The sequence below is a fragment of the Nyctereutes procyonoides genome, unplaced genomic scaffold (genome assembly GCF_905146905.1).
Source record: "Nyctereutes procyonoides isolate TBG_1078 unplaced genomic scaffold, NYPRO_anot_genome, whole genome shotgun sequence".
Taxonomy (NCBI): Eukaryota; Metazoa; Chordata; class Mammalia; order Carnivora; family Canidae; genus Nyctereutes; species Nyctereutes procyonoides.
In genome coordinates this window covers 106,428,546-107,471,999 of record NW_026575125.1, presented here as the reverse complement: position 1 = coordinate 107,471,999, position 1,043,454 = coordinate 106,428,546, and the positions used below count along the sequence as shown (strand labels likewise).

General features: G+C 41.1%; 5 protein-coding genes and 1 pseudogene across 8 annotated transcripts; 3 read left to right on the top strand and 3 right to left on the bottom strand.

Moving 5' to 3' along the window:
* Window positions 1-62,356: 62,356 nt before the first annotated feature.
* Window positions 62,357-123,363, top strand: MCF2 (MCF.2 cell line derived transforming sequence). The gene is given in 23 exon segments (XM_055338456.1): window positions 62,357-62,478; window positions 75,827-75,946; window positions 76,739-76,855; window positions 78,389-78,538; window positions 80,481-80,614; window positions 80,955-81,069; window positions 82,264-82,383; window positions 85,034-85,225; window positions 86,218-86,409; window positions 87,728-87,899; window positions 93,180-93,217; window positions 96,026-96,114; window positions 97,933-97,999; window positions 98,721-98,836; window positions 98,947-99,016; window positions 100,840-100,932; window positions 105,895-105,987; window positions 106,765-106,890; window positions 107,551-107,772; window positions 113,751-113,843; window positions 115,231-115,309; window positions 115,876-115,942; window positions 123,303-123,363. Coding segments are annotated over 23 exon segments (2,577 nt in total). The 5' UTR covers window positions 62,357-62,427.
* A 19,791-nt stretch (window positions 123,364-143,154) lies between these two features.
* F9 (coagulation factor IX) lies at window positions 143,155-174,913 on the bottom strand. The gene is made up of 8 exons (XM_055337468.1): window positions 174,661-174,913; window positions 168,871-169,034; window positions 168,641-168,665; window positions 164,436-164,549; window positions 157,536-157,664; window positions 155,090-155,286; window positions 145,653-145,767; window positions 143,155-145,025 (listed from the first exon to the last, which is right to left on the bottom strand). Exons 1-8 carry the CDS (start codon window positions 174,725-174,727, stop codon window positions 144,478-144,480), a joined length of 1,359 nt encoding a protein of 452 aa, XP_055193443.1. The 5' UTR covers window positions 174,728-174,913; the 3' UTR covers window positions 143,155-144,477.
* Window positions 174,914-179,065: 4,152 nt separating this feature from the next.
* On the bottom strand, window positions 179,066-185,321 carry LOC129518501 (ferritin heavy chain-like; annotated as a pseudogene).
* Window positions 185,322-388,002: 202,681 nt separating this feature from the next.
* LOC129518109 (broad substrate specificity ATP-binding cassette transporter ABCG2-like) lies at window positions 388,003-391,047 on the top strand. Its single transcript, XM_055338127.1, is given in 4 exon segments — window positions 388,003-388,287; window positions 388,289-389,165; window positions 390,195-390,617; window positions 390,620-391,047. Coding segments are annotated over 4 exon segments (2,013 nt in total).
* Window positions 391,048-486,802: 95,755 nt separating this feature from the next.
* On the top strand, window positions 486,803-972,066 carry FGF13 (fibroblast growth factor 13). Of its 4 annotated transcripts, none has more exons than XM_055337308.1 (7): window positions 486,803-486,908; window positions 488,051-488,263; window positions 775,203-775,370; window positions 902,807-902,917; window positions 908,369-908,472; window positions 969,140-969,338; window positions 970,632-972,066. In XM_055337308.1, exons 2-7 carry the CDS (start codon window positions 488,215-488,217, stop codon window positions 970,766-970,768), a joined length of 768 nt encoding a protein of 255 aa, XP_055193283.1. In that variant the 5' UTR covers window positions 486,803-486,908; window positions 488,051-488,214; the 3' UTR covers window positions 970,769-972,066. The 4 variants fall into 4 exon arrangements, with proteins under 4 accessions (XP_055193283.1, XP_055193284.1, XP_055193286.1 ...); XM_055337309.1 differs by lacking the exon at window positions 486,803-486,908 and adding an exon at window positions 487,301-487,378; XM_055337311.1 differs by lacking the exons at window positions 486,803-486,908; window positions 488,051-488,263; window positions 775,203-775,370 and adding an exon at window positions 786,035-786,098.
* A 43,977-nt stretch (window positions 972,067-1,016,043) lies between these two features.
* LOC129518107 (uncharacterized) lies at window positions 1,016,044-1,016,361 on the bottom strand. Its single transcript, XM_055338126.1, has one exon. It carries the CDS (start codon window positions 1,016,359-1,016,361, stop codon window positions 1,016,044-1,016,046), a length of 318 nt encoding a protein of 105 aa, XP_055194101.1.
* Between the last annotated feature and the right edge of the window lie 27,093 nt (window positions 1,016,362-1,043,454).

Genomic DNA, 1,043,454 nt, shown 5'->3' with positions numbered 1-1,043,454 from the left:
CCCAGCAGGCCCCTCACGACCCTGTTTGTGGACCCTTGTCATCCTGAGGGGACACAGCATAAGACTCAACACATGGACTGTGCCACCTACTAGCAAGGGACCTTGCGCGAGGTATCACTTGATACCTGTGGGCCGCAAACTCCTCTTCTCTACATCAGAGATGACCACGGTGCCTCGTCACGTGCTGGTTGTGTGGCTGGACTACAGGTAAAGAGCTTAGGACAAAAAGTACCTGGCACCAAGCAGGCCCTACCTAAATTCGATCAAATAACATCACACTTTTTTGGTTTACATAGCTGCCCCACCCTACTTGTAAGCTCCCTGCTTCTGGAAGGTCCAAAATGTCTGTGTTTGGGCAACCCGGGTAGCTCAGCAGTTTAGCGCCGCCTTCCACCCAGGGCATGATCCTGGAGACCTGGGATCGAGTCCCACATCACACCCCCTGAATGCAGCCTGCTTCTCCCTCTGCCTCTCTCTTTCTCTCTCTCTGTGTCTCTCATGAATAAATAAATAAAATCTTAAAAAAAAGGTCTGTGTTTGCTCCCCATATGTCCTTCAGTGGCTACCTAAGTCTCTGGAAAATCATATGGGCTCCGTATTTGTTGACTAAATGAACACATGAACCAGTGAACCTACTCCACTCAAAGTCGTCGTGTACATCCTGTTGGTGACTTTCTGGGAGGCTCCTCAGTCCCTGTCTCTAGACCGAGACTTACTGCACAGTCGTCTTACGGGTCTAGATATGCTCCCATATGGATGAATCCTGAGGAAAGCACACCTTTACGTATGTGCTGCAGTCCTCACTATACTGGTTTTTAATCTAAACGGACTGATGTTTCTAGCAGCAATGTCCACAGTAGCCCAACTGTGGAAGGAGCCTCGGTGTCCATCGAAAGATGAATGGATAAAGAAGATGTGGTCTATGTATACAATGGAATATTCCTCAGCCATTAGAAACGACAAATACCCACCATTTGCTTCGACGTGGATGGAACTGGAGGGTATTTTGCTGAGTGAAGTAAGTCAGTCGGAGAAGGACAAACATTATATGGTCTCATTCATTTGGGGAATATAAAAAATAGTGAAAGGGAATAAAGGGGAAAGGAGAAAAAATGAGAGTGAAGTATCAGAAAGGGAGACAGAACATGAGAGACTCCTAACTCTGGAAAATGAACTAGGGGTGGTGGAAGGGGAGGTGGGCGGGGGGTGGGGGTGACTGGGTGACGGGCACTGAGGGGGGCACTTGATGGGATGAGCACTGGGTGTTATTCTGTATGTTGACAAATTGAACACCAATAAAAAATAAATTTATTAAAAAAAATAAACTGGCTGAGATCGCTCAAAGCTTAATTCTAGAATCTCTAGTAGTAACATTACCCCCAAGCTCTGTGATGTCTGTACATTTGATAGGCACGCATTTTCAGATGTGACTCTAGTTACTGATTCAAAATAACTAACTTTGCGGGGCCCTGGGCTGGCTCAGTCAGTAGAACCCGCAGCGCTTGATCTCGGGGCGTTGTGACTTTGAGGCGCACATTGTGTGTACAGATGACTTAAAAAACAGTAAGTAAATTGGCTTAGCTGTAATCCATTACGCAACTCTACATTTTGAGAATTGTGTACAGATATATATTCATTACAGTAACAGGTCAACAATCATGAATGGGAAAATTCTAGAGGTATTAACTGCTTTATGAATATATGATAGAATGTATGAGTATATAAGGTGACAGGCACTAATAATTTATACTACTAACAAATGGTGAACTCAAGAGTGTAATTTCCAGGGGCGCTTGGGTGGCTCAGGGGGTTAAGTGTCTGCCTTCAGCCCAGGTCATGATCCCAGGGTCCCAGGATCGAGCCCCACCTCCAGCTCCCTGCTCAGTGGAGAGTCTGCTTCTCCCTCTGCCCCTCCCCCTGCTTGTGCTCTCTCTCTTTCTCTCTCTCTTATAAACAAACAAATAAATAAATACATAAATAAATAAATAAATAAAATCTTTTTAAAAAGAGTGTAATTTCTTTGTAAGAAGTATCAGAGTCAAAGCTCGTGTTTTCAGTACAGTTCAGCAGGGTACATATTTGTGGGAGAAATTTCACTTCGAATTCTCCAATAATTAAACTCATGTGAGCCATCACAGGACAGATGGCTGTGCTATTTAAAACAAATTATAACCTTTAAGGATGAACATGTACTATTGAAATCTAAATATAAATTTGCTTTGAATTTTAATTGAATAGTACTATTGTTTAACAGGTAAAACTGATGTAAAGAGTTCAGGGTTTTTTTTTAATAAAGTAAGAATATGTCTTAAATGGCAAAAATATTAGTGAAGCAAAGGTTATTTATACAATTTGTCAATATCTCTGGAAGCTTTTGAAAAACCTTTTTCTGACATTTAAATTATCTGTTCCATTGAATGATTTTGCAACTAGAAAGGGATGACAGATTTTTATCTTGTTTTCTTTTCATGCCTTAAAACTGGCTTATATATAAAATTTAAATAGTAATTTTAACTTTCTTGTCAATCACTGAAATGTCATCAAAAGGTGTAACATTTTGTTCACTGATAGCATATTTTATACTCCCCTCCCAAAGACCTTCCTTTTGATTATATGAAATCTCCTATTTGATTGAAAGTACTGCCTGGGGCACCTGGGTGGCTCAGTCCGCTAAGTGTCCAACTCGGGATTTCATCTCAGGGTCATGAGATCGAGCCCTGTGTTGGGCTTCGTGCTGGGCGTGGAGCCTGCTTAAGATTCTCTCTCTCCCTCTGCCCCTTCCCCCTCTAAAAATAAAAGAAGGTCTGCATAATCCAATGTTGGGATTTCAATCTCATTTTTTTTTACCTTGATTATCCCCGTGGGATGCAAAATATAATTTTGTCCATGTGAAATTTTTAATGACAGAGATAGAAAGAACAGATTGTACACATGTAATCTGTTAACCTAATTTCATCACTAGTTTGATATTGAAAGCCCAGACATGTTTTTCTTCACACTTATTAAGATGCTATTGCCACTGGGAAATGAGACTGCTTTAATGCTTGGTAAAAAAAAATATTCAAAATTATAAACAGTATGATTTCAAAATGACTGGGAAAAAAACACTATAATATTAACCATGGTGGTCACTGAACAACATGATTGAAGCCGGGTTTTGCTTTCCTTTTTTTTTTTATGCTCTTCCGTAGTTTGCAAATCTTTTACAATGAGCACATATTAGTCTCATAATCAAAAAAATGCAAATACAAGGGCACCTGGGTGGTTCAGTGGTGGAGCGTCTGGCTTTGGCTCAGGGCGTGATCCCAGGGTCCTGGGATCGAGTCCCCCATCGGGCTCCCCGCAGGGAGCCTACTTCTCCCTCTGCCTCTGTCTCTGCCTCTCTCTCTGTGTCTCTCATGAATAAATAAAATCTTCCAAAAAAAAATCTCGCAATACCTAATAATATAAGAGACTCACTTAATGTCCCACCTCCCCAGCTAACTATATTCTTCACAAATATCTCTCATGCATATGTACACATAACTTAGATAGATACACACATCTACATACATATGTATAATTTTATATAAATTGAATCATGTTTTATATGCAATTTTATGTGTGTATATATATATATTTTTTTCTAACCAAGAAAAGCCATGAAGACTTTCCTATGTCAATTAATTCAGATATATATCATCCTTTGAAATCGTTGTGTGGTATTTTATTGATTTCACATACAGTTGAATCAAACAATGCAAAGGCTAGAGGCACCCACTGCCCTGCACGGTTGAAAATACACGTGTAACTTTTGACTTCTCCTCAAAAATTTAATTGCAAATTGCCTGCTGTTGACTGGAAGCCTTACTGATACCATAAGCAGTCAATTAGCATATATTTTATGTGTTATATGTATTTTATACTGTATTCTTACAATAAAATGAGGCAAAAGAAAATGTTAAGACAGTCCTAAGGGTGCCTGGGTGGCTCAGCGGTTGAGGATCTGCCTTCCGCTCAGGTCATGACCCCAGGGTCTGAGATCGAGTCCTGCCTCGGGCTCCCTGCATGGAGCCTGCTTCTCCCTCTGCCTCTGCCTCTGTCTCTGCCTCTCTCTCTCTCTCTCTCATGAATAAATAAAATCTTTTTTTTAAAAAAAAGCCTTGAGGGGTGTATATATACGGGTATATATCCGTGTGTATGTGTCCATATATGTACAGTAAGTTTAGGAGCTAAAGTAAAAATCTCCTGTTCCAGCCCCTTGTTCATTTTGAGCAAAAATATTTAACTTTGAACCTGGCAGGCTAAGTCTTTTGAATGGAAGCTCCATTTCCCCAATGTTGTCCTTGTAAATAAAACAATCGTAGGCCCCTTCCTTTACTGCGATGCAGTGTATAGTTCATAAAATTATTTTGGATTCTGCTTCAAGTCAAGGTTTCTCCAAGTTTTTAGTTGCGGACAGCAGGTTGGTTTTGGAAACATTTCCCCAAATCTATCTTCGTGTTTCATCTGAAGGTAAGAGCAAGCATGGGTCTGCTCTCAGAGGAGGCGGGGAGGCAGGTTGCCATGGACCTTGGTGCCTCTCGGCTGAGGAGACAGAAAATGAGCAGTGGCTGTCTTAAGGACAAACATTTGTGGGAAGGGTTTCTTTGCCTTCGACTCGGATAAGAAATGGATTTAGGCAAGAGTGGGTCAGTCCCGGAATAGTCTACCCACCGTGGATAGAATTCTGGTCCCTGGGGATCCCCAGGTGGCTCAGAGGTTTAGCACCTGCCTTCGGCCCAGGGCCTGATCCTGGGGTCCCGGGATCGAGTCCCCCGTCGGGCTCCCTGCGTGGAGCCTGCCTCTCCCTCTGCCTGTGTCTCTGCCTCTCTCTCTCTGGGTGTCTCATGAATAAATAAATAAAATCTTTAAAAAAATAATTCTAGTCCCTTCCATGTCTTACAGTCATCTCCTGTTCCCCAGAATCCCACAGTTCTAGGGCCACTGGTTTGTTGGACTCAGTACACCTGTTGTGAAGTGTCCCCACACATCCAGACCATGGGACCCGCTTCAACTTTCTTTGCTGATTTTTTGTCTGCCTTTCAGGTGTCTTCTACAATAGTTAGGGACCTCAAGGAAAGGAAGGAAGGGATTTCCCAATTCTGGATTTGGGCTTCACCAGTAGTAACACTGGGGTTACTGGTGCAACAGATCAGGTCAGCTGGCTCTTTGCTGTTGGGCTTTGTGGGATGGCTGCACATGGTGGGGTCCCTGTGGGGTCCAAGGGTCTTGGATCTGAACCTATAGTGAGTAGAATGTGAGAAACGGCTTCATGCTGCTTGAACCTACACAAGATTGGCTTGTAAATTAGGACACCGAATTATTTGTTTTCAGTGGGGAAAAGACCTTTTCACTGTGTCCAGTTCATTCTCAACACATTTGTTCAGAACCAACATGCCTGGACACCACTTTGGTCCCTAAAAGGTGGCTGGGAAGCACAGCCCCGGAGAGCAAAGAAAAATAGGTTTGAGGACAGTCTTCCAAGAGGATATGATGGGCATTTGTCACATTTTTATGACACCATTGTTTTCATTTATTGGAATATTAAAGCCAGAACCACACCATTCATTACTAGCAGTATTTTCTATACTATTCTATAAACCTAAGAAATTAAAGTTCATGAAAAATATAACAGGGTAGCTATCCAAATAGAGATATTCTTTTCTTTTTTCTTTCAAAGATTTTATTTATTTATTTATTCATGAGAGATACAGAGAGAGAGGCAGAGACACAGGCAGAGGGAGAAGCAGGCCCCATGTGGGGAGCCCGACATGGGACTCGATCCCTGGTCTCCAGGATCACGCCCCGGGCTGAAGGCAGACGCTCAACCACCGAGCCACCCATGCATCCACCCCTGATGAGCCCTTTTAATACAAATATTCATGTTCTTCAGTTCTAGAAAATTTTTATTCCTTCTGTTTTTTGGAGACGTTCCTCCTCATTTTCTCTGTCTTTTCTTTCTTGGGCTCCTGTGTGATATCAGGACTCTGGAATTGATTCTCTGAGTCCCTTTTCTCTCAAGACACACAATCCCACTACTCTCTTAGAAACCCTGTCTTCCACCTTCAAATCAGCATTTCATACCTTTCCCTTCTCGCCTCAGAATTCCTACACCTGCTCCTCATTCTCCTCTGTCATTTGATGACTACAATTCACAGCATCAGACGTTAAATTGATACAGGAGGTATGCTAAAAGGAGGAAGATGGGGGTGCCTGGGTGGCTCAGCAGTTGAGCACCTGCCTTTGGCTCAGGTCATGATCCTGGGGTCCTGGGATCGAGTCCCACGTCAGGCTCCCTGCATGGAGCCTGCTTCTCCCTCTGCCTGTGTCTCTGCCTCTCTCTCTCTCTCTCTCTCTCTCTCTCTGTGTGTGTGTCTCTCTCATGAATAAATACATAAAATCTTAAAAAAAGAAGATGATTGACCAGAGGGGGAAGTCAAAGTGTAAAGTCTCCTCATCCAACCCTACCAGAAGTCTAGATCATTTGTCAGTGTGGTCCCTAGACCTTAGTACCCTGTGTTGTTTGGACATTGAATATGGGTTGCCCTGGGCAGGACCTTGGTGGCTCTTGGTGGCTCTTTTCAGCTGAGGCAACCCCTACAGGGGCTGACAGCTGAGCACTTTTATCTTGCTGCACTTTCAACAGATGGGAGAAGAAATGCTTCATTCCTGAAGGGAGATCTGATTGGCACATAGCAGCTTCCAGAACGTCAGTCTACCTGCGCCTGTCCGTGGTGTCCTGGAAGCAGCCTAGACCACCTGGGAGAGCCCATCCTGGGCCTGTCCTCCCAACTAGCGAGCAGTAACATCAAGTTGGCAGCTTAAAATTGGCCCTTTCATGGAATTTTTAAAGTTTTGCCAGTGATTTTCAGCTCCAAGAGTTCTCTTTTTTTTTAAGATTTTATTCTTTTTTAAAAAATATTTCATTTATTTATTCATGAGAGAGAGAGAGAGAGAGAAGCAGAGACACAGGCAGAGGGAGAAGCAGGCTCCATGAAGGGAGCCTGACGTGGGACTCGAACCCAGGACCCCAGGATCACACCCTGGGCTGCAGGCGGCGCTAAACCGCTGGGCCACCCCGGCTGCCCAGATGTTAGCCCCTTCTGCGAAACACCCCGCGGCAACGCGCAGATTCGTGTTTGATCGAGAACAATCTCCTGAGCCACAGTGACATAGAAAAGCCCCCGTCACGGTAATTCGCCTCGACAGTTAGTGGTTCCTGCCAGCCTGCCCAAAACTGAGGCGCAGGTTTAGGGGCGTTCCTAGGAGGGGCTGCGAACTGATCGTGGGCCTTACTGGAGGGGCCAGAAGACGGGAAGCGTCTGCTTTAGGAGGAGAAAGGAGTGGAGTCATATGGGGGCGCCCGGGGGGCTCATTCGGTTGAGTGTCCGACTTTGGCTCAGGTCCTGATCCCGGGGTCCTGGGATCGAGTCCCGCGTTGGGCTCTCTGCTCAGCGGTTGGGGGGGGTCTCCTTCTTCCCCTGCATGTCCCCCTGCATGTCCCCCTGCTGGTCCCCCTGCTGGTCCCCCTGCATCAGCTCCTTGCCCAGCAGGGCTCTCCTTCTCCCTGTGCCTCTACCCCTCCCCACCGCTTGTGTTTGCCGTGCTCTCTCTCAAATAAATAAATAAATGAATACATACATACATACATACATAAATAATGAATAAAATCTTTAAAAATAAAAAAGAATCAGGGGCAGCCCGGGTGGCTCAGTGGTTTAGCACCGCCTTCAGCCCAGGGCTTGACCCTGGAGACTCGGGATCGAGTCCCCTGTCGGGCTCCCTGCATGGAGTCTGCTTCTCCCTCTGCCTGAGTCTCTGCCTCTCTCTGTGTGTGTCTCTCATGAATAAATAAATAAAACCTTTAAATAAAAAAGTGGCTTTCTTAAAATCAGGCTGTTCAACTTGATCATCTTTTCAGATGCCAGTTTTGAGTTCCAATTCACCTCAATAAATAAAAATATTAATAAATGTGCAGTATAGAAATTCAGCAGAAAACATCTATTTCTATTTCAATTTCAGGCTGAAACTCATCATGGCTGGCGTATAAGGAGGCAGTCCTAGTTAGAAACTAAAGAATTGGGAAGTAGTGATTTCAAATTTTTACTTCTGGCTCAAATTTTGTCTCAAGTAGTTAACATCTACATTTCCAATTTATCCTCATAGTCTGAGTTTCTCAAAGCCTGTGTGTAATTTGCCATAGTAAAAGAATATTTCCTCGGTGTCCATCGAAAGATGAATGGATAAAGAAGAGGTGGTCCATGCATACAGTGGAATATTCCTCAGCCATCAGAAACGACAAATACCCACCATTTGCTTCGACATGGATGGAACTGGAGGGTATTATGCTGAGGGGAATAAGTCAATCAGAGAAGGACAAACAGTATATGGTCTCATTCATTTGGGGAATATAAATAATCGTGAAAGGGAATAGAAGGGAAGGGAGAAGAAATGGGTAGGAAATATCAGAAAGGGAGACAGAACATGAGAGACTCCTAACTCTGGGAAACGAACTAGGGGTGGTGGAGGGGGAGGTGGGCGGGGGGTGGGGGTGACTGGGTGACGGGCACTGAGGGGGGCACTAGACGGGATGAGCACTGGGTGTTATTCGGTATGTTGGCAAATTGAACACCAATAAAAAATAAATTTATTATTAAAAAAAAGAATATTTCCTGTTACTCAAATTCCCTCTGTTCTACATAGGAGGGATGAGATTTCTGAATTCAGATAAATGGGATGACATTTTTTCAAATCGCTGTTACTAGAGAAAGGAATCTAAGTCTAGTTCACGCTTAGCTTTTATCCAAGGACATTAATGAAATCCCAAAGGACCATATTTCCAAAGACGTTAGTTCTACTGTAAGGCCTGTAGCAAGGGCCGCAACACTGCTCTGTGGAACAACTTGGTGTGGAGAAGCGATATACTCTACAGACTGGGCAATACTGAGTCAGTCATCGCTGCATTTTCTTCTAGGCCCTGAGAGGCCCTGAGGTTAGTGGTCTTTTGAATAAGGGTCCACAGTAAAATTAAAAGACTGTTCATCATTTTTTGCCTTAGCTACCCACTTGATTAACCCACATTTGAGTGCCTACTCTGTGGCAGGCCCAGGAAGACGGGGCTTAATAAAACATTTCTCCTGTCCTCAGAACCCCAGAACCTATCCAGATGACTGACCTGCAAGCACTTACAACACATGATGAGAATCAGTGTGAAGGAGACAGGACAAAGAGACATGAGAGAAGGCATCCGGCTCAGAGAATGTGACAAAGCTTCACAGAGGGGATAATAATTTTTTTAATAATAAATTTATTTTTTATTGGTGTTCAATTTGCCAACATACCGAATAACACCCAGTGCTCATCCCGTCAAGTGCCCCCCTCAGTGCCCGTCACCCAGTCACCCCCACCCCCCGCCCACCTCCCCTTCCACCATCCCTAGTTCGTTTCCCAGAGTTAGGAGTCTCTCATGTTGTCTCCCTTTCTGATATTTCCCACTCATTTTCTCTCCTTTCCCCTTATTCTCTTTCACTATTATTTATATTCCCCAAATGAATGAAACCATATAATGTTTGTCCTTCTCCGATTGACTTGGGATAATTTTTAATGATGACATAATTAACCATCCATGACACAGAAGGAGCTAGCCCAATCTTCTCACTCTTATCAATTTACCTATGTATTTTTCTATATACCACCTGTCTGTCTATCTATCCACTCAATGTTTCTTCCAACATTTTTTTCAGTGCTTAGAGTGCCATGTAGTTGAGATTATACTTCCTATTCATGCTGCATACAGAGAATCCAATCAATATCTCATGAACACTTTCTCATGTTCTTAAAAATTCTTCAAGAATGTCATTTAAGGAGTGCCTGGGTAGCTCAGTTGGTTGAGGGTCTGCCTTTGGCTCAGGTCATGATCTCAGGGTCCTGGGTCAGGATCTCAGCATTGGGCTCCCTGCTCTCCCTCTCCCTTTGCTGCTCCCCCATTCATGCTCTCTCTCTCTCTTTCAGTCTCTCTTAGATAAATAAACAAACAAACAAATAAATAAATAAAATATTTTTTTAAAATGTCATTTAAAAATAGATTATTGGACAGCCCGGGTGGCTCAGCGGTTTAGTGCTGCCTTCAGCCCAGGGCCTGATCCTGGAGACCCAGGGATCGAGTCCCCGTCCAGCTCCCTGCATGGAGCCTGCTTCTCCCTCTGCCTGTGTCTCTACCTCTCTCTCTCTCATGAATAAATGAAATCTTAAAAAATATATTATCTATTGAGAGAGAGAGGGAGCAGATGAGTGAGTGAGTGAGTGGGGGAGGAGAGGGGCAGAGGGAGAGGGAGAGAATTCCAAGTAGACTGTGCTGAGCACAGAGCCTGCCACAGGGCTGGATCTCATGATCCTGAGATCATGCCATGAGCTGAAACCAAGAGTCGAATGCTCACCTGACTAAGCCAGCCAGGTTCCCCTAGATTTTTTATTTTAAGATAATTGCAGGCACTTGGGTGGTTCAGATGGTTAAACGTCTGCCTTAGGCTCAGGTCATGATCTCTGGGTCCTGGGATTAAGCCTTGCATTGGGCTTCCGGCTCAGCAGGAAGTCTGCTTCTTTCTCTCCCTGTGCTCCTCCCCCCGCTCATTCTCTTTCTCTCTCTCAAATAAATAAAATCTTAAAAAAATGATAATAGCATATTTAGAAGCAGTTGTAGGGAAGAATACAGAGAGATATCATATACTCTTTACCCCGTTTCCCCCAATGACACCACCTTGCAAACCTATATATTACAACCAGTATATTGATATTGAGACAGTCAGGATATAGAACAATTCCATCACCACAGGGGCATGTCATTTTTATTAACTGCTTAATAATTCAATTTATAAATGTATCATTTATTAATCCTGCTATTCTTTGACATGTAGGTTGCTTCCAATTTGGGACTATAATAAATAATGTTGTAGAAAACATCCCTGTATATAAATCTTTTCCAAAATAGCTGAATCTTCCTTTCTTTCTTAAAAAAAGATTTTGTTTATTTATTCATGAGAGACACAGAGAGAGAGAGAGGCAGAGACACAGGCAGAGGGAGAAGCAGGCTCTATGCAGGGGATGTCCTGTTGTGGGACTCGATCCCAGGACCCTGGGATCATCACCGGAGCCAAAGGCAGATGCTCAACCACTGAGCCACCCAGGTGCCCGCAAGAGCTGATTATTTCTGTAGGGGAAGTTCCTCAAAGGAGATTTGCTGAGTCAAAGGATATGTACATTTTAAGGTTCTCAATACTGATTGCCAAATTGCTTTCCAGAAAGGTCGTACCAACTCCTGTGATGCATCAAAGTTCTTGGCCACATTAACCAGTGTTGAATATTAAAAGCCTTTGCCAATTTGATGAGTGAAAAATGGTATCTTGGGATTTTTTTTTGATATCTTGGGATTTCTAATTTTTATTATCATTGAAGGCAAACTTTTACATATATACATATATATGTACATATTTGATCTTTAACGTTTTTCTCCTGAGAGTTATCTGCTCCTATTTTTCTTTTACCATTTCCATTGCATTTTCTTATTAATTTATAAATACTCTTTACATGTTAAGGATATTATTTGACATTTTTAAGATAAAATTTTTTAAGATAAAAAATACCATACATTTTATCCATTTAAACTACAATTTATGACTTTTAATATATTTACAGAGTTGAGCATTCATCAGCACAATCAATTTTAAAACGTTTCATTACCCTAAAAATGAACTCTTTTTTTTAAAGATTTTGTTTATTTATTCATGAGAGACACAGATTGAGAGAGAGAGAGGCAGAGACACAGGCAGAGGGAGAAGCAGGTTCCCTGAAGGGAGCCCGACGTGGGACTTGATCCCGGGTCCCCAGGATCACACCCTGGGCTGAAGGCGGCGCTAACCGCTGAGCCCCCCGGGGCTGCCCAAAAGGAACTCTTAATACCCTTAGCTGTTACTCTCAATCCCTCCATCCTCTCCATTCGCTGGCAACCACTATTCTACTTTTTGTCTCTATATATTTGCTTATCCTGGACACTTCATATAAAGGGAATCATAAAATATGTGGTCTTTTGTGACTGACTTCTTTCACTTTAGCATATTGTTTTCAACGCTCATCCATATTGTAGCATGCATCAGAATTTCATCCTTTTTTTAAAGCCAAAGAATATTCCATTGTATGGATATGCTACATTTTGTTCAACCATTCATCTATTGATGGGCATTCAGGTTGTTTCAGCCTTTTGGTTTTTATGAATAATGCTGCTATGAACATTTGTGTACAAGTCTCTGTGTAGACAGGTTTTCATTCCTCTTGGGGACCTACCTGAGAGTGGAATTGCCAGGGTTATGTGGTAACTCTATATTTAACTTTTTGAGGAACTGCCAGACTGTTTCCCACAGTGACTGAAATATCTTATTCTCATCAATGAACGAGGGTTCCATTTTCTCTATATTCTTACCAATGCTTGTTACTGTCTTTTTTTTTAAAGATTTATTTATTTATTCATGAGAGACACACAGAGAGAGGCAGAGACATAGGAAGAGGGAGAAGCAGGCTCCTCAGGGAGAGCCTGATGCAGGACTTGATACTGGGATCCAGGATCATGCCCTGACATGAAGGCAGACACTCAACTGCTGAGCCACCCAGGGGTCCCACTGTCTGTCTTTTTTATTATAACCATTCTAGTGGGTGTGAGGTGGTATTGCATTGTAGTTTTTTTAAGATTTTATTTTTAAGTAATCTCTACACTCAATGTAGGGCTTGAACACACAATCCCGAGATTGATTGCCGCATGCTCAGGGTGCCTGGCATGCAACTCTTGATCTTGGGGTTGTAGGTTTGTGCTTCATGGTGGATATGGAGATTGCCTAAAAAAAAAATCTTACAAAAAAAAAAACAAAAACAAAAACAAAAGAGCTGCATGCTGTACCGACTGAACCAGTCAGGCACCCCTGGTATTGCATTGTAGTTTTGACTTGCATTTACCTGTTTGGCTAAGGATATTGAGCATCTTCCATATACTTTTTTTTTTTTCAAGTAGGCTCCACAGGGCATGGAGTCCAACATGAGGCTCAAACTCCGGACCCTGAGATCAAGACCTGAGCTGACATCAAGAGTCTGAAACTTAACCAACTGAACCACCCAGGTGCCCTCTTTCCATATATTTCTTGAACATTTATACATCTTTGAAGAAATCCTTTGCGCATTTTTAAATTGGTTTGTCTTTTTATCTTAGAGTTATGAGTTCTTTATATATTCTGGACACTAGACTCTTGTCAGATATATGATCTCTAAAGATTTTCTCCCATGGGGATCCCTGGGTGGCTCAGCGGTTCGGCACCTGCCTTAGCCCGGGGCGTGATCCCGTGGTCCCGGGATCAAGTCCCACGTCAGGCTCCCTCCATAGAGCCTGCTTCTCCCTCTGCCTGTGTCTCTGCCTCTCTCTCTCTCTCTCTCTCTCTCTCGTGAATAAATAAATTAAATCTCTAAAAAAAATAAAGATTCTCTCCCATTCTGTGAGCTGTGTTTTCATTTTCTTAATAATGTCCTTTAAAGCACAATTTAAACTTTTTTATAATATCCAGTTTATCTAGTTTTTCTTTTGTTGCCTGTGCTTTTGGTGTGATCGCTAAGATACCATTTGCCTAATTCGAGGTTATGAAGATTTATACCTTATTCAAGGTCATGAATAGTTTTGTCATTTTATTTTTTTACATTTAGGTCATTGATCTACTTTGAATACTTTTTTAAAAAATATTTTATTTATTTATTCATGAGAGACATACAGGGGGAGGCAGAAACACAGAGGGAGAGGCAGGCTCCCTGCGGCCAGGAACCCGTTGTTGGACTCGATCCTGGGACTCCGGGATCACGCCCCAAGCTGAAGGCAGCTGCTCAACCGCTGAGCCACCCCAGGCACCCCTACTTTGAATACTTTTTGTATATGATGTAAGCTGTGGGTCCAACTTCATTCTCTTGAATATTGGATATCCAGTTGTCGCAGTACTGTTTGTTGGAAAGAAAATTCTTTCTCCATTGAATTGTCTTGGCACTCTGGTGAAAAAAAAATTAACTCTAGATGAAAAAGTTTGTTTCTGGACTCTCAATTATATTAATCTATAAGGTATATTCTTATTTTGGTCTCACACTGTTTTGATTATTGCAACTTTGTAGCAAGTTTTGAAATCAGGAAATGTGAGTCCTCCAACTTTGTTTTTTTTTTTCAAGATTGCTTTGGCTATTCTGGATCCCTTGGAGGATATTCTTCTTTCTAAGATATTATTTTATTTTTCATGACAGACACACAGAGAGGCAGACATAGGCAGGGGGACAAGCAGGTTGTGGGACTTGATTCTAGGACCCTGGGATCACGGCCTGAGCTGAAGGCAGGTGCTCAACCACGGAGCCACCCAGGGGCCCCTCTTCTTTATTTTTTTAAAGTAATCTCTATCCCTAGTGTGGGGCTGGAACTCACCACCCCCAGATCAAGAGTTGCATGTTCTGGGATCCCTGGGTGGTGCAGCGGTTTGGCGCCTGCCTTTGGCCCAGGGCGCGATCCTGGAGACCTGGGATCGAATCCCACGTCAGGCTCCCGATGCATGGAGCCTGCTTCTCCCTCTGCCTGTGTCTCTGCCTCTCTGTCTCTGTGACTATCATAAATTAAAATAAAAAAAAAAGAGTTGCATGTTCTACTGACTAAGCCAGCCAGGCACCCCAAGGATATTATTCTTTTGATTGCTATATTTCTTTGCAAATAACTTTCCATTTGTGGTTTGACTTTATGAGCTTTATTACAGAAGTTGGAAATTTTTGTCAATTCATTGACTTTTTCCTTTATTGATTTTTCTATCGCTTTTATATTTAGAAGATTCACTTTCATTGTTATATTTAGAAGATTCACTTTCATTATTAATTTTAATATGTTTCTGAACCTAAACTTAGTTTTTCTATTTATTTCCTTCTTTATTTAAAAATGAATTTCAGGGACATCTGGGTGGCTCAGCAGTTGAGCATCTGCCTTCAGCTCAGGGTATGATCCTGGGGTCTGGACCTGAGTCCTGCATCGTGCTCCTTGTGGGGAGCCTACTTCACCCTCTGCCTATGTCTCTGCCTCTCTCTGTGTCTCTCATGAATAAATAAAATCTTAAAAAAAATCTTTTAAAATGAGTCACAAAAATAAAAATAAAAAATAATTGGCCCTCGTAAAAAATTTAACATACTTACTTATAAAGCAAAAAGCAAGAGCTTCCCTGCAACCAAGTGATTCCCAATTTCATCCTCCAGAGCTCACCACTGTTAGCTGTTTATATCCTTCCTAACCATCTTCTATGCTTATACAATGTAGTTTTTATTTTATTATTTTTTAAAGATTTTATCTATTTATTAATGAGAGACACACGGGGGGTGGGGGCAGAGACACAGGCAGAGGGAGAAGCAGGCTCCATCTGGGGAGCCCAATGCGGGACTCGATCCTGGGACCCGGGGATGACACCCTGAGCCAAAGGCAGATGCTCAACTGCTGAGCTGCCCAGGTGTCACATGTGTCACATGTGTAGTGTTTAAAAACGTGAGATCACACTATAAATATTGTTCTGCATCTTTTTTCACTTGACAATATAGCAGGCATCTTTCCATATGTGGCTTACATGATTTCTTTTTCTTTCTTTCTTTTCTTTTTTTTTTTTTTTTTGCTATGCTAAGTAAAGCCTTCTCCACTCCATGGTTCTAAAAATATCCTCCTTTATAGTCAGGCAGTACTTTTATAGACTGCTGTTCTTATTTCTTTTTAACTTAAAATAAAGTTGCAAAAGATCAACAAGTGTAGCACGGTTGGAATTTTTTAAATTTTATTTATTTATTCATGAGAGACACAGAGAGAGGCAGAGACACAGGCAGAGGGAGAAGCAGGTTCCATGCAGGGAGCTCAGTGGGGGACTCGATCCCGGACCCCGGTGTCACGACCTGACCCCAAGGCGGACGCTCAGTTCCTGAACCCCCCAGGAGCCCCCCCGACAGAAAATTTTGAAGAGGATCAGGATTAAAGAAAGAAGTGGCGCTCGCAATTCCCAGCGAGACTTCTGGCACTGAGGCAAAAAGGGGGCGAATCCCCGTGGCAGTGACTGGATGTCAGCCTGGGACAGTGTTTGTGCCCCCTCTGTGCCCCCCTTGTGTCCCCCCTCCCTGGCCCCTCCTTGGCCGCTGCAGGCTCCTGGGGAGGGCGCCCGAGGCCCTGCTCCCTGTGGAACCCCATCTCTCCTCTGCCCCCCATTTTGGGGGCGCTTTGGGGAAACGCAAGAGCTCTGGCTTTTGCAGATTTCCCAACTGGCTTCTTTAAGGAGCCGCCTCCTGTCGCCTGTTGTGCTCTTCCTTTTTTCCTTTTTTTTTTTTAAAGATTTTATGTATTTATGAGAGAGAGAGAGAGAGAGAGAGAGAGAGAGAGAGGCACAGACGCAGAGGGAGAAGCAGGCTCCACGCAGGGAGCCCGATGCGGGACTCGATCCCGGGTGCGGGACTCGATCCCGGGACCCCAGGATCACGCCCTGGGCTGAAGGCAGGCGCGCAAGCGCTGAGCCACTCGGGGGCCCCGTCTTGTGCTCTCGCTAAGGCGCGTCAGGATTCCCAGGTGCCCAAGGGATGGAGGGCCGGGTGTCTACACCGGGTGCTTCCTAGGATCCCAGCGTTTTGAGAATCCGGGATCCGGAAGGCAAGGGACTCAGCCTCCCCGAGACATCGGGGTGTGCGTGTGCGCGCGCGTTGGGGGTGTGGGGCGCGTTCCAGCCGCAGCACGGACCCCTCGGACCCCGGGGCGCCCCGGCGCCGCCCCCGCGGCCAACCCCGGGGAGGGGCGTACCCTGGGAGTGCAGGCCGCCCCCCGCCCGCCACGTGGCCCCCAGCCCCGCCTCGGGCGTCGCTGCGGGGCTTCTCCCTTAGGGCCACCGCGTCCTTGCTCCGCCGCCCCCGCGTCCCCTCCGCGCTGCCGAGCCGAGGCGGGGGCGGGCGCGCACCCCGAGGGGCTGTCCCGGCGGCGCCCCAAACTCCGAGCACGTTCCCGGCCTCCGGCGCCGGGGGCTCCGCGAGCGGGCTGGGGCTGAGCGAGCGCGGCGGGCGGCAGGCTCCCCCCCCCAACGGGGGCCGCGGGGATGCGGCGGGGCGGGCGCGGGCCGGGGTCCGGGGGTCCCGTCCGGGACGGCTGCAGGGGGGCGCGGGCCGCCAGCTCCCCGCCGGTGGCCGTGCGGCGCGGGAGGCGCCCCGAGGAGGACGGCGAGGGCCGCCCGGGCTGCCAGCAAGCGGGGTCCGTCGCAGGTGAGCCCCCGCCCCGGGGTTCGCGCCCGCCCCCCCACACCCTTCCCCTGCGCGGGGGCGCCCCCGGCCGGCGGCGGCGCTGCGGGGGGCCTGCGCGGAGGTCTCCGCCGCTGCCCGGCCGGGGTCCCCCCCCCCCAGCTGCCGTGCGGCACCTGCCAGGTGGGGCCGGCGGCTGCTTCCCGGGGCACCTCCGCGGCCCAGAGCCAGCCTGTCCCGGCTGCGCTCTCTCCTAGGCGTCCCTGCGGGCCGGGAAAGCGGGGCGGCGGTGAGTCACGCGGGGGGACCGAGCCCAAGGACGCGCCGTGGGCCCAGACCCCGCGTTGGCGGGGGGGGGGGACATCAACGGCGCGGCCGCCGGGCCCCGAGCCGCGTCCTTGCAGCTGCGTCCGGGAGCTTCCTGCCGCCCGGTCCTCGCTACGAAGGCAGAAGTTTTTAGTTGGTCTCACGGGACGGACGAAAAGAGGCAACGGAGTCCCCCAAACTTCCAGTGCCGCCGCGGCGGTTGGGGAAAGGGGGGCGCGCGGCCGGACGTGGACTTGGCCGTTCGCCTGGTCCGAGGGGCCGCGCCCCCGGGAGATTCGTGGCCGTCGGACCGTGTGAGCGCGGGCGCGGGGCGCCCCGGGACACGGCGCAGCTGCGGGGCCCGAGGCTCGGCCGGACTGCGGGTGCTCCACGGCCCTGCCTCCGCTCCCGTCCGTCCCGGTTTTGGTTGAGCAGGTGCTAAGCCTTGTAGCGGGAGTTGCGCACCCAAAGCACAGACCTGGCAATTTTCTGCAAATCGGGAAGCCACAGCGCACGTTCCAAATATTCCTCCTTATTCGGAATCATCCACGAATCCAAGGAGGCCACGCACACCCTTTCTTTAAAAAAAAATATTTATTTATGAGACAGAGAGAGAGAGAGGCAGAGACACAGGCAGAGGGAGAAGCAGGCTCCATGCAGGAGCCTGACATGGGACTCGATCCTGGGACCCCAGGATCACGCCCTGGGCCCAAGGCAGGCACCAAACCGCTGAGCCACCCAGGCTGCCCCACGCACACCCTTTTAACTTGACCAGACCAAGCCCGTCAAGGCTGCCATCTACGCATCTTCGTCCTCATCTTGATAACACAGAACTTGGGGGGCTTGCCTGTTTGGCCTTTGAGGTGGTCAGTAGTCTTTTGCACACGTGATAAATCGTTACGTGGGAGTGTGGTGATGGGACCCTAACTCTTTCAGGTCTGAAGCAACTGAAATGGGTTTTGGATGCCACAAAAAGATCTCACCTGAACCCTGTGCAGCTCGGTGAAAGTGCAAGGTACTTTGTCTTGTTCCCATTTACCCTCTGCAGCTTCCTGAGGGTTCAGAAAAGAAATCTCCGTAGGAGAAATGTATCGTGTATCACAGACATTAAGTTAGCTGTGCTCTGAAATACAAGCTGTCATTTTTTAAAAAATTATATTTATTCATGAGAGACACACAGAGAGAGACAGAAACACAGGCAGAGGGAGAAGCAGGCTCCCCTTGAGGAGCCTGGTGTGGGACTCGATCCTGGGACCAGGCCCTGAGGGAAGGCAGATGCTCAACCACTGAGCCACCCAGGCATCCCTCAAGTTGACACTTCTACAGCCAGTGATTTCTCTTTTTTTCTGTAGTTACGTGGAGTTTCATCTTTCCGTATTCTTGAAGGCTCTTGCGTGTTGGCAGGTGCCTGTGGCCTGCCCATCATGAGGAATCCAAGGCACCTAAATACTACCGGTTGCTGTGCTGTTTTTACATGGGCTTGCAGTAGTTTTCTGCCTTTCAGCATTTTTATTTTTTTATTTTTTTTCAAAGATTTTATTCATTTATTCATGAGAGGCAGAGAGAGAGAGAGAGAGAGAGAGAGAGAGAGACAGGCAGAGGGAGAAGCAGGCTCCATGCAGGGAGCCTGACGTGGGACTCGATTCTGGGTGTCCGGGATCACACCCCGGGCTGAAGGCGGCGCCAAACCACTGAGCCACCCGGGCTGCCCACAATAATGCTCATTTATAAATTGCTCACTGCTGGGAACATGGTACCGTGTAATAAGCCGAATTACACGTGCTTGTGCAGTATCTGCTGGGGGGCAGCCAGAGAGGGAATGGTTGCCTCTGTTTGAGTCTTCAGGGTGGACACATTTCCAGGTGGAATGGGGGTAGGGGATGGAGTGTGGTGGGAATAGGTGAGGGGAGGGGTTTTCTAGGACAAAGGAACAAAGATTTGCAAAAATAAGCAGAGAGGGGGCAGCATAGGAGGTTTTGGGGGGAATTGTTTTGTTTTTTAATAATTGGAGTGTAAGGTGTAGAAAGTAAAGGAAAGAGAGAAATTTGCAGAGGTAAGCAGGGGCTGGATCAGGCAGTCTTGTAATGCGTACTAAAGGGCTTTATTTTTAAGTAGGGAGCCAAGTGGAGGGTTGTAAGCAGAGCAATACAGCAGTTCCTGCGTATGGTTGTACAGGTTGTACACTGCACAACCCTTAGGGGCTCCACTCACAGTCCACACCATGAACAATGCCCTTGCTAGGGTTGTGCCGTGCACAGTGGCAGCGCCTGGTGAGGCTTCCTGATTTTTACGAATCCCACTTTGGCGTGCGTGTGTGTGTGTGTGTGTGTGTGTGTGTGTGTTTAGGATGCGGTGTGTGGATATGCAGGAGACAGGAAGCCGGGGAGTAGGGCAGCCAGGTGGAAGGCGTTTGCAGAAAGCTGAGTTAAGTCTGCAGGAAGGCAAGGACCGAGTCAGTTCTGGGACCTGGGAGAAGAGGAGAGCTTGAGGAATTGGGAGGGTAGAAGTGATTTGACTTGGTGACTGGTCCTGAGGTTTGAGGGACAGGGAAGGAGACTGGGTTAATTCTGAATTTCTGGTTAGAGTGACCGGGTGGAGGGGGGCGAGCACGTTTTGGGTTCAATTTTGGGTATGTGTTTCTGCGGAACGTTCAGAGAGAGAGCTGCCCAGTAGGTCTGGAGCTGGGAACAAGCGAGTCTTCTTTCTTTTTTCCTTAAAATATTTCATTTATTTATTCATGAGAGACAGAGAGAGAGAGAGAGAGAGAGAGAGAGAGAGAGAGAGAGAGAGAGGCAGAGACACAGGCAGAGGGAGAAGCGGGCCCCATGCAGTAGCCTGATTTGGGACTTGATCCCATGCCTCCAGGATCATGCTCTGGGCGGAAGGCAGATGCTCAACCACTGAGCCACCCAGGCGTCCCTTTTTCTTGCTCTCATCTGTGGCATCCACCCTGGCACCGAAGCTCGTCGAAGTTCTTTCCTTGAAGGCACCTATCATATGGGTCATCTTGATAACTGAGAAAGTCTAGCGTAGCAGTAGCCCCCATTTATTATAAAATTACCTTTTGAACTTGCCTTCAAATAAAGGTCCCCCCTACACACACACACACACACACACACACACACACACACACACACACTTTCCTTACCTGATGATGAAAAAAAAAAAAGAGGAAAAAAATGTTTTACATTCCGGATGGGACAAAAGAATGCAAGCTCTGCTGATCTAAGGTAACCTCAGATAACGCAGATAAGTAGTTATGAAAACGTGTTTGCTGCAAGGTTTATCTTGTAAGAGTTTAGCTCTAGAAGATGTGTAAAGCACGACACGGGGACCCCTGGGTGGCTCAGCAGTTTGGCACCTGCCTTCGGCCCAGGGTGTGATCCTGGGGTCCCGGGATCGAGTCTCGCATCGGGCTCCCTGCATGGAGCCTGCTTCTCCCTCTGCCTGTGTCTCTGCCTTTCTCTCTCTCTCTCTCATGAATAAATGAATAAAATCTTAAAAAAAAAAAGCACGACACGAGTTCCTCGGTGGACACTGCGGTGTGGTGTGCGCATGTATGCCACCGACAGCGCGTCCTATACCAAGCAGGCAACCAGGTGCTCTGAGTCGGTGGGCCTATCTGGTTTTTCAGGGCAACTGAGGTTTAGCACTTCTGGAGCTTGATAACCGTTACCCACCGCCCCCCGCCCAGTCCCCAAACCTGTAACCATTTTGGGTGGAAAGCTTTTCAGAGAGATTATTTACTCTCCTGACTCCCAAACCTGGTAATAATCGCACCTTTGCTTGATGAGTCGAGATTGTGCCCGTAATAGCATTAGTTATTTCAGGATGCTGTCTATAGTGCTGCCTCCAGGGCTCCTAATGTCCGGAGGGCTGTTTGTCCCTACGGTAAGCTGGGCACAGACTGTCCTGCCTCTTAATTTGTGATGCCTGTTTTCCTAATCTTTTCATGTATCCCCTCTCTGTGGACTGTCATTTCTTTTTTTTTTAAATTTTTTTTATTGGAGTTCAATTTGCCAACATATAGCATAACACCCAGTTGAGCTGTCATTTCTTGCTGCTGCTGTTTTAACCTGTTTCTGCCCACCAGCGGCTGGTGCCTCAGCCTCTGGGCCCTCTGCCCTTGCCCCCTCCAAGGTGTTGCTCTGAGCGAGGCATCGAGATATTGAGGTAACCCAGCCTGTTAGAACGGTCTGCAAAATGTGAGTAAGTAGAGCCTGAGTAGGGCCGTGAGGGGTCTACGCCTACTAATGTGTGAGCTTTGGTCCGTGGACTCTGTGCCATCTATTCTGATGGCATGACAACCTTTTAATTTGTCTTTCTAGTTTTTCATTTTGTTTTGGACTGTTGAGGACGTTGAAGAAGTTATCAGTAAAACCTATGTTCTCCTGTAAATCGAGATATTTACAGTATGTGAAGTTGTAATACTTTAGTTTCTTGTAAAATAAACGCAGAAGTTTGTTCAATATCTATCGGCAGGGGCACCTGGGGGGCTCAGTCGGTTAAGGGACCGACTGTTGGTTTCTGCTCAGGTCATGAGCTCATGGGGCGTGAGATCGAGCCCCCCAGTCTGGCTCTGTGCTCAGTGGGGAGTCTGATGCGATTCTCTCCCTTTCCCACTGCTCCTCCCTTGCGCTCTCTCTCTCTCTCTCTCTCTCTCTCTCTCTCTCTCTCTCTCTCTCAAATAAACAAATCTTTTAACGAAAATCTATCAGGAAACCAAGATGCATCTTATCCATTGCATTTCTTGGGTGTACCTGCAAGTGCTTGGCATGAGGAGGCATTTCAGTCTTAGAGGTTGCCCCCAAGGAGAGCAAATGTCCCTATTTTTTAAAAACATTTTATTTATTTATTCATGAGCGACACACAGAGAGAGGCAGACACAGGCAGAGAGAGAAGCAGGCTCCGTGCAAGGAAGCCTGATGTGGGACTCGATCCTGGGACCCCAGGATCATGCCCTGGGCCAAAGGGAGGCACTCAACCACTGAGCCACCCAGGTGTCCCAAATGTCCCTATTATAGCAAAGACTGCGCCTCACCTGCCTCACCTGCCTCACCTACCCTGGGGCAGAAGCACAGGTCAGCCCCTGAAGGGGAGATGCTTCCTGTCTGATGGTTGCCATGGTGAGTTTCTCCTCTCTACTGCCACGGAGGGGAGGAGGCCAGCGTCCCAGCACTTCCTCCTATTTGTTTTTCACCCAAATCATCCCCTCACTGTATGTATATGACAAATTTAAGGATCTGACCGGCTGACTACTTCGAGCACTAGGAAGGTGACCTAACAGAGGTGAGCAAGTGAGACATCAGAGTTGTTCCGGGCAGAGGGGACTTTGGGTGTGAGGACCCCAAGATGAGAGAATACTGACAAGGCCAAGTGACAGGAGAGGTACCAGCGAGGCTGAAGCAGTGGGTTTGCATTCCTGTGTGTGTGGGTGTGTGTGGGTGTGGTGTGAGAGAGACAGACAGAGATGAATCTAGAAAGGTAACAAGTCTGGATCATATAGGACTTGACAAGGACTTTGCCTTTTACCCTGAGTCTGATGAGGAGCTAAAGAAAGGTTCAGAGCAAAGGAGTGACTCCCATCCCTCTGGATGCTGTGTGGGGAATAGGCCAAAAGTCAGATGAAGGCCGAAGCAGGGAGGCCAGTTAGGACTGATGATGTAGGCCTGAGCCAGGGAGGTAGTAGTGGAGGTGGTGAGCTCAGATTCTGGATGTATTTTGAAGGTAGAGCCAAAAGGATTTGCTCATGGTTTGGTTATAGGGTATGAGAGAAAGCTGAACAGTCAGGGATGACTCTAAGCATTTTGGCTTGAGCAACAGGATGGCAGGAATTGTCACCAATGGAGACAGAGACGTGGCAGGAGGAGTAGCTTTGTGGGAAAAATCACGAGGAGCAGGAGTTGGGTTTGGGACCTGGTAACTTTGAGGTGCCCTTCAGGTCTCCCTGTGGCGATGTCAAGTAGGCAATTGGCTACAGGAATCTGGCGTTTAAGGAAGGGATCTGAGATGCAGACATAGATTTGGGAGCCATCAGGCTTCTAGGTGGTATTTGAAGCCTGGATGAGTGAGTACAGGCAGAGGAAAGATCAGTCAAAAGAGATGGTTGTTTGTGTCCCACCGTGAAGGCTTATGGGTGACCTCTCTCCAAAGCAACATCTGTGTGGGGAGGAGGAAAAGCACAGAGTAGAAGCAGTGCTTCAACACACAAAACCGTCCTGTGGTTTGTTGGTCAAATGTTTGTGCTGTCAGATTGGCTCACAGGTCACTTTGACTCATCATGTTCCTTTGCTCACAGCCTGGAAGCAGTGAGCCCCCCATGCCTGGGGGTGAAGATGAGATCTGTGTTCAAAGCCCTCCAATGAGAGAAACCACAGCTTTAGTGGTAACTGATCCTTCTTTTTGGGTTCACGAAATCCAGAGTTTAGGGTTTTGCAGTTTACATTTGTGCTGTAGATGAATCCCTTCCCATCTTATTCGTCCTTCAATGGAAATATGAAGTGGCCACTGTTGCTTTCCAGTTGAGAAGACCTTTATTCATTTATCTCCTGTCATTTCCAATATATGGTATAATTTTCCTTAGAAAGTTATAATTAATGGAAAAGACCAAGGGCGGCTGGCATATTGGAAGGAAGGACGATTTTACAGTCACAGTGAAGTTTGGGGCTTATCTAATAGTTGAGTCATGGTTTTTCCAAGATACCCCAGATAGCAAGCATAGTGACCTTTTAATATACTGAAATTTGTTTTTTTTTTAAGATTTTTATTTTATTTATTCACAAGAGACCCAGAGAGAGAGAGAGAGAGAGAGAGAGGCAGAGACACAGGCAGAGGGAGAAGCAGGCTCCATGCAGGAAGCCCAAAGTGGGACTTGATCCTGGGTCTCCAGGATCAGGCCCTGGGCTGAAGGCGGCCCCAAACTGCTGAGCCACCCGGGCTGCCCCTGAAATTTATTCTTAAATATCGAATATCTTCTCTCCGACTTTCCTTCAAATATTTAGTAATGATATTGTCATCTTGGCCATGAAGAAAGAAGTTGGCTTGGTTGTTAACATTGCCGGTGCTGGGAAAGCAGACTTTTTAGCAGCCCTTAAATTTACGTATGTGTGTTCTGTCTCTGGAAAATTATGTGCCAGAAACTTTATGGAGGTGTGTCTACTCTGTTTTCAGATAAATTTTTGCATGATTTTGGTTTTTTGGGCATTATTTTGCAAAGGGAACAAGGTCGATTCCTAGCAAGGAAGAGCAGGAAAGAGTTTTGTTAATGAGAGAACCAGTGAGAGAACCAGGATCCTATTCAAGTTTTTTGTTTTGTTTTGTTTATTTAAGGAATCTCTATATCCGACATGGGGCTGGAACTCATGACCCTGACATCAAGAGTCCGTGTGCTCTTCCAACTGAGCCAGCCAGATGCTCCCAGTTCAAGTATTTTTTTTAAGATTTTATTTATTTATTCATATATGAGAGAGAGAGAGAGAGAGAAAGAAAGAAAGAAAGAAAGAAAGAAAGAAAGAAAGAAAGAAAAAGAAAGAAAGGCAGAGACACAGGCAGAGGGAGAAGCAGGCTCCATGCAGGGAGCCCAAAGCGGGACTCGATCCCAGGACTCCAGGATCAGGCCCTGGGCCAAAGGCAGGCACCAAACCGCTGAGCCACCCAGGGATCCCCCAATTCAAGTATTTTTTCAATTCAAGTATTATTTCAAGTATTTTTTTTAAAAAAAAACAGCTTTATTGAGATGTGATTCACATACCATGCAATTAACCCATTTGATGTATACATTTCAGTGGTTTTTTTTAGTATAACTGAGGAGTTGTGCAATCCTTGCCAGAAGTTTAGAACATTCCTAGCACCCTGAGAAGAAACCTGGCACTCCCCATTTGCGCCCCACAGCTCACACCAGTAGCCCCTGGCAGCCAATATCATACAGACTTCCTACCTCTCCAGATGTGTCCATCCTGGATGTTTCAGAGAACTAGAAACGTGTAACAGGTGGTCTCTTGTTGCTGGCCTTTTTCTCTCTTAGCATAACCTTTAAAGGGTCATCCATGGATGACACGTGGCATTTCACTCTTTTATGTGCCTGAATATTCCTGCGTTGTATGGACATGTACCATGGTCTAAGGATCTGTTCTTCTACTGATGGACATTTGAGTTTCCATCTTTTTGGCTGTCGTGAATAATATTGCTGTGAACATTCTTTTTTTTTTTTTTAAAGATTTCACTTATTTATTCATGAGAGACACACAGAGAGAGGCAGAGACGCAGGCAGAGGGAGAAGCAGGCTCCCCACTGAGCAGGGAGCCCGAAGCGGGACTCGATCCCAGGACCCCGGGATCGCAACCTGAGCCAAAGGCAGCCTCTCTACCAGCGAGCCACCAGGCGCCCCTGCTGTGAACCTTCTCATACAAGTGTTAGTGTGGACATCTGTTCTCATTTCTCTACAGCATATATCTAGGAGTGGAGTTGCTAGGTCGTACAGTGGGTGTGTGTTTGAGTAACATTTGACAGTCCCGCCTTCACTGTGCGGGCTCCAATTTCTTCTTCCCAGGGCTTGTGACTGTCTGATTCTAGCCATCCCTGTGGGTGTGAAGTGGTTTCTCATTGTGGTTTTGATTTGCATTTCCCTGATGACTAGTGATGTTGAGCACCTTTTCATGTGCTTATTAGCCATTTGTATATCTTCTTTGGAGAAATATCTAGGCAGATTCTTTGCCCATTTTCAAATTGGGCTGTTCCTTTTTTTTTTTTTACTGTTTAGTTGTAAGAGTTCTTTATATAGTCCTTATTCACAATCCTTACCAAATATTTGACTTGTAAATATTTTCTCCTATTTTGTGGGCTATCTTCGTTTTCTTGATGGTTTCCTTTGAGGCACAAAACATTTTTAACTTTGAGGTCAAATTTACCTAGTTTTTCCCTCTTTTTCTTTGTTTGGTCTCTGTTTTCAGTTCTTCTTTAACTGAGGTATAAATGACATATGACATTACTCGTTTCAGGTCTGTAGCATTCGATGTTTGTATATATTGCACAGTGATCACGGTCACTCTTGTCAACATCAGTCACCACGCATAGTTCACAAAATCTTATTCTAATGACGACATCTTTTGAAATCTACTCTCTTAGCAATTTTCAAATATGTTATACAGTACATATAATTAATTATAGTCACCATGGCATACATTAGATCTCCAGGACTTATTTATTTTGTAATTGGAAGCCACTTTGACCCCTGTTACACTGTACCCACACCCTCTGGCAACCATCAATTGTTCTTTGTATCTATGAGCTGGCTTTTTTTTTTTTTTTAAGATGCTGCATATAAGTGAGATCATCCATAATGCCCTCAAGGTCCATCCATGTTGTTACAAATGGCAATATTTCCTTTTTATGGCTGAATTTATTCTATTGTGTGGGTGTATCTGTATCTATATCTATATCTGTATCTGTATCTCTATCATTATCCATTCATTTGTGGATGGACACTCCAGTTGCTTCCATATCTTGGGTATTGTAATCAACACGGGGATGCCAGATATCTTTTTGAGTTAGTATTTTGTTTTCTTCGGGTAGATACCCAGAAGTGGAATTGCTGCATCTTATGGTAGTTTATTTTTAGTTTGTTGAAGGGGAGCAGCGCACAAGGGCTCCCCTTTCTCTGCATCTTCCCCAACACTTGTTATTTCTTGGTAATAGCCATCCTGCCTGGTGTGAGGTGATAGAGAGCTCACTGTGGTTTTGGTTTGCAATTTCCAGATGATTAGTTACTGTTGAGCACTTTTTTATGTACTTGTTGGCTTATTTTTAAATCTTGTCTCCTGAGCTATTGGTGTCCTGTGTAAGAAAAACTGGCCTAATCCAAGGTCACAAAATCACACCTATGTTTTCATTGGCGTTTTATAGTTTTAGTTCTCACATTTAGGTCTGACCCATTTTGAGTTGACTGTTGTGTGTTATGTGAGTTAGGGGTTTATTCTTTTGCATGTGCATATATCCAGGTGTTCCCGGCACCGTTTGTTGAAAGAATATTCTTCCCCACCGAAATGTCATAGTACCCTGGCTTTTAAAATCAGTTGACCACCATGCAAGGGTATATTCTGGACTCTCAATATGTTTTTTAAAAGAATCTATCCATTTATTTGACAGAAAGAGAGAGAAGGGGAGAGAGAAGGAGTGAGAGGGTGCAAGTAGGGGGAGCAGGAGAGGGAGAAGCAGATTCCCCGCTGAGCAGGACCCTGGGATCCAGGACCCTGGGATCCTGAGCTGAGCTGATGGCAGATGCTAAACCAACTGAGCCGCCCAGATGTCCCTGGACTCTCAATTTAATTGCACTGATTTGTCCCTAAGTCTGTCATTATACTTGTATCACTGTCTTGGTTACTGTAGCTGTGTACTAAAATTTGAAATCGGAAAGTGTGAATTTTTCAACTTTGTTCGTCTTTTTCAAGATTGTTTTTGCTCTTCTGGACCCCTTGCATTTCCATATTAATTTTAGGATTAGCTTGTCCTTTTCTGCATGAAAAAGTAGCTGGGATTTTGCCAGGAATTACATTGAATTTGTAGATCAATTAAGGGACTGTCTGAACTTCACTTTTATAGTTGTACAAATTGAGGTTTCCCTAAATATGGGGTATTCGCATTTAAGGTATTCGGGAATTATTTACTGTGATGCATTCTGGCCTCTCAACGTTCCTTTTGGATGGTTACTCATCTGTAGTTTTTCATGCATTTAGAAAGATTACAATATATTAACTCCTTCCTATTAAGACCATTATTCTGGAGACGCTGCTAAAAGCTTAAGAGGCACAAATGTAAATATGCACAAGAGTTTTTCCAAGGAAAAACAAAAGCACAGGTGAAGACAAAAATGGGGAAATAGAATCACTAACTTCATTGCCTTAGTGTTTGTGAATCAGCACTGGGTATGCAGATCTGTGGGACCGGGATGGGGCAGCATTGGGGAGTGAGTTGCTCCCTTTTGGGTACCACATTGACTAGGAATCTACAAAGATCTTTCCAGGCTGAACGAGATCTTGTGTCAGTCCAGCGTGTGATCCACGTCCCTGTAGCAGGAGATGCCTTTTAGGAAATAGACCCTTAGGGCCTGGACAGGTAAGCTTAGGCCAGCTGTGCTGTTGCTTGAAGATGGGGAAAAAACATTGATTTATCCCTATTTTTACTTCTAGCAAGTCACCACCTATGTGTAGTTCTCTTTCTGGAATGATTCAGTGCCTCAAAATTTCCCACCTTGTGGGATGCCTGGGTGGCTTGGTGGTTGAGCATCTGCCTTTGGCTCGGGTCTCCCCGGTCTCCAGTAGGTGTTCAATGCAGAGCAAGGCCATGGAAAGCTTTTCCATCCTCCCCACATCCCCTTCCGATTAAAAACCACCCAATGGAGATGGCGAGTTTTCCTAATACAGCAGCAGGAGCTGCCACTGGCTGGGCAGCCTGCCTGACAATCACAGTCTCAGGAATTCATTACTCAGAAACCCAGTACATGGAGGGAAATTTTTTTTTTTAAAGATTTTGGGGGCAGCCCGGGTGGCTCAGTGGTTTAGTGCAGCCTTCAGCCCAGGGCCTGATCCTGGGGTCTTGGGATCGAGTCCCACATCTGGCTTCTGCGTGGAGTGTGCTTCTCCCTCTGCCTGGGTCTCTGCCTCTCTCTCTCTTTCTCTTTCTTTCTCTCATGAATAAATAAGTTAAAAAAAATTTAAAAATATTTTATTTACTTATTCATGAGAGACACAGAGAGGCTCCCTGATGCCGGACTTGATCCTGGGACTCAGGGATTACAACCTGAGCCAAAGGCAAATAGCTGAACCACTGAGCCACCCAGACGTCCCAAGCTTTTCCTTTTTTAAGTAATTTCTACACCCAGTGTGGGGTTTGAGCTCATAACCCTGAGATCAAGAGTCACGTGTTCCACTGACTGAGCCCACCAGGCGCCCGGGTTTAAATTAAATTATTTATACACGATCTTTGTAAAACGTCTAAACAACATATGCCCATAAACTAATAAATGAAAGTCACCCTCGTGCCTAGCCCAGTCCTACTCTCTGGAGGAAAGCACCACTAACAGTTCTGGGTTGTGGCCATAGGAAAATTTTTATGGACATAGGTATATCTATTCAATTCAATAAACATTTATTTATCATCGTCTATGGGCTAGACACTGTTCGGACATTTCAGTAAACAAAACAGACAAAAATCCCTGCCTTCAGGGAGCTTATTTCTAACTGGTGAGAACAATTAAAGAATCCACGTATATCTACGTATATTACCAAACCAGGATTATACCCTGTATGTTGATCGGTGGCTTACATGTGAATGTGTTTATTTTTAAATGATTTCATTATGAAAATTTTTTTTAAAGATTTTATTTATTCATGAGAGATACAGAGAGAGGCAGAGAGAGTGGCAGAGACACTCAACCACTGAGCCATCCAGGTGGCCCTCATGAAATTTTTGATGCAAAGAGTACAGGCAACAGAATACATGAAACCATTCTGTTGTGTTATTTAAACCTTTTCCTTTCATAGAGCACAAAGAGGCTGCTGCATCTTTTCGGCACAAAGAAAGCATTTGTCCAGTTTTGTCTCAGTGGGCTCATAGTTTAAGTAAACCCATGGAGAAGCTGTTGTTTTTGAGAATGATGTGCTTTTTTTATATATAAAGATTTTATTTATTCATGAGAGACACACACACAGAGACAGAGACACAGGCAGAGGGATGAACCAGGCTCCCTGCAGGGACCCCAATGCCAGACTCGATTCCAGGACCCTGGGATCATGTCCTGAGCCAAAGGCAGACGCTCAACCACTGAGCCACCCAGGTGCCTGGGAATGATGCATTCTTTCTTTTGTTTTGTTTTTAACACAACATTTTACTTATTTATGAGAGAGAGAGAGAGAGAGAGAGAGAGAAAGAGAGAGAGAGAGGCAGAGACACAGGCAGAGGGAGAAGCAGGCTCCATGCAGGGAGCCCGACGTGGGACTCGATCCCGGGTCCCCAAGATCACGCCCTGGGCCCAAGGCAGGCGCAAAACCGCTGAGCCACCCAGGGATCCCCAATGTGACATTTTCTTCACTGGAAATCAAGTTTTATTTTATTTTATTTTATTTATTTTTAAATATTTTATTTCAGAGAGGGAGAGAGAGAACGAGAGAACGAGCAAGGGGAGAGGCAGAGGGACAGGGAGAAGCAGATCCCCCACAGAGCAGGGAACTCAACGGGGTCTCTATCCCAGGCCCCAGGGATCATGACCTGAACCCAAAGCAGACACTTAACCGACTGAGCCACCCAGGTGCCACAGAAATCAAGTTTTAAAATTAATGTGCGTATATATTTTTTGGATATGTATATGTGTATATATGTTATATAAGTATTTCATATGCATTATAATATAATATACTGACTTCATTTTTAGTAAGTTGCTAATGACTCTCTTTGTAAAGCGGCTAGGCAAAATAGAATGCTTGTAGATGCTACTGGAATATTAATTTTAAATAACTTTGTGGCCAGAAAGTGTGGTCTGGTAGTGAGTGGTTAATTGCCTTTTCTTTCTTTCTTTTTTCTTTCTTTCTTTCTTTTTTCTTTCTTTCTTCTTTCTTTCTTTTTCTTTCTTTCTTCTTTCTTTCTTTTTCTTCTTTCTTTCTTTCTTTCTTTTTTTTTTTGCCTTTTCAAATATACTTTGGCTAGGTCAGCATCTGCTGCTGCTGTCAGCTGGACAGTTCGCTGCACAATCGGGGACACTGGGTCTTCTCTTCCTCAAGCCTTCATTTGCACCATTGTGCCACTGTTGAGTTGAAGCATTAGCTGTTCAGCTGTTCAATATACAGTCTGATAAGAAAAACCATAGGGAATGATTTTAAATAATAATTCCTCTATTTAAAATGAAATGGTGTGATTAGATATTCTTTGGCTCTTTGATGACACTTAAAAGTAATATGTGCATTTGAGCGACATCTTTGAGTTCACATTTGCAAGCTGGATCATGTGATTAATCACAGCAAAAAGCAGCAGCCAGCCCGGTTTTATTTGCCATTTTGCACTTGACAGTTTACAAAAGAGGGTCAGGTTTGCTTCCTTAGTTAACACAGTCCAAGGACCATTAACAGATGTTGTGTGTTCTTCTGTGTGCCTTATAAGCTAAAGTAAGTAATTTTAATTGGATTTACCATTGCGGATGCTGTGTGTTTGAAAATTAGATTTTCTGAACCCAAGAAGAGATGAATAGCCATGGAATAGGAGATCTGGCATTTAGTTGTATGTTTACATGGATATTGTGAGTTCTGACATTAGTGGGTCATCTTGTCTACTTTTATAGTTTGTGCTTTAAATAGCTGCTTTCGAAAGGCCTGAAGTTAAAAGAAAAATTTTAAAGGAGTCTAGTGTTAACGTTTACCTATCGCTAAGCTAGCGTATTCAGAATTATCTAGCAGTGGCAGTGGCTGTAGTGGTTGGGTCGTCAAATTTTGTCTTTCAGCTCACGTCCAAACATCTCCTTGATCACTTGCACTGTGGGTACTGAATCGAATTTGGATGAACAGAGTGATGATGCTCCTTTGATTTACATGCCTTTTCCCCAAATTTCTTTTGTTAAGGAATACACTGGAACATTTACAGTTGTATAATGAGGTTTTGTGTAACTGTGCTTTCAGAAGTATCCAAGGAAACTAATTCTCAAAGACATTTATTTTCAAAGATTTTATTTGTAAGTAATCTCTACACCCAACGTGGGGCTCAAACTCACAACCCGGAGGTCAAGAGCCACATGCTCTGCTGATGGAGCCAGCCAGGTGCCCCTCAAAGACATTTATTTTTTATAACAATTGTATAGTTTTGATGATGCCAATACATTTTTAAAAGTACTTACAAAAAAAAAAAAGCACTTATACCGTAGTCCTGGCATCAGCAAAGATTGATGTTAATTTCTGGGGACTGTAAATTTGTTTCTTTCATTACTTTTTTGAGTGCAGTTGACTAAGGAAGGGGCTGCAAATGTTAGGATACATGATCAAATTTTAGGATACACCAAAGAGCTTTAGTGCTGGTAGAGTAAGAAGAGGCTCCATACTGCAGTTTTTACCTTTTTCCTGTCACTGTGGGCTTCTTTATACTGCATGTTGACTTTATAAGTGATCTTAAAAATGGAAGAGGAAGCTTTCAAAACGAGCCAATTTAACTGCAATACTTAAAAATTTCACATTTGTGTACTATATGTGGGCACATAATAAACACATGAACATCGGTGTTTGCAAAAATCACAGAAATGAAGTTTCCCTTCATTTGCAGCACCCACAGGTCTGTCTGACCCGTGACAAGGTGAGGCAGCCTGCTGCCGGGTGGTTCTCCTTGGAAGCAGGCCAGAGGCCATCGATCTTGGATAACATAGAGTCAGAACCTGAAACTCATATGCTGATATTGAGTCCCAAGAGATATTTTCTTTTAAAGATTTTATGTATTTATTCACGAGAGACACACACACAGAGAGAGGCACAGACACAGGCAGAGGGAGAGGGAGAAGCAGGCTCCATGCAGGGAGCCCAATGCAGGACTCGATCCTGGGTCTCCAGGATCACGCCCTGGGCTGAAGGCAGCACTAAACCGCTGAGCCACCCGCGCTGCCCAAGTCCCAAGAGATACCATTCAGCATAGGTTAGGGCATCAAACCAATTGTTTGTGGTTTTATTTTCTTATTATCTTCTTACATGTGATCTATTTTATCAGTCTAGTGCTGGATGTCCTTTCTCAGTGTGCTCCCAGCACCCTGGGCTCAATTCTGTTTAACTCCCCACTCTGGGCTCTAACTGCTTCCTGCTCCGAGAAGAGCCCTGTGGGATCCAGGCCAGTGTCTTAACTGATTTCTGCGTCCCCGGCACTGCGTGGAGCCTGGCACAAGGTAGGAATCTAACAAAGGTTTGTTGAAAGAAGAAATACAGAGTGATGAGAGTGGCTGATAGATACACGAACGAGGCCTAACGTGTTGAAATGTGGATTCCTGTTTTGTATTTCTCTTCTTTCCTTCCTCCTCTCATTTCTTCTTTCCATTTCCCATCTTCCCCTAGAGTTCCACTTCGTGCTACTGGGGGTAAAATCGTCCCACGCTTCCTTCCTTCCAAGCACGATTAAAAGGTTGAGTATCTGAGGACAAGCGAGATCTGTGGACAGTCTTCCCCGAATTGGAACCTATTGATTATTATGTGCTGTGTAAATCCAGTGGTCAGATGACGTTGAATGCATAGTAGGTACTCAGGCCACGCTTCCAAATGTTTGATATGACATTATACGTGTCTTTATTTTTTAAAAAGATTTTATTTATTTACTCATGAGAGACACAGACCCAGGCAGAGGGAGAAGCAGGCTCCATGCAGGGAGCCCGATGTGGGACTCGATCCTGGGACCCCAGGATCAGGCCCTGGGCTGAAGGCAGGCGCTCAACCGCTGAGCCACCCAGGCAACCCTATACATGTCTTTAAAGCAACCTCAGAGTTCCTTTGGTCTCTGTTGCCCCGTCTCACTGATTTTTTTTTTCTTCCATTTTAGACTGTATCAAGTCATTGTATTTACCCTTTAGCTCTATCAGGGTAAAAACTCCGCCTGATTTGTTCTCTTACCGTTAAGCACTAAAACAATTGTTAAGGTGGTCTTTCAAAAATGCATCCTTCATGAGAAAAATCTGAGTGAGGCCAGGCCAAAACCCAAACCTATCCGTGCTCCTGTTGTTGCACAATTTAGGTGCTTGCCAATGTTGATTTTTAAAAATTGTTACTTAAGTGGTTGGGATAAAAGATTATCTTATTGTCCTTGAGATTTGCATTTCACACATTACAAATGCAATCAAGGATCTTTTTAAATGTTTCTTCTTTGTGAAATGCCTGTTTGTGTTAATTCTTTTCACTTTTCTATGGAGTGATTTGTCTTTTTTTTTTTTTTTTACTGACTTCTAATCTTTCACATATCCTTGATGCTCTTTGCTTTTCACTGTATGCTTTGCAAATATCTGCACATGATTTATGGCTTAGCTCATCATTTTCTTTACGAAGCCTTTTGATGAAAGAAAATTTTGAAAAAAAAAAGAAAGAAAATTTTGATTTTTTTTATTTTGATTTTAATGTAGCCTAAATTACTGGTCTTTTAGGCTTTGTACCACTTGTATTCTGTTTATAAGAAGTTCTATGCTATCCACAGGTGGTACAGAAATTCTGTGTTTTCTCTGATCTGATTCCCAATGCTGTAGGCTTTGAATCTTCACCAGCGCATGACCATTCAAACCAAGTTCTAAGTCACCCGGGAACTGCCAGATGCCAGATGCCAGTTGGCTCCTCTCTCGGGATATGCACCCTTGCAATGGTTTTAGCCTCTGAGGATTTCCTTGTCTTCCTGCCAGTTTATCCATGCATTTGAAATGAAATTTAATTTCATTTTTCCCACCATGCTGGTGTGTTTTGCAACAGGAAGGTTTTTCAGGATTTTTAGTTCCCTATGTTATCAATAAGGGAAGATCCTCTGTGTGTGTGTGTGCGTGTTTTTAAGATTTTCTTTATTTATTCACGAGACACACACAGAGAGAGAGAGATAGGCAGAGATGCAGGCAGAGGGAGAAGCAGGCTCCATGCAGGGAGCCCGATGCGAGACTTGATCCCGGGTATCCAGGATCACGCCCTGGGCTGAAGGTGGCACTAAACCGCTGAGCCACCAGGGCTGCCCTCCTCTGTGTTTTTTAAACTTGAAAGTTCAAGTCTTATTTTTTTTAAGATTTTGTTTATTTGTGAGAGGAGAGAGAGGGAGAGGGCGAAGATGAGAGCATGAGTGGGGGGAGGGGCAGAGGGAGAGGGAGAAAGGGTCCTAAGCAGACTCCATGCTGAGCGTGGAACCCAACACGGGACTTGACTCCATGGCTCAGGGTGCTTGACTCAGGGCTCGATCCTATGACCCTGGGATCATGACCTGAACCCCGGGCAGATGCTTAACTGACTGAGCCACCCAGGTGTCCTGAAAGAAGTTTTTATGTTCAAAGATGAGATTTTAGGGATTTCCTTGTATTCAAGACCTGAGATGAAGACAGGGAACCATGACCTATTATTCCCCTATCTGCAGATGGTCTAAAAGATAGAAGTGGTAGGGCACCTGGGTGGCTCAGTCATTGAGCATCTACCTTCAGCTCAGGTCATGATCCCAGGGTCCTGGGATTGAATCCCACATTGGGTTCCCTGCAGGGAGCCTGCTTCTTCCTCTGCCTGGGTCTCTGCCTCTCTCTCTGTGTCTCTCATGAATAAATAAAATCTTTAAAAAAATGGAAGTGGTATTCTGGCTCTAGTGCACTTGTGACTGGGGAAGGTGAGAATTTAAGTCTTTGCAGAACCATACTGCTAATTCTCATCATTGTCTGCCACTTCCTAAATGCTCACTTCTGCACTAAATCTTTAACATTACAATGTTCTTTTTTCTTAATTCTTTAACAATTTAACATTTATTGAGCACTTACCATATCCTAGGCCCTGTTCCAAGTCTTTGTATTAAAAAATTTACTCATTACAATAACCCTGTGAAACAGGTACTATCAAAAAAAAAAAAAAAAGAAAGAAACAGGTACTATCATTTCCCCCCTTTTACCAATAAAGGAAACTGAGGCACCTGTTGAAGCAGATTGTCTAAGGTCGTACAATTTGCAAGTGCTAGAGCTGATATTGGAATCCAGGCACTTTGTCCCTGGAGCACATACTCAGAAGTAATGTGCTATATTACCTCTATAAGAAATATTTTTGTGAAAAAAATTAGAATTTTATATGGATACATCACCCAAGATAAAACCCAAGTATAGCCACCGTGTCATTATGGTTTATCTTTATGCATAACCTTCATCTTTTTTTCCCTAACATGTATTTCCATTTTTTAAAAGATTTATTTATTATTCATGAGAGACACAGAGAGAGAGAGAGAGAGAGAGAGAGGCAGAGACACAGGCAGAGGGAGAAGCAGGCTCCATGCAGGGAACCCAATGTGGGATTCGATCCTGGGACTCCAGGACCATGCCCTGGGCCAAAGGCAGGCCCCAAACTGCTGAGCCACCAAGGGGTCCCCTAACATGTATTTCCAAAAGATGAGCTTTCTTCTATTTGTTTTTCATGGTTAAATAGTCCTTAGGAAGGAGAAGGAGCAAAGGTGCATCCTTTGCTCCAATGAACATTTTCTTACAAATACTAATTATTCCGTTCATTTCTTTTTTGTAAGTTTTACTGAGATACAATTCACTTACCCCACAATTTTCCCATTTGAAGTGTAAAATTCAGTGTTTTTAGCACATTCAAAGACTTGTGTAGCCATCACTGCAATCAGTTTTAGGACATTTCATCATTCCTAAAAGAAGCTCTGTACCCTTCTGCCATCATGCCTCCAAATGCCCCATTTCCCGAGCCAGAAGGGTACAGAGCTTCTTTTAGGAATTTGTGACTTCTTTCATTTAGTAAAATATTTTGAAGATCTATCCATACTGTAGCATGTGTCAGCCCTTCATTACTTTATTGCCAAATAATCTTCCATTGTATGGATATACCGCATTTTGTTTATCCATTCTTCAGTTGATGGATATTTGTGTTCTCTCATGTTTTAAAAGATTTTATTTTTACGTAATCTTTACACCCAACTTGGGGTTTGAACACACACCCCAAGATCAAGAGTTGCACATGCCATCGACTGAGCCAGCCAGGCACCCTGTTTTCATGTGGTGAGGTACACACCTAGAAGTAAAAGTGCAAGGTCACATGCCAGCTCTCCATTTAGCTTTTTGAGGAATTGCACAACTGTTTTTCACAGGGGCTAAACCATTTTATATTCCCATGAACAGTGTATGAGGCATCTAATTTGTCCACATACTTGCTAACACTTGTAATTGTCCGTCTTTGATTATGAGTGTAAAGTGGTATTTCATTGTGGTCTTGATAGGCATGTCCATAATGACTAAATGATGTCAAGCATCTTTGCATGTTTTTATATCTTCTTTGGAGATACCTATTCAAATCCTTTGCCCATCTTTAATTGTGTTATTTGTATTATTATTGTTTAGCAAGTGTTCCTTATGTATTCTAGATACATATTCCTTAACAGATAAATGATTTGCAAATATATTCTCCCATTCTGTGGATTGTCTTCGCTTTCTTGTTAGTGTCCTTTGAAGTACAAAAGTTTAAATTTTGACAACAGCAAATCACAATTGCTTGTGATTTTGATGCCATATATATACATGAAGGTTTTGCTTAATGCAAAGTCCCAAAGATTTATTTTTAATTTTTAAAATTATTTATTGTTTGTATATTTTTTAATTGGAGTTCAATTTGCCAACATATACCATAACACCCAGTGCTCATCCCGCCAAATGCCCCCCTCAGTGCCCATCACCCAGTCACCCCAACCCCCCACCCACCTCCCCTTCCACTACCCCTTGTTTGTTTCCCAGAGTTAAGAGCCTCTCATGGTCTGTCCCCCTCACTGATATTTCCCACTCATTTTCTCTCCTTTCCCCTTTATTCCCTTTCACTATTTTTTATATTCTCCAAATGAATGAGACCATATAATATTTGTCCTTCTCTGATTGACTTATTTCACTCAGCATAATACCCTCCAGTTCCATCCACGTCGAAGCAAATGGTGGGTATTTGTCGTTTCTAATGGCTGAGGAATATTCCATTGTATACATAGACCACATCTTCTTTATCCATTCATCTTTCGATGGACACCGAGGCTCCTTCCACAGTTGGGCTGTTTTGGACATTGCTGCTGTAAACATCGGGGTGCAGGTGTCCTGCCGTTTCACTGCATCTGTATCTTTGGGGTAAATCCCCAGCAGTGCAGTTGCTGGGTCATAGGGTAGCTCTATTTTAAACTCTTTGAGGAACCTCCACACAGTTTTTCAGAGTGGCTGCACCAGTTCACATTCCCACCAACAGCTCAAGAGGGTTCCCCCTTCTCCACATCCTCTCCAACATTTGTTGTTTCCTGCCTTGTTAATTTTCCCCATTCTCACTGGTGTGAGGTGGAATCTCCTTGTGGTTTTGATTTGTATTTCCCTGATGGCAAGTGATGCGGAACATTTTCTCATGTGCATGTTGGCCATGTCTATGTCTCTCTCTGTGAGATTTCTCTTCATGTCTTTTGCCCATTTCATGATTGGATTGTTTGTTTCTTTGCTGTTGAGTTTAATAAGTTCTTTATTGATCTTGGATACTAGCCCTTTATCTGATACGTCATTTGCAAATATCTTCTCCTATTCTGTAGGTTGTCTTTGAGTTTTGTTGACTGTATCTTTTGCTGTACAGAAGTTTCTTATCTTGATCAAGTCCCAATAGTTCATTTTTCCTTTTGTCTCTCTTGCCTTCATAGATGTATCTTGCAAGAAGTTGCTGTGGCCAAGTTCACAAAGGGTGTTGCCTGTGTTCTCCTCTAGGATTTTAATGGATTCTTGTCTCACATTTAGATCTTTCATCCATTTTGAGTTTATCTTCATGTCTGGTGTAAGAGAATGGCCTAGTTTCATTCTTCTGCATGTGGCTGTCCAATTTTCCCAGCACCATTTATTGAAGAGACTGTCCTTTTTCCAGTGGATAGTCTTTCCTGCTTTGTCAAATATTAGTTGACCATAGAGTTGAGGGCCCATTTCTGGGTTCTCTATTCTGTTCCATTGATCTATGTGTCTGTTTTTGTCCCAGTACCACACTGTCTTGATGATCACAGCTTTGTAGTACAACCTGAACTCTGGCATTGTGATGCCCCCGGCTCTGGGTTTCTTTTTCAGTCTTCCCCTGGCTATTCGGGGTCTTTTCTGATTCCACACAAATCTTAAGATGATTTGTTCCAACTTTTTTCTGAAGAAAGTCCATGGTATTTTGATAGAGATTGCATTAAATGTGTAAATTGCCCTGGGTAACATTGACATTTTCACAATATTAATTCTGCCAATCCATGAGCATGGAATATTTTTCCATCTCTTTGTGTCTTCCTCAATTTCTTTCAGAAGTGTTCTATAGTTTTTAGGGTATAGATCCTTTACCTCTTTGGTTAGGTTTATTCCTAGGTATCTTATGCTTTTGGGTGCAATTATAAATGGGATTGACTCCTTAATTTCTCTTTCTTCAGCCTCATTGTTAGTGTATAGAAATGCCACTGACTTCTGGGCATTGATTTTGTATCCTGCCACACTGCCGAATTGCTGCATGAGTTCTAGCAATCTTGGGGTGGAGTCTTTTGGGGTTTCTGTGTACAGGATCATGTCATCTGCGAAGAAGGAGAGTTTGACTTCTTCTTTGCCAATTTGAATGCCTTTTATTTCTTTTTGTTGCCTGATTGCTGAGGCTAGGACCTCTAGTACTATGTTGAATAGCAGTGGTGAGAGTGGACATCCCTGTCTTGGGATCTTAGAGGAAAGGCTCCCAGTGTTTCCCCATTGAGAATGATATTTGCTGTGGGCTTTTTGTAGATGGCTTTTAAGATGCTGAGGAATGTTCCCTCTATCCCTACACTCTGAAGAGTTTTGATCAGGAATGGATGCTGTATTTTGTCAAATGCTTTCTCTGGATCTATGAAGAGGATCATATGGTTCTTGTTTTTCTCTTGTTGATATGACCTATCACGCTGATTGTTTTACGAGTGTTGAACCAGCCTTGAATCCCCAGGATAAATCCCGCTTGGTCATGGTGAATAATCTTCTTTATGCACTGTTGGATCCTATTGGCTAGTATCTTGTTGAGAATTTTTGCATCTGTGTTCATCAGGGATATTGGTCTATCATTCTCCTTTTTGGTGGGGTCTTTGTCTGGTTTTGGAATTAAGGTGATGCTGGCCTCATAGAATGAGTTTGGAAGTACTCCATCCCTTCCTATCTTCAGAACAGCTTTAGTAGAATAGGTATGGTTTCTTCTTTAAACGTTTAAACGTAAAAAAAAAAATTAAAAATTAAAAAAAAATAAATGTTTAAACATTTGCTAGAATTCCCCTGGGAAGCCATCTGGCCCTGGACTTTTGTGTCTTGGGAGGTTTTTGATGACTGCTTCAATTTCCTCCCTGGTTATCGGCCTGTTCAGGTTTTCTCTTTCTTCCTGTTCCAGTTTTGGTAGTTTGTGGTTTTCCAGAAAGGCGTCCATTTCTTCTAGATTGCCTTATTTATTGGCGTAGAGCTGCTCATAATGTTTTTAAAATCGTTTGTATTTCCTTGGTGTTGGTGGTGATCTCTCCTTTCTCATTCATGATTTTATTAATTTGAGTCTTTTCTCTCTTCTTTTTAATAAGGTTGGCTAATGGTTTATCTATCTTATTAATTCTTTCAAAGAGCCAACTCTTGCTTTTGTTGATCTCTTCCACAGTTCTTCTGGTCTCGATCTCGTTGAGTTCTGCTCAAATCTTTATTAACTCTCTTCTGCTGAGTGTAGGATCTATTTGCTGTTTTTTCTCCAGCTCCTTTAGGTGCAAGGTTAGCTTTTATATTTGAGTTCTTTCCAGTTTTTGAATGGATGCTTATATTGCGATGTATTTCCCCCTCAGGACTGCTTTTGCTGTATCCCAAAGATTTTAAACGGTTGTATCTTCATTCTCATTAGTTTCCATGAATCTTTTTAATTCTTCCTTAATTTCCTGGTTGACCCTTTCATCTTTTAGCAGGATGGTCCTTAAGTTCCACGTTTGAAATCCTTTCAAATTTCTTCTTGTGTTTTAGTCCCCTCCTGGGATCCTGCCTGGTTTCCCTGCAATGGTCGGGGGAGGGGGGAGTCAAAGTTCCTGCTTCTCAGGGCGCGGATCCCCTGTCCTGAGGCTCCTTGCGGGCACCCCTCCCCCACTGGATTATTTTTTTTTTCCATCTTCTTACCTTGTTAGAAGAAGCGCAAACTCTTCTCTCTGTAGTGTTCCAGCTGTTCTCTCTTTAAATCTCAGGTCAGCTTCTAGGTGTTCAGGATGGTTTGAAAGTTATCTAGGTAAGTTGGTGGGGACAGGTGGCTTGGGGACCCTACTCCTCCGCCAGCTTGCCCGCCCCCCCCCAAAGACTTATTCCTATACTTTAAGAATTGTATTGTTTTAGATCTTATGTTTCAAAATTTGATCTGAGTTAATTTATGTATATGGTGTAACGTAGGAATCTAACTTCATTCTTTTTTCCCCCCAACGTAATTCTTTTGAATGTGGATATCCTGTTGTCCCATCATCATTTGTTGAAGAGTATTCTTTCCTCGTTGAATTTTCTTGTCTTTGTTAAAAATCAATTGATAATGATGTGTCAGTTTAGTCCTCTCATCTGTGACATGTACCACTCTGGTCCAGGATGTTGACAATGGGAAAGACTGCATACGTAGGAATAAGGGGTATATTCTATATATATTTATATATATAAATAGACTATATATATATATTCTATATTCTATTTTCCCCAGTTTTGCTGTAAACGTAAAACTGCTCTTAAAAAAATAGTCTTAAAAAAATAAAAAAATAAAAAAATAGTCTTAAAAAATAGTCTTAAAAAAAAGTGAACTTGATCATTACAAAAGAAATGTTGAAAATATGCCCCCAAAGTGAATTTTATGGTCCAGAGGAAAAACCCTATTAACATTGAAGTATATAGTTGACATCATATTGAATGGACAGTTTTGATTTCTTTTACCATGTACTATATGACATCTAAAATGACAGTTGTTGGGACACCTGGGTGGCTCAGCCAGTAGAGCATCTGACTCGATCTGTCAGGGTTGCGAGTTTAAGTCTTACGTTGTGCATGGCGCCTACTTAAAAAAAATTAAATGATAGTCATGAAATCTAAAGGTGTGTGTGTGTGTGTGTGTGTGTGTGTGTGTTTATCTCAAACACAAAGAGGTTGGGAATTTATTTTGTAATTTCTTATTTTTTCTTTTCATGATTGTAATTGATATGTTAAGATACTTAATATAGGGTTTTTAAAAATAATTCAAATTCAATTAGCCAACATTTAGTACCTCATTAGTTTCAGATGTAGAGTTTAATAATTCATCAGTTCCATATCCCATCACGTGCCCTCCTGAATGCCATCACCCAGTTATGCCACCCTCCCACCAAACTCCCCTCCAATAACCCTTAGTTTGTTTCCAAGAGTTAAGAGTCTCTCACGGTTTGTTTGGGATGGGAAAATGAAAATGTGATGGCGAAGCTAAGATATCTCTAGATTTTAAAAATGTTAACAGTGAAAAAAAATAAGCATTTTAGAATAGTACACAAGTCAAGTTTTATCTGGAGTTTATAACACACAAATAGGGACTTTCACTTACCTTTCTCTTCCCACTCATTTTGTTGTGTAGGTGCTTATAAACAACCTGCGTCATGTGGACCTTCAGTGAATTGTCTGAGGTTCTACCATAGGTTAGTAGCTAATTGATTATGGAATCTACCAGTTTCTATATCCCTGCTGTGGTATTACAAGAATTGCCTGCTTGGAAAATATCTTTGTGCTAAGTCAGTGATCCTGGATCAGAAGCATTTCAGAAGACTGCTCACCTCTTCCGGAAGCATGCAGAGTTCTCCACTTTTTGCTTCTAGTCTTGCTTTCTAGCTGTGGCTGGACTATCCCATGCCCTCAGCTCAAATCACATCAGGCTACATATAGTCCCCAATGCCTTCACCAACTCCTGCATTGGCACTTGGAATGTCCTCTGTTCTCCTGTCCATGTATTTGAATCCTAATCAGTTTTCAAGGCCCAGCTCAGATGTCACATCATCTACGAAACTTTCCTTTTTCTCACTTGCTCAATTTAGATGCAATAATCTCATCCCCCATGCCCTGTACTGTATATTTCTCTTATAGTAGATACTGTGTACTATATTTTATGGCTGGTTGTCATATCTTCTCTTAATTTTTAAGCTTTTTAAGGTGTGACACTGTTTATGTTCCAATAGGCTGTAGCACCCAGCAGGGAGGAACACATAAAAAACCAGTAGATGCTTGGTGAATTGAATTATAGTGGATTGGAAGGAGGCTCCAGCACGTTGTTAGCAGGAGGATTTAGCATGAATCTTTGTTTTCTTTTGTTAGTACAGAATTATGTGAGTCTTTCATACTGTACCTTTATTGCAGAGCAAAGTAAGATATGGTTTGTTCTGTGGTGTAATGGGAATTCATTTTGTGATTGTTTCAGAATCACCCTTTTGTTTATTCCACTTTTTAAAGCATAACACAAGTCAAGACAGCACTTCGGTTTGTTGCACGTGCTAAGTCATTACTGCTTACAGATGGATAGTGTATTTGCCTTTCACACTGAAAGGGAAAAATTACACTCGTAGAATCCCATCTGCTTGCAACAGGATTTAGGACTCAAAACCTAATTTTATCTGAGTTCTGCACATCAGCAACAGGGAACTTTCAAAGAGTTGATTGCTAAAAGTAAGCATCATTGTTAAGGATCTCAAACTGTAAAAATGATGGAGTTCCTTGCAAAAGATTGTTTATAAACATTCTTGATACAGTTTGGAATAAAACTCTTCCTGGAAGAAAATGGGAGGTTATGGAGGCATATCTAGTTAGTAATTTGCATTAGAGCTAATTGAGTATACTTCTGAGGGCAGATTTTAGATTGTCTGAAGAAGGTTAGGGGACCAAATAAATGATACCGTAAGAGCTTCTTCTAAAGCTACTAGATTCTCCCGTGGGTATGAACAGTGCTTGGTGCCTGACAGTTGCTTAGTGTGAATTTCTTGAATGAATAAATGTGAATGGATGCTTCTCCAGGCCTGTTTCCTCATCTGTAAGGTGAGGGTTTTAATATCCATCTTGGAGGATTGTTGTTGAGATCAGAGCAAATACATAGAAAGTGCTCTATGTTGAGCCTGACAAGTAGTAGGTGATCAGCAAATGATAAGTATCATGAATCATATCTGACACGTTTCCCCTCTGTTTTCATGCTGGTGGTGGCAGTAGGTTGATGGCCATAGAAGAGACTGTTATCCCTCTGGTTGACGTTTCCATTATTTTCCCTTGTATAGTATTTTATTTTTAAAATGATTTTATTTATTTGAAAGAATGAGAGAGGGAACCCACAAGCAAGGAGAGGGACAGAGGCAGAGGGAGAAGCAGACTTCCTGCTGAGCAGGGAGCCCAACATCGGGCTCGATCCCAGGACCCTGGGATCATGACCTGAGCTGAAAGCAGACGCTTAACCAATGGAGCCACCCAGGTGCCCCCACTTTCCTCTATTCTATTTTAATCTGAGCTCCATTTTTGCTTCTTATTTTTAGGAAAACTTGAGAATATAGTTATTTCCCCTTTGCAGCATTTTGTTTGCCATAGCTCTTTAAGCCATAGACAGAATGGGAAGTGCATGCAGCATGGTTCAAACTTGTTTTCTTCTATTGATATGAACAGGAACCCCAGAGAAAGGATAAATGTACATGAGAGTATCACAGTGAAATAAAGCTCAAGGATTGGAATTATTGCTGTTATACACCAGAATCTAGAGTAAAAATGCTTTCTATAAAATGAGAATACTTACAGGGACACCTGGCTGGCTTGGTCAGTGGAGCGTGCGACTCTTGACCTCAAAATTGTGGGTTCAAGCTCCATGTTGGGTGTAGAGATTTCCTTTTTCTTTTTTAAAAAGTAGTCATCATGCCCAGTGTGAAGCTTGAACTCACAACCCCGAGACCAAGAGTCATCAAATGCTTTACTGACTGAGCCAACCAGACGCCCTGGGTGTAGAGAGATTACTTTAAAAAATATAAAAATCTTTAAAAAATGAGAATGCTTATAGATACCAACTTACTTAACTTTTTTTTAATAGGCTCCAGATCCAACATGGAGTCCTTTGTGGAACCCATCCTGGGGCTTGAACTCATGACCCTGAGATCAATATCTGAGCTGAGATCATGAGTTGGACACTTAACCGACTGAGCCAACTAAGCACTCCTCAAGTTACTTTCTAAACTATCATTTTCTCTATAGGAGTTGATAAACTCAGAATTTAAATTCCTTGGAATGGTAATAATAGTCACATTGTAGAGGCATAGACTCTTGAAGTAGGACGTGATAGATTATTTATTCCAACCCAACTATTCACTTGATTGTCCTCACTAGCCTCCTTACCACAGAGCAGCTTGAGCTTTGTTCAAACACTATCTGTGATAGAGCAGGGCTCCTTTCTGTACCTACCATGGCAGTTATTTCATCTACAAAGAGTTCTGACATTTAGAACAAAATGCTTCTTCACATGGAGTCTGTATAGCTATCTCTGTTGCCTTGTCTTCTCTCTCTGAGGGGAAAAGAACCAACCAACCAATGAACCGACTGCCCAATTAACCAACCAACCAACCAACAAACCAAAAGAGTACATGATCAAATAGGTATTCATACTCCATACCTAGCCCAAGAAGTTGCATTGTGTGTGTGTGTGTGTGTGTGTGTGTGTGTGTGTGTGTGCTGGGAAATGTGGCAGTATGCTTAATATTCAGTGTTTCAATCTTTACAAACTATGAAGGGCACCTTGTATCAAGGTGACAAGTGTTCTCCATCTCTGCAAGTGACACAACCAAAATGAATCAACTAATTAAATGTCTGTGAACCATCCATTCAGAATATATTATTTATTTCTGTACCTTTTAGGACTTTTAAATTCTTCATAATTGAATTCTGAGCTTGTCTCTGCATTTACACAAAATTTCAAAAGAGTTTTATTAATTTATTTGAGAGAGAGAGAGAAGAGAGCAAGCACAAGCAGGAAGGGCAGAGGGGGAGACAATCTCAAGCAGACTCCAGGCTGAGTGTGAGCCCTACACAGGGCCTGATCTTAAAACACCGAGATCAGGACCCAAGCTGAAACCAAGAGTTGAACACCTAGCTGACTGTGCCACCCAGGTGCCCCAATCTTTTTTTTTTAAAGTGATCTCTCCACCCAAATTGGCCCTGAATGCATGACTTGAGACCAAGAGTTGCGTGCTCCACCGACTGAGCCAGCCAGGTACCCCTGTACAACTATCTTGTATAAAAGAACTAATTGATTTTAAAAAAGAAATATTAGGAGCACCTGGGTGGCTCAGTCGGTTCAGTGTGTGACTCTTTGTTTCCTCTCCAGTCATGATCTTAGGGTCATGAGATGGTGCCCTACATCGGGTTCTGTGCTCAGTGGGGAGTCTGCAGGGAGTCAGTTCTCCCTCTCCCTCTGCCCCTCCCCCCACTTGTGCTCTCTCTCACCTGTTCGCTCTCTAAAATAAATAAATAAATACTTTTTTAAAAAAAGAAATACTACTAACGAGTTTGTGATTTATGGTCGAGGCAGTAAAAGCTGGTCTCTTTTGCTTCCTAATCATATGTATGGAATGAATGAATTGGCAAGCATTTTCTGGTCTTTTGCTTACAGTTTGAAGGTGATTGCATTAGACTCTACACCTATGTGGTTCATCAGCGGAGTCAAAGAGCTGCTCCATCGAGATGTTTTTAGGGTGTCTGTCAGATTGCCTACTGAGTTAGTGCCCTTCTTTGGGCTTCCCAACCAACATTTCTTCGGTTGAGCAACTAGTCCAAAGTAAGAAGAGCACATGCCCCTGGTTTGCGAGTCATTGAGCTTTCACAAGGGTCGGCTTGACAAGCCTGCTGTCAAATATGAATCTGCTCAACGAGGAACATGCTGTGTGTGAACTTGATCCAGCTTTGGTGATCTTGGCTTTTTATTTCTCGTGCCCAGATTAAAAGAAGTTAAAGGGTCAGCAAGAGGAACATGATAAATTGGATCTGTCCTCACCTTTATATTTCAGGAGGCAAGATGTGTGGAAATTCAAGAGGGTCAGATACGAAGCAGGGTGTCACCCAGTGTCTACCTTGCCCAAAGCCACTTCTCTCACTCTCCTTATTCTCAGCAACCATCTCACCTTGTGTTGTGTGGCTATGCACAGGTAACCCCTGTGTCTTCTCTCCCTCTCTCTTAAAGTAGTGACATCTTCTCTTTCAACCATTATCTCCTCCTTTTCCTTAGTATGGTGATGTGACTTTCTGAGCACAGTTGTGGGAGACATTTTACAATAGAAACATCAGTATGTTTTCCTTGTAAATCTGGATTTTACCTGTCCTTGAAGCTCCTCGAATGTAAGGGGCCTGAGAAAGCATTCGCTGAATGGCCCTCACTTCTGCAATGGGAGACAGTGGGGCAAGTGTTGGGGCATGACTTGCTCAAGATCACAGAGCTGCTCGGTGGCCAAGCCAGCACTGGGGTCCAGGTCCTTATGTGACAGGATTGAAGAATTGTAGAGTAGATGCGCACGGTTTCCATAGTTATGCAAGTGCCTGAGTGGTAATGGGAGTAATCAAATTGTAGCTATTAGTACTTCCAGAAGTGCCATCTGACATAAAATTCACTGATTGATCTTGAGAGATCTCCCTATTTCTCAGCACAGGGGAGAAATTTTGGTCCTATTATGTAGGAATGTTTTAATGTCTAATGCCGTCTCATTTAAATCGTATGGGACACGTGAGGCATTGCCACTTTTGCAGGCCTCTAAGGGCAGAGAGACTTCTACTTCTCTGCATCACCCCCACTTTCCACCTTGTTCCATGTCTCCATCCCTAAAAATGTCAGTGTGTAACCCATGTTTGTGGCTGCCGCAATCACATTCTTTTATCTGAGGAAACATGTAGCATTAAAAAAAAATAACTATTCAGCTGTCTGGATGGGAAGGCTTGGAAATGTACATGCACATGCTTGGCGTGGGGCACTTCAGGAGTTGACTCTTTTTCTTAATTCCAAGACATTTTTAGGAATTGAGTTTTACATCCCAATAAATTGCAGATTTTTAATGGCCTGTGTCTTTTTTAAAAAAATATTTATTTATTCATGGGAGACACAGAGAGAGGCAGAGACACAGGCAGAGGGAGAAGGAGGCTCCCTGTGGGGAGCCCAATGCGGGACTTGATCCCAGGACCCCAGGATCATGACCCGAGCCAAAGACAGATGCCCAACCACTGAGCCACCCAGGCAACCCAGTGGCTTGTGTCTTATGAAAATTGTCACTCAATTTTTTTTTTAATCTTTGAAATAGGGAGTATTTAGGTGAGGGGTGGGTCACTGTGTAGCAGATATCCATTACTCTGTCTACTGTGGACCCTCTGAGAACTTGTTTTTCTAATGCCCTTGAGCAGGATTACTTCTGGTAAACAGCATCCATATGGTATGATTTGAGGAGCATTAAGGAGGGTAATGTGTCATCAGCCTGACACCACCAGCTATTAGGCCTTTGAAGGCCCTTTGTATCAGAGAGCAGTGGGAAATATGGCTTCTATAAGAGACGTGGAACCACAGGCATTAAAACCAGCAATCCAAAATAGCCTTGTCTGATGCCCTGTTTTCTTTAAAAAGTTACCCTTGCTCATGGACCAGAGGCAGGTAGTAGGCTTTGATTTTTGGCTCCTGTAGCGTTCACTGGAATGGAACATTACAAATTAACACTTGCGAGCTGGGCATCTAAAACACGTGGAGCAATGCACGGATGTTGTTCTACCCATTGTGATCAAAGACAAGCTCGTATGTTGCTTATTAAACACCAACTATCACGCCAGTTGGTTTGCAGTTTGTTGGCGCAGCGCCCAATGACGTAGATATTATTGTGCCTGGTTGATTGGGGAAGGACATGTTTGTATGGCCAGGAAATGCAACAGGCAGAGATTTCAGTCCCTCTGTCTGGCTCCCAAGCAACGTGCTTCACCACTCCACTCTACTCTCTCTGACTTTTCCTGACTTAGGAGATGAGATAAGACATACCTTCTTCAGGGTTATTTTAAGAATCCAATAAGATAAACGATCTGAGAAGTGCTTTGCAACCACTAGTAAACTTTGCAGAATGGAAGGCATTGTCAGAAGTAGAAGGCAGGCTGCTCTGGTGCCTCCATGTGACCATCTACCCTTTACATAGATCTAGATGTCCTGGGGTTAGGACCTTTGCCCCTGGCTTTCCGGTGAGTAAGAGCAGTTTAAGTCCTAGGGATAGATTCCGAGAGCTAGGACACTGGTCTTACCCAGTGATATTTTCAAGAGTGCGATTTCCTTGCCGCGTAGCTGAGAGGAGCAGAGAGGAGGTGAGCAGTGCGTCTGCAGGGCCCCCAGGGTTCTTTGCAGCATAATGAGGAATGAGGTGGATGCTCCCAGCTGTGTTCTAACTGCATGTCATCTCTCTCCCTTTCTCATCTGTCATAGAGACTGAGCTGCTTCTCCGTGCAAAGGACATCAGTCATTTCTTAATGCAAGATATCGCCTTCTTGTCTGGTAAGCAGACTTTTCATATATTTAGACCAGATAAATGTATGAGTCTCTTAGCAAAATGAGTGCGGTCCTTATTATAGAAGTAGTCACACACACACACAGTTTGAGAAGCACTATTTTCTTTCTTTTTTTTTCAGTTTTTATTTATTTAAGTAATCTCTACACACAACATGGGGCTCGAACCAAAGACCCCGAGATCAAGAGTCACATGCTGAGAAGCACTATTTTAATAAACATTTATGCATTGTGCACATAGTGGCCAAATAGACATTTAGAGAATAGAGCTTTTGAATGTGTTTAGATACATGATGAAAACAATCTTACCACCTTTGTACATTTGACTTTCAGGCGTGCCTTTGGGAATCCATGATAGGTGCAAGTAGAATTCATCTAGGTGGGTGCAGGCTGAGAGAGAGGGTGACAACTGAGGGGACTTCTTGGCGATTTTCTCCACCACCATAGCTCTGATTATTTAAATGTTTCTTTTTTTTTAAGATTTTATTTATTTATTCATGAGAGACACACAGAGAGAGGGGCAGAGTCACGGGCAGAGGGAGAAGCAGGCTCCAAGCAGGGAGCCCGATGTGGGATTTAATCCCGGGACTCCAGGATCATGCCCTGGGCTGAAGGCAACACTAAACTGCTGGGCCACCCAGGGATCCCTATTTAAATGTATCTTATAAATGCCGTCAAGTCATTCTAATTAAGAGCACATACTGAGTTATTTCTTTTTAGAGTTTCATTTACACTTGATAAAGTAAGTTTACTAATATCTGTATATATGCATTGGTATGTGTATGTGCATTTGTATAACATTTTATTTTATTTTTATTTTTTTAAAAAAGATTGTATTTATTTATTCATGAGAGACACAGAGAAAGAGAGAGAGAGAGGCAGAGACACAGGCAGAGGGAGAAGCAGGCTCCATGCAGGGAGCCTGATATGGGACTCGATCCCAGGACTCTGGGATCACGCCCTGGGCTGATGGCAGCCGCTCAACCGCTGAGCCACCCAGGCGTCCCAAAAGTGACCATCTTAACCGGTTTTTAAAAGTATAATCTCTGTTTTATTTTTTTTCAGAGAACAGTTTTTCTTCAGTCTTTAAGGACTTAGCTCCTTACAGGGCCTTTGGTGGAGGTGGTGGGATAGCACCTGCAAGTCTAAATTGGGGTGAGGGTGGTAGTGTTGGGTCCTTCCGTGCTTCAGGAGAGTGATTCTGGATTACGTTGGCGTGAATGGTTCAGTCTGCATGGTCTTGTAGCCCACAGACAGCTTGGAATGCACATAGGCCTAGAAGATCTTCACTTTGGAAATGCCCCAGTCAGCAACAGTTTTTCCTATGGTCCCAGTAATGAACTTTTTTTTTAAGAGATTATTTATTTATTTATTTACCCATGAGAGACACACACACAGAGAGAGAGAGAGAGAGAGAGAGAGGCAGAGACACAGGCAGAGGGAGAAGCAGGTTCCATGCAGGGAGCCCGATGTGGGACTCGATCCCGGGTCTCCAGGATCATGCCCTGGGCCAAAGGCGGCCACTCAACTGCTGAGCCACCCAGGTGTCCCTAAGATTTTATTTATTTGAGAGAGAATGAGAGAGGCTGTGTACGAGTGTGTGTATGAGGTGGAGGGGCCAAGGGAGAGAATCCTCAAGCAGACTGCCCTCGGATCTGGGAGCCTAATGTGGGGCTCGATCCCAGGACCCTGAGATCATGATTTGAACTGAAACTGAGAGATTGAGCCACCCAAGTGTCCCTGAATAAAAAATTTCTTAGTGGCCTTATCCTTGGGCGTGTAATGGGCACAGTTGGTGCTACAAGTAGGCTGCATGTGACTGTGGCCCTTTGTGATGTGACTGTTGTTCCTTCTTTTTTTTGGTCATCTTGGTCATCTCCAGAAGTCTTGATCTTGCAAAACTGAAACTGTCTACCCACTAAAAAATAATTCCCCATTCCCTTCTTGCCTTAGCTCCTGGCAACCAACCATTCTACTTTCTGTCTCTGGGTGTTTCACTACTGTAGGTACCTCTTAAGAGTGGAATCATACAGGATTTGTCTTTTTTGTGATTGGCTTATTAATTCACTTAGCATAATACCTTAAGGTCCATCCAAATTGTATATATCAATATATGTCAGAAGTTCCTCCCTTTTTAAGACTGAACAATATTCCATTACATATATATATACTACATTTTGTTTGTCCATTCATCCATTGATGGATACTTGGATTGCCTCCACCTTTTGGCTATTGTGAGTAATGCAGCTCAATAGCATTACTTCTTTTTAGAGATGTAATTGGTGAACCATCCCTCTCTTTTTATTTTATTTTATTTATTTATTCATGAGAGACAGAGGCAGAGACACAGGCAGAGGGAGAAGCAGGCTCCATGCAGGGAGCCCGACGTGGGACTCGATCCCTGGACTCCAGGATCACACCCTGGGCCAAAGGCGGTGCTAAACCGCTGAGCCACCCAGGGATCCCCCATCATCCCTCTCTTTTTGACTCATTCAGAAATCTAGGGAAAGTTCTGCTTAAAGACCAGCAAATGACTTTCAAGTATTAATTGGAACTATACTGGTAAACATTATTAGAGTAAACAGATAGGGGCAATTTATGAGTTTGTGTCATTTGCTTGAAAATGAGTGCTTCTTAGATGTTGAGAGTACAAGAAATGATCTCACTCCTTTTAAGTAGTTTAATTATTGCTCCTGAAGTGCAATCAGCATGCTCAGTTTACTAAACAAGCATTTACTTTATAGATGATCCTAATTGGTCACTTTCGTCTGACCTCTGCTTTAATGATTATAATTAACAGTAATTGTGAATTAGTGGTGACTTAATTAATGTGGCTTTATGTTTTACTTTATAAGTGCTATAAATGTGTGACATATCGTCACTCTTGAGATTTGGGGGATTTTACTGAAGCTCAAGAGTGTTTTTCAAACTGTGTTCGATATATATAGAATGACCCTCAAGGCTAGTTCCCCCACCCAGACCTCTGCTACAATTTCCTTATCTGCTCTTTGTGGTGGCTTCTTTTGTTTTTTTTTTTAATATTTTATTTATTTATTCATGAGAAACAGAGTGAGAGAGGCAGAGACATAAGCAGAGGGAGAAGCAGGCTTCCTGTGGGGAACCTGATGTGGGACTCGATCCCAGGCCCTGGAATCAGGCCCTGAGCCAAAGCATCCGCTCAACCACTGAGCCACCCAGGCGTCCCTGTAGTTGTTTCTTTTGAAGGAAGCGTTTCCAATGGGAAAATAATTAAACCCTCCAAATTTAGAATATAAACACCTCTCGTTCTTTTCTCACAAATTTACTATCTAGTACAGCACTTGTAGGTATTCAGTGGTAGTAACAGTTTAGAGATTAAGCAATGATCATTTACCCTTATAAGAACCTGCATTCTTTCCTTTGATAGGTATAGCTTTCCTAAGTGCTGGCTGGTTCTGTCTTTAACTAGAGTGCTTACCAGCTTGCTTGGCAAGTCTGTTATATTAAATATTATATATATGTTGAATTGTGTGTTATATATAATTTGTTTTATGTATATGTATTTATTAAATTTTTAAGAGTTTATTTATTTATTCATGAGACACACAGAGAGAGGCATAGACATATAGGCAGAGGGAGAAGCAGGCTCCCTGTGGGGAGCCTGATGCGGAACTTGATCTCAGGACCCCGGGATCATGACTTGAACCAAAGGCAGATGCTCAACCGTTGAGCCACCTAAGTGCCCTTTATATATTTATTTTAAGTAAACTCTATGCCCAACAAGCTCACAACCCTGAGGTTAAGAGTCATATGCTCTACCAACTGAGTTAGCTAGGCACCCCCATTATATATTACTAGTTCTTTAATATACTCTACCTGTAGAAGCCCTTTGTTTAATGATTTGCTATATCTCTTGGTTTAGAGTTATACAGTTTCTCCCTTGAGTTCCTTTGAAACTCTTGGGTGGATGCTGCCATTGTCCATGATAATCTTCATCCTACTCTCATAGCCTAAAAGATTTATCATTTGATGTAATACTTTGAACTAGTTTGATACAAAAAAAATTAACTTGGGAATGGGAACTCTCCCTCATGTTTCCCTTGGTAAAGACTAAGGCAATGAATGAATTTGATTTTGTTCAAAGTGCATTAGGAAAGGATGTATATTTGGCTTTTATTGAATGGAATGTTCTAGAAATGTCAGTTAGGTCATATTGGTTAAGATTGTTGCTCAGGTGTACTGTCTACTTGCAAATTGTCTACTTATTCTATCAGTCATTGAGAGGTGGTGAAATTTGTTTTTTATTTTCATCAAAAACATTTTTGAGATTTATTTATTTATTTTAGAGGGAGAGAGAGAGTGAGCACACATCTGAGTAGGGGAGGGGCAGAGAGAGAGAGAATCTTTTTTAAATTTTTTATAAATTTATTTTTTATTGGTGTTCAATTTGCCAACATATAGAATAACACCCAGTGCTCATCCCGTCAAGTGCCCCCCTCAGTGCCTGTCACCCAGTCACCCCCACCACCCGCCCACCTCCCTTTCTACCACCCCTAGTTTGTTTCCCAGAGTTAGGAGTCGAGAGAGAGAATCTTAAGCAGACTTTCCACTGAATGCAGAGCCCAACACAGGGCTCCCTCCCCGGACCCTGAGATCATGACCTGAGCTGAAACCAAGAGTTGGATGCTTAACTGACTGAGCCACCCAGGTACCCCGGTAGTGAAATGTTTTGACTAAAGTTGTGGATTTGTCTGTTTCTCCTTGCACTTCTATTAGTTTTTGTTTCATGTATTTTGAAGCTCCGTTATTAGGTACATAAGCATTTAGGATTGTTATATACTCTTGATGAATTTGCCCTGGTTTGATTATCAAATGATTTTCTTAATATCTAGTTATATTCCTGACTCTGAAATCAATTTTGTCTAAAATTAGACAACTTCCTTTTGACTAATGGTATATCTTTTCCCATCCTTTTGCTTTTAATGCATTTGTGTTTTATATTTATTTATTTTTTTAGATTTTATATATTTATTCATGAGAGAGAGAGAGAGACAGAGAGAGAGAGACATAAGCAGGGGGAGAAGCAGGCTCCATCCAGGGAGCCTGGTGTGGGACTCGATCCTGGGACTCCAGGATCAAGCCCTCAGCCGAAGGCAGATGCTCAACCGCTGAGCCACCCAGGGATCCCTGTGCTTTATATTTAAAATGTGTTTCTAGGGTGTCTGGCTGGCGCAGTTGGTAGAGCATGCAACTCTTGATTTTGGGTTTCTGAGTTCAAGTCCCACATAGAGTGTAGAGCTTACTTAAAAAAATAAAAATAGGGCATCTGGGTGGCTCAGTGGTTGAGCATCTGCTTTTAGCTTGGGTCATGATCCTGGGGTCTTGGGATCAAGTTCCACATCAGGTTCTCCACAGGCAGCCTGCTTCTCCCTCTGCCTATGTCTCTGCCTCTCTGTGTCTCTCATGAATAAATAAATAAAATCTTAAAAAAATAAAAATAAATAAAAATTAAAATAAAATTATATTTAAAAAATAAAGTGTGTTTCCTATAGATAGTATATAGTTGGGCCTTGGGCATTTTTATCCAATTTGATCATCTCTAACTTTTAACTGGGATGTCAAGATTACTTATATTTAATGTGATTATTCATATGGTTGGGTTTAAATCTGTCATCTTACTATTTGTTCTCTATGTGTCCCATTAGTTCTTTGTTTTTTTCCCCCTCCAGTTTTGCTTTCTTTTGGGTTATTTTTATCGTTCACTTTATCTCCTTTGCCATTGTCTTATTTTTAAAATTTATTTATTTATTTACTTATTTGTTTATTTATTTATTTATTTTATTTAATTTAATTTTTATTTATTTATTTATTTTAGTAATCTACACCCAACATGGGGTTTGAATTTACAACCCCAAGGTCAAGAGTCACATGCTCTTCCAACTGAGCCAGCCAGGTGCCCTGCCATTGTCATATTTTTATTGAACATTGAATTTTTTTCATATCCTTACATCTTTTTTCACTTAAATTCAGCCAAATGAGAATTACAACTAAACTTATCAAAAAATTTCTATTAGCAAGCTTAATTCAAAGACCTCCCTAATAACTTTCCTAAAATAATCCTTAAACTTCCATTTAGCACTAAATATTTACTGAGCACATCCTCTGTGCTCAGTTGTTGGGTCATCTGTACAGTGGGACCGTAAACATTTATATAGCTCATCCCTTTACTTAGGTGGCTTTCATTCTCAATTTTCCTTATCCTCTGGGCTGTGTTGAGGGCTGTAGCATATGGTGCATGCTGAATTTTAACCCAAAGAGAATTTATGGTCTTTGTTTCTTTGCATTAGTAAAAGTCCTATACGATTGTTGCTATTACTGCTTATATTGTTTTTTTTTCACAAATCCATTAGAACATCACTTATTTCCTGTAGCTTATATCCTGTATTCTTTCAGACTCACCATAGCTGTAAATCACCTGGTTTGAATTTAGGCCCATAGTATTGGTATAGAAACAGTTATTTCCCAGTATCCTCAGTTGTCCAATATGAGGGGTCAGCTGTGTTTTTAATTATATTTATTATATTCATTTCATGAAAATTTCTGACTATAATCACTTATTTTGCTTTCTCTCTCTCTCTCTCTCTTTTTTTTTTTTATATTCTGTTTTCATTTAGAAACTACTCGGCTACTTTTTTCTTTCTTTTTTTTTAAAGTAGACTCCACACCCAGTGTGAGGTTTGAATTCAAGACTCTGAGATCAAGGGCAGCCTGAGTGGCTCAGCGGTTTAGCACCGCCTTCGGCCCAGGGTGTGATCCTGGAGTCCTGGGATCGAGTCCCACATCGGGCTCCCTGCATGGAGCCTGCTTCTCCCTCTGCCTGTGTCTCTGCCTCTTGCTCTCTCTCTGTGTCTCTCATGAATAAATAAATAATAAAATCTTTAACAAAAAAAGACTCTGAGATCAAGAGTCAAATACTCTACCAACTGAACCACCCAGGTGTCCCTTAGCTACTCTTTTGACTTAGTCAGGAGCATGGTGCCATTTTGATTTTTGTGGAGACCATCATCCTTATAAAAGTTACATTGGCCCCAAGCTGCCCCTCTCAAATCCTCAGTTCTTGCATTGTAGTCATGTGAATTGTTAAATTGGTTGACTTATTTTTATGTTGTTTTAGGTGGCCGGGGAAAGGATAATGCTTGGATCATTACTTTTCCAGAAAATTGTAATTTCAGATGTGTACCAGAAGAAGTGATAGCAAAGGTGCTGACTTATTTGACATCTATTGCAAGGTATAGCATTTCATTACATGTTTTTCAATTTGTTATGTGTTGGATACCCAATTTAATGTAATAACAGAAAAATGGCTTTTTTTTTAGTGTGACTGTTATTATTATAAGTGATTATAAGACTCCTCTTCAGAGTAGATAAGAAATAAAACTTACAAGGGAAAGCTGACAGCTACCTAAATTGCTATAAAAATTATACTGAGGATCTATGGAAACACAATCGGGAGTCTAGAAATATTTGCCTTCATGAAGAAAAATGTAGGTTGAAAATGATCATACTTTAAGCCTTTGATTTGCCTAAAAGGAAATCCTCTAGCCCAGAGTGAAGGTAGCTATTCTTCCAAGGGTAAAATATGAAGACCAAATGTTAAATAGACTCAAAAGTGATATTGGAATTGGTTAGGAGGAACTTCTTGATATTAGAAATAATTTGAGGCTAGAATGCTTTAAAAGGTAAGTTTCAAAAGCTTCTTTGAAGATTATATTTAGGTTGAAAACAAAATTTTTAAAGGAGACATTTTCCATTTATTAACCCTGAAGACTAAGAGGCCACAAATCTACAATGATATAAATATGAAGAGTTTCATGAACAACAACAACAAAAAATCAAGTCACAGAAAACTGAATTTGTAGTGTATCCCTTAAAGCTTGAAAGTCTTTTAGGTCTTTTTAGGGCAAATAAAAGTTTTATTATTCATTAAACTGCTTCTCAAGGAGCAGACGACATAGAAACCTATATTTAATAGTGTTTTTCTGAGTGAATAAATGAATGGATGGATCATTGGCTCTTGATCCATTACCATGAAAGGTTAAATCTGATACCATGTAGGGTAGCTGTCTATAAGTTTTTCTCATACCTGAAATTGCAGTATGCCAAATTCATTTTAGTGAACTATCTGCATTATGCTATCATTCGACTATTTAAAAGAATGATGTTAGTGCCAAAAAAGAAATTTTAAATATTGAGTAGTGGAACATGGAATTAAATTGGTTTTCCAGTGTAGCACTTTGTGATAGCTTTCCCAATCCAAATTTATCTTCAGTTAAGACATCAAGTGTAAACAAAAAAGAGTCAGAATTAAGGACACAACCTAGCAAATTTGGGTAGTTACTAAGAAAAACATGATATCCTCTTATCTTGCAGGCAAAATGGATCTGATTCCCGGTTTACCATTATTCTTGATCGAAGATTGGATACGTGGTCTTCTCTCAAAATTTCTCTCCAGAAAATCTCAGTAAGCACCAATGCATTCTACTGTAACTTTTTATTTTTATTTTACATGATACTTTCTGTTTGTGGGAGTGCAGAATATTTTGATACTAGACAATGAAGACAATAAAAGTGATGGAAACAACGATGGAAACAATAAAAAAAGATGAGATGGTGAGATGAGAAAGTGGGAAGAAGCGTTGATAGAGGAGATTGAGCTAAACAACTCATCCAAAATAAAACATAATGGGAAAGAATGAGTACTTAGTGGTTCAAGGGATGAGTGAGAAGAGACTCATGGTTCCCTATGCCTTTCAGAGCAAGGCAAATTTTATGGAAATAGCTCTATTGTATACTTACTCTATATGGAAAAGTATAAAAAAGAAAGTTTAAAGCAATAATTGGTAATTCAACCATCCATAAATAAAACACTTTTAAACATTTTGATATATGTCTTTCTAGACATTTCTTCCCCTAAGATAGAGTAGGGAAGTGACTCAACTGCAATATGACTTATCTCCCCTTTCAGAATCTAGCCCCCAGCTTCCCAAGACCTAGATAAAGAAAACCGTTTCCCTAAGAGAAAAATATGAGAGCTGCCACCCTGCACATAGCCAAGGTGATCTTTCAGATTATTAGGCTCATCTGGATTACAGTGGCATTATCTGACACTTCTTCATAGAAGAGGAGGGAGGTGAGGAACCCATATATTACTGAGCTGGCAAGATTGGGGCTGTCTGTAGAGGTACCATGGGGCTAACTTCCTCTGTCAGAGCAGAGTAGCCCGGAATCAATGTATTTTTTTCTTTGCAAGTCCAACATCATCAATCATCAGAAATTCTTTGTCTCCTGACTGACACGGGAGGCCGCTCTCACCAGAGGAAGTTGATTTAGTTGCGAAGGCAAGACAGAAATCTAGGTTGTTGGACTTCTGAGCCAGTGGTCTTTTTGCTATACTAACCTAGCTAACGGGCATAAGAAATAGACTGGCACTCACGTGGTAAAATGTATGAGATCATTATTTTCATACCCAGCTTGGATTGTTCTTCATCTTGAGCAAATCAGCAAAGTGGTTTTTTTGTTTATGTCTTTAACAGAAGTGTGTAATGATAAGCAATGGAGAGAAGAGCGAACACCAAATTTACACAAGTTTCTAAAATAAAATAGCAAAACCTTGACTTCATCTAATATGCTTTTGCTTTTTCAAAAGTGTTCACTTTTATTAATGTTGATTCTATTTCCTGATTAAGTCCTGCAGGTGGGTATTATTATAATTGTCTTATAAATGAGGGAATTACATTAATATACACACTTGGGGGAAGGTTTTGTGATGGATCCAAGGTCAAATAGCTCAGTAACAAAAAGAGGCGGGGCAAGAATTGAATTTTCATGAACTTCAGTTGGTGCACTTCCCACCTGCTGCTTTCTTTTTTCTTTCTTTTTTTTTTTTTTTACCTGCTGCTTTCTATCCTTTTCCAAATGACTTGTGGATAGACAAATACATACAGTGTTTTTCAGAAAAAAAGTAAAATCCCTTTGGAGAGAGCAAATCTGTCCAGGATGTACCGTTGAGCCCTGTCAATGGGGCAAAGTTAAGTAAAAGCTATTTACCTTGCTCTGGACTTTTAAGATCCATCCTTGGGCTTATTGAGATTTCAGTTTATGATTCTTCTATACTAAATATATAACACTTGTGAGAATAAAACCTTCCTTATTACACAGCCCAGCTTTTTTCTTTTGGCCAAAACTATCTGCTTGATTAAATTAATTTTCATTGAGTGACTGTTTGGCACATGGCATTAGTATTTGTTAAGGTCTTATTTTTATTAATCAAATAGGCCGCTTGGAGCAGGTCTTCTTTTTTCTTATTTTTAAAAATATTTTATTTATTTATTCATGAGAAACACAGAGAGGGGGAGAGAGAGAGAGGCAGAGACACAGGCAGAAGGAGAAGCAGGCTCCATGGCAGGGAGCCCGACGTGGGACTCAATCTCGGGTCTCCAGGATCACACCCTGGGCCAAAGGCAGCACTAAACCGCTGAGCCACCCGGGCTGCCCAGGTCTTATTTTTTCTAAAAGCAAAATAGAAGATTTGGTCTTGATCCTACTGATTGGGGGTCAACAGAGCAATGATGATTTGTTTCTTGGGAGGCAAAGCTCAACTTTCTGTTTCCCTAGGGATGGTCTTTTTTTTTTTTTTTAAAGATTTTATTTATTCGTGAGAGACAGACAGAGAGAGGCAGAGACACAGGCAGAGAGAGAAGCAGGGTCCATGAAGGAGCCCGATGCATGACTCAGTCCTGGACCCCAGGATCATGCCCTGAGCTGAAGACAGATGCTCCACTGCTGATCCACCCAGGCATCTCTCCCCAGGGATGGTCTTTCAGTGGGAAAGTATGAACCATGTTCATCATAGAGCTTGACACTCAGGGTCCTTTCATTGTCTTAACTGCCAAATCGATGGTGCTAAGCAAGATTGGGGTCACCATTGATGATGACATGTAACGAGTGTTTCTTTTTAGCATGTAAAATGTTTCTACTTGTGGTATAGTTTCAATACTCGTACTCCAGCACATCGATTACACTTCAACCAATGCTAGCCATTAGGCAGTGTTTGCGTTAAAGATAAATTCTTAAAAATTTTTTAAAAGATTTTATTTATTTATGAGAGACACCGAGAGAGAGAGGCGGAGACATAGGTAGAGGGAGAAGCAGGCTGCCTGTGGGACTCGATCCCAGGACCCTGGGATCACGACCTGAGCCAAAGGCAGGCACTTAACCACTGAGCCACTCAGGTGTCCCAGTATTAAAGATAAATATTGAATGCAAGCAAATTTCAAGGGCAAAAGTCGTATTCAGAAAGGATTTCTGGTATAAAGTGCTGTTGTGTAGATAGATGTAACTGTCTTTGGTATATTACTTTAAACAATTATCTTTAAAATAATCATACAACTCAATTTAAAGACCTTAATTCGTAAATTCCAAAACAAACTATGCAGTTGGGTTACACTTTGTAATAAATGATGGGAAACAAGATTTTGTTTTACAAAGTTTCAATTTCTTTTCTTTTCTTTTTTTCTTTTTATAAATTTATTTTTTATTGGTGTTCAATTTGCCAACATATAGAATAACACCCAGTGCTCATCCCATCAAGTTTCAATTTATTTCAGAGCCAGAAAAAACGCAAGCAGGGGCAGGGGTAGAGGGGGAGGGAGAAGAAGAGCAAAAGAATCCCAAGCAAACTGGGCTGAGCCCAAGCCCCAGGTAGGGCTCAGTCCCAGGACCCTGAGATCATGACTTGAGCTGCTGAAGCCAAGAGACTGCCGTTCAACGAACTGAGCCACCCAGGAGCCCCAGGAGACAAGATTTTTTTTTTTTTTCAGTTCTACAATTTGGGGAAATGTCCATTTGGGAGAGAATCCTATCCATATTAGAAAGTTTGTGTGTTCTTTCTCGATCATTATCAAAATCTCACAATATCAACCTTCCACAAGGCTTAAACTCTGAATTAACAATTAACAACCACCAAAAAAAAAAAAAAAAAAAAAACCCAAACCAAATCCTGAAGTGAATTTTAAGTTCCCAATCAGGGTAGGACCAGAATAAAGATATGGGTTAATACTACCTTCACAAAGATTCTCAGCATTCCACCTTAAAAATCAAACTGCACAGAGGAGAAAGCCAGTCCCATCAAGCTCCTAGGAGGAGAGTCCTATGTGTGTGTGTGTGTATTTTTTTTTTTCCTTTTCCTTCCTTCACTCGTAGGACGGGCCCGATCTTCTGGATCTTCTCTCCAGCAGCCCTGCACGAGCTAGTCTCCGAGGTGCAATCTGGCTAAGCAGTCGGGGGACCGTGTCAAGTCTGAATGACAATGAGCAGCCGGGAAGGCTCGGTCAGCTGACTAATCAGGGAGAGTGGGGTTTTTGCAGCGCTGCCACGGTGGTAATGGAAGCAGCTCCGGGAGCTTTGTTTGATAGAGATTTTTGGCTGCCGCTTTTAGATACGACCCAAGAAGCAGCTCGTATTTCATCAATGTCGCGTTGACAATTGGAAAAGAAGAGTGTTCTTGTGTATAGGCGAGATGGCAGAGGCAACTCCCCCGAGAGGCAAGATGAGGTTCAGGAGGAATGCGGTAAGGGCTCTGCCTGCAGTCCTGGAAAGCCGACATCCCCAAGTTCAAGTGCAGGGATGCTGCAGCATATGGTGCTATAGCGCACACCGATGCTGCACGGGGCTTTTAAGGACAGATGGAGGGAATGGAGACTGGTATTTGCATGAATTGCATTGATGCGATGACTGTGGTATTGACCGGGAAACGTAAAGGAGTCAAGGAGGTTGAATGTGATCTCGGAATCTAAATGTGGTCGGGTGGATGAGGAAGCCTCTTTAGCCCTGTTATTTGTTTAAGACCATATGAACAGTCTTGAATCGTTTGGCAGAGCAGCTTTAAGCCACCAGCGAAAATAATCTCTAACAAAGAGACGCCTGCTTTCTTTCACCATGGTCAAGTAGGGTATGAGATCATGGACAGTTCTGGAGGCGACTTCATCAGCATCTGAAAAGGCAGCCCTTCCTGAGTGTTCCTGGGTGTTCAAGTGAAACATTTTAAGTGGGATGATTTGAAATCTTCCGGATTTCATTTGTTCTCCAGATTCAAACTTTAAAGATGCAGAATTCTAGCCTGTTGACAACTTTTTTTTAAGGGGGGGGGGAAGTGGCCCGCTTTTTCATTATAGACTAGAATTTAGAGATCTCTTCTTTCAGATAGATTTCAGACACTTTTAAAAAATTTTTATTTATTTATTCATGAAAAAAACACACACACACACAGAGACAGAGGGAGAAGCAGGATCCATGCAGGGAGCCCGACGTGGGACTCGATCCCGGGACTCCCTGACTCCAGGATCACGCCCTGGCCAAAGGCAGGCGCCAAACCGCTGAGCCACCCAGGGATCCCCTCAGACACTTTTTTTTTAAAGAAAGATTTTTGTTTTCATTAGACAGAGACAGGGAGAGAGCATGAGGGGCAGAGGGAGAGGGAGAAGCAGACTCCCCGCTGAGCAGGGAGCCCCGATGCGGGGCTTGATTCCAGGACCCTGGGATCATGACCTGAGCCAAAGGGAAGACACTTTTTTAAAAAAAATTTATTTATTAATGAGAGAGAGAGAGGCAGAGACAGGCAGAGGAAGAAGCAGGCTCCATGCAGGGATCAGGCCCTGGGCTGAAGGCGGTGCTAAACCACTGAGCCTCCCGGGCTGCCAGAAGGGAAGACACTTAACTATCTGAGCCACCCAGGTGCCCCTCAAACACTTTTCTAGCTAATTTTCCCTTCATTGGCTCACATGTATACTCAATTCCCAGCAAATTTCTAAAGTGATATTTAGATATATTTGGGGGACATGTGAAAGAACACTAGCTAATTTAACGACTGGTCATCAACAAAGATTTAAATTTAAACTCTTTTTCTTTGAGAACTTAAGTTACTGTTATTGATGTTATGATTTAAAACATAATACTTGCTCATTAAAAAAAAATCGAGACAACAGACACAAACATGAGAAAGTAAAAATCAGCCTTAGGAAAAAAATGACATTTGGAATGAAAAATGATAAGGGAGCTAAACCAGTTAAGAGTTTTTTGTTGTTGAATGAGGGTTGGCATCAATGGGTGAGTAAACAATTTATTTTCTAATAAAGCTTTTAGGACAGAATCATATTTTTGAGATTATAGTTTAGGGTATGGATCTTTTTATTTTGACAGAATTGTACCTGCAGCTCTACGCATGATTTTGTACTATAGGAACAAATAGTTTCAGACTTTTAGCAGACAATTTATAGTGCACAAGAAATGCCTGTGTCTGTGCTTTGCGGTATTAGGTGCAGCTGGCATTGGTACTTTTGTTGTCAAAAGTAACTGATACATGCTTTCTGAAAGTTCCTAATTCTTTTATACACATAGATCTCTCAGGGCCAAACTCAGTCTCATCTATATGCACATATGTTAATATACACACAAATAAATACAGCACACAAGTACTCACTGAATATACCCATCTAGTCTACTACTGTGTGTGCTGCACACAGTATGGATTACAAAGGTCACCATGGCATGGCTACTGAGCTGAAAGGGCTCTCAATCTAGTTTGAGAAGGTAGGACATGTTCATAAATAACTATTATGAAAGAAGTTCTAGGTGGTGAGGAAGTCTTCACGAAGATCACATTGGTTTGGACCCGAAGCAAGATCATATGTTTGTGTTACGTTTCTTTGTTTCTGTCCTCCATTTTTCTCTTAAGTGAATTACTTTAAGTGGCCCCTAAGAATACATACCTTAAGATGGAATTTATTGGATTAAGTCCACAGCCCAGAACTATAGTGGAAGATACATTTATTCTGTTTACGTGGGTAGGCTTGACCAGAGTGAAAAATGTGAAACTCACTGGTGATGCAGTGGTTTGACCTTGCGGGGTCTCTGGAGTTGGACTGATTTGGGGACTATGATAGGTAGCACCTGAGAGGATGAGACAGTGGATTTAAAGTCCCAAGAGAGGAATAAACCCGTTACTTGGTGGAAATTGCAATGACTGTGGCCATTGGGAGGGAGGGGATGAGAACAGATATGTGACAAGAAGGGCAAACCTCAAGGAAGGAGTATTGCCCAGGCCTATTCTGCCCCTGAGGTCATGGGGCAAGTTGTTGGGTGGTCTGTGGGGTAACTCATACCTCCTGTACTCTTTAAGGGTGGGGTATGGGAGGAGTGTGGAAGTAGTTCATGACATTGGTTTGAGGTCATGGGATTTTCCCCAGTGTATTCTGAGGAGCTCGGACCTTATCAAGATCAATCCCATGTCCACAACTCAACATTCTTTCTCTTGCCATATTGGATTATGATACTCTCTGTTCAGTGGGCTCCACGATGCTAAATTGTTTCCAGCCATTGGTTTTGACCATTAACATTTGTCCCATTTTGTAGATGTTAAGGTCCGGTCATTCCTAAATGTGAGGCAGCAAGTCTGAGTGTGCATTCAATCTACGTTAAGTACCTGTCCCGGAAAGTGTGACATGTCTTGGAAAGGGCTTCCCCTTAGGATTCACGTAGGCCCGAGGGCCACAACTCACTAGCTCAAATGTTGGTTCCTGCCCCACTCCATGCTTCAGTTTGCTCATGTGTAAAAAGACCACAAGGGAACCCTGGGTGGCGCAGCGGTTTAGCGCCTGCCTTTGGCCCAGGGCGCGATCCTGGAGACCTGGGATCGAGTCCCACGTCAGGCTCCCGGTGCGTGGAGCCTGCTTCTCCCTCTGCCTGTGTCTCTGCCTCTCTCTCTCTCTCTCTGTGTGTGTGTGTGTGTGTGTGACTATCATAAATAATTTTTAAAAGATTAAAAAAAATAAAAAGACCACAAATACCTACCTCACTGCAATGTTACCAAGGCTACGTAGGACAATATACATCTCAAGCCTGGCACGTATGCCCTAGGCTTTCAGTCAATGGTTCCCTCTGACTGTTACTGCATTTTCTTGCCCTAAAGATGAAAGAAAGAAAGAAAAGAAAGAAAGAAAGAAAGAAAGAAAGAAAGAAAGAAAGAAAGAAAAGAGAAAGTCTGTGGTCATATAAGTTGTTTTATAGTAAAGGAACTGAACTTTTATTATGATGTATAAAACATTTTGAAAGAAATAACTAGAATAACGGACAAGTGTGTAGGGCATATGAGTTGCTTCCCTTAGATATGACACAAAGGAGTTAAATGAGGTTAATTTCCAGACTTTTGTAGTGAAATAATGCATTGGGTTTATGCCTTTTGTTGTGATTGCTGTCCTTCTGCTATAAGGGCCATGTAACTGGAGAATGTGAGGGTAGGCTTGAGAAGGGAATAAATCTTCTCCAGGCGGAAAACGGGACAGATAGCTAATTCTGTGTCCATTCACTTGAAGACCTGATAAGAGCCGCTGCGGAGTGCTGGGGAGGGCTGGGATGGGGCCATGCACCGTGACTGCAGAAATAGCTCTGAGCCCCGTGAAGATGGGAAGCATACTCATTTTACTGAGATGCCTTTAAGCAGTCACATGTTGAAACTCCCCCAAAAAAATGCCTGCAAGAAGCTAAAAGCAATGCTGTTTCCTCTCTCATGCTTTTTTTAAATATAAAAATAAAAATAAAATAAGGCTGACCTTTGCCCACATCCTTTTGCTCTTTTGACAGGTTCTCAAAAGCAATTTATGGTCTTAAAAATGCAGGGTTTGATTTTGGAGAAAATAGAAATTGTGCCTTTTCATGTTTATATAACCATACAGATTAGAGATTCTTAAAGCAGCATACCAAAGAATTTAGAAACACAGTATCCCCAAACTGAAATGGAAAAGCTCAGTGGTCTTGAGTTATCTTTGCTATGAGATATGTGCATCTGATACTCCTTATGATAGGCGATAGGCTGTTTGTTCATTTAAACACCAGTTTTAAAATGGGTTGTCTTGAAACTTGTAGACAAATATCTGCATATAGAAAAAAGGCCCTCTGTATACCTACGTGTATGTGTACTCAAGTACATGCAATCTGTTCTTTTTTTAAATATTTTATTTATTCATGAGAGAGAGAGAGAGAGAGGGAGAGAGAGAGAGAGAGGCAGAGACACAGGCAGAGGGAGAAGCAGGCTCCATGCAGGGAGCCCGATATGGGACTTGATCCTGGGACTCCAGGATCAGGCCCTGGGCCGAAGGCAGACACTCAACCACTGAGCCACTCAGGCATCCCCTAGACAAATGTGTTTAAACACAAACGTGTTTTTAATGAACTTTGAGCTTGTTTACCTTCTTTAAAAATCCTGAGGTTTCACATAAGTTTGGATTTCTGGCTTCTTTTGAGAAATCAGTGATTTGACAAAGCCCACCTTTCCATCTCACATTTAGCCAAAACTGGCTAGTGAGGGCCCTCCCTCTCCCAACCCCCGATGCTTTCCAGTTCACCAGCATCCCCCCCATTTCCTATTATTCCTCATCACCTGGGAAGAGTGTGAGTTGTCATTTTCTACCTCATTCAGGCTGTCTTGTGATTACACCCTGCCTACTGTACGTGTTTATGCCATTCCCCTAACACACAGTAGGCATTCATGTTTGTTACCTTTGCTGTAGGTTTCAGGTTTCGACTCTTGACCTTGAACCTGATCCTTGTACCATCTTTGCTCATGCTTCTCCAAATTCTTCCTGTTGCACCTTTTTCTATCTATTAGGAGTTTCTCCAGGGAAGGGAAGCTGAAATGAAAAAATTCATATTTTTATTTTTCAATCCTAGCCCATGAAAGAGTCTGGCTCTCACAAGCTAGAAGTTCTCAGTGTATTGGTTTCCTATTGCTGCTATAACAACTTAACTACAAGCTTACTTAGCAGCTCAAAACAGCACAGATGTATCCTATTAACAGTTCTGGGATCAGAAGTCCAAAATTAGTCTCACTGGGCTAAAAGCAATGTGTTAGCAGGGCAGTCAGTGTTCCTTTTGGAAGCTCTAAAGGAGAATCCATTTTTTTTTTTTTTTTTACTTTTCCAGCTTTTAGTGGCTGCCCAGATTCCTTGGCTCATGGCCCTGCATCACTGACCTCTGCTTCTGTTGTCACATCTTCTCGGACTCTCCTGCCTCCCTCTTTGCTTAATAAGGATCTTTGTGATTACATTATTCCCACCCCAATAAGCCGAGACTATCTCCCCATCTCAAGATCCTTAATCATATTTACAAAGTCCCCTTTGCCTTATAAAGTAACATATTTATAAGCTCCAGGGATTCAGACGTGGACATCATTATTTTGCCTACCACACTCAATTTCCCCAGTTGTGAAATGAGGATAAAAATAGAGCCTGATGTATGTAAAGTACTTAGCACAATGTCATAATAATGCTCATGATCATAATTCTCATAATAGGGCTTTCAATAAAAAGCAATATTCTCACCCTTGGCTGTCTAGCCAGTCTCCTGTCCCCTACCATAAGTCTTGGAGAGATCCTGAGTATATATAAATGTGTGTGTGTGTATTTTAAAATTCTGTATTTGGGGTACCTGGCTGGCTCAGTTGGAAGAGCATAGGACTCTTTTTTATTTTTTTTGAGCATATGACTCTTGATCTCGGGTTGTGAGTTCGGGCCCCACGGTGGAATAGAGATTACTGATAAAGAAAATCTTTAAAAAACCACTTTAAAAAATATTGTTTTTTTAAAAAAATATTTATTTATTCGAGAGAGAGAGAGAGAGAGAGAGAGAGAGAGAGAGAGAGAGGCAGAGACACAGGCAGAGGGAGAAGCAAGCTCCATGCAGGGGACTCCAGGTTCATGCCCTGGGACAAAGGCAGACACTAAACCGCTGAGCCACCCAGGGATCCCTCCTCAAGTCTCTCTTATCCAAAGTAAGCATTTCTTCTTTCTCAGGAAATTTCTATATATCATGATGTCTAGATCTTTGTTGTCCATTACATTAGCCACTTGCCATATGTAGCCATTTAAATTAAAATTTAAAATATTTACTTTTCAGTCGTATTAGCCACATTTCAAGAGCTCAATAGCCACACGTGGCTAGTAGCTACTGTACTAGAAAGCACTGATTAAGAGAACGTTTCCATCATCGTTATCTTTGCCAAAAATACTATTGTTCAGCACCGGTCTAGACCTTTCATTATCTTAGTATCTTCCTTCTGGAAATACTTAGACTTTTTGGCTTTTCCCCAGAGATCATTGTATTATTCACTGTTCAACCAGAGAAACAGAAACATTAAGATCCAAGTCTTCATATGGAAATACTATTCTTTTCTGTGAAATATGATCTATAGATATGATTTCTATTTCCAAGCCTGTGGATATTTGCTTTGCAGTGTTGCAGCTTTCAAAACCAGAAATTCTACTCTCTTTTCACTCTCTTTTCTTTTTTTTTTAAGATTTTATTTATTTATTCATGAGAGACACAGAGAGGGAGAGAGGCAGAGACACAGGCAGAGGGAGAAGCAGGCTCCATGCAGGGAGCCCAATGCGGGACTCTATCCTGGGACTCCAGGATCACGCCCTGGGCCGAAGGCAGGCGCTCAACTGCTGAGCCACCCAGGTGTCCCAAAAATGTTGTTTTTGAGTATAGTTGACACACATTGTTACATTCATTTCGGGTGTACAACATAGTGATTTGACACTTTTTTGGGTTATGCTGTGCTTACCACAAGTGTAGCTATTGTCTGTCACCATATAACTCTATATAATATCATTTTCTGTATTCCCTGTGCTGCATCTGTGTACTTTTTTTTTTTTTTGCTAGAGAAAGCTATGAAAAATAGTCATTCATGCGAGGTTGTAGATTTGCTGGAACTATACAATATGGCAAGCACTTGTTTAGGTTTGGGATAAGTAAATGGGACTGAGGGTGAAAAATCCACTATATTTGCACATGGCATTTAATGGTTGTGAGGGATAGAAACCATGTACCTGCTCTGAACTGTATGACTTCATTTTCTAAAAAAAATAACTGACCAATCAGGTGAAATTGTTTGAGTGCTACCCAGCTGTTTGGTGGTTGCATAGCTATTGCCTACAAGGTATTTATCGCTCCAAATGGCTATTAAGTTTGAGAGTAGCTATTAGTTTAACAGAGATCATGTGTTCTAGGAAGATCTGCATGGTAGCAAAATAAAGATTCTAAAATTATCGTGTAATGAAAAACATTGTGAATGTAATTATACAGGCAATAACTGAAGTTTTCATCCTTGATAATTCATTTTCTTTAAAAATGCTAATTTTCCTGGGCTTTTTGTGACAAGCAAATCACTAAACATTTTGAAGGAATTAAGGAAGGAGAATGTATGATAAAATAATCAGGAAATTTTCCTTAAGAATGATCTGATTAGAATTTAGAATTTCTTTAGAAGAATTTTTTACAGGTGTTAATGTTTGGGATAACCACTTTATCAAATATAGGCAATAACTGATTTTTAAAAAAGATTTTATTTATTTATTTGAGAGAGAGAGAGCAGGAAGGGTGAGGGATAGGGACAGGCCGACTTCCCACTGAGTGTGGAGCCTGATGCTGGGCTCGATCCCAAGACTCTGGGATCGTGACCTGAACAGAAGGCAGGCGCTTAACTGACTCAGCCACCCAGGCGCCACATAGGCAATAGTTGACTTAATAAACAGCTAACAGAAAAAAAAATCAAATAAATAAATAAATAAACAGCTAACAGGGGTGCCCGGCTGGCTCAGTCAGAAGAGTGTGTGGCTCTTGATATCATGGTCGTGAGTTCGAGCACCACGTTGTATGGAAGAGATTACTTCAAAATAAATGAATAAATAAAACCTTTAAAAAGTAAATAAAATGATTAAAATGTTAAAAAAATAGTTAACATAAAAATCTCTGACTTATAAGCAGCTGAATACCCCCAAACCCTGCCTGTACTTGCTTTCCTGTGGATTCTGTGGACAGTGGTTCTACTTTTCTCTCCTCTCTACTTTGTTCCCTGCTATGTAACCAGTTGTCCTTGGATCTCGCTGCTGGGACAACCTAGCTCTTCTAGGAATGGCAGGCTAGAGACCAGAACCCTACCTCAGGCAGAGAGTTGCCACATGGCCTTCTCTGTTTTAATAGTATCCTCCCCCTGCTTTTTGCTCTGTACCCCCTGACAATTTGGGAGGTGGGTGAATATTCCAGGCTTTAAGTTGATCAGCCCTAGGCCTTGGATCTAGAGATTTCCTATACGATACCAGAGAATAGGACGTTAAGGAAAATCACAGAGAAAGAGATGATGAGACCAGGTCAACCTAGAGTCTATGAAAGAATAAAACAAATTTTCCTTGAAGTGTCGGCGAAGGTAGGGTACTTTCAATTTCATTGAAGAGGGAAAAAAAGTGAAAAGGCAAGCTGGGTCAAGGCAGGTAAGTATAATAATGATTCTGGGAATTTACCTGTTGGAAGAAGAAGGAAAGGTTAACTCCTCAAGTGAATGGGGTAGAAATAGAATCTATGCTCTCAATCTAAAAATACGTCCAGGGTTCTTACAAGTCTCGGTCAGAGTCTCCCCCAAGCAAGCCTTTATCGACATCCCAAAGGTTTTCTACCTAAACCCACTTGCCTTTAGATCCAAGAATCCAAGGTAAAATTTAAAAACTGTCTTATTTTTTTTTAGAATTTACAGAATGTCTTTATATTCATTATTTTCATTCATACAGTAACTATAGTATGTATATCTCATGTTCAACATAAAATAAGATCCACATTAGTTATATAGAAGAGGGACTCTCTGTCTCTACTTCCAGGACTCTATCCATGTTGGGTTTGTTCTTTGAGATGAGCTTCCTCCAGCAGCAGGGGTCACGGCTGCCAGTAGCTCTGGAAGTGCACCCTCAAAGTTTCCATCCATCAGCACTAGTCTGAAAAATCCCAGGGCAGGACTTTGGTCCTACTCGCATCAGATTTTCATCCCACTACTCATCACTGTGTGTTGGGAGGGCGAGGTCATGTAGAAAGATAACAGTTCTCATTTGGAACCAATCTTTTTTTTTTAAGATTTTATTCATTTATTCATGACACACACACACACACACACACAGAGAAGCAGAGACACAGGCAGAGGGAGAAGCAGGCCCCATGCAGGGAGCCCGACGTGGGACTCGATCCCGGGTCTCCAGGATCACGCATTTGGAACCAATCTTAACACTAACAAGAGTCTATCTCTGTTTGTGCCGCGATAACAGTACCACAGCCTAGCTTCTAAACAACAGATACTTATTTCTCACAGTTCTAGAAGCCGGGAGTCCAAGATCAGGGTGCTGGCAGATTTGGTGTCTGGTGAGAGCCTGCTTCCTGGTTCATATACAGCTGTCTTTTCTCTGTGTCTTCACATGGCAGAGGGGGTGAGGGATCTCTCTGGGGTCTCTTTTATGAGGGCATCCCATCCTCATTTGTGTCTATTTACAATCATTGATTAATTTAGTGATTTAAATTTAACCTCTTTTCTTTCACCTATTTGTGAGTCTCCCACTCAGTCCTTTTTCCTGCTCTGGTTCTCATTGCCACTTAGCTGTTGATGTTTTATTACCATCTCAAACTGATTTTAAAGAGCCTGAGCCAGCCAGGCACCCATCGAATTGAATCTTTTTTTAATTGAAAAATATTAGAAAGGTTTTATTTGTTAATTTGAGAGAGAGAGTGTGAGAACATGAACGAGGGGAGGGACAGAGGGCACGGGAGAAGCAGACTCCCTGCTGAGCAGGGAGCCCAATGTAGGGCTCGATCCCAGGACCGTGGGATCATGACCTGAGCTGAAGACAGATACTTAACCAACCGAGCCACCCCAGATTGATTTTTTAAATTATTTATTTTAGAGAGAGAGAACAAATAGGAGGGGCAGAGGGAGAAGGAGAGAGAATCCCAAGCAGACTATGTGTGTGTGGAGCCCGGTGAAGGGCTTGATTCCATGACCCTGAGATCATGACCTGAGCTGAAATTGAGAATTGGTCCCTTAACTAACTGTGCCACCCAGGTGCCCCCTTCAAACTGAATTTTAAAAATCTCCAGTTTTGGGGGATCCCTGGGTGGCTCAGCGGTTGAGCGGCTGCCTTTGGCCCAGGGCGTGATCCTGGAGTCCCAGGATCTAGTCCCACATCGGGCTCTCTGCATGGAGCCTGCTTCTCCCTCTGCCTGTGTCTCTGCCTCTCTCTCTCTCTGTCTCTCATGAATAAATAAATAAAATCTTAAAAAATATCTGGTTTTGTTTTAATTGATTTATTTACTTCTGAGAGAAAGCGTGAGCAAGTGGAGAGTGGGGGCAGAGGGGGGAGAGAGGATCTTAAGTAGGCTTCACGCCCAGTGCAGAGCCCTACTCGAGGCTTGATCTCACGACCCTCAGATCATGACCATGATCATGATTTGAAATTAAGAGTCAGAGGCTTGATTCAACTGAGTCACCCAGGCACTCCCCCTCCTGACGTTTTTTTAGAGAGAAAAAAAAATCCCCATTTTAGAAAAAGATTTATTTTAGAGAGAGAGCAGGAAGAGGAGCAGAGAGAAAGGAAGAAGGAGAGAAGCGACTCCTCACTGAGTACAGAGCCCAACACGGGGCTCCATCCCAAGACCCTGAGATCATGACCTGAGCTGAAATCAAGAGTTGGAGGCTTAACTGACTGAGCCACCCAGGCGACCCCCACCCCCAGCTTTAAATGTGTTTTTCCTGAGAATCTAGGTTTTATACCTAAATGAGAGTTACTTTTTGTCAATGAACTTTTTTTAAAAGAGATTTTATTTATTCGAGAGAAACAGAGAGAGCACAAGCAGGGGGAGGGGCAGAGGCACAGGGAGAGGCAGACTCCCTGCTGAGCAGGGGGCCCGATGTGGGGCTCAATGTGGGGCCCGACCCCAGGACCCTAGTATCATGACCCGACCCGAAGGCAGACGCTTAACTGACTGAGCCACCCAGGCGCCCCAATAGATTTTTTTTTAGAGTGGATTTTCTTTGCTAAATTGAGCACAGAAAGTGCAGAGTTCCCTTATATCCCATCTCCACTGTATCTTATTAATTTTTCTTTTATAGTTTTGTTCCATTATTGGTAGTCTAGCATGCCTGAACAGTGGCTTTATTTTAAGCATTCTTGTCATGTTTGTCTTTGTTATGTTTTAGTCGGCTGTTGGGGGGCTGATGACTTCCAACCCAACATTTCCAGGCCAGACTTGTTTCCCTCTGGACTCGTACACACATCTGTCTGATGGACATCATCTGGATCTCCTGCTGACCCTTCCAGCCCAATGGGTCCAGGAATGGGGAATCTTACCACCCTCCATAATACCTGCTTCTCTTGGGGCGCCTGGCTGGCTCAGTTTGAAGAGCATGCGACTCTATCTCAGGGTCATGAGTTTGAGCCCCATGTTGGGTTGTAGAGATTACTAAAAAAAATTTAATAAATTAAAAAAAAACCTGCCTCTCCCATGTTCCCCTTGTCAGCAAGGGTCGTGCCATGCACCCAGCTACTCGAGCGACTGGTCCAGCCTCTCCTTTCTTACCAGACATATTATATCATCATATCTTGCACATTGCACCTCCTAAATCCTACCCTCATAGCTGCAGCTTTTCCTGCAGTTCAGAAACTCTTCTTCCCTGGTCTGGATTACTGTACCAGCTTCCTAACTCATCTGTCTCCACTCTTGTCCAAATCCAGTCCTTTCCTAGAACCAAAGTGATCCTTCTAAAACGCAGATCTGATTATATTGCTCTGCTGCCTAAAGCCTCTTAGAGTCTTCTCCTTGCCTCCATGGAAAAACCCAAGGACTTTCCTGATCTGGTTCCTGCCCATCTTTCTAGCACCACGTCTCATTTCTACACTCCCCAGCTTCATTTTCCTCTACCTTTCCTGACTGTGATGCCTGGAAGAGATGGGGGTAGTGTACATTGAGTAAGAACACAGACCCCAGGTGCAGATTAAGACTTCACCAGCTGGGGCAAATCATACTTAAACTCTCTGAGCCTTACTTTTTTTTTTTTTTTTGTAAAAGAGGGTAGCCTAATTGCTTCATAGGATTATTATGAAGAGGAACTATGATTATGTTGGCAAAATACTGGACACAGTACACATTTGATATGTGGTGGTTTATTATTAATATTGGGCCATACTTCTTATGTCTCACTAATTTTGCATAGCGCTCTCCTCGTCGTTTAGCAATTATTTCTTGACCACCTACTGCATGTCAGTATTCTAGAAACTGGGGAAACATTGGTGCACCAGAATGAAATCCTAATGCTATTAATTCCTTTTTATGCTTCGAAGAGACCATTTCAACCTTCCTAGGTGTAGGATGCTCTGTACTCCCACTTCCTGTTGCATACTATTCTAATTCCTTTGCTTCACTGATCAACTTGGGCTATAGAGTTAATGATACGAATGGATTGCCCTATTACGCTGTTACTTTCTTGCAAGCTGGGTAGGGACTACATCTTATTAATCTGGGTACACCGAATGCTAACAGTGCATGATAATCATGCACTTAAACACATGGAGTGAACAAGTAGACGGTAACTCCGTGAACGTTGCTTGGATGAAAATAAAAATATGATTCCACAGCACAGGTTTCTTCCTTTGTTTAGTACAAGCATGCAATGTTGAAGCTTCATTTGGCTTTTAGAGTTATCCTAGGAGCCTGCCTCCTAATTCTGTTTCCTAGGGAATAAGTGCAATTCCAGTGCAAATGACTAACTTTAAAATGAAGCTTAAGAATTAGAATTCTTTGTAACTCAGGAATTACTTTCGTGTGAGAAAATGCCATGCCATGGACGTCGCAAGGGTCTGATCTGATGACCTTACATTAGTTTTATTTCTGTTTCCATGTTTTTAGATTGTATCAATACCCATTTTTAAAGTTTTGTCCCTTTGGTGGCCTTTATTACTTTCAGAGTTTCCTTTACATATTTTTTGCCTACATGCTCAGTTGAGTGCACGTTTTGACAATTTTTCCTTTCTTTCCTGTGTTGCTTTTTTCTGTAGGTTTCCTTTCCTGGGAACTTGCACCTAGTTTTGGTTCTGCGTCCTACCAGTTTTCTTCAACGAACTTTCACAGATATTGGATTTCGATTTAGCCAGGAAGACTTCATGCTCAAATTACCAGTAAGAATATATTATTTAAACGTTTTATCTCTTTAATTTTCATGAAGGCTTTGTACCACGCTGTTGATGTTTTACCTGTGCTCACAAAGCATTTAAAAGAAAAAGAATTTGTCTTCCCAGACTAAAAGCTTGAAATGCCTGAAAGTCTTCTGCTTCTGTTGTTAAAAGAAAGGAATAGTCTCATCAGTTTGTAATAAGCAATTCATTTTGAAAAAGAGACATATGGCATATGTTATATGTGTGTGTGTGTACAAAATCTGGACATTTTATTTTTAGAAAAAAAATGGAGTGTGTGTTTTATGTGTTTGACTCCCATGAACTTACATCCTGAACTAGTTCATAGTACCGTGACCTTCTTTTAAAAAGCTATTTTTATGCATTTTTAGGGTTAAGAAGAGAGTCCTCAGAAATTCTGATGCTTTTGCAAAGATCATTCCCTCCCCCAAAGTTATAGCTTACTACATAAAGCGCTCTTGTTTGGTGTAGGCATAACATTCTTCTTTCAGAAGGTTGACCATTAATAGTGCAAAATGTTAGATCAAGGAGCTTTAGGTATTTGGGTTTCTATGTAGATTAATTTTGCTTTGGAGAGAAATGTTTTGTAAATGAAAACTGTTATTACTTAAAGGAGGTAGTGCATACGTGTGTGTGTGGGGGGATGTACAGGAGAGAATTGTTAGAACCATTTATAAGAGCTACTTTGTGCTAATGAATGCTAAAGTTCACTGTACAGTTGAATGGAGGGGTGCCATGAAGGGCAGTTAACAGTATCTTTCTTGCTTATTTATATAGGTGGTTATGCTGAGCTCAGTTAGTGATTTGCTGACATACATTGATGACAAGCAATTAACCCCTGAGTTAGGCGGCACCTTGCAGTACTGCCACAGTGAATGGATCATCTTCAGAAATGTATGTTGCTTTTGCCCTTACTGTAGAGCCTATATAGTTCATATTAGCCTTTAAATCTAGTTCTAGAATTTTTTTCCTCTTTGGGAAAAACAGATTTCTGGGGCTCCTAGGTTTCAAGCACATATAATTCAACATCTTGACTTTCTTTCATAGGAAATATCTAGAACTGATGATGAATCACAGAGAATGACAATTGAAGGAGAGGCCTAGGAAGTAAGGAGACCATGCTCTGCCCACCCCCTCCCGTGGCCATCTAGTAACTCCAAGAAACAAAGAGTTTGGGTTTAGATCTTAGCACTGCTGATTTTTGGCTGTCTAACCTTATACAAGTTACCTAACCTTCCTGACTCAGTTTTCCCAACTGTAAAGTGGAAACAATAGTACTTGAGCTCACAGGGATATTTAGAAGATTAAATGAGATCAGAAGCCCTCAAAAAATGCAAGTGCTATTATGAATCTCATTCTAGTGATGCTTCTGAGGCAGTTAGATTTGTAGCAGAGATTTCTTCTGTTCTAGAAATTTACAAACAGGCAAGGGTCCCGTGCCTCAAGGTGTGAATTTATGGTATAAGAATCTTTATTCCAAATCCCGGAGATTAGGGAACGCTTCTGAATGAAATGATATTTAATTAAATCAGGATTCTATTTTCCTCATTTTTATTTGTCATTCAGCAGTTCTGTTCACTCACATGAAAGTGTATTGTCAAAATTAGTGGTGTCTAGCCTTCAGTAACTTATGAAACTGTAAATAAAAGAGCAGATAACCTTGAGCTACATGGTACACATAGGAGTTATATGGTCTCTACATGTTGCCCCCCCCATTTTTTTTGAGTAATTGATTTTGGAAACAATCAACAGCACAACCTTACTTGCCATTTGAGGGCAACAGAGTCTCAATCTTCTGCCTGAATGAATTGTTGTGACTAGTTATGTTGCTCCATCACCTTTGTCCATTGCTGTGTTTGGAGTGCTAATGCTTGCTCATAAGCTATAATAAAGGAATGTTGAGTGGGTTCCATGTTGTCACCTCTTCAGAAGTAAAGTTAGTATAAAGTTAGTATAAAGTTTTATAGTTGCAGAGTTTAATGGGATAGGTGTAAACAGAGGCAGAAAACAAATTTCTCAGTACATGACATCTTTAAGAAATTGTTTTCAGGGGCCTGGCTGGCTTAGTTGAAGGAGCCTGCAACTCTTGATCTCAGGGTCATGAGTTCAAGCCCCACCTTGGCTGTAGAGATTACTAGAAAAAATAAATAAACTTAAAAAAATCATTTTCAAGGATGTTCAAGAAATAAGTACAGAAGTTTGGATAAAAGACATTCAAGAAGACTCTTCACCTCACATTCGTTTCATAGAGGCTTAGGTGCAAAATTAGAGTTGATGGCCAAGAGCAATGCCAACTTTCCTTAGCAGAAGAGAGGTCATAGTATATGTGTGTTGTCAAAGCTAAATAAAAGTAAATCCAATTACTGATCCAGGTATTGGTGTACTGGCAGTTTCCATGGAACTAAAAGGATCACTGGCTCTTTGCAGGCTATAGAAAATTTTGCTCTCACAGTGAAAGAAATGGCTCAGATGTTACAGTCCTTTGGAACTGAACTGGCTGAGACAGAACTACCAGATGATATTCCTTCAATAGAAGAAATTCTTGCCGTTCGTGCTGAAAGGTATCACATGTTAAAGGTACGTCTGATAGAGTCAACACAGAAAAGTCATCCATGGCCTTTGTTTTTCTAGAGAGGTTAGTTCAGTGCTTGTTCATTTCACACTGCTTGGTGGGTAGGGAGACAAAAGGGGAGGATGTCCTGGACATGTTGGAAGTAAATGCCCTCTTTGCAAATGGTACGTTATCTTGAAAAGTTCTTTCCTTGCTGATAGAATAGTTTGTGAGTGCCTAAGAAGAAATCCATAGTCCTCGTTGTCATCGCATATTCTTCATCTTCTCAGAAGGCCTTCTCATTTGGAAAGCTAGAGAGAACTCAATGACTCCAAGACCAAGAGTTGCACAATTTGCCAACTGAGCCAGCCAGGCACCAGCCAGAGTACTAGTTTTTGATGTTTTGTACAGTAGACCTTAGTTGGCAAGTTGGTTTTGCCCTCCTGCCCCTAGGTCTGGAGTGTTGGCTTGTGAAGGATTCTGAGTCACACTTCAGACAATCACCAAGTACTTTGGGATTCACCTTCCCCAGAAAGCTTAAGAATGACCTGAAGAAGAAGAAGAAGAAAGAAGAAGAAGAAGAAGAAGAAGAAGAAGAAGAAGAAGAAGAAGAAAGAAGAAGGAAGGAGGAAGGAGGAAGGAAGAAGGAAGAAAGAAGAAAGAAGGATCTAAAGAAGCACCAGGCAACCCTGTATAATAATTCATGTCCTTCAGGGGCACCTGGGTGGCTTAGTCTCTTAAGCCTCTGCCTTCAGTTTAGGTCATGATCCTGGGGCCCTGGGTTCAAGCCCCACATTGGGCTCCCTGCTCAGCGGGGAGTCTGCTTCTCCCTCTCTCTCTGCCACCCCCCCCTGCTCGTGCTCGCTCTCTCTCATGCTCTCTCTCTCAAATAAATAAATAAAATCTTAAAAAATAATAATCCATGTCCTTCACATGATGATAGGCTTGTGGGGGGCACTCACAGACACAAGCTCTATGTAGAGGTGACATTTTTTAGTTTTTTTTTTTGAGGTGACATTTTCAATGAAAGAAGAGGACAGAAACTGATATTTGGAATCATAATCCAAAAGTGAAACTGTTCCAGGAAAGAAAGCTCTGTCCCTCCTGAGCTATATGATTGGAGAACTAGCTTACTCTCTCTCTGAGTTGGAGTTACCTTACATGCACAGTGAGGTTGATGATGATACATTCATACCTTGTAGGGTCACTGTGAGGATGAAATGGAGTATGTGATGTCTCTACAACAGTGTTTGGCATGTAGTTGGTACTTCATAAACATTCGCTCTTAACGCCTGTGTTCTCATTCATATCGGTGGTGGTGTCTTGGAACCCATTCCCAGACAAATACATGTACACCTGAATTTTTTGCTTAACATTTCAGAGGACCCTTGGATCTCCTGAAGGAAGTCATAGATCACTCTTAGATGCCTGAAGAATCTACCCACCAAGGTTAAGACCTTCTGAATAGAAAGAAACATATGCTTCATGACGAATTCATTAATCCAAACATGAAATAACATAATCCTCATGGCAGGCAGTGATTGGTAACAATTAATTAAGAATTAGTAGGAAAGACATCTGAGTATATCTGAAAAGGCACTAAATATTATTTTAACTGTATGGTTTTTTATTATGCTACTACTGCTTGATTGGAGCACATTAAAAAATATTAGAATAGAATAAATTAGAACTTTCTATCAGTAAGAGAAGGAGACTACAGATAGAGCATGAGGTACTTCTGCCTATAAAGACCTTATAAAAATAGTGGTTGCAACATCTACCTCAACAGGCAGAGGCTTCTTGGAGATCCTCATGGGTTTTGGGTTCTGTGGTACTGATGTACTTAGTCAAGGACGTTCTAGAACTGCTGTTTCTCTTCTGCATGTTGTGGGTGTATGCTTCCTTCTCTTTAGGTCACTCAGATTAGGGTAGTAGCAGGCTAATTCATCCCATTGTGCCTTTTTATAGAATGACATTACAGCTGTAACCAAAGAAGGAAAAATCCTCCTCACAAGTCTGGAAGTGCCTGGCATTGAAGACGCTGCCAGTTCAAGGCTTGAACACCACCACCAAATAAATGGTGACTGGCAAACTGTTAATAAGTGAGTATTCTCCTTTTTCTTTAGAGTTATTTATTTTATACTTTTGAAAGGGAATTATGCATTTTGCTGCAGTCAGTTAAGCGTGGAAAATATTCCGGGACTTCTGGGAATCTGAGACCACATTCCCTACTTGTGTCACAGATTAGCTTGTTTGTAAAAGAACTTCCGTGGATATCTACGGTCTCTTCATGGACCACGTGTCATGGCCTCTGACTTTGCCTATAAGTCTTTTTTTTTTTTTTTTTGGCCTATAAGTCTTAATGTCCAGACCAGGTTTATGTACAAACTTACAAAACAAATCGTTGTTGTGAAGGAATTCTAACGATTTTTCTTTGTTAAGATTGCTGACTCAAGTACATGATATGGAGATAGCTTTTGATGGATTTTGGGAAAAACACCAACTAAAAATGGAGCAGTATTTGCAACTATGGAAGTTTGAGCAGGATTTTCAAGAGGTCAGTTAAAACATTCCTTTCTATATTTTTTTTCTTTATGCCAGAGGTTCTTACTCCTTGATCACCAGAAATAGAGTCTCACGAGGTGCCCATTTATAAATGAAAAGGGGGCCAATGTGAGTGAACCCTGCCAAGATGACTTTTTAAAATTTTTTTATTTAGATCCAATTTCATTAACATACTGTATATGGTTAGTTTCAAGGGTAGAATTTAGTGATTCATCAATTGCATATAGCACCCAGTACTCATTCCATCACGTGCCCTCCTTAATGCCCATCACCCAGTTACCCCATCCCCCCACTCACCTTCCCAAGATGTCTTTCTTGCTTACTAATTTCCTATGAGAAAGCACTTAAGTGCTAACATATAAGTTAGGACTAAGTTGCCATTCACCCTGATGTTTATTATTGTAATTTATTTTACATATAAAATGCTTTCAGACTATGGGTTAGCTTTCCAAGGAAATAATACCCTCTTCCTTCTTGATTTTTTTTCAAATACCATATACCTATACTGACCATAGTTAATACGATCTAACAAAAACATTTCTTTTCTGATCTAGTAATTTATTTCTATGAAAAGCCTGATACATGAAGTGAAATCATGTTTAATTATACATCATTTTCAAGATTTAAAAAAGTACCTTCTAGTTGGATGCTTCTGGGAAATAACTCACACATGGTCAAGCTCCCTGCAGTCTCTTTCATAGTCCTTTACCAGGTCCAAGGGAAACTCACTACTTTTTTCTCTTGCATGTGGCCAGCTTGTTTTCCACCCATGACTTCCTTACTTGCTTGGTGTTTCATTTGCTCTGGACACGGGGCTCAGGGACTGCCAACTCTTTCTGTCCTGTGATTCAAACAGATTTTGAAATGTGATGCTCTCTGTGAGATCTTCCTTAAAGAAAGAATAGGCCGAGTTGCTCTTGGCCCTTCCAGATATTTGTCTTTCCCTCCTCCCCAATGCATACATGCAAAAATAACACTCTTCCTGAACATTGTGCCTGTACTTATATGTTAATTTGTACCCATACTGAATTCTTGTCCTGTAGTTATATTGTTTCTTCAAATCATTGTTGCCTCTAATCAGTATTGTTGTTTGTCTTGGACTGGAATTTCACTGATGTGATCTGTATCTCATGGTGACATATATATGCTTTTAAGACTTGTGTTTTTTTTTTTTTCCTATTCATAGCTTGTGAGTGAAGTCCAATTTATGTTAAACCAACAAGCGGAATTGGCGGATATAACAGGGAACATAGGACAAGTAAAACAAAAAATAAAAAAGTTGGAAAACTTAGATGAAAATTCTCAGGTAAGATTACATCTCAGATGTTCTTTATTCTCATAGTTACATCTTAATGGTTTTCAGTAGTATCAACCCTTATGATCCACCTTTCATAGCAATAGTCTGTATAATTCGTCTATTAATACTGGCCTGTATTCTTTTCTGATCAATGTGGGCCAGAAGTGACACTGCAGATGTGGCATGTGGTTATAATAGGTAGCCTCAGAGATCATGATGTGGTTTCAGGCCCACCATTAGGAACAATGGCATAAATCCTTTTGAAGAAGCTAGAAAAATGTCTATCAAAAATGCCATTTGGGGGTCACTCGATGACTCAGTTGGTTAAGCATTTGACTTTGGCTCAAGTCATGATTTTAGAGTCCTGAGATTGAGCCCTACATCAGGCTCCTTGCTCAGCAAGGAATCTGCTTGTCTCCCTCTCCCTTTGTCCCCCCTGCTCGTGCTCTCTCTCTCTCTCTCAAATAAATAAATACAATCTTTAAAAAATGCTATTTGGTACTTGGAAATTACGGAAATATACAAGAGCATAATTCCTTAAATATCTATCATGTGGCTGTACAGTTGAACCAAACATAGATTCAGATAGATAAATCTGCTTAGTCTTACTTAGCTGTGTGATCTTGGGGTATATTGAATAAATTTTCTAAGCCTCAATGTCTTTATCTCTAAATTGGGGATGGAGTGACTTACTTTGCAGAATGATTATGAGGATTCTTTTAGATGTTGTAGGTTAAACACTTAGCACAGTACCTGGGATATCTGATTATATAAGTAATCAAAACAGCCAACAATTTTCATTTTGCTGGTCTTAAAGGCTTGGACTCATGGCTTTAATAGTTAACAAACCACCTTTTCTCTTCTGTCTTGTATGTGAGAACAAGGCCATTGTTTTTTTAAGGTGCATTCCCAGCAAACAGATTTATGAGAATACTGTAACCATCTAAAAACAAAATTTGAGGGAAAGGAGCCTAGCCTGGGTGACTTAGTTGGTTAAGCTTCTGCCTTTGGCTCTGGTCAGGATCTCAGGTTCCTGGGATCGAGCCTCATGTCTGGCTCCCTGCTCAGCGGAGAGTCTGCTTCTTCCTCTCCCTCTGCCTCTCCACTCTGCTCATGCTCTCTCTCTCAAATAAATAAAAATAAAACCTTTTTAAAAAATAAAAACAATATGTGAGAGGCAGCAGTTGTGGTGATGATTTGGGGGCAGTTTATAAACCTCTGTGGCATAGTAGAAAGAGAAGGCAAACTGGCTTGGAAACAAGGAAGCTTGGAGGTTTTTGTTTGCTATTTTTGTTTTGTTTAATTGTGGCAAAAAAACCCCCACATAACATGAAATTTATCATCTTAACCATTCAAAAGAAATCTTTTTTTTGAGGAGAATGAAAGTGAAAGGGAGCTGGAGCAAGGGGCAGAGGGAGAGAGAGAGAATATCTCAAGCAGGCTCCAACACTCAGCACAGAGCCCCATGCGGGGCTGGATCTCACAACCCTGAGATCATGACCTGAGTCAAAACCAAGAGTTGGACGTGTAATGGACTGATCCACCCAGGCATCCCCCATCTTAACCATTTTTAAGTGTACATTTCAGTAGTGTCAACTATAGTCATATTGTTGTGCAATAGATTGCCAGAACTTTTTCATTTTGCAAATCTGAAACTATACCTATTTTAAAAATGTAACTCCCTGGGACTCCTGGGTGGCTCAGTGGTTGAGTGTCTGCCTTTGGCTCAGGTCGTGATCCAGGGGTCCCGAGATCAAGTCCCACATTGGGCTCCTTGCAGGGAGCCTGTTTCTCCCTTGGCCTGTGTCTCTACCTCTCTCTCTGTGTGTCTCATGAATAAATAAATAAAATCTTTTTTTTTTTAAAGAAGGAAGCTAAAGAGAAAGAGACTTGGGTTCAACTGAAGTGCCAGCCTGCCCACCCAGAAAAGCACACTTTGTGAGAACCAAAGGAAAGGAGCCTGAGCTCCTGGAACCCAGTCTTTATGAATTCATGGCAGGATAAATGTAAAAAAACAAAAACCAAACAATGAAAATTCCCCACTTTAACTCTGGGTTTCCCTCCAGCCAGGCAGGCTGGCCACTTCATCATTATGGGCTTTAGATTTTCTTATTTTACTTCCACAGATATTTTCTGACCACCTACTGCTTCAGGCACTGCGTCGGGAAGCAAGTGGGGGACCAGGGTGGAGGGGGGGATGCCAGTAGTTGATAGAATGGAGGCAAGGCCGCTGAGATCACCTTTGACTCGGAGACCCCTTCATGTATGTAGAGCAGCCAGGTAGATGATGACTCATGACATTTCCAAAGCTGAGATGGTAGGAAACCCATGAGTTTTCATTTGTCTCCCGTGTTCCTCTTTGGATATATGCAGTTCTGTTCTCAATCTGGACCTACCAGGAGAAGCCAACCTCATCCACACTCTGAGCAGGCCGGTTAATTTTCTTTTTCTGTTACCAGGAATACGTGGCGTCACTGCTCTAGCTAATGACTGTAACTGTAAACTTTCTTACGGCCTGCACAAGTATGACATCAAATCATATTTTTGGCATTCTCTCTGCCTCGCTAAACCAATTTGCTTCTCAATCGCTTTCTTGTTTCCCCTCCTCTCTCTGAACAGATATCATACGGTTCTTGTTTTACTTCTTTCTCACAATTAGGATCTGTTAGCAAAGGCCCGGTTTGTGATATTACATGGACACAGACTTGCTGCAAATCACCATTACGCACTTGATTTGATCTGCCAGAGGTGCAATGAGCTACGTTACCTTTCTGATATTTTGGTTAATGAGATCAAAGCCAAAAGGATACAGCTCAGCAGGATCTTCAAAATGCATAAACTCCTGCAGCAGGTAGTGTCATGAGACCTGGTACATTTCTGAATAGGAAGATAATTTTTTTTTTTACAGGTTATAGGATAAAGATCTGCCTGGGATAGCTTTGGAATTAAATTTGTAAGACGTTGAAGCATTGACTTTGATGATGTTTATTTAGTCCGGGTACCTTTGCAGTATCCATGGCAAGTCTAGTATTGTAAGCATTCTGGCTTCTTTTCTGAATATTGAGATCACAGTTGTGATGGCTTCCTTTCTATTTTGGGCACATCCCTGAATCCTCTCCTCTGGTGATAGTTTGCAGTCAGAGCACCTTTCAAAGCCCTAGAGGCATTTTGCTAAAGCCAGAACTCCTTCCACATTTCATAGTTACCGCAATAAGAAATTAAACAGTGACTGGAAGATACTCCTCCGTGGCTTGTAGATCTGGCCCCTTTCAGAATTAGGCAGCGAAGGGGAGATCTGGCCTTGGAAGTGGAATGTAAAATGAGGATATCATTTATAGACATTGTATCTGAACATGAACATTTTAATCAGTTCATCTCCTTCTTTGGCAAGGAAACTTTTATCCTTGTCCTTGGCAATCACTATGCATTTATATTACACTTTGTGTTTTGTGAGGCGTTTTCATATTTCACTTATTGATTTTTTGGAAAATAGCATGCAGCTGAAGTGTTAGTGTTGCGAGTACGGTCAGACTCTTTACTGCAGAATGAATTCCTTGTTATGAAATAAATACAGTGCTTCCCAACCTTGGCTGTGCATCAGAAATACCTGTGGAGCTCTGCAGAAATCTAAATGCCTGGCTTAAGGCCCAGAGCTACTGAATCAGAATTTCTGGGGGCAGAACCCAGATATCTTTATTTTTAACAACTCTGAAAACAACTCTGATTCACAGAAGCCAGGGCTGGTAAACACTCCTAAAAGGACAAACATATTTCTATTTATTCATTCATGGTTTTGTGTATGTGTGTGTGTGTGTGTGTGTGTGTGTGTGATTTGCTCATCAGGCTCGTCAGTGCTGTGATGAAGGAGAATGCCTTCTAGCTAATCAGGAAATAGATAAGTTTAAGTCTAAAGAAGATGCTCAGAAAGCCCTCCGAGACATTGAAAATTTTCTTGAAATGGCTTTGCCATTTATAAATTATGATCCTGATACCCTACAGTATGAATTTGATGTAATTTTATCTCCTGAACTCAAGGTAAGAGGCTGTTTTTTTTCAAATGAATATATTTTTAAAACCGTAATTCCAGTAGTGTTGGCAAGAGTATTACTACTTCACAGCTAACTTTATGTCAAATTGCAGTTACATGCTTCTCTTAAGGATGAGGGGTGATATTAGTACCCCTGTGAAGCATCCAAGAATCCAAAGGCTTGGAGCGCCTGGCTGCTTCGGTTGGTAGAGCATGTGCCTCTTGATGTCAAGGTTACTGGTTTAAGCCCCACATTGGGTGTAGATTACTTAAAAATGACTAAATAGATAGACTTTTAAAAAAAGCACCCCAAGGCTTTTTCCCCCCCAAGGCTTTATGCTTGCTACATAATGAAGAATAAGTTCTTTTTGAGCTGAGACTCCATTATTTTTCAACTCTTTTCAACATACTAGGAGATCTCACATACATTGTTTTGCGCATCCTTAGAGAAAGGGCTAAAGCTATTCTAGGAGAATACTGGGCCTGTGTCAAGAGCGTTCTACTCCAAATGTCTTGTCTTCCTGCTGCAGTTACAACCAACAGATGCTGTGTGGACACAGATCTGGCTTTCCTACTCAGTTTGAGAATGAAGGGATAAAGAAATGATTTCAGGCTTCTTGGGGGAGGGGTGCAAGCAGACATTGGTATTAACAAGGTAGAGAGATCTGCGGGTCAGTTCAGTTCCACCGTGTTGGAGATGTCATGAAGCACTCTCCCCACATTGTAGTTAAGAGCTTTTGTGATGCTATTTGTTGCCAAAATGTGTAGTTGACTCTTAAGTTTGGAACAGCATCTAAAACCATGCTTAGCTGCAGATCTTAGGGGATGCCCCAGAAAATCAGAAACGTGGCCAGAGCAGTAACTAAGTGATTTCTCTGGAAGCAACCAAGCTAACCTCTAACTGCCTCAAATCATCTAGGAGGGTCTAGGAGGAGCTTTTTACGACACAGAAAGATAGAGTGTCCTGCAGGCTAACACGTAACAAACATCTGTAATGGGGCTTAACTGGTGACTTTCTTGTGCTAAACATGCCTTCTTTTCCAGCCGTTATGCCTTCCAGCCATGCAAGGTAAATAAAGCACTTTATACAGTGACCTATTTCATGACCACTTGAGGAATTTCTTCAAGCTGTTTGGGTTGAGATCTGGGTTTATGACTGTGGGAAGATAGCGCATTAATCTGTTTTCTGTTGCTTTCCTAATGTTTTCTAGTTATACGTTAAGCTCTAAATTACTTTTTTTGACCGTCCGAGTCTGAGAAATGTAATAAGATTTGCCATGACCCCAATTCAGAAAATATTTCTCAGGAGTCTCATGCAATCCGCAGGTTCAAATGCAGACCGTACAACTCAAGCTGGAGCACATCCGAAGTGTATTTGAGAACCAACAAGCTGGTTTCAGGAACCTGACGGATAAGCACGTGAAGCCAGTCCAGTTTGTGGTGCCTGCTTCCGACAATTTGATCAGATCTAGAACATCACTGTTTTCACCTAAACATGGTAAAGTATCTTACATCCACTTTTTAAAAGTCTTCTTTTCCTGCTGTTGATCATTCCTCTTGATGTAAATACCTAATGCATTCTTCAGTCTTTAGCATCTTTAAGCATCTTTGGTCCCGTTTAAACTGTTAAACGAGGCATGAGTCACGGTCCAGATTATCATACAATAGTAAAACATAGTAGTAATATAGTGTAGTAGAGAATGAAGAAAATCTGGACTGAAGACTGTGAACCATGCAATGAGTGTGAACATTTTACAAGCATCAAACCCACCCCTTTCTTCTGCAGGTGGAGAAAAGTGTATGAATTTGGTACACATGGGCACATGCGTGCATATGCACACACATATTTATAACTTACGTGGATAAATTATTATTTGGTTCTTATTCGCTTCTAGTAAGTGAGTGGCTTAGATAATAGAATGGATTGCCTTTTCTAAGTAAGTGTGGGTCAACAGAATAATTTTGCTAGTAATTAACTGTTAGAATCCACTTATTTTGTTTTAATCTCTGTAGACCTGCCTTAACCATGTGATATCCATTTCCATTCTACATTCTGTAGGATAAAATAACTCTCCTGCATGTGGTGGTGAACTAATCTGGAAGTAAGATGATTCTATTGCCCAAAGTTGCCCTTGAGCTGTGTCTGGGGCCTGGGCCTCTTAGGGGAGATTAATTTGGCCTCTGGGGCACTAAGTTAGTTGAGCGAGTGGACCTGGGACGCATTTGGTCTATCTGATCTGAGAGGATCAGAGACTTCATTAATGTGTGGGAAGTGCTTTGAAATTCAGAGAAAGCTTGAACCAAGCATAAGGAGCATAAAAACCTCAGTCAGGCCCAGCCTGGGTTACGAAAACGAGGTGACGAAAGCATGTCACTAAGCTGGGACACTAAACATTAGGTAGCTAACATTTATTTAAATAAAAATAGACTCACAAGTAAAACTATGAACAGTGCCCTAAGTGGAGAATATTGACCAAGAAGATACCGGGCAAAAGAATAAAACAAACCCCCCAAACCAATAAGGGAATACAAACCAACAGCTCTGAGAATAAAAACAGGATAGGTTTCTATTCCTTAGCAGCAGACAGACCTCAGTTAGATGTTTGGCTCTGTTTATTGGCTGTGTGAGCTGGGGCGGTTCACTTAACCTCTTTTAGCCTAGTTTCCTTGTTTGTCAAATAAGAATAACTATGCCTACTGACTTGAAAGTGTTGCTGTGAAGACCAAAAGAAAAAAAAAACTTATTAAGTATAAGAAGTATTGCATAAACTAGACCACCCATCTGACTAAGGTTTCTTGGTCTGTAGTCCTCTAAAAGCTCAGCTCCTCTGAAGGCATTAATCACGAGAAGTACATTTTGTTTTATTTTTTCCTTTCTGATATTCTTCTTTAATGGCATTACACTTTTTTTTCTGCAGTGGGAGTTGGAAACTCTTTCTTTCAAGCATGTAAACTTTTTTCCAGAGGTACCCATCTTTATTACTTTTCCTCGGTACATTTTCTGAGTTTGTGTACATGTGAAAAACCAGTTTGACATCCAAAAAGCAGCAGCAATTCATTCTTGAATTTTGCCTATAATTAACTTTCTCCCTTTTTTTCATAACAATCATCATATTCTCTCATCGTTAAACTTACCTTGGAAAATGACAAGCTAGTGAAAAGTAGCTTATGCTTCTAAACTCAATCTCCTCAAATGACCACTCATAAAAAGAAACCAAGAAAAACAATTCGCAATGTTAAAAATGAAGCTTTCTTTCATTTTAGAGACTCTTGTGTCATCCACACACAACTACTTGTTGGGAGTAGCTTGAATTTTCTTCAATTTAAGATGGCCTAATGTATTTATGTGGAAGAAGGCAGCTGACTGAATAAATGATGTGGATGGATAAATGATTTTACCCATCATTTATATAAGTTAAATTAAAAGCATCATTTCTAAATTAAATCAAAGCATCATTTATGCTGCATTGTTTATTTTACCCCATTGTTCTGTGAGTAATGGGGATTATAACAATCAGCTCTAAATAGTTCTTTAAGACTTTTAATTGCTAGGCCAAATATATAAGATTTGGTCAAATCAGATTGTGTTAATCTTCATTACAATAAGTCAAACTGGTTTCGTTTGTTTTTGTTTGTTTATTTTTATTAATTTACATCAAACAGAATCCTGTACCTAGCACAGTGTCTGGCAACTAGCAGGAAACAGTAAATATTTGTTGAATTAATATATTTAAAAAAGATTTTATTTTGTTTTTGAGAGGTGGGGTGCGACCAGAGGGGGGAGCAGAGGGAGGGGCCGAGGGAAAGAATCTCAAACAGACTCCACGCTGAGCACAGAACCCTAACCCCCCTCGGGGCTCCATCTCACTATCCTGAGATCAGGACCTGAGCCAACATCAAGAGTTGGCCACTTAACACCCGAAGTAATATTTACTACAGAGGGAAGTTAGCGAAGAACATTGTGGGGGGTAAAGTGTAGTTTGAGCTCTCAAAACTAGCTCTAGTCTGCATCTTTCTCATAAGCTTCAGACCTGCGTTTACCATCTGCGGCCTTGAATTTCCTACTGCAGTGCAGACTGCACACGTACCCCCACCTGATAGCCTCTCCTGCAAACTCCTCCTGGGTTCCTTATCCCAGTGAATAGTACTGTCATGCCCCCCGCTCATCCCCGCCTGGGACACTGGCTTCCCCTTTGCACAAATGCCCCCCCCCCTCCTTAATCAGTCATAGAATCCACCTCTTTCCATCCTCACCGCTGCTGCTCGCTGCCACTACCTTCATCCAGGCTAATGTCACCTGTTGCCTTGACAACTGCAGCTGTCTCCCCGGTTCCCTACTTTTCTGTTTCAAATGCCTCATCTTACCTGTTGGACTTTACCATACCGATCTCTCTCTGGGACACTATTCCCTTCCCTCTCCCTCTCCCCTCTGCTGGCTTCTTTTCCTCCATCACATTTCCTGTCCCTAGTCTACCTGCTTCAGGTAAGCTCGCCCACCTTGCCCCCTCCTGGGCGCCCCTTTTGGTTGAGTGATCATGCTGTGTGGTAACAAGCCATCTCTTTTGGTAGACTGTAAACTCCACTAGGACAGGGACTGTGTGCAGTTCATGTTTTTGTCCCAGCACCAAACACAGAGCTTCGCATATAGTACAGGTGCTCCGTAATTGTAGATATCTCTTTATGTCATTCAAAGAATGAATTTCTCTACCTTGCTTTTCAGAAAAAGCTGCGTTCCTCATGAGTTGTGTATATGTTCCTTTTTCAGCTCTTAATAGAGTTGCAAATAATTAATGAGTAAAGCTAATTAGTAAGGCTCCCTCAGTTACCTTTATAAATAAGTTTGGAGCTCTGTGTATCAGGTGTCTTTAAAGTGGTGAACATCAGTTTTTAGTGAGAAATTGATTTTATGTGGTAAATGCCACTAAGTCTAACTTATATATTTACACATATGATTTATAACATAAAATTTGGATATAAAATATTTTTAAAAATTTTAAAATTTGAGTGTAGTTGACACACAAGGTTACTTTAGTTTCAGATGTACAACGTAGTGATTCAATATCTCTATACATTATGCTATATTCGGTACTTAAAATACATACATATATGTGTATGTATGTATTTTAAGTAGGCTCCACACCCAGCATGGGGCTTGAACTCATGACTCTTAGATCAAGAGTTGCATATGCTACTAACTGGGCCAGCGTGAGCCCCTGTGAAATATATTTTTATTTTCAGTCTTTTAAAAAAGTTTTTTAAAGTTTATTTATTTAAGTAATCTCTACACCCAACGTGGGGCCTGACAAGATCAAGAGTTGCATGCTCTTCTGATGAGCGAGCCAAGGGCCCCTAAAATATACATATTAAAAGATTTTATTGATTGATTTGACAGAGAGAGAGAGAGAGAGAGAGAGAGAGAGAGCGCACAAGCAGGGGAGAGGGCAGAGGGAGAGGGAGAAACAGCCTTCCCACTGAGCAGGGAGCCTGACACCAGGCTTGATCCCAGAACCCCAGGATTATGATCTGAGCTGAAGGCAGATGCTTAACTGACCGAACCATCTGGGCAACCCTAAAATATATTTTTAAATAATTAAAGTGAAGTATAAAATTTAGAGCACATAACAGCATAGCCTTTCCTTGACTGTGCCTTGCAGCAGTTCCTGCCAAGGAGGAAAGGGCAAAAAGTGTATTTCTTGCATAGAGAGATGAGACCCGTGCAGCCTGTGTGAGTGGCAGCCTTTTTAGCAACTCTGAAAATAAGGAATGTGAATGACCTAGTCTTACACTGGACCATGCCCTGGGGTTTGTAGGGACATTCGACTCCTTCCTTAATAATATAGGGGCTCACCCATTGTAAACAGAACAGAAAAGATATTGTTTAATCTTAAGAATTTCCTTAAGAAAAGGAGGGGTGCCTGGCTGGGTCAGTCAGAAGAGCCTACAATTCTTGATATCGGGTTGTAAGCTTGAGCCCCCCATTGGATGTAGAGATTACTAAAAACAAACAAATAAACTTAAAAAAAAAAGACAGGTAACTTCACTTTCAACATGTTAAAAAAAAAGAAAAGGAGAGATTAAACAGGAAGAACAGAAAAATTGAAGCTTGGAATTCTGATGAAGTTGTTTTGTTTTTAGCATTTTAATATGCCTCAGAATTGTTTTATATAGTTGTTATAAGCACATATTCTGACAGTAGACTACGCAGATTTGAACACTGCCTCTGCTTCTTGGACAAGATACTAACCTTACTTACTTATCTATAAAATGGGAATGGAAATAGTACTTATGTGTTAATGTTGATTTGAGGATGAAAAACCAAAATGGATGTGTAGGGCTTAGAGCTGTCTGGCATGTAGTAGGTGCCAAATAAATGTTAGATGCTCTAATTATTAGTTAAATTCAGATTTTTTAGAACTCTTTTTGATATAGTTAGTCTGTGAGCTACAATCTGATTAAATGCTTATGTGTCAAAATGAATACTAAATCTACAAATAATTATGAATACTAACACTTAACCTTCATGCTTGCTTGGCAATCAAGTGGATGTTTGATGAGTCAGAGAATGGGTGAATACATGGCAAAATGATGCTCAATAAGAAGTTGAAATCATATAGATGAAACTAACCACTCAACTGTTTTGTATGGTGTGATTTAAAAATACTAATATAAATATGTTAGAATATTCATAGCAATCTATTTAATAAACATGCATGCGTTTTAATTAAAAGTGTTGATTTTAATTCTGGTTTGAAATTCCTCTTTCATATTTTTCTACTAGGAAAGAAGACTTGGAGACAAAATCAGAGCAACTTAAAAGTAAATACCATTAATTAATTCAAGATTGAGTTTATTGCTGTAGTTGCAATTGGTATGGAGGCCTCAACCATATTTTTAATCCACTAAACCAACATTGTGTGTTCGAAAGTCTATTTAATCTAAAAGAAAAAGCTTCTGCTGCACAGGGTCTAATTGCAGTGATGGCATATCCCCAGGTGCATGAGCAGTTTCTTAAGTCTTGGCTCAAGTTCAGAATTAATTTCTCTAAAACATCTATACGTCCCAGCTTCTCTTCCCCCCACCCCACCTCAATAAACTTAAATAAGTATTGCACCTTTCTACAAAAGATTTCTTTCATAATTGATTACATTCCTGCAAGTATGAAACATGGACGAAGGACAGGTTCTAATGGTCCATACTCTGGGCTCAAAAAAGACATCTATTAGTTTCTTGAGAGATACCAGTCTCCTTCTCAGTTTTCCATGATATTCTGATATCTGCAGAGTAGCCTCATCACAGCTGTAGGGCCCTACATTTTCCTTGTGTCTTCTTGATGGTAACTAAGGACAAAAAGGTAGATATCCAAGAGGTAGTATAGCAGTGATAGAGATTGTTGAGCAACTGTAGAGACTACCTGGCTTTTAATCCCAACTCCGTCAGTTACTGGGCATATAACCTTGGGTAAGTTCTCTCGAACTCCATTTCCTTATCTACAAAATGAGGATAATAACAGAACACCCTCATCATAGAGTTAGGATAATAATAAAATTATATTTGGGAAACATTTTCAAATAAAGCGGGGCATATGGTGGCATTCTAAGTGTTGTATATCATGATTGGCAGGCTAGTGAGTGGCCTATACTGATATATATCATGCCTGGTTATCATGTTGTCCAGCTACAACTTCTGTTTTCAAGAAGGAAATAGGCTGAGTACCAAATTCCATAGTCTTTTTTTTTAGAGTTTATTTATTTATTCATGAGAGACACAGAGAGAGAGGCAGAGATACAGGCAGAGGGAGAAGCAGGCTCCTCATAGGGAACCGGATGCAGGACTCGATCCAGGACCCACAGGACCATGCCCTGAGCCAAAGGCAAGCACCCAACCACTGAGCCACCCAAGTGTCCTATCCATAGTCTTAACAGGTCTTTCGGTTCCAGTTTCCACTCATGACACCTTAACATTCCTCTACGTGGATTTATTCCATTTGCATATCCCAGGAGAAAAATAGGCTGTGGCTCTGTACATTTTCTTGGGGAGATTTCTAGCTGGTGAACCCAGTTCCAAAATGCACACATTCTTCCAATTCAAGTCAATTTGCACAATCCTTAGGCATTTAAACATAAATATTTATGTTTCGAAACTTTCCAAACTTGTATTCCAGAAACTTGCTAGGAGTAAATGATGCATACTTATCTGATGAGTGGAAAACTATGCAGCATTATCAACCTGCGTTATAGTATTAAAATGATAACAGTTGGTACATTCAGATAGAGCAAATCAAAACATATTCTTAAGGAGGGAGCATAATGGTGGCCACCATGAGCTTGACTGTGTTTCATCACTTATTAGGTATGTGACCTTGGCCCAGTTGCTAAACTTCTCTGAGCCTCTGATTTCCCATATATAAAGTGAGGATAAGTATGCCATAGCTTGCTAAATTGCTGGGAAGGTTGGATACTATGATCCGTGTTAAGTACCTATAACTGTGCCTGCATAATATATAGGAAGTAGTCAATTAATGTTTGTGCCTTTCCACATGATGTGTTTGTGATGTTTTGTGGAAATGCTTTTTAGCTGACAGATCCTGTACTTCATTTTGGGCTCTACATAGTAATGCTACATTTACTTGGAGTTCAGGCATTTTGCAGTCTCCAAAGTCCAATACAGCCAGGATCCCTGGAAGATACTTCTAAGGCTTCTGAAGAACAAATAACCATCACGGATCTCATGTAGCTGACTCAATAGGCCAGTCCAACTCCTGTAGAGTCTTCAAAATAAAAAAAATAATAATAAAAAAATAAGATGGTGGGTTAGGATCTAGGAAGTCACTTCTAGCAAAAGCCAACATGTGGCAGAGAGCAGAGACAGACATCAATAGGTTACAGCCATTTTAAGAAAGAATAGACTATTACCTACAAGTTATTAGATTTTATCACATCATTCATGTTCCTGATGATACCACTGAATCATTAGAAAGAGGGTCAATGATGTTGTGTAGCCTTGGTTAGAGAACTCAAGGAATCATGTAATATTTCCTAGAAAATTTCCATTAAAAATCATTAAGGTTAAAAAGCTGGGTTTTTTTTCTTAAATGAATAAGCTTTAGTTATCTAGAAATTAAACTTTTTATAAATTAACCTCACTCCCCCCAAATTCCAAATAAATGAGAAATTACTTAATATGTAAAATAAATTCTTTTTTTTTCTTAGAGTGTGCTCTAAAGCAGGGGTGGTGGGGTGGTGGTGGGGTGTGGTGGGAGAGGCAGAAGGAGAGGGAGAGAGAGAATCTTAAGCAGACTCCAGCCTAGTGTGGAGCACAACTTGGGGCTCCATCTCATGACCCTGAGATCATGATCTGAACCAAGATCAAGAGTCAGATGCTTAACTGACTGAGTCACCCAAGCGTAAAATAAATTTGAATTAGTACCTTAAATCTGTCCTCTTTGGCAACTCAAATAATTTTTTATGAGTACATATCAAAGGTATTTCTAAAAAAAATAATTCTAGTGTTATTTTTCAAGTTATCTACACAGGACCTAGAGAAAACTTAATTTGAAATAGATTTCCTTCAAGAAGAACTATACCTACATAGATGCTAATTCAACTTTTATTTTCATCATTTCAGATTGAAGTGGTGCATGATTGTCGGGAGAAGAGAAGTTCTGGTCAATCCTCCAGTTTGGACAATGACAATAGCTTGGATGTTTTACAGAAGTATTTTTCTTTATTGACATACACTCATATACACGTCTACCAGTAGGAATCTCTGATTCAGTGTTAAAGGCGAATGTGCTTGTATTTTGAAATCACAAAATGGGGTTCTGTTAGGTGGGATGAAAAGAGCACTAGATGAGGTGTTAGAAGTCCTGGAATTAGGCCTGGCTAACCTATGCTTTGTTTGTGTGACTTGAAAATTAACTAGAGTTTTCCAGAATCTTCATTTCCTCTTTTGTAAAAGTGAATGAGACAGTGTTTCAAAAACTACAAGGGTTGACATCCAATGTTATTTTATAGATGTTAACAGTAATCATTGTTTTGTTTGCTTTTATAAAATTATGTTTCTATTCTAGACATAAGAATCTTCATCTTTTTTTTTAAAGATTTTATTTGGGGCGCCTGGGTGGCTCAGTTAAGTGACTCACGATTTTGGCTCAGGTCATGATCTCAAGGTTGTGAGATCTACCCTCGCATCCGGCTCTGTGCTCAGCATGGAGTCTGTTTGAGATTCTACTTGAGATTCCCTCTGCCCCTTCCCCCGCTTGCTTGCTTGCTTTCTCCCTCTCTCTCTGTCAAATAAAGAAGTAAATAAGTAAGTAAATAAATAAATAAATTTTTAAAAAGAACTCTTACAACTCAATGGTAAGAACAACAACAAAAAAAACCCCACAAACTAAAAAAAAATTATTTGAGAGATAGAGAATGAACGAGGGGAGGGGTAGAGGAAGTGGGAGAAGCAAACTCCCTGTTGAGCACGAAACCTGAGGCAGGGCTTGATCCCAGGACCCTGAGATCATGACCTGAGCTGAAACCAAGAATTGGATACTTCACCAACTGAGCCCCTTAGACGTCCCAAGAATATTCACCTTTAAAATTTTATATCCTAGAGTTGTATGGAGATAGATATTCAAATAAATAATGTTAATGCCTAAAAATGTAAAAATAAAAGAAGGGTAAAGGTAGACATTAAATTAAATGGGTTACCCATATTGGAGAGTGAGGAGATGAATTTTAAATATGATGTCAATTGGAAATCACATTGGAAGGTAATGTATTTTATTTTAAAGAGACCATAAAGTAATTACTACAGGAGTATAGGTATGAGCTATATTTAGGGAAACCAGTATAATAAATCCATTTCATGTCTTGGAAAATTTCAGAACATTACTGGAAAAAGGGAAAATTGGGCCTAAGATGTTAATATCATTATTTTTTTTGAGAGAGAGAGAGCTAGAGAAACTGTGCTCTCCCCCACTGACCTACAAAAAAATTTTACCAAACTTTTAAGAATACACTTTTGAGTTTTTAGTAAATTGATTCTTTTTTTAAAAATATTTTCAAAAAATTTCTTTGAGAGTGCAAGCACGAGCTGGGGGCTGGAGCAGGGGGCAGAGGAGGAGGGAGAAGCAGACTCCCCACTGAACAGGACAGCCCGATGTGGGGCTCGATCCCAGGACCCCAGGATCATGACCTGAGCCAAAGGCAGATGCTTAACACACTGAGCCACCCAGGCACCCAGTAAATTGATTCTTAAGCTTAGTCAGATAGAAATAAAGTGGGTTGCTTTTTTATTTAAAAATAAGTCCTGAGCCCTTTTCTTTTCTTCTAAATGTATTTTAAAGAGTCTTGTGGGTGGTACTTATTCTAGAAACCATATAATTAATTTTGTATTTTGATGATAAAACCAAAACCATTGGTAGTTCCTACGCATTAACAATTTTTGCCTTAGACTATTTATAATGAGAATGATTGAAAGGTCACAATACAATTTTAAAGCAAAAAATAACTGATTTAAATATTGCCTTTTCACTTTAGCCATGTCCTGAATGAGCTGATACAGACAGAGAGGGTGTATGTTCGTGAGCTGTTTACTGTTTTGTTGGTAAGTGACTCAAAATATATTTTCCCATCTTGGCCCAAATGTTTTCTCCTGTTACATTTATTAGGAGATCTTGAGTCTTCTCTTTCTACCTTTTTCCTTGATTGTCACAAGCCAGCAGCGATATTTCTCCCATTGTTTGAGGCTGCATGCGTGTGAAATGTGCAAATTCAGGTTCTCCTGGAGTAGTGAGAATTGTGGAACTCAGATTTTGTTATAGAAGAGATAAGCTGTTTTCTTAGAGATCCAGATCCAGCAGATTGTTATAATTATTCCCAGGGTGCTATTTAGAGATTGTGATGTAAAGAGCTAAAAGTAGGAGAAAAACATTCATTTGATACAAAGGTCAAAATATTAATTTGGTCTGAAAAACCTAAACACTTATTGCCAGTTTAAGGAGAGGTTAATGACCTGTAATATAATTTTTCATGCTTGGTTTCTATTTTGTTTCCCTACATTATAAGCTATCCCTAAGGCCAGAGAATCACTTTTATTCTATCTGTTGAGTGGGAAACCATGATTCCCTTGTCTTGCTTTCTAAAAATAAAAAAATAAAATATAAAAAAATGGATAACTTTGGGTACTGGAAGATTTGATTGTTAAAGTTACCAACAGCTTTACCCACTCATCCCCTATACATTCTGCTGTATCTGTACTTTGGTGGCCCAAACAAATGTTAATGTGAATATTTTTTTTAATGAATAAATGTATTTCTTTTGGGTAGGGCTATAGAGCCGAGATGGATAATCCTGAGATGTTTGATCTTATGCCACCTCTTCTGAGAAATAAAAAAGATATTCTCTTTGGAAATATGGCAGAAATATATGAATTCCATAACAAGTATGTAATTACTGAATTGAATTTTCTTTTTCATCATATTATTTAAATGGCTATTGACCAATGGCTTATATTTCACATAAAATTATTTTTTTTCTTTGAAATTTTCACAGCATTTTCTTGAACAGTCTGGAAGATTGCGTTGATGCTCCAGAAAGAGTGGGACCTTGTTTCCTGGAAAGGGTTTGTTAATTATTATTTTAAAATATATAAATATGGGCCACTAAAATAGCAGCTTATTTTATAGGACCAGATTTCAAGACAAAGTAGGTATTTTTTTTTTAGGTATTGTTTTTTATGTCTTTATGTTTTTGGAGGAGATACATCACTCCAGCAAGTCTTTAATGTTAAACCAAGTTTTGTTATAGAAGTTGTTGCAGTGGAGTATCTAGAGCATGCAAATGGCCATTGTCTTCTGTGGTATCAAATGCTTCAATGGCTCAGCTTGTGACCACTGACCTTTGGGTGATCCCAGGAGTCCAGGGACCATCCTGGCTCGGAAGATGTGAGACTCGGAATCATCTTCACACAACCATTCTTGGTTTGGTTAATTTTTAGCCTCCAAGATGCCGTGGCATTCCCCTCTAATACATGTAAAGTCAGAATCAAATGTGGTCTGACTTTCAGACACCAGAGTATCTGTCACAGGAACTTTGTGAAACAGAGGGCTGTCTGTTCTTTTTATTCTACGAGATCATTCAGGGAGATCATTTCTCCATGTCTCAAGAGAAGGCTTAGAACAATTGACTTCCCAGGCTTTATAATCATACTCTCCTCCATTAGAATTTTTTCTTAGAATATTCTTTGCTTATCTACTTCCTCTTCCTGAAAAATCAGTTCCATGTTGATTTGAGAATCAATTTGATAATGGTGATCATTGAAAGCTTCCGAATAGATGTCTTATCCCACAGAGCGTTAATGGACTCAGAATACAAGGTTAAGAAAAAACTGTTTGTCATTACCTTTCTCGGTATATTCTAACTTTAAACACATTTGAATGATAGCCAGATTCTTCTCTGACTTCCCTAAGCAACATCAGTCTCTTTCCTTTGGACTCTTGTAGTACTTCATGTCTTTGCTACTCATTGGGGATTTTACATTTGCTATACATTTACACATATTTATGAATTCTGTCTCCAACTAGATGTAAAACTCTTTGAGGCAAGGTCCATTTTCTATGTATCTTTATATCTCTTATAAGGTGAGCAGAGTTTATTGGCAACCAGTATTGGTTTAATAAATGCCTGTCAATATGTTCATTCATTCAGTACCCATCTACTGAACCCTTACTATACATCAAGCACTGTGCTAGGCAATGTGGATAGCAAGACCAAGACTATTACCATAGAAAAAGAGGGAAAAATCATTGTATAGAGTGTGAGTTGTACTATATCAAGGAGATACAAAGAATCCTGTAGGAGCCAAGAAGAGGAGCATCTTATGTAGATAGGAGGTATAAATGATGGCTTTCTAGAAGAGATGACTCATGAGAAGCATGTTAAAAAGTCAAAGAGAGATGATTCCAAGCAGAGAGAATAACATGGGCAGATCCCTAGCAGGGTTATGATATGATGATGATATCCCAGTGATGAACCAAGGACCTTGGAAGTTAGCTCCAAGTTCGTTCACTAGGGAAATGAGAGAATAATAGCATGGAAAGAGCATGTTTCTTTGTACCCTATTAGCTCATACTTATGAGAAAATTCATCTGTTTTTATGATTCAGTCAGAGAAGGCTTTTCTCTCTAAGACTGAGTAAGTAAAAGTTATGAAATTACTGGGATAATTTGTGCCCCTCTACTCAGTCTGGTGGGCATGCTTTTCTTGGAATACAAAGGGGGATCCTGTCCAGCTGCCAGTGCCTTTAGGCCACATTCCCTATAATGCTTGGCTGCACTCATTCTTGCTCAGCCTTTCTTTCTTTCTTTTTTTTTGCTCAGCCTTTCTTGGTAAGAAAAGTATATGTTCACAAATTGGTAATACATTTGAATTTGCTTTTTATCACAGAAAGACAATTTTCAGATGTATGCAAAATACTGTCAGAATAAACCCAGATCAGAGGCAATTTGGAAGAAGTATTCAGAATGCGCCTTTTTCCAGGTATAGTATATTCAGGTATTGTATATAGTCCTTCTAGAATATACTGGGATATTTCTTAAAAATTCATTTTCTATTCTAAGTTCTATATAATACAGATCAGAGAACAATTTGACCCTGCCACAAAACACACATGTGCGCACACATATGCACATGTACAAAAATATATATGCTGCTTCACAGAGGCTAGCGGCTTCCTTTGCTGTTTACCTCCGTGTTTCCAAATAACATATTTATATTGCTGTTTTAGCCCTCTTCACTGCCCCTGTCTCACCACTGGATACATACATATACTCCTTTTCCTCCAAAACATCCAGTATGTTTATAAGTTTAGTTGTATAGATATACAGGTTAAATTATTAAGACTATGTAATTCCTATGCTCAGATGAATCCTGTGATATAAGATGGTTGCATTTCCATCCTTTTTGTTTTTCTTGTAATTATCATTTTTACTCACTTAATTTTTAATTTTTAAAAATTTTATTTATTGGGGATCCTGGGTGGCTCAGCGGTTTGGCGCCTGCCTTTGGCCCAGGGCGCGATCCTGGAGTCCCGGGATCGAGTCCCACGCCGGGCTCCCGGCATGGAGCCTGCTTCTCCCTCCTCCTGTGTCTCTGCCTCTCTCTCTCTCTCTATGTCTATCATAAATAAATAAATCTTTAAGAAAATTTATTTATTTTTAATGACTTTTGAGAGAGAGCATGTGCATGAGTGGGGGGAGGGGCAGAGGGAGAGAAGCAGACTCTGCACTGAGCATGGACCTCTGGATCTCACAACCTTATGATCATGACCTGAGCTAAAATCCAGAGTTGAGTACTTAACCACCTAAGCCATCCAGGCGCCCTTCACTTAATTTTTTAGGTACTTTCCCCTAATGTACTCTAAACTATCCTAGTAATGAGAGTTACATAAATCTCTTCTTAGTGTATTAAACATACTCCCTTTTCTCTGAATTTTAATTTGAATTAATCTCTCTTGGATTTTTCTGATCTGTTCATTGAGACTCACTAGACCTGTTGTATAGCTGTCAACCTGTGCATATAACTTTTGGGATAGGCTCTCCTGTTTCCTCGGTGTCATATTTTTTTCCTTATTTCACTTACTTATTTTATAGAACATATTCTCCAGTAGGTCTGCTGAGAAAGTGTGCCTGATAGGTAAAAGTTTTGAGAACTTCCATGTGTACAAAAGTCTACCCTATCACTTGATTGCTAGCTTGGCTGGGTATAGAATTCTATATAAGAAACTATTTTCCTCAGAATTTGTCTTCTGGCTTCCAGTGTTGCTGTTAAGAAATATGATGCCATTTTGATTTTTAATCCTTTGTGTAATCCATTCTTGTCCTCTCTCTGAAAGCTTATGGGAACATTTTTATCCTTAGGGTTCTGAAATTTCAGTGCTGTGCCATGACGTTGGCACTATTTTCATCTATTATGTTAGTCTTATGGTGATCCCTTTGAATTTGGAAACTCTTGTCCAAATTTAGTTGGATTTTTTTCTTTGATTTTCTCCAGTATTTTTTCTATTCCCTCTTTCTGGAATTCTTATTGTAGAGATGTTCGATGTCCTTGACCAGTCCTCTAATTCTCTTATCTTTCCTATTTTCTAGCTTTTGTCCTGTTCGTTTTCTGGAATTCATCTTTCAGTCCTTTTAATGAGGGTTTTGTTTCCACCATTAAGTTTTTCAATTTGAAGAGCCTGTACCCTTTTTTGTTCTCTCCGTGTTCCTTTCAGTAGATCCCTGTTTTTGTTTCATGAATTCAGTATCTTCACTTATTTATATGAGAGTAATAATAATAGATTTTTCTTTTAAGTATAGTTTTTTTCCTTGCATGATTTCTGTTGTCTTTAGATTGGTTTTGTGTTTTCTTTTTCTTTGTTTTGTTCCTGTCACTCATGTTAGATACTTTCCTCAAATTTCTAGTGATACTTGTTTGTCCACTTATCTTAAGAGAAAGCACTAGCATAAAAAGTTCATTGGAAGTATCTTGTGCACTTGTGGATTAATTGACCATGGTTCTCACTGTTGAGTGATTGTGTCAAGGTGTTTCCATGGTGGAATCCCCACATCTATATCTTTAGATATTCTTTCTCAGGCTGGTCAGATTCCCCAGTCTGCTACCTGGTGAATAAGGATCTGGTTGTCAATGTTCTGGTAGCCAAGTTGGGGGAAAAGGGTGAGAGTCTTTAATTTGATACATAAATATTCAAGTAATCTCTTTGCTTTCAGTACGGTACTCTGTCTTCAACTGGATCTGGTATTCCCTAGTTGAAAGGCCTTCTGTTTTACTCTTTTTAGATACACATCTGTTCTGCTATCCAGAGGGAGAGGCAGCCACTTAGTTGTGCATAGTAGTGTGGATTTTTGAGAGCTTTCTCTCCTTTTTTTTTAATATGCCATTGTAAACATTTTATAAAGATTTATTTATTTATCTATTTATTTAGCATGTGAGTGGGGCGGGGGAGGCACAGAGAGGGAGGGAATCTCTAGCATACTCCATACTGAGCATGGAGCTCATTATGGGGCTTGATCCCACAATCCTGAGATCATTACCCGAGTCAAAATCAAGAGTTGCATGCTTCACCAACTGAGCCACCAGGCGCCTTCTTTCTCTCCCTTCTTTTTTCTCTCTCTTTTAAAAAAAAACTCTTACGCCCATTTAATTTTTTTGTAACAGCTTTATTGAGATGTAGTTAAAATACCATATAATTCGCCCTTTTCAAATGTGCAGTTAAGTGGTTTTACTGTGTCCACAATGTTGTGCAACCATTACTGCAGCCAATTTAAGAATGATTTCATACTCCAAAAAAACCCCATGCATACCTTTTAGTAATCATCTACCATATGCCCCCAACCCCTTCAGCCTTCTGCAATTATAAGCTTTCTATCTTTCTGGATTTGCCTGTTCTGAACTTTCATATAAATAGACGCATAAAATATGTGATCTTTTGTGTTTTGTGGATTTCACTTAGCATCATGTTTTCACAGTTCATCCATGTTGTAGCGTGGATCAATTTTTCATTCCATTGTATGGGTGTTTGATGTTCTATTTGCCCATTCATAATGGATGGTAATTTGATTCTTTTCCACCTCTTGTCTACAAGTTTTTCTGGGACATATGTTTTCATTTCTCTTGGCCACATACCTGGGTGTGAGATTGCTGGGTCATTTGGTAACTCTCTGTAACTTTCTGAAGAACTGTAAGATTGTTTTCCAAAGTTGCTGCACCATTTTACATTCCTGCTGGTAGTGAATGAGGGTGTCTTGATTGCTCTACACTCTCACCAACACTTGTTAGTATCTACTTACTTCTTCCCCGCACTGCCCCTGTTATCTACTTCTTTTTTTTAAGATTTATTTATTTATCTGAGAGAGAGAGGGAGGGAGCATGAGTGGGAGATAGGGGCAGAGTGGGAGGGAGAAGCAGGCTCCTCATGGAGCAGGGAGCCCCAAATGGGGCTCTATCCCAGGACCCCCGAATCATGACCTGAGCTGAAGGCAGATGCTTAACTGACCGAGCTACCCGGGCGCCCCCCCACCCCCACCCCAGTATCTACCTCTTGGACCGACTTTAAACAACCATATTTTTTCAAACCCACCTTCATCTCCCACTTTCAGAGGTACTTGACGTCTGTCATTCTGGAGTCTTTGTGGAGAGGAGGGGGACACGATTCTATAATATAAACTGAATTGTTCCTTGGCTTTTCCCTCTGCCATCTTGAGACTTACTTTTCTCTGGTGTGCTCAGTTGTTTATCCCTTGTCAGTTTGGTTTTCACTTTTCATATTTGGTTGATGGTTTTTCCTCTCCCATCTTGGTAACTTTCAGTTTTGTCTTACAAAAATAACTTTTAAATCTCATTTATAGTTAGGTTTCATGAATACGGAGAGCTAAATGCATGTATCACTCCAAAATCGTTAACCACACATTGCTTTTTGAATTTTCTTTAAAGATTTGATTTTTTTAAATTTTTATTTATGATAGTCACAGAGAGAGAGAGAGAGAGAGGCAGAGACACAGGCAGAGGGAGAAGCAGGCTCCATGCAGGGAGCCCGATGTGGGATTCGATCCCGTGTCTCCAGGATCGCGCCCTGGGCCAAAGGCAAGCGCCAAACCGCTGTGCCACCCAGGGATTCCCCAAAGATTTGATTTTTAAAAGGAATATTTACCCCCAGTGTGGGGCTCAAACTCACAACCCTGAGATCAAGAGTCATATTCTCCACTGACTGGGCCATCCTGGTGCCCCCTCTGTTTGAATCAGATTGGATAGTGGTTTTTACTCCCCTAGGCAGAGGCAGGTCCTGGATCTTACACATGTACATCCTCTCCTATTCTCTTTGTGTTCTGTATTTCTTACACGCACATTTCATCCTAATCGTCCCCATCTTGCTGTTGTTATGAACCCTAGAACGTTCCCAGGACCCAAAGTCATGACCCTTATATTTATCGTGGCAGTGAGCCCATAATCAGATGAAATATAGCATTGGTTGGTGAGGTCTATATTTTTCTTGTGATATTAAAAAAAAAAACTCCTTCTCATGCCCAGTTTTGATTTATATTAGGTACAACCTGTTTCTTTTCTGGGCCTCGGCCTGCAGAGCTGAACCTTTTGTTCATTTTCTTAGATTTGCAGTCATGTTTCGTTACTCATGTTCATCTCTGGCCATTCATTGTTTTCTTGTCTTTTAACCCTTCCTCATCAGTGTGCATTTTTATGTAAAAACTTAACATATTTGAAATTTTTGCCCTTTCTACCTCTCCAATCCCTTGAAATAATGTTTACAGTAATTTTTTTTAATATTCACGGCCGCTTACAATTTCCACGCCATATGGAAGAGCGGTTTTCCTGGTTGATTTTCCTTGATTTGTAAGAAACCTGCATGTATTGGGTCTAATCAGTGAACACTTGCCATTTTCACAGGTACATGTCTTAAATTTATTGATAATTGTATTTCAATGACAGGAATGTCAAAGAAAATTAAAGCACAGACTTGGTCTGGATTCGTATTTACTCAAACCCGTGCAGCGAATCACTAAATATCAATTACTGTTAAAGGTAATTACATGAAGCATTTGTTTCTCTCTTTACTTACTTCTGTGGGTCAGAGGTAGCAGAGCCATTAAAAAGGGAGCGGCTGGCGAGGAGGTAGGAGGTGAGCAGGAAGGCTGGACCTGGCAGTATTATGCTCCTTCGCCTTGCTGTGCTGATTCAGGTTACATTGATGCATGTGTAATGAGTGCGGAACTCTTACTATCGTTAAGAAGAACCAAACAAATATTTCTTGGAGTTTGTGACTATATTTCCAAAAGTGCCCTTTCAATGAAAGCCGAAGGTGGCACACCTCTCATGTCCAGTGAAAGGGTTACTACAATGTCACGTTAAGTATCAGCACAATGTCCTGTGGCCTCTGCAAAATGAGAAAACCAAATTGTTGCATGTGTGACTACCTTAAAAATCAACCTCTCATGTGTCCTAATAGCTGTTTTTCTGCAGTTCCGAGAACACTGAGTGCCCTTTACCTGATAGTGTTAGTCCTTATTCCATTTCTTCCCAATTAAAAAAAATTTTTTTAATCTTTCCAAATTTTTTGACACAGTTTTTATTTTTTTTTATTTTTTTATTTTTTATTTTTCATTTTTTTTAAGGCTTATTGACACAGTTTTTAAAATAGAGTCTTCTTACTGTGACAAATAGCAAATGAAAGATACTACTCGAGAAGTGGCATTATCTTTGGATTCCTCCTTGAGAGCATGTTAGCCAAAAATGTATTCATTTTCTCCAGCTGTTAATATCTGCCTGATATTAATTTTAATTCTTGACTTGTAATTACAGGAGCTACTGAAATATAGCAAAGGCTGCCCTGGGTTTGAACAATTAAAGGAAGCGCTTGACACAATGCTGGATTTACTGAAGTCGGTTAATGACTCTATGCATCAGATTGCAATAAATGGCTATATTGTGAGTAAATTTTAATGATCATTGCAGTTTTTGTGGGCAAGCATGTCAAGATCTTCTTTCTTTGTCTCCTGGAATCAATTGAGAAATAAAAAGAGGAAAATGGAGATCCAAATGTCAGCATTATTACTGACAGTGCTAAATGGAGAATTGGCTTGAGGTCAGCAGCCGAATGAGTTTGTGATATTCCCCTTGTCCTTATGAGCCTACACCCAACTCCAACCTTGGGATTTCCTGCTTGAAGGAAATGTTTGGATCTTCTAAGGAGATGTGTTGTCCTAGAATTGCTGCTTGCCTTAGTCTGAGACAAATTCAGAAGAAAAAAAATCAAGTCTTTAGAGTAAAGTAATGCTTGCACTGGGAGACACCAGTCGCCAGGCAGGATTGAGAAGATAGGGGGAGCTACCCTAGTTGAAAGACCTCCGCAGGAAGACAGGAGCCATGGAAAAGGAGGTCTCTCCTGTCTCTTGCTCATGCCGTAATTTTGTGCCTGTGTGACACATGGCCTGTTCTAATGTAAAAAGTTCTGATGAATAAAATTCTAGAAACTGTACAAATTGCATTTCAGGGCTTTAGCAGCTCAAGCCACCCAGTCTAATGTTGATGTCAGGGGTCTGAATGTAGCTGTGCCTTATACTGATGACTGTCGATTTTCCTTTGTAGGGAAACTTAAATGAACTGGGCAAGATGGTAATGCAGGGTGCTTTCAGTGTTTGGATTGGACACAAGAAAGGTGCTACAAAAATGAAGGATTTTGCTAGATTCAAACCAATGCAGCGGCATCTCTTCCTGTACGAAAAAGCCATTGTTTTCTGTAAGAGGCGTGTTGAAAGTGGAGAAGGCTCTGATAGATATCCGTCATACAGTTTTAAGCACTGTTTGAAAGTAAGATCATTTAAATTGTGTAATGTACTGTTATTTTACACACACACACACACACATATATATAATGTAAAAGTTGGTACACCCTTTCAAGTGAGATGAGTGGGTTTTATACTTTGATTGCACATCCCTTTTTTTATTTTTATTTTTATTTATTTTTATTTTTTTTCACATCCCTTTTTTTAAATGAAATCTTTTTGTTGAGGTGTCATTGACATACAACATCGTATTCATTTTAGGTGTCCAGCATTATGCTGTGATATTTGTATATATTGCAAAATATATATCACTGCAGTAAATCTAGTTAACATCCATCACCACACCCAGTTACAGTTTTTTTTCCTTGTGATAAGAGCTTTTAAGATCTATTCTCTTAGCAGCTTTCACATATGCAATAGAGTACTGTTAGTGACAGTCACCATGCTGCACATTACATCTCCAGGACTTATTTTATAACTGGAAATTTGTACCCTGGAATCCCCTTCACCTGCTTTATCCACCTCCAGCCCACAAAATCTTTTTTTTTTAATTTAAAGAATTTATTTATCTATTCACAGAGACCCAGAGAGAGACAAAGAGGCAGAGGGAGAAGCAGGCTCCATGCAGGGAGCCCAATGCCGGACTCTACCCTGAGTCTTCAGGATCAGGCTCTGGGCCGCAGGCAGCGCTAAACTGCTGCGCCACCAGGGCTGCCCGAAATCTTAAGTAGAGGTGTTATATTGAAATCAGGCAACACATAACCTTTGAAATAAGAGTGAGGGAAGGCAGAGCTTTACCTCCTTCCTTTCCTCTCTCATTCCAATACCAAGCAGTCCCCAAGGCAGCTTCCTAGTGTCCTGCAGAGCACAGTCTGAAGTTATGGGAAGTTACCCATAACCCCATGAGTACTCTTTTACCAGTGGTACTGGGTAGAGTTGATGGTCTTGGTAGCAGGGAGCCTTTACTATACAGGAGAGATGAGGAAAGAGTTTGGTCTTTTTCCCCAATGCAATTTAAAGTGGGTAACTTTTTTTTTAAGTGGGTAACTTTTGTGCTTAGCATATTCCCACCTTTCTTTTTCTATCCCTCCTTTATTCCTTACCCCTTGCCCTCCTGAGTGTCCAAAGCCACCTACAGCAGAATCTTGCCCACATCCATCCTGTCCTTTGAAATCATTTTCTTCTATAACCAAACCGTCCTCTTGTCCTAAATACAGCTTGGTATTACAATGAGGTCAGTATTGTTTGCGGGAGTCACTGGCAGTCCAGTGATATTCCCAGCTGGTTTTGACATTTGACAAGAGGAACTTCCAGTTCATACAAGTCTGTAGTTGGTGAGTTTGGTAGTTTTAGTTTTTACACCTAGGTAATTTTACCTTTCAAGTTTCAAGTTGTAAAAGCAGGGGGCACCTGGTTGACTCGGTCGGTAGAGCACGAGACTCTCAATCTTGGGGTTGTGAGTTTGAGCCCCACATTGGGTGTAAAGATTACTTAAAAACAAAATCTTTAATAAAAAATAAAGTGTAAAAGCAGTATAATACTGGTTATAGCAAAATCGGAGAATAGAGAAAACTAGCATGTTAATTCCCCAACTACTATCATTTGAGTCATTTTTTATGAGCATTTCATAAAAAAAGGTTAGCAAACCATTTGAGGATTGCTAATGTTTTCAGCAGCAGTGATAAAGAGGACAAGCAATGTGTTCTGAGGTGTTTGAGTCAGGAGTCTGCCAAATAAGCAGGCCCTGCTTTTAATTCTCCCCAGAAGGTCAGCAGTCCCATGCTGTTTGTAATAAAGTTCCTGCCCAGAGTTATGTCTCGGACTTCTTCCTCTACTACCAACTTTCCCTGCTGTCACAACGTTTCCTTAAAACTTGCTGTTTTTTTTTTTTTTTAAAACTTGCTGTTTTTACAACAAATGCCCAGTTGCTCCTTTGCTCTTAGCAACCCACCTCCACATCCCCAAAATCTCCATTGGTCTTTTATATCTCTAGTAAGCATTGACTGAGAACCACGATTGTATAGCTGACCTCAGCTGGGGTTTAGATCGCTTGCTGTCCATATATCTATTTCTGGGGAAGAGACTTGGTCTCCACAGGCATGTTGGACCCAAATGCATTTGGTTAACTTTTTATTTGTGGAGTGACCTAGTCAATACCTGATGTAGTATCTCTGGTGTGTATTGATTTTTTTTTTTACCTTTAATTTGTCACAATAATGGGCAACAGAATGCTTCTAAAGTACATTAGAGTAAAGAGGGACTGGTATGATGGGACCAAGTCATGAGAATTCAAACTATAATGGTTACTGTGGCAACGGTAGGATAGATGCAAGAAACATTTCTGTGGAAGGTAGGCAGACAGGCTTGGTGACTTATTAGACACAGGAAAGAAACAATACCTGACATTTGAAGGAACAAAGATCAGTCTTATTTTTTTCCTTTGGTTTCCCAATAATGCCTAGCATTAAAAAAATATTTATTTGAGAGAGAGAGCATGAGTGAGGGGCAGAGCAGAGGGAGGGGGGCAAAGCAGACCCCCCCCTACTGAGCAGGGAGCCTGACGCAGGACTCGATCCCAGGACCCTGAGATTATGACCTGAGCCAAAGGCAGATGCTTAACCGACTGAGCTACCCAGGTGCCCCATGCCTAGCATTTTAAATAAAAAGATTATTCAGTGATGCCTGCAAAGATTTAGACCAAGGGTACCAGGAAAATGGTGATCCTGCTAACAGAGAAAGATGGAAATTTGGCTATTTCTTGAGCCTCACTCTGCTGACCCTCTTGCTTTCCTACTGTGAGATTCCAGGATTAAATCATGGCTAGCAATACTAGCCAGTGTATGACATGAGCATTGGGGTTACTGGTTTCAGAGTCTTCTCCTTGGTTGAGAGGATGGATGCAGAATGCTTTCCACCGCTGAGCCATTTCCCTGTCACTTTTACTGGACTGTTGTCTTGACTTCATCCTATGAGGTTAGAATCCCATGGCCTGATGATTGTGTGCTATATTTTAAGTTAGCCACTTTTATGCAAAGGAAAGGCCCGAAGGTCACAGTCAGATGCAGAGATTTGAGTTCTTCACATTCCTCAGTTCATGCATTATCATCATCTTTTTTTTTTACTTAATAAACATACATATAGTGCTTACTGTTTGCTAGAAACTGTCCTAGGTTTATAAATAGCAATGTCAACTCATTTAACCCGCATAGCAACCTTATATGAAGTAGGAACTATTATTAACCCCATTTTGAAGATGGGAAAGCCAAGTTCCAGAGAAGTGCGTAATTTGTCTAAGAGCATGTAGCTAGTATGCTCTGCAGCACAGATCCAAACCAAGGCAGATGGTTCCAGAGTCCATGCCCTTAATGACTGTGCCATGCTGGAAGGCCTTGTGTTTCATTTGTTCCTTCTTTTATTCCTTCCTTCCTTCATTATTCTCCACACTTAATTTCCTCTTTACCCCTGTAACAACCATTCTAATTTACTTGATGTATATCCTTCAGTTTGTATGTTTTTGTTAAATGTATATTCATGTTCTGTGTGCCCATCTAGTTCAATTTTCATAAATCATATGCTGATATAATCCTCTTTTTTCTTTCTATTCTTGTCTCTGAAACTGTTTTTAAGATATAGCCACATTACTGGTTTATACCCAGTATCTTGCTTCTAACTGCTTCATAGCACTTTAGTTTCTTTAGCTATATTTTTTGTTAGTGTGATTCAAGATCAATTTTTAAAATGATACTGACCCAAGAAGGAAGTAGACTCTATTCCAGAGATATAAATAAAAGTCTTCAGATTGGTAGTTGTTGGTCACAATCCCAGAGTTGTTGAGTCACCAGGTGACTTTTAACAAGGCATTTGACATCTTTACACTACCTTGATGACAAAAAATTAGACTGAAAGTTGGAGTCCTCAACCCTTGACACGTTGAGACTCATAGCTACTACAAATATGAATGAAAATGTGAAATGTGGCAGAGGCCACCATTAGGATATGACTATAGAATCAGCCTTGTTATTTTCTTATATATAATATGTATTATATACTATATTACATAACTATATTCATATAGTTAGACCTTCAACTGCCTCTAGAGTCTAAAACTGAATTTCAGGGGGATCCCTGGGTGGCTCAGCAGTTTAGCACCTGCCTTCGGCCCCAGGGCGTGATCCTGGGGTCCTGGGATCGAGTCCCACATCGGGCTCGCTGCATGGAGCCTGCTTTTCCCTCTGCCTGTGTCTCTGCCTCTCTCTCTCTTTGTGTCTCTCATGAATAAATAAATAAAATATATATATTTTTAAAACTGAATTTCATGATATAGTAAACATTTCATTGAATAGTAACATTTAATAATGTTTAAAAGCCTTTCGGTAAAACCCTTATCGTTTGTTATTTGAGAAAATATATGCATCCACAAAATACAAATGGATTGTATTCCAGTAGAACTAAGTGTGAGTTGCTTGGAACTCAGGACAATATTGTCTGATAGACATCATGGTTAGGTTTCCAGGGTAACTCATAAAAGCTCATTTAATCTATAATGATGTGCTATATGTATGCAATGAAAAAAATCACAAAACTGTTTTGTGGTTCAAATAAGGGAAAGTTTAGAAAACAAACTCATATACTTAGAAAAAACTCATTATATGATCTAGGCATTTAATGCAAGCTATTTAGTCCTTTAATCAACTCTGTGAAGTAGATATTCTTCCCATTTTATAGTTGAAAAAAATGCAGTTCAGAAAGGTTAAACACTTTGCACCAGAACACAGAGCTCCTAATAGGCAGAGATGGAGTTCCCAGGCCTCTCAGACTCGAGCTCCACACGCCATCCAGCTTACTGTATTGAAGGAAAAGTGTGTGTTGAAATGCAGTTGAAATAGAGATTGAACATGAGATTATTATTTATCTTAAATCCTGATGCTTGAGCAAAAGTAGGTTTAGCTAGAGCGGGTGAGTAGGAATATGAAGATATTTTTGGAGATTCTGGAAGTCACTGCTGACTACATGCAGGGTAGGTGTCAGAGATTCTTGTGAGTATAGATCTCATTTCATTTCTGAGCATAATCCCTTTTCTTTCCCTTGATATGTGATCTCACTAGCAGTACTTGTAGTGCTTATCGGCTCTAGTTAGGGCCGTTTGGGGGACTTGTAAATGGAACAGAGAGTGAGATATTCCTTTAGATAATTAGACTGGAATTGAACAAAAAGACAAGGCAGGAGAGGACTGAAAGAGAATGTGTGTTTGAGGGAGGGAAATTGCTCAAAATGGAATTAACCAAGCTATGAGCAGCACAGCACAAATGGAAGAGTTTGTGTTCTGCATAATCATATGGAAAAGAAAAATCGTAAAAAAAAAAAAAAAGAAAAAAGAAAAATCGTGGTAAGGAAGGGATATTGCATATAAAAATTTCACTGGCTTCAAGAATCTCACTCTCTTATGTCAGATCATTTGTTTTCTAGGGAAGCTGAGAGGTTGGTGGAAATAGAGGGGAGCCTTGTGTACCCCACTGGTTTCCCCTCCACCCCATAAATTGGATGTTTCTCACTTATAAAACTTCTATAGAGATAAGTAATGATCTCTAAGATAAACTTATCTGACAAATGAATTTTAAAAGCAGTGATTTAACTCAATTTTGTATGCGCTTTTTTATTGGTGTCTAATTACTTTTAGTCCTGTGTCTGACATGATAATTTGTTTTAATAGCGTGCAGTTAATTTATAACAGGATTCAATCTTAGGGGGAGTAGCTGGATGTTCAGATTTGTAACATATGTTTCAATCACTGGAATGGAGCATGTAACTTATACTGTAAGTGCATGGTTCAGTGAAAACAGTTAAATAGGTCTGTGATTATATTTATAATTTCATATTCTTTGAATCTAAAATGTGCATTTTGCCAAGTGAGAAATTCTGGCTCACTTAGAATATGACAGGGGTGGATTTAATGTAATTGCATATTCCAAATAAAATGCTCATGAAAATGTTGACCTATTACAGATGGATGAAGTTGGCATCACCGAATATGTAAAAGGAGATAATCGCAAATTTGAAATCTGGTATGCTGGCAAGGAAGAAGTTTATATTGTCCAGGTTAGTCATTGAAATATTTTTTTAAAAGATTTTATTTATTTATCCATGAGAAACACACAGAGAGAGGCAGAGACATAGGCAGAGGGAGAAGCAGGCTCCATGCAGGGAGCCCGATGCAGGACTCGATCCCAGGTCTCCAGGATCACGCCCTGAGCCAAAGGCAGACGCTCAACCACTGAGCCACCTAGGTGTCCCTGCCATTGAAATATTATTTTAGAAACCGTAATGTGCATTAAGACACGAAAGTCTAAGTTTTGCAAACATGCATAATTTTGGTTACATTATTATAAAAGTTCTCACTCCTTTCCTGCAGGACACTTAAATATTATTTGATATTTTTGTGACACAGGTATTCAGTTTTCAGTTGTATGTGGTTTCTCTAACTTGAGATGTGCCGTTGGGGCTTTCTAGGGCTTTGAATTTTTACAACCACACCAGGATACTTACCAACTCTAGCTAGTAGCCAAGAACATGCCAGGTGCATCTCTGTCCCCATCAAGTTTCTGGAGTTACAGGTTTATAATGGTTCTGAGTGCCTCTTGCACTTGGCATTCTGATTGTGAGACACAGGGATGTGACAGTTCACATTTGATCATTGTCTCTGAAAAATAGGCTTAACAGCACACTTAATCTTATGAAAAAGATCAAAATTAGAATATGCTTAAAGCTCTGGCTTGATGTGCTATAAGGGCCCAACCTGTTTCAGAGAAGAGGAGAGGAATGAGAAAATTTGTATTTGTATCATGACTTGTGACAATGTGAACGTCCAGAGTACTCTGTGTTTTTTCTTTGTTGTAATTCTGCATTAGGTGATTAGAATCCATAAAAATATATTTTCTTGGCTTGATTTAGATGTAGGACTTCTTGCTATCCTTCTACAAACTTGTAAGTTATCAAGATTATAGCAGATTGTCTTTTCCGAAACAGAACTTGTTTTATTTTACCGAAATTAAACATAAAAGCATTTATAGTTTTATAAAACATAAAAGCATTTATAGTTTTATAAAAAGCATTTATAGTTTTATAAAAAGGACCCACCAAATTAAATAAATACATAAATAAATAAAAGGACCCTCCTACAAAGGAAAACGAAGTTAGGTTATGTTTCAGTTTTTCTCTGAGCATTGTTTTTTAAGGGTTCAAAATGGTTTTGACTTTTTGTTTTGTTTTGTTTTGTTTTTTTTTTTTGGTTTTGACTCTTACGTCATCTCACTGATAGCTACTTAACTTGCTTCTTAGAAGTTTTCAGAAGCAAAATGGTACAGTTTGAATATAGTGGTTTAGGATGTGGATCATGCTTGATATATATAGTTACATTTGTTTCATTAGAAAGGGTTCTTTTTCAAAGGAAACATGTCTCCCCCTCCCCCCTTTCAAACATCCTTAGGCTCCGAACGTAGATGTGAAGATGACATGGTTAAAAGAAATAAGAAGTATTTTGTTGAAGCAACAGGAACTTATGACAGGTAATTTTAGAATAAGTACAGTGACAGATCATTGACTTAGGTTTTGTGATAGTTGGTACAGGGAATGGGGCTGATATTTACTTTAGACTATAACGAAAGGGTTTGTTAAACTAATTAGTAGAAAGTCAATATTCAGGGGGTTGTTTAAACTCTTTTGGAGAATGAACTTTACACTAGAAAGTGAACTCTGGTACTTGAGAAGCAGTTGCAAAGTACTATAGCAAACGAACTGCATTAAATTAATTCTGAACCCTTCTCAGGAGTCAACTCTACCAAAGACCTCAAGGCGTCACTGCTTGGTGGTGTTGGAATGATGATGTTTATAGTTATAAACTTGAATTTCTGGATAAAATATTACATACTTCAGTCCTTTTCCATATTTTAAATCCAGACCAGCCTTTCCTCTGGTTACCTCACACGTTTGAAGGTTAACTCTCATGGGAATGGTGTGTATGTGTGTGTGTGTGTGTGTGGGGGGGGCACTTGCATGTGTGAAGGACATTGGTTTCCAAGGGAGAAGTGTGGCTTCTCAATGATGCTTCCATAAGCTTTGTTTTAATCCACAGTTAAAAAACGAAAGCAGCATAATCCCTTAACGGAACAGGATCAGCTTTCTTCTCAGCGGAATGATGAGTAAGTGATTATTCTCGAAGAAATATCACTCCTGCAATCTTCTGGGTTTTGTATGTACAGGAGACAGTGTCATGATCAAGTATTTCAGAGACAGAAACTACCCTCCCTTTTAGCAATTACTCATCAAATTCCTTAAACACATCATCTTCTCAGCTCTATCCTTACACTTGGAGCCTGACAAGTGTTGGAGTCCTCAACAGTTATCCCATTGTTCTCCTTGATGTTAAAAATAATATGAGAGTTTGGGCTAATTTTTAAGCATGATTACAAATGCTTTGTTCTCGGTATATTCTGAGGGGGAGTGGTGTGTAGGTGAAAAGTGGCTGCACTCCTGGTTTTCTCTTCAAAATATTTTTGGTCACCTTCAATCTGATTGGAGAAAGAGAGTTGTAAGAATGATGAAGGACTGGCAGGCACTGCTGGCCCACAGCTCCATAGTCCCTAGATGGAGACAGCTGGCTGGCAACTTGGCTTCTCTTTCTATGTATGGATCAGAGAGGAGGTATGGGTCTGGGGAGGGAACTGTGCCTACATACAACCATGAAGTCTTTGAGGAAGGTAGCAGTCCCAAATGGAGGCACTGCTGCTGGTTTGGAGATGTCTTCATATTTGCCTCTAGGAATCCTAAAAGGCAGAGCTGCCCATAGAACACGTGCATATATGCAGAAAGAATCCCCACACTGATTCCAAAGCCTTTGCACAGAAATTCACCATATAGTGTCATCTGCACGATACAAGGATCATTGAATGGTTTATTAAAAATAATTAAATATGTTTTTTTCTGAGAAGGAGGGAGGGAGAGAGGGAAAGGGGAGGGATAGGGTAAAAGAGGGAGAAAGTCTTAAGCTAACTCTGTAGTGAGCGGCACGGGGCTCAATCTCATGACACTGAGGTCGTGACCTGAGCCAGAATCAAGAGTTGGATACTTAACCAACTGAGTCACCCAGGTGCCCCCCAAAATATTCTTTAAAAAAAAATTTTTAAATAAAGGGATGTCTGGCTGGTTCAGTCAGTTAAGTGTCTGCCTTTGGCTCAGGTCATGATCCCAGGGTCCTGGGATCGAGCCCTGAGTCGAGCCCCCTGCTTAGTGGAGAGTCTGCTTCTCCCTCTTCCTCTGCTCGTCCCTTCAGCTCATGCTTGCTTTCTCTCTGAAATAGATAAATATAATCTTTTATAAAATTTAAAATATAATAAAAATACTCTTTTTCTCTTTGTTGCATATTATCTTTTAGAGGTAGCTAAAAATCAAGATCAAAGTGCTGGTTCATCTGGGGCTTTAGGAAAATCATTTAAAAGTCCCAGTGGAAGTCTTTATCTTCCAGAGTCACAATACTCAATCTTTTGTGATAGATTATGGAAAGAAAGTCTTTAGATTTCCTATAGTAATTGACTTTATAGTAGATGATACAACCCAATAGTATTAATCAAATTAAAATTTCAGTATCATTTATATACACCTTACCTAATTCACTGAGGTTAAAAGATCATATGGCAAGCAGCAGGGATTTTTAAAATAGTTTTCTGACTTTCCCTTCAAGAACCTCCTCTGTTCTATTCAGCCCATATGGCTCAGATGACAATCAGAGAGGAGGTATGGATATTCTCCTAGTTCAGGGACGGACATGGGAGACCAACAGAGGCCGTGATGGCCATCGCCAGAACTTTTATGGGAGCTATTGGGAAGGAATAGCTCCCATAAAAGTTTTTTTTTTCCAATATTTTTTTTCCTTTGAAATTAAAAGTTCTATTAAGCCTATGAGCTTAGGTTTACTAGGGCCACTTCTCCTTACACACGTGACTGGGGGAAACAGGGCAGCAGGGAACGGGAATGAACACAGTGGAAAAGCAATGCTGAAATAGATTCCTGATGACGTCACTTAAGCACCTGGATCTGTACGTATTCAGAATTAGTCCTTAGACTCTGTTGCATGAACCAATAAATTCCTCTTTTTATGGGATTTTTTTGTTTACATTTTTCCAACTGTATGGAATTACAGTTGATGCTTAAAATTCATGGATATTTATTTATTTTTAAAGATTTTATTTATTTATTCATGAGAGATACACACAGAGAGAGAGGCAGAGACACAGGCAGAGGAAGAAGCAGGCTTTCTGCAAGCAGCCTGATATGGGACTCGATCCTGGATCCCGGGATCACGTCCTGAGCTGAAGGCAGACGCTCAACCACTGAGCTACCCAGGCGTCCCCAAATTTGTAGATATTTAAAGAGTAAAACTTGATTTGATCTGTGTATGCATTGTGAGTTATTAATCCCAACCATCCTTTTGTGTGTGTTGTGTGTGGTGAGAACACTTAAGATCTACCTCTTAGCAAATTTCAAGTATATAATACAGCACACAATAGGAATTTTAAACAATATACCTGCTGTGGGTCCAGAAGGCAGTAATTTTCTCCTTGCATATTAAAAAGAGACCTTGCTGGCTTGGATCCTAGAATTTAAGCTTTTGTTATATCATGAACTATCATTCTACAGACTTAAGGGGGAAATCAGCTCTGTTTGAATGATTCTCAGAGCATGTTCTTAACCACGGTAATCAGTGGAAAAATGCCATTTTTAATTTTTTGTTATTCTTAAACTGGATAAAAACTCACTTATTTTTACACATTTACTGTTTCAGGAGGCAGCACGGATCTTTTATGGGTGCCGAGGAAACTGAATCGGAACACAGTGGCACTATGGTGGAGGTCCGGGAGGCAATTGCATCGGTTCAGGCTGAAGCCAATACAGGTATGCATAACGGTCCTAGGGACGTGAGACTCGTGGCTGTGCACATTGTTTTCTCCCACTGTTAACTTGGAAAATCTACCTGTCTATTACCTTCGTATAAAGAAAACAGAGTTAACCCATTTTTATAAGGCACTTTTGTTTTCCATATGCAAGATATTCTTTTTTTAAATTTTATTTTTTATTTTTTATTTTTATTTTTTTTAATAAATTTATTTTTTATTGGTGTTCAATTTGCCAACATACAGAATAACACCCAGTGCTCATCCCGTCAAGTGCCCCCCTCAGTGCCCGTCACCCAGTCACCCCCACCCCCCGCCCTCCTCCCCTTCCACCACCCCTAGTTCGTTTCCCAGAGTTAGGAGTCTCTCATGTTCTGTCTCCCTTTCTGATATTTCCCACTCATTTTTTTCTCCTTTCCCCTTTATTCCCTTTCACTATTTTTTATATTCCCCAAATGAATGAGACCATATAATGTTTGTCCTTCTCCGATTGACTTACTTCACTCAGCAGAATACCCTCCAGTTCCATCCACGTCGAAGCAAATGGTGGGTATTTGTCGTTTCTAATGGCTGAGGAATATTCCATTGTATACATAGACCACAGCTTCTTTATCCATTCATCTTTCGATGGACACTGAGGCTCCTTCCACAGTTTGGCTATTGTGGACATTGCTGCTATAAACATCGGGGTGCAGGTGTCCCGGCGTTTCACTGCATCTGTATCTTTGGGGTAAATCCCCAGCAGTGCAATTGCTGGGTTGTAGGGCAGGTCTATTTTTAACTCTGAGGAATCTCCACACAGTTTTCCAGAGTGGCTGCACCAGTTCACATTCCCACCAACAGTGCAAGAGGGTTCCCCTTTTTCCACATCCTCTCCAACATTTGTTGTTTCCTGTCTTGTTAATTTTCCCCATTCTCACTGGTGTGAGGTGGTATCTCCTTGTGGTTTTGATTTGTATTTCCCTGATGCATATGCAAGATATTCTGGTGGGTACTGCAGGTGGCTGGTTGTCAAAGCAGTACCTGGGCGAGTAGCATCAGCATCACATGGGAACTTTTAAGGAAGGCAGATTCTCTGTGTCTGCCCCAGACCTTCTGAGTCAGAAACTCGGGGAGGAGGACACCTGGGTGGCTCAGTCAGTTGAGCATCTGCCTTTGGCTCAGGTCATGATGCCAGGATTCTGGGATCGAGCCCTGCAGTGGGCTCACCACTTAGTGGGGAGTCTGCTTCTCCCTCTGCCCCTACCCCCTGCTCATGTGCTCTTTCTCTCAAACGAACAAATGAAAAATCTTAAAACAAAAACAAAAACCTCTGGGAGTGAGACCCAGCCATTTTTTATTTCACATGTTTTCCAAGTGATTCTTTCTGATGCATGCTCAAGTGTGGGAACTCCTTCTACATAGTACAGAGATGAATAAAACACATATGCCATAGCTGTAATGCATAGAGAAGAGTCATTTACAGCTGGAATATTTATTTTTCTTTTGCAAATTATCTCATTTAAACTGATTTCAAACAAGTTGTTTAAGTCAGCAAATATATCATGGCCTGTGTGCCCAGAATTGTGCAAAGCTTTGGGCATACAGTGTAATTAAGATACACTCAGCTGCCATCCATATGAAGCCAGGAGGGTAGAAGGATAATTCAACAAGCGATTAAAATTAAATATGGTAAGTGTTATAACAGAGAAGTGCAAGGTGCTGTAGAAGCACCTAAACAGCTCTGGGTAAACAGCACAGACTTTCCTAGAGAAATGCATACCAGAAATGCTCAACAGATGCCTGATACTCGATACTTAGATAAGACGGTCCATACTTCTCTACTAGTGGAAGAGAAACAAGTAATGACAATCTTGTTCAGCTGAAATCCACTTCCCTCGGGTCACCTATGCTGTGGCCTCCTGAGCGGTCAGGAGAGAGCCCAGTACCAATGTCTTCATTTGACAGATGAGGAAACCAAGTCAGGGAAAGTTGACATGACTTTTGAAGATAACCCGAATAACTTAGTGTGGCCAAGATGAGAGTCTGTTAATTCTCTGCTTATGTTAGACTGCTTAATCTCTATCAATTCAATATATTTTATGAATTAAGCACCTGTTATGCATTAGGCTCTTAGAGGACATACAAAGCATAACACATGGTCTCTGCCTAATAAGAGAGTTAAGACAAGTCAAAAATAATATTATCTGCTATTTGAGTAATAAAAATGCCCTTGAAAAATTTTTGGGGAAGGAATTATTTTCTTTAAGAAAGGGTAAATAGGGGCACCTGGGTAGCTCAGTGGTTTAGCGCTGCCTTCAGCTTGGGGCATGATCCCGGGGTCCCAGGATCGAGTCCCGCATGGGGCTCCCTGAGAGGAGCCTGCTTCTCCCTCTGCCTGTGGCTCTGCCTCTCTCTCAATCTGTCTCTCATGAATAAATAAATAAATAAATAAATAAAATCATTTAAAAAAAAGAAAGGGTAAATATTCCCTGGAACATTATTTAACTTACTATTTTTAATAACTGTCCCATCAACTCCAACCTGAAACCATTCTAAAAAGTAAAAAGGGTATATGACATTCTGGGCCCTTTCTGAAATATCAGAAATTCTAAACTAGTACAGGCTAGTCAGAGGTTTTATTGTATAAAGATACTGTTCTTGGACCATTGATGGTTCCAGCCTTGATTATTAACAGTTAGTTTTACTTCTCTCCCTGGGCTGGACCAGCACCATTAAGTAACTGCCCTGCTCCATGTTTTTCTTATAGTCTGGGCACAGATGTCATCACCTGCAGAGATCTCTGAAGACCCCGAGGAATGGCCCAGCAGCTATTTCTATGCTTCTTATGATGACAATGAAGAAGAAGAGAGGCCCCTAATGGTTAGTAATGGCGAGTTCAAATAAGTAAATAAGAACTCTTAGGGTCATATTATGGACACAGTAGGGAGGCACGCGGGGGCAATCTTCTGTCCATACCCTTGAGATCATTAGGTAGATTTCATAGTCAAAAGATTTGAAACCAGTCTTACCACTTCTCTCTGTAGGTAGAACTGGTTTGAGCTGTCTATACATGGTGCTCCTCCCGAAGTGGAGACAAATGGTCCATCATGCCAAGTCTCTCCACACATCGACCAGTTTGATCTTTAGTTCAACTTCACCACTGTGTTTCCAATCTAAGCATAGGAGTTAAAGTCAGAGAACAAAGGAGAGTCAGATATACTTTAAGAATCAGTTTAGATTCCAGATGGGAAAAGCTAGGGAATAAACTTTACAGGTATGAAACTATTGGATCACGTCTGGGAAATGTATTTTCGTGGGCTTCCAGAACATGTGTTAATGACACCAAATCGGCAGAACAGAGCAAGGGAGCACCCCATACGACTAAAGGGGTTTGCTTTAGAGTAAAAGTAACTTACAGAAGAAATCGTGTGCAGTGTGGTTAGGAGCCCAGTAGATTCTTAGGGAATATCTACAATTTTTTGAAGTCGGCAGCTTGGAGGGTGGGAATGCTGCTTTGCAAGGGAATGCTCTTTGGTGCCCTTCAGCGGAACAAATTCAGTTTGGCAGCTCTGATGTTGGCGTTAGGGAGTGATGGCATGTAGCATCCATTCTGGAATGCTTCTTTTTAAAAAGTAACAGAATATTCTTTCTCTTAATAATACAGTGACCGTGATACGTATTTGGCAGTGTCTTTAATGAATATTATCTGAGGATGGGAGAGGTAGTTGTTCGGATGTGAGCCAAAAAAAAAAAAAAAATCAGAGGAAGCCAGTTTGGGTTTAAATGTTTTCTGCAAGGTCTTAAGTAAGCATTTTCCCAGCTATGGTGTCAGAAAATAATGCAAATATGCAGAACTGATGGCTTTAATCATAGGGGATGGGAATGTGGAAAACCCCATAAACTCTCTCCTCTCACAATCATTCCCTGACTTGTGCTGCTAAAGAAAACATACAGAGGAGCAACACCCGGGTGAGCATCTGCCTTTGGTCCAGGGTGTGATCCTGGAGACCTGGGATCGAGGCCCACGTCAGGCTCCCTGCATGGAGCCTGCTTCTCCCCCTGCCTGTGTCTCTGCCTCTCTCTCTCTCTCTCTCTCTCTCTCTCTCTCTCTGTCTCTCTCTCTGTCTCTCATGAATAAAGTCTTTTTTTTATAAATTAATTTTTTATTGGTGTTCAATTTACCAACATACAGAATTAACACCCAGTGCTCATCCCGTCAAGTGTCCCCCTCAGTGCCCGTCACCCACTCACCCCCACCCCCCACCCTCCTCCCCTTCCACCACCCCTAGTTCATTTCCCAGAGTTAGGAGTCTTTATGTTCTGTCTCGCTTTCTGATATTTCCCACACATTTCTTCTCCCTTCCCTTATATTCCCTTTCACTATTATTTATATTCCCCAAATGAATGAGAACATACACTGTTTGTCCTTCTCCGATTGACTTACTTCATTCAGCAATAAATAAAGTCTTAAAAAAAAAGCAACACAGTGCGTTCTATATACTACCACCCCTACCACCCCCCAGGGTACCCCCAAAACAAAAAAGCAAAACAGGTTGGAATGAGCTGCTCTTTTAGCCTCACTTTTATCAAGTCAAAAACTAAGAAAGAGTGGGTGCTGCCTTCCTTGGAGAGTCCTGTGTCAGAGATGGCTCTCCTAATTTGATGAAGCTGCGAAGTTAAATGGCAAGTAGCTCTTCCCAGCCTGCTCCTCAGCCCATTTCATACAAGTACTGTTCAAAAGACCTTTAAGCCCAAGTGATGTGCATATTGTTTTCAGATTAATTCCTTTGCATGTGCACGGAATCGACGTTACGTAATTCTTTTAAAATATTTTTAGTTATGGTACTCTTTATTTTATATTACATTTTTAAATTTAAATTCAATTTGCCAACATACAATATAACACCCAGTGCTCACCCCATCAGGTGCTCTCCTCAGTGCCCAGCTATGGTACTCTTTTTAAACTCATGTATTTAATGCGTAAGATACTGTGCTAAAAAAAAACAAAAACAAAAACAAAAAAACAAAAAAACCCCCCTCATCTCAGAATACTTTTGGACTTGGGGCACCTGGCTGGCACGGCTGGTGGAACATGCGGCTCTTGATCTCAGGGGTGTAAGTTCTAGCCCCATGTTGGGTGTAGAGATCACTTAAAAATAAAATGTTAAGAATCCCGCCCAAGAGGAAGGATACAGAAGCGCTGCAGTGCCTCTGCTGGCCTGGGCTGGCCTCACGTGACTGGTCTTGCAGTCTAGCTGGTGGTCTGGCTGCAGGTGCGACCTGCCTGGCATGAAGTGCCCCACTTCGCATGAGGACCGGTCCAGTCCCCTGTGGAGAGCCCCTCATCCTGGTAAAGGGGGGAGTGGCAAGGGGGCAGCCCCCTCGCAGGTCGGGCAACACATGTTGGTGGGGAACTTGGTGCTAACCATGGGTAGAGGACCTGCTTCTGGGTCAGGGGTTTCATACCTAGCAGAGCATCTCCCTCGCTGCAGTCTATTCAAAGTCAGCCCTCGACACAAGGATTTGAAAAACATTTTTTTAATTTAACTTTAATTTTAAAAAGATCAAAAAAACATAAAATCTTTGAAAATATGTTTTTGGATTTGAACATTATTATTTCTTCTCTGATTGCACTTCATTGCAAAGCTTTTGTGTTTATTATTTTTACCTGTGCAAAATGATACAAATCCCAGAAATCCTTTTGAGGGCATTACTCGGTCTTTGTTTTAGGGCCCTGCCTTTGATATGTGCCTAGATAAATTTTCCATGAGAGCAGTTTACAAATAAGAGTATTTAAAAATTATTTTCATACTGGATTTTTTCTGGGTTTATGCGTATAATTCATATAAGTTAGATTAGTCGTGCTCTGTCATTTTTTGTGTAATTCTCTTTTTACAAATAAAAATGAATTCTTCAGGTTAGATAAACACCTGTTCTGGTTTTTTCCCCTGTCACAAACTGCTCCGTGTTTGCTTGTTCTCCCCTAAGCTGCTATAGCCACCACTATTACCGTTGAAGTCAAGAGTAAATTCTTCATGTCACAGAGCATGCAGTTATGCAAGTTGTTTTACGATCAAATTTGTAATGTCATTTTTCAAAACAACCTTACAGTCTCCAGGCAAATACAAAGCCCTAGCAGATTGTAGGAAGAGAGGCCCAGAAGACCTCCTGATTAGAAATGGAGATGTCATTCAGTTTCTCCATGAAGATGCTGAAGGTCAATGGTAGGTGTGTTCTCAGTGCTTATGCTGACCTCCGCCGGGGGCACGTGGATATCTAATCAAATGTTCTGCTTTACTTGTATCTTTGTTATACAGTCTCAAGAAGCAGAAATATCACATTTCTTATCAATGTTTCATTTTCATTGCTTCAGCTATGCCTATATAGCTCACTGAAAGGATGTTAACCTTTGGTGAGTGAAAAATGCTTTGAAAGAATGAAATGCTATGGGTCTGCATGCTCTTGTGGTTTACCTTTGGCTCAGACATTTCGGCGAATAGATCTGGCTTTGTAATGGCTACAGATCATACTACATTTGATCATTTAAGTCATTCATTAATTCATCACATTTTTAACGAATGCCTACTATGTGCCAGGAACCATGCTTTGCTACTTTATAACATAGCCACCCTTCTCTTTATCAATTCAAATATTGACATTTTAGTCTTACCATTCTATTCTTGTGCATTTGACTTCATGCAGCACCAATTGCAAAGATGGTTCTGCCAAATATACTACGTAATTATAGAGGACCCAAAGCAGGAAGGAAATATTGTTGGGAAGAGGACTGAATAAAGCTTCCATAAATCTTTTGGAATTTTTATATGAAATAATTCTGTCTTCATTGTGTCAATAACTTTAAGTGAAGTGCTACAGTGACTGTGTACTTTGACCCAAAGGGTGAAAGAGTACACATAGGGTGAAAAGTAATGACGGATCATTAAAGTAATAACCATTTTTGCTAGTAACCTAAGTCCTTTGTAGGTTACTCAAAGGACTCAAGCACAATGTCATGAAGGTCGTTGAATACATGGGATAGCTTTGTGAAATTTTGAACTGCAATGCAGTGTATTTGTTTTTATAATCTTATATTACCATTGTTGGCTACTAATTCATTTATTATTTAGGTTGGTGAAAAATCTAAACAGAAGAAAAGAAGGTCTGATTCCAGGGAACACTTCGCAGATTTTAATTGGTGACTATAGGTTTCGGAATGCTAAAGTTACAGGTATAATATGAACAGACTGTATACTCTTTGTTTAAAGGCTAAAATTTTTAAAGCTCCACCAAGGATGCAATTGGCATGGGGTAAGAACCTCTCGGCGCTTAGAAATAGAACTGCAAGCCTATTATGTTTGCTAGGATTGAATTTTTTTCCTTTAATAGTTTTAAATTAATGAAGAAAGATTTTTAAAACATGTTAAACTTTTCCCTACAAGGCTGATAGTTATGGAAGAGAGTGTCAGATATGGTGGTGTCTTATAAGAGATCCTTCAGAACTGAATACTGATGATAGGCTTTTAAGGTACCAGCCTTAATGTCTCAGAATGCTTTACCAGTGTGTTTTCAGCCAGTTCTAAGAGCACGTTATTTCCTTAGGGTAGCTTTCGGCTACGCATGCGTGTGCACACACCACACACACACACACACACACACACACACCCTTGTCTATGTCCAAGGCTTAATGTATGAAGGTAGTATGAAGCAATGAGTGCTAACCTAATATTCTTTTCTATTAACCCAGCTCTTAATACATAAAATTTCTGTATTTTGAAATAAAGCAGTATTCTTGGACATTTTCCCCATAAGTAATATTGAGCTATCTATAAAAAGGTATCACAAAGACAACCCAAAACCAAAATAGACTTGTGAGCAAGATTATTATCATATGCACATATTTCCTTTGAATTCCTAGTTTTGGACTTGTATTACTTGTATTAAAAGTTTGGGTAATGGTACACTGTGTTGAAATGAATCTAATACACCAAGAGTAACTTTTTTGGTTTTGAATTTCATTTATGACATGAAACGAAATCCACAGGTGACAGGGCTCAATATAAATATCCGGACACATCGGAACCCCACAAATAGGGTCAACTCTAAATCTGGACTACCTTTCAAAGTTTTTCTACACTAGTTGTTGAATTATTATTATTATTTATTTTTAAAAAGATTTTATTTATTCATCCATGAGAGACACACAGAGAGAGAGAGGCAGAGACACAGGCAGAGGGAGAAGCAGGCTCCGTGCAAGGGGCCCGATGGAGGACTCGAACCCCGGAATCCGGGATCACGCCCCGAGCCAAAGGCAGACGCCCAACCGCTGAGCCACCCAGGTGTCCCGAATTATTTTTTTTAAAGTAAGCATCTGCTCAGTGTGCAGCCTAATGTGGGGCTTGAACTCATAACCCTGAGATCAAGACTTGAGCTGCGATCAGAAGTCAGATGCTTTACTGACTGAGCCACCCAGGAGCCCCAGTTTTGAATTACTTAGATAATTATTGAACTGCTGAATTATTTAGATAATTAGTAATCAGAAGCGTCTGACATGTCTGAACTACTTGACATTTACTTAAAACCTACACCCGACAACTGCAGAATAAACTATTAAGTATGCACAGAACATTCACCAAGGTAGATCATATGCTGTGTTGTTAAAATAAGTCTCAATACATTTCAGAAGACTGCAATTGTATAAAGTCTTAAAAATAAGTATTATAGTAGAAATTGATATTTGGGGGTATCTGATTCACTCAATAGAGCATGTGACTCTTGATCTCAGGGTCATGAGTTCAAGCCTCACATTGGGTGCAGAATCTACTTAAAAAAAAAAGAAATTGTTATCTGTAGATATCTGGCTCTTAAATGACATACCTCCAAAGAACATGTGGGACAAAAAAGCACAAGAGAAATTTGAATTATTTCACTTTGTATGTTTAAATACTTGTATTACACGCTTAAAAATCAGTGTGGTTCACCATATTAACATAGCAGAGGGGGAAATGATGTCATCATTTCAATAGATGCATGAAAATGCTTGATGAAACTCCATACCCCTCCATGATAAAAATTCTCACCAAATGAGGAATGAAGGGAATTTCCTCAATCTGATGATGTACACTCGCCCGATGCCAACACACACAAGCCCCCCAGCTTCCGCAGAGACGTTTATTGACGCCCAGTTGCCATGCCGCGGCCACTGACACAATCAGAAAAGGCGTAAACATGCACGGATGTCCCCTGGAAGGTGGGTCCCCACTGGGGAGGGGGGCCCTCCCATCTGGGCCCCATCCAGGGGACAGTTAGTTAAATGAGTGGCCAGGAGCATCTGCCGCCTCTCAGAGAGGCGGAGACCCCACAGTGGTCCCCCCAATCAAAAGGGCAGCTGTACAGGGCTAGGTTGGTTGTTTTTTAAACGAAGATTCTGTATTAAAGGAGTGGCTCTTTAAAAAAAAAAAAACCAACAACTGAAAACCAACAACTAATATCATACTTAATTGTGAAATATTGGAGCTCTTGCCCTGAAATTGGGAACAAGCTGGGGATACTCACTGTCACCATTTCTATTATAGCCAGTGCCATAGCTCAAGATAAAGAGAGAAAACAAGATGAAACGAAGAGGCAACACTGTCGTGCTTAGCAAATCACATATATGTACAAAACCATAAGAAATCTGTACACAAAAAAACCCTACTAGAAGTAATAAGTAAACTGTATAAGGTCATAATGTATAAAATAATTATACAAAATAAATTGTAATTCTATATCCTGGCCACAAAGAACTGAAAAAAAACCCTGTAATTTCAAAAATTAATACCATTTACATTAGTAATATAAACTGTAAAATAAATAGGAATAAATCTAACAGTAGATGTCTAAGGCTTCTGTACTAACAATCACAAATCACTGCTGAGATACATTTAACAGGACCTAAAAAAGGGAGAGGGAGACTATGTTTAAGTATTGGAAATCTCAGTGTTGTTAAGAAATCCATTGTCCCCAAATCGACTTCTACAGTCCATGCAGTCTGAGCAGCCCCTTCTGGAAAAAGGAATATAGGTTTATTCTAAAATGTATATGGAGAGGCAAAAAATCCAGAACAGAGGAATCTCAAAACTCTGGAGTACTTACATACCGGATTTCAAGACTTACTATAAGGCTACAGCAATGAATGCAGTGTGCTATGGGAGTAAATATGGAAAACTCTAGGGATTTCTAAAATAGATCCACATATACATAATCGATGAATGTTCAATCAAGGTACCAAGTCAATTGGATGGGGAAAGGAAGGTGGTTTTAACAAATGGTGCTCCAGCAATTGGGTATCCAGATGGAAAAAGAAATGAACCTTCATCCCTACATCTCATTCCATATACAAAAAGTAATTTGAGTTGGATCATAGACCCAAACATAAAACCTAGAGTCAAAGCTTCTAAAAGCGCAGGACAATCCCTTCATTACTTTGAGCAGCTAACAATTTCTTTCTTGTATTATATAAGGTTGAAAAAGCACTAACTATAAATGGAGAGTATCAGGCAAATAGAAATTTTGCACATGCTGAATTGAGCAATTTACAGCTTTAAAAGTTTATAACTTTTTTGGGGCGCCTAGGTGGTGTAGTGGGTTAAGCGTCCGACTCTTGATTTTGGCTCAGGTCATGATCTCAGGGTGGTGAGATCGAGCCTCATGTCAGGCTCCACACTGGGCGTGGAGCCTGCTTGAGATTCTCTCTCTCTCTCTCTCCCTCTTCCTCTCCCTGCTTCCCTCTCTAAAAAAAATTATATCTGCTAGAATAAGATAAAATCTAAGCTAGTAACACTATGAATGCTTTCAGAAGCCAAATAGTTGTAACAAATCACATTTTCCCTCAAATTTCACAGATTTCATTTTCTACATTGAAAAGTGAAGTTTGAAAGTAAACATGGCCAGCTTTCTGCTAACTGCTTTATGCTTAGTTAAATGATTAATGACAGAAGAAATGTGTGAGTCACTTAAAGTATGTGTTCAAGAAGCTGTTTAAATTAACTTATATAAATGGTTTTTTATGAAGCAATTAAAAAAACCAACAAAGCCATGTGTGTACTAGAAAATAACGGCCTTTCTTGTGCCCAGGTCTCCAAGATTCAAAACTGAAAACACCAAGTGTATTCATCTAACTTCTAGATAATATAGGAAGACTCGGTAGGTTTTCCATAACTTGTACTGTCATATAAACGTAGAGCCAGATGTCTTCCTGCTTAATTCAGGACAAAGTTAATTACATTATATTTTAGCTAACTGTAATGTGGGGCATGTAGAATTACATATTTGATTAGTTTTAATTGGAAGCGATTCCATTATTGCAACCAGTCACAGTAGATTGTGTAGCACTACCCCTTGAAAAGCGCATGTCAGAACAACAACTTAACTCTGCTTTGGGCCTATGCTTATGTTTCAGGCGGAGAAGAACTTACTATATATTTGTTAACATATCCACTTTTGTTGGGAAAAAAACCCACATTATTCTTCTGTAGTCATTTTTATTTTCTCCCATCAGTACTGTGTTTCAAGATCCTCTTTTTTTCAGTGCTATTGGGAGGGTAGAAATATAATGTATTAATAGATCATCAGCATCAAAAGCATTTATTACTCTCAGCGTGGCAATGCTACTAGATCAAGGGCTAGGTCCCCTTGGTTCCTGTTCTCTAGAACGTTCTGACTTAAGATCTTTTAAAAGTATACAATCCCTTTATTGCATTTATGACTCAAGTCATTTGACAAATTAATCTTATTGTTAGATTTTTGTTGGATGCTATAATATCAAGTGGTCTTGATTGAGATCTACTCTCATACACTGCATAGAGCAAAATAGGATATTGTGGTTCCCACAAAAATAGAATGGTGCCAATTAGTGGATTAGGAAATTACAGTTGACCCCATATGCAACTGTCAGTAGCATTTAGGTTTAAAAATAGATATCAGACTATCTTATTTGAAAACTGGCAAATGCGGTGTAAAAGTCTCTCCAATACTTACGTGCTTACCAAGTTTCCTGTTCTCTATACACACACAACATAAGTCATATAACATTTATGAAATCCAATTGTAGATGTGAATTGTTTATTTTGCTTCCATGAAATAGATGTCTTTAAGAAATAATTTTGTAACAGAATGATGACTTTCATAGTCAAATAACCAAAAGACGTCACCTTTGAATTTAGGATGAACCTTTTGAATCCCCCTGTTAGTGTTAGTGTTAGAAATCCTAGCACCAACAGTTTGGGCCTTAAAAGTCACCTGAGTATTAACATCATTCTTCATTATTTTGTAGATGCTGCTCTGAGTAACACAAGGAAACTAAGTTCCCCTTGAATTAAAGGAGAATGAATAGACTTTTAAAAATAAAATTTCTTTTGGAGGTGTGAACTAGATTATATTTCTTAAAAGTGTTACAGATAAACAGCACAAGAGTCAGGATGATCTATGCTGCCCATGACACTCACAGAATTTCCTCAGGACTGAGGAGGACTTCGTCATTCACAGTTTGTCTCATTCTTTCAAGAACCACCTTCACACCTTCTGTTCCCCTCAGGTGAAAAGTGCAGTGTTAACTTCGTTTCCCGTTTCCCAGTAGGGTTTTTCATGGCATGCATTCAGATTCCAACTCAAAACCAGAAATCAATTATTTTGAACATTTACAGGTAAAAAGCTTTACCTGTGATTTTTTTGCCTAACTTTTCACTAACAAAACAAAAGAAAAATCCAAAGAGAGAAGAGAGATAATCAGAGATTTTTAAACCCTTTGTTGGTTGATAGTTTCTTCTATTATATACTTCTGTTATCTACAGGACTATAATGTACCAAAGGGATATATGTTCTGAAGGACCTCTTTTGCACTTTGACTGGTATTTAGGGTTTTCAGAGCTGTCTATGGTTCTGGAAAGATCCAAAGCCAAAAATCCTGTAGTTGGGATGTGTTGAAGTTTACATTTTATGCATCGAAATTTAGATACACTTATCACCGCTTTAAGTTAAATATTCATATTTACACAAGAGGTGTTCCTGTAACAAAGCTCTACTTTCCGGTGTCTTGAGTTGCTTTTGCCTTTTCTAGAAAAACCTATTCTGGCAGAGGTGTTCTTAAGTTATATTGTGTCTCTTCCTAGGGTTTTTCTTTGATAATACGTGTATAGATGTCTTTCCTTTAAGTATGTAAAAAGTGTGATCACTTGTTTTAAAGCACAGGACAAGTTGTTGCATGCAGCGTTGAATTTACGCTTGGAGTATTTTATATTATGGACCACTGAAGACAATGGTTTGAAATTGCTGCCTTTTGAATCATGGATTGTGAGTTTTACTGTCAAGTTGGCATATTAGGCGCATGTCTTTTGATTATTGGTTTTAAAATAAACAACACTATATTATACATAAATTTATCTTTTAAATGGGTTTGTGTGTCATGTCAAGATCATAGTTTATGCCAGTGGTATCATTAGATGTAACAGTTTGTATGACAAACTAATTGTATTTTATCCAAAGGTACCTGCAAAATTATAACTCTTCTTATGTCCAATTTGCTGAATTTATGATGGTTGATTTATAACTCACTCATGAAAATGTCCATGTATTTGATAGTTCACTTAATGCTTCTATGACAACAAGAACAACAAAATGGCATTAAAGAACATTTTCTTTTGCGTGCTGATCCTGTGGTTAGAAGACAGAATTAGGAGATAAAATGTTTGATTGATGATGCCCCTCTGCACAAAATGTTTCAATTTTATGGTATCAAACTAGAGATTTTAATCCTTTAAGCCAATACTGAGTTCTATGGATTCAAACATACAGTTATAGTCTTTTAATGTCTTAATCGCTGTACAACGAATGCTACATTTGTATATGTATTTGTATATGGAACTGCACTGTATTAATTTTATTGGGCTATAAATGTGTGTTACTATAAAACATAGCAGCAATTTCCCTTTATGTCTTCAAAATTTAATTACGTTGTAAATGTACTTACAATGTAAATGTACTTGTGTTAATTCCACATTAAAAATATTCAACCTTAAATTTATTCGTGTGTTTTTTTTCAGCTTAGTATCAATTATACATTGAAATCTCCTTTTCTCTCATTCATTAGTGACACCCTAAAGGCACATAAGTATTTTGAGTTAAATGTTTACCTTCAGGTTCGTCATAATGCCATCATAAATAAAACAATGAGAATGAGCTCAATGATAGCCAAATACAGTGGAACAGAGAGGAGAAACCAGAAACAGAATCTTACATATATGGAATCTGCTGCGATATTGAATGTAGCATTACATGTTGGGGAACTGGGGACTGTTTAATAAATGATGCTAGGAAAATTGGAAAAAATTAGATATTTACCTTCAGCCATCCTTTAGGATTCTCTTGAGAGACAGACGGAGATCTAACTAGAACTAAGGTAAAATGTTTTGCTCAAAAAGTTTCTTCACCCAAATTTGTAGGATAACAGCAAATGAGGTTTCAGGGGTTAGATGGATAGCTATATTTATGAGTGGATATTTCTACACATTGAAAACCAGTCTGCTTCCATATGATGGAGCCCAAGGAAACCTGGAAAGCACCTCTGTATCTGTGGTTGTATTCTGAACCATTGCTTACTTTTGCAAAGGGCTCGTTGTTTGGTTGCCAGACTTCATCTCTTAAACAGCCTGTTAGGGAGCTAGAATTTGGGGCTTAATATAGAAAAGGAACAAAAATCTATCAAGTCGGTTTGACTCAATCTTCCATTTTTTTAAAAACTGAGAATGTTTCAGATGCGTCAATGAGCATCCCATAGCAGAATTAAATATTTCTTTTGTCTTACATTTATTCTGAGTTCTTTTGAGGAAGTGTCATCAGTGAACTAGTTAATAAGTTAATCTATCTCCAAAGAGCTTCTTGAAAATTAAAATATGTATTCCAGTGAAATGTTAATGTTGACATTTCCAAAACTGTGTCCAAATCATGCTAGAGAATTGTTAGGAAAGCTACCCTGACATCTGGGCTACAGTGTTCTCTTAAGCAGAAAGAACTTCTCTGAGTATATTTTTTTGTTAGTGTAAGGGAGTATAAGAAATGCTCCACTTGAAGAAAAATTAGTGATTTTGTTTGGGGCTTAGTCAGAAATCAATCCAGTTTCACTCAATAGACATTCTCTGAATAAAAATGCTTATTATTAATAGGTATTAGAACACAGGAACCTGCTTCCCATGGGGGCTGTGGACTCGAGAGTACTTAATGAATCAAGTCGCAAGCAAGTAATTGTGAAAGCAAGTTATTTTCATTACATTTTAGTACACTTCTGTACATTGATTTGGAATGGTCAGTTTGCAGTTGGTTTCATGTGGCCTGCCCAAGGACAGCAAAATACTCAGGAACAAACCAGCGTTAAAGAGAAAACCTAAATCCTTTATATTGTTCAAAAGAAAACCATGCTTTTCTTTTTAGTTCAAAATGTATCTTACATATTAAAGCTCATGACGTATTCAAGTCTTAAGTTCTCCTTGACATTTAATGAGGGCCTACCTGATATTTGTTGATCACCTCATTTCATATGTACGAATTAGCACATTACATTCTGAGGAGATAGTTTCAGCATATGTCCACCAAATAAGACTATTACATAAATTTTTTTAAAAGATTTTTTATTTTTATTTTTACTTTTAAAAATTTTTAAAAAAGATTTTTAATTTATTTATTCATGAAAGACACACAGAGAGGGGCAGAGACACAAGCAGGCTCCATGCAGGGAGCCTGACATGGGATTCGATCCCAGGACTCCAGGATCACACCCTGGGCTGAAGGCAGATGCCAAACCACTGAGCCATCCGGGTGTCCCAACTATTATGTATATTGAGAGCAGCCAAGGAAGTTGAACTTCAGGAAGATAAACTCCTTAAGCTAAATGAAATGTTCCTCAAACCCAACAAAATCAAATATACACCGTCTCAAAGATATATTTCATCTACATATTTGTGAGATAGACTCACTAACGTGATTACTACCAAAATAAGCAAACAAGAACAACAGGCTGGAGAATAAATTAAAATACCACAATGGAGGGAGGGGGGCAGCTGTGTGGCCCAGTTGGTGAAACGTCTGCTTTGGCTCAGGTCATGATCCTGGGGTTCCAGGATCGAGCCCCATGTCAGGCTCCCTGCTCAGCGAGGATCCTGCTTCTCCCTCCCCCCTCATCCCACTCGTGCTCTCTCTCTCTAGCTCTCTCTTTCTATTTCTCTTTCTCAAAAAAAATAAATGAAATCTTAAAGTACCACAGTGGAGCTGAAGAGAAAGTCAAATATTTGAAGCTTTGAATGTAATAATGCAATAAAATATGTCTGTTTCTTCTAAAAAAAAACGGGGGGGGGGCAGCCAGAGTAGCTCAGCGGTTTGGTGCAGGCTTCAGCCCAGGGCCTGATCCTGGAGACCCGGGGTCGAGTCCCACATTGGGCTCCCTGCATGGAGCCTGCTTCTCCCTCTGCCCGTCCCTCTGCTTCTCTCTCTGTGTCTCTCATGAATAAATAAATAAAATCTTTTTTTAAAAAAAGATTTGAAGCTTGAAAAAAAAAAACCTTGATGTACCCAGTATTACTCCAGTTAAGTTTTAATCTCACTTTGATACTCTCTCTCTCTAGCTCTCTCTTTCTATTTCTTTCTCAAAAAAATAAATGAAATCTTAAAGTACCACAGTGGAGCTGAAGAGAAAGTCAAATATTTGAAGCTTTGAATGTAATAATGCAATAAAATATGTCTATTTGTTTCTTCTAAAAAAAAGCGGGGGAGGCAGCCAGGGTGGCTCAGCGGTTTGGCGCCGCCTTCAGCCCAGGGCCTGATCCTGGAGACCCGGGATTGAGTCCCACGTCAGGCTCCCTGCATGGAGCCTGCTTCTCCCTCTGCCTGTGTCTCTGCCTCTCTCTCTCTCTCTCTCTCTCTCTCTCTCTCTCTCTCTCTCTCTGTGTGTGTGTGTGTGTCTCTCATGAATAAATAAATAAAATCTTTAAAAAAAAAGATTTGAAGCTTGAAAAAAACCTTGATGTGCCCAGGATTACTCCAGTTAAGTTTTAATCTCACTTTGATAGTGAATACACTCTTTTACATGACTATGAGAAATCAAATGAGAACCACGAAAATCTTTTTAATTAAGTAAACTGCAACTCTTTGACCAGAGTGGACATTTTGGAATCTGTCATTAAAGCTAAAATGAGGGTGCCTGGGTGGCTCAGCAGTTGAACATCTGCCTTGGGCCCAAGGCGTGATCCTGGAGTCCCGGGATCAAGTCCCATATCGGGCTCCCTGCATGGAGCCTGCTTGTGTCTCTGCCTCTCTCTGTGTCTCTCATGAATATATAAATACAATCTTTAAAAAAGGAAAGAAGCTAAAATGATCTCTTTACTGACCACAGGGGAGGATACAGGACTATACCTATCTATATATTTACAACTAGTTTCAGAATACCCGAATTCAGTGCAAAACAGCCATTTTACATACAAATATTAGTAACTTAAAAATCTGCCCATATTTCTGAAAATACCAAGTGTTGGGGAGGAGATGAAGCAAGAAGAATTCTTGTTCCTGGGAGCATACATTGGTGCAGTGCTTTGGTGAACAATTTTTTTTTTAAATCCAATACATTTTATTGGGTTTCTTTTTTTTATGAATTTATTTTTTATTGGTGTTCAATTTGCCAACATATAGAATAACACCCAGGGCTCATCCCATCAAGTGCCCCCCTCAGTGCCCATCACCCAGTCACCCCCACCCCCCGCCCACCTCCCCTTCCACCACCCCTAGTTCGTTTCTCAGAGTTAGGAGTCTTCCATGTTCTGTCTCCCTTTCTGATATTTCCCACTCATTTTTTCCCCTTTCCCCTTTATTCCCTTTCACTATTTTTTATATTCCCCAAATGAATGAGACCATATAATGTTTGTCCTTCTCCAATTGACTTACTTCACTCAGCATAATACCCTCCAGTTCCATCCACGTCGAAGCAAATGGTGGGTATTTGTCATGTCTAATGGCTGAGGAATATTCCATTGTATACATAGACCACAGCTTCCTTATCCATTCATCTTTTGATGGACACTGAGGCTCCTTCCACAGTTTGGCTTTTGTGGACATTGCTGCTATAAACATTGGGGTGCAGGTGTCCTGCCATTTCACTGCATTTGTATCTTGGGGGTAAATCCCCAGCAGTGCAATTGCTGGGTCATAGGGCAGATCTATTTTTAGCTCTTTGAGGAACCTTCACACAGTTTTCCAGAGTGGCTGCACCAGTGGCGAACAATTTTCTAATACTAAGTGAAGTTGAAATGAATACTGCATAGCTTAGCAGTCTCATTGCTAAACATCTACCCTGAAGAAACCTACACATACATGCTCAAGGACACGTGTGCTGAGATGTTCATAGCAGCATTGTAAAAAATTTGGAGACGACAGGAATGACCATGAACAGAAGAATGGAATATTATGGAATATTCTACAACAAAATACTGTAGAAGTTAAGATGAAAGACCTGGGGAGGGGGTGAAGATCTAGACTCTCACAGGAAACTGACTGTGGGATAGATACAGCATTCATATAAAGTTTTAAAATATGCAAAATGCATACTTTTAATGGATAATTTAAAAGTACATGCTAGATAATGAACATCGAATTAAGGATGGTAGTATCTCTGAAAGTAGGGGGAGAGAGAGAGAAGTGGATGGGTGTTCATACTTGGGAGTTCATGATATTAATCTCTATACATTTTTATGTGTCCTAAACATTTTATACTGTAGAAAACTATGCTGACTTTAATTCAGTACTGGAAAAGTACAATATAATGTCTTATCCCCTGGTGATTGAAATGTAGTGAAGCCCTGCACCAAAGTTATATAAATCCATACATCTCTGGGAATATTTTTTCATATTACATACTGGCTGAAAATAACAGTCAAGAACCCTTTTCCACAGTCTTTGTAAATAGCTTAACAAATTACTGTGAACTAACATGCCAGCCGGAAGCTACCATAGAATAAAACTTGGTCGACCTAATGTGTGAATGTGTTCTATAGGAGAAATATTTGCATTTAAGAAGTGTTTTATTTTGGGGGCACATGGAAGGCTCAGATGGTTAGGCTCAGGTCATGGTCTCTGGATCCGGGGATCAAGCCTGACATCGGGCTCCCGGCTCGGTGGGGACACTGCTTCTCCTCCCTCTTTCTCTCCCTCTGCTCATGCTCTCTCTCCCTCTGAATCCCTCTATGTCAAATGAATAAATACAATCTTAAAAACAGAAATGTTTTATTCTACAACATAAAATAACTTCCTGTTACTATCTGAGAACAACTTTAATCACCTGATTTTTTAAAAATATTTCTGACTTGTGAACGCTATCCTTCCTTAAATAACTTTTATATTTTAATTCACAGTGTTATTCAGTGCTCACTCATGGCAATAAATGAGTAGCAGGACTGTAAAACTGAAGACTTTTTAGTCAAATAATTAGAATGTGCCCCTTGGTATGTTAGTAAATGTTAAACAACTGAGTCTCTTTAGAAAACAAAACGGGGTACCTGGCTGGCTCAGTTGGAAGAGCATGTGACTCTTTTTTTTTTAAGGTTTTATTTATTTATTCATGAGAGACATACACACACACACAGAAAGAGAGAGAGAGAGAGAGAGATGCAGAGACACAGGCAGAGGGAGAAGCAGGCTCCACACAGGGAGCCTGACGTGGGACTCAATCCCGGGTCTACAGGATCACATCCTGGGCTGAAGGCGGCACTAAACCCCTGAGCCCCCCGGGCTGCCCGAGCATGTGACTCTTGATCTCAGCTCAGGTCATGATCTCAGGGTCATGAGATCGAGCCCCACGTCAGGCTCTGTGCTGGGCATGGAGCCTGCTTGGGATTCTCTCTCCCTCTCCTGTCCTTCCCTACTGACATGTGTGCTCTCTTTCTCTCATGGAAAAAAAAAAACAAAAACAAATGTATTTGTATCATTTGTTAATATCTCTGGTGTAAATATCCCTACCGTGGCAGATATCAAGCCCCTGACATGAGGTCACTGTACTGGGAGTTGGAAAGAGATATGCAAAATTGGCATTTGTGAGTTGGTATAAGCGAGTTCCAGCATACCACTGATATTTTTATGAAACACAGTGTTAGGCTCACAGCAAGTGCTCAGTAAAATTTCTTACGAGAACATGCTAAGATTTCATAAGATTTCCTTATGTAATGTGTAGCTGTTCTTTTAGGATATCTACAACGCAAATTTACATTTTCTAAACTAAGGAAACAGATTCTGATCTGAAGCAAGATCATCTAGGACTAGAAACAGTATATGGAAGCGTGTTTGGACAATGAGCAATATAGGACGCGTATTTTAATTGGGAGAAATGAAATCCTTATGGCCAAGAGCAAAAGTTTGATTCAGATATGATACTTTAAAATCCAAATTAAAGCCCAGAGCTGGCTCTATAGAAACAAGATACAACGACAAAATACCTACCTAAATGAGGATACAAAGCACAGATGAAGGGTAAGGCCAGTTTCTGGAGAACAGCAAGAAATGTTAACAGGAGAACAGGCCAGGGCTATAAGCATAGTCTTCTAGGTTAATCTTTTTTACATTTTCTAGAAGTTAGTGCTAACTCTATATCCTTGGAAGGAAATAGTTGTAGAAGGTCTGTGTGGGTCTGGCTTCCTTGCTACAGCATAATCCCTTATGCGGTCAGGATGATGATCTCATTCTTTCCTTGGATGCCTGAGTTTTGCATTGATGTGGTCAGTAGTAGCTTTTTTTCCTCCCATTTCATTCATATATTGGTTCATTCATTTAACAAGCATGTGCTGAGTTTCTCAGAGACTTGTTGCAATCTTAATTGGCTTCTTTTAGAGCTGATTTTAATATCATGAAAACACACGCTTATTTTTGTCATATATTCTAAGAGGAAAACAGATTTTTATATATAAATGTTCACCAAAGAATGTAACGTGTAAATCATGGGACCCCTTTATCTTTATGAGGTCGGTGCTTAAGCCACTTTACAGCATTTCTAAAAGTTCACGAATGGCAGCATTCAGGAGATTTACTGTATCAGCAAATTTTTATAGATTAAGATCTCATATTTAATGCTGTGATGAAGCAACTTTTTTTTTAAAGATTTTACTTAAGAGAGAGAGTTCAAGAGAGAGCATGAGTTGGGGTGAGGAGCAGAGGGAGAAGCAGGCTCCCCGCTGAGCAGGGAGCTCGATGCAGGGATTGATCCCAGGACTCCATCCCAGGAGTCGATCCCAGGATTCCAGGATCATGATCTGAGCCTCAGGCAGATGCTTAACCCACGACTGAACCACCCAGGCGCCCCTGAAGCAGCCTTTGGAAAAGACGTCTTTGGATTCAGGAATATCCCTGCTCCCATTTCCATCCTTCCCTTGATCAAGAGGGAAAGTCCTACCAGAGCAAAGTGATCTGGCCGGGAGTTCGAAATACTAGTGTCATTCTTTTTTTTTTTTTTTTGAATAGATTTTTTAGTTTTATTGAAATCTTACATGAACAAGAAATTGGAAATACAATCACATCAAAGAACAAACTGTCACTGCTTTGACGTTTAAGCCAAACAAATTTTGTAGGGCAGAGTTTTTAAATTGTTATAACTTACTAGTGTCATTCTGTGAGGGTGTGGAGAAAATGCTCTGGCCCAGTTCCAGGAGCCATTGCTTCTTCAACCATATATAAGAAAATCTGCTGTTCTTCCTTTCTGCTAGAGGTTGGGGTAACTCTGGGAATCTCCAGGCAAGCCTTAACTTCCAGCATAGGGTAAAAAGAGGTCTGCCTTGAAAGTACTGTTGGAGAAAATGAGTAGAGTGGTCTGTGTCCCTGGACAGGTTGAAAGGGCAGGGATTCCACAGTCTTTTGCCTCCCACGACTCCGCCCACAGCCTCCAGAGTTTGCAGAACGTATTGATTTTTGTGGCTTTTAACCGTGAGATCTCGGGATGGCGTTAGCTTCCGATTCAGGAAGAGCTGTGGTTCCTGAGTGCTTTGCCCAGACAGGCCTGCCAGCAGCTGAGCTCGGCTTCCTGGCCCCGCCACGGCTGCGCCGCACGCTTAGCTTCTGGAGTGGCCTGCTGTCCCCGGGTGCCACATGTCTTAGCCCGCCCAGCTGCAGTGAACCGCCTTGAAATGTTGCCGGCACGCCTGGGCGCCACATGACACTGACAGACTTGCCCTGGAAGTCAAGTGTCACATCTGGCAGGCCCAGCGCTCACAGCTGGGCTCAAAGCCAGACCCCAGCTCTGCACGTTTGTTCCACATGTGCTACCGAGCGCCTGCTAGGAGCCGGTGGCTGCCGCTCCACCGTCGTATTTGCCTGCCACTGTGCCTCCCAGACTACCTGTTGGTCTTGAGTTGGTCCACCTGCTGGTCAGTTAGAGCATCACTAGTAGGAATTCTAGGCGATTTGCAGCCTCGGGTTTGCTGAAAGGATGGCCACCCGTGCGGAAGGCCCCAGTTGCCCTGAAAATGGGCAGTGCTCCAGCTGGAAGCGCTGTATTCCCTCATGTTCAGGGTGGGAGACTCGAGTTCTAGTCCTGATTCTGCCGTTATGTCACTCCGGGCCAGGCCTTCTCTTGGCCTCCATCTCCCCATCTGTTAAATGGGCAGAGTGATTTTGACGGTGACTGAGGGCCCTTGCAGCTCTGACGTCCTTCAGTTGGACTGCAAGCCTTCAGAAGTTTAGAAATGATAATAAAATGACTTTGTGAGCTGGTCTGTCAGGGTTTAGAAGAGTAGGGGAGAAAACCCTTTCTTTTTCTCTTGACAGAGCAAATTGGATGGGACTCTGTTCCTACCATCACAAAACAACTGATCTTCAGAAGAACCAAAACCAGTGCTACTTAAGCAGCAAGTTACAGTGACTGCACTGCATTAACACACTTTTCTTCCCTCAGCAAGAGCTCTATTTTCAGCTGTCACTTCCAATATTGCAGCAGCGTGTTTCTGCCCATTTAGGTTAAGTAGCTACAGTGATTTTGAAAGCACTAATGATTCTTCCATGGCGCCTGCAAATGCCCTAGGTAGAGTCTTGCAAGGCCCTGGCTCTGAAGTCCCTGGCTCTCAGGTGGGCTGGAGGGTCTCACACGTGTAGTGGTGGCTCGTGTTGAATTGTCATTTCTGAGCTCATGGGAGAAAGGAGAAGTGTGGCTCGGAACTCTATGGGGCCAGGATCTTCTTTCTCTGCCACAGGGAAGACCAATCACAGGAGGTGTACAGCCACCCCCCATTGTTGCCTTTGTAAGGGGTGATCTCCATGGCAACCAGGCCACAATGGCTCACTTTTACCAACTATGGGAGTGCTGGGGCTGGAGACCTTTAGTCATTCAAATTTGAAGTAACGGGTTTTCATGCATGAATCAGTATCCTCCTCAAACCTAAGGCTGACAATTGTCCTGTCTCCTCTTTCTCTCCTTTAGCTCACAATAGCAGAACTGATTTCTTTTGTTTGTTCGGGAAACCTCAATCCCACTCATTATTGTTATTTATTATGGCCTCCCTTCATGATAATACAAGACTAATTCCTACTCCGGAATAAACACAGGTTCAGATTCAGCTAACGTCTGTTGAGCCGCTCCTGGGTAGTAATGTAGCATGCACAGACAATGCAATTTATATACATTATCTTAGTTAACTCACAAAATACATAAGTGTGGATTCAAATTTCACGAGCACATTGGCTGTTGGCACACAGTTATCAGTCCTTGAATATTTGCTGGGTGAAGGAATGAAAGATCATGAAATCACAGACTATTCAGGTCAACCTGGCCCTTTGGAGAGCATCCTGTCAAACTCCTTCATTGTACAAACAGAGAAATTAGAGCCCCAAATGTGGAGTGACTTATCCGAGGCCGTATCCATGGCTATTTAAACTCAGTTCTGTCGCAGTGGATCCAGACCACTGTCTTCTGCCGGGCACAGGACACACTGCCTCATAGGAAGGCCAGGTGACAGCAGAGCATCAGAACTCTGATGTGTCGTGTTGCACTTGGACGCGTTATGCTCAGTGTCCTGCTGAACGTAGTGTTTGCGATACTTCTCTGTGAGTGATTCAAGGAGAAACAGTGAGAAATTTGAAAAGACATTTATTGGTACTTAATATTTGAAGGGCTAAAGTAAATGCCTGGCTGGGGGTGAGGTGAGGGCAGCAGCTTGGTGAGGTCAAAGTGGTCCCAAACATGATTTTGTCAGTAGTCTCATATATGACAACATGCGGGATGACTGATTCACATCAGCCACATTCACAAAAAGCTACAGTATCAACCAGAACAACAGTTTATTAATTCATAAAGGGAGCCAGCCTAACACACTAAAGTACATGCAGAGGTTGGTCAGCAACTCTTTAGAAAATTCAATATGGAAGGCCTAATTATAATCAAAAAGTTGCCTAGAGAACCTGAAACCAGAAAAGGGGGAGTGAGATGGCTCACTGGAATGACTCATACCCTTTTTTTTTTTTAAGATTTTATTTATTTTTTTCATGAGACACACACACACACACACACACACACACACACACACACAGAAGCAGAGACATAAGCAGAGGGAGAAGCAGGCCCCCTGCAGGAAGCCTGAAGCGGGACTCAATCCCAGGACACTGGGATCATGCCCTGAGCCAAAGGCTTAACCACTGAGCCACCCAGACATCCCTGACTCATGCCTTTAAGCCACCAGTACATCCTTTTCCACTGTGGGGACATGCTAGTTTAGGAGACAGGGTGCTCATGTTCTTTGGTCGAGGGCAACTTCTTCCTTAGCTCCAGCCAGTACTGGAGACCCACCAATGAATTCTTCCTTGAAGACTACTAGTTCTACATTGCACACTGGCTGTTCTCTTTTAGTTCACAGTTTTTTTCACATGGGGGATGAGACGCAGGAGTTGATGTCACCCTTCTTAGTTACCTCTATCACAACACAATTACAAATGCTTATTGGAACTATTCTGATGGGTTGGTCATTCCTTCCACGATGCATGTATTACAGTAACATGACTCTTTCAGACAAATTTTCCTGCAAGTGCTTCAGGCACTTGGCTTCATCCCTATGCTCCGAAAAGCAAGTCAAAGACCAAACTGAAAGCAAGTCTGGGTTTGATAGACATGTATAACTGTGGACAGTAGTAAAACAGCATGATGTGTCCCTTCCCTCCTTTAATCCTCTGTAGGAAAAAGAGAGAGAGAAAGAGAAAGAGAGACACTGATTTCAGGATTAGGAAACAGAAGAGATAAAGGAAGCAGGAATAAGCATACAGAAAAGGAAATAGTGTTTTCTGGTGAGTTGCAACCTGTCAGTTGCTCCTGTGTTCTTCCTTAACGAGTGAGGTGTTAGACTTGTTATGAACTAGACCAAATATCCTGGATGTAGATCTAACACATTTTGATGATTTCCATGGGAAAGGTAAGAAAGGTCTGGAACATGGAATGCTGCCAAGGAGGGAGAATCAGGGAGTTGCCCCAGTGGAGAAACTTAACACCTGATGGGCAGGAGGAAGAACCTAACCTCACAATGGTGCCAAGGGCTAGACCTGTGGGAGTGGTCACAAGTTCCCATCACAGTACATTCCCGTAGTGATTACATTTTCTAATCTACTTAGTCTAGTAAAATAGGAATTCTAGATAGATTTCTCCCCAGAAAGAGAAAAAGCAGTATTCAGAGAATGTATATAGTCAAATCTAAAGAGATAAAAGAAAGTGATTAGTTAGTAAAGGACCTTGTCCATTTTCTACCCTAAATGTGTCAACCTTGGAAATACATTTTTCTTTAGGTGAGCTTCGTCTTTTCTTTAATCCAGTTGACATACCGGGACACCTTGGTATATATTCCATACTTCCCTTTCATCGCACACTCTTCACCCCAGCTAATAATCCCAGTTAAGAAACTTATGCCTTCTACTTCGGTGACATGGGGTCCCCCACTATCGCCCTGGCATGAATCTTTACCTCCCTCATGGAAGCCAGCACAGAACATGTTGTTATAAATGGTGAACTTTGTGGACCGAAGGCATGTGGCTCGGTCAACAAGTGGAACTTTAAGGTATTGAAGAATTGGAGCCGATCGCCCTCTGTTGAAGACCCTCCCCCAGCCACTCACATAGCCAGACCCAAATTTGAGGAAGATGTTCGAGTATTCCCTGTCAGCAATGCAAATAGGTGTTACATAGCTGTTTAGCATTAAGGGCTCATCCAGTTCCAGAAGGGCGATGTCATGGTTGTACTTATTAATAGTTGCATTATAGCTGTGGTGAAGAATAGTGCGAATCACGTTTCGCTTCTGCTCCGTATGTTCCCTCTTCTCGGTGTTATGCTCACCTATGGAAAATAAATTTCTCTTCAGTCACAGTTAGACTTACACATAAACGTAGTTGCCAAGGTTTTCGATATCACTGAATTAACTGGCAGCCAAGTGTCCACAAGCGCAATCTTGGTAAAATGTAAGGAGGGCCAATGCATACATTTCAGACCAAAAACCCGTTTGGGACCATCATGGAGCTGGTTTGGTCTCCCATGCTGTTGCTAATCTTACATTGTTCAAGTGGTAATGAATCTACCTGTCATGAATTACCCTAGACATTCCTTATATCAAGTATTTTGACCGCTTTTTTGAGCACAGATAATATATTCATTTGGCCATTCATTCAAAGGTTGTGCCAGGCACTAGAGATACAAAGGTGAATGATAGGTCATGGCTTTGGGGAAGGCTCAGTCTGGTGGGGAAATGCACACACCATACATAATTGTACCCCCATGAGATGAGTGTTGATATAGGCACACCAACAGAACTACAGGGGGCTTGGAGGATGGAAGAAGTTAGGTTCTGGAAATATGGCTCCTCTAGCATTAGCCCAACTTAGTAGACCTCAGGAAACTATGATGTGCCAATCATACAGAAGACCTAGTAAATACTGCAGATTCCTATCTTTTTTTTGGTTTATTTACCTGCAACTACGGTAATTTTAACATCAGGCTCAATACAGTGGGCTGCAGTTACCACCCATTTTTCATTGATGATGGAACCTCCGCAGAATGCATCAACTTTCCCATTCAAAAGGACCTGTGGAAACAAGATTATGAAACTTCTTACATAATGTGTTTGATCCTGAACAAAATAAATACAGGTGCTGTTGATAGGCAGGGGTGTGTGTGGGGAGGTGGGGTGGGGATTGGACTCTAGGTGCTGGCAGACCGGAGTGTTTCTGGAAAGTGTCAGCTTTGCACATGAGTTAGTATTTCTGGAGCGTGATCAAAAAAGCCATTTCTGTAACTATTTTGAGGAGGATGGGCAATGATAGCCAGGGGGAGCTCTAGAGGAGGCAGATAGGAGGGAATGGCTTCTTTTGGTGATTTGGGGCCCTTGGATTCCTTTTCCAGGTGAGTCAGATTGTCTGAGGGCACACATTGTTTCATGGGAATATGGCAGGTAAATTCCGAAACGCACTGACTTGACTCCTCTAGATACAGAGTTATTATTGAGTCTTCTGTCCCTGCGTGGGGAAATCTTGCCACAGGGTGAGTTGGAAGAGAAAAAGTATTGCTTGTCCACTGAGGTCTTCTTAAAGCCCTTTTCAAACTATGAATTGAGACCACTGCCCCCCATAAGAGCCGTGCTGACGGGCCTCCGGGCAGTGAGGACCACTTAGCTGGCTTGGGCAAAGTGGACAGAGGCGTCTGAGCCTGGGCATTCTTAAAGAAGAGGCCAATCCATTCTTTCATCTGTACATCTATTGTTTTTTTTTATGTAAATTTGTTTTTTAATTGGTGTTCAATTTGCCAACATATAGAATAACACCCAGTGCTCATCCCATCAAGTGCCCCCCTCAGTGCCCGTAACCCAGTCACCCCCATGTACATCTATTGTATGAGCAGAGTGGACAATGAATATTTTTTACCACCTATCTAGATCAGCTTGGAGATTTTCACTTCTAGTGTACCTGAGGGCTCTGGGCTGCCTCTTCAGGAAGAAAGTTGAGAAGTATGGACACCAGAGGGCGCACTGAACATTTGGTAAACCCTACGCAGGAGCCGACTGGCTCTTAGGAACTCCTGCCCTTTGACTAAAGCACACCTCGTCTCAGACATAAATCCATTTCTAAACTAAGGAAAGAGAATGGTCAATGCCCTGAAGTGTGAATTTGAGAAGGTCCTAGGTGCATGTTCTAGTGAAGATTCTTTTTGTCCTGAATTCAATTTTTTAGAAAGATTTTATTTGAGAACAAGAGACAGCGAGAGTGAGAGAGAGAGAGAGAGAGAGAGAGAGAGAGCACAAGCAGGGGGTAGAGGGAGAAGCAGGTTTCCCATTGAGCAGGGAGCAAGATGTTGGGCTTGATCCCAGGACCCTGAGATCATGATCCGAGCTGAAGGCAGACATTTAACCAACTGAGCCACCCAGGCACCCTTGTCCTGAATTCAATTTACTGAATGTCTGCTAAGTCCTAGACACTGAAGCATTGGCCTCCTACCAGGAGACCTCTGGGGCCGACTCACTGCAAGCCTCTGACCCCTTTTTCTTTTTTTTTCCCCTTTTTCTACACTTCAGCTTTCTCTCTCATTCTAGTTGCTGCCTATTTCGAAAAGTCGTAAAAATGTAGGAAATCTCACATAATAATATAATAAACACCCATGTAGCCACCCTCCAGACTCAACAGTCTTCTTAATGGTTTTGGAAATTTATTGATTGCTTACTATGCACTAATCATTATGCTAAGTGTTTTATGTACATTTAATAATGTGGGGTGATATTAATATATCCATTTACAGATGAGCAAACCGAAGTTTAGATAGGTACACGAACTCCCCTAAGGTCAGTGGTGAAGCTAGGATGCAAACCTTAGTCTGCCTGGCTTGAGAACCTATGCTCATAAGTGTGGTTGGTGGACCAATTAATTGCAATAGAATCATCTGGGATGCTTGTAAAATCATTTGAGGGCACTCCTGCCCGAACTTAAATAGAATATTTGGTGGGTGTGACTAAAGGAAATGAACAGCTCCAGAAAATCCTTATGCATAATTAAGTCTGAGAAATTCTGGTTCAGAATTTCCAAGGCTTGGTGACTTTACATTTTAAAAGTGCTCAGTCCACACAAAGCTGGCTACATAATTTGTGGGGTTCAGTGCAAAATGAAAAGGTGAGACCCCTTGTTCAAAAGCTGGGAAGAAACATGCCATTGAAAATCCTTCAATACAATTTTTTTTCCTTTCTTCTGTGGTCTCTTGCAATCTACCATGGGTGTTCTTTTAATTTAATATTTTTTAAGTAGGCTCCATGCCCAGTGTGGAGCCCAACATGGGGCTTGAACCCATGACCCTGAGATCAAGACTTGAGCTGAGATCAAGAGTCAGATGCTTAACTGACTGAGTTTTAAATTTTACTACTTAATGTCATGCTTCCTCAGGCATGGGGGATATTTGCTGGGAGAGTGCCCAGGAGATGCACCCTGTGATTTGGCAGCCTGGCACAAAGGCCAGGTCCCCTCTCCCACCAGCCAGCCCCATGCCGCATGGGGGAAGGTAAGTCAGTCTTCCCTTCTCAGTGGCCTGCTGCAGTAATTAATTGTGGAGGCATGATTCCCAAGGGATTACAACATCCATACCAGGATGTGCTCAGTATTTAAAACGGAGGTGGGCAAGAGGCTTGCCCCCACCATTCACTCTCCAAATGAACTGTGACAAACTTCTGGTTCTGAGATGTTCTGTGGCCATGTCCCCTCCCAAAATGGCATAGACTGTGTACACCCAACCTCAGCCCTCCCTGCACCTGTGATAGCTGTTGGGGATGAGGAGGGGAGTATGTTACGTGCCCTGGGTTGAGGGTGGCAGTAGTCACTGGGCAGGTATGGGGAGGAAGAGGCAGGCCCAGCCCGGGAACCAGGGGACAAGGGAGTAGGAAGTCAAGAATCCATCCCTAGGAGGTAGGGGAGAGGTTCCAAGCTTCCAGGGTATGGCTGCTCCATTGTCTCATCAGACTTGAGTTCCAAAACACAAAGCATTAAACTCCAAATTTGGGAACCTTCCAAAAACAAGGCCTCATGCAGGTGCGCTGGTTACAAGCTCATGAAGCTGGCCCTGACCCCAAGTGATTTTTAATCACTCAGTAAGTTTGGGTAGCGCTGTCCTATATGGGTCCTGATGGTCACATCTGAAAGCATCCATTCGGGTAACTGGAGTTACAAACTCACATGCAATGAGAGAACGGTGCTTTTCTTCTGTAATAGAGGTGCCTGGACATCTCTCAGCTTAATGGGTTGGTTAGGCCAGACTGAATGATATCCATAGCCCCTGGGCACAGAGACTATGATGTAGCTAGTCTGACTCCTGCCAAAGACTTGCTGCCTGGAGCTTCTACTCCTTTCTGGTGGATGGCTGAGAAATATGATTGTGTTTTTTTAAGCCTGAGAGCATTCCCCCCCCGCCCCCCGCCAATCCCTGATTGGTATTAGAAATTTTAGCAAACATCTTTGCCAAGAAAAAGCCCTAACATATATTTGCATTTAAAGATATTACAAATGACTAGATTTTGGAATGTTTGCTTGGCTACCACAGGATCACAGCTATCTAAATATGAGCTATTTGGGGATGAGCTGTCAGCTTGGCCGAGGACAAGCTCTTGTAAGACATCACTTTGGAAAATGAAGGGAAAAATGGGAAAGCATATGTTCTGAGCAAGGCATCCAAGTTCTGATCTGTCAACCCTTTTCATGTTTGTCTATCCTAATAGGAGCCTGCTTTCTCTCTTTCAGACACATACACAGATGCACAGCAAACACACCCACATCCATCTACAAAATACACATTCACATAGCTCTTCTGATGGTGCTCATTGATAATGCCAGCCCAGAGTAGTAGCTGTTGCCCTGTTGGTTCTCTTCCTAACCTTTAACTTGAATTTGGCCTTCCCCTGTGATTTCAATAAACTCTTATTCTCTTTACGTAGTCACCTCCAATTTTACAGTAAAAAAAAAAAAATTTTTTTCCTGTTTGCATACTAGTTCTCTCTCATGTAAAAAGCAAAACTGGGCAGCCCCGGTTGGCTCAGCGGTTTAGTGCTGCCTTCAGTCCAGGGCGTGATCCTGGAGACCTGGGATTGAGTCCCACATCAGGCTCCCTGAATATGGCCTGCTTCTCCCTCTGCCTGTGTCTCTGCCCCTCTCTCTCTGTGTTTCTCAAGAATAAATAAATGAAATCTTTAAAAAAGAAAATTAAAAAAAAAAAAGCAAAACTGTTTCTGCATGATATACAGCTTGTTATGTCCACAGGTGTGATTCACCCAGCCATTGGCCCGATTTCATTTTTCTGGGCACAGAAGAGATGCTCATCTTCTTTCTTTCTTTCTTTTTTTTTCATTTTCGATTTTTAATGGTTAACTAGACTATTCATTAAAGAGATTTCATCAAACCATCCTAGAGAATAATAATCTAAATGTTCTGTCCAAAATAGCTGTGTGGGGCCAAGTGAGAGTACATATGTCATGTTTTTATTTCTCTTAATTGAAACTTTATCATTTGAGGGTTACTTTTTTCAAGTAAGGACATGTCTATAGTCTTAGGCCCTTCATATAAAATCTTTCTCCCAATCCTTCCCCCTTTACAAAAAAAAAAGAAAGAAAGAAAAAGTTCTGATTCATACATATGGTAACTGCCTGCTGTTTTCCATAGGGGTGTGTCCTAATCAATGGAAAGGATTGGGTGTGTGGGGGTAGCTGTACAGGTCAAAAGTTCAGGTATGTTTACTGATAGCTTCAGACCAAAGCTGAGAAAAGCTGAGACTGGGGAAAATGTTGAGATGTTTTAAAGATTGTTTAGGATTATATGGTCTCATTCATTTGGGGAATATAAAAAATAGTGAAAGGGAATGAAGGGGAAAGGAGAAAAAATGAGTGGGAAATATCAGAAAGGGAGACAGAACATGAGACACTCTTAACTCTGGGAAACAAACTAGGGGTGGTGGAAGGGGAGGTGGGTGGGGGTGGGGGTGACTGGGTGGCGGGCACTGAGGTGGGCACTTGAGAGGATGAGCACTGGGTGTTATTCTATATGTTGGCAAATTGAACGCCAATAAAAAATAAATTTATAAAATAAAAAAAATAAAGATTGTTTAGGCCAAGAACAGAATTAGGAATACACAGATTACTTCTTCTGACAATTTTCTGGTTAAAACAGTTGAATATTGGCAATTGTATGTGATACAACCTAATACACAGGTTAAGGAAAGCTTCACCACTTGGCTTCCATTGCATTCCATTTTTTCAATCTGTTAGAATGATCTCCAAATTATTAAATGCAGAATAACTATGGCTAATACACAGCTGAGGCCCATGGTAAAACAGAAAATAGAAAGACCAGAAAATACTTCACATTCAAGGCCAGACAGATCCAACACCAAAACAGAAGAGGTGGGAGACCTCTTGGGGCAAGTTTCTGCGTGCTCAGAATTGTGGGCTGACAGGGTCAAGGGCAAAGGCCCAAAACCAAATTAAAGCTTTAGAAAGCCCGGGATGGGGGTGTTGCTTTCTCAAATCTCTCTTTCAAACTGTTGATGAAGGTGATCTGGTAGTACAGGTGTTTTGATTTTCCTTTTATCTCTAAGGTTCAAAGGTTTTCATGGCTTCCCTACGTAGTTGTATGAAATTGGAGTCCGGCTTTAGTTTTGCACTCTAAGGATGTGGTCACTCTAGGAAATATCCTGTGTCCTTATGTAGTGCACTTCGCCCTGGGGCTTCCTTTCTGGGATTCTCAAGTGTCCCTGCAGAGTCCCTGAGCCCTCTTCCTTGCACTCTCCAGGGGCTCTGAGCCCTCCGCCCTCATCTGGAGGGAGAATGAAAGCAACTGGCCTCCTGGCCTCCACCAGGCCTCCACCACTGCAGGGAGGTTAGAGGTCAGGTGAGTCCGCCTGCCCTGCGTGCCTGCGGCCTTAGGGGTCCGGGCGTGGGGACGTGGCCAAGGGGTTATGGGATGTGTCAGGGCCTGGCCTGACCTGGGGTGGGGGGAGATGGGAGGGGGAGGGGTAGGCCCAGTGTGGCTTCACCTCCAGCCCGCAAGCTGAAAGTCCTCGAATAAGGTAAGGCTTGAACGTGGCCATGGCCACCCTTGAGCTCGGGGAAGGCGAACCTCACTCCTTAGGGTCTCAAACCTGGGTCGGGGGGCAGTGGTCCTCTGGCCTGCTCTAATCTCCCACCAGAGGAACCAAGGCCGTGGACGCTCTCCCCACGGGTTTATCAGGCCTGTGCTGTCCCCAGCTCTTCAAGTTAACAGTTCACCAAACATTTGTTCAAAGTTTCCTCCCAAAGCTGCCCAGCCCCCCACAGTCACTGTGGCTTTGTAACCCGGGGCCAGGATCTGCCTGCCTGCAACTTTGACCCATAAGCCCTCAAAGCGAAAGTCGCCTTGTCCCTTCCCCTGTGGCCCCTTGGCTCTCGCAAACAGCTGACTTAGACCTTTTCCTTAGCGCCCTAAACCTTTCCAGCTTGATGCCATTCATTACTCCTGATGAAAGTGACCTCCCTTTGTTCTTCCTGCGATTTGTTCACGCAGGTGGTTGCTTTATCTCCTGCCCCCCACCCTTATGGGAAGCATGGAAATTTGGAATCCTATCTGGATGATATTCCTAAACTGTTCCATATTTCTGAGCCATAGATCTACTGTTGTGGCCATGGAACCCCCAGCTGTTGCTTGCTTTCTCTTGATGCCTTGCCTGCAATCAAATCCAGTATAAATCAAGTCAAGTATCAAACCTTGCAGATTAGCTGGGATGTGGAGCTGGCTCATCCACAAATGACAGATTCTGGCTTGTTTCATTTCCTGTTTCATCTTTGAAAGTGACTTTTGTAGACTCAGTTTATCTCCTGGTTTTGAAAACCAGTAACCTTTTGTGAGAAAGTGGGTAGAGGTGGGTGTGGAGAGACAGCTCTTGGGCGGGAAGGAAATAGTGCAGAAGTATGACAGGGTCTTTCTCAAGTACACTAGAAAGTAGTTCAGCTCTTCACCTTTGGGAAAGACTAAAACTTAGTGCTTTGTGCCTCTACAGTCAGTAATCCTACTTCATGTGGATGAAATAGGGAGTGAACATGTGCATGAGTGGTCTTGAACATTCTAGATGATCTTAACTAGGCTTGATGGGAAAGAGTCAATAGGTATACGACTATATAAGTGTGCAATGAGGGGGACATGAAAGGATTTGGAATGATGTGTATCATTTTTATCCTCTTCCTTACTGCTAAAACTGCAACCATCATCTAATGGTCTCTTCTGCTTAAAATAAAAAAAAATAGCTTGCTAGAGTAACTGAAATTCCTATTAGGAAAGATTTGTGTTGTTAAAAAATTGGCAAGCATCTGGCTTAACGGAGGTGGGTGGAGAATGGAAAGATTATGTGACTCAATTGAGACTTTATTACCCTCGTCGCTTTTTAGCTCTTATTGAAGTATTTTTGCCAATTTCGTTTCTGGGTTGACAAGGGGACAATGCTAAGCCCGCAATGTGTGCATCCTGGGATATATTTTTTTTAATCCTGGGGCTTTTTTTTTTAAGAGGAGTCATCTTTTGGCTAATAAAACACCCCTGGGTTAGTGGATCCTCCACTCTGGGGACTACTTTATGTCCCACAGCCACAAGGAAGATAATTATTATAAAGTAGGATCTTTTCCAACCACCTATCCATGGAAGTTGGATACATAATGAATGAGAGTGCGCAAGAACACAAATAGTAAAATCTGATAGAATTAGATACATGGATGTTAAATAGAACGAAAGCATAATTAGAGTGGCTGTATCCAGCAGCAATTGTTCAAGGAAAGGTCAGTGGAGAAGGTCAGTCTTGTGAAGAGTCATGAGAGAGAATAAAGATGTCAGTGAAGGAAGCAGCGCTGGTAGGATCCCTAAATAGAAGATAGAGGAGGTATAAAGAAACAGTGTATTTTATTGGCTGTAAGATCAAGTCTGACAAATATTCCTAAAAGCAGAGCTAAGGTAAGAGAATGGAAAGGAAAGTCTTGGTTGTGATGGTCTATCCCCCTTCAGTACCATTCTCTACCATGTCTGTGCCAAGCCCTACCCCAGGTACATGTTCAGTATCTTATCCATTATATTGGAAAATGTCAGGCATTCTCAAGAATCCTGAGTAGATACATAGTGTCAGAGAATTCCAGTGGTGTTAAACCTGGGACATTTACCTGATCCTGCCTTAAATTGTTACTGGTTGGATGATTAAAAAATCTTCGAAGCTACTGGTTCCTGGTGGCAAAAGTTCAGACCTCAGTAGAGAAAATATTTTGGAGTGAAGCATCCTGAAATAGTCACAAAATATATGACTGTGGCTACTAGGGAGTTTTTAGTTAGACTAAACTATTATAAGCACTGTCCAGTAGAACTTTCTGCAATGACGGAAATGTTCCGTATCTGTACTGTCTAGTACCATAGCCACCAGCCATATGTGGCTTTTGTGCACTTGAAATGTGGCAGGTGTGACTGAGATACATTTTTAATTTTACTTAAGGGTAGTTATTTAGATTTAAATAGCTACATGTGGTTGGTAGTTACGTTATTGGATGGCACCACTTTATATAAGGACCAGCCTGGCTCCTTGCCTCTGGGCCCCACTTCTTCTCTCAGATGGAATCACTTAAACGTTAGCTGTAGGTCAATTACAAATTTTGCTACAGATCTAGCTCTTGGTTGTTGCCTCAGACATGTGCACAGTTGATTCTCATGTGGGTTGTTTGCAGATCACACCTGGAGAAATGTGGGACTAGGTACCATGAGTTTATGGTTTGGTTCCTTTGGTTTCAAATTGTAGTGTGCATCACCGGAAGGGCTTGTTAACTAGCACACAAGTTGCCATCCCCCCAGAGATTGGGCTTCTGTAGATCTGGGGTATGGCAGGAAAATTTGCATTGCTAACAAGTTTTCAGGTGATTCTGATGCTAGCACACTTTGAGCCTTGGGTCAAGCCCCTATTTCAGATCCTAGTTCCAGTAACCCAGTTCTTGTTTTACTCCTATGTGAGTCCTTTTAAAAATCCCTTCAAAATAATCCAGTTTCTCTGGACCTGGAGATTTTCTCTCACCAGTTTTCCCACAAGCTGAAGTAGTACCCTGAACCCCAGTATCTGTGACCTCACTTCTAGACTTCCCAATTGCATGTCTGGAATCCTGCTATGCTTTCCTTGGTGTCAGACTCTCCTTGACCTTGTATGGTAGCTGTCCCCAGACTTCTGGTTCACTCGCTCTCCACCACTGAGGGCTTCTTCATATTGCCTAGTGCTCAAACTTGCCTAAACACTTCCCTCACCCCAATAGGTTTGTCTGGTGCCCTAGCCTCAGCCCCCACCTGGCCTGTCCCTTGCCCTCTGGGCTCCAGTTTTGACACACCATTAATATAGAGTACCTGCCAAGGGAATTGACCTGGTTTGGCATCTTTTCCACCAACAACTCGAGTGAAGTCGTTAAGCGGTTGGGTGATGTTATCCAAAACTTTTTCCACTTCAGTTGAATTTTCATAGTCCATATTGGAAAAAAGAGTTTCAGCACGGGTGCGTGTCATAGAAATGTGAGGGACAGAAACTCTTCCACATGGAAACGGCACTAGAAAGATGGGGAAAAAAATTAGTATTCTGATATTTTTCATTGGCAAGCAGAACGTGTATTACAGAAAGCGAGAATGAGGCCTATCCTTGTCACTTCTGAGAAGCAGGCCCATCAATATTTTTAAAATCTAATCAATGAATATGGTCTCAAACTAAAAGGTTAATTGCATTATTTTCGTGGAAAGTTTTCAAACCCTTCATGAAAAGAACATTTGGCTCAGGAATCCATCATCTTCACGGAAATAGAATAGGTGTTCCAGAATCAAATTTTGTAAGAGTTTTATAAAGTCTAATGACTTTGTTTTGTTTCTTTACTAAAAAGTCTAACTCCCAAGTACTGTCCTTAAATGGTATTCTGATGACTGTTGCCCTATAACTTTAACTTTAGAACTAGGTAAATGGGACTTCTGTGGTTCATTGTGAGCCAGGCTTTCTTTTGTAGATTAGAATGCTTTCAAGACTCCAAGGTGGGTTTAAGGATATGCTAGGAAGAAATCATGATTTAATTATTTCATTTGGTTAAGTATTAACTGGATAAATTGTTGGGGTGCCTGGCTGGCTCAGTTGGAAGAGCATGTGGCTCTTGATGTGGGGGTCATGAGTTTGAGCCCCATTTTGGGTGTAGGGATTACTAAACTTAAAAAAAAACCTTTAACCAAAGAAATTCCTAATATGATTATCATAGCCACATCCACATGGGAACTGGCCACCTTTTTAACCTTGGGTCAGTTTATTTCCTAAAGACAAGAAATTGTCTACTGATACATTGGGGACAACCAGAATGGAAATTTGTAGTCAAGCAAAGTCACCTCACATTTCATTTTCATTTCTCCCTTTCCTTCTAGCCACATTCCTTATAACAGACATTTCTATAGCAACCAGCTGCAGCAAAGTATCATGAAGACAGCATGTGGTTGGGAAAACAGGAAATTAGTTCAAAATACTTATGTATAAATATACATCATCAACAATGGCTGGAGAAAAGGGACCATTACTATTGAAAGGCAAGAAAGTTTATTTTAGGTTTGGCCTACTTACTCTGCTAAAGATAAAGCTATATTCAAATATAACACTTAATAGTTCGAGGTGGTTCTCAATTCTTTTTTTTTTTCCTATCTAACATAGAAGGGCTCATAAGGGTTTAGCTACTATGCCATCTGTCTACACTGGAAGTTAGATTTTGAAGGTTAAAACATATAGATCTTTTTCTCCGGAGCTGGGCAAGCTGTGAAGCAGTGTATGTGAAGAACTAGGCAGAAGGATGGGTGGCTAGGTCCCTGAAGCATTAGAGTCTCTTCATTTTAGTTGAAATAGCATGTACACTCTTGGCTTCTGTCCTTTCTTTAATTTCCTCTGCCGGGTGCTTTGGTGAGATAGGTATCGAACCCAGTTACAGAGGAATGGTGCATGATTTAATGTACCAATTTAATATCAGGCTTTGAAAATGCAAAAGAAATTATATCTAGTTTGCTTCAAAAAGGCCCCTCATTTATCAAATATAATTGATCCTGCGGAGACTACTTTAAAAAAATTTTTTTTAATCAAAGTTTCTATTGCTTCATTTCAGAGAAGAGCAATAGGAGCATGGAGTGGAGATGTTCTGAATATACTAGTCAGCTGTCAACACGGTAGCCTGGTTGACATGACTGGGAAACATTGTTTTGTCCACTGCTGTATGGACTGTGTTGGTCAGCCTGGCACAACTTGAAACAGATGATTGTCGGAACTGTTCTGATGCCAAGTGTGTAAACTCAGCCCGAGACCCAAGGATAGGAAATAACCTTGTCAGGGTAAGCCAGTCACACCCTGACACAATCATGCTTAACATTTGCCATTCCTTGTACTAGAAGCCTATCAGTCAATCATTTATGTGTCTTTTATGGTCTGGGACTACTACAGTAATTTGACTTGATGAATTACAAACATACAGAGGTCTCATAAATTGATTGCTTTATGATCTAAAAGAAAAAAAAAGTACACGGAAAAGAATTCAGACTGAGAACAATTACAGAACTTCCATTTAAAATGATGATTCAAAATAAATAAGTAAATAAGTAAATAAGTAAATAAATAAATAAAATAATGATGCAATTTGAAAAATTGTCCAATTCAAGCTACTAATCTGTTCTATGATTTTAAAAGGAAGTAGAAACAAACAGGGTTTATGAAAGTATGTGGACTAGTTAAAATACTGAAGGTTCAAATATAGATTTGGAGAGTGTTAAAAAAACTTTATTAGATTCTGACCTGCTGGTTCACAGGACCTTTGGTCTTCCGCAAGTTGGTATCCCGTAGTACAGGAACAAACCACCTTGTTATCGGGGCCCAATTTACAAAACTGCTTGCATCTGCCATTCTTAATGTTGCATGTTACATCTGAAAGAAAGCAAAATCAACAGTAACAGCATCATTTCACACGCATTTCTCAAGAGTACATGAAACCAGTGACTCATGTATAGGTCAAGTGTAAGCAGGGGGCATTCATGGAAAGAGGCTTGGGAGCCTTGAGCTGAGAGTAGAAAGAAAGATAAAATTCTTGGGGGGAATCCCTGGATGGCTCAGTGGTTTAGTGCCTGCCTTCAGCCCAGGGCGTGATCCTGGAGACCCGGGATCGAGTCCCACGTCGGGCTCCCTGCATGGAGTCTGCTCCTCCCACTGCCTGTGTCTCTGCCTCTCTCTCTCTCTCTCTTTCTCTCTCTCTCTGTCTCTCATGAATAAATAAAATCTTTTAAAAAATCTTAATAAGGTATAAAACTGGCAGTAATATATTTGGTTTGGCATAAACTGAAGGTTTGGGTCTTCTACTTTCACTAAATCTTGGACTGCAATTTTAAGACACTGTTTATGAGAGGATAGGATATATTCAGAGAAGTCCCCAAAGCTTCAGGGTGAATTTTCACAAAGTGTGTGCACCTGTTTAAACACTAAGTGGATCAATGCATAGGTCATTATCCACATCTCGGAAGCTCCCCCGATGCCCCCTCCACCACTACACACTAGCCCTCCGTTCCAAACTTGCCATCCATTACCAAATCCTGAGAGTGAATTTTGCCTGTCGTTGAACTTTATATAAATAGCAGCTCACACTCCTCTGTGTCTTTCATTTAACCCTTTGTGAGATTCATCCGTGTTATTTGTAAACAACAGTGGTTCATTTGCATGCTGTGTCGTGTTCCATTGTGCGACTATTACTGTCTGTATGCATTTTACTGCTGATGAATAGTTGAGTTTCCAGTTTTTGGCTCTTAGATATAATGCTCTAATGAACATTCTTAATACGTATCTTTTGGTAGCATATGCATGAATACTGGGTATGTGCTTATGAGTGCAATTATGGATCATATGTTCAGGTTTAGTAGATATTGCCAAGCAGTTTTCTGAAATAATTGTACATATTTAAATTCCCACCATTGATGTGTGAGAGTTCCAGTTCTTGGACATATGTATTGCAGGTTTCTTCTCCCACTCTGACTTGCCTTTTTGTCCTAAAATAGTATATTTTGCTGAATAGAAGTCCATAGCTTTTTTTTTTTTTAAAGATTCATTTTAGAGAGAGTGAGCAAGTGGCGGGAGGGTGTGCAGAGGGACAGGGAGAGAAAGAATCTCAAGCAGACTCCCCGCTGAGTGTGGAGCCTGATGCAGGTTTTGATCTCATGACCCCGAGATCATGACCTGAACTGAAATCAAGAGTCAGACGCTTAATGGATTGAGCCACTCAGGTGCCCCACCAAAATTCATAATTTTAATATAATCCAGTTTATCTAAACACACTTGAAGCTGGCTGATATGGGTATATATCAACACAAGAGAATGAAATCAGGTCCTTTAAGGTTGCTAAATGCCAAAGACATTATGTGTGGGCAATGATGAGCATTAGTGGCTCACATTTTCTGTACTTTCCTATATAATCTCCCTTATTAATATGAAGTGTTGTTCTTTGTCTCTTTGTAATGCTTTTTGTCTTGGATTCTACTTTGTCTGATATTAAGATTGCTTCACCAGTTTCTTTTTGTTACCTTTTACCTGAAAATCTTTTTATATACCTTTATTTTAGCCTCCTGGTGTAATTTTATTTTAGGTATCTCTTTTGTGAACAGCATACAATTTGATTTTTTGAAAAAGATTTTATTTATTTATTCATGAGAGACACAGAGAGAGGCAGAGGCAGAGGGAGAAGCAGGCTCCATGCAGGGAGCCCGATGCAGGACTCGATCCTGGAACTCCAGGATCACACCCTGAGCCAAAGGCAGACACTTAACCACTGAGCCACCCAGGTATCCCTACAATTCAATTTTTAACTCCAGACTGAAAATTGCCATTAATCTCAATTTACACTAATTCTGATTTCTGATATATTTGGCTTATTCCTGCCATCTTATTTTGTATTTTTTTGATTACTGTGCTTTCCCTTTGTTTCTCCTATGCAGTCTCAATAACAGGAAGTAGCATGGTTCAGGGCTGGCCAGCTGAGACCTGTTGAGTTAAGACAAATAGGCTCTGCCCTTGGACCTATTTCTGTCTCTAGAGCAGCACAGGAACACTATGAATAGGAGATACCTTACCTCTTACCTACCTGTTCAACAACAGAAATGCTCACTTGTTGGTATAATGAGAACATGGAAAGTTTGAAAATGAGTGACTCTATTAGACACCTCCTACGTGCCACCTTAGTTTCTCTCAGCCTCATGGAGTGTCTGTGCCAGCACTGTGGCCATCAGCTCTGCATCGACTTCTCCTGACCTCATACAGGTGCAACCTTAGATTGCCTTGGCTCCTATCTGCACTATGAGCCCACCCACTATGTGGCACTTCCCTGTTGATGCTGCTGAGGCATGGGATGCGGTATCACCCCTCTGGGTGCCCCAGTGAGTACAACCTGGAGATGTGGGGGGAGTTAACAGCCCCTTGGCTAAACTTTCAACCACTGGGAGACAGATACTGATGGGCAAATTCTTTCACCCTTCTCCCCTTGCAGATGGACAGTCCGAGGCCAATTCCTATGGCTCCTTGGAAAACAGTCCCAGGAGACCTAGCAATCAGTTGCAGATGAGGAGAGAGGACTCTTTCTATGAGTTCTCCTTTCCCCTCTGTCTCACTCTCTTGTCCCTTACTCTTGCTCCCTAGGTTTACACACCCTACTAAATGAGCTCGAGTCACAGACTCGTGTGTGTGTGTGTGTGTGTGTGTGTGTGTGTGTGTAGGGGGGAGGGGATCCAGGCTAACAGAGTGACTATATGGTTTTGGAGTATATTATAGATTCTTGAGTGTCAGATCTAAATTTTCTAATTCTATTTTATATAGGCTAGTGTAGGTTAATGTAATAATTTGCTCATGTTCCTTACTGACACTTTAGGAATTGAGGGGAGGCAAATCAACTGTTGCCAGGTAGGCAAAGGAACCAGCCTGAGCTTTAACCTTTGCTTCCAGTAATCCTCTAAGTGCATGAGCCAAAAAGATGGCACTTGGTCCTTTGTATTTATTTTTTAAAAGACCTTTCTCCTTACTCATGGTGATAACATCCCTGGCTCTTTTCATGTTATTGGTTATCATTTTGTTGTTACAAAGCAATACTGAAGTGTTCAGCCAAATCAAATACCACCTGTAGAGAGTGTTCAGTCAATATGAGATTGTGGTAAGTTAACAGAGGTAGGTGGTAGGTACAGCTTGGTTTGGTTCAGGGCATGCACAATGGGAATGAATAAACTCAGTGTGGCTTTCCCAATTCTGATTCTGTGTCTTTGGCTAAAGGAAATAGACCTGTCCACCATTTTCCTCATTTGTCACTTTTCTTTATGGCTTGGGTTGTGTGTGCAGTGGGAAATATTGCTGTCCAAATTGGCAGTCTTTTGCTCTCAGATAAAGGACTCAGGATTCTGGAAATAAAATAATAGCACAGGGAATTCCAGTGGAGAGGTCCTTAGTCTAGGATCTAAGGAACAGTCACTATGGGACTCATGCTTTATTGAGCAGTTAGATGTCAGGCACTGTGTTGGGTATGGGTTCTCCTTGGTCCTGGGGCCAGTCTCTGTGCCTAGAATATCTGTTAAGCCTCTCAAAGCATCTGTTCTTTTCCCTTTATGTTAGCCCAGACACTTCTTTGTAATTCCACTCATGCCTACTACCAAAGTTATCCTGTTCTGTTTATTTTACTCTGCCTTCTTCATCTTCCCTCCTGTATTCAGTGATGTGAAAACCAAAGCTTGGACAAGAGATGTTCTATTTAACAAGCTTACCATAGAATATGCTGGTATTCAACTAAACTCAAGATATTTTCTTTTCTCCAGTCCACAGAAATATTCAGTCAATAGGAGTGTGGTGTTTACGGAGTGTTACCAAAGCGGAAAAAGTGCTTATGTACTTGTGATTTTTTTTCCCTCTCCATCCTATTTTACTGTGGGTAGATGCCTCTTGTACTCTTTAGAGGTGACAGAATGACCCAAGTCCTTACAGATCTTGATATGTCTGGAAAGGCCTCAGATGTGATGTGTAAATGGGGACATACAGTGGTCGTTATTCTAACCAAAGGGACACAATAGCCAATTAGTTGTTATTCTTTTAACTAGAAAGCATGCCCTGGAGAAGAGCCTGATGAGCAAGGGAAAAGGCAAATAACAAGATCTTAACACTGGAAATCTCCCTGCTTTTCCCCCAAGACAAAGGTGAGGCAAGAAGCTTGGGGCTTCAGTGTTCTATAAACTGCTATCTAGTAGCCTTTGAGGTCAATCTGTAGATCAATTTGAAGCAACAGCTTAAGTGGGAGTTTGTATATGCTTTTGCTTTCCTCTAGTGTCTGAGATAAAAAGAATTTTGAGAGAATTCCCGCTTTGTCTCTGACCTGCACCAAGAGGATGTTTCTAGACTTTGATCAGGGAGGCTGGGGGAGATGAATGTTTCCTAGAGGCCAGATGTGGTGGTAGATGCAGTTCAACTGCAGAGCTCCTTACCAAACCAAAATGTGGGAATCTGAGGCCTGAGGTGGTGGCAGCTGTAGACTTACCACTTCTGCTGTGTGGCCCATAGCTTCAAGCGAGTAGCAAAACCTCTTACAGAGGTTTTGTGTTTGTATTTACCTTCCTCAGGGTAATTCTCCTTCATTAAAGTGTCTTTATTTTAAACTAAAGACATTTAGGAATATTTAATGCTAAACACTATTTTTTTTTAATTGCTCCTAATTTTACTTTATTTTTTTAAAGTAAGCTCTATGCCCAAAAGGGGGCTTGAACTCACAACCCTGAGATCCAGAGTTGTATACTCTGCTGACTGAGCCGGGCAGGCTCACTAAATGCTATTTTCAATTCTACAATGTGGCCTACGTTTTTAACTGAGATTAATTGAGTTATTCATTCCCTCAGCTCCAATGGTTATATTAGTTAAGCTGATAATAACTACTCCAAAGATTTCTGTAGGTTTCCATAATAGCAGGATCAGATTTATCTACGTAAGTCTAAATTTGAAATTAGAACCTTTCAGATGAAAGTAGCACTGCAGAGATCTTCAGCGAATTACCACACCCACAGGAAAGGTAACCCAGGCATTGGTTTGCCCCCATGCTGGGAAATCTAAGGGAATGGGAATTCAAGCCAGGGGTACCAGTTCATCCACCTGCATCCACTCTTTTCTTTCTTTTTAAATGTTTTTGCCCTGCTGCTTTTCCTTTTCTTATATTCTATTCTTTTTTATCTTTTGGATCTCAAAGGAAGATGATCAGTGGAGCTCTCTTTAGTACCAAAAAGATTTCTGAACATTACGGGTGACTTTTCTTCCTTTCTCTATAGGACAAGTACAGCCGCTGAGTTTCATTTTGTTTTATGCCTTTTTCATCTGTATGTCAGATGAATTGCTAGTATTAATAGAGTCCTGCTAATTTTCTACTCTTTGCCCTTAGTCAGGTAGCCTGTGCTGTTGAATTCTTTCCCTAGGATTGCATCTCCATTCTTTTGGAATTTCAGAGAGGAGAGAGAATCTGTCATTAGCATGGTGTGCCTTTCACAAACATAATACCAGTAATCTTGCATCCAGAGATAATAAGCAAGTAGGAGAAGGACTTAGGATTTACTGCTCCAATTGCCAAAAATCCCAGGGGGGAAAATATTCTAGGCTATGAGAGAAAAGATGTACAGTGCTCCTAGATTTACTGTGTAACTCTTTCAATGTAATCCATATAAGTCAAATTCAGGAGTGAGCTCTGCATTTTGTCAACAAATTTAACATGAGAAGTGGTTAGTATGTGCAGAGAAGTGCCTGTTTTATGGAGAACTGGCCTCCTCATATCTCAGTTCTGTATTTCATTGACTTCCACTGCCTATGTTGATAACGATTTAGTCATGAGTTCAGACAATTGTATGGGTTCGATTTTCTTTGCATTTTGTGAATGGAGAAGTGTGGGCTTTGGTCAAGCTGAAGTTCAAGTTCTGACTCCATCATTTATTGCCTCTGTGCTTCTGGCCTGTCTGAGCTACAGTTTCCTCATCTGAATAGGATGAGGATAATAATGGTACTGACCACATATGGTTGTATTGAGGATCAATAAGTGAGGGGAGCATCATTACCAACTGATATTAGCAACCAAATATTATTGCTCCTACTGTAGTTTTTTGAACTCATCCCAGAAACTATGACCACAGACCAGATTAATGTTTATAAGCTTTGAAAGTATGTGCTTTATACGATGGGATATTATTCAGCCTTTTAAAAAAGGAAATCCTGTCATATGCAACAACACAGATGAACCTGGAGGACATGATGCTAAGTGATGAGTCAGTCATAGAAGGACAAATCCTGCATGATTCTACTTATTTGAGGCAGTGTCTGCAATAGGCAGACACATAGAAACAGAGAATATAATTGTGCTTGCCAGGGGCTGAGGGAAGGGGAAAGGGGGAGCTGCCGTTTAGTGGGTATATCGGTTCAGTTATGCAAGATGAAGGAGTTCTAGAGATGTGCTGTATAACACAGTGCCTAGAGTGACCAATACTATATTGTACACTTCCAAATTTGTTAAGAGCATAGATCTTCCATTAAGTGTTCCTTACCACAATAAGAATGTTTTTAAGAGAAAATTATGATATATAAATACTGCATTTTCCAGTGTAATCCAGTTTCACAGGGAAACATGGAACCATGAGTAATCAAAAAATGGCCACTTACCTAATTCACAGTTCTTTCCTTCAAATCCAGCTCGACACCAACATTCATAGGAATTAATGTCATCCTTGCATACACCGTCATTTAAACATGGATTGGATTCACATTGATCTCCATCTTTGAAATAGGTTAAGAAGTTGAATTAGCAAATAAACTGCTTAGAATGCCTCTGTGTGCAGATTCCTGGGGAGGGGAGCCTGATTTTAGGGTCAGAACTGCTGACGCTGTTGATTATGGGATGCCCCTGTCTTCCAGAGTTTCTTCTTTTTTTAAGATTTTATTTATTTATTCATGAGAGATGCAGAGGGGGGGCGCGCAGAGACATAGGCAGAGGGAGAAGTAGGCTCCACACAGGGAGCCCCATGTGGGACTCGATCCCAGGCCTCCAGGACCATGCCCTGGGCCGAAGGCAGGCACTAAACCTCTGAGCCACCCAGGGATCCCTCTTCCAGAGTTTCTAAGAGCAACCCAAACAGAGGTTCTTAGGCTGCCATCCTAGGAAATTGCTCTGAGGAAGGCATGCATGTAGTTCATGCAACCCAAGGGAAGAGGAAGACCGAGAAGAATGTCAGAGGTTAGAAATGTACTATATGAGCACAGGGGGAGAAGGGTTTTCATTCCTTTCTTCTAGAACGACGACAGGTTAGTTCTGAATCAAATCACATGACTCCAACGATGATTATCACTATGTCCTACCAGAGCCTGTTATGGCAGGTCTTGCAGAGCATGCGGAGCTGGATAGCATATGGTACTTCCACTCAAGGAACTGGCAGTTTAAACTTGTAGCAAATGCATCTACTTCTTTCTGGTATCATTTAACTCTATGAAGTATAGTATGTAGCAATGGTTCAGAACAATAGAAGAGATGCCAAAGTTTCTCTCACTGCTTGAAGATAGTCTGCTGTCTATGAGTTAGGTCCCAAATGGTGTAGGTAAAGTGAGAAACAACTTTTATTTAAGAGATTTTTTTAAGTTTTATTTAAAAACATTTTTTTTAGTTCTTTAAAATTAATTCCAGTTAGTTGACATACAGTGTTATGTTAGTTTCGGGTGAGAAACAGCCTTTACCACAAAGAAGAAAAAATGAGAAGGTTCTGAAGATACGCTTTATTTATATATAGATTGGCTGTGTTTCCTTTCTACCTTTCCTGAAGTTTGTACATTTACAGCGCTCTTGAGAGCCTTTGAAGACACTGATAAGAAAACAGGACAAAGGAATAGGCAAGCGGGGAAGGGTCAGGATGAGAAGGGAAACTTTAAGTCTGGTTTCTGAAAGCTCTGGCTCAATCCATACTTCTAAGGAAGCTTCAGGAGAAAGGGATGAATAGAACCAGAAGGGAGACTGGTACACACTTTGAGCTAAGAGTAACAGCCCTGAAGAAAAAATAAGAGCTAGGTCAGCAAGTGGAAGAGGTAAGGATGACATAAGAATGAACGAAAAAGGAAGAAGGGGATGAGGAAATAGGAATTTCTAATTATTAGTCCTACTTCAGAGCAAAACTCCGTGCCATCTAGTGTGTCGATGTGGCTGCCCTACAGAGAGGATTAGCTCGTCTGTCATACTCTTGGTCAGCAGTACGCGTCCCGGTCCCATTGACTAAGGGCTCACATCCCTTTCTCAGAAATAGTCCCTCTCTGGAAAATCTGCTTGCTGGAAAGATTAGACCTTGTCCCCTCTGCCCCTTGATCCAGTGTGCTTTTGCACAGATAGTTCAATTTGTTCCAATTCTGTGAAAACAAAATACGTTATCTCTGGTTTATTATTATTGATGTTCAAACTGGTCTAAAAAACGAGCCACATTTGCACTTTATATTATAGACCAACATTTCTGAATTATTTAGGATGTTTCACTGAAAGGGTCTGGGCTTGCAGCCAGCTACATAGCAACTCATTTGCTGAGACATATCTTTAAAATGAGTATCCTTTTAGCTGCATATAGCCCTCCTTTGGGTGCTTGTCTGTGTGTACTTTGGGCTCAGGCAAAGCTACAGACAGTAGGGGGTCAAAGACAACAAGGGACAAGCCCTTGCCAAGCGAGAGATTCCTGTTTAAGGCTGCTGGGTGGTTGTTTAATGAATCACTGCATCTGGCTCTGAAGGCCGGGAGGAGTGATAGTGAGAAGCAAGGGCTTGCCCGTTGGAGAAGTTGGGTTCTCTCCTGGGCCCCGTGACTCCCCAGCTGGGTGACCTTTGGCAAGTCTTGTAGCCTCCCTGAGCCTCAGCATCCTCTGTAAAATGAGGTACATAATGCTTTGCTCACAGGGTTGGTGTGAGGATTAAACACGATAGGCACTCTGTAAACTGTAAAGTGCTGGACAGATGCTGGCTAATGTACTTGGATGATCTTTCTTCTTCAACTAGACTCTGTCCTTATTGATAGTAGAGAATAAGGCAGGCATGAGGGGCCTGCACCGTGCAGAGTGTGAAAGCCCATACAGTAAGAAATAGCATCGGCTATTTGGGGGGGGGTGGTTAGGAATCTTGGCTGCAAGTGAAAAGAGGCCTGGAGTTATTTTTATTTTGCTTTTTTGTTCTCAATTTTTGGTGGATGGATGAAGCAGTAGTGAAAGAATCCTGCCCCTGATGTCCCCGAGATAGCTTTGCCCCACGTACAGTAAACAATGTGGCCTGTGACCTAGAAGGCAGGTGGCTTACCTTCAAAATATGGTTCTTACAGGGTCCTGACCAACCCCTGCTGGGGAGGGGGGACAATCAGGAAGTCATGGGAACTTAAATACAGCCAGGATCTTTTTGGGGGTGTGGGAGTAGAAATTGAATGGCTTTTAAAAATATATCACAAGGGGCACCTGGCTGGCCCCAGTCAGTGGAGTGTGTGACTCTTGATCTTGGGGTTGTGGGTTCGAACCCCATGTTGGGGGTAGATATCACTTAAAAAATAAAATCTTAAAAAATATATATCACAAGATGTAAAGTTTTAAATATAATAGAAATAGAGAATAAAAAGATTCATTTGGACTAACTGAGGGGGAATACCAGAGTAGAGAACTGACATGGTGGGATTCATTACTACCAATAAGGAAAGTCAGAGAAAGTAAATGTAATGGAGAGGCCCTCATCCTCCCTCAGGATTTAAAAAGAAAAGTGGAGAAGTTATGAATTTCTCGAGTGTGGACAAGTCTAATAGTGTTTCCAGAATAGCAACTGGAAAATAGAACTAGATCTCAAATTGCTGGAACTCAGTGGATTTGCTGTCCAGGATCTGTCCCTGTGGATGGTCTTGGAGAAGTCAACCTGTGGAACTTCTGCTGCCTCAAAATCCTGCTGCTGGGTCTTACATTCGTTTTAAAGCTTAGTTCTCATGAAAGTTTTGACTTTTCCTCCTTTTGGTCAATTCATTCAACAAATATTTACTCAGTGCTTCTGTATTCAACATACCGGGAATACATCAATAAACAAAACACTTGAGCGCCACTGCCAGTATGAAACTTGCATTCTGATGAGGCAGGGAAAACAGATAATAAATAGTATAAGCAAGAGCATTCATTAAATGTTACCTCAGATGGTGAAAAGTGCTGTGAAAAATAGTAGAGGAGGTTGCAGTGCCTAGGTGATGGGGTTATAGGGCAGCAGGTGGAAGTACTAAGAGATGATCAGGGTAGGTTTCATGGAGATGGTGACATTTGGGTAAAGCGGTGGGGGAGCAAGTCTAGGGGGGAACCTGGCAAAAGAGTTCCCATGTTCAATGAACAGTCAGGTTTGAGACCAAAGCAGAAGCATTCCTGGAGTGTGCAGGGAGCAGCTGGGAGGCCAGGATGGCTGGCCCCCTCCTCCCCATCCATGTGTGCGGAGGAGAGGGTCTGAGGGCCAGGATGATCATGGGGTGCTGTGTAGGCCATCATAAAGGAGGAAAACTTCTAAGCAATAAACATTTAAGTCGGTCAGCATTTTCACATTCTCAACCGAGGACACAAACTCTCACTCAGTCCCCAGATACAGTCATCTAGTTTCTTTCTTCCAGCTGCTTGGGCTCCAGCAATGTCTCTTTGAAGCCCTAGGGACGAGTCGGCTGATGTGCCAGCAGGTATCCCCCATGCTGGCATAAACCTGTCATATATCACCATCGAGTCTTGGGTAAAAGAGTCCAACTCTTTTAACAGAGTTTAATATATTGTCTGTTTACACAGAGAAAAGATACCTAATTCTCAAATATTTCCTATACGAGCTAGAGGAAAAAATTAATTGCTTACCAACATATTGCTTCCAAAATTCAGTCTATAAAAAAAAAAAGGACAAGTTAGTGGTAGTATCTAAAATATTTTGGATTTGAAAAAAAATAAAATATTTTGGATTTGATTCCTTGCCTTTGATAACATTTATAATACATATATATGGATAGATATCTTAAAATTCCAAAGAGAAGTTTCTTTTTCAGTTTTCTGTACTTTGGATCTGAAGAACATTACGCACAAATACTCACGGTTTTTTCAGTGTTTTCAAAAACTTCCCGTGCTTCTTCAAAACTGCACTTTTCTTCTATACATTCTCTCTCAAGGTTCCCTTGAACAAACTCTTCCAGTTTACCTGAATTATACCTCTTTGGCCGACTCAGAATTTTGGTGGCATTTTCACGATCAAGAAAAACTGAAATTCAAAAGAACTATTCTTTAGCTTTAGGAAAAAGAAAACATCATGAAAATTAAATACATCTCTTAAGAAAGGCTTTGTTTTTAATCCAAGTAATCCCAAAGCCAATTTATCTTTGGGGCACAGAGCCAAAATCTGTGATGTCCTCATGGTACTGTATACACATGGAGATTTAGGAATTAAAATTCAATTTGGCTTTTAGTGAAGAGAGCTCCAGTAATGAAAGGTCAGATTTTCAATCGCATTTGAATTTACTTTGGATGAAAAAGAAAGTTCTCAAATAAGCAGTTAACTTCACACTTTGTCATCATTTGAAAATAGCTAATTGCAGATCCTTGCAGGGTGATCCATCACCCTGGCTGGGCTGTGTTCACACGATGTGGTTGTCCAAATGACTTTGCAACAAATTTCTCTTGGAAGAACGGAAGCCTAATTGTAGTCCAGCTGCAAATGCAACCCCAGTGTCTCTCACTGGATGTTAAAGAAAAACCACTGCATTAATTTATTTTCAGACTCACACCACCTTTGGTTGGCATGTGTTAGGGGAATTCCAATGATGTAAGTCTTTCTCTGGGATTCAGGAATGTGACTGACTTAGACTGTGACTGCCTAGCCTTTGGGGACACTCCCAACTCTGGAGGATTGAGGTCTCTGACCTCATTCTCTCCTTCCCTCCCTCTCTCCCCACATTCAAAGCTCACTCTCTGTCTCTGCGTATGTCTCTCTAGATAGATCTAGAAAACATATCTGTATCTATAATTAATAGCAGGAACCCAAGAAGTTGCTGGAGTTGTTCCTGCTACCATCTCAACAGGATAGAGTGCTTATAAGATGAACTTTCCACGGGCTCCTGGGTGGCTCAGTCAGTTAAGCGTCTGCCTTCGGCTCAGGTCATGATCCTGGGGTCTTGGGATCAAGCTCTATGTTGGGCTCCCTCGATGGAGAGCCTGCTTCTCCCTCTCCCTCTGCAGCTTCTTCCCCTGCTTGTGCTCTCTCTATATATATCAAATAAATAAAGTCTTAAAAAAAAGTGAACTTTCCAGGCATTTTGGGCCTGCTTTCTCATGAATTCAAAAAAAGAAGGAGGAAGAGGAGGAAGAGAAAGAGGAGGGGAAGGGGAGAAGGAGAAGAACTAAACCATATTCCCTTATTTTCATTGCAGCTGTTCACTTTGTGGAGACTTCGAGTCCCCTGACAAACCTCACTTTTCTCTTGCTCTGCGAGTCCCCTTGGACTTCACTCTTTTTTTTCCCCTGAATTTAGCTTAGACTTTTTCTTTTCAACTCTTGCCAACGTTCTCAATTCCCTACACTCCTTCCTCTGTGCTGCGATACCCTGCAACTCCAAGCGCTAGATCAGTGCAGCCATCTGCCCGTCTGCCCTCCCGAGGCAGCTGAGCGCTGTGGGAGAAAATCACCAGGCTGCAGGTGGGCCCATCACACCGTGATGCCTCCCGCCTCCCCGCCAGGCCCTCCCCTCTGCTTGGCAATTTGTTTGCTTGGCCCTCGGCTCCCTGCCTATAGCATCTACGTTTGCATCCAGTTACAGTGCGGCTGGGTGGAAAAACAGGGGTTTGCAGTCAGACACACCCGGATTTGTACAATCTATCTACCACCTGTTGGCCGGGGGACGTTAGGCAAGTGACATAATCTCAGAAGCTTAACTTGGTCAAATGCAAAATGGGTATATAACAGTGGTATGATAAGAAAATCTACCTCCTAGTGTTGATAGGAGTGGTGGGATAATATGTGTACATGGTATGTGGTGTACACTGGTCCTCTTTCCCCCCCTGCTTGTCTCATGCTGGCCTGCCTTCCCGTTTCTCAATTCCCTTTAGCGCCTTTATGCACTTTTCTGTAGTTCTTTCCCTTCTTCACTCCCGTCCATATAATGAAATGACTATTGTCAGGATCAGCAATGACTTCCTAAAGGATAGTTTTGAGTTTATGTACTACTTCTCAACCGCTCTGAAACATTTCTAATGCTTGATCTCCGCCCCCCCCCAGGGGGCTCTTCCCATGAAGTCATTCCACTGCCTCTTCCCTTTGCTCTAACTCTTGTTATTCATCCACTGCTTGAACCAATGCATTCCTAGTTGTACGCCTCCCCCCTTAAATGTTCAGAGTGCTCTCAGGGTCCCGCCTCAGCCTGTTCATGCTGTACGTCTTTACCAGGGCCAGGACCGGGGCAAGGTAAACGAGGCATCTAGGGCACAAAACGTAAAGAGACACTGTCTCTCAGCGTGCACAAGCAAGTACATTCATGCTCCATGTACTTTGCTTGCCTCCCCCTGGCCCAGCCCTGACTCTCTCAACACCATTTTCTGAGCCCTCACCACGGTCAGCCCAGCACTGGCCACCACGTTATCCATGCTCACTCCCTGCACCCTCACACACGTGGCTGGAACTGCTCTTTCTACAACAGTGGGTTCCAAATACCCATCTCTGGTCAGATACATCTTCTGAGTTCCAGATCCTCTTTCTAGCTCCCTAACTGTATATTGTCCTGCAACTAATCAGAGCTGATGTTTATCTAATGCTTCTGAAGTGCTGGACACCATGCCCAGTGCTTTGCGGCCATTATTTCATTCCATCCTCACGGCGGTCCCATGAGATAGATCCTGTCCTCTCATTGTAAGTGAGAAAAATGGAACTTCAGAGAGGTTAAGTAACTTGGCCCAGGTAACATACTCAAGTGTCAGAGCCAGGATTTAGACTTTGGGCAGTCAGATGGCATAGCCCGTGCTTGTAGGTACTATGCTGTGTCCTGTGATCATGTCAGATGCCCAAGACGTACTCTCCACGCTTCTCTGAACCTGTTACCCTTCCATGGCCAGATGGCTAAGTCATCATTTCTACTTCCTTAATGTCACTTGAATTCCTTTTCCTCTTCTCTGTTTGCACAGAGAAGCTAATGGCCAGGCTCAAGCCCTCATGCCTTCCCCAGATGATTGTAGTGGTTTCAAGACAGTCTCCCAAGTCTTGCCATCATTTCCTCAAATGGTTCATTAGAATGTTGCCAGACTGCTGATAGGTAATGGGGGGGGGTACTAAAGAGTACACTTACCAGGATGAGCACTGCATAATGTATACAACTGTTGAGTCACTCTGTTGTACACCTGAAACTAATATAATACTGTATGCAACCCATACTGGAATTGAAATAAAAAACTTAATAAGAAATAGTAAAAAAAAAAGAGAATGTTGTCAGACTGAGCATTCTAGATCAGCCGTCAGTGCTATTCCCATTTACACTTCTTTTTTAAAATATTTTATTTATTTATTCGGGAGAAAGAGAGCATGTGTGAGAGAGTACGAGCAGGAGAATGGCAGAAGGAGAGGGAGAAGCAGGCTCCCAGCCAGGCAGGGAGCCCGAACAGGGAGCCCAACTTGGGGCTTGATCTCAGGACCCTGGGATCATGACCTGAGCCGAAGGCAGAGGCTTAACCAACCGAGCCACCCAGGTGCCCCTACACTTCTGATGCCTCAATAATTGGGTTCTGTGGTCCAGATTCCTTCATTTCAGAGCTTCATTATCTGGTGACCTGACCCTGTCAGCTATCCTACCTCACTTGTCATATTTAATATTCCAAACATCCTGAGTTCCTGAAAGACCTCACATTCTTTGTGGATCACACATGTGATTCTCTTTGCATAGAATGCCCTAGATCAGACATTTAAGGAGAGTAAACCTATTCATCTTTTAAGATCCAACCAAAGATACTCTCTGTTAAGTGTTTTCCCAGTTAATGTATTGCTCTCTTTATGGTCCTTTAGTACCTGGCTCACACTTTGTCCTATTACATTGAAATCTCTCCCCTGACCTCATGGTGCTTTGGGTCAAAGAGGGAGTCTGGATTATCCCCGTGCCCCTAATATTTCACCCCAGTACCTGGCACCATAGTAGTTGCTCAGTTTTGTGAAGTTTTGTAAAGGGTATGGACTGAGGCTGTCTTTCATTCATTCATTTCATGTCTTCATTCTGAATGAAAGACCTCTTCAGCCCATACACCTTATAAAACTGAATTGATTTCACAGAAATTTTGATTTCAAAAATCTAAACCAATGCAAGTAATACCTAAGGGCAGCAGTCATGAAAATGTAACATCTCTGCAAGTCATTCACAGAAACAGCTTTTAGAAGCCAGTGACTGTTGAAGAGCAGAAGAGAGCGCTGCATTAGTACTGGCCATCCTTTGGGAAATTCCCCTGGCTTTCTCCTCAAGGGCCTGTTATCTCTGACTACAGTGACTCCAGAATCAGACTGCCTTTCGCCTCAGTATTGTCTGAGGGTCGTATATTTAGCCTCTCTTCGGGGTTTATCTCTTCTAGCCATTATTTCCCCAGTGCTGAAATCCTAGTCCCCCGACCCCCAGCGCCTGCCATATGTATACTTTGTTTTCAATATGTGAGGTCTTCAGGGGAGCAGTAGCCCTCTTGAAATGTCCATTATCTCACCACTTATCCTGAAGGAAGGGCTTGGATCTTTTGTCCTCCTAGATCTCACACTGATGAGATATGTGTAAAGACTTAGTTTCATGTCCTACTTTGTGAATTTTCCAGCTACGTTTCTTTATTTCTTCACTCTACCCACTTGGCCACTTTGATTTAACCTTTGCATTCTCATATCATCATTTCTGTATTTCAGTCTGACATCATGTCTGGAGTGGGCAATACGGAGCCAGTCTGCTTTCTGGGGACCCTTAGGGTTGGCACCCCTGATCCTGGCACAGTCAGCTACAAGATTTGATTATAGTAGGTTGACAAGTAAGGGTGATAAATGCTTCCTGTGAGAACACACTGTTTGCCTAAATGGGGTAATTTCTTCCCTGGGTGCCTTCCTTTGGGAAGTGCATAAAGTCACTGAAGTTGTGTAAAAACCAAGTGCATTATTGCATTAACTAAGTTCCTACTGCTTGTGTCAATTTTTGGACTTGTTTTGCTCAAGTGAGTATCGGGTTTCCCTGTGTATTAACTCTGAGATGTTTCGAATCAGAGAGAAAATAATTTTTTTCCCAATTCATGAAAAACTTTAGGAATAAGTAACAACTTCATAATGAAAAAACTCATTTTAAGTAAAACTTAAAATCGTAGGTATATGATTTTATGGCTATTTAAATTTAGAGGCTTGTTAAAATTAGAGGCTCAGTTCTAAAATTTGGAAACACATCAGATATCTTAAAATCAAACTGTGTAAATAAAACCGATGTTGGTGGCTGTAATGTGACACATGCCATTTTGATCTCAAAGTGGTAGGTTAACCCAAAACGACAGACTTAATGAGTTCCTCACATGCTGCTGTTTCCTGGTTAAGACATTTTCCCCACTCTTAGTGTTCTTTAACCAAGGAGATTGTTTTCCAAGCAGGATCACGTTGCCTAACAGTGTCCGTTTAAAAAAAAAAAAAAGGAAAGGTACTATAAGCATTGTAAATCTGTTTTGTTTTAGCAATAAAGAAGGCACAGCTACCAGAGAACCAGTACTTACCAACCCACATGCTGACGACTAGGATCTTAAACGTTGCTATCAAACTCTGTAACCGTTAGTTAGTGGAGAAGATAGCACCAGGCATTTCTACAGCTAGAAGACAAGCATACTCAATGTATCTTTAAAAAGGAAACCAACCTGCACATTCGGCACTGAGTAGGTATCCTAAAAGGCAGATGGTGACGAGGCCCGGTGCTTCTGCCATGATCCTATTCAGGCGCTGCCTAACCTTTGCTGATGAATTGTGCAAGGAGCAAGGTTGACCAGTTGTTCCAAAGTACAAGTTGAGCTGTATTTACTTCTGGGAAACAGTGTCCATCTCCCTCAGTGGGTCTTTGGGCTATTTCCAGTGGCCTCTTGGGTTAAGAGTGTAGGCAGTGTTCATCTTTAAAGCTCGCCTCTGATTCTGTGGGCTTCTGTCACTGTGGCTGATTGGAGGCTGAAGCCGGAAGTGACACATCATCGGAACAAGGGGGGATATAATGGCTACGGTTGCTGTGGCAGCAAAATTCACCCGTTGGATCTGTCTTTATCCTTGTCCAGGAGCACTAACGTCATGTAGTTTAAAGGGATGGGCTCCTGAGTGGTTTGGTTGCTTAAGTGCCCGACTTTTGGTTTTGGCTCAGGTCGTGATCTCAGGGTCGCGGGATGGAGCCCCATGTTGGGCCCCGAGCTAAATGCAGAGTCTGCTTGAGATTCTCTCTTTCTCCCTCTGCCCCTCCCCTCTACATGCTCTCCCTCTCTCAAATAAATAAATAAACCTTAAAAAAAAGAGAGAGAGAGAACAAAGTCATTTGGTTATCTACCTTAAAACACTCCCAGTGCTTACATACATTGAGTCACCTGGTGAATCCTTTATGTTCTTCCTCATAATGAGTTGATCAGTTTTGTTGTGCCATGTACTCATATATGAAATATGAGGACCCTGTCTCAGAACACATGTATGTGGGCAGCCCTGGTGGCTCAGCAGTTTAGCACCGCCTGCAGCCCAGGGTGTGATCCTGGAGACCTGGGATCGAGTCCCCCATCGGGCTTCCTGCATGGGGCCTGCTTCTCCCTCTGCCTGTGTCTCTGCCTCTCTCTCTCTCTCTCTCTCTCTCTCTCTGTGTGTGTGTTTTTCATGAATAAATAAATAAATCTTAAAAAAAGAACACATGTATGTATTTGTGAGCATATGTGTATGCATGTAGATTTACATACGTGTATATAAAATAAATGTATTAATATTATTATATAATAGCTTGTGTTATTATATTACACTGCTTCACATTTAATATAAAAACAACAGCATACCAACATTTACCTATCGTTCTTTGTGCTATTGTTGTGATACATTTTATTTCTACATGTTATAAACCCTGTATTATATTATTCTGCTTTAAGCAGGCAACAGTCTTTCAAAGAAATTTAAAAATGGGGAAAAATGTTTTGTATTCAGCCACATATTTACCATTATGATATTCTTCATTTTTTTTTAAATGATTTTATTTATTCATGAGAGGCACACACACAGAGAAAGGCAGAGACACAGGCAGAGGGAGAAGCAGGCTCCATGCAGGGAACCCAACGTGGGACTCGATCCCGGGTCTCCAGGATCACACCCTGGACTGAAAGCGGTGGTAACTGCTGAGCCACCGGGGCTGCCCGATATTCTTCATTTCTTTGTGTAAATCCAAATTTCAATCTGTTATAATTTTTCATCACTCTGAATAATTTTCTTTAATAATTTTGATAGCATAGGTCTTCTTATGATGAATTTTCTCAACTTGTATTTCAAAATATAACTATTTTACCTTCATTTTTAAAAAGCAATTTGGTTGGGCAGCCCTGGTGGCTCAGCGGTTTAGCGCTGCCTTCAGCCCAGGGTGTGATCCTGGAGACCCGGGATCGAGTCCCACGTCAGGCTCCCTGCATGGAGCCTGCTTCTCCCTCTGCTTGTGTCTCTGCCTCTCTCTCTCTCTCTATGTCCCTCATGAATAAATAAATAAAAATCTTTGAAAAAAGTAATTTGGCTGCATATATAATTCTAAGTTGACATTTTTTTTATTTTAGCACATTAATGTCATCCTATTGCCTTCTGGCATGCATGGATTCTGATAAGAAGTGAATATCCTTATCACTGATTTTCAGCAATTTCCCTATGGTGACTCAAGGGATTCTTGGATCTGTGGCTTGATATTTTTATTAAAATTAGGAAAATTTTTGGACATTTTCAGAATTTTGTTTTGAAATAATTGTAGGGTCAACAGGAAATTGGAAAAATGGTTCAGAGAGGTCCCATTTACCTTTTACCCAGTTACTTTACTCCTAATGTTTATATCTTAGATTAATATAGTATAACATCAAAGCCAGGTAATGGACATTGACATAATGTATGCATATAATTCTAAGTAATTTTATCACATGTGTATATTTATGTAACCATCACTATGGTTCTATAGAACAATTGTATCACCACAATGATCCCCTTGTGCTACTATTTCATAATAATAACCCACCTCCCTCCTCCCAATTATTCCTAACCCTGGCTCTACTTACTAATCAGTGTTCAGTCTCTGTAATGAGAATGTTGTGTAAACAGAATCATAGAGTATGTGATCTTTTGAGATTGGCATTTTTCATTGAGCACAGTGCCTTTGAATTCCATCTAGGCTGCTGCATGCCTCAGTAGTCAATTCTTGTTGTTGCTGAGCAATATTCTATGATGTGGATGTATCACAAATTGTGTGTTCACCTACTGTGGGACATTTTGATTGTTTCCAGTTTTTGCTCTTGTAATAATGTGTTATAAACATCAATGTACTGATTTCTGTATAGATGTGACTTATTAATTTCTCTGGGGTAAATGTCCAGGAAAGTAATTTCTGGGTCATATGGTGGTTGAATGTTTAGCCTTTTTTTTTTTGGTAAGATTTTTTTTTTTGTAGCAAGAGGGAGAGAGAGAAAGAGAGAATCTTAAGCAGGCTCCATATTCAGCACAGAGTCTGACATGAGGCTCCATCTCACGACCCTGAGATCATGACCTGAGCCAAAATCAAAGTTGATCACTAAACCGACTGAGCCACCTGGGTGCCCTGATTGTTTAACTTTTAATCAAGTGCCAAACTGTTTTCCAAAATGGATGTATCACTTTGTATTCTCACCAGAAATGAGTGAATGATCCAGTTTCTTGGCATCTTTGCTATATTTCATATTGTCACTGTTTTTTACTTTAGACACTTTGATAGGTGTGTTGTGCTAGCTCGTTGTGTTTTAATTTGTATTTCTCCAAGACTAATGATGTTAAACACTTTATAATTTACTTACTATATGTATATCCTCTTCAGTGAAATGTATGTTCATTTTTTAAAAATTTTATTTATTCACAGAGACAGAGAGAGAGGGGCAGAGACACAGGCAGAGGGAGAAGCAGGCTCCATACAGGAAGCCTGACATGGGACTCAATCCCAGGTCTCCAGGATCACACCCCAGGTTGCAGGCGGCACTGAACCGCTGCACCACTGGGGCTGCCCATATGTTCATTTTTTTGCCTATTTCCCAATGAGACTGATATTTTACGGTTCAAATTTAGAATTTAAAAAAAAATACAGATATGGGTCCTTTCTCAGATACGTGGTTTGCAAATACTGTCTCTAAGACCATAGCTTACCTTTTCATCCTCATAACTGAGTCACATAGCCAAAGTTTTAGATTTTAATGCAATTCAATTTATCTTTTTAAAACAAATTTTATTTATTTATTTAGAGAGAGCATATGTGAGTTGGGGGAGGGGCAGAGGGAGATGGAGAGAATCTCAAGCAGACTCCATGCTTAGCACTGAGCCTGATACAGGGCTTGATCTCATGACCCCAAGATCATAACCTGAGTCGAAATCAAGAGTCAGACACTTAACTGACTGAGCCACCCAGGTACCCCTCAGTATCATTTTTTAATGGATCGTCCCTTAGTGTCCACATTTAGAACTCTTCTGCTAATCTTTCCCATTTATAAACTATTTTATGATTTTAGGCTTTAGATTTATTCTGGTGCTCTATTTTGAGTTCGTTTTTATAAGATATGAAGTTTAGGTTGATTTTTTTTTTTTTGCCTGTGGATGTTTGATTCCTCCAGCACCATTTGTTAAAAAGATCATCTGTGCTCTGTTCAATTGCTTATGCAGTTTTTTTCACAAGTCAGTTGACTATATTGATTTGGGTATATTTCTAGGTTTTCTATTCTGTTCCATTGTTTTGGGTATATTTCTGGGTTTCCTATTCTATTCCATTGTTTATCCCTCTGCCAACATCACACTGTTTTGATTACTATAGCTACATAGTAAGCTTTTATATCTGGTAGAGTGATTTCTCCCACTTGAATATTGCATGGCAAGATTATTTGGGGGGAGTACAGAATTACTTTATTTTGGAGGAATGGTACAAATGAAAGAAGTTGAGTAGATGTTTTGGTATGACTTCTACAAAAGGTAAACATAACACCAACATTCATGCACTGCCTTGCTGACCAGGGAATTCACTCTCGTGGCTGTGGGAAAACAGTGTAGGGCTTAGGTCTCATTATCACTGTTTCCCAAGGTGTGCTTGTCAGAGAGATACTCTCCAGATTCAGGAGCCCCCATCTTGCACAGATTGGTTACATGGTCATCCAGTTCTTTGATGAATTTCACCTGTTCATCAGATAATGAGTCTCAATGAAGTCATACAAATGGGGTCGTTTTTATTAAGTGACCAGTTTGTACAGTTCCAGTAGTGACTGATTCACCCTCTTTTCCAAGTGTAATGCACACTGCATTGCGTTCAGCCCATTTTCCCAGTAATCACCATCTGGCCTCTTGGTATCCTGAAAGAAGATTTGGCCACCTTGTTGGTTCTGCAGCTTCATCAGTTTCTCACATGATCCCTCTCCTCATGAGACTGGCAAAGAAAATATTTGGCAAAGTTTTTGAAGCCACATCTTTGTGGTCAAAGTAGTAAGACACGGGCAGGTAGACCTAGGAGGCAAAGGGCTCCAGGTTGACCTGGTGGTTGCGGGTGGCCTCTGAGTCCTCATGGTAGTTTTGGTGCACCTGCAAGGGGGTGCAGTCATTATAGCAGCTGCTGAGGAGAGGCAGTGGCCGGCAGCTGTGGCTGCATGGTGCTGCAGTGGCAACAGGGGCTTTGGGACCAGCTGTTGGCTCTGTGAGGAGATAGCGGAGGGCTGGCTCTGAACAGCTGCCAGGGTGGGGGATGAGCCCTGATTTCTATACAAGCACCACTGAAGCAGGAAGCTGTGGTGACTCTTGTTGGAGACTCAATATTCTGTGGCAAAATTAGTTATTTACATAACTACATTAGTTATTTACATAACATATTCACATAATATTTTATATGTGAATTTAATAATAATCTTACCTGTAACTACAAAAACTTTTGCCAGGGTTTTGATAGGGATTACATTAAACCTGTATGTCAATTTGTGGGAACTGACATCTTCACTGTGTTGAGTTTTCAAGCTGATGGATGTGGTATGAACATGTATGTCCATTTATTTAGCTCTTTGATTTAGTTCATCAGCATTTTGTAATTTTTAGCATGCAGATTTTATATAGTTGATCCTTGAACAAGACAGGTTTGAACTGCACAGGTCCACTTACATGCAGATTTTTAAAATTATTTATTTAATTGAGACAGCGTGAGTGTGAGTGTGAGTGTGAGTGTGGGGAGGGGAGGGCAGAGTGGAAGGGAAAGGGAGAAGCAGACACCTCGCTGAGCGGGGAGCTGACCTGGGGCTTGATCCCAGGACCCTGAGATCATGACTTGAGCTGTAGTCAGATGCTTAACCAACTGCTTAACCACTCAGGAGCCCCTGTGAACTATTTTTTTTAATGTAGTTGGCACACAATGTTACATTAGTTGCAGGTGTACAGCATAGTAACCTGACACATTTATACATTATGCTATGTTCACTGTAAGTGAGGCTACCATCTGTCCTGGTACATCACTATTACACTATTACAGTATCACTGACTGTATTCCTTACGCTGTGCCTTTTATTCCCGTGACTTATTTATTCCATAACTGGTAGCCTGTATCTCCCACTCCCCTTTACCCATTTTTCCCAACCCCAAACCCCCTCCTCTCTGGCCACCATCAGTTTGTTCTCTGTACTTAAAGGTTTGATTTCCTGTTTATTTTATTTTATTTTTTTTTTGGATTCTACTTATGAGCGAAATCATATGGCATTTGTCTTTCTCAGTCTGACTTATTTCACTTGGTATAATACCCTCTCAGTCCATCCATGTTGTCTCAAACGGTACAGCCTCATCCTTTTTTATGGTTGCCTAATACTCCTTTGTGTGACAGCTTCCTTATCCATTTGTCTATTTTTTTGTGGTTTATTATTTTTTATTTTTTTAATAAATTAATTTTTTATTGGTGTTCAGTTTACCAACATACAGAATAACACCCAGTGCTCATCCCATCAAGTGTCCCCCTCAGTGCCCGTCACCCATTCACCCCCACCCCCCGCCGTCCTCCCCTTCCACCAACCCTAGTTCATTTCCCAGAGTTAGAAGTCTTTATGTTCTGTCTCCCTTTCTGATATTTCCCACACATTTCTTCTCCCTTCCCTTATATTCCCTTTCACTATTATTCATATTCCCCAAATGAATGAGAACATACAGTTTGTCCTTCTCCGATTGACTTACTTCACTCAGCATAATACCCTCCAGTTCCATCCACGTTGAAGCAAATGGTGGTATTTGTCGTTTCTAATGGCTGAGTAATATTCCATTGTATACATAAACCACATCTTCTTTATCCATTCATCTTTCGATGGACACCGAGGCTCCTTCCACAGTTTGGCTATTGTGGACATTGCTGCTAGAAACATCGGGGTGCAGGTGTCCCGGCACATTTGTCTATTTTTTTGTATATTTTTTTAATTGAAGAAAGTCCATGGTAGGGATTGCGCTGAACATGTAAATTGCCCTGGGTAGCATTGACATTTTCACAATATTAATTCTTCTAATCCATGAGCATGGAATATTTTTCCATCTCTTTGTGTCTTCCTCAATGTCTTTCAGAAGTGTTCTGTAGTTTCTAGGGTATAGATCCTTTACCTCTTTGGTTAGGTTTATTCCCAGGCATCTTATGCTTTTGGGTGCAATTGTAAATGGGATTGACTCCTTAATTTCTCTTTCTTCAGTCTCATTGTGAGTGTATAGAAATGCCACTGATTTCTGGGCATTGATTTTGTATCCTGCCACACTGCCGAATTGCTGTATGAGTTCTAGCGATCTTGGGGTGGAATTTTTTGGGTTTTCAATGTACAGTATCATGTCATCTGCAAAGAGGGAGAGTTTGACTCCTTTGCCAATTTGAATGTCTTTTATTTCTGTTTGTTGCCTGATTGCTAAGGCTAGGACTTCTAGGACTATGTTGAATAGCAGTGGTAAGAATGGACATCCCTGTTGTGTTCCTGATCTTAGGGGAAAGGTTCCCAGTGTTTCCCCATTGAGAATGATATTTGCCGTGGGCTTTTCATGGATGGCTTTTAAGATGCTGAGGAATGTACCCTCTATCCCTACACTCTGAAGAGTTTTGATCAGGAATGGATGCTGTATTTTGTCAAATGCTTTCTCTGCATCTATTGAGAGGATCATATGGTTCTTGTTTTTTCTCTTGTTGATATGATCCATCACATTGATTGCTTTATGAGTGTTGAACCAGCCGTGCATCCCGGGAATAAATCCCACTTGGTCATGGTGAATAATCTTCTTAATGTACTGTTGGATCCTTTTTTTTTATGATAGTCACAGAGAGAGAGAGAGAGAGAGAGAGAGAGAGAGAGAGAGGCAGAGACACAGGCAGAGGGAGAAGCAGGCTCCATGCACCGGGAGCCCGACGTGGGATTCGATCCCCGGTCTCCAGGATCGCGCCCCGGGCCAAAGGCAGGCGCCAAACTGCTGCGCCACCCAGGGATCCCTGTACTGTTGGATCCTACTGGCTAGTTTCTTGTTGAGAATTTTTGCATCCATGTTCATCAGGGATATTGGCCTATAATTCTCCTTTTTGGTGGGGTCTTTGTCTGGTTTTGGAATTAAGGTGATGCTGGCCTCAGAGAACGAGTTTGGAAGTATTCCAACCCTTTCTATCTTTCTTTAGATAATTATCTAAAGATAGAATAGGTATTGTTTCTTCTTTAAACATTTGCTAGAATTCCCCTGGGAAGCCATCTGGCCCTGGACTTTTGTGTCTTGGGAGGTTTTTTTTTTTTTTTTGTTAAGATTTTATTTATTTATTCATAGAGACAGAGAGAGAGAGAGACAGACAGACAGACAGACAGACACAGGCAGAGGGAGAAGCAGGCTCCATGCAGGAAGCCTGATGCGGGACTCGATCCCGACTCTTGGGAGGTTTTTGATGACTGCTTCAATTTCTTCCCTGGTTATTGGCCTGTTCAGGTTTTCTGTTTCTTCCTGTTCCAGTTTTGGTAGTTTGTGGTTTTCCAGAAATATGTCCATTTCTTCTAGATTGTCTAATTTATTGGCATATAGCTGCTCATGATATGTTTTTAAAATCGTTTGTATTTCCTTGGTATTGGTTGTGATCTCTTCTTTTTCATTTGTGATTTTATTAATTTGAGTCTTTCTCTTTTGTTTTAAATAAGGCTGGCTAATGGTTTATCTATCTTATTAATTCTTTCAAAGAACCTACTCCTGGTTTTGTTAATCTGTTCTACAGTTCTTCTGGTCTCTATTTTGTTGAGTTCTGCTCAAATCTTTATTAACTCTCTTCCTTTGATGGGTGTACGTTTTATTTGCTGTTCTTTCTCCAGTTCCTTTAGGTGCAAGGTAAGTTTGTGTATTTGAGTTTTTTCCAATTGTGTGAGGGATGCTTGTATTGCGATGTATTTCCCCCTCAGGACTGCTTTTGCTGTATCCCAAAGATTTTGAACGGTTGTATCTTCAATCTCATTAGTTTCCATGAATCTTTTTAATTCTTCTCTAATTTCCTGGTTGACATTTTCATCTTTTAGCAGGATGCTCTTTAACCTCCATGGGGTTGAGTTTCTTCCAAATTTCTTCTTGTGATTGAGTTCAAGTTTCAAAGCATTATGGTCTGAAAATATGCAGGGGATAATCCCAGTCTTTTGGTATCAGTTGAGACTTGATTTGTGACCCAGTATGTGGTCTATTCTGGAGAAAGTTCCATGTGCGCTTGAGAAGAATGTGTATTCAGTTGTGTTTGGATGTAAAGTTCTGTAAATATCTGTGAAATCCATCTGGTCCAGTATATCATTTAAAGCCCTTGTTTCTTTGGAGATGTTGTGCTTAGAAGTCCTGTCATTTGCAGAAAGTGCTGTGTTGAAGTCTCCCAGTATAAATATATTATTATCTAAGTATGTCTTTACTTTGGTTATTAATTGATTGATATACTCGGCAGCTCCCACATTCGGGGCATAAATATTCATGATTGTTAGCTCCTCTTGTTGGATAGATCCTTGAAGTATAATATAGTGTCTCTCTTCATCTCTTACTACAGTCTTTGGGGTAAACTTTAATTTACCTAATATGAGGATGGCTACTCCAGCTTTCTTTTGAGGACCATTCGAATGGTAAATGGTTCTCCAGCCTTTCATTTTCAGGCTGTGGGTGTCCTTAGTTCTAAAATGAGTCTCTTGTAAACAGAGAATAGATGGGTCTTTTTTTTATGCAGTCTGAAACCCTGAGTCTTTTAAAGGTTCATTAAGCCCATTCATGTTCAGAGTTACTATTGAAAGATATGAATTTAGTGTCATCATAATACCTATTCAGTCCGTTTTTGTGGATTGCTTCTTTGGGCTTTCTTTTTCTTTTACAGGTCTCCCCCTTAATATTTCTTGCAGAGCTGGTTTGGTGGTCACATGTTCTTTCAGTTTCTGCCTATCTTGGAAACTCTCTCTTTCCTTCTATTCTGAATGACAGCCTTGCTGGATAGAGTATTCCTGGCTGCAGGTTCTTCTCATTTAGGACCCTGAATATATCGTGCCAGCCCTTTCTACCCTGCCTGGTCTCTGTGAAGAGGTCTGCTCTTAATCTAATATTTATCCCCATATAAGTTAGGGATCTCTTGACTCTTGCTGCTTTAAGGATCTTCTCTTTATCTTTGGAATTTGCAAGTTTCACTATTAAATGTCGGGGTGTTGAATGTGTTTTTTATTTTATGGGGGGAATCTATCTCCTGGATCTGAATGCCTGTTTCCCTCCCCAAATTAGAGAAGTTCTCGGCTATGATTTGTTTAAATATGCTTTCTGGCCTTCTGTCCCTCTTGGCAATCTCTGGAACCCCAATTATATGTAGATTTTTCCTTCTGAGGCTGTAATTTATTTCCCTTAACCTTTCCTCATGGTCTTTTAATTTTTTTTCTCTTTTTTCCTCAGCTTCCTTCCTTTGCCATCAACTTGTCTTTTATGTCACTCACTTGTTCTTCTACCTCATTAACCCTCATCGTTAGGACCTCCAGTTTGGATTGCATCTCATTTAATTGATTTTTACTTTTGGCCTGATTCGATCTAAATTCTGCAGTCATGAAGTCTCTTGAATCCTTTATGCTTTTTTACAGAGCCACCAGTAGCTTTATAATTGTGCTTCTAAATTGGCTTTCTGGCATCAAATTGTAATCCAAATTCTGTAACTCTGTGGCAGAGAGTACTGTTTCTGATTCTTTTGTGGTGAGTTCTTTCTAGTCATTTTTCTCAGTGCAGAGTGGCTGTATGAGCAGGCTGAGTCAAGAATATCAATCACGACCTAAGTGAATTTCACTCTAGATGATTCTGCTGAGGTCAGAGCCCAGAAATTGAAAACAAAGATCAGAATGAAATAAAAGGACCACTAAAGTGAAAAACAAATTTAAGAAAAATTAGTAAAAAATAAAAGGCCAGGAATCCTAAAGAAGAGGAGAAAAAAAAAAGAAAGCAGAAGAAAAATAAGGGGGGGGGGGAACTGGGAGATGGTGGTGGTGAAGAAGTTGTAGTGGAGGGAGAATGTAGTCTACCTGAGGGGTTCTAGAGGGTGATCCTCTTGTTTCTGAGTATATTAAATTATGTATGTTAGAAGATGATTTGTCCTAAATTTATATAAACCAGAAATACTTGTAGAGGGCACCATTGACCACCAAAACATAAATGAGATAAAAGAGGGGGCAGAATGGGAATGAGGAATCCCACAAATGAACCAGCATGGTATACCACTTGGTTCGGGTGCATGCTGGTCATGTTTTAGAAGGTATTAACTTCCACCATTGTAGAACAAAATGAGGCAGAGAAAACAAAAAACACAAAACAAAACAAAAATACATATCTTGTATATCTCCCCAAATTAAGTTGAGTGTGTTGAAGGGAATCTAGAAGTGGAAAATATATCTAAGACCTGTAATTGTAGAAATATGAAAGTCAAAAAGGAAGAATCTTAAAAATGAAGAGGTGGTAAAATATTGTAGTTAAGGTGGGAAAAAAATTGGAAATTTACAGTCTGATATAAAAACGAGTTGTACTAGAAAAAGGAAGGAAAAAAAGGAGGGGTACCCTCTGGTTCTATACACTGTAAGCCCCTCGACTTCCCCTAGAGCTTTCCAGCACTGCTTGGTAAAGAACTTGCTCTTCCCCTGTCCTTCCAGCTGGTCTCTGGGGGAGGGGCCTGCTGTGCTGACTCTCAGGTATGCGCACCTGGGGGAGTTGCCCCGGCCCCTGCCAGGTGCACGGCTCAGGGGGAGCTCTTTGTCCCATGAGGCCCCTGTTCCCTGGTGGCCCCGCTCCACCCCAGGGACAGGGTGACACAAGGAGGAACAACTCCCCTGGAGGCAGCCAGCTCCCCAGCCCTGGAGCCAGCTCCAGCAGTAACTCCCACAGCTCCCCGTCCGCAGGGGCCTGAATGCTCTGGGGGTGGGGGCACTGACATGCACAGCTCAGGGCCGCCCGGTGGCAGGAGCATCCTCGCTTTCCTGGGCCCTCCCGGCCTCTGCCTGTCCCAGGGGGAACGCCAGATCTTGGGCCGTGTCCCCCGTTGCCCTGGGCTCCGGGGCCTGCACCGCTGGAATCCCGCTCCCGGGTGGCGCAGCCCCCTCCATGCAGAGCCGCCGCTGAGCTGCTCCCAGGGCCGCGTTGGGTGTGCTCCAGCGCTTTACGGTGCTCAGCCCGCAGGGTGGGTGCTCTCTCTGGGGCGCCTCTCCTGTTAGTGAGCCCGGGAACCTGGGGGCTCCAGCGCCCCTCCTGGGTTCTGCCCGGTTTCCCTGTGAGCACCTTTCCCTCTGGGAAGAATCCAGTGCAGACTTTAAAGTTCCCACTTCTCCAGGCAGGGCTCCCCTGTCCCGAGGCTCCCGCCCCCTCCCCTTTAGCCAGGCTCCTCAGGGGCCCCTCTCCCACTGGATTCTTTTTTATTTTTTTCCCCGCCTTCCTATCTTGTTAGAAGTGCAAACTCTTCTCTCTGTCGTGTTCCAGCTGTTCTCTCTTTAAATCTTAGGTCAAATTCTTAGGTTTTCAGGATGATTTGAAAGTTATCTAGGTCAGTTGGTGGGGCAGGTGACTTGGGGACCCTACTCCTCCGCCAGCTTGCCCGCCCCCTTCCATTTGTCTATTGAAAGATACTGAGGTTGCTTCCGTCTCTTGGATATTGTAAATAATGCTTCAATAAACATAGAGGTACATATATCTTTTCAAATTAGTGTTTTTGTCATCTTTGGGGAAATACCCAATAGTGGAATTACTGATTCCTATAGTATTTCTGTTTTAAGGACTCTTTTTTGAGGACTCTCCATACTGTTATCCACAGTTACTCTACCAATGTACATTCCCATAAACAATTCAGTTTTCTTCATATCCTTGCCAGCACTTGTTGTTTCTTGTCTTTTTGATTTTGGCCGTTCTACGAGGTGTGAAGTGATGTCTTCTTGTGGTTTTGGTTTGCATTTCCCTAATGGTGAGTGATGTTGAGCATCTTTTCATGTGTCTATTTGACATCTGGGTGTCTTCTTTGCAAAAATGTCTATTCAAGTCCTCTGCCCATTTTTTAATCAGATTGTTTTTTTTTGGTGTTGAGTTGTATGAGTTCTTTATACATTGTAGATATTACCCCTTGTCAGATATATCATTTGCAAATATCCTCTCCCATTCAGTAGGTTTTTTTTTTTTTGTCTTCTCAGTGGTTTCCTTTGCTATGCAGAAGCTTTTTCTTTTGAAGTAGACCCAGTAATTACTTTTTGCTTTTGTTTTTGTTGCCTTGGGAGACACAGGTAGAAAAAATGTTGCTATGGCCAGTGTCAGAGAAATTACTGACTGTTCTCTTATAGGATTCTTATGGTTTCAGGTCTCACATTTAGGGCTTTAATCTATTTTGAGTTTATTTTTGTGTATAGTGTTAATAGGGGATTCAGTTTCATTCTTTTACATGTAGCTGTCTAGTTTTCCCAGCACAGTTTATTGAAGAGACTGTCTCCTCCCCATTGTATATTCTTGCCCTCTCTGTCATAGATTAATTGACCGTATAATTGTGGGTTTATTTTTGGACTCTTTATTCTTTTCCATTGACCTCTGTGTCTGTCTTGTGCCAGTACCATACTATTTTGATTACTACAGCTTTGTAGTATGTCTTAAAATCTGGGATTGTAATATCTCTAGCCTTAATCTGGGATTGTAATATCTCTAGCCTTGTTCTTCTTTCTCAAGATTGCTTTGGCTATTTTGGGCCTTTCGTGGTTCCATACAAAATTTGGTATTTTTTTTTCTAGGTTTGTGAAAAATGCTGTTGGTGTTTTGATAATGATTGCATTGACTGTAGATTGGTTTGGGTAACATGGATATTTTAACAATTAACAGTATTAATTCTTCCAATCCATGATGGAATACCTTTCCATTTGTTTGTGTCATCTTCAGTTTCTTTTACAACTGTTTAATAGTTTTCAGAGTATAAGTCTTTCACCTTTTTGGTTAAGTTTATTCCCAGGTATTTTATTATTTTTGATGCACTTTTAAATGGTATTAGTTTCTCTTCCTGCTACTTTGTTATTATATACATGGATTCTTTACTGTAAATGTATGTTTTCTTGTGATTTTCTTAGTTTCTTTAGCTTATTTTATTGTAAGAATATAGTATATGAAACGTAACATACAGAATATGTGTCAATCAACTGTTTATGTTGTTTGTAAGGCTTCCAGTCAGAAGTAACCTATTGGCCATTTAAATTTGGGGGGACTCAAAAGGTATACAGGGATTTTCAACTACATAGGGGTTGGTACCCCTAAGCCCAGGTTGTCAAGGGTGAACTGTATATGCTTTGGTAGGCGTATATCTAGGTATTTCATCTTCTTTGGAGTAATTTTAAATACTGTGTTTTTAAAAAAGATTTTATTTATTTATTTATGAGAGACACACAGAGAGGCAGAGACAAGGCAGAGGGAGAAGCAGGCTCCATGCAGGGAGCCCGACTGGGGACTCGATCCCAGGACTCTGGGATCATGACCTGAGCCGAAGGCAGACACTCAACCACTGAGCCACCCAGGTGTCCCATAAATACTGTGTTTTTAATTTGTTTTCACACATTCTTTCTTAGTAAATAAGAATGCAGCTGATTTTTACACATTAATTTTGTATCTTCTGACCTTGATGAAATCACTTCTAGTTCTAGGAGTTTATTTTACTTTTTTGCAGACTGCTTGAGGTTTTCATGATGAAATCTGCAATTTCATATTATTTACAAATAGGTATAGTTTTATTTATTCATTTCCAATGTGTATGCCTTTATATATATATATATATATATATATATATATTATATATATACACACACACACATACACACATATGTATATATATCCTACTGTAATTGTTAGAATTCTCAGTACTATGTTGAATCATAGTGGTGAGATAAAAAAAATCCTTGTCTTAAACCAAGAAACAGATTCTTAACTATAGAAAACAAACTGATGGTTACTAGTGGGGAGGAGGATGGGGTGATGGATGGACCAGGTGATGGGGATTAAAGAGTACACTTATCATGATGAGCACTGAGTAATGTACAGAATTGTTGAATCTCTACATTGTACACCTGAAACTAATATAACACTTTATGTTAGCTATACTGGAATTAAAATGAAATAACTTAATTAAAAAAAATCCTTGTGTTGTTCCTGGTCTTAGTGGGGGAAAGTATTCAGTCTTTTACACTAAGTACAATATTAGATGTAGGCTTTTTCTAGATGTTCTTTACTGAGTTGAGGGTAATACTCCTCTTTCCTGAGCCAAGATTTTTTATTTTTTTTATTTTTTTATTTATTTTTATTTTTATTTTTTTCCGAGCCAAGATTTTTTAAAAGTCATGAATGGATACTGGATTTTGTCATGCTTTTCCTTCGTCGATTGATATGATCATAGCATTTTCCTTTTTAAACTTCTTGATATAGTAGATTATCATGATTGACTAGCAAATGCCAAACCAGGTCTGCATACCTAGGAAAATCCCACTTGGTCATGGTATATACATACTTACACATCATTAGATTTAGTTGGCTATTGTTTTGTTGAGGATTTTTTCATGTAATTTCATTAGTAATATTGGTCTTCTTTTCTCTTGTTACCTGTTTTTGGTATATGGTAATAACAGCCTCCTAAAATGAGGTGGGGAATGCTCCTTCATTTGTATGTTCTGGAACAGTTTATGTAAAGTTGAAGTGAATTCTTTGTATGTTTGGTAGAATTCTCCAGTGAAACAATGTGGTTCTGAAGACTTCTTTTGGGGGAACTTTTTAATTACAAATTCAATTTCTTTCATGGTTGTAGGGCTATTCAACTTATTCATCTTGTTTGAGCTTTGCTGGTTTGTTGTCTTCAAGGAATTTGTCTATTCTTCTAAGTTGTTGAACTTATGAGTATAAACTTGTTTGTAGTTTTGTATTCCCTTATATTGGATGGTTGTAGGATCTGTAGCAATCGTCTCTATTTTATTCCTGATATTGGTGATTTGTTTCTTCTCTTTTTTTTCTTGTCAGTATTGTTAAACATTTACCAATTTTATCGATTTTTTCCCCCAAAGATCCACCTTTTTGTTTAATTTTCTCTGCTGTTTTTCTATTAATTTCATTGATTTCTGCTCTGATATTTAGTATTTCCTTCCTTCTGCTTGCTCTGGGTTTTTTTCTTGTGCTTTCTTGAGATAGTAATGTAGATTGTTTATTTGAAATCTTTTTTCATTCTAAAGTAATCATTACTGATATAAATTTCTTTCTTAGCACTTCTTCAGCTGTATGCCTCAAAATTAATGTGGTATATTTTTATTCAGTTTGAAGTATTTTTGGATTTCCCTTGAGGCTTCCTCTTTGACACATGGCTTATTTAAAAGGTAGTTGTTTGGTTTTCATATATTTAGATATTTTCCTGTTGTCTTTCTGTTACAACTTCTAGTTTGATTCCATTATTGTCAGAGAATACACTGTATAGGTTCAGTTTTTTAATTTGTCTTATGGCCCAGAATATGATCTATATTTGTGAGTATTCCATGGCTCTTGAACAAAAGATGGCATCCTGCTGCTAGGTAGAGTGTGGATTGTGTTGTTCAAATGATCTGTGTTGGTAATTTTTTGTCTAGCAATTCTCTCAGTTGCTGAGAGTGGGGTGTTGAAGTCCTTAACTGTAATTTGGGATTTGGCTGTTAATCTTGTGAGCTTGATAAATTTTAGTTTCATGTGTTTTGAGGCTCTGCATTTTGGTATATACATTTAGGATCTTCATGATTTCCTGGTGGATTAATCCTTTTAGCATTCTATGTCCCTCTTCATCACTTTTTTTTTATTTGCTCTGGTATTTACTTTTTTTTTTCTTAAGTAAACTCTGCCCCCAGTGTGGGACTTGAACTCACAATCCTGAGATCAAGAGTCACATGCTCTACCAACTGAGCCAGCCAGGCGCCCCTGATGTTTACTTTGATATTAATGTAGCCACTTGTGCTTGTTTTTATTAATAATTGTATAAAGTATGTTTCTTCTTTCCTTTTACTTTCATCTACATAACTTGTTGAATTTGAAACATGTGTCTTATAAACAACATCTAATTGGGTTATATTTTTTTAACCACTCTGCCAATTTCTGTCTTTTGGTGTATTTAGACCATTTATACTAGAGCTTATTATTGATATGTTAGTGCTTAAGTCTGCCATTTTATGATTTGTATTCTCCACTCCAACCCTGGTTGTCATTCCTTCTCTTTTTTTGCTTTTTATGGTTACTTGAAACATTTTTAGAATTCCATATTGATTTATTTATAATTTTCAAGTATATCTTATTATGTCATTTTTGTAGCTGTTGTTCTAGGTTTTACAATAGATGTATGTGACTTATCACAGTCTACTGGCATCAGTGTTTTAATACTTCAAGTGAAGTATAGAGCCTTACCTTGATTTTGGTTCCTTAACTTTCCCCACTTTTAAATGTCACTGTATTGATAACCAGATGGCATTGTTTTTTTAATTATAAGATATGATTTATGAAACTCATGAGGAGAGGGATAGCCTCATGAATATATATGTGTGTATATATACATACTTATACATGCTTATATGCTTCTCCCTCTCCCTGTGTCTCTGCCTCTTTCTCTGTGTTTCTCATGAATAAATACATAAAATCTTAAAAAGGTAAAATGAAATGAAAACTTCCTTTAGCCCTTTTTAAGGATAGGTCTCCTAAGAGCAAAGTCTTTCCATTTTCCTTTGTCTGAAAATGCCTTTATTTCTCCTTTTTAAAAAGATTTTATTATTTATTCCTGAGAGACACAGGAAGAGAGAGAGAGAGTGAGAACAAGAGTGGCAGAGACACAGGCAGAGGGAGAAGCAGGCTCCATGCAAGGAGCCCAATGTGGGACTTAATCCCGGATCCTCGGATCACACTCTGAGCCAAAGGCAGATGCTCAACTGCTGAGCCACCCAGGTGTCCCTATTTCTCCTTTCCTAAACATTAGTTTCACTATATAGAATATAGACTGTAGATACAGATATAGAGTTTATGGTTGACAGTTTTTTTTCCAGGACTTGAAAAATGTTGTGCCATTTTTTCCTGGCCTCCATGGTTTCAGATAAGAAGTCTACTGTCATTCAAATTGCTCCTCTTCTAGGTAATGTATCAAATATATTTGGCAGCTATCAAGATTTTTTTCTTTGTCGTTAGTTCTCAGAAGTTTAGTTATGATGCATTTTGGCATGGATTCCTTTGGCTTTATAATGTTTGGGATTCATATGATGTTTTGAATCTGTAAGTTTGTTTCTTTTGCCAAAGTTGGGAAATTTTCAGCTGTTATATCTTTGGCGCAACTTTCTTTCTCCTCTGCATCTGGGAGTCTGATGACATGAATCTTCCATCTATTTTATTGTCCAGAAGGTTTCTGAGTCTCTTTTTATTAGTCTGTATTTTCTCCTTTATCAAGTAAATTCTGTTCACTGGTGAGTTCTATTGCATTCTCTTGAAGTTTGCTGATTTTATCTTCTGTCCTCTCCACTCCACTTTTGAACCCATCTAGAGAGCTGGAGTTTTTTATTGTTTTTTTTTCAGCTTTATAATTTCCATTTTCTTCTTTTTTTTAATAACCTGTGCATTTTTGCTGAGGTTTTATACTCTTTCAAAAATTTTTAACCTAATCTGTGATTGATTGTTGAAATGTTCTTATGATGACAACAATTTCAACATTTGATTCATTTCAGTGTTGGTGTCACTTGATTATCTTATTCAAGTTGTGATTTCCCTGGTTCTTTGTATAATGAATGATTTTCCATTGTTTCCTGGACTTTTTCTCTAGTGTGTTAGTAGACTCTAGGTCCTATTTAGCAGGCAGTCAGCTTTTAGGCCTAGCGTGCATGTTTTGGTTAATTTTTCTGGACTGTGATTCCAATTCCAATTTAGCTTTCAGATCCTTCGTACTAGTATTTTGGTAATTGAAGTTCCAAATCAGTTGATGTTATGACTCGAGATTATCTGGGTGGCCCTGACCCAATTAGGTATGTCCTTTAAAAGCAGAGAGTTTTCTCTAGTTGCTAGCAAAAAAAGTTAAATTCAAAGTACATGACAGATTCAGGGAAGCATTGGTAGCTTTGAAGATTTGGGGTTGGGGAGGAGAGCACGTGGAAGGACCAGGGAGTGTTCTCTAGGAGCTGAGAGCCATTTCTGGCTGAGAGCCAGCAGGAAATCAAGGATTTCAGTCCTATAGCCAAATGAAGTTTAATTCTGTCAACAAGTTTAATGAGTCTGAAAGTGGATTATTCCCTAGAACCTCCAGATAGGAGTTTGATTGGCTGACACCTTGGCTTTGGCCATGTGAGACTTGAGATTGCTTGCACTTCTGTTTACTGAACTGTGATATAATAAAGAGATATTGTTTTAAGCCACTAAGTTTATAGCAGCTTGTTTTGTGACAATAGAAAACTAACACTCCATTTGTTTCATTTGTGATAAACATTGCTTTCTCATGAAGTTCTTTTTGAACTGTTGGTACCTCTGGGAGGGTAAACGTTCCATTTTGAGAACATTAATTTGAATTTATAAAAGCTATCAAGTTTTAGCTTATTTTTTAGTCTATGATACATCTTTTTTTTCCTAAAGATTTTATTTTTAAGTAATCTGCACGCCCAATGTGGGGCTTGAATTCATAATACCAAAATTAAGAGTCGCATACTTTCCTGACTGAGTCAGCCAGGTGCTCCTATGATATATCTTGAATAAATTTTGTGTATGAAGTGAGGTTAATATTTAAGATTAATCTTTTGTTCTTTACAAATACGAATTTTGTTCCAGTACTATTGATTGATAGGACTATCTTTTCCCCCACATATTACCTGGCTATCTCTGTTAAAAATCAGTGGACTCTGTACACATGAGTTTATTATTGAACACCCTATTCTGTTTGCATATATTTGAATTTATACAAATGGGTGTGTATTACATATATCATTGTATTTCTTACATTTTTAAATTTAGTGCCTTCATATTAAGATTCATTTTTATTGCTATGCAGTTACCTAGTCTAACTGCTGCATGGTGTGCATATACCAGTTTTTTCCCCCTAACATCTCTCCCAGTTATTGACATCTGGGTTTCTTAAAACACCTTGCTTCCAGATACTGCCACAATGGACACTGTCTTATGAGTACCCTCTGGAATAATGTGATAATTTACTTGGGATGTATATTCAGGGGCAGAATGTTTGGATCTTAGGATATTCATATTCCTAATCTGTCTAAATGCTGCCAGATTTTTTTTCAGATTGGCTGCACCAATCTACAGTCCCACCGATAGTGCATGTAGATTTCTATACTGCGCATTCATGCCAATTCTTGGCATTATCATCCTTTATAATTTTTGATAGTTTAAAAGAGAAAGTGCTATCTTACTGTTTTAATTGATGTTTGCCTTATTACTATGAATTATAACATATCTTTTTATGCTTTTCAGACTTTTGGGTTTCTTCTTTGGTAAATTGCCTGCTTATAATCATTGCCAGAGATGCAGTAGCATTGAACTGCAGGGTGCTTTCTCTGTGTTGTCTCCTGTGGATCTTTCATTGGTGAGTTGGGCCTGCAGTCTGACCTGATATCTGCCCCCAGCCCACTGCTGGGGCTACAGTTGGACTGGTGTGTGTGGTTATTTTTCCCTCTCCCTGGAGCCAAAATCACTTTAGAGTGAGGCTGGTCCCTGCTGGGGCTGCTTGCACACTGCCGGACCTGGGGCACCATTTTTGGATGGGCTCTGGTGAAAAGCATATTGGAGGGGGCAGATCTATAGGAGAGTAGAGGGATAGCATGTGCTGTTGGCAGGTTAGATAGAGAGTCTTCATACTGTGCTGGTTCCTGCAGGTGTCCAGCGTCTAGGCTGGGGGGACAGGGAGGGAAATGGTACCTGCTGGCTCCTTTGTTCCTGAACAAGTCTCCTAAAGATCCTTGCCCCTCCAGCACATTCTCTGAGATGAGTAAATAAGTCTCCCTCTGACATACCCTGTGTGTTTCTCAAACTGCTGCTGCTATGCTGTATCTCAGTGGAGCTGTTTGTTGTGCTCTCTTTAAGAGTGGGGACTCACTATCCTCTTGCCTTCCTGTTTTTCAAAGTTCCAGGTGTTAAGTTCTGCTGATTGTAAGAATTTGTGAAATTATGCCCCTCTGGTTTTCAAAGCCAGATATTACGGGGCTTCGTCTTCCTTGTGTGGGTTCCCTACACCTGGGGTACCTGGTGTTAGGATCTGTTTCTCTACCCTTTCTGTACCTGCCGTGTCCCTCCCTCCCATGGACAGTCCTGTGGGTCCTTTTAGGTTCCAACTGCATCTCTGCCCTTCCTACCCTCTTCAATGTTGCCTCTTCTCTACATTTAGTTATGGAGACTCTTTTCTGCCAGTCTTTGGGTTGTTTTCTGGGTTATTTATTCTGATGTGGGTGTTATCTAGTGTATTTTTGGGACAAGGTGAGCTTAGGATCCTCCTATTCAGCCATATTCTCTGGAAGTAGAGTACCCCCAAAGTTTTCAAAGTGTGTTTTTCTTAAGCTAGGCTACAGGTTTTTATTTTCCCTTTTTTCCTTGTTTATAATTTAATTTTTTGTAATGAGCATCTTAGGAATAAAACTTCGAAAGCTTATGTACTCAGATATAGTGGTGCTTAAGAAGTAGAAAGGTCCATAAAACCTCGGCTTTTCCCCTATTGCTTCTGCTCTGGAGCAAGTGTGAGGGAAGACAAACTTTGCATCATTGATATGACAAAATGAGCCAGCTTCTTTTCTAGAGTGCATTGGAAGAATTGGGGGATAATGGGCACAGCGTAGTGTTCTTATTTGAGGGAAACCCTTAGAACAGCTTATCCACAATCAGATGTAAGCACCCGAAATACCTAAAGCTGAATGGAAACAAATTTTAAAACGCCTCTTATTTTTCTGATTAAATTCCCTACATCTTTGTTAATTTGCTTTAGTACAGTGATATATTATTTGGTATTTGTTTGTAAGTTGTTTCATTTTATATGTTTGGTGTCCCTGAGCAGCTTGTGAGTTTTTCAAGGGCATGGAACCTTGGATTTTATTCCTGTTATTGCTCTCCTAGAACCCAGTAATGGTGCTTTGCATCCAGCGGGACACAGCCAATAGAAAATGAAATGGTTATATTGGCAGAAACCAGGAGACACTTTAATCAACTAACCATGCTATCTATTTGTAGCCAGAAAGATTTTCTGTATTTTATTCTAAAACCAAAATTTTTATTTTTGGCAGGTAGTCCTCATCATCTGTCTTATAATTAACAAATGAACTGCTGTTTTGGCACACATTCTAGAATAAGTCTATCTTATGTTAGGTACTTATTTTTGTGTGACAAATTACCACAAACTTAATGGCTTGAAACAGCACACATTTATTATTTTAAAGTTTTTGTGGGTCAGTAGTCTAGGTGTACCTTAGCTGGGTCCTCTTCTTAGGGTTTTACAAGGTGATAGTCAAGGTCCCAACCAGGCTATGTAGTCATTTGGAGACTTAACTGGGGGAAGAATCTGCTTCTGTGTTCACTTAGCTGATTGACAGAATTCATTTCTTTGGGGTTTTGAAGACAAATGGCCCCCTGGCTTCATGTTGACTGGCAGCTGCCCTTGGGTCCTAGAGGCCACCCACAGTTCCTAGAGGCTGCCCACAGTTTCTTGCTATGTGGGTTTTCCCAGGATGGCCATTTACTTCATCAAGCCAGCAAGGAGTCGCTAAAGCCAGGCTGCTAACAAAATGAAGTCTGTACAATGTAACCTAATCACAGGAGTAACATCCCATCACTTTGGTCATTTGTATCATTTAGACACAAGTCAAGGTTCCACCCACACTCTGGGTGAAGGTGTTATACAAGAAGGTGGATACTAGGAGGAGGGCATCACAGGGATCCTTAGTATTTATTGATCAGCCACACTTTGTGATTCATCTTAAAGTATATACCAGGAATTTATGCTGTCCTAGGTTAGACATTTTATGATTATTTTATATATTTTTTAAATAACTGACATGAGTATTTGATTTACTATAGCTAGACTCACTGGTAGAACACGTGATTCTGTGTCTAATTGGTAGTCTAAAAGAGCTCCATTTCAGTGACTTGTCAGGGAACATTTCCTAGGACTTGCTAATGCTAAAAACCAAATCTGTTGTAGGAACCATATTTATGGAGAATTGCCTACATATTATGTCATTTTGGCCATTCCTCTAGAAATTCTACAATCTTTCTCTAAGCCAGACCTTCGTAGATCTGCTTACCTGAGTCCAATCACTCTGCCTCCCTGTAGAAGTGCTTTGGCAGGGTTGTGCTTTGGCCTGAAATCATCAGCCTATAGCGAGTGATCCTATAGGAAACAGCCCTGTGAAATGTGTTGCTGTAGAGGGTGTAATGTAATGTCTGGTCTCAACACCAGGACTACTTGTCCTTCTCTTGTTTGGCTTATTTCCCGAAGGCACTGTAAATCATGTAACTCCTTTTCCTCCTTCACGCTGACCAATTTTGTGGCTTGCTGTTAGCAAGTTTTTCAGACTTTCAGTAGACATTTTGTGTACTAACTTTACTCCTGGCCTTGTTTTTACCTTTCTACCTTTTAAAAAAAACCTTGCCCTGATTTCCTGACCTTTTATTTATAATTTTTATCATGAAATACAGTATATCATATTGTACATATAGTAAGCTACCTTAAGTCTTTAACAAGGAGGGATATAAACAACTTGTTTGAATGATATAGAAGTCTCAAAGTGAACATTGCAGCTGTGACCATAGAAGCCAAAGCATTTTTCTTAAATGGAAGGGTAGATGTTGTGCTGAACTATTTGAACCCACAAAAGCTACTGATATGTTCGGTAGTGAGTCAGAAAGATCATTCTTTTGTGGCAGTCACTTGCCTTGGCTAATGGGAGTACTAATGCAAATGGCTAGGTGCTGAAGAGTTAGGAGGCATTAGGTTGGGGTGGTAGTGGGGACTGATCTTTTTATTTTTAATTTTTTATTGGAGTTCAATTTGCCAACATTTAGCATAACACCCAATGCTCATCCCGCCAAGTGCCCCCCCTCAGTGCCCATCACCCAGTCACCCCAACCCCCTGCCCACCTCCTCTTCCACTACCGCTTGTTCATTTCCCAGAGTTAGGTGAGAAAAATGAGTGAAAATATCAATGAGGGTGATAAAACATGAGAGACACCTAACTCGGGGACTGATCTTAAACAAGAACTGGTACAATGCAAAGAGGAGGGGTAAAAATAGAGAGATGGAGGAACCCCTAAGAGGATGGTTTATTCCTTAAGAATCTTATTTGCCCTCAAACTCAGGCTTCTTTGAAGGGTTGATTCTTGGGTTGCTAGTCCCCCTCTCGTAATCATCCTTGTCAATCCAAGGCTGTTTGCAAGCTATCGTAGAACAGGTTTGAGAAGTCGTGCACAGGGCCAGTGTATGGGCAGAATTTTCTATGTAGCCAGATGAATTGAAGAAGGGTACTATCCTGCAGGTTGCTATCAGCCTATGCCGCAAAGGGAGAGGATAGAAACATTTGGCCAGGAGGGAAGCCAAGGCTTACAGTTTGGATGGATGAGATTATCTGTCCAGCTGAGGGTGATTTGAAGTTAGAAAGGTCAGGGGCGAACAGATGAAAGAAGTCAGAGAGAGGAAAAAGGTATGGAGTGAGCAAGGGTGAGCAGTTGAGGAAATGAGTTTGTGCACATTGGGAATGTGTCAGATTGTGGCAGAGGCAGCTTGTTAAACTGCTATTAAGAGCTGTACCCTATTTTCCTCCTAGGAAAAGGCCAATTAAAAATTTTCTGGGAATTGACAGTTGTGACATGTTACTATTAAGATGGAGTTTGCCATTAAATTAATGTCTAACTCTACTTGCCTGACATCTATATTGTTTCTTTTTGGACAAAATGGAGCCTCTAAAAATGGTTTGTTTAAATGTCACAATACGCTTTCTTCCAGTAACCGCGACCCCAGAGAAGAATTTTGAAGCAGCTGCTGTTGTCAAGTGAATAAAATTGAGAAATAATACCACATTCAAATAAAATCAGCACTTTTTCAGGACTAATATTGGAAAAAGCTAAGCTAGAAACCTCTGATTTCTTTCTGAGATGGCTTGATTTTTCTTTTTTTTTTCTCTACTATATTGCTTTTTACAAATCTTGATTTAATTTTTAAATTTAAGGATAAGGTAATATAAACACTTCTTTTGCCCATGCCTTATTATAAAGCAAGAAGGAAGCCTAATATTGAACACCTGTTAGGTGTCAGGATCTTTATATACGCTAACCCCTTAAATCCTAGCAACAGCCCCATGAAGTAGGAATGATATGTTTGTGACAGGTGAGAGAAATTGACAGTTTGTAATTAGGTTTTATTGCTTGTCCAGTGCACACAAATGTTAATTGGGGGAGCCACAATTCAAATCTAGAATTTTCTCATTTCAGAACCCTTGTGATAAGCTACTCTGTTGACACCTACCTCTTAGAGTTGTCAGGATTAAATAAAATAACGAGTGTAAGGTATTTAGCAGAGCAATATACATGAATTACATAAATAACTCAATAAAAGGCAACTGCTGTCGGTACCACTATTTCTGCCTCCCAGGTAGTTGAGATTGGCTAAAATACAGGCTGTGTGAATAACTCACTACAGAGTCTGAATCATTAAGATATATTTAATGTATCAGCAATGCTGGGGCTCCTGGGTGGCTCGGTGGTTGAGCGTCTGCCTTTGGCTTGGTTAGTGATCCCGGGGTTCTGGGATCGAGTCCCACATTGGGCTCCCCATGGGGAGCCTGCTTCTCCCTCTGCCTCTCTCTCTGTGTCTCTCATGAATAAATAAATAAAATCTTTAAAAAAATGTATCAGCAATGCGCTAAATACGAGCTTTATACCAGAGCCTTTTTCACATTCTTCTTTTCTTTCCATCCTGACAACATTGTAGAGTTGGTAGTTTTGCTCTACTTTACAAAAGGGAGACTGAGCCTGAGAGAGATGAGTTAATTTGCTTAAAGTTAAACCTAGGTTGCTGAAGGGGAGGTGGGTGGGAGGGTGGGGTAACTGGGTGACAGGCATTAAGGAGGGCAGTTCATGATGTGACGAACTGTAGGTGTTATACTAAGTGTTGGCAAATTGAACTTAAAATTTTAAAAAAGTTAAACCTAGGAAACAGCAGAATCAGAACTTGGGTCCAGGTTTGTCTGATTCCCAAATCTATGCTTTCTGTGCCCCACCTTCATGCCTCTCTGTGATTGTTAAGACAAAATTACTGAGGTTATTTCTGAACCTCACCCACATGTTGTACTGTAGAAATAATACCCTCCACTCACTAGGCCATAATTTATGTGGATCCATTCAAAGATCCCACTAAAGAGAGTTTGGTTGTGATCACAAATTTGCAAGGACCATAATAACTTCTATTGAAACGGATTTGTTCAGTTTTTCTATAATGTGACATAATCAGTTGGAAGAAATCTGTGCGTGTTAAAAGCTCTGATTAAAGTCTTTGTCAGCCACCAGTTCTGATCTCTGTGGCTTCAAAATGGGATCAGAGGATGGCTCAGAATTCAATGCAGACCCAGTTCTCAGAGCATGCTTATGGCTCAAAGGAATACATCAAAGGGTGGTCCTGAGAAATTCCCACAATACACTTTCCTGGGCAAGATAGCTCAGAGGCTTGAATAGTGAGGGCTGTGAAAGGGGGAGCAGTTCTAATTAATTCATAAAGAAGAGCTTTTGAATATAAACAGTTTACTTTTCTTCACCAAAGCCTATGGAATGAGAATGATGATTAAATATACAAAGAATACTAAAGTTAACAAATTACTCTGTATTTTTGAGGTTGAAAAAGCAATTACTGAAAATGGTATTGGAACAACTGAGTTATTAGGAAGAGATGTGTTAGACTTCTCCAGATTTGCTTAGCCATCCACAAAACAAGTAACCCTCATGCTGCAGTATATCTGGGAAATAATTATTGCTGTCAAATGACCTCTTGGTTAGCAAGCCAAGCCAGCATACCCAGAAGATAAAATCCCAAAGAGCCCACCTGTGCAGAGCTGGGCAAGAGAATCTCATGCCAAGAATGATAATCTTTAGGGGGCTTTGCTGGAACAATTTCATCTCATCCTTTTCACTTCTCTCTGGGTCTTGCCTAGCTCAAGGAAAGAAAGCTTCTAGCATTATGTCTCAGCAAAACACTCTCCTGCATTTCTCCAAGAGAAACAGCCCCAAGAAATGATGGAGGTATGTCCTAGAAAGCATTGCACGATTTTTAGAGATGGGTTTATGTTACAGGGCATAACAGTGGGAATGGAATTGTTCCATTTCCATATATCAAATTCTGTAGGGAAACCATATTATTTTCCTCTATTCAATGAACTACTGAGTATTCTATCAGCCCAGAGATGGCTCTGGTTCCATGCTCTGCCTTCCCCAGCCTCCAGCCTATGGACTCCGTCCCAACCAGCCCTGAGGCAGAAAGGAGGTTAAGAAGTTCCATCCCGGGGAATCCCTGGTGGCTCGGTGGCTTAGCACCTGCCTCCAGCCCAGAGTGTGATCCTGGAGTCCCTGGATCGAGTCCCGCATCAGGTTCCTTGCATGGGGCCTGCTTTTCCCTGTCTGTGTCTCTGCCTCTCTCTCTGTCTCTCATGAATTAAAAAAAAAAAAAAGTTCCATCCCTACCATCAGGTGAGGCCTGGACCTACTTTTGCTACAGCTTTACGTTCACTATGCCTGAGGTGAAACCCCTCTCCCCCAGTTAGGTGATATGAATGGGCTATTGCCTAGTTTTTCTCCACCTGACCCACCAGTTCTCCACTGTCATAAACCAGGCTGTGTTCTCCTTTACCCATTCTTTCCCTGGAGCCTGGAGTTAGCCTTTATAATCTCAGCTGCTCATCACTTCTCAGTCTTTTAGCTAAGATCAATCTCAGCTGCTCAGTTTCCAGTTCTGCAGTGCTGATGAGTGCTGCCAGCTGCCTTGGCCTGTTGAAGCTGGCCCCTCTTAAGAGTCCTAGAGCCCCATGAGCCTTTGAGTTATATGTAGTGGACTATTGGCCACTTATTCAGAGACCAGACCTTTGCCTATTCAAGCTTTCTTCTCCACTCCTCTAGCTCACTGTAGAGGTCCTGTATGGCCCCTGTCTGAACTTGCACTGCTTTTAGATCATTGTGCATAGATGGATACTTGACCATCTCTGTGATATGATGGAGGCATTTTAGTATCATGGAAAGAACAGGAAAAGAGTAATTTTTCTAATTATAGTTAGCAACTATCTTTTTCTTCAAAGACCTTTCATGTGAGTTGGAATAGCTTCTCTTACATACCATTTACTGACAGGTCTCATAATTTTGGGTGTGTTCAGGAGCTCAAGGCAGACAGTTGGGACAACAGACATGAGTTCAAGTTGCAACTCTATTAATTGTGTAGGACCTTAGGAAAGATTCATCACTCTACTGGATCCTAGTTTCCTCACCTATAAAAATGGTGGTGATTATTGCTATATATACCTCATAATAGTGATGAGATTAATGAAAGATTGGATGTGAAAATGTTTTGTGAACTGCTCTTTATCCTGTGGAAGAGAACCCTGTGAATGAATAGAACTTTATAAACTAGGACAGCTGAGTGGCTCAGCGGTTGAGTGTCTGCCTTTGGCTCAGGGTGTGATCCCAGAGTCCTGGGATCGAGTCCCACATCGGGCTTCCTACATGGAGCCTGCTTCCCTCTCTGCCTATGTCTCTGCTTCTCTCTTTCTGTGTCTCATGAATAAATGAATAAAATCTTTAAAAAATATATAATGAAGAATAGATCCTGTATTAGGATCACTAATTTTTTAAAAAGAGAACTTTATTTATTTTTTAATAAATTAATTTTTTATTGGTGTTCAATTTACCAACATACAGAATAACACCCAGTGCTCATCTCGTCAAGTGTCCCCCTCAGTGCCCGCCACCCACTCACCCCCACCCCCCCCACCCTCCTCCCCTTCCACCACCCCTAGTTCGTTTCTCAGAGTTAGGAGTCTTTAAAAAGAGAACTTTATAAACTGTTTCTTACATGTGAAGAAATGCATCAAGGTATCAGCCCATCTAGTGACCAAAAAGTCTGACCATCAACTGACTGGTACTTATAAGACAAATAGTGGAGTTTCATATCTTAGCTTGAGATGTAGGCTTGTGACTTGGTGCATAGAAAATCAAAGATTATGGATTTGATTGCAGCCAAAGTTTGAGGAGGCAGCATGTAGGTGTAAAAAGAGCATGGACTTTAGAGTTAGACAACCTGGGTTCAAATCTCAGCCTTGCTATTTAATGGCTATATGAACTTGGGCAAATTCTCTCTGAATCTCTTTGACTCTCAATCTCATCAAAATACTACTACCCCTCCACTATTGGTTTTTTTAAAAATCCAATATGATGGTCTTTGTCTATTAACTGTAACATTTAGACCACTTATATATAATGTATTTATGAATATATTTGGGATTAAAATTTTCATTTTATTGTGTAGTATTTTTGGGACCTTTTCTTCGTCTTTCAATTATTTTTGATTTTTCTGTTATTTTCCCTTTACCAGTTAGAAAGTTGCGTACTCTTTCTGTCCATTTAGCTATTAGCCTATAAATTATGACATACATGAATAACTTATCAAAGTCTAAAGTGAATCAAAACTTCTATCCTACTCCCAGATACTATAAGAAATTTGGTACTTATTTATATTTTGTTCTTCTCCCCCTGCCTTAAATTTAAATATTTTATTGCCTGGTATTTAAAATCTATCATGTTGGGATGCCTGGGTGGCTAAGCGGTTGAGCATATGCCTTCAGGCCAGGGTGTGATCCTGGAGTGCCGGGATTGAATCCCACATCGGGCTCCCTGCACAGAGCCTGCTTCTCTCTCTCCCTCTCCCTCTGTGTCATGAATAAATAAATAAAATCTTAAAAGAAGATAAAGTATATTATGTTTCACTTTTTAATTCCTTTTTTATTTTTATTTTTTTACAGTTTCTTTTTTAATTTTTTTAAATAAATTTATTTTTTATTGGTGTTCAATTTGCCAACATATAGAATAACACCCAATGCTCATCCTGTCAAGTGCCCAGCTCAGTGCCCGCCACCCAGTCACCCCCACCCCCCACCCTCCTCCCCTTCCACCACCCCTAGTTCGTTTCCCAGAGTTCGGAGTCTTCCATGTTCTGTATCCCTTTCTGATATTTCCCAATTGTTGTTATTGCTTTTATAGTCAATATTCATTTATATTGGCCCACATTTTTACTACTTTGTTTATTATTCATTCCTTTTTACACCTCAAATATTCGATCTAGTATATTTTCTTTTGGCTTTAAATCCAAAGCCACCTGTGATTCTGATAGGGATTGCATTGAATTTGTAGCTAAACGTGGAGAGTATTGCCATCTTGACAATATTAATTTATCCAGTCCATGACCTTGGGAGGTTTTTTCCATTTATTCAGGTCTTCCTTAATTTCCTTCAACAATATTCTGTAGTTTTCAGTGTACAAGTATTGCACTCCTTTTGACAGATCTATGCCTAAGCATTTTATTCTTTTTGATATTATTATAAATGAAATTGTTCTCTTAATTTCAGAATGTACATTGATAGTATATAGAAACACAACTGATTTTTGTATAGTAATCTTTAACCTGCAACTTAGCTGAACTTTTATTCTAACAGTTTTTTAAAAACACATTTATTTATTTTAGAGAGGGAGAGAATGTGCACGCTTATACACAAGTGGAAGGAGAAGCAGAGGGAGAGAGAATCCTCATGCAGACTCCCTGCTGAGTGTGGAGCCCAATGTGAGGCTCAACCCCAGGACCCTGATATCATGATCTGAACCGAAATCAAGAGTTGGCTGCTTAATTGACTGAGCCACCCAGGTGCCCTAATAGGTTTTTTGGGGGGAAGGGGCAGGATTTATTAGGATTTTGGGTTTATAAGATTACATCATCTGTGAATAGATAGTTTTATATTTTCTTTTTCAACTTGGTACCTTTTGTTTCTTTCTCTCTCTCTCTCTCTCTCTTTTTTTTTTTTTGCCTAATTGCCATGGCTAAATCTCCAGTAAAATGTTGAATAAAAGAAATGAGAGCATACGTTGTTGTCTTGCTCATGATGTTAGGGGGACAGCATTTATATTTTTTCACTGGTGAATATAATGTTACCTGTAGGTGTTCATAAATGTCCTTTTTCAGGTTAAGAAAGTTGTCTTCTGTTCCTAATGTGTTGAGTGTTTTTATCAGATTTTGTCAGATGCTTTTTTTTGCATCTATTGTGATGATCAGGTGATTTTTGCCCCTTATATTAATATATTAATATGGCTTATTACATTAACTTTCATTTTTTTAATTAAGTTTTTATTTTAATTCCAGTTAGTTAATATACAGTATTATGTTAGTTTTAGGTGTACAATATAGTGATTCAACACTTCCATGCATCACCCTGTGTAATTTTTAAAATTCAATCACCTAGAATTCCTGAGATAAATCTCTTATGGTCATGGTGTATAGTCCTTTTTAAAAAATTAATTAATTAATTAATTAATTAATTTTAAAGATTTTATTTATTTATTCATGAGAGACACAGAGAGAGAGGCAGAGACACAGGCAGAGGGAGAATCAGGCCCCATGCAGAGAGCCCGATGTGGGACTCGATCCCAGGTCTCCAGGATCAGGCCCTGGGACAAAGCTAAACCGCTGAGCCACCCGGGCTGCCCCAATAGTCCTTTTTATATGTACTGAATTTACTTTGCTAGTACTTCATTGAGAATTTGGCATCCATATTCATTAGATGTATTGGTTTGTAGCCTTATTTTCTTGTGATGTCTTTATCTGGTTTTAGTAACAGTGTGTGTAATTGTGTTTTTGTTTTTGTTTGTTTTGTCTGGTTTTATAACCTTAGTCTTTTACTTGGAACAGTTAGCCCCTTTACATTTATTGTAATTACTGATGTGACTGAGTTTATATATATCATGTTATCGTTCATTTTCTTCTTGACCCATCCATTTTATATTCTTTTTATTACCCTTTATAAAAAAGATTTTATTTATTTATTTGAGAGAGAGAGAGAGAGAGAGAGAGAGAGGAGAGAGAGAGAGAGAGCATGAGAGGGGTGAGGGGCAGAGGGAGAAGCAGACTCCCCACTGAGCGGGGAACCTGACCATGGGTCTCGATCCTGGGACTCCAAGGATCACAACCTGAGCCAAGGGCAGATGCTTAACTGACTGAGCCACCTAGGCATCTCTTTATTACCCTTTCTTACTTTCTTTTGGGTTAACATAAAAATATATTGTGCTGGTTTTTTCTTATAATTTGCAGTATATATATATTTGCAATTCTCTTAATGGTTAGTCTAAAGATTATGACATGCATTTATGAATTATTTCATTGGAATACAAATTTTTATTTTGCATAATCCACATAACCTTAGAGCCTTAGAACCTGTAAATTCTATTTACTTCTGTTATTGTTGTCATTTTGTTATTAATATTCTTGATGATATTCAATGTGAATTCTACAAGGCAGTGTTATTATTACTTTGTGAAGTCAATACTTATTTACCCACATATTAATCCATTCTTGTGTTCTTTATTCCTTCCTGTGTTTCCACATTCCTTTTGGGATCCTTTTCTTCTGTGTCAAGGACTCCCCTTATTTATTTTGTGTAGGGGCTTGAAAAGGTTATATACACTTTAGATATGCTTTTAGGGTCATCTAGTCCAATAGTAACTGAAACTCCCTCAGACATTTAAATATGATTTTTGTAATATATCTATATTTAATTAGTTGTTACAGCAAGAGTATTTATTTACTGTGATTTATTGTATTCTACCTGGATGCAGAAGTTGTGAGATTATTCTCAACATCTGTTTTTTTTTTTAAGTAGACTCCACACCCAGCATGGAGCTTGAACTCATGACCCTGAGATCATGAGTCAATGGTCTACTGACTGAGCCAGGCAGGCATCCCAAGACCACTTTTTTAAAAAAGTAAGCTCTATGCCCTATGTGGGGCCTAAACTTACAACCTCAAGATCAAGAGTCATATGCTCTACCAACTGAGCCAGCTAGGCACCCCTAAATGTCTGTTTCTTAAACTTGATTGTATCCTGCCTGGAGGTAGGAATGTTGACTGGTGTGCTTATTTTGGGTTGAAAATAAATGTCAGACATGTTATAAATGTCAGACATGACATTTATAAGTTACTTGGAAATAAATTAATGAATGAATAAGTGAGATAATGTCTGTAAACTGCTGGTCAGTTGGTAGGTACTTGATAAAATAAATGATGCTTCTCTATCCTAACTCCTTCATTCCTGTCCATTACATATCATACTAGGGTGGGGACTAAAATCTGCACCTATTATCAATTATTTTTGCCTGATGATGAATAGAGTGCAAAGAGAATGGAATGGAATACTTATTAATAGATACTACTAATAATAGAATATTCTATTTGAGTAGAGCAAGTAAAGACATCAGAGAAGGCTGCAGAGCTAGGATGTTGAGGTACAACTGACTAACCTTACTTATGGGTTTGCTGGAGCTCAGTAACTGAGAGCATGAGGATTGGCCTTTTTCATTTTATGGTTTTGAGACTTGGATTACAGTACTGGATGATTTGTGAAGTAACTACTCTCCTATTTCAGCTGCAGAAATGTGTTTAGTTGTACTTTATCTATTTATGAATTCAAACTGAAGGATGCAATGATAATCATTTACCATCTCTGTGTAAGAATCTGCAAATGAGCAAAGGAGCCTGGGGAAAATGAGGTGCATAATGTGACTATGTGGATAAAAGGAGCAGAGAAGACCCCATTCTATCTAAGTTAGATAATAAAGTTTTTGATATATAAGAAAATAGTGCTATAAAAGTAGCTGGCTTTCAATATCTATCTCAGATCCTTGTAAAAGTAGCTGCTGCCTCCCTGCATTCTAGAATCAAGAACCGCATTGGTAGGATATAGCCAATTATAAGGCAGCCAACCACTCTGGTTTATCAATTGTTATGACACGATTGAGGGTAAAGGATTTGTACTTGATCATTTTTTCAGAAAGGATGTTCTAAGAGACATTCATTGGCTTGTCTAAAATTCTTAAATTATTATCCTCAAAGTTGTGACATTTTTAGAAGAGAAGCATCATATTGCTTCCAAAGATAATACATCATAGCAGATGAAACATAAAAGGAATTTTTGAGTGATTCAACACAATTACGTTCTTTTGCTTTTTAAAGCACTTTATTTTGGGAGGGGGAGTCAAAAGTTTCTACATTTTAACAATTCCATTTGCTCCTCCATCTTGAGAATCAAGTTAAAATAAGTTTCTCCTAGTTGTCCCAGTAGTTTGGCTTATACATGGACAGCGTTGTTAAATTTACAGAGCTCACTCCCATTCTTTTTCTTTTGGATCTCATAGTAATCTTTTGAGATAGGGGAAAGAGTAACTATCTGTCTTACAGGTATGAAAACCAAGACTTGGAGTCCCGGCTAATGTTCTTGCCTTTATCCTATAGTGCCATCCAAGAAGCTGGATTTATGTGGACAAGCTTAGTTCAGCCATTTTAAGCCCCCACATTTCACTTTTTAGTATATTAGATAGGAAATGAACATGCAATCTTGCTGGATCAAAGACCTTTTTTCTCAAATATTTAATTAGACTTGTATATAGCAACTGACCTTGAACTCTGCTTTCATCTGAGAGGTCCTGACACAGTAAAATAGGTCTAGAAAGAAAAATATCAAAAAGTAAAAAAAAAATGCAGTTTGAGATGAAATGCTTGATTTAAAGAAAAATTCTTGCAACAATAGCTTTCCCACTCAAATGACAGAAATGAGTACTGAGAAAGGCAAGGCTTTATAGTAGAAATGACAAACATGATTATTAATTCATGAGTAAACCACATTTCCCTCCTGTAGCATTGATCATTTTCCTTCTATTGAATCTCATCTGTTTTTCTGTTAATGATGAACTATCAGATGAAAAAATAATCAGGCTTGGTAACTGTTTATAACTGATTATATTCATTTGATGTAGCAAAATGAAAAGTTTTCAGCCAGAGGTTGGGTGACTCTTTTTTTTTTTAAGGTGGGAAGAATGGCAGAGGAAGAGGGAGAAAGAATCCCAAGTAGACTCTGGGTTGAGCTCAGAGCCTGACATGGGGCTCAACCCTACAACCCTGAGATCATGACCTAAGCCAAAATCAAGAGTCAGACACTTAACTGACTGAGCCACCCAGAGGCCCTTGAATCTGCCTTTTTTGTATGGTTAATTGAATTGTCAATAGTGCTTCATCGTAAGTGTTGCAAGTTATTTTTATAAACCATTAGGCCTACAAAATTGCCTTTTCCCTAGTAGTGACCTCAGAACGGGAAATACCTCTGCTCAGCCACCTCATACCCCTTCTTGTCTCTGTTGCTTCATTGCTGACTGGTATAAGGTGTGTGTGTGTGTGTGTGTGTGTGTATGTGTTCCCCAAATAATTGGCTGAGTGAACCTTTTATTCAGTGTATAGCTACTTTAATAGCCTTATTTTATTCTGAATTTACTATTGCCTTGGGATTTAAATTAATTTATTCATGTAGTGTTTATTGAACACTCACTATGCAGTAGGTACTATTCTAGGACCTAGAGGTAAGGAAAAAATAAGATAGGAATAATTCTCTGATCTCATAAAATATACATTCAAGTGTCAGGGGAGACAGAATCAAACAGTAAATAAAACATACAGTATGTTGGTGAATAGTGCCATGAAGTAAAATAAAGGAACATAGAGGGACAGGGAGTATACCTGTGGTATATAGGAGAAGGTGACATTTGGAATTGGGTGACAAAGGAAGGCCTCACTGATAAGGTGCCATTTGAATAAAGATTTACAGTAGTTGAGGGAGTGATGCATGCAGACTCCTGGGAGAAAGAACATTCCAGGCAGAGGGAGAATAGCAAGTGCAAAGACTCTGAGCTAGGCCTACATATAGACAGTTATATGAAATGCCAGGTGACTGGAGCTGAGTGAGGGAGGTGGAACATTGTAGGAGACAAAATCATAGATCACATGGAGGTCCAGGATCATGGGGGGTTTTATAATCCATTGCAAGGATTTGAACCTAGATTCTGGAAGAAGTCTGGAACCAATGCCAGAGTTTGCACAGAAAAGGGGTATGATATGACATGTGTTACCTAGATCACTCGGCCTGCTGTATTGAAAAGAGATATAAGGAAGCATGGGCTAGAACAGCTCATTGAGGAGGCTCTTTTTTAAAAATTTATTTATTCATGAGAGACAGAGAGAGAGAGGCAGAGATATAGGCAGAGAGAGAAGCAGGCTTCATGCAGGGAGCCTGATGTGGGACTCGATCCTGGGACTCCGGGATTATGCCCTGAGCCAAAGGCAGACACTGAACTGCTGAGCCACCCAGGCGTCCCTGAGGAGGCTCTTATAGCAGTTGAGAGCAGAGATGATGGTGGCGAGACCAGGGTGGTAACCACGGAGGGAGTGAGAAATGATGGACTTCTACATGTATTCTGAAGGTATTGCCAGTAGGCTTTTCTTATATGTGAAGTATGGGTGTAAGAAAATGAGAGGAGTCAGGATGACTCTAAGGTTTTGGCTTAAACAACAGGAAGGATGGGATTGTTATTAATGTAGATGGGAAAATTGAAGAGGAACAAGTTTTAGGGGAAATTCTTGTTTTGGTTTTAGATATGTTAGATTTGAGATGCCTGTTCAATATTCAGGTGGAACTATTGAGGCAGCTGGATACACATATCTGGGCTTCAGAAAAAATATATATGTTTGGGAGTTGTCTAAAGATAGATGGAATAAAGACATGAGACAGATGAGATTCCCAAGAGAGTTAAGTGTAGAGAAGGGGAGATGTACAAAGACTGGGCCCTAGGGCCCTCTATCATTTAAAGGTCAGGGAGATGGGGAAGAGCTGGCAAAGGTGACTAAAATAGAGATGACAGTGAGGTGATCTTAGAAACCCCAAGTGTGTCCTGACAGAGTAAATGCAGAACAAATTTTTTTTCCAGGAGTCCATCACTCTATTCAGTCTTTGGTGGAGGGACTTCACAGTGTACTACATATAAAGGGACTCTCACTTATTTTTCAAGTTTGGAGGGAGATAATCCCCTGATAATTTGGTTACAAGATGGCAAAGATAGTGGGCAATGACAGACTGTCAAAACAACTATTGTAATGGAACCGCTTTTTGTTCTAGTAAATGCAGTGTGTTTTAATTAAGACATTGTTGCATTCCATCATCATGACGGGTCAATTTAGTACTTTGCCAATTTTTTTTTTCAGTTTGGGGATAGACTGGTTTAGGATAGGGATGTAAAGGTCAGCATGAAGCAAGAGAGACTAACCATTTGGACATTTGACATCGTTTATTCTGACATTCAACAACAGGTTACACAGAAGAGGACCCAAAAGCTGTTTTTCCTGTCTGCCACCATTAAATGTCATGTCATCAGTGACAGCATGGAGGCTGATTCCATATTCCTGTTTGTTTGAAGAGCTATCCTTGATATACAAATGTCTTCTGAAGCAGAAGGTCAAGGCCATGTGTATTATGAATTGAACACTCACCCCCACTTTTGGTTCTTTGCTCTTTGAATTTTACCTTCCCTCAACTTACCTGCCAGTATCTGTCAATTGTAAGAATCAATTTAGAAAATCAGTGAGCAGGTGCAAATTCTGAGAATACCTTTAAGTCCCAGGTGAGCTTCCCTAAAGCACAGTGGCACTGCAGCATCCTTGCTGGTACCTAGGAATAGTACTAATTAATTTTCAGTGCCTTTTCCCATCTGAGAATTTTGGTCCGAAAGACTCATTTCTAAAAGATGGCCTGGAGCAGATTTAAGCACAGAGCCCTTTAATTGGCGTGAGTGAGCAACAGTTGGACTTTCTGAATTGAGTTCTTCCATGGTTAACCAGAGCGCATAGAGACAGCACTAATTGCCTCTTAGTTCCCAAAAGGAGAAGAGGAGAGGGGAAAAAAGAAAGCAAAGCAGTGAATGGTCTGATTGAATTAGTCCACAGGCATTGTCTCTTGTATTTGTTTCTTCTTGTGAACCCTACTTTGAAAATAAAATACTTGAATTATAAACAGATAGTATAGCAGTTGGACTACATAACAATTTTTATAATTTGATATAAAGCTTCAAAAATCTGTTTCTGTGGATTATACCTGGTAGTGACAGGGCTTAATATTTGAGCGTGTCAGGTTTTCTGAAACCTTCATTTTTTTTAAGATTTTATTTATTTATTCATGAGAGACACACAGAGAGAGGCAGAGACCTAGGCAGAGGGAGAAGCAGGCTCCCTGTGGGGAGCCTGATGTGGGATTCGATCTCAGGACCCTGGGATCACGACCTTAGCCAAAGGCAGATGCTCAACTGCTGAGCTACCAAGGTGCTCCTGAAACCTTCATTTTCTTTTTGAGATAGACTTACGGAATTAGGGCTCTTTTTGATTTAAATACTGAAATATTCCCTTGGTTATTACACATGCATGCACACACACAGAAACAAAAGGTGCTGGTTGAGAGCTTTTAATTTCAAATGAGAACTGTCAAATTAGTGAAAGAATAAAGAGTATAGGGTATGTGCTCAATTATAAGATACCACATTTTATATGGAATGACTCATGCTCTTAGGCAGGTAAGCTATATATAAACTCTTTCCATAAATACATACTATGTGTATGAATCCAAGAGAAATTGTGATGGGAGAGAGAAGTACTAAGAGTGCCTCTGTGTTGTATTCTTGAGGCCACTGTTGTTCCTGGTTACAAGGCAAGCATGGCACCCAGGAGGCTTTTGGGTCACACTCTGTGCCCTTGCACTGCCTTGCTAAAAAGATCCTGGGGAAAGCACTTCAAGGTTCTCTAATAGCTTTCTCAATTTGTCGAAATGAATATGCTAAGATGTGGCAAGAGCCAGACTTTACCAAGTTCTAGGTTAGCAGCACCAGGGCTGACTCCATAAAGCACCACTAGAATCTCTGGAGCCCTGGTGGCAGGTCAGTCACCACCGAGTCCAAAATATCCATTTTCAAAAATGCCCATCGCATGCTTGCACTTCATCTAGTCACTTCCAATTTTGACAACTAGGTTGAAATACTGCAGTTTTAGGCAATAAGACATCCTTTTCATTAATTATAATTTCTCTTTATCTGATGAGGTATTGAGGTCCCACGCTTAATTAACTCCTGCTTGCCATAGCAGGAAAGGAGGATGGGGGGGGGTTGCCGCTGTTTTCTCTGAGTGTCCTCTTATTGATTGGAGTATGCACAGCTGCAAATGGAGGACTCGTCTTTGTCACATGCCTTGACTCAGGTTTTGGCTTTGTTGACACTGTTGTTCAGTGCTCTCTCCCTGTCTGTCTGTCTGTACCGGCCTTTGCCTCCTGTTTAACCTCAGCCATGCAGAATAGTGTGTGGAGTTCAGATTTAAGTAGAGACAAGGCCTGGTTATTTAGTCTCCTTCTCTTTAGATCCATCACTCAATCATTCAAACATTTTTTTAAAGAAACTAAGGGAAACATCCTGTGATACTTTGTATCAAGTGGTAAGTAGTACCTGAGAATTATCAAGGGGTAGATAAAACTTTTAAAAAGTTATAAAGCTATAATTGCAAGTTACTGAAGAAATAGGCAGGCTTCTGGAGAATCTGGGATAAGATTTGGGCATAGGTGATGAAGCCGTCTTCAGAAATGCACATAACTATCACTTGTCCAGATCTTCTCTCCCCTTCTCATTTGTTTCAGACATGGTGTCCTTTCTTTCTTTCTTTCTTTCTTTCTTTCTTTCTTTCTTTCTTTCTTTCTTTCTTGTGTTCTATATGTTGGCAAATCGAATCCTCCCTTCTTTCTGACAACTCCCACTTCCTCCCATTCCCTTCAGGACTCTCTTCTATCTTGTACCTTCTCTTCATAGTTCTTGAAGTTTTCTTTTTCTTCTGGGGCCTTTCTCTTACCTGGAAAACATTCTCTAGCTGCCACTGGACCCCAGCCAATGCCTGTGACCATAACACATCCCAGATCTTATCTGCTTTTAGTCTGCTTTCTGTACTTGCTACTGAGCTGAGAGTGCTCCTTCAGTGGGTGTTGTGGATTGAATTGTGTTCCCTCAAAATGGGCATGTTGAAGTCCTAACCCCCAGTACCTCAGATTGTGACTATTAGAAATAATCTATATAGAGGTAATCCAGTTAAAATGACACATTCTTCAAAAAAAAAGATTTTATTTATTCATGAGAGAGAGAGAGAGAGAGAGAGAGAGAGAGGGAGGCAGAGGGAGAGGTAGGCTCCCCACAGAGCAGGGAGCCTGATGTGGGTCTCAATCCCAGGACCCTGGGATCATGACCTGAGCTGAAGGCAGATGCTCAACTGAGCCATCATGACCTGAGCTGAAGGCAGATGCTCAACTGAGCCACCCAGGTGCCCTAAAATGATATCTTTAAGGTGGGCCCTAACCCAATGTGATTGCCATCCACATAAAAAGGGGAAATTTTGGACACAGGCAGACATGTACAGAGAGAAGACCATCTATAGGCCAAGAAACACTGGAGACTACTAGAAGGTTGGAGAGTAACAAGGAACAGATTCTCACTCACAGTTCTCAGAAAGAACCATCCCTGTCAATACCTTGATCTTGGAACTCTAGCTTCTGGAACTGTGAGACAATACATTTCTGTTGTTTAAGCCACCCAGTGTTGGTACTATTGTTATGAGCCCTAACACACTAGTACAATGGGCACAACTATGGCTTCCTAATAATTAAATTCAAAGGCCCTTTCTTATTCTGGTCAACCTCTCTGTACCTTTTAGCCCTATTAGCCACCTCCCTTTTAAAATTCGAGAGTCAGCATGGTGAAGTGGCATAAATCAGAGCTCTGGTGTTAGGCCAAGCTGGGTCATTTAATTCAACTTCTCTACATCCATTAAATGGAATTTGTATCTACCTCAAATAGTGGTTGTGAGGATTACATAAGCTAGTGCATGAAAAATACATGTTTTCCAATAAGCACAATATAAATAAAAACTAAATGTAGCTCTGTAGCCAAGCTGGGAAGGACCTAGACACTGAGGAGCTGAGATGACATGTAAATGATAAGACCCTGGAAGTGAGACTCTTGGTGGTGCTTTAGCCAGGGTTGGTATTTGCTCTTCTTCCATGCTCCTACCATTCTCACTGTGTCTAGCAGGCTGGATACTTTAATTTGTGTGTTTCCTTTCTTATTAGATTTTGAGGTCATTGGTAGTGGACATAGTAAATATTTGATGAATGAAGAAAGCACTGAATGGAACAAATCTAACAGAGCATTCTTGGCCAGTCCAAGGGCTACGTGCTCATACTGTTGTGTCCACACTCAGTGTTGAAAGTAGTGAGCTGTATGAGTCTGCATGATGATAGAAGCTGCTGTTAATAAATTGATTGTTTGGATTAAAATGTGTTTTCCTGAAGTTCTTAGCAAGTCTCTTAGCAAGGATTGAATTTTTAAAAATTATTTTTGGTAAATTATTATTGTAGTCAATCTGAGTGATGAAAATGCACTTTCAACATAGTTTTTGAAATTGTGTATGCTAGTGTGTCATTGTCACTTCTGTGAGTTCATCAGATTTGTCCACTTGTGCCACTCAGATGCAGAGATAACATCAAGATTTGCCTTTTACTTTTTTTTTAAAAGCAGTTTCTTACTTTAAAAGTGCAGAATGCCAAACCAGAAAGAGCATTCAATTTATGGGCTTAAATTCTATGACAGTAATCCTAGAAATCATGAATATGAGTGGATTGGAACTTAGTAGTTCCTCTGTCACCTCAAAAAGTAGGCTGACTGTGCACAAGAATGGACTTCTGCAGCCGATACTCATTTTCCTTAATGAACAGTCTGGAGGCTTTTTGTATTCCTTATTGCATGAGACTCTGAGATAGGCTTGCATTGATTTTCTTGTAATTCAAACATAAGGGTTTCCTTTCACGTCAATCTGAGGGCTCTTTTCTAGTTATCCAGACATCTAAATAGCTTTTCAAACATTTCAGTATTTGCTCATTTTACCCACAGCCCCTCTCCTACCCTCCATTTATTCTAGTCTAGGTACAAATATTTCTCCGCTCAAATATAGAAATTAAAAAATCATGGTAGATTTTTCTAGTGCTGTTAATTTCAGGCTTTATTATGGAGCTTAAGAAGCAGTATTTCTACTTCACTAAGAAGGTTTGCATGGTTGGATAAGATAGTAAGCATTATAAAAAAGTAAGCATTAATAAAATATTAATAAGATTTAAAAAGAGGCAATGGTTGTGTTACCCCCGCCCTTGAAAATAAAAACCACCCACAACTCTATGGCCTTTGACAAAGCAAGAATGAATATCCAATGGAAAAAGACAGTCTCTTCAACAAATGGTGTTGAAAAAACTGGACAACGTCATACAGAAGAATGAACCTGGATCATTTTCTTATACCATACACAAAAATAAATTCAGAATGGATGAAAGACCTAAATGTGAGTCTGGAAACCATCAAAATCCTAGAAGAGAACAGAGGCGGCAACCTCTTTGACCTTGGCCATAGCAACTTCTTACTAGATACGTCTCCTGAGGCAAGGGAAACAAAAGCAGAAATGAACTATTGGGACTTCATCAAGATAAAAAACTTCTGCACGGAGAAGGAAACAATCAACAAAACTAAAAGGCAGTCTACAAAATGGGAGAAGATATTTGCAAATGACATACATATCTGATAAAGGGTTAGTATCCAAAATCTATAAAGAACTTACCAAACTTGACACCCCCCAAAAATAATTCAGTTAAGAAATGGGCAGAAGACATGAATAGATATTTTTCCAAAGAAGACCTCCAGATGGCTTACAGATACGTGAAAATATGCTCAACATCACTCATCATCAGGGAAATGCAAACTAAAATCACAATGAGATACCACTTCACACTGATCAGAATGGTTAAAATTAACAACATAAGAGATAACATGTTGGCGAGGATAAGGAGAAAGGGGAACTCTTGCACTGTTGCTTGTGAGTTAGGGACAAATAGGGCTAGGCAGGGCTAGGTAGGAGGCCAAGGAAGCGGGCTCACAAAAGTCCCCAAAATGCTGAGGTATATAAGGAAACCAGAGATAAGGGAACAAACCAGTCCATCCTGCCCTAAGGTGTAGGTGGGGAGGGTGTCTTGTTATAATAGCTACTTGTAACCAATAAAAAAAATCATCAGACTCTAAAAGATGTCTAAAAGACATTAAAGATGTTATCCCTAGTCCTTACTCAATGGTGATATCAATACTTATGTTAAAAGGATTTAGGTTCCCTGATTAGGCTCTCAATAAAAGACTGCCACTACAAGCCCTCAGTGGCACCCCTGTTAGGACCCCTCTCACTCCTGAGAGCTTTCTCTGTATCTTTGCTTAATAAATTTCTATCCCTTTACTCACTGTCCTGTTTCCGCAGGATTCATTCTTTGACTCCGTGAGACAAGAACCAAGCTCTCCTGTATCACTTGGAATGCAAACTGGTACAACCACTCTGGAGAACAGTATGGAGGTTCCTCAGAAAGTTAAAAATAGAACTGCCCTATGATCCAGCAATTGCACTACTAGGTATTTACCCAAAGGATACAAAATTACAGATTCAAAGGGGTATGGGTATCCCGATGTTTATAGCAGCAGTATTGATAATAGCCCAACTATGGAGAGAACCCAAATGTCCACCAACTGATGAATGGATGAAGTGGTATATACATACAAAGGAATATTATTCAGCCATCAGAAAGGATGAAATCTGTGGGTGCTGGGGTGGTTCAGTTGGTTAAGCATCCAACTCTTAATTTTGGCTCAGGTCAGGTTGTGATCTCAGAGTCAGAGCTCTGCATCAGGCTCCATGCTCAGTGGAGAGTCCGCTAGAGATTTTCTCCCTCATTGTGTCCCCTTCCCTCTGCTCACACAATCTCTCTCAAATAAATAAATCTTTAAAAAAAGAATGAAATGTTGCCATTTGCAATGATGTGAGTGGGGCTAGAATGTATTATACTAAGTGAAATAAGTCAGTGAAAGACAGATTTCATATGATTTCACTCATGTGGAGTTTAAGAAACAAAACAGGGGAACACATGGGAAGGGGAAAAAGAAAAAAAGGAGAGAGGGAAACAAGCCATAAGTGACTTTTACGATAGAGAACAAACAGGGTTGCTGGGAGGGAGGTGGGTGAGGGATGGGCTAGGTGGGGCACGGGCATTAAATAGGGCACTTGTTGTGAGGAGCACTGGGTGTTGTATGTAAATGATGAATCACAGAATTCTACTCCAGAAACTAATATTGCACTTTATGTTAACTAACAAAATTTACATTAAAAAAAAATACCCGTAAGGTAGGGACTGGCAGGAAATGAAGCTGAACAATGAGGCATTTTTTCAAGAAAGAGGAGTAGATTGCTTCCCAGCTCCAGGCCAGATCCTTGGCCTAACTCTGACTTCATTGAGTGCAAGTCCAGTGTACACTTTACTCTAAAGCTCAGTGTACAGCATACATAATCAGTATCCTTTTGTATCATATAACCCAGATCTTCTTTTAAATACCTTGGCATGCATGTTCTCATATTAGTGTTACTTATAACACTGAAAAATTAGGAACAGCTCAAATGTCAGAGTACAGAACTGGTTAAACTATGATATAGCCATGTGATTTTATGTTATATAGCTGATAAAAATCTTTATAAAAAGAAATTGAATGGCATGGGATGATGTTCACCATATATCAGTAATTAGGAAAAAAGCAAATCACACAATCATAAGTATGGTAGGAGCCTAGTAAAATATGTACATACATTCACAGAAGTCTGGAATGTAATTTTTTCAAATTGTTAAAGCTGGCTACCTCTGGGTTGTAGAAATAAAGATGGGTTTTATTTTTGTGCCTTTTAAAATATTTTCTATACTTTTGGTAATGAACAGATATCAACTTCACAATCAGGAAAAGAAAAAGAGAGGATACCACTTCTTGTAAACACTATTATAGTGGGTTGAATGGTAGACCCCCCAAATATATGTCCATGCCCTAACCCCTAGAACCTGCGAACATGTCATTATTTGGAAAAATGTCTTTACATATATAATTAAATTAAGGATCTGGAGATGAGATTGTTCTGGATTATCCTGGTGGGTTATATATATACACACACACTATCTCTTCCTTATCCATTCATCAGCTGATAGACATTTGGGTTCTCTCTATAGTTTGGCTGTTGTTGATGATGCTGCTATAAACATCGGGGTACCCATACCCCTTTGAATCTGTAATTTTGTATCCTTTGGGTAAATACCTAGTAGTGCAATTGCTGGATCATAGGGCAGTTCTATTTTTAACTTTCTGAGGAACCTCCATACTGTTGTCCAGAATGGCGGCACCAGTTTGCATTCCAAGCAACAGTGCAAGAGTTGCCCTTTCTTCTTATCCTCGCCAACACGTGTTGTTTCTTGTGTTGTTAATTTTAGCCATTCTGATCAGTGTGAGGTGGTATTTTATCATGGTTTTGATTTGTAAGGGTTTTGCTTTCTTTTTGTTTTAATTTGTAAGGATTTTAATGGCTGACTAGGGCCTCTGCATTTTCAAAGGAGACCCATTGACTGTCACCATTATATGGTCTCATTCATTTGGGGAATATAAAAAAATAGTGAAAGGGAATAAAGGGGAAAGGAGAGAAAATGAGTGAAAATATCAGAGAGGGAGACAGAACATGAGAGACTCCTAACCCTGGGAAACGAACTAGGGAGGGTGGAGGGGAAGGTGGGCGGGGGGTGGGGGTGACTGGGTGATGGGCACTGAGGGGGGCACTTGATGGGATGAGCACTGGGTGTTATGCTATATGTTGGCAAATTGAACTCCAATAAAAAGAAAGAAAGAAAGAAGAAAGAAAGAAAGAAAGAAAGAAAGAAAAAATAAAATAAAATAAAATAAAATAAAATAAAATAAAATAAAATAAAATAAAATAAAATATCTGCTTAAAGTGGCTCCCAAATGATATTGGCATACTTGGGATATATTATTATTCTCTTAGTGGAGAAAGAGAAATTCTTTATAGCAGTATGAGGAAAAATATTCCCTGGTGTCACTGAAGACCTCAGATGTAGATAATTTGTAGATATGTTGTTGTTCCTATTTGCCAAGGAAGTAAAGATAGATCATTAGTGACTTGACTCAGTAGACCATGCAGCTTTATCTCCCATCCCTTGCTAATAATAATCTTTAGGTGCTGTGTGCCTTACCCCCGTATCACTCTGCTCTACCTGAAATGAGGCCCTCCTCCACCATGGTTCTCTTAGCCTAACTCACTCCTCTCCCTTTCTCCTAATTGTTCAGCTTTGGCTCAAGCATCACGTCAAGAAATCTTTTGTGACCTCAGCTTCTCAGCCTGGGCCAGATACTAGGCCTGGCCTTTTGTGCTTCTTCTCTAGCATGATCTCACCTCTAATTCTGCTCTAAGCACAGTGTGTGGAAGTGATCTCTTTGTGGAGGTGGGACATTTTCACATTCATGTTACCTGATGATACGGTTTCCGCAAGACAAAGGAAAGAGAAAATTAAGCAAACTTTCCTGTGAATGGGATATTGTGTATGACTGAATAATCTCTGCAAAGAAAAGGCTATAATAAACCACTGCCATAAAAATCTTTTATCTTCTGCCCACCAGATCTATATGCAAAATTCCCTAAACAAAACTCTCATTTTCTCTTGTAAAAAAAAAAAAAAGGTAGAAGCTGATGAGAAAAAGTTGAGCAGGGGCTTACATTACATTTCTCCCAAATGTAAGAAAATGCCTGCTTTGAATGATCATAATAAAAAAGGCTCTGTTTGGCTCTTTTCTACTGTACTGTGAGGTACTTGAGCGTGGCAACCTCTGGAATCCCTGCACTTAGTGCAGAGTTGGGAGATATCCTTATTTATGGAATAAAAGAGAAAATAGTATTCTCATGGTCCTGTGCTTTTTGTTCAGGAGAAACAGAGCAAACAATTTGGTACCAGATCTGCCATTTGTCTGGATTAGTGTTCCGAAGCCCTTTAGACAAGACCTTCCTATCACGCATCTGAGAAGCACGAAAGCATGACAGGATTTTTAGCAGGCGAGAATGGGGAAAAGCAGATTATACTTTCCCTTTTCAGCCTAGAAAAAGTACCAGCAAGGAGCTTTATGCTGGGAGGGCGGTAAGGACACCACACACAGTGGGGGAATCCATTCATAGTCCCTCTGTGGTCAATAAGCATGGGCATTTTGCTAAGAGACTAATCAACTTCAGGTCCTGACATCCCTCCACAATAGGACCCAGGATTTCAGGAATGATTGATAGAAAGTGGTGCACCCAGGCATTTTTCAAGCTATACTACTCATGCTAAAACAAGATGAGGGCTGTTTTTCAGTTATTGCTCAGACCCAAGCACACAGTTGTATGAGCTTTCTGGAATGGGATAGAAGAACTATGATTCCCAGTTAAAGGGTCCTCGGGCCAAGCCAAATGGTATCTTGGAACTGAGTCTGGAAGTTCTGATCCTGGAAGGTGAGGGTAATTTATAGCTGGCAGGGGATCCCTGGGTGGCTCAGCAGTTTGGCACCTGCCTTCGGCCCAGGGCGTGATCGTGGAGTCCCGGGATCGAGTCCCACGTCAGGTTGCCTGCATGGAGCCTGCTTCTCCTTCTGCCTGTCTCTGCCTATCTCTCTCTGTGTGTCTCATGAATAAATAAAATCTTAAAAAAAATTTATAGCTGGGAAAGAAAGCAGGGTAATCAAGAGCCACAAAATTGACCAAATAGGTCACTACGCTGGAAGGGCATTGTTAGCTAGAAGCCAGATAAGCATAAAGGAGCAGGCAGAGAGAGCAAACTGCAGGCTGCTGAGACAGGTGTCACAGGTCATTCCATGGACATAGCTGCCTTCTGCGGGGCCTGGTATGCTTCACTGGTGAGGGGTATGCTCCTAAAGCACTGGAATCACAGTCTTTCCTCTCTTCCTGGCCCAGTTAGGTTAGCCCAGGGCTGACAACCATCAGAAATTGTATGTTTTGGGGTGCTCTGGGATTAGGAGACTCCTGCCAAATGCAGTGCTTAGGTTGAAGGGTTTAATTTGAGGATTAATGATATGACATCCTTTGTAAAACATAGAACATCACATACTTGAAGTATTTACTGAGCTGTATGTATTGAGTGCAGGACACTCTAAGTAGAGTAAGGAAAGTATGGAAATGGGTATTACATTCCATGTTCTCAGTAAATAGAGTGTCGCAGATAACAAAAGCAGGGAAAGCTATTAGAAAGCATTAGTCGCGTTCCAGGTAAAGGAGGGGTGTGACAGGGAATGAAGCTGGAACAATAGGTCGGGGTAAACTCCATTTGCTGGCCAGATTAGCTATTACTCATAATGCTAGTTGGATGATAGTGTATAGAATATCTTGGAAGTGTGGAAGGCAGCTGGCTACTACAGTAGTCTAAGAGAGGAAGTGGGGCTGACTTACTCTGGTGGCAGTAGTAGTAGACTAGAGGAGGCAGGACTTATAGACATATTGGAAAGCTAAATTACCTTTGACTTGTGATTTTTGGAAATAAGGCCGAGAAGAAACAGATGACAGCACATTTGTAGGCCTGGGTGACTAGATGAGTAGGGTCACTCATAGGAATAGACAAATCAACTGCAGTCATTCATTTGAAAAAGGAGATTTGCCTGGCTTTGAACATGTAAACAGAGATCCCCAAATGGCAGTCAGAAATGTGGAGCAAGACTAGGGTAGATCCCACTGCCATAGGTTCCCATAGATATGTGTACTTTCCCTGTCTCTACACTTGCTACCTCCCTTTGTAGCTAGATGTGTAACGAGTTTGTGTTAGCTTTGAGTAGAGATGGACTTGGCTTGCTCAACGTGTACCTGAGAAATCATAGGTTCACAATATTGTTTTTTTTGTTTTAAATCAGGGAACTAGCAATTGGGAGAGAGGTCAAGGCCAAGATTGATGGGTTATATTCACAGAAGTGATCCTTCAAGCCACTGAATAGATGAAAGAAATCACTGTGGAAGTATTCTTAGTTGAACTGTCTTCCCAACATTCCTGTGTTAAAGAGATAGCATCCAGTGCCTCAGAATGTGACCTTATTTGAAGATGGGGTCTTTATAGAGGTAGTCAAGTTAAAATGAGGTCAGTAGGATGGGTCCTAACCCAATATGACTGGTGTCCTTATAAAAAGGGGAAATTTGGACATAGAGGCAGACATGTATATGTATTCATCAGGATTAGCTGGGTAATATTACACTAAATAAACCCTAAATTTCAGTGTTTTTTAGCCTATTTCTCAGAAATGCTGATTTCTCACTCATACTGTATGACCATCATAAGCCAGGGGAGAGGTCTCTGACTTGGGCTGACAGAGGCTTCCGTAATCTTACTCTGCCTTATGGAACATGATGTCTCTTTCGTTGCTGCTTCAAGGAAAAGGTGCATGAACATTTTACACTGCTCTTCTAAGCGTATGTCCCAAAATGACATGTTGCTTCCATTCACAATTCATTGGCCAGAACTAACCACAGGAGCTTACTTGGCTGCATGGGAGTCAGAAGTGAAGACTTTCTATGCCTAGAAGAAGAGGGGGGAACGGATATTGGTGAGGATGAGTCAGGTTTGCTTGGAAGATGCAGAGAAGAGTGGTTTAGTCTTGGAGGGAACTGAGCATGGGTGTAGGCCAAAGGAAAGGTGCCAGAGGAGGAGGATTTGAAAGGGGAAAGAAGGAGGGTGAGGAAAAGGGAGAATTAATAGGATAAAGTCCTAGAAGAGGGATGGGCACAAAAGCCCCACTTAGGATGGGCATAGCCTTGGAGAGGAGGGTTGTGTTTCTTCTTTAGAGTCAAATGTGAACGAAAGAGGGAGAATGAGGCCTGTGAGCTTTTGTAGGGCACACAAATTCTCATCATCACCATTAGCAATATTATTCTGAGACTTAACCTGTCCTTCCTTTCTCCTTTCTAGTTTTCTATTCACAATTCTTTCATATGAGAGTTCAGACAGTTCCAGCATTTCCAAAATTAACCCAAGACGATTAGTCAACAGGACTAAATTAGCGGGGCATTTCAAGAGTCCATTGCATCTCTCTCATCTTAAAGGTGAAGTTCAGAGTTGAATCAAAGTAGATACTTAGAGTCGCCTATTGAGTGGCAGTTTGATGTTTTCCTTTTTGGGTTACGTTTTCTTATTTGAGTTTCCAGAGTGTCAGCTCTCCTGGTCATTAGCATATTGCTACAATTTGAATACTGAATTACCCTACTGGGTTATGGAAACGGTAATGCCGTTGTTTCCACTGTACTTCCAATTCAGAGTTATGAGCAACAGGATTCTAGATCTGCAGGAGATGATGAGATAGGACCATACTAAACTGACTAAAGTAAATGAAAAACAATTTTTCTATTTTTAAAAGCCCACATCAGTGGCTGATTATCCAGTTGCTTCTTTACCACCTAGTACACTCATCTTGCATTTGAAATGTCTGTCGTCTTGTTTCATCCTCTATGGACATGGAAAACAACTGTACAAGCCTTTATATATATGAAGACCATTATTATTTTGTCTTTACAGTCTTAATTTCAAACTCAGAATATCTTTTCTCTTTACCACAAGTGTATCAAGTGGCTAATATGTGCCAGTTACTGGGGCTATAAAATTAATGAAAGGATAAATCAGTCTGTTTTCACAGAACTTGTAAGGGAGGAAAAATAATTTTCCCTGCACGCCTCTAGGTTCTTGGCTGAGACCCTGATCCCCCATCCCTGAAGAAAAAGTTTAATGACATCTACACCTCCAGTATATAGAGGCTGCTTTCAGGCAAACAAGCTTGAGCAATGGAATGTGGAAAAAGCCCATCAGATGACCCATCTCAAGATATCCATAGGTCCTAACTGACCAATGGGCTACTTACAACCAGGCACAGTTACCCAAAAAAAGGGACAATTCCATATGTTGTCATATGTCCTCATCTTCCTCCTTTAAAATACAGCCCCCACCCCCAGCCTCGTGGCAGACAGCCTCTCCTCTGCTGGCCTGTCCACAGCTTCCTTGTAGTGTATGCGATAAACTTCTATCCCCTTTGGACTGCCTCGGGTGAATCCTTTCAATCTTCTGCGCCATTAACTTCTTTTTTTTATTTTTTTAAAAAGATTTTCTTTATTTATTCATGAGAGACACACAGAGAGAGGCAGAGACACAGGCAGAGGGAGAAGCAGGCTCCATGCAGGGAGCCCGATGTGGGACTCGATCCCGGGACCCCGGGATCATGCCCTGGGCCAAAGGCAGGTGCTAAACCGCTGAGCCACCCAGGGATCCCCCACCATTAGCTTCTATATGATCATCGCCCTGCATTTGGGGGCCCCCAACCAATCGGACAGATACCCCATTTTAACACCACACTGTATACATGGGAGATTGCCAGGATAACTGAACAACTCCCCCAGAGAGCCCAAACTACCACGTCCAACTAAAGACAAAAGGCGTTGGGAGTGGAGAGGGGAGCCAGATGTGGGAAATTTTCAGGCAAAGCACAGTAAAGGAGGGCAACATAACAACATAACAGATTATGTTATGCCTGTTGTTATGCAGATTTAAGTCCTGCCTTCTCTATTTTGGTAAGAGTTTCTAGAGATTTAGTCTTCTTCCTCTTCCAGGTACTGAGAGGGGGAGACACTCTTACAAATGGAGATTTCCCTTATAAATGTAAAATCCTTTCACAAAAGGGTCACTTCTGCAGGTTATCATAGCTTCTCCAATGTCTGTTGTTTCTTAAAAATAACCAGTTCAAGATAATCCATAATGCCAAAGAAACATCTTTTGGGGTGACACATTCTGCTCCCTTCAAACTCATAGTCTAGTTGGAGAGAGTCACACGGTATATTCTGGTGGTTTCTTTTCCTGTGGCTTAACAGTGGTAGGTGCAGAACAGTGGAGCACAAAGAAGGAATAAATTTGGCCAGAGCCATCAGGAAAAGCTTCACACAGCTGGTAACAGTTGACCTCAGTCTTAAAGTCTGAGTTGGGGTTCCTCTCTCTCTGTGGTCTGTAAATCCTCATGAACTCGACTTCCCTAATCTTTAGTTACAGAGCCACATTCATAGGCCCAAATCTTCCCATCTTCAGGTTTCACCCTATCCCTGTGGTGGACTCTGATCCCGCCCAATACAAATAGGCAGCCTAGAGCACCTCCGCTGTCTCTGGGGATTCTTGGTGAGGGCCGAGGACTGTTTTACTAAGGTGTCCCTGAATCCTTGCTGACGGCCACCGAATCTTTGCTCTTTGCCCTGAGGTTTATCTCCTGCAGTAAACCTGCTTCTCTTTTCTGATATTTCTCCATGAAAATTCTGCACTGGGTTGGGGGAGGGCTTCACTACATCCCAAACCTTTGACTTAGAGCTGTGTGGAGTATGCTTCTCTGAAGGTTTGAAGACCTGGACAGGAGGCAGGATTGAGGGGCGAGTGGGGACTGAAATTCAGCCCATGAGCGACTCACCAAGCCCTGTGCCCCAGCTGGGTCCTGGGAGGAAGTGGTACCTTTTTCTAGATAACTCAAATGTTTGGTATGGATTAGTGACAGCCCAGAGAAGGATTAATACTCTTAGTACAGCTAAACAACCTCAAACTGAAATTCTTAAAATATTTATCATTTCTGCTCTGGGTCGGATTGCCACATTTAGCAAATAAAAATATAGAGCACCCAGTGAAATTTGAACTTCAGATAAACCATGACTTTTTTTAAGTATGTCCCAGACAACATTTGGGATGTATTTATACTAAAAGTCATTCCATCTTCACCTGAAATTAAAATATAAGGTCCAGTTAAATTTGATCTGCAACCCTTGCATCTGCGAGACACTCTTCAGACCTCACTTATGTTTGTTTTTTTTCAATTTTTTATTTTATTTTATTTTTTAATAAATAATTTTTTTATTGGTGTTCAGTTTACCAACATACAGAATAACACCCAGTGCTCATCCCGTCAAGTGTCCCCCTCAGTGCCCGTCACCCACTCACCCCCACCCCCCGCCCTCCTCCCCTTCCACCACCCCTAGTTTGTTTCCCAGAGTTAGAAGTCTTTATGTTCTGTCTCCCTTTCTGATATTTCCCACACATTTCTTCTCCCTTCCCTTATATTCCCTTTCACTACTATTTATTTTCCCCAAATGAATGAGACCTCACTTATGTTTGTGATTCAGTTGTCTGTTGTGCTGCTCGGCTTCTGCCCCTTCTCTCTCCCTCTCCAGGGCCTTTTTTTCTAAGTACCTCATTTTTTTGTTGTTGTTTCTTATGGAGAAGTTTAGCTGTTAAGCTGGTCTCAGCCTAGACCATTCGGGCTCTGCCTAGGAGCTCATGGTCATAACCAAACATGTTTTATGAATTAAATGAACAACGGTTCTCTCCTAGAGAGGCATCCTGCAGCCAGCTCGAAGTCCAAAGTGTCCCTGTTCTTCAATATAGTTGTGTAGCCAGACACTGAGCAGAGTTCACGAGGGAGGGTTGACTCATCATTGTTATAATAGTTGGTCCATCTTTCTTATGATGAATAAACAAATAAATGTGCTAACCTTAGTTGGGGAAGATAATGGCACTTCTGCATTTTCAATCTGACAATTGAATCATTGAGCTCAGGATGTTAGGACCGAGGGAGATTATTTTAGAGATTGCCTAGGCCATACCCCTTCCTCAATTTGCAGATAGAGGAACTGACCAATTGGGAGTGGGGAGGAGGTGGATGTGATTTGTTCAAGGTCACACAAATTCATGTTAGAACTTGGACTTCCCTGGATTTTGCAGGGCCTATTCTTGTCTTTCAGGAGATGCAAATGATTCGGCAGGATTTGCTTTTTTCAAAGAAGTACCCTCTCTCCCCTTGGTTGTGATTTTGTCTTGTGGTTCTTCTGTATGGTGCTAAGGGGAAGGGAAGCTTCACAGTGTGCTACTCAGCCTCCCCGGGAGAATCTTAAGTGGTATGTTCCTTCCTAGGCCTCCTGTGCCCATCTCTGTTGGACCTCAGTGGCAGGTGCCCTGGAGGAGTTGGCTGCCCTCCGCTTATCCTCCTGGTTCTGCCAAAGAGTTGGATTTATCCATGATGATTTTCTCATAAAAACAAAAATGAAGGGATCCCTGGGTGGCTCAGCAGTTTAGTGCCTGCCTTCAGCCCAGGGTGTGATCCTGGAGTCCCGGAATCAGGTCCCACATCGGGCTCCCTGCATGGAGCTTCTCCCTCTGTCTGTGTCTCTGCCTCTCTCTCTCTCTCTCTCTCTCTCTTTGTGTGTGTCTCTCATGAAAAAATAAATAAAACCTTTAAAAAAATGACAGATGCATTTACATCATCACTTTCATTTTTTTTTTTTTATAAATTAATTTTTATTGGTGTTCAATTTACCAACATACAGAATAACACCCAGTGCTCATCCCGTCAAGTGTCCCCCTCCGTGCCCGTCACCCATTCACTTTCATTTTCAAGGAAGAGTAAGCACTCATCTCTGAGTTGAAGTGTAGATGTCTTCTCATTGCAAATATATGCCCAGTGTGATTTCATGGCCAAAAAAAAAATATGTTTTTAAGTAAGCTCTGTACCCACTGTGTAGCTTGAACTCAACGCCTCTGAGCTCAGGAGTCACACACTCCACCGACTGAGCCAGCTAGTCCCCCCTCCAATATTTCTTGTCAATGTGCAATGGTGCAGAAATTGCCGTTTCTCCCTCAGCTCTTCACCGTGAAGCCATTTTGCAAGGGCCAGTCCAGCTGAAAGGGTTTCTTTCTTGTCACTTTTGTTTTTCCCAACTTTGTTGCTTCACTAAATGCAAAACACTACTTCCTGACCTTTCGAAATTAGACCATGCTGCTAAAGGGAGCCAATCAGTCATGCTGCAAAAAGACTCAGCCCCTCTGGGGAAGACTTGGACATTTTTAGGACTTCCTTGTCTTAACCTCCCCCTGGTGGTGAAAAATAATCCACAAACATTCTGTTCAGAAGCTGAAAATTTAAGGGGAGGTAATTTAAGTGTCATGGTAACAAAATGCCTTCACTCACACAAAGGTAATGCTTTTGCCTTTTAAATACAGAAAGATAAATGAATATTTCTTTCACCCTCCATTACCTGATCATTACCTAGCTGCTGCTACAAAGGAGCCTGGGTTTTCTTGCACAGTGTATTTATATATGACACATTTCACAAATGTCATGAAGTACCATAATCCATAGATCAACACTGTGTGTGTTCTTTGGCATTTATGACATATGTATGCTTGTGGCTGTTGGAATTCCAGGGGCCAATGAGATGGGATGGAATAGCTTACTGTGGGGTGACCTGCTTGGGTGGGGAGGCCCAGCCGTGTGGGAGGTAAAAGAATTCACCTAAGGCAGAACACAAGAGATAGAAGTTTATTGAATATACCACCCAGGAGCAGTGGGCAGGACAGCAAAGGAGTCTGTAATGAGGCAGTGGTGAGGGACCACAGTTATAGGGTGGAATGAGGGAGTATGGGAATGGATGGAATTTTCCCTGTATTGGTAATCTTAGGAACTATGGCTGGTAGTAATTTGTCAGTTAGGACCTATGGCTGTTTCAGGTTGGGTTGCTTAATGAGCCCATTTGCATTCACTCAGTGATCACTGTGATCACTTTTGCCTCGTGCAAGTTGCAATTGCTCAAGACTAGTGCCTAAAAGCAGCCCCTACACCTACTTCTGGCTGACCTTTTCCACCTTCTGTTTGCTGGTTTTCATTGACTATGGGATATGAAAATCGAATGTTTGTATCTGTTAGAACTTTGCCCAAACTCAAGAGTGAAGGGTCCCAGAGTGAGTTCCTTGCACAGAGAAGGCATGAACACTCAGTAACTATGGAATGAACAAACGTTACAGAATCAATGCAGTGTATTTCTCTAGTGTCTATACTTTATAAAATTTATGCTGGCTGTTCAAAGGAATTTTATGCTTTTTTATTTTAGGTAACTTCTTCATGGTTGAAGTTGATTGGTATGTAGGCTTTAGAAAAGTTAGAAATTAGTATCCTATTTGTAATTCTGGGGATGAAATTAAGAGAGGAAACAATGAAAACATTACAGGTTATCATAATAGAAAATGTTTTTAAAAAATATGTGATCCTTTCCATAAGCTTAGCTCTGCAGTGTGCATCTGTCATTTATGAAAGCTCCTGTGCTGAGGAATGATGAGGGGGGATACTTTTAATTGTAATGTACTTTAGAACTGTTAAATATGTAGCCCTTTTGTTCATTTGAGATCTAATGGTGTACATAATACATTTTTCTTGTTTGCTACCATTATCAAACATTCGACCCATTTTTGGATTGCCTATGCTAATGCTGCAGGACATATAGAGGTGATTAAGATATAGTACTCTCAAGTTGATGACAACCTATTAGGGAAAAGAAGCTATGGACACAGTGTTGATGACAAGCATGGATGAAGACTATTCTGGGTCTTGCTTATAAAGGCATGACACTGAACTTCATGTGTATGAGTTTACTCATCTGTAAAATAAGAGCTTTTTTTTAAATTAAAAAAGTGTTTTGAAATAAACTCTACACCATATATGGGACTTGAACTCACAACTCCAAGATCGAGGGTCACATGCTCTACCAACTAAGTCAGCTAGGCATCCCTGTAAAATAAGGGATTAGATGACATGAAATTTAAAGTCATCATTCAGTGATTTTAGGATAAATACTATAAAAATGTATGACCCATGAGATTATATTCTTTGTGTCACTCAGTGCTATTTCTTTAGTATCTGCCATAGAAGATAGCACACAGTAGCTGCTCAGTTGTTAATGATTGAATTCACAGAAAACATACTAAAGAACTCAGAGCAAGGGGAGCTAATTTTTGGATTGGATGATCGTTGAAGACTTTATGGAGGAGATGGTATTTGAAACAGACACTTAAAAAAGATGTTTGTGGGGCACCTGGGTGCCTCAATTGGTTGGGTGGCTGACTCTTGATCTCAGCTCAGGTCTTGATCTCAGGGTTGTGAGCCTCCAGCCCCGCATTGGACTCCTGCTAGGTGTGGAACTCACTTAAAAATAAGTTTAAAAAGATATTTTCAGTTTTCAGGTGAAAATTTGGAATGGGGTGCAGTTGAAGGGACTTCGTATCCAAGGAAGGCTATATGGTGTAGTGGGAAAAATACAGGACTTCGAACCAGAAGATCTGAGTTCAAATTCAAGCTCTGCACTTACTGGAATGTGTCCTTGGGCAAGTCACTAAAGTTCTCAAAGGCTCAGTTTCTCATTTATGAAATAGGGGTGATGATACCAATTCCTTGACAGATTAGTTACGAAGATTAGATGAGATGGTACAAAGTGCTCAAAAAATTGCGAATCTGAAGGAATAACATCACAGAAGTGTGGAGTTAGAAAATGAAGAGTATGTCTATGGACTGGTAGGTATTCTGTGTCGGCATAGGGTACAGTTGCAAAAGAAGTTGGATTTAGGCTTGTAGAAACATGCATGATGTGGTTAAGAGCGTGGAGGAATCTTCTTTTTCCTTCTCATTAAATTAATTCAGTCATTTTCAGCTGAAGTTTCTTTACCTTTCTGCATGTGTTGACAGGGCTTTAAGAGAAAATTCCAAAAACCACTAACCTTTCTTTCCCCCATCCACTTTTATCTGCAATTAGCCACAGGTGTTGAATGTGCTTAATCCTTTTGGAAATAGGTAGCATTCAAATATTCAATGATTCTAGTTTAAGTTACTTAAATAGATAAAAGTACCTAATAGACATATAATGGTAGGGGTGCTTCTTGGTCCAGGTCAGCTCTTACAATCTGAGACTGTCTTTGGGAACCAGGAGCACAGGGGTAGTTCTCTAAGCAGGACATCTCTCTCTTCAGAGACCACTGCTAGCTGGGATCAGATGACTTGTGTTCCAATCAGAACAGTTCTCCAGAAATGTCCATGTGCAAATCAATGATTGATTGATGGTGATTCACTTAAGCTTCTTTTAGATAGCCAAGGTGTCACCATGAAGGAAGGCTGATGGAGGCCTTTAACAGCACCAAGAATCACCAGCAAGCAAAGCCAGTGAATTATTGACCATTATTTTTGTCCTTTCATTTCTGCTTTATCCAAAAAAGGATTTTGAAGTGATGTAATAAAACAGTATAAGATAAAAAAATAAGTGAAGGCTTTCGGTGTGGGGATGGAAAAAAGGAAATGGGCACATGCTTGTCCTTGGCTGTGTTCTGGTGAAGCTGAGTATGACTCCTCAACCTGGCCCAGCCTGGCTTTGATGGATGATTTCAGTTGCATGAGCACAAGCTCTTCCTGTTCTGACAGCCTGTGACTTGGAATTTTTGGCAAGATCTCTATTCTAGTAACATTGACTTGAAGACTTGGATCTTTACCAGTTTATTTGGTACCTCCTGTGCCAGCTCTCTTGGGTCTCTCTCCAGGAAGTTGGAAGCTTTGGCTAATTAATGCATATGGGAAGTACTAGGCTATTCTTCATTCTCACTCAGAACAGGGGCCTGAGTGTCTGTTGAATTGGATACTTATCACCTCTTAGGTTATCCACCTCATAGGATCAGAATTTATAGGAGGTATTGGCAACCTGTAAGTAGCTCTGGGCCTCTCACTGAAAGGATTTTCCGTCTCCCCATTAGACCTTCAGTCTAATTTGATAATAGTAGTATCATTCATGTAGTCAATAACATTGAATGCAGTCATCATGATTATCACTAATGATAACTCAGGGCTGTACTAAAAGTCATTATGACTATTTCCTGGTGAATGTACATGTGAGGAGTATGACTTAGTGTCACTACCCAGGGAACTGTAGCATATCAGTAATAATATCATTAATAATTTGGTTTATGTTGCAATTGTCAAGAAGAGTTCAGAATTAATGTTATGGATTTATTTAGTTGACTTTCGAGGTACAGCCTAATACTACTTTTCTGGTTATCACACATCTCAATTTTTAATCATGGACTATCTTATATGATTTATAACAGAGAATGAGAGATTCATTTTGCTAATTCATATGCTAGACTTCTAAATGGAATGTGATAGAAAGGAAAGACACCTCTAGATCTTTACACCTCTAGATCTCACTGTGGCATGCACAGTGTGGAAACTGAAATGATGAAATGTTTTGTTCTGGGGGGTTTTGGTTGTATTATTGTCAGACATTCAATGGTTCATGTCCTGATGAGTTTTAGAAAGTTCTGATATATTTTTTCTATTTGCCCTTGTCTCTTATCAAAATTTTCCTTATCCCCAAATCAATTTAGTTATTTTCAGCTAAAGTTTATCGTTCTGCATGTGTACATGAGTTTATTTATTTATTTATTTATTTATTTATTTATTTATTTATTTTTAAGATTATTTATTTATTTATTCATGAGAGGCAGAGGGGGAGAGAGAGGCAGAGACACAGGCAGAGGGAGAAGCAGGCTCCATGCAGGGAGCCTGACGTGGGACTCGCTCCTGGGTCTCCAGGATCATGCCCTGGGCCAAAGGCAGCGCTAAACCGCTGAGCCACCCGGGCTGTCTGAGAATTTTAAAAAATCATATAAGTTTAAGTTGGACATTATAATTTGATACTTGAATATGCTACAAAGTGATCATCCTCTAAAGTGTCATTACCATCCATCACCCTACAAATTGACCTCCTTCATCCCTTTTGCCCACCTTCCCAGCACCTATCCCTTCTGGTAACCACTGATCTCTTCTTTGTATCTGTGAGTTTGTTTTTCTTTTCTTTTGTTGGTATGTTTGTTTTTTAGATTCCACATCTAAGTAATATCATGCAGTATTTGTCTTTCTCCTTTCGACTTAATTCATAGCATAAAGCTCTCAAGCTCTATGAGTGTTGTCACACATGGCAAGATTTTTTTTATGGCCGAGTTTTATTCCAGGGTATAGATACACCACATCTTCTTTATCCATTCTTCCATTGATGGACATTTAGGTTGCTTCCCTATCTTGGATGTTGTAAATAATGCCTCAGTGGGCACAGGCATGCATGTATCTTTTCAAATTGGCATTTTCATATTCTTCAGATAATTACCTAGTAGTGGTATAGCTGAATAATATGGGAATTCTATTTTTTAACATTTTATTTATTAATTTGAGAGAGAGAGAGAGAGACAAAGCACAAGCAGTGGGTGGGGCAGAGGGAGAGGGACAAGCAGACTGCATGCTGAGTGCAGAGCCCAACACGGAGCTTGATCCCAGGACCCTGAGATTATGACCCGAGCCAAAGTCAGGTGCTTAACCAACTGAGTTACAGGTGCCCTGAAGATTTTATTTACTTATTTAGAGAGAATGAGTGCATGCGAGCAGAGGGAGGAGCTGAAGGAGAGAAAGAATCTCAAGCAGGCTCTGCACTGTGGGGCTCAGTTTCACAATCCTGAGATCATGACCTAAGTGGAAACCAAGAGTCAGACGTTTAACTCACTGAGCCACCCAGGAGCCCTGGGAATTCTATTCTTAATTTTTTGAGGAATATCCATACCGTTTTCCATAGTGGCTGCACCAACTTACAATCCTATGAATAATATACAAGGATCTCTTTTTTCCATATCCTCTCCAACATTTTGTTATTTCTTGTCTTTTTGATAATGGTCATCTGACAGGTGAGGTGGGATCTCACTGTGGTTTTGATTTGCATTTCCCTAACAATTGATGTGGAAAATCTTTCTATGTGCCCATTGGCCATCTGTAGGTCTTCTTTAGAAAAATGTCTATTTAGAGCTTCTGCCTATTTTTTGAGTTCTTGTTGTTGTTGAGTTGTATAAGTTCTTTATATGTTTTGGATATTAACCTCTTATCAGATGCATGATTTGTAAATATTTTCCCCCATTCAGTAGGTTGCCTTTTTGTTTTGATGATGGTTTCCTTCACTGTGCAGAAGGTTTTTAGTTTGATGTAGTCTCGTTTGTCTATTTTTGCTTTTGTTTCCTTTGCCTTTGGAGTGTGAACCACAAAAACGTCGCTAAGACCAATGTCAAGGAGCTTCTTGCCCATGTTTTCTTCTAGGAATTTTATGGTTTGGGTCTTATATTCAAGTATTTAATGCATTCTGTATTAGTTTTTGTGTATGGTATGAGATGGTAGTCTAGTTTCTTTCTTTTGCATGTAGCTGACCAGTTTTCCTAACATCATTTCCTGAAGAGACTGTCCCTTTTCTGTTGTATGTTCTGGGCTCCTTTGTCATAAATTAATTGTTTTTGTATGCATAAGTTTATTTCTGGGCTCTCATTTAATGTTCCATTGATCTGTATATCTGTTCCTATGCCAGTACCATTGTGTTTTGATTACCGTAGCTTTGTAGTATAGTTTGAAATCAGAGAGTGTGCTATAGTGAGCTTTGTTCTTCTTTCTCATGATTGCTTTGGCTATTCAGGATTTTTTATGTAGGTCCCATACAAATGTTAGCATTATTCTAGTTCTGTGAAATATGTCATTAGAATTTTTTTAAAGATTCTATTTATTCATGAGAAACAGAGAGAGAGAGAGAGAGAGAGAGAGAGAGAGAGAGAGAGAGAGAGGCGGAGACATAGGCAGAGGGAGAAGCAGGCTCCTTACAGCCATGTCCAAATAGCCAAACTGTGGAAGGAGCCTCGGTGTCCATCGAAAGATGAATGGATAAAGAAGATGTGGTTTATGTATACAATGGAATATTACTTAGCCATTAGAAACGACAAATACCCACCATTTGCTTCAACGTGGATGGAACTGGAGGGTATTATGCTGAGTGAAGTAAGTCAATCGGAGAAAGACAGTGTATCTTCTCATTCATTTGGGGAATATGAATAATAGTGAAAGGGAATATAAGGGAAGGGAGAAGAAATGTGTGGGAAATATCAGAAAGGGACACAGAACATAAAGACTCCTAACTCTGGGAAACGAACTAGGGGTGGTGGAAGGGGAGGAGGGCGGGGGGTGGGGGTGAATGGGTGACGGGCACTGAGGGGGACACTTGACGGGATGAGCACTGGGTGTTATTCTGTATGTTGGTAAGTTGAACACCAATAAAAATTAATTTATTAAAAAAAGAATTTTTTTAAAGATTCTATTTATTCATGAGAAACAGAGAGAGAGAGAGAGAGAGAGAGAGAGAGGCAGAGACATAGGCAGAGGGAGAAGCAGGCTCCTTACAGGGAGCCCAATGAGGGACTTGATCCCCAGACCCAGGATTGTGCCCTGAGCCGAAGGCAGATGCTCAACCACTGAGCCACCCAGGAGTCCCATGTCATTGGAATTTTGATAGGGTTTGCATTGAATCTTTAGCTTGCTTTGGGTAGTATGAACATTTTAATAGTATTTTCCAATCCATGAACATGAAATATCTTTCTACTATTTTTCTGTTTTTACTTTATCAGTGTCTTATATTTTTCAGTGTATAGGCCTTTCACCTCCTTTGTTAAATTTAATCCCAATATTTTATTCCTTTTGATGCAAATATAAATGAGATTGTTTTCTGATTTTTCTTTCTGATACTTTCTAATTATGTGTGTAGTTTATTATATATGGCAAAACTCAGTTCTGATAAGTAGCAGAAGTCACGTGAAAGCTTTATTCAGCCAGCTTTAGGCAATACCTTTGGGTTAGGGGAATGAAGGGACTATGTTAAGGGACTTACTAGACCCTCCTCAGTGAGCAGATATTGAGGGAGAAACATTGGAAATACTAGGGGAAGTTAAGAGACAAACCAGAGTTATAGCTACGTTCCTAAGGTATGGCTATCCAGCAAAGGCAAGTGCAGTATCTCATGGGGTGGGGTGAATTCTTCTTTGCCAAAGGTTATATGGAAATCTTTAAAATTCCAGCTGAACATATGTGGGTTGGAGGGGGGCATGTGGCAGGATTGGGTGATGCTTTTAAATCAAGTAGAGAATATGTTTTGGTTCTTTTGGAGAAGGTCCTCAAGCAATAGATGGATCCACTGAGGACAGGGTTTAAAATCTTATAGGAAAGGCCTGATAAGTTATAGGTGTGGTATGGCTGGTTTACAGAGGTGATATTAACTCCTAGTAGGAAACTGGGACAGAAGCCCATGCAAAAAGACTACCAATTCAGAAAACATTCTTAGAAAATTATAACTGGGCATTTCAGAACTTAGTTCTACTCAATGTACATTTACCAAGCATTTGCAATGTGCCAGATTCTGAGCCAGGCATTGAGGGTATATAATGCCCATAGATTGTATGGAACTGAGAGGCCAGTGGATATAGTACGTACCAGGCTGACCTGGGATCATATGAGGGCAGCAAGACACAGTCTTTTTTTTTTTTTTTTTTTTGAGTTTTTCTTTTTTATTTTTATTTTTTTTTTCCTTTTTTTTTATAAATTAATTTTTATTGGTGTTCAATTTACCAACATACAGAATAACACCCAGTGCTCATCCCGTCAAGTGTACCCCTCAGTGCCCGTCACCCATTCACCCCCACCCCCCGCCCTCCTCCCCCTCCACCACCCCTAGTTCAATTCCCAGAGTTAGAAGTCTTTATGTTCTGTCTCCCTTTCTGATATTTCTCACACATTTCTTCTCCCTTCCCTTATATTCCCTTTCGCTATTATTCATATTCCCCAAATGAATGAGAACATACACTGTTTGTCCTTCTCCGGTTACTGTGGCCAAGTTCAAAAAGGGTGTTGCCTGAGTTCTCCTCTGGGATTTTGATGGAATCTTGTCTCACATTTAGATCTTTCATCTATTTTGAGTTTATCTTTGTGTATGGTGCAAGAGAGTGGTCCAGTTTCATTCTTCTGCATGTGGATGTCCAATTTTCCCAGCACCATTTATTGAAGAGACTGTCTTTCTTCCAGTGGATCGTCTTTCCTCCTTTATCGTATATTAGTTGACCATAAAGTTCAGGGTCCACTTTTGGGTTCTCTGTTCTGTTCCATTGATCTATGTGTCTGTTTTTGTGCCAGTACCACACTGTCTTGATGAACACAGCTTTGTAGTACAACCTGAAATCTGGCATTGTGATGCCCCCAGATATGGTTTTCTTTTTTAAAATTCCCCTGGCTGTTTGGCTTAATGACCCCATCAAAAGGCGCAGGGTTTCAGACTGGATAAAAAAGCAGGACCCATCTATTTGCTGTCTACAAGAGACTCATTTTAGACAGAAGGACACCTACAACCTGAAAATAAAAGGTTGGAGAACCATTTACCATTCAAATGGTTCTCAAAATATACCCTAAAAACTATAGAACACTTCTGAAAGAAATTGAGGAAGACACAAAGAGATGGAAAAATATTTCATGCTCATGGATTGGCAGAATTAATATTGTGAAAATGTCAATGTTACCCAGGGCAATTTACACGTATAATGCAATCCCTATCAAAATACCATGGACTTTCTTCAGAGACTTAGAACAAATTATTTTAAGATTTGTGTGGAATCAGAAAAGACACAGTCTTGATCCCATCTCTTGGTGTAGCTGGGGCTCCCATATGACTCTGAGGCCTAGTCAGGATTGGTTTTAACATTTAGCATATTCCCTGCTTAGCTCATTATCACACTTAGGACCTAAAGATAGATTAAAAATTTATAGATAAGTAGGTAGCTTAAAATGTGTAGGTGGATGGATGAATAGATGGAAAGAAACAGATAGATACATATATGGGCTGAAATGAAGCTCAGCAATTCCAGCAGAGGTGGGTTACAAAAGGCAAGGGCTTAACAGTTTATAGCAATTAAACACACTTTCATCCTTGAAGAGTTATGCAAGGAGCATTTAACACTCAAGATATCAGTAAACAGATTGGAGCAGCTTCTTGTCACTGCGAATGTTTTCAGAGCTATGAAAAATCTATAGCTGACTAAAAATCCCTGAATAATCTTGCTTAGGATCAAAAAGCTTTCATTAACATGTTTAATCTGTGTAATGAAATCTCAAACTATTTTTTATGCCTTTATTGCTTCAGTAACCAAAATCTCAAGAGAACCCAATGAATTAGAATGTGACCTAAAATCAAGAGCAAAGATTCATCAATCAAAAAGGAAGATTATTTGGGGAACAGAAATGGTTTGAATACCAAAGAAGCAGTGTTTGTTGACAGAAATATATGTTTGTAACTATTGTTTCATTGGTCATGAAGGCCACAGAACAAATCAAGATCCTGTGTCATATTAAAAAGAAATTTGATTTTAGACTTCCCTCTACCATCTTGATTTTCTGGAACTTCAACTTATTCTCTATGATCCTTGGTGCTTTGTTGACTCCTTGCCTTAATCCCCCATTTGTGGTCTTCCCCATCTTTTCCCTCCTAAGTTTTACTGAGAAATAATAGTCTCCATTTTTTTCATTTTAAAAAATAATTAATTAATTAATTTAATTAGCCAACATATAGTACATCCTTAGTTTCACATGTAGAGTTCAATAATTCATCAGTTGCATGTAACACCCAGTGCTTATCATATCACGTGCCCTCTTTAATGCCCATCACCCAATTACCCCATTCTTCCACCCATCTTTCCCCCAGCTACTCTCGGTTTGTTTCCTAGACTTAAGAGTCTCTCATGGTTAGTCTCCTTCTCTGATTACTTCCCATTCAATTTTTCCTTCCTTTCCCTGTGATCCTCTGCTCTGTTTCTTATATTCCACATATGAGTGAAACTATATGATAGTTGTCTTTCTCTGGTTGACTTATTTCACTTAGCATAATACCCTCCAGTTCCATCCATGTCCATGTAAATGGTAGGTATTCATCCTTTCTGATGTCTGGGTAATATTCCAGTGTGTGTGTGTGTGTGTGTGTGTGTGTGTGTGTGTGTACACATCACATTGCCTCTACTGGCAGACATCTCAGTTCTTTCCACAGTTTCGCTATTGTGGACATTGCTGCTATAAACATTGGGTTGCAGGTGCCCCTTTGGATCACTACATTTGTATCTTTGTGGTAAATCCCTAATAGTGCAATTGCTGGGGGGTAGAGTAGCTTTATTTTTAACTTCTTGAGGAATCTCCATACTGTTTTCCAGAGAGGCTGTACCAGCTTGCTTTCCCACCAACAGTGTAGGAGAGATCCCCTTTTCTCCACGTCCTTGCCAACATTTGTTGTTTCCTGACTTGTTTATTTTAGCCATTGTGACTGGTGTGAGGTGGTATCTCATTGTGGTTTTGATTTGTACTTCCCTGATGATGAGTGATGTGGAGCATTTTTTCATGTGTCTGTTGGCCATTTGTATGTCTTCTTTGGAGAAATCTCTGTTCATTTCTTCTGCCCATTTCTTGACTGGATTGTTTTTTGGGTGTTGAGTTTGATAAGTTCTTTGTAGGTAGATCTTCGATGCTAGCCCTTTATCTGATTTTTCATTTGCAGATATCTTCTCCCATTCCATAGGTTGCCTTTTAGTTTTGTTGACTATTTCTTTCTCCTTCTCTTTTTATCTTGATGAAGTCCCAATAGTTCACTTTTGCTTTTGTTTCTCTTGCCTTTGGATATGTGTCTGGAAAGAAGTTGCTGCAGCCAAATGTTATTTTTTTTCCATACTCTGTCTCTCCTAGATCAAGTCATTAACAAACAATTTTCAAATCACAGTGGCTTAACACAATAAATGTTTATTTCTTGGTCATACAAAATCTAATGTTGATGTTCCAGGCAAATCCGTTGTCATGGGCAGCCTTCTTCAGTCTCCTTCCACCTTGTGATGCTGTCATCTTCAATATGAACCTCAATGGTTACTGGATTAGGGAAAGAAAGTGCAAGGGTGGAATGCTTGACGGTCCAGACGTGGTTCATACTTTACTTCTGCTTTCATTCCATTGGTCAGAACTAGTCACATGGCCTCACATAGCTGCAAGCTGCAAGGACTAGGAAATGTAGTCCTTGGCTGGACAGTTCCTTTCCAATGACAACAGTGAACTTTGGTGTGCTGCTGGCTGTTTCTCTTTTACCATCCTTTGAAAACATTGTTCCATGAGAGTGTTTCAGCTCTTTTTTGGTTCCTAAGTGAGCTGTTCTGTTTGTAATCCAGCTGATCTATGGGTAATCACAAAATCTTCCATAAGTCAAAACCACTGGTAAGAAATGCAATCCTTTCTTTGAATTTAAATAATATATCTTGAGAAGAATGGGTTCCTCTTTATAACTGCAACATCATGTATGCATTCTGGAGCCAGAAAACTCCTTTTTAAAATTGGACCATCACTTAGAGGATAAAAATAACAAAATGCAATAATTGACAATGATTTCAGCTCAAATTTTTATATTTGTTAAATATCATGAATTTGGGGAATAAAACCTTGATTTGCTTTCTCAGACAGAAGCTGGGTGTTGATGGGCCTAGTTAAGTCCCATGAGTTGTATTCTCTGGTAGTAGTTTCTGACACATGTATAAGAGTGACTCTCACATTTTGGTAAGGAGCCTCTGTCTTAAACACTTTGCTCTGGGGTCACCTTTCAGCATAACACATCAGCAGAAAAAAGGCTGAATGTATACATATATGAATGGATCCTTCTAAAGGCTGAAAATACTGCATTTGATTGTCCTGCCTCCCTGGATTCTATTAACTTGCAGAGACCAAGGAATAACCTGGTGTTCTTAATCTTCTGCACTTAATTCAGGTCCTGTTATTTACATAACCATTTATTTCCTACAAGGCCTGCTGTTCTCCAAAGATAGGGAAATGGTTAAATAAATTATGGTTCATCTGTATGTTGGTGTATTAAGAAAGCTTTAAATTTTGTTTCTCAGAATTTTTAATGGCCATAAGAAAATGCTCATTATATAATAATTAGTTTTTAAATATATATAGAAGTGATCTCAATTTGTGTGTGTGTGTGTGTGTATGCATGTATAGCAAAAAAGATTGGAAGAAAATATATCAAAATGTCAACTGTGGTTATCCTTGGGCAGTGAGATTGTGGGTGACTCTCAGTCTTTATATTTTTCTGTGTTTTCCAAAGTTTAAAAATGAGCATGAATTACTTATGAGAAAAATGTTAGAATACCTGTCAATCAAGTCCACCATCTCCCCATTCTTGTGGAAATTACTAGAGGCTAGTAGAAAGGGGAACTTTGGCTGCCTTAAAGTGGTTGAATCCTGTATCTTTAAATGAAAAAAAAAATAGAATGACTTAGCATCCAAAAAATTGTTTTATCATTTTTTCCTTCTCTAAAATTTTACTGGTAAACTTTCTAATCCTTACAGATAAACCTTTCCATGTCGAACTACAGTTTTGCTTTTTCATAGCAGAAGCTTATTATAGAATAATAAGTTGTATAAGCACGTGTCAGAAGTGTTGTGAAATGTGAGCCTCCCGGTGGATAGCCTCAGTCTTTTCTTTTTTTCATAGGAGGAGCCAGTAACAGAGGCTTGAGAATCCTGGGCCACAAATCTTGGCTTTGTTATGCAACTAGCTATGTGAGTTGGAGCAAGTTACTTAAAGTGTCTGAAGCATTGTGTCCTTATCTATAGACTATAGATAATACCTGCCTTACAAGTTTATTTTGATGATTAGAGATAATAAATAAGCCCAGCTCTTACTTGCCTAATTGCTCAATTGCTTAAGCAGCTTAATTGCTGTTGCTGCTGTTTTTGTTACTACTACAATTATTACTACTGCCACTGCTATGGCCATGCCTTCCCTTCCACCAGTAGAGATGGTAATTCTGTACACTCTAGCTGTGCTGAAGTCGGCCAGGTCAATTTGAGTACTCTAACTTCTAGTTCCAGTCAGGGCTATATTCAGCTGTTTTCCAAGAGCAGGACAAACCTTCTCAACCATTGCCCCCTCTCTCCCATCTAGCAATTAAGGAGTTAAGTTCTAGTGAAGCAAGGAACATCGAGTACCACTTAAGTCTAGCCCTCAAGCCCACATCTTTTCTGATTGTTGAGTGTTTGTAGGATACAGATTGTTAAATATTTTTAATATTACATCTGATTCCAGTCAAATAAAAACTAAGGGGACTAAGGACGCCTAGGTGACTCAGCAGTTGAGTGTCTGTCTGCCTTTGCCTCCAGAATTCTGGTATCAGGTCCCACATTGGGCTTCCTTTGTCTATGTCTCTGCCTCTCTCTGTGTCTCTCGTGAATAAATAAATAAAATCTCTAAAAACAAACAAACAAACAACAACAAAAAAACTAAGGGGACTCATTTATTTCCTATGTTACAGTGGAAGACAAAACCAAAATGGCCAACTGTGTTTGAACGCTGAAACCTCAAAAAGATTTCCAGTAACTATAAATTGATAGATAAAATCTTTATTAATCCTCTTTTTACTCTGTGAGTTCCTCCCTCAAATAGCTCTGTTCAGGGCAGTATTGGTGAATGCAGCTGCTGTGGTCCTTGGGAAGCATCTTTTTTTACAGAGAGGGAAGACAGCATTGACACCAATTGGAATTTTTTCATTTTCTAAGAGATAAAATGTATCTCACCACAAGCAAAAAACAACAAATAACTTCCACAACCTTCTTAACTATCTATTCTCTGGTTGAGATTTTAGGAGAGAAGTCAGAGACTGTTAGGAACCATGACTCAACATGAACTTTATGTGTGGTCTCTTATGTACATTGTCTGACCCCATTATTACATTGCAAAGCAAGATCAATGAGGACAATCTCACTCAAGCATTAAATTCTTGAACTGTCATCCATATTCATATGCATTTTAATTTGAGAGCTTGGTTATAATTGCATTAAGAAGGGAGAAAGATAAATCTTCCCTGAATTAGGTGATCTGTATGAGATATAGTGTGGAATACTCTCCAAAAATAATTTTAGTCTAACCCAAGCTCTTAGAATTAAAATGTCTTGACTGTAAATTTATCTACTGTTCTCCAGGCACCTGTCTGGCTTAGTTAGAAGAGCGTACAATTCTTGATCGCACATTGGGTATAGAGGTTACTAAATAAATGAATAAACATAAAAAATTTGTCTTCTCTCTATCCTAGAAGGAGAGTAAAGGATGAGATTTCCTTGCCTCTGCATAGAGTAAATGAAGGAGTACTCTTTTATGGAATTAAAGTTTGTGTCTCCTCAAAATTCATATATTGAAGCCCCAACTCCCAGTGTGATGATATTGGGAAGTGGGCCTTTGGGATGTAATTATGATAAACTGAGGTCATGAGGGTAGAGCCCCAATGATAGGATTAGTGCTCTAAGTAAAGGAAGAAGTACCAGAGCTTTCTCTCTCCACCCTGTGTAGATACAGTGAGAAAAGAAGGTGGCTGTCTATAAGGTAGAAAGAACCAAATCTGCCAGCATCTAGATCTTGGACTTCCAAACTTCCAGAACTGTGAGAAATAATGTTTGTTTTTAAGCTGTTCGATCTATGGTATTCTGTGGACGCCTGGGTGGCTCAGCGGTTGAGAGTCTGCCTTCAGCTCAGGGTGTGATCCTGGAGTCCCAGGATCCCCATGGGGAGCCCGCTTCTCCCTCTGCCTATGTCTCTGCCTCTCTCTGTGTGTCTTTCATGAATGAATAAATAAAATCTTAAAAAAAATCTGTAGTATTCTGTTATAGACAAACTCTGTGACACCCAACCTTTCTATAACGTAGGTTCAGTTATATTGCTGGCCCAAGCACACACTCCAGATACAACAATTCTGTATCGAAACTGATATTAATGCTCTCCTTCAAGGCTAGTGTTATATTGGGGTTTTAGGTCTCCATCTTATAGGGATAGGTTTCTTGTAGGAGAATGGATTTGTATTTTACCTGGGTGAGACAATTAGTGGTGCCAGAGATTGCTGGTCCGTGCCTTGAGAAGTTCTTCACTAAGATCAAGTCATTAGGACAGTGGTTAAACTGAGCTAGTCAAGGTAAGGCCAGGTATTGGAGCCAGGAGAAGAGAGATCATCTTTCTGAATATCTGTTTTTGTGCCTGGGGAATTGACAGAACAATGTTAGACACTGTGGACATAGAGATAAGATAGTATTGCTCTCTAGAGACTCTTGTGCTACCAGCCAGGAGAGGCCTATGACAGTGGTCATTTGTTTTGACAACTACTTGAGTGCTTCTGCTATTTTTAAAGGTGAACCATTTCAAGCCTCCCCACCCTGCCCTTGGCCTACCTTGCCAGCCAATCTGCAATTAAGGATATCAGATTGTATAACTTTAGCTTCCAACCTTTCTGTGGTATTTAAAACAAATTCTGCTATTAATATTTAATCCATAGGAATGTATTTTGTTTTCTGAATGTTCCTTTTTAAAATAGCATTGTGTCTTGTACACATGTACTATAGTTAGTCTTTTATTCTCATTTTATGGTGTTTAGTATGGAACCATGTGTGGGTTCAGTTCACCACAACTGGAAGTCTCCCAACATACACCATTTGAGCCTTTCCTAGAGACTAATGAGGTCCCTTCCCTCTCTATTCAATGACTCCATAAGACTTAATGCCCATTTAAATTCCAGCCTACTGGACTGTGTTCCCTGCAGTTCCAGCTGCTACTTTTAAAGGAGAGGACCTGCTCCACACAAAGAAACCACTGAGATACAAGTTTGGTTTGTTTTCTCCCTGTACAAGTCTTGGCCTAGTGGGTTTTGGAATTGGATGGAATTGAGTTCAGATCCTAGTACTGTCATTTACTTACCACGTGGAATAGAAAAAAAAATCAATTGACTTCTTTGAGCCTGAATTTTTCTATCTGCAAAATGGACATAAAATCATTATCTAAGTTTTAAGGAAGACTATCTTGGAGAGGAAAAATTTACCTTTACCCTTCAGGATTCTTCTGGCTAGTCTAATAATGAAATTGACATGAGACAGATTACTAGGAGAAAAGTGAACAGAAGCTTAATAACATGTGTACGTCCTGTATACATGGTTGGGACCCATGAAAACTGAGTAACTCCCCGAAATGGCTGAAGCCATCACCTTAAATACCATCTCCAGGTAAAAACAAAAGAAGTTGTTGGGGTGGGGAGTCAGTTATGACAAGTGACCTGGAAAAGCACAGAAAACAAGGATAAAGTTGTTAGGCAGATTTAAGTCATTGCCTTCTCTCTTGATGACTGAAGAGAGAAATTGAATCATTCCCCTCTCCCTGATACATCCTTACAAATGGAGATTTCCCTTATACATGTAAATGTCCTCTATAAAAGAGGTAACTTCTCAGTTTGCAGAGCTTCTGCTGTGTCTGCTGTTTTTTAAAAATTAGCTGCTTAACATAATCATATGCCAAAAAGGCGTATCTTTAGGGTGGCAAAATTTGCTCCCCCACAACTATGTAAGTTGAGAGTTTAGCAACACTTTACAGGTTACCAATGCTATAATAGATACAATAAAGGAGAGTTCTTCTTTTTTTAAGATTTTATTTATTTATTATTAAGAGACACAGAGACAGGCAGAGAGAGAAGCAGGCTCCATGCAGGGAGCCCAGTTTGGGACTCCACAGAGACAGGCAGAGAGAGAAGCAGGCTCCATGCAGGGAGCCCAGTTTGGGACTCCAGGATCACACCCTGGGTGGAAGGCAGGGGCCAAACTGCTGAGCTACCCAGGGATCCCCAAGGAGAGTTCTTCTTATACTGATATAAGGCAGGGGGAAAGGCTGAATAACTGTTTATGTGCACAACTGGTTACCTCAGGGGAAAAAAGCAGGCAAATTAGCTATTTGGTATTAAAAGCAAAAGAAATATGTTATTAGATACTTCAAATTAGTCTAGAATTGACTCGTATAGCCGTTTTAATCAGGAGAGACATTTGTGTGGAAAATTTCCCTAAGTTAAGACAAATGAATAATTTATTGTTTTTTGTTTGTTTGTTTTTTTAGAGATTTTATTTATTTATTTGAAAGAGAGACGGATAGCAGCAGAGATAAGTGAGAGAGAGCACAAGTGGAGAGGAGAGGGAGCCCCAACATGGGGCTCAACCCTAGGACCCTAGGATCATGATCTGAGCCAAAGGCAGACGCTTAACTGAGCAACCCAGGTGCCCCTAATTTGTTGGGTTTATCAACACACCAGCATCTTGAGATTAGTGGCTTACTAAAGTGACAGCATTTTCTAGTTGAAATGTATCAACTATTGGGTGTTTGCAAATCTATTTCAAATGCAATGAATAAGCACAGAGAACTTGTGTGGCCCTTTTCTAGGCCATGAGATGAGAAGGTAGAGGGATGAGTGATAAATAAAACATATATTGTCCCTGCTCTGAAGGAACTTGCAAGAAGGGCTACGAGATGGATACTTATGTCACTATAACCAGCATAATACACACTGAATAAATTCTAAGAGTTCACAGGTGTCAGGGGTTTTCCCCCTTGCTATAGCTGTGGGTTGGAGGTGGGGGATGGTATTCTGAAGGGAGTGGGCTTTCATCTGGGCTTTTAAAGGACATAGGCTCCTTGTTTGTATCCTGTTATGAAATGGCCAGTCAGGTGGTCAAAAGGGGAGGTGGAGGGGATGCTCAGGAAAATATATTTTTTTTTTTGGAAATAAAATATTTTATGCTTATATGTGCTGGAGACAGGAGTCACCACTCACCACATAGGGCCACATGAGGACACCAGGTAGTCAGAAGGCAGAAGGTGGGAGTTGAGGGAAGTTTTATGTGAGGCCTTTATTGGGTTTCTGAGGGAAAGGCAAGGAAGGGTGAACAGTTTAGGACTGGCTCATTTGAATATTTTTCATGGGCTTTGAGCAGTAGGGATGATCTCTAGCTGTCTGGCCACTTACTGTGGGGTGATTAAGGCACAGGAATATTGTTTCCTGGGGTGTAGGGACCAGACAGAGGAGAAATGGCTCTACATTAGTTGGTTTGCATATCAAAGGCATGCTCCTGGCTGGCCCTTTATTATCTCTAAGAATTAGCTAGTCTAGGAGGGGCTGACCATTTTCCAGCAAGAAAGGTTTTTTAGGCTGTCAAAACACCATAATATATAGGAAATTTTAAATATTTAAAATTTACTTTGGCTTATCCACATTTTGACTTCTGAATGTATAGTAAGCCACCAGCACAGTCAGCACAAAAGCACAAGAGGCAAACTGGTAGCAGGACTTCTAACATGAGAAGCAAAGCTGTTCTTAGATGTGGTTGCAAATATTAAGGTTGATGATATACAGCCCCGTGGCCTTCTTTTGTCAGGGTCTGGAGGTCTGGGTCAGCTGATCTCTGACAGGCCCAAGGCAGCTGTTCTGTCTAATATATCTTTGCTTGAACAATTGGATTAAGGTGATGTTTTGATATATTGCTAGTCATCTTTTATAGCCCCCAAACTCTGACATTCTTGGCTTCCTAGATGATTGTATTCCTGCTGGCTGTGGCATCCCTGTGAATGCAGCCTTTAGAGAGTCAGAGGAACATAAATACACTTCCTAGCTCTTATCTGGGAGTGTTCTGAGATTCTGCTGAGTATAACCAGCTGTACAGTGGGCATTTGGCTTCTATTGGCCATCTTCCCGGTGAACTACTATAGGAAGGAATACTGATGATTCACTTTCTTTTTTTTTTAAGTTTTTTTCCTACAGATTGGAGAGGTGTATTATTTTTTATTATAACAGGTGGTAAAATATTAGCATTAAAGAAAAATTCAAATCAGACTCTGATAGCTCACTGGTTTATTACGGTAGATATTTGTTCCTTGATTATTAAAGCCTAATTGCTAATGGTAGGGATGAGGCTCTGTCTCATACTCAGGGACTCTCACAGAATCTGCCATCTTCAATACATGATGTCTTGTTCCTGACATGCAGCTGGCAGACAAGGAAAGAAACCACATGGGACATGTGTGTGGACCAAGCAGGGGGGCCACTGGCATAAATTCTACACAGGTCAATTGGCTAGAACTCAACCACATGGCTCTACAAGGATGCAAGACGAACTGGGAAATGTACTCACAGGGCAGCCTCTTCCCAGCATCAACTTACTTTGGTGTGGCTGCACATAGCTACTGTATTCAATTTGGCATCATTGCACTTATAATTATTGTGCATCTTACCTTTTCACTTAATATATTTTTAAAAAAATTTTTATTATAAATTTATTTTTTATTGGTGTTCATTTTGCCAACATATAGACTAACACCCAGTGCTCATCCCATCAAGTGCCCCCCTCAGTGCCCACTAACAATGAGACTGAAGAAAGAGAAATTAAGGAGTCAATCCCATTGACAATTGCACCCAAAAGTATAAGATACCTAGGAATGAACCTAACCAAAGAGGTAAAGGATCTATACCCTAAAAACTATAGAACACTTCTGAAAGAAATTGAGGAAGACTCAAAGAGATGGAAAAATATTCCATGCTCATGGATTGGAAGAATTAATATTGTGAAAATGTCAATGCTACCCAGGGCAATTTACACGTTTAATGCAATCCCTATCAAAATACCATGGACTTTCTTCAGAGAGTTGGAACAAATAATCTTAAGATTTGTGTGGAATCAGAAACGACCCCGAATAGCCAGGGAATTTTAAAAAAGAAAACCATAGCTGGGGGCATCACAATGCCAGATTTCAGGTTGTACTACAAAGCTGTGGTCATCAAGACAGTGTGGTACTGGGACAAAAACAGACACATGGATCAATGGAACAGAATAGAGAACCCAGAAGTGGACCCTCAACTTTATGGTCAACTAATATTCGACAAAGGAGGAAAGACTATCCACTGGAAGAAAGACAGTCTCTTCACTTAATATATTAAAACCTTTCCTATTTGCATGGTTTGCATGATTATTTTTAGTGCAATTACATTCTATTGATGAATCATAACAACTTAGGCCATTTCTTATTGGACATTTATTTTTCTGATTCTGAGAATTGTACATATTCTGTGAATATTCTTCTGCTTCGATGTTTATCCCTGTTAAATCGTTTTCTTAAAGTAATTTCTTATAAGTTGAATTAGTGAGTCAAAGAAGATGGCTCTTACATATTGCTATCCTGCTTTCAAAATAATGTTTCTGGGGAATCCCTGGGTGGCTCAGTGGTTTAGCACCTTCCTTTGGCCCAGGGCGTGGTCCTGGGGTCCCGGGATCGAGTCCCACATCGGGCTCACCTGCATGGAGCCTGCTTCTCCCTCTGCCTGTGTCTCTGCCTCTCTCTCCCTCTCTCTGTGTATCTCATGAATAAATAAATAAATCTTAAAAAAAAAACATCATGTCCCCCCTCCAAAAAAAATAATGTTTCTGTTTACAAGGCTGTCAGCAGAGTGTGGAGATTCTAGTTGCTTTTGAGCCTTATCAGGCACTGAGAATTAAAACTTTGCTTTTCTGATCTACAGTCTATTCCCTAGCTATTACTTAAAAATTAAGTATTAAATATTTGTGGAATGTTTCTTGGTCAAAAAGGGATAGTGAAAAAAAAGGGATAGTGAAAAATTCTTCTTCCCAAGTGGTTGAATGAACTGTGGCACATCCATACAATGGAATATTATGCAGCTATAAAAAATGAGGGAGATTTGTAATAAAGTGATTTGGAATCATTTCAAGGCTGTATCTTCCTCCCTTTTTTAAGAGAGACACAGGAGTCTTAAAAGGAGAGACACTTTTAAGTTCACACAGGAGCACAATGGAAGGTTGGGAGAGGGATAGTGAGAGAGGGAGAGAGAGAATCCCAAGCTCCATGCTCAGCACTGAGCCCAATGCTGAGCTTGATCCCATGACCTGAGATCATGACCTGAGCCAAAATCAAGAGTTGGACAGCCAACTGACTGAGCCACCCAGGTGCTTAAGTGAAAAAACAAAGCACAGAAATCTATCCTTCTATGCTATTCTTCATGTAAGGAAGAAAGGGTTATAAGAAAATGTACAGAGACCTACTCCTTTGTACAATGGATACAGGAAGGATAGATCAGAAACTAAAGAGATAGGGTCTGGATGAGAAAACGATGGAATGAAGATAAGAATGGAAATGAGGCAGTAGATAGGAGGCAGTGACACTTCTTAGAGTTTATCTTTTTGTATGGCTCTGCTTCTTAGAATGGTGGTAATGTTAAGCATACCCAGCCAAAAATGAGTGATAATTAAAATCAACCAAGATGGGTGGGAGGGAGAACCCAATTGGTGGAATACAAGTAGTAACAAATGAACCTAACCATATTTTAAATGAATAATATAACCACACTGAAGGGTATGGTGAGAAGAGAACTGACCTGTTACTAGTCTCCAAGATGGCCCCCAGTGACCCCTGCCTCCTGGCTTTACATCCCTTGTGCAATCCCTTCCTTTTTTTTTTTTTTTTAAGAAAACTCTATGCCCAATGTAAGGTTCAAACTCAGGACCCTGAGATCAAGAGTTGCATGCTTCACCAACTGAGCCAGCCAGGCGCCTCTGTGTAATCTCTTCTTGAGATGGACTAGATGTAGTGATTGCTTCTGGTGAAAAGAATGTGGCAGAGGTGATGGGATGTTACTTTTGAAATTAGAGTACAAAAAGACAGGAGCATCAGTCTTAGGCACCCTTTCTTTCTTGCTTACTTTTTTTTTTTTAAAGATAGAAGCAGGGGGAGGGACAGAGGGAGAAGGAAAGAGAGAAAGAATCTCAAGCAGGCTCCATGCCCAGTGCAGAGACTGATGTAGGCCTTGATCTCACAACCCTGAGATCATTACCTGAGCTGAAATCAAGAGTGGGATGCTTAACTGACTGATCCACCCAGGTGTCCCCATCTATTGTATTTTTAATTTCAGTTATCTAGTTCTTCATCCTCTGACTTGTTCTTTTTTTTTTTTTGGTTTTGCATCTGCTTGTTGAGGGTCTCACTGAAGTCCTCCACTCTTTTTTTTTTTAACTCCAGTAAGTATCTTTGTGACCATTACTTTAAATTCTCTGTCAAACATATTACTTATCTGTCTTTCATTTAGCTTCTTGCTGTGATTTTGTCCTGGTCTTTCATTTGGGACATATTCTTCTGTCTCCTCATTTTTGTCTGTGTGTCTATTTCTATGTGTTCAGAAAATTAGCTACGTCTCTTGCTCTTGAAAGTAGTGGCATTTTTTAAAAAGATTTTATTTTTTTATTCATGAGAGAGACACAGAGGGAGAGAGAGGCAGAGACACAGGCAGAGGGAGAAGCAGGCTCCACGCAGAGAGCCTGATGTGGGACTCGATCCAGGGTCTCCAGGATCACTCCCTGGGCTGCAGGCAGTGCTAAACCGCTACGCCACTGGGGCTGCCCGAAAGTAGTGGCCTTATGAAGAGGTCTTGTAGTGCGCAACATCCCCTGTTACCAGAACCTGAAGCTTCAGGGGTGTCTCCTATGTGTATGTTGCTTGTGTCTTGTTGTGGTTGAGCCATGTTTTCCTTCAGTCCAATTATCTGCAATGGTGCACTGCTTGTTGTGGGCTGAGTCTAGTCCCAAATATAAAAATATCCATTTGTCCATACTGATATAAATAAATGATTAAATGAATAAATGGTAGGTCTCTCAGTCTCTTTGAGCTGCTATAACAAAGTACCATAAAGTGTACGGCTTATAAACAGCAGAAACTGATTTCTTACCTTTCTGGAGAGTGAAAACTCAAAGCCAGGATGCCAAGATGGTCCAGTTCTGATAAGTTCTGGTAACCTCTTTTGGGTTGTAAACTCCTTTTTTTGTGGGGCAGCCTGGGGGGCGGTTTGCAAACTTCTAACTTGTCTCCTCACACGGCAGAAAGAGAGCAGCAAGCTCTCTCTTGACTCTTTAAAGAGCACTAATTCCTCATGACTCATCTAAGCCTATTTACTTCCCCATGGCTTCACCTCCTGATATCATTACATTGGAGGTTAGATTTCGATACATGAATTTTAGAGGAACACAAGCAACCAGTGCATAACAGAGAAGAATGGATAGTTCTTTATAGAAGAATTCCAGTTACTACATGTAGAGTGAATGAACAAAATACAAAATCACCATTAGGTAAACACCATAGTGATAATTATTTATTGTAAGATCCACTGATGGATTCAAAGAAATCAGTAGGTAAAAGTTTGAGGAAAGATATTGGTGTATAGTCTCAAAATATCCCAGAGGTGTTTATCAATTGCAAAGGGAAAAATATATTAACTTGACAGTAAAGAAACTAATCAAAAGTCACCTACACCAAGTACTCAGGATTAACATCAGCTAATAAGACACATGGGCATGATGTACCTGATATGAGCACTAAGAAAGGCACAACATGACTTCTGTGGCATTCATGCCACCACCACGTAACCTCAACCTGGCCATGAGGAAAATCGGACAAACCCAAATGGAGGCTCATTCTGCAAAATAATTGCTTAGTTGTCTTTGGAAGTGTCCAGGTCATGAAAGACAAATGAAGACTGAAGAATTGTTGTAGATTGGAGAGGAATGAAGAGAAATAACAACTGAATGCAAGGTGGGATCCTAGAACAGAAAAAGGACATTAGTGGACAAAGTAGTGCAACTTGAATACAGCATGTAGTTAATAGTATCTCATTAATCTTAATTTCCTAGTTTTGATGATTATACTGTGGTTATGCAAGATGTTAACATTAGAGGAACCTAGATAAAGGGTAGATTTGAACTCTCTATGGTTTCTGCAGGTTTTTTTGCTGGGAAAATTCTTTTCTTTTTTTATTCTTTTTTTTCCAATTCTCTATATTGTTTGTTTTCTATTCCATTACTTCATTCTGTTACCTTTTAATCTTTCTTCAATTTTTTACTGGCTTATTCTGTTATTTTTATAGCTTCTTTTTTACATCTTTCATGATTTTATTTTATTATTATTTTTTATAAATTTATTTTTTATTGGTGTTCAATTTGCCAACATATAGAATAACACCCAGTACTCATCCCATCAAGTGCCCCCCTCAGTGCCCATCACCCAGTCACCCCCACCCCCCGCCCACCTCCCCTTCCACCACGCCTAGTTCATTTCCCAGAGTTAGGTGTCTCTCATGTTCTGTCTCCCTCTCTGATATTTCCCACTCATTTTTTCTCCTTTCCCCTTAATCCCCTTTCACTATTTTTTATATTCCCCAAATGAATGAGACGATAAAATGTTTGTCCTTCTCTGATTGACTTATTTCACTCAGCATAATACCCTCCAGTTCCATCCATGTTGAAGCAAATGGTGGGTATTTGTCGTTTCTAATGGCTGAGGAATATTCCATTGTACACATGAACTACATCTTCTTTATCCATTCATCTTTCGATGGACACCGAGGCTCCTTCTACAGTTTGGCTATTGTGGACATTGCTGCTGTAAACATCGCGGTGCAGGTGTCCCGGCGTTTCATTGCATCTGTATCTTTGGGGTAAATCCCCAGCAGTGCAATTGCTGGGCCGTAGGGCAGATCTATTTTTAACTCTTTGAGGAACCTCCACACAGTTTTCCAGAGTGGCTGCGCCTGTTCACATTCCCACCAAAAGTGCAGGAGGGTTCCCCTTTCTCCGCATCCTCTCCAACATTTGTGGTTTCCTGCCTTGTTAATTTTCCCCATTCTCACTGGTGTGAGGTGGTATCTCATTGTGGTTTTGATTTATATTTCCCTGATGGCAAGTGATGCGGAGCATTTTCTCATGTGCTTGTTGGCCATGTCTATGTCTTCCTCTGTGAGATTTCTCTTCATGTCTTTTGCCCATTTCATGATTGGATTGTTTGTTTCTTTGCTGTTGAGTTTAATAAGTTCTTTATAGATCAGGTTGTACTACAAAGCTGTGGTCATCAAGACAGTGTGGTACTGGCACAAAAACAGACACATAGATCAATGGAACAGAATAGAGAACCCAGAAGTGGACCCTCAACTTTATGGTCAACTAATATTCGATAAAGAAGGAAAGACTATCCACTGGGAGAAAGTCTCTTCAATAAATGGTGCTGGGAAAATTGGACATCCACATGCAGAAGAATGAAACTACACCACTCTTTTACACCAGACCCAAAGATAAACTCAAAATGGATGAAAGATCTAAATGTGAGACAAGATTCCATCGAAATCCTAGAGGAGAACACAGGCAACACCCTTTTTGAACTTGGCCACAGTAACTTTTTGCAAGATACATCCATGAAGGCAAAAGAAACAAAAGCAAAAATGAACTATTGGGACTTCATCAAGATAAGAAGCTTCTGCACAGCAAAAGATACAGTCAACAAAACTAAAAGACAACCTATAGAATGGGAGAAGATATTTGCAAATGACCTATCAGGTAAAGGGCTAGTATCCAAGATCTATAAGGAAAATTCTTTTCTAAAGATCTCTGGTCCCATCCTGAGGGCACGGCTTGACTGGTTTTCAAGGGGAGGAACTTGATTCCGAGTCTGGTGAATATTTCCATAGGACACACAGACTTATTATATTTTCAATGGGTTAGTAATCTCTGGATTTGTAAGTCTGTAAGTAAAAATGACCTTGTATCACTTGACCTAGAACCTCAGAACTATGCTGTTTCTGCCTGCATCTAAATAGGTGTTGTTTCTCTCAGGCTCTACTTTGGGCTATATTTAATGACACATGGTATGCTCTTGTATGTTGAATGGTAAAAGGCCAGGACAGTTACCATAGTTTCTAGCAGACTGCAAGAGTTTTGCAGAGCTATTGCCACTAGGATCCTTTTGCTTTCTATCTATGAATAGCTCCTAAACCACTGTTGTAAACAATAAAAGCCTTGGTTGCCCCTTTAAGTTACCAGATAGTTTATGTCTTCTGTCAAGTGTTCTCTTGGCCACAGTTTGTTTTACCACAAGGAGGAGGAGAAAGAATTACATGTTGGAACAGTACAGGCAGCACATGTTCAATAACTTAAATCAATTGGAAATTGCCCTAAGTGATGACCCTGTAAAGCTGTTCTGACATGGAAGACTTGCAGTGAAAGCCTCATTTTAGGGTCAAAAATAAATATTTGGCTGTCTTTCTCCCTTTCCTCTTTATCATAGATTGACCCTCTAATTCATTTTCATAGGAATGAATATAATATAAAAATGACATAGGTTAGCTATAAAAATTCAAGCAATATAAAAAATATAAAGAATATATTTTTAAAGATCTGCAATCTCAGTGCTCAGAAATGAATGATATTATCACACTTTGTAGCCATTATTATAGATAGTTCTCTTTATAAAGATAGAAGTATGAATGGATGTGTAGGTGTGCAGATAGAAACAAATTTAAAAGAATTGGATCATATAGAAGCATGTCATTATTTTAATAATAAAAAATATTAGATTTTATTTTCCTGAATTTAACACAAGAAAAATAAAATAGAGCTGAAGAAATTGCTGAACGTGAGATAAAACTTCCTTTGCCATATGAGACCTTGGTTCCCAAAAGATCCCTTTAAGGTTAAAATAGATTTTAAAGCTCATTAGGAGACTGATGTAATTATTTGTTATAGGACTCTATATTTTAATTTTAACAGTATGAATGAGCTTACCACCTTAAAAGACTAGATATTTAGTTCTCTCTCTCTTTCTCTTTTTAAAGATTTCATTTATTTATTCATGAGAGACACAGAGAGAAGCAGAGATATAGGCAGAGGGAGAAGCAGGCTCTCTGCAAGGAGCCGGATGCAAGACTCGATCCCGGATCCTGGTATCACAACCTAAGCCAAAGGCAGATGCTCAACCGCTGAGCCACCCAGGCATCCCAATATTTAGTTCTCTTACCACTTGTCTCACTTCCTTCCCTCCACATCTGTTTTTTTTTAAGATTCTTTTTTATTCATTTATGATAGTCAGAGAGAGAGAGAGAGAGAGAGAGAGAGAGGCAGAGACATAGGCAGAGGAAGAAGCAGGCTCCATGCACCGGGAGCCCGAGGTGGGATTTGATCCCGGGTCTCCAGGATCGCGCCCTGGGCCAAAGGCAGGCGCCAAACCGCTGTGCCACCCAGGGATCCCCCTCCACATCTGTTTTGCTGCTTGTATTGGTTTTATGTCATCAAGGCTTATAAATGTTTATGTGTTCTTTTGAAGTCACAATTCCCTCAGTAGTTTAAATTTTATGTTTAATTGGATTCAATGCTTACTGTCCCATTACCTTATCTGGTTGTGTGATCTTCATTAGGTTCCCCCCTTGATGGGGTGAATTTCATTATCAAATAGTACTTCTTTTGAGAGGAGCTCATTAGGGCTACATTTCCCAAGTTTTTAATTTATTCATATTTGAGAATATCTGCCTGTTGTTTTTATAATTAAACAGTTGGTCTGGGGTAGGCGTTTTGGAGTCCTATGTACTTTTCTTTAGGATTGTCTTCTACTAGCGCTGAAAGTTTCCAGGGAAGAGTCCGAGACCAGAAAGAATCCCACTCCTCCCGCTGCCCCCTACCCCCCTTGTAGATAACTTGTTTTTATCTGCCTGGATACCTAAATAGTTTTTCTTCATAGTTCAGATTTTTTTAAAGATTTTATTTATTTATTCATGAAAGAGAGAAAGAGAGAGACAGAGACACACACACAGAGAGAAGCAGGCTCCATGGAGGGAGCCCAATGTGGGACCCAATCCCAGGACTCCAAGATCATGCCCTGGGCTGAAGGCAGATGCTTAACCACTGAGCCACTCAAGCATCCCAGATTTTTTAAAAAATATTTTATTTGTAAGTAATTTCTATACCCAACATGGGGCTCAAACTTACAACCCCAAGATCAAGAGTCACATGCTCTACCAACTGAGCCAACAAGTTACCCCTTTCATAGTTGAGTTTTATTACTCTCACCAGAATATGTTTTGATGCTGGTTGCATTGTGTCAGAGTTTCTTGGTATATAATGTGCCCTTTTGGCTGGAAGATCCAGTTTTTCTATCTGGGAAATATGTCTTATTTCAAAGACTCAATTGTTGGGTCATCTTATTTGTCCTTCATATCTATTATCTTTTCTTTAGTTGTTTAATGTCTTTTTCCCATACCTACACTGTGATATCATGATTTATAATGTTAAAAACCAAAATTCAACCAAGTAAGTTTGAAGATCTAGTTGACTTTATTAAATGATTGATAAATTAGGCAGCTTTCCACCAAGCAAGTAGAGTGATGCTCTGAGTTGTACAAAATTGAAGGTTTTGTTAGGAATAAGGGTGGGACAAGCAGTTATTAGAAAAAAAAAAGAGAAAGGATTGTATCTGGCAAGGTCACCTTACCTTCAGGGGCATCACAGTGGGTCTTACCATGTCAGTACTTCATCTTGGGGGAGTGGAGAGGGCCCATGTGACTGATGATCTTATTGATGTTGGTCAGAAAATTCCAGACTGATTAACTTAGAATTGTAATCCTGGAGAAGTTGAACTGTAATTAAGTCTTGGTTTGCTGTCCTAGGGGCAAGTGACTCCACTTGGGCCTATTGTGTTTTTTTTTAACAATAATAAGAAATATGTATATTTGGTCTTTGTCCAGTTTTGGGCACAAAGCTCCTAAAACCCTTGGAATTTCTTAAGTGAAAAGAGTTGTAAGGGTGTGTTGTGTTTAAATTAATAGTGACTTTTGGAATCCCCGTAGATTACCTAAGAATAGAGGCTGACCACTAGAGGAACCAACCTGGTAATTAGAGGGTTAGAATCTTCAGTCCCACCCCTGCTGATGTTGGGGCATGGAGAGGGGCTGGAGGTTGAATCATTTGCCAATTAATGATTTAATTGGTCATGGCTGTGTAATGAAGCTTCCATAAAGCCCCAGAATAACCAGATTCAGAAAGCTTCTGCATTGGTGAACATGAGGGAATTTGGGGAGAATTATTCTCCCAGGTGGGTTGGAAGCTCTATGTCCTTTCCCACATACTTTTCCCTATACATTTCTTCCATCTGGCCATTCCTGAGCTTTGTCCCTTTGTAATAAATCAGTAATCTAGTAAGTAAAATGTTTCTGAGTTCTGTGAGATGCTTTAGCAAACTAACCTACCCAAAAGAGGAAGTTGTGGGAACCTCTGATTTATAGCCAGTGGATCAGAAGTACAGATAACAACCTGGACTGGCAACTGGCATCTGAAGTAGTGGGAATGAGAACAATCTTGTAGGATGGAGCCTTTAACCTGTGGAATCTGATGCTCTCTTTGGAGAGATAATGTCAGAATTAAGTTGAATTGCAGGATACTCAGTGTTAGGAGAATTGTTTGGTGGTGGTTAGGAAACCCCTCCTGCCCATGTATTGGAATTGGGATCTGGACAGTTACCCACTTTCATTAATCTCAAATCTTTCCTCCAGCAATTGATTCTGTTTTCTTGTCATTTCCTATTTATTTTTTATAATCTGTATTAGGACCATTTTAGTTTTTATTTTCTTGGTTCCTCTGTTTATCTCCTCTGTTTTTGTCTTATATTTTAATTCTTGTTTTATTCCCCCCCCCTTTTTTATTAGCATGAAGTATTTCCAGAAAAAATAAAAACACTGCTTTGGTTTTTTAAGTTTTGTTTTCATCCAGATTTGCTGAGTTTTTTTTCTTCCATTCCAGTCCCCTTTCTTCCCTTTCTTTTCTCATTTTCTGCAGAGTTTTCTTGCATAGTTGCTTTGTAATTTTACATCTCACTTTTTATATTATTGGCAACTTTGTCTAAACCTTTTATTTACTCTGCAGTAGGAAGTGATGGTGGTCTTTGATGCCATTCCTGCTTTGCCTAGGTCCATCTTTTAAACCTCAGTCCCATGCTAAGGTATAGCTCTGGATATTGGTTTCTGTAGCCTCAGTGCCAGAGGAAAGTTTCTTTAGCTGAAGTGGTGTTACTGGTGGAGAGCTTGGCTGGTGCAGTATTTGCAGAAAAACCTGTGGTGAGGACTTTCTCTTTTAGGATCTTGTTAAACGTGTTAGGGCTCCTCTATCCACTCAGGGATGTATTTCACTAGTGTGGGCTTTGACCTGTTTCTTCATCTCAACACACTGCTTTGGAAAAGGTGATGAATCCTGATGGTTTTTGCTGTCATTGCTGACGTCCCATGGGGACCAGTGTGCCACTTCATTCCATTTCTCTATAAGTTGAAGGTCATTTATAAAACTCTCATGATTTATTGGACTTGTCTTCCCTTTCTTCAGTTCTGTTTCTGAGATGTGGGATTGTGATCAGGAGTCCAGTGAGGGTATGCTCTGCTAAGGTTCACTATCCCTTACCTATCTCATATATTTTCCTCCTGCCTTTCCCAGCTTAATTTACACGCTGAATCATTTTCTTGGTCCTTGTAGATACCCTGAAATCACTTGCGTCCATCTCTCACATGGCAAAACCATAATACTGGCTAAATGCAATGCTGCCCTCTCTGCGCATTCACCTGTGGCTGAACATGGCTGGATAAACACATAGCCTTGCTGACTGGTTTCATGAACCTCAAGTGGGTCCTTAGTGCCACCTAACAATCTCACTACTTTTCTCTAGTCCATTTGTGCACCCACTCTCCCAGATGACTGTTCACACATTCTCCTTTCTCCTCAAACACCCAACACCTCCTCCCTCAAGTTCCCTCTCAGATAATGTTCATGTTTCCTTCTCCACTGAGAAAATTGAAGCGATCAGAAGAAAACTCCTGCAGACTTCTACCAAAACATCTACCCACATACATTCATGTGTACTCATATTTTCTGCCTTCTAGTTACTAAAGATGAATTTCCATTGCTTTGAAAGCCAACCATTCCATCTCTGCATTAGATTCTATCACCCCTCTTACCTACTCAGGGACATCTCTAGCAATTCTTTCTCCCTCTTGTATTTTTTCTTTTCTTCTAGATCAGTTTCAGCAACATAAAGACATGGTTTAGTCCTCTGAGTTTAAAATAGACTTCTGGGGCACCCCAGGGTCATGAGTTCAAGCTGCATGTTGGGCATGGAGCTTACTTTAAAAAAATTGTCTTCCAGGGTGGCTGGCTGGCTGGCTGAGTTGGTAGAACATGCAATTCTTGATCTCGGGGTTGCAAGTTCTAGTCCTACATTTGGTATAGAGATTACTTTAAAAATCTTTTAAAAAATAGTCTTCTGTTGACCCCACTTACCATCCCATTTTCCATCTCCTGTTTACATAAGAATTCATATAGTTGTCTACATTAGCTGTCTCCCATTCATCTCTTCCCTTTCTCTCTTGAGCCCACTCCAGAAAGGCTTTCACTCCTACCATTCCATTAAATTGTCCTTCACAAGATGGTAATGACCTCTTTCTTTCAAACTCAGTGTTTTATTCTCAGTCTTCATTTCACTTGATCTATTAGCAGCATTTGACACAAATTCAGTATCTCCTCTGCTTGTAAACACTTTATTCACTCAGCTTCTTAACAATAGAGTCCACCTTTTTTGTTTTCCTCCTACTTTACTAGCCACTCTTTCTTAGTCTCCTTTAGTTGTTCCATATCATCCTCTGACTTCTTGACTTTGGCTTGACTAAAGCTTAGTCCTTGGATTCTTTTTCTTTATTTATACTTACTCCCTTGATAGTCTTATCCAGTCTCATGGATTTAAATACCTTACATGTGCTTTCATCTAACAAATGTGTATCTCTTGTCTGAATCTCTTCATTAAACTCCATGCTTGTATATCCAACTTCCTACTTGACATACTTACTTGGATATCTAATAACCATCTCAAAACTAATATGCTACAAATAGGACTCCTGATCACCACCCATTCCTCATACCTGCTCCATTAACAGTCTTCTGTATATAATTTAATACCAACTCCATCCTTCCTTTTTATTAGGTCAGGCCAAAAAACCTTGGAGTTCACCTTGATTCTTCTCTGTCTCATATCCTCTTATACACTATATCCAGTCCATCAGAGAATTTTGTTGACTTTACCCCAAATGATTGATCCCCCCCTTTCTTTTTTCCTTTTTTTCTTTCATTCTGGAATCTGACAACTTTTTCTCTCTCTCATCACTATCATCCCAGTCCAAGCCACCGTCATCTTTTATTTGCATTTATTGCATTAAGTTCCCCACTGTTCTCCCTCTTCCATGCTGCCCCCTATAGTCTTTTCTCAGAGTGATTGCTTTACTAATGCATTTCTTTACTCAAAACCCACAAGGTTATACAGGATCTGGTTCCTTGTCTCTCTTAACCTCATCATCTGCTTTTCTTTTTCCTCGATCATTCTATACCGGCTTCCTATTCTTCACTATTTCTCAAATATGACAGACACACTCTTAACTGTGGTACCTGCAGTTTACCTCTACTTGGACTTTTCTGATATATGTTAGCAGTACTGGGCACTGTAGGCACTCAAATGTGTAGAGCTGAATTCACTGAGTTCACAAATTAAGCAATAGATTTTCTGAATGTAGAAGTTATAAGAGCATCCAGCAGATCCAGATAGTCTCTTTATTCTTCATTTTATTTTGGCTTCATTCTTTCCCTTGACTCTTTTTTTCATGTGTTCAGCAAGGAGAGGAGAGGACATTAGCTCCTTTAGATTCAGATCATAGCTCCTTTCCTCATATGTGAGAACTCACCCTTTCAGCCTGTTATGCACAAACACCAAGGGTTTTATCTTGCTGACATTAGCATTCTGTGGTATCTGCAAAATATGAGTATTTTCTTGCTTTCCAGTTATCAGAGCAATAAATGAGTGCTCAGAGGGTACATTTAATCAGTTTTCTTTTTTTGTCTTTAAAGATTATTTATTTATTTTTTCATGAGAGGCACAGAAAGAGGCAGAGACACAAGCAGAGGGAGAAGCAGGCTCCCTGCAGGGAGCCCGATGTGGGACTTGATCCTGGGACTCCAGGATCATGCCCTGGGCCAAAGGCGGCACTAAACCGCTGAGCCACCCAGGCTGCCCTTTAGTTAGTTTTCTATTGGAATATTATTTCTGGAACTCATAATCCACCAGTTAGAACATCACTGCTCAACAAAAAACATTGCTTTAGTTTGGAGGAACAATGTTCAGATTGTAGTTTCCCTCATTTTGCTGGGTAAAGCCCTCGCCTTTGGTCTGACACACATGTATTTGTCTATGTTTCATTTAACAAATACTGGTAGTGAATCCTGACTTAATGCCTATGGAGACCTACTTGTGTGTTTACAGTTAGCAACATTGCTTCTAACTAATTAAACTCATTCTTGACTTTTTTTCTCTAATGACTTTTCTTCATTTAACATGTATGTGCCTGCAGAGTTACTCTGTTATAAGCCTGTGTGATTTTTTGATGTCTGATCTGACTTTCAAAGCTTACTAACAAATTTTGCTGTTGGCTACCTCTTAACATTGCAATGAAATGCAGTGCATATTTAGTTTTAAGTCTTAAATGACATTACTGTGATGGGTAAATTGTATTCATTGGTAAGGAAGATTTGGAAAAGCAGTTGGTATGGTTGCAATGTAGCTCTACTTTTTAGAATCTCTTCCAGGTATATGTTGTGGGTATAAAGACAAATGATAAAGAATGAGGAGGATAAATTTGTCAGATCTCTTATCCCTTGGGCTTATAAAATGGATTTTTAAGGACACTGCTCATATTCATCTGGTCTAAGAGAAAGTAACTTCGTGTCAAACACTTATTGGTACTACTTGGAAATCAAAGATATTGCTGTAGACATTACAGCTTCCATAAAAAAATCATTCTGCAAACACTTTCATTTCTGGAATCATCACTTTTTTTGCCTTTTGTTTTTTTTTAAATCTTATTTGACTAACCTGTAAAAAGTGTTATGCCAGGGGAAAATCATTTATTGTGAAAAAACATATATTATTAGAATTTATCTGGCAACAAGCACTGGGACTTTGAAAACTGAAGAACTCATGAAGTGTTCTTATTTTGGGGGTTGTTTTCCTGCTTACTATGTACTAGCCTCTATCTGAGAAGTGTTTTCTTAGTAAGCTGGGTAGGTCCTGGGACTGTATTTCTGTGCAGTTATGTGGCACTTGATTGCAGTTATAAAACACTTCTAACGAGTCCAAGTTGTTTGACATATGCAAAAGTATTCCTCTCAGAGGTCTGAAGAAAAATACTATGTTAAATAAGAATCAGGTTATAGAACTGTGATGTACTTTTCTCAGCAAAGAGTGGTGAGGATATATATAACTATGTATATATAACTACAGTTATGGGTTAAACTGTCCCTCAAAAAGATACACTGAAGTCCAAACCTCCAGTACCTGTGAATATAACCTTATTTGGAGAATAAGGTCTTTTCATATGTAACCAAGTCAAGATGAAGTCCTACTGGAGTACAGTGGGCTTTTATCTAATATGACTGCTTTTCTTATAAGGAGAGAAGGGACCCTGACACACATAGAAGATGGCCATGCAAAGATAGAGACAGAGATTGGAGTTATGCTTCTGCAAACCAAAGAATGCCTGGGGGTACCAAAAAGTGGAAGAGCCAAGGAAGGGGCCTCCATTAAAAGGTTTGGAGGGAAGATGACCCTGCCAACATCTTGATTTCAGACTTCAAGCTTCCATTACTGAGGAGATTAAATTTCTGTTACTTTAAGCCACCCAATTTGTGATACTCTGTTACAGTGGCCCTAGGAAACAGAAAAAGTTACTGAAAAACAGGCAGGACATAACTCTCTAAAATGCATTAAAATTGCCTACATGAGGGCGCCTGGGTGGTTCAGTCGGTTAAGTGTCTGCCTTCAGCTCAGGTCATGATCTAAGGGTTCTGGGATCCAGCCCTGTGTCAGGCTCCCTGCTCCTCTGCCCCTCCTCCCTCCTCATGCTCTCTTTTCTGTCTCTCAAATAAATAAATAAAATCTAAAAAAAAACACACAAAAAAACCACCTGCCTACATGGAGGCATAATTTGATGAACAATAAATTTCTAATTATGGCACTCTGCATATATTTCAAAAGTGAGAGGCAACTGTTTTTGTTGTGATGCTCCCCACCTGGTTTAGACAACAAGCAGAGAGTTGCTGAGCAGATGTGAAAGGAATCTCAGTGAATTTGATGGTCAATGAGAAGGCTTGGTTTCCCATAGCAATTTCATTTTCTAATATTGGGCATCTTGCTCTCTGTCCCTAAGTCCGCTAGTCAAATTAGTACCATAGCAATGATGACAGCATCTGTGTCAATGAGACAATGTAGTACAATCCACTCTGTAATCATGGAGATGGTTCAAAAGCAACATAATTAAAACTTGGATACCGAAGTTTCAGGATTTCCTATCATGAAAAATGTAACCTTTAGTCATGAGCACAGAAAATTAGACAGGTTAGTCAGCCCTAGTTATCTTATATTATAGGGTTACCAGCTGTAGGCGGTGTTATAAAAGTTGTGCCAGTCTTATACTGAATCTTTACAATATGGACTGACATCAGGGACTCCCTTCTAACTCCCTGTCTAAACAAGATGAAATAAAAATAAATTCGTGTTCCTAGGTTCTCACTCAGCCTGTATGTAGCATATTCATCCACACTCTCCTTTTATAGAACATAGCCGATCTCTTTGGCATTAATGTTCCCCTTTCTGTTTAGCACTAGGTCATCTTTGCAGGAGGAATTACATGAATGATTTTCCTACATTACATACAAGTAAAAAAACAAACCATTTTTTCAAAGTTGGCAAACACAAAGAAGAAAAGATCCTAAATATCATTGTCATCATTATCATGATCATCATCAACAGTCACTTATTTAGGATCCACTGTGTAAAGTAATTAATGTCTTGGGAATACAAAGAAGCTTAAGACATTATGTACTGGTTCTCAAGAGCTGACAATCTAGTTGGAAAGACAGAGCATATAGAAATGAAGTAACAGTGTGACCTGTTATGATTTAAATGAATGAAACTTTTTAAAAAAGATTTTTAAAATTTATTTGAGAGAGAGAAAGGTAGTGAGTGAGAGGCAAGCATGAACAGAGGTGGGGAGAGGGAGAAGCAGCCTCCCTACTGAGCAGGGAGCCTGATGTGGGGGCTTGGTCCCAGGACCCCAGGACCATGACCCAAGTGAAAGGCAGATGCTTAACTGACTGAGCCACCCAGGTGTCCTGAATGAAACTTTCAATAAGTTATACCAGCAGTTGATGGGAGATAGAAGATTGCAATGAATTGTAGAGTGAACAAAGATTTCATGGAGGTGGGACTTGAGCTTGAACCATGGGAGATAAATATAGCTGATTTAAGAGGAGGTGGTAGGAGATTTCGTCTCCTTGTAGATGGAAGGAGTGTGGTGAACAAAACCCTGGACAAGGGAATGCATGAGGTATGTTTAGGAGACCACAGCTAGATCTGTTTGATTGGATTGGAAAGTTCCTAAAGGGGAGCAAATGGAGGCTAGATTGTGAAAGATCTTGAATGTCTGACTTAGGTTTTTTAACCTGACCAGCAGGAAACTGCTGAGCATGAGGATATTTGCAAAGCAATATTTTCAGAGGTGTGACTAAAGAGGACCAAGTAAAAGCTTCGGTGATACTTTGAAGATCTGGACTAAGGCACTTGGAACCAATGGAGTTGACTGATGTAACTGCTATCATTAGAACAGATTTTGGAGAGTTGACTTATTGGATTTGGGAATGGGCAGAAGGAACACGGGAAAGAAAGTAGTCAGAGATTCCTCAGACTTTAAGTTACCTTTTACACCAGCTTAAGAATGTTTGTATTTAAAAAAAAAAAGAATGTATTTATTTTTTAGCCAACAATTATTAAACTCTGATAAGGCGTCAAGCAGCATGCTAGGTATTGAGGACATAATGATTGGTAGGGAATGGTTCTTAGCCCCGAGGAGCTCACACAGAAACTTTTCAGTAATTAAAATCTGCCATGGCCAATGCTTTATCTAGTTAGTATTCATTGACTTTATCTAGTTAGTATTCATTGATTCCTATCTTCATAGTGTGATAGATCCCTTTGAGAATCCAAGGAAAGCTACTGTTTAGAATTTCCAAACATACACACAATAAAGCACATGTGCCCATCCATAAACCCAGGTTAAGAAGTCTTATTATAGATCCAAGTGTTGGGTGTAGAGATTACTTTAAATAAATAAATAGTTAAATAGTTTTTACTTTCAGAACTTCACTGTCTTTTACCTTACATTGTTCCCGGTGATAAATGTACAGTAATCTTTATTTTTTTCCCCTTGTAAGTAATGTGTCTTTTTTTTTTTAAATCTCTGGCTACTTTTAAGACTGTTTCTTCCTTTCAGGAATTTGGAATATGCCTTGATGTTCTTTTTGTTGTGTTTCTGGAGTTTGGGATTTGTTGAGCTTCTTGAATATGTTGGTTTATAGTTTCCAACAAATTAAAAAAATGTGAGTCATTGTGTCTCCAAATATTTCTTTAGCCCCCCTCTGCCAGTCTCTTTTTTCCTTGTGTGTGGGTTTAAAATTTTAATTCCAGCATAGTAAAGATACTGTGTTATATTAGTTTCAGGTGTACAATATACTCATTAAATAGTTCTATACATTACTCAGTGCTCATCATGATAAACGTACACTTTACCTATTTCACCCATCCTCCCGTCCACTTCCTCTTTGGTAACCATCAGTTTATTCTCTGTATTTAAGAGTCTGGTTTTTGGTGTGTCCTTTTTTTCTTTGTTTTGTTTCTTAAATTCCATATACGAGTGATATCATATGATATTTGGCTTTCTCTGAGTTATTTCACTTAGCATAATACTGTCTAGCTCCATCCATGTTGTTGCAAATGGCAAGATTTCATCCTTTTTTTTTGGCTGATAATATTCCATTATATATATATATACACACACCACTTCTCCTTTATCCATTCATTTATTGAGAGACACTTGGGTTGCTTCGGTAATTTGGTTATTGTAAATAATACTAAAATAAACATAATGGTGCATATATCTTTTTGAATTAGTGTTTTTGTATTCTTTGGGTAAATACCCAGTAGTGGAATTACTGGATCATATGGTAATTCTGTTTTTAAGTTTTTAAGGAACCTCCATACTGTTTTCCACAGTGGCTGCACCAATTCTTATTTCCAACAACAGTGCATAAGATTTCCATTTTCTCCACACCCTCACCAACACTTGTTTCTTACGTTTTTGATTGTAGCCATTCTGACAGGAATGAGGTGATAATCTCATTGTGGTTCTTTTTTTTTCATTGTGGTTTTGATATGCATTTCCCTGATTATTAGTGAAGTTGAACATCTTTTTATGTGTTTGTTGACCATCTGCATGTCTTCTTTAGATAAATGTCTCTTCACATCTTCCGCTCATTTGTAATTGGATGATTTATTTTTTTGGTGTTGAGTTGTGTAAATTCTTTATATCTTTTGGACACTAACCTTTTATTGGATATGTCATTTGCAAATATCTTTTCCCATTCAGTAGATAATCTTGTAGTTTTGTTGGTTGTTTCCTCTGCTCTGCAGAAACTTTTTATTTTGAAGTACTCCTAATAGTTACTTTTTGATTTTGTTTCCCTTGCCTCCTGGGACATACCTAGAAACATGTTGCTATGGCCAATGTCACAGAAATTACTGCCTATGCAGTCTTCTAGGATTTTATGATTTCAGGTGTCACATTTAGGTCTTTAATCCATTTTGAGTTTATTTTTGAGGATGGTGTAAGAAAGTGGTCTAACTTCATTCTTTTGTATGTAGCTGTCCAGTTTTCTCAGTGCAATTTGTTGAGACTGTTTTTCCCCACTGCATAGTCTTGGGTCTTTTGTCAAAGATTAATTGACTATATAATTACTTTATCAGTTCTAGCAGTTTTTGGGGGGAGTCCTTAGGGTTTTATTTTTTTTTAAAGATTTTATTTATTTATTCAGAAGAGACACACACAGAGAGAGAGAGAGGCAGAGACACAGGCAGAGGGAGAAGCAGGCTCCATGCGGGGAGCCTGACGTGGGACTCGATCCCAGGTCTCCAGGATTGCGCCCTGGGCTGAAGGCAGGTGCCAAACTGGTGCGCCACCCAGGGATCCCCTTAAGGTTTTCTATATACAATATCATGTCATCTACAAATAATGAAAATTTTACTTCTTCCTTACTGATTTGTATGCCTTTTATTACTTTTTCTTGTATGAGTGCTGTGGTTAGGACTTTAAGTACTATGGTCAATGAAAGTGATGAGCATGGACATCTTGTCTTGTTCTTAACCTTATACAGAAAAAGTTCTCAGATTTTACCGTTGAATATGATCTTAGCTGTGGGTTTTTATGGTCTTTATTATGTTGAGGTACATTCCCTCTAAACCTACTTTGTTGAGGCTTTTTATCATGAATGGATGTTGTTGTACTTTGTCAAATGCTTTTTTCTGCATCTATTGAAATAACTTTATGGTTTTTATCCTTTCTCTTATTGATTTGATGCATCACATTGAATGATTTATAAATATTGAACCATTTTTACATCCTGGGAATAAATTCCGCTTGATCGTGGTGGATAACTTTTTTTTAAAGATTTTATTTATTTATTCATGAGAGACACAGAGATAGAGACAGAGAGAAAGAGAGAAGCAGAGACACAGGCAGAGGGAGAAGCGGGCTCTACGCAGGGAGCCTGATGTGGGACTCAATCCCGGGTCTCCAGGATCAGGCCCTGGGCTGAAGGCAGCGCTAAACCACTGAGCCAACCGGGCTGCCCAACTTTTTAAATGTATTCTTGGATTTGGTTTGCTAATATTTTGTTGAGGATTTTTCCATCAGCGTTCTTACTGGTATTGGCTTATAGTTGTCTTTACCTGGTTTTGGTATCAGGGTAATGCTGGCCTCATAGAATGAATTTGGAAGCTTTCCTTTCTCTTCTCTTTTTTGGAATAGTTTGAGAAGAATAGGTATTAACTCTTCTTTAAATGTTGGGTAAAATTCACCTGTGCTGGTCCTGGACTTTTGTTTGTTGGGAGTATTTTGATTACTGATTCCATTTCATTGTAGGTAATCAATCTGTTCAAATTTTCTAGTTCTTCCTATTCAATTTTGGGAGGTTATATGTTTCTAGGACTTTTTCCATTTTTTTCTAGCCTGTCCAATTTGTTGGAATATAATTTTTCATAATATTCTCTTAAAATTCTTTGTATTTCTGTGGTGTTGGTTGTTATTTCTCCTCTTTTCTGATTTTGTTGAGTCCTCCTCCCCACCCCACTTTGTTTTGATGAGTCTTAGTAAAGATTTATCAATTCATTAATCTTTTCAAAGAACAAGCTCCTGCTTTTATTGATCTGTTCTATTGTTTTTTAATTACTATTATTTTTTAGTTTCTATTTCATTTCTGCTCTACGTTTTATTTATTTATTTTTTCCTTCTGACTTTTTGGGTTTTGTTTGTTCTTTCTTGCACCTTTAGGTGAGAGGTTAGGTTGTTTGTTGAGAATGTTCTTTTTTTTTAAAAGATTTTATTTATTCATGACACACACACACTCACACACACACAGAGCGAGAGAGAGAGGCAGAGACATAGGCAGAGGGAGAAGCAGACTCCATGCAGGGAGCCCAATGCGGGACCCAATCGTGGGACCCCAGGATCACACCCTGAGCTGAAGGCAGATGCTCAACTGCTGAACCACCCAGGCAACCCAAGAACATTCTTGCTTCTTGAATTAGGCTTGTATATACTTCCCTCCTTGAACTGCTTTTGCTGCATCTCAAAGATTTTGGGCCATTGTGTTTTCCTTTTTATTTTTTTCCATGTATTTTTTATTTTCTCTTTGATTTCTTGGCTGATCCATTCATTTTTCAGTAGCTTTTAACCTCGATGTATTTGTGATCCTTCCAGATTTTTTTCTTGTGATTTCTAGTTTCATACTGTTTTGCTCAGAGAAGATACATGGAAGACTTAATCTTTTTGAATTTATTGAGACTTGTTTTGTGGCCTAATATGTGATCTGTTTTGGAGAATCGCATGTGCTCTTGAAAAGAATGTGTATTCTGTTTTATGATGGCATGTTCTGAATATGACCGTTAGATCCATCTGTTTCAATGTGTCATTCAAAGCGACTGTTTTCTTGTTGATTTCCCGTTTGAATGGTCTATCAATGTAAGTGGGGTGTTAAAGTCCCCTACTATTATTTTACTACTATTGGTTACTTCCTTTATGTTTGTTATTAACTGCTTTATGTATTTTGGGTGCTCCCATTTTGGATGCATAAATATTTGCAATTGTTATATCTTGTTGGATTGTCCCATTTATGATTGTATAGTGTCCTTCTTTGTCTCTTGTTAGAGTCATTGTTTTAAAGTCTGTTTTGTTCGATATAAGTGTAGCTACCTTGGCATTATTTTCACAGCCATTTGCATGGTAAATGCTTTTTCATCCCTTCAATTTCAATCTGCATGTGTCTTTAGGCTTGGAGTTAGTCTCTTGTGGGCAGCATATAGATGGGTCTTTTAAAAAAGATAAAGAAGATAGATGTTTATTGAATATCCTGCAAGGTTGAGGCAGACAGGATAGTAAGACAGGCTGGGTCCTTTTTTTTTTATCCATTTTGTCATCCTATGTCTTTTGATTGGAGTGTTCATTCTTTTTGCATTCAAAGTAATTAGTAATAGGTATTTACTTAATTGCCATTTTGTTACTTGTTTTATGGTTATTTTTTCCATTTCTTTTTTTTTCTTGCGTTCTCTCACAATTGGCTTTAGTGATATACTTGGATTAATTTCTCTTTATTTTTTGCATATTTATTACTGTTTTTTGATTTGTGTTGAATCACTATATTATACGTGTGAAACTAATATTACATGTGTATAGAGTACCTAGTTACATTGCTAACTAACTGGAATTTAAATAAAAACTTTAAAAACTTTTTACATCACAGTATTTAAGCTATACTATATCAAAGATAAGAGTGAATATTGCTCAAGGGCTTTACCTCTTTTCCTGGGAAAGGAATTGATGTGTTTTTTGTTGTATGCAAGTATCTATATCATGTTAGGTGAAGCTCTGACCTTGTTACTATCTTTATTTGGAGATTAAGTATGGTTTAAATAGAACCCTATGGGTGCCAAGTTGAGAAGGGGTGCATTTGTGATGGTTGATTTTATGTGTCAGCCTTAGTAGGCCACAGATACTGATTAAACTTTCTGAGTGTGTCTTTGAGGGTGTTTCTGGATGAGATTAACATTTGAATTGACAGACTCTCTCCCCAATGTTGGTGGGCCTTATCTAATCCTTTGAAATCCTGAAAAGAACTAAAAGGCTCAATAAGTGAGAATTCATTATCTCTGCCTGACTATCTTCCAGCTAGAACATTGATCTTCTCTTGCCTGTGGACTTGAAGTCAGACTGGAACTTAAACTTGGGTCTGGTGGTTCTCGGGCCTTCATATTAGGACTGGCTAGACACTTGGCTTTCCTGTCTCCCGTTTGTCAACTACAGATCTTGGACGTCTCAGCCTTTATAATCATGTGAGTCAACAACTCCTATAAGTTTCTTTATCTAATATATATTCTCTTTCTCTGAAGGATGTTGATACAAGTAGTAACTTGCTATAAAATCTAAAAAACCTCGGTGAATTTAGAATATATTTCTTCTTCACTTAATGATCATGTGCTTGGACAAAACTTTTACCTTTTACAATATCGCCCTTCTGTAGTTCCAGACTATGCTCAGATGTGTTTGTAGGATGTTTACAACTATAACTTGGATAAACTCAGCTAGGAAGCATGTTGGGAATTCAGTGAATGATAGGAAGCTGGGACTGAGGGAATTTGGGGCAGTGGCAGTGAGGAAGGTAATAGCCAGTGGTGCAGTGTGCATTGTTCTGAGGTCTTTTGTGAGATCAGGCTTCTGTGAATAGCAGTGACCATGACATCTGGTATTTCAAGAAGTGGGATGGTTAATAGGAGGCTGCAACCAACATTAATTACAATTTCAGGTGATCCATCTGTTTGTAACAGAATGCCAGTGAGTAACAAGCTTGGTTAACGAAGTAACAAAGCTGGAGTAACAAAGGAAAAGAGGTTGTCAAGAACTTTGGTAGATGTCAATCAAGTGAGTCAAATCTTTGGACAAGTTTCTAGTCCCAGCAGAGGAACCTGGTGGGTTAAATGGGAACCAGCAAAGGTAACTAAATATATACTGTGGGTGTGAAGAGAATATTACAGCTCAATAGAAATGGGGATGCCCAGGGCTCATTCCAGTAATCCCAGGTATAATTCTGTACCCTGCCCCGTGGTCCCGTGGTACTATTTGTTCTATTTCAGCCCCTTTAATGCAAACCAATGAAGGAGCTTCAAGAATCTAACAATCAGATTAATCATTCCAACCATCCTCTTGTAACTTACGGATTTATAGCCTTCTGAAGGGGACTACAATATGATTGGATCAGGAATTATATGAGCTTGAACCTGAATGAAAGAAAAGGAGATAATTCATCATGAAATAAACATGAGAAATTAGAATCTGAGATCATGCCTCTTTCTAATAGCAAAAAATGGAGCATCCTTATTAGGTGACTGGTCCAGGGCTAGCGTGAAGCAAGCAAGGTGCCTAGAATTTGTGTTCTAGATGCCTTGCTTGCTCACCCTAATAGTGGCCCTGTTGGTTGACAAGATTGCCCCAAAGTTATTTGGTGTAAAGCCTAGGAAATGGGGAGCGAACAGCCAAGACGAGATAAAAGTTGAAGAAGGGAGGGGCACCTGGCTGGCTCAGTCAGTAGAGCCTGTGACTTTTGATCTCAGGGTTGTGAGTTCAAGCTCCCTGTTGGGTGTAGAGATTACTTAAAAATAAAATCTTCATAAAAAATTGAAAAGGGGACACCAGAATAGTAGACATTAAGCTTTGTGTTCTGGAGTTAGAGGGCCCAGTGGCAACAGCAGAGATGAAAAGCACTAACATGGAAGGGGAACTGAACATTCTCACAGGAGAGTGAAATTGCTCAGTGCTGATGGGGGGAACCTGAGTTGTGAAGAAAGTAGGATGCCAAAAGCAAAGGCTATCTAAAACAGGACAAGTGAATTCACAGTTACTGCGCGTGCGCGCGCACGCGCGTGTGTGTTATTGACAAGGAAATAGTCAGTGTCCTTTTTAAATAGAAATTTCTGGACTTCGTTGTAACATTATACTTTATGGTCATGTATTTGCTTTTTTTTAAGATTCATTTATTTATTTGAGAGAGAGAGAGAGAACACATGAGTTGGGGGAGGAGCAGAGGGTGAGGGAGGGTCTCAAGCAGACTCCATGCCTAGCATAGAGCCCCACAGGGGGGCTCAGTTCCACCACCCATGTGATCATGGCCTGAGCTGAAATCAGGAGTGGGACACTTAACTTACTGAGCCACCCAGGTGCCCTGCCATTTGTTATTATACCTGGATTTAAATCAGGAGCTATCCCATTGTAATACTGGGCAAGTTGCTTAACATTTCCATATTTCAGTTTTCTCATCTATAAAGTTGTGCTAATATCGCACTTAATATATATAGTTACCCTGAAAACTAAAAGAATTAATGCACATAAAGTGCTTTGAATAGCACCTGCATATCATATGACATTCAATAAATATTGTTGCTGCCACTACTGTTGCTGTTGTTATTAGTAGTAGTGCATGAACTAATTATAGCAGTATCAAAACATGTATATAATAATGACTATAGCTCTTTTTTTAAGATTTATTTTAGAGACATGTGGTTTCATTCATTTGGGGAATATAAAAAATAGTGAAAGGGAATAAAGGGGAAAAGAGAGAAAATGAGTGGGAAAAATCAGAGAGGGAAACAGAACACGAGAGACTCCTAACTCAGGGAAACGAACAAGGAGTAGTGGTAGGGGAGGTGGGCAGGGGGATGGGTGATGGGCTCTGAGGGGGGCATTTGATGGAATGAGTACTGGGTGTTATACTGTATGTTGGCAAACCAAACTCCAATAAAAAATATACAAAAAAAAAGAGATTTATTTTAGAGAAAGTGTGTGTGAGTGGGGGGTAGGGAGAGAAAGAGAGAGGGGAAGCAGATTCCCTGTTGAGTAGGGAGCTGGATGCAGGGCTCCATCTCACATTTGCTTATATGGAAAGTTTACTTGTCTTAAATATGTCATTTTTAGATACTGTTGGTTGAATAAAATGTTACCATAAACTGAGATAAAATATCCTAAAGTTGTCTCTTTTGATGTTAATGACAAAAGAAGAGTCTGTCATCATACACACACATTCTCCTAGGCAACATTTCTGCTGGCATATTTGCTATGAGATGGTAGGTGCACCCAAACCTGCTACTCATAAAACTAAGCTCCTGGGGCCACCTGAGTGGCTTAATTGGTTAAGCATCTGACTTCTAGTTTTGGCTCAGGTCACGATCTCAGGGTTATGAGATTGTTGGGCTGCACACTCAACATGGAGTCTGCTTGCCTCTCTCTCTATGTTCCATCCCCTGCTCTCACACACACACTCTCTCTCTCTCTGAAATAAATAAATAAAATCTTTAAGAAACAAACCAAAACTAAACTCCTGATCTCTTCTGAGGAACTCCAGTCCCCTCTAATTAGATAAACCACCATGGCTTGGATTTGAGGGTAAAAACCATGGCCCTCTCATGTATTACTTCATAATTTCACTTTAATTGGAGGGGGATGTTGTTCCCTCATGGAAGAGGGTACCATTATCAAGTTCCTTGAAGGAAGAATTATCCTAGGGCTTGTGGGTTGCTCCGTCACCATTCAACCTCCAAGTTTATCCTGAGACCAAAGAGGTATATGTAAGGCTCAGTAGGTGGGTGGAAAGTACTTGGCCTCAAAGTTTGGAAAACCATGATATATATTTTTCCAACTCTATAACCTGCTCTATGAACTTGGACATATCATTTAATGTCTCTGGTATTATGTGGTATATGAATTCAGTTTCCTAGTTCATAAAATGAGGATAATATCACCCTTTCTGTCTATCTCACAGGATTATTATAAGGATCAAATACGGTGTTAGATAAAGATATGCTTTTGACCTGTAATAGGCATTGATAACAAGGCTTTGCTCTAACACTATCTCATCATTCATTCACTTAACAAACATTTACTGATTACTGAATATATATTGGACACTCTTCTAGGTTCTGAGATACAGCAATGAAAATAATATACTTTCTATAAGGGAGCTTTTATTTTACTAGATAGGAGAAAAACAATAAACATGTTTATGATATCAAGTAGTAATAAGAAAAATAAATCAGGTTAAGAAGATAAAGAAAAGTGGATGATAAGTAACAGGGCTATTTTATTATTTTATTTATTATTTTATTTATTGAAATTTTTTTATTGAAGTTCAATTTGCTAACATATAGCATAACACCCAGTGCTTATCCCGCCAAGTGCCCCCCTCAGTGCCCATCACCCAGTCACCCCCACCACCCGCCCACCTCCCCTTCCACTACCCCCTGCTCATTTCCCAGAGTTAGGTGTCTCTCATGTTTTGTCACCCTCACTGATATTTTCACTCATTTTCTCTCCTTTCCCTTTATTCCCTTTCACTAATTTTTATATTCCCCAAATGAATGAGACCATATAATGTTTGTCCTTCTCCAATTGACTTATTTCACTCAGCATAATACCCTCCAGTTCCATCCACGTCGAAGCCAATGGTGGGTATTTGTCATTTCTGATGGCTGAGGAATATTCCATCGTACACATAGACCACAGCTTCTTTATCTATTCATCTTTCGATGGACACTGAGGCTCCTTCCACAGTTTGGCTATTGTGGACATTGCTGCTATAAACATCGGGGTGCAGGTGTCCCGGTGTTTCACTGCATCTGAATCTTTGGGGTAAATCCCCAGCAGTGCAATTGCTGGGTCGTAGGGCAGATCTATTTTTAACTCTTTGAGGAACCTCCACACAGTTTTCCAGAGTGGCTGCACAAGTTCACATTCCCACTAAAAGTGCAGGAGGGTTCCCCTTTCTCCACATCCTCTCCAACATTTGTTGTTTCCCGTCTTGTTAATTTTCCCCATTCTCACTGGGGTGAGGTGGAGGCAGAGACACAGGCAGAGGGAGAAGCAGGCTCCATGCACCGGGAGCCCGATGTGGGATTCGATCCCGGGTCTCCAGGATCGCACCCTGGGCCAAAGGCAGGCGCCAAACCGCTGCGCCACCCAGGGATCCCTCAATCTATTAATTTACAGTGAAAATATAACTGTCAAATGATGACTCGTGTTCATATTAGAACTTTACCTTTTTGGGAGAGAAAATCATAGCAGGAGAAGGGAAAACCCTTCTCTACTGCATTGGAGGTGTGCAGTTGGTTGGTTCTTTCTTTTAAACTTTTATTTTAACAAAATAAAAAAAAATTTTAAATACAAAATCATTGTGAGGAACTGCCATGTACCATGTATCCATTGCTCAGATCCATCAACTATTTACATTTTGCCCCATTTATATTCTCTTTTTCTGTAATTTATATCTGTCTGTACACAAGACACACATATATGCATGTGTATTTTTTTCAAATTATTTCTTTGGGCATCCTCTTTCTTTTACAGGGCCCCCCTTAATATTTCTTGCAGAGCTGGTTTGGTGGTCACATGTTCTTTCAGTTCCTGCCTATCTTGGAAGCTCTTTATCTCTCCTTCCATTTTGAATGAGAGCCTTGCTGGATAAAATATTCTTGGCTGCAGGTTCTTCTCATTTAGGACCCTGAATATATCAGGCCAGCCCTTTCTGGCCTGCCAGGTCTCTGTGGAGAGGTCTGCTGTTAATCTAATACTTCTCCCCATATAAGTTAGGGATCTCTTGTCTCCCGCAGTAACTCCCACAGCTCCCCGTCTGCAGGGGCCTGGATGCTCTGGGGGTGGGGGCGCTGACATGCACAGCTCGGGGCCGCCCGGCGGCAGGAGCGTCCTCGCTGTCCTGGGCCCTCCCGGCCTTCACCTGTCCCGGGGGAACCAAGCTGCCGTGTCCCCCGTTGCCCTGGGCTCCGGGGCCTGCGGTGCTTGCTGGAATCGCGCTCCCGGGGCCACGCAGCCCCCTCAGCGCATGGAGCCGCCGCCTGAGCTGCTCCCAGGTCCCTGCTGGGTGCACTCCAACCCTTTTCCACGCTCGGGCTGCAGGGTGGGTGCTCTCCCTGGGGCGCCCCTCCTGTTAGTGACCCTGGGAACCTGGGGGCTCCACTGCCCCTCCTGGGTTCTGCCCAGTTTCCCTGAGCCCTTCTCCCTCTAGGAAGAATCCAGGGCAGAGTTAAATTTCCTGCTTCCCCAGGCGGAGCTCCCCTGTCCCAAGGCCCCCGCCCCCCTTAGCCTGGCTCCTCGTGGGCCCCTCCTCCACTGGATTCTTTTTTATTTTTTCTTTTCCGCCTTCCTACCTTGTTAGAAGTGAAAACCCTTCTCTCTGTCCCATTCCGGCTGTTCTCTCATTAAATCTCAGGTTGAATTTGGGAGCTGACTCCAGAGCTGGAGAGCTGGCCACCGCCAGTGGGGTTGTTCCTCCTGGTGTCACCCTGTCCCTCGGACAGAGTGGGGCCACCAGGGAGCAGGGGTCTCACGGGGTCAGTAGCTCCCCCTGAGCCGTGCACCTGGCAGGGGGCAGGGCAGCTTCCCCAGGTGCCGCACACCTGAGAGTCAGCACAGCAGGCCCCACCCCCAGAGACCAGCTGGAAGGACAGGGGAAGAGCGAGTTCTTGGTGGAGCAGCGCAGGAAAGCTCCAGGGGAAGTCGAGGGGCTTACAGTGTATAGAACCAGAGGGTACCCCTCCTTGTTTTTTTTCCTTTTTCCAGTACAACTCATTTTTATATCAGACTTTAAATTTCGAATTATTTTTCTCTTTTCCCACCTTAACTACAATATTTTCCCACCTCTTCATTTTTAAGTTTCTGACTTTCACATTCCTATGATTAGAGGTCTTAGATATATTTTCCACTTCTAGAGTCCCTTCAACATACTCAACTTAATTTTGGGAGATATACAAGATATGTATTTTTTTTTGATATGTATTTTTTGTTTTCTCTGCCTCATGTTGTTTTACAATGGTGGAAGTTAATACCTCCTAAAACATGACCAGCATGCACCCAGAACCAAGTGGTATACCGTGCTGGTTCATTCTGTGAGATTCCTCATTCCCATTCTGCCTCCCTCTTTTATCTCGTTTATGTTTTGGAGGTCAATGTTGGGGCCCTCTACAAGTATTTCTGGTTTATGTAAATTTGGGACTGAGCATCTTCTAACATACAGAACTTAATATACTCAGACCAAGAGGATCACCCTCTAGGACCCCTCAGGTAGACTACATTCTCCCTCCACTACAACTTCTTCACCACCAACACTTCCAGTCTCCTCCCTTTTTTTTTCTCCTTTTTTCCCCCTCTTTACTTTTGCTTTTTTCTCTTCTTTCTTTCTTTCTTCTTTGGGATTCTTGGCCTTTTATTTTTTACTCTACTTTGTTTTAAAATTTGTTTTTCACTTTAGTGGTCCTTTATTTTATTTCATTCTGATCTTTGTTTTCCATTTCTGGGCTGTAACCTCGGCAGAATCATCTAGAGTGGAATTTACTTAGGTCATGGTTGACATTCTTGACTCCACCCACTCACACAGCCACTCTGCATTGAGCAATATGACTACAAGGAAGAACTCATCACAAAAGAAAGAATCAGAAACAGTACTCAGAGTTACAGAATTTGGATTACAATTCAATATTATAAAGCCAATTCAGAAGCACAATTATAAAGCTACTGGTAGCTCTGGAAAAAAGCATAAAGGATTCAAGAGACTTGATGACTGCAGAATTTAGATTGAATCAGGCTGAAATTAAAGATCAGTTAAATGAGATGCAATCCAAACTGGTGGTCTGAACGACGAGGGTTAATGAGGTAGGAGAAAGAGTGAGTGACATAGAAGACAAGTTGGTGGCAAAGGAAGGAAGCTGAGGGAAAAAAAACAATTAAAAAACCACAAGGAAGGATTAAGGGAAATAAATGACAGCCTCAGAAGGAAAAATCTATGTATAATTGGGGTTCCAGAGATTGCCAAGAGGGGCAGAGGGCCAGAAAGGGTGTTGAACAGTTTTTATTGATTTTGGTTGGGGGACCTCTCTATCTCCTGGATCTGAATGCCTGTTCCCCTCCCCAAATTAGGGAAATTCTTGGCTATGATTTGTTCAAATATGCTTTCTGGCCCTCTGGCCCTCTCGGCGCCCTCTGGAACCCCAAAATCTATAAAGAACTTATTAAACTCAACAGCAAAGAAGCAAGCAATTCAATCATGAAGTGGGCAAAAGACATGAACAGAAATCTCACAGAGGAAGACATAGACATGGCCAACAAGCACATGAGGAAATGCTCCGCATCACTGGCCATCAGGGAAATACAAATCAAAACCACAATGAGATACCACCTCCCACCAGTGAGAATGGGGAAAATTAACAAGGCAGGAAACCACAAATGTTGGAGAGGATGTGGAGAAAGGGGAACCCTCCTGCACTGTTGGTGGGAATGTGAACTGGTGCAGCCAGTTTCCAGTTTCCACTCTGGAAAACTGTGTGGAGGTTCCTCAAAGAGTTACAAATAGAGCTACCCTACGACCCAGCAATTACACTATTGGAGATTTACTCCAAAGATACAGATGCAGTGAAACGCCGGGACACCTGCACCCCGATGTTTATAGCAGCAATGTCCACAATAGCCAAACTGTGGAAGGAGCCTCGGTGTCCATCGAAAGATGAATGGATAAAGAAGCTGTGGTCTATGTATACAATGGAATGTTCCTCAGCCATTAGAAATGACAAATACCCACCATTGGCTTCGACGTGGATGGAACTGGAGGGTATTATGCTGAGTGAAATAAGTCAATCGGAAAAGGACAGTCGTTATATGGTTTCACTCATATGGGGAATATAAAAAATAGTGAAAGGGATCATAAGGGAAGGGAGAGAAAATAAGTGGAAAAAATCAGAAAGGGTGACAAAGCATGAGAGACTCCTAACTCTGGGAAATGATCAAGGGGTAGTGGAAGGGGAGGTGGATGGGGGGATGGGGTGACTGGGTGATAGGCACTGAGAGGGGCACTAGACAGGATGAGCACTTGGTGTTATATGTTGGCAAATCTAACTCCAATAAAAAATATACAAAAAATAACAAAAAGTAAAAAAAATATATATAAATAGATAACATGTAGGAGAACCTTGCCTTTTTTTTAAACCTTGCTTTTTATATATAATTTGTCCACCTTTGGCTGTTACTCAGCAGATTCAAGTCATTTTAATTTAGGGACGCCTGGGTGGCTCAGTGGTTGCGCATCTGTCTTTGGCTCAGGGCGTGATCCTGGTGTCCTGGAGTTGAGTCCTGCATCAGGCTCCCCACTGGGAGCCTGCTTCTCCCTCTGCCTGTCTCTTTACTTCTATATCTGTGTCTCTCACAAATAAATAAATAAAATCTTTAACAATAAATCATTTCAATAAATCATTTCAATCTTTAAAAAATAAATCATTTCAATTCAGTGTTTTTTAACGTAGTTGGGTTAGTGTAATTATTAAATTATTTTGACTTAAGTCTACCATTTTGCTCTTTTGTTTTCTATTTGTCTTCTTTTTCCCCATTTATTTCTCTTTTTCTCCTTGTAGGAGGTTAATTGATTATTTTTGGTATTCCATTTTAATTGCCCTATTGACTTTAAAATTTTACCTTTTTACTATTTTTCAATGATTACAGATTGCAACATGAAACTTTAATTTTGGTGGTCTACATAGAATTAATACTGCATTATTTCACATAAACTAAAGGAAACTTATAACTAACTTCACAATTTTATTTAACCTCATCTTTTGTCCTATAGTCTTCATATATATTACATCTATGTATGTTTTAAACACAAAATACTAAAACTTTAGGAAATAAAATTATGTATTTTTATATTTACCTACATATTTACTAATTCAAGTGCTGGAGATGTGAGTTTTACCATTTGGTGTCCTTTCCCTTCAGCCTGAAGAACTTTCCTAGGTATACTGGTGACATATATTCTTAGCTTTTTTTTTCCATTTAAATATTAAAATGTCTGTTTTGTCTTCATTTTTTTTGTCTTCATTTTTGAAGGATACTTTGGTGGATGTAGAATTTTGAGTGAAAAATTTCAAGCTTTTTTCAAACATCTTTCAGCATGTTTTTTTTTTTTTGTCTTCTGACCTCTCTGTTTTATTTTTTTTTTTTTTGCACTTTTTTTTTATTGGAGTTCAATTTGCCAACATATAGTATAACACCCAGTGCTCATTCCAAGTGCCTCCCTCAGTGCCCGTCACCCAGTCACCCCATCCCCTCACCCACCTCCCTTCCACTACCTCTTGTTCATTTCCCAGAGTTAGGAGTCTCTCATGCTTTGTCACCCTTTCTGATTTCCCGCTCATTTTCTCTCCTTTCCCCTATGATCCCTTTCACTATTTTTTATATTCCCCATATGAGTGAAACCATATAACGACTGTCCTTTTCCGATTGATTTACTTCACTCAGCATAATACCCTCCAGTTCCATCCACGTCGAAGCCAATGGTGGGTATTTGTCATTTCTAATGGCTGAGGAATACTCCATTGTATACATAGACCACATCTTCTTTATCCATTCATCTTTCGATGGACACCGAGGCTCCTTCCACAGTTTGGCTATTGTGGACATTGCTGCTATAAACATCGGGGTGCAGGTGTCCCGGCGTTTCACTGCATCTGTATCTTTGGAGTAAATCTCCAATAGTGTAATTGCTGGGTCGTAGGGTAGCTCTATTTGTAACTCTTTGAGGAACCTCCACACAGTTTTCCGGAGTGGAAACTGGAAACTGGCTGCACCAGTTCACATTCCCACCAACAGTGCAGGAGGGTTCCCCTTTCTCCGCATCCTCTCCAACATTTGTGGTTTCCTGCCTTGTTAATTTTCCCCATTCTCACTGGTGTGAGGTAGTATCTCATTGTGGTTTTGATTTGTATTTCCCTAATGGCCAGTGATGCGGAGCATTTCCTCATGTGCTTGTTGGCCATGTCTATGTCTTCCTCTGTGAGATTTCTGTTCATGTCTTTTGCCCACTTCATGATTGAATTGCTTGCTTCTTTGCTGTTGAGTTTAATAAGTTCTTTATAGATCTTAGATATAGGTCATTTGCAAATATCGTCTCCCATTCTGTAGGTTGTCTTTTCGTTTTGCTGTTTCTTTTGCTGTGCAGAAGCTTTTTATCTTGGTTAAGTCCCAATAGTTCTTTTTTGCTTTTGTTTTTCTTGCCTTCATGGATGTATCTTGCAAGAAGTTGCTGTGGCCAAGTTCAAAAAGGGTGTTGCCTGTGTTCCTCTCTAGGATTTTGATGGATTCTTGTCTCATATTTAGATCTTTCATCCGTTTTGAGTTTATCTTTGTGTCTGGTGTAAGAAAATGGTCCAGTTTCATACTTCTGCATGTGGCTGTGTTTTCTTTTGGGAATCCAGGTATCATTTGCATTATTGTTCTCTTATGTATCATGTGTCATTATGTCTTCTCATTTTCAAGTTTCTTTTCATGTTTTCATCACTTTGAATATGATTGATTCAAGTGTAGTTAATTTTTCAGTGACAGTTGTAGGGATTATTGAAAATGTTTATATAAAAATATGTTTTAATTTGAAACAAAAATTTACATTATTGATCAGTCTTTAACGTCAGATTGAGTTTTTTCCTTTGCATTAACTGTACCTCCTTTAACATTTACAGTTTTTAATTCTTTAAACTAGGTAATGAATTTGATAATGATACTACAGTACAACTGAGTATAAAATCCTATAGGCTTTTACTATTCTTTTCATTAGTTCACAGATGTCTTGTCCTTAAGTGACTGGCATTTATAACATCTTTTTTAAGTATTCAATTTAACTTGTTTAGAATTAAGACTATTTTTTTTTGACAGGTATAATCTCAAATTTATTTTATTTTTTTATTATTTTTTTCCTTTTTTTAATAAATTAATTTTTATTGGTGTTCAATTTACCAACATACAGAATAACTCCCAGTGCTCATCCCGTCAAGTGTCCCCCTCCGTGCCCGTCACCCATTCACCCCCACCCCCCGCCTTCCTCCCCTTCCACCACCCCTAGTTCATTTCCCAGAGTTAGGAGTCTTTATGTTCTGTGACCCTTTCTGATATCTCCCACAAATTTCTTCTCCCTTCCCTTATATTCCCCTTCACTATTATTCATATTCCCCAAATGAATGAGAACATACACTGTTTGTCCTTCTCCGATTGACTTACTTCACTCAGCATAATACCCTCCAGTTCCATCCACGTTGAAGCAAATGGTGGGTATTTGTCGTTTCTAATGGCTGAGTAATATTCCATTGTATACATAAACCACATCCCAAAGATTCAGATGCAATGAAACGCCGGGGCACCTGCACCCCGATGTTTCTAGCAGCCATGTCCACAATAGCCAAACTGTGGAAGGAGCCTCGGTGCCCATCGAAAGATGAATGGATAGAATTAAGACTATTTTTATAGCAGTTTTAGATTTGTTAAAAAAAATTGAGGGAAGGTACAGAGATTTCCCATATACCACCTGCCTCCCCACAGGCATAGTCTTCCCCATTATCTGTATTCCCCACCACGGTGATACATGTGTCAGTGGAGGTTCATCATTTGTAACAAATCTGTCATCACCCAAAGTCCATATTTTACATTATGGTTCACCCATAGTGTTGTGCATTCTATGAGTTTAGACAAATGTATAATGATATATATCCCTGATTTTAGCAGCTTATGGAGTATTTTCACTCCCCTAAAAATCTTTTCTGTTGTGCCTGTTCATCTCTTCTTCCCTCTTCCAACTCTTGGCAACTAATATTTTTATAGTCTCCATAGCTTTGCCTTTATATTGCTGGAATCATAAAGTATATGGCCTTTTCAAACCATTTTTTAAAATTTTTATTTATTTATGATACTCACAGAGAGAGAGAGAGAGAGAGAGAGAGAGAGAGAGAGAGAGAGAGGCAGAGACATAGGCAGAGGGAGAAGCAGGCTCCATGCACCGGGAGCCTGACGTGGGATTCGATCCCGGGTCTCCAGGACCGCGCCCTGCGCCAAAGGCAGGCGCCAAACTGCTGCACCACCCAGGGATCCCGTATATGGCCTTTTCAGATTGGTTTCTTTCACTTAGTGGTATACACTTAAGGTTCCTGCATATCTTTTTTTGTCTCAATACTCATTTCATTTCAGTGGTGAATAATGTCCCATTATCTGGATGAGTGGCAATTTATCTCCTCACTCCCTGAAGGGCACTTTGGCTGCTTCCAAGTTTTGGCAGTTATGAATAAAGCTGCTGTAAATGTCCACATGCAGGTTTTTGTGTGGAGATAAGTTTTCAACTCTTTTGGGAAGTACCATGGAGTATGATTGCTGGATTGTTTGATAAGAATCAGTTTAGTTTTATAGGAAACTGCTAGACTATTTTCCAAAGTGGTGGTGCGATTTTGCATTCTTACCAACAGTGAAAGAGAATTCATGTTGCTCAACATCCTCATCAGCATTTGGTGTTGTCAGCATTAGATTTTTGCCATTCTAATAGGTGTTAGTGGTAACTCATTGTCTTAATTTGCATTTCCCCGATGACATGTGGTGGGGAGCATCTTTTCATATGTTTATTTGCCATCTGTATGTCTTCTTTGGTGAGGTATTTATCTGTCTTTGGTCCATTTTGTAATTGCGTTGTTTGTATTCTTGTTGAATTTTAAGATTTTTTTGTATATTTTGTGTACTTCACAAATTTTTTCAAGTCTATGGATTTTCTCATTTTCTTGACATTGTCTTTCACCTAGCTATTGAGTTTAACTTTTATACAAAGAACAATGCACATTTTTACTAAACTTGGTTATTTGATTTAACTAGCATTTTAATTAAATCTGATAATGATAATTTGAATAAATCGACTGGGTATAAAATGAAACATATTTAGTATGCGCACAGTGTAATAGTGGAAGCAGTGTGGGTAAATATACTAGAACATTGCTTTTTGTCCTTGGGCATTCAGCATACTATGACCATTGGACAATATATTTTACAGATGGAGCGAAGTATTTCATTAATTTTTTGAGTAATTTAAATGGAAATTGTTTAACAGAGATTCTGTTTTCCTTGGGAACTTTGGAAGAGCAGAAGGATACTTGATTAAAACAAAGTCATAGCAAATGGATTTGGATAATACTAAAGTGTATATTCAACCAGCTGTTGTGACCAGATAAATTACCCTTTTACATTGTAGGAATATTTATACCTGCCAAGTCATCTGGATACTTAAGTCACCAAGATGCAGGAGACATTCAGTCCCACTGATTAGATGGAGAATGTTATGGACGGAAATTAAAAATATGGGGAAAATGCCACGAATTAGGTACTACAGAGGAAAAAAGATAAAACCAAGTTATGCCACATGAAGCTTTTTGAGTATGAGGAAATAACTCTAGGACTCACACAGATGGTAGAGGAGTAGGAGGGGATTGGTATAGGGGAGGCTTCAGACCTACTCCAACTGCTTACCCAGAGCAACTATAATTTTTATCCATATACCTTTTGGTCTTATGCTTAAAAATTCATTGAAGAAGAATTATGACTTTAAAAGTTTTTAAAAATTTCTGTAGAGGAATGGAAATGGAATAAGTTACCCAGTAATTCACAAGGTAAATATATGAATATAATTTCCCATGGCTTCAGATATTAATTTCCACTGTATATAGAATGGGTCATGACCAAAGTGACCTTAAAGATTTCATACATAGAGTTAATATTATCTCCTAGATTTTGCTGGGATATATGAATTGAATTCATGATTAGAATACTGTAATAGGGGACGCTAGGGTGACTCAGCGGTTGAGCACCTGCCTTTGGCTCAGGGTGTGATCCTGGAGTCCCGGGATCGAGTCCCACATTGGGTTCCCTGCATGGAGCCTGCTTCTCCCTCTGCCTGTGTCTCTGCCTGTCTCTCTCTGTCTCTCATGAGTAAACAAATAAAAAACCTTTTTAAAAAACCAAATACTGTAATAGATGTATGCACTTTATCTAAAAAAACTCATAGGGGTTTAGAGTCATAAGATGTACCTCACAATCTAAATACAAAGACACAAGGAGAAACATGAAAAGCAAGTGGGTGGTGATGTTTCTGGGAGAATAGTATGGACTTTTTGAACTGATAGCTGTTTTGGATAATGGTTACATGGTAACAGTAAAAAATATAAAAACAAGATAGAGCAGTGATGGTACCTTTCAACTATACTTATAATGGCCAGAGTTCTTGCATAGGATCTGGAAGGTTCTTTACTTACCTTGCTGGCAATTTTAACTCTCAAAAAGAGGGCTTTGTGTGCTTGAGGTTGAGAAAGACATCCCATAAATAACAACTTGTTACCTCTTAAATACCTCTACAATAGTATTGGTCAAAATAGCAATACAAATTAATTTCTAGAAGTTATCTCATGATTTGCAGTGACATTATTTTTGCAGATGGAGGACCCCTCTCTTTGTGATGGTGTGTCCACTTTGGATTCTCTTTTTCCTTATGCTTTCTAATCAGTAATAGGAACTTAGGCCGCATTCTTTCTTAGAGAAGACCCCTTTATTAGAATTTCTTCCCTCTGCATCCTCAAACTCATCTCTACAAACCAGCCACATTAGAATGGTCTGGCAGGACCAGTATGGGGCTAGGGAGAAGTGCTTTAATTTTCAGAATTGGTTTTTCTGTACTACCCATGGAAGATTAAGTCAGAAGGCCAGCATTTGGTGGGTGGGAAGGTGGGTTGGACAGGAGAAAGGCATCAAGGCATAGGCTGCATGGCCTTTTCCATATCTGAGCAAAAGGAATTCTTTTTTTTAGATTCATTCATTTGAGAGACAGAGAGGGAGGGGCAGAGAGAGAGAGAGAGAGAGAGAGAATCCTCAAGGAGTTGAGTACAGAGCCAGACACTCAGCTAGATCCCAGGCCCCCAAGATCATGACCTGAGTCACACAGGTGCCTCTGAGCAGAAGGAATTATTAAAGCCTCACCCTACTAATCAGATAAAAGAGCCCACCCACAGATTTGGGACAGTGTTCCAGCTCAGTGTAACCAGTAGGTATTTGACTTTAATGTTATATTATTTAGTACAGTAGTACTAAAGTCAGTGGTACTGATTCACAGATGCTAAGATCTCAGCTTAGGTACATTGTACTAAAATTAAGAGAAGTAACTGTAACTGTGAAAGATGAGGAGTACTAGTGTTTATAAAAGCAAAGAAATGGAATTGGTCACCTAGCTGGCCCAGTTGGTGGAACTCATGACTCTTGATCTCAGGGTTGTGAGTTGAGCCCTATTTTGGGTGTAGAGATTACCTAAAATCTTTTTAAAAAAAGAAAGAAAGGGGAAGCTGTGCACAAAAGCCCATCATAGATTGTGATTTCAGAAAGTTCAATAAAAAGTATTAATTCATTTCCCAAGACTCTAGAAAGGGAGATTAAAACAGGGAGATTAAAGCTCAGATTGAGTTGAGAGTGTCAAAAGAAGATAGTGCATGACTAAAGTGCTTTTATCAATACTGAATGGGAACATGCAAGAGATGACTTAATTCTTTTAAAAATATTTTATTTATTTATTTGAGAGAGTATGAGCTGGTGGGGGGGATGGGCAGAGGGAGAGGGAAAAGCTGGCTCCCCACTGAGCAGAGAACTCAACGCAGGGATCGATCCTGGGGTCCTGGGATCATGACCTGAGCTGAAGGCAGATGCTTACCCAACAGAGCCACCCAGGCACCCCAGGTATAATTCTTAAGGCAAATGGCATATGATAAGAAATGGTGTCAAGAAGGCTGATTTGCTTAAATTTTTATTTTATTCCTCTCCCTTCTCTCAAGAGAAATGGCCTTCAACAAATTCAATCCTGATTGATAGTGGCCTCCATATTTCTTCAGGTCATTGTAAGCATAAGGACAACCACACCATGGGTTGTGATTGCTTTCTGCTTTACTGCCTCCATTCTTGACCTGCCCCTAGCATCACCATTCTACTGCCACTGGTAAATAGCAGTAAGAAGCTTAAATGTCACCATCCCCATAGCCATCCCTGGTGCCATTTGCTGCTAATCCTCTGGTTTCTGTCTAGCTGAGAATAATCCTAAATTGTTTCTGTGATGTTGAAATTTGGTAGTTAAAGGCAGCAGTTTGGGGTCAGAAAGACTTGGATTCCAAATCTTCACTACATACTACTTTATGAACTTGGATGCTTTCTAAACTCCAAGCCTCAGTTTTCTAATCTATCAACATATTCCCTACTTCCCAAAGTTTCTGTGAAAACTAGAATGTTTTAAAACCTAAAGAATAGTGTCAGATTCATGTTAGGAGCTTAGTAAATATAGATTTCTATGTCCAAAGTATCTCTGGATACTTGGCCCTTAAGAGATGATATTGTGTTCACACAGTTGCTGTTTGCCTTAATTGCAGGCCCAATGCCTAGTAGGAAATTATGTCTCATGAGTCCTAGCCTGAATATCCAAAACTTAAAAGTTGCTTCTGAAGCAGTTTTTTGATCATTCATTTTATTGCCACCTAAACTCAAAAGTGTGCCAGCTTACTTAAACAACAAAGACTGCCAAGTGTAAAAACCTTTCTTTTGGAAATATATTTTTTGAAGACTCAATTTAATTTAAAAATTATTGATGATCCTCTTTATATCTGTCTACATTCTTTGGCATATCAGAGGGTTTGGCTGGCTGTATGCTCCACAGATGGGCTCCACTTTAAGAAAACCTAGTAAAGCAAAAAATCTGAATTTATAGAACATAATCAGTGTTACCTTACCTCAGGGGTTTTCAGTGTGTGTGTGTGTGTGTGCATATGCATGTGTGTGTGTGTAGCCGCAGGTATAAGATTACCCTTTAGGGGTTTGTAAAATGATATATATTCCCATATTTTTCTTCTCCCCTTTTACTATCTCTATAAGTATTCTGGCAGTAAAGCATGTATCTCCTTAGGGAGCAGCATGAGCAGCTTAAAAATTCAAAAAATTACAGGTGACTCTGAAACAATCCTAATGTATTTGCTTTACTAAGGTTTTGGTTTAAAAAATTACTTGTCAATGATGCCACAGGGAAGGTACATATTGTAACTGCACTCATTGAGAAAATACAGCTAAATTTATAATGACTCCTTTCACACTCTGGAAACCTATCTACTGCCTAATGTAAGGAATGTGTGGAAGTGTGATTGTCACTACAAGCTCTCCAAAGCATTCTCTCTTCCAGTCAGCATTATTTCCTTACTTCTGTCAGAGAAGAGTTGGATGTTAGAGAACAAGGAAGGCATGAGGAAAGGAGTTTTCTACAAAAGGATTTGGGGTACTATATTGGTTATTTTCACCCTCTACCTATTGTCCATCTATAAAGCATAGAAGGATGTTATGCTTTCACAAGGAGGTGACATTTAGGCTGAAACCCAAAGGAACATCAGATTGGGGCAAAAGGACAAGAACTGGCAGAGAGCAAGACTGGTAACTCCATCGTGATCACATGTCAGCTGTTATCCAGAGACATAGAACCAGTAAGAGGCATATATCTCTATGTAGATATGTCCCCTCCCTCTGTGTCTGTTTGCCTGTCTGCCTCTCTCTCTCTCTCTGCTGGTAACTCATGTTTGTGGTAGGAATGCAGACAAGAGATGAATGGAGCTCTCCATAAGAAGGAAGGAAAGAGAGAGTGAAGGAAAGGATAAATGGATACTTTTGAACACTTGCCACTATAGGGTTTGAGGGTATGACACTGTAACATTGCCTGTTTCTCAAAAAGCAGTATAAATAACATAACCTGTTTAAATCTAGTTAGGTGCCCTCTGGCCCATATGAGTATAGATGTTAATCAGTATGCATGAGTTCAAAACATGTCCAGCTAAATTTGACAAAGCAACAGGGAAAGGGTTAATTTTCATAAATGCTATTGAGATAACTTGACACTAGCATAGGGAGAAAATAACTTATACATATATCCATGCAACATATCATGATCAACAACATAAAAATTAAAGTGTCAAATGTTTAGGAAAATTTAATTACAGGGAAGAAGAGAAAATAGAGCAATTATGGAGTCTATGGAGGGAGATAATGTTTGACTAAAGGAGAAAAATAAATTATAAAGTAAAAGATAAGCAGTGTGATTGAACAGAAAATTAAGAGAAGGAGTCCAAGATGGCAGAGGAGTGGGAGACCTTAGTTTCATTTGGCCCCAGGAATTCAGCTAGATAGCTATCAAATCATTTGGAACTGCTGTGAACTCAACTAGAGAGCTAAGAAAATAGCTGCAACTCCACAAATAGAAAAGCAACCACTTTCTGCAAGAATGAAAAGACAGAAAACTTATCTCCAAAAAGGGAACAAGAGGCAGTACTGACTGCTAAGGACCTAACCAGTATGGACATAAGTAAGATGTCAGAACTAGAGTTCAGAATAATGATTATAAAAATACTAGCTGGGCTTGAAATATGCATAGAAGACACTAGAGATAATCCCTTTCTGGAGAAATAAAAGAACTAAAATCTAATCAAGTTCAAATAAAAAAGGCTAATAATGAGATGTAATATAAAATGGAGGCTCTAAGGGGCACCTGGGTGGCTCAGTGGTTGAGCATCTGCCTGTGGCTCAGGTTGTGATCCCTGGGGTCCTGGGATCAAGTCCCACATTGGGATCCCTGAAGGGAGCCTGGTTCTCCCTCTGCCTATGTCTCTGTTTCTCTCTGTGTGTCTCGTGAATAAATAAAATCTTTTTTAAAAACTGGAAGCTCTGCTAAGGTAAATGAGGCAGAAGAGACAAATAATGATATAGAAGACAAATGATGGAGAATAAAGAAGCTGAGAAAAGGGGAGATAAACTACTGGATCACAAGGGGAGAATTTGAGAGATAAGTGATACCATAAAGCGAAACAATATTAGAATAATTGGGATCCCAGAAGAGGAAAGAGAGAGAGGGTTAGAAGATATACTGGGGCAAATTATAGCAGAGAACTTCCCTAATCTGGGGAAGGAGACAGGTATTTAAACCCAGGAGACATAGAGAATGCCCATCAAAATCTATGAAAGAGGTCAACAGCCCAACATATAATAGTCAAACTTGCAAATCTCAAAGACAGAAAATCCTGAAAAGCAGCTCAGGACAAGAGATCCATAACCTGCAAGGGTAGAAGCATTAGACTGGCATCAGGCTTATCCACGGAGACCTGGAAGGCCAGAAAGGACTGGCAAGATATATTCAGGGTGCTAAATGAGAAAAATATACAGCCAAGAACACTTTATCCACCTAAGATGTCACTCAAAATCAAAGGAGAGATAAAAAGCTTCCAGGACAGACAAACAGAAACTAAAAGAATTTATCAACAATAAACTGGCCCTGCAAGAAATATTAAATGGGATCCTTTAAGCAAAGAGGGCCCAAAAGTAACATAGACCAAAAAGCAACAGAGACAATCTACAGAAACAGTGACTTTACTGGTAATACCATAACACTAAATTCATATCTCTCAACAGTTACTCTGAATGTAAATGAACTAAATGCCCCAATCAAAAGACACGGAATATCAGATTGGATAAAAAAGCAAGACTCAGTGATATACTGTCTGCAAGAGACTCATTTTAGACCCAAAGACACCTCTAGATTGAAAGTGAGGTGGTTGAAAACCATTTATCATGCTAATGGACAGGAAAAGAAAGCTAGACTGGCAATCCTTATATCAGGCAAATTAGATTTTAAACCAAAGACTATAATAAGAGATGAGGAAGGACACTATATCCAATAAGATCTAACAATTGTAAATATTTATGCCTCTAATATGGGAGTGGCCAGTTATATAAACCAATTAATAACAAAATTGAAGAAACACATTGATAATAATACAATAATAGGGGACTTTAACATCCCACTCACTGAAATGGACAGATCATCTAAGTAGAAATCAACAAGGAAGTAAGGGCTTTGAATGACACACTGGACAGGAAGAACTTAACAGATATATTCAGAGCATTCCATCCTAAAGAAACAGAATACACATTCTTTTCTTTTTTTAAAAGATTTTATTCATGAGGGGATCCCTGGGTGGCTCAGCAGTTTGGTGCCTGCCTTTGGCCCAGGGCGTGATCCTGGAGACCTGGGATTGAGTCCTGCATCGGGCTCCCGGCATGGAGCCTGCTTCTCCCTCTGCCTGTGTCTCTGCCTCTTTTTCTCTCTCTGTGTCTATCATGAATAGATAAATAAAATCTTAAAAAAATTTTATTCATGAGAGATAGAAAGAGAGAGAAAGGCAGAGACATAGAGGGAAAAGTAGGCTCCCCATGGGGAGCCCAACATCAACTTGATCTTGGGACCCTGGGATCACGCCCTGAGCTGAAGATAGACACTTAACCACTGAGCCACCCAGGCATCCCAATGCACATTCTTTTCAAGTGCACATGGAACATTCTCCAGAATAGATCACATATTGAGTCACAAATCATGTCTGAACTGGTACTAAAAGAATGGGATCATTTCCTGCATAATTTCAGACCACAATGCTTTGAAACTTGAACTCAATCACAAGAGGCAATTTGGAAAGAACTCAAATACATGGAGGCTAAAGAGCATCCTACTAAAGAATGAATGGGTCAACCAGGAAATTAAAGAAGAATTTTAAAAATTCATGGGAACAAATGAAAATCAATACACAACTGTTCAAAACCTTTGGGATGCAACAAAGGTCTTCCTAAGAGGGAAGTATATAGCAATACAGGCTTTTCTCAAGAGACAAGAAAGGTCTCAAATACACACCCTTACCTTACACCTAAAGGAGCTAGAGAAAGAACGGCAAGTAAAGCCTAAACCGGCAGGAGAAGAGAAATAATAAAGATTAGTGAAAAAAAAATCAATGAAACAGAGCCCAAAAGAACAGTAGAACAGATCAATGAAAGTAGGAGCTAGTTCTTTGAAAGAATTAATAAGATCAATAAACCCCTGGCCAGACTTATCAAAAAGAAAAAAGACCCAAATAAATAAAATCATGAAAGAGAAGAGCTCACAACCAACACTGAAGAAATACAAATGATTTTAAGAACATATCATGAGGAACTATATGCCAACAAATTAGGCAATCTGGAAGAAATGGATGTATTCCTAGAGACATATAAACTACCAAAACTGAATAGACCCATAACCAGCAAAGAAATTGAAGCACTAATCAAAAATCTACCAACAAACAAGAGTCCAGGCCCGGATGGCTTCCCAGGGGAATTCTACCAAACATTTAAAGAAGAATTAATACTATTCTTCTGAAGCTCTTTCCAAAAATAGAAATGGAAGGAAATCTTCTAAACTTGTTCTATGAAGTCAGCATTACCTTGATCCTAAAACCAGATAAAGACCCCACCAAAAAGGAGAATTATAGATCAATATCCTTGATGAACATGGATGCCAAAATGCTCACCAAGATACTAGACAATGGGATCCAACAGTACATTGAAAGGATTATCCACCATGATCAAGTGGGATTTATTCCTGGATAGTAAGGGTGGTTCAGCACCTGCAAATCAATCAATGTGATACTCCACATTAATAAAAGAAGGGACAAGAACTATATGATCCTCTCGATAGATGCAGAAAAAGCATTTGACAAAATACAGCATCCTATCTTGATTAAAAAAAACTCTCCTCTGTGTGGTGTTAGAGAGAACATAACTCAGTATCATAAAAGCCATCGACAAAAAGCCCACAGTGAATATCATTCTTTATGGGGAAAAACTGAGAGCTTTACTCCTAAGGTCAGGAACATGATAGGGATGTCCATTATCACCACTGTTGTTCAACATAGTACTAGAAGTCATAGTCTCAGCAATCAGACAACAAAAAGAAATAAAATCCATCCAAATTGGCAAAGAAAGAGTCAAACTCTCTAGTCTTCACAGACAACATGATATTCTATGTGGAACACCCAAAAGACTCCACCCCAAAATTGGTAGAACTCATACAGCAATTCAACAAAGGGCAGGATGTAAAATCAATGCACAGAAATCAATTGCATTCCTATACACCAACAGTGAGACAGAAGAAAGAGAAATCAAGGAGTTGATCCCATTTACAATTTCACCAAAACCCATAAGATACCTAGGAATAAACCTAACCAAAGAGTTGAAGGATCTATACTCAGAAAACTGTAGAACACTCATGAAAGAAATTGAGAAAGACACAAAGAAATGGAAAAACATTCCATGCTTACAGATTGGAAGAACAAATATTGTTAAAATGTCTATGCTACCTAGAGCAATCTATAGATTCAATGCAATCCCTATCAAAATACCTTCAACTTTTTTCACAAAGCTGGAGTAAATAATCCTAAAATTTGTATGGAACCAGAAAAGACCCTGAATAGCCAAAGGAATGTTGAAAAATAAAACCAAAGCTGGTGCCATCATGATTCTGGACTTCAAGCTCTATTATAAAGCTGTTGTCATCAAGACAGTATAACACTGGCACCAAAACAGACACACAGATCAATGGAACAAAAGAGAGAACCCAGGAATGGAGTCTCACTCTATGGTCAACAGATTAATCTTTGACAAAGCCGGAAAGAATATCCAATGGAACAGAGACAGTCTCTTCAACATATGGTGTTGGGAAAATTGGACAGCCAAATGCAGAAGAATGAACCTGAACCACTTTCTTACCGTATACACACACAAAAATAATCTCAAAATGAATGAAAGACCTAGTGGTGAGAAAGAAATCTTTCAAAATCCTAGAGGAGAACATAGGCAGCAACCTCTATGACCCTGGCCACAGCAACTTCTTGCTAGACATATCTCTAAAGACAAGGGAAACAAAGGTGAAAATGAACTATTGGGACTTCATCAAGATAAAAAGCTTTTGCACAGCAAAGAAACAGGCAACAACAAAACCAAAAGACAACTGACTGAATGGGAGAAGATATTTGCAAATGTATTATCAGATAAAGGGCTAGTATCCAAAATCTATAAAGAACTTATCAAACTCAATACCCAAAGAACAAATAATCCAAACAAGAAATGGGCAGAGGACATGAACAGACATTTTTCCAAAGAAGACCTATAAATGGCCAACAGACAAGTGAAAAAAATGCTCACATCACTTAACATTAGGGAAATAGGAATCAAAACCACAATGTGATGCCACCTCACACCAGTCATAATGGGTAAAATTAACAATTCAGGAAATGACAGATGTTGGCAAGGATGTCAAGAAAGGGGAACCCTTTTACACTATTGGTGGGAATGGAAGCTGGTGCAGCCACTCTGGAAAACAATATGGAAGTTCCTCAAAAAGTTGAAAATAGAGCTATACAACCCAGCAATTTCACTACTAGGGATTTACCCCAAAGGTACAGACAGTGATCCAAAAGGGCACCTGCGCCCCAATGTTTATAGTAGCAGTGTCCACAATAGCCAAACTATGGAAAGATTCTGGATGTCCATCAACAGATGAATTGATAAAGAAGTGGTATCTATATACAATGGAATACTACTCAGCCATCAAAAAAGTGAATCTTGCCATTTGTAATGATGTGGATGGAACTAGAGAGAATTATGCTAAGCAAATAAGTCAATCAGAGAAAGACAATTAGCATATGATCTCACTCCTATGTGGAATTTAAGAAACAAAACAGGATCATAGGGAGAAACAAAAAAATAAAACAACGAAATCAGAGAGGGAGACAAAAGATAAAAGACTCTTAATGGTAGGAAACTAACTGAGGGTTAATGGAGGGGGGAATTGTGTAACTGATTGATGGATATTAAGGAGGACGCACAATGTAATGAGCCCTGCATGTTATATAAGACTGATGAATCACTGAACTCTACTTCTGAATCTAATAATATGTTAGTTAATTGAGTTTAAATAAAAAATAAACAGAAAATTGATATAATTAAAATACAACAAACCAAGATAAAAGGTGACAAAATAGCAAGTTATATTTAATAATCTGATGGCATTTCCAAATATATTGAGTTTTTATAAATTTGAAACAAGTTCACTGTAGATGTGGTCAAAGTATATGAAGAATCAAAAAAAAGTATATGAAGAATCATTACATAAGATGAAATACCATTAGTAAATTAACACAGGGATAAGTGTGTAGTCTTGCCAACAATTAAAGAAATGCAAATTAAAACAATGATGAAATGTCACATTATAACTCTAAAGTTGGTAACTATAAATGGATATTAATAAAACTAGTAAGACAGCTTTTGGGGAAATTGAAACATTTATACATTTTTGGTGACATAGTAAATTATTTCAGTCAATTTGATGAACAGTCTGGCAGTTTTTAGCAAGAGTCATAAAAATGTTCATACCTTTTTACTGAATAATCTCACTCTGGAGTATTTGTTTTAAGGATATAATTCAGAAGAAGGAAAGCATTATGGGTTATTTATGTATCATGGAAAACTGGATATATCCCAAACAGCCATTAATAGAGAGATGGTTATAAAATTATTGTATTAATTTTGTATTTTATTTGTATTTGTATTAATATTGTATTGTACTAATGGGCTTGTATGCAACCAATGAAAATGATAAATATGAACATTTTTGAGACAGAAAATTATATACAAAATATTAAATAGTAACAAATTATAAGAGTCTATGTTAAGAAGGTCTGAAGGGGCTAGAGGTGTGTATTCTCTATGATCTATTAAAATTGACCTACTAGGACTCCCCATCCATGATGGAGCCTCATATTAAGGAAAAATCTTAGCAGTTGAATGTAATTAGAATGTATGAGCAGTAAAAGAGAAGAGGGAAAGAGAACGTCCAGATAAGAGGTGGGGAAGGGAAACAGATCTAAGAAATCTCAGAAAATGAGAGGGCAGATTGTTTAAGAAAGACAGAAGATGAGACCCTGTAAAGTTAGAAAATCTTTCTGAATTCTTCCTCTTTCTAAAAGTTGAGTCAAACTGGGACACTGGGTAGCTCAGCAGTTGATCCTTCAGCTCAGGGCATGATCTCCAGGTCCGGGATCGAGTCCCGCATCGGGCTCCCTGTGAGGAGCCTGCTTCTCCCTCTGCCTGTGTCTGCCTCTCTCTCTGTGTGTCTCTCATGAATAAATAAATATAATATTAAAAAAAATAAAAGTTGAGTCAAACTAAATTGACATTAAAATAAGCAAAAGAAATGTCTCATGTTAAAATTTCATGTGTAGTTACTATAAGAAAGGAGAATAAAGAGCAAAATAATACCCATTCAGAACATGGAAACATATCAGAAAAGGCATGATTTAAAAACAGATCAGGGTCACCTGGGTGGCTCAGCGGTTGAGTGTCTGCCTTTGGCTCAGGGCATGATCCTGGAGTCCCGGGATCGAGTCCCATATCGGGCTCCCTGCATGGAGCCTGCTTCTCCCTCTGCCTATGTCTCTGCCTCTCTATCTCTCTGTGTCTCTCATGAATAAATAAATAAAATCTTAAAAAAATAAAAACAGACCAATATTGCCACGTACTAGTTTTTAAAACCCAAAATACATAAAAATGATAACAAAACATGAAAGAATTATATAAATCAGAATTAGACAAATGCATAAATGTTAGTACCAAACTTGAATGAGAACTGGAAATAGTTGGCAAAGTTCAAACTAGAAATGAATAATAAACTGGAAGAAATACAAGAGGGAGTAAGCACAATAAATAATGCTTTAAGAGAAACAGAAGATTAAGATCAAGAGAGCAAGATTTGTACACTCTGTCGACTGAGCCACCTAGATGCCCTGAAAATGAACTTTAGATAACCAAAAGATCTGTATATATTTCTAGAGATATGTCAACATACCGATTAGTGGTGAATATTAAATATATTCTACAAGTAAGTCTAAATGAGAGTTAAAAGGGAGATAATATATGATGAGACATTGTATATGTAGTATAATCATAAAACAAATGGGGGAAGGAAGGGGTTAGCACATGCCAAATGTTTAAACTAGTCAATAATGATCTTGGTGGGGGCAGTAATAGTGTTGTTATGCAAGTATTACTGTGTGTTATAGGAGTGTGGAATAATCTGCAATATTCTCAATACTAATATCACCCTCAATGAGGGCAGAAAATGATTCTTGGAGAGTGAAAAAAAAATTGACACAGAGTTCACCTATTGCAAAAAGACTTTTCCTTGGGGGTTTTTGTTAAATTTATTTAGGGACAATTGTTTAACTTCTCTTCTGTCTGAGCCAGTTAAATGGCACAAACAATAGCTAATGAAAAGCAAATGGGGCAAACTTTGGCCAACCCAAAAGCTTAAAGAAAAAAAAAAAGACAGCTGGGGAATGAGCAGTCAATAGGGACTTTGAAAATTTCCAACATATTCCTGGGAATTTATCTTTTTCATTTATTTATTTTTAAAAGATTTTATTTATTCATGAGAGAGAGAGAGAGAGAGAGAGAGAGAGAGAGAGAAAGAGAGGCAGAGACACAGGCAGAGGGAGAAGCAGGCTCCATGCAGGGAGCCCGACGTGGGACTCGATCCTGGGTCCCTGGGATCACGCCCTGGGCTGAAGGTGGCGCTAAACTGCTGAGCCACCCAGGCTACTCTATTCCTGGAAATTTAAAGGACACATTCATTTTTAGGGCTGGTACATGCTCAATAAAAGCACGAGAAGACCCTAAACTCACTGCAGACTCACACTTGTTCTCTGCACAAGGAGGAAGACTGAGGCATAGTTGAAAACTGCCCAGCTGACTGTTGGAAGTGGGCCGCAACATGCACACACAACCTCTGGGTGACGACTGGGAGACTTCATGGTCCCAGACATCTGTGTACTCATTAACAGAGCATTAAGCTACCCAAGCAGAGACTTCAGTGACCACACACACAACAAAGAATGCTGACTTCACATAATTAGTGTAGGAAATTCTCCAAACAAATAGCAGTGGCAACAAACTGTGGTAATGATTGTGAAAACACTAAAAACCACTGAGTTGTAACCTTTAAAATGATTAATTTTATGATATGTGAGTTACAGCTCAGAGAACATCATTCTCGTCAGAGTGAAAATAAAATCGTAGAATGTGAACATTTGGAAATTGAGCATCAGTGGCTAGCTAACCAGGCCTGGGACTGATCCAGACCTGACCCTGCCAGGATATACAGAGGAATGTGGTGAACCTCACCAGGAGTATGCAGTCAGCAACATGCGGACACTGGGGAGCTCTGGTAAACAGCAGGAGTTCTTTGCCATATAAATTGTACAGAAGAAGAAATGGATTAATAGAGGCTTAAAATCAAGTTTTTAAAAATTGGGCAGGATTATTCTGTAGTGCCTAGTGATTGACCGTTGGGTGATGAAACCATAAGGAATACAATGACATAATAACTCTAAAATTGAGGCTAGTGGTTATATTTGGAGGGAAAGAAGGGGCTGTGTTTGAGATTGGGCATTTGGCAGAGTTTCTGGGGTGGGCTTTTTTTTTTTTTGTCAGGATGGTGGTTACAAGGGTATTATTCACATAGTTCACTGAGCTCTACTTTCTTTTCATGCAGTTTTCTGTGTCTGTTTTAAAACAAGAAGAGGAGTGCCTGGATGGCTTAGTCAGTTAAGCATCTGACTCTTGACTTCGGCTCAGGTCATGATCTCAGGGTCATGGGATCCAGCCCCTTGTCAGGCTCCACACCCAGCATGGAGTCTCCTTGTCCCTCTCCCTCCCCGCTTGCCCCTTCTCTCTCTCTCCCTGAAATAAATAAATAAAATCTTTAAAAAATTTTTAAATAAAGCAAGATAAGGGACCTACATAAAGCTAAAGGTTAGAAGAGGTTAGAAGGACAAAATATGGGTTATGGGCATATGTCTTCAAGTAAAAATAATAAGACTAATTACTAGGAATTGACCTTCTATCCCATCCTAATTATTGCAGTGGAGGAATTGTAAAGGAGAATAACCTCACACTATATCTAGAATGATATTTTGGATAAAAGGAACTGTGTCCTACTATGCTAAAAAGGGAGCCTATATAATTGGGCCACTCTACACAAGAACATCCATCTTATACCCATGAATTGCCCAGGATGAATTTTTAATTTAGTCAGCCTCTACAGTCATTTTTCAAATATTACAAACAATGGGACCTTTATTTAAGAATGTCATGTTGATTCAGGATCCTTGATGTAGAATTTCAAGCTTCTCCATACCCAAGGGAGTTCCTTCAACCAGTTATTTCAGATCTCCCCTTCTCTCCTCAAGCCTCAATTCACTCCTAGTCTTAGCAGATGACCTCTTCTACTTTGTGGAGACTCAGTCCCTTGTACGTCTTCTTATCTCAGCCTCAACACATCTGTGCCTCTATACATGTTTATTGTTCTTTCCGTTCTTACAGGAAGAACAAGGGCAACATCCTCCTCTCTAAAAAGTGGTCCTTCTGTCTCCACTTTAGTTTCCAAATGTGTGTTGAACACTTCAATCTTGATACATTGCCATGTACACCTTACTTTAATCAAAGACATCTCTAAAGTATGTAGCCTCAGAGACTGGGAGATTTTCTATGCCACTGATGCCAACAACAGAGGTGTAAGGGAGATGATAGAAAAGCTGGTTTTGGGAAATGAAGAGTTCCATTTGGGATATGATCCATTTGGAAAAATGGCAAATGAGCACTAACTGAATATCCTTGGCCTGTGGTATGCCTGCTATTAACCTGTCACTGTTATGCTTTATTTAAACAACATTTATTATTCACCCAGTATGTAAAAAGTAATGCCCTAGGTGCTGTGGGGCAGGGTGGACACTGAGATGAGTGAGACATAGTCCTTGCCTTCAAGATACTAACAATATGTAGTTTATTTTAATATTTATAATATACAGGGCAGTGGATAAAGGTCAGGGTGAGATGAGTGAGAACAAAAGAATACTAAGTGTGGGGTAAACATGGAAATAAGCATTTGACAGTTTTCCAATTGAAAAGTTCTAGGCAGCATTGGTGTGTTCTGTACTCAAGAGTCTTTCAGAACAGGTGGAAGAAAACATAGCTCTTTTGGGCATTACTCTACTCCTCTTTAGTATTTCAAAATTCCTTTTCTTTTCCCACAGATGCTGTGGGAGGTAGATACAAAGACATAAAACCATGGCACCTGACTTCAAAGAGTTTACATTCTAGTTGAGATAAGGTATGTCTATGAACTTAGAGACAAACCATGAATTAAAGGGTGCCACAGAAGTAAATATTATTGAAATGCCTTTTATGAGTTAAACACTATTCCAGGAATGAGGAGAAAGATACCAAGATGATGAAAATAGATCCTTGCACCTATTGTGGTTAAGCCACGTTGATCTTGTTTTAGTTCTTGGAATATGCCAAACAGTTAGAATCTGATAAGATTTAGAGAGCAGTGATAAAAGCTATTAGTAAAAGCTGGGCTTTAGCAAGATTAACCTGAAAACATTTTGTAATAAAGGCTGAAAAGAGACAGTGAGGTCTAATAAGGCATTGGAGTTAGAGAAGTGAGAGTTAATACGGGGTCTTATCTGTCACGGTGCATGAATATGTACTTTGATGTCAGACATACGTGGGCTAGAACATCAGCTCTGCTGTTTATGAACTGCTTGAACTTGGACAGGTCACTTGTCCTGTCTGAGACTCGCTCCATGTACTAGTCAGGGTTCTGCAGAGAACAGAATATCAATATATGGTGATTTATTATAGGAATTAGCTGATGTGATATGGAGGCCGAGAAGTACCACAATCTGCTGTCTGCAAGCTGGAGAGCTGGGAAAGCCAGTGGTATTTTTCAGTGCTGGTTCTGAAGGCCTGAGGACTGGGGGAATTGATGGTGTTACTTTGGACCAAAGGGGTGACAACCAGGAACACAGATGTCTGAGGGCAGGAGAAGGTAGATGTCAGATGTCTCAGATCAAGAGACTTCTTGAATGATGAATTTGTATGTTCTCTGCCTTCTTGTCCGTTCAAGTCCTCAACAGATTGGATGGTGCCCACCTGCATTGGTGAGAGCAATCTTCTTTACTCAGTCTACTTATTCAAATGCTAATCTCACTCAGAAACACCCTTGTAGACACACCCAGAAATAACATTTACTACCTATATGGGCAACCCTTAGTCCAGTCGACAAAAAAACAAAACAAAACAAAAGCTATCACAGTACCTTCAGATGTTGGAGATGGAGAAGAGGGAACAGATGGGAGAGATACTCTGAAGGTAGAATATAGAAGACTTGACAATTAGTGGTGGGCAGTGAGGGGAGTGGAGGAGTCAAAAATGTCATGTCTTTGGCCATGGATGACAGGGATGTCATTCATAAGTCCAAGGAGCAGAAGATGAGAAAAATAGGTGACGATGGCAGGTAGAGAGCTGGAAACTTAGAACTCTGGAAGGTGTTTGGGGCTGGGAATAAGTTTTTGGAGTCATACACAGAGTGTTTACTCTTAGGATGGCAGGAAGCTGTACGTATCTTACCTTTCCTCCTCAGCTTTCTGAGAATATTGAATAACGTACACAGAGATGAGGAAATCTGTAATCAGGCATATGCATTACTTTCAGAATCAGCTCAAAGGGCAGAACAGCTATTCACAGTGATTTATTTCCCCTGGGCCCTGATTCCCCTAATTGTAATCATCACACTTAAGACAAATGGTGAACTAGATGACACATGGGAGGGCAGAGGTATAGGATGTGTCAGTCTTGTGAAGTTCCTAAGATTGGCTGTTAGTGGTTTTCAGCTCTGAGAGCCCAGACTTTCATCACTCCATGTTCATCCTCTTGCACAAGCTTGGCACATAGCAAGTGCTCAATAAATATCTGTGGGATACATGGCTATTGAGTTAATACCAACCCTTTAGTCCTGATGATTTTATCTTGGAAATATCTGTTCATTGTCTTCCTACAGCCATTGCCCAAGTTCCAGAAATAATGAAAATTATTTCTCATCTGATCTCTGTGGAGTCGAAAAGGCCTGGGGTTCTGGTCCTGATTCAATTCATTATAGCTCCTCGACTTGATAGAACTGTGTTTGGTTTATCTCCCTTCTTCTGAAACAAATATTAAACAATTCTCAACTAATGAAAATACGGCCACAGAATCACTGTGAGTTTGGTAAAATCCATGATTGATGCTGATTCCTTTGACAGAATGCTACTTGTATCTTAATGTTTCCATATTACAATTGATGGAGAAGAGAGAGCATTGTTTTTTGAAATTTCTCGACAAAGGAGAATATAAATGTCTCCTAGTCCTTTGTAAATTGTTGAGAGGAGGTGGCAAATAAAGGGAAACCTGGAAGGTGCTCAGTCACCAAAGGAGGTCCTTTGGACTCTTGATGGTAAGAGAACACTGATATTTTTGGTTCTAGAGCAAATGGACCTCATATGTGGGTTTAGAGCTCAAGCAGGTGATTTATAGATCATTAAGAAGCAGCCATGCTAGGAAGCTTGCAGGAAGACAAATCTGCCTTGTTTATTATGTATCTCTAGCCCTTAGCACCGTGCCTGGTAGTGGTTACGTGATGTTCAGTTCGGTGGTCGTTGCCTAAATGAAACAGGGGCAGGGGTGCTCCTATATTTATGACTGAACTGAGTAGGATACTTGGCTTCTTGTCCTGGTTCTGCCATTCTACCATCTCTGTGACCTTAGGAAAAATCCTTTCTGTTCTTGGGACATCAGTTAGCCTATTAAGAAAATGATTTTCTTTGTGTTCTCAGGTTCTGCAGCTTATATCGGTAAGTGTGGTTTTTCACAATGAATCTACAGAAAGTCTCCCCAATTTGAATAAATTCTTGTTACAAAGCAAGGCACAGGAGCTGACTCTTTCAGTCTGACAGTACACAGTGTGATGTTTGGCTTCATCTTTGTGCCTTAAAAAAATTGTCCTCTGTGTGACCAGAATGTTGGACTCTTGTGGGGCCATATTAAAGAACTAATCCTCTGAACAGGATAAAGACATGCCCTTCTGCAAACCCTTATTACCACCCAGAATCTTCAACTGCAAACCAGGCAGTCATTTATTCATGAGGCCATGGCATCAAGACATTCTACCAATGAAGTGTTCTGTCTCTGGTATAAAGCTTGTTCGAAGTGATAATTAGAATAGAGGCTCTTAATAGTAGAACCATTCAGTGTCAGTCTCAGGGGGCTACTAACTCATGTTGGAAATTCTCTCAGCTGCTTTTAATCAAGAACGAAGCTACAGAGACTTTTTTTAAGTTGCTACTTCAGTAGGGAAAGAACAGTACAAACGTTGCTACTTTAATATGACCTTCAGCTTCACAAAGCATCATGGGAACTTTTTCCCCCAATGGTGCAGAGCAGGGATCCCAAAACAATTTATTAGAATGGGCTTGTGTATCTTGAAGCCTTATCTAATTGGCGTTCAAACCTGTTGCTGTCTCTTCTCCTTTTTCTCCTTATCTCTAAGGGCTCTCAGCAGAGAGGAGAGAGCATCCATTAATCACCCCTTCCCTCTCCCTACACACATACTTGCATGCACATGCTTACGTGAAGATGCCCACCTCTCCCATCCCATTCCACCCCAAACCCTAAACACACTCGGGACCTTGGAATAGAATTGTGTTAGATGTGGAAAGGACCAGAAACATCGTCTGGGCCACCTCCCTCCTTTTATAGATGGGGAAGCTGAGGCTCAAGAAGAAGCTGTACACAGCAAAGCCAGCACCCAAACCCAGGTCAGGTGTTGTCAGTTAGCATCACGTTTCTATATTTCCCCACCATGAACTCAAGGTTTCAAAGAAGTATAGAAGCTTTTCAGTTCAACCCAATATATACATTATTCACTCTCTTTGTGTATGAAACATTATCCTAAATCCTTGGAGATATTCTATAGGGGGTAAGAACCATAATCCTGGTCTAGTGGAGGTAAATGGAGCTGTATGTAAATGTGTTGAGTACAAGCAGATTGCTAAGTGTTTATATAGACGCACCAAGTAATTTGGAGATTAAAGTCAGAAGAGATTTGTACAGGAGTGAATTGTTGGTTGGAGGTGCCTGCTCTCAGTTTCATGAAGAGAAGTTTCATGATGCTTTGAGAAGCTAAAGATTATATATTAAACTATTAGCATTGGCATTGCTCTTTCTCCCCTTGTTTAGGGAAACTTCAAAAGTACTACTAATTAAAATAAATACTATCCTTTAGCGTCAGCAAACATCAAGAAATGAAAGGAATAAAATAGGTAGTTTGGGGAAGTGCAAGGAAATAGAAATATGCATACATTACTGCTGGAAATTATGAGAAATTTCATAGTGTATACCAGGAGCTTTAGACATGCACATACCTTGTTACCCAGTATATTCGACTTCTAGAAATATATCTAAAGGAATGAATATGTGTTTGTGTGTTTAATTGTGTACACACACACTGTGTATGTAAAGGATGAATACAAGATATATTACAGTACTAAGTTAAATCAAGGGACAAGACCATTGTTCTGTTAAAATATCACATTATTTTTATATACTCATGTGTATCATACATAACCCGAATGTAGACTGTCCTGTTTTTACCAGGTGTCCACCTTGAGGTCAGTAACATATATCACGTTAAAATACACCCACAAATCCAAGTCTAAAATTAGACAAATGATGTGAGTTTTAAGGATTTCATGGGAAGATAGAGTTATTTCATTTGTCAAACAGCAAAACCTTTAAACCACTTTCCCTTTACCCTTTCTCCCTTGTCAATGTTTGATGTCCTTCTGTAGCTACTTTTCTCCTTTTCTTTTCTCTCAAACCCCTTCAGAGATTCTCTCCCTTTCTGTTGCCAACATCTCCTTTTTTTCTTCCTCTACTACCATTACCAGTGTAGCCTTCTTTGGTTCCCTAGTCAAGCATTATCCAATAGAATTTTCTGCAATGAATAAAATGTTTTCTAAACTTCTCTGTAAAGTATGGCAGTTGCTAGCTACATGTAGGTACAGAGCACTTGAAGTGTGATTATTGCAATTGAGAAATTGTTTTAAATTTTATTTGGTTTTATTCTTTTAATATTTATTTTATTTATTTATTTTCTTTTTTAAATTATTTTTTTAATTAGAGTTCAATTTGCCAACATATAGCGTAACACCCAGTGCTCATCCCGCCAAGTGCCCCCCTCAGTGCCCGTCACCCAGTCACCCCTATCCCCTGCCCACCTCCCCTTCCACCACCCCTTGTTTGTTTCCCAGAGTTAGGAGTCTCTCATGGTCTGTCCCCCTCGCTGATATTTCCCACTCATTTTCTTTCCTTTCCCCTTTATTCCCTTTCACTATTTTTTATATTCCCCAAATGACTGAGACCATACAATGTTTGTCCTTCTCCGATTGACTTACTTCACTCAGCATAATACCCTCCAGTTCCATCCACGTTGAAGCAAATGGTGGGTATTTGTCGATTCTTTTTTTTTAATAATAAATTTATTTTTTTATTGGTCTTCAATTTGCCAACATACAGAATAACACCCAGTGCTCATCCCGTCAAGTGCCCCGCTCAGTGCCCGTCACCCATTCACCCCCACCCCCCACTCTCCTCCCCTTCCACCACCCCTAGTTCGTTTCCCAGAGTTAGGAGTCTTCATGTTCTGTCTCCCTTTCTGATATTTCCTATCCATTTCTTCTCCCTTCCCTTCAATTCCCTTTCACGATTATTTATATTCCCCAAATGAATGAGACCATATAATGTTTGTCCTTCTCCGATTGACTTACTTCACTTAGCATAATACCCTCCAGTTCCATCCACGTTGAAGCAAATGGTGGGTATTTGTCATTTCTAATGGCTGAGTAATATTCCATTGTATACATAGACCACATCTTCTTTATCCATTCATATTTTTTTAAAGATTTTATTTATTTATTCATGAGGGACACAGAGAGGCAGAGACACAGGCAGAGGGAGAAGCAGGCTCCATGCAGGGAGCCTGACATGGGACTTGATCCTGGGTCTCCAGGATCAGGCCCTTGGCTGAGGGCAGCACTAAACTGCTGAGCCACCCGGGCTGCCCCTCCATTCATCTTTTGATGGATACTGAGGCTCCTTCCACAGTTTGGCTATTGTGGACATTGCTGCTATAAACATTGAGGTGCAGGTGTCTCTGCTTTTCACTGCATCTGTATCTTTGGGGTAAATCCCCAGCAGGGCAATTGCTGGGTCATAGGGCAGATCTATTTTTAACTCTTTGAGGAACCTCCACACAGTTTTCCAGAGCGGCTGCACCAGTTCACATTCCCACCAACAGTGCAAGAGGGCTCCTCTTTCTCTACATCCTCTCCAACATTTGTTGTTCCTGTCTTGTTAATTTCCCCCATTGTCACTGGGGTGAGGTGGTATCTCATTGTGGTTTTGATTTGTATTTCCTTGATGGCCAGTGATGCGGAGCATTTTCTCATGTGCTTGTTGGCCATGTCTGTGTCTTCCTCTGTGAGATTTCTGTTCATGTCTTTTGCCCATTTCATGATTGGATTGTTTGTTTCTTTGGTGTTGAGTTTAATAAGTTCTTTATAGATCTTGGATACTAGCCCTTTATCTGATATGTTATTTGCAAATATCTTCTCCCATTCTGTAGGTTGTCTTTTAGTTTTGTTGACTGTTTCTTTTGCTGTGCAGAAGCTTTTTATCTTGATGAAGTCCCAATAATTCATTTTTGCTTTTGTTTCTCTTGCCTTCATAGATGTATCTTACAAGAAGTTACTGTGGCCAAGTTCAAAAAGGGTGTTACCTGTGTTCTCCTCTAGGATTTTGATGGAATCTTGTCTCACATTTAGATCTTTCATCCATTTTGAGTTTATCTTTGGGTCTGGTGTAAAAGAGTGGTGTAGTTTCATTCTTCTGCATGTGGATGTCCAATTTTCCCAGCACCATTTATTGAGGATACTGTCTTTTTTTCCAGTGGATAGTCTTTCCTGCTTTGTCAAATATTAGTTGACCACAGAGTTGAGGGTCCACTTCTGGGTTCTCTATTCTGTTCCATTGATCTATGTGTCTGTTTTTGTGCCAGTACCACACTGTCTTGATGACCACAGCTTTGTAGTACAACCTGAAATCTGGCATTGTGATGCCCCCAGATATGGTTTTCTTTTTCAGTCTTCCCCTGGCTATTCGGGGTCTTTTCTGATTCCACACAAATCTTAAGATTATTTGTTCCAACTCTGAAGAATGTCCATGGTATTTTGATAGGGATTGCATTAAATGTGTAAATTGCACTGGGTAGCATTGACATTGTCACAATGTTAATTCTTCCAATCCATAAGCATGAAATATTTATTTATTTTAGAGAGGGAAAGAGCATACACGTGGTGGAGGGGCAGATGCAGAGAATCTTCAAGCAGATTCCCCACTGAGCATGGAGCCTGATGTGGGGCTCCATTTCAGGACCCTGAGATGAAACCAAGAGTCAGATGCTTAACCAACTGAGCCACCAGGCACCCCACAAATTTTATTTAATTTGAATGTAAGTTTAATTAACCACATGTGGCTATTAGGTTTTTGAAATATGGTTAGTGCAACTGAGGGAGTTTATTTTTAATTTTATTTAATTGTAGAGAATTTAAATTAAATTACCCATATGTGGCTAGTCACTATCATATTGGGCAACACAGCTCTAGTGCCTTCATAGGCAGAACAAGCTAGGTTTCCTCTGGATCTTCAACTTTGCTTCGTTGAGTTCAGAGTATTTGAGGGGTGACTCAATGACTGTTCCTCAGCATCCACCTTACTTAGAAAATAGTGGAAAGGGTAGGAGGCATTGTAAATAAGCAGTAATTTTAGTTATTTTCACAGGTATCTACAGGGAAAAAAACCAGATATAAATGAAAGTCATTGTTATGGTTAACGTGGATAATGATGACTTCTTTTTACTTTTTCTGTTTTTTAAGTAATATAGAGTGGGCATATATTACTTTTATATTTAGAAAACATGTAAAACAAATATTATTAAAATATCTCTCATACATGATTTAAAAAAAATCAAATTAAGGAAGGCAGCTCTTCAAGGGTCCTGTAACCAGTTCCCAGAGCAGTCTCTCACTTGGCAAATGGGGAAAAGCCCAATGGCAGGCCCCTCTGGAGCAGAGCCCAGGAATGGCATGTGTGTACATTCTCCCAGCTGCTTCCTCACATCAAATAGCTAACAAACCAGAGCTCCAAAGCCAACCCAGTTCCCGCTGTCATCATTGATGAAGCCTGTACACAGATGGAGAAGTAAATAAAAGGGAGAGGTGGTGAATTTTCTATATTTGACCCAGTTACTATTTTTGCCGAATAAGGAGAAAAAAGCTTGGGATTTCAAGCATGAAGAAATAGATCCTGATTTTGTGAGCAAAATCTTGCAGCTCTCTTTCTTTTAGCCCTTACTGGATGTGTGTTTCCTTCTTGGAATCAGGGCAGAATTTAGCAGAATCCATGTGGACTCAGAGTTGTGACCTTACAACCCAGCCCAGAAGAGGGGGGCTGTTGGAGTTAGGCCCAGAGGAACCACACAGAGGGTCTGAAGAAAGCCAGCTGACCTAGAGACCCATGGAGTAGACATGAAACTGAAACTTTCAGTTTAATATTTAGAATTGTCATTACCCAGCCTCCAGATTTGGATTCCAAAGCTGCTTAAGAAAAGGGGTCCCCTCTGAAAATGGCAAATACAGCAGCAGTAGGGTCAATGAGGCCTTTGTGTAGTCTTATATCTGGCTTAGCCATACCAAGGCCAGCCAAATGCCCATGTCTTTGGCAGTATCCTGTCCCTCTTCAAAGTACCTCCTCCTCAGAATACAATGCCAGAAGATAGCTGTGACCCTCATTTACTCTCCGCCTGGTACATGAGAACTGCAAGGGTTCATGCTTTGATACCTTCTAGCATTTTCATTGTTTATTTATTACAGGGCTCTAGAAGGCTGAAATGCTTTATGATATTCAGAAGTATGAAGCTAGAAAGAGGCAAAATGTTATGGTAATTGGGGGTTACTTAGGGGCAAGGGGCAGAGCCTTTCCACCATCACAAAAGCAAACATTTCACATTGTACTTGCTTGCTGTGTGGCTTTATAGGTGAGCTGCTGTACTCTGGGCCTTGTTGTATAGCAACAGAAGGTAAACCACATTTTAGCTTTTGATTTTGTGTTCATTTTCACTAGTTATTTTTAGTTTTAGGTTCAAGTCTAGGAAAACTTAAAAATCACTCCTTCCTGAAATAGCTCTAGTTCCCTGAAATTGGAAAACTAAGATGCTCTCAAGTTGCAAATCATTGCATTGATGATTATAAGACATTCTTTCTATTAAACAGCCAGAGATTAAGTGAGCAGGAAATAGACCTCTGGAGTCCTGAGGTGTTCAGTGCCTCTACTCTGCTTGATCATATTGCTCTTGAACAGTGCCCATGGAGCAGTTTCTGAAATGTTTTCTTCTGGCAGACTTCAAGTGGCTCTAGAGAGGCAAATGCACACGCTCCTTGTTTATTATACACAACATGGCTACCAATGGGTTCTTGACACCATTCATTACAAAGCGCTGTCTTATCTCTAATATAGAAGTGCCTTGAGGTTATTACTTTTAGCATGCCCACAATGGGCCATTCAGCTCTCGGTTGGCTAGAGTCCAGCACTGAAGACGCCAGGGACATAGATTTATATGGTCCAAATGGACCATATGGCTTTAGATAGAATAGAAAGTTAACAGTTTTGTGCTTCTAGATTGCAACGGTCCCATTACCTTTCAAGTTGCAGCACAGTATGCTCATTCAGTAGGACTGTGACCTGGAGTCCAGCCTGACTAAGGGGGTCTGTAAGAGGTTTTACCAGGAGGAAAACAGGGGCATGATAATTCACAACTCTAGGTCACAGTAGAAGGACCATATTAGGAAAACAGTGGAACCAGGAGATCAGAGATGAACCCCAGAGTAGTGCAGGTATTTGGCGGGGCATACCCAGGGCCTCAAGTAGGAGATGGCTCACCACACAGATTGAGTATGGGAGCTAAAGAGTGGTGGGTCAAGGAATGGTGAGTTTGTGTGAAGGAACTACCAGAGTTGTGTAAGGAAAGTCTAGGAAAACTTACTGTGCCTCTAGAATATTTCTTTTTCTCCCTCCACCCCAGATTTATTGATATATAATTTACATATGATATTGTATAATGTGATAATTTCATATACATATGTATTACAAAATGATTACCACTAGGGCCAGTTAACCCATCTATTGCTCCCATAGTTACCATTTTTTTCCAGGGTATTAGAACTTTTAGGATCCTACTCTCCTCCTATACTTTCATTTTTTTAAAAGATTTTATTTATTTATTTGAGAAAGAGCACATGCACATGAGAGAGAGCATGACTGGGGGTGTGGTGGGGAGTCAGGGGCAGAGGAAGAGGGAGAAGAAGACTCTCCGCTGTGTAGGAAACCTGATGCAGGACTCAATCCCAGGACCCCAGGATCATGACCTGAGTGGAAGGCAGACACTCAACTGACTGAGCCACCCAGGTGCACCTCCTCATATACTTTCAAATATGTTACTGTTAATCGTTGTCACCATGCTGTACATTGGATCCTGGAATATTTATTATGCTGCTTCAGGACTCTATTGGTGCTGCCTCATTTCTGAAATTTTCAGACCACCAGTCTCCTATGCAGGCAGAATTTGGTATGATTCAGCTCAACTTCCATAGGATCCTGAGATTACCTCTATTATATCACTAACCACATTGTGTTTTACTTGCATTTGTATTTCAGTTTCTCCCAGTAGACAGCAAGCTTCTTTGTCTTTGGATCCCTAGAACCCAGATATCATATAGGCTTAATGCATGTCTGTCAGCTGACTGAATTAATGGAAGAGTGGAGAAACAGGGATGAAAAAAGAAGAGATATGTGTGGATTCTTAAAGAATGAGTACATGTTTGATAGGAAGAACCTGCTGTGTTCTGGAGAGAGGGAGACCTTACACTTGCAACCAGCAGAGATCCCCAGAGGCCGCTGTTGTGGAAATGGATCTCCAAGGGTCAGGGTAGCAGAAATTCCAGGTGACTTCCTAGAACCTGATATACCACTGCAATTTAAAATTTTGGATTCACAGTGCGTTGCATATGGCAATCAACACCTTGAAAATTTTCAGAAACCCTCACTGGTCCTTCATGAAGAAATAAATGTTGTGGCTATATTTGTTTATCTCTGCTCTCCTCTCCCCATTTTGTCTGTGGTTGCATAATGTCCTGGTTAGGGGTCCATGGTTGGAGTCAGACCGAAGTAGTTTTGACTCCTGTCCCCATTGGCATCACATCCTAATCTCATGCCATTCTGTAAGCCTCAGTTTCCTCATCTGTAAAACAAGGGTGTTAGTACCTTCCTCACAGGACTGTTGATGGTGAGGGTTAAATCTGCACATATATGTAAAGTATACCACAGTGCCTGGAACATTAGTAGGTGATCAGATGACTATCTGGAGGGGGACATGTCAAATACCCTTAGTGGTCACCTCTGGGCAGTGTGACTTGGGAGGGTGGAGGAAATGGAAGACTTTCATATTTGACTGCTGTATTGTTTTAAATTTATAGATGGCACAACTTACCTTTGTAATTTTTGAATGTACCCCCAAAAAACAGACACAAAAGAAACTGACCTCCATGTCATGACCCTAGAGAGTCTCCAAGAAGGAAAAGAAGTCAGAGGTTGTCCAGTCTGTGCCCTCTGCCCGCCATAAGTGCAAGAAATTTTGTTACCATCACCCTGAGATGCATACACTTTCTACTGCACATTCTTTAGGGCAGGATTTCATGTCCAGGCCATTTCATTTTTCATACAATTGAAAATGCTAGAAAGTTATCTATTTATATTGAGCCCAAATCGGTCTGCCTGGGATGCCCTCCCATTAAACCTACTCAGTTTTTGCCTTGTGGGGGCTCCCAGAATAAGTTTAATAGATTCTGCTGTATCTGATACCTTATGACAAGCCTTGATAAATTTAAAAAGAATTTTCCTGTCATTCTGAAATTATCTCTTTTCATAAAATCCCCAGATGTTTCAGCTATTCCTCTGAGCATATAGGCCCTCCCCCCACACCGTCACAGATTTGGTTCCGTGGAAGTAGACATCAAAATGGACTTCAGGGTGCAAGCCCTTTATTATGGATCAATGCTTGTGAAAGGATCAAGGAAAAAACTGATTGCAGGAAGAAGTGGAATTACAGTTCAGGCTCATCAGAGTTTCAGCTAACCAGGCAGGGAGCTCCGGAGAGAGTATTACCTGTCAGAGTTGCCCAGTGGCAGGCTGAAATGGCTAGGCATTGTGCTCTACCTCCCTCAGTCTCCATGTATGGGACGTATCACCTCGAATGAGGCAGTTCCTCCACAGTTGAGCCTGTCTGCCAACTGCACTACTCACAACTGGGTCACAAGTCCTTCTTTGGAGAAGGATACGGGTTAGCACATTCCTGTATCTATCACAGTCGACCCATTGTGTCATGTTGATTCACTTCTCCACACAAATTCACTGACTGCCTTACCAGTTCTAGCATTTCAACTTCAACAAAAGTCTTCAACATTTCAACTGGGTGATCTTTGATCTTTTCTATGCTTGTAGGAGCCATCCTATTAAGGATTTCATGCCATTTCCTGGGGTCCTCCCCAGGGTGTTGAATCCTGTATCTCTGGAGAATACTCACAAGTCAACAGACTCTTCATATCTAATTTTATGATTCCCCTCACCTTATCAAGCAACCTCCGAATCTAGCCCCCTGTGTCATTCCTCGAGGTCCTGTGGCACATGCTGCCTCTGCTGTATGGAACACCACCGTCCCAGCTAGGTTATGCCACAACTTAGCCTTAGTTATAGGTCTAGTTGTCAGGAGAGGGAGAAGGGGATACTAAGGAAAGAGCCTGATGCCTTTTGGGTAGAGACTTTTGAATTATGTCCTGGCAATGACATGGAGAACTTACTCTTACTTAGATGGACCACTTCTGTAGGCTCACAAGGTTCAGAAGTAAGGACTATTTCCTCCTTAAAAGCTTGATACATCTTGCCCACTGGTGCCTGCCTTGCCACAACCACCCTCTCAGTTCTGGTGAATGTTTTAACACCCAGACCACTACTTTGGGGTGGGAGCCATTTGTGCCTCACCTATTACTAGTGAGGAGATCCTCCTTACTGCCCTGGCCGTGTGTGATCCAGCTTCAAAGACCTATTTTATTACCTGCTTCCTTGGACCACTCCCAGCCCCAGCTTCTTTACACTGGGTTTCTTGGAAGCAGACACTAAGATGGAATTTAGAGGACAGGATATTTTTTAGGGACTGACACTTGTGAAAGGAAGCACGCTTGAGTAGAGGAAGGAGTCCAACTACAACAGAGGCCAATATAGCAAGGAGCCCTGAGGCAAGTGTTACCCTTCACAGTTGCTCTGTGACAGGCTGAAATGCCCAGACCTTTTTATTCCCAAGCCCTCGGCCACTTGGCTGTTGTCAGATGATGATGGCAGTCTTGAGAAAGGCATCACTTCAGGTCACTTTGCTCTCTGCAGGCATTACCTCAGGCAAGGCAGCTCTCTGCTTCTGAGGCAGACCCTGAAGGAGCTGACAGCTGGAGGCCATGTGTGAGCACACTTCCCACAGGTGGGCAGCCAGTCCTTCCTTGAAGCGGGATCTGGGCAGTGTGTTTGACACTGCCTGTTGACTCATTATATAGCATGTCTATTATATAGCAAGCTTTACGCATTTTAAAAAGCACACTCTTTCTACTGCTACAAGTTGTTCTTCCACTCTTCCTTAGCTTTGTGCCGATGTTTGCTGGTAGCTTGGTGAATGGAATGCTGGGAGACTTGAGCATGGCCCTTCCAAAGGAACTGCTCCCATAGTACCAGCACATTCCATTTACTAAGCTCAGGTCCGTTAAATACCTTCTAAGAAAACACTGATTTCAGGATGCCCAAAGAGCCAGTTTGGGGCTCTTTGTTATTCTTCTCCTTTGTCCTTAGAATCCTGAATACAACAAAATGTTCTTTCTGGCCAGGTGAAACTAGGCCATAATTAGCCTTGCTCAGGGCTCTCAAATGTACAGGCAGCCCTGGATCTTCATCTTTAATCTGGAGACCAGAATCTCATGTGCTTTTCAAAGTGTGCAAAGCATGTTATATAATACTCATTTCGGTGTTGGCTCACGGCTGAGATTAAACCTTGACTGATGAATGAACCTTTCAGATCTAAAGGCAATAGCTAAGTATGAAAATCCTTGAACTGGCAGCAGCATGATAGCGTCCATGCTAGGAAAGCATAAGCAGCTTTAAAAACAAGCATTTTCTGCTAATTTTAGCTTTCCTACACTGTAAGAAGACTCACCAATTCTTTGGCTCCATATTTAAGAAATAATGAGATCCGCTATGCTCTTACCCCTTATTCTTCATTTTCTCACATGAGTGGTAACTTTTTCCAGCCAGCCACCATCAGATCTTACTTCACGATCTGCAGATTATAAGCGTTACTATCATTATTATTATAGAACACGATCCTGCCCTTGCCTGCATATTCCCCACAAGCCTGCTTTCTTCGGGACCCCTTGTCTAAGCCATTTCAGAATTCTGCACTCTGGCAGCCGCCATCAGCATTCACTTAAAATTCAGTGATATTATGTTCTTTTGGTCTAGTGTGTGCCTCTTCTGTTCTGACTCTACAAAAGAGAAAATGTGTGTGTGTGTGCGTGTGCGTGTGCGTGTGTGTTTATGGCATTTACCAGCAAATCCAGTTGCTACACTTTCAAAAAATATCCAGAATATGATTGTGTGTACTCAATATTTTATATGTAATCTCTAGCCTGGCCCACAGCCAGAGCCTCCTAACTGGTCTCTCTGGTCACTCTAAGTGATCTTACTTGCTCCAGTAGCAGGCTGAATGATTCTCGAGTAATGCGAATGACATCATGTCACTCTCCTGTGCAGAAGCTCCTGACCACTTGTGATTATATTTGGAATAATACCCAGACTTCTTGCCATGTCCCACGAGGCCCGTCTGACCTCTTAAAGTTCGTCTCATCCTCCTCTTTTTCTCACGGCCTCAGCCATGCTGGATGAAATGACTTAAGGCAGATGTTATAGCATGCACGATGGGACATTTCCCATAGTCCTGGAAATTTGGCTGAGGCTCAAAACCAGGGGCAATGGGTGTTAAGTAAATTAATAATAATGAAAGCTTGCAGCCATTCATCACTTACTATGTGCCAGGTATGTTCCTAAGTGCTCTCACATGGGTTGACTCATTTAAACACAACCCTGCAAAGCTGGTACTATTATCACTCGCAGTTTGTAGATTAGGAAACTGAAGTACAGAGCTAATAGGTCCCTTGTCTGAAGCCATACTGTGAGTACCAGGGTTGAGAGCAGAACCCACGTGGTCTGGTTCTAAGTCCATGCTCTTCATGGCCACATTTCAGCTCCTCTTCACAGTGTTAAAGGTTCAGCCAAGGAGCCACCAAACATACTTTTCCAATATTTGCTAACTGTGCCTTTTGACCCTCCCTCCTTCCCCCATCCAACCAAGATAAGCAGAAGAATTGAGCTTTTTGAAGATAGGATAGTCTTGGAAGAGAGGGAATTTGTATTAATGAGGTGCTATCAAGCCAAGTGAGGGGTTCCACTTGAGGAAGGGGGTTTCCTTCCTCATAGGAGGCCAAAGACTCCTTATGTTCAAGCCACGTGAGACTGCGCTGCTGATGTGTCCTGGAGTATTAGTTGTACTGAGCTCTTTAATGGCAGGGGCTGTCTTTTTGGGTCTCTGTATCCACAGTTCCTAGCACAGTGCAAGGTAGAGGATAGGAGTTCAGTACATGGAGTGAGGCACAGATGCACTGGGGAATTTGCATGTAGAGCACTTCCTTCAGCTGGCTGAGGAACATCCAGGAAATGAGATGGATGGTTTGGGCCTTGAGCAGCTTATGATCTAGACAGAGAGATGGAAAGTAGAGAGTATGAGAGAGAGAGAGAGAGAGAGAGAAGAAGACACACACAGAAGTCCGATCAAGTATGAAAACTAAAGGAAATCAGCAAAGAGGGCTTAAGAAAGTTGTAGTTATTGTAATCCTCATTTAGTAGTTGTCAAAATGAGATGCAGAAAGATGGTAAAGGCCAGTGGATTTATGCCCATACTGCAATCATACAAAGCAGGAAGATTCAGTCACTTTGGTTTGCTGGGTCTCATCTCCTGCTAATTCCTGTGATTCACTGGACCCCAAAGACATGGGGGTGTTATTGCAGGAAAAAGCTTGATAATGAAACTTGCTGGAGAATAATGACTACGTCTTAGAGCCACATCTGATTTCACTACATCTGTGCCCATCAACTCGGTCAGCAGTACCAGAGTCACTTGAAGAATTGTAGCCAGAGTTAGGGAGGCTGCCAGCTATGACCCCTGCAGCAGGCACTAGAGATGGGAAATTGAGTAAGGAGGTGAGGGAGAGGGATATACTTTTGACAAGAACTGCGTGCAAGGGGATCAAAGAGGTCTTTTTAGAGATAGGTGGCATGGTAGTATAGACAATCACCTATGAGTTAGGGACATTTCAACCACAGTGTCTGGCTTCCAATTCTGACTGCTTTTTTTTTTAAATTTTTATTTGCATTTATTCTATGCAGAATTTACTCCCGGGCCATAAGTTTTTGTTTCTTCAGTTTCTTCTGGGATACCTTTTTCTTCTGTGCAACCTCCTCATCTGGTTTAGGAACAATCTGCTCTTTTTCAGTAAGAATCATCTCGATGTGGCAGGGAGAGCCCATGTATGGATTAATCCAGGGATCCCTGGGTGGCGCAGCGGTTTGGCGCCTGCCTTTGGCCCAGGGCGCGATCCTGGACACCCGGGATCGAATCCCACGTCGGGCTCCCGGTGCATGGAGCCTGCTTCTCCCTCTGCCTGTGTCTCTGCGCCTCTCTCTCTCTCTCTGTGTGTGTGTGTGTGACTATCACAAATAAATTTAAAAAAATTAAAAAAAAATCCAGCCATGAGCCCTGTAGGTTCTATGTCGCATCTCGGGGGCTTTGTTCACCTGGATGTGCTCAATGACCAGAGAATCTACGTCTAAACCCTTAAGTTCAGCATTACTCTCTGCATTTTTAAGCATGTGCAGTAAAAATTCAGTACTCTTCATGGGCCACTGACCCTGTGTCCAGCCCCACTGTTTGGTCTGCGCACATCTACTAACTCCACCATTGTAGCGACGGAATTGTAGCAGTGTGTACTGCTTCTGCAAGGTGACATCTTTAAGATACTTGGTGGCTTTTTGAATATGCATACCCTTGATGGCCTGGGTAGTTTCATGCATGTTCTTAAAGTGAACACGAAGATTTGAACCTCTCGACTTGCATGATTTTGTAGGGTTTCCTGGGTCCAGCAAGTAGCGAACCATCTCTGGATGTCACCTCAGGTCACTCGGGGGAAGAGCCAATTCTGACTGCTTTGTAACTGTGATTAACTTATGAATTCTAGCACCGGCATGTGACATGTTAATTAACTCCTATGTGACTGTTTTCTCATCTGTAAAATGGAACTATTAACATTGCCTACCTCATCGAATTGTTATGAAAGTTAAATGAAATAGTGTATGTACAGTGCTTGGTATTTAGTGGTGCTTAACAAATACATCCTTTTATTATTAACTCATACCAGTATTTTTGAGACTGTGGTTTCAACCCATTAGCAGGTGAGAAAAGTCATTTAGGTAGTCATGACTTGGATATTTCGTTAATAAAATAGCATTGGGTGAAAAATATGAGTGCCTTGAATGTTGCAAATATTGTTTCATGAAACTTGTGGCAGATATTTATGTGTGTGAATGTGTAACACACATAGATACTTGTATCACAAACAGATGCATACACAGGCATATGCAAAAATATGTACATAATTATATGTGTGAGTATACACATACACTTATACAAACATAAACCTAAAAACACATATTCCTGTGTTCATACATAGTTGCACACATATTTACAGATATACAAATACAGACACATGCACATATATACAGATACAAAATATCCATATGTATATACAAGTGTGTAATGCACAGATACGTACAAGCATGCTCGTATAAACATATTCATCTAAACCCATACACACAACACGTACATGCATTAATGTACAAATATACATACATACTTCCCAAAATACAAATGAACATACACACAGTATACACACATATACAAACATAGCATACTTATCCAGATACATGTTCACACATATGCTGTTGTGGACACACATGTATACATCCACCCTCATACCACATGCACAGATACAAGGACACTCATGTATACCTACACAATACATATACATACATACACACAGAGCACTATTTTGTTGGCATGAGAACCAGGCTCTAGATTTCAGATATGCCTTTGCCTCTGATTCATTTTCAGACTAGATCCATCTTCAGCCCCTAGCGCACTTGGTGCCAGTGGAGAAAAATATCACACCAGAAGCATTTTAAAATAATTATTTGCAGATTTCATTGCTGCTTTTAAACCAGTTACATTCATATTACTTACCAAAGCAAAGATTTTAAAAGTAGCTTTGACTGAATTCATTTACAGTTTTGCCTTTGAATCTTTAAAAGGAGGAGAAACAAAAGATGTCAGTAGCTACCTCTTCAGCCAAGGAAGGACACTTGGTGGAATTACTGAGATGGGCTAACTACCACTCAGAAAAGACTGGTGACGGGTGCTTGGCTGGCTCAGAAGAGCATATGACTCTTGATCTTGGGGTCATGAGTTCAAACCCCATGTTGGGCTTAGAGATTACTTAAATAAATAAACTTAAAAAAAGACTTGGGGCACCAGTCATTCCTATTCAGATCCTTTAGCTTCTGGAGATGTTTGTACTGGTGTTGTATCACCAAAGCTTGACTCCATGAGACAGACTAATGCTTCTGGGAATTGTTTCAACTGACTAATTCCAGAATGGCTGATCCCTAACTAGAATTCAAAGAGAAAGGGAACTTAGATGAACAACACATATTACAAAAACAGAGAAATCCCAAATTAGAAGACCTTTTATATTTATGCAACATAAAGGAATTTTCAAATAAGTGACTAGAGAATATGAACTGTACTTTCAAACTGTCTTTAAAAAAATGTGTGGAAGAGAAGCTCATGGTCTTCATTAGGTTGGAGGAGAGGGAAGTACTACAGGTATGTGAAAGCCAAGAATCCTGGACCCCTCTTCTGTGGTGATGGAAAAGGCTTGGGGAACTCTAGGCTTCAGTCAATATATGAAGGATGAAGGGGACATAATTATAAATGTTGAGGATGTAGAGTACCAGGTAGAGAGACCCAGTAGAGATAGGTCACAAAAAAGAAGAATTTAAAATTATCCTGGCACATTTCCAACTTGACTTCTTTGTCCCCCACAAAGAAATCATCCCTGTGTTGAGTCTGAAGATACTGAAAGAATAGAAGACAGCCTCTGGTCTCTAAGAGCTTAGAGTCTTACCCTACCCTTACTCTGCCCGTTCCAAGCTTGCTACCCTAGAGCCTAGGTAGAGATGGCTAGCTGTCTGACTAATCCTGTTCCCCTTCCACCATATGGAGTGGTTGCTGGAAAGTGGCTGCATACCCAGGGACTTCATTTCCCAGTCTTACAGTTTGATGGGGTCATGTGACTAGTTCTCATCAATAGCATTAGAGTGAAGAGATGTGTATCACTTCTAGGCCAATTATGTGCGTTTTCTACATTCCATTTTCCCTTTTCACTGGCCTGATGCAGAGGAGCATGGCGATCTGGGAAGCCATGTATTGAAGATAAAGGGGCCACAAGGTAGAAGGAGCCTGGGTTCCTGAGTCGCTGCTAGAAGACAGCTACCTACCTAATAATACCTATTTGGGCTTTTAAATGAGAGAGAAATGAACTTCTATTATGTTTGGACTATCACATATTTGAGTCTTTTTTTCTAATAGTTACCCTACTCTAGTTAATACAAATACTTTATGTGAGATGTATCTTTCTGGATTTATAATTTATATCAGAACATTCCCTGAGTTTGGACATTGTCTTAGTCCGTCCAGGCTGCTATAACAAAATTACCATAGACTGGGTGGCTTACAAGAAAACAAATTTATTTCTCATAGTTCTGGAGGCTAAGAAGTCCAGGATCAAAGTGCTGGCCTATTCCATGTCTGGCAAGGGCCCACTTCCTGGTTCGTAGAAGACTGCCTTCTCACCATGTCCTTTTTTTTTTCCCACCATGTCCTGATATTTCCTAATACCATCACATTGGGAGTGGATGTCAACATACAAATTTTGAGGGGACTATTCTGTCTATAACAGTCATGGATTCAAAGTAACATGAGGCTATCTAAAACCCTCTCTGCTGATTTTGGCTGCTAGTTCTTGTGCTTTGCAAGTAGGTTAAAGATTTTTAATAAAGGAGACAAGCAGTTGAATTACTCTTGACGTTAAGATACTTTACTTGGTACCAAACATGTAAAAATTATTAATTTTGTTTAATAAACAATTAAAAAACACTCTGCCAGGCACTGTTATAACTGCTTTATACATATTAATTCATTCAATTTTCTAAACACTTGTGTGAGTTAGGCTCTATTAATGCCTCTGCTTTACAAATGAAGAAACTGAGGTGCACAGAGATTAAATAATTTACCCCAAATCACACAGGTAGTCAGCGGCAGAGTGGGGAGAAAAACGCAGACAACCTGGTTCCAGAGCTCATGCTTTTATCCACCACAGCAGATTGCCTCCATTAGTGGATGAGCTCCTAGTAGAGAGCAGATCCGATTCTTTTTTTTTAAATTTTTTTATTTAGTTATGATAGTCACAGAGAGAGAGAGAGGCAGAGACACAGGCAGAGGGAGAAGCAGGCTCCATGCACCGGAAGCCGGACGTGGGATTCGATCCCGGGTGTCCAGGATCGCGCCCTGGGCCAAAGGCAGGCGCCAAACCGCTGCGCCACCCAGGGATCCCAGCAGATCCGATTCTTTCCCTCAACCCTCATAGGGGTAATGATTTCTCAAGCAGTAGTCAAGATCATAGTTTTGCTTTGAGCAGAAGACAGCCTCCAATCCCCAAACTCTTCCTGAATTAAAAAGTAGATGACTGCCACCTACTGCCTCCATGATACCATTTTGAGTGTTCCTTGGAGGTTGCATGTGTGCAAAGGGAGGGAGGCAGCCAGCCCCACAGAGTTGCTTTGCTTGTGAGAATTAATAGGATCACAGCACACAGTGGTATGATTGCAAATAGAAATACTGCTCTGTTCAAACAAATCTGTTTCTTTCTTCATGCCAAGAACTACAGTGGGTAAACTTGCATTCAAATTGGCCTTGGTGCATACAGTGTTGCTTCTTCTGTAACAAACCCTTGGCCTTGGCCAGATCTCACTAGTCCACAGTCCTCATCAGTGAGTGTTCAGTAGGGCAGAAATGGACCATGGCACTGAGTTGTCAAGGGAGCTATGACTTTGGATGAGAGGGGCGCAGAGAGGCAAGTAGCCCACTACCTGCAGTCCTCGCTTGTCATCACTGAGACTGACTGAGGTTGGGTTGTTGATTTTCATATATCCCTTTCTGTACTCCTTACTTAGAAGTTCCTGTGGAAATTTTCTAACTCTTTTCTTTATCACTTTTTATTCCTGGGGTTCAACTCATCACTACCTCCACTAGCCCCATTATTGAGGTACTTCTTTATCCTTCTGTCTCTATCACTTCTTTAAAAATCTCAACATAATATTTCTACATGTTTAAATCTCTAGATATAAAATCATGAGAAATTAGAGAATCAGAGCTGAAAGGATCCTTAGAAAAGACCTACCTGACCCCTCATTTTAAAATTAAGGAGGTGAGAGGCACCTGGGTAGCTCAGTGGGTTAAGTGCCCGGCTCTTGGTTTGAGCTCAGGTCATGATCTCATGGGTTATGAGATCAAGCCCTGCGTTGGGCTCTGCACTCAGTGGGGGAGTCTGCTTGAAGATTCTCTCCCTTTGCCCCTCCCACCATGTGCACACACATTATCTCTCTCTCAAATAAATCTTAAAAAAATAAAAGTGAGATTGTGAGGTCTGTGGTTGTGTGACCTGTTGCAGAGTTGTACACCTGGAAGTAGAAGTGAGTAAAACCAGTACTGAGGGGGCAGCCTGGGTGGCTCAGCAGTTTGGCGCCACCTTCAGCCCAGGGCATGATCCTGAGGACTCATGATCAAGGCCCACATCCGGCTTCCCTCTGCCTGTCTCTGCCTCTCTTTCTCTCTCTCTGTCTCTCATGAATAAATAAAATCTTAAAAAGAAAAACCAGTACTGAGAATTGATCTACACTTGTAAGTCAGGGCTGTTACACTAATGAGCCACATTCTCCCAGACAAAATATTGATGCTCTTTGGGGTTGGCCTCCTAACTAGTGTACTTGGCAGAGTCCTGGCTACCATTCAAAAGGCCACATGATTTAATGAGTGTTCTGGGCTGGTAAGCAGAGGTTGTGAGCCAGTGCAAAAAGTTAAAATAGATACAATACAAACAGCATCCATGCTTCTCGTCCTCTCCCACTATTGCCTGCATCCTAAGCACATCTCAGGTTTCTCCCTCTGGAAAACAATGAAATCACAAATAAACTCCTTCTCTTTTGAAATGCAATAATTCCTCAGAAACCAAATCTATGAACTTTCCATTTCCTTCATGTGAAAGAGTTTATGGTGTAGATTATTTGTAGAGCAACTTCAGCAGGCCACCTGGCAGCTGGTCACCTGGGGAAATGATGAGCTACTAGGGGCCAATGGACTGTGAAAGCCAAACTTCTGCTACAAAATGGGGCCCAACTTAAGGCCTGGTCACCAGCCAAGACATGGTTCTGAGACACTACTACTGATTCTTCCAAAGCAAACAGGCATAGAGCTGTCAGACTAGTGAGAGCAAATCTTTACATACTTCTGGGAGCATCTGAGTATCTCATATTGTGGCCACACAGACCCACTTGGCACTGTGTAACATGGAGACTCTGAGGCCACACAGAGCTAGGTGTGAATCCTGGGTATGCCACTACTTGCTATATGATCCTTGGCAAGTTATTTAATAGATCTTTGTCTCAGTTTACCCATCTGTAAAATAAATAAAACCAAACTTGGAAGATTTCTGTGAGATGACAAAATGAGATACTCTAGCTGTGATAGTAGTTGCCTCAAAAAATTGAGGTTATAAGCACACAGTACAACAGCTGAGCTAGAAGCATGGAGGGAGTTCTCACTGGACTAAAGCTGAGATTCCTTTCAGTACCATCTTGATCTTACCTGCTTCTGTCTTTAACCATATAGTGAAGAATAGAAATGAGAAATCAGTTTGTGTCCTCTGAGTATGTTCTTGAATGAAGCTGTGTGTCCTGGTACTTAGAGAACTGGGCAGAAGCCAGTGATAATAGCTGGTATTTATATAGCACTTAGTATATGTCAGATGCTGTTTTTAGTGCTTTTATATGTTCATTAATTCACTTAATCCTCATAATGACCTTAGGAGATTGGCACACTTATCATCATTATCATCACCATTTTATAGGTTTAGAGACTGAGGCATAGAGAGCTAAAGTAACTTGCTCAAGATCACACACCTGGAAAGTGGAGAGGCCAGCCTTGTAAATCCAGATGCTGTCTCTAGGGTGTGTGCACATGGTCATCCCGCCATCCTGTCTCAAGGGGAGAGAAAGTCGTCAAAGTGGGATCAGCCTACCTTTTGAAAACAGGCTGTCTGTGTTATGACTCTAACTTGGTCTCAGTACTTGCCAGGCCATTGATAAAGAGTGGAGTGTGATACATTGACCTTTATGGCATATGTATGTTTGTTTGTTTGCTTGTCTGCCATCCCTGCCCTGTGTGCCTCATGTCAGGGCCAGCAAGAGCAAGAATGGTCAATATCCAGGAAATAAAAACTTTGGATTTATCCCCTTTCTTCTGAAAAACTGCAAATTGAGCCCTTTTTCCTACTCCATACATTCTATTCTTGCTAACTCTTTAATGGACCAAGTCAGCCTTTTGTTGAAATGAGTGAAGATAAAACCAACATTCACCTTGTTAAATCTTCTCTCCAGAGAAAAGTGAGCAAGCATGTTTATCAGTAATGTAGTCAGACTACAGTCGTAGTTTGGACTCCATCTGGACAATTGAGCTTGTAATTGTAGTGAATTGGATCAGTTCTAAGATAACTTTCAGCTACAAAAGTATATGATGCTGCCAGTGAAGATTGGGAATTCCAAGCATTTTTGTAATTTCTGCCAATTACAAAAAAAAATTAAAGCCCGTCTTCAAGAATTTCATAGTCTTGAACTTCACAATTTCACTGCAAAGGAGAAGCAAGTGGCAAGGAAAATTTGATATTTGTTGCCCTACATTCAGAAAAACTCAAATGGTTTTAAATATTACAAACATTTTTAGAATCCCCTAGCCTCTTACTCTAGGATTAGAAGGCTGATCAAAAATAAGTCAGTAGTGGTACCTGGTTAGTTCAGTTGGTTGAATGTTCAACTCTTGGTTTCTGCTCAGGTCACGATTTCAGGGTTGTGAGATGAAGCCCTGCATTGGCCTCCATGCTCAGCTCAGAGTCTGCTTGAGGTTCTCTTCATCTCCCTCTGTTCCTCCCCCTCATGCATGTTTTCTCTTTCTAAAATAAATAAATCTTGAAAAAATAAGCAAATCAATAAGTAATAGATGCATAAATAAGTAGCTAGTTAGCTAGCAATGATTTCTACCTAAATTAGGTCTCTCTCAGTTTCCATGACATTCAGTCTATGAGCACCAATATTCTTTTTTTAAAATTTTTATTGGAGTTTAATTTGCCAACATTTAGCATAACACCCAGTGCTCATCCCGCCAAATGCCCCCCTCAGTACCCATCACCCAGTCACCCCCACCCCCCGCCCACCTCCCCTTCCACTACCCCTTGTTCATTTCCCAGAATTAGGTGTCTCTCATGATTTGCCACCCTCACTGATATTTTCACTCATTTTCTCTCCTTTCCCTTTATTCCCTTTCACTAATTTTTATATTCCCCAAATGAATGAGACCATATAATGTTTGACCTTTTCCGATTGACTTATTTCACTCAGCAAAATACCCTCCAGTTCCATCCACGTTGAAGCAAATGGTGGGTATTTGTCGTTTCTAATGGCTGAGTAATATTCCATTGTATACATAGACCACAGCTTCTTTATCCATTCATCTTTCGATGGACACCGAGGCTCCTCCCACAGTTTGGCTATTGTGGACATTGCTGCTAGAAACATCAGGGTGCAGGTGTCCTGGCGTTTCATTGCATCTGAATCTTTGGGGTAAATCCCCAACAGTGCAATTGCTGGGTCATTGGGCAGATCTATTTTTAACTCTTTGAGGAACCTCCACACAGTTTTCCAGAGTGGCTGCACCAGTTCACATTCCCACCAACAGGACAAGAGGGTTCCCCTTTCTCCACATCCTCTCCAACATTCATTGTTTCCTATCTTGTTAATTTTCCCCATTCTCACTGGTGTGAGGTGGGATCTCATTGTGGTTTTGATTTGTATTTCCCTGATGGCAAGTGATGCAGAGCATTTTCTCATGTGCTTGTTGGCCATGTCTATGTCTTCCTCTGTGAGATTTCTGTTCATGTTTTTTGCCCATTTCAGGATTGGATTATTTGTTTCTTTGGTGTTGAGTTTAATAAGTTCTTTATAGATCTTGGATACTAGTCCTTTATCTGATATGTCATTTGCAAATATCCTCTCCCATTTTGTAGGTTGTCTTTTAGTTTAGTTGACTGTTTCTTTTGCTGTGCAGAAGCTTCTTATCTTGATGAAGTCCCAATAGTTCATTTTTGCTTTTGTTTTTCTTACCTTCATGGATGTATCTTGCAAGAAGCTGTGGCCAAGTTCAGAAAAGGTGTTACCTATGTTCTCCTCTTGGATTTTGATGGATTCTTGTCTCACATTTAGATCTTTCATCCATTTTGAGTTTATCTTTGTGTCTGGTGTAAGAGAATGGTCCAGTTTCATTCTTCTGCATGTGATGTCCAATTTTCCCAGCACCATTTATTGAAGAAACTGTTCTTTTTCCAGTCGATAGTCTTTCCTCCTTTGTTGAATATTAGTTGGCCATAAATTTGAGGGTCCACTTCTGGATTCTCTATTCTGTTCCATTGAGCTATGTGTCTGTTTTTGTGCTAGTACCACACTGTCTAGATGACCACAGCTTTGCAGTACAACCTGAAATCTGGCATTGTGATGCCCCCAGCTATGGTTTTCTTTTTTAAGATTCCCCTGGCTATTCGGGGTCTTTTTGGATTTCACACAAATCTTAAGATTATTTATTCCAACTCTCTGAAGAAAGTCCATGTTTTTTTGATAGGGATTGGATTAAACGTGTAAATTGCCCTGGGTAACATTGACATTTTCACAATATTAATTCTTCCAATCCATAAGCATGGAATATTTTTCCATCTCTTTGTGTCTTCCTCAATTTCTTTCAGAAGTGTTTTGTAGTTTTTAGGATATAGATCCTTTACCTCTTTGGTTAGGTTTATTCCTAGGTATCTTATGCTTTTGGGTGCAATTGTAAATGGGATTGACTCCTTAATTTCTCTTTCTTCAGTCTCATTGTTAGCACCAATATTCTTGCCAAGATCTGTGCTTAGGCAACATTTGCTTTAAGGTTTATAGGACGTGTAAGACAATGGATTCCATTATATTCAAGGAAAAAGAGGATTGTGGAAGCCAACAGGTGATACTGTATTTGATTCTTGGCATCAGTGTTTGGTGCTAGCCTTCATGTGACTGGGCACCTGGGATTTGATAGAATTAAACATGATATATCCATGGTAAATGGCCTCTAGCTACATTGTTCCTCAACAACCACTGCAGGTAACATTCCTAGACTGACCCTACTGAAAGGGTACCCCAAGGAAATCATTCCAATACAGAGAATATGGAAACAAGCAGGGTTTGAACAATGTGCAAATATTAATTTTGCACTTCAATAAACTTAACTGCAAGGCTCAAGAGAACTTTTTCCTGTGTCAGTGGGTCCACACCAAATTTATTTTCTCAAATAGACTAATAGGCAAACATATAAATAGTACCTTTGTAAGGCTACCTTTGGGAAGAAAATAGAATTACTTATTTTTTTAGAGAGGGAGAGGGACAGAGAGAGAGTCTTTTTTTTATAGAAGTAGATTTTTTTGAATTTTTATTTATTTATGATAGTCATAGAGAGAGAGAGAGAGAGGCAGAGACACAGGCAGAGGGAGAAGCAGGCTCCATGCACCGGGAGCCCGACGTGGGATTCGATCCCGGGTCTCCAGGATCGCGCCCTGGGCCAAAGGCAGGCGCTAAACTGCTGCGCCACCCAGGGATCCCGGGAGAGTCTTAAGCCGGCTTCATGCCCAGCCTGATATGGGGCTTGATCTTGCAACTCTGAGATCATGACTTGAGCCAAAATCAAGAGTTGGATACTTAACCGACTGAGCCACCCAGGCACCCTGGGAAGAAAGTATAATTAAACTTTTATGTGCAATTTCCAAAGAAAATAATAGGAAGGAAAGTGTGGACTTAATTGTTAAAGTACACATGGCTGTGAAATAAAATAATGTATAATAAATTTACTAAATGGAATGGTTTTTCTTTTTCTCTGGACCTATCATTTAAAAGTATATTCCATTTAGAAAATACAGTATACTCCTGATTCTCGGAGTTTATTAACAGTATTTTTTTGATCAGATGACATCTCTTAAACCTTGTCTTCAATTTATTTTTTTAAGTTTTCTATTTTTAATCGAATTGTAATTGGAATAGATCATTGAGAAGATCAATTGAGATAGGCCCTTACTGTTAGCTTCGTTGTCTTTAAAAGGAAAATGTTACATTAGAATACAGGTTCTTAGTCTGGACTCCATGGATTTGGGCTGCATGAGGGGTCTCTAAGCCCCAGGAAAGTGTATGAAAAATTGTGTTTGTGTGTGTGTATGTGTGTGTGTGTCTATGTAAATACATATGTGCAGTGTTCTGAGGAAAGAGTGTGTGGCTTTCATTAGAGTCTCAGATGTTCATGTAAACCCCAGAAAATTAAGAATTTCTGAGTTAAGTGCCTTCTCAGTTCCTGTGTAACTCTAAAGTTCAAAGAGATTTGCCAAGCAGATTAATTACAGCTCTTCTTTGGTTGATAGGAAATGCAACAGGTGGCTCAGTGAAGGCTGTATCTCATGTACCATAGACAAGCATAAATGAAAATCTGTGTAATGAGATAATCTAATGTATGACTTAAAGTAATAAGAACCAATAATTTGCAAGCCCCAATAATTTTAGTCAAGTTAGTAATATTAAAAGATTTCTTTAAACACACTTTACTTTCAGTGTTCTTTATTATCATGCTAACTGCCTACTTCTCTTTTTTTTTTTTCTGCACATCCACAGATATCCCATGGCCTTTCAGAGTAAGCTACCCAAATGCAGAATAAACATGTGAGGGAGACAAGATGAGAATGAAGCTGAGTATGATTGCAACTAGGTCAAATCTATTAATATGTGATATTTATGTCTCTGCATGGTTGAAGCTGCAAATCCTTTTGCATAACATTTCCTCTCGCTTTGATAGAAAATTTCTCACTCAAAATACTTCAAAACCATCATTTAAATTTTTGTCACCCCTGAAAATTTCATTTTTAAATGGAGCACAATGTTATCATGCTGAAATAGATGTCATAGGATTACATCACTTCTCATGGTGTGAAACTTTGTCTCTCTAGAGTGAATTTCACTGCTACATATCAGAAATGTGTCTGTGAACTTGGGAGGGGGTTAGAGGACAGAGCTAATGAGGACAAGGTCACAGGTTCAGTCTCTGTAAAAGTATTAATTCAGTAATGTTCTCTGGCCACAGACTGTACCCCAACCCCCAGCCAGAAGACACTTGGGGTTAAGGGAATCCAGGAAAGAAAGAGAGATGATTTTGTAAACCCATCCCCCATGACTAGAGAGACAACTCAAAGAGTACCCATTTTGTAATCTCCCAATGTCAGTGTTGGAGAGAACCTCAGAGCTCTTCTTTTTCTTCCCCATCTGATGTGCACTAACTTTGTCAAGCCCTTATTGAGTCTCCTCTGGAATACCTCTAGTAACAGGTCATTGCTTCTCAGTGCCACTCATTCAGTTTTGGAGCAGTTCTGATAAATTCTTTCTTATGTGAATTACATAAGACAGTTTACAGAACTGTCATTCTGTAAAGTAGTCTGAGGCCTTCACTGTGGGATCCACAGAATACTACAAGCCAATCTTTTGCAAGTTAGGAAACAGCAAAAGGGTTGAAGTAGGGGCTTCTAGCTTTACTCCACATTGCCATCCTTATTGGCTTATGTCAGCAGAGAGAGTCCTTGCTTAGACAAGCAAGCATTAGAGGCAGAGGTCTTTTTTTCCTTTATATAAAGGACTTGGCGTGAGGCACCTGGGTGGCTCAGTGGTTGAGCGTCTGCCTTTGGCTCAGGTTGTGGTCCCAGGGTCCTGGGATTGAGTCCCACATCAGGCTCCCTGTAGGGAGCCTACTTCTCCCTCTGCCTATGTCTCTGTGTCTCTCATGAATAAATAAATAAAATCTTTGAAAAAAAATAAAAGGACTTGGCGTATAGCATGTGGGAAGGGAATCTAAATTCCCTTTCAGGTCTTGAGGCCAGTTCCACACAGCTTGGTAATACAAAATGGACCATTAGGGAGATATCCTTTAACCCTCAGCCTGTAAAGAATATTGCAGTGGAGCACTGTCTCAGATTTTGCATTTGGGACATTAATGGGTGGTCCATACCAGTCTGTCCTTGCTTCTCTAAAGAGCTTAGTAGGGAGACCTTTGAATGATAAGATTGACTTTTAATCCCTCCAGATAACATATATTAATTCATTCATCTATTCAAAAAGTATTTATTGAGGGCCTTCTATGTCCTCGCTGATAGGGATATAGTGTTGAGCAAAACAGATAGGGCCAGCTGGGAGAGATAGACATTAAACAAATAATCACACAAAGTAATGTATAAGTCCTAACCATGATTGTTAGAGAAATGAAAATTACAGATGATTTTCAGAGCCTATAATAGCCCTGACTTAGTTGAGGGCTTCAAGACAGGCTTGCCTGATGTTTGAGTTAACCTGTGAAGGATGAATAGGAATTAACAGGAAAAGATGTAGAGATGGGGAAAGCAGAGAGGCAATAGCTTCCTCAAACAGAGAAACTGAATCCTCATACACTGGTGGTGGGGATGTGAAAATGGTACAATCACTTTGGAATCAGTTCATTAATTTCTTAACATAGGACTCAGCACTTCTCCTAGAAATCTACCAAAGATAAATTGAAAACATGTTGCACACAAACACGTGCATTCAAATGTCTACACCACTTTATTCATAATGTCTCAAAACTGAATGTAACCCAAACAACTATTAATACATATGTAATACAAAATGAAATGTGGCATATTTATACAGTGGAGTATTATTTTTTAATTAAAAAGAATAACTATTGGTACATGAAACAATAGAAGTAAACCTGAAGAACATTGTGATAAGTGAAAGAATTTAGGCACAAAAAATCCCTTTATTGTGTATGATTCCCTTTATTGAAATGCCATTAAAAGGCATATTTATAGAGACTTGAAACAAATCAGTGGTTGCAGGGGGAGGGGATACATGGATTAGTTGTTAAAGGGTATGAGCAAACTGAGGTGATGGAAAGTTTCTAAAACTGGATTGTAATTCTGGTTGTAAAACTCTATAGTCTTACACAAGTTATTTTTAAATGCTTACAGTAGATGAATTTGGTATTATGTAAATTATACCTTAATAGAAGTATTAAAACTAAAATAAACACTTTTATAAAGGCTGACAGAAGCCTGGTCTGGGAAGCACCTTTGTCCCAGTGAGCCAGAGAGTCTCTTCCCTGCTGAGAGACACCAGGACAGACAGAAAAAACTGGAAAAAGGAACCTAGTCAATAGCAAGTGGCCAGATCTTAGAAACCTTTTTATCCTCATAGGTAAAAAATTCTTTACCTTTCCCCACCAGAAACACCATAGCAGTTGAAGGCATCAGTTAGGGCATCCCAACATACCCTTCCCTTCTCCCACTGATAACACCTTGCAGCCTGACCTTATGGTAACCCTTCTGTGTACCCCTTCATCAGTCAGCACTAGCAGGAAACACAGGGAGCCCCAGTGGCACCAGATAAATGAGGTAGCCCAAAATAACACCGCAAAGTCTCTGAAAACAAATTGCCATTGGAAACACAGCCCACAAAATTAGGCCAAGACCTGCATGCTAAACTAAAACAGGGTGACTGCCTGCTGAAATAAAAGAAGTAAATAGTTCTCAGAGTGTCCTAACATAATGAACAAAATGTTCAAGATAAACTTGAAAATCACCCATCATAACAACCAGAAAATCACAACTTGAATGAGAAAAAAACAATCCACTCATGCCAACACTGAGATGAATCAAATGTTGGAATTATCTGACAAGGATTTCAAAGCAGCCACCATAAAAATGCTTCTGTAATCAATTACAAATTCTCTTGAAACAAATGAAAAAAAAAATAGAAAATCTCAGCAAAAAAAAAAGTAATAGAAAAGAACCAAATGGAAGTTAGAGAACTGAAAATTTCGACAACTGAAATAAATAGCATGCTGAATAGGCTTAATAGTACCCTGAAGATGACAGAGGACATAAACTTGAGAGAATAATAGAAGCCACCCATTTTGAACATCAGAGAGAAAATAGATTGAAAGGAGACAGAGCCTCAGGGACCTATGAGATAATAAAATATTCCAACATTTGTATAATCAGTGCCTCAGAAGGATAGGAGACAGACAGTGAAGCTGAAAGAGTATTTGAATTTGAAGAAATGATGCCTAAAAAGTTGTAATTTAGCAAAAGACACAAACCTACCGACCCCAGAAGCTGAATGATCCATAAATAGGAAAACTAAAGAAAAAGTCTAAGACAGATCCTAATTAAACCTTTGCAAAATAAAGACAAAAAGTCTTGAAAGCAGCCTGAGTGAAATGACATATTACCTAAAAGGGGATGCCATTTCAAAAGTATATTTCTGATCTGAAAATATAAAGGCCAGAAAAAAGTGACATAACATTTTTCAAGTGCTGAAGGGAAAGAACTGTCAATAAATTCTCTATCAGTTGAAACTGTCTTTCAGGAATGAAGAAGAAATAAAAACATTTTCAGGCAAAGGAAAAGGAGGAGAATTTTTCACTAGCAGACTTACCATTAAATATTAACTAAAAGAGATTGTTCCAACAGAAAGATCACGATAAAAGAACAAATTTTGAAGGATTAGGAAGGAAGAAGGAAAAATGAAAAGAGCAGAAATATGGGTACTTACAATAGATTATCCATTCTCTCATGAGTTTTATAAATCATATTTGATGATTAAAACAAATAGTATAACGCTAATACCCAAAACAATGATATTTAAAAGTGGGGAGGGTAAAGAGACCTAAATAGAACCGAAGTTTCCACAGCTGAAATGGTAAAAAACTGATACCAGCAAACTGTTTTTTTAAACCTTTTTAAAAAAGATTTTATTTATTTATTAATGAGAGACATACAGAGAGAGAGAGAGGCAGAGACACAGGCAGAGGGAGAAGCAGACTCCATGCAGGGAGCCCGACATGGGACTTGATCCTAGGTCTCCAGGATCAGGCCCTGGGCTGAAGGTGGCACTAAACCGCTGAGCCACTGGGGCCACCCCAGCAAACTGTTTTTTATTTTATTTTTATTTATTTTTTATTGGTGTTCAATTTGCCAACATATAGAATAACACCCAGTGCTCATCCCATCAAGTGCCCCCCTCAGTGCCCATCACCCAGTCACCCCCCCCCCCCGCCCACCTCCCTTTCTACTACCCCTTGTTCGTTTCCCAGAGTTAGGAGTCTCTCATGTTCTGTCTCCCTTTCTGATATTTCTCACTCATTTTTTCTCCTTTCCCCTTTATTCCCTTTCACTATTTTTTATCTTCCCCAAATGAATGAGACCATATAATGTTTGTCCTCCGATTGACTTATTTCACTCAGCATAATACCCTCCAGTTCCATCCACATCGAAGCAAATGGTGGGTATTTGTTGTTTCTAATGGCTGAGGAATATTGCAAACTGTTTTAAAGCATGTATTTGTGGTGGCTGCCACTGGAACTTCCACCACTATAGTCACCAGCACCGGAAATACCTGGAGTAAGGGTCAAATTCAGTTAACTCTAACACTGAAAAAATGGATTTTTTTTACTTTGAAAAAGTATTGTCATAACTTTATCAACATACTCAAGCACCTGTGATGCATTTCTCTTGTGGATGGATTAAGTCTTCTCAGCAGCCTTGCGTGACTCTGTCCAACTTCATGCTCCCTGTAGCTTATCTTGAGAAACAAGTCAAAGCACACCTACTTAAAGGTCTAAACACTCCCCACTATAAGCAAGGAGGAACTCTGAGAGGAAGGACCAGTGGGAAAGGACAGCTAAAACACAACAGCAGAGTGTGCACAGCACACACTAGAAACACTTTCTGAAGTTTTTCTTCACTTTCTGTTGTTTCTTTTTCTTTCCTGCACAAAATGACGAGACAGAGAAATACACCACAAAAGAAAGAACAGGAGGTAGTACTCACTGCCAGGGATTTAATCAAGGTAGCTATAAGTAAGATGTCTGAATTAGAATTTAAAACAATGAATATAAAGATTCTGGCTGGGCTTTTAAAAAACATAGGTGACACTAGAGAATACTTACTGTAGAAATAAAAGTACTAAAATCTAGTCAGGCCGAAATTAAAAATAGCTGAGATGCAGTCCCAAATGGAGGCTCTAAAAATTAGGATGAATGAGGGCAGAAGAGAGAGTCAGTGATATAGAAGATAAAATGATGGAAAATAAGGAAGCTGAAAAGAAGAAAGAAAATTACTAGACCACAAAGGGGGACTTAGAGAACTCAACCATTCCATAAAATGAAATAATATCCGGATACTAGGATCTTCCCAGAAGATGAAGAGTAGGAGAGAAGGGCAGAAGGTTTATTTGAACAAATTTATAGCTAAGAAGTTCCCTAATCTTGGGAAGGAAACAGGCATTCAAGTCCAGGAAGCACAGAGTCCTCAAAATCAATAAAAATAAGTCCTCAAAATCAATAAAAATAAGTCAACACAGTGACATATAATAGTGAAACTTGCAAAATTCAAAGAGAGAATCCTAAAAGTAGCTTGGAACAAGAGGTCCTTAACTTACAAGGATAGACACCTAAGACTGAACGCAGACCTCTCCACAGAGACCTAGCAGGCTGGAAAGGACTGGCGTGATATATTCAATGTGCTAAATGGAAAAGCTATGCAGCCAAGAATACTTTATCCAGCAAAAGCTGTCATTCAGAATAGAAGGAGAAATAGAGTTACCAGGACAACAAAAATTAAAGAAATTTGTGAACACTGAACCAGCCCTGCAGGAAATATTAAAGGGGATCCTTTGAGCAGACAAGGCCCCAAAGTAACAAAGACCAGAAAGGAACAGAGACAATCTATAGGAACAGTGACTTTACAGGTAATACAATGACACTAAATTCGTATCTTTCGGGCAGCCCAGGTGGCTTAGCGGTTTAGCGCCACCTTTGACCCAGGATCAAGTCCCACGTCAGGCTCCCTTCATGGAGCCTGTTTCACCCTCTGTCTGTGTCTCTACTTCTCTCTCTCTCTCTCTCATAAATAAATAAATAAATTCTTTTAAAAATAATAAAAAATAAATTTGTATCTTTCAATAATTACTCCGAATGTAAAAGGGCTAAATGCTCTAATCAAAAGACAATAGGATATCAGAATGGATAAAAAAAAAAAAAGACAAGACCCACTGATACGCTGTCTGCAAGAGACTCATTTTAGACCCAAAGACTCTCCAGATTGAAAGTGAGGGGGTTGAAAACCATTTATCATTCTAATGGACATCAAAAGAAAGCTGGGCTGGCAATCCTTATATCAGGCAAATTAGATTTTAAACCAAAGACTGTAATAAGAGATGAGGAAGGACACAATATCATAATTAAAGGGTCTATCCAATAAGAAGATCTAACAATTGTAAATATGCCTCTAATATGGGAGTGGCCAGTTATATAAACCAATTAATAACAAAATTGAAGAAATAGATTGATAATACAATAATAGTAGGGGACTTTAACACCCCACAATGGACAGATCATCTAAGCAGAAGACCAACCAGGAAGCAAGAGCTTTGAATGACACACTGAATGGAAAGGACTTAACAGATACATTCAGAGCATTTCATTCTAAAGGTAGCAACACACATTCTTCTTCTTTTTTTTTTATAAATTAATTTTTAACGGTGTTCAATTTACCAACATACAGAATAACACCCAGTGCTCATCCCGTCAAGTGTCCCCCTCCGTGCCCGTCACCCATTCACCCCCACCCCCCGCCCTCCTCCCCTTCCACCACCCCTAGTTCATTTCCCAGAGTTAGAAGTCTTTATGTTCTGTTCGTCTTGAGTGCAAATGGAAAATTCTACAGAATAGATCACATACTGGGTCACAAATCCGGTCTCATGGGTACAAAAAGACTAAGATTATACCATGTGTATTTTCAGACCACAATCATTAAAATTTAAAGTCAACCACAAGAAAAAATTTGGAAGGACCACAAATACATGGAGGCTAAAGAGCATCCTACTAAAGAATGAATGGGTCAGCCAGGAAAGTAAAAGAAGAATTAAAAAAATAAATGTAAGCAAATGAAAATGAAAACACAATCTAGAACCTTTGGGGTGTTGCAAAGGTGGTTCTAAGAGGAAAGTATATAGCAATACAAGCCTTCCTCAAGAAACAAGAAAAGTGGGGAGGAGGGGGCAAGACGGCGGAAGAGTAGGGTCCCCAAGTCACCTGTCCCCACCAAATTACCTTGATAACCTTCAAATCATCCTGAAAATCTACGAATTCGGCCTGAGATGTAAAGAGAGACCAGCTGGAATGCTGCAGTGAGAAGAGTTCGCGCTTCCATCAAGGTAGGAAGACGGGGAAAAAGAAATAAAGGAACAAAAGGCCTCCGAGGGGGAGGGGCCCCGCGAGGAGCCGGGCTGAGGCCGGGGCGAGTGTCCCCAGGACAGGAGAGCCCCATCCCGGAGGAGCAGGAGCTGCACCAACCTTCCCGGGCGGAAAGGCACCTGCAGGGAGTTAGAGCAGGACCCAGGAGGGCGGGGATGCCCTCGGGCTCCCGGGGACACTAACAGACACCTGCGCCCCGGGAGAGTGCGCCGAGCTCCCTAAGGGCTGCAGCGCGCACGGCGGGGCCGGAGCAGCTCGGAGGGGCTCGGGCGGCGGCTCCAGGGAGGGGGCTGCGCGACCAGGAGCGCGAATCCAACAGCGCAGGCCCCGGAGCACAGGGCGCCGGGACACAGCCCAGGATCTGGCCTCCCCCCGGGACAGGCAGAGGCCGGGAGGGCCCAGGACAGCGAGGACGCTCCTGCCCCAAGCTGAGCAGATCGGCGGCCCGGCTCCTGGAGCATCCAGGCCCCTGCAGACGGAGAGCCCCGTAGTTCCTGCGGGGGCTGACGCCAGGTTTCCAGAGTTGCCATAGCAACTGCGGCTGTTCCTCCTGGGGCCTCACGGGGTAAACAACCCCCACTGAGCCCTGCAGCAGGCAGGGGCAGAGCAGCTCCCCCAAGTGCTAACACCTGAAAATCAGCACAACAGGCCCCTCCCCCAGAAGACCAGCTGGACGGACCAGTTCCAGGGGAAGTCAAGGGACTTAAAGTCTACAGATTCAGAAGATACTCCCCCGTGTTTTTATTTATTTATTTATTTGTTTGTTTGTTTATTTATTTTTGCTCTTTGATTTCTGTTTGCTTCCCCCACCCCTTTTTTCCCCTTTCTTTCTTTTTCTTTCTCTTTTTCTTCTTCTTCTTTCTTTTTTTCTTCCTTTTTTTCTTTTTTATTTTTCTCTTTTCTTTCCTTCTTTCTCTCCTCTCTTTTTCTCCTTTTCCCAATACAACTTGTTTTTGGCTACTCTGCACTGAGCAAAATGACTAGAAGGAAAACCTCACCTCAAAAGAAAGAATCAGAAACAGTCCTCTCTCCCACAGAGTTACAAAATCTGGATTACAATTCAATGTCAGAAAGCCAATTCAGAAGCACTATTATACAGCTACTGGTGGCTCTAGAAAAAAGCATAAAGGACTCAAGAGACTTCATGACTGCAGAATTTAGATTCAATCAGGCAGAAATTAAAAATCAATTGAATGAGATGCAATCCAAACTAGAAGTCCTAACGACGAGGGTTAACGAGGTGGAAGAACGAGTGAGGGACATAGAAGACAAGTTGATGGCAAAGAGGGAAACTGAGGAAAAAGGAGACAAACAATTAAAAGACCATGAAGGTAGATTAAGGGAAATAAATGACAGCCTGAGGAAGAAAAACCTACGTTTAATTGGGGTTCCCGAGGGTGCCAAAAGAGACAGGGGCAAAATATATATTTGAACAAATCATAGCTGAAAACTTTCCTAATCTGGGAAGGGAAACAGGCATTCAGATCCAGGAGATAGAGAGATCCCCCCCCCCTAAAATCAATAAAAACCGTTCAACACCTCGACATTTAATAGTGAAGCTTGCAAATTCCAAAGATAAAGAGAAGATCCTTAAAGCAGCAAGAGACAAGAAATCCCTGACTTTTATGGGGAGGAGTATTAGGGTAACAGCAGACCTCTCCACAGTGACCTGGCAGGCCAGAAAGGGCTGGCAGGATATATTCAGGGTCCTAAATGAGAAGAACATGCAACCAAGAATACTTTATCCAGCAAGGCTCTCATTCAAAATGGAAGGAGAGATAAAGAGCTTCCAAGACAGGCAGGAACTGAAAGAATATGTGACCTCCAAACCAGCTCTGCAAGAAATTTTAAGGGGGACTCTTAAAATTCCCCTTTAAGAAGAGGTTCAGTGGAACAATCCACAAAAACAAGGACTGAATAGATATCATGATGACACTAAACTCATATCTTTCAATAGTAACTCTGAACGTGAACGGCCTTAATGACCCCATCAAAAGGCGCAGGGTTTCAGACTGGATAAAAAAGCAGGACCCATCTATTTGCTGTCTACAAGAGACTCATTTTAGACAGAAGGACACCTACAGCCTGAAAATAAAAGGTTGGAGAACCATTTACCATTCAAATGGTCCTCAAAAGAAAGCAGGGGTAGCCATCCTTATATCAGATAAACTAAACTTTACCCCAAAGACTGTAGTGAGAGATGAAGAGGGACACTATTTCATACTTAAAGGATCTATCCAACAAGAGGACTTAACAATCCTGAATATATATGCCCTGAATGTGGGAGCTGCCAAATATTTAAATCAATTAATAACCAAAGTGAAGAAATACTTAGATAATAATACACTTATACTTGGTAACTTCAATCTAGCTCTTTCTACCCTCGATAGGTATTCTAAGCACAACATCTCCAAAGAAACGAGAGCTTTAAATGATACACTGGGCCAGATGGATTTCACAGATATCTACAGAACTTTACATCCAAACTCAACTGAATACACATTCTTCTCAAGTGCACATGGAACTTTCTCCAGAATAGACCACATACTGGGTCACAAATCGGGTCTGAACCGATACCAAAAGATTGGGATCGCCCCCTGCATATTCTCAGACCATAATGCCTTGAAATTAGAACTAAATCACAACAAGAAGTTTGGAAGGACCTCAAACACATGGAGGTTAAGGACCATCCTGCTAAAAGATGAAAGGGTCAACCAGGAAATTAAGGAAGAATTAAAAAGATTCATGGAAACTAATGAGAATGAAGATACAACCATTCAAAATCTTTGGGCTGCAGCAAAAGCAGTCCTAAGGGGGAAATACATCGCAATACAAGCATCCATTCAAAAACTGGAAAGAACTCAAATACAAAAGCTAACCTTACACATAAAGGAGCTAGAGAAAAAACAGCAAATAGATCCTACACCCAGCAGAAGAAGAGAGTTAATAAAGATTCGAGCAGAACTCAATGAAATTGAGACCAGAAGAACTGTAGAACAGATCAACAAAACCAGGAGTTGGTTCTTTGAAAGAATTAATAAGATAGATAAACCATTAGCCAGACTTATTTAAAAGAAGAGAGAGAAGACTCAAATTAATAAAATCATGAATGAGAAAGGAGAGATCACTACCAACACCAAGGAAATACAAACGATTTTAAAAACATATTATGAACAGCTCTACGCCAATAAATTAGGCAATCTAGAAGAAATGGACTCATTCCTGGAAAGCCACAAACTACCAAAACTGGAACAGGAAGAAACAGAAAACCTGAACAGGCCAATAACCAGGGAAGAAATTGAATCAGTCATCAAAAACCTCCCAAGACACAAAAGTCCAGGGCCAGATGGCTTCCCAGGGGAATTCTATCAAACGTTTAAAGAAGAAACCATACCTATTCTACTAAAGCTGTTTGGAAAGATAGAAAGAGATGGAGTACTTCCAAATTCGTTCTATGAGGCCAGCATCACCTTAATTCCAAAACCAGACAAAGACCCCACCAAAAAGGAGAATTACAGGCCAATATCCCTGATGAACATGGATGCAAAAATTCTCAACAAGATACTAGCCAATAGGATCCAACAACACATTAAGAAAATTATTCACCATGACCAAGCAGGATTTATCCCCGGGACACAAGGCTGGTTCAACACTCGTAAAAACAATCAATGTGATTCATCATATCAGCAAGAGAAAAACCAAGAACCATAGGATCCTCTCATTAGATGCAGAGAAAGCATTTGACAAAATACAGCATTCCTGATCAAAACTCTTCAGAGTATAGGTATAGAGGGAACATTCCTCAACATCTTAAAAGCCATCTACAAAAAACCCACAGCAAATATCATTCTCAATGGGGAAGCACTGGGAGCCTTTCCCCTAAGATCAGGAACAAGACAGGGATGTCCACTCTCACCACTGCTATTCAACATAGTACTGGAAGTCCTAGCCTAAGCAATCAGACAACAAAAAGACATTAAAGGCATTCAAATTGGCAAGGAAGAAATCAAACTCTCCCTCTTCGCCGATGACATGATACTCTACATAGAAAACCCAAAAGCCTCCACCCCAAGATTGCTAGAACTCATACAGCAATTTGGTAGCATGACGGGATACAAAATCAATGCCCAGAAATCAATGGCATTTCTATACACTAACAATGAGACTGAAAAAGAAATTAAGGAGTCATTCCCATTTACAATTGCACCCAAAAGCATAAGATACCTAGGAATAAACCTAACCAAAGAGGTAAAGTATCTAGACCCTAAAAACTACAGAACACTTCTGAAAGAAATTGAGGAAGACACAAAGAGATGGAAAAATATTCCATGCTCATGGATTGGCAGAATTAATATTGTGAAAATGTCAATGTTACCCAGGGCAATTTACACGTTTAATGCAATCCCTATCAAAATACCATGGACTTTCTTCAGAGAGTTAGAACAAATTATTTTAAGATTTGTGTGGAATCAGAAAACACCCCGAATAGCCAGGGGAGTTTTAAAGAAGAAAACTGTATCTGGGGGCATCACAATCCCAGATTTCAGGTAGTACTACAAAGCTGTGGTCATCAAGACACTGTGGTACTGGCACAAAAACAGACACATAGATCAATGGAACAGAATAGAGAACCCAGAAGTGGTCCCTGAACTTTATGATCAACTAATATTCGATAAAGGAGGAGAGACTATCCATTGGAAGAAAGACAGTCTCTTCAATAAATGGTGCTTGGAAAATTGGACATCCACATGCAGAAGAATGAAACTAGACCATTCTCTTACACCAGACACAAAGATAAACTCAAAATGGATGAAAGATCTAAATGTGAGACCAGAATCCATCCAAATCCTAGAGGAGAACACAGACAACACCCTTTTTGAACTCGGCCACAGTAACTTCTTGCAAGATACATCCATGATGGCAAAAGAAACAAAAGCAAAAATGAACTATTGGGACTTCATCAAGATAAGGAGCTTTTGCACAGCAAAGGATACAGTCAACAAAACTAAAAGACAACCTACAGAATGGGAGAAGATATTTGCAAATGACCTATCAGATAAAGGGCTAGTTTCCAAGATCTTTAAAGAACTTATTAAACTCAACACCAAAGAAACAAACAATCCAATCATGAAATGGGCAAAAGACATGAAGAGAAATCTCACAGAGGAAGACATAGACACGGTCAACAAGCACATGAGAAAATGCTCTGCATCACTTGCCATCAGGGAAATACAAATCAAAACCACAATGAGATACCACCTCACACCTGTGAGAATGGGGAAAATTAACAAGGCAGGCAACCACAAATGTTGAAGAGGATGCAGAGAAAAGGGAACCCTCTTACACTGTTGGTGGGAATGTGAACTGGTGCAGCCACTCTGGAAAACTGTGTGGAGGTTCCTCAAAGAATTAAAAATAGACCTGCCCTATGACCCAGCAATTGCACTGCTGGGGATTTACCCCAAAGATTCAGATGCAATGAAACGCCGGGACACCTGCATCCCGATGTTTATAGCAGCAATGTCCACAATAGCCACGCTGTGGAAGGAGCCTTGGTGTCCATCGAAAGATGAATGGATAAAGAAGCTGTGGTCTCTGTATATAATGGAATATTACTCAGCCATTAGAAATGACAAATACCCACCATTTGCTTCAACGTGGATGGAACTGGAAGGTATTATGCTGAGTCAAGTAAGTCAATCAGAGAAGGACAAACATTATATGTTCTCATTCATTTGGGGAATATAAATAACAATGAAAGGGAATATAAGGGAAGGGAGAAGAAATGTGTGGGAAATATCAGAAAGGGAGACAGAACATAAGGACTCCTAACTTGGGAAACGAACTAGGGGTTTGGAAGGGGAGGAGGGCGGGGAGTGGGGGTGAATGGGTGATGGGCACTGGGGGGGCACTTGACGGGATGAGCACTGGGTGTTATTCTGTATGTTGGTAAATTGGACACCAATAAAAAATAAATTTATTAAAAAATAAATAAGTTGAACACCAATAAAAAATAAATTTATTATAAAAAAAAGAAACAAGAAAAGTCTCAAATACACAACCTAACCTTACACCTAAAGGATCTGGAAAAAGAGAACAGCAAATAAAGCCTAAATCCAGCAGTAAAGGGATCAAATAAAGGTTAGAACAGAAATCGATGATATAGAAATAAAAAAAAAACAGCAGAACAGATCAATGAAGCTAGGAGTTGATTCTTTGAAAGAATTAATTAATGAGATTGATAAACTCCAGGGCACCTGAGTGGTTCAGTGGTTTAGTGTCTGCCTTTGACTCGGGTCGTGATCTCAGGATTCTCTGTCTCTCCCTCTGTGTCTCTCATGAATAAAAAAAATATTTTTTTAAAAAAAGATTGATAATCCCCTAGCCAGTCTTATCAAAAAGAAAAAAAGAAAGGACCCAAATAAATAAAATCATGAATGAAAGAGGAGAGACCACAACTAACATCGAAGAAATTCAAACAATTATTAGAGAATATTATGAGCAATTATCTGCCAACAAATTAGGCAATCTGGAAGAAATGGATGAATTCCTAGAAACATATAAACTACCAAAATTGAAACAGGAAAAAAAATAGAAAACCTGGACAGACCCATAACCAGCAAAGAAATGGAATCAGTAATCAAAAATCTGCCAATAAACAAGAGTCCAGGCCCAGGTGGCCTCCCAGGGGAATTCTAGCAAACATTTAAAGAAGAATTAATACCTATTCTAATGAAACTATTTCAAAAAATGGAAATGGAAGGAAAACTTCTAAACTCGTTCTATGAGGCCAGCATAACCTTGATCCCCAAACCAGACAAAGACCCCCCCAAAAAAGGAGAATTATGGACCAATATCTCTAATGAACATGGATGCCTGAATTCTCACCAAGTTACTAGCTAATAGGATCAACAGGATCCTATTAAAAGGATTATCCACTATCACCAAGTGGGATTTATTCCTAGACAGTAAGGGTAGTTCAACATCTACAAATCAATGTGATACTCCACATTAATAAAGGAAAGGACAAGAACCACATGATCCTCTCAATAGATGCAGAAAAAGCATTTGACATAATATAGCATCCTTTCTTGATAAAAAAAAACTCCCTGCTGTGTAGGGTTAGAGAGAATATACCTCAATATCATAAAAGCCATCTACCAACGGCTCACAGCTCACATATCATTCTTTATTGGGAAAAACAGAGCTTTTCTCCTAAGGTCAGGAACATGATGGGGATGTCCACTATCACCACTGTTGTTCAACATATTACTAGAAGTCATAGCCTCAACAATCAGACAACAGAAATAAAAGACATTCAAATTGGTAAAGAAGAAGTCACACTGCCACTCTTTGCAGATGACATGATACTCTATGTAGAAAATCCAAAAGAAAAAAACAAAACAAAACAAAACAAAACAAAACCCAAAAGATTCCACCCCAAAATTGTGAGAAGTCATACAGCAGTTCAACAAAGTGTCAGGATATACAATCAATGCACAGAAGCTAGTTGCATTTCTATACACTAACAAGTAGACAGAAGAAAGAGAAATCAAGGAGTTGATCCCATTTACAATTGCATCAAAACCCCTAAGATACCTAGGAATAAACCTAACCAAAGAGTTGAAGGATCTGTACTCTGAAAACTATAGAACACTCATAAAAGACATTGAGGAAGACACAAAGAAATGGAAAAACCTTCCATGCTCATGGATTGTAAGAACAAATATTGTTAAAATGTCTATAATATCTAAACCAATCTATACATTCAATTCAGTCCCTATCAGAATATCATCAGCAGGGCATCTGGGTGGCTCAGTGGTTGAGTGTCTATCTTTGGCTCAGGTACTGATCCTGGGGTTCTCAGATATGGTCCCACATCAGGCTACCTGCATGGAACCCGCTTCTTCCTCTGCCCATGATCTGCCTCTCTCTCTGTCTCTCATGAATAAATAAATAAAATCTTTTTTAAAAAGCTGTAGTCATCAAGACAGTATGATACCAGCATAAAAACAGACACATAGATCACTATAACAGAAGAGAGAACCCAGAAATGGAGTCTCAATTCTATGGTCAACTAATCTTTGACAAAGCAGGAGAGAATATCCAATGAACAGAGACAGTCTCTTCAACATATCATGTTGGGAAAATTGGACAGCCAAATGCAGAAGAACGAACCTGAACTACTTTCTTACACCATATACAAAAATAAGGTAAAATGGATGAAAGACCCATGAGACAGAAATCCATCAAAATCCTAGAGGAGAACATAGGCAGCAACCTCTGTGATCCTGGCCACAGCAACTTCTTGCTAGACATATCTCTAAAGGCAAGGGAGACAAAGGCGAAAATTAACTCTTGGGACTTCATCAAGATAAAAAGCTTTTGCACAGCAGAGGAAACAGGCAACAACAAAACCAAAAGACAACTGACTGAATGGGAGAAGATATTTGTAAATGTCTTATCAGATAAAGGGCTAGTATCCAAAATCTGTAAAGAATTTACCAAACTCAATACCCAAAGAATAAATAATCCAACAAGAAATGGGCAGAAGACATGAACAGACATTTTTCCAAGGAAGACCTACACATGACCGACAGGCACATGAAAAAATGCTCCATATCACTTGTCATCAGGATAATACAAATCAAAACCATAATGAGATACTATTTCATGGATGAAATTAGCAATTCAAGAAACAACAAATGTTGGCAAGGATGTGGAGAAAAGGGAACCCTCTTACACTGTTGGTGGGAATGCAAAATTGTGCAGCCACTATGGAAAACAATATGGAGTTTCCTCAAGAAGTTAAAAATAGAGCTACCATTATGAAAGCAACATGAAGAGATAGATTCAAAAATAGTGTAAATGGGGAGCCTGGCTGACTTATTTGGAAGGACATGGGACTCTTGATCTTGGGGTTGTGAGTTTGAGCCCCATGTTGTATGTAGAGATTACCTCGAAAGAAAATCTTTTTAAAAAAGATTTTATTTAGGTGCTTGACAGAGAGAGAGAGAGAGAGAGAGAGAGAGAGAGAGAGAGCACACATAAGCATGGGCAGAGGCAGAGGGAGAGTGAGCAGCAGACTCCCCACCAAGCAGGGAGCCTGATGTGAGGTTCGATGCCAGGACCCCAGCATCATGACCTGACCTGAAAGTAGGCATTTAACTGACTGAGACATCCTGGCACCCCACAAAAATATTTTTTAAAAGAATTAAACAAAAAATTGTTTACTCCAGTGAGAGTAAGTGAGCAGAAGGAAGGGCAAAGGGAGGAGGAGAGAATCTGAAGCAGACTCTGCACGAAACACAGAGGCCAATGTGGGGCTTGATCCCAGGATTCAGAGATCATGACCTGAGCCCAAACCAAGAGATGCTCAATTGACTGAGCCATCTACGTGCCCCTTAAAAAGAAGATCTTAAAAAAAAACCACTGTAAATGAATCAAGATGGAACCATTAAAAAATCTCTAAGCAACCAAGAAGGCAAGAAACAAGGAATAGTAACCAGAAGAATTAAAAAGAAAACAAAAAATAAAATAGTAAATTTAAGTGTTGATATATCAGTAATTACGTAAAATATAAATGGTGTTAATACAACAATCCAAAGACAAAGATTTGACAAGTAAATAAAAAAACAAGTCCCAACTATATGCTCCTTAAAAAATTTCAATGTTTTTTCTAGTTTCTTGAGGTAGGTTCTTTAGTTATTGATTTAAGATTTGTGTTCATTTCTAATGTAAGCATTTAGGGCTTTAAATTTTCTTCTCAGCACTATTTTTTTTTTGATGACAAGTAAATTCAATGGCATAAATAAATTGAAAGTAAAAGGATGAAAAAAGATGTATATTGTATATATTAATTTAAACAGGCAGATATGACTTAATATCTGGTAAGATAGACTTCTGATAAAAATTATTACAAAGAGATATTATAGAATTATAACTTTTTATAATCATGCAGGAAGAAATTACTATCTTAAATGAGTGTATGCCCAAAATCAGAGCCTCAAAATACATGAAGCAAAAGCTGATGGAGTCAAAAATGGTGATAGGCAAAACCCTAATTATACCTGAGGACTTTAAAACCTCCCCTCTCAGCAACCAATAGAACTATTATACATAAAATCAGCAAAGATATAGAAAATTTGAGCAATGCTATCAACCAACAATATCAAATTGACATATATAGAAGATTCCACCCAAGAATGATAGAATGCACAATTTTTTCAAGCACCTATGGAACTTTACCTAGATGATACACCATATATATTCTGGTCCATAAAATAATCCTCAAGACATTTAGAAGAATTCAAACTATTTGGTGCATTCTCTGACATTAATGGAAGCAAACTAAAAATCAATAACAATTACAATACGAAATTTCTAAACACCTTGAAATGAAAGTATCGTTCTAAATTAGTCAAAGGAGAAGTCTCAGTGGAAATAAAAAAAATACATTAAACTGAATGAAAATGAAAATAAAACATATCAAGATAAGTAGGAAACAGTTAAGTAGTGCTGTGAAGGAAACTTATAGAACGAAATGCTTAAATTAGCAATTAAGACAGGTCTCAAACCAATAACCTAAGCCCCTGCCTCAGGAAACTAGAAGAGCAAAATATAACCAAAGGAAGAAGAGGAAGGAAATTATAAGATCAGAAATCCATGAAATGGAAAATACGGAAACAGAGAAAATGAGTGAAGCAAAACAATAAATAAAACCAGTAAATTGATCAATTGAAAATTGGTCTCTAGCAAGACTGATGAAATTAAAGACAAATCAGGAATAAACTAGGGGATAGCATTACAGATCCTACAACCAAGAAAAAGATAAGGGGATACAGGAACAGCTTTATGGCAATAAATTTGAATACTTGGTAATGGACTAATTCCCTGGAAATCAAAAGTCCAGAGACCTAAGGTGAAATAGATAATCTGAATGGGTCTATAGCCATTATAGAAGTTGAGTTCATAATTTAGAAACCCTTGAAGAAAGAATTTCTAGGTTTCACTGGGGAATTCTATTAAACACTTAAAGAATTACTGACAATTTTATGTAACCTCCTCCAAAATAAAAGGAGGAAGTACTATGCAGTATGTTTTTTTAAACAACAAACATTTATTTTTTATAGTTCTGAAGGCTAGAAGTCTAAGATCAAGGTGCCAGCAGAGTTGGTTCTCGGTAAGGGGTCACTTTGTGGCTTGCAGATAGCTGCCTTCTCATTATATCTATGTATGGTGGAGAGCGAGGGAGCTCTGGCCTCTTCCTCTTCTTATGAGGGCATGAATATGATCATGATGGTCCCTTACTCACAACCTCATCTAAATCTAACCAGCACCCAATGTCCCTACTTCCAAATACTATCACATTCGAGGTTAAGGCTTCAGCATATGGATTTGGGGATGGAAGAAACACAAATATTCAGTCCATAACCTCCTTTAACAAGTTTTCATGGTAACAGAGTACAAGAAATTCACCAAAAATTCACATTTATTTAAAAAAACTATTCAGTAATTTCACTCCTCCCCATATAATTTTTGGGCACCTGTTAAGGAATGCCTTAGTAACGATGGCAGAGCTTCTCAGCACATTTTATGAGGACAATATTATCCTGATTCCAAAACCAGATAAAGACAGTACAAAAAGAAAGAAAAAAAAGAAGAAAATGATAGACCAATATATCTCATGAATTTAGATGCCAAAAATACCATGAAAATATTAGCAAACTGAATTCAGCAATGTATAAAAAGAGTTTTTACACTGTGGCCAAATGAAATTTATTCCAAGTTGCAAGGCATGATCGACATTTGAGGAACAATCAATGTAATCTGCTGTATCAAGAAGCTAAAGAAAGATAATCATATGATCATATCAACTTATACATAAAAAGCATTTATCAAAATCCAACATTCATCAATGATAAAAACTCTCAGGAAGTTTGAATTGGAGAAGAATTATCTCAAGTTTATAAAGAGCATCACCAAAAAACTTACAGCTAACATACTTAATGGTGAAAGAATGGTTTACTTTTTTTTGGAGAGAGAAGGGGAGGGGTGGTTGTGTGGAGGGACTGAGAAAGAATCTTAAGCATGCTCCATGCTCAGTGTGGAGCCGACAAGGGGCTCGATCTCACAACCCTGAGCCACAATCAAGTGTTGGATGCTTAAGCAACTGAGCCACCCAGGCACCCCAAGAATGGTTTACTCTTCATATCAGGGACAAATCAGGGATATCAAGGATATCTGCTCTTGCCTCTCTTATTCACCATAGTACTATAACTTGTAACCTCTGCATCAAGGCCAGAAAAATAAAAGACATACAAATTAGAAATGAAGAATATCTTCCTGTTTTGAGGTGACATGATTATATATGTAAAAAATACAAGGAATCTATAAGAAACTTTTAGAAAAAATAAGTGAATTCATCAGAGTTGCAATTTATAAAAGCAAAACACAAAAACCAATCACATTCCTGTACTAACTGCACCTGTGGAAACAAATTAAAAACACAGTACCAGGGTGGCTCAGGTCATGCTTCCCCCTCTGTCTGTGTCTCTTATGGATAAATAAAATCTTTTAAACACACACAGACACAGACACACACACACACACACACACATGCAGTATCATTTATAATCACTCCAAATAAAGTGAAATCCTTGGAGCAAAACATGTACACAAACCATATGATTAAAATTACAAAATGCTGGTGAAAGAAATAAAAAAAGTGGAGAAACATACCAAGTTTATGGAATGGATGACTCAACATACTAAAGAAATTAACTCTCCTCAAATTGATCAATGCATTTGATGTAAACACTACCAAGTGGGTTTTTGGAGGAAGGGGGTACAGATATAGACAAAACTTATTCTAATTTATATAGAAAAGCATGGGCCCTGGGACAGATTAAAGAATGTTTTTAAAGAAGAATAAAGTGGGAGGAGTTGCTTTACCTGATAATAAGTCTTACATATACCTACAGTAATCAAGATAGTATGAAGAGGTAGACACATAGGTCAGTGGAATAACATAAAGAATCTAGAAACAGATCCTCACAAAAATATGCTCAATTGTGTTTAACAATTGTATGAAAATAATCAATGGGAGGATAGCCTTCTCAATAGAGAGTGCTGAAGCAATTTGACATCTGTAGGCAATAAAACAAAAAGCTTCCTCCTAAATCTCATACTCTAAGACAAAAATTAACTCAAGATATATTAGAGACTTAAATGTAAAACATAAAAGCTATAAAACTTTTAGAAAAATCATAGGAGACAATCTTTGGGAACTAGGGCTAGCCAGTGTTCTTAGACTTGATATCAAAGTGTGATTCCTAAAAGGAAAAATAGAAAAATTTAAGCTCATCAAAATGAAAAACTTTTGTTCTGTGAGAATCTATGTGAAGAGGATGAGAGATAAATTATGGGCTGGGAGAAGATATTTGCAAACTGTATCTGAAAAAGGACAAATACTAAGAATATATAAAGAGATCTGAAAACTCAGCAGTAACAGGGGATCCCTGGGTGGCTCAGTGGTTTAGCGCCTACCTTTGGCCCAGGGCTCGATCCTGGAGTCCTGGGATCAAGTCCCACGTCGGGCTCCTGGCATGGAGCGTGCTTCTCCCTCCTCCTGTGTCTCTGCCTCTCTCTCTCTCTCCCTCTCTCTCTCTCTCATAAATAAATAAATAAATCTTCAAAAAAACCCCAAAAACCTCAGCAATAACAAAACAGTTATATTATAAAATGATCAGGAGACCTGATGAAGAGACATTTCACCAAAGTGGATACACAGATGGCAAAGAAGTCCATGAAAAGATGTTCAACATCATTGGCCACCAAGGAACTGCAAACTGAAACCAAAATGAAATGTGACTACCCATCTACCAGAATTGCTAAAATAAAAAATAGTTCCAGCACAAGCCTCCAAGGTATTTTGGAAACAAGGTTTCCAGCACTTTGAGGGGACTAGCTATTGTTAGGAAAAGATCATTTATTACTATTTAGTAAAAACTCCTTCATGAGACCCTTCAGATGTATATCAGTGGGTCGTGTTGGGGATGATTGCCAACATATATCTTAGGAGGTAAAGATAAAAGAAGTTTCCAAAGGAATTTTTATATGTTCAGGTAGACTTATAGGATCTTGGGGGTTGGGCTAAGATTGCCTATTGCCCTTAGCAAAGTATTAACATTGAGGTAGCGGAGTTCCTAGAGGAATGTCACTCTGCCTGTTTCAAGGATTTGTCAGTGGACTATAGGCCATACGAAAATTTAATTGCTGAAAAAAATATAAAATGTTACAGCCACTCTAGAAACTAGTTTTGCAGAGTCTTACATGTAGTTTTCATATAACCCAACAAGGGCACTCTTGGGCTTTTATCCCAGAGAAATGGAAAATTTATGTTTATACAAAAACCCATACACAAATCATCATAGCTGCTTTATTCTTTTATAATCAGATGTGTTAATCTATTGTACATCTGGCTCACCACAGCTTTAGTCTTAATAGGCAAAAACTGGAAACAGCCCAGATGTTCTTCAAAAAGTAAATGATTAAACAAACTGTGGTATATCCATACAATGGAATACTGCTTCTCAGCAATTAAAAGGAACCAACTATTAATACATGCAACAACTTGAATGAATCCCCAGGAAATCATGCTGAGTGGAAAAAAGCCAATCCCCAAAATTTTTTAAAGCATGATTCCATTTATATATCATTTTTGAAATGACAAAATTTTTAGAATGGATAATTAATTAGCGGTTGCCAGTGATCAGGGTTGAAGGAGGGGGCAGCAAGAGGGAGATGAGTGTGATTACAAAGGGAAACAAGAGGGATCATTGGGTAATTGGAACTGTTCAGTATGTTGAGTTTTGTGATGGATACCTGAACCTACACAGGAGGGAAAAATGTATAGAAGTAAACACAGAACACACACACACTAGTGAGAATCAGTAAACGTAGGGTAATTTGAATAAGATTGGTGGATTATATCAATGTCAGTATCCTGGTTGTGATATACTGTAGTATGCAAAATGTTGCCATGTGGGTAAACTGGGCAAAGCGAGTAAGTGATCTCTGTTTTTTCTTTTATGGACATAGGACTTTTCGATTATCTCAATAAGAATTTCAATTAAATGTGCTACTGCAGAAATATAGAGAGGAAATGAGGAAATTGGATTTGAGTGATAATGGAGGTCTCAATCAATGAATTAGTCAATCAAAAAAAACAAGGTACAGGATAGTTTGTGCAGTATATTCATGTTTATGATTTAAAAGGATGCATATGTACACATGGGCCTCTGCGAGGTCTAGCATGGGGGCAGAGGAGATTCACTTTTTAAAATATGCCCTTCTGTGGTACTTGGTTTCTTTTTTAACCATGTGTGTATATTACTTATGTTAATTTATACTAAAAAATACATAAGAAATAGGCAAAATATAAACCTCAGTGTTTTAAAATACGAATTTTTATGGTCAGTACTATTGTAATTATTACAAGAGGTAAAAGAATCTATAGAGATCTTGTAGGGGGCAAACAAATTTTGTTGGAGGAGGAAGCTTTAATTGAAAAATGATTCCTGGGCAGCCCCGGTGGCTTAGCAGTTTAGCGCCGCCTTCAGCCCAGGGCATGATCCTGGAGACCCAGGATCGAGTCCCGCATCAGGCTCCCTGCATGGAGCCTGTTCTCCCTCTGCCTGTATCCCCGCCTCTCTCTCTGTGTCTCTCATGAATAAATAAATAAAATCTTCAAAAAGAACAAAAATAAGAAAAATTATTCCTATTGCTCTGATAACCCCAAACCCCTAGGCTCTAGGCCAGAGCCAGTCGCAGAGGAAGCTATCACAAGGGAGTGTAATAAGTTGTATTATCAGCTTCATGGTAGTTTTTTTTTTAAAGGTTTCTGAGGACCCTGTATTTTGATGTCAGACTGTATGGAAGAAATGAATTCTTTGTGCTGGTGTTTTGTCATTTATACTGTCTCACTGATAACATTTTAAATCTGTTCATGAAAAGAGTCATATATAATTTAAAAGCTTATATCCTCCTAATGCTCAGGTATAAATATCAACGATATTGACAACGGTTGGCATCCAGTATTTCCTACCACCTACCGGAAGGGAAGAGATAACTGATGTGCAGATTATATAAATCAACTGGGTCTCATTCTGGGTGCATCAGAACTCCTGAAAAGGCTGATCCATTATGATTAAATGAGGAACAGCTATGGAACAGGTCTGCAGTACAATTAATGTATAAATTCTCTGAGACCTTTTGAACTAAATGTAAGCCTCAGCCGTATGCAGAGGCAAGACTGCACAAACAAAGGAGTCTTTGTGCAGTTGTAAACAGCTAAGGTGGTGGGTCACACTTATGTTACTTTGGGCCAAAGCGATTTAGAAAATGTTTGTTTTTTGACATTGATGAAAGATCTCTGATAAATGACTACTCCACAGCAACATTTTCATCATAAAACCTATATGTTTGTCCCCTTTACTTTTATATCCTGGTTTATACCTTAGGAAGGACTTGACAAGCAGCTGATTGAAACAGCTGAAACAGCTTTAAAAACAAATACTGTGGGCTTTTGGCTCCCTCTTCCACAGATCTTAAGGTTTGGAAAGCATCACTTTGCAACATTGCTCTCCCTGCTTTGGTTTTGTTAAGTGATCACACTTATGCTTAACCCTCAGTGACTACTGTGCTCTGCCTCATATCCTTTGAGAGACCTTTGCAAATGGAGATGAAAACTAATCTTGGTTCAATTCAGCCATGCAACATTTGGCTTGAGTAGAATGTGTCTAATGAATTGGATTGTAGTTAAAGCTAGTCTCTAGGTTGGCCCCAGTGGTTAAGGTAGAATGGCCACCCCCTACCCTGTTCTGATATCTGGCTTGCAGAGGAACTCCTGACGGGTCTGGGTGACTGACTGGTGAATGACTTGGGATTGCAGATAATTTTTGACTGTGCAAGTCTTGGCAACCATTTGTTTGATACTGTTTTCACAACACATTGCTCTCCTTTCCAGTGTGTTGGCCAATCTATCAGGACAACTTGACTTGGAAGACTTGTAGGCATCTCAGACTTACATTATTCCAAAATGAACTCAGGACCTCCCTTCCAAAAGTTAAGTTTCATCCCTCACCTCTTCTAGTTGCAACTCTAACTTCTTATTCTCTAGTCCCTTGTACACTCAGTGAACAAGTCCTGTTGATAATCTCTCCAAATGCGCATCAACTCTTTTCTATTCCCACTATCAGTGCCTTAAGTCAGCCCCATAGCATTACCCAACCAGATAGCTTTAACATATTCTTTTTTTCCCATTCTTGCTCTTCCAAGAAATATTGGTATAATATTTAACGTATACAGAGTTCTTATTCTGTACTGGGTATTTTCTAAGAACTTCATATTCATTACCTTGTTTAATTCTCACAACACTATAAGGTAAGTGCTGTTATCATTGCTGTGTTACAGATAGAGGAAGCTGAGGGAGAGAGCAGTGGAAATACTTGTCGAGGTTTGCACACATCTAGTAAGCTCCCCAGTCCATCCTGTATTGCAGTTATTCTCATGCTTTAGTGAACATAAACATCACGAAGGGGGAGGATTATGCTAAATGCAGATTCCCAAACTCTACTTTTTGATAGCATTCTGCAACAGGTCTGGAGTTTGTCAATCTGCATTTATACTAATACTACCAATTCTGATGCAGGTGGTCCAAGGAGTATATTTTGAGAAACACTGGTCCACAGCTTTTAAAGTGAACTTACTAAAACACAAACCTCATAATTTCATTCTCTGCTTTTAAACTTTTCAATGGTTCCCTGTTGCTTTAAGGACAAGTTCCAATCCCTTGGTATGGCATACAAAACCCTCTAAAAGTAGCTCTTGACAGGCTCTCCAGCTTAATCTTCAGTGCCTTCTTCCTATACCAGACTTCTCATAATTGCTTAGGCATATCATTAATTCACTCATTCACCCCACCATCACTAACAAAGTTTTTACTCATGCTGTACTAGATGTGGAGATATAACTAAAAAGATAGAGTACATTCTCTCAAGAAACTTAAGCTAGTGGAGGTTCATTTTAAGGGGGCAAGTACAAAATACAACAAAAGCAGAGTAGAAGAAGCACTTAACTCAGCACGGGAGTCAAGGGAGTCATCACTGAGGAAGTAACATCTGAACTTAGACTTAAAGGATAAATAGAAGTTTACCTGATAGATGGCGGGAAGAACATTCCAGGTAGAGAAATGCAGCATGTACCAAAGTAGGGAAATACATATTCCAGAATCTATATACATATTTCTGTAATTCTAGAGTGAAATTATAAGGGGATGACAGAGAGTTGTCAAAGTTGAAACTAGACAGGTAAGTAGGGCTAGGGACTTATATACTGTAAATAGGCAGAAATTTAAGATGGTCCCCAAGATTCCTAGTGTTAACTGGTCTGGTTTTCTTGTTCAAATTCTCCTACCCATTGAATGTAGGAGGCAGGATCTATGACTATGATAGGGTATCACTCCATTGTGTAGGTTACTAATTCACCAACTTTGAGTTGATCACAAAGGGAGAGTATATTGTGTGGGTCTGACACAATCAAGTGAGCTCTTAAATAGGGATTAAAAAGTCAGAGACATGCACCTCTGCTGGCCAGGAAGAAAGAATGAAAAATTGTTGTGAACTGCCTATGGGGAGCACGTGACAAGGAATTGCAGGTGGTCTTTAGCAGCTGAGAATGATCTCTGGCAAACAGCTAGCAATAAAATGGGGCCATTATTCCTACAAATGCAAGGAAGTGAACACTGCTGACACCTGAATGAACTTGGAAGAGAACCCCAAGCCTCATATGAAAATTATAGCCCTAGACCACACCTCAGTTGCAGGATGGTGAGACACTGAGCAGGGGACCCAGTTAACCTATGCCTGGGAACTGTGAGATAATACATTTGTATTGTTTTAAAGTACTAAGTTTGTAGTAATTTGTTATTTGACAATAGAAAGCTAGCATATATTTCATGCAAAAGAATTTAGATTTTGTGCACATTTGAGAAATATGAAAGCAGTCTAAGCAGAGTAATGCCATTATATCCACGTTAGAAAGATATCTGACAGCAATATAGAGAATGAATGGTAGACAGTGAAGGGGGAAATCCAGGGCATTTTCCTCTCCTTTTTGTTCTACTTTGGACATTATGTTCAGTAGTGGCTGTGCTTTCTCTGTGTTTCCTCATAGTGCTTGCCTACGTGATCTCATCCCCTACCAAGTAGTCGCCACCATGGTTCTAGTTCCCACTGGAAGGTTACAAATTCTGGCCTACGATAACCCTAACTACACTTGTTGTTCTTTAATCCTTGGTGGGCAGGTAGTAACTAATCTCTGGGTTACCTTATGATTGCCATTTGACTTCCCAGCAATTTATTTACCTATTCAACCAGTCCTCTCCTTTAAAGTCCCCATGTTTGAAATTTCTAGAATGGTTTCTCTTTCCTGACTAGGTTCTCACTAATCCAGGTGGTAAATTGACAAGTGTGGGTGATTGATAATATGTAAGATGGAGTCGACAATGAAGGATCTCAGACTTAAGAGTCTGAGCAACCAGCTGGATGATAATGCTGGCGACTTTTCACTGGTGAGTTGAATAAAATATTTAAGTAATAAATGCCACTAGTCATACAAAAACTTGTTCAGAAAATGGAAAAGGAATTTCATTTAATACATTTTTTCTATGAAGTAGCAAAACCTTTATACTGAAATCTTGTTAAATGTTGCAGAAAAAGAACTATAAACCAATATACTTAGTGTACACAGATGTAAAAGTCCTTTATAAAATATTAAGTTAAAACCAGCAATATGTAAAAAGAATTAAAGGAAAAAAGTATGATCATTTAAACAGACATAAGAAGATTTTGACAAAATCCAACACCTGTTCATGATACAAACCAAAACCTCAGTAGACTAGAAATGGAAGGAACCTTCCTCCATATGACAACCAATAGGTCTCATGATATTTAATGATCAAATACAAATACTTTCCCCTTAACTCAGAATTAGGCAAGGATACCCAGTCTTACTGCTTCTATTGAACATTGTTCTGGAAATCCTAGGAAGTCAATAAATAAGATAAATCAAAGGCATAAATATTGGGAAGGAAAACCTAAAAGCATTCGTATTCATATATAACATGATTGTTTATGTAGTAAATTCTAGATAATCTACAAAACAATTATTGAAATCTACTAAGTGAATCAACCAAGGTGATGTGACTCAATATAAAAAAATAATAATGGTAGATTTCCAATCCAAGATAATGATGTAGGAAGCCTCTAAACTCACCGCCTTCATGGAACACACCAAATTACACCTATTAATAGAATAATTCCTCCTGAGCAAGAACAAGGATTGGCTGAACAACTACTGAACAATCAAAGATAGAATGACAAGAGAACAGTAGAGAGACAGACACACACCATGGTTTAAAAGAGTACCTACCGGGATCCCTGGGTGGTGCAGCGGTTTGGCGCCTGCCTTTGGCCCAGGGTGCGATCCTGGAGACCTGGGATCGAATCCCACATCGGGCTCCCGGTGCATGGAGCCTGCTTCTCCCTCTGCCTATGTCTCTGCCTCTCTCTCTCTCTCTCTCTCTCTCTCTCTCTGTGACTATCATAAATAAAATAAATTAAAAAATTTTTTAAAAAATTAAAAGAGTACCTACCAATAGGCATTAAAAAGCCAGCCAGCCAGCAGAAGTCACTAAGCACACATAGTCTGCATACACAAGATTACTCCTTCAACTTTAGGAGAAGTAGAAACAAACACAAGAAGTCCTAATCCATAGAAACAAACACAAAAAGTCAAGCAAAATGGGGAGACAGAAATATGTTCCAAAAGAAAAAATAAGAAACAAACTTAGAAAAACAACTAAATAAAGATAAGCAATATGCTTGGGAAAGGTCAGTATCCCTGATGAACATAGATGCAAAAATCCTCAACAACATATTAGTGAGCTGCATACAATGATACATTAAAAAAATCATTCATCATGATCAGGTGGGATTTATTCCCAGGATGCAAGGATGGTTCAATATTGGCAAATTAATAAACATCATATACCACATCAACAGAACAAAGGATAAAAATCATATGGTCATCTCAAAAGATACAAAAAAGCATTTGACAAAGTATAACATTCATTCATAATAGAAACTCAACAAAATGGGCTTAGATGGGACATACCTCAACATAATAAAAGCCATGTGAAAAACCCACAGCTAACATCATCTTCAGTAGTGAAAAACTGAGAGCTTTCTCTCTTAAATCAAGAACAAGACAAGGATGTCCACTCTTACCACTTTTATTGAATGTAGTACTGGAAGTCTTAGCCACAGAAACCAGGTTAGAACAAGAAATCAGAGGTATCCAATACTGGTAAAGAAGAAGTTAAACTGTTACTACTTTACTACTTGCATACAACATAATACTATACATAAAAAATCCTGAAGACTCCATCAAAAAACTACTAGAAGTAATAAATGAATTCAGTAAAGTGGCAATATACAAAATTAATATGCAGAAGTTGGTAGCATTTCTATACACTAACAGTGAAGTCACTGAGATATTTTAAAAAACAATACCATTTATAATTATCCAAAAAAATCACCTAGGAATAAATTTAACCAAAGAGGTGAAAGATGTGCACTCTGAAAACTACAAAATGCTGATAAAAGAAATTGCAGATGACACAAACAAATGGAGAGATACCCCATGCTCACGGTTTGGAAGAATTAATATTGTCAATATTTCTATATTACCCAAAGCATTCTATAGATTCAATGCAATCCCTATCAAAATACTAACAGTATTTTTCAGAAAACTAGGACAAACAACAGTAAAATTTGTATGAAACTACAGAAGGCACCGAATAGCCAAAGCAATCCTGAGAAACAGCAAAGCTGGAGGTATCACAAGTCCAGATTTCAAGATATACTACAAAGCTATAATAATTAAAACAGTATGGTACTGGCACACAAACAGACACATAGATCAATGGATCAGAATAGAGACCCAGAAATAAACTCATTTTTATGTGATCAATTAATCTATGACAGAGGAGGCAAGAGTATGTAATAGGGAAAAGACAGTCTTTTCAATAAATGGTGGTAGGAAAACTGGATAGCTACATGTGAAAGAATGAAACTGGATTCTTTCTAACACCATACACAAAAATAAACTCAAAATGAATTAAAGACCTACACATGTGACCTGAAACAATAAAAGTCCTAGGAGAGAGAACAGGAAGTACTTTCTTTGACATTGGCAACATTTGTCTAGATGACTCCTGAAGAAAGGGAAACAAAAGCAAAAATAAACTTTTGGGACTACATCAAAATAAAAAGCTTTTGCACAGCGAAGGAAATGATAAAGAAAACAAAAAGACAACCTACTGAATGGGAGAAGATATGGAAATAACATATCCAATAAGGGGTTAATATCTAAAATATATAAAGAATTCATACAACTCAACACCAAAAAAAAAAAAAAAAACCCAAAACCAAAACCAATCTGATTTAAAAATGAGCAGAGGGCGTGAATAGATATTTTTCCAAAGAAGACATCCAGATGGCCAACAGACACATGAAAAGATGCTCAATATCACTCAAATCAAAGTCATGATGAGATATTACCTCATGCCTATGAGAATGGCTAAAAACAAGAAGAAACAACAAACATGGCAAAGATGTGGAGAAAAAGGAACTCTTGTTCACTCTTGCTAGAACTGTAAATTGGTATAAATACCGTGGCCAGAAGCACGGAGGATTAAAAATAGAAACACAATACTATATAATCTAAAAATTTTACTATTGGGTATTTACCCAAGAAAAATGAAAATACTAACTTGAAATAACCTGTGTTTATCGCAGCATTATTTGCAACAACCCAGACATGGAAGCAAAGTAAGTGTCCATCAGTAGATGAATGGATAAGGAATATGTTGTGTATGTATGTACACAGACATATATGCGCACACTGAAATATTATATAGCCATTAAAAAGGATGCGACTTTTTGCCATTTTAGATAAGATGGATTGACCTAGAGAGTATTAAGCTAAGTGAAATAAGTTACTGAGAAAGACAAATACCATTTGATTCCACTCATAAATGGAATCTTAAAAAAGGAATAAACAAAAAAAATCCATAAATACGGAAAACTGATGGTTGCCAGAGGGGAGAAGAATGAGGGGCAATGGGCAAAATGAAAGAAGGGGAGAGAGAGATACAGGCCCCCAGTTATAGAATAAGTCACAGGAATAAAAAGCAGAGCATAAAGGAGTACAGTCAGTGATAATTTTTTTTAAAGATCCTGATTTTTAAAAAAGATTTTATTTATTTTAGAGATAGAGTACACAAGTGGGAGAATGAGCAGAAGGAATCTCAAGTGGACTCTGCACTGAGCATGCAGCCCAATGGGGGGCTTGGTTTCATGACCATGAGATTATGACCTGAGCTGAAATCATGAGTCAGACACTTAACCAATTGAGCCACTCGGGCACCCCACAGTCAATGATACTGTAATAGCAATATAATGTAACAGATGGTGGCTATACTTGTGAACATAGCCTTATATACTTGTCAAATCACCAAGTTGAAACTAATGTAACATTGTATGTTAACTATCCTCAAATTTTAAAAATTATAATAAAATACTAAAAAAATAAGAACTGAAAAAATAGTATATATTTATAGTGGCACAAAACAATTGAAAAAAATTTGAGAAAACAGTTATGTTTATAATTGCATCAAAAACGTGATTTGGGGAAAAATAAGACATACATGAGATCTCTACATTCAAAAGCACAAAATTACTGGTTAAAGACTTGATATTATTAAGATGTTCATTCTCCCCAAATTAATTACTAGATTTGTCCAATAAAATAAAAATCCTGAAAGTGTTTTCTAAAATTTATGTAGAACTTCGAAGGACCTAGAATAGCCAAATTTCTTCCCCCTATCTTTATTGAGGTATAATTGACAAATAAAAATTAGGTATGTTTTAAGTTCAAGGCTTGATGTTTTGATACATGTGTACATTGTGAAGTAATAGCCACAATCAAGATAATTAACATATCCATTACCTCGCATACTGTTTCTTTTTTCTTCTTTTCTTTTTATGGTGAGAACACTAAAGAACACCCTCTTAGCAAATTTCAAGTATACAATACAGTATTTTGGACTGTATTCACATTGCTGTACATTAGATCTCCATAATTTATTCATCTTTTATAACTGAGACTATGTATTTGTTGACTATATCTCCCCCAACAACTCCATCACCAGCCTCTGGCAACCACAATTCTACTTTGTACTTCTGTGAGTTTAACTGTTTTTGATTACACATCTAAGTGAGATCATGCAGGGGTGCCTGGGTGGCTCAGTTGATTAGGCATCTGATTCTTAGTTTTGGCTAGGGTCATGATCTTGGGGTGTTGGGATTGAGCCCCGTGTTAGGCTCTGTGCTGGGTGTGAAGCCTGCTTAAGATTCTCTGTCTCTCTCCTTCTCCGTCTTTACCTCCTTCTATCCCCCTCTCAAACAAATAATAAGAACATGCAATATTTGTTTTTATGTGGCTGGCTTATTTCACTTAGCTTAATGTCTTCCTCGTTCATTCATGTTGTTGTAAATGGCAGATTTTCCCTCCTTTTTAAAAGATGAATGATATTCTGTTGATTATGCATACTAATTTTCTTTATAAAGTCATTTGTTGATGGGCACTTAGATTGTTTACATATCTTGGCTATTTTGAAGTAATGCTGCAATGAACATGGAATGCAGATATCTCTTTGAGATAAAGATTTTAATTCCTTTGTATATATATCTAGAAGTGGGCTTGCTGGATCATATGGTACTTCTATTTTTAATTTTTTGAGGAACCTCTTTATTGCATGTTCATTTCCATACAATAAAGTGAATATTGTAGTAAAGCAAGTCAAATTATTTTTGTGGTTTCCCAGTGCTGGAGAATCTCCAGCAGATTCCCCACTGAGTGTGGGCCCCACATGGGGCTTGATCTCACAACCCTGAGATCATGACCTGAGCCAGAACCAAGAATTGGATTTGCTCAAGATTGGTTTGTAAACGTATAAAAGCTATGTTTACACCATACTGTAGTCTATTAAGTGTGTGATAGCATGTCTGAAAAAAACAATTATATACCTTAATTAAAAAATACTTTATCACTAAAAATTTCTAACCATTATCTGATCTTTCATCAAGTCATAATAACTGATCCCAGATCAGTATAACAAATATGAGAATAATAAAAAAGTTTGAAATATTGTGAAAATTACCAAAGTGTGACATAGAGATGTGAAGTGAGCAAATGCTATTAAAGATGTCACGTTGGTGGGCAGCCCGGGTGGCTCAGCGGTTTAGCGCCGCCTTCAGCCCAGGGCCTGATCCTGGAGACCCTGGATCAAGTCCTATGTCAGGCTCCCTGTATGGAGCCTGCTTCTCCCTCTGCCTGTGTCTCTGCCTCTCTCTCTGTCTCTCTGTCTCTCTCTGTCTCTCATGAATAAATAAATAAGATCTTTAAAAAAAAGATATCACGTTGGTATACTCACTTGACATGGGGTTTGCACAAACCTTCAATCTGTAAAGAACACAGTGTATATGAAGTGCAATAAAACAAGGTATGCTTGTGCTGTTTTCTAGTGGCTGTGTCCAGTTACATTGTCATCAGCAGGACACCAGGGTTCCCTTTTCTCCACATTCTCACCAATACTTGTTACTTTTTGCCTTTTTGATTATAGATATCCTAACAAGTGTGAGGTGATTTCTTATTGTGGTTTTGACTCACATTTCCTTCATGATGAGTCATGTTGAGCAAATTCTCATACCTGTTGCCTTTTGCGACGTCTTCTTTTGAAAAACATCTATTCAGGTCCCTTGTCCATTTTTAAATCAGGTTATTTGGAGGCTTTTTTGTTTGTTTTTGCTGTTGAGTTGTATGAGTTACTTACATATTTAGAATATTACCCCCCTCCCTTATTGCTTGATGTATGGTTTTCGAATATTTTCTCCCATACTGTAGGTTGTCTCTTCACTCTGCTGAATGTTTCTTTTGCAATGAAGCAAATTTTTAGTCTGGTGCAATCCCACTTGTCTATTTTTGCTTTTGTTTTCTCTATATCGAGGTCATATCTAAAATAATAATTGCCTGGATCAATGTGAAGAAGCTTTTCCTTTATGTTAGTTTTTATAGTTTCAGGTCTTATCTTTTAGCCATTAACCCCTTATAAGTTGATTTTTGTATATGATGTGAGATATGGGTCTAATTTCATTATTCTGCAAATGAATATCCAGTTTTCCCAAAATCACATTTTTTTGAAGTAGGCTCCACACCCATCATGGAGCCCAACATGGGACCTGAACCCACAACCCTGAGATCAAGCAGTCAGGCACTTAACTGACTAAGCCACCCAGGTGCCCCCCGCGCCTCCCCCCCCCGAATTGCTTATTGAAGAGAGTATCCTTTCCCAATTATGTGTTCTTGCCATTCTTTCAAAGCTCTGTTGACTACAGACATGTGAATTTATTTCTGGGCTTATTACTCTATTCCATTGGTCTTTGTGTCTATCTACATGCCACTGCCATACTCTTTTTGATTTGTGTCACTTTGTAATATGTTTTGAAGTCAGGAGTTGTAAAGTCTTCAGCTTTATTCTTCTTTTTAAATATTTATTTATTTTGGGAAAGGAGAGACAGAGATTGAGTGTTCATGAGTGGGGCGAGGGGCAGAGGGAAAGAGAGTGGGAATCTCTCTGAAGAGAATCTCCAGCAGACTCCCCACTGAGTGTGGGCCCCACATGGGGCTTGATCTCACAATCCTGAGATCACGATCTGAGCCAGAACCAAGAATTGGATGCTCAATCAACTGAGCCACCCAGGCACCCCCAGCTTTATTCTTCTTGCTCAAGATTGGTTTGGCTATTCTAGATCTTTTGTAGTTTCATATAAATTTCAGGATTTTTTTATTTCTGTGGAAAATGCCATTACAAATTTGATAGGGTTTGCATTGAATCTTAGACCATGTTGGTAAGTATGGACATTTTATTTTTTTTTAAATTTATTTATTTATGATATCAGAGAGAGAGAGAGAGAGAGGCAGAGACACAGGCAGAGGGAGAAGCAGGCTCCATGCACCGGGACCCCGACGTGGGATTCGATCCCGGGTCTCCAGGATCGCGCCCTGGGCCAAAGGCAGGCGCTAAACTGCTGCGCCACCCAGGGATCCCAGTATGGACATTTTAATAGTATTATTTCTTACAATCCATGAACATGGACTGTCTTTCCATTTATGTATGTGCTCTTTAATTTTATTCATTGATGTTTTATAATTTTTGGTATACAGGTCTTCCACCTCTTTGGTTAAGGTTATTCTTAAGTATTTTATTCCTTTTGTTACTATTATGAATAGGATTGTTAGTTTCTTTCTCAGATAGTTCATTGAATGTAGAAATGCTGTTGATTTTTTATGTCCATTTTGTATCCTACAGCTTTACTCAATTTGTCTTAGTTCTAATAGATTTTTTAAAAGAATAGTTCCCTCTATTCCCTACACTCTGAAGAGTTTTGATCAGGAATGGATGCTGTATTTTGCCAAATGCTTTCACTGCACCTGTTGAGAGGATCATATGGTTCTTGTTTTTTCTCTTGTTGATGTAATCTATCACGTTGATTGGTTTACAAGTGTTGAACCAGCCTTGCATCCCACTTGGTCATGGTGAATAATCTTCTTAATGTACTGTTGGATCCTGTTGGCTAGTATCTTGTTGAGAATTTTTGCATCTGTGTTCATCAGGGATATTGATCTATATTTCTCCTTTTTGGTGGGATCTCTGGTTTTGGAATTAATGTGATGCTGGCCTCATAAAACAAGTTTGGAAGTATTCTGTCCCTTTCTATCTTTCAGAATAGCTTTAGTAGAATAAAAAACTGTGTGGAGGTTCCTCCAAGAATTAAAAATAGAGCTACCCTAGGACCCAGCAATTGCACTGCTGGAGACTTACCCCAGAGATACAGATGCAGTGAAAAGCAGAGACACCTGCACCCCAATGTTTATAGCATCAATGTCCACAATAGCCAAACTGTGGAAGAAGCCTCGGTGTCCATCGAAAGATGAATGGATAAAGAAGATGTGGTCTATATATACAATGGAATATTTATTACTCAGCCATTAGAAACAACGAATACCTACCATTTGCTTCAACGTGGATAGAACTGGAGGATATTATGCTGAGTGAAGTAAGTCAGTCGGGGAACAACAAACATTATATGGTTTTATTCATTCAGGGAATATAAAAAATAGTGAAAAGGATTATAGGGGAAAGGAGAGAAAATGAGTGGGAAATATCAGAGAGGGTGACAGACCATGAGAGACTCCTAACTCTGGGAAAAAAACAAGGGGTAGTGTAGAGGGAGGTGGGCAGGGGAATGGGGTGACTGGGTGATGGGCACTGAGCAGGGCACTTGACAGGCACTGGGTGTTATACTATGTTGGCAAATCGAACTCCAATAAAAAATATACAAAAATATGTTTAAAAGATTATTTCTTTCTTCTAGAGAGAGAGAGAGTATGTGAGTGGGGGGAAGGGCAGAGGGAGAGTGAGGAGAGAATCTCAAACAGATTCACGTTGAGCATGGAGCCTGATGCAGAGCTCGATTCACAATCTTGAGATCACAACCTGAGCAAAATCAAGAGTCAATCAACTAAGCCACCCAGGTGCCCCTTAATAGATTTTTTTGTTGAGTATTTAGTATTTTCTTTATTTATGATCATGTCACCTGCAAACAGAGATGATTTTATTTCTTTCCTTTCTGTCTGGATGCCTTTATTTTTTCTTTCTGTCTAATTGCTCTGGCAAGGACCTACACTGGTACTAGTCTATGTTAAATAGAAGTGACAAATATAGGCACCCTTGCCTTGTACTGGAACTTGGAAAGCTTTTACATTTTTCCAACTGATCATGCTGTTAGCTGTGGCCTTTTTACATATTGCCTTTACCGTGTTGAAGTATAGAATAGCCAAATTTTGAAAACAAAGAACATAGTAAACTCATATATATTAATTCCAGTGTTACTATAAAGTTTCAGTAATTAAGACAGTATGGTACTGGCATAGGGATAGAAAAATAGATCAGTGGAACAGAATAGGGATTCTAGAATTAAATCCAAACTTCTAATGTCAATTGATTTTTGGCAGATGTGCCAAAGTAATTCAGTTGGGAAAATAAGTTTTTTTTTCAAGACATGATACTGGAATAGTTGGATAACCATATAGGAGAAAAAAATGAATCTTGACCCCCAACCTCTCACTATACACAGAATGTAACTCAAGGTAGATCACAGATATAAATATAATGCTTCAACTACAAAGCCTCTAAAAGGAAACAAGTGTTTTTCCAATTTGGGGATAGGCAGTGTTTTTTGTAGATAGAACACAGAAAGAAAGAAATCTAAAAGTAAATATTTTGATCAATTAGATTTCATGAGAATAAAGAATTTCTGTTTATCAAAACATACCATTTAAAAATGAATAGGCATGCCAAACGCTTGGAGAAAATATTCACAAAACATAGTAAGCATAATACAAAGGTGGAAAAAATTTCCCTCTATCATAATATCTAATTATTCAGTTGCTTGTTTACCTGTTTTTTCTCTCTCCCACAGAAATGAAATTCCCACGAGAGCAGGGTCTTTTATCGGTTTCTAGTTTAGTGCACACTCTAGGTACTTATGAAATATTTGCCGAATAAATAAATAGTAGTTGTTCATTCAGTTAGTAGGGGCTGTGAGTGTACATTTATTCACTGTATGAGGGTTGACATCATACAAAGAGCCAACTTGGCTGTGTGTGGGAGGCTGTAACTGTGTATGTCTCACAGCTTAGGGTGGATCTGCTTTGTATTTCCTGTTGTTGACAACTCGAGATGTCTTTATTCCATGCCTCTGCCTTAGAAAGTGAAATTTGATGTTTGTTAGTCACCAGGATACTGAACCAATCTTTGAGGCTTAAATTATTCCTTGAGTTATTCCTGTGCTTAGCTAACAACTAAATTGGAATGGTCCTAAGGTAAATCTTTTGGTTTGGAGTATGGCAAACCCCATAATTTTGTCATGGTTTCAAAGTTGTTTTCGCATATTGATGAAGATATCCAAGTTTTGCAAACTGCAGATGAAAGCACTTAAGCAAACTGCATACCATCTTCGTACAGCGGCTCATTAACAAACGGGACTTACCAACCTTATCCTATATCCCAAAATGCCAGCAAAGATAGTGAACACTGGGAAAAATTTGGCTATTGATTGTTTATATACCAGCCAGTGTGAAAATTTTGCTTTCAAATTCTCAAAATCAATTTCCATTTATTTGCACACAAGTAAAGAGGGCAGGGTTTTGAACTCAAATTGGCACCTAAATAAATGCACCCGATAAATGCTTGCATTTGGCCAGCATTTCTAGCCACCATCTGGAAGGGGCGAAGTGGGTAATTTGCAAAGCTGTGTTTACTCTGAATAAATTCGAGAGATTCTATTTCAGTCCAATATATACTTAATAATAAAACATTGGATTAGACAAACTGAAGACTACCGTTAGAGACACTTGTTACAGATTAGCTAGCCTCAGTCATAGTTTCACCAATCAAAGAAGGGATGATAGCGTGCTAGGTGGTGTGAGGAGAAAGCAACTAAGCTGCCTCTGAGAAGAGGATTCATCTGTGCTCTTGAGTGACTATTCAACATTCCAGTGACCCATCACTGAAGAACTCTCTAACTTACATTTCATTACAACTGAACATTTCTCTTTTTTTGTATATATTTTTTATTGGAGTTCGATTTGCCACATATAGCATAACACTCAGTGCTCATCCCTCAAGTGCCCCCCTCAGTGCCTGTCACCCAGTCACCCCAACCCCCCACCCACCTCCCATGCCACTGCCCCTTGTTTGTTTCCCAGAGTTAGGGGTCTCTCCTACAACTGAATATTTCTTGAATACTTTCTGTATGCCAGGCACTAGGCTGCCTACTTAATTTTTACATTTACAAAAGGCTTTTATATGCATGTCCTCATAAAGTACCGATCAAAGTCTGCATCATGAGCTCCCATTTAACAGATAAAGAAACTGAGGTCCAGAGGGGATCAAGTGATGCCACACCACCAGTGGGTGGAAGAGTGGGATTCTGATTCTTCTCTGTGTCACTCCAGAGATTTGCCTTGTTTTTTTTTTTTCTTCCCTATCACAGATATAACATCCACTAAAAGGTGTGGTAGACTTAGATGAAGACAGAGACTAAGATAGCAAGAGGGATGCCAGGGTCATTCAGGGAGGCTCTTCTGAGGTCCCAGGGCTCTAGTGCTTTTCTGGAACTATATCAAAGGTGTGGATCCTATGAGAACTGCCTCAGAGAGCCTGTAATTTCTCAGGGAGCCATGCAGAGTGATCCCTGAGGTCTCCTGAAACCCACTCCAACCTGTAGGAATGTGTCCAAATCTCTGACTCCCCACCTGGGAAGGGAAGCCTTCAGAGATGAGTCGTTCTACCTGTACCTTTCTGAGTAGACTCTGTCTTCCCTCTGCCAGACTTCAGGACATCTGGGCTGCATATGACTTGGGGTTCTCTGAATGTTAGAAGGACCAGTGAAGACAGATCTCATCCTTCAGGGCTCAGTTGAGATTTGTCCTGATGGGCAAGTGGAGAGGTTGTAGGATACGTTTTTTTTTTCTTAGTATGTGCACAGGAAATGGATGGTATGGACCAGAGGCTGGTGGGGGCTTTGGCCCCAGGTTCAGGAGATTTCTGACTAAGAGCAGAGGCTGGCTGCTTTTTGAGGGTATTCACTGATTCCATTATCACTGAAGGACTTGACAGATGGCTGGGCCTCTTTAGTTTCAAACAGGACAATGGCCTAACACCCACAAATCAGAGATACTTCCTGGAGTTTCAATATTTGGACCGGGATTCTGACTCTGCAAATCGTTCTGGAACTCAGGATTCATTGAAGCCTGACCCTAGAGTGCTGATAAAGACCCAGGGCTCCAGGTTTGGGAACCTGGAGCCTAGGGATGTTATCAGCAGGAGGCTTTGATGCAAAGGGAGGCGATACTCCTCAGCTAGAAGGGCCCAGGCTTGAGAGCCAGATAGGCATGGGTTAAAGCTCAGTTCTGCTACCATTTAGCTGTGTGACCTTGAGAAAGTTGCCTAACTTCTCTGAGCTTTAGTCTTCTCATCTGTAAAATGAGGATAATAATGATACCAATTTTAAGGGGCTGTTGTGTGGTTAAGGGCATGTAGAACTCTTAACCCACCACCTGATACATAGTAAGCATTCAGCCAATGATGGTCAGTTTTATTATTGTGAAAGATCAAACCATTCTTCTCTGAGGTCCTTCCTAGGTCTACAATTCTATCATTGTGGAATTCAGATCTTGTTGTCTAGGTCTGAATAGAGGACTACCTTCTGAGTCTACTTCTGTCAGAAATCTACTTCTGCCTATAGCCCTGTGAGGACGGGGACTTAGTCTTAATCATTATGTGTCTAGTAGCTAGCACATAGTACTTGATAAATGTTGAAATATTTAAATTAAGCTATCAATCAGTAGATTCCCATGAACTCCCTTAGTGCTGTCTGACATTCCCATTCCAATTGCCTACTTGGTGACACCCACTTCCTCCTCTCAGACAGTTTTGCCTGAAGGCCTAGTTAGGAAAGTAGGCTTCAGAAACGAGAATATGGTATTTACACCATTGACTCAATGAATATAGTCATTAAGCATTGTTGGAAAAACAGTCTTATCTGTGCATGCAGTCTTTTGACCCCTACTCAGCTGCATAAGAATGGGCCTTCGGCCTGGAATGCTTTCTTCCCAACAGATGAAATCCTCACAGCCCGTGCTGGGCTTATCTCCTTGAGTGGGGATCTTTCCCTGTTTCAGACTTAATGCGTACCCCTTTGTTCTACTTAAGCATGTACATCATATGATACCTGGCCAGTTTCACTGCTCTGTTCCCAGTGAAGAGAAGACAGGGTTCTTTGTTTGCAACAGGAGAGTGATGGGTGCAGACCTTCTCCCTGTGCACCAAGATCTGCCAGCCATAAGGGACTGATGCCCACTACTGAAGCTGATCTTACTCTGTTTTCTCTGTGTGGGTAAAGTGTTCTATCGAGTGCCTGTACAACTCATATCTTTTTTTGGTGACCTCAAACAATGGCTGATATAGTGGACTGCTGTTTCCGGTGGCAGGCATTTTTATCCTCTGTTCTATACTGCATACAATGGGACTCCTTCCCTGGAGGTGGTGACAGGTGTCACTTGCTTGACAGGTCAACAACCATCTAATATTTTCCAGGCATCATGGAAGTGAAATTCTAGGAAGGTGTAAAAGTAATTAAAACCTGGTCTCTTCACTCTCGGGGGCTCATTATTTATTAGGGAGTACAAGTACACAAAAATAATAGTATCATTTCTTCATTTGAACTAAAGCTCATTCTCATTACATTAAGCATAAAGTTACATATATCTTGGTTTCCTTGGAAAGTACTGGTTTATTCTTATTCCAGTGAAATGATCAATAGCACCCTTTTTACTCTCAAAAATGTCTTGATTTGAACCATAAGTTATACAGTCAGTTTAAGCCACATGAGTTTCTCCAATATGCTGTTTTGGAAGTATAACCAGAGTATTGTGTGAATCACAAATAAGGAGCGATTAGATTTTCCCTGGGGCTGGATGAGGGAACATGATTATGGAGGAAGTAGAGTTTGAAGAGCATTAAATAGAAGTTTTGGCAGCACAGGTGGTGATTATTGATGTTTTCCCTTTTCTTTTGTTATGAATATTTTTGTACTTGGATGTCCATAGCCAGGATCCAGGAGTCTTGATAAAAAAGCTTAGGGATCTACATTTAACTTCAGAAAGTTTATGATAAAAATTTAGAGATTCCATTTATTGATACACCAGGAACTATGCCAAAAACGTCATGCGTATCATCTCATTGGATGTTTACAAACTTATGTGATGATGTCTACAAACTGTCATCCCCTTTCTATGGGAGAGGAAATGAATACTACATGAGGTTAAATGACTTGTTCAAGGTCATACCCAATCTTGATGGAGTCAAGGCTCAGAGGTCATTCTGACTTCAGAATTCACATTATTATTTTCAAAATTGAGGTACAATTCTCATATAACACCTAAGTTTAAGGTATCAGCACATTGATTTGAGATATGTGTATGTTGCAATATGATTATCACCATAACATAGCTAACAGCTCTATCACATCATAGAATTTTCATTTCTTTTCTGTGGTGAGTACATTGAATATATAATCTCTTAGTAACTTTGAATTATGTAATGCAGTATTGTTGACTATGATCACAAGGCTGTGCGGTAGATAACCAAAACTCGTTCATTATTTTATTCCAAGTTTGTTCACTTTGGCCAACATCTCAATTTTACCCTCCCTGGCCCCTGGTAACTACTCTTCTCCTCTCTGTTTCTTTAAGTTTAGCTTTTTTTAGATTCCAAATATAAGTGAGATCATACAGCACTTCAAGGTTTATTGCAGAATTAATTACAGTAGCCAATATATGGAAACAAGCTAAGTGTCCATCAGCAATTGAATGAATAAAGAAGATATTTTCCTATACATACATATCTATGATAAAGTTTAATTTATAAATGAGGCTGGGACACCCTGGCTCAGTTGGTCAAGCATCTGCTTTCAGCTCAGGTCATGATCTCAGGGTCCTGAGATTCAGCCCCATGGCGGGCTCCACTGTTGGCAGGGAGTCTTCTTGTCCTTCTCCCTCTGCCTCTGCCCATTTCCTCACTCATGCTCATTCTCTCTCTCGCCAATAAATAAATAAACTCTTTTATTAAAAAGAAGATATTTAAAAAAGAAGATATTTTATGTATCTTCTTTTTTTTTACTTTTATATATCTTATTTTATACATTTTATTTACTTCTTCTATATGTCTTCCATATATATACAAATGGACTATCATTCAGCCATGAGAAAGAAGGAAATCCTAACATTTGTGACACCATGAATGGACCTTGAAGGAATTATACTAAATGAGGTAAATCAGAGCTCACATCCTTAAATCTTTCACTGTCCTACTTCCAGAAATTTCCATAAGCTGGAATCCATAATTGCCTGTACATCTTTCAATTTCAGTTGATCATGGTAACTGTCTTAGGGACCACCATATATTGAGTATCCACGATATGCCAGGCACTTCACAAAACTTATTTTGATCTTCATGAAAACCCTGCTAAATAGGTACTTCTCATTTTATGAATAAGGAATCTGGGGTTCAAGAGATTAGGTCCCAACTCTTAATTGTAAACTTTCCATTTTTCAAGATGGAGAAGAATGGTAAGCTTGGTAATGCCTTTGTGGAGTACAAGGGTTGTACACTAATGGATTTCATTAGGTACTTCCTGAGCTGGTAAGAAACACAAAACCTGTTCTTTTTAATCAGTGGACCTCTGAGAAATAACATGGGCAGTGGAATGTTATCTCTTTGCTTTCTCAGAGTCACCAGCCATGTCATCCTGGCCAAATTCATTCCTCTCTAGGAGTTTATTTCTTCATCTGTATGGTGGAGATAACTCCTACCTCACAAAACTTGCCAGGAAGATGAAATGAGAAAGTGCATGCAGACTATCTAGCCCAGCATCTAACTGTTCATTACCCTTCCCTTCCCTGTAATTATATATCTTGCCTTTCTGTGGATAGTTGGCAGGATTCTGTTTCACCTTTGTAGTAGTTATGAATGAAATTCAGCTCAATGCTTTTTCACATGATAAATATATAATTTTTTTACATTCGAATTTGGATAAATCAGGGAAATTAAGGTGGAGCAGTTCTGTACTTGATTTTCCCCCTCTGTAAAATCCAAGAATTCTGTGCTCTGAGTGTTAACATGAAGATACTAACCTCTCAAGTAATGTACATCTTGGAGGATTCCATAATTTGACCTTTTTTCCTTTATGTTTTTAATAATGCATACACAGAGGAGAAAGGCAAAAGCTTGCGAAGGTTACACACTGAAGGATAAATCGCTCTTCTGCAACACTCTCAATCCCCCAGTCATCCTTCCTAGAAGTAACCACTGCAATTATTTCGTGTGTCTCTGAAGAGATACTCTGCTCACATACAAGCATATTTGTATATTTGTATCTTCCTCTTTTTCACAAACATGATCTCATATTCTACACACTGTTTTGAGCCTATTTTTATTATTTAGTAATGTGTCTTGGCATTCTTTCTGTTTACATATGAATAGATTTCCCTCATTATTTTTAATGGCTACATGATATTCAAATATATGGATATCCTATAATTTATGTAAACAGTCCCAAAGTTGTTTATGGTCTTTTGCTATTATAAATAATTTTGAAGGCATTATCTTCATACACACATCGTGGCTCACGTGCACAGTCATAAGAAAATGGCTGTTACCAGAATTCCTATATCAAAGTATATGTACGTTTACAGTGTTGATAAATATTGCTGAATTGTCCTCCAAACAGGGTGGCTTGGTTTAATTACCACAAACAATGATTGAGGGTGTTTCTTTACATCCTGGAACCCAGTATTGTTTTGTATCCTTTTTAATCCTATGTTGGAAGATGATCATTTATTTTAGTTTAATTTAGTATCTCTTTTACTCTGAGTTGATCATCTTTTCATATATTTGAAAGTCATTGCTTTTTAAAAAGGTTTTATTTATTTATTCATGAGAGACACAGAGAGAGAGGCAGAGACACAGGCAGAGGGAGAAGCAGGCTCCATGAAGGGAGCCTGACGCGGGACTTGATCCCGGGTCTCCAGAATCATGCCCTGGGCGGAAGGCAGGTGCCAAACCACTGAGCAACCCAGGGATCCCCATCATTTTTTCTGTATACCTATTCTTTGCCCACTTTTCTTATGGCTTATTAAATTTACTTGTATGTAAATAATATATTAAAAGATTTAGATTTTTTACTCTGTTTATGTTGAAGGCATTATGCCACTTTTCTTTTAACTTCATGTTATTTGTGGTATTTTGATACATGAAATAATTTTAATGCCTCTGTCTCTTGTTTAATGGCTTTTGATGTATACATTATACTTAAAAACATTCCTGAGGATATAATAAATCAGTTTTCTTTGTTTTTTTACTTTACTGGTATCATTTTAAAGAAAACACTAACAGTTATTGATCTGATGTTTATTTTAGTATAAATGAGGCAGGTATCCAACCTCATTTTTTTTCAAATGCCTAGCCAGTTGGCCCAATACTATTTATTGAAGAATTAATTTCCTCTTGTTGATTTGAAATGCTTCCTTCATAATCAGACATATATATACACACACGTATATATACACACACATCAGATATATATATATTCTCTATTCTGTTCCATTGACTTTCTGTTCATTTACCAGCATCAAACTGTGTTAATTACACAAGTTTTACAATATTTTAATAGGTGTTCTTGCTAACCCCCTCTCACTCCTCTTCTTTTTCAGAATTTTCCTTGTGTTTCTGACAAGTCATATTTCCATTTGAACTTTAAGTGTGGCTGATTCAAAATAGACTTTTATTTGTATTTTACTGGGATTGTTGAGATTTACAAACATTCACAAGAGGATTATTTCAGTAAGAATCATTCTGTTGCTAATTTAAATGGCTTATTTGATTACATTTTCTAACTGATTGTTGGATATAGGAAAGTTAATGTTAACTTTGCTAAAGAATTTCCTATGAAGTTATAAAAAGTGTGATGGGGAAACATATGTGTTTCCCCATCCATAGAGTGTACATGATGAGCACTCTAGTTCCAGTTTTGAAATACAGACATATATAAAGCCTCCTAGAAAATATATTGATAGGACATGAGCCAAAATGTCAATCTTGATTATCTCTGAAAGGTGGATGATGATTTAAGATGATCTTTGTTGTGTTTTTCATGTTGTTCTATGTTTTCCCTAGTTCTTGCAGTAAGCACATTTTACTATTATGTCAGGGAGAAAAGAAATATTTTTACAGAGTGTTGACAACACAATTAAGAAATGTAACTTTGGAATATAATTGTAATGCTCTTATAGGGAGGAAGGGAACAATATGTTCAACTGCATAATCAGAGTAGACTAAGTGGTATAATAAATTAACACCAAAGATTCAGCAGCTGGAAATAATAAAAGCTTATGTCTTTCTCTCAGTCTCATGTGGGTCCACAGGGACTGTGGCATGGAGGGGGCAGCTGTTGCATATAGTAGGATTTGAGGGGCCAACCCAAAACTGATAAGGTCACTTCCATTCACTTTCTGTTGGCTAGCACTTAGTCATAAAGACATATCTAAGTGAAAGGGTCACTAGGAGGTATGATCTAAGTGTGTGCCCAGGAAGAAAATAACCTGGTGAGCACTCACAGACTCTAGTTAGTCTAGTGAGCGATTCCACTTGTACACTAGCAGTTTTGCATCATTTTCCAGGGAAGTTATTTGGGTTTGGGAATGTTCTTCCTAGGGAGCTTTCTTAAAGTTGTTGAGCATACCCAGAATAGTTGAACAAGCGGAGATGTACTCCACCCCCCAGGATTCCCATGCAAATTACTCGGTTTCTTGTTACCTCTGTCCAGCATTGAGCCATCTTCAAACTCAAGTTAAATTTTCAGACCCTGATTCCCTACTCCTCATCTGCTCTGGCTTGGCATCTTCATTTAACTCAGTATCTGACCTTTGTCTGTGCTGGGTGCTGCATTTTCTGTGTGCAATCCTTTGATGAACTGTCTACATTTCCTTTCTTGGCTGAACTCAATCCATCTCCTGCTTCCTGACCTGACACTGGGTTGTGAGGCTGACATCTCAAAAGGACGCTGTGTCATCTTACCTAGGGCTGATTACTTCCTGGAGAAGGAGGGAATATGTTTTCTTACACTGGTTTCTAGCGAGTGATCGATGTACTGCTTATAGTTCAGTTCATGCAGTCACCTGTCCCGGTGGCCTTTGGTACCCTGAGTTTGTGTAAGGAAGCTGATGGATGTGTGCAGTACAGCCCAAAATGGTTTATCTGGAAAGGATCACTGGTGGACAACTGACACCATCACCTTCTCTCAAAATATCAAAATGCATGATATATTAAAAATATTCTGTGGGTCCATAAAAGAGAAGCCCTCAACAAATATCACAGGAAGCCAGGATCCTATTTCACCAGCTCTGTGCTCACACAGAAAGAAACTATTTCTTTCCCATAGGGGTTTCAGAGTGTAACTCCTTTTTCACCCAGGACAGGTTTTCTGTGATGTGTTTTAAATGGGACCTTTATTTAAGCAGTCTGTACTCTGCTCATGTTTTGCTTTCCAACAAGCTGCTAGATAAGCAAAATTCCTTGAGCCTAAGACCAACCTTGATATTGAAGTCTAGAGCTATTTTTAAAGTACCATTTTATTTCTGATTATAAAAGCAATGTATAACCATAACTTATGCTTTTGAGTACATACGAAGAACTCAGTACTGGGTGTGGTATTTTACACACATTGACTAATTTTCACAGCAACTTTCTGAGCTAAATATAATTTCCATTTAATTTAGAAGGAAACTCTGGTCCAAAGACATCCAATGTCATGTTCAGGTTCTTACAGTTGGGAGGTGGTGTTGCTAGAATTAGGACTTGGCTTTTCTAATACTGTTGCCTACAAACCTTACTGCCACCAAACTGTGCCTCTATACGTGACTCTTACAGCGAATTTGAAAGAGGTACAATATAATGAGGAAAACAATAAGAATAAATATTACCATAATACCTTAACTTAGAGATATCTATTGTATTTGGTACATTTTTCCCAAGTCTTTACCCTGATGGATAAAGTAATAGATTTTTTTTTTTGATGAACAGGTTTTATTCATGGTTTTGTATTCTGCTTTTAACATTTAACCTCTTATTGTAAGCATATTTTCAAGTCATTAAATTTTGTTGAAAGCCTTTTCATGGTTGCAAACCGTTTGACTGTGCCATAATTCATTTAACCAGTCCCTTATTACTGGACATTTTTCTGCTTTCCTTTTTTGCTATTAGAAAACCAATTATAAATAATTCTACCATGAACCCATTTGACTATATTTTGATTGATTATTTCCTTGTTGTAATGCATATGTTTAAGGGCCTGGCACATGTTGTCAAATATAACAGATTCTCAATAGTTTCTGTATCAATCAGTCATAATTGACCTTAATATACTTCATAATTGATTCTAACCAACACTAGAGGCATCTTTTTTCATATGGCCATCAAATACCAAATAGATCTGGATTTTTAAAAAAAGGATATGGATTATTTTTAAGTGCCATATCTTTTTCCTTTTCTAAAGATCTGTGTCTTGAGGCTAAAGGCAGGATTGGGCTTCTACCCCACTGGCTCAGGAAGGGCTTGATGACCTCAGGATACCTGAGGTCGGGTGGGATGGCATCTGCAGCAGTACATGGCTACTACTTAGGAAGACCTACAGAACAGAGACTGAGGGCATTCTGCGTGGTATAAGGATTGTGCATAGATACATTTGTAGCTACATTCCATTTGTGAGATTGGCATTCTTGAATAAGGAAGAGAGGTAAAAATAACAGCCTAGAGAGTCTCTTCCAGTTTAGAGACTGAATCAAAAATACTACCCATTTGAAGCTGTCGCGCCTTTTCCTATATGATGCCCTTGTAACTGCCCCCATAAGGCACACAGATTATATACTATTATCTTTACTTTATGGAAGATAACAGCAATAACAATGGAAATTGATCCAGCACATACTATGGGACAGGCATTGTGCTAATACTTAGCATGTATTATTCTCCTTAATGTGCAAAAGTACCCTATGAAATAGGTACTGTATTTCATGGATAAGGACAATGAGGTACAGTAATTTAAAATAACTTATTTAAAGTCACTAGTTTAGCAAGTGACAGAACTGGAATTCAAACCTACTTAATTAATCTGTCTCTAGAGAAATCTCAGGGAGATTAAGGGCCACATTTAAAGTCTCCCAGAGACTAAGCAGATGAACTAGAACCCATGTAGAGATCTGTGTGTTCAGTGACTTTTCCTCTAACATCAAGGCTCCACTGAAGCCATTTGGATATGGTTGGCAATGTCAGCCCTCATTGAAAGTGTCCAACACTATTAATAATCTCTCAAGCACAGACCAGCTTTGCTCACAGAGGCACAGTGGCAAATATTAGTTTTGTTCCCTGACATCTGTGCATGCCCCTGTGTGTGTTTTTACCTGTGGGGACCTGAAAGTTCCCACAAGCACCATTTACCAATGAGTAGGTAGAGAAAATGAGAGGTGAAATAATGTGTCCAAGGTCACATAGTTGGTAATGAAAGCAGAGATCACAAAACCCATCTTTCACAGCTGTTGAGAGCGTGCTATGCAGGTTGGAAAGTGCTTGTCACAAAGCAAGCATTTAGTAAATAATAGCAAATATTAATAACAATGATAATAATAGAAGTTATCCTGTTAATATGATACGGTAATGAGTTCTTCTGCCTCATTAATCCTGTCCTCAACTAAGGACCACTGGAGTCATTCTTTGCCTTACTGGACCAAACCCTACCTGAGAGATTTGACAATATTTATCCTACCTTGTATGAAGAATGCCTCTCAGGAAGTTGCTGATAAGCTTGGAGAAGCTGGCTAACCCCAATACCCTCATATTTGTACCAAAACTACAGAGGCATCTAAGCAGAAACATTATGTCCAATGTGTCAACCTCACACATATCTTTGATAAGCAGAGGGAGGCACTTCTACTTTTTCACACTGTACTTGGACACAAGTCTGCCTAAGCATGATAGTAAGCAACAAGCTATCCAGTCTCTGCCATTTGAAGTATTGAATAGCAAAACCCTGTGGCAGTCTAGGAAACTTACCTCTACAGAATGTGCTGACGTAGTGGAATGGAATTAAATGGGACCTCATACCTAGTGTATTTCACCACCAACATGTTTTATTCATCCTTGCTTACTGTGTGAATGGGCAATTTTCCTCCCAGATGAAGAGGCACTCTAAGAACAGAGCTATAATTTTCTAAGGAGAATTACTGGGCCCCAGTCTTGAAGGAAGAGGTCATTTTGGCCAAGAGAAATGAATAGTTTTCTGGTATAGTATTCTCTTTACCACTAAAATATATGCTGTGTAGATTCTAGCTTGAGTTTTCATATGAGCGGTGAATGCAAATATTGAGAGGCTCTAGTCCCCTGGTATCAAAGCCATATATTCTAGTGAGGCTAGAGCTAGACATGGCTCCTGTTTGGAGTTCTGGCTATAATTATACTAGGGAACACTTCACTTCCATGTACATTAGATTATTCTTCTCACTGGGAAATGGGAAAGCAGAGCAAGTGATGGCTTTCAAAGAGTCTAGTGAGAAAAGTGGGTTTGTATTATTAGCCACCCAGAGTTCTATATTGACATGCCCAGGCCAGCCATTACCATGAGAGCAGGCAAGAGAGGTATGGCAAATATTATAAACCCCATTCCCACTACCAAAATAAATTGTAAAACTAATGGACGACTTGGTTCTTACTGAGCATTGACCATGTAAAGGAATATTATAGTACATGTCTTACTAACAGTATTGCCAAACCTCAAAACAATCATGTAGGATAGATACTATATTACCGTCATACCCATTTCAAAGATAAGGAAGCCAAGTCTCATCAAAATTAATTTTCCAAGGACAGCTTGTAAGAGACAAAGCTAAGGTTGAACCTAAGTAGTTTTATTCCAGAGTCTCTGTGTTCTTAACCAGTAAGCCCTGTTATGAAAAACAGGTGCATTGCAGTGGATAACAGATCAACACAGACATTTTGCAGTGTATTCATTAGAATACTTGTGACCAGTTCTGTGTGGGGCATTTCATAAAAAGTAACCTCATAGTAGCCTTAAATGTTAAGTATTATTATCATCTCCACATACAGATAAGGAAACAGGCATCCACAAGGCTGTCTACTTGTACGGAGCTGAGACTCAAAACTCTATAGTTTTTCTGGTTTGAAAATATCAGCCTACAAGGAGGCTACAAAGAAGAATCAAACAGGGCCCTTCCCTGTTACAAATGTGTTTTAACAAGTGAGGGATGACTTTTAACCTGAATCACTGTGATGCAAAGTCCAGGGCAAGTTCCATATGAGTAATGAAAATGAAAAAAGAGAAGAAGGAGAGAGGGGAAATAAGTGGAGGGAATAGGAAGGAGGTAGAGAAGGAGATGTAATCCAGTAGAAGAGGGAGGTCTCACTTCTGTTCAGGACTGGCTCCATGAAAGAAGAGGTATTACATATATCCTTGAGGGATGAGTGAGACTTGAATAGACAGAGCTTTCTTTTATTTAGAGCATGCTAGATGCTGGGCATTGTACTAGGAACTTAATCCATTAAGACTGGGTATCACAATAACAGTGTCATTATTTCTAGTTTGTAGATGAGGAAGCAGAGGCTAAGCAAGATGTTGCCAGATGTGGGTGACTGGCATGAACAAAGTCCTGACCCAGGGACCATGAATAGAAGTGTTGTTGGAACAGAGAATTCACAGGGATACTAGAAAGGTCCACTGGGCCCAGATTACATGAGTTCTGGTCCTCTATCCCATTGCCAATGGAAATAATGAGAGCTGGGTTTTAGGAAGATTCTCAGACATTGGTGTGCAAGGATGAATTGAATGATACTAACTAGAGTGGGTAAAGACACTTCTTCTATACTCTGAGCACAGGGTAATAGGCACAGTCCTCAGAGGGCTTAGTCTGAAGTGAAGCTCTGTCCTTGATTAGCTGTGTGTTCTTAGGCAAGTCGTTCTGTGTATCTGGACCCTCAGTTGTCTCAGCTGTAGATGAAGATTATAATAGAGTGTCCCTGTCTCACGGGGATGCTGTGAGGAGTAAACAAGACAAACTATGTTGAAATGCTGTGCCCAGCGCTTGACCCATCATAATCATAGGCTAAGCAGGAGTTTCTATTTATTTTCTTCATGAAAAACACTGAGACCAGCTTGAAAGCTTGGAGGCTGTTATTGTAACGCATGCATGAGGTGATGAGAGCCCAGCCTGAGGTGGTGGAAAGAGAGGATGAGAAGAAAAGAAATAATGATGTTAAGTATAAGACAGCAACTCCTCCTGACATTGTTGGGTTGTTGAGGAAAACAAAATCTTACTTTAGCTAGAATATTCTGCTGTGAAATGCAAAACAGATTTGAAAATGAAAATTATCTATCATGTGGGTTATATTCATCGGGCTCTTGTTAGACTATAAGACATTGACTCCAATTTTGTAGTATCTGTATCATTCTTTAAGCATTCAGCACATTGATTTCCTATCTCTTGAAGACTTTCCATTTTGCAACTATTGAAATGAAAGTTTTAAGATAAAGCAAGGGATTGGAGAATATATGAAAATGAGTCTAAAAATGGAAGATTGAGTTTCATGTTTACCACCTTTTATTCTGTGATTCAGAAAGACTTGCATTTGCATCATTTCCATTATGTTTTCTGAACTGGCATTAATGTTGTAGATATTAAGTCTGATACTTAATTAAAGGGAGGTTGTCTGTTCCTGCTATTGCTATCCAGAGCTATTAGTCACTTGTCTTAGGTGGCTAGAGCTGAATCTTGCTACCACAAACCCGTGTCAGTTATTTGATACATAAATCAGGTCCTGGAGACAATGAGTTTATGAATTAAAAAGTGTCAGACATACCTTTGATTTAAATATTCAGCCCACTATTAAAAAATCCTAGAATGCCAATCTCCAGTCCTTTCTTAAAAATGAGTTTATTAGCTGGTCATTAAACATAGTGTATATGCCACACAATTAATTTTATAGGAAGTTTGCTGAAGCCTAGATAAATGGACAATTAGCCCCTCTTCTGAGAACAGATCTATTATCATAATCACTAATGAAAACGATATTCGCATGCATACATAAGACAAAAATGGCCCCTCCCTCTCTCTTAGGTATTTGTTATAGAAGCCAAAAGCTCAATCTGTACCATCTAGTAGGAGTAGTTCACTTCATTTTTTTTTCTTTCCCTTAGAGTGATAATCATGTTTTCTCATGGAGCTCTCTTATCTTATCTATATTTAGTTCTCCAGCTTCTCTTATTTGAAATCTAAAGCTTGTGTTTAACACTGGAATATACATATATTTTAAAGATTTTATTTATTTATTCATGAGAGAGACAGAAAGAGAGGCAGAGACACAGGCAGAGGGAGGAGAAGCAGGCTCCAAGCAAGGAGCCCGATGTGGGACTCGATCCCGGAAATCCGGGATCGGGCCCTGAGCCAAAGGCAGACGCTCAACTGCTGAGCCACCCAGGCTTCCCTGGAATGTATTATTAACTAGATTTCAAATAGCTAGATAAAATAAAGAGAGAACATATAGATTTCAGTAGGAGGCTTTAGGAGGCTTTAAAATCATAAATAGATCAATTATTTAAAATGTGTCTATACATTTATAGCTTAAATATCTTTGAATGAAAAATAAGAAGAATGACATATGTGGAGATGGTGCATACTTCGATAATTGCTATAGACAATAGCATGGATGGATAAAATATAGAAAAGATAAAAATGCACAGCTGATCTTAGGTGGAATACAAGCTTCTGCATGGATCAGACACAGGAAAGAAAAGCCTGAGTATGAGTAGAGTTAAATGTTGCTGGGCTCCTGCTCTAGTAATAGGCAGTGATAGACAAGAATTTAGGCCCTTTTGAATAAGATAGCTAACATGCTCCAAGTATGAAGGAGTATTAAGACTAACTCAAAGCTTAAAATCAAGGACTGGAAATAAGGGGCAGAACACTTCATCTTGACTCATGAAAGGAAGCTACAAAAATGTTACCTGAAAACATATTCCCAGCAAGATACAGGCCTTAGGAAATAGGAGAATATAGAAACAGCCTCATGACACAGGAATAAATCAAGTTGTCCATTTGTTTGATAAAAGGATCTGCCAAGTCTCCAATATTACCACAGGACAGAACTTCTGAAATGACACTAATAAGGCCTCGTTCTGGAATAGGGACCTGTAGGGCTGGGTGGAGACCAGTATAAAAATCTAGATGGGGAGGAGGGAGGGGCAAGATGGCGGAAGAGCAGGGTCCCCAAATCACCTGTCCCCACCAAGTTACCTAGATAACCTTCAAACCATCCTGAAAATCTACGAATTCAGCCTGAGATGTAAAGAGAGACCAGCTGGAACGCTACAGTGAGAAGAGTCCGCGCTTCTATCAAGGTCGGAAGACGGGGAAAGAGAAATAAAGGAACAAAAGGCCTCCGAGGGGGAGGGGCCCCGCGAGGAGCCGGGCTGAGGCCGGGGCGAGTGTCCCCAGGACAGGAGAGCCCCGTCCCGGAGGAGCAGGAGCTGCACCAACCTTCCCGGGCGGGCGGAAAGGGGCTCGCAGGGAGTTGGAGCAGGACCCAGGAGGGCGGGGATGCCCTCGGGCTCCCGGGGACACTAACAGACACCTGCGAGCGCAGGAGAGTGCTCCGAGCTCCCTAAGGGCTGCAGCGCGCAGCGCACGGGGGCACCGGAGCAGCTCGGAGGGGCTCGGGAGCGGCTCCAGGGAGGGAGCTGCAGGGCGGGAGCGCGAATCCCACAGCGCAGGCCCCGGAGCACAGGGCGCCGGGACACAGCCCAGGATCCGGCCTCCCCCGGGACAGGCAGAGGCCGGGAGGGCCCAGGACAGCGAGGACGCTCCTGCCCCGAGCTGAGCAGATCAGCGGGCCCGCCGGGGAGCCTCCAGGCCCTGCGGACGGAGAGCCGAGAGCCCCGAGCCCCGTAGTTCCTGCGGAGGCTGAATCCAGGCTTCCAGAGTTGCCATAGCAACTGCGGCTGTTCCTCCTGGGGCCTGACGGGGTAAACAACCCCCGCTGAGCCCTGCAGCAGGCAGGGGCAGAGCAGCTCCCCCAAGTGCTAACACCTGAGAATCAGCACAGCAGGCCCCTCCCCCAGAAGACCAGCTGGACGGACCAGTGATACTCCCCCGTGTTCCAATACAACTTGTTTCTGGCCACTCTGCACTGAGCAAAATGACTAGAAGGAAAACCTCAACTCAAAAGAAAGAATCAGAAACAGTCCTCTCTCCCACAGAGTTACAAAATCTGGATTACACTTCAATGTCAGAAAGCCAATTCAGAAGCACCATTATACAGCTACTGGTGGCTCTAGAAAAAAGCATTAAGGCCTCACGAGACTTCATGACTGCAGAATTTAGATCCAATCAGGCAGAAATTAAAAATCAATTGAATGAGATGCAATCCAAACTAGAAGTCCTAATGACGAGGGTTAACGTGGTGGAAGAACGAGTGAGTGACATAGAAGACAAGTTGATGGCAAAGAGGGAAACTGAGGAAAAAAGAGACAGACAATTAAGGGACCATGAAGACAGATTAAGGCAAATAAATGACAGTCTGAGGAAGAAAAACCTACGTTTAATTGGGGTTCCCGAGGGCGCCGAAAGGGACAGAGGGCCAGAATATGTATTTGAACAAATCCTAGCTGAAAACTTTCCCAATCTGGGAAGGGAAACAGGCATTCAGATCCAGGAAATAGAGAGATCCCCCCCTAAAATCAATAAAAACCGTTCAACACCTCGACATCTAATAGTGAAGCTTGCAAATTCCAAAGATAAAGAGAAGATCCTTAAAGCAGCAAGAGACAAGAAGTCCCTGACTTTCATGGGGAGGAATATTAGGGTAACAGCAGACCTCTCCACAGAGACGTGGCAGGCCAGAAAGGGCTGGCAGGATATATTCAGGGTCCTAAATGAGAAGAACATGCAACCAAGAATACTTTATCCAGCAAGGCTCTCATTCAAAATGGAAGGAGAGATAAAGAGCTTCCAAGACAGGCAGGAACTGAAAGAATATGTGACCTCCAAACCAGCTCTGCAAGAAATTTTAAGGGGGACTCTTAAAACTCCCCTTTAAGAAGAAGTTCAAGTAACTCTGAACGTGAATGGGCTTAATGACCCCATCAAAAGGCACAGAGTTTCAGACTGGATAAAAAAGCAGGACCCATCTATTTGCTGTCTACAAGAGACTCATTTTAGACAGAAGGACACCTACAACCTGAAAATAAAAGGTTGGAGAACCATTTACCATTCAAATGGTTCTCAAAATATACCCTAAAAACTACAGAACACTTCTGAAAGAAATTGAGGAAGACACAAAGAGATGGAAAAATATTCCATGCTCATGGATTGGCAGAATTAATATTGTGAAAATGTCAATGTTACCCAGGGCAATTTACACGTATAATGCAATCCCTATCAAAATACCATGGACTTTCTTCAGAGACTTAGAACAAATTATTTTAAGATTTGTGTGGAATCAGAAAAGACCCCAAACAGCCAGGGGAATTTTAAAAAAAGAAAACCATATCTGGGGGCATCACAATGCCAGATTTCAGGTTGTACTACAAAGCTGTGTTCATCAAGACAGTGTGGTACTGGCACAAAAACAGACATATAGATCAATGGAACAGAACAGAGAACCCAGAAGTGGACCCTGAACTTTATGCTCAACTAATATACGATAAAGGAGGAAAGACGATCCACTAGAAGAAAGACAGTCTCTTCAATAAATGGTGCTGGGAAAATTGGACATCCACATGCAGAAGAATGAAACTGGACCACTCTCATGCACCATACACAAAGATAAACTCAAAATGGATGAAAGATCTAAATGTGAGACAAGATTCCATCAAAATCCCAGAGGAGAACTCAGGCAACACCCTTTTTGAACTTGGCCACAGTAACCGGAGAAGGACAAACAGTGTATGTTCTCATTCATTTGGGGAATATGAATAATAGCGAAAGGGAATATAAGGGAAGGGAGAAGAAATGTGTGAGAAATATCAGAAAGGGAGACAGAACATAAATACTTCTAACTCTGGGAAATGAACTAGGGGTGGTGGAGGGGGAGGGGGGCGGGGGGTGGGGGTGAATGGGTGACGGGCACTGAGGGGTACACTTGACGGGATGAGCACTGGGTGTTATTCTGTATGTTGGTAAATTGAACACCAATAAAAATTAATTTATAAAAAAAAATCTAGATGGGGGGCAGCTTGGGGGGCTCAGTGGTTTAGCACTGCCTTCAGCAGGGCCTGATCCTGTAGACCCAGGATCGAGACCCACGTTGGGCTCCCTGCATGTAGCCTGCTTCTCCCTCTGCCTGTGTCTTTGTCTCTCTGTCTCTGTCTCTCTCTTTCTCTGTGTTTCTCATGAATAAATAAATGAAATAAAAAAATCTAGATGGGAAGAGATGAAAGTAGAGACAGAACAAACAGGCATGTCCCTGTTTTCTTTTTTTTTTTAAGAATTTATTTATTTATTTATTTATTTATTTATTTATTTATTTATTATGAGTGTGAGCCAGGAGAGGAGCAGAAGGGGAGGGACAGAGTCTCCAGCAGACTCTGCATTCCACATGGAGCCTGGGGTGAGTCTCAATCCCAGGACCCTGAGATCATGACCTGAGCCAAAACCAAGAGTCCAAGAGGCACATCACTTTTAAGGCCACTTGCGTAACAGTAAGAGGAGATACCTCCTTCATTTTTGTGCCCTAGCTACCTAACTTTCCTTCACTAGGCCCAGCTAGGAATCTGTGAGCCCATGCAAATATGAATGAAGCATAAATAAATAAGTTAATAAGAGTGCTTTCTTACAAAAAATGTTAGTAAAGATAGAAGGAATAATAGAGGCCTCTGAGCACATGAACTCTGAGATCAGAGACCCCGGTGAAACTGAACCTCTGTTAAGCTGAAGAGGCAAAAACTCTCCAGATGTCTTCTAATAATGACCAAGTTTGTATCCCAATGTCACAAAGAAGCACCAATGACCTCTCCAGGATGACCTCCAACGACCTGAAGACATTTACTGAAGTAGCCATGTTAAGTTTTCATAACATTTACTATCGAGTAAAAGTGAAGAGTGCCTTTCTTCTTGGTCGAAAAACAGTTGAGAAAGAAATACTAACAAATATCAATGGTGTCATGAGACCTGGCCTCAATGCCATTCTGGAACCCACAGGTGGAGGCAAATCTTCACTGTTAGATGTCTTAGCTGCAAAGGAAAGATCCTCATGGATTATCTGGGGATGTTTTGATAAATGGAGCACCTCGACCTGCCAATTTCAAATGTAATTCAGGTTATGTGGTACAAGATGATGTCGTGATGGGAACAGTGAGAGAAAATTTACAATTCTCAGCAGCTCTTTGGCTTCCAACAACTATGACGAGTCATGAAAAAAATGAGCGAATTAAAAAGGTCATTCAGCAATTAGGTCTGGATAAAGTGGCAGATTCCAAGGTTGGAACTCAGTTTATACATGGCATGTCTAGAGGAGAAAGAAAAAGAACTAGTATCGGAATGGAGCTTATTACTGATCCAGCCATCTTGTTCCTGGATGAGCCCACAACTGGCTTAGACTCAAGCACAGCAAATGCTGTGCTTTTGCTCCTGAAGAGGATGTCTGAACCGGGACAAGCAATCATCTTCTCCATTCATCAGCCTCGTTATTCTATCTTCAAGTTGTTTGATAGCCTCGCCTTGTTGGCTGCAGGAAAACTGATGTTCCATGGGTCTGCCCAGGAGGCCTTGGGGTTCTTTGCATCAGTGGGTTACCATTGTGAGCCCTATAATAACCCTGCAGACTTCTTTCTGGATGTCATTAATGGAGACTCCTCTGCTGTGGTATTAAACAGAGAGGACCAAGAGGGTAAAGTCAAGGTGACTGAAGAGCCTTCCAAGAGAGGTACTCCACTCATAGAAAGAATAGCTGAGTTTTATGCCAATTCTGACTTCTGCAGAAAAACAAAAGAGGAGTCAGATCAACTCTCAAAGAGTCAGAAAAGGAAGCGCTCAGCCTTTAAGGAGATCATATATGCCACCTCCTTCTGTCAGCAACTCAAATGGATTTCCAAGTGTTCATTCAAAAATTTACTGGGTCAACAAAACTAAAAGACAACCTACAGAATGGGAGAATATATTTGCAAATGACGTATCAGATAAAGGGCTAGTATCCAAGATCTATAAAGAACTTATTAAACTCAACACCAAAGAAACAAACAATCCAATCATGAAATGGGCAAAAGACATGAACAGAAATCTCACAGAGGAAGACAAAGACATGGCCAACATGCACATGAGAAAATGCTCTGCATCACTTGCCATCAGGGAAATACAAATCAAAAACCGCAATGAGATACCACCTCACACCAGTGAGAATGGGGAAAATTAACAAGGCAGGAAACCACAAATGTTGGAGAGGATGCGGAGAAAAGGGAACCCTCTTACACTGTTGGTGGGACTGTGAACTGGTGCAGCCGCTCTGGGAAACTGTGTGGAGGTTCCTCAAAGAGTTAAAAATAGACCTGCCCTATGACCCAGCAATTGCACTGTTGGGGATTTACCCCAAAGATACAGATGCAATGAAACGCCGGGACACCTGCACCCCGATGTTTATAGCAGCAATGTCCACAACAGCCACACTGTGGAAGGAGCCTCGGTGTCCATCGAAAGATGAATGGATAAAGAAGATGTGGTCTATGTATACCATGGAATAGTCCTTAGCCATTAGAAATGACAAATACCCACCATTTGCTTCAACGTGGATGGAACTGGAGGGTATTATGCTGAGTGAAGTAAGTCAATCGGAGAAGGACAAACATTATACGTTCTCATTCATTTGGGGAATATAAATAATAGTGAAAGGGAATATAAGGGAAGGGAGAAGAAATGTGTGGGAAATATCAGAAAGGGAGGCCTAAAGACTCCTAACTGGGAAATGAACTAGGGGTGGTGGAAGGGGAAGAGGGCGGGGGGTGGGGGTGAATGGGTGACGGGCACGGAGGGGGACACATGACAGGATGAGCACTGGGTGTTATTCTGTATGTTGGCAAATTGAAGACCAATAAAAATAAATTTATTATAAAAAAAGCAAACAAAAACAAAAACAAAAACAAAAATTTACTAGGTAATTCCCAGGCCTCTATCGCTCAGATAACTGTAACAGTCATCCTGGGATTGGTTTTAGGTGCCATTTTCTATGATCTAAAAAATGATTCCACAGGAATCCAGAATAGATCAGGGGTGCTCTTATTCCTGATGACCAACCAGTGTTTCAGCAGTGTGTCAGCTGTGGAGCTCCTTGTGGTTGAGAAGAAGCTCTTTATACATGAATATATCAGTGGATATTACAGAGTGTCATCTTATTTCTTTGGAAAAGTGTTATCTGATTTACCACCCATGAGGATGTTACAAAGTATTATATTTACTTGTATAATATACTTCTTGTTAGGATTGAAACCAGTTGTGGAGGCCTTCTTCGTCATGATGTTTACTCTTATGATGGTGGCTTATTCAGCTAGTTCTATGGCACTGGCCATAGCAGCAGGCCAGAGGTGGTATCCATAGCAACTCTCCTCATGACCATCACCTTTGTGTTTATGATGCTATTTTCAGGGCTGTTGGTAAATCTCAGAACCATTGGGCCTTGGCTCTCATGGCTTCGGTACTTAAGCATTCCTTGATCTGGTTATGCGGCTTTGCAGTATAATGAATTTTTGGGACAAAACTTCTGCCCAGGAGTCAACGTAACAACGAACAATACCTGTAGCTATGCAATATATTCTGGCAAAGGATTTTTGCTAACCCAGGGCATCGAGCTCTCCCCTTGGGGCCTGTGGAAGAATCACGTAGCCTTGGGATGCATGATTGTTATCTTCCTTACAATTGCCTACCTAAAATTGTTATTTCTTAAAAAAATATTCTTAAATTCCTCTTTAATTTACATAATTGATTCACACATTAAAAAGGGAGCATCTTGATTTAAGTAAAAAAAAAGGAATAATAGAAAACCACCATTTGGTAATTGTCAATGGATGACAAAACTATTGGGTTACATTTTGATGAGGATATTTACATGATTTGAAAGGATCTCCTCTACAAGGTACTTTGTAATAACAAAGGGGCAAATAGTAACTTTATAGTGAAGAAACCAGAAGACATCATAACTAAGTGATCAAAATTAGCATCCCCAAGTAATGGGACACATAGGTAATTGTGTGTATCTTGGTTAGACGCGATAGGAGGGGTGTATCATTTTTGAACTAGCTCTGCCAAAATTATATAACCTGAATTGAATCACAAAGAAAAATAAAATCCTAATTGATGGACATTCTACAAAATAAATTTGTGGAATTTGGGATGTAGAACATAAGAATTGCTTTTACTGTCAGTATTAAATTATTTGAAAATGAAACAAAAATCTATATGACAATAAAAGTACTATACTACCAAAAATAGTTTTATCTTGCTAAAATGATAATTAAAGGTAATTTTACAATCTTTACTACTTTTAATAGAAAACTAAAAATAAATGAATTAAGTATTCAACTTAAAAAAGAAAAATAAACTGGAAATATGGAAATTGTAAAGAGCAGAAATTAATGAGTTTGGTAAAAGACAAATAAAATGACAGGATCAATAGAAAATTGGTTCTTTGGGGAAAAAAGAATGAGTACAACGAGAAATATCAACAACAGCAAAGAAAAGACTGTATTGGGGGAAAAAGAATACAACAATTATGTAGATAAATTAGAGATTTCAGTGATCATAAGATATAATAAACCTTGTGCCCATAAACATGAAAACATAAAAGAGTATTTTCTTAAGAGGGGCGTCTGGGTGGCTCAGTCCATTAAATATCTGCCTTCAGCTCAGGCCATGATCCCAGAGTCCTGGGATCGATTTCTGCATCAGGCTCCCTGCTTGGTGGGGAGTCTGCTTCTCCCTCTCCCTCTGTTGCTCTTCCCTGCTTGTGCTTCTCTCTTTCTCTGTCAAATAAATAAATGAAATCTATTTAAAAAATAATTTTTCTTAGAAAAGGTATCAAAAATGACTCAAGGTAAACACAAACTTCTATAAATCAATACACTGAATTGATAGTCAAAAATTTTCTACCTTAAAAGACATTAGGCTCAGGGAGTTTTACAGAAAAATGTTACCAAGTCTTTTGGGGTCAGATAACTACTCTTTTACAAACTGTTATAGAGAATAGAAAAAACAGGGGAGAAATATCTAAAAGATTTTGGAAGAACTAAGCAGAGGCTCCTGCTCTACCTGCGATTAAAACTTTCTATAAAGCTATAGTAATTAAGACACTGTGTCATGGTGCCGGGAGGGATGAAAACACTGATAAACTAGAGTAGAGAGACCAGTAATATACTCATTGTCTATGGAACCTGGATATGTGTGAGGTGGGATATATCAAGTCAGTTGGGGGAGGAAGGATCATTCACTATGTGGTTCTACTAGAATTGGGGATGACATGCGACCAAATAAAATTAAAACTCAGGGTGCCTGGGTGGCTCAGTTGGTTGAGCTTCAGATTGATTTCAGCTGGGGGTCATGATCTCAGGGTCAGGTTCCACACTCAGTGTGGAGTCTGCTTGCCTCTCTCCCTCCCCCTCTACTTACCCCCCATATACACTCAAGCACACTCCACACTCTCTCAAAATAAATAAAATCTTAAAAAAAAGAAATGAGGAGAACATTTAAAAATATTAAATATCTGTTAATCATAATATGAAACCAAACACAGACCATCTTTATCATTATAGGACAGGAAAGTTTTCTTAAATAAATCAAAAACAAATCATAAAGAGAACAACTAATAAGTTTGATTCTGTAAAAAAAATTCTGCAGAGACACCATTGAATATCTTGAAACCATAATGTTGAGTGAAAAAACCATGTTACCTCATGGTGCAATATAATTCCATTTGTTAAATGTTGAAAAATACACTCATGGTATACATTGTTCATGTATGTATATATGTATTACAAAACAATTTTTTAAATGAAGGGAACTTTAATACTGAATTCCTAACAAGAAAAGTGGGGAATTGGATTGTGAAGAATACAATGGGGTTCTCAACTTTATCTGAAATGTTTTCTTTTTTATTGAGATATGATTGACATATAACATTATTGGTTTCAGGTGTACACCATAATGATTTGGTATATATATATATATATACAGAAATGATCACAGTAAGTCTACTTTGCATCTAATACCATACATAGTGACAAATTTTTTTCTTGTGAATAAGTTTTTTTAAGATATACAGTACAGTATTATTAACTATAGTCACAACGCTGACATTATATCCTATGATTAATTTTTTTGTAACTAGAAGTTTGTACATTTTGACCCTCTTCATGCATTTTGCTCATCCCACTCCCTTTGCTCTGGCAACCACCACTCTATTTTAGGAATTGTTTTTTCTTTTTTTTTTTTATTCCACATATGAGTTCATAAATATTTGTCTTTGACTTATTTCACCTATTCCATCTGTGTTATCCAAATTGCAAAATTTCCTTAATTTTTATGGTGAATAATATTCCGTTGTGTATCTATCATCTATCTATCTATCTATCATCTATCTATCTATCATCTATCTATCGAGAGAGATACCACGTTTTCTTAATCCATTCATCTATCGATGGACATTTTGGTTGCTTCCATGATTTGGCTATTATACATAATACTGCAATGAACATTGGGGGTATATGCATCTTTTTGAGTTTAGTGTTTTCATTTCTGTAGGATAAGTGCCCAGAAGTGGAATTGTGGATCGTTTTGTAGTTCTATTTTTAAGTTTTTGAGGAATGCCCATATTGTTTTCCATAGCAGCTGCACTGATTTACATTCCCACTAACAGTGCATGATGATTCCCTTTTCTCCACAGCTTTGCAGACATTTGTTGTCTCTTGTCTTTTGGATGATCACCATTCTAACAGGTGTAGGATCATATCTCACTGTGGTTTTGACATGCATTTCCCTGATGGTTAGTGATGTAGAGTACTTTTTCCTGTACTTGTTGGCCATGTGTTTGTCTTCTTTGTAAAAATGTTTATTTAGATCCTCTGCCCATTTTTAAGTTAGTTTTTTTTTTTTTGGCTATTGAGTTGTATGAGTTCTTTATATATTTTGGATTTTAACCCCTTATCAGATATATGATTTGAAAATAATTTTCCCATTCAGTGAATTGCCTTTTCATTTTGTTGATGGTTTCTTGTGCTGTGCAGAAGCTTTTAAATTCAATTTGTTCCCATTTGTTTATCTTGTTTTTGTTGCCTTTGTTTTTCTTGTCACATACAAAACATCATTGTCAAGAGTGATGTCAAGAAGCTTACTGCCTCTTTTTCTTCTAGGAGTTCTATGATTTCAGGTATTAGATTCAACTCTTTAATCCATTTCAAGTTAATTTCTGTGTGTTGTAGAAGATAGTAATAGATTTTCATTCTTTTACATGTTGCAGTCCAGTTTTCCCGGCACCATTTATTAAAAAGAATGTCCTTTCCCATTGTATACTCTAGGCTCCTTTGTCATGGATTAGTTGACTGTATGTGTGGGTATATTTATGGACTATTTCTGTTTTATTGATATATGTGTCTGGTTTTTGTTTTTAAGTATTTATTTATTTTAGAGAGAGCAAGAGTAGGGGGGGCACAAGGGGAGGGAGAGGGAGAGAGATAATCTCAAGCAGACTCCTCACTGAGCACAGAACCTGATGCGGGGCCTGATCCCCTGACCCTGAGATCATAACCTGAGCTGAAATCAAGAGTCAGTCATATAACTGACTGAGCCACCCAGGGGCCCCTGATTTATGAGTCTGCTTTTATGCCAGTATCATACTGTTTTGATTACTGTAGCTTTGTTATATAGTTTAAAATTAGGAAGTGTGAGGCTCTGGCTTTGTTCTTCTTTCTCAAGATTGCTTTGGTTATTTGGGGTCTTTTGTGGTTCCATACAAATTTTAGGATTGTTTTTTCTACTTCTGTGAAAAAAATGCCATTGGAATTTTGAAGGTAGTTGCATTGAATTTGTACATTGCTTTGGGTAGTATGGACATTTTAATAATATCCAGTTCTTTCAATCCATGATCATAGAATATCTTTACATTTATTTTGTCTTCTTCAGTTTCTTTCATCAGTCTTATAGTTTTCAGTGTATAGGCCTTTCAATTCCTTGATTATATTTATTTGTAAGTATTTTATTCTTTTTGATGTTATTATAAATAGGATTGTTTTCATAATTTTAGAGTGGGCATCCATGTCTTGGTTCTAATGTTAGTGGAAAAGCTTTTAGTAAGATATTAGCTGTGAGGGGATCCCTGGGTGGCACAGCGGTTTAGCGCCTGCCTTTGGCCCAGGGCGTGATCCTGGAGACCCGGGATCGAATCCCACATCAGGCTCCCGGTGCATGGAGCCTGCTTCTCCCTCTGCCTATGTCTCTGCCTCTCTCTCTCTCTCTCTCTGTGACTATCATAAATAAATAAAAATTTAAAAAATTAAAAAAAAAGATATTAGCTGTGAGTTTTTCATATGTGACCTTTATTATGTTGACTCATGTTCTCCCTATACTCACCTTGTTGAGAATCTTTAACATAAATGGATGTTGAATTTTGTCAAATACTCTTTTGAGCATCTACTGAGAGATCATATGATTTTTATCCTTTGTTTTATGAATGTGGTGCATCAGAATGACTTGCAGATGTTGAACCATTCTTGCATCCCTGGAATAAATCCACTAGATTGTGGTGTACGATCCTTTTAATATATTGTTACATATATGTTCATCTGGGATGTTGACCTATAATTTTCTTTTTTTGTGGTGTCCTTGTTTGGTTTTGGTATCATGAAATAGTTTTTATTTCTTAAAAAAATAAGGTTTGAAACTAATATGGCTAAAATTAAGATTTGATAATGCAGAGCATAGGTAAATGGATGTTTGTTAATATCATCTCTTCACATCTATATGCTTGAAATACCAATACCCCATATCCAACTGGTGTACTATAGTGGAAAAGCATTAGTCTAGATCATGGTTGAAGTCCACTTGCTAGGTGTGTGACCTCTGCCAGATGACTTAATTTCTTAGTATCTTAGTTTCTTCACTCAGAAATTGTGGATAATCGTAGTACTTAAAGTGTTGTTCTGAGAATTATATGAAATGATTCCTGTGAAGTGTTTTGCACATTGTGTAGTACATAATAAGTATTGAATGCACTCAGGCCTTTGTATCATTCTCAACAAATCACCCAAATTTAGATTTTTGGGGCCATCTTTTATTGTTTTAATAATGTTTCATTTTGAAATAATTTCATACTTGCAAAGAACTCCCGTTTACCCTTCACGTAGATTTTACCACAATCATTCCTATTGTATTGTTTGGATTAAAACATCTTCTTGAATGGGAAACCAAACCATCATAGAGCCTATGCTATGGTGAAACTGGACTATGTGGAAGGTCGTATGTAACCATGGTTAAGATTGTAGGCATTGTATTTTGACAGTCATCAGTGGGATCTCAGCTTTCCTACTAACAATATGTTAGTTTCCTAACAATTCCTAACTAACAATATGTATGTCTCCTACTAACAAGATGTGACTGGGTAAGTCACCCAACTTCTGTGAGTTTAAGAGAGAAAAAGTTAGCACAATGTGGCAATAGTGGCCAGTGGTCCATCCTATGAATCAATAAGTAGCCCCTACATTTCTGAGCTGGGATTATCTTTGTAGCATTTTCTGAAATGCTTAGAGAGGCTTATTCTGGTGTGTGGAGCTATCTAGGGTATGGCATTTTTCTCTGTGAACCAGTCACATGAATGAGACTTAGATTCAGATGCCCGAGGCCAAATTTTAAATTTCCTGGATTTTTCTTTTGGAATGTGTGTGTGTGCATGAGCACACATGTCCTCTTGATTTGTTTGATTTTTTTTCCAACCCATCAAACCCAGCTTCCACCTTATTCTCCTCCTTGTTCTCTGCTGAGGCTTTTAGATATGTCTGTTATTTTTCTCTTAGAGAGGAGAAGGCCTGATGGCATCGTCTGTGATGGGTTTCTGACTGGAGTGGCAATGAGTAAACGTGGCAGAAGGGATCATCCACTTAGGGTGACTTAAGGGGAAACAGAAGAAAGTTTTGGTCCTGTAGAACATTGAATCCCCAAAGTGGGTCTGAGGGACTTTGTCAGTCTTTCTTAGACAGTGTTTCCCATGTCTGTATCTAAATGAGAAAAATAGACAAGTTAGTGCATTTTTCATGAAGCTTTTTAAAAGGAATGAACATAATGGCATGTCCTCTGTTTTGAGATTATGTTCTTCCAACTCTTTTGATAATATAATGTCTCGCCGTTTTTGAAATTATCATGGTAGATTTTTTTCTTTTTAAAGTTGGGCATGGAGCCCAACATGGGGCTTGAACTCAATAACCCTGAGATCAAGACCTAAGCTGAGATCAAGAGTCAGATGCTTAACAGACTGAGCCCCTCAGGTGCTCCTATCATGGTAGATTTCTAACTGACTTTGTAAATCTTACATATGTGTCCAGTATATCCATGGGAAATGTTACTGGTCCATAAAATCAAGAAATCTGGGGACCATTGATTCGGACTGCTAAAGATGAAAAGTTTCTTTGAAATTAAGTGCCAATCTCAGTCATACAGATAATTGAGGAACTTAAACTCACATAGCAAGTTTGTAGCAGAACCAGGACTCGAACCACTTTGCCTGATACTCAGCCTACTGAGCCTTCCTCTCCTCTGCCTTGCTGATCCAAAGAGAAAGAAGCACTGAAGAAAACATCCCTTGACCTTACCATATAACAAGTTTTTACCATGCACAGTTTATTTCCTGTTTTGTTTTAATTTCAGGAACTAAAAGAACAGCCAAAATCCCAATGGGAAATGATGATGCCTAAGTTCCCTGCCTCATAATCGTTAACCCTGTTGGAGTGGAGGCGGGCAATAAAATGGTCACTGAAGTTTTTGCTGACTTGTTTTCACTGTTGAGTCAGAAGAAGCGCCTACTCAGAGCATTAATTTCTGATTACCCCTTAATCCAGCCAGGTTAGAAAATAGGATGGAGAAGAATAAGAATTTACATATCCTTTTCAGATCATTAAACTAGCAATGACTTGTTTAAGAAGTGGGTCAGTGCTATTACAGGGAGGAAACCTGGAGGTTTCTGAGTGCTACCTAAAGTAAGGAAATCAGCTTCTGGCCTAGGGAAACTGATGGGTGTGAAAATGGTTCAAAATTGGACCATCTAAGTAGCTCACACCTAGAATTTTGACTACAGTGTCAGTATTATAGGGACCCTAGAGTCATGAAGAGGCACTGCTCTGAGAAAACATCTGTCTACATACACTCTGGTTAAATAAGACCTGGCCTTTGATTAGAAGGGCCTCCAAACATCACAGTGTTTTATACTAGTGTATTTATTTCCTATACCTGCTGTAACAAATCACCACAAATTTAGTGGTTTAAAAGAACACAAATTTATTATCTTACAGTTCTGGTTGTCAAAAGTTGAAAACAAATCTCACTGAACTAATATCCAGGCATCAGCAGGGCTGTGGTCCTTCTGGAAGCTCTAAAGGAGAATCCATTCCTTTCCTATTCTGGCTGCTAGAAGCTGCGCATATTCCTTGTCCTGTGGTGGGATCACTTAACCTTCTGCTTCTGTTGTCACATTGCCTTCTGTCTTTCTGACTCTAACCCTCCTGGCTTCCTCTTATGATTGTGATTACATTGGTCCTACCGGGATAATCTCAGATAATTTGCCCTTCTCAAGATCCTTAATTTAAAACACACCTGCCAAACCCTTTTGCCCTGTTGGGTAGCATTCACAGGTTCCAGGAATTGAAGATTTTATTTATTCATGAAACACACAGAGAAAGGAAGAGACACAGGCAGAGGGAGAAGCAGGCTCCCTGTGGGGAACCCCATATGGGATTCAATCCCAGGACCTTGGGATCACACCCTGAGCCAAAGACAGATGCTCAGCCACTGAGCCACCCAGGCATTGAGATGTGGATCTCTTGGGTGAGGTGGTGCTGGTGATGGCAGCATTATTTAGCCTACCACATCTAGTAAAACTACTTTTTCAAATGAAATCATATGAGGAACCCCAATACATAAATTGCATCAAAGCAAAGCAGCTATGTTTTTTTTTAAAGATTTTATTTATTTATTTGGGAGACAGAGAAGGAGAGAACGGGAAAGCACAAGTGTTGTAGAGGAAGAAGCAGGCTGCCCATCTAGCACGGAGCCCAATTGTGGGACTTGATCCCAGGACCCTGGGATCATGACCTGAGCCGAAGACAAGTGCTTAACCGAATGAGCCACCCAGGTGCCCCAAAGCAGCTATAGTTAAAGTCTTACCCATTTAGTCTCTACTACTAACTATCTGTGACAATCCCAGTAGGACCAGTTTGAATACAGCCAATTTATACCTGAAGAGAGGACATCATTTGGAAACACCCCAATCACCACATCCTTTGTGTTCATTTTATTCTTCAGTGAAACCAGATGCCTCTTGATGCTTATCAATTAGATCCATAGGATAAGAGACCTTGCTCATTTAGCCCCACATCACCAGACTCTGAGGTGCTCAATGTTTGTTGGATGAATGAATAATTCATTCAATAATTAATGGTGAATGGAAATCCTTAGGTAGCATCCGTTTCCTGTTTCCCTGCTGACAATTATTCATGAGTCAGACCTATAAATCAGCATTATTGGAAAAAATAAAAATGGAACTGTTCCACCTTGTGCTCCCTCACTATCTCCTGCCCCAAACCATTCATACACATGCACACACACTGAATTTAACTGCTTGTCATGAATCTTCATAGAATGTATTGTTTCAGATCTTGATCATGGACCTCTAATTTGCACATCATGGAAATACAGTGGTATTGTGGTGTCTTTCTCTTCTGTTTCCCAGAAACTCATTCCTAAGGGCAAGATTAAAATGGGAAAGAGAATATTAGAGACAAAGGTGCTTTATAGGCAAGAATGTTAGAGAAGAGGATTCTAAGGTCTAAAGAAGGTAAAGGACTTATCCAATATCATAGAGCACATTTTATAATTTTATAGGCTCTAAACTAGAGCCCAGGTCTTCTGCTCCTGAATAGTGTTTTTTCCGTTCATCCACAGTTGTGCAAAGCTGAGTAATTCTATCAAGAAGATGTTTAGCCAGAGAGATCATAAAGCCTGAAGTTTCAAGGATGGTACAGTAATCTCTTATCTCAGTAGACGAAAATTGGCAATCTGGTGGCTCTAAGGCAAATACAACCTACAGGCCTATTTAATTTGTTTCAGTTTTTTAAAATTAAATTGATATGTCTTCAAATAGAACAGGCACACTCCAGCTCACCAACAACCCACCACTCCCTTTGTCTTACATTTACCCCATTTCACTCACTTATATATTTGACCTTGTAGACATTTGAGTTTTTAGCCCCTGACATAAACAATGAAAATGTACAAGACCTGTCAGTGTCTGGGGGTTACAAACTCTATTTCCTAGTGTCTTTCACACTGTAAGTGGTATAAAAATTTATTTGACAGACCATATGTCTTGAGGATTGATGGTTCAGAAAATAATCACCACAGTTAACCCATGTTTCAGTCAGTGTGTGAGCAGGGAGGGATGATCAAGCAGACCATAGCTCCTTCTTTCCTCTAAAGCAATCATCACTAACTTCTCACCTGGATATTTCCTCACCAACCCCTTTGGAATCTTTGAGTCTGACTCTCATTGAAATAAGTCTTACATCACATATAACTGTGACTTTGGCAGTGTAACCTTACAGCATATGCAAAAGATGATTGTGAAGCTAGTTATCATGTGAATTCTTGGGCATGAGAAAAATGTTAATAGTGGGGGCAGAACAGAGCTCCAGTCTGGGGGGTGGTGGGAAATGAAATGATAATTAGGAACTATTGTTGGACACATACAATGAGATTTGGAGTGAAGGCTTTATTTCAGTTGGGATATGAGTGCCCAGAGTCTCCTCTTAGATACACCAGAGAATGGGTTCCAGGTAGTAGGATTAAGACTAACCCTACCCTTAACTGAGGTTGGGCTTCTGGTATCCTATTTTGCATATATTTCATAGCTTTTTGTACTAAAAGTTGGGCAGAGCCGGGGAAAGTAGGGGTTGACAGTTACCACACTTCTGGGTACATCATTGGCATCCAGTCAAAACATTTTAATTGGAATGGCTTGTTGGGATACCAAATCTACTCAATAGAAATATAATTGGTTCCAAGATGTGGTTCTGGGCTTGCACACTGAGAAATATCGAAACGGCCTTAGAACTTTAAGCATGGTACACCATGTAGAGTATTTTTGGAAAGTCTGGTTTTATTTGGAAAATTATATCTGATATTTGGTCAAGGTTTAAAGTTTCCTGGGCTTTGAAGTAATTCTGGCTCCTAAACAGTGAGCCTTCAAAAGCTTTGACTCTGCCACAGAGCATTGATGTGATCTATAAATGAGAAGAGAACAGTATGTGAAAGGAAAAAAGTGCCAATTTTGACATTAGATATAACAGAGAGAATTCCTTCTCTAATTCAGCAAGAGTCCTATCCCTTAGGAGCACAAGTCCAGGCAAAGTTTAGGAAAACGCATGAGCAGGAAAACAGGGTGCAGCACTTAACCGGCTCTGTCACTGATGTCATATGGCTGGGGGACTGCCCTGTTTGCCTACTTCTTGGAGATAACATGTTGCATAAGTGATAGTGAGAGAAGTTCAGTTCACTCCAGAAATGTCACTTGGAAGACTGGAATATATAAGCTCCATGAAGACAAGAACTCTGTTGATGACACTGTTATATCCCTGTGACTTGGACTATGTGCCTGGCACACAGTTGGTTCTTATGGAGGCCTCCACAGGCCTGAAAGTAGAGTTCCAGTTCATCATCCAGATTCTAAACAAGACATACACAAAACAGGAAATATCACTTCATTAATGATGGAGGCCAGGCTAGGACACCTAGTTTAATGAGCAAGCAAAATGTGTCTGTTAAATGAATTGTAAAAATTAGGCAAATTTACCCACTTAAATAGAAGCAGCATGGGACCAGGGTAGGCTGCCTACCTGGAAGAGCAGAGTAGAACACCTGCTCCCATGAGTACAATTGCTCCCAATAGAAAAGAGGACTGAACTGAATTGAGCATGTCCAGTAATCTACTGAAATTTACCAATCCAATAAGTGTTCCTTGCCTGTGGTGCTCAATAAAGATTTTATAAAGCCATACATGAATGGTACCTGTGGAGGGTGGAAAGTGAACTTGAACTGCAAAAGGTCAGAAACACCACCTGTAGTAATTAGTGTAGCCCAAATACATTCATGTTTGCTTGAATAGAACTGGGCTAGCCCAAATGGGGTTCTTATGTAAAGATCTCCTTGGAGCCCACAGTAAATTTCTATAGCAGACTTTAGATTGTCTCACACGAAAATAAGATGAGAGGAAGGACTTCTGGGGAAGGAGAACTAGGAAAACCTCTTTCACCCTCAGGTAAGGTGAATTCAACTGGGGGTCAGGGCAGAGGACTATGGATATAGTCCAAATAAGAGATACCAGCTTATGTTTTCTCTGATACCAAACTGGATGAAGAAAAAGAGATTCAGTAAGCCAAAGCAAGTTTTATGCTTTGTTGTGCTTTGTAGAATGCCTCTATTTTCTAGATAGGTTTCTCATTGAACTAATCCAAGACAACAAAAAGAAGAGCCAAGGGGCCTAATGCTATCAGAAGGAGATCCTTGCAAGGGGCCTACCTTGTTTCTGAAGACCTCTCTGATTGAGAGCCATGGGCTAGAAGGGGAAAACATTTGAATCATCATTTCCTTAATGCACCAAGTTCAGTAGTTGACAGTGATTGGAAAGGATTGTCATAAGGGGTGCCACACTTTTGAGATAATAGGACTAGTGGGTTCTGCACTAGCATTATTTTTCCTCTCAGGGAGGGTGTATGCAAAGAAATCACACCATCACCATATGCCCTGGTGTGCGAGCCAATGTGTTGCGCTCAACTGTAGCAGAACAGAGTTGACAATCTTGCCATCCACTAATGAAAAATCATCCACACTTAATCTAAGTCTGTTTTTGCTTACAAACTTTGCCTAGACCATCCCTGTTACTCTAAATGATATCTGAGAATCAAATCCTTCCTCAGTCTAGGATTTGCCTTAAATCCGAATGACCTGTCTAGTTTTCCTTATGTCACGACCGTCCATATTCTCTCAGTCCTGCTTAAGCTTTAGAAACAATTAAATTCATTTTGATATTTATAGATGGTCACTAATTCAACATTTATTGAGTGCCTCCTCTGTGCTCTTTATTTATTATTTTTTTCTCTGTGTTCCTAAAGCCCTTTGCATACACTATCTCATTTAACACAACAACCCTGCAAGATTTATGGTATTCTCCCAATTTCCCAGATGAGGAATCATCTCATTAAAGAGATGAAATCACTTGCTGAAGTTCCACAGAGAATAAATGGTGGAGCGGGGATTCATACCCAGGTCTGTAGAGCTGCCAAGCTCCAGAGGCTCTTTCTAATAATATGCTCAGCTGCTTCCAGCTGCCTTTCTAGCTCGTCTCCAGATCAGGGGAACCAGTCCTGTTCATGTGATGTTTACTTTGTTTCTTCCCCCAGTTGAAACAGAAAGAGAAGATGCCCCCATCACAGTAGGATGGGATCCTTGATAGTAAAGGTTGCTTACTCATTTCACCTTTGGGGAAGAACAGAACAGTCCTCTTTTTATGTTTTCTGCTTCTTTCTCTGGAAACTACCATATATGAAGAAACATAACATTAAAATGTGGTTCAGAGTTTCTTTCAGTAGCTGCTGGGACTAACAAATGGCCTTATTTGGCAGAGCTTCCAAGCACAAAGTGAGGCTTTGTTCCACAACAGAACCTCTGTAGATGTTTTAATCATCGACAAAGGTTTTAAATGGAGACCGAAGCAGTTGCATTCAAGCCTCTAGTCGGCAGAAGTATAGAGCCCCATCTCCACAGATGGGTGTTAAGGTCAAGCACCATGGGTCTGGCAAGTCCTGACCACCGAACTTGCCCATCCCTATTATGGAGGTCAAAAGACAGGGGAGGATGCCTGGCTGACTCAGTCGGAAAAGCATGTGACTCTTTGTGTCAGGGTTGTGAGTTTGAGCCCCATGTTGGGTGTAGAGATTTCTTAAAAATAAATAAACAAAAAAAAAAAAAAGGAGGAATGGTGGGAGAGTAGGGGTGTTATTATTTCTCAATTTCTGAATCGAAATGTCCCAAAAGATTGTTTTCTTAGAATATTCTTCCTCACTTGGGCACTCAGGAAACAAGAGTGGGGCATCTAGGAAATATGAGCTTAGAATTACACAGTGGATTTCAGGGTCCTGTTGGAGTCAGGCAGTGTGTTCCAGAGTGTGGCCTTCCATCCCAGCTGACCCGAGATAAATCATCCAATAGAGAGTGGATCTCATATTACCCATTGGAGAGTTCCTGTAGCTCTGGTACAAATTGGTGTTTTTATTTCTGTAAACAGAAATCTTGTACAAATGTTTTCTCATTAAAGAAGCCTTGTTGGTGAATCCTTTTTGTAAACTGAAGAGACCTTTTATAATGCAAATAAGCTCCCTCTAATCTATCTGTATTGTTTCTGAGTTTGTGTGTAGGATTTTCTTAAAGAGGATGTATTAATAATGTCCCAAAGCACAAATATATTGTTTATGTATAAGCGACTCATTTTAAACACAGCCCACCTAGAAATTCATATCCCATTGTTTCTCTATACTTTTAATGAGTCTTGCAAAATACTGACTTTAAGAGCCACTTCACCTTGCAACATCAAGCTTTGGAATATTTGCAGGATATTTTCAAAACAAAATAAAAATCAAGCAGATCTTGAAATAAAGCAGAAGCCAGGTATCAAATACCAGGATAATGGCACTAAGATCTTTGTTTTTGCTTTTGTGTTTGTTTTTCCTTTAAAGATGAAGTAGGTTGCCCTGTGTTCTCCAAATAGTAGCAGAAATGTTTTCCCTTTTTTGGTTCTTAAACTGGAGTTAGGGCACTGATATCTTTAAAAAGAAAGAAAGCAAGCAGTTAAAACCAGGAAGTTTTGCCTTTTTTTTTTTTTTTTTTTAGATTTCAAACCTCTGATGGGTATTGAGTCCTGTTTGCTTCTTAGTTGACTAATTTGTATGTTGTGCTCCTTTGGTTCCATCTCGATAGATGAGGCAGAAACAAGAGACTAGAGAAGGCTTTGAGATTTGGTTATAGTCCTCTAAAAAAGAAAGTACCCATTTTTAAGTGGTATTGGAAGAAAAGTAAGTTTGGGCGACAGCATTGGTCACTCTGACTAGAGATCTGTTTCACTGATCACCAGGAGTAGCAGCATAAAGAAGGACTTTATATATAAAGAAAGAGATACATTTTTTTTTCCTGAGGAGACATTACATGTGGGCTGGTGATCCCAGTGTGGGTGGCCTCTTTCTTAAAGGATAGAGCTTTCTAGAAGATAACTAGAAGCAACAAGGACACAAACCAGCAAACCTCAGGAGAACCTGGGAGACCAGACAGTGAGAAGGAAGACTTCTAGAAGCAGATCCTCATCTGAGTCAGAGGCTGAGCCCCAGAAAAGGGAATGGAAACCAAGTCTATTGTTGTGAGGCCAGTGTCAAACAGTAATTGTTTTTTTTTAATTTTTATTTATTTATTTATGAGAGAGAGAGAGAGAGAGAGAGAGAGAGAGAGAGAGAGAGAGAGGAAGAGTCATAGGCAGAGGGAGAAGCAGGTTCTCTGCAGGAGCCTGATATGGAACTTGATCCCAGACCCTGGGATCATGCCCTGAGTCAAAGGTGGACGCTCAACCACTGAGCCACCCAGGCATCCCAGTAATTGGCTTTTAAAGTTATTTGTAAATTCAGGGACACTCGGTGGCTCCATCACTTGAGCCTCTGCCTTCTGCTCCGGTCATGATCCTGGGGTCCTGGGCTCAAGCCTAGAGTAGAGGGGCCTGCTCAGCAGGGAGTCTGCTTCTCCCTCTCCCTCTATCCCTCCCCCTGCAACTCCTGCTCTCTCTCTCTCAAATAAATAAATAAAATACTTAAAAAATAAAGTTATTTGTAAAATCAGCTGAAGAGTTGTTGGTAAAAAGTGCCCAGCTAACTGAGAGGGTACATTCCCCACATTTGGGGGTGGGGCCAAATGTTTTGCCCAGAACAGTGGGCAAAATTCCTAAAAGAATCCTCCAGATTCCAGTGCTCCCAGTGAACCATACAGGAATATGTACATATCACATTTTGTCTTATTTTCCTTCCCCATAACTATATGATATTTTTGAGATGCCAAACTGGGTAGATAATACTCAATTATATTCCTAATAAATGCAGACACAACTAGAGAGCAAGAGGAACTATTTTGTCCAAATGTTAGTCACTAATGACATCTTTGAAACTAAACTTGATGAGAATCCTCAAAGGAAGGGATAATGAACTTGTACAGTATAAAGTAAATCCAACCGCAATTATGCTCTGCTTTCTTATATAAGGAAACAACTAATTTTGAAACAAATAGAATTGCGATCCTGCATTTGGTTTATTTAATCATGAATTTATGTGGTTTTTAAATAACTACCCATTTCTCAGTCACATCTGCATCATCAAATTTCCTACCGACGATGGATCTGAAAGTTCTTGTCTGCCACTATGATAATCCAGCCTTGTGCTTTAATTTTTGTGTATTCATACAGGGGTGAGGAAGGTAGTTCAAAGTTACCTGAAAAGGAAGGTATCTGGAGTATTAAAGAATCAGATGGGCTTCTTGAAGTCTAAATAGCATTTTGCTTCAGATAATTTGCTCATTCACTTATTTATATAAGTATGTAATTATAGCCTCAAAAAACACATTTTATACTATAGGATTGAAGAGTACTATCATTGCTGAGCCCTTCAAAAGTAATTGTTGGAATAAATTATAGCTAATGCATAACTATTAGCCCTCAATGAAAGGCAAATGACATGAAGCCAGCAAGAGTACCAAACTAGAGGGAAGTGGTAGTTATATAAATGATGCTCAGAACGCTGGTTGGGCTGGCGTTGCCCAGAGACCTGAAGCACCCAAGGAGCTGTACCGGGGGGGGGGGGGGGTTCTGCTCAGCCACTAGCATTGTCCTTAGCACATGGGTGGGCCTGGGAAAAGGGCAAAGGGACATGTGAAAAACTGAGCTTGCCTTCTGGCACATAATGCCAGTCACCTAAAGGGTACCATTCAGCTCAAGGGGAGAATGGGAGGAGCAGGGCTGGTACTTCAGCCTGTCCCGCTACCTCTATGTCACTAAGTCCGATGGATGTTTTTCAGTCCTCATCTTCCTTGGTATCTGCCCCAGCAGCTACTGTTGACCACACTCCCCTTGAAGCACTCATTTTCCCGGCCACCATTCTGGCTGGTTCTTCTCAGCTTCCTTAGTTTTCTCCTCTATCTGACCTGTAACTCTTTGAGCTCAGTAGGCTTGTCTTCAGTCCTCCATGCTTACTTTCCACAGCCCCCAGGTGGACACTCTCACCCCTTGGCTTCAGTTACCATTTCTGTACTAAGCCAACAGAATTCAGATTTTTCTTTTCCTCTGAGCTCCAGATTCCTAAATGCAACTGCCCACTGCCATGCTGCCGGGGCACCTCTGTTCAGCACATTTCAAAATGGACTCACTGTCCCCCCCTCCACCGCCCGTACACACCTGCTCTTTCTGCTGTGTTTCCCACGTGAGTGAGCAGCTCCTGCTGTCCCCAACCCCCCAAGTGAGCAAGCCTGCAAATGAGGCGTCCTTCCCAACCCCACCTCTCCCTCACACTCTATATCCAGTTCATCAGGTCTTTTCAGTATAACTCTGACCCCTCTCAAATCAACCCACTTTTCTCATTCCCTCTTACCACCCTCCTATCCCAAGCTGCCATCATCTCTCACTGGACATTCTAACTGGTGTGAGCCCTGCTCTTCTGCTCGGCCTTCCCATAGCCCATTCTCCTTATAGTAGCTAGATCTTTTGAAAACATCATTCAGATCATGCCACTTTCTGGTTTAAAATCCATCAACAGCCCCCCCCCACTCCCCCTGAAAGAGAGTCTAAACTCCTTATCATGAACAAAAGGCCTTGTGTGACCTGTGCCTGTGAAACTCATTACTGCATTTTGTACCATTCTTCCCTTTGCTGATTACCCCCAGAGCCAGCCCAGAGTTGGCAGTGTCTCAACTCCTTAAACTTGGCATGTGCTTTCCTTTCTTGGGGCCTTCTCTAATGTTTCCTCTGCTTCTAATGGTTTCTCCTACCCACCAACCTGTATCCTACTGTCTTTGCATAGGTAACTCTGCATCCTTCAGAGCTCAGACCAAATGTTACTTCCTCAGGGAAACTTCTGTGATCATTCAAGCTGGGTCAGGTCCCCATTATCTTCTCTATTAGCAACCTGTTCTTTTTCTTTCTATCACCTAGACATCAAGCAAGTAATTACAAGAAGTATATAATTACAATTATATAGTTCCCTCCAGTAGTTTATAAGCACCATATGGCCAGGGATGGTGTCTGCTTTTGAATCACCAACATATTTCTTACACTGAGCATAGGACTTGACACAAAATATGTTCTCAAACTATTATCCGGGAAAAAATTTGAAAAAGAAATGTGAAGAGCAGAGATAACCCTATCAGATATTTACATGTATTCTAAATCTATTCTACAGCTGAAATAATCAAAACTATGATACATTAATAGTATACAATGTAGAATGCATAGGAAGTCACCCAGTGTATATAGGAAGTTACTATATGATCAAGTTGTTATTTTAGAAAAAGGATTTTTATCCATATTTGGTATGGATCAATTGGCTGCCCATCTGTAAAAGAAAGAAGTTTAGTTTATATATTCACATATTATACCAAAATAAATCCCACATGAATCAAATATTATTTTTTTTTTAAAAAATTTTATTGGAGTTCAATTTGCCAACATTTAGCATAAAACCCAGTGCTCATCCCGCCAAGTGCCCCCCTCAGTGCCCATCACCCAGTCACCCCATCCCCCCGCCCACCTCCCTTTCCACTACTCCTTGTTCATTTCCCAGAGTTATGTGTCTCTCATGTTTTGTCACCCTCACTGATATTTTCACTCATTTTCTCTCCTTTCCCTTTATTCCCTTTCACTAATTTTTATATTCTCCAAATGAATGAGACCATATAATGTTTGTCCTTTTCTGATTGACTTACTTCACTCAGCATAATACCCTCCAGTTCCATCCACATCAAAGCAAATGGTGAGTATTTGTCGTTTCTAATGACTGAGGAATATTCCATTGTATACATATTTTTTAGATTGTATTTATTCATTGAGAGACAGAGAGAGAGAGAGAGAGGCAGAGACACAGGCAGAGGGAGAAGCAGGCTCCATGCAGGGAGCCTGATGTGGGACTTGATCCCGGGACTCCAGGATCATGCCCTAAGCTGAAGGCAGATGCTGAGCTACCCAGGCATCCCCCGAATCAAAGATTTAAATGAAATCCTTAAAGTACCAGAAAAAAATGGGATATGGGAACAATCGTCTGTTGAGCCTATGCTCTAGCTCAGTGCCTGATGATAGTGAGTGAGCAGTCCCAACTTGTGGGTTGTTGACTGGATGATGGATTGATTGTCAAGTTCTGTACTTGATGCCATGTAGGGACTGCCAATATGAGGACCTGGACCAGATTTGCTGTATGTAATTTGTTTGGTTCTACCAGTGTTAAAGCAGTTTTGGTTTGATCTAAAACTGGAAGATTTCACATAAAAACTTGGATTTCAGACTTTTACTGAAATGTCTTTTTAAAAAGTGCTGAATTCATGGTGGTTAAATGAGTAAGTGAATAGCTCTAATACCTGTTATTGTTACCTCTTGCCCAGTTGAGTGTTGTTTCTGATCACTGAGGGCAGAGACTCTGTCCTTCTTGCTTACCACCGTAGGCTTAGTGCCTGGCAAAGGGGTAAGGGAGAGGTTCAGGGAGAGGCACCAGCCTTAGCTCAGGGGTACTGGGTAAGGCAGCTATAGGAGCCTGCTACTGAATGCCAAACCTGTGGGAGGCCCATCAGTATTCTCAGCATGAGAAGCCATAGCTGGTAGGGAAGATTTGCCCAGAGGGAACTCCTAGAGGTAATCCTTCTGGGGCTCAGCTGTCCCAAAAGGGGCATTCAGAATGGGGACACTGAATTAGGCCCTCCATTTTCCAGAGTCCCATAGAAATAGATACCTCACCAGTGTGAGCATTGATAGTAAGGGCCTAAATGTCATAGGTAATGGGTGTGAGCAATAGACAGTGAGGCAAGCTTTGAAGGATGGTTTAAGGGCAGCAGTGATGAAGGACAGCAAAGATAAATGTGGCAGGGAGTAAAGTTCCAGAGAATTTGGAAAAGGTAAGTAGGAGCTTCTCCGTATTGAATGCTTTAGCATGTGTCAGGCACTGTGCTAAGGGTTTTTCAGGCATTCTCTCATTTAAACCTTGAACAACTCCATGAAGTAGGCAATTCTTTATAGATGAGGGAATTGAGGCATAAAGAGATTAGGTAGTTTTGTCAGGGCCATGCAGCTAGTAAGGTAGCAGAGTCATCTTGAACTCCAGTATAGAGGTCTCCTCTCTGGACATATAATAAAATAGACTCACAAGGCCTGGTATCCCTACGGGAGAATTGCAGAGGTTGGACAAGATTGCCATCGAGGGCCTTTCTTAGCGTTTTCAACTGGCAGTGACAGCTTGTTTTCCTGGCAGAAGTGGCTGAGGCCCCTTTCAGAGCCTAGCTATCACCTCCCTGGTCTCACTGTCCTGTGCTGTCATCCTGTACCTAGAAGCCTCTGTTCCACTTCTGTTAGCTATCTGCTGCTGCAACCCCTGGTGCCCAGGGCTCTTCTACACCCCAACACCAGCTGACTTAAGGCCCATCTTCCCCTTGCAGAGCACCTTTCCTGCCTCCATCTCTAGTCTCCCAATTGAGGTTGCAAGGGAGGTAGTTGAGTCCAGGGGCGGAGCGGGGTGAGGGGGTGGGTGAGCTTTCTGGTGATTGGATGCCCAGCTTCATGTTTCACAGTCTCATGGTATGACTTGCTTCCCTGCGTTGGCATGTCCTCTGGGCCGGGTTCTGTGCTAGATGCTCTGTACTCCGGTTATGGCACATGACACTTGCCACAACACTAAGGTAGACATAGTCATGCACATTTTATGTGTGAGCAAACCAAAGCTCAGGGAACTGACGTTGAAGAGCTCACATCTAGAAAATGCCCATTGATGGAACTCAAAGGCCAATCATTTTCCTCCTACACAGCTTTCCTGTCACTCTCTGTGTGGGTTTTGGCAAGTGACCCAGCCTTTCAAGCCTCAGTTCCCTCATCTGTGCGATAAAGATGATAATAGTGTTTAGCTCATAGCGTTGCTGTGAGGCTCACAACACATAGTGTGCATATCTAGCATATAGTGAGTGCTCCATACACTGTGGCTGTTGTGCTTTCAGTGGCTATTGTTACTATTATGGTACCATTACCACTGTGAGCTCTTCCAGCCATCCCTCTGCCCGCACAGCCGGGGATCCAGGGTATAAGAGCAAAGCCTCTTTGTGGCAGGGGAGCATGGTGACATTTTGTCTCTCAATAGTCAACTTCCCCTTTTCCATCCCCTCTTCCGTGGGAGAGTCGGCTTCCAAGTCCCGCTCTGCCCAGGTGACGATAATAATGAGGTATCTACATAATAGGCGACAGAGTTGCTCAGGCCTAAGAAAATGTGAAATTCCTGAGGCTAGGCAGCCAGTGCCTTTAAATAAAATGGAAATCAAATGAAAGAAGAGATCCTCACAATTGTTTAAATCATTGCCTCTTGCACCTGCAGAAGGGAATACGTGGAGCTCACATGTTGAAATCTAATATGCGGGCTCCTAATCTCTTAGAACTGATTAATGAATTTTAAAGATAGAGCTTTAATTAAAACAGGTCTCTGTGGACAGAAAGCATGCTATTTTGTGAGCTCTGTAAATATTGCCTTTTAAACTAATAAGTTCAGTTACCAGAAATACTACTGCATATAAACAGTTGGCTTTTTTTCTTCGTGTGCTGTGGAAACATAACTAGATATTGAAGAGAGGCTGCCTGCATTTCAAAGCCTCACATTTGGCTTTCAAAATAATAGCAACGTAGATGTGCAGGGCATCTTTTTCCTCTGGAGCACAAAGAACTTTCCAGGCATGATCTCATTCTGTCTTCAGACATCCCCCCTATGAGGCTGACCTAAGGAAGACAGCATTCATTGTGGCAGCATTGCCAGGCTTTTTTGACTCGCCTCAAGACCTCCATTGCACCCCCATCTCCTTCTTCAAGCCACTGAGAAAACTGAGACCAACCAAAGAGATGCCACAATTTCTTTCCCTTTCTCCTCACTCAGCCAGTACCACTGCCCTCTTGTTCTGGAGAATAAGTGAGTGCTGTTTACAGTAATACCAATACCTATGTGCTAGGCACTGGGCTAAGCATGGTCATATTATTTTATATAACCCTCCAAATAAACCCGTGAGCTAAGTACTAATATTAGCCCCAGAGGCTACTCCACTCCCTCAGAATAACAGTCAAAGCCTTTGCAATGGGCTGCAAATCCCTGTTAGCTCTTTGATCTCATTGCCTCCTCTCTCTCCTTTGTCTGGTTGGATATCTGAGAGACAGGTTAGTGCAGCAGGCCTCACACTTAGGCGTTAGCTTGCCACTATTTTAAAAAGGAGACCCTCTATTGGACATCTTCTCTATGCCAAGTTTCATGCCAATCTCTTTTTTTTTAAGATTATTTATTTATTTATTTGAGAGACAGAAAAAGCACAGGAAGGAGCAGAGGGAGAGGGGCAAGCAGGCTCTGTGCAGTGTGTGGAGCCTGATGCAGGGTTCAATCCCAGGACTCTGAGATCAGGACCTGAGCTGAAACCAAGAGTTGAATGCTTGACTGAGCCACCCAGGTGCCTCCCATGCCAATCATTTTTACATAAGCTATTTACCCTTCCCAGAAGCCCTGTGAGAAAGCTATCATTATTATACCCATTTTAATAATGAGAAAACCAAGGCTTAGGCCAAGTTCTTTTCCCAAGGTCATAGATTTGGTAAATGACAGGGCCAGGGTTTAAAACCAAAGTGTCAGGGTGCCTGGGTGGCTCAGTGGGTTAAGGGTCTGCCTTTGGCTTAAGCCATGATCCCAGGGACCTGGGGTTGAGCCCCACATGGGGCTCCCTGCTCAGTGGGGAGTCTGCTTCTCCCTCTCCCTTGCCTGTGCTCTCTCTTGCTCTCGCTCTATCTTTCAAATAAATAAAATCTTTTAAAAAATAAAAAAATAAAACCAAAGTGTCTACCTCCAGAATCTGCTCTATTTTTTTTAGAGATTTCATTTATTCATTCATGAAAGACACACACACAGAGAGAGAGAGAGGCAGAGAGACAGGCAGAGGGAGAAGCAGGCTCCATGCAGGGAGCCCGATGTGGGACTCGATCCCGGGACTCCAGGATCACGTCCTGGACCAAAGGCAGGTGCTAAACCACTGAGCCACCCAGGCGTCCCAAGAATTTGCTCTATTTCCATTAAACCCACTGCCTCCCGAAGTCTTAGTGATGTGCATTCCTAACTGAAAATCAAACAGTGGAGGATTTGACCTTGGAGTTATGTGGCATAAAGCCTTAGCAGTAACCAATATTTGTGTTCTCCTCTTCTTAGGCACACAGCTCACTATATCCCCAGGCTCCCCTGCAATAAGGGGGTGGCCATGTGACTAGTCTACATAAAATATAAGTGGAGAGGATATGAACTTTGTTCAGACTTAGCCCTTAACAACTCCATGTGCTCCTCACTCCCTTTCTTATATATCAGACTGATGGGGGAGAACTTGAAGAGTTGAGGAGCCTAGGTCTAGGATGACAGTGAGGGAGCTGCTCTATCAAGACTTATTGTGACATAAGCAACAAACAATCCTGTTTTTGTTAAGCCACCAAAGTTTGAGTTAAAAGACTAGCTTTGCTTACCCTCACTAATACAGAGGAAACCAATAATTTCTGGGCGTCCATAATATAGATGGGAAGGATGGAAGTATAACAAGCCAAAGAAAGTAGACTCCCTAATGAGGAGAAATCTGACATATGATAAGTGAACAACCTCCTTTCTCCATTTTCATGTATTCTTCCTTTTATTTCTCTCTTCTCTGTCCTTCAGAGGAATCAGAAGAATTTTTTTTGAGAGAGAGAGAGAGAGAGAATGCATACATGTGCACAAGCGGGGTGGGGGTGGGGAGGGCAGAGGAAGAGAGAGAATCGCAAGCAGATTCCTCACTCAGCAGAGTCCAATGCAGGGCTCCACCCCACCACCCTGAGATCATGACCTGAGTTGAAGTTAAGAGTAGAATGTTTAACTTATTGAGCCACCCAGGCGCCCCAAGAATCAGTAGAACTTTGAATGAGACCATTTCCTCCCTATGTACAGCTAATTAAAAGCAGTAGACACCAATGGGTAAATAACTTTTGTGTATAAGCAAACGCATTGATCAACTTCAATGTCTCTCAAATTGGTGGAATATGGGAGAGATATTTTTGAGGAGAAATCTAATGTGTAGAAGTCACTACTGACCAGTCAGGGGTCTTCCTTCCTCAATACCAGTCCTAATGAGACTTTCTGGAGATCAACCTGTCCTCCCAGTCCTCTAGCAGGGACTCTGACCCATGAGAGTCAACATAAGCAGCATCGTTCCATTGGAAGAAGGGAGTTCTGCATGTTTAATACCAGAAACCCTAATGGAAACGGCTTGGGCAGGAACCCAAAAGTCTTCTATATTTTTCACAGGTGACACAGAGGCTTACTGCAGCTTTCATCCACCTGTGGAGTCATTACTCTTAGATTTGGAGGAAGTTTTGATAGACTGTACAGATGCAGACACGGAGACCTCGAGTGGGTGGACATGACCTATTCAGCATCTTATAGCTGGTCAGTGCCAGAGTGAGAACTAGGTTGAAATTCACTGCTCCAGATCCTTCCAAAGCAAACTTGTGATTAATCATTTCATAAAGATGAGAAGTCATTTTAATTTAATAAATCTTTTACAATGTGCTAGGCTTGGAGGCATATCTTCTCCCAAACTCAGGGAAAGTTGTAGAAATATAGCTGAGTGAGTAATCTCTTTGTATATACATTTATTTGAAGATATCAGGATGTTGTAAATGAAGTATTTCTGAAATATTAATTTGGAGATTTGCCTGAAATCATGCAGTTTTTGCCTCAGCTGTGTTTTGTAAAAAAAATTTGTTTCTTAATGAGTGACTAATAGCTGCATATCTATTTATCATTATTCAGTCATTAAACATTTAGAGGCCACTTATTGGGGAACTGTGCTGGGTGTTGCTTGGAAGAGTATGGGGATACATGAGCCAAAGAGAGTGCCTCGCTCTGCAGTACAAGCCATTAAGCTCTTGGGACCCATCCCCTGTATTCCTCCACAGGAGCCTTCCAGAAACCCAAAGCAGCTTTGACCATACACGAAAGTCCTGCCTTCCCCTGGTCAGCACTCGTTTATCCAGGATCCATCTTTTCAGGTTCATGGATTCATTACTACTGTTTTCCCCACTACTGAGCCTCTTCTGCTTTAAATGGTCTGTCTTACTTTTTAATAAGCATTAAACTTTTTAATTTTTACATTATCTTGGTACAAGATATACAACATATAAACAAGCAAAAGGAGAAAAAAAGTGCTAACTCCACCAATCACAGGAAACCACTGTTGACATTTAGTGAACATACTTCTAGTCTTTTTTTCCTGTGCATAGAGATACATTTGTAATTTATACTCATGGAACTATATTTCAGACACTATTTTATAACCAACCTTTTGATCTATTATGAAAAGTTTTCCATGCCCAGAAATACATACTACATTTTAATTTTTATTTCTAGTGGCTATACGACATTTCACTGTGAAATGTGAAGGGTAGCTATAATCTACTTAATAATGTCATTGAACATCAGATTACTTCCAATTCTTCACTGTAATGCATAAGTATTTCTGTATTCATCCTTATATATACATTTTTATGCCTGATATTAATAATATCTAATAAATAAATAAAAATATTTAATTTATATTTTATATACAATATATTTCAAACTGTATACTAATAATCTTATAAGTTCCTAGAAACTGAATTTCTACATCAAGGGTTATATACTTTTTCAAGGTTCTTAATCTGTTTTGCCTTTGATCCAGCTTCTCCTAAAAATATTGCCTCCCAGATTGCTCCAGTTTTGGCTGCAGAAACCTCAGACCAAATGTTGCCCCACCAGTCAAGACCTCAGTTCACACAGCCAGGTAACTATTGTCAGAGCTGAGGCTAAAACCTGCATTTCCTGACCCAGTTGACTTAGAAACATTTGGGTTGCTCCTGAGGTTTAGCAAAGGCTGCTGCCAGTTCATTCCTTCCCACCAACAGTGACCTGGCTGGTCCCTGGGAGAGGAGAACCTGGTCTGTAACAGGGCTTATTTTAGCATTTTTACCTATGTCCAAATGGAGATCACATTACTAGAAATACAAACATGATTTATTGATTTTAAAAATGTGTAGCTGTCTCCATTCTGACTGCCCACTAAGGTGGGGAGAATGCCTTTAGAATGATTTCAAGAATGATATATGGATAAATGTGAAACAGAGTGAAGGGATAAAGGAGAAGCAGCCTGGTCTGGTAGAGAACAGTAGATGATGATCCTGACTCACTCTACCACTAAATCTCTGTGTGACCTTGAGAAGTCCTTCTGCAGAGCTGGGACTCAGTGTCCCATTGTGCACAAAGAGGAGGTTGGTCATTGCTCTCTAGGATTCCTGCCAGTTTTAATGACCTAGGATTAAAGATCAATAGGTTGAAATTTACCCATTTTTCTAAACTATGAAGTTTATAGAGAGGGTAGGCATTTGAGGAAGTCTAACAATAGACCCTTGGTCCAGAGCATGCAGAGAAGAAATAGGATATTTTCTGGTCACTTTTATGAAAAACCTTTAAATCAGCTCACTATGAATTTAATGTGCCTTGGGATGCTTGGGCGGCTCAGTGGTTGTGTGTCTGCCTTCGGCTCAGGTCATGATCCTCGGGTCCTGGGATCGAGTCCCACATCAGGTTCCCCACAGGGAGTTTGCTTCTCTCTCTGCCTATGTCTCTCTCTCTCTCTCTCTCTTATGAATAAATAAATAAAATCGTAAAAACGAACTTGATGTGCCTTAAAGCCTCCTGAATTGAACTAACTTAACGTACCTCAGATAAAATCTAAAATGCCATTTTTGTAAGATGTTCTCTTAGGTTACCATTAAGAATTTTTTTTAAATGCTGAAAATTAAACTATGAAACAATGCTATCTTACACATCAATTATGTATTCCAATATCGGTGATGTTAAAATTGAAAAATAAGTATACCTTAGAATCAGTGAAACAATATTAATATATTTCATGATGAAAACTTAAACTGCATTGACTATGTAAGAAAAATGATCTTGAGAATATCTAACCTTCATACCCACAGACCTTTCTGTATTGTAGAGAAGAAGAGAGCCCAGAGAAGTAATGAGACTAACCCAAATTCACAGAGACAGTATGGGACTGGAACCAAAAAGCATTAGAGGAGAGAAACACTTGCAGAATGGAGGAGTAAGGACCTTCAAAAAATACTCCTTAATGAAAGCAAGGGAAACCATGACAAATTGTCAAAATAAACTTTTCTACAACTCTGGTAATTAACCAAAGACTTGCAAAAATCCTTGGAGCATTTTATTCAAGGGAAAACTGTATCTTGATAACATCAGAGGCCTCTCTTGTCTATTAACTTTCTGTATTCACATCCTCTTCTTCACAACTAAATGGCAGCCTTGAAAAGCGGTAGCCTAGTAGCTACTGGAAGGAGAACAATAGAGCATCAAACTGTGTAAGGCAAAAATAATAGAATTGCACAGAGAAATAGCTGAATGTACTACCATAGTTGAAGACTTCAACATCCCTCTATCAGAAAAGAATTGATCCAACAGGGAGAGTATCAGTAAGGACAGAGTTGAACTTAAAATTACCATCAATCAACTGGATATAATTGACATCTATAGACTATTTCATCCAATAACAGCAGAGTACACATTCTTCTCAAGCTTACATGGAACATTCACCAAGATAGACCACATTCTGGGCCATAAAACACACCTTCACAAATATAAAAGAATACAAATCACACATTGTCTGCTCTCACACAGCAATGGAATTAAACTGGAAATCACTAAGAGAAAGATAAATAGAAAACTCCAAAATACATGAAAATTACACAACATACTTTATTTATTTATTTATTTATTTATTTATTTATTTATTTAGGATTGCAGATTTTTTTTATTGGAGTTCAATTTGCCAACATATAGGATAACACCCAGTGCTCATCCTGCCAAGTGCCCTCCTCATTGCCCATCACCCAGTCACCCCAACCCCCCGCCCACTTCCCCTTCCACTACCCCTTGTTCATTCCCCAGAGTTATGTGTCTCTCATGTTTTGTCACCTTCACTGATATTTTCACTGATTTTCTCTCCTTTCCCTTTATTCCCTTTCACTAATTTTTATATTCCCCAAATGAATGAGACCATATAATGTTTGTCCTTTTCCGATTGGCTTATTTCACTCAGCATAATCCCCTCCAGGTCCCTCCATGTCGAAGCAAATGGTGGGTATTTGTCATTTCTAATGGCTGAGGACTATTCCATGGTATACATAGACCACAGCTTCTTTATCCATTCATCTTTTGATGGACACCGAGGTTCCTTCCACAGTTTGGCTATTGTGGAATGGCTGCTAGAAACATCGGGGTGCAGGTGTCCCAGCGTTTCACTGCATCTGTATCTTTGGGATAAATGCCCAGCAGGGCAATTGCTGGGTCGTAGGGCAGATCTATTTTTAACTCTTTGAGGAACCTCCACACAGTTTTCCAGAGTAGCTGCACCAGTTCACATTCCCACCAACAGTGCAGGAGGGTTCCCCTTTCTCCACATCCTCTCCAACATTTGTGGTTTCCTGCCTTGTTAATTTTCCCCATTCTCACTGGGGTGAGGTGGTATCTCATTGTGGTTTTGATTTGTATTTCCCTGATGGCCAGTGATGTGGACCATTTTCTCATGTGCTTGTTGGCCATGTCTATGTCTTCTTTGGTGAAATTTCTGTTCATGTCTTTTGCCCATTTCATGATTGGATTGTTTGTTTCTTTGCTGTGGAGTTTAATAAGTTCTTTATAGATCTTGGAAACTAACCCATTATCTGATACGTCATTTGGAAATATCTTCTCCCATTCTGTATGTTGTCTTAGTTTTGTTGACTGCTTCTTTTGCTGTGCAGAAGGTTTTTATCTTGATGAAGTCCCAATAATTCATTTTTGCTTTTGTTTCTCTTGCCTTCATGGATGTATCTTCTAAGAAGTTGCTGTGACCAAGTTCAAAAAGGGTGTTGCCTGTGTTCTTCTCTAGGATTTTGATGGATTCTTATCTCACATTTAGATCTTTCATCCATTTTGGGGATCCCAGGGTGGCTCAGAGGTTTGGCGCCTGCCTTTGGCCCAGGGCGCGATCCTGGAGTCCCGGGATCGAGTCCCATGTCAGGCTCCCGGCATGGAGCCTGCTTCTCCCTCCTCCTGTGTCTCTGCCCCTCTCTCTCTCTCTCTCTCTCTCTCTCCCCCCGTCTATCATAAATAAATAAATAAATCTTAAAAAAATAGATCTTTCATCCATTTTGAGTTTATCTTTGTGTATGGTGCAAGAGAGTGGTCTAGTTTCATTCTTCTGTATGTGGATGTCCAATTTTCCCACCACCATTTGTTGAAGAGACTGTCTCTTTTCCAGTGGATAGTCTTTCCTGCTTTGTCGAATATTAGTTGGCCATAAATTTGAGGGTCCACTTCCGGGGTCTCTATTCTGTTCCATTGATCTATGTGTCTGTTTTTGTGCCAGTACCACACTGTCTTGATGACCACAGCTTTGTAGTACAACCTGAAATCTGGCATTGTGATGCCCCCAGATATGGTTTTCTTTTTTAATAGTCCCCTGGCTATTTGGGGTCGTTTCTGATTCCACACAAATCTTAAAATAATTTGTTCCAACTCTCTGAAGAAAGTCCATGGTATTTTGATAGGGATTGCATTAAACGTGTAAATTGCCCTGGGTAACATTGACATTTTCACAATATTAATTCTGCCAATCCATGAGCATGGAATATTTTTCCATCTCTTTGTGTCTTCTTCAATGTCTTTCAGAAGTGTTCTGTAGTTTCTAGGGTATAGATCCTTTACCTCTTTGGTTAGGTTTATTCCCTAGGTATCTTACGCTTTTGGGTGCAATTGTAAATGGGATTGACTCCTTAATTTCTCTTTCTTCAGTCTCATTGTTAGTGTATAGAAATGCCACTGATTTCTGGGCATTGATTTTGTATCCTGCCACACTGCCGAATTGCTGTATGAGTTCTAGCGATCTTGGAGTGGAGTCTTTTGGGTTTTCTATGTACAGTATCATGTCATCTGTGAAGAGGGAGTGTTTGACTTCTTCTTTGCCAATTTGAATCCCTTTTATTTCTTTTAGTGGTCTGATTGCTGAGGCTAGGACTTCTAGTACTATGCACAACATACTTTAAATAACATATAAGTCAGAGAAGAAATCTCAAGAGAAGCTTAAAAATATTCTGAACTAAATGAAAATGAAAAGACAACTAACCAAAATTTGTGAGATGCAGCAAAATCAGTGCTTACAGGAAAATTGATAGCATTCAGTTTATGTACTAGAAAATGAGAAAGATCTAAAATGATTATTTAAGTTTCCACTTTAGGAAACTTAGGGAAATAAGAGTAAATTAAATCCAAGGACTTAGAACAAATTAAGTAATGAGAATTGGAGCAGAAGTGAATTTAGAATAGGAAATTAATACAGAAAATCAATTAAACCAAAAGTTAGGTTTTTGAAAAAAGATCAATAAAATCTAGGCAGACTAAATAAGAAAAACAATAGACACGAATTAATCTCAGAAATGAAAGATAGCCATCACTATAGATCCTATAGATATTAAAATGATAAAGGAAATCACAAGGATAATTAGAAAATACTTTCAAGTGAATGAAAATGAAAAGACATTATACCAAAACTTAATAGATGCAGTGAAAGCATTGCTCAGAGGGACATGCATAGCCGTAAACTCCTACAACAAAGAAGAAAGATTTTATACTTTTTTTTTAAAAAAAGTTTTATGTATTTGAGAGAAAGACAGCCCATGAGTATATGGGAGGAGGGGCAGAGGAAGAGAACCCTCAAGCAAACTCCCTGCTGAGCACAGAGTCCCTTGAAGGGCGGGATCCCATGATCCATGAGATCACGACCCAAGCCAAAACCAAGAGCCAGACATTCAACTGACCGAACCTCCCAGGTACCCCTTTTAATACTTTTTTAAAGATTTATTAAGAAGAAAGATTGTAAATCAATAATCTGTTTATACCTTAAAGAACTAGAAAAATAAGAGTAAACCTAACCCTACAATAGCAGAAGGAAGGAAATAATAGTTTTTTAAAAATTAAAGAATGGAATTTGGGGTGCCTGGCTGGCTCAACAGTAGAGCCTGTGACTCTTGATCTTGATGCTGTGGGTTTGAGCCCACAGAAGGTACTGAAACATAAAATCTTTGAAAAGAAAGAAATTAAATAAAGAATAAAAAGAAAATAGGATCAACAGAACCAAAAGTTGGCTCTTTAAAAGATCAACAAAGGTGACAAACCTCTAGCTAGACTGACCATAGAGAAGATTCAAATTACTAAAATCAGAAATAAGATTGAGGGCTTTACTACTGGCTTATAAAAATAAAAAGTATTATAAGGCAATACTATGACCAGTTGCATGCCAACAAATTAGATATCCTACATAAAGTGGATAAATTTCTAGAAACATTCAAACTAGCAAACCTGAGTCAAGAGCAAATAGAAAAATCTAAGTAGATCCATAACTGAGGTTGAATTGGTAATTAAAAACCTCCCATCAAAGATAGCCTAGGACCAGGTGGTCTCACTGATGAATTCTATCAGACATTTACAGAAGAATTCCCACCAATCCTCAAACTTCCAAAACATAAGACGAGTGAATACTTCATAACCCATTCTTTGAATCCAGCATTACCCTATCAAAGCCAGACAAAGATGTCACAAGCAAGGAAAACTACAGATTAATATCCATCATGAGTATAGATGTAAACATTCTCAACAAAATACTAGTGAACTGAATCCAGGAGTATAGTATATTAAAAGGATTATAAGCCATGAACAATTGAGATTGGTCTAAGGAATACAACAGATTCAACATTTTAAATAAGTAGCCAATGTGGCCAAGTACAAGTCTGCTAGGGCTGCCATCACATATGGGATTTGCCAGTTGTTTACATTTTCCTCATTTGTTTCATTATTTTATCCCTCATTCTCATTCCCTCGCTCTCTCTCCATATATACACTATGTATACACTATGACCCTTGAACAATGCATGGGTTAAGGGCACCCATCCCCATGCAGTCAAAAATTGTGCCACACAACTCTTAAATATTACAACGTGTATTTCTTAATAACAATGCCATTCTCAGGGCACCTGGGTGGTTCAGTGTTTGAGCGTCTGCCTTTGGCTCAGGTCGTGATCCTGGGGTCCTGGGATCCAGTACCACATCAGGCTCCCTGCAGGGAGCCTGCTTCTCCCTCTGCTTGTGTCTGCCTTTCTCTGTGTCTCTCATGAATGAATGAGTAAATAAATGAATCTCTTTTTAAAAAAAGAGCAATGTCATTCTCTCTTTTTATTGCATACCACAGATTGGGTGGCCTAAACAACAGAAATTTATTTTCTCACAGTTATACAGGCTTCAAGTCCAAGATCAAGGTGCTGCCAGGAGAATGGGCAATGGGGAAAGGGTAGTCTTTTAACAAGTGATCCTGGGAAAACTTGATATTCACATGTAAAAGAATGAAGTTGAGGGGCAGTCGGTTAGGTATCTGACTCTTGATCTCAGCCCAGGTCTCAATTTCATGTTGTGAGTTTGAGCCCTGTGTTATGCTTAAGAAAAAATGAATTTGGACTTAAGAAAAAAAATGAATTTGGGCCCTTACCTTCTAGCGTATTGATTGACTCAAAGAGGATTAAATTGACTCAAAGGGAATTAAAGACCTACCATATAATAGCTTAAAATTATAAGACTCTCAGAACAAAATGGGAAAAGCCTCATGAAAATGTATTTGGCAATGATCTCTTGAATATGACACCAAAAGCACAAGCAACAAAAGAAAAAATAAATTAGACTTCATCAAAATTAAAAACTTCTGTGCAACAAAGAAATGCTATGAATAGAGTAAAAAAGCAACCCACAAAATGGAGAAAATATTTGCAAATCATGTATTTAAGAAGGGATTATTATCCAAATATATATTTTTAAAAACCCTACAACTCTACAACAAAACAATTAAAAATTGGCAAAGGGCTTAAATAGGGTTCTCCATAGAAAATATAAAAATGGGCAACAAGCATATAAAAGATGCTCAACATCATTATTATTAGGGTAATAAATATCAAAACCACAGTGAGATATCACTTCATACCCATTAGATTAGCTGTTGTTAAAACAGTAAGTGTTGGTGAGGTTGTAGAGAAATTGGAAACCCTTGTGCTCTGCTGGTGGGAATGTAAAATGGTGCAAAACATATGGAAAACCGTTGACGGTTTCGGAAAAAAATTACAATTACCATATGATATAGCAATTCTACTTCTGGGTATATGGTCAAATCAATTGAAAGCAGGGACGTGAACAGGTATTTGTGCACCCATGTTTATAGCGGTATCATTCACAATGGCCAAAAGATGGACTTAATCCAAGTATCCTCAATGGATGAAGGCATAAACAAATGTGGTCCACTCATACAATGGAATGTTAATCAGCCTCAAAAAGGAAGGAAATTCTGACACATGCTACAACCTTAAAGACATTATGCTAAGTGAAATAAGGCAGTTCCAAAAGGACAATACTGTATGAGTCCACGTATGTTATGCAAGGTACCTAGAGTAGGTAAATTCATAGAGACTGAAACTAGATGGTGGTTATTGGGGCTGGGGGGAGTGGGAAATGAGGAGTTATTTAATGTGTAGAGTTTCAGTTTTGGAATGATGAGGAAGTTCTGGAGGTGGATAGTGGTGATAGTTTCACAACAATGTGAACATACTTAATTCTCAGAATTAAGGAATTTACAAAGAGTAAAGATGGTAAGCTTTATGTTCTACATATTTTACCCCAATAAAAAAAAGAGAATGGCATTGTTCTTTTTTAAAAAAGATTCATTTATTTATTCATTCATTCATGAGAGACACACACACAGACAGGCAGAGACAGGCAGAGGGAGAAGCAGGCTCCCTGCGGGGAGCCTGATGTGGGACTTGATCCCAGGACCCCGGGATCACGACCTGAGCCAAAGGCAGACGCTCAAACACTGAGCCACCCAGGTGCCCTGAGAATGGCACTGTTATTAAGAAATACATGTTGTAATATTTAAGAATTGTGTGGCACAATGTTTTCATCTTACAGTGGTTCAAAATAATTATATACATGCATGTGTGCATGTGTGTGTGTGTGTGTGTGTATACACAAATCTGTAGCTGACCCTTGAACAACATGGTTTTGAATTGGTTAGGCCCACTTATACATGGAGTTTTTTCAATAAATACAGCACAGTACTGTAAAGTATTTTCTTTTCCTTATGATTTTCTTAATAACATTTTCTTTTCCCTGGCTTACTTTATTATAAGAATACAGTATCTAAAACATATAACATGCAAAATAGGTGTTGATCAACTCTTCTGTTATCGGTAAAGCTTCTGGTGAAGACTAGGCTATTTATTATTTAGGTCTGGGGGGAATCCAGAGTTATACACAGATTTTTGACTGCATGGGGATGGGTGACCTCAAGGGTCAGCTATATACGTAGTGTATATACAGAGAGAGAGTGAGGGAATGAGAACAAGTGATAAAATAATGAAACAAATGAGAAAAATGTAAACAACTGGCAAATCTAGGTAAAGGGATACAGAAATTCCTTGTCTTATTCTTACAAATTTTTGTGAGTTAGAAAGCATATAAAAAAGAAACAAATTAGATAAATAATCTGTATAAAGTGGTTAGCATGGTGCTCAGCCAAGCTCAGTCTTACCCCCACCCCCTTTATTTTCTTTAGCATTGCCTGAAAAGAAAAAGAGAAAAGAGATTTTTTTTTTCCAAATTAGTCAGTCTTTCTTCTTACTCCATTGCTGGTACACAGGCTGCCTCCAGGGCTGTTATTCTGAGGGTTTCAGGATCGTAAGGGCAGGTGGCTGGATGGGTAGGCTGATAGTATCGCTAGTAGCTGAGCCATCCCAGGATACACTTAACCCTGTTGGGGTCATTTGTCAGTTTGGAAATCAGCTTTCTGCAGTGGAATCAGGAGTACCAAGGACAGGTCGTGGCCACTCTTTCTTATGCCCTCTTAGAACTGCTACCCTGAACATGGCAGTTAGAGAATCTCTCCCTCCAGGAAAGTCTGCTGAAGCTATCATCATCGAGATGCCAAGGACGACTGCTGTACTTGCTTAACACTGAGCAGCTGAGGGAAAGGGTAGTACACAGAAGAAACGTAAAGCATGGCCCTTGCTTTCAAGGAGTTAACCATCTGGAGGAGGAGGAGGACGGGCTAACAAATGCTGTGCTAAATGCTGGTGGAAGTAGACCTAACTGTCCTTGACCTGGAAGGGCTGGCCAGACCAAAGAGGACACCGAGAACTTCTAAAAGAGATCAAGGTCACAGCGGAGTCTTTCTTGAAAGTACTAGAGGGAGTTTTGCCTGCTACCAGACTGTGAGACATTTCAGTGGGGACAAGAGTGTGGGTGGAGGTGTAAATCTGCACGTCTCACTCTATGATGTACACAGGAAACACCTGGGCATCATGTTAAAATGCAGATTCTGATGCCATAGGTCTGGGGTGGGGCTTGAGATTATGCATTTTTAATAAGCCCTCAGGTAATACTGACGTTGCTGGTCCCTGCAGAACAATCTTTGAGAAGCAAGATTATGAAGGAATGATTAACCACTTTGGTTGTCAGTTAAACCATTCAGCAGTCTTTTGAGGACACAGCTGTAGTAGAAACCCATGTAGGCATGGTTTGTTGGTAATAGGGTCTTGAATAAAATTAGGTGTGTACTTGTGTAAAATAACCAACATTGTTTACTATGTGCCAGGAACATTGCTAAAGCCTTATACTGATTATCCCTTTTTAAGTCCTTATGACAATCCTGTGAGGAAGACACTTGTCTTTTAGTCTTGGTGGCTTAAAAACAACGGAACTTTATTTGTCAGAGTTCTAGAGTCTGCGAAGTCCTAGCAGATTCACTGTCTGGTGAGGGCATACTTCCTGGTTCATAGACAGCTGGCTTCTTGCTGTGTCCTCATGTGGTGGAAGGGGCTAAAGAGCTCTCTGGGGTCTCCTTTATAAGGGCGCTGATCCCAATCAAGAAAGCTCCACTCTTATGACCTAATCACATCCCTAAGGCCCCACCTCCTAATACTGTCTCATTAAGAATTAGGTTTCAACATATGAATTTTAGGAGGACATAAACAGTCCATAGCAGCAGTATTACAGTTGAGGGATTTAGCACAGAGACGTTAGGTAATTTGTCTATGTTTATACATCTAGAAATTGGCAAAGGCAGGACCTGTACCCAGAAAGAAACCAGAGCTCTTTAACCAGTGTACTATCTCAAGCCTGCAAATGCTTGTCCACCCAGAACTCTCCAACGTCAAATTCCAGGTATCATCCATTTAATCTTCTCTACGCCCAATACCTAAAATGATGTGACAATGTCTTTTGGAAAATGACAGAATGAAAGAAACATGTTTTGAGTGAATGCTTCCTCCAGGCTAGGCTTGACCAGGACCTGTTACATAAAAGCTTCTCATTTAATTTAACCCTCACAACAGTCTTTTCAGATAGGTGTTATAACCTCCAGTTTATAGGCAGTGAAACTAAGGCTTGCATTGATTAAACAATATGTTTAAAATCATTAAGCTGGCACATGGTAGGAGAACCAGAATTTGAACTCACGTTATCTGACTCCTCAGTCTGTAATTTTTCTCACCTAACAGGCTGCTTTTGCAATGATCTTTATAAAGCCTTGGTGTCATATGATCCAATGAATACTACTTGACTTTGGCTCTCTAACATGTATGCTTGAGCTGAATATTTACTGTATATGTCACCTCCTCAGTTCATAGGCTAGATATCCTGGTTATCAAACCTTGGCTATAATTCTGTTTTCAAGGATCCCTCTGCACAGCACATTTTCAGCGTGGGTGTGGGTGTGGTGAGTGGTGATGGAGTGTTGGTGGAGGCTAGTTAAATTTATATCCATGTAAGCTGTATCTGGGGCTTTCAAGTTTGACAAACCTCCATGTTCTCTACATGCTCTTCAGTGGATTTTAAATGGTTATTTTAAAAAGTACATCTTGAACTTCACAGTGAAATCTGAGAAATCAAAGCAGCCAAATGCCACAATGGAAACAGATGTGCTACACATTGGGTGGAGCTTGTACTATGACTTGAACGAAATGTTCTCATTAGGTGTTTTTAACCATTGTCAAGTTGGAATGAGTTATGTTAAATGAATTATTTAAAATTCACAGAAAAGTAGAGAGAATACTAGAGAAAATATACCTATGTACTCACATCCAATATTAACAAATGTTAACATTTTTCCTTTAGGTTTTTCTAATTTTTTAATAAAAAAATATGTTACAGAAACTTCTGGTTTTAAGATGGTACAATAAAGCAGTGATTTTTGAGTTTGGGTGAATATACCCCTGGAAATACCTAGGTACTCTGTACCATTTTCTCTCCATATGTATTCTCTCCTGAAATTGATCTGCTTGAGAAGAGATATCAGGAGGACTTAATAGACTTGCTCACTGATAGAGCATTAAATATAATTTTTGATGAAATATGACTAAGTGATCTGGGCATATAATACAGAAAGAGTTTCGGGAATTGAGTGACTTTGCTACACCAAACTCCTTCCGGTAGTTGTTTATGGGAACAAAATTTCTTAGCCCTTACATATACAAAAATGTAAAAGAGGAATAGAAATGGTGGTGTACTCTGTCTCATTCTGTCAAAAGTTGTATTAATTCAGAGATGTGTAAATTAATCGAGAACCTATCCTCACCCAATGCACTAAGAGATGAATTTACAATAAAATTTTATTTTTAGGTTTAATAGAAAATTTTAAAAAGATTTTATTTACTTATTCATGAGAGACACACGGAGAGAGAGAGGCAGAGGCAGGCAGAGGGAGAAGCAGGCTCCATGCAGGGAGCCTGATGTGGGATTCGATCCCGGGTCTCCAGGATTATGCCCTGGGCTGAAGGCGACGCTAAACCGCTGAGCCACCTGGGCTGCCCCGGTTTAATATAAATTTTTATTAAAACACTTAAATTGGTATTGTCTTAAACAATTATATAATGGCAATAATAATAATTATGAATCAGTGCAGAAGAAGAAATAATACAGAGAACATTGTGCTCATAGGAAATTTTTAAAAATTAATTTCAATTTATGTATATCTTTTTCTGTGACTTAATTATAGAAACTCAAGTATAAAAATATAAAAATCTTGACAACAGAATGGATGTATGATGTCAAGGAAGAACAGGAAGTATATATATTTAAAGTAGATAATGGTAAATAGTAAATACTGACTTAATAGTTTTATTCATGGTATGTGGGAAATTTTATGCCTTAGACCTACTTACACATATGACCAAAAAATGTCATTTTTTTTTGCTCATTTTGAAATGAGCAAAGTGGCTCATTATTCTTAGAAATTCTTTTGGGGAATGAGAACAAAAACACTTGAAAACCACTGAAGTAAAGACTTCACTGTCTTCTCTCAGAAACAATCTCAAATTAACCACGAGGAAAAGGAATCAACATGCGATCTGTTTACTTTGAGTTTAGATATGTTTGATACTAATTCAGTTTTTTTAATGCTTTTACTCTGTATATTCTTGATCAATTTAAGGAAATACTTAAAAATATGATTAATTTGTCTGATTTTCACATTTATTGGTACCTACTGTTCATAGTATCGCTTTATTATCTTGACATTTCTACAGTATCTTATTAATGCCCTCTTTTTCACTTCCAATATTTATTTGTTTTTTCAGATAACGAGCTTATGATGTTATTGATCATTTATATTGTTTTTATTAATATTTCATTTTGAATTTTTTCTATCATTCCCCTTTTTTTGCTTGTGTTTATTGTTATTTTTTCTTGCCTCTTCATTAGAACTTTTATCTCATTAATTTCAATCTTTGCATTTCCTAAATAAGTACTTAAAACTCTAAAATTTTCCTTTAGGCTATCTCAGTCCATCCAGGAATTGCTTTTTAGAGCAGGATCTACAGCAGGAGATCACAACACTTAAAGATGAGGATCTTTACTGAAACCAAGAACAGCATATTGAATTGCCATCTCTAGCAGCACAGAACCATGCAAAGGACATAAGATGGAGAATTAGGCAGCTTTGTGACCTGGGACAACGTATTTACCATCATCTGTTCTAGTAGCAGTACTACCTGCTAAGAATTCTTGACTTTTTTTTATGTGCCATTATAACTGAACTAATGTGAGTTCATTCCTAAGTGAGTTATAGGTAGAGATGACACCAGGTGGAGTTGTCTCACAAAGGAAAACTTTATTTGCTACAAATAAGGACATCAGGGGGAATAGCTTCCAAACCCTGACTCCCTGAGCAAAGGTGAGTGGGTTCCTTTTAGTTATAAGGATTAGGACAGATATTCAGAAAGGGGAGTTTTGTCATTCTATGTAGAGGTGAGCACAAGGTCACACATGCCTCATAAGGTTGTATGTTATGTTAATGAGGTTTGTGCTTCTCCTTGAGGGGAGATTTTAACATTATAATGAGATAGACATCACTATGGGACACTCTGCTGTCCTTCTGCCCAGGTGTGAGTAAGTGGTGGAACTCAAACTGGTCTAGGCCAGCGAAGCTCTTTCTGTTGTTTGCCTCTAAAACCAGGTTAGTATTCCCATGAAGAAGGGGGTCAATGGGGGTCTTGCTGGAGGGAGACAGTTGTAACCTCATTAACCCTATGGGGCACAGTTTCAATCCTGCAAAAACAACTCAAGAATGTGTGTTGGGTCAGTCTTTACTTTTTTAACGGCCCTGGGAGTTTAACCATCGTCTCTGATACGGGTAGGCCTGGCAGAGGCAGTTAGCTTTTGTATTCCTTCTGTTCCCTTAAAATCCTTAACTACGGATGTTTTTGCGTTTGTTTCTTCTAACACTTGCTAGGAAGTTCTGCAAGAAGTGTGCTTGGGCAAATAGGGCCACTGAGGATCAGGAGAAATAGCCAGGGGCCAAAGATGACTTCTCTTGTGTCACAGAAACTGTATCTCATCTTTCTCTGAGGCCCCCTAACTCGTTCTGTTACCCCTAAGACCTTAATATGCAGTAGCTCATTAATCCTCACAGTAATTACATAATATAAGCTTTTCATATTTAAAGTGCCCCCTACTTTAGGGATGCCTGGGTGGCTCAGCAGTTGAGTGTCTGCCTTCTGCTCAGGGAGTGATCCCCGGTCTGGGGATTGAGTCCTGCATGGGGCTCCCTGAGAGGAGCCTGCTTCTGCCTCTGTCTCTGCCTCTCTCTCCTTGTCTCATGAATAAATAAATAAAATCTTTTTAAAAAAGTTCCCTACTTTAGAGATGGGGAAACTGAAGTTTTTTTTTAAATAAATTTATTTTTTATTGGTGTTCAATTTGCCAACGTACAGAATAACACCCAGTGCTCATCCCATCAAGTGCCCACCTCAGTGCCTGCCACCCAGTCACTCCACCCCCACCCTCCTCCCTTCCACCACCCCTAGTTCGTTTCCCAGAGTTCGGAGTCTTCCATGAAACTGAAGTTTTTAATGTTTAAAAGATCTGCCCCAGCTCACGTAGCTAATAAGTAGTACTGCCCTAATTAAAACCTTGGAAATCTGAATCTTGATCTGAAGTCCTACCATTAGGTTGTGATGCTTATGAAATGGATGCTTATTCCATACGATTACTGGAAGATTACCTTAATCCAGGACATGCCATGATACAGTGATTAGCACAGGTGTATGAAATTCGGTACTCAGTAGGTAAATGTTGGTATATTTTACTAGTCATGTTGATGTCATTAGATCAATTAGGATCTTTTAATCCAATGTTCATCTCATGTAGATACTGAACTCATCCTACCCCAGACCACCAGTTTATTAAATAAAAATAGACGATATTTTTATTGAGTGCCAGGCACTATTCTCAGCACTTGACACGTAGTGACTTCGTTAATCTTCATATCATCCCTCTGAGGAAGGTACTGGCATTACCCTGGTTTTACAAAGGAAGAAATAGAGGCCGAGAGAGATGATGTAACTTACCCAAGGTCCCTGGCCAGTAAGCCAGGATCAGAACCCAAGCACTTTGTTCTCCAAAGTGCCAAGCTATATGCTGCGGATGTGTCAGCTACCAGTGTTTTTACTCAATTCCATAATTATATGCTAGAGTTCATATTATGGGCCAGAGTTCTCTTTCAAATCCAGTGAGTGACCAATGTGTACTCATTTTGCTAATCCTTTAATAGAGAGGTTGGAATAGGTGACTTGCATAAAAAAATCAGGCAAAAGACTTTGTTGACAATTCAGGATCTGATTTCTGCTGAGGAACATTTTAACATAATAATAATTCAAGATGTAAATTAGTGATTTTTTTCCAATGCAGACAGTACAAGTAAAACAGAAATTATGTTCCTCAGCAGTATCTGAATTAGATATACACATGACGTGAATACTTAAATGATATTTTTAAATGCAAATAGAAATGTGATCATTTAAACTATTGTTTGATTAAAACTAATCTTGGAATTAGTCATGTGTCCTATTATCACACCAAATGCAGCAGGGGTAAAATAAAGGAAATTAAAAAATGAAAAATTGTATATGAATGTCAAAATATCAGTGTATCTGAAAGTATTTTAAGGAAATAGAAATGTAATTAAGATTCTAGAATGTTGAAAAGATGAAAGTTGAATTGAACTATCCAAATCTCAGTAGTTACATGATAAGGTTGGGGCCACATTTATCTAGAGAGCTACTCTGATGAAGATGGGAACGGTTAAGAGAAATTCAGAAAGATGATACATGCATATCACCCTGTAACATTCCTTCTTAACCATACAAGAATTCTGATAGAGACCAAATTTAATGTATAAAAACATTTATTATTTTTAATTACATTAGCTATACATGTTCATATATACAAATTAGGAAAAGCAGGTAAGTAGATGTAAGAATTTAAACACTCAATCTTCACTCAGAGATATTTGTTATTTAAATCTTGATGTTTATCATAGCTCATTCTTACACACACGTTAGTTTCAAAAAAATTACTACAAATACTGTTTTAAGCTTAAAAAATATTTAAAACACATTTTAATAAATAATGATCTACAATGTCTTTTTAAATGATTGAATAGCATTTCTTTATTTGAAAGAACCATACATTATTCATCTGATCCTCTATTATTGGCATTTTATCTAGTTTGTGGTTTATATCTATTAAAAACACTATACCTGAAACTATTTACTTTATGTTGGCTAATTGAATTTAAATAAATAAATTTTAAAAACAAAAAAACTAATACTATACTGAAGATATATTTTCAGGATACAGATCTTGTACTTTGTTAGATTATACGGAATTATTTTATGATTTTGGTGGTACTGTAAAAGGCATTACTTCATTTTAAATTTCAATTCCAATTGTTCATTGCCAATAAGTAGAAATACATATTGAATTTTTTTTACAATTGAATTTTGTATTTAGACCTTATATCCTATAAGTTTAAGAAGCTCATTTTTTTCTAGAAGCTTTATAGTAGACTATTTGACATTTTTCACAGAAACAATCATGTCTTGTAAGAATGAAGGTGGTGTTATTTCGTTCTTTCAACTCTCTTTTGATTGGAGAATAGGAAAAAGTATTTTCTTCTATTTTATTTGTAGCTAGGACCTTTAGTACAATGTTGAATAAGAGAGGTACAAGTGGACATCTCTGTGTTATTCCTGATCATAGATGGAAAACATTAACTCTTACCATTTGAGTGTGATAGAGAAATTGCTTTTAGAGAATATTTGCTGGCTGTAGTTTTTTGTAGATGCTCTTTTACCAGTGTTAGGAATTTCTCTTTTATCCTTGTTTCTTGAGAGTTTTTAACATGAGTGGGTGTTGAATCTTGTCAAATATTTTTGTGGCATGGAGTGAGATGTCTTTTAAAAATTTTAAATTCATTGTTATAATGAATTACATTATTAGTCTTTTGAACTTTGAACCAACCTTACATTCTTGGGTTAAACTCAACTTGGACATATTATATTATTCTTTTTATATATTATTAGATTAAATATACTAATATCTTACCAACGTTTTTTTTTCCAAGGTTTTTTTATATCTATATTCAAGAGGGATGTTGTTCCCTGGGTTTTTGTTTTTGTTTTGTTTTGTTTTTTACTTTTAATGTCTTTGGTTTAGTATCAGAATAAAGATGGCCTCATCAACTGAGTTGTTAACTGTTCATTCCTCCTTTGGCTCAATAATTTTCTTTGAGGAGGTTTTTAACCTGGGACTGGGGCTTTGTTTGTGGGAATATTTTGACTACAAGTTCTATATCTTTAATAGCCATAAGGATATCAGGTGATTTCTTTTTCCTGGATAATGTTAGTGGTTTTGTTTTTCAGTGAAAATTTCGGTTCCATCAGGTTGCCAAAATTATTGCTACAAAATTATTCAGAATATGGCCTTAATAATTTTTAAAGCTGTAGTTATAACACTAGTCTCTTTTAGGATGTTGATAATTTGTGTCTTCTCTTTTCTCTTTTTTTTGTATATATTTTTTATTGGAGTTCGATTTGCCAACACATAGCATAACACCCAGTGCTCATCCCGTCAAGTGCCCCCCATCAGTGCCTGTTACCCAGTCACCCCAACCCCCTACCCACCTCCCTTTCCACCACCCCTTGTTCGTTTCTCTGAGTTAGGTGTCTCTCGTGTTCTTCTCTTTTCTCTTGAGCAGATTTGCTAGAGATTTACCAGTTTTACTGATCTTTTCAAAGGAACAATTTAGTTCCATTGCTATTTTTTGTATTTCTGTGTTTTAATATTATCTTCTATTGATTATTTCCTTCTTTTTGTTTGCTTTGGGTTTAATTTCCTGTACTCTTTCTAGTTTTTGAGGTTGCAGCTTAGATTATTGATTTAAGACTTATAGTTTTTTTCTAATTTATGCATTGACTGCTGTAAAATTTCCCTGTCTACGCTGATTTAGATGAACATAACAGAGTTTGACTAACGTATGTTTTAATTTTTATTCAATCAAGTTTTTTTTCTGATTCCTCTTGTAACTTCTCTCTTGTTTCCTAAGTTACTTAGGAGGAATCTCTTAATTTCCAAATATTTGGAGATATTCCAGATAGCTTTTGGTTTTGATTTCTAGTTTAATTATTTTTTATCCAGAGAACATAATTTTTTTAGAGATTTTATTTATTTATTCATGAGAGACATGGAGAGAGAGGCAGAGACACAGGCAGAGGAAAAAACAGGCTCCCTGTGGGGAACCCAATGCGGGACTCCATCCTGGACTCCAGGGATCACGCCCTGAGCCACGGCAGATGCTCAACTGCTGAGCCACCCAGGCGTCCCCAGAGAACATACTTTATATGATTTTAAATCTTTAAGTATTTTTGAAGGACTTCCATTTCAAAGAAGCTGGAGTAGATATACTTTATCGTATCTTTTCTGCTAAGTTCAACTAAAAGCCATGGAAGTTATAGATATAACAAATATAAGAAGACTTTGAAACACAGAGAAGACTGCAAACCATCTATGGACCTCAGGATCTGAGGCACAACATGATAGTGAATTCCCTGGGTTTTCTTTTTCCTTGTATGTCTCAGACTTGGAGCTGGAGAAGTCAGCAACACAGAAGCAGCAGTGGGCACATATACCAACCCCCCCCCAAAAAAAGAAGAAGAAGCCTTAATAAAAGTACATTTTCTCTAGAAAAAGGACTAGAAAAGAGGCAGCCTAGCAGGACAGAATCTTTAAGATAGTACTGCTACACTTCCTCCAAACACCATAGAAAAAACTGTGGCCCTAGCCCCACTCATACCAGTAAAGACAGAATGGGGAGGCTAGAGTGCCACCTTCGCAGATTATAACAAGGTGACCCAGTACTGCCACCACGTCAGTGTCAGAGAAGTCCAAGTGGGGAACAACTTTCATTCCTGGAAGCTAGAAATGAGCCCACTACCTCATGGTGTCAGTGAAGATCATTTGGGTGCAGTAACAAGGATGTCGTACCCCCTTCAAGCCAGGGATATACTAATTGAGACCTAATGGGAAACCCAGAACTCCTACTCACAATTTTGCAGTAATGAGGTGCCTCCTCTTGACTGTCAATAGAGGCCAAGCAGGAAACTTGGATTTCTAACCCCACTTGTCAGCTATGGGTATATTTCACCCTTCCCCTGCCATAGTAGTGTCAGAGAACAATAACTAAGTTTTAAATAAACTAGATTCAAAGTTTCATAAACAGTATGAAGTTCCCCAAGTTTCAACAGAAAAATATGAAAAGCCAGGAGGATCTCAAACTGAATGAAAAAAGATAATCAAGAGATGCCAACACACCAAGCTGACATAGATATGAGAATTATCTGGCAAAGATTTAAAGGCAACCATCATAAAAATCATATGAAGGGGCAATTGTCCCCAAGTACACTCAGGAATAGTGAAAAAATAAAAAGGCATAGCAAAGAAATACAAAGTCTTAAAGGTATAGAGGATGCAAAGAAGAACAAAATGTAACTTTTACAACTGAAAACACAACTGGAATAGAAAGCTCTGTATGGGTTCAACAACAAAATGGTGGCAGGGGCAGGGGTGGTGATTAAGGAAAGAATCCATGAACTGGAACAACAACAAAGAAAATATACTAAAAATATTTTGAGTAAAGCTTCAGGAACCTGTGGAACTATAACAAAATATCTAATGTTAATAAGAGTCCTGATAAAAAAAAGAGATTAAAAAAAGAGAACAGAGCTGAAAAAATATCTAAAGAATAATGGCTGAAAATTCCCCAAATGTAGCAAAGACAGAAACAACTTCAAGAATCTGAACAAACTAAAAAAAAAAAAAAATAAAAAAATAAAAAAAAAGAATCTGAACTGCAAAAGGAGAATCCCAAAGAAACCCATGCCAAGACACATTACAATCAAACTTTTGCAAAATAAAGGCAATGAAAAAAATCTTTAAAGCAGTAAGAGAAAATTGACACCTTGATTATAGGGAGAAAACAATTGCAGTGGGAGATTCCTCCTCAGAGTCCATGAAGGCAAGAAGAACATGGCATCAAATTTGGGAAGTTTTTAGTCATAATTTCTTCCAATATTTTTTCAGTACTGTACCCACTCTCCTCCTCCTTCTCAGATTTCAGTGACATAACTGTTAGGCCTTTGATTTTGTTTCCACATGCCTGAGGCTGTGTTTTTGAATTTATTTTTTACTCTTTGTTTTTTTCAGATTAGATCATTTATATTGATTTATCTTCAGTTTCATGGATTTGTTCTCTCTTCTCCCCATTCTGCTACTGAGCCTATCTAGTCTGCTTTTTATTTTAGTTATTGTGTTTTTCAGTTCTAAATTTACTTTTTTGTATATATATTTTATTTTTTCCCAAGACCATCTTTTTAGTTATTCACCCTTGTTGTGGCATTTTTATAACAGCTTCTTTAAACAGATTATTTTTAAATAGCTGCTTTGTCAGATAATTTTAGCATCTGTGTCATCTTGATATTGCTGTCTATTGATTATTTTTTTCCATGCAAATTTACATTTTCCAGGTTCTTCATAGGTTTAGTAATTTGAGGTTTTTATTGGGTGTTTTAAATATTATATTATGAGATTCTGGGTATTGTTTAAATCAAATGGAGAATGTTGATATTTTACCTTTTGCAGATAATCAACACTGTCTTGTTCAGGGCACAATTTCCAACCAGGCTTCTGTGAGTTGTGATTTCAGTGTTCCATTTTCTTTTTAAAAAAAAAAATTATTTGAGAGAGAGAAAGAGAGAAGCACGAGCAGGGGGGATGGGCAGAGAGAGAAAGGGAGAAGCAGACTCCCCACTGAGCTGGGAGTCTGACTTGGGGCTCAATCCCAGGACCCTGAGATCATGACTTGAGCCGAAGGTACTTAACTGACTGAACCACCCAGGCGCTCCAGTGTTACACTTTCAAAGCCTTTGTATGATTTTTGTATCTGTATCATCTAATGGCTAGTCTGGGACCTGAGTAACAGGCTATCCTTTTTTTTTCAATTTTCAAAGTCTATATTCTATTGCTTAGGGTCAGATTCACATGTGCACATGATTCCATAAACAACTTCATGGGTTTGATATCCTGATCTCTCTCTGTGACCTCATGGGTACTTCTGGTGCCCTAGGCCTCCCTATTTTGGTCCCCTGGCTCAATAGCTGGGGCTGTATTTACCCCATGTTGCTGTGCACTTCCCAAATACACACTTGGCACAATTTGTGGGAGAACAGAGAGGGAAAAAAAGCAATGCAGATTCAGCATACCCATTTTGGATCTTAGCTCCTTTGATTCAAAAGACTGGTTTTTCTCCTTCAGAGTTTTTGGCTCTTACCAGACTCTGTTCCTGCTTTTGTTACTGCTACTTCCTCTGATACAGAATTTCTTGAAGGCTGGAGTGTGAGAGAATGGAGAAAAAATTTTAAATGTGGACTTCCTCCACTTTGTGGATTAGCAAGTTGCTTTCCTACTCAATGAGCTATAACTATAAGGTATCTCCTGAATTTCTCTTTGTCCATGTCAATTCTCACTTCCAGGTTTTAGGCTGCATTAGGTCTAGGCTTGACGATAGCAGAGGGAGTAAAAAAAGGTAAATTCACTGCACACTTGGTAATATTTTGAATTATGATCTAGTGCATCAAACCACCTGCTAATTATTTTTCAGAGTCCTCAAATAGAAACTCATACATTCTATCAAGATTTTACAACTGATCTCAGTGGGAAAGAGCATAGGGCTATGCTTTCTCCAAGTTACTCAGAATTTGAACTTATCAATTGTCTTTTAAGCAATTATAATGTAGAAAGAATATATTTTATATTTACCTTAATTTTTACCATTCCTTCCACTCTTAGTTATTTACATATACCGAAATTTCCACCTAGTATCATACTTCTTCAGACTTTAGCATATTAATAATATTTGAAGTCCCTGTTTAAAAGAAATAATAATGTCCCTGTTTAAAAATTCCAACAAGTGGGTCAGCTCTGAGTCTGGTTGTGCTGATTATGTCATCTCTTGACTGTGTGTGTGTGTGGCAGGGAAGTGTGCATTTAACTTGTTTTTCTGTGTTTCTTGTAATTTTTAAATTGATCTCTGGGCATTATGAATAGAAGAGCATCGGGAATAAGGGTGAATAGTATTTAGTTTAGCAATGAATACATCTCTTATGCTAGGCCATTAGTGTTAGGGGTTGAATCAGTCTAGTCAGTCATTTTGTGGGGTTTGGGTTTTTGTTGTTGCTCTTCCCCTTAAATATGCTACCATCTTCAAGTTCCTCCAGATATTTTGTGCTGTTACTTTGTTCTTATAATGGGACTGGGTGCTGATGGGTTTTCCTCAATGTTTCCATTATCCCCCTTGGTAAATTACTAGTTCTGATACACATGCCCTATGGAGGTTGACTCTCTCTACATTCTTGCTAAACTGCTATTGCTCGTTACTTAGTGCTACACAGATAGTAGGGGATAGAAGAGTCTTCTTTTGTTTTGGCTCAGCTTCTTTCTTAGGCAAGTGCTGATCACTTGGGTCTCAAGGGTAGGGCTTTCTCCATGTTCTTTCCCTTCTTGCCTATAGTAGCCAAACTGCCTTGTTTTTGCGGTTGATCTGGTAGGAGAGTTCCTTCCCCCTTTCCTAGATGATATGGATCATTATTTGGTATCTTACAGTATCCTGAGCCTAAGATGGAATCCTGCCCCTCCTATAGGGACAAAAGGTTCTTGATTCTATCTCTGTCCTAAAGTGATAGATTTCTGCTTGGAGCAGGAGCAAAAGGATTTACTGTCATTCCCCTAGTGACTTAAAACGTTTGTCATAAAATAGAAGGTTTAGGGAAGCAGGTGCGACTTTATACTAGTTCCTCAGCAGCAGGCTACCTACTTCCTCTATGCCTATGTTAATAAAGTGAGTTCTTTCCAGTCTCCTAACCTCCCTTTAGTATTTCTAGCGAACACCCAGTGGAGGTCTGTGGAAATGACTGTGAGCTCTCCTAATGTCTATGGTTCTTAGCTATTCCAAACGTAGCTATTCCAAATATGCTAACTCATACTTGGCCTTTAAAAATTCATTAGAATGGGGACCTCTGGCTAGCTTAGTACCTAGAGCATGCAACTATTGATTTCTCGACCATGAGTTCAAGCCCCACATTGGGTATGAAACCTACTTTTTAAAAAAATGCATTAAAATGTTAGTTGATACCACTTGTGTGGCAGCCTCATTTTCCCTCTGCTGGCCAAGGATGAAATAGATCATGTGCCCCATTTCTAAGAGGGCTTAGTGCCCCTGGAACTCATTTTACTTGCTTTTCCTGTGACTTCAGATTTCTGTTGGGCTCAAGATATATTCTGTCTTTATAAATTACCCAGCGTTTTTTCATTGTTAGAGTGGAAGTGATATTCTCTTACACCTTTCTACATTCTGAGTGGAAGTACAGTCTTGTGCATTTATCTTGAATTATTTGTTACTATAAATTCCTAGAAGTGCAATTGAAACAAAGGATATGCATAAACACATTTTTAAGACTTCTTTGTACATATGGCTAAATTGCTGTTGGGAGAATTTTGAACACATGCTTCCTTCTTCTACTGCTATAATAATCCAACATTATAATTTCCATATCAAAAAAGCTATCCATTTAACTAAGATGTGTATGTATTTAATTTAAAAGCTTTGTCTTGGGGCTCCTGGGTGGCTCAGTCAGCTAAGTGTCCAACTCTTGGTTTTGGCTCAGGTCATGATTTCATGGGTTGTGGGACAGAGCTGAATCATGCTCCATTCTCAGCAGGAGGTCTACTTGGGGATTCTTGCCCTTAGCCCCTCCCATGACTTGCTCTCATGCTCTTTCTCTCTTTCTCTCATAAATGACTAAATCTTTAAAAAAAGAAAAAAGAAAAAAAGCTTTGTCTTTTGAACTAAGTAAAGATACCTTTGAAAAACAGTTATGTATTACTAAACTAATGGGAAGGACAATAGGCTAGTATTGTCATCATTAAAACATTTGCTAATGAGATTTTTGGGGGACTTCAATAATCAAACCTTCTGAGAGAATATATAAAGATCACCTTTCACGAACTTCTGCCTTATGGGGAAAAAGTGTTTATTTGAAATGCCAATACAGCTGAGATAAGCTAATGCCTCAAAACATAACTGGAAAGATAAGGGAAAATAAGAGAAATAACTAATTGATACTGGGGGAAGAAGAAAGCTCAGCTGATCTCTGGATGTCACAGTTTGGCTAGATATCCAAATCTACTAACTTTCAAGCCATTTCCTCTTACTGCTCTATAATCTGGAAGTTGTTGAAATCATCTCCAACAACACATTAGTAGCTGGGGCTCTGACTCCAGATCCCTATGTGACCAGTCCTCCTCTGGTGAGCTGGTCTGGATGACCCAGACTGTTTTTGGCCAGACCAGAAGCAGGCTAAGCAAACTGCTCCTTTTCTTCTTTGCTCTTAGAGCCACTCTGGTTCTTTATTTGTCATCTGAGGGCAGAGGCATCCCTTATCCTCTGATCAAGACATGTTCTGGGGCCAGTAGGGATATGTACCTCCACCCTACCATACCTTGCTAATAACAAGGGCAGTATGGAATGGTTAGAAAGATGCTGCCTGACATACTCTCCTTGCTCTTGTTGCTTTGGGATGGTGCTTAACAGCTGACCAGTGGACGTGAGGGGGCTACACAGAGCAAGGTTGATACAGAGCAATCTGCAGGGTCCAGGGCAATAAAATATTAGAGGGAAACATCGGCACTTTGGCAGTCAGTGGATTCAGCAATGTCCACTCAGCCTGGGCAGACCAGGATGACTGATCACCCTACTGTATTCCCTCTTGCCCATTTATTTACAGAGCTTAATATCTCTCTTCCCACCCTTCATGTTGTCCTTATAACTCAACCTAGGGGGAAGAAGTGGGATGTCATTTGCCAAAGGACTACCAAGAACAGGCAAGCCAAATGGCATGGACAGTCCATGCCAGCTTAGAACTAAGACTGATCAAAGATAAGGAGCAGGTCACAGATCCCTGGAACCTATGAAGTCTCTCCCTGTCTACCTAGCATTAAGAAAGAAATAAAACAAGGGAGAGAAAATATCCTGGATTTTCTAAGTATTTACTTAAAAGAGAATAAAAAAGGGAAATCACCCATAAATGACTGAGTTTACTTTGAACTGGTAAGGTTAAGTTTCCTGTCTTCAGTAGATATAGGAGGTCTAGAGCTAAGTTTAATATGTACACATAGGTATTTGTTTCTCAAATTCACATCTGCAACACAAGACTGAGAATTTTCTTCTCTCTCAACACATTCTACAATCCATCTAACTTCCAACCAAAGATTTTGCTTTGGTTTCTAGGAAAGTTGTAGACCATGACATTACCTTGAGCTTTTAAAGCCTCTGGATTCTAAACATGAGTATTACATTTGAATTCAGTTTTATTTCTTCTGCCCTGCAGCCCAAGAAGAAGATTAACCCCCGCCCCACAAAAAGGGGTCCCTATTCTGCTATTTCCCTTTGTTGATGAACTAGTATGAGACAAACCCAAACCTGGGATTCCTGAAATATTCAAGTATGATCAATTATATTTAGAGGATGTGTGGGACTTGCACTCCCCTTGATGACCTCAGGTCAGCAGGTTATTGGGTGAGTGATTTTCTGTTGTCTGTCCAACCATGCTTATCCACAAAGATCAGAGCTTATTCATATGATGAACAGGCACCCTCAGGCTCACTTCATAGGCCCATCATACCAAGCAAGGTACGGAGCAGAGGGGAAAAAAAGAAAAATTTACAAAGCTAGCCAGAAGGCAACCCACAGGGAGGAAGGGAAATGCATGGTACCTTCTCTTCCCCTCTGAAAACACAACTTCCTACTCACTGTGTGTTTCCTGCCCACATCAAAGCTCCTCTAAGTCTCCCCATCCCTCTCCTCTTCCATGCTTTTCCTCCTCCTTTTGGGAGATGTAGAAAGATGGGGGAGCTGGAGGTTATACCTTGTGTCTCTAAAAGTGCCCACAGCTGCAATGATAATGGCTAACTTTCTATAAGCAATGATAATCTTCTACAACTGCACCAAGAACATGAACTTTCCTGAGAATGTTTGGGAAGGGGCAGGGTTATGTAGTGCCCAAACATGAAATATGAGGAAGGCAGAAGAAAGATGCTGGACACTTGGATGACCAGCCATCCCTGTTTGCCTGAGACTCTCTAGCATTTTGCACTGAAATTCCTGCATCCTGGGCAAGCCCTCAGCATGGGAGATCCAGGATGATTGGTCACCCTACCATGTTCTCTCTTGCCTTTCTATTTACAGAGCTTACTATCTATTCCTCACTATTCATGTCCTTGTAATTTAGGTTAAGGGGAAAAAGTGGGATGCCCTTTCCAAAGGACTGCATCCTAAGCCTCTAGCCTTGTGATCATAGCTTTTCTCTGCTCTACACATGATAGATGACCTTCAGAGGCATGGCATGCTCTATAGACAACTACACTGTGCTCGAGAGGGCAGCACAACCAGGGTGGAGTGTTCTTAGGGATTTGCTTTGCCAAGATGCCATAAGATGCCATGTTCTTTCTTTGAAGCCCCAACGTCTCTACATCCTCCTGGACCTGGATTGGAGCTGTGATGGGAGGACCCCATATGTCCCTGCTCTGGCTGAGCCACGAAGCCAGCTAGATCCCACTCTGTGTTCGGTGGGAATGCTGGGCCTGGCCCACCCAGAAAGCACACCAAGTCCACCCCACCTCCTCCAGTTCCCTTAACACGGCTTTCCAGACACCATCCAATGCCTCTAGGGCCAATAACAACCTGGGGAACAAGTGATACCTTTGGAAGAGCAGCCTGTCCCTACCTCCCCCAACATTCCTCCAAGGGCAGCCCCTCCAGTCCTCACAGGGTCACCCATGTGGAGAGATGGCATTCTCTTGTTCTTCCCTAGGGCATGGAGTGTGATGTCTTCTTGGTTTCCTATAACTCTCTGTATATTTGTATGAATAAATGAGATTTTAATGGATAAAGGAGAAAGATGATATGGCCTCTGAATCTATACTCAGTTCCTGGGAAATGTGCTATAATTGCATCTTTCTCTTATACTACACAAGTACTCAAGTTAAAGATTTTTTTAAATAGAGAAAGTAATGAATCTTCCCTAATTTGTTTTTAGAGAAAGTAATTAAGTTCTAAATTACTTGTGACAAAAAAAAAATAAATTACTTGTGACACCTCACAATTGTCCGTGGCTCATAAGTATGCCACGCCACCACAATTGAGAACTATTTTTCTAGTTCTTTTCCACTCGAGGTATGTGTAGTCCATGGTGTAACATGGGCATTGTCTGGGAGCTTAACAAGAAATACAGAATCTTGGGCTTCACCCCAGGCCTGCTGCATCAGAATCCACCTTTTAACAAAGACTGCAGATGATTCATACTCATGTTAGAGTTTAAGAAGCACACTAGAGCAGTGGTTTGCTAAGTGCAGTACCTGGACCAGCGGCATCAACATCACCTGAGAACTTGTGAGTAATGCAAATTCCTAGGCTTCACCCCAAATCTAAAGTATCAGAAACCCTTGGGGTGGGGCCCAGCAATCTGTTTTAATAAGCCCCCTGCCAGGTGATTCTGATGGGAGTTCAATGTTTGAGAACAATGCTCCAGAGGATAGTCAGAGATGTGTGCTGAATGTGTTCCCATGCCACTATACACAACACATGGCAGGCAATGCTTATCAGTCATGCCCTTGTGTCTGACTGAACCTGGTCATGGCCAGGTTTTCAAAACAGCACTCTAGGGGCACCTGGGTGGCTTAGTCAGGTAAGCATCTGACTCTTGATTTCAGCTCAGGTCATGATCTCAGGGTCGTGGGATCGAGCCCTGCATTAGGCTTCATGCTGGGAAAGCAGCCTGCTTAAGATTCTCTCTCTCCCTCTTCGTCTGTTCCTCCCCTAACCCCCTCCCCACCCCACCCCTCGCTATTGCTCAAGCATGAGCTTTCTCTCTCTCCCTATAACAAAACAAAACAAAAAATAGCTCTCTAGTCAGTCATGACCACTGTAATGGAGGTGACCGACTTGTCAGGCCAACATAAGGGGCTACAGGACTGCCTCCACAGTAACGTGTGTGCATATCTTAACAAAGGAGAGAAGCATTCTTTTGGGGGGAGGGAGGAGCTAAAACAGTCTCTGTGTAACATTTATGAAGATGCTAATAGCCAGAAGGATAAGGATTAGATCCTTTAATCTTCAGTCTCATAAAGCAATACCATGATAAATTCATGTTTTCAGTGGCAGTGTTCAAGAGACATTCCTGCCAAGCTTGTTCAGTACACTAACTCTGTTCTAGCCCTTGCCCGGCCATCTCACCCTTGTGGCTGGTTCACATGTGTTACAGGGTAGGAGAGCCATGGCTGTGAGCTTGCTAGTATAGAAACTCACTACCCATTTGTAATACTCCACGACTTTCTCGATGTTTTTAAAATTAGTATCTGTCCTATCTGTTCCATGAGCACAGAGATCATTTACCTGGCTCATTGTTCGTACTAATTTCCTAGGGCTGCCATAACAAATTATCACAGGTTGGGTGGCTTGAAATAACAGAGATGTGTTCTGCCACATGTCCAGAGGTCAGAAGTCTGAAATCAGTATCACTGGGCCAAAATCAAGGTGTCAAGTAGGGCCATTCTCCCTCTAGAGGCTGTAGGAGAGAATCTGTTTGTTACCTCTTTAAGCTTCTAGTGGCTTCCAGATTTCCTTGGCCTGTGACTGCATCACTCTAATCTCTGCTTCTATCATCACATCTCTCTTTGACTTGGATCTCTCTGCCTTCCTCCCATAAGGACCCATTGTGATGACAGTGAGCTCACCAGGATAATTCAAGCTACCTTCTGCTCAGGAGTCTTAATTAAATCACCTCTTTTGCTCTGTAAGGTGATAATCACAGGTTCTGAGATTCGAATGAGGATGTCTCTGGGGGCAGTCCTTAGCCCAGTGCACTACTGAATCCCCATCAGTGTCTGGCTTACAGTAGGCACTTAGTGAAACTATGTGAAATAAGTGAATGCAAGAATAAAGGAATGAAGAGGCAAGAGTAGATAGGATCACCCAGGAATTGTCATGACAGATCTTGGCAATTTATCTAGCTTTCCTGAGCCTCTGTTTCTTCATCTATAAAATGGGTGTGACAAGACCTACTTTGTAGAGTTATTGTAAGACTTATGTGAGCTACCATGCATAAAATTCTTAGAATAGTGCCTGTCATGTTATCTAATATAATTTACTATCTCTAGCACAAAGCAGAGGGCCAATCATGCAGAAGGTGCTGAATAATGTATGTTGAATGAAATCAGGAAAGAAGGCACAGACCTTGTTTTCCTGACACTCTTGGCTTGGTAAAGATTTTAAGAAAAATCTCAGAATTGCTATAATATCCAGAAGAATGTGAAAAGTGCCCTAAAAAGGGAGAATGAAAGCAACTCTGAGATGGGCCTTAAGGAACCAGATGGATTTCCACAGTGGGCACAGGGGCAGTTCAGATGGAGGATCTGCTTGAACGAAGGGATGCATGGTGCATGTCTCGTATAGCTGGAACCTCAATAGCAAGTAACGAGAGGAGAGAAACCCATAAAGTTGCTTAGGCTCAGACTGAACAGCCTTGAATGCCAGGCTAAGAAGTTAATTGAATAGGCAAGGGGAAGTCCTCAAAGATTTTTTAGCTGGGTAAATTATGTATCCAGTATGTTTTAGGAATACTGACTGGGAAATGATGGATTAGTGAGGGGAGAGTCAGGGGAACTTGGCAGGATGCTATAGCACTATACTAGGAAAGGGTGAAAGAGGCCTTTGTAGGAGGCAGATGGCAGAAAGGACAGAGGAAAGGATGGCTGTAACACATGTTGCAGGGATTAAGTTAATAATTTTTAGTGGCAAGGGATAGGGGAAGAGCACAGATTCCAGGCTTTCCCACTGACTGGCTGTGAGGGTTAGGAAAATTAAGTCCTTAGTGGCTCAGCTTCCTCTTCTGTAAAATGGGACTGGCTGCCTCACAGAAATGTTCTAAGGCACCCCATGACATGGACTACATAGAATAATTGTGACTCTGGTTGGCATGTGGAGCGTATAGGAACTATTTCTTTGAAAGTAAAAGAAACACAATTCAATTGAGTTTAAACCAAAAAAGAGAGGAGTGTAGGGGCACCTGGCTGGCTCAGTCAGCGGAGTGTGTGACTCTTGATCTCAGGGTTTTGAGTTCAAGCCCTACCTTGGGTATAGAGATTACTTAAAAATAAACTCCTAAAAAAGAAAGAGAGAGAGAGAGAGGAGTGTATTGGTTCCTGTGCTCAAGCCAGGGAAGCTTGCCTTGGGGACAGCTGGCAATCAGGAAGAAGAATGGTTTTAGGCATTTGTTCTTCCTCCACGCACCTCTCTTTATGTGTCAGCTTCATTCTTTCCTGCTGGAGGCTGGCACTCTCCATGTGGTGAGAAACCTGACCACAGGGCAATCTCAAGCTCATGTCTTTCCAGGCCACTGACCCAAGAACAAAGAATGTCCTTAGAATGTCTCCAGCTCCAATTTGTAAAATGCCAGAAAAGGATGTAGATTGGCCAGGCTTATATCTTACCAGTGCCATTTGACCTCTGTCTACAGCCTCAGTGGGGATGTGAAGTAGGGTACTTTCTAGAGTCACATAGTCACCGTGTGGAGAATACTTTCTCAAAAGACAGGTGGGGTGGAGCACCTGGGTGGCTCAGTCAATTGAGTGTCTGACTCTTGATTTCAGCTCAGGTCATGATCTCAGGGTTGTGCAACTGAGCCTGCATTGGGCTCCATGCTCAGCGCAGAGTCTGCTTCTCTCCTCTCTCTCCCCAGCCCCATGCCCATGGGCAGGCACACACACACACACACACTCTCTCTCTCTCTTAAACCAGTAAGTCTATCTATATCTCTCTATCTCTCTTTAAAAAGGAGAGAGAGAGAAAGGTGGGGACCCCAGTTCAAGCCCCACCCACCTTGGATGTAGAGGTGTAGGTAAAAAAGAAGATTCCCCAAGGAAAAGTCTGAGGAAACTTCTGAGACATGGGCAACTACCATAAAGCCGGGCCCATAAGAGTTGAGGGTGATGAAGGAGTGAAGGTGGGCTAACAGTTCAGGCCTGATGATATCATTCAAAATGAAACATTGGGGATTCAGGAGATGGAGCTTGTGTGTTGGGGAATGTGCCCTGTGTGGTTATATTCCTGCTGCCCTTGACCTCCAGCATATATAAGGGAACTGCATTCCTAATGACATCAACTCCAGCATCCCTTCAATCCCCAGCCCTGCCTAGCTTTGTTAATACCTGGGCCTGCCTTGAGAAGCCCTTGGCCATTGGTGATGTGTGGCTCTGTTTAGCTTCCCTATTCTACTTTCTCACTTCTTTGTGTATGTAGGGGGTGAGTGGCTCTGTCCTGATCCTCTTTTCAGCCATTGCCAGGAGGCATACACTTGATGGTTAATTAGACACTCCAAGCATGACTACAATGTGACCGAACTCTGTGCTTCATGCCAACTCATCCTTCTTCCCTCAGGTTATGTAATTTTTTCTCAAAAGTGTTATCAAATCAGGGCTGTGCAAGCCAGTAGCACCTCCTGGGCATTGGTGACCCTGGCCTTGGACTTTTCAGGTTAAGCAAGTGTGATAGTACTTTAATAGTGATGACAACAGCAGTTAGGATGAGTTTGAAGAGGAAGAGTCCTATATGGACATAGATAATTATCTTCATAAGACTTGTCTTCTTTTCAAAGTAAGTCCCAGTCACACTCATAATCTCCTTAGATCCTCACGATGACTCTGGGAGGAAGGTAGGGTTAGTGGAAAGAACACACCTGGCCACTTGAAAAGACCTGGTTTATATCAAATTTCCATCATTCATAGGCAGGCCATTTCACCCCTTTGAGCCTCAGTTTCCCTTCTGGAAACAGAATAAGATCTGTATTGCAAGTTTCCATGGAAAATTCCTTGTGAAAAAATACAAAGTGCCTAACATAGATGTTCAGTCAATCTCCGTTCCTAATCTTAGAGATAAAGGACGTACAGGGTTATGACCATTTAGCTATATTACCTTGGACCACTTACTAAACCTCTCTGTGCCTTGAGTTCCTCATCCATAGAGAGGGGAAGGGCTACTAATAATGTATTTAACTTGTAAGGTAATTATGAATGTTAGATCATGTATTGATTTGCAAAGCACATAGAAGGGTGTATTGCCTAGGGTCAGGACTCAATAAAGTAAGTTTCAGAATCAGGTAGAAACGACTCTGAATGCAACTTCACTACATACTAGCCGTTTGACCTGGGGATAATTACTGAAGTACTCAGCCTCATCTGCAAAATAAAGATGATTGTATCATCTGCCTCCTACAAAGGCTTGTGAAGATTAAGTGAGTTAATGCATATACAACCCCCAGCACTATGTCTGGCACTAATTTGTAACTGATAGATTTTCCCCCTGACTCAAAGGTAATGACATCATTTAAACAAAATAAAACAAAACAAAACACCTTATCATCAGGCTCATAAGAGCTGGACTTTATTCAAAGAAATAAGACCCGTAGTGGTGGATTGAATGGTGGACCCCCAAAATAATGTCCACGTCTTAATTCCCAGAAGATGAGAATGTGATCTTTTTTAGAAAAACGGTCTTGGCAGATGTAATTAAGTTAAGGATCTTGAAGTAAGATCATCCTGGATTGTCTGGATGGGCCCTAAATCCAACATTAAAGATCCTCCTAAAGAAAGGAGAAAGAGATTTGACACAGAGCCACACAGGGAGGTGGATGAGAAGATGACAGCAGAGATTGGGGTGCTGCTCTATGAGCCAATGAATGCCAAGGATTGCAGGCAACTTCCAGAAGCCAGAGAGAGAGAGAGGCAGTGAATGGATACTTCCTCAGAACCTCCGGAAGGAACCATTCCTTCTGGTTTATAGAACTATGAAAGAATCAGTTTTTGTATGCCACCCAGTCTGTGGTACTTTCGTACAGCAGCCATGGGAAAATTGATACAGAAGTTAAGCTACTGATACTAGAAGTTGAGCTAAGAGATCAGTTGGGGTGGTGGAGGTATTTTCTGGCCTGACACAGCATCTCCAGCCCTTGTCAAAGTCCTTTCAGGTAGAAGAGAAGATTCCCCAAGGGAAAGAATGACTTCTTGCCCTAAGCAGTAATCACATCTCTATGGTATGGTACCCTAAGGGGCTCCAAATAATCTAAGATGTTGGCTATAAAAAGACAGTTGGGAAATGAGGCCAGACAGACTAGCCTGTATGACAGAAGAGGCGCGTGCGCGCGCGCTCGAGAGAGAGAGAGAGAGAGAGAGAGAGAGACTCCATAGGAATCAAGAAAAGATCAATCTACCCTTTTGGCTACATTGTCGTCTCATTGCTTTTTTTTTTTTTTTTTTTCGTCTCATTGCTTTTGAAAATTAAATTCCACTTAGGGAAAGGAAAGGGAACTATGACTTATTGATTGCCAAGTCTCTGCAAATGCTTTACACACAATTTTTCATTTGATTGTCACAACTACCCTGAAAGGAAGACAAGTACTATTGTTCCTCTCATTTAATCAAAGAGGTAACAGGCCCAGAGTCTCATGACTAGTGAGTAAGAGAGCTGAATTTTAGGCTTACTTGTGAAAGGGGGAAATGTGTGTCCAAGTTTATACATATGCCATTATCTAGAAAGATACATTTTCATCATATTTTCCAAGGGTATTATGACTCCAGAAGCTGAAGAACTCTTTTTGCTGGGGAATCCCACTGTTATTTTTCCAGTCTCCTCTGAGGTGTGCTGAGGTGTCACTTTCTTGGGCAAGTCTTATTGATACTTCCCTCTAAAAATAATTAAGGGAACAAAATTGGTAAGGTACCCCTCCTGCATGCCTTTATACTATTGTTTCACTGTGGTTTCCATGCAGGTTCATACTTACTCTTCTTCTGGAGGAACTGTGAACAACCCAAGCATGGGTAGTATGTTCTCTTCATCTCTGTATCACTGACACTAAACATAGGCCTTAGTTAATGGGATGAGTCTGGCATTATGTTGGATGGATGGAAGGGTGGGTATATGGGTGTGTGGAAAGATGATTGGATGGATGGATGGGTGGATGAATGGATGGTTGATTGGGTGGATGGATGGATGGATGAGTGGATGGTACAGGGTCTTTTCATGGTCAATACCCAGGCCTCTTTCCTTGTTTGAAAGCTTGTGATACATTAAGAAAAGAAGTAATAGCAAAGTAGGGTTAAAACACTTATGCTATGTTTACAATATTATTACTATATTAACAATTTTGACATACACTTAAAATATCACTGTAGTGTAACTTTATTTGGATTAAATGAGTTATTACCTACAAAGGGCTCAGAACAGGTCCTGGAATATACCAAGTACTGTGTGTTCACTGTCATTGTTATTATTTAAAGATGATGTCAAAAGATGAACTTTGAGGCCTTCTGTGAATATGTGGCTTAGGCCCAGGGGCTTCCTTCCCTCACACCCCCCATACCGCATAATCTGCCCTAGTGGATGAATAGTAAACTTTCTTTGAGGAGTTCTCATTTAATCCCTTTGTCTCATCTCTGAAAACCCTTCTTGTAGATCCAAGTTGAAAAACATTAGTTTAGCTAATAAAGTATATTATACTTTATGAAAATGAAAAAGACTTATAATCAGCTGTGGGCAATAGAAAGAGCACAGGTCTTTGAGTCTCAATGTCTACTCCTGACTCTGTCTTTAAGATACCGTGCAACCTTGGCCAATTCCTTTCCCCCTCTGGCCTCAGTCTTGTTATATGTAAAATGGGGTAGAGAATTAGACCAGATGACTTCTTTTTTTAAGCTTAATTTTTTTTTTAATTTATTTGAAAGAGAGAAAGCACACAAGTGAGGAGAGGGAGAAGCAGACTCCCACTGAGCAGGGAGCCTGACTTGGGACTTGATCCCAGGACTCTGGGATCATGACCTGAGACAAAGGCAAACGCTTAACTGACTGAGCCACCCAGGAGCCCCTAGACCAGATGACTTCTAAGGCTCATCTGAGTTTTGGAAATACTATGACTCTCTCAGTCCACTGATAGAACAGGATGGGCAGAATGAGCTAATAGCATCTTCTGATTCTTGAGTAAAGCAAGATACGACTATTTCCACTTCCTCACAAAATAAGAGGAGATGGGCCATTGGGAAGTTCCCAGTGACCTCAAGGAGTGAGGAGGATCAGAGGGATAGGATAGTTTAGTTCTGTTTTCAGGATTTCGGACTATGGTTCAGTTGACTAGTTAACAGATGCTTTTAGGAAAATAAGTTGGAAAAAAAAGGAAAATAAGTTGGCTAGAATGATCTTGGAGCATGGAGGGGTAGAACAAAAGAAGAAATAGCCATTTTTGCATGTGTACCATGAACCAAATAGGATGCTAGGTATTTCCAAATACATCATTTTTTTGCATTTTTTTTAGAGAAGGAGAGGAGAGAGAGAGAGAGAGAGAGAATCTTAAGCAGGCTCCACACTCAGTGTAAAGCCCGACACAGGGCTCGATCCCACAGCCCTGAGATCGTGGCCTGAGCCAAAATCAAGTCAGACACTTAACTGACTGAGACACCCAGGTGCCCCTGCATTTTACAGGTAAGGAAGTGAAAGCTCAAAGATGGAGTGCCCCCATCAGGCTGACAGACTTTCAGTTTCTTGTTCCTACTCTCTCTCCTACTTCCCTGGTAACTGGTGGAGCCAGACTGGTGATACACGAGTCCTTTCCTGGTGTGCCTGGCTCCAGGATGGCTGTTGGATGGTATTAATTATTTTAGTCTTTGTGATAGCTGAGATCTGTGAAGGAGGTTGGACCAGAATGATTTGACAAAAGAACCGAAGAAATACCAAACAACAAAAAATAAAACACTTGCTTGGCCCAAGTACACCTGTTTTGCTGCTCCCCAACGCGTGTCCAGGTTGAGGCCCTCCTTGTTTGATTAGACCAGCAGAAGAGCATTTTCCACCAATCCTGTGAAGAATTCTGTTGCTGCCATAAGCACAAGGCAAAAATCTCTGAAGGCCATCCCAGAGTTTCACGAAGTGCCCTTCTCTCCACTGACCTCCTCCTTCCTCATCCTCATCCAGTACTGTTTCCTCATCCTGCCTGGGCTTATTCCCCTCAAAGGTTTTTTTTTTTTAAGATTTTTATCTATTTATTCATGAGAGACAGAGAGAGAAAGAGAGAGAGAGAGACAGAGACCCAGGCAGAGGGAGAAGCAGGCTCCATGCAGGGAGCCCTACGTGGGACTCGATCCCTGGTCTCCAGGATCACACCCCAGCCTGAAGGCGGCGCTAAACCGCTGAGCCACCCGGGCTGCCCCCCTCAAAGGCTTTTGAATGTACAGTTGACCCTTGAACAATGTTGGGGTGAGGTACGCTGACCACCCGCCCCCTGGCGCAGCCAAAAATCTATGTAGAACTTTTGACACCCCCCCCAAACTTAACAACGGATAACTTACTATTGACCAGAAACCTACTGATACATAAGCATTCAATTAACCCATATAGTTGACCTTTGAACAGCAATTGTTGGAACTGTGTAGGCCCACTTACGCAGGGATTTTTTTTCTAATAAATACAGCACGATACTATAAATGTATTTTCTTTATGATATTCTTAATAACATTTTCTTTCCCCTAGCTTACCTTGTAGTAATACAGTATGCCTTACCTAGAGCACACAAAATATGTGCTAATGGAAAAGAGGTCTCTTTACTAAGATTATATCTTTGAGGTAATGAGAGAGGGACTAGCCTGATAGAGGAGGGGATTAGCCCTGTTTCAGTTGGGTTTCAATCATTTGCAATGAAAAGTCCTAACGGATACATTCAGGGAAACCCCTCTCTCCCTCAGCTGTCAAACCAGAAATCCACTGGTCTCTTAGTAAGGTTGCCCTAACCTTTTGCATGCTGCAGCCGGAGGGATCTATATAGCTGAGAGCTCAGGTCTGTGCTTTCTGCCTCTATGGATCTCCGCACCAAGGAAGCAGTTTTCTTCTTTCACCATGCTCCTTTAACCCAGCCTCCCTATCTCCAGAAGTGCCTATTCTGTTGTCATCCTCATAGGACATTTCCGACCCCAGGCTCCTGGGATGAAGGCCTGCTGCTTCCCTTGCAAATTTCATTTTCCCAGATGACAGTCTCTGTGCCTATTGAAGGCAATTTCCTTGATTAAATTCTTCTTAATGATGGATCCTATGGCTTCTGGAAGGCTGGGTTCCACCAATTACTTTACTTGACATTTTGAAACATTTTAGGTATATAACAAATGACAGCAAATAAAATCAGTACCCCTCCCCTCAATACCTATTTTGTGTTTCTGGGAAGCATGTCCAGATAGCTTTAAGTAGGAGCTTCAGGGAGCAGCTAGACAGCTTTAGGAAGATACTGCTGTCTCCTGGGTTTAAGGGGAACAACAGCATTTTCTGTCTTTCACCAAGTGCTGCTCACTATGTCTCTTTTCTGTGCCAAGCCATGTGCTTGGGGCTGAGGCACTGAGAGAGAGGGAGGGAGAGAGATGGACAAAGAAGTCACAACTCCTGTCTTCAAACCACACATGTGACCTTATTCTGGAGAGTCCACATCTGTCAGCTATTTCATCTTCTGCCTTTGTCACGGTGCTGCTGTGGAGAACAAGTAGGTTTATGGCTGGGGAAGCACCCCAAGAGTCTCTCAGGTGGGAGGTGGAGGTAGTAGTATTCTTGTGGTTAGTCTTAGTTACTTCCAGGATGATCCAGGGCCTCCTTTTCTTTGACTCTGCCTATGCCATCTGACCTAGGGGCTGGACCCATCTGTGTGAGGTCCCAGAAAAAAAAGCATCTAGAAGAACAGAGATCACGAAGAGCACAGACCCAGCATAGTCACCTCAAAAATGCTCACGGGGCCAGTAATGAGGAGTGGGGTACCATGACACCTCCGGTTGCTCATTGGTTTAGCCTATGGCTTGTGCTGAGTGAAAGGATGTTATCCAGACTTAGTCCTCAGCCTGGTGAAGCCACTATACCCTTGCTGAACTGCTCAGCAAGCACTGGACATCAAATACAAATATGATCTCACAATCTTCACTGTCCCCTAAACTTGTGCACCCCATCCTCATCCCCACCCCTTCCATCGAGCTTTTCTGCACAAAATCTTAGAAGTCATCCCTGACTCCTCCCACTCCTTTCTCATTTTCAAATAGACACTGAATTCTGTTCATTCTATTTTCTGAATTCTGATCTCATCTGTCTGCTTCTTTCTCACCTCCCTATTCCAGGACAGGCCACCACTGTCTCTCACCTAGTCCTCTGTAATAGTCAACTAGTTGGTCCCATGCTTGTACTTCTACCTACATTTAAAAGGAAAATCAGAGGGATCCCTGGGTGGCACAGCGGTTTGGCGCCTGCCTTTGGCCCAGGGCGCGATCCTGGAGACCCGGGATCGAGTCCCACGTCGGGCTCCCGGTGCATGGGGCCTGCTTCTCCCTCTGCCTGTGTCTCTGCCTCTCTCTCTCTCTCTCTCTCTGACTATCATAAATAAATAAAAATTAAAATTAAATAAAATAAAAAACTACATTTGAAAAAAAAATAAAAAGGAAAATCAGAGCATGTCAACCCCTTTCTTAGAACATATATTGGCTTCCCATTGCTTTCAGGAGAAAGCCTCCATTCCTTACTATGATCTGTAAGATCTTTAATCTGTTCCCTCTCTGCCTCTCTATCTTTATCTCCTACCAAACTCTCCCTAAGTCTATGCACTGCAACCTCACTGACCTTCTTGTGAGGTTTATCGTATTTCAGAGTCTTGCTTGTACTTGAGAAGCTTCCCTCTCAGTCCTACCCTTTCACCATCAACTTTCTTTACTTTCTGGTCTCTGTTAAGACTGGATTGACCTTCCTCTCATATCTCCTTAGTACTCCATATATTGTCTTCTTCACATTTCTCAAAGTGGATTGAAATTAGTATGCAGTGAGTGGTTGTATGTGGCCCTCATCTTCCCATCTTGAGCTCCATGAGGGTGGTGGCCATGGCTCTGCTCACAACTGGGTCTACAGGCCGTGGCCAAGGCCTAGTACAAGTGTGGCACAGAGCAGGAACATGCTGACTCATCTAAGTTTGGTTAGTTTTCTAAACCAGTTGACATCCAATCTCTCTGCTTGCTATAGCCCTGAACCTGAGTGAAAACCATTAATAAATCCATTTTGAGCTACATTCTTTGCCTCAAATCCTTCTACTATCTCTCTGTCCTACTCAAAGCCACCATCATTTGTCCCATCTAGATTTCTACAGCTGCCTTTCTATCTGGATACCTTTCAGCTTTTTCTCCTCAAACTCTTTTTCACTTACCTTAGACCTACTTTTTTTTTTTATGCCACTCTCATGCCTGTGCTTATGCTGTTTTTTTTCTACTGGGAATGTTCTTTCCTGATATTTCATCTTGCTCAAATTGTACCCATTTTTTAGGACATACTTTAATTGATAACCTTTGAATTTAGTTTTCTCTTATTCTTTCCTTCTCCTAGCTGAAAGAGATTCTCCTCCTCTTCTGAACTCCAGTGGTATTTTTATCAGTACTTCCTTCATGGTTCTGATGACTTTCTGTCCTGTATTAGTGTTGTGAGTGAACAAGATAAACTCTGACTACCACTTATCTGGGCACTGGGAGCAAAAGGTCATCTTTCTATCCCCCTTGGTACCTGGCACAGTGCCTGCCACATCAGAGGGTCACAATACATGTTTGTGGAATGAATCCATGAACTCTCCTTCAGCCTCTTCCTCCCCTACTCACCTGACTACTCAGATATGCTGTATTAGTTTCCTACAGCTGCCATAACAAAGTACCAACACTGGGTGGCTAAAACAGCAGAAATTTATTGTCTCTCTTTTCAGAGTCTTGAAGTCCAAAATCAGGGTGCTGGCAGGGTCGATTCCTTCTGAGGGCTGAGGGAAAGATCTGTTCCAGAACACTCTCCTTGGCTGCTAGTTGTCTGTCTTCTCCTTATAGGCAAACTTCTTCTCCTTTACATTGTCTTCCCTCTATGCATGTCTGTCTTCATGTCCAAATTTCCCCTTTTTATAAGGGTATCAGTCACATTGATTTAAGGCCCATCACCCTAATGACCTTATCTGTTAACTAATTACATCTGCAATGACTCTATCTCCAAATTTGGTCACATTTTTAAAAAGATTTATTTATTGGGGTGCCTGGGTGGCTCAGCGGTTGAGCGTCTGCTCAGTGGTTGGGCATCTGCCTTTAGCTCAGGGCATGATCTCGGGGTCCTGGGATTGAGTCCCATGTCAGGCTCCTTGCATGGAGCCTGATACTCCCTCTGCCTGTGTTTTTGCCTCTCTCTCTGTCTGTTATGAATAAATAAATAAAATCTTTAAAAATATATTTATTTATTTATTTATTTTATAGGAGAGATAGAGAGCACGATGAGGGGAAGAGGGGTGGAGGGAGACAGAAAGAGAGTGTTAAGTAGACTCCGCACTGAGCATGAGGCTCAGTCTCACAACCCTGAGATCATGATCTGAACCGAAACCAAGAGTCCAGCACTTAACCAACTGCACCACCCAGGGGACCCCCAAATATGCTCACATTCTAAGGACTCTGGTTAGGACTTCAACATAAGAATTTTATGGGGGACATAATACAATCTACAACTTACCCCCCAATCAAGACAAAGAAAAATTGCTCTTCAAGACCTAAACCTTAATTAATTCCAACTCTAGTCAAGTGCTTACTGTATAGGGGATGCCCAAGTAAGAGCAGTAGAATGAAAGAAATACATATTTCTCTGCTTATTTGGATCTGAGGATGGGATGACAGTATAATAGTGCCTAGCATGGTTCCTGGAGCATAGCAAGTATCCTATAAATGTTTAAAGAATACGGTGCTGCTATGGGAGTCAGTGGCCCCAGATTTTAGACCGCCAATTTTGCCACTTGTTTGCCACGTAGCATTGAGAAGTCACTTCCAGCCTCTTGGACTTAGTTACCCCACTTTAGGATCTTAGGGTCTATCCAGGTCAAACACAGCCTGTCCATTCCTGATGGAATGGCATGGAGAAGAATAAAATCATGATCCACATCAGTGAGGAATGCTCTTGTCCTGCCTTGTCATTTCTACAGCCAACTTGTTTGTGGACCTGTGGCCCCATGCTGGAGCCCCACATTCCTTGTTCTTGGTTTCCACAGCACAGGAAAGGTTGTGCTTATTTCACATGGCTGTCAGGAAAACTCTCTAGGTGATTCAGACTCTTGGAATTCTTGAGAGCAGGTACCATGGCTTTTGACTTTTTTAAAAAATTATTTTTATTCCTCTGTTATAGAAAATTTCAAGCAGACATGAAACTTAAAAAGTATAGTGAGCTGCCCTTACCAGTTACCCAGCTACAACAATCATCAACTCAAGGGCATTCTTTTCTTTAAAAAAAAATATTTATTTATTTATTTATTTATTTATTTATTTATTTATTTATTTATGAGAGAATGAGTGAGAGAGGGGCAGAGGGAGAGGGAGAGAAGCAGACTCCCCGCTGAGCAAGGAGCCCACAACAGGGCTCAATCTCAAGACCCCAAGATCATGACCTGAGCAGAAACCAAGAGTCAGACACTTAATCAACTGAGCCACCCAATTCAAGGGCATTCCTGTTTCATCTATATCCCTAACTATTTTGTCCTATCAATCATATATTGTTTGAAGCCATTCTCACACATCAGGCCATTTCATCAATAAATGCTTCAAGATATGTCTCTAAATGGTAAGGTAATTTTATCATCCTATCATATCTAAAAATTAACGATTCCTTAACTATCAAATATCCTGTTCACATTAAAATTCCCTCAGTTGTGTCACAAATGTGTTCTTACCTTTGGTATATTTGACCCAGGGTCCAAACAGGGTCCATACGTTGTCTCTCAAATATCTTTCAGTCATGAAGTTCCCCCTTCTTTTTTTGTCTCCTTGAAATTTCTTCATTGAAGCAGACAGGAGACTATAAACTCCTGCCTCTCTGTTTCCCTGGTGCCTAGTGTGGCACTAATAAAAGAATCAGAACTTAATTGATGTTGAGAGAATGACTTAACAGGTACGTGAAGGCTCATAGCCTCATCAGCCTGGTGCCTTGCTTGGATGGGGCTTCCACTTCTCAGCTGCCTTTGCCTGTTGTCCATCCTTGGACTGGTGTCTCTTTGTTGAGCCTCAGTTTCCCGGTCTGCAGAGTGGAGCTGCTGATCCCTGCCTTCTGCTCCAGCTCCTGGGAGGTTGTGACAAAGGCTGGGATTTTAAAAATAAAGCCTAAAACAGCTTTGAGCAATTGGTGCTATAAATACCAGAGGAGGAATTCTATTATTAAATGTCCTTTGTTCATAGAAGCTTCAGGCAGAGTGGTAAGGTTGAGAAGTAGAACCCCTTTTCTTTTTCTTTGGTGCTTTTAGGAGTGTGGTGACTAGAACAGGCTGGGCTAGGCGCACGCCCCAGGGGTGGGGAGTCCAGTCAGCGCCGCTCTGGCTGGGGCAGGCTTGCAATATCCTATTGCATGCTGGCAAAAATAGAATAGCCAGGAGAATGTGAGGACGGGGACAACTGTTCCTGTTTTGAAAAGCGTCGGAAGGATGTAGCTACAGGTGGGGGTGAAGGTCTGCCCCTAATAGCAAAGCCCAGCCAGGAAGTTGCTGGGCCCCCATGCTGGAGAGCTGAGATTTGGGCTGGACTCCCGACAGCACCCGTGGCCCCAGTGTCTGGTCATGTCACTGATGACAATGGAGAACTTCTTCCCTGGAAATTCTGCACGTGTTTATGAGTCAATTAGTTTTCATTCCAAACAAAGAGATCAGAGAAGCTCTGATGAGTGGCCAAGAACTGCTACAGAAGAATGAATAGCCAGTTAGGTCAAGTTTCAGCCTTCCCTGGTTTGAAGAGAATTCCATGCCAGCAACCATGAGATACTGCTCTGGCTCATGCAAGCAGCCAGGCAACAAAAGAGGGCCTCCCCTTTGGGGCATATTTGACCTAACCTGTACTCCAGTGGGAGGCTTTAGGTGGTATTTCCCCCCCTACCCCCCTTACTCATCTCCTCTCTCACCCCCAGCCCCACTTTTTACTAGGTGGCACTTGTTGAGACAATACCTCTGGTCTAGAATATACTGGGTGTCCCTGTAGGGTGTGTGCTATGGGAATTACAAAAATCACAACAGAACATGGGAGTTTGCAAAATGATCACTAGGAATTTAAAAAGTAAATTTAAAAGTAATGAGGACCTAAATGTACCCATATGTGAAGTGGGAAGTTTTAAAGTTTCAGCCTTTTCTGAGCTTTCTGTGTGCCCAAAAGAGGAGCTTATTTTGGAAGTGGAAGAAGTATGATTTTTTTCCTCATCAACTCAAAAGTGGTTGAACCAATTTAGCTCGAACTATAAAAAGACAAAAACCAAATGCGCTCTGGTACAAGATTTCTGTGTGGAATTAGAGTGGAAGCAACTAGAGGGGTAAGAGCATGGAGACCTAGTGCCTTGAAATCCTGTTCTTCCAGCTGATTTTCTGAGGCCCACCAGAGGGTCTTAAGGGTGGGTTTAAGGCCTGGGGTTCTGAGTCAAATAGGCAACTAATTCAAAATAAAATCCTCTTTTTAATAGGAGGTTACTGGAAGTTTCCTGGAATCTGAAATTATTTTTCTAAGCATTCTCATTTTTGTGTAAAGCTTCCAGCACAACCAGGATTTTCGTTATGTGTTTAATGAATGAATTTAACTATATATTGACCTAAAGAAGGAAATGGTCTAGAGCCGTTAAGAATACAAACTTTGGAGACAGGTGCATCTAGGTTCATACCCAGCTCTTACCCTTATCCCCCTTTCTAGCTGCTTGAACTTGATGCTGCGCCTACCACTTCTTCTGTAGAACCCAGATGAATTTACGTCAGGCTTTGATAAATATTAATTAAGATGATAAACATGAAACACTAAGAATAGTGCCTGACACATAATGAAACCCCAAAATAGTGGTTATAGTAGTTGTAGTAGTAGTGGTATTTACAACATTGGGGATGGTCTGAGGGCTTGCCTTCATGTGCTTTTCTACCAAATCATCTAAATTAGTGTTTTTCTTTTTTTTAATTTTTTTATTGGAGTTCAATTTGCCAACATATAGCATAACACCCAGTGCTCATAGGTTAGTATTTTTCAAAAAAGTAAACATTTTCTGGTGACCAGCAATAAGAAATATATTTTATGTGGTGATCAAGTACCCATAAACACAGAAGAAATAAAAGTTTCACAGAACAATACTCACCCTTACTGTGTGCAATGCATGCTATTCTAGTCTAGTCTACTTTATTATATTCAATTCTTTTCTATTCTACTCTATTTATTTTATTTCCTTTCATCTTTAAATGTTGATACAGCCTGCTATATAGCTTTCACTACTATCTAATGGGTCATGGCCCACTGGTTGTTGAATGCTTACCTAGATGAAGCTGGGGAAGGCACTTAGCACTCTCAGGATCCCAGACAGCCGTCTTCTTCTGAATTAACACCTCTGGCTAAGGGTTTGGAGCCAAAATAGATGTTTCCTGAATTTTCCTCCCCATTAAAACTACCTGTCGGAACAATGAATGACAGCTACAAAGTGATTAGACATCAGACCTCCTCATGGTTTCACCATTGTTCTGGCTCCTGGATGAGGACGTTCTTTTCAAGACCCTTCTTGCCAGTCAGGCTGGCATCCGGATTTGGCTGCAGAACCTGGCACAGACATGCAAGTGCGTGCGTGAGTGCATGCATGCATGCATATGAGCGAGAGAGGGAGAGGGAGAAGGAAAAACAGAGAGAGAGAAAGAGAGAGAGAGAGAGAATGTGTGTTAGGAATTGGGGAAAACAGGGAAAGGACTGCCAACTTTTCAATGTTTCTCTCTAACATCTACCTATCAAGTTTCTGCCAGATTGGAGGGGAATGCCCACTCCTCTGGGTAGTAACACTTTCCAAAAGGATCCTCCTTCCCTGGAGATGCCTGACACAGTGGAAAAGAGCCAAAGCACCAATAGTCGCCAGCTCTTTGCTCCGCCTCCCTGGTTTGGTCCCTTCGCCTTGACAGAGCCTTGGTCCCAGTAAGATGATCTGACCACAGCTGGTCTCCTACACTTAGAACAAGTTGGAAGCAAGAGAACTTGGGGAAGGAATTTGGTTTCACTAAAAATAGCTGCAATATAGACCCTGTGACTTACCACTCCTCAGAGCAGTCTGATGTGAACTGCACAGGGTCCACTGACCCCTGCGATTACTTTGGACTTTTTGCTTTCCCTGCTGGGAGCCCTCGAAACCAGGAGGGGCTTAGGGAGTTGGGGGTGCTTTGGCTCAGATGCAGACTCTTGCAAATCTCAGAAACGCTCGATGATGATATGATCAAGAAGCTTCCTCCCCCCCCCCCCGGGAGCGCGTGACTCTTGGCACTAATAACAACAGGTCCCTTTAAGATTTTAGTTCATGGTGGGATCTTGTTTGCTCCTCACTGCCAGACCCATTGCGTCTCCACATCTAAGGTAGGTGAAAATAAACTAACTGGGGAAATGCTACTGGAATTGTGATCCTCTCGGGTAACCCCTGCCTGGGTTTCCTTGGCCGAGGGCTGGGGGGGCAAATGTCAGGACAGGATGTAGCTTATAAATAAAAGTCTAAGTCCATGCTCCCAACACCCTGATCAAGCCACAGTAATGTTTGGGAAGTCATTCCTGTCCTCGATCAAGCCACAGTAATGTTTGGTGATTGTTTCCTTTTCTCTCACCCTCCCACACAAAAACCAAGGTAGTAGCTAGCAGGAAATCACCTCAAATGTTAAATTTCACCCTTTATCAACTTCTCTACCTAGAGCTGCTTTATTGTAGATGCCCTGTCCTTCTTGTCCGGCTGGTAAATCTGAGGATGTGAATTTGGCTCAGAACATTGGTTGTCTGCGTTTGCCTCTTTTGCTATTCAGCCACAGAGATATTATAGAGCTGCCTAGAGTAGGGATTCCCATAATTCAGGCAGTCGCCTCAAAAGAGGGAAGCCAGTCCAGGTACACAAAAGATTTGCTTGGATTCCATTTTCTTCCTGAAATGCTGCTGTCAGAACTCATCTCTGATTTCTAGCCCGTTTATAGCAGTGAGCCTTGGAAAAGGACTTGGAATCAAAGGGGAGCTAGAAACTTTTAGGGATAAAATTAGGAGCCCTCAGAGAGAAAAAGAGACTGCCTTAGTTGTTGGGAGGTGGAACACTAACAACTTCTTGCTTAAAGTTGACTTTAGAGCACTGTGCTAAATGAACTCCTGTGCCAACATTCCAGCTTGCCAAACAAAGGTGTTTTCATGTAAGCGAAGAGACACTTCAGTAACAGATATGCTTACTTTAAATGAAAAGCATAATCTTAAAATATTACATGGCTGGAAGAAATGAATCTTCAGATGCCAACTCATCATCCCTGTGCATTTTGTAGAGGAATGGATTATTCTAACTAACACTTGGACGTTGTATCCCCTCCTCACTTTTTTTCTTTCATCTATCTTCAATGTAGATGAGTGTCCAAAGAACATAAACTTAAAATCTTAAACCTAGAAGAAACATCTTGGGAGTCATATGGTGTGTAATTCTTATTGGAGGATCAGTTGGGATGAGTGACCTCAACATGGATACGCGGTGGATATTTCCGTTTTGAAGCCAGGGCTCTATCAGCATCACATCCTACTAGCACTTTCTCCTTTCCCATATTATTATTTTAAGGTTCATTTGTGTTGCTGCAAAGCTAGATGAAACATTTTGAATTATTTTCCCCATGTTGCATTTGTGCAGCCATATGGCATCATCAATACCAGGTGCTGGTCTTACCACCCAAACATGTTGTCACATCTTATTGAAAGTTGCCAGGGGTTTTGCATTCAAATTGGGTGTGTGTTTTATTGAAGCATCTTGGAGAAAGTGAGTCTCTGAAGGTTGCCTCCAAGTAGCACACTTGCCTAGTACTTTGAACAAGGGATTCCACTAATAAAACCTCCGTGAACAAACAGCTTTTAGGAATGTATTGTCAGTAAAGCAATGATTCTTAAACTCCATTTCATGAACTAGTGCCAGGCTAGGTGCTCAGGAATCACCTGGATTATTTAAGAATATAATTTCTGGGCCACATCCCTGGAAATGCAGATTTAAAGGGTCTGGGAATGGATCCCTGGAACCCGGACTTTTAGCAAGCAATCCTGGTCCTTCTGATGCATGGCCAGATTTGGGGAGCATTGTAAAAATCAATGTCCTCCTGCTTTTGTTTTGTTTGTCTATCTCAAATCTCTCAATGATTTTCTTTTGTCCTTAGAATAAAGTTCAAACCTTTTCGCCTGGCTTTCCCCAGGCCCTCCATGATCTAGCCCTAACCCATCTTTTGAATCTTATTCCTCATTATGCCTCTTCACCAACCCCTGCCCCCTGTCAAGTCAAACGGAACACTTCCCATTTTGCTTTCATACCCAAGTACTTCACTAATGCTATTGCCTTCGACTGCCGTGTCCTTCCTCACTTTCCTGCACACCCAAATATGCCCCACTATTTTTGTGGTCTATACTTTAGTGTGCATAAGAAGGACTTGGAGGACTTCTTTAAAATACCACTCCTGGGACTCACTTCTGGGGATTCTGATTCAGCAGGTCTGGAGCACCTCAGAGGTTGTGATGCTGACCTTGCTTTCAGAAACAGTGCATCTATCTCAAATGCCCTCTCTTTCTCTAAGTAGGCTCTATGCCCAACATGAGGCTTGAACTCATGAACCCCCCACCCGATCAAGAGTCACATGCTCTACTGACTGAGCCAGCCAGGTGCCCCTCCAGTGTCATCTCTTTATAAAACTATCTCTTTTTTTTTGGTATATTTTTTATTGGAGTTCGATTTGTCAAGATATAGTATAACACCCAGTGCTCATCCCATCAAGTGGGATCCCATCAAGATTTCCTCAGTGCCCGTCACCCAGTCACCCCATCACCCTGCTCACCTCCCCTTCCACTACCCCTTGTTCATTTCCCAGAGTTAGGGGTCTTTCATGGTCTGTCACCATCTCTGATTTTTCCCACTCATTTTCTCTCCTTTCCCCTATGATCCCTTTCACTATTTTTTATATTCCCTGTATGAGTAAAACCATATAATGTAAAACCGCCTCTTGAGGCATTCATGTTTCCCCATGTCAACTTCCATAGCATTTTGTTTAGAGCTCTGAAATTTAAAATTTCATTCTCTTTTTATTTGAATTATTGCTGGACATCATCATTTGCTTCATGCGACAAACATTCATCAAGTACCTAACATAAAAGGTATATCTTTCCTTCTAAAACCCAAGCTTCTTAGGAGATAGGATCTCTGCCCATTGATCTCTGGAAACACCTTGGGCATGACTGTGGAGTGTGTCAGTGGGCATAGCAAAGTTTACATCACTCTGCGGTATATGAGGCAAGGAAATCACCTATCCCAAGATAAAGCTTTATTTTCCCTAAGAGATGTGGATGCGAGGCAGGTCCTTTTTGTCTCCATGCCCCAAATCTGAGATTTATGCACAAGAGTGGGATCTGAGAAGTCTTCTGGGGTTGGGCAATCTCAGAGCACAGTGATGACTGAATTCCAGGGAGTCTTTTGGCTTAGGTAGGATGGGAAAGTACCGGCATTTCTAAATACAGTAGTTCCATCATAAGGGAGGGATAAACAGTGCCAAGGGGTGCAGAGGAGGTGCAGGAGACATTGGGTGCAGGGTCTTCCCCCACTTGAGATGGGCTTCCTTTCATTGCTTTACCAGGTGTAGCACTGCAGCTCCTCTGGAATTGTTTGTCATTGAAATGCTGAGGCTCCTTAATTATTTTTAATTAACTTATATACATATAAAATAACTATATAAAACATATGTAATAACCCATGTTACTAACTTAATATGTACCCTTCCATGTTTTTATTCTCATGTAACTATGCGAAACATGCATATGTACACATATATACATGCATGTGTCTTTTATAGAGTATTTTACAGAAATTATGTCATGTTACACTTTTCTGCATTTTATGCTTCTTGCCGTTTACCTTACCGTTTATGAGCTGTGTGACCTTAGGGCTTCAGTTTCCTCATCTAAGAAATGAAGATGGTAATACTGCCTGTCCATAGGGTTGCTGTGAGGATTCATTGAGTTAAAATACATAGAGCCTTAAGACAGGGCTCTATGTGAGTGTTTGCTATTGTCATCATGACGGCCATTCTCATCAAACAAAACCTACAAATCGGCTGCACTTGCTTAAGTTCATTCTTTTTTTTTTTAAGTTCATTCTTTTTTATGGCAGCACAGGATTTTGTGATATAGATGGTGATCAGGTTATTCAACCATTTGACTTTTAGCAGATATTCAATTTGCTTCCATTTTTTGGTCACTAAAGAGCAACATGGCAATACACACCTCTGTATATATACCCTTACGTGCACTTGTTTTTCTTATGCTAGGAAAGATTTCTGGGAATGGAATAGCTGGGTTGAAGGGTATACATATGTTGCTTTAAATTTCACCAAATATTGCAATACTTCTTTTTAAAAAGCATGTAACAAATGCACGGTTCCACCAATAATATATGGATGTATGTATAGCTTTTCCTGCGATCCCAGGAACAGCTGATTTTACTACTCTTAAATTTTAACAGTCCTATGGGTGAAAAGTGTCATCTCATTGTTACTTAAAAGTTGAGTTTCTCGGGATCCCTGGGTGGCGCAGCGGTTTAGTGCCTGCCTTTGGCCCAGGGCGCGATCCTGGAGACCCGGGATCGAATCCCACATCGGGCTCCCGGTGCATGGAGCCTGCTTCTCCCTCTGCCTGTGTCTCTGCCTCTCTCTCTCTCTCTGTGACCATCATAAATAAATAAAAATTTAAAAAAAAAAACTTAAAAAAAAAGTTGAGTTTCTCTGGCTACTCATGAATGTCAGCATTTTTTGAAAAAAAACTGTTGACCATTTGGATTTGCTTCATATGTTGAAGTGGTTCTTCATGTGCTCTGCCTATTTTTGGAATGGGTTGTTTTTCCTTGTCAATTTGTAAGAGCTCCTTGTACATTATTGCTATAAGCCCCTCATCTGTTCTTTGCATGCAGCTATGTTTCCAATTTCTTGTTTTATTTTAACTATTGTGCCTTGTGCCAAAATTTTGAAAAATTGTATATAGCCAAATTTCTTTTCTAACTTCTGGGTTTTAAGGATTGGTTAAGAGGGTATCCTTACTCCTATGTTGTGCATGTAGTTTCTCAGATTTTCTTGCAGGGCTTTTACTGTTTCTATATGTAAATATGTCTTTTTCTAGAAACTGTATTGATTTTTGGCATAAAGTATAGGCTCAATTACATATTATTTCAAATTAATAGCCAGTTGCATCTGTATTGTTCATTAACAATCCATCTCTTTCCCACTGAAATGAAATACCGCTTTGGCCATGTATTAAATGCTTATATATGGGGTTCAATTCCACATTCTCTATTTTATTCCCTTATCTAATTGCCTATTATTCTTATGCCACTACTAAGTTTCGAATTGATTATGGTGACTTTAGGGTATATTCTGATATCTGGCTTGAGATGTGTGTCTCTCCCATTATCCTTATTTGTCATGGTTATTCTAAGGGTTTTATTCTTCTGTAAAAGTATCGAGATACTTATATTATGTCTATAAATAAATGTTCTCTTTTTCTCTTGAAAAATGTCGGGAATTTTAATTGGATTAAAAATATTGATTTGGGGAGAATTAAAATTTTATGATATGAAGTCTTATGATTTTTTCATTTATTCCTTTTTTTTCAGATTTTGTTTTATGTCCTTCAGTAAGCTATTGCTGTTTTCTTCACACTGGTCTGGTGCTTGTTAAATTTAGTCCTGTGTATTATATAGGCTTTTTTCATTATTCTGAATGTCGTTTTTCCTATATTCATTTTGTGGTGTTGATCCCTTGAATAGAGAAACACTGTCTTGTATAGCGACCTTGTATTTCTTTACTGTACCACTTGCTCTAAATAAGTCTCATAGGCTTTACTATAGTGCTTTGTCTAGATGTACAAATATAGCATTAACAGGCAAGGAAATCTTTGTATTTTCTGATATTTATAATAGTTCTTTCTTTTTGAGGGGAGGGTCAGGTCTTTTTTAATAAATTAATTTTTTATTGGTGTTCAATTTACCAACATACAGAATAACACCCAGTGCTCATCCCGTCAAGTGCCCCCCTCAGTGCCCAGCTCTCTTTATATATATATATATATATATATATATGCTAGACTTTCCAAGACAATGTTTAATAATAATAGGGATGGGGGGATTCTTGTCTACTTCAGTATTTTATTTGAACAGGTGAGTGTTTTGTCATTTGAAATAGTATCTTGCACCTGCTTTTGGTAAATAGTCTGTATTAAGAAATTTTCTTCTAATCCTGTTTATTTTCTTTTTTTAAAGATTTATTTATTTATTCATGAGACACACAGAGAGAGAGGCAGAGACATAGGCAGAGGGAGAAGCAGGCTCCTTGCAGGGAACCTTATGTGGAACTTGATCCCCAGACCGGGATCACACCCTGAGCTGAAGGCAGACGCTCAATCGCTGAGCCACCCAGGAGTCCCCATAATCCTGTCTATTTCCAAAATGTATTACGAATTACAGCTGAATGTATCAATTGACTTTGAAGCTTTTCTTGATATCATTATTCACATGATTTTTCCTCATTAATTAATTGATGTAATTAGTTATGCCAATAGATCTGCTGATATTGAGCCTCCTTTACATTTTCAAGTGTAGTCCTATATGTCAGTTAGTAATTTCTGTACAACAAGCCAGCCAAAGCCCCAGTGCCTTCAGAAACAGCAATCATTTGTTTTTGCTCATGTTTTCTTCAGGTTAGTTGGGGTCTGGGTGATAGAGTCTGAGCTTGGCTTAGTGGCTTCACTTGTCACTTTAGGTCTGTTGATCTTTTGAGGCTGCTTTGCTTCAGGTTGTTGTGGCTGGAGCAGCTCTGACTCAGGTAACTCTTATCCTCCTACTTGCCAGGGCAAGTAGACTAGCCAGGCTAGTCTTAAAGTGATTACAGAAGCTCAGGCAGGAAGGAAGATGGAAATGTATGAAGCCTCTTAATGCATAGGCTGGGTAGCGACACACTTCTACCTCATTTTATTTGCCCAAAGTCATTTGGCTTATTCTAAAGTTAAGGGGCAGAGAAATGTATTCCATATTGATGGCAAGAACTCCAAAATCACTTATATCAATAAGATGTTTTAAGTAAACCTCAGGGTAACCACAAAATAAAAACCTGTAGTAGATATGCACAAAAGAAGGAAATCAAAATTTACCACTATCAAAAAGCATCAATTCACAAAGGAAGAAAGCAAGAGAAGAAGAAAAGAACTATCAAGATCCAGAAGACAATGAACAAGAATGCAATAGTAAGTCCTTACTTGTCAGTAACTACTTGAAGTGGAAATGAATTGAATTCTCTAAACAAAAGGCATAGAGTGGATGGATGAACAAAAAATCAAGACCCACGTATATGCTGCCTACAGGAGACTCACTTCAATTTTAGGGCACTCACAAACTCAAAGTGAAGGGATAGAAAAGTACATTCCAAAAGAGAGAATGTGTAGCTATACTTACATCAGACAAAATAGACTTTAAGTTAAAAACTGTAACAGGAGACAAGGTCATGATGATATGGGGGTCAATTCATTAAGAAGATATAACAATTATAAATATATATGCACCCAATATCAGACTACCTAAATTTATTAAGCCAACTCTAACAGATGTGAGGGGTGTTATAGACAGTAGTATAGTAATAGTAGGGGACTTCAGTACCACACTTTCAGCAGAGAAAGGATCATCCAGATAGAAAATCAATAAGGAAACATTGGACTTCAACTATACTTTAGGTCAAATAGACCTAAAATACACACATAGAACATTTTACCCAATAGCAAAAGAATACACATTTTTGTCAAGTGCAAGGAACATATTTCAGGATAGATCATGTGTTATGCCACTAAACAAGTCTGGCAATTTAAAAAGATTGGAATCATACCAATTATTCTTTCCAACCATAATGGCATAAGACTATAAATTAATGACAGGAGGAAAATTGGAAAAATCACAAATATGTGGAAATTAAACAACATACTCCTGAACAACCAGTAGTGCCAAGGGTAAAATCAAAAGGCAAATAAAAAAGTATCTGGAAACAGATGTGAAAATGCAAATACAGTATACCAAAATGTATGAGATGTGGCAAAAGTTGTGCTAAGAGGGAAGTTAATAGTGATAAATGCCTACATCAAGAAAAAAGGAAGATCTCAAACAACCTAACTTTATACCTCAAGGAACTACAAAACAAGAACAAACTAAGTGCAAAATTAGCAGAAGGAAGGAGATAACAAAGATCAAAGCAAAAATAAATGAAATACAGAATAGAAAAAACAATAAAAATATAGCAATGAAACCAAGAGTTGTTTTTTAAAAAACTAACAAACAAACAAACAAACAAAAAAACCATGGACAAACTTTTAGCTGGATTTACCAAGAAAAAAAAGAGAAAGGACTTAAGTAAATAAACTTATAAATGAAAGGGGAAGTATTATAGCCAATACCACAGAAATACAAAGGATCATAAGAGAATACTATGAACAATTATATGACAACAAATTGGATAACCTAGAAGAAATGGATAAATTCCTAGAAACATACAACCTACCAAGTCTGAATCATGAAGAAATAGAAAATCTAACCAGACCAATAACAACTAAGGACATTGAATTGGTAATCAAAAAAGGCCCAACACAGAAAAGCTCTGCACAAGATAGCCTAACAGGTGAATTCTATCAAATATGTAAAGAAGAACTAATGCAAATTCATTTGAATGCTTCCAAAAAATAGAAGAGGAGAGAATACTCCCAAACTCATTTTATGAGACTAGAATTGCCCTGATACCAAAGCCAGCTAAAGGTACAATAAGAAAAGAAAACTACAGGCCAATATCCTTGATGAATGTAGATGCAAAATTTCTCAAAGAAATACTAGCAAACTGAATTCCACAGAACCTTAAAAGGATCATATTATCAATAGGTGCAGAAAAAGCATTAGAGAAAAATAGCATCCTTCCATGATAAAAATAAAACCTCTCAAAAGGTTGTGTATAGAAGGAATATACTTCAACATAATAAAGGTCACATATGACACATCTACAGCTAACATCATACTCAAAGGTGAAAGGTTGAAAACGTTTTCTCTAAGTTCAGGAATATGGCAAGTGTGCCCACTCTTACTACTTCTGTTCAACTTAGGACTGGAAGTCCTGGCCAAAGTGATTAATAACAAAAAAGAAATAAAGGGCATCCAAACTAGAAAAGAAAGAATATAATTGTTTCTGTTTGCTGATGACATGATCTTGTATTTAGAAAATCCTAATGACTCCACCAAAATCTCTTAGGACTAATATGTGAGTTCAGCAAAATTTCAGGATACAAAATCAACATTTAGGGTTGCCTGGGTGGCTCAGTTGGTGAAAAATCTGCCTTTGGCTCAGGTCATGATCCCAAGGTCCTGTGATTGAGCCCCACATTGGGCTCTCTGCTCAGCGGGGAGTATGCTTCTCCCTCTACCTCTCCCCCCTGCTTGGGCTGTCTCTCTCCCTCTCAAATAAATAAAAATCTTTAAAAAATCAACATTTAAAAATCACTTGTATTTCTATACACTAACAATGAACTATGTGAAAAAGAAATTAAAAAACACACTCTCATTTACAATACAATCAAAAAGAATAAAGTACTTAGGAATAAATTTAACCCAGGAAGTAAAAAATCTATACACTGGCAACAATAAGACATTGATGAAAGAAATTGAAAACAACACAAATAAATAAAAAGATATCCTATGTTCATGGATCAGAGGAGTTACTATTATTTATTTTTATTTTTATTTTTTTGTATATTTTTTATTGGAGTTCGATGTGCCAACATATAGCATAACACCCAGTGCTCATCCCATCAAGTGCCCCCCTTAGTGCCCATCACCGGTCACCCTGTCCCCCCACTCACCTCCCCTACCACCACCCCTTGTTTGTTTCCCAGAGTTAGGAGTCTCTCATGTTCTGTCACCCTCTCTGATATCTCCCACTAATTTTCTTTCCTTTCCCCTATAATCCCTTTCACTATTTTTTATATTCCCCAAATGAATGAGACCATATAATGTTTGTCCTTCTCCGAATGACTTATTTCACTCAGCATAATACCCTCCAGTTCCATCCACGTCGAAGCAAATGGTGGGTATTTGTCGTTTCTAATGGCTGAGGAATATTCCATTGTATACATAGACCACAGCTTCTTTATCCATTCATCTCTCGATGGACACCGAGGCTCCTTCCACAGTGTGGCTATTGTGGACATTGCTGCTATAAACATTGGGGTGCAGGTGTCCCGGCATTTCACTGCATCTGTATCTTTGGGGTAAATCCCCAGCAGGGCAATTGCTGGGTCATAGGGCAGATCTATTTTTAACTCCTTGAGGAACCTCCACACAGTTTTCTAGAGTGGCTGCACCAGTTCATAGTCCCACCAACAGTGCAGGAGGGTTCCCCTTTCTCCGCATCCTCTCCAACGTTTGTGGTTTCCTGCCTTGTTAATTTTCCTCATTCTCACTGGGGTGAGGTGGTATCTCATTGTGGTTTTGATTTGTATTTCCCTGATGGCCAGTGATGCGGAGCATTTTCTCATGTGCTTTTTGGCCATGTCTATGTCTTCTTTGGTGAAATTTCCGTTCATGTCTTTTGCCCACTTCATGATTGGATTGTTTGTTTCTTTGCTGTTGAGTTTAATAAGTTCTTTATAGATCTTGGGTACTAGCCCTTTATCTGATATGTCATTTGCAAATATCTTCTCCCATTCTGTAGGTTGTCTTTTAGTTTTGTTGATGCTATCTTTTGCTGTGCAAAAGCTTCTTATCTTGATGAAGTCCCAATAGTTCATTTTTGCTTTTGTTTCTCTTGCCTTCATGGATGTATCTTGCAAGAAGTTACTGTGACCGAGTTCAAAAAGGGTGTTGCCTGTGTTCTCCTCTAGGATTTTGATGGAATCTTGTCTCACATTTAGATCTTTCATCCATTTTGAGTTTATCTTTGTGTATGGTGTAAGAGAATGATCTAGTTTCATTCTTCTGCACGTGGCTGCCCAATTTTCCCAGCACCATTTATTGAAGAGACTGTCCTTTTTCCAGTGGATGGTCTTTCCTGCTTTGTTGAATATTAGTTGACCACAGAGTTGAGGGCCCATTTCTGGATTCTCTATTCTGTTCCATTGATCTAAGTGTCTGTTTTTGTGCCAGTACCACACTGTCTTGATGACCACAGCTTTGTAGTACAACCTGAACTCTGGCATTGTGATGCCCCCAACTCTGGGTTTCTTTTTCAGTATTCCCCTGGATATTCGGGGTGTTTTCTGATTCCACACAAATCTTAAGATGATTTGTTCCAACTCTCTGAAGAAAGTCCATGGTATTTTGATAGGGATTGCATTAAATGTGTAAATTGCACTGGGTAGCATTAACATTTTCACAATGTTAATTCTTCCAATCCTTGAGCATCAAAAATTTTCCCATCTCTTTGTGTCTTCCTCAATGTCTTTCAGAAGTGTTCTGTAGTTTTTAGGGTATAGAACCTTTTCCTCTTTGGTTAGGTTTATTCCTAGGTACCTTATGCTTTTGGGTGCAATTGTAAATGGGATTGACTCCTTAATTTCTCTTTCTTCAGTCTAATTGTTAGTCTAGAGAAATGCCACTGGTTTCTGGGCATTTATTTTGTATCCTGCCACACTGCCGAATTGCTGCATGAGTTCTGGCGATCTTGGAGTGGAGTCTTTTGGGTTTTCTATGTAGAGTATCATATCATCAGCGAAGAGGGAGAGTTTGATTTCTTCCTTGCCAATTTGAATGCCTTTTATGTCTTTTTGTTGTCTGATTGCTGAGGCTAGGACTTCTAGTACTATGTTGAATAGCAGTGGTGAGAGTGGACATCCCTGTCGTGTTCCTGATCTTAGGGGAAAAGCTTCCAGTGTTTCCCCATTGGGAATGATATTTGCTGTGGGCTTTTTGTAGATGGCTTTTAAGATGTTGAGGAATTTTCCCTCTATCCCTACACCCTGAAGAGTTTTGATCAGGAATGGATGCTGTATTTTGTCAAATGCTTTCTCTGCATCTATTGAGAGGATCATATGATTCTTGTTTATTCTCTTGTTGATATGATCTATCACGTTGATTGCTTTACGAGTGTTGAACCAGCCTTGCATCCTGGGGATAAATCCTACTTGGTCATGGTGAATAGTCTTAATGTACTGTTGGATCCTACTGGAGGAGTTACTATTATTAAACTGTACATACTGCCCAAAGCCATCTATAAATTCAGTGCTATCTCTATCAAATAATTTCAATGTCATTTTTCATAGAAATGGAAAAACTATCCTAAAATTCATATGAAGTCACAAAAGACCTCAAGTAGCCAAAAAGATCTTGAGAAAGGAGGAAACTGGAGACCTTACACTCCCTTACTTGAAACTATATTGCAGATCTGTAGTGGTCAAAACAGTATGGTATTGGCATAAAAACATACCAATGGAAAAAAATTAAGAGGCCACAAAGTAGGCAAGAATACTTAATGGAGAAAGCACAGTCTTTTCAAGTAATGGTGCTGGGAAAACTGGATACTTATGCAAAAGAAATGCAATTGAACCCCTATCTTACACCACTCACAAAAATTAACTTGAAATGGATTAAGCATTTAATTATAAGGCCTGAAACTGTAAAACTTGAAAAAACTCCAAGACATTGGTCTTGGCAATGATTTTTTTTATATGATGCCCAAAGTACAGGCAACAAAAGTAAAATTAACAAGTGAGACCACATTAAACTAAACACTTCTGCACAGCAAAAGAAACAATCAGTAAAATGAAAAGGCAACCTAAAGAATGAGAGAAAATATCTCCAAACTATGTATCTGATGAGGGATTAATATCTAACATGTCTAAAAGAAATTCATACATTTCAATAGCAAAAAAAATTTTTTCAATTAAAAAATGGGTTAAGGACCCGAATCAACATTTTTTGAAAAAAGACACATTTGTGGCCAAGACAGGGTGCCCGGCTGGCTCAGTAGGTAGAGCATGCATGCGGTTCTTGATCTGGAGGTCCTGAGTTCTAGCCCCATATTGGATGTAGAGATTACTTAAGAAATAAAATCAGGGATCCCTGGGTGGCACAGCGGTTTGGCACCTGCCTTTGGCCCAGGGCGCGATCCTGGAGACCCAGGATCGAATCCCACGTCAGGCTCCTGGTGCATGGGGCCTGCTTCTCCCTCTGCCTGTGTCTCTGCCCATCTATCTGTCTCTGTATGACTATCGTAAATAAATAAAAAATTAAAAAAAAGAAATAAAATCAAATGTTAAAAAAATTACAATAAACTAATGTGGCCAAGACATATGTGAAAAGGTGCTCAATGTCAATAATAACCATGGAATTACAAGTTAAAACCACAATGAGATATCACCTCATTAGAGTGGCTGTTGTCAAAAAGACAAGAGATAACAACTGCTGGAGACGATGTGGAGAAAAGGGAACCCTTGTGCGCTGTTGGTGGGAATGTGTATTGGTATAGGCACTATGGAAAACAGTATGGAGGTTCCTTAAAAAAGTAAAAATATAAGTACCATATGCCCCAGCAATCCTACTTCTGGGTATATAGTTGAAGGAGACGAAATCACCATCTTGAAGCCATACCTACATCCCCATGTTCACTGCAACATTATTCACAAAAGACAAGACATGGAAACAACCTAGGTGTCCATTGATGAATGAATGGAAAAAGAAGATATTGTGTATATATACAATGGAATATTGTTGAGCCATAAAAGAAGGAAATCCTGCCTTTTGTGACAACAGGGATGGACATTGATGGCATTACACTAAGTGAAATAAGTCAGATGTAGAAAGGCAAATACTGTACAATCACATTTGTATGTGGAATCTGAAAACATTAAACTCATGGAAACAGAAGAATGGTGGTTACTACCGGCTGGGGGGGTAGAAACAGATGTTGGTCAAAGAGTACTTCCAGTTATAAGATGAACACGTTTCAGGGATTTAATGTACAGCATGATGGCTGCAGTTAGCAAAACTGTTTTATTTATTTTAAAATTGCAATGAGAGCAGATCCTTAATGTTCTCATTATAACAACAACAGCAAAAAGGTAATTATGTGAGGTGAAGAATGGGTTAACTAATCTTAGTTTGGTGAACATTTTGTTATATATATAAAACATATATATAACATATATATATAGATTATATATTTCAAATTGATATATAGATTATTTCAAATTGTCTCATTTGTACACCTTAAATGTACACAATGTTATGTGCCAATTATATATAAAAAAGGGAATTTATACCTCCCTAAAGCTGGAAAAAGGGGGATTAAGGTGCTTTTCTTTTTCTTTTTTTATGTCCTGCAGTAATTTAAATGTTATTGAAACTACTTGTTTTAAAAAACAAGTTGAAGGGCACCTGAGTGGCTCAGTGGTTGAACGTCTGCCTTCAAGCTCAGGGCGTGATCCCAGAGTCCTGGGATTGAGTCCCGCATCGGGCTCCCTGCATGGAGCCTGCTTCTCCCTCTGCCTGTGTCTCTGCCTCTCTCTGTGTGTGTCTCTCAGGAGTAAATAAATAAAATCTTTAAAAAAAAGTTGAATTAAAACAGATGAACCACATTGTTATGATGATTTTTTAAATTTTATTTTAAAAAATATTTTATTTATCAGAGAGAGAGAGAGAGAGAGAGAGAGAGTAGGAAGAGGGGCAGAAGGAGAGAATCTCAAGCAGACTCCCCACTGAATGCAGAGCTTGATGCGGGGCTCAATCCCACCATCCTGAGATCATGACCTGAGCTGAGACCAAGAGCCATATGCTCAACTGACTGAGTCACCCAGGTGCCCCAGAAAGTATTTGTTTTACTTGCTTTTGAGATAGTTCATAATTTTTCCATCATCCAACAAGTGTTCTAGGAGGGTATTTCTTAGTTTCCAAACAGTGACTTTTTGCATTTTAAAAATTATTCAAATTTTATATTTATTTTATATTTTAAGTATTTAATATTTAAATATAAAACTCTATATTCAAATTTATCATATGCTATGCTCCGAAAAGCTCTTTTTAATTATCTTTTAGAACAAGTACTGCCTTCCTCTGTCTCTTCCCTCTTCTCCTTCTAGAAGACTTCTTCAGGATCTCTGCACCTCTTAGATTTTCCTTATTTCCTTCTCGTGATATTTTTGGCTTTGTGCCTTGTGATTCTTCTAGTTTATCTTCTAGGTTAAGTTGTCTCAGCAGTGATCATCTTCTCCTTCTGTTCATCTACTGTACTGTCTACTTAGGAGTCATGTTGTGTAGTTCCAGAAAGTCTGTTTTCATGCTGCACTTGAATCTCTCTCTGTGTTCCTATTTTGTTATTCTCGTTGTTGTCGAAGTGATCATTTGTGTCTCCTCTTGCCAGTCTATTTCTTTAGGCATGTGTTGCTTAGTCAACCTTTTTCTGGGTGCTGGTTGGTTGCTGCACCCACAGAGATGGTTATAAAGTGTTTTGTCATCAGCCCGTGGGGGTCAGCTGATGCTGGAGCTTTCTAAGTGCTGGTAGGCCCTCAAGTGGTGGGAAGCCATCTTCTTCCCAGGCCTCTTCACACGGTCCTTCTCTACACTGACCTGCACTGTTACTTTATTCTTTCTTGGCCCCTTGGAGGCCTAGGAGACCAGGGACACAAGTTTGATATTGTTTTCCCAATGTCCTGGTGTCCCTGTGCTGGCCTTGCTGGCACTGAATCCAGGCTTTGCTCAGCACACAAGGAAGATAGCCTGACAACACTTCTTTGTGTGAAATTCCCCAATGCCTAGGGCCTCACATCCGGCTCTTCTCCAGAGAACTTGATAGCCATTTGGCTAAGGAGAAACAGGTAGGTTGGAGTTGGAAATGGGAAATAACCCATGCTTAGGTCACCATGTTTCCAGAACTTGCTATGGTTTCTTATAAAAAAGAAAGCAGGCCTTTATATGACTGGACCTTGGTTCTATTACTTCCCAGGGAGTTGCTTTTTAATAACACATGGCCAGTGGTGAAGTTCAGGGTGAAACCTATATCAGTGTCTGGGTAAAAATAGAGCTACTAAAATATTGCAACAAGGGGTTAAGTAAATAGAGAAATAGAAACACACACACACACGCACACACAGTAGCAGTGAGAGGATCTTAGGAGAGTGAAGGTCCAGAAGGTTCATGCCAGAGGATCAGACAAAGGTCTGTAATGACTTCAATTAGAAGCAGTGGAGAAAGTGAGGAAGCCAGAACGCACTGGAATCCTGAGAAGTCACCCAGAAGGTGACTGGGGAGTAGAAGCTCATAGGGAGATCTGTGAAGCTGTGCCGTCTGACTGCCACAGGCTCTTGAGCACAGCGACTTCTGCTTCATTCCCACCTTCCAAGTCTCCAGTGAGTTTGTCTCAGTGGCAAATGCTAACCTGGAGCCACACGGGCAAGGGGCCTCTGGGTAACCTAGTTCTGGACTGGGGCAGGAGTGGCAGTGGTAGCTGTGCTGAAAACTGACCACGTAGCACAGTACCGCAGAGGCAGGCCAAAGAAGAGCAGTGTAGGATCATAGATGTGGCTACAGAGGCCTCTGGAGAGGACTTCTCTCCTTTCGGTCTCAGTGCCATACCTCTTCTGACTGGCATGCTTTGTTATAGCTCTCAGGGATGTCCTCTGACACCGAAGCTAAAGCGTTATGCACTTGCTAGTCATGGATTCTTCCAGAATCCTGTGGCCCCTGCCAACCAGTGCCAAGACAGGTGCCTAAGCCTTCTTGACCAGGTCAGCAACTGGCAGTGCAAGTGCACAGCCTTTGGCAACAGAACGACCTGGGTTCGAAGACTGTCAGTGCGATTCGCCAGCTGTGGGAACTTGAACAGGTGAATTGCTCTTTCTCGGTTCTTTTCATTATTTGTAAATAAAGGGTAGCAGTATGTAGCTTTAGGGACAGGAACAAGGATGAAATGACAGTTTCTATAAAGCACCATCTATTAGATGCCATCCTCTGTTTTTGGTTGTTAGTCATGTGTGGGGGACCCTCAAAGGGGGCTCCTCTTTTCCCAGCCTGGAGGCAGGGGGCAAACCTCCTTCCAGCGATCTGAGATGCTCTGTCCAGAAGCGCACAGTAGCAAATGTTTGCAGGCTGGGTGACGTAGGGAGGAGGGAGGCTTTATGTAACAAAGGGGAATAAATATGGGAGGGGGAGTAACAGGAAACAGTCATGCTAGACCCTGGCAGTGGGTGAGGGGATAAGAACACAACCCGGAAAATGACACGGGGGGCTGCGCTGCTGGAAGTGGAATGGGGAAGCGTAAATAATTCCAGAAATGGGCAAATAATTCCAGAAATAATTCCAGAAATGGGCAATGAGTAGGGAAATCCCTTAGAGAAGACACAGGTGGTTACAGTATGGCAGGTACAGTCACGTCAAGAGTGTGATGGTACAGTCACTCCAAGCACGTGCATGTCCATTCGGTGCCGGGTCAACCCCACCAACTGAGTTACACATAGTTTCAAGGGAAGGAAAGTGCAGGTACAACTGTCTCATCGTTAGAAACTCAGCTTGGCATTTGTTAACCATCTGCAGGTTGCTCCTCTTTCCCTAAAATGTAATAGCTATTTACAGTACCAGCTGGGTATCAGTGCTCTGGGGAGCAGTAGAAAGCCAAGCCCCAAACCCTGGAGCTCCAAAGAAGGCTCCAGGCAACTTCCCAAGAAGACAGGGAAGTTGGAGGCAAAAGGCACTAGCAATACAGTGGAGATCACTTAAACTGGCAGAGGAAGAGAAAGATTCTAGAATCTCTCTTTGTCAAAAGCCTGGGCAAAAAGACAGGGTTGGAGAGAAAAAGAGACGAGTCACAGGCTGCGATCTCTGAAAGATGAAATTTATGAAGGAAAATATTCATTAGGGCTCAATGGCTGCGAAAGGAAGGGGGAAGAGGCAGGACTGGGCAGAGGGTACAGTTGAACCGCAAAGCAGGCCCAACAAAGCCTTTGGCCAAGCAAAATGGAGTGAGCACTGCCTGTCAGAGAACTCGTGTTGGTTCTAAATGGCCAGGCCTCTCTCGGTCACTGGATGTGGCCTGCCCCAGGAAGGGCGTGACCTCAGGTGAGGTTAGGATTCTGCAGCTGAGGCAGATTCTGAAGGAGCTGACATCCAGGGGTGGCCCACAGCTGGGTAGCGAGCCCTTCCTGGGAGGGGAAGCTGGACGGCACACATCTGTTTCTCCCACACAGAGTGGCAGGTGCTGGTAGAAGGTGAATGAAAGCCCAAGAAGCCCCGATTGAGATCTCTGCTCTTGCTCTAATGCTTGGCTTTATCTTTGGAGAAATTTTAGAGGCACCAATTATTCCATAACACTTACTAAATATGGAGCATCATGTAGGGGAAAGAGGGGGGACTTGGGAAGCAGAAGGTGCTACTTGAGTCTTCATCCTGCGTGTACCTTTTTCCTGCAATCTTCACCTTTCAGAGCTTGTTTCCTCATCTGGAAAATGGAGGTAATCATGGTCACTAACTCAGGGTTGCCTTGAGTATAAAGTCGCATACTTTGGATAAATATTACTATGGAGCAAGAAACCCAGTATATTGAAGAAATGATGTTATGATGATGAGGCTGTTTATCATGCCTTTGATGTGCTCTGTGCTGTGTTACCACAGGGTGGGCATGGAAGGAGTTCGACTGAGCAGAGTTTAACCCAGTCCTTCTCATCTGGGAGTATACAAACTCAAGGATTCTAGATACGAGCAAATCAAAGTGGGCTAAGCACTTACTACCATATCCAAATAGTTTTCAACAAATACAGTCCTTCTATCTGAAATATTTTTCATAGGCATCATCACTGTAACCTCTGGAATAGAGGCAAGAGCACGATTTGAAAATCTTCTGGAAACTGACCAGAGCCAAAGTCTTTTTAAAAAATTTTTTAATTGGAGTTCAATTTGCCAACATATAGCATAACACCAGTGCTCATCCCACCAAGTGCCCCCCTCATTGCCCATCACCCAGTCACCCCCACCCCCCACCCACCTCCCCTTCCACTACCCCGTGTTCATTTCCTAGAGTTAGGTGTCTCATGTTTTGTCACCCTCACTGATATTTTCACTCATTTTCTCTCCTTTCTTTTTATTCTCTTTCACTAATTTTCATATTCCCCAAATGAATGAGACCATATAATGTTTGTCGTTCTCCGACTGACTTATTTCACTCAGCATAATACCCTCCAGGTCCCTCCACGTCGAAGCAAATAGTGGGTATTTGTCGTTTCTGATGGCTGAGGAATATTCCATGGTATACATAGACCACATCTTCTTTATCCATTCATCTTTCAATGGACACTGAGGCTCCTTCCACAGTTTGGCTATTGTGGACATTGCTGCTAGAAACATCGGGGTGCGGGTGTCCCGGCGTTTCACTGCATCTGTATCTTTGGGGTAAATCCCCAACAGTACAATTGCTGGGTCGTAGGGCAGGTCTATTTTTAACTCTTTGAGGAACCTCCACACAGTTTTCCAGAGTGGCTGCACCAGTTCACATTCCCACCAACAGTGCAGGAGGGTTCCCCTTTCTCCGCATCCTCTCCAACATTTGTGGTTTCCTGCCTTGTTAATTTTCCCCATTCTCACTGGTGTGAGGTGGTATCTCATTGTGGTTTTGATTTGTATTTCCCTGATGGCCAGTGATGCGGAGCATTTTCTCAGGTGCTTGTTGAGCCAAAGTCTTTTGTGTGTTATTTACTGGGAGAGACGATGGCGAGGTCCTCTGTTTCGGATGTAGAGAAAAACAGGAGCTTGCTGTGAGGAAAAGGCCACCTTTGATTACCTATTCCCCTTGACACAGAAGATTCTTGAATGCTATAGAATGATGGGGATTCTGGGTGGGAAACCAAAGCTGCCCAGTGATGTTCTTTGTTTGGGAGTGAGACTGAATCCTTGAACAAGGTATATCTCATTGTTTCCTTCTTCCCTGGACAAGAAACTGCTAAAACATTTAAAGATGTTCCTTCTCTCTCCCATTTTTAAAAGTTTACTTGTTTTAGTAGTCTTCTACGTCCAATATGGGACTCAAAGTCACAACCCTGAGATGCCCTCTGACTGAGACAGCCAGGTGTCTCTACAGATGTCCATTCTTGTCCAGCCCAACATCACATCATAATGGTCCAAATGCTCAATTTCAAGAGAGGCAGAAAAGTCACATTTATGTGGATTGGAAAGGTCTTGGTAGGAAGCTGTTTTTTGATAAATCACTGATATCTGTTTTATAACTGGCACCCACTCTAAAAACCCATTCTGGTCTGAAAAGAAGACCAAGGAATGGAGACAACTTGGTCCCAAAATGGTTCTAGGAGTCTCATTTCAGTTATCTCTTGCTGTGTGTAACAATTTATCCCCGAACGGAGTGGCTTAAAACAGCCGTTATGCACATAAATCGGTGGGTCAGGAATTTGGACAGTGCATGGCAAGACTGGCTCTTCGCTCCATGAAGGCTGGGGCCTCACAGTTCACAGGGCTGGAAGCTGGCTGGGATGGCTTGACTGGGGTCACATGTCGGAGCTTTGTTCTTGCCATCTGCTGGGTTCCTCAGATGGCCTTTCCATATAGCCAGCTTGGGTATCCTCATGACACAGGTCTCAGGGTGTCTGCCTTCTTATAGGGTACCTGGCTCCCCCCTCCGCCGGGAGAAAGGAGAGCTCCCACATCTCTTAAATGCTAGGCCTTGAACTGGCACAGCATCATTTGGGCCACATCCTATTGGTCAAAACAAGTCATGAGGCCAGCCTGGATTCAAGGGGCCTTTACCTCCAGTGGGTGGTGTGGCATATGCCATAGGATTAGGAGAAACTCTTGGTCACTACTCTACTTACTATTTCCGGATAGCTTATTACACTAAAACATAGCAGCTGAAAATATCCATTTAGTTTTGCTAGGAAGCTTGTGGGCTCGGCGTTGGAGAAGGGCTCCACTGGACAGTTCTCCACTGAAGGGTCTCTCACCAGGTTGCCATCGGACGTCAGCTGGGGCTGCAGTCATGTGGTGGTTTGGGCTGGATGCCCAAGATGGGTCTCTGGCTTGGCTGGCGGTCAATGCTGGCTGTCGGTTGGGAGCTCAGCTAGCAGTGTCAGCCCGAGAGTCCAGAGGTGAGCTCTCCAGCATGCCTGTCTCAGTCGGCAGATTTCATGCACGCCACTGGCTGGCTGGCTGGCTTTCCCCAGAGCACACATCCCAAGAGGCCCAGGCTGAAGCTGCATGGCCCTTTATAGCCTAGCCTGAGTAATAGAGCATCACTGCTGCCATACTCTATAGACTGAAGCAGTTACAGGACTACCCAGGGTCAAGAGGAGAGGCCGTAGGGCCCAGTGGCCATGTTTTAAAACTGCCACAGTGACCATCTTTGGAGATGATCTTACATAACTCTTTTGTCACAGAAATCCACAACTCAAGATCCCGATCAAAAGCAATGTTAAATGGTGATGTAGATGAACACTGTAGGGTTTGAATCAGAAACGAATGCCTTTCAGAGCTCTAGCCTTTGGATACCAAAGTTCAAATCGCTAAGATGTGAGCTGAAAAAATGAAAGTGACTTCCAACTCCTAGATCTTGGCCCGATGGGCCTTTCTCTATCTCAAGTACCCGTGCTGCGAGTGTAGCTTTTGCCAGGCTGCCTCCTTTTGAACTAGCTTTCTGCTGTTAAGTGTTTTTGCAAATGAAAAACACATTTGGTCCAGTGAGAAGCTGTCTTGTCACTAAAGCGTCTAATTTGGTGGTGCCTGATGACAATGGCTTTACATTCAGTCAGTCCCAACTTGCCAGGAAGAAGCCCTAAGTGTATCTGTCCACTGTGCCCCGACTCACCCCAACCTTACCCTCCCGCACAGACAATGGAAGCATGTGGCATCTTGCCCAGAAACATTGCTCAGAGCTGCCGGAGGATGAGTGAACCTGGGATCCAGAGGCTGGTGTCTTGAGGCATTTGGGGACTGGCATGAAACAGACACCAGAGAGATGATGGGGCCAAGGGAATGAAACTCTCGGGACCTTTTCTGTTTTCCTTCCAAAGATTCAAGCCTCTGCCCCTTACTCTTGAAAGCAACCAGGCCTCTTTAGAGGTGTGGCCATGCGACATTTTGCTTTGGCATATTGCTTTAATTCTGGGATCAGGTTACTCAGCTCTACCAGATAACCCTTGTGCCCCGTGTTTTATCAATTATAGTGGCGCTCTCTCTTGTAGGGTGGGCAGAGACAGGAGGGACAAGACCATGTTACCATAGTGACAAGGCAACCAGAAGTGAAGAGATCAGTAGGGCCAATTGCTGGGTTGTTGGCGGAAGGCCCTTCTACCCCAAGGGAAGGGGCAGAGGATCTGGGTGGGGAAGAGGAAGAGCTACAGAGCTGCACTAGATGCTTTAAGACTACTCCTTTTGGGCAGCCCCAGTGACATAGCGGTTTGGCACCACCTGCAACCCTGGGTGTGATCCTGGAAACCCAGGATCGAGTCCCAGGTCGGGCTCCCTACATGGAGCCTGCTTCTCCTTCTCTCTCTCTCTCTCTCTCTCTCTCTCTCTCTCTGTCTCTATGAAGAAATAAATAAAATCTTAAAAAACAAGACTACTCCATTTGGTTGTGGGGAAAGACTACCCCCCTGAATGCCCTCACACAGATGGCAGATCCTCTTCCAGCTGACCATCCCAAATTACCAAGTGACATGGGAGCACTGGAGCATGCATTCTTGTGAGCCAATACCAACAACATTCTGTTCGTATTAAACACAGGGCTTTGAAACGGGGAAAGCCCCCATGGCTTCCACAAAAGAGGCTGCCTGTGACCTCCCTGGTAGGGTCTTCAGCTTTGTTTAGATGATATTGCTTATCCTGGTACTTTGTAATCCTTGGGCTCTGGCATGAATGCACACACTTTTGATGTCACTGATTTGCCCCCGTATAGACACACACATCATGGTTTTGGTTTTGCATGTGGTGTCTGTTGTCTTTATCCTCTGATTATTTCTTTTGCAGAGTGGCTTATGGTGAAGAAACACACTTTAGTGTTCATGGGTAGACAGATTCCGCAAATACTCCCAAAGTGACATCTCAACTCATCTGAATCATCTTAACTAACCCAGGTTTATTCATATGTTAACTAGTTAATGTTCTTCAAGGAACAGAGTAACATCTGGCTTCCAGGAAAGTCAGCTCTGCTAGAGATGCCATTGGTACTAGGGTATGGAGGGGAAGGGGGAAGTCTTATCGGCGCTGAGAACTTGCCTGAAAATCTGGAAATGTTAATGTGGCAGGAAGGCTGAGATACTCAGGACAGACCTAAGTGTCATGCTTAATATTTCCCAAGACAGAGACTGACCCTTTCCCCAAAAAGTCTTGTTGCTTATTGGGGGTATGTGGACAAAGAAAATGTGTGTGTGTGTGTGTGTGTGTGTGTGTGTGTGTGTACACATGCTTGTGTGTTTGAATGTGTTGGGTTAAGGGAGTTTGAAAAGTTTTAGGGGTTTAGGTCTGGCAGAGACAGGTCCAGTAAAAATGTGCCCCCCCCAACCTTTCAAGAGGCTAGTAGGAGTGTTGAGAGACCATGTGGTCTTATAGAAGAGCACTGTCTAGGATGACAGACTCACCTCGTTCCTATCCTGGCTCTCCTAGTTTTTTTGTTTTGTTTTTGTTTTTGTCTAGGCTTCCTTACTTACCAGCTGTGTGACCTCCAGGCAAGTAACTAACCTCTCTGAGCCTCAGTTTTCTCACTTGTAAAATGGAGATAACAGTACCAACACTCCTTAGGGCTGTTGTGAAGATGAACTAGGATAATGATGTAAAGATTTTAGTGTGCTGCTTGGCACAAGGTAGGCACTAAATCCATGGTAACCGACTATTGGGTGTTCGCTCTCTAAGGACTCTATACCATCTTTCCCTCTTTCCCTTTTCCTCTAAACTCATCCAAGTCTCCACCCCCTTTGATTTCTGGTCATTTGAAGAGAGATTCCTTCTTTCCCAAAGTACTGGTATTAATTAATGGTCTAACCTTGGGTTGGATAATCACATTGTGTCATCAGCCTCCCGATTATTAGATATAATTTACAGGAAAAACAGACCTGGAGTTCCTGCCAGCCTGAGGACGGAGGCTGCAAATTGAGTTTAGAGGGTTGCTGACCTTTAGACCCGGGCCGGCTTGGGAGGCAGCCCACTCTCCCGGTCTTGAAAGCCACAGCAGGCTCTTGTAATTGAGTTACCGCCTGGGATTCAGTGGGACTAATCCATCTATATAATTTCTTTGCCTGGTTTAATGCCATTAACGAAACCGAATTAAGGAGCGGGTGGAGTTGGGTGGGACGAGGGGAAACGGATTTTCTGCGTGGGAGTCGCTGCCGAGTCTCCACCGCCAGGCAGGAGCCTCGGGTCTGGTTAATGGACAGCTCTGAGGACCAAGGCACGGTAGTGGCCGCCCCCCACCCACCCCCAGCCTCTCAACAGGGCGCCGGGCTCCCGGGTCTCTGCGCGCCCAAAAAGGGGCCATCGTGGACAGGGTTCCCCAGATCGCCCCAGGGCTGATTCCTGGCTACTCTGTACCCTCCTTTCCATTTCCTTGGCTCTATCTCCCTCCCCAGTCGCCCCCTCCCTTGTACAATTTTCCAGCAGTTTTCCTTGTAGTTGAAATCTTCGGGGTCCCTCCCTGTGTTTTGTCGCTAGCGCGCCCTAGGCGACACGCCGATCCCACTGATCCCTCTCCAGTCCTCGCCCCCAGCGCCACCTCACTCCCTTTGCTTGGGGTTGGCTGTCCTGGATGGTGGGCACTCTTCGCGCGCAGCGTGCCAACCAGAGCGATCAGCCCTGGAAGGAGGGGCCTGCGTGAGGGGGTGGGGGTGGGGGTGGGAGGCGGCAGCCGCCGCGGCCAGTTTCACTCTCTGCCCTAGTGACACCCGGATCCCAGCGCGCCCTCCTCCCTGCCCGGGGAGCCTGGCTGTCTCAACTTGGGCAGCTGGCCGGAGGCGACGAGTCGCCGACTTCCCGGACTGAGATTCCGCCGCTCGCTGCAGGCAGTTGCCAACAGCGGAGTCCCCAAAGTGTAGGTGACGGCTCGCGCGGGCCCGGGCAGCGCTGCGGGGACCGCTGGTGCCGGGAGCAGCGGGGCTGAGGGGCGGGGTGGGGGCTGGGGGCGCGACGGGCTTCGATCCCGGCGGCGGACGGCGCGAGCCCGTTGCAGCGGCGCCCGCGGGCCCTGCCCGCCCAGGAGGGGCCGGGGACGCCCGGCCGCCACGCTCGCCCGCCCTCCGCTGGGCTCGCCGGGGCTCTGCCAACCGGCGGCTGACGTCGGCGCGCCCCTGCCGAGCTCTCCTTTTACTACAGGCGGCGGGCGGCTCGGAGTGGGCCCCGCCCTCGTCGCCCCCGCCCCCCGCGTGCCCACACCTTGCCGTTTATATAGAACGCGCCGCGGGCTGGATCGCGGCTCTCTGGGACCGGAGAGTTGTCGGGGAGGAGAGCGCGAGCGAGGGAGCGGGCGAGCTCCGAGGGGGTGTGGGTGTAGGGAGAGAGCAGGTAAGGGCCCTCGGTTCCCACTCCTCTGCTCGCGAGCCACTCGGGCCCCCCTTTTGGCAAAAGCACAGCAACCTGAAAATTGATTAAACAGAAAGAAAGAGGCGACCCTCCCCTCTCGATTCTCCGCGGGCGAGGAGCTGCGCGGCTCTGCGGTGTAACAGGCTCACACGTTGCTCATCACATGTTCAAACATTTCCCTTTCGGGGAGGCTCGTTATTTTTAAGTGAATATTTTCGTCTTTGTTTTGATTTTTTTTTTCAACCTTCCTCGGGTTTTTATTTTGATTGAGTTGGCGGCCCGCGGCGGATTGAGAGAGGCGGGGGCAAGGAGCCCGCCGGCGCGCGGGCAGCCCACCCAGGCGATTCCCCGCGCGGCCCGCGCCGGCCCGGAGAGCGGCCCGCGCGGAGCCCGGGGAGGCCGGCGGCGGAGCCCGGAGCGCCGGCCGCACCTCTCGGCGGCCCCGGGGGTTGCGAGCGCGGCCCTGGGCGAGCGGGCGGGCGGGCCGGAGCGGCGGGCGCGGGGCGCGGAGGGAGCGCCGCGCCGCTTTGTCTCTTCACTTCTGGAGCAAGGCGAGCGCCTCCTCCCGTGGCCGGCCGCTCGGGCTCGCGGCGGCGGCGGCGGCGGCGGCGGCTCCTCCTTCACCCCTCTCCTTTCCTCCCCACTCTCTCGTAGGCAGCGGCGGCGGCGGCAGCGGTGGGGAAAAGCGGATTCCGCCCCGAGCCACACGGAGGGGAGCTCGCGATCGCGACTTGCCGCCCTAAGCACTCTCCGAAGTCCGGCCCGCTCGGCGAGGACTTCCGTCTCCTGGGCGACCCTTGTCAAGCAAGCTGGGATCTATGAGTGGAAAGGTGACCAAGCCCAAAGAGGAGAAAGATGCTTCTAAGGGTAAGCCCGCCCGCCCAGTCCGCCGGCTTCCCTTCCCTTGGTTTCCCTCGCCCCCTCGCGTGCGCGCCGCCCTTCGGCGGCTCCCTGCCTTCCTGCTGGAGCCTAAGATGCCCGTGACCTCTGCGACCCCGGACGAGAAGGGAGGGGGGGCTGGCCGCTGGGGGGGGGGGCTGGGGTTGCACCACTTTCCCTCCTTCCTCGTGGAATTGTCGCCCCGCGAGTGCCTCCAGCCTCTTCCACTCCCCCTCTGGACGCACCGTGGTGGCGCTGCGGGCGACCCGAGCTGCTGCAGCCCCGAGCGCCGGGAACAGCGCTGCCTGCTACCGGCCGGCCGCCTATCTGTGCGAGTGCATGTGTGTGCGTGTGCGCGAGTGTGCATATGTGTGCTGCGCGGGTGCAACATGGTGACATACTCAGGAATCTGCCCCACTCTCAGAAACCCAAGCTCCAATCCACCTTCAAACCCCTCTCCCCGCCCCCAATGCAAACAAAGAGCCTGGCCGAGACGCCAAACCCCTCCCCCCACGCTCCTTTTCCCCTCACACCCCCTACTCCCCCAACTCTCTACCCCCTCCCCAGAAGGCAGGAGCTTGCAACCTTCGACACGCCGCGTGCAAAAGTGAGCAATCCCGGTGCCCCGGCGCCGCCCGCGCCGCGCCTCGGCAGCGCAGCCTCGCCAAGCCCCGGGAGAACAAAGGCTGTTGTCCCCTTGCCACTAGTGCCCAGCGGGAGCGGGCCTCCGTAGGGAGGGAGGAGAGTCCTCTCCCTCCCCTCTCTGGGGTTCAGCCGCCTGGCCCGGGGCGCCAGCCGCCAGTCCCCCGGAGTGTGCATCTCAGCCTGGGGCCTCCCACCGGCGGGTTGGGGAGGCGCAGCAGAGTAGGGCTCACACCCGGGGAGAACTCAGAAGAAGGAAGGGGGGGGTTCCTTCTGACCCCCGCCGGCACTGGCCTTTGCCTTGCTAAGGACCCGGCGTCGCTCCGGAATGCAAACTGGAGACCGGAATGCAAACTGGAGACCGCATCCTTGGAGACCCGGGTGCAGGGAGAGGCGCAGAGAGGGGTGTGGTTAGAGCAGTTGGGAACCGGCAGGTGCCTTAGAGGCGAGCGTCGGGCGGCCACAGAGCAGACGCTCGAGTGGGCTGGGCCGGCTCGAGGGCCCAGGCGCGCTGAACCGCAGCGACCCACGCCGAGTCCACGCCGCCCGCCCAAGTGGGGCTGCACAGAGGGAGCCCCGGCTTTCGTTGACGGAGCCCTTCATTCCTCCCTGCACTCTGGGGCCCCCTTGCCTCCCACTCCTGTCCCTATTCCTTTTTCTCATCTCCTTCTCGCCTCTCCCCATCTGAGAGCTTCCCTTCCCCGGGAGATTCTAGGGCAGCACCAGCCCTCCCCCGCTGAAAGTTGTCAAAGTCTTCAGCTCAGGGCCTTTATCCTTGTTTCTAAATGGAGTGGATCTCTTCCAATTAGGCAAAGCGTTGAGGAAAGGCGGGCAAGTTGGGGGGGGGGTATAGATCTGTGGTCCTGAGGATCAGTGTTGCTACTGGCCTGGCTCAAGGCTCCTCCCCACCCACTCCCAGCTGCTGGCTGAGGTGCGCAGATTAATTGAAACAGTCACTTAGAAAGTAGAACTCTGGGTGTGCATTTCCAGAGCTTTCCTAATTGTAGTTTGTCTTAAACAGGCATTCATAGGTTTAATAGAAAATGCCTTCAGATTTGCTGAAAGGTTTTGTTCTGCCGTGAGGGCCTGGAGAGGTAACTGCAGTGGAAGATTGTAGCGCCAAATTGTTCTAGGCCAGTGATTCCCTTCTGAATCTGGGAGTACTTGAGATTTGTTTCTGGGATTTTAGTTCCCGATTTCCAGCAGGTGGTTACCTAACGTTTATTTTAGGTTACCTTTGGGAGGACCCTGAATCCGAATTCATTCATGGGAAGTGAGTTGCTGTTTTAGGAATATAATTTGCAATTGTCCAGAATGGAGTAACAAGTCTGGAAACATTAGGACAGGTTTCTGTAACTAGGTAGTGATAATTTTTACTAGGCGTATGTCATAATATTTTATCATGTTGACTCACCACATTTGAAACGGAATACCTCTCTGTAGGAATTATGTAATTAGCATTTGGAATTATGGTTGTAATTAGAAGAACTTAAAGTAATTTTATAAGACAACTTTTAAGAAGGGAGTTTACTTTCCCCAGGAGATGGGAATCTTATGGCTGCTGAGAGCGGGAGTCCCATTTCTGCCTCTGTTGGTTGTTGAATTTAGAGCATTTTGAAAATAGTCAATGTGTGATAGTTAGCTTTTCCTCCTTTCAAGTATGTTCAAAGCCTTATGTGACCAAATTTTAAAGACTACTTTTTATGTTAGAGATGAAAGATACCAGGTCTATTTCTATTTTAACCAATAAAGTTTCCTGACCATATATCATGAAGAGGTTTGGTTATTTACACATTTCCTACAATTGGATCATTTTTAATATTTTTTTGAGTTTAAGGGACTCATGAGCACACTCTTTGCATCATGGCAGGATATAGAATTGAACGTTTAATAGATACTTTGAATATACACATATATGATTTTGAACAACAGTGTGACAAATGGTTGAATCAAGTCAAGTATTTGAATGAATTTCATAATCTGCTTTCAGAGCCTCCTGTTCATTTAAATTCAGCCTCCCACCCCATCATCTGGGGTTCATGCCCACAGCCTAGAAGATTATAATACAGTATAGTGTTTCTAGAGTTCTTAAAGCACAGATAGTAAGGAATCACTAAGTTATTTTGTGCTGCTGAACGAAATATGGCTTTCATACACATCAATTGCCAGTTGTATTTAAATGACATTTTCTTCAACTCATGAAGTGATGGGCAGTGATCCTTTATAATCTTTTCAGTAACGTAGCCAGATGAGATAGTCTGTCCCCTTGGGGGGTGAGGTGGGATGGGAATCTTGATTTTGTTTGAAACTATGAAAATGGCTTCTTGTGTAGCAAATCACCTTTTGTGCATTTCTTTAGGCTTTGTATAAACTTTTAATTTGGCAGGTATGTGTATAGTTAGCTGCACTCAGCTTCTGAACAGGAGGACCTATTTCCATTTCAGGGAAGAAGAAAGCATAACATTTGTTTGTTCAAGTAGATAGTCCCTTAGCTTTGACTCACTCTTCTCTACCTTGTCACATAAAATCTTCTCGGCAGTTCTCTGTTGGTAAAGCACTTGGTTAAGGCTGTGTCTGGTTTACCGCAACTCTGTTATGTGGCATTCAGAAAACGTGTAGCCTGCTGACAGATAAAACCAAACCATCCCTGGATTGAGTAAAAGCGCTAGCCAATTCTCGTTTTTTGGAATTACCATTTGGCTTGTAGCTACCTGTTTGAAGTTGAGTATGTGTTTTCAACCTTGTGCCTAGGGAGAGCCATCTCAACCAGGCAAGTTTTGAGGCCGTGTAATGTAGGCTGTGGCTTCTCTTGGTGAGACGGTCTGTAACAGCGTCAGGCTGGGCTTATGCTGGCTGCCGGTGATGGATGACAATTCCACGCATAGCCCAAGAAGCCAGCCACTTGCACAGCTGTTGCTGTAATAGATTGTGGTGCCAGCGTGCATTTGTGGGTATGGCTCATTTTCTGCTCCCTTCCTGTCCATTTCCAACAGTCTCTCTAACCATACCTAAGGACAGGGCATTGTGGTCACACAGCCAGCATATCCAGTATTGAACCACGAATGCCATTCCCAAAGATCATCTTGGTCTTGGTGGATTACTGTAATAGCTTCTGTCGAGTGTCTCTCTCAGATTTGGGCCAGGCAAAGCAGGTGTTTAGAGGTATTTTACCCACAAGAAATCATGACGTTGGTGACTTCTCACTAAAAACTAACAATCATAATCTACCTATTACTCATGTAGGGACTTGTTTTTTCACCTTGTGAATAAATCATCATGGACCAGTGGTTTTACGGAGTGTCATAAACCCCATGTTTTATTCTATGCTGAGGATAGTGGTCACTGCCTTGGTGAGAGTGTGTGGCCAAGGTGATCTCGAATCAGAAGTGTTAGTCTGTTTGTGGGGATAGGTGTAGGAGAGGAGTGCACAGTGCCCCCCCCAAGTCCTCTTCATTATGATTTCTAGTGGTGTGCAGCTTCTTTATTGACAGAGGCTGAAGTGAGAAGGAGGAGCACGTTGGGACATGGGTTAGGGTTGCTGTATCTTCTTCCTTCCTGAGTGTTCCTTCCTTGAAGTCTCTTTTGGGTACAGTTCAACCCATTCAGGGCGTTTAGGGTGCATCCTTGGGGTGGAGATGTGGGTGAGGTTGGAGGAGGGAATGGACTTGGGGTTGGGGACAGGGTGAGAAGCAGAAAGTGAGCTGTGGGTGAAGGGGAAAGGGTTGAGGCCCATGCCTAGGGCAGTGAAATGTATGGTGGCCTTGAGAACAGGATCAGAACAGGGGACAGATTGGGGGTCACAGTTTGGGTGGTAAGCTGGGGGGCTGAGTTGTGAGGCAGTGAGTAGGGAGATGAAGCTGTTAACATTCCAGGTCTCTGCAGCTGTGCTGTTTTATGTTCAAATCAACTCCTCATTCTGGGAATTACAATCAACACAGAACAACCAGAATGTGTTGCAGCTCTTCAAATATATCCAATAAAAAGGCTTTCTAGTGTCTGGTTCATTATGGCTTATATTTTTGGAGTTGAGAAATTTGAAAGGAATAGAAAATAATTGCCACGATTAAACGATCCAAGGAGAAAAAAACCCATGAATTAAAATCCTGCTGGTGGAGGGGATCCCACTTGACTCTTTCCTGGTCAAGCTTAACACGCATGCTTTTAGCATTTAGTAAGGAAGATAAACGTCTGCGTAAATCATTGTCTGTGGTCACCAATTTCTGTTTGCCTCTCTAGAAGACACATTAGCCTCAGGATTTCTCAGCACAGGCTGAGGAGTGGACTTAAGGTTCATTGTACTGGGAAACGCGATTCATCTTGGTCCTTATCAACTTGAAAGATAGCTTATCTGTTTGTGATATACTGGTTCTACAAACTCACTTGAATCAGATTTTTGACAGTTTTTTTACTGTGGCAGTCTTGTCACTTTGGTGAATGCCGTATCTTGATGAACCACTCATTAGGGATGTGGATATCTGGGTAAATGCATTAATTTCCTAAAGAACGTGCAATAGTATATAGTGATCATTATGACCACCATGCCAGCCTGCAGGTCTATTTTCTCCTTGAATTGGAGGGCCATTTATTTTTTTCTCTAAAGCAGTATTTTCTACTGCTCCTGAAAATGGCAGTTTCATATTAGGAAAGAGAGAAAATCTTGACTCTTGGGGCACGATGGGAATGGGGACTAGTTTATTAAAAATCTGGGTTTGTAATAGACAAGAAATCCAAATTACAATGACTGTATGTTGAGATTCCTGTAAGTAAAGGCAGTCCTTATGCCCTATGCTTGCCTCTGCCCTTCGAAATTACTTTCAGCATTGAGTTGCAGATGGAAACGGTCTTAGTGTCATTGGCTAATGACATTCTCCAGAGGCAAAGGGCAGAGAGGGTAGTAGGTATCCTTGTTGATTCTTTTATTTTTTGAAGATATTATTTATTTATTCATGAGAGACACAGAAAGAGGCAGAGACACAAGCAGAGGGAGAAACAAGCTCCATGCAGGTTGCCCGACGTTGGACTTGATCCCGGGACCTCAGGATCAGGACCTGGGCTGAAGGCAGACACTCAACCACTGAGCCACCCAGGCATCCCTGATTCTTTTGAACTCTGGCAGCACCCTTGGCTTTGGTTGGTGTAAGGCTGGGGTCGACATTCTAGGAGGTGCAGTAGGGTTGGTGTGACCTGGGTTGCTTGTTTGGCCTGCCTGCTCTCACCTTTCTGTGGAGACCTCAGATCTGGTTTGGACAGTCACTATTTGGCCTAATGGAATTCTCAGGTGTACATGTCTTTTCTTTCTGGATCCTGTCAGGAGGGCTGGGGAAAAAAGAAAAAGAAAATATCTTTTGGTGAAAGGCAGGCCTGGTCAGAGGTCAAATTAGAAAATAGTTCATTTAAAAAAAATAGAATGAACCCAATTTCCTTTTGGGTAATTGATGATTATACACAGTAACTTACACAGATCTTAAGTGTGCCTCTTGATTAATTTTGACAAATGTTTACACCCATGTAATCAGTATCAAAATCAAGATATAAAATATTTCCATCGCCCCAGGGAGTTCTCGCATGTTCCTCTCTTGTTATTCCCTCTTCAAAGGCAGCTTCTCTTTTGATTTTTGTCATCATATTTTAGTTTTGCCTGTTATTGAGTTTAATATAAATGGAATCTTGCAGTATGCCCTTTTTGTTTCTGACATCCAGTCACCTCCCCTTTCAGGAAGATTCCTTTCTCATCCTTTCTCTGGTTTCTTGGGGACTCCCCCAGTACAAAACCCTGTTGAGTGCCCATAAGGAGTATTTGTTGAATGTTCTTGGCAAGGTAAGGAATTCCATTAAGCAAGGGTATGTTCGATTCATCATTTAATAACAATGACTATAATCATCATAGTTATCATTAGTATAGTAGCTTCTAAATTATCGAGTACTTGTACAGTAGGCATTTATTAGTTTTACATATATCTCATTTAATCCTCATGACAGCCAAACAAAGTAGTGATTAGTGTTTACCAGCTATAGAGATGAGAAAATTGAAGCTTCCACATAGAATGTAGCGTTATGAGGTCACATAGATAGTGGGTTGCACCTAGCACTGTGACTGGCATCGTAGTTATTAATGAATAATTGTGGAATACATGTACCAAAACTCATTGGTCCTATGCTATGTTCTATGTTCATTTCCAGTTTGTTGTCATATCAGAAAGCTGTCTGTTACAGAATGGCTCTGTCACTGTCTCACTTTGGTTTAATCTGATAGATGCCTGGGGATATTATCATTTTAACTAAGGATTGCCGGAGGCAGGGGTTTAACCCAAAGGAACTGATAATGTCTAGTTGACTTTCTGGCATCTAGGTTGGTTGGGAAAATACTTTGGGTTAGGGTCTTAATAGTTTTTCTAAGCACTAAGGGATTTGGCATGAACTATCTCCTGAGATCTCCCTAACAGTTTTATCAAGGATAGATATACATACTAATAGTATTCCCATTTGACAAATGAAAAAACTAAGTCTCAGAGACTAAGGCCAGTCTTAAGGTCACTCAGCTAGCAAGATGGTGGAGTGAGAGTTTGAGCCAAGTTTGACTGACTTCAAATCCACGTCTTTTGGGGGCGAGGGAGGGGCAGAGGGAGAGAGAGAGACTCTTAAGCAGGCTTCACCCCCAGCCCGGAGCCTGAGATTGTGACCTGAGCCGAAATCAAGTCAGACACTTCACCAACTAAGCCACCCAGGCACCCATCAAAGCCACCTCTTTACCACTGTGTCATAGTGTCTCCCTAGGCAACACAGGTGATTCTTTATCTAATCTCGGTTTGCACAAAGACACAATTGCTTCCTGTTTGCCACTGTGGGCATGGTTAGGAAGAGCATGCCTGTGTATACATGCATTACTGCTCTAGGGCTATGGTCCTCCTGCAGCTGAAAGAATCTCTGAACATTTGTTGGGTGACTCTTCCCTACCGGGCACTATGCTGGGCCTCTGCACACAGAGACAAAAGAAACTCAGCCCTACCTTACAGTTACCCGTCCTTTTCCTCTGGCTTTGGATGTTCTTTTCTTTTTCTTTTTTTTTTTTCATTGTGTACATCTTCCCTCAATTGGCCACTACTGTGACTTGTAAGATTTAAGCATCTGTCAGTTTGAAAATAATGGTGCTTTTCTCCAGAACTGTGTCTTGGAGTTTGTTTCACCTGTGTTCTAAAGATGCCACTTCCTCTTAATTCACTGCTGGGTAATACTCCCAGTTGTTTATTTTTTTCCCCTATTACATGGCATATGCTTTCAGCCTGCGTCTCATCAGAATCATCTGTCTCATTTCCTTCTCTTTCTCAAGCCTGCCCCATTCTCTCTGCTTCCCTCTCTCCTTTTCTTCCCCCTCCTTTTCTTGTCAACAGATGTCAGTGGTTTCATTAGCTGAATGGGGTTCCTTAGGATATATACTGGGCTCACTGGAGAATTCTCATTTCTGAATTTTCTCCCTTGACAGCTATATTAACTCGAGTGAAGAAATCTACTCCTTAAAGTGTAGCTCCATGGAAGAGGCTTTTCACTACTTATTATATAACTCATTTTAAATGGAAAAATAAAGTGCGAGCTTTATTTATTTATTCATACTATTTATGCTGCCTTCAGTTAGATATCTCCAAAAATATATCTTGTTAATGGAGACACAGCCTTGAACGAGCATATTAATTATAGTTTTCCCAAATTTCGGAATCCTGTAGTTCTCTGTGCTGCAGAACCTATGTTTAGGGGCTGTAATGAGCAGTAAAGGGTGTATCGCATGGTTGTAGGTAAGTTGAATAACAAACATGAAACCCAGGGCTCAAACATCCCTCCAAATTGTGGAGGTGGCATTTCTACTGCTCTTGAACTGGGGGCTAGTCAACAGATCGAGTTCTTAAAATATTTAGCTTGCTGTTAAAAGTAGAAGTAAACAACCGAAAGAAGGCAGGCTGAGTGCAGTTCTTGAACATGCCTATAGATATTTTCAGAATCTTCTTTCAAGCGTGACTTTGAAAGTATTGTGAATTGACCCGCTTATTTTGCCTTTGCCGTTGATTCTCTGTGTGTCTGCTTGCCTCTCCCCTCGGGCTGCGGGGGGCGGGGGGGGGGGTCGGGAACGTTCAGACTTCCAAGGGCTCTTGCGTTTGCGCGCGGCGTTGGAGCGCTGAGGACGCTGGAGCCATTCTCCGGGCTCCGGGCAACGGGGCCGGCCGCTCCTCGCTCGACGCTGCGGGTCCAGGGAGTGTTCGTTTCCCGACCGGCCTGGGACCGGACAGGACGGTGGCGCTGGGCGCTCGGGTCACCCGCGTCCCTCGGTCGCCGTGGATCTGGCAGGCGGGTCTGTTACAGACCTCGGTGTGCTCATGAGCCTCGTGATGTGGCGGCTGCCTAAAAAAGAAACACGGAAAAGTTGTGTCACCGAAGGTGAAACTTGGCGAAGCGCTGCTCAGCGCCGGGCATGACAAAGCGCCTTCCAGGCGGCGGCGGCGGCGGCGGCTGTGCCCACTTGCCCGGTGCCCATGCCCCGGCCCGCCGGCGCGGGGACGCTGCGGAGGGAGCGGCCGCCCGGCCCGGCCCGCAGGCGGGGGAAGGGTTTCGCGATCGCCGCGCCGCGGGCGGGGCGAAGGGCGCGAGGTGCGGGGGGGGGGGGTGCCCTCCAGGCCCTCCAGGCCCCCCGCGCGTCCCGGCTCCCGCTACCCCAGACCCACCCGCTGCGCCTCAAAGGCCGCCCCAGGAGACAGATCCCCATCAAAGCCTTGAAGTCAGGGCTTGGCCACCCGGAGAGCTTTGCTTCCTCTAATCCTCACCAGCTAATTCGGTTTTAGCTGTTCAGAAACCTAGGAGGAGTCTTGAGCAGAACATTCAGGGCCGATCTGAATTCATTTGTGTGCTTTTTACCTTGCTCCTGTTTCATTGCACTGATTTTTTTTTCAGATTTACAAAATAATGCATGTTGACCGGGGACAATTTGGAAAATCTTACAACCAGAGATAAGAGAGTATCACCCAAGGGTTCCAATCCCAGGTTAATTTTCTGAGATTGTCCTTCCAGTCTTTTTTTTCTCTGAATTTTAGAATACATGCATATACATGGGTAATCACCTTTGAGTCTCGGTGGGATCATGCAGTATAGACTTTGACCTGCTCTTTTCACTCAATAACATATTAGAATGCTTTTCTATGTTATTAAATAATCTTCGGCGCCATCCTTTTTAGCATATGCACTCTGGGTGTGGACTCGAGGGTGAGGAAGGGGAGAGATGGTGATTTTGTGCCTGTGGGTGTGAACAGTTGTTCTGTACCACCTTGAACTCAATCTCACTGGGTGCCACAAACATTATCAGGATTTTATAAATGTGCATATATGAATATGCATATATAAAGATACATAATATATGCATGGGTAAATCTGTAAACATAAAATTAAATGCATGTAGACAAACATGCATATGTCTGAATAAATGGACATGCAATATGCTTAGAGTAAATCTTGAAAGAATTGACAGTAAAAGGAATCTCTGAGTGGTTGGTTGGCTTATAGAATATTTATAGTTTTCAAAAATTTGTATCTTCTATTTTCCCTACGGTGGACATATATAATGATAATAATCATATAATAAAAATAATATAAACAAGATATTGCTCATGAATTGTCTTCAAACTGCCTTTTCTGCTCCAGCTCCCACTGTTTCTTGATCTGGAATGTTCTACCTATTATTTCTACATTTTATGATTCTCCTCTTCTTCCTCCAGGAAGCCTGTCTTCCACCCTCCCCATAGGAACTGCTTACCTCCCAACACTGGGCTTCTGACAGTGCCCATGGGCTACTTTGGACAAATCTCATGATGAACTTTTCACTTGCTTATGTTTTAGCTTCCTAACTAGATTGTAACCTCCTCAAGGGCCCTTTTCGCCATACACATGCTCAGTAAATGTGTTACTCAACCACAGCGGTCAACATCCTTCTTAGGTTTCTTTTTTTGGAACTCCAGACTATACCAAAAGCCCTTAGAATGGCAGCAACGTTCCATCTGGATTTAATCTTACTAATTTAATTTGGGGTATAATTTCTACTTTACAGTAGGCCATCTTCCACATAAACATGGCTACATGGTTAAAAGCACAGATTTTAGGGACTTGGGTTCACATCTGAGTTCCTGTACTTACTCTTTGTGTCATCTTGGGCAAATAATCTTTCTAAGCCTCTCCAACATGGAAGATAGTTATATTTTTCTCACATGCCTATTTTAAATATGGAACGAAATAATGTATGGAAAACATCAAAGACAGTGCTAGCAACATTGGGTTTGGTCAGTGGTGATATTGATAATACACAACTAAAATAGTAGTAGTTTCCATATTGATTATTTGAGTTAGAGGGTTCTTATTAGTAGGCTTGTTGGCAACTGAAACAAATCTATAGATTCACACATTTGACAGTCATACTCCAATTTAATGGATTTCAGTTATACTAATTCATCCATTAATTTGCTTAATATTTATTGAATTTTCTATGTACTGTAGACACTGCTGTAGACACTGAGAATACAGCAGGTAGCAGACAGATAACGATCTGTGCCTTCATGGAGCTGATAATTTTGCAAGTTTACTTTGAAGAACCAAACTATCATTACACCAAGCACTCTACTCCATGTTGGTCATATGTCAGTGAATGGTGCCCATCATAGTGCCCATCATGGCCACTGGGGCCCTGGCCAGGCCAATCTATGAAGGGGGCAGCCTGCAGGGAGTCAGACGTGGGTTATTCATCTTCAGTCCAGGGATCACCACAGGAGAGCTTCCTGAACCTGCCTGGGCATCAGCATCGCTTCCTCCCACATATATCCCCCAGCAGAGGCTTAGGAACCCATATTTTTTATGTCTCATCAGTTAAGTCTAAGGCACAGTCAGTTTTAGGGACTTAATGCTTCTGGGCAGTGTTTCTCAAGCTTGCCCGAAGAATCACCTATAGGTTTTGCTAGAGAAAAAAATTGCCTACCCTCTTCCTGGCATGCCGAATCAGAACTTTAGGAAGAGAGCTTGGTAATCTAAATTGTAAACAGTGTCTAGGTGATTCTTAATCATCAGGTGAGTTGGGAAAACAGTGTCCTGGAGACATCAAAGGACCCCTAGAAATTAGGTGTCATTGGGGTCCATAGCTTTCAACTCCTCACCTATATCCTCATTATCTCCACAACTGTTCAGTGAGTTGGAGCCCTGACGGGTCTGCCCAGCATCGTTAATGAACTGTGTGCTTTGGGTCCTCGGTGTTCTCCTGGGTTGGATTAATTAACCTCTCACGTTCCCCCAGCCCTGCTCACCTTGCCCATGCAGATGTTCTGTTTGGGACCTTCCTTTCTCCTTTGTGTTCCTCTTCTCTCTCCTCCTTGACAGTATCACCTCCAATTCTTCTTCTCACTGCCTCCTCTGTAGGAGAAACTAAGGAAGGAAGAGAACTTCATAGTCTTGACCCTTCCAGAGAGGGCAGGGCTGGAAGGGAGCTTGGGAGATGCTCTCAGAATGGTAGACGTGAATGCTCAGTTTGACCATTCTGGTGGCTTGAGCCTCTGTGGATCTTTATGGGTGGGCTCAAGGAGGTGAGAGTGGGACTTCTCAGATATCCTTCTGTCATTCCAGAGCACATGACAGGGGAACTCCCCTTTTTGGGTACCACCACTTTCCTGTCTATATCTAAGATGACGTGGGGGGCGGGTAGGAGTGTGAGGGTTAGGTCAGGCCTAGGTACACCCCAAGCTCTTCTCATCCTCTAGGCCCCAAGTGGTGTCCCTATAATTTGCTTATGACCAATCAAGTGCATTCACCTGCTACTGCTAGTTACTTTGAGTTAAAAATGGTTCCTATTTCCCCTACGGAATTGGGGGTTCAGGCTGTATAGAATGACCTGGTTTGTATCACAAGAGCCTTTGGGACTTTGACAGATTTCACCATTTAAAAAACACACAGCTTTCTCCCTCCACCCCACTGGACATAAAAGCAACCTTTGAATTTGCAGAACAAAGAGCATGTCTTTAAAGGGCAGCATGCACAGAAAGGGAGGAAGGGAAGTAAGATAGTCCATCCTCTTTTCGGAGGCCATTGTCTCCAGACAAATGACAAAACCGAACACCTTGGAAAATCTTGTATTGATTTTTAGTGCAGAGGGTATCTCCCTAGGATCTGAAAAACCTGGCCGAAGATAATAAACTCGTCCTCCTGCCTTTGAGCCAAAAGTTGAGTTGCTTAGTTTCCATGGCTGGAGGAAATGAGAGGAGTTGCCCTAGCAAGAGTGACATTTTTGCTAGGGTGCATGGCTCTTGACCATATTGTGTACAGGTGAGGCTCAGTTCATGAAAGCTTTACTTGTGCGGATTGGACTCAGATGGTGAATGGGAGGTAGTTCCAGTATTAAAGGAGTTACTGTTTTATGAAAAGGTTTTCTTTTAATAGCATCATCTTCCATGTATCTGAATATTTCTTTGGGGACCAAGGATTACTTGATTAAAAATAAAGAAATAAACGCCAAGCCTGGAGGAGGCCAAACCCCCCTCCTGGGTTTCCTGCAATTCTAAGTTATTGCTCAAAGTGGCTGGTTTTGCTTCCCAGATTGTTTTTGAAACATTTTCTTTGTTTTATTTTTTAAAAAGATTTATATATTTTAGAAGTGGGGAGAGGGACAGAGAGAGAGAGTGAGAGAGTCTTAAGCAGACTCTGTGCTGAGCATGGAGCCTGATGCAGGGCTCCATCCCATGACCCATGAGATCGTAACCAAGAGTTGGATGCTCACCCGGCTGCACCATGCAGATGCCCTGAAAAATTTTATTTATTTAAAATTTTTTTTATTGTAGTAAAGGGACAGCATAAAATGTACCATTTTGATGATTTCTAAGCGTGCTGTTCAGTGGTATTATGTACACTGGGATTGTTCTTCAGCCTTTATCACATGCTTTACAGACTCTTAATCAGAGCTTATAGCTATCGAAAGGGACCATAAAAACCATTTGATCTAACTTTCCCATTGTGGAGAAGAAGGAATCAAACCCATAGAGAGGCAGTGACCTGTTCAGGGTCATAGAGCCCATTAGTGGTAGGGCCCTAGCTTAGTGCATTTCCTCGTACCCACGCTGAGAGACTGAGCCAGGTGGCATCCTTTACCTGATAGCAGTAATCAAAGCTTGGCATAGATACTTAGGATGCTTCCCTGATTTTTTAAATCAGCAATCAATTGTTGTGATTTATGGCCAGAAGGCCCTTCAGGCACCATCTAGTCCAAATTCCAAATTTAAAATATTGGCCCTATTTGCTGTTTCTAAATCCAAATTGAACATCAAAAAGATGCTAACATTCTAATTTTTAAAATTTGGGCAAATTCTCTCCTCTAAATGCTCTCTTCCAACGACTCCATGGCATTCCATGGTTGAAACCAGGTCCTTTGTGGGTGGCTGTTATTAATAAGCTTTCCTTGGGATGTTTACAGTAACTGCTGTGACCTAAATAAGATTGCTTGTATTGTTTTCCCCCCACAAAGGCAAGAACATTTTTAAAAAGTATGTTCATCTCCTTTCATTGTACTTACCCATGACTGAAAGAACTGAAGCATTGCATTTTTTTTCCTATCTATGCATTAAATGAAGAAGCTTTCATTAGAAGGAGTAGAGTATTTCTACACGAGTTAAACATTTGGGGCCTTTGTATTCCATAAGCCCTTTTTTCTTAAAGTAGAGGTTCATGACACTGTACCATGTATCTTTATAGCATGTTCCTTTTTTAAATTTTCTTTTATTTCTAATTGTGGTAAAACACACATAATATAAAATTTACCTTCTTAACCATTTTTAAGCATATGGTTTAGTGACGTTAGGTATACTCACATTGTTGTGAAACCTATCTTTGGAGCTTTGTCGTCTTGCAAAACTGAAACTCTATACACATTAAATAACAACCCCTACCCCGCAACACCCCTTCTCCCAGCCCCTGGCAGCCACCATTCTATGTTCTGGTTCTAAGAGTTTGGCTAGAGACCTTGTATTAGTAGAATCCCACAGTATTTGTCTTTTGGTGACTGGCTTACTTCACTTGACATAATGTCCCCCAGGTTCATCCATGTTGTAGCATGTGTCAGAATTTCCTTCCTTGTAAAGGCTGAATATTTCATCACATGTTGTATTAGGGTTCTCCTAATACATACCTATCTGTATCGATATCGATATAGATAGGTAGGTAGATAGATACAGATCCATAAGAGGATATTTACTATAGGATTTGGCTCACATGGTAATTGAGGCTGAGAAGTGCCGTGCTCTGCCATCTGCAAGGTAGAGAACCAGGAAAGCCGATGCTGTAACTCGCACCAAGCATGAAGGTGTGAGAACCAGGGGGTCTGATGGTGTAGCTCCTAGTCTGAAGCTGAAGACCTGAGGGAGGGGGCTGGTATAAGTCCCGGCATTCGAAGGCCCAGGAACCTGGAGCTCTGATATCTGAGGGCAGGAGAGGAGGACATCCTAGCTGAAGGAGAGAGAGAGAGAGAGAGAGAGAGAGAGAGAGATTGCCCTCCTCCAACCTTTTTGTTCTATTGGAGCCCTCAACGTAGTGTATGATGTCTGCCCACATTAGTAAGGGCCATCTTCTTTACTCAGTCTGTTGACTCAGATGCTATTTTTTTCCAGGAACACCTTCTTAGATACACCCAGAAATAATGTTTTACCCAGCTGTGTGGGCATCCCATAGCCCAGTCAAGGTGATACATACCTCTTTGGGTTTTTCCAGTCTTTGGTTTTGTGAATAATGCTGCTTTGAACATGGGTGTTGGTTCTTTATTTTTTTCAATTGATGCGAGAAGTTGTTTTAACATACTCGGTCTTCTCAATCTCTAGTCTTAGATCATCAAAATAACATGGTGAATATAGTGAAGGAAGAGCCCAAACCCTCAGGGACCCGGAGAGTTCCAATGACTTGCAAGTTTAAGAACCATGAGAAGAGTGTATAGGGCTTTCCTTGGTCCTGTTAGGTCTATTTATTGTTTATGGTGTTTTCTTGTACAGTGATTTTTTTAATAAATTTATTTTTTATTGGGGTTTAATTTGCCAACATATAGCATAACACCCAGTGCTCATCCCATCAAGTGCCTCTCTCAGTGCCCATCACCCAGTCACCCCCCAGACCCCACCCACCTCCCTTTCTACACCCCTAGTTCATTTCCCAGAGTTAGGAGTCTCTCATGTTCTGTCTCCCTTATTTTTTTTGGTAGAAATAATTTAGTTCCTCTGTGATAGCCTCCAGACCCTTCATCCCTGCATTTGGAGTGGATCATGCCTTCCTGTGCTCTTTGCAGTTTATTTCCATTTCCCCTTTGCTTTGTATGTCTCTCCTACTATACTGTAAACTTCTTGATGCTGTCATTCTTCTCTGGATTCCCAGTCCCTCGGACAGAGCCTAGCCCACAAAGCAAAATGCAATAAATGCTGGTTCGAATAGAAATTTGACTCATTCTGTCATTTGGAAAATTTAAACTTCCTAGTTAGTCTTGGAACAATTTGACATTTTTATTTGTTTTCTCTGTTTCTTTTATGTGTGAGACATGGCTTATGTTCAGGAGCACAAATTAGGTTTAAATATGTGGCAATTAAGTTTTTTTCTCAATCCTTTGTGGGGAATGGGAGAAACATTTGCTGAGTTCTTGGCATCGTATTTGGGAAATAACCAAGCCTGGACTTTAGTTTTGGTTTGGGTAGGCCCCTCTGATCTTCATCCCTGGGCAGTCTCCTCTCAACCACCTCCCAAGATGGTGAGTACAGGTGCAGTGTGAGTGCTGTATTTGTATCAGGGCACAGATTTCCCACTCCATGTCTTGGCTCCTAAGCCTTGTTTTTCATGCCCCCCCTGCCATCTTCTGAATCCTTCCTAACATCTCCATATGTTTCCAGAAATAGAAATCTCCCAAAGTGGGCTCTGGTTTCTAATAAAGCCTCTCACAATGTTTAATATGTTCTGTTCCCCATTGGTGGGTGAGAGTGTGCAGATGCATTTATTGCAGGTGATAGACAACACTTTAGAAACACGTGCCTGAGAATCTGGACACCATTCAGAGAGCACCAGCCATATGGCAGGCTCCGTGCCAGGCTCTGGGGAAACTGATGAAGGAGAGAGCCCCTGTTCTGCACACATGGAGCTGATGGTGGGAGGAATAGACGAGGCAGCAGTACCTTTGTGCGGGGCCAATGGAGAGGTCAGGAAGCTTGCAAAAAAGGGAGCTAACGTAGTTGGGTAGGGGTAGTAGTGAGAACCTTAACCCAGCACCTGAAGATGGGTAAGGGTTTGCCGGTTGATGAGAAGACAGAGATATGTCCTGGACCGTGGGGACAGTAGGCGCAGAACACGCAGCTTACCTACACAACCAAAGGAGGTCGAGTATTCGAGAGGAGCGAGTTGCGTAGTCCATGGGCAGCCCATGCGTATGCTGACTTAGGCCACTCTCCATTCAGCAGACTTTCCATTGATTCCAGTATATCAAACCTACCATTTCTCCGTGCATTAACAAGCAGGTTCCTTGATTGGAAGAGATCCATGAAAAGACAAGTAACTCAGAATTCAAGCAGGCTCATAATGTACATGTTTAAATGCCAACTGTGAACAAAACCATGGGATATCATCTTTTCCAATGAATAAAACTCATTAGATTTTAAGTGAAATCCTATTTGTTGTTAATATTTATTTATTTATTTATTTATTTATTTATTTATTTATTTATTTATTTCTGATAGGATCAGAGGCCTTGGAGCTCTGTCCACTGTGGGCTCCGTGATCAGAATCTATATATGTATTTGCAGTGTGATTTTTTTTAATTGATAACAGGAGTGAGAGGTAACCTTTTAGCTATCCAGGATAGGGATTGTTTAGCAGTCAGACACTACCAGTGCAGAAGGCAGCTTAATCAACTTTATTCTTAATCAACTTTATTCACACAAAGGTACATAGTCATATGGCTAGTATTAGTAGATCATGAATCTCTATTAAGGCAAAAGACCATTGATAGTTACAGATATCATTCTTGAGAGCTGGGGATATGGTTAGGCAGGACACAACTCATTTCTGACTGCAGGTTACATCTGTTGGCTCTCAGCTTTGACTTTAGCAGTGGTGTGAAAGTGAGTGTGTATTCACAAATACTGCCCAGATGTTGCCACGGAGAACTTTCGGGATGGCTCCATTCATATCAGTTGTTCATGCACCGAACGTGTATTGGGTACCAGCTCCATGTCAGGCATGATCCTAGGTGCCAGTGATACAAAGGCGAGCAAACTAAAGGTGGTCTAGTGGGCAAGACAGACCAGGAAGTAGCCAATTGGTTCAAACACAGTGTGAGCAGTGCTGTAATAGAAGCCTAGGACACTGTGCGAACCCAGAGGAGGGCAGCTAACTCTGCTCTGAAGGGTCAGGGAAGGCTTCCGGAGGAAAGGACATTTAACTGAGATCAGGACAGTGAGTTAAGAGCTGAGCAGGCAAAGGGGGGGGGAGAGAATTTCAAGCAGAGGGACCATCACACTTGAAGACAAAGAAATGGGAGGAATAGAGGGAAGGAAGAGACAGGGCAAGGCAGAAGGAGAGAGATTGCAACTATAATTATAAATGTGAATAATTGAATAACACTGTGGCTAGAGAGGCATGAGGTGCAGCTTAAGATGTAGGCAGGGGCCAACATGCAAAGGCATTGAGGGTGAGGAGCTTGAACTTCATTTCGCATGCATTGGGAAGCCCTTAGAGGGTTGTATGGTAGGGAGCCCTATGCTCTGATGTACATTTTTAGTTCTGTCTGGGCTGGGACAGCAGTGAGAAAGCTGGCACAGTGGTCCAAGCTCAGACTCGGGAGGGTAGGAATGAAGATGGACAACGTCTTTAGGTTTGACAGCAGTATTCAGGGGTTGGAGGAGATTGGGTATAATGCTAATAATAACATAAGTGGTCCATTCATATCTCAGTTAAGGGGGAGAGAGGAGTCAAGAACAATGGCTCTCATGTTTCTAAAACCCAGTTCCCTCGCTAGCACTTATAAACTGCGTAATTGGGCAGTATCACCTCTCTTCTCCTTTTATTCATCCCCTAAGTCTCCCCAGTGTGAGACCCATTTTCACTGGTGACTGGTAATGACCCTGATTTCATTTATTTCTAAGGTACGTAACAGATCCTCAGTAAATGTTGATCAAATAAATGAAGTAACATTAGCCAGTGACCCCTCATATTTTATGCAACTACATCTCTCAGTTATGTACATATTAGCATACGCAGTCTCTCTTATCTACAGCTTACTGCTGGGAATATTATTTTCAAATGAGGACTAACCCCATAAAAGTGGAAATCAAACCTTAGGTGAGTGTCTTATAATGGTCCTCATATTGGAGTGGGACTGGAGAGCTCAAGTTTTATGTCCTACTTTACTATTCTCCAGCCTTTATTTAATGCAAGAGAAAGTCTCTTAAGAGGTTGATTTCAATATTCGTGTCTGCAATATGTAGATGATAATGCCAGATTCTGACTTGAGTTTTAAGGGGTGCTATTATTAACAAGATAATAGCATTTAGCATTTAGTGTTTATAATAGACCATTCTCCTAAGAACTTAAGGGTGGGTGTCATTGAGGGTGGGCCAAGGCTGAGAATAGAAGCCCTTGAGGTGCTTTTCCATTGAGTGTGTGTCCTGACGGCACCGTGGAGGTGAGACTGGACGTGCACAGCGGCTGCTGCAGTCTGGGGAGTCCCTCTGCCTGGTCTCGGGCAGCACTGTCTTCCCTTCTTTTAGAAACACCAAATGTTAAAGCCGAAACTGCAACTGGTAAGAACCCAATCTCAGTTAAGGAGAAAGGTGCAAATACTGGTATTGCCATTTACAGGGGCTAGATTTTAAGATCAGCCCAGTGTAGTCACACTGCTCGGGAATCATTGCATCAGGGGATTGGTGTCATCTGAAGGGTAGAAAGGAGAGCAGGTATTATGTCATGGAGTGAAAGGAATACTTTCTTATGCACAAGCATGCAAAGTAGACTGGACTTCTAGCTGGCCCAGTTTTATAGATTTCATGGATTTTGTGATTTTGCCATAATGAATAAATACATAGCTTTTGAAATTTTCTTATTGTTTTTAGAACATATTTATTGCTAGAGTGTTTGGCCCGGTGTTGCAGTGTACTCAGAGGATGCTACATAGGTAGCTCAGGGTTGGCCCCAGCAGGATTTGTGAATTCTGTTAACATTGAATCTCTTTTAATGAGTTTCACTCAGGTGCAAAACAGAGTTAATACAGGTACTGCCCAGGGCTGGTTTCGTCTGTGCATGCTAGAACTAAATGGTTTGTGTTTGAGGCTATGATAGTGAAAGTTGGCCTGATACTGTGTTCTGGAATATGTATCTGAGTGTTTTCTCAGAGGAAGACAGTTATGTTAAGACAGAAATGCATTCTGAAATATAACATTTGTTCACTAACTTATTGAATATCTACTATGTGCCAGGCACTATTCTAGGTGTACATGATACAGCAGGGAATGACACTTAGATCCCTGCCCTTCTGGGCTTATGTTCACGCATGTACGTGTGTGTGTCTATATGTATGTTGGGGACATATAATGAGTAAAATATATGGGCAAAAAACTGTCTGGGCACCCGGGTGGCTCAGTCTGTTGGGCATTCCACTCTTGGTTTCAACTCAGGTTCTGATCTCATAGGTCCCGAGATGGAGCCCTGTATCGGGTTCCGCGCTCAGCGGGAGTCTGCTTGGCTATTCTCTTGCTCTGCCTTCTCCCACTTGTGCTCTCTCTCTGTCTCCCTCTCTCAAATAAATGAAAAGAAAATCTTAAAAAAAAAGATATGTTATCTGTCAACAAATGTATGGAGAAAAATAGGTCTAAGAATGTGTGGTGGTGGCGGTGGTGATTGGCTGCAGTTTTGTGTCTGTGGTCAGAGACGGACTCACTAAGATGGCATTTGAGTGAAAACCTGAGAGACAGCCATGCGGATATCTGGAAGAAGAGGATTGCCAACTTTTGCACGTTGCCTGGGGGGAAAAAGTGTCCAAGAATAAAAAATGTATTTTCTAGAAGTCAGGCAGTCAGGACTGTTTCTTTTTTACTGAACAGGAGTGAAGCCATCCTTTCTGCATTCCTGTATAAATTGTGCAAGGCAAAATTTCAAGTGCAGCCTACAGTTATGTGAAACTTAAAAAATGCAGAGGTTTTTTTTATTGTGTTCTCTGAAATCTATGTATATATGTACACATAACATTTGCATGTACTAAATTGGTCTGTACCCATGTATACACCTGCTTCGGTGTTGAAAACTACCCACCGATTTGCAAATGCAAGCATGCCAAATTTTCATTCATGCAAAAGAAAGCATGAACCACTCTGATGTCTTGGAAGAATGAGCATCTCCCTGGTATGGGAGGTTCAGTTTGAGCTACTTTGGACCATTTGACTTCCGAAAGGAAGGAGGAGCATCAGTTAGGTAGACAGGCATCTCTCCTGAGGACCTGAAAGGTGCAGGCGAGTGCAGCATTGAAGCACTCGCATTGAGTAGAGTCAAAGCCATGAGGAGAGGTTCTTGTTCAGTATTTGTTGTGGATTAAGGCTGGAATTAATAGATGCATATTCCCTTTCTTTCTCAATACTGCATGCTTAACCCTTGCCACTTGTGGGTAGATAAGGTGGGAGAGAGCCCACTAGGTATGGAAGCGCCGAGTTGATTCTATACTGGGGAGACAATAAATCCAAAGTGAAAAATATTGGCCTCTCCTGGACAAGATCTGGGTATGTGATGCTTTATCTTTGGTACAAGCAGCCAGCTTCTTGTGTGCAAACCAGCCGAGCGTGGGAGTGGATGGGTGCTAGGACAGTAGTAGCTCTTGTAGTTGGGAAGGGGCTGCAGACAGGCTGTCTCCTCTTGTCTTTATTTAAGTGCTCATTTGTTATAGAAGGATTTGAATGGGATGAGGGAGGAGGAGGAGGAGGAGAAGGAGGAGGGAATGGTGTATATTTGTGGAAAGAGGACAAGAATTGGGTGCCCTCAGGTGAGCTTCTTTGTTTCAACGGGTCTCAGTTTCATGAACCTGTACAATGAGAGTAATATTTTAAAGCACCTACCAAGCTTATTGGAGAATAAAATGAGATATGGCATGTGATAGCACTGTACATGTACAGGGACTTTTACAGATGAATAGATTTGCTTCTCCAGAAGGCCTTTATTTTCTTATTTATTTATTTTTAAAGATTTTATTTATTTATTCATGAGAGGCATAGAGAGAGTGCCAGAGACATAGGCAGAGGGAGAAGCAGGCTCCCTGCAGGGAGCCTGATGTGGGACTCGATCCCAGGACACCAGATTATGACCTGAGCCAAAGGCAGATGCTCAACCACGGAGCCACCCGGGTGCCCCATCCAGAGGGCCTTTTTTGGTGGAAGATTGTTGCAAATGACATGTGGCCTTTTATTGGGAAATTTCCCTAAATTAGCGTTATTCACGTATGACATTACATGTTTGTAACTACTAAGATTACATCACTTATTTAATTTCGATACTTTCCCCACCCTACCCCAAGGGAACAAGTGGCCAATTTACTTTTGACAAATAAAGACAAGGTACTGTGAAAGTGACAGGCCCAAATCAGCAGGAGAGCTTGCATTTCTGTTGCCTTGCTGTCATTCAGGGATGGAAATATTATAGAACGTTTTATACCATATGTATTAGAACAGTCCGCAATTTCGCGGAAGCAACCTTATGACAGACTCTTCAGTTTATTTAATATAAAAGACTGATGGTCCCATTGAAGATCCAAGATAGGAAGGTTCAGCTTAAAATATTTCCAATTTAAAATGTTTAGGGTAATGCCTTCCATTGCCCCCTTTCAGGCTTTGCCCTTTGATATTTAAGTGAAGGAACCCGTGAGACTGCTCACTAATGTCACTTTTGCTATGTGGAGCTTCAGCGTCTCATGATAAAGAGACAGTGTGGTGTAATGGTTAAGCACACAGTTTGTGCCTTAGTTTTCCTATCTGTAAAATGGGAATAACAATAGCACCTACCCCAATGGGTCATTGTGTACATTAAATCAGTTAATGTATATTATACTTAGATTAGTGTCTGGCATATAGTGAGCATCATGTAAGTGTTTGCTGCTATAGTTATTACTTAAACCCTCATTACCAAGAATATCGGCCTAGAGGGTCTCTGTGAAAACCAAAGTCTGGATTCTGTTAGAGAGGGGAAAGGGGGTGATAAAGGAATTCTGTTCTGTAAGGAACCAGTAGGATCTGCCGCAAATGTTCTTTCCTACCTCATCCACCTGGCAAAGCCCTTCAAGTCTCTTCAAGACCCAGGTCAAACATCTACCTCCCCTACGTTCCCCACCCTTCTCCCTAAATCTAGTGGATAATTCTTACTATCATATCAACACTTCATCAGTAAGTTCCTGGATTATCTCATTTACTGTACTGTACTCTAATCTGTTTGTGGGTCTCTCCCCTTCACTAAATGCTGGGCTCCTTGAGGCCTGGGACTGCTATAATTCTAGCACGGTGCCTTGGTACCCAGTAGGTACTCATTTTGTACTTGTGGGATAGCTGACTCTTGCTGGGCAGGAGATTTCTCTTTCACTGCTGGCCCTCCTGGTGGTCACTGCCTTCCCCACGAGACTAGCATAGAGCCAGCCCCAAGTTGGCCCGATTCACTGCCTGGCCAGAGGTGTGCACTCTGCAGTGGGCAGTTGGACAGCTGAAGGAGGCGGTCATCACAAGCAAGGTGGGTGGCGGTGATGGCTGGAGCAGAAAGAGAAAGAAGAGGTGGTTACGAGACAGTACATCTCTCCTTCCTGGGGTGGAGGGCTGGAGGGGGCTGCTCTCTCTCCCTCCTCCCTCCTCGGGGCAGGGCTGGTAGCTCTGAGCCCTGCAGGCCGCTCATGTGGCTTTCCCAGGGCCCCTCCTCCCTGGCGCTCACTGCAGTGGGTGCAGCTACATGAACAGGTGAATTTACAGCATCGTAAGTAATAATACCTACATCGTACTTTGTTGGCCTATCTGCTCCTCACTAGACTGTGAGCCACAAGAGGTCAGGTACTCTGTCTTTTTTTTTTTTTTTTTTTTGGCTCTGTTGAGCAGCCAGGGGTAAATGGTCGGTAAATGAGTAAATGAATAAGGGAACTGATTTATCTTTCTGCTGTTACTTCCATGATCTGCCCAAGTACATTGAAAAACGTATCTAATGACTTGTGTATCAGCCGGCTTTTCTGTTTGAGCCGACCTTCATTCAGCAGAGTGTGGACCCATTCGCTTTCACTGGCACCTGGCACACAGGAGGGGTTCAGTTGAATTGAATGGTCCCCAAAGGAGCACGGGTGTAGGGTACTTTTGCCTTCTGGGTGGGTGTATTGGGTGGCAGGAATACAGATCAGCAACCCATAGTGCAGTAGTCCCTGGGGGAGGACATTGTGCCAACCTGTGCTGTTGAGAAGCCGTCGGGGCGGTGACCACACACAGTTATGTGGGCACCAGCTACATCAGGCAGCCCCATTACACATCCTCTTCAGCCGCATCTTGTGTGTACAGCCCAGCCCATTGGAATACCAATGCACATAAGGTGGCCGATCATGTTTGAGATCCTCTGCTTAAGTAGAGAAGTATATCCTAGCTGGGAGAATGAGTTCTGTCATCCAGTGCTTCCGTCCATCTCAATAGAGCTAAGAAAAAACATTAACCCCTAGTATTTCAGAAGACTCAAAATTTGAGGCTTCTGATTACTAGAATTTTTGCAGTGGCCATCCCGGCTTAGAACAATTTGGGCATGGAATGCCCTTAGGGAATATCAGTTCTAGAAGGCCACTATTTAGCCAAGTGCCCAGCATGGTGCAAGTTCCACAGATCGATAAGGCCTGATCATTGTCCCCAAAGAGTTTGTGTTGGTCTCTGGAGGGGTTATATCTGAAAGGTCAGGGAGCAACCATGAAACAAAGCTGTGTGTTTTGCACACGTGTGAGGTGTTCAGGAGGAGCGTGCTGTGGGAGGGATGAACCAGGGAAGGCCCTTTGAAAGGGGGGAGGGCGTTAGTGATGGGCCCGGCCTGACAGGATCACCCATTCATTCATCAGGTGAAATTTATTTGATCGACGACTATGAGCCATGTCCTGTGCTGGATACTAGGGAACAGAGATGCATAGGACAATGGTCCCTGCTCTTGGTGCTGTGGGGACACATGGGAACTGCATTCCTTCACTTATCACTCCTTTGCGCCTCCATCAAACATCTAATAAGTGTGTTGTTTGAGTCTCAGTACTGGATATTGGGCATACAAACATGAATCAGATCCATATTCTAGGTAGATGCATATATTAAAACATGCAGTCAGCCATTGCCTGTTTACAAAGCATTTTTTCACAGATGAGGCAGGTCTAATCCCTGTAGCCATCCCTTGAGACTGTTTCCATTATTGTCCCCATCTGGTAGATTAGAAAACAAAGGCCCAGAGCAGTTAAGCAATTTGCCTGTGATCCTGCTGCTAAGAAGCAGTAGCAGCCAGGTTGGGACATGAACCCAGTTCTTCTGCATGTTTTTCCTTCTGTCCTGGAATCACAGGATTACTTGATTCAGAACTGTATGAGCAGAAATAAAACTTGAAACCAATTGTCTGTGGAAAGAGATGCATCTTTTCCTAAAGAGATGCAAGAATGATTTCTCTGAATGGAAAAAATTTGCTGTCAACTCAGGGAGGGTTATGAAAAGTTTGAAGACATGTCATGGGAGGGCAACAAAAGTACTAAAACTCAGAGGGGACCACATCTGGGTACATTGTTTCCCCAGTCCACGGTGAGATACCTTGGATTTACCATGATTTGTGGTACATTCTGTGCTGTTCTTTCTTGCCTAGGAGCCTACGTGCAATTGTGGAATCCTTCCAGACTGACTCCTGAGGACTAAAACAGTCTTAATATTTGGAGCGGACTTTGACTAAAAACAGAACTTAACCAGACACGAGCCATTTCCATGTGAAAACTCTTTCCCCTTCACACCACTCTTGGGATGGTTGTGATCTCTGCCTTTCCCGAATAACCAGTGCTAGGCCACTGACAGATGAGTCAATTGGCATCATGGAATATTGACTGTAGAGTTAAATGTTCTGTAAAGTAAAACTATTGTTATAAAGTCACTTGTGATATCTTAACACGTGCAAGTGTCAGGTGTCATTAATCTTGGCTGGCTTGCAATTTATAAATAAATTTGTTAAAAGAGAGACTTTGTTAGGTAGTCTGGGTGACAGATCTTTCTCTCCTTTTCCTTCTTTCCTCCCTCCTTTCCTTCCTTTCTTCTTTCTTTGGCTGAGTCAGTAATTTTCAGATAAGGAAAGAGATATAAAAAGGGTCTAGAACACTGATGTGCAGTTTATTCCCTCATTCTTTCCTGCAATCAGAGGATAAAGTAGGGAAATAACTGGAATGGGCTTGTGAAAAGAATGAAAGAAAGAAATTGACTGTGATTACAGACCTCACACCAAAATTATGATTATAGACCTGACACCCAAATTATGCAGATTGAGACCACACAAAACACATGGTGTCGTGTTTTTCTAGGCGTCATTCGCTTGGTCTTTCTTTACAGCCCTTAGACATAGAGCTGACTGTTATGAAATTTCGTCTCTGGTAATCACAGTCCAGGCCTGCACCCCCTTGAGATTTTCATGGAGAATGTCCAACTTTGCAGGAGTGTAAAAATTTCCTTATGTGACATGGTGTGGAGTGTGAACTGGTGGCTCTAAGTTGGAGATGGGATTGTTGGGGTGTTAGCATGAAAATACCATATACTTGACAGCATTCTCTCTGGGGCTGTTAGAGCTGAATGGATAGAAATATCGATTTGGTTTAGTTAGAAGTCTCCTCTGGCAATATGGCATTAGTGCTGTCTCTCACATCCCTTCTTCCCATTTTCTCTGTCATCATCCTACACTCAGTGACCTTAGAGATCACTCGGCGTTCTAACAGTTGAAGGAACTGAGGCATGGAGGGGGTAAAGGATGTGGTCAAGATGTTTTTGTACAGCAAAATATAGCTTCTGGAAATGCTTTCCATTGATCATATCACTTGATCTCTAAAACAATTTGATGAGCTAAGTGGGGCAGGTAGTTTTATTCCATTGTCCAGATGAGACACTTGAGAGCCAGAGAAGTGAAATTGCTTGTTCAGGCTCCAGGAGATAGCCAGTGGCATCGCTGGGCCTAAAGCCCAGCTCTTCTGATTTCTGGTAGGATGCCTTAATGCCTCTGAATCCTTTTCTTTCAGAGCAGACACTTCTGTTGTGTTGAGGTTGTCAGAGTACCTCCTATGACATTTTTTGGCGCTGTTATTCACTGGTGCTTGTAAACTGCCTTAGATTGTAATTAACTTTTAAAATTGATCGATATTTCGTTTCTCTAACTGTCTTAGTGCATCTGAGCTGCTATAACACAACGCCACAGACTGGAAAGCCGAGGTCAGGGTGCCAGTGTGCTTGCACAAGGGCCTTCTTTTCAGTGCAGATGTCTTGCTTTGCCCTCAGATGGCAGGAAGGGGCTAGGGAGCTCTCTGTGGCTGCTTTCCTTTTCTTTTTTTTTGAAGATTTATTTATTTATTTCAGAGAGAGAGAGAGAGAGAGAGAGAGAGAGAGAGAGAGAGAGAAAGTATGAGTGGGAAGGGTAGAGGGAGAGAGAGAATCCCAAGCAGAACCCACCGGGCTTGGGTGCGGAGCCTATCTCAGGGCTCTATCTCACAACTGTGACATCACAACCCCAGCCAAAACAGAGAGTCGGGTGCTTAACTGATTGTGCCACCCAGGGGCCCCTCTGTGGCTGCTTTTCTAAGGGTACTCATCCAGCTTCATGACCTAATCACCCCCCAAAAGCCCCACCTAAAACGGATACCGTTGGCATTACATTTTCAGCATATGAATTTTGGGGAGGATGCAACATCCAGACCATCGCACTTCCCATATTATAATCTCTCTGAAGATTGGAGACAGGCAGGTTTTGTACAGCATCTGAATCCCCCTTGGTACCAACCACATGATATATGCTTTATGAATTTTTGTTGAATTCAGCTGGGGGCTGGGCATATGTCTAACATAAATCCGGAAATTAAAGTGTTTTTTGGTTCTTGGCTGAATATGAAAAAAAAAAAAAAACACGGGTAATAGACTTTGCGAGTCTCTTAGCCTAATCAGGTGTTATGTAAAATTTGTATCTTGATTTGAGAAAATCTGTGTCTGCCAGCAGATCTTGACTCTGTTGGAACATGAATATACAGATTAATTTGTGGTTGCAGAATTCTGGCGGAGGGCTTGTGTAAGGAATACTATCTAAATTATCCTCAGAGCTTTCTGGTTTCTGCCAATAATGAACAAATTGATTTTGTTTCTCCTTTAAAGATTTCTGTGTCCAGAGCTTTGTGCACAGGTTCACGGAGTAATATTCTACTCCTCAAACCAAGACCTTGGAAACCTAGGATGGATCAAATACCTGGTTTCTGCTAAGAGCCAAGAAAGCAGAAGCGAGATTAGGCAGGGGTGGAAAATGGAGAGAGAAAGAGAGAGAGAGCAAGAGGAAGGAAGAAATGGAAGGTGTGAGTGATGTGAGCAGGAGTTTGGCATAAGCCTACATTGGATTCAGGAAACAAGGTCCCCAGGGGCCTGGCTGATTGTCATTTCCCCACCAGCTGGCCAGAAAGAGTTAATAAGTGTTCCTTCACTAAGGCTGGCCTTCCAGCCTGCTGCAGAACTAGCTCAAGAACTATCAAATTCATCACATATAACTTTCTACTCAAATTGGATTTGGGTCCTGATATTAAGGAATAAAAAAATAACTACTTCAAATGTTTATGAAAGTATATGGGATTTTTATGGACCAGTAGGGAATGTAATACAAATGAAAGAGAAATACAGAGTAGTGTCTGAATTTTTACGTTGGAATCAAATCCAGATGAAGCTAGTTTTAAACAACTGTATTTATGGAGGACCCACCAGAGGCAAAACACATTCTGTGTATGCTTTTCAGTTTGTTTGTTTTTATTTTTTTTTCAAGAAAGAGAAAGAACCAGTCACTTCCAAGTGACTTGAATGTTTATAAAGGAAAATAATAGAACAATGCATGTTCTTTATTCTTGAAAAGTTTATGAATCAGCTGCACGTCAAAGCAATATCATAATCACAATGTAGAGAAGATAATCCATTGTTTTCTTGCATAGAGTTGTTAACATCCTTATTCATTCATTTGGAAATCACACTTTGAAAAGAAAACAATTAGCATGCTCTTTCACTTGACTGTGATAAGTCCTCCTTACTCAGGAAGCTGATTTGTTATTAATGCCTTATATATTTTAGAAAAAAAGCAGCAGATTTAGATATAACACTGGTTTTCGTTTTTACAAAATAAAAGTCATTATGGATGGTTATAAGGAGACAAAGCAGGTAGACAAGGCTGTAAGGTAGAGCTTAGATTGGGGTGTAGGGTCTGCTCACAGCCCCATTTCTGCAGAGAGGAGATCATAGTCTAAGAGCATTCAGTAAGGGGTTGGATTAGAACCTCAGATCAGAAGATATTCATAGACATCCCCTCCCCCTACTCTTGCACTTGTTTCTTTAAAAAGCCTTTTAAATATTCTTTTGGTACTCTGTTGTACAACCTACGAGAAATTAGGCATCTAATAATAGTTTTCTTAAGGAGGAAAAGGAGCACAATCTAGACTTTGCATTTCACACATTCCTAATAAGGATCCTTCTTTAAAAATAGCTGTGAGAATGGATCCTTCTTTCGTCAAGCTTGCGATGAGCACCCGCTGTCCGCTCTGGGGACACAGAGATGAATGGGACATATTCTGCTTGCTAGGAGCTCACTATCTGGTAAGCCTCACAGGATGAGACACACATAAAGACACCTTCAAAGGCCTCTGGGAATTCAGGGGAGGTGGAAATTGATTTGTGTTGGGGTGGGGACTCATGGAGGAGGGCAATCCAGCTGGTCCTTTACAGGTGGGTTGGATCTGGATATGCAAAGAAAGGGGAGGACAGAGGGAGCAGTCACAGGGTTGTGAAGGCATGTGGCATGGTGGCTACCTGGGAAGTAGGTTTTTCTTGGAGTGTAGGGCTTGGGAAAGGGAATGTACAGAAAGGTTAGTCATGTAAGCTGAAGCTAGATTGGTAAGGACAGCCTTGGATGTCAGGCCAACGATGCCTTTTGGACTTAATTTAGCTTTATTTAGCTCTGCCGTGCTAAGACAGAGCCAGAGGATTAGCTAGACAGCCTTACAAACAGATATTTACAGCATATTATGGCAAGAAACATAATAGAAACAAGTACAAAGTGGTTGAAAGCACAGAGGAGGGAGCCACTAAGTTGCCAAGGTGTGGAAGCCCTGGCACACTCAAGAAAGGCTTCATGTAAGTGATGACACTTAGCTGAGTCTCAAAGGATGGCTACGAATTATCCGGGGTATGAAGTGGGGAATAGCCTTCCAGGCAGAAGGAATAGTACCTGCAAGGGCCCAGAGGTCTGTAAACATCGTCATGCTGGGGAATGAAGGCTACTTTGGTAGAGACAGTGTAGGTATGCAGGAAGCGGGTAGCAGGAGATAAGACTAGGAAGAGGGCAGGGACCAGATGGCGACAGACCTGACAGGCCTGGCTAAGCAGCTTGAACTTCAAAGGCCCACATGCAGGAAAGAGGCCTGTTTGGATGCCTGCTTTAGAAACAGCACTCGAGCTGGGGTAGGGAGGGTGTGTTAGCACGAAGGAGGGAAGGGTGGCTTGCTGGGTGGGGAGGGATGGCAGTGGGACCAAAATGTGTGAACGGTGTCTGGGGCTTAGAGTCCTGGGCAGATGGGGAGGGTGGACTAAAACATTTAGGGGAATGGTTTTAATGCCTTTAATTAATACTACAGTTTTAGCAATAGGTCTCTTGGTTCAAAGGAAATCTCATACAAACTCTTTTGCCAGTTGGGCACTGAGAATGCAGGCTTAGCCGGGGACAGTCAGCTGGCTTTCCTTAAATGCTCTCTCTGTCCTTGGTGGCCCTCTGGCGAGTTGTCTGGGGGTATTCTTTGATACCTAGGTCATTGGTGATCCCCAGGCATTCTAACTGTCTGTACTCCAACCGGGCTACATTTATGAAAGGGTTTTTGGAGCTCTAGGAAGAAAGCAGGTAAAAGTGGTACCTAGGCCAGAGGGCAGCAGGGGGAGCAGGTAATAGGGTCGCTGCACAAAGGCATCTGGCTCTTGGGGTGAATGGGCCTGAAATCCAGATAGTGCTTGGCAGCCTGGCAAGGGTCTGGGCTCTTCTAGAGGGGATGCACTTTTGAATTCACCCCAACACCTCATGCTGTAAGCCCTGGGTATTTGGAAAGATGGTGGGAAGAGGTGGTGAAAAGCAGGAGAGGATTGAGGAATGGAGTTGGATTCAAATCCCTGCCCCACCCCTTACGAGGTATGTGACCTCTAGTTTTCCCTACCGTGCCGCGCGTACGGCATCAACTTCATTATCAAGCAAACGTAAATCATACTAGTATCTTCTTTAGAAGGATTTTATGAAGGTGAAAGAAGAGAATTTGCATAAAGTGCTTCACACAGGGCCTGCCACATATTAAGTGTTGGATACATTTTGGCTATTGATATTCTTATTTGTAATCAGAAGACTGTTTCCTCATTTACACCAGTGGCTTCGGCTTCATCTCCTGATAAATGTCTCTTGAGTACAAAAAGTCTTGGTTCAACAGTGTGAGCATCATTTATTTGTAGTTATGTCCCATAAAGGGAACTCCAGGAATTAACACCAGCACTGGGTTTTGAAAATTCTTAGGAAATACTTCAGATATAAAAATGGTATGAAGGGGGTGCCTAGGTGGCTCAGTCGGTTAAGCATCTGCCTTTGGCTCAGGTCATGATCCCGAGGTTCTGAGATCCAGCCCTGTATCAGGGTTCCCTGCTCAGCAGGAAGACTGCTTCTTCCCTTTCCCTCTGCCATCCCCTCCCCCAACTTGTGCTCTGTCTCGCTCTCTGGCAAATAAATAAAATCTTTTTTAAAAATGGTATGAAGAATAATCTAGTGAACACTACTGTCACGTAACTAAATATTACAGATACAGTTGGAGCTCCTTGTGTATCCCTCACTGATTGTACTGCCGTCCTTCCTGGCTGGAACTTACCAAGATTTCTGAATTTGGCACCAGTACTTACATGCGTGATTTTATATTGCTATTCCATTTAGAACTATCCAAAAGAATATATCATTTGTTTTTCATCATTTCTACTTTGTATAGAAGTAGACCTCTTACTGTATTTCTTCTTTCACAGATCACTTTTTCCCCCCTCAGTGTTTATCCAGCATAGATACTAATATATACTTGTTGCAGTACGTGAGGCAGGGAAGGAAAACTTTCGTTACTTATTATGGAGAAGACCATTGCCTATTTATTGTAAAATAGACAGATTTTATATTTTTTAAATAGGCATGGTATTTAAAATTGGTTTTCTGCATGTTCTAGGCAGCAAGAAACTCAGATTTTTGGAATGTTCTCTGATACACCTATAGGCCAGTCCTGAGTCCAGTGTGCCAGTGCTTGATTAGATGGCTTTATCAATGAAACTTCCAGAATTTTGTTTACACAACAGTCACCTGGATTTAAAGACTTGGCGTTTTGACTAGTAAGCATGAGACTTTCACGAAAAGTAATATGAAAACAGTTCAGTTCACAAGTGGTTATAACAAAACACCATGCATCTGGAAACTGCCCTCTCACATTTAGTCATTTGAGCATGAAATAGTATCGTAGTGTCCATTTTGAATGCCAGCATCTTCTATTTATGAAGTATGATGTCCTCTCATTAAGGGTGATTGAATAGTTTTTGAAAAGATGGACGTTTGTAGTTTATATTCTGGTAAAGTTGGCAGATCATTACTCTGCAGCATTTGCACTTTGGCATTTGGGAGGGGACCTATGCATTGTTATTTTATTTTATTTTATTTTATTTTATTTTATTTTATTTTATTGCATTGTTATTTTAAAAGCAGTATATGTCATGGGCATTATGACATCAACCCTCATTTTTGCTACATGGAATTTGTCTGGTTTTGTGGGATGATAAAGGATGCCATATTTATCTTCAGGATCAAACATGTGGCTGATCAGTGCTGATATACACAGGCTCTGGGATTGAGTGCTGGGACTCCACACATTGGCGATTAGAGCATTCATCATTACATATCACACATGAGAGATTGGGGCCACCAGAGGTTTGGACACCTGGCCATGTATCGTGGGGATGGAACTCATCTGGGAAACTGTTATTACCAAATTCCAAGTGAGATGTCCACATTCTTGAGGTGTTGCCACCATTCGTATCTCAGATATTGGTAATAGTTGCCTGGAATGACTCGAGATGGTTGACATTGACTGAGTTTCTACTTTGCTGTAAGTAGTGCAATGTTGACATATTGGCTTGATGTGTGTGTGTGTGTGTGTGTGCATGTGTGCATGCAGGAACATAATTGCTGACTTGACTTTCGCTTTTCTTCATCTCTGTAATTAGAATATACTTGGTCTCGATGTTTAGATGAAATCTGCCATTTTCCCATAAACATTTTACTGTGTGTCAGCTACTATGCCAAGTACAAGGTGTAGAGAGATTATTTTACCCTTGAAGAGCTCACAATCCAGGAAGGGAGACAATGTACTTCCGCAAGGCCTTCATTTGAGTTACGTGTGGTGTATTAGAGCAACACGGAGGAAGGGGATGTTAATTTCTAAAGGATAATCTTCAAGGGAGGCTTCTCGGGGAAGGTGATGTTTGGCATGAGCGTTAGTGGAGGAATAGAAATTTGCCAAAATGAAATGCAAAGAGAATACTACTTGCAAAGGCACAGGATCATGACAGGAGGATGAGTTTGGGAAGCATGTGTAGGGGCTAAGAGGAGGAAATCCGGACCTGGGCCAGCTCATAAAGGACCTTTGTTTCATGATAAGGAGCTTGGACACTATCTCTTAGGTAGTGGAGAATTGGTGGAGAGTTTTAGATGGCAAAGTGGAATGTTCAGATTGGGTTTTAGGAAGAGCTCTGTGGTGGCTGCTTGGGGGAATTATACCTGAGATGATGGTGGAAGGCAGGGCCCCATTAAGATCTCATTATGATCTGGTCTAACGCAAAGAGCCTGGGGCTAAGTCAAAAAAGACCTTGGTTGGAGTCCTTGCTCTATCACTTACTGGTGGTGTGACCTCGGACAAATGATACAGCTTCTCTGAGCTTCAGTTGGCCCTTGGTGAAGTGGGACAGTTTGTCCCTTGCAGAGCTGTCATGAGGACTCAATAATGTCAGGCGTGTGCTACCTGCATCACAGGCCCAGTGCATGGTAGCTGCTCAGCAAATGCCACTTCCTTTCCTGGTCTCATGTCTGCATTCCTATCTTTTGGACGATGCCGAGAATAGTCTATTTTGCTCTGATATTTTCCCAACAGCATCTGTCTGGGTCTTGTTTTTCTCAGATGACTTTGTGGGGTTTATTTTATTGCACTTAGCTTTTGACTCGTCACTTCAACTTGCCCTAACTGGCAGCTGAAGGACCTGTTACTTTTTCCTCACCTTCATTGATGATGGCCTGTAAAGCTCAAAGGTGTTGGCTTGTGGACCACACTGTACTTGCCTTGCCTTAGATTTTAAGTATGTTCCTCATGGTGATGCACAGTAATATCTACAGGCAGGAAATTTGTTGGATGGCACTCTTTTTCCTGTAAAATGCTGAATTTAATTAGGAGTTGATGCTCCATTGGATCCAAACCATACTCACCAGTTTCCAAAAGATGTAACGAGTTACTTTCTATATAAATGCCCTATAAGTTTCATTTCATTTCAGCATTCCTTTTATTAAGTGTCTGTGACATCCAGGTCTCTGGGTCAACTGAGGCAGTGAGTGTTGATTCACACATGCCTGTGCCTTCCCCATACTTGCTTTCCATGGTGTCGAGAGGCATGTGAACTGCCATGTGATTGAAAGTAGAATTGAATGAGTGAGATGAATGAGCAGATGAGCTAGCAAAAGACTTGTTGTAGGAAAGCAAAGGAGGGGGACAGTCATCAGGAAGGGATCAGACAAGTGGTTCTTGGGAGGAGGTAGCTTTTGACGTGACGATTGGAAGTTGAGTAAGACATCTGAAGGTGGAGAGGTGGCAAAGGAAGCGGCTTCACTCCAGGCCAAAACAACTGTGTAAGCAAAGACAAGGCATGTAGCTGAAGAAGAGCACGTTGTTCTTTGTGATCGGAGGATAGATGTATTTGAAGACAAGACCAAATACAAGAGCAAGGGTCCTGGATGGCCTTGACTGCCAGCTCTAGCGGCATACACTTGACATTGAGGGGGTCCTAGACATTATCTGCAGATTATTTTGTTGTGTGCATTTTTAGTACATGCTCATTATGAGAAACCTGAAAAATATACAAAACATTCAAAGACAGCATAATTTACCCTAGGGAGAAACCACTCAAGTTTTTGGTGGATTTCTTCTCAGTGTTGAATCTGTTCAGTGGGGATCATACATGTTTACAGCTATACTTCTTATATTTTTTCACCTACCATTTAGAAAACATTTTTTGATGCGACTAGAATGTCCTTAAAACATCATTTGTCATGACTGCATACTGTTCGATCACATGGGTGTGTTGCATTGTATCTAATCGTTCTTTTATTATTGGCTGTTTCAGAAGTGTATAATTCTGTATTTGAGGGGTGTGATGAATGACTTGGTTAATCTTTGCATTGGCAGTGAAGGTTTTTAAAGAAAGGCATTGATATGATCCAATTTCAGTTTAAGGACGATCTTTCTGGGGGTAATATGAAAAATCGATTAAAGAGATGGAGGGATTCGAAGCAGGGAGAAAGGGTAGATTGAAGACTGTTCCATTAGTGTAGGTAAGATGAGGGATACAGCACGCAGGTGGCAGTGGGAATGGAGAAGAGGTGGCGGACTGAAAAAGACTCCAGACAAGAAAATGAACAGGAATTAGGATCCATTGTTGGGCAAAATGTGGCTTCACAGTCACCATTTTGTGAAAAATGCTTTGGAGTCTTGAGCTACCCTCCCACCCCCCACTAGCATTCCTGAGGAAGACCTTCACAGGGTGGGCCCTGATTTTTGGTGAGCTCCCTGACTACTATTTGCATACCAAAGTTCAAGAACCACTTACTTAGTTCTATGGGTTGTCGGGCTGAGGGCCTCAGTTTTTCCCTGGCTGGTAGGAGATGTCAGGTAGGCACTTAGCTTCTTCAGTCTGGAGCTTAACAGAAAGGTCAGTCGGTGCCCACTCAATGCATGGGTAGCTGATTGCAGTAATGGGAAAGCTGTCCATTACCACCAAGCATACCAGGTCCCTGGAGCCCAGCCTCAGGTGATTTCTTTGTTCTTGTTGGAGGAATCTTGGCTGCCCAGAGCTCACTGTGACAAACAGCCCCTAGCTGTGGCTTGTGACACCTTGGCTTAGCAGCTGTTACCAGGAGGTGGTCATTAGCAGAGGAGAAATCCCTAAATCACCATCCCAAGCACTTTCTGAAGAGTGTAGAGGACAAGTTCCAGAAGACTGTGTCTGTATCTGGTCCAGCATTCTTTGAGGGCTCATGCAAAGCAAAGAGGGGGAAATAGAAGTCTTAGGCAAGCATTTGCCACACTTGTCTCTACGCATCTGTTTTCTACTAGGTGTCTGTATCTCTGAGGCGAATGTGCTGCTGGTTCCAGGCTCCTGTGCTGTGGCCAGAAAGAGCCTTTGAATGTTTCTGCACTTCTTTCTGTATCAGACTTTATAGGTTCTTATCCCAGGACAGTGACTCAGGGAGTCCACATTTAGCTACAGTATCCTGAAGATAACTCACACGGGACAAGCTAGCAAGTCAAATAAGTCGCATCCTTATATCTCCTGCCATCTGAGTACTGGGGGATTGCTTTGCCCAAGGAGTGGGGACTTGAGGGGCTTTTCTTCTAGTAGGTACTTGACCAGCACTGACCTGGCAGGGACCTCCATGGAGACGCCCAACTGGACTAGGCTTTTGGGTATCTCTAGCACCGAGTCCCAACCTGTGAGTCCTGGAGCCTGAGGATGGTGGGGGTGACATGAACGCCTCATACTAAGTATGTACAGCTTATATTAGCTCTAGACTAAGTGATCAACATGCTCTGTGTGTGTGCTTCTGGCTTTCACATGGATGTGCTTATGCTCGTCATGGCAGATGAAGAACAGAGGCTCTGGAATCTGAACACTTGGTTTGAGATTCTCCATCTAGAACACACCAGTTGTGTGATGTGTGATGATGCTGGACAAGTTGCTTAACTTCTCTGAGGCTCAGCTTTGTTATCTGGAAAATGGACACAATAATAATACGTGCCTCAAAAGGTTGTCGTCAGGCTTAAGATAGATTTTCCAAGAAGGTGCTCAGAGCAGCGCCGGGTACAAAGTGTCTGCTATATGTGCTATCCTTTGTTATTACTAACGGACACATGAAAAGAATTGCTCAGTGCATACTAGCTGTTTTTGGTTCATGGTTTCTCAGTCAAAGGACACAAAAGTACAGCTGCCATCACATCCGCAAATAAATGCAGAGCTGGGCTGGGGCCCAGGGCTCCTGATTCTAGTTGCCACGTTGTTTTGCTATTGTGGTCTCTTTTTGTCTCTTAAAGCCTTTGCTTAATGAAAATACATTGAGCTTTTTGTTGTTTTTGTTAATGTTCAGGGCCTATGGTTGTTTAATAACCCCATTTTGATATTAGGGAACCCCTCAAATTGACAAGCAGGCACTGGGCACTCTCTTCTCAGGTAGTAAATGCAGAAGAGCCCTTGTTCGTAATTGTTTCTTTCTATGGTCGTGTTATATGTTCATCCGACCCTTTCCTGAAACCATGGATGTGTTGTCCTGGATACCTCTCTGTTGCTGATTTGGGGTTGGTAAATACACTGTTACGTTGCTGCTCCAAAAATGGTGAGTTATTGTATGCTTTGTGAGCAGCACAAAATGTTCTGAATAGAAAAAAAAAAAAACCTCCTGGTAACTCTAAGTAGGGCGATTTTGAGTCCCCTTGTCCACTCCTGCACATGTGCCTGCTTTCTGTATAGCCAGAACCTTGTTTCACTAACAGCTGTCCTAGGAAGTCCTGTTACTACCAGGACCCAAGGACATGCCAACCAGGGTTAGTCAAGGGGTGTTATGTCCTAAGTAAAATGAGAAGACCTTTTCTGTTATTTGTTTTTGTTTTTCCTCAAGATGGTACCTGTGTTAGTTTCCTAGGATTGCTAACAAATTACCACAAATGTGGTGGCTGAAAATAACAGAAATTCACTGTCTCACGGTTCTGGAGGCTAAACACCTAGAATTCAAGGTGTCAGTGAGCCCGTGCTCCCTCTGAGGACTCTGAGTGGGAGTCCTTCCTTGCCTCTTCTAGCCTCTGGTATTGTTGGCAATCCTTAGCATTCCAATCTTGGCTCCCATCTTCCCATGGCCTTCTCTCCCGGATGTGTGTGTCTCCTTTTTTCCAGTGACCAAATTTCCTTCTTCCTATAAGGACACTGGTCATTGGATTAGGGTCCACCTTAATTCACTATGACTTCATCGTACCTTGATTACATCTGCAAAGACTCTGTTTCCAAATAAGATCATATTCACAGGTACTGAGATATCTTTCTTTGAGCTACTATAACAGAATACCATACATGGTCTGGGGGGCCTAACTAACAAACATTTATTTCTCGTAGCTCTGGAGGCTGGAAGTCCCAGATCAGGGTGCCATCATGGTCAGATTCTTGATAAGGGCCCTCTTTCTGGTGTATAGACAGCCATCTTATCACTGTCTTCTCACATGGTGGAGAGAGAGTGAACGCGGGTCTCTTTGATCCCTTGCAGGGACACTGGTGCCATCATGGGGACTCCACCCACATGACTTCATCCAATCCTAATTACTCCCCAAAGCTCCCACCTCCAGATGCCATCACATTGGGGATTAAGGCTTCAACATAGCAATTTCGGGATGTCACAAACAGGCAGTCTGTAGCATAAGGGTTAGGACTTGAACACATGTGTTTTGAGGACACAGTTTGACCCACAACAGTAGGTATATCCTTTTCTTTTTTTTTTTAAAGATTTTATTTATTTATTTATTCATGAGAGACACACACACACACACACAGAGGCAGAGACATAGGCAGAGGGAGAAGCAGGCTCCATGCAGGGAGCCCAATGTGGGACTCCATCCTGGAACTCCAGGATCATGCCCTGGGCAGGCAATCAACCGCTGAGCCACCCAGGCATCCTGGTATATCCCTTTCTTTTTGTTTTCCTTATTCTATTTTATGAAAGGAGAACTCCCCTCAACCCCATCCAGCTAATGGTATAGGAATAACTTGATTTGTAAATTAGGATGAAAAGTCATCGACTGCTAGAGCTGGAGGAGGAATTAGAAGATACCGTCCTTTTATTTTACCAACTGAGGCCTAGTGGGGGGAGAATATTTGGTTGAGGTCAGATATCTGGTGAGGGGTAGAACCTTTCATCAATCTCCTTAGGTTTCCTCACTCCCAGGTCAGGTTTTTTTTTTTTTGCATTACTTCTTGATAACGATGTTGACAGTTGTGGTTGAAAACCTTCATGGCTCACCAGTTTATCGAGGCAAATTCCTGTAAAACCAGAAAGAGCTGAGAAAGTAGAAGCCAAAGTTGGTCTGGCCAATAGTTGGAGTTCTTGGCTCTCAATTGCGGAGAGGGGAGCTGACAGCCAAAAAAGCCCTTGCCAGACTCCCAAGTCTGTCTTCTGCCCATTTCAGCTTGATCCATCAATATTTTTATTGAGTTATTAACCTAAAGGAGGCCTCAGGGATTGGCTGATAAGAAGAGTAGGTAGTGTTCCTGCCCTCACAGAGCTCTCACAGTCAAGTGAGGGCTGAAACAGTGCTAGACTCACCTGTCTGCTCATTTATCTGAAAGCTGTGACAGGAGAAGGGCCTGACAGGGTCCCCCAGTTCAGCTGGAGGTTGGGGGTGGGGAGCCGAGACCCAAAAGATGATTAGGAGTTCCAGAAAAGGAAGAATGGAGAAGGGTTGGAGGTATAGGAGCTTTCCTGACAAAGGGAAGGTGTACGTGGGGGCTTTGGAGGTGACAAGAACAGCATGTGTTGGAAGAACTGAATGGAAGTTCAGTAGTGGTGGTGGTGGGGGCATGTCATGAATAGCTTTGCAATTCATGCTTTGGATTTGATTTGATTTCCCCTGAGGCAGTGTGTAGTCATTTCAGGGGGGTCTGGGTGTTAAGTAAGCATTCAGGATGGGGACTCCAACCCCCAAGTGAGAATGAGCAGAGCTTTATTCTGAATGAAGAAAGCATCAGGATAGCTCCATTCAAGGTAGAGCCACCTTTCTGGACTTTTCTCTCCCATATATGTGGGTTCACAATTAACTGCAGCATCTTCTTCAGGCCCTGGAGCTAGAGAGTTCTCTTGAGAGCGTGATGCACAGGTTGTAGTCTGTGGTTCTGTTCTTGGAGGGGGTGTGTACGTGAGCATGTTTGTGCAGGTGCACCCCCAAGTGCACATATACCCTTATGCTGGCCCACACAAGAACACTTAAAGCCTAGGACACGTTGGCCTTGTTTTTTAACTTAATCACCTTGCTAATTGCCCCAGGGCCTCTTCCATCTTTTTGCAATAGTTCACTCGTTGCTTAGAGTTTCTCTGGATCTACTTTCACCTTCCTGCACAGGATTTGAGCTATGGTTTCCTCTTTGCCTGTCGATCTGAGCTTTCCATCTCCAGGGAATTCCTCAAATTCTAGTACAGGGAGCATCCTCTTGCCTCCCAATTGTTCACGGTGCTGCAGTTAAATCCTGTTAGACAATGGAGATTAGTTCATTGCCTTTTTAAACAACTATTCTCCCCTAAAGAGCCCTTTTAGCCATTTTTCCCTAAACCCCCCTCTCCATGAAATTTTAATACCAGAGATATGCTGCAGTTCTTGTTATGTATTATATGTATATCTGTGCTTCATATAGAAAAAGAATAAGGCTTACTTACATTTTGATAACATGCAGGATTAAGGATGACATTTTAAAGATAAAAGTCAAATTAAAAATGAAAAAGCTACTACCAATAAACTTATTGGTTTATTTGTATTTGCAGAGTAACTTTTATATACTTAAAAATTGTAATGGGTCAAATTGCATATATAGATTTACAATTTCTAGAAATGTGTAATAATAGTAACGATGTGATCAGATTTTTATTTTTATTTTTTTTAAGATTTTATTTATTCATGATAGACACAGAGAGAGAAAGAGAGGCAGAGACACAGGCAGAGGGAGAAGCAGGCTCCATGCCGGGAGCCTGATGCGGGACTCGATCCCGGGTCTCCAGGATCGCACCATGGGCCAAAGGCAGGCACTAACCCACTGAGCCACCCAGGGATCCCCTGAGCCACCCAGGGATCCCCAAGATTTTTAAAAATCATTCTAAACTGTTCTAGTAAAGGTAAACAAGTGGAAAAAATAAATTCACTTAAGAGCACTTTTAGTGAACTCTTAACTTGTTTGAACTGAGAAAATAACTTCTAATTTATCTCCAAGATACTTATTCAGATCTTTGCATATGACATAATTAAAGGTGGTTGAGTGATCTTTTTAGAAATAAATAGTGTAATAAAATATAAATTGAGGGCGAAATGTAAATAACATTCCCAAGGTAGCCGATGGCAGCAGATTGGCACACATATGCCATCTCTTGCTATATGATTTCTGGGATGAACAATCCATCCAAAGAATGTCTTCCAATCACAACTATGTATTGATTATAGTTTTGTAGCACTGATCTTGTGTATGTTTTTTGTATCAACTATGAATTAATTGTCATTGTTGTTCATCAGATAGCTAAGAAAACCTAACAGGAGAAATTAAACTCTAAGCAATGGGATTTTGTTAGGTAGGGTGAAGTTCGGAGGACCACAAGCCATTGTAATATGCAAGTTTTTTTGCTTCCCTCCCCAAGAAACAACTTTCACCCTCTTGGAGTCTGTGTTGTCTCCAAGAGACTGCGTGGTTTATCGGATTATATCCTCTTAGGAATCTTAATTCCCTAATATATAGGGCCCAGAAAAGCTGGGTATTAAAAGGATATAGGGCAGAAGATTAGAAAAGACTCAGGGCATGAACCATGGCCCTGGGAGAGCAGCCCAAGTAGGGTACTGAAACAAGGGGACTCAGCCTACTTCAGGGTGTAGATGAGGGCTGGATCCACCAGGAAAACAGAAGGTGCACTATTTGCTAAGAATCCCAAGCCACCACCTCCAGACAAAGCTTTCTCTTCCACACCAGCTCAGCTACCTGAGCCCCAGGAAGGAGGTCACAGTGGATAGCTGAGTTTGACTATTTGCACTTTAGGTTGCCAAAGTAGTTTTAATGTGAAAAGTTGGAGCGAGTATCTTTTTAAGATGTCCTAGTCACCACTTGTAGAAAATATTGCTGAATATAACTTACCTTTGATTGGAGGCTTAGAAGCTTCCTAAGAAGAATCAAGTCTTGAGGTATGAGGAACGCTATCTACCAAATGCTCTGAGACCACTTTGGGTTCTTGAACTGATGTTTCTGAGTTTTGTTGTTGTCTCCTTCCCTGGCAGGCTGGTAACTGTCACTTTGAGTTGTTGTTAGTGGCCTACTCATAGCACTCATTCTCCTTCCTGTCATTTGATGGTACTCAAATGTTCACCTGGACATCAGTAGCCAACCCTGTTAAAACTTTGTATCGAGTAGGAGAAAGGAAGTTTTTTTTTTTTTGGGATATTTTTTTATTGGAGTTAGATTTGCCAATATATAGTGTAACACCCAGTGCTCATCCCGTCAAGGGCCCCCCCTCAGTGCCCATCACCCAGTCATCCCATCCCCCCACCCACCTCCCCTTCCACCACCCCTAGTTCGTTTCCCAGAGTTAGGAGTCTCTCATGTTCTGTCTCCCTCTCTGATATTTCCCACGCATTTTCTCTCCTTTCCCCTTTATTCCCTTTCACTATTTTTTATATTCCCCGTATGAGTGAAACCATATAATGATTGTCCTTCTCTGATTGACTTACTTCACTCTGCATAATACCCTCCAGTTCCATCCACATCGAAGCAAATGGTGGGTATTCATCATTTCTAATGGCTGAGGAATATTCCACTGTATACACAGACCACATCTTCTTTATCCATTCATCTTTCGATGGACACCGAGGCTCCTTCCACAGTTTGGCTATTGTGGACATTGCTACTAGGAACATTGGGGTGCAGGTGTCCTGCCGTGTCACTGCCTCTGTATCTTTGGGGTAAATCCCCAGCAGTGCAATTGCTGGGTCGTAGGGCAGATCTATTTTTAACTCTTTGAGGAACCTCCACACAGTTTTCCAGAGTGGCTGCACCAGTTCACATTCCCACCAACAGTGCAAGAGGGTTCCCCTTTCTCCACAAACTCTCCAACATTTGTTGTTTCCTGTCTTGTTAATTTTCCCCATTCTCACTGGTGTGAGGTGGTATCTCCTTGTGGTTTTGATTTGTATTTCCCCGATGGCAAGTGATGCAGAACATTTAGGAGAAAGGGAGTTCTTAGTGAGGAGCTGTCCTGTGAACAAAATTTTGTAGAAGTGTGTGTGTGTGTGTGTGTGTGTGTGTGTACGTGTACATGCATGTGCACACTTGTGCACATGTTCTGCTCCTCTTCCTGTTATCATGTGGGTTCTGGATTGGTGAAATGCACTAGTAAGTTTTGTGCTGGATAAGCAAGGGATTGGTACACTGTCTTCTCAGAAGAGTTTATAGAAAGTAGATATATGAAGAAGTTTACCTCAGTAGGCCATTCAAGACTACTTTTAAAGGGTTTCAGCCTTGGATCAGGGAGTACAAATTTCCAATTCATAAAAAAAATAACCCGTGGGAGAGCTAGTTTGTTGTGTGCATGGTGATAGGTACCTGTTCAAGGAATCTTACCAAGTAGCATTATCCAATGGTGGTTTTTTAGAAGTACTAATTAACATTTGGTTGGGAAAATGTAATTACTTGAATGGGAATCTTGACCCAGATACTTAGCTGGTATTCTTTTTTTTTAAGATTTTATTTATTTATTTATGAGAGCTACAGAGAGAGGCGGAGACACAGGCAGAGGGAGAAGCAGGCTCCATGCAGGGAGCCGGATGTGGAACTCGATCCTGGGACTCAAGGATCACGCCCTGAGCTGAAGTCAGATGTGCTCAACGGCTGAGCCACCATTAGTGGCTTACCCTTAGCTGGTATTCTTAGGCCAGTTTACACTTAAACACACTTTTCTTTCACTAAACATACTAACTGGATATAATGTTTGTAGCCCTTATAAGTATGAGCACTTCAAATTTTCCACATTTGTACAGATCAAGTCCTTGTGTATTGACCCTGTGTCTACTTAACAGAGTATTCTCTGTATAACACAGTATGTGGGCCCTCTTGATGTCAATTCCATGTGTCTGGCTTAATTTTCAACCTTTAATCTTACGTATTGTAACAGTATATATTACGCAGAGGGGTCTTGAAATGGAAAGCCTTTGAAATGGGGCAAGTTAATGATGTCTTAAGTCTCACAGTTTGAAGAAGGCAGTGAAAGCATTCTGAAAGAATAGAGGAAGAGGAAAGAAAGGAAGGAGAGCAGAGAGAGAGACAAAGAATCCTCAAAGGGAATAATAGGGCTTTGCAAGTACATTGCCAAATCACCAAGACTGACAGCAGAAAAGGTCAAGGCCATTTTAACATCCCTGGAGATGAAGTCCAGGTTGCCTTTGAGAAGAATGCCGTTTTGACTAACTCAGAATTGTACTAAAGATGCGGTGTTGGGGACAAAAGGCATCACCCTAGGGCGGAGGCCCTCTACCTCATTCTCTGACAGATTCTTGTGTTCCGGGCAGAGGGGGTTAGGGCCCTACTGGGCCTGTCCCCATGAGTGTTAGAATACTCTCTAGGAATCCAGGCCTCTGGCAACCGGCAAGGCCTGCTGTGTGTTGAGGGCAAAACTGACATTAGGACATCAGGGACTCACTCATTCCTGCCAACAGCTCAATTACAGGTCTCCCCTTGTGGGTGTTGTTGAACCTTCCTGGCCTTTCAGTGTTAAAGACAGACATGCCATATTTATGTCTTTCTGGTTCTCAACAGACTTTGTGGTGCTTTACCGCAATATTTCATGGTGTGTTGTAACCAGTGGCCACTGCAGTAGAAGCATGCTGGATCGGTGCTGATTTGGGAAGGCATTTTTAGGGTAATTATATTCAGAGTCATTTTTTCCCTTTTATTCATTCGAAAAAAGCTGGCCTTTACGATTTATTGTGTAGGCTGCATACACCAAACATATCCTCTCACTGGGAAATTCTACCCTTCTTGCTGAGAAATTTTAGCATTAAATTATAGTCCCTAAGTATAAGGAGGCGATTCCTGGATAGCATTTGAACAGGCAGGTGTGTGTTCTGTATGGGGCTGACCATGTGGGGCGGGGTGAGGGAATAAGGAAACAGGGAGGCAGAGCAGTTGTGGGAGGAGGGTAGGAGCCGAGAAGAAAGGTGGTTATCATCTACTTCTGTCTTTCATTTCTGCCAGCCTCTCCCATTTGGCAAGTAAGCGGGTAAGTAGAAAGCCTACGAGCCTAGGCCATCCCCCCAGTGAAGGGAGCACCTGGCTACTCATCTGCATCTGCAAAAGGAAGGGAGGATGGTCACCTCCTGGGTGGTGGTACCTACTGGGTACCAGGCACTCCCTCATGTGCTCTGTGAGGTCTCCTTCAAACTCATGTCTAATCACAACCTCGGAATGGGACTTGATTTGGAAATAGAATCCTTGTAGATGTCATCAAGTTAAGATGAAGGTCATACAGAATGAGGGCGGGCCATAGATCCAACGACAGGTGTCTGTATAAGGAAAACAAGATTCGGAGATACAGAGAGATCTATGGGGCCACGTGAAGATGGGCACAGAGATTGGAGTTACGCAACTACAAGCCAAGGAACCCTACAGTTCACTGGCAGCTAAGGGAAGCTGGGAGAGCCTTTGGAGGAAGCATGGTCCTATAGGTACCTTGGTCTCACACTTCTAGCCACCAGGACTGTGAGAGAATAAATTTCTCTTGTTTGTGGTATTTTGTTATGGCAGCCCTAGGAAACTAATACCCTCTGTAAATAAGGACCGAGGACAACCCGTGTCTTCTCAGATGCCATTTGTGGCCTGAGAAGCTGAGTCTTCTGCCTCACTTGCAGCACCGGTATTTCGTGGACCCCTGCGATGTGCCAAGGGCTTGGAGGGTTGTGGTGGCTAAGTGTGGTCCTTGCCCTCAGGAAGCTCTCTGAGTGTGTATATGGAGTCGTGATCACTTCCTTTGTATGGGGGGGGCTGGAAATGGACTTGGATTTTCCTCAGAGGCCCTGTAACACTAGGCTGTTAGCCCTGGGCTGCCTTCATCTGTTTGTAGGCTCCTTGGATCCCCTTTTTTGGGTGTCTCTTCTTGATTCACAGAAGATTAATAGGAGATAGGCCAGTGTGAGGAAATCCAGATGGAGATGTGTCCCCTCCCCCAGGTGCTCTCACTTGATTCTTTCCTCACCTACAAAAGTTGAGGGGACAGTAGCTTAATTTTCCTTCCAGAGTGTGTTGAGATCTGGGAAGGTTTCTTAGGCTGGTAATATTTGATGTGGATTTTGAGGAATTTCGCTAGTGGGAGAAGGGAGGGAGGCAGAGGGTGGAGGCATTATGGGTGGGGAAGGCATTTTAGGCCAAGGAAAGGGTAGGAGGAAAGGTGCCAGGCTGGCTGGAGCTGAGGTGCCACTGCAAAGTACCACAGATCTGGGGTGTAGGTTGTGTGGCTCTGTAGGGAGTGGAGGGAGAGGAGGAAGAAACGGAGGTCGAGGCCATGATGAGCAGATTTTTTTTCTTTTTTCCTGTTTTTAACAGTATTATTTTATTATTTTTATTATTTTAACAGTATTATTAAAGTATGATTAAAGTATGATTGACATAAACAGCATATATTTCAAGTATATAGTTTGTTAAGTTTCGATGCATGTGTATACCGCGAAACCATCAAGATAGTGGGGGAACTGTGGAAGTCCTCCCTTTCCTAATTACATCTCTGGGTAGGACTGGAGTTTCCTCACACACCTCAGCTATAACAACCTATCCCAATGAATCGAATGCAGAGGCAAGTGTGAAAATCCAGCTGTCCTCTATTAAACCAGACATTAAAAAGATCTGCAAAAATACAAGCATTGGTACTCTTGCCTACGTTTTTGGTTGTTTTGAAAAATATGGTTATTTTCAGTAAAATGTGGTTATTTTTAATAAAAATTGATATTTATGTATCCACGTAATTATGTTATTTATATTTATATGTAGTAAGTAGGTTTATAACGGCTATTTTTAAAAGATTTTATTTATTTATTAGAGAGAGAGAGAGAGAGAGAGAGAGAGAGAGAGAGAGAGAATATATGTGGATGAGCAGAGGGGAGAGACAGAGGGGAGAGGGAGAACCAAGCTGAGCAGGGAGCCTGATGCAAGGCTCGTTCCCAAGACCCTGGGATCATGACCTGAGCCAAAGGCAGACGCTTAACTGACTGAGCCACCCATGTGCCCTATTATGGCTAACTTTAAATGCATTAATACCTGAATATTTTACAAACTTTCAGTTTTAGTTTCTTTTTTAAAGTTATTTATTTGTTTATTTAAGTAATTTCTACACTCAATATGGGGCTCAAACTTACGATCCCGAGACCAAGAGCCACATGCTCTTCCCGCTGAGCCAGCCTGGTACCCCTCAGTTTTAATTTCTAGTGTGATAAATATTGACAGAGATAACCCTATAAATAAAGGCCCTTAGGGCTCCTTACCTATTGTTTCAAGAAATTATCCTTTATTTCCCCCCTGCCACCTCTCAATTATTTTTAAGAATCTGAGATCACCACATTTGAGGATGGTTGCTATAGAAGGCTTTGAATGCTATGCTGAGGTTCATGAAATTAATTGATTAATTAATTAATTAATTACCTAAGTGGCAGGGACATATTGAAGATCTTTCCAACAGAGGAGTGATGGGCTCTGCCTTGGTTCTAGAATGATGCCTCTGGCAGCCTAGAGACTGGGGAAGACTGCAAGGGTCCAAGAGCGGGAGAAGGAGCACCTGCCCAAGGGGCATGGCCCTGGGGGCTGGTGGGAAGTGCTCTGCCTTGAGGGGTAGTTGGGACAGAAGGTACAATCCCAAGACATTGTTCTTAGAGGATATGGTAGTGAAGTGGTCCCCAGAAAGGGGAGGGTCTCAGGCAATGGTTAAGAGGGAAGCAACTTCTTATCACCAGGGTTTTTGGCTGGACTGTGGCAGCTCTTCCAAATGAGGGGGCCTATTGCTTGGTCATGAGTAATGTGGAATCGGCAACCCAGATTACCAAGTAAATATCCAAATATAAATGTGCTTAGAGACCTTGGCTCTCTTATCAAAATCTGCATAACAGGGCTCTCAGAGGCAAGAGGTCCCCAGTGGCCTTTTAATCTCATGGGTTCCCTGTACTGTTCATCTGGCTTATCAAACGTAGAGGAAATGAAGTGTGTGCATTGCTGAGCCCTGTCTTTGCCAGTGTGTTGTTATGTGATTATTTTGAATGGCCTTACATCACTCTCCAAATTCTCATTCTTCTTTGCATTAAAGGAAGGCTAGCAGGACCTCTATTTGCCAATATCTCTTTAGCTTTAGCTCGTGTTCTATGGATGATAGCAACTAGCACCACCATAATGAAAATAACATTTCAATGAGTGCTCATTCTGTTCTTTTCATATATGACTGCATTTAATCCTCATAAAACCTATGAGGAAGGTATTATTTTTATTCCATTGTACATATGAGGAGGAACCCAAGGCTCACAGTGGTACCACCATTTGCCCAAGGTCCCATGGCTTGAAAGGGGCCGCACCTGGAATTGAACCCTGGCAGATCCTTTGGTGCCAAGTCCTTTTTCTTACCCACTGCACTAAACCTAAAAGCCATAAATCATTTCTTCCCCCAAACTGTTAAGAATTAGAGAGGTCTACTACTTAGTGGCAGTTTTGAAGAATCATGTACTTAATTAAAGTTTTCTTGGAGAGAGTACTTTGTTATTTTCTGGAAGTTTTCACCTTGTCTATTTTTATTATGTGCAGTTCCATTTATGATGTTTTTATGTGGTCATGTTTTTATCTTTCCCTTTCTGTTAGCTGTCATTTTTATCTAGAGAACCTATAGCTTATTATCTGTGGTATTTTCTCACATGACAACTAAAATATTGACAATAAACATCTCAGTCATTGCTTGAAGCTTAGAAAAAAATGTGGTAAAACACATTTATGATAACTCCGTTTTGGGTATTCCTGTCTTCATATTCAGGTGACAGGGGCATTTGTGAATAACTGGTGTTTATAGCACTGATTTCTTTACTTTTTAAAAAAGATTATTTATTTATTTATTAGACACACACACACACACACACACACACACACAGACAGGCAGAGGGAGAAGCAGGCTCCATGCAGGGAGCCTGACGTGGGACTTGATCCCAGGTCTCCAGGATCACGCCCTAGGCTGAAGGCGGCACTAAACCGCTAAGCCACCGGGGCTGCCCTATAGCACTGATTTAGATCTCATGAATGGAGTGTGGTGATCTCACTTAGCCTGTGTGCTCCTCCGCACAGCCTGTACCTTGAGTCCTTGAGCCCTGCAAAGTCATAACTGGGCCTGAGCTCCAGGGAACTCTGTTTCTGGTTCTCAGACTAATCAGTATGTCAGTCCCAGGGTGCACTAACCCCATGACCTTACATTTGCAGAAGTGAATATGGTTTGAGTTGTGTTATTAGGCACAAGCTTTGAACAATCAGTTAAGAAGTATTTGCTGAGTACCTACTATGTGCCTTTTAGGCATCAAAGTACTGAATAAGATATGATTTCCGTCTTCATGGTTTATTGGAGGAAACAGAACATCAAAGAGCTAAATAGAAATAAGTTAATAAGAGAAGTAGAGAGGGCACCTGGGTGGCTCAGTCGGTTAAACGGCTGCCTTCGGTTCCAGTCATGATCCCAGATTCCTGGGATCCAGCCCTGCATTGGGCTCACTGCTCAGTGGGGAGTCTGCTTCTCCCTCTCCTTCTGTCTCCCCCTGCTCAGCTCATGCTCTTCCTCTCACTCTCAAATAAATGAATAAAATCTAAAATAGAGGAGAGAGAGAGAGAGAGAGAGAGAGAGAGAGAGAGAGAGAGAGAGAAGTAGAGAAAGCCTATAGAGAAGATATACAAGACTGGGAGGGCTGCCCTAGTCTAGGGGTTCCAAGAAGGCTTCCCCAGAAAGTGACTTTTCAGCTGGAATGGGAAGGATGTGATGGAGTTAGTCTCTGATGAGGAGGGAGGAGACAGCATTGCCCGTGGAGGGGTCAGCAAATGTGAAGCCCCATCAGTGGAGGAAACAAGAACATGGTAGAGAACTGGAAGTCCAGCAGGGCTAGAGCGGGAGAGTGAATGGAGGGTGGCCCGAGGTGCTGCTGCCTTGGTATCTTTTTCTCTGGCAATGGGAAGTCCTTAAAGGAGTTTAGGCCTGGGTTAACGTGATCCAATTTGCATTTACATTTTGTAAAGGTCAGTGCAATTACTATTCATTCCACAAAAAAATTAATGAGCATTTACTACATTTCCAGTTTTTGTCCTGGGTTCTGGGCATATATCATGGGATAAAATAGACCAAAAAAGTCCCTGCCCTCATGGGATTTACATTCTTTTGTGTGTGCACATGCATGCGTGCACCTGTGTGCGGTGGGGGAAAGACAGTCAAGAGAGCAGCAGGTACATAGAGAAGAGCAGCAGTGGTGCGGGAGTGAGCCATGGGGGAAAGGGTGCCCGTTTCTGTAGAGCCGTGCTGGAGGAGCTCAAGCAGAAGGCCACGTTTCGGCAAAGGCCTGAAGGAAGTCAGAGACAGAAGCATGAGAGGAAAGGAATGTTCCAGGGAGACGAGAGCGAGGTATGGAGGCCCTCAGGAGGGAAGATAATGTGGATGTATGAGGCCCAGGAACAAGTCCAGTGTGGCTGGGATGGAGTGAGCAAGGGAGAGTGGTGGGAACTGAAGTCCCTGAGAGAGTAGGGACCAGGTTGTGGAAAGTCTTGTTGGCTGGGGTCAGGATTTCAGTTTTCCCACTTGGTGAGAGGGGAGCCATAGGAGGAATGGTATCAGGTGCGTGATGGTTTGACAAGACCCAACTGGTCGCTGCCTACCTCCTGGATTCCCTGACCACTGTCTCGTGAACAGAAGGAGATGACAACTTGGACCAGGGATTTGAGTGCAGGAGGCGAGGTCAGAATGACTTAGTATAGACTGGATTTGTAGAAGTGGAGGAATAGAAGCAGGGAGACCTGTGAACCAGCTTCCCCGGGGGATGGGGCAGTGTGGGCAAGTCTGAGAGAGAGTTAGAGCACACAGCTGCCCCGAAGGACTCGCTGATGGGTGGGATGTGGGGAGTAAGGATATGACTCGCAGGTTTCTGATTGGAGCAACTGTGTGATGTCATTAACTGGAAGCACTAGACTCAAGTAAGGTGAGTGAACGATTCCACTTTGAACTGGTGTTGAGCTGGAGATACCTGTGAAACCTGAAAGGGGAGAAAAGGAGTAGCTCATTGGATGGACAAGTCGGAATTTCAGATGCATGACGCACGCTGGAAATGAAGATTTGGAGGTGGACGATAAAGATATGAATGCAAAGTTAAGCCATGGATTATGGATGAGCTCATACAAGAGTAGAGTGTTTACAGAGAAAGGGGCATGACCCAAGTTGAGGAACGGCATTTTTTAAAGTTGGGAAGAGTAAAATCAGTAAAAAATGGAATGTCCAAGGGAGTGGAAGGAAAATCAGAATGGTGTTTGTCAGGTAAGCAGAGAGTTTCAAGAAGGAAGAATTGGCCAGTAGCAGTTGCCTTACTCTGTTGCTTCAGTGAGTTTGTACACACTGTTTTTAGTCCCTAGGCTTTCCTTCTCACCCTGCTCTGTGTATTTCTCCCACATTGTGCCTCATCTGACCTTTTGTGCCTAGCATCTAGCATAATGCCTGACATGTAGTTCTACTTCAGTGTTTGTTGAGACAATGAATGAATGGATCTGTAATGGACCCATGGCGATGACAGGTCTTTCTACATTTAGTTTTTTTCTTTAAGGTACATACAAATCATTTTAAGATAGACAGAACAAACCATTTCTACCCCTTTCAATCACCATTGTACAGTTCTGGAAGCCTGAACACCCTTAGTACCTTTAATTGGCTGCCCTCCTTTGTGGAGTCTATGTTTCAACAATGTAAGGAGTTTAACACTTTATGTAATAAGCTCTTTAAAAAATATGCTAACATTTTGTTGTATTTTGAGTGATCTGACCATTCTCAAGTGTCTCTGTAATTAAGAGAGGGCACATAGCTCATGCCCAGTTTTGTGGATTCCCAGGTGTTTCTTTTTTTTTTTTTCTTTTTTTTTTTTTTTTTTTTAAATTTATTTATTTATGATAGTCACAGAGAGAGAGAGAGAGAGGCAGAGACACAGGCAGAGGGAGAAGCAGGCTCCATGCACCCGGAACCCGATATGGGATTCGATCCCGGGTCTCCAGGATCGCGCCCTGAGCCAAAGGCAGGCGCCAAACCGCTGCGCCACCCAGGGATCCCTTCCCAGGTGTTTCTTATAGTCTTTGTAGACAGTGGGGCACTCAGTAAATCTTTGCCTGACTTGCAGGGTGGGATGATGACAACTCAATATATATTTTTTAAAGCAGGCTTTATTTATTTTTTTAATATTTTTTTATTTATTCATGAGAGACAGAGACAGAGAGAGAGAGAGAGAGAGAGAGAGAGAGAGAGAGGCAGAGACATAAGCAGAGGGAGAAGCAGGCTCCATGCAGGGAGCCCGATGTGGGACTCGATCCTGGGTCCCCAGGATTGCACCCTGGGCTGAAGATGGCACTAAACCGCTGGGCCACTGGGGATGCCCCTCAATATATATTTTTAAGGATTTTATTGATTTTTTCATGAGAGACACAGAGAGAGAAAGAGGCAGAGACATAGGCAGAGGAAGAAGCAGGCTCCATGCAGGGAGCCCGATGTGGGACTCGATCCTGGGACTCCAGGATCACACCCTGGGCTTAAGGCAGGTGCTAAACCCACTGAGCCACCCAGGGAATCCCCTCAATATTTATTAGTAACAAATGTGATTTCGTATAGACAAGCTCAAGGTTTGGAATCAGAAGACTTGGGACAGAGTCCACACACTGCCTCATACCAACTGTGATCTGGACAAGTTGCTTGATCCTTGAACCTCAGGTTCTTCTAATCGGAAGTGAGGGACTCACACCTCACTCAGAAGGATGCTGGGAGGATCAGGTGAGGTTGTGCAGGCAAAAATGCTCTGTAACCTGGAACTCCGTCCCCCTGCAAGGTATGATGCTTATTATTGAAACCCTAGCCAGAACATTCTGAGGCCTGGGGAGACAGGATCCTAACCCAACCTGTGCCATCGTTTCTCCCGTAGTGTATGTCTCTAAGATGTGACAGTATTAGGTGAGTTTTGGTAGCTGTCTCAGTCCACTGTGCATTTGAGTGTGAATGGAGAGAAGCTGTTCTTGTGAAAAAGGCGGATGGGCTATGGAACACGGATCTTCTTTTTGGGCCCAGTGTAGACCTGCCATGACCACACTGTTTTGTCCTTAGTGCCGAAATAGTCCCTGGGTTGTAGGGGGAGGGAGGAGCAAATTGGCTAGATCCCACTGCCTTGCTTTCTCAGCCGGCCTTCCCTAATTCCACACTAACTTCTCTAAGGCAGTGAGTGAGGTGAATGGTAACTTGGGTTTTGAATTTTTTTAAGATTATTTATTTATTCATGAGAGACACACAGAGAGAGGCAGAGACACAGGCAGAGGAAGAAGCAGGCTCCCCATCAGGGGAGCCTGATGCAGGACTCAATCCCAGGACCCCAGGATCATGACCTGAGCCAAAGGCAGATGCTCAACCACTGAGCCACCCAGGCATCCTGTGAGTCAGGTTTTGTAGTCAAGTAGAAGTGGGTTTGAATCCCAGCTTTACAACTTATTGAATGTTTGGACTTGAGAAAGCTACTTAACCTCTCTAAGCCCATTTGCTCCTCCACAATGTGGGGCTAATATGACTTCCTACCTCACAGGGCTCTTATGAAGAGGAAAAGAGATGATGCGTGTCATGTGCTTAACACAACACCTGGTGTACCCAGTAAGTGCTTAATAAGTGGTGGTTGTCATTGTTATTATGGCTGATGTTGGTTCCAGTGGGTCTTTTCAACTTTGCATCAGGAAAGGACAGTCCCTACAGTCAATCTTGGGAGAAGGGAGCAAGAGAACTTCCGCTGTTGACCCCTTACTCTATGACACAATGTTCAAGGACAGTGACTGGAACTTGTTCATCTCTGTAATCCCGAGGCCCAGTGTAGTACTCTGACCAGAGCAGGCACTGAATAAAGGCAAAGAACTTGAACTGGAACTGGATACCTAAAAGTTGCTTCACAGTGATTTGAAAGTTTTTCCCTAAACATACATGACCCCTAGGTCATTACATGAGTCCGCTGCTGTCCAGTCTCAATGTTAGTTCCATCAGTGGGTGGGAGGGTTGACACAATCAGAATGTTTTTGGGAGGAAGTTGGCCAAAGTGAACGAATGTTCCTGAAGTAGGGCCCGGGGTGCTACTCCGGTGCTTCGGCTACTTCCAGCTCTCCTTCCCTGGGCCAGGTCCCAAGTGGAGCCCTTTGGTGGGCTGGTGTCTGCTTAGCCTGACAGGCACGGTTGTGCGTCTGGCATGTTGCCTGAGTTCGACCTGGTGGTTCAGTATATAACTTAACCATTGCCCCTACTAAGTAGCTACCTCAGGAGAGTGGCTGGAGACCAGAAGAGAACCGAGCAACTTCCACATCAGACAATGCATGAATGCCTCTTGAAAACTTTTAAAAATTTCTTTGGCACGTGTCCTGCAAGTCGAGTAGCTTCTGTGGGTGTGTGTGTTTTTCTAGCCATGCAGTTTCTGCTGTCCTACTCTATTTGTGTGCTGCTTGTGTAATCCCCGCTGGGTAAGCAGTTGTGGGAAAGCACAGAAGGCTTGAGGTCTGGGTCAGGCACCCAGAAGTGCAGATCCTCATCTTGCCATTTTACTGAACATGTTGTTTAACCTCTCATCCAGTTTCTTGTCAACAGTTAGAATAGCACCACGCATGATGTGGAGTGATTGTGAAAAGTCATGGGCTTACCAAGGTAAATTGACTACTTAAATGTCTGATATTTATTCATTTTTTTTTGCATTTTTTGAATGCTTCCTCTGGGTCAGGCTCAGTATGAGGTGTTAGAGATTATGCCGAGAAGAGTTAGCATAGCAGGCCTGACTGCTGTCCTTCAGAAGCCTATGTATAGGGTTAGTGTGATCCTTGGCCAGCATCTGATAATTTGGATTTCAGGAAGGTTCCCACCACTCCTGAAATGATAAGAAGACTCACTGTGCCTGAACCGTTTGTACAAACATTGTGGTTTATGTTGAATCTGGGGAGTCGAAAATTTTGATAGGTTCTTGGGAGAGTATCTGTATTACTGTCCCCAAAGAAAAACCTTGGACATTTAGTTGAATGAGCTTCCCTGGTAGACAACATCTCACTTGACTAGTCATAGCTTGTGACTATAGGAATTAAGCATGTGTACTGTGACTTCCCTGGTAGAGGACTCTTGGAAGCTTGCATCTGGTTTCCCCCCTGGACTTCGCCCCATGTATTTTTTTACCCTTTGCCCATTTGGCCTTGTATCCTTTTGTTGCATTAAATTGCAGCCACGAGTGCAACAATTTTTCAAGTTCTGTGAGTGTCCTAGGAGATCATTGAACCTGGGGGTGGTCCAGGGGATCTCTGGTACATGGATAAAGATGTAAATGTAAGGCACATTCTTTGCCCTAAGAAAACTCACACTTTTAAATAGAAAGATCATCATGTAACTACTTACTTATAATATAGTGAGTGAGGTTAATGCAGGGGGCTGTGCTAGCTCTGAGGAGGGGCATTGGCTCTGGCCCCGGGGGGAGCTGGAAAGCTTTCTGGAGGAGTTAACATTGGACTTGACTCTTGAAGGGTAATTAGAAGTTATTTATGTGGAGCAGGAGGAAAAGACATGATAGACCTCTAAAGTCTAACGTGCTCTTCTGAATCATTTTAGATGCTTTCACTCTTTTCTATAATAGTATTTAATGGCACTAGGCTCACTCTTTCATTTAACCTGGGTTGAGGACTGGCTTAGACCTCTATGTGCTGAATATTTGGGCTTCAGGAATAAAGAAGAATGACCTCTGCTTTCAAGGCAGGTCTGGCAGTTTATGGGTTGAAATGGTTGGGCTTTGAGGAAATTATGATGCAAGGTGCTGCACACAATGATGAGAACACCTAGGCTAGCCTGTAGGTAGGGAGTCAGGTAAAACATTTTGTGAGAGGCAGTGTCAAGATAGAAGGAGATGTAAGCTTCAAACAAGACAGGAGAAAGGCATTCCAGGAAGAGGAAATCGCATGTGCAAAGTCCCAGTGGCAAGACAGACCGTGATGTCTTCTGAGAACAATAAGTAGTTCAGTGTGTTTGGAGAGTGGCCAATAAGGGGTGGTATGCAGGAGGTATATTTTGCAGGTAGTAAGGTCAAGTGTAAGGGAACAGTTGAAAAGATTCAGTTGTATTATGGAATGGGAAAGAAACCAGAGTGGGACATATGAAAGAGTTGTGGGCCAGGATGAAGGCACAAGTAAGGTTGGACAGCATAAATACATAGTAGCACCACTCCATATTGCTCCATGACATATGTTCTGCTGTGTTGATCTGGAGTTGCGGGTTTGCCAGGTGGGGGAAATGGGAGGAAAAGGAAGCACAGGAGTTAAGGATGTTACCAAAAGAGGGAAGTTCAGGACACCAGTATCTAAGATGGAGGCAAGAGTGGCCTAATAGACTTCTTGGAGCCTTCGTCATCTTCTGACTTCTCTACTTTCGAAGTACCAAAGTGTGAGAGTCACAGGCTGAGAAAACTAGTGCCCAGAAAAAGAAGCTCTTTGAACTGAAGCTATCAGAGTTGAACTTGAACTGTTGTAGGTGAGTACAAATTCTGGAGGTCAACCTGGATGTATGGATGTGACCTCTGGAAAGGAGGAGAGCAAGGAACCGAGAGGGCTGAGGTCAGACGTGTTATCCACTTGCACACTGAAGTCATATTGGGTGCAGGTGGGACTTACGGTGGAGTGGGGGGACTGGGAGCCCCCAGCGAATGTGAGGGAGTGCCTGTGAGGCCTGAAGTGATAGTGATGAGGAGCTGGAGAGGGCATGCTGCATGGCTGTGACCTGGGACAGTCTCTGTTTTCGGGCTCAAGGGATGGACACCCCTTGGAATCTGTGGAACAGTAATCAGTGCCCTCTTTTCTTGCCCCCCATCTTCTGCTTTTGTTTTGCTCACTGTCCCCTACTTGACCTCACTGGGTCTCTTGCTGGGGCCTTTGTGCTTGCCCAGGGAACTTGCTTCCAAAGGCCAGGAAAGCCTGCCTTTGGAGAACTGCTTTTGTTATTCAGCAGTAGTGTTTCCGCAAAGTGTATTCCATGAAAATATAGGGCTTCAACATGGTTAGCCACGATAGGTTTCATGGTCAAATACTGACGAGCCTATATCCCTTTTTTTAAAAAAAAATTATTTATTTATTCATGACAGACACAGAGAGAAAGAAAGAGAGAGAGAAAGAGGCAGAGACACAAGTAGAGGGAGAAGCAGGCTCCATGCAGGGAGCCCAAAGTGGGACTCGATCCTGGGTCAAGCCTATATCCCTTTTTAAGAAATTCATAATCTCCATTAGGTACAAAAAGACCCTAAGACATTTTGCAATAAGGAAACTTTAGTGTAAACCAGCTTTCCCATTGTACCTGACCACTGAAGCTTTTCCCCCCATTAACCTATGGAAATACATTGGAAAGTACTGGTCAGCTGTCAGGAAAGAATTATGTGGGTTTTCCCCCGATCAGTGGCTGTTTATCTAGAAGAGGAACATTATGGCAACACTAGTGTATTTTGAAACTACCAAAATGAGATTTCCCTGCCTTTCCGAGTTTAAATACCATGAATTACTGCATTTAGTTAGAATTAACACATTAAAATATTTTGTTTAGACTGTCATTCTTACGTTAAGTGGCAACATTAGGAAATTAACTAACAGCATTTCATTTTCCTTTGGAAGAATTCCCATAACTAAGATTAGAATCTAAAGAAGAAAATGCACATTTTTCAGGGTCCTCTTGCTCTTACTTTAATTAAAAATGACAACATAAATTTCAAACTAATCACATTATTTACTCTTAAGGTGGTGATAAAATTTCTTTGCAAATGCATGCAGACCATTCATAAAAATTAATGATATGCCTAGATACATAGGTACATTTGTATTTAGATACATGTATTTAGATACATTTAGGTACATATTTTGAAAATATAAAAAGACAAAAGTACTAAAAAAACACTTTATGAAACCATAAAGAAATGCAAAATAAATAAGGGAAGTTAACAACACACTGTCTTAAATAACATCTTCTGAGAGAAGTGCGGAACCCAGTAACCCAGACTTTTTAATAAGCAAAACAAACATAAATATGAACATATCAAAATACTGTGGGATGTTGCCAAAGTGGTGCTTACAGGGAGATGCATTATTCTAGGTGTTTATGTTGCTAAGAAAGGAAAGGCAAAGCATAATGAATTAAGCTTGCATCTAGATGTTTTTGAATAGGAGCGATGTCAGAAGCCAGAAAGAGGGGGCAGAAATAATAAACCTAAAAGTAGAAAGAAAATGGAGAAAAAGCTGATAAACTCTATAGCTGAGTTTTGAAAAAATGAACAGTGGTTTCATCACAAATTCATTAAAAGAGAAATCACAAATTCATTACATTAGAAATGAGACAGGAGATCTGATATCATAAAAGATTTAGAAATCTACAGATAAACAGTACTCTTTACTGTATGCTAATAAATCAGATAAATCAGACTGGGAATGAATGATGCCTCACAAAATTACAAAATATAAAAGCTCATGCAAGATTAACCAGAAAACATGACCAGACCAATTACAGAGAAAGAAACAAGACATTATTAAAGTCTTACAGTGAAAAACTCAAACAAACCATGGGTATTTGGACAAAATATATTAATAGAAAGATCCCAAATTTTGAAAGCCATGGTATGGTACGTTTTGACCACCTACCATGGACTAGATCATATACAAACACACACACACACACACACACACACACACACACACACACACCTGTATAGGTTCTGATCCATACTATGATACTATGATTATATTATAGGAGCTATTAGTAACACCAGTTTACAACTCATATGTGAGGCTTTGAAAAGTTAGATGGCTTTCTTGAGTCACATAGCATATAAGTGGTGAGCTAGGATTTGAACTCAGATCTATCTGGCTAAAAAGCTTATAAGGGTTTCCTATACTGTATTTTCTACAAGTATGAAAAAATCCTGTCTCCACTAAATTGTTTTTAAAGTTGAATTGATGCTGGTTTACTCAATTTCCAATTTACTTTTTGAGAAAATATGATTTCAACCCCCAAATTGGTAGGAAGTACAAAAAAAATTACAGGCCAATTTGCTTATAGATATTCATTCTTATTAACAATTATAAACAGAAAATAATTCCACTTAAAAATTTATTTCTGACCAAGTGATATTTAATCCTGGAACACAGGACTAACTGATAAAATTAAAATCATTTTGACAGTTCATCCTATTAATAGGAGAACACAGTTAAAGTGAGATCTCAGTAGATATTGAAAAGGCATCTAATAAGTGGAACAACTATTCTCGGACAGTATATATAGCAACCCAACCCCCAAAAGAGTCTGATTTTCATATATTTAAATATAAAGTCTAACACTGTCTTTCATAGAGAATAGAGTTTCATAAAAATTGGAAAAATTATGACTGATGAAAGTAGGACTCTTATTGTTTTTTTTAACACTGTACTAGATATATAAGCCATAGTCATTGGTAAGGAAAAAGAAATTTGATGAACACCATCAGCAAAGCAAGCCATAACTTTTCTTCAGTAGGCCTATCACTTATTGTATGCCAGGCTCTCATAAATACTGGAGGGATACCCCAGAAAAACTGCATTTCTAGAACATCCAAGGTTATCATATACTAGTTGTATAAATGAAGTTAACAAACATCTTGAAATTCAAGGCAAATTAACACAAATAGTCATGTTCCTGGTTGCAAACAACTGAAGAATATACTGAAGAAGAGAATTCATTTACAATGGAGATAAAATATATTCAATACTTGGAGATTAATTGAATTTGGGACATGAGATTTATTTAAATAAAATTATATAATCCTAAAGGGAAGAATAGAAGGCACTAAATAAGTGAACAGAAAGATACTTTGTTCCAGTTGGAAAGACAAAACATGGGAAAGATTACTGCGTTCTTTGAGTTAATGTAGAGTGTTAATACCTGCCAATTAAAGACCTGGTGGGAGACTTCATGAGATGTGACAAATTGCTAGCAAAATTCATCTAGAAAAAGAAGCAGTAAGAAATACGAAACAGTTTTTAAACTAATCATTTGAAATAATACTTTCTGTGGTGTGTTTGTTCGTTATTGAGTTAGTCTTTCTTTCCATATGCATCCAGTTCCCAGCACTGTGCCTGACTCATGAATGGTCCTCTGTAAATACTGAAAGAAGAGGGGGAGGGATCCTTATTGTTATTTTATTTTATTTTATTTATTCATGATAGAGAGAAAGAGAGAGAGAGAGGCAGAGACACAGGCAGAGGGAGAAGCAGGCTCCACGCAGGGAGCCCAACGCGGGACTCGATCCCAGGTCTCCAGGATTACACCTTGGGCTGAAGGCACGGCACTAAGCCACTGAGCCACCCAGGCTGCCCGGGATCCTATCCTTATTGTATATGAGCTTTGAAAATGAGGTAGAGACTGACTAGTGGCTTTCTCCAAGGTGTCAGAGAGCTAATGAGATAAAACATCAGTAACTTGGCCTCATCTTTAAGCAAGCAGGCAAGAGTGGTCATAATCAGAAAAGAGAATTTTCCAGGATCTCGTAGCTTGCTGACATTTTTCAAGCAGAAGGGATCGGCCTCCTAGTTCTCTGCCTGGGCTTTTCCTCAGCACGCAGAGTGCTCAGGCACTGCCATCATGGCATTTAGTGTTTATTTGTTCCGTGAAGAGCCTGAACCAGGCCATGTTAACTCATGTTAACATAACAGGTATGCTTCCCCACTAACTTCCTTGGAGGATGGGATTTAGGCCTTCCTTTCTTTTTCCTCTATCACATCAATTCTGAAGCTGGGCTGGTTCTCAGAATCACCTGAGCCTTAAAAGAGACCGATATCTCTGACCTTGGTGATTCAGATTCTATAGGTCTAGGGGTATAATATGTACACAATGAATATATTATGTTACATGTTCTATTAATACACACACATGCGCACATACATACATACATACGTATGTAAATTTCCCAGATTATTTTGCTGAATAACCAGGTTTGGGAAGCAGGTTCCATAGCATTGGGCAGAGTATCTTTACAGGGGAGGCCCCTGCACACAGTTGTTGAATGAAGGGATGAAATTAGGCACAGTGTTCAGTGATTATAGTGCGTTGCTATGACCACATGGATGATCCATCCAGGTGCTGGAATATACCTCAGGAGCTAGTGAACACTTACAATGGAATGCTCTAACCAACATTTTCCTTACTTTAACTAACAATTACAGAGCATCTGCTAATTTCTACTAGGATATTAGCACTAGGTGGTCCCACTATATCCTCCGTTGACTGACTAGCACAATGTCTTGCACATAGTACGAACTCAACTATTTAATGAATGAAAGCAATATTTATTTTTTACTCATTCTCACAATGACCCTTTAAGATGGGTACTCTTCTTATCATTTCATAAATGAGGAAGTTGAAGTAGGCCGATGTGTTCAAGATCATCTAGCTAGTGAGTAGTAGAGCTGTGGTTTTCCTTCATGTCTTCGTCATTCCAAAGCCCAAGTCCCTAAAAGTTATGTCATAGCAGAAGGCACCTTTCCAGTCCTTGGACTAGGCAGTGGCCAGGCCAGGAAGTACATGGATGCAGGTAGCACACACCCCAGGCAGGATAGCACAAGTGCTGGGGAGAATAACGTGCAGCAAGGCCTTGGAGAAAATTTAGAATATGGTATCTGGAGATACCACTGTGGGGTTGGTGACTGGAAGTTGTGGCAGTATATAGTGATTGGGAGTCCAAGTCGGGGCTGAGAATATGCATTCCAGGCCCTCAGAGATGGGGAAAGAATAAGACAGGAGCCCAGGCCTGGAGGAACCAGGGAATACCATTAGTCTTGGATGCAGAGGAACAAGACAAGAAACAAGTGACTGGATTTGGGGGACATGGCAGGGCCTGCCTCTAAGGAACGAGGGATGACTCCTGCAATGAGAACTAGAGGCCAGGGCCAGTCCTAAGGGTGATGCTGGTGCTAATGCTGACTGAGCTCCTGAAGCCGATTGTGTTTTCTGACTGAGAAGAGGCTGGGACCCAAGTGAAGGTAGTGCATGCCTGTGAGTCCAGGCTGAGGAACTATTTAGAGATAGAGAGAGAGGTGGACTTGGGACACAGGGCCAAGAAGCACCCTCAAAGCAGGGCTGCTCCTAAGGTGATCTCTAGTCCCAGACCAAAGTGAAAAGCAGTGACATGAATGGCAACCATTTTAAAATGATGAGACACGGTTTTGACTCCTTCTGATGTGCTGAGGGTCACTGGGGAAATTATTACAGGCATATACCTAACGCTGGTCTCGGGGCAGGTGGCTACAGCTGGCTTACTTGCTCCTAAAAGGTGGTCATATATCTTGAAGTTAGCAGCACTTGCTCGAGCACAGCTTACTAAGGATATGCTGAAAGAATGAGTTAAAAGTGTGTTCAATGTGTTGTTCCCTTCAGCCCTTGTAATGGTGAGAAGTAGGGGCCTGGGTTGCCTGTGGTAGCTAGTAGCCTCAGCTGTTTGCTCCGGCATGCTAAGTAAGGTGGGCCCTGTGTGTAGATGCCATGACATGAAAATGTTAGGGAAACATCACTGGAGCCCCATGCCTTCTTGGCCTTTTCTTCAGCACTGACAGTCATGTCCACTTCCACCTGTCCAGCAGCACAGTGGTCCCATTCAACCTTCTTCTTGCCCCAGACCCTTGAGTGACAACACTCTTCCAGTGGGCCAAGGTGCTTCACCACAGCTCTGAATGTCAAGAGAAGAAGACCATGTTCCAGATCCCTCCAGAGCTGGACATGGTTTGAAAAAGCTCCCCAGATGACTCTAAAATGTCTTCCGGGGAGAGAGGCCATGTTCCTATCATTTGAGAATTATTACTTCCTGGAGCGAAGAGCATTTTCACTCCTCTGGTCTTCTCACTTCCTCTGATCTGGTACCATTATTGTCTCCAAATTATAGATAAGGAAGCTGACGCCTGAGCTGCCCAAGGTTCTCACAGTTAGAAAGTAGGGGGAGGGGAAGCCCAGGTGGCCCAGCAGTTTAGCACTGCCTTCAGCCCAGGGAATGATCCTGGAGACCCAGGATCGAGTCCCACATCGGGCTCTCTGCATGGAACCTGCTTCTCCCTCTGCCTGTGTCTCTGCCTCTCTCTCTCTCTCTCTGTGTGTGTGTCTCTCATGAATAAATAAATAAAATCTTTTAAAAAAAAAGGAAATAGGGGGAGCCAGTAGTAACACCTGGGTCTTCTGACTCCAAGTCCAGTGCTTTTTTTCTGTTGCACTGTGCCCTATCCCTGATATTAAGATTAGTACCTAAGAAGAAAATGTCAAGGTAAAAAATCAGGCCCGTGGACATGCTAGCATACCTCTAGGAGATAGTACTTGAGACATGGTGGGTGTGGCGCAACTGGTGGGTGATTGGCCAAAGCAAGGTATAGGGAGCTGGAGTGAAGGAGGTAAGCCCTTTGGAAAGGCAGGAGAATCCAACAGCTTGCAGTGTGGCTCAGCCAACAAACCCCTGGGTAAGCTGTGCTCAGAGCTGAAAAGAGCCTTTAGGGCTGCAGGCCTGGTGGATGAACCTTCTCTGCAAGCAGCAGGGGCAGGTTGGACTCTCCTGATGATGTCTCTTTGGCCACACTTGGTTGGTGGAGAATAGCTTCCTCAAGTGGTCCTTATTCTTACTGATGGGCCATGACCTTGACTTCGACAAGTGTCATGGCAATTGTTGAGTAGGGGGTGGTGTAGCTTTGCATGACATTGCAGATGCAGCATAGCCAAGCTCGTTCATTCCATCAGGATTTATTTAGTACCCTTTCTGGGTCAAGCCCTGCGTGCTGGGTGGTCAGGGTCCATAGATGAAAGAGTCATAGCCCCTGCCCCCAGGGAGGTCACTGTCTTGAGTTTCTGACACATAATTCCAACCCAGTGTGATTAGTGCTTCATAGGGTCATGAACTGAATGCAGAGTGGAGGTAGGGGTACATATTAGAGGAAGACTCCAATGTCCTTGGAGCGCTGGTGGGATAAGAGGTCTAGAAAGGTTTCCCAGAGAAGAGGACTCAAGCTGAATTTTGAAACATGAATGGGATTAATTAGAAGGAAGGAGAGGACATTCTGGGCAAGGATCTGCAAACTTTTTCTGTAAGGGGCCAGATAGTAAATATTTTAGGCTTTGTGGGCCACTCTGTCCCAACTATGCAACTCTGCCTCGTAGTTCAAAAACCTGTCATAGTGTTCCAGCCATTGCTGCCTGCCAAAGCGCACCCTGCTGTATGAGGTTTAGGTGCACTGAGTGTCCCCATTTGACATGTGAGCAGACGGAAGCTCAAAGGTGTGAAGTGACTTGCTCAAGGTCAACCAGTGGCTTGTGTGTTAAGCACCATCACCCGAGCAGATGAGAGATCCCTGGCACTAGTAGCAGGGGCCAGAGGGACACATGAGATATGCAGGTAAGTGAGCTGGAGGAGGTGGACATGGACTGGTCCTAGCACTTGGACCAGTTGCTACTGTCTACCCTGGTCCTTTCCACTTGCTGGACTTCCCCTTTCCGAGGCCACACATGGGACCTGGCACTGAATAGGTGCCCAGCCCACATTTGCTCCATTGATTTACTTAGGATTCAGCTAAGGGCTATGGGTCATTTGAAGTGCTGTTTGTAATATAACTGGAGTCACAATCTTTTGATCTTTACATTCATTTTAATTGATGCAGCTTACTACTCATAAAAACTAAGACATTCAACTCTGTGGAGCTACATCACAAACATAGGACGTCTTCCAGATTATATTGGAGTTTCCCCAAGGGGAAAAAATAGTTTTCATTCTTAACTAATTATTTTTTAAATGAATGGCAGGTGGAACACTACAAAATCCATAATTCTGTAAGCTGAAAATAGACCCGAACATCATTTTCTTGCCAAAGAAAAATTTACTGGTGTTAGAGACAACAGTTTTTTTTCCCCTGGATCAGATTGAAGACATTTATGAAATAATCAGTCCTAAATATGAATCTTCCCACAGGGAGGCTGTTTCTAAGGATACTTAAAAATACCCTTGAAGTCAGATGTGTGGCACTATCTATTTCTGTGACTTGCCCCACCTCGCTCCCATAATGGATGTCAGTTGGTTGAATCCTTGTTCCATGTCATACCATTTTGGCTTCATGATTTTGGGGGGAAAAAACTAAAAGGTTTTTTTTTCCTATCTCATGGAGAGAAGCATAAAACAGATTATCTGGTTTTTGTTGTTGAACTCTTGTTTTAAAACCTGAAGACAGTTCACTGTCCATGCAGCTGGAGTGAGAGTTAGCAGTAGCACCCTCTCCCCCAGAGAGTTCATTTGGAACCCCAAGCCGCCTGTGCTCATCCTCAGCTCACTCTTGCCCACCCTCCACCCCCGGCCCCTGTTCACTCCTGTGTACCATTTGTCTTGTCTGACTTGATCGTGGTAAAATAGCAAAACAGCAAGTGTTTAATGAGCACCAACTCTGGGCCAGACACCAGACGAACGTGCTTTCGGTCGAGCCTCACTAAAACCTTGTGAGTGTCTTGCTTTTATTCCCATTCTTCAGATGAGCAAACCGAGACAACAACTGGCCAGAGTGAGTGGAAGCTGAGGGGCTCTGATATGACTCCAGAAATGGTATCAACTTTGGAGCTATGATGTTTACATTTTGGTGGCTAGCCCACTTGTGGCAGGAAGTGCCTATGCTTAGTCGTAGGCTCTACACTGCAAGGCACATAGTATCTAGACTTCTTGAGTAGTGTGTGAGGGTGGACAGTCTCGAAGTCAAGGCCTGTGTGGGTTTGGAGGCACTGAGTGATGTTTGTCCTGGGGAAGAAAAGACTCAGAGGAAGTAATAGCTCAGTTTCCATCTGATGGGCTTTAGCATGAAGAGATTTATTTTTATTTTTTATTTTTCTGTAAAGATTTATTTATTTGAGAGAGAGAGAGAGAAAGAGAGAGAGAGAGAGAGAGAGAGAGAGAGAGAGAATGAGCAGGGGAGCGGCAGAAGGGGATAGAGAAGGGAAGCTGACTCCTCGATAAGTGGGGAACCCAACACAGAGCTCTATCCCAGGACTCTGAGATCATGACCTGAGCTGAAACCAAGAGTCAGAAGTTTAAGTGACTGGGTCATTCAGGTGTACCACAGTGAAGAGATTTCTTTGTTCGTTTATACACTGTTTGAATTGTCTCCTAATTTGCCCCATTGGTGAGGGAGAGATTCGTGCCATAGGGTTATGGGTGTGGTCCAACACAACATCTGCCACTGGACAGATGAAATGGACGACATTTTATTAGTTACATATACTCACGGCCCAGGGCAGTGGGCCACCGCCCTCCATGCAGTGCCATGCAGGAGTTGCACTTGTGAACAGAGTGAGCAGCCAGGGACTGTGGTACACAGAGTTTGCAGCATCAAGAGAGTAGGGGTGCCCTGACTCTGGGAAGAGGTGATTGGCTTGTTTGAGTAATTCTGTAGGGTGGCATGGAACTGAAACTCACTACTCCCATGTAAGACAAGGATCTACTGGTGGGTGGTAATAAATGCCTTGGAGGCAAAAGAAGAGAAGGGGATAGTGACTAGGGTGCTGTTTTAGCTGGGAAAGGCCTCCTCAAGGAGGTGACATTTAAGCTGAGACCTACATATAGTAGGTGAGCCATCTGAACAACTGCAGAAGAGCCTGTCTGCAAAGAGAAGAGTGGGTATAAAGGGTCTCTGCTCAAGATCTGCTTGCTGTGCTTGAGGACCAGTAAGGGGGCCATGGTGCGTTGAGCAAGGGGAAGAGGGTCAGGAGAGGTGGGCAAGGGCCTGATCATGTAGGGCTTTGTAAGCCATGATGAGGATGCCAGCATTTAAAAAAATGCAATTGCAAGCCTTAAGAAGATTTTGAGCAAACAATGCCATGATTTGACTTATTTTGAAAAGATCAGTGGCTATTCTTTTGAGAGTAAACTTAGGAAGGAGGGCGTGGGTGCAGGAATGTTGCCTATCCCAGGTGAAAACTGAAGGTGGCTTGGATTTAGGTAGAGTTGTTTGAGAAGTGACTGGTTTAGGGCAGTGGTTCTCATCTGGGGCAATTAAGTTTGGGTGGGAGTCACAAATTCCAGTGTGACCGTGTTACTTTTGAGAAGGCTATTATTAATCTAAATATTCTTTAGAGGAGCTTGAGGAGGGGTAGCCAAAGAGGAAAAATGGGAATCAAGAGAGTACTGGGTATAGTTCCCATGTACCCAAGTGTCTCAAGTGTCATTGAGAATTGCCTATTGGATTTGGGTATGGGGAGATCATTGGCAATCCTCACAGATGTGGTGCCCGTGGAGTGGTAGGGGTGAAAACATGCTTGGAGCAAGTTCTTGAATCAATATCTGCCTTCCTATGATTTCTACCCAGCAGCTCAACTTGCACATGGCTTTGGGAGGTTATGGAGAAGCTTGCATTTATAGATAGGGTATGGACTCCACACCAACTCCACTCAACTCTTGGCTATCCCATGTTAAAGAGAAGGGGACTGAGGCCCTTTATTAAGCATGCCTTCTATTTCCTCTGTTCTGGTGCTTTGACATCTTGGGGACTTGCTGACCTCCGAGGCACTGCTGTTCCAAGGTCACCACTTCCTGGAGATAGTAAGCAAGTTGCCTTCCAGTGTGCCTTTCTCATGCCAAGCAATCAGTTCAGAGTCCATACCCCCAACCACTGTCCATAGGGGGCTTTCACACTCCAAAGATTATTCACCTGCCCTAATTACTCTAGGGCCAGGTACCAGACAACTACAGGAGCCTTTCTGCCCCAGAGCCTGCTGAGATGATTAAAAGGTAGCCCAAACTAAATCTGCTAACCTCACGTCACCTGTTCCTTCCCAAGGAAAGCACAATCAAGGCTCTTGCTCACATTTTCTTCTCATTCCCTCTGCCTCCTGGCTGGCCCCAGTTCTTTCCCATGTGGCCCTGCTGGAAGGGCATGCATCCTGCTTCAAGGGGATTGTGAGTACTGTAATGAACTTCCTTCATGACAGTCACTTCCGTGTCTGTGTGTCTTACCACACTTGATTAAAACAAATCCCGGGTACCATTACAGCCACCTAGAGTGGAAACTGCCTTGCTTACGATCACACAGGTGGTGACAGAGTCACTTCTGGAATCCAGATCTCCCAAAATACAGACTCATGCTCTTTATTATTTCACAAACAGCACAGAGGCGCTGGTCTCAAGAAAACACTCCAAACACTTAAAATCCTGTCCAATCTTTTCATGGAGGATGAAAATTGGTAACTCATTCTGTGACAGGCCGTATGGATGAGGAATAGAAGGAAATGCAATAAATTATAGTGATGTCAGAATTGTAACATTGGTGGCCCTTAGGGGAAATAAAAACAACAATAAATGATTATATGCTTCTCCCCATACCACTCACTACTATAAAACGGTACTATTAGATACAGAGTCATCCTTACTTGTCAGAAGAGTGCCACCTGAAATTATTAGTGAGTAAGGTTATAATTGTACATTTGTGATTTAAAAATGAGTAATATGCTTGTCATTTCTCCCACCTCCTCTGCCTTCATTAGTCATCTGTATTACAGTAGTGAACCTGGTTGTCAGCTTGGGCCTGACTGCAATCTAGGGCTGGGGAGGCAGGGGTTTAGGGAGGCCCAGGCTCTGCAACTGCCCTTGGGGCATGTTCGGAAGTAACTGAGGTCAGGGCAGACCTCCTGGTGGGGAGCCTCCTAGAGCAACCTACCTCAAAAACCACAAATACTTTTTCTTTGGCTAGAACTTGCTCTATTTGGGGATGGTTTAATAAGCAATATAGCTGGGAGATGAAGAGAACTCATTAGGGCTCATTAGGGTCACACGTACAGTGTGGTGGTCAAGAGCATGGACTCTGGGCCCAGACTGCTTGGATTCCAATCCCAGATTCTTTCCTATTGGCTGTGTGACCTCAGGTGAGTTACTTAACATCTCTGAACCTCAATGTCCTCATCTGTAAACATAGCGAGGATGGTCCCTGTCTCATAAGGCTGTTAGGAGATGAGAGGAGTTAGTATACAAGAGGGAAATACAGGGATTAGGGAGACTGTATGGGACCTAAACTTCCTAAATTCAAATCCTCACTTGACCACTTCACTAGTCCCAGGGCCTTGGGAAATTGTCTTCACCTCTTTGTGGCAATGGTAATAGGGTTGTTGGCAGGATTAAATGAGCACCCTATGTCAAGCCATTCAAAGGGTTGTTGACACATGGAAGGACTGTTTCAATGTCTGCTATTGTGACTATGAGTGCTAATTTCAGCCCATAGCTAAGGCAGCATGGACTACAAGAGTTGCAGACCCTGTGTGCTTCAGAGTCCAGAGGAACAGGGTAGCTCAGAGGCTGGGGGTTCAAGGAAGGTGTCACAGAGCAAGTAGGCCCTAGGGACACTGCCTGGGTTGCCCGAGGGGAGTCGGGCCATGGGGCCTACCGGAAACTAGGCTTGGCTCCCTGTCCAGCCACTTATTAGCTGTGTGACCTTGGGCACCTCGCGTCACCTCTTTGCATCTCGGTTTCTCCAGCTGCAAGATGGGGATGAGAACAGCACATCCTCAGAAGGATTAAGTAAAGTAAGTGCATAGCACATGGTTAGTACTCAGTAAATGAAGATGTTTATTGATCACCACTCATTCTCATGGTTGCAATGAGTGCAAGGAGTAACTCCTTATTGTTGGGCAGAGTTCCAGCTGCTGCTGTGAAAGGTGGGCAAGGCCATGGGTGCTCTGGCAGGAGAGCTTTGGGTACTAGCAAAGGCTGGTGGAGGGGGGGGTGGAGAGAAGCTCCCCAGGCAGTTCTAGTGGTAAGGAGCAGACCAGTTTGGATACCTTAGCAGCTTCCTGTAGCGGGACGTGTGGCTTAAGCTAGGCATTGAAGGGCATTGGATGCCAAGGCAAAGAGTTTGGTTTTTATTTTGTTGGCAGTAGAGGCTATAAATCATTGAATACGGACTATGTTGGGGGTTTCCGGAAGATTCTTTTGTTTTGCTTAAATATCAAAAGCCCTAAAACTAGAGTTGGATGCAGGCTCCTTTGCTGCCTGTCTCCTCCTTTGTGGGTTGATTCTCCCAGGTTCCTCGCACATGTACTTCTGTAAAGAAATGCTCTGCTGCTTGCCTCTGGCCATGCAGGATACTTCCTCCAGGAAGTATTCTCTGATTCTCCCAGATGCCAAATGTACCCCTTTCCTCCTGTGGCCTCTCACAGCACTGTGTAGCTTCTGGAGACTCTTATCCCAGTTTACCGGGTAGCAAACGGTTCATTGCCTTCCCCATCCCCTGTGAACCTGGGAGCCCCTAGAGGACCTGGACTGTGCCTTGTTTTTCCTCTAAATTTCCTTGATCCTCTGCTCCTGGCCCCAGCTTAGTGCCTTATACCAAGGAGATGATATAAAGAGGATTGACTGCATGAGAAAGCAGGAAAAGGGATGCTTCATTGAGCAACCAAGTGGGCAGTGATTGAGGGAGGGCAGGAAGCTTGTTGTCTGCGTCCTGAGCAGCAGGAAGGTATGACCTCAGGCATCCGTGGGATGTAGTGTGTGAGTTGGGGGGTATGGGAGTGGCTCTCTCTGCTCTCATTATGGCTGTACTTCTCATCTAAAAAATGATACTAAGAGGACTTAACTTGGAAGATTGTATGTTTTTCTGGATAGTAATGGGCTTCTTGGAAAATAGAAGCACCTACTTCAGCTTCTCTGAAAATATATCTGGGGGTAGAGCAGTGGTTTTCACACTTTTCAAAGTAGCAGGGCCCTTTATTCAAATGAAATTTTTAACTATGGCCAATAGATGAATGGATAGAAAAATAGATATATAGATAAGAATGACTGTGGACAGAGGCACCTGGGTGGCTCAGTTGGTTAAGCGTCCTACTCTTGGTTTCAGCTCAGGTCATAATCTCAGGGTCGTGAGATTGAACCCCACATAGAGCTCATGCTTATTGGGGAGTCTGCTTGAGATTCTTTCCCTTTCCCTCTCCTTCCTTCTCTGCCCCTCTCCCTGCTCAGCTCTCTCTCTCTCTCTCTCTCTCTCTCTCTCTCTCTCTCTCTCAAATCTTTAAAAAAAGAGAATGGCTATGAACAAGACACATTCCTTCTGGACTTTGATCTCCTCTGTACCATAAGGGGTAGAGCTCAATCTGGATTTCCCAAACATTGACATTTTGGACTGGATAATTATTTGCTGTGTGGGACTGTACTGCTCATTGTAGGATACCCAGTGGCATCCCTGGGTTCTATCCACTAAGACACCAGTAGCATCCGCTGACCCTCTCCCCAATTATAACAACTAGAAATGTCTTCAGACACTGCCAAATGTCCCCAGGGGACCCAAACCTTTTCCAGTTGAGAACCACTGAGCTAAATGGTCTCTGGTGCCTCTTTTTTGTTTTCTTCTTTATATTCTAAATGGTTATACCTACGAGGTTCTTAGCACAGTATCAGGCACATCACACATCCTCAGGGATGGTGGCTATTGTTATTGTTATTGTTATATAGGTGCTCTGCTTCAGTAGACCTTATAGCTTGACTAGTCCTCATCTCATACTGTAGCTATTTCTAATGTCTATTTGGTAACATATCTCATCTTGAGAAGGGAAATGGTCTACTTTCCTTTCTCATTAGCAGTCTCCAGGGCAGTCTAACCATCAGTAATCAGGTGGTTGCCATGGTGGAGACGGAACATGGTCACTCTGTACTGTTCTCCCTCCTGCTGTATGTTCTTCAATTTGGCCTTTCCTGTCCTCACTAACATGCCCCCTGGTGTTCTTTTCTCTCTTCCTGGTTAACCAGACACAGTACAAAATGGAACTTTTTCCCACTCCTTGGTTTTCCTTTCTTTACCAACTAGAAGCAAAAAGCATTCAACCCCCAGAACAGCTTCCAGTATTCCTTTAGGTTGCTGCCGCTGAAAGCCCATTAAAATCAGCTTTTAGGTTTGTAAGGGGAAGGGGCATTTGCCATTTTTATATTAATATTTATGTTTTTTTAAAGATTCAAGAAAATGCCCAAACAATATTCATGGGAAGAATTCAACCACTAGAATAGACAAATCCACAATGGAATTATTATAGTCTGTCATATATTAATTACCCAAAACAAGTTGGTCTTTTGGGATAAATGAGAAATATTTGTTACTGTATTTTCTTAATCTAGGAGGAAGAATACCAATGGAAAAAATATGTTAGAAATGAGCGAAATAAATTAAGGGTATTAATCTTAATGCCACAATATGAGCATCCAAATTTTGGAACTTGTACATTTTTAATGAAAATGAGCAATAATCATTCTTGCTTGTTAAAATTTCAGAGTAGCCCATGATCAGAGTCTGGTTGCTTTTGCTAACTTGCTGTTGAGATAGTTTTTGCATGAAGTGCTATGAAATGAATATTTGGGAAACACTTCTCTTTAGTCTTTGGCATAGGGCTTGGTACCCAGTGGGTGCTCAATGAACTTTTGTTGAATGGTGTTAACAAAGTGATCCTGGCAATCTATACATTAATCATTGGGTTAAAAGCTCCCCATGATTTTTCAAAATGGGAGTAGATCTGGTGCACTCACTGTATATCATGCCATATTTAAGCTACTTGAATCATTTATTTGAAAAATATTTATTAAGCCTCTTTTATTCTAGGCATATGCTAGGAGATAGTAAGCCAAAAAACAGTCTCCATAGTCATAGAGCTGACATTCTAGTTGGGAAGACAGACAAGCAACAATAACAAAACCATAAAGAAATAAACAATTACATAAAAAATATTAAGAAATGTTATGAAAGGTACAAAGTAATATTTGAGCTGAGAACTTATATCAGAAAAGTCATTTAATACCAGATAACAGAAACTTCTCAAAATAATAGCTTAAATATGTTTCTCTCACATGTAAGAAATCTGGAGGTGTGCATTCCAGGAGGTAGATAGAGTAGTTCCATGATGTTATGAGGACACAGATACCTTCTGGCTCGCTTTTAGGTCCTCTGGATTTAGGATGGGGCTTCCATAAAGTCATTTCTTAGTCCAAGAGGTCTGCTGGCCTTCCAGTCAAGAAGAAAGAGGAAGAGAGGAGGCAAAAGGGTCTGCTTCCCAGCTAAGTCAGTCCTTTGAAGAGCAATCCTTGGAGGCCCACCCAAAACTGTCATTTACCTGACATTTGCAAAGGAGTCTAGGTCCTACTGTTTTTTAGCTTGACATGTGGCCAGAATAGAATGGGGGTTTTGTCAGTAAGAAGGAAAGATAATAGATTTTAAGTAGTCAACTAACAGAATTTTCAATAGACTGGAAGGATGAGAAGGAGGTAGCCATGTGAAGAATAGGTGTACTGAGTTGGGGGGAAGGCTGAAAGGAACAGGTCTGGGAGAAAGGCAAGAGTTCAGTTTGGGACTCATTAAGTTTGAGATGGCTGTTGTGGTTTCTGGTGGAGTTTTCAGGTTGATGTACCACTGAGCTCCAGGCTGGCATATGCAACTACTTACTTCTTGTGCTACCTCCAGGAATTCATAAAAAAGCTCTTATGGTTGGGAGGGAGAACTTAGAGATTTAACTCAAAGATGTATAACACACACACTTTTTAACTTAGATTGTTTTTTATGGAATTTGCTAAAAAGAGTAAAGTTTCCTGATTGAACTTCTTCCCTCTCTCTTTCTCCCTCTCTCACTCCCTTTTTCCTTCCTTCCTTCCTTCCTTCCTTCCTTCCTTCCTTCCTTCCTTCCTTCCTTCCTTCCTTCCATCCTTTCTTCCTTCCAGAACTATCTGATGAGCACTTACTCTAAGTAAAGCACTATTCTAAGTTCTGGAGATAATATATTAAGAACCAAACAGAGATCCCTGTCCTCATATAGGGCATTTTAGTGGGATGAGACAGACAAGAAATAATATAAAAAGAAGCAAATTGTATAGGTCATGCTTTGCATAAGATTGAGAAAGCATCATGGGTACTATTGTTATGGATTTTTATTGTGTTTTGTTTCTCCACTGATTGCCTCATTGACCACTCACATCAGTTGTGTGAGGCTGACTTCATTCCCCCATTGAACAGATGAGGAAACAGCTGCGAATGTGGGTAAGCAAGTTCAAATCCTTGCTCAGATGTCACCTCTTCCAGGAAGGCTTCTTGTTAAGTGTCTGTCTCACTCATGAGACAATGAGGTCCTTGTGGATAGGGACTGATTAGATGGAGTTTAATCAGTGGATCCCCTGACCCAGGACCTGGCATTTGGTCAGTACCCAATAAATGTCCAGTTGTTGAATAGAATTGGTTCAAGCTCATATACCTCACATTTAATTTTCTGAGCCAGGATTTGATTCCATCCAAGTGTGTTGAACTACAAGCCCGTGTTCTTCGTCGTGTGAGCAGTTGCCCATGATACATCCATCTTGTACATTTAGATTTTATTTGTTTATTCTTCCAGACTGCCCTGGATTGTTAATAAAATATTACTATACGTCTAGATTTTAGATAATTGTGTTTTCTTTAAAGATTTTATTTTTAAGTAATCTCTACACCCAACATGGGACCTGAACTTAAACCCTAAGATCAAGAGTTGCACGCTACGCCAACTGAGCCAGCCAGGTGCCCCAATAATTGTGTAACTATGTTTTCTAAAGCAGATCCAGTTCCTTTTTTTTTCTCTTAATATAGTTAATTCACTTCAGGGTAAAACAATTTGGACTCTGCAAGGCAAATCATTCTGCACAAAAGGCATTCTCTCTGTGCCCATGAATTTCCTTTCATTCCCTTTAGTGAGCCAGCTTCCAGTGATCCAGGCCCTGAGGCCTGGGATGGAGACCTGAACTCTCTGCTCTTTTCTGAGGAGTTCATGATTAAATCACTTGATGACTCGCCATCAAAGGCTGTAAAGACATTAATTATTTAAATTAAGTGGGTGTTAAGAGAATCTGGAGTCAGTTTTTCTTTGCCTAGGGACATCAGCGAATCAGAGACTATTAGAGCTGGAAGGGACCTTAGTCATCCCTGGTTCAGTCCCCCTCACTTCCCAGGAAGAGGAAATGGAGATTTAGAGTAGCATAGGCACTTGGCCAAGGCAAGCTGTTAGTGCCCCTGTCATCTGACTCCCACTCCAACACTCTTTCTACTCCGTCATGCTGATGCTCATGCCACACATTAAAAGGGATTCTCACCCAGTGGAAGGAATTGTGAATGGACTCTTCTTCTAGAGTAAAGAGGTTATTTATTACAATTTAACCAGGTATTTCAAATATAATAAGCCAAGTATAGTCAACCCCCAACCGGTTGGAAATAGCATTCGCGTTACCTGCCACCATTGTAGAAGACACTAAGAAAGCAAGTAGACTTTTTTTTTTTTTTTTGGATTCCTGAAAAAATATGAATGATTCTAATAAGGAAGCTGTGGGAAGTAGCCAAGAGAACATAGACTCTGGGGTGAGGTGGCCTGGCTTTGAATCACAGCTTCATAACCTACTAGTTTTGTGAGCCTTTGCTAAGAACCTTCTGGAAGCTGTAGGAGACCATGGCAGGTGTTGGTTCATATACTTGAAATATGTGAGAAGGGCTTACGGTGAGGGGGATAATGACTTGGTCTGGATCTCTAGAGTGTGAGTTCATTCCATGTGGTCTCTGTAGCTGAGTTTAGACTGTGATTATGATCATTTGGAGCAGTGTTGATGAACACAGCCCTTGGATGTGCTTGCCTGTAGTTGGCCTTAGATGTGAACACTTTCTTTTGCTTTCATACTATTTTACTAATATTCAATAAAGCATTTGCAGTTTTTTCTGGAATAGGATCTTGTCTAAATGAAAAGAAACACACACGTGTACTTCCATGCATGTGTGCACATATACACAACTGCCATATAATTAAGTGTTGAGTTCATGAAATACTTATTGTGCTTACTGTGCAAAAGCATTATTCTAGACCCTGGGGATGTGTTTTAATGGAATGATCAGGAAAAGCAGGTGAAGAAGGGGAAGAGAAAATTAAGCAGAATGAATTGAAAGGTTCTCACTGGTGGGCCAGCCATTGGCTGGTCCTATGTATGCATTGTCTCACCAGATCTTCACAGCTGGCATATAGGGTGGGTACTATTATCACCTCCCTTTTACAGTGAAGAAACCGAGGCCCAGTAAGGGTTAGTAACTTGCTGAGGATCACACAGTAAGCAGGTGGTAGAGCTTGGACTTCAGCTCAGTTGTGACTGGCTCCAGGGCCCAAGTTCTTAGCAATTTTTGACGAGATTAAAGAGGCAGTATATTGGCTGCTCAGGGTAAAAGGCTTCTTTTTGGGGTAACAAGAATATTTTAAAATTAGACTATGGTGATGATTGTCCAACTCTGAATTAATACAAAAATAATTATATTGCATACTTTAAATGAGTGAATTGTATGATATGCATATTATTATTTCAAAGCCATTATTATAAAAAGGTAGGTTAACTTTGTGATTAGTTCTGATTGAGAGCTTACTTTGTGTCGTGCACTAAGTGAAGAGTTTTATAAATACTACTTTATTAAATATCCTAACAGCCCTCTAAAGTAGGTGTACCATAATCCCCATTTTACAGATGAGAAAATCAAGGCTCGAGTAAACTAAGACACTTGCTTGAGATCTAATAAGCCTTGGAACCAGGACTCAACCCCATGATTATTATTTCACTCTAAAGCTTGTGCTTTTTCTGTCTCCCGAGAACTAGATAGAGATTGGTATTCTTTTTGGTATCACAGAAATATGGCTTCAGTTTTTATTGGTCTTAGAATTTATCATCATTTCTACTACTAAAAGGTCATGGCATAAAACTTTGCAATGTTTCTGCCACATTACAATTCACATGCATTATTTGTTCATGTAGAAGAAGCTGGCATGAGTAGGAGTGTTCATCTAGCAGTTTAGTGATTAAAATTTAATATGTCAGGTATAAGCTGAAGATTGGCAAATGCTTCATGTCTGAGGAATTTAGAAGGGGGAAAATGTTTTAGCTAGTTCTTGTGCTCGCTTTCGGTAGTACTGAAGCATTTTATTTTAAATGTACTGCTCGTTTTGGGTGTTCTGTTTTGTTTCTCTTATGTAAACTTTCCCCATTTATGACACATAGCAGAATTTTTTTTCTAGAAATAGATAGCATTCATAAACTGTAACAGTTTCATCGGGGAGATTTTCTGTGGCACTGCGACAGACTGTCTTGGCAGAAATACTGGAATCCTATAAAATAGAGTTAATATTGATATACTTTAATCAAAAATTTCCGTTTAGAAGCAATAAAATTGTTCATTGTTAGGCGGGTTCAGTTTTATGCTTATCCTTCCTCAAAACATCTTTAATCTTTGGAGTACGACACCATAACTATATATCTCCAGATTTTCCTTTCCTTAGTAGTGATAGAGAACTCTTTTTTTTAAAACTTTTTTGAAGAATGACTGACAAATACAATTGTATACGATTAAAGTGAACAGTGATTACCAAGATCAAGATAATTAGCACATCGATCAGCCCACATAGTTAACATAGGTAACCTGTTTTGTGTGTGTGTGTGGCAAAAATGCTGAAGACCCACTCTTAGCAACTTCCAAGTATATGATACTGAATCATTAACTATTGTCGCCATGCTGTGCATTCCATCTTCAGAACTTATTCTTTCTATACCTCAAGATTTGTGTCCTTTGACCTGCATCACCCCATTTTCCCATCCCCCTGCCCCTGGCAACTACCATTCTATGAAATCTTTTTTTTTTTTTAAAGGGGGCTTCTGAGGCTGGTGATGGCACTAGTTGCCCAGCCTTGCCTCATGGGGGTGGCGTACAGTTGCTCTCAGTCCTCTCTGATGACTGATAACAAGATCATGGGGTTCATTTTGTGGCATGAGTCCCCAGAAAGCAAACCTTCATCTCTTTCTGCTCTGGCAGGAGGTACCTTCTTATGCTCCCCGGACTGCATCCTGCCCATTCCTGCTGTGCCCCATGCTCAGGCTGGTCCCACTAGCTGGGGTGGGTTACTTTCTCTCTCCACTCCATCTCTGCCTTTTTTTGAGGTCTTACCCATTTGTAGCAATCAACATTCATCTGAGGGCAACAAAAGGTGCTCTTGCTGTTTTAGGCAGGTGAGTATTTTAGTGCTGTTAATTAGGTGCTTACAAAAATCGCTGAGATGGGGGTGGGGCGGGTTGCTGAAGGCTGGAACTCCTGGAAGGATACCCAGGATACCACCCCTGAACTGGCCCACCAAAGGGAGCCACTGCTGCTTTCGCATTTAGGGAGGTGGGGAATCAGGAAGCTTCTGCTGGAACACGGGGCCTCCGGGCACTTAGCTAGTGTGGTAGTTCAGGAGGACTGCCACCATTGCCACCACACTTGTCTCTCAGCACACACACAGCAAGCACCTGGACCCTGAAACATTGCTGTGGAGTACTCCACGCCTCCTCTGCTCTGCTTGCCAAGAATAAAGAAAACAGAACAACCGACGATATGGGAAGACGGCCTTTACCTCACTCGAGTCTTCCAAATATACGTATAATATACAAATACATGACTTAATATATGTCTACACATATATACCCACACAAATACATGTACACATATATTCCCAATTTGCAATATATTAAAATGTTAAAAATAGATATGCCTCACCTATTCATATAAAAATGTATATAGCTTATGTTCCAGGCAGTGTTCTAAACTTTTAGCTCTTGACATGTAGTCACTCAGTTAACCCTTTGAAGTAGGTATAATTATTGCCCCCACCTTTTGGATGAGGGTGACTCTATAGAGACTCTACCCTCACCCATAAAATGAGGCATGAAGAGATCAAAGTATCCTGCACAGATTGTAAGCATTTTCACCTACAAGACATATTTTGTGACTGCCCCCTCCCCCTCCCCCTCCGAAAGTTCTAGAATAGTGTTTGGCCCAAATGTTTACTAGGTGTTTACTGAATTAGTTGCAAATAGATGTGTGTCATTGGTAAACTGTCTTCCCCTCCTTGGGCCTTAGTGTTCTTCTCTGAGAAAGGAAGGGCTTAGACTCCATGATTCCCAAGTTGTTTCCAGCTTTATGTACCTGAGGACTCCCTGGTTGAGCTGTGAGGACTTCTGCAAGAAGAGCTACCATTGTCATTCTCTCACTAAGCCCCAGGCTCTGTTCTAAGCACTTCATATGCTTTGTTTCATTTGAGACTCTCTGTAACCGTGTGAGGGCGGTTACAGTTGTTACACATTCCTGTATCATATGTGAGGAAATGGGTGCTCAGAAAGGGGAAGTGACCTGTCCCTGGTCACACCACTAGTGAGTGGCTTAGCTCAAGTGCCAAATCATGTCTATCTGAGCTCAGAGCCTGTGCTCTTGATAATCACTCAGAAAGTCTTCAGTTTCTCGAAGAGAATCACATCTGAGGCATGGTTTTGTCTTCTTCTCCTCTTTCCTTCCCATACATTCTTTTTTCATCCTCACTCTTTATCTTTGTCACCATCATCCAAAAACACTGCAGGTGCCCTGGCTTATATCTTAAGATTCTCACCCTTTTCTTGGTATTGAAGTGAAGAGTACTTTTGTTGGTATTGAATGCACTTGACATGTGTTGACAGCTGGGAGATTTTTCCTTGCTGGGCTGGTTGTTAATAAACACTAATGAGCTGGTCCCTTCTCCCAGAGCGGGGACAGATACCACAGGACCTACTTCTAACAGCTGTCAAGAGAATAAAAACTAGAAAACATTGTGGTTTCCACACCATATTATCCCATTTTTTCCTTGTGTTTATTATCTAATAGTCTTCTTTTTATAAAACCCATCTATTTTTGTAATAGAATATCCTTACTTTTAAAAAAGATTACCATGTATCATTGTCATCTTAAAGATCCATGTTTATATGCATGAAATGAGATCTGAAAATACATGTTCAAAGGTATTACCCTATATGTAGGTAGTGCAGTTATGACTTTGTTTACTTGATTCTATTTTTTATATGTATATTCTCATTTTTTCTATCATGACTTGGTGTGGCTTCTGTAAGAGCAAAGGAATGATAAAAACGAAGTGTTGACTATGGTCTGTATTGGCATGTTCTTAAAGCTGAATCCATTCCATCTTTCATCTGTGTCTTGTCTCTGAGCTTGTCAGATATGACACTTTTCTGTGTCAGCTACCCAGGCAGAGCCAGGGTTATATGGCATGAGGGTCTCATCAGAAGCCCAACTAGAGCATTGACCAGACTGTCCATAGCATAGAACTTCCAGTGACCAGAACTCTGTAGGTTTGTGACTGTTGACCTCCAGAATATATTTTCGTACATGGTTTCCTGTGTCTTATTTGATGTGGAAACAGCAAAACTGTACCTTTCTCAGATCTGGAACTCAAAGGGAACTTGAGAAGGTACATTATTTTATGTCACAGTTAAACAGTGTTCCCTATTGGGAGTAAAAAGTATTACTAATGTTTGACAAGACTTTAGAGTTTCTATGGCCCATTCATTCACTTGGAACATCTCATTTGGCTTTCACAGCTTTCACAGTCTGCTAGATGGTTAGGACAGGGATTGTTATTTAATTTTACAGATGTAAAAACTGAGGTCCAGAGGGACTAGCTAGGAAGTGGCAAAGCCAAAACTTGAATCCACATTTCTCTACTACTTGATCAGTGTTTTCTTTTTTAAAATATTTTTTAAATTTATTCATTCATGAGAGACAGAGAGAGAGGCAGAGACACAGGCAGAGGGAGAAGCAGGCTCCATGCAGGGAGCCTGATGTGGGACTCGATCTCGGGTCTCCAGGATCACGCCCTGGGCTGAAGGCAGGCGCCAAACCGCTGAGCCACCCAGGGATCCCTCAGTGTTTTCATTAGTTAAATGAGATGATACTAGATATTCAACAAACTATGGCTGCCTCTCCTCCTCTTCCTTTTCTTTACCATCGTCTTGTCTTCCTCTTCCTTCTTCCCTCTTCCCCTTCTTCCTCCTTCTATTCAGTTATCTTTGTGGGCATTTATATTTTATAGATTTTGAGATACTGAATATCCATTCCCGAGGGAGCCCTCATCTTTTCCATGTGCTAGAACCCCCAGAAAAGGAAAGGTGACATCAAAGGCAAAAATCATCCCTCTCATGTCTCCTTTTCTGTCTTTCCTCCCTCCATCTTTCTTCCATTCTTTAGTTAATTCTATAAATGTTTATTTTAAACTCTCCTTCCCAAGATTCAGGGAGATGCAGACTTAGCCCTGGCAGATGGCCTGAGAGGCCAGCTTTCATAACCTGATCCTTCTCTTTTCCGCAGTGAAGGATAAATATTTCACGATCAGCATATTTTATCGATGGCCTAAGGCTTTCTGATTACTTTCCATCTGCGGGGCCTAGTTTATTTTGTTGCCTTTCTTTTTACGAGGTTGCTTGTATGTAATGCATTCATGACAAATAACCAGTTGCTTTTGTTGCAATGAAACTCATCTTAGAGGGGCACGTTATGATATGCTTTCCCCCTACAACCATAATTTTGGTTAAAATACCATCTATAAGTACCACTCCAAGGAGCCTGGAGCCCCTTATGGTAGTGCCTAGCATGTGCCTCTGTAGATCATACTGTGTTATCCTTGTCAATATACTTGTCCACACCCCTCCTCCTCTCTCTACTGTGTACTCCTTAGGGGTAGGACTGCATCTTAATCACTTTCATATCCTCAGGGGCTGATACATATTAAAAGTAAAATAACAATGAGAAAATAACATGGCCTGTGTACAAAGGATAATTTATAAGCTTCCAAAGCCTTCTGGAAATATCCCAAGGCTTGAGTTCTGCATCTGTTCAGCGGGTACAATAGTGATTTTACAGAGTAGCTCTCAGGGACTCTTGCTGTTTACCCTCCAGCTTCTTCTTGGTCTCCATGGTCTCCTTCCTGTCCTTCAGAGCAGTGCTTGCAGTGGCACATCCAGCCTCCTTCACACTTGGCTATGAAGAACTTAAAATCCATTTGTAGATTGAAGGCCCATTTTAACTCTATATAGCTGCTTTCACATATTTTCATTGGTAAATTTGGAGTCCTAAGTAGATCTTAGAAGTTGTGTCTTTGTTCACATATTCTCTGAGCCCAACCCAATAAAACTGATTTATTAAAATATTTAAATCAGCTACCAGAAAGCATAATGAGGATATACATCTCGGAGGCCCAAATCGATGATCTCATGCTCCCATTCCATCTGTGAAGACTGGTTCTCCATCCGCCCCTACAAGTTTGAAAGTACAGAGGCCGTAAGACCCTAGTCAGCAGAAAATTACAAAACCTGGGCTCCTACAAGCAAAGCCTAACCTTTTCTTTAGAAGTTTACAGCACTGGACTTAAACGAATCCATATCGCAGGTATTGTGAGTGGTAGCCCTGGATTTTGAACACCACTGCTGTGGCAGACATGCTGAATGGCCCTGGGTAAGTCACCAAACTTCTGCGTGGCTTGGTAGAGTCATCTGACAAATGGTTAATCAGTCTTGAGTGCCTCTGTGGAGTTACAAGGGCAGCTTTGGGGGGCCTCTGGGTCTGAAATGTGCTCCGTCGGCTGGAGGACGCTGTCACACACAGGGGAGGGATGTGTTTTAGGATGATGACTCAGTCACAGTCTTAGAGGCACAGATTTGCTTTAGCTCCAGTTAACAAATATACAGGATTAGCATTCCCATGCTGTGTCACTCCCATTACTTCTGGAATCCTGCCTGTGATTGCCAACAGAAGCCAGCATAGTGTTTCCCCTTGATGTGTATGAAGCCAGCCGTCTTGGTTTACACAATGGAAGGGAATTTGAAGAATTGAATGAAAATCACATATTCGTACAGCAACTCCTATTTACTTAACAGAAGTTTACTTTTTGCAGGAAACTTGAAGTGAAACCTGATGAATTATTGGATAGAGGAAAAAGTCCTTTTGTAATGGAACTAATCATCTAGCTCTTCTATAAATTTAGATTCTTTCATAAAATTTTTTTTGTAGTCATGCCAGCCTGTAATGTATTCTAAAGTATTTTTATTCTAAAGTATTAGAATGTAAAATCATGCACTCTAATCTATTCTAAAAAGATGATGTCTTTTAAATATTTAGTAAATAAAAAGCCCATATTTAGTTATTGTGATAGTAATTGCTCTTGTTTATGGGGTGCTTACTATTGGACCCCACACGGTGCTAACTGCTTAATATGCTCAAACTTATTGGATCTTCACTATTTGATAGATGTCATGAAGGTGAACTAGAGTCCTTTTATACTGTATAGAGTTTGGGGCTGGAGTCATGAAGCTGGGAGGGACCATAAGGGTTCAGAGGGGGACTCTGTGGCCCAGAAAGGGAAAGCAGTTTTCCTTAAGTCACTCAGCAAGTTAGTGGGAAGGCCAGGATTACAATTTCAGCCTCTTGGTTCCCTGTGCCCTGCCTCTTCCCCATACCGCCCCGTCTCTTCTGCATGCGGCACCTCATGATCTATGCAGGCCAGTAGTGGCAGTTGCAGGTTAAAGAATGAATGAATCACCAACAGGTTTTATTTTTTTAAAGTGTCCAGCAACCTGAGGTACCTGGGTGCCTCAGTCAGTTAAGTGCCTGCCTTTGGCTCAGGTCATGATCTTAGGGACCTGAGTTCAAGCACTGTATCAGGCTCTGTACTCAGTGGGGAGTCTGCTTCTCTGCCTCTCTCCCTCTGCCCCTCTGCCTCCCCCTAAAATAAATAAATAAATAAATAAATCTTTAGAAACAGAAAAGTGTCCAGCAGCCCTGAGTCCAGTGCCTTTTGTACCTGAGACTTGTTTAGTATGGCCAGATAGGGAATCCCACTGGAAAACAATGTTGATATTAATAATGGCCTTGGTAAAACGCGGTAAAGAATAGGAGTTTAAAATGGGAAAAAGTCGAAAAAAAATTGAGAATCATACAGGACATAGTAGCGTGCTCAATATAATTTAAACCAGGGTTGGACAAACTTTTTCTTTTTTCTGTAAAGGACTACATAACATATTTGAGGCTTTTGTGTGCCACACAGTCTCTGTTGCAACTACTGAACTCTGCCATTGTAGTACGACAAACAACTACTGAACTCTGCCATTGTAGTACGACAAAAGCCATAGATCATGCAGAAACACATAGCCATGTCTGTGTTACAGTAAAACTTTATTTACAAAACAGGTGGCAGGCTGGATTTAGTTTCTGAGCTGTAATTTGCTGGCCTCTGAATTAAACAATCATACAAGGAATGTGAGTTGGTGTGCTTATGAGCACTTTGGAGTGCGCATTCTCCTTTTGTCAGGCAGGCAGGAAATGGCCAAGCTCAATTTAGGGTTAAGCAGTCCAATTGTTGCCCAATGTCCCTGGTTACCCTTGGGTATGCCAAAGACCACATTTCTCAGAGGGTGTTCCTTACTAATAGCCCGCCTATTAAGTTTCACTGTTCTTTTTGGAAACCCAGTGTAAGAAGTATTTTGAGCAGTGAAGTCACATCAGCTAATATGTATCTCAAATGTAATGGCAAGAAGCCCTAGTCTTGGCCTCACCAGATACCAGGCCCTCTGAACTTAATCCCCTGCCCCCCACGTTGTTCTTCCCATTTGGTCAAAGGCATTTCTGAATAACGATAATGATAGTTGATCATGGTGTTTGATATTTATTGAGGACCTTCCATGTGTCAGGCAATTTATCTGACATTAATACATTTTTTTTTCCTAAAGCTCTCATTTATCCATTTATTTCTCAGAAGCCTGCCTTTGGGAATGTGGCCCCTGGCCAGACCTTGAGTTGTGAGGTTTGTTTTCAGTACCTCTTCTTCCTCCTTTATAAGCCCTCTACCTGCTGGTGGCCAGTGGCCACTTCACCTTTCAGCCAGGTCCTGTGTTTAGAATGTTTCTTTCAATCACAGACCTCAGGAAAGATCCTCAAAAACTGATATTAATGCATTTTTCATCGTCGAATACTTACCATGACTCTATGAGGTAGATACTATCATTTCTTCCATCTTTTGCTGGGAAACTGAGGCTCTGAGAGGTTTAGTGACTTGCCCAAGGTCAAACAGGAAAAAGTGACTGAGGCAGATGGAAAGCCCAGGCTGGGTGATGATAAAGTCTATGCTCTTTACCACTGTGCTGCACTTCTGTCCCGGTCCCCAGTTCTCAAGGGATCTTCATCTTCCTCTGAATCTGGGTCTGAGAATAGTTTCTCACTTCTTCCTGTCCCATGCTCTTGACTCTTTCCACTTGGACTGCTGCAGTGGCTCCCAACTGGCCTCAGCACTATTAGGATATATTTCATAAGTTGCCTATGGTCTATTTCAGAACATTCTTATCACCCCAGAAAGAAGCCCCCAACCCTTCAGCTATCATGCCTCTATCCCCCTGTCCATGCTCCCTCCAGCCCTAAGCAAATCACTAATCTCCTTGCTATCTCTACAGATTTCCCTGTTCTGGAATCATAGAGAATGTGGACTTTTGTGGCTGGCTTGTATCACTTAGCATAATAATTTTGAGGTTCCTGATGTTTTCAAGGCTCATTCCTTATTGCAGTATATTTCAGGATCTCGTCCTTTTTATGGCTGAATAATATTCCACTGTATGGACGGACTATATTTGTTTATCCCTTCATCCACCGATAGACATTTGGGTTATTTCTACCTCTTGGCTATCATGAGCTTATTGGCCTCTTAAATGTATTCTGGACAGGACTCTGGTTAATTTTCCTAATGTGTAGCTCTTGTCATGTCACTGCTCTGATTGAAAGTTGTCACTGATTTCCAGTGCTCTTGGACATTGTTTAAACTCCTCTGAGTCTGGACTTTGTTATGGGAAGATGTGACACGGAGTGGGTTCTTACGCTGGGGGAAGGATGGCAAGGGAGCTTTGCTTTCCTGCACATGGAGCCTTCCCATGATGGTGCAGCCTCTGTGAGCTCTCCCTCCCTTGTTATCAGCCAAAGCTCTCACCTCTGTTACTGCCCATTTGGTCCTCAGCATGTGGGGCTGCACACTGGGAGGGAGGTGTGCTTCCCTCTGTATCTCATTTGCTTGGCTGGACTGGGAATGATTTGAGGTCAGGAATCAAGTGTAAATAATAATCCTGATTGCAAGTATAATAATAATACTTATGATCTGTTTGAGGCATTATTATGGTGTAGGCCCTCTATGGGTCGTTTGGTTGATTAACTAACCAGGCAAGTCTTCAGGATAAGGACTATTATTCCAATTTCATAGAGGAGTAAATAGACTACGAGCACCTAAGTAAGTTGTATTTGATGACTTAGTAGGTAAATGACAGGACTCTGGTCCATCGGACTCCAGAGTTTGTCATTCCACAATACCATGCTGACAAGACCGTCTTTTCTCTTCCTGCTCCTCCTGCTCCTTGCCTTCTTCCTCCTCCTCCACCATCATGCATCACTCCCATTTTGCAGATGAGGAAATTAAGGCCCAGACAAGCTAAGTGTTTTCTCCAGGGTTACATTCTTAGTAAATGATGAAGCAGAGACTTTAAAATTAGAACTTCTGTCTCTAAGCACATTTCTACTCTCCCCAACTGTACCATGGTATTAGTGTATGTTGGAGCCTCGGCAAGCTGTTTGATGATGATAATTATCATGTTATAAAACAGTAGGGAGGAGAAGATGCACATACATAAACAAGTAGGGGAACTATAAGATACTATATTGTGAGGATTATAAATTCCATAGAAATTTTAGAAAAGTTATGAAGCTTTGTGGATGAGGGTATACTGATGTTAGGCATGAGTTTAGTAAGGCAGAGAGGAGAGAGGCAGTGGGGGGTGAATGGGGGGAAGAGATTGACATCTTCCTCTGGGGCCATTCTCCAGGCCAGTCCTCCACATTGACCCAAATTCTCTAAGAGTTTGGGCACTGGTCTCACCACCACTGGGACAGCTGTTAAGAAAGAAACAAGTAGTTGCATAATATGGAAATGGGTATGTGGCTCTATAATATGCTTATATTTCTCAAAGGGACAGGCCAAGGACATTATACATTTGGACGAGGTCCGTCAGTATCGCTTGAAGTTCTATTTTAAATAAGTTTGTTGTGGTGAATGTAGCAACACCATTTTCAGTGACTGTAATTTGTGGGAGAGTTCACAAAAGCAACCAGCTATGCACCAAAGTATGAGTCACGCGCAGACGTAGAGCAATGCTTGTGGCGGTAACAAGTCAGCCCTCTCAGTAAGGGCAGCAGCCTGAAGGAAGGGCCACGGCCTGTGTAGGTTCTCCCCTTTCCTCATTTTGAATCTGTGCCATGAAATACGGAAGCAAAACAGCACATGAGCCTGAACTCTTGAATTGATCCAAGTTCAGAATAGGCCAGCATGATAAGGAAATATGGATAGCCCTGTAGGATGCCTTGGCTACGTGCTCCCACGAAGTCCCCCAAGAAGCCATAGGAAGGAAAACAGTCCATGACAGATGCCTGAGCCTCTAACAGGGTGAGCCTGGGCTGGGTTGGAAGCCTACCGTTGCTTTGGGCTTTGTTTTGCATTCCTCTGAAAAGCCTTTCTGTGTCCTCAGAACAAAACCTGACTCGATTTTGATCAATCTGTCCTTTCCTAGGTACTTAACTTCTATTCCAGAGTACTGTTTTCTCCTCATCTTCTGAAACCGTTCTAAGTATAGTGTCACAGAGTTGTTTCAGGGACATGTTTGGCGGTCTGCTCAGATATAAGCCGATTTTTTAAATCTGCAGTTAATTTCATTTACTACAGTTTTAAAGGGGATAGATTGCGGCCTTAATGTATTTTTTTCCGTTGCAGAAGTATTTTATATTTATTCTGAAGGTTTTATACTTCCTTGAGTTCTATTTTTTATTCCTCAAGCATAATAGTTCTTTCAGTTCTCTTGAAAGGCAAGATAATACCCAACCCATTGAATATTCTTTGGCAAAATTGTAAACCTGTTTCTCACCTAAAAATATGATACCATGTCTGATTAAAACCCACAAATAATAGCACGTGTTCAAAACTAATGCTGTAGTTGGAAGAGCAGTAAAATAAATCGTACCAGTTTGTAGGTGTTTGCAGCAGACTATTCAATAGCTTTTGGCTTCAAAGATGATTAAAAAGTACATTTATTGATTTCTAACCAAACCACTATATTAATAATCTCTGGAGGCATAGTAGACTATTGGCTTCTTGTCAGAATAGCTTTGAGGAGAATGTAGCCTTTGGTTCTTCTCAGCAGAGGTCAGAGTTGGGTCCCTGAGTCCATTGCATTTATGGCTTAGCAGCTAAGTTTCCCCAATCTTGGTGGATTTCTGCAGTTTGAAGGGACATGAGTCATATTTGGGGACCGGACAGACTCAGGGCATCTCAACCTTATAAAAGATTGCTCGTCTTGCTCAATCTTTGGTTTGGATGCTAAGCCATAGCTGCTACCTTTCTTGGCTCATGGTATTGTGGGAAAAGAGTAAAGGATGAATGGTATCGAGTCCCTTTCCCTTGGGCCGGCCAAGGAGGGTGGCTCACATATAAAGTCATTGATGCCCGTTTCCCCTTTGGCAGATGAGAGATCACATCCCTGCACCTCTGAGCTTTTACTTTTCTTATTCTTTTTTTTTTTCTAGAGAGGGACAGAGTGGGGGGAGGGGCAGAGGGTGAGGAAGAGAGAGATTCTTAAGCAGGTTCCACGCCCAGCATGGGCTCCATCTCACCACCTTGAGGTCATGACCCCCAGCCGAAATCAAGAGTTGAACACTTAACTGACTGAGCCACCCAGGTGCCCCTGAGGTTTTACTCTTTGAGAAAGTGGGAATTACTAAACTTTTCACCTTTCTTGGCTAGTGGATGGATCCTATTGTTTGCAGGTGTTCATACTTTTCAAAGGGAAAAAAAAATCTTCCATTCCTCTTCCTGGTAATAGGGCTTCCCCGAGGGATCTTCAACTTAGCTTTCTAGGTAGTCTGCCTTCCTTGCAGTGGCCACCTTTTGGGGTTTGGTCTGCGCATCACATTCCTAGCGTTATTTATTGTCAGTGCCGCTCAGAGACTCTCACTCTTCTGATCTGCTTGTTGTCCCCCCTTCTCCCACTTCCTCCTTCTTTCCTGTCCTTCTGCTCTCCTTCCTGTCTTTGGTTACTCCCTCTTACTCCCTTCTTCCGTCTCTCCATTCCTCTCTCTGCTAGGTGCTAGGGTGTCCTTACTGAGGTACCTATTTGGTAGTTTTTCCTTACCTCCTTAATCTTCTGCTTGTGTGTCCTTAGTACATGGCCTAATGTGGTGAACCAAGCTGGGGCCATCTGCTCTGCAGATCCTGCTCATACCCAGTCTTTGTGTGTCACACTATGCATACCATGATGGCTTCCAGCCCCAAAGAAGTAGTTTTGCCTCGCTGCTGGTTGCTGCTGGTTGCTGTGTGTGTGTGTGTGTGTGTATGTGTGTGTGTATGTGTGTGTGTGCTTGCTTGCTTGCTTTCCCCACTAAGGGGCTGGATGACCTACATGGCTGTTGGATTATTCTGGGAACATGGATGGCCCAGAGTGTGAGGCGGGTCAGTTGCTGCCAGTACTTTGGGTTATGGTTCTGGGCTCGTTAGACTTACTCATCTTGGAGTAAGCTGTTATTTTCATGACCAGAGGTCTTCCAGTATAGCAGTTTTCACACATTTTTGGTATTTTGCTCTGTATTCTTTTAACAGGACTTTTTTGAATCCTCACGGAAAAATCTTATACAAAGTCCATTACGTCCAACAGGTCACCCTGGGGCTGCTGTGTTTGAAGTGTGGGTGGAAAATTCAGTTCCTGTCCTCCTCCTTCCCCAACCCAGGGGCCCACTGAGGGATTCCATGGCAGAATGCTCTGGGTCTTTGGAGCAGAGTTTGATATATTCCTGGACTGGTCCCCTTTCTTTTCAATCCATAGGGGAGATCCAGAGAGCGGGGCAGGGGAGAGGGCATGGTACAGAAAGGCTTAAGGGCAGAAAGTCGAAGTGCCAGGAACCAAAAAATAACCCTTGTTCCTACTTTTATGTCAGTATTCTGCTAGCCAGGTGGCCAGCCTTGGGACACAGGATATAGAATTATTCTTTCGAAGACAGAAAAGGTCCTCTCCGCTACTATCCCCACCCACCAAAGCCCCAGACAGATTGAGCTATGGACAGCAACTTGACAGGTTACCATGCCTTTGCTAGAGATTAGTTAAGGAAGATTTGTGCTTATCTTATGAGGATGTTATTTCCTGTATTTATTCTAAGAAGAGAAGCTGGGTCATTCAGACCCAGGAAAGCATATTTACTCAATACATCCGGCTCTGTTTTTCTAAGGCCAGGGCTAGGACGGGCTGTGCTCGCAGACAAGAGTTGCCAGAGTTAGCAAGGTAGGGAGCCGAGATGAGACCACCAGTTGTAGCCTTGGGGGGGGCACAAAGAAAGTGGTCCCCCCATCTACTACTTATAGGTACAGAGCGGGGCTGTCAGGAAAGGGATCCTGGGGCAAAGGCCTCATTAACACGGAGGTGAAGGGTGGCCCTGTGCTCTGTTCAGACTCTTCTTTCTCTCGCCTTTTCCCCTGAGCTCTGCCAGTTGTGGTTATATAGTGGGCCTCCTGCAGCAGCCCCCAGCTGGCCGTCCTCACTGTCCCTGCACTGTTGCAGACCCTCCTGTCCCTCACCTGAACTACCAGGAGAGTACAGCACTCATCTTTCTGCCCCCAAACTTTTTGTTTGTTTTTTAATGTTTATGATGAAATGTACATATACAGAAGCCTACATGTACCATATGCATGAAGGCTAAAAAGAATTAAAATTAAAAAAAAATGAATCCCTACCTGTCTACTGTATAGCCTGGACAATTGAATAATAGCACCTATACTTTAGAAGCCTGTCTCTGACAGCCTTGTTAAATTTGTTCAATAAAAATCTAATGATTTATAAGATTCTTTTATTCTATATAATTAATCAAAGTATTAGCAAATAATGACGGTTTTATTTCTTCTTTTCCATTCTTTGGCCTTACTGCACCAGTTAAGCCCTGCAGTGCAATGTTGAGTCAAGGTGGCACCAGCCCAAGAGTGTATCATGAACATTCCTCTTTTGTTCCTGATTTCAAAAGGAATTCTTATAATATTTTACCACTGAGTTATCATGCCTCCAAAATATTTTGTATGGATAGCTTTTATCAGGTAGCTAGTAGATTTCATTGTGGATGGATGTTGATTTTTATCGAATGCATTTTTCTGTACCTTTTGCGATGTTCATATAGCATAGTTTTTTCTTTCTCCTTTAATCCTTTGAAGCAATGCAGTGCTTTACACTCACAGAATTTTTAATGTTAAAACAAACTTAAATTCTTGGAATTAACCCAACATGGTCATGATTTATTTTCTTTTAGACATGGCTAGATTTCATTTGCTGGTATTTTGTTGGGCATTTTTACATTTATTTTCACAAGTTAGGTTAGTGTGCCTTTTGTCTTTCTCTATTATTCCTGACTATTTTTGGTACCAAGGTGAAAGTAGCCTCATAAAATGAGTTGGGAAATACTCCTTTATTCTGTTCTCTAGAAGTGTTTGTGTAAGATTGGAATTATCTGTTTCTTGAATGGTTAGTAGATCTTGCTTGTAAAAAACCCCTCTTGGATCTGGCATTTGTTTAATATAATGCTTTAAATTTTTAAAATGGTTATAGGGCCATTCTTGGGCCAATTAAAAAATTTATGGTTTTCTGGTAATTTGCATATTTCATTGAAATCTCTGAACTTATGAGTATAAAGTTGCTCATAACATCATCTGATCTTTTCTCCTCTGCTGCATCTATAGTTTATACACCTTTTAATTCTTAGTATTGTTTATTTGCCACTCTGCTTTCAGTTCTTTCTATTCCTTTTTGTTTCAAAGCCCACATAGTCTTGTTCTGCATTAAAAAAATCTCTTTTCCTATTCATTACTTGGCATTCCAGCCATGCTGGATTATTGCCTTTCTCCTGATGGATGCATAATTTTCTTAAGCAGTGCCTTCATTTATGGCCTTCTCACCATTTCGATTGCTCTTTCCTACATCTTCATCCTTTGAACTACTCATTTCTCAAGGCTCATCTCAAATTCCACCTGTTTTATGAAGCTTTCTCCTATTTTCCCTCAAACAGGATGAGTATCTCCTCCTCCTGTGTTAATCGCATATTCCCCCAACTACTTCATACCAGGTCTCACGTTCCATTTTATATTTAATGAATTGTTCACATGTGTGCAAGCTCCTGCAGGTCATGAACCTCTAGAAGGTGAGATTCTGGGTTATTCATGCCCACATTCTAAGATCCTAGCGGAGAACAACTCAAGAGTCTGTTAAGTTCTATCGAGCTGAATTAAACCGAGTGGAATTGAACAGGTATTCATCCTTTGGCAAAATGTAAAGTTAAGGAAGTGAATTGTAGGCCACACATTGTGATGTTGGCTAATGTGAAGATGTCCTTACCTCTGAAAACTCCCCTTTCCTCAACTGGCTGAAGTCTGAAAGTCCAACATTTGAATCTCATTCGTCTGTATGTGCTTCCTGCTTACTAAAAATGCTCCCTGGTCTAAGGAAGCAGAGGAAGCCATGGCAGGCATTGACCCCACACCTCTCACCATTTTCCCTGCTTCCTAACAAGTGAGTGGATTTACTAGATCCTTTCCTGAGAGCAATACCGAGGAGACATGGACATGGAGCATCTCTTTGAGGGAACAAGGATGCAGAAAAGGATGGCTAGGCATACTCATAGTTGTTTTGCTTTATTTAATATCTGCTATATTCCAAGTATTATGCCGGGTTGTATGTAATCTTTGTACCAATTCAAACAGGTAGGTACTATTATCATCTCTACTTTTACAGACAAAGAAGCTGAAATTCAGAGAGAGTAAGCGATTTCCTCAGTGATGTATCGGCCACCTGTTATGTGGGTAGCCTCTGCCTGCCTCCCATTATCCCATGGTCAGTTTTTCAGGTATTTTAGTGGTCACATGTGACCTCCTGTCTGCTGACTGTTCTTGAAGACTGCTAGATGAGGTAAGAATGTGTGCCGCTGCTTGCGTGGCTTCCTGCCCCAATAGCATCTCTGCCTACTTCCCGACTCAGAGCTTCTGGGTTTCAGAAGGGTCTGGAGCTTCCTTCGAAACAAACATCGCTGCCTTGTCACGTCATTCCCACCTCATCTACAGGCTGTCCTTGAAACCTTAGTGTACAACCTCTGGATTTTGGAATCAACAGCTTCCTTGATCAGAGGGAAGGGGGACAGCTGCTTCCAAGTAAGCTGGGAACTAGCTCAGAGGGCCAACCAAAGACTGTGAATGTTTCGGTACTGTGTATATTTGGAAGCAATTTGGGGTTTACTGTTTCCAGGTAGTTGTCTGCTGGCTGGGAGAGCACATTTTCCTCCCCTTACCCCACCAACCTACAGAGCCAATTCAGGAGCTTCCAGATCAAGAGGCTTACAGGTCATCTGGGCCAAACCCATCATTGTGCAGATGAGGAGCCAGAGGAACAGAGAGGGGCAGAGTCTCACCCAGAGACACATAGAGTGGGAGTCAAGTCTGCATTAAGACTCGGGGCTTTTGATGGAATGTCCTAGATTGGGAAACTTTATTGCAGGCTACCCTTTTTTTAAGAAATAAGATTTTATTTATTTGAGAGAGAGAGAGAGAGAGATAGCAAGAGAACAGAGCAGGAGGGAAGGGCAGAGAGAGGAGCAGGCTCCCCACTGAGCAGGGAGCCAGACACAGGGCTCAATCTTGGGACCCTCGGGTCATGACCCGAGCTGAAGACAGATGCTTCACCGACTGAGCCCCTCAGGCACCCCTGGACTACTCTTTCTTATCACTTATCTCTGTAAGGGAACATGCTTTTTATTTTCAGTCAGGCTGTAAAGTGCCTTGAAGACAGAAAGCACATTTTCTAATTGATTTTGGGCTCCCTACCATGACTCGCACATAGTTGGCCCTCAGTGGGGAGTTGGTGGCTTGATTGGGTCAGCCTTCTCCTCTTCTGACTCTTATCCCACAGGACTCCTGGTCTCTCTGTATGGCATTGCTCTCAGCAGATGTAGCCCTCTGCCATGTGTAGATCCTCTCACCCGGAGGCGGCCCCTCAGCAAACTGAACCTCTGTTAGCTCCAGTTTCAGGAAATACATTCCAAATTTTGTTTCTAATTTATGCAGATCTGTTAAAATGGTCCCTCACTGCATACACACCATGTGTGGTGTGTCGTTTTTTTTTTCCCACCTAACTCTAGAGCTATATGGTGATTCTTCGCACAGCACTAGTAATATGTATAATTGTGTTCACCATGTCCATAAGATGCAGAATAATTTGCTTATGAATCTTGGTTTTCTGGGTCCTGTTACTTTAAGAAAGGAACCTTCCCTTGGGATGTTATTCCTTTTTGACAAAATATTTTATTTATTTATTTATTTATTTATTTATTTATTTATTTATTTGAGAGAAAGAGCACACAGGAGTACAGGCAGGAGGAGGAACAGAGGAGGGAGAGAATCTCATGCAGACTCTGCGCTGAGCACAGAGCCTGATGCAGTGCTCAGTCTCGTGACCCTGAGATCATGACCTGAGCTGAAATCAAGAGTCAGATGTTCTAAAAAAATAAAAAGTTTTATTTATTTATTTATTTATTTATTTATTTATTTATTTATTTAACAGAGAGAGAGAGCGAACATGCGAGCATGAGAGTGCACACCAGTCGGGGGGAGGGGCAGAGAGAGAGAGAGAGAGAGAGAGAGAGTCTCTGCAAGCGGACTCCCTGATGAGCCCCCAACAGGACCCCAAGATCCTGACTTGAGCTGAAACCAAGAATCAGCCGCTTAACTAACTGAGCCACCCAGGTGCCCCAAGATATTATTCTTAACTGTAAGCAAACAAATAGACACTATAGAGGGCTTGTATGAGAGACAACCTTATTTTTGAATGGGAGATCAGATTTCCTCCTTTTTTTCTTCATCTAGATTTTTATATTACTCTGAGGTGTTACTCCGGCATCCTCTACCAAGCAGAATGATTTTGGTCATTTCATCTTTCCCAGCCTCAGTCTCTTTATCCATTGAGAGAGATAAAAATGTTGGGAGGATTCAATGTGGTAATGTCTGTCAAGGCCATTGGACATGGTGTATATAGTCCTCTGGGCAGTAGCAATGTGATTGCCCATTATTGGCAATTGTAGAATATAATAAAATTTAGTTGTAGAGGATTGTTGTAAGAGCAAAGCCACTGTTGTGCTCCCACACACATCCCCTAAGCCCAGAGTCCTGAGTGATACCCAGTATGTGTATCTTGGCTCCATGGAAACCTAACAGGCTGAGGCCACTGACACTTCCTGCAGTCTGAGGGCATTAATTGTCCTGGGCCAGAAGAGGAGGTTAGAAAGGTAACTCCCGTCCCCCGGGTGATTCTGGGATCACACCTTCTGTTAACATCCAAGTTATAGCTGTCCAAGTACCGTGGGAAGTCCAGAGCCCCCTTCAATATCTTTGAGAGCCCCCTTGCTTCCTGGTGGAGGAGGGAGCTTATATTTTTCTTGAGGCAGTTCCAGCTGCCACTTGTTTTTCCACTGTCCCCAGCTCTCCTAGCCAGAGCAGATGGTTAAAAGTATCCATGAGCATCTTGAAATGCAGCTGTCCGAAAGTTGTGGGCACGTGCAGGGCAGTAAGTTGGAATTACCAAGGGACAGCTTTGGAGATGAGTGATCCCATGGATGTGTACTCTGGGGTATAATTGTGACGACAGCTATCCCCAGCCCACTGGAGCCATATCTCCTACCTGGTATGATACAAAAGGCCAACTGGCCCATTGATTTTACATCTCTGTCCATAGGGATGATTTTGCTTGTGGTTGGTTCTGGTAAATAGTACTCCACAGGTGTTTGCGGCATGCTCCAGTGCTCATCTCTGGAAGACTTTATTATTTTTGTCCCTGCTGATCACTCCAAGCTCCTTTGCTTGCTGGTGGGTGTTCCATTTTTAGTCTTGGTAAGGGTTGTGCAGCAGATTTTGTTATTAGGAGATTTTGTTATAAAGATAAACTCAAAATGGATGAAAGATTTAAATGTGAGACAAGACTCCATCAAAATCCTAGAGGAGAACACAGGCAACACCCTTTTTGAACTTGGCCACAGTAACTTCTTGCAAGATACATCCACGAAAACAAAAGAAACAAAAGCAAAAATGAACTATTGGGACTTCATCAAGATAAGAAGCTTTTGCACAGCAAAGGATACAGTCAACAAAACTCAAAGACAACCTACAGAATGGGAGAAGATATTTGCAAATAACATATCAGATAAAGGGCTAGTTTCCAAAATCTATAAAGAACTTATTAAACTCAACACCAAAGAAACAAACAATCCAATCATGAAATGGGCAAAAGACATGAAGAGAAATCTCACAGAGGAAGACATAGACATGGCCAACATGCACATGAGAAAATGCTCTGCATCACTTGCCATCAGGGAAATACAAATCAAAACCACAATGAGATACCACCTCACACCAGTGAGAATGGGGAAAATTAATAAGGCAGGAAACAACAAATGTTGGAGAGGATGCAGAGAAAAGGGAACACTCTTACACTGTTGGTGGGAATGTGAACTGGTGCAGCCACTCTGGAAAACTGTGTGGAGGTTCCTCAAAGAATTAAAAATAGACCTGCCCTACGACCCAGCAATTGCACTGTTAGGGATTTACCCCGAAGATTCAGATGCAATGAAACGCTGGGGCACCTGCACCCCGATGTTTCTAGCAGCCATGTCCACAATAGCCAAACTGTGGAAGGAGCCTCGGTGCCCATCGAAAGATGAATGGATAAAGAAGATGTGGTCTATGTATACAATGGAATATTCCTCAGCCATTAGAAACGACAAATACCCACCATTTGCTTCAACGTGGATGGAACTGGAGGGTATTATGCTGAGTGAAGTAAGTCAATCGGAGAAGGACAAACAGTGTATGTTCTCACTCATTTGGGGAATATGAATAATAGTGAAGGGGAATATAAGGGAAGGGAGAAGAAATGTGTGGGAGATATCAGAAAGGGACACAGAACATAAAGACTCCTAACTCTGGGAAATGAACTAGGGGTGGTGGAAGGGGAGGAGGGCGGGGGGTGGGGGTGAATGGGTGACGGGCACGGAGGGGGACACTTGACGGGATGAGCACTGGGTGTTATTCTGTATGTTGGTAAATTGAACACCAATAAAAATTAATTTATAAAAAAAAAAGAAAAATGAAAGATACCATTTTTCATATATATATAAAAAAGGAGATTTTGTTATAGATTTGAAATGTGTTTTACTGGTGTAGACAAGGCTTTATCAAGTAATACTGCCTTATCCGAAGATCAGTAACTCATCAGAGGGGAGAAAACCAAATCCACCTAGTTAATTTTCAGCAGATATCTTCAGCGAACATGGGAAGGTTGTGCAGATTGCTGTGAGTAGGTCAAACATCAATATGTGGTACTGAGGATTGGTCTCTCTGGTGGGGCTCTTGGGTTTCTTGCAGGGTCTAGGAGCTCGGTGGATCTTCCTCTGCTCTGTGCCTTCCAGATACTTTTGCAGAGTTTTAGTTGGGAAATACTGACTTCTGAATGGACATATCTAATTGCCAAGTTGCTTTCTCTGTTCGCTTTGATCCTGGGAGGCGGGTGCCTTTTGTTGAGGATTGGTGCAGCGAAAAGCTCCAGCTAGATCCAAGACCCAGGAAAAGCAGTGGTCACAAACAACGGGATGCAGTTGTCAGTTTGGTTACAGTGGAAGGGCTGTTGTCTGGAAGTGGCTGGCTTCTGTCTGTGCATCCCATCCTCAAGCTCCACTGGAAAAAAAAAAAGCAAACAGTTATGTTGTGTTGATATGAAGTCATTAAAGTTTAGGACTAGAGGATGTAAAAAGGCACTCAGTCATGTAACATTGGGCCAAACACAGGCCAGAGGGACTGAGTATTCTGAAGCTAGACAGTCCCATCCTTTCAGGGAGCAAGAGCCTCTTTAAGTAGTAAGGTGTGCATGAGCTGCTCCAGATCACCGAAGTGTCCCTGCAGTGAAGCGCAGCGCTAGGGGAGGAAAGGACAAGTCTGTGGAGCGGGCCCGCTCCTCTACCCTTTCTGGGTCCCTGCCACACGTTATGCCACTCTCGTCCCCTCTTGTCTGTTGCAACAGCCTCCTGACTCTTCTCATTCCCACCGCCCTTCTCTTGGGCCTCTTCACAGAAGCAGATGTTTACCAGAAAGCAGTGTTTACCAGAAAGCAGTGCCAAGGGACATCTTTCTGAGGCCGGTTGTAGTTGTCTCGGTCTTGTGCTCAGACTCCAACAGCTCAGGGACAGTCTCCCCTCTTCTGCCTCCCATCCATGGGCTTCCCAAACAACTGGACAGCCTTCAGTTCCTCTGTTCTCCTTACTTGTACTCATTCCCAGCCAAATTGAAGCCCTGCGAAGTTTCCTGAACACCCCCGAAAGGTTTCTCCCTATGGCTCCCAAGCAGCCATAGCTGTTTGCATTTCTCCTTCTCATAATTTGACTCATTGTTTGCTGATATCATCTCCTCTACTGACCTTCCCCTGCCACCCCGCTAACTGCTGGAAAGGATTTTTCTTCCTCTGAACTCACTTAGCCTGGTGCCATTCAGCTTCCTTCTTGGCTTGAATTCCTGTTGCTTATGACTTGTCCATCTCCCTCATTGGACAGTGAGCAAATTGAGAGCCAGGGCCTGTGCTGGATTCATTGTCATATTCCATCTTGGAGCACTGACAGAGCCCTTGGTAAATGTTGGAGTGGCCCCACCTGCCACTCTGAAAAGCTTTCAGAAACCTTGAGCTTCTTTGGGAGGTGATGAAAATGCATTGCTCTCCTTCTCAGGACTTCAGATTTCTGGTCTACCAATGATGGGGAGGGGGTTGTAAAGTTTGTTTGCCAAGGTCTTGGCCATTGCCAGTATTCCATGACCCAACTTGACAAGAAGATTTTATGTGACTGGATTTTCTCCTTAGGGCCCAAATCGTTCTGTAGCATGGGCTCGTGCTACCTTTTGCTATCTTTGTATAAGGACAGAGACCAAGGGACAGCCTCTGTTCTTTTGCTTTCTGAGACTCCAATTCTCCCAGTATTTCTAGTGCCTTTCTGATATATGACCCTGGAAACCAAGGCAGTATTTTATGGCTGTGCAGAATCTGCCTAACATAGCAATAAGGCAGGTTGAATACTGGGTACAGTATCTGATAAGTGCTCATTGAAGCTTTGCTATTTTCATTATTATGATTAATAGTCACTTTACAGTAAGAAAGACCTGAGTTCAAGTTCTGGTTTGGTCACTTACTAGTGATGTGACTAGTAATAGAACTTTTTGATCTATAGGAGCCTCTTCTGGGCATTTAACACTGCAGATCCATTGTTGGTATTAAGTGAGTTACTTCATATTAAACTGCCTAGCATGGTCATGGTGCTTGACACATCACAGCTCAAAAATGCAGTTATTGTGGTGGTGATCATGATTATAGTATACATTACAGTATAGTAGCCTAATAAATTAATCCAAAAGCCAATTTTAAGTGCCTATTTATTCTGGGAGCTATGAAAAGCACCTTAATAGTAATAGGGACAAAGATGATATTACTATTACCTGTCACTACTATTAAATACTTTCTCTGCTGTGAAAAAGAGATCGAAAGAGATCCCTGGAGGTGCCTGGGTGGCTTAGTTTGTTAAGCGTCCAACTCTTGATTTCAGCTGAGGTCATGGTGTCAGGTTTGTGGGATTGAGCCCTACATCGGGCTCTGTGCTGGGTGTGGAGCCTGCTTAGGATTCTCTCTCTCTCCCTTTGCCCCTGACCTCCCCACCCCACCCTTAGAAGAGATCCCTGGATTGGAGACTCTGAGTGGGGTTATATCATTGACATTTCTTTTGAAGTCTGGTCCGTGTCTACCTATGAATAGTGGTCAAGTTTAATGTTGGGAGTTATTTGGCTCTTTGGGATTTTTCTTTCAGATGATGATGAGTGAATCCAACTGTGGCTGGCTTTCTTGAATCTGCTTGGGAAAGCTCTCCCATTTCTCTCCCTTGTGTCAAAAAACCCCACTGTAAAATTGGCCCTGGCTCTAGATTGATTATGTGCACAGATGGGGCTGTGTTGACCAAATACGACTCCCTCCCCTCTCCTTCCCACTGAAGTTGCCACTTAACACATCATCATTGGCTTTATGATAGACAGGAAACAAGTTGAGCTCCTTTGTCTCATTCCAAAGTCTAGGGAGTGATGTTGAATCCCATATAGGGCTTTGGAAGCATAGAGGACTTCGCTGGTATGGTGTGCAGTGGGTAAACCTCTGGAGGCTAGGATCCAGAGTCAATTCAGATAATTCCCACCAGATGTATCCAAACTCGTCAGAGTGATCAAAGCTGCCCAGATGTTTTCTAAAACCTGCCATTTGCAGGAATGGGCACACCAGCTCGGACTCCAACCGTTGAATGGGGGTGTCACAAACTGCAAATTGGTGACACGTACATTAACAAAGTGATCAGAAAAATCTTTGCTGCCTCTGTCATGTCAGTACTCCTTTGATTCCAAGTAGATCACTGGCAACCTTGCAGTTCAACTGTGGAGAGATGTATTTGAGAGCCATTTGATCACAGACCTTCTGAAAAATTAATCTGTACAAAATACAAGTAAGGTATAATTTTCTTGGCTGTGAATGGAAAGCTTTTTTTGTCCCTCAAATAAACAATCTCACTGGGTTATGGAGTTAGGGCATTGTGAGAGATGCAGATCAAGAAACTGCTGTGTTAATGACAGTGTTTTTGAGACTCAGATGAAACCTGGATCTTTAGCTTTCCTAGGAATAAAGAAGGTGTGGAGCATTACTGGGTTAATCCACAAGCATCACCTGCTTCTCATAACTGAAATAACTGTATTAAACAAGGCTGAATTTGCTCAATACAACTATCAAAACACAAAGCCAATGTACAGTATATCCAAGGATTTTGGGTGCACAAAGCAAAATCAGGAACAGGGCATGAGGCAGAGAATTTGATCAAACAATAGATAGTTATTTAAAAATAACTTTAACGGGGCTCAGAAAATAAAAGACTAGTAGTGGATTATTGTGGCAAGAACACTGTAGAGACACTTGGCTTTTGTAAATTTACTGCTTTTGTAAATTACTTGCATATTCAAGTTTGCTCTAACCTCAGTTACCAATTCTGTAAAAGGAAGTGGCTGGTCAAACTATCTTTCAGTTCTAACATCCTGTGACTATGATGACATGATAAAAACTACATATTCATTAATAACACACATCCCCCTGAAACAAAGTGAAAAGTGTTCTTTTGGCGTAAAGGTTTTTAAAAAATTTTTAGAAATTTAAATTCAATTTGCCAACATATAGTATAACACCCAATGCACATCCCATCAAGTGCCCTCCTCAATGCCCATCATCCAGTCACCCCATCCCTCCAACCTTCTCCTCTTCTGCAACCCTCAATTTGTTTCCCAGAGTTAAGAGTCTCTCATGGTTGATCTTCCTCTCTAATCTTTCCCCACTCAGTTTCTCTCCTTTCCCTTACGGTATCTTTCACTATTTCTTATATTCCATATATGAATGAAATCATATGATAATTGTCTTTCTCTCATTGACTTACTTCACTTCCTCCAGTTCCATCCATGTTGATGTAAATGGTAGTTATTCATCCTTTCTGATGGCTAACATTCCATTTTATATATACCACATCTTTATCTATTCATCTGTCAATGGACATCTCAGCTTTTTGCACAGTTTGGCTATTGTGGACATTGCTGCTGTGAACGTTGGGGTGCAGGTGTCCCGGCGTTTCATTGCATCTGTATCTTTGGGGTAAATCCCCAGCAGTGCAATTGCTGGGTCGTAGGGCAGGTCTATTTTTAACTCTTTGAGGAACCTCCACACAGTTTTCCAGAGTGGCTGCGCCTGTTCACATTCCCACCAACAGTGCAAGAGGGTTTCCCCTTTCTCCACATCCTCTCCAACATTTGTTGTTTCCTGTCTTGTTAATTTTAGCCATTTTCACCACTGTAAAGTGGTATCTCATTGTGGCTTTGATTTGTATTTCCCTGATGACAAGTGATATGGAGCATTTAAAATTTTAATCTAGGGGAGCCTGTGTGACTCAGTCGGTTAAGCATCTGCCTTCAGCTCAGGTCATGATCTCAGGGTCCTGGGATTGAGCCCCATGTTGGGCTCCCTGCTCAGCGGGGTGTCTGCTTCTCCCTCTCTCTCTCTGCCTCTCCCTCTGCTCCTTCTCTCTTTCGCCCTCTCTCGAATAACTTTTAAAAAATAAAAATAAAATTTTGATTTAGGTGTGCAGAATATTTACATGTTGTACACACACAAACTAAAGAGGCACATTTCCCACATCCATAATGAAGTTACCTGTCCTGCACTCAGTGTTAATAGCTTAATTTTAATTTTAATTTTATTGAGGCGAAATTCACACAACAGCCAGCCATTTGAAAACATATGCTATGATGATGTTTAGTATATTCACAGTGTTGTGCAACCATCAGCACTATCTAATTCCCAAACATCTTCATCACACCAAAAGGAAACCCCATATCCATGAAGCTGTCACTCTCCGTTCTCCTCTCTCCCCAGAACGGCATCATTTAAAAAATATATCTCTGAAGTGATTTCAAAGGGGGATTGGTTGAAGCTGAAGCGGGGAAAGCAACAAATATCCCTGCCTTTATTTCTCTGTCAGAACACATTTAGGGGACAGCAAGTCAGTGCCTGTCTGTTTCCTGGGAGACCCAGGGCTCCCTGAAACCAGTATGTCTGCCTCTGAAACCAAGTTTGACTCCTTGGCAGACTTAGAGACTTAGGGTTAGGGACTCTATCTGTCATGGTGTTGAACAAATATAGTTTCATTCTTTTCTTTTTTAAGATTTTTAAAATTTATTCACGAGAAACAGAGAGAGGCAGAGACATAGGCAGAGGGAGAAGCTGGCTCCTTGCAGGGAGCCCGACATGGGACTCTATCTGCGGACCCGGGATTATGCCTTGAGCCGAAGGCAGAGGCTCAACTGCTGAGCCACCCAGGCACCCCCAGTTTCATTCTTTAAAAAAAAAATCATTAAAAAAAAAACTCAGAAAATTTCAGCTCAGTCCAAAGAAAAAGCAAAAAATCACCTAAATTCCTAATATCCAGAGAGTCACCACTTAGTGTCAAGTTTTTGAGAAATTTTCCATACGTTTTAACATATATGCTATACATTTGCAAAAGTAAGGTCACGTGGCATACACTTTTTATTCATTGTCAAGGTAAAATATGTTAAAATTCATTCAAGAGTGGTTTATAACGTATAAAAGAGGACATCTGTGGTTCTTGACTTCCCTTTCTTCCACTCAGCGTGTATCTTAGGCCTATTTTTTCTGTCAAATATGCTTTCAGAGCATTGTTTCAATTGCTGTCCAGTAATCTCTTACATGCATATGTTATGATGTCCTCAAACCTGGCTCCGTTTTTGAATGTTTGGGCGGTTTCCGATCGTCAGCTGTCATAATGATGCTGTGGCCGGTGCCGAAATTTGTGCCCTTATCTATGTATTAGTTCTTTCGCACAAACGTGAATACGTGCTTTTCACTGCTGCTGCTGCTAAGGATGCAACATAATGAAACCAAGGCAGAAACTTAGTTACTCACATTCGAGTCTGCTATTGCACAAACACACTTCAGGCATCTTTTTTTTATTTTACGAAGCATGCCCATACCCATTATTTCATTTGATACTACCATTGGCTACTAGCTAATACTTATACACACATGTACTAGACATTGTGCTATGTGCTTTAGACATAGGGATCTTATTCAGCCTTTCTCCTTATGCACAATTATACCTTTGTTCTAGAGATGGGAAGAGTCAGGAGGTCCTTTAGAGAGATCTGAATTGCCCAACATATGACAGTGGTAGAGCCCAAATTTTACTTTTTTTTTTAAAGTAGGTTCCATAGGCGTGGAGCCCAAGATGGGGCTGGAACTCACAGCCATGAGATCTAAGACCTGAGCTGAGATCTAGCATGGACGCTTAGCCGACTGAGCCACTCAGGTGCCCCCCTCCCTCAGATTTTACTTTTGTCTTTTGGATTCTAGATCCAGTATTCTTTCCAGAATACCACAAAGCCTCTGAATTACAAGATATTCCAAGGCGACATATGGACAAGTGAGTTCAATTCCATACTGGTTAACTTGGAAAATTCACCAATAAGGAAGGAAAGTGGCGTTCATAGACCATGTCCCCTGCTTTCCCAGTACAGGGTGGCTTCCTCAGGGGATGCCTGCCTGTGGTTGATTTCACCATGTGGTCCATAGAATTTAAAGTGTGGTGCCTGCCATGCTGGAGCCTTTCCCAGAGTAAGACTAGAGTGGCTGTGCCTGAGGCGGTCAGGGATGATTTATGGATGTTCGAAAGGGGCCAGGATTAGAGAGCGTTTAGGGGGAGAGGTCTCATTTACATTAAAAGTCACTGCGAATTAGGTTCTGGGGTCAAGGGTTCCAATGAATTTATCATTTAAAGGGCCAATAAAAGCTATTGAAGGACAAATTGGCTGAATTCATTGGATTGTTTCATTCTGTACTGAGGAACAAATGATAGTCGGTGCTGTTATTCCTTCAGGGAAAAGAAGCTGTAAAGTGAGACATACATACCAGTAGGTTCCTGGGGAGAATGTCTTCCTGGAAAGTAAGTTGGGGGCTATGGGAAGGCAGCTAAGGCTCCATTCAGGAACCAAAATGATATTGGCACTGGGAGTCTCTGCCTGTTTTCAAGGACATCTGCTAAAGCTCCAGACTGTGTTCTGGTTGGCCCTGGTGCCTGGTGGCTCCACTGACCCAGATCACGGGGCCAAGCTGGTGACTGCAAAGATTATGGATTTACAGAGGTCAAAGCCATGAGGGTCACTGTAGATCATCTTAGGATACCGGCTTCCTGTGTTGATTGGTGAAGAAACCGGGGGGGGGGGGCAGACAAGGAAAGGTACTTGCCCAAGGTGTCCACACCGTGACTCCAGTGTCAGAGTTCAGTAGCAATGTTTGCCATCTCCAGTAAAAGTTAGATTCACTGCTGACACAGCGAACTAGATCACTTTTCTTCCTACTTTTTTTTCTCCCTCCTCCACCTCTTCTACTTTTGCCACTCCTTCTCCCTTCCCCCATCTTCCCTTTCTCTACCTCTCCCACCTCTTTCACGTTCATCTTCTCCATTCTCATGTCCTTAACAACCTCTCTGGTGTATATTATGCACACTATCTAATTAACAGGCTGCTTTTACATCGATTATGTTATTTGATCCTTCATCTGTCTTGGCCACAGTGCTCAGAAATGGAACATTTTATGCATAGACAGAAAGTGCAAGCCCAAGACCCCCTCCCCATTCAGGCTGGCTGGCTTCCTGAGCCTGGTGCAGATGGTATATACAAGCCATGGACTTCCTCCCTGGGATACTTTCTCTAGACATCTGAGGGTGGGACTTTCCCTGGCATAGCCTCAGGCTCAGTGGCAAGGAAGGAAGGAAGTTAAGAAGCTTTCCTGTCATTGGAACCGGGTCCTAAATAGACCTTTGCTTGGCAAGCATACTTCCCATATTCCTTGGCTGGCCCAGGGTGTGGGCCCCAGTGCCTGGCACCCTTTAGCCAAGAACAAATTCCATGGAGACATCATCACTCACATGGATGCCCAGGGTATGCTTCCCTGAAGAGTGTCCCTTTGTAATAACCTAGCCTCCTGGGACATTAGACCTCTATCCAGATGATGAGGGGGTTGGGGGAGGGAGGTAGGGGTATAGGATTGGGGGGCAGAGAGAGAAAGACCTATAAGCATGCAAAAGGTATTTTCACCCACAGTGAGAAATTCATGCTTTTCTTTCCTTCTTTCAGTTTTCTTGTTCATTCCACAGGTAATCCTTGAGTGCCTACTAAGGGCCTGAAACTACTTTTGGCTACAGACTACAACATTATCTGCTAGGAGTTTATATTCCAATGGGATGGGGAAGACAGTAAAGAAAGAAACAAGTAGACATATGTTATTTTATCAGGTCATTTCTATAATGTAATACTGCAAAGACAGTGAGAGCAGGTGTGATTGTTGCTCTGTATGGGAGGAGGGTCATCCTTAGGAGCAGGGACACGTCATCCACAGTTAACAAAGAGCAGGCAAAATTTACGGGTACGGATGCTGGTAGGTGGGTAGACATGGTATTGGAGGAGGTGGAAGTTCTCCTAATTGCTTCTTTTTTCTCACTGAAATCAGAAGCCAGGTCAGCTGGGAGCGGTGAGGAGAAAGAAAGGAGAGTTAGAGATGTGAGCAGAGAGGAGACAGTACAAAATAGTCTCAGGATGGGCAACCAAATGGATGGGTGTGGGAACAGAGCAGGATGCAGACAGCATGGAGGGCCCACACTTAACATCTAGGTTTAACGTCTTAGTTTCAAGGACAGCAGACAACGTAGTTGTGTGTTTTTCCAGCCACGTTAAGCTGCCTGGGAGCAAGTGTGGAGTCATTGTGAAGAGTTGAATTTAACTGGAGCTCCTGAGAGAAGAGGCAAGGGGGAATTGAAAGTGTATGCTAGCTTCTTCTTGGCTTTGCCTCCCTTGGCCTCCTTACTGTGTCCTCGTTACGTTTTTGTGTCTTCCCTCACTTTATAATGTGGCAGGTGCCTGTCCTACACAACTATGAAATATGCCCTCCCAAGTTACAAATAGATAGGGCGGAGCTCCAGAAGAAGCACGTGTATGGAAGTCAGAGGGACTGGCACTGAGTTTGTAGGATATTTAATTTTAAGGAACTCTAAGGCAGGTATTCTGGGGAAAACTCCCTACGATTCTGCTTTTAATGATCCTCTGAGGTGGCAGGGTCTCCAGTTTGGTCAATGTAAAAGCCTCCTGGTCATTTGTTGTTATTGATGATCATGGTGATGAAGACATTTCTTGAGTCCTTAACATGAAGAAGGCATTTCCCTAAGCACTTTAGATGCCTAAACTCACTTAATCTTCACCACAGTCATAGGAGTTAAGTACTGTTACCCCCCTTTTGAGATGAGGTGAGGTAGCTTCTCCAATATGACACAGCCAACCAGCTTTAGAGCAGGGTTTTGAACCGAGGCCTTTAGGATCACATAGCCCACATTGTTAACCACTCCAGAACCGCCCTTCAGCACCCAACATTTTGCATGTTGGAGTTGGTACACTCATCTGTCTGTCTGTCCGCTCAGTTCAGTGCAATTCCCCCTATCCCAGCTCCAGGCTAAGTCACTGTGTCAGTTGCTGGGTGGGGAGAGGGTGTGGGTGGGGCTCAGCCACCAATCCTTCCTCCCTTCTGTGCTCATTTAGAGGTTCTAAAAGAAGCCAGAGGGGGAGTTGCCTTTGTCCCCGGAAGCTGCTCTGGAAACATGAGTTTAAGGCTCTTGGTATATATTCTGATGACTAAGCCCGTGGGACTGTTCCTCTGCCTTCTTCCTCTCTGAGACCTTTATATCTTCTGGGTTTGCTGGTTCTGTGGATATCAGGCTTCTGTCTTGTTCTTCTTCCTGCTGTCATCCTACCTGCTGCCTCTTCTCTGAGCTCTCACCTCTTATAGGAGAGCCCGAGACCTGTTTCTGGCTCCCACTTCACTAGGCTTGGTGTGACAAATTGCCTTCTTATCATACTTAACGCTGGCATGTAAAATAGAATATGCTTTGTGTTTACATACTGCTACCATCTCCTGTACCCATCTAGATCCGAGAAGCCTGTTTCATCAACATAAAACCCATAGAAGCCACGCATGCTGGGAATCGGTCCTCCATATCCGAGCTGATCAGGATGGATCGGTGAATTCTGTAGATCGCATCTGTCCTAAGCAGCAAATTAGCTATGCTTGACTTCAGCTACCACATTTTGCCTGCTGTGAGCTTGCTCTACCCTCCTATGAAATGTATTTTCTAACAGTGCAGAAGAAATACACAAGATTGATTAGAGTTGGCCCAATTTGTGCATACTTCTGCCGTTATTATTGTAGCGGCTGCTTTAAAAGACTCAAAAAAATATCTTTCAGCCAATTTCGTTCCTCTATAAAGTTCCATTTAAATTTTAGTGGGTATATTTATGTGTAAATCGGATCAACTTCCAATGATAGCTCCTTATTGTTAGCGTTTTGATGTTTTGTTTGCCTGAGCAGATTGATTTGCCATTATGGGAAAACGTTTGAACTAAAAAAGTCCTCTGAACTTTGTTCCACTAATCTTATCAAAGGAAATAGAAGCTGAACACGTAGGCAGAAACCTGCAAATTAAATTGACTTTTCCAATTGAAATGTATTTGATCTGCATTCATTATGGAACTAGGGTAGTAGTTGCGTCTTGATTCGGCAAAAGCATGGAGGTTTAGACTATTTTCCAAAAGTCTTTAAAAATTCACTTGGGAGAAGAATAGGCAGTATGAACTGTTAATAGCATCTTCTCTTGGTATGAAGCTAGGATACCTCACAGATGATGTCACTGTCTTTCCAGTCCCATCTGTCAGACTCGGTGAGCACCGTGCAATGGTGCTGTCTGTGGCAACAGCCGGGCCAGCCTTGCTATGTGGTGACAGATTGTTCAGGGCAAGCCAAGAGTGACAGAAGTGTCAGAACGCTTGCAGACATGGTTTGCAGCCACGCGAAGGTACTGTTTCCTTTGCTTGACTCTCAGGGATGGGTTAGTCCGCATAACTTTATTCAGATGTGGAGAATTGTGCTAATGGTCCCAACTGCTGGCTTCCTTCTTAGCTCATGCATTTATCATCATTCTCTAATTTACTCGTAACTAGGTGTATGAGTCAGGACCACCGTGGGAACTAAAGAAAGAAAAAAAGAAATGCACAAGCTTAAGCCCTAGTGGTGGTAGTCAAGTAGCTCAAGTCCATGTAGCTGAAGTCGATGGAGGGTAGGAGGAAAGAGGAAGTCACATGGACTTCAGTCTGAATCCTGGTTCCATCACTTGATAGTGACGTGCCCTTGGGCAAACCAAGTCTCATTGTCTTCATTGCGCAAGTGGGTAAAATGTTAGCGCTGCTTTCATAAGACTGTGGAGAGGGGGGGTCCCTGGGTGGCTCAGCGGTTTGGCGCCTGCCTTTGGCCCCGGGCGCGATCCTGAAGTCCCGGGATCGAGTCCCGCATCGGGCTCCTGGCATGGAGCCTGCTTCTCCCTCCTCCTGTGTCTCTGCCTCTCTCTCTCTGTCTATCATGAATAAATAAATAATCTTAAAAAAAAAAGACTGTGGAGAGGGGTGAATGTGAGGTAACAATATCCAGTGGACAGTACATTGCAAAAAAAATATGCCTAATGTTTGAGTGCTATTATTAACTGAAAACAGAAGCACCTTCCTTAAGTCGGTGCTTGGGAGCCCGTTTAGAGTCCATGCTACTACAATGGCGCTTTCTAAAAGGATGTATGTATGTAGGTTTGTATGTATGTAGGTTTGTATGTATGTATGTCATGTTGATGGTGTGCTAGGTCCTGAGGACACATGAAACACGGTCCCTACCCTGAAGAATTGAGTCACCTAATACTGTGTTCTGCTCTGTGATGAAGTGGCGCAGTATTCCAAATACAGTATTAACTAAAAGTCCTTGTGGTATTCAGAGGTGGGTTTTATTGCTAATAAGCTGAAGCTTCCTTCTCCAAACACAGTTGTTCTTTAATCAGTAACAAACTTTCCACTGGTAATCTTTATTTTGATTATCTTCCAGTGGCTTTTTAAATGGGGGTGCATTTTATTGAGGCTCAATTGGCATTTATTGACTACTACCATATGGCAGGCCTAAGTTTTACTTATATTCTTTCTTTCCATCCTCATGACAGTCTATGAAGTTGTCCTCATGAAAATTTATGAGAAACCGAAGGCTCTGATAAGTTTAGTACTGTGGTCAAGGTCACATAGCTAGGAAAGTGCAAAGTCAAGATTTGAATCTGGACCAGCCTGACTCCCAAGTCACATTTTCTGTCCCCTCTTCCCCCGTGCACACAGGAGTTAAAGATGGGAGCTAATTCCTGACCAAAGTTGAAGGACCATCTTGGCTGATACATGTGAACAAGGCTAGGTAGACGGATGTGCTGAATGTATGGATATGCTCGAGAAATATTAACTGTGCTGGGGTTAGAGATCCCTTTTAAGGTCGAGAATGGCCTGTGTGTTCTCTCTAGTGTGTCCCACTGAGTGGATCAAGTTTTTTTCACAGATGAGCTCGATTATTGGTATTATGAATCAAATCAATACTTTGTGGTTATCAGCTGTGTGATCCTCAATACCACTGTTTTATATATGGCTTTCAGCTCAACTAAGTCATCTCCATGACCTCTACTTGAACTATGTGTGAGGTTGCCCACTGAATTTATATGCAGCTGAATCGAATACTAACAACAACACAAACCCAGTAAAACAATGTGTTGTACATTTTGGTCCTGAAGTGTCCTATTAAGGTGCATATTAAAGTTTCAGAGGTGCCTCCTGCTGCTTAAATAAGGACCTCCAAGGGGGCTGGTGAGCAGGCAGTCAGAGCCCACTAGAAAACAGTGCCATCGACGTCCAACCAATGCCCTGGAACTGAAGCTGTGTCATCTATCCCAGTCAGCAGCCCACCACCCTGTCCTTTTGTAGAATAGGAAGTCGATCCCAGATCCCAAACGTAGTTCAAGTGCAATGATCCAGGAAGAATGGTCCTGCGGTGCCGCAAAACCCAAAACTCTTCAAATCTGAACATTTCAGGGAGTACATTCTTTAGCAGGTAGACACACCTGTGCTAGGCACCAACTTCCCCATGGGCTGTGGTCAGAGGTTAGGCCAGAATACATCCTCAGAGTCTCCAGGGTGGACTTCGGAGGCAGTTTGCTATATGTGCCAAATGGCCCCGCCACTTTCAAGGCCTTGAAAGTTCTCAGAGTTGCCAGAGGATCACGGGAGGGTGCTGAGGAAAACATGGGACTTTTTCTTCTCCCAGTTCCCGGGTGAGAATCAGATTCTTCCAGCCTCAGTTAAGTGATTCTTTTCACCTCTGCAGTGTTCAGATTTCTGTGTGATCATAACTCATTAGAAACATTATGATTGCATAGAGTTGCATTTTATTCATACTAATACTTGATGTTCTTATTTCACTGGTCAAAGAGATGATGGAGAGAACACATCAAATTGTTAAAAGAAAAAAAAATTACCACCCACCAAGGTTGATTGCTTTGAAACAAATTAATCTCCCTGCTCGCAGAAGATGCTGTGGCCCTTCCCTTTACTTTTTCTTTTTAGGTTCTGGTGAGCATGATGGACAGTGCTTCAAGTAAATTGTTAGGTATCCAAATGAGTGCAAATTATGCTTCCATACCAGTGCATTTATTCCAGTGATTGCACTGATTGTATTTGACCATGGGATGATTAGGCCACATTCAGATCACAAATTCCCACTTTATACTTTTTGGGTTTTCTAATCCAGGATGGACTAATGGCCTCTGGAGTGCTTTGGTGTTGGGTGACCAGAGAAACCATTTGTATGATGTTCTTGCTAATGGGGAGGTTTAAATGTAGGGAAGGTGGTCTCCACACACAGAGGCTATAAATGGTCAGAGAAGGGCACCACCATAATCATTGGAGAGCACTCTTTCTTAGGGGTCATGTCTGATTGTTAGAGATTCAAACTATATAAACTATATGTAAGATAATTGGAGAAATACACATACACATGCCATTTGCTGTAGGTTTAAAATGGGTAATTTAATATACAGGTATATATGGGTCTAACATGAAGTTATCCATTCCAAACTAATGGGAAAATAGGCTGGAATGGAAAGACAGATTTAGCCTATGGCCAAACTGAGAGCCATTTCTTTTTCCTCCATTCCTCTGCTTTCAGTTTTTTCTTCCATTTAATTATTTGAGTACCTCAGCCAACTCTGAGCCAGGTGAAGTGTATGACCTCAAAGATGTTGACTCGGAGGGATGGATAAGTCAAATCCTACCTTCCTCCACAGTAGGCCAGTGGGAATTTTGAAAGGGAGCTACATGAAGACAGCCATCCTTATTGGGAAGAAACAATATCCTGATGGTGGCATTTTAGGTATTAGTAGGTAAGTGCTCCTTCTTCCCATGACAAAAGCTGTTCCTAGATGAGGGGCACTTGTCAGTAAGTGTCTAGGTAGAACTGAGAATAGCCCCCTAGAGGCACCACTGGAACTGGGCAATGCATGTTGTGAGAAGGCCACTGGGATGACTGAGGAACAGAAGAGTGGAGGACAGAGTGGGAAGGTAGAATTTGGGAATAGGAGGGAGTATGGGGAGATTGAGTCCTGGTTCAAATCCTGGGTCTACTACTTATTTATCCATGAAAAAAAAATGGTCCTGGTGAGCCTCTTAGGCCTTACCATCTAGTCAAGAAGAGAGACATTAATCAAATGATTTGTGCATTCACCAAACAGGTATTGAGCTTACTATGTTACAAACATGGTCAGTGCTATGAAGAAACCTGACCTTGTCTGGAGCATCAGTGAACTTCACTGATGGAACTGCACGACCCTCAGATGTGAAACTTGAGGTAATATGAAGAATGAAGAGTCATTTAGGCAAGGGTGTGTAAAGAAAACATTCCTGAGAGAGGGAAGAACAGGCCTAAGAGAATACAGTATGTTCTAATGCATTACATGAAGGCCAGCATTCCTGGACCATAGCAAATGAGGGAGAATGTGGCAAAAGTTGAGGCTGAAGGGATAGGAAGTGAGCTGAGTCTTCCAGGCCTACCTGTCCATGGAAAAGTGAACATTTCCCTAAGAACAGTAGGAAGCCATTGGCAGGTTTTATGTAAGTTCATATTTTCATTAGATGACTCTGGCTATAAGGAGGTGGATGGTGGATGAAAGCAGGAGCCATGGAGGAGAGAGGGAGACAATTTAGGAGGCTACTTCAGTGGACCAAACAAGATATGGTAGTGGTTTAGACTTGGGTTGATGCAGTGGAAGAGAAAAATGGATGGGTTGTGTGACCTTGGGCAAGTAGCTTTACCTCTCTGAACCTAATTAGGCTCATTTTTTTCGGTTTCATCTATCATATCGAGTGATTTAAAAGTGGGCTTTGCTGCTCAGATCATCTGCTATCTACAACCTCCCTTTAGATGCCAACTATTCAACAAAATGTTTGTCCACACTTGATAGGAGGGAAAAACAGAGCTAGCTTGGAAGCCCTTAGAATTGTATTTATTACAATTCAGTGAGGCTGGTGGCCTGGATGAGTTATACATTTTTATGATAAAAACTGGCTTTGAAATGAATAAAGGGCCACTAACATAACACACACCTGTTATTCCTTTCACTCTTAAGTGATAAACAAAAGAGCCAACAGAAATCTCCCCAGCATTGCACAGTAATTAAATACAACTACGCTTGTATAGGATAACAGTATTCTATTTACTGATAACAGTAAATAGAAATTTAGTGCCAGCTATCTGAGGAGAAACAGTCCAAGACTACCTTTTGTTCTTATAGTTAGAAACATTTCCAACACAAATTCAAAAGAAAGTGCCTTTCAGGGTTATAGTGTCTTCCCTCAAACTTTTGCAACTTGGCATGAATTTCTTGCCAGCTCCTCACCCTATGCTTTGTAATAAGTTTGCTCAATGTCCATAAAGGAACAAATGGCTCTGTGAGTGAAGATTTTGATTATAGGTATTCAAACAACTTTCCTGGTGGGAGTAGGAAAACACTGAAGCTACATGCCCAAGCCTTTCAAATGGTTCAATTCCATTTGATTGATATTTGTTGTGGTTGGCGTAAGTTCTCTGGGTAATGCTTTGTACTAGACATCTTCAGGGAAGACAGTAATGGGATTTAGCAAGCAAACAAATATTGGTTAGAATAGAGAAGATTTAAATAAATGAATGGCTAAATCAGATCCAAAGGATATGTATAGATGAGAGAATAAAATGATTAGAGAATAAAAATTGTTTTCTAATAAATAGGGCACATGTACAAAGATTGACCTTGTATTAAGCCTTAAAGGAAATCTCTAATTTGGTATTATACAAACCAAGTTATCTGACAAAAAATGCAATACTGTGTGATATCTATAACTATAAAAATATATTAAGGGAGAAAAAAGCCCTGTTGTCCTTGTGATAGGTATATAAATCATTCAGTAAACTTTAACAAACATGTATGATTAATAACAAACAACAAAGCCACTTAACAAACTAGAAATAGATCCTCTGAGGAAGGCTATCTGCTAAAACTATAGCAAATATTATGCTTAATGACAAAATATTGGATGTCCATATGTCTCTTTGAAGTCAGGAACAAGATTGACAAGAAAACCCTTAACATTTTTAAGAAAAATTTTTAAGTCATCTCTACACTCATCATGGTGCTCAAACTCGAAACCCCAAGATCAAGAGTCGCATGCTCCACCAACTGAGTCAGCCAGGCACTCCAAGACAACCCTTAATCACCTTTTTATTTAGCATTATAAATGAAATCCTAACCAGCTCATTGGGAAAAGAAAGATAAAAGTTTTGAAAGTATATTGTTTATTTTCATCCATGGGGTGATTGCACAGATAATGAAGAGTACCTGTAGACCCTAAAAGAACTGATACAGAGCTCAACAAGTTTTCTGGATACAGGGTCAATATAGGAAAGTTGTTAGTGCCCTTCTACAACATTAAGAACCTAGGAGAATACATGGATAAAAAAGATGTGATATATATATACACACAATGGAATATTACTCAGCCATCAGAAAGGTGAGATTCAGAATGGAATATTACTCAGCCACCATTTACATCAGCGTGGATGGAACTGGAGTGGAGGGTATTATGCTGAGTGAAATAAGCCAGTCGGTGAAAGACAATTATCATATGGTTTCACTCTTAATATAAGAAATAGTACAAGAAACCATAAGGGAAGGGGAGAACTGAGTGGGGAAAGATTATAGAGGAAGACGAGCCATGAGAGACTCTGAACTCCAGGAAACAAAGAAAGGGTTGCAGAAGGGGAGGTGGGTGTGGGGATAGGGTAACTGGGTGATGGGCAGGCATTAAGGAGGGCACATGGTGAGATGAGCATGGGGTGTTCTATGTTAGCAGATTATTTAAATTAAAAAAAAGACATGCTAATAACCAACATGGCATCCACAATTGTGCATTGGTATCTCTTCTCCCACCTTGTAGTTTCTTTTAGATCATGTTGTTTTTGCAAGATTTTCCTTGCTTTCCCCACAGTAAGCTTGGGCCCTGAGGTCTGTTCTTCCTTTCAGCCAGACCCTCTAAAAGGAAATTAACTAACTTAAAGCAGTGAACAAATGAAGAGGGAACAGGGCCACTGGAAAGAACTTTGAGAATAGCCCTTTGCAATGGTTCCTTTCTCAAGTTTGTAGTGACTTCAATTTAGCCACTGCTATGAAAATTGAAAACCCATTAGTGCATGTGTTTCCTCAGTTGAGTGTATTTAAGTAAGAAGTTCATTAAAGTTACTTTCCTTTTAAACCAACTCCTTTGACTTTTAAAAGCTATTTTGGAAAAGTTCAAGGAAAAGAAGTACTAAAAAAAGGAAAAAGGAAGACCAAAAGTAAATATAAATACTTCAAGACTTTAACAAGTAAATAAGAAACTATTTAAAGCTCCGGGTTCCTGTGAGTAGATTCATAGAATGGAGGGAAGCCATTCATATAAAAAAAATTAGTCTTTGGGCAAAGCATTGCAAGTGGATTTTAGAACTGTATTAAAAAACTGAAGTATGATATCATTTTGAGGAATCTTTGAAACTTATGAAGGTTGTTGAAGATTTGGTAAAAAGAGATCTTGATGATTATAGATATGAAAATATAGATGGCTATGGATCAATTTCACCTATTGAAGAATCCATTACAGAGGATATATGTTATGTTTAGTAGGTAGATGAGTATGATAGCAAGTTGGTGGAAGATGGTTCCTGAATAATAAGTACTGAATTACCGAAGAATATGAGCCTCTATCTAAAAGAAGAGGAAATTTTTGAAAAAGCAGCTTTGTCTATAAAAAAGGGATCTTCAGGGCAGCCCAGGTGGCTCAGCAGTTTAGCTCTACCTCTAGCCCAGGGCCTGATCCTGGAGACCCGGGATCGAGTCCCACGTTGGGCTCCCTTCATGGAGCCTGCTTCTCCCACTGCCTGTGTCTCTGCTTCTCTCTCTGTGTCTCTCATGAATAAATAAATAAATAAAATCTTAAAAAAATAAATAAAAAAGGGATCTTCAAAGATGAGAAAATTAAAAAATACTGTCACTTCCAATAAACCTTCCCCTCTAAAAAAAAGATGAAAAAATTAATGTTTAACATAAGGACAGAGTGACTACAAATGGAGAACAGAGAGTAATATCAATACATAACAAGCAAAACAGTATCAAGAAGAAACACTTTATATATTGAAAAAAACAGATAAAGTGTGTTTGCCTGTGTATGCAAGTGTGTATATGTTTGTGTGTGTACACATAATATGTCCTCTAAACCCTTCTAAGGAGAAAGAAACATGCCTACAAACAAGCATACATATTAGAAAAAAATAAAGGACCAATACATAGTCTAAAGAATAAGAAAAAAAAACTTTGTATTTAGAGCTACCACAGTTGAATGAGCCCTATATAGGGAAAGTGGAAGTTTTCATAGGAAAAAATCTTTCTGAAACATAGAAACAATGCCAGACTAAAAAGCGGTCTCTGAACACAATGGGAATTGTTCGACTTTAATGAAAGGATAAAAAATGACTCTAATTTGGTAAGCTCAGGATGTCAGCTACTTTCAAGCACATAAGCTCTATTTCCTTAGCTGTTTATGTAATTCATGAATATATACACTAGAATTAGAGTTTATTTGCAAGATAAGTCACTAAATTGGAAAGGAAAAAAAATCCATTCACAATAGCAGCAAAATCCATAATAAATTGAGAGATACACCTAATGAAATACATACCTTTTAAGGAAATATTGTGAAATTTTATTGCTGAGCATAAACAATGACCTAAACATAAATAATGGAAGATATATGCCAACTTAATGGTTTGGAAGACCCAACATCATAAAGAAGTCAATTCTCCACAAATGAACTTGTATATCAGTGCAGTTCCAATCAAACCCTATAGATTTGTTTCACGAGACTCGAAAAACTTGTCCTAAAATTCTTACAGAAAGAGACAAGGCAAAGATTGGCCAAGATTCTCTTGAAGAAGAAAAATGAGATGAAGAGACTAGCTCTATCAGATATCAAGAATGGTTATTAAACCATATTAATAAAAATGTGAAGTTGGTACAGGAACAGAGAAGTGTACCAACAGAACAAAATTGAAATTCCAGAAGCAGGCTCACACCTATATGAGAACTTGGTTTATGACAGGGGACTTTACAAATCAACAGAAACAGGATGAATCACTCTATAAATAGTCCTGGGAGTATTGGCTATTTAGATGGAAGAAAAGGAAAATTCTTTACCTTCTACTATACAGAAATGTGAATTCAAGGTAGATTAAAGACCTAAATGTTAAAAACAAAAATAATTTGCTTCTGAAAATTTTGGAGAATATCTTAATGATTTCAAGGTGGGGAAGGATTTTTTTTTAAATCACAGAATGGAAGCCATACATAAAAGATTGGTGAATTTGGCTTCATTACAAATAAAACCCTTAACTGATGAAATATACCACGAGAAGGGTTAAAATAATGAGCCACAGGCCAGTAGAAGGTATTTTTAGTTCTTACAAACAATGCAAGATTAATATCTAGAAGCTATAAATACTCTAAAAATCATTGTGAAAAAGACCATTTGTGAGAAAAAATGTGCAAAGGATATGACCAGCCAATTTACAGAAGGAAAAAGCTGATTCATCTATAAACATATGAAAAGTATTTAGCCTTACTAGTAATGAGTTACTTGAAATGTGAGTTAAATTCAAAAGAAGACAATCCTTCACAACCATCAAATTGGCAGACATTAAAAAGCATGATAATGCCAAGTGGGCATCAGAAGGGAAGATGGAAGCAACTGGGAGCTCTGGTGGGAGCATTAATGTATACATCTGCTTTGGAGAATATCTTGGCAATATCTAGCAAAGTGGGAGAAGATGTGTGTACATTATTGTGATCCTGAAGTCTGTCTTCTAGGTATTTACCATGAAAAAAATCCTTGCACAGGTAAGAAGACATAAACAAAACTGTTTACTGTCCTATAAGAAATTAATATCCAACAATACTAGGAATGGATTAATATCATAAATAGCATATTTAAGGACTAGAAGACTATATGGCAGTTTAAATGAATGAACTATATCCATATGCATCAATAAAGATGAATCTGGAAACTATGGTTAGGCATGCAAAGCAACGTGGAAAAGTATTGGAAAAATACATTTGTGCAAAAGGACAGGAAAATAGATTTGGTCATGCCTAGAGGGTCTCTTGGGGCCTTTGTAGTGGGACACACAGACCCCATAATGTTCCCTGAGGAGACAGTTGGAAAAGTTTAATATTATCTCCTGGTGCCTGAAAACCCGAAGCAGGGAAGTAGGGAGACCTTCCTGGACATTTTTACTTAAAAAACATTCTTCTCTTTACCCTTGATGAAAAGTGTGGTGTAGAAACACCTATTTTTTGTGGCAGTGACTCAGGTATGCTGTGTGGTGGCTATCTGCTGGGGAGTTGAGGGGTCAAATGACTCAGGATTCTAGATGAAAAGGCTGAAGTTTACAAGTTGCCATAGAGGAGCTTAAATTGTGGTTTTTTTTTTCTCTTTATGCATCACTGAAAACATTTTGAAAGAAAAGGACTCTGTGGTTATTTTTTTAATCACTTTTGGTTGGTTTTTGAAGATCAGATAGTCATATCTCAAAATTTCAGAATTTTCAGGCTTTTGGGCATATTAATAATGGTAGTGATGCTCAAAGTTTTTCCCATTTCCCCATACCTTCCTCGCATCCCTTTTTTTTCAATCTCAGAACACAAAAGATGAAGGCACTTCTGAAAAGTAACTTTTTGGTTGATTAATCCCCTTGAACTCAGTGTTACTTTCAAAGAGAGAAGAAGGGGAGGCCAGCCACAAACCAAATCAGAACCTCATCTCATGTGGTGACCCTGGATCCTGTCACCATATTTTAGGTGATAGGATTCATGGATTCATGGATACTGGTGTTTGTATCTCACATCCTCCCTGCACACATGAAAGAGCATGGCTGGGTTATGTGTTTATTTGGAATTTTTTCTGTTCATTCTTGGAACCTGCAGTTATTATATATATTTGTTGATGGGCTGCTTTGTGCTAATTATAGAAACCATTGCGATATCATTAGTGATGTATGGACTTTTAAAAAAATCTCATTTCTTACAGCGTTATTTTGAGGATCAGTGAACACTGTTTTAATATGATTGAAGGTGGTCAAATCAGCAAGCAATATAGGAAATTGGCCCAGCCCACTGTCTAAGAAAAGACATTTTAGTCATTAAATGACTACATCTATGGCTGCGGAATTTAAAAAAGTCCCCAAAGCCTCAAGAAGATACTTGAGCTTAGATGCAATTTTAGAATTTTCAATCATTTTGATGATATTTTTTGGTAAACCCCATGAGGGTGTGGGCTTTGGCTGTCTTGCTCACTGTGGGAGGTCCTAGCAAAGTGCCAGGCATGTGGTAAGACCTCAGTGTCTATTCAGTGAATGAGTAGGTGGACAGAGGGTGGGTGGATGGATGGATGGATGGATGGAAGGAAGTGAGAATGGAAAGAGAGTAGGACAAATTTGATTTTAAAAGGGCTTTCAGGGCACCTGGGTGGCTCAGTTGGTTCAGCATCAGACTTGATTTTTGGCTCAGGTGATGATCTCAGAGTCATGGGATCCAGCCCTATATCAGGCTACCCACTGAGCATGGAGCCTGCTTAAGATTCTCCCCCTCTCCCTCTGCCCTACCTCGTTCCCCCCCACTCCAGCGTGCTCTCTCTCTCTCTCTCTCTCACACACACACACATACACACACGCTCTCTCTCTCTCTCTCTCTCTCTCTCTCTCTCTAAAAAGAATAAACATTGAAAAAGGCTTTCATAAAGAGGGTATTCACTTTGCAGGAACATTGCCTTTTATATTTAAAACATCTGCCCCTTCTTTAGATACCCAGGGTGCCAGCCACAGGATGCTTGTTATTTATGATCCTGAAAATATTCGAAGCCCATTCCAGGGACTAAGGGAAGAAAACCACATCAAAACTACACCGCTTCTTTTCTGTTTTTGAGTTCAAACAGCATTCAAGATGATGCAGGTATTTGATTGTATAGAGTTAGCATTTTCCGATAAGATAGAAACAGCTGAATTATAAATAGCCTCTAAGTTTTTTAGTAAACTTCAGGAGAATGACATTCATATAGCAAAGTGCACGAATCCTAAGTGTATGATTCACTACATGTTTACAAGTTGAACCAACCATTCTAACTAGCACCCAGATCAAGAAAGGTTCATTGCCAGTACCCTAGAAACATTTTCCCTGACCTTGTCCGGAACTTACTCATCACCATAAGAGTAGTAATAACTAGAGTTTCAAACATCAAGAGATTAGATTTTTATTCTAGACATTTATATAAATGGTATAATATGTGGCTTTTTTCATTTAGCGTCATAAAATTTTTATGGTTCATCCACATGGTAGCATGTGTCAGTATCCATTCATTTTTACTGCTGAATAATATTCTATTGTATGGATACACAGGGGGAGATTTGTTTTTCTTTTCTCTTCTTTGGCTATTGTGAATAATGTTTCTATGAACAATTATGTAGAAGCTTTTGTGTGGACATATGATTTTAACTATTTTGGGGTTATACCTAGTTGAATTGCTAGACCATATGGTAACTCTTTAACTTTTTGACCTGCTGCCAAATTGTTTTGGCTTCAAAATGGCTTCACTGCTTTACATTATTAGTTGCTTATAAGAGTTCTGGTTGTTCCACATCCTTGCTAACACTTGGTATGGTCAGTGTTTTAAAATTTAGCCATTCTGATGGGAAAGATGGTATTTTTGTCTATAGTTTGTGTGTGTGTGTGTGTGTGTGTGTGTGTGTGTCTTTTATTTACTTAGAAAATAACTCCAAAGCTAACTTGTACAAATTAACTGATCTTAGGTCATTTCCAATCCAGGGTTCTAATTGGAGCAACCAGTATTTCCCTGTCTTTTCTAAAAGATAAGGAAAAAAAATTAAAGATGAGGATAGACCCTTCAAGATTTAGCTCAATTGCTGTTTCTATTAGAAGGCCTTCCCCGACTCTTCTTCACCAAGGCTTCTCTCTGAAGACCTGTTTGTTTTATGTGTCTTTTGGCACATGCTTGGCACAAAGTAGAAACCCAAATACACCTTTGCTAAGTGACCATATTTTACTGGTAGAGTCTTTTTTTTTTTTTTTTTTTTTTTTTTTACTGGTAGAGTCTTATTCTGCATGCTGTTATGTTGAAGAATATTAGTACCCAAGTTCTGGGAGGGCCTTAGAGTTCATCTACCCAATCCCATCATTTTACTGATGAGAAAGTGGAAAGTCAGAGAGAGAACAGGCATAGCCAGACAACCTGAGTTTAGTGGACAGGTCTCCTGACTCCTCCACTCATCTTTGCTTCCCCTCTGCTGCTAATTTGCAGAGAATGAAATTAATCTTTGGCAGGGGAAAAACACACAGGAAAAACAACAAACAAAAATGCATATTTCCAGGACTTAAATTCAAAGTCAAAGCAGCAGCTCTCCTATCATTGAAAGTTTGTGTGCTCCAGCACTGAGAACTACCATCGTTTAGGCCAGGGAAAGGAAACTTAAAGTGACTTTTCAGCAAATACAGTTTTTAATGATACACATATAATATCTTGTTCTGTTTTATACTCTGATCATGATTAAGAATTTCAAATAGCTCAGGAAGAATTAAGAAGATTTACACCCACATTATTACTCATAACCACTTAGAGCCAAGAAAGAAATCTTTTTAAAAGATGTTTATTGCTTTCATACCAAATGAGAATTTGAATTAAAATGATTCCCAGCACAATCTTTCGAGTTGAAAATACATTCAGCAGTTTTCAAAATCTCTTGTAATAACAACGATGCTCTGTAATTTCATATTGTTAGTATTTCTTCAAAGGAGATTAGGGGAAATGCTGTACACATGAACTTCCTAATCCTAATCATGAACTGACTGCCATAGATCAATCTTGTTACACTTGCTCCTCAGATGGAGATGGTAACACTCAGACTGGCTGGCCAGGTTTCAGGGTTCGACCCCTTGGTCCACTGCGAATTGATATCAAATGGAAAAACCTTAGTTCTTAAGTAATTATCTGACCCTTAATTTCTAGGCTGTAATACATATCAAATGGAAAAACCTTAGTTCTTAAGTAATTATCTGACCCTTAATTTCTAGGCTGTAATACACCTTGAAATTCCCATTTCAAGGAGAGGTATGTAAAGTACCTAGTACTTAGTAGATCTTCCTTGTCTGGTAGCTACTGTTAGATTCTCTGCTGGAGAAGGCTATGGACTAGAAGAAGATGACTTTACTGATTCCCCAACCCCCCCAAATTATCTTAAGCTTGTCCATTCATTCATTTATTTATTGATAATAGATTGATTGCTTTCTAATCCTGTAAGTGTGGGGGTGGGGAGTGTGACACAAAAAGTTTCCACATTCAAGCATGTCTCATCCTATTTTTTATTATTTTTACCTTATGATTTTTATAAATAACCATTATTACCAGTGCTAAGGTCTAGCATACTAAAACAGGGCTAACAGTGTTGTGAAGAATGATTCAATAGAAAATCCGATATATCACATATCATAGACAGATGAGCTGAAGTAACTCCTCCTATCTAAGTAAATGTTAGTAATAAAGCTGTAAAGACTTGTAATTTATACTGATTCCTGAATCTAGGATGCCCTGTTGTTAGATCAATGGCTTAAAACAAGTGAAAAAATGTAGGATTTTTTTGCCAGGAGGACTTTAAGAACATGGCTGAAATAATTCATATGCTTAACATGGAACTTTTGGGAACTAGTGCTAACTCCTATTTTCCAGAGCAAATACAGGGCAAGGGAAATTGCAAGAAAGACTGCTAGGGGTGGAGACCTGGCTTCTAGTTCCAGATCAGTCACTACTTTCTAGTGTGACCCTGAACAAATCATTTTGATAGTGTGGGCTTTAGTTTCCCAATCTGAAATGTACTGATCTAGCCAAAACTCTTATAAATTTCATGCTCCAGATTCATAGAGTTCCACAGAGGTACCTCAGAGATCACTGAAGGAGGTAGTCTGAGACCTCAACCCCCAAACCCAACCCAAGTGATTCCATTTTACAGTGGTTTATACATATGGGTTCTTCCTGGGGTTATATTTGAATAAAGGATTCTGAGGTGTAAGATTGAAAGCCACTAGGCTAAGCGAGCCTCAAGATTATTCATGTTTTAAGGTTCTATGATATCTAAATAACCAAAGTGGATACCAGTGACATTTTTCAATTACTCATATGTTAGCCAGCCTTAGGGCTGAAATAACAATGGTAATAGATATGCCCACTATACTATCTAGGTACATCTCACACCTTGGATTACTGGATTCAGCAGAGCATCTGAAACATCAAAGATATGTTGAATTTGACTTTATGTAATTTTACTGTTGCACACTTCTGTGTTCAGAGTATTTATTGGGGCTCTAAGTATATTTGGTGAATCTTCAATAAGTAGAATGTTTGATTAACCCACACATGCCATTCCCCACCTATGCCAGGCAGCAAGAAGTTTATAGAATCAGACAGTGAACAGTTTCAATTTGGGGCAGTGCTTCTCACACTCATACAGAAGATGTCATGATGAAGAGCCAGAGAAGAGGCGTGTGTATTGAGTGTTGGTTGATTTTTATAGACATATAGTAAAGGCTGATTTATTTGTGGCATAGAGTTATTTCAGACAATCTGAATTAACTATGACTGAAAATGGTTCTTCTGAGCTATTCCATATCCAAGTGACTAAAAAACCCATGCACAAAAGGAGAAATATAGATTTTGTCAGGATACTCCCAGCATCTCCTGGAAAATAAACTGGAGGTCTATAACATTCCATTTTAAAACATTGTGGTTTCCCGCTGAGTGACAGTAGTGCTATTAGTGTCATTGTACATGGGGGAGAGAATCTTGTGGCACTGGTGATAATTTTTTGTGCATTTCTCCATTTGTTTTCAGCTTCCATGTCTATTTGCCTATTCATTCCTTCATTTTTTGCTTTGCCTTCTTCCTCTATATGTTTTGATGCTCTTGATAGTTGACTACATTCATACATTTGTGCAATCCAGAACACAGATAGGCTGGCTGCCCATACGGAGCAAGGTTGCATGTTAGGCAGTGCAGGGATATAGAGAGAATGATGAGCTTCTTAGTATATTACCACATTTTGGAAGGGAGTATTTTGAAGGATAGCACTGTAGGTGAGGTTCTTGTTTAAGACTAGTGAAAGAAAATCAATTATTGTATCTAAAATGGAGGCTGAGGGGGAAGACTTAAAAGACATGGGTTCTGTACATCCTTCTTTTATCATATCTTATCGTATAATATTGATATGCTAACATATGTTTCCTCCTTACTAGACGTTGGTCTCCCAGAGCCTAATGCACTGCCTGTAGAGTTGGCTCTGCCCATTATATCCAATGAATGAAGAAAAGAGGTCTGAGATATAACTTGGGAGGAGCTTTTCTAGAAAAAGAAAATGTGATAAAGATGTATTGCTATGCATTGTTTGAAATTTTTATTGATATTAAGGGTGAGGGAAATTTTAATTGCTTGGGCTTTGAACTACCATCAGGTAGTTGAGGTAAAGATTTAGACCCTTCCCAAGTATTCATACCAGTCTGACCCCAAAGGTAGTCCAAATTGTTCTCCTGACTGCCCATTATACAAGGGCACTGATCCCAGAAATCAGAAGGAATGTCATGGGATTCCAAAACTTAATTGCCATCTGTGCCATGTATGGCTGAACTATGAAAAGTCATTCAGTCAGCAAGATAGAAATAACATCTGCATAGGCAGACAACAAACTCAGACCACTTTCCCTGTGAAGTCCAGCTGGCATTGTGCCTCACGGCAAGTTCCTGCAGAGCAGAGGCCTCCTACCCAGAGTGGAGACCAGAAAGGGCAGGAGCAGTACAAAAGCTAGTTTTTTTTGGCACCTTTAACAAGTAGGTTTCCACGAACTCATTCATTTCCATGGACTCAGGTTGGCAAGTCGGCAGAGAAGAGGGAGAGGGGATGAGTGACAGAGATACTTTATCAAGTTGGGTTTATTCCAGGAATGCAAGGCTGGTTCAACAATTGTAAATCTATCACTGTGATAGATATAAAGCAGAAAAACCATATTATCAGTAGATACAGAAAAAATAAAATACTTTATAGAGTTTTTAAAAAACATTGTGATCAAATACTAAAATTTACCATTTTAACCATTTTGGAGTATACAATTTAATGGCATTTAGAACATTCATAATGTCGTGCACCTACCACTTCTGCCTAATTCCAGAACATTTTCATCACCCCAAAAGGAAATCCCTGAAGGAAATTGTATACCCACTGAGCAGTCTCCCCCATAACCCTCTCCTTCAGGGCCCTGGCAACCACCAATCTATTTTCCTTCTATGAATTTGTCTGTTCTGGCAGTTTCATATGCACAGAATCATATAATACATTGCTTTCTGTGTCTCGTATCTTTCACTTAGAATAGTACTTTCAAGGGTTCGCCCATGTTGTAGGATGTATAAGTACATCATTCCCTTTTGTAGCAGAATAATATTTCCATTGAATGAATATACCACATTTCATTTATCCATTTATTCGTTGATGGACATTTGGATGATTCTATTTTTTGGCTATTGTGAATAGTGCTGCTATGAACTGTCAAATTTAAGGATTTGAATACCTGCTTTCAGTTCTTTTTGGTAGATATCTAGGAGTAGAATCTCTGGAATTTGATAATTTTGTGTTTAACTTATTGAGAAACAATCAAGATGTTTTCCCCACTTGTGGTCTTTTAATATAGATTACCCTTCCCTGATTGGGAAGTATGGCCCAGTGGATGTGCCTCACAGTTGGACAACTTGCTCTTCCTCTTTGTGGTAGAATAAGTAAGGGGTGGGGGGGTTGTAAAAAGCCAGGACTATTACTACAGCTGAAACTCATTCACATGTGCACCTAGGTCAGAGAAATGGAGTACCTCTACCCCCAACAGGTGACACATAGCTGGGGCTGACATCCACATATTAAACATAAACTTACTGAGGACCTATAATTGTGGGAGTGTAACAAGCATTGTGAATACAGAAACAAGGAATGTTCATGTTCATGTTCTAAAAGCTGAACATAGATCTTTAAGAAATGAAATAAATAAATAAATAAAATCTGATATAAATAATGCAAAATAAATAAATGAAATAATGCAATAATCAGAATCCACAATACATTTAAAAATCCATTTCTCTCAAATATAACATTATATGGTGATGGCTTTCAATGATAAGTGAACTTGCTCTCACACTATGTCCATTCATAAAATATTTAAAGGGCCATGTCCAAAGAAATTACATATAATTCAGTTGAGATCAGCACTGTACAAAATTGAATAAATTCCAGTGAATCATCTGTCTTTTAAAAATAATATTTAGGGGATCCCTGGGTGGTGCAGCGGTTTGGCGCTTGCCTTTGGCCCAGGGCGCGATCCTGGAGACCCGGGATCGAATCCCACGTCAGGCTCCCAGTGCATGGAGCCTGCTTCTCCCTCTGCCTGTGTCTCTGCCTCTCTCTCTCTCTCTCACTGTGTGACTATCATAAATAAATAAAAATTTAAAAAAAATATTTAAAAAAAATAATATTTAAATTAAGAAACCAAATGGGATCATTAGCTGTACTTTATTATTAAAATCAAACATTTTTTATATAAATGGATGTTACTAGGTAGCCAATGTACACTGCACTGATTATATTTGTCAGCTGAGAGAATTTACCATCATCATGTAATATGTGACTCTGTCTCTAAATTCCTAAGTGTGGGTACTACCTGTGAGCTGATTATATCTTCCCATACTCAGCTAGACAATTGTCAGGCACTACCTTGGATATCATAACAGCACAACACTCCATTTTCAGAATGACTCCTGGTCCAAATGACTAATTTTTTTGGGATCTGTCTCCACATACCCCAAACCCATGTTCCACATGAGTGGGTACTACGTTAGTGTGGACCACAGAGAATACCCATCTGTGGCTAAAATAACAGCACTGTTCTATAGAGCATAGCTTTGGCTTTTGAAATGGAAATAGACACAGGTAACAATGTTTCCTTTACTGCTCTTGTAAATTTTATTTAAAATCTTAGGTAATGTAGATATACTCATTCTTCTAATTAATGGCTAAATGCCCAGTTTTGTCAGATACCATGATGCAACATTCGGACAGGTCAGCAGTTTTACTCATGTGACTGATTGTTCAGGCTATTTCCTCTGCATGACAAGCTACTAAACACCATAAATATTTTTTTGAATGTCTTCGATAGAAGAGTGAACATCATTTCCTTTTTAGAGAGTAGATCCTGGGGATTCCTGGGTGGCTCAGCAGTTTGGCTCCTGCCTTCGCCCAGGGCATGATCGTGGGGTACTGGGATAGAGTCCCACATCAGGCTCCCTGCATGGAGCCTGCTTCTCCCTCTGCCTGTGTCTCTGCCTCTCTCTCTCTCTCTCTCTCTCTCTCTCTCATGAATAAATAAATAAAATCTTAAAAAAAAAGAGTAGATCCTTTTGCAGTTTGGTATTGAAAATCTAGATGAATTCTACTAGGGCATTTTCCATGTTGTTCTTCCACTCACAATCATTAAGTGTTGTGATGTGTTGTTCAAATGCCGCTTTTACAATTAAATTAAAATCCAAGTTGATGTGGTTAATGTAATTGGAAAATACCCATTGGGGTTACCTGAAAAAAGTTAGGAACTGTGATCCAAGCAGCTGAGTTCTATTAAAGTACCTGGGTTTACGTGGAAGAACAAAGCTAAGATATGGCCAAGAGCTGTGCTGAAAATACACTAAGGGCTTAGTAGATGCCAGTTAAATGGATGAATACATGTAATTAACAAAAAAGGAAAGTAATCCAGAATATAATTTTAGGTGTCAGTAGGAGAAGTCCATCCTGTGGAAGAGACTCGGATTGAAATTCTTGTTCCAACAAGCTCACCATATATAAGCATTAGTGCTTTTGTATGCACGTTATAATCCTTGCTAATCCTCTCAAGAGTGCTATCCCATTCATTTAAATGTGTTATAGTAGAAAATGGATCTGCCTATTTTATTCCACATAATAGGAGATTTAAAAAAAAACCTTTGTTGTATCAGCATACATATTGGTCTATGGAATGTTATGTGAGCTTGGGTTTTCTTAGGCAACTCTTGATCCCCCCACTCATCCCCTCCAAGGATTTTGATTCTTAAGTGTCCCTTGGTGCTGCCAATCTAATCTACATCCTATTCCCAGCTGCTGAACATCTCTCTTGCCCTCTGTCTCTGAGCTCCCCTCCCCTCGCACAAGTAATGCTTCAGTGAAACCTAATTCCTTATTTAGCCGGCCTTTTAGTTGACCTGTACACCGACAAGTGTCTTCAGCTCCACTGGCAGGTTTAGTCACAACAGGGATGAGATGGGGCTATTGTGTGCCTCACTTTCCTCAGCACTGAAAAGAAAATAGCGATAGTATTTTATGGGGCTACCATGAGGATTAAATGGGAAAACATACTTGAAACACCTACTACAATCCCTGCACAGTAAATGCTCAGTTAATGTCACAGAAGATGATGGTGAGCACTAGGGTTCCTCATCAAAAAGTTCTCCTCAGCCACTAAACAAACGGCCTTGGGAAAGTAGCCCATTGATCTCATTTGATTTGTTTGAAAATGTAAACATTCAACCCTTTTGAAAATTGTTTGCCCATCCCTAGTTCTCCCACATGTCTCACATTCTTTATCTTTCCTTATGTTCCAAAGGGCCATTCAGAAATCTAATCTGCAGGTGCTGTCTTTGCTGGTAACATTACCTAAATGGGCAGGTGACTTGATTGATTTACTCATAAAATAGTGATAGAGTGGTATGGGACAGTTGCCATTCTAGGGATACAGAGTGAATAAAATAATACCCTTGCCTTCAGGAAACTTCTATCACAGTCTCTTCGCCAAGCTTTGCCCCATCCTAACCATTACTCTCTTATAAACTACCTTAATTCTACCTTTTCCAACAGTCAGCTCATTACCTTTGATAGAGAATGTAGAAGCAAAGTAGGAGTTGAAAATCTCTGCTTTCCTTTTTCTCTGTTGTTCCCAAGAACAAGCCTCACACTTTTTCTTTCTGTCTAGGAAATAACAGAATAAGTAATTTCTAGGTAAACCTTACCTTATTCTTGATGTCAGTGTTTCTGACTCTTTTCTAAGGGCTCTTGGACTTACTGATGCCAAGGACAGAGCTTTGGAATCAGATCAAGCTGGACTCAAATCTTCATTCCTTTCTAGCTGTGTGATCTCCAGCGAGTCATTTTGCCTCTCTGAGCCTTATTTTCCTCCTTGTTAATGAAGGATAATGATTACTGCTTTGTAGGGTTGTTGTGACCATTAAAATGAGAAAATGTCTATTAAGCACTTAGTACAGGCCTGGCACAAAGTAAGTGTGCAATAAACATTAGCTATTATTAGCAAGAGCTGCAGAGTGTAAAGGATGCCTGGTTTCAATCCTCTGTTCCAAGCTTAGTAGCTGATTAACATTTAGCAAATTACTTACTTTCACAGAGGATTGGCTTCCTTTTCTGTAAAATGAAATTTAATATCTACTTATCCACATGGTTGTTCTACGGATTAAATGAGATAAAATTTTTAATGATACAGCAGAACATGGTCTCTCCACTCTTATTATGCCTGTCATTCACTATAAACATTTTTTAATGTCTTGTGCTCAGCCCTGGAGGTACAGTGGAGAGCAAGATAGACATGATCCCTTGCCCTCCTGGAGACAAATTAATTAATTAAATAAGCACAGATGGTGAAATGTTATGAAGGAAACAAGCAGAGTTATTATAGAGAATAGTAGTTGTTGAAATCAAAGGAGCAGAAAGGACTTCTTTTATGAGATGACATCTAAACAGATCTATGTGATAAGAAGGAACTAGCAATGGGAAAAGCATTTAAGCCAGAGGGAACAACGTATAGAAAGATCCTGACATGGGAAGAGCTTGGCCTGTTCAAAGAGCTAAATAAAGCCTGAGGTCTTGATTATATTTTTTAAAGATTTTATTTATTTATTTATTTATTTGAGAGAGAGAGAGCAAGAGAGCACAAGAGAGCAAGCGCAAGGGAGGGGATGGGTGGCAGGGGCAAAGGTAGAAGCAGATCCCCTGCTGAGTAGGGAGCCTGATGCGATGCGGAGCTCGATCCTGAATTCATGACCTGAGTCGAAGGCAGATGCTTAACTGACTGAGCCACCCAGGCACCCCTGTCCTAATTTTTTAAAGAGTACATGTACCCTTTATTTAGAAAAGTAAGGAAAAGCTGTTGACATCATCAGATATTCTAGAGAGGTCAAGGGAGTGAGGGCAGGTAAGATTTTAAGGTGGTGGTCATGGTAAACTTTCCAAAAGTAATGCCAGTATTTTTATCAGGTTCCCAGCAGAAAACAAGTGTACACCCAGAAGAATAATTAGAGGATAATTTAATGAAGGAACTATTTACATAGCTTTGGTCCAGGTTTAGGGCTAATGGTTAAAGGAGACCAAGAAGCAAAGGGAAAGCATCCAAGGCAAGCAACAGCAGGGACTCATTATTGCCCCCTGTTCTGATGAGGCTGAGGGAGGGGTGGTTACAGAGTCTAAAGAGAGCAGCGGCTGTTTGGACAGAGCTGTGGCCTTTGGTCGAGGAACACAGGTATCACCAACCTGTAGCCCAACACCAAGAAATGTGGTAGTGAGGACGCATACCCCATGCTTCATGGACTCTCTTGCCAATGCGTCTTATTTGCCAAACCTCACTGGAAGCCAGAGAGGAAGGGAGCTGGGTTGATGTAGACCATAGAGGTCAACCTTCCGGAGTGTACAGTGAGGTGTGGGGGGAGGGTCATGTAGGTATGGAACGGCACATGGAGGCTATCACACAGCTCCTAATATAGTACTTTGGAGGCTGAATAATGCCCCCCACCCCCAAGACGCCCACTGCCTAACCCTGGATAATATGAATCTATTACCTTATGTTGTAAAAGGGACTTTGCAGATGTGATTAAGTTAAGGATTTTGAGGTGGGAAGATTATCCTGGATTATCATCCACATGGGCCCAATGTCATCAGAATGGTCTTTATAAGGGAAAGAGGGGCAGAGATCAGAGTGACATGCAGCTGTGAGCCACAGAACGTGGGCAGCCTCCCAAGCTGGACATTTTTAATGATGCTGTTCTCTAAGGGATCCTCCCTTAGAACTTTCAGAAGGAACACAGCCCTGCTGACGCCTTGATTTTAGCCCAGTGAGGCCTATTTTGGAGCTTGGAGAAAATAAATTAGTGTTGTTTTAGACACTAAATCAGTGGTCAGTTTTTACAGCAATTGGAACCAAATACAATAAGCTCTTATTCCCATGTCATTTTTCAGTTGAACAAGCAGGTTCATGAACATCACCTCCTTTTAATGCTCACAGCAACTCTTTGAGGAAGGAATTCCTTTTTTCAGTGTATAGAGAGGAAAGTATGGGGGGGTCAGAGATATGAAAAGGCTTGCCCAGTGCCAGGAAAGGAGGCAGCTGGAGATGGAACCAGCTGTTTTGACTCTAAGGTCAGTGTTCTTTCGCTTGACACCATACTTACCGAACCACTGTAGAGAAGTGGCAAAAAGATGCCAGGTTGCAAAGAGTTAAGTAGGTGGTGAAGAGTATAGAGATAGTAGAAGAGTGGTCTTTATTGGGGCTCATAGAGTCTGCCACTTGATCTGAGCCCCCCTACCTTCAATTTCAGGGTGTCACCCCTCATCTAAACCTGTGCTTGTTACAAGGCAGTGGTTTTCAAGCTGAGCATCATAGAGACTTAGGGCTCTTTACAAGAGATGATGGGTTTCCTTCAGCCAGAGAAGTTCTGTGTGTATCTATTTTTAAAATATTAGACTTCTAGGTCAGATTTCACTAAAACCAGATACTGGGGTTAAAAAGAAGTTGGAAAATAAGGTGGTCATTTTGCAAATTGTCACTGTAGAAAATAAAAAGCAGCAGAAACTCTGGGGTGATGGCTAATCAAACCTCATGGACCTCAGAGAAAGGGAGGAAGAGCAGACTTTTTGGAGCCTCCCCCAGAGGCCTGGCCTTCCAGCTTCCAAGCAGAGGATAGCTACGAGAAGCAGCAGAATGTCATGCATATGACAGCATCTGGGCTGTTATTTGATTTTTAAAGTGGATTATAAAAATTGGAGCTCTGTCACCCATGAGGCTTCAACACATCTGTGATGCCAGGGTGTTTCTGTTGCATTGGTAAAGGTCAAAATCAATAGAATTCTCCAAACTTCCCCTATTTTATGGGTCATGTGTGCTATTATTCCATAGATCACTAGTGAGTTTCTCTGTGATCCTTAAGTATTTGCTTGACATAAAAATGACTTTTAAGGTTTACTTACTGGTCCCTTGGCAAATGAAGGACATTTCATATCTCTAATACCTCAAATATATCATCTGGGATGATGGCACATTGAGCTGTTGCTTTGCCTGGCTGCTGAGAAATGTGCTTGAGTTTCAAAGGGCTTCTCTTTGGGGTGGTGTGTGAAGAAACTATATTTTTCTGTCTGCTTCTCTGGAAATGCTCTTTCTCAATGAAGTGAGCACGTCAGAGAGCTATGTCCCAGAAAAGCATATCAGGCCTCTTGAGCCCGTCTTCTCGGAATTGTACTTTAGCCCTAGATGCTGGACGTCCATGCAGCTCTGTAAGAACTGTCCATCAGAAGGGCACTGGGGTGGCTCAGTTGGTTAAGCGTCTGCCTTCAGCTCAGGTCATAATCCTGGGGTCCTGAGATGGAGCCACACGTCAGGCTCCCTGCCCAATGGGGAGCCTGCTTCTCCCTCTCCCCGCTCCCCACTCATGCTCTCTCTTGCTTTCTCTCTCTCTCTCTCTTTCTAAGTAAATAAAATCTTTAAAAAGAAAATAACTGTCTATCAGAGACCTGTCATTGTGTTAGTGGTATGGATGGGGTTAGGCACATTGTCCACTATATTCCATTCTACACACTTCAGAAGACACCATGAGAGAGAGGAAGTTTTCTCTGTCCTCACTGCCAGGAAAACTGTTTCTTATGAGCAACTGAGGTGTTTTCTAACAGATGGGCATTTGTTATTCAATGGTCAGATCTACTGAGTAACAAAACCGTAGCTGTATATTAGAATTATGAATGCATGGCCCCACTCTCAAGAAGTTGATTTTTCTAGAGTGAGGAGCATTTCTAAAAGCCTTCCTCCCTCCCTCTAGTGATTCTAATGAGCAGCCAGGGTTGAGGATCACTGTTACAACTGACTGGCTTTCTTTGCTTTGGCTACCAGAAAGCTCAAAATCAAGTTTGGGGCATTTTCTAATAGTTATACAGGCCTTCATGGTATGCAGTTCTGAGTGTGTTTCTGATCTGGAATTGATCTTAGTGACATATTTGGATTTACCTTTCATCCCAATTTTTTTTTACCTATTTAAATTTTTTTTTATTTATGAGCTAGAGAGAGAGAGAGAGAGGGAGGGAGAGAGGGAGAAAGGCAGAGACACTGGAGGAGGGAGAAGCAGGCTCCATGCCGGGAGCTTGACGTGGGACTCAATCCTGGGACTCCACGATCATGCCCTGGGCCAAAGGCAGGCACCAAACCACTGAGCCACCCAGGGATCCCCTTTACCTATTTTTTTTATCACATTGTCACTATGTATTGGGGCTCTTTTTAAATAATCTTTGATATGAGGCGGCAGATGGATTGGTGGGTGGAGCAATGATAGAAAGATCAGTGCCATACAGTGTTTACAATGGGTCTGTTCCCTGCCCTGGGATATTTCCACACATTAGATGCTGCAAATGACACTGTACTGGCCAGTCCTGCTGCAGAGGTAATAGAATACATTGTCCTTTGTGATGCTATCATAAAAGCATTCCTCTAGTTCTTTTACTTGTTATTTGAGAGGAGAAGTATTAGCAATCTTTTTAAAAATAAAACAAAAGGTAATTTAAAAAATCATTCCCAGTTCTACCCCCACCCAACATAATGAAAACATTTCTTTTTCTTTCAGAACACCAAATTGTCATCAGGGGGGGCTTTCTTTCAGCAAAATAAATAGGAGTAGAAAATTCAGCAAAGCAAATATATAAGGAAAGTAAGCCCAGTATTCAAGATGCCTAATAGCCACATTTTCCTCCTGTGAATCATGGAGCCTGAACTCTACGCCATTTGTTTTAGTGGCTTTCTACTGTGCTCCAGACACCATGGTTCATAAGCTCCTCTAAGATAGGGCCCCCATTGACCTACTACTTCAACTCTCAAACCATTCATTACCAACCCCTCACCCTCACTTTACTCATAACATACTTATTTCAGTTTCTAGAACATGTTCTTTCTTGCCTCTGGGTCTTCACACATGCTGTTCCCTCTGTCAGAAGCATATTCTCTCCCTCCTGCCCACATGCACCTGCTAGCTTCCCCTCATTATTTCCATGTTTTAGCTTAGATGTCATTTCCCACTGGAGCTTTTCCTTGAGTTTCCAGATTATTTCTCTGCTATAGCTATGTTTCCTGTTGGGCTCCTTCTCCCACTAAGTAGTGATTGCCAGATTCAGGTCTGTCTCCCCTTCTAGACTGTAGGCCTCTAGGACATTGACTTTGTCTCTGAATTTCTAGCAGTGACCACAGTGGCTAGCACAGAGTCAAGTACTCAATAAATGGAATTGGCTATTATGATTATAAAGTATCTGTTTCCATGTTTAAAGGTGCTTGGTAAATGTTGGTAATGCTGATAGAAGTCATTTTGGGAGCAGGACAGCCATGATCATTCAGTGAGAGAAGATAGAAGCTCAGGCAACATCTTGACTCTGTAGCCAGACATTACTTTTCCTGGCTCTTTAGATATTATGTTAGGGATAATAAGACGTACAGCAATAGAGAGAAATCGGCTCATTCCAAACTAATTTTCGCTTTTAGTTAACACTTGTTCTATGCAGTGAAAGGTCATATTAGTTGGGAGCTTGAATGCTTTCAAGATGATTGCCTATTTCCACAACTCGAAGGAGCTTCTGGCTTTGCCCTGTGCTTCAGTCATTTGATCATGAGGTAGATGGTACCTGAAATATGACAGGTGGGAGGTAGAAGCACAGTGATGGGTGTCATGAAATACCATGTGCATTTATATGGCTTTGTGTTTTGCCCAATAAGATTTTGTCTGTTTCCCTGTAAGAACATAGCTCTGTACACTGGAAAGAGCTTTGAACCTGGACTCAAACTTCTTACCTTTCTACTTCCTAACAATGTTACTTTGGGCACATTAGTTATCACTCTGGACCTTTATTTTCTCATCTGACATGGGGACAGTAACTTAAGCCTCATGGCCATCTGGGGAATATTTATCACACACCTAAATAGGTGATTGATAAAGGCTTGTTAAATTCAAATATCAAAAAAAGACCTACGGTATTGGGATTAATAAGTGTGAACCTTCTGGCTTTTCTCTTTCTCAAAGTTTTTGGGTAAACTTAAACATTTTTATTGTTACTATTAACATTACTTATTTACACAGTACCCTTCTGCAAAAAAAGATACAAAAAATGTCATGTAACTTACCTTTCCAAATAAAATTTATTTGTTTAATAAAGCAATAGCTGCCAGAAACTCTAATTCTGCTCTGCTTTGATACAAATGTGAACTGCGGATCTCCCTACAGAGCTGAGGGGGAAAAGAAGGCCTGCAAATCTCTCCAAATTAGCCCCTGAATATCAACTGCGTTTCTTTTTAAGTATAATCAGATACTCTGCCTCTAGTCTTCTAATTATTTTACCAGGCTGGGGAAAGAGAGCTGACAAATAAGCCTGATTCTTCCTTGGCACCACAAAATTCAAAGAACAGAGAGCCCATTGAAGTCCTGCTCTGTTCTTTGGAATGCATTCGATCTGTCTCCTGAGATGGCAAGGTTGTGAACTTGAAGTAGGAAGGTTGAAGAGAAATGAGTCAAGAAACATCCATCCATCTCACTTGTCATGGCTCGTCTGGCATTCAGAGCCCAGCAGAGCAGGAAGCACTGAGCTGCAAAGTGCAAACATGAGCTCCCACTTGCTGCTACTGATGTAGCAACACTCCTTAGGCTACTCAGCAGCTTGGCTCATGCTGCTGAGTGTCTAACCCAAGTCCTCTTTTGCTGGTGGCTCTGAAGGCTCTGCTCTTTCCTTCTTGGAATCTCTTTTAGTCATTTGCTCTCAGTACCTAACAACTTCTTTTCTTTCCTTCCTTCCTTCCTTCCTTCCTTCCTTCCTTCCTTCCTTCCCTCCCTCCCTCCCTCCCTCCCTCCTTTCTTTCTTTCTTTCTTTCTTTCTTTCTTTCTTTCTTTCTTTCTTCTTTCTTCTTTTTCTTTCTTTCTTTTTTAGAGATTTATTTATTTATATGAGAAAGAGAGCGAGAGAGAGTGGGTGAAAGCGCAACAGGTAGGTGGAAGCTGCAGAGGGAAAGGGAAAGACAGACTCTCAAGCAGACTCTCTGCCAAGTGTAGAGCCCAATGTGGGGCTTGATCTCATAACCCTGAGTTCACTACTTGAGCTGAAATCAAGAGTCAAGATGCCTAACTGACTGGGCCGCCCAGGCACCCCTCTCAGTACCTAACAGCTTCTTGTGTAACCTAGCTGGGAACACATTATAGGCTCATTTGGTATAGTACATGAGAGCTACAGGGAAGTATAGAAGTAAATGGGCCCTCAGGGAGCATCCTAACAGCTTACTTGGTAGTTTTCAAACTCTGTGTCAAAGGCCCTATTGATGTACTCTGGAGGAGTATCAAGGACGTCATAGAGAGCAAGTTGGTGGGAGATGAGTGTCAAAGAAAGGCTGAATAGGAAAAGCTATGGGCAACTTATCATTGCTTTGACCAGAGACGTTCTATTTTTGTCTACACTTCACCTTTGACATCAGCATAAGATTTCATTTAAAGAAACAATTCTATGGCCAAAACAATTAGTCAGGAGAGCATTTTCTCAGTTCTGTTTCCTATCTATAGGAGGATAGGGGTATGTTCATTATGAATCATATTATTTTGTACCTGTTGGGGTTGCATTGATGCATTTTCTATCTCTACAAATGGAATGTGAGCTTGTGAAGACCAAGGTCTATATATGCTGACTGTTTTTATGCATAGACAACTAATCATCTCTCATTGGGCACATCTCTGGTCAGAGCAATACTGGAAAAAAACACTGGGCTTGGCATCAGCTGAAATGAGCTCCAGATCCTATTGCTGCCAATTTCTATGTATGTTTCCATAAACAAATCACTTATCTGAGCCTTAGTTTCCTTATCTATAGAATGAGAATAATGATATTGCCTATTTTATAATGATCTCAGAGGGTTGTTGAGAGATAATGCTTGCAAATAATTGATCACGGAATAGTATACTTGATCAAAATGTCAATTCCCTACAACTTATTGCAGAAAGGGCACCTGCATTGTGTGGGAAGTTGAAATGGATACTCTCTCAGGTCCCTTGTGATTCTGAGATTCCCTCCTGGTTTATCTTTTCTACCCAGTTTCTTAGAATAACCCAGAAACTGTTATTTTCTTGCCTCAGATTTACTCTTAAACAGACTTTGTGACTAGAATCTTGGGCAATGATTACTTTTTGCCTCAAAGGTCAGCTTTTAAAAAATGTCTTTAAAAAATATCCTCAGCTTCTTTTAAGAGATTTTATATCTTTATTTGAAAGTGGCTCTACATGCCCCTTAAGAAGGTGAGGAGACTGACCAAGACTTCTGACATGTTGTACTCTATAGGCAAATAATCTAGGGAAGCACACATTTATGAGCAGATACTATAAGCTTAGTGTTTGTGATCTGATTTGGCTTCACACTTATAAACAATTCAACCAAGTACAGTTCCAAACACTTTATCTTCAGAATGGATACCTTTTGACAGGCCTGTGGTAGCTCATATCCAAAGATGGCATCAAAGATGCCAAAGATGGCAAAAATGAGCCATGCTTCTGTGTATTGGGGCCCTCCCTTTGAACCTGGGCTGGCTTTTGACCAATAGAATGTGGTGGAAGTGACACTGCATGACTTTCCAGAAGCCTTGCAGTTTCAGTCTAAGTCTCTTGGAACACTAATTCTGGGAGAAGCTAGGTACCAGGCAGGAAGTCTGACTACTCTAGTTCCATCGTACTCGAGGAAGCTCAAATATTAAATACGGCCACGTGGAGAAAGAGGTGTTTGACCAGCTCCCCACTGCTCCAGCCATCATAGCTGAGGTGTCAGATGGAGTGAAAAAGCCATCTTGCACATCCAGCCCAAGTGAATCTTTACAGGACTGGAGTGCTGCCACCTGAGTGCAAGTTCTTACTTTGGGAGAGACCCAAGGTAAGAACTCTTAGCATAGCCCAGTTAATGCAGACAACTGTGAGACAATAAAATAAATTGTCGTTTGGAGCCACTAGTTTGGGGTGGCTTTTTTTCTACAGCAATAGATCACTGAAAAGGATATATAAATCACACGTGTGTGGTCAGACACTGGTGAATTGTATGCAGTTGCCAGCAGAATAGTTGGTAGAGTTGTTGGAGGGCCTGATGGCTTCCTAGTGAAGGGGCCACACTGGTTGCCATTGACTCCATCTGTTGAGCTTTAACCCTCAAATCAAGAAAGTCACTTGTAATTGGGTTAAGACTATTGTGGCAAGAATACAGCTTATTTCTCTCCCACTGGACCACTTGGTATCCAAGTTTATACCTTCTTTCTTATTCTTAAGTGCTTTTTTAAAAAAAGATTTTATTTATTTATGAGAGATACACAGAGAGAGGCAGAGACACAGGGAGAGGGAGCAGGAGGCTCCACACAGCCCAATGAGGGACTCGATCCTGGGACTCTGGGATCACGCCCTGAGCCAAAGGCAGGCGCTCAACAGCTGAGCCACCCAGGCGTCCCTTAAGATAGGTTCTGTAGAAGATTTTGTGGTATGGTTTCTCCAAATTACTTGGCAGGCTGATCTCATATAATTGTTAAAACCAGGGTTGGCATAGTAGAGTCTGCAGGCAGACCACCTATTTTTTTTTGAGTAAATTTTTACTGGAAACAGATCATTTGTTTAAATATGGTCTATTGCTGGTTTTGTACTTCATTGGCAGACTTGAGTAGTTGTGACAGATGGTTTGGTATGCAAAGCCAAAAATATTTACTATTTGACCTTTATAGAAAAGTTTGCCAAGCCCTGGTGAAAGATCAGTGAGTTAACTGGTTGATGACATTTTAGACTGTGTATGATATTATACTTAGACTGATTCTGAGAATTTGACTTCATGATGAAGTTCTTCTAACCTCATCTTTTCTTGGGACCACCAAGCAGGTAAATTTAGCTTCAGTCAACATTTTTAAAGACCTACTATGCACTAAGTACCTAGTGTCTGGGTATGTGTTTTATATTATTCATTACTGCATGTAGTAATCCTGCAAGGTGAGTATTTTGTCTTCACTTTATAGATAAGAAAATTTGAGACTTTGAGAGAAAAAAATGATCCCATTAAGGTCATGTAGCTGCTAACATGATTGAGCTAGGATGTGAACCCAGTCCACAGGCTCCAAGTACTGGATTCTTTTTCCTGCACCAGTGCTTTTCAAATTTCATGTTACTTTTTGTACTTACATATATGTATGTATGTATGTATGTGTGCCTGCAATTAAGTGTTTGGCAGCAGAACCTTCTTTTACTCAAAAATGCTATCCACGAACCCCATATATATAAAACAGATTAAGGCAAAAATTTTTTGAAAAAGTACTCTGTAATTATACCCCTCCTTCTTGCAACATGCATGCATGCATGTGTATGCCACTCCTCTCTCCCGCCCCAACTTCAACCTGAACTTAAACATAGTGTGGATCTTTTCAGGACCTACAACAAAAGATGGAATGACATGAGATTTGGTCCATTATTATTTGCTCTTTGTTTTTCCCATAGCATAGATATCTGATTGCTGTTTTGCCTCAATGCTAGTGACTTTCAAGGCATTCCATAAAATTGCCGCACACAAAAAAGCTCAAGGACTAATATTTCTGTTTGTGTGACTACTTTGACCACTTCCAAGCTTCAAATTTCCCTATTCAAATCCAAAGTAATCTGAATAGTATCATTCGGTATTTTTTATCTTATTTTAGTACATCCATGTGATGGAGCTTTATGTATAAATATTAGCAATTATGTTTATAATGATAGTAATAGGAGAAAATACAGTGTAATGCTGATAAAACTAAAGAACTCTGTATACATTATGATCTCAGCTTTCATGATGGATTTGAATCAGGGTGTGTATTAACTCACTCAGCCCTAGGCAAATAAAATTGGAGAGACCTGTGCGGAAATGTTGATGGTCCTCTCTGGGTGGAGGGGTTCTATGTGATTGTTGCTGTTAGCTTTAGACCTTTGTGTATTTTCCCTTCTTTTGAAGGCTGTAGAAACAGTCAGTTTGCCAAATATAAGTTATCTGTATGTACTATATTGTGATACTTTCTGATGTTGTTTCAAAAATTGGAGAAGAAATGACTAGGCTGCAAGAATCTAGGCATGCTTCTTGAATTCTTCCTGAGTGTCCCACTGTCCTTTCATTCCTTGTCTGTTGTCTATCTGCATATGTATGCCTTATTTACAAGGACGTTAAAGAAAAGGTACAAAAGGCCCCTGACCTTTTACTTTGCGTGTTTAAAGATTGATCTCTACTTACGGCCTATCAGTAGTGAGTGAAAACTTGACTTGAGATAAACCTGTTTGTATCTCAGACAGAAGTAGTGCAGATGTTAATTGGCGTTATATGTTTTAAATGTCACCATCAGTGTGTTCCTTTGGATGTAAACTGAATCCATGCAAAATATGAATGAGATGTTATTTAGGCAGATAAATGGCTTGAGAAGTTTAAAGACTTAAGGACTCACGAGAGATGATGCGTGACATGCTGTATTGCTTTGGGCTAAAAGTTTCCTGCATCATAAAGTGAATTGACAATGGAAGTAGATTTTTAAACATTAAAATTTTTAGGAAAATGACAAAAGAAGCTGTATCCCATTATGGAAAAGTGTTATATATTAATGCCACTCTTGAATTCCAAAAGATCAGTGTCATGTTATGTAAACATCTCTGTATCAGTTAGATTGTGACAGTACATTTTATAAGGTCTAAGGAAGCTTACATAAGAACAAATATTTTCCCAATACAATCAAATGCCACTTTGAATAAGGGGCACAATAGAAGAGATGCAATGGATATGTGTAATGTGTGCTAAATTCGTGATTGCCTTGGGCACTACTAAAGCCACACTGGGTAATTTCACTTGACAGCCAAAAAAGAGGAGCTAAAGAAATGTGGCAGTTTCACCTCCTGTGTCTATTCACAAACTCCCATGGTGACCTCATTAATCTTGGGGAGGAGAAGCACTCAAAGACTGGCTACATAATGCCAGAATGACTGTTTGCAAAAATCAAAATCCAGTCCATCTGCCACTGGCTTTCTTTATGCTGGTGTTTGGCAGCTTCATAAAGGGGTGTGCCAAGGTGTGCTGGGTCACAGTTGGGGGCAGGGGAGAATGTTGATTGAACACTGGTTGGAGTGGCAGCAAATGTTTCCCATGCCTGCTGTGCCTGCCAGTCATGGCTGTTCAGGCTCTAGCCCTCCCACCTCTTTGCTGCTACTGGTTCTCACCATGTTGCCAGCAGGAATGACAGAGAGAAGAATGGAGGCCACCATTGGGCCTGCCACCAGAGACAGTGGACTGCCATGTCATCATTTGCATACTTTGGTACATATGCCAGGGGATGCTAACCTCTGGCCTTGATCTTAGTACGCCAGACAATTTATTGGATGGATACACTTTACTTACCTTGACTAACTTGGTGTTTTTTTTTTCAACTGACCCATTGTTTAACGTCCAGGGAGACTCAATGACTTTAGATTTAGATTCAACAAACCTTTGTCAGGCAACTTGCTTTATGCCAAGCAATGTTCTGGTCACTGTGGCACTTTTACCTCATTTAATTCTCATAGTATTTTTAGGGTAGTGGTACTATTCCCATTTTTAAATGAATAAACCAAGGCCCTTTCTACTAACCTATGCTGTGGCCCTCCTTACTTTAGCGGCATTAATATTAGGAAGAATATTAACTAATAATTATGATTAGCTTCAGAGGAGATATTAATACTTTTATTAAAAATTACATAATGTGAGATAAAATTATAAGGCCATAATCTTTTAAAAGATTTATCATTGTTAAAATCTTAATCAGGCATCAAAAATTTTAACAAGGACACATTTCACTGGTGAAATGGTATAAAGGCAGGGAAGTTGGGACAATGGGAATTGAAATATAATGAGTAACACTGAGTTTACACGTGTTGAGATCAGTCTTGAATTCTGTGGCAGACATTACAAGAGAAGCTATGAGTCAGATAGATTAGTAGAAACAGGAGCATGCATTGTCATGGACACCAAAGAAAGAGGAAACTTCAAGATGGAACAAGTGTTCAACATTGTATGCCTAGAAGAGAGGTCCAGAGTGGTAAAGTCTGAGAAGCGCTACAGGATTTTTTTTTTTTGAGCTACAGGATTTTGCATTTGAGAGACCAATGCTGACTTTACCAAGAGCCCTTTCTATGAAATGAAAAGGGCAAGAAGCAGATGGTGTAGACTGAACGGGTGAGCATGAAATGAAGGAAGAGAAGACTGTTAATGAGTAGTTGGGTACTTCCAATTGTTTTGCGGGGGCAGGGAGAGGAGAAAATGTGGTTTCTAGAGGGCATGTCCTTAAGGGAGGGGCATTTTGTAAAACTTTAAAGCAATGAGGGGATTATAGCATACCTATAGTTTGAAAGGGAAGAGCCTGTATGGAGAGAATGGTTTGAGATATGGGAGGGAACTTGAGAGCCAATGTCCAAGAGGTAGACAGGAGAGGATGCGGACCAGGGCACAGAGGGGAAGGGTTGCTTTTGAATTGGATGAGGGAACTCCCAAACCTTATTCTTGAGGGAAGAAAATTATGAAAGATGTGATTTGTGAATGTTTATGTTGGAGATATGGAAAATTCAGGAAATCATAGCCAAAGGTGCCAATTGTGTTAGTGAAACAGGGGGCAAGTGAAATATTGAAATGGGAAGGAGTAGGTTTGAGTAAAGGTCTTGTGAATGAGACAGTAGAGACTTAACAAGATCCTCTCCTGAGGGAGAATAGAGTATGGACTAATGAAAAGTACAAAGGGATGTTGCTGAGACTCCAGCAAAGGTTGGAGACCATGAATTTATCATGATGCTAAACTGCCTGGTTTGCATGACTTTCTCTTGCTGGGTAGATCAGAAAAGTAGATTGTAATATTGGGCCAGGGCTTGGAATTTGTGATTGTGGCAGAAGGACAGTGGTGGAAAGAAGCCAAGGGGGCTGGAGGGCAAGTAGATTGGATTTGTAACCATCAGATCCAGGCAGCGTAGAGCATGAAGACAGAGTCTGGTAGACTCAAAGGAAATGCAGGCATCAGTGGACTGTAGGACTCTCAGAGGATGATGTCAGGACTCAAAGTAGAAAAGGGGGGGGGGCAAACCATAATCTAAAATCATCCTGAATAGATCCTAACTGGAGAAGAGTAATTAGAAGGCACAGAAAGCCATAGAGCTTGAAGGCAAGCATTTCAGGAGAACAGAAGTTTTTCCATAAGGATTTCAGGAATAATGATCATGATATTGGGTTAGTAAACAACAGGGCCAGCTCTCCAATATTCCAATATGGAGATATGAAGAATAGATGGAAGAATAACCAGAATGAGACTATAGGTGAGGAAGGGTAATGACCAAGGATGACACTTCTGGAATAGAGGATTCATTGAGATTTGCTGGCCTGAGGTTGGTGCATGAGGCCCGTGGGGAAGTTTGTGGAGTTTCTCTACAATCTTGTAAGTTGTAGATAAGTAAGTCATGGGTGAGAGCTCTTGGGGTCTAAAGCTTGAGTCTAGATAAGGACCCCAATCTTCAAAGTTAGGTACTTTGTCAATATTTCTTACCAGGCCATCGGTGTGCTTGGATACAGCTTCTTTGACTAGCAGTATCTTGAGCACATAATTTCTTTATTAATACTCCATCTTCTGATTGCTTTTTTAAAAAGACTTGATTTATTCTTGAGAGACACACAGAGAGAGGCAGAGACACAGGCAGAGGGAGAAGCAGGCTCCTCACAGGGAGCCCGATGTGGGACTCGATCCTGGAACACCCTGAGCTGAAGGCGGACACTCAACCACTGAGCCACCCAGGCATCACTTCTGGTTGCTTTTGCTATTTATTTGTGCCCCTGCCTTATTTCATGGAAGATTTAAGGCAGAAATTTAGTATTGTGAGGTCCCTGGTGTGAAGCATTAATGGAATTGACTGGGAATGTATCATTAGTTAATTTGGAAAAGCCTTTCAGGGGGTTGAACTGGCCTTTTCCCCACCCAGTTTTTGGATATTCTGTAGCCTGAAAATATCCCCCATAAGATTGTAAAGAGAAATTAATATCCATATTACTCATTTTACAACGTCTTTTTTTTCCAGGTTCAATATTTATTTGTTTGTTTGTTTATGCAACAGTCTTTTTAAAAAATGTCTTCCAGAGAAACTTCTAGTCAAAATGATGTTTTGGGAACTATCTGTGGATCTCACTGATTACTGCTTTCCTACTGCTTAGTGGCAGAACTATATGTACCTGATGGTCTTCTGTGGGTTCACTGATGTTGTCATGGATGTAAGAGCCAGCCCGTCAAGGGTAAAAAAATGTGTTTTTTTTTCCCATGGACCTAAGCCAAAGATGTTTAAAAGTAGGAGAAGCATATAGAAACTCTTCAGAAGTTTTTTTTTTTTCTTTAAAGATTTTATTTATTCATGAGAGACACACAGAGAGAGAGGCAGAGACAGGCAGAGGGAGAAGCAGGCTCCATGCAGGGAGCCTGATGTGGGACTTGATCCCGGGTCTCCAGGTTCATGCCCTGAGCTGAAGGCGGCGCTAAACCGCTGCGCCACCCAGGGATCCCCCCTCTTCAGAAGTTTTATAGCACTACCTGACTGGGGTGTAGGTAGTAGAAATTTAACATCATTTTTCCTAATTATGAAAATAAGACAAAATTTTACAATATTTTTTAAATATTGTAAATATTTAAAACAAAGGCTATCGAAAATCAAAAAAGAAAAATCACCTTTAATCATACCAGCTGCAGATTTCCATTGTTAACAGTTTGATATATATTATTCTATCATCTTTATGTCTGTATGGTTTTTAGCAAAAATGAGAACATAGCGAAACATTTTTTTCTTGTCTTTTGAACATGATCAAATATCATTAATACTTTTCCACAAGATGATATTCAATATCATATTCCATTGATTTATTGTATTTACTTCACCAGTCTCATGCTATTTTCTGGAGGGTTTTTTTCATCTTTTTAGAATTATAAATCATGCTGATATGAACATCCTTGAGAAGAAATTAATCTTGCACACATTCATGATCACTTAAAAAAAATCCTTAGAAATATAATGGCTCGATCAAAGTGTCTTCTCTCCTTCTTCCTCCCCTCCTGCTGTGTCTTCGCTTTCTCGTTTTCTCTTTCTTCCTGCCTTCCTGTTGGCCTTTCTTTTTTGGTTAAAATTACACTTGAAATCAAATTTATCCTTGGGATTATGGTGCTGTGGATTTGTTATCAGATACATTACTAATTTACACTGGTGGGGAGGGTAACAAATTTTAGATCACGTGCCAAATCCAGCCTGCCTTTTGTTTTTTCTGGTCCTTAAGCTCAGAATGATTTTTACATTTTTAAATGATTAGAAAGATCTAAAGAAGAATGATATTCTGTGATATGTGAAAATTATATTAAATTTAAATTTCAGTGTCCATTAATGAAGTTTGGAGTACAGCCATGCCTAGTTGTTTTTATATTTATAGCCTATGGCTCCTTTCATGCTCATATGACTGAGTTGAGTAGTTGCAACAGAGACAACAGAACCTACAGTGTCTAAAATATCTACTATCTGGCTTTTTAGAGAAAAAGATTGATAATTCCTGATTTAGGATAGAAGGGTCTAGAAAGTTATTATGGATGATACCAAAACTTTATTTTGACTCTAGATACTTTCCTTGTATGCTGTTCTCTATCTTATATTGTAAACCTGTGCCTATATTATTTCTTCATCTGTAGAATGAGGGTAATAATGACAGTCTCACATAGTTTTTGTGAAGAGTGAATGAGTTAACGCATATGAAGTGCTTAGAGTAGTGCCTGACTTAGAACTGATAAGTACTGTCACTGGAGAGTGTGTGGTTGTTGGCAAAGTGTTCACTAATAGGGTGTGCCATTCACTTCAAAGGAGGAAAGTCCAAGCTTGTTTATTTTGGTGAACCTCATATATATATATATATATATATATATATATATGTTAGACACATATTTAACTTCTGAGACCATTGCAGATGCTCCCTTATTTGGCTGGGGTGGAATTGTTCTTGATCAAGTGGCATCTTTGGGTTGCTCCCCTTTGTGGAAGTACCTTGGGTGTTTCTGTTAGTTGAAAGAGATTAAGTGGGTTTCACTTCCACTACAAAGTCACCGTCAGCATCACATGGATTTCAAATGTTCATACCATCAACAATTGATAGAAAACAAGGACAGTGAGGGAAATGATAAGAACTTGGTTGGATAAAGAGTGTATAAAGAAAGAGAAGAGGGGCTTGCCAGAGTAGAGGGAAGCAGAGAGAAGGGAAAGTATTGGAGTGCGATGAGTTTTTTTTTAAAAACTTTAACTGGATTTAGGACAATGATTTTAAAGATGGCTGTCAGTATTATGTATCCAGAAAAGAATACAGGAAAAAATATACCGAAAACATAGGCTTTTAAGTACATCACTAGAAATGACTTCAGAACCCAAAGATTGCCATGTAACCAAAGGTTGGTTGTCCTTTTTTAAATAACTGAAGTCTTTTCTGTGCTTCCTCCCACACTCATCATTTTATCATTGCCTCCCATCTTGGAAGAAAACTGTCCCTCCTTTTCTACCAAGATTAATCCATTGGTCTTGTTTCCCCTTTTTCCTCTTGCTCCTTTGTCAACTGTAAATCTCCCATCTTCTTCATCAGGTATCCCTTAATCTTCAAACATTCCTGCGATATTTTCTATAGAAACTTTATCACTGGGTCCTCTTTGGTATTTGAGGACCACAGGGCAGGAAATTGAATACGGATGAAAGAGGCCAGTCACTGATGTTTCCTAATACAGTCAGTTCTCAGTCTTCCAGATCCATGGAATGCAAAGTTGATAAGGCAACTATTTTTTCAAGTAAGACCTTTTAAGTATATACCATGCTTACTCTATTCAAAATATTTTAAATCCCATTACAATGTTTTCTTTGATCTATAAATTATTTAGATTGCTAATTCAGTTTCCAAACACACCGCCCAGTAGGTCTTTCTCTTTCCCTCCTTCCTTCTCTCCCTCCCTACTCCTTTGTGGTCATTTGATCTTAGGATTTTTGGAAAGAGCTCATGTTCTTTTTGAAAGCATTTCTTTGGAATTTTTGAGAATGTCTTTATGGCCAGTGTGTGATCAGATTTCCTTAATGTCCTACATGCGCTTGAAAAGAATGTGTATATGTGAATTCTCTAATCATTGGGTACAGGGTTCTTTATGGTTCAGTTAGATCAAGCTTGTTCATTATGTAGTTCAAATTTTCTATGACTGTATTAATTTTTTGCCTGATTGATTTGTCACTTTCTGAGAGACGTTTGATAAAATTCTTCCACTATAATTGTGGTTTATATTTCTTTGTAAGTATGCCATTTATTTTTAGGTTATATTGATATATTTTATAAATAATCATTATATAATGAACTTCTTTATTTCTAATAAAACAAATAAACATAAAATCTTAAATGCTTACCTTTTAGAAGTATTATAATATATAAGGGATGGAGGCATAATATTTATTTCCTGAAGTTTATTTTGATTTTTTTAACTTATAAAAAGCAATCCCTGGTCATTGTGGGAATTATTATTATTATTATTTTAAGATTTTATTTATTTATTCATGAGAGACACACACACACACACAGAGAGGCAGAGACATAGGCAGAGGGAGAAGCAGGCTCCACGCAGGGAGCCTGATGTGGGACTCGATTCTGGGACTCCAAGATCAAGCCCTGGGGTGAAGGCAGGCACCAAACCGCTGAGCCACCCAGGGATCCCCCTAGAATTATTATTGATTTCTTTTATCCATACATACATTTTAAGTACAACCCCATCACCCTGTTATAATCACTGCCAAGATTTCACCATACAGTTCTTCATTCTTCTCTCTGTATGTTTTTTTCTAGTTGAGATCATATATAAAATATAATATTGGATCTTGATTTATTTAAACTTCACTTTACCATAAACATTTTCTCAAGTTACTACAGCCTATTTTTGGACATCATATTTCTATATCTTTAACCACCAAGGGATTTAAAATGGACTTTGGGATACAATCAAATATACCTAAAATAGTGAATAGAACAGAATCAAATGGTGAAATACTGATAACAAAGACTATGACTTGAACATTCATCACAATTAGATGCCAGAGTTTAGACAATTTGAATTCTAAAACTTGAATGATGGTTGTAGTCCTTGGTGAAAACTTCATTCCAAATGTGGGATTTAAGTTCAACATTGCTTTCTTCCTCAATGCTAAGTCACTTCTATTTAATGAAGGTATTAGAACTGGCATGAAGCAGGCCCCATAATACAGGATGGGTGATGGAAGGTAGAGCAGGAACCAAAAATGTAAAGGAAGACGCATGAGCTTCACTCTGGAGGGAGGAGAAGATATGGTCCACTAATCAGGATGGCACAAGATTCTGGAGGACCTAGATTGTCAAGACAGTTGCTACTCTGTGCGAAAGACAGATGCTCGTGGCTGTGTTGTTGCCACATGAAGAAGAGGAAAGGAACTTTTATGGCTCCATTGGTCATGCTGTCTTAACTACAAATCTCTGCCGAGAAGGGAGGAACAGAACAGAACCACTTTAAGAAAGCAAAGTAAGGGATCCCTGGGTGGCGCAGTGGTTTGGCGCCTGCCTTTGGCCCAGGGCGCGATCCTGGAGACCCGGGATCAAATCCCACGTCAGGCTCCCGGTGCATGGAGCCTGCTTCTCCCTCTGCCTGTGTCTCTGCCTCTCTCTCTCTGTGTGACTATCATAAATAAATAAAAAAATTTAAAAAAAAAAAAAAAAAAAAAAGAAAGCAAAGTAAAAACCATTAAGCTGATTCTACTGGTGGATTTGTAATTCTAATTAAGTAAAACCCAGCATATCTTATCCTTCTTTCAAAGCTTTGAGGAAGTAGTATAATTATTCTGATATTAAATAGGAAGTAACCAAGGCTTAAGGAGGTCAGTTGAGTGATACTATATGCCCATACCATTAGCCAGATCTTAGGGCACCTAGTTTGATGGTCTTTCCGTCAGTCTGCACTGCTTTTCCAGGCTAAACATGATCGTTTTTAACAATGGCAACACTGGTTGCTAGTATTTATATTGCACAACTTTCAGGCCCTTAAAGTGTTAGTTTTTCCTAGAAAAATTCTGCAGTTCTAAATATCAGGGGGTAAAAAACCACAAACATCCCCAGAGAATACCAGGCTGATTGTTGTTTTATAATTGACCTCCTTTTTTCTAGACTGGATTCTTGTAGCATTTTACACACACACACACAAACACACACGCATGCACGCGCACACCCTCCCCCCCCCCCCATATTTATCTAGGTGTGGATCTCTTTTCACTGGTTTCTCCTGGAATTTGAGGCACCCATTTTATCAATATGCTCAGGTTTTCCTTCAGCTCAGGAAAGTTATCTTCAGTTATATTTTTAACCATCACATGTCTTCTAGTTATTCTGGTTTCTTCCTTAGGAATGCCTATGATGCATATCTATTATCCTTTATCTCTTTGCCATGTTTTAGTCTTTGTTACGTTCCAGAGATCTTCAGAATGTGAATATTTGCTTTTATTTTCTGTGGTATTAGTTTGCCTCTTAATGTGTCTCTCTTGACCTACCTTACCTCTACTTTTACCCTCTACTTGACCTACCTTACCTCTGCCTTTACCCTGGAACTTTCATCCATCCAGTTGCTCAAGCCAGGAACTCTCTGTCTCTGAATACCTACAGATAATTCATCACAGTCTTTTCTATCAAACATCCAAAGTCTGTATTGAATTATTTCATTTCACAAAGCAAAATACTGGCTAAGGCAAGGCTGGAATCCAGGTCTTCTGGAATGTATACGATGGAAAGATAAAAATAGCATTGATTTTTAGATCCAGGCACACCCTGATTTGTTTCCTGGCTTCCCCAGTCTCTGCCTGTGAGACCATGGATAAATTACTTTATTTTTCTGAGCTCCCATTTACTTCTTTATGAGAAGTTAAAATAGCCACATTTCAGAGTTATTTTTTAAGTTGTATAATTCCATTTATATGAAATGCCCAGCATCGGAGAATATACTAAAAACCACTGAATCGTTCACTTTTAGGGTGAGTTATATGGTTTCTGAATTATATCTTAACAAAAACGGTTTAAAAAGTTAAAAAAAATAGTAAATAAAGGAAACGAAAGTTTCTGAGGTGACAGATAGTATAGTATAGTCCTGAAAAAGCCCAGTCCAACTTTCCGTCCTTCTTGAGTTTGGCCATGTGATTCTGTGGTTCAAAAAAGCCCCATGAGTACATGGTCCTGGGCCTGGACAAAGTCCCCTTGACTGCAGCATTGTGGCTGTGGTGGAAGGATTGCCTCCCTTTAGGAACTACTGCTGGGAAATTTCTACCCCTTTATGGATTTTGGTAGTTGCTTTTTGCAGCTTCCTAAAGTAAGCACAGTGCAAAAATAATTTGTCACCTGGGGCTTCATAGCAGATGGGAGCAAGTGGCCTCCCAAGGTCCCCATCTGAAAAGTTGAGATATACCTCAGGCCCCAATTTTTTAAGGGATTTGATCTTCTTGTCTTCACTGCCAACTTCTCTGGCCTGCTACTGCCAGTAATTGCAATGTGAATTACTTGAGACGTTTGATAGAGTTGTTGACATTTGATAGGGTTGAAGGCATACCTTTAAGGAGTTTGATTTGCTTATCTCCACTAAGGAAGATCCTCCAAAGTGGAGTTACTTTGATGCAGCTTTACTAGAGACATCTGACACAATCTGGAAGATTTAAGAGTTGGGGACACCACCGTGGGCCTCCATTTGTAAGGGGTTACATTGTCTGGTCTCCACAGGAAAACATGACCAGGGGGTTGAAAATAAATGGCACATCTTGGGCCTTGATTTTGTAAGGAGTTCAATCTATTTTTCTCTCCTTGAAACCATCCCATATTAACACAGCACAAAGCAGAGTCACCTGATACAAATTTACTGAAGACATTCCATATGATTAGAAGGAACCTGACATGTGAAAACGTCCAGTAGGTCTGAGAAACCAGTCCAGCATCATGATGTCCCATTTATAGGATTACTTGAAAAGTTAAGTGAAGTAATATGATTATAGTACCTAGCACACAGTAGTCTCTGAATAAATGCTAGTTCCTGCATCCCTACCTCTGGCCCCATATTAGCACCTTCATTTATACAACAAATGGCCATTGTGTGTGTGTGTGTGTGTGTGTGTGTGTGTGTGTGCATACATACATTTGTACATAATCTATCCTCTAGGGTAAAATGAGTAGCTATTTGCAATTAAGTCATTTGAAAAAAATGCTGAATACCTTACCACAGAGCACAGTTTTGAGCATTTGGTATGAGAGAAGCAAACAAATATTTTGGAAAAACATAAAATATAATGTGACTTTGAAAGAAATCAGTGCATCTGCATCTTTCTTAACACAGAAACTAAAATTAAGAAATGTGCATACTTGTATGGTGTGGGGGAAAGCAACTGTCCCTTGAGTGGCCCATTTCTTTTTGGATCTTCATGCAAAAGGCAAACTGGAGTCATGCTGGGACCAGGGAGGCCAGAGCAACCTAGATAGGACATCGGTGGGGAGGCCATGTGATTGGCCCTGAGGCACCTCGCAGACTGTCATCTCAAGTACTGTTGCGGAGCCAAATGCTGAAGCGAATAAAATATGTTCTAGTTATGCTTGGGAGACCTCCCAGGCCCAGCTGCCTTACTTTCCTCCTCCCTTTGCTCTCTTTTGCCAAGATACAATCTAGAAGGGAAAGTCAAGAGGAGAGGAGAGGGCTGGGCTGACTCCATCACTGAATTATATATGTTACATTTTTATTTGCATTTGGAAAAGCTTGGGTTTCCTACCAGCTCCATGTTTACTTAGCAACTTCAGGATGGGAAGGGACTAGGAAGATGCTAGAAGTCCTGATCTTTCACTGACCTTGGGCAAACTGCTCTGACTCTCTGAATATTCACTTTGTTATTTACAAAAATAGAGGTAGGGACGATAATAACTTTCCTACGTTTTCCACATATTGCTTGTTATCAAAATATAAAGCACCAAACTTACTAACTTTAGATGATATTTTAAAAGACCGCTTCACAAGACCACGTAATTCACATTTAAAATGAGACGAAAAGATGTAGCTCAACTAAAAGAAAAAAGTTAACACAAAATATTTTCTACATATTAAAAAAACAGTTTTTTTTGTTTGTTTTTTTTTGTTTTGTTTTTTTTTAAGATGACATGTTGGTAAGGGTAGAGGGAAGTAGGACTTTCATTGTTTTCTAGAGAGGCTTGAAACATAATGCCCTTTCTGTGGACAACTTGGCTGTGTGTATCAAAACGTTAAGAATTTGTGAAGCCTTTGTTTTTTTGTTTTTTGAGAGAGAGAGAGAGAGAGAGAGAGAGCAAGCACGGGAGGGGGGAGGGCCTGGGGAAGAGGGAGAGAGACAGAATCTCAAGCAGGCTCCCTGCTGAATCTGGAGCCTGATTTGAGGCCTGATCCCATGACCCTGAGATCATGACCTGAACCAAAACCAAGAGTTGGACACTTAACCAACTGAGCCACCCAGGCACCCCAAGCCTTTGATCCAGGAATACGACTTCTTGTAATTCATTTGAAATAAAGGATGAAAGATGTGCAGAAAGCCATTTTTTTCAAGGAACTTTGGGGCAGGGTCATTTCTCACAGCAAAATGTTAGATATATTTTTTTTGTTCAATAACAGGAAGCTAGCTAAGAAAATGGAATGCATGATGAAATATAATGCACTTGTTAAAAAGCATAGTGTGAAAGAATATTTACTGACCTAGAGAAATGTTCCCAAAGATGAAGATCCTTGTTTATGTGTCTTTCAGCACCTTATACCATTGTTTTTAAGAATGATGGCAAAGTCAACTATGTCATATGCTAGAGTAGGGATAGAACTATAATACATGCTCTGATGAAATATTAGGTGGTTAAAAACCCTAGATATTCTGTTTCCTAAATAAATCCATAGGTATATTGATGCAAATGCTAAGTGAAAAAATACCATATATTTAGTATAAATCACAATATCTATATATACTCATCACATGTGTAGGAAAGAATAAAATATCTTAAAAATCAGCCTTACAGAATAATGGGAAAAAGACATGAACAGACAAAAAAGATCTAAATATGGCCTTCAATTTAAGAAACAAAACAGATGAACATATGAAAAGGGGGAAAAAATAGAAAGGGAAACAAACCACAAGAGACTCTTAAGGATAGAGAACAAATTGAGGGTTGCTGGGATGGAGGTGGGCGGGTGATGGGTTAGATGGGGGAGGGGCATTAAGGAGGGCACCTGTGATGAACGCACTGGGTGTTGTATCTAAGTGATGAATCACTAAATTCTATTCCAGAAACCCAATATTGCACTGCATGTTCGCTAACTAGAATTAAGATTAAAATGTTTTTTAATTAAAAATTTAAAAAATGAAGATGGCCTTCAAACATAGGAAAAATGCTCCAGCTCTCTCATAATAAGAGAAGTGCAAGTGAAAGCAACACCAAGATGCCATTTCCCACCTATCAGAATGGTGACAGTTTCAAAGTATGACAACATATTCCGTTGCTGAGGCTGTGGGGAAACAGGTGCTGTCATACATTGCTGGTGGGAATGCAAACTGATACAGAAAGGGACTTTTTAGGGACTACCTAGTGCAGAGGTTGTACAGAAGTTGAAAGCAGAAGTGTGTTCCTTTTTCTAGTGAAGTTTGGGAAAAGGCTGGTTTACAATATTCCTAAAGGTCACTGGAAATGTAAGTTATATTACGTAAGATTGTCCGACAGGCATTTATAGGTACTTGAAACACTTTTCCAAATACTCCCCATCCCCTATTTTTTAATCATTAAAGAAACACATTCATGATTGGGAAGTCATCATTGTTGATTTTGCTTCCCCTCCCCACCCAACTCTGGGATCTGATGCCTCTAGAAAATGTAAAGGGAGCTATAGAGCCATAAAGGTCAGAGCTGTTAGGACCCTTGGAGATGATCTAATCCATTCCTGAATGATCTAAAGGAGGAAATGAGGCCCAGAGAGTGTCAGTGACTTGCCCAGGGTCACACAGTGAGCCAAGCCTGGAAGAAAAGAGTCCTGACCAGAATACTTCATAGTCTCTTGCAAGGTACTGTAAAGTACGAGACAATCAGGCACACAATCTATGAGAGCAATAATAAGCTCTTCAGTTCTGTTCCACGAGAGGAACTCGTATTCTGAGTACCAGAGTTGAGAGAAAGTGTATACTCTATTTTTGTGAACATCAGGAATCTTCCCAGAATCCTTATGTAGCAGCAGTTCATTAGCAATTACATCCATAACATCATGTAAAGGCACCAACAGGTGAGTGTGTGTCCACCACTAAATCCTGGACCAGCACCATTATCCTTTGCGACAGATGGTTTAACTCCCAAGTTTCAGTGTCCATGGGCCTTGCACTGGGCCTGGGACCTCCATTTCAAAGGCTTGCAGTTTGTGCAATGCATAAAGATGCCTGAGGAGGGAGTTGATGGGGGCTAGAATCCAGCCTATGCCCTGCTAACAAAACCATGAGCCCTAACTCAGAACTGCCTCCTTCTACGAAAGGGGCACTGTTCTCCCATAGGCTCAGAATTCCTGTGCCTACAGGGTTGTAGCCAAAAAAGAGCTGAGGGGATATCTAATCCAAACCTTACCAGTTAGAGATAGATGAAGTGTAGGCTCCTAGTGGTTAAGAGACTGCACATGGTCACGTAGTACAGATCCAAGCCTAAAGGTCAGGATGGATAGTCCCGGACTGTTTGTACCATCAAAAAGGTTCATACAGTGCAATTCTGGAGAAAAAAAAAGGGAAATCTTTAATTTCTCAAATTAAGAGGTCTCCAGGTCTGGACACATCCTGCCCAGACAGATTCTTTTAAGATGCCCAAAAATTTCTCCCAGCTTTATTTCTCCAAAATTTTTTACAAGCTCTGCTTAGAAATCTGTGCTAATGCTTCATTCAGTTCAGCGCTGGTCGATGTCATAGCTTTTGGGGGGATTCCAACCTTGAATTTGGGGCTGTTGTTTTTTTTTTGAGAAAGAGAGTTGGGGAAGAGCAGAGGGAGAGGAACAAGCAGACCTCTGTGCCCAGCACAGAGCCTGGGGCAGGGCTCCATCCCACGATGCTGAGACCAAAACCTGAGCCCAAATCAAGAGTTGGATGTTCAACCAAGTGAGCCACCCAGGTGCCCCAAATTTGTGGGTTCTAATGTGACATGGGGACGTGAACGTGGTTTGAGGTTAGATGAGTCTTGCTTCTTATCCTGGCATTCCCCATGGTAGTTATATAACTCTAGGCAAGACCTTTAACCCCACTGAAATATGTAAATTGCTTTTTCCCCATTTAACAGTACATCATGAATATTTCCCCATGTCATTATTCTTTTACGTCATTATTTTTATGTCTGCATAATATTCATTGTGTGACTCAAGTATCAAATTAATCTGTTTCCTGTTATGGTTAGATGCCTGTGCTGTTTCCCGTATCTGTGATGATTTCCTTTTTAGCTCCAGCTCTGTGAGACCCCCTAGTTTTGAATGTTATTTTCAGATGGCATCTTTCCACTCCAGGTATCTATGACAATAGCACAAAGTTTCTTTAGCTTGGAAATTTCTAAATATGAAAAATCAATAATAATAGTTATTGTTTATTGAATATTACCGTGTGCCAGGTCCTTCCTAAGGAAATACTTTGGGTTAGGAAAGTTTCAGAGAAACACCCCCTGAGGCTCTTGTGTGAAGTGTAGCTGTGGCCAGCATAGCCTCTGGTGTACCGGCCAGGACATCTCAGCAGTAAAATAAAATCCCAGGACACCAGATCGGTTGACTTGCTAAATGGAGTCCTTCCGTATTGACAAACTGGCTTCCAGGGGACAGAGTTTTTATTTTGATACAGTTCATAATGAGCCCTTCCTGATCCTTAAATACAAGTACCATTTCTCTCTTGGTTCTTGGCATTGTTCCTGGTTGGAGATGTTAAAAATGTAGCATTCGCATAAAGGAAGAAATCTATCTCCCAACCTGGTATGACAAGACAGGATAGGTCTGATCCACCTATAAGTGGCAGCAGATGCCCAAGGATACAAGTTAAAGGGAAAGGGTAAAAACCCCAGTCCTCATTTTGCTTCTCAAACTATTACTTAGGGACGCCTGAGTGGCTCAGTGGTTGAGCATTTGCCTTCAGCTCAGGGTGTGGCCCCAGGGTCCTGGGATCGAGTCCCGCATCAGGCTCCCCGCAGGGAGCCTGCTTCTCCCTCTGCCTGTGTCTCTGCCTCTCTGTGTCTCTCACAAATAAATAAATAAAATCTTAAAAAAACTGATTAATTATTCTTATTTCTAATCTCCTCAGCAGTCTTCAGGATATTTGTATATGCCTTGCAGTGGCTAGAAAATGAAGTATAGAAATTCACTGAGACAGCAGCTACCATAGAGAAGGTGTCAGCAGGCATGCTCAGAATGAGGCTGTGGGTATACAGTTTCCTCCTTTACCCCATACTGAAACCTCAAAACCCTCTTTATGCTAGTTCTAGGTCCTTCTTTTTGTGATTGTATTTTTAAATGATGCAGCTGGATGGACTGGCTCCCATTTACCTAAGTTTTTTCTTAATCATGACATGAACACTTAACATGAGACCTACCCTTTTATTTTGAAGTGTACAATACTATATTATTAACTACAGAAGCTGTATGGTACAAGCAGACTTCCAGAACTTACTTTCCTTGTGGTTCTTGGTTCCAGAAGTAGAGGAAGTCCGGGCCTCCTGTGCAATGTACACGGTGTAGCAGTCCTTTTCCACCAATGCTCTCATACTCCCTCAAGCATACTCCTTCTGCATGCTAATGACAGAGCAGAGTTGTTTGGAATGACAGTATTTACATTCGAAAACTGGAGCCTTTTAGGAAAATAGTAGCAAATTTTGGTACATTTCCAATCTGTGTGCTTCCCTACACATTTATGCAGCATGATTTGGAGATCCCAGCTGAGAAGCCTGTGATAATAGCCCATCATTATATAATATAGATCCATTCACTTTTTCATTCGTTCATTTAACAGATATTTATGGGGGACCTGATATGTGCCTGTTCACCTGTGGTGAGAATTAGAAGTCTGATTTGCTCACCTAATTGCCTCGTTAGTCCTGTTATAGAAAATAAGGCCGTTGGAGGGTCCATAGCATATGGATAGCTGAATCCAGAGAGCAGATGATGTTCACAGCAGGAGAGAGAATAGAGGGAGAAGAGAAGGGGCTTAATGAGGGAGGTTCTGGTACGCCTAGATTTAAATGAGAGGTGTAGAAATGAAAAAGAGCCCACCAAGAGAACACATGGTGAGTTAGGTAGAAAATGATTCTGCTTATTTTTGCTAACTTAGGGAAGTCCTGAGAACCAGAGAGTGAGTAGTGACTGAGCTTCGTAAATCAAACTATTATTTTGATCTATGATAATAAAACCGGGCAATTTCCATTACAATGAGAAGATTCTTTCCTATCTTTAAAGGTGTTATAAGGGGATCCCTGGGTGGCGCAGCGGTTTAGCGCCTGCCTTTGGCCCAGGGCGCGATCCTGGAGACCCGGGATTGAGTCCCACGTCGGGCTCCCGGTGCATGGAGCCTGCTTCTCCCTCTGCCTGTGTCTCTGCCTCTCTCTCTCTGTGACTATCATACATAAATAAATAAAAAATTAAAAAAATAAAGGTGTTATAAGTTACTAATGGAATCCTATAGATTGGGTTTTTGGCTCCTCATCAGCATTGGAAGTGAACTCACAAATGAAGAGCATATGTTTTACATATACTTAGTTTATCACTAAAATGCTGTACATGTATTTTATAGCCAGAACCTGAATAATAGCTATCATGAAAACAAATATTAACCTCACCCACCATCCCTGAGAAATTTCCAATATGAGTTCAAGAACTCATTCCCCCCCCCGAAGTATCTGAGTACAATTACCATCAGCTAATTTGCTAATGTTAACATTTTTGTTTGTTTGTTCATTTTTTAGACCAGTAGTCTATCCACTATTCAAGCCAATAAGAAGTCATTCTGGTCATTGTTGAGGTTATTCAACTATGGGAACACCAGCCAAATCTTTGCTTTAGCTGAGGATTATCTGATTTTGAATTTCAAGATTTGATTTAATGAATTTAAGTCATGAATTACCTCTGTGGAGCTGCACATCTAGAGCTACTTGCAGGATTTGTGCCTTGCATTTTGCTGCTGATGCTGGTTCCAGCAGTCCTGACAGGTTATTCAGAAGAACCCAGGGGTTTATTAGTAGAGGAGGAAGAGAGTCTAGGAGCTAACACTCTAGGGGAAGGGGAAGGATGAGGCAAAGCATACAATGACTCTGGGCAGATCCGAAAATTTATTTATTTGAAAAAGTTTTAATTTAAATTCAATTTAGGTAACATATCCTGCATTATTAGTTTCAGGGGTAGAATTTAGTGGCTCATCAGTTGCATATAACACCCAGTGCTCATTCCATCAAGTGCCCTCCTTAATGCCCATCACCCAGTTACCCCATCCCCCCACCCAGATCTGAATATTTAAAATAATGAGATCCCTAGAAAAGCAGAGGTGGCTTGCATTGCCTCCCACTGAAAGTGCTGCTGCCTTTGTGGCCATATCACAACATTCTTGCTCTGCCTTCTAAAAATCTTAATGAGCCCTTGTCTTTTGTAAGTTGTCTCCAGCCAGTTCCTTGGTATGTAGGGGTCAAATCTCCTGGAGTGTGGTTGGGCCATTGAATTCAGTACACACTGCCAGAGGGACACATGCGTTTACAGAGCTGTGCTTTGTTTTATTTCCTTAGAAGTGTTTTGAGGTTTTGTTCATTTTGAATATTTGTTGCACAAGCAACATTATAATGGTATTAAATATTTGGCTTGAAGAGATGGCAGGATAATGGGTGATTTTTAAAAAAATGTTCATTCTATTTCTGTTAATTTTCCATATTTCCTTCCTGTGACTCTTTATTTTGATACACTTTTCATAATATCCTGTGACAAGAAAATCGAATATAAAATATTCCTATTTTTAAAGTGGATTCAATGGGAAAATTGGGTTGCTTTACAGAAGTTAACTCTAGAGCCTCTTTAGTGGGTATGCCAGCCTTCTCTTTAAAAATATTTCCATTATATGGGAAAATGTACCCTTTTCCCTTCCTATGTGTAGCAGTACCTACTCCTGGTGATATGGTGATTAACTGGATTTGCTAACCCAGCGGAGGGCATGTTCAGCTTTGACTACATGGTGTAGTGGAAGAAATTCAGGCTGAGGTGATGTAGAGTCTTGGCATGTCTGTGCCATTCACTGGTTGTTTGATCTTGGACTTTGCTTGCACTTTGGTTTCCTTATGAGTAAAATTAGAGAAATTATGACAGATGAGTTCAGAGTACTACTTTGGTTGTAATTACCATGCTCAGTCATGGAGCTGGATTCTCTTAAGGAACAAAAGCACAGACAGGAATGATCCCATTTTTGGTAAGTTTCCATTCACACAGGCAGAAACACATGATGGTTAAGGGCATAGGCTCTGGAGCTTGGCTGCTTGGGTTTAAATCCTATTTCTATCACTTACAAGCTCCATCATCGTAGGTGAGTTTCTCCATTTCTCTGTGCCCTAGATTTCTCATCTGTCAAATGGGATAATACAACATAACAACAAATGATTGTTCTAGGGGTAAAATAAGCTACTGTATGTAGAGCCTGCAGATTCAAGAGTCAATTACAAACAAAGCGCTAAATTCTTTTCAGGTAGTCAAGCTATATGGTATCTGTATAGATCACATCTTCTTTTTATCTCTTAAGACACCTTGTAGAAAAAATGCCATGTTTAATTTTATGACCAGAGGGCTTTTATTCATCAGCAAGATAATAGTTTCTCCTTATAAGATTATTCTAATGCTAATCATTGCATTGAGGAAATGGTATTCTAATTTACTAATTTATTTTTGAACAACAATGATTGACTAATAATTATTCCATTCCTTTAAGACCAGTGTTTGGTAAATTAGCAATTGCATTTAGTAATCACTCATATTTGTAGACAACTGGCTTCTTAGGGTTTGGGAAGAGTCAAGGTCCTTTTGATGATTTTTTTCTTCCTGGAGACTCTCAGCTGGAAGCCAGCACACTGGGGTGGGTGCAAAGCTCAGTGGAGGGTCCTCTCAGAGTCTCCACTCGTCTAGAGTGGCCTTGGGCAAAGCCTTGAGGCACTTTCAAGCTCTTTTAACCTGTTCAGCCAGCAACAGTTCTCATCTTCTAAATTTTCCTTAGAACAAAAGGATAGTAGAGGATTTTGCTTAAGGGTCACTTTTATTTGTAATCTATGTGATAAACCAGAATAGCTGGGGAGGTATTGTTGCAGTAAAGTCCATCATGTTTACCAGATAGATTATGTGGGAAAAGCATCGGCTGAGAAACAGCTGACCTGAGTCCTGTTGCATCCCCTCCACTGTTTACCGGCCCCTCTCCTTTAGGTATCTCTGGAAGACTGTGATTGGATGAGCTTTGTTAGCTCAATTGGGTAACACACACACACACACACACACACGTACACGTACACATACACACACACAGACAAAAAAAATGCCTAAAAAACTGGGACATCAGTCCCTCTCTGTGAATCTGTGAAGCATTTAGTTCCTTGCCACATGTTTGCCGTGATCCTCGGTTTTGTCTTCCACGTAGTCCTATGGCCCCATCCTAATGGATGATGCTCATGTTCTTCCTTCCTTCACAGTGGCATCCTGAGGACAAGCATGCTAAAAGTAGGGGCCTTGCCATTTGAGCTCTTTGGGAGGAAGCAACTATATAACTAAAAGGCTTTAGTATGAATACGGGCGATGCCATTAATATTTCCCCAAACTGCCTTAATCCTGTTTGTGCTGTAGGTAATTTTTGTGGCTGGGGAAAATCTCCAGTTGTGTTTTTATTTTAATGAGGACCAATGACAGTGTTACTTCATAGCTCTTAAAGGGAAAAAACAAAACCAAATAAAAAGCCCCACACAGGGAACTGACACAGAAGCTTAGTACATCACATTTTTACCTTGCTTCCAGTTAACACACACACACACACACACACACACAGACACACACACAAGCAAATCAAATGCTGAGGCCCCTTCCAGCTCTGGCCTTCATTGGCACCAACTATTCAAAGCTCCTCATTTTATAGATAAAGAAGCTGGGGGTTCTGAGAGGAATATACTTTTCCTGAAGACTGTCAGCTAGACTGGTGGCAGAGCCAGGATGAGGACCTTAGCCTCCTGATTCCTGAGTCGTGCCTTTTCCCACTCCAGCTTGTGCTGATTTTTCCTCCACCACTGGATCATACATGTTCAGGTTTCTCTTCTCTCATTCTGTGAAGGCATGTATTGGATCATATTTGGCTGAAAGAATGATTTTTTTCAACGTCCCTTGTACAGCTTCCTCTGTGGCTTCTTTCTAAATGCCTTCCTGAGTTCCAAGCAAAAATCTGTTACTGAAACACAGAGTCCATTTCTTCCCACTTCTTTGGTGAGAAATACACATTCTAAGTTTGGGCTTTATCTTTGGTTTTCCCTGGCATGGGTGTGCTGTGACTACAGGGACAGGCTGGATGAGGATTGTGACATTCCATAGGAGAAAGGGTTAGAGATAATGGCAAAGTAGAGAAAATAGGCATGAAATAGAAAAAAAGGAAGTGTAATTATTCCATTCACAAATATTCTCTTAACTTCAATCAGATTCATGAATTTTGACAGCACCGGAAAACTCAGATGATTTCCCCCACACCTGTCTGTACCCTATCTCTGGTCCCACCTGCATTCTTGACCTTAGGGACCTTCCCCCAACCCTGATTAAATCCTGCAGTCTGAAAGAGCCACTACCACTGAGACTTCCATTCCATTCACTGAGACATCCATTTACCCCATTAGTCAAATCCTTAACTGTTGACTATACCTCTACCCTCATGCTCCCCAAAGTGGCCACACCTCAGTTGTACTGGAGGTAGGCATCCTGACTCTTCTTCCAATACTTGCCAAACTACTCAGCCCTGATCAGAAGCTCAGTCTGATCCCTGATCCTGCCTAGCTACTAGTGACTGATTCTGGAAGCCACTTCTAAAGCAAAGATGAGACCAAGGGAATTAAATGAACCAAGAGGTTGTGTGTGAGGGAGAGAGAAAAAGAAGGTGAGGAAAAGGGTGGGGAGTGCCGATTATGAGAGGTGCTTTGTGATGTGGCTTCTGAACCTAAAATTAATGCCCTGTGGTTTTGGATGGAGATTGAGGATGAGTTAAATAAATGATGTAGGCTGCTTCCCAAGTTCTAAAACTCTATGGACTATGGACCAAGTGGATTCTTGGACATTATCATCTGAACCTGAAAGGAAGGACTGATTGAAAATTCTGTGGAAACCTATTTGTTGAACATGGGTATAGAACTGGTGTAGATAGTAGATAGTGTATGTAGTGTAGAATTGGTCTGTGGCCCTTCATGGAATATGTCCTACCCTTCTTCATGTCTTCCTCCTCACTCCTAGCATACTGGCATATAGCTGGTGTGCAGTATTTGCTCAATAGAAGATCTCTTGTTTGGGAGAATTCTCAAATTTGTTAGCATGACACATGGAGCCATGATTCTTGCCTGCTTCATTTCATACTATTATAAGCCTCCTGTCTGATGTTCATACACACACATGCACACACACACACACACACACACGAACACTTCCATTTCAGCTGTGCTTCTTTGAGCCATATTCTTTTACATTTCCTTGCCTTTGCACTGGCTCTTTCTCTGTCTAGAATGACCTTTTGCCCTAACTCTCATTCAATCTTCCGGTCTTAGAACAAGCATCACTTTGTCCAAAAGATGTTTTCTGCTGACCCTACAATTCCCCTAGATGTTCCTTCTCTCTGTTCTCATAGTATTCCACTCTTAGGGCATCGTTGTCATAAAAGTGAAATAAACATAACAGTTTTGTTTCTGATCTCATCCCATATTGAACTATGAGCTCATGGAGGGCAGAGGCTGCATCTTATTCATCTCTTTCTATCCCTAGTGCTTAACCAAGGCCTGGCGCATATTAAGCCTTCACCATCTGTTTCCCAAAGATGTGAATGTAAACCTTTCTACTTATCTTGTCTGCTCTGTTTGACTCTTTTGTTCACCTCTTCTATTGTTTTTGTCTGTGAACAGAATACATAGATCATGAAGGCGCCAAAATTAATGAGCATTGACAAGCAAACCCTATTCATTCTTATCATCTAGGAAAACAAAAGATACCTGTATCTCTCCAAACATGAATTTCTCCTATGCTTCCCCTCCATTAGTGCCAAAAAGTACGTCTGGAAGCGTCTATAGTGCTATCATTACTACTCACTAGAGATTATTAGCATTTATCAACCAGCTGTTTCATGGGAAGAGCTTTAGCAATTGTTTTGCATTTTTGTAGCTAATTGCAGGGACAAAGTGGATACCAATTGGATACCAATGCAAAATTTGGTTTTTAAAAGAAAACATTTTCTCTCTAATCAAATCCTCATGGTAAAGACAACATGAAATTATTACTGATCAGCACTCATGAGCCAGGGAGAGATGAAGGGGTAAATTCTTTTTGATTCCTACTTAATAAATTGAAAGGTAAGATGTCACATGTTTCAAGGAAATTTGTTGAATCCAATGATACAAATGCTGGAGACTTAGAATGAGATAAGGTTTGGCTCAAGGATTAAAAGGAATGGGTAAGGAGTGCTTTCTGAGCATTATAGAAACCCAGACTAATAGAGCTGGAAAGGCTTCTAACATCTAGTTCAGTGATCCTCAAAATTTTTGCTCACATTCCCTCTAAAATGATGAAAGGATTTTGAAAAACTGCATAACTATTCACATAATTATTTTTATTTATATAAACCAGGAGCTTAAATTATTGCAAAAGGGAATGCCAGTCTGGGTCAGTGAGAAGAACATGCGACTCTTGATCTTGGGGTCGTGAGTGGAAGCTCCACGTTGGGTGTAGAGGTTACTTAAATAAATACTTTAAAAACTTTAAATGGTTGCAAAAGACATAATTTTCAGCATATTGTGTATTTTTTATAGGCTTTAAGTCTATTTTTGTCACAACCTTGGAAATGGCTTAGTTAGCTCATTCAGTTTATGGAAAATGTCCACCATATAACCTCTAAGATTAGTGAACCCAGTCTTCATTGTCAAACCAATCAGTCAACTCAGATAGACTTTCTATTAGAATCTGATTTTATTATATTCTCCTGTGACAAATGTTACACTACCAAATTCTGACGTGAAGATAGGTAGGCAAGCCACAGAGCTTTGCCACGGTTTGTCAACTGGATGACATAAAGGCACTGCCTCATCAGTACTTTTTACCTGAACACTTTGCTTTGCTCTACTGGGACTCTCCTTCAGGAGCTTCTCTGTTCTTGAATTCTCCCTTTGTTGTTTGGTACTCCAAAAGGTTTTACTCTCTTCAACAGTGCTCCAAAGTAAAATTCAGGATGGTCAAGGGGGTCTATCTCTCTTTTGTCAAACGGGAAAAGGAACACTGTGGAAGTGGAAGTGAGGAAGGAGAATCTATAAATGAGTGGCAGCTACCCCAGCCTACTTACTTTCTGGAAAATCAGATACCCAAATTTGAAAATTTATGATCTTATGTACTGTTCTCTAATTTTCCTTATGTTTCAACTAAGCCCTAAAAAGGAGCAAGTACTGATTCAAAGCGGCAGTGCTTGTTAACCAGTGGTGGAGCCAGTCCTGGAATATAGATGTTTTGATTTTCTAGTTGGTGTGTGCTTCCTATCCCATGATGTCTCATTAATCTGCCCTACATTTCAGTGACTGTAGTCTCTTTAGACAATCACAGTGGAGTTTTCTCTTAGAAGATAAGAGATCTGACCTTGACATTTCTTCACAGGGAGATGTGTAAACAGAGAACTCAGAGGTGGTAGTTATTTGTTTGTAACTGCTCTGACATTACTTGCAGGCTAAGCGGGTAGGGTTACCACTTAGCAAGCTTTCATTCAAATGCCTGTGACTTAACAGGTCTGTTCTATGTTCATGGAAAAGGTACTTTTAACATGAGACCAAAACCTCTTAGTAGTTATCAATTTTTTGAAATGCTCACTGTTTACCTCATTTTGTTAGCTTCTGGGATTAAGTTTTCCAAGTACATAAACTCTGTCTTGTTTCTTTACATCATAGTCCTCTAAAACACTGTTTTAGCACTATGATGCATAGATGTTTCTGGAATCAGAGTGCCTCGATTCCAATATTGGTTCTGTCACCTGCCACCAGTATGGCTTTGGGTAAAATATTAACCTCTCAATACCTCTGTTTCCCCGTCTGTAAAATGGGTAGTAAGGTTTGGGTATATGGTAAGAATCAAGTGCTTAGAAGTATAATTATAATAAGTACTCAGGAAGTGTTAGCTATTTTTATCGATATAGTTAAATGAAACCACCAAGTAATCTAATCTTAAGAGCACGAGGGGAGCTAGCCCATGAAAAGAAAGCAGGTTAGAAAGTACATTAAATTCACACAGAGGTAAGCTCTGAAGGAGAGAGAGCAGGCCTGCAGAAAGGAAGGGACTGGACAGTTTTACGGAAGGTTCATCAAGCCACATATGAAATAATGTTTTAAGACCATGCTGACCAATAGAACTTTTTAATAGAATAGAAATGTTCTGTATCTACGTTGTCTGATATGGTAGCCACTAGTCACATGTGGCTCTTAAACACTTGAAATGTGACAAATCCTAATGAAAAATTGAATTCTTCATTGTATTTAATATTAATTAATTTCCAGTTATATTTAAATGGCCACTTATGGCCATTGGCTACCATTTTGGCTAGTACAAGCTTAAGACTCCAGCTTTGTTTTTGTCTGTTACCTTAAATCTTTGAGTAGTAAGATAGCTTAAATAGACTATGAGAATAGTGAAAGTAAAAGTGACTCCAGGATAGCAAGTGCCATGTGTAAGTAAAGGCCAGTTCCAAGTGGTATGCCATATGGCCCTCTTCTGGCTCTGTTCCTCCTTTCTTACCTCCTTCATCTCCCTCTAGACTGTTTCCTTTCTCACCTTTCCTCTATATACCCCTCCATCATTCCTCCTTGTTTCCCTGTGGTCAGGCCCCTCAGCCAAATATTTTGAGACCTATGTCCTTACCAATTAAGTCTCAACTAATTAAGGTCAAGGAAGTGTATTAAGATATCTGTGGTACAATGGCTGATTCCTTAGGAATGGAAGCTGATTGTGAAAACGTTGCAAGCTGTGGCAAAAAGAGATCTTTTCCCACACTATTTCCATATGAAGTACCTTTTTCTATCAATTTACTGTTAAGTAGTAGATCCATTAAGTAGATCACAGGCAAAATCATTTAAGATTTTGTAAGACTGTTGGGGCACCTGGGTGGCTTAGTCGATTGAGCATCCAACTCTTAGCTTTGGCTCAGGTCATGATCTCAGGATCATTAGACCAAGGCCTGAGTTGGACTCTGTGCTCAGCATGGAGTCTGTTTGAGATTCTCTTACTCCTTCTACCTCCCCACCCCCTGCTCATGCTGTCTCTCTCTCTCAAATAAAATAAATAAAATCTTAAAAAAAAGATTTTGTAGACTATCTACAAAGGCTACTACTGTATACCATAACTAGATACAGATGATATTTCAATGCCTTCCTCATCTCACGACATATTATATTTTGAAAGTTTAGTCCTTTAACGGAAAGAAAAACATTTATTTTTTTCAAGATTTTATTTATTTATTCATGAGAGACACAGAGAGGGAACGAAAAACATTTAATGTAAGTCAGGAAAATGAATCGTACTTAATGCATTTGGAAGACAAAGAAGTACTATCTGGACCCTATGGATTGAGAATCATGCATATTATCATCTGAGCACTATTTAGGGCCAGTGTTTCCATGTGAACAAAGTTATAGACCTTCTGAAAACAACCCCTTTGTGCATTTCTAATATTCAGGTTAAAGTAGTTCATTGTTAGTATTTTGAATATCTTAAATGTGCACTGAGTCATAGTTAATATCTTAAATGGCTTTAACATTTGCTATTGTAAAAGAAGCTATTTTTTAGAGCACCATAAAAACTCTTTTATCTGTGGAACCCATCTATATTAAAATTATAACTTTATAGCAGCTTTCTGTGGGGGAAAATGGTGACTCTGACATTTTATTCCATTTGACCATGGAGAAGAGGACCATAATTTCAACAGTCAAGTCCCAAATGCATTGTTGTGCCCATTTTCTTTATACAAAATGTCATTTCATCTGTCTGCTAATAACCCACCTTAATCCATTTTCAACTGCCACTTTTTCTTTCAAGAAACTCTCACAAGCACTTTTAATTTTCTTTAAAATAGAAGTAACTGTTGTAACTTCTCACACATGTTCATTGAATAAATGTATTTAGTAAAATTGCAAGTCACTTGGAAAGTCATAAGAGAGTGGGCCTTGCTTTGGGGTGGCCCCCAGGGTTCAAGATCCTTTCTGAGTCCTGTGTCTACCACAGGTAATACAGTGCTAGAAGGCCAGAGTGAGAACAGCAGTTGCCAGTGAATGGCCATGAATGCAAGTCCAGGCTTTCAAAAATCTTTTTTTTCCCAATTAAGACAGTGTGAGAAGTATCTAAGGAACAGTGCCTCAAAATCTAATACTGCAGGTCCCAGATAACTTTCTCAAATCCCATTTTTCTATATAGGTCAAACTGCAGCCTTTCCAGTATATTCTCAGTGCTACTACAAGCTTAAGCTCCCTAAAGCATAGCATAGTGTTCTTGCCCTTTGCTATTCTCGCAAACCTTTGTACCACCTTAATGTCTACCAGATACAGTCTTTTCTAACCTAAAAGTTCAGAATCTTTACAGTTCCGCTCTTACCCTTGTTCTCAGCCTTTCTCACTGTTCTACTCCCCTGAAGCCCCAGTGAACTGCTTCTGGTTCTCTTGTCATCCCCCATGCTTTTTGGCTATCCCCTCTTATTCATAGCATTCTTCCTCCAGGATCCTTTGCGTCCTCTGGATTCTGATGGCCAAAGAACTGTCCATCTTCTAATCCTGTATCATATCCTGTCTCCTCCAAGGAACCTTCCCAGAGTCCCCAGTGGAACAATGGAAGGGCTTTTTCTCTGTAATTCTCTCATATTTTTACATTATGGTACATGGAAGAGCTTGAAATCAGCAGCCCTGGATTTGAATCCAAGCTCCACCATTTGCTAGATGTATGATCTTGGACAAGACATTGAACCTCACTTTCAGAGCCTATGCCTTCATTTGGAACATGGGGATCATAATACCTTCCCTGCACATGTCATAAGCTTGCTGCACACCTCGAAGGAGATAGTGCATGTGAAAGTTCTGGGTATACAATGAACATGGGGAGTGTTGTTCCTTTTGTAATTGTTCTTCCATTGAAAAACCAGCCAACGCTGCCACGAAACAATCATTTTGAAGGTTCAGAGAGGACAAGTGTGTCATGTAATCCCTTGGCATGATTATCAAACTGTCCCAGAAACTAGGGTTTCAGCCTCCAAACTCTACTTTCTAGTTGGCTTCCAGCACCAGACAGGCCCGAATACATTAAGTCATACTACATGTTCTGATTTAGGGTTTGAAAATCAGGGTGGCTGTAGTTACAGCACTTGCTTGCACTAGTGAGTTCCATGAGGACATGAATCGCAGCTGGTTTAGCTCCGTGTCTTCTACACTGCTTAGCACCATGCTGATGCTGATACATACGATGTGCTTGTTCTCGTAAGTCTCAGTGAGCTGTGACGAATGCCAGAAACTTCTGCTGGAATGCGTCTAGTTGAAATCCTAGCTGTTAGGTTCTAAAACCCGTATTTTGCCAGTCTGATGTAATGTTAGGCATTTCTCTTTCCTTAGTTGTCTTACAGGGTTGGGGGGAGGTGTCCCAACCCTCATTAAATATTTAAGAGCTGAAGACTTCAAAGTAGAGAGGAGATAATGACTCAGCGAAAAGGGAGTTGAGAGGTGGGAATGAGGTCTCAGAGTAGAGACATGGCAGGGTGGAGGACTTGCTGGAGCTCTTGTTCTCAGGGTCAGGAGCTCCTAAGCGGGCTGTATTATAAAATAACCAAATGGCACCAGCCAGGGAGATCCATTCTCCATCCCACTCGTTCTCTTTTAACCAACTCACCATGTCCCCAGCAACCAATAGCAAAGTTATGGGGTGGGGTGGGGGGCTTGCCTGGGTGGCCCAGTCAATTGTCTGACTCTTGATTTTGGCTCAGGTCATTATCTCGGGGTTGTGAGGTCAAGCCCCGCGTCAAGCTCCAGGCTGGATGTGGAGCCTGCTTGAGATTCTCTCTTTCCCTCTCCCTCTGTCCCTCCCCCACCCACCTCCTTAAAAAGAAAAAGAGTTATGGGCAGCCTAGTTCTGTTAACACCATAGACTTTTCTGCTTCATATATTCTTTCTAACTTTCTCCCATCCCACCCTCTCCAATTCTGCATCCACCCAACTGCTGGCCTCTGATCCTTATTCTACTTTCTAGCCCCAAACTCACTATTGATGTGACTTTGATACTCAGGAAGAAATTGTGGGCTCAACCTTCAAATTGTCCTCTTTCTCAGTCTAATTCAGGTGTTCCAGCACTCAACTCCAGCATTGGCTAACCTGACAGGCTCTTTTGCCCCCCACTGAGGCCAAGGCAACTGCTGTGAGGAAATTAGCACGCCCTGGGTCTGGTGACCATTTGGGGGCTCTCTATCCTAGAGGCAACGAATGATCTTGTTTGTCTTATCCTTCCCCCCTTCTGCTGAAGTTCAGATCTCATGAGCTGCAGTAGGCTAGCTCCGGCCCATCATGCTAACCTGAGATCAGGAATTGCTTTCTGAATGAGCTTCATGGTAATAACCTCCATGCCTAAACTCCAGTGATTTCTTCCACTTTCTACATCAAACTTTCCTTCATTCAGTTACTCACAAAATAAACACTAACTGCCATTCAGGTGGTGTAATCCTGTATGTCTCATGTATTTGTCTTATCTGTATAGCCAAAATGTAAGCTTCAAAGGAAGGATCCCCTAAAGGAAAAATATCAAACCACCCAACTGATTCCTATGATTCTATTAATGTGCTCAAGATAATATTAAAAACACCTAGCATTTATTCATCCCCACTATGCAGTAGGCTCTGAGTTAATTGCTTTACATGGAACATTTTATTTAAGTCTAACAGTATCCCTATGAGGTAGTTGCTGTTGTGTGCATTTTCCAGATGAGGAAGCTGGAATCTTGAGAGTGTAAGTAACTTGCCAAAAGCTGCACAGCTAATAGACACTAGAACCAGTTATTAAATGTATCTCCATTTGACCTCAGGGCCCTGAAGTCAAAGCAGTAAAAAATGTCTTACCTTTCCCCAGGGAACACTGGCACAGTTGGCCACCATGGTTAGTTCTGCCCAAATTTGCTTATACCGGGTTTCACTGCTTTTCTAAGTAATATTCGCTTTCTGAAGTCTAGCTGAATAAAGTGCATTGTGAACAACTGTAGTACCTAAGAGTGTTTTATTCCTTGCCATATTTGAAAATAGAATGTGATTGCTGCAAAAAGTATGGATAATGGGTGGAAACTTAAAGAATCCGAAAGGCCACATGAAAACTCAAGTAGACCGAGGTTAGTTCAGAAATTATTTCTGCCATTCACCACAGAGACTTGTGTGTTAGTCACTAGCAGATGTCATAGGCCCACTTGGTGCTTTGTAGGAACAAACATTTCTCCGAAAGTTATATTTGGTATAAATAGAAACACTCTTGAACTAGAAGGATCAAAGGCTTTCATGGAAGGCTGTTTGTGGGGTATCTGAATTGGCACTGTTTCTACAGCACACCAATCCCTGGGCAGGGTTCCTCTTGTCCTGATCCCCATCTCATTGAGGGGAACAGTGTGACAGCATAGACATAGCATAGGCTGTAGGGGCCAAGAGCCTATAAATCCCAGCTGTGCACCCTTTCTAATTGCCTGAGTCACTGGAAAATGGGGCTTGATGCCCAGCCTCCTTCTCTTCCCCATTCAGTTATATTAAAGAAAGCTTCTTTTTTTTTAAAGAAAACTTCTTCTTTTTTTTAAATTTTTATTTATTTATGATAGTCACACAGAGAGAGAGAGAGAGAGAGGCAGAGACATAGGCAGAGGGAGAAGCAGGCTCCAAGCATGCTCCAGCCTGACGTGGGATTCGATCCAGGGTCTCCAGAATCGCGCCCTGGGCCAAAGGCAGGCGCTAAACCGCTGCACCACCCAGGGATCCCTAAAGAAAACTTCTTGAGAGCCAACCATGTGCCAGGCACTGTGCTAGGAAGTATGGCTATAATGGCGAATAAAACATTTTCCTTGCCCCCGTGACACTTAAAATTTAACAGATTATACCTATCTTCCTGTCTTTCTCCTTTTCGTCCTTTTATTTTGGCATACCCGACCCAAGCATGCACACCTGCACATGTGCACACACACACACACATTCAGATCTCTGTGACTTGTGTCTATTTTAGTTCAAGATTGTTGCCATTCGCATGCACAGCCCTTCTGGCAGGTGAATCAGCCAGTCAAAAACAGGCTTGATTGATTTGCTTGAGTGACTTGCCTGCCAACAAAGTATGGATATAGTCTTTGAGTCAGGTGGCTTTCAGGGTTTCCACTGGTGTTAGAATTTCAAATTTAGTTCCCTGCTGCTGGTTATACATGGGAGGCAATGACAAGCTATCAGCTCTGCAATTTGTTGTAGTGATGTGCTAATTAAAAGGCATCCCTAATACGTTGAATTTTAGGTTCAGAAGCCAGTGCTCTTATAAGAAAATGACACTAGTAATGAAAAATGCACTATGCCTTTCCTGTGACAAATTACATAAATATGACACCTCACAAATTCATTTGATTTTGCAGGCATTATATAAGTTATATTGCTGTACTGCGATTATATGTGGCTGATGGATCATCCTCTTCCACAAAGTGCTCTGCCCAGTGGATTTCAAATCTCTGTGAAGGATGTTACCAATTAAGTCCGAGACCTGGAAGTCAGCCTGGACATTTTGTTCTCTGCCCCCATCCTCCCCCAAATGTGTTTTATCCCAAAGTTCTCTTGAATTTGCTCCTTAAATAGGTCTCCTCTCCGTCCCCACTGCCACCACTATAGTTCAGGCTGTTGTCACTTCGGCCATCAATGACAGCAATGACATACAAGGCCTCTTGCCCTCCGGTCAATCCTCCTCTTTCTCTTTTCCCACCTGCTGCCAGCCTTCTTTCAGAATACATTTCCTACCACTGTGTCCCTTTCCTCATCAGCGTCATTCAATGGTTCCATGTTGCCTACACAGAATAAAGCCTAAATGCCTTAGCATGATGTGTACAACTCTGCCCAACTTTGCCAACTCTATCCAGCTTCAACTCTCATCATCCCTGTTTATTTCCCAATCATACCCAAATACTTCCACTTCCAAGATATGGCGTTCATTCACTAAGGAGTTATTTATGTCTGGACACTGGGTATGCCTCAGTGAACAAAACAGACAAAAGTTCCTTTCTACATATAGCGTATATTCTAGTGGGGAAACAAGCACGAACGTTATTTCTAGAACTTATCTTTTCATCTACCCTTTCTTCTGTCTGAGGAAACTATCTAGCCCTCTGTCTAAATATTGCCTACTCCCCTTTCAGGAATGAGCTTTTTTTTAAAAGTTATTTAAAAATTTTTTTTATTTTTAATTTTTTGAAATACTTTTAAATTTAAATCCAATTAATTAACATATAGTGTATTATTAGTTTCAGAGGTAGAGTTCAGTAATTCATCAGTCTTATATAACACCCAGTGCTCATAATGTCACATGCCCTCCTTAATGTCCATCACCAAGTTACCTCGTTCCCCCGATCCACTGCCCCTCCAGCAACCCTCAGTTTGTTTCCTATGATTAAGTCTCTTATGGTTTGTCTCCCTCTCTGATTTCATCTTGTTTTATTTTTCCTCCCTTCCCCTATGGTCCTGTTTTGTTTCTTAAATTCCACATATGAGTGGGATCATATGATAATTGATCTTTTTCTGACTGAATTATTTCACTTAGCATAATATCCTCTAGTTCCATCCACATTGTTGCAAATGGCAAGATTTCATTTTTTTTGATGGCTGAGTAGTAGTCCATTGTATATACATTCATATATACATACCACATTGCCTTTATCCATTCATCTGTTGATGAATATCTCAGCCCTTTCCATAGTGTGGCTATTGTGGACATTGCTGCTATAAACATTAGGGTGCAGGTGCCCCTTTAAATCACTGTATTTTTGGGGTAGATACCTAGTAGTGCAATTGCTGGGTCATAGGACAGCTCTATTTTCAACTTTTTGAGGAACTTCCATACTGTTTTCCAGAGGGGCTCCACCAGCTTACATTCCCAGCAACAGTGTAAGAGGGTTCCCCTTTCTCCGCATCCTTGCCAACATCTATCATTTCCTGACTTACTAATTGTAGCCATTCTGACTAGTGTGAGGTGGTATCTCATTGTGGTTTTGATTCACTAATCACTAATCACTAATGCCAAGTGATGTTGAGCATTTTTTCCTGTGTTTGTTGGTCATTTGTATGTCTTCTTTGGAGAAATCTCTGTTCATGTCTTCTGCCCATTTCTTTATTGGATTATTTGTTCTTTGAGTGTTGAGTTTGATACGTTCTTTATAGATTTTGGATACTAGCCCTTTATCTGATAAGATATTTGCAAATATCTTCTGTTACTCTGTCGATTGTCTTGGTTTTGTTGACTGTTTCCTTTGTTGTGCAAAAGTTTTTGATCATGCTGAAGTCCCAATAGTTCATTTTTTTCAGGATTCAGCTTTTAAGCATTACACCTAAGGTAGACTGGAGCCTGCTTTCCTCTTTTCTCTGGACTTTTGCATCCTCTAAGTAGGGCTCTTATTTGTCATTGTTGGTGTGTCTTACCCAGCCCTCATGATGTTCTCCATTTAATGGAGCACTATCTTTTTTCAGTTTGTCTTCACAATAGCCAGAACTGTGCCAGCACTTCATCAGGACTCAGAAAATGTATTTTGGTCCATGAAAGAATGAAAGGAAGGAAAGAAGAGTGGAAGGAGGGAAGGAAGAAAACAAATTCTTTCCCATTTCTTCTTAGCATGGAAAAATTTTAAGTAGTTTTGAATTACGACCGAGTAGGATTGCAGTCAAGAAAATGCCGCTAAATTCGACAACTAATGATAATTTCCTAAAAAGTATGGAAGGAATGAACATTCCTCTGTGATTTGGTGTATAAGTCATTGTCTCAACACCTTTTTATTCAACTAAGAAATTGATATCTTTCTCACACACAGCTTAATTAATCTTTGCCTTCACATCCTCTATGTAATAATTGTCAGAATTTGTAAGACGTTAGAAAAGCAGAAATCACAAAGAAAATGAGTGATACACTCGACATACCAAAATTTTTTTAAAAAACCCTCCATCCATCATAATACCAAAAAAAAAAGACCCAGGTCTTCTCCAATACTCCCTTTCATTGGCTGTAGATGTTAAAGAGACTTCTGGTCTTTAAGAGTGTCTTCAGGGCTGGCTTCATGGATGTGTGAACTGTGCTTGGTTTAATGCTCTTCTGTCACCATCTTGAAGTTCTCTTTGAGCAAGGGACAACCCACTCTTTCATTTTGTACTGAGCTCCCCAAATTATGTACCCAGCCCTGAATCTCTTGAATCATTCAAGAACCTCCCTGTTCCTAGTGATACTTCTTACATCAGGCCCACATGTGTGAGGCTTAGCAAAAGAATTAGGAAAGCACCTGCTCAGTAAATCTAGACTTAAAAGGGAGTATTGAGGGGCACCTACATGTCCCACACTTTGGCAATGTGCCATATATCCTGGCATTCGTTTATTTGTGCCTTCATTAATTTAACAAAACATTTTCCGATTCTACCCTTGGTGCCAAGCACTGACTGTACTTTGCGCTGGGGATAAAGCGGTGAGCAAAATGAGTGTTGTGAAAGTGATGTAGATATAAGTGACTAGATCACAGTACAATGTGGAAGTAAGTGCAGAGGGCAGCCCAAGCACAGAGCAGTGGCCCCTAACACAGCTTGAAAGAAGATTTAAGGAAAGTTTCTGAAGGGAGAAGACATCCAAACTGTCCTAAAGGAAGAAAAGAGGTAGATTTGAGAAGCACACCCTGGGAAGGGTAGTCAGGTCATGGAAACAGCATGCTCCCATGGGGCTGGAACAGCTGGTTGGCCTCTACCTGGGATGTTGACCCCAGTCCGAGCTGCATACTGCTGTGCTTGCATCCTTGGATGGGTAGAACTACATATTGTTTGATGTCCAGTATATTCTGCAGCAGAAGAAAGTGGAAATATCCACTGCATCCCATATCCCTGAGGCATCAGATCACCCATCTGGATATTTAGAAAGGCCCAGATTTCAAGTAGACTCAGATTCTCCTAAATTTATATGAGCCCTTGAAGAGCCAAGCTTCATTCTTAACTTACGAGCCATAGAAAAACAGTTAGTGGGCTAGATTGGGCCATCGTTTGCTGATTAAGACCCCAGATCCTTTATTTGCATTTGTTTTTCCTTTGCCAAGAAAACTTTCCCTCCACCTCCCTTCTGTCTTAGGGCTGTCCTCACTCTCAATGAAGCCCTCTTGCTCTCCAGATCAGGCTTGAACTTCATTCACTCCTGCTGTATGTCTCTATAGCATCCTTGGATCTTCCTTATCAAGTCATACATCATATTTTAATGTTTAACTCTCCTTATACACTGGAAACTGAATGGAAGCAGAGTCCCCAGCTGTATTCTCTTTCCACAGTTCAACCCATGCTGTGCTCCTAGCTAACTGCCTGCCTGAGAATAGCTGCTCAACAAGTGTTTGCCGAATGTAGGTATGAGTGAGTGAGAGTACCCCTGTCCTCATGTTACAGGTGATGAAAGTGAAGCATAGCTAGTTGATCCTGACCAAAGTCAAAGAGCTGTTAGGTGGTGAAATAGAAATAGCTTTCTAGTTAACCACACCCCTTTTGTAAACATTCAGAGGGCGTGTTTGGAAGTGAGACAAAGAAAGCAAGTTAAATAGGACTTTCTATAAGTAAAACATCAACTCTGAAGATTCTGTTTGATTTGTTTTCTCCTTGTTCCCATGGGGAATGCAGTGTAATAAGGGATGTTAGATATCTGCAGAGAAAAGAAGTCCAACAGTCCAAGGCAGTAGGCAGCAAGGACCGGGAGGGTTTGTGTAGGTGTGGGCTTCTGTGGTGAAGTGGGGACATGGAGAAGGTTGGAGGCATGCACTGACTTAAGTCACAGGAGTCACCTAGGCTTTGTCACTCCAGAGAGACCTTTCCATGGGGACTGGCTAGCCAGTACAACAGGAATAAGAACCTCTTAGGCAGATGTGTAGGGACACGCCTGGACTCTTTCCCAGGTAATTTGTCCCCCAGAGTGCCACACAACACACCAGTCTGTCACTGCAGGAGCACTGAGAGCAATGACAGTGGTCAGAGGGCCTTGCCAGGAGGAGGGTGGTTTCTAGTGGCTGCCCAGAAAGTTAGAGTAGGGATTTCATGACTCACAAAAAAAAAAAAAAAAAAGGACTCTGGGGCCTGAAAGACTTTAATCTTTCTACCGCTGAGTGATTTGAGAGAGTCTCTTAAGCCATGTTTATTGAGTGCCTACTGTGTGCCAAGAAAGTCAAATGGGGATTCTATTTCTGGTGGCTGAACTTTTCACTCCTGTCCCTTTTCTTCATCTTGAGTTGAATATAAATCTGATTTAGAGGTGAAAAGTAAATCTATTTCTGTTCCTGTTCATTCTTCATCCTCCTCTCCACTAAACAGTCCCCAGCAGCTGTGCCAAGCCTTTCTGAATGCCATGAAATCATTTATGCACTTTGATACTGTATTATGGAAGTATTAATTGTTTCCCCTCACTATAATGTGTTCTAATTAGCTTGGACAATGCTCCTAGTGTCCTATTTGAAGAGACTCAGTGTGGCTTGCAATGATTTCTCTCATTCTTATATGGGAGGTTCAATGATGGGCCTGATCTTTCCCCTGCTCTCCTTTTCTTCTCCTTTCTTTTCTTCTTTGTAGATATATATCTATTCCAATATCCTAATTTATACTCAATCTAGATTTACAGTGAAATGGATTTATATGGTAAGGGGGCTTTTGAACATTCCATATCCCTTCTAGCAGGGATCATGGATATCTTGATTATCTGATGAAAGATATTAACCCTTTCCCAGAAAAGTATAATTTTGCATCTCTGCATATAATTCAGCCTACAGGAGTCTCTTGATCCATGGATGTTTCCCCACAGCACATGAGAACTGCAGATTTTTCCATGGTGGATCAACCCTACAGGTCATTGAGTTCACTGGATTTCAGAATTATTTTAAACACATAATCCCCTGATCAAAGGTAGTAAGGAAGGAGAGGCTGGGTGGTGCTCACCCTTCCCCTCCCCCAAAGTGCTTCCTAAGGATGTTCTGAGGAAACCCAGTGAACTAGTCCAGTCCCTTCATTCCTTTGCATGAGAATATTGATCCAAAGAGAGCAGAAATTACTAACACAAGGTCATGCATTCAGTGAGTGGCAGAGCTGAGATTGGAACCCAGGCCCCTATTCTCCAGGGCAGAGTTTCAACTATCCCTCATTTCTCTTCTAATTGCAGACCTCCTACCCCCCATACCACATTAGCTTCACGAAGAACCTGGACATGACACAGTTTAAACTCACAATTATATAAAGTCACCACTCTCTCAGCAGCAGGAAATGGAACTAAAGCTGACTTGTGTGCTGCTATTCCATCAAGGTCTTCATCCTCTCTCATTTCTGCTGGTTCTCTTGTCCTTGTCACCTGCATCCATCTGGCAGCATGGACTTTAGTAGAATACCCATCACAATCAAAAGCATCCCCTGTGTCCTCAACAAAGCACCATCTCGTTGGCTTTCCACAAACACTCTGCCATAATTCTTAAAGAAGTGGCAGCCAGTTATGGTCCTGGCATGTTGCCTGCTTGGCTGCAGGTCAACCTAGTTAGGCAACCCAGACTATTATTGGGCTGGTCTCTACCCCCATCTTCCAACCTACTTTGTCACTGTCAGAAAACCTGAGTCCCAGCTGTGGTCTCCAGACTCATTATGAACCTGACAATGGGCAAACCAAGCCAAGTCAAGTCTGTTTTGGTCTCCTTTGCTGTTTGCTGATCTGAGATGAGGACAACTTTGTATTCTGAATGTTGCATTCACCACTGATCATCTATAACTCTCTGTTGCATGGAGAGAACATGGGAACTGTGGCAGGGTGTGGCTATAAGAGCCCTGGTTTAGCCACTAGCTATTGTGCAAGCCATGATTTAGTTCCCTCTCCCCTGTTTGGCCTCAGTTTCCCCAATAGGGGAGGAGGGATTTGCACCTGAACAAATTGTTCTGTATGTGATCCAGGACTTCAGTATATCAAAATTATCTTAAGAGGTTTTTTTTTTTCTTTTTTAAAGTACAGATGCCCACTGGAAAGTATGAGGGGATCTAGAGTATGGTCACAGATCTCTAGATCTTTCAAGTCCTCAGGTGATTCTGATGGGTAGTCAAGTGTGGGAACCACTGATTTGGGAAGAGTTCTCCAGATCCTCCCTTCCCTGATTTCCTTTGGTCTTAGTACTTCTTACTTTCAACAAAATTCTCTCTCCATTAATCAGGCCCACCACTCAAACATGGTGGTTTTCACACAAAGTTATTTGACACAAAGAGTATTTACAGTTTTTTTAGAGGACCTCAAAGATGAGATTCTCTTCCATGGAGAATTCCTTTTGTTCTTGCTTTAGTGACTTGGTATCAGATTTCAGGGGATGTAATACTAGAACAGGGTGAACTTTAAGGGATCACCTTTCTGTTGGCTTCCCCGGATGATCACTCACATCATCTTAAAACTGCATTTTCTCTATTTTATACTGATGCCGAAGTACTGAAGTTTAACAGTAAATGTAATGGAGTTAGAAGTATCTCAGAGTAGATCATAACAATAGCTATTGAGCATCTTCTAAATGTCAGTTGGTACCTGTATTTCCATAATCCTTATGATAATGCTTGAGATAAGCATTAATATTTTTAACAAAGATAAAGCTCAAAGAGGTAAAGTGACTTATCTAAGGCCACAAAGCTGATAAGTGATCTTCACTTGCTGAATGGGAAAGAATGATCTTTTGAAAATGCAAATTGGATATAGCTTTACTTCCTCTCTTAAAGTCTTCCAGTGACTCATTATTTACCCTTAAGAAAGTATCCAAACAACTGTATGAGGACAGTGGTTTTGCCTGTTTTGGTCACTGCTGTATCCCCAGCAGTGAGAACAGTACTTCACATATAACATAGGCTTAATAAATACAGACTTATAGAAGAAGTTACATGATGGTGCCTGGATTCAACCCACGTCTGTTTGACATCAAAGCTTCCTTTTAAGTAGTTCCTCCCTATACACACATCTTTGACCTAGGTTAAATATACATGCCATAAAATGTACTAATATTTAATTTTCATAAAATGTATAATTTAATGAGCTTTAACAAATCCTTACACCTATGTAACGCACAACTCTATCAAGATCTCAAACCTTTTCATCACCCCAGATGGTTCCTTTTTGTCCCTTCCCGGTCAACTTCTCCACACACACTGGGGGCCAAAGCTTTCTGTTTTTATTTGCATCATATGTAAGTATTGTGTTTTCTAGAATTTCATATAAAAGGAATCATATATGATGAAGCCCCTTGTATCTGTTATTTTTCACCCAGTGTGTTGGTTCTGAGATCTGTCCACATCATTAGTAGATAAAAGTAATTTCTTTTTATTAATAAGTAGCATTCCAAGGTATGAATATACCACAGTGGATCATTCTCCTCTTGATGAACATTTGGATTGTTTTTAGTTTGGGGCTTTTCCAGATAAAATTGCCATAAACATCGGTGTTCAGGTTTTTTTGTAGACAGGCATTTTCTTTCTTTTTTTTTTTTTTTAGACAGGCATTTTCATTTCTCTTCAGTATCTATCTAGATATGGATTTCCTTGGTGATATGGAAAGAGTATTATTTCCTAATAGACTGCCATAGCAATGTATGAGAGTTGTGGACACCCCACATCCTTGCCAGCACTTTGATAATTGTGGTCCCTTTAATTTTAGCCCTTCTAGTGGGTGTGTCATGGAATCATTATGGTTTTAATGTGTATTTCTCTGATATGTCCCTGGTGAGCACAGTTTCATGTCTCTGGTCATTCATATATCTTCCTTGTGAAGTGTCTGTTAAAGTCCTTCACTGTTTTTTATTAGCTTGTTTATATTCTGGATGTAAGTTCTTTATTAGATCTTTGTTTTGTGAATATTTTTCCCCAAACTGCGGCTTGCTTATTATTTTTCTGCTCTTCTTGTGTATAGGATCTTTTCATTTTGATGATATCTAATGTATCAATTTGTCAATGGTTCACATGTTCTGTGTCCTAAGAGATATTTGCCAGCCCCAAACCATGAAGACATTCTCTTGTAGTGTCTTCTAGAATTTCCATTTGAACAACTATAAAATGTACCCTCTCTTTGACCTTAATTTTTATGGTGGATACATTCATTCATCAGATAATTTTTATCAGAATGAGCTGATGGGAGGCAATATACTGCTGAATTCAACAGGATGGCTTTCAAGTACGACAGACCTGATTTCAAATCCTGACCAGCATTGTGACCATAGCACATTGATCTTTCTGTGCATCAGTTCTTTAATTTATGTAAAGGGGATGATACCAACTGCTCAATTCACAGGGTAATTACGACTATTAAATGAACAATTGTATGATCAATTCTAAGCACAGGGCATAACACATAGTACACCCTCAACAAACGGTTCCTGCTGTAAATAAAATAATTTTCATTCATGTTCTACCATTCTCACCAAGAGCAATTAATGCTAGAGGCAAATAAAGGGGAGTTCCCTTTTATGCCCTTAGCAGACTTGAAATGGAATTATTGAACATAGAGATGATTCACCATGAAGAGACAGGCTGTAGTTATGGACATAGTTCTTTATATATAAGTCTAAAATCACATCTTTATACTTTTTTTGATCATTCATTTTATTTTTTTAAGATAAAGAGAGTGAGCACCCCGGCGGGGTGGGGAGGGACAGAGAGCAAGGGAGAAAGAGAATCCCAAGCAGACTTCCCACCAATTGTGGAGCCTGACGTGGGGCTGGATCTCACAACCCTGAAATCATGACCTGAGCCAAAATCAAGAGTCAGATGCGTAACTGACTGAGCCACCCAGGCACCCCACATCTTTATACTTTTGATTATTACTGATAACAGATTCTCCCAGCCCAGATATGACAGATACAATTATACAACTCCCTGGCATAAGAGGACATTTTTTTGAAACTTAAGTTGTGTGAAAAACAAACACATGAAGTGCTTCTGCAAAAATGCAATTTGGTAGTTAAATGTGGTTACATGCAGGTGTTTAGGAGGTTTTTAAGTCATTGTTATAGAGTGAAAAGAGCAGAGTCTTGAAGATGAAACAAACATGAAACTTGGATTCTTGAACAAAGTACTTGATTTTTGTGAGCCTTACTTGTATCTCTAAAATGGAGTTTAAGTAAGTACTGGTGAGTGTGTTGTGAGTGTTCCATAGAATACAAGTGCACAGTGTGGCACATAGTAGGTCCTCAAAATGGTATTTATTGGTTAGCCTCATATTTAATGACTTATATTACTACTTTTATACATAATAACAAACGAAAGTGAGATCGAATTTCAAATGAGTTACATCCTAAGAGGAAAATAATATTTTTTGATGAACTTCTTCTCTGTGTTTGGAGAATATATTCACAAAATATATTTGTTTGATATGTGAAGCCATGTGCAGATCACTCATTCCTGAATCATAGAGGAGGATCCCTGGCTATTTGTCATGTTCGAATGATGGAAACACACATTCAAATGATTCTTTGTAATGGAGAAGAATGTGGTGTTTGCTCTATACATTTACCCCTTTAACACCTTCCCTTCTAACATCTTCCTCTTGTGGTGGGGAAGGCAAAGGGAAGATGGTGCAGGTAAGTGGCTTTCTGCTACTACTACTGCTGCTGATTTCAGAATGAAGTGTATACACAGCCAGAACATAGAAAGCTGAGCATTCTGTCTGCATTTTGAAGGCAACAAAAGACTTCAGTCAAGCCTTTGGGAGCTACCTGTGCTGATGTTCTCTCCGTGGGAATCAATCTGGGCCCTTCATGCTCTGGTCTCAACCTATCTTCATAGTCTTACCTCTTTTCTTACCAGAGTAAAACCATTTACCAAATAATTCCCATGTCTTACTGTTTTTGCATCTTTGCTCATGCTGTTCCTTCCCCCTGACTTGAGAAGCCTTTCTTCTCATATCAGTTTGTTGAAACCCAAATGGCTGTACTGAGTTAGAGTTACCCTGAAAGTCACATCCACCCAGAACCTCAGAGTGTGACCTCATTTGGAAATAGGTTCTTTTTTAAAAAATATTTTATTTATTTATTCATGAGAGACACACAGAGAGAGGCAGAGACACAGGCAGAGGGAGAAGCAGGCTCCCTGCAGGGAGCCTGATGTGGGACTCAATCTCAGGATCCTGGGATCATGACCTGGGCTGAAGGCAGATGCTCAACCACCGAGGCACACAGGTACCCCTGGAAATAGGTTCTTTGTGGGTGTCATTCGTTAGGATGAGGTCATACTGGATTAGGGTGGACCCAAATCTAGCAACTGGTGTCCTTATAAGTCACTGACAACACAGAGGCTCAGACACGCAGAGAAGGCCATGTGAAGACAGAGATGGCACCTGGAATGGTGCAGCCACTCCAGTTGCCAGGGCATTTCAAGGATTATTGGCAACCACTGGAAGCCAGGAAGGATTCTCCCCTAGAACCTTGAGAAGAAGAATGACCCTGCCAACACCTTGATTTTGGACTTCTACCTTCCACAGCTGTGAGAGAATAAATTTCTGTTGTTTTAAGCAACCTTGTGTGTGGTAGTTTGTTACAGCAGCCCCAGGGAACTAAGACACCATGTTTCAAGGTCCACCTCAAATATGACACCTTCCCAGCTCTTCTCAACTAAATGTCATTTCTTATTCTTCTTGACCTCTGTAGCATCACAGAAATATCCCAAACTTTGGTGCCAGAGAAATCTTGGATCTAATCCTAGCCCACCTGCTGACTGGATTTCTTCATCTGTACAATGGGAGTCATAATGTCTACCTTGTAGGGTTGTCATGTCCATAAACGTGACTCCCCCTACCTCTCTTAATTGACTCATCCACTCTGCCTTACATACTGTAATAGTTTTCTTAGAAGAGCAGTAGTTCTGTTACTACTAGTTCAGGCACTAGAGGGAACATGGATGGGTATGCAGGCAATTTTGTCTACTGTAAGAATGCAATCCCTGATAGAGACAAGCAGTGTTCAAATAGTCTACCTTTCCAAAATGAGGGTAGCAAGAATCCCGTTTTCTCTACTAGGAGTTCCAGCCATAAATTTGTAAATTGAGTTATAAAAAAGGGGGCAAGTCTGCTTTTAGTCTCAAAACTCTGGAATTATAAGATCTGGGGTGGCTTGGGTCTCAGGGGCTAAATGTGGAGCAAGACCTTTGGGAACATTAGAGCCGTGTACTGATTGCATATCTCAAATATATGGTGCTCGAACATCCTTACCCCTGGCTGGACATGATAAAGCCAGAAGTTCTTTACCTGGTGTTCTGGTCTGTCTTCCTGCAGAACACCTTCCCAAAAGGCCTCATCCCTTAAGTATTTCTGTTCTTTTAGTCCTGGAGCCTTCACGGCCAGGCCCAAGTCTCTTTGACTGTCTGGACTCCTCATTCCCCGCCCTCACTAGTCTTTTCTAAAAGGTCAAGAGCAGCAGCATCCTTTTAAGACTTTTTAGTCCATCATCTCCTTTTCTAGATACATCATCAGAATTATTTGAGAGCCTTTTTGTGAAATCACACTGAAGTGCTGATAAACATTGATTTGCTCTCTGGTTAGCGTGGCCGAGTGAATAAGCACAAAACACCTTCCCGCTCTGCTGGGGAAGCCCTCATATTTGTTTGCTAGGTGCTGCCATAACAGAATAGCACAGACTGGGTGACTCGAACAAGACACATTGATTTCTCACAGTTCTGGAGGCTGGGAAGTCTGAGATCAAGGTGCCAGCAGGGTTGTTTTCATTGTCAGGTCTCTCTGGCTTGTAGATGACATCTTCTCCCTCTGTCTTCCCGTGGTCCTTCTTTTGTGAGAGCACACATCTGTGTCTAAATTTCCTCCTCTTGCAAGGACACCAGTCATGTTGGATTAGGGCTTTCTTTACCCTAACAATCTCATTTTACCTTAATTACTTTCTAAAGGCCTTATTTCCAAATGCTGTTACATTCTGAGGTACCGGGGTTAGGACTCCAACATAAGAAGTTGAGGAAGACACAATTCAGCCCTTAACAGGCCTGTAGTTGTTTTAGGATCAGGATCAAAAGGCTTGGAGATCTCTTTGTGATGAATTTATTGTTTCATCTTGGTTCTCTAGCGATCACATCTTGCGAGGCCTGAGACTAGACTCATGGCATATACATAGATATTACTCAAGTACAACTCATGGGCTTTCCTTATCAGGAGAGGCAGACGAATCATAGAAGTTGACACTTGTTGAATACTACCATGTGCCAAGCACCGTAATGGGATTTTTTATTTGCTCCTCACAGTCACTCAGCAAAATAGATATTTATACCCTCAGTTTTCAGATGTGGAAATTAAGATTCAGAGAGGCTAAAGTGATTTGCTCAAAGGCACAAAACTAGTAAGTACTGGTGTTGGGATTTGACTGTAAATCTGATTGTAAAGCTGTGCCCTTTCTACATGCATCCCTTATCTGAAATTGAAAAACAAGGTTTTTTTTTCTCATTTCAAGCTGTTGCATTAAAATGGAAAAAAAATACTTTTATGAAAGAGTTTCTCAGTGTTTATAGTCATCATTTATTCATACTTCCATTTATCCTATACCCATAGTTGACTATGCATTCTTTGAAGTATCATCTCACCTGGTGACTCTGTTTTAAAGCCTGTTATGTAAATTGCACACCTGAAGAAGTAGGAAATGGTGACAGCAAAGTAGCTAATTTTAAATTGAAAAGAGAATGAGGGGTGAGAGTGCACAGAGTCCTTTCAGCCACACCAGTGGAATGAAGTGATTCAGTTTCATCCTATGGCCTCTGCAATCAAGCTCCAGCTCACTTTGTCACAACACGTGGCTTATGGTACAGAAAATGGTCTGTTTCTGTGCCTTGTTCCCTATGCAGTTCTGTTCCCAAACTCTGAAAGCGATCAGAGATTATATAGGAAAAATCAGGAGCATCCCAGTTCTCTGGATGTTTTCTATGATTGTGAAATATTTTGTGAAAGTATTTCTACCCAGTGAATCGATTGGTTCCTAGGGATGAATTCTTTGCAGAGGAAGGGGGTGATGGCAGTTCAAGGTGACAGATCAAATACATTTCAGGAGATTGGAGGGCCTGTTAAAATGATGAGAGCAATGATAATAGCAATGCTTCATAGTGTTGAATTCTTTGCAGTTTACATGGACCTTCTTGGTCTCATTTGATTTTCACAAAAACATATTGAAGTAATCAGTCTGGGCTTGTTACATCTACTTTCCAGAAGTGAAAATTGAGGTTCAAAGAGGTTAAATGAAGGCCAAGCCAACTCCCAAGTCTTTTGATCACCTCGACTCCCTTACTAAATTACTCTTTATAAGTCCAGCACACCGACTTCATTCACTTTCAACTCTTGAGCATTTCCAGGAGCATTTCCTCCCGGGAAAATTTATAAGTGAATTGGGGCCATGAATAATCACTTACTAGTTTCAAATGCCTAGTGCATGCCCATTAAGATAGGGGGGCTCTTTTCTGCCTAGGTTGTGTAAAGCAGAGCATTTAGTCAATTCAGTCCATATTCCATTCTTCCATCCACTGCTTTCCTCTAGCTGCTAATAATTCATAACAAATAGCCACTGTTTATTGAACATTAGCCATGTGTCAAGTGCTATCTTTGCATCCCTTCTAATTTTCACAAGGACCCTGAAAGAGAGGTATTGTAACCAAACTTATGTGAATTCAGCTCCTTGGTGAGTTACAGGTAGAGACTACACCAGATGGAGGGAGTTGTTGCACAAAGAAAGCTTTATTTGCAGCAAATCAGGAGATCACTAGGGAAATCACTTCCAAAGCCATGACTCCTCCAGCAAGGGTGAATGGGTTCCCTTTATTTAAGGTTAGAATAAATATTTAGAAAGGAGAGCCTTGTCATATATGTAGAGGCCAGCATAAGGTGGTGCATGGGCCCTGAGGAAACGTGCCTATATATACATTTTATGTTATCTAAGTGAGGCTTGTGCTCATCCTTGGGCTGAGATTTTAGTATTATAATAAAGTAAAGGTCATTGTTGGTCTCTCCATGGTCCATCTGCACAGGCATGAATTGGGGGTTGAGTTCAAGCTGGTCTGGGTGGTATGGGCTGCCAGAGCTCTTTGTCCTGGGGGTCATTATTGCCCGAGGGGTAGTTTCAGTTCCCATCGTGGGACACTATGCCCCTTGAGTTTTTTGCCTGAGTTAAGAGATAAGCTGGAAAGAAGAGCTTAAGGAAAAATGTGGGACAAAGATTATTAAGTACAAGCAGGTGAGCAGTAAATGTCAGGTCTTGGGGTCTCGCTGGTGACAGTATTATCATACCTACCTTACAAATGGGGAAACTGAAGCTTGGAGTTGTTAGTAACTTTCTGAAGGTTATGCAGAGAGTAAGTGGCAGAGCCAGACCTTGAAGTCATCCAATCTGCCTCCAATTCATTGCTCTTAATCACTATACGTCCTAGACTTGAAGGAGTCCGTTCCTAAAGAAACAGATTGGCAAACATAAATAATACTCTTGGAAAAGTACATGGAATGTGTACCTGGAAAGTGGAATTGTCAACTTATCTACATTGTCTAATTAGAGAATAGTCTTCTACAGATGGGTAGAAATCTTATGGTGTAAGCCACGCTTCTCAGTCACTATGAGTGCTCGGAGGCCTTCGTTGCTTATCCTGATATGAAATCATTTCTGACCTCATATCTACCTAACCCACTGAATTTTTTTCACATACCTATTACTTCTAGTTCATGTCTAATCACTTAATTGGAAACACACTGACCAATAGGAGTCTCAGTTCCTGGATGCTTTCCTGGTGAAGGGTTAATCACTTCTGTTGGCAAGAGGTGTTAATAAGCATCATAATAAGGAGCCCTGGGTCTGTAGAGTCCTGGGTAGGCTGATCCTTTCCCCTAGGAATAGTCCCCACTGTTCATGGAGTAGGCAGGAGTATTGCACTAAATTGTCTTCCTTCAGACTCCATTGCCTGAATGATCTGTAGACATTGGACTACCTCTTTCGTTGCTACCTATGATTTACCCTCACTGTGCAGGATATTGGAGGTCAGCATCTGTACTGGAGAAGCAGAGGAGGAGTCCCTACCTAAATTGTCTTGATGATTTAACATGCTGTTAGGACTTAGAATATTGCCCAGGAAGAGGACTAGTGCATGTCCACAAACTCTTCCTTACATAGCAGTGAAGAACACCACTTGTGGTATAAATGTGTAGGAAATGACAATCCAAGTACTCTATTACACCACAGGCCTGATATGGGACTGCATTTCTAACTGCAGTAGCTACCTTTTCCTAGGCTGTTCCTTGCAGGTACACTTGAACTTCTCCTTAGTGTAGGCTGCCTCTGTATACTCAATACCTCATCTCAGTCTACAGACCACCAACACAGTCTTCTTTTTTTTTTTTAAAGACTTTATTTATTTATTCATTAGAGACACAAAGAGAGGCAGAGACACAGGCAGAGGGAGAAGGAGGCTCCATGCAAGGAGCCCGATGTGGGACTTGATCCTTGGTCTCCAGGATCTCTCCCTTGGCCGAAGGCAGGCGCTCAACCGCTGAGCCACCCAGGTGTCCCCCACCAACACAGTCCTGAGAGCAATGGTGACCACAGCTTTTGTGGGAGGCCAAAATAAGAAAAAGAAAACAATGTTTGGGATAAATAGTAGCCATTTCAAATACATAGGACCAAAAGGAAGGAAGAAAGGAATGACAGATGAATGATTTTTTAAAATTAAAATTGCTTTATTGGGGCACCTGGGTGGCTCAGTCGGTTGAGCACCTGCATTTGGCTCAGGTTGTGGTCTCAGGGTCCTGGGATTGAGTCCCACATCATGCCCCCTGCAGGGGGTCTGCTTCCCTCTGCCTATGTCTCTGGCTCTCTCTGTGTGTCTCTCGTGAATAAATAAATAAAATATTTTAAAAAATAAAATGGCTTTATTAATCCTATGAGGGTGGTGGGAATGTTTATTCTTAAAATTTTAAATTACCTCTTTCCCAAGTAGAATAATACTAGTGAGAAAATTGCCACTGCTTTTCAGCTACTAAAAAATTTAATATCTAAGCAGATCTGAGGAGCAGCAACACAGTAGCTGCTTTTTAATCTTTCATCCTGAAATTAGCCTGCCTGGCTCTACGATGTAGCCTATGATCTATTGGCTGCCCGGGAGTACTTTAGAGGATTTTAGAGCTGGAAGGGCCCTTGGAGATGATCCAGTCTAGTGGTTCCAAAAGTTTTCATCATCAAGGGCACCTTTAATTAATTTACTCCTGCATTCCATGTTTTCAAATATCTGGCCTACTAAATAAATTACATTTATCACATCGTAATTTATTTTCCCATTGCTTTTTGCTCAGAGCCATTGATAACTGCCCGTTAGAGCATCTGGTCAGCATGAAATAATCAATATGACCACAATAAGCTGATAGAATTCCTTCCCAAAGCAAAGGTACTCAATGGTTGAGTTAGCCTGGGGTCTGCTAGACCTCTGGGATCTTTACAATCAATCCATCTCTCTTTGGCTTATTGAAATGTTAAAAATAGCTCTTAGAGCTCCCATCATGACCTTCTCATAATCCTTATGGAGAGCCATTCATCTTCTCCTATAAGGGCAGGCAGATGAGGAGACTAAGATTTAATAGCCAAAGTGATTGGCCCAAGGTCACATAGCACCGAGGACCAGAACTCATGTCTCCTGAGCCTCCATCCACTTGATCCACATCCTCGATTTGCACATGCTTTAAGTACAAGAGCTTCATTAATATTGTCTTTTCCTCTTTGGTGACAAAGGCTTTTTTTTTAATTTATTTATGATAGTCACACACACAGAGAGAGAGACAGAGACAGAGACACAGGCAGAGGGAGAAGCAGGCTCCATGCACCGGGAGCCCGATGTGGGACTCGATCCCGGGTCTCCAGGATCACGCCCTGGGCCAAAGGCAGGCCCCAAACCGCTGTGCCACCCACGGATCCCCGACAAAGGCTTTTTAATGAGGAGATGGGAACAAGAAAATGACACATTGTATCTGGAGAACTTTGAGGATGGAAATGTTGGATACAGACCTTTTGGAGAACAGAAGGCACTGGGGAAGCTGAGGTGACTGTAGTTTTCTGGATAGGGCATAGGCTTAGGAGTCAAAAATACCTTGTGTTCATTGTCTGGCTCTGCCACTTAGTGGCTGTGTGACCCTGGGTAGGTTCCTTATTACCCTGAACTTACCTGTTTGGCACATAGAGGCATCCCGTAGATATTTGATGAGTCCGTAGAGTAGAGACTATGAGGCTTAACTCATGGGGTTGTGTGTATATTGAACGAGCTGATGGAGATGGAGTGGAGTTCCCATAACGTATCTAACACATAGGAGATACAAAAAATAAACATCCATCGTGAATTCATTAAGCAACCTGTAAAATAATAGTAATAGTCAATTCTGAGTCCTGAATTTGTACCAAGCCTCCTTTCTGTAAATTGTTTTGGGCATCTCCCTAAAGATTGTCTCAGGTGCTGTTGCTCTCAAAAAGATTCACACAAGCAGTCAAATAGCATCCCTGTCATTGTGTTTTAGTTTGTCCCCAAGGGCTGAAAAAGGATGGAGTTATTCTCAGCAGTGAACCTCATGCAGGCTCCTCTTTTGCCTTCATCCCCTTTATGGTGCTGATCTTTACTAAAATGGTGAGTATTTGAATAAGAATACCTCAGGAAAGCTCATTCCCACTCCTTCTAAATGGAGTCCTAGTGAAGATGCACTCTTCGTTTTATTTTTTTTTCTTCCCTTAGCGAAATGGCTCTGTTACCATTTAGATGCCCTGTAGTTCCCCATATGGGACACATCCATTGGTCGTTTAGTTAATGACATTTTTGACAGGCAGACAGATAAACCTACTTCCTAGTAGGTCAGGTAGTGAAGTTTCAGTGGTACATACTTTATGTGATTTTTATTGGAATTAATATTGGGAGCCCTGCCAAACTCATACTCTTAGCTTAGTGACATGTTGAGGCATGGGCTTCATTGTAGGGCTTTGGTTGCCATGTACTGTCCTACACGTAGAGTGCCATTCATGTCCACCAGACTGAGCTGTGCACAGCCCACAGGACTAGATGGCCAGGCCCTACTCCACATTCCATATTGGAGCCCACAGGGGGCCTCTACAGGCCCCTCTCACTGGTTGTGGGTTGTGAGAGTGAGCCGACACCATTCTCATGCACATTGATGGCCAGGGGAGGAACAGCTGATCCCTACTTCTCTCTGATCAGCAGACTCTCTCACGTCCCCCACAATGCAAAAGGAAATATGCAGTGTGATTCTTATAAGGATTTAGGGTCAAGAGGAGAGAATTGGTGAGTTTTTCTCCTCCCTCATAATTTTAGGTAGTGTTGATATAAATTTCATGAGCAGAGTAGAATCTTGGCTGGTCTAATGCTTGCAGAAACTGTCAGGCTCGAGTAAAATTTTTCAATCTTGTAAGTGGCCTAGAGCAATCTTGAAGATGAAAAGTTATATGTTGAATGGCAAAACAAACAAACAAAATACTTGAAGAGCACAATGTGCAATGTGCCAGTGTAATGAGAATTTCTCTAGTTTTGTTTTTCTTGCAATATTGAGGGTTTTTTTCTCCCATTGTGAACTAAGGGGATAGAAAATACCTTTGAGTCTAGTTAAGAATGGATTCTTAATTAACTGTCCAGAGATTTGTTATGTGAGGGGGAATTCTGAGAAGGGTTCTTTCTATGGACAGGAAGAATTAGCTCTTTAGCAAAGAAAAAAAAAAGGTGTACTTCTTACTGGTTTTTCTGATCAAGCCAGGGGAGGAGAGTACCTATCCTATTGTTCCAGTGACCGGGATTTTTTAACCTGGAGCTATGGCTGAGTCACAGGTGACCTAAGTCAAGACTTGTAGGCCACCTCCACGATGTCCCTTTCTTTGCCAAATTGTTACGTAGAAGTGTATATCAAAAACAGGCTCCAACTTTGGCTGTTTGGGGGGGGCTTCTTTCAGGATGGAGATGGCACTATGTTAATTGACTCAGGCATGCATTTTGTTCCAGACTGAAGTATGCAGGAGTAGGAGCATGGGCTCTGGGGTCTATGCTCTGATATTTATTATATACATTGTATATATGATCTGGCCTGGATAGCTTACCCTCTCTCAGCCTCAGTTTGCTCACCTAAGAAATGAGGAAAATAATAATACCAATGTTTTGTGGATCAAATGAGATGCTCCATATAAAAATCCTTCTCAACATTCCAGGCATATAGTAAGTAGTTGCTTAATTAAAGGTCGATGATAACAACAGTGTTTTGTAGAATAAGGACTGTCTGGGTTTGTAGACTAGTTCTTTGAATGTGACACTAATGAGAAGACCCCATCTTTTGGGCCACTGGGTCTCACTCAGGGAAGAATTCTGATGCACATCCACTGACTACAGGCTTAAACTCTGTCCAGTACTCATTTAGATTGAGGATTTGGTTTCAAGGGAGTCCAGGTGAAATTGAGTATAGACACAGTAGTGAAGAGGGGGCTTCAGGCACCTGTAGATCAACAGAAGTGCCCCGTTTTCAGAGGAATGAGAGGCCATGGCTACAACCCACTCTGGTCTCCAATTCCAGGAACAAGGATCGCCTAGTTGAACTGGATGAGGTTTGAGGACTTTGTCCGTATAAGAAAGCATTTGTAATTTGTGAAATATGAAACAGCATCTGTAGTTTCTCATTTTTACCAGGCGAATAAAGGTGAGATCATTTGACTTAGGTCCTGTCCTGGGGCACTTGACCCATGGCTTGGTTTCCATCAATAAATTTTCACTAGCAGCATTGGCAACGTCAACAGATGCCAGGCTAGGCCCAGATTCATTATTTCCAGGCAGTGCCTCAACCAAGCACGAACATCTTCAGATAAATCAGATTTTTGTTTTGTTTTGTTTTAGGAAATGGCTTTAAATACCAGCCTCTCTTACCCAAGCCCTTTAAAAGCAAAATAAAATTAAAATTGCACTTAAACCCAACCAAGCTGGGGAAACAACAGCAAATGTCTCTCAAGGTTTAATGGACAAGCTTCTCATCAGAGCTTATCTGGCCTTCGTGTTATTCTGCGCTCCAGCCCACATGAAGAACTGGGTAGAAAAGACTACATTGTGTTCTGCATGAGAGACTTACCTAAGCATCTAGGTTTAGGGCCCAATTTGTAATTAGACAGTTTCTTGGCAGTACATCAAGCTCAGCCTCAAATCAGAACATCTCTTGGGGAGAAATCTGTATTTAGATGTTTCATTTAAAAATTCAGCATTGAATAACAAAGTATTTTGTTGCAACTCCTACTTGATGCATTCCAAATTCTCCCTAACTCTTTTTTGATTACAATGATATCATTAATAATAGATGGAACTGAGAGGGTGAGAATGTGCCAGGGGCTAAGCAGCAAACAGAGGGCAGCACAGGCTGATCATTCATGGCTCTTTGGGGCTGGAGAATCCAGTGAATCTCAGGCCAAAAGCTTGCTGCCCTGCCCCCCCCCCCTTTCTGGATGCCTGTTATTTGCATCCTAGAACTGCTCTAAGTTGGCCAGGAGAGAAATGTCTTTTTAAGTAGTGGGCAGGAAATGAACTACTAAAAAGGTATTTGGCAAGCAGATTAAATTTCCCCGAAGGTTGGAAGAAGGACTTACTTTTTGTGTCTATAATGACAGCCTACTCTTCCTCTTCTCCCATTCTCTAGTGCCATTCTAGCCATCCCTCCATTGAGACTACTCTTGGTGAATGTCGCCAGGGACCTTGTTACCTGTGTTACCTAATAGAATGGTCCTCTCTTTCCGCGTCTCCTTTGATCTCTCAGTAGCACCTATCAGTTGATTGCTGTCTTTTTTTTCGATTTACTTGATTTCACGAAGTTCTCCTGGTTCTCCTTCCTCATTGGACACTCCTTTGCCATCTCCCTTGCTGGCTTGCCCCCTTCTAACTAATCTCTGAGTGCTTGCCTCTGAGCTTTCTTCTCCTCCCCATGTGAACCCTGCCCCAGTGATCTCATCTGGTCTCAGTGCTTTCATGTTTTATGCAGTTTGGCTTCCATATTTCTTTCTCCAGTCCTAATCCTTTCCCCCAGTGTGTCATGCCCAATATTTTCTCTAAAGCAGAATACTCAAGTAAAGAACTGTGGGGGCATTCCTCACTGTGAAGAACACTGATTGCTTGCTTACTGGCTTTCTCTTTTTCTCCATAGCCTTTGATTTTCCAAGTCTAGATCATTCTCCTATACGTATTCTTTCAGCAAATATTTTTTATTATAAATTTATTTTTTATTGGTGTTCAATTTGCCAACATATAGAATAACACCCAGTGCTCATCCCCTCAAGTGCCCCCCTCAGTGCCCGTCACTCAGTCACCCCCACTCCCCGCCCACCTCCCCTTCCACCACCCCTAGTTTGTTTCCCAGAGTTAGGAGTCTCTCATGTTCTGTCTCCCTTTCTGATATTTCCCACTCATTTTTTCTCCTTTCCCCTTTATTCCCTTTCACTATCTTTCAGCAAATATTAACAGAGAGTCTGCACGATGTCAGACACAGTTGTTAGCTGCTGTAGAGATTGGGGATGGGGGATGGGGGGGTAGACAATAGCAGCATACCGGGATATGTGGTTTCGTGGGATGGCAAAGAAGGATATGTTTATTCATGCAGTCATTAATACAAATACTCATTCAGCAAATATGAACTGGAAAGCTACAGAGTACCAGATGCTATGCCACACACTAGGTACACCGTGAGAACTGGGGCACAGCTCCTGCTCACAAGCAGCATACAGTTTAGGGAGTCAGAAGGCAATCATAGGCAATGTTAAGGGTCCCACGGAGATGATTTGGGTACAGGGATGAATATAGCTGAGGGTCTCAAATTCAGCCCTCATGTATTTTTGTGTATGTTTTTGTAGGCTGTGTTGGAAATACTGGTATTTGCCAGTATTGCCCCACAATATACACAAAGGAACCCTTTCTGGGGCTCTGGATCTCAACCTGACACTGTAACCCTAGTCCTGGTGAGCTGAGCTGGACTTCCAAGACCAGAAGGGATCATGATGTCTATATTCAGTCTATCTGGGTTTCTGTTAAGCTCTCTAAAGGAGGGGATCGGAGATGGGCTGGAGGGTGGGGAGGGCACCTCTACTCAAGCAGAGGGAGTCTTGGGCCTGCTCCTGTCACACTAGTCAGGTAGAGAGAGATGACCTGCTTTTGTAGGGAGGTGTTCTCTCAGGCAGAGACAACAAAAGCCATAGTCACTCTCATTCTTACCCCCACCTTGCAGAGACACAGATCTCCAATCTTTCTCCTCACCAAAGTGACAACTCTGTCCTAGAGCATTGTGACCCATGCCCCCACCCTTGGTCTTGCACTTTGTCAGGATCAGTTCCTGGGGTCTTAGTGCAGATAGGGGAAGGAGAGTGGTAGGCCATTGGAGCAAACTCCTCATAGAGAACAGTGTATGTGGATATTCATGGAAATTTTCCTGTAGAAGGTGTGCTTTCGTGGGGAGGAGCACATAAGAGATGCTCAATTAATGTTTGTCGAGTAAATGACCGGATATAGTCTGAGCAGGAGTTAGCCTGAATCGATTCTGGCTAGCTGTTATGCTTGAACACTAGGAAAGCAGAGATGAATGACACCAGGTCCCTGGCTCGGGGGAAGGAGCTTAGTTCACGATTGAATGTGAGAGACTGAAATGTTAACAAGGAGATGCCACGTGGTCTTATAATTATTATAATCACAGCTAATGCTTATGGAGCCCTGGCTGTGTCCAGGTATGGCTCCATATGAATTATCTCCTTTCATCCTTACAATAACTCTGTGTGAGATGTTTTATTAGTTCCCACTCTTTGGTACAGAGTCAGTCACAAGGAAGTTAATGTTTTGTTTTTTAAAAAGTGACAAAGCTAGGATTAAAACCAGGCAGATGAACTCTAAAACTTGGGCTCCAGGCAGATGAACTCCAAAACTTGGGCTTTTCAGTGCTATTGACATTGCCTTGGGTCTGGATGGAATCTTCTGGGAGTTTTGACATGTACAGAGAGAGCTTTTTCTTGTGCAAGGAGAGGCAGCCCAGGGATGGTGTTTTAGGGAGAGGCCACGGAATGTCGCAGGCTTGGGAGTCTGTGGCAGCACCCACGGCATAGACTGTGTGGCCTTCTCTCCCAAAGGTGACAGAGCCTTAGTGAGAGTTTTGAGATGATTTCATCTTTGCTCAGGTGCTACTTTGGGGCATTGCGGTCAACCAGTATGCCTATCCCTTTCTATGGCCGTCAGAATGCCCAGGGGACCCAGGAGAAACAATCTGAGAGGTTCAGTCTTCACAAGTTTTTCTTGACCTGTCAGCCCAGGCAGGCTATACACCTAATTCCTCACATTTAAAAGCACCAGGGCCTGCAGTTGTGCCTCGTGCACATCGAGATGAAACACCAGAGAGGTTTCATTATTCTAATTTGTGTGACGTTCTTAAAAAAAAAAAAACCCAACCCATAGTGATGTAGATAAAGCGATTGTTAGAATGTAGAAGGGGGCAGGTATGACAAAGAAGGGCTGGGACGAGGGTGGGCTGGGGAGTGACAGACGTGGTGGTGCTTCCCCAAATCTATACACATGTTAAGACTCATAGAACTGTGTGTTAATTTTGAAAAACAGAATTTTAAGAAGAACCAAGCGTACCCTACATAGATTTGATTTTTCATTTCTTACCTCCTCCTGTACAAAAACACAGGTACTCAAAGCCTTTGATGATCCTGCAGGGCTGGGAAAAGGATAGTAAGAGGAAGATTGCCTAAACTTGGCACCTGAGTCTTTTCAAGTCACGAAAAACGAATTTATCCTTCCATGTGCCATCTATATTGATAAGGTGTCGAAGGTCCTTATTTGCGAATGGCCATGAGAGCGATATGGGGCCATGCGTGATGATAGTGTGCACTCCAGGGAAGTAGCGTGAAGCTGGGTGGAAAAGCATCTTGCCCGTGCTGCTGCCCGCAGTCCTCACATGCTCTGCTTCCCAGCTGTGTGTCAGTATTTGTCACGACCTCAGTGGTTGTTTCTACTTGTGGCACAGAACAGGTGGATCTGGATTTACGTGGGCCCCGATCCATTGGAGGGCACCCACAAAGTTTTCTGCAAAGACTAATGATTCTGGGAAGTTAGGGTCTGCAGCTACAGGGCCAAAGGACCACTCATAGCTGCCAAACTGGAGAGCTGTCCTTTCTCCTCTCCTTGTTCCTCCCCCTGAGGTCTCAGATGTGCCCATGTCCAGGGCAGGGGTGAGAAGAGAGGAAAAGCTTGGTCACTATCCTATTCCGTCTAGACTAGCTTTACTAACACACACAGTATTTCTGCAGACTTCTTCCATTATTGGCTGTGGGACTTTGCCAAGGCATTTAGGCTTCTTTGATTCCTTCTTCATCTGGGGCGTGTGGATAATAATACTTGCCTTGCTCAACTCACAGAAGGACTCCTAGAATCCAATGGCAAAGTGCTGGGTGATAAAGGTACATTGAATAGGACTTAGGATGGACTAGCTTGGATACCTACCATTTCTTTCTGTGGGATCATGTGATTTGATTTCCAGCCTCCTAAGCAACCAAATCACAGATGCATGTTTGCAACCTATAGCACATTTCATCCAGTTTATTTTCAAAGCTGTGAGCAGAGAGCCACACTCCCTGAGAAAAACACTTTTGAAATAAAACACAGGTTCCCATCAAGGTACTCTGACACATTAGACAAGATGCCAAATTGTTACTGCTTTGCAAGAACAATTAGACAAGATTGAAGAGCAGTTTTTATCATTATGGCAGTTCGTTTGTGCTTGCCCACGTTCAAACCAGACATTTTGGGGTGTGGTCATGTGGGATGAGAACATTCCTGCTTCTGCATCCCTATCAGCATTTTGAGGAGAAAGCATCATCTCCTGCTTCCTGGCTGTGGGCCCATTCCCTCCTCTGAACTCCTATAACATCGTGCCAGGACCACTCTTCCAGCTGTTGCTGCCTTTTGCCTTATGGCATCATTGTTCCTCTAGTTGCTGCATCCCCCAATTAGTCTAGAAACTCCTCTAGGGCAGCCACATCTCACTCGGGGCTCTGTGAACAGTGTCTCATGCATTGCTGATATTTGGGACTGAGCTCTTGAGTTGAAAGTTGAAAGCCAAAGGGGTTGCACTGGAGTCTAACAAAGCAACCTATTTTTTTTTTCAGTTAGAAAAGTAAAACTGAATCTTTTGATTACAGAAACTTTTGAAATAGTGATTAGAAAAAGCATGATAATTAAAAATATCAGTACTCTACCACTTAAGTAAAAAGATTCATCACTGAATCTAGCTTCATGTGGCTCACTACTGTGACTGATGTGAATCTACAGAGGACCGTGGCATGGTCAGTGTACTGACCTCAGTCCCCTCACAGACTGGTGGGAAAGGCAAATACATGAGCTTAGACCTGTAGGCAACAGGGAGGCAGTCCAAGTTCTGAGCAGGACGTTGACAAGACAAAACTATTTGAGGAGTATTTGTCTTACAGCAGTTTGCAGAATTGTGTGAAGAAAATGAGGCCTGAAGCCTAGAGACCAGTTAAGGAGCCATTGCTAAGAGACCACACATTTTACTATTTGGTCTTAAGATAAAGACAATGCCATTCACCCAGAGTGACCTCCTTCCCAAGTTACTCACCCGAGGGACTTCCAAGAGTGAGACTTGGAGGATGGCCTTGCTTCCTCGCATTTTCTGAGCAACAAGGAGCTCAGAGAGCCCCTCAGTGTAAGGGCAGCAGGCATCTCTCTCTCTCTCTCTTTTTCTCTCTCTCTGTCTCTCTCTCTCTCTGACGGTCTGGGCTCCCAGGCCACACTGCAGAAGCCGAGTCCTAGGGGACAATACCTTTAACCCACAAGTCAGCCAGTGGGTGTCTATGTTAAAAAATGTCTCAGAGAATCTTCCCAAGTCTGTCACTGTTATCCTCTAAGAAATTCAGATTTTCTTAAAAATCTGGATGCTCCTGGTTAGAAAGGCATAGAACCAAAGACATATTTCAAGCTGGAAAACACATCAAGACCTCTCTTTTTATAGATGAGGGAAGGAGCTCCGGAGAGGTCATACTTGCCCAAGGTCTCATATAGTGAGTAAGTGATGGCAATGGGCCTCAAATTTAGCTCCCAGCTACTTTGACCACAGCCCAGCCAATAAATGGAAGTTGCTCACAAGCTGGAGGAAGTGGCTGAGCCTCTGCACGCCTCGGTCGGTGGAGCTGGGGGCCAGCAATGAAGCCCAGGCTACCGGGATTCCCATTGATTCTTTTTTTTTTTTAAAGATTTTATTTTATTTATTTATTCATGATAGTCACACAGAGAGAGAGAGAGGCAGACACATAGGCAGAGGGAGAAGCAGGCTCCATGCAGGGAGCCCGACGTGGGATTCGATCCCGAGTCTCCAGGATCGTGCCCTGGGCCAAAGGCAGGCGCTAAACCGCTGCGCCACCCAGGGATATTCCCATTGATTCTTGCAGACACCGAGCAGCGATTTAAAAACAAGAAGCAAACAAACTCACAACTTAACAAACCAAGGTATGACACTCCTGGCAGACTTTTTGCCCCTTCTGCTTTTTGCTGGGATTATTTTTCACCATATTTCAGGGAACGGGTTTAGTTTTAATGGCTCAGTAAGCTGTGACCTGGTGTGGAAGGGGTGGGGGGATTCTTGGGCCGTTTTGTTGCAAAAGGGCTTAAGCTCTTCTGACTCTACACCAGGTACCTCCTATCTTTGTGGAGATGTTCAGATTTAAGACGACACTGTTGGGAGGGACAAGTGCACCACTGGAACTGATCTCAGGAACAGTCAGTGGCCATGAGCTCATTTACAGAAGATACTCCATTGGCTAAAGCCAGCATTTGGGAGGGGTGAGCTACTCTCAACTCCACGGAGGAGTGACCTTTATAATGTCGTGTGCGTTGAGGGGGTGCGCAGGTGGCAGCTGGCTTTTCGATCTGTGTGGCCACCTAAGCTGCTGGGAAACGCGCATGGGAAAACACTAGCTACAGAATCAGAGTGCATCTGTTAGAAACCGAGCTGTGGTCATTCTTTCCTATTTAGATATGTGATGGTTTTTATTTGTGCATGCAAACCTATTTTTGCATGCTGCAAAGCGCCTTTTCTTAGGCTCTTCTCCCTAGGCTCGTGTGTTTAGGGTATAGCTGAGTAGAGTACACACAAGTTTTTGGAAACAGTAAATTCTCCCATTTCTATATCCTGGGGTAAAATGAAAAATACACAGGCTTTTGTGTATCAGTTCGCAGAAGCTGATGACTCTATTCACAGAGAGCTACATTAAGGCTTTTGGAGGCCTGGAGCAATTTGGCCATGGCGAGCTGTTTTTCGGTGTGGAAGACAGCTCAGCCCCCAAACTAGATAATGTGACATGTTCTATTTTTAATGAGTGTATTTTCCTGTTTCAGCTCAGAGGTGTTGGTTCATCATTTTGATTCTTGACAAAAGGATTCTGCTCAAAATCTCCGCTCCCTGGTGGATTGGAGTTTTCACAAAAACATCTGCGCTGACGCAAAGGGGATTCAGACCATCCTAGACAGTGTTCACCAGAAGATTTCCCATAAACATCTGTAGCTAGAAGAGTCCCTGTCAGTCCCTACTCCACAGCTAGGGATGGGTCTGCAGTCCTCACCGCTTGCTGGGGGGAAATCGGCAGTTATTAAAAAAGAGGATTCTTGTCTATCAACAAAGAATCAAGTCTGCTATGGGCAAATGGGCCATAACCAGTGCCCAGGTATTTCTCTGAGTACCTCCTCCAGCACGTACTCACGCTTGCTGAGCAGTGTGGGTAGTTAGGGAGTAAATAGCCCCAAAGATGAGCCTTGAGGGAGAAAGACATGATGAGAATTCTGATTATGGTAGCAAATCCTTTTCAATTTATAATCCGTGAGAAATTTACTCCAGAAGAGAATTGACTCAAGAGTCCCCCCCACCCCCGACATGTCTACTGTCTTTTCTTTTCATTTTCTGTTTTCTGCAGACAACCGGTTATTAAATGGGGGATACGTGTATACCTCGGTGACCCAAGTTGCTAGGGATACATCAAGTGCATCAGCCTGGAGAGGCTGAGGGAGGTGTGGGGTATCTCCATAGCCCTTGACTTTTCAACTTCAATTATAAATCTGTTTGGTTCAGTTGTGGTTTACTCTGTGTGTGGTCCCAGTGATGGGTGCATGTGGTAAACAGCTACAGTGCAGAAGTTTCTCAGGCTGGTGTGTTATCCTGTCTACTAAGCTGCCCAGGAGGGGGATTTGGCAAGGGAAAGGAGGTCAAGTTTTATTTTTACTTTTTTTTTAAGATTTTATTTATTTATTCATGAGAGACACAGAGAGAGGCAGAGACATACGCAGAGGGAGAAGCAGGCTCCTTGCAGGAGCCTGATGTGGGACTCGATCCCAAAACTCTGGGATCACGTCCTGAGCCGAAGGCAGCGTCCCAGGAGGTTGAGTTTTATTTTTAAACTTTTTTGTATATTTTTTATTGGAGTTCGATTTGCCAAGATATAGCATAACACCCAGTGCTCATCCCGTCAAGTGCCCCCCTCAGTGCCCGTCACCCAGTCACCCCAGCCCCCCGCCCATCAACCTCCCTTTCTACCACCCCTAGTTCATTTCCCAGAGTTAGGTGTCTCTCAGGGTCTGTCACCCTTACTGATATTTCCCACCCATTTTCTCTCCTTTCCCCTTTATTCCCTTTCACTATTTCCTATATTCCCTGAATGAATGAAACCATATAATGTTTGTCCTTCTCTGATTGACTTCACTCAGCATAATACCCTTGAGGTCGAGTTTTAAAGTGTAGGTTCTTAAGTTCCTGAAGGGAGACCACACTTGGCAAATGACTCTGACTTTAAAGAAAAAAAAACTAAAAGATTTTCACATCTGTCCCCCCAAATCTCAGCAGAATGTTTTGTTCATATCCCTTTATTCCTGCCCATTCTCTGGAGTTGGGGGAGTCCTCTTTGTGAGGGGGGGGAGTTTGCCCCATTCAGAAAACAGTAGATCATATTTTCCATACTTTTGCATTTTACTAGCCCTCTACCTTGTTTCTGTGAACATTAAAATGAACAGAGCTCTATAACCTAAATTTTGCTTTTACTAAATAAGTGAACACAGTCATTATTAGTTGAATTCAAGTAGCTTTTAGATAAAAACATTATCCTATTATGGCATAAACACAGCAGAAATAAAAATCCGACGCCCTACCACAGCACATGTTTCATTGGGAGCTTGACAAATATGTTGGCCTCAAAGTAAACAAGCTATATTCTTTCCGACTCGCTGAAGCGCATTAACTCTTTCAGGCCACTTGCTGCTAGGCACCCAGTACCCTGCTGGCTTGAATCCATGGCTTCGAAAACTATCAGTTTCCTGCCAAAGATTGGCTCAGAGACTGAAAAAGGCAAATTTAGACTCCATGCTGCATTTCTTAGGCAAGTATTTATTTAGCGCTTGTTCAAGCCAAAGATAGTGCTAAGGATTGGAAATATACAGAGAGGTAGAAAACAGAGTAGCCCCTGCCTTCAAGAGCTTTCAAACTGTTGAGAAGATTGAATGCACACACACATGCATGTGCACACAGACACACAGCTAGGGCAGGGGCATAATAGTTCCTGACAGTATATGCCTGAGGATCCGCATGAATGGTGTGGACCGCACAGTTGCTGTAGAGTATTTTAGGGAAAGGAGGTCATCGTTGTGATCACGGAGCCAGGGAAGGAGCTCTGGCAAAATGGAGCTTGAATTGGACCAAGGAGAACTAGGAGAATATTGTAAACACAAAGCAGAGGGAGTCATGATATTGCCCAACTAAGGCAAGCAGTTGTTGAGGGCCTCTTACATGCTGAATGCTAGGGGCAGAGCGAAGGACAAGCCAGGCATTGTCTGGGCTGTCGGGCTTATCTAGTATGAGGACAATTATTTTAATTATATTTTACTGGCTGAGTTAGTACAAATGTGCAAAGTGCTGTAAATAAGTGGAGAATCCATTTATAAACTGCTTCAATAAAAGAGGTGACCAGACTGGGGGAGTCTGGGAGTATAGCCTTCCCCAGATCCTGTGGCAAGACCCAAGAACTGGAAGGTCAAGGACCAACATTACTTGTTCCATCATGTCAGGTCATTATAGACATTCATCTCTGCTTCTCACAGCACTTTCTCTCTCCTCCCCTCCTCCCCATACTAAATACACCCACCCACCCACACACACACACACCACACACACACACACACACACACAAGTTTTGTTTGTTTGTTTGCTTTTTGTTTTTCTGCTTTCACACACTTACGGCCACATCAACCTCAACTTTAAATCCACTTCCTAGTTCAAGGATCCAGCAGGGATTGGCCAGAAGTCCTGGGTTCTAATGTCAAAGTGGCCTCGCTTGGATCAGCTGTCCCAATCAGCTATGCCTAGTGGGGCAAGTCATATGATCTTGAGAAGAGAGCAAGAGAAATGATTGCATTTGTGGTACAGACAGTCACTGTTGGGGGACAGAGCCAAAGCCCAAGCAGAGGCTAAATATCTGACCGGAGTATGTATGCTTGATAAACAGCGGGGCGACTGCTGTCACTGAAAACCAGGCTCACTGTGGTAGGAAGTGGTGAGAGGTGGTGAGATTGTAACTGGAAAGAGAACTGGAGTGGGCCTGTATGTTAGGAGATTGTTTTCATGTGGGCAAGGGAAGTGTGCATGTCTCATTGGTGTTGAAGCGTATTCTGACTGCCTGATGCATAGAGAAACGGTGGAGAAAAATCCTGCCCTGGCTGGGGAGCTGTGGATCTGGAGTAAGCCTTTTCTGAGATCTCTTCCCAGCGTATGGGTCTTTGATTTGAGGTCCCTTCAGATTCCTCTCTGAGAGTGATTTTGTTGATTCTTCTCTCCCGCGGGGAGCGTGGTGTCCTCTGGGGATCGGGAGACTCTGAGGAGGTGCAGGCACCCCCAGGTTTGGCCTTCTACCTTCCTAAAGCACTGTGCCAACACCTACCCACAAGAGGACTGTGTCCTTCAAAGGCAGAAATGGAAAAGATTCAAAACTCTCCTGTGCTCCCCGCCACCATCTAGGTGTAATGCAATACACCGACGTAAGTAACACATACAAGCCAGTTTTCCTGGAGATCCCTGTTCCCAAAATTGGGTCAGTTTTTTTTGTGTTATGCTTCTTGCTCATCTTAGAATATTTAAATTATTTATTTAATTTAAAAATTTATAGATTTTACATGCATAAAATTTTAATACAGAAATTAGAATGTTTGCTCATTATGAGAGACCAGGAACGTGCACACAGTGCCTGATACTCTAAACAGCGAAAGAGCAAGGTGGCATTTTGTTAGATTTCTTTCCATTATTTATACCTCTCTGTGTCTCTCATGGATAAATAAATAAAATCTAAAGAAAAATTAAAAATAAAAATAAAAATAATAATAATAAATGGGCAGCCTGGGTGGCTCAGCGGTTTGGCGCCTGCCTTCAGCCCAGGGTGTGATCCTGGAGTCCTGGGATCGAGTCCCTCATCGGGCTCCCTGCATGGAGCCTGCTTCTCCCTCTCTGCTTGTGTCTCTGCCTCTCTGTGTCTCTCATGGATAAATAAATAAAATCTAAAAAAAAAAGTAAAAAAATAAAATTATAACGATGTAGTACGTACAGTTTTTATCCACTTTTTTCTATAGTTTATAATGAGCATTTCTCCATGTCAGTATATATTCCTGGTGGTTATAGAGAGATAGAAAAATATATTGAAATATTTACTTATTTGGAAGAAGTTGTCCGCGTCCCCCCTCCCAGATACCAATGCAAGTAAATATCTGTGTGTATAAACATTTGACCACAGCTCTGTTTCCTTAGTCCAGCTTTCCAGAATTAAGTTTACCAAGGGAAAGGAAGTGAAATGTTAAGGTCTTACTACAAGTTCCAAATTGCTTGCTACAGAGCGTATCAACTTATACTTGCATGGGCAGCTCATGGGCATCACTGACCTACCCTATTCTTTCTGGTGCTGTGTGGTAGCATGGCTTGTAATCTGTATCAGCTGGATGGCTAGGAAGCTTCTCTAGGGTGGGTACTGTGACATTCGCTTCTTTAATGGTGCAAACACATATCGGGCACAATACACACATTTGTTGAATAAACCCCAGTCAAAAGGGAAGGTGGTAAGATCTGTTGGGATGGTGTGTGATTTGCTTCAGGTGTATGGGAGAGTCAAGGGGAAAGTCCTTAAAGCCAGTGTAGGAATTGGCAGTGGAGGGATGGGATTGGGAAGTGAAGGGCTAGTGAGCCCATGGTGTGTTAGGTGCATCAGAATTTAATAATAAGCAAATAAGGACAGAGAGAGAAACTTCTTAAAGATACAGGTGCTCGGAATGCCTGGGTGGCTCAGCGGTTGAGGGTCTGCCTTCGGCTCAGGGCGTGATCCTGGAGTCCCAGGATCGAGTCACACATTGGGCTCTCTGCATGGAGCCTGCTTCTCCCTCTGCCCGTGTCTCTGCCTCTCTCTCTGTGTGTCTCTCATGAATAAATAAAATCTTAAAAAGAAAAAAGATATAGGTGCTCTACTCCATGTAGCAGATCCCAGGTGACTGCACAGTGGACTGTGAATCACTTCAGTCTAAAAATCAGTAGATCGAACTCTGGATCCCAGTTGGATAGATTCGAGGGTCCCCGGGGCCTAGGGACAAAGTGAGTCTGGATAGGCTCCAGGGAGATCAGGTTGTAATAATAAAAGTCAGATTTTTCTATTCATTCATGGATTCAGTCATCCATTTAACAATTTCTTTTTGAGTCAGCTTTCTTTTCATAGTGGGGATGCCTTCTTTGAACATCACCTTGGGGCTCTCTCGTTCTGGTAGTTTGTTCAAATGCATTAGGTAAGGAAGCTGGTTCAAGGTTTGCACTCTGGGCCTGAAGGAATCATCTTGGCTTTCTAAGAGGCTACCTGAACAAGACTCATTCATTCTTTTCCAGCCACAGAGGCCTCCTTGCTGTTCTTCAGAAATGCCGGCTATTCCTTCCTGAGGGCCTTTGTGCTGAGCCTTTGGGCCCTTAATGTGGAATGGCCTTTTCTCAGATACCCACTAGACTAAATCCTTCAGGGCTTTGGCTCATCTCTTACAATGTCAATGATGCCCAAATCGACCACCCAGTTGAAAACCACAATCTCCTTAAAACCCTCAGCTCTGGCACTCTTGATCCCCCTTATTCTGCTCACATTTTCCTTTTTTCCTCAAATTATGCTATGTATTATACTGTACAATTTACTTATTTATTATGCTAATTACTTATTGTCTGCCCCCCCACACACACACACACTTTATGGAAAGAAGGATCTTTGTCTGTTTTGGTCATGCTGTGCCTCTGGAGTCCAAGCAGTGTTATATACCTAGTAGGGAGAGCATTATATATGTGGGATGAATAACTGATCATGGGATTGTCAGGTGCCACTGAAGAGGAATTTGGAAGAACAAGGGAGAAAAATCCTCTATCCCCTGGGCTGTGGATCAAAGTCTGATGAAACACCCTCCTCTATTTCTCAGGGGTGGTGGTCGTGAGATCAATAGGAGAATTGGGATAAAACTGGGGAGAATCAGGGGTTCGAATGTTCTGGACAGCTTTGTCATGCAGGCCAGCTTCTCAGAGCTGTTTACGTGAGGGGCCGCATCTAAATGTGGAGACCAGATTTCCATGGCTGCTATTGCTGCTTTTACTACAATCTGAATCTTTCCTTGACCACTTCCCCCTCTGATCAGTGGTCTCAGCAAACAGATGCTCACTGCCACTTATCATTTGCATGACATGTTCCATAGCCCAACTGTGCCCTGCCTTCAACACCAGGATGCCAGAAGATTATAAGAAAAAGATTGATGAGGAGTAGACTCTTTGGGAAGTGGTGCAGAAGCCTCAGTGTGGGGAATGTGTGTGAGGGGGTGCATACTGAGCAAGTTTTGAATTCTTTAGTGAATCTTGGGGCTGTTACTCATCCCTTTCGGGGTGTGGGTAATGGGATGCAGAGAGATACACAGCTGGTTTGTGCTGAGTCATACACTTGTATTTGTACTTTGCCTTGCATGGAGGAATCCAAGGTTGCTTTACAATGACTTGGTTAAAATTAGCACTGTCAGAGAGCTCCTTAAAGAGTCTTGTGAAAAGTCTTCCCAAATAAATCAACATGGGCTTTAGTCATCCCCCTTGCTTCTTTCTTCAACTGGAAATGATTTTAATGTGAAGGTGAGCCTGTAAGATTTTTGTGGTTGCCAGCTTTGAAAATATAGGTTGTGGTAAGGCAGAGGGGTAAGGTGGAAGGGGTCAGATAGAGGGTCAAATGCTGGCTTGGTCACTAACTTGCTATGTGACCTTAACTAAGTTCTCTAACTTCCCTGATATTCATGTGTTGCATAAGTAAAAATCTGAGAGGCACTGGCTGTGTAATTAAGTGGAAAAATGTATATGAAGCATACTTCTTGGCACAGATGGGCCCTAAACAAATGGGAACAGAAATGATAATGATAACTGCTTTCCATATATCCTTCAAACAAATATGTCCCAAACCATGCTCATCACTTCCTACGCTACTATCCCCATTGAGAACTGCTACTCCTTGAGTTCCCTGTAGCTGTCGGCGAGCACCATTCTCTCTGACGCTGTGATGGCTCATCATTTCCTTTCTATCACCACTGCCAATACTCTAGTTCTGCCTTTCATCACTTCATACAGTAGTTTACCAGTATTTTTTCTTGACTTCCCCCCTACCTCAACCACTTGGAAGTTTACCTACTAGCATGGTCCATAGCTCCTGGTTAGGATATCCCTTATGGTTTCCATCCTATTCTGCTTGCTGGGTACATATTTGAGTTATTTGGGAATAGTACAGTACTGTGTGTCTTTCAAGGACAGGGACTTGATTGTTACATTCTGCTCCCTAACCTTTTGATATGGGGTGGCACAGAGTTGGTACTCTGTAAAAATTGGCTAGAATTCAAATATATGAGAAGCTGTGACCATTGTGTCCCAAGGATGTGTTTAATACCACTATTAGAAATGATCATATTTATTTCTTTATATCCATCTATCTGTCTCTCTCTCTTTCTCTCTCCTTGCTGTTTGCATTGTTGCCTCTTCCACTCCTGTGGCATGTCAGATAGGAGAAGATGCCCATATAGCTCATCATTCCCCAAGTCATGCCTCCAAGAGAACAGGGACCGTGTCTTTCTTATTATTCATTGCTATGTCCCTAGCAGAGAGCCTAGTGCTTCTTGTGAGCATCTTTGCCAAATGTGAGAAAATTCTTCCTGAAAATGAAGTCAACAGAAAGAAGAGCTGAGATACAGAGAAGAGAGGAAGAAAACTGTTGACATTGCTCAAATCCTCGGAACCTGTCATGCCTGAAGCCAACTTGAATACCCCTCTCAGATGCCCCATTTGTGAGCCAATACATTCCCATTGTTATGAAAGCTACTTTGAGTGATGTCCCTGCCATTTGCAATCAAGAGAGGACTGACTAATACACCCTTTCTCCTGTACCTCATAAAGCCTTGGGAAAATCAAAAGGAACATTTCATCAGCAAAAGGTTATAGGTTCTGGTGTTAAAATTTCTCCATGGTTATCCTCTTCTGCCTTGATCAATTCAGGAATGCAGAGATAGTGATGCCACTGGAGACAGGATGTCTTGGTAATGGGCTAAGGCACACCTGAGGTAGTGGGGAGGTTTGCTACTTTAGATAAAAGAAGTGACATTTGAGCTGACATCTGAATGCCAAGAAGCAGCCAGACATGTGCTTATTTAGAGGAGGCACATTCCAGGTAGAGGAGGCACCAAGAACAAAGGCCCAGAGACAGGAAAGAGCTTGGTGTTGGTTTGAGAACTCCACGGAAGGTCCATGTGGCTAGAACTTTGTGAAAGGAGAGATGAATAGGAATGGAGAGGGAGCCGAGGGAATGGAGAGGGAGCCATACATCTTTCAGGAGAAGGCATGATGGCGAATGATGAGTAGCCTGGGCATCTACCCCCTCTCATATGAGACAGGAGTGAGAATTGGCGACAACCAAGACAGTGAGGAAGTCCCATACTCATTCAATAACATCACCTGGTGGCTTGCCTGGCTGGTACTGTGTCGTTCGGTGTAGCTATACAAGATGGCTTCTGCAAGGTTGTAGGAGCAAATCAATTGCTGTACTACCAACCTAAAAAAGTCAGTGAATCATCCTTCTGTTTTGATCATATAGTTAAATATATTCTGTTTGATCCTTTAGTAAGTTAGCAGAGCTGGAAATAAATGACTCAGGTTTGAGAAAGAAATTAACCTCTCACATTCACTAGGGCTTAATTTAGTGATTGCCTCCTCATTGCCCTAGATGGGCCAGTAGGACACCCTATCTCAGTGTGAGCACCGTACTTTCAGAATGTTGCATAGTTTCCAAAGGGCAGTACCATAAAATATGAACTCATAACATTAATAAATTGGTATTATGAAGTTCATCATACCTCAAATATGCTGGCAATTTAATGGAATGTGAATATAATAGAAGTGCATTTTTCTTTTTAAGTCCTGGGACATTATGCTTGCAAAATACCTTGAAATCATGTTTATTCCCTGGCACTGAAAGCATCCCTAAATCATTCATGTGCACATGTTCTGAATAAGAAGTTTTACTGCAATTTAATTTACCTCAATTCAGTGAACACATATGAAGTGTCAGGTATGGATTTGCAGTGTGGACAGAAGACTCTTCCCATTAGGGAGAATGACTGGATGGGGGGAGGGGCAAGAAATGAAGCAGGGAGTCCTATTTTTTTTTTTTTGCTGTCTACAAAAGACTAATTTTATTATTTATTCATTTATTTTTATAAATTTATATTTTATTGGTGTTCAATTTGCCAACATATAGAATAACACCCAGTGCTCATCCTGTCAAGTGCTCACCTCAGTGCCTGTCACCCAGTCACCCCCACCCCCGCCCACCTCCCCTTCCACCACCCCTAGTTCGTTTCCCAGAGTTAGGAGTCTTTCATGTTCTGTTGCAGGCAGTCCTATTAAGAAACACTTCCAGTCCTCTGGGGAAGGGAAAATATTTGCATGAGCTGCAAAGATGACAGTAGAGATGGTAAGTGGACAGATAGAGATATTTAGGGGCTAAACTATCAGGGCTTGGTGACAGATTAGATAGGGAAATAGGGAGCAATGGGAATCAAACGTGTGTCTGTGGAGTCTGTTCACTGATGGTACTTAGATAGACTTGGGAACATTTGAGGAAATCTAGTTTGGGAAGGTGCTGCCTAATGGATATCTGGAAGGCGGGTCTAGAGCTGAACATGAGGTTAAGTCTTGAAGATGCAGCATTGGAGATTACCACCACTACCACCACCCCCCACCTCCACGAAGGATGGTCGCTAAGGCCATGGAAATGGATAGGCTCATCCTATAAGGAGACGAAGAGAGAAGAGAATTCCCACAGACTGAGGCTTGCAGAGAGAGTTCTATGCAGGCCATACTCCATGACTTTCCCCATGAGGTCCATCTTGATTTGGAATTCAAGCCTTATACAATGGAAGAGGGAAATTTATGGGAACATTCACATTTTGCCACTGGAAGCCTGTTTGATGGTTGAATGATGGACCTTAAACACTGAATATAAACATTGCTTCCACCAAAGTTACAGTTAGGAATCCTTAAGTTAACATTTAAGTAATATTAAGTATTTTTAGAAATGGGTAGTGATTTCTTAGAGAGGCTCATTTGGAGGCATCGTCAGCAGCAAAATCAGCTGTTGACACCCTGAACCATAGACCAAAATGAGGAACAATAGTGCAGGGATTTATCTTTTTTTTTTTTAATTCCATAAGAAAGACCTGATTGGCCCATTTCTTTGGCTGTTTTATGTGTGTAAATTTTATCTCCACAATGAATTTTCAGTTCTTTCGAAGCCTGGGTTCCACCTCATAATTGTGGCACCTTCTTGCAGCTCCTAGCACACTACAGGACTAGTGCAACAAAATTCACGTATCTCTTGTGGGAAAGACTACATCCCAACAAGTGCAATTATAAGGGTAGATGGAAAGATCTTTGAAACACCATCAAATCTGTTCATATGCCTGTGTGCAATATTGCAATCAAGCTGTTCCAGGAATATTGACTTCCTTCTTATAAATCACAAGATATATTTCTTAGGCTGAGGCAAAAAAAAAGTCATGTGGAGAAACCATAGCTTCAAGGGCTCTTTATAGCTAGCAGTAAGAAAGACCAAGGGAATTAGCACTCATAGAGACGGGAAAGAATAATTATAAGACTTACCCTAAGGAATGTGGTAATAGCATTTCTTATAATACATATCCCATCAACATAGTCACTAAAGAGGCAAGGCCACTTTGGAGTTAGAAATACCATAAAATGAAATAATAAATTTGCAAAGAACTTGATAAATATGCATAGTATCACCACCTAAGTTCACACAGTAAAATAAAGCCTTTATGTACTCTGGAGTTCATATTACACAAGTTCTGCGTGGTAGCAATGATGAGGGGGTAAATGTTCTAAACCAATTCATTTCTTATGACCTGTTAATTCCCTGTAGGAACTTTTAAGACATGATATTATTGTCAGTAGAGTTTGCTTTTGATATAAGTCATACTTAATGGTTGGAAAGATTGACATTGGCTAATTCTTCAGTGTTATAATATACCTAGTGCCATGCTATGTGTTATATATAGATTATTTCATTTAGTCCTTAAAATAACCCTATGAAATAGCTTTTATCATTTGTATGTTTATAGACGAGAAAACTGAGGTTCAGAGGGGTAATTTGTCTGAGGGCATACAAGAAGTAGTGGCAGAGCCAGGTCTCCAATCCAGAGCTAAATCTAAGATCCATGGTCTTAAGAGCTGGGCTGAGACATCTGGCTGACTAAGTTAGTGGAGCATACAGCTCTTAATCTTGGGGTTGTGGGTTTGAGTCCCACGTTGGGTGTAGAGATTACTTAAAAATAAAACCATTTTTTTAAAAGAGCTAAGCTATACTGCTTACAGACTATATTAACTTCCAGCTATTAGTCACATTCATGCTCTATGCCAGGCATGTTATATCCATTATTTTAATTAATCTTACAAAAAGAAATCTCTATAAGGCAGGGATTATTATGCTAACTTGATAAAAGAGGAAACTCACATTCTGAGAGATTAATTTTGTCATGGTCACACAGCTAGTCAGTGACAGATCTATGATTTGAAATTAGATATGCTTTTGTCACTGTACACAAGACTTCCTTGGGTTATCCTTTATAGCCCCACCTGCATCTTCTCCCCTCTCCCTAATCCCTGGCAACAAACCTATTCTCTCTTTAACCTGTGTTTTTCCTGTTACTGTTATTATTTATTATGGTCACAAAACAATCCAAACATAGAGTATTGGTACAGAAAATGTTACCTGCTCTTACATGCCCATCAAAAAGACAGTTAACATTTTGTCTACTTTGCTTCTGATCTACCCTCCCCATTTTGAAAATTATTTTAAAATGTTATATTTTTAAATAATTATAGATTCATAAGGGGTTGTAAAGAACTGTACAGGGAAGTCCTTTACACCCTTCCCTAGCTCCTTCCAGTGTTAATGTCTTACACAACTATAGTGTAATATCAAAATCATTGATACAATCTTTAGAGCTTTTATTCAGATTTTACCAGTTATACATGCACTCATGTGTCTGTGTATGTATGTGTGTATAGTTCTTTTTTTTTAAGCCCAATGCAGGGCTTGAATTCATGACCCCAAGATCAAGACCCAAACAGAGATCAAGAGTTGAATGCTCAACTGACTGAACTACCTAGGCACACCTGTGTATGTGTAGTTACACGTAATTTCATGTTCTGTGTAGCCTTGTATAACCACCACCACAGTTAGCACACTCCACTATACACAAGACTTTCCCATGTTACTCCTTTATAGACATATCTGTCCCCTCTCCCCCTCCCTCATCTCTGGCAACTAACCTGTTGTTCATATCTATAATTACGTTATTTCACAACTGCTACAGGGATCCCTGGGTGGCGCAGTGGTTTAGCGCCTGCCTTTGGCCCAGGGCGCGATCCTGGAGACCCAGGATCGAATCCCACGTCGGGCTCCCGGTACATGGAGCCTGCTTCTCCCTCTGCCTGTGTCTCTGCCTCTCTCTCTCTCACTGTGTGCCTATCATAAATAAATAAAAAAAATAAAAAAACAAATGCTACATAAAATGAATCATACAGTATGTAACCCTTTGAGGTTGGCTTTTTTCACTCAGCATGGTTTTCTTGAGGTTTCTCCAAGTTGTTGCACATAGCATGCTGTAGTATGGTATACCACAGTTTAACCAGGTAACCATGGAAGGACACTTGGACAATTTATGGTTTTTGAAAACAAGCCTTCATTTCTCTGGGATAAATGCCTGAGAGCGCAACTGCTGGGTTGTATGGTCTAGTCCATTTTCCGTTTTGAAAGGCACTGCCAAACTATTTTCTGAAGTGGCTGAACCTTCTCCCTCTTGTTAATTTGCATTTTCAAGATTATATTGGAAGTGGAACATCTTTTCATATATTCCTTGGCCATTAGGGCTTTCTTTTCCTTGAAATTCATATTATCTGCCCACTTTTTTCTAATGAGCTTTTTGGCCCTTTTCTTACTGACTTGTTGCAGTTCTTTATTTATTATTAATAGTTATCCTTTTTTGTGAAATATTACAAGTGCTTTCTGATATGTGACCTGTTGAGTTAATTTTTCCAGGGTGTCTTTTTTGTGTACACATTTCACATTTTAATATAGTAATATTTGTCATTCTTTACCTTTATAGTTTGTGGTGTTTGTGATCCTGAATAGAAGTCCTTTTGCACTTTATTCTTAGGTACTTCCTTTAGAGTCTCAGTCTCTTGGCTCTTAATTTATAAATGGTACTAACACTCCTACTGAACTGATTTTGATGCACCTCACACATTAGAAGCAGTACATTGGAAGGGGTAGGGAAATTCTATAGACAGATACTCTGATGACAGCAAATAATGATTTTCAGTTCATGTCAATTAATATTACTATCTGCCAGCCAGTCGTTCACTTTTATTCATCCTTCAGGATTTAAGTTAATATCTACTCCTCTGGAAAGACTCCCTTGACACTTCTCAAGTCTTGTTCTGAGCTCTTCCTTTATGTTCCCATGTCATCTCATGCTACCCTCGTTATAGCATTTTTCACACTGCCGTGTAACTGCACATTGACTCATCTATATCCCCCGTATGGCTTCGGCTTCATGAAAGAAGAGATTGTGCCTGTCTGTCTAACAGATATATCCCTCAGTACAGTGTCAGATCCCATGGTAAGTGGTCAGTGACCTTCACTGAATGTGGGAATGAGGGAGAATCATTTAAAATAAGCAAACACCAGACCTCACAAAGCATTGTGGCTTAGTGTACTTCATGTAGAGAGGCATTTGCTTGTGATCCAGGACTCCTTTTCTCCTGGGAGAAGTAGGCTGGCCAGAGCTCTGTGGGCAGAGATGCTTAGGGCAGAGAACAGGTGTCATAGGCTACAGTGTGGGGGGGTTTCATGCTTAAGGCAGTGGGGGGCCTTGGTAACGGAGGGGGTCGGTTAAATTAAAGTGAAGGAAAGTGAGAGAGAACATTATGAACAACAAGCTTCAGTGCCAAGAGCTACATGAAAATAATAGTGAAGAACAAGTAGACAGGGACTCTTACATTATTTTCTGTGCTCTATGTAATGAGACAGAGAAGTGCGCCAGTTGTTTTAGGAAGGTTTTGCCCCAAGATGTTTAAATTGTCTGGTGGTATGGTTCCCCTTCCCCATCAGATATGTACACGGAGACACAGAGACACAGACACATGTTCTTTCTGAGGGAGATGGGTCAGACCTCATAAAACTCCCAGCAGCTTCTGATTTCAGATGACGTGATCATGTACTCTCCTTTCGGAATCCTTGTAACTCATGAAAATTGTTCCACTGGCAAGCACGAAGAATATAGGGCCTCTTTTTTGGTACCTCATGCTGCTTTGGGGCTTCAATCTAATCGCGGAGTGAGAAGACTCTTTTTAATTAGAGAGCTGAAAGCCGGATCTTATGTCATGGCAACCTGTTGCAGATGAAACACACTCCTGGATGCTGCCGGGAGCAAAAATATGCCCATAGCAAGGCGACTTACAAGTAAAAACAGGAAAATAAACAGCAGAATTCAAGAAAGCATGAGATATGATGAACACAATCAGATAATCTTTACTGAACCAGAAGCAATTGTCCAGAAGTGAACTATCATTTAGCATTTGTGGTAAATTATAGGAAAGTAAATTCCCTTAAATAGGTCTTGCTGCTCAAAAAGTGAAGTGAAGGTGCGGGAGGCTCACAGCTAAACATGCATTTATTTAAGTCTTAGACTACTTAGTTATTTGGTCTAATGCTGCTCCTTTTCTTTTCTTTATTTCACCTTATTCTTGCATAATTAGCAGTGCTCTTTGAAGCCAGTACACAACTATAGTCAGAGTCAGCTTCAAAAAAAGCTTTTACGTTTCATATTGTCTTTCTCTTATGCTCTCCCACTTTCTCTCCTTCACTCTTGCTCCCCCCTCTTCTTTTTGTTTTTGTAATTTAGGAACCATCTGGCTTAGTAAAAGAGCTTTGGTCCTGAAGCTAAAACACATTGGCTCTAGTCGTAACTCTGCCCCTAACTCACCATGTGAACTTCTCCTATGTAGAAGTCAGTCTTCCCATGTATGCAGAGAGGACCGGACAACTCAATCTCTAAAGTTCCTTCTGCCTCTGCTCATATTGGTCTCATTGAAATACGATCACTGCTCAATTGGGTATTGATGTGATGTCTGAACAAGCAGTAATATCATTCTCCTAACTGAAAGTGCTTTTTTAAAGAAATCAGTTTGTCAAAAATGAGTTAATGTGTTCTGCCTGCTTCATATTAATATTTCTATTAGTGATATCTCTGTCCACATCAGAAATAGGAATTTGTAATCAACACAATATGCTGCAAGCTAGCCTTTCTCTGACTCATTGCTGCCCCCTTCTGATGGTGGTCTATTAGAATGTGGACCCTTAGCACTGTAGTCCAAACACTCCTGCGAATTTCTTTGTGTTATGAAGCCTGTTTTGTTTTTGTTTTTGTTTTTTATCTAGTCTATCCAGATCAGAGGTTTCAAATGGACTTTCTTCACTTGCCAACTCCAGTCAATTGGTGAAAGATGCCAGAAGTCTGTGTTCAGAAGCATTGTGAGGATTCTTTGGCCACTGTGCACTTAGAATTGTCGGAGTGGCTGATATGTCAGGAATTTGCCATCCCAGACCTGGCATGAGATTTTCAAGTCATCTCCTGCTGTCTGACAATCAACTCACTGGGATATGTGGAGCAGATGTTGCTCTATGATCGATAGGCCTCCCAAAGCTCTGGGGGCACCTTTGTGTGACACCAGCAGGACCAATTGAGGGAAATTACCCAAACATCATAGAGCTACTTGTGGTTCACACTTTGCAGCTTCTTAGGATCCAGGACAAAAAAGAGTTTATGGAAGTATTTGTGGTGAAATGGATAAGAAGGAAGTGTGATCAGTGAGGGTGCTTGGACTAGAAAGAGATTAGAGAAACCGAAACCGTTCACCGTGGATATGTATCGATCATTTTTTGTATGCATATTCTATGCTAGACATTTGGAAAGGCAGCTTATAGCTAATCCTCATGACAATCCTATGACTGAGGTGCAGAAGTTTTAGGTAGCTTCCCAAAGTTCACATGCCAAGTAATGAGTATCTTTGCTTCTCTCAGAGGGTGTAGAAATTGATGACAATGATGAAGAGAAGCCCATGAACTCATCAGCTTGAATCCTTGAGGATTTGGAATTCCTCACCTGTAGATCCTTTCTGACAGTGGAAGGGATGACAGGACACAAGCTCCCGTTGAGGCTTTAGTGAATCAATAAATAATACCCCTTCATTCTCCATTCAAGTTCTGAACAAAATGAGAAATAGTAGTGAGGTAAATGGATATGAACATAACACCTTGATTTCTGATAAAACTATTTAGAGATCATGGCTTAGGTCCCTGGCCAAGCAGACCAGAATACATGTTCCTTCAAGCAAGCAGGTTACAAGAGAAGGGGGGTGGGGAGCTGAGCTGAATATGCCCAGTTCTTTCTTCCAAACTTATAAAATAGACTGGTTACTCTCTCCCTGGGGAGGGGTGAATGAGCTCATGGAAAGAGACCACAAATGTTATACTGCAAGCCATCCTTCCACATGGAATCATGAAGACGGCAGAAAACATTTTGCCTAATAGGTACAGAGAGCACGGTTGAATGGCTGAATCGCATGGGGTCAGCCACAGCAAAGCCACGTTCTCCAGACCAGAGCCAGGAAGTATGGTCCTAACTTTGAGAATCTTCTAGAGTGGCCAGTTGGGTGGATGAAGTGAGAAATCTTAGCATATAACTCCTAATAAATGACTCCGAGTAGCAGTTTTCATATCATATCCTTCAGTGAGCATCTCTAGCCAACTCACCAAGTGTCCTTCCTTGTCATAGACGATAGAATCCTGGTGCTGCCTCAGAAATGCTCTAGGCCCCTCCCCCATGGCAGAGATCGGCCTAGCAAGCCTCATAACTACCGTGTGTAAAGTGTGCGTAAAGTGCACATATGAAGAGTCCTTGGAAAGAGCTGACAAAAGCTGTGGGCAAGAAGGTTGCTGTCCACAGCACTGCTCCCAAACCCATTGGCTTTTTAGCAGACATGGTCGTGTGGTGATGGCGGCAGCGATTGGGGAGGGGCAGTCATGGGCCTGGGGATGGTAATGCTAAGGATCTTAAGTCAGCTTCTCCCTGAAGTAGACACTGAGGCAGGACCTGAGCTCAAGTGGTTTACTTGGGAGGGGATTCCAGGAAGCACCATTATTGGAGTAGGGAGGTTTAGGACAGGGAGCAAGGAATGGAAGGTTATTTAGCAGGTTCCAACTGCGGGCATCTGGGATTCAGTCATCCCGGGGATTGTAGGAGTTGTGCAGAACATGCCTCAGACTTTAAGAAACTAGAGTATTTATTCACCAACTCCTATCACCAACTCCTGTGTGTTAAGGGCTACTCCTGGAAATGTCAACTGCCTGGCAATTACCAACTCTCCAGCCTACCCTGAGCCCAGGCTGAGCAAGTTCCCATGGTCAGAAAGTGCACTCTGGCTGGCAGAAATTGCAGGTATGTGAAGTAGAAAGGTGTCCATGTGTGCAGAACAGGGAGCACCAAGGTGATATGGGCAGGGTAGACATGGCACAGCATTTGCTGTGAGACCTCAAGGACCTGACCAGGTGGATTTTCTAAGAGCATTAACCAAACCTTTGCTTAGAACAGCTTTCCTGCTACTTTCTTTCCTCTGCAAGGAGTTCTCACCAGGACTGTCCCAACCTGAGCATGAGGTTTGGTTGGGGCACAAATAAGAAAGATTATATTTTTCCTTCTTTCTTTTATTTTTCTGTTTGTAAGGCAAGACAGGTCCAAGAGAAGCTCAGAAACAGCAGCAAGGTCTTGGCTTTACAAAAGCTTTGGAAACCATTAGTGGATTTGGAAGCTGTCAACATGCTGTCAGGCAGATTGGTTTTAAAGAAAAAGGGCAGAGATAAATGTATCCTGAGCCATGGATGACCCAGCCCTACTGTCTAGGGAGGCCGAGAAGGAATGCGTAGCACGAGGAGCTAGGCTTTATTCTTTGCGTGTGGGGAAAGAACAGGCAGGGGCCAGGGAGTTGGCCTACATTACAGTGTGGGGTACCTGCAAAATAATGGCAAGAGGAAGATTCAAGAAAAGGACTGGCAACATATTGGTGGGAAAGGCAGTAGCTGCTCAGGGGAGCAGGAGTAGGTCAAACCATCTGCTCCAGTGCCCCTTTGCCAGCATCTTAATACTTCCTTGGCTATTAGCTGCTTGCTGACCAGGGCAGTGGTAGAAGTGAAGGTGGGGAGCTGTCTCTGGAGGAGCCCAAGACTAAAATCTCTGAGAGAACTGATGATTGATCTGTAATTAGTGAATGAAGTTTGTCAAAGGCACATGTAATATTTCTGTGGCTTTTTGTATTTTCTTTATTTATAAGGCCTGGAAGGGGAGGAATTATCTCAGTGGTCGCCTTGCTCTCATTAATGAGGCATTAGCTCACCTGGTTCAAGCACAGAACAAATAATCCTAACAGGATAGTGGTGAGAGCCTTCCCTCAGGGTCGGTCTGGATTTAATCCTGGGTTGGAGGCATGTTGCCTCCATTAAGTCATTTCTTCCCGGAGCCTTATCTTTGCACCAAAATCCAAAAACAAGCTATTGAATTCTTCCAATCATTAAGGATTCGCAAAGCCGGTCAAATCATATCATTTTTTGAAGGATGATTTAAAAATGCTAGTTATTAAACGTGGTAGTCCTTTTTCTGTTTGGTTGGTTGGTGGGTAGGTTTTTTTTTTTCCCTTCCTACCCTGTTTATCATTGTTAACTCTGGGTAATTTAATTCATTTTATTTTCACAAATCCAACAGTAACCCAATTATAATTGGGGTTTCTAAATAGTAGAGGCTTTTTCTGCTCAGGTGCAAGAGAAGAAAATCATAATACGGTCCTGTCCCTAAAAGGGGAATGATGCTGTCTGGTTACAAATGGGTTTTAAGATGATGTAATGAAAGCAGTGTTTGCAGTTTATTGCTGTGGAATAATAGCCTGGGTTCGAATGAGTTGTCTTTGCTAGCAGGTTGTTTTCTCTTCATACCAGGATAATATAAGAGTGAAAAGCACATCCTCAGGAAATGTCAGGGCCAAATACTGGGTGCAGCCAGAAGAAGGATCAAGATACTCTCTCCCAGAGACTTGTACAGGGCTCTTTGAGGAGTTCTTCTTCCCTGGATGCAGCCTGAGGACTGTCCCCACCTTCTCCCATGCCCTACTGCCATTTTGAGTTGGGAACTTCAGGGCAAGGCAAAACAGAACCTGGATGAGACTCCAAATCTGACACCTTTGTAGTGACATAATCCCATGGGCTCAAACATAGTTGCACAGCAGAATCACCTGGAAGTTGATTAAAATGCAGATTCCTGGGCACTGTTCTGGGCACTGTTTTCGGGATTTGGTAGGTGTTGGGTGGGGCATGGTAGTCCTTGCTCTTCCATCTGCTCCTTGGCTTGCCCAACTTTGGTCAGTTTGTGTCAGTCTCTTCCTCGAGTCAATTAAATAATAGTGTGTTGATAGAAGAGGTTTTTAACTCTAATTCAGTTACATTTTTCTTCCTTTCCTTTGTACGGACAGCTGGCTGGTTGATTAATATGCCTTCAGAGCCCAAGTTCCGATGTCAGTGTCCTGTTCTCAGATCTGCCTCTGATTTGAAGGATGACCTTTAACATCTCCGTGGTTGAGTCTTTCCCTGTCTTTTGTGTGGATTTAACCACTCTTGTTTAGCATGCTGAATGCAAAAGGAAAATGACTGTGAAAGGTTCAAAATGTAAACTGCCATGGAAGCATTATAGTGTCAGTAAAACATGGACACTCTGCGGACAAAGGGGGAGACAGATAAAGGGGATGAAACTTTCCATTCACCAATGGTGGATTAATCAGTCTCTCCTTGTTGCCTTAAATAAAGTGATTTAAGAGGAAATTACAGATTTGGGGACCAAATTTGCCCAAGTTATTATTTTTTATACCAACCCCAAATATTTTTTTATAAGATGTATTGTGCTGCTTCTGGGATAGACACAAAGACCAATCTCTAAAAGAGCAGGAAGTTGTTTGCTAAGGGACCTTGGAGGAGGTGTTACTCATTATTCCCTTTCTCCGGGAAGGGGAAGGAGCTGTTCTTTCAGGATCCCTGTTGGGCATTTATACATCCTTTTTTAAGTCATGGATTTTTTTCTGAGTACTTTCTGGGGACAGGGGTCTTTTTCTGGGTGTTTATTATTCTGAGTGTTTTAGGACTTATAAATACGGGGAATATGCAATCTCTGCTTTGACAAGCTCACAGCAATGCTTGGGGAAGTTTAGAGTAAATGTAAATTATGAGTTGCTTGTGATACAAGACAGTATATGCCCTGGAGATTCAGAGCAGTTAGGGGTCCCAGCGTGTTGGGAGAATGAACAAATACTTCATGGTGGGAAACATAATTTAAGATGGACTCTGGAATTTAAATAAAATCTTGGAAGAAAAAAATAGAAATGAGCTCTGAAAAACACATAAAATGTGACCAAATGTAGACATTCACACTACAGGAAACAGCTAGAACAATGGCCTGGCAGTGGGCACAGGCAAAGTATATTTCAAATTGTCTTCAAAATCTACTGAAAGATTTTCAGAGTGTCTGGAAAAGGGGGTAATTTTCCCTTTATTGGCATAAGCTGGGACTTCCTTTTACTACTTAGTCATCCAGGGATTTATTAGGCATCACAACACCTCTCTTGCATAAAAGGGGCCTGGGATGTCAGGGCTTGTGAACTGTAGGAAGGAACAAATCGGCCAGCTGTAGGATGCTGGTAAGGATCCAGCCCTGGGACAAGTTACCACAAGAAGTCAAGAGGTTTAGGAAAGCCAAGCAACCTGCGTCTCTCTCGGTGTCAATGAAAAAACCTAGGCTTCAGAATCAGGTCAACCTGGATTTCAGGCCTGGTTCTGTGACTTACTTATTGGTGTTACCGTAGGCAAATGATTGAATAATAAAATATACTGTGCATGGTGTAGCTAGTATAGCTGGTACCTTGTAAATTTCAACAAATTAATTGCCCACGTCATATCCGTAGAGGCCAAGTTTCAGAGGGGGATGGTGGATGCTCACTTGGGTTTCCATAAGGCCACATCTGTTTCTCTTGCTGTTTTATAACACGTATGTCTCCTTGCATTTTTTAGCTGATGCTCCCATTTTGCTGTGCTTTGCCATTCTGGCCCTTACTTGAACTTTCTACTCTTGCTGGTTTTGCCCAGTCTGCATGGGAGCCTAACTGTAACCCTCCCGAGGTACCAGTGTTTTCTCTGGGCTAAGCTATGTTAATGTCTTCTTAAAGGTACTCCAGTGTTTGCATGTGGCAATTATTGCCAGCCAGTCTTACTGATGGTGGTCAAGGGTGACCAACCTGGTCGTGGCTGGGGGCCTTGGGCACTAGCTTGAAACCAGCCTGTATGCTTGTTGTCCTTGAGCTGGACTCCTCGGCCCTGGCAGCTCCTGACAGATGATGCCCCTTAGGCAAAGGTAGGAGGACCTGTGGGTCATAGCTTGATCAATACACTTGGTCTAGAGACTCTCAAGAAGTTGGTGATCCAGAATGGTTCCCTTGGGTCAGCCTAGTACTCTTGGCTGGCCTTGAGCTGTCCACAGCACTTCTGAGCAGATTTTAGACTTCACAATAGACTGAGAAGTTGGTGTGTAAGACTACAAATACAGTAACTTCATTATTTTCAGAAATCTTTAGATCGTGGTACTCTTCCTGATTCACATACATAGCCACCAACTACCCATTAACATATCTAGAAAATAGTTTCTCCATGCTTTAGGAAAATGTGCACATTTAATCTTCATAAACATGCTACAAGATAGATTTATTATCTTAATTTTATTAGTACAGAAAATGGAGTTCAAAGAGATTATAGAACTCATCCACTGTCACTTAATAAGCAAGTTATGGAGTCACTCACACCACTTGGAAATGCTGCTGTTTTTCTACCACACTCACTGTCACTGCTGTTACTGGCCCTTGTGAGAGAAACATCATGTTAGCCCAAAGCTGGGGAGGAGTACCTTTCATAGGCTGCCCGTGTTCATCACAATCCAGTGTTAATTCAATGCCCTGAATCTTAACGGCTCTACTTTGGGACTGAATTGAACTGGGACCATGAAACAAAGTCAGGAAGTTTCTTACTGACATGTCCTTCAGTCTTACACCCAGGAGCCTGCCATGGGGCCTTCTGTCATCTTTCCCTCTCTCCTGCATTTAGAATTCTCAAACGGATCCCGGCATAATCACCACCTGCTCTCACTGGGGATTCTCGGCCTCCTCCACACTCACCCCCAAGCCTCCCAGGCCTCTGGCCCTGGATGGGAGTGACTGTGGTAGAGGCTCTTGCAGTGCTGATCATTATCTTTATGCCCCAGGGACTGAGGAAAAAAGCACAACAATAACAAATCCTTCTTCCAGAGGATTTGAAGTCCCTGAGTCACGGTGGAAAACCAGATAGAGACAGCTAGAAGCTCTGTGACACCCCCAGCAAACTCTACTGCCCAGTTTTGTTTCAGCCACATTGGTGGGAGTTGCACTTAGCATGTCTGAGCAGACGTGGGTTCAAATGCTGGTACCTAGGTGCGAGCCTCTCGGAGCCTGTTTCATCACTCACAAAGTGGGGGTGATAATGCATATCCCTGTTTAATAGTGTTATTGCAAGGATTAAATGAGATAATTGACGTACTTTGTTATATATGTTTCTGATGAACACTCCAAGGCGGGATTTGAAATAAACAGATTGCATCAGCTGAAGGCAGATGTTCTGAATAGTTTGTTATTAATCCCACACATCAAGACCCAAGACCAGGCTGACTCACAAGCAAATGTAGGATAATAGCAACACCTGCTAGCTCTTGGACTCAATGTCAGAACCCTGCGGAACGGATTAGCTCCTACAGCGCACGGCAACTCTGGTCAGTGACTTGAAATCGTGGTAATGTTCCAGCTCTTTAAATTGCCTAAATCTACTACTATTACCCCCCAAAATGTGTTAGTAACACTGGACATTAGAGCTAAAGTCTCCTCCTCCAATTTCTGCCTTTTCTTTTATTTTGATTTATTTATTTTTTTAAAGTATTAGGTTCTTTTTTTTTATTTTATGATAGTCACAGAGAGAGAGAGAGGCAGAGACACAGGCAGAGGGAGAAGCAGGCTCCATGCGCCGGGAGCCCGACGTGGGATTCGATCCCGGATCTCCGGGATCGCGCCCTGGGCCAAAGGCAGGCGCCAAACCGCTGTGCCACCCAGGGATCCTCTGCCTTTTCTTTTATAAATGAGAAGACTAAGGACCCAAAGAAGGGACTTTACTAGGCTCCAAAGTGCCACAAGTCATAAATGATTAAAAGGAGACTTTTTTCTTAAATGATTTGTTTATTTATTTATTTGAGAGGGAGAGAGAGAGAGAGAAAGAGAGACAACATGCACATGAGTGCAGGAGGGAGAGGCAGAAGGAAAGGGAGAGAGAAACTCAAGAGACTCTAAGCTGAGCTTGGAGCTCGATGTGGGGCTCCGTCCCAGGACCCTGAGATCACAAACTGAGCTGAAGGGACATGCTTAACTGCCTAAGCCACCCAGGCGGCCCTAACATGAGATTTTAATGCCAGTCTTTTATCTTATATGATGTCAGCATTCTGATTTGACATGCTTACTAGATAAACTCTGAAAAATATGGAAAATGATAAAGAAGAAAAAACCACTCATAATCCCACTCCACAGATATATACATTATTACCATTTGGGCGCTATTACCATTCCTTTCTGTCTTCTCCCAGTGCATTTTCTTGCATCTACTTGGGGATATACTGAAACCCAGGTCTTCTGGCCTCATATGCAATGCTTTTCTTGACCATGTCAGGCTGCCTTTGTTTTATAATTTTCTTTTTATCTTTTTAAGGATTTATTTATTTATTCATGAGAGACATAGATGGAGAGAGAGGCGGAGATATAGGCAGAGGGAGAAGCAGGCTCCTCGCAGGGAGCCTGATGCAAGACTTGATCTGGGATCCTGGGATCACGACCTGAGATGAAGGCAGGTGCCCAACTGCTGAGCCACCCAGGTGTCCCATTTTGTATTTTTATTTATTTATGTTTAAACTAAGTTCTATATGCAATGCGAGCTCAAGCTCACAACCCCTAGATCAAGAGTCACACGCTCTACCAATTGGGCCAGCCAAGTGACCCAGGCTGCCTTTCTAATCAGCATCCTTATTTGATTTTTGATAAGCAGTAGTTAGGTTTTTAATTCTCAAAACCCAGTCAAGGTGCCAGTGACTTCCCAACCCTGCCCCTCCCCGCCCCCATATGGCTCAGGAAGAAAGCAGGTGTAATTATGAGATCAGAAACAAATGAGATCACTAGGACGATCCAGAACAGAAAGCCAAGAAGGTGCTAGATTCTCAGGGGAAATCCCCAAAAGCACCTCCCAGCCCTCCCCCTCGGGGAGCGTGCTCAGTGGCAGCGGCCACTATCTGAATGAAGCTGGGCCTCTAAGCCAGCCCTCTTGCCAGCTGGAAACCAGAACAGAAAATGAAAAGGTCACAGGGGATGCTTTCTACAGTCCTGTTGATGTCGGGAATGTGATGCCTAGGCCCCAGGGCATTTTGACTCAGCTTCTGTTCTTTCTCCTCAAGGTTGAGTTACTGGAACTCCAGCTGCAGCACCCGCTTTAACTCCTGTCCCTTCCCAGCCCACAGTCTTGTTATCAATCTGTTAGGGAAGGGGAGTGGGGGCCGCTCGTGGGGATGCGACTGAGGGGGACCGACACAATCCTTCCAGTTGATTCTGCCTTAATGGAGTGATGCTGTACCATCCTGTGCACTGGGAGAGAGTAACTCCTGCTCCAGTTAGTTAAGCTGAGCTAAGAAGCTCCCCTGCCACCCCCAGCCGCCCCCCGCCCCCCGCCACACCTCCCCAAGGCTTTTCCTACCAGGCGTCCTATGCGCCTCACTGTCTCATCATGTGGCCACAATTCCTTGGGGAGGCAGGAGCCAATGAGACTATCCTGGCCGACTTGAATAATAGGAATTAAATGGGCTCAAGAGCCATGCAGCCTCTTTGTTACGCAGCACCTTACTGAAGCAGCCATCTATTTTTAGAAGAGGGAAAAAAAAAAGGTAGTAGCTTACTCTTTAGGGATCGGCAGGTGGAATAACAATCTGCCAAACTCAAAAATTCTTTTTTTTTTTCTCTCTTTTTTTAAAGCTGGGCTGCAAATGAGGCTTTTTTTTTTTTTTTTTTGCCTGCTTTTGTGTGGTGCTGGCAGCAAAATCGCACAACCCTGGGAGACCAAAACCTGAATGCTGGGGGAAGGAGACACGGAACTGCAGGCCCAGGGAGCCTGCATCACCAGTTGTCTAAGTGATTAAGTTGAGGAAAAAATCGGTGGCTTGGTCCCTGGGAGCACTGAAACCTCAGGTCTCTCCTCAGATGTCACCCTCAGTGAGGTCTTCCCTGACACCGACTGTCTCTCTGTCCTCCATTATTCTGACTGGCACACATCACTACCTGACATTAGGCTTTCTATCTGCTTACTGATTTTTCTCCTTGTCTGTCTCACCTGCTAGAATGTAAGGTCCAAGAAAACAGGGACTTGGTTTCATTCGTTACTGTATTCTCAGGGCCTAGAACCGTGCCTGGCACGTGGCAAGAGGCCACTCTCTCACCATCCATTCATTGGTAAAGACTGAACCTAGTATCGACAAGACAATGAGTACACCAAGGGCAACAATATTTTCTGAATGCTGCACATGAACCCCCTACCCTTTCAGCAACTGCGCTCTCCTTATCCCCATTTTGGCAGTTCAGGAAAATTTGATTTAGGGCTTAAGTGACTATCCTTTGTGACTTTGGGGTCACAACATGAGTAAGTGGCAGAGCTGGGCTGTGATCGCCGGCCTGGAGGCAAACCATGGCTGACAGGCCAGGCTGGGTGTTCATTCCCTGTATAATATTTTAAATTGAATTATTTGGGATTTCTTTCCATGATTCTTCCCCAACTCTATAAAACTCTTTCACAAAAATGGCGTCATGGGGTGGATAAGCTTCCTTTGTATCTCTTTAACCTATCTCACACCCACCCACGAACTGGTCCCCATGAATCCAAACTCACAGAGCAGACTATGGCCATGTGGCTCTGTCGGTGGAAAGAGCCACATTCTTCGGCACAGTTGTGGCTTGCTGGCGAGGCCATACTGCCAGATAGGTAAGGAGAGTCCCTTTCCTTGAAGATTTGGGAGCATTATATGTTCTCATTCATTTGGGGAATATAATAGTGAAAGGGAATAGAAGGGAAGGGAGAAGAAATGGGTAGGAAATATCAGAAAGGGAGACATAACATAAAGACTCCTAACTCTGGGAAACGAACTAGGGGTGGTGGAAGGGGAGGAGGGCGGGGGGTGGGGGTGAATGGGTGATGGGCACTGAGGGGGGCACTTGATGGGATGAGCCCTGGGTGTTATTCTGTATGTTGGCAAATTGAACACCAATAAAAAATAAATTTATTATTAAAAAAAAAGATTTGGGAGCAAAGATTAATGACTATTCGGACCTGATATGTTGTTGACTTTCTCCTGCAGGAGATGTGGCCCGGGCCACCCTGTGCACTGACATGCTAGGGCCTCTTCCTCAATGTCTTAGTCACATTTATTCATCAAAGTGCAATGCGCATCTATTCCTCCTCCCAAAATAAAATGCGATGAAAATGTGTCAAACCCAAACACCACATCAAGTAAAAGCAGCCCACCAAACTCCTGAGGTCCCCAAGGGCAGCAAACATTGATATGTGCATTTGAAAGTCCCTAAAGTCCCCTCAGAGATCATTTCCTTCCCTGGGCTCTGTGGTTCTGTGAGCATGCTGGCTGGGGAAGCACAGGGAGTCTCGCTTGTTTCCATCCTGAGCATAGCTTATCCATGAGCAGCACCTGGTGCGATCCATCGTCAGAGTAGCCACATCATTATCTTGTGTTTATGAAAATTAAAATCTCTATCATGTGTTTGTATTCTAATTAGCCAATTACAGAGTTCTGTTATTCCTTTTAGAGGAGACCTACATATGAGAGAGAGAGACAGAGAGAGAGAGAGAGAGAGAGAGAGAGAGAGAGAGACTCTGTTTCCATGGAAGATTCAAGGGGTCCCTGCCTTGTTATCAAAGGCAAGCTTCAGCAAAATTTATTCCGTGGATTCTGTGGACAGTCAGATCCTTGGCCCAAGAATCCCCAATTGTAGGGAAATTCTGTGCTACCCAGCCCTCTCTGGACCTAGGTCCCTTCTCAGCGTTCAAATCACTTAGATTTCCTGAGCCATTCTTTCTTTCCTTCCAGTTGGGTTGCAACTGTATTTACATCTATTGTGAAACTACTGAGATTTCAAAGTACTTTTCTAACTTTCATATTGATCTGTAGATAATAAATAAATCCCTAATAGTGCAGACTCCTGACACTTGGATTCCTGTCATGTAAGAGAAAAATCTTTTTTTTTTTTTGCTTTCCAACTATCTTTCTTATTTTTTAACAAACTCTTACTTTTCATTTTTTAAAGATTTTATTTAGTCATTCATGAGAGACAGAATGAGAGAGAGAGAGAGAGGCATAGGTAGAAGCAGGCTCCCCGCTGAGCAGGGAGTCTGACGTGGAGCTTGATTCCAAGACCCCGAGATCATGACCTGAGCCAAAGGCAGATGCTTAACCCACTGAGCCACCCAGGCACCTCATACTTCTCAATGTATTCCATCAGTTCAAGTCATAAATCATCAAGGAAGAAAATTAGCCCATGTGATTTGTTCTCTTGGGATGCACATGTCTCTTCTCCCAACTAGCTTGGGAGTTCTCACCCTGGTTGTACATGAAAATCACTTGGGAGGGCTTCTAAAAATTACCAGTGTGCTGGCTCTGCCACTGGCCATGTAAGCCAGAATGTCTGGGGGGTAGGCTGAGGGGATTTTATTTTTTTTTAAGATTTATTTATTTATTTTAGAGAGGGGGACAGAGAGTGAATGTGAACAGGAGGAGGGTCAGAGGGAGATGATGAGAGGGAGAGAGAGAGAGTGAGTGAAAGAATACTCAAGCAGACTTCCTGCTGAGCACAGAGCCCGACGTGGGGCTTGATTCTACGACCTGAAGATCATGACCTGAGCTGAAACCAAGAGTTGGCCACTTAAACAACCAAGTCACCCAGGCATACCCAAGGCTGAGGAGATTTTATTGTGTGTCTAAGATCAAGAATCACTGAATTACAGAATTTTCATTGTTCCTACCCAGAGTTTTACTGTGCACGCAGCCAGTGCTGGAACCACTATGCTGGAATGAGAGTAGCTGATGGGCAGAGCCTCCATTTGAATCCTTCTGTTTTCCCAGTACCTAGCAAAGAGCCTAGAACCTGCCAGGTGCTCAACACATGTATGCAAAGGATAATAGATATTCTAAATAATTCAGTTCGCACCTGTCACCTTGTGTCATTGTCGGAAATATTGTTGCTGTTCTGATCATGTTTCATTCTGAACCCAGCCACAGGCCCCCTCCCAGCCCACCCCTTCCCACCCAGACACACCAATGCAATTACAAAACCTGTGTCCTCCTGGAAATGGTGCTGTGCTTCCTTGGAACTTCAGCCGCACTGCTTCTGTGTCACCACACTTAAAGTATCCTGACACAAGTCAATGTCCTTTTGACTTACTAGTTTGGAGTTTGGGGAATTCTTATTTGGAAGGAGCAATAATCATGATGCAGCCTGAAGACATCTTCCTGTTTCATGAAACAATGATACAAACCATGTGAATGCAGATGCTTTAATTACTTGAGAAGTGTTCTCAGCCTGACTTATAGTGTGAGTGAGATATGTGGGGAGCCTCCAAACACTAACACCCCAGGGTGCTGGGTTATGCCCTGCTAAACAGTTGTGGACGTCACTGCACCAGGAGAAACAGCTTCCCTAGATGAGGTGATTGCTTTTCAGCTGGTAGAGTATAGTTTTATTGGCCCCTGTTCATTTTTCCATTTTAATTTTTTATAGACTTGTCAGTTTTCTTGTCTTCCGTTCTACAATAACATTTTCCAGCAGTATAGCAACCTAAAGATTTAACTATTGGCATATTCAGTAGTGGAAATTTGGAGAGCCACTTTTTTATTGATGTCCTAGAAGCTTGTAAGCAAGGGACAATCACCAATGCCTGGTAACTAGTATTTTTTTTCCTGTTTTTAATTGTTAAGCTTCTTTTAAACTGGTAGAGATTGGAAATTGTTTCACTGGGAGCCAGATCATTTTTCCCCTCCTTTTTCAAAAATAATCTCTGCACCCAATGTGGGGCTTAAACTCAACAACCCCAAGATCAAGAGTCCCCCGCACTCCAATGACTGAGCCAGACAGGCACTCCTCCTTTTTCTTTCCACCATTCCCAGAAATAGTAGCGAATCTCAGCTTCTCTGAAATTGATCTTCATTTAAACTCTTTTCCTACTGTAACAGATAATGAAAAGTTGACTGTCTAATCCAGTTCTCTAGATTCAAATATTAATCATCAGGCACTGATATATTCCACATGAGACATAACATTTTTTTTCTGTTGGTTCTTTTGATACTTAATTAAATGTTTTTTTTTTTAAACTAGGAGGATTTAGCAAAATGTAGTGATGGGTCTCTCAAAGGTGCCTATAAATGATTTTATGGTTTTATGTAAGCATTTAGGTGATACTGCACACCATTTATGTTTTGCTTTCACTACAGAGGCTAGTAGCCAATACATCTAGAATTCCTTCATAGATTTCAATAAACCACTGCCTGCATAAATGTCATTATGGTATTTAAGAATTTCTACCAAGGCATTTCTTTTTTAAAGATTTTATTTATTTATTCATGAGAGACAGAGAGGCAGGCAGAGGGAGAAGCAGGCTCCCTACCGGGAGCCTAATGTGGGACTTGATCCCTGGACCCTGGGATCACAACCTGAGCCAAAGGCAAACACTCAAAACACTGAGCCACCCAGGCATCCCTACCAAGTCATTTCTTATGCAGAGTTTTCATCACCATGGTTTTTCAGTTCTTCCTCTTCTTTCCTTCCTATTCGTTATTGCCTCGACAGAAAGTTGGGGAATAAGCAGAGCTCCAATTTGTTTTAGAATTTTTTTTTCCAGGGATCCCTGGGTGGCGCAGCGGTTTGGCGCCTGCCTTTGGCCCAGGGCGCGATCCTGGAGACCCGGGATCGAATCCCACGTCGGGCTCCCAGTGCATGGAGCCTGCTTCTCCCTCTGCCTATGTCTCTGCCTCTCTCTCTGTGTGTGTGTGTGTGTGACTATCATAAATAAAATTAAAAAAATATATTAAAAAAAAGAATTTTTTTTCCTTCCCTAAAAATAGGTAAAAAGTTGATGGATGGAAAGTAAAAGGATTAGTGAAAATGAGATTGTGAGAATATCTTTGGAAAGAGAGGTTGCAGGACGGAGTGAATCCTGTTAGAAAAGGAAGGATGGGGGCTCCCGGGTGGCTCAGTCAGTTGAGCCTCCGACTCTATTTTGGCTCAGGTCATGATCTCAGGGTTGTGTGATCTAGCTCCACATCGGGCTCCACGCTGAGCGCCGAGTCTGCTTGTCCCTCTCCCTCTCCCTCTGCTCCTGCCCTGCCCCCAGCTAGTTTGCTCACTTGATCTCTCTCTTAAAAAAGAAAGAAGAAAGAAAGAAAGAGAGAGAGAGAAAGAAAGAAAGAAGGAAGGAAAAGAAGAAGAAAGAAAGAAAGAAAGAAAGAAAGAAAGAAAGAAAGAAAGAAAGAAAGAAAGAAGAAAGAGGGGCAGCCCCAGTGGCGCAGCGGTTTATCACCGCCTGCAGCCCAGGGCATGATCTGGAGACCCTGGATCGAGTCCCACGTCAGGCTCTCTGCATGGAGCCTGCTTCTCCCTCTGCCTGTGTCTCTGCCTCTCTCTTTCTCTCTCTCTCTCTCTGCATCTCTATGAATAAATAAATAAAATCTTTTAAAAAAGAAGAAAGAAAGAAGAAGGAAAGAAAGAAAGAAAGAAAGAAAGAAAGAAAGAAGAAAGAAAGAAAGAAAGAAAGAAAGAAAGAAAGAAAGAAAGAAAGAAAGAAAGAAAGAAAGAAAGAAAGAAAAGGAAGGATGGTCTCCTTCAGAGAACAAGGGGCAGATGAGATGAGAATGAGATTGAATTACTATGGTAAGTGAAACATTCCCTCTGTTTCTTTGTCAGTTGATCGGCAACATTAAGAACATTTGTCAGGAAGACACGTAACAGGTGCCAACATTTGTAAGGAAGACACATAACAGGTGCCACGTTTACCCTTTGGTATAAGCATCAAAATAACCACTCTGGAATGCCCTGCTCCAGCAATCTAGCAGAAGTATCTGACATCATTAAATCTGCAAGTCAGTGGGCTCAAAGGTTTTTGAATCATATCAAGACATCCCAGAACCTAGATTTCTACAACCGAGAACAGACTTCCCTTAGGTGTCTAGTTCTGTTATTTTACTGGTTTGTCTTTAAATGTTAAGACGTATGATTAGCTTTACAAATCTAAAGCTATTCCATTTCTCTACGTTCCTCCCAAGAACTGTAAGGAACTTGGAATGTTTTTTCTTTGATCTCCCAATCAGTATTTATTTAGATTCACTAGCAACTTCTTTGCCTGCCATTTGTTCCCTTACATTTGACTCCTTTCATTTGCATTCAGTTGCCTTCCTTTTGAACCATAGTATATCCTTGTAATGAAGTTCTCTAAGAAGTAAACTAAGTCTCCCTTTGTCCGAAGCTGTTGGGATTTTACTTTCACTCTTTGACTGATGGGTTAGAGACCCCTTAGATCTGGCTGCCAACCTTAGTACTTTAGAAACACTACTCCGTTTGCTGCCCATGAGAAGTCTTTTTTCAGCCCAACTGTCTATCTTTTGTAGGCACATTTTTTGTTCTTCTTCACTTTGAATATTTTTTGCTTTTCTTCAAGGTCCTATAATTTCACTACAATGTACGAATTTCATGACAAAGGTATATCTTTCCTGGAACTTAGTATGTTTTAAGTCTGAGGAGTCATATCTTTTTCTTCAATTCTGGGAAATGATTGCCATTGCATCTTAAATTGTTTTCTCTTTTCCCCTTCTCTCTGTTACCTCCTTCTGGAAGTCCTGTTAGATGTCAGTTGGCCATCCTCCCTTTGCCTTACATGCCACTAACCTGGTCTTCGTAATTTCCATCTGTGTATCTCTCTGTACTACAATCTGGGTTTCTGTTCTCAGAAAGCTTCCAGTTTACTTGATTCTTCAGATATGCATGGATTCAAAATAGCAAGGAATTCATTATTTAATTTCCATGATTTCTGACACCTTTAAACTAACTAGAAATTCAACTGGACTCACTATCAGTAACTGTGGTGTGTGTCATCATGGAAAGAACACTGGTCTTGGATTATTTCCTGATAGCAAGTGCTCAAGAAATGTCTAATGAATGACTGAATTGAAAAATGAATCAACAAACCCTGTGTAAATGGGAAAACCTAGTCCCTGACCTCATGGAGCTTACACTTTAGAAGGGAAGTCATCACATTGCTTTGTGATTTTTTTTTAAAGATTTTATTTATTTATTCATGAGAGACACACACAGAGAGAGGGGCACAGACACAGGCAGAGGGAGAAAGCAGGCTCCATGCAGGGAACCTGACATGGGACTCGATCCTGGGTCTCCAGGATCATACCCTAGGCCGAAGGCAGTGCTAAAACGCTGAGCCACTCAGGCTGCCCTGCTTTGTGATATTTGATTGACCTGTAAGATATATTGTGAGAACCAGTGGAAGGAACGAGAGTAAGAGAAATATTTGCAGATGCAGCAATGTTTATACTGGATTTTGAAGGATCTGTAGGAGTTTGGGATGTTGATAACGCATGGAAGAGAGAAAAGAAGCACTGTGTATTCAAAAGCTCAGAGGTTCGCAAGAGTCCAGGATGGCTCCTGACAAGGGGACTGCTATGGACATAAAGGGAACATGGAAAAGTGGGGGGGAACTTGTAACCCTCTGCCTGGCCCCTGCCACAGCCAGCTCTGCCCACAGCATGCTAAGCTCCCCAGTGTGCTGTGCAGGTTTCCTGGTGATGTATGACAGAGAGAAATGCATGATGGTCACCAAGCTTAGGGCCTGCAGAACTCCCAGGCTTGGGTAGGAATCCGGCAAGCAGCCCCACCCTCTGTGTTATAATTTAATCAACTGCATCAGTCCAGATGCTAAATACTGAAACTGGGGAGGAAAGAGGAATTACCAACTTCCAAAAAAAAATTAGAAACAGATCTAGCATGCCTTTCTGCACATACTCGCTGATTATGTGCCAGACAATCTGCTGGGGATACAGGAGCGCAAGAGACAGACCACGTCCCTAGTCATGTGCGGATTATGTGCCAGAATGAGGAGGCGTGTAAGACCCATGTGACCCAGTGTGGAGCGAATATCATAAAGTCCTAAATGCTCTGAAGAAACTACAGCAGGGGGAATGGGTGGGGAGTAACTTGGGGGGGCAGTTTCTTCAGCTAGGTGGCTCTGAGGTGTAAGAGTAAGACCTCAGTGAAGAAAGAGTGGTCCAGGCAGAGAGCAGAGGAGGTGCGAAATGCCTCCAAGGCTGACATAAGCAGCTTGTGTCGGAAGGACAGAAATGAGCAGTGACCTGGGGGGAGAGTCAGAGGAGATGAAGCCAGGAAGGTGGACAGGGCCCGTGTCATCTAAGGCCTCATAGGCCACGCTAAGGAGTTTGGATTTCCTTCTAAGCAGCATGAGATACCATTGGATGGTTTTAAGCAGAGAAGTAACACAATCAGATTTAGGGTATAAAGGGTTGCTCTGGGGAAAAAAAGTAAAGGGTCGCTCTGGAGATTATGTGAATAACTAAGTAGAAAAGTGCAAAAATGCAAGTGGAGAGATAAATTAGGAAGCTAGTGGAAGAGTCCAGCCGAGCGCTGGTGGTGTGAGGATGATGAGCATGATCACACCTGGGGGCTGCTTTTTGAGGTAGAACCTGCTCGTGGATTGGAATTCAGGGAGTGGTACAGAGAAACCCAGATTCTGTACCGAGTTGCCAGATGGTGAGGCCTGGCAGGAGGAAGACAGGTGAGGGGATGAGGATCAGGAGTTCCAGCTTCCACATGCCAGGGGACAGAGGGTAACGGTGGAGAGATCTATGTATGATGTGTGGTGAGGGAGTTAGGGCGTGATTCTGTGCAGAATTCTGAGTTACTGGAGGTTTGCACGCTGGTGGGTAACACAATCAAGCCTAAGGCATGTAAGAGTGTAGCCGGGCGGAAAAAAAAAAAAAGAGTGTAGCTGGGCATCCATTGGGAGCCCTGAAGTGTTGGCAGATGTCTAGTAAAAATGGTTTTGACTCATGCACAAAAAGAATCTTGCTGACTTCTTTGGCCCGATAGGACCTGTGATCATCTGTAAGGTAACTCCTAGTTCTTTTTCTCTTCTCCCATTCTCTCTCTCTCAAACTTAGCTCCTTCCATGATAATAAACCCAGGGCACATGCACATAGTCTCATGTGCGTGAGGACCCAGGGGCACACACACACACACACACACACACACACACACACACACACACAGAATCATATCATTTCCAGTTTTCTGAGAATGAGCGATCTCACTTAGGGAGCTGGCCGAGCTCTCTGCTTCATGCCTCTAATTGCGGGCAGTCTCCTGGGGATGTGAGTTAGTTACTCATTTATTAGTAACATTAGGAAAGGCTAAAAATAGGCTTTTGGGGGAGGGGATGGTAAATATGCTGCATGGAAGTTTCTTTGGAGAAATCAGAGCTTTTGCCATGGCCTGCCACGTGTATAATAATTTTTGTAACTCTGGTTTCTTTCTGCTTAGAGATATAGAAGGCTTCTCCAGGCATGTGTCATTTGGGCCCCAAAACATCAGTTCCTCATGAAACCTCACCACATTTTCCTGGAATGGCAACTTTGGTACCATTGTTCCAGAAATGGAGAGAATAATGCCAATATGACTGCAGTTTTGTGCTAAGGAACAGGCTGAAATGATGACATTGCCCAGCCAAGAAGGCTGCTCTGTGGGATGTGAGGGCAGTGTACATCCTGGACAGTGTGCTTTGCTTTGCCTGGCAGGGGGAATTGTAATCGGCTTAACAATCATTACACTGAATATTGTATTTAAATATAGGCTTCCATTTCCTTGTGTTTCTCCTACTCACACATATCAACCTCAACCCATGGTCAGCAAGTGTTCAGGTTCTCCACGTTCTGATAAGCCCCCACCTCTACACACACACACACACACACACACACACACACACACACACTCATACGAGCTTTTTCTTTTTTCTTTTTTTTTTTTTTTTGCATCTAAGCCCTTCCAATATGTAAGCCACAACAACAACCGCCTCAGCCCTGAATAAAATACTAAATAAAGGCTAGAGGATCCGAGGGAAAACAACAGAGCACTGAATCCGGGTTCTGATTCTGTGGACCTGAGTGGATTGTGAAGGAGCAGGGAGGGGGAGGACAAACCCACCAGCATGAAGGCAAATGCCAGAAAGATCTTTCCTCAGTGAGAGGAAATGTTCCTACAATTTCAGTGGGACAGTATCCTCCTGAGCCCTTGCTATGGGCCTAGGAGAGACAATAGGAGTAAAAAGAGGGTGACAACAATAAATCATCAAACAGCATCACTCAGCTATTTCACTTGCCAGCTGCCCACTGAATGCAGAAGGCAGGTGATGCAGATTCTCTCCTTTCTTTCTATAACATCGCGCTGATGGTTCATGAAGATATTAAAAGAAATGATTCTCCTTTTGATTCTCTTCATCTCACCAATCTGCTCCTCCCTAGCAAACTCGGGGCATTGAATCATCTTTTAAGTATTCTTGGAACCTTCTATTTAAAAAAAAGGTATGAATGCATGAAAATAATAAGAGGGCATCGAGGAAAAGGGAGTCTTGACACGCTGATTGAGGGTGAACAAGGGCCTGTGTTTCTCCCTCAGAGAACTGAAGTATAAAGTGGGTGCGTGGGCCCCCCCCAGGGTCTGCCCCAGTGACTGGATAGAAGGAAGCGTGACAACCATCAATTTGCTTCACCACACGTATACCGAGCACCTGCTTAGCACCTAGTAAAGTGCCTGACCTGGCCCCTAATGGGTGTTCAAGAACTGTTTATGGACCACCTGCTTTTAGCTTCGATCCTGTGGTAGTCACCGATGACACAGGTGATAACACAGATAGTGCCTGCCCTCAAACAACCTACAGATTTTAGCTAGTTAAAAGGTATACAATGGAATAAAGTAGGGCTCTTTCCCCTCCCTTTTGCCTTGTTTCCAGCTCCATTAGGAAATCTTAATTTGTGCTCTTATTGTTAATGTCAGAGGGAGCATTTTTAAACAGAAGAGTGAATGTGCCTCTTGTAGCTGGAGAAAGATCCCATGGCATGTATTTAGGCAAGTGGAATTGAACTTCAGAGGCTGCTGATATTATGGCTAAGCTTTGGAAATGTGCAAGAATTTGTCAGCAGTGTGCCTGAGAGCCTGAGGGGTTGCTCCGTGATCCAGCAGGTGTCTGAGAGAGTCCTGTGAATATTTGGCCTCATCAAACAAACACAGAAGCATGAGCTTTTTAGTTCCTTTATCACGGAGGGAACAGTCTTGGTTCAGATCTGAATCTGGACTGGTGCCCTGGCCGGGGCATTCACATGACAAACTACTAGAGCTGGCCATGCAGACTCTAGACGTGGTGGAAGGACAGAGACCCATCAGCCCCATAGTGGTTTGGCAGGACGAGTTATCTGGGCCCGTGTCCAGGTTAAACAAGCAAGTGCGCCCAAGAGTCTGGTGGCCTCCTAAAAATCTGCTCCAACCAGGCCAGTGGAAACAGTGCTAGTCCCGCAGAGAGAGGTGTGGCAGTTGTGCAACATCTGCCGTGGCTTGTTATGCTGCTTCACTGGTGAGTTTCCCTTCTAGATTTCTAACAACTGTACCTGATGTCTTGTGACCTTAGGGTCCACTCACATAATTGTCCATAGTAGTTAGCGATCAGTGGAGTGTGAGCCATTCCAAGCCTGGGATCCATGTTCACTTAGCCAAGCAAAGCAGAATTAAGCACCCTCCCTCTCCTGAACTTTGTACTGGATCAGGGATTTAGACCCTCACCGTCATTGTCCATCATCTGCATTATCTCTTTACTCTTCTGCGTGATCTGCCACTGCTATTGAAGCACTGGTTGAAGGATGCATGGGAGCCATTGAGACAGAGGTGACAGAGGAAGGGTTGAGAAAGGCATCCCAGGCCAGGGAGGACCATGGAAAAGTCCCAGATGTGGAAGAGTAATTGTTTCCTTATTTTACAAGTAAGGTCACTGAAGTTTAGAGGAGCTGGAGTTTACATATCCAGTGAGCAGCAGAGCCCAGATTTAAATCCATCTGTGTCTAACTCCAAACCCTGTTGTATTTGTACTTATGGTGCCTTATGAAGGCCAGGCTGAGGAGTTTGGATGTCTCTCATAAGAAGTGGGCAGCCATTGAAAGGTGATGGAGGAGATTTACATGAAGGAAGCAAAGTTTTAGGAAGATGAATTCGGTGACCATGTGCAGGCTGGATTAGCAAAGCAAGAGGCTAGTCATAAATGATTTAAGACTCATTACTGTGTGCTAAGCTACTGATATGTAATTTCCCCATCATAATATTGATAAGAGTTGTATTTTTATAGATTTTATTTATTATTTTTTAAAAAAGATTTTATTTATTTATTCATGAGAGACACACAGAGAGAGGCAGAGATATAGGCAGAGGGAAAAGCAGGCTCCCTGCAAGGAGCCGGATGCGGGACTTGATTCCTGGGCCTTGGGATCATGACCGGAGCCAAAGGCAGATGCTCAACCACTGAGCCACCCAGGCATCCCAAGATTTTATTTGAGAGCAAGCAAGTGAGGGAGAGCACATGAGCTGGGGGGTGGGGAGAGGCAGAGAAAAAGGGAAAATCCTCAAGCAGACCCCCTGCTGAGCGAGGAGCCTGATGTGGGACACAACTCCAGGACCCAGGGATCATGACCTGAGCCAAAGGCAGATGCTTAACCAATTGAGCCACCCAAACACCCCTTGAGTTGTATTTTTTAAAGCATGTCTTTGCCCACTAGATTGTAAGCCGGATGAGGCCATGGACCATGTCTCTCTTCGTCCTTGCTTTGTCTTTGATGCCCATACAGTTTCAGGCACATAGTAATGCACAATAAATACATGTTGGTTGAGAAAATTAATGCAGATGCAAGACACTGAAAGAAGATTTGAAATGGTTTGGCTGACGTGAAGTAGATAAACATTTAAAAGTTAGAGTAAGGATGATAATAGCGACCATCTCATGAATACATGTTTTGAGTAAAGCAAGTGCCTTAATTACATTTTCTCAATTCATCTTCACAGCCACCGTGGAAAGAAAGTAGGTCCTATGATCATCCAAATTTAAAGCTAAGGAAATTCCCTTTCAGAAGTTGTAAAATGGAGCATGGTGACGATAGTTGACAATGCTGTGTTGTATACTTGTAACTTGCTAGGACAGTGGATCTCAAATATTCTCACTACACATGCAAAAAAAAAGGTATCTTTGTGAGATAATGGAGGTGTTAAGTAACCTTATTGTGGACATCATTTCATAATATATGTGGGTTTTAAGTCATCATGTGGTACCTCTTAAACTTACACAATGTTAATGTTATTTGTCTACTCTATCTCAATAAAGTTGGGGGAAAAAAGAGTACAATGTTTGGTCATGATATCAAGAAAAAGCTGAGCCAGCATTTGAATCTGAGTCTGACCCTAAGCCTGTAATTATAAGCATTATATCTGGGCGATCTTTGGGCCGAAGGTTGAAGCTAGGAAGTAAGGAAAAAATGTGCTCTCTGAGGTCCCTTTTGACTTATTAATCTGCGACTTTGAAGATTTGGGTTTGATTTTGGTAGCAGGCCAGTCTAGTACAGATGAGATGCCCAGCTGATGATACAGAAATGAGGCTTAGGGACGCCTGGGTGGCTCAGCGGTTAAGCGTCTGCCTTTGGCTTAGGGCGTGATCCTGGACTCCTGGGATTGAGTCCCACATCGGGCTCCCTTCATGGAGCCTGCTTATCCCTCTGCCTATGTCTCTGCCTCTGTGTGTGTGTGTGTGTCTTTCATGAATAAATAAAATCGTAAAGAAATAGGCTTAGATGAAAAGTTGGGCTAGGGATAGCAATTTAGCAGCCATCAGCATGTGGGCAACAGTTGATACTTGGAGAATCTTTTCAAGACAAAGATGTAGAGTGTGAAGACCACAAGCCCAAAGCCTTCACCTGGGCTGATATTTGTATTCAGCAGACTGGAGGAGGAAGAGGAGCTAACAAAGGATGTGCCTTACACAAGACCAGGCACCTAGAGTAGTGTAGACAGAGAATCCAAAACCATACCAGGAGAACCTGGAAAGTAGATACTCATCCCTTCCTGCAGTTGGACATCTGGGTAAGGTACAATCCCAACAGATTGGGCTAGAGCAGGGACCTCAGGTTATTTTTAAATAGTTCTGGACAATGATATGAATACCAAAGATTTGTTCTGAAGGACATTGCCATGATAGAACCACTAACATAAACACACTTCCAAAATGAGCTGCCAAGTAAGGGGACCTAAGAGAAATACTGAGCACGTATACAGAGCCAAATGGGGTCCTCTGTATTCCCAGTCTGAATGCATAAGTGTGGACATATTGGGACCATTTAAGGGGCGAGACAAAGTTTCGACTTGGGAGCTGAGTGAGGAGGAGTTACAAGAGGAAACAATTATTATTAGTGTTTCATGCTGACAAGAGGTCATATGGCCAGTAAATATACTGATAAAAGCCCTGGAGAGAGTCTCCTTAATTGTTATTTAATTGTTCTTGCTCTCAGTAGGAATGAATGAACACCCTAATGGTATCACTAAGTCAGTATTACTCTGGGGTCTTGTCTTGTCTTTGGAGCCCTTGGGAATCATCTTGCAGTCATTTCTTTGATTCTGTGTCCTCTTACTTGGGCCACCCATCAGAGAGGACAGATATGCTCTTCCCCCTAATGGTTGCTGAAGCAGTAGGGGCAGTATTGATACCCACTAACACCCAACCACCTGTGCAATATGGCCTTGCATGAGTATTTATTCTTGGCTCCATTGCAAGTTTTTTGCTTTATGTTCTGAGTAGTTCCTGATCTTAGATTCTCATAATGGTATTAACTGAAAGGTGTCTCTAGAAGAATCACTTCTTCAGCCTGTCTCCTTCAGCCCACTTAGGACAAAAATATAAAATGTATTAAAGAAGCTGATAGTCATGCTAGCTGGACCATTCCATTCCATAGACTGAGACAGAAATAAATTATTTCAACTTTTCTAACAGCTTCCCAACTATTAATGCAGCTGTTTTCATGGTGAGCCCTCCTTCCTTACTACAGCTTCATTGCCAGGAAGGAAGAGAAAAAAAGCCCAAGGGTCATTGAAACTCATAGTGATGAAAATATTAGTGTACTTCCACACAAATTGCCCTCTAACTGCCAAGAACTGTCCAATGTATACCCACTGTTTCACCCTGCCCATTCCTGCTCTTGTGTGGTGGGCATTCTAAGAGAACATATTCCACATATCCCTTAGCCTCCAATGCCAGGAGGTACCTGTCTGCCTAAAATCAGAACCATCCTTGACATAGGATGACCGCTTTGGCAAAGAGAATAGCAAGGCCTTTATTATCTGAGAGGCATGAGAGCAGTCGTTGTTTAATATAAGTCATCATTTAGCTTTCCAGCTCCTTTTTGTTTTTTTCCATTGTGCTTAGAAAGGATACTGATGTGTAGATTTCCAAAGAGAGATACTCATATGCTCTCTGTTCGACACTGCCATTTTCTTGTATGTATGCAAAGCATCTTTGTCTTCTTTGCAGAATAGCAATGACAAGTAGATAGAAGGTTGTTAAAAAGAAACAAACATGATATTGGACTAAACACACACACACACATACACACACACACACTTTAAGTGTCTCTCAGGAATCTCAGCAGTGGTCAGATGTACTCTAAAAATTTGAGCCAAAGGGACTCTGGCAGTGCTTCATGCCCAGGGGCAGTATGGCTCTTCTACAAGGCATTTGGCAAAGTGGTGGGAGTGTTTTTGAGTTGTCACACTGACAGAAGGCAACTATTGGCCCAGGGAATCCCTGAAGAGGACACTGGCGAGGAGGGCACAGGAGAGTTCCTATGGGATTTCTTGGATTAGCAAAGATCAGTGACAGGTGGTTAAAGCTGCTTCTCAAAGTGTGGTTTCTAGAGCATCAATACCAAAATTTCTTGGAGTGCTTGTTAAATAAAATACACTTTCTGGATCCCAACCAAGATATGCTGCATCAGAAGCTCTAGGAGATGGACCAGGAAATCTGTATTTTAACCAGTACTCCAAGTGATTTTTATGTGCACTAAGCCTTGAGAACCATTGGACTAAAGGATCTTAATTTTAAAAAAGAGGAGGCTGAAGGTTGAACTAATTGATCTCTCTATATAAAGTAATAGAAAAAGTTGGCTATCCTCATTGAAGAAAGTTGGAAGTAGGTTTGGACAATAGAAAGCAGTATTTAGTATTTAGTATAAATTTAGGGAGAAAGAAGGAATCCTTATTTCTTCTTCTTTGAAAATATTTAGAATCTCATTGACTTAAACATGGCCCCAGCCTCAGAAGGCTTCACAGAGTCTATTCACAGAATACAATCTACAAAGAGCCAATAGACCTATGAGAAAATGTTTAGCTTCCTTTTCTAGTAATCAAGGACATGCAATGTAATAAATCATTTATTTCTTAGATAAATATATTTTAAATAGATAAATATATTTATCATGTTGGCAAAAGGTGAGTTCATTTGTTTGTATTTTACTGATAATACACATTGTTAAAGAGTATTAAGTTAAGGCTGGTATTCAAGTATACTTCTGTTGGAAAGGTACATTCAAACAATCTTTCTGGAAATCACATCGACCAGATGTATCTAAAGCCTTAAAATGTATATATCCCTTGATGCTGTAATTATACATCTAAAACAAAAACTAAGAAACTTCATTATCATTTGTCTGCAGATCTGACTTAGATGCTCATTGCTATCTTATTTATGATAACAAAAATGGAAACAACTTAAATGTTCAACATTAGGGGATTGTTTGGTAGCACATTATGTGGCCATTTAAAATTTAAGTGTATGATAAATTTTAATAAATTTGGAAAAATAGATAATACCTGTTGTGTCATGTTATGTGAATAGATTGAGATATGAAAGTTTGAGTGTAGTTGTATGGGAGAAAAATTAACAATATGTAGGAAAAAGGGCTGGAAGAAAAAAATAAGTGAAGATATCAACAGAGGATTATCTGTTGTTGGTGGGCTAGTGTGTAGCTATTAGCTTCTTTCTGCTTTTCCCAATTTCCAAATTTTCCACAATGGGCATGTGCAACTTTAGTAAGCAGAAGTTAATTTAAATATATCTGTGGCACAGACTAGAGGCAGAGAAGGATGCAAAGTTCTTTAATTACATTTAAGTAATTTGAGGTGGGATGGGGATCCTAGATTTCATTTAACATAATGTAATCAGTTCTGTGCCCCCTAGCTTATATCAATATAGCATTATCTAAAAAGGAAATTTGTTAGTGCTTGCTTTCCCCTTTTGAGTACATTCTATTACTGGTCTCATATTGATCTAACTCATGCCATTCCCAATGGAAAGGTAGTTGGAATTGAGTAGCTCCCTGGGTGGTAGTGGAAAGTTGAGCTTTATTTATTTTAATTTACATTTCATGAATATCAAATAAATTAGATTGACCAGTAAATTTCAGTAAGGCATCAGGAACCTTTGCAAATGAATGTCACCTTTTGTTTAATTTTTTCTGAGTATGCCATTTGCATTCTATTCCCTTGAGCTATTTATTGTTTGTAGCCTCATAGAATTGCTAAATTAAATCTCTGTAGTGCCATTTATGAATACAGTACAGATGCAATGATATACTTATGGGGTCATTTTGGCAAGAAGAACTTGGTTTTTCGATAAATAAAATACAACTAAAAGTATTCATTAAATTCAAAACCACCAAGACCATAGTAATTACATTTGGAGATTAAGCCTGAAAATGTGAATCATTGCTACCGATTACATTTAAAAGACATTGATTGTGCATGTATGCAGCATGATTTTACAGATTCCCAGGAAAAAATAGAATGAATTGCTGCAAATAACAGGAATTGACAGCTAGAGATTTAACAAAGCAAATGGGCTGTTGATGGTATGTCACAACATGTACTTTGTTCACTTATTTTGATAAAGGGAGTTAGATTCTAATTATTTATAGAACTCTCACTGCATTCTTAGTAATAATAACATGTTCTTTATAATCAGATGCCTCTGACTCTGTCCTATGAACACGGGGCTGAAAAATAGGGTGTAGTAGCTCAGATACTGCTTTTCTTCTTCTTCTTCTTTTTAAAAATATTTTATTTATTTGAGATAGAGTGAGAGTACCAACAGCGGGGAGGAGTAGATAGAAAGAGGGAGAAGCAGGCTCCCCACTGATCAGGGAGCCCACCCAAGGAGAAGCACCATTACTGGACCCTGAGATCATGACCCGAGCCGAAGGCAGAGGCTTAACTGACAGAACCACAAAGGTGCCCCTCTTTTTTTTTTTTAATGAAATATTGCATCTGGAGACTAGTTAGAAAGACCTGGAAAAAGATTCTCGAAATCATACATGTGAAAATATTAAGATGCTTCTATGTCACAGGAAATAGAGCCTAAGGGGACCAAAGGGAGCCAACTTCAGATACACCTCTATCTCTTGATTCTGGTGGAGATGATACACACAATAGCCACTGGAACCCTTGCATGGGGAAGTGAAATACAGAGTTCAGGCTAAACCTACTGAATCTTGTTACAGAGTCAGTGGCTTGCCAGCCTTCCTGATGGATTGAACGAATAGTCGTTTCTTTTGCAATGATTTGACAGTCATTGCCACCACTTAGATTGTTGCTGTTATAATACAAGCTCAGTCACAGCTGCAATTCCTAATTATATGATAATCATTTTGATTTTCACACAGCCCTTTTTCTTCTGAACTCCTGGAATATTTATACCAACTTAAATTGTCTCCTTAGAAGAATTGTGTAAGATAAGCAGGGAAAGTAGTACACGTTCCCAGTCTTCTATCCAAACCCCTTGGAACCCAGTGCATTTTGAAATACAGAACTATTTTGGAGTGAGAATGGTAATAAATATTATGAAACAGAAGCTGTTCCTGGCACCCTGACTACCCTGATCACCTCTTGTGGGCTTCAGGTTGTTTCCTGGGCTGAAATGCCTTCATTATTCTTCTTTGTTTATTTTTAATCATTCTCCAGTGCTACCATGAAGCCTTCTCTTGCGCTTGCTGTTTATATTGATCCTCACTCTGTGGACTTTCTGCAACACTTGTCTTCAGTACCACTGATTCCCTACTTAATTATTCTCTGTTTTATGTGATATGCATATATGTTTCACTAGTATACATTGTTTGCTTTTGGTCAGGCACTGTATTTACTATTTTATATCCATCATATCACTTAATCCCTACAGCTCAGAATTGTCATTCTGGCCATCTTATAAGGTTCAGAGAGGTTAGGTAGCTTGCCACATGGCTACATAGCTCATTAGTGATGAGACTGGGATTTGAACTCAGTTCTCATATGAAATCAGAACCTATACTTAACTATTACATTGTTGGGTATTAATCTATACCATAAAAGAGCTCAAACTATAACTGGGAAGACAAGAGTTTTACATCGTGTATCTCATTTAAAGACTGAATGTTTGCATTCCTCCAAAATTTGTATGTTGAAGCCCTAAGTCCCAATATGATGGTATTAGAAAGTGAAGCCTCTAGGAGATAATTATGTTTAGATGAGGTCATGATGATAGAATCTCCATGATAGAACTACTACTCTTATAAGAGGAAGGCAAAAGAAAAAAAATACTAAAATAACTTCAACCACATACAAAAGCTCTACACTTTTAATTCCCCTTCCACATTTTGTTTTTGATGTCATGATTTACATCTTTTTATACTGTGCATCCATTATTATATTATTTAGTTATAGTTAAGTTGTCACCTTATAATAGACTTTTAGTATGTTTTGGGTAACTTTCATGGTAAGTACAAAACAAAAACATATAGTAGAAACAAAAAAAAAAAAAGAGAAGTCAAAGCATACCATTAGAGACAGTCATTGAGTCACACAGGAAGACAGCAAGAAAGGAACAAAGGATCTACATAGCACCCAGAAAACAACTAACAAAATGGCAGTAGCACTCCCTTGTCTGTCAATAGTAACTTTAAATGTAAATGGACTAAATTCTCCAATCAGAAGACAGAGAATGGTAGAATGGATAAAAACAACAACACTAGCACCACCAACAAAAAACAAGACCCAACTATGTGCTGCCTGCAAGAGACAAAATAGACTTTAAGTCAAAAACTATAACAAGACAAAGGAGGTCATTATATAATGATAAAGGGATCAATTCATCAAGAGGATGTAATAATTGTAAATACTTATGCATCTGACATCAGAGTGCTTAAACATATGAGGCAAATTCTAAAGGACCTAAAGGGATAAACAGACAGTAATGCAATAAGAGTAGGGGATTTCAATACTTCAACTTCAACAATGGATACATTATTGATACAGAAAATCAATAAGGTAACATTGGACTTGAACTACACCAGATCAAATGGACCTAAGAGACATATATAGAACATTCCATCGAGCAGCAACAGAATGCACATTTTCCTCAAGTGTGTAAAGAACATTCTGTAGAATAGATATTATAGGTAGAAAAACAAGTCAAAAAATTAAGGAGATTGAAATCATATCAAGCATCTTTTTAACCACAATGTTATGAAGTGAGAAATCAATAATAGGAGGAAAGCTGGAAAAGTCACAAACATGTAGAGATTAAACAACATGTTCCTAAACAACCAGTGGGTCAAAGAAGAAATCAAAGAGCAATCAGAAACATCTTGAGACAAAAAAAGGAAACATAACCTACCAAAACTTATAGTATGCAGCAAAAGTAGTTATAAGAGGAAAGGTTATAGCAATAAATATCTACATTAAGAAAATAGGAAGATTTCAAATGAATAACCTAATTTTACACCTTAAGAAACTAGAAAAAGAACAAACTATAGCCCAGAGCTAGTAAGGAAAGAAATAACAGAGATCAGGGCAGAAATACATTAACTAGAGACCAGAAAGGCAATAAAAAATGAGTAACAGGGATCCCTCGGTGGCGCAGCGGTTTAGCGCCTGCCTTTGGCCCAGGGCGTGATCCTGGACACCCGGGATCGAATCCCACGTCGGGCTCCCGGTGCATGGAGCCTGCATCTCCCTCTGCCTGTGTCTCTGCCTCTCTCTCTCTCTCTGTGTGACTATCATAAATAAATAAATAAATAATTAAAAAAATGAGTAACAAAACTAAGACTAGGTTTTTTGAAAAGTTAAACAAATTGAATAACCTAGGAAGAAACCAGAAGAAATGGATAAATTCCAAGAAACACACAATCTACTAAGACTGAATCATGAAGAAATAGAAAATTTGACCAGATCAATCATAAGTAAGGAGATTAAATCAGTAATTAAAAATCTCTCAAGAGGGATCCCTGAGTGGCTCAGCAGTTTGATGCCTGCCTTTGGCCCAGGGTGTGATCCTGGAGTCCCAGGATCGAGTCCCGCGTCGGGCTCCCTGCATAGAGCCTGCTTCTCCCTCTGCCTGTGTCTCTGCCTCTCTCTCTCTCTCTATGTCTATCATGAATAAATAAATAAAATCTTAAAAAAAATAAAAATAAAAATATCTCAAGAAAAGAATCCCAGGACTAGATGGATTCACTGGTGAATGTAACAAACATTTAAAGAAGAGTTAATACTGATCTTTCTCAAAATCTTCCAAAAAATTAAATTGTAAGCAACACTTCCAGACTTATTTTAAGAGGCCCACATTACCCTTAATAGTAAAGCTAGACAGAGCACTATGAGAAAAGAACACTAGAGGCCAATATCTCTGGTGAACATAGATGCAAAAATCCTCAACAAAATACTAGCAATACAAATTTGATCCCAAGTGAGAGTTATCCCTGGGATGCACGGATGGTCTCACATACACATGTCATTAATGTAATACACCACATTAACAAAATGGAGGGTAAAATCACATGATTGTCTCAGATGCAGAAAAAGCATTAGACAAAATTTGACATCCTTTCATGATAAAAACTGTCAAGGGGCACCTGGGTGGCTCAGTGGTTGAGCATCTGCCTTTGGCTCCGGTTGTGGTCCTGGGGTCCTGGGATCGAGTCCCACATCTGGCTCTCTATAGGAAGCCTGCTTCTCCCTCTGCCTGTGTCTCTGCCTCTCTCTCTCTCTCTGTCTCTCATGAATAAATAAATAAATAATCTTTAAAAATAATAAAATGAAACTCCAACAATTTAGAAGAAATGTATCTCGGAATAATAAAGTCCATACATGACAACCTCACAGCTAACAATATAGTCAAAAGCTGAAAGCTTTTCTTCTAAAATCAGGAACAAGACAAGGACTCCCAGCCTTACCACTTCTATTCAACATGGTACTAAAAGTTCTAGGCAGAGCAATGAAGCAAGAAAAACAAATAAAAGGCAAAAGGCATTTAAATAAAAAAGAAAGCAGTAAAAGTGTCTTTGTTTTCAGGTGACATGATCTTATATAAGAAAATCGTAAAGACTCCACAAAAAACAGTTCAAAATAATAAATTTAGTAAATTTTCAGGATACAAAATCAACATACAAAACCCAATTTCTCTTCTATACACTAAGAACAAACTATTCCTAAAAGAAATTAGGAAAAACAATCCCATCTACAATTATATAAAAAATAATAAATTATTCAAGAATAAATATAACCAAGGAGGTGAAAAATCAATACACTAAAAACACTAATGAAGAAATTAAAGAAACCACAAATAAATGGAAAGAAGGATTGGAAGAGTTAATGTTTTTAAAATGTCCATACTACCCAAAGTAATCTCCAGATTCAATGCAATCACTATGAAGAGTCCAATGGCATTTTTCACAGAAATAGGAAAAACAATACTAAAATTCATATGGAACTATAAAAGACCCCTAACAGCTAAAGTAATCTTGAGCAAAAAGAGCAAAGCTGGAGGCATCACACTTCCAGATTTCAAACTATATATTACAAAGCTATATTAATCAAAAAAATATGGTATTGGTGTTAAAAACAGGCACATAAACCAATGAAACAGAGTAGTTGCCCAGAAATAAACCCATGAATATGGTCAACTAAGTTTTGACAAAGGGTGGTCAGGAATACATAATGGGGAAAGGATAGTGTCTTTGATAAATAGTGCTGGCAAAACTGGATATCCACTTGAAAAAGAATGAAATTGGGCCCTTACCTTATACCATACTCCAAATCAATTCAAAGTGGATTCAAGACATAAATAGGAGACCTGAAACTATAAAACTCCTAGAAGAAAGCATGGGGGAAAGCTCCTTGATAACCATCTTGGCAATGATTTTTTGGGTCTGATACCAAAAGCCCAGGCAACTAAAACAACAATAAACAAGTGAACTACGTCAAACCAAATAGTTTCTGCAGAGCAAAGCAGATAATAAAATGAAAAGGCAACCTGCAGAATGGGAGAAAATATTTGTGAGCCATATATCCCAGAAAGAATTAATATACAGTGTAAATAAAGAATTCTTATAATTCAATAGCAAAAAAACCAAACATGCAACCCAATCAAAAAATGGACAAGGGACCCGAATAAACATTTTCCCAAAGAAGACTTAAAAACAGCCAATAGATAATGAAAAGGTGCTTAACATCACTAATCAGGGAAATGTAAATGAAAACCACAATGAGATATCACCTCACACCTATGAGGATAGCTATTTTTCAAAAAGTAAAAAAATTACAAGTATTTGCAAAGATGTGGAGGAAAGGAAACCCTTATGATTAGAAGTTTGTACAGCCATTATGGAAAAGAGGGTGGAGTTCCCTCAAAAATTACCCTTATCTCAGACTTCCAGCTTTCAGAACGTTGAGAAATAAATTTCTGTTTCTTTTTTCTTTTCTTTTCTTTATTTTTTTTTTTTTTAGTTTCTGTTTCTTAAGCTATCCACTGTGGTATTCTGTTGTGGCAACCTGAGCAGGCTAAGTCACTTCCCTTAGCATATTGAAACAGAGCCAGGAACCTCTTGGGTGGTCAATATTTGTATGTTGTCTAATTGCTTACTGAACCTCTTTAAGGGCAACCATGGCATATCTTACTTTGGAACGTGGAAAGTGTACTGAAAACATTTCTGGGATGATGTGTTTTAATTCCAGATTGTGTAATTATGCAAAAAAAAAATACAACTTGGCCAAGTTACTTAACCTGTGCCTTAATTTACTCACTTGTAAGATGGGAATAATAATAGTACCTCCCTCATAGGGTTATTGTGAGGAATAAATGTATTAATATATGCACAGTACTTAGTACGCAAAGAGAAAGCCCTAAAGGTTTCTGTTGTTGTTTGTGTGTGTGTACAGTTTTATACAAACTGGAAAGGGATGTTTTTGTAATTTGTTTTTATTTTTATTATTTATGATAGTCACAGAGAGAGAGAGAGAGAGAGAGAGAGAGAGGCAGAGGGAGAAGCAGGCTCCATGCACCGGGAGCCCGATGTGGGATTCAATCCCGAATCTCCAGGATCGCGCCCTGGGCCAAAGGCAGGCGCTAAACCGCTGCGCCACCCAGGGATCCCCGTTTTTGATGATGATACCAGTGGTCCATATGTCTTAGGGAAAGAGAAGTCCTAGCACTGTTTCATATGCAACTTGGCACAGTGCTTAATGCCTGACAGGCACTACAAAAATATTTGTAGAATGAATAAGTTCTGGAATGATCTCAAACTTCAAAGTGCTAAGATATCTATGTAGAAAAAGTTCAAAAGGTAGAGGTTAGATATCTTTCCCTCATTTAAAAAATGATTGTGTTAAAAAAAATGATTGTGTTTTCAATGTATGCTAACATCCAGTCTTTCCCTCCATTCTGAGCCCCCAAAGCCCAATTTCTGGCTCAGCACCATGGCAGTGCCCCTCTTTCATGACAGATATTTTTCTCTTCTAGCCTTGATATACAGTTATAAGCAAGGATGCCACAGTAATAACTCTGTTCTTTGGCATATGAATGAGAATGATTTTTCTTGGAGCTCTCCGTGCCTGCTGCTTTGAGTTATTTGTCATTTCCTTTATGGGCCTGTTGAAGAGAGCTGGTCTGTGGGATGTGTCATGAAAGCCACATGCATTGTCTTCTCTAAGACACCAGGGAGATTTGATGGGTTTTCTTTTTGTAGGATTCTAAGGAGATACCCCTCTAATCTTGGAAAGACTGCCTATTGTTACCCTTGAGATTTGTCATGGTGGCATCAAATCAAAAGACTTTTGTTCTGTTGGGAGGGAAAACAATCAAATATTCTTGTTGGGAGGCACCTTTGAGACCATCTGGCTGAAATATCTACCTAAGGGCATGGACCAAGTTTGCCTTGTTTTCCTTTTCATCCTCAGTGTATAACATAGAGTAGATATTTGATAGATATCTGTTGATTAAATGAATATTTTGCAAGCTGAGGTCTGGAAATACTTTATGTGGGCCTATTTGGATTTGGCCATTTTTGTCTTTACTGCAGCAAAGAAAGCCTTTTCTCTCCACCTGCACCTCAGTCTGAATTATCCAGCTCTCTTCTGTACCCCCAACACATCCTTAATTTCCTCCATTGCTGTATAATAATGTCTCTGTCTTTCTGCCCCTTTTCGAATCCCTATAGTTCTGTGTCTGTTTTGTCTACTGCTGTGCTGAGCCAGTGGTTGGTGCTGAAAAAATATTAGTTGGATGAACAATTTTAATGCCTATGGTGTACAGCAAAAACAATTACCATGCCACACGTCATATTTATGTCACACAAAGGACTTCTTGTTGACAAAGATATCAGAAGAATGGTGGAATTCATGGGACATCTACTAGGGGAATGGTTGGTCATTGAGTTTCTTCATTTGCAACATAGGAACAATAATAAGAGTGAATTCCCAGGAGGGTTGTAGAGGTTCAGTAGGAAGATCCTCTAAAGGGAGCTAGTTCATGACTTTTATGGTAGCAGGCAAAATTTTGCTTTTCCCCTCACCTAAGTTCTATGAACAAGCAGAATAATGGGGAAGAAGCAAAAATGGCAGTGCCTTGGGAAGCAAGCAAAGATGACTCTCTTTCCTCACCTTACTTCTTTCTCCTCCCCATCATCCTTGCTAAGCCAAAAGGAGTGGTAAAGGCCAGCCATCAACCTTAGAGAGTCTGGGAAGCACCCTAGATGAGAACCTGCTAACCATGGATCTTAGAGGCTCAGAACAGTAGAGCACTAAGCCAGGTTCCAGGTAAGCTGGAGAAATGGGAGCCTAGGGGCTCAAATGCTAGAGGTAGATAGGGAGGGTCCGAGGATAGGAACGTTTGTCATCATATGAGGTAGATGGATGTCCACAAACACTGAGGTTGAGTGCTGGCTTTCTCAGCTTCAGTGTCTGAGAATCTGTTCCAGTACACGTTTCCTGTTAAGTAGTAGGGCTTGCAAAGTGATATTCTTAAGAGCATTAGATTGGAATGATACTACAGAATGGCAATAGTCTAACTAACAACCAGCGAGATCTGTAAAAGGGCAAGGTAGAAAGGAGGATCATTTTCATTTCATCTGCTTCTCATTCATTCATTTACTTTTCCATTCACTCATTCATCCAACAGTTTAATAAGCTGTTCAAGTAGGTTAACAATTGGCCAAGAAACAAGAAATATGCTGGTGATCAAGATAAACATGAGGCCCTGCCCTGGTGATATTTACAATCCAATGGGAAGGATGAAATCACCATACAAATGTAATCTAATTTGAGTTCCATGGAGGACATATAGGAAGAGCTATAATAGCAGGAGGAGCTATTAAGAGTCGGAGAAAGGGCCTTTTGAGCTGAGAACTGATGGATGAATAGGCATTAACTAAGAAGTGGGTAGAAGGAGGAAGGAAATCATAAGAGACATTCTACTAGGCAGGGGGAACCAACATAAAAAAGCAGTCACAGGGATGCCTGCGTGGCTCAGTGGTTGAGCATCTGCCTGCCTTTGGCTCAGGGCATGATCCTGGAGTCCCGGGATTGAGTCCTGCATCAGATCAGTCTCCCTGCAGAGAGCCTGCTTCTCCCTCTGCCTATGTCTCTGCCTCTCTCCTTGTGTCTCTCATGAATAAGTAAATAAAATCTTTAAAAAAAAAGCAGTCACAATTGAGTGAGATAAATGATAAGGGAAGGAGTGGTTGCTACGAGAGCCATTGCCTAGTCTCCAAACAAACTTGAGAGAGAAGGAGAAGGTACTACAAGAGTCACTGCCTAGTCTCTGAACAACCTTGAGAGACAGGCAGGGCAACAATTGTTATCCCTTTGAATGCATAAGGAAGTTGAGACTGTGACATATGCATGTCTTTAAGTCATTTATGAGTCATTGTCAAGCACCAATTAGGTTTAAGTCACTGTGCCGGAGCTTTATGACCATGTTTAGATATGGTCCCTGCTCTTACTTTCTAGTAGGAAAGTAAAACGGGTTAGCCTAGGTCACAGAGCTGAGAACTGGTAGGGCTGAAACTTGAAGTCTTCTGACTCCAAGTCCAATGCTCTTTCCATGTTGTCACATTGTGGCTCCACAAGGAAGAGATCTTGTCAGTCACATCCATGATGGCTCCGTCAGATGAGGCAGCTTAGCTTTTGTTCTAGCAGCTGGTGTTTCCTAAAATTTCATTGAGCATGTCAGGAACCTGGGACTATAAAAGGTAAAGTTGAAACAGAAACAGAATTTGGGCAACACAGCTCAACTGTGTGACAACCATAGCTTCCTCTTTTTGAATTATTTCTGTGGAATAGACATTTGACACACATCATGGATCTAATCCTAATAACCACCCTATGAGTGAGGTACATATTCATACTCATTCACCTGTTTTATGAATGAGGATGCTGAGGCTCAGTAAGGTTCTACAGCATTGCTAAGGTTGCTCAGTTAGTAATTCAGGGCTTTAGAAAGCAAACCATGGAGACTCCATAGCCCGTGCTGTTAGTTGCCATGCTATGTTGCATCTGTCTACCAGACTGGAATGAAGTAGATGACACTAGCCCAGAGACAAAGGGCAGTCTGGGACAAAGGCCAAAGATTACTCTTTGTGGCAGGACTCCCATAGTTGTTTAATAGGTGAAAAAGCACAAGGCATAGAAGAGCATATTGGCCACATCTGCTAATTTCAAATGTGAGGTGACTATTATTGACTTTGAGTTTCCCACTGTCTTGCCCATTGTGGTAATAATTTATAAGGCCTTTCTATTGTCCTAGTGTGTACTTTCTCCAAGTAATTAAAGCTACAAAATATAACTTTAATCCAGGCTGAATTTTAGAAGCTTGCTGAGAGGAAAGATTTACCTCAAACTTCATGTATGTGTCTTGCTTTATGAAGTCCCTTCACATTCAATCCCAGTGAGGTTCTTCCTGTTTTATAGTCGAGGAAATGTAAGGCTGAGAAAGTTCAAGGTCATGTAACCAGGAAGGGTTTTAGAATTATTGCGGGGCTGTTTTGCTGTTGGAAGTGGGCGAAAGCATATTCATTTTTTGGGAAGCTTATCACCACTTGCCAATTCTGTTTTTGTGCCCCCACTGGAATGAACTAGTCAGAAAAACATTTGACTTTTCAAAATATGTACTGTGTATGTAGGTGCACAGTGATTTACTAAGATTTATTTTCCATTCCAGATTCAGAAAACTCATTCAGTAAGTATTGATTATGTTCATAAACATTGTCATATGTATTACAGAAGTAATGCAAAAAGTAGCACGTATTATTTTCTAGGTTTCCTAAAGTAAGTAGCATATCTGGATAGCTTTAGTTGGTAGAAACTATAGGGATTTCTATTCAGATGCAACATATCTGGGTGAGGGTGGGGGTTTTGGTCCCTTTTAGGATATACCACATACCTTCAGTCCATTTGGATTTTATTTGTCTACTTGGTGTCAATGAATTCTCTCTTGCCGTGTCTTATCCCTCATGACTGGCAGGATCAGTTGCTTTAAGCATTTTCACTTTCAAAACAAACATGACTCATAACCCATGTGGATATGATGACTGTAGTTGATTTGGGGAACATTTGAAAATATGAAGTGGGAATAAACAAGACCATTACTGTAAATGTTTTTTTTTTTAAAGCGAACCTAATGCACTGGAAATGGTGTAGATGAAATAGAGGGAGAAAATGTGAACAATGGAAATATATCCCAGTCAACTCAAGCTTAGGGGAGAGGGCATTAAAATTAAGGAGATATTCATTCACTTTGTCAACAAATATTTAATGAACTGGGCATTGTTCTAGGTACTAGAGATACCGCAGTGAACTAAAAAATAAGTCAAAAATACCTGCTTTGTTGAAGCTGACATTCAAGAGGGAAAAAGAGACAATAAACATAAATAAAACACATTTTATGCCAGATAGTGATAAGTGCAATGGAGAAACGTAAAGCAGGAGAGAGAGATGGTGTTGCTCGAGTGTGTGCAAGTGTGTGTGGGTTTGTGAGTGTGCGTGTGTGCGTGTGTGTGCGTGTGTACGGCGGGGCTAGAGAAAGCTGAATAGAGAAGATGACATTCAAATAACGCCCTGAAGGAGGTAAGGGAGGAGTAATGCAGATATACGCACAGAAAAAGCTCCATGTAGAGCGAACAACAAGTACAAGGACCGTAAGATGAGAGCACGTTCAAGGACCAGCATGGAGACCAATGTGGCTGGAGTGGAGTGAAGGGAGAGAATTAAGAGGAGGTGAGGTTGGAGAGGTGGCAGGGAAGCTGGCCCACCCATGGCAGTAAGTTTTGTTTTCAAGGTATCTGGTGGATGTTCAGCCAGTGGACACTGTTGGTGCCCTGCCCATGTTCTCTTTATTACTCATGTGGACCTATCCCTTAGCTGCTGAGAGCATTGCTTCCTAAGGCTCACTGTTGCCCCCTTCTCTGGAGCAGGAGGCCTCTTGCCTGAGAGCTACTGCTTCCCCATCCCCCTGGGGGCAGTTCACAGCTCATGCTGGTTCGACCTTTTTGCCTCACGGTGGGTCCAACCACCTGATGCAGTTTGTGCCCCAGAGCTCCTCAAGGGGTCCAACCACCTGATGCAGTTTGTGCCCCAGAGCTCCTCAAGGGGTCAGGTTAAAGATAGACTCCAGCTGAGACCACAGCCTTGCTTGGTCAGCTCCCTTCCTCCACCCTCTCTTTGATCACTCCGGCTTTCCCCAGAAGAATCCCTTACCTCAGGATCCGCTTTTAGGGAACCTAGCCAAAGAAACCAACTTGCAGCAATATGATTTCAGAAAGCTAATATGCTCCATTTTTCTCTTCAAAGGTCAACTTTGGGTTATATTTTATTGACCCAGGCACCCCCTGGTCATGAGGCAGATCATCAATGCCAGTCTCTACTACCTTCCATTTAAGAAGCTGGGAAAGATATCTGTGAGCTAGATGGCACTTGAAGAAGTGCCATTGTTGACACCTGTGACGGTCTTTTTAATTCTCCTCAGCAGAGGAGGACACTTGAACTAGTGTCTTTATAGTATTGTGTTACAGTGATTGATTTGTTTTTACATGGGCAAGTAAATCCACAGGAGAGTCCCTTTAGATGCCTCATTTTGGTTATTTGAAATCCCAGTCGATACATATTGACTTCCTCCCTGTGGTCCTGCATTTGTGTGTGAGTGAATGCAGTACCTGCCCTTTTCTGAGAAACACCAGTGTTTTACACACCTTTTGTCTAACTGTAGCCTCTCATTCCTGGTCTCCACTTTAGGAAGAGGAAATAAGCTGTGGCTGGAAAATCTGAACCCATTTCAAAAATAATCAAGTGATAAATTTGCCTTTCCCCCACTTCTCACTAGTGTGGGCAAACTGACTTGGTCCTCAGGGACAAGATTTCGAGAACAAATGTTTTGGGTAACAAGTGCCTGGCTATAAATATGACCTTTAACAATTAGTGTGAGAGAACTCCAGCTGAAGGCCCTCTCTCCTGCGTGGGCTGTGAATGAGCAAAGCCAGGTTCCAGAAGGGCCTCTCCAACTCTCTGAGGTTCTCCACTACCCACTTTTGACACAGGATTTGCCCGTGTTCCTGAGGACATTTGATTCCCCTTTCACAGAGCCACGTGTAAACCACTGTATAAGAGACTTTGGAGTTCTTTGGGATCACTGCAACATAGTACCATCAAGACCTGAGTTAAAATACCCTCAGTCACAGTGGCAATAGGGGCATCTCTAGTGCTATCTAGCTCACAAATATCTTTCTTTGCTCCATGAGACAATAGAAGGTAGTGAAGACTGGCATGAATGATCCACCTCGCCATCTGGGGTGCCTGGTTCAGTAAAATATAGACCAAACTCAAGCTTTGAGGAGAAAATAGAGTATATTAATTTTCTAAAATTGTGTTGCTGAAAGTTGGTGTCTTAAGTCTGGTTCCCTCAAAGCCGATCCTGAGACAGAGATTCTCTGCAGGAGAACGAGAGTGAACAGAAGAGGCTAGGCTGTGGTCTCAGCTGGAGTCTAGTTTGAACCTGACCCCATGTATTCAGGTCTTTTTGCCCTGCTCTCTCTTCCCCCAACATACTCATCTAGAGTCCAGATGGTGTGAGGTGCCCTGTTTCATACCTCATTTAATAATACCCTGTGAAGCAGGCAGAGGAAATGCAATTGTCCCCACTTTGCAGATAAAACAATAAAGATCCAGACGCTTAAATGACTCACCTAAGATCACAAAGCTAGTAAGCAACAGTCAGAGATAGAGCCCAGGTCTTATTTTCCTAATGTTTTAGTTATTTATTTTTAAAGTAGGCTCCACATCCAATGTGGGGCTTGAACTCATGACCTCAAGATCAAGAGTCACATGCTCTACTGACTGAGCCAGCCAGGCACCTCGACTCCAGGTCTTTGAATGGTTGTGCCCTTCCTGAGAAAAGTGTTATAAAAGTGCAATGACTTATGTTTAGCATTCTGCTTGTTAATACAGTCATTCTGCTTCCTCCTGGTGAGGGGGGGTGTCAGCGCATCTCTGTTTATTCAAGCCAAATCTTTGTTCCCTCCGAGTAATCTGTCTAGGTAGTGCTCTCCTGATGAAAGCCTCCGCGTAGCCTGCTGTGCTTCCCTTGCCATGGGCCCCCAAGCCTGGAGCTGTTGGATCGTGGCTGGGATGTGCCTGTGCTTTATCTTGCATTCCTTTTCCTCACTTGCATGGCCTCCCGTGTCCTTTTCCATCTCCAGCATCTGGCAACATATTTGCCTCTCCAGCTTATTACCTTGGCTCCTAGTTGATTATTATTGAGAAATGTCATCAATTAATGCCATGCTTTGTGTAGAATGCTGATCCGGACTCTTGAGAACCGGTCCCAGGGCTGCCCATGCTTATATACTGAGGCTCCAACCTATTCCACCAGGATTTGCCAAAAGCAAACAAGCAAATAGTCAAACACATTTACAACCCACCTCATTATGTTTGGATCAGCTTGCTTCCAGTTCAGTTGGAAGGTTAAAGTCTTAAGAGATCAGGGGGCTGGTGGTGAGCTGTGGAGGGTAGGTAATGAGCAAGTACTCAGTGCCTGCTGGAGAAGTTGTTGGCTGTGCCTTTTATTTTTTCTTTTACAGAGGAAGGAAAGTAGATCCCTCCCAGTGATTCAGAGCATCAAAGATGGCAGGGGACCTCTCTTGCCATTATTTAATAGGTGGCCAAAGGGAAGCAATTCCATTGTAAATGTTGACTGAGCCCCTGGGAAACTTTCTAGGGACCTTGACTTACAAGACCTCAACGGGCTGTCTTTGTGGCCCATCACACCTAAGATAGGTCAGCTCCCTGGAATTTGATTCCTTAGGTAATTAATTGCTAGGCTTAGGCAGACACTGCACGGCCTCTGTTTCCATGTCACCACTACCCTTGCACTTGGTTCTCCTTCTGCCCAGGGGTATATATCAGTGACATGCTGGCCAGGGCACAAACTGAGACTCTCACCTTAAATTTGTCCATTCTGTGTATGAAGTGGCCAAGCTGACTGAGGACAGACCCTGTGGTGAAGCTGGGTATGTGAGAGAAGGCTCCCACACCTCTGTGTAGATGCAGGGCACCTGCTAGGTTGGCACTATGCCCTTTCCAGCAGGAGAGAAGAAGCCTGGTCTCGGCAAAATACCATTTGTAAAGCAACCATTTGGGCTTGGGTGGCCTCTCTGGGGCATTTGGCTAAGGAGAGATTTTAGAGGCTTCCTAAATAATGCATATGCCAAATGCTAAGTAATGTGTGGACCTCTAAATGACAGCATTCGCACATTTGGGGTTATGTACAGCCGACTGTATTTAGATCCATGCCAAGCCCAGGGGGCACAGCTACTTATAATTTTCTCTCCAAAACATGGGAAAATTAGAGGTTTGTTACATTTTAATTCAATGAGGAAAAATACTGCCATCTCCTCCAGCAGCTAAGTATGTAGAGGTGCTGATTTCAATCTTTGTGTTCTTCTCTGGAAGTACAGTTCCTCAGTCTGGTTTTGGGGACTCCCCCTTTAACTCTTTGTTGTTGCTGCTGTGTTTAATTTCAAAAAGGAAAAAGATAAAGAGTTGTCTGGAGTAATTTTCTCTCAAGAGGCAATGCTGACAGATCTTAATTGAATAATCCCTGTCTAATGGTGTTTTCTTTACCAAAGTTGCTTATAAAATCACCACTAGCCCTCAATTTGCCTAGCTCAGAAGGTTTTCAGGTTGGCTATGTTGGGCATGGTGTCCAGCATTGTGTGTCAGATGTTGGATTTAGGATCGGAGACCTGGTTCTGTTCCTAATTCTGGTATGTATTTTCCAGGCAGCCTTAACCAAATAACTCCTGGAGCCCCAGCTCCCCTCACTGTAATGATCAGGATAACACTTGCCTTGTTTATTTCACATAATTGTTAGGAAGATCAAAATTAAATCAAAATGAGGAACTAAAGGGGAAAATAGTTCTTAAACTGAAATGCTAATAAACACATCGAATTGATTACTATTCTACTGGTCACATGTGACATTAGGTTTGGGTCTCTGCCGTATCATTATGATAACAGTGTTTTTCATTCACTGCCTCAGAACATCTTGATAGCATTCAATAGAAATGTTGCTGATTATTGACAAATTTCAATTACAATAATTACCTCAGAGCAAAGAGAGCACAGAATTATGTTGAAGTGTTGATTTTAACCTTTTCCAGTGTGTATTGACACATGGCTATAAAATATGGAGGAAAAAGCAAAGTATTTTCCCATCCAACAAAAATGTACTCTCTCACGATACCGAAGGAGTCAGAGGGAAGTTTCCAATTCTGCAGACCCAACGTACTGCCTAGGACATGTGGGACTCTGGCAGTAGGGATGGTGAAAGCACCAATACCCACAGTTACTGGATTTATGGTTGGGATGGATAAGTCTCAAATCTGGAAAAAGAGGAAGTGAGATGGTGGGTGTTAGGAGGGACAATGTCCTGCAACATTTGAGTAGGTCTGCCTCTTGATCTTCTTGCTGCTAAAACATCTACAGGCTTTTCCACATCAGGCATTCTGGCAAGACACTTGTGAAGATTCATAAAATCGATCACATGGGAAGAATGCCTGTGACCTCTTCAGCATTCAGTAAGCAGTAGCTGCTGTCATCATTGATATTTTGTTGTTATTATTATTACTATTTATCATTATCATCATCACGACATGAGAGAGGTTGAAGCTTATATAATCAACACTTTGGGACACTTACCCAATCCAGAGTTTGCTTTTCAGGGTTATACTCCTATTGACTATGAGAGGAGTCCCTCATATCCCAGCTGTCTCATTTCACAGAGGAGAAACTGGGACCCAGATAGGAACCAACGTGCTCTAGGTCCCACAGCAAGTGAGAGGTAGAGATAGGACCAGAACTTGGAGTTCTTTGCTTCGTGCAACTTTGCACATATCATTGGGTTGTCTGCTCTGGCTCTTACGTCACCATTGGAGACATGGGGATTTTGCAGCCTCATGGATTATGAGTCTTAACATCAGAAAATTCTATGAATCCTGTATTTCTCTTAACCACATATTCCTCTGATTGCTCTGGGCATTTCCACTCCAGAGGGTGCCTGGCTCATAGAGGCTGCTCAATAAAAAATGTAGAAGGAAGGGGTGATTTCTGATTTTCCATTCCCCACAGCTGAAGTAACTGAGCTCAGTCTCCTGTTTAATTAGCCTTTTGGTGGCAATGACTTGTGACCCCAGATTCCTGGTGGTATGCCTTGAAGAGGTTGATCTTCCCTCTCTTATTCTGATTGCGCTCCCAAGTGCAGACCTTGATATCTTAGCTTGGAGATGAGTTTACTTTATGGACCTGAAGGAAAGCTGTCTTTAATGAGGTGGTATCACTTGTGCTGCTCTCTCATCTTGTGACCTCTGCCGCCTAATGCCTGACTCCCATACGTTGGCTGAAGATATGGCTCGATACAAATTGTGGCTGATAGAGATTTGGTTGGGCTTTACGTCCAAACCAGAAATGGCTTACTTTTGCAGTCTCTATGAATTTTGTGTTAGAAAATGTTTGCACTAGGCTGGTTTTATTTGCATGGTGCACAGAAGAATGGAAGTGAGATAAGTGCTGACACTGCAGTATAGACCCACTTTGTTGAAGCCAGTGCCAACCTTGGACAGCTGATGCTAAAGATGGCAGCACTGCAGTTTGCCTGGGCTGTGTCTTGATAGAGCCATGTGTCTAGGTTTCTTCTCACATCTGCTTTGTGCCTGACTTGGAACTCCAATTGCAAGGGGTGGCTGCCACTGTCCTAGAGAATATAAATGTTTTCTGGGGCAGGCTTTTCCATCTTTTCTCCCAGCCTCAAAGCCTGTGATTTAGGGCAGTGGTTTTCAAGGTCAGTTTGAGGGAGGGGAAGCAGAGGAGGAAAGCCAGCAGGGCTCTCTCTGTACCCCCTCCTAAAACCAGTTCATGTATTGGGTTTCATGCAAGAGTTTGTTTGAAACAAAGTTCTACTATTGAAGGAAATTTGAAAAACACTGATCTGGTATACTGACTTCAGGCCTAAGTATCAGATGACCTGTGTTCTGAAACCAGCCCCATTCATGTGTCCTACAAAATGAGAGCTGAAGCTAACCACCAGTTGATTTTACATGGCTTGACTTTTCTGAGCCACAAAATGATACCATGCTTTTGTTGATGTTAACACTTTACTTAGTGAGGGGCTTAAAGTTTTACTGGTTATCTATGAAGAATTTGGAACTCCTTTGAGGGTGAAGGAGAAAGAAAGAGAGTTAGTTTTTTAGAAAGTCATGTGATTCCAAAATGAAAGCCATTTGATTCCAAACTTCTCCTCTTAAAAGGATTATTGTATAGAGCAACACTGCACACCAACTAGACCTAACAAGCATATATACAAAACACTTTGCCCAACAACAGAATTCATACTTTTTCTCAAGTACACATGAAACATTCTCCAGATAGACCATACATTAGGTCTCAAAACAAGTCGTAACCATTTTGTAAAGATTGGAATAACCAAAAGTATCTTCTCTGACCACAGTAGAGTAAAAATAAAAACCAATAATAGAAGGAAAGCTTGAAAATCCACAAATATGTATATATTAAGCAAACCACTCTTTTTAAAAAATTCCATTATAGTTAACATTCAGTGTTATATTAGTTTCAGGCATACAATATAGTGATTCAACATTTCTATACATTACTCAATGCTTATCAAGGTAAGTATACTCTTTAATTCCCATCGCCTATTTCACCCAACCCCCCACCCCCCCTCTGGTAACCATAAGTTCTCAATAATCTTTTTTTGTCTTTTTTTGTTGATATTCATTTGTTTTATTTCTGAAATTCCACGTATGAGTGAAATCATATGATATATGTCTTTCTTTGACTGACTTATTTCACTTACCATCATACTCTCTAGACCCATCCAACTTGTTGCAAATGGCAAGATTTCATCCTTTTAATGGCTAAGTAGTATTCCATTGTATGCATATGTACCACATCTTGTGTATCCATTCATCTCTTGATGGGTACTTGGACTGCTTCCATAATTTTGCTATTGTAAATAATGCTATAGTAAACACATGGGAGCATATATCTTTTTGAATTAGTGTTTTTTATTCTTTGGGTAAACACCCAGTAGTGGAATTATTAGGTCATACAGTAAGTTATATTTTTAATTTTTCTTTAAAGGCTTATTTATTTATTTGAGAGAGAGAGTAGGGGGAGGGGAAGAGGGAGAGAATCTCAAGCAGACTCCCTGCTGAGCACAGAGCTTACACGGGGCTCCATCTCATGACCCCTGAGGTCATGACCTGAGCTGAAACCAAGAGTTGAATGTTTAACTAACTGAGGCACCCAGGCACCCCATGTTTTAAAATTTTTAAGGAACCTCCCTACTGTTTTCCACGGTGGCTGTACCAGTTTGCATTCTGAGCAGTAGTGCACTTTTTCTCCTCATTGTTCCCAACACTTGTTTCTTGTAGCTTTGGTTTTAGTCATTTTGACAGATGTGAGGTGATATCTCATTGTGGTTTTCATTTGCATTTTTCTGATAATGATTGATGTTGAGCATCTTTTCATGGGTCTGTTGGCCATCTGTATGCTTTCTTTGAATAAATATCTATTCATGTCTTCTGCCCATTTTTAATTGGATTATTTGTTTTTTGGGCATTGAGTTGTATTAGTTCTTTATGTGTTTTGGATACTAACCCTTTATCAGAATGTTATTTGCAAATATCTTCCCCCATTCAGTAGGTTGTCTTTTAGTTTTGTTGATTATTTCCTTTGCTGTGCAGAGAAAGCAACCCATTCTTAACAACCAATGGTCAAATAAGAAATCACAAGGGAAATTAGAAAATACTTAGTAATGAAAATGGAAACACAAGAGGCGCCTGGGTGGCTCAGTGGTTGAGCATCTACCTTTGGCTCAGGTCATGATCCCGGGGTCCTGGGGATCGAGTTTGCATCAGGCTCCTGATGGGAAGCCTGCTTCTCCCCCTGCCTATGTCTCTGCCTCTGTCTGTGTGACTCTCATGAATAAATAAATAAAATCTTTTAAAAATTGGAAACACAAAATATTAAAACTTACAGGATGCAGCAAAGGCATTGTTTAAAGGGAGATTTATAAATGTAATTGCCTGCATTTAAAAAGAAGAAAGACCTTAAATTAGTAAGCCAACTTCACACCTTGAAGAAATAGGGAAAGAAGAATAAACTAAATCCAAAGCTAGCAGAAAGAAGGAAATAAAAAAGATTAGGGTGGAGATTTACAAAGTACAGAATAGAAAAACAATAGAATCAATGAAACCAAAAGTTACTTGTTTGAAAAGAACCATTGAAAACAAAACTGACATGGGATGCCTGGATGGCTAAGCAGTTGGGCTCTGCTTTCAGCTCAGGGCCTGATCCTGGAGTTTAGGGATCGAGTCCCACATTGGGCTCCCTGAGGGGAGCCTGCTTCTCCCTCTGCCCCCCCCCCCCCGTGTGTGTGTGTGTGTGTGTGTGTGAGAGAGATGAATGAATAAATAAAATCTTAAAAAAAAACTGACAAAACTTTTGCTAGCATGGCAAATAAAATAAGAGAGAAGATGGAAGTAATCAAAATCAAAAATGAAAATGGAGACGTTATTCTTGACCTTACAGAAATAAAAAGAATTAAAAGAGGACCTTACAGAATAAAAAGTACTATGAACAACTGCAACAAATTAGGTAACCTAGATGAAACAGACCAATTCCTAGAAACATACAACTGGTCAAGACTAACTAATGAAGAGATATAAAATCTGAATAGGCCTACAACTAGTAAGGAGACTGAATCACCAATTAAAAACTTCTCAACAAAGAAAAGTACAGGGCCAGATGGCTCCACTGGTGCATTCTACCAAACATTTTAAGGAGAATTATCAATATTTCACAAAGTCTTTCATAAAATAGGAAAAAAATATTTCCTAATTCATTTGATAAGGCCAGCATTACCATGATACCAAAGACAGATGAAGACATCATAAGAAAAATTACAGACTTGTATCCCTTATGAATACAGATGCAGAAATCCTTAATAAAATACCAGCAAACCATACCCAACAGCATATGAAAAAGATTACACATCATGACCAACCTGGGTCTATCCCAGTAATGTAAAGGTGGCTTAACATAAGAATATCAATCAATGCATCATATTCATAGAATTAAGGAGGAAGAAATCACATGACTATCTGAACAAATACAGAAAAAGCATCTTATAAAATCCAACACCCTTTCATGATAAAAACTCTCAGAAAAACTTAGGAATATAAGGGAACCTCCTTGACATGATAGAGAGCACTTCTGAAAAACTCAAGGCTGACATCACACTCAATGGTGAAAAACTGAAAGCTTTCCCCCTAAGTTCAGGAACAAGACAAAGATGCTTACTCTCACTACTGCTATTTCACATTGTACTGGAAGTTCTAGCCAGAGCAATGAGGTAAGAACAAAAATCAAAGGCATCTGAATTGGAAAGGAAAAAATGAAACTATTTCTTCACAGGTAACAGATACCATATGTAGGTAATCCCAAATTATCCATGAGAAAGCTACTAGAGCTAATAAACTCATTGGGTAAAGTTGCAGGGTACCAGATCGACCTACAAAATCAGTTGTGTTTCTATGTACCAACAATGAACAGTCTATAGAGCAAAGTAAGACAAGAATTCCATTTATAGTAACATCTGAAAGAATAAAATATCCGGGAATAAATTTAAACAAGGAAGCAAAGACATATACACTGAAAACTATAAAATATTGCCAAGAGAAATTAAGTAAGACCTAAGTATAAATCAAAAATCATCTTATGGTCATGGATACAAAGACTTAATATTGTGAAGATGTCAATACTACTTAAAGTGATCTACAGTCAGTGTAATTTGTATCAAAATCCAAAAACTTTTTTTTTGCAGAAATGGAAAAGCCAATCCTCCAATTCATATAGAATGACAAAGGGCCTCAATATAGACAAAACTATTGTGAAAATGTAGAACAAAGTTTGAGGACTCGTGTTTACTGATTTCAAAACTTACCACAAAGCTACAGTAACTTAAAACAGTGTGGTATTGGCATATAGACCAATGGATAAGAATTGAGAGTCCAGAAATAAATGCATACAACTATGTCCAGTTGATTTTTTTTGAAAAGCTGATTTTTTAAAATTTATTTTAGAAAGATACTGTAATGCATACACTATTTGCATAACACTTTCTACAGAGTTTGGAACACCATCCCATAATCAGACACATTTGTGTTTCTGCACAAAATGTATGAATAGTCACTAAATAGGATAAAAATAAAAGGCTACAATACAAACAACCTTACAGAAAAAACAAACAAACAAACAACCTCACAGAGGTTCAAGTCAGGTTTTGCTGCTCAATAAGATACATAAATTTGAAAACCAAATTTTTCAGAGCTTTTTGGAGTTCAGATTTCAATAGAGGTAAAAATGAGTGATTAGACTACCCTTTGGAGTCCTTTTTCTCCATGGAGATGTGATAACTTTATTAGAATGATCACAGGTGCTCTGGCAACGGTACCAAAGGAAAATTGTAATACCATGGAATTAAAGAAAAACATGCTAACTTATGTGGGAACAGAGATCCTTAACATGCTAAATCTGTAAACAGTTGCATAGACTGTAGGTACTCTAAAAAAGTGCTGCTCAGCACTGTAATTCTCAAGAAAACAGATTTTTTTTTTGTGGAGAACCTATTCCCATACTCCCTTTGACCTGAAAGTGATGCCCACAGATAAAAAACAGGACACAATACCAAGATCTACAGCTTTTTCTGTATATAACAATATATTCCTCTCCCGGTCACCTACAATCTACTTATTAATACACAACTGGAGACAACTTGTAAATTCTGGCAATATGTCAACATAGCCCTTTTGGATTTTGAAATATCTATGACATTTGTACAAAGCCATCTTAATTGTGGACAAAAGAATATATATGTTTTCAATGAACCTCTAGGGCCTAACAGAAGGGAAAGATTTTGGAAAAACATGATCCGTTAATCAAAAGTTAAAAAGTTGATTTTTTGACAAGGGTGACAAGTCGCTTCAATGCAGAAACAATTGTTCAATGGATGGGGCTAGGACAACTGGAATTCCATATGCAAAAGAATCACACTGAATCCCTACTTCACACTATATACACAAATTAACTCAAATGGATTAACAAACTAAATGTAAGAGCTAAAACTGTAAAATTGTTAGAAGAAAACGTAAGGATAGTTCTTCATGTTCTTGGATTTGGTACCAGAATTTTTAGATATGATGCCAAAAGCCTGAGCAAGAGAAGAATAAATAGATAAATTTGAACTTCATCAAAATTAAAACTTTTGTGCAAAGGACAGTGTCAAAGTGAAAAGACACCCAACACAATGGTAGAAAATATTTGTAAATAATATATCTGATATGTGTTTTATATATTAAAAAGCTCTGTTTTAAAGATTTATTTATTTATTTATTTATGAGAGAAAGAATGCACAAGCATGGGGAGGAGTGGAGGGAGAGGGTGACAAGCAGATTCCCCACTGAGCAAGTTGCCCAGTGTGCAGCTCAATCCCATCTTGACCCCAATATCATGACCTGAGCTGAAATCAAGACTCAGATGCTTAACCAATTGAACCACCCAGGCACCCCTATATAAAGGACTCTTAAAACTCAGCAACAAAATGAGAAAAAAAATGGGCATAGACCTTGAACAGACATTTCTCCAAAGAAAATATGTAATATCCAGTAAGCAATGATAAAATGCTGAACATCATTAGCCATTAGATTAATGCAAATCAAAACCACAATGAGCTACCACTTCATACCCATTAGGAAGGCTATAATTTTTTTTAAAGGCAAATAAGTGTTTGTGAGGATGTGGAGAAATTGGAACCCTCATACCATGCTGGTGGGAATATAAATGGTGCAGCCACTGTGAACAACACTTTGGCAGTTTCTCAGAAGGTCAAGTATAGACTTACCTTATGACCCACCAATTACACTCCTAAGTATATAGCCAAAGCATTGAAAACAGGAACACAGACAGATAGTTGTATGCCAATGTTCATTTCAGCATTATTCCCAAGAGCCAAAAATTGGAGACAACTCAAGTGTCCATCAACAGGTGAATGGATAAACAAAATGTGGCATATACATATAGTGGGAGTTCTGATTCGTACTACAACATGTATTAACCTTGAAAATATTTTGTGAAGTGAAATAAGCCAGACACCAAAGAATAAATGTTGTATCATTACACTTAGGCAAATTCAGAGATAGAAAGTAGATTAGAAGTTGGAGGGGGTGGGGAAGAGGAGAATGAGGAATTATTGCTTAAGAGTTACAGATTTTCTGCTTGTGGTGATGAAAAATTTTTGAACTAGATATTGGTGATGGTTGCACAGCATGGTGAATATAATTAATGCCCTGAATTGTACACTTGAAAATGGTTAACATGGCAAGTTTTATGTTCTATATATTTTACCACAGTAAAAGACAGGAAAACCTGGAAAAAAGAAAAAAGAAAACCTTTTCTAATTAAAAAGAAAGTTCTTCAAAAGTGATTATGTTATTTAAAATGAAATGACCGTGTTTTCAAATCATCTTTTTCTCTGAAAGAAGAAATAAAGCTAACCACAAACGAGCTTCTTCTAAGAATAGAAAACTTCTCCTAAAAAAGAGGCTTTCATATTTCATACTCAGAATGACTTTACTTCAAGTGGAAGAAATGTTACTGACGCTTTAGTCTACTCACATTCTATTTAGAAATTTTTCTTTTGTTGTAATCCTTCTAAGGTGACTAATGCTAAATATTGAGATAATTGTTTTTCTTTATCATGGTAATCTTTATGGAACAGGTAGAGATCCATCCTAATTACTCTGGCCCAACAGCCTGGTCCTTCAGTCTTAACAATCAAAACCTCAGGATAACAGCACATTTGTAGCTGATAAAGTCCCTACCAATAAATATTTGGAGGCCGTGGCATAGCTGGCTTCTCTGTTCAAGATCTCACAAGGCTATAATGGAAGTATTGGTTGGGTTATCTTTCTTTCTGGAGGTCAGGGTCCTCTTCTAAACTCATGTGACAATTGGCAGAGTTCAATTGCTTGTGGCTATAGGCCTGAAGCCCCCATTGTCTTGCTGGCTGTCATCTGGGGGTCATTCTCAGGTGCCCAGAGTTCCTTGCTCCATGGCCCCCTCCTAAGGCTGCTCACATGGCCAGCAGGTGAGTCTCTCACTTTTAATGCTTTTGCTTAAGTCAGGCCCACCCAGATTTATCCCTTTTGCTTAACAAAATGAACTGATCTGGGAGCTGAATTACATCTTAATTTTTTTTAACTTTGCCATCTTCTGTTGGCTGGAAGCACATCACAGGTTTCATTCACATTTTAAGGGGGAGGATGAAACAAGGGCATAACTCATTGGTTGTCACCCGAGCATCTGTCCACAATGTGGAGTTGTCACCCAGCATTGGTAGTAAATGGGGGGAAGAAGGATTATTCTTACAATCAAGAATCAATGTGGCTAAGTTGCAGTTTGGTTAGAGAAATGGACAAATGATATTCTATGTCTCCCAGCTTCCTGTGGTGTTTGCATTAGTCAAGGTTCTCCAGAGAAATAGAAACAATAGGATTTATTTGTTAATTATAAGAAATTAGTTCACACAGTGATGGAGGCTGGCAAGTCCCAAGGTCCATAGAGTGAGTCAAGAAGCTGGACACACAGGAGAGCTAATGGATTAGTTCCAGTCTGTGTCCTAGAGCCTGTGAACCAGGAAAATTGATGGTATAGCGCTAGTCCAGAGGCCAACAGACTCGAGACCGAGGAAGAGCCAATGTTTCAGTTTGAGTTTGGAGGCAGAAATGAAGCTGATGATTCACTTCAAAGGTCATCAGGCAGAAGGAGTTCCCCTTTACTATGGGAATGTCCGCCCTTTTGGTCTATGCAGTCCTTCAACTGATTGGGTGAGGCCCACCACATTAGGGAGAACAGTCTCCTTTACGCAGTTTACCAGTTGAAATGTTCATCTCATTTCACAAACATCCTCACAGAAATACCCTCAAATGTCTGGGCACACTGCAGCCCAATTAAGTTGATGCATAAAATGAACCATTACAGTATTCTTCAATGATTGCATGCCCTTTTCCCTGACAAGTGGGACTAGTCCAATTATCATGGCAATAGGACTCCTCTAGTTCCAGATTTTTCCAGGAACCTGAATCGAGCCAGAGGGACTTACCTCAGGTTGTTCCCAACAGCCATGGCTGGAGCATATTACAAGTCTGGCTAACATACTTTAGTCCACATGCCTCCAGGGAGCTTTTGGGAAAAGAGAAGCAAGTGGTACTTGCTCAGGAGCAAAGAGGCAAAGGTGAAGCCAGGAACATGGGCAGGAGCCTTGCTTTCCTGGGGAAGCAGGCTCCATGGGGGGAGCCCAATGCGGGACTCGATCCTGGGACTCCAGGATCATACCTGGGCCAAACTGCTGAGCCACCCAGGGATCCCCGAATGTCCACCTCTTCACAGACAAAAACTTCATCTCCCAATGTCAGATTTATTTAGAATAAAGGTAATATTTTATTCTTCATACACCTTTCTCTTTTGACTTGTTTCTTAATTTGTTCCCAACTTGGACAGAGGGAGAAAGTGTGTCCCCGCCCACCCCCGCAAATGCCATCAATATTTGCAAATGCTCAGAATCATGGCTTCTAGAGTATTGGACAAGTCCTAAAACCTCTACAAGAACGTCAAATTCTATTGGCCAATTTGACTTACAATGGTTACCACTGTTTTTTCATGGCCAGGATCAGTACCGGGAGACTTCTACTCCAAGGACAGGAAAAATGGTAAGAAGGAATGAGGAATAGGCAGAAAGGAGGGGAGACATGAGTGCTAGCTTGCCCCCTCCACGGATGGAATGAGCTGGATGTTAATTTAAAAACCTTCTGCTAACGGACCCATAAATACAAAGAATAAACTGATGATTGTCAAATGGGAGGTAGTAGGGGAATGGGCAAAATGGGTGAAGGGGAATGGGAAGTACAGGCTTCCAATTAGGGAATAAATTATAAGGATGAAAGGTAAAGCATAGGGAATATAGTCAATGGCACTGTAATAGGGCTATATGGGGACAGAGGGTAGCTACCCTGGTGGTGAGCACAGCAGAACATACAGACTTGTTGAATCACTATATTGTACACTTGAAACCAATAAAACTGTTTGTGTTAACTATATTTAGGGGCAGCCTGGGTGGCTCAGCGGTTTAGCGCCACCTTCAGCCCAGGGCCTAATCCTGGAGACCCGGGATCGAGTCCCACGTCGGGCTCCCTGCGTGGACCCTGCTTCTCCCTCTGCCTGTCTCTCTGTCTCTCTGTCTCTCTGTCTCTCATAAATAAATAAAATATTTTTTTTAAAAAAAGAAGAGATGGACATTCTAATAATGAACCCCATAATTAGATGTATCTACCCAGCCGCAGGCAGCTCTGGATCATTGCAGATCCCTGTCTTACTCTTCATTCCTCTACCTGGCATGGACCTCTACCTGCAAAGCTTAAGGCATAGAGGAGCAGAGCAGAATGCATGCTTTCTGTGATGAGCTGGCTCCCAAGGAGAAAGGAAAAAGGAAGGGGCTAGGCTAGGGCTGCTAGTTTGTCTTTTAAGACCTCAACAGTACCCCATCCAGGAAAGAGTGAATGACGGACCAGAGAGAAGCCAACAGTCTTATGCTAGTGAGCTTCATATTGAAAACATTATAAAGGAGAGAGAAGAACCCCCGACCCTTACCCTGAACTTAAGCAGTAAGAAGACCTTAGAGATCATCTGGTCCATTCCATTTGAGGTCCAAATTTGGGCTCATACAGATGGTGTGACTTATAAGGCAAGGGGAAGGCTACTAGGCTGGGCTTGGAGTTCGGGCACCTGGGTTCTAAGGTTGTTTTCGCACCATTCCTCTTCTCTAGTAGCACTTGAAGTGTTAGACTTGTTTGGTGGAGTCTTTGACATGGCAGAAGGAAACTAGGTTTATAGAAGAGAAACAAGAATGGTGTAAAGGGTCAGGGGAATTGATTTCTCAAGAATGTCGTTTTGCAAACTGCCCATCATCATCTCTATCAATGCCATTAATACTCTCCTGCAATGTTAATGTTTGCTGGATACCTACTTGATCATATTCCATATAGATGTATTTAGTCCAATGAGATACCACAGGGGAGAGCTAAGGGTGAGGTGGTATCTCTCCAATGTCTAAAGAACAGAATTAGCTAGTCCACAGTAAATATTTTCCCTCTGGGAACTATATAGTCCATGTACTGTTATCAATAGGTATCTGTATTTTTTTTTTAAAAAAAAAGGTATCTGTATTAGTGTTGCTAGATGTTGCATACTGTTACATATAACTTCTTTTTTAATTTATTTTTTATTGAAGTATAATTGACATACAGTGCTACATTAGCTTCAAGTGTACAACATAGTGATTCAACAATTCTATGGTAAGGGTAGTGCTCACTGTGATAAGTGTAGTCACCCTCTGTCACCATACAGTGTTAGTAGAATATTATTGACAGCATTCTCTGTGCTGCATTTTTCATTTCCTTGACTTGTTTTATAACTGGAAGCTTATACCTTTTAATCTCCTTCACCCATTTTGCCCATCCCCCACCCACTTCCCTCCGGTAATTACCTGTTTTTCTGTGTTTGAGTCTTTTTTTTTTGTTGTTCATTTGTTTTTTTAGCTTACACACATAAATGAAATCATATGGTATTTGTGTTCCTCTAACTGATTTTTTTCACTTCACATAATACCCTCAAGGTCCATCCATGTTGTTGCAAATGGCAACATCTCTTTCTCTTTTTATAATTGAGTAGTATTACATTATATAATATATATATAAAATCATATTTATATATACATATATATCTCATATAATCATATATATATATCACTTCTTTATCCATTCTAGATGGAACTTCTGTTCATAAGAGTCTATGTTCCTAGAATGTGTACCCAGGATCCTTTCCACCTATACCACTACGTACTATTATCATCTCTTACCTAGATTATAACAGTGGCCTCCTAAGCAGTCTCTTGGCTTCTTCTTCCTTGAAGTCCCTTCTGTACATAGCAGGAAGAGTGAGCTTTTGAACACGTGAGCCAGATCACATCACTCACTCTTCTGCCTGAAACCATGCCATGGCTTCCTGCCACTCAGAGTGGAAAGCCAGTTATTACTGTGGCCTGCATGAGCAGACTTCCCATTTCTTTTCTGACCTCCTGTCACTTTTTCCCCGCATTCTCTCAATTCCAGCCACATTGACCTCCATTTTCTACAAAAATAGCGATTCAGGGGTGCCTGGGTGGCTCCATGGTTGAGCGTCTGCCTTTGGCTCAGGTCGTGGTCCTAGGGTCCTGGGATCGAGTCCTGCATCGGGCTCCTTACAGGGAGCCTGCTTCTCCCTCTGCCTGTGTCTCTGCCTCTCTCTCTGTGTCTCTCATGAATAAATAAATAAAATCTTTTTAAAAAAACCCAGCAACTCCTACTCCTACCTCAGAGTTTTTGCATTTTTGATCCCTCCACTGGGAATGCTCTTCTCCTAGATGTCTCCATGGCTCAGTGTCTTCTGCATTTCGTTCTTCCAACATCATCTTCCCAGTGACTCTGTCCATATTATTTTGATGAGACCAGGTTACACTATAGTGACAGAAAGCTCACACAGCAGACCCTTACCTTGTAAAAGATTATTTCTCACGTATATGGGTCCAGCAGCAATTCAGAGCATCTCTCTTCCTGCGAGTGACTCAGAGACCCTTGGGGGATTCACCTTTCTGATTTGTTTACTGTTTATCCCCTCCCCTCAATGTGTAAACTCCATGAGGGCAAGGGTTTTTGTTTTTTTCTCCATCTGCTGTATACTGTATGCATTCACTAGTGAGTGCCTGACATATGGTAGGTTCCCAGTAAGTATTTGTTAAAAGAATATTGAAAGGTACTATTATGTTGGGAATAGAAAATGAAAAGGCCAAAGGAAGCATCTTTGTACATGTATTTTCTTCTCAGGCTGAAGATCAAGATATGTCAATTCCATATGTAATATTTGATTACTGTTATTAAGTGATATTTAATTACAGTTATTAAAATAACTGTAGAAGGCTTATGAGTTATAAACCTGAGTTAGAAAAAAAAATAAATAAACCCGAGTTAGGTTTTCAGCATTAAACTTTGAATATTGTATTAGTTTTCGATTTCTGCCATTAACAAATTATCACAGACTTAGTGGCTTAAGCAACATAAGGTTTTTATCAGAAGACTGACACACATATCACTGGGCCCAAATGGAGGTCTTGGCATGGCTACATTCCTTTCTGGAGGCTCTAGAGAAGGAGTGTCCCCTTGCTCTTTTGGGTTGTTAGCAGAGTTCAGTTCCTGGTTGCCTAGAGATCCTTGTTTCCTTGCTAGCTGGCATCTGAGGGCTGTTCTCAGCTTCTACAGGCTACATGGATTCCTTAGCCCCTAGCCTCCTTCCTCAGCATTAAAAGCCAGCCACAGTAGGTTGGGTCCTCTCATACTTTTAATCTGTCCTGCCACTTCGTTTTTTTCATTTCTTTGACCCACTCTTCTGCCTCCCTCTTTTGATTTTAAGAGCTCATCTGATTCCAGTGGAACTACCTGGATAATCTAGGCTAATCTCCATCTAAAGGTCAGCTGATTAGCAACCTTAATTACATTTGCTGCCTCAAGGTAACATATTCACAGATTCCAGGGATTAGGATGTGGGCATCTTTGAGGGGTCATTATCCTGCCTATCACAGATACACAAATGATTATCAGATACAGTGTTGTGAGTAAGAATATAGGCTATAGGGGCATGAAGACCTGGGTTTGAATCCCACTCTGTGTCTTGATAGCTGGGTGATTCTAGGCATGTTCCTTAACCTTTCTAACACCGAATCTCCTCTGTGTCTCGTGGGGATAATAATGATACTTGTTTTGTGGGGTTGTTGTGGATATTAGAAATGATATGTGAAAGTGCATAGTAAACGCCCGGCACTCTATTTTACTCCTTTTAAAAATATAATGTGGGTACTCCCAATGTTTTAAATGTGAGCACCAGTCCCAGCTTGGAGACCTCCCTCCAATGACCTTATCTTGAAAAGGAGGAAGCAGACTGAGTGCTCTTTTCTTAAAACCTTACTTAACCAGCTGGGTTTGTAGGGAATGAGGAGGAAGTTTAATCTAAGTGTTTATGATTCATTTACACCTAAATCATTAAATGCTATTTAAAGGACATTTGATGGCTTGAGGCTTTTAAAATAATTGTAATTCCTTTTTCTTAAACAGAAATGCTGCCAAGAGTAAACAAACTCAAATACCATGTGCTTTGAAATTCTTCTCAAACAAATTTAGAGTGGGTTCTAACCTGGCACAATATCTTCTCCCATCTGTAATTCCTGCAGGGACAGCCCTCCTGAGAAGAAACACCAGCTCTATTTACTGAATGGAGAGTTAGAAACTGCGACAGGCTTGAGTGCAAAGAAAGAAGCTCATTGAATTAGAATGCTTCTTGTTTAGAATTATTTTCTGGATTTCAGCTATTGTAATTGGGGATTTTGTTGTAATGCTTTCCATTAACTAAAAATGTGCCTCTTTTTTTTTTTAAATGTGCCTCTTTTAACTATCCAAAGGGTAAGAATTCTTCTGCAGCATCTACGTGAGAACTGTGTTTCCTGGAGGTGTTGAGGGCCATTTGAGCTTGCACACTGAATAATATGATGTTGCAGCTGAACTGAACTAACTGCCTTTTGATGAGCTTGAGTACAGTTTGTGACTAACTAGGGAGAAAAGGATGTAACCAGTGCATATTTTAAATGAAACAAGACCTGCCAGGACTCACATCTTGATCAATTGGAAAAGCCTTCTCCTCCCTCTTTTCCTGGGCCTTCTTTCTCCTTTACCACTTCTCAAATCACTGGCACAGTCATGTTATGTAGAATGCCAGGTAGCACAAAGCCACGGTGACATACATGTTTTTTATTGTTTCTGAGAAATGGCTTTTATAGATCAGCCCATGTGTTGATATTTGCTTTATGGTTCCTGCCAAAGGGTCAGTCATGGCGTGCTGCTAATGGATGTGAGTGAACTTTCATCCATGTCACCTTGGTAGAAGGAGTGCCAGTAGGTGATAGAGGCACATATGACCACAGAACACTAGCAAGAATAGGAAATAAGGGAATTCCTTTTGCTTGAAAATAAGGGTACTATTTCCTGACTAATAAAGTACAATGAGTTTGCTACTTAGTTACCTTTTGGGGACATATAGGGAGAGGGAGAGGTGAGTTTGATGGCATTCATCATTCTCCCAGTCATAATTTTTAAGCAGCATTATAATATTGTTTTCCAGTTACGATCACCAGGACCAAGGATTTCCTGGCTGTCAACAGAGCCTGTAAAGTGGGGTTTCCTGAGCTCTCCAGAGACTTAGAGCAACCATGAGATTTATATCACAGATTAGCTTTCAAAATATGAAATAAGAACTCTAGAGAAATAATGACAACGAGTAGTGCAGGACTCTTCAAGCATGCCATGTGAAGAAGTATGGTGTTGCTGAGCACATTTTCCAGGAGGATGTGGGTGTGGTGCTTGAGAGTGTGCTCTTTAGTATATTGGTGAGGAAACCCCAGTCCTCTGAGAGTTGGTGCTCTAAAAATGGAAACGATTGATAGGAGAAAATAGGCTTTCCCTAGCAATTTAGCCTGTGATATTGCCCAAGAAAGGTCTTAAGATCGAAGGCTGAGAAGACTTCAGGCTGTTGCTATGAGTAGCTATGACATCATTTTGTGAGCCTAACCAGAGCACCTTTACTAACAATTATTAAAAGCAAAACCTCAGACAGACAAACAGAGACACACACAAATAGAGCAAAGCTGACTGGAACAAACATGCATTAGACAGTGAATTATATGGGAACTGTCCCCTAGCTTATTGTGTCTGAAGAGAAAGGTCACTTATTGAATGATGCCATTGCCTCCCTATTTATGCATGGACGAAGAGGCAGAAAATTTGATGCATAAGTAATACCCAGAGTCTGTCTTACAGTAATCTTTACAGGCTGCCTAGAGTTTCAGTCTTTTTTTTTTAAGATTTTATTTATTTGAGAGAGAGAGTGTGGGTGAGTGGGAGGGAGAGGGAGAGAGAATGTAAAGCAGACTCTATGCTGAGCACATGGACCAAAGTGGGGCTCAGTCCCACTACTGGGAGATCATGATCAGACCTGATACCAAGAGTTGGACACTCAACCGACTGAGCCACCCAGGCACCCATAGAGTTTCAGTCTTTAAGACACTAGCCAGAAGCACTCTGCATTAGAAAGAAAATAAGTGAGACCAAATACAATTTTTTTCAATGAAGCCAGTCATAGGTAAACATTTTCTAGAAATTCCATATGTATGGGATGCCTGGGTGGCTCAGCTGTTGAGGATCTGCCTTGGGCTTAGGGCATGATCCTGGAGGCCCAGGATCGAGTCCCACATCAGGCTTCCTACATGGAGCCTGCTTCTCCCTCTGCCTGTGTTTCTCTCTCTCTCTCTCTCTCTCTCTCTCTCTCTCTCTCTCTCTCTCTCTCTCTGTGTCTCTCATGAAAAAATAAATAAAATCTTAAAAAAAAAGAAATTCCATACATCATTCCAGAAGAAATACCTTTTGTCAGTCAATTTACTGCTCTCTGAGTGGTACAGCCACCTTTTTTTCTCCTGCGGGCCAACCCCCCTACTTTGATTAGAAAACCAAAATGAAGATTGTGTAAGCCTTATGGAGACTAGGGAAAGGCACTTTTGCATTAACTGCAATTCAACCTCGGTCAATACTCAAGGAGTACTTCATGTGTATGGAGTACCTATCAAGGGCTAGGCATTGAGCTGGATGCTTCTACCCACAAAATCTCTCTTAATTCTTAAAACAGCCCTGTTGAACACTGTGATTCAGTTTGGTCATCTATAAAACATGGGACATGGATGTGCCCAAGGTCATAGCAGAGGTGGCAGGGTTGCCACAAATATACATTGAAGTGCTGCCCAAATAGTTGTTTGGCCTTGAGAGAGAAGGAAGTAAACCCAGACAGAGCCTGCACTGTGTGCCAGCCACTGTTCTAGGCAAATCTTGACTTCTAGGTGTGTAGCAGTCACCTCAGAATGTTTTGAAAAGACTGATGCTGATTCTCTTGGTCTGAATTTGGTGAGGCTAAGAGCCTGCATTTCTAACAAGCTCCCATGTGGTATCTGTGCTGCTGGTTCATGGCCTTCCTTTAAGAACAGCGGGCATCCCACTTTATGGGTGAAGAAACTAAGCCTCCGAGAGGGTACATGGCTTGCTCAAGGAAGGCCACACTGTGGAGACCACTTATGGTCTCAGACCTGGGATTTGAAACCAGGACAGACTGGTTGTAAGGCCTTTGCCAATATACCCCTCTGCATTCCCTAAGGCTTTTGAAACTTTCTCCTTGAAAGGTCCATTTGTATTCCTTACTCAATTATAGGGCCTAGCACCTGAAAGTCCCAGTTTCTTTAGAGCTCTTCCTTCTTTGCTCAGGAAAACATCTTTGCAGTTAATCATGCTTACATTTGTGGCTTTATTTTTTCTCTTGTTCTCTCAATTAGACATATTGGTTTGCCACCTTAGCTGCACAATTAGAAACATCCGAGAAGCTTTTTAAGGACTACTATGACCCACACTGTGCTATGCAACCAATTAAATGAGAATCTCTAGAGGTGAGCCTTTTTTTAAAAAAGCTTCCCAGGCAATTCTGATTCTGGGGCTAGGGTGGAGAACCCTTGAATTACAGGGTTCAAAGAAGCAATTTCTGGGAAATGTATCCCCAATCTCTAATTGTCTGATGTCATGAAGGAAGTCCCAGCATATTTAGCCAATCACCAACAAAGTTCCCAATGAACTCTTGGCACCATTTTGTTTTGTGACTGGGAGCTTAGACTGTACTTGGTTAAGGCTGTAGCATATGGAAACTTGGAAATAGCTGTGTGGATCTTGAGGGTGAGGAGCCTATGTAAGGAGCTGAAGTGGAGAGACCAGGCTAGTGAGATGAAGCATCATGGGCTGGCTTCAGGCCAAAGACATATGTTGTCACCAGCCTAAGACATTCACCTTGAGGGGTGTTAATAAGAATATAGCTTCGTTTGACTCAGTTCAACAAAACTGGCTGGTGAGAGAATCATTTTGAAAAAAAAAATAAAGAGAACAGAGGTCAGGGATGGATTAATGCACTGGTAGAGCTGTGGGCAAGCCATGGTGGTTGCTCCAGCTGGAATGGGGCTGCTATGTGGAGATATGGACTGCTGTACAATTTTATACCTCATATAGCACCACCGCACAAGGCATGGTGGTAATGCTGGGCTGAGATATGGAAAGAAATGGAAATCATAAGATGACAGGGGGCCAGAGCCCACCCTCCAAGGGGGGAAAGAGGACTTTTCACTGGGGACAGTGTGGAAGGGCTTGAATTATTCTGTACCCCAGTTGTGCAGTTGAATCAGCTGATGAACTTGGAAACCTACCAGTGCCTGGCCCCAGCCTGGAGATTCTGGTTGAATTGATCACCGTGGGTATCTTACTTTTTTAAAGTGCCCCAGGTCACGCTAATGCTCCACCAGAGCTGAGAACTGTGGTTTAGACTGTGGTTGCACCAGGCTAAGGGGAACTCGGCCAGGTGGAGATGGCTGAAACAGGCTGTTTTTCTTGTTAACGGACTCATTTCTGTCTTCAGTAGGAGGATGCTTCCTCCCTGGTGACTTGGGCTTTTAGAAGATGGGAAGGCCAGGCTTCAAGAAAGCTCCCTGGATAAGGTCAGAGAGAGTTTCCCAGCCTCCTCTTTGTACTTCTCATACCCATCCAAGCCAGGTCTTTGGTTGGCTGTGCCCCACCTGTTATTCACAGCAGGTGTCTGAGGATGCTCACCATAGGTGCTGCCCAGTGTCATCATTTGCCGGAAAAAGCCTTTGCCCTAGGCTGAGCAATGACTCCACTGATGTGTAGCAGTTGTGCTTGACATCTTGCCAGTCAAAGGCTTTCTGTTACCGAGGTGATGGGGCATGCTCACCGGTGCATTTTCTTCTCTTTCTTGTCTGGACTGTGCGGGGTAGTAATCATGCCCCAAACAGAATAGCTGAGTCCTGGCAGGATGCTTAGCATCTCTAAGGGTCACAAAGGGACTTCCAGGATTGGTACTTATTCTCTATAAAGAGGTTTATAAACCAGAGGGGCTTTATCCATCATCAAGTCCAGCGATTCTCAGCTAAGGTGATTTTGCCTTCATCCTGCTAGGAAGGGGTATTTGGCAATATCTGGAGACATTTTTGGTTGTCACAAGTTGACCAGGGGAGGGGGGTGGAGGGATGGTACTGGCACCTAGTGAGGAGAGGCCAGGGATGCTGCTAAACATCCTTTGGTGCACAGAACAGCCTCTTAAAACAAAGAATTATCTAGCCCCAATGTCAAAAGTGCCAGTGTTGAGAACCCTTGGCCTAGTACCCATCACTTATTTTTGAAATGGGAAAATTGAGGCTCAGAGGTGAAGTGGCATTCCAAAGGTCCCCCAGAAGGTTAGCAGTGAGGCCTGATGTCCTCACTGCCATAATGCAGTGCTCAACAGTTTCATCTGTCTCACAGACAGCATTTCTTCCATGGCTGCGTCCACTGTGTGCCTGCCAGCAGCCAGGCAACGTGCTGAACCCCTTCCATTTATGATCCCTTCTCAGCACACACTTTCAGGGTAGGCATGACTCTCCCTAGAAGGGAGTGATCTTATGCATGCAGAGCTACCATGTGCAAAAGCATTCAAGGCCATTAAGGAAAGCAAGCTGATACCAAAAGACATGATACCAAAAGAACCCAAAGAGGGTTCTTGCCCTCTGGAACTTACATTTAAGTTGTGGAGGAAAGACATACATGTGAAAATAATTATCAACCTAACGTTTCAGTAAAAGCCTACTATGATAACCCAAAAACTATAGAGTGATAAATAAGACAATTAATTTTCCTGCTTGAGAGAGCTTCTCAATATTCTTGTAGGGAGAGTGAGACGAGACACATGCACATGTGCATCCCTGCGTGCATGCATACACATTCATGCACACATACATGCATTTACAAATTATAGTTGTGTACAGACCTACCTAAGGTAGCTGAGAAGACATCTCTGAGTAGGTGACATTTAAGTAGAACTTCGAAGGACATAGAGGGGGAGTCATAATCAGCAGCAAGTATATGGTCTTCGGGCAAGAAAATGTTTACCATATTCTAGATACTAATGGAAAAATCTAGTGTGAGGAAGAACAAGAGAGGTATTGATGGAATTGAGGAGGTGGGAAGCCACCACGACAGAGAGTCTGCATTTAATCCTACCGCGAAAAGAACAAAATAGCCTGAACAAACAAAATTTGGAGGAAGTCCTAATAGTGGCTGAGGGGGCTGAATGGAGACGGGGGGGGGTTGCAAAGAAGAAGGCAACTGAAACTTCTGGAAGAAGTATTTTAAAGTTGTTTTTAGGCTGATCATTAGTATTCAATTCCGTTAAGTGAATTACTTACTTCAGTTACTCATTTACCTTTAGACCTGCCATCCTGATCATTTTCACTCTGGCAGTAGAATTTAAATATCATATACAGATAAGTAATAGGTAGTTAGCCTGAAGGCAAAATGGAGGTCTTGAGCTAACTCATCCTGTGGTTGAATGTACTTTTCAGCATGACAGGTGCTCGGTGACATGGAAGAGTAATTGCTCCAATTACTCCTATTTTCTTCTCACTTTTTTTCTCATTATGTGAGGACATTTGATAATGTGTATATTTTGCCACATTTTCTGATTCATAGGTGTTTTTATGTAGTTGCCTCTTGGAGTCACTAATATATGTCTAATAACTTTGATTGGTAGTTCCAATCATTTCATTTCTGTTGCCCTGGTGATCTCAGATTCGCTTTGATTTAGAATCAAGTACCATTAATTACGTATGTTGAGTCATCTCTGTGAAAAGTTCATTTGAAAGCAAAAAAAAAAAAACCCACCACCATCAAATAATTGAGGGATTGTTAACTGCTTCCAGTTTGAAGCTAGCAAACCTTGAAAATTACAGTGACCTGGCGAGGGGGCAAGGGCCTATGTGGCATTGTCGAAATAGTTTCCTAGGATGTCTCTGGTTGCCTTTCTGTCTTTGGATGAAGAAAGAAAAATGTGTTAGAGGCAGGGGTAATCATTTAAGCTAAGTCATACTGAAGTACCCTATTCCTTTTTAATATATAGTCTTTGTACAATGCAGTCTTACTTTAGATTTTGCTGGTAAACATGCTGGAATCATGGCTCTCAGGCTGGGCTTTGTCAAAGTATCCTTTCCTGAGCTTTATTTTTCTTATGTTTTGAGACAAAGGGGTTGCATTTAACAATCTCTGAAGAAATTTTGTTTGGAATGACACGGAGGATTACATTGTAGTGTTTGTGATATTGCTAAATATTTGGGTAGCTGTTTTATGTAGCCAATGTTATACTTATTGGTAAAGTTCTAGAGCAAAACAACTGGATTTTTAAAAATAGGGATAAATGTTAACTTCATTAATTAAAAACACCTTTAAAAGGTACATTACATTGGGATTATTTTTTAAATTTTTTTAAAGTTCAATTTGCCAACATATAGTATAACACCCGGTGCTCACATTGGGATTATTTTTCATTGGTGATTAAGTTTTGCTATGGATTATTGCTTTCTCTGTGTCTAGTTGAAAATGGCAATACTGTATCTCTGTGAACATGAGTAGCTTAGACCAGGTCATCAGGCTTAGACTTAAACCCCCTTCCTTTGCCCTAACTGCCCCCCTACCCCTGTCCTTGATCTTGGTGATTGCTCAAAGACCTAGAGGACAGTGGGGATGGTTTAGTAACAATCCAGTGCTGCTGCTGGGACATCAATTCTAGATGCAAGCTTACCTACCTCAGTGGTTAGCCAATAGAACACCTTTTATAACAGGCCCTAGTTCCCTCATAAATTGTGCTCATAACAATCATCCCCTTCCTAAAGTCACTTATTCTTGTCACTTCCATGTCTGAGTATGCCACCTGCCAGTGTCTGCGTGTCTGGATGTGTGGATTTGCATGTGTGCACTTGTCTTCTCCCAGCTCTTGACCACTCCTGTGGGACTTTGCAATCCCGAGGAAACGGGCTGGGTAATCAAGGCCAAGGTCACTGGCTATATGGGTGCAATTTCCCAGGAAAGGCCTACCTCTTGGTAGCTGTTGTCATGGGGCTCGGCAACCTACCTCAAAGCATGGGGCCACATGGTCTGGAAATCAACCATGGGCTACTCTTCCGGTCTTATTTGTCTTGAAGAGTTAAGTTGAGCCTCTGAAACTGGAGGAGGCTTTGTGTAAATCCGCTGTCTACCTAATCTCTGGAGTCATTTATCTCCCTCCAAGATCGGATAAATGTATTGTTGGGGAGGGCAGCAGGAGTCATTGCATAAATCTGGACAGATAGTTCAAATGAACAGAGAAGAAGGAGTGGCCTACAGAGGATAGAGGTCTTCGGTAAGAAGGGAATGTACTAGAAGGAGGAAGATGGCAGAAAACATTGGGCTAAGCCAGGGAAAAAAGAGTCACATTCTTTTTTTCCTGTTTTGATGAGTTGGTTACTTTACAAGCCTCCTCTCCCTTTTATAGAGCTAATGCTCCTTGAAAGCTTTGCATCCTCATCCCTTTTCTAGAGAAGTAGAATTAAGGTGCTCACCTGCCCTAGTGCTGGGGTCCTGTGGGAAGTCCCCTTCCAATCCTGTTACTGTAATTGCACATATAGCAACTGTCCTACCTGAGGGAGCCCTGGGAATAAGTGGATTTGATATAATAGTTTTAATTTTTCATGTAAAATATCCTCAAGTTCGGAAATTTTATAGACCCAAGTGAGGTGTTGCCTATGCAGTGTCACTTCTGGTTAAAAAGTCCACGGTGTTTCTAGCTCTTGTGTCAACGTGACACCAAGCTATTGATAAATTGACTTTTTTTTCTGTTTTGCCTGAATTGACTGATGTTTGGGGCATTGAGTAGCGACAGGCTGAGACCCAAAGCTGAGCCATTAACTCCCAGATGTTCACAATTTCCAAGGAAATGTTCTATGCCTGTGGTTATTACTCACATGGCTCCTTAAATGCTCTCATCTTGGCACCTTGCACTTGCTGAATTCAATTTGAAGAAAGAACAGGAGAGAGAATTTTGTGGAAAGCAATTATCCTGCACTTTTGTGACCTTCATGCTTTCCCCATCATGATGAATTTTGGGACTGGTTCTTGTATCAGACAGCATGTCGCTTTTATTAGGATTTTGTTGTATGTTACAGATAACCAGTTGTATCTAATTAAACAATAATGATGGCAGCGCAAGGCATTTTCTGGGAATTAATGACCAGCTGGGAAAAGCTGATGGCTGGAGAGTCAGCAAAAGGCTATTAGCTTCAGTCTGCCATTAATCTCCAGAAATGCCCATTTGTGACGTCATTGTTGGTATTGCAAAATGAGGGTGGAAGTCAATTTCCTGATGTTTATCATGGGCTTCTGAATGACAAGTTCCCTATGTATTATCAAAAAGTTGTTCTTTTCTTCTTATTCCTCCAATTGTCCTTTCATCGTAAAATATATTTTTTATATACAGTGCGTGAAAGTGGAATTTCTTAGCTTCTATATAATGATGGGAGTTCCTTTTTTTAAAGAGTTCCAAGTTTGGGAGGTTTTCTTTAAATATTTTGGGTGGTAGAACCAGAATTGGTCTTCAGCTGTGATGCTGGAATTTGATAAGTGTCTATATTATCATAACTCTGCTCATAGCAGGAAATGGTTGCAAATGTTTTGAATAGCAGCTGTTGCTAGGAAAGATGTGCATTTCACAACGAGATTCTATGGAGTTATAGTCACATTCCTAGTAGATGAAGGGAACTCTCTGCCAGGAAAAACTGTGATGGTGTGCCTATATAATATTTTTGATTACTGCTGCTGAATGCTAGAGGAAAATAGAGAGCTGTCTAAAATATTCATCACCTTCTTGCATAATTTAATGACTTATAAAGGAAGACAACAATTGCACATACAAGCCATCTATCAATAACTAGTTCTAAACTCATAATTCTAATTTAAAAGTTTTGTTGGTTTTTACACCTTTTTTTTTTTAGCCCAACATGAAAGAAAGTTCTTAAAGGTCATTAAAATCCCAGCCAATGAGCTGGAATGCTTTGCCAAACACAGAAGCTTCAGGTCCCACTGAATACCAACCAGAAGCTGTTTATATTTTACAAACACCACAGAATTATTCTCCCGATAAGAGGGTTGCTGGTGGTATCGGTCCTTCTAAATGCATGCTAAGTGTATGCATTTGGGGGAGTAGGATGAGTCAGCATGCCATTAATCACAGCTTTAGAGGCACTGACTCACTCTTGGCAAAATGGAACGGCCTCATTGGGAAGGGTGTGAAAGAGAAAAAAAAATCCACTCTGGGGTCAGTTCCCTGTTTCTGCAAATACAGATCAAATTTGTACCCCACTCCCCTCAGTGGGTGGTTTTCAGGCTGAAGAATGTGGTGGTGGACCCTGTAAAAGCAGAACCCATGGTTTTTTTGTTTGTTTTTTTGCAGGGAGAAAGCACTAGTTATTGACAATCTTGGTTAGGAAATCCAGAAAGGGTCTGGAAAGAAGGTGAGAGGGGCTTGGGATATATCTAAGGACAGGCCAAATTTCGTTGAACCAGGTAGGTCTTTGAATCAGATCCGGTGTTGATTGTTAGGCTCTCAACTAGAATTTCTTGTCCTCATTAAGGGGTTCTGAATATCCGAAGAATATGTGCAACAGCCCCAGTTCTCTTTGAAAATCAAAGATTAAAGAGCAGCGCCCTTGAATCTTCTCTGTGACTGAGTATATGTTGCGCTAAAGTCAGGTTCTCCCGGGGAGCAGACCAAGGAAAGAAACATCAACTAAGACACCGATAATTGGGGGACATCAGCCAGTTCAACCTGCAGATATTTATATTGTATCTTAAGCTGAAACATGTGAGCGAGTATATGGTGTTTATTTAGATACAATATGGTCATTGACGTTAAGGCTCCTGGCCTTATTTTTTTATCGGCCTTCTTATTTATTTATTAATTTTTTTTTGGTTTTATTGTGCTCCTGGCCCAGTTTCACGCCCTTAAATTTTCGTTACACTAGCAACAGAGCTCTACGTAGTTGAGGAAGCTATTCCCAGGGCTTCGTTATTTTAAAGTCAACCCCTAAGAATAACATCTGAAAGCCATTCAATGATTTGCTTTGCGACATTTCTTAGGAATGTTGTTTCTTTGGTCTTCCCTGGGAGTAGATGTGATTTAAGACGTTCGCTGCTTTCATGAAGCTCTAACTCGAGTTCATTTTGTTATGTGGTGACCACAGTTCTGGATGACGCCCCCCCTGGCACACAGGAATACATTATGTTACGGCAAGATTCCATCCAATCTGCGGAATTAAAGAAAAAAGAGTCCCCCTTTCGTGCTAAGTGTCACGAAATCTTCTGCTGCCCGCTGAAGCAAGTACACCACAAAGAAAACACAGAGCCCGAAGGTTTGTGCACGCCGGCCGCGTGTTTTGCTTGTTTTCTCTCCTTCTTTCTTTCTCTTTCTTTTTGACTGTGCATTGCCCTCTGGTGTGCTGTGTGGTGGCGGGCCCCTGGCAGGTAGGAGGGCCCCTGGCGCGCCGGTGACTGTGTCGTGCGGGCTCGGAAGGGACCCTGAGTGACACAGTCCCTGTGGTGCAGCGCGCAGCAGCCTCTGCTTCTCGCCGCTGAGCCCGGTTCGGCTGCCCCATCCTGGCTGCCGACGTTGCTTGCTCCCGCAGCCAACCTCTGGGCACGTCTGGGTCCCATCACCCGGCATTCCTGAGACAGTAGTGGGCTGAGGAATGACACCTCCCAAATGACCGAGTGAGAAGATGGTTCCAAATTCTCGGGCTCTCCTCCGCTCCGTAAAGCTTCCTGCATTGTGCTTGAAGAATGCTCGCGATCTCCGTAGTCCGCTGAAGCCGGGCCTGCCGTCTCATGTAATGCACGCCCCGTTGCACTTTGCCATGGTGAAATGCATGCCTCCAGGAAACCATGAGTGGTTTGGTGGGTTTTTTTTTTTCTCCCTTTGCAGCTCAAGTTCAGATGTGGAAAATTCAACTTGCTGGTACTTAAAGTGGGGTCCGTAGCGTGTCCATCGCCATCTGCGCTGCGGATCTATCGCTAAAGTACCTCGTCTGTCTAGAGAGAGTATTCCTCTGTTTCCCCCCCCCCTTTTTTTTTTGCACTTATCAAACGGGAACATTTTTCACGTGACAAAATGTGGTCTTTGCCATTTGTGTACATTGCAACTCCCAAGGTGCCAGTTGAGAAGCCGCCTGTGTGTGCTAATTCCTCATGGTAAAACGGCCTGTGTTCCCTCCAGGGCAGATCCTAGTGATGCGGTTGACCAGGGAGTGACATTGAAGCGACAAAATGCACCTGCCCTTTGGCAGTGGGTGTACACTTCTGCATAAATGGCACTGGTATGATTTCTAAAAGCGACTTTGTTCCTATTTCAGGTTGCCCTTTTGCAACATTTCGGGTATCTGCCTTACAACTGTCTTTCCGACGTAGAAAAACTGCCAAGTGGTTCTGTTTAAAGTTTGGTGTGGAAGGAGACGACTCCACATTGACCCTAGTCCGTAATTCTGGACTCAGTATTTTACATCTCAGAGGCCCCCTTCCCCTCACTTCCAACAAGAGTTTTAAATATTCACTGGCAGAAAAGGAGTGGTGTACATTTTACTATGTTCGTTTATATTTCCGCATTAGAATAGAATGTTTGCCTTTGTTTCTTACCCATGCTTTGGTATCCCAGCTGTCTACTTTGGGCATGAGTTCTGATGTCAACACTTAACCCATCTGGAGATGTAGATGATGACCCTTTACAGTGAGTAAAATGAATCTTTTGGTGGTTTGGTAGAGAGGATACCAACTTGACTTTATGATTCCATGAAACAAAAACTTTCAGCGAGTGACAATTATTTATGATGCATTCCAATATTTTCTGCTTTCTTTTCTCTAAAATGACATATGTGTGTATTTGCAAGTATAAAACCAGTATCTGTGTTATACATATAGAGCATTTATTATATAGTCATATATGTGAAATATATATAACATAATTAAATAGATGTGTGACAGATACTATACTATTTTTCTACTCGCACGTCAACCTGAAAAAACAGATTTGGGTGAGAGGAAGAAAAAGAAGCAATTTGAGAAGCACCTGGTTAAATTCAGTCAAGCAATCAGAAAGTTACTTCAAATTATTTTAACAGTACTCAGACTTAAGAAAAATACAGTTGAATACATTTAAACCCCCATCCCTTTTCTTATTACAGACAATTTTGGCAGGATCTGTGAATTTTTAGAATATCACCTGGAGCATATTGTGTATACATACTGTTACGAATGTTTTCAGATATGAAAAATTCTATAGGAATGGGTAGTGGTAAAACTCCTTATTCAAGGTTTGGATAGTTTTTAATCTGTCGTTTTATCCACACGTTGAGTGGCTGCCATCATGCTTTAATGTGACTGTCATCCTTTCACTTGTACACTTTGATGATGGGCATTGTCTTCTATCAGATTGAAGATTTTCCTTATCTCGCTCTCCTTCCGGGTCCTCTGGGATAGTGAAGCTAACATTTCCCTCCTTACTCCTATGGCTTATTCATAAATAGTATTAGACTCATTACAGGCTTTCTGGAATGACATTTGAGTACTGTTTACACTTTTACTGTACCCCCTTCAAACAAGGTTCTCAGAAGTTAATGGCAAACCCAGACCTTGAAATGAAAACACTTGATCTCTGTACAAATTAGAGCAGTCCAGAAGATCTTAGATGGGGTGAGAGCAATCATGCTGTGGAAGCGATCTAGGATAAATAAGGAGACTCTGCCAAGAAACTAACATGCTTGCTTCATGTAGGATGCCAAAGCTCGTCATTTCCAGGAGGTGAAGGAACTGCATGTTTGGAAGGGTTCAGTGGTCACTCTGGCAACCTGGAAGATTTTTGCAATACTGGTTTTTAAATGCTGTAAAGTACAGTCTTAAGTTTTCTCTTATAGTTGCTGTAACATGTTATTGCAATAAGTGGAAATAAAAGGCCTCTTACAAATAGAGTCTTAACTGTAAACTATATCCATACTTTGAAACATTTTATTCCCATGTGAAGCATTTTGAAGAGAGTTCCTCACATGGTTTCTGGGCCACAGCATGAGACCCTAACTGACCTTGGCTGTGGATACCTACCAGTTCCCCGGCATGTGAAGGCAATGGACAGGATGACCTCTTCTAACGAGGTGGTTTTTTATATAACCCTCAAGTGAAAAATGAAACCTTCGTTGAAATTTGGGAGGAAAATAAAAGTTTGAGTTGGGTGTTTTAGAAATGATGAAATTAGGTCAAAGAGCTTTATGTGTATTACGATAAAGTTGCAATTAATTTTCGTCTTACTGAATTGATAAAAATCGACCCAACCCTTTTTCTATTATTTCAGACAAAGTCTTGGTGTTTCGTTTGATTGGTGATGTCTTTGTGAGGGCCAGATTATCCCCGTGAGACTTGGTATAGACCATTTATTTACAGTTCACAGTCATCTGTCTTTTAAAAGGTATTTTTATATCCTGTCCAGGGCACTCAGAAGCCATGTGAAACAATGCATTGAAGGATGGAACTATCCCACTGGCTTTTCAGGATACACTAAAGCCAAATCACACTTTGCCAAAAACAGGTTTCTATTTCTGAGCAGCCAATTCCAAAATAAGTTCTTTAATCTGTTCCAAACGCTTGTGATTTTGAGAGATATGATTATTTCCATAAAAACCACTTATGATGTAATCTTATGTGAGTACTGGAATTTGGCTGAAGACGCACATACAAGTATCTGAGAGTCTAATGTGGCTCAATACCAGCAACGCTCTTTGTTATAAGAAAAGCCACATGGAGAGTGGCGGTTGTTACCAAGATCTTTTTCCTTACTGTTCCAGGAGCCTTTTGAGAAGAGAAAATACAGTCTGGTAGCTTTTATTCTTTCTTTTCATTGTCATGTGTGCCAAAATGAAATCCCTGATTTTGAGTGACTTCTGAGAGCCAGCCTATTATCCTCATACTTGTTGTTTCTGAGACTAAATGCCAGTCTCAGGGCTTTTTACAGATGTTTGAAGATTGTTCAAAGGAATCATACCAAGATATACAGGCTTGCAGGTCGATACTGTTGAAAATCTACTGAGAAAAATAAATCCTGGATTTTCAGTATTTGCTTTTAGGATTAAAAATCCTGTTTACAATAGTAAATTTGAAGGAGTCAACACAATATAGAAAAAATATTACAGAGCTCGGGGGTTTGTCACCCAGTCTTTTGATCAAGCGTTTGGCCTTTTTCTTACAGTCTTGTTTATATTTATATTCCATCTCCCTCAGGGCATCTATAACCTTTTAATTCAGAGAGGCATCCAACCATAGTGACTTTGGTTGGAGGAGAAGAGAATCTGTGCTCAAGAGTGGTGATGAAGGATGGCAGCTTTTACCAACCAAAGGAAAGCAAAATTATGTGCCAAATGTTAAAGGGGCATATTTGTAACTAGTGCCAACGACTGTTGCTCTGATGTTGGCTTGCTTTCTTTACACCCGAAAGAGAATATGTCCCCATGAATAGCATCAGTGTTTCCTAAATGGAAGGAGAGGAAGAAAGTAGAAGAATAGTAAAGCGTGTACAAAGGGAAATGTCTTTATTTTCATCCTTACTTTTTCTTCGACTTTGTTGTCTCCTGTCGTGTGTCTTCCTCATTTTTAATAATAATTGGCCTTTTGAGAAAAATGGGTCTGATACTATTTGAATTAATAGTATGATAAAAACTAAGCAACCTCTGATGCTTGACACCTTGAAAATGTCTTGACTTGCGGAAGGGATATGACGGTTCCATATCTGTCCCCTTGAGGGTGAGAACTGAGGGATATTCCTATTAGAAGAACATGGAGTCATATATTTGGGTGACTCTGAAGAGATAAAAGACTTTATTCTTAATCTTTTAATTTTGAAATAACTATGACTTAGGGTCACCTTGCCTTTTGATGTATTACCTGAAGGATGACAAAATGACACCAGAGGGTTTTCTTTGCTCATTGAAGCAAATGGCAGCTTAATTGCAGAGTCACCAGAAAGATTTTAAAACTGGTCCAAATTGAAAACAAATTAAAGCCAGAAATCTGAAGGCCTTGGTGATTAGTAATGAGTAAATACTATCTTCTTCCCAGAAGGTATTCAAATGTGTTTCTCTCGGTTGCATGTCAGCTATTTCTTAATAGACGACTTATATCCTAAAACATTAGGAGACTAGTAATGGCACATTCTCTCTTGTGTCCTATTTCCCACCTACGGCAGCAAACAAAATTAAATCATATTTTGGGGATAGTTTCTACTCTCTAGAAAACTCATAATTTGATCAAGGAAGTATACTTAATAGCCAGTAATTCAATTTCAGGCCAGGATGGGCATTTATTATTCTCTTTTTAGTTACATGCATCTCAACTCACTCTCCAGGCTGGCCTTTGCAGTGGAAACTAGCAACCATTCGTTTCTAGAAAATATGATTCGCTTTTTAAAGCAACAGGCCTCCTTTCTTACCTGAGTCTAGGTATTTTCATCGAGCTGGCGGTTAGGTTTTCCTGCGGTTTCCCTTTGTTAGTATCGAAGGTAGATATTTCTCCTATATGAAGCCAACACTGATGACCCATTGCAAGTTTTTTTTTTATGTTTAAAAGAACACTGCTCTGGGAAAATGCTCCAAAATGTCTTTTGGATGAATGACAGTGTATGGCGATGATTTTGATTAAAAAAAAAATGAAGTGAAAATCTAAGTGCCGATACTTGAAAACCCCATCCAGCCATATGGGTACTGCCCCGTCAAAGCTATTATTTCTGAGTTATAGTAGTGTAGTTTAATAGTATATGGCTTCTGAGGGTCTGATATCTCAGCAACTCCTCTTGTTTGTTTGTTTGATCTTCAAAGCCAGTGGATAAACCACTTAAGAAAATATGTCATTCTGACTCAGCATGGTGGGACCCAGGGAGGCTATGTTCCTTTGTCCAAAAAGACATAGCCTGAATGACTTTCAGCCATTTCCCAAAATCCAGCCCAACCCTAATGTATAAAGGCCTCACCATGTTAAGGAGATACCCAAGATTGTGCTGTTGCCTCCATTCTACTTTTCACTCTCTTTTGTTTTAAATGATAACTTGCTTGCCTGGTTGAAGAGACTGTGGGGACTGACTATACTCTCTTCCACATGTTCTTAAATAATTAGCAGATCGATATTTTCCAAATTAATGTTTCATGAAATATTGATCATACATCTATGTGAAAAGACAGATTCTGTGATCAAATGCGTGTTTCCTAAATTCCACACCACTCTTAGAGGGTCTCAATTCATAAGAATATATTAAAAGTTTTGAGGAGCCTTATGAATCAGGAATCTGACTTTGGGCAAACATCTTCCAGCTACCAAGCACTTTTTGTTCGTAATTCCTATCAACACCCCACAAATACACTTTGGGAAACACCATGCTGGCTCCACTGAGCATCAGCTATTCCCCATCATAGCTGGGCTTTGACAAGTAATACACTTTGGGAATGAATGTTGTTCTCTATCTCTCTGCCCCCACCCTTTCCTAAGATAGGAAAGCTCCTCAAAGTGGGGTTCCATGGATCAGTGCCGGGTCTGAAATTATTTTTTACAAGTCAATAATGAGATAAGGAGCTTGTGCCAGAATATAAACCAATGCAGTGCTTTCTTCATCAAGAACGTATTGCTGTCTTGCTGTGAAAAATAATGTCAGTTGAATGAAATAAAAAACGTGTGTAGTGACATAGTTCACAGATCAGCACTAAGTCTGTGGACCATACTTTTGAGTGGCACTGCTTTAGATTATTTAGATGATTCTCAACCTTGGCTACGCACTGGAATCACCCGAGGACCTTTGGAATAGTATTGATGCCTGAGCCCAACATCAGACCAAAACCAACCATCTAACTGATAACTTTTCCAAACAGAAACCCTGTAGAATCTCTCTTGGCAGAGGTAGTTTTAAAAAAAACTCCCCAGGTGATTCTAATGTGCTAACAGGGTTGGGATCACTGCCTTAGGAAAAAATCACCTTGGCATAAGGTCTGGAGTGTGATGTCAACTGTCAATTCAGAATTCTTATCGTGCTGATTGCATGGGCCTCTTTAGGAGGTGCCCTGTGATGAGAGGGCACTGCTGAACAGCCAACACTTATATGACCTTTAGAACTTGTGGCCATGTAAGGTATCCATCATTCTCAACACACACGCGTACGCACACATGCATGTGCACTCACACACACCCCTTTCTGTTGATTGTTTCCTTTACTGTGAGAAGCTTTTTATTTTGATGAGATTCCCAATAGTTTATTTTTTGTTTTTGTTTACCTTGCCGCAGGAGACATATCTAGCAAGAAGTTGCTAAGCTGATGTCAAAGAGATCGCCTGTGTTCTCCTCTAGGATTTTAATAGTGCCCTGCCTCACATTTAAGTCTTTCATGCATTTTGAATTTATTTTTATGCGTGGCATAAGAAAGTGCTCCATTTCATTCTTCTGCATGTTGCTGTCCAGTTTTCCCAACACCATTTGTTGAAGAGACTGTCTTTTTCCTGTTGTATATTCTTTACAGAATTGTAGGTTAATTGACCATATACTTATGGGTTTATTCCTGGGTTTTCTATTCTGTTCTATTGATCTGTGTGTGTTTTTGTACTACTACCATACCATCTTGATCATTACCGCTTTGTAATATAACTTGAACTCCGGAATTGTGATGCCTCCAGCTTTGCTTTGCTTTTCCCAGATTGCTTTGGCTATTCGGGGTCTTTTGTGGTTCCATAAAAATTTAGGATTGTTCTGTGAAAAATACTGTTGATATTTTGATAGGGATTGCATTTAATGTGTAGATTGCTTTGGGTAGTTATAGACATTTTAATAACGTTTGTTCTTCCAATCCATGAGCTTGGAATGCTTTTCCATTTCTTTGTGTCATCTTCAGTTGCTTTCATTGGTGTTTTATAGTTTTCAGAGTACAGATCTTTTACCTCTTTGGTTAGGTTTATCCCTAGGTATCTGATGGTTTTTGGTACAATTGTAGATGAGATTGATTCCTTGAATTCTTTCTGCTGCTTCATTATTGGCACACACCCCTTTCTGAAGTTCTCTTGCCTCTGCCACTCTCTGCTTTTAGATGAATTAATCAGGCTTCTCCATAGGATCATGGTAATCTGCCACCTTGTGACCAACATCCTTTCTTGCAAGCAATTGTTGCAACATGTGTCTTCTCAAACTACAATTCAGCTTGCAAATGCAAATGGAAGAGTTTCTTGGGACGACATAGGAGTGCACTTGAAGAAGAAGATGGAGAAGAAGGGTGTATCATATGTCAGAAAAGTACTATTACTTCTTTGCTCGATTGTTCCTGCTCTCGGTGAGATTGCAAAAGTTGGTTCAAACTGCTCATGACCTGGGTGTCTGTCCCTGAGTTACACGAGAGGCTGTCATCATCAGGACATTGCCCTCTTATCATGCAGACATCACCAGCTCCTGCAGCATAAAATTCTTACAGCAGCATGTATGTGCTGAAGAATTTGACACAATCGGGAGATTTTAATTGCTATCCATGTTTCTAAATCCTGCCTAGCCCTGTATACTACATTGATTCGTATTCATTTGTTATACTCTACAGCATTTCTTAGTGTGCTCCAGAATACGCAGCTTGAATAATGCCCATGGGAAAGTGCGGAACAAGAGGTATAATATCCTGCATTTTATCAACACTTACCCTTGTCTTGCTTCACAGCTGATATCCACACTCACTCCAACACATCAAAATCACATGTCCACTTCCAGCCATGTGCTAGCATATTTCTACTTACGAGCCCCAGCTATTTTAAGATATATATTCTTGGAACAGCTCCAGGTCATCCTTCAAGCCCATCCAGCTTTGGAAGCGACAAGTGTATGTTGGCTGGAAGACCAAATCTCCACAGAAGAAGGGAAAAAGCACAGTTCCACTTAGCTGCTTCTCCATACGAGAACACTGTGCGAAGCAACCTTAGAGGCATCATCACAAAATCCCTGTACGGTAGGGGCTGCTACCAACAGTTTACAGATAAGCAAACTAAAGTACGGAAAGGTTAGGTCACTTCCCTGTTAAATGACAGGAATTGATTTGAACCCCGTTTTTCTGCCCTCTGAAGCCCATGCCCCTTTCCCTCCATGGCCTCTCCATATGCTCCATTTTTACCATCTTGCCTTCCATGTGAGTTTATTGTCTAACAGCAATTTAAGTGCAGAAGAGACATGTTAGGTTTAAAGGACTAAAATGCTATCCACACTCCATTCTCAGGCTATGCTATGAAAAGGAGTTGCCATATGTGGAAGGAACTCAGGAGGTATTTGTTAATTCCGTGGGCCTAGAGTTGGATGTAGTGCAGCACTCAAAAGAAGTAGGTGAAATGTCCCTTAGCTTTAAGGGTGTGATGACTTCATCTAGGACACACAAAAAAAGAAGAGAGTGATTAGCTCTCTCTCTCTATTCTCTCTTCAGTGAATAGCTGAATTCACTTTGAATGCAATAAAACTGTCCTTAGGTAGAAAACATAAACAGGTTACCTGGCCTCATCTCCTTTCTTTAAGTCGGGAGATGCTTTTCACCTGTAATGGTAAAAATGAGGAAAGGTCATTTCGAAGTATTAAACAGCTGATTGTATTGCTGAATTTTTTCTCAGCTCAATAAAATTGCCACCATTGACAGGAATGTTATTAAGACTTGCCCAATTCCATAAGATTAGGTATTACCTGGAGGTCTGGATATAAGCAATGAATTCTCTTTCATCACTTGTTGGAGCTCTACTCTCTAGCCTAAGGTAAATGATAATAAAAACAGTAATTGACAATTATCCAGAATTTACTATGTGCCAAGCATTTTACCTAACACTAATTCTCACAACAGTCCTTGGAGGCAAGTAGGTATTTTTTTTCTCTCTGTATTATGAATGGGGAAGCCAAGAGTCAGGGAAATGAAATAACTTGTCCAGTGTCACCTGAGTGGGCAGTGGTAGAGCCAATATTCTAATGCTGCCTGTCTCACTCCTAAGACCGTGGTCTCTCAATTACAAGAGACTATCTCATAACAAGGCAATTACAAGAGACTATCTCATTACAAGGCTGAACCTAGAAATATCTTCCATTTTGTTCTCCAGTTACTCCAGTGTCCTCTTATTGAGACAAATTGCTGTATATACTATGTAAGCAGGAGGGACCTTGTGCCTGCCGTCGGAGAAACAATAGACTTAAAAGGTGCCTTGCTCTTCAGAGAAAAGAGAAACAGCTAGATTTAACTTTAAAATATTTACAGGACAAATTCTCATCAAATTTGACTTGGTCAAAATGCTTTATATCTTGCAGTATCAGAATTCAGATTTATTCCCTGAGCTGGTATACGTTTATTTAGCTGCAGGTCAGATCTTAATCCCCCAGGCAACTGACCTCCCACCTCAAAACATTGTCTCACAAAATATCTGTTGCCATAAGTCCCTGGATGATAAAACCTTCATTACAAGGTGAGAACTGACTTAAGGCACATGAAGAAAAAGTCCTTCCAAACTGGGTTGGGTCACTGTCAAGATATTGTTCTGTGTGACTTTCACAAGGAGCGAGATTACGTGAAATGGTCCATTTCCCTCCAGAAGCATGAAGAAGTAGGTCTCAGGAATTTGTGTGATACCTTCTGCTCTGGACATTCTATAGTGTGCTTTGGTGAGATGCTTTGCTATCAATTTTTAACATCTTTTATATGCCAGGCACTTCAGATTTATTATTGTTAATCTTCCCAACCTATGAGGTAGGTGTCATCAGTCTTCAAGGGCACAGTGGGGGAAACTGGAGTGCAGAGAGATGAAATAACTTGCTCAAAGTCATACAACTAATAAGTGTCTTAATTGGGATTTGAAGCCAAGTCTTTTTCTCTCCCAAGCCTGGTTGGTTTCTTCTACGTTGTGCTGTCTCAGCTTGTTCTATACCATGACCTCTGACTCCCCCTTTTCAGGTACAAGGCATGAGAAAAGAGCTCAGCACCATCCTGTCCACTGCTGGTGACAGGTGCTGTCTGGAAGGAAACTCTAGAGCTGTCTTTAACCACCCAACAGAGGACATGTACCCAGTGCATCCCCTGGGAGGTGTGTCATGTGTTTCTCTACAACCTAGTTTGAATGCTGGTCTAAGCAGGAGGCCAGGGGTTAAACAAAGCACCATCTTTGAGATTTGTCACATGTTTTTTGTTTTTAACTTTTGTATTGTTTTGAAATTTTAACTGCCTTCTTTGAATTTGGATAATCTTTCATGCACTCTCTTCTTTCCTTCTGGACTTTATTATTTAAATGGAAGTATAGTTGACATACAATGTTATGTTAGTTTCAGGTGTACAACATGGTGAATTCACAGTTCTGTACATTATTTAGTGCTTACTACAATAAGTGCAATCACCATCTGTCACTGTGTGTTATTACAATATTGACGTTTCCTGTGCTATACTTTTCATCCCCCAGATTTCTTTACTTATTGATTTATTTTTATTGAGGTATAATTGACACACAATGTTACATTAGGCTCAGATGTACAACATAGTGATTTGACAACTCTATACATTATGCTGTGCTCACAAGTGTAGGTAGCATCTGTTATCATACAATGCTATTGCAGTATCATTGGATTTTTCACACATTCTTGTCCTTTGTTCCCAATATTCACGTCTACTAACTGTAGGTCATTTTTCCTGTAGTACTTCCTTAAATGAAACAATGCTTCAGAGCCATAGTTTTCCTCATGGAGCCACTAGACCATAAAGCAGCCTTAACTGGTTGTGCCATGAGCCGCCTCCCCAAGAAAAGAGAAAGGGTGATGTATGGTTCTAGGAGTGCCATGTTTCTGAGGTGGGATCCACACAGATAAAGCCCATTTTGAGACCATCCATCTTGAGCACTCCCAGTGGGAACTCAGGGGTTCCATTCTGATGCTGGATTTTTGCAACCACCTTGGAGGAGAGCAATCTTGTGTGCCAAAGGTGGCCCCCTTTTTAGAGTAGTCTATCTGTAGATACAGGGAGATTGCAGGGACAGACATGTCTGTAATGGGGTTATTTGTCCTTCTGTCCCTCTCTCCTGGATCCGGTGCAGAGCCTTGACTGAGGATCTCCATGTAGCCAGAGCTGTCCGGGTTCAACTCAATCAGAAATCTGCCATTGTCCTTTACGGTGACACTGTTGACTTTGCCCCTTCCAGAAACACAGCAAACTGGGACAAGTGAAATGTGCCCCTTGTGGTTGCTAATTGCCATTCGAAAACGGTGTGAGCCCACGCATGCATGCACACACACACACACACACACATATGCACATCTCTAGTTAAAATAGCTTATTGAGAAAAACACAGACAAATAGTAGAGCTCACGTGGTCCCTCTACTGGAGCCCTTTCTAGGAGACAGCCAGCCCAGCAATGCACAGCCTAATCACAGACCTCTGTGGGATAATGTGGACTCAAGCAGGCCATTCACAGTGAGGCCATTTGTCTAGCAGGCTGCCTCAGGCTGTGAACAAAATCTCTTTCTTTTCATGCAACAAGGAAGGAACAAAGGACATTTCAAAAAGTAAGGGTAATAGACACTTCCAGCTACTTACTTTTTCTCTTTTGTTCCTTCTTCTGCCACTTTTCCTCTATAATCACTTGATTTTTCTCCAAGAAGATAGCATTTTGGATCCGTGTTAGAAGGTTCATGAACTGATTCAGTAAATTTCTAATTGGCATGCATGGTTAGCTGTTCACTTAGTGGATAATTGGCTAAATATATCCAGAATATTTACTGAGGGAGGAAAAAAAATCCCCAAAGCAAATCAGGATAGTTTGGGAACCTTTTATTTTAGGGCAGCTATTTCTTTGGGAGCAGTTACCAGTGTTTTAAAAGAGGTCTGTCTCCCTTCCCAATTAGGACTCCATTTAAACATACATCCTTTATTACATCCCTACAGAATAAGCTTTGTTAAAATAGATGCCATAGGCAGAACAGTGTCTGTCAACAATAAATATTCAATAACGTTTATTATTAGTTACTTCAAATAACCAATTTTGATATTCTGAGTTCAACCAGCCGTTTGCCCTAATTCTAGACAGCAAGTGACAGACAACACTTTCAGTCACCATTAGCAGAATTAATACATTTGCCGATAGAAACTTTTTTTTAAAATTTTTAAAATTATTTATTCATGATAGTCATACAGAGAGAGAGAGAGGCAGAGACAAGGCAGAGACATAGGCAGAGGGAGAAGCAGGCTCCACGCACCGGGAGCCCGACGTGGGATTCGATCCCGGGTCTCCAGGATCGCGCCCTGGGCCAAAGGCAGGCGCCAAACCGCTGCGCCACCCAGGGATCCCCTGCCGATAGAAACTTATTGTGTTATACAAGCCAAGAATTTTGCTGGTTATTAGGCACAGCATTGAATAGGGGCACTCTCTGTCCTTGAGGAGGAAAGACTGGAAGGGAAGGCAGACTGAACTAGACTATCAGTTAGTTCTTTGCATTTTAAGTCATCCTAAAACAGGCTTAAAACAGGAACAATTTTATTCTTTCTAATCGTCTGTAGGCTGGCTAGGTCTGCTGTATAGGTTTTGCTGCTCTAGACTGAGTTCATGCATACATTTATGGTCAGCTGCTGAGTCAGGATGGTTTGACGGTTCTAGGATGGGTTCATCTAGGACAACTCCGCTCCTGCACATGTTTTCAACTGAAGTCCTGTGAACCCATTTTTATGTTTCATTCGTTTATTCATTTAACAGTTACCAAGCAACTTTTACATATCAGAAACTACAGGGTCCTGCCTTCAAATGGCTCAGGAATGAGTTCCAGGTTGGTGGCAGACATGCCACCCATGGCATGGTATTAAAACCCAAGAGCAGAAGAGATCCCCTAGGGAGGGAAAATAGGCAGAGAAGCGAGCCCTGGAGCATACCAGTATTTGAAGGTGCTGTAGAAGAGACTCCCAGAAGTAAAAGAAAGGAAAAAAGGAGAATAAGGTGCTGAGGAAGCCAAGGGAAGAGTAAGCTTTAAGAAGTAGAGATAGATTAGTGGAGCAGAATGCAGTGTGGAGGCACTAAGTTATTGTAAGCCACTCATATATTCCTTTTTTTTAGGAGTAGGAGGGGCAGAAGAAGAGGGAGAGAGAGAACCCTAAGCAGGCTCCATGCTGGATGTGGAGCCTGACATGGGGCTCGATCTCACAACCCTGAGATCATGACCTGAGCCAAAATCAAGAGTTGGACACTCAACCAACTGAGCCACCCAGGTGCCCCAAGCCTCTTATATATATCCCTTTTAACATCTAGATTTTGTGGCCCAATTCATTTCAATATAGAACAGGTATCTCTCCACTTCTCTCACACTAGTAAATAACTGGCATAAATCACTGAAGTGCACTTGGTTAGAATGATTCCTGATAGGATGGAGTGAGGAGGAATTATATCATACCTGTTATTCCTTTAGCAGTAGGTCTTTATAAAGATGTCATTGATTTTTCTTCTCCATAATGCATCTAAAGTTTTAAGTGTTTGCCAAGACTGATTTATTCTTTTGTTGTTTGTCCTTTTTAACGTAGTTAAGTTTGCTCAATATTTTTTAATAGCCTCAAAATATTGGACCACTGGGAATTCAAATTAAAAGTAAATTGCCTCTTGAGTTCAGTATTTAAAAACAGATAGACTTTGGAGTTGTATTAATATGCTGCAATCAAGAATGACATTATGTGAGTTTCCAATAAAGCACGTTTTCTGCCAACTTTACAAACATGTGCACTTTTGCTAGACTATGGAAATTGATTCCTTGTCTAGCAGGGAAGGTTTCTTGCTGAATCGAAGAGCTAATGTTTAAAAAGAACAAATACACAGTTTTGTGGTAAAGAACTGTTGAGTTGACAATATGATATTTGAGCTGAGTTCTCACCTAGGATTTGCGAATTTGGATCCCAAGGAAATGTTAACTTCCCATGCAAAACTGGACAGCGGTTTTCGGTATAGGGTGTCCCCTTGTCCAAGGTCAAATAAGTCTTCCTTAGTGGCCTTTAGAGAGTCAAAAGAAGCTTTGTGTTTCTAGGATGAGAAAAGAAAATTTCAATTAACTTTTCATGGTGCAGGCTGATCCACAGGGTTTTGGGGGAAAAGTTTGTTTTGAAAGAACCCTTGTACTTGGCTCACCCCTTAATTAAGACTGTATTAGGCAGCTACTCATTTCTAAACTAAGATCAGAGGCTATAGTTACTAAACCCTTTTTGTTCAGTACCCTTTTTACCAAGACAGGAAAATGTATAAAATACTGCATTCATGCACCTACCCCTATCAGCATTCAATTTTGTCCTTAGCCTATCTAGTGCTAACTTTCCTTCCTGCGTCTCAATTTAATCTGTGCTGAGACAGCAATCTGTACCATAAAATGTGGGTGGGGTCTCAGTAGTGGAACAAGGAGGCTAACCAAGGAGACTATACATCTCTATGGCTTGTCAAACCATTTGGTACCTGTCAACCTTTTCTCCCTGTCTGCTGGCCTCGAGAAAGGGCTTTAAAGAGGAAGGAGCTATATCTGTGCACACAGGAGGAAGAAGGTTCGATTTAACACATAATGTGAACTTTGTCTTCTCTCCTGTTTAGTATCATTCCCACTGGCTGTAGAGGATTGAACACTGGAAAAATCAGAAATGGACCCACACCCCTAGAGTACTCCAAGTGGTAGTATCCATCATCCTTGTGCACTGGTGCCTAATTTTTTCTACATGGAGGATCTAAACAAGCCTAATTTTTTCTACATGGAGGATCTAAACAAATTAGCCAACACATTCCAATACTTGGTAATGAATGACACTGGATTAAAAATGATATCAAATTAATGTGGGAAACCAAGTGAGAACCCAGTGGGTATATTTTTTAATGCTTCTATCCTGCTATAAGAAGTAGTTGACATAACTATTTTTTTATTCGGTCATGTCATGCCAGGCTCCGTGTTGAGCTAGAATAGGGATTCTCAACCTTGGCATTCCTGACCTTTGGAGCCAGATAATTCTTTGTCTTTAGGGGCTGTCCTGGACTCCACACACTAGATGCTAGTAGCATTCCCCAGAGTTGTGACAAAAACTGTCTGTCAGCATTGCCAAATGTCCCATAAGGAGAGACATCCCCTGTGAAGAACCACTGGGCTATATAACAACAATGTAAATAAGAAAGATACGGTCTACAAATTACTCTTTCTTTAAGAGCCAGTTCAAATGCTTCCATTTAATACCACCAGTGTTCTCCTTCCTTGGAGAACTTAATCCAAATTCTGTGTCACCCCTCCCAATCTTTTCCCCACCTCTCCAAAAGCTTTTCAAGTCTTGTAAAGTATTTAGAAGACATTTAAGTAAAATTGAATGCAGTTATTTGGTAGAAGAAAACTTAGGCCTCTGGTTAAACTAATGATTCCATGGTCATTCATTGAGTACCTACTTGGTTTTTCCTGGAGTCTTCTCTGGGAGATCTGGACATATAAAAAGTAGTGTAAATCAGTTTGTGTAAAGGGCCCAGGCTCAACTACAACCTACTTCAGAAAGTTCTTTTCATTGTGGTCCTTTTAGAAAGCTTCTGTTCAGTCCACTCTCTTCAGCAGAGCTGATGATGAGCAGAGGTGAAAGTATTCCTAAATATTTTCTTTTACATGTTTTCATATGTAGTTGAGAATTCAAAAAGTTTTGAACATTAAATCTAACCATTAAGACTCAACTAATGTTGGCTGCACTGGGCTTGTTGCTTCCCTTGGGGTAAGCAACCCTAGAAGATGTACTATCAACTTTTCCCTTTATCCTCTTGGTTCCTTTACAGCAACAAACATGAGATCAGGAAAAAAGGAATTTTGTGAAGCCTTGCATAATATTTTCGGGGATATACAGAAATTAAGCTCATCAAAGTTCAGAAAAATTAATATTCTAAAGGACAAAGAACAGAATTAAATTTACCTCTCAGCTAACTTAATATTTTTTTTCAGAAGCATTTGTGGTTTATCTAGTTCCTGTTTTTTAGCTTTGCTTTTATTCCCTTATCATAGTAAAGTGCCCCTGGTGGGTTATATAACTTTGGACAAGATCCCTTCCTTCCTTGGGCCTCCGTATCTTTTTCTGTAAAATGAAAACAAAAATAGATTGAATATGTACTGATTTCTCTTCTTGTTTTAAGTATCTCAGATATATAAAATAAGAGTCAGTAGGTTCCTAGGTTTCCTAACAGATTTATGTATAGTCAGGATGCAACTTGCATTAATAGATACTGTCAAAGTGTATGATTTCATAAGTTTCAAGTGTTTGCTACCTTCAAGTGGGCCATTCATGGATCAAAAGCTAGAGCACTCCATGGTCTATATGCTGATGGCCATGGGCTTTTCCTTTTCCAGATTCTTGCTAAAGCTGGTGATCTTGATTCTGGGCTAGCTTTGAGAAGAATGAAGCCTAGGCATGGACTGGGGTAGGGATAGGGAGGAGTAACATTTTCTGAGTACTTGACTGTCTTCATGTCAAAAATTAATTCATATGATCAAATTAGCTAACTTGCCCAATATCACACCATTAGAAAATGGGGTAATTGAGGTTCAAACCTGAATGTGCTGCTTAAGCGGTACTCTGCTTTCTCCACGAGGGGGGCTTTCAGGACCCACCTAGAAGAGGTGACCCATTAACTCCTCCCTTTAGTTCTTCTAAACTGGACCTCAGGGACCTAATGTGGTCATGGCCCTCATGTAAAGAACCTCATATTTGTACCATTTTTGTGGAGAAGTGCTTTGGAGCAAAGAGGATCCCTTCACACAGACAGTCAAAAGCTGGGAGCAGAGAGAATGGTTGGTTGGTTGGTAGGTTGGTAGCTGGACCAGCACAGCTTGCCAGCCACTGGACTTCACACCTCTGTTTCCTGGCTCAGAATCACAGGCATCAAACTTCACATCACTCCTCAACTTCCCATCCCTCATCTTGGGGCTGTCCTGGCATTTATGCTCTTCTTGCATCCCCTTCCGTCTCTTCCAGACACATGGTGAGCATATGCAGGAGGTGCGGGAGAGGCTCTGTTCTGAAAGTAGCCAGGTATTCTTTCATTTCTCCCCCCCTGTTTAATTTTGAACCCCACTGTTTCATTACAATTTCCCCTGTGGAGAAGCAGAAGTACATAGAGGCAGGGGGACTTGCACACGTCAAATTTTACCATCCATCTACTCCCATGTTTTCCTGTTTCTGCTGGAAATTGAATAACAACCCATATCCTCCCAGTGTGTAAACTAATTCTGGGTGAGCATTAGGTATAATGGTGGGACGTTTATTCACCTAACTAAGTTTTAGAGTCTTCCGAATGACCCAGTTTTCTTCCAGATGACAGCCTATCATCCAGAGAACCAGCACCACTCCTCTGTGAGCACCACACCTGCTCTGATATTCCTACAACTGTTCCGAATGCTGGTGGTTTCAGGGACAGAGGAGTTTAAGGAATGGTTAGAAAACCAGAGTGACATGCCAGGTTGATTGGAAATGAGAGAACCTTGGGGAATATCACCTCAAGGCGGGCTCTCTAATCTTATGTCTCCTCCCCACTGTCCCCAGCACCTTGCATTGGGCCGGGAGCAGCAGTAACCATAGCCGCTATTTGTTTGAAGGCCCATCCAGGCCAAGTAAATGCCATGTCAAGTTTCTCTGATATCTCTATCAATCCTTTAATGCAGGCATATTTTATCCCAATTTTATACCTCAGGTAACTGAGGCTCAGAGAGTTGAGGTGAGGCAGAACTAGAGAAAAGTAGGTACTTAAAAATGCAATTTTTAAAAAGATTTTATTTATTTATTCATGATAGACAGAGAGAGAGAGAGGCAGAGACACAGGCAGAGGGAGAAGCAGGCTCCATACCAGGAGCCCGATGTGGGACTCGATCCCGGGACTCCAGGATCATGCCCTGGGACAAAGGCAGGCGCTAAACCTCTGAGCCACCCAGGGATCCCCTTAAAAATACAATTTGATTTGAATTTTGAACAAGGGATCTAAACTGCTCTTCTGATATGTCAGCTCCTCCATCTGAGGTATCACCTAGATTGGTGACTTGAATTGTTGATTAAGATGTGACTACATTTAAATGTGTATTTTTTATATACAAAATAATTTTCTCTAGAGTAATAGGTGTACTAGATGCATAAAACTCTGCTTTAGTAAATCTCTTATTAGCTCTAAAGATAGTAGCTGCATACATATGCATTCAAATCTGTTTGTCCATAAATAGCAGATCTGATTTGAGTTATCTTCATCTCTGGACTTTAAAAAAACCCTGAAGATCTTTCCATTTTCTTTCACCGTGGACATCATCCCTGTAAGTTCGAAGTCAGTCAGGTTCAAAATTCTTAAAAGCCTTGCTCAAATCCAACCTTAGCTTTTGCTTTCCCAGATCTGTTCCCAACACTCCCACTTGGAGGCCTCTTGGGATTAGTCTGTCCTTATCGATTTCCCTCCGTGTTAGGCCTTACTACTGCCTGCCGAAGAATAAAGGGTTTTGTCTTCCCAAAGAGGGCAGGACCTGTGTCTTCCTCCTGGCACGTAGTAGGTACAAGTTCTCCATTGAAGACTGCAATGTTGCTATGTTAGAGATGAAGCAGCATGGCATATCAAGTAAATAGAACCTTCTGCTACCTCTCGATGCACAAAAGAATACTTCTCAGTATTGGAAAATACTATGTGTTATGCAAGGCTATTAAGGGCATGTTTGTCTTACTAGCAAGAGGCTTTCACAGAATGTGTTGTACAATAACGTCTGTCTCTTGAGTGCTGTTTTACCTTAATGGAAATTTTAAAATGCAGAGTGAACAATAGATTGATTACTTTATCAAGGCAATTAGACTCCACATAGAATTTGCTTGCAGGTTACTTCAGGTTAAAAACATTTGGGTTGCTGATTGTATTTTTTTGTATTTTTAATTCTCTGCTGTGAGAATCCACTCATATATATCATTTTCTCCTAGTGCCTTCTGCTGGGTGCAATTAACTACAGCATAAACCACTGTACATGACATCCTACAGGCCCTTCAGGATTTGTCTTCACCAGTGTGTTCATGAGAGACAGCTGTAGTGGAATGGAAGGAACACAGAACTCATTGTGGAGCAGACCTGGCTTTCACTCTGACCTCCCTGACACTTGCTGGGTGATTGTGGCATACGAGGGGGAAATAGAGACAATACTAGAATTGAAATTATAGGGCTCTCTTGAGGACTGATTGACCATAGTACCTGAAACATAGCAAGTGATCGATAAAGGTGAACTATTTTATTATTATCATTGTTAAAGATAATGAAAGTTCAGCTCTGGATCTTTTAACCCATCAGCCCAGCCATTGTCATGTATAAATGGACCTCAGAGCCCTCATCAGTTTGTTGCCACTATCCTAATAAATAAAACTTATTTATTTTTAAAGATTTTATTTATTTATTTATTTATTTATTTATTTATTTATTTATTTATTTATTTATTTGAGAGAGTGAGGGAGAGCACAAGCAAGGGGGCAGGGGCAGAGGGTGAGGGAGAAGCAGACCCCCCGAAGAGCAAGGAGCCCAATGTGGGGCTCTATCCCAGGACCCTGGGATCACGACCTGAGCTGAAGGCAGATGCTCAATCGACTGAGCCACCCAGGAACCCCACATCCTAAACTATTTCATGGGACCCATCTTGGCACTATGTTTTTAGACTGGTTCCTGAGTTTCACATACTTTGGCCTTGCACTTAGTAAATGCTAGTTATTATTGTTATTAAGATTGTCTTTAGAACAGCAAATATGGGGCAGCCCAGGTGGCTCAGCGGTCTAGCGCCACTTTCAGCCCAGGGCCTGATCCTGGAGACCCAGGATTGAGTCCCACATCAGGCTTCCTGCATGGAGCCTGCTTCTCCCTTTGCCTCTCTCTCTCTCTCTCTCTCTCTCTCTCTTTCTTTCTCTCATGAATAAATAAATAAAATCTTTTTTTAAAAAAAAGAACAGCAAATATGTTACCCACATGAAATGCTCCCCTAGGAAAGGTCCCAAGTGTCAAAACTTAGAAACAGCTGCTTGCCACATCCCTGCCCTGGAGATTTATACTGTGCTTTAGAATATTAAAGATGCCAAAGAGTCCTATCTCATTCTTATTTTATGCATATGAAGTTGCTTTTGCAATTACAAGTTACCTCCATCCAATGAAAACTCTTTAGTTCTTGCCATCTTCCTTTTTGTTTTTGCTATCTTCACTTCTATATCAACAACCCTTACCATTCTTCCATTGTCTTTCCACTTCAAGGGAGTCCTTCAATAGCCAGGTGCTGTGAAGTTGCAATCACTGCAATCAGACCACCAGGACCATAGAACGTGTCAGTCTGTTCACTGGAAGCTTCCAGGTGGTTGGTATTCATTGCTTCTGTCTAGCTTGCATGCAAGTTCTTCTAACATCACAACATGCTCTGGTAACTGGAAGACTTCCTTTGAGATCAGCTGAATTTTAAAGTGCAGCCAATTAAACAGGAAGTACACTCTCACATAGAGAAGGCTATATATCACATATTCACCACTATGCTATGATTCTATGTGTCACAAGCTTATGGCTTATCTTTCAGTTTCCTATGCATTAATATACCAGTGTACCAGTTTAGAGCCATAATGCAATCTTGAAATAAAAGTTGCTCTTGGTTCATAGCTATTAAGCTAGGGTCTCCTGGGTCATAAGTAAATCCCACTTTAAGTATTACTATTCAAGCATTAGAATTTGTAGAAGAGGTAAATGGGAGTAATTATTCATTTCACTAATGGATCTACTGCAAGATTGATTTGTAAAGCCTTTGCAAAATATATTTAAATAAGCACTGAGCTATATACAACTTTCCAAGATCAAACCATTTTATTAGATAAAGTAAGAAATAGCTGCCTTGGGCTATGTGGTTTGATTCCTTCCCTTAGCAGCGTTCTTTGGATCTGATTTTCTTGTTTCTGCATAGTTGGCATATCATGAAGAAGCTTTCATGACTAGAATATTTTGTGAAATATTACCATTCAGGTCTCTCCTCCCGTTTGAGAAATCTGTGCTGTAGACCTGTGGTCCTAGGTTTTGTTTTCTGTGAAAAGACACCATTCTTTGGTTTCATTCTGGATGGATTTTGTTTGAACACTATAAATGACTTGTAGGGAAATGAGTTAGGCATTTAAGGGATGTGCCAACTTTTAGACCACCTGAGTGCTGTTAGTACGTTATAGACATACGTTGCCAAATGGTATTCATTTAGCCTAACAGAGATAAGAGATTTTCAGAAATAGCAGACTCATTCCCAAGAGCACAAAATGCATCAGGTGAATCATCCCGAAACTCTGAAGAATTATAATACTAAAGTCCTGTGGGAATTGGCACAGCCAAATATTTAAGAAAGGCCAGATATCATGATCTTCTAGAAAGGATCTTTATAAATCAGAAAGGCGACCTGACAGGGAGTGAGAGGATAGATTGCTTTTCAGTCAGGCAAAACTTTTCATTTAGGTGCTATTTCTGTAAATACTCTCACCCATTCTGTGAAAACCACCATTGCGGGAGGAGGGGGTTCACATTTTCTAGAATCCGTCACAGATTGTTCCAGCATGGCCAAACTATTTCTTCATTCCCTGAGGAATTAGAAACTCCCTATCTAAGATGCCAAAGAATTAACCATCCTGATGTGAGTTTGGCTGCTAGCATGGAACTGGGTATAGTGCAGGGTTCTGGACACTATTGTTGGGAAATCTAGAATTTGTCAGACTGTCCCCGGAAAATGTCATCTTTACTTCATGAGCTAAGAGTGAACATACTCAGTAAAATATCAATTGCCTACATTTTTAGCATGACCATATACCAATCACTGTACTTTACATAAATGACTTTATTTAAAGAAAATTGAAGCTTAGAAAGGTAGATCATAAGTTTCAGAATAAGGAAGGACTCAAACTGGGGCAGTAGAGTCCAGAGGTCAAGTTCTTAATCATAGCAGTCCACTTTGAAAGGGTTTGCATGTTTATCATGAGGGCCTGGAAAGGTAAAGGACAAGTTACTTTTCCTTCTGAAACCCAGGCAAGAGGAGGTACTGAATTATTTTCACTTACCTGCACAATCTGGAGCACCACTGTGTGCCAGGTACCATGGAAAGGCTTTCCATGCATTACCTTTTGTGATTCCCTCCAACAATATTGTGAGGTTGCTCTTATTATTTGTCCTCAGGTTTGAGATGAGGAAATGGAGATTTGGAGCATAAATTTGAATTTACTCACCCAAGACCAACTAGCTAGTAAATTGTGGAGCTGGGATTTGAACCCAGATCTGCATGACTCCATAGACCATGGTCTTTAACTACGCTTTCTTTGTATATATTTTGTTCCAATGAGTAGCTCCTAAAACCATCAGAACAAGTCATTTTGACCACCACATTTATCACCCACAACCGAGATGCCGTAGTAACAGGTAGAAGGGAAGATGAGTGACATTGACAGTCCAAGCTTCCTGCGGTCTTTTTCAGTGGGCCAAGAGTCATCCTCTTCAAAGGAATGCTTTACTCAACTCCTTGGGCTAGTGGTGCTGTCTGCATAAGACATGGACTGGGAGCTACCTGTGGGGGGGAGGAAATGCCCAAAGGAGAAAATGTCTGAGCACAAATACCGTTCTTAAGCACAAATCAAGTAGGGCGTATAATTCCTTTGCAGCAAGATGTAATAGCCTGCTCTCTGAAGCAGAAAGACAGCATTGCTTTTCCTTGGGGGCTGTGAAGCTATAGGGTAAGCGAATGAAGGGATGTGAGTTTAGAGGGTTTTTAACATAGAAAGTCCTAATCACTCCGTATTCCTTCTCTTTAAAGACCAAATGTTATATTATGGGCTCTTTGAATACACTTAAAGAGAATATAGGCAGAATTCTGTGAAACTAGGCCTGTATTTATGGCCAAGGTCTTTGACACAACCCTACTTTTAAGATGTGTTTTTTTTATCCCTAAGAAGTTATTAGTACACGCTCTCAATTGTCCTTTAACTTTTGACCTCCATCAGGTCAGTTTTTACAAAAAAGTGTCATAGTTGGTCATGTTCTAGTTTTTTAGATTATTTATAATTTGGGACATAGTAAAATAATTTCACCCTTTATAATGGAAAGTAGGGAAAATTTATCCAGGATGTATAGCCTTGCCACTGAAGGTTATCAGGTCAGTCCTATATCCTGTGTTGTCTCCATTTCATCTCCCACAGCAGATGTCCTAAACCTCTGCCACTTAGCTCAAGTTTCTGCCCTATCTGAAGCCTACCATATTGCTCAGGATTCTCCAGGGAAACAGAATGAATAGGAAGGGAGGGAGAATGAGAGATTTTGATTCTAAGAACTGGTTCATGTGCTTATGGAGGCCAGGAAGACCCCCTCAATCTACCATCCACAAGCTGAAGAACCAAGAGAGCTGGTGGTGTAATTCATTCCAAGGTGTAAGAACCAGGGAAGCCAATGATAGAAATTCCTGTCTGAGTCCAAAGGCCTGAAAGTCGGTGTGAGGGGCTTGTCAATGGTGTAAATCCTGGTTAGAGCTATCAGGCTGGAGAACCAGGAGCACCAACATAGGAAGGCAGAAGGTGGATGTCCTAGCCCATGCAGAAAGCCTACTCACCCTTCCTCCATCTTTTTGTTCTATTTGGGCCCTCAATGGATTGGATGATACCCACTGACATTATGGAGGGTGATCTTCTTTGCTCAGTCCATTGATTCAAATACTCATCTCATCTGGAAACAGACACACTCGAAAATAATGTTTTACCAGCTATCTGGGAATCCCTCAGCCCAGTCAAGTTGCCATACAAAATTAACCATCACATCTTCCCAGTGGATGTACTCACAATGTTGCAGGAAAAAGTCCAGGTAAACTCCCATAGCTTCCCCCTTCTGCACTTTCAGACTTACCAGCACTTGCAGTCGTCGTCCTCTGTCTCATTTCCCTGGTCACAGGAGATGCATCTCTTCCTGCTCAGAGGTTGTAATCCCCCATCCTGTGTGTGCTGCAGACCATTCTTCCTGCCTCTTGGCTGACCTTGTTCTCAATCAGTCTTCTGCCCCTTACAATTCTAACATTTTCCTTCCCACTGGCTATGCGGTCTTTCAGAATATAAATATGTTCAGATAAAGGAGCTCTGGAGACAGGACACTTTCGGTGCTAATTTGCAGGGGTATTAAACAATGTAGGAAAAGGAGTTTCAGTTTACTCCCATTATCTATCCCCTATATAAAAATAATCCATTAAGGAAATGTTCTGATCTCCTAAATGGGTGTGATGAAATGGACATGATATGGTTCTTTTGAGGATCAAATGAAATAATGCTTATCACTGAACAAAGGTGTATCATCAAACATAGAAACCAGCACCTAGTAGGTGCTCAAAATGACAAAGGCTGTCATCATGGTATTATTTATAGTACTTGTACTAGTCATAGGAATAATTTTTAAAAGATTTTATTCATTTATTTATGAGAGACACAGAGAGAAAGGCAGAGACACAGGCAGAGGGAGAAGCAGGCTCCCCACGGGAAGCCTGATGCAGGACTTGATCCCGGGGATCACACCCTGAGCCGAAGGCAGACGTTCAACCACTGAGCCACCCAGGCCTCCCTCATAGGAATAATTATATGGGGGAATTGAGCTGAAATATCTTGAAGGTGCCCCTTACCTCTCTACATACAAGTCTGGATCTTATAATGTCCTGTCCAATCCTTTTCACAGTGTTTAATACATTGTAACTAAATCCAAACTCCCCCAATTTCATATCCTCTTGAAGCACCCTTGTTCCAGGCATACTGGACCATTTAGCATTCCCCAATTATGCTATGGAGTTTTGTGCCTCGTGACTATGTTCATGCTGGTTCCCCTGCTTTCCCTGCTTTTCCCCCTTCTTTATAAGACCTGGAATGGTACACCTTAATCAGTGATGTTTTTCTCATCCCCACACCCCTCTGGGCAGAATTGGTGATCCCATAGCCTTTATATATACTGTCCCACATAGTATGTTCCTTGTGGACTTGCTTTTCCATCTGCTACTCTTGGAACTCCTGGAAGACTTACATGAGTTAAACTTGACATCTCCAGTGGCTGGGTACTCCTTAAAAGCCTCACAGTCCTGGTAATGGATAGCTAATAGGACCTCGTGACACTGCCCACCAGTTGAAGAACTCTGCGTTCACTTTAACCAAATTTTTTATCCCATGATTGGAGAGTCGTCTTCTTTCACTTTTCAAGCCATTAAATAGCAATGCTCCTTTCTCAGACATTCTAAATATGGGAAGTTAATACAATATTCAGTTCCCTCCTTTCTATTCCAATGGATGCCAAGAAATCGAACCTTTTAGCTTCTTGATTATAAGGGGGAGGTAGCTTCTTAGAAATAATTGACTTCAATAAACAGAATCCCTTCTCAGCCACTTTTCCCTCATCTCTCTGTGAGTGATTTTACTGATTTCTCATCAACTTGAAAGACAACTCTGCCATCTTCCCTGTTCAATGTGTATGAGGCCACTTAGCAAGCTTGGAGCTGGTGATCATCATCAACTTACTCTTTTATCCAAGAGGCAAAGCATGGCTTCAGCATTTAACAAACAGTTGCAGACAAGAAGATGATCCGATTGGTTCAGTCTCCATCCTGTTGGCAGTGTCAGGGGCAGGATGTTGATAGGCAAGAAATTGATTGAGGAGGAAGAAAGAAGTATGCAGGGCTCCCTTAGCCAAGGGACTGGACTGTTGATTACTTTTAAGGTTAGCAACCTTGTGATAACTAATAGTTTATTTACATCTTAGTCACTGGCTACAGATACCCTAAAAGCCTTGCTTTGTTTTTCCTGCAGGGAGAGCAAACCCCTTCTTCCAAAAGTGGATTTTCTACTTAGTTCTTCATTCGTTGGCACCCTCAGGTTTAAAAAAATGACCCAAAAGGTCAATTTCTTCAAACATCCTTTTATTCTTGCTTGAATCATTTCATACTGGGCATACCTCTATTTTGAACATAGTGGTTAAGATCCCCCCCACACACACCAGCTTAGCCACTGAGCACATGTTTGACCTTTGGCATGGCATTTAACCTCTCTGAGCCCGAGTTTCCACATATGGTAGATTGTCAGAATATGAGTACCTAATGTTAGGATTGTTGTAAATATCCCTTGGGAGAAGACAGAGGGAATTGACTTTTGTTGTTATGAATTGATTTTAGTTTTTCTTTCTACCCCTACTACCTCCCATAGGACTATGCAGAGCAAGCTCAGTCGCCTTCAGATAACATAAAAACATTTACTAATGTCCTCAAGAGTCTCAGTGAAGAAACTTTACCTTGTGACCATTACCTCCAGTTGGTCACTGAATGCAAAGGTTCAGTCTGAAGCAAGTAGAGTGAGAGATACTGTATGTTGTTACCAGCTTTCCAAGAATTCTCAAGTATGAGGAGAGTTACCCAATCAGTGAGCAATCTCAGAGATGAAGGCCTGGCTTCAAAATAGTCATCTGAACACTTTAAGAAAGTCACTTTAATTTCAGGGCCTATTTTCATTTCATGTTGCAAAAACAGGCTATCTCAGAGTAAATGTATTTTCTGTTAGGAAGTTAAAATATCAGTGTTTTTTTTTAAGTTCTTTGGCATACCAAATCTCTGAAAATTTTTTACCCTCTTTTTTCACATTCTCAAATCTTAATGTTAAGATTGTTACTTAAATCAACCACAATACTTGCTTTTAAAACATGGTTTCTCAACAGTATTGACATTTTGGGCCAGATAGCTTTGTTGTAGGCAATTGTCCTTTCTGTCATAAGATGTTTAGCAGCATCCCTGGTCTCTTACCCTTGACATACAAGCAGTACACCACCCCTGCCCTCAAGTTGTGACAACCAAAAATGTCCCTGGAATACCATGTGTGCCCGGGGGTGGAGTGAGGTGGGGCGGAGTGGCAAAAACACTTCCAGTTGAGAACCACTCATTTAACACATTTTGTCCATTTTGAAGCCTCCATGCCAGAACATAGGAAGAATTCTCTATTTTAGAAAGGAAAAAAAAAAAGACGGAAATGATAGGCTGGGCAGGTTGTTCCAAAGAATAATGCAAGTCAATCTCAATTAATTTCCAGATATTTTTTAGTGCTTATCTAGTGTAAAGAATTGTGTGTTTTCATTTTTATCCTTATTAATTGATTTCTCTTTTGATTAGGTTCCTCAACATAGGCTATGCCTGTGTTTTAATTTCTACTGTAGATTTACAGATTCTATACTTGGCCCAAAGAATGAATTTGGAAGGCAAAAATATTAACCATTTGCCCCTCTACATCCATTCTTTATCCTTTTTTTCTTTTGGACCTCCTCTGACCATAGGGTGTGGCGTAAGTGAATCATCCAAAAGCCTTGGCCCTCAAGCTTCAAGATGGTTCCATTAGAACAGGCCATTATGGAGCACTGACAAGAGATGAGAGGACAGGAAGAGAGAAAGGCTGATATTCCTCTATCTTTGGCCAGAGTTTCTTTCAGGTGGCCCTTCTTCCAAGGCTACAGCTCTCTCTGGCTTCCAGTAATAACTCATCCCATGCCCTTTCAGGTTTAAGTGAGATAAGGACTTTTTACTCTTTCTCATCCCTGGGAGCTTCACTATTTCATAAGGGTCTTCTGAATGCTGCCCTTGTTTCTCTAAATGGTCCACTTATTAGACACTCTTCAGTTACTCCCTTGAATGTGCCATCTCTTTCCTTCTAGAAAGCTGCCCATACAAGATGACCCTTCTCTTTCCGTGAACCCAGGTAGCTTTTAGTAGCTTGTTTCCATCAGGGCCTTGACTGCTTTTGAGGTGTATTGTAAGTTTCCCATTCCACTACTTGTAACTCTGGTCCTGAAAAGCTGTTGACAAACCTTAGCATTGCTATGAATAACAAAGTGAAACTAAGGAATTATTTTGACTGCTTTAATAGGAATATGATGGTTACATCTGTCTTTGTTTATGCAGGGAGATATAACGGTGGCTTTCTATTTGCTTTAGAGTGGTTCTAACCAGGCACAGATAACCAAGACAGAGCTACCACATTTCTTGACTGATCTGAATTTGAGGTTTGATGTGTATTCATGATCATGTGATCTTCACCATCAGGAATAGCCAACAGATATCATGTGTCCTCCATATATGAGGACCTGTACTAGGTACTACGTATAGGGGTGCAGAGTATATGAACCTTGGTCTTCCTTCCCAGATTGAAGAACCTGGCTGGGCATGTAGATTATGAGAAGGTCATTTTTTTTTCTTTTTAAAATCATTGAAATCATCTTTCTTTTATACTCTTCCTCAGATCATTCAATCTGATCACTGCCGTTACCCCTACTCTGTCCCATGTACTCATTAAATTATAGAAATCCTCCCTTTAAAGCAGTGTTGTCCAATAGCAACATAATATGAGCCACATGTGTAATTTTATATTTTCTAGTAGCCACACTGAAAAAGTAAAAATAAACTTAATTTTCTTTTAGGTGAATGTAAACTTAATAATATATTTTATTTAGTACAAAATAGTGTAAATATTATCATCTCATATTTAATTATGGTAAAAAAAAACTCTAGTAAGAAACGTAATTTTCTTTTAGGTAAATGTAAACTTAATAATATATCTTATTCAGTCCAAAATAGTGTAAATATTATCATCTCACATTTAATTATTATAAATAATTTTACTAAGTATACTCTTTAAATACTAAGTCCTTAAAATCTGTTTACTTCACACTTACAGCACATTTCACTTCCAATACCAAATATGCATTGGAAATATTTAGCCTGTATTTTGATGTCATCAAATTTACCATTAAAAATGTACATCCATATCACCCAAATTGTTCCAGGCATACTTGAATATCTGCAATAACTGAACTGAATACTGGTTTTTACATTTAAATTTAATTGAAACTTTAAACAAATTAAATATTCAGTTCCTTAGTTTTATTACCTCATTTCAGTGCTTGTGGCTGCCATATTGGACCACGCAGGTCGAAATTATCCCCAGAGTGCATTTCCTCTTGTCATGTAACCAATAAAGCCCTAATGTAACCAAGCCTAATTGTAACCAATGAGAGCTGAGATTGGTTGTTTGGACTATTACCATGTTCTCCTATCCAACCTCTTTGTCATTTATCTTCTCCCACTTCATCTGAGCCCATCATCCTCACTGGTTGATGAAGGGTTTTGGTAAAATATATATCTGATCACATCATTTCATGGCTTAAGAATTCTTCAGTGCCCACTCTTGACTGCGAGAGAAAGCCAGATTTCCTCAATATGGCCTGCTAGGCCCTCTCTGACCTGGTCCTGGTCAACTTCTCCAGCCTCTTCTGCTGATCCTCCTGTGCTTCAGACACACTGCATTATTCCCTGTTCTCTAAGAGCATCATATTACAAACAACTCTCTACAAGGAGAGTTGTACTAGGTTCTCCCAAATCCTACTCTTTATTCAGGGCCCAGATTAAATGCTATTTACTATAAGAAGCCTTCCCTTAGCCCTCTGCCAGGCAACACTAATGTCCCTACTCCTATCTCAAATGAAATGCTTTTCCCATTGTATTATCTTCAGACGTGAGTTGATCTGGCTCATGAGCTAATCTCAGAACTCAGAGCAGGTCACAAACTATAGACTGCAGGCCAAATTGTATTATGCTTTACTAAATAAGCTCTTGCATTTACATATTGTCTGTTGCTGTGTTTATGCTCCATGGCAGAGCTGAATAGTCACAGAGAGATGGAATACCCACAAAGGCAAAAACTTCCATTATTTGGCCTTTTATAGGGAAAGTTTGCCTACCTACATCCTAGAGGATGGGACTTGCGTCTTGTCCACCTTTGGTGCCTAGCACTGCGGTAGGCTCATAGCAGGTTCTCAGTAAATGTGGAATTGAACAATAGGTGAACTGGATGAAATTGCATTGATGAGTTGAATGAAAGTTGATATTTCTGTCTATAATTGATAAGATTTTTGAGAATAGAGAATCCTTTTTGCTACCTCTTTAGAGTTCTTTATGATCTCTACCTTATTGCCACTTTGTCACTATTTGCTTGAATAAAACAAGTTTTGTTTTACCACCTTCATTCTTTGTTTTAATGCTATGTACCACCTACCATTTGTACTGTGATTTCTATTTGATTTCACTTGTTTCCCACAGATACAAATTGATTAACTCCTGAGAATTTGAGTGCCTTCAACACACAGAAGTGGTAGAAGCTGTGAATGCAAGTTTTGGCTTGATCTTTGGCCTAATTGGTTACTTTATAAAAGACACTTGACCTAACTTGTTAGTGTTATTTTCTGATTCGTTAGTGCAAATTACAATATCCCACCTTCAAGTTATTGCTTGTAGTGTGTGTAAGTATAATATGCAGCTTTGTAATGAGTATATTATTAACATAACACATTTTGCTAAAGTAAAAGAAGCTATTTTTCTTCTACAGAGAATGGAAAAATAAGCAGTATGTGTACCAATATTAAACGTTGCTTAGAATCAGCCTCTAATACTAAAAGTTTCCTGTTTGGGGGAAGAAATTACTGGCCATCAATAATCCTATAATAATTGGGTACTAAACACCAAATGGCCACTTGGCTATTCCTCCTGATGTTGCATTTTAAAACTAGAATTTTGAAAGCAAATATTGGAGATGGCTTCCACACTTGAGCCATACCTTTATGAAGCTACAGATCCTGTAGAAAGGTCTAGAGGCTTTATGACATAAGGGCAAAAGATAAAGGGGCTGTCGTTGGGAAGTTTCATTTCTCGCAGAACTTTCTTGTAGCAGCTAGAGGCATTCATTATCCACACCCACAGTTTGTTTCTGCCTCACAGTTTGCCCCAAAATTCTTAGGTCAGTGACAGATTCACTTATTGAATACTACTATATACTATTTATATATTTTGTTTATGTAATGCATCTCTTATCCTCACAATAGCCCTGTGAGGTAGGTACTGTTATCTTCAATTTACAGATAAGGATACTGAACCTCAAAGAGATGGAATTCCCTGCGCCCAGGTCATGAAGCAAGTAAGTGGCAGATCTGAGATTCGAACTCAAGTACCGGGGGCCCCTGGGTTTAACCACTATGGAAGCTGAAATATTTTCTGAAATGAAAGAAATTAGGTTTTTCAGGGGAAAAGTTGCCCATTCTGTGCTTTTAAATATTCTACTTTTTTCATTTGAAGGACTTCATCCTCGAACTAGAAGGGGCCAGAGAAATCACCTAATTTAATCCAAAGAGGTTGAACCACTTGCCTGCATTACCTTAGCTGAGTTAGTAATAAATACAATAGTCACCTGACTCCTAGCCCAGTGCTTCCTATACTACATTCCAATTCACATTTCTGGCTGCATATAAACAAGTGTACACCCATTTCATTTTATTTTAAGATTCATTTTAAGAAAAGTATTTCTGCTGAAAGAAGAGGAAAGAAAACAGTACTCCAGAAGTAAATGAAAGATGATTTATTTTTTACCAAATCTGCAGGGAACCCAGCAAGGGATGCCAGCACACATCAAATTACCTACTTAAGAGTTTTGCTGCTGACAGTCTGGGCTACTGTGAGTAACTCTCCGGATCTCTTTGAGCCTTAATTTCTTATCTGTAAAATGAAGAATCTGAACTAGGTGAAATCTAAGGTCCTTTCTGGCCCATAGTTTACGATTTCAGGAGAGCAATTAGGAGGTGCCAGGATAGATTAAAGGAAACAAATTTTGGCTCAGTGTAAGAAATTCTTTCAAAAGGGCACAGCCTTCTTAGAACGAATTGGGGTACCTTAAGAGATGGCCAATTTCCATATCCAAGCAGAGATGGACCGCAACTTGGTGGGAATATTGTAGAAGTTATTCTGATGTTATAGTGATGATTGGATGACAGTTAAGCTTAAGGTTATTTCTATACTTCACACTCTGTGAGAAATGAAATACATGGAGATTTTCAGACATAACCACACCATCTAACCTCCGGCTGCCTGCGTAGTCATTCAACAAGTAGTAATTGAATACCGTTGAAGATGCGAGGTACGGTGCTAGAACTGAGTATGTCAAGGCACAGCTTCTGCCCTGAATGTCACAGACTAGGGATCAACACATTATGGCCCTCAGGCCAAATCCTGCCCATCACCTTTTTTTTTTTCTAAATGAAATGTTATAAAAAAAATAAATAAATGTTATGGGAACACAGCCACATACATTTACTTTCATGCTGTTGATGGCTACTTTTGCACTATGATAGCAGAGCCAGGTAGTTGCAACAGGGACCACATGGCCCACAAAGCCAGAAATATTTGCTATTCGATTCTTTATAACAAAAGTTTGCCAACCCTTGTTGTAGATGTGCACGTACATCTTTAACTTCAGTCTAGTGGCCTACGTACAGAATCGGAGGAGGCACAAAGGCAGCACATGTAATTACTTCTTCAAGAGGGATCAGAAATTTTTCAGAGGAATTAAACCATATAATCATGATGTCTTTGAGTGGGAAGAGACCTTAGCGGTTTCAACTAATTTTTCAGCCATTCCTCTATATCTTGCCTCTCCAGCATCCCTGATGTACTGCATTTCTTGAAGAAGGAAAGCATTCATGCTCCCTGCAGAGAAGTGGTAAAATCTTATAAAATTTAGCCTGCCAATTTATGCAGAAGTGCATGAGATTCATAGGTGGCCTCTGCATTCTAAAAGGGATTAAGAACCACCAGTCTTAATGTTACTGTCTGAATGTCAGATGAAGCAAGTTCAGACTCTCTAGCTGGCCTATGCTGATGCCATCAACCTGCAGGAAGCTTGAGGGAATAAGGGCTTGGGGCCTGCCCTCCTTCCCATACACCAGGATGAGAGCCCAGCTTCTGCAGCCATGCTTTTATCTCCCTGGCAGTTGACCGAAGTCCTGCTAAACTGGACTCAGAGGTGCTCAATGACCTGTCGTAGGGAGACAGGGAAGAACAACCAGAACCACCTCCATCATTTTTGCCCTAATGTCACAAAGGACCTCCTGGAGTACTCCCTTCACAGTAGGAATTCTCGAAATAAGTGGCATGGATTGATTGACTGACTTCTTCTACAATTTATTATCAGTCTGAAGAGGACTACAACAGTGTGATTAATGATTTGTTAAATATCCTGCTCATTTATATGTCAAAGCCTTGATTCTCTATTTTTAAAATGCCATGTGAGATAGATACTTCAACAAAGGGAGTCTCGAAAATTCCTGATTCATGAGGGTCTTTTTTTAATTTTTATTTATTTATGATAGTCACACACAGAGAGAGAGAGAGAGAGAGAGAGAGAGAGAGAGAGAGAGAGGCAGAGACATAGGCAGAGGGAGAAGCAGGCTTCATGCACCGGGAGCCCGACGTGGGATTCGATCCCAGGTCTCCAGGATCACGCCCTGGGCCAAAGGCAGGCACCAAACTGCTGCGCCACCCAGGGATCCCTCATGAGGTCTCTTTAGAGGAAATCACTCCCCCCCCCCTTTTTTTTTACTTTTAATTTTGACATGATTTTAGACTCCAGAAAATTACAAGAACAGTACTCTGGTATACCCCTGTTTACCATATTTTTGCAATTACACTGCTGCAGTAAGTAACCTTGTGCTTCTGTATTTTCATATTGTTGGAGATATATGTTCAGGATAAATCTTGACAAATGGGATTGCTGAGCCCAAACGTAAGTACACATATGATTTGGTTAAATGTTGTGAAATTCCCATCAAAAGACTTGCACCAGTTTTCATTCCCACCAGCAATATATGAGAGGGCTTGTTTCTTGACAGCCTCACCTAAAGAGTGTGTTATACTTTTTAATTTTTGCCAATATGTTGGATGAGAAATGGATTCTTAACGTAGTTTTAACTTTCATATCTTTGACTTACATATCACTTGAGTGAGGGTGAATGTTTTTCGTGAGCTTAAAGACCATTTTAATATCTGTTTTGTGTGTGCATTACCCATATCTTTGTACATTTTTGTATCTGGAATTTGGTTTTTTTTCCTTCAAAATTTAAGATTTATTTTATTTATATAGTAGAGATAGTAGTCACTTTTCTGCCTTACATGTTGCAGTATTTCTCTTGGCTTGTCAGTTATTTTTTCATTTTGTTTATGGTATTTATTCACATTCATTAGCTGTTTTAATTGTTATGTAGTGAGGAGGTATTGTTATGTAGTGAGATTTAATAATCATTTGTTTTATTGTTTTTGCATTTGGCGTTCTAGTTAAAAGATTTCTTACCACACCCAGCTTAAAGAGGAATTCACCCATATTTTCTTCTAGTGTTTATATGGTTTCACTTTGCATTAGATCCCTGACCTACTTGAAATTTATTCTTGGGGTACCTGGATGGCTCAGTTGATTAAGCTTCTAACTCTTGATTTGGGCTCAGGTTATAATCTCAGGGTTGTGAGATCAAGCCTCGAATCTGGCTCTGCACTGAGTGTGGAGCCTGCTTAAGATTCTCTCTCTCCCTCTCCCTCTGCCCATCTCCTGCCAAAAATTATTCTTATGTATGGTCTGAGATAAGGATCTAACTTATCGTTTTCCAAATGGCTAACCTTTGTCCCAGCACCATCTGTCAAAAAAGCCTGTCTTTGCTCTAGTTATTCAAGATATGACTTTTATTATATACCAAAGTTCCATATTTACTTGGGTCTCTTTCTGAACTTTCTTTTTTTAAGTGTCTCTATTGATGCCCTACTACCACACCTATTCAATTACAGAGGCTTTATGTTTCATTATACTGGTAGGGCTATTGCGTGCTCATCCTTTTTTAACTTTGTGTTTCCATGACTATTGTTAATTTTTTCACATGAGGTTCAGTGACAACTTGTCTAACTCTATAAGAAAGCTTGTTGATATTTTTATTGGGCATACATAAAATTTATAAGTTGAATTTATAAATTAAACTGATAGATTAAATACTCTCTGTTGAGTCATTCCATTAACAAAAAAGAAATGTCCTTCCATTTCTCCAAGGCTATCTTTGTGTGTTTTATAAGTAAAAAAATTAAAGAAAAGCAGGCTTTTCTTTGGACTGTTGAAGTTATTCAGAACATGAGAGATATATTTCATGATAATGCCATTTACATTTAGAACAAATAGTAAAGGGAAGGACAAATCTGCTCCAAGCCTATTCCAGTTGTATTCCAAGATGAAATGTCCAGTGTTCACTCATTCATTCATTTATTCTCATCAGTGACTTCACTGAAACCAAGGAATAGCTTATCAAAAGCCAAGAGAATAGTTATGGAAGATGACAGTCATGACAGGTAATAATGAAGATTAAAAAATATTTTGGCAGTCTGGAATGGTCAGCCCAAACTCAACAAGTAGAGAAAAATCTACCCTGAGCTTCAACAGTAGAATCACATATGTAAAATTCAAGAAAAAAAACTGCTCTAGCTGCAATACTTTTGATATCTGAAGGAGAATTCTAGATTGACCCATAAACTTAATAGGAGCCAATACTTTCTACTTAACTGTTAAAATAACACATTCATCCAAGCTTCATTAAAACAAGTGTAGTGACCAGATCAGGCAAGCAGTGCACTGCTTTGGTTGGACCCACCTGTAGGTAGCACTCTCTTCATTTGAGAAAAAGAATCATAAATTAAGGGAAATACAGACAACAAGAGAGAATCTAGAGGAGAGCTCTCAGACATGTCAAGGTGTCAAAAAGGGTCTGTTGTTTGGAATTGTTGGAAGAGCTGGGGATCTTGGAGAAAAAGAAGAGAGAACTTGGAGCTTTCTTTGATAAGTGGGTGTCAGGAACTCAGCACTGCTCTAGAGATCAGAACAAGGAAGTGAAACAAGGTGACAGCTGTTGGTTCAACTTGGATTTTCTAGCAAAATTTCAGTTGACTAAAGAGTTTGTGGGAGAGGGGTAAGAGGTGGAGAAATGGGGTAGGGAGAGAAAATTAGAGTGAATGTACTATAATGGAGCAACCGCAGAAGCAGAGAGTTCAGTTAGGAGGATGTTGGTACAGTATAGACTAAAGACAATAGTGGTTTGGTCTAAACTCCAAAGTGACAGTGGAGAATATGAGAAGTGTTGGATTTGACATTTATCTTATAGGTAGAAGTAATGAGATTTATTGTTGGATTGAATGTGAGAGTCAAAGGAGAAACAAGAAAGAAGGTTTGAGAGTTGAACAACTGGATGGATGAGGGTGCCGTTTTCTAAGGTGGGGAATATTGAGGGGTCAGGATGGAGTTGTGGTGGGGTTGGAAATCTAGAGTTCTTTTACGACCATGTGAATTTTGAGATGTACACTAAACATCAAAGCAAAGATATTTGGTATTCAATTGGCTTTATGAATGTGGAAGTAAAGGGATGAATTGGTGCTGAAGCCATTGTTTCTTCACAGCTCCCTCCTATATGGTTGATTTTCAGAAGTTTGACCTCGAGCTAAGTGGTTCATTACTATATGTTATACAATGTTTATCCTAAAAGAGCCTTCAGTCTGGCTTAAGAGACAGAAAACCATCTTAGAACAATTTAGGAAGCAAACATGAGCAATTAAAAAGAAGTGTGGTAGAAATGGTAACTGCAAATGGAAGTCTGAAAAGAGGGAGATTATTGAAGACTACAGTAGAAGGAAGAGGGCTTCCTGCAGAAGGTAGCATTTTTTATTTCTGGGCCTTGAAGACTGTGCTCAGGGAGAGAATAAGGGTATGAGTGTTCAAAGCTCTGCTAAAATATAGCATAACCTTAGTTTTTAGTGAGAATGTGCTTTGAGATAGCTTCATTTGATGACTTTGACATTTCCTAAGCATGCTCTGGGTGCTGTGCTCCATTTTGCTTTGCGGTAGAAATGCCCTGATTCTGCTATAGTGTTTGCTCATGGTTAAGGGCTGTGGATAGTGGAGTGCAGCAGGGCACATGACTTTCAAAGAATCTCAAATACTTGTGCCCTATATGGCCTATCTTTGGCACTGGAGATAATAACCTTCTCCTGGGATTACAACCTCTGATTGGACCATGATGCAGAGTGGTTTCCTCAAAGTAGTATCAACGCAGTTTCTCAGGTAGAGAAGCTATGGAAGGAAATACAGATGTGTGGGTGGGAGAGCACATGGGGAAAAAAGCACTTCCCACACTTGGAAGCGTTGACAAGGGCTGCATCAATGCACTCTGAATATAGACAGCAGGTTGTGTGTTTCTGCTAAGGCAGCTGCCACCAACAGGAGCACAGGCTGTGCTATTCTAGGAAGGGACCATAATCTGATTGTAGCTCTTGCTCATTTTACCTTGTGATACATTCTTTCAAGTCATTCCATGTTGTCCAGCTCCAGATTCATGTCCTCACATTCCCACCCTGAGATAGAACTTGGCTTTCCTTCTCTCTTCTTGCTGGAGGTAGTCCTAGAGTACCAGTTTTCAAACTCTGCTTTTGGGAACTCTAGGGATTCTGAGTGATGGGATGCTAGGACAGAGCTCTACTTTTTCATTGTTTTGTATTTTGAGTTATGGTTTCATTAACATAGAGTTGAAATTTACTGTTTTAAAAAGTATAAGGGGTAGATTCAAACTCTTGACTAGATTCAGATCGGCCACCCCAGATTTTTAACAGTGCCCCAACTTTCCCTCTTTCTTCTATGATTAAAAGCCGCTGGGTCTTGGGGCACCTGGGTGGCTCTGTCTGTTAAGCGTCTGCCCTCAGCTCAGGTCACGATCTCAAGATCCTGGGATCAAGCCCCATGTCAGGCTCTGCACTCAGCAGGGGGTCTGTTTGTCCCTCTCCCTATACTCTCTCTCTCTCTCAAATAAATAAATAAATAATATATTTTTTAAAAGCACCTAGGTCCTAACATTTATGGAACTCAACTGGCCCTATACATTTTTGAATCATGAAATTTTATTCTGTTTTCATTCAAGCCACTTAGAAGAGGATTAATTAGATTGCAGGGCCCAACGGATTCCTCCACCCCTGCCTCCCACTTTAGGTTGCTGGAGCACAGGACCAACCAAATGTTGCATTTAAAAACTACAGTCCATCTAGTCAATTTAATAAGAGCATCAGCCATTTTTATATTTAGATTCCTTCCATCAGTGTATGTGTACACTTATATTTATCACAATTCATCTCATTTTAGCTATAAAATATCAAGTATCTGAAAATATAGGAAAGAATTTTGAAATACCTTAAGGACAGGAGACAGATTTCTTCAGGCCCCAGTATCTGAAAGTAACTTGGCATCTGATAGTACCTCGTACAGTTATTTCCCTGAAGTCACTACATATAGATGGGTTTTCTCCTCCATATCCAAGTGTGTTTATTTAGAGTTGAATGCATAGGAGGTTATATGTACACTAATTTATATTTATATAACATATATAAACCCATGTCAGTTTGACATCTGACATAAATTTTGCACCTACCTGAGATGTCTGCCTTTTCATTTGATTGGTTTCAACAAATCATTGTTATGAGTTTTTCTTTTTAATCTCAGTTGATTCATTATTAGGTAGTCATTAGTCATACATTAGATAGTATGAAATCATATTAATGTTTGCCCTACTATCAGGTGATTAGGTTGATATTTCAATATTTCTTTCAAAAGTAATGCGGGGGGCAGCCCCGGTGGCTCAGCGGTTTAGCGCCGCCTTCAGCCCAGGGCATGATCCTGGGAGTCCCGGGATCAAGTCCCACATTGGGGTCCCTGCATGGAGCCTGCCTCTCCCTCTGCCTGTGTCTCTGCCTCTCTCTCTGTGTGTCTCTCATGAATAAATAAATAAAAATCTTAAAAAAAACAAACAAAAGTAATGCGGGATCTTTTAGTTCCCACAGTCTGAAATGAACTTGTAAGACTTTAGAGAATCCGTTTCTAGGGTTAAAACTATTTGAATGTAGTTCAGTGGGAAAGACAGCCTCAGAAATTGAATATCCATCTGTTTTAAAACTTACCACAATGTAGTACAAAGCAAAGCTGAATTGAACTGTTTCTTCTGATACACTGATGCAACGTAGATATGAATTGCAAAGAAGCCTTTTAAAAATAAGATGTGTGTATACAAAAAGAGCCTAAGTCACATTGACAAAGCAGAAATGCCCACAAAGCACAGAGATAGAGTGATAGGTCATGTTAATGATTCTCCTTTTACGAACAATGAAGATCTCGAATATATATCTGGTTTCAGGTGTGTATGTGCGTGTGTGAATACACATCCCACATAGATGTGTAGAATATTGGACTAATCGTGATAAAGAATTATGGTAGAAGACATCACTGGCTCCTATGAATGATTGTGTCCACCTACCCTCGGTGCATGTAGGTGCGTACTGAAAATGAGAGTCTGGGCTTCTGAGTGATGCTTTCAGGCCTACAGTGTATTGCACCAGTCAGGTGCATGTAACTTATGACAGGTAATGATGGTGATAGGAGGAGCTATGACAATGAGATAGATAGCATTTTATGAGAAAACGTAGTGCCACACTTGAAGCAGCTAGCTGTCCACCAGAGGAAAGTGAATGGTACTAATTAGCTAAGGAAAGGGGTTTGCGAGGACAAATTCGAAGCAGAATGCTTGCTGTTTAGCTTCCACACTTTTTCCTTGTTAGGGAACTGAAGATATTTTAAGTGAATGAAGAGGAAAATTTAAATTCTGTGGGAGCAAAGTGTGTCAGGTTTTATAAAGCAGAATAAGTCTCAATGTGGTAATGTGTGCTTCTCTTCAGAGGGGTCACCTCGAGAACTGGCTCCTTGCTGGAAATCAGGCAGAAGGAATGGCGTTGATGGCACCCAAGTGGGCACTGCTTTTCAGAGGGTGGGTTTGCGTTCTGATTTTCTTCTTAGTCCCAAACTGGACTGGGTGCTGCCACCCCATCTGGCATCCGAACCGCCAGCTCTGTTGCCCAGGAAGCACACGTAGCTGCAAAGCTGCCCCTTCTTGAGGGCTACGGTGTTGCCATTTTTTCTGAAGCATTGTGGAACTGGGAGGATGAGCGGAAGGCTTCACCAAAGCCTTGTCAGCCAATCCAGAAGGACATGCAAAGAGATGCCAATAGTTGGCAGGAGATCCAACAGTGACAACTTTAGATAACTGAGGCACTGTCTTACCAGTTTCATACACTCTTAACCTAGAAATCACATTCTAGGGCTCAAGTACCAACTATCAGCTTGGCCTCCAGAATAGATTTATTTATTTATTTATTTGTTTATTTATTTATTTATTTATTTTTATTTGAGTTCAATTTGCCAACATATAGCATAACACCCAGTGCTCATCCCGCCAAGTGCCCCCCTCAGTGCCCATCATCCAGTCTCCAGAATAGATTCTACAGGGAGTATGCATTTCGGTCTCACCCAGTAGGCTGTGAGGCTGGGAATCCTGAGGGTTCAATCTGAACTGCCAAGACCTCCACCCAAAACAGTAAGTGTATGTAAGAGTCTAGCCCAAGCAGAGGTGAGTGACACAAAATGGGCCCAAGTAACTCCTACTCCCGGGATACTCACCCTGACTCATTTTCCAGACCCTTGTCTCCTACCTGATACTAGCTATATAAAAGAATCATAGAGATTTCTGCTCAAATTCTTTATCTGTGTGCTTGGATCACCTCTGCATCCCCTCCCCCTATACACACACACACACACACACACACACACACTTGCTTTTAGCAGTAGCAATTATGCAGCTAAGATGGGTCATGCTTTGACATCTAAATAGAGGAGACTTCAAACCCTAATGATTTGAATTGGGAAGCTAGAAATGAAGGCAGATAGGCTAATTAAAAGGTACATAAACTATAACAAGAAAAAGATGCTGGGCCAGAACCAAGACAATTGCCATTAGAGTTGGACAGATGCAGCAAAAATTGGGAGACCGTGGTATTGCCCTAGATGTGTGGCTTAGAGAAAGGGAAGACAAAATGATGAACCTGGGGTTTCAAGCCTTGGTCCCTTGACAAACGAAGATACCCTTCACAGAAAGACATCAGAAGGAAGAGTTGGTTTAAGATGGTAAATTCTGTTTCAAATATTATGAGCCTGGGGTACAAATGGAATACGACATTGCAGAACTGATGCTTTGGAGGGAGACCCAAGTTTGAGAATCATGTGAGTAGTACTCAGAGTAGATGAGACCACTAAAGGAACAAAGAAAGAGAGGACAAAGAGTTGAGGATAGATCTGGAAATACCTGGTTGTGGGGCAGAGGAAGAAAAAGGCAAAGAGGGACTAGTAAAGGGGGCCAGGGAGCAGTCATCAGAAAAGTAAGAAGAGAAACAAAACAGCACAGTGAAGTGGAAACCAAGGTAAGAGAGATTGGCCAATAATATCCAATACTTCAAAAGATCAAGGAGTGTGTGAGCTGAGACAAAGCCATTGGATTTGGTGGTTAGAAGTCTGTTCTCTCCCTTTATGATAACACTGATGAGCCAAGACTATCACCATCACCAAGTCCTCAATAATGGTATACTAACCCCAGTGGTTGGTGACTAAAAGACTTTGGAGAGGTGATACAATTTTACTATATCCATGTATTCAGTCAACAGACCTTTATTGAACTTTACTACACACCAGGCCCTGTGCAAAATGTCCTCTCTCTGATGCCAACCTGAGTTATATTAGCAGAACCCTCCCCCTGCCTTCTAGCTAGGTCTTGATATAATTATTTTTTGGATATAATTATTAATAGCACCTCACTTCATCCTAATCAATGTCCTGATTTGGACAGTAAATTATATTATTTGCCTATGGTCCACTTCTCCAGACTCCTACGGCCTAGTCCACTCCTATGATTCTTTTTGCCTGGGCAAGAGCTCCTGAACTCAACTGGAATGGGACCCCCATGTGTGCCAAGTTGTCTATGAATCATAACCATCATTGTTGTCTTTACAACATGGGTCATTTGTTCCCATACATATGTCTTACAACATAGGCTGCATGTTTCTGAGATTCACCTGCCCCAGACCCACTATTCACATGTTACCTGCTAAGAATCCATGACAGCCATTCAGTTTGGATTGATCTAGCTGATTCAGAGTAGGTCTGTCACTTACTCGCAGGAATAAGTCATGGTACAAACCAGCCTAGATTCATTGTGTTTATTTTAGGACTGTAGACATCTTTGCCAAATCATATAGTGTGAAGAATAAGTGACGATAGCAGAGCTGACTTGGCTATACCAAAATTTCTCAAGTAGAAGTGAGGATTAGGGTATTTTTAGCTGGTCAGTAAAGAGTTAAGTGTGTTAGCTAGAGGCACTTGGGAATCCAGGCTGTGCTTATTTCTCAGGTTTATAAATAACTTAAACCTATGTAGGAGTTAATTAATTTGACTCCTTTCCACCTACGGTTTAGCTTCTTGAGGGAATAACTTGACCCTTCTTATACCCAATGTTTGTAGTTGTAAAGAGAACTCCCAACAGAATGAATAAAACCTCTCTTGGATTGTGTGAGTTTGGCTTCCTGTAAACCTCCACGGAGAAATTCTGAGATGTCAGGCACAGCACAAAATGTCAAAATACCTCTTCAGTTAGGGACAAACATATGCCTTGTATTATTCCTGGCTGGACTTATTTGTGATTCTGGGAGTTTTTTTTTTCTTTTGAGTGACTGACATCCTAAGGCAGGAGCTAACATGTAACTTAGTAACGGTAATAGAGACCTGTTAAAAGTACTCCGAATTTTGCTCACTCCATCCAGACCTCTCCTTTCCCTGGAGAATCTTTTAAAACAAAATTATTGCCTTTGGGATGAGAGGTCAGTTTCTTCACCTCTGAGGTTCTCCATGATTAAATAAGAAGTTGCAGGAGTTTTCTCAGTTGTCAGAATCCCAGAACACAGGAACACTGAACAGTAGGAATACAAAAGCCCACTTGTCCTGCTGACAGATCTTCCTTGTAACACCTCTAAAAGGATCTGATAGATTAGACTGCAGGTAAGGCCTGTGAACTGAGTGGAACAGACGAAAATGAATTGAGTCGTTTGATGTCACAATGCAAATGGAGTGTGACTTCATAGAAAGTACTCATTCCAAATGCCGTGTCCCTTGCGTCATCCAATTCCCAGCTACTCAAGTGGATGCCATCATGGAGTAGCATGACCACATCGAGCCCATTAGCTGGGATGGCCATTTGTATTGTTTTGTGGACCTCATTTTAAAAACTGTAATCCCTATGAATCATCCCTAACATGAATGTGACTAAATTTTATCCTGAGTTACAGAAGAGCCATCCTGTCTTTTCAGAGCTATGAAATACATTGGATTTCACCATGCCTCCCCCCACCCCCTGCCCCACTTTGGGAATTGGGCCCAGGATGGAGAGGAAGCTGTTGCTCTGAGCCGTCTTCCACTTAGGTGGCAGCATTGAGCATAAGAAGCCCACCCCTTACTCCTGAACCAGTTCAAGAACAAGACTCCAGTAATGGGGCTGCACTCTAGGGGTCTCATGACCGAACAGAGTACCATTTTTTTAAGATTTTATTTACTTATTCATGAGAGACGCAGAGAGAGGCAGAGACAGAAGCAGGCTCCATGCAGAGAGCCCGATGCAGAACTTGATCCCAGGACCCCAGGATCATGCCCTGGGCTGAAGGCGGCGCTAAACCACTGAGCCACCCGGGCTGCCCAGTAACTACCATTTATAGTGAGTGCTTACTTTGTGTCAGTGATACTACATGTAAACTTGGAATATTTAATTAAATCCTGACAACATCTCAGCAAGAGAGTTCCTGTCATTGTCCCAATTTTGCAGATAAGGGAACTGAGACACTTTCTAGTTATGTCAGCTCAATGACTATAGCTTTGGTCAGGGCCAGCATTCAAGCCCAAGGTTGTTAGACCATGCTCATTTCTCCACCTCATACAGCTTCAGATGAAGTTTAAAGGCAGGGTAAATTGCCCTAATTGAAGCCTCGCTGAAACCCACATGTTTATAGGTTAGTACATCTTGTGTGGTATTGATTACCAGGTCGTTAGAATCCTTCACACCTACCAAGACTCTCCTGGCACACATGTTAGACCAGCTGTTTCCAATCATGGGGACTTTGCTAGGCTCCAACTGACACCCACATACTCCCTGAGCCTTAAAGTCCAAGAATTTGGCCTGCACCCTGAATTCTAAGCATCCTGGATTCTCTGACTGGGGATTTGTCATGATCAAGCTACTCAGCCCTAGAGGTAGACAGAGCTCTCCTTTGGTGTGTCTGCAGATGGAGGCACCTCAATCCATACTCAGGGCATGTAACAGCTTCCGGCGGCAGCCATAACAAATGACCACAAACTCAATGGCTTGAAACAAATTTTATTCTCTCATGTTTCCAGAGGCCAGTGACCACAAATCATGTTGTTGGCAAGGATACACTCCCTCCAGAGGCTCTAGGGGAGAATCTATTCCTTGCCTCTTCTAGCTTTTGGTGGCTCCAGGCATTTCTTGGCTTGTAGCTGCCATCACTTCTATCCCTGCCTCTGTCTTCATGTCACCTCTTCTGTGTCTTCTCTGCTGTCTCAAATATCCCTCTGCCTTTATTTTGTTTTTTTAATATTTTATTTATTTATTCATGAGAGACAGAGAGGCAGAGACATAGGCAGAAGGAGAAGCAGGCTTCTCACAAAGGAGCTCAATGTGGGACTTGATCCCCAGGCCCCAGGATCACACTCTGAGCCAAAGGAAGATGTTCAACCGCTGAGCCACTCAGGCATCCTTCTGCCTTTCCTTTATACGGACATTTGTAATTGGATGTAGTGCCCACCCAGATAATTCAGGATGACCTCATCTCAAGATCCTTAATTTTATTATATCGGCAAAGACCCTTTTTCCAAATATGGTAACATTAACCGGTTTGGGGATTAGAATGTGGTCATACACTTTGGGGGATAGCCATTCGATTTACTGCTAGGGCTTGATGTCCCCCAACAGTGTCCTGAACCACGGGGAATCAGGCTATCTAAGGCCAAATTGAGTCACTAGGATCATGAGGATAGTATTGTGGCTGCTGTCCTCTCCAACCTTTCTAAATACTGCCCCTCACCCACTGCACCCTCCAGTCCCCAGGCTTTCCTAACACCCCATGGGATCAACCTCAGGTCAACCTATGTCCATTTGTCAGGAAAACAGGTTAGTTTAAGAGAGAGCATGAAATTAGGAATCAGGCATCTGGGTTACAAATTACTCCAACACTTCCTGGTGAGGTGACCTGGGACAAGTTACTTTAACCTATCTCAGACTCAGTTTACTCACCTATGAAACAAAAATGAGATGAAATTCATTGTGGCCAGAGGCTCCTGCAAGAGGAAAAATACCTTGGCTTTGGAGATAGAGACATGAGTTTGTTTCCTGGCTCTGCCATCCACCAACTATGTGATTGGAGGCAAGACCCTGAAACTCTCTAAACCTCTGTTTCCTCATCCACAGAAGAGGGATAATACCTCTTGACCTACAGAGATGTTAGGATTTAATAATAAAATACACAGAAAATATAGATGGTGTCAATGCACATTTATTAAACTTATTGTTGTTGTCATTTAGCTGCAATTTACGGAGTGCTGGATATATGGCAGACATCCTACCATGCACTTTGCTGCAATGCTTGGGTGCCCCCTGGTCCCCCCGGAGAGGTGGTTAACTTAGAATGGGAAGGTGGTATTATTGTGAAAAACTAGAAACATCACTCGATTTGTGCCCCTGAAAACCAGTTCCTTGGGATACAGTTAAGTCATCTTCACTCTTCGGTGAAATTACATAACTTTGTGGAGTTCAGAAAAGAACGAAGAAGCTGGGGCTGAATTATGTTTTAACGAGCAAACATTTTAACCCTGGTGAACATTTTGATATCAAGACCACAGATCAAAGCTAATGTCTTTCCTGTCAAAATTCATAGATTTTAAATATATCCCGAGGATAAGTTGAGAAATGTAGCTAACAAATGAACCCTTTTTAATTGCATTTCACTTTTCTAGCCGAATGTGCATGGAGTTCTTGTTTTACTGGCAAATTCCAATTAGGGTCATTAGAGTGACAAAACCAGCTTGACTGTTCATAAATATCTTGCTTCATACAGAAATTAAAATGTTGCTGCAGACATCAGGATATTACAGTTCATAGACCACCGAGGGAGCCTTCCAGGACAACAATTGAGAAGTCCACATTAGCCCTTCCCCCTTTGATTGCAGGTAAATACACAATAGCTGCTAAATCTTCCAACGTCAGTTCAAATGTCATAGCACGACCAATGGTAGAGGAAAAGGACTTCCCTAAGTAAAACAGCCAATGAGTTTGACATATAAAAGGCAGGTCTTGCCATCATACTAAGCCTGTGGTCTAGGAAGCCCATTTTTGATTCCTGAATGAGCAGATCTAAGATTAGAGGATCCATTCCTCTGCTCTTTTATTCAATAGGTAGTGACTAAGTACTTTGAAAATGTTACCAGCCTTATGCCAGGTGCTGGCAATACAGAGCTAAAGGAGACTCAGCCTTAACAGGTAAACTCTAAAGGTTATTATGATACACTGCTGTGCACATTAGGAAGGGTATGGGCAGCGTGCAGGACATGCTGGAGAGTAAAGCGTGCCTATGCCTTGCAGACTCAGGGGAGGCTTTCCAGCGGAAGGGCCACTTCAGCTATACTGGAAAAGATGGATGAGAACTAAGAATGGGCATGAGAGGCAGAGATTTTACTAAAGGCAGAGGACAAAGACACAGAAATGTAAAAGCACAAACACACACAAAAAGCATGGGGGGGGGTCATGGTGCAGGATGAAAGGGTTGGCTCTTGAGGTTGTTCCTACCTCTGAAATGTTTTTTTGAGGCAGATTCGCCAGGGCCAGGTGTTGGATAGGGTATAGGAAGAGTAATGGGAGGGCATGGAGGCAGGAAGGCTGTGAGGCTTTAGGCTTGGGCACTGGGGTGGGGGCCCAGCTTGGGTTTGCTCTGGTGCACTTGATCCATGAAACAAAACCTGGGCTGCCAGAGCTGATGCTTCTGAAGCTCCCACAGCCCCATCTGGGTGATTAAGGGCTAATTCAAATATCAATTAATCGTTCCTCATTTAATTTCTTTTAAAACATTTTTCACAGTGCAGATAATGAGGAAAAATCTTCTCCTTTGAAATATCAAGCGAGACCCACCACTTTAAATAAATTAGTCCAACACTGGCAAATTGTAAACGAGTAAGGGAGCAGCTGTTGGCAGTTTGGTTCAGGAGCTTAAGGTTTCTGTCTCGCAAAAGACCAAATCATTGGTTAATCGTTAAGGTTTTCTAAGAAAAAAGGAAAAGCCCTGCTTCCCCCCCCCCCAAAACTACCTATTATTTCCCATCTTTGACCTGGTGCTAATAGAATTGGTGATGTGTTGCGACTTGAAAACAGTTGATTCTTGAATCGTAAGTCAGCAACATTAAGGCTCAGAGAGGTTATGTGGCCTGCCCAGGGTCACACAGCTGGTTAGTGTCATCTAGCTGGACCAGAAGACAGAAGGCCAAAGCTTTCCTTGCCTTTCTTTTGATCACTGTTGCCCTCTGGCCTTGGCAGTGAATGATGCTTGCATTTGGCTAGGTGGTGAGGAAGACAGTAGGAAGTGAGGTAAAGATAGGGGGTGGGGAATTGTAACAAATTCTTGGAGGCAGGAAGTTCTCTCGAAAGCAGTCTCCCAGGGAAGGCCCAGATTGGTGGATTGATTGACCCATGCTTAGGAAGAAACTGCCAAAGGTTTTTAATTTTCTTTGTTAAAGATTTTATTTATTTATTCATGAGAGACATAGAGAGGCAGACACAGGCAGAGGGAGAAGCAGGCTCCCTGCAGGGAACCTGATGCAGGACTCGATCCCAGGACCCCGGGATCACGACCTGAGCCAAAGGCAGATGCTCAACCATTGAGCCACCCAGGTGCCCTGGCTTTTAATTTTCTTCAAGTAAAGCAGTCTCCTCTTCCTCAGGTACGGATACTGGGTAAGTGTTTATATGTTACTTCATTTACCCTCTTCCCCAGTTAGGTTTTTCTTTTTTCTAGAAAGTGAAGACCAACGTGCTTCCCTGGCTTTTCCCAAAGGACTTGTTGGAAAGAGGTAGGAAAGGGAGTTTGGATTTTATTCTGTGTCTGCTGGGTAGTCCCTAGAAATTTTTAAGAAAAGAAGTGAATGATTTGATTTTTTCAAAAATTACTCTGGTGCTGAGTGGAGAATGGATGGCAGGGAGTTACAGAAACTAAGAAAAAACATCAGAAGCAATTGATTTAGGCCAAATGAGTATGGTGGATCAGATCAAGATGGTAATATTAGTGATGGATAGAAGTAGACAGAATCAGGATGCAGTTTTGGAGGTAGAATAAGTAGGATTTGTGAAGAATTGAACATGAGGTGAGAAAAAGAATGTAATCTATCCTAGGGTTGTGATGTGAGCAAGTGGGAATGTCTAGGGGAGAAGAATTTTGCAGGAAGAATCATGAGTTTACCATATTAGTTTTCAGGTACCTATCAGACATCTAAGTAGAGATAGCCAGGAGGCACTTGGACATATGACTAGAAATGTAAGCTTGGGAAGCATCAGAACATAGATAGTATTTAAAGCTATAGGACTGAATCAGGTCACTTAGGGTGAGAAGGAAAAGAGGCTACAAAACAGATTGAGGAGAGGCCAGTGAGATAGAAATAGAACCAGAAGAGTGCAGTGTCCTGGAAGCCCAGGGAAGAACAGGTTTTAAAATGGATGGAAGAGTCAGCTGTGTCAAGTCCTGCTTGGAGTCAAGTAAATTAAGAGCGGAGAAGAGAGCACTGACTTTGATTACATGAAGGTCAATGATGACTTTGGCAAAAGCAATGTTTCTAGAGTGGCAGAGACAGAAAGTGGATTAGAGTGAATTGAGGAGAAAACAAGAGGCAAAGAGTGCAAGTTATAATGATATAGACTTATAAAAGGGATTTGGTTGTGAGGGGAATGGAGAAATGTGGGGTAAAGGGAATCTTTGGTAAAAGTAAGTGATAACTAGGGCATGCTTGTTTGCTGATGACAATCAGGTAGAAAGGGAGAAATATAAGACTCAAAAAATAGACTGAGAGGAGAGAAACCTGAGAAGGCTGGAGGAGATGGGATGGACCCTGAGACCAAATGGAGGAGTCAGCCACCGAGAGAAGCAGGGACATTTCACCGTCATGCTCCTGCTTTGTCAATTAAGGGAGGCAAGGGCATCATCTGTGAGCACCAGGCTGGATGTCAGATGTGTTTATAGGTTTGTAGCTGTGAAGTAGTTGTTTTGGAGAGTGGGAATGTGGACAGTAAAGCTAGTGTGGTAGGATGTCTGGGCAACATAGAGGGTTCATTTGAAATTTATGACCATGACTTTAAAATGAAACCTGTCAACACAGCTGTGTGTTTTTCAGGAAATATTCAACTGTGAAAATACAGGGATGAAAGGGGTACATGGGTGGCTCTGTCAGTTAAGCATCCAACTCTTGATATCAGCTTAGGTTATGATCTCAGGGTTGTGAGTTCACGCCCCACGTTGGGCTCCGTGCTGGGTGTGGAGCCTACTTGCAACATAAATAAATAGAGGAGGGCACCTGGGTGGTTCAGTGGTTAGGTGTCTGCCTTCAGCTCAGGTCATGATCCCAGAGTCCTGGGATCGAGCCCTGCATTGGGCTCCCTGCTCAGCAGGGAGTCTGCTTCTCCCTCTCCCTCTGGCCCTCCCACTACTCATTTCTCTCTCTCTCTTTCAAATAAATAAATAAAATATAAAAAATAAATAGAATACAGGGATGAAGTAGGCAGAGAGAGTTGACTGAAAGTGGGACTTTGCAAGAGATGTGATAGAAGCAGAGAGGAATTAGGAAGTTTAGCTTGTTTGCAAGACAATGAGTATAATGATGGACGGTTGAATCTAAGGTCTGGATAGAGTGATGAACTACTAGGAGAAGGCGGTAAGGCCAGTATCTTGCAGGTCTTTTTTTTTTTATCTTGCAGGTCTTAATGAAGTTCATCATTAGAATGAATTATACTTGACCTTTGAACAACATGAGGGTTAGGGGTGCCAACCCCCCCCATGCAGTTGAAAATCCACATATATCTTTTGACTCCCCCAAAACTTAACTACTAACACGCTGCTGTTGACTGGAAGCCTTACTGATGACATACTCAGTCCATTAACATGTATTTTGTATGATATATATATATATCCTGTATTCTTACAATAAAGTAAACTAAGGAGAATAATATTATTAAGAAAATCATAAGGAAAATACATTTATAGTATTGTAGTGTATTTTAAAAATCTGTATATTAGTGGACCTGAGCAGTTTAAACTCCTATTGTTCAAGGGTAAACTATACTGTGTTGGGGGAACTGGAAGGAAAAGAAATAGGCAAATAGAAAAAGAAGAACCCAAAGTGAGATTAAGGAATAACCAGTAAGGTAGGAGGGGGAAAGAGTGTTTCTAGAAGGAAGGAGCAGGCCACAGATTGAGGCATCTAGTAATATTGGGACAGAAAGGTGAACACTGAATAGAAGGACAAGAAGTTCATTGTTAACCTTGACAAGAGCCATTTCAGTGTAACATGATAGGATCCATTGTGGTGGATTGAGAATTGATTGAGCAATAAGGTAGTTGACACAGAAGTCAGAGGACCTTTTCAAAATGTTTGGCTGTGAAGGGAAACTAAAACAAATAGGGTGGTAGTTAGAGAAGAGTTTGCAGTTTTAAATGAAGGCTTTTTAAAATTGAGCAACACTTGGTTATGTTTTTCTTTTTAGGGAGGGTGAGGGAAGGAGCAGAGGGAGAGGGAGACAGAGAATCTAAAGTAGGCTCCACGCCCAGCATAGAGACTGATGCGGGGCATGATCCCATGACCCTCAGATCCTGACCTGAGCCAAAAACCAGAGTCCAGTGCTTAACCCACTGGGCCACCCAGGTGCCCCTTGATTATGTTTTTTTATTTGAAATTGCTTTTGAGGTAACTGTAGATTCACATGCAGTTGCAAGAAATAATACAGAGATTCTTTTGCACCTCCTGCCCAGCATCCCCCAGTGGTAATATTCTGCAAGAACACAGTGCAATGTCACAACTAGGACGCTGACACTGACATACAATGCGAGTCCTACGCAGATTTCCCCAGCACCACTTACATCCACCTGTGTGTATATATATTAAATCCTATACAATTTTGTCATTTGTGTATGTTATGTATGTGTCACCACTGTTAAGACTCCACATGGCTCCACCACAGGAGTCGCTCTTGTTGCCCTTTTATAACCAACCATACCTGTCTCCCTCCGCATCCTTCTCACACCACCACTCAGTCCCTAACTACTTTACCTGTAAACAGTAATCTGTTCTTTATTTCTGTAACGTTGTCATTTCACTAATGCCCTATAAATGGAATCCACAATATGTAAGCTTTGGGGGTTGTCTTTTCTCATTCACCCTATTTCCTGGGGATTCATCCATGTACTGTGAGTATTAATGGTTGACTCCTTTTCATTGTTGAGTTCCATGATAAGGACATACCACAGTGTGCTTAACCATTCACCCACTAAGGGACATCCAAGGCATTACCACTTTCTAGCTCTTATGAATAAAGCTGCTACAAACATTCATCTGCAGGTTTTGTGTGAAGACAGGTTTTCATTTATCTGGAATAAATGCCCAGGAGTACAATTACTGGGTCATACAGTGGTTTCATGTTTAACTTTTGAAGAAACTGCCGAACCATTTTCCAGAGTGACTGCACCATTTTACATTCCTACTGGCAATATATAAGGCATCCACTTTCTTGACATCATCACCAGAATTTTGTGTTGCTATCATTTGTCTTAGCCATTCTGAGAGGTGTATTATGGTGTCTTACTGTGGTTTTAATTTGCATTTCCCTGATAGCTGATCATTTGTAATACCTTTTCATGTGTTTGTCATCTGTATGTCCTCCATGGTGGAATGTCTCTTCGTGGCTTTTGTCCATGTTTTCATCAGACTGTTTGATTTTTACTGTTGAGTATTGACAGTTTTCTGTATGTTCTAGGTAGTCTCGATCATTTTTGTCAGATAAGTGGTTTGCAAGTATTTTTCTCCCAGACTGTAGCTTGTCTTTCATTCTCTTCACATGGCCTTTCTCAGAGAAAATAATTTTCTTTTAGTACTTGAAAAATATTGTGCTACTTCCTCCTATTTGCCATGGTTTCAGATGAGAAGTCTGCCATCATTCAAATTGGTGTTTCTCTATGGGTAATGTGTTGTTTCTTTTGGGCTGCTTTCAAAATGTCTTCTTTGTCTTTATTTGTGAGAAATGTAATGATGATTTGTCTCGGCTTGCATTTCTTTGGGTATGTCCTATTTGTAGTTTGCTCAGCTTCTTCCACCTTTCACCAAACTTGGGACATCTTTAGCCCTTATTTCTTTACATATTTTTTTCAGTTCCACTTTTTCCCCCCTTTCCTCTGGCATTCCCATGATATGAATGTTGAATCTTTTCTTGTTGTTCCACAAGTCTCTGAGGTTCTGTTCATGTTGTTTCCAGTCCATTTAATCCCTGTTGTTGATATTGCGTGAATTCTGTTGATCCATTCTCAAGTTCATGGTTTCTGTCCTCTGTCATCTTCACTCTGCTATTGATTCCATCCAACAAGGTTTTTTTTTATGTTATTGTAGTTTTCATTTCTATAGTTTCCATTTGGTTCTTTTTTTATCATTTCTATATTTTTTCTTTTATTTCAAGAGAATTTGTATTTGCAGTTTAAGCATTTTTATGAGGGCTGTTTTAAAATCCTTGTCTGATCGAGGCGCCTGGGTGGCTCAATTGATTAAGCATCTGATTCTTGGTTTTGGCTCAGGTCAGGATCTCAGGGTCCTGCCCTGAGATCAAACCCCACTTCGGGCTCCATGCTCAGTGGGGAATCTGCTCAAGATCTTTCTTTTCCCCTACCCCTCCGTCCTTCTCTGCTCCTCTCCTTGTTCATGCTCTTTCTCTCTCTAAAATAAATAAATAAAAATTTGAATATCCTTGTCAGGTCATTCCAACATCTAAGTTACCTCAGTATTGACATTACTTGATTATCTTTCCCTGCCCTCCCCCCTCCCATTCAAGGTGCGATTTACCTGGTTCCTAGTGTAACAGGTGATTTTTTTTTATTATGTACTGGACATTTTGGCTAATATGTTAGGAGACTCTGAGTCCTAGCTAAATCTTTTTTTTTTCCTAGAAAGTAGGCAGTCATTCTGTTTAGCTTTGGCACACAGGTCCTGGCCTATCTTGTGGGTTGTAGTTCCAATGGAAATTTAGTTTTTGGAGCCTTTGCAGTGTTACTTCGGTTGGCTTAGTTTATCTATACAGGGGGTTCCCACTGGCTCCTCCTTCTCCTTGCCTAAGGGGTCAGAGGTTTTTCCAGGCCCACATGGTTGAAGAAACTTACTGGAAGTCTACTTGTAGTGACTGGGTTCCCCCTGCCAGTTCCACCCATCTGCCCCAACATCCCTCAGCAAGGGAAAAGAACTCATGTTCCTCTGTCCCCTTTATGGTGACAAAAGTGCTGGTAGCACAGGGTACTTGTTAGGTAAGATCCTCCTACCTTGCAACCTCATGTCTCTCAAAGCAGAAGGGAGTGTCAGGTCTGCAGGAACATAGAATCTTTCTGGACTAGGCCTGCTTATTGGCAGGATGCCCCTTACCCGTGCTGTCTGGCTATGTGGTCTTTCTCAGTAAGGGAGGAGAGTCTTAGGCCAGCAGGAAGGAGGATGCTTTCTTTGCTGGTGCCACCAGGCTCACTTGATGTGGTCAGAAGGATGACCATTTGATTTGGGGAAGAACGAAGCCTACCTGAAATCCCTTCTGTTATTCAGGCCAGGATCAGGAAATGGCAGGTCTGGATCACCTTCTGATGGATAAGAGTGATCCTGTGACAGCCTGCACTGTGCTGTTCCTCCAGTCTTGAGATCCTAGTCCAGTTAGCCTTCCTTTTTGCCACTTTTCAGAGTTCTCCTTTACTTGCCTCTTACAATATTCCTAAACTCTATAGTTACACCTTTTACAGAGGAGCAGGGAGAGATCCATATGATTGTTTTATTTTTTATTATTATTTTTAAAGATTTTATTTATTCTTGAGAGACACACAGAGAGAGGCAGAGACATAGGCAGAGGGAGAAGCAGGCTCCATGCAGGGAGCCCGATGTGGGACTCGATCCCAGGACCCCAGGATCAAGACCTGAGCCGAAGGCACACGTTCAACCACTGAGCCACCCAGGTGCCCTGTCTGATTCTGTTTTAAATGCCAGTAAGTGGAAGCCAATAGAGAGAGGACAATGAATAGGGTGAGGTCCCACAAATAGCTAAGAGGGAGGGGATCAGAATGCAGATGAGAATATCAGCATTAGCAAGAGGTTGGTTGGAAGGAGGAAAGGCACAGATTCAGGTAAGTTTATAAGTTTAGTAGCAGAAATTTGAGGAGTTCTTCAACGGATGGATCTAATTATTTTTCTGTGAAACAAGGAGGCAGCATAAAGCCCAGACCCTGCAGTGTGATATCCGTGACTATGAACCCTGGTTGTGTTTCTTACCAGTTGTAAGACCTTTGGCAAGTCACTTAATCCCTCTGTGCCTCAGTTTCCTCTAAAAAGATGATGATAATAGCATGTATCCTCATGGGAATATTAGGATGATTAATTGAAATAAATGAATGTTTGTGAAGTGCTTAGAATCAGGTGTTACATAAGCATTTCGTACACAAACGTGTAGGGTTCTCTTGAGCATTAAATGAGGTAAGTTTGCTAAGCAAAGCATTCAATAAATGTTCCTCTGACTTTCATACTTATTCTTTTCAGCCTTAGGCCATTTCTTTGAAATAAAATCATTGGCTGAAATCTGCCAAACTCAGCTCAGGCTTGTGCTTTTGGTGGAGAGGGACCGGGTGAGGGCAGGCTTAGGGACCAGGAACCAGTCTGGGTGGGAACAGTGTGGGGAGAGAACAACTGAACTCCAAGATTCAGCTGGAACATTGACTTCCCTGGGAAGCTTTAGGGTGAGTGCCTTCTGCCCGCTGAGCAAATCCTTCTGGAGTGCCGGTTTGCCTGCAGTGTTATATGCAGCTTTCTGCCCTTCTTTTTCCATAAGCCTGAATGTTCCTCCAGGGACCAGCAGTAACAGAGGATTGCAGCCTCTTCACAGCATGCCCTCCATGTTGCAACATGTATCTTCTCCCAAAGTTACATTTGAAAGTCTCTGAGAAAACCATTTTCAAGTGTCTAAAATATGTTCATATGAGCAGTTAGCTACAGTAGTTGCAAAATAAGTCCTGGTTCTGTTCTGTTCATTCTCCCACAGTGGAGAAATCAGGCTCTTTCAAAATCATGATGGAGAAGGAATACAAAGAAGAATTAGGAGTGCCATCTTGTGGAGGGATCTATCATTACCACCTGAAAGTCACACACACACACACACACACACACACACACACACAAAACCCCACCAGTGGGAACTGAATCTGTTTGCTTAGTATCCCCCAAGGCCCAGTCTGGAAGAAATATTTGAGAATAATTTGCCAAATAAATGAATGAGTGAGAGAAGGGGATAAGGATGGAGTGGAGACTTGCTTTGGAAAGTTAAGCTGGATGTCATATCAATAAAATGTCTGATGCACTGACCATAGTTGGTTTGGAGACCTTTAAAAAATAATGTTGTAGATACCTAAAGGCATAATTACATACCTACCATAGAGGAAAATGAAGAATAAAATATTTGCATGGGGAAATCAAGGAGTTCCAACATTGCCATGTTCTGGCCTTTCCAATGGTAGGTGAGTAGACTATCTGATGGTATTATTCTCTTCCTATAAGTAGCATTATGCCACAAATTAATAAAGCATGCAAAGGGCATAAGAATATGGCTACCTTTAGAGCCATCTGGACCTATAACAATGTCAGTTTCATATGGCTTGGCATAATATTTCAAATTGGTTTACTTTTTTAAAAAAGATTTTATTTATTTTAGAGAGGGGTGGGGGAAACAGTATGAACAGGAGGGGCGGAGGTTGAGAGAGAATCTCAAGCAGACTCCATGCTGAGCATGGAACCCGACATGGGGCTCAATCTCTTGACATGAGTTAAAATCAAGAGTCGGATGCTTAACGAACTGAGCCACCCAGGTGCCCCTTAATATTGGTTTACTTTCAAAATGTCTTCTGGACCTATACTAGGCCCTGGGAGATACAGAGATAAATGAAACATAGGCCTTGCCTGCAAGTGTGTCACCATTCCGTGGGGGAGGTGGACACATAGATAGCATGCCTCATATTCCAGTCATTTCTACTAAACGCCAAGAGCGTTAGGTTAAGCCAAAATCTGTGAAGGTGCTAGGAGAGCTGTGGGAAGGGCACAGCAGTTTAGCATGGTGGAGGAGAGCCTGGACTATGGCACTAAGCTGTCTGGGTTTGAATGCTAGTTTTACCCCTTAGTTGCTGGGTGACTTTGGGCAAGGTACTAAATTTCTCTATACCTGTTTCCTCATCTGTAAATGGGGCTCATATAGTGCCTGCTTCCTATGACTAAAGTGGGGACTAAGTGACTTCATATGTACATAGCACCTAGGATAGCTCCTAGCACAGAGCAAGCACTGTGTGAATTTTAGCTGCCAACATCATCATCATCTCTATTCCTGCCGAGGAGGCATTTCAGGTGTGCTGTGTAGGGTAGGCTTAATTTCATTATTCATTCTTCTGTCTTTGTACTTGACAGGGATTTGCTTGTGAGATACTACTTTTTTTTTTTGCCAGTTTCTGGGAATAGCTGGACAATAGCTTATCAAAATAAAGATTAAGGGGCACCTGGCTGGCTCAGTCAGTAGAGCACATAAGTCTCAATCTTGGGGTCATGAGTTCAAACCCCACATTGGGCCTAGAGCTTACTTTCAAAAATCCATAAAAAGTAAAGGATAAGGGTATGTCCCATTACTGGCATATCGTACTCTAAGTGTCTCTGTAGACACTCGATGAATGCTGAATGCTCTGCGTTCTTATGCTGTGGAATCGTCCCTCCATGAAATACATTTCCTACCAAATTGCTTGATGGTTAATTACTTTTGCTATGGCACAAAAATTATTGACAGCTAAGAAGTGAGGTTATAAAAGTTTGCTGCTACGGCATATGGACAGTCAAAATCTTACTTGGGTTGTAATGCCATAGCCACCTAAAATAGAGCACAGCATGGCTTTACAAAAAGTAAATAGTATACATCATTTGATTGTTAAGTATTTCAAAGTTCTCAGGCTAGTGGGCAGTTGTTATTGGTATTTAATGTTTCACAAAATGTCCAGTGTCCATCTGAGAAGAGTGATATGTTTGCACTACCCCTTCCAACTTGGACACTGAAATATGGGAAGCCCATCAGCTTCATCCATTGCTGAGTCTACCTTTGATTCTTTATTCTCTAGAGGCCCAGTGTGATCAGGATTTCTCTGGAAGGCCTGTATGTGACTCCCTGGCAGGAGCAGCACTGTGCATCAGGCCCAATTCCCAGGCACACCATAGACTGTGGGTAGTACAGGCCATATGGGTGGACTGATTAATTTCATGGTTCTATTTGAATTAACTTGCCTTTTACAATACCAATCCTTCTTTTAATTTTATGTGGCAACTATCATTTGCTTGAGCTGAGGCTCAATTGATCACCTCTGTCATTTTTCAGCAAGGCCATTTTTTAAACTAAATATAGGCCAGCCATCAGCTTGAACTTAAAATGACACAGCAGTGAGCTCAGTCAATGGTGCAGAAATAGTCTTCTGATGCTGTGATTTGAGCCCACTATATACATTCATATCTAGCTCTGCCAGCAAGACTCAATGAATAATACTTTGTCCAGATTCCTATTAGGAACTAATAATACGAGAAGTAATACCAGCTTAACACAGGATCTATTTGTAGCTAGAGTACTTCATGAGCTTTAAAAGTTTTCAAAGCTAATGGTGAGTTAAATAGGTCACAGGTAAGAGGAAAAGTGGCTTGCCCCAAACCATAATGGATCAATTTGTGGTAGAGTTTGAGTTGCTAAATTACAACCTGGCTATCAGAACATGCTTTGGAATAGAAGAGGAGACCCAACCTCTACCCATATTTCTGTCTCTACAGCTCACTAACAAAACTAGCAGAGTTAAGCATGGTTGAAAATGGTGTGGAAGCAGAGGACTGGCACACAGAATAAAAAATAATCAAAACTGAACAGCATCAAGATTCTGTCTGGGTAGAATATTTGCTCTTGCTGTGGGTGCCACAATTTGAGGGCACAAATCCAGCCTTGAGGGTGAAACGTAAGGCATGGAAGCCCACTCTTCTTTCCTTCCCCTGATAGTTATGTTTGTGCTGTATTCCTTCCTTTTATGTTCTAAAAGAAAGGCAGCTCATCATAGATTGCTCCAGATTTAGAAATAATACCAACAATAAAGATGATAATAGTATTAGCTCCAATTTCTGGAACATTTGCTCTGTTTAGGAGCTCAAATTGTGTTAGCAAATTCAGTTCTTGCTAAAGCCTTAAGACATAGGTATTTTTAAATTCTCTTCATTGTAATATTCTAAAAATTTCATTTTAAAGAAAAATATACATTTATATTTTCTCTAAAAGCAAAGAGAACAAAACCAAACAAACCAGCCGCAAAAATGAAGGCACTCTCTACTTTTCATGTTAAATGTGTTCTGTTATCACAGCCTCCCCAGAATTTAGCAACCAAACCTTGATGTTCTAAATCCTTCCAAACTGAGTATGTTTCCTTCCTTTCTGGGAGAAGAGATTCTTTCTCTTAAAGTATCCTTGCAGTAATGCTTCTATTTACTCCATCCTGTATGTCAGGGAAGGCGTTGAGAGGGTGTTCTCATGTGTATCCATTAGTTATTGCCCCAACTACCCTGTACCTTTCTCCAGAGGTTCAGTACCCGGAAAATCTGACTTTTCTATTCTAGCTATTGATACAAAAGGGTATCAAGTGTGTGGTTGCCAGATTTAGCAAATAAAAATAGAGAATGCCCAATTAAATTTGAAATTCAGATAAACAGCAGCAACAACAAATTTTTTAGTACAAGTATGCCCCAAACAGTGCGTGGGACATATACTAAAAAAATTCATTGTTATATGAAATTCAAATTTAACTGGGCATCCTACATTTTTCTCTGGCAATCCTGAAGCTATTTATAATTTCCAAATTACATAAATGAAATACGGCAGTAAGGCCAATTTTAACTTGTTTCTTTATAGTGGGAATCCTACAGAATGAGCTCTGCTTCCTTAGAGACAAATGAGCAGCAGATGTCCGATTTGGTTAATGGGCCATCAGCTGAGTACAACCAACTTCTATGATAATTTAAGCAAGAGAAAGGAAACATGCTAATTACATTCGGGCTTGCATAGAAATGTCTCTTTAGTTTACTTATTTTAAACTTATAGTGTTTCAGGTCTGAAAGGGCAGTGGAGGTCAAACTGTGTAGCATTCCCTCCAAACTCCCACATCCCGGCTGAAACCCTGTTCTTTCATTCCAGGGTTGCTGGCAAAAAAGGTTCCAGGCCAAAGGGGTCAGTTGTAGCTGAAGCCCGGCCCATATTCTGCTTCCCATATTCTGCACCTAGAGGACAGGGCACCTCCCACCCACCCACACATGGGTGTGCCTTGCACTTGCCAAATCATGCACTCCTCATCTGAGCCTGCTAAAAGCAGGTACCTTTTTATTTTTTTAATTAATTTATTTATTTGAGAGAGAGAGTGAGCAGAGGCAGAGGGAGAGGGAGAGGGAGAATCTCAAGCCGGCTCCACACTGAGTGCAGAGCCCAATGCAGGGCTCCATCCCGTGACCCCAAGATCATGACCCCAGCTGAAGCCAAGAGTCAGACGCTTAACCGACTGTGGTGCCCAGGTGCCCCGAGTAAGTGCCTTTTAAAGCAATAATTTGCATAAAAGTCACCAGACTGTTGGCCCTGGTTCACACAGGCATTTAACATTTATTTGCAAAGTCACTACGAGAGCCAAGAACTGTGCTAAATTCTGGGAATATGGAGATGTATTGGGCATGGTCCCTTCCTTCTTGCAGAGTCTGGCAGGGGACCAACAAGTAAAAAACACTATAACATGTGCTGTGATACGGGGTATGCACAGGGCACAATGAGAGCACCAAGGAGAGGAAGCTATTTCAGCCTGGTGGCTTGAGCTAAGGGGCATTCTCAGAGAAGTTGGAGCTTGAGCAGAATCTAGATGGAACAATGGGGCAGGGCAGAAGGGGGTAGAGGGGAGATGAGGCATCCCAGGCAGAGGGCAGAGTGGCACAAGCAAATGCACAGAGGTGTGACACTGAATGCCATGCTTTGGAAACCTCTAGATACTCATCTCAGCTGTAATGAGAGTGGGGCAATCAGGAAATGTCCAATCATGAAGGGTCTCTAAAATGAGAATGCCTTTGGAAAACACTGGGCTAGACAGTGCCCTGTGGGGTAGTTTTTTTCCCTGCTATGTTCCCCCCTCCCCGCCCCATGTCTAGAATAGTGACTGGCAAATAGTAAGCACCCAATGCATATTTTATTAAATTAACAAATGAATAGATGATCAAATGAATGGCAGGACTTTGTCAGAGCCTTTAATAGGCCAATGGCAGTTACGGATATCAAGAGACATGGAGTATGTACAATCTGCACCGCATTTGACCACAGAACTATTTTCTTTCACTGAATATATTTTCAGAGACTGCTATTTTTTGGAACACATTTGGGGAAGTCATGTTCTAAAGGAGAGAGGCAAATGAATAACTGCATGAATGAATATAAAGTGAGAGAAATCCAGGCTGAGATTTCAGGGATTACACTTGGGTAAAATGCTCCGCTTTTGCTGTAGATTATCCCTGAACTGGATGATCGATTGCAGGTAGGCAGCATGAGTTAGCTGGGCCCAGTCCCAGGAGGCTTTGCAAGACCTTTTCAGGGAAAATAATTTATAGTCACTTTTTCCTTTCCTTCCTTTCCAAGTCCAGATGATACCCCAAGCTAGTCAGGAAAACATCCAGCTGCCCTGTGGGCCAAATGTTCCCACACCAGTGCTAATCTCTGAAACAGTGGTCTCAAGATAATAACAGCATTTATCAAGCACTAACTTTACATCAGGAGTTTTCTGCACTCTATCTCATTGATTATCCAAGATAATTAAGGGCATGATAATGCTGTAATAATAATTACTTACGGAGTGTTTACTCTGTGCCAGGCAGCGGGCTCAGTACATTCTACAAACATTATCTTTTTTAATCCTAACAACCTGACTCATTTATAACAAAACTGAGGCACATAGAGTTTTATTAATGTGTGCAAGGTGACACGGCTAGTAAGTGGCAGAGCAAGGATTCGAACTGGATCTGACACCAAAGCACTCTTAGGTCTACTATAAATCCTTTGTGTATAACCAAATAGAAGCTGAATATACTTCCTCCCTGTGTTTGCACAAGTGTATCTTCAAGAAAACAATCCTAGCATCAGTGATTACTATGCAATAGGGTCCATTGAGGACTACTTGCCAGATAGTCGTGGATTGAATATGTATCATTGCCATATACGTGATAGATCGAGCTTGTCTCCCATGTTAACTGAATTAGAACAGTCAGCTGAGTCATGGTCAACACTGACTCGTAACTGGTCGCTGATACAGAATGTTGACTACCACAGCATAACACAATTAGATACCCCCTGGGACAGAACCAAACCAAACCAGTCAGGACCATGCTTTGCAGGACCCCAAACTTCCCAGTTGTTCTTCCTCTCCCCACAGAATTCTAGGGTTCCATGATCCTGCTTCGTGTGTCTTCTCATACGTAGACCAAAATAAAAGGAAGTAGGCTGATTGGCAGAATTAATGAGATGTCACCAAGGCTGTTGGCACAGACACTGGCCACTTTTGAGGGATTTTTTTTAACCCTACTACTTCTTGCTTTTTGAACATAAAAGCATTTATTTACATCATTGCATAGTCTTTGTAGATGAGTTAGTAGGAACTGCATGTTTTAAAATTCATAGTAAGGTGGTTTCAGCTCAGGTCATGATCTCAGGGCCTTGAGATCGAGGCCTGTGTCAGGCTCTGCACTTGATGAGGATCCTGCCTGGGTTTCTCCCTCTGCCCCTGCCTCTTCTAAAAAATAAGTAAATAAATCCTAAAAAAATAAAATTCATAGTGAACTATAGCATACATATAGAAGAGTACACATATTATTAGTGATTCATGTTTACGGACTGCACACACTTATGTAAGGAGCACCCAGATGAAGAAACAGAATATTACTAGCACCCTGAGCAGAGCCTCTCTGGTCACTAATCCCTACAGGTGACCTCCATCCTGACTTTGAACAGCACACAAGCTAAAAGAGGTATGGCAATGGCCTATTCCAGAGCTGACACATTAGATAATGCATGCCGAAAACTATAGAACTTTCTGAATCCCATAGAAAGAAGAATGTTTCTAGATTTTTAAAAAAGTGTTTGATGGTGTCTGAAGATAAAATGATAGGTGCCTTAATCACCAGGCCTGAAAGAGCAGAAAGGGGAGTCTGGGAGGATGCTGTCTCTGGTAGGGCTGATGGCAGTAGCGATATCAAAGGTCTAAGGGCCAAGCCCTAAACCTCTGAAGCTTTGAATTACCTTTAGAAGGCTCACCTCTTAGCAGGTATTCCCACAGAGGAAACAGAGGAAACTGCCAACAAGGAAGCTTAGTAGGCCAGCTAGTGTGGGTCTTAAATGTAGCCAGGTTTGCTAGAGCCAAGGTGATCCTTAGATGTGCTGATATAATCACTGCCAGGCTCTGCCCTGTATCTCTAGTCTCATATCTTCCAAGCTCCTGTCTGCATTTGTGATCCCTTTTCATAGATGAGAAAACTGATGTTCAGAAAGGGCAAATGCCCTGGCCAGGGTCACACAGCTAGTGAGTGGCTGGGCCAAAATGCCCAGTCTGTTTTGACTGGCACCTCTGCTTGTAGTCATCATTAACCAAGGTTAAAACACCTCTTAGCTTCTCAGAGAGTTGCTTTATTGAAGCAATGCTTAACCATGACCCCTGGGAGTTTCCAATTGGTGACCCAAATTTTTCTTCTTCGGAGGATGGTTCAGAAGGAATTTGCAGGGGAACCTGGGTGGTTCAGTTGGTTAAGCCTCCAACTCTTGATTTCGGCTCCGGTCATGATCTCAATGTCATGAGATCAAGCCCCAGTCAGGCTGTGTGCTGGTATGGAGCCTGCTGGAGATTCTCTGTCTCCTTCTTCTTCAGCCCCTCCTCCTACCTTCCACTTGCTTGTTCTCTCTTTCTCACTCTCTCAAATGAAAAAAAAAAAAGAAAGAAGGGATTTGCAGAGCCCTCATAATGGTCACTGATCCCATCAATCACTACTGATGATATCAGGGAATGATATCCAAGCGTGGCCCTTGGAAATGTCAGATCTCAGGCCTGCCCAGGACCTCCTGAGTGGAGATTTGCATTTTAACAGGATTCTCAGGGGATATGTACACACATTAAAGTTTGAGAAGCATAGTTGAATGCCAGAGAACAAAGTTCAGTGTAGTCTGCTCAAAATGGGCTTATGTGGAGCTTATATCTATCTTTGGTAAGAGACATGGAAGATATGAGTGAGATTATTGATTGCCTCATTTCAAGAGGAAGAAAAAGAAGCTGCCTCCCTCTTGCTGAGGCACTGGGAGATTGTGAGCAGGTTATAATAGGAACAGCCTCCTTCACTCACTTTGTTCTCTTTGTAGGCACGTGCTATCATTAGCATTAATTGGATTTATAGTATTCACATACCTGCTGGGGAAAATAGACACCTTAATTTGCTGCAGTGTAAGGAAACATCAGCCATCTCAGCTGTGCCTTTGCATAAATCATGTGCAATGTCAAAAACATACTTAAACTCCCTAAATATGGGCTGCGTTATATGGCTTCTAATGGCATTTTGACTAGCAACAGCGAAGAGAAATAGGTTTGCCATGAAGTTATGTCAGCGGAGAGGTTGGAACTGCTGCCTATTCTCCAAGTCATTTTGTCATCAGTGAACTGACCACTATGCAGACGTTTGCCTTCTGGATCTTTGGTATCTGTGAGATGATAAAGTTAATAGTTTTTTTTTAAAGATTCATTTATTTATTTATTTATTCATAGAGACACACACACACACACACAGAGGCAGAGACACAGGCAGAGGGAGAAGCAGGCACCATGCAGAGAGCCTGACGTGAGACTCGATCCAGGGTCTCCAGGATCACGCCCTAGGCTGCAGGCGGTGCCAAACCACTGCGCCACCAGGGCTGCCCTAAAGTTAATAGTTCTTAAGAGAGAGAGACGCCACAGAGTCATTCATTCATTTATCCAATAAGTATTTACTGATCACCTACGAGGTAGCAAGCACAAATCCTACTGCTAGAGATAAAATGGGTGATGAGACCAAGCCCTTCCTCTCATGGATGAGACAGACACTCAACAAATAATATGTAATTTGCAATTTTTAAAATGGAGGTATCTATGTCAAATGGTAGTACCCTGGGGTGCCTGGGTGGCTCAGTGGTTGAGCATCTGCCTTTGGTTCAGGTTGTGATCCTGGGGTCCTGAGATAAAGTCCCATATCAGGCTTCCTGTGGGGAGCCTGCTTCTCCCTCTGCTTATGTCTCTGCCTCTTTCTGTGTATCTCTCATGAATAAATAAAATATTTTTAAAAAGTATTTTTTAGAAGGAATGACATCCACACTAAGTTCTGAAAGGAGAATGGCCATTAACAAGGTGCTAAGCAGGGGAAGTGGGAAAGAGCGGAGTGGAAATGGAAGTTTCATTCCCAGCAGAGAAAGTAGCAAATGCAGAGTCCCTTTGGTGGGAAAGAGCACGGAGCATTCAAGGACCTGAAACAGGTCCAAAAAGGCTGAAGAGAAGAGAAGGAGGGAGAGTTGCAGATGAGCCAGATCCTGCAGGGCCTTGACAGTCATGGGAAGGATGGTGAATGTTGTCTGTGGATAAGGAGGAGACCTCGACGCATTCTCGATAGGCTCAAAGAGATTATGACTTGTTCGAGGCTTCTCAGCTGTAACGGGCAGAGTGGGGACTCGAATCCAAGCCCATCTGACTGCTTAGTCAGCTCTCTTCACTATGACAACATTGCACTTGTCCGTTTCCACGTGGCTACATTTTTTCAGAAATCTCCAGGCTGCCTCTCATTCAAACCCTATGCTTTGATTTGTCTTGAAGTATGTCTTGGGTGCTTTCTGCTATGTGACTAACAGGAACTGGGTAGGGTGCCTGGCATGGTACCAGTGAGATGAAGGAGTCTAGCTTTCCATGTCAAACAAGTTGGCAACACGACCACAGATTCCTATGTCATGGCAGCAGGTGTCATTCCTTTCTGTCAGGGGAAGCCATGCTTCATAGTTCTGGCAGTTTTGAAGGGGTTACTAAGCAAGCGAGTAAGGGAGAGACAGTACATGTAAGAATAATCCCACTGGCATGGAAGGGATTTTATTCTTGCATTTCGGAAGCACTTTGACATAGCTAAGTAAGTCTCTGGACTGCTGGGAACGCTAAATGGAATGACATATTATTAACCCATTTTACAGCCACAGATCAGGAAAGAGGATCTGTAAAGTCACAGGTCTTCTCTGAGTTACGTATTGATCACACGGTAGAGCTGATATCCAAGGCAAGATCCCTCCAACTGTTGACTTCTTCGTTTTTCTTTACCACTGGGGGGTTTAGTACATGTTTATTGCATTGAATAGGTCCTTGCCATTATCATGAAAGAACTAACTAAAGAGAGGAAGCTAACAGCCATCTCTCAGAGAACCCCAGATTTCTTTCCTGTCTCTGTGTTGCCCTCAAATGCCCAAGAAGGCACATTTATATACATCAACTAATTTGATTCCTATGAAGGTGTTAAGGTGAAGATCGAGTTAACAATAGCATTCTATAAAAGAGGCCATTGGAACACTAAGAAAGGGGTTGGCAGATGTTTTCCATAGAGGGCTAGACAGTGGATATTTTCAGCTTTGCCATCTCTGCTCCAATAACTCAGCTTTGCCACTGTAGTTAGAAAGCAGCCACAGACAGTACCAGAACAAATGAGTATGGCTGTGTTCCAATAAAACTTTGCTTCTGGACCATGACGTTTGTATTTCACATAATTTTCATGTATCATGAACTATTACTCTCCTTTTGATTTTTTCAACCATTAAAAAATGTAAAAAACCATTCTTGTGGCCATGCGAAAACAGGCGGCGGTGGACTGGATTTGATCTTTGAAAAATAGTTTGCCCACCTCAGCATTGAGAGGGTGGAGCAGCATGCCTAAGGATGCCTACCTAATAACTGTTGAACTATTAATAACAAGTTGAGTGTTTGCATCAGCAAGAGTTAGAGATTTGCTCTCTACCTAGATTTTATTCCAGGCAGAACAAGAGAATTTGATTTTATTCTAGAGTATCAGAGGCTTAATTACACATGTTTCCATCTGGAAGAGCTGCCAAGAGTCCATTGGCACAGGTTCACAGTTGACATGCTACCTGACCATAGTTTGTGTCTGTGCCGCTGGACTGTTCTCATGGGGCCCCGGATCTGAGGCCTCCTGGGCAAAGGAAGGGGCCTCTCAGCTCAGGGTATAAGCCAAAAATGCCACCCACACAGGGGGAGAAGAGACTGGTTTGGAAGGCCTGGATCCACCGACTTGACACCATCTTCCTACTGTGCCTCAGGCACAGAGTGGAAAGCCAGGTATCTGGCTGATAACCACTTGCTTCTGTCTAAAGAGCAACCAGCTGACAGTGTGAGCACTTACTGTACTTAGGTTCTCCTGATTCAGACACTTCCCCAGCTCTGCTTTCTCTCTGCCCCATAAATACAAGAGTGACAATGCCGTCCCATTGCTGAGGATGTAGTCTTGGCACTGGATGTAGCACATAACTGCAGCTTACCATGTGGAAAAAGAACGGAAGGCCTTCATTCACAACTGGTGAATTTGATGCAGGGAAGAGGTGGTGCTCAAGGGGGGAGGGGAATGCCAACTTTGTAGTATCCACTGAAGCAGCCCCCGTGTTGCAGTTCATGATTTAGGATAGAAGAGAATGCTATGAATGAAGACGCTAATTAACTGGTACCAGCACACTCAATCAAAAAATGAATGTTGACTTTAAGGTCTTATCCAATTATCTTGCTTGCTATACAGGAGACACAGTGTCTATGGGTACAACAGCCACAATTTTGTGCACAGGTGAATATAGTAGGTGTGACATGGAAGGACAGCAAATACTGGTGAAGTGAGCCATGGGTCTGTCCCCAAACCAACAAAGACACACAGGTTTCCCAACTAGAGTTGTAGGTACTAAGGATTCACTCACATGGGAAAAACCCCTCCATTATTTAGGATATGCATGTGCATATGAGATATATCTCACATAAGATATTATATGATATGTATAATGTACACTTATATGTCTAGATAGTTAGACTTCAACTAGAGACAGTGGAGCCCTTTGCTTGGCTCACAACAAGCTTGGGAAAAATAGCTTTATGTGAGTGTATACATACATATATATGTATATATTTATGTATTATATGTTTATATGTACATGTTTCTATATTATATAAAATATATATGCAATATAATACATATTTGTATATTATCTGAACATATATATTTTTCTCCCAAGCTTGCTGTGAGCTAAGCAATGGGTTCCAGTTGTCTCTAGTTATAGTGAAATATGATGGAGTGACTCAGCCATTTTGGAAACTATCCTTTCATAAATCCAGAATATCTTGAAGTCCCACGGGCTAACAGAGGACATGTCTAAGGCAGATTTAGTGAACTCAGAGGGTTGTGCTCCAGATCAGTATTAGCTACCACTGTTACCATCAGCATATGCCAGACATGGCACTAGGTGCAATTTTACACATGACCTCACCTAATCCTCACAATCGGTCTATGAAGTACGATCATTATCCCCATTTTGCAATGAAGAAACTTGCCCACGTTTACATCTTGTAAGCGGGAAAGCCAGGATTCATACCCAGACATTCCGACTGCGGATATCAAGGTCTTACCCCCAACACTATGCTGCTCCCCAAAGGACAGAATCCAAGTGCTTCGGGTCCTATGTGTGATGACAGAGTGTAATAATTTGGAGAAGAGCGTAGGTTCTGTCTTTCACAGCCAGCTAACTGATTTGTTCTTTGTTTGAACAGTCTTATTCTCAGTCCAAAAATCTAGTACTCACAAGATTGGATGAAATTAAAATTCACTCACTGTTTTTATGTGTCCTCTCATTTAACAAGTATTTATTGTATGTGCTGAGTCTGTAAGTAGAGCTTTTACTGCAGGTAGGATCTGTGCAATTCTTGCACTCACAGTTGGTTATCAAGTCAAAGGACACTGGGGAGTCATAAACACGGAAGTGCTACCTAAAGCCATGCGAAGTGATCAGACTGCCACATGCCAGAGTCTACAGCTACCCTATCCAGTAAGGTAGGCAGTAGCCACATATGCCTAATGAAGTTTAAATCAATTGTCATTAAATGAAATTTAAAAATCAGTTACACTAACCACACTTAATTGCTCAATTGCTGCATGTAACTTATGGCTACCACGTCGGACAGCAATGGTATAGAAGCAAAGGTGTAGTTCCATCATGGCAGAAAGTTCTATTAGACAGCACTGATCTCAGGAGAAAGAAAGGAAGAAGAACTGAAGAGAGAAGTTGACAGGATCTTGGCTATTGCCTACAATTAGGAATTGGGAAGTAGAAAATGGGGCACCGAAGGAGACAAAGGAAGACGTGGAAAAGTTGGAAAGATGAGCAGGATAATGCTGGCTCAGGAAAGCCGAGAGTGGGGGTATCGAAGAGCAAGGTTCTCAATGTCAAATGCTGGTAACAGGTCTTTTGAAGTTAAGAGTTGAGAAATCTCTTCTGAGGGGGCGCTTGGATGGCTTGTTGGGTAAGCGTCTGCCTTCGGCTCAGGTCCTGATCTCAGGGTCCTGGGATCAAGTCACACGTCTGGCTCCCCACTCAGCAAGGAGTCTGCTTCTCCCTCTCCCTCTGCCCTCCTCACTGCTCATTCTCTCTCTCAAATGAATAAATAAAATCTTCAAAAAAAAAAGAAAAAGAAATCTCTGGATTTGATCAGTAGGACACTTGGTGCCATATTGGTGGGCATTGATGATAGGACTGCTTTCTTTCTTTCTTTTTTTAGAGATTTATTTATTCATTTATTTGAGAGAGGGCAGGGGAAGAGGCAAAGAGAGGGGGAAAGGGAGAATCTGGAGCAGACCCCTCACCGAACACAGAGCCCAGGAGGGGCTGCATCCCATGACCCTGAGATCATGACCTGAGCTGAAATCAAGAGCCAGGCACAACTCAGAGCCACCCAGGTGCCCCGGTGGGACTGCTTTTAGGACAGACATTGTGCTGGACAGTGGAGGGCCCCAGGCCCTGCTCTGGGGCAGACATCACACTAAGTGCACTATGGACTTGCTTTTTGAGAGCCTGGGTTAACCACTGGCATTAACAGCATGGAGGGCAGCATGCCTCCTGACTACCCTGCTGCCTCAGTGGCCCTTTCAAAGCCTTTGGCCTCAAACATTTTCACAGCAGTTCCAGGAGTGGTGAAGTGCTCTGAGCTCTGGGAGAGCAGTACTATTCAATCCAAAGGTGATGACTGAGTTTGGTAATGAGAGTAAAAAACTGTCTCTGCAACCTTTGTCAAATTCATAAGTAATCATTAATAAGAACTGAATGGCAAGTAAGGAAAGACCAGACAGCATCATAGGGGATATTAAATCTCAAGGGCCATAAAAAGCATTGGCAAAGGTCCTCTCCTTGACTTAAATTAACCCCCTGGGGTTCTTTCAGGCACACTTAACATGGTGATTCTGCTGAGATCAGAGCCAGAGAGGAACATAAATCTGCATGTTCAGGATTTTGATTCAGTGCCTGTGATAATGCAGTGTGTGTACAGACATGTGTTCCTAGAAGCTGGAAGAAAGTTTAGCTTTCATTCTGACCTGTCCGTGCTCAACTGTTCCAGATTTTCTTTTACTTGTAGCTGTTGGTAAAGTCCCGATGGTGTACTAGTTTACAGGAGTAGAACTGGAGGCCTTGATGGTGAGCTGTAGTGGAATCCAGGATGAGGTGGGATAGTGTGGACAAAGGCAATTCTGCTAGCCTCACTCTTCTAATCTGCAACGAATGCTCCACTTATTTCTTCTTTTGGCCACATCCTCCAACGCTCTACCTCACCCCCATTGAGGGGTTCTGAAATCTCAGTTCCTTAAGGGGACTGCCTGGTCCTTGATTCCCAGGAATCAATCCTGGAACCCAAAGGAAAGAACTTTACATTTCTTTACAGTAATGGAAAGCAACCACCTTTCAGACACTTGCAAAAGGCTTTCTACTCCTGGCCTTTCTCTTTGGCACGAGTGCGCACGCTCTTATTCAAACCGCACAGCAGCGCCCTTCCACCTCTTCCGCTGACAATGAACACAAGGACTTTTGAAGGAGGGCAGATGTGTTAGGTGGACTACCATGTAAATAACTTTGATCTGGATTGACTGTGCATTGTTCTGGGACTCTGACATGAACATTTCCAAGATTAATAGCGGTTGCTGAGGTTGGCAGAAGTTCAGGAGTCAGCTTATTCCTTTAATTATAATAACCATCATCCCCCCCACCGCCCTTAACCCAAATGCACCCTTGGATGGCCCAATAAGGCACACGTAGCATCTAGCACACTCCCTGGCATATAGCGGGGATTCATCAAAGGCTACTTTTATTCATGAAATAACTGTGCTAATCAAGATGTGAAATGCAGGGTCCTGATCTGATTCAGTAGTAGCAGCGACAGCTGCCATTTATTGCAGGCCTATCATGTGTCAGCTGCTTTACCTGAATCATCTCCTTGGAGCCTCACAACAAACCTGCAGAGCCCCCAATTTATAGATGAGGAACTGAAGTCCAGAGAGGTGACGTCATTGCCCAAAGTCCCCCAGCTCCCAAACAGCAGAGTCAGTCTGGGTCTCTGGCTCTGGAAACTGTATACCCTTTCCACTTCTACACATTGCGCTCAAGAAGTAGGACAGAAGAAGTGATGAAGAGCCCAGGATTAGGCCACATAGTGAGGCAGGCAGGACTGTACTGAGCAGGGTTCAAGATCATCCCGTTCCTCTTGTGACCCACAGCCTGGGATAAGCCAGCGGGGCCTTTGTGGCTGGTCCACACAGTTTCTTTCTTCTCAACCTATATTAGAACTTTATTCTTCCCTCGTTGCTTGTCCAGAGAGACAGGTGATGAAGAAAGCACACTTGAGATGTCTGCAAGAGCAGTGCCCTGCTTTGCTGACTATAAATAGCTCCCACTCTGCCAGTTGCCATAAATGGCATTATATAGGGAAGGTGACCAGTTTGAAATAAGCCCTAAGGAGATGTCAGGACACCGAGGATCACTGGGTATATGCCATGCTCCCAATCTGTTGCAGCAAGTTAGGAGTTTGCAATCTTGAAGCAAAAGTGGTCTGATGAGATTCATGATATTATCCCAAGCCCTTGGTCTGGGGATCTACAATTAACCAGAAATTTGCTTCTCGTGAACCAAAAGCCAACAGTGAGTTAGACTAACCTGCGATGGAAACCAAGTACGGGCAAAAAAGATTGTTTATTCATGAGAGACACACACAAAGAGGCAGAGACACAGGCAGAGGGAGAAGCAGGCTTCCTGTGGGGAGCCCGATGTGGGTCTCGATCCCAGGACCCTGGGATCACAACCTGAGCCAAAGGCAGATGCTCAACCACTGAGCCACCCAGGTGTCCCAACATCTTTACCCTCTTAACGGAAGATCTGCGATATTCTCTGTGCTGCCAGGCAGTCTGAAAGAGTTAATGCTGTGCAAGCAGCCCTGAAGTGTGAACACATTTGTATTAGAGTCTGTGCAGACCATCCCAAGATGATTAAAAAGGGAGGGGGGTGTGAATTTATTCACATGAGCCACTGTCATTATTTTCCATTAGTGAATAGCCAAATAATTGATTGTAGATCTATTATTTAATTAGCATGAATAAAATGACTGTTATAAGATAAAATGCATCTATTGATTTGGGCTGCGTCCTTTAACAAGGATAAATGATTTTACTTCTGAGAGTTTTTGTAATCACAACTTGCAGCAAAGCAGAATGCTTCAGGGCAGGCAGCGGGAGGGGCCCCTTTGAGGAGGGGCCCCGTGGTGTGCCAGGGGGCCTTGCCCTTCTTGAGTGACGGGCGGGGGGGAGTTGAGAACCTGGCTGCCGGGTATGGGGACCCAAGGAGCCTTCTGTGTTTCTGTGGACCTGTTCACAGTGGCCCAAGTACTGTGCCTAGAAAGGTCCAGCTCTCATTTAGCAAAGGCTGTGTGAACCCAGAGCAGGCCCCCTTCCCCTCCTGAGGGTGCATTCCCTCAATTTCAACATTGGGGCGGGAGGACTGGCTCACAAAGGCCCTCTAGGCTCTGGTGGGAGGAGGAAGTATTCCGATGATGACACCTGGGGACAGCTCCAGCTTCTGCATTTGCTCCTCCCCTCTACCTTGACTTAGAGGGGCAGTCAAGTCAGCAGGCAGTCAGAGCCGAAGCATTAGGTGATGCTGGTGTTCGGTGCTGCAGGTGGCAGTTCAGCACAGCGGTTAATGCTACAGCCCCTGGGAGGCTAACAGACCCAGGCTCAAATCTCGCCCCTACTGCTTGTTGGGTGTAGGGTTTCTGGCAAGTCAGTTGGCCTTTTTGTCACGTCCGAAATGGGTGGGGTAACAGGGCCAACTTCACGGGACTGCTGAAGGAATGGGTTCAGATAATGCACGTCGGGCAGCAGTTGCAGAACCTGGTGCAGAGGGGGCTCTCAGTGGATCGCCTCGCCCTCCCCGCCCTGCCTGTCTTCCCACTGCTCCTGCATCTCCTTGCCCACTCTCACGGCAGAGCACTCAGCCGTCTTCCTCGGTGATCTGAGCATTTACAGGCCGGGGACCCCGGGGGAGGCATTTGGTGCCATCCTCCAGCCTCTGCCCCTGCCCCTGCTGGCACGCCACCAGCTCCCGGTTGGCTCCCACGCATTGCTTGTCACAGGGAGCACCTAGCTCTTCCTTCAGGCCCTTGACTGACATTTCAACGGTGGTGGAAAATAATCGCAAGAGACTTATTTTTAGGTTTTCTCAGAAATGCACCAAGGTGCCATGCTGGATGTGAATTCCCTTCTGCATGTATATGCAACATCTACAAAGTTCAGAGAATTACAGGCGACTTGGGACTATAGCCAGTGACACATGCCCTAGGTAGAGCACGGATGATGGTGGGGGCGTGGGGAGAGGGGTCGTCGTGGCAGGGGGAGCCTCGATGGAGCAGCGATCAACACACCAGAACGGATGGGATGACAGGGACTTAGTTCAGCCTGGAAGTAGCTGAAGGATCAGGGAGTAGACAACGGGAAGGTGGACATTCCAGATGGAGTAGACAGTAGGAACACAAGCCTGGAGCCAGAATTATGCACAGCCCATTGCCACGGGGTGTGGGAGGTAGGGGGTGGGCAGGAGTGTGAGTTCACCAGGATAACTGAAGTGGGGTATTTGTGACCCGTCCTGGGTGATGCAGTGGCATCATTGTTTCCCCCCCTTGCTCCCCACCCCCACCCCACCCCCACCCCCGGCATGGAGGCTTTGCTCTGCTAAAGGTCCGGGCGTTGGGGGGGGGGGGCAGGTATGGAAATTAGCCAAGAGAAAAAAATTCATTCTATAAGCTCTATAGGGCTCCCCATCCCGGTTAGAAACATATGGCCCTGGCAAGGGTCCTTGCTTTATTTGGGCTCATGCCTTATTCTCTTCTTGCCGCAGAATGTTAGGGAAAAAGCAAAAAGGCAGCTAGACTGCCTGAAGGAGTAATCATTAGCTAATGCTGCCATCTCCAGGAACCTGCCTGCTAATAACCAGCACACAGCAGGCCTGCTGCAAACTGTCTGCCCAGGCAGGCTCCTCCCCTGCCCCCACTGCAACCCCCACTGGCTGGCTTGGCTTCTCCAGCCTGAAATTTGACAGGGCAGCTGGAGGGAGGGATGAGCTGCCCAGCGCTCCTAGAATCTCTGACTGCCAGCTGCCTTCTCTGATCCGACGGGGATGTGTCATCTGGACGATAAGAAACCCTTTGTATTAGTTTGCTAGGGTTGCCATAACAGAACACCACAGACTGGGCGACTCAAACTACAGACCCTGACGTCTCATGATTCTGGAGGCTAGAAGTCCAAGATCAAGTTGTCAGCATGTTCGGTTTCTATGGCGGTCTCTGTCCTTGGCTTGCAGACGGCCACCTGCTCACCATGTCCTCACGCAGACTTTCCTCTGTGTGCACACATCCCTGCTTCTCTTTGTGCATCCAAATTTCCTCTTCATTTTTTTAAAAAAAGATTTTATTTATATTAGAGAGCAAGAGAGAGCACGAGCCAGGGAAAGGGGCAGAAGGAGAGGGAGAATCAGACTCCCTGCTGAGCAGGTCGCCCCATCCCACAGCTCTGTCTGAGATCATGACCTGAGCCAAAGGCAGATGCTTAACTGACTGAGCCACCCAGGCACCCCTAAATTCCTGTTCTTATGTGGACACCTTTCTGTTTGGATTAGGTCCCACCCTAATGGGTTCCTTTTAACTTAATCATCTCTTTAAAGGCCTTGTTGTCAAATACCACCTCATTCTGAGGTGGTGGGGGTTGGAGCTTCAACATAAGAATTTGTGGGGGAGACACAACTTAGTCCCTATCACCCTTCATACATTGAAGAGGGTACCCTTGATTCCTTGGGACTTTGGCAAGTTCTTTCCCTCTATAGATCTTTATTTCCTAATCATTACAATAAATGGATTAGAGCTAGAATCTTAGAAAATTTGTCCAAAAAAATCAGTGATTCTATAAAATACAGATAAGTTTTGCAGAAAAGAATTGCAAATCTGGGATCCCTGGGTGGCGCAGCGGTTTGGCGCCTGCCTTTGGCCCAGGGCGCGATCCTGGAGACCCGGGATCGAATCCCACGTTGGGCTCCCGGTGCATGGAGCTTGCTTCTCCCTCTGCCTGTGTCTCTGCCTCTCTCTGTGACTATCATAAATAAATAAAAATTAAAAAAAAAATAAAAAAAAGAATTGCAAATCTGTGATGACTTGCTAACAAATGGATTTTCACAGTCCAGACTGATTTCTTCTTCTGAGAGCCAACTAATGTAGCAATTTCATTATAGAGTTTGAACTTGGTATATATCGTCATTAATTTGTTTATTAAATAGCCATATTTTAGTGCCTTCTATATGCCAGGTGCTAAATGCAAGAGAAGAAAGCTGAATGTATTAGATCATCTTTTCTAATTAGCTCTTATTATGATTTTAGACATTCATTCCACCAGAAATTGTTGGACCCTGAGGTATAAAAATCAACCAATACTTTTTAAAGATTTACTTATTTATTTTAGAGAGAGAAAAAGAGAGAGATTATAAGTAGGAAGGGCAGAGGGGGAGTAGCATCTGAAACACACTCCATACTGAGCATAGAGCCCATCATGGGGCTCAATCTCATGAGCCTGAGATTGTGACCTGAGCCAAAACCAAGAGTTGGACACTTAACAGACTGAGCCACCCAGGTGTCCCCAGAACAAATATTAATTAAGTGTAACCATTCTTTTACCTTTAACAATGAGTTTGTAAACATAGTCTTAAGTTTTTATTCCCCGTTCTTAATTCTCTATTTGTTTTTTCGTTGATTTTGTACATTCTGAATATTTTAAATATCCTCAGTTTGCCAGGCATGGTGCTAGGTGCTGACAATACTATGGTGAATGAAGCCTCGTGGAGCTTACAGCCTAGGGTGACTGAGGCTGGTTTGTTTATTTTATGAAATATGATGAGTATACAGTGGAAGATATGTTGAGAGGAGCCAAACCCTTCCCCAGGTTTGGTGATTTCACTAGAAGGACTTACAGGATTCAGAAGGTAGTTGTGCTCATGGCTAGGATTCATTATAGCAAAGGAATACAGAGCAAAGTCAGCAAAGGGGTAAGGTGCATGAGAAGAAATCTGGAGGAAACCAGGTGTAAGCTTCCAAGAGTCCTTCCTCATTGGAGTCACATAAGTCACATAAGACATGGTTATTTCTCCCAGCAATAAGTGTGACCACATATGTGAAGGGGATGCTCATTGGAGACCCAGTGTGCAGGGCTTTTATTGAGGGCTGGTCATGTGGGCACCATCTGCCTGGTACATACCAAAATTCCAGATGCCCAGAAGGAAAACAGGTAAGTATTCAGCATAAACCACATTGTTTGCACAAAGTTGTTTAAATGGAGTGAACCACTTTTATCATTTAGTGAAGGTTTATATCAGTGTAGGGAATGTAGGGGACTGTTTGCCAGCTGAGCTCCCAGACACCAGTCAAGGGCCAAAATGTGTAAGCAGACCTTTCTAAGGACAGCACTGTCGGGGCAGTTACCTTGGTAGCATAATATATGGGGAGTCAAGGGGCTAAATTTCTGGAAGTGAGCATTCCAGATAGCAGCAAGGAAAGATGCAAAATCCCAGTGGGAAAAAGAGCTTGGCTTATTCATGAAACAAAGAAATTTGGTCTGCTTGAGGAGAGAGGGGAGCAATCCAGTTAATCAAGCAGATAATCTTCGTGATACTTGTATCCATTCATTTATCCAAAAAATGTTTATTAAGTGCCTACCCTGTGCCAAATATTATGTGAGGCACTGAGGACATGAAAGGGAACCAGATAAATGTCCCTGTCCTCACAGAGCCTACATTTTAGTGCATTTTATTTGCCTATGCTGAATTATGCTCCATCTATTTTACTGGAAGTTCTCTCTCCAGTTTTAAGCAGAACATCAACATTTAAGTATATTTGTGGCATGCTCCCTAATTAAAAGAAACACGAGGTTTCACATTCTATCCAAAATTCCAGTTCAGCCTGTGTGTTATAACCTATTACACATACATATTGATTGCTGATAAAGTAGAGTTTAAGTAGAAGCCATTTGTTGCTGCTATGATCAGACACTTTGGCATTATTTCAGTTGTGGGTCTCACAATCTGAATCCATTTGTATGTTGGCAGCAGGCTTTTGTTAGGTGGTGGTAGTGGTGGTGATAGTAAGTGAGGAATAATCTGTTAGCTATTCAGAAGTGATAAGACACAGCCAGTCCAGAAAACAGATTAATTAGCTTTATTTGAACAAAAAAGCACTGTTAGAAGTCTAGTTTCTCATCAATTTTGATTAAGTCAACTAGAATACCATCACTTAACGGACTAAAATATTCTCATTAAGTGTCTAGTGTAATCAGCCAGGACACATCTCAATCCCATTTCTATATTATATTACTAATAGTGGCTCTAAACTTGAGACATTTCACAAAAGAAAAATTTATTTCCACAGAGTTAAGTCAGAGACTCAAATATTGCCCAGATTTGGTCACACAACTAGAAAGATTAGATGGTTATAGGATTCATATATTCATGTCAAAGGTTCCAGGAACCTTTTAGTTTGATATTGTTTATTTTCAGCTGAATTAGGCTCTCTTGAAATTCTAACATACTGATAGGGTAGATGTTTGATAATTCAGACACAGCTTCATCTTTGCACGCTAAAAATTCCAAGTGTAGATCATAACCATCCAAAGGGAAACCACTTCTGGAACTGTGGATTCATTTCTACCAATAAAACTAATTTCCACAATATTTCCAAAAGTCTTATCTAATAACTAAAACTAAGCAACTGACAGAGCCTCCCTTTTTACTATAGGTGGTCAAGAAACTCAGAGCAAGCGAAAAACAAGACTCCAGATAAGTAAAGCTTCCCCTACTATGTAGCTCCTGGAAAAGACAAAAATTTGATATATGCTGACATAGGAGTTGAATGCTTGAATTCCTTAGGGCCTAAAACAGTGCCTGGAACCCAAAATGTTCTCAATAAGTATCTGACGAATGTATGAGTAAATGAATGGATGGACTAAATATATAAAGGTCAAAGAGTGCTTAGAAAATGTGTGAAAATATGAAGCTAACCTGTAACGTGGTTGGCTCTCTGGGTACATGTTTTAAATTTTTAAATTCTTTCCATGTTTCAACTATAAAAAAAATCATCATCAATAAAAATGAGTAATGGAAGGTGCCGATTCAAACATAGATGCCTCTGATTTTTTTCTGACAATGAGGAATAGCCTCAGAAGATAAATGTCTGGAAAATAAATTGTTCACAAAACTATATTTTAAATTAAAGCCATGGTCTGTGCTTCAGTCCAAACAATACAAGGGATTTTTGCTAAGTCCAAGTGGTATGAAATAGAGAGGCTTGGGAGCATGGGCTCAGGGGACAGACAGTTCTATGTGTGACTTCTAGGAGGTCAGGGCTACTGAAGTCTCATTTGTCACTATCTCTACACCTCATTTCGCTCTATGTGTCCTTCCTAGGGCGTCTCATCTACCCCACTGGCCATAAACGCAACCACCATAGCTTTGCTCTTTGCCCCACCATCTAAGTTATCTCTAGTCCAGGTACCTCTTCCCTCTTCCAGACCTACTAATTTTAGATCATCTCCACTGCCATGTCCCACAGGCATATCCAAAACGGAATCTGTGCGTGTGTGAAACAATTAGTTGGCAAAGAATCAGAAAACATCTGCTTGTAGTGCCAGCGATCACTCACTTTTTGAATGATGTTAGGCAACTTTAGGTTCCTCACCTGTAAAAAACAGAAAACTGGCAAAATGAACTCCAAGACACCTGATCTTGGTGAATGACAACACCCCAACCATCCAATTGCCCAAGTCAGAATCCTGAGAGTACTCCTTGACACCTGCCCCTTTCTTACCTTCCATCTCCAGTCCATAACCTGGTTCCATTAATTCTGCAGCCACAGTGGCTCTGAAGTCTCTTGTCTTTTCCCCAGTCATGGTGTTGTCACCTTAATGTAGGCTAGCAACATTACTCTCTGGACAATTTCCATCCTCTTCAAAGGTCTCCCTGTGTCAAGTCTTGCACTTGGAACCATGATGCTAGTCTTCACACCACAGTCCCTGAGATCTTTCCAAAATGCCAATCACATCAGGCCTGTCCCTTGCTTAAAACCCTTGCGTGTTTCCCCTTGGCAGACAGGATTGTGTCCCATCCCTTTCTGTGGTTCATCCCTTTCTGAGGTGCCAAATGATCTGGCCCCTGGGAACTTTGCAGCTTCATGTCTCATCCCATCCCTGGAAACCTGTGCTACTAGCATTCCAAGCTGCCTGCACTTCTTACCTGTGTCAGACCCACTCAAGCCTGTATGTCTTTGTACCCGTTGCCTGTGCTTGGCATTCTCTTAGCCCTATGCATTTTCTTACCCACTTGCAACTGACTTGACCAATGACCACTGGCCTTCAAAACCCAGCTGCCACCACCTGCTCTGAGAAAGGCCCCCCTGGCCACCCCCGAGGCTGGGTTCAGTAGGTGCCTCCCCGCCCCCATGCTTGCATAATGGCTTGTGACACATCTCTGTCATTTCACTTAGCACCTTATAAGGTGATTGCATGTGTGTTGGTCTCTCTTCTGGGAGCTAAGAGCTCACTTAGCTGGGCAGAGAGATTGTAGGATTCCTCTCTGTACTTAGTTGCTTTCTGCTCTCCTTCAAGTCTCAGCTTCATATCACCTTCCTGGGATGCCTTCCCTGCCCCGCCCCCCCCCACACACACCTCCCAAAGTTAGATGTCCTGCCTCTATAACACAGAACTTCTCCTTTGCTTTTTAAATGCCTGTTCACTCATCTCTCAACCACTAAGCACTGGAATCCTTGAAGGAAGGAGCTAGATTTTATTCAACCCCAGTCCGCCCCCCTACAGTCAAGCACTGAGCCAGGTACAAATTAGGCACTCATCAAATATTTGCTGGTTTCATTTCTCATTTGGAGATTGCGATTTTGCCTCATTCCTACTTCATTAAAATTGAATTTCTGTTTTTAAAACACTCCGGGTTGTATCTGCTTATCCAAGCATGATACACTTTTACAAGTTTGGACTACTGTTTTGTCCTCTAGGTGGGGTTGTTTGGAAGGGAAATGGCAAAGTTATGTATGCTTTAGAAGAATAGTACTGGTGGCACCTGGGTGGCTCAGTTGATTCCCCCAACTGTCTCTAAAATAAATAAATCTTTGTTTTTAAAGAAGAAGTAGTAGTACTATATTCGTCTGCTAGGGCTGCCATAACAGAATATCAGAAACTGGGTCACATAAACCACAGAAATTTGTTTCTTCCCAGTTCTAGATGCTAGAAGTCTAAGAGCAAGGGGCCATAAGGCCTGATTTCTGGTGAAACCTTTTCCTGGCTTATAGATGGCTACCTTGTCACTGTGCCCTCACTGAGCTTTTCCTGGGTTTCCATCACTTCATGTGTCAGAAGAGGGAGCTTCTGCTGCTGGAGCAGTGCAAGGACAAGTGAGAACCCCAGGGAACCCTTGGGCTGGAGAAATGATATTTAAATTCTTTCCCTTTCTAGCTTTCATTGCCTCAAAAGCCTAGAATTGCTGTGGCAGGCCCAGAAGCTCCATTCTCTCTAGGTCAAGTGGACTACCTTCTTCAAGGGCTTTAGTTTTACCATTTTCTAGGTACCAGAGATATAAAACCTCCCTAAGGGAGGCCTAGCTTGGAAACAAGTAGCACCAGAAGCAATGGTGTTGGCCCCATCAGAGGCAACTTTCTGACCTCATCCCTGCCACCATTGGATACATGGGTTGAGAATACAACACCAGCCTGGGATTTGGGCTCTTGGGAGGCCACTGACAGGGGCCTCTCTACACCTCTCTATGTGATCGTGTCTTCCCTGGCAAAAGAGGCGGGTGCCCAGGAGACATTAGCCTGGCATGCACTCAAACTCTTCTTCACTAGATATTATTATTAAGGAATATTAGTAGTTTTTATAAGACATAAAGGCTTCTGGGGGGCAAATTAGTAAGGTTAGCCCAAAGTCTCTCATAGTTTATGGGTTTCTTTAGTGTTGGCTTTATTAGAACCCAAGTCAAATGTATAATATGAATCTCTAAGAAGGGATGTACTGAACAGCCTTTCCCAAACTGACTGATCACAGGATATGAGTTCTCAGTCAGAGAATTTTGGCTGGAGTATTCCCAGGATTCAATTTGATGAATGCTAATTCTGGGAGAATCACGTTAAAAACCATTGCATGAGCCATCTCTCCCAGCACCAGCAACCCAGCAGTTCTCAGGGATATCAAATCCACCTGGCCTCCCATCGTGGCTGGGCCTTTTCTTATTCACTTCTCTCTTTCTTGGCCAACTTAGAAATCCCACAGGATGCTGCCGCCAGCCTTGTTTCCAGGCTCCGTGGTCCTGGTGAGAGTTGGCAGCTATGTCGACCAGGCCCTCTGGACCATGATAACCTGGCTTCTTCTCAACTCCATCTGTAGATGTTACACTCTGCTCTGGTTAGGAAGGAGACAAACTGCTGAAATCACCTTTCAAATAGAAGTTTTCCTTACAGCCCAAGGTAGGGTACCTTGGAGAAGACTATGGGACTAGGCATCTTACAAAAGACCAGTTTGCCTGGTCACACTGAACAAGGAAGAGAAAGATGAAATGAAATAGCTCTTATCAACTGCTTCCTGTGTGCTGGGCACTGCAGCAAGGGCTTTGTACGTTATCTAATTGAGCTGGTACAACCATCCTACAAGTTAGATACAGTTACCACATCCATTTGACAGAAGAGGAAACCAAAGCTCAGAGGGTCAAGGAAACAGGCCCAAGGAGGCATAGCTGACAATGGGTAGTAGAGCCAAGTCTTGTCTGAGTCCTCTGGGGCCCATGCTTTTCACCACTCTGTTCAGTAGCCTCCTTGTGAATCTACAACCGGAATGGAGCTCAAGTGCACAGTGTTGGTCAAAAGAGCAGCTTAGATCACTATTTAAAGTAATCACTGCCTGCCCCTTTTCCCAACCCAAAAGTCCTCTTTTTATGGTCAGCAGAACTAAGTTTTTTTTTTTTTTAAGATTTTATTTATTTATTTATTTATTTATTTATTTATTTATTTATTTATGAGAGAGAGCACATATAAGCGAGTCTGGGTGTGTGAGCAGGTGGGGGGGTTGTGCAGAGGAGGAGGGAGAAGGAGAGAGAATCTGAAGCAGACTCCCCACTGTCAGCGTGGAGCCCAACATGGGGCTCGGGGCTCGATCTTACCACTGCAAGATCCTGACCTGAGCCAAAATCAAGAGTCAGACGCCTGACTGAGCCACCCAGGCGCCCCGAACTATTTGTTTTTTTTATAGACAATGATCCAGGCTTTGGTGGGGTCTTCAGAGGGAACCTATGACTGTGGTTTCCATCCTTACAGTAGAGTACAATTTAGATCATCATCATCTCTCACCTGTATCCCTTAACAGAGCTCCTTGTCTCCAGGCTCACCCCCTGTGCTCCGATCTTCCAGGCGGCAGCCCAAGTCATCCATCTGAAAGCATTCTCGTGTTTTCTGGTATAAAACCCAATCGCCCTTGGGATAAAGCCCAAGCTCCTTAAACCAGCTTTCTAAGTTATCCCCTTAGAGGCCTTACCTCTCCAGTTGATGCCTCCAAAATCCTTTCCTCTATGCCTCTGTCATCCCTTAGCCTGTGGCCATGCCAGACAAATTTTAATTTATGATGTGATCCATCCGGTTTCAGGACGTTCCATACCTCTGAGTTTTTGCTCTTTTTACTTTTCCCACCTGGAGTATCTTCTCTCCCTCACCAGCCCCATCTGCCTTGGGAACACCTGTTCAATTTTCAGTGCTTAGGTCTGCTGTCACCTGCTTTATGTGGCCTGGCTGGTTTCCACTCACCTTTGAGTCTTATCAGGCCTGGTTCAGCCCCTCAGCCTTGTGCTTTTGAAGATGGCTTTTCACGGTTATCTCTCAGCTTTGGACAAACTCCTCCCCAGCAGGGACCCAGGCTGATTTATTCCTCTGCCTCAAGCACCCAGAAAAGACCTAGTACATAATAGGCCCCCAGGATATGTTTGCTGAATGAAAGAATGAAAAGGAAGTTTCCCTAAAATAGGCAAGTACTTGACATTAATTTTTAGATCAGCCAAGAGAATCTTCAGAATAAGTGAACAAAAGTAACTGGAATTGGATTCTCTATTCCTCTGGTCATGAGATATGAATCTAGAAAAATTGAAATATTTAATTTCTCCCTCCATAAAGCTCTTGAGAGGAAAATAAAGATCATGGAGGGTGGATTAGCATGCAACGGAAATATGCTAGTTCTCCACCAGGGGGTGCTATGAACACAAAGAGAAACCAGGCGCCGCTAATTTGTTCTTCCCTCAGAGAGAAACTGCAGAAACCAAATAACTTTTTTTTTTAATTTTCCCTGCATTGCGTACAATTTTGCAAGGAATGAAACACTCCCCCTTCATGCTTGAAAGTCATGTATGCCTGGAACAAGCCTCCTTGCTAATAAGATGCACATGTGCACATACACACACACGCACACACACGCACACGCCTCTAGCACCTTTAAAAGATCCAGGCATTAAGTTTGCAGCTGAGTGATTTGTTGTAGATCTGAAATTTGTGTATTGACCGATGTAGGTGTTATGTACTAGGCCGTCAGAAGCAGAATCAAGCAGCATAAAATGTGCTGCGCTTTTAACCCTGACATTCAGTGGAGTGTTACAGAAGACCCATCCAAATATCAGAGATGGGTTGTCAGTCGGCTCTTGTTACGAAGAGTACAGACATAGCAGTACCAGATCGTGTGTACTCATTCAGTTTTGATGTTTTGGAGGCCATAGTGGCAGGACACCCACAATGTGGTCAATATTTGGGGAGTTGTAGTTTGTATATCCAGTGACTTAGGCAAATCAAATCTCGATTTCAACATCATAGCTCCAGCTACTGCCTTCAGGCAGCACGTCCCTCCAAGTTTATCTTCCTTTTAGACTCTGAGCTCTATTTATTTGTATTTGTATCTTCTGCATATGGCAAAGGTCCATTAATACAAGGGTACACTGTGAGGACTCAGTGTTCATAGATTGCTTGCTTATTGATCAGTTTCCATAAAAATGCTGCCAAAAACATCAGGAAGGATAACAGTGAGATTACAGGGGATACAAGCAAATGGGCCAGAAGGGACTCAGGGGAAGATGAGAAGAGGACTAATTTCCATTGACGGCTCACACTGTGCCAGGCGCTGCCCTAAACACTTTCTGATGAGCCCAGTGAAGAAATGATTCATTCGTGTAATAGCCCAGTGAAGAAATGATTATCATCTGAATCCAACCACCTATCTTCTCAACCAGTCGTGGCTGAACATTAAAATACTCAACTACGCAGCATTCCTGGGAGTGGCCAAGGTTTCCCCTGTACCTGGGAGCCGTGGTGGCACGGATTGGATTGGAGCTGTGGGCAACAGAGTCAATGGGCTGTTACTGAAACTGAATCCTGTGCTTCTTGGAGTAGGGGGCAGCGTGCGTCTCCCTGGGGTACTGAGGGCAGCCTGGGTCTCCCTGGCTCCCTCTCTGGCGCCTGCTACTCTGAGAAAATGCGAGGGAGGTGCAGCCATTGGTAGTTGCCAGCAGTCAAGTGGCTCCTGTCTTCTGACTGGGCTGGGGGCTTCCCGGGTCACATTCTCTTTCCTTCCTGGGACTCTTGCCTGTTGTGGGAAAGGAGAGACATGGGAAGTGCCAGTGAACTTGGAGCAATTGGTACACTGCAGAATGCTTTATGGAGGAGGAGGGACACGGAATGATGAAAACTCTCTGTTGGGAGAAGCCATAAAGTGTGTCCAGTTTAACCACCCAGTAACAAAGGAAGCCTTCCAGGGTTGCCATAAGAATTCAGAGAAAACATGTGCTCAGGGAACATGTTAGGTACCAGTACTTCTGATTTTTATTTTTAGAGCAGTTTTAGATGCATAGCAAAACTGAGGGGAAGGTACAGAGATGCCCCATGTACCCCTGTTCCCCCTCTCACACACACAAACAGCCTCCCCCATAATCAACATGCCCCTCCAGAGTAGTTGGTTGCACAATTGATGCACCTCCATTGGCACATCATTAGCACCCAAAGTCTATAGTTTACATTAGGATTTACCTTTGGTGTTGTACACTCCGTGGGTCTGGACAAGTATATAAGGACATATATCCATCACGATGGTATCATACAGAGTGTTTTCACTGCCCTATAAAGCTTGCATTCCATCTACTCATCCCTCTGTCCCCTTCCCCCTTAAACCCTGGCAAGCACTTCTCTGTCTCCATTTTTTGCCTTTTCCAGAATGTTATACAGTTGGAATCACACAGTATATAGCTTCTCAGATTGGCTTTTTTTTTCACCTAGTAACATGCACTGAATGTTTCTCCATGTCTTTTCTTTTCTATTTTTTTTAGATTTTATTTATTTATTCACAAGAGACACAGAGAGGCAGAGACATAGGCAGAGGGAGGAGAAGCAGGCTCCATGCAGGGAGCCCGATGTGAGACTCGATCCCGGGACTCCAGGATCACACCCTGAGCCAAAGGCAGATGCTTAACCACTGAGCCACCCAGGTGTCCCCCTCCATTTCTTCTCATGGCTCGATCACTCATTTCTTTTTATCATTGAGTAATACTCCATTGACTCGACGTTCCACAGTTTATCCACTCACCTGCTGAAGGACATCTTGGTTGCTTGCAAGTTTGGAAAATTGTGAATAAAGCCATGGTACACACCTGAGCATTGGTTTTCGTGAAGACAAGATTTCAACCCATTGGTACTTTTGAATAAAAAAAGTATCTGTCCTTACTCCCATAAATTCTTCCTCCCATAACTTCTTCCCAATGGGAGGGATCTGCACAGCCAAGATGCCCAGTAGCAGCAAATTGCTCTTATTAATTAGCCAAGAGACTGAGGGCACAGCAAGTAAACAATATACCACAAATCTGTTTACATCGGCTTCTCCAGACATTTTAAAACAATTAAACTGTCAAGGGGACCTGGAGACAGAGCTTTGCATTTTAATGGGAAATGATTAAATATCAGGCATTATTACTTTTGATGTGTCTGGGCCCTAAGAGGAGGGCAAAGTATTGATTGGGCCCTCCAGGAAAGCAGGAAGCTTGCTTGGGCCACTTGACCATAATGCCGCGAAAGCTTGGAGATCTGTAACTTCAGGGGCGGGGATTAGAGGCCACTCACCGGAGAGTTAACTAGATTTGTCAGCTTCTGTTGAGTTGCATTCTGCCTGTAGGGACAGATGACAGATAGTGACCTTAGAGGCGCACTCCCTGTCAAGGAGCAGAGAGAGTTAGTTGTTGATGGCATCTATTAGAAGAGGATGAGTTACTCGGCACTGAACGCTGACCCCAGTATCAATTCTCTCTGGATGAAACCCATTGTAAAGCAAGTGAAGGCCGCCCATGCAGCCCCCACCTAAGTCAACTAATGCAAACCTGCACCCTACCACCTGTGAATATGTATGTGCCACAATCATGGAAGCCACACAGGTTCGGACTTCTGGTGCATTCCCCATAAGGATACACCATTCTCCAGCGATGCCCTTTATTCCCAGGTACTTGTCAGATCACCTGTGGCCCTTGCCCTCTAGTCACTTACTTCCAGTAAATAGCGGGGAGGCAGGTGAGAATCGTGTAAACAGCCAAACGCAATCAAGTCTGATCATCCAGTGGTAGAAGTTTGTGTTGGGTGCAGTGAAGGGACCAATGAGACCACTCTCAAGGGTCAACTTGAGAGCCTTCCTAGTAGATGTCCTACTTGAAAGATAAATAGGGATAAGGAGAAGGGGGGACCCCAAGGTGGGGGAAGATCCAGAACAGATCTTCGAAGGTGTGAAAGAACATGATCCAGACAACTCAGTCTGGTGTGTGAGGTTGGGAGTGGTGCCCTGAGCCAAGTGGCTGGATCAGTTGAAAACCTATACCCCCGAGCCACTTTTTAAAGGGTGGGAGGACCTTAGCCCTAAGATTTAGAAACCGATACCAATAAAGATGTGATAAAGACACCGACGTATATCACCAAGTAACGCTAAGTAGGACAGGTGAGCACTATGATCCCTTGTACCTTTCTAGCATTTGTTCACAAATCTGTGTAAAGCATGGAATCCGATGGCTTTCCTCCGTGACACCTGGCCGAGATCAGACACACCGAGGGCTAGGAGGTCGCTGTGGAATACAAAAGAAGGTAGAAGCATGGGCACTGAGGGGGGCCGCCAAGCCTTGTGGGGGTTACACCTACAGGACAGGTCTAGTAGCTAGAGAGCAGCAGGAAGGCCCTGAGTGGCTGAGAATTCATTGGAGAGAAAGAACAGCCGAAATACATTTCACCTACCTTGCAATTTGGCTCTATGTCAACCCTCACTCTGTTTATTTCTGTGCAGTCTAGACATCCAAAGATTGAGTTACTGTCATCCCAGGGGACCTCCCCCCCTTCCCCGCTGCCCTGAGCACTGCAGCCCCTGTAGGGCCATAAGAAGCCATGGCACAGTGAAAAGACGAGTCTCTTGACTAGACCTGAGAAGACCACTCCTATTGAGATGACTTAATTTTGCCCCTTGGGAAATACTCTTCTTTAAGAGCCCTTATATTGGCCAAGAGACTCGGCCTTCATGTTAGGGTTTTCTATTTTTGTTTGGAGGAATTTGGCATCTCTCCTGTGTAGGGAGTTCACTGAAGCCTAAATTCTTCCATTAGCCACTTTGGTTTGCAAACAGGGATCTGTGCATATACGACTGTATGCCTGGTGGCCTAGTCAGAGGGCAGTGGGGAAGACCCAATGGCCACACTCCAAAGCGGATCATCTGCCCCTCTAAGTCTGACTGACTAGTTAACAAATGCTGTTTGCAGGGCCCAGGACAAAATGAATATGTTCAAAAATTGTACCTTCTGTGAAAAACCTTTGGCCAATAAAAACCGGTGACAGGAGAGCATTACATGAAGTGCAGGGTCTTTCTCAGAGTGTGTGTGTGTGTGGGGGGGGGGTGTTGGGGGGTGGCCCTGTATAATGGCAGGAAGTCTGCTGAGAAACAACTCTTTGGCGCATTTGGGTTTTGAGGCCTCCTGATGTTCAGGCCCCTGGGCTGTGGGCGTCTGGTGGGGGCTGGGGGAGAGTGTTTGATTTCAGGGCAGAACAGATTTTCTCCACCCTCTGCCTACTGCTGAAATCCTGTCCTTACAGCTAAGCCAGTTTCGCTGGAGGCTGGATCCCTTTGGGAGGGGCTTACGTTTGCAGCTGTTGTCTATTACACTCTTTAGTGTTGGATGGAAAAGTGGAGGCAGAGAGAACAAGGCAGTTCTGATTATGCAGAGAAGCTTAAGGGGAAAAAATTATGTAAGTTTATGGAATGCTTTGGGATATACATGATCTTCCTTTCCATATAGCGCTGAGCATGGGTGATGGGGCTCAATAAATATAGCTCCTTGTAGGTGTCGGTAATTCTTCAATATTCATTGATAGTGACGATATTCAGACCTTGAAACAGATTTCCTTTCTCTCTGACTCAAGGGAAGTTTTCCCAGAACTACACAGAAGGAGAATCCAATCTGTTCAATAGGAAAGACTCATTTGCTCCCGGAATAACTAAATTTCCATTTTCATTTCAATTTTCAACCAAAATAGTGGATTTTCCATAAGGCAAAAATAAAAAGAATGGCAATTTGGTGTGGGGTTTCACTTTTTCTTAAAATTTTGATTCCTATATTAACACTGTTGAGTGCTTCAGTAACATGTATGGTATAATGCTAAAATAGTCTGTGTTTCTTGCTTTTGGTTGTAATTAGCTGAAAGCCTTGTCATAGGCTGCTCGTAGAGTCTCTGAATTTTTAACAAAGGACTCTGATATGAAAATGTGTTTTTTGGCAAGAATCTCAAAAGTCAGGTAGAATTTCATCATTTTACAAGTAATTGTTACAGAGGACTGAGCAACTGTGATTCTTATAAATGTCTGTTTTGCTTGTAGCATTTTCTCTTCATCAATAATTCAATTTCAAAATAAAAGACACATTTTCTACATCCCCAAAACTGTTGGGGAGCATTTCAGGCTACAAGATTCCTGACAGTGGGAGAAGCGTCTACCAAAGAAGGCAGCTAGTTCCAGAAGCTCCCCTGATGTGCAGAAGGATCCTGTTACAGACCTTTTTTTTTTTGTAATTCTAGAAGGCAAAATAAAATTTTATGCTTGGAAATAATAAGTTTAAGCAAATAGTATGGGTGAAGCTTATATCTGAGTCCAAGCAATGGTCTGATTATTGCCAGAACAATACTGCTACATGATGAATCATTAATGATCTGTGAGAGTCATAATGGTCTGTCACTAATGCCCATTAATGATCTCTCTATACCGCGAGTATGGGCTTGATGTTTCTGGCCAGTACCTTGGAGAATACTTTAGATATGCCTCAAACTTTCTCTGATCTCCTTTCTCTGTGTCTGCTCCAAATGTAGACAGCAATTGTCTGGGTAGGACCAGCTTATAAAGAAGCATGGCTTTGTTAAGGAAGTCGTATTCAGGTAAGATTTTATTTAAGCAATGTTTTTGAAGGACGTAAATGTAAAAGCTTATTCTGGACGTTAACGCCTTTATAGAAATTAACAAAATTATGCCGGGGATCTTTCTGTTGAGATCTTTTCTTTCCGGATGGGACGAGGGCTCTGGAGTTTTCCCCGTACTCCATGATGTTTGGCTAGTGAGCAGACTCTTTGAAAAATGCTTCCTTTGTTTTTATTTTCTTAGAAGAATTGTAGGGATTAACTGTGAGAGAAGAGCGAATGTGTCTATCTGTCTGTGTAAAGTCCTATTCGTCTTTAGAAAACTGTGACACCAGCAGATTCTGGAGAGATTTCCTCCCTCCAGATCTGCATGTACCCTGCCGACAGCACAAAATATTAGTTTGAATTTCTCAAGGAAGAAGCAAGAATAAATCATTATGATCAGCTTTAAATGTATTTTGCTCTTAGCTTAGGAGAGAAAGAGAAGGCGACACAGAGCTAAAGAAAGGTGGACACAATCGCTTTAATTCTGAGAATCGTATTAGGTGCATCTTCAGGGAAATAACAGAAGATGGGCACTCCGCAGTGTCTGCGCGAACCCAGGACGGGATCTGTCCCTCCATGGCGGCAGGGGAGATGCGGCAGACAGCTAATGGAACCAACGCCCAAGAGCCTCTGGCTCACCCAGAAAAACAAGATGAGAGATGGTTGCTGGAGCGGCCAGCTTCAAGCCTCTGAAAATAGCAAGACAGGGATGCTTTTGGATGGCTGGAATCTCTCCACTGGCTACTTTTTGATGAGAAATTTTAGCACAGAACTAAATGGAAAATGACATCTTTTCTTGGAAAACATCCTGCCCATTTTCGTATTACCTTAGTGAAGTAGCTTCCTCAAGCAAATGCTTCCATTGATTGAAAACCCTTTTCACTTTATAGTTGAACTCCCAACGGATCCCCGAGAATGCTAACTAACCCCTCTCACTGTTGTATTTTGCTAGAACCTTTCCTCCGGATGAGTGGTGACTCTTTGCAGTTTGTGTTTCTTCAAAGTCCTTCCACCTGTCCTCAAACTGCTGAGTAGCTTGAGTTTATTTGTGGAATTAACTGGGATTTATAGGCTTTCCCTTCTGAGGATCTCCTGAACTACTTGGGGTGGGCCCAGAGCATTCCCAGAGGAAGGGTCGGTCGGGTTGATCTGTCCTGTCGCATGGGCATTGTTTGCTTGGTAATTTTCAGTTGATTTCCCCATGAAAAGGAGGGTGTGGGGAAGCTCATTCGAATGGTTAGGGCATCAAGGAGAAGATTAGTGATGAAAATCCTAGAATTCGTGAGCTGAGTCCAGAATTTAATTTTTTTTTAATTCTCACAATTCATGCCTCTAATAAACCCATGAAAGTTTCCTCCTGTCAAGATGGGAAACAGCTTATAGCCATCCATAAAGGATGGAACTACAGACTCTATGTCCCTTCTCCCAGGACATGGTACATGGGGCAGAAGCATTTAAACCCATTGCTCTGCTTGTAAAGTATTTGAGTGGAGTGCACACATTAATTCTTTGCTAAGTAAGGTCTGTGACACAGGTAATTTCCACCCCCCCCCCGACAATTATTGCATTGACATGTGCATATATTCATTGGAAACAATCAGGTTGCCATCTGAGCTGTTTGGTTAGATCTGAGCACAGAGCAACTCTATGCTTACAAAAGACTTCTAGATTGATTGATGAAATGTTATAAATAGACGTGTCTGTTTTAAATAGATGCATGGCAAACAGAGCCCCCTTGCAGAAGTGCATGCCAACTAGGGGACAGATTGTCAGGGACTGGGAACATTACCATTTCTCTTTGAAAGGAATGTGAAAAGTACCTGGTGCGTATAGGAGAGGTGCCGAGTCCAGGGTAGCACTGCGCAAATGAGACCAGAAGAGAGGATTATGCTACTATGAAGGAATGACAAGTCCCAAGAAAGGTTGGGTAGTTTGTCCCTTTGCCTTTTGATAGGAAACACTTTGCCCCTCATATACAGATGAGACTGTCCCAGCCACAGCACCCATGAGCCCTCCAAAGGACCCATTTCAATAGGGGAGGCAAGAACACTCCCCTAAATCCCTCATTCTCTAGTTGAGTCTGGTGCCTCTCATTTGGTCCTCCGGGAAGTTAAAGAATGGGCGGTCGCCATGCTCTGTGTAACCCTTTACAGCCTGGAAGCCCTCATGATCATGCTGATTGCCGTTAAAGGAATCCAAATTTCTTTAGCCTACCCTTTTAGTCTTGTGTCTAACCAGCCCTGTTTTAGCTCACCTATTTATTGCTCCAAGTGCTATGTCTTTGCCCTGCCACCTCCTGCATGCCCATGACTCCTTCTTCAGCTTTTCAAGGTCCCTTCATGCTCTTTCCTGTTTCTAGTGGTTTATGGGCATGCTATTCCGTGGCCATGCTTACACCGGCCCAATAGTCCACATATCATATTGACTTAGAGTTTCCAGAATTTAGAACACATAAGACAGATAGATGTCTCTCTCTTTGGGCACTAGAGGAAACAATACATTTGTTAATTGTTTTCTTATTGATAGGCACTTAGGAAATGATCTATTTATTAATTGTGTTCTTATCAGTAATTGCTTAGTCCATTTATCAGGGGATGCAGATATGCACTTTCAGCTGTTCCATAGATCACTGTTTCTGAACACTGAAGCCCTTATCACCTGGGCAGTAAGTCAGCATGCCTTTTCATAATATGCAGTTCTGACTGCCTGGCCCCAGGCCTGGTGCTTGGTAGGTACCCAGCATTTGTTGAGCGGACGATTATATCCACAATGGTTACATAGGATACTCAAAAATATTTCTGTACATTTGCTTTGGACAAATGATTAAATGATCTAAGCTGAGCTTACAAAACTGACTGGAAAGATTGTCTTCAAATTGTGTCTTTAGAATGTATAGTGGAAGTCTGTATTTGCCTTGTGCCATTTGATTTAGAAACTGGAGGCTCTGGAGTCGTGGATACTACTGCAAGGGAAGAGTCTCAGGTGGTAGGACAGTTCCCCCTGGCAGCTAAGCTCTTGTGAACAAAGGAGAAGTATCCACAGGAAGCAAGTGCCTCCTGAGTAGAAAAGGTTCTGTTGGTTCCCTGAAGAAAGATGAATATGCTGTAACTTTCCTTTTACTTCCAGCAGTGCCACTGAGCATGGCCTGAAAGTTTGAGCGTATCTCAGTCAACAGCACAGGTATATCCCGCCCTATACAATTAAATTGTTTCCAGAAAATTATGTGTAAATCAAGTCCCATTTGAATTCTGCACGGAGTGTGTCATAAGGAAAGGAACCTTTTGATGAATGTTTTTGTAGGGTGAAGACTTCTTTTATAGTGGACAGATTTAAAGGATTACTCTTTAACCTATCCATTTGAAAGCCTAAATTTTTTGTACCAGAGTGAAAACATGATATCTACATTTTGTTCAGAAGGCATTGTTTGACTAGGACTTGCTGAAGTATGTTTTAATATAACAATGCTTCATTTGTAAGAATGTGAAAATGGTCACATTTAAGTCTACTCACTTTGTTTTGCAAGTTTCTGAATAACTCATTAGTGTTTCTTCCGAGTTAGTGCCTATTATCTGATATGACATGATACTCTTGCCTTATAAAATAGAATTTTTAAATATCCTTACTTGGAGGGAGTTGTAAGTAACTGGCACGATCATTTCCATTTTTAAGGAGGGCTTACACATGCCTCCTGGGCCCGAAACTCTTAATTGGTTACCCATACCAATTCCCTGTCTAGTTCAACATGGAGCTGCACTGTCCAAATATTGACTCTTTTGCAACATATTCCATCCTTTACTATGTTTTCAGAGGACAAAGAATTATGATCCAGGGGCCTTTCCTGGCTAAGATGGCTGCTAGTTAGGCATAGACGAGGGCTCCAGAAGACCCAACACTCCGTCATCCTTCGTACATTCATTGTTCTTCTTAGGCCTAACTGCATAATTGAGTAAGAAGAAGGTATTTTTCCAGCTCTAATACCAGCTGTTATAATGGAATATGATAAGGTCTCCAAATGCAACATTCATCATATTCCTTCCCTGTTTAAAAACCTGTCTGTACTGACTTCATTCTGAATGCCAACCAGTTGGGGGGGCAGGGGGTGGTTGACTTTATCCTGTAAGCAGATCTCACAATAGTCTGGCTCAGCATCCCTTTCCAGTTCTATGCCAGGAAGGCATAGTCCGGTTGCCCAGCTAGCTAATACCAGAGGCACTGTGATGAGTGATCTAACGGAAATACACAAAAGCCACAGGGGATGAGGAATAGGAGAAACGCCCTCTGCTGGCAGGATTTGGGATGGCCTCATTGCAGAGGTGTAATGTAACCAGGGACTTCAATGTGTGACTTTGGTTCACGTCCTCTGAGTGGTTTTTCCTGTCCCCTCCCCCAACCAGAGAAGATTTCTTCACCGCTGCTAGAACCCTCATAGTGCTTACTGACTAAACCAGTCATGACCCTCATTCTAAACTCCTTCATAGTGTATTAAACTTGGTGCTCATTTTCACCACTAGATTAGAAATTCCTAAGAGGCAAGGTTCATGTTCAGTCCTTCATCTCCCTAATCAAGAGCACAGGACTAAGAAGAATAGTAGTAACTAAAAATGTTATTTATGTGGGAAAAAATCCCTCTTGGTTGGGTCCTGGGACTTCCTTGGCTTCTTGGTTAACCACTCATACACCGTAATATGCCAAGATAGAGAACAAAACTAATCAATTTCACTATTCCTGAGCTCGACGAGAGTGCGTACCGACCATGAAGATTCCTTTTGCCCCCTTCCATCCACTCGACAAACATGCCCTGGCAACCTCCTATGTTGCAGGCACTGTGTAAGCTGATGTACAATGCTGAATAAAACAAGGAATGTAGTCTAGAAGCATCTCACTCAGCCGTTTTAGTCCCTTTCCCTTAAATCACATCATAATCCTATCCTAGAGACCGACAGTCCCAAAACAAGGAAAGATGAGCTCATAGTATTTCATTCATTATCTTTCCTCTTTGTGATATTTCAGTCTCTAAATACGTGATCCACTTGATCCTTGCTCTTCATAAACAGTTTCTTTGTTGTCCTCATTAGGAAAGAGGCTGAAATAATCACTCTCATGGTTAGACTGTGTGAGCAAGTGCAAACAACTACCATTTGCGAGCATTGACTATGGGTCAATCCCGTTTAAACATGTACTGGTGTGTAGCTCTAATTTTTAAAAAAGATTTTATTTATTTATTCATGAGAGACACAGAGAGAGGAGCAGAGACAGAGTCATAGGCAGTGGGAAAAGCAGGCTTCTTGCGGGGAGCCCGATGCAGGACCCTGGGATCACATCCTGAGCCAAAGGCAGACGCTCAACCACTGAGCCACCCAGGCATCCCTGTGACTCTAATTCTTAACAACAACCCTGCAAGGTAGGTGAATAGGCCCTCATTTTACTATGGAGGGAACTGAGAGCTGAGACTCAGAGAGGTTCAACAATGAGACAGAGTTCCCCATTAATGAACATTAGAGTCAGTCTTTAAAACCAATCCATATAATGCCATATGATCCCCAATATAACAGATTTTGAGCAAATACTGGTTTGCTGATTGTCTGATTATTACTGCTCTGATTGCAATATCTTTAAATATTTAAGATTCCAGTGGAAGATGTTGGTAGTCTTTGGTCACTGTCAATCCCAAGCAGGTGTCTTTATGTTCTGATGGCAAATCTACAATGTTTTATGCTTAATAGTAGCAAAATTATTGTTTTGATACAACATAACTCACTTACCTTAAACATTTTTACATGACTCCATATTGACAATTCATCTAAATAACAGGAAAATTTAGAGTCTTGGGTAAAGTTATAGTTTCTGTCAGATGCTTAAAATTTCAAGCATCCAACTAAAAATTATGATGTCAACCCTTCTCAATAAAATAAAATAATCTGATTTTATAGACATATGAAAGCTGACTCATAACATTCATAACTTGTGAAAATATCCAAAATCACATTCCAAGCATTAGCTTCAGTGTTGTCTAACTACACTATCTCTATATGGTAAAATTCTGTGTTCTGGACTGAAAATTCTATAACCCAGCTGTTCCCAAACTTTAGTGTGTGCCATCAGTTTCCTCTGTGAAACTGGTTAAAATTGGAGATTCCTAGCTAATTTGGTTGGAACCCAAGAGTCTACATTTTAACAAGTACTCCATGAGATTCTGGAACAGGAAAACCACACATATATCACTTAGAGAAATCCTCCTCTTAGTATTCTTCTTCACTACTCACTGTCTTCCCAATCTTCATTGTTGTCTTTCCCTTACCAGTCCCCCACACCCAAGAAGTTGAGTGTATGTTACTTTCAAAGCTTTCTGCCATTTAGATATCATTTATGTACATTTAAGTGTTCAGATCTTAAGTAGACAGTGTGATCAGTTTGGAAAAATGCATACACTCAAGTAATCTATATTTAAGATATAGAACATTTCCATCACCCCAGAAAGTTCTCTTATACCCCTTCCTAGTCAACACCCCTCTGTTGCCAGGGCCACCATTGAACTTACTTCTATCATCATAGGTTCATTTTCCCTATTCTAAGAACTTCATATAAGTGGAAGATTATAGTATATTGGTGTGTGTGTGTGTGTGTAGCTTCTTTCACCCAGAATAAGTTTGGAAATTCACCTATGTGTCTGTATCAATAAGTCCTTACATTGTTTCACTGAGTAGCATTATTACATTGCATGAATTTGCCAGTTTGTTTACTTATTTTTTCATTGACTGACATCTGGACTGTTTCCAGATTTTGGCTACACTGAGTAAATCTTCTACAAAGAATTTTTGCAAATATTTCCATGGACATATGTTTTAATTTCTTTTTTTAAAAAAGATTTATTTATTTTAGAAAGAATACAAATGGAGCAGGGAGAGGCAAGGGGAAAGGGAGAGAATCTCAAGGAGAATCGGGGCTGGATCTCATGACCCTGAGATCCTGAATCAAGAGTCAGACGTTTAAGCTACTGAGCCACACAAGACCCCCTTAGTTTCTTTTGGACAAACACCTAGCAGTGAAATTGTTAGGTCATAAGACTGATGTAAATTTAATTTTCAAGCAGCTGCGAAGCAGGTATGTGATTGTTCCATATAATCACCAACACTTGGGCTTGTGAGTTATTTTCATTTCTACGTATTCTTGTGTTGTATACTGATATTACATTTTGGTTTTAATTTATGTCGGCCTGATGACTAATGGGGTTGAGTGCTTTTTCATGTGCTTTGTGGCTATTTGTAGATCTTCTTTATTGTAGATCTTTATTGAAGTATCTGTTCAAGCATTTTGCCTATTTTCACTGGGTTCTTTGTCTTATTGAGTTGGTCACAATAGCATCTCATTGTCCTTTAAATGTCTGTAGCATCCCTAGTAATATCCTCATTTCCACTTATTTTATTAATAGTTTATATTTTTCTCCCTTTATCCTGATCTGTATTGCTAATGGTTTCAAATTTTATTATTTTTTTCAAAAAATCAACTTTTGCTTTTGGTGATTATCTCTACCTATTGTCCATCATTGATTCCCTTTTCATTTTTATTATATCCTTCCTCATACTTATTTGGGATTTAGTTAGTTCTCTTTCTAGTTTCTTTTTTGTTTAAAGATTTTATTTATTTATTCATGAGAGACACAGAGAGAGAGGCAGAGACACAGGCAGATGGAGAAGCAGGCTCCCTACGGGGAGCCTGATGCGGTACTTATCCCAGGACCCTGGGATCACAACCTGAGCCGAAGACAGACACTGAACCACTGAGCCACCCAGGTGCCCCTCTTTCTAGTTTCATAAGGTGGAAGCGTAAGTCATTTATTTTGTACCTTTCCTGTTTTTCACTAATGGCATTTAAAGCTATACATTTCCCTATAAGATGGCTTTAGATTGGTTTCTTTTTTTATATCATATTTTAATTATCATTCAATTCAAAAGATTTTCTAACTTCCTTTTTTAAATTTTTCTTTTACTGATGACTTTTTTAAATATGTGATATTTGATTTCCAAATTTCGGGGGATGGTCTATTTATATTCTCGATGTTGATTTCAAACTTGATAGTTTTACAGTCAGGTAACATATTCTGTTTGATTTTGATCTTCAGAAATTTATTTAAACTTGTGTTATGACTAAGCTTATAGTCTATTTGGTGAATATTCTAGGTACCCTGGAGGAGAATGTGTTTTCTGCTGTTGGTTAGTGTAGTGTTCTGTATATTTATATCAAGTCAAATTGATTGATAGTGTTGTTCAAGTCTATATTCGGAATTTTTTTGTCTACATATTCTATCAATGCCTCAGAAGTAAGTATTGAAACCCCCAACCATGAAGGTGCATTTATCTCAATCTTTTTTTATTGATATCAATTTTTGCAATATGTATGTATGCAATATGTATATAGTATGTTTCTTAGTAAGTACAAACATATAGGAACTTATATTTCTGATAAGCTGGCCACTTTATAATTGTCAAGTTTCCTTCTTTATCTCTAGTATCATTCATCACTTCTAAGTCTACCCTATCTGATATTAGTAGAGCCACAGCATCTTGGATAGGCTTAGTGTTTGCAATATGTATATTTTCTATCTTTTGACATTCACCCCCTTTGTGTCTTTCTGTTTAAAGTGTGTTTCTGGTGTGTATATGATTGAGTCTTTCCTTCCAGTTCTCACCCTTTTGTTTAGGGTTTTCACACCATTCATATTTAAATAATTACTGATACATTTTTTTTAATTACTGATACATTTTAATTTAAATCCTCCATCTTGATCCTTGGTCTCTATTTGTCCAATATTCCGTGTCCCCCTATTTCTCTTTTCCAGCATGTTTGGGGTGAATCAAATATTTTTTTCTCATATTATGTTCTAGGTATTGCTTTTAGCAGTTTCACAAGATTACAATATGCACCTTTACCTTTACTACTTTGAATATATATTCTATTCACAAGCAAGGTAAGAAATTTGCAGCATTATTCTTCCAATTATCACATTCACAGCCTTTATCATAATTTTCTCATCTACTTTATTCTGTATGTGCTTGTTACTTGATTATTAATTTTACTATAAACAGGCAGTAGTCTTCGATGTGATTTCTACATGCACACACACATAAACACACAATACTATTTTTAAAAATAATGATCCTTTATGCTTACCAATATGTTTACTCCTACTGCTGTTTTTTTTTTCATTTCTTCCTTCAGAATTAGATTTCTATGTGGTATAATTTTACTTCAGTAATACCTTTTTTTTTTTGAGCATGTCTTATAGTGCATATCTGCTGGATAAAAATTCTTTCGGCTTTTTTTCTTCCTAAGAAATTTCTTTATTTCACCTTCCTCCTTGAAGAATATTTTTTTGCTGGGTATGTAATTCAGGTTTGACAGGGTCTATTTTGCTTTCAGCAGATGAGATGATATTCTATTGTCTTCTGTCCCTCCTTGTTTCTGATGAGAAGTTATATATGGTTCTTATCATTGCTCCACTGGATGTAGTATTTCTGTTTTTTCTGGATGCTTTCAAGATTGTCTCTTTATCTTTGGTTTTTTGTAGGTTGACTATGATGCCTAGCTGGGTTTTGTTTATCAATCTTGCTTGGTATATTCTCTGAGCTTTTTGGATATTTAAGATTGGCTTTCATAAAGTTTGAAAAACTGTTAGCCATTATGCTCTCACACATTTCTTCTGCTCATTTCTCTCATTCTTCTTCTCCAGGGACTCTCATTACTCATATGTCAGAGGCTTTCTGTTGTCCCACAGATAGCACTCTGTTCTAGTTTTGTCACTGCTTTATTTCATTCTGTTTCTTTTTTGATCCTTTCTTTAAAAAAAAGATAGATTTTTAATCTATTAATTAATTAATTAAATTATTTATTTATTTTCGAGAGTGAGTGTGCACACAGGAGGGAGAGGTAGAGGGAAAGAAAGGCAGAGAATCTCAAGTAGACTCCGTGCTTATTGTGAGGAGTCCAATACAGGGTTCCATCTCAGGATGGTGAGATCGTGACCTGAGCCAAAATCAAGAGTCAGGCACTTAACCCACTGAGCCACGCAGGTGCCCCTCTTTTAGATCCTTTCTGTTCACATGTATCCAAGTCATAAGTTCCATTCTCTGCTCTATCCAGCCAACTGATAATCTGTTCAAACAAATTCATCCTCTATGATACTCCACATTTCATTCCTAGCTTTTCCAGTTTTCTCTATTTATAGCTTCCAGCTCAATGCTGAAGTTCTACATCCATTTGTGCATGTTACTTACCTTTCCCACTAGATCTTTTGAAATATTTATCATAGTTATTTTGAAGTCCCTGTTTAATCATTCTTCCATCTAGTCCATCATTGGAATTGGTTCTGTTAACTCTTCATCTCATAGGAATGTTTCCTGTTTTCTTCTCTTTTTTTTTTGTAAGTCTTTTGTTTGTTCCTGTAATTTCTGTTGGAATACAAGTCACTGTGTATAAAAGGACAGAAACTGTGGTAAATTATGTCAGTACTCAAAATGGGAACACCTTTTCTCCTATTAGGCTGTGAGTACTTGATTTGGGATCAATCTTCTGTTAGGCAGATCTGGATCTGTGCTTTGTTGTCACTTGAGTTATATTTAACCCATAAGCTTCATCTTATTTAAGAGCAAGAACACAACCTTCTCCTCAGAAGGGCTTTCTTTTTTTTATTCGTTTTTATTGAAGTTCAATTTGCCAACATAGAGTATAACACCTAGTGCTCATCCCATCAAGTACCCTCCTGAGTGCCTGTCACCCAGTTATCCCAACCCCCTGCCCACCTCCCCTTCCACAACCCTTTGTTTGTTTCTCAGAGTTAGGAGTCTCTCATGGTTTATCTCCTTCTCTAATTTTTCCCACTCAGTTCCCCTCCTTTCCCCTAAAATCCCTTTCACTATTTCTTACATCCCTGTATGAGTAAAACCATATGATGATTGTCCTTCTCTGACTGACTTACTTCACTCAGCATTATACCCTCCACTTTTCCATCCACATCAAAGCAAATGGTGGGTATTCGTCCTTTCAGAATGGCTTTCACTCTGAGTCCCTGGATAGTTTGTGTCTGTTCTCTTTCCTTAACCCCATACTTCAACAGGTTCTGTAACCTGGAGCCCTGGCTGGAGGGGCATTATCTTTTTAATCTCCTGCCCCTCATAGCAGTAGAGGGCCACTGAATGGTACTCAGTGTTCTCAATGGACTCAGCACCTGTGGGGGTTCTCTCAGTCATTACTCTGCCCCCCGCCCCACCCTATACACCTCAGATTAGGGCTTCCCTGCACTATGGCACCTCCACTTCCCCACCCCTCCTCTAGTGGCAGATGACCACTCCTATTCATTGTGAAATCTGGAGTGTGAAAGGAGTTCTAATTTATATTTTCTGAGTTTTGTTTACCATCCTGCCTTAGATTTGTGCCTGAGTAGCATTCTTAACAAAGCAATAGAGCTCAATATGATGTTAGTAAAATATCCATCATCCACACAATACTCCAAAATTCTGTGCATGCTTGACTAAAGCAAAAATGACGCATATGGCCTACTTCAAAAATCTCCAGTTTAGGGGCACCTGGGTGGCTCAGCAGTTGAACATCTGCCTTCGGCTCAGGGTGTGATCCCAGGGTCCTGGGATCGAGTCCTACATCAGGCTCCCCACAGGAAGCCTGCTTCTCCCTCAGCCTATGTCTCTGCCTCTCTCTGTGTGTGTCTCTCATGAATAAATAAAAATTTTTAAAAAGTCTCCAGTTTTGAGATCAGAGTTTTTTCATGGTAAATCTTCAGTGAAAGGTCTTTGAAGAGTCAAGAGGCCATGGCTCAAGAGATGGATTATTTGGGAAAAGGAAAAAGGGGAAACATGGTCTCTGTCCACCCACATTTAAATGCTAGATGAGAGATTGGCTCCTCTTTGAAATTTCAGAGAACCTGGCAGTATAACCCAGAGCACCAAAACAGGAAAGCTGCAAAAATTGTATCACCTTAAGGTAGAGTGTAAGCAATAAGCCATCGCATGACAGATTATTATTCATAAAAGGCTTTTATTTCATATAAATGTCTTCATAATTTACTGAATATAAGGTTCCTCAATGGAGTATGGATTTGTACATTTTTTCTTCATTTTTTGTAGCTTTGGAAAGAATAATATAATATTAACTGTAGCTTTGGAAAGAATAATATAATATTAAAATACTGGGCAAGTAAAAGTTACTGTTATGATTAAAAATATAAGTTCCCCCATCTGTCTTCTTTTCCTGATTCATGGTATGACCCTGTTGAACTTGAAAGACTTTTATTTTTTACACAAAATTAAAATAAGGAGTTACACAAAAATAATAAATTTGTGTAAAATTTTTTACACAAAATTAAAATAATTTTACACAAAATTAAAATACAAGTAACATCCAATAGCAATAGCATAAAAGCCACAGAACTTACATGTTTTTCCAATTCTTTGTTGTTTGCTATGATGCCCTCTGGAACATTCTTTGTGGGCTATACTTCCAAACTCTAAAGAGAAGGAAATAGCAATCATTAGCTTCACTACCCATTTTCCTAGGTACATTTTCTTAGTAGATCACAAAAAGTATATTGGTTTCATTGATATCGTATGTATTTTTAGGGTAATCAAGAAGAATTGTTCTCCCACAGAATTAAATAGGGTGAATTTGTTCCACAGTTATTTCTTCCATGCATCTCATTGTATTTCATCATGTAAAAAGTGATGTGATTATGGGCTTTAGTCAGAATGTTATTTTGTTCACTTAAGATTCATTCTCGGGAAGGTTGAACAAATTTGAATTTCATATGAAAGCTTTCTTTATGTGCTTCAGTAGCTCTTTCCCTTTATGTTAGAGAAGATCTTCTTGTTGGAGAAATCTACAGATCTCCCCAGTGCCCATGGGACCTGGACCAGCAATAGGGGGCCTCCCTGAACGCTACCGCTTCCTGAGCCTCATTAATGAGAGTGCTCTGCTTATTTCCCAGAGAGAATGTTGGTGTTGTAGTTATCCAAGTCTCCCAGAAATTTTACTCTGAGTTAAATTTGCCTTCATCTCCTGCTAGAAAGCCTCTGAGTTAGAAACCAAAATAATCAGGGGTCCCATTCTTGCTAAGAGACAACAAACACAGAGGACTGGAGGTTTGTGATCATATGGCATTTAGTAGGCACTTAGCACACACGAGCTGTTATTAGGGTGGCTAGCCATAGTGTTAAAAGCAGGGTTCTCATTCATTTGGGGAATATGAATAGTGAAAGGGAATATAAGGGAAGGGAGAAGAAATGTGTGGGAAATATCAGAAAGGGAGACAGAACATAAAGACTCCTAACTCTGGGAAATGAACTAGGGGTGGTGGAGGGGGAGGAGGGCGGGGGGTGGGGGTGAATGGGTGATGGGCACTGAGGGGGACACTTGACGGGATGAGCACTGGGTGTTATTCTGTATGTTGGTAAATCGAACACCAATAAAAATTAATTTATTAAAAAATAAATAAATAAAAAAACAAAACAAAACAAAAAAAAAAGCAGGGATTCTGGAACCGGACTGTTTGGGTCCAAGTCCTGCCTCTGCTATGTACTAGCTGCCACTTAGCCAAGTTGCTTAACCTCCTTATACCTCAATTTTATCATCTAAAAATGAGGGATGATAATAGCACCCACCTCATCAGTAGGATTAAATTAATTCATACATGACAGGTCCAGTGTTTGGCACACTGAGTAAGTGCAGTATACATATTTGCCAGGATTCTCTTCCATTCCTGACAGCCCAGACCAGGGCAAGCTCGGGAGATGGGAAACCATCGGAGATCTCAACTAACATCAGTCCCTTCTCTTGGTTTACAGTAGATGGAAGGTTCTGGCTAATTTTGTCAAGATAGGTATGCAGATAAAGTTGGCTTTAATAACCTACATAAAAAAAATAACCTACATCAACATGACAAAGGCAACAACAATTTACTGTGTGTGTACTGTATGCCAAGTACATACTGAGCTCTTTTTTTATAAACATGCTTTTTTATAAAGATCTTATTTATTTATTCATGAGACACAGAGAGAGAGAGACAGAGACAGAGACAGAAGTGGGCTCCCTGCATGGATCTCGATCCCGGGTCTCCAGGATCACACCCTGGGCTGAAGGCTACGCTAAACCGCTGAGCCACCCAGGCTGCCCCATACTGAGCTCTTTATAAATATTAGCTCATCCAGCTCTCACTATTACCCTAGGCGGTACCATAGTTCTTTTCCCCTTACAGTTGAGGAAGCTGAGGAACAGAGCAGTTACTTGGCATTCTCTGGTCACACATCTAACATGCTATGAAATCAAGTTTTCTAGTTGCAGAGCCCATGCGGCCCACTATCTTCTGTATTAAGTGAAGGGTCTGCCCTGGGGCTTCAGGCTTCCTATGCCTCATGACTTTTTCCATATGATAAAACAACTAAATATGATAAACAAAAAAGACTATGACTACATGATAAACTCCCACGACCATTGTTTTCTGATTAGTTGTGGATTAATTAAATTCAAGGAGGTTTGGTGTACATAGGTCTCTTATTTTATAGATGAGGAAATAGAAGCCTGAAGTATAGACAGTTTTCCTAAAGAATCACTATTTGTTAGTAGGAGAACTGAGACTCGAACCCAGATTCTTGTTTTGATCATTCTGTTAAGCCTATAGTTGTTGTTTTTAAAGTAAACTCTACCCCCCAAGATGGGGCTTGAACTCACAACCCCGAGATCAAGAGTGGCATGCTCCATTGACTGAGCCAGCCAGGCATCCCTCCAGGCTATGGTTTGCAAAGTGGAAATGACAGTTTACCTTGGACACAACTAAATACTCTTTCTAATTACCATGTGCAAACCCATAACAAAAATTACCATATTACAATGCAGAGTCCTTATTTTTGCAAATGCAAAGTCATGCTTTGTCCAGTGCTAATAATATCAATATTTTTGCAGGGAGGAGAAAAGGATCTTCAAGCTTCCTGGGCACATAAAAGTAAATATCAGTTGAAATGTGTGCCAAATACCCTTAGTTAGGGAAGAAGCCATTATATTATCAATATTCCTTGCCCTTAATGGCATCTCCTCTGCTGCAATCACAAACACCATCTGAAGAGGTAAAGACTTGAAATTCATAATGCTGAGAAATCTCACAGTCCAGCTTAGAAGAACAAGGGTGCAGTTTCTGATTCAATAACCGTGTCATGGGCTTTTCCAGTTTTTACAAGTTGCTTTGCTGGTAGCAGTGAAAGAGGATGTGCGTGCCTCCCCCTTCCAGACTTAGCAGCTATCTTTCTGCTTCCCTGTTGGTGTGGGATCATTGTGTGTTCATGATCATCCCCTTAACTCAGGAAATTATAAAATCAGAAAAAAAGAGCAAGTGAAAATAGGTCTCATTTTCAACGCTTCTTTTCCAACCCCATCAAAATCTATGACTTATTTCCCCGTAGGTTGGTTTAAATAGAAACTCTTTTCTGACTAGAGGGCCTCTGAGATGTTTTCTAAATCAAGGTGAGAAACAGACCAAACCATGAGTTACAAAGCAGATTGAACTATTACTCACAAGATAGATAAACTGAAGCAAGGCACGATGTGCAAGACAAATGCAACTGAAGCTGCCTTTTAATAAACTTTCAAATTTGAAGAATAATTTCAGATTTACAGAAAAGTTGCAGAAGTCGTACAGAGACTTCCCATATATCCTTCACCTGGTTTTCCCCAATGTCAACATCCTAAATCACAATGGTACACCTGTCAAAACTAAGAAACCAACACTGGCGTGTTAACTGTCAAACCCCAGACCTTGTTTGTATTTCACTAGTTTTTCCACTAACGTTCTTGTTCCCTTCCAGGATCCCATCCAAGATATCATATCACATGTTGTCAAGTCTTCTCCTCTGGTCTGTGACAGTCTCTTGGTATCCTGGTTTTTTGTTTGTTTGTTTGTTTACCTCCAACTGTTTTAATGGTAACTCCACATAGCTCATGTGTCCCCAAAATAAGACCACTGTAGCCACTCACCAAGTTTACAAAATCTGAACTGAATTTGTAAGGACCGCGCTTACAAAGTTCTGCCTTAAAACACCTTATGATCAACCTCAACCCCTAAAACCCTGTAAGTACTCTTCAGCAATGTTTGAGCTACTGCTGAGACTCTGTCTAGGGGGTACTTTCTCTTCCACCGCATGTTTCACATGCTCAGCTTTTTATGATCAACAGGTTTCTTTGTGTTGGGGTTTTGACAGGGGGGTTCATAATGATTCAAATCATTCACTTAATGCAAGAATCTCTTCTATAACATCTAATTAAGTCTTTACCAGGTCTTTGTGAACCCCACAGGCCCACTTCCAATGACAGGGCCCTGGTTACCTCCCAAAATAATCCATTCTCTCCATTTTTGGACACCCCCCATTGTTAGAAATGGCTTTGTCAAAGTGAGCCCTAACCTGTTTCCTTGCAGCTTGTCTTTATTGGCCTTGTTTTGTCCTCTAGAGGATCAAGATATTGGATAGAAAGTAAGCTCCATCTACAGTCCCACTCCAGTGGTATGGAAGGAGTCAGACACATTTCGGTGGTTCAGCTTTGTTCAGATGGTTATCCCTTGATGTGTCTGAATCTGAGCATGTGATTCAATCTCTCTTCTCCTGGCTTCATAGGATTATTGTGAGAAGAAAAGGAAATAATACTATGAAAGCACCTAGCACACTGCCAGGCACACAGAAAACTCTTCTTAACTGATAGTTGGGATGCTCAACTCCTGAATACCCAGATTGAAATGTTCCACTTAGGTTGTTTTATATTCTCATATTCTTTGCTCTTCCTCACAGCAGTGAATTCTAACTTCCCCTTCTCATTAGCTAATTTCCTAAAAGATTTATTTTTATTTTTCTGTTGACCTTCCCCCTCCCCCCCACCCCCGGCAAGGTTTAATTAAGCTGTTACTGAACAGAACTGAAGTGTTAAATAACCTGAAAGGATCAGTTCCTAACATTCGTAAATCCCATACATCACCAACACATGAGATTAGTCATGGTAGTGGATGGGAGGGATTCGCAAGTACCCCTGCTAATCAACAGAATATGCAAATTAGGTCTTGATTTAAATCTCCATGGCAACACCAGGGCTAGCTATATACATGTGAAGAAGTGATTTGAAAGCCACAAAGTATGATGGAAATCACTGCAATGGGCATTGAGGGGAGAAAAACAGAAGTATTCCCACCTTTTGAAAGAATTCATGGAACTTTCTAGAAGTTTAGTAGTATCCTTACTTTCCCTCAGCCTCTACTACTGGAATGTTTGTTAATTGGCAATGATATAAACAGCAAAAGGTAACAGGAAGTATAAAAGATCAGAAATGATTCTCAAAATATATAATCCATCTATTTGACCAAGCAACTATAGATTAGGATTATTTGCATGTCTACATGTAGCAGGATTATGTAGATTAGTACCCCAGTTCCACCACACATTAGCTGTATGACCTTAGGCAAACTTTTAACCTCATTTTATGCCTCTTTGTCCTCATCTATAACTTGGGGATAATAATAATAATAATAATAATAATAATAATAATTCCTACCTCGTAAGATTGTTGTGAGAATTTTGAATAAGTGAACATATGTAAAGTGTTTAAAACAGTGCCAGGCCCCGAGTAAATGCTCAAACAATGTTGGCTGCTATTATTAACACTCTCTCATTGTGATTATCATCCCTGCTAGGTGGTCATGATTCTGGAATAGAGACTACCTTTCAATTTTATATCCTGTGAAGAAAATACAGGGCTAGAAAGGTTATATTTTCCATTTTCTAATTTTGTTTGTGCTGGGGAAGAGACTTGGAAATGTCAGCAGTAGAGAGGCTTTATAGGTATTATCATTTTCAATTTCAGTAAAACACTTAGGAAAATGGTAACTGTGAGTCTGGTTGAGGCATAGGATACAAGTAAAGCCACGTTATTATTTAAACTGTCATCAAAATCTAGAGCAGATGGATGTCTACAAAACATGATGTGATCAAAACTGAATTCATTTATCTCAGAAACCGAGTCACCTCTTGATCTAATTAATTTTATAATATATATGTAGCTCTGAAAAACAAGGCCCGGTCCCTGCCCTCTCATGGACCAATTTTCTTTGTGGTCTCAGCTCATTTCACCTTGCCTCTCTCTGTTGCTTGATTAGGTCTCTAGTCCAAGCAGGATAATTGCAGTGATTCAAGTTTGGCTTTCATTTTCAGTGTTTACATTTGATGGGAGAGTATTCCAGTAGATACCAGGCTACTTGCTTTGTGATGTCAAAATTGTTGCTGCCTTTTTTTAATGCAAACAAAACTACAGACCACCACCCAGTGGTTCAAAAGCTTCCAGAGGCAGCCTAATAGGACCTTGGGTTTGAAACCCTGCTGGCCATCTCTGGTATCTGACTCTTCTTTCTTCATGCTGATGCCCTTTGCTTTGCTTCCCAAACTTATTTTCCTGTATACCTTGTAAGCAACTACATTCCCTCTTTGTAATGAGATAGGGGCTAAACTGATTAATAAATAAATTAGTTGTGTGGTGGAAGGCAAATGATGACCTCTCAGTAAGAAACATTTTTCTTGTCTGTAAAATGTATACAGTGGAAACCTACTCTGGCTACCTCACTGGTTCCCATGCAGATCAAATAAGACAATAGCTATTGTAAAAGGGCTCTGTCAGTCAAACCTTTGTAGACTTCTAAGAAATATTTTATTGATTAAAATAGGGGCCAATCTCATTACTAGCCTGATTTAACTTTCCCTTTCACAAGAATCCAGTAGTTCCCTACTTCTAGTGCAATGACTGAATGATATAGTTATGTTTATAATTAAAACATGGCCACACTGAGACACCTAGGTGGCTCAGGGGTTGAGCTTCTGCCTTAAGCTCAGGGCGTGATCCTGGGGTCCTGGGATTGAGTCCTGCATTGGACTGCCCACAGGGACCCTGCTTCTCCCTCTGCCTATGTCTCTGCCTCTCTCTGTGTGTCTCTCATGAATAAATAAAACCTTTTTAACAAACAAAAAACATGGCCACACTCTACCATGAGTTGCACATTAACCTACTCTTATCAAAATAGACCTGTCCTGCATTTCACTGCTCTAGGTGTGCTTTTTAAACAGAGAAGGAAGAGTTGCCTAATTTGTTTAGCCATGAAACTATAATTTATTGAGTCCCTACTGTGTCTAGATGTGGGGATCCAGAGATGAAGTCCCAGTCCCTGTGTCGGGGAGTTCACTGTTTAGTGGGCATGCAGACAAAGTAGACAGAAATAAATAGTGCAAGTGCCGTAATAGCTACATGCATAGGATGCTACAGAGCAGAGGAGAGGAAACTGTCTTTATACAGGGATTGTTGAGGAAGGTTTCCCAGGGGAGATGATGCCAGAAATAAATCTTGAAGAGTTTGCCGAGGAGGAGGGAGTGGAGTTTTCAAAGGTACAGCAGTTGGAGTGGCTAATGGGCTGGAGGAGGGTGTTTGGAGGAAGGTAAGTTCTTTGGTATCTCTGAAATACAGTGTGTCTGAGGCAGGAAATAAGGGTGACAAGGATGTCTGAGGCCAGATAATGGAGGACTTGTAAGTAGAGAGCCACTGAGACTTGTTAACAACATGATCAGATTTGTCTGTTAGAAATGTAGCAGTGAGCTAAGTAGTTTGATCAGAGGCCACAGAGGAGGCTATGGTAAAATTCAGGCAAAAAATGAAATAGATATAGGCAAAAATTTTAATAGGAATCTAGAAATGATATTAAGAAGGTAGACACTGCAGTACTTGGTTACTCCTTGGATGTGAGGTTGGGGAAGGAATTATTCAGGATAATGCCCAGATTTCTGGCTTGGGTGAGATGGTGGATGAATCCAGAAAGGGGTATGATACAAGAAACAAACTTAATAGCCATATGGAATAAGAGAAGAGGACTCAGTTTGGGGAGAGGAGTTCAACTTTAGATTTGTTGAGTTTGTGGTCCTGAGTGCCCTTTGGGTAGAAGTATCCATATAGAGAGCTCAGAGGAGCTGTCTGAGCTGATGAAAGTGTAGGGGAGGAAAACGTTTCCTCTACCCTCTTAGCGTCGTCCCTCCCCGGATCTGAAAATTAGACAAAAGACTAACAAGAGAAAAACATATAAAATAATTTCATACAAGTCTTACATGACATAAGAGTCTTCAAAAGGAAATGAAGAACTGAAGAAACAATTAGACCAGAGTATTTTTATACTAGGTTTGGTGAAGAATGCACAGTCCGAACTATGATAGGCCCAGGAGTATGAGGTAAGTGTAGTAAACCAGGGGAAACTAAGCAAAGTCTCTCAGGATTCTTCTTGGTGTCTCTTTGTCTTCAGAGATATGATGTTTTCCTGTTTGTGCCAGGAGGTCACTTTTCACATGAGAAGTTTATGGCCTGTATCAGGGGAGAAGAGAGGAGGGAAAATCAGAGTGACCTTTCTGCTTCGGCTGTTTTCTCAAACTCCTTTAGCTTTAAACATTCAATATGCCAAAGTACCATATTTTGGGGTAGCATGGCCTGATTCCCATCAAAAAAGCAGTAAAGATTTTTAGACTTGTTTCAGTAGAAAAGGTAGTGATATCCTGCAGTATTCATAAGGCTGAGCCAGTATCATATTTCAAGAGTCAACAAAATGTTGGAATAATTCCAATCTCAATTAGCTTTTTCTGTATTACTCTTGAATGACATTCTATCCTTTTGTGTTATAGCAGTTATCACGATTTATAACTGCATATTTATGTTTAAGTGTTTACTATCTAGCTCTTCATTAAACTGTAATTTCCACATGAGCAGGATCACATCTGCCTTGTTCACTGCTGAATACCTACAACTCAGTCTGGCACAGAGCAACTGTTCAAAGAACATTTGTTGAATGGATGAATGAAAAGTAAATACCTAGAAAGAGAAGAATAAGGGAGAAAATTAGAGGGCATAGGGCACATCCTAAGGAACTCAAATGGTCAATAGGAAGAGAAGAAGACTGAAGAGGTACAGTCAAATATAGGTAGTAAGAAAATCAGGAGAATGTAGTCTGGGAGAAGTCTATGGAAAAGTATCAAGAAGCTAATGGCCAATAGTGTCAAATGCTGCTGAAAGATTGTGGGAAGTAATGACTGAGAAACAGTCATCAACTGTGACAATAAGGTTATTGATCATCTTGGTAAAAGCAATTTTACTGTCATGGTGAAAGTAGGTTGAATAGGGACTTCCAGTCAATGTATTGAACCCAGATATGGCAAAAAAAAAAACCCATCCTTCCATGAAAACATAGAAATAGTGGATAAAATATTACCTTAAGTCTGACAATACACACACAAAAAATCAAAAGTGAGAAAGGGAAATTTCCTGGTGATAGGGACAAAGTAGCAATTTAAAGCCAAAGCAAAGTGTCACAGTTGGAGCTAATTGGCCATCAAGAGTATCATATACTGAAGGTGAACCTAGAGCCCTGACACAGAGCCCTCAGCTTTTTATATAAAGCGAGGAGCCAGGATGTCCTGTCCAACTGGTGATAAATCAGGACTCAAGGCCTAAGGTCACAGAATGTAAGCAGAGTATTCATTCTGTGCCCGGAGGACAAGAAATTGGAACCCCACATCTTAATTTGTATTTAAAAGCTGGGAAATTAAAATGAAAAACTGGATCTGCATCCAGTGGAATCCATAGCGTGCTGGCAGAGAAAGAACACCAGAACCATAGAAATAGATAACTGTGCTATCCAGGGCTCACATGAGACTTCTACAGAAAACAGCTCTCATGCTAAAGATGAGCCCACAGTCAAGTTTACAGAGCAAGAAGAGAAATAAACCACTGCAGCAACAATAAGGAGAGTAATGCACATTCCAGAGAAGTTGTATAATAAGGCAGTATAAAAGGGACTTTAACATAAGCACCTTCAAAACATTCAGTGAGATAAAGGAAGGATTAAAATCCATCAGGTATGAACATCACATAGTGAAAAGAACAGGAGGCTTATTAGAAAAGATGAAACAGCAATTGTAAAAATTATATATACATATGTATGCCCACGTGTGTATGTCTGTCAATGTATATAATTTCTAACATGTCATATATATTATTGGATAATATTGTGATATGGTATTGTGTGTGTGTGCATGTGTCAATGAAATCAGTCAAACAATAGACTAAGCCCAGAGTGGGGGATCAGCAAAGCACCCAGATTCTACACAGAAAAATAAAGAGAAGGAACTGGGGAAGAGAAGTGAGGATTCATGAGGAGAGAATGAGCTGTCACATAACAGAAGTTTCAGAAGTCTAGAGAGAGATTTAAGGAGAGGTAGCGGATGAAGTGTTGATGGTAAATTTCTATAACTGAAGAAAAATAATTGAACAAGGGAAAGAGCACAACTGAAGAGAAATACAATGACTAGGAATATTTTTAATGTTTTATATGTATTCAAATACTGAGCAAATACTCGTCCATATCTAAAAGGGATATTGAAGGATATTGAAATCTATATATAAAAAAAGAAATCTGTATAGAGGAATGGCTAGGAATACACACACACACACACACATATATATATATATATATATATAATTTATAATAAAATCAGAGTGAATGGGGAAAGGAAGTAAGGAAGTGGGGTTCTTTTTTTTTTAAAGATTTTATTTATTCATGAGACACACAGAGAGGCAGAGACAGGCAGAGGGAGAAGTAGGCTCCCTGCGGGAAACCCAATGCAGGACTCGATCCCAGAACCCTGGGATCACGACCTGAGCCAAAGGCAGATGCTCAACCCCTGAGCCATCCAGGTGCCCCAGGAAGTGGGGTTCTTGGTAAAGACTTCAAATAATCTTGGCTGTAAAGAGAAGGAAAGATTGAACAGGAGCTAAATGAGTATGTCTGACACATGAACGTGTGCTGCATGAATAGCCAAATCAGCACAGCAGCAGCCTTATGTGTTCACTCACGTGCACACACAGTCATAGAACCAGTACTCTAAAGTGGCAGGGAACTTTTCAATTGAAGTGTTCTCTCCAAAGCTCTTCCTGCCTCCAAGCTACTCCAGCAGCCTGTTCTGTCATTTAAGATGTCACCACTAGAGGCACTCTTTTGTAGTATAATATTGCCTCCATAAAATCCCCATTAGAGAGCAGCCACTCTGGAAAACTGTGTGGAGGTTCCTCAAAGAATTAAAAATAGACCTGCCCTACGACCCAGCAATTGCACTGCTGGGGATTTACCCCGAAGATTCAGATGCAATGAAACGCCGGGGCACCTGCACCCCGATGTTTCTAGCAGCCATGTCCACAATAGCCAAACTGTGGAAGGAGCCTCGGTGCCCATCGAAAGATGAATGGATAAAGAAGATGTGGTTTATGTATACAATGGAATATTACTCAGCCATTAGAAACAACAAATACCCACCATTTGCTTCAACGTGGATGGAACTGGAGGGTATTATGCTGAGTGAAGTAAGTCAATCGGAGAAGGACAAACAGTGTATGTTCTCACTCATTTGGGGAATATGAATAATAGTGAAGGGGAATATAAGGGAAGGGAGAAGAAATGTGTGGGAGATATCAGAAAGGGACACAGAACATAAAGACTCCTAACTCTGGGAAACGAACTAGGGGTGGTGGAAGGGGAGGAGGGCGGGGGGTGGGGGTGAATGGGTGACGGGCACGGAGGGGGACACTTGACGGGATGAGCACTGGGTGTTATTCTGTATGTTGGTAAATTGAACACCAATAAAAATTAATTTATAAAATAAAAAAAAATCCCCATTAGAATGAGCCAATTGGGGGAAAGGGAGTGGGTTATGAGGATATATTAGTACTTAACCCAGCTCTGATGAGAGTTTCTGATCAACTAGCTGTCGTCTTGGAAAGCAGTGATGCAGGGATGAGATATAGGAAAGGAGCATTTGAATGAAGAAGAATTAGGACAACCTGGATCCTAGAGCCTTATCTGCGAAAGCAGGTTCCTGTGGGGCCTTATAAGGACAGTGGGCATCAGCGCTGAGGTGCTGGCTTTTCAACATTGCCTGAGGCCTGCCTGGAGTACACACACACACACACACACACACACACGCACACACACAATGTGTTGTTTGGTTCTTTTTTTTTAAAGTAGGTGACATACATATATTAGTTTCAGATATTCGATAAACTGATTTGACAATTATATACATTATAAAATGTTCACCAAAATTAATATAGTTACCACCAGTCCCCATATAAGTTATTATAATATTATTGACTATATTCCCTATGCTATACTTTTCATCCCTGTGACCTATTTATTTTATAACTGGAGGTTTGTACCTCTTAATCCCCTCCATCTTACACCCATCCCTAAGCCCCCTCCCCTCTGACAACTACCAGTGTGTTCCCTGTATTTATGAGTCTGTTTTTGTTTGTTTGTTTTGGTATTTTGTTTATTTATATATGGTATTTATCTTCTCTAACTTATTTCACTTAGTATAATACCCTCTAGGTCCATCCACATTCTCAAATGGCGCTATTTCATTCTTTTTTATGGCTGAGTAACAATCCATTGTGTATATATATGACATCTTTTTTACCTATTCATCTGTTGATGGACACTTGTGTTGCTTCCATATCTTGGCTATTGTATATGATGCTGCAATGAGCATAGTGGTACACACATCTTTTCAAATTAGTGTTTTTGTTTTCTTTGGTAAATACCCAGAAGTGAAATTACTTTATTGTGTAGTATTTCTATTTTAATTTTTTAGGAGCATCCATACTGTTTTCTCCAGCGGCAGCACCAACTTACATTCCCACTAATAGTGCACGAGGGTTCCCTTTTTTAAAAATATTTTATTTATTTATTCATGAGACACACACACACACACACAGAGAGAGAGAGAGAGAGAGAGAGAGAGAGATACAGGCAGAGGGAGAAGCAGGCTCCATGCAGGGAGCCTGACGTGGGACTCAATCCAGGGTCTCCAGGATCACGCCCTGGGCTGAAGGTGACGCTAAACCACTGAGCCACCCGGACTGCCCAAGGGTTCCCTTTTCTCCACATCCTTGCCGACACTTGTGATTTCTTATCCTTTTGATAATAGCCATTCTCACAGGTGTGAGGTGGTATCTCATTGTGGTTTTGATTTGCATATCCCTGATGATGAGTGATGCTGAGCATCTTTCCATGTGTGTGTTGGCCATCTGTGCCTCTTGCTTGGAAAAATATCTATTCAGGTCTTCTGCCCATCTTTTAATTGGATTATTTGTTTTGGTTTCGTTCTTCTTATAGTGAAATAAGGCACTGTTGTTTCCCTTAACAATTCTGTTAAATATTTATTTTTTCAGACTGAAGGATACTAAGATTCGGACACAGCAAGTAGGCATGGTATTTTAGTGGCAGAAAGAGGAATGTAATAAGTAGGAAGACTTTTCAAATAGGTTATGATTATATTCAAATACCAACCAAATCCTAGTTGTCTCTCTCTAATAGGAATTACTAGGATTATCTATCTGGCTTGGACAGTCATTTTCTTATCATCTTTAATTCGTTTGTTAGCTTCATTTATCATAATCATCATAAAATTATTTAATAACTGCCCACATGCAAATCTCTGTTCTCCAAGCTCACCCCAGTTATTGCAGGAGGAGACTGCCTGACTCACTGTGGCATACATGCCAATTGAATTTTCCTTTTGATTGGCATCTTTCCAAAGGGGTTACTTCTACTAAACCCTCTACTGATGGCAGTTGTAAATCAATAAACTACTGTACACTTGAACATCACCAGTGACAATATGTACAGAACACAATCAGTGAGAAAGGGAAGACGATTGGTTTACAAGCATGGAATAAACAACTAATGAATGTCCATCGGAATAGCCACATAGTATATTTTATTTCTCCCAATCCCCACAATGCTTCATGACCACACCAGTAATCAATATTTCACAAAAAAGTAGGTTCCCGGAGAATGGTTGCAATAGGAGATCCACTTGTTGCCAAGTGATTTAAAGTGTAGGGCCATAAAAATCCAAGGTTTTGTGGGACACCTGGGTGGCTCAGTGATTGAGTGTCTGCCTTGAGCTCAGGGTGTGATCCCAGGGTCCTGGGATCAAGTCCCACATCAGGCTCCCTGTAGGGAGCCTGCTTCTCCCTCTACCTACGTCTCTGCCTCTCTCTGTATGTCTCTCATGGATAAATAAATAATTTTTTTTTTAAAAAATCCAAGGTTTTGTAAGTTCTCAGCTGAGGGGAAGTCATACGGCCTCCTAAGAATTTAGCATCAAGAGTCAGTTTAAGCCAGGTTTGAAATCTGGCTTTACCTAATTTTGTTCCCCAACTTTCTAGCTCTTCCTCATCCTCCAAAATTCATCTTCAGTGAGATGGTTTTGTGGTGGTGAAGCTGATCCCAATTCCTGCCCTCCTACCCACAGAGTTAGCTGTGCCTTTTTTTTTTTGAGTGCCCCACAAACTTTGGACATTTGGCACCGCTCTTACAGTGTTCAATCACATTTGTATTTTAGTTATTTTATTTACTTCTCTTTCTCCTCCACTTGTAGCTAGGGGCAGTCATGGAGGGGCAGTTGAGCAGTTTCAAGAACATGGGATATGAAGTCAGAATGTGTGGATTTGAGTGCACTTAGCTCTACCACTTCCTATGTGAATGAACTCATTAGCCTCCCTTTGCCTTAGCTTCTTCATCTGTAGAATGGGGATGAGTTCCTAAGGTTGTTGTAAGGATTAAGTGAGTAAACCAGGATAAAGTACTTAGTGCTGAGGATATAGGTAGTGCTCAGTAAATACATTATAGCTAATCATTCCTTTGCATCCTTTAGGGTGCAACTAGTACATGACAAAGAGTTCTCAGTAAATTTGGAATGAATGAATGAATAGCTTAGTCTAGGGCAAACTCATTTACTTCTCTCGCCTCACATCTCTTCTAAAATGAGATTGCTAATTGAGCATCAAGGTCCCTGTTACGAAATCAGGTTCTAAAAATTGCTCGAGGTCTTCAGTGGTTGCAGGACAAGTCACTAAACAATTTCAATCTGTTGATTATATGTTTCGCTGTTTGTCAGAAGGGACAAGCTAGAGCAAATCAGAATGGACACTGGAGACACCCCTGAGCTCGAAAGCATAGTTCTGGGCTTCAGACCATGCAAGTGAATACACTGAGTGCAATATTTTTCTCTCTTTTGGCTGAACTCAGGCTTCCCATAGCTGAAAGCAGATGGCACGAAGAAGCTTATGGTGTGGAAAGCCAGTTTTCCGGGTATGAAAAGAACCAAGAGAATTGGAGCACTTCAACTTCCTGCCTCTGCTAAGTAGTGATGAAGATAAAGTCCAGGAAGTGTCTTTTGGGTCTCATAGCACTCCCAAACCCCAGATTACCTGACTCAGACCAGGTCCTGATGGTTTTTCATTTTAAGATTTTATTTATTCATGAGAGAGAGAGAGAGAGAGAGAGAGAGAGAGAGAGAGAGAGGCAGAGGGAGAAGCAGGCTCCATGCAGGAAGCCTGATGTGGGACTTGATCCCAGGTCTCCAGGATCACGCCCTGGGCTGAAGGTGGCACTAAACCGCTGAGAAACAACACCCCCCACCCCGGGCAGCCCACCAGGCCCTGGTGTTAAAGAACTCCTAAGGGTGAGAAACCCAGAAGGATATTAAGCAGTGATTTGTAATCATTCAGTTTTAGTGAGAAAGGTAGTGGTGTTTTCTTAACATACCACTCACTCTAAGAAGTTATTGTTCACAGGCTATGAACCAGGCTAATAACTGTGTATAGATGATATCTATTGTTTGTTTCAAAATTTGCTTTTGTTTTAAAAGAACGAGAAAACATAACTAAGTTAAGTCATGCTATGTTCCATCTTCTTCTGTTACCCAAGCCAAGAGAGAGCCATATCCAGACACCACTGTTCAGGAACCCAAATTCTAGACCATGCCAAGGAGGAAAAAGTTGTAAGTAATGGGCAGGACTTATACACATATGTATTGGCTGAGGACCCTTGGTTGAAATCTTGGCACTGCCACCTGTGGACATGTCAGGAGATCATAGATGTATCCCTTTGTCTCACTGGACTTCACTTTCCTCATCTGTAAAATGGCAATACCTACCTTACAGGTTGTTGGAAGGATTAAAGAAAATAGTGTAACAGCACTTAAATTGCTTGTCCAATTATAACCACAGCATTAATTGACTACCCTCACCATTTGAAACCCTAGCTTCCTGGGGGAAAAAATTAAAGCAGAGTGAGGAGTTTGAAACTTCCTACAACATCTGCAGAGTCCTCAGATGAATCATGGATCTGTCCTTCATCCCCGCTTTTGAATCTAGAGGATACTATTTCTCCCAAGTTCAGCAGGTTCCCCTGCCCAAATCCTGGTTGGTGTCTGAAAAGAAATATGTTAGGACTGTTAATCCTGAGAGAGCACTGAAGCAGTTTCCCATTACCTCTCTGCTCCTTTAAAAAAATGGCAAATCTTGGTAGGAAATTGGTGGAAACAGTGCCACTGACAAATAGGAAATCCATCCAGAGTTGCTTATGCTGGTTGCCAATCCCGCCCCCATAGGGTAAGTAATACTGAACATTAGATCATTTGCAAACACCGCATTCCCTTCTTCAAATTTTGAGTGTAGGTCACCTTCCTCCAGAAATCCTATTTCCCGAAACAGCTTAGATCCAGAAAAATTACTGATTGCCTGCTTTTGCCTCAAATCCTCACATCATTTTTCCCCTAGCTTTTCATTTAGATTATTTAGTTCACTGGGCAAGAAATGAACCCAGTGTTACAGATATTTTGCCTCTGAGTCTTGCACATTTTTAGTCTGCCATAAACGTTTCATCATGGAAGCACTTCATTTATGTTTGTTAGCCACCAGTCAGTTCATAAAATAGCAACCATTCCTTCAAAAATCTTTGAATATTATTGAAGAAAACTAAATAGAACTCGGAGAAGCTGGTGCTTTTGTTGCCTCTGGATGCTCTGTCACCACTGAGGCAACTCATTTGGTTAAGAATAAATTTACCGTTATCTGCAAAGTATTTCCTACCCGCTTGGACGACAGAAATTTTACAAAATGATTGTGCTGCCTTGACCCACATGATCCGAGTTCACCCAGTATGATCTTCCAAAGGCAAAGGCACTGTCTCATGCCCCCTTCAGAGAGGGCCTTGAACTTTCTCAATAACAGTGCTGCTGCCCCTTTTCCAGTGACCATTTCTTGGGTGCAGCTCATGGGTATATTAATCATAGTGTGGTCTGATGGTTGAATGAGAGCCTTGACGGGAATCAACCCACATACCTGCTGAGATAGATAACGTTTCTGTTGTATTCATAAAACTTCCATAGGAGGGATGTCTGGGTGGCTCAGCGGTTTAGCGCCTCCCTTTGGCCCAGGGACTGATTCTGTGGTCCTGGGATCGAGTCCCACGTCGGGCTCCCTGCATGGAGTCTGCTTCTCTCTCTGCTTGTGTCTCTTCCTCTCTGTCTGTGTCTATCATGTATAAGTAAATAAAATATTAGAAAAAAAAACTTCCATAGGAGAATCAGCATTCAATTACTTTTCTTAAAGATTTTATCTACTTATTAGAGAGAGAGAGAAACAGAGAGAGTGCATTCGAACTGGTGAGTGGAGGGACGGGGCCGGGGGAGAGGGAGAAGCAGACTCTGTGCTGGGCACAGAGTCCTATTCAGGGCTCCATCCCAAGACCCTGAGATCACAACCTGAGCGGAAACCAAGAGCCAGACTCTACACGCTCAACGGACTGAGCCACTCAGGCGTCCGTCAATTATGATTTTTAACAGCCTTTACTGAAAAACATGTTTTCCTTGTGCAAAACTTAAATCCCCACATATTGAAGCTTAAGCTCATTTCCTGGTGTTCTCTTTTTATGATCAAGGGAGAAACCTCCACCCCAGCAATTGGCTATTTCTCTCCAGGTTTTCTTGATTAAATGACCAAGCAGGTAATCAGAGGCCTTGAACTCTTGATGTTGCAGCTGCTATGGCTAATTAAATGGCAAAGAGCTGAATTCAGAGATATGATTAATACCATCAGGGTGCCCTCTGGTTTTAATGTTCATAAATTATGACTGAACAATAAAATTTTTATATGGGTTATAGGATTTTTCTTAAGGATCAGAATTCATCAGTGTGTTCCCCATTGAATTTATTTGCTTGTTCATTTGCTTTAGGAAACTCTAGAACTTATGTATTTGAAGAATGATCCCAGAGAAAGGACACGGTGAAGACCAAGCCACCATCCTAGTGCAATTCCAAGTGTAGGATTCTCTGCCTTTTCTTTCTGAATGTAAATCAAGAAAGCCAATCCATTTCTATAAAATTGGTTCTGAAAAAAAAAATTGGTTCTGGAGACCTTTGTTTCTGAAGCACAGTTCCCCCAAATGATCTGACTAGGAGAGACTCTTTGTCAGCTAATAAATGTGTCAGGTTGTATTCCAGAATACAGTAGTCACTCTTTCTGTCCCTGGAATTCCAGTGGGACTTTGACAAGATTCTTTAAATTGCATTTTTCTCCCTGCTTGGAGTTAAGTGGCAAAAGCCTTTGGCAAATGGCTTTTCTCTAATCTCCTCATTTGTAGTTCTATCTAGTCGTTCCTCTGGGCTTTTGGACATAATTAGATGGACACGAAGGGTGGTACTTGCCACCTGGTCTCTTAAACACCTCCTCTGCTGCCCTACCTGGTTAATGGTGAGACCCCAGTGTTGGTTGACCTTGGTACACTTGAACCTGTCCCCCTGTCCTCCCTCTGAGCTCATCACCAGTCTTGACCTGATAACTGGTCACTGAGAGGTTCTGAGGGACCATTTGTGAGGATGGAGAGCAAACTGGCAAGTGGCACCAATTATGTGTATCTTCATGAAGGATGGGTGTTTGAAATCTCTCTTTTTCAGAGTTTCAGAAAGACGGCCAACTCCTTTCTGCTCAGATAGTACTGAGACTGCTCCTGATTAGACTGTCTGAATTCTCTCATTTTTACTCATCACAGTCACATCTGTTTGGGTTTCTGTCTCTCTCCTGGAGATGCCTCTTGAGAGCAGATCCCCTCAGCTTCTTTACAGCTCATCTGAGGCCTGCCAAAAGAGATTGGCAGAGAACGATCAGCATTCTATGCTCTGATAACTAACATAACTCTCCCTGAAAAGAATGCTAAAACCTGGTTCTCAAGTGAACCCAGAAGGAATGGAGCCAAAGAGACTTGTGGTATTTTTCTTTGGAATCCAATTTAGAGTTTATGTTCCAGTGGGGCAAGAAGGGAAAGCGAAGAGGGGGGCCATGAGGAGGGTAAGGAAAAGACAGAGCAGGAACAGGGGAATGTACCAACAAATCATAGGTTCTAGAATCAGAAAGACTTTAAAGAACATCTCATCCAGAGATTTTCAAATGCCTTGTTTTGAGCAGAGGAATCTAATTTTTTTTTCTTCATAGGAAATTATACAGGGGTGCCTGGCTGGCTCAGCAGGCTGGGCGTGCGACTCTTGGTTTCAGCTCAGGTTATGATCTCAGGGTCCTGGAATGGAGCCATTCTGCGCTTAGCAAGGAGTCTTCTTAAGATTCTCTGCCTCTGCCCCTCCTCCAGCTTGCACTTGTGCGTGAGCATGTGCACGCGCTCTCTCTCCTCTCTCAAATAAATAAATAAGTCTTAAAACAGAAAGAAATCATAGTCCCAGTGTATAAAATAGATGAAAGCAGAGATGCTGTGGTTGAAATGTGGGTGAAGGAACTTACATCACCTCCACCTACTCTTAGGGCTCTGCAGAATACAATTTGAAAGCCATTAAGGTTGTCTAAAGGATGACTATAAGGATGGGAATACGGCAGCCCCAACAGGAGAAATGGCATGCCCAAGGTCACACAGCCCATTAGCGGCAGAGACAGAATGAAAATATATGCCCCCCGTCATCCAGGCTAGAACTCTGTGTGACTTGAGCCGGAGAAAGGAGCTAAGGGTGCTTTCCCATTGAACGTGATCAGGGAGGGAGCTCGGTGGACAGTGCACTGGGAAGAGGGGGTCTGGGAGGAGCAAAGGTGAGTGGACCCTCCCAGCACAGAGCAACTGGGAGCCCTGGGCTTAAGCAGGGTGCAGTGTAAACAGGGAGGAACAAAGCAAGACAGGAGAAAAAGTCACTGTGCAAATAGGTGTCAAAGGAAGATTCTTCACCCTCCCACTCAGATGCCATCCTCCTGGTGGGGTGGCAGTGAGGCAGAAAGGCAAGGCAGAAAATGCTTTTCCAGGGTGGGCTGCAGTTCTTTCATTATGCCTTCCTAAGGTGGATGAGGTTTGGGCACAGTTCTCCTTTGAGAATTTGAGACTTACACTCACTCTTTGAGTTGAGAAGCACCTGCGAAATATACACGGGCATTAGGAAGGGATGAGAAATATCTGCCTGATTAATGGCTAAGCTGATTGCATGGTATGATTTGGACCCACAGTCAAATGGCTTTCCTTCCTTTTCCTCCTGGATGATTCCCCCCTCTAGTCACAGGTCTCTGGGAATTCTATTAAGGAAGGAGACAGGAGAATTCTTGTGTGGTCTGTAGGCAGACAGGCCACAGGTGCCCAGTAGAAGTTAAAAGCATGCTGAAAGGGAGTAGGAACCCCTTAAGGTTCATTCCACACCCTGAATATTTTGCCCCTGGTCAGATCTTCTGAGGCCTCTTTGGTGAGATTATTTTCCCTTTATGGGAAATCAATAAATTGGGATTTGAGTCCCCTACATCCGGAGCCAGGAAACATCCTCCTCCCCTTAAGAAGCAATGTAAATCAGTCACTCGTCAATTATTTTCAACAAACTGTTTATTGAGCATCAACTATATGTGACAGGAACTGTACCAGGAGATGGGAATATAGTGGGGACCAAGACCCAGTCCCGATTTTCAAGGTGTTCCAAGTCCAGTGGGGGCCCACCAGGGTTTTTCCCTCCTGAATTGATGTCTGGAGAAGTGGGTACTGGAGTTGACTTGAGGTGCTAAAACTCTCTTCCAAGCCCATCCTCCCTGTGCTTTCAGGAGAGCCAAAAACACAGAGTCTCGGCAAACCTGGGGGGAGTTTCAGCCGTTCAGGCATGATTGTCCTGTAACCCTCCGCCTCAGTCCCTGCAAACTTCACCCCAGCCTGCTTTTGCAGGCTCCTATCAGTGCTTCTTATAGGGCCACAGACATTTCCAGACTGGGGACAAGTGGAAGGGGAGGTGGCAGCAGCTTCCCCTGTGGAGCAGTGAAATCTCCAGAAGGGTCAGGTGCTACAGCTCTGATGTGCCAAGAAGCCCAAAGGAGTTTCTCCTAGTTGGGAGCTCGGGCAAGAAGAGACTGGGCTCTGGGTGTTTGGTTTTGCATCTGTATCAATTCTGAAAAGATCTGGAAATGGTGGTGGTGGGGGGGTCCAGTAAGGAGCATAGTGGCAGCTCCGAGACAGAGCAGCCCTACTGTTGGCAGCTTCCTTTTTGGCATTAGAAATCTAGTAAAACGCTAGTGTCTGTTTGAAGATAGCGACGGGGATAGGGCATTCTCTTTGTTGCATCCTTGACCTCGAAACTCCTTTTTCTTCTCCAGATTAAAATATAGAACAGGGAAAGGACAGAACTTGTGAATAGAGTGAGGCGAGAAAAAGCCACACTGGATTCCTGAATTGGAGGGAGAGATGCTGCTAGAACTGGAGGAGGAAAAAAAAAAGACGTTAGAGGAGATTGGAGATGGGCCAGGGCTACAATAACGAGGCTCGGCGCTGCGTTTCCCCAATACCGCTTTGTGCACACGACCCGAGCTCCCCGGCTTGGATCCCAAACCCAAAGGAATGATTTGGGGCAAGAGGAGAAGCGGGGTTAGGACGGCGCAGATTGGCCTGTAATGAAAAGTCAGCAGAAACCACTGGGTGGCAGCGTGGTGTGCGAGCGCAGCCCTGCAGTGCCCGCCGCCGCCGCCGCCGCCGCCGCCGCCGCCGCCGCCGCGAGGGCCGAACCGTCTGCGAGCCCTGGCCTCCCTCCCGAAGGGCTACAAGTGTCGCCAGGCGAAATGGCTCAGCGGGTGTGCGTGTCTGGGGGAGGGGGCGGTTGTGAGTCGCACACCCGGGCAGGGGCCCGGCGAACTTCCCAGGGGCGCCAGCCCGGGGCGGTGTGGCCCGCTAAGAGTCCCACGGGAACGAAAGAGCCCACACCCCCCCCCCCCCCGCCACCTGCGGGCGGCCCCCCGCCCCCGCTCCTCCGGCCCAACCAACTCCTCCCGGGGCCCCTGCATCACCGCTTCCTCCCGAAGCTCCGTTCGGCCAGAGGAGGGCGGGAAGCCTTGGGCGGTTGGGGCAGCGGCCGAGCCCCTACAGGTGTTAGCCTGCGCCGCCCGCCGGGGCCCGGCTGGGGGGGGGGGGGCGGGGGGCGGGGCGGCCGGGAGCCAGCGGGCTGGGCTCCGGGAGGGAGGGGCCGCCGGGGGAGGGGGCCTCGGGGAGGCCGCGGCGCTCTTCCGGAGGGTGCCTGCAGCGACTGGATTCCTATGCAGAGCCGGTGCCGCGCCCAGAGCAGCAGCAGCAGCCGCCACCGCCGCCGCCGCCGCCGCCGCCGCCACGATGCGAGGCCGTTACCTGTTTGATCCCCGTCGGCCAGCCGGCGCGGGCCAACTTTTCCCGATCGCCAGGCCCCGAAGTTGCAAGGACTAGTCGGAGGCTCGGAGGGGCCAGGGCGAGGGCGCGCTCCCCCGCGCGCTGCCTCCTTCCCCCCTCCCGCCGCCCGCGCTCGCGGCCTCTCTCCCGCCCGCGCCGCTCCCTCCGCCCGCCTCCCCGCTCCGGCCCCCTCCGCGCGGCACAGGGCGGGGGGTGCCGCGAAACTCCGACCCGAGCCACTTGGACTCGCACAGTGTCCTCGGGGCGCAGGGGCCAAGCGCACGCAGCCGCGCCGCGCTGCCTCCGCCGCCAGTGTCGCCGCGATCCCGGCCCGGGCTGTGGCGTCGGCTCGGACCCAGGCAGCCCGCAGCCCGCGCGGGGGCCGGACCACCGCCCGAGGAGCCGGGACGGCATGCTGAGCCCCCTCCTCGGCTGACGGCCGAGCGCGGAGAAGCCGGGGCGAGCGCCGGCCAGGGAGGCGAGGGCGGCCGCGGCGCGAGACCGAGCGGACGCGCCGCGGAGGAGCGGGAGGCGGAGGCGAAGGCGAAGCCGGAGAGGGGCCGCCAAAGAAGTGGTGGTGGTGGGCGTCGTGGCCATGGCGGCGGCTATCGCCAGCTCGCTGATCCGTCAGAAGAGACAAGCCCGCGAGCGCGAGAAATCCAACGCCTGCAAGTGTGTCAGCAGCCCTAGCAAAGGCAAGACCAGCTGCGACAAAAACAAGTTAAACGTCTTTTCCCGGGTCAAACTCTTCGGCTCCAAGAAGAGGCGCAGAAGGAGACCAGGTTGGAAGGGGCGCTTGGACGGCTTTGGGGCTTTTTAAATTTTCCATACTTTACGAGCGTGGAGGGGGCTGGAGGGCGGGTATGTACGCGTAGGTGAGTTTCTCAGGGGCCCATCTGGTGCGGATGCGGCCACCTCGCCGGTGTGCGTGCGTGGGAAGCGATTGCTTTCTCGCCACGTTCCTAGCGGTAACTGGCTTGCTGCATTGCAACTGCCGTGGGACGGGCGCAGAGCCCGGAGCCGCGCCGGCCCGGGGGCTTGGGGGGCGCCCTCCGCTTCGGACGCGCCGCATTAGTGCAAGCCCCGGGGGGCTCTGGCACGCGTGACCCAGACGTGGCTGCCGTGCGGGGCTGTGCGCGTGGCGTGGAAACTGCCGGCGCCGAGCCGGGCAGACACCGCCGCCCGCCCTGGTGAACCCGGAGAAACCCTCCTTTGCCTTTACCCCTGCAACTCTGACCCTTCCCGCGAGCCAGCTTCCACCCCCCGAGGGACGCGGGCTTCGGCTCTCGTGGCCTTGTGTTTCTTTGATCACTTTTAAGCTTATCGGGACAGACTTGACTTGTGGTACACCCTGGAAATATTTGCTGGAGTGCAGCGGGCGGGGGGGGGTGGATTCCTAGAACCTTGGGGCAAAGAGCTTGGTGATCTGGTTAGGCTAGTGAAACTGGTTACTAAATGCTACAAAAATGCTGGATCGAGGAGAGAATTTAAACTCATCGCCAGATTGTAGGTCCTTTGGAACCTATTCGGTGGGAAGAGTAGCGCGGTGTTCCGGTGCCAGGGAGATTCACTCAGCTCTAGGTGTCAGGTTGCGTCAAGGTAAAGCTTCAGGCGAACCTGCAGCTTCTGTGGCCATCCTTCATCAAATGAATCCTTGACGCTGTTTTCTTACTTCTAACTAGATAAATAATACAGAATTTCAGACTTATTCATCAATTTGTGCCCTGTGTGGTTCACACGCTGTGGAATGGAAACGCAGACATCCATTTTCTGTTTGCTCGAAGTTTTTAGGGCGTTCGCTGTGAATTGGGCTTGTTTTAAAAAAGGCTTCAGCGGTTGCAAAGCATGATTATGTGGCCTGAATAATCACATACACATTATTTCGGTGCAGGTGTCTGTATTCAGTAAAAGCGAATTTTGGTAGCACGGCTGTTATTGGTAAATTTGGTATTTTATTAAATCTATGGGGATTCATAATTGAGAATCATTGTAATTGAGGACCCGTATTTTAGATCTTCAGATTTCTGATACAAAATTTGAAAATAAACGTGAACTAATTTTCTCTCCTCCCCACCAACAAAAACACTGCTCTTCTTGCACCCATTTTCCCTAAGGTAGTTTAACACGATAGAGTATGGTAATGGTTGGTTTTTTTTTCCCTTCTCCCCCCTTTTTTTGTAGCACAGCTCAGTTTTCTAAATGTGAGTCCTTTGATGGGGTTCCAGATTATTTATGCATTTTCAACATTATGATTGGAGGGGACTATTTATTCAAAGAGCAATAATTCCGAGAGAAGTCTTTGTTAGTGTGTTTTTGGTACCTGGTTGGCAAACCACTCTAAATTATCTTGATTATTTCTCCTTCTCCTTCCACGCGCAAAGTGGCACATGGTTAAAAGGCAGAACATAACATTTGCCAACCCCTTCCGAATGCTCAATGAGATAGAGTACCACTCTGTAAGCCAAGGCACTCGCTATCAGAAACTAGCTACCACTGTCAGAAGATGCTTTAGGGCTTGTCCCAGAGTGACGAGGTCAAAATCCTACTTTTTTTTTTTTCCCCCGGTCTGGAGATTCACTCTGAAACTTGGAGTTTGTTGGCTTGTTTTCTTTCAGAGGACTCTTTAAAGTTGGGGTGTGACCTTTTACACGAAAATTTGAAACTAAAATTTTGAATTCTGCGTCTTTTCAGCTACACATGCACAACTTACCAATTGATCCCAATCCTCGTTGTCTTTGCAGAGCCACAACTTAAGGGTATAGTCACCAAACTCTACAGCCGACAAGGCTACCACTTGCAGCTGCAGGCAGATGGAACCATTGACGGCACAAAAGACGAGGACAGCACTTACAGTAAGTGACTGCAGAATAAATAGCATAGCCCCAGCGTGTCTTGGCATTGTGTTTTCTTCGTTTTTCTTTTAAGCTAACAACGCTTGCGAAATTCGGACCTGAATGCAAAAAATACAGTCAACACTTGTAATCCTGTTGATGCTGGTGAACCTAAAGGAAGTTGAACGTGAAAATATGTAAAGTAGTGAACTAGAGCAGATAATGTTGACACCATCGGAAGAAAAATCCAAATGTCATCTCCATGGTAATCTGGATATTATGGCTGTCCTTTGGATTTTATTACTTTTTTCCCACAGAAAATTTACTCACCCCCACATTGATCCTGAAATAGCATGCTATCTCTACTCTTAAGAACCGGTCTCATCCCAAGAGAGAGGAGTGGTTTCGTGTCATGAGAACTCATCACTACAAGCTTTCACTCCTGCACCCCTCACCCCCCCACGCACACACACTGATAACTCTGAGACTAATTGGGATTTTAACAACTGAGATACCTCCACAGGTGGGTGAAGGGATTTCTTTTAGTGATTGATTGATTGATTGGTTGATTGATTACTATGGTTTAAGTAAAGACCAAGTTGGGACCATAATGGTGAACCTAAAAAAAGGAAACACATCAAAAATCAAGGCAATTTTGTTTCTAATTATTGAAGTAATGTGATGATGAGATGTTATATAACCTTTTTATCACATATGCTTTTATTTGTTTGAAGTAATAAAAACAAACTTGCATTGGTCAAGCCTTCTCTTCCCTAATGACTGCTGTTTTCTGGAAATTCATAGATTTCTGCAGACACATTAACTGTTCCATGAGGCTGAAACACCTAGTTCTCACAATTCACTCTCTATTTCCCCTAATTTATATTGCAATTCCATCAGACTTTGATAATTTCCCAGAAACATCCCCTTCATGGGCTAAGAAAACAGCTAAGGAAAGCCGGTCAGAAGGCTAACAAGTCCTCTGCAGCATTTTTAGAGATGTTGGGCTGTAGACAGCAAAGCCATAGACAGGGGTCCCCATGCAAAGTGTCAAAGGAGTTTCTCACCTTTTAAGAATGCCTCCTGGGCTGATGTCCAAGCTAGGACCTCAAGAGGAAGTCACCTTTAATTATCCTTGATGAAAGCCCTGGTGGTACCTAGGATGAAAAACATCCATACCAGATGGGGTCTTCACTGCTTTTGCCAAATGCTGTGGTACTGTTGTGATATGTTCTACAGTGAGTATCCTAGATGTTCTTTTGTGCATACTCTTCTATTTGAAAAAATTAGTCAGATGTAACTAGAGGATTTCACTGTAATCGTATAACAGACAATTAATACATAATGATCAGTAATAAAACATTCCCATAAATCATATATACAAATCAGTGTTCGGGGAAGGAAATGGCAGTGGGTGTGAGCCGGTCTGTTTCTTCAAAGTGCCTGGGCAAAACGGATCCGGTGGGCATTATTGAAAGCAAGTTTATGATTAGCTGCTAATGAGCACCGTCAAGTTTTCCCCCATCTGTTTCTAACGTCTTCTCTCCATTAAAATCAGAGAAAAAATTATTTGGGGGGGTCCAGTGTTCACATGTGTTTTCTTGAAAAGGAAGAACTTTTTGAAATCAGACAGTGCACTTGTATTTTGTAAACAGCAGCATACCAAATGTATCAAGATCACATGGTATGTAGTCATTTTAAGACATGTATACACTTGTACACTTGAATGCATGCACACAGGCAAACACATATATGTATGTAAATCAAGATTCTGTTTCCTACAGTGGAGCTTTAAATCACGTAGTAGGTTTCATTCTTCGATTCCTATATACTCATAGCTTCTGCCTTTGTCTTATACCTGTGACTGATACGAATGGCATTTCTGTGTACTAATGGTATTATAAGACCTTGAAAGAGCATAGCCTGATAAGCAGAGTCTGTTTTGAGGCAGAATGAAATAATAAGAGGTAAGTCAACCAGTGGTAAGTATTACCACAACGTGAAGCATTCAGATGAAGAGGATCTCGAAAGACATAGCAAGTCTGTGCGGCTTGACCCTACCCCAGATGCCAAATGTGGCCAGAGGCCGAGGGGACCAGCTAATCTCCCCAGTTGAGGATATTGTAGGGCATAAATCATCATGAAAGAAGAATGTTTAATGATTAAAATGATTATTAAAATGATCATCATTACAATGGAAGTCTAGCCATGTGAATTCATTCCTTTTTCCCCCCTAAAGCCAAGCAATTTTCTTGGCATTCGTTCATTTTTTTAAATGAGTAGAACAAGAATACAAGTTGTTTTTTTCTTCAACTGTAACTCTTTCATTTATATAGTGTTTCCTTAATATGTATTCTGGATACCACGTTTATATTTTTCTTATATTTATTTATTTTTAGGACCTTTCATCCTTTTTTTTTCTCATTTTGTTCAAATTGAGTTGATGATACTTGAATTCTGACATGGTAAGCAAAATCATGACAAAACAAATTTGTTCACATTTGTCCAGATATTATCTATTCCTAAAAAACATATGTTGGATATTATGCGTTTAAGCTGACCTTTGATATATTATTACAATGGTTGATGTCAGTTCAATAAAATCTCATTGTGAGCAAATCATCCGTTGTAAATTATGTATTTTCCCCCTGAAAAGGATAAGATGATAGATACTTCGTGGCAGCAATTTTATTCTAATCTGCCTTGGGTGGGATGAAGGCTATTTTCAAAGAATAGGCAACTTTCCCTTCAAATCTCCAGCCATGTTACCCGTTCATTTTGTCAAGTCTTCCCAATCTACATTAAGATACACTAGTAATTGCTCCCTTTGAGAAATTGACCTTAGCCCAACGAATGAAGAAGGACGACCTCAGTAATCCTATCCAGTAAACAGTAAGTGCCAACTTGTGCACATCTCTGAGAAGATGATCCCTTCAGGGTAGAAGGAGTTTAATTAGTTTATGTAGACACACGGAACAAACAAACAAGCCTTTTTATTTATTAAAAGATTCTTCAAAACTTTGATGGAAATGGAAGAGATTTTAGGTGTTGAATGGATGTGTTTTAGATACATGAATGAAATCAATTATTTTCTTCTCATATTTAGAATATTTGCATCCTAATTGAAATAGTATCTTCTGTCCTTGAGGGAGTACTCCAGATTTAGAGAAACATAGGCACGCAGGAAAATATTGATTCTGCCAAGCTTACCACTGATAACATTTCTTTGCATTCTTATCTGAAAAGGTTCCCCCTCAGACTTTCAGCCAACCCAGTTTATGATCTATCTGGAATGTCTAAAGAAAAGAAAAGACTGGACTAGGATGACCAGCCACTGTTTACTTTTTTCTGCTTTCTTCAATTTTGTTTTGTTTTGTTTTAGGGTGCTGATTTTTGTCACAGAAATTTATGGTACATAATGAAAAATTCATGTTCTACCAGCTAGGTTGTGCCATTATTCAGGAACAGAGAATCTCAGGCGTGGATTACTGATAGTTTTTGCTTTTCTTCCACCTCATGCTATCTGATATTTGGAATTCAAGCATTTTATTGCTCATTAAAACCCACACCAGAGAGTGATTGAGGCATGTGGTGAAAATCAAATCTTTTTCTCTCTTACTTTTGTCTTTTTTTCTTTTTTGCTTGTTACAAGCTGCATTGAGAGAATTAAGGAGGTTCTGAATGTTGTGAAGAATGAGGTTCTAGAAACATTCTGAATTTCATTTATCATTCCCTGTCCTCTGTTACTATGACTGAACTAGGATTCAGACACAGGCTGGTATTCTAGTTGTCTGGTGGTATGCAGTGGTATGGCTTTTATGCAAAACCCATTTGGAAGTTTTTGTTTTCTAGATCCCAGATTTTTTTTTTAAATGAGAACTTTTATATAATGGGATTGTGATCTATCACATTCCAAAAATATGATATTATCATGCTTTCACTGCACAGATTGCTATCAATACACAAATGTGTGTTGAGCACCTCTGTGAGCAAGGCATCATCAACAGAGATATATACGTGACATACGCAAAAATACAGACTCCTTTCCTATGCGTTGCATTGTCAAATATAGCATGAGATCCTGGCTTGCAATCTGTGCAATTACTTTCCTTTACCTCACATAACAGAAGGGCACAGCTTTTAATATGATGAGCATTGAATGAGGTGCCATCAGTGGCATGTGGTAGGAACACTTGTATTTTGAACTGTACAATATGTCCTAGCTGCTCTCTGGTAACACCCTGATTTTAAGGGAAATATACATTGTAGGCTCCCCAAGGAATATTTAGTTCTTCATTAATATTTCTTATCCACATTACCCCACCTACTGCAGCAGTGTGTGTGTGTGTGTGTGTGTGTGTGTGTATCAAGGTAAGAGATCTCAGAAAAGCTATTCTTACCCATATGGTGACTCTCTTATATTCTTGTTCACAGAAATGATAGCAGACCGATATATCATCTTCAGTAAACTTACACACCAAGGCAAAAATCATCAACATTGGTCTATGACTCTTGAAAGGTGCACAGGCTAGCTTCAAAAGATATGTGTGGCAAGCACTACGTTTTAAAAATGTACTGTTTTATTTTTATTCACAGCGTAGGAGGGAGTAGACAGCTGGTAGGGGGAGGACGCCCACTGGTTTTCTCCAGTGAGTGGTGTGTGATTGTGAGGAGAGGCTGGGTGTAAGTTTCACGCAATCAAACCTTCAAATGGAGAAATGAAGGCCTCTTTGGTACCAGCTGGCTGCCTACTTACAACTATTTTGCTAAATAAACAAACAGACCTCTTAAGTTCATTATTTGTACTCCTATCACCTTTGTTACTAGACACTAAAAGCTAGGCACGGCCCCCCACCGCCATCCCAAACCCTATCTTGGAAAATGTTGGTTCTTTAAGAAATGCTGAAATACTACTCCAGGAACATAAGACTACAAAATGACTTTTTTTTTTTCAAGGCCTGGATTTATTTTTGGGTTGTTGCATTGGAAATAATACAGATAATTTAGATGAGGGAGTTAGACTAGTATCTTTTCTAAGATTCTAGGAATCTCTCCCCAACTGGTAGATCATAACCATTTCTGTGAATTTTAGCAGTCATCTGGGTGGGGGGAGCAGTTTAAAATAGTTCGTTGAGGATAAAGTTATTTAATATATCGACCAATTCCTGAAACTGTAGCTCTCCAAAAGCATCGGGATTTCCTACTTCCAACACTATACAAACCATGGGATTGTCTTTCATTTCCCCGGGATGTTTGACAATATGCAGCCATAGCAGAGCACCAGTTTTGTGACTGCAAGCAGACACACAAGCATACTAAGGGGTAGAAGACGGCCTATCTATCTGTCTATGTGTGAATATATAGACATATTTTTACCAAGCACACGTTACTTTTGGAGGGCCACACCTGATGGAAACAAAAGCTATGAAACTCAGAATGATAACATTATTTTCACATTCTCTCTGATTTTAGCCCTATTTAACCTCATCCCTGTGGGTCTTCGAGTGGTGGCCATCCAAGGAGTTCAGACCAAGCTGTATTTGGCAATGAACAGCGAGGGATACCTGTACACCTCGGTAAGCCTTTCACTGCGCTCGTGCTTTGACTACTCTGGTTTTCATCGGATGTGAAATAAAATATGCTGCATATGTGTTATCATTGCAGATTTCTGTGATGAGGAAGAATGTTCTTGATGGAAATATCACATCTGAAAGGACAAATTAACTTCCAGTGAAAATTATATCTATTGCTGGTTAATCATTTGAAGCTAACATTTTTGGTATAAAATCAAAGAGCCACTAAACTTTTTTGCATATGATGACACTTGGGTTATTATTTTATATAGCGTATAATATAATGCTCTGCCTTGCTGTCTTGCTTTGCAGCTGTGGGAAGCAAAGCCATTTCTATAGCGCAGCTCAACATGTGTTTATCCATGTGTCCTCCTGAAGAAATCAAGGAGACCCCTTCCTCAAATTAACTGTAAGACATAAAAGACAATTCTGGAAGTGTCTCTATTTCTTATCTTCAGTTAAATTCAGTCACACTGGCTATCTCTACTCTTTTTCCATCAGGCACATTTCAGCCTCTCCATGTGTGCAAATTCCTGCTTTTCCCAAGAAATTTGTGGACAGTGTAGATAACAATTCAGTTAGGAACCTGAGGCCGGATTCCACTTTTTAAAAATGTTTAACATTTAAATACAGGCAGAAGTGGTACAGTTATCAGGGTGAGGATTTCACTCTTCCCACTGACTGTAGTTCCCTATCACAGGAGACACCTTAATCTGTGGATAGTCTGTAATCTTCGTTTGGAATTTCTTATCTTTCAAGAAAAGGCTAGGATGTGTAAAATGGAGAGAATTGCTTGTCAAGCTTCCCGCTGGAAGCTTGTCATGGAGGCTGTTCCAGTGGTTGGAGAAATCTGTTCCTCCAACTGCCAGAGTGCTTAACCTGTAAATCCTTGTGCTCTTGAGTCTGTTCCCTGAGGTTATTGCAAAGCCAGGTGTGTAGAAAGACTGTTGGCAGGCGTGGTAGAAACCATGACATAGCCCTGGTTTTCAGAGTCCAGGCTGAGAGAGAGTTGGGAGAAGAGTAAGACCACAGAGGGCCCACTCATTTGCCAAACTGGGTAGTCTGTTTCATATTTACCAGAGAAGAGTAATCACCAGCATGATCCTCTCACCCTGGTCACTATCAGCTTCCTATCAGGCCATTTCAACGGTCTTGTCGAATAAATGCAGGGGCTTTATCATGTTCAACAAATGAAAAATTTGGATTTATTGCTATATTCATGGGCTCTGCCATTTATCAATACATTGCTCTTATTATAAAGGATAGGAAAGGAGATTTGTTTTTCAGGTTTGTGTGTTAAGGTAAGAGAATTTAATAATGCAGGATTTTAACTAACATCACTTAGATCCACAGCCTACCTCAACAGGACCAGATACAAAGGTAGGTTCTTAATAAAAAGTAAATGCTTGTTTTCTGAAATTACAGTGCAGGCATGGGAAGGAAATGGAATATACAAAGCGTACTTTTGAGAAGGTAAATACCAGATGGCATAGAAACTAATTATTAGCACTACTGGTCAAAGATCCAGAAGGTTGATTTTTTTAAATCTTGCAACAATAACTGTAATTTTGGAAATAACACTTAAGTTAGAGTGAGGAAAAAGTCATGTAAGTTAGGTAATATGTCAGGTGCCCCCACTCAGAAAATTAGGGCACTCAGTATTACATTTAGGGAACTGAGATAAAAAATTTGTAGCCTACCTTTCAGACTGACCATTATTTTAGCAAACAGGCAAATGCCAACATGAGCTCATTTCCAAGGAAGACTTCCCAGGAGGAATCAACATTATAGATTGATGGGCTTCCTTTCCACGCTTGGGCAAACTGATAGCGAAATGTGGGACACTTTGTATGTATTTCCCTTTAAGGAAAAGGAACCTTGAGTAAGCAAAGGAAAGAAACTTTGTTTTCATTGAGGGAGGAAAGCTGTCTGATTGATAACCCTGGAGTTCATATAGGGAAAACATCCAGTTAGTCTGCTCCAGGAAAGAATCTGAATCTCCTCCAGGATATATTTTCCAGTTCTCCTTATTACTTCTCTTGGATCATGGCTTGGAATCCCTTCCCTGTGTTGATCACCCATTTTGTTATCATTTAAGGTATGGTGCCCGGACTCTGTTAGGATAGAGTCTATCTTAGTGACTTTGGCATCTCGTGGTGTTGCGACCAAAAAGCTAAAGGAAATAACCCTCATCAAAAGAGAGAGGATCGGGGCACCTGGGTGGCTCAGTCAGTTAAGTGTCTGCCTTCTGCTCGGGTCGTGATCTCGGGGTCCTGGGATTGAACCCCACATCAGGCTCCCTGCTCAGCAGGGAGTCTGTTTCTTCCTCTGCACCTCCCCCACCCCCACTCCTGCTTATTCTCTCTCTCTCTCAAATAAATAAATAAATGAAATCTTTAAAAAAAAAGAGAGAGAGAGGATCATTCTTCACTTATATGAAACTGTGGCGCTTCTACTGCTGAACATTGTATGCAGTTTTGTGAAGTACCACTTAGCAAAGAGAAAATGGTTTTGGACAACGACCTAAGGATGAAGCAAAAATAGGGTGATGTGGGCAAGTAAAAAAAAAAATCTATTAGAAAATGATCTTGGTGAGGCATGACTAAGGTGTGCCTTAGAGCATTTGCAGTGGCACTGGCTAAAAGGACATGTATTCGTGAGCTGTTTTAGAGGTGGAATCATCAGGATTTGGTGGCTGACTGGATTTGGAGGGAAAGCAGGACCACCATGTATGGTCGAACATGTACGCTTGCCATTCACTGCCCAGATGGGAGTAAAGTAGCTTCCGGTAAAGACACTTCTTAAAATTTGCACAGTGACGGGTCATGAGGGACCGTGAGGGGTGGGGGAGAGAGAGAATCCTACCTTGGGCAGTTTGATGGTGAAGCTATTAGCCAACATAGAGAATAAAGGAAAAAGAAGACCTGGGAAAGAAGATACCCAAACATAGCTTGCTATCGATACTTGAAAATATGAACGTGGAATTTGAGAAAGATGTGAGCTAGAGATAAAATGTGGGAGTTATTGCATGTAGGTGGTAGTTGATGCCATGAGAATAGTTGGGAGAATATGTAGCACAAGAAGAAAAAGAGAGTTTGTCAAGTAATATTAGGGAATACCATCATGTAGGTGGCCAGCAGCAGAAAAAGACCTAATTGTGGCAGATATCATGGTGTTACAAAAGCTAAGAGAGGAGAGAGTTTTCAGAAAAGTCAGCAATGTCAGATGCTTCCGAGAAAATAAGGAAAACAGAAACTAGGAAGAGATCATAGGAAGGTCTTCAGTGATCTTGACAAGAACAATTCCAGTGGAGTCATGGGGACAGAAACCATGGACTGTACTGGATAACTTGAAGAGTAAATGGGAAGGGAGAAGTAGAGGCAGTAGGTATAGCATCTCCAACAGGGAGACATGAGTATTTAGAGGAGGACACAGGATGGAAGGTTCTTTGGTTAAGACACTTGAATATACCGGTCATGCAAAGGGAAAGAGCCAATATAGAGGCAGGAAGTAAAGACATGGGAAATGGGATCGTGTATGGAGTGGGGTCCCAAAGGAGTGGAGGAGACTGATGGAACTGAGTGTTTTAAGTGAAAGGATTAGGTTCACTTTGGTAAGAAGGAGGCCACCCTGACAGTAGCAGCCAAAGAGATGAGGACAGACACAAGCATCAGTGTCCTAAGCCTGCAGCTGATGGATGAGAAAGTTGAGGAATTTGTAGCCGAATGACCTGCATTCCCCCTCAATGAAGTAGAATGAAAATCAGCTCCCCCACCCCCAGTGAGGAGTGAAGATTGGGAACAGCCATTTTGGGAAAGGGACATGCAGTCTACTGACCAGGGCTTCGGAGACTGCAGCTCCTGAACCCAGTCCAGCCCAGGACCTGTTTTTTGTAAATAAAGTTTTATTGGAACACAGTCACACCCGCTCACTGACTCCTTGTCTCTGACTGCTTTTGTGCTATCAGAGCAGAGTTGTTGCAGAGCCCGTAGGACCCACAGAGGCTAAATTATTTACTATCTTCCCCTTTACCAAAAAAAAACTTTGCTGAATCCTAGTCAGACTGTGGTTCTCAGCTTAGCTACCTACTAGAATCACCGGGGGACCTTTAAAAAAAATTCCATTCTACACTCAGACTAATTACATCAGAATACTTAAAGGTGATGTCGGTGCACGACATATTTTCTAAAACTCCCCAGCTGATGCTACCAGGTATCCTGGGTGGAACAGCACTGCTCTAGGGCCAAGGCAACTGATTGCCCAATGGCACCGAGAACTGCTCCTGCCTCCACCATGAAGTCAGAAACCATGAACTAAGGCGCACTTTGGCCTTTAGCCGAAATTTCCAACGCTAATCTTGTTTTTCTGCTCTTTGAAACAAATCGACTTTACATTTCTGAAGGACTCATTCTTGAGATAAAGGAAAATGCTGATCCTTGGAAGAGCCCTCTCACTTTCTTCCCTTGTATTTCTTTCTATGCTTTTGCATTTCCGTTTGTACGACTTCAATTTCTCTGAAGTTCCATTTTATGTTTTTTTTTTTACTGTTTCTTCCCCTCCTTTTTGCCCATTACATAAACAATACCTCTGTGTTGTTGCCCCAGAGATAGTAATTTATTTTCCATGATTAATCCTAGGATTCCTGCACTGCACCCTCCCCCCTCCTTTTTTTTTTCTTGTTGCCACGGTGGACAGACTTGATGTAGGCTCAAGTGGCAGTGAGAAACCATCTGTGGCACAGAGAATCATAATTAGCCATTATTTCATAACATATTTACTTTTGTCTATGATAGAACTCAGGCTTTCTGGAGCTGTAAGGAAATTAATATTCATTGAGCATAGAGAACTTTGTTTATACCTTTGGCTTTTCTTTACCAATAATGAGCTGTACACAAGCTTTTGAGAGTTCCTCAAAACTTTATAGTATAAATATTTAATAGCATAAAGCTGTTCATAATCCATATTTCAGAACCAGTTGAAATAAATAAGTAGTAACTGCAGAAAATCAAGAGTCTTAAATGTGAAAATATTATCAATGTCCTAGTATCTGTTTTTAGTAGAGGAGTAATACCAGATGCTAGAAACAGAACAGAAACTCAAAGCTATACCAAAAGCATTTTATTTTGATTTTGGAATGTTCCAGAACTCAGCAGCAGCCTTTTAACCTGCCTCATTACTTCACCTCTCATCAACACTGCTTTTCCATGTCCAGAGTGCACGGTGTTGCTTGAGTTGTTCGTTGGAGTTGGGGGCAATAATGTGGGGTCAAGTAGAAACCCTTTGACAAGTAAACCGTTTCCATTCACACATTCCTGGAGAGGACTTACTGTAGTGATTTTACTGCCAGGTTTATGGTCCTGGAACTACCACAGCAAATCAGATGCAAGATCAGGAAGCAGGTCTCTCTGAAAGTCACCTTGATGCCATGGGAATGAGGCGGGCTGTGTTCCTGATCCCAAGGGCCCAGTCAGACTTGGAATCTGAACTACAGGGACAGATTTTTCCTTCTCTGCTGGAGTATTTCCAAATACCTTAAATTTACCAAGTTTCTTCTCCCATCACAGATGTTCATCTGGATGATCCAATCAAGATATTGTCTGATTTTCCACCATATAGTTCTTGCTTTTTTTTCCCCCTTTGCAACTAGTAAACAACCCATCGGCAGATGCTTTGAGTAGATATCCTACTCCTTAAAAACCCAATTTTTAACATTATATTTTCAGGAATCCCAAACCTCTTTAGAAAAATATGATAAGTAATCAAAAATTTGAGAAATGACAATTGATTCTTAGCTATGTCATATAAGTTTACCAATAGCTAAACCAAGGTAGAGAAAAATGAACATGTTTTTTACAAAGTGAAGAAGCATCATAAAAAATAGGATCCAGAAGCAAAGGGTTTCCTGGGTTTAGCATTCTGGTCACTGGGCTTAAATATCAGCAAAAGGTTAGTTTATATCATTTGGGGGAATTAAAATCAGTTCTGAGGGGATCCCTGGGTGGCTCAGCGGTTTAGCACCTGCCTTCAGCCCAGGGCATGATCCTGGAGTCCTGGGATCGAGTCCCAGGTCAGGCTCCCTGCATGGAGCCTGCTTCTCCCTCTGCCTGTGTCTCTGCCCCATTCATTCTCTCTCTCTCGAATAAATAAATAAAATCTTAAAAAAAATAAAAAATAAATAAAATCAGTTCTGATAGATGTTTTAACTTCAGACTGTGGGTGAGGGGCTCATTTGTGTTAAAAGGCCTCAGATGCTCAGCACACTTAGCTGTCAACTGTGAGCTTACTCTTGTGCAGACTTGTTTTGTTTCTCATATTTCAGTATGTGACAATTTAAGGTCTAATTTTAAGTGATATGACTTCTCAGCTGTAGCCCATATTCTAATTAAGAAAGGATGTTAAAGTTTAGATGAATTCCTCGATCAATTCAGTGTGATGAATGTCCTCCTAGCAAACATTTGTAACATATAAAATGTTTGAGTTCTGTTAAATCCAAATATCAGTAAATCCATAAAATTTAACTTCTAGGGTTATGGTCATAGAGGCTTATAAGTTTAATTAGAGGGATCCCTGGGTGGCGCAGCGGTTTGGCGCCTGCCTTTGGCCCAGGGCACGATCCTGGAGACCCGGGATCGAATCCCACGTCGGGCTCCCGGTGCATGGAGCCTGCTTCTCCCTCTGCCTGTGTCTCTGCCCCCCCCTCTCTCTCTCTCTGTATGACTATTGTAAATAAATAAATAAAAATTTAAAAAAAAAATAAGTTTAATTAGAATTAAATGAAGGGCACTGGTTTAAACATGACAACTGTAATGTTTAGGGAAGTAAGAATGACCCAATTATATAAGGAAATAGATTTAAAATAAACACAAATGCTATTAATATCCAGGACAGAAGAACATGATCATTATCTAATCAAAATTGATTTCTTCGATGGATTTTGCATGCAGCCAGTAGCCATCATGTAGAACTCCCCTACAGAACTAGGAGACACAAATTCTAACATGTCATTAAAAGTTTAGCTTCTTTGTATAGTTCAGTTAGAAATCCACAAAGCATTGGATTTGATTTATTTAATATAAAATTAGAAAAAGGTTGACTGAAAACTTAGGTCCCCAATTTTGGTGTCTATATCCAGCAGGCTTGTTGGATCAAATTATTTTACAGAAGGAAAAACAGAAAACAAGCCCATTTTATTTGTTAATGAATAGCTCTGCTAGCTCAAGAGCTAAATTTTATGTTTTAAAGAGGCTTTCAGATATTGGGTTGATAATATTGAGGTAGATATCATTATAATTATTGTATTGAAAAATATGCTGTATATGGTTGTATTCATCTTTAATATTCTTAAGAATACCAGTGAATCAGCATAATTTTCAAACTCAAAATACATTTCCCAAGTCACAGATTATTTCAAATGTTTAGTTCTCTTTCCATTTCGTGGAAGTTTCATTCAAATGTGAAAGAAAATCAAGCTTGGCAGTATTTGAATATGAAATTAGATAAATCTGGTTGTTTGTACCTTCACAGTCAAGTGCCTTCGCTTTATGGTCTCTGTAAAAACAGAGCCCAAACTGGTAAATTATTTAGAGTGAAGGTATAGTTTCTCAGATAGAAGAATGACTGAGGATGGTGCTTTCTCAGAAATCAAAGAGACAATAGTAGTTGTAGCTAAATAGAGCGAGATTGGCTCCATATTCTGTTTTTGAGGCCAAGTTGAAAAAATCATCCAAATGAGAGGTCATGGGGCACATATTTAAAAGAGTGTCTCATGGCTTTAACTCAGAAGCTGCATTCATATTTGTAGGAAAAAAGCCAGTCTCACGGAGCTAAAGAATAAAATAACTGGCAAGAATGAGGAAGAGGAATTTTAGCAAGTATAGCCAGATGTAGGGGGGTAACCCATGAGTGCTCACACACGTGCTTGTTCTTATGCACACACACAACACACATACACAAAGACAAATGGAAGAAGCCAGTCTTGCATTCATTGCTCTGTTGCTATTATGGGACTAGTTATTTTGGAATTCCCAAAATAAATCTGTTTTAAATATATACCCTACACTGAACATGCAATACCTTTGGAGATTGCTCTAGCAACATTCTCAGTGATGCTTACTAGCTGTATAGAACAGAGCACATGAGACCTTGTAGGGACATTTCATGCAGTTATCCAGTGAGTCTCATGTCTTGGTTCAGGCAGTGCTTTTAGTCTCTCCCTTCTTACTTGTAGAACTTTAATCCACAGTGTGATGGAAAAAAACAGAGGCCATCAAGGCTTTTTTTTTTTTAACCATCCTTTTTTTAACCATCCTTTCCAGGAAAGTTGTGTTTTCAAATAGTTTACCTACCAAATCCTCTACTCATTAAGTAGTAATTGATTTCTCTCTACCCCCCCTTAGTCAAAGAGCAACATCTGCCAAAAACTACCTTTTTAGTAAGTTTTAAACTTATTAATAAAGATGTGTATAATAAAAAATAAAGGCAAATCATGCTATTTGTGTCAGGCCTTTTGAATATGTGAAGTAAGTGACAGGGCCCCATTATAACCCTTCATGGATCCTCTCAAGTGTTAATAGTTCCAGGTTACCTAAGAAAGTGAATTACTAAGGGGCCCCTGGAGGGCCCCTTAATCAGTTGATTAAGCGATTAAGTGTCTGACTCTTGATCTCAGCTCAGGTCTTGATCTCAGGGTCATGAGTTCAAGCCCCATTTTGGGCTCCGTGCTGGATAGAGCCTACTTAAAAATAAATAGTGAATTAGTGAGACCCAAAAAAATTGAAGGCAGCAGCACTGGTTTTAGTGGTTACCCCACTCAAAGGGAATTGTGACTTCTGAACAGGGAAACTTTAAATGAAAGCATTTCTCTGATCATTATAATAGCTGTAACCAAGGTTAATGACTGGCAAGCCCCTGACTAATACATTTAATATGTTTTACCCAGGCAGAATGTGTGAATAGATAACACGTCCATGCTAAAATTCTGATTAAGTTATTCATCATATACTCTGATGCTAACTGCTTTTGACAGTCTGGAAGTAGAACTGCTGGGAAAGCCTCAATTGATTTCTTGGATATATTTTGCATATAGCCAACAGCCATAATTTAGACCACACCCTTCCATAAGGGCCCCAGATGTGGATAGGAGATCTGGCTCAGCATATAATGGATGTAGCCAAAATTAGAGGTGACGTGGAGTTTTACCCAAGAAAAAAATTATTACAGGTATTTGAAAAAGTCAAATGTAAATAACAACCCCAAGGCATGAACAACTTAGCAGTAATACAGAGGATGAAAAAGGCTTAGCAGAGGGAGGGTATGAATCATCCCATAATACTTTCATAATTGACGATGAGACACCAGAAAGCGACGGTGATAGCTTTCGGAAAAGAGATTCCAACTGGTAAAACTCCATTATATATAGCAAACACTATAACAGAAAAGCCTGTGCGTAACAAATCCATTGCTCTAATCTGGCCAGGAGATCAGCAAGGTTACAGTAGCAACAAAAAGTATTTTGGTTGTTTGGTTAAATAATTCTTAAAAAACGTTGTGTAAAATATTCCCTGATTCCTGTCTACGTCCTGATGATTCCCTGTAATACAAGTGCTAACGAAAGAGCCTCTCTGCAGGCTGTTTGCACTGAAGAAGACTGAAGTTGAGCCTACAGGCAGAGATCTCCTGAAAACTCCTCCCATGCCTCTGGTCTCAAAAGCCCAGTCACATGTCTCAACTCCCAGAGAACCAGAGGCATGAGATGGTCTAGGAGCTCGGGCAGCCAATCAGTGACCAGATATCCAGGGAACATCCCCAAGGTACCAGGCTATAATCTGGCCACAGTGATCACATTGCTCCATACAATGGCTGTCCTATGTTCAGAGCCCTGATTCTTTTTTTTTTTTTTGTAAGATTCTATTTATTTATTCATGAGAGACACAGAGAGAAAGGCAGAGACATAGGCAGAAGGAGAAGCAGGCTATCCCCAGGGAGCCTGATGCAGGACTCGATCCCAGGACCCCGGAATCACTCCCTGAGCCAAAGGCAGATACCCAACCACTGAACCACCCAGGCGTCCCCAGAGCACTGATTCTTAATAGTTGATCTACCAGGGGAAGGATTGGCATGAACTGTTCCTCCCCAACTTCTGCAGCCTGGCAATGCTATTTTTACTCCTGAACTCACTGTAAGAAAATGCCATATAGGGAAACAATTTGAATGTCCTTGGGGATGGGGGTGGGTTGAGGGTGCTGCTTTATGGAAATTTACCAGTTGTATTAAGCAGTGTATATTGGGTATTTGGCACTGAAATCTTAGGAGATCACATTAAGACCATGTTTATATGTCATGGGATGGTTAAATTGAATACAATGGAAAGATGGTTTTCAATTATATCAAGAAATGATGGAAGTCGAAAGGCTTTAAAAGTCTTGTGAATGTGTTGAGCACCTGGGTGGCTCAGGGGTTGAGTTTCTGCCTTTGGCTCAGGTCATGATCCTGGGGTTCTGGGATTGAGTCCCACATCAGGCTCCTTGCAGGGAGGCTGCTTCTCCCTCTGCCTGTGTCTCTACCTCTCTACCTCTCTCATGAATAAATATAGTTTTTTTTTAAAGTCTTGTAAACGTGTGACTCCACTTGCATAACATAAGTGAGTTACAGTGGATTCAACGAACCAAAGCTTTGAGATATGTCAGATTCCACCTGTCATATTTGGACAATGCCACTGGGAAATCTTTCCCTCCAGTTTTCTACAATTTCATCCTGTAGTAGTAGCCATAGCAAAGAGAAACGATGCCGACCCGTAGACCCAGATACAACTTCTTGGGGCTATAACATGCAAGATATATTAACACCTGCTATTTTGAGGAATACAAAGTACTTATTTCTCCAGAATGGAATGATCATTTCCTACCAGTGACTTTCATGATTGCTGAAGAAACAGTCAGATTTTTGACTCTACGATCTCCTTTTGTTCTGAAATCCTTGTTACTCATGTTCCTTCTCTCTGATTAGATGGGTGGTTACTTGGGAGGTTAACAGTAGAGACATTAGGTAGATAAAAAAGCACATTTATTAAAGTCGTTTATTACATTTATATCCCTAATATCCTTTCCAACAAGGGAAGCCACTTAGCCAACTCATTGTGTTTCTTCATACTCTTCTATTCTCAAATAGGATTATTTGCTCAAACAAAAAGTTCAACTCCCAGTAGGACTGTCAATAAATCAAAGCGTTTGTCTGCCACAAGGGTATTTGAATCTAACAGTTCTTAAATTGCACATAATATGGCACACGATGGCACACATAATAGGCTCAGGAAACACTTTAACTGCTAGTGTCTCTGATCTAGGTGTGAGACTTGGTTTAAACCGATAATTAACCTTGAGAGTGGAGCTCAACAGAACCTTGATAAGTGGTTTTGCTCAGTACGTTTCTTTGCTCTGGACCTTGCTGTGATTTCTGTTCACATGGAGGACATGCAGAACAGTATTTTATTTTACGAGATGTGGAATCTCTTGGTCTGCCTTCCCTCCAGATTTTGAGGTGATGCTCTTTTCCTCATCATAACTGATCATTTTATTCACCACCCCTCACTAAAAGCATCTGTCTTGAAGCCCTGAAGCCTTAGTGAGACTAGCAGAGTTTTGACATCAAGGGAGTTTTTTTCTGTTTTATTTGTTTTCCAGTATCTGTAATACATTCTGGTGATGTTCATCAATTGGCATGAGCCACTGCCGGTTCTTGCTTTCAGAGAGGTGCGGGCTCTGCCTCTTGGCACTCGCACCTGGATGTGGACACATAGAGACAGTTGTTCTATAAGCTGCCGGATGGTAGTGTTGTTTTTGTAGTTGTGTACCATCAAAACACGCAAAAGAAGCAAGCGAACAGGTGAGGAATAATAATAGTAAAGGAATGTAAGAATTCCACATGTGTTTGAAAGCGTTCTGGATTAGGGACGCCTGGGTGGCTTGGTGGTTGAGCGCCTGCCTTTGGCTCAGGGCGTGATCCCAGGTCCAGGGATCAAGTCCTGCGTCGGGCTCCCTGCAGGGAGCCTGCTTCTCCCTCTGCCTGTGTCTCTGCCTCTCTCTCTGTTCTCATGAATAAATAAAAAAAAGAAAGAAAGAAAGAAAGAAGGAAAGAAAACCAATTCTGGATTAGATTCAACTCAGACTGTTGGTTTGGCAGTGAGGACCTTTGGTCTCGGCAGTGTTAGGGAGCTGAAATGAAAATAGAATGTGATTTCTTCCCCAGTGTTATCAGTACTCTGAAATTCTGCCTTGCTCCCAAGCTCTAGGTTACACCCTCAGGTTCAGAAGTGTGGGAGCAAGTGGCCCTGGCCCTCCCTGATCCCTGCCCCAGCCTTAGTGGTAAAGATCTGCCAGGAGATTGCAGCTACTCGGTGAATCAGGAGAGGAGGTAACAGGATGGCACATATTTTCAAGTAAGTTCACCATCATTGCCTTTTACCCCTCATTTTTGCTACTATTCAAACAAGTAGCTGTGCCAACAGGGTTTTTTTTCGTATATTTTTTTAATTGGAGTTCGATTTGCCAATATGTAGTATAATACCCAGTGCACATCCCGGCAAGTGCCCCCCTCGGTGCCCATCAGCCAACAGGTTTTAAATTATTTGATTACCTCCTTAAAGGTCAGGTTTTCCTATTTTATTTCACATTTTGCCAGAATATTTGACAAAGGGTGTTCTATGGTGGTAAATATAGAAGCATACGTATGATAAATAGTCTTTTTATGTGGTCATTCTCCCATTTGGGAGGGGACTTGCCATTTTTGTCAGAGTAATTATGAACTACCATAGTTTAAAAATGGGAACCATAATGAGATTTGATTGGTGCTATGGTAGGTTCTTGTACTGGCTACAGATAATATAAAAAAAAGCAGGCTGAAATAAGATGGGCAGTTAGTTGGTTTGGATCTTTGCTTTAACCACCAATGCTTAATTGAGTGGGTTTTAAATATTTTATTATTATTACACATTATTGTTACACATCCCTGAATGGTGACCTAAGTCAGCCTTTGAGAGGCTTTACAGACATACAATCTAGCCTTTTTCTATGTATAATTAAGTAATCCTAAAGAATAGGTGTCATTTACACAATTTGTTGGAATCACTCCTTTAATGATATATTTTTTTAAGATTTTATTTATTTATTCATGTGAGAGAGAGAGAGAGAGAGAGAGAGAGAGCGAAAGAGAGAGAAGCAGGCTCCATGCAGGGAGCCTGACGTGGGACTCAATCCCAGGTCTCCAGGATCAGGCCCTGGACTGAAGGGTGCGCTAAACCGCTGAGCCACCCAGGCTGCCCAATGGTATAGTTTTTTTAGCTGACATTGCATAGACTTCATCAAGTCCGAAATTCAGTAATCCAAGAAATTCTACCAAGATAACAAATGTCATTTGTATAGAGGTAAAAGCATATTGAGGTTTCTCCGTGTGAAGCATGTCATGAGAGTATGAGATACCAACCCACTGATACACTGAATCAAGAGCATTTATTAGTAGTTAAATCCTCCTTTTTATATGGCTCTGCACTTCTCAACCTGAGGGACCTGAAACCTCATATGGTGTGTTTCAGTCAGGGGAAATGAAAATGTGAAAAAAACCTGGCGAATGTCTTCAGCAAGTTGCTCATTTCTGGCACATTAGTTAATTACTTCGCAAATTGTTCATCATGTTCCCATTTCACTTTTATAAGCACAATAACACTTCTTTTTCTAAATGTTAACAACGTTTAATTTCTTAATGAATCGATGACTATTCCATAGGTTATAAATTAGCATATGGATTCACCCAGGCGACTGGCTACTCTACATTTTCAAACATTTGTTGGAGCATGAGGGAAAAATTAAAGCCAACTAGTGATACTTTGACATAAGTAATATACTTTCTCTTAGAGGTTAAGATTAAACTTTGTTCTTGGGCTGCCTGGGTGGCTCAGTGGTGGAGCATCTTCCTTTGGCTCGGGTTGTGATCCCGGGGTCCAGGATCAAATTCCGCATCAGGCTCCATGAAGGGAGCCTGCTTCTCCCTCTGCCTATGTCTTTGCCTCTGTGTGTGTGTGTCTCGTGAATAAATAAAATCTTCTAAAAAATAAAATAAACTTTGTTGTTAAAAGCAGCAAGATATTAAAAAATACTTTTTTCATGGGGAATTTAAGTATTACAGTCATGAAAAAATTTTGTCTTTTCTACTACATTTTATTAAACCTCTATTTGCTCTTACTATTGCCACTCAGCCTATTACCATTTCATCACAAATCAGTGTTTTATTCAGTGTATTGAGGAAATTAATCTTTCAGGAAGCTACATGCAGGGCTGCTATACCAGAATCCACGATGAGTCAAAAGTTCCTGGGGGTCCCTTGATATAAATACACTCTCTTTATATAGGAAGATCCCATTTGAGAGAGTTTATTTAGTTTGTGTCATGCCAGAGAAACTTGGCTATAAAAAGAATTTCCATTCTAAGTTTGTCCCATCTCTAGGACTCCCAAGAATTTTATAGAGGCCCAGTGTAATCATAATATTAAAATAATAATATTAAGTATGGTGATATATTCGTTTGGAGCCCTGGTGCCTACATCACCTTACATCACAGTCTGTGTCTTGAGAAGTGGTTGAGAAAAATTATTGAATTTGGATTACTATTTTGTGCTGCTGAATTAAAAAGTCAAAATAGGTATGTTCTGTAACAAATAAACAGTAGTCTGAAATTCATCATTCTATTTAATTTTTTTTTGTCATTATGGCTTGAGTTACACTAATATGGTTCTTTGTCCTTCTAGAAGTTGTAGGTGTGTATGTCATCTTTATATATTAGGCAGTGCTGGCCAGGAAACATGAAGTGGCTTTCTTGCAAGATATGTGAAGTTTTCTTTAGCTGTTTCATGAATTTTGAGTCTTCCACAGAATCCCACAATCTCTGCCTGTGTTACAATCTTGTAGCAGATTCATAGAGTTTCCAGAGTTTTCCTAGCTGTGATGTTAGCAGTCATTCCCAAGGCAATTATGTATCATGAGTGGTGGTCCCACATAATTCAAGAGCAAATTGTTCCTCTAGACAGTTTTGTTGTATTTCCTTATGGGTGCTAAAAGAAGCTTCCTAGCCAACGGAGTTTTAATTCCTGCTTTTAATTGAAATTTTCTTTTGTAAGAATATCTAGTAGTTCATTTTTCCCTTCAGATGTGATGTTGTGATTTCATTTAGGAGGATTTTTTGTGCTGTTTGGCTTTCTTGTGTGTTTTGTCTGCAGTCATTTCCCTTTCTCTTGGATTGCTCCTGGAAGGACTCACTGCCTCTACATTTTTGTTTAGCACAAGCCCCTCAGTAGAAGCTAGATTACACATCTTACATCTTTCAAGGCCGTACTTTGTTGGGGCTTCATTGAGTTAATTGTAAATATAGAGATTTAAGAAGGATCTAATAACACCAGACTGTTTCCTGGTAATGTGGCAACCTTGCCAAAGCCTATACACGCATCCCAGACCCCTCACTGTATGTGCGCAGAGTACAAGTGTCGTATCTTCAAGTACCTCTCATATTGCCCAGATGTTCTCGTGTGTGAATCTGGTATTCCCCTCAATGATACTTCAAGCTTTTTGTGGCTAAGAATAGAGCCCTCTCCTTCTTTTCCATTCCCAATAATACCAAATTCATTACTGAGGACCCAGTGGACAGACATGAGACTAATATTTTGTAAATAGGCAATAGATGGAAGTTTTACCATGTGAGAGGCCAAAGATAAAGAATAAATAAATGATTTCTTTCTTTCACATAATAAGAGGTGACCAAATCAAGAGTGGTGCAGTTTGGGAAGGAACCATCTAGAAATCCAATTTACATGTGTTTTCATGCATGAGCACATGCCTGGGCCTCTCCCTCTCCCTCCTGGAGGTGTATGTGTATTTCAGGTCTCTGTCATCATTCTAAAATAGTGGTGAATAAAATGCTATTTGATGAATCATGTAACACACAAACACACACACACACACACACGAGAAACAGTGGTTGAACAGGTAGTGATGTCACGGTGGCACCAGATGTCACAATAGGGGCACACTGAACCAGAAATCTAGAAATGCAGCTTCTGAGCCATGCTCATATGAATCTACGAATTTGGGCAGCCCCTTTCCTTTGTCAGGATCTCAGTTACCTCAAATATTAAATTTAATTCCCATGGTCCTTAGAATCTGTTTTGCAAGTAATAAATACCTCAGCTTTGCACCCATCATTAAATGTTTAATAGAACCCATAGTGATGGGGTTGAGGAGAGCGCAGATCTAATGAGTACTCCTTAGTATTGGTGGGTCAGGGGATCATCTTTGAAGCAGTTCTTTTTTTTAAGACTTTATTTATTTATGAGAGAGAGAGAGAGAGAGAAGCAGGCCCCATGCAGGGAGCCCGATGTGGGACTCGATCCTGAGTCTCCAGGATTATGCTCTGGGCTGAAGGCGGCGCCAAACCACGAAGCTACCCGGGCTGCCGCAGGGGATCATCTTTGAAATAGATGGGTTCTACTGGGGAAGGGGACAGTTATTTTTTTCATGATAACATTTTCTTTTTCTCTCTCTTGGATTATCTGGTTTACTTCGATAAAAGTAACATTAGGATTCTACTGGGGACATAATTGGGCTTGACCAATAAAGGATGACAGTTTGTGTCTTCTAATTGCCTCCACTTAATGGTCCTGCTCTTCATTGCACTGAACTATGGAAAATGTCACATTTCCATGGTCTGTGACTCAGATAATAAATGAATGTGTGAATAGTGTCAAAATACAGCAATTTTCTGTATGTACAGGGATGTCGACAGCTTTTGAAAATGGTAAGGTACATAACTAGATATTTCTAAGCTGAAAAATGTCTCATTCGGCCTTTGGAGTACATTTAGTTATTGCATCCCCTAACGAGGGCTCATTTGCTTTCTCTGTATCTGTATCCCACTGGTAATGACCCAGGAAGCAAATCAAGTAGATTTAGGACTCAGTTGTCATTACCCCCTACAACGAGGGAAAATACATGCTTTTCCTTCCTCTTTTAATATCAAGTTTTCCTTTGCATTGGTTTGTTTAGTTTCCCCCATAGCATAGTCTTCCAAACATTTGTTATTTCTCTTTTCATGCAATTTGAATTAATGTGGATAATTGTGGTAGTTAGAGGCTTTACTCTCTCAGATAGTAATTATCCATTCTGTAGTTTCATTCCAAACCCAGTAAAACAGTATTAGAAAAGTTGATGTTAATCAGAAGGGATCTTTGGGTATGTAACTCAATATGTAGGATTTAACAAATATATGCTCATAGATCACATTTAAATTAAATTAAAACAAATCTACCCTCAAAGTTACCCCAGTTATATACTATGTTAACAGGTTTTACTAGTGTTACTACAAAACATCAGCAAGCTTCCAGAATATTCATGGCAATCTTCTGTCTTCTATGAATTTATAAAGTCATGATTCTCCAGAATTTATATTGCTTTGGCTTGCAGGAAAACATGCTTGAGATTTCTTTGCCGGAATTGTTGGCAGATAAAACATCAAAGTTTTGGTGGTCTGAAGGGGAGTAAGGGCTAATGTACCCGATTTGACTTAGTTTGCTTATCTGTCCTTTTGTATCTAATTTCATTGAGAATCAAAAATGCTGATGTTTGGAATTTCTGAAAATTAAACGCAAAGAGTTCTGTCCTATTCCCTTATAAATGAGCCGGGAAAAGCTGTTTCATAACATGGTCTCCTCTCATCCATCTCTAAATGGCAGTGAAGTCAAAGACAACTTTTAGAGGACATCGAATCTGTCATAAAATTCCTATTTATGCGCAAGTTATTTCATTTTAGAGAAACATAATGAGATCAATGTTCCCAGGTTCCTCCTTTGAAAATATATTTGGAGATGGAAGTTGTGTATAATTCTGCTGGAACTCCTGGGTGGCTCAGGGGTTGAGCGTCTGCCTTCGGCCCAGGGCGTAATCCTGGAGACCTGGGATCAAGTCCCACGTCAGGCTCCCTGCATGGAGCCTGCTTCTCCCTCTGCCTGTGTCTCTGTTTCTCTGTCTCTGTCTCTCATGAATAAATAAATAAAATCTTTAAAAAAATAATTCTGTGAGGTACTAAGAAGAGTCTGAATATGTTTAACTTGCAGGATATTGCTGAGGAGTTCATGGGGTAGCTTTCCAGTGTTAACAAGTTTTCTCTGTCCTAGGAAGACAGCCCACCTCAGTGGTACAACTTTTAGGGACAGTATAATACTCCTTAGACATGGCAATGCACGAAATTTTCTCTCATGATATATTTATGGAGAGTTAGCAGAAGGGATTACAGGGGTAGCCACAAACAGCCTTATTGTCCATGTTCATAAGGTCGCAGAAAATAGGAGAATAGGGAGACCCACCTCTGAGACCCAATACAGGCATCATAAGGAGATACATCCTTTACTATCACTCGCCAGCCATGTAGCCTTGAGCAAATTATCCTGTATTTCTGACCTTCAGATTCCTCATCTTATAAATGAGGTATTACATATTCCTGAGGTTCAGTAAGATTACTTCTATGAATTTTCTGGTACATCTGGGTGGCTAATAAACATTTGCACTCCCATTACATTGGTTGAATGAACATCAGACTAAGGCAGGCTTCTCTGTAACAAAAGTTTGGGAAACACTTCTTGAGGTTCATGCATTTATAGTTGTAAAATATCATTTTCGTTAAGAAGTGTGTGGCTATGGAAAAGCAATCAGTTTTTTAGGGTTTTTTTGCGAAACATTTTTATAAGGAAAAACATCTCTTGTGGGTGCTTTGTTATCATGGTTTACTTGGTTGAGTGTACTTTGTGATTGGCTGAAAGCTCTTGTAAGTTAAATTAATTAAGGAATATCAGTGGGGAAAAAAACAACACTCATGTAAGTTCAGGTTACATAAGTCTGGGATCATTTCAGAGCTAGGAATTTCCCCCAGATCACCTCTCTGTCATGAAAACATAAGGTCCCCTCATAAGTGTGCACAAAAGGGTTGTTTGTGACAGCTCACAGTCCTAGATGGCTTTCTTCTTTCTAGCTTTATTGTAGACCCGAGTTAGGTGTGAGTGGTATATGCCCTATATTAGAAAAGAACAAAGATCGTAGGAAAGCTATGAAAAGAAAAATTGACATGACCGAATCTAACAGATTAAATTATCCATTCCACAGGATAATTTATTTGGAATGCTACTTTATTTCCCAAGATGGCATCCTATAGTTCACCATCATCCCTGCTATTCTGTTTTGCAGAGGTGTTCTAGCAGTGCATGATTTTAACAGGCGGTACATAATCTGAAAACAGGCAGTGAAATATGAAAAGCTCTCTGGGAAAGGATCAACTAAATTTGAAGGAAAAGCTAGTTTGAAATGTTAATCGTATTCCCAACCTTAGAAATTTCTTATTGGCTGATTGATGGGTAGGAGTTCAGAGTTTTGTGAATTCCTTACAAGGAGATTATGACAGTCCGCACAAAGATAGTCCACTGGAATTCAGATAATAGACCATTTTCCCTTGGTATCCTACCCTTTTGATAGATGAGACTGAGGATCTAGTTCATGGTTTCTGAATTCAGTGATCATAGTGGGGAAAAATGTGTATTCAGGGAAATAAACCATTAGCAGACATGTAGTTGGGTTTTCCATGCTCATTAATCCCATCTTTGCCTTTGAACCCAGAATGGCCCCATGAACCTCTCCTGTATCTGATTCCAGCTCACCCTGTTTCCTTAGGCTACCAGGCTAGTATATCTCATAGGGACCAGGAAGCTGCAGACTCACTGGAGTAGGGGTTTTTCAGCTTTGGTCATCCATCCAGCTTATAGTACATCTATACTAAACCATTTGACTATACACAGAAGACGTTTCTATTCATTTAAAACAAACATTTTTCCTCTATGGCAAAAGCTTTCATTAATAGTAATGCCTTAGCAGCTAGCATGTATTCGCCCCTTTATTTAATGGGAGCTAGAATTACTACAAAATGCAGAGATTGAGAAGTTACAAAGAAATGCCTCTTGGAGGACTCAGGCCCCACCTCTTGACTCTCGTTCCCTGTAAAGGAGGCACAGACCTCAAAATATTAGAAATGGTTATTATCACATGATAGAATTGTGTAATTATTTTTATGCCTTTATCAGATTTTCTAAAATTAATTTTATTGTATTACCTTTATAAAGGATAAAAAAGCCAAACAATGGGCTCTTTAGACAGTGTCTAACTTACCTCAATTTTCCATCCCCCCCTTTGTAGGTGTTGATTTATTTATTTTTTAAAGATTTTATTTATTTATTCATTCATGAGAGACACAGAGAGAGAAAGAGAGGCAGAGACACGGGCAGAGGGAGAAGCAGGCCCCATGCAGGGAGCCTGATGTGGGACTCGATCCCAGGTCCCCAGGATCACGCCCTGGGCTGAAGGCGGTGCTAAACCGCTGAGCCACCCGGGCTGGCCATAGGTGTTGATTTAATATGTGACATTGTCACTAAGATGCATAGTAGATGATCAGAATTGCCTCAATGTGAAGAAAGGGAGTAAAATAAATGATAAATTAGACATAAGAATCATGAGAATTTTCCTTTTGTGGAATTACTATTACATGTGGTATACTATGTAGAATTAAAAGCATAACAGATGACTGTTAGGAATTCTCCAGCTTTTCATAGTAAAATTACAAATAGTTCAAAGTTCAGGAAGATTTAGATTTCCTTTCTCCTTTGCCTTGGCATTTATTCAGTAAATCCTATTTCTTGGGCTAGGTGATGAGGACTTCTGAAAAAGTATGTATATCTAACCAACAGTTCTGTTGGGAGCTATTCACACTTGAGCTGGGCTTTTGCATCATACAGAACCTAGCTTGTTTCATTGGAATAAAAAAGGGCATGAAAGAATATTCATAGAATTCACAAGCTCATAGCTGCAGAAGTTAGCAAGTAGCAAATTGATGGAACAGTGAACTGATTACTTAGGAAAGTGGCCAGAATTTGGGGTGCTCTTCAGAATCCTAACCATGAGAACTCTCCAATGTTTGTCCTCCCATCATTAGCTTACCTTGTGCTACACACACACCACTCTTCCATTCTCCTGTTGTACCTCCTGTGAAGGGGGCATAAGGGGAGCTCACTTGCATTTGGTTGTCATTCTAGCACCACTATCCGTTGCCCCTTGACATTTTTTTTAAAGATTCATTCATTTGTTCATCTGTTTGTTTATATTAGAGAGTGTGTGTATACGAGAGAGGGGGGAGGGGTTAGGGGGAGAGCACCTTAAGTAAACTCCCCACTAAAAGCAAAGCCCTTCCACTGCTCACACAACCCATGAGATCATGACCTGAGCCGAAGTCCGACACCCAACCGACTGAGCCACCCAGACACCTACCCCTTGACAATTTTAACTCCTAGGTCATTGCCACACCCTGCACCCTTACTCTTGCTATAAATCTTAATGATTTCAGTATTCATGTAGATTATTTTCAAGTTTTCTAACCTCTCAGTTCCTTGACCTTTTTCTGTAGTGATCTTGTCTATCTTATCTCAGCCATCACTCTGATGGAAAACTTTAAAAGTAACCTCTACCCCCCATGTTAATTTCAAGCATCTCACCCATTGACTCTCACCTTCTACCTTTACAGTTCATTCCTTCTAGTCTCTATTCTCTAACAATTTCTTGTTCCCACTAGGAGAGCTGTGTGTTTACTCAAAAACCTTTTTACCTTCCTCAGCACCCCCATGCCCCTCACTCCTCTCCTTCCCCAACTTAGGTGACACAGTCCATCACGAGAATTGCCCTTTTGTACGTTACTGGTTTAATGCAATTTTCTTTCCCTCCCCCCATTTTAAGTGATTGGCCACATCCCAGCCCCAGTAAAATTCACATCTATATCAATTCTCCATCTATACCAGTGCTACTGGAAGAAAGCAATTCTCCTGATTTTGCTTTACATTCATAACCATTGGTAGGCCACAAGTGCTGCCCAATAAGCTTACTACACGGATCGGTTGCTGACTTTTGTTTTGCCGTCTATAATAAGGGGGATAGTCTTAGGAAACTGTGTCCTAGAATGGAGAGATTTAAATAGGTTCCCATAGATAAAGCCCCTAAAATGGTGCCTTGTACATAGCAAGTGCTTATTTCTCCTCCTCCTACTCCCTCTCCTCATCCTTTACCTCCTTCTCCTTATTAGTATTATAATTTTCCTAGCGCAATTACTTTTACACCAACCTAGTTGATGATTTCATAACTTCTTTCCCCTAAAATACTGAGTGTCTCATCCCCCTTCTCAGGCTAAGATTCTTGTGTCACAGAGAAAACAGAAAGAATAAAATTGCCTTGTACTTCACTACCATATCTACCTACTCACGTATATGTGTACCCATATAGTGTGCATTTTTCCCCCTGTTATTATGGATCACTTTTCCTTGCTCCCATATAAGGCCAGCCCGTACAGTTTTTTTAATAATAAATTTATTTTTATTGGTGTTCAATTTACCAACATACAGAATAACACCCAGTGCTCATCCCGTCAAGTGCCCCCCTCAGTGCCCGTCACCCATTCACCCCCACCCCCCGCCCTCCTCCCCTTCCATCACCCCTAGTTTGTTTCCCAGAGTTAGGAGTCTTTATGTTCTGTCTCCCTTTCTGATATCTCCCACACATTTCTTCTCCCTTCCCTTATATTCCCTTTCACTATTATTTATATTCCCCAAATGAATGAGAACATACAATGTTTGTCCTTCTCCGATTGATTACTTCACTCAGCATAATACCTTCCAGTTCCATCCACGTTGAAGCAAATGGTGGGTATTTGTCGTTTCTAATGGCTGAGTAATATTCCATTGTATACATAAACCACGTCTTCTTTATCCATTCATCTTTCGATGGACACCGAGGCTCCTTCCACAGTTTGGCTATTGTGGACATTGCTGCTATAAACATCGGGGTGCAGGTGTCCCGGTGTTTCATTACATCTGTATCTTTGGGGTAAATCCCCAACAGTGCAATTGCTGGGTGGTAGGGCAGGTCTATTTTTAACTCTTTGAGGAACCTCCACACAGTTTTCCAGAGTGGCTGCACCAGTTCACATTCCCACCAACAGTGTAAGAGGGTTCCCTTTTCTCCGCATCCTCTCCAACATTTGTGGTTTCCTGCCTTGTTAATGTTCCCCATTCTCACTGGTGTGAGGTGGTATCTCATTGTGGTTTTGATTTGTATTTCCCTGATGGCAAGTGATGCAGAGCATTTTCTCATATGCTTGTTGGCCATGTCTATGTCTTCCTCTGTGAGATTTCTCTTCATGTCTTTTGCCCATTTCATGATTGGATTGCAGCCCGTACAGTTTTGCCATAGATTCAACTCTACATCTCTTACTCAAGATCATCACTCCAAAAATTGTTCCCCCCTTCCTGTGTCATCAGATTTCCCTCTCACGTATAATCCCCATCAGTACATAAACATGCTCCTGTTTTTCCCATTTAAATGAGAAAAAATCTCCCTTTATTATGTATCCCTCACCAGCTACCATCCCATTTATTAGCGTCCTATTAGAGCAAAATCCCTCAAAGAAGTAAGACTTGTCTTCACCTCATCTCCTCACAGTCCCTCTGAAGCCTATTGAAGCCTTTTACTACCCCCAACCCTATTATTCTACACAGTGATTCTTCACAAGTCCACCAAATATCTCCATATTTCCAAAATCTAGTCACCAGTCCTCAATCCTCCTCTTACTTGACCTAACAGTGGTGTTTGATGCCGTTTACAATCCTTCCTCCTGGAAACACTTTTTTCACGTGGCTTCTAGAACACCACAATCCTTTGGTTCCCCTCCACTTACTGGCTCATCCTTGCTTCTCCTTGGCCAGCTCTTTCTCATCTTCCTCACCTTTAAACTTGGGTAGGTCTCAGGGCTCAGTTCTTGGACCTGTTCTTTTCTGTCTATATTCTCTCTCTTGTTGTGCCATTCTCGTGACTTTAAATACTGTTAGTATGTGGATGGCCCCCCAAATTCTCCAGCCTGGACCTCTTATCTAAAATCCAGAATCGTATGTCCAATTACTTCCTTGACAGCTCCATTGGAATGCCTAATTAGCATCTTTCGTTTAACTTGTCCAAATAGACATCTTCATGTCCCTCCCCAAGAGTTGCTCTTCCTCCCATTTTCTCCCGGTCAATAAATGGCAGCCCTAGCCTTACAGGTGCTGGTGCTGAGGTCAACATCTTTGGAATGACCTTGCCTCTTTTCTGCCTCTGACATTACACACCCAATACATCAGCAAATGTTGGCTTTTTCCTCAAAACACATACACTTGAGATACAAACCACTTTTCATCCACTTCACTTCTACCTCTTAGGTCCACCCTCTCATACCTGGATTATGGCAGCAGCCTCTTAATTAGTCTTCCCTCTTACATTCTCTGCCTTCCCACTCTGTTCTCCATATAATCATTCTTTTCAAATATAAGTCAGATAATCTAACAACTCTGTTGAGAGTCCTCCAGTGGCTTCTGCAGAGTCAATCAAACTCAGAGACCTTAGTAGGGACTCTGAGATGCTCTGTGACATGGTTGCCCAGCTATCCGGCTGACTGCACCCTCCTAACACTCACCAGCTTCTCACTCACCACTCACCACTCACCACTCACTATGCTCAAGTCACATTGGCTTTCACACTGTTCCTTCATCCCATGATGACAAGCCTTCCTCTGCTTCAGAGCCTTCGTACGGGCTGTTCTCTCTTCCTGGACTCCTCTTCCCCACATATCCCCGTTGCTCACTCCCAGTACCTTCAGATCTCTTTTAAAATATCACCTTACCAAAGAGGCTTCCCCAACTAACTTAAAATAGCACTTCCCCCCCATTCTCTGTCTCCCCATTATCCATGATTTATGTAGTGTATATGAATAGGTCAAGTCATGATAAATATGTTGAATGTATATTTGCTGACTAAAATGTTGATTTGTATATTTTGTTTATTTTTAGAGTTCATATCTATGTACTAGAATATAAATTACTTGCTGGTGGGAATTTTGTGTTCACTGTTTCTGTTGAATGAACGAATATGCACATGTTTGTTTATTGCCTCGCTCTACTAGAATGTCAGCTCCTTGAGGGCAGGGTCTTTATTTATTGTTCAGTATTCTATCCCTATTGCCTGGAACAGTGCCTGATTTATAGTGTGTGCTCAATACATGTATGTCGAAATGTTCGACTAATTGGTTAATTTGTTTAGGCTTTCAAGTTGATTCAACTTGTTGCAACAACTTCCAAGAGTAATGTGCAAACTTATATCAATGTGATGGATAAATATCCAAGTGTTCTATGAGGAATATGTATTGATAACTTTTGACTGTCTTTTTAAGATTCATAATTTTATCTGGCTCCATGATATGGAAATGCTGATTTATATTTTTTAATTGCCAAATATAAATATAAAAAACAAAGTTTTTTCTTTCTAAGAGTATTTCACTATATGAAGCAGAGATGTCATTCAGCCTAATATTGAACCTCTATAGTCCAACCATTGATGCCTTTCTTACTTGTTTAGATTTGTTGCTAGGAAGCACTGTATTTTAAGTATACGTTTATTTCCACTAAGAGTTATGTGATCAGTTTTAATATCTTTAATATTCTTTATGATGATATAGATTAATAACAGGAATGCTGATGGTGGTGGTAGTGGTGATGTGTGTGTGCATGCGCACCACAGCTAAAGAACAACTTTGAGACTTGCCATCCAATTCACACACATACACACACACACACACACACACACACAACCCACTCACTACTAAAAAAGAATTACAAAGTGGGTCAGTCTTACGAAGTATTTTTAAAGAGATGCAATTATACCTATTCCCTAGATTAACTAAACTATCTAATTCCTTTATTTAGTAAGGGTCCTGAGATGACCCGACTTAATGAAATGATATATAATTAGCACCTCAGTTATTTACATGTGAATTTAGGTTATTTGAAGACTCCAGAAAAGTTTGTTCACAGGTACTTTTTAACTTCCTAATTTTTATTTTATATGAAAATGAAATTTAACATCATCCTAAAGTCACCACCCACAGATTTTTGTGTCTGTCATCCATATGCCTCTTTATGTATATATACACATCTATGTACTTGATTGTACATAAATGTGATAGTACTTTTATCACTTATATCTTGTATACATATATTTATGTCAATAAGTATATTGACATTTTTAAAAAATAATATTCTATTGTATATATGTACCAGAATTTGCTTATGCAATCCTCTGTGGATGAATATTTAGATTGTTTCCTTGTTTATTGTTGTTATAAAACTATTTGTGATACACATCCTTATGCATACATGTTTTTAATTTTAGTTAAAATTATTTTTAAAGTTTCTTCTTCAGTGTCATCGTTTTGTATTCCATATAAATGGATTGTTAAACAAAAGTAAGTTTCTCCCCTACTTTGTTTTTTAATTATTGTAAGTTTCAAAGTAGTGAAATTTGAATAAAGGAGATTTTACTCTGTACTTTGCCCCAGAGCCCTCTCTTAAAATATATTCAAAGGGAATGAAAGGGCTCATTAAGAGATAGAGCTATTTGAGTTAAAGATCAAATCTGTTGAACATTTTCACTTAAATATACCAATCTTATCTTCTTGACATTTTTGTTATGTTTGATGCTGACAATAAAAACTTTGGAATAAGCTATAATTTCTGCATCTATGCATATTCAGGTCTGAAAATGAAAGAAGAATATGACAGGTTTGCATGTAGCAACTTCCCACCCACACATTTCTTTCCTTTCTGATTCTGACACTTCAGCCTTTGAAACAGTTCCCATGAGCAATACTGAGATTCAGACTATTTAGATCTAAAGGAAAAAACACAAGATCTTCTACTGCTTGTATCTAGCACCTGGAAACCTCTTTGAAGAAGTGCTGAAATGTACATCATGCTGGTATTTGTTATGCACACAGGAGAAATCCTAAAGGTATTTTAGGGGGAAGCAAGAGGGGCTGTCTAGAGATAGTAAGGACTGCTCGGGGCCAGAAGTGAGGGAGGGAACCCCAATCCACATTATTAAAATGACATATTTCCAATATATTCTTGTCAACTTAAATGAGATTGTATGTCACTCTAAAGCAAAGGTATCAAATTTCATTCTTGGCTCTTAAAAGAAACCAGGGAAAGAGAGACCTTTGTTGGAAAAAGTCTAGGTTTAGCTTCCAGGGAAGGGGTTTATTGATAGTATTGATAGTTGTCTGAAGTAGATTGGATCCTTGTAACATTACCTTGTTCTGTGACAGATAGAGCCAACCTGAGTCCATAGGAGTACATCTCCTTCCTAGTTTTCCAAAATTCAATACAATAGCTATAAGATTTTTTTCATCCTTTATCAAAGAATATTAGTATTGTGAAGGGCCTTAACAGGTCATTGAGCTCAACTTCCCTCTCCCAGAAGAAGGCTTCCTCTTCCTTTTCAGCGTTGAGCCCTCTGATCTCTCCCTTCCCTAAGCAATATAGATCTAGATCCATCCATTATCTTTTTTTTCACATACTTTCACTATTTCCTCAACTGCTGGCATTTCCCCATTGGCATTCAGATCATTCCAGAACTACCTATCCTAAAAAGTCCCTCCTGGGACTCTATTTCCCCCTCAAACTGTTTGTCTATTTTGCCTGATAGCCAAGGGGCAACTTAATGCTTTCTTTCTTTTTTTTTTTTTTTTCTTATCTGCATCCTAAGTCCTCTGCCCTTCCCATTCTATCTTTGGCCCTCATTACCATCCTCAAACTCCCGTTGCTGAGGTCACCACTGACTGGCCAATTAAATCCATTGTTCCTTTCAGTCCTCCCTTTTCTCCTTTCTGCAGTACTGGACTATGTGGATCACTTCCTCCTCCTTGAAACTAACTCTTCTCTTTGACTTCCCACTGTTTTCCTTTTGATTCCTCCCTTTCTTTCACCTTTTCTTAATGTAGATGTCTTCCCTGCCCCCAGGTCCCAGCCACAGTCTTCTGTTCTCCAGATGATTAAATTCCTCCTCCTGGCTTCAGTCACCATCCATATGCAAACAGCTTCCCTCTTGAGAGCCAGACCTGTATATCCAACTGGCTATGGCACATCCCCATTTGTCTATCACTGATGGTTCCTCAGACTCAAAATAGCCAGCAGTGGATCATTGCTTCTATCTCCAAAGTCGAACAGAATACCCTGCTTGTCATGCTGTGGTGTCCTAGGTTTAAGCAGTCCCCAGCATCAGTAATACGGGACTTAATATTTGCCCTTAGGATGCTTGCAGCAGGTGAGAGGGATGGCTCTGTCAGACAACATCGATTAGAGTCCATATAGTGACATAAGACTTCAGGCCAATACGTAGCAGCCTCTAATTCCAGGAAGACTGTGAAGATCTTATCATGTATTTAATTGTCGTATTTTGCCTTTTTTTCTGAGACTGAATTAATAAGATTTATATAAAGTCCAAGAGCACAGGGATTCACAGGGGGCAGACTGATCCACAAGGGCAGTCTACCCTCATCAGCCAGTGCTCATCAATGCAATGGGACAATTCAGAAGGAAAAGTAACTCACCGAGCCATCCATTTCTCATGCACAATCACAACTGAAGAGAGAAAATCTGAAGTGGAATGTTGAATCAGCTGCTGTTGGGAGACCCTGGTCTGCACTCTATCTGTATGCTTACTGAAGGGAGCGCAGGGCAGGGTTTCCCATACAGAGGGCACAGGCTACCACCGCCATTTCAACTGGAATCCACCCCACCAGTCCAGTGCTTCACAACAATTCAGCTGCTCTGCTCCTAAGAAGAAGCTTCAACCCCGATAAGTCTCTTCAGTAGTTACGAAATGTCCTTGTAACTCTCTTACAGTCTTCTTCCGAACAAGAATTTTAACTTTTTAACTCAATCCTCCCCCTTTCACCTCCCTATCTCTAAAGGAACAGTGATTTTGTACATGTTTCTTTTCTGTTTATCAATGTATTCTATGTTCTCTGTAGAAAAAATGGAAAATACAAAAATGTATACATAAAAATATCCCCTGAACTAGAGACAACCAATGTTAACATTCTATTATAGATTCTTTTATTATAGATTCTTGTGGTGGTTCATGTGCACATGAGTGTACATGCGCATATACTCTCTCTCCCCCTCCATATATATAGACACACACACACGCACAGTTGGCCTTTGAACAACATGGGAGTATGGGGCAACAACCCCCACATAGTTGAAAATCTGTGTATAACTTTCGAGTCCCCAAAAACTAAACTACTTCTAACCTCTTAGTGAACAGAACCTTTACTGATAACATAAACGGTCAATGATCACATATTTTGTATGTTATATGTATTTTGTACTATATTCTTAAAGTAAGCTAGAGAAAAGAAAATGTTACTTGGAAAATCATAAGGAAGACAAAGTACATGGACAGTACTGTATTTATTGAAAAAGTCCACATACAAGTGGACCCACACAGTTCAACCTATGTTGTTCAAGGGTCAACTGCATATATAGATCTCTTTTTGGATATATATGTGTATATATCAAGGAGGGGTCATATGTATATATGTATATATATATATATACACACACACAAACACACACTATACATACCATATTTGAAACCTTTTGTCATTATCATTAATATTCCCTCATATATAAAAAATAATCTCCCATGTCATCATTTTAAAGGCCAAATAGTTAACAGTCCATTTAGGTTGTTTTCTGATTCTTTGATTTTGTTTTTGTGAAACATCTGAATGTGTGCAACCTCCGTGTCTAGATCAGGGCACTTGAATCCTTGAAAAAGTGTGAGGAAGTGGAATAGTTAATAATGATCTTTTACTTACAAATTATATATTCTGTATCCTGTTCATCCGTAACAATAGAAATTGACATATGTCTGACTAACGCCTTAAAATATATAGTAATATATAATAGTTTTCACATTCATCTCTTTGTTGGATCCCTGCAGCCACCTTGTGAGATATACAGGGCCATGGTTATGATTATGTCTTCGTAGATGAGGAAACTGCCGTTCAGAGAGATGGAGTTATTTGCTCAAGGACACATGCTTAATAAATATGTGGCAGAGCTGGAATTTGAACTCAAGTCTTCTTACTCCAAACCAGTCCTCTCTCCAGTATGTTTTGCCATGTCCCAGTGCCTCTATTTAAATGCTTCTTACTAAAAATTCTTATTCACATATTGTCTTACACATTTTTTTTTTTGGTCATAACCCAGAAGAATGGCTTTCTCACCTTTTTCGTCATTAGCAGAAAACAGAATATGGGTAAATTCTAACTATAAAAAAAACACATTTGTCCTTTCAGAAATGCAAATATGCTGTGTAATGTATCTACAAAAAAACTCTTCAATGCAGAATTCTCATTGCTGATGTTTATGAGATACCTCATAGCGCAACCCAGGCTTTTTTCAGGAAGACAAAAATCCGTTCTTTTTCTCTAATAGTTTAGGGGGACAGGACTGCAGCTGTTCAGAGTTGGAACGTCTTGATTTCAAAGTGTGGATAGTCAGGTTAATAAATCTAATAGAGGGATCCCTGGGTGGCTCAGCGATTGAGCGTCTGCCTTTGGCTCAGATCGTGATCCTGGGGTCCTGGGATCGAGTCCCACATCAGGCTCCCTGTGGGGAGCCTGCTTCTCCCTCTGCCTGTGTCTCTACCTCTCTCTCTGTGTCTCTCATGAATACATAAATAAAATATTTTTTGAAAGAAGACATCTAGAATAAATGCCAGGCAACTAAACCACAGGGCAAAAACTCCCTATCAGAGCTTCTTAGAAAGAGGATACATAGTCAAATAAAAAGACACTGACTAAAGGGTGCTGGTGAGCATAGCCTGCCCAGTAGCCAGCCTATTTAAGCTGTTGTAGGTCAGCTAGTGCTCTTCTCAACTACATTCCCAGGCTCTGTGGAGCAGGAGTGAGAAGTGTGTGCATGCATGAGGGCAGGTATGTGTGTGTGAGAGAGAAAAAGAGAATGAGAGACACTAAAGGTGCCTTTGCCCAGAGTGGGGTCCCTCCTTACCTGATTTCCTGGGAAACTGATGACTATGTGCCTCCCAGTGCTCTATCAGCCTTAATTTAGGTGATGGCAGTTTTGCTCTTTGTCTTTTTTTCCCCCTTTACAGCAGATTGGTATTCTTTTTAATATATTTTTAAAGATTTTATTTATCTTAGAGAGCAGGGGGAAGGGCAATGGGAGAGAGAATCTCAAGCAGATCCCTTGCTGAGTGCAGAGCCCAATGCAAGGGCTAATCCCACGACCCCAAGATCATGGCCTGAGCCAAAATCAAGAGTCGCCAGTAAACCAACCCAGCCACCCTTGTGCCCCTGGTATTCTTTTTTTTTTAACCTGGTATTCTTTTTAATTAAAAAGTAGCACCTTTTGATGCCTTTTTTTTTAAATCGTGGTGCCTATTTAAAAAGTGGTAGGCATGCACTTTTGCTACCCGTTCTGTGTGAGGGTAAAGATTTTGCTTTTCTTTAGAGAATGAAGCCATTACATCTCAGCTAAATTGCCTGCATTTAATGAGCACTTACAGAATGCTAAAACTGTCTACTGCAAAACAATCTGCATATTCTTTGTAAACAGCAATGAAATACTTTTAATAGTATTCCTTTGCTCAGAATTAATGTTTGGGCATGAAGTACAGTCTACTAGGTACTGATGCTTCATTTTCAAAGGCCCAACCAGAAACGTACCTTGTAGATAGACAGAACCTAAGGGCTTATGAAATCTTCCAAAATTGTTTTCCCTAAAAGGCACAAATATTGGTTCACCAGCTATCCCCTCAAACCAACCAGGACCAATTGCAATAAGCATAATGGCTGTTCAGTGCACAAGGTTGGAATAGCCTTGATTACATAGTCAGATCAAGAATACAGGGCGCCTGGGTGGCTCAATCAGTTAAGCCTCCAACTCTTGATTTCAGCTCAGATCATAATTTCATGGTTGCACGATCAAGCTCTGCGACAGGCTATGTGCTGGGTGTGGAGCCTGCTTAAGATTCTCTCCCTCTCCCTCTGCCCATTCCAACCCCCTCCCTAAAAAAAAAAAAGAAAGAATAATTTGGAACCATAAGAATCTCAGCTTGAACCATACCCCAGAATCAACATGATATTTAAAGAATTGCCAAGTTCCCAGGCCTCCCAAGACCAAAGAAGGCAGGTGGTCTGGCATTGTCCCTTCAAATTAGTTGTGAATTAAAGGCATTTGAGGCTGAAGTAAGGCCTGGATCTTGCCTTGAGATGATCTCTGGAAACTGAGCTTTAGAATACTCTCCAGGGCCAGATGCCTCTGAAGGAACTGAAGGAGCAGACGCCAGATCACTAAGAACCCCTTTCATAGAGAGACCTTGGCCATCTGCCCTCACTTCCAGGGAGCTTGTTGCATTCAGCATGTCCTTGAGCCTTGAGGTCGATGCACAGCCAAATTTAAAACAGCCTGGGGAGGGGCATCTGGGTGGCTCAGCGGTTGAGCATCTGCCTTTGGCTCAGGGCGTGATTCTGGGGTCCTGGGATCGAGTCCCGCATCAGGCACCTCTCAGGGAGCCTGCTTCTCCCTCTGCCTGTGTCTCTGCCTCTCTGTGTGTGTGTTTCTCATGAATAAATAAATACAATCTTAATCAGCATGGGGATAACAGTGAGTGGGGCAGTGGTAAGGAAGGTAGAAAAGGTTGAGTAGGGGACTGATTTCTTATGCTTTGGATTTTGTGGACTTCTTAGAGCTGAACCAATTGTTCTGTGTTGCCTAGCTTCTTGGAACTAGATCACTGTTGGATATTTGGTTCTGTTTTGTCACTTCTTTGTTTCTTTCCCCCGTTTCTTGGTCTTTCTGCCAGTGCTTCTTTTAAAAAGAGGTAAAATAATTTTTCTTGGCCCTACGTGGGAAACCCTCTTGGCATTTTCTAACTGCCAAGTGTTCTATAACCAGCCATCTGTGGAAGGAGGGTTTTTTTCCCTTAATTTAATTTTGTATTAATTTATTTTCCTTTTCTCTCTCACATATACACACAACCTCAGATTAGTGTTTGAGGATTAATGAGCAACCAATCTCTCTTGTAACAAGTTCCTTTTTTCAGCTGAACTTTGTTGCTTGCTTTTCTGAATATTTTCTCCTAAAATATCCTAAATGAGGTAATTTCACTGAAACAAAGGCATGATCTGTCTTTCAGTGCCTGTATAGGTATTGAGTATAACATTTGAGAACCAACTCATAATTTGGACTAGATTTGAGCTTCAGGAGGGCCCTAAGCACCTCTCCTCTCGCCATAAAAGCAAGGTGGGCTTTCACATTATTGTCCTTAACAGATTACGTTAGTCAAAGTTTCCTCTCAATCTGGATAGGGAGCTTCATGCCATCACAATTTGCAGACTTCACTGCATCAATCAAACAGATTGTTCTTGTAGTGGTTACTTCCTGGGGAATTTGCCAGCTGGGAGTTTGTACCACTGAGCCAAAACAGGCCACTGGAACAGCCATTCTCTTTACTTACTCATTTAGGGAGCCCTTTAAGAAGTAGCTCTTGCAGGGGCGCCTGGGTGGCTCAGTCGGTTAACTGTCTGCCTTCAAGTTAAGCATCTGCCTTCAGCTCAGGTCGTAATCTCAGGGTCCTGAGATTGGGCCCTGCATCAGGCTCCCTGCTCAGCAGAACACCAGCTTCTCCCTCTCCCTCTGCCACTCCTCATGCTCGCTCGCTCACTCTCTCTCAAATAAATAAAATCTTTTTTTTTTTTTTTAAGAAGTTGTTCTTGCAGCAGCTGCTCGTTTGTAAGAGCGGCCATGGAGGTGAACTAAAGGAGTCCTAAATGAGGCTGGTAGATGATCAGATGACAAAGGATACCAAAGAGGCAGGTGAATCACAGAAGATGATGCTATGGGTCTTTCTGTAGTGCTTCCCTCCGTGACTAGAAATAACTAAAGTTTCAGCTGCAGTGACGTTGAGTGAAGTATAAAGCATTGAAAATATAAACCAGATTGTGCATGCCTCTCTCCTGGTCTTTCTCTTCCTTCCCCTGCGTGCATGCACACACACACACACACACACTCACACTCACACTCACACAGAGCAGCCTTCTGATTTTTTTAAGATTTATTTATTTGTTCATGAGAGAAAGACAGAAACATATGCAGAGAGAGAAGCAGGCTCCTTGTGGGGAGCCTGATGTGGGACTTGATCCCCGGACCCGGGATCACGCCCTGAGCCAAAGGCAGATGCTCAACTGCTGAGCCACCCAGGCATCCTAGCCTTCTGATTTCTGATATAAAATTGGATTTTAGGGGATCCCTGGGTGGCTCAGTGGTTTAGCGCCTGCCTTTGGCCCAAGGCATGATCCTGGAGTCCTGGGATCGAGTCTCGCGTCAGGCTCCCTGCAAGGAGCCTGCTTCTCCTGTCTCTCTCTCTCTCTCTCTCTCTCTCTCTCTCTCTCTCTCATGAATGAATAAATGAATAAATAAATAAATAAATAAATAAATAAAATCTTTTTAAAATTTTTTTTAAAAATTGGATTTTAGATAGTCGGTCAGTTTGCTTTTTAATAAATGAAACATGTGCCTGCCTATTTATGTGAACATCTGTAGCTGAGGTTATCCATGACCGTATGTCCGTCCATGTACTGTATGCTTACATATTGGCAAGTAAGGGAGAGTAGTTGACGATGACTCATTTGGGACTAGATACAGCATGCACATATAACTCAAACGTTGTTATTCTTAGGATCTTAATGGATGTCTGTACACAAGGCCTCAGTTTAGAAATGGCCATTCTGGTTTCTGGTGTGGATTTAATGTATACTTTTCTCCTGAAGGGCAGCAGTTGCTTTGTAGATGTTGTTTCTTAAGACTCATTAGTCAACTTCCAGCTACCTGTGTATAAATAACGAAGGTACTCTTAACTACTTTATGGATTTTGTTGAGCATTTCAGCTCAGAATTGATTGGAGACAATTAGGACGTTGAAATGATGGTTTGAATTTGTACAAGATGTTACATACTGGCCATGTCAGGCTCTGGTCACTCCCAATTCTTCCGCCTTATCTAAGGAGGCTCAGAAGAGACACAACCTTTTTAATATCCACCTAAGCAAAAATATAATTAGGAAGATAAAAACTTCTGCCCTGAATCCTACATTGCACAATAGAGAACTCCAGCAGAGACACATTTCAGGTTATCTGTTCTCTTGGATAACTTACACTATTTTGTTTTCTTCCCATTAGTACAGAATTTAGCTTTTAGGAGTGAGAAAGGGACTAGTCTCATCCAAGCTAGAGCTCCTTACAAAGCACAGGTCGTTTAGAAACCCTGAGGACAGCTTTGGGCCAGATAATAAGAAAGGAAATGTGAACACTGGGAGCTTCTGGAGCAAAGAGACACTCCAGCTATTACGTCTGTCAGCCAGCTGGTGACAGCCCCCAGCAGCTACTCAGTAGACACTAGAGCCTCCAGCCCCCAGCCGATGCATTCTTTGGAGGTCGAGAGAATGGGCGCTAGCCTAAAGCTGTTCCCTCCTCCTTAATGATTATCCATTAGTACACTGTGGGGGTTTTTAAAATTATTATTGCAGAATAGATTAGAAACAATTAGCAAATGGAAAACTGAAGCAGGCCCTTGCTGCTTTTAGTGTTGAGAAGCAACTTTTGAATGGAAGCAGGATGCTTTTTTCAGAGTCACATGTGCCATTTTACCTGAATTACATTTTATTCCTCTGTCATGGATATGTACTTTCTACCATCTAAAAATGGAAATTTTCCAGACATGAATTCAGCGTATGTATTGCTGATTGCTGCATTTATTTTCAGATGCTTTTTGAAAACATTATTTAGTAAGCTAATTTCCTCATGCTGAACAACATATGTATTAAAATGATGGTTAGAGCATATTCCAAAGGCATCTTTCAACTCACAATAGCAAGAATAGGGAACCGTATTGACCACTACTTAGACAGTTTAATCCTTCATTGTTAACTGAGAACATTTTCAATTTTATTGTATTTGTCATTACCTATCACTGTACTCTTGCGTAAAAAGGAACTTTTTTATAGGGAAAAATAGTAAAATTAAAGGAACAATGGATCTGATTTTGTCAGTGCTCAGGAAGCAAATCATTCAATGCCAGGCCTGTAGAAGTCAGGGGAATGTCATTAGGACCTCATGAATTTCAGCTTTAATAATGTGGAGTTTTTTATATTTCTCACACAGACTTGGATGACGCGTTATGTAAATACAAATCCCCTCTGAGGCTTTATTCATTCTCTGTTATTCTACTTCCTCCAAAGAGAAGCAAAACTTGATTAATATGCAAGTTAGAATTTTTGTTAATGATTGTGTTTTATTTTTCCTGACAACTCAGGCAGTAAAGGTTAGAACCACCTGATGAAATTGCATCACATTGAAAGAAATAGTGCTTAGTGAGTGAGATTTTGTCATGAACGTTTTCACAGCTTGATTCTCTTTCTCATTATATCCCAATTATGGAATCAAGTAAAACCATTCCTATAGAATAAAACACACAAAAATGGCAAACTACCTGTGACAACGAACAAAGAAACATTGATCTTCACCTATTCCTATACCTTATTCCTCACCTATGTGAGAAGCAAGGAAAACCTCCAAACAGAATTGTGGTGCCTCTCAGATTCCCTAGTGTGGAAAGCATCTAATACAATTAAGTAATGCAGCGGCAGTGACATCATCATAATTCACCATGAAATATTTTCGTTCATTCCCACTGGAGTTCCAAAGCACCAAGTAGACTCAGCATCAGAGCTTAGAAAACTCGAGCCTTCCTAACTTGTAGGTGCCTTGGTAAAGAAAATCATTGTTTCGATTTATGTAAGAAGCACAAAACATTTTATTAGTCCATGTCCACAAATGCGAATCATAGAGGAGTACCAAGCCACTGAGAAGGTGAGATTTGAGGGTCATAATGCTTTTAATAAACTTTCCCAAGCTCTTCTTTATTCAGTGACCAGCCAAAGGAGAAGGCTGAGTAAGACAGCTGTGATGGAGAATGGGGCAAGGATGGAAAGTGACATGCACGTATCCTAGCTAAGTATCACCATGCAGTTTGATCCATTTATTGATCCTAACTCCTCTAGCAAAGGAGTAGCAGTAGTAGACTTCCAGAAAGACAAACACAGTGTATGTTGTCTAAAGCAGTAGAACTCCTCATATATTTTTTATTGGAGGACCTTTGGACTATAGAAGATGGTCTGGGGGGGGGGCAGAAATTCTTCCTGTTTATAGTTTGCTTCAGTGGATACTAAAAGTGAGTGTGTGTTTCCTATGTGACTCCCCCAAATCTGATAAATTTCAAACCACTTTGTTCTAAAAGTGAACATTTCTTATATAGAGCAACATTCAAATAAAATGTATGTCATAGTGTACTTCTAGGGAGGGCACTCCAAATCATGAGCGAGTATATACAGATAGGTTAAACAAAATATACAGATAGGTTAAAAAAAATACACAGGTTAAAAAAAAGATGGGGCTTCTGTCACTTATTCACAGCCCAGAAGATTTTCAGGGAAGGCTACAGCATTTCACTTTTAAAGGAATAGGTTCTAACAGTGGTTTCCTTTTATAGATTAAATTGGAAATCCAGGTAAATTTCATGTCCCCTGAGCCATGTTCACTAAAGTCTGGTGACAGAACCAAAGGTCCTTCCCCACTACAACCCCTTGGTCAAACAGGATGTAACTAGACTTATATAAGCTTCTCCAGACACTAGAATGCTCAAACATTTTTCAGACAAACTGAAAAGTTATCTCCCATAGTATTTCATAAGAATGATTCTTCCGCTGTACCGGTAAATTGAATTCGAATTTGTCATAATTGTAACTTGAATTATCTCCCTAGCCAAAATAAATCAAAAAATGTAGTTTAAAAAGTACAATTAAAATAATTGGATTAGCTAGTTGCATTCATTTAAGCATCTGTACAAAAGACACAAGGTTTTAAGGATTAGTTTCTTACATGTGCTGTGCAGCCTGGCTGATAGCTATTGTAGTGAGGGCAATTTCTGTTAGTAATTGTTGCTTGTATTTGCTCATACCTTTCTTTTAAAGGAAACTTGTCTGTTTTGACAAGCTCACATTTTTTGCTCATTCTGAAAATTACTTGGGAAAATTACTTGACTGCAGAAATTTAGTTTTCCTTCTTTCTTAGAAGAAACATCCTTCCCTCCTGAGCACAAATATTTTAGTCCTGGTGAAATCTAAATGCTCAGCCTCACTGGTTGGCTTTGTCTCATGGGGTTTCACAATCAGAACTGGGGGGCTTATTTCAGTCTCCGTTTTCATGACTCATTCTCAAGAAAAGAAAACAACCTTTTGGGCATAATAAATATTCCATCGATTTGTACATGGTCACTTTAAAAATCTGGAGCAAATCAGTAACTCAAGGTCTTAGAATCTCCTGCTGTCTTATACAGTAATTGAAAAAGAAGGGCAGGGATCCCTGGGTGGCGCAGTGGTTTGGCGCCTGCCTTTGGCCCAGGGTGCGATCCTGGAGACCCGGGATCAAATCCCACGTCAGACTCCCGGTGCATGGAGCCTGCTTCTCCCTCTGCCTGTGTCTCTGCCTCTCTCTCTCTCTCTCTGTGTGACTATCATAAATAAATAAAAATTAAAAAAAAAAGAAAAGAAAAAGAAGGACAACCCAGGTGGCTCAGTGCCACTTTGGGCCCAGAGCCTGATCCTGGAGACCCAGGATCGAGTCCCACATCAGGCTCCCTGCATGGAGCCTGCTTCTCCCTCTGCCTGTGTCTCTGCCTCTCTGCCTCTCTCTCTCTCTCTCTCTCTCTCTCTCGAATAAATAAGTAAAATCTTTAAAAAAAAAAAAGAAACAGTATCATCAAAGACCTATATTGATTAAGTATTTCAGGTTGTGATTTGTGGCATCAGAGCAGTAATCATAGTGGGGGGGTGGTTTCTTCTGACAGGCAAAATGCTAGGAAATTTCTGTTGTGGATTACCAGAATAAGCCTTCATAAAGCCCAGTCATCAATAAAAGATCTGGTTTCTTTTAAGCATCTAGCCACAGCTGTAAAGTTAAAAATTGAGAAAATCAAAAGTAGGCAGGGTGGCACAGTTGGTTAGGTTGTCCAGCTCTTGGTTTCCAATCAGGTTATGCTCTCAGGGCTGTGGGATCGAGCCCCATGTCAGGCTCTGTGCTCAGGGAGGATTCTGCTTAGGACTCTCTTTCCCTTTCCCTCTGCCCTTCCCGACCTCCCTCATGCTCGCTCCCTCTCTGGCTTGCTCTCTCTCTCTCTCAAATAAATCTTTAAAAACAAGTGGGCAGTGTGGTTCCAGCATCACATGCTATATAGTTGTGTAACGCTGTGTCATTGTTTTCAAATAATATTTTCCAATAGACCATGTATACCTGTGATTTGAGGGGAAAGCTTCTAATACTGGCTTTTTAGGGGAAAAGGCAGGTGCCCATCTTTAAATGATTGTGCTAGTATGAAGTCAGTGATCGTTGGAGATCTGTGTCGGGTTCTAATAAGATCATTGGAGAGTGTGGAGTGATTAATGTTATTTTAATAGTAGATGCAGTCACGTAGACACCTAATCTGTAAGTTAGTGGCTTTAATGGGTTGTGTTTATTCATGAAAAATGAGACCCTAGGGGATCAAATTAAAACTAAAGATTCAACTAAATTTTTTCATTTGTTTCCAAGAATCTGGTACAGTACCCTGCCCATAGGCAATCAATTAACATATGCCAGTTAATTAGCTTTGTTTTTATAAAGATTGATTTCCTAAAATTTCTAAAGAACAAGGATTCATTCAAGAACAACATAAAGAAGTCATTTTACCTATAATTTGGGCCTGAGCTCAGAGCGTGCAGGGGTGTTGCTGTGAACTGCCATTGTGTCTGAAAAGCTTCGGTAGGGGCCATTAAATTGCAAGGGATTATTCCATTCAACACTGTTGGTCAGGTTGAGGAAATTAGGCCTTACCAGTGCCTGCAGCTGGCACTTTATTTCCATAGTTAAGATGCCTCACTGTGTTCCCAAACCAGGATTGCCCAGCCGTCCTGTTTTCCTGGACATTGTGCCGATTTTTCCAATGTTCAGAAGAGTGTCTGTCATTCAACTTACAGTTTAGTGGTACCTACACAGAGGATGGAAAAAGAGGTTGTGTTTCCCCCACAATTTTTTCCATTTTTACTCTCCAGCATTAAATGAGTGGTCCTCAGGATAAAACAGCTATTAAACCCGGGTGCGGGATGGTCTTACCAGGCAGTCCTTGCCTGACTAGAGAGCCACGTGTTCTCCAAGATTCCCTAGCGCCCTGTGATTACTCCTTCAGTACTTAGCTTGCCAAACAGTACTTGCACGGCTCACTCTCCTGTTTCCTTAACCAGGCTGTGAACTCCAATGAAGAATATAGCTACATTGCATCCACTGCTCTATGCCTGCTGCTTAGCCTAGCATCTGAAATTTTCATGTGTATAGTAGGTGTTCAGTGTTTGCTGAATGAATGAAGGAATCAAGGGTCCTAATAGGTACTGAATGACTCCCACAGAGTGAGAGTAGTCCCCAAAGAAGGTGTTCGTTCTCTAGTTCCATCCTCAAAACATAGGGGTAGCATAATCAACATGGGTGCTATGAATATATGCAAAGCATTAATATTCTCAGTTATGCTCCACATGTTAGCCTCGGGTTAGATGCCATTAATAATCATACTTAGATGTTAATTGCAAACCCTTTTGATTGGACAGTAAATAATTATCCTTTCACCATCATTATGCAGTATCACGACTCCCTGGCTAAAATCTGCTCGGGGTAGCAGCCCCTAAAAAGGCATAGGCACTTTCCCTACTCTCACCAAATTATACACATCATCTCAGCTTCTCCTGTTTTTCTTTAACAAGGTGGTAAGATCCTGAATAAATGTTTTTTGCTCCTTTTTCATCTGTACTATTTCTGCTCCTTTCTTAATAGCTTCCCAATATATGTATGTATGTGTGTTTCCATCCTTCCATCTAAGCAATCAGTAATCCTCTGATTGCCTGATACTTGGCAAACATAGCCCCTGCCCTCTCTGAACTTATAATCAAACGGGGGAAACACACTTTGAACTGCTGATTACAACCAGATGTCTACCCAGGGTCCCCTTTGTACCAGTATCTGACCACTGCCATGAACAGAGGACTGTTGAAGAGCAACATTCTAAGAGCGTTCATAGACGTGCATATGAACAAAGAACAAGAAAGGCCTAGGAACGAGGATGCAGACAAGGAGGTGCACTAGAATGAGACACATTTTTAGTAGTCACTATCCAAAGTTAAGCTCTTGCAATTCATTGCCTGGCAACAGGAAAGGCGGCTTCACTCCTCAAAAGCTGAGAAAGAGCAGAGGAGGGGAAGAGCATCCCCAGAGAAATCCCCCAGGGATTTCTTAGCCAGCTGTTTACAAACTATTGTTTAAATTCTGGAAGGTGAGGATCCTAACCTATGCTCTAAGGGTGATTGATTAAGGACAGAGGGAAAAACAGAATTGACTCCAAAAATGAATTCACTTGCCACCACCCCATTTTAGGAACCAAGTGCCTGGATCATCCACCCTGAAGCAGATTTGCTAGTGACTGCAGGCACGAATTGATTGGCAGTCCTGCTGTGGTTTCTACAGAGCAATGTGGCTCTGTTAGCAGTGGTCACTGCACTGCTCTTTCACTCAGGCGCAAAGTAATTGTGCTTTATATAAATCCAAATGTCCTGCAATACTGCCATTGGGTCCTGAGTTGAAGACATCTGCTTAGAAAATTCTATACCTGATTAGGGGTGAGGCAGACCTTTACATGTTGTCTTCACCTATTTATCAATCCTCCCGACAACCCTATGAAGAAAGTGCTAGTATTTTTCTCATTTTAAAGATGAGAAAACTAAGGTTGGAAGTTCCAGTCTGTGCCCGACATTACCCAGCTAGACCTGAGTTCTAATCATTGCTCTGAGTTCTAATCATTTCTGACCTGAAAGCCTGTTCTTTCAATCCGTATACAAAGTTGCCTGAATATGGAACATAAAATGAAGAAGAAAAGAATGTACAGTGCTGCAGTTCTGGGCAGCCATTTGCTACTAGCCTTAGTTAGGATCGTTTGTCTACTTTTTCCGTCACCTGTGTGCTGAAATCAACCACAAAGACGTTTGATTGACATGCACAGATTTTTTAAAAAAGGTTTTATTTATTCATGAGAGACACACAAAGGCAGAGACATAGGCAGAGGGAGAAGCAGGTTCCCTGTGGGGAGCCTGATGCAGGACTCGATCCCGGGACCCCAGGATCACGCCCTGAGCCGAAGGCAGACATTCAACCACTGAGCCACCCAGGTGTCCCGACGTGAACAGATCTTAAAAACCAGCTTCCATGAAAAGAACAACTAGAGACTTAATATACTTGTTGCCTCACTCTGTCGCATAAGGGACCAGGATCTAGTTCATTAGTTTATATCCAAAAGAGACTGTCTTGCAGGGAATACAGCTGAACCTCTATACAGAGATCAGGGCCCTGAGCCTCTGCTCCTGGCTAGCCCATCCCAGGCATCTGGTTAGATACCATTACTTATGGGTCCACTCATTAGCATTGCAGTGAACTCCTGGTGTACCTACCTATCCACTTTGCGCAGCTGGCCGTGGTCATCCGGTGAGTGGAATAGTGGTACACTTTGCATTTATTGCTGCTGACAAAATCAAATAAATTTATGTCAAATATGATTTATAATTTAAACCATTCTTTTCTCTGTTTCCTTCACTATGTTTCCTTTCAAATTATTCCTTTCTCTAAAGAATATCTGAAGTGTAGCACCAAAGTGAGTTTTCTATCCCATTGTACTTAATTAGCAAGTTGTAGCATTTATTTCTTCTTTAACATATCTCTTAAAAAAAAGTCTTTATTTTTGTTTTCATGAATTGAAGACAAAATGTGGTCCAGGGCAAATGCTATTATGACTTATTTTTACACTCTTGAAAACCATTCCAGGCAGAGGTACGTACATAGCTGGCGATAGCTGAGTTCTGCACAGAGCCCATCTAGGCACAGACCACACTGGTTTGTAAGCCCCTATGAAAAATACATTGGAGTTAAACACTAGGTCCCTGGCTAAACTCCTCTTGATATTTTAGTCTTTTAATCTTTCTTTAATATGTTTTAATTAAATCATCAAAAATAATAGCGTCCTCTTTGGAAGCAATGTATTTTTCATTTCTTCTGTTGTTCAGTACAACAAACTGACATTTCTCATATGCTGAGAAGATTGCACTTTCATATATTTTACCAAGATAAGCCCGTGAAATTTACTAGCCATCAGGATTTGCTGCTTTTTTAAAAAAGATTTTATTTATTTATTCATCAGAGACAGAGAGAGAGAGAGAGAGAGAGAGAGAGAGAGAGAGAGAGAGAGAGAGGGACAGGCACAGCCAGAGGGAGAAGCAAGCTCCATGCAGGGAGCCCGATGTGGGACTCCATCCCAGGATCCCCGGATCACGCCCTGGGCTGAAGGTGGCGCTAAACCGCCGAGCCACCTGGGCTGCCCAAGGATTTGCTGCTTTCAATGATTAATTACCTGTTGGCAGGTAATTCTTTTTAGCTATTCAAAGGTATTCTTTTTAGCTATTTCCTTTCATCTTGACCTACCCTTTTTTTGAGTAACCTTTCATGTATAGCTCAAAAGAGTTTTAGCAAAGGTTTATTTTGTTTCTTTGGGCAGAGATGCTAGTTTATAATTATAATGCAGATCATAACCACAGTGAAAATGAAAGCCCCAATAGCAAGAGGAGCCTAAATATCATTTTTTGACAGATCTGTTTCTTCAATGCTTATGCAAAGGCCTTATTAATCTGGAATAATTTGTCCTTTTAATCCATCAGGCCAGTGGCATTCATCCGTCTATTCGTTCAGCAGATCAAGGCACTGTTCCGCACACTGGAATAGACCCGTGTACAAAAAACATAATCCCTGCCCTTGTGGAGCTTATGTTCTAGAGTAGGTTGACAGATGGTAGATAAATAAATTAATACATAGTTTGCTTTGGTGAATAAACAAGCTGGATTAGGGGATAGGGCATGCTGAGAAATAGGGAAAGCTCCCGCATCGGTGGTCAGGGAAAGATGCTCTGTGGAGGTGGCATCTGATAGACAAGAGGGAAGGGTTCAGGTGGATATCTGAAAGGAAAACATTCCTGACAGAAGTGCCATCGAATTCAAAGTCCCCGAGGTGAGAAGATGCATGGCATATTCAAGGGACAATCTGGGAAGCCAGTGTGACTGGCATAAAATGCAAAAGAGAGCAAGTGATAGATGAGAACCGAGAAGTAGCCGTGATCTGAGAGCGTGTGGTCTTACCGCCCAAGGCTCGAACTTTGGCTCTGGCTGCAAGGGAGACGGGAAGCCACTGGAAGGTGCCGCACGGAGGCGTGGTATGATTTGCCTTATGTCCCAAATGAAGGTTTCACTAGGAGTATGGCTTTTATCCACGATCTCCCCCAGCCCTCACTGGCTGTGCTTTGTTCCACAGCCGCAGATCCAACCTCAAACTTTAACCCTGCGTTGTGGGCATTCACTCTGTGGGTCACCACGGAATTGGCAAGAATGTATAATTAGTTCAGTCATCCCATCCCCACTGCAAGGAGGAGAAAAACTAGTGCATTCATTTAACTCAGCCGTCAGCAATGCAGGAAAAACGACTCCCACTGAAGTGAGTCAGTAGCATCTTCATAAACCAAAGCAAGCATATTATGCCTTAAATGATGGCTCAGTGGCCTCAAGGAAGTAGCGCACCTTCCTAAGCACCTAATTTACTACCAGGCTGTGACTCAGGCTCAGGGAAAATTGAACCTATTATTGCTTACTGAAAATACAGTAAGCAACTGTGGATAAACATTGACAATATTTAGGACAGAGAGTCAATGCTGCGAAGAAGACAGATCTGTGATCTGCAGTAGTTCCCACACCGGCTTTGCATGTACATCTGTCCTCCAGTGGTTGCTGCTTGCACACTCATCTCTTTGCTTTCCTGTTGGAGTTGCATATGTAATTTGATGTGTTTGCATAAATACAGCACTGCAGCTCTAATGGCTTCACACCTATTTAATCTGCCTTCTCCTGTTCCTTTACTAATGCTAGAAAATTTGCAAAATCCCTGACAACTGGGCATGGCCTATGGAGCCACCACCAAAGCTATGAGGTTTGAAACTGTGTTAGTGTTTGCTCAACATATTTGTACTGTCCTTTATTCTAGTCACTTAGCTTAGAGCCTCCCTGTTCATTCCTTTCCCCTATGATTTTCAGCAAACATCCAGCTTCTGTAAACATTCTCTCACTAGATCAGAATCGCAAGAAGTATAACTTCAGTGGTGCCAAGGTGTTTAAAGCATACTGTTTCTGGTGGTTGGCATACTAGTAATCTCACCATGCAGGAGGATGATTGAAAAAGGGAGCTTTGTTAACTCTTCCTCGGGCGTATACTGCGCAGTATCACTTGTAGTTCCCTACGATTACACTGACACATGTTTGACTAGTCAGAGAATAGACGACTTTTATGTTCTTTCAAGTACCATCATAATGGCAATTTTGGTCACTCCCTTGTGATCCTGAAGGATCAGTTTTTAGGTTCTCAACATAAGCTATTGCCATTCTAACCTACCTCTTGACCTAGGACAGCCATACTTTTTCCCGAGTGGTAAATGCTTAGCTGCCACTGCTGATGACACTGTAACACTTAACTATAAGAGCTGAAATTACCAAATGAATCGTTTTTGAATGAAAGAAATGCTCAGTCAGGAAGCTGGTTCCCATCGTGGGTCTCTATCTGGCTGGGCCCACCGTAGACTCTAGAAGTCAGTTTGGGTCCATCGTCTCTGACTCTGAGAACATAGCTTGGGGCGCTGCTTGAGTTCTGGCAGCAGCTTGGGGAACCTTCCTTGGACAACCATCTGGGGAAGGCGACTGCTATTCCCCAAGTGCAAAGCATCACAAGCGTCAGCATCTGGTGTAGGAAAGACAAAGCACCTGATAGGCCCTCAAGAAGTTTTTGTTGACTTAAGTGAGTATCATCCCCATAAAATGGTATCTAAAATAACCAGCCTTCGCAAGTCAGCCAGAGATTGGTACTGCACAATAACAATAACCGTTATATAAAGATGTTGTTCCAAGAAGCTGTGACTCACTAGGCAGATCATGCCACTGTGATTCTGTACACAAACCTGACTCCTTCCTGGAGCCGGAACTTTTACCTGCTTTACCTAGAGAACAGGGTAGAAGAGGTGGTGCCTCCGAAAATGCCTTGTTTGATAGAAGCCAGCACGTGTGATTGAACGTCTGGTCACCAACCCTGAACACTTGGTGTTTGAGAGTCAACCAGAGAACGAGTCCGCGTCTCCTCTCTCCAGCGGTGGATTTCAGAGCAGAGAGAAAACGGATCCGTGGCAGGGAGGGGGAGGGAAGAAGTGGATGTCGAACCCACACCACCCGCTCCCTGGAGAAATAATTTGGGCAGAAAAGGAAAAGGCTGTGCATCTGGTACGCCCTGTCTTCCTGACAGCCATCACCTCTCCGTCAACTATTTCAGTTGGAAGTCCCGCATTTAACCAGTTCTGCCTGAAGCTAAGTGAGGAAGTTTAATTCTGGGGACTGTGATCTCCCCGAAGGGCCACATCCTCCTCTTTCTCTTGGGGAAGGAGCGTCGTTTGCACCCTCCTAATGCTGAGGAATAGAGCAGGCACCGTCACATGGCAATATCCCCAGTTTGTTCCATCTGAGAGGTTAAAAAAAGAGAAGCAGCCCCAGTGCTAATGTGATTCATGGGTACGTGATGCCTTGGTGAGACAGTCTCTCATCGACCGGTCACGTGCATTAGGAAGAACCTCTGTATGGAGTCTCCAGGAGCCGTAAGACCAACCGCAAATCTATTGCAAGCATTTATAGTTCTAGCACCCTCGATTATCTTTTAAGTAATACGGAGTGCATATTTGCCGGTATGGATTTTTCATCACCAGCCACCTGGTACAAATTAGCACGAGATAAATAATTGAGCTTTCTTCTGTACAGATGTAATTTCATTACCCCCTCTCTTGATGCTGGGAAGACTCTTCAGAAATAATCAGTTACAAAGTGCTTTTGCTTTCCAGCCAGTGCTGAGCCTGGACGTTTCTGACATGCTGACATTCGGCCCTTTTTCCTCTGCGTGCTGCGGAAAAAAAGAGGTGCTGATTATTAGCAAACGCCCCCCCCCCCCCAAAGAATTGCTTGCTTGGCGTGTGGAACCATGACAGGAGGCAGCTCGGAGGCTCAAGAAGTGCAACTCGTTTTTGTTTTCTTTTGTTTCATTTTTTTAATGCAAAACGTCCTAGTACTGCAGAACATAAGGAAGAAGCTCAGGCGGGGATGAGTTACGTTTGCCCTGTGACCCAGCACTTCTCTCTTAATCACGGTGACCGTCCCAGCCTCCGAAGCACAGGAATTGGTTTGGAGGAGAGACTTTCCCATTCACAAGACAGATCTCTGCTACTTTTGGTCCTGGCCTCATTTCTCCAATCTGGCTTAAGTGGAGGAATGCTATTGCTAGTTGTAGGGGAACATGTGCGAGATTGTGAAAGACCTTGAGAACTGTAAAAAATAGGACGTGATTTGGATGCATGTTTAGTATAAAAGTGCAATGATAAGATATATTAAGGGAGTGTCATGGTTCTGTTCACAGCATGAATATGACTGCAGAATTCATCTCTACTAGCTGTCTGGTTCAGCTTTTACAGCATGCAAATTTTCAGGGCCAGCTGTAAGAGCTTGATGGTAAAAGAACAAAGTAAGAATTGATAATGTGAATGTAATTGTAAAGAGAGGGATTTTCGTGATTGAGATCACCGGAAGCACAGAATAATACTTGTTTTCACAGGTGACTATAGAATTATTTGTTATTTTGTTTGAGTTCTTTGAGACCACTTCTATGCTATATAATTACCTTAAGTTTTAAGTGTTCCCTGCAAGGATAATTTATGCATTTTGCATTCTCATGCAAATGCTTTAACAGTCTACACAGTCGAAAGTGAAAGCTGAAAATTATTCCAAATAGGTCGTGGTTGTGCAGAGCTTATGAAGTATTAATCATTTTTAAAGATTCCCATCATTTATGTTATTTTCTCGCATTGTGTTTTCGACTACAGTAACACTTAGGTAACAAATATTTGAAAATTTAAATTACATATTTTGATAAAGAAGCGTAATTTGCCTATTTCAAAATTCAATGTCCTCAAAATCCCTTTAAAAAATTAATATAAAAATGGTACAGTATCTCAGGACAGACAGAACAAACCAAATTGAATTTAAGCTAAGCTACTGAAAGCTTTTTTGTGAATCATGGCTGGATACTTGGTCTAAACTCTCCTGAAAAGCATATTTTTAGAATTCAGGCTTCACTGCGGTGGTTTCTACACAACCATAATGTGAGATGATGGTGAGAATGCATGGCATCACTGGTGACGGCACTTTGGTCATAAATAGGGAACTGTTGTCGTGTTTACTGTGACATAGCTACACATCTAAGCATTACATTTCTCTTACGAAAATCCAATACACTCTATGATAGCAGCATCCATTCAAAGTGTCTTATTTTAATGAATTTGCCCAGGACTTCTCTGCCATAATCCTGAGTTTCTCAAGAGACCTGGAGCTCTTTGTTGTCATTGTTTTTCCAGAGTTGGGTGTGTATTGCACATCGGAAAATCCCCAGGAAGAAATAGGCATACTCTTCTGTCTGGCTCCTCTAGAGAGGCTCACTTCATGGGAGAACATAACCAGCCCTGGGTGGCCTTTCAGATTTTACCCTGAGCTCAAAGCACAACTGGGAGTTTGGACAGGAAACAGAGAGATTTGTTTCCACAGAGGAAAGACAATTCACTTTTCCACCTTAAACCTCAGTGGGGAGTGCAGGGAGGGCAAGCATTTCTCAACAGTCACAGGATTATAGAATTAGGGGAAACAAATAATCACACTGACTTTCTCTGTTTTCACTTTTTATTGTCTTTCTCTGTCCCCCACCTCATCTCTCTGTCTCTGTCTCTCTCCAACACACACATACCTTATCAGATAGATCTCTATGTCTCCTTCCCATTATCCACATCTACACCTAAAGAGGCAGAAGCCTAGTTTCAGTAAATGTGCTCTGGGGTCGTCCCCTAAAACCCCCTAAGGTAGAAAGGTCACTGGAAAGAAAAAAAAACTAAATTTGCTGAAATTCAGTCATGAACATTTTGCAGTAAAAGAATGAGCTTTTCGTGGCATAATGTAGGAGAACATCAAATCAACACACTCACAGAAAGCTCTCTGGCGAGGTGGGAAAGCAGTGGGCTGAGACAGGCCAACGGGCTTAGCCTGAGCTCTGTGGTAAAGCTTTTCCTTCACAGAACCAATTAGGGCTGCAGGGTCCTAAGGGTTTGGCAGCCCTGGAAATGTCCCAGAGAGAGCTCCGGTTGCCTTTATAAGGACCTCTCACATGTCAACACTAGCTACCTGAAACACGTTCCGGCTTCCTCTAGAAGGAGCTGCTTCCCTGCTCTGGAGTTATTCTCTAGAACAAAGTGTGAAAACCGGGTTCCAGTTGATTAGCATCTCTGGTTCCATTTTTTTCAAAAGTAAAAAGAGTTCTTTAGAGAGAAGAAAGAAGCCTACCAAAATCCATTGTAATCATTACCTTTGTTATCATCATCACTATTCAACTGTCCCTTATCTGTCACTTGCATGCCATAACTGTGCAAGCAGTTGTAAAAAAAACTTTAAAAGTAGGCACTGCTTCAACACAAGGTGCTATTAGATTTTTCATTATTGTTGTTATTAGTAACCTACATTATGAAATTAGAACCAGCAAAACAGTAGTTTAGAACAAAAGAAGTGAGATAATAATGTTGTACTTTCTTGTGGCATAGTAATTAAAATGAGACATGCAAATGTCATTTGGCCCATTAATACTGGATTATTTCACCAATCTCTTTAATATCATGTGGGTTCCACTGATACACATTATAGTAATGCAAATTTTAGAATCTTGGGATATTTTAAGCCCCAAATTCAAAGCTCATGTATTATTAGCCTTGAAAAGGAATCGCTACTGAAAGCAATTCTCATGCATACACTTAATGTGTAACTTGAACCCCTCCCAAAAGTGGAAAGGTGCTTCTTTGCTCATTTGTTTTCATTGACAACTGCTAGTTTTCTTTTTTTTTTAAGACTTTTATTTATTTATTTGAGAGAGAGAGAGAGTATAGGGGAAGAGAAGGGACAGAGGGAGGGAGAATCTCAGGCAGACTCCTGCTGAGCATGGAGTCTGACACGGGGCTCAATCCCACAACCCTGCGATCATGACCAGAGCTGAAACCAAGAGTCAGACACTCAATCAGCTGACCCAGCCAGGCTCCCCCAACTGCATTTTCATACCAGTTTCAAGTTGGGGTGAGGAGGATGCCGCATCTTCTTACATATCACATGATCTGAAAATGAAGGTGAGGAAAGGGACCCCATGGCCAGTGATCATATACACGTATGCTCGCTGCCTTCCACGGCCTCTGCAGTCCCCGCCGTGAGGCACAGGATTCCGGTCTCATCTCACAGGTGCTGTAGCAGAGCACAGGTGAATTGCCCAAAATTCAGAAAGCTGGAAAGTAGAAGAGGTGGGTTTGAGCAGAGCTCAGGGTTCAGAGAGGCAGGGCACGCCAGTAGGAGGAAGGGCTGGATGTTCAGCAGACATCAGAACGGCCGTTTAGAGGAGAATTGACATCACAGCTTGTCCGTCTGTACAGTGACTAGCAAGGCACACTTGCGGCCAAATTTATAAAGAAAGAACTGGTTAAGGGCTTCTTTCCTGTTGTGGTTTTGTCTCTTGTGAAGTGGAAGTCTCTTCTCTCAGGCCAGAGGGATGTATTTATCACAGAGAGCTGCCATCTGGATGAAATCAGATCATTATATATACACAGGGACCTCCCATGGTGCTTGGCACACAGTAGGTGCATGGAAAATAGTAGTTTGGAATAAATCCTTCCATTTGTGTCTTGAATTAATGAGCTGAATTAATTAATTCAGACTTGTGGGAAGTGACTGTCAGTAGCATCCTCATGTTAGCTCCTTTCAAGGGGCAAATGAGTTAGAAATGCACTGCCTTCATGGAAAGATGACTGTCCTTACAGCTTCCTATCCCTGGAAGCAGTTTGCAGGTGTCATACGATGTGGTGGTGGTCCAGTAGCCCTCTGTCACTCCTTTCTCATCCTTGATTTATTCTCATCCTTGACTAGGCCTTTGCACCTTGTCCTGCAATTCCAGGTTTTATGGTTTGCGGTGGAAAGTGTTAGTGACATGTTAGTGACTTCCATTTGAGCAGTCAATGTGGTCCAGCATTGCTCTCCTACTTGTGCAAGAGAAAAGATAAGTCTTCTTTGAAAGTCTTTGAAGAAGTAGACTCCTGGTTATTCTAAATGTCTCTTCTGCAGACGCAGACCCTATCAAATTTAACACAACCGCTGTCCAACACAAATCAAAATGACGATCCTCAAAGTTGCCTGAAGTACTAGAACATCCTGTGTACCCATCTTGGTATGACTTCATTTTTAATAGGCCACCTACCTTGCTAGAGTTTTTTAATTGATCTACAAGGGAAGAACCTTTCTCCTTTGCATGACAGTTCATTGGATCTCTGGGAAAAGTTTTCAGAGTTCCCAGGCTTTGAATTTGCACACAAGGAACTTGCAACAGCCACTTAAAAAGATACAACCTACTAAGCTTATTCTCTTGCTGATTACAAATACTTCCCAGGTCATTCTCTTGGAGATAGATTTAGATCCCACCCTGAAGTTATTACACTGAAGAGTACTGCCACAAATGAGAGAGCACCATAGTAACAGAGAATATTTGCCCAATGGGCACAAATTAATTCTGGTAAGCAGCCAGAAGACAAGGAAGTTTATTTTTAGAAAGCATATCTGATATTTGATTCCCCTCTCAAAACACATAGGTCAGCCATTCTGTAGGAAAAACCAACATCCATAGGTAATGCACATCACAGACAAAAAAAAAGTTTTAGGAAGTTATTCAGCTAAGAGAAGTATTCTTCCCTTGGGGAAAAAAATACTTCGCTGCAGTCTTTCATTATACAGTGATTCAAGATTTTAATCTGGTAAAATTTGAAAATTAATGTGCTGGTCGCACAGTCTCTCTGCAATGTGTCTTCTAGAACATGATGTCTTCTGCTACCTAATTGCATTGCCTAAACAAGCTATATTCTTCCGCAAGGGGTGGATCGCACCAATACTGTCTTGAACCAATTACATAGCCTTGGAGACATGTGGCCCATCCATCTTCCTTACAAATCCTAGCAAATTACTTCCATTCCAAAACCTATTTGCTGACCAGGTTTGGAGCTGCGTGAGGCCTTGGGATAACAGAATTTTTCTATTTTGACAAAAACAACCCCTCTTAGGCTTTGTATGGCATGCATTGTTTTTGTTTTGCCTCCTGCTTTTTTCTAGCTTATTTCAGTGTATGTAAAAATAAAACAAATCGCTTAGTAAAATTTGGCAGCCCGAGTAATCCACTGCATGAGACTGCTTTACAAAAATACATGAAAATCCAGAACAGGCCAATACAAAGGACTAAATGAACCCCAGGCCTAAAATGTGGTCAGATCTGTGCCCTGATTGTTTTAAACAGGCCACTGATTGATAAGGTCCTTAATACTTTTGTTGTTGTTGTTGTTGTTGTTGTTTTGGTTTACGAAGAATTGAGAAAAAGCAATACTGTGCCGGCATATTTTGTGGGGTCAACATAATAAATTTTTGAAAAATCACAATATCTTATGAAATATCCTGGAATATGTAAATGCTATCAAGAAATTTCACTGTACCATATGAGGAAAAATCATCCCATATCCATTTTCTTAATTATAATTTGCATTTCTTTACAAACGGTTGCTAAATAGCATGTGTACTTTGAAGTCATTTTGTTGCATGGTATTTCATGAAGCCCATTTGTAAGCACCTCATTTCTTTACTGCTGTGGCTGGAAGCAGTGCAGCCTTTGCAGCCTGCTGCAGACAGAAATGAAAAATGAAAGGAGGCAAAACGGTTTTCTGGGAAGCAGGCTTGGAGGAGAGCACTAAACACAAAGTGTAATTCATGTACAGTCCTAATTTGGGGGCAGAATTTATCTTCTCCCATGTTAATAAAACACGTATAAGCAGACCCTTTATAAATGGATTTCTGGAGTGAAGAACCTTGGAAAGAAACAAGAATGTATTTCTTTTGCCCTGGTTTTCTGGGCATGTATTTTGAGAAGTCATCCCACATTTCATGTTTATGGAGCTGTTTTCACACGCCTCGTCTCATCGGATCCTTGTACCTTGTACAACAATCCAATAGGGTCAGCAAGACTGGCAGGGTTACCCACCTCCCATTGAAACAAAACTCAGGCTAATAGAAAGTAATTGAAATGTTTGGCTATTTGCAGACCCAGAGACCAAGAGGATAAGTTTAATGCCCCTATCTTGGTTATTAACAAGGAAATCTCTTTATTCTTACAGCTTACACAGTGTTTTGTCTTTATTATTCCCTCTTATCATTTTGCATCCCGTCCCTCCCTCCCTCTCTCCTTCCTTCCCTCACTACCCATCCTCCCTCTTCCTCTCCTCCCTCTGCAGTCGTCTGTGCAGAGTATTGCACACTTCACCCCTGGTTGGACCTGTACACGGGAGCTTCCAAGCTCCCTTCATATATTATTCTGCTCTTTCATTTATTTATTTCATCCTTTGTGTACTAATCATGGACTCTAAGCCAGGCCTGATGCTAGGAGCTGCCCTCAAGTATCTCACAGTCCACAGGATATTTGAATGAACAAACCATTGACTGTTGATCATGAATTAATAATTTTGCTTACCCGTGTTGCACTGGGTGAATATCGATTCCTTCCCCTCCCCCCCAGCCTCTCCCTTCCCATTCTTTGATCTTAATAATAATGAAGTTCATTCACATCACATATACCGTGGGAGAGAACATCAAAGTCCTGAATATAATAATTAATCCTGGAGTTTGAAATTACTGATCGAGGGGAGACCTATATTAGAGAATATAGGTAGTTACAGTGTCACCCCCATGGGTCTGATTTATGTTTTAAGAATCTATTTTTTAAATTTTTTTACAGAGTTGAAAATCTAATTTTAATTTGCATAGTATTTTCATGAGGATGGGGACTAATTGACGCACATGAGTCAGACGTGCTTAAGTAACCTGCAAACTTTAAATCTGGAAAATTAATTGTCATCCGACCATGGCTCAGAATTAGAAGAGTGACCCTTGCTTTTGTCAGTAATTGTGAAAATAATTGGATTGTCAGGCTACTGAAAATGTGGCCAGAAGACAGGACCAAGTGAGAAGATTAAAGGGAAAGATGAGTACTTACAGTATGTTTATAGAACCTGATGAAAGGAAGATACCGTGTTTTACTACGTTTTTTTTTAAGTTTCTCTGAAAGCCCACTCACATATCTATAGACTGTATTCATCTCCGTGTTCTGTGGTACCTGATGTACAAAGCGTTATGTGTGAACAAGACAGAATGTATTGAGAAATACTCATCTAGAGCAGGATGTGTACACTCAGCATGTGTGTATGTGAAAGGCTACGCTGGACATGTGACACTACTGTCACAAGCTGTGTTCACTGGCCCAAGGCTTAGTGTTGCCATCTTACATATGGACATTCTCAGTAGACTCTATTACTCTCTTGAGACCAAAGGGAACCAGTGCAGCCCATTTGAAAAATATATCTTTTGGGGCACCTGAGTAGCTCAGTGGTTGAGCATCTGCCTTTGGCTCAGGTCATAATCCTGGGGTCCTGGGATCGAATCTTGCATCAGGCTCCCCACACCTGCCTCTCCCTCTGCCTGTGTCCCTGCCTCTCTCTGTGTGTCTCTCATAAATAAATAAAATCATCAAAAAAATTTTTAATTAAAAATACCTCTTTCAAGAGAAGTACATTAAAAGGAAACATTTACAGTATACGTGGCAATCTTCAAAGCTTCCCATCCTACTGACATATCGACTCAAATGAAGCACTGCCACCTGATCAGTGGTACCAGAGCTGAAAACACAACAGCAAGGGGGAAAACGTACGAAAAATCTGCTACTGAGGCCCATGCCTGCCACATTAATCAGAAAGGCATTTTGTCATGGCATGTGTATCTTGCTTTTGCAGCGGCGTGTAGGGCACTGAGATGATGGAAATGATGGACAGAGACATTTTACTCTCACCCTTTTGGTTCTGGTGACCCAGGGTGCAGGTACACACAGCCCCTGCTGAGTGACATGGCCCCTGCTTGGCTCCCCCCAGCCGAAGCACCATCACAGCCCATGCTGCTACCAACCTGGCTCCCGCTCCAGGAGGCCAGAGACGTACTGCACCCTCTCCATCCTTTGCTTTCGGTGCCAGGGGCAACCCAGGGTCCTGTTGCTCCTTCTGACCTTAATAGACAAAAGTAATTGACACAGGTCCAAAGCCTTTTGTTCCTGGGGCAAAGATACTTTCTGGCCACCATTGGGTCTGGGAGTTGTTTGCACATAACCGACATTACTGATTATATGAATGCTTTCATCATTGCCTCTCAGAGTCTGTGTAGAGGTCATAAGCCCTGATTAGGGCAGCTGACCATGACCGTTTGTGGCTGTAAATATTCTCCAGTCCATTCTGTGAATGTGATGCGGATGGTTTCAGATGTTTTATCCCTGTCAATGATATTCCAAACTCCAAAAATCTATTTCCTCCATAAGAGTGAATAAATTGGTAAAAAAGAAATGCTGGATTTTGCTCCTGGATCTGCTCACTCTGCATGGATTCTTCTTCCTTATCCAACATATAATCATTGTAACTAACTGGTACGGATTCCTCATATAAAAAGGTTCAATACTCACCGAGAAAACACTAACCTTGAACTTCAAGGAGAAGAGAGATGATGCATCAGAGGCAATTTAACGACAGATTGATTACTTCACGAGCTAAAAAGACATTATTCCTCTGGGAAAAAAAATACAGGTATGTGAGAGAAATAACTTTTAGAAGAAATCCATGTGTAAAATGTTTTAAGATATAAAGCACCTTTTCTTAGTACTCATGCCAAGTCACTTCTCAGTGGTTGCCCAGGGAATGAGTGGCATCTTTTGCCACCGTTCGTTCATTCATCATGATAGCAGATATTTATCTCATGCATATGGAATACTGATGAGTGATGCTGTCACTCTTTTGCGTCTACGGTGTATCAAGGCCATGATGGAACCTTTTTCAAGAGCACGAGTAATCCTCTTCCCAACAATCAAAGGAGCCGACTGCTTGCCATATGTCTACCTGGGCATCCTCCGGATGGGGCTTCCCTGATAGGGTCAAGCCCACTATTTGTTATTTATGTGAATCAGTGCTGAGGCCCAGAGAGACAACCATACCCCTCTTCCCTTTGCTAGTCCTTCCTGTGTTGGGTGGGATGTTCACATTTTTCCACACTGGGTAAAAATGAAGCCTCCCCTGCCTACTCATTCCAACACTGGATAAAATGACACTGTCACACACAGAGAACAGAGCACTCCTTTGGTTACTTCAACATTCTTTTTTTGGCCTCATTTTCCTCTCTACTGAGTTTCTGAGTCCAAATTTAGTGGTGATGACTAAGAAATTGCCAGGATGTGACAGAGCATTCAGTTCATTGAGTCCTTCCTTGCCATTTTTCAATAGTTGTAACAATCGCCAAGTTTCTCCTCCTAATGTTGTGCCAGTATCTGTGTAGTATCTGTTATCCTTAACAGATACTAAATCGCACATGCAGGATCTGTCCGTGCAATGACAGCCTCCTTCTGCAGACAGCCGATCCCATATGGTATTAAGGAAGTTCCCTGCAGACTTTTTACTGGTTGAGACTTTCGAATCCTGGAATTTCTCATGCTGAAATCTGACTCTCTGCAAGCCAGATCCTATAGACAATGGTCAGGTGGTCTGCTGCGTGCTAGGCAATATGACCAGTCATCGGTGAGAGTGGAAGGTGGGTCCAGAAAATGTTCCCTGCCATCTGGAGCCCGTCACGAATATGCCTGAGTCACGGGACCAGCTAGAGATGTAGGTAGAGTTTAAGGAAGCACAGAGACCAGTGTCATGCAGTTCTGACTGAGAGAGAGCCTCTATCTGAGCCGGGCCGTGAGAGGTGAGAGGACAACCGGCGGGTGGAGAGACAGAAGTGTGACATTCTCGGGGAGCCAGATTTGAGGTGAATAGTCTGGAAATAAGGATCTCCTACTGAGCGGAGACTTGGTATTCCCTCACTGCCACTATAGGGCTCCCATGTGCCCTGCCCACCTTTCTGCGGGTGGGGGTGGACACCGGTCAGTTGACAGGTGGAAAGCACGGTGTAGAAGGAGGAGTCACCTGAGCCCCATGGCTTTGGTTTAAAAGACACACATGTACACACAGAGGTTTAGAAATAAAGAGTTGGCTGGTCAACTTGCATGTTACTGACAAGGGATTATTGGGATTATTTTCTGATGGGACTAGCATGTCACTAAAGCAGGCCTTTTGATATATTAAAATCTTTTTAAAAAGCCAAAAAAAAAAAGTGTGACATTCTAAGCAAAAGAAATTAGTGGCATCTGGAAAGGGACCGAGGCACCCCTGAGCCCGCGGCAGAGGATAAGGCTGAAGTCATGGTAGTGGCTGAGTTGTGGAGAATTTTAGATGCCACATCAAGTCGTGGTTTGTACCACAAAACAGGCGGAACTGTCCACTATGCCTAAGGAAGGGGATTTTATGTGCCAGCAGAAGGGGAAAGGCCAGTTAGCGAGGTTATTACCGCAGGCCAGCAGAGAGGTCAGAGGGCACAAACTACGACACTTGCAATGGAAATGGAAGGGAGAGATCGTGGGCTGGAGGGATTGTGGGTGAACTTCAAGGTTGCCTCAAGTTTTCCATGGGAGCAGCTGCCAGGATAGGGTGGTGGGTGAAACACGGGGGCCCCAGAAGTGGAAGTTACAGGGACTGTGGCCCTGGGCTTCCAGTAATATCCTTCTGCTCTTTCTGTTCTGAATTCCTACCCACCCTTCAAAGCTCACCTAGTATGACACCCTCCCTGTGAAGCCCATCCCTCCGTTGTCCCCCAGTCCGAGTGAAGCGGGCTTCCTCTGTTCTCGTAAAACACCCCCTGCCTGTCTTCCCCGCTGAACCGAATGGCAGCACACCTTGTATTCCAAATCATTTGGGTATCTGGCTGACTCCTGCAAAGACATGGCAGGTTTTTCGAGGCTACTTGTTTACCTGTGAACTGTGACGCCACCCAAGCATCCAATGGATCGTCAGAAACTGCGTATGAATGAATGAATGCATGAATGCTGCCATCACACAGAACATTAACTGCAGCCCTTTCGGGGACCAACCTCAGCACATGGTCATACCATCCCACTGTTTGGGAGTCAGTGATACAGTATGTTTATGCGCCTACCCAGTATCATTCACCTCGATCATATATGTTGTTGACGATATTTATTTTTGAATGGTTTCTGAAAGTAAAACTCACCTTCCAAGGATGAGATTTTTTTTATTTCCCAAATACTGATTTCTTTTTTTTTTTAAAGATTTTATTTATTGATTTGAGAGAGAAAGAGAGTGCAAGCAGGGAGAGAGGCAGAGGGAGAAGCAGACTCCCCGCTGAGCTGGGAGTCCGGTATGGGGCTCCATCCCCGGACCCTGAGATCATGACCTGAGCTGAAGGCACATGCTTAACCGACTGAACCACCCAGGCAGCGCCCCCAAAGGGTGATTTCATTCCTAAAGAATTTCAACAATGTTCTATGCAACAGTCTTCATCACTAGAGGAAACGTGGAGATTTTAGTCAGATTTCTTTGTAGGCATTCATTGAATTTCCCCGTGTTCCCCTACGAAGGGAAGTTTTCACAGCCCATGAAGAAACATGGGTTCCCACATTTGATAGTTGCCTTGGAAATACATTTCTTCTTGAGCAGGTCGAATTTGTGTGAATCCTTGGAAGAGCTACCAAGTGTGGCTGAAATAACCCCAAAAGATGACTCTCATCCATGCTGTGGAGGCCAGATGGGGAGAATTGGTGAGATAACGGAGTCAAACTGATTCTGTGGATTCCTGGAAAAAAATGTGGCTTAACTTTCAGCACAAGGCTACCTCATTTGAGGAATCTGTCCCTCTTTGCTGAAGTGACCCCAGATTCTGAGAGCACTTCAGATTCTGTTCTGCAGATAGCATGCATTGCTTCGACTGAGATCTAACATGAAAATGAAGGAAGCTAGGGCCATGGAGGCATTGTTCAGAAAGCGCTGGTGTCCAGAAACCATACGATATTTTTACAAGGGTTTTTTGTTGTTGTTGTTGTTGTTGTTGTTTTTTAGGGTTTTGTCAGAAGGTATTCCTGATAACAGCAACTTAGCCAATACCTAAGATGGCTTCCTCGGTGCCACTGACAAACGTAGCTTAGTTAGCATTCTTCTCGTTGTCTTCCACCGCACATGGACTCCCTGCTACTCTTTGGGTTACTTAGGGATTAGAATCTGCTCTTCATTTCATTTGGCTTACAAATGGCTATCTTTAAACAGGTTTTTTTTTAATTTTTTTTTAAATTTATTTATTTATAATAGTCACAGAGAGAGAGAGAGAGAGAGAGGCAGAGACATAGGCAGAGGGAGAACTGCTGCGCCACCCAGGGATCCCACAAATGGCTATTTTTAATGGCTGGTTATTGCATATGCACAAATCCACAGAACTTAAAAGAAGGTTTTTAGTTTGTTTGTTGTTTTGTTTTGTTCCTGAAATAGTCTGTTGGATTGAGAACCCTTCATTTGTATGGGCAGATCCAAAGAAAACATGGCCAAGAACATGGCAGAAATCCCATTCCAGGGTTCAAAGTCCCCTGGGCTTCTCTCTCATGTCTGCTTGTAGAATTACTGTAAATTCCTTGCTTCTCTATTGATTTGCTTGTAAACATTACTGTAAGCCAAGGATGAGGTGAGGGGAGAATATTTTTTCCTTTTTTAAGTCAAGGTCCAATGATTAAAAAACAAATCAATTTGGTTTCCCTAAAAGCAAGGGGTAGCTTTTCTTGGTAGCATCTCCCTAGAAATGTAGGCAGCCAGTAATGTAACATTGTAACACAGATTTTAGCCTCGGGCAGTTGACAATTATAGTGTATGGTAACTGGAGAATCTATGAAAATTAAGTAGAAGGACCAAATGTTTATTTTCTCATATTTAATCCTGAAGGAAAAAAAGCTCCATGTGACAGCTTTATACTTGTCTTTTCAATCTTTAGCTCTTGCATTTGTCCAATATATTACAGTTATGTAGCTCGTTCTAATTTTTCCATTATCTTTTTACAAAGAGAGATAGTCATTGATCAGTAGCACTTGCACTTAGGGCTTTTTCCAAAGCATCACATGAAATGTTATATATAGTCTTGGTTTCCAATGATAGTAGTTTATGCTGTTAAGATAGAGCACTGGTCATAGAAGCTTGCACAAAGTATGTCCTCAACTCCTGCAGGACAATACCACAGGCTTCCCCACAAAATTCAGAGCTGTAAATATTGAGCTTTGGTTTATTGACTTTTCTTGCAGGAACATTTTACACCTGAGTGCAAATTCAAAGAATCAGTGTTTGAAAATTATTACGTGACGTATTCATCGATGATATACCGCCAGCAGCAGTCCGGCCGAGGGTGGTATCTGGGTCTGAACAAGGAAGGGGAGATCATGAAAGGAAACCATGTGAAGAAAAACAAGCCTGCAGCTCACTTTCTGCCCAAACCACTCAAAGGTAAACCTCATACAATTAGGAACTGTGGATTTAGAGTACCCATACTTAACTCAATCCTTCATCATGCTTCTCTAAGTAGAATGTAATTCTTCCCCGTTAAAGGCAATTATACAGAAATTCAGTAACATTTTATAACACTTAAAACATGAAGCATTGACAATAGCATCCAATCTTCTGATCTGAATTTTCCCACAGTACACCTATAGATAGTAACACCTTGCTTATGTGGGAGCAGCTTGATGGCTCACTCAGGACAGCCAAAAACCCCAAATTACGCCAAAATGGCTCCTGGACAGAAACACAGATGCTAAAACGTGCACACACTTAACACTTAACCCCTTTAAGGGCCCAGCAATATCATCCCAACAGTTTTCATTATACTTTGTCTTGCAGCCATCATTGGCAGATTAGTAGCAAACTGGAAAGGGTAAGGGATAGAAGTGGGATGCAGAAGATAAGGATGTTGGAAGTAGCTGAGACATGGTAGAGAAGGGTTAGAGCATGCGGGCAAGGCAGAGCAAGACATCCAAGAGGTTACCGGCCTGGGGTTCGGATCAAGGTGAAAGTGGCAACAGACAGCCCCATCAGATCTGCAGAGCACTGCTGAGCAGTACATGTTCTGTGGCCAGGCTGCTTGGATTCGAATCCCAACTCCACTCTATACTAACAGGGCGGTCATAGGTGGATTATTGACCTGTGTGTGTGCCTCAAATTCATCAACTGTAAAGTGTGGATAGAGTACTCGAGTCACAGGCTTCTCAGGTGGAACAAATGAGGTAGTGCATGTGAAGTGCTTTGGATAGTGTCTAGTACGCTGTAGGTGCCCTGTAAGTATAAGCTAGTATTGTTACTCATGGCACCGCAATAACAAGATTTACTGCTTCCTGCATTAAGAATTACACTAATATTTAGATCATTGGAGAGCAAGCGTCCTTTTCAGTATGATAGAAATCGATGTTTTAAAATGTTTTAAATTTTAATATTTGGCTTGCACAGCATGCTGTAGATTATATTTAAACTTCTAAGAGCTTTATTAAATGCATTTTTCATCCGTCCCCTCATGTACATAACACATAAGTGAGGGCAACGAGGCATTAGAATTCTTTGCACACGACTGCACCAAGCCCAGATCTTGCTTAAGCCGAGCCAGCCTATTGTTGGCCGAGTCCTTGAAGGCAGCATTTTCAGGGTGTGGCCTAAAGCACAGAAGCCTTAGTAACTGGACGAGAAGCTGAGGGCCAGTGTGGGGTGCACATCCGAAGGCCACTGACCCGATGTTTCTGTGCTTTTCAGTGGCCATGTACAAGGAGCCGTCATTGCACGACCTGACCGAGTTCTCCCGATCTGGAAGCGGGACCCCTACGAAGAGTAGAAGTGTCTCCGGTGTGCTGAACGGAGGCAAATCCATGAGCCACAACGAATCAACGTAGCCAGTGAGGGCAAGACAAGGGCTCTGTAACAGAACCTTACCTCCAGGTGCTGTTGAATTCTAGCAGTCCTTCACCCAAAAGTTCACAGTTGTCAATGACGTTTACCAAACAAACAGGCAGAGTGCACTAGTCTCTCTGCCACTAAAACCTTCCTATCATCCATACTAATGCCCCATAATTTCAATTGAGCTTGTGCAGCAGACTGCCAAGCGCCATCAGTGGTGAACTAAATCCTGGAGAAGGACTGCCCAATTTCTCATGATCTCACCTGTGCTTTGGGGATGACAAGCCAAAAACATTTCACAGCACTAATGCCGATAAAAATTTGCTCTCCAACCAAGAAAATTTAAAAGACCACAATTGCTCTTCAAAAACTAAACTAAACAAAAACAAAATTAACTGCTTAAATGTTTTGTAGGGGCAAACAAAATTATGTGACTTGTGTTGTTTCCTTGGCTTAATGTTTTCTATCTACGCTTGATTCAAATGTATTTACTTTGGTATAGCGCAACTTTATGATTTCTGAAATTCAATGGTTCTATTGACTCTGTGTCACTTAATCCAAATCAACCAAATTCAGGGTTGAATCTGAATTGGCATCTCAGGCTCAAGGTAACAGTGTTCTTGTGATTCTACCAATTTCTTTTTTTTTTCTTTTTCTTTTTTTTTTTTTTTTTTTTAGATTTGTAGTGTATCCTGGTCAAGTTCTTGTGCTGTATTCTGTGCTTAGAAATTGAGGTGTATTGTCAACCCCAGTCAGTAAAGATCACTTAAAAAAAAAAAGATTATCCTCAAGTGTAGATTTCTCTTAATTCCATTTGTGTTACTATGTTAAACTACTGTTGTGGCTTCTTGTATTAAAGACAGGACCTGTGAAACTGTGATGTCGTCTTTTGTGTTGTTAAAATAAGAAATGTCTTATCTGTATATGTACGAGTCCTCCTGTCATTGTATTTGGCATGTGAATATTGTGTACAAGGAAATGTTAAGACTGGTTACCCCTAAACAACATATACTTATACTTGCTTCTGGAAAAGTGTTTAAGACTTAGCTAGGTTTCCATTTAGATCTTCATATCTGTTGCATGGAAGAAAGTTGGAATCTTGGCATAGAGTTGCATGACGTGTAAGATTTTGTGCATTAATAATTGTTAAAATCTGTGTTCCAAAAATGGACATAGCATGTACAGGCAGTTTTCTGTCCTGTGCACAAAAAAAGTTAAAAAAAGTTGTTTAATATTTGTTGTTGTATACCCAAATACGCACCGAATAAACTCTTTATATTCATTCAAAGAAAAATCCTTCGACGTGTATTTATTGTCTGTCACGTGCCATTAACCATCATAGAAACTGGTGCTAAACGTTGAATTATGTATATAAGGTCACTGCCTTCGGTCTACAGTCTAGAGATTCAGATTAATATGAACACCCTTTAAAGTGAGGCTGTTACCAGTTATTGGACTTGGACTTCAGATTGGAACAGAGAATTCTCATTCCCTGTGAGTGATGGAATTATACAAATGAGACCTGTGTTCTGGTATTCTCTCTGCCATTCACACTGTCAGTTCCCCTCTCCCCTGCTCATTTCTCTCGGAGGAGGGGGAAGGCACAGGACTGCATAAAGGCTTTTCCACCTCCAAAGGCTGAAGGAAAATGTAAGCATTTTTTTATTTATTCATGAGAGACACAGATCAATAGAGAGAGAGAGAGAGAGAGAGGCAGAGACACAGGCAGAGGGAGAAGCAGGCTCCATGCCGGGAGCCCGATGCGGGACTCAATCCCGGGACTCCAGGATCGATCGCGCCCTGGACCAAAGGCAGGTGCCAAACTGCTGAGCCACCCAGGGATCCCCAGCATTTTTAATGTCAATGAGTTCACACTAGTTCCCCAAAGCTGCCACCACCTGGCAACACCTGCTTCAGGAGTAACCGATACATGAAGGAAAGAGTGGAGAACAGGTAAAAACATAATCGACTAGTGCTTTCCATGACATCCATCAAATAAGGTTATTGGGGCCCCGGGCAGCATGCTTTTGCACAGAGGGAAGGCTCCCCATTCCTGAGATGTTTGGGCCAGCTTCAGTGGGAGCTCCTCGCCAAGCCCAGTCATCCAGAAATGGCATCCTAAGCCCTCACCCTGCCTGAGCTCCGAAGTTTGCCTGCATGAAGTGAGGCTGCCTGCCTAGCTTGGATTCAGGAGCCTTGTACTAAGTACCAGGAATAGAATCACTCAACCCTCAATCACTCAACCCTTATTAAGTCTTACTGATTTTCAATCAGTAGAGAAAAGTAATGCATTGTCTCCCTCTTGTTCCAAGGACTTTCAGGTTTGGTTACTGACTATTTTGGTTGCTTTAGCTTTCTCATTGTTTAGAAACAGGTGTAGGTCTGCTGGCTATAAACAAATCAGAGCACTGGTGTCTCAGGGAAGGCTGGCATAAATAAAAAGTGGTCAGAAAACCCAGGAAGAATCCGTTTTTCCCAGCATTCTCTTTGAATTGTTTCAAGTTGCTTTTAACAGGAAGCGATGCTAAAATAAATCAATAATTCAGTAGCCATCAAAAAAAACCTCCCAACAAGTGATGATACTTTCACACATCTTCACACACACTTACTTCCGTGGTAGAAAATATTAGCCCTGCTACACGCTTGATGAAAGAACGGTTCTGGGAAACACTGCAGAGACTAGGCTGTCAGACACATCAGACCCACCTAGAGGGCCTATAGGAGGTTGCTGAATCCCACCTCCAGAGTCTCTGATTGAGTAGGTCTGGGGTGGGCTCCAGACTATGGTTCTCCAACAAATTCCTAGGGGATCCTGAGGCAGCTGGTCCTGGGGAATCACTCTCCGAGAACCACTCACATACACTCTTCCCTTGTTTGGGATTCAAAATGTGTGGTAGCACACTGAATTCTAAGAAGCCCCGTGTCAAGGAAGCCTGCTTGACTTTGAGAAATACTGGGATAAAGAAATTGATCTGGCCACGAAGCCAGAGTGTCAGAGAGCACCTATTAACACTGCGGCAGAGCAGTGATACTCCAGCCTTTCTCAGGCACCCAAATCGCCTGTGGTGGCCACGCACTGCCTGGTTTTAGGCTAGGCCTGGGAATCTGCTGCATCTGCCACCCAGCCCAGCCCATCTCCCACTCCTTGATGGCAGAGCCCTCGATTTCATGTTGTCTCCATGGTCGGTGAGTGTGTAGCCAATCCCTGCGTCGTCGTAAGCCCAGGGGGACAATACAGGCAGAAACAGCTTTTACCAAGCTACTTGTAAGTAAAATTTAGCAAAACAAATGCTGACTTTTTCCTTCAGGAGATGTGTCTGTATCTGGAGGGAACACACACTCCTTGCCACAGAACCCTCAAAGGCCCGAGAGGAGCCGTGACCTCTAACGCTTCTTCCCACCTCCCTCAGCAGCACGATGCCCCGTCCCTAAGCCAGCCAAGTTCGCGGAAGAATTTGTTACAGACCCCAGCTACTTGTTTCCAAATTTTCCAAGCATCCATTGTCCAAGTGAACACCGGGGAGGGGGAATGGATGTCTTTTAGGATTACCTCTTCATCGGAAGCAGCCGATCATAAGCAGTCTGGGGATAAGGGATGGCAAAAGCAGAACTGATAGCCACTTTGAATCGATGTCATTCAAATGTACCTTAGGAGCCTCATGTAGCCGAAGGTGCCATTCACGGGTTAAACTGAAATGTGCCCTCACTGGCATGTGCATATTTCTCCCAACAGTCCTTTCCAGGCAATCTAGGCTTTTCTGTCATGCTTCTCAAACATCTTCCAGCCCCTACCCAGAGCCATTTCCACACTTTAGGTACTGATTATAAGCAGCAGCCACTTGCCAGTCCCAAAACGTACAGGGATATGGCAGTGGTATAATGGATGACCATTTCCAATCCCCAAAACCAGTAGAGCATTCAAATCTTGATCTCTAGGTGGTGAGTTCAAGCCCCACATTGGGCATGGAGCCTACTTTTTAAAAAAGGCAGTGGAGAACTGTAGCTAGGGCGGGTCACTAGCACCCCAAGTTAGGAACCATATTTACAATGACAGCTTTTCATACTTTTTTTCCCTCTGAATGCAAAGATGTGGTCCCATGGTTTGGCTTGATGCATTTAGTTACCGTGGAATGAAAGCAGCAGGCTGCCACCTTGGGTTGTGCCTTTTCCCCCCTAAGGATTGAGAATGCAATCAAGCTATAGTACACACAACAAGATGTCTCTAATTCTGGGCTGCTTTTTAGCCCTGAGAAGAAAAAGAGGAAAATCTAAACTTAGAGAAACAGCATTTGGAGATGACTCTTTCATAGACCATCCTGGATCTTTTCTTTTTTAAAAAAGTTGTGTTTATTGAAGTAATCTCTACTCCCAACATGGGACTTGAACTCACAACCCCGAGATCAAGAGCCCCGTGCTCTTCTGACTGAGCCAGCCAGCTGCCCCTATCCTGGACCTTTTTAATCTCCTAAACATTGTGCTCCTTTCTAAATGTTAGTTTGAATCTGTTGCACAGAGAACAATAATCTTTGCCAAATCAACCAGCCCTTTTGCTAATATCACATGAGAACAAGTGTCTGGTATTTTCTTCATCACAATTACTCTAATAAAAAATACAGAAAAGTACATGGCATCATCTTGGGAATGTTCCAGTTTCTATGTGGGTATTCTTAAAGAAGATTGTAACAGCTGCAGTTCTGTCATTGTGCAGGAAGTCTTTCTGGAACACTCAGCATGGATGGCTTTCGGTATTAAAATTCTAAACTAACCAAATATCAATCCAATTTCTCCTTTTCTATTTATTTGTGTTTCAAACAATGCCTCTCTCTCTCTCTCTCTCTCTCTCTCTCTCCCTCTCTCTCTCCTCACACACACACACATACATACACACACACAGAGTCACTTCACACATGCACACACATGTAGAGGTGCCTCCTAAAGGTCTCAGAGATGCTCTATCCTTTGGGGAGATGAACAGAGGTCTATTCAGTAGGGAGCCTGGGACAATTAAGTTAAAAAAGCCAGGGCTCCCTGGCTTCAGAAGCCGTCCCGCCTGCTGTGACACTTAGGTACACTAGAGTATCACCCAGGGTTGTCCTTCAACATGTTCACATGTGTGCATATTTGGTACCTTAAATACTTGCACTGGCTCTTGCAATAATTTGTTTGCAATTCTGTAAAGTTAACAATTAGAGTAAGAGAAATCTACAAGGGTGATGAATGAGTGAAAGCTCAGCTCCTTTAAATCAATTGCTCAGCTTGTTGGCTCAGTGGATGTTTATTACCTTCTAAGCTGTCAATGCTGCACAGCAAGTAACTGAGGCCCGGATAAAGCATTCACACAAGGACAAATGGATTGAGACTGAGTCAGTCTTGCAGGAAAAGAGATATTCTGGGGTTTAGCAACAGGGGAATTTTATTTCCTTATTGGAATTAATAAAGTGGAACTACAGTTGGAAATAACAATTCATTTCTACATTCCTCACATATGTAAACCTCTCTGTCACTAATACCCTTACGCTAACTGGATGATTACTACCCAAGTGTTTTTTCCTTCTTTAAAAATTGCAAAACCAGAAAGAATTCGTTCTCAAAGGCTGGCTATACTACAATTTTCCTCTAATGTAAAACAGCTGAACAAAACAGTTTGAACAACGTTTGAGTTTCATGGGCTTTAGGGGCATTTCAAAACACATCATCATTACATTAACCCATACACTGAAGGCCAAATACAAAACACTGCCTATGGGGTGTGTGTGTGCATGTGTGTGTTCATGCATGTGTGTGCACACCTATGTGTGTGTGTGTGTTGTGAGGCAGGACACAGTCTTGCTGTGTGTACTCTCAGGGAGGTTTCAGTAGAGAGATCTTCACATTTCCTTGGAGTCACGTGTGTTAAGTGTAACATCATATGACTAAACTGCACTAGAAACCAAATACACAGGTTCTACTTTCTAGAAACTCTCAGTGTAATATAGATAGCAGATATAGTCAGATTTCAACAAATGCTATAATACGATCAAGATCCCAGGAGAACGAAATGGGGAAGAAAAAGTTAATGAGGGAAACTAAAAGTTTCAAAGGGGAGTTAATTTTTACTTGAGCCTTGACAGTGGAATGGGAGGGGCACCTGGGTGGCTCAATGGTTGACAGGCGCCTTTGGCTCAGGGCATGATCCCGGGGTCCTGGAATCGAGTCCCACATTGGGGTCCCCACAGGGAGCGTGTGCTCCCCCTGCCTATGTCTCTGCCTCTCTCTGTGTGTCTCTCATGAATAAATAAATAAAATCTATTAAAAAAAAAAGAAAGAGAGTGGAGTGGGAATTCAATAGCTAGAAACGTAGTATAGACAACCCTAGGCCAAAAACCACTCTAGGGAAAGGTGCAGAGTCCTGAAATAGCACAAAGCATCCAGAAAACATTAACTAGCCTACAGTGTGGTTGGACAAAGGAGGCACAGCCCCTGGTATGGGAATGACACTCGGAGAAGAATGCTCTCCCCACAACGTTTCATTCTCTTACTGTCTCATTGCCTGAAGGACACTATGAGCCTCCCAAGTCTGGATTCCTGGAGTGTCTCTGAAACCTAGTTACTCTCTGTTATGTAGAAACCCAAAGCGTAAATTAGTCTCTTTGGTAGACAGAAACCAAAGGAAATAGTTTATGAGCAAAGTATGATTCACGGCCTGACTTATTAGACTGGAGTGGACTTAATAACAGTGCGTTCTTTGCCTGCCCTGAGAAGAATTTGTCAAGCAATATGGGTGGTTTGGCCACTACAATCTTGTAGAGAAAAAAAGGAAGCAAGATGACAAAAGGAAACAGTCCCTCAAATGATTTAACAAGCGATGAATATATATGAATATATATAATCATTTCTAGTTGGCAACACCTGGTCTGTTTCCAGATTTGAGCTGTTTTGAACAGAGCTGCTATAAACAGTCTTATGCAAGGTTTTTGTGGAATTCTATTTACATTTACCTGAGATGAATACTGAGGAGCAGGTTTTCTGTGCCCAGGGTAGGTGTATGGTTCATTTTATAAGCTACTGTTAGGGACACTGGAGAGCTCAGGTGGTTGAGTGTCCCACTCCCGATTTCGTCTCAGGTCATGGGCTCAGGGTCTTGAGATCAAGCCTTGCACCTCAGGCTCTGTGCTGGGCGTGGCACCTGCTTAAGATTCTCTCTTCCTCTCCCTCTGCCCCTCCCTCCTTCATGCATGAATATGCTCTCTCTCTCTAAAAAAAATAAAATAATAATAATAATAATAATAAGCTACTGTTAAAACTTTTCCCAAAGTAGTAATACTATTTTTACACTCCTACAAGCAGTGAATGAAAGTTCCAGTTGTTCCAAATCCTTGTCAACATTTGGTGTAGCCAGTCCTTTTAATTTTAGTCATTCTGGTATATGTGTCATGGTGTCACGTTTGGTTTTAATCTCCACATCCCTAACAATTAGTAATGGCAGGCACATTTTCACCTCCTTATTGGCCATTCCTGTATCTTCCTTTGTGAAATGTCTGCTCCTCTGACTTGTGCATTTATATGACATTTTCTTTTTATTATTGATTTTTAGGAATTCTTTATATAATCTAGGTACCATTTCTTTGTCAGGTATATGATTTGTGAATATTTTCTCCCGGTTTACCGATTTGTGTAAATTTTCTTAATGGTAACTTTTAGTGAGCCGAAATTTTCATTTTGATAAAGTCTAATTTATAAATTCTTTTCTTTTATGACTATTGATTTTTCTGTCCTGTCCTTAGCTTTTATGTTTACATCTATGATACAGCTCTAAATTAATTTTTGTGTATGATGTAAGGTTCTAGTTGAGGTTATGTTTTTTTCATATGTGGATATCCAGTTTCTCCACCTCCAGTTGTTGAAAATAATTTTCACATTAAGTTGCTTTGGTGTCTGTGTCAGAAATCAAATAGCCATGTTTGTGTGAATCTATTTCTAGACTCTCTATTCTGTCCTGTTGGTATATTTATTGATTCTTATGCCAGTAGTACCCCATCTAAATTATAGACTAATTTTGTACTAGGTCGTGAAGTCAGGTAATAATTCCTTCAGCTTTGTGCTTCTTTCCCAGATAGCTTTGGAAAATTCTAGGTCTTTTGCAGGTAGCTGGAGGTGTCCCTCTAGGCTCACTCTTGAATCTTCTGCCTTTCTACTATTCCATCCCCTTGAAGGGCTCACTTCATCTCATATTTACACTAATCATTGCTGACTAATGAGTCTCCAAACCTTAATCTCCAGCTAAATCCAATTCAGGGCCAAACCTTTGTATACATTCCCCTAAAGCTTAGATATTTCTCCATATCAATAAGGGATTGAACTCATTAGGTTTCTTCCAAGCTGGTCCAAATCAGGGCCAAGGTCATCCTTACCAGCTTCAAGTTCAGACAAAGGAGGTCTTTGAATTGCCTGTCTCCCATACTCAGCCAATCGTTGAGGGTCACCAAGTATTTATTTGTTCTTTCTTTTCCTTTTTTTATTTTTTTGGCCGTTCTTACTGGCACCTCTGGAATATTCTACCTAGATTAATGTTACTGTCTCTCACTATCTCCCCTTCATATCCTGGCTAGATAATCTTTCTAACAATCCTTTAAGCTGTATTATTCCCTTATTTAATGAAGTATGATCGATTCTAAACCTCTGGATTTGGCCTTGGAGGCTTGCCTATGTATGGTCTTTCTCCAACTCTCACACTTCATCCCCTAGTCACCTTTATAAGTAAATGTGTAATCTGGTAACTAGTTGAGCCTTTTAACAATGTCATTTTGACTACATAAAATTCAGCCTTTCCAGATATTACAAGGTGTAACTATAAAGAGTTTCCTCTGATGATAAGTAAAACCCATCCCTATTATTTAATAGCTACACTATATTAAGAATTTTCACCCTTCAATGATCATTTAAGCTCAAATTTAGATTATTTAACCAATAGGTCCTATCTTTTCAGAGTATTCTTGGGTCTGTTGATTAGTCAAGTTCCCAGAGCCACTTCAGTTCCCTTCGTTACACTGTGATTTACTCTTCAGCATTGAGCAAGTAGTTGGTCAGAACTTCAGATCATCCTCAACCTGAACAATGATGCTGATCAGGAATTTTCTCTTGGGACACCTGGGTGGTTCAGTGGTTGAGTGTCTGAACCCAGAGTTCCAGGATTGAGTCCTGCATCGGGCTCCCAGTGGGGAGCTTGCTTCTTCCTCTGCCTATATCTCTGCCTCTCTCTGTCTCTCATGAATAAATAAATAAAATCTTTAAAAAATAAAAATTAAAAAAAGGAATTTTCTCTTGGCTTTGTTCCTTAACACTTCTGTAGGCAGCAGATTAAGGGCATTCTTTTGTTCTGTTACTTTGACTTCAACAAGAAAGTTATTATCAAAATGGGCCCTAGTAAACTGATAATTTTCCTTTTTGCATTTTATACATGATGAATTTCTCACTGCATCCCTTTCAATCCATACTCATTGTTCCCTGATGAAATTCCTATCCTTGTAGAAAGAAGCTTCATGTGATTTTAGTTTTATTAGAATTGGGGAGATAGGCACTTTATCCAGTTCCACCCCTTTCATTCATTTGCTTGATGGCCTAAGATAAGACATTCCTCCTTTCTTAGTTGTTTCATTTGTAAAAATGAGGGATTTTGAACCAATGGTGTTGAAGAACACTCTGATTATCCTAGTCTAGAATTATATTTAGGGCTGCTATGATTGGAATGTCTGTGTCCCCCCCCCCCCACCACCACCACCAAATTCATATGTTGGAATCCTAACTGCCAACTTGATGATGTAAGAAGACAGGATCTTTGGAACAGGCTTAGGTGGTGAGGATGAAGTTTTCATGAACCAGATTAGTGTTTATAAAATAGACCCCACATAAATCCATCATTTCTTCCTCCATATTAGGACACCACGGGGAAGTCTGCACCCCAGAAGAGGGCCCTCACTTGACAGTGCTGGTGTCCTGATCTCGGGCTTCCAGCCTCCAGAGCTGTGAGGAATAAATGTCTATTGTTTATGAGTTATTTGGTCTGTAGTATTTTGTTATAGTGGCCCAGATGAATTAAGACAAAGGCCTTTTGGGTATCTGATGGAAGATATTTGAATGAAGTCCACCCCTCAAAACACCATACGTAGGCAATTCCCAGTCTATTTATACATTAAGTTGGCCCAAAATCTAGAACTATTCCACTACTGGACCATATTTGGACCTCATGTTCTGAAAGTGAAACTTAAAATGGTAAAGAGATGAAATATGTTACTCATATAATCAAGACTGGGGACCAAAGAATAAACATCTTCCAAGACTGATGAGTTCATCTGCCATACTCAGTCATTCGTTTATCAAAAAATTATGGGGTTCTTACTAAGGCCCAGTTCTCATGTAGACACTCAGAATACAGGAATGAAATTAATATGGTCCTTGTCCTGGAAAATAATACAGCCTAATGAGAAAGACAGGATGTCTACAAAGAAATTACCCTCCTGACTGGAATGTAATATAATATTTACAATGTGTTACAGGACCACATTCTGATAGGTTAGCAACATCACAGCAAATAGTAGGGTTTCTGTCACCAATTATGGAAACTGAGTCAGTTTAGTCCCTTGGACTGTAGGGCTTTTTTAAGGAAAACGCATCTGCCCCTTCCTTCCTGGCATTGCTAGCATAAGAACACATCAAAGATTTTACATTTTCTCAGAACCAGAATTGTTCACACAGAATAAAATAGAAACATAGTGGGAGAATGTCCTAGATCTAAAACTACCCTTAGTGAGGTTGAAAGACTATCATTTTGAAATCCAGTATTAGACATTTCCAGGGTAAAATTTTAACAACACACACACACACACACACACACACACACAAGCAAACCTATAGTCTTTCAATTCTCTCCATTACTTCATTATCCTTGTTCTTTACTAAAAGATAGTGGTACTAAAAGATAGTGTTTCAGAACCTTTCTTTCTGCCATGGTATGCACTCAAATGGATGTATGGTGGCTCTTTTCAATTTCCTAATGACTAGCCCTGACCTCTTCCCACCTCCTCTTTCTGAAGAAAGCTATCAGAATGTAGTTGGGTGCAACACTATGACTGTAAGAATAAGTGCAAGTTTTCTGATTGCTTCATACTTTTATCTTGAAATAATTATAAATTCATAGAAGATGCAAAGAGTACAGAGAAGTCCTATGTGCTCTTTACCTAGTTCTCTCAATGCTCAATGGTAACAACTTACATGACTATAGCACAATATGAAAACATTGACGTAATTGTAGTACAATATGAAAACAAGGAAAATGACATTGGTACAGTCCACAGACCATATTCAGATTTCATCCATTTTACAATGTGCTCGTGGGTGTGTGTGGTTCCAATTTTATAACGTGTGTAGATTCCTGTAACTACCACAATGACCACAATATTATTACCACTGAGATCCCTTGTACTATTCCTTTAGAGTCACACTTGTTTCTCTCATCTGCCCCATCCATAAAAGCCATAAAAGCCACTAATCTGTTCTCCATCTCCATAATTTTGTTATTTCAAGAATATTACATATAAATACCATCATACAGTATTCACACTTTGACATTGGCTTTTCTCAATCAGCCAAATTCCCTTGAGATCCAACCAAGTTGTTGTATGTATCAATAATAATAATAATCACTAAAATCAATCAATAATCATTTAAATCAGTGAATAATCCATCCAAGTTGTTGCATGTATCAAGTGCATTCCTTTTCATTGCTGCATGGTATTCTCTGGAAGAGATGTGCCATAGTTTGTTTAATCACCTACCTGCTGAACACATTTGTGTCGTTTCCAGGTTTTGTTTATTACCAATGAAGTTACTATGAACATTCATGTACAAGATTTTGTGTGAACGTAAGCTTTTATTTATCTGGAATGAATGCACAACAATGCAATTGCTGAACCATATACTAATCATGTTTAGTTTTGTAAGAGATGGACAAACTGCTTTCTGCATGGCTGCCATTACTTCAGGTTCCACCGTCAATGCATAGGAATCCGATTTCTCTGCATCCTCACCAGCTTTTGGTGTTGCCCCTATTTTATTTTGTTATAGCCATTCTGATAGATGCATGTGAAATATGATTGTGGTTTTAACTGCATTTCTCCAGGGCTAATGATGTTCCCCACTTTTTCATGTTTTCATTTTCCATTAATACATCCTATTTTGTGAAATATCTATTCGTGGCTTTTGTCTATTTTCTATAGGGCTTTTAAAAATCTACCATTGAGCTTTAAAAGTTTGTTATATATTCTAGGTATGAATCCTTTGAAAGATGTATGGTTTGCAAGTTTTCTTCCAGTGATTGATTATTCAAAGTATATACTTAGGGGAGCCCCTTGGGGATGGTAGAGTAAGGACCCATGAAAATATTTTCCTCCATAAAAGCAATGAGAATATTGGCAGAAATTCTAAATCAGCTTTTTAAGAACTCTGGAAACTAACCAGAATACATAAATAACTCTTACAACTTAACAATAAAAAGATAGTAAGTCACTTAAAAATGATCAAATGATTTCAATAGACATTTCTCTAAAGACACCATAAAAATTGCCAATAAGTATATGAAAAGATGCTCAATATTGTCAGTCATTTGGATAATACAAATCACAAGCACAGTGAAATTATAATAAACCCACCCACTAAAATGGCTAAAACAAACACAGGGTAATGACACATATTGTTGAGGATGTGAAGAAACTGGAACCGTCATACAACTGATGGTGGGAATGTAAAGTGGTGCCACCACTTTGGGAAAAAAACGTCTGGCCATCCCTGAAAACCTTACAAGAGGTTAGCACGTGACACAATTCCATTCCTAGGTACAGACGAAAAAGAAATGAAAACATCTGTTCTCAAAAAAACTTGTGCGTGAATGTTCACAGCAGCCTCAGTCACAATAACTAAAAAGTAAAAACAATCCAAATGTCTACCAACTGACGAACTGATAAACAAAATGTGGTATATCTATAGGATGGAATATTATTTGTGCATAAAAGGAGTGAAGTGCTGCTCTATCTACGACATGCAGGAACCTTGAAAGCATGCTGAGAGAAGCCAGACACAGAAGGCCACGTAATGTATGATTCCATTTATAGGAAATGTCCAGAACAGACAAATCCTTAGAGACAGAAAGTAGATTTGCAGTTGCCATGGGGGGGAGGGGGGCAGGAAGGGGAGATTGGGGAGGTGACTTTTAATGGGTCTGGGGTTTCCTTTGGGGATGAGAAAATATCCTGGAATTCCTAGTGCTGCTTGTACCACATTGTGAATATAACAAAAACCGAAACAAACTGATGGTTGCTGGACGGGATGGGGGTTGGGTGAAACGGCTGAAGGGATGTGGGAGGTCCTGGCTTCCAGTCATGGAATGAATACGTCCTGGGAATAAAAGGCACAACATAAGCTGTAGAGTCAATGATATCGTATTAGGGATGTAATGGGACAGACAGATGGTATTTACACTTGTGAACACAGCATAATGTATACATTTGCCAAATCCCTAAGTTGCACACCTGACGCCAATCTAACATTGTGTGTCAACTCTACTCAAAAAATAACTAAATAGATAAATAAACCTGTGCCATTGTACACTTTGAAAATTCTAAAAACTTTAGAAAAAAGCACATAATTAGCTCACTCTGGTCTTTGAACTAGTATTAATAACAAAATATGCCTGACATCTTTCACAACATCGGTATCCAGTCAACACAGCAGAGACTCGCAGCTCTACGGAACAAGGAGGGAGAGCATTTCCTACATGCTGTCACCAGAAAACGAGTTCTTTGGGTTGATGTGGTTCCCCCCTCTGCTCTTTCATATGCTGGGGTGGCATTCTGATGATCTAGAACCCCATTTCCCCAGGTTTTTTTTAAGACATTATAGTTTTCTTATGAAGATTAAAGCCAAGAGCTTACAACAGGCACTGGAGCCTGGCAAATACGAAATATTCACTCTGTAATATAATGCAAAAACACAGGTATAAAATAAAAACAGGGAGGGAATAAGAGTTTAGTGTTTTCTATCATTATTATTGCTGCTGCTGCTGTATTTTCCCTTTTGGAAACTAACAGGAGCATATTGTGTAGCCCACTGGTTTTTTTTCGACAACCCCCTGTGCAAGAATGATCATTTTATTATTAAATATGTGATATGTTGGGTGTGATGTTATGATTTATAGGAAATATGCTATTTGGTCATCTAAGTGACCAAGTATATAGTTCCTATATGTTTTGGCTTTTGTCCAAGTTCCTGGCTCACAGCTCCTAGAACACTTGGCATTTCCTGTGATAAGGGTGATAAAGATGCCTTTTGTTATGTTAATGAGATGATTTCTGGATCTCACCCAAGGGCAGGAGCTGGCTGCCAGGAGGACCTACTAAGTGACTAGAGGGTTGGAACTTTTAGTCTCATTCTCCACTTCCAGGTAGAGGCAAGGGCCAGGAAGTTGAATCAGCCAATGGCCAATGACTTCCTCATGAATATGCAATAAGGCTCCATAAAAACCTAAAGAAAGAGGCGGTTCCGAGGTTGGTGAATACATGGGAGATGGGGGACAGTGGCATACCTGGAGGGGCACGGAAGCCCTGTGTCTTTACCCAGTCCTCACCCTCCCCTCTCTTCATCTGATCCTGGACTGGCATGTGTAGATAAGGGTTTCCCTGAGTTCTGAGAGCCACTCTAGCAAATTGAAAGAACCTGAGGAGGAAGTGGTTGGTACCTCCAACCTGTAGCCTGTTGGTCAGAAGTATGAGTAAGAGCCTGAGGCTTGCATCTGGTGTCTGAAGTAGGGGGCAGGGGGAGCAGTCTACTAGGATGGTTCCCTGAACCTGAGGAATCTGATGCTAGCTCTAGGTAGTGTCAGAATTGAGGTGCATGGTGGGGGGATTCCCCCCACGTTGGAACTGGCTCCGGCAACCCCAAAAGAATGACTATGTGGAAAATGTAGACTCTAAAATATATTTAAAATATAAAAAAAATCACCAAATTAAAAATAAATAGCCAATGTGTATGCAAAGATATATATATATGTAAAATTTTATATGAATGATTGTTTATATAATTTTTATTTATATGATTATATATATTTATATATAAATAATTATATAAATTATATATAACGTGAATGTATTTCTAGGGAATGTGGAAGCCCATTTTTTTACGAGTGTGGTAATTTCAAGAAATGTCACACACTGAAACAGGCGATGTAGTAGACTATCAGAGCTAGAAAGAATCTTAGTTTGTTGTCTGTTATTTCATGCCTTGAAAACAGGCCCTCTTCTGTCCCTTTCTTCTGTTCATTTATACCCGAAATTCGTGGTACAAATTTTGGATAGTTTAATCTTCCTCTGTATAGCTTTGCTTGAGAACTAGATTCTCCTCCAAACATCTATTTTTACAGACAATGAAATGGAGACATTGAAATTTTAATTCCCATGCCCTTGGTCACAAACTTCCTAACTGAGCCTCTGGGTCCCAGTCCAGTGAGTCCCCTCACTGATTGGACCAAGATGCATTTGATTCAATGTCAAGTGTCCTTTAGCAGGATATTTGCATTTGGAGGTGAAATATTTAATTTCCTTCCGAATGCTTATGTGTCTTCATGTGTTTAAAGTGAACTGCAGGAGGGGCACCTGGGTGGTGAAGTTGGTTAAGGGACACCTAAGCATGGGTTAAGCCACTCTTGGTTTCAGCTCAGGTTGTGATCTCAGGGTTGTGAGATTGAGCCCCACATCAGGCTCTACACTCAGAGCAGAGTCTGCTTAAATTTCTCTCTCCCTCTGCCCCTCTCCTCTGCTCTCTCTCTTTGTCAAATAAAAAATAAATAAAGTGAACTTCAGGAACTCTACATAAGATGGGATGTGAATAACAGTGTCTACCTCTTCCCAAATATATACCTGTGGAATAAGCAAAGGAATTAAAAGGCTGGCAGGGGACCTGTTTCATCCCTGGAAAGCAGGTAGGAGTGCTATTCACACACTAGAAATTTCAAGGAATTTCTTCTAAATATTATGAACACATCAGCATCCTGAAGAAAGGTGAAAATCCCAGTCTCTCTCTTCTAAAAAGATATGACAGAATTATGGCTCCATGTAGAGGCCATGATGGAAAAAGCCAACCATTACCATTTGGAAGGGCAAGGCTGCAGGCAAGGGTGAGCCTTAGGGCAGATGTGAAACAAGTGTCATCTAGCCCCTATTGCCACTAAAAAGCCACAGTATCAACAAGCAGCTGCTCTGGAAGGCTCCAGGATGCACAAAACTACTAGAAGCAGATAGCCAGCTCTACAGATGGCTGCATTTCTGACAACAGCCCTGGGAAGAAGGCCATACAGAACCATCAAAGAGCTGGAATGGCAGCTAAGCTGAAAGGCATCTAAATACAAAAAGCTCTGCCCCATAGCTGAGCGGCTTTACCAAACAAGAAGGAAGTAGTAATCAGAGAGAGATGAAGATATTTCTGGAACTTCCCAAGGCACCATCCTCCTCTCCACATTCTACTCCCTCACCAGCTATTACATTGAATATACGTATCAGCCCATTCTCTTGAACAGCAAACTGATAGATAGTAAACATATAAAAGGAAGATCCACTCACATTTGTCTGTGTGTGAGAAAGACTTAATTTGACCATAACCTTGGATAAAAATGTAGGTGTGGGATTGCTGAGACATGGTAAGTGTAAGTTTAACATAATAAGAAGTTTCTAAATTGTTTTCCAACGCGGCTATATTATTTTATATTCACATCAAAAATGTGTGACTGTTCCAGTTGTCATTTACCATCTTTTTGTAAATATTAGCCATTCTAATGGTATGTGGTCATATCTCCTTGTGGTTTTAATTGGCATTTTCTTGATGACTAATGATGCTGAGCATCTTTCCATGTGCTTACTGACCATTCATACACCTTCTTTTGTGAAGTGTCTGATCACATCTTTTGCTGATTTTTATTTGGTTGCATACCTTACTGTAGAGCTGTCTTTTTTTATGATAGTCAGAGAGAGAGAGAGAGAGAGAGAGAGAGAGAGAGGCAGAGACACAGGCAGAGGGAGAAGCAGGCTCCATGCACCGGCAGCCCGACGTGGGACTCGATCCCGGGTCTCCAGGATCGCGCCCTGGGCCAAAGGCAGGCGCCAAACCGCTGCGCCACCCAGGGATCCCCTAGAGCTGTCTTAATAGAGTTGTAAGTTGTAGAGCTCTTTGTATATTCTGTACGTAAGATTTTTGTCAGTATGCTTCATAACTATTTCTCCAAATCTAAGGCTTGCATGTTCATTTTTTTAACCATGTGTTTTGAAGAGCAATACTTTTTAATTTTGAAGTCCAACTTTCCAAATTTTCTTTCCTTGCGTTTCATGTCCCTTTTAAGAAATCTTTGCCTAACCTAAGGGTTGGAGTGATTTTTCTCCTTAATCTGTAAGTTTTATAAGTTTAGATCTTAGATTTAGGTCTATGGTGCAGTTCAAGTTAATTTTTATGTATGGTATGAGAAAGCATCAGGTTGTTTTGCATCCAACTGTTTCAGTACAGTTTGTTTAAAAGATTATTATCCTTTCTCTGAATTTTCTTTGCACCTTTGGCAAAAATCAACTAATCATATATGTATGGGTCTATTTCTGGACTCTGTTTCATTCCATTGATGTAAATGTCTATATCCTTATGCCAATACCACAATATCTTGATTACTGTAGCTTTATATTAAGTCTTCAAATCAGATGAAGTAGATTCTTCATTCTTTTTGAAATTTGTTTTAGTTATTCTAGATACTTTGAATTTCCTTATACATGTTAAAATAATCTTGTCGATGTTTACCCTAAAAAGCCCCAAATTGGTCTTTAAAACTTTTTCAGCATTTATTCCCAATAAAAACTTGTACTAAATTAGAAGTAAGTCATTTTTTTACATTTTCATAGCATGATTATGTCTATTTCTCTATCATCTAATATATGTGCCAACAGCCAGCATCATACTCAATACATAAGTGTAAAAGGTATTTCAAAACCAATAATGACTACGATTAACATTACTAATAATTAATACTACTTTGGAAAAATGGATAATGCTTAGGAACACAGATTCTGACTTCTGAATTCCAGAGTTCGAATACAAATCCAAGGCTTATAAACTGTGAAATTTTAAGCAAGCAATGTAATTTATCTGGCCCTTAGATTTGCATCTGAAAATGAGGATAATTTTTGCTTACCCCTAAGATTAATATGAGGACTGAATTGTATAATACATGGAAAAGGCTTAACCCATGTCTAATTCATACTAAGTACTTAATGAATTTTAACTGTTAATATTGTCATTGTTGGAGTTTCTAGACAATGCAATAATAAATAAATGAGATATTAATTTTAGAGCATAGAAGTCAATCCCTCCTTGAAATTCTCTCTTTTTTTGGCTCCTGTGACACTACTTGGTTGTCTGTGTACCTCATGGGCTACTCCTTTCTGTCCCCACTTCTGGGTCTTGCTCATTTTCCTGAGTGTTGGAGTGCTCCAGGGCTCAGACTTTGAGATCTTGTCTTCATATGCAAAAGTATATGGTGATATCTAACCCCATGGCTTTAAAAAAATAGGTAAATCTTGAACTTGCATCTAGCATGGACATGCCCCTGAACTTATTCTTCGTATTTTGAACTGGCTACATGCATCTCCACTTGGATGTTTATTTGGAAACTTAAACTGCATACAAGGCAGAACTCTTGAGTCCTTTTCGACCCCAAAACCTGTGTTTCCCCAGACTTCCCCATCTGCTTAACAGATAAGCCATTAACCCAGTTGTTCAGGCCTAAAACAGAGAAATACTTCACCCTTCAGTTGATCCCCTTTCTCTCATAATTTAAATCCTGCCCGTGAGTAACTATTATCAGTTCTGTTTTCAAAATAGAGAGAACCCTTCTGCCACAAGCATCCTAGTCATAGCCAACATTGTCATCTCTTATCTAGACTATCGCCTTTTCTCTAATAGTTTCCAGGCATCCATCCTACCCCATCAGCCTATTCTTCACCTAGTAGCCAGAGTAATCACTAAAATTTAAGTTGGATCATGTCACCCTTTTCAGTGAAGTTCTTTAGTGGTTTCCCAAAACTTGCTCAGAATAAAAGTGAAAATTTTGCAAGGTCATACACATTCTACCCTCCCCTACTTCTCTGACTTCACCTCCTTATTCTCTCTCTTGCTCACTCCACACCAGGTACACTGGCCTTCTTATTATCACGAATTCCTAATGTAAGGCAGCACTTTTTATGTGCTGTTCTCTCTGTCTGGAACATAGTTTACCCAGATGAAGATCTTGCCATGACCTACCCCCTGACTTCTTTCCAGTCTGTTCTTAAATGTTACTTTGTCAGAGCATCCTTCCTGAACCACCCTACTTAAAATTGCAACCTCTCTCTGCCATCATCACTCAATATCCTCTTTCCCTGCTTGATTTTTCTTCATAACGCTTATCACCACCTGATATATTGTAGAAGGTCTTGTTTGATCATTATCTCTTTTCTGCTGTGAGGGTAGAGTCATCGTCTGTCTGGTTCCGTGGTTGGGGATATATCCTCAGTGTGAGGAACAATGTCTGGCAGAGATTAGGTACTGAATAAATGTGTGTTGAATGAAGGAATAAATGAATCATTCTATTCAAGTGACATGATAATCAACATGGAAATAAAAGAGAATAAACTAATAAATAGTTAAGAAAAGTCAAAGTGGACTTATTTACAAGAAGGACAGGGCAAAAGTGAGGAAGAACTTGAAACAAGTGACAGTTGATGAAAAAATGGAGAGGAGAGAGGCTGAAAATAGAACAGTGATCATGATAAAATATTAGAAAGAAAAGGAAAGGAACTGCATCGGGGAAATCATTAATGAGAGCATACAGTGATTGTATTTTTGCAAGATAAGAACGTGAGCTTTGTTTTTTTTGGTCAGGGATGGAGTAGCTACAGATTTTGAGGAGGGGGAGTATTTTCAATTCAGGGCCATTGCAGTTGGTTTTATTAAATTTTGAAGCCACAACTTGCAATTTCAGAAAAGCACATGGGCAGTTGGGCAAATACTCTCTGTATTTCATTTAACCACATGCTCATTTTGATTCTGAGTTTTAGAGTTTGAGGATCTGCCTAGGAAATAGATCCATAAATAATGGGGTAGGTTCTGCTGCTTACTTTTTCATATGAATAAGTATTTTCATATTTTCTTAACTTTTCTAAACAGACACCAGAAATAATGCTATATAGAATAAAAAGAAGACTTACAAAATTTAAATATCCAAGCCTTTTTTATATACCAATATTATTATTTCAAAAATATAAGGAACAAAAATCTATTCACAGTAGCAAAAAATATATAAATAATTAAACAAGTAATATTTAATGTTTACATCAATAAAATAGTGATATTTGGCTGCATTAGAAATTAAAACATTAAAATTTATATTAAAATAGAAAGGAGGAACCATGAAAGCTTTCATGTTTAATAAAGGATTATTTGCTTAAAGAGTACTCCCTCATCAATAAGGAAAAATTGAATAATTAAAAAGTGTTTAAAATGAAGGGATGAGTCGGGACGCCTGGGTGGCTCAGCAGTTGAGCATCTGCCTTTGGCTCAGGGCATGATCCCGGTTCCTGGATTGAGTCCCACATTGGGCTCCTTGCAGGGATCCTGCTTCTCCCTCTGCCTGTGTCTCTCTGCCTCTCTCTCTCTGTGTCTCTCATGAATAAATAAACAAATAAAATATTTAAAAAATAAAGTGAAGGGATGAGTAATCATAAAATCAAAATGAACATTTTTTTAAGACTTATTTATTCATGAGAGACACAGACTGAGAGAGACAGGCAGAGACACAGGCAGAGGGAGAAGCAGGCTCCTCACAGGGACCCCAATGTGGGACTTGATCCCGGATCTTGGGATCATGACCTGAGCTGAAGGCAGGCGCCCAACCACTGAGCCACCCAGGTGTCCCCAAAATGAACATTTTCAATAATATAAGACTGCTAGCTTTATTAGCATTTAAAGAAATGGACATGAAGATGAAACATTGTTTTGAAATAGGAAAGCATTCAGGGTTCGAAAGCCTTGAGGGAGGGGCAACTGACTGGCTCATTTGGTAGAGTACACAACTCTTGATATTGAGGTTGTGAATTTGAGCACCACGTTGGGTGTGGAGATTACTCAAAATTAAAAAAAAATCTTAAAAAAAGAGAAAGTTTTGAGGGAATAGGAACGCTCCAACACTGTTGATCAGGGTATAAGTTAATAAAATCATCTCTTGAGAGAAATTCAATATGTATAAAAATAATATGACATTTTATATATTCCATGACCAGAAAATAAATTTATTTATTTATTTGTTAGTTTTTTAAAAGTAAGCTTTATCCTCAACATGGAGCTCAAACTCATGACCCTGAGATCAAGAGTTGCATGCTCTACTGACAGAGCCAGTCAGGTGCCCCTCCATGACCTGAAAATTTAATTGTAGGATTCTTATCTTAGGAAATAGCCATAAAAATGAAAAATAGATTTTCTACAAAGATGTTCATCACAATTTCAAAAAAAATTAGAGGCAACTTAAATGTCCATCAATAAGGAAATGGTTAAACAAATTATGGTTCACACACATATAGAGATATGTTCAGGTAATAAAACAATCTTATTCTGTAAAAGAAATTTGTATGATATATAACAAAATGTTCACAAGAGTATCTATGGGTAATTATTCTTTTCTTTCTATGTTTCTGGATTTTCCATATTTAATTAGTATCTACTACATTAATAGTCCTACAAAATGATGACTATTATTTTATGAAAAATAGATTTGATTGAGCCAGATATTTTATTTTGGGGAAGAATAAATTAAGTAGTTCCAATTATTTATTCATTCCACAAATAATTATTGAGTTTCTACTAAATGCCAGAGAGTGCTATATGAAGGAGTTAAAACCGTAAAGAAAATTTACAGTCCTCCTGCTTACTGAGTGACTCTAGTCTAGAGGGAAAGACAATGATTAAGTATATAGCACAATGTCAAGTGCTATGAGGACAATATAGCAGGGTAGGATGATGGGGCTATTTCAGAAAGAGTAGATGAGAAAAGGTCAGTCTGAGGAGTGACAATGTTAGCAAAGATCTGACTGAAGTGAGGTAGCCAACTATGCAAATATTCACAGAAGGAACATTCTAGTCAAAACAACAGCAATTAGGGGACATCGGCGGGAATAGTGGAGTAAGGAATTTTGAAACCCTTTTCCTCCATAAAAGCAATGAAAACATTAGCAAAAACTGTCAGTATCAGTTTTCAGAACTCTGGAAATTAACCAAAGGCGTGGAACAATCTGGGAACATTTATTCAAGAAAAAAAGCTGAATCTTGGTCAGGACAGAGAGCTTTGTGGCATTTTAAAGTTTAATATTTTAAAGATTTTATTTAATTATTTGAGAGAGAGAGCATGAACAGAGAGGGGAGGGAGAAGCAGGCTCTCTGCTGAGCAGGGAGCCCGACACTGGGTCTCGATTCCCGGACCCTGAGATCATGACCTGAGCCGAAGGCAGATGCCTCACTGACTAAGCCACCCAAGCACCCCATCTTTGTGGCATTTTAATCTGCCCCATTCCTCAGCCTCTCTTCTCTGCTCAACAGTAGCCTAAAGAACTAACAACCTGCAACCAAAGTGAAAGGCAACAGTCTGGCTGCCACCAGAGAATGCAGTCCCATTCCCATCATTGTTTAATCTGGCATTCCCTGTGTAGTATAAACCCTGACAGTTATGAGGGTTTTTTTCTGTTTTGTTAACACAAGTGCCTGACTTAAGCTTTGGTTGCTGAGGCATCCACTTCAAAGCTGGCTATCAGGCTATCTATCTGGAATTAAAACATTGTCAGCCACATGAGTAGACAAAGATCTCCCTGCACTGAAGCTCCTTGGTTTTGGGGCTGTTGGTTGATTTCAGTAACTGACCATTTGGGCCACTTGTCTTTTCCCCACTCTAAATTCTTGCCCTTATGTTTTAAATTTACCAATAGAAATGAGCCCATGAAACCCTATGCTCTGCTTTTGACCCCAATAAAAGCAGAGCCTCAGCCCATTTGCTCCCTCACTTTCTCTCTCCTCACCCCCTCCCCCAACCTGTGTGGCCCCAGGTGTGCTGTGTGATATCCTACTTTTAGAAGTAATAAACCTGTATTTTTCAAAGTTTCCTGAGGGTTGTCGCTGGACAGAATCTTTCAATAATAAGAACTACAAGGGTCAGTCCTAACATTGATTGGGAAAAAGATGTCTACAGAAGGATCTCCAGAGACTTCTAGCCCATAACATTTCGAATGATAGGCTGAGACCAGCGTAAAACACACTAGAAGACTCCATTCCTGAGGCCTGTCTTTCTTTAACCTAATTCAAAACTCACCCAGTACTATCTTGTCTTGAAGGTATTTGTTGAAAACAATTACAGCAGTTGTTTAAAATTATAGCTGTTAGAGGCAGTTGGTAACAGGGCCACAATAGGCCAACCAAAAAGCTTAATAGGAAAGTTTGAGGGGTGCCTGGGTGGCTCAGTCGGTTAAGTGTCTGCCTCTAGCTCAGGTTATGATCTCGGGATTCTGGGATCGAGCCCAACGTCAGGCTCCCTGCTCAGCATGGAGTCCACTTCTCCCTCTCCCTCTGCCCCCCGCTCATGTTCTCTCTGTCTCTCAAATAAATAAATAAATAAATAAGAAGGAAAGCTTGGGAATAAGATGTCCATATGGGGCTTTGAAGAACTGACAGTTTCCAGAAAATCTAAAAGGTTATGCTGCACATGTGTAGAGAAGTGTGCATTCCTAGCTAGGATTTTGTGAATGCTCTGTACAAACTGAGAACATGCTAAGTTGTCACCTTGAGTTAAACTCTTCACAAGCAGGAAGTAAAGACTAAAGCAGTGTGGCAAACAGTCTTGAGAGCCTGAACAGGAAAGCAGAGCCCCTAGGCTAACACTGGGAGCCTTTAGTTCCAGCGTTTAGGAAATCTCTGGGTAGTCTTTAGTTGACCAATAATCTAACTAAGCAGAGACTTAAATGGCCACACACAACAAATAATTTACTTATAATAGACACAAAACCTCAGAAAATTGGTTCAGGAAAGTAACTAGACCAGCAAACAACAGACAGCAAAAATATCAAACCCCAGGGAGGAGGAAGAAGCCGATTTCTGGCCCTGCCACATTGTTTTGTATAAAATGCCCAGATTTCAACAAGTTGTGAGACATGCAAAGAAACAAAAAGATATGGCCCACTGACAGGCAGAAAAGTCATCAATGGAAACTGTCCCTGAAGAAGCACAGATGTACTTCAGTAAACTTTAAATAAACTATCTTGAGTATACTCAAGATCTAAAAGGAAGTGTGGACAAGGAGCAAAAGGAAACCAGGAGACCCATGTATCACCACACAGAGAATATCAATAAAGAGAAATTAGGTATTTACAGCTGTAAATTTCATTTGAAGCACTGCTTTAGTTTCATAAATCTTGGTATGTTGCACCAAAAATGCCAGTGGTGTGATGGGTGAGTGGGGGTTGAATTTGGGATATTTTTGAAGGTAGAGTACAATAAATTTGCAGAAACATTGAATCTGGGTACGAAATGAGAGAGAAAGCATGAAGACACTGAGGATCTTTATGGAAGCAATATGGTTTATGTTGGTACTGTTCAATGAGATGGGGAACACTGGGGAAATCAGTTTTATGGGTAGAAATCAAGGGTTTTATTTGGGGCATTTTAAGATTTAGGCGATTATTAGATGTGAGTCTGGATGATATAACCTTGGTAAGAGAGCCCCAGAGGAAATCCCCTAAAGACTCCAATATTTAGAAATTAGATGAAGAGAGCCAACAAAGGAAGTTGAAAAGGAAAAGCCAGTGGTGTATCAGGAGAATCATGGGACTGTGGAGTCCTAGAAGTCAAGTGAAGAAAATGTTTCAAGAAACAGGATATGATTAACTGTCAAATGTTGATAAATCCTTAATATGAGGACTTAGAACCAATCGTTAGATTTGGCAAGGTGAAGGTTGTTCCAAAAGAGTGGAGGAGGAAAAAAAACTTCTAGGTGTGGGAAGTGAGAAAATGAAGATAGTAAGTCTACACTACACCTTTGAGGGGAGCGTGGTAGTGAGTCTCTGAAGTACGTACTCTCCCCTAATTCCCTGACTTGGTATTCACACCCCTGTGTAAGCCTCTCCCCTCAAGTTCCGGCTGGATATAGTGACTCACTCCTAAGAATAGAATGCGGCAGAAGTGATAGGGTGTCACTTCAGGAAGATTAATTTACATAAAGGCTGTAGCTTCTTTCTTGGCTTTTCTCTTTCTCTGTCTCTCTGAACACTGGTGCTGGGAGAAGCGAGCTGCCATTCCAACTCTGGAGAGGACCAAGTAGTGTGGCAAGGAACTAAGGACTGCACTCCAATAACCCACGAGAAACAAGGCCTCCCAACAACTTGGTGAGTGAACTTGAAAATGAATCCTTCAGCTCCGTTGGTGGTGGGACTGCAGCCCTGGCTAGCAACTTGATCACAGCCTCATGAGAGAACCTGAGCTATAGTCACTAAGTTGCTCCCAACTTCCTGATCCAGATGAACCATGAGATAAATCCATGTCATTTCTAGCTACTAAGTTTTGGGGAATTTGTTACACAGCCCTAGATAACTAATACAGGTGGAGGGAGGAGTGTGGAGAGTAGTTATATAGTCTAAGAAGGGTTTCTTTGGGTGGTTGTATAGTCTAAGAAGAGTTTTTTTTTTTTTTAAACAGGGAGATTTCATAGCATGTTTGTTTTCTCTGCTTGTCATAGAGCACTCTCATCTGCATATAATGACACAGTAGAGAGGGGTGCTGATTGTAAGCCTTGCACAGGGGTCCAGGACAAGTGTGCAAAGGTTGCTGTTACATAGGAAAAAAAGATGAGGTAGTGTGTGTACAATGTAATTGGGTTAGTATATCTGAAGGTAGGTAAATTCTCTTCTGGTTGCTTCTATTTTCTCAGTAAAAGAAGGGAGGTCACCACCTAAGAATGAGTAGAGAAAATGAAACTAATGATAAGTAATTTCTTTTAACAATTAACCTATGGTATAAAGACAGTTCATTGAATTTGAGAACAATAAAACTGTTGCCAGTACAAATAACTATGATTTCTCTCAGCTGTCCTCAAAATGCTCCTTTAAGCATCTCCCATCCTTTTCCCTAAATGACATAAAGATCTAATAAATATAAGCTTCCCCGCAGCCAAATACAATGGCTGTAGAAATTCCTGGGAACTCTTCTTTGGAGCATCTCTCCATGAGGACCATATGCACAGACAAATAGTACTGAGAAGAATATGCATTTGAGGGTGCCATAAGTGGACTTGGGGGCGCTTAGACCTCACACAATTGAGGTGATCACTGGGACTGGGATTGGAATTTCATGAGCTATGAAATCTGTGTACACTTGAGTCTGGTCAGGGTAATTTGAACTAAGGAAACTGGTCTCAGAACTGGAGAGCAGAAAGTGGGCTGGGAGCTCAGCTAAGGATTAGCAAGGGTTACAAAATAATGAAAGAATTAGAAATCCACAAATACAAAAGCAAAAGCATCTAAGAAGCTACACATATAATGAGGCTTGGAATTGACATTTTAATAGCCCCATCATTGATAAATGAATAAATAAAACATGCCATAATTCCAATCCACTGAGAAGTTCTCAGAAGCATGATTAATAGGAATTGAACAGTAATTCAGCGAACTCATACTGCAAATAGCTTCAAAGTATAATCAATTTTGATGCTCAAGGTCTAACTATCATCTCTGAAAAGTTTACAATGAGTCACTTTCACTTTGCCAGTGTTGGTGGGAAACATTTCAGATATGAGTCCACATATTTGGAAGCCAATCTGAAATAGATAGAGGCTCCAGAGTAGCTCAACAATAACAGCAGTTGAGCTGACTTGACTATATGAACCAAAAATGCATTCCCCCTTCTAAGCTAAATTATAGCTTGAGCCCAATGGCTGATAAATCTTCTAGCCTCATCTCACATTTATTTTTCCCTTGTCTATGCAGTGCACCTGGAAATCTTTCTGCTTATGTATGGTGTGAGATTTCTGAAGTTCATTTCTACATAATGGACACAATCCCCATAAAGATCAATTTAGTCCCACCAACTAGAAGTAAGGGGAGTACCTTTATAGAAGGAGTATTGTGCTTTTAGGGCACCATGGCCCAATAGATCTCTTCCTCCTCTAAAGTCCCACAGTATTTTATTTAATTACTCTTTGGCTTTTATCATATCTGCCCACTTTGTAGTTATTTGTGGGTGTGAGTAATGAACTTAGAGAACCTTGAAGGTATATATTATATTACCTCATATTCATCATCAAATATGGTAGTTATTATAGCTAATAACCAAAATATTTCTGATTCTCCTTCCAGAAATGGTAGGAGGTGGGTGACACTTCCCTGTCCAGCCTCTAAGTTACATAGAAGGTAGAAGATAATTCCCAAACTATTAGAACTACCTGAAGAGTTCAAAAAAGTTGCTTAACACAAGTCAACATAAAAACCCATAGCATTTCTCTAGATCAATAATAACCAATTAGAAAACACAGTAGAGAATAAGATGCAATTTATAATAGTAGGCACCACTGTATAGCATCTGAATCTTAATCTAATCACAAAACACAAAATCTAATGAAGAAAATTTAAATGTTTACAAAGGACTTTGAAGAATGCCTTAACAAATAGAAGTACATAAAATCTTTTTGTATTCATTTCTACCCTAAATGCAGCTTTGATGCAATTACAACAAAAATCCCACTGTATTTTGGGAGTAATTGTGCATACAGACTCTAAGATGTATAGGAGAAAGTGAATGTCCACAAATAATTAATATAATTTTAAAAAATAAGACCAAAGAAGGGTCTTGCCCTACACAATTTTAAAATATATTACAAAGTTGTATCAAATCAAGGACAGATTATTTAATAAGTGTTAATTAGAAAAATGGACTTAACCATATTGAGAAAATGAAATGAAACCTGTACCTGTCATCATGTACAAAAAGCCCCCAATGGAAGGCAAAGTTGTAACTTTATTGGTAGAAAATATAGAAGATCCATTTGTTGTTGGCTTTCAAGAGGATTCCTTAAGATGCAGCAAGCACAAAATATAATGGGAAGAGTTACACTCGACCACATCAAAAGTCAAGGCACAATTCATTAGAAGACACCACAGACAAAGAAAGATGAGGGACATATTAGGGGAAAATCATTTGCAATGTCAAAAACACAAACAGATTAATATTTGGAACAGTACATCTCAATCCTTTCAGATCTAATGGTCTCTTTTAAAAAATTGTTGTGTAACCACCTTATATTACCTCAAAATAAAGCTTGTAGATAATATTATCTACCAACACACATCATTAAAAATAATTATTACAATGTCCTAATTGTCATATCAAAAGAAATAAAAGGATAAGAGTTATGTGTTTCAAAAGGGCGAAATATGTTAGAAGACATAGGAAGTAGAGAGATAGTTGCACACAGACATAGAATCACTAGGAATGGTACAGCTACAAATGTAAATTAATGTATGTTTTATTGTAAGTAAACTAGGCATGTTTTATTGGAGTCACAAATTCTTGAGCCTTGTTGCCATTGGTTACCTGCCTTTCCAAAATGATAAGCGAACCTAGGTAATCATTCAAACAAAAAAGAGTTGCATTCCTGAACAAGATTCAGGACTACTTTGTGCTTAAAATGATCTGAACTCAGAATCTACTGTGTTTCATATACAAACAGATCTGTCATCTCCTTAAGTATCTGACAAGACATTTTAAAGTTAGGAGAGAAAAAAGAAAAAGAAAAAAAAAGAAAGTTAGGAGAGATAGGGCAGCCGGGGTGGCTCAGCGGTTTAGCACCACCTTCAGTCCAGGGCCTGATCCTGGAGACCTGGGATCAAGTCCCACGTCAGGCTCCCTGCATGGAGCCTGCTTCTCCCTCTGCCTGTGTCTCTGCCTCTCTCTCTCTCTCTCTCTCTCATGAATAAATGAATAAAATCTTTAAAAAAAAAGAAAGTTAGGAGGGATAAAGGAATATTTTGTGTGTGTCAGATGTCTAACATTCCTGGCCCTCACTCCCTAAAACCCAATAATACCCTCTGACCATTGGGATAACTAAACACGCTCCCACTAATTTCCAAAATGTCCTCTTGAAAGGAATACTATCTCCACTGAGAATAGTTAGTCTAGATATATAAGAAACTTGTACAAGTCAGCAAGATGAATGAACTCTGCAGTATAGAAAACTGGGTAAAGATTATGAAAAGGTGGTTCACAGAAAGGCAGCATGATGCACAATAAATGTATGAAGGGATGATCAGTTTCACTAGTAATTAGAAATATGGGTGACAGACACTGAGGAGGGCATTTGATGGGATGAGCACTGGGTGTTAATACTATATGTTGGCAAATCGAACTTCAATAAAAAAATATATATCTAAAAAAAGTAATCAAAAATATGTGAGATGAAACAGCAACATTATTTTGCTTTATGCTCACAGCCCAAACTTCAAAAAAATGGATACTATACAGTGCTAGAAAAAATATGCATAATCAGGAATCTTCAAGTATGCTTGATGGAAATGTAAACTGATGGCAGCTATTATAAAAAGATATTTGGAAGTTTCTAGCAAAAACAGAAATGTGAATTTCCCAGGACCCAGGAATTCCACTCCTGAGTATTGAGCCCAGAGAAATTACTGTCTAGGCACACAAACACACATAAAAGTATGTTCATGGTAGCAGTGTTAGTAACAGAGAAGTATTAGATGCCATCTAAATGCAAGTAGAGAAATGCATAAAGTAAGGTATGTGCAGAGGATGGAATATTATATGGTAGTAAAAATGGAATCGGTGTAGGTTTCAACAGCATAATGTTGAGTGAAAAGAAAAGGAAATGAAACGAGTTAAGATGTGTAACCCAATATTATTTGTGTAACTATAACACCAAAATTAGACATTGCTGGAGATACTTATTGCATGTACATTAATGGTCTGGAAGGCTGATTGAAAAGGGCCGCGTGTATTCAAGATGAAATCAAATTAAACTGTGTGTTAGTTTAAAGTCCCTTTTGCATTTTGAGGTTGAGAGATAGGGGAGGAAACGGGGGAGGTAGTGCTTGGAGAATTGGAGGCAATAGACACATTCTGAAAAGCAGAGATTGTACGGAAAGATGAGTCATCAGTAGACAAACCACTGCATTCCCAGGGAAGTCTATTAGTAACTATTCTCTCGAAGTCCACAAAGGAAAAGCTAGAGGGGTCCACATCAGAATGACAATAATATATTCACATAATTTTGCAGGAAATCATGATGGTGTCAGAAATTGACAGTCTTTTTCTTTGGTTTCATCTCCATTGAAAGCAGAGCCAAAAAGTCAGATTTTATGAAGCTGAGATTTATCTGCTGCTTAGGTGCCTAACAAGATACTAAATGCCAGAAGATTTTTTTGAAAGAATTATGAAATCATTTTTTAGTTTCTTCTAGATATTGTCAAAGCTTAGGAAGCATAGGCCTTAGGGAGTTTGAAGGATTGACAGGTCTAAGATGGTAGCACAGGGGTTGAGGGAGTCTGTTTCAATCCCAATGGACTTATTAGGAAAAGTACCACCACTCTCCTAACTTGATCGTGTATTTATATTAGCTGCTGTCATTGTTCATGGTCAGCCCATTATGCTTGATTAACACAAATTAATCTCAATACCAATTTTCTTGTATGTAGAGTGACTCATCCCTAATGGTTGTGATTTTGTGTAATTACCAAATAGACTTTTAAAAAAAAGATCTGAGCTAAATTTATAGCTAAGGGGTAGCACAAGTAGTAACTGCTCTAATCTGTTCTTTTCTTCACAGAAAGAAAATAGTTGCTCCACAAATGAGTAGAGGATTTTGTTATCATATGCTATCCAGAATAGTATCCTCTGCAGCCTGTGTATGGTACATTTCATTATCTCACAAAAGCACTGGAAAGAGTGATTGTTAGACTCTGCTGTATGATCCCAGGTTACATATATAATTTTAATAAATCTTGGTTTTCTATAAAATAAGAAATCAGCGGGGCACCTGGCTGGCTCGTTTGGTGGAGCATGCAACTCTTGATCTCATTCATGCTTGTGTGTTTGAGCCCCATGTTGGGTGTAGAGATTTTTTTTAATCTCAAAAAAAAAAAAAAGAAATTAGATGATCTCTAAGCTTGCTTCAAGCTAAAAAAAATCTGACACTGGCTTTCAGGATTTTCCAGGTTTGTTAATTTGGGTGAGAATAATTCAAAGACACACATAAAACTGAATCACAACCCTTCTCTAGAGGTACATCATTATTTTTGAATGGTAATCTTCACATTTTAAAATTTGCTCCACTTTTTAAGACAAAACTGCATACTTAATGATGCATACACAGAGTAACAAATAGAAGGTACTGAAATTAAAAGCAAATATGCAATTCAAAAGAAGTTTATTTTTGAGGTGACAAAGCAAGGTATATTAGGAGAAAATTGCAATGACCTTCTAAGAGAGCCTCACTTCCTAATCTCTACAAAAGCTACATGTAACTAGATGTATCAGTCCATCCATTTTATTTTATTTTATTTTTTAATAAATTTATTTTTTATTGGTGTCCAATTTACTAACATACAGAATAACACCCAGTGCTCATCCCGTCAAGTGTCCCCCTCAGTGCCCGTCACCCATTCACACCCACCCACCCCCTCCTCCCCTTCCACAACCCCTAGTTCGTTTCCCAGAGTTAGGAGTCTTTATGTTCTGTCTCCCTTTCTGATATTTCCCACACATTTCTTCTCCCTTCCCTTATATTCCCCTTCACTATTATTCATATTCCCCAAATGAATGAGAACATACACTGTTTGTCCTTCTCCAACTGACTTACTTCACTCAGCATAATACCGTCCAGTTCCATCCACGTTGAAGCAAATGGTGGGTATTTGTCGTTTCTAATGGCTGAGGAATATTCCATTGTATACATAAACCACATCTTCTTTATCCATTCATCTTTCGATGGGCACCGAGGCTCCTTCCACAGTTTGGCTATTGTGGACATTGCTGCTAGAAACATCGGGGTGCAGGTGTCCCAGTGTTTCATTGCATCTGAATCTTTGGGTAAATCCCCAGCAGTGCAATTGCTGGGTCGTAGGGCAGGTCTATTTTTAACTCTTTGAGGAACCTCCACACAGTTTTCCAGAGTGGCTGCACCAGTTCACATTCCCACCAACAGTGTAAGAGGGTTCCCTTTTCTCTGCATCCTCTCCAGCATTTGTTGTTTCCTGCCTTGTTATTTTTCCCCATTCTCACTGATGTGAGGTGGTATCTCATTGTGGTTTTGATTTGCATTTCCCTGATGGCAAGTGATCCAGAGCATTTTCTCATGTGCGTGTTGGCCATGTCTATGTCTTCCTCTGTGAGATTTCTGTTCATGTCTTTTGCCCATTTCATGATTGGATTGTTTGTTTCTTTGGTGTTGAGTTTAATAAGTTCTTTATAGATCTTGGAAACTAGCCCTTTATCTGATATGTTATTTGCAAATATCTTCTCCCATTCTGTAGGTTGTCTTTGAGTTTTGTTGACTGTATCCTTTGCTGTGCAAAAGCTTCTTATCTTGATGAAGTCCCAATAGTTCATTTTTGCTTTTGTTTCTTTTGCCTTCGTGGATGTATCTTGCAAGAAGTTACTGTGGCCGAGTTCAAAAAGGGTGTTGCCTGTGTTCTCCTCTAGGATTTTGATGGAATCTTGTCTCACATTTAGATCTTTCATCCATTTTGAGTTTATCTTTGTGTATGGTGCAAGAGAGTGGTCTAGTTTCATTCTTCTGCATGTGGATGTCCAATTTTCCCAGCACAATTTATTGAAGAGACTGTCTTTCTTCCAGTGGATCGTCTTTCCTCCTTTATCGAATATTAGTTGACCATAAAGTTGAGGGTCCACTTCTGGGTTCTCTATTCTGTTCCATTGATCTATGTGTCTGTTTTTGTGCCAGTACCACACTGTCTTGATGACCACAGCTTTGTAGTACAACCTGAAATCTGGCATTGTGAGGCCCCCAGCTATGGTTTTCTTTTTTAAAATTCCCCTGGCTGTTCGGGGTCTTTTCTGGTTCCACACGAATCTTAAAATAATTTGTTCTAACTCTCTGAAGAAAGTCCATGGTATTTTGATAGGGATTGCATTAAACGTGTAAATTGCCCTGGGTAACATTGACATTTTCACAATATTAATTCTGCCAATCCATGAGCATGGAATATTTTTCCATCTCTTTGTGTCTTCCTCAATTTCTTTCAGAAGTATTCTATAGTTTTTAGGGTATAGATACTTTACCTCTTTGGTTAGGTTTATTCCTTGGTATCTTATGCTTTTGGGTGCAATTGTAAATGGGATTGACTCCTTAATTTCTCTTTCTTCAGTCTCATTGTTAGTATATAGAAATGCCATTGATTTCTGGGCATTGATTTTGTATCCTGCCACGCTACCAAATTGCTGTATGAGTTCTAGCAATCTTGGTGTGGAGGCTTTTGGGTTTTCTATGTAGAGTATCATGTCATCGGCGAAGAGGGAGAGTTTGACTTCTTCTTTGCCAATTTGAATGCCTTTAATGTCTTTTTGTTGTCTGATTGCTGAGGCTAGGACTTCCAGTACTATGTTGAATAGCAGTGGTGAGAGTGGACATCCCTGTCTTGTTCCTGATCTTAGGGGAAAGGCTCCCAGTGCTTCCCCATTGAGAATGATATTTGCTGTGGGCTTTTTGTAGATGGATTTTAAGATGTTGAGGAATGTTCCCTCTATCCCTACACTCTGAAGAGTTTTGATCAGGAATGGATGCTGTATTTTGTCAAATGCTTTCTCTGCATCTAATGAGAGGATCCTATGGTTCTTGGTTTTTCTCTTGCTGATATGATGAATCACATTGATTGTTTTACGAGTGCTGAACCAGCCTTGCGTCCCAGGGATAAATCCTACTTGGTCATGGTGAATAATTTTCTTAATGTATTGTTGGATCCTATTGGCTAGTATCTTGTTGAGAATTTTTGCATCCATGTTCATCAGGGATATTGGTCTGTAATTCTCCTTTTTGGTGGGGTCTTTGTCTGGTTTTGGAAGTAAGGTGATGCTGGCCTCATAGAACGAATTTGGAAGTACTCCATCTCTTTCTATCTTTCCAAACAGCTTTAGTAGAATAGGTATGATTTCTTCTTTAAACGTTTGATAGAATTCCCCTGGGAAGCCATCTGTCCCTGGACTTTTGTGTCTTGGGAGGTTTTTGATGACTGCTTCAATTTCCTCCCTGGTTATTGGCCTGTTCAGGTTTTCTATTTCTTCCTGTTCCAGTTTTGGTAGTTTGTGGCTTTCCAGGAATGCGTCCTTTTCTTCTAGATTGCCTAATTTATTGGCGTATAGCTGTTCATAATATGTTTTTAAAATCGTTTGTATTTCCTTGGTGTTGGTAGTGATCTCTCCTTTCTCATTCATGATTTTATTAATTTGAGTCTTCTCTCTCTTCTTTTTAATAAGGCTGGCTAATGGTTTATCTATCTTATTTTTTAAATTTTTATTTATTTATGATAGTCACACACACACACACACAGAGAGAGAGGCAGAGACACAGGCAGAGGGAGAAGCAGGCTCCATGCACCGGGAGCCCAACGTGGGATTCGATCCCGGGTCTCCAGGATTGCGCCCTGGGCCAAAGGCAGGCGCCAAACTGCTGCGCCACCCAGGGATCCCTATCTATCTTATTAATTCTTTCAAAGAACCAACTCCTGGTTCTGTTGATCTGTTCCACAGTTCTTCTGGTCTCGATTTCATTGACTTCTGCTCGAATCTTTATTAACTCTCTTCTTCTGCTGGGTGTAGGATTTATTTGCTATTTTTTCTCTAGCTCCTTTATGTGTAAGGTTACCTTTGTATTTGAGTCCTTTCCAGTTTTTGAATGGATGCTTGTATTGTGATGCATTTCCCCCTTAGGACTACTTTTGCTGCATACCAAAGATTTTCAACGGTTGTATTTTCATTCTCATTAGTTTCCATGAATGTTTTTAATTCTTCCTTAATTTCCTGGTTGACCCTTTCATCTTTTAGCAGGACGGTCCTTAACCTCCACGTGTTTGAGGTCCTTCCAAACTTCTTGTTGTGATTTAGTTCTAATTTCAAGGCATTATGGTCTGAGAATATGCAGGGGACGATCCCAATCTTTTGGTATCGGTTCAGACCCAATTTGTGACCCAGTATGTGGTCTATTCTGGAGAAAGTTCCATGTGCACTTGAGAAGAATGTGTATTCAGTTGAGTGTGGATGTAAAGTTCTGTAGATATCTGTGAAACCATCTGATCCAGTGTATCATTTAAAGTTCTCGTTTCTTTGGAGATTGTGCTTAGAAGACCTATCGAGTATAGAAAGCGCTAGATTGAAGTCACCAAGTATAAGTGTATTATTATCTAAGTATGTCTTAATTTTTGTTGTTAATTGATTGATATATTTGGCAGCTCCCACATTCGGGGCATATATATTGAAGATTGTTAAGTCCTCTTGTTGGATACATCCTTTAAGTATGATATAGTGTCCCTCTTCCTCTCTCACTACACTCTTCAGGGTAAATTTTAGTTTATCTGATATAAGGATGGCTACCCCCACTTTCTTTTGAGGACCATTTGAATGGTAAATGGTTCTCCAACCTTTTATTTTCAGGCTGTAGGTGTCCTTCTGTCTAAAATGAGTCTCTTGTGGACAGCAAATAGATGGGTCCTGCTTTTTTTATCCAGTCTTGCGCCTGCGCAAGCCTGCGCAAACCCTGCGCCTTTTGATGGGGTCATTAAGCCCATTCACGTTCAGAGTTACTATTGAAAGATATGAGTTTAGTGTCACCATGATATCTATTCAGTCCTTGTTTTTGTGGATTGTTCCACTGAACTTCTTCTTAAAGGGGAATTTTAAGTCCCCCTTAAAATTTCTTGCAGAGCTGGTTTGGAGGTCACATATTCTTTCAGTTCCTGCCTGTCTTGGAAGCTCTTTATCTCTCCTTCCATTTTGAATGAGAGCCTTGCTGGATAAAGTATTCTTGTTTGCATGTTCTTCTCATTAAGGACCCTGAATATATCCTGCCAGCCCTTTCTGGCCTGCCAGGTCTCTGTGGAGAGGTCTGCTGTTACCCTAATACTCCTCCCCATAAAAGTCAGGGATTTCTTGTCTCTTGCTGCTTTAAGGATCTTCTCTTTATCTTTGGAATTTGCAAGCTTCACTATTAAACGTCGAGGTGTTGAATGGTTTTTATTGATTTTAGGGGGGGTCTCTCTGTTTCCTGGATCTGAATGCCTGTTTCCCTTCCCAGATTAGGAAAGTTTTCAGCTATGATTTGTTCAAATACATATTCTGGCCCTCTGGCCCTTTTGGCGCCCTTGGGAACTCCAATTAAATGTAGGTTTTTCTTCCTCAGGCTGTCGTTTATTTCCCTTAATCTGTCTTCATGGTCTTTTAATTGTCTGTCTCTTTTTTCCTCAGTTTCCCTCTTTGCCATTAACTTGTCTTCTATGTCACTCACTCATTCTTCCACCTCGTTAACCCTTGTCGTTAGGACTTCTAGTTTGGATTGCATCTCATTCAATTGATTTTTAATTTCTGCCTGATTGGATCTAAATTCTGCAGTCATGAAGTCTCTTGAGTCCTTTATGCTTTCTTCCAGAGCCACCAGTAGCTGTATAATAGTGCTTCTGAATTGGCTTTCTGACATTGACTTGTAATCCAGATTTTGTAACTCTGTGGGAGAGAGGGCTGTTTCTGATTCTTTCTTTTGAGGTGAGGTTTTCCTTCTAGTCATTTTGCTCGGTGCAGAGTGGCCAAAAACAAGTTGTATTGGGAAAAGGAGAAAAAGAGAGAGAAGGAAAGAAAAGAGAAAAAGAAAAAAGAAGAAAAAAGGAAAAAGGTAGAAAAAGAGAAAGAAAAAGAAAGAAAGGTGAAAAAAAGGGGGTGGGGGAAGCAATCAGAAATCAAAAAGAAAAAAAAAAGAGAAAAAATACAAAAAAACACGGGGCAGTATCTTCTGAATCTGTAGACTTTAAGTCCCTTGACTTCCCCTGGAACTGGTCCGTCCAGCTGGTCTTCTGGGGGAGGGGCCTGCTGTGCTGATTTTCAGGTGTTAGCACTTGGGGGAGCTGCTCTGCCCCTGCCTGGTGCAGGGCTCAGTGGGGGTTGTTTATCCCGTGAGGCCGTGAGGCCGCAGGAGGAACAACCCCAGTGGCGCGGCAGCTCTGGAAGCCTGGATTCAGCCTCCGCAGGAACTACGGGGCTCGGGGCTCGGCTCTCCGTCCGCAGGGCCTGGAGGCTCCGGGGCGGGGCCGCTGATCTGCTCAGCTCGGGGCAGGAGCGTCCTCGCTGTCCTGGGCCCTCCCGGCCTCTGCCTGTCCCGGGGGAGGCCGGATCCTGGGCTGTGTCCCGGCGCCCTGTGCTCCGGGGCCTGCGCTGTGGGATTCGCGCTCCCGCCCCGCAGCCCCCTCCGCGGAGCCGCCGCCCGAGCCCCTCCGGGCTGCTCCGGCCCCGCCGTGCGCGCTGCAGCCCTTAGGGAGCTCGGCGCACTCTCCCGGGGCGCAGGTGTCTGTTAGTGTCCCAGGGAGCCCGAGGACATCCCCGCCCTCCTGGGTCCTGCTCCAACTCCCTGCGAGCCCCTTTCCCCCGGGAAGGTTGGTGCAGCTCCTGCTCCTCCGGGAAGGGGCTCTCCTGTCCTGGGGACACTCGCCCCGGCCTCAGCCCGGCTCCTCGCGGGGCCCCTCCCCCTCGGAGGCCTTTTGTTCCTTTATTTCTTTTTCCCCGTCTTCCTACCTTGATAGAAGCGCGAACTCTTCTCACTGCAGCATTCCAGCTGGTCTCTCTTTAAATCTCAGGCCGATTCGTAGATTTTCAGGATGATTTGAAGGTTATCTAGGTAATTTGGTGGGGACAGGTGATTTGGGGACCCTGCTCTTCCGCCGTCTTGCCCCTCCTCCAGTCCATCCATTTTAATACTGCTTTAGCAAGAAAATTTAAAGACCCTTTTTACCAACACGTGATACGTTAGAAATGAGATCTATGTACAGTTGTTATTTTCTTGGGCTGACCTTAATTTCTCTGTAGGTGTCATCCACCTTTCAGGGTGATTTTACCCCAAGCACATTAACAACTACAAGGAGTCTGAAATGCCTGCTTGCCAAGAGAGCAGAACTGATTCCAGGGCCTTCTATTTGAGCTCTTTATAATATTCCCTTTCCGAAAAAGACCTAAGTCACAATTGTGAAAACCAGGGCCCAAGTAACCTCTGCCTTTAGATGTGACAGAGCTTGTTGCACCCAGAACCCAGTCCCTGCCTGTCATATTCCTTCCTTCTGTATCTGGGAGTAGGTTACATGTCCTGTTTCAGAGATCTGGGAGAAATACAAAAAATAGAATCTTTTGTCCAAAATGTCCAGAATCCTTGACCAGCTTCCTAGAGTGACCAGGAAGCAGAAGGAATTACTGATCTCTGAAGGAATGTTACGAAAGAGAAAATACCTACTTAAGATACCATCACATATATGACAGCGAAATTGTAAATCCACAGTAATAATTTTTCCTGTAACATTCAGCTTTAAAATGACTTCAGACTCTCTCTGGAAAGAATTTCTATGACTTATAAGACTGATTGAGCTCTGAGAAAAATGATCAGTGCCCCATCAATGTTCTCCCTAATGCAACAGAGCAGCCTCATGTGCCTGCAGGAAAACAAGAACTAAAGATTGGGTCAAGTCATTAAATCCCAAGGTCTGCCTAGGGTGCAAAGATTGAATAGATCACCAACCATTCCAAGCTGGGAAACCAAACAGTTATAGCTTCAGGGTCAAGTTGAGCCAGAAGTGAAGTAGACCTAATGGGTAGTCTAGGCAAGATGCCCTGTGGAAAGGAGTGTGGACTATTATGGGGCTTGAGAGTGTCCCTGAGCTGCCAGTCCACAAGGAAACTGTGAACTCAAGTGCTACAACTGCAAACATTTTAATTCAACCACAACAGTGACAACTTGAAAGAAGCCTCTCGGCTGCAAATAAGAATGCAGCCTGCCCCAAACCTCGATTTTAGCTGATAAACCTCAAAGCACAGAGTTGTGCCTGAATTTCTGATGGAACTGTGAGCTAATAATTGGCTGTTGAATTAAGGGAATAAGTTTGTCGTCGTTTGTTAGGCAACAATAGAAAAATGATAATCAACAGACACCTGGGAAACTGGAACTATCTGTCATCAACTGTAAGACAGATTTGATCACTGTGCTTAAAGGAATTAAAGAAAAGCTTTAAAAGGTCAGTGGGAAGCGAGAACCCGTGAAATTTATCACAGATTCCCGCCGTCATCTATGGTAGGGTCATAAGGATCTGACTGACTCTCCTGATTTAAGCAACTAGAAAACTTGATAAAATCCATGCACCAGTTGCTTTCAGGCTGGACAGCAGGCAGCACAGGCCTATTATCGCAAAGAGAAGAGAAATAAATGAGATGATCCCTCCAATTCCCTCAACCTATTGCCAGGAGGCGTTTCCAAGCTGCGGTGCAGAGGAAGGGGGGAGTGGAGTGCAAAGACAAAGATCAAGATTTAGGAAGGCCGATGCTGCTGGTAATCATGGAGCAGAGCCCCAGAGAGGAGAAAACTGCAGACAGAAGACTCCAGAGATCTGCCGACGTGTTCCCTTGAGCCTTTGGCTGATTACTCCTGTGCATGCATGAGAGGAAACTGCCAGACTCAGGAAATAGAATCACTGTGAAGCACTAGGCCGAGCAATTTCCAGAGGTCCCAGAGGGCTGAGAATATTTTGTGCTTCTACCAGCCAGAGCGGAAAAACGTCATAACACACAGTGCATGGGGTAGAGTTGTCAGAAGGATAACACCACGGTAGAGGAGATAGATCAGATCTTGAGTAAAGAATACTCTAAGAAGGCTCAAAGGCTCCTAAAACATTGGTCTTAGCAAAGACTTTTTGGATATGATGACAAAAGTGCAGGCCACAATGGCAAAAATAAACAAGTGGGGGCTACGGCAAATGAAAAAGCTTCTGCACAACAAAAGACACAATCAGCAAAGCAAAAAAGGCAACCTATGGAATGGGGGGAAATGTTTGTAAACTATCTATCTGATAAGGGGTTAATATCCAAATTATGTAAGGTACTCAAACAACTGCATAGCAAAACAAAACAAAACAAAACAACCCAACAATCAGATTTAAAAATGGGCAAAGGACTTGAAAAGATATATTTCCAAAGAAGATATACTACTGATACTATTGCTACTAGGCACATGAGAAGATGCTCAACATGGCTCATCATCAGGAAAATACAAATCAAAATCATGATGAGATACCACCTCACACCAGTTAAAATGGCGATCATCAAAAAAAGAACTGTTGGCAAGGTTGTGGAGAAAAGGGAACCCTGATGCGCTGTTGGTGGGAACGTAAATTGGTACAGTTGCTAAGGAAAACAGTACGGAGGTTCCTTAAAAAATTAAAAATAGAACTACCATAAGATCCAGCCACCCCACTTCTGGGTATATATCCAAAGAAGATTAAAACACACCCCCATATTCATTGTGGCATTATTCACAACAGCCAAGACATGGAAACAACCTAAGTGTCCATCACTAGATGAATGGATAAAGACAGTGAGATATGGATATATATATATATTCCTATATATATATTCCTATATATATATCCCTATATATATATACATACACACACACACACACACACACACACACACACACCCAGGCACCCCAAGAAGGGCTTTTCTTTCTTTCCTTTTTTTTTTTTAAGATTCTACTTATTTATTCATGAAAGACAGGGAGAGTCAGAGACCTAGGTGGAGGGAGAAGCAGGATCCCTTCAGGGAGCCCAATGCAGGACTTCATCCCAGGACCCCAGGATCATGACCTGAGCCTAAGGCAGGCAGTCAACCACTGAGCCACCCAGGCATCCTTCTTTTTTTTTTTAAGAAGGGTATTTCTTTTTTAAAAAGATTTTATTTATTTATTCATTAGAGACACACACAGAGAGGCAGAGACATAGGCAGAGGGAGAAGCAGGCTCCATGCAGGGATCCCAATGCGGGACTTGATCCTGGGACTCCAGGATCATGACCTGAGCCAAAGGCAGATGCTCAACCGCTGAGCTACCCAGGCTTCCCAAGAAGGGTATTTCTTAATGATAATAAATAATACATCAGGAAGACAGAAGAATGCCAATTCTGAATGTGCCTGAAAAGCAACCAAAAAAGTTAATGAAACAAATTTGACTATATATTAAAGAGAGAAAATATAAACCCATAAACATAATCAGAGATTTCAAAACATCTTTTCTGAATAACTAATAAAACTAGATAGAAAATAAGTAAGTATATAGAAGATCTGAAGAACACTATCAACCACCTTAACCTAAATTGACATTTATAGAATTAAACACCAAACAACTGCAAAATAGGCTTTCTTTTTACATGTATATGGAATGTATACCGAGATAGACCATATTCAGGGACACAAATCAAGTTTCAATAAATTTCAAAAAAATTTGAAACTTTACAGAGCATGTTTCTAATTAAAATGAAATTATATTAGGGGTGCATAGGTAGCTCATTCGGTTAAGGACCTACTTGGGCTCAGGTCATGATCCTGGGGTCCTGGGATCGAGTCCCATTCTCTGCTCAGCAGGGAGGCTGTTTCTTCTCCCTCTGCCCTTCCCCCTCCCCATCCTGAGCTTGTGTGCTCTCTCTCTCTTTCAAATAAATAAATAAAATATTTTTTTAAGAAAAGAAAAGGGGGAACACCTGGGTGGCTCAGCGGTTGAGCATCTGCCTTTGGCTCAGGGCATGATCCTGGAGTCCCAGGATCAAGTCCCACATTGGGATCCCTGCATGGAGCCTGCTTCTCCCTCTGCCTGTATCTCTGCCTCTCTCTTTCTGTGTCTCTCATGAACAAATAAATAAAATATTTAAAGAGAAAAAAGGGGGGCACCTGGGTGGCTCAGTGACTGAGCATCTGCCTTTGGCTCAGGTTGTGATCCCAGGGTCCTGGGATCAAGTCCCGCTTCGGGTTCCCTCCTGGGAGCCTGCTTCTCCCTCTGCCTAAGTCTCTGCCTCTCTCTCTGTCTCTCATGAATAAATAAAATCTTTAAAGAAATAAAAATTAAGAAAATACATATGACTTAATGAAATTATCCTAGCAATGTAATAAGATAAACATAATTCCATGTAATACACAATTTAACAGAAAATAAGATCAAATATTGAAGAATTATATTTCATAAAAATTAAAAATTTCTCCTCCTCAGAAGATATCTTTAAGAAATGAATAGGCAAAGTCCAGGCCAGATGCTATGTTTATCTTGGTCGCCATGTTTCCTGTAAAAGTCACAAGGACAGCTGAAACACAGTTCTTTAAAGGCATTGGTGGTATTGCTCTGCCCCTTGGCCTCACACCTGTGGGACTCCCCATAGGGCTCAGCCTTCAAACTTCACTGCGGCCATCAAGGAGTATCTGAAAGAGCCTCAGAAGCCTGCCTCCTTACAAGAGTCATGACTGACCATTACTTACTGGCTCCTGCATGGACTGCAAAGTCCTGGCTGTAGAGAATGCTAACCTGGACATGGTCCACCCACCTACTGTGGCTTCTTGATACCTTTAACAACTTCCCTTTTTTGGGCTGCTCAGTGGAGTACCCGGGAGACTGTGTTTCGTGCTATAAGCAATAGCTGTAAGTCCAGAAAAGAGCAGTTTTTAAAAAGTAGCTATTTAACCAACATGCTACAGTCTTAAGTATAATGATTAATTCTCTGGCATCCCCTACCACACAGACATTCTCTGTAGGCTGAAGGGCATTGTAATACAGGAAACCAATGCCTGGGGCCAACAGATACTCCATTTTGGGGTGGGGTGGTGATAGCAACGTTGGTGTTATTATCTTAAGGTGACTCTCCACTGGCAGTTACTGGGGAGAGGCCTGCTTAGGCAAGGAGGACTTTGTGGGCCTAACAAACCACGATTTCTGTGGGTGAACATTCTGACAGTGAGTTATCTGTAAATATATTTAATGAGCATTAGGTGACAAGGAAGATTTCCTGGACTTATTTATATAAGTACATGTTCCAAAGAGCTGCAAGCCCACAACCAGTACTATTACTTTCATTCTTAGAGTACTCCTGTGTAGCAGGCAGAGGGCACGCGGAGTCCTTCTGCCTTGACGAAGGGTGGAAAGCAGAGATAGGGGAGGTTGCCAGGCAGTGGGGAGCCAAGAGGAACCCAGTGTGTGGACTGCCTAGTTCTGTTTGAACTCTGACTTCTTATCCTCATGGTACTCTTTTGTCTCTCCATGAGGTTTAGCAGGGTATGGCTTTCAGAGCCAGTGGCCCCAGCATCCAGCGGTCACGGAAGAACCAGGCCTAGGGGGCGCCTGGGTGGCTCAGAGCAGTTAAGCATCTGCCTTTGGCTCATGTCTTGATCCCCTGGGGTCCTGGGATCGAGCCCCGTGTCAGGCTCCCTGCTCAGGGGGTAGTTGGCTTCTCTCTCCCCTCTGCTGCTCCCCCTACTTGTGCTCTCCCTCCCTCCCTCTCTCTCTCAAATAAATAAAATCTTTAAAAAAAGAAGAAGAAGAACAAGGCCTAAACATCTGGTATATGTGGAAGAAGATAGATGTAGCTACTCATTAATTGTACTCTGTGCTAAACGACAGTTTGCAGGCATAAATTTGCTTCATTCTTGTAAAAACCCAAAGATGGATGAACTTGTAGTTCCCATTTTACATATGAGGAAACTGCTGTTCAGAGGGAATAAGTGGATGTCCAAGATCAAATGGCCAGTGAGTGGTGAGTTGCTATTTTGAACTCAGTCCATCTAATTCTGTTGCTCAAGTTATCTGGCCTCAGGTTACCAGCCCTCTACAAAAAGGCCAGAAGTGCAGCATAGAGTGGCCTTGGAGCATTGACTGAACAAGTAAAAACCTCAAGTAATGACACAGTGGAGGGTGAATGGTTATTGTTCATAAAAATTCATCTCTGGTTTCTACATGTAACACAACATCTATTTTTGACTTCATACAGTGCATGAAAGTGTTTGTATAAGAACTGTATTTGCTTTTATTCTTTGGAGCAGAATTTACATAGGATATACATACATCTTTTCAAACACTTATTTAAGCAATTTTAACTCTGATGTTCTATCAAATGTATGATCATTAGACTCATTGGTATTTCATCAGAGAATGAGATTGATAATTGCATTTACAATGGAATACATGAACAAATCCGTTCATTAATATTTGATAACCATTGAGAACTGCTTGTTTTGCATGCCTTAGGCCAGAGGATGCTTATATTCAATATTCCTATTTTTTGTCCGCTAGAGAGGACAGAAGGATATATTCTACCGGAAGAATCACAGCACTGTTTAATAATCCCTGCTTCAAGTCCTTCTTTGGGATGAGACAGGGTATAAATAAATAATCAATGAAACCAACAGGCCTGTAATTTCTCTGTATACTTGTTTACCATTTCCTTCATCGCTCCCCAATCTTCATGTAAAGGCCCCTGTGCCATTAAGTGCATGCCAGTTGCTATGCCAGCCTCTCCCCCCAGCCCCATTGCTATCTCCTTCTGACCTGTTGGCATTCCCTGGCATGAATGAAGCCTTCTTTACCTCCTCATCTTCGGCCCCACCCCAAATACTACCAGTGTTCTGGGAATTCAGCAAGCCTTGAAACCTCACCCGACCCCCCACTAGCCAACTTTCTGGCCTCACCAGGTTTTCCTTCCTCAGAAGCAATGAGGAAGCCTTCTTACTCCTGCTATGTCAGCCAGGCGCCCCCACCAGGGCCACCCCCGACACTGGTACCATTGCAGACTGCTCCTCTGAAGGCACCTGATTCAAGTACCCCACACGGACCACGTCCTCTATCCCTCCCAACTACTCATGGAACTTATTCTCTTAGATAACACATGGACGACTTCACCTCGGTATGACTAAAATTGAGGAGAGCCAGAAGCTTGCTGGAATTCAATTGGAATTCAATTCTTTAATGGCATGCGTAGGTGTTAGCAGCACAGGCTCCTTCTGTGAGAAGTCTCAGCACTGGATGAGGTTGTGTGGACTCCTTCCAGGCTCTGGGACCCAGGCATCAGCAGTTCTTGCTGGATCAGAACATTTCAGAGACCTGAGAAGTGGTGTCATCCCCAAAGAGGTGGCTGCTCTGCATGTTGTTATTCACTGCCCTTTGAACCCTGCAGTCATTGTGGGCCTCATTGCCCACCAGCTCCAGAATGTTGGTGGCCACGTATTTCAGAATGGCGGAGAGGCAAACCTGGCTGGAGAAGCGTAGGTGCTGGGCAGGGTGGTTTTCCTGCAGGAGATGGTCTTCATGGCTCACAGAGAATTTCAACTTGGTTTTTGTGGAAGAGGAGAGTGTCTGCTTCCCAAGCCTGCAGGAGTTCTGACTACTTCTTTTCCCGGACATGGTGTTTTGCTCTGATTGGTCTACCTCGAGTGTCCAGCTGGTCTGACTGTCCCAAGACACCAGTGCCCAGTGCTCATTACTGCCCTCTCTATCCCCATGCTCCAGCCACTCATTGGTCAGGGAGAGGCCTTTGTGACACCATAGACACTGATATGTCATTGATGTTCACTGGGCCCTGATCAGGCCTCAGCCTAGAAATGTGTGTGCTAGCACTTGGTCACCCTAATGACTAGACCAGAATGTGATACCAGTATACCCACCAGCATGGTTGATAACCCTAACAGGGATGAGGTTGTACAGCAACTAGAACTCTCATACACTGTTATCAGGGTGGGAAAAGTCTGACAGTTTCTTATATGAAACTAAACATACATGTACTATATGGCCCAACCATTTTCTTCCAGGTATTCAAGAAATGTAAAAATCTATCTACACATGCACAGACACACACACACACACACACACACTCACACACACAGACACAGACACATGCACTATGCACCAGAATGTTTATATCACTTTTATTCATAATATCCCAAACTGGAAATAGCTCAGGTGTTCATCAACAGAAAAATGGATAAACAAACCATAGTATATTCATAAAAACAGCAATAAACAAATGAACTACTGATGTACACAATAACTAGGATGGATCTCAGGTCACCTGGGTGGCTCAGTCAGTTAAGCATCTGCCTTCGGCTCAAGTCATGATTCCGTTATCCTGGGATTTAGTTCTACACTGGGCTCCTTGCTCAGTGAGGAGTTTGCTTCTTCCTCTCCCACTCCCCCTGCTTGTGTGCTCGCTCGGTCTCTCTTTCCCTCTCCGTCTCCCTTTCTCTGTCAAATAAATAAATAAAATCTTTAAAAAAAACAAGGATGGATCTCACAGGCACTATGCTGAGCAGAGGAGCAGGACACAAGTGTATATACTATATATGTATGTGTATATGAAGTTCTAGAAGACTCAGAATTCTGGATGTCTCCAAGGTAGAGGAGGGGCAGGCCTGATTATGAAGGAAACATTCTGAACAGAGGTGTGCATTGCATGGATGTATCTACCTTTCAAAATTGTGCAGTTGAAATGTGTACATTTTAACATATGCCATTTTTAGTTATAAAAGAAGTGCATGAGGGCACCTGAGTGGCTCAGTCATTTAGAGAGCTGGCTCTGGCTTCCTCTCAGGTCATGATCTCAGGGTCCTGGGATCAAGCTGTGTGTTGGACTCCCTGCTCAGTGGAGAGTCTGCTTCTTCCTCTCTCTCTGCATTTCCTACACCCCACCCCTGCTCATGCTCTCCTTGTCTCTCAAACAAATAAATAATTTTTTTAAAAAAAGAAGTGTATGAATGTAATAACCAAGTGGCTTGGGAAGTAGAAGGAACAGATACAGTCAAAGCAGAAGTGGCAGAAAGTTGATACTTGCTTAAGCTAGGCAAGTACATGGGGTTTCATTATATCATTTTGATTCTTTTATGTTTGAATTTTTTATAATACAAAGTCATGAAAAAGAAACAAAGGATAAAAGAATAAAAGAAATAAGGCAGGCATTAGTAATCCATCATAGTATCCTTGTCTCAGAATCCTCTTCAGTACATCAGTCTTCTCTAATAAGCAAAAGAGCAAGTGAAAGAAAGAACACCTATTTTCCATCCTTGGCCTGAAGCATACACTCCTGAGTTCATTCCACACACACACACACACACACACACACACACACACAGCAAAAGAATAACTCAAACAACTTATTTCCGTATATTAAAGTACTTAGCTTCAGGTAGTAGGATTATGAGTGATTTTTACCTGGTCTATATTTTGCTGCATCTTCCAAATGTAAGAAATAGTGAAAGGGATTATATGAAGAAAGGAGGGGAACTGAGTGGGAAAAATTAGAGAGGGAGACAAATCATGATAGACTCCTAACTCTGGGAAATGAACAAAGGGTTGTGGAAGGGGAGGTGGGCGGGGAGGATGGGGTGACTGGGTGACGGGCACTGAGGGAGGCACTTGATGAGATGAGAACTGGGGGTTATACTATATGTTGGCAAATCAAACTTCAATAAAAACAAATGGAAAAAAATATATACCACACAATATTAAAATACCGTTTTTCATTGACTTTTTCCGGTATTGTTACTATGGTTTCAAAAATTCAACAGGCTTTACCACATTATCACTCTCAGGAAAAGCAATGCTGCTAATCGTATTATTTGTTAGCAAAAAAGCTTTTGCCAAGGTATGAGCCTCCAGGGTACTTTTTTTGTAATGATAAAAATGCAATACCGCACAGGAGATCTGCTTATTAGACATTGGGCACGCTCTCTGTAGAACCAAAATAACTCTTCAGAAATTTCCTGCCAAATTCACAGCTAAACTGTTATGCAAATGTAACTACATCTAAATTAAAAGTGCTGAGATGATACAGCCAACAGACTTTGAAGTTTGATTGCTTTCAGTGGTGTAGGCAGAAAGGTTGGGATGTTTCAAAGTAAACAAGACGCATCACACTTTATTTGGTTTCCTGTTTGACTGGGGGTTTACAGGATGCAGGAAAGCCAAGATGATAAATGAGAATCACATAGAGTGAAGGAGAAAGGAGAGAGTAGGATTAAGTGTTTGAGGGAAGAGCCTCTGAGCCCTCAGAAAACAAAACTGGACATGAACTTAATTGCAGAGAGAATCTGTAAGGCTTAGGACTATACCTAAAAAAAGGAATGACCGCCTTTGAATGATCTATGTGAGAAAGTCTCATTATTTAACTTTCTTACATTTAAGTCTGGCCTTCTCAACTCGATTTTAAAATAGCTAGCTCCCAAGAGCAGGGAATCTATCTTTTACTTCTGGCTACTTGTCATTGAGCTGGCTAGAAGCTCTAAGAAGGCACACTAAATTTTCCATAGCTAGACCCTTTGAACCTAGCTCAGTGCCTCAGACATAGGCATGGTCTCCATTGAACAAATGAAAGACCAGTCCCAATAGCATATGACCTGGTACCTGCCCCCAGCAGAAACTCAGTAGGTCTGTGTTGAAGTAGTTCTCTGTCCATCCATGTAGTCATCGCACAAATATTCTTGAGTGTCCGCCATGTGCCAAGCATGCTTCTGGGTGCTGAAGACATGGTGTTGAGCAAAGGAACATCCCTGCTTCCATGGCACCTACATTCTAAGCAAAAAAATCGCCCTCTAGACAACATCACAGAATATAATTTTGGGTTTCCATGGCCATTATAACAACTATCCCCCATTTAAAATGTTACAATACTAAGCAACTCCTGGGTGCGCTGGGTGGACATTTCACTTCTGTGGCATTTCACATGAGGAGGTGAATGTGATTACAAGTGGCTTAAGATAACAAGTAGAAGCATACATAATTCTTGCAATTGGAGGACTTTCCAAGAAAACACATGAAAATTGCTACAGAATATACAGTTCTTGAAGATTACATCCTACGGACCAGGAGAGAGATGGTTTCCCATAGAAACAGAGATTCCTTTTATTGACAAAGATGAATTGTTCCACTATGACTCTCCTCTTTCTAATTTCCTGGCTAGTCGAGATCAATCAATACTCCATAGACAGTACCCATTTAAGGCTCTGACAAGTGTGATTTTGTAAGAGGCCATGCTTTGAGCTTCTCATTAATGAAAAGCAGTACTGTAGCATTCATTGCTACTTCCACTCTGTTTCCTGGCCTTGCTCCGTCTGGTCCTGATATTACAAACAGCTGAAATCAGTACATTGCGATATTATGCAAATGTGCTCTGGCAGATTGAGCTAAGAATAGTGTGCATTGGGCTATTTCAATTTATTTGGTGTATAGATGAATTTGGCGTTTTTTAATTAAGGAACTTTACAGACATTTAAAAATACCTCTGCATTAGAAATATTTTTCCTTACAAAAGTTAAATAAACACTAGTCCAGTCTGTGAAACCACTTGACTGAGTTTAAAAGTAGGAATTCAGAGAGGAACTAAAAAGAGGGCATCCAGAAAGCAGATATTAGCGTTTTTCACAACGTCCTTTTGGATGAGCCACAGAAGCATAGGCTGGATGCCCAGTAGAGCTTGGTGAATTCAGCCTTGGTCAATTTACTGTAGCCAAAAGGTGCTGATTATGGCTCCCTGCAATCCTGGAGGGGACTTTCTAGTGTCATACTGCAGAACTGGAAATTTGGGATTGTCTTGTTCAACAATTTTTTAATGACTTGGAGGAGGACATTTGTAACATGTATAAAATCTGCTTATCACAAGAATTTGGTAGGGATGGTGAATGGATTGTTATGACATAATCAGGAGCCTTAAGGATCTCTCCCAGGCAGATTCTTCATCTGAATCTAGAAGATGAAACTTGATTGATATAAATAAACATAAAGTTTGATATTTATGTTGAACAAAAAGCTGGTTTCTTATTTCAGGGGAATTCTTAGTCGAAGATCAGAAGATACTTCTTTCCAGGCCCTAAATTAATTGACTGATTATTTTTCATAAAGCAGCAAGTGAAAGATTTTGGACTTGAAAAGAAAGTTGAAAATTTTTCAACAAAAGATATTAAGATAATATTTATTTATTTACGTATTTGTATTAGTATTAAAGAACTATTTGTTTTTACAGGTAATGGATTTTCAACCCTATGCTGGTAACATTTTTTTTTCTTTTTCAAAAGAGTCTGGAAGGGGTGAACCCTGCCCATCTTCACCTTGTCAGGAGAACCAAGCTCCTTGAACATTTCATATTCATTGCGTCTTTGGGGAGAGTACACCTGACTCCTATAACTGAGATGATAGTCTTATCTAATTACGAGTTTTCCTTTTTCATTTGGAACGTAAGAAGTGGGCTTCCTCTGTACTGGAAAATGGCAAAGTAACCAACGTACATATTGTCTCAACAGAAAACAAGATTGAACATTTTTGCAGAACATCTCATGTTTTGTTCCCTTCCCTGGTAAAGTATGTGATGCTTAAATTATCATTTGAAAACATGATGGCCAAGTACTGGTAATACCACTTTCTAGGAATATGGATGAGAGTTTATTAAGCCAATTTCCCTTTTTTAAATGAAGGATTGTCACGGGGCACTTGGATGGCTCAGTTGGTTAAGCATCTGCCTTGGCTCAGGTCATGATCCTGGGGTCCTGAGATGAGCCAGCCAGCATGGGCTCCCTGCTCAGTGGGAAGTCTGCTTCTCTCTCTCCCTCTCCCTCTGCCACTCCCCTACCCTCTGCCACCACCACCACCACCACCACCACCACCACTGCTTGTGCTGTCTCTCACGCTCTCTTTCTCAAATGTATAAATAAAATCTTTTAAAAAAATTAAAATTAGAGGATTGTCACATGGAAAATGACAAAAAAACCTTTCAAGTGTCTCTTGGCACAGTACTAAAAGGAGCATACTTGAAGAAAAAACACATAGGTTTTTAATTCACTGACAGCAGATATGAATAAAATATAAAATGCAACTTCTAAAAAAGTTAGTGTAGCCTTGGCTGTCTTAACTAAGATGGAATGTCCAAGGAAAACGAGTAATGGTTCTGCTTCGGTATACTAGTCAGACCATCCTCGTGTACTGTCTTCTGTTCTGGACACTATTTTGAGAGAGATTGACAAAGAGGAGCATATCCAAATGGTGCTATCAGTAGAGAGGATGAATGTTCTAGAAAGTATGTGATCACTACAACTTTATAAACAAGTCTGAGCTAACCTTCTTAAGGAAGAGACACCGCAGAGAGATCAGTAGAGGCCCAGCCTTCCCAGCTGTAGCAGCCCCTGGAGCCAGAGCCCTGATGGGATAGAGAGAACATCTAGGAACAACCAATTCTCCAGCCAACCCACCAACAGCATGAAAATGCAACCCTGCTCCATGTTCTGCCAGCTCCACGTTCTACCAACTGGCAGAACATGGAGCAGAGATGAACCATGCGACTTGAGCCCTGCCCAAATTGCCAACCCACAAAATCATGAACAAATAGATGGCTGTTGTTTTATAGGGCAGTTTTGTTATGCAACAGTAGAACCTGGTATGTGATTTTATCCAGCAAATTGTGCTTCTAAAAATAACTCGATGCAAGACATACATACACGTATGACCACTGTGGTACTTCTGATAAGGATCTAAATAGAAAGAAGAGGACTGGTTAAAAATGATGGCATATCCAGGTAATGGAACACTTAGCAGTGGAAAAGAATCAGGTGGTTCTCCTTGTATATATCTGGAAAGATGTCTGAGGTATGTTGTTAAGTGAAAAAGCAATGTTTAGAACCATATGAACAGTTAACCACGTTTGTGCCAGTAGACAAGCATAGGCACACATGGAAATGTATACACACAGAAGCCATCCAGCGGAATGCACAAGGAACTAGGAGCAGTCATGAGCTAAGGAGTTGGGATGAAAGTTGAGCAGGAAGAGGACATCCTCTCAATAAAAGAGGACCTTTTATTCCTTTCAAAATATTTTTAAATGATTTTATTTATTTATTTATTTGAGAGAGGGGGCACAAGTAGGAGGAGGGGCAGAGGGAGAGAGAGAAGCAGACTCTCCACTGAGCCAGGAACCCAATGTGGGGTTTGATCCCAGGACCCTGAGATCATGACCTGAGCCAAAAGCAGACACTTAACCTGCTGAGCCACCCAGGCGCCCCTATTCTTTTCAATATTTTACTTTGAGTGTATATCACTTAAATATACTAACTAAAAAATGAATGGAAATAAAAGCAAACACAACCTCTGACTCTTCTTCCCCCTGCCTCTAGTCGCTGCTCCTTGTGACACAGGTTCCAAAGCATCACCCTGTAAATCTAATTATCATACCCTTTCTAATTATGTCACTCCTGCTCATTAGGTTTCCAGAACTCTCCACCACTTCATGATGGTCTTCAAAGTGGGGTACGTCCTATTCTATATAGTTTCTAGCTCGAATAGTAGGAAGGAAAAAGAGCTGTATTTCTATTGTATACGTGGATATAGGCTGGCACCTCACTTGGTATTCACGCAACCACCTATTGCACAAGGGAGGCCCAGGCGTCCTATGGGAAGAGTGGCAAGTTCTCCATATGCAGGGGTTTATGGTGGGGCCCTGGCTCGTCCTTGCACTTTCCCCCGATTACAATTAATTACAGTTTCTGTGAGCCCCAGTTGACTTGTGGATTTTCAAAAATCTAGCTTGAAATAAAGAAACCTTAACAAAACTGATGAGTGACTTTAAAAAAAAAAAGATTCCTTCAGATAAACTCAGCTTTGAGGCTAACACAAATAACATAAGCACAAATTAATGACAAGGAAATGGCATTGTGACACATGTTCTGACTCCCAGTACAACAAGCTCTCGGTCAGCTGGATTACAAGTTAAAAGCAGTGACTACCTAATAGATATGCCAGACTTTGCCAAAAGGAAAAAGGAGAGTTAATGCCAGAGTTTCGAATGTGTGAAAAATTGTGTGATACTCCAGTATTTCACCCAAGTTCATTTAACAACGATGAAAGTTTTGAAGCCTCTGCTGAGGATTCTTGCTTATTAACAAACTACAAAATTTCGCACACTGCTTGGAACACACTTACTCATTTGTCACGACAAAATGATTGACATAATACGTGGAAAATATGACAATAAAACAGAAATGCGTCATCAGCAAATGCTGTTGGAGGAGACATAAAAATTATTGTGGGGACACGATAACCAAATGAAGAGCTTTCACACTCAATATGCTGAACAAAAGAAGCTAGGTGCTGTATAATTCGATCTATGTGAAACTCTAAAAATTAGAGAGAAGGAAATTTTGTAGAAATTGTAGGACATGTAGACATACACATTAGTGGTTGCCTGAGGCCAGGATCAGAGATAGGGATGGATTGAGATGGGGGGGTCAAAAGAACTTTTTGGGGTGATGGAAATGGTCTGTATCTTGGTTGTGGTGGTGCTTCTGTGGCTATATGCATCTATCAGACCCTGTATATTTTCAATGAATTCAGTTTATCGTATGTAAATCTTATCTAAAGTTAAGTAAAAAGACTATTAGGAAGTAAAGAAAGAAAGAAATATTAGGAAGTATACTAACTGGAGTACATGAGAGGGAAACCAAATACTCTGCTAGGTGCTGGAGATGCAGTGGTGAGCAGAAAAATGCCCTTGGTCTTTTTCATGTTGATTACAGGTTATACAGTGAAAGTAACTACAAAGAAAATAATCATGGAGAGTTATAGACTCCAGGAAAGGACTAGTAGGGAAAGTGGAGGTTTTAGGAGAGCCTATAGTGAAAGGACCTGTCTTAGATTGTAAAGTCAGGGAAGGAAGGTAGAAATCGGCCCAAACAGATGGGGTATCATGAACTCCCATGAACCTTTATAAGCTATACCTCTCATGTGGCACATGGCATAAAGTTCAGGGTAGGGTTCTCATGCATAGATATCTTCACTGCTTCCCCAGCCTATAAGCAACTAGAGGCTAGAGTCTGGAGCCCATGTTACATATCTCTTTGTATCTCCCTCTTATAGTACTTAGAGGAGGGTGTGCACAATAGGCAGTTCATATTTGCCAACTAACTACTTTGCCTGCAGGCAAAAGAGACTAGAGGCATCCAGTGTTGCCTCCTATGGGAGCTAGTGGCTGTGAGAGGAAACAGACAGGATGCCTGGCCCTCCCCCCTTGTCTCCTTGTCCCTTTCTAAGACCATCCCCATCTTGTTGCCCCTTGCTTATGGCTTTCCCAGTGCCTATTCTCTGGACACACCATTTGGGGGAACTTTTAAGCTATCACTGCCTTGTTCACCCAGACATTTTCATTTTAACTTCTCACTTCACAAATTTGATCTGTGCTCTAAAACTCATCTTTCGCCTTCTAACTCAATCAAACAATTTAGTCACTTTGACAGCCATGGACACATGGCGGGGACTCAAGAAATCTCCTATCAGGCAGTTGAAATGTCAACCTCAGCCCATAAAAGGCCTCACTCCACTGTCCTAGACCATGTATTCAGCGTCTATGTGAACCTGAGCTGAAAATAGCTCTCCCAAAGTTGTGTCGGGGGCGCCATCTTTACACAGTCCTGGATTTAGCCGTTAACTACATAGAGCTTTTAACAGCCAGGATTGGGGACTGTAACAGTGACTCTACATGTCACCTGTTTTAACATGCTGTTTCAGGTCACTGTTTGGCCGGGTTGCTCTATTGTGTGAAAATCGGCCATTAGCACGGCTAAAAATAGATAAGTGGCTCTTCTGTTAGACACACGACTTTAGCAGGTACCAGGATATGAAAATGGTTGATGTCCTAGAACAAAGAGAATAACTCACAGACTTGAAGAAAGAATCTCCCAGAAAGTGCTGGGGGATTTTTTTTTTTTTAAAGCTACAAGTAAGTAGACAAGCCATAAATGGGATTACCCTCAGCATGACCATTGATTACTTTCTAGGTTGCTCATTCAATTAAAAGTCTTTTGGTGGTAGCTCTTCTAACTCAGCCTTGCTCTTTAAAAAAGAATTTTTTTTTAAGAAGGGGAATACTTTGTGACACCACTAATTATGTAAATTGTGCCGTGACATCGTTTCTTATGTAAACAAGGGCATGAAAACTAAGAAAAGGATTAAATTAGTCTACAAACCCTAGTTCTATAGTAAATGTCAGAGTCCTTGGCCCTCAAAATACAGCATCTCTTCAGTCCAAAGCCACCATACTTTAGATAACTGACAGGGCACATTCAAAGTTAATATAAAGGGGAACCATAGACCTTCAGAACTTCAAATCAAGGAACAGGGCACTACCAAAACTGCATTGATGAATCATGTTAGGAGGTGTAGTGTATGCTGTGGCAGATTGGCTATTACTCATGTCACTGTGCTGTATTAGTCTCGATATTGACATGAAATATAAAGGCAGCCATTTCTGCATGTAAAAAAATCAGAGTGATGGTGTAATGGGAGAGATTGTAAGTAAAATATGGCAACAGCCAGTTAGCATGAATAATTAACCTTGCTAGGAGGCCCCAGGAGCCACAGGAAACTGGGATTTGGCACAGTACCTTTATATTTTAGATAATCATTTTCTTAGCCACTTTTTAAAGTGTCAAAAGCTTGATTCCTTTCATAAGTCTACTTATTTGTCTTTACTGTTCCAATCAGGATGGATTTCCTTTGCTTGAAAAGTGTTTTTGCTTCTGTTGTCTTGTTTCATTCTCACAACTGCCCTAAGAAATTGGCAAGAAAGGTGCTATCCTGTTTTATGCATGCGGAATAGCAGCCCCTAGAAATTAAGAACTTTCCCAGCATAGTCAGCTAGTATGTGGCTGAGCCTGGCCCTGCTGACACCTTGGTTTCAGCTCAGTGAGACTAATTGTAGACCTCTGGCCTCTAGAACTTACAGTTCAGAGAACACATCTGTGTTGTTCTCAGCCTTCAGGTTTGTGGCAGTTTGTTATAGCTGCAATAGAAAATTATTACAGGGAGATATATAACCAGATAAAGTGAAGTGCGAGTGCCCACTTTGTCAGCATATATACTAAACTTGGAGCCATAAAGAGAAGAGTGGCCTGAAGCAAAAACACGAGTGTTTCATAGTAGAGAAAAAAGGACAGTTTAATACTTTGTTCTAGAAAAACAGATTACCCATAGGAAAATTAAGTACATGTGGATTTCTACTCCACACTACACACAAAACTCAGTTCTAGGTGGCTCAAAAGTCTAAGGTGAAAAGCAAAACTTTTATTAATCATCTAGAAGAAAATCCAGGAAAAGATCCTTATGACGTTAGGGTAGAGAAGTAATTCTTTAAGAAGACAAAGGCAACATACACTGTAAAAGGAACAACCTGATAAATAGAACCACTGTAATTTTTAAACATTTTAATTTAAAAAATAGGGTTTTTTGCTTTGTTTTGTTTTTAAGATTTTATTTTATTTATTCATGAGAGACAGAGAAAGAGAGGCAGAGACACAGACAGAGGGAGAAGCAGGCTCCACGCAGGGAGCCCGATGCGGGACTCGATCCCGGGACCCCAGGATCACGCCCTGGGCTGAAGGCAGGTGCCAAACCACTGCGCCACCCAGGGATCCCCCCAAATAGGTTTTTAAGTGAGAAGACACACCACATGTTGGGAGAAAATATCTGCCATGCACATACCCAAGAAAAAAAATATTAGTGGCCAGAATTTGTAAAGAATGCCCACAAATCAGTAAGGAAAAGTCTCTCCAGTGACAGTGAAAGTATGATTCTAGCTTGTGCTGTGGTGGCCCTACAGAGAAGGGACTGAAGGAATGAAAATTCTGCCCTCCATTCAATTTCCTTCTGATGCTCCCCACATGAGACCAAATAGAAATGACATAAGACCCATTACACTTTAAGTCTAACCACACTAAGTGTTGGAAAGTATGGAAAGCTAGGGCAAATCCAAGACAATTTTGATGGGAATATAAATTCCTATGACTGCTTTGGCAAGCAGTTTGGCAATATTTGTTGAAGCTTAGCTCACACATACTTTCTTTTTTTTTAAGATTTTATTTATTTATGAGAGAGAGAGAGAGAGCGAGCATGCTGAGTGGGGGGAGGGGCGGAGGGAAAGGGACAAACAGACTTGCCACTGAGCAGGGAACCCGACTCAGGGCTGGATCCCAGGACCCTGAGATCATGACCTGAGCTGAAGGCAGGCACCCAACCGACTGAGCCACCAGATGCCCCTCATGCATTATGACCCAACAATTGTGTTTCTATGTATATTCTCTACGGAAAGCTATACACCAGTGCAGAAAAAGACAAATATAAGAAAGTTCACAGCACAATTATCTTAAAATGTTTTGAAAAAAAATCCATCCATTAGAAGAATTCATGACTATCTTGTAGTAGACTCAAACCTGTATACATAGTACACTCAAAGAGACAACACAGGAGAATCTCACAAACAACATTGAGTAAAAGTGCATACCACAGAAGGATACTTTGAGTATAATTCCATATAAAGTTTTAAAAACGCAGCAAATCATACTATCTGGTGTATAGTTCCACATCTTGTGTGTAGCTAAATGAGGTAGAATTGCATGGAATAATGGACATCAATTCAGAATAGTAGCTACCTCTGAGAGTTATGGAAGGGCTGCCTAGGAGGGGTCAATGTAGTGATGATGTCATGACTTTTTAACCTGATGATGAGTAAATAAGTGATCAAATATTGTTTTATTATTTTACATCAGATGTATTTTGTAATACTCTTTTGAATGTGAATTGTGACAGGTACTAGAAAAGAGATATGCTCCAGGGGTCTCTGAGAGCACAGAGGAGGGGCCTGTACCCTAGACCTGGTCAGGGTGGTCAGAGAAGGATTGCTAGAGGAGCCAGCATTAATCAAATGGTTTAGACCATCATAAAATCTCCGAGACATCAGTGTGTGAAGAAATCAGTGTGGTGTGGCTATATCATTGAGGAGCTAGACTTTATTATTTTTTTAAGATTTTATTTACTTATTCATGAGAGACCCAGAGCGAGGCAGAGACATAGGCAGAGGGAGAAGCAGACTCCCTGCAGGGTGCCCAATGCAGGACTGGATCCCAGGACCCTGGGATCACTCCCTGAACTGAAGGCAGATGCTCAACCAGTGAGCCCCAAGGAGCTAGACTTCACACCAGCCTAAAAGAATGGGGAGGAATTGCATGGAGAGAGCAGTAGTTGGAAATAAGTAGCTAAGTCAGAGAGAGGGGAGAGAAGCACATTTCTAGAGAGAGCATGTTTCCATGCAAGAAACAAGTTTTAGCCAGCAGGGCTTTAAATTTTATTCACTTAGGAATCAGAATTTCCTCGAGGAAAATTTATGCTCAATCCATAAAAGCTCAAGGTAGAGGAATTTGTTGTGTTATGGTTTGACTGTCATCCCTTAAGTGTGTATTGTGCTCTCCTGCTCACAAAGCTTGTATATGGTCACAGACCTGAGAGGTACGAGGACAGGCAGCATGATCTCCCCATTTTACAGGAAACAAGTCAAAGCCTTAGAGAGACAAAATGACTTTCCCAGCTTACCTGACTAATAAGTGATGGGGTTAGGCCTCGAACCAGTTCTTCCAGGTGCAAGCTCAAAATTTATTCTACTAATGTCAGCCTATTCCACATTTTCACAACTGAAGTTAGATCAACAGTTGAACACATTCTCTTACATAAACACAAATCAGCTGAAGAGCTTTTTAGCAAATTTGAATGGAAAGAGAGTCCTCATAGACACATTGCTGATAATTTATTTGTAAGGGGCAATGATTTATTGCAGTAGAGTGAATTGCCCAATCCCTTGGGAAGGGTGGGTTGGCAAGTAATTAGGATATTCCAATATGCATAACCTTTTTAAAAGTACACAGCCTGATTAAAAGCATAGTCCTTCATAATAATGGGTCATAGGTTATATTTCTTCTATTAGATGAGAAATTCTATAAATGAAATTAACAGAATAAAGCTGATGAGGTCTTTTAATAGAGTAGCTATGAAAATTGTCCTTTGGCAGATTGGTAAGGCAATCTATGAGCCTGTGGAGGGGACAAAGCATGACTTCAGTGCAGTTGTAGGTGGCTAATTGGGTTAAAAGATTAATTTTCCTAGATTTTATACTCGGAGAGAACCATATAGCATAAATGCCAGTAGCCAGGGCATTGAACTCTCGTTCAATGGTGCTGAAACCTGTCAATCACTTCACATTTGGGGACCCATTCTGACCCTAAGATTTCACTTGATCTTATGGGGGAAACAAAGGCATAATATAAGTTCTCTGCCTTCAACAAGCTTACAGTTTCAACATTGCAAGACAGTAGATTATGAGGAGTCTGCTGCAAGAGCTGTTTGGAAGAAACTAATTACAATGCCTAGCAGATAGTTTTTACTCGATAAAAATAGGTGGGCTGGCATCTTGAGAAATTTCGTGTCAGTGGTTGGTTTCTTGGTAAAATATTTGAGAAATATGGTGAAACCACCATGCTTCTCAGATGGTTTGAGCCCCACACAGTATTAAAGGCAAGAAAGTACAAAATGCCTCCTGGACTGATTATTCAGTCAATAAAGGGGTTTGCTTCTGAAGCCATTGATCTGCAAAAAAAGAAGCAATATTGTTTAATTTGTATCTACCTCGAACTAGTAATAGTTTAAAGAAATAAAAGTGGTTTGTTAAAAAAACTCCAAACAATATTCTGTAACTCACATTATTCCCCAAGTAACAATGATACTTTATCCACTCTTTTAATACATGCCAAAATACGAGGCATTTAACCATGATTTTAAATACAACTGGAAATACTTCATAATTAGGACAAGATCTAAGAAAAATCTCATAAGGAAAAAATAATAAAACTAGTGTTTAGGGCTAAGAAAACAAAAGCAGTATGCAGTAATTGGATGAGCTCAAAGAAAAAGAACAAAGGATAAGCAATAACATATTAAATTATTGTTAATTGGAAAAGCCAAGATGTTCCTCCAGGCAGAAATCAGTAATTAGAATGTGGTGAAGCTCATTATCATCATCTGGGTTGGAAATAAAAAGTGGATTGCATCTCCTCTCTATTCAAGTTTCTCCCAGTTAACAACATTTGGATATTTCTAACTGGTGAGATAAAGCAGTTGGAGAAGTAAAATCTGGCATTTTAACCTTTATCCCCCTTGGAGACAGAGTATCCCTGTAGGCTTCTGAAGGCTGCCGGGACCCAGCAGGCAAGGCAGAGAGCAGCCTGTGGTAGGAACAGGCTTCAGCTCTTGTGTATCTCAGATTTCCTGATTTCTGCTATTTGGAACAGTGTCTGACTAGACCCGCGGCCTACACCCTCCTCCCTCCGTCCCCTCTCCAGCCTTGAGTAACAAGCCCACAGGATTCCACCTGGCCTGCCCATTCCCCTGTCACCCCTGCCTCTGGGCTTACAAGATTCCAAGGATCCTTTCTCTAGGCCCAAAGCTCTGGATTCCCCAACCCGTTTTGGGCTTTAGTATGCAAATCATCCCACACACCAAGAAGCAGGCCCTAGATCCGTGTTTCTCGAAATAGGATTCATAGACCACCAGAGTCAGAAATGCCTTGGGTGGGCACGGAGCTTGCTAAAACTCAGATTTACTGAACCAGAATAGTGAAATTGGAGCCCAGAAATTGTCATTTAAATCAGTACTCTGGGAGACTTTACCATACATGAATATTCAAGAACCGGTCCTTGCTGCTTGTTGTTGTTTCTTCCCTTGGAAGCGCCTTGTTCCAAATCCACATACAACTTTTTCTCATCTTCCAGGTGTCAGCTTTTATGTCACCCCTTTCCCAAAGGCTTTCCAGGGCCACTCCAGAGCAAGGTGCTCGGCCCCTACTTGGAGTCATTGTCACATCATTGTCTTTCATTTTCTTCACGGTAGCTAACATCATCTAAGGTTCTCTTACTGTGTATATGTTTACTCACGTATTGTCTATCATCCCCCATGAGAATGCAAACTTCACAAAAGCAAGACCTGATCTTTCCGAGCACTTCCATCACTGTGCCTGTGATGGGCCCCAACACATAGTAGGTAGGTTCTCAATAAATATTTGCTAAATTAAGCAAACACAGATCTAATGGAAACACCCACATTCCCAGGAACAGAGAGGTCTTTTTTATTTTATTCAGTTGAATTTTGTGTTTTAACAATCTGAACCTCGTACGTACGTGCATTTTGTACCTGCCACTATAGTTGTGTCATATCTGTGTAAACTTCCAGCAGTTGCATGAGCCCTATAAAACTGAAGTCTGTGTGTGTGTCAGCTATACTTCAATTAAAAGAAAAAAAAAACACTAAAAGCTTTTGAGAAGTAGCTGTTTGGATAAACTCTTTTTCTAGGTAGATGAAGATTAATCCTTAAATTTAATGGGATTATTTCTATAATGTTTTATGCACTTGCAGTATTATGATTTATAACAAATATATCTGAATGACCAAAATACATATTTAGTTTTTGTCCACAGGTCTGGTCTCACAGTTCCCAAAACCTTTGGGATTTCCTAAGTGATGAGAACTTAAAAGTGTCTTTTGTTATAATAGGTGATAATTAGGTGACTTGCAGAAAGCACCTGAGTGGGGGCTGGTTACTTCTGGAGACCACCTTGTGATTAGAGCGAGCTTTGAAAGTCTAAGTCCCACCCTCCCAACCTCGGAGGGAGTGGGGCTGGAAATTGAGTTCTATCACCAATGGCCAAAGATTTAGTCAATCACGCCAATATAAAGAAGCCTCCATAAAACCCCCCCAAAAGAAGCCGGGTTTCTGAAAGTTTCTGGATTGGTAAACACGTGGAGATTTGGGAAGAGTGGTGGCCTGGAGAGGGCAGGGAAGCTGTAAGCCCTTTGTTCAGACCTCACCCTACATAACTCTTCCTTTTGGCTGTTTCTGAGTTACGTCCTTTTTCTTTCTTTTTTTTTTTAAATTTTATTTATTCATTAGAACCAGAGAGAGAGAGAGAGAAAGAGAGAGAGAGAGAGGCAGAGACACAGACAGAGGGAGAAGCTGGCTCCCACAGGGAGCCCGATGCAGGACTCGATCCTGGACCCCAGGAACACTCCCTGTTCTGAAGGCAGACGCTCAACCCCTGAGCCACCCAGGGGTCCCTGAGTTACATCCTTTTATAATAAACCAGTGCTCTATTAAGTAAAATGCTTCTCTGAGTTCTGTGAGTCGCTCTAGCAAATTAATTGAGCCCGAGGAGGGGGTCTTGGGAACCTCTGATTTATAGCCACTTGGTCTGAAGTACAAGTAATGAATGGCCTGGGCTTGCTACCTGTGTCTGAAGTCGGGGTAGGGGGCAGGCTTGTGAAACAGCCTCCGGAATCTGACTCTGTCTCCGGGTAGATCATGTCAGAATCAGGGTGAATTTTCGGACACCTCGCTGGTGTCTGAAAATTGTTTGTTGGTGTGGGTGGGGGAACCCCTTTCCCAACACACATTGGAAATTGATTCTCAGAACACCCAAAGAGCACTTCTTGGCCTTAACGAATTTTTTTTTAAAGACTTATTTATTTATTTTAGAGAGAGCAACCAGCACGGGGAGGGGCAGAGACAGAGAAACTCAGGTGGACTCCATGCTGAGCGCAAAGCCCAATGCAGGGCTCAATCTCATGACCTAGAGATGGAGACCTGAGCCAAGATCTGGAGTTCCCCGCTGAACTGACTGAGCAACCCCAGGCGCCTCGCCCTTAGATGTATTAGTGGCCCAAGAACTTGGCATATGACTTGGAATCACCTGAGCAAAGATACTCAGGCATTCAGATATGAGGGGTTCATTAAGGATGAACTGAAGCTGTTATCAGCATGTGTAGAATGCAGCAATCCTTTGAGTTAATAAATTTATTCTGGCAGTTTATCAATGCTTTCCTGAGCATCTGGGCACCTATGGTGGCTCATTTGAAGAAATGTACCTTGTTTTATTGAAATCCAGTGGCTCCAATGATCCTCAATGCACTGATTTTACAACTCTGTTTTGGAGTTTGTTGTCACAGGGGCTAATACCATTCTGTAGAACTTGCTACACCCATGCCATTTAATTAAGAGTTGCAGCATTATATCATTATCATTATTTTACAGGTAAGCGACAAAAGCTCAGAAAATTTAAATAATTTACCTAAAATCCACACCAGTATATGACTATGTGTAAACTGATCTTCCAGAAATTGTTTACTTGGCTGCCCAGATGAGCAGCAAGACTTCGTTGGATTCCCAAATTCTAGTCTTTCCTAATAAGCTTTGTGCATTGCTTATTAAATACAGATGAGAAGGAGATGAGTGGATTCATTTTTATTTTCTTTATTTTTCGGTTTTTACATAGGCCTTTTTTGAGAAAGTAATGCATTATCATAATAAATTCCATCCAGTATAGAATGGTGAGATATACCTGAGGCAGTGAAATATACCTGAGGCAGGCACAGTGTGACCACCATTAATGGTCTCTTGTCTATCCTTCCAAAATATTTTGTGTGTAGAATACAAGAAACTACACACACATAATACACACACACATATATAATTTAAAAAATGTGTACATATGTATTACACAAATGGAAGCATCTGTACCTTGACTTTTTTCACTTAATGACATATTTTAGAGACCATTACTTTTTAAAAGCCTTTATTTGAGAGACAGAGCAGGAGCAGGGTGAGGTGCAGAAGGAGAGGGAGAAGCAGAGCAGGGAACATGATGCAGGGCTCGATCCAAGGACCCTGAGATCATGACCTGAGCCGAAGGCAGACGTTTAACCAACTGAGCCACCCTAGAGACAATTACTTTTCATTGTAAACCTATGCATCTCCTGTTGGTTTGATTTTTACCAGCATCTTTTAACTAAATCTTTGAAGCACACACAAATAATTAAAATAATGAGACAGTGAGTACAAATATACACATTATGTAGATTTTAAAATGAACAGTTCACAATACCGGTTTTATCTTGGATCTATCCACCAATAATTCATCTTATTTTCTGTAATGCATTTCAAAATAAATGGCAGGCATAGTTCACTAAAGAAGGAAACACCACAAGATGCCTATTGTCAACCAGAGTTAAATGTTTGTTTACAGTTCTTTAGGTAAAATTTTCACAAAATGAAATGTAGAAACCTTAAATGTAACATTCAATGAGTGTTGATAAAGGATCCCACCATGTAACCCCAAACTCTCTCAAACTATATAACATAACCATCACTCCAGAAATTTCTTTAATGCCTCATTCCCTGTCACACCTTACCTACACCCTCACCAGAGGCAATGTTCTGATTTTTTTTTCACAGTAGATTCGTTTTGTCCGTTCTAGAACTTTATATAAGTGGAATCAGACAGTATGTACTCTTGTGTAGAAAGGCTCTTATTTGACACAATACTTTTGAGATTGGTTCATCCTGTGTTTATCAATAATTTGTTCCTTTTTATTACCGAACCATATTCCATTGTATAACTACACACTATATATAGTATTTTATTTATTTATTTATTTAAATATATAGTATTTTACATTTATGTCAATGATCCATCTCAAATTATGTTTTTTTTATGATGTGAAGCAGAAGTTAACCTTTATTACCTTGCCATATGGGTAGCCAGTCATTCCACAGCCATTTGTTGAAAAGATATTCCTTTCAACATTGGATTGCTTTAGTGAACTTTTTCAAACAATTAAATAACTATTGTAAGTGTGGGTCTTTTCTGGGCTCTGTTGCTTTATTTCTTTATGCCAGTACTATGCTCTCTTAGTAAAGTAATGTAATGTACTACACTGTCTTAGTAATATACATATAGAGTAATATACATTACTAAGTAATATACATTACTAATTACATTACTTAGTAATATACATATACAGTAATATACATTACTTGAAATAAGGTAGTGTGTTTCTCCAAATTTGTTCTTTTTCTAACCTATTTTACTATTCTAGATCCTCTTAATGCCACATACATTTAGGGAAGTGTCTTGTCAGGTTCTACAAAAAAGCATGGTGGGATTATGTTTGAGATTGCATTGAATCTATAGATCAATTTGGGGATTGGTAGCTGACATCTTAGAAATATTAAGTCCTCCAATTCATGAACATGGCAAATGTCTCCATTTATTTAGGTGTTAATTACCTCCAGTAAAGTGCTGAATAGATATGGTGAAAGTGGTCATTCTTCCCTTGTTCTGAAGGGGAAAGCATTCAATATTTCACCATGAAATGTGATGTTGACTCTAGGTTTTTTTGGTAAATGCCTTTAATCTAAATAAAGAAGTTTCCTTCTATACCTAGTTTGCTGATGGTTCTAATGATGAGTGGGTGTTGAATTCTGCCATATGTGGTTTTTCCTTTATTTAATAAATATGGCAAATGACATTGTTTAATTTTTTGAATTATACCAATGCTATATTCCTGCTATAAATGTTTCATGGTTACATCTTTCCATATTTTTTAGTTTTATTTGCTTATATTGTGTTAAGTGTTTTTTTGCCTTTACTCATGAGGGATACTGGTCTCATAGTGTGTGTGTGTGTGTGTGTGTGTGTGTGTGTTTTACATTTTATTTATTTACTTTTAAGTAATCACTACACCCAATGTGGGGCTTGAACCCATAACCCTGAGATCAGGCACTGTAGGCTTCTCTGACTGAGCTAGCCAGGTGCTTCTGTTTTTTTTTCTTTTTTTCTTTTCTCCTTTTTCTTTTTTTGGTAATGAGTTTCTCACATTTTAAAATTATGTTTATGCTTTGTCTCCTAAAATAAGTTGTGAATTGATCCCTCTTCCTCTAATATCTGTGAATCAATCCCTCTTCCTCTATTATCTGAAAGAGTTTAAGATTCATGTTAGTTCCTTCTTAAATATTTGATATAATTCACCGGTGAAACCATAAGAGCCTGAAGTTCTCGTTTTGGACAGTTAAAAAAAATAACAATGTCAACTTCTTGAAGGTTTATTGTGTAATTTAGGTTTTCTGTTTTATTTTTTTGTCAGTTTTGGGAAATTGTATATTTCAATAAATTTGAGGATTTCATCTAAGTTGTCTACTTTGATGTTCTAAAATTATCCATATTTCTTTTTTATACTTGAATATAAGATTTGTAGAGATAACCTCTCTTTCATGACTTATATTGCTAATTTATGTTCTCCCTCTTTTTTTCCTTAATCGGTCTAACTAAGGGGTTTATCATTTCTGTTAGACTTTTCAAAGAATCCAATTTTGGCTTTGTTTGTATCCTCTGAGGGGTGTCTATTTTCTATTGCATGGATACCTGCTCTTCCTTATTTATTTTCTTCTGCTTAATTTAGAATTAAAAGTTGTTGGGATGCCTGGGTGGCTCAGCAGTTGGGTGGCTGCCTTTGTCTCAGGTTGTGATCCCGATTTCCGGGATCGAGTCCCGCATCGGGCTCCTGCGAAGAGCCTGCTTCTCCCTCTGCCTATGTCTCTTCGTCTCTCTTTCTCTGTGCCTCTCATGAATAAATAAATAAATCTTTAAAAATAAAAAGAGGGATCCCTGGGTGGCTCAGCGGTTTACCGCCTGCCTTTTGCCCAGGGCGTGATCCTGGGGTCCCGTGATGGAGTCCTGCGTTGGGCTCCTTGCATGGAGCCTGCTTCTCCCTCTGCCTGTGTCTCTGCTTCTCTCCCTCTCTCTGTGTCTCTCATGAATAAATGAATAAAATATTTTTTAAAAATTTTAAAAAAGAAAAAGAATAAGAATTAAAAGTTGTCCTCGCATTTCTTTTTCTAGCTTTTGGAGTGGAATGTTTTTCTATTGCAAGCATTTACAACTACAAAGTTTTCTCCAGGTGCTGCTTTATCTACATCCCATAATTTATGTATGTTATATTTTGATTTATTTATATTTTATTACTATTGTGATTTTTTGTTACTATTGTTATTATTACTCAGTTCAAAATATTTTCTAATTCCCCTTGTGACTTATTATTTCATCCCCTATCATTTAGTTGCAGGTTGTTTAGTTCCCAGATACTTATTTCCTTTTCTAGATATATATTATTGTTATGAGTTTAAAAGTCAACTCCCTTGTGATCAGAAAACTTATTTTGTATGATTTCAGTCCGATTAAATGCACTGGACTTTTTCTTTTGGTCCAGACAGTGGTCTTTCTACACTCAGATGGAAACATGCACTCTACTCTTATGAGGTCCCATGGCCCATAAATACAAAGCAACTCAAAGCGCTGGCTAAAAGTTGTTCGAGTCTTTTGTCTCTTTACCAATTTTTGTCTTATTCTACAGTGACTGAAAGAGAGATGTTAAAATCTCTAGCTATGAGTGCAGAAATGTCAAGCTTTCCTTTTTACCCTGTCAAACTTGTTCATTACTTTGAAGCTCTGTTATCAGGTGCATAAACATTTATTATTTTTACATCTTCCTGATGAATTGACCCCCCTTTTTAAAATTATGAAATGCCTCCCTTTTATCTCTGGTAATACTCTTTTATTGAAGGCTTTCTTATCTGATATTAATATAGTGACCCATATCATCCTGGCATACTTTAATATCCTATATCTTTTTTTCCCATCAATATATTTTTAAAAAGATTTTATTTATTTATTTGAAGGAGAGAGAGTGAAAGCAAGAGAGTGAGCACAATCAGGATGAGGGGCAGAGGGAGAAGGAGAAACAGACTCCCCATGGAGCAGGGAGCCTGACGTGGGGCTCCATCCCAGAACTCCAGGATCATGACCTGAACTGAAGGTAGTTGCTTAACTGAGCTACCCAGGCATCCCTCAATATTTTTAAATCAATTTGTTTCTGTACCTTTAAAGTGTATCTCCAGTCGATAGCATATACTTGGATCTTGGTTTTTATCCATTCTGACAACCTCTGCATTGTAATTGGAGTGTTTGTTTATCATCCACATTTACCATACAATTTGATACAGTTGGATTTAGGTTTACCATTTTACTATTTATTTTGTGATGTTTCCTTTGTTGTTTATTCTACTAATCCTCTTTTCCTTGCCCCATTGGATTAATTGAATATACATTTCTAGAAATCCTTTTTGTTTGCTCTTTTGGCTTTGTAGCTATATCTCTTTCCTATTTTTATTTTAGTATTTACTCAAGAGATTACAGTATACTTCTTTAACTTTTCAACAGTCTTCTTAGGGATGCCTGTGTGGCTCTGTCGCTTAAGTGTTGGATTCTTGATTTCCACTCAGGTTGTGATCTCAGGGTCGTGATTTTATTGATTCCAGGGGTTTGTAGTTTACATATTAACATAGTGACTCTAAGAGAGGCAGGATCACAGGATCACAGGATGTCAGAGCTGGGAAGGATCTAAAAATCATCCAGTTCAGTGTTTCCCCTAAGGGACACTATTGGCATTTTGAGGGAGACAATTCTTGATTGTGCAGGACTGTCATGCACATTGTAGGACTTTCCATATCACTGGCACCTGCCTTCTAAATGTCAAAAATGCCACCATACATTTCCACAGTCCCAAAGAGGGGTACTGAATCAATGTTAAGCTATTAGGTATCACTGTTACAAAATCACATTGTCTAGGTGGAGAGACTGAGATTCAGAGAGGGTAGATAACTTACTTAAAGTTGAACACCATTTTCTTTCTTTCTTTTTTTTTACAGAATGGTCATTATACCCTAGTTCCTATTTTATTTTTTAAAGATTATTTATTTATTTATTTATTTATTTATTTATTTATTTATTTGAGAGAGAGTGAGAGAGCACAAGCAGGAGGAGGGGCAGAGGGAGAGGGAAAAGCAGGCTCTATGATGAGCCTGATGCGGGGCTTGATCCTGGGACCTCGGGATCACTACCTGAGCTGAAAGTTGGCTTTTTACCGACTGAGCCACCCAGGTGCCCCACTCATTCCCATTTTAATTCTTTTAACTGTGTTGTCCTCTGAGATTGGTCAGGGAAATGTTCCAAGTATACCTAAAACGTAAAGCTAGGAGATATTTTTATTTCTTGTGTCCTCAATCAATACCACATGTTGGGAAAATCCCCCTGGAGAAGAGGTGGGGCTCTGAATAGGACTTCAGTCTACATTTCATGGACCTTTCAGAGCATGAGAGTTGCATTTGCTCTTATTCTCTGCTAGGCTGATTTAGCTACGTTTATAAAATGCTCCATGCAAAACCTTCACACACACCAAAAGGCTCAATATAATCTCAGTAGAATAATTAGTGCTTTATTTTGGTTCTGTATAAATATGTATACATTTCTATTTTTAAATTCTGTAAAGCTCAGTGCTTAGTATTTTTTTTCTAGAGCTTAATGGGCATGAATACAATCTTTTGCTGCTTTCTGTCATCAGCATGGCTTCTCAAACAGCTTCTAAAAGCAGCTTGAAAACTCGCTTCTACAGCTGTACCTGCCCACACACAGCTCAGCCTGTCCACACATTCCCAGGATGAGGCAGGTATTTAGCTCACTCGGGACAGGAGCTGAACGTGTGTCAGATCAGGAATGTGGTGAGCCAGGGGCAGGTGGCCCAGACGGAGGATAACCACTGTGGAGAGGAGGCTGTGGTTCAGAACGCCTAGGATAAGAAAGAACACCAAGTCTCAAACAGGAAAAGGCTAAATATGTACCAGACACTGAGATTATGCTTCTTCCTTTGGACAAGAAAAAGTTTAGATGGGACTAAAAACAAAGCCATGAGGCAAATACATGAAGAGAAACATTTAGCAGATGGATAGGGCAAAGGGGGTTCTGCGTGGGTGTTGGCAGAGATTGTAATAATGCTTGGATCCTATGCAACCGGATTGAGGCTGCTTAAGTATGTAGGACTTTCTTTGTTAGCCTTTGCTAGTAATTAATAGGAAGAGTTTTCACTAGGGTATTTCGTCATTAGGTGACAGGAGATAATGTATTCCTTTTTTTCATGTAACAAATATTTGTTGAGTACCTACTAAAAGTCTGACATAAAAAATAAATAAAAGTCTGACATTATTCTAAAATTCTGTAATGAGAAAGACAAATGCTGCATCATCTAACTTACGTGTGGAAGCTTTAAAAAAAAAACCCACAAAACAAAAAACCACTGTTAGGTACAGAGAACAGATTGGTGGTTGCTAAGGGTAGGGGGGTAAGGAGGGGGCAAAATGGGTGAAAGGAGTTAGAAGTACAGACTTCCAGCTATAAAAGAAATAAATGCTGGGATGTCATGTACAGCATGGCGACTCATTATAGTTAATAATGCTGTATTGTGTGTTTGAAAGCTGCTAAGAGAGTAGATCTTAAAAGTTCTCATCACAAGATAAAATTGTGTAACTGTGTGGTGACATGCTAACTAGACTTCTTGCGATTTTTTTTAAAAAGATTTTATTTATTTATTCATGAGAGGCACAGAGAGAGAGGCAGAGACACAGACAGAGGGAGAAGCAGGCTCCATGCAGGCAGCCTTATGTGGGACTGATCACGGATCCCAGATCCCAGGATCACGCCTTGAGCCAAAGGCAAGACGCTCAACCACTGAGCCACCCAGGCATCCCGACTTCTTGTGATTATTTCACAATGTATACAGATATGAAATCATTATGTCTTACACCTGGAACGAATGTTATGTGTCAGTAACACCTCAATTTTCAAAAATGCTGTAGGATACCCTGGGGTGAGTGAGGAGAGAGAGAGATTAGACAAGAGCTTATTCTTCTGAGGCTAACCCCCTCACTGGTTATATGGATAATAAAGCGGGATAGGAAGTGCAAGTGAGGACAATTAGGGAAATTTCTAATAAAATATTGTGTGAGCAGAGACATGAAGGAAGTAAAGAAGACTGGCCCAGGCAGAGGCAAAAGCAAGTATCTCTCTAAGCATGGGGAAAGCCTAATATATTCCAGGAATAGCAGAGAGACAGTGTGGCTGGAGGGAAACGAGAGAGGTGAGAGTGCTAAGAGATGAGGAACACTTCCACTATTATAGGTTCATGTCTAATTAGAAATGTATGATGAGACTGATTTTGTGATTCTGTAAGAGGAAGAGGTAGGCTACGGGTGAACCATGTTCTCACTGTTTCAGATCATCTTATGTGTCTCTTTCTTTTCTAGTACTGAACCTCTGTTCCCTTTATCCCTGTCTTCATCCACATCTCTGTTGATCCTTTTCCTTCTGCTAGAGAATTGAATTTAGTAGATGTAGTCGAGTAAATCCAAGAACTAGAGCAGACAGTTGTTGAAGACAAATGCAAGTTCTGAGTATTGTTTTTAAGATGGGCAAGTTGTATTCTCAAAGGCAGGTTCAGGGTGGTCATAAGAGCCATGAGTGCAAGCTAACTTTTCTCCAGAAAAGGAATCCAGGCTTCTCAGCTCTGAATCTTACCTCCTAGATTCTCTATTAATATTTTCCTATCAACTATGACCTTAGACTGTTCTGTCGAGGGCTGTGTGTCTTTCACAATAGTCCGCTTAAAGATGAGCATCTCCTCTTCTACGATTCCAGTAACTGATTTAACTCTTGATCACCTGATTTTACTCCTCTCCAGTGCTTGACAACTGCTGATTTGAATAACTCCTCTGGGCCCTCTTAACATCATACTCTATGTCTACCATGTAGAAAGTAAATTATAGTAGTCCAGGTGCAATAGGATCATGGCTTAGACTAAGGGAAAAGCTGTGGAAAGGGAGAAATATGGATAGATTTGAGAAATCCTTACCTGAGGATACTTCCAGGACTTAAGGATGGATTAGCTAGCAGGGGTTGAGGGAGGAGATGTTATAGCTGACTCTTAGGTTTCTGACTTTCCAAACACAATGGAAAGCGGAACTATTCACTGAGGCATGGCATCTTGGAAGAGGACCTGGCTGGGGGAAGAAGGTTATAAGGAAAAATTGCATTTAAAATGCCTTTGACTCCTAACTCTGGGAAACAAACAAAGGGTTGCAGGAGGGGAGGTGGGTGGGGGGATGAGGTGACTCGGTGATGGGCACTAAGGAGGGCATTTGATGGGATGAGCACTGAACGTTATACTATATGTTGGCAAATTGAATGTAAATAAAATATTTTTTAAAAAAATAAACTGCTTTTGAAAAAAATCAAATATCAAATAGACAAAGGAAGAGCTGTTTCTTTGGTCAGAGGAGAGATTTGCCTTGAAAGTATACATTTTTGGAGTAATCAACATATACATACAAAATGGATCTTTGGATGCCTTCCAAGGAAGTCTCTAAAAAAAGTGTAGAATGAGAAGAGATGCCCCCATGACTGAGTCCCAAAGTGCTCCATCATTTTCAAGTCAGGTTGTGGAGGAGGGGCCAACCAAAGGACTCTGAGTGGGCTGGGAGGTAAACCAAGAGAATATGTGGTCACTCTCAGTCTCTTACATTCTGAATTGCTTTCTTGAATGAAAAGAATTGCAATTATGACTAGTGCCCTGGGGCTTTCTCAGAGGAGCAGGGTAAGCATATTCATGCTTTCCATTCCATGTACCATGGGAGAATCAAGTTGAGAATTGTTGCTTTGAGTCATGCTATCTTTTCATTTACAGTAGCCGGATAAATACGAAGATCTCTAAAAAAGATCTCTTTTTAACTACAGCCTGGAAAATTTAAGAATGCTAAGACAAAACTGTTTTTGCAAGCTAAAAAGGAGTAATTTTGGAGAATGAATTGGTGGTGGGAGGAACTAGGGGATTTGAAGGGATGGACTCTACAGTATTCTAATGATATTGGTGAAATGCTTG

Excerpts from the sequence above, each read along its gene's own strand:
- F9 (XM_055337468.1), bottom strand. The coding sequence starts at position 174,727 with ATGGCAGAAGCACCGGGCCTCGTCACCATCTGCCTTTTAGGATACCTA. Across the intron at positions 164,550-168,640 it reads ATTTTGGAAGCAATATGTTG|ATGGAGATCAATGTGAATCC; the intron begins GTAAGCAATTAA and ends CCTATTTCAAAG. Across the intron at positions 155,287-157,535 it reads AAGGTCCTGTGAACCAGCAG|TGCCGTTTCCATGTGGAAGA; the intron begins GTCAGAATCTAA and ends CCATCTTTCTAG.
- FGF13 (XM_055337308.1), top strand. The coding sequence starts at position 488,215 with ATGAGTGGAAAGGTGACCAAGCCCAAAGAGGAGAAAGATGCTTCTAAG. Across the intron at positions 775,371-902,806 it reads AGAAAACACAGAGCCCGAAG|AGCCACAACTTAAGGGTATA; the intron begins GTTTGTGCACGC and ends TTGTCTTTGCAG. Across the intron at positions 902,918-908,368 it reads AGACGAGGACAGCACTTACA|CCCTATTTAACCTCATCCCT; the intron begins GTAAGTGACTGC and ends CTCTGATTTTAG.
- LOC129518107 (XM_055338126.1), bottom strand. The coding sequence starts at position 1,016,361 with ATGTCCGGGAAAAGAAGTAGTCAGAACTCCTGCAGGCTTGGGAAGCAG.